Consider the following 1,152,571-nt stretch of genomic DNA (forward strand, 5'->3'; position numbering starts at 1 on the left):
CGCTGGGCAAGAGGGACCGCCGTCTTCCTGTGGGAGAGGCGCGAGGGCCGGGGTGGGGGGCGCCTTACATTAAGTATCGACCTCCCTCAACTTCGCGAGGGCGGCACAGCAGGCGGCGGCCCCTTCCCGGCGCGCCTTGTTTCCCCGGAGCACTCCGCCCACCCCCCCGCCGCCCGCTTCGCCCTCCTCCCGCTTCTGCCCGCCTCCTCCCAGAGCTGCTGGGCTGCTGACTCAGCCAGAGGGAAAACTCGAAGGGCACTCCGCCGCCTGGCCTGCCCGACTCCCCGGGGATGGTGCCCGGCGGGCCGCTCTGCCCAGCGCTCTTCCCCGAACCCCTCTGGCTCTGAAGGGGGTGCGTGGAGGGGACGCAGGAGACTTTTCCCACCGGCGCCAGGAACAAAGCGGAGCGAAGTTCCCCTCTGGCTTCCCTCGCTCGCCTGCGCAGGGAGCACGGGTCACCATGACAGCCATAGCAGCGCAGGTAATCTGGGGGCAGGGGAGGCTGCCGCGTCCTGGGGGTGGAAGAGGCGCTCGTCGGGGCCGGGGAGCGGGGATGGCGGGCGGGGGAGGGCCAGCCCCGGGAGCCCTGTGCCGGCGGCTCCTTTGTTCTCTCCGGTACGCGCTCGCCCTTCGCCCTACAGGCGGAGCGGTTCCTCGCAGCTATTGACTCGGACCTCGCTATCACCTGTTGCTCTTTGTAAATCTTCTCTCGAAGCGCGGGGAGAGCTCTCCCACCCCAAAACCATAAATCCTGACGGTTGGGTGCTCTCTTTTCGACAGAAAGTTTCCCTAACCAAGCGCTGGTCTGGTACTCAAATGCTGGAAAGTTGGAAGTCTTCTATCATACAAACGGTCTTCTCCCCGCTCCCCAGAAATTCAATTTTAAATCTGCCTTCCTAGATTTACAGTACTACCAGACAGTGATGACAAACGTCTCACTTTTGTCGGCAAATGGTTGCACAGCTTTGGAAAGGGTTTTAGGGCTGGAGAAAAAAACACGTTTGAAGATGGGCTTCAACTAAGGAGTGCTGGTGCTCTCTGTGGTTCCACACTGTACTTTTAATTCTTTCCAGCCCAGTACAGTGTCATGTAAAGGGGCTTCAGGCTCTGGCCATTCGTCAGCTGGGTGACTCCTCCAAGAAGTGAACCGAATGGGATAAAAATTGGTGGGTGTGATGGGAGAAGCTGACAAAAGAAAGCCTGGATTTGAAAAAGGAAAGGTAGATCTGGCTTGGAAGAAAACCTTCCTGAAAAAAGATGCCCCTAAACATCCTTATAGGAGAGGCAGCTGGGCAGTGGCTCAAAATGCTGATGTTTAATGTCCATTCTTAAGGCGTGCCCCTCCCCAGCCGTCTCCTGGTCATGTGACCCAGGGCAGAGCTATTAAGAAAAGCAAAAGTAGGCATCCTCTCTTTAAAGGTGGAAGGTCATGTGACCCAGAAGGGAGCATTTACAGCCTCCCCTATGCTTCCCAGTGCTTAAATACACTAAAACAAGACAGATGCAATATGGGGGGAGGACAGAAACACACACCAACAACATATGCATCCAACCTGATAATATTCTGAGCGGAATTCAGATAAACACATGCAAATCCAATTAGTGGGGTGAGTAGAAACATATACAAAGTGAAATGTTCCCAACACAGCAGAAGGTTGGAAAGAAATTACGTAGAGAGACGCAGGGCTCTATCTGCTCATCAGCAAGGTAACTGTCCAAACATTGAACAGAATTAGACAAAATCTAATACAATATGAGAAGCCAGCAAAAGAAGGTGGAGTTTGAAAATGGGCCAGATCTGGCCAGAGACTGCAAAGAAAAATATTTCAGGGGAAAAAAAATCTCCCTGTGTATTCCAATGGGTGATCAGTTGGGCATTGGCACAGAATGCAATTAACAGCTCTATTCTAAGCCCTTCTCCCTTCTCTATCCTGGTCATGTGAGCAGAGTACATGCAGGCCCCCCACCTGCTCCTTCCCAATGCAGGCATCACAAATGCAGACATGAGATAAGAAAGAAATCACACTCACCCAGACAGATGGAGCATGTTATGTCATTACACAGAACCAAATACAGATGTCTCCTATAGCTATTGCTGATAAGGAGGTTGGGAAGAATAAAATAAGTTATGCTCTGTATGCTTTCTCTACCTTTTTTAGGGGTGTGGGCATCTAGGAACCAAAGTAACATCCTCAGATTGCTCAATTTCCTTCCTTTTCTCTTAGAATGCAATGAGTTGTTTACAAAGATCAGAAAGTCTGTCCCTTGCTGGCATGTTGTTACTGATGTTTCAGCAAAACTGGCTCACGCACAGCAAAGCTTGTACAAGAGGGATTTTCAAAACAAAAGAGCACCACAGGAATGGCAATTAAGAAAAAAGGAAGCCCAGGGGAATAGTTCTTGGTCAATACTTTCGGAGCTAAATTCCTCAAAAATGGGATAGTGCTGATTAACTCAAGATTAACTTTCAATCTCTAATCATCTTTAGCATTTATAATGTATTTCAGAGTTTTCAGTACCTCTAGCTGCAAGGATGACAAATCACTAGTCCTCCAAATATTGCTAACCTTCAGTTCCTAGCATTCTTCACAAGTGGCCATGATGATTGGGGTTTGGGGGAGTTTTAGATTAGCAACATCTGCAGAGCTACTGATTCCCATTCTGCTGTAGTGGGTACTGCTTCTTTATCTTCTCATGTTCAGTTTGTCCAAAATGAAATGTATAGCCTCTTCCCTCTTTCTCTTTCCTTTTTTTTGACATCAACATCTATCTATCTATCTATCTATCTATCTATCTATCTATCTATCTATCTATCTATCTATCTATCTATCTATCTATCTATCTTCCTTACTTTCTGTACAAAAGCCTGGCTATTTCTTGCCAATTAATGTTGTTCGTTTCTCTTGGTCTTCGCTTGTCTTCTTTTCATCCACCTATGTCTACCAGATATTTAGCTCATTGAAGGCTTATAATCTGTTTGTTATCTTCCCCTCAGCCCATGTTCACATAGCATGTTTAACTGGGTCAAAGAGGGTATTAGGGGTCATGTGAACATCATAACACAGTGAAATAAGCCCCAGTTGATGTTAATGCCAAGAAGAGGGAATTAATTTTAGCTGGAAATAAGCCCCAAGTTGTTTGAAGCTAAACTCCCCATTTAGCTATGTGGAGAAGGTAGAAAAGAAGCAGAAGGGGATAGGATAGGTAAGCCCCCACAACTTTATTAGGTGATAATTCACTTAAAAAAAAACATGATAGCTGGATGACTTCAAAAATATCCAATACATGAGATCATCCATGATCAGCTGGTGCCAGATGTGGTGAATTAATTGCCTGCTGAGCAGCTGACTCAGAAGTATCATTCATACAGATCTTGCAGGAGTTTCTCATCCTTACTTGTAAAATCTTCTCTTGCTTCATCTCTCCATGCTCATATTCCAGCACATTTCTTCCTGTCACCATTACTCTCTACAACTCCATTGATCCTGGACAACTTGCAATGACTTCTCCCTTGATGTCCCTGATGCCAGAAACTATTAAAAAACCCTTCCTCAAACTCATCTGTCCTGAAAGCCTTGAGATCTTTCTCCCCACCTCAGCACTGTAGTATAACTAAGCCAAACTGCATGTCATGGGAAGAAATGCCTAATCTTTCTTGCTATCCTAAGCCTGTTCCCTCCTTTTTCTTGGGTTGTTCCTTTGGCCTGTTTTAGACCTCAGTCCTTTGGGATTAGGGTCTTTTCAGCCTGTTGCTTGTCAAGTATAAATATTATAACAAAATGAGTACAGTATAGTATGCTGCAGATGAGGGAAAGCAACTGAAAACTGGTGAATGAACGATTGCTCCTTTGGCTATGCCAGCATGTGTTATAACCATGGCTATGGTTTTGTGCCTTAGGGTTAACTACTTTTTAATGCCAGATAAACATCAAGAGCCAGCACAGTATGTTGGTCAAAGTGTTGGACTAGAACTGGGGAGACCCAGGTTCCAGTTTCCCATTAACCAAAGAAACTCACTGGGTGATTTTGCATCCGTCACTGTCTCTCAGCTCAACCTACCTCACAGGGTAACTTTTGTGGAGACAAAATGAAGGCAAGTCCTGCTGCAAGTGATTTTGAACTTTTAGAGAAAAGGTAAACTTAACAAATAAATAGTTGGAAGACACCCAGATGGAAAGGCTGTTGCCCTTGTGCTGCATGCATGAGATAGTCAAAATAAGATGTACTGCTGGGGACTCAAAATGTACTAAGGCTACTTCCATAAGATGTAAAAGTAAAGCTTTGATACAGCTATGATGAGGAAAGATTCAGTAAAGGCAAAACAAGTCTAATCCTGCAGCGTTATTTCCTGTTATTCCCTTTCAGTGGGGAAAAGTAGCATGAGGACATGAGTTGGATTGTGCCAACTTTGTTCTTCTCTGTTTTGCCTGTATTCCATTATTCTTCCTCAAAAGGGGATTTAGGGGAAAAGCAGAGGTCCTGTATGGGGCTCTGCAGACCAAATGAGCTGGGCCAGATGAGGTCTGTAGGAGCCAAGCTAGAATGTTTCCTTGGGAGCAGAGTCTTAAGCCAGATAGTTAGTGCAACCACGTTAATCAGAAATGCTTGCCTGAAAATAAGACGACCCATTTGGGTAAATAGATCTGTGCTACCCACAGAGATTTTAAAACCCTACTTTGTAACGGGGTTGGGAGGTAGGGGGAATTTCCTGTGACTGTCAAGAACCAGTCTCAGCGCTGTTAGCAAAACGCATACAGCTAGCTATATCCACTGGTATTAAAAGTTGTATCTTGAGACTTCTCTGAATAATGGTCTGTCAGGATGTGTGTGCAAAAAATTCAAAGAAGGAACTCACATTAAAATGGCTATTTTGGTTTCATTTCCTTGAGAATGACACATTACAGGTAATGTACTTTATTTCCAAATGTTACATTTCCATAGAGCAATTAACAGAAGATTTACCAAGGCTTCTATTCTGTAGAATTCATGAAATACATTAATATTGTTTAAACAATAGGCATTCTTCTCAAGGCACCCTCAGATCAATTGTGTATAAATGGTCTTTAAAGTATATTTGATTGATTTCACTGATAACATTAATTGGCATGCCAAAAATCAGAGTTTGTTTTCTGTTATTTAAAAGAGATACAGTATGGTAACTTTATATAACCCTCAGTCTGTTTTCAGAAATTCTGCAAGTTAGACCTTTGCTAAGAGAACCTGCTCTGTCACCCTGTGGGACAGAGAGAAAGACTAGCAGAAAGATAAAGAATCAGAGAAAAGGGAATGTCAGAAAGAGAGAATACAGTATGCATGGCCTGACTCACTTTGGGGCCTGACTCCATAACTACTGTCTGTCTCAGTTCCTGCCATCACAGGCACTCTGGCTTTCAAAAGATAATCCCAGGGGGATGCAGCTCTTAACAAAATAGTCTGTTCCACCTCAACTACAGCTAAGTTCCTTTTTTCTTTTCTTCTTTTTTCTTTGGGAATTTATCCTGAAGACCCAGTGGTTACTTACTCATAGAAGACCAAAGAAATCATTCTTTGAGACATTTATCCGGGGCCTGATTATCCTCTGCGTTGCAATTGCCATTGTTCTATTGTCCATTGCAGTATGTGATGGCCATTGGCTTTTTACAAAAGGAAAACTCTTTGGGCTGTGGCATTTCTGTACCATTGGAAGCAACAGCACCTTGAAATGTACCACCGATCTCTCTGTGACCAATATCAGAGGGATAAGCATAGGAATGACATTTGCAAGAAGTATGGCGTCTTTTGCTGTTGTTGTTGCAATCTTTGGCCTGGAACTTCTCATGGTCTCTCAAGTCTGTGAAGACATCAACTCAAGGAGAAAATGGTCCATGGGCTCAGTCCTCATTCTTTTCTCATTTCTGCTGTCATCTGCTGGAGTGGTGAGCTTCCTAATCCTTCTGAGGGACTATATCACTATCACAAGTTTTACGTTAACCTATTGGTGTGAATTTATTGCAACATTCCTTTTCTTCCTTAATGGAATCAGTGGACTTCACCTTAACAATCTAACCTTTCCATGGAACAGAGTGAGAAAAAATTAACATGATGAACAGCAGCTCAACCAAATACCCTGAGAATATATTGTTTGAGAAAGACACCAAGGGGGTTGTTTTTGAGGGGAATTGTTCAGTTTTGTTTTGCTTATAGCATAAAAGATTTCCAACAGCTTGCCACTTTCTAGAGGATGTCTCCAAACTCAGTTGATAATGGATGCTGAGTACTGGAAATGGGAAATTATAACCTGTTGGGATTTTAAATAATGCATCTAACCATAGTAATGGAATAGCAAAAAGTAACTTGCTTAATTTAAAACTCAGTTCATAAGGTTCAACGTCCTTAGTCCAGTTACAGTCATTATCCTTTAAGTGTCTCACTGAAATAAATAAGACAACAAATCTCACTATTTTCAACTGGGTTGGGTGGGGACCAAATTCTGTAGCCAAGTGGAATAAGACAATGCTGTGTGAATGTGTTTTGTTCTCACCCTACATTTCCATGTTTGTGTTCTTCATATCCGTAATTAGGATCACAAGAAACATTTGTACTATGCAGGGCATAGGGCACTGCCAACTAGAACTTCTCTTTCAAATAAACACAAATATTGCATGTTCACATGACCAGATGTAAGCCACTATTAAAAGCTATGCTTATTATTTCTTTCATTGGCAAATATGATTTATAAACCATGCCAGCACTGTATGCATTTTCTAACGAAGTAAACTGGATCCTAAGATCCTTTACTGCTGAGAAGCAAGCTATCCATCTAATATAATCTTTTAAAAAGAGTCCTGTGCTATTGCAGTTTAATGAATGGCGGTGGAGAGTCCACCCCTTCCTGCAAGCTAGAAATACTTTTTCATAGAGACATCTCAACTCCATTGCTGTGATATTCTTACCACAGAGGATGTAACTACAAAATGCCCTGTTCAATTTATTCCTGCTTTTCAAAATTACAGAAAATTAAGTTTTTATCCTTCTAAAAAGTACATTCTTAGCTAAGAATATAGGGTCAACCCTATCACCATAGATAGCATTTGCTTGGATATATATAGTGGTAAAAGTGGAAGGAGACTCATATACTCCTTTTTTGACATATAGCTTGTAAGATTGCCCTAAGACTTTCTTACAGTATGAATGAAACAAATTGTAAATCAGATTTAGTGTAAGTTTAGAGCATTCATTCTCTATTGTTCAGTGATAACTTGTGTCCTTTATTATATTCTGTAGTTTCATAATTTTTTACTATAACAATAATGCATTAAGTTCAGTAAACTGGGGACAGTTGTTGCTATTTTTAAAAATTTTAAATGTTTGACTCCATCCCTGTGGATTTTCTACTTCTAAATATCCCATATTATCAATCCAAATTTTCCATTATTGTCAACAAAAAAATTCAGTAGCATTAGAAATGCACAGATAAGATGTCAAATTGTCGATGGAGAAATTGCACTGAACCATTGTTTTTGAAAGAACCACTGTATTGCAGTAAAGCTGCATGTCTGATTGAATTCTGAGTTCACTAATTCTTATTTATACTTGTGTCTATACAGCTGGCTGTAAGACTATTTAGGAATGCCCTACCTGTTCTTCTAAGTTTACCTCTAAAATGTTTGAAGAAGTTTCCAAGCCATCTTCAGCTAGGAATAAAGAGTCAGTATTTTGATAGTCTAGACAAGCTTCCCCCAATCTGGCGGGGTCGGATTAAATGCCAAACCCCAGCCAGCATTGCATAGGCTGCCTTGGGCAATGGGAGTTGTAGTGCAATATATTAAAAGGACCCCAAATGGAAAGAATGTGCTTGTCAATTAATTATTTGATTATTCATATGCCATGCTAACATGCTACTTTATATGTTTACCATGACCAAAAGAAGATATTCCATTCACTGTCCCTTGGGAAGATCTTGGCACTTCACTCAACTTGCATTTTTATTATTACCTCTCATGAATGGTTAGGCTTTGCACAGTTGAAGAACATGAGATGTCACTACAGTGAAGTATCTCCAAATCCTTCCCAGGGTGAGGGATGCCCTGAGATTAGCAAATCCCATCTATCTGTATGGTTTTGTGGTCTATATAGATTAAATTGTATGAATCTGAAGGAAGATACATTTGTTTGATTGGAGCTTTGATGTTTTCACATTGAGAATAGTTTTTAAAAACAATAGCTTTTTTTCCTCAGTTGCCAGATGTCTATCATGTTACTAATTTCATTCAACAGCTTTCCCAACCATCTTGTGAAGAAATTTGAACTTGCCTTGAAAAAAAGAATCTGCTAAAGAACTTAAGACAAACTCTGATCTCTGTGGACCTTTCTAAATGGTTAGCCTGCAATACAACAAATGTGAAATTCTTCCAGGTTTCTTGGATGATATACTGCTCGTGTCTGCTGTTGTATTGTTTTCATTTTTCTTGCACTGATTATTTCATCCTTTGCCTGGAATTTCAGCTCATGTTCAAAAGGTTGAACACTCTCTTCTCATGGGCTAAATGAATGGCCATCATCCTTGCCTTTCAAAAACGATGGTTCTGATTAAATTTGGCCTTCAAAACTATCCAGTTGCAGTACTTTAGAGACCACTTGTAAGCTGGTCAAAAGTTGAAAGAGCTATAAATACTATTTACAGTTGACTCTTCTTTGTCCTATTAAAGGCCATTTGCCGGTAAATGCCAGAGAGTGTTTGTTTAGGTGATCTTTATCTCTAATAATTATTGTTTTATTAAGTAAGTTATAATATGTAAGCTTTTCTAAACTGTTTTCTACAAACTATAAAAGAAAATTGGAAGATATCTAGGATCTGAATGTCAAATGTTCAATAAACTACTTTTTAAATGGATAATTCTAGTCACCTATAAATGTCACAGCTGGGATACATATAGCAAATGCAAGTGAATATCTATGCACATACATACATCCCTGTATTTCCACTAAATGATACAGAAAAGGAGATGGAAAAGATTCTCAGAGAAATCAGAATTTGATCTTTAAAAACCTTTGTAAAATAGATGTAAACTGATAACTTCCTTGCTGTGCAAAACTACAAAATTAGAAAAAAGGGATGTAACTTAAGAATTTTGAGCAGAGATTCATTAGATAGTAAAGTGTGCAGAAATGAAATGCAGTGTGCTTGCTCACTAGACCATTAGAGTTAAAACATTCCTGAACAATGTATTTATCCAGAGTGTTTCCTGACTTTTCTCTAATTAATCCTAGAATGACTAGATGAGTTTTTAAAATAAAAACTAAGACTATAAGCAGTAAAATATACCTGGCAGTATATTTTACTGCTTTCAGCTTTGCATGGTACATAGTTGTTGGACTATATGATCCCACATGCAGGGTACTTAGCAGAAGAGACTGAATTTCTTCAGAAAAAAATAGTGATCCGGGTATACCACATGGTGGAGATATACACCTTCTAGAAATAAATAGCTACTGAAAGATGCTGTCTCCCTTACTCATGCTGAAGAGAAATCCAACATCTCTGAATAGCATGAAGTTGAGGAAGGTTGAGGTAAGACACTTTATGCATTGATCAAATCGAACCAGGAAATTCTGTTCAGATAGTAGACAACATCTTCATTGAATATTTAGCTTAGGCTTGTAAATCATGACAATTTGTTCAGTAAAGGATTGCTTCAAAATAGTCATAGTAGGCAAGATAGACATGTCAAAAATGACTCATGGAGTATTGGTAGGGCTATCTATCTGCCAATGCGTATTATTTAGTCTTCTCAGACTTTTTGTCTGCAGCAAATGTGCATATTAAAGTATGCATGTTTATTTACACACTCACAAAAGGTGGGGTGGGGGAAAGAGAGCACACAAGATGGAAGCTTGGCCAGAACTAAATTGACATAGATGATGCTTCTTGCCATTTGTGCAAAGTTTGACGTAAGACAAATAAAAGCTTAAGGATGATGAGGCTAAATTAAGAAAGACCCTAATTTTAATTACTCCAGTAATTCCACATATTTATGATACTTCTCCCTGTGTGATGTTCTATTATCAGGACAGACAACCATCCAAACATGCTGGGAAGATGTGTGACAGCTCCCCTCTCCTCCTACCTTGGGGTCTGTTTACTGATCTCTCACTTGGAGCTAACAAACAAGTTGCTTTACTTTTGAATTTCTGTTCAGATAACCAAGTATACAAACACAACTTTATGGCTACACATCACATTCCAGATAGTGGTTGATACCAACAGAACCTACCACCACTAATGGTCTTGCAACAAAGGCACGAAAGAGTCTAGGGGTGGCACAGGGTTGGGTAGCCAGAGGCCACTCTGGGAGATAAATGAAGCAGCCACCTCAGTGGGTTGGTTCTCAAACTTGGTAGCACCCTAACATGACAGATTAATTTGTGTGATGCCCATCCCACGAATAAAACTAATGATTTCATTGGCATTGGACAAGAAATAAATGTATAGCTTTTAATAACTGAATTTTAATTTAGAAGTCACAAGGGTTATTTACATATTTATAATTGAGATTTATAAGGCCACACAACCCAAACACAGTTACGTTTGCTGTATCTAGCAATTATCCATTAAGAGCTTGGGCAGGCAATTTAAGGAGAAAAGCCCAGACTGAGTTTTGACAGTGTTCCCATTTTGCTTGTACAAGCTTAATCAGATTTTTTTTTAAAATGTACCCCCTCCCCTCTAAGTTACATGAAACTCTTGGGGGAGGATCATGGTCACAGCTGTCAGAACTGCTTATCTTTATACTCTTGGGTGTAAAGCTATGTGAGAATGGGGGTTGATTTGTTTTTATGCTTTACAGAGTGAAACCAAGTGAAAACCAAGCAATACAAAAGGGCTCTGGTTCCCCCCACCCCCCAGCATTATGCAGGAGCAGAGGTTGGATTAAATGATCTCCAGCCATTGCAGGCTATAATCAGGGGGGAAAAAATCTTAATGGGAAGAACTGTTCAACAATAGATCAGCCAGCTTAGACGGATTTTCTTTGTTTACACTGAAGTTTTCATCTGTTCTCCACCATAACATGACAAAAACCTATGCTGACAGTTTTCAGCTTTAAGTACCATGAAAAGAAGATGCTAGGTGGACACCCCCCACCCCCGCAGCACTAGGTCAAAACCAAACAAACTAGAACTTAGTACAATGTGTGAAGTCAACCATAGAAAAAACAAAATGGGCAGAATATAGCTGTAGGTTCTGTGTGAGATGTCTAAATGTTTCGGGAGTGTCCAAGAATCCTGGACCACAACTCCCACCATCCTTGTACACATTGGCTTATGACGACGAGAGTTATAGTCTAACACACCTAGGGGCCACCAGCTTGTGGCAAGCTGGTGTAAGGGGGAAGAGAGCCCAGAAAGTTCATTGTCGGCTCTGGCTGCCCTCGGAGAGAAAGTGATTTTTTGGTGTGGTCAGATGCAAACAGCTCCTGCAGAACAAAGAAATCCGTCTCCCATCAGGCTCTGGCTCTTGCATTTGCATCATATGGCCCAGAAGTATTATGACTACTGATAAGCTACAACAGTATTTTCACTGGGGAGACACTTGGCACGGGCAGCGGTTAAACAAGAATCAGATGCAATAATACAAGAACACATGCCTAAATTTCACAGTGGAATGATTCCACAAAGCAGCTGTATTGCCCTAACCACAGAACAATACTGAAACCATGTCAGATCAAGCCACTGCCTCTATCAATATTCACTGATAAAAATACACAGAAGCAGAAGACAGACATGAACTACTGACACTAGTTTGAACATTGTACAGTGAACTTAAATACTTTGGGCAAGTTTCTCCAGAGAAGGTTTTTCACAAAAAACACAGCTACTGCAAATGCTACTCATGTGCTGATTATTACAGAGATTAAGTAGCTAAGAAAGCACTCTTGCAACAGATTGATCAGGTCCTTCAGATAGGATATAATGAGAAACAAGCAATGGAAGGCAGGGATGAGGAACCCTCCAGATCTTCCTAGACTCTATCTCTCATCAGTCCCATTCAGCATGGCTAATGGTCAGAAATGCTGAAAATTGTAGTCCCATAGAATTGGGAAGAGCCACAAGTATACAGAGCCAACGTGGTGTAGTGATTAAATGCACCAGGCTAGAAACCAGGAGATGGTGAGTTCTAGTCCCACCTTAGGCACAAAGCCAGCTGGGTGACCTTGGGCCAGTTACTCCTTCTCAGCCCAGGAAGCAGGCAGGGGCAAACCACTTCTGAAATCTTGCCAGAAAACTGCAGGGACTTGTCCAGGCAGTCACCAGGAGTCAACACTGACTCAAAGGCACATGCACACACACAGGTATATGCCTGGCACCTCCCAAACTCATTAGAGCTTTGTAAATCAAAAGCAATCCCTTGAATTAGGCTCAGAAAACAACAGGAAATCAGGTCAGAAAAACAGACATGAGATTTTCTTATCTTCCTGATCACACTTCTGTCTTAAATGAAGCTACACAGCAGTCTCTCATGGAGTGACTTGTAGTCTAGCTTCCAGGTGGCAGTCCCAGGTGGCAGTCCCAAAGCGAGACAGAGCCATAATCAGCTCTCAAGAGGAGGTCGTAAAGGCCATTATGGCAGCCAAGTTGCCAAGATCCTCAACAGCAAACTCATAAGTCCACCCAGTTCCTAGCAAAATCCCTTGACCAATTTTGGGTGTGGCTTTGATGCTAAAGGGATATTTCTTCTCTTTGCAGGAAAACTTGCACTCTATCCTGTTCACACATTTTCCCAAGAAATATAACCAGTTTATAAGTCAGAGTCATATTTTGTCTAAAGGACAATATTGTTCAGAATCAACACTCCGATAAGAAATCAAAAAGAGAAGAGAGCATATAATCTCCTGAAGTGTGAAGTGATCTTTTCACACATCATCTTTGCAAAATAATCCATGTGATAGCAAGGTTCGGTCCATAGCCTAAGTCAGGCTGTAGGTAGAATTAACAACTAGCTTTTAAGTCCTGAACCACAATGCCTGATTAGGTGAATGAAAGTTTCTAATTTCCTCTGAGTAATTAGCATATTCTTGTCTGCACTGGAAGCCTTCACATTTTACTCAGAATTGGTTAAGAAGGTCGTCTTTCCTCCTGAGGACCAGGCTTTGCCAGCTGCAAGACTTGAGTGAGCCCACTTACTTCATTTGGAAACAAAGAGCTGTGATGCTTGTGGGAACCGAGATGCTTCCTTAAGTGCCACTGCCACCACTTTCTGTGAAGCTCCTGCTGGACCTGAACAAAAACTTTCAGTTTAGTAAGAAGGTTCATGATTACCTTAAGACAAAGAGGAGGCTCTCTCCCTGTCCAATGTGTGGGGGTCAGGTCAAAACCTTTGCAGTCAATAACAAGGGCAAATCACTCTTGTGCACTATCCTGCCCTGATGATGTGTGATTAGCCACTACCTGCCTGCAGAGGAAGGAAGCAAAGCCAAAATAGAGACAACCAATTGCAGTCCCATGGGTATGCAAGTAGAAAAGGGGAAGACAAGGGCAAAGGAAAATCAAAAGCCCCATAAATGGAGAAATGTGGTGAAGAACCAAGAAGAAGAATAGGCTGAGGTCTCCTAAAGCCTGACTAGTCTGTTGGTTCCTGTTCTACCCAACACTCTTTCTCCATTCAGACATGCCCTGAAAAAAATGGTGGTGAGAGACAAAGCAAAGTTCGTACTTAAAGTCTTCTAGGAAGATCTCTAAGAACTTTCCCTAATCCCCATCTTACTCTTTTCTTCCCCCCTTTCCCTTATGTTCCCTTCTCCCACCCAGGTTTAGAATATTATGATGAATTTAGTAATCATGTGTCAACTTACAGTGATTAATTTTGAACTCTTATTTAACCATTTAAAAAAAGCAAAAGGGTGTAATTTGGTCTGATTCTTAAACTTATGTTTGCAGTTTACTCAAACAAACATAAAAGAAAAAAGATGTGTGTTTTGCATAGCTGTGGAGTAGCCATGCTAGAGAGAATAAAATGGATCACTGAGAAAAATATCAAATAAATACAAGAAAACCGGGAAGTGGTTTTCCCAGAGTTGACAACTGGGTGCAAAGTCCAACTGCTGAATGTGAGTAGCCCAAAGGGATGATCTCAGACTGTGGACCACTGACTGTTACCAATAGTAAATGTGGGTAGCTCAAGAGGTATAACCTACTGACAGATTCATATCAGAAGACATTCCCAGAGTAAAGGGCTGCCTGACTAACCCACATTTATAGGACACCTGGAAAAGGGATTCCTAGAGGGTGGAGTGACTGACTTGTCCCATAGCATATGTGTGTGTGAGGAAAGTGAGACTATGCGAAAACATACACCCAGCCCCAAGCTGGGCTCAACACTAACAACATGCATATCAAACTTGCTTCAAAACGCCTTTTCAGCTTCAGAGCCAAAGTGCAGCACATGGCAGAATGTACTGGCAGGGACTGTTTTATTTGCCTTATTATAGGGTCAACAGACACTTTCAAATGGCCCTGTTTCCACTCTCCAATTCCTCCAAAACGTTTTGAACTCAGTTGCGTGTGATCATCTTCACCCTCTGCTGAGAACTGGAGGGGACCAGCATGAGACAGTCAGAGCATCCTACAGCCAACCAATGGAGTGCAAAAACAGTGCAAAAATTATCATTCAGTAAGTTCACAACCCCAACCCCAAACTACAGCCACTCCTGGAGTAAAAAAAATCTCATCCCCACTAAGGAGAAAAAATATATATATATTACTGCTCTCTTCTTCTCTGGGCATTTGGTTCTTTTCCCTAATCTGATCTGTTGGAGTTTGGCCTGCACACACATTTCCAGTGAAAGCAGTGATGGTGGCATGACATGGAAGTTTAGCAGCCAGATGCTTTTTTCCAACTTGGTGATAGGTCAAAGTTCAGTACAGGCTGTTGATACCAGCTAGGAATATCAAAAGAGCTTTTCCAGGCCTAGCTAGCAATTGCCTGGAAGTTTTAAGATTGGGTTTGCTGATAAAGATGGCTTATATAACTCTAGCAAATCAAGCCTTTTACAGGGATTGTGAAACCGATTAGAAGCTGACCAGAAGGCACATTACCTGGTAAGGCAGCCTGTCAATTTGACCAGACAGCTCCAAGTTCTGGTTTCAGGAGGGGGTATGAGGCAAGAACTCTAGCAAATGAGAAGACAAAGCGTCCTCAAGCCCCCTGGAGTTTCAAGGATGATTTGGCCATTTCTCTTGTGCTGCAGTTGGCTGGAATTAAATCAGCAAAGTTGCCCAGGACAAAGGTTGCTGTGAGAACGTAGCCTGGAGATGCTTTCAAAGGGATGCCAGAGTCTCCTGTGGAAGTCCCCATGGCTCCTCCCTGGCTTCTCTGCTTCCTGGTCTGAAAGACTTTCACAGGAACATTTTCCCCCATCCCAATTTCTTTCTGGAGAGACAGCAGTCAGCTAGGGAGATGCTTGTACAACAAAGGCTGGGGCATAAATCCACATCCCAATCACAATAACTTCAAATAAATGTTCTTCTGGTTTGAGAAAAAGAATTCAGAACCAGTTTCTTTCCCACCAACCTGGACAACAATGATTTATAAAGCACTTTGGGGAGGGGCAGCATGAGCATGGAATAAAAAAAGGGGGGACCCCAACTTGTACAAGATCCCCTCCATCAGATTTGCAACTGGAGGAAAGGACAGATCCAAAAGAACTTCAATAGCCCGTAATGGAGCCCATTAGGAAACATGGCCTGTGAAAAGACATTGGCTACATATTCCCACTGTGGTCCTAAAGAGCAGTGGTGTCACTTTTTTTTTCCTTTCATCTGCTCATGTTCTGTGCATTTAACAGGAGTTTGATGTTTGATGCTCCAAAACTGGAGAAATAGTAGTAAAGGTGACCAAGGAAACTTACAAAAAATAGAAAGCTCTTCTCTTTCCATTAGCTTCTATTCCACACAGCTATGGCCCTTTCCCCACTTGATCCTAACCAGTGCATAAACATGCCCTTGCCCCACGTTTTTCTCCGGCTCCATGACATGCCTTCAGCAAAGGATCATTACCTTGTTGTGGTGCTGGAGCTTGAGCACCTCAGTGATGCCATGAGCTAAACCGTGAAGGGCCACCCAAGACGGGAAGGTCATGACAGAGAGGTCAGACTAAATGCGATCCCTGGGGAAGGTAATGGCAACCCACCCCAGTATTCTTGCCGTGAAAACTAAATGGATCAGTACAACCAGAGATATGTCAGTATACCATCGGAAGATGAGACCCCCAGGTCGGAAGATGGTCAAAATGCTACTGGGGAGGAACAGAGGAGGAGTTCAACTAGCCCCAGACGTGATGACGCAGCTAGCTCAAAGCCAAAAGGACGGCTAGCGGCCGACGGTGCTGGTGGTGAATGGTGAATCCGATGTTCTAAGGATCAACACACCATTGGAACCTGGAATGTAAGATCTATGAGCCAGGGCAAATTGGATGTGGTTATTGGTGAGATGTCAAGATTAAAGATAGACATTTTGGGTGTCAGTGAACTGAAATGGACTGGAATGGGCCACTTCACATCAAATGACCACCAGATCTACTACTGTGGACAAGAGGACCACAGAAGAAATGGAGTAGGCTTCATAATTAATAGTAAAGTGGCTAAAGCAGTGCTTGGATACAATCCAAAAAACAATAGAATGATCTCAGTTTGAATTCAGGGCAAGCCATCTAACATCACAGTGATCCAAATATACGCCCCAACCACAAATGCTGAAGAAGCTGAAGTAGAGCAGTTCTATGAGGATCTGCAGCACCTACTGGACAACACACCTAAAAGAGATGTTATTTTCATCACGGGAGACTGGAATGCTAAGGTGGGCAGTCAAATGACACCTGGAATTACAGGTAAGCATGGCCTGGGAGAACAAAACGAAGCAGGACATAGGCTGATAGAATTTTGTCAAGACAATTCACTCTGCATAACAAACACTCTCTTCCAACAACCTAAGAGATGGCTTTATACGTGGACTTCACCAGATGGACAACACCGAAATCAGATTGACTACATCCTTTGCAGCCAAAGGTGGCGGACATCTATACAGTCAGTAAAAACAAGACCTGGAGCTGACTGTAGTTCAGATCACGAACTTCTTCTTGCACAATTTAGGATCCGATTAAAGAGATTAGGGAAGACCCACAGATCAGCTAGATATGAGCTCACTAATATTCCTCAGGAATATGCAGTGGAGGTGAAGAATAGATTCCAGGGACTGGACTTAGTAGATAGGGTCCCGGAAGAACTCTGGACAGAAGTTCGCAACATTGTTCAGGAGGTGGCAACAAAATACATCCCAAAGAAAGAGAAAACCAAGAAGGCAAAATGGCTGTCTGCTGAGATACTAGAAGTAGCCCAAGAAAGAAGGAAAGCAAAAGGCAACAGTGACAGGGGGAGATATGCCCAATTAAATGCAAAATTCCAGACGTTAGCCAGAAGAGATAAGGAATTATTTTTAAACAAGCAATGTGCGGAAGTGGAAGAAGACAATAGAATAGGAAGGACAAGAGACCTCTTCCAGAAAATTAGAAACATCGGAGGTAAATTCCAGGCAAAAATGGGTATGATCAAAAACAAAGATGGCAAGGACCTAACAGAAGAAGAAGAGATCAAGAAAAGGTGGCAAGAATATACAGAAGACCTGTATAGGAAGGATAACAATATTGGGGATAGCTTTGACTGTGTGGTCAGTGAGCTAGAGCCAGACATCCTGAAGAGTGAGGTTGAGTGGGCCTTAAGAAGCATTGCTAATAACAAGGCAACAGGAGACGACGGCATCCCAGCTGAACTGTTCAAAATCTTGCAAGATGATGCTGTCAAGGTAATGCATGCTATATGCCAGCAAATTTGGAAAACACAAGAATGGCCATCAGACTGGAAAAAATCAACTTATATCCCCATACCAAAAAAGGGGAACACTAAAGAATGTTCAAACTATCAAACAGTGGCACTCATCTCACATGCCAGTAAGGTAATGCTCAAGATCCTGCAAGGTAGACTTCAGCAATTCATGGAGCGAGAATTGCCAGATGCACAAGCTGGGTTTAGAAAAGGCAGAGGAACTAGGGACCAAATTGCCAATATCCGATGGATAATGGAAAAAGCCAGGGAGTTTCAGAAAAACATCTATTTCTGTTTTATTGACTATTCTAAAGCCTTTGACTGTGTGGACCATAACAAATTGTGGCAAGTTCTTAGTGGTATGGGGATACCAAGTCATCTTGTCTGCCTCCTGAAGAATCTGTATAACGACCAAGTAGCAACAGTAAGAACAGACCACGGAACAACGGACTGGTTTAAGATTGGGAAAGGAGTACGGCAGGGCTGTATACTCTCACCCTACCTATTCAGCTTGTACGCAGAACACATCATGCGACATGCTGGGCTTGAGGAATCCAAGGCTGGAGTTAAAATTGCTGGAAGAAGCATTAACAATCTCAGATATGCAGATGATCCCACTTTGATGGCTGAAAGCGAAGAGGAACTGAGGAGCCTTATGATGAAGGTGAAAGAAGAAAGTGCAAAAGCTGGCTTGCAGCTAAACCTCAAAAAAACCAAGATTATGGCAACCAGCTTGATTGATAACTGGCAAATAGAGGGAGAAAATGTAGAAGCAGTGAAAGACTTTGTATTTCTAGGTACGAAGATTACTGCAGATGCTGACTGCAGTCAGGAAATCAGAGGACGCTTAATCCTTGGGAGAAGAGCAATGACAAATCTCGATAAAATAGTTAAGAGCAGAGACATCACACTGACAACAAAGGTCCGCATAGTTAAAGCAATTGTGTTCCCCGTAGTAACATATGGCTGCGAGAGCTGGACCATAAGGAAGGCTGAGAGAAGGAAGATCGATGCTTTGGAACTGTGGTGTTGGAGGAAAATCCTGAGAGTGCCTTGGACTGCAAGAAGATCAAACCAGTCCATCCTCCAGGAAATAAAGCCAGACTGCTCACTTGAGGGAATGATATTAAAGGCAAAAATGAAATACTTTGGCCACGTAATGAGAAGACAGGACACCCTGGAGAAGGTGCTGATGCTAGGGAGAGTGGAAGGCAAAAGGAAGAGTGGCCGACCAAGGGCAAGGTGGATGGATGATATTCTAGAGGTGACGGACCCGTCCCTGGGGGAGCTGGGGGTGTTGACGACCGACAACAAGCTCTGGCGTGGGCTGGTCCATGAAGTCACGAAGAGTTGGAAGCGACTAAATGAATAAACAACCACCATGACATGCCCTGTATCTCTTCCTCAGTCTATGAACGAGGCAGGTTTAAACAGTCCTTAATTGTCCCACTGTTAAAGCAGGGTGTTCCCCCGCTGCTCCCCACACCACCCAAGGGCAGCCTCAAGGTACATAAAATCCATCACCTGGGAGGCAAATCAGGTAGCTGCAGTGCCTTGAAAAGAAGGCAGGAGGAGGATCAGCCACAGGAGCAGCTGATTCCATGCTTATATAATGTTCTGCCCACTCGTAGATGGATGGCAAGCAGTTCGACTCAGCTGGCAAAAGGCTTCCATGTTAACCAGATCAGAGGTGGGCCCCAATAGCTAAGAAATCATTGTTTGGATAGGCTACATTCATGCATCATGCTATACTGAGATTTAAAATCACTGCTGGAAGAGAGCAGAGTGATACAGTTCACACAACAATGTGTGGCTTCACATATCACAGAAATCGGAAGCAAATCAGTAACACAGAAGTCCCTTTCCTTGCTCGAACATCTGGAATATTGAAAGCATCTTAGGGCATTTTCACAAAATGGCTTCAGCGGTGGGAGCGCCTGATCATCAAACACTCCATTACCAAGAACAAACTGGTTGCTCCATTGACCACCACCTCTACCCCTTTAAGATCACGCTCATTTCCGTTTCTTCCTTTTTCCTGGACAGGTGGACTCTCTCTGTCCCTGACTGATTTTATTTTCTAAGGCGGCTTCTGGGATATGTGTGGGACTTAAGGGCATCCTTGAAAATAAAGATGATGTTTGAGACTGGAATTTTTTTTGTAATATGCTAGCCTCCCATTTATTTCTTTTATTAAAAGGATCAAAATTAATAAAAGAAAAATTGGGTGAAGCACGGAGCCCAAGAGGCACATTGATGCCCATGGGTACCATGTTGGCAACCCAAGGATTTAGTGCCATGAGAGACCTAGGTCTTAAAACTGAAGATTCATAAGGATTCCTTCCTCCTACCTTTAAAGTTTGAATCTGCTGTGTACACAGATTAATAGCTTTGTCATATGTTCTCCATCCTTAAGAGGATGATAAGCAGATAAGAATAAAATGTTCAAAACCTACATAGGATGAAGCTATCAATGGCTATTAGCTATAATGGCTATATATTACATATACCTCCGTATTAGGAAGGGTATGCCCCTGAGTGCTAGTTGATGGGGAACCTATGGTGAAAAGTGCTATTGTTCTGCAGTTCTGCATCTGGTGGGCTGCCATGGGAAACAGGATGCTGGGTTAGACAAACTTTTGATCTTATCCAGCAGGATTCATGACTAAATTTCAGGGAAGCTTACCTCTCCATTAAGAAAACAGTAAAGCACAGCCACAGCCAGACCCTGAAACAAAACAGGCAAATGTTCATTATGAAGTACACAATAGCAAATGGCAGACTGCCACTCCAGAAGGAAGCCGGAACGTCATTTAAAAAAAAAAGAATCACGCTGAACTTTGATGCATGTGGTGAACGGGGATCGTATTGCAGCTTAGATAGTTCCAAAGGCCAAGGCTGATGATGGGATGTTTACTTTATGCTGAACCTGCTGGTGGTTTGCAGCATCCCACATATTCTTCTTACAATATGCCTTTACCAGTTATGCTGCTAATTGTGTAAGGTGCTTTGAAAAAAACACAGCATAAAATAATCCAATACAGAAGATAGGCATTATACCTATACCAACCTGAGTGTGAACCTGTAAACGTGGTAGGCCAGCCTCCTCCAGCCAGACACCCCCTCCTACCCAGACAGTTATGTGGGAAATTCTGGGAGTTGTAATCCTAACCCATCTGAAGGTTGCCAGATTGGGGAAGGTGGCTAGAGATACTTAACTACCTTCGTGCTTGGGTGTATTCTCTGAGACCCTAACCTAAGTATCTAAGGAGATTTTCATCAGAAGATCTAGACCCCTCTTACCTGGAAAGATCCTAGGGCTTTTTCAAACAGAGCCTGGACTTCCATGATGCCATTTGTGGTGTCAAAAGGGAAAAAAGCAAAGATAATGTAATGGACTCCAAAGAGAGGGATGAGCACCAGTGTTGATTTAACAAGCCTCCTAGGAGCAAGGAGAGAGAATAACAATAGAAAAAAGAGGGCCAGTTTGATACTGGCTTTGGGATACAGATGGGTTCTGTGTTAGCTGGGGGCCATCCCAATGTGTTACATTGCCACTTAAATGGCATGGCCAGTGGTCATGCTGATGGGAAATTACAGGTAGTCCTCGCTTAACAAACACAATAGGGACCAGAATTTTGGTTGGTAAGTGAAGTGGTCATTAAGTGAATCCGACCCAATTTTATGACCTTTTTTGCAGCATGCATTAGATGAATCACATGGTTCCCCATTGATTTTGCTTGCCAGAACCTGGCCGGGAAGGTCGAAAATGGCGATCGCGTGACTACAGGATGCTGCGACAGTCATAAATGCAAACTGGTTGCCAAACGCCCAAATCATGATCCCATGACTGTGTTGACACTGTGACAATCATAAGTTTGAAGACTGGTCATAAGTCATTTTTTTCAGCACTGTCGTAAGTCTGAACCATCACTAAATGAATGATTGTTAAGCAAAGACTACCTGCATGGGAATGGTAGCCCAATACATCAGGATAATGCCAGGCTGAGAAACCTGCCCTGCGGGGTGACTGCAGAAGGATTGCCACAGCTGTTTCAGCTGATACTATACAAAAGACATAATAGGGATTTGCCTCTCAAAATGCCCTCATATTTTTCTATATGTTTCTGATGGCGAACCTTGCCTTCACCAAACAACCTCTTTTCCTGTTTTCCCCCAAGATGTTGACAGGGTGGATTCATCCCCTCCTATTATGCTGTACACTTGACTTTTAACCTCCTAGCAAGAGATGAGGTTCCCAACTGGAGCAGCTGGACTCTGTATCCTGTTCTATTCCCTGCTCCTAACAATGTGGATGAGCATAAGAGCAGGTTCCTTAAACAGAAATGTAGATAGGTTAGCACCCCTCAGTTTATTGGGGCAATTATCCTTGAGGAAACTTTCCAGGCAGATCCAAGACACGCAAACGAAGAAAACCTTTGCCCTGTGGTCAGTTGGCTTGCTGCTGAGTTTATCTGTGAGGCTGGTTAAAGAAACCACCTTACTTGTATTGACTGGAGTCCTTGCCTCTTCCATCTGGCCATCGAAGTTTGTTCATCAGAATCCTTACAATATTAACAAAGAGAATAAAATTGATCTAGAAAACAAGGAAACACAACTGAGATATTGCTGATAGCATTGAAAAACAAACATTGAGGTGATTCTTCAATGCACTTGCTCCATTTCCCCACCAGTGCTCTTCTAGGATCACCTAGCTGTAATTGAGGAGATACAAGCTTTATCCTAGATAACAGTAATAAGCTCAGCACCATAACAAAGATTGCTATAACTTACTAGTGGGAAAACAGACAAGTATTTATCTGGGAAATTAGCTATGAAATAGACTTACAACAATAGAAGCCACCACAGGGCCTTGAATGAGCCACAGGACATGTGTAAGATGCATATCCCAGCATCTGTAAAGACAGCAAAAAATATAAAAATAAAAATGCAATTGTCAGATGAATGACAGGTAAGCATTTCGAATACCTGTGGGTGAATGTGCTAGAAAACACTGTCCTGAAAGAAACATATCACTGAAGAATGCAACCATCAGGTATTTCTTACCATCTATCACATTGGTGCAAATTACACAGGCACATGTAATTATTAGAACACTCAAGAGCAGCCTTTCTCAACCTTTTGACCCTGGGGGAACCCTTGAAATATTTTTCAGGGCTCAGGGAACCCCTGAATATTCAGGCTCAAATATAGGCCAGGAGTTACAAAATTATTTCATTCGTTTCACGTCTTGGCCTGTATATGTGCATTGACAGTGTTCTTGAACTAAAAATAAAGAATGAAACTTGCCTCTTCAATGTGAAGTTGCCCGAAATCGAAATATTTTTTTAAATAAACCGTGATCTCCCAGGGAACCCCTGGTGACCTCTCATGGAACCCGAGGGTTCCGTGGACCCCTGACTGAGAAACCCAGCTCAAGAGGGTACATTGGGAGGGTGCGGCGGAGGGACAGTCTTGTTTGGGCTAGAGAGCATGACAGATGATATCTAAGGAAGGTCTGAAAAGTTCAGATGAACTCAAGAATCTGCAGTGATGTAGCAAAGCAAGGAGTCATTACAAAAACTCTTCACTTTTCTGTTGTTTGCCAGATCTAAAGGTTGATTCACACAGGCACACGTACAGGTAGGTCGCGATTAGTGCGAGTTCGAATAGTGCGATATTCGATTTAGTGCAAATTGTAGATTGGTAACAGGTTGCATTTAATGCGAGCAAAAATTCAGTGAATGTGAGGCAACATGCACAATTGCCACTGGGGTTTTAGGTAACTGTTTTGTACAAAATGGAGAAAAGGAAGATTCCATTCAAGGAAAGCTCAGAAAAGAAGAGGCTCGTTTTGAAGAACTGCAGCAGAATACGGGAGATACAGGCACGCCTGGGATACGGACTTAACCTCCAGCTTGTCTTTTGTTCTCTTGATCTCTTGATCTGTTTTAAACATCTATGAGATCTATCTATCTATTCTAGAAGACAGATAGGAATGGTATTTGGATTTTTTTTGTTCTTATTCTGCTTTCTATAACTACTATGTGACTTTGTTAAAAATAAATTTAAGCTGTAAGTATATTCTTTTAATCCTTAATTGTTATATTTCGTTAATAAACATATAAACATTATGTTTAAAATTTTTCATTGCTTATTTCTATTAAACTGGAACCAATTACCCGATTTTCCATAGAAATATCACTTTGGATAGTGCAAATTTGAATAATGTGGCCATTTTATGCAATCCATTATCAGCACTAACTGAGACCTACCTGTACTTACCACCATGATGGTTGCAGTACCAGGGTATGTTTCCTGTACAGATAAAATAACTAAAAAACACCAATGGCAGAGTTTTATCACCAAGCACTGTGCTTATCAATGAAATCAATTCATAAATTCATAAATCTCTGTGACCCACCAATATGGGTTATTGGATTTCCACAGAAGAGATTTGGCTCATATCTTTTTTCAGCATAATGCCACTCTCCTTTATCCTACCTTATAGGACTGTTGTGACTGTTGTGAGAACAGAAGAAAATTCTTTCTGTATATCTCCTCTGCCCAAGAACTTACACCAGTTTCTCTCATCAAATTGTTTTACAAACTTTCTGAAGCCCTAAAAAAGTTATAAAGCTGGCCTCGTTTAATTGTAAAATCTTATACTAAAATGGCTCTTTGGAAAAGAAAGAGTTTGAAGGAGTTGCCTCAGCTTCTCAGCTCCTTTTTCTTTCATTTGATGTGTTCAACTCATTTCCCAGTTTCTGAACCCAGTACTGGATTGCATTCCCTTTTGAATGTGAACATTGCAAAACCTCCCTCTAGTGGATGGGAAATTATCAAAATCGAAAAGCTTAATGGCGTAAGTACAGTAATCATGTTTTAAGAGCCTGTTTAATGTAGTGGTTAAGGCATTGGGTGGGAGACCCTGAGTTCTAGTCCCAGCTTAGGCACAAAACCAGCTGGGTGTCCTTGGGCCAGTCCCTCTCTCTCAGCCCTAGGAAGGAGGCAATGGCAAACCACTTCTGAAAAACCTTGCCAAGAAAACTGCAGGGACTAGTCCAGTCAGTTGCCAAGAGTCAACACTGACTCAAAGGCATCAAAAAAAAAAGTTTTAAGGGACCTGCCATTTCTGCTAAAAGAGAGTAAAATAGCTGCTTTTTAAGAATTTGTATTGGTGTTTTTAATCATACCAAGAAATGCAAACAACGACTGCTACACCTGTAAATATAGTGCAAAAAGCTCCTGAGAGATGTCACGTTCTCACAGAATAGTTTTGGGCGACTATAATGAACTCTGTACAGTCTGTTGGATTCAGCTGAGTTCTCCTCCTAGCCCAAATAGCTAAATAACCCATTAAGTGTGTTGCCAAATCATGCTGCATGTTGTCAGTCCAAATATGTATCATGCTATCATTTAGCATGTTGCTTCCTCAAAAACCCAGGCTAAAAATCACGATTTGTTTGGCAGCAAGAAGCCAGGATCTCAACCTCTAACAAACTCCTAAATAATGTTGAGTTTGTTTACCCCAGCAGAAGGATCCAAATGGAGGCCAACAGCCTACGTTTCACTGCACACTGCTTGTTCTTGGGAAGCCAGATTCATCAGAACAGGGGACAGAATCATTATCACCATCTTTGGGAAAGGTATAATAACCTTGTTATTTTATTTTATTAATAAAAGTGAGTTCCAGGATAAGTAGAAAAGGTATCTCCCTGTGATATCTATTCAGCAGATGTGAAAATGGTTTGAAACCAGCTTAACTGGAATGTTATCCCTCACAAAGAGCCACAGCCACTGACTTTTTGTAGAGGGTGGATTCTTAAGTGAGGATTCTAGGGAACTACTCCAGGGTTTCTCAGCCAGGGTTCCATGGAAGCCTAGAGTTCTGCAAGAGGTCACTAGGGTTTCCCTGGGAAATCACGATTTATTTTAAAAATTATTCCATATTTAGGCAACTTCACTTAAAGAGGTAAGTTTCATTATTTTTAGTTTAAGAACACTGTTAATGCATACATACAGGCCTACCCATGAAACAAATATAATAACTTTGTAACTTCCGGCCTATATTTGAGCCTGAAGGTGCAGGGGTTCCCTGAGGCCTGAAAAATATTTCAAGGGTTCCTCCAGGGTCAAAAGGTTGAGAAAGGCTGATCTAGACAAATGCACAATTGCCCTGACCCAGTCAAGGAACGTTGAGGAGCCCACCTAGTTCTTTTTCTTTTTTTTCTGCAATCAGTCCATACATTCCCACTGCATTCTGTTCCTTTCCACAAAAGTATGTTAAAAAGGGAAAGTTGGCATAACTGTGCAGTGCCTATGCTTCGTAGTGCAACTTGCCCCGTCTCACAAAACACTCCTATTTCTCCCCACAATAGTTCTCAAAATGCCATGCTCAGGACCCAGCATAAAGACACAGATTTGAAACTCAGGAAATGGAATATGAGATCTGGCTTTTTATTAAGTGCTCATCTCTCTAACCTAACTTCCGAATTCCTTTCTTTTCTCAGAATCTCTGAGCACTGCAAGAAATAGGATCGCCATGATTTTAAACCAAGTAACACACATTTTGTGAACCGATGAGACAACACTAATATATAATTGGCGGGGTTCACACAAAGCCATAATATCTGACTTGTTTAGTTTTGGCAAACCAATATGAACCCTGCCATTTTACAGCTTAAAAAGAGTTCTACCGCAAAACAGTTGAACCCTGACACCAGTTATACTTACCCCAAAATAGGCTGTTTCAAATATTCTAGGAGTGGTCCAGAAGCTGTTCTGGACAAATTCAAAACACTTGTTTTGAATTTGTCCAGACTTGTTTTGAGGACAGATCACTTCCAGAATATTCAGAACAGTTTCTTTCAGGATCAGAACATTTTGTGATGGTGTGCCTTGCACCCTTGTGATACCTTAGTATTCAGTTTTATTCAGTAAATCATTGTTGAAGCCAACCATGTCTTAGCATGATCTGCAAACACACCGCTGAGTTTGAAAAATGTGCTTACCCAGCATTCTCATGTAAAAGTCTGCCTATGACCCATGCAATTACAAATAATTTAGGAGCACCTGCAGTAGAGAAAACAATTTTGTTGTTAGTGCCTATTCATAATATAGAAAAAAAGCTGAATTATGTTAGCTGAACATTTTGAATAACAACCACAAACTCGAATGACCTTATTAAAAGGAAAAATGGATCTGCCTAAAAAAAACAAAAGAAGGATGGATCCAACATACCTAAGACAAGGCTGAAGCCCACGAAAGTACACAACCTTTAAAAATGTCCTTACCCATTAAGACAATCCCTCCCTTTTACAGCTGGGTGTTGCACAAACACTAAGGGTGCTGGGTGGGGAGGGGGGAATTGCAACCCAACATTCCTGTATAGCACCATGTTTGGAGGGAATGGTACACCTGTTTGCAGGTTCCATAAATACTCAGTTATGTCAGTGGTGGGAGCTTGGGCATAAATGTTATTTTTCCTCCTAGCATAGAAAAAGAGATGGAAGGGGAGAAAAAGTCCAGGACAAAGAAGAGGCAGGAGGGAGGAATGACAGAGCAAAGAGAGGAAGAAGAGGAACAATCAAAGAGGCAAAACAAGGAAGGAAAAAAGTGATCCAGGACAACATAGCTAGGAAGGAACTAAGAGGCCACTGTCATGGAGTAGGCAAGGGGAATAAGTTGAGGCTCTGCAATAAATCACAAAACATTCCCAGATAACATGTTTGTCTGGAAACTAAGTTAATGCTTACCCCATCCCAGACCCACAAACCACCAGAAGAACTTTCTGTTGGAGAAGAAAGAAATGGCCAGCAGGCTATGGAGATAAAGCCCTTCTACAAGAAGCCAACTGTAATTTGCCATGATGCAGAAGTTAACAAAGGCTATGATCATCTTGCACCTGCCCTGAAGGGGAAACAAGAAACATGAATAAGGTATGTTTTATCTCCTTTCCAGAGAACCTTTGCCCCATGGTGCCTTATTCATCAGTGGTCTACCAGTTCCTTGGTCTCAGTACCTTAGAAGTACCATGCTAGATCAGACCACCTACACTAGCATTCTGCTGTCATAGCAGAAGCCTAAAAGCAAGTCATAATTCTACATATTCTGCTGAGATACGAAAATCCCCACCAGACAGATTGCTCCACATGTGCTCACACTAGATGAGTATTACATACTTGGTAGCTTTCTTTTCAGCTCCTTTCCTAACAGCCCCTAACATGGAATTTTTCTTTTTCACAGCTGCCATGGGCTGGGGTAGCATTTTCAAGTATCTATCACAATCCCAAGATCCTCTGAGTGTCATGTATGGGTAAAACTGCTTCTACTGCTGTTTCTCCTAAAGTTGATCAAGACCATTAGACCTAGTCCTGCAAATATCTGATCTCTTGCCAACCTTTAGCAAGTTAAAAAGTACTATTAGGTCCTGCTACCTTAGCATATCTAGGTGAAACATGCCCACCTTCTTCAGTGCAATGTAACTATGTATTAATCAAAACTGCATACAAATATGTGTGCCCTATGTTTTTCCTTCAATCTTATATGACTATTTAATTCATTTATGCTGATCATTTTAATCAAGTCGTTCCTGTCATTATAAGATCAAAGAAAACTAAATACAACTTGTGCCACTTTGAATACCAACCACTTCTCAAACTGCACTTTTATTTAAACAAAAGAAAGGTACCGGAGTAAACAATGTGGCAATAACAATTTCTCTTTAAGAAAATGAGTTTAATAGGGGTAAAACAGGAGAGTGATTTTTCATTCTCAAGTAGCTGTTTTCATGCTTTAATGAACTGGGTGACTGGGTATTTCTGCTTCCTTACTGTGTGTAATTCACAGTAGACAGTATCATCGGTGTCCTCTGACAGTATAGGATCCTTGATAAAGTTTGCAATCACCCGCAAGATGAATGAAACAAAAAGCTGTATATGGATGTAATTCCTTGTACAGTGAAGTCTCCTATTCAAAAGGGAAAAAATAGCATTATGCAGGGTTCAAAACAGGGATTCTTATCAGCCATATGAAGATTTAGAGGAGAGAGACCATTAGTCTATACCGCTTGGAATCATCTGCTTTAATCTGCAGCAGGCTTTCCAAGATCTCACCAGAAGCCTTCCCAAGTCTTTTTGCCTGAGTTGATTCACTAGTGCATTCAAGGTACAACATATTGCCTAGAACTCAGCTATATGCAGAGAAGAGAACACTGCTACTCCAGGGCAACATTTATGGATTTATCAGATGGCCTATATTTAAGGGTAAAAATTCAAATAAGTTCAGCTCAACTTGGGTGAGTTCACAGACACATACTGTCCATGTAGGTTTCCTGGTTGAAGTGGTTTGCCACTGCCTACTTCCAAGATGTTTTTTTTTTCAATTTCCCAGTTTAGCCTAAAACCCTGGGGTTTCCTGGTAGGCTTCCACCCAAGTACTAATCCAATCCCAGCCCTGTTTAGTTTTTTGAGATCATATGAGGTCTGCTAGGTCCTGCCACCTAGCTGGGCTCCTGTATCTTAACTTCATGGTGAAACTGACAACTGTAAAATATGTTAGTTTCTTGCACAGCAGCTCTCAGGGAAACATAACATAAAAATACAACATCCATTTAAATCAAATTAAATGCAGTATCATACAATCAATTAAAAGCAGCTGAAGCTGTATGGTGGTACATTCTGAACATATCATGGAAAAGTATTCCAGCTTTCTCCCATCTGTCAGACTTGTGATTCTCAGAATTTCTCCACTTCCATCCCCACCAATGAATGGAACAGGATTCAAAGCATCTCGGTGTTTCATATCACACCCAGACATATTCATGCAGGTCATTACAAGATAAACTAAGGAAAGGGAACAAATGCAGGGATAATTCTTCCTCACCGAAAAGAAGCTAAAATGCCCAAGGCTGCAGCCAGAGCTGTGAGGGAGATGCTGCTTCCCACAGTATAAACTGTCTCCAATTTCATCAGATAAGATACCTGTAAAAAGACATCCAGGGAGAACTTTTTTTTTCAGGTAGAAGTTGTCTTCATGCAAGAAGCCCTTCAAGGCTGCCTTTAAAAAATTATGGCAATGTATCTTTTTTAGCCTTTATTTGCAATAAGCTTAGCACCACCATGAATTAATGCAACTGATTTTCTCTACAAATCCCACTTATTCCTCTGGTAGAATTCAGCTTGATTTAAAACAGGGAAGGAACCAACCAAAGAAACATCCCCAGCCAGGTGCACAATTGCTTGGAGCATATTTAAATCAGAAGTTGGGTTTACACGTTATACTAGACCAGAATGTGGTTTGTTTGGGGCTTAGTTCAATGTGTGAACATGGCCATTATGACTGGTAAGCCAAGGTTTACAATGTAGAGTTATGTGTAAACTCAGTCACTATGGCTTTTTTGACAGACTATGACTAAAACAAATCAGGACCTACACGAGTCCGTATGTGGTACATCAGAAACCAGTGGTCTGAGGGCATGTTGAGTTGCCTTGTTCACATGACCCTCCAAGGCCATACCTAATTCGATGCAACAACAGTCACATGTACGATTCTGCTATTCCAACGTTTTGGAAGGATGTCTAGTGAAGAGGCTGTTGAATTGGGCAGTACTAAGTTGGATCACTAGGTGCTGCTGTTTATGGTCATTTTTTTTTCATGGAGCAGCTCTGTTGTCTCTGAATCCAAGTAACCAAACAGAAGGAATAAACACATGCAGAATGAAGATGAAAGTGACCCAAACACACATTCTCCGCACTGATAATAAAACGTCTGTCTTTGTTTCTGTGGCTTCTATATCCCAACTTTCTATGTCTATTCAAACAAAATACAATATACTTAGAATCTGTGCATAATAATTACAAAAAAACTAAGTTGCAAAATAAAAACAGCCTCGTAAAAGACAATCACCGAGAATAAAAGAGCACATTATTTCTATGTTTTTAAAATGTCTGCAAAAATAAAAGTCTCAAGTGCCTGCTTAAAAGTGGGCATGAAAATAAATCAGAAAACTAGTGACGGCAGCATCCCACTATTTCTCAGAAGATAAACTGTACCTTCTGAGCTAAGTCTGTGGGCAGCATACTTAAGTAAGTTAAAATTTCAGGCACTCTGCCAGGACAGCCCCTCATGGAAGCCATTGTAGTAATCTATTCTGTAACTGAGTAAGGTGTGAAAAACAAAGGCTTGATCAAACTCCTCTGTCAAAGGGTATAGTTGGCTAATCAGATAAGAAAGATAAAATGTATTCTTCTTCCCCTTGTGTGAGCTACATATCCATTTGCACATCCAAGTTTCAAACATGTAGGTTTAGGAAAAGTACAATGCCATTTCAAATTAAGTTGAAACCTCCTTCAAAGTTTGTCAAACCACAGATCTACAGTAACCCCATTGGTTCTTAAATTGGTGGGGTTGAACCTGAGCCAGGCAGGTTTGCACTCTTCTTATCCTTCAGTATCTTTTATTGAATCTAGTCCTTTGGTTCACTAAGAGAAAATCCAGTTCCATGAGGTCAGAGGGAACGTCTGGGTGCGGTCATATCGACAAGAAACTCTTCCAGAGACATAGGGCACTTCCAGACAATTAGCCTTTCTGATCTGCCAGTCCTTCTGGATCCAGTTTAAAATGTGCCTAAGAATGAGTGAGATGGATTTGACTATTTTCAGACCTATTTAGAATACTATGTGCATGAGCACTATTGAGTTCACAGAGGATCTCCAGCCAATTAGTGCTTGCTCTTTTATCCAATAGCTGAGCAGAAAGAACCTTCAGCCAATCAGTGCTCGCTTGCCAGCCAATAGCTAACTGCCTACATCCTCCCTCCCTCATCAGGCCCATGTCCTCCACAATAATAAAAGAGAACAGAAGTCTGTGTTTGCCGTGGTGGCTAATCCCTGTGGCCTTCACCATTCCCAATGCTGACGTGATGGTAGTTCTGCATTTGGAGTTCTTCTCCCAACCATGCCAGCATGGTGCTAAGATGAGATCCCAGAAGATGGGAAGCTGATAGAGCCAAGAATCTCCCTCCAACAGATCCCAGACTATCCTGTCAATCCCGAGGCAGCAACAGCATTCATTTCTGAAGCAGCATTTGTTGTCTTGAAACAGCAATTCTGCATCCATGGATATAAGTGATGTCACTGTCATAGAGACAGAGGTGGACTTTCTTGTTATTTGAACTTTCACATTTCTATGATTGCTAAACAGTGACCAGATCTCAGCATATGCATCAAGATTTTCACATATCCATAACTAATTTATGCATGTGCAAAATAGTGGATGTGATTTTACACATTCATAAAATACTTTTTAAAAGCTTCTTCTTCTCCTTCTCCTTCTTCTTGGTACTCTAGACATTCGCCAAATATCAGACCAGCTTTTTTGCTTACATAAAGGATATTCTATCACATGCAGGAATATTATGTCTGAATAGGTGAACTCACCTTAGATTCCCACTTAGTTATAGGGGCATTAAGTTGTTCTGCATTTAAGCCACAAGCAATATATGGTTTTGGATATTTTTCTGACCAGCCTTCCCTGGTACAATTACGATATATAAACCCTGTATTGCAACAACAGGAACAAAAAAGCCCCACAATTAAGTACTGGAATAGAAACAACAGGAAAATGCAGCTTTCAATACATAATCAAAAATTATTTGAATTATTTATTTATTTATTATTTATTTAAATTTAATTACCACCCATCTCCCCCAAAAGAGGGACTCTGGGCGGTTTACAATAAAATCAAACTATAATCATAAATGTTAAAATCTCATAAAACCAGACACATTACAATTATTATAAAATGCAATAAATACATATAAAATCCAAGAGGGTATAAAATTCTAAGCTGGTGGGAGGGCCTCTAGGGTGCGAGCCACCCCCAAGAATGGTTATCCACTTTCCAGCCCCAGGCGAGACGGCAGAACCAAGTCTTCATGGCCTTCCGGAAGGTCAGGAGTGAAGGGGCCTGCCTCACCTCCGGGGGCAAGATGTTCCAAAGGGCGGGGGCCACTGCAGAGAAGGCCCATTTCCTGGACCCCGCCAGATGAAGTTCTCTTATGAGGGTCCGTAACATGCCCTCTCTGGATGATTGGGTGGGGCAGGCCAATGTAATGGGGATGAGACGGTCCCTCAGGTAACCTGGCCCCATGCCATGTAGGGCTTTAAAGGTGATAACCAACACCTTGAATTGGACCCGGAAGCAAACTGGCACCCAGTGCAGCTCGCGCAGCAAAGGTGTTATATGTGCCGACCTAGGGGCACTGAAAATGGCCAGCGCGGCTGCATTCTGGACCAGCTGAAGCTTCCAGATACTCTTCAAGGGTAGCCCCATGTAGAGCGCATTGCAGTAGTCTATATGGGAGATGACCAGGGCGTGAGTGACAGTTCGGAGGGCTTCTCATTCCAGGAACGGGCGTAACTGGCGCACAACCCGAAGTTGCACAAAGGCCATCCTGGCCACGACTGCCACCTGCTCTTCGAGCAGGAGTCGTGAGTCTAGGAGAACCCCCAGATTACGCACTGAGTCTGTCTGGGGCAGTGCAACCCCATCCAGAACTAAAGATGACAATTTCCCAGAAGACGAGGCGCCATCAATCCACAGCCACTCCGTCTTACCAGGGTTCAGCTGAAGCCTGTTGTTCCACATCCAGGCCCCCACAGCCCCCAGGCACTGAGAAAGGGCAGTCACTGCATCACTTACCTTACCCGGGATGGAGATGTATAATTGGGTGTCATCGGCATATTGATGATACCTCATCCCGTGGTGACGGATGATCTCACCCAGTGGTTTCATGTAGATGTTAAATAAGAGAGGAGAGAGAACCGAACCCTGCGGCACCCCACAATAGGGGGGGTCGAGGGTCAGATCTCTCCTCTCCTATCACCACCGATTGGGATCGGCCCTGGAGGAAGGAGGTGAACCAGCGCAAAACTACACTGCCCACCCCCAACTCCCTGAGTCGTCCCAAAAGGATACCATGGTCAATGGTACTGAAAGCCGCTGAGAGGTCAAGGAGAGCAAGGATGGATGCACTGCCTCCATCCCGCTTCTGCCAGAGATCATCCATAAGTGCAACCAATGCAGTTTCTGTCCCATATCCTGGCCTGAAACCTGACTGAAAGGGGTCCAGATAATCCATTTCATCCAGAATCCTCTGGAGTTGTAATGCCACCACCTTCTCAACCACCTTCCCCAAAAAGGGGAGGTGGGAGACTGGACGAAAATTGTCCAGCACAGTTGGGTCCAGCAATGGCTTCTTGAGGTGGGGGCACACCGGTGCCTCCTTAAAGGCTGCCGGGAACACCCCCTCACTCAAGGATGTATTTACCATCACTTGGACCCAACCACACGTCACCTCCCAAGCTGCCTTCACCAGCCAGGAGGGGCATGGATCTAACTGACAGGTGGTGGCATTCACAATCCAGAGGATCCTGTCCACTTCCTCGGGTCCAACAGGATCAAACTGCTCCCAGATAACAAGGCTAAAACGTTCCCTCGGCATCTCCTCAGACCCTGCTTCACGCGTGGAGTCCAACTTGGAACGGATCTGAGTGATTTTATCCTGCAGATGCTCAGAAAAGTCTTCCGCATGGCCCTGTAGGTGGGTCACTGGGCCCATCTTCCCCAAAAGTGTACGTGTGATCTTAAACAGGGCCATCGGATGGCAATCTGCAGATGCAATAAGAGCGGAGGAATACTGCCGTTTCGCCACTCTTACCGCCACAAGGTAGGCCTTAATAGCGGCTCTCGCTTGTGTTCGGTCAGATTCGGTCTTTTATTGTTAAATTACAGCAAAGACTGGTTGTTTGGTTACAATGTGATGGAAAGCTCTAACACTACTTTCCATTTCTAATGCTGGTCTAAGAGGAAAGATTTTTTAAAATAAAAATTTATTTTCATTTTATAGATAGGAAGCCAGGGCTAAAACAGTTACAAGTGCAAGGCCACCCAGAAGGTTTACAGCTGTAATGTGAACCCAAGTCTAAGTACAACAGGGCCACAACTGGGGGGGGGGGCAAACAGGGCATGTGCTCCGGGCACTGTGCTGGGGGGGGCGCCAAAATGGGCACAAAATCCATGTTTGCCCTGGGTGACACAGACCCTAGTTGCAGGCCTGAAGTACACCACGGACTGGATTGATATATCATGCATAGGTGGTGGTGGTGGGGAGATGGGGTAGCAAAGGCATAGGGCACAAATATGAAAGGCCCAGATTTGCATTGTGATGTCACAATTTTATCATTTTCAGAGTCATCATGGTTTATACCCAATGTCTTTGAGAGCATACCAATTAATGTTTTATTGAATAGACTACTATTAACTAGGTTTATACCACACATTATGAGCATTATGAGAGTAACATGTGAACCAGACTTTTGTTCATTTCATAAGAACATCAAACAAGCCCTGCTGAATGGAAGCAAAGATCCATCACAAGGAACAGTTTGAAACGTATCTTGTTTCTCAGGGTGGCCCAGGCAAATTCTTTTGGGAAGATACTTCCTCATTCCATCCTTCTGGGAAGTATGGCATGAGGGCAATGCTGCCCTCCAATGTTGCTCTTCATCAACTGGAATCAGGTATTCCTCCTAGACATCATGGCTAATACCCACTGATGAGTTTATCTTCACCAATACAATAACTGTCTAGACAACTGAACAATTAACAGGAGTCACTTGAGTGCAGTAACAAGCAAGCAAGCAAGCAAATTCTTGGACCTGTTACCTTTTTGCTTTGTTCTGCAGCTCTCAGAGCTCACCCTGCACTTCGGTGCCAAAAATGAGCAATTGTAGTGTCTTGGGCTTTGGAGATGAGAAATAGACAAAATTCTTGGTATAAGAGCAGAAGTAGGTTTAACACAGCTTGAAAAGCAAACTAACTCCTTCAGCTCCAAAAGCCTAACACAACTCCCAAATCTTTGGTAAATACGTTTGACCTGGCCTTTCCCGTATTAGGTCCCGCTCAGTGTGAGCTGTAACCATTAAATCATGGTTGTCATATTACCTGTTTGTCCCGTGACTATCTGAAAGGCTTGGGGACAGGGTACACTAACAGTTTGTCCAATGGGAGAAGACAGCCAGCAGGTTAGATTATCCCACATGCCAAGGCATCTGCCTAAGGTGCAAGAACAAAAACACATCAAAGTAGCAAATGAACCCAATGGGGGGTGGGGGGGGGCTGTCATGATCCAAATGCTGTGCCTGCAATGTAGAGAAATCCACCTCTGTGAAGCACAGAGTAGAAGTGAGCACTGGCCTCACATCCTGCTTTCTATCCTCCTTCTTCCTGATGCCACAGGTATTTTACAGCTGGTAGAAATATATGAAAGGGTTCCTCCTATTTACCCTGTGTCTCACAATGCACCTGCTGTGATTTAGATCAGCTAGGCCCGCGCCATATATAACCCAAACAGCAAAGGGCTTGGCAATCTACAAGCCTCCGTTAACTAGTCACAAATCATGCCATCCCAGGAATCTTTATTAATGGATTGCTGAGTGTGCTGAAGAAAGAGGGGAGAGGTGAATTGCTCCTGTTATCTTCTACCAGAAGCCTACTTCTACTTTGGCGTTCAGAGCTGCGTGAGCTTAATATTGTAGGTCAAGGAGCAAATACATACTTTCAAAGTGGATACAAGTTGGACAGATATCTCTGAATTCACTGCACTGATTAATAAGGCAGGCAAGGTCATTCTTTTGTTTAGATAAGGGCTGACTAGGTCAATGAAACCTAATTAATTAAAACCAGGAAGAAGCACATTCATATTATTCTTCAATCAACCATTGTTCCAGAAATCTCTTTCCCAGAAGGCAACTCCATTGCTAATCCCCCTGAATATTTAAGCCTACCTCCTCTTAACTAATGCATTGCCAGCATCATAAAAAGGGACATAAATCCACCATCCAGAATAGTCTTTTCACACAAGGTTTAATTACATACTAATTCCTTTGATACTGTCACTCCCTTGAGAATGCTGGGTGGTGTGCTTTCCATTTCTCAGAAGAAATCCAAAAAGAGAAAGTGGTCATAATCTTTAAATAAAGTTCATCTTCTAGTATCCAACATAATATCCAACTGTAATAGTTCAAAAGTGTGTTATCAGAGGAAGGTTTTAGCAATTTGCAGCAAGTTACAGTATTACAGATAAATTGTAGGGATTCTGGCTAGCAGGTTATTCCCACTATTGATTTTTCAAAGTTAATCTCAACTCTCATTCTTCAGTGCACAAACCGACATACAGAGAGCCTATCCTGGCAAGACAAAGTGATTTGGGATCCTTTTCTTTTGATGTCCTGCACATCCCTGCTCCTACAGGAGATGTGGATATCAGAAATTTAGCCTGGATGCATATAACACATGATTTTCTGGATTCACAGAACATGCTGAACCATAAATAATTAACCATAAGTTAGCTAAACCATAACTTAGCCAAGCTGTACAACACTATCCTTAGCCCTAACCCTTAGTTTAAATAAACAGCTGCATTAGTGACCGGTTCCAAATGAGTCTTTTGTCTTTTTATTAATATGTATGTGCCAAAAAGAGGGGGGGGAGTGAATCCTGCTGTGACATTAATTAACAGTTTAATCTTGCAGCTTCTCTATGGGGTATTCTCTGATCAGTATAACTGTGGAATTAATTACAAATTATCTTTTAGTTCTCCCTTAATTAATCTTCTATTCCTTATATTGGATCACTGTGATCTTCCTTCCTTTCTTATAATCCTCCACTTCCAAAGTTCGTTATAAGAATAAAAAAAGGTAATAAGAAAGAGAAGAACTATGGATTAACTGCCATTTCTAAGTATGGAACAGAAGTTGTTTAATTAAAAGGTGTAAGTAAGGGGTACTTCATCACTAACCACCCAACTGCATCAAACAGGAGCAATACAGTGACAAAAACTGCAAATAAGAGATCACATTTCTGCTGTAACTTGGAACACAAGTTGCTTATTGAAGACTCTGGTTCATGGGAAAAATCAAGATTGAGTAAAAACCACTGTATTGCACAGGACCCCAAATGTTCAGATGGTTGTAGAAAAGCCCCTAGCAAAAGAACAGAATATGGCGCAACTGAATACAGTAGTTCAAAATTGGGAAAGAAACACGTCAAAGTTGCCTAATGTCGCTTTACTTATTTAACTTGCATGCAGAAGATACGAGAAAAAATAGAAATTGGATTTAAAGCTCTGGGAGAAATATCAAGAACCTCAAAGACTATATCAATTTGATGGCTGAAAATGAGAAAGACTTTAAAAATCTCTTATTGAAGTTGCAAGGAGAGAGTAAAAAAACCAGTTTGCTGCTCAATATTAAAACAAAACTAAAATAATGTCAGCAGGTAAAGCTAACCAGTGCAAATAAGCAGAGCAAAGGTTTAAGTAGTAAAAGTTTATGTCATTGGCTCAAAACTTCAGAGATGGTGACTGTGGCCATGAAATAGATTTTGATTCTTGGAAGAAGGACTAGACAATACACACACACACATTTACTATATCTAGGCAAGATTGTAACATATAGAGATCTCATGCTGATAACTAAGATACATATTGTCAAAGCCATGGTTTTTCCAGTTGTAAATGAAAGCTGGACCATCAGAAAGACTGAATGAAGAAAAAATGTTGGCCTTTGAATTGTGGTGCTGGAGAAAATTGCTGAAAGTTCCTCAGACTGCAAGAGTGAATCATTCCATACTAGATAAAGTAGAACCAGTTTGGTCACTAGAAGCACTAATAAGAAAGCCAACGCTTAAATATTTTGGGTGCATTATGGGAAGGTAGGAATCTTGGAAAAGACCCTAATGCATGGAAAAAATCAAAGGCAATTAAAAAATGGCTAACAGAAGACAAGCTGGCTAAAAACTAAAACTGATGACACAAGCTTAAGTTTACAAGAACACAAAGAGACAGTCCTGGAAAAATGTTTCCCAGTATGGATCCCAGAGAATTGGAAGCAACAGAATGCCTACACAAGAAGAAGTTTACAAGACACTGTAATTCAATATACTGCCATTCTGCAATTTTGGGCAATCCACATTGCTCTTGCAGTGTCTCAGATGGTTTAAACTAGTGTTTCTCAACCTCAGCAATTTTAAGATGTGTGGATTTCAACTCCCAAAATTCCCCAGCCAGCATGGCTGGCTGGGGAATTCTGGGAGTTAAACTGAAGTCCACACATCTTAAAGTTGCTGAGGTTGAGAAATGCTGCTTTAAAGAACCGATAAATAACCTTGCCAGCTCATTAAATTTACCTACAATTTTCAGACTGGAATTATTCCAGATTCCTCTTATCTAAGCGAGTAACTTATTCTCCTGGATCCCATTCGCACAGTCAGAATGTTGCACAACTTTACCCCAAACTGACCCATGGTTCTTTTATTTCATAATTTACCCTGTACCTATCACCACCTTATGAATTCTTGTTTGCATAGAAACCCACAACAATCTAGATGACACCAGCTCATACTTTTGGACATACCTGAACTCCTAAGCAATTCATTCCCAGCTGTTCTGTTTGCTTCTTCCTGGGCAAGTGCCGAGGCGCAGAGCTCTTCTTCCATCCTCATGATTTTTTTGATTTCGCATGATGAAATGAAAGCTCCAATCTGCTATTTTAAAAAGCACTATTTTTAAAAAGCACTCATTCTTTACACTGATTACAAAACATAGCAGTGGCTGGATCCTTTTTTTTTTAGTTATAATTACAGCATTTTACAATAAGGCAGTGACTTAATATTTGTTTTCTAAGCTCATCTTGAGCCCAAACTCATTCGAATTTAATCCTGGGATTTGCTTGCAGTGGTGGGGAAGCATTTTAAAGGGCAGAGTTCCTTTCCTTCTTCCCTAAGCAACTATAACAACCCCATTAACAGTCCTGAAAAGGGGATTCAAACTTAAGGACAAAATGGACATGTAGATTCTAATGTGGATACCTCATGTTTCAAAAAAATGCCTTTCTCATGTTGACCCACACTGCACCAGATCATACTAGGTTCCTATCATTGGATCACGACACTTGCAGGTGAGGCTTTTAGCAAAATCAAGTCAAAAGCCATAAAGCAGCTATTCCATCTATACAGATCTAGGCATATGCTTCTAACTGAGAAGACAGAAAAATGACAAAACCTGCATTCTTATGTCATGATGCAAGTGTGTAAGTCACAGGGTTTCTGTTGTGACATCACAATGCACATTTTATCACTTCCCCCCCCCCCCAATGCACCTTCTTGCCCTCCCTGGGGACGTCTATAATGGTTGTCCCCATTCCATTCACTATCAATACCTTGTTGCATTCTTCCAACCTTTTTTCTTAATAGCGTACAACATACTCTAAACTGAAAATTATTTACTCATTAATTCTGTTTTCTGGGTTTTCCTAAGAAACTTATGTGGTCTGGGTTTATACAACATGCTATGTTAAAATGTGGTTGGCTAGTTTGTGAAGCCATTTAGTGGCCAGCTAGGACCACATAGTGGAGAAGGGTTTAACACAGTGGAGGAAGCTGTGCACAGAAAAAGAATATTAGTTTAAATAGCTTCAATGAGCATGCCAGAGAAACACAGGTTATTGATCTTACACAGCCCTCCCAAGCATAAAGAATCACACGCTTAGACATAGTAAGTTTAAAAGTAAGTAAAAGAATATCTTACTCATTTTTTTAATGGTTACATCCATCTTCAGTGGAAAATGAAGTTCCTTGTATCTTCTGTTCTTTCTAAGCTTAATTCACTCTAAACTCTCAGCCCTATAGCTGCCAAGAGCTGTGTGGAAGAAAAGGGGTAAAGTTTCTTTTCTTAGGCTGACTGCATGGCCCAAGATGGAGCAGGAGGCAGAGCATGCTGCATGCTTTGCTGCGGGTGGAAGGAGGAGGAAGAGAGAGAGAGAGGAAGTGGGAGTGGCGACAAACAGCTTCCTCAATAGCATGGAGAGTTTGCATCCTAGAGCAACCATCCATATTCTAATGAGGCATGCTGGATTTGCCAGGACTTCCAACAGTTTGTGGCTTGGCAGGTCTTGTGAACACAACTACAGTCCAGTTAGCCATACTGTGTCTTTTGACTGGATGCGTGGGAGGCTGAAAGCACCCCTGTTCCTCTACGCCTGCACAATTCAAGCACTACCACTGGAATTCAGACTATAAGTTGTGTATTGCTAGCAGGGAGATCCTAGGCAACCTTTTGCAATTCCAAATAGGCAGCCCCAAGAGATTTACAACATTCTTGGTGACTGCCTTATATGGCTGGTAAAGTATGCCTGGCTTTGCAGGTCAGTTTACACGAGCCTGATTTACACCGACCTTGCCTAGTACACAAAAAACATCTGCTTCCATGAAAAGGCTGAGCTAAACCACTTTCACACACTATAAAAAGATAGGGTCACCAGTGCTGGGCCACGAGTCAGCTTTTTCTATTAAAATCAATTATGTATATAAATTAGAATGTTTTATGCAACAGATGCCCTAGAACTGATGACAACATAGTCCATTCTGACATGCCACCTCCTGTGAAGGATTGCTGAATGCCCACAAGGGCTTTGTCTGGCTGTATAGGCTGCCCCAGCATTTCTTCATGCAGATTTGGTCTGTGTTGTTTATAGCACATTATATTCCTTTATTTATAATACCTTTGGAACTCTGATTCACATGCCAGTTTATGCTAGAGTAATATGATTGCCTTTTAGATTGGATTTCTTTATCTTTCCCTCTCTTTACATGGATGGGGATATGGCCAGCTGAATAGCTAGCCAAAAACTGAAGCAAAAGGGGAATTTATTTATTTATTTTCTATCCCACCTTTATTATTATTTTTATAAATACCTCAAGGCAGGGAACATCCCTAATACTCCTTCCTCCTCCTATTTTCCCCACAACAACAACCCTGTGAGGTGAGTTGGGCTGGGAGAGAGTGACTGGCCCAAGGTCACCCAGCCAGCTTTCATGCCTAAGGTGGGACTAGAACTCACAGTCTCCTGGTTTCTAGCCCAGAGCCTTAATCACTAGACCAAACTGGCTCTTCAGTTAAATTAGTTCACAAAGAATTATTTAATTATATAATTACAAATATAATTACAAATGAATTAGTTCACAAAGAGCAACTGTAGACATTAGGGGGAAAGCATAGAATATTTAACACATCAAACATGTGGGATTTCTCTACCAAGGAATTAGAAAGGGGTACTATTTAGTTAGATCCAAATCAAAATTTAATGTTTAGGGCATTCCTTTTAGGGCATGCAACAACCCATCAGATATACATAAGGAAAACCTTCTATTTGTGCAGCTGAATCATCCCTTTGAGTAACTGCTGTGAGTCTTACTGGAATTAAGTTTGAGCATTAATTTATGAGACCTTTTAGAATATGGCTGTACCTCAACCAAAAACATTTCAACTTGATTATAGTTAATTAATATATTAATGTTGCATCCAAATGTATGTCATCTGTATTAGATATATCCCACAGAAAGCAAAGATAGCCATGTTTGCCATGAGAAGACTGTCTTCAATCCAGGATAGGTGAGTTATTTGAGGCCTCTACCATCAATGAGAACATAGAACAATCTTTGAGGGTTTTTTGCATATAATTTGGGAAAGTTACAGAACATGAGAAGTTATCTTTATACCAGTAAAAACTACTTTGTCCATCAAGCCAATTGCATTTCCAATTCTGGCAGGCAATAGCTTGCTGTGTTCTTAGGGGAAGATCTTTCTTTTCTGCTCTTTCTAAACAGACATGCTAGAAATTCAGCCTAGCAGCCATAGGGTCTATGGCATGGGTGTCCAACTTTTGAGAGGTTGAGTCACACTTGGATTTTGCAGAATGTGCTAAGGTGAGGGTAAAGTAGGAGTATCCAATGGAAAACTCTTATTTTGCTTTAACTGCATCCACTTTTTGATACCGATTTCTCCACTCCCATCCACCTTCTTACCTTAAAATGACTACATTTAATTTTAATTTACTTACCAGAAATCATGAGGAGTTGAGGAGGGGATGCGCAGAAAATCTTGGGAGCTACATGCATCTTGGAAATATACAACAATGTGGACTTCCAGAGGGGGGCCTGGGCTTCAGCTTCTCATATGGCCAAATGAGAGGAATGATGGGAGTCATATGTTAACCCTATCTGGAAGACCATAGGTTTCCCACCTGTAGTCTACCAACTGGCCTAACCTCGTCCATGCTGATGGGGGATGACAAGACTACAACATAATGGGAAGGTACCTACTTGAGGAAGTTAATCACTACACCAGTTATAGCAGCAACTTCAGTTGTGATCAGCACCTAATGTTGATGGACATTAAAGTTGAAGCAAGCAGTCATTTACATACAGACAGAATCATGCTTGTGGAAGAGGTAGTTTTGCTTTCTTTGTCCTAAATGGCAGATGTTGAATAAAGTTAATGAGCATAATTCTGGAAAAAGAAACCTACAACAGAAGGCATCAAGTGTAGAACTTAGGCGTACCTGATCTGAATTCAAACATTTGGAAGACCACTCAATGGCAGGAAGGACAGACAGAACACTCTTCCATTTCAACTTGTAGAAATAAATCAGAATTGCCCAAGACAAACCAGGACTGGCAACAAGTCTTCTGTTTTATTTCAAAACAAGATATATTCTGTCCTTCAAGAAAAGAGCAAGACCTCTCCCCTCACCTTAGAGGATGTAAACATGTCAGAATAAGTAAACATCACCTACTGTTTCCAGAAGTTATTCAAGGGCTGAATTGGTTTCCATGCCCAACATTCTAAATACTAAATGGTGTTTATAAATGTGTGTGAAGTAAGTTGCCTGAAAAAGGGAAGAGCATGAAACAATGCTGTGCTCCACTCAGTCAGCAACTCATAAGTCTTGCAGTAGGTACTTATCACAAGATATTCTCACAATTGCTGCTATATGTGTACAGTACATGGGGTGGGGGGCGGTTGTAGAGCACAGTATAGAGGAAACTGTAACATGGTAGAACATGATGAATACTGTGCAAAAGACTTTGGCCTTTCTTAGCTGTTGCCTTCCGAATGTTTGGACATCAACTTATCATCCCAAGCTCTCATGGCTGTTGGCTATGTTTACTGAGAAATTATGGGACTTGTTGGAGGGTACCAAGATAAGATTATCAGCCTTTCTCAACTGGGGTTCTGCAACAGGTCATGACTGAAAAAAAAATCACTTTTTGAACTTCGCATATCACTCAATGCTAGCCCTCACAGTGGACTTCTGGTGGGGACATGGCGGACTGAACAGTTGTGCCTGTGGGTTCAGTGGGCAGAACTGACAACGCGGCAGGTTTTTTTACAGCCAGAAGATCGCAAACAGCATTCACATTCGACTGGTAAGAGCTAGCCGGGAGGCTGGGATGTCACCATTTTCCAAGCCACACTGTAGCCTTAAAGGGGCACTAAGACCGATCAACCCATTTCTAAACCACCTAATTTATATTTCTTTTAAGTACACGTAACCTAAGAGAGGCTTTCTACAGCAAGGGGAAGCGGGCATTCTTGGTGCTTATCATTATTTTGGGGATTTTTAAAAAAAAAAATCTTTTTAAATTTTGGACTTTGTTTTCCCTCCAAATATTAAGGAGAATTGAGAGTAAATAATTGTCTCCCTATTATTACTTTTGTACTAAATTTGAAGATATTAGCATTTTCCTACACGTTGAATCAGCTGTTTTGAACCTTCAGTTTTCTGCTTCTACTTTCCCTGGGGAATTGTCTGCATATCTCACTTTCACTTGTGTAAACACATTCCAGAATTCTTTCATATCTTCAACTTCTGCTGGTTAAGCTCCTAGGGGGCGCCATAATCTACTGCATGAGACATGGAGGATTTTAAACAGACTTTCTCTGACTTCCACTAAGATTTTAAACAGACTTTTTCTGATTCCTACCAAGTTTTTATGCAAGACATTCAGGACATGGTGGAAAATGAGGTCTAAAATGTGTCATCTGGCTGGGGATGTCGCGCATGAATCTGAGAAATTTAACAGTGACAGAAATGTTGCTTCTAAGAATGAGATTGGGATTTCTGTTGAAATACTGGATGAAGATTGGATAGTTGAGTTGGAGAAATTTAAGGGAGAGAGTGCATTGCAAGCCACAAGTAAAATTGATCTTCTGGTGGAATGCCATGGAAAAGAAGGGGTTAGTATGTATGGGAGGCCTCCTGAAGTCGGAGTTTCTGAGGGGGGCAATTGGGCTGTTCGATTTTTTTAAGAAAAAAGCTCTGTGCACATTGTAGGGATATGTAAATGCTCTAGTTTATTTTGAAGTGGGATAAGGGTTTAAGAATATTTATCTGGATTGCTTTTAGGGTTTGGCTGATTTCATTTATCTTTAACAATTTGAATTAAGATTATTAAGGTACAATAAAAAAATAATAAATGTCTATTTGGATGGTTTTTGGCTTAATATGATTAAGATTATTAAAATTGTTGTATTATCAAGCACAATGTCAGACAATTTATATGCTTTTAGTTTGATCTTTATTATAGTAGACAGAAATGTATAGAATAGTAGTAGGAAGGAAATAATTAAATAAATGTTATCTTTGGGTGGGGAAGTTGATTAGGAGGTTTATATTAATTTTTCTTTTTTCTTTTAATATAAAGGGAGGGAGTAACTGTATTTAGTGATTTTTACAATGTACCAATGGAATGATTTATAGAAATAATGTGATTTTGGTTTAATATAGAGTAAGGGATTGATTATGGAAATTTTTGTATATCCTTGCTATTAAAAGTCAGAAGTCACCTCTTTTTGTAACTTTGAATTTTCTCTTGTGTTTCCACACTTTTTTAGTTTTGCCTTTCTTTTCTTTGTAGTTTTTTGTTTTTCTGTAGCTTTTATCTTTGCTTGAAACTTAATAAAATTCTTATTAAAAATGCTAGCCCTCACAGTGGTGAGAATTTTTATGCACAACTCAGCTTACTGGTCACACTAATGTACTGTGAGCTGTAGATATAATAATTTTTATGCAGGGGGTCCTTGAGACCTGAAAATTATTTCCAGGGGTCCTCAAGGGTAAAGAGGTTGCAGAAGAGTGATCTAGACAGTCATTTTATACTGAAACTCTTAATGGCTTAACACAAATATATTATAAGGGGATTTGCTCAGGCCTAGGGAAAGATTGGAGAAACTATTGGCTCTCAAAATACTGGATTAGCTTCCAACAGTCCCAGCCAGCATAATAAGTACAGTAGTTACTAATCATGACAATTGTATTCTAGGGACATAAACCAGCTCTTACACTTAGTTATAAAATCTCAAGAACTTTTGCATGATCAAATATTGGCAAATATTTCCATCAGACTAAATAAAGAAGCAATAGGTTAGATTTACAAAACATGTTAAGCCAAAACCAATAGTCCTCCCCTCCCTGCAATACATTTTGGCTTAGCACAATGTGCAAACCCACACACACAGACAGCATATTACAGAAGTATAAGAAATAAGTGAGGCATGGCTTGTGATCTATGGTGAGCGTGAAGGTAAAAACTGACGCCAGGTTCAATTTTCTTCTTAATCACACATTGTTTTGTGTTCTAAGTTGCCATCTTTCAGGGCCATTCCCAACACAAGGGTTGCACACATCTAAAATCATTGCTGTTACTACATATCCCCAGGAAAAGTTCCCAAAATATCATACAGCTTCCCATGGTCTTCATGAGTTGAGTTGAGAAATCAATCACTTCTCTCTTGCTCCAGAAGAAATGCAGCAAGGATAGATTTGCTTCATTTCCTCTGTAGCTGCAAGGCATTGCTTCTTTAGAGGATTAAGCAAAGGATGTATGTATCAGTGCAATCATTTTTTTTAATTTAAAAAGCAAGCCTGATGCTGAATTTAATCTAATTTGGAAACTTTTTATGGACTATAGTTTTGCACACAGACTTGTATCACATCTGAAGCTTGGGTTTCTCTTAACAAAAGGCCTTAAAATATTATATTTTGTCTGAGGATAGGAACAGACACTCCTAGAATAGAAATCCAACTGTTTATTCTGATTGATAATTCTTATTGTATTGGCTGACTTTGCTAAGTATTGACTTGATTTTAAGAACAAATTTAAAATGCTAAGTTGATATAAGGTCACCTTTGTATACAATACTAATCTAATGTTACTTTGAAAATTCTTCTTTAATTTTATACGGCTTGGAAATCTCTTTTTTCTATTTCTTTTTCTTTTTGCTCTTTCCTTTAATTTTTTTCCTTCTTCTTGCTTGTATTTCAAATACAATTAGAGAGAGAAAGAGAGAGATCTGCAGGGCAGGATAAGCCTTGTGTCTTGTTCCAGCTCCTGGCATTTTGCTCTCCCAAGGAGCAAAGTCACAATGGCACTTCGTCAATGGGATCATTTTGCAAATAGGACAACATTATAGAAATTCATAACTTAGAACTTCAGTGCCACATCACAATTCTATTACAGCTTATGCAAGACTAAGGCACAATTAAATCACAAAAGTCATAGATTTTGTATGGAATGTTGATTGTGGCCAAAATACCTGAACAGAAAAGTCACAGATGACTTCTGATACTTATTATCACCCAATACTATCTCAGCAAGAAAAATCCGTGATTTAAAACTTATAAAAGTGAATGGAATAATATGTTATCTGCTTTACTGTCTACCTTCTCTTAACTAATAACCCTCTGTGAATAGAAAAGTTTCTAAATTAACAATTCAAGAAGTTGTTATAAACTGAATAATAATTCACCCAAACCTTATATAAGTGTTTAGATATTCATCTTTTTATTATTAGAAACATAATCATGTATTTATTTCTACAATTATTTGCATGCTGTTTCATCTGATGATTATTCATAGTTTTAACATGTGCTTGATTTATTGTTTGTTTCATCTCTATATGAGATTTATTCCTCAGTTTAAACTAATCATTCTAGCCCATACTAAACAATATTCTGACATGAGAGAAGGAGCAAGAATTAAGTTTTCAATCAGACGTACATTAGCACCGTTTTTAATTTTAGAGTGAAATTAGCGTATCAATTACAATAAAGTATTATACAGAAGATAATCGGATATTTATGGTTGACTAGCAGCTGTCTTTATATGCTTCTTGAAAATACAGCAAATTGCTACCATAAATTATATTTTTACAGACTACATAACGAGCTGATGATTCTGTCACTACAGTGCATAGTGCTTATGCTTTTTGGTCTTTGAAGCACACAGAACCTTTGACGACCAGATTGAGCTGTGCGACCTACAGAGTTTATCTTTTATCAGGGCAGAACGGAGTCTCTAAACTTCACTCTCATTACTTTTATAATCCTACTGAAAGGGTTCTTGTCAGACATTTTCAGCAATCTCAAATCCCAGTTTGGGAGACCACAACTCATTTTTTCCCCATTTCACATCACAATCCTACATAGATACTGACTCAGAAGTTCCACTGAGTTTTAAAGGACTTGTTCCCATGTAAGTCCACATTGGACTGCTCCAATCTCACTCTCCCATATTTTTCTCTGTCCCTGTTTAAGGGGATGGACTCAGAGACATTGGCTTCTTTGCCATCATACACAGCGTTCACCTTATCAGTTACGGTACTTACCGTTAGCTCCAGAGATGAGAAGATAATTATGAGAAAAGCCCACATGGCTGGCACTTCTCTCTTCCTTTCACTTCTCAGACACAGATCAGAGCTTCCCTCCATGGGCTCCTGGGTGTCCTTCAGCAATTCTTCCTCCTTTCACTCACTTCTTCCTCTCCTGGATTTCTTGGCTGTCTGCATCTCGCCTGTGCTGTTAAATCTGTCCTTGAGTACCAGCAGGATGCCTGCACCTCCAGCCACAGGTTAGGGTTTGTGCAGTTGAGATACTTTCACCTCTCTCTTCCATTACTCATTGTTATCACCCCATGTCAAGAGGAAAGATCAATCCTTTGTGTTCCCATGGATAAGGGAACAAGACTGGTTTTGAGACAAGGCAAATGCAAAGATAAATCTGTCACCAAAGCAAAGATAAATCTGTCAAGGGATGGAAAACAACAGAAGTTGTTCCAGAGCCTGGAAGGAATAGGGTGGCCACTCAGACCAATTTCTAGCGGGAGAAGAGCTGTTTTCCATGGGGTGATTCAGCTAGGCTGTTTGTCCAGTGCAAGCTACATTCCTGAGGAGCACAGATGCTCAGAGAGTATCTTTGACAGACAAAAATGTACGCTCCATCCCTGCCGAACCCACTCACAGGATGGCCATCGAGTAGGCACTTTGCCTCCTTACTTGGGCAGAAAGCAGCATCAGTACAAAGTCATCTATCCTGATATGGCAACTATATAATTCCATCTAGAACAATATGATTCCCTAAACAAAGGGGAAAGACAGGATATAAATCTGATATAAGGACAGCTAGAAACTTTTTAATAACTATAGGCTATACTGAGAGAAAGAGAGAGAGATAAACTAGATGTACCAAAACTTGAAGTTACTATAACAAGTGAATTTTCAGAAACAGAATGGTTCAGAAAAGGAAAGAAAGTGAGACAAGAACATACGTTGCTGTTTCACTTACACAACAAAAGCATTGTAAGCATAGTGAGATGGGAAGAAGTGACAGCTGGAATGAAAGTTGGAAAGTTTCAGAACAGTAACAGTTTGAGGTACACGGATGATGCCATCTTATGCGAAAGTACAGAGGACTCAGAAGAGCTTATTATGGAAGAGGTGGTGGTGGAGGGTTTTCTTTTGTTGGGCTCAAGGTAGATAAAGACGGACAGTGTGCTGGACAAGTAAAGAGGAGGTTCACCCTTGGGGAGAAAGCAATGTCAATCTTAAGGTAAGATCATAAGGGTTAAGGATATTTCAATAACAACATAGATCAAAATAGTTAAAACAATAGTTTTCCCACTGTTAATGTATGGTTATGAAAGCTGGACACTGAAAAAGAGTAAAAGAAAGATGATAGATGCCTTCAAATCCTGGAGCTGGAGGTGGTTACTAATTACCTTGGACTGCAAAATTAACTACTCAGTCAGTCATAGGTGATGATAAGCAAGCAGATATTTAAGTACGTTGCCTAGATGATGGACTAAAAACTATTATGCTTAGGATGGTTGAGTGAAGGAGAAGGGGAAGCCAATAGTAAATGGATGGATTCAGTGAGAGAGATTACTGGAAAGTACATGGAAGAGCTACAAGTTATTATTGGAAATAAATTTGGACAGCAAGCATTTCTCTATGAAGTCATCAGGAATCACCATGAAATCACCCAAATCAGCGGTGCCTAACTAACTAAACTGAACAGCATTTGGTGCATCTTGCTATCCTTCTTAGATAAGAACGTGCCAAATTTATACCCCAATTTATTCATTTTTTGAAATTCTAATGTATTGGGCTACAAAAAAAGTCACACATACATCAGCCCTAGTCTCTTACCAGTACACAAGATTCACATATAGCACAAAGCTACAGGTTGCATGGTCTATTGAATAAATTGTAATTGGCTAAGTCCACACATTGCAAGTATGATTTCTAAACTACAATGATTGGATTCATACATCATGCTAATCCAAAACTAAATAAACCAGATGAAGGATTAGCACAATGTGAACCCTAATTATTCTTGAATATGAAGGTGATTAACCCATTCCTTTGCATCTCTTAACGGTGGATTTATTATTTAATTTATTTCATTTCATTTCTAACCCACCAAATCAAGGTTCTAGGTGTGCAGTAGTATAAAGCAAATAATAAAAAGAAAAAAGAAAAAAAATCCACCAGGAATATCATTAGTTAAAATGGTTAAAATTTAAAAATGCTAGTAGAAACATCAGGTCCCAAATGTGGGGCAAAAATGTATGATCTTCATTGCTTCAGGCGTCATCTGAACCTCGGACAGCAAGCTGTTTCATGGGACCAGGGTAAGCACAGAAATGGTCTGCCAGCCCGATTTCCTGAGGGGCAAGAATGCAAAGCATCCCTTCCTGATCTGACCACAAGAGTGAGTAGATTTTACTTGAAGCAGGCAGTCCTGAAGGTAAGGTGGACCTCAGCTACGTAGCACGTCCATTCGAATCACCAGCCCTCTGAATGGAAGCTGGAAACAAGCAGGCAGCCAATGAAGCACTAGCGCACTGGTGTAATTCTGCTAAATGGTTCTCACCTGTCAACAATCACACTGCCACATACTGCACCAACTGAAGTCATCTTCAAAGGCAGCCCTGAGTAGAGCATGTTGCAATAATGTAGCCTGGAGGTAATAAGGGCAGCAATTACTGTTTTCAGGGCCCTTTGCTCCAAATGCCACAATTGCTGGCTGGATGAAATTGGACAAAGTCTTCCCTGCCACAATATCCACCTGTTGAAAAAGCAGAAGCTGTGAGTCCAGAAGCACCTCCAGATGGTGAACCTGGTCCTTCAGGGAGAGCAAGCTCATGTTTAGAGCTAAAAGTGAAGCTAACAGTGAGCTAGGGTGGAGAAACAACAGCTCCGTTTTGCTGTGATTCAGTCTGTTATATTTTGTACGATTCATTTTCTTTTTATTGCAAGGAGAATAGCAACCTAAATAGCTCAATTTAATCTATTAAACTATTGCTTGGATATTATGCTCTAAACCTTTTTACCTTCCTTCCTTCCTGTTATTAGTTCAACCACATTACTGAGAAACAAATGTAAATGTGAAAAAAGCCCTCTAACATAAAATTTTATTTCTTTATTTTCTATCCTGCCTTTATTATTTTTATAAATATCTCAAGGCAGGGAACATCCCTAATACTCCTTCCTCCTCCTATTTTCCCCACAACAACCCTGTGAGGTGAGTTGGGCTGAGAGAAAGGGACTGGCCCAAGGTCACCCAGCCAGCTTTCATGCAACTGATTGTGTTGGCAGAGTGCTAGAAAGCATTTGGCCCAGGAGAGATCGGAAGTCACACACCAGGCATTTCTATAAAAATAATTTTATTTACAGAAAACAAAACATATTTAAAGGCTGTTTGCGGAGAGGAGAGATTTCTCTCAGCTGCATATTCTCTGCAAGCCTACACAGAAGGGAAACTGAAACTAAAACAAGTTCAGGCAAATTCCTCCCTTAGGCAATGCAACCATTACCACGTGAAAAGGGGACAATTAAATTCAGCCTCTTCACCCGGCCAAAATGATTAGTTACCATAGTAACCTTAATCTGTAGTAGAAAACATATTAACAGATTGAATAAAATTTTCTGATTTTAAATGCATTGTAATTGCAGCACAGGTATTCTATCTTTGGATGGGCAATGCATGTTCGATCTATCCAAAGCAGAGAAGTGAGACATTCCAAGGAGGAAAAGATCTGTTAATGGCAATGGACAACCAATGACCAGCTGGCTGCAAGAATAGACAGGATCACTAGTTTTCCACTACAAATAAATATATTTACAAATGGCAATGGGAAACCAGAAATGTGCATTGATTCACTGCAGGGATGGGGAATCTGTTGCTTCCATTTGTACCAGCAGGAGTCAAGATTTCTGTGTTTTTGTAGCTAGAAACCAGCAATCTCGAGCATAATTTCTGAAAGACCGTGGACTAGTTTCCCACACTCATGCAAGAAACTCTACTTGAAATCACTAATTTCCTGCAATGGGAAACCAGCAATGTTAGCAAGTCAACGTGGGATAGAGGAAAATCTATCCCAGCCACTCTTCCTTCAACAAGCTCATTCGAAATCACTGGCAGACAATAAGGGAAGGGAATAAATGAGTGTTACACTGTCCCTATTAAGTAATGTATCAAAATAACAGCACAGACTTTTCAGTTAACTTTCCTTTTTTTTTTTTTTGCTTTTGAATTATTCAGCAAGTCCAAAAAATAAAAAAAAAGGACTCTTTTAAAGAATCAGCCCATTTTTCAAATTTTAGTTTACTTTTGCCTGAGATTGCTATGGTAAATAAAGTAACATGCTGCTCACATTTCCTTCTGAGTCAGGGACGTGCATTACATACAGAATCGTAACAGGGAACATTATTATTTTTAAAGACCTTGTGGAAGCTTTCAGTAACAGAATCACTTCCAACAGTAGTTTAATATTTCCACAGTACTCAAAGGCCCATGTGCAAAAGGGGCCAAAACAATATAGGCTTACCTCTGTCCAGGATGGTGAAGTCTGACAAACAGAAAGTAGGCAAACATCCTAAGAGTCAAAACCGGCACTATTTTACTTGGAATAGCAATAGTTCTGTTTACAGTTTCGTGTTTATATATTACAGGTAGCAGCACAGCTTCCTCTTCCACTAGGCTGGTTGCTAGCATCTGAGTAAAGTATTTATTGCTGATAATGCACAGTTTATCTTATCACAATGCTGCAGAAATGATAAAAAGTCTTAACCACTTAACTATTTACAGCACAAGGTCTCTTTCTTCGAATATGGTCCATTTGCAAACCTGCTACTTTCAGGGAGCGTTTTTCTCAATAGCTGAAACAGGCCCAAATTATTTTATTTATTTAAACATATATATCCTGCCTCCCCTCCACAGACTCCGCAAAAAGATGTAGTCCAGACCTGGAAGTATACCTGGTCTGTTTCAACTGCAAGGAAGACATATCTTGGCAGGGGTGTGAAATGTGCAGCCATTGCTGAGCTTCATCTCAGCATTTCTTGACAGTGGGCTTACTAGCTGGAGCAGCTGCAAGCCGTAATTTTAGTGTGCCATCAAGTCTGCGCTGCTGACACAGGGAACAGTGCAAAGAAATGAGTCAGAAATGGCAAGAAGATGCTTCCCTCACCATGACACTGGGGGCCACAGGAAGTAATCTGGTGCTGGAGGCCACGTGCTAATGCTACATTACTCTCTGGGTTGATCTGAAAATATATGAAGCAGGCAAGTACTGTACTGTATTTTTAAAAAGGCAAAATCTCCTTTAAATGAAGCTCAGATCCCAGCGACCTCACAGACACGTCCCTACTGTACAGGGTTTTTTGAAATGGTGCTGAAGCAGTTTGCCTTTGTTTCTTTTGGGTTTATGTTTTAATTTATCTAGCCTACAGTCCTGATTTCCTGGAGGTCTTCTACCCAAGCACTACCAAGATCAGCCAAGGTCAGCTGTTTGCTGCTACCTAGCTGGGCAACACACGCACACATACATCTACAATATAAAATACTCTCTGCAAAATATGTGTTACTGTATATCCTTTTAAATACGTAGTCCAGCAGCTAAAAACATGTCAGCATATTTCTATAGCGACTCTGCCAGCACATTTACCCTCTCAACGCTTCACTGTTTTAATTTTTATTAGATGTTTCGTTTGGGTAACTGCCTGGAAGTTGAACTACATACCTATGTGCAGCTGAGATAATAAACGTAAAAGGAATGGGCGGTACGCTTACCGTGTCCCCCTTTCCTCTCTTTCAAATACTTATTGTGTTAAGGTCTTGCAGTCCCCCAGCCGTCTCGGCTAATTAATTAATTAATTAATTGCTATTAATTGTACAGTCCGGTCTCTATTATTCAAGTCCAACTCTTTTTTTGAAGAGTTGCAACGCAACCCGAACAATACAAAACCTTCCGATTTCCAGGGCAGAAAGAGACGTTCTACGCTTTACTGACGGTCCGTCAAAAGGTTGTCGCTTCTCCTAGTCTCCCCTGCCAGGGTTAGAGAATGGTACGGTCGAAAGCCCGCTTGGAGCTCTAGAACATCGCAGTTGACGACCAGCGTAGCAACGGAAGCTTTTGAGGCGGACGGGTGCGAGGGGGTTTCTGCGCTACAGATCGCGCCCCGCAGGTCCACCGCCTCAGTCCTTCCTCTGCGGAAGGACCTGCACCCCTGGTAGGTCCGTCAGTGCCTCGAAGCGAAGGGCAGAATAAAACTGGGGAGGGTGGGGTGGGGGGGCGTAATTGCGAGTCTCTGGGGACTGCTGCAGATGCAAACTCCTGGTCCTTCGGAGCAGCGCCTGCCCCCTTTGATCTAGTGGTTTTCTATCTGTTTTGCCTTAGAGAAAAAGTTATCACTTGCACATTTGACTACAGGCTCTTTGCCCGCCTCACCAGAACTCTCCGCTTTAACTAGTCCCCAGGTCAAAGAATCATAGCGTTGGAAGGGACCCTAGAGGTCTTCTAGTCCAACCCCTCTTATCTCCCTTAAGGAGATAAGGGGGCAGGGAGGCTTTAATTGGAGATGCTTGGCATTGAACTGAGATTTATTTTTTTTTCCCTAGACAGAGCAGACATTCTGCCTGCCACTAAATTGACAGCTATCCTCCCAGATGAACCTATGTATAAGCATGTGAAGAAGCTAGCTTGCTTTTTTCCTCAGTTCAAGATTGTCTATTATATAATATATATTTTATATTATATTTTTATATTATATATAAAATTATATATTTTTAAGAAAGGTATATGCACCTTGGACATCTCAGCTATGCTTTTTTTTTTTTTAATCGTATGGCATAGCAGTTCAGTGTTCCTGCTGCTTTTTCTTGCTGGGAAATCCTTGTGAGGTCCAGCAGCCAGATGTGTAGACTGTTTAGCCATCACGTTGCCTGGGGTGCACCACGAGGAGGCTAGTCTACATTGCACCAAGTTGGGCTGAGAGAAGGTGACTGGCCCAAGGTCACCCAGCCGGCTTTCATGCCTAAGGCAGGACTAGAATTCACAGACTCCTGGTTTCTAGCCCAGCACCTTAGCCACTGGACCAAACTGGGTCTCAACTATGCTGTAATATAAAAGGAAAGCTCTAGAAACCAACTGGCATATTGGTGGCATGGGTACCATGGGGGACACACACAGTGGGCCTTTGTGGTTTACTTGAACAGCAATGCAGAAGGAGGAGGACTCTGGTCGTGGCAGACAGTGTGGATTGCCCTTTCATTGCTGCACTGCAAGCCATAGATAAAACTATCTCCATGCTGTATAGTTATACCAAATATGTATTTCTATTAGTGTATTTACCCAAATAGTTGACTGTTACTCTTCCAGAAGAATTCCTGGAATGCCACCCTGTGTGGTCTCTTCAGAACTCCATGCTCCTCTGTTGTGTTTCCTACTCTTTCTTCATGTTGTTGTCTTTAAAACAAATGAGTAAGCTATTCCTCCAGCATAGGCTGGAAGGGCTACCATTTCAGATTTGTAGGAACCAAGATAGTGCAATCAAAGTTTATTGTTGATTACAAGGTCCAGTTTTTATAAACCCCAAATGGTTAGCTGTCTGAGCTAGGACAATACAATAATTTATATAGTAAAAGATGGCATGTGTATTTTTATTGTCTGGACTATTTGGCTTAATGTATTTTGCAAGCATATCTCCAAGGGAGTGTGAGCTGAGAAGGAGGGGGAATGGCTCAGGGTCACCCAAGAAACATCCAGACCAACCAAGGACTTGAACATGGCTCTTACCAGAATTAGTCCATTTTTTATACAGGGTCCTTATGTGTTTTAAGATACATTATTGTAATTTGTTGTTCCCTATAACACACTGCTCATCATATGAATATACGTGGCATTGCTTTTATGACCATACAGTATATTGGAAGTCCTGTCCCATTGATTCTCCATTGGTCATGCTGCATGGCACAGTGGGAAGGTATAATTAAAAACCATCGGGTAGGTCACAGATTTGCCACCCACACTATATCTAAGCTACTGATGTTACAGAGAATCTGGCCATATATGTTTTGTCCAATATGACTCATCAATTTTTTTGTTTTGGTCTGTCTTCAAGTCAAACTCAACTCCTGGTGTCTTTATGGACAAGTCCTTGCAGTTTTCTTGCCAATTGTAAGAAAGTAGGTTGCCATAGCCCCCTTCCAGGATGATGATGATGAGCCTACCCTACAGTTCTGGTATTCCTTAATAGTCTTGCATTCAAGTACTACCCACCATATCTAGGTTGCAAAATCCAGACAATCTCTAGATGGCAAGAAGGAGTAACCTTTCTGTGTCACTTTGTTGCCCAGTCTTGTTGAGCTTTTGAACCCTGTCAACTAGATGATGCTACCTGCTGAGGCAAGTCAGTATTACATTTTCTTGGAAGAGAGATGTGGAAGCTATGACACAGCAATAAGAAAACAGCATCCTCAGATATACTCACCCCTTTTTCCCAACAATATACAGCATCTCTTGCTCATGTCTTTTGCCAGCTAGCTCTGCAACCTGAAACCATGAGAGAACAAGGCTAAGGAAAATGGTGATGTTTTCTAAAACTCCAAATTGATTCACACATCGCACTAATCATAATGTGAGTTGTTTGAAGTCATGATGTATAATTTCAGCCATTGCCATTTGTAAACTGGGTTTTATGATTTAGTGTGATGAGTAAACTCAGGCAATTATGATTTACTAGTAAAGCATCGTTAAAAAACTGACTTGGTACAGTGTATGGACCTAAGCACACCTTGATTTTTTTATTATTATTATTATTATTATTAGACATTGTGAAGGAATTGGCGGTGGCAGCTGTCAAAAAGTCATATTTTGGGAACTGGCATTTTATAGAGTAATATTCTTTGTTGAGCCTCAAGCTAGATTTACATTTAGATAACTCATTCCAATTGGACAAATAAATCCCTTCCAGCTTCTGCTGTGTTTTACATTTATCTTCATTATGTAAACAACTCATCCTAAAGTTATTTAAAACTATAAATGCCACTGCTGTTATGCCACATATTAATATTTAGCAAATGAAGAAGAAACTGGAAAAGTTAAGATACTTCAAAATGTTGCCTGAGAAGAATAATTGTCAAGCTGTTAAAAAAACAGCTGGTGGACCTTGAAAGTTTTGTTTTGGAGCAGTCTATGTTTGAGGAAAATAGATGTGCAATTTGATTAAAGGTGTTCCAAAAACATAAAGTATAATTGAAGCATGATCCCTTTCTGTGGCAAAAAGATGCATTGTTGTCTGCGTAAGTATGTTTACTTTTTGAAGTACCCTAATACAGATGGGTCTAGCAATTGCAGTTGTTTGGATACTGAGGTTTCTAATAACAAGAGCTAACACTATAGTATTGTAGTGTGTCCTTTTCATTGTCTGTATGGCTGAGAAGATTGAAAAAATAATTAGCAACCAAGACTGGGTCCCAGTTCTAATTTGATTCTCATTGCACATCTCTTTCAAATATTATTATTTTAAAACATTCAGGAATGAAACCAGTCTGCATGCAGGTTAATGGAGCAGGGGGCTTCTTTATGCAGCTGAGCATTTCATTTGGCCTGATCCAAGGAAGACAATGAAAGGAGATGAATTTTTACTACATCTTGAGAGAAAAGGGGGATTTTATTCATTAGGTAACCCAACCAGCCTCAGACTTGATTCTGACTTGTCATATTAACAGTGGGCTACAATTGTGTGATGCTGTAAGTTGACTGCAATCCTTATGGATATAACAATGAATTATAATGCCGCTTTTTTGCTGTGTACTTTCTTTCAGATCCTGAACTGTGGGTTTGAAAACAAAACAGTGTGGTGCTGTTGCCCTCTTTCAGCTTCCCACCTGGTAATACAGATCTAACATCTTCAGACAGTGGTGCAGGTGGTAAACCAGTCAGAGCCTAACTTGTAGAACATTTAAGTCATTCTCTTCTAGCCCTTTCTGATGAACTTCACTGTGTAGATCTTTGTGTGTTTCTGATGCTTAAATGGGGTGAGCCACCATGGGGGGGGGCACAATTGGGGTGTGTGTGAGAGAGAGAATGCAGTGGTGCTTGAAGTGACAAGGAAAGTGACAAGGCTGCCTCACACATAAGGGTACAGCTAGAACTTTCTGGGCTTTTCCCAAGGTTTTAAAGCTTTTCTCTTGACTGATTTATGATAGTTTTCAAGTTTTCCAACCATAAACAGCACTGCCCCTTTTTTCAGTATGAAGGGATTTTGAGGGATAAAAAAAAAAGGTTGGAGATCTTTCCTGGTTTAAAACAATACAAACTGAACATCTGCCCTGTATCCAGATGAATACCTTTTGAAAAAGAACAATCAGGAGTCCCCAGTCTTTTTTAGGCCAGTGGGCACATTTAGAATTCTGAGAGTATGTCAGAATGGTCTCTATGGAGATCTTACCATTTACAATATATGTGATGCATTAGACATGACTAGACATAAAATATCTCATATGAATTGGTAGACAAAAAACAACAACAGCTGAATACAAAGATTTCAGAAGTGGAATCTGATCCCCAAATATTGAATCACATTCTTAGTCCCATTCAGTCCCACAAAGCACGACTGTTTCAAAGAAATCAAGCTCACCACCTTCAGAAGAGCATACACTTGTGACCCTGTCCCCGTTGTTACATAGACACAACACACAGAGATAGACAAACCTCAGAGAAAAAACTGTTTCAAGCTGTGGGCAGCAATCATTTTTTAATTTCTTCGGAAAATCTTACTAATCTGTATACCACATCATCAGTTAAAACAAATTTATTGGTGCATGTAGAATTTCCATAGATTTTGTTACATGTTTTATATCAGGTAACAAGGAATGACCTTTTTGATATCCTTGAAGCCATAAATTCTAAGAAGAGGATGGAAATTGTGACTAATATACGGGCTGACTTCAGCAGCACCAAAGGACCTTTTAGAAAGCCTCCATCCCTTCTTTTGGACAGCTTGGTGGAGGAGCCTAAGAAAAAAACTGATGTTCCCAACCACCTCCTGGAATCGAGTAAGTGATTAGTTGACTATTCTCAGGAAAAAAAGAATTGCTGGTTACCTTAATCTTGATGAATTTGATTGTTTATCACATCTGTTTACAGGGATGATCTTGGCAGCTAAAACCATTTCAAAATAAAATAATCCTTTCTGATAGGTCAGTGTTTCTCAGCTTTGGCAGCTTGAAGATCTGTGGACTTCAACTCCCAGAATTCTCCAGCCAGCCAATTCTGGGAGTTAAAGTCCATACATCTTAAAGTTGCTACGGTTGAGAAACACTGGTCAGGACATTCATATTGAATGAACAGAGAATATAATTGATCTGCAGTTGAATTCCACAGATAATACTACATTAGGATGAGGCCTAGTATTGGCCAGGAAAAGAAAAAGAATGTCAGCCTGAGGAATGGGTAAATTGTTGTTGGGTAGGCTCTCTGGATTGTTTTTCATGCAGGGAAGATCCTGAGTTAGATTATGTCAGTCCACCTAATATTAGAACAAATAGAATAAATTAGCCACAGTGAACTCCTGGAGCTGTCATCTGGCTGTGCTAATTATTGCATTTGTTTCTTTTTATTTCAGAAATTTATGCAAAGCTGTTAAGAAACAATGTTATACAGGCTAAACCTGCCATAATGCATTATGGAGGGTTTGAGATAGAAAAACATCAGCAACAAGTGCTGGTAGGTAATGAACGAGTTGAGATCTAATTTGCTGAAATGAGTTCATGCATTTATTTACTCATTTATTATTTGCCCACATTAGTATGCTGTCTTCTTATGACTCAAAGCAGCTTACGGCATATAAAAATAATAACATAAAACACAATTTTAAAAACAATAGATTAAAAACTATTCATAAACATTATTGCTACCCTTGGGAGATGTGCCTACTCAAATGCCCTCTGAAACACAACTGCCTTAACCCTTTTTCTGAAGACCATAAGGGCAGTGGGACATCTGACCTTTGGGAGCTTGTGATTTTAGAGGGAAGGAGCTGCTCCTGGGAATGCGATTCTCCAAGTCCCAGCATCCCACCATTTGTATTGTCTCTCTGCCAGACAGTGTAGGGCAGACAGATTCTACAGGAAGAAGATGGTCCTGAAGAAAATGAGGTTCTAAGCTATACAGGTAGTCCTCCCTTAACAACCATTCATTTAGTGATGGTTTGGACTTACAAGGGTGTTGAAAAAACTGACTTATGACTGGTCCTCACGTGACCATCACAGCATCCCCACGGTCACATGATCACGATTTGGGTGCTTGGCAATCAGTTCGCATGTATGACCACTGCAGCATCCCGTGCTCATGTGACTGCCAATTCAATCTTCCTGGCTGGCTTCTGGCAAGCAAAATCACTTGGGAACCACGTGATTAGCTTAACAACCATGTGGTTTGCTTAACACCCACGGTGATTCACTTAATGACTGCCGCAAAAAAGGTTGTAAAATTGGGTTGGATTCGCTTAATGACCACTTTGCTTAGCAACTGAAATTCCAGTCCCAATTGTGGTTGTTAAGTGAGGACTACCTGTATAGGGTTTTACATTCAGCACCTTGAATTGGGCCCAGAAGCCGCTATCAACTGATGCAGCTCCTCAGCAGGGGCATTACCCAACTGAATTGAGTAGTGCCAGTTAGCAAACCTTCAACTGTATTCTGTTCTTCTCATAACCTCAAGTCATCTTATGTGTTAACCATTATTTTTTTTACACTTATCTACATCACTTTCTGTCTGTAATCATGCCTAAAATACTGACAGGAACTTCTTTTTCGTTTCTTTTAATTATTTGTTTTATCCTACAGAAACTCATAAACATTTCTGGAGAAGTTATAAACTTCCATATTATTCCACCTGAGACAAAATACTTCCAGATCCAATATAACAAAATTGTAAGTGTAGTTCAGTAACCTTGAGCATGCTCACATTTAATTTGTCTCTTCCATTTTGAGCTTCATCAAATTGCTAAACAAATGGTTCGAGCCATTCTTAGGAAATTATTCTGCTCTGTTTTATAGCAGCGACTTGTCCCTGGCTTGTCCTTTACAGTAATGGTTGATTTCTGTCCTGATGAATGGCAATACTATTATGACTGCATCCGAATCCATTCTCAGGTAAGAAAAGGCAATAGGTCTAGGTAGGGACTCTCCCTCTCCCTGCAAATGTGAATGAATCTGGTGTTGGCTGTTCATGATATCTACACATACAATGAGTATTTTTACTATGCTTAGATTGCTTATTGTTCTTTAGTAGTTATCTTGTTTTAGTCATCCCTTTTCTTCAAGTTATTTTGCTCTGAGGCCAATCAAGAGATAACACACGCAGTTGGGAAAAAAAATAGAAGCTCAAAAGAGTATATACTTTAAAATAAAATAGGTGACACGTTTCCAGTTTTTTTCTTACTGTTGTCCTAGGAACTGGCTGGACTCTCGTGCTTATTTAAAAACATTCATGAACGCTTTTTTCATGAAATAGAATGGGTAAACTAGGTTATCAGCCTTAATTTCTTTTGTGCCACATGCAACATTCCATACTAATGGTAAGGACAGTCCCAATCACTCTTGGCACATTTTGGCCAATTTGCTACAAGTTTAACCAAAGCCCAGTTGTATTCCAAGTATGCTTCTCTACTCTAACCAAGCTAGGATCTCTAATCTAGAGATTGCCTTGCAAGCCAACATACTATTGCATCCCACCAACTAGGAGATCTATGCAGTATACTGATGTACAGTGAATTGTAACTAGACTTAACTTTGTTTCTTTTTCTTTTTTAAACTTATGTCTTCAATTACTTTGGCATACTGTTTCTTACTCCTTTTTTGCACTCAACGTAATATTTCTTACCCTAAAAGAAATAGCATGATATGTGTGTGTGTGTGTGTGTGTGTGTGCAAGTGGAAAAATTCAGGGATTTTTCTCCCAGATCATGCTAATCTAGTCATTTTGGGATGGCTCATTGTTTTCCAGAGCAAAACTTCCAGAACAGGAATGGTGATAGGTTTAGCCCTCCCAGGTCTTAAATCTAGGAAAATATATAGGATTAGACTTTACTGTGCTGCATGTTTTTATTAGGTGGGAATTAAAGTGACCCCATCACTATTTAAGCCACATGGGCACAGCAGCCTTAACTGTGTAAGAGACCAGATCTAGTTTCCCCATAGATCCAAGTTCTCCTGTGACGGTCTGTCTCCTTCTCTTCTTCTTTTCTTCTCAGGGAGATGAAACTTTGCTGATCCCTCTACATGCCTATCCTGTGATGAATGCTGTAGAATTTCCATCCTACATTAATCTGTCTGATGTTCCTTTGGGACAATGGCAAGTAGTTATTAAAGCAATAACTTTTCTTTCATCTGTTTTTCATGCATGATAGAAGAATTAGCAACATTATACATTGGCTGGTGGACAGGGAAAGAACAGAATGCCTCATCTGCATATAACATTAACTCAATCAGGAAATACAATTGAAGCTGCTTTTACTATAACCATATTTATATATGTTTCATTTGGTGACCAGGCACTGTGAAATGTAATTCTGGAATTACTTTGTAAAATTATTGGCAGCTTTTACACCCTGGTTGTGTTCACTGATGACTCTGAGAACATGTGTGAAGACCATGGGGAGAGAAAATGAAAGTAGGAGGTAAAAAAAAAACCTAGATTAAAAATCTAGATAGGTTTTTGTTTTCTGGAGTCTTAAATCTGTTAACAGAATGTGGTTGGAGGGGGGTGCTTTCCTTTCTGTTTTATTTTCCCCTGATCTTACTGTCTCTTGAAAAGAAAAAAGGGTTTGTTTCACCTTTTTTCTGGGTAAAGCATTCCTGTCTTAACACCTCAACTGGTGGGAATGAATGACTCTGTTCCCAGAAAGATGATCCTTGGGATTCCTGCTGTTAGTAGTAAAAGTTTTATACTCAAAAATAGCCATATGCCTCATGGTGAAGGGAGCCGGCTTACCTGCAGTTCATGATGCCATGCATTGAACTTTCTTCCTATTGTAGAAGCAGATGTATACATAGTTGGAAAAAAGTTATATAAAGAGACTTTTGCGTGCTCTGTGCTGTAGATTTCAGATATCTCTTCTTGGAGGAGGGCCATGGGTCTGAAATTTATAGCAGCCCTTCCGCTTAATTTCGGATTGGGGTACACAGTTCACTTCTCAATTTTGGAAATCATTTTTGAAGTTGATTGGCACCAAGCAAGCTCTGCCCACTGCTTCGCATCCTCAAACGGATGGTTCAACTGAGAATGCTACCTTAGAGCAGTTTCTTAGAGCTTGCATTAACTACCATCAGGATGATTGGGTTGACTTACTCTTGCTTTACTTTCTCAAGTTCTGTTGTATATTGAACTTTAAGAATGTTTGAATTCTCCATCTAATATACTGGTTAAAAAAACTGAGAATTATTTCTGAGTACATCTATGTAGGATTAGGTTGTTACTCTTCCTTAAAATATTGTCTTGTTCTTTGCTTTTAAATCTTAGCTCTTTTTTCTTTTTCACAAATGCTGCCCTTCTTTTCCTGACCCTCTGGCTTTATTCCTTGGCCCCTATCATTCTATCCATCCATGGCTTCCTTTATTTGCGAAGGGCAGAATTGCTTCCCAAATTGGACATCTTAAACACCCATCAAAGAAAGACACTATTTTTATTATTCATGCAAACAAGAAAGAAAGAAAGAAATATTTTAAGGAAGTACTGTATGTAAACTGTATGTAAACTACATTCCATTGTAATCGGCTAGACAGGATTCTAGTGAGACAGTTTATTTATACTGGAGTTCTTGGAATGAAATATATTTAAGTGGAGAATATTCACATTTTTTTTCTAAACAATAAAGTCAGTGAAGCAGGAATTGCTGTCTACACAGAAAAGTACAACTTGGGAAAAAAAATATAGATACTCAGGAAGGGAGTGATGGAGGTCCAAATTGAAACTAACTATAATAGGATAAGCTTTTATAAAGGAATTCCGTCCCCTGAAGCCCCACTCCCTGATGTCATGAAGGCCTAGAGAGTTATGCAAAATGGATTCAGTGCATCACCCCTATATTGCATGCTGAGGTTTGGAGTAAAGCTACTTTAGTGATTGAGGCTGCTGTCCTAAGCATGAAATGAACTCATACGCACAATCACAGTAACTTTTAAACAAGCATTTAATTTGTATCAGTAGTATAAATATGGTATAAGCAGTATATATTACAAGTAAGAGTCAAGTTATAGGTTCAGTTTTCCTCAGTTATACCTGTTTCGGTAAAGAAATCTAGTTTCTGAATGTTCCCTGATGTAGAGAAGCAATTGTCTGGCAAGTTATTTCTGTGAGCAGAGTTTGTTTTTATTGTTAATGTCCTTCCACCTGAAGGATCCCATTAATGGGGGTGAAGAACTGTAACCTTCCAACTACAGCCTTAGTGTTTTTCCCAGATTAGTTTACTGGATTAAATTTGCTGAATTAAAAAAGTGCAGCTTGATAGACTTTGCCAAATATAGCAACATCTGTGAGGTTGCATGTTTTTAATTTAAAGTGGTCTAATGTTGCAAATCTATTAAAGAAGTAAGCCTCATTGAGTTCAGCAGGATTTGTTCCCAGATAATTATAGCAGTGAAGTCTTAATTGTTAATTTTTAAGAAGGAAGAATATCTGAATTAAAATCAGCTGAGGCCTATTTTTTACTCATGAAAACATGAAGCTGCTTTTTCTTTTATTTCTGTTTTTATCATATGAACTTTCATAATGAAAGAGCTTAAAACTTACTAAAATTACACACATGCAGAGATAGATGTACAGTGTATGTGTTTTCAATTATTAATGCAAGGCTGCCAACATTCTTAAAATATGACTTCATGACTTATCTAATATAGTTGTCTGACCAGGGCTGCATATTCATGTAGTTTGTTCTCCGGTAATTGTATGAAATCATTTGAAATAAATTTTGGGTGCAAATCATTTAAATTAGAATACATTTTAATTTTAAGATGTGGCATAATTTTGAAAATTGCTCTCCTGTTTACAAGCTGCTGATGTCATGCCATCATATCAGCACCTTTTCTGCCATGCTACTGCTTGGGTGATATGTTAAATATCTGAATATAATTATTTGCTGTTCAGTCCTGTTCTCCTCTTTCAGCAAGCCATATGTGATCCCTCTGCAGTGTAGCTGTCCCATAGATTTCGAGTTTCAGGTGGAGTACCTTCATCCCCACAAAGCCTTTACTGTACATCCCATGTCAGGTGAGTTCTGAGAGGAAATGTTTCAAATGTTACATAGCCACCTAAATAGTTGGATTTATATTACTATCTCACAGGATAGTTTCATGCATCACATTAAGCCATCCTGCGTGTTGTTTGATTTTGACTTAGTGAGTTATGTGAACCTATCCATATTGGTTAGTAAATTTATATCCCCGAAGCAAATCAGCTGACAATGTATATGGTGAAAGGTCCCCTGTGCAAGCACTGAGTCATGACCCTTTGGGGAGATGCCACTTCCGTGGCGTTTTCTTGGCAGACTATGGAGCGGGGTGGTTTGCCATTGCCTTCCCCAGTCGCCACCTTCCCCAGCAAGCTGGTCCTCATTTTACCAACCTCGGAAGGATGGAAGGCTGAGCCGACCTTCTTCCTACTGCATCCTGATAACCGATACATTTGCTCAAGCGTAAGTCTTCCAAATATAGTTGGTCTTCTCAAAGCTTAACCTGCCTTAACCTGCCTGAGGCTGGCATCCTCAATAGGGCAGGCTTAGTTCGCAGACCTTCTCTTTGTAAAGCTAACCAAAACTGACCTTTCATAATCAAAACACTTTATGTTGTTTTTAAATTCTCTGCATCATTGTGTCCAGACATTGGAATAAACAATAAGGAAAAAAAATGGAAAAGGATTGAAAAAGGATGAACTAGGGAAAGCCATGTCACTAACTACTTAGAGAGCAATCCGAACTGAAATTCTAGGGGAAGCAGCGTGGCAGAATACCCACAACTTTCAAAGCCCATCAATTCACAAAGGCAAACTTTTGGGGGGAGATGGGCGGTGATAGAAATTTGAACAATAAATAAAATAAAATAAACTTAGTATTGGGCTTTTCAGTGCAGTGTATCTTACTTTTGGGGAATTGACCCTACCACCTATTCAAAATAGCAGAATGATTTATTATACTCGCTCTAAATTGATTCTTGTGAAACTTGATGCAAGTCCTTTCAGGGACATAGAGGCTTTTGAATTCAAAAGTTCTTTGGTTCCAAACTATCTTAATTCCAAAATGTTCTTTTGGTACCTTGTGCCAGCAAGAACAAAGGCACATTCTAATCCTCTTTAGATACCGATCCAAGTAGTTGAGGACTGCTTTGTCTAGCAATGATTGGTTTTCCAATCAGTAATCAAAATCTTTTCTCTCTTGCAGCATCTGGAACAGCATACAAATATATGCATAGAGTATATATATTTAAATAGGAAAGTGATGGCACAATTTTAGAGTAAATGCATTAACTGCATTTTATTTGTTCATTACAGGAATAATTCCAGCCAATGGAAAAGCAGAAGTGATAGTTACATTTGCACCTCTTGAATATGGGACAGCCCAAATAAAAATCCAGTTGTGGATTTCACAGTTTAACTCAAAACCTTACATGTGTACATTCACAGGAACATCTACCCCCCACCTAAATTTTAAGTATGTGAAGCTCATAATGTTTTGAATATCTTTTGAATTAAGCTTTACAGAGATCTTTATAAAATAATATTTCCTACTGAGGGTTTCCTATTTAAAGAACTATATCATGGTGCAAGTAAAAACTGAGTGAGTCAAGTTCCTGAAAACATATCATGTTGGTTCCTAAAAATGTTAAGTGCCTTTATCTCCCATTGAAATTGGTATAAAATATCAATCCCGATAAAGGGCTTTTTTTGCACCGCAATCCATAAGTGCTTGCCTCCAGTGACTAAACCAGCTTTGGCCTCAGTGATGGCTGGAATGGAAGTGGTTGCCCACAATATAATGAAGCTCAGCAGGCAAACCAGATAGTACTGCCTGAGCCAGCACAATGTGAACACACTGTTTTTGAGGTGTAGCAAAGAAAGACAGATGGAGGTTGCCCAGGGGATTTGGTATGGGTAGAGGACGGTGTCAGATTTTCCTACCTTTGGGAAATGATCAGTGGCCTATACTCATGCTGGGGTAGGCTGGTCATGTGGATCAGCCCTAAATGGAGTCCTGTTGATTTCAGGGAGGATGTAAATTAATTTAATCTGGGTTCATATAATCATCTTGTTTGGAGTGTTAAAACATTTTTAGTAACCCCTTTTGAGCAGTACTGATGTCCATTCTGGCACATTCCTTTCATTCTCTTTCCAAAGAATAGCAGGAACCAGCTTTATGCATACAGATAGTCCTTGTTTTACAACCACAATTGGGACCAGAATTTTGGTTGCTAAGTGAAGTGGTCATTAAGCGAATCTGACCCAATTTACAACCTTTTTTGCAGTAGTCATTAAGCAAATCACCATGGTCATTAAGCAAACCACATGGTCGTTAAGCAAATCATGCAGTTCTCCATTGATTTTGCTTGCCAGAAGCCAGCTGGGAAGGTCAAAAATGGCAATCACATGACCATAGGATGCTGCAATGGTCAAATGTGAACCAAATCGTGATCACATGACCTTGGGGATGCTGCAGCAGTCTTAAGTGTGAGCACTGGTTGTAAGTCAGTTTTTTTAGCACTGTTGTAAGTCTGAACCATCACTAAACAAATGGTCATTAAGTGAGGACTACCTATATGGTGAAAATGGAGATGTTTTCCTCCCTCTTTGTGTTGCATAATTGGATGTGGGTTCTAAGTGTGCTACTGACATGTCATTTTCCCAAGGGGTCCTCTCTTTGCTGGAGCTTTACATTTCTGGAGCAAGGAGATGCCTAGACTTATCCCTCCCAATATTTTATCACACAGATCATAAAGCTAATGTGTTTCCCCCCCACCCCCAAATTGCTTTTTCGATAACATTTTTTCCCAATTCCAGAAGAAGAGACTTTGAGAACCAAGAGTCAGTTTTGCAAAAAATACCAAAGTCTGCTGAAAAAGCAGTGGTATGCTTGCCACAGAAAACAGTGCCATCGAAAGAAGAAAAGCACAGGCCACTACAAAAAGTACAGGTAGAGACAAAAATAAATTGTTGCTCTAAAGGAAGGAAACAACATCTACCAGTTATTTTGACATGACATATTTTATTTTCATAGGCTATTGAATATAAAAACTTGAGGTTCCCTGTTGATTTGTCAAATCCTTATGCTGTGGCAACAGTTTTGATTCAAGAACCAGGCAAATTGAAGATTAAACATTTAAGAGAAGGTAACAACTTTGTATTATTATTATTATTATTATTATTATTATTATTATATTTTTATCCTCCCTTTTTTATATATGACTCAAGGTGGCAAACATACCTAATTCTCCTGCCTCCTATTTTGAATATTAAAATTATTAACATTCAAATTATAAATTAAATTAAAATTATTAAAATAAAAACCAAAAAAATCTAATACGCTAGATGTTTGTGCAGGGTCTGATAAACATGGTAGGAATCACTAGATAAGATTATGATATACGAAAAATAAGGTAGGGAAAGCATGCACAGCATGGCTTCCGGAATTCTTTTCGATGTTTTTTTAACTGCAGTGGCTATTGGAGTGATTTTACTTTCATTTGTGTAATGAGTTAATGTATGTGTGTTTGTGTGCTTTCCCTTTTGCTGTATGTGTGGATGTGTGTACTGCAAAGCAAAAAGCGAGATGCGTATGCGCCACGCTGGGTCACATGACCAGGAGGGGCGTGGGAATGGAGCAGTCGGCAGTGCCTGTCTCATTGGGATGCATGGGGGTGCAGCCTCCAGCTGGCTAGGGCCCATTTTCAAACTCAGTCTATCTTATGCCAGCTTTTCCGAGCATACCAAATCTGGAGCTGTTGTGTTCAGTTTTTAGATTTTTAATGGATGGGCAGACAGATAGAGACCTAAGCCTCTTTGCATTTCCAACATTTCATTGGATTAGAAAGAATAAAGAGCAGCGAACAAATTCATAAGGCTAAGTAAGTGTATGTATGGAATACTTGCACATACTTACAGGACCTATTTTTGCACTGCATCCTTCTTCAAATGGGTGCCCTCCAGATGTGTTGGATTGCAACTCCAAGACTTCCTATTTAACTTAGCCAGCAACTATATTTGATGGCAGTTTTAGGGCTTACAGTGCTAATCATCTGGACTAAGGAAGTTGCTGCACTGTTCCTCTTACGTTGCTTTTCGTCTAGAAATCCCTTGGCGCAAATTCCTGTCCTTTTGTTCATTTTAAAGAATAGGTTGTTTTTAAGATACTTAGCTGACAGAATTTTTCTTTCATGGTAAAGGATTTTTTCGTCTTAATAAAGAATCAAAGTTCTGTTAAATGGAGTTACCACATACAAGAGAAGCAGACTGTGGTCAGCGTATGTAGAAGAGGTGTGCATTAAGCTGAGAGTTTGTATTGTTACTGTTTTTATCGAGAGTTGATCGGCTTTATTTGCTTACTCTCATCCTAATGTACAACTATATATCAATGAACATTAAGTGACTACAACCCCCTTCTCATTCAAATTGGCCAATGGCCATAGTAAGGAGATTTGAAAATTGAGGAACTTCCTGCTTCTATAGAAGGTAACTAAGTTGATTTAATGTAACCCAGCCATATGTGTATATTTATGAAGCTGGGTTTTGGTTTGCTGGTCCCTACTCCCCCCCTTTTGTTTTCTTTCTCTCCTTAGTTTATTATGTGTGTATTACAAATACATTGTTTTAAACTACACACACACACACACACACATATATACACACACACACGTGTGTGTGTATACAGTATATATATATATGCAAATGACTTCAGGATGCCATGCTATAGGAAGCAGTACAAAACTTCTTTATTAAGAATTAAGTATCTTAGGATGCTCTTGGTATCAGTGCAGAGTTTTGAAGTCTTGCAACTTCCCAATAATTCTGCTTCTTGCAGATATTTCATAATGTGAAATATGCTTAATACTATGCTGAAGCAAATAATGCAATGCCCTTTGAATGTCCTAATCAATAGCTTTTGATTTCTGTGTTACGCAGTCCTAGGAGGACAAGGTGACGGAGGAACTAAAACACGGCAGATAAAAGAAGCTGTTTTTCAACTAAAAGTCAAACAGGATATACAGGAAGAGGAGATCAATCAACTTAAGTGGTGAGTGATGGCATACTTTATGCAAAAGGAAGGAAGTGGACTTAACTCTTCCAATCAAATAAAAGTCATTCTGCCACTTACCATGTTAGTAAAAGAGATTTTGGAATAAAAGTCAAATAATTATCATTTATCAGATTGTATCTGATTACAGTTATTACATCATTAAAGATTGTGATTAGTACTTTCATTATAGGTAACAGGAATGTGAAGAGATATTTTTAAATCTGTCTAATGGGGGCTTTGTATTAACAGAAGGTATAGCAACCAAGGAGGATAAAAAGGCTTGAGAGGTCTTTTAGAATGGTGTGGGATATGGCATAGAAAGCAGAAGTAGTAAGGGGGAATCCTAGAAAATCAAGTGTCTCGTCTTAACATGAACAGAAGCATTGTTGCAAAGCCACCGATGGATACAATCCATTGACTAGATTTAACGCATTTCTCTAAGCCATAAAGAAATGTAAAAACCAGCCCTGGCAAAGTATGATATGTTAACCTAACTTATGACTTACAAACCATGATTTATGATTTACTGTGCTCTGTGAATCCAGCCATTGTGATACGTTTAATAACCAGAGTTAAAACAAGCCATGATTTTATATGTGTATGAATTAGCCATTGTGATCCATGGCCTGGCTTGCTCATTATTAATTACAAGTCCCCCAGCTCTAAATTAGTGAAGATCATATGGGGCATAAGTCACCCAAACTAAGCATTTTAAAATCATGTGGACTTCAGGAGGAGAAATTTAAGCATGTGCTTAATTCTTTGACTAAAACAAGTGGGTTTCTAAAATGTTCAGCTCTAGAATATTCTCATCCATCATGTCTGCTCACTGTCAGTCATCTGCATCAGCACAATACAAGATAGATTAATTTCACAAGTGTGTAGTGAAGTGACAGTAGTAAGTCAATGGACAGGTAATCTACAAAAGCTGTTGAAATTTTGTATTAGATTTATTTTTCTCTAGGCGGAAAATTGTTAATCAAGAGTGCGTTGTCTGAACCGGGTTTTTTTTCCAGTTAAAAACTATTTTCTTCTGAATTTCAAACTCAGGCAAGTTCATTTAGGTAAAGATCCAATATGTCCAAGTGTTCAAAAGCAAATCCTTGAAGACCGGCAGAAAGAAGAAGAACTTTACAAGGTGAGGATAGGGTATAAAAATAACTCCTGGCTTTATACATTCAGGGAAATACCAGACACCCACTCAAGCAGGACAGAATAATTTTTTAGACTGAAGAGGATGGGACCTTATCTTGAAACAAAACAGGGATCATCCTTGCTGCCATAATATTTTGTATTTGTATACATTATTTTTATTTTTAAAAAAGTTTATTTTCCTAACTTCAGAGTTCACATACAGTGTCAAAAGAAAAGAGGAACAGCAGAAGAGAAATGGAGATTGTCTGTTGGACAGTCCCTTTGGGAATATCTAGACATACTCTCTTGTGCGTTGGATCCAGTGATGGCACTACTGCTTTGTTTCCTTTGGTGTACTTCATTTTGTATATATCAGATTGTGCTTAGATGAGCATTAGCTCATCTGTAAAACTGGAGATCTGCCCTGTCCCAGCCCTTTGTTTTCATTTCTGTCCTTTATTATAATCATTTTGAGGCCCATCTTCTCCCACAACTATTCATCTCTCTCTCAATTTATTTTTTCAAAAGATATCTATCTACTCCAATTCAGTTATCCTTCAAAGGGATATGTTTTAATGAACAGCAAGTATGTGGAGCTAGATAGATGGTATTATAATGATAATCCCACCCCATGCACCTTTAAATGATTATTAGGACTGTGCAGCAATCCAGATTGAAAGTGGAAAATATGTCTGCTTGGGTTCATGTGGGTATCATGGTATAAGTTCAGGAAAAGGTGCTGCTTCACTAAGAGCCAACACCAACTTGATGGCACATGATCAGTCTTGTTCTTTGAGTTTCCATGCAGGTTCCAGATCACCTTTTCCCCTTCAAATGTAGCTTGCTGCATGCTTTGATGATTATCCCCACAGGCCTGTACTCATGGTTCTCAAATGAATCTCATTGAACATGTTGTTGTTGTTAGTTGCCATTGAGTCATTTATGACTCATGGTGTCATGAGTAAGGATGGCGAGCAGGGGGCTCCCATCCAGGCTGTAAAGCGCATGCGTAGTGCTGAGGAATTAGGTAGCCATTCAAAGAGACACAGATCGGGCCCGCCTTAGCCTTTGGGGTTTATATGTCTGGGTTTTTCCCACGCTTCTTCAGTTTGTTAGGATTTTCTGTTTATGTAGCAGTAATAAAACACTAGAGACCTATTCCTTGTCTCAGCATGGTTCCTGGCTGTTAGGACACATGGCGACTGTATGTATAACAGAACAAAATGCTGTTTGGTCTTGTGCCATATGACTGACTGTTCCAATGTTTGCATCCATTGTTGCGGTAATCGTATCCATCACACTGAAGGTCTTCCTCTTTTCCACTGGCCCTCGACTTTACCAAACACGATGTCCTTTTCAAGTGATCGGTCTTTCCTGACGATGTGCGCAAAGTATGAGAGTCTAAGCCTGATTATCTTCACCTCTAGGGAACATTTTGGTTGTATTTCTTCTAAAACTGATTTTTTTGTTCTTCTGGCAGTCCATGGTATTTTCAGTAATCTTCGCCAACACCACAATTTGAATGCATCAATTCTTCTATCTTCTTTTTTTCTATGTCCAACTTTTACAGGCATATGTGGCAATTGAGAAGACCATGGCGTGAGTCAGATGCACCTTTGTTTTTAAACTGACATCTTTATTTCTGAAAACTTTAGATAGGTCTTTAATGGCAGATTTTCCCAGTGCGATACGTCATTTGATTTCTTGGTTACTACCTTGGCATTGATTATTGATCCGAGTAGACTGAAATTGTTAACGACTTCAATTTCTTCTCCATTTATTGTGACATTGTTTATTGGTCCATCGGTGAGAATCTTTGTCTTCTTCACATTCAGGTGTAGTCCGTATTGCTGACTACAATCTTTGATCTTCATCAGCAAGTGCTTCAAGTCGTCTTCACTTCCAGCAAGTAAAGTTGTATCATCTGCATATCCCAAGTTGTTAATGAGTCTTCCACCAATTCTGATACCCCGTTCTTCGTACATTCCTGCTTCTTGAATTATTTGTTCAGTGTACACGTTGAATAAGTAGGGTGAAAGTATACAACCTTGCCGCACACCTTTTCCAATTTTGAACCGCTCGGTATCACCGTTTTCTGTTCTAACGACTGCCTCTTGATCCGTGTACAGGTTCCGCATGAGTACAATTAAGTGCTCTGGAATTCCCATTCTTCGTAATACTAACCATAACTTGTTATGGTCCACACGGTCAAATGGCTTTGCGTAATCAATAAAACAGAGGTAAACATCTTTCCGGTATTCTTTACATTCAGCCAAGATCCATCTGACATCAGCAATGATAACTCTCGTACCGCATCCCCTTCTAAATCCAGCTTGGACTTCTGGTAGTTCTCTGTCGATGTAAAGCTGCAAACATTGTTGAATTATTTTCAGCAAAATTTTGCTAGCATGTGAAATTAATGAAATTGTTTGATAATTTCCACATTCTGTTTGGTCTCCTTTCTTTGGAATGAGTATGAATACGGATCTCTTCTAGTCAGTTGGCCAGGTCGTTGTCTTCCAAACGTCTTGACGTAGAAGAGTAAGTAAGTGCTTCCACTGCTGCATCTGATTGTTGAAGTATCTCAAGTGGCAATCCATCAATTCCTGGAGCCTTGTTTTTCACCAGTGCCTTCAGTGCAGCTTGAACTTCTTCCTTCAGTACCGATGGTTCTTGATCATGTTCTACCTCCTTAAATAGCTGAACATCTACTAGCTCTTTTTTATACAGTGATTCTGTATATTCTTTCCATCTTCTCTTAACACTACTCGCGTCATTTAATGTATTGCCCATAGAATCTTTAAGGATAGCAACTTGGGGCTTGAATTTTCTCTTCAGCTCTTTCAGCTTTAGAAATGCTGATCATGTTCTTCCTCTTCGATTTTCTAACCCTAGGTTTTTGCATATTCCATCACAATATTTTTCCTTATCTTTTCGGGCTGCCCTTTGAAATTTTCTATTTAGCTCTCTTACTTCATTCTTTTTTCCATTAGCTTTAGCTACTCAGCATTTAAAAGCAAGTTCCAGAGTGTCATCTGACATCCATTTGGATCTTTTCTTTCTTTCCTGTCTTTTTAATGATCTTTCACTTTCTTTGCATATTACGTTCTTAATGTCTTTCCACAACTCTTCTTGTCTTCGGTCATCAGTGTTTAGTGCACTGAATCTATTTTTGAGGTGATCTAGATCATACTTTCTAGATCATACTTTGGCACTCTTGGACTTGCTTTAATTTTCTTCAGCTTCAGCTTGAACTTGCACATGAGCAATTGTTGATCTGTCCTGCAGTCAGCTCCTGGCTTTGTCTTAACTGATAGTATTGAGCTTCTCCATCATCTCCTTCCACAAACATAATCAATTTGATTTTTGTGTAATCCATCTGGCGAGGTCCATGTATATAGTCGTTGACTGTGTTGTTGGAAAAAAGTGTTGCAAATAAATCATTGGTCTTAAAGAATTCTGTCCTGCGATCTCCAGTGTTGTTCTGTCACCAAGGCCATATTTTCCAACTACTGATCCTTCTTTATTTCCAACTTTTGCATTCCAGTCACCAGTAATTAACATACATCTTGATTGCATGTTTGATCAATTTCAGATTGCAGCATTTTGTAAAAGTTTTCACTTTCTTCATCTTCAGCATTCATGGTGGGTGTGTAAATTTGAATAATAATAGTATTAACTGGTCTTCCTTGTTAGCGTATAGATATTAGTCTATCACTGGTGGCGTTGCACTTTATAATTGATCTTGAAATAATTCTTCTTAACGTTGAATGCCATGCCGTTCCTCTTCAATTTTTCATTCCCAGCATAGTCTACCATATGATTGTCAGAATCAGAGTGACCAATGCCAGTCCATATCAGCTCACTAATGCCTAAGATGTCAATATTTAGGTGTTCCATTTCATTCGTGACAACTTCCAATTTTCCTTGATTCGTACATTCCATGTCCGAATTATCAGTGGATGTTTGTAGCTGTTATTTCTCATTTTGAGTCGTGCTACATCAGCAAATGAAGGTCCCCGAGGCTTTACTCCATACACGTCATTAAGGTCTGCTCTACTTTGAGAAGGCAGCTCTTCCCCAGTAGCATATTGAGTGCCTTCCAACCTGAACACTATATCACAAACATTCCAACCTTCCACCACTATATCACAAATGTTCTGTTGTAATCCATAGAGTTTTCGTTGGCACGTTTTCAGGAGTAGATTGCCAGGCCTTGCTCCCTAGTCTGTTCTTTGTCTGGAAGCTCTGCTGAAACCTGTCCACCATGGGTGACCCTTTCAGTAGTAGAACTACTGGTGGCATAGCTTCCAGCATCATAACAATACGCAAGCCACCACAGTACAACAAATTGGCAGGCGGGGGGTGGGGGTGTCACCAAACATAGCTGGATTTTATTCTGAATAGGTTGAAGAATTTAGACCCAAGATTGCTTTCAGCTGTATAAAATGATCTGAAGAATTCATATATAATCTGCAATCACTTCTTTCTTTTAGTTATTCTAATTAAAGTCCCTTCATTTGTCAATACCTCTGTTAGATAAGTAGATACCATTGAGTTGAGCCTTACCCTTAGCAATTTATGGATGAATGTCCACCATCTCAGTCTGTCCTTGGAAATAATCCGTAGCTGTGTCAAGGACATTCCAGTGAAGTTGATTCCATCTATCCACTTTAACTCTTGTTCTCCTTCCTTCAGTCTTCTCAAGAACAGTCATTTTTTTGTAGTTCATCGTCTGCTTCATCATATTTATTTATTTATCAAATTTGTCACCACCCATCTCCTCTCACTAGAGGGACTCTGGGCGGTTTACAACAAAATACTCAATAAAACAATAAATATATAAAATCCCTTATAAAATTGTATATCATTAATAATAGAAATAGAAATAAAATCCAGATGGCTGAGTTTTATTCCGTCTTCATGTGGGAGGGGTACTTCAAGGCCCTAGCCAACCCCAAGTATGACTCTTCCCTTCCCCGCCCCAGGCCAGGTGACAGAGCCAGGTCTTCACGTTTCTCCGAAAAGCCAGGAGTGATGGGGCTAGTCTCGCCTCCAGAGGCAAGATGTTCCAAAGGGCGGGCGCTACTGCAGAGAAGGCCCGCTTCCTGGACCCCACCAGATGGAATTCTCTTACCAACGGGGTCCTCAGCATGCCCTCTCTGCAGGATCAGGTGAGGCGGGCAGATGTAATGGGTAAGAGGCAGTCCCTCAGGTAACCTGGTCCCATGCCATGTAGGACTTTAAAGGTGATAACCAACACCTTGAATTGGACCTGGAAGCAAACTGGTACCCAGTGCAGCTCGCGAAGCAACAGTGTTATATGCGCCCTCCTAGGGGCACCACAAATAGCCCAGCTGAAGCTTCCAGATACTCTTCAACAGTAGCCCCATGTACAGCGCATTGCAGTAGTCAATCTGGGAGATAACAAGGGCATGAGTGACCATTCGAAGGGCCTTCCGGTCCAGGAAGGGGCATAACTGGTGCATAACACAAAACTGCACAAAGGCCCTTCTGGCCACAGCTGCCACCTGCTCTTTGAGCAGGAGCTGTGAGTCCAAGAGGACCCCCAAGGTACGCACCGGATCTGTCTGGGGCAGTGCAACCCCATCCAGAACCAAAGATGACGAAGTCCCAGATACAGAAAGGCCATTAATCCACAGCCACTCCGTCTTACCAGGGTTCAGCTGAAGCCTGTTGTTCCCCATCCAGGCCCCCACAGCCTCCAGGCACCTGGAGAGGGCAGTCACAGCATCACTTACTTCACCCGGGATGGAGATATACAATTGAGTATCATCAGGATACTGATGATACCTCATCCCATGGTGATGGATGATCTCACCCAGCGGTTTCATGTAGATATTAAATAGGAGAGGAGAGAGAACTGAACCCTGCGGCACCCCGCAATGGAGGGGTCGAGGGTTGGATCTCTCATCCCCTATCACCACCGATTGGGATCGGCCCTGGAGGAAGGAGGTGAACAAGCATAGAACCACGCCACCCACCTCCAACTCCCTGAGCCATCTCAAAAGGATACCACAGTCGATGGTATCAAAAGCCGCTGAGAGGTCAAGAAGAGCAAGGATGGATGCACTGCCTCCATCCCACCAGAGATCATCCATAAGTGTGACCAATGCCGTTTCCGTCCCATATCCAGGCCTGAAACCTGACTGAAAGGGGGTCTAGATAATCCACTTCATCCGGAACCCTCTGGAGCTGCAGTGCCACCACTTTCTCAACCACCTTCCCCAAAAAGGTGATACGCTCAAAGTATGTAGCTTCTCCTTGTTGATTATCACCTCAGTAGAGAATATAGTGTTCGTTAGGTCCAGGACCAACTGGTTCATTCTTTTGAGTGTGTAGTATGCTTATGGGTATTCAAACAAATACCAAATCAAATAGTCCTGAGAAGAAACCACTTTGAAATAGGGTAAGGAGGAAGAGAGTCATATATAAATCCCATTAGATCCCTGGAAATATGACATTGCAATTAAATTTTCACTTACGGAGAAAAGCAGTGATGCTACAGCATTTGGAGCTTTCAGTCTGCAAAAAAGCCCTACCCTATCATTGGAGTAAAGAGCCTTGGGCTGTCCAGATGTTTTAGACTTCAATATCTTCTAGTTCCAACCAATAAGATAATAGCAAGGAAGTGCTGGAGTTGTAGTCTAAAACAGCTGGCAGGTTGCATGTCTATCCCTGCTCTACATCAACAGTGGTTTGTTGTGTGGATGGTAATAGCAATCATGTGGATCAGATATATACATTTGGCATGCAACGTTTTACTAAGGAGCTCTGCTTGTACTTCTTGGAAAAATAACCCCACTAAACACACTGCTTGTGGTTAACTTTGTTTGTCTGTTTGTTTATGGTGTCAACCCAGATTAAAAGAGGAGATCCCATTCTGGAGGACGAGTTTGAAAGAAAGCATGTTAAAATCTCTCAGAAACGTATCGTCCGAGACATCAGTGAGGTATGGATTTGTTAAAAATATTAAAGGTTAAAAAGTTAAAAACATAGATGGAATTACAGGTCACAATAAACAAGCGGATCCACTTTATCTTCTTTGTCAGGCCCTCTTGTCAGAAAACTAATGGGCAGAGAGGTCTAAATGTTTGGAAATGCATACATTTCCAAATATCTGGCAATTTCCAGATGTTTCAGAGCTGCAGCTCCTACAGTCATAGCCTACACAGCAAAATATCAGGTTTGCTGGGGATTCTGGGAATTGTAGTCACCATACTTCTGGAATTCTCTATCTAGAGTAGACGAAGAATTCCATCTCTTCCTACAACTACAGTAACCAAATTCTGAGAACGTGAGAATTAGATTAGCATTGCACAGTGACCAGTTGGAAGATAGCAGGTTTAACGGGATGTCTCCTAGAATTAATTCACGTGAAGTCATTATAAACTTTTAATTATGATTTGGGTAGAGTAAACTTCCCTAAGCACCTGCCTCCAGATGTGTTGGATTTTTAACTCCCCATAATCCCCACCTAGCACGGTCAGATTCAGGGGAGTTGAAACTTACAACATCTGGAAGGCAGCAGGTTGAAGAATGCTGAGCTAGAATTTCAAAGGTAAACACATTTATTTATAAATATGTACTGCTTCAGTAACTGGTTCAGACTTCAGCATTATCAAGATGTAATTTTCCATTGTTAAATTAGATGTAGTACATTAATTTGGAAGTATTATTGCTCAAAATTCCAAACTATAAACATTTATGGCTGCAACTTTCTTTCTCGTGTGCCAATAGTGTCCCCGGTTTCAGCCTACTTTTGACCTCCTGCTTAATAATCCTTGGTACCACAAGCATAGAATTCAGCAGCGATTCCAACAAGCTGCGCGAAAGGTACTGAAACAAATTGCTGCAGGTAAATACACAATGCAGATACCAGCTGCAGAGAGCTATACTATTCATTTGCACAGCCTTCTCTGATCTTGTAGATATATTTGATCGATTTGCCTAAGAGATGAGAGCTTTTTAAAATTGTACTTATTGGAGCTGTTGTAGATTCACAATCTATACACGCATGCAGACCAGTCTGTATCTTCACCCCAGAAAACTTTTCCATTTAGTTGAAGCAGGGGTGGTGGTGTCTATATTTATCATTTGCCTAGGAGTAAACTCTGTGGAATTCCATTGAGCGTTTTTTTCTGAGTACATATAATAGGATTGTATAAATACTTTCTATGCTTTCTTATTCCATACAGACATGTTGCCCTTAATATTTTTCTTCGATATGAAAAGTTCTAAATTCTGATTAAAATCAAAGAGCCTGAGCATTAAAATGAAGACATTCCAATTAACATATATTATAAAATTATTATAACCTTTAACATTCATAACTCTCAGTTCTAAATTTCTTAGATACAGTATCTGTAGACCCTGACCCATAAATTTTCAAGTTTAGAAAAATGCCTCTCAATTTTCAATAAGCAAGTAGTCTGCTACATTAAAATCTTTTGAAATGCATAACCTCAGTTTGCTCAACATTAATATTGTGCACTTCACATATTCTCTATACAATTTTTCAGATGCACAACTGTAGATAATATCCAGTATCAAAGAATAATATCCTATTATCTAAGAATTATAAAATTATCATAATTCAATTCCAGGTTTTAATGAGACATTATATTTCTTTTCCCCACGCTGGTTATATCCTTCTGTTGATTGACTTCTGTTTTAATGAATTCGTATTACTAACCAGTTTGCTTTTAATCTGCTGTTGCAGGTGTTAATGTTTATACTCTTTTCAATACTTTATTGGGGTACTGAATTTATTTTTTATTTATTTTTAGGTATCCTAAATAAAGGATACACACATCAAGATAGTTAATTTCCCCAAATAAATAAATACATGACAATAATAAAAGCTGCCACGTGTACTTCTACTTTTTAATTGGCTCAATCCAAATAAAGGTGGTTAACTGACTGAGTACAATGTTTAATTGGACTAATTATGGCTAGCAATTGTCTGGTAACCAGAATTAGAAACTTTATCATGCAACTTGCTGCTCCCTTAATCACTTTTTCCTGTATTTTTGGAAGCTTATTTTTGGAAGTTTGGGGGTTCAATTACAGTGAAGATAAGTCTAGGTATTCAGTATTTTTACTCCAATATGTTTATTATTCAGCAATCCCCCGTGATATGGCAATTTCCAGATATTTCAGAGCTGCAGCTCCTACAGTCATAGCCTACACAGCAAAATATCAGGTTTGCTGGGGATTCTGGGAATTGTAGTCACCATACTTCTGGAATTCTTTATCTAGAGTAGATGAATTCTATCTCTTCCTACAACTACAGTAACCAAATTCTGAGTAATTAATGTATTACAGCCTGCTGATCAACGTCCAGCTCTCAATAATTTTATATCATTTCAGACTATTGAATACTTTGCAGTTCTTGACCTTTCTGCAAAAAATGTGCATACATTCCTGGATTCCATAAAAATGATGTATTGGCCTGTTGTCCCAAATACATATCTTTATGGTAGCTTAAAGTTTGTTTATTTATTGTGCCTTAATTTTTAAAAAGTTTTAACGTGCCACAGGATTATTTGTTTATGTTTTCAAGGTTTTTCTATAAACCTTTATGTTTTTTAATAGAAAAAACGGAGGCTGTCACTTTCCAGACTAACTAACTGATGGCCCCAAGCCAAATATATCTCAAAGATAGAGACCACTTTTACAGAATTACTGAAAATCCGCTGACTAGTTCTTAATCATTTTCCTAGGTCCTGATTCAGTGCCGGCTAGATAAAGTGATGAATTTACTTCATGATGTATTTAAGCGTTTTAGAGACCAAGAGGAGGAGGAGAAGAGATTGATATCAGGTAAACCCTCAGACTTACACAGCTATTGCCAGGTCGGCGGTTTGAATCCACGTGATGGGGTGAGCTCCCGTTGCTAGTCCCAGCTCCTGCCAACCTAGCAGTTCGAAAACTTGCAAATGTGAGTAGACTAATAGGTACTGCTTCGGCGGGCAGGTAACAGCGTTCCATTTAGTTATGCCGGCCACATGACCACGGAAGCGTCTACAGACAAACGCCGGCTCTTCGGCTTTGAAATGGAGATGAGCACTGCCCCCTAGAGTCAGACACGACTGGACTTAATGTCAAGGGAAACCTTTACCTTTACCTAAGGTAATTATGGCAGCCCAGAAAATGCTACTTTATGTGCTGCCACAGTGTGCAAAATATTGTGTGATAAAAACATGCAATTTATGATCTTGAAATAATTAGAAAAATATTTTCCATGAAGAGGTGGCTTCCACTATCAGGTGGTCCATGGCTTTCACTGTGCTTCATCCTCTTGTCCTTTGTTGATGAGCCACACCTCACAACTATTGAGGCCGCAAAAGATGGGTAAATTGTCCCATTTGCTTTGACTCATAAAAGTCAAGGGATAGAGCGCAAGGAAAAGAAGAAAGAATACAGCTTGTCCTCTTCTTTCACATCCTTGGAGTCAAGAGGAGGTAAATGAGTAGATGAAGCACCAGCTTGCTTCTCTGTACATCCTGAAAGGATGAAATGTCACCATCCAACCTTCTTGTACTTCTGATCTAAGCATTTGTCCATGTCTGTCTCCATGTAACAGAATGCAGCAGTTTTAAAACCTCCAGCACCACTGCTGTAACTGATGAGGAGAAGAGAATGCCTTTTGCCTGGACTCTAACTCGAATACAGCCTTTTGAATTCCCTACTTACAATCCACCACAGTGGGCTGATGAACTGGTAAGTACCACCAGGAGGCTACCAACAATCCAGTCCTGAAAAAAAGGAAGAACCCTCTTTGAACCCTCCTTCTTTTGTAGTCACCAGTCTCTGGTAGCTACAGAACTGGCATCAATAAGGCTGTCAAAACAGGTTTGTGAACATTATGAGCACTAAAACTCAATTCTCTTAATTTTTCAAGGAAAAAAATTCCACGATTGCCCTTTTAGAAGATCCTATTAAAGGTATCGTCTTAAGATAGGTGTTGGATATTTTTTACTACATGAATCAATATGGCCATCATTGTTTTTTAACTTAAACCCAATTCAGAAAATGTGTACGTAAATTCATTTATTTAGAAAATTTTTATGGCCATCCATCTTACTATGGGTGGGTGGCTAACAACCAATTCATCAAAAAATAAATAAAAACCCCTTTAACCGAAGAAACTATAGCTAGAATATAAAAAGAAATGGTCGGGCAAATTAAAACAGAGTCACAGGGGATGGTGGTGAAAAAATAGAAAGACATTTCTGTCATGGAAGAAGGAAAGGATAGAACAGGAAGGGAGGAAAAGATTAATCTCTGAAGCTTGCCACCCTCAGTAGCTTAGTTTTCAAAAGACTTCTCTCTCTTTGCCAGGATGTTAAAAAAGTATTTATGAAAATCAAGATTCTCCTGATACAATTCCAGCTTTAAAAGGGTTTTCTCTTCTTGTTCAGGTTGATAGTGGGATGGCATCTTCTTGCAGTGATTTGGAACAGCAGGAGCCACTGGCTTAGCTCACCTTATGCTCTATGGCAAAATCTACTTCGTTTCTTTTTGTTTTTGTTGTTGTTAGTTTTTTGCGTGAACCAGCCATTGTAGTTTACAAACCATGGTTTATGGCATAGTGCATTTTGTGAACTCAACTATTTGTAGTTTATTGAATCAACTATATAAAAACATAGCCATAGTTTAACGTGTGCAACTCATCCAGTCTCTTAGAGAGTTTACAGGATGGGATAAGGTAGAAGGAGATACAAAGGCCAGCCTGAGAGTTGCACAATTTCCCTCTTCGAACATAAAAGGACTGGCAGCCTTGGAAGTGGTCGCATTGTGTGGGGTAGCTCTGCCTAGCCAGTATTATTCTCAATGGAGGGACCATTCCATCTGTTACTGTATTATCTGGACCAGGGTTTCTCAACCTTGGCAACTTTAAGATGTGGGGACTTCAACTGGTTGGGGAGTTCTGGGAGTTGAAGTCCACACATTTTAAAATTGCCAAGATTTTGAAACACTGACTTGGACCCTTGTTCACTTCACGGTAGAGAATGGCAAAAATGGCTGCGTCCTTGTCTTGACTCTTTTTTATTGATTGATTGATCATATTTGTATAGCTGCCCATGTCACAAGAAAATGACTCTGGGTGGCATACTACATTCAATTAAAAGAACCAATAAATACATATAAAACAACCAGTAAAACTATAAAAAACACACAAAACTGGAGAGGATGGTGTTAACCGCAGTAAGGGAGCTATCACAAAATCTCCCTGGAGATCTTTGCTAGATCTGCCATAATGTGATGACGCTTCTCCCTTTTGATCCTCATGAAAGTGATCTTGGCTGCATTTATGCACATCATGAAGCCAGGATTCTTTGACACATTCTTGTTCAACAAGCCATTGGCTTGCACATAATGCTAAACTGTGATGGGTAGGTTTTCCCATTACAGTAAGCAACAGAAACAACCATATGATAGCCTGGTATTAAATGTGAACCAAGTAAACATATATGTGAGAATTTATTTTTACAAATTATGGTTAACCAGTGTGATAAATAAGCTACATTATGCACAAAATATATATCGGTCTGATAATGATGATTTTTAAAAAAAAAAAATGAGCAGAAATACATATCCGCATGCCAACTGGTTTTGTTGGGTTTTTCTCCCTCCAGGCACCAGAAGTTCTTGGTATAGTTCCTGTCAAGTTTGCTGCAGTTAAAATCAAACAGCTCCACCACTTTTCTGAACTAAAGGTTAGCTGCCATTGATCAAGTCATGTTCTGTGTTTAAATTAATGTGTTTAAGTAGTAGATGTTAACACTACGGCGATTCCCATTGGGTGTCCTGCAGGTGTGTAGGACTTCAGATCCTCCAGCTCCAGGAGTGCTTTCATGCCCACTCCGAAGCACCTTGTGTCAGAACCGGAGCAATCCGGAAGCAATAGTTGATGGCACCTGGATTCATCTTCCTGACATGGGTTTTGTGGTTAGTCAAGTAGAGCATTAGAGCACAGCATTAGAGATAGTGCAGCAACAGTTTTGAACAGTGTGAGAGCAGGCTCGCATCCTTGCAGATTGTAGAAGTTTGTTTGAGGGAAACCTTATCACTGCCTGGCACCATCTGGGAAGATCAAAGGAAAGAGGGGTTAAACAGAAAGAGCACATTAGAGACTGGTAGCCATGGCGATGAGGAAGGAGGGAGAAAGGAAAAGTTTTCATTCAAACGCTTTGGGCGCGAAGCCTTATTTGTGACTTAAACGGAGTGCTGGTCAATCCTCCTTATTAAAGAATCTTCGTATATCCTAATGGCTTATACTGTGGATTACTACTAATAAGGTTGCAAGGGCCACGATCCTCGCACCTTGTCTCACCCGGTTCAACACCCCTTACCTCAAATGCATATTTTCTTGGGATTGCACAGCTACTGTGTGAGCCCAGGAAAAGGTGCAGCCTCTTCTTAAAGAGTCCTACAAGAAAGGCATACATGCCCACAGGTGCCTATGAAGGACTTTTCCTGCTTCAGATTCAAAGCACTGGGCATCCCTATCTGATCATCCTTCCTATTCCAAGAGGTTTTTATGCCACCCATGCTGTGTGACTCATTAACGCTAAGGCACTTTTTAAACTTCTTTGGTTCATTCATTTGATTTTCAAGGATGTCTGTTGTTTTTGTTTTTTGTTTTATCCCAAGGTACCCCAGCATTTCAGTAGCATGGGATATCAACCATTCTGCATACATCATGCGGCAACTAGTTACAAGGTTCCAAAATATTTTCAAACTCAGAAGTCAGGTGCTGAGGTAACTAGTCTGTTCAGTGTTCTATATTTCTTTTTGTTTCTTTGTTTCAGATCTGCTTTTTTGTGATGCTGCGTACATGCAATTACTTTCTGCCTTTTTTCAGGAAGAGCTGATTCCACTAATACCTGCTTCCGAAGAAAAATCCTTGGTTGCACAGGATGAGAAACTAGACACTTCCTTCTTAAACCTGAAAGCTCCTGAAGCTTTGCTTCACCCTCCAAACCATCATCCACTTCAAATTTTTGTGAGTAAAAAAGACAGAGCAAGGAAACTGTCCCACCAACAAAGGATGAGGAACATACATAGTTAAGATTGTTGCTGTAGAATTTTAGGACAGTTGTGTTTGGTCTTGTTCATACAGCCACACACGCACACACACTTTATTTGCTATTTGGACAATGGTCTATCTAGTCTAGGACTAATTAACATCTGTTTGCTAAGATCTTGGATATTATTCCTATTCCTGAATGTTTCCCACTGCCCACTGAAGTGTGTTGGTACAAGGATTGGATCTGCATATTGTGCTGAAGCATAGTATGATTTGATTAGTATTTTGAGCGTATTCCACACTTGTGGTTAGTGGATCCTATCTCACGATATAGCATGTTGTGAGAATGCAACCAGTGTTGTTTATTCAGTAAATCTTAAGAGTGTTCCCTAAACAAACAACTCCTCCCAGGGCAAAAAGTTAATAGCCCTTCCCAGCCCAGTGATGACACTCCATCAGCAGCCAAGTACCATTTGGCCCTTGGATGGAAGCCTTTTTTTTTTTAATGCAGCCTCCAGCAATAAAACGGCTTTTAGGCATGATTTATTTGAGCATTATTGGTTAGGTTTGCATAGCCCACTAAGATACAAACCAGAGTGGCTCCTTTCCCACAGCAGAGAAGGAGCAAACCATATTGTAGCATGATGAGTGAAGCCAGCCAAAAAAAATCAGGATCACTAGTCAGAACATTCAGAATTGCTAGACTAATAGTCTTCCTGCCAGTCTCAGCATTCCATCCTGGGTGACTTGGTTTTATATGCTGGCATGCTTCCTTTTTGATGGCAGTAAAAGCTATGCAAGATGACTGTAAGCTTTTCTTTGTTTCTGTTCCACAGTTAGTTCATTTCCATCTCAATCAGCCCAAGCATGTTCTTGCTTCAGTGTTTCTCTTCTTTGTCTTTTCAGAATCCTAGTCCTGGACTGTTTGAGTTCAAGCTACCACTACCCTATGCAGAAAGCAGCATTGAATATCATATTTGCCCTCTTCCAAAATTTCCACATAGCAATAAATACCCATCTGGTACTGCAATTACACAAAAGAAGTTTCTTCATCATAGGGTAAAACTTGTTACTGGAACTTTAACAGCTGGCAGAGATGGTGAACGGCTTTCCCTAATATGCTTATGGTCATTTCAGGAAGTGATTCGTGGTGTAACTAACTGGAGAAAATTCCCACCAGTTATCAATTCAACCTTACCAAGCATGCCACCTCTGAATATCATGACAACCTTCAGGTAAGAATAATTACCATTCTTATTAAAAGCATCTTCAATTTATAGACCAAAGTGACCTTTTTTCACTTGGAATACTACTGAAAATGGTAAAGAGAGTTTCAGCAACATAATAGAAAAAGTTTGGAAGTGTTCGACTTTGTAAGAAGTTGTGGAAGGCACTTGCCCCAAATTTCTGGATGCTTACAGGCTATTTTTCTTGAAGGAGAATGCTCTCCAGGTGTCTAAGATCATAACCCCTACATTCCCTTGCTATTCACCATACTTGATAGGGTTGTTGAAGTCAACAATATCTAGAGGGGATTAAACTGCTTCCTCTGCTGTAGAGTAATATTGCTTCTAGGCACAGTATATAAGTTGATTACATGGAATATTTTTAGTACTCTACAGCTATTTAGGTTCTCAAACTTCTTAGATAAAGTCAGTAGCAAACAGTGTGATTACTACTCATCATTCAGTGCCTTGCTCAGAACAAACGATTAAGCTATAGGTACAGATCCTGGAACTTGCAGTTGGTTTATTCAAGGCATATTTAATTGAAAATGAAATACATCGTTTATGTGTGAGGCATTAGGAATGGTTTGCAGAGACCAGAAGACTTATACTTTATTTCCTAGCTATATGAGGGAAAATGATTGAACACTTCATGCAGTAAGTGAACCAGCCAGTGTGGCTTATTCCACAGACCATGGTTAAAACAAACCTGAGCTTAACAGCGTGTGAGGTCAGACATCATATATTCTAGACTGTCAAGAGGAAACAAAGGTAAAGCATGGAAAAGTGGTGGTATAATAGGGAGGATCCTGTAATGAATATGGCATCATGCTCCTGTTTGTTGTATTGCATTTTTACTTTTAAAAGGCTGGCATTGTATTCAGAATATGAGAACATGCTTCATTTATTTATTTTTCATTTGAAAGAAAAAAAAGTAGATATCAAAGCCAGAACAATGACAATGGTGCTGTAGTTCACCTTTATCCAACCTGGAACTCTCCAGTGTGTTAAAAAGCAATTCTTCTTTGGATTAGGGGAATTGTAGTCCCAATACAACTGGAGGAGCTTACCATAAGGTTAATTTGAGTTGTCCTTACCACATTCTTCTCTTAACATCTCAGTATGATGATTTCACTTTCTGCAGCATTAATCCTTATAGCACAGACATGCTTCCAAAGGTTGTGCCTCCAATTCTGCAGGAGTTACCAGAACAAGACAAGGAAAATGTAGTTGATGAGTAAGTCTTCTCTCTACTGTTCATTCAAAATAATTTTACTGCATATCAAGCACTGGGATTTGATTATATCATAAGAGGGTGCACAGGTGTGGGTGCATAATTAAAAGCTCACAAGATGGCCGCTTGCAGTCCAACATCTTAAAAAGTAAAATAATTAGCAACTTAAATTTTAGAGTGATTGAAGGAGAGGCTGCTGTCTTACTTACACCACAGATGATAAAGGCCGAGTTTCCACAGATTGACTTCTCAGCGGAAGAGAATAGATCAAAAGAGGAAAGGTACGTCTGTTTCCACCGAAATCTCATGCAACTGCAAAACCTATGCTCTGATCCTTAAAATGTGGATTGTAGGCAACATACTGTCCCAAACTCCATGCAGTTGTTCTGAGCAGGAAATGCAGGGGTAGAATATTCTCAACGGGTAGCTGGCCAGCCTCTTTTGTATGTGAGAAAGAGAGACTTAAATGCTTCCTGAACCTTGGGAATAATCCATAATCATTTATGGATGGTTTTGCCCTTAATCACAAAAAAGGATAGGATTGGGTACAGATGAGGTTCAAGCTCAGTAAGAAGTGTGGCTTTGTAGCACTGATTAATGGCAAGGAAATGAAATTACATTTATTAATCAACCCTCCCTTGAGTTACAGTCTGGAGTTGGGGAAGGATTTTGTTTTGTTTTTTTCCTAAATAATAATACTTTGAACTAAAAAATGTTGCCACTTTCCCTGTGTTCAGCCCAAGCTTGCTTGGATTTTTGGGGTGAAGGAATACACTTTATAACGCTGACTGACATATATTTAGCATCTAGGTTTGATTAAGTTTTTGTGTTCTTAAGTCCAGAGTCTCAAGGCAACAAAGATGATGGCGGGAATTGTCACTCAAAGTATGTTCCCATGCAGCCACCCATGGTACCCAGCCTGCTACATTGTGCCACCATAGGTTGCCACTGCTTCTGACAAACAGTGTCTGGGTTGGGCTTCCATAACTGAGTTTATTGAGATAGGAAGATTTCCCACTTTCTTTGGCTTTATGAAAAAGCAATAATGATGCTGATGGAGTTATAGAATAACATACCCACACTGATGACAACATGCATTGATTCAAGATTGCTCATGCAGGGATATTCCTACAGGCAGAGCTGAGAAAGGAGACTTCAACCCCTGGTCCATCACTCTTTGCCCCATCCCTGCCCGATAAGACCTTATGGAAAACTCAGTGTTTGTGCGCTCCTTTTTGTCATTGTGTTGTTCATAATAAAGGTTTTAGCCAATGATGGAGATTTTTTTTAACAATTATTGTTTTTTTATATCTCTTTCTAGTGAAGGAAATGCAGAAGTTAAAGTTGCTTCTTTTACATCTCTACATAGATCTGTGCCTGTTTCCAGGTAACAGAATTATTTGAATTGTAAAGGCCAATGGATTGCTTTACTATTAGCTAATAGAAATCATATTGATTGTATTGTTAGATGTGCAAAAGTTACTTATGGCCATATTCAACGGATGCAAAGGGGCAAAGTCCTACTGCTGGCTGCCCTCAAGAAAATTAGTAAGAAAACTAAGGGCAGGCTGGCTTGTAGTAAAGTTCAGCAAAAGAATTGCAAATATCCACAAAGCAGTGTTTTCATTTTCATATGGGATATGGACAGTGGTGCTTACTTCTAAAAAGGCTTAATAATACTCAGTGATTTCTTGATGCCTCATTTTTTAAGGTTTATTCTGGGTTGGGCTTCCATAATTGACTTTATTGAGTTTGAAAGATTTCCCACTTTATTTGGCTTTATGAAAAAGGAATAATGATGCTAGTGGAGTAACAGAACAAAAAATAACTTTCAAAGATCTGTTTTTCAGCCTGTTGCCGTTTTGAATGCCATTACAGAATGGCTGTTTTCACAGAAAGGCAAAATGATGGTGCTAAAAAAAAGCCCATTGCTTTGCCCTAGGGCATTGTTTTTTGAGCCTGGCAACTTTAAGATGAGTAGAATTCTGAGAGTTGGAGCCCATACATCTTAAAGTTATCAAGTTCGAAAAACACTGCTCTAGGGCTTTAATACAAAATGAAGGTGGGATCTGAACATAAGCTTTTCTTTTTTTAATTCACAGTTCTATCTCATTTTTAGGATAAATCCTCCAAAACACACTTTCCTTTTCTTTCTCTTCTTCTCCCATCCCACCCCATCATATATCTCCCACCCTCTTTTCCCTCTCCCCAGTGCTGTTTCTTTCATGGTCAGATCTCCCCAAGCAGGGAGAATATTTTTCTTCCCTCACTCATTCCCCTAACACTTAGAACATATGGAAACCACTTAATTAATTGACTGTTTGTCCCTGAGGCAGAGGGAGAAAACTGGTTTAGCTTTCTTATAAAACTTGCTCCCCAAGGGGAAGTTAATTTGGTCAAGATGCTAACTTATGCTGCAGCACACAAGGGAGAGACCATGTTTAGCCATTTAAACTCACTCCATCTTTGCCTGCAAAGGGGAAACATTGTGACCAATGGGTAAACCCATTCTCCCCCTTGAGGGTCTGTACAACCATTTTTCCCAGGATCATTTTTTTTATATGTTGGCCAGTATGTCCAGCCTGGAGGGCAAAACTAGGACAACCTAGTCAAAGCAGAATCTTTGGTAAAAACAGAATATGTTTTGTTAGTCTGATTGTACTGACTGTACTTGGATTTTAAGAACAGTTTTAAACAATAGCAGAACATGGATGATGATGTAATACTATATTTTAAGACTTCCAGGTATGATCTAGATATAGAACTTTGCACAGCAAATCTTTTCTTTTCTAAGTCATCTAGACATGTGCCTGGCTTTGTTTATTTAAAACAGTATTGCCTTTTGCTGATCTAAAAACAACCTAGTTCACATGTTCTCGCTCTGAACTTTTTCTGTATTCTTATTTCTAGTGATGTGAGGGACGTTGTGGATTTGTATGTTCTAAATCAGAAAAATATATATGGACGAAGGCTTACAGAGACTATGGAGAAACTGAAAGAGAAAGCGGTTGACAAGAGTATGATCCTAAATTAAATTGTCTCCATGGGATAGGCTTGAATGTTTTTAAGTGTCAGTCACATTTTCTACACTTCTTATAATGTGAGTCACACATTAGGGATATACAGCATTCTGTGATTCAGGAACAGAACATTCCAGAGAGCTCCAGAACATTCTGTTCCCCTTCTAGACAAGGTACCATAACTTTGCAAATTAAATTACATTTGTACAGGAGCTTCTATTTCACAAAATGAAACATAGATTTCCCAACTGCTAAGGCCAACTTTGTACGTTAGCACAGGAAAGAGTGTCAAATAGTCTTAAGTGGGTGATATTCCTCATTGGGTAGTTGCCGTTTTGGCCTTCTGTGTTTCTTATTTCTTACTCTCAACCCTGTGAAACCTCCTATGTGGCCTCTTTGATTACTGTTGTTAATATGTATATATTTGTCCATCCAGTTTAAATTCCTAGACTGTCCAGTGTATACACAAACCCACACAAATTATTTTTATATACATGCATGTACTGTATAGTGTTGTGTGTCTCCTGTGAAAAAGCATTTACTGCTTCCAATAAAATGTAGAGAAAATAATACATTCTGTATTCATGCTGAGTGGATGTAATATAAATAGTATGTAATATAAGCTGGACCATCATCTGGTATTCAATGCTGTTGGATTACTGAGTCAAACACAGTGGCGTACTCTGGTGTCTTTCAGCCTATGAGTCAAATAGATTAGGTCAGGAGCAGGCAACTTGGTGTTCTTCAGATGTTTTGGACATCAGTTCTTGTCAATTGTCGCCAGCACAGCCAGGGGCAAGGGACCATGGGCAGAGGGTTACAGTTTAAAAGAGCTGCACTAGTTTGCCTACCCAGAGGAAGGTATATTAAGACAGAAAACAGAGTCAAGATAATCAGGAATGAGTGAATACATGGTCCTGGTCTCAACATCGGACAGGGCAGAACCAGTTTAAGATGGTACATAAAAGCTGTCTCAGTGGCAGCCAAAACAGATAGGAAGTCTGATCTGAAATCACAGCAAAGCTGGGGAAAATACCATGCAATCAAATGTTGGCAAATAAGTTTGCTAGTGTTGAATACAGTAAATAAATCTGCTTCACTTTCCCCATCTTTGTAATGAGATTAATTTGTTAAGCAGTTTCCCCTGTCTTGTTACCTGATTACATCTGCTTCACTTGGCAAAGGATAATGTATACATATTAACATACTGAATCATGGCTTTCACTGACATCTGAAATTGTGTTACAAGGGACTGATTTGTGGTGTTTATTAATGTCCTAAAAATCTGGAAAACGATGATTTTTATATGTTTGACATTCGTAGAAAAGCATTGTATTCTCTAATGTCAGAATTACATCATAATTAGGGTGAAATGTGTTGCTAACTTCTTAAATTTCAGGATTATAGGGAAAGAAGAAAAGCAAAAAAACTGACTTGAGTAAGAAAAATAGATTTAAAGCCTATTTTAAATGAATGCAAATGAATATACTCTAAAGCTGTAAATGTAAGATTCAGACCTGCATTCGTATCTGTGCACATTGCTTAATTTTTACTTTCTCTGAAGAGCACTTCAGTGGGTGCAGAATACATAAACATTTATGAAAGTATTCTTTTAAATCTGCTCATGGTGATATAGTTGCAGTTTTCCACTGACAGGTGTTAGCTATTTTCTGAAGTTGCCATCTTGCCAAAGTCTTACGTCAAACAAGTAGGAAGTGTTTGGAAACAAATGGCAATCAATTCAAACATTTAATATAATTTATGTAATACATTGTTTATGCGGCCTGACTTTTGGTTCACCCTGTGTATGTGTGCGTGTATATAAACTATACATACGCATACCTACACAAATACACACACACACACTATATATATATATATACACGGTATACACACACACAATGTGTGTGTGTGTGTGTTTGTGTGTATGAATAAAAAATAATCCTTCCATTTACTGGAAACAATGTTCTCCTAGCAGCTGAAGCTAGCGCATAAGAATAGCCTTGCTGGATCAGGCCAAGCCCATCTTGTTTCTCATTGTGGCCATGCACGTGGCCATGCTTTGGGTTGCTGTCAAGGAGGAAATGAGTCTTTCTGTTCTCCTGCCTTTGTTCCCTTTGTTATTTGGAAGACACTGAGTCCTCAAGATAGAAAGAAGCCCTGTCCTCCAGAGGCACAGATAGCACAGGCTAGAGAGCAGGTCATCTCAGTAGTGGCAAACGTGCTATGGAACACCCTCCCAACCAGAAATACGTGGAGCCGCATCCCATCTTCCTTTTCACAATGCTGCAAAGACCTTCCTGTTCTAGAGCCAAATAGCAGGTAGTCACACAGTACCAGGAAGAGCCAAGAGACCCAAATGAGAGAGCACATTAAGAGCTCTCTTGTTATCCAGGTAGACTTCCAGTCTGAAAAAGCTTCTACAAGACTCAGCCTGAATAGCCAAAGCCATTCCACAATCTGAGACTATGTATTCCCAGTAAGATGCTCCAGCCTGTAGCGTCGTTGTGCCTGTTTCACCCATAGCTGCAACAGAACCGCCCGCCAGCCAGCCACTTAGGATAATTGACTGATAGTGTGTTATTAATGGGGAATGGTTTAGATTCATACTAACTGTAATTGGCATTTTACAGTTACTGGTTTAACTTGTCTTAAGGGTTTGACTCCCTTTTACTGTGGCTTTGTAGCTTTGCCATCTCTGACTGCTAAGCAGCATTCCCTCTTTCAAAAGAAATAACCAGGCTCTGTTCACTGTTCTAGAATTGAAGCAAACTGTTTGCCTGGCACTCTGGCTAGAAGGTTTTGGGTTTCTCCAACTGAAATATTACAGATTTATTAGGGCAGTGATCAGCTGTTCAAAGTGTACAAATTATTTTGAAGCTTCTGAAGCCGTTGCTACAAATTCCATCAAACGTTGGCCCTAAAGGCATATTTTCACTGGCCATCACTTAGTCCTCTCATCATCCTGATGTGTCCCTAATGTATTGGAACCTCAGCTGCCCAAAGTCACAGCTAGTTTATCCATTCTGGGGGTTGCCTTTTAAGTGCATCTGGAGGGTATTGGATCGGGAACTGTAATTGACTGTTGGCTGCGTATGCTACTTGACTGAATTTTTTTTCAGTCTGCAAAATGAAGATACAGGCTGTAGTTTCCATTTAAATAAAAAAAAACCTGGATGTAATTGAATGCACATGAGTGTGCACAACAGACTTCCCTACTTCTGCCTCCCACTGCGGACTCTAGATCATCTAAAGATGCTAAGCAGGAACTGGATTTTTTTCAACATACTAAGCTACCATATTGTACATTGTGGATTTGGTAGAGCATTGTCAGCCTTGCAAGGTAGTCCAGACAAGAAGCACACCCAGAAGAACTAGCCCTACTTTATTGTAAGGTTATATTAACAGAATCTTACAAGTCTGAAAGCACATTTCTCCCCCATCACCTTTACAGCCCAAGAAACTAGGGAGGGTCCCTTCTGAGATGTTTGGCACACCCTAATTCCTACTGAGGGCTCAGCTGCCTCTTATTCAACTGTTGCCCTGGCTGCAGCTCTTCCCCCTGTCTCCCAATGTCATTCCCACATATCATTATAAGCATGCTCTGTAAGTTTGGCCTTATGATTTGTAACCATGGTTTATGGGAATCCATTTACCTGTAGTTTATTCAATAAAGTATGATTATATAAAGCATGGCTAGTATGTGCAAACCAAGAGAAGAGAGGGAGATCATCAAAATCAAGCAGCAGCATTTTCTGTGAAATGATTGCTACTCACAGAAATTGCCACCAATGTATAAACGTGACTGATCTTTAAAAAGTTGGGGCAGATTTGGTTAGTACTTTGATAAAACACCTCCAGGAAATCCAAAGGCTGTAGGTTAGACTAGGCATCCAAACATCCCAGAAGGTAAAGACAAACCAGTTTACACAAGAGGTGTCTGGAAAGGGTGGGGACAAAGGACAAAAGTTTTGCACCCTCAGGATGCAAACTGTACCCTTCTATATGTGCATTGTGACATCACATGCATGGATGAAAGGGGTGGAGCTTGTGTCACAATGGTGCAACACCACTTTAATTGTTTTGACAAACATACCACCTTCCATGTAGCTCTGTAGCCCTTGTCAGCTGAAATAACTTTTTAAAGGAAGTGAGGCCCCAAGCTGAAAAAATTTGTTTGCCCCTGCTCTACCACAAGACACTCAAACTTCATCATATGCTCTTTGGTTAGATGCTGGCAAGCTGCTTTGATTTAAGCCTTTTAAAAGATAACAAAGAAGTAACTGAAGGCGCTTTGTCATCTTGCAGGCTGAAGATCAGCCACACCTGTGGAAGATAAACGCTGAGCGGGTTAATGTACTAAGTTGCCACTGAACACCAACAGTGTCTTGAGTACAGAATCTCACAGCTGCTCCACCAGTAAAGGCTGGGAAGGGAAATAAGCTCTATTATCCATCCTGAGCAGTCAGCCAGCTCTATCAGGCCTTGCCTCTCCCCCACGCATCACCCAACGGCTGCTTTCTTGTTTTCCACTCTGCTTTTTTCCTTTTGTGTTATCCCTTTCTAGGATGCCTATAAGCTGCCATGCTGGGAATCTTTCTTTCTGAAGTTGGAGTATAAATTATTTAAATGTTAACTAAACCAATCATCCAGTGAGCAACCAAAAGGCTGGTGGGGTAGGCTAAAGTATGAGGAAGTGAAAACAAGTCCACAGAAAATGAGGCTTAAGGCCAAAAACTCTTCAGAGAACTTGTGATTTATGGCTCAGTGTGACTTTAGTGGGGCTGCTTTGGAAAACAAGTACAAATCGTCAGCTGGTGCACAAAAGGCGAATAAATGATTAACTGTGACTGTGACACCACCTTTAAGACACCAGCCTTAACTACAAAAGTGGGTAATCCTTTTTTGGAGCAAAATTCAGAGTGTTAGTTTGTACCTTTGAAATCATGTATGGCCTATGCTCCTGTACAAATCTGCTGGATGTTAAGATCTGTTAAGAAATACTGTAAGGAGGGTAACAGCCCCAGAGTGAGTTTTTTTGAGTGGTGGGGTATGTCATTTTTAAAATCCCTTCTCTCAGGGATGCTTACCAAGCACTGATTTGCTATTTTTCTTCCTGCATTTAAAAAAATGTTTTTAATTTGGGATTTGTAGACTCCATTTGAGCAAAGGTTTTAAATCTACTTTGGTTTGATATTTAGTTTTATCGTACCACCATCTCTTATTGTTCTACACAGTTGTTACAATATAAATATAATAAAAAGCACACTCTGTTCTTTAACTGAACCTGTTGAACATTCAAGCTTTATTTGTTCCTGCATCATTCTTCAGAAACTAGACAACTGACTTTCATATCTTCAAGTTGACTCATATTAAAATAGTTGTTATGTCAGGTGGCACATCCTATTTGTGCACCTGGTTTTTTTCTAAAAATGTGTATCTAAGAACTGAATTAAGATGTATATAAGATTGAGAAAGCTTAAATTGTATAAATAATAGCTGGTGCAATCATAATTCTAAGATTAAACATTTATGTTAGTTAACTAGATTGGAAATAAATCAGAACAGGCAGAAAGAAATACTTGTTCACAAGTGGATAATTGCAGTATGGAATTTGTGTTACCAGAGGCAGCAATGTATTGGTGATTTTAAAACATAATCACACACATTTATTTATTTATGAAGTGTTTATGAAGTGTTTATACTGCCATAATCTGCAAGGATTCCTGCTGGTTAAATCAGATGGCATGCATAAAAATTAAAATGTCCATAGCAAAAATGTATTTAATTTAAAACATTAAAAAAAAATATAGCAGCAATAACGTTCTAACAACACACAGACAGCATGATGTTTACTCTCCAAATGCTCTCCAGAAGAGCTCTGTTTTGTTTTCAACAACTTGCAGTTAGCAAAGATGGGGCTAACCTGATTTTTAAGGGAAAGTCCTCCCATAATCCAGGTCCCACTATTAAAAAAAAAGATTCTCCAGACCTTGGCCCCGTTCACCTCATAAAAGTGGGGAATCTCTTGCACTTTCTCCTGGAAATCACAAGTCAGACAAGTTGATTGGCCTTCACCTCTCCATCCAGCAGCACAATCCAGTCCAGAACCATCCCCAAATCATAGACCTGATCCTTCAGATGTTGTACCTTTCCTGCAAAAGACCACACTTGGGCTGATGGAGAACCTCGGTGAATCAACAAGAACACTCCATCTTGCCTGAGTTCAGCTTTAGTCTGTTTCATCCCCCCCCCCCCCCCAGGCCCGAAGAGCCTCCGGACACAGGGTAAAGACTTGGACAGCATCTTCAGCCTTGCCTAAGGTGGCAGTGCCCACCCCGAACCAATTAACGAGTAGGTGGAAGCATCAAACCTTGCAGTACTCCACAAGGAAGAAGAGGCCTTTGAGCAAACCCCTCCAACAAACTATTGGGGAGTTGGGGGTGAAACTCTTCGACCTCAGTGCCTGGAAATACAGGGAAGCAGTGCACCACTGATATTTAAAAACTTTTATTTAAAAAGCTCAGAGGAAAGAAGGAAGCTCAGGAAAAGAATAGGAGTGGGAAAAAAATTCTACAGGGTTTCAAGCCAGCCGTCTACTTTTAAGGCTAGAGTGTAGCCATTGTGCTGTTACAACATTAATGATAGTGGGAAATATTAGAATGCAACAGAAAGGATGTTGTTAAGCTGCTTCTTGTATCTCGGGGTATGTGCATTTTGATGCTTTTAACTTGGTATATATAAATTCAACTTAATTTTGTGTGTGTGTATGTGTATCTCATTCTCCCTCTAGGAAACCCTAGAAAGGAAACTCTAGGGAGAAAAGTGATTGCCACTTGTTTTTCTGGACCAGACAGTTGAGACGGCAGAAGAGCAGTTGTTCAATGGGAGGACATGGTCAGTCTAGAAAAACCTTACAAACTGCTGCCAAAGTGACGCAGTCCAACAGGATTCACTTGAGCCTCTTAGAAACAAGCTGGCATAAGCCCAAGGCAAGAGCAGTTTAAATGGTAAAGGTGGATATGCCCATCATGGGGTTATAATCAATGGTGCCTCTCTGTGGATGCTATCGCCATCACCCAATCTCAACAAGAGGATCCAGAAACTCACCAGAGCAGATATAAGGCAGATACTGCTGAAAGGAGGGCAAAGAAGACAAAACTACAATAGCAATAGCAAAAAAAAGACTAAAGCCACCACAACCAATGAACAAGTACAACCCAAGCAGTGTTAAATGTTAACATGTGGATGTGGTTTGCCTATGGAATGGCTATGCAATTTATTTAACGTGGGAAGACAACATGCATACCTGGTGATTGGAGAATGCCATTATTGTTCCCCTGTACAAAGGAAAAGGAAGCAAAGGTGAATGCAAAAGTTACAGGGGATAAATTGGTTAAATACTCCTTAGAGGTAGTTTGGCAGATATCAGACTGAAAGGCTACCATGAGTGACAAGAAGAAAATGTGGGAATTGCCCTGTGGCTTTATTTCAGGCAGGGGATGTACAGATCAGATTTTTGCTTTTTAGCAGGTCACTGAGAAATGTCTGAGTGTGAGAGAGCTTTTGTACGTTAATTGGTTTTAAAAAATGAATGATTAATCAAAATGAGCTTTCATTATGAAATTTGTGTGCAAATATGAAGCTGAATTCTAGTTATTGAATGAGATAAAAGTTGCGTATGATGGAAGTGAAATGTGCGGGAGAATAATACAAAGCTTAGCTAATAGTTCAATGTTGAACAGGGGGTAAGAAAAAAGTGTGTGATGTGTCCTTGATAGTTTAATCCATTGGTTATTTATAAATAAATGTATAAGAACTGCATGTGGGGATGTTACAGGTGTGTTTGCTAAGGACTTCAGTGCATGTTTACTTTTGTAGGAAGACAACACTTGGTTGGTTGGCTGGGAACTCAAAGATTTGCAGTGAATATTAGCTAGCTTGTATGATACCACCACCATGAGAAGTATGAGTTTGAAAATTAATGTATCAAATACCAAGGTAGCTGTGTTTGACAGGGAAAATGGAATGACTGACTGCAAGTTACACAAAAATGGCAAAAAGAAAGCAAGAAGATGAAGTTGTGTACCATGGTAGAATATTTAATAAAGATGTGGAAATAGATGGAAACAAGTGAAGATACGTAGAGGCCAGTAGAAAGCTAATAGGTCATACATTGTCTGTTGCAAGGAAATAATGTCTCTCAAAAGCTGCAGACATGACTGGGAATAAGAGCATGCTTCTGCCCACTTTGCTACATGGAATTGAACATTAGGTAAGCCAGGGGAAATGTAATTGAATGCACTGAGAATTGGCTGCTTAAGAAGTATGTGTGCTAAAACAAGAGATAAAGTCAGGAATGAACAGGTGCTGAATGAATGGATGGAATACAAACATGCATGACCAGTGCAAGAGGTTGAGGTGGTTTGGTCATATAGAGAGGATTGTGTTGTGAAACAAAGGTACGAAGAAGAGTGAATGGGTTGAAAGAAGCAGCATCCACTGGGGGGGGGGGCAGAGAGGGGTCAAAGTGGGCAAGATGGAGGTTTCATGTTGCGACTAAAGTCTTGCCCCTTTTGTACATGGTCCAATATTGCACACACATGCACACACATACAAAAGAGATGGATCTTTGATCATGATGCTGTGACTGCCATCTTGCTTTATTTGACTCTCTCTGCAAATGGTTCTGGTTGAGAAGAAGGGAAAGACCAAGAAAATCAAGGGTAGATAGAGTTGGTGAGATCCTTAAAAGGATGAAAAGCAAGAAGGTTAAAGAATAAAAGGCAATATATGGAGTGGTAGAAGAATGTGGTAGAAGCAAGAAAAAGTAGGAATGGTATTGTGAACAGTGTTGCTGTAAAACACTTTTAGGTATGTTTCCTATTTTATTCCTTATCTCATGCCTTTCATTTATTTGGCTTACAGTTTTTTAATTAGTTTCTTACTTTTTTTCTGCACTCTGAATAACTTTGTCTACCCCAGAAGGGAATAGCATAAGGGATATGTATATATGTATGCTGGCTCTCTTTAGAAAGGTATAAACACAAGTCAATCCAAAAGCCATTTGCCCTATAGCATCATTAAAAGTATGTAAACTGTCCTCATTATGGTATGCATGGAACAATCTAACATGATAAAATGCAGGTATTCCAGTTTCACCAGTTTGTTCACCTGGCTGTGTAAATTAAGTGTACCTTTTCTTTTATTGTATCTAATACACATTGCTGCAGAAATAGTAAATATGTAGTAGCATATTTAAAAGATAGATAGATAGATAGATAGATAGATAAGATAGAATTAAGTTAATGCACCCTACATCTCCCTTATAGTCTACAATTATGAGATGGCTACATAAAGCAAATAGTGACTGTTAATCTATCTTCCCTTGCACTTTTACACCTAAGCACCAGATAGCATTGGGAGCAAACTAATAAAATACACAAGATTTAGCATGTTGTTCCAAAATAAAATCCTCCCATCCCTCTCTGCACAAGGGAACCAACAGTTACATATTTTGCTGTCAAATCCTATAGAACAACATTGTAGTATATGAAAGCTAGTTTTCTTGCAATGTAGATATGGTCTGTACTCTGGCTTTACCCAACACTGAAGTTTCCACACTTTTTCAGAAGTATGTACAGACAAATGACTGGAACATGGGCAAGATTCCTATGTTGAGTTTATTTATTACATGTGTGAAGACAGATGTTCAGGGAAATAGCATTCAATCTGCAGTTTTATGTCGAAGCAAACTTGAATGAAATTAGTTTTCTAAATCCATATCTTCCCAAGTTTAGGTCTGAGTTTGTAATAGAAATTATTTATCACTACTCAGCTCACCTTGGCTAATCTCCAAAAAACTAAACAAGGTCAAATCTAGTTAGTACTTGGATTGGAGACCATCATAAAATCCTGGGCAGAAGATTACATTGGAAACCCAAACAAACAAACAAACAAACAAAAAACAGAATAAGGCAATGACAAACCACATTCATACTGTGGTTTTCTGTTGCCAAGAAAATTGCATACATGTGTCCATGTAGTCACAATGGTAGAGTTGAGCCTTATGTTAAGGGAATCTTTACCTGATCATCAAACTTCTAAGAACAATTGAAGAAATATAACCCTCTTTGTTCTTTGGGGACGCGGTGGCGCTGCGGGTTAAACCGCTGAGCTGCCGATCGGAAGGTCAGCGGTTCGAAACCGCGCGGCGGGGTGAGCTCCCGTTGCTCGTCCCAGCTCCTGCACACCAAGCAGTTCGAAAACATGCAAATGTGAGTAGATTAATTGGTACCGCTTCGGCGGGAAGGTAACGGCGTTCCGTGAGTCATGCCGGCCACATGACCACGGACGGGTCCTTAGGGACAACGCCGGCTCCAAGGCTTAGAAACGGAGATGAGCACCGCCCCCTAGAGTTGGACACGACTGGACTTTACGTCAAGGGAAACCTTTACCTTTACCTTTACCTTGTTCTTTTGGATCCCTCGGTAGTTCATAATACTACAGCTGTATTTGCATGATACACTGAACCACAACCAGCCAACCACATTTTAGCCTAATAAATTATACAAGCCTAATTTGTATGACTGAGCCTCATGTGGCACAGAGTGGTAGGTGGCAGTATTGCAACCAAAACTCCCCAAGACCCAAGTTCGATCCCAGCAGAAGCTGGATTCTCGGGTAGCTGGCTCAGGTCGACTCAAACCACCCCACTCTATACTCTGCCGAGAAAACATTGCGAAAGTGGCGTCCCTCCAAAGGGTCAGACATGACTCGGTGCTTGCACAGGGGACCTTTCACCACAATTTGTATGACTATAGTATGATACAGTGTGTCATGGAAATCAGGAAAATTTGGGTGAAGAAATTTACGTTAAATTAACCTTTGTTAAGATTATAATCCAGAAACATAGATCCTCAGATTCTTCTAGGAAGGTAAATGGGGTTGGGCCCCATTAGTACTTGTAGTATCAGGAAGTTCCCAGGCTTTAGGCCAGACTGATGGCCATAAAACATCCCAGAAGATAGGAATGGCCTGTCACTTCTACAATCCCACCAATTCCATAGACAGGTTCATGAGGTCACCAAGAATTAAACTCAGTTTGAAGGAAATTTTACCTTTACTGGATTTAACTAGGAACTAACTGTGTGAAGATTCTGCTCTACAAAAAAGAACAAATGACTCAAGGTCACTAAGTGAGCTTCATCATGTATTTAAATTCTGTGCCTGAGTTTCAGACAGCATGCTAGGCTGCAACTAAACCAATCTTGTTTCAGCTTAGCACTTTGTGTAAATATGTAACACATGCTGTTGTAGGAGTTTATAATGCCTGCATGTAGTCAATAATAAAATGCTCTTACAATGTTGTGGCTGCAGGTTTCCAACTGACTCAGGAACAGAACCTGCCCAGAAAGATCTGGAAGGCTCAATAGCAGGGAAAGGTCCTTTGGAATAACCAGAGGCAGAAGCTATGCTGTCAAGACAGCCTGAACTGACATTCATCCAGAAAATGTGGCTTGGGGGTGATCTTGTGTCCCATCTCAACTTGCTGGCCCAGGACAAGTCTTGCTGGAAAGACAACTTTGGAAGCTCATGGATACCTTGGTTGTTTGCTTGCGCATTTTGTGTTACCCAGCTAGGCAACTTCATCCGTGCAGGGAGAGCAAGCTCAGAGAGCACCAAGAACTCCAATAAACTGCTGTACCGGCCCCAAAGCGTCTTTGGTAGCAACATCCACTCTCGTGATACAGAGAGCCATCTAGCCATCGCTGCCCCAAGATATCACGGACAGGCTTTACGGGGAAGCCATAGGAAGCCATCAGGAAGCACTGAGCGTAGTGTGGCAGCGGCCGGGTCCGCCTTTGCGCTTCCGCGAGACACTCTGGAGGGCAGCAGAGAGCAGCGGCATGGCATTCTCTCCCACCTGCCTGGCCCGGCCGCCGGGAGAACGGGAAAAAGGCAGGGCCGAGAAATCAGCGGCGCACCTGAGCGGAACCTCCCTTTGCCTTGCCGGGGCGGCCCCGAGGGGGGATGAGGAGGAGAGTCAATGGGCGGCGACGGCAGCCGCCGCCGCAGCAACAGCAGTAGCGCCACGGATGCTCTCTGTGGAGCGCTTGGAGCGCCCCGGGCTGACCGAAGGAGCCGCGTTGAGGTACTGAGCGCCCGCCCGCCCGCCCGCCGGAGAGGAGCGGCGTCGTACTTCGTGGATTCGCCTGGCTGTACCTGTCATGCAGTCGGCGGCGGCAGCGCCGCCGCGGCAGGCGGACTGTGCTGACTCGAGTGCCGCTAAAACGGAGCCGAGTGAAGAACAACTTTCGCGGTCCGAAGCGAAACCCCTTCCTCCGGTGCTCCGTGAGCTCAGTTCCTTCGCGGTCCGGGCGTTGCTGTGCCTTGCTCCGGTCTACGTGGCCGGCTACCTGGGGCTCAGTACCATCTGGGTGCTGATCGGCTTGCTCTTGTGGATGTGGTGGCGAAGGAACCGGCGAGAGAAGCGTTCCCGGCTGCTGGCAGCCTTCGGGCTGGTGGAGGATGAGAAGCAAGCCATCAGCCAAGGAATCGCCCTGCAGCAGCTCCCTGCCTGGGTGAGTAGCGCGGAGGAGCCCTCTGCCCTCTGCCTCTGCCCTGAGGGACAGCCCCGGGAGTCAGGAGCTCGCTCGTCGGGCGCCATTCTGCGAACGAGCCCGTGGGCCTGTATCTCGAGAGGCTTTGGCTGGCTCCCTCCCGGTCCCTTGCTCGGTACCCGATGTTAAATAGCGTCGAGCAGAGAAAGCCTCCCTGGCCCCAGGTAGCCCATGGGCCACCCCAGAGGGGAGACTGGCAAGGCAATGGCTCTTGTCACCCAGTCTTTTTTTTAGGGAGGGAACTTGCTGTTCTTAGCTGCTGGTTTAAAATGCAGGGGGACAACTGACAAAAAATCAAACACAGGGAAGCCCAATTTATTTTCAGTAAGGCTACTTGCATACTGTACCCTCTTATCAAAAGTAAGTTGCCCACCTTTAATAGGATTTAGAGTAAACCTGGGCAGTATGGTGCAGGACATTGATTGGAACCCAGTGTAGAATCCTGACTATTCAAGAGCATCCACTGAAGGCTGTCTCCTAGGGGCCAGCTCAGCAGGAGTTTGTTTGGGGCAGAGGATCTGAAGTTGTAGTGGCACAGTTTTACAAGTCTTTCCCCTTTGAACTCTACAAAACCAAAGAGGCATTCAGCGTTTATTGTTGCAAGGCTTTACCGGTGATCTGTGACTTTTAAACATCTGCAGATTATGTTTTATGGTTTAAAATGGATGATGCAAGTTTTACATTCATTCCTGAAATTTTGTAGGACCTCTTTTCAAAACACTTTTGTATTGAAAATCTAATATATAGATGGGGAGCCGTTTCTGGTCTAGGAGTTGCAGTGCACTTGAGGATCTCTTCCAGGGTCTATGCAAACTCAACCCTTCCCTAAAATCCTGGCTGCCCTGGGAAAAATCCTGGGAAAGACAAGGATTTGCAGTGGCATTCCTAGGATTATGGGGAAGTTGGGCAGAAAGTCCTCTGAGGTCATGTTGCTTTTTCTCTTGCTGCTTTCTCTCTGCCCCATCCCCCCACAGATACTGGCATCTTTGTCTCTTTCCTCTAATATTTACAAGTGTTGGGCTGTGCTGCAGACAGGACTTCTGCGTTGTGTGGGTGAGTGAGAGAATAAAATATGTGATGCTGAATAACTGCAGTTATTGTCTGGTCTAGAAAAACGGCAATAAAGTATTCTTTAACTTAGTCCCAACTCCTGGTGACTCCTTGGAAGCATCCATACAGTTCAGTTAACAACAGTATGGAAATGGTGTGCCATTGCCTTCTTCCAATGTGTTTTTCTACTTCCCAGTCTAGCTTACAACTCAGCATTTGCTAGAGGTCTCTCATCCAAGTCTGAAGCAGGCTCACCCTGCTTAATTTCCAGGCTCAGATAAAGCCAGTCGGTTGATGCCACCTGATGAAACCATAATACAATCAATAAAAAGCTTAGGTCTCCTAAACTGCATCCAATGGTCCAGCTATAATGGCACCCTGGGAGAGGCAGAACTCTTTCGTCCTAGGGCATTCCCAGCAGCTTGGCTCTCAGCTCTCCAGTGGGTCACTGTGGAACTCATCCCATTTGGGCTTCAGGTGAGCAGACCCCAGGGAGTGCTGCCATCTGGTGAGATAGAGACATGAGGTGGAGACTTCTAGAAGGTGCCCCGTGGGGCCTTCGTTTGCCAGGCAGGGAAGCTTGTTGGGCTGAAGTTTCCCCATAGTTGGTTGCAATTAAAAAACCAAAAAACTATATATAGAGTAAATTAGAGGAACAGAAAATCTGTTGATACATATATTTTGAGGAAACAGGAGCTGTGATACATAGATGCAAAATTAATTGCTGGAGAATGCATTGTGGATGGTTAAAGGACTACATTGATAAGAAACTCAACCATATTTGGTGACAAAATAGTTTGCTTTTAATTTTGAACTTTATTAGATGAATATTTAGTCTTTTTTAAAATGAAGGTAACTGGTTGGTTACTTGTATGGCCACCCTCTGCCAGCAGTTCCTATTTCACTGATGCATGGTCACAACTGGATAAAAACTTGTATCCTAATCTTACTAATATATCAATTGGAGCACCAGAGAGATAATCTAACTTTAGCTTATCTATTTAAAGTATCAATTGTCCTGATTAATATTTCAGATCCTCTTTTTTCTATTTAAAAAAATATATATATAAATTTTAAAATATTTTATCTTAAAAAATGTTCAGCCAGACTGAAGCTTCATCTTAACTACATGCTTTATACAGGTTAGAATAATATTGATGAAATGTTTTTTGCATGGCCATGCTATCCAAGCAGTTCGAAAACATGCAAATGTGAGTAGATTAATTGGTACCGCTTCGGCGGGAAGGTAACGGCGTTCCGTGAGTCATGCTGGCCACATGACCCGGAAGTGTCCTATGGACAACGCCGGCTCCAAGGCTTTGAAACGGAGATGAGCACCGCCCCCTAGAGTCGGACTCGACTGGACTTTACGTCAAGGGAAACCTTTACCTTTACCTATGCTATCCATTAATATAGTATCTCCCTCTTGTAGCTTCAGTATCATTTTCTGCTTCTTTTTGTAATTTATATGCCAACCATTTCCCTGGTTTGTTTGCAAACTCAACGTTTTTTTGCTTTACATAGTTAATTTTTATTTCCATTGCTCTTATATTAAGAGCCAGTTTGGTCCAGTGGTTAGGGCTCCGGGCTAGAAACCAGGAGACTGAGAGTTCTAGTCCCGCCTTAGGCATGAAACCCGGCTGGGTGACCTTGGGCCAGTCCCTCTCTCTCAGCCCAACTCACCTCACAGGGTGGTTGTTGTGGGAAAAATAGGAGGAGGAGGAAGGAGTATTAGGTATGTTCACCACCTTGAGTTATTTATAAAAATAATAAAGGCAGGATAGAAAATAATAAATAAATAAGATTAACATAGATAACTGTCATTGTAAAAGCTTAATTTGTTGAGAAATATGTATCTTCTCTGGAAATTTCTTTAATTCTGCTCCTTATCTCTTTATCTCATCCAAAATAGCTTGGGTCTTCTCTTGCCTCTTCTTTTTGAGTTCACTATTATGTTGTATGAAATAACTTCTGATAAAAGCTTTACTTGCAAACCATTCTTAAATCAGTACCTTTGTCTAAATTATTTTCAAAGAATTCTTTTGATTTCTTTTTACAATCCTCCACTATTGGTTCTTTCTGTAACAATGTTTCATTCAGTCTCCATCTAAAAGAACTGGGTTTCCTTTTATAATCCAAACTCACAGGATTATTAGGTGTAGTCTCTTGAATTGCTGTTTTTCTGTCTCCATATGTCCACAAGCCCTAAATTGTCCATCAGATCAAAGAAAAATTTTGGTAATTTGCCTTGAGTAATTTTAATATTTTTCTCAGAAGTTCTGTCCAGTTGTGAGGAGATCACTCCATTCCAGTCCCCCATCAGACACCAATATCCATAAGAGAAGCCTATACAGGACTCCGTAAGTCCTTTATAGAACAGTACTTTATCCTCATTTGGGGCATAGATTCCCAATGTCAGTCTTAGTCCCATGCAAATTAACTTTCACCCCAACAAATCTACCAGCCAAACTGTAAGTGCAACAAACCTGTAGAGAACCAGGCTGGGGAAGGCTTTTGTAGTTTTGTTCTTAATACAATCATGAGTTTTGACAAGGACTACAAACCTAGGATACCCATCAGAGCCATATGCTGTAGCAGTTAAGGTCCCAAACTAGGACTGGGGAGACTCAAGTTCAAATCCACTTTCAGCTGAGGAGACTCATTGGGTGGCTGTGGACCAATCCTTATCCCTCAGCCCAGCCTACTTCACAAGGTTAATGAGGATAATATCAGAGAGGGTTTTGGAGTAGATACTGCTTTGAGCTTGCAGCAGAAAGGCTCTATCTATATTAGAGAGAGAGAAGAGAGAGAGAGAGAGAGAGAGAGAGAGAGACAGAGAGAGAGAGAGAGATTCTAGAGGACAGCTCATCAAATGGACTGTAGAAAAGTATTTTGCATTCCTTAATGTCAGCAGCAATGTTACAGATTTTTGGGAGTATATTGCTCTACTTCATAATAAAGGGGTGGAAGTAGAATTGGGTAAAATAAGAACATATTTAGAAAATTGTCTCTGGTTTGTTTTTATCATGGTTTGTTGAGTAAACCAAGTTTGACTACATTCATTCAATACATTAAGCAAAGCCAACAAGATCACATTATGGCTTAGTGCAGTGTGTAAACCCAGGCTGCCCTGGCACTGGTAACTTTTGACTGCCTGCTCGACTAAATTTAAAATGCAATGAAATAGCTGCATAGTTGTTTCTATTGGGTTAATGTCTTGTTTACAAATACCACATTATTACAGGATTTGCTAAAGTAGTCAGCTTGGATGTGCAAATTGAATGAAGCCTTTGAGGTTCCCTTAAGACCTATCAGGTCCTATGGCTTTGAAAAGTTTTGAGTGTCAGATTTAATTCAGGACCATGTGCAGAGTGCATTCTCTTAACTCTTCAAATCAGGAGCTGTTTCATGAAGGAATAAAGCTTCCAAAGGATTTCTATGCAGAGGCATTACAGAGTAGGGTATGAAGGAACCTGGTGTAGAAACCTCACAAATGCTAAATGGGTGTAGGTTTGGTAAGTTTTGGATGGGAGGCTGATTGGGAATCTTTTTCTACAAGCAGTCTTAATTTCCTTCAAGAATAGAAATAGGATAAGGGTAATAATAAGCAAATACCAGTCGTATCCTAGGTTTACCTAAACATTAAGCACTGGGCACATGGTAAATTTTGACTTTGTAATGCTAACTGATCCAAATACTTCACCATTTTAGAAAGCTGCATATCCAGTTACTAATGTTTTTCAAACTTCTTTTTTTCTGGCAACGTAATGTAAAAGGTTAAGTACAGCTTTCCTCCTCCTTCTGTATAAAAGCTTTTATGTGGGAAAGGGAAAAATATTACCAATTATGAACTGTTGAGTTTGTTATGACAGGAATGTTATACTTTCAGAACAGAATGCCTCAGCTTGACCTATTTCAATTACACAGAGACAATACAGTAACTGCTACGCCATTAATGAGAATGTTAGTGTAGGGTGGGTAAAGAACAATGGTTTCAGTCAGGTCCATTTAAAGCTGGACTGTCAACAACTAATGAACCTTCTGCATATGTATTTGGAAGAGTTTGGATGTTTACCTGCAATAGGAGGGACCCTCTTCCTTGGAATAAAAAGCAAAGAAACTTGACAAGTCAGGTTAGTTCACTGAAATCATCACAAAACACCTGTATTTTATGTATTTCATTCCTTTTTACCAGCCTTTCACAACCTTTTGACCCTGGAGGAACCGTTGAAATATTTTTCAGGCCTCAGGGAACCCCTGCACGTTCAGGCTCAAATGTACACCACAAGTTACAAAATTATCATATTCGTTTCATGTGTAGGCCTGTATATGTGCATTAACAGTGTTCTTAAACTAAAAATAAACAACGAAACTTACCTCTTTAATGTGAAGTTGCCCGAATTTGAAATATTTTTTTTAAGAAATTGTGATCTCCCAGGGAACCCCAAGGGTTCCATGGAACCATGGTTGAGAAACCCTGGTCTATACGATACCAGCGGCAGTAAATATTTGCTTCTGTTATAGAATAGCTAAGGTCATGATGAGTGGCATGGTCTAATTCTGCCTGGGCAGGCTTCAGCCTTACAGTCCATCTGGAGAGAGATACAAAGTAATGGGTGAGATCAAGAGCAAAATAACGCTTGCACCCTGTGTGACTGGATAAACCATACAGAAGTACAGATCAAGCCGTATTTGTGTCAGTTCTTATCATGTGTCCTAACAAACACTCTCTAAAACTGCCTTTGGCCAAATCTTTCTGCTGCCCTGCTCCCATGTTACGCGTGAGGAACACTGAGGCTGAGTGAGAAGTACCTGGAGGAAACCAGGCATGGCTCATCATTTCGTTTACTTTGCATTTTTGTTTTGCATTACAAAGCAGTCGCCTGTGAATCACCCAGAACTTCACCATGAGGGACTAGTTCATTTTCTATTTGCCGTAATCTGGTTCACCTGATGGGATAGAAGTATACCGAATAGTACGGCAATACACGTGTTTACTCATAAGTGACTTTTGCTTGGTTGGCAGTACCTTCTCCCATGCAAGCAGACTGCAGCTTGTCTCTCTCTCCAGAGTTACTGCTGGGGGTGGAAATGGGATCATAGTCTTGAACAGTAGCATTTGACTGCTTCTTGCAACTGTTCCAGCCCATTAATGACCCTTGCTGAGTAACAGGAAACTGTGACAGTGAAGACCTTTTTATTTCCTGGAGAGCAAAGTTGCTTTTTCTGCTTACGCCTGTACTTTTCTCATGCTTCTATAACAGTTCATGGGCAAGAAAGTACCTCCATTGACTAGACGCTACTGTCCTTGAGGTGTTCCTATAAAGCAGAGTGATAATGAGGAACGTGATAAGGCCACCATTTCTTTTTGGTAGACGTGGCTCTCCAAAACATGGAACTGAATTTAATTCCACTTCCTGCTGGGCTATCCTTTGTCTCCCATTGTATGTTACCCACATAGCATTTAACACCAGCTTTTGCTCAAATTGAGATTTTTTTCCCCTATCCCATTTGAATTATGTTGTGTATGGTGTTAATGTATTTATACATAGAATACAAGCTTATGAATGTTACAATCATCTTTGATAACTGCAGTGAAAAAAAGGGATTTTTAAAATTTATTTTCTATCCTGCCTTCATTATTTTTATAAATAACTCAAGGTGGCAAACATAGCTAACACTCCTTCCTCCTCCTCTTTTCCCCACAGCAGCAACCCTGTGAGGTGGGTTGGGCTGAGAGAGAGTGACTGGCCCAGGGTCACCCAGCCGGCTTTCATGCCTAAGGCGGGACTAGAACTCCCAGTCTCCTGGTTTCTCGCCCAGCACCTTAACCACCAGACCAAACTGGCTCTATACATCTGTTGTGTCAGAGTATTCATGTGTGCACACACGCACATACACAGAGAGAGAGAGAGAGAGAGAGAGAGAGAGAGAGATTTTGCATCTACCATAACTTCTCCCCCAAAATGTTGTGCAATTTATGTTGCAATATTTGCTAGTACGTGCTTAGATTCTGGAGTGTGGAACAAACATCATTTTCTTTTGCACTATACTGAGAACTGATCTCAACATGACTCCTGCCATATGTTTTATTTTTCCCCTAAGCCTCTATCCATATACTGTAATCATAAAATTTTTTGGTTTTATTACCATATAATTAGAATAAGAGTGCACTGAATGTTTGTGTGTATATACACACACTGACACTGACCTACAGGCAGACTCATACAGTACGTACTCATCATACTTTCAGATAAGCAAGTGTATGCAAAGTGCAGAAAAAGTGGCAAAGTTACTGAATGGTCCGATAAATATTGACCTCTGCATCATTGTGGCTTTGACCAATCAAGACTTGTCCATTAGGCTTTTTAGTAAGACAGAAAGAGGAAACTAAGTAACCAGCCTTAGTTGTACCTGTGGCACATGCAGCATTCCCTGTTAATGGTAAGGATGCAAAGCAGGAAAATTTGGGCACTTTTGGGCCAGTATGCTCCAAGCACAATCAAAGCCCCGTTGATCCTGAGCACGCTCACACTATTCTATGTTAACTAGGATCTCTAATCTAGAGAGTGCCCTGCAAGCCAAGATACTGTTACCATCGTCCCCTCAACTAAGAGGTACATGTAGTGTAGGAAGGATACATAATTTTATAACTTTTAGTAATAATACTTTTGTTTATGAATTAAATTTATGATTGTGCTTTCATCACATTTTTAATGGCACTTTCCTTTTCTATATCCAGGGACTTAGTGTGACATTTTATTCACACTAATAGCTGGCTTTTTCATTTATAGCACAGGGGTTAATGACACTGATTGGGAAGTACCTCTAATACATGAACGTTCTTTAGAAAAGTAATTATTCTACCTTTTTGTTTTTAAACCTACGTAAGTCTGTTTAATAAAGAGGTGTGTGATCTGTGGCCCCCAGAAATCTTTAAAAACAGTTATCTAATTGTAATATTTAATGCAATTAAAAGGAAAATTATTATCCTCTAATCTTAATTTAGATCAGACTTCCAGTTGATTTCACAGTGGTTCTTCTCTTAAGAATATGTGGCCTTTTAATTAAGATACGCGATCACAGCCTTTAGGGAAAAACTATTCTAGCATTATCATAAAATGTAAGTATAAGGTACAATACAGGCCTTTGGTATAGCTGACTTTAATAAGTTTAATAAGGAGATGAGCAAATTTTATCTGTATAATAAATCTGGTTTTACTATGAAGAGGTTTTGTCTTGTGATATAAGGCTGACAATTAAGGTGAAATAAATCACTTTATTTCATATTAGTGTGGGTGACAAAAATTAAAGCTAAATGAAATCTCAGTGTTTCAGTGATCTCTACCCTGAAATCTTCTGTGAGAACTTGGACTGCATGTTAGGTATAATTGTGGACTTCCATAGATGCCATCATTGTGTTGCTGATTCCTGAACGGTTGGTTGACTTGCTCCAGTATTGTCTATTCTCAGAAGAAGAAGCTGTCAGACACAAGCTTTTTCAGAAATATTGCTTAATTGTCTTTTAACTGGAAGTTCCAGGAACTAGAATTTTTGCACTTTATTTGCTTTCTTTATTTGTATGTTGCCCATTCATTCCTGGAGGCTCTGGGCAGCTAATAATCAAGTTCCACATGAGATAAAAAGCAGCCCCCTCAGCATCAGAATGATAAACAGAAAATATACAAATTCATGTGCCTGTATATAAAATAAGTTCTATACTACAAAGCTAGAGCTATTTCTCTGAGTTGAATTAATCTTCCATTTTCAGTAAGGAGCTCCTTCTATTTGTTTCTGTGTAATTGCCTCTTAATGTGTATAAACCTGTAGAGGAAGTATAGGACAGACCCATTACTGAGGTGCACTTTTGATATTGCTACAGAATCATGCTGTGCATCAGACTTTATAGTGGTCTCTTGTTAGTCCTGTCATTTTACTTGCATCCTGCTTATTTATCCCCATCATGAAATTGGTTTTCATCTGTTTCTTTGCCCCTGCTTTCCAGGTGCACTTCCCTGATGTGGAACGGGTAGAGTGGCTGAACAAGGTAAGTCACTGGATACAGAAGGAGCTTTATCTAATAAGCATAATGCTGAAATGTTTCTTCTTCAAAGTTTGCTTTGTAACCTGGCTGTTGAATCACCCATGAATAAACTTATTTGCTCTAGTTAAGTGGCTAGGGTAAGTTGGGTATAATTTGTATGATGTTCAAGGATTGCCCTGAAGTTTGTTTGATCAAAGTTCTTCTCAGCTGAAGAAAAGATATGGCCATCTGCCTTTGCCAGGGTTCCTCCAAAACAAATTCTGCAGCAGTGTGTTTTTTTCTTTGTTACCCAAGGTAACAAACCATAGCATTTATATAATGCTTGCTCAGCACTGAAACCTCTTAGGCAGATCTTCATAAAACTCACAAGTATCCCATAATAGCCTGACTTTTCCTTGCCAGCCGAAATCTACAATTTCTTCAGTGTTAGTCAGTTGAACTGCAGTAAACTGACTGGAAGAGTTGTCATTGGCACAAGACTGGTCCTGTATGACTTACGGAGTGAAATGTCCCCCTTTCCCAGTAGCAAGATTTGCATATTAGATCCTGAGGAAAAGTGAATATTGAACTACTGTGTCTAAAGTTATCTCAGAAGTTCATAGCAGTAGCAAGAATGGAACAAGAGGCCATGCCTGAGATGAAAAACATTCAGTACTTTGGGAAATTTTATGCATCTCAGGGGAATCATGAGGGAATCTCATTCACAGCTTAAATTAAAGCAATATTGTCAAATGTGTGTTCAAGCTTGAAAATAATTCTTCTGAATCTTCTAATCTTGTCCTGTAGTTTGGAAGGGGCAGTGGTGGTGATGATGATGATTTTCTTTGGCTAGACTTGCAAATACCTGAGTGTTCGTTTTTGCTGCTGGAGATGATCAGCTATTTGAATAAGCAACTGTACATATCTTTTACTTCGCATTTATTTTTACTGTTATCCTTTGCAATGAGTGTATCATCTGCCACTTTAGAAAGTTAAAGACATTTCCATGAGCAAAGTTGGCATTCTGTCTTTAAAATAAAGACGGCAAACTGCAGTGATAAACATGTGGTGACTTTAGACTTTTGTTTTATGAATAGGTTGTTGAACAGATCTGGCCATATTTCGGAGCAATTATGGAAAAGACATTTAAGGAAGTTCTTGAACCAAAAATCAGAGCAAAGAATGTACATCTAAAAACATGCACATTTACCAGAATCCATCTTGGAGATAAGGTAAGGTGATGTCTTTGAAAATGACTGCCACCAGCCAGACTAGTTGTTTATGAATGTATTTTTTGTGTGCAGGTAGGCTTAAGATAGATCTAGATCCATTGCTTGATTTCTGATGATTTGCAATATAAGGATTTCTGACATTCACTTTATTAAAATAGCTGTAGTAAAATGAACCTGTTCAAACCCATGCATTAAATCACTCGACTGAAAGGCAGAAGGGTTAGGGTTTGTGCAGAAGGATTGTGAACTCTTTTCTATTCTATTCAAAATAGATTTTTGATCTCAGAATTTCCAGGCAGTACTTGGTGGTCCTCAAAGTGCGAGTAACAAAAAAATGCTGCAACTGTAAAATCTATCTCCTGATAGAAGACAGTCCTCTGAACTATTCTTAAGGTGTTTGCTCCCACCCTGTTCTAAGTATCCTAGTTGTTGTCGAGGGGCTATCAATGGCATAAAAAAAAAACCCCAAAATCTTCTTTTCATTCATTAATCACTTAGTTCCTGATTTTATTGATATAAAAATTGTAAAGAACCTATCCTTTACTTTGTTAGGCCCTTTTAGAAAGCACACTATTGAAAGAAAATGCCTTGCATTGTCTTTAATTCAATCAATCAATCAATCAATCAAGGGCTTTATTTTGTTCAGTAATCCTAAATAGGAATCTGATTATTTTTTTCTTAGTGAGTTTTTAAATTTTGCATGCCTTTTTTCTATTTGATTCAACAGCTAACACTTTTAGGGGGCTGAATTTTAAAATGCGAAATCAATGGCAGTAGTACAGCTTTCCCGCAAACAATGCTTCCCAGATGTGTTGGAGCAAAACTTGCAAGTCCCCGGGGACTGGAAATGATAGCAGGTTTAGTAGCAATACTTCTGAAGGGCAGCAGATTAGAAAATACTCTGTAATCTTTCTCTCCTGCTGATTATTTTGTTTTCTTTCTGCAGGAAATATTTCTTTTGGAATCATGATGGCTCCAGCCTGATGTTTGGATGTTATTATATTTTTGCTAAGATAGATGGGGCTCTCTTACAGATATGTTTCTCATCACTGTACCAATAACACTGCTGTGTGCTTTGTTTTCAGTGCCCTAAAATTAAAGGAGTGAAAACCTATACTAAAGAAGTTGACCGAAGACAAGTGATCCTGGACTTGCAAATATGGTAGTGTAGAACTCCTGTGGTTTATCATTGGAAAGGACCTGATCACTGTCACTAATAAGCCGTGAACAGTGAATTCTTTCTGTGAATCTTGGTGCTAATAGTGATTGCTTTGTTTTTGCCAAAATAGTGCTATCAAATGTAATAGAGGCTAGTTATGGTACCACATGTCCTCCTGCATAAGTATATGAACCTGCAGAGGTACATTTACCGTGGTGAACATGAGTTGATAGAGGTGTGTCTCTGAGAGTACAACATGCAAGCAGATGAATGGAGATGAACATTTGCTTCAAATGGGGAAAGTTAGATTGAGACCATCCTTGAAGAATAATGATTACAGGCTATATTTCTGGAAAAATGTGCTGAGATAACCCTGATTGGAAGGCTGCAGTTTGTTCAACACGGTCCATATTTAGCTGAGAATATTTGTGTGAGTAAAACCAGGCTGTTATGAATATCTAGAAACAAGAACAGAGTCATTTAAAAAACCTAAGTACAGTACTTACTATGGATATAGCTAAAGTGCGATACTTTTGATGTGGAAAGTTGATTGTAGTTCTGTCTATAAGTAGCTTAATGATTGGTCATGGAATTACTAGTCTGGAAGCAGTCCTAAAGGAATACAAATGAATAATATAGTAATGGCCAACCCCATTTGCCTTGAACTTTGCTCATGTAAGAACCTGTGATATTGTGGGTTTATGTCCTTGGGTGCTCTGCATATATAAAAGCATAGAACTCAATGAAGCCATGTTTGGCTAAGTGTTGCCTGAATACTTTCAGATCTGCTCTTTATAAGATGCATTGTTGAAATACTTCCGTAGAGGAATGTATTTGGCTATAGAGAAAACTGGATTAGCACTGGGCAACTATTTTTCTTTTTACTAGTTTTATGAAAAAGTGGTGTGGGTGTTTTCCCACATGAACTCTATGTGAGGAATGAGGAGGTAGTTTTCCATTGCAAATAGACCTGTCTTTCTTGGCTGGCATCCACAATCCTGAGTGATTCACAGAGGATGCTGTTGTGAGGTCACCTTCTGCAGAAATAAGGAATAGTCCTAGTCAAGGGAAGAGAATTCAAAAACCAGCTCATCCAGTTAGACAGCCCAGAGGACACCGCCTTGCATGTAGATTGGGAGTAGGTGCTGAGTCCTTCCTCCAGTTCAGAGAAAAAAGGTGGAGCTATGGAAATCTTCAAGCCACGTTCTTTTGCATTGTCCACATTCCTTCCCTGACTCATTGCTGCTTTAGCAACTTTTAGACTGTCAAGGGAGATAACAAGGGTGTATTTTGCTGACATGGAAATATCAACATCATCTTAGAATAGCATTATAGGTATTTCTGTTTCTCCATTTTTTAGTTTGTTTATGTTAAGTAGTTTAGACTACTATATAGGCAAGGGCAATATTTATAGCTACCTGTATATAAAACTGAATGTGTTGCTACTTATAATTGACTTTCTGGTTTGCTTAATCCTTCAATATTGTCTTACTGAAATATTTGTGAAAAGTGCCTACATATTTGTGGCACTCTTAATTCACCGAGTCACATTACATTTGGTGATCCACAAGCTATTATATGACCACTTGATTTAGTTCCTTGTTCTCTGTGTCAGTAATGTGATCTGATTATCACTGCTTGAAGACGGAGGATCAACTTCAATAACACCCAGCACATTGCTGTCTGTTCAGTGTAGTTTATTCTTCATGCAGTCTTATGAAATATGCATATTTGTTTTGTTTTGTAGAACCAGGACACTTTGCTAGAAGAGATAGTACAGGGAAAATGATTTGTCATACTGGGGTACACTTCTCCAAGCTTTTGGGTGTAGTTTGCATAGGCCTGACAGAACCTGTCATCAAACTGTGATTTTTAATCGGATAGAAGGGAAAATTATTAAATACATGGAGAGTATAATATTAACAATAGTGAAAGTTAGTTCTCATACTAATAAAAGGAAGAGTAATTATCAAAGCAACAAAGAGATGCAGATATTTCGTCTTCACAAAAGCACCAAAGAAGTGGAAGGTTTTGCTGCCATGGTTTGCCTATAGTAAATTAGATGTCTCATTTGAAAGTAGAATACTTATCAAAGCAAAAATTTGTAGCTCAGGGTTGAACTGTGGAGTCCTTGGTGCTCTCTGAGCCTTGTTGTTTTCTTGCAGACGTTTCATTGCCAGGCTAGGCAACATCTTCCCTGTGAACAGGGAGTGGGCCTTGCTCTCTGGTTATATACTGTCCAGCTTGCGTTGGTGGAGGTGTTGTTCTCTCCTTGGGAGTTCCTTAATTGGGCTGTTGTTTGCTGCTTGGTTGACTGAGTTAATAGTTCCTTGATTAGGGTATATTGTGCTGTTTGATTGTTCATCTGGTGTTAATTCTAGTGGTAATCTTTGCATATCTGGGTGTTGCTTGCTGGTGAGGAGGTGTTCTGGTCTTTTGGCTTTTCTATTGTCTCTTTTGAATGGTATGTAAATGTTGTTTACCTCTGTGTCTGTTGATGGCTGCTTTGTCTGAGTGCCAGGCTTTCAGGAATTCTCTGGCGTTTTTAGATTTGGCTTGGTTTAGGATGCTCACAGTTTCCCAGTTGAAACTATGGTTGAGTCTGTCCACGTGTTGTGAGTTGTCATCGTGTCTTCTGACTGCCAGTTGGTGTTCGTGGATGCGCTCTAGAGCAGGCCCACTCCCTGTTCGCACTGAAGATGTTGCCTTGCCTGGCAAAGAAACGTCTGCAAGAAAACAACAAGGCTCAGAGAGCACCAAGGACTCCAAAGTAGAATACTTGCTAGAATTCCTGTATTGTAACATTTGTCCACCTTCTTATAGTTACTGTTACTCAGAGTTCTTGAATTCTCATTTCTTGGATTAACTGTTTCCAGATTTCAAGCAGGAAAGACTGACATTAAACTTAACTTTAATTAAATATAATTTAATATCACTTTTTTCTCAGCCCACTCACTTTTTGACTACTGGCTACTTCTAGCCAGCCGGCCAAAGGCTGAGGGCAATTCTTAGCCTGCAAAAGATTTTATAACCTTAGTCTATTCCATACAGTATATCTTGCAAATGAGGTGGGAACCAAAGTGCTTCTGAATTCATTTCACCCAGGCATCAGTGCCACTTATATGCCACTGAAGTGTCTCATGCATGTGCCTAGCAGTCTGCAGTGTATTACTGAGCCATGATGGTCATGATGATTTCAACAGTATGTCTCTTGTGCTGTAACATAGGAAGTTATTTAAGAAGTAGAAATCAAATTAAATATAACTATAGGCATTGGTTTATGACCAATGTAACTAGCATGTTATGTGAAACCATTCTCTCCTTAGGGGGGATTGCACCATGCTGTCTCTTCATCCTACTTCATTGGGTAGCTTTGTTTGGCTCAGCTTCTCCTTTTCCTGCCACCACTGATTAATCTATTCTGCCCCATGAAGCCATTAAAGCAGGACTGAAAGGCAAAGGTCCAGAGGTCATTGAAGAGAATAAGACGAAAAGTCCTCCCTGCATATATCCATGGCTGACTTACTACATTTTGAAGTGAAATGAGACCTTCTCACAGCCTTCCCCATCCTGGATGCCCTCCAAATGTATGGACTTCAGTTTTCAGATTGTCAGACAGCATGGCTGTTCCTGAGAATTGGTTCTGGGAGTTGAGGTCCGTATATGTGGAAGCACCCAGGCTGCTTTACTATCTGAAAAACGCCTTCCCCCAGTGCATGTCTAAAAGGATCTCACTGGACCGAAAGTTTTGCCAGTGCTCAGCTGAAATGGCCCAGATTGTGACGCAGTTTATCCATCATACCAGGTGAAGTTTCTTTAACCATGGTTTATAGAAAAGTTTAAATTGGCTGGGTTTATACAACATGCTTAGCTAAACTATGCAAACTGCATTTATGTGAGATGTGAACCCAGCGTGGGAACTGAAAAGGCATTTCAGGCATATGGGCAGAATGGCAATTTCCATCACCTTAGCAAGGGTAGAAGAGTTTTAGGACTGCACGTTGCAGAACACCTGATTGCCACTAAACACTTCAACCCCAAGTTGTATCCTCTTATCATCTCCAATAATCTTAGTCAAACAAATCATGTAACGATTTCAAGTTCAAGTGTGCTTGTTCTTCAGCTAGGAAAACACTTACAGCAGTGTTAGTGTCACATGGTTTGTTTTGTTACTAGATATTCCTGGGCAAAATACAAAGCTGCTGCTTTGTAGGGCAACTGGGGGTATTTTCCAGAACAACAAAAGGTGTTTTTGCCTTGTCTGAAAGGAACTAGCTCCTTGATTCCTTCTATTTCTGGAATAAACATTAGCTTCCAATATTGTGCTTTATTTCTTGCAAAAAACAGTGTGGGAAACATACTTTCCCCATATTCCCTTCCATTTTTGATCAGATTCTGCAACTGCAGGAACAGAATTTAGTTTTCACTTCCTCCAATAAATGTATGCAAGTGGATCTTTCAGGTTCTGGAGCCATCAGTGTGACCCTTTTTCCACCATGGTTAGAAACCAGTGATGTTAGAAACCCAGTCTCCTGTGGACAGACTTGATGATGCCAGGAGAAATGCCTGACAAGCTCCATCCTCCCTGCATCCCCCTGCTTAGGGCCTTTTGACTTAGCACACTTTGGTGGTAAAGCATGGGATGCTGGCTTCCTGCCTCATTCTGCACAAAAGTAGATTCAGGTTGTGTTTCAAAGGGCTCCTGCAAGTATAGCTCTTGCCTGCGGTGATAGGAACTTCAGGATGGTCTTTGGGGAAGAAGAGTAAGAGGTGGGTTTGCTTCACGCACCAGAGTGAATGGAGGTGCTCTCATTATGCAGCGTGGCCATAAGGCTCCCTCCTGGCCTAAGATTCTTGTGTTCCTTAGACATATTTGCATCTGCCTGGTTTGGTTACAGAGGCAAATATTTTTATTTTTGAAAAATAATCATGTATTTAGTTTCAGTAAAAAAAAGCCCTAGATTTTGCTGGTGGACACTACAATCACTGAAACATCTTTTATTGCATGTACACTTTGGATGCTGTGCTGAAAGAAATTATTACCTCTTGTGCCTAGGATGACATCACAATATAATCTTAAGAAGGGCTTTTTACACTCCAGAAAACTGCAGGAGCTGAATAAGCATGCTATCATCAGGTCAATGCAAAAACAGTTTGACAGCAGGATGTGACATCTGTGTCAAACCTTTTGAAAGCAGGAGAAGGGATTACACAGGAAATGCATATTTAGTTTAAACAGTTCCAGGATTTTGTGACATGTGAGGTCAACTAAACTGAACTTAGCTTTTACCTTGGAAATGCTTCCTATCTTTCACTATGACAGTGCATTATTAGAGAGCAAAGAATGAAGGTAAAACTGATGTAACTGTAAATAGACCTGTAGTTAGACCAAAACTTTTGAAGGGAACAGACAAAGAATTAGGGGTGGGAGGTTGCTTGTTTGAGCCACATTATTGGGCATATTATTTTGAGCCATACAATTGGGCATATTATTTAACTGGAAACATTCAGAGGCCAAAAAAGATTTGCGGAGTGCTTTCCAGCCCTCTCTAGTTATGAGCCTAGCTGTATTTATTACAACGCTTTCATATTTTTGGATTCTAAGCCCCGCCACGCAGGCAAATTTAAGAGTTCATACTTGATGGTTTTCTTGTATCTCCACAAGGAAAGAACTATTGTGTGTAAACTCAGTACAGTTGGGGTTCTCGTAACATGAAATTTGGAAGGAACAACATCTTGGTGATAATGAATTAGTTCCGTGGCTGTCAGTTTAATTAACCAATATAAACTCATGTGCATTCATATTTAATGTTAAATATAGTTTAAAGATCAGAAACTTTGATTAGCCAGTGATTGACACTTCTTAGGTATTTTATGTATGAACTGCTATTCCTGTTATAAATTCTCTGCAAAATTTGTTGAGACCCTAAATAGCAGTAGTAGGTGTCATAATTTGCAGTTTTTCATTGGAGCCCTGTTATAAAGCGATGTTAATCTTATTTCAGTGTAGTTCTTAAATCTGAATGGTTCATCATCTTTCTTCGTAATTCCAGGGTGCTTTCTGATTACTGCAATTAGTAGATGGTGTGCAGTTATTCTATCTCTTTTTTCTTAATGGAGATAGATAGAGATAGAGATATATAGATATAGTATCTTGTTGTTTAACAAAAAGGCAATCAAAAAGGGGGAAGTAGATAAATTTTCATGATTCTTTGTGTGTGTGTGTGTGTGTGTATTCTGATCAAATTTACCAGGTTTCCTGAAAGTTATGTAGTGATAAAGGAGATGTGATTAATTTGACAAATATATTACTTGATGTGTCCCCCTAAAAAATAAAATAAAATAAAGTAATTAAAATAAAATAAAATCCGTTAAGGACTTTATTACCCTATCTGTAGCAGAAACATCAGCATGATAAAATTCTGTTTCCCAAAGCAAATGGGATGTGATGTAAAATATATCTGGTCTAAAACTGTATTCACACATAATCTTATTATGCCTTTTTTAATCAGAATTTTGTTCTTCATCTTATAATAATATAAGAAAGCCCTTTAGAATAATAAGAAAAGACTAATGTTTTGTTTTTTGTTTTTTCAAATTAATAATCTGCTAATTTAAACTCCTTATCAGTTATATAGGGGATTGTGAAATTCACATGGAGCTCTCCAAGCTTAAAGTAGGAATGAAAGGATTACAGGTAGGTGCAGGACAACTTTATTAAACATTTTTTAGATATTTGATATTTTTTTCCTTCTTGGTGGTTAATTCAATATTATTTACTTAAACTTTTTTTTTTGCAGCTGTATGGAACATTACGAGTAATCCTGGAGCCCCTTCTGACAGATGTACCCTTTTTTGGAGCTGTAACCATATTTTTTATCCAGAAACCCGTAAGTCAGTTCTCATACACCATTATAGAAATAAGAAGAGGAGGAGAGCCATGTTAGTCTGTGGTGGCAAAAAATCAGGAGTCTGGTAGCACATTTTCCAGCTAACAAATTTTATTAAAAAGCATAAGCTTTTAATTTGTTAGTTGAAAAAAGTGCTACCAGACTCCTGGTTTTTTGCCAATTTAGAAATAGTGTCTTTACGTATTAGGACTGCTGATTTACATACCGGTCAGTGTGTTTTACAATAGAATTGTGAATGTCCTTCTAAAATGTAAAAGGTTATTTCTTCTTCCCAAACATCATTTTAAACAATCCCAGAACAAAACGAACAAGAAGATGGCTTTAAAACATGTTATGGGACTAATTCAGATATAGTGTTACTGAACAAGCTCAGTTTATTTTACTTCGACTATTTCATTACAGCTTTTCAAGGAAATACCCGCCATGATAGCTCACATATATAAATAGAAAAGCATTAAAACTTTAAAGAAAATAATTCAGTACTAAAAGAGCAGTTTAAAATATTATACAACCTAGTCTAGCACTCATACAACTAAATAGAAACCATTTAAAGGAAAATTAACCCAACATTTAGTAATGTAAGTAGAGAATTCCATTCAGGCTGGCATCCAAGAACCAAGAGATTGGGCTTTCAAGGCCAATCTAAAACAATAAACATGAAGCCAAGCACATGTTTCTTGGGCATGAGTTTCACACATCTGAAACCAATTCTAAAAAGACATCCACGCTGCCAGTTTGCCCCAGGGTGAAGGTGGGCTGTCCACCATTTCAGGTGAGCAGAACTGCATTACTGCTGCCTCAGTCCACCGCTAGCCTATTGGGAAGGCAACTTCTACCCCAGCTTTCTTGCTTCGCATTAAAGGAGGTTTTTTCTCTCCATGTTGGTGCAAGCAGAGCAGACCAGTCTGCCTAGTGAACTTCATTCCATCTTACACAGCCTCTGTTCCTAATGGCTAGTGTGTGCCCTGGTGGGCCTCTTCCCCAAGTCCCTGCACTGTGTCTGCAAGACTGGACCTTTGGGGCGGGGTGTTTAAGTTCAGTAATGGAGCAATGAAATGTTGGTGCCTTCCTTCCTTGCCTTCTGGCTGCTTGTTTGAATGAAATTGGCAAGAGTTGTGCCAAGGTTCCCCTTCTAGCCCAAATAGGAGGAAAAACTGTAAAACTGTTGTCAATTTTCTTTTTCACCAGTCCTCCGAAGACGAGTTGACAAAAGGGAAAGCATGTGGCCCTTGCTTTCCTGGCATGAATGGGAGAGGGTTCATTGGAATCCACCAAAGTGGGACCTTCTTAACCGCTGTCCAGAGACGACACCTGCCCATCCCTGTGGCCCAAGCGGAGGATGGGTTGAAATCCAGAAAAGGGTTTCTTCAACTGGGTTCATTTCCAGACAGTTTCTGCACAGGAGACAAGCAGCTGAAGGCTGCAGTGCAGAAAAACCTTTAGTGTGTAAAATCTACAGAACTGAAATATGAAATTTGTATCAGGCATTTAAGTATTATAACTACTCTGTTCATAACAAGATACTCCATTTGTGCAGCGTAGCATTGGGATGTGACCGAGGTTCAGTACACTGTCACAGCAAACAGCCATACAGTTGTAAATAATATCCTCTCCAGGAGAGTTAAAACTGTGGCCTATAAAGAACATTGGTTTAATGTACTTGAACAGCCTATGGGTGAAAAAAGCTACAGAAGCCAACTAATCTGCAAACCTATTGGTAGTTCGTTTCAATTAACATACAACCAGTGTGTCCAAAGTACAGGGAGGTAAGGGGAAGGCATCATCTGAAACATGCTTTCTCAGATGGGCAGTACTCTATCATCACATAAGTATGCATAAGATCACACTTTTATATTGTGTATTAGAGACCCTTACATCACTCTGACTTTTCAATCATTTTGTACACTCCTAGAAAAAAAATAGTCTTAGGCTCAAAATGTTGCTTTGGCATAAGACTCCTCAGCCTCCTCTCTTCCTCATTGCACTAAAATTGATGTTTAAAGTCTCACACATTCAGACACTTACTGCCTTCACCTACATGTTTTGAAAGAAATGCTTTATTGAAAGATGCTTTATTGTACAGTAGGAGTCATTCTGGGAGCCTCTGAACCTCTGGTGGTATCCTCCAACCCCATTGAGGAGGCAGGGTAGAAAGCTTCAGCAGCACTATGATAATACAGCTCTCAGAATGCACTCTCATTCCTGAAACTAGCAATGTGAGTTCTGGCATTAGCCGAGTAGATACACCTGACAGACATGTGCCAAGTTTAGAACGTTGACACATGCTGATTGTCTCAGCCTTCCACTGCAAGGAAATGAGAAGAATCCAGTCAGTGTGACAGGCTTCCCATGAAGGAAATGAACCAAGGCCTTGATGATGCTTATTCATCTCCTTCGAACACAAACCATTCAGGTATGTTACTGCCCTGAGGCTGCCCTGCTAGGTGGTTAGTTTTCTTGCTCATAGAACTTGTAGCAGTAGCCAAAACACTTTTTATAATGGGCAGGTAACAAAAATGACCACATGATTCCTCAAGGCTTTGGTGGTTGACAATCTGAATTCACTCAGAATGGCCACACAGTACTCATGCTGAATTAAAATACTATAAACATTTCAGGTGAATGAAGGATGCTTCATTAGCTGTTTTCAAATGTGTAAATAATCTTATTGTTGTAATTATGGTGATTTTATCGTATTCAATATTCTTGACTTTCTCAATGGTATGCTGTATGCTCTGCATGGAGAAAAGATTGCAGGTTCATTTCCTGGCATCTCCAATAGGACCTCAATGGACCATGAGTCTGACTTGATATAAACCAGCTTTCCATGTTCCTAACTTTGACAAATACTGTTTAAATCAGTTTCGTATTTGTTTTCAGTTGTTAACCTTGCACTTTTGTTGCTGTTTTAATTCTTACTGCAGCACTTGGAAATCAATTGGGCAGGGCTGACAAACTTGTTAGATGCTCCAGGCATTAGGTAAGTGCCCCCCAGTTGTTATGATTGAGTTGGGAACAATCTAAATGTTAAAATGTCAACATGGGGGTTAAATGTAAGAGATGTTATATGGCAATTCTACAACAGTGGTGGCTATTGTGGGTGGAGCATGGGGCCCATCAAACAGAACCTATGTCCTTAGTAGACATTCCAGCAAGTAGAAGGATAAGAACTGCCCACACAATCTGCCTGCTAGTATAATTCTTACAGATTCTTAGTTTTCTTTGTACTTCTAGTTAGAAATGCGATGGCCGTTTGAGCTATTTGGTCTATAATGGGAGTTTTGCTTGCTTTGCTACTTAAATCACATCTTGCATCTGAGCAAAAGCAAAGTCAATATTAAATAAAAGAAATTGTCATTTCCACAGGAAAGTTAACTATCTTATTGTGTTGAGGCTTTGACAACATCCACATTCATTTTGGGCCACCTGGAAATAAAGAAATCTTTGAGCATTTATGTTTTTCTATATTGTTTTCAGTTTGGTTGTTTTAATGAATGAAAAATACCATATTTATCCCACAGGAGGAAGAGTTTTTGTTTCCAAAAAATAATTACCTGTGTATTTGTTGGGGTTAGGAGTTTTGTTGTCTTACATTTACTGATAAGAAAAGTAGAAGCTGTTGAAATAAAAGAAATTAATGTGAGGTACAAATGGCTGTAGATCTGGTGGCTGCAAAGTCAGGAAATCCTTGAAGATTCAGTTGCTGGAGTGGAGTGCTAGGGCAGTTTGCCTAGCGAATTTAACCCTTTTTGCAACATTTAAACAAGGGGTGCCCTTCATTTCCTTCCCTGCCTTGTCCCATCTCCATCCTCCCCCCCATCTTCTTTATCCTTGCTTTGTTCCTCTACTTCTTACACTTTCTCTCCACCTCTTTGTTTTCTGTTTCTTCTGTTGGAAGGAGGAAGGGATATAAATATGTGTGTTTCCCTGTGCTGGAAGTATTACTTCTGTGAGAGAATGGTTGGTTAATGCAGCTAGACAGGCCTGCAACTAGGGTGTGTGTCACCTGGGGCAAACATGGATTCCGTGCCCATTTTGGCACCCCCCCAAGCGCTCACTTTGGCACCCCGCCCAGCACAGTGCCCAGGGCACATGCCCCGCTTGTTCCCCCCTAGTTGCAGCCCTGCAGCTAGGGAATCAATCAGTTTGTAAATTGGTTATCTTATTTAACAAGCAATTAATTACAATTTATAGTTAACAATTCAACTAATATATGTTTGCCCTGGTCCCACTGTTTGTTAGAAAAATGTGTATATGTATACCTATATACAAGTGTTCATATAATGTACATTCATAGGATATGGGGTGAAACCTCCAGAATTGGTTGGGTATTGTATAGGGTCATCGTCTGTGTGCTTATAATGTTTTAATATCCACTTTTCATTTTGAGAGGTCATTTTAAATTTGAGGTTATCTTCCTTTTGAGGAAGTACAATATCTAATGTGTATAGAAATCTGAATGGGAAAAGCCCATCTCCCAACTTGTTTGCAGATTGAATCTGTGGGTATTTTATAGAGCTCTGACAAGAAATACTTCAATTTACTTCTGTCTAATTCTCACAAGAATTGGGTTTGATTTGATTTTCCAGGTTATTTTTAATGGCAAGGGTTTAGGCTGAAAATTGCAAGTCTCCTAAATTTTGGAATACCAGTAACATATTAGCTTTGTGTCTTCCCATTGATAGATACAGTATATGCACCTCCTTGGAAAAGTCTAGATGTGACAGGAAGAAGAAAATTATCCTATTGTGATTGCTGTCAGTATGCACTTTCACTTTTGCTTATATCTAATAAAATAGTGAGTGCGACTTTTGTATAGTGGTTAAAGCACCAGCCTAGAACCCAGGAGACTGTGAGCTCTAGTCCTGCCTTCAGCACAAAGCCAGCTGGGTGATTGAGCCAGTCCTTCTCTTACCTAGAAAGAAGACAGGCACAAACCACTTCTGAAAATCTTGCCAAGAAAGCTGTAGGGACTTGTCCAGGCAGTTGCCAGGAGTCAAGAACGACTTGAAGGCATAAAACAATAGGCATAACTAGCTCAGGCTTATCTGCACATCAGTAAATAGCCTTGTTTTACTAAATTTTCTTCTGCAGCCAAGGTGTTCTGTCCTAATTGAGTTACCTGTTTGTAACAAAGGGTCCTAAACCATCAGGCTGAAAGAAAACATGAGCATGCACTCCCTCTGCTCCCCCCTCCCCTGCATCCCAAATCACTTGCTGGGCAACAGATCTTGGCAGTCTGCTAAGGTGGGGTCTATAGATAATGCAAGAGACACACACTTAATAGAGCAGTTTGCACACATATGCCCTTCCATTTTGTTTTAAGTTAAATGTGTCCTTTATTATTTCAGTTTATTTTCAGACTCACTAATTCAAGATCTCATTGCTGCCCGGCTGGTGTTGCCAAACCGACTCACAATCCCATTGAAAAAGAACATGAATGTTGCTCAGTTGCGGTTTCCTATTCCATATGTAAGTTTGGGGTCAGAGTTGTGTTTTGAAGTCTTGCTAGTGAGGCACCTGGCTCAAAGTATACAAAAAGGATCCTTCTAAAAGAGTGAGGCCTATGCCAACTTGTTTGTTCTTCCACATTCCTGCCATGTTGTGAGAACTGTTGCAATCTAGGAGAGATTGCAAACTGGCCCCATGCTTGTATTTGAATCAACACAGCAGAGAGAAAGCTATAGGGCAAAGATTTATCTACTTGTTTTAACCAACAGTTGGAATTTGCCTGTTCCTCTCTCTTCAGTCCTTTTCTCCATCCAGAATACTGCATAACCTTAAAAGTTTTGGAAAAGCTTCCTTTTGCTAAAACAAACTTCCTGGTTTGGAGAGAATTTTTGAGCAGACAAAGGCTTGGCGGGAATCAGCCGAGAATGAATGAATGAATGAATGAATGAATGTTTAGGCTCAGTAAAGAATATGTAGCAGACTTAAACAGTTAGTGCAGGTTGATTTCAGTAATCAATTTCTTGATTTCTTAAGGTTGACACTTAAGGCACTCTCCCCCTTCCCCAATTCACTAGAGAAAACTCTTCATACCCTGAGCATGTAAAAGACACCTTCCTTGAGGCAAGGAAAGCAAACTGCTTGGCTTTTCTCCTTATCCACCACAACAGGAGGTACAAAGAAAGGGCAGGGATTGAGGCTTGTCTTATAATAAAAACAAAATGCAAAATAACAAAATAGATTCTTCTAATAAACTTAAATGTACTACTGGCAAATCTCATTTAAGTTGCTTCAGTGGATTGTAGTTAGAGACATTCACCATTGTCCTTAATGTTATCGTGATAATAGTTTATAAAAGAGAGATCCCCTGGTGAACTTTCTAAGTAACATTTAACAATTGTATGAATTTATGTTTTCAAGGGAGTCATAAGAGTGTATCTTTTGGAAGCTGAAAATCTTGTCCAAAAAGACAACTTCCTTGGGGCGATCAGGGGCAAATCGGACCCTTATGCGCTCCTTCGAGTTGGCCTGGTGCAGTTCCGGAGCAAAACAGTACAAAGAAACCTGAATCCCATCTGGAATGAAATGTTTGAGGTGATACTTCTGCTTGCACGCTTAAAAACAAAGTGCTGAGAATTATTTGCAATAGACCCCCACCTTCCTGAATCTGCTGCAGGAGATTTGAGATAGAATGTATCTCAAAGAGTGCAAAGAAGAAAAGGGGAAGAAAGAAAGAAATTGTTATGCAAGTCCACTCACAGAATGCTAAATCAGGCCCTAATGCTGAAACAGCTGGTAGTTGTGTCTGGAGTTTTGCGTATACTAGCAATAATTCTATATATGCCTGCTCAAAAGTAAGCCGCACTGAGCGTAGGAGAGGATTTTTTTTTTCTGGTAAGTGAATATAGGAGTATAGTCTGCATCAGTATTTCTCAACCTTGGCAACTTTAAGATGTGTGGACTTCAACTCCTAGAATTCCCAAGCCAGCATGGCTGGCTGGTGAATTCTGGGAATTGAAGTCCACATGTCTTAAAGCTGCCAAGGTTGAGAAACACTGGTCTACTTTAATGTACTTTTAAAACTAAATGTCTTCTAAAAGAAGACTTTTTGTTTCTGTAAATACTTTGAATAAAGAATAAATCAAGTGAGGGAGGAAACAGTATTTCAGTAGGAATATGCAACCCAATACCCTTCAGATATTCTGACCACAACTCCCAGAATCCCTGAATGTCAACCATTTTGCTTAGCATTTAGGGGAGCTGTAGTCCAAAGCATCTGAAGTACATTAAAATATATGTCTTGTTGTCAGCAAGAGAAATGGATTAATTGTAAACTAATTTACAGGAGTAAACCGTTTATTGGAATGACTGTAAACTAATCTACAAAAGAAAAAGTCTGTTCCAAATATTGTTCCTTTTGTCTTAATGTGTTTTAAAGAAAAAAGAGAGTAAGGCTATTTGAAGGGGCTTTTCATGAGGTTTTTGGAATTACTGTAGCAATTTCTTTTGAAAAACTTTTCAGTGAAACCAGTTAGTATAATAAACTGAACAATATTTGAAAGAGCTTTTTGTTGTTTCACCAGGAAGTCCGCTTATGCATTAATGGTTCCTTCACTTTTTTTCCCCTTGTAATACTTCTTTGAATTCTGTTTTGGACAGAGACATTGCACCTTGCTAAACTACATGATATACTTCACCTATTCACAGTGTAATTGATTATCAAGAATGTGAGGAGGAACTGAATTCTATTCTTCCACCACTTCAGTTGGCATGTGTGTGGCAATGCAAGTAACTTCAGAAGAACTGGAAGACTTTTAACCTTACAGAGTGGCATTTCAAGAACAATAGCCCCTAGCTGTTCTCTTTTGTTCTCTCCTTTGTGGGAGATGGGCGGTGACAGAAATTTGAACTATCAATCAATCAATCAATCAATAGAAATTTAATTTTTCTTTCACTCATTTCAGTTTGTTGTTCATGAAGTACCTGGCCAAGATCTAGAAGTAGACCTTTATGATGAAGATCCAGATAAAGATGATTTTTTGGGCAGGTAAGGAATATGTATTTCCTCTTTTCTGTGTTTAATGTTATGCTGCCTTTTTCTGCCATGTGGCAGTTTAGAGTCAGTGGAATTGGTATGGTCATTTCCATGCATTCAAAAACAGCAGACAGTTCCGGTTTTTGTATAACTTTTCCGAAAGCAGGTAGAGCATTGCAAATTTGAATGCTCCTGCTTCAAAAAAAGATCATAATAAAAAAGTACAGTGTTGGGGAGAATTAGTTCTAGCCCATCTTCTGATCTGCTGATTTTTAAAACAAGTACAACAAAGTTTTGATAGAGAAAACATCTATTCCCCCAATGTGCATTGTACAATCCCAAGAAGAATTATACCTTTTGCTTTTTAATGTACATATTGCATATTGGAAATGAGCCCAAATGGTACTTTTTCATGTCACATTCTGCTCTAGAATAGTGTCACTAGAACAACAGAATTGGTTCTGGGTGTTTTGCCCCTGGCACTTCACCCCATATTGTTTTATTGGCAAATATGGCATGTGCCTGTCTACCACCATAACCTGCATGCACACAGATTATTTCCACTAAGCCAGTCATAGAATTTGTAGTGGTTCTTTGCATTCCAATGGAAGAGACTTTTCTCTTATTAAAGTTAATACAAAACCTAAAGAAACCAGAACCCTGCTCAACTTGAGAGTTATTCATGGACAGGGCTGTGGTTTCAAAGCAGTGCTTTGAAATATAGAATATCCAATAGAAATATGCAGCACAATTAGGTATCATAAGTGAGGAAACCACTCTAGTCTCAGAGAGCTCCATGTTTTTTGAGCCAATGAATATTGACATTGGTTGAGGAAGAAGAACAATCTCAGTTATTATTTGTCTACAGAGAGCTTATTTTGTAACCTGTACTGTTGAACTAGGCTCAGGATCAAATAACTTCCTTGGGAGCATTCAGTTCTTAGAACCTACCAGAGCACTCCATTTCTACTGAAATCTGCTCACCAATTGCAAGCCAGAATATTTCATGGAACTCCAGGAGATTCTTTGATTTATAAGAAAATCATAGTTCAGTGTAAGGTGCAGTAAGATCAGAAGCACTGAACACTATCAACCTCCATAGCAGCATATGGTACCTATTAATTACGAAAACAAATACAAAAACAAAAAAGCCCCTGAGGATTTTGTTTGTGCGACTTCTTTTATTTTTTCCACAGCTTGCTTATAAACCTTGCAGATGTGATGAAAGACAGAATTGTTGATGAGGTAAGATTTGTTTTTGGCTTAACACGTGTCACAGTGTTTCTTAAAAGGCAAGTATGTTTTAAGAGTGGCTTATCAACAATAAAAACAAATGTAAATGCCAAGTAGGACTATTTTTTTCATTTCAGGCATGTGAGTTCTCATTGCTATTTTGAGAAATTAGAAATGTAGGACAATAAAAATATTGCAAAGAGTTTTGGAATATCTCCACAGATTAATTTTGGGTGGCATAGGTGTTCAAGGGAAATTTCATTACATGCATGGACAGTGAGAGTTTGTGGTACCACATGCATGCATGTGTTTAAGTATACATATCAAATGGTGCGGGAACCATTGCACCATAGCGTAAATGAGTGCATGTGTAGTGAAATAGTTACTGATCTTATTCTGCTTGTTGATAGGCTAAGTGGATCAATTGAACACCTTGCATTTCCAAATACTATCTTGCTTCCCAGGACCTAAGGAATGTTTCAGCCCCTTTTTTGCTTATATAAAGGTTCTTGTCTGATTCCCTCAGGGTCATCTCCCTGATTCTTTACAGCAGCTGACTTTGGCTTTCAGGATAAACTAAGCAGCATTGCAGGGTTTTTGGGTGGGCTGCAAAGCTGAGAAAGCATAGTGGGGGAAAAGGTTGGGACAAGCCCCTCTCATACCGTTGCAAAAAAACTATATTGATGTGTCTAAGAAGTTACGAGGAGTCAAACATGACAGAGACTTTCTAAAAGCTGGAGGACCATCCTTTCCTCCTGCAGCATTAAAATAATTTATTCAAGTATTGTCAGTTATTTATTGTAAAATTAAATGCCATCTATATTTCAAATGAAGGCTGATTGTGCCTCAATGAACAGCAGCCATGGTTTTTCCTTTTCCAGCTGAACAAATACATTTAAATGCATTTTAAAAGGATCAGGTTTTAAGGTGTATCATCTCAAACTATTGGTCCCATAAAACACCAAAATAAATGAGTTCCTGAATTTCTCCTTGTATGCAGATCAACATAAAGATGCAATTTATGTGTATTTATGGCACTGATGTGGTTTCTTTCTCTTTGTGAAGTGGTTTCCCTTGAGCAAGATAGCAAGTGGGCATGTCCACTTAAAGCTCGAGTGGTTTTCTCTGGTCACCAATCAAGAGAAACTTAGTGAGGTGAGTGCTTTGTGAGACTTGAGAAGAAATCTATGCTGCAAAGTGACTGAAAGAATGCAGCACAAAGAGATTGCCCGGTGTGTCTGTCTTCTTGTGTAATTTCTTGTAGCAGCTGTATTTAAGGCATTTCTGTAGCAAATGTAATTGCATTGATTGTAGCTCTGTGGAATTTGGGGTAATGTCACACTATTGGGTAATGTTCATATTACCTAGCTGTTGGGTGACAGAGGACTATAAGGGCTTGAAATATTTGCGGTGTTCACATCAGTGTGTTAATTATGTGGGGGGCTGTTTGTTTTTAGGATAGGAATGGTCTTGCCACTGCAATTCTCACAGTGTATTTGGACAGCGCTTTAAACCTTCCTGTAAGTAAACCAAATAAATAACATTTTCACATATCCTCTGGCTACACAAAATTAAATGTTTACATGGTCTGTATGCTTGCTATTTGTAGAAGATGTGGTTTGCAGTGGATGTAGTAGTTTCTCTGCAAAACACACCCGTGTAGCTGACATAATTTCTATGCCTTGCCAAACCAAAATTGGAATTAAATGCATGGCACATATACATATGTAATGAAAAAGTCTGTAATGAAAAAGTTTGTAATGTAAAAGTTTGTAATGAGCCAGTTTGGTCTAGTGGTTAAGGCTCTGGCTAGAAACCAGGAGATTGTGAGTTCTAGTCCCGCCTTAAGGCATGAAAGCCGGCTAGGTGACTTTGGGCCAGTCACTCTCTCTCAGCCCAACTCACCTCACAGGGTGGTGGTTGTGGGGAAAATAGGAGGAGGAAGGAGTATTAGGTGTGTTCCCCGGCTTGAGTTATTTGTAAAAATAATAAAGGCGGGATAAAAAAATAAAAAAAATGATTTTGTGTGTGTTATGCAGTTGAATATCAGTGTTTCAAAAGACAAAGCAGAAAATCAGTGCTCCTTGATTAGCAGGATAACGAGATGAAGAAGGCTGCAAAGTCTCACAAAGTTAATGACCTTCTCCCTTTCCTAAGCTTTATGTTTTTCAGAGACCCTCCAGATGTTGCTGATTTACCACTCCCTGCATTCCTGATTATTGACCATACTACCTGGGATTGCAGTTAGTTGTAGTTCAGCGACTTTGAGAGAGTCACAGGTTGCCTGCTTTGTCCACAATATGTATGTATGTATGTATGTAGTCTTGGATCTCCTAACTTTAATAAAATTGGCTTCTGCCACTTGCTGTTTTTATAATCCAAAATTTTAGTTTTGTTTCTTTGGTAGAACACCTTTTTTCCTGCTAAATGTTTATCCATGCTAGTTTTTTCTAGCTGTCTTCTAAGATTCCCATTGCTGGCAACATTAGTATGCCTTTGATTCCTGATCAGTATTGATCAGGAATGTTTTATTATTTTTAGAACTGCCCTTCAATTGATTTACTAATTTTGAAAACATATTAAGCTTAAAAAGATAAAAATGAACTAAAAGCAGCAGAAGCTAGAACAGGCTATAAAAATATAAGCCCATCAACCCAGATAATACAGATCAAATAGAAAATAGTCTGCTTAGTACTGAAATCACAAAAATCTTAGGTAAGACTTCTGGGGGAAGCAGTCCTACACTGTCATGTCACTTAACTTTTTAAAATTCTTTTTTCATTCAAAATTCTTTCCTAATATAGAAAAATCAATTGGAATATTCCAATGGCGAATATGGAGCAAAGAAATATAGAAAAGACAGATATCTCAAGGTAAATGCCTCCTATTTCAGAGTGTTTAAAATGGGTATTGAACTGAATATATTATGGATGATTTAATAAATACTAGAAGATATTTTAAAAAAAACCCAGGGGCAGTAAATGCAAAAATGGTCAAAGAGGCCCTCAATGCCAAGATTCGTAGAAAGTGGGAATACAGTAGATTGGCCCCAGCTATATGAGTTACAACAAACATTAAAGTTTGGTGCAGCGTCAGGCGAAGATTCCAGTTCTGAGCCAGCCACCCTGCTGGCTGAAAAATCCAATCTCAGCAAGTAGGTATGGCAGGTTGTAAGCATCTATCTGAACAGATGACCCACCTACCCACCATTGTTGGCTAAGTGGAGGCTAACTCTCAACCCTGCTGAAATGGGCTGAGCTGTCAGTCTGCTCTCCTCCCTGAGCCAGATGACCAAAAGCGGCAAGTTAGCCTCAGTTGCACAGTAAATAGACTGGAGATGAGCACAGCCTGTCCATTTCAGATTACTTGTTTGAAATAAAAGTGTAGGTGATGCACAGTATGTAGGGACAATGTTGAAACAAAGGTTAGGCAATATATGGGGTTTGGTTTTGTTTGTAGCATTTTTCTGTGAACAGTGGTCATCAGGAACTCAAGCACAGACTCAAGCATAGATAGAGTGGTAGGTGGTTGTTGGGGCATCCTGCAAGGATGATTCAGGTGCCAGGTTTTTAGTTTGGGTTATATGGTTTTTGTAGTTATATTGTTGTTGTGAATTGCCTAGAGTTGTGTTCTAAGATGGGAAGCCGTGCAAATCTAATAAATAAAATAAATAAATAATTTTCAAAACTCAGCGGCTGCTTCTCAGATTATAAGCTAGATAAAATCATTGCAAAGTTGAAGAAATAACAACTCTGGTTATCCTTGTTACTACATTTGGTTTAGGCAGATGATGTTTGCCGACACTTCAGTGTCCCATCACCGTAATGCAAATATAATCTGCAATTTAGCCATTTTCTACTTTCAACTTTATGGGTTTCCTCACACTGTCCTCCAGTTTAAGACATAATTCAGCTTACCCAGCGAAATGTGATCAGATCTATGGGACTACAGCTTCCATTATTCCCAGCCAAGTCAGCTATTCCCAGTATTGTTGGGAATGAATAGTGCTGTCATCTGGCACATCTGGACCATGCCAAATTCAGGACGAGTGACATAATAGAGGACAGTCAACATATTTGCAGTGAAAAAGCAGCAATACTGATAATTGTTTCCTATGTACCATATTCAAATTCTAGCTCAAAATGTGGATATTCTAATTTGACCATAGCCAAGAATAAATGCTGAATAGCATATAAATACTAAATTCTGACTCATGTTCAAGCTTCTAACCCCTCTTCCAATCTTTTGAAACAGTCAATTAAATGTTTCTCTTTTCTTATTCTCTTGTGAATTTTATCTTGCTATTAATACTGTCTTTTACTTCAAAATTGTAAATACAATAGAAGATAGAAAGAGAACCTTCTTCCTTTGTGCTGCTCACAGTGGGCAACAAAACCCACAAAAGCAAGGTAATGGACATCATCATCTTTTTCATAAAGTAGAAATGAGTTTGGACTAGCAAAGTTCTGAAAAATTGTTTTAAAAGTACCCAAAACATGTTTAAGATAAAACAAAGGGTGGGGAACCTGTGGTCTTTCAAGCATTGCTAACTAGCCCCAACAGCCTAGATAGCATGGCTAAAACTGAGGAGTGCTGGGAGATGGGAGTTCAGAACTTTTCCAAAGTTCAAGGCAATAAAAAGCAATCCTTGGTGCATACGAACACTTGGCTACTATGGGGTGATGTCTGGTTCCCACATGCTGGAGACGGTTAGTACTGCTTTAACAGAAACCTCCATGTTGGGTTTGTTTTTAATCATGAAAGAGCAAGAGAGAAACTTCGTAAATAAATAAAATAACCCTCCTGCTGTGTTGTAAATAATTTTGCAAGGAGAGATTGAATGAGAACATTAGTCCTGAGAAGCATACAGCCAGCATGGATACTTGTCTTTTTAAAAAAAGGAAAAGAAAAAGCTCAGCATTTCCCAAATGGCAGAGCAAGGTGACATCTTGAAGGGTTTCTGCTCTGAACTCAGATAAGCAGAGGATTGAATGCTTGAGGCTGTGTGGCTGCACTTGCATCCACTAAGAACTTTTGGAAAAGACCCTTGCTGGATTAGATCAAAGGGCCCTCAGTCCAACATCCTACTTAAAGGCCAAGTATTGGGAAGCTCTTCTGATGTCAAAAGGAATAAAGAGAAGAGGGAAGAACTTTGTTGTATCAAATCCTTTATGTACAGTCTGTAAAGTACTTGAATATAATGCCACTGCACTGTATTAATATTACTGGAACGCTATATAATCAATCGCTCAGCAAATATTTGATCACCCTTCCCACAAGTAAGGTATTCATCCGTAAATATATGGGCTGCACTTGCTTTCCTTGAGCTCCATTCTGAGAGCTGCTAGTGCATCCAAACACTAATGAATCCTTCATTAATGAGGCCCTTGATTTTCCCCTGCAGACATTGCATCGGCATGATAGACAGGGGTCTTTGCTTCTGAGCCAGCAACAAGGTGACTGGAAGGCCTGCCCTAGATTGGATGGTGGGGGTGGATTCCAACTTGTCCTTTCAAGACTTGAGCTGTTCTTCAGAAGCAACTTTTGATGTAGCGAATTCTCATTCCTGAAGGAATGGAAAGGGGACATCCTATTGCTCCACTTTAAATTCAGGATTAATTGATCTGGGCTGGGGATCAACTGTGCCCTTGGTAATGGTGTATTTAAAACCTGCTGCACAAGTGGCAAAGGTCTTCCTTTTTCCTCAGGGTCAAAGTAAGGCAGCTTGCTCAGAATGTCAATTACACAAGAATTATTTGATTGTCAGATTTCAGCATGAATATTTAGTACAAGTATTCTGTTGTGGATCTGCTAGGCAGGAAACAATTCTTTGAATAGCTCTGGTGGAAGAATATGAACTGATAGTCCAGGCGGTTGATGTATAAAGTTTGGGTCCTATCTCCTTTGGTGATAAGTGGTGAGCTTCTAGACGTTGCTGAACTGCAACTCCCAGCGTTCCTCCACATAGATCATACTGCCTGGGACTCAGAGGGCTGTAGTTCAGTAAACCTGGCAAACCAAATATTCCATCCTGCTAAGACAACAGCACTTAAGGTTGTTACACTTTGAAACATGTCCCATTGAAGCCAGGGAAACCGAGCTGATGTAAGTGCAGAATAGAGCGATTCTATGCATGTCTAATCAGAAGTGTGCCTTTGTGAATTGGATTGCAGCCTAAACCTCTGTTTGATCTAATGTTCAGATGTCATTTCTTGGTTTTCTTTCTCAAACAGACCTGTAATTTCACTAAGGACCCTGTGTGGAGGCAGGCATTCACTTTCTTTGTCCATAGTGCTCCATCTCAGTCTCTTCATTTGGAGGTCAGTTTGTTTCCTTCCTTCTCTCCCTGGTAACCTAGCAGGATTTGTTTCTTTGTATGTCTGCACTCATGTCCATCAGCTGCAGTTATAGAGAGAGAGAGAAGGGGACTGTTGGGCTTGAATGCGGATTTCTTTTTTGTGTATCTAACCAAACTTCAAGATATTGCTCAGTGTGTCAGACAGGGCCAGTAGGTCTTGTAGGAATGTTTCCAGTGGATTGATTATTTATTTAATCTATGTGGGTCAGTTCCCAGTAGAAAAAGTATTTACAGATGAATCATTTGTAGTGAAGAATTAAAAGATACACCTTAATAACACTATGACTGATTTGGTCAGGACATTCCAAAATGTGGGCATTTATTTGTCCATTCTGGTTCCTCTATTCATCCTTTTTGGTAAAAAAAAATGCATTTATGATGTATTTGGAAATGTTTTTAAATGAGCACTTTTCCAACCAATAAGGCAGACTCACTCACGACATATTCTACAGGACCTACTGTAAATATGGGTCACCTATGAAAATATAGATAAATTTTACAAGCAAATAGCCCACACTTCTATTTATTTATTTATTTATTATCCAAATTTTGCTACCGCCCATCTCCCCCAAAAGAGGGACTCTGGGCGGTTATGCATTATCATTAATGGAATTTGGGCCATTTTTGTGCAAATTTAAGTTGCAGGATCAATAGAGTGAGACAGCATCTAGAGTACCATGTTGTACCATGGCTCACCCCAGTCATATACCTGGATATTTATTTGCCTTGTTTTTGAAGCTTTTCTTCAAGTGCCTTCGTGCCTTATATTGACCAGATGAGCTGTTAAGTAAGCTTTGAATGCTTGGATAGATTGCTAGCTGCTCAGATATAATTGATTCTATTCTTACTGTTAGAGCTCCCCCACTATGGCCATTAACTTTTCCTCATCCATTATGAAAGTTAATGTGGTGATTTCCCATAAAGAGTTTTAAATGGCCCAGTTAATTGGTAAATTCCTTTTCAATGTATTTTGTCTAAATACTCCCATGTGAAATGGAGAAATTGCTGCTGATTCGCATAATGGTAGTATATATGATCTGAAAAGGGAGGGTTTAAAATATTGCCAGGACTCACTTGTCTTGCCCATTTACACTGCCTCTGTTTTCCTTGGTCTAGATTAAAGATAAGGATCGGGAGAATGCCCTTGGGACTTTGGTGATTTCTCTTGCTCGCTTATTAAAGAATCCTGAGATGACACTTGAACAAAATTTTCAGTTGGATCATTCTGGTGTGGACAGTTCTATTAAGCTGAAAATTGTGCTGAGAGTAAGCTTAGCTTTCTTCTATTCCCCCCCACCCCTCCACTGTAGTTCTTCCTGTTCTTGGTGAAAAAATTTGGTATGCATTCCTGAAAGTAATTAATATCCTTTTCATCCTATGAAATAAGGCACAGTGATGGCCTTCTCATCAGATTTAATAAACTAATAATTTGACTAAGTATTTATCCTAAGTATAATGAATCTTAGAGAACTATACTGAAACCAAACTTATGTCGTATATAGGTCTGTATTATCTATGCCAAATGGATTATGAATTTTAATGCATCAAAGGTATCTCTTGATCTTGCCTGTATATGTAAGTATAACATTATGTAGGTGGAGTATTTGTTCATATCTAGGCATGTTAGAAGCTGGTAATTTGTCCCTGAGTCTTACAGAACACTCTCCTTCTGAACTTATTTGAGTAACTGATCTTGGTTTTACAAGCAAGCAGTAATTCTGAATAAATTTACAGTGTTTTTAATTAAAAACAGAAACAGGTAAATACATTTTTGAACCTTGGTTTGATAAGAGATTGATGCAAATGCTGCATTAATCACCTACATGTCTGGAATGCTTGTATGCTGAATGTAATTTGTGGAGTCTGATTTATATTTTTCAGATGTTAGGGATTACAAGCTGGGCTGAACCACAGTATGAGTTAGAAAGCTACATTTTCCTATAAAGTGCCACGTTTTAATGTTTACTGGTATTTGCATTCCTTCCATGAATGTCATTCCTTTATATTATTAATAAATACATATTAATTATATAAACAGAGGAAATGGCCTGGAGGAGAAGCAGCAGAAAGGAAAGGAACACTTGAGTCTTCTGTATCTTCACCCCCCTTAATAGTTTTAAGACTAAATTACTGCATGTCAGAAGTCAGAACAGTGCACCTTACATCTGTTGACATCCAGAGCCCAAGAAGATGGTCGTTAGGGACATCTTAGAGATAATGCAGAATAGTTGGCTGAATAGCTTACAAGTCATGTGTGGAAAAAAGTTTTTAAATAAGGTGAATGATTAATTTTAAAAAGTTGCATTTCTTCACTTGAATATATACATCATCAGGTTGATATATTTTAAAATAGAACATTTTCTTTTCCGTGAGATGGATTTTGGATTTTGAAAGAATAGCCAGATGGTTTATGAAAAGAAGTCTCACAGGTTTTCAAAGGAATTATCTTAAGTGGATACGTGATAGATACATTTCCAACATATGATTTGCATTCTTTCCCAAGAGAGCAATTAAATGAGAATTGATTTGAAGCCAACAGCACATACACACCTGGGTCCAAATTGTTTCTGGGTTTATTTGTATGCTGCCTTAATGACATTACACAACAGTTTACAATGATCTTATGTTCATACTTAATAAAATAATTCCTGCTGTTGCCAAAAAAAATCATAAATGGGAAGGTTTATAGCAACGTTTTCTACCATAATAGAACAGTTGCCTGTATCAATCTAGTATCAAAGCAAAATTCTCTGCAAAAATATCTGATGAAGTAATTAAGCATAGCATCATTTGCAAGTAAATAGCTTCTACCTGAAAATCTACCTTTTACTATAGGCACAGATATTCCACCGAAATTAAAAAAAAACACCCTTCAATGTAAATAACGAAAAGCTAAATAAATAGTATGTAAAATTAAACAGTAATGGTCTGCTATCAAGACAACCGTAGCCTTTGCACAAGTACAACAGTGAGCTGTGAATGACCAAGGACGTTAAGCTGTAAACACAGCACATGCTATATTTCATAGTCATATGTGAGACACAGGAATCCTGTGATTTTTCAGTCACTGTGTTGACTGGAGAAGTGACACCTCCCCTTTTCTAGGATCAGCAGGTAAAGGTCTTCCACTTCTTAGCTAAATTGGCTGGGATGTGTTTAGAAGAAACTCTGCCTTCAGAGAAGGGTGGGCAGTTTTTTCAGGCTGAAGGCCACACTTGATCTTTGAATGGGATAACAAATGGGTGAGCCTGTTTCTTGGCTGGATTAACAGTGGATGTTTGTTATGTGTTGTTGTCCAGTTGCTATTTTATGTTGTTTATAGTTTTAGCGTATTGTTTTTATTTTGTTTTTAATTGTTACCCACCCAGAGTCATGCATTTGAGACAGGCGGCCATACAAATTTAATGAATGAATGAGGTTCATAATGCAATATATTGATGAGACCAAGACAGAAACTACATTGTATTTATAATTAACACAATTACTTGCTATATATTTAATACTTTTCTCGTTTTCTCACACTCAACATTAACAATTTGAATTTTGAAAGGGTTCTACAGACTCTGCTTTTTAATGATCAGTATGGTCATGCCTTTTTCTGCTTTAGGCTCTGGACATAGAGGTCCCTGACTCAGAAAACACCAGTACTGGAGCTAATGCCTTAAAACAAGTTCCTATCTCAGCCACAGAACAGGAGGAGAACCAAAACAAGGCACAGCTGCCACCACCTCGTCCTCCTCCTCCTCCTCCTCGTCCTTCTCCTCCTCCTCCACCACCACCACAAGTGCCCAAGGCAGTCCAAGGGAACAAAGAATCTGCTGTGCCTGAATCCAAAGGTGACAAACAGGAGAGCGATGCTAACCCTAATGTAAATGAGAAATGGTCAGAGCCCATTGTCATAGAGGCAGTTGCTGGAATTAATGAGGAAGGAGTTACAGGTGGCTTGGACCCCAAATCCTTGACACCTCCACAGACCAGTCGAGTACCCCCAGCGTTGCCAGCTCTGCAGAGACTCCAGATTGCTCCCAGCATTGCATCTCTAGGCACTGAAGCCTCTTCAATCATGGATGTAACTTGCAGCAATCTGAACCTCAATAAGTAAGTCAGACTGAACATTAGCCAGGTATTCTATTTCACAATTGTATTCGGTAACACAAAGCTGACCTACCTAGGCTAAATAGTTGCTTCACTCTTACCTTAATAATTTGTAGCATTGAAAATAGGTAGGGTCAACTCGATATGCCAGACGCCAGAATATTTGTGCTTAAACTGTGGACGTGTGTTATGGAAAAATTAAGGTTCCTAGATACGTCTCTGTAAATCGGTATCAACTCAAAGTCTCACATGGAAGGGCTCGTGTTTCTTAAGATCTGGTCTTGGGCTAGAAGAGAACTGGGCAACCTTTTGTTGGCAGAGACTGTACACAATGGTTTTTGTGGGGAAAGAGCCACAGTGGGTGAAGTTACGATACAAAGTAAGTGGGACCTTGTGTTATACATGGAAAGGGCAGATATTTTTCTTGTATTTTCTGGGAGACAGGTCTTTCACTGTAATTTTCAGGTAGTTCCCATCTCAGAATTATGGGAAATGCAATAGTGCAGTTTGAGAAGGGCTGCAAGAACCACAGGTTGCTTATTTCTGGGAGACAGCAACATAGTTAAAAATTATTTTATAATTAAAATTATGGTTTCGTACAAAAGAATATAGAGATTGGACAGAGTAATAATTCATACAGAGCCCTAGGAGAATAGTTTCTCTAAAACTGTTGGGCTACAATTTCCATCACCACCATGCAAGATTGCCTGTGCTGGTTGGGGATGATGGGAGTAGGAGTTCAACAAATGTGGATAGCATTAAGCTATAGAAATGCAACTACTTCTCCAGGACTGGTGCCATGGTTACCATGCATCCTATATTTTTCTATGTAAGTGCTCTTAATATTCCATGGTTAGAATTTTACTTATTACTTTATTAATTTTACTAGGCTTAGATGCTACTTCGGTCCTCAACTGAGTTAGTGTTTTACAATCTAATCATAAATAAATGAGATTAAAAGAACAAAACTAGCCAACAATCAGCAGTATGCATAATCAAATAGTCCTATGCTGAGGAATCATAGCCCCACATAAATGTCTACTCTTACACAATACAAATCCCTTTCAAATCACCTTCCCCTCAAAGGCCTGTTGAAATAACCAGTTTTAATTGCTTTCCCTAATCCCAGGAGAATATGTACTACTATGACTAACAGATTTTCTTTTAATATTAGTTTGGTTTTGGAATATACTGAAACATACCAGAGTGAGAAATGAACTGCCACAGCTACCAAGAGATATGTTTTAGTTGAAACACAGAATGCCTCTTTTCAGGAATGATTTAAAATCAGGTTAGCTTGTGTACAGTAAAATATACACACATCTCTTTTCTTTTTTTGATATTGTTTTATTTTTTCCTCTTTGATCTGTTTATAAAATAAGGCAGAAACATTTTAAAAGTTTAGTTTGTCTATGGGGATACACTTGAGGTTTCGCTTTTAGGCAAGCAGGAGGTATCCAGCTGCTTCCTTTAATTAAGCCAATTGCCTTGCAGTGGGACACTTCCTGATGGAATGTCTATGGGAGAGATTCACCTCACTGTTCGGTATGCTTCCTTAAGGCAATCTCTCATTGTGCTGGTCAACTCATGCAGGTAATGTTTAGCAAGTTATCTCTGTTTATGTTCCGGGAGAAATACCATTCGTCTTAATATTTGGAATCCTCTGCATCTTGGGTATATTGGCAATTATTGTGCTTAATCTTTGCTTAATGGAATGAATACATGCATAGCAGTTCCACTTCCAAACTTTCTGGATTGGAGGATTCAAACAGAGACTGCAACTATTGTTGGCTGAATTGTTGATGTTGTTGTTTAAATTTATATGCTGCCCAACTCCCAACATTTTGGGGCAGTTTACAAATTATTTAGAGCATTAAAAACAAGACATTAAAAACAAAAAGAAACAATGAAAAAGGGTAAAGATGGCAGAATAATAAACCAGGTGGAAAGCAAAGAGAACAACCTAGGTTAAAAGGAGGCTTCAAGTCATCCCCAAAGGCCTAGGCCAGGTGTTCAGGGCCCTGTGAAACACCAGCAGATGTGGGCATTCGGATCTCAGGAGGAACCTCACTCCAGAGGACAGGAGCTGTGACAGAGAAGGCACACTTCCAGGCATTGCTTAATTGAAGGAACCTGGAGGGTGCCAATCCTGCCAGATCAAATCGGCTGGGCAGATACTATGGAAGACGAGTGGTCCCTCAAGTAACCAGGCCCTATGCCATGTAGAGCTTTATAGGTAACAAGCAGCACCTTGAATCGCACCTGGAAGCAAACCAGCAACCAGTGCAGCTGGCAAAGTGGAGTTATTACGTGAGCATACTGAGGCATACCCATCACTGCCCATGTCGCTGCATTCTGGACCAGCTGAAGCTTCTGGGTGGTGTTCCAGGGCCGACCCAAGTAATTGCACACCTATGCCCAGTGAAGAACTCTTGCAAATTGGGTTCCTGATCATTCAGAGAACTGTAACTACTGGACCTTTTAGATGTTTCTCTTCAACCCAGCTGAATCTTAGTAACAATTCTGTCCCAAGAATAGCCTATTATGGACAAAGATCCTCTAGATAGTTTTTTTTCAAAATCAAGAAAAAGGTTAGATTTACAGCAAGCTTAACTTGACTGAATCTTTTCTTTAGAAAGTTTTTCTTAGTCTGTTGATTGTAAATATACTACCATTTTCTACCCATAAGAAATTTAATGCCATGCTCTCGGCACGGAGCGCATCCATATGTTCGCATCTACTTGCTCCCAGACAAAAGATGGATAACCCGAAGAAGAACTACTGTGAAGAAAAGAACAGTGAACCCTCAGTATGATGAGAAGTAAGCAAAAGCGATAATGATATTTCTTCCTGCTGAAACCTAGATATTGTGCCTGGTATCCCCATAATGCTTATCAGGAACATGCAATACTCACTAGGTCAGTGTTTCTCAACCAGGGTTCCACAAGAGGTCACTAGGGGTTCCCTGGGAGATCACGATTTATTTAAAAAATTATTTCAAATTCGGGCAACTTCATATTAAAGAGGTAAGTTTCATTCTTTATTTTTGGTTTAAGAACACTGTTAATGCATATCTGCAGACCTACACATGAAACGAATAATTTTGTAACTTGTGGCCTATATTTGAGCCTGAAGGTGCAGGAGTTCCCCGAGGCCTGAAAAATATTTTCCTCCAGGGTCAAAAGGTTGAGAAAGGCTGCACTAGATAATGAAATTACAGCCCAGTTTAAGTTTTATTTTATTGTTGGGGTCTTACAGTGCTTTTCTTTGGTGCTGTTTTCAAAATATCAATTCATGGGTGCAATATGAAACAATCTTAGGTTTCAATGTCACCCATTTTTCTTGGATGCAAAAAGGATGTTGGCATGATCTATTGTCTTCCAGAAAGAAAGATCACTATCTAGAGATTGTACAGTAATTAAATAAATGAAAATAAACAAACAAATGAAAATATCTGATCTATTCAGATGACCTGTATAATTCCACCTTCTATAATCCAAGAATTTGAATTTGAGAAATCAAATCAAATCAAAACTTTATTGCAGTCATTGACCAGAAATCCAATATAATAAATAAAACTGATACTTAATAGAACATTCAACAATTTTCATATGAAAGCAAGGTTACCTCTGCTGATAGTTATTCTGAGGGCAAGTTTACCATGGTGTATCCATGTCATTAAGTAGCAGAACTTTGCCATGGAATATGTGACTTTATTTATTTATTTTATTTATCTATTTTATTTTCTATCCCTTTATTATTATTTTTTTATAAATAACTCAAGGTGGGGAATATACCAAATACTCATTCCTCCTCCTATTTTCCCCACAACAGCAGCCCTGTGAGGTGAGTTGGGCTGAGCGCGCGCGACTGGCCCAAGGTCACCCAGCCGGCTTTCATGCCTACAGCAGGACTAGAACTCCCAGTCTCCTGGTTTCTAGCTGTTGCCTTAACCACTAGACCAACCACTAGACTTTAGGACTTTTTGTCAGCTATAAGGTAATGATGGTTGGAGTAGCCAGTTTTAAATCAGAATAGGAGGCATAACCTAGAAAAACGTGCTTCACAGATTCAGTCACATCTGATCTGATCTATGTGGGCATTGCCTCTGTTATCTGGAAGTTTTGGGAATTTGAGTGTGTCTTGCATATTGGAAATACTTTTTCTAATTGCTTTTTTATTGTTTTGGTAAAGCTTTAACCTTTTGACATTAGGGGATTGCTATTAGCATATACCTGTTTTTTTTTACATACACTTAGATTTGAATTTTATGACACTTTGGAAGACATTAAGAAACGAACCTTAGATGTTGCAGTGAAAAATAGAAAGTCACTTATCTCACATGAAAGGAAAGAACTTGGAAAGGTAAGATGCTCTTTAAAAAGGAAAGTGAACGATTGATACTGATTGTATGAGGATAGCTCACAACTCACATCTTCCTGTGCATTTTCTTTCTTTTCTCTCCACTTGAGATAAGAACATTTTATACAGATTATTTGGACCATAATTTATTGCTCTGTAACTTGTAAATTGCTACTCTCTGTATTAAAGAGAAGGTATCTAAAAGAATGTGCGGAGGTAGAAATAGCAGTACCGTGTTATGAACTTGCTTGGCAATTTTATACATGGAAATACACTTTATTTTTTTAAATCATGTACTTGTAACTCAAATATTTAATTAAGCAGGTTAACAATTTTGACTTTTCTTTTAAAGGTGCTGATTGACTTATCAAAGGAAGATCTAGTCAAGGGCTTCTCTCAATGGTACGTCTGAACATTCAGCATACAAAAAGGTAGCAGTGTAGCCTGTCAAGCAGTGCCAGATGCTATAAGAGGACTAACCATGAGATCTGGATAGTGCAGAATGTTGGCAGATTGCTAGGAAAGCCTTTGGCCCAGGAGAGATCAGAAAAGTCACACACCAGGCATTTCTATAAAAATATTTACAGAAAGCAAAACATATTTAAAAGCTTCTGCATTCTTACAGGCTCTCAGTGAGAGCAGCTTGACTCTCTACATGCCTACACAGAAGGGAAACTGAAACTAAAACAAGTCCAGGCAAGTTCTTTCACCCCAGGTGCAAAAATTAACATCCGAAAAGGGGACAATTAAATTCAACCTCTTCACCTGGCCAAAATGATTAGTTACCATAGTAACCTTAATCTGTAGTAGAAAACAATATATTAACACAGAATGGATCAAGCAGAGGGAATCATAATTGCTTGTTTCACATTCTGGCTCCTCTCCTGAAAAAGGCAATGGAAAATCCAGGGGAGAATTTCACTTCATATATCTAGGCTATGTTTTACAACATTCCACCCATCTGCTTTATATGGGATTCAGCAGCAACTCAAATTTCAACCTCGCAATCAGTTTAATTTTGCTATCGACAGGATGTAAAGAACTCTAGTGATAAGTGTGATCTATTTATGCCAGTGTTTGCCCAAGCGAGTTTTTAATACCAAAAGAGTGGTAAGAAATGAGAAATTGGGTAGCTCTGTGGTTTAGCAATGGCCTTCTGGATAACCCAAGAAACTATGGTCTGAGTGGTAGTTAGATATGGACTTGGTCCTTCAGCTGTGCAGATTTTACCGTTACTGCTTTAAAAAACTTGATTTCATAAAACGGGGAAGAAACAAAATCAAGCTGAAAATATGTAAAGGCCGCAGACTTCATTGTCATTCCAAATGTTTTGCTTTCCAACAGCCTGAGAATGGTGATGTACATTTTGAATATTTTAGGTTCAGTGAACCTAGCTTGCTGGACAGCAAATACGTTTCATGCAGAAGGTCCTTCAACTGGGAAGGAGTGTCTGGAAGACTGTTTCTGAGCTAAGCAGGACCGAGGCAGTGATTCAGCTGTACTTTATACAGCTGGTAATCCACCCTCAGACCGCCAATGCTGCAATTGTCTAGCACAGGCAAGCTGAATCCCCTTGGGATTCTATGGTTCCCTGCAGTATTGCCTTTCATTAATAAAAAAAGTTTGTGGATGAATATCTGCCTTAGCCCATCATGCCACCTTTCTTTTACAGGTATCAGTTGACAATAAATGGACAGCCCCAGAGTTGATTCCTTCCCACCTGATCAACAGCATACTTCATGCATATCTGGAACTTTGAAGACCACTATAAGATTTTGTAAATGTTTATACTTCAGTCATGCTTAATTTATTTAACGTGTTAGTACCATTTCTTAATTCTAACTTTTTAGGGCTGAATTTGGCATTATCCTACATTTAACTTTTAATGGTAAAATTTGTAACAGTAAATAATATTTCAGGAGTTCCCCAGTTGATTGACCAAAGATACATGGGATCTTCCTCTGGATGCAGAGTGCTCTGCTTTCCATATCCTCAGGCTTTGCTGACCAACCACTGTTGCTGCTTAGTTTTCCCTTCCCAGCTCTATTCCCCCACACAAAATGCCACAAGTAAACCAGGATCTACATCTTTTTGAATCACATCAACAGTTATGGTAGATTTGCTCACAGGATGTACTTTATTGGTCTGGAATGAACCCTCTTTTCCTGGGAGGTGAGGATACAACAAATCCCTCATCTCTGCAGATGGAGGAGGGGCTCTTCCTTCAAGCAACATTTCCTCACATTTCACTGAATCCTGTTCTAAAGGATCCTGTGATTTTTTTTCAGATGATCCAAGGGATTAAGGAGAAAGGATGGCTGGCAAAGAGGCAAACACTCTAGAATCCAACCATTGCCTTAAATTTTGTAGATAAAACTCAATCCAAGTTTTGCATTATTTATGCCAAAGAATATAATTTAGAAACTATTTAAACTACAGATGTCATGTGCTTTTAAAGAATAAACTATTTAACTTATGGTATAGTAGCTGCTTATGACTTATTAACTAGCAATATTCTATTCCATCCTTATTAAACAGCTTTGAAAAACTTGGTTCCTATATTGTTAGAAGCAAATAACAAATCTTCAAGAGTCCGTTCAGACATTTTTAATCAAAATATTCAAAAATACATAAGAGGTAGAAAACATGTTAAAGGTTTATATTTAGTTCATATTATTGGACTTTCCATTTCAGCTTCTGTACAGCAGGTAATATATCTGTGAGGCTTCTGACTTCTGAAACAAAAGCGATTTTGCATGTTACTTTGCCTTTTCAATTCAATAATCACCTATTTCTAGATATCCAGTGGAGTATTAAGAGGTATGGCTCTACATTTATACCTTATATTGTCAAGTATGTAAAGTTTCCACTGCATTTCAGAAGAAGACTATAAACTAAGCAGGCTACAATTAGTCTGAGAATGGAAAACTCCAGGCTAGAGAACACTGCACTCAGAATGACCAGGGCTGAATTTATATTCAAAGTCTTATTTACATTACATTCTGTGCACACAATTTAGAGGAGTTCTTTGCTTGCAACATTGCTACAAACCATTAAAGCATGTCCATGTGAAGGCTGAACATGGCTACTTCAGGGGTTTGTCCAAGGTCATCTCACATGCATTCACAGTGGACTGTTCCAATGAGAGTGGCAGAAGCCGAGCAACCCTCAGTGGCAATCCAAAGGGAAATGTTTTTGGGCTCCGGGCAGACCTTAGCAAGCCCTCAAAGCAGGTCCACCAAGCCTCTCAAAAGATGTAGTCCCAGCATATCACTCACAGCAACATCTTGAGTGAATTGCCCTGCTGAATAGTTGGCAATCCTAAGTAAAATAACTGGCCAATACAAAAACACCATGTATACCCTCCTTACGTAATTACCATGAATTTTGCTGAATGACCCTAAGTTCATTTGGCAAGAGTATGCAGCACCTAGGCTTATACTCCGAAAAGAGAAGGATGCAAACAGGGAAAAACTAATTTACGTTTATATTTATAATTAATTATAATTGATATGATTATTTTCTAGACATGTGTTACAATTACAATTCGGTAATAACTTTGGGTAGTCTCTGAGCACTGTTCTCAATACTTTTTGTGTGTGTGCAGGAAGCATATACAACATTGACTACCAGGACAATGGATCGTCCCACATGATTACAAATTTCTTTGAGATACATTTAAAAAGACAAACGTTGCCCTTAAATTCTGCTGGAAAAGAATTCATTTGGAATAAGTGACTGAAAGCCCTGGCTTCTATCCAGTGTCATTAATTTTATCATGGAAACAAGAATTTGCAGAAAGTACTTACCTAGAACATGAAGCAAGTTGTTAATAAGAGCATGAAATGCTGGGAAAAAGTCATCGTGTTCTTCTAACTTGTAGATAATGCTGAAAAATATCCGTTTGACAAACATTCATTCCCTCGTTTTGTCATTTAAACAACATGCCCATTAGACCCTGATTTTATCATGCTGGTCAACTAATTATAGTTGACTGCAAACTGAGTATGAGACAGCCATGTGATATGGCTGTAAAAAAGACAAATGCAGCTTTAAATGTACAGGTAATCCTCGTTCAGCCATCACTCGTTCAGTGACCATTCAGAGTTAGAATGGCGCTGAATGAGGGGACTTATGACCATTCCTCATAGTTGTGGCTGTTGCATCTTCCCTGTGATCACATGATAGTGATTTGGGCGCTTGGCAACTGGTTGGCAATTATTTATTTATTTATCCATCCAATTTGTCCCCGCGCATCTCCTCCCATCGGGGGACTCTGGGCAGTTTATAACGATCAATTAAAACAACAATCATAAAATATACAGTATAAAATTACAATAATAAATAATATAAATAAGATTAAAGATAAAAAGTCCAAGTGGTAAAAGAATCTAAAAACAGTCCAAGTGGAGGAGTGGTCTATAGCAGCCATCCCCATGTAGATCTATTCCCCTCTCCACCCCAAGTGAGGCGGCAGAACCAGGTCTTCAGACTCCTCCAAAAGGCCAAGAGCGATGGGGCCAATCTCGCCTTCGGGGGCAGCATGTTCCACAGGGCGGGAGCTACTGCAGCGAAGGCCTGCTTCCTGGACCCCGCCAAATGGAGTTGTCTTAGAGACGGGGTCCGCAGCATGCCCTCTCTAAATGGTCGGGTGGGGTGGGTTGATGTAATAGGGAAGAGACGGTCCCTTAGGTAACCTGGTCCCATGCCATGTAGGGCTTTAAAGGTGATAACCAACACCTTGAATTGGACCCGGAAGCAAACTGGTATCCAATGCAGCTCGCGCAGCAATGAGGTAATATGTGCTGATCTTGAAGCACCCAAAATCTCCCGCACAGCTGCATTCTGGACCAGCTGAAGCTTCCAGATACTTTTCAAGGGTAGCCCCATGTAGAGCACATTGCAATAGTCTATCTGAGAGATAACAAGGGCATGAGTGACTGTTCGAAGGGCCTCCTGGTCCAGGAAGGGGCGTAACTGGTGCACAGCACGTAGCTGCACAAAGGCTCTCCTGGCCACGGCTGCCACCTGCTCTTTGAGCAGAAGCCGTGAGTCCAGGAGGACACCAAGTTACGCATCGGGTCTGTCTGGGGCAGTGCAACCCCATCCAGAACCAGAGATGTTAATGTCCCAGATGCGGAAGAACCATTAACCCACAGCCACTCGGTCTTGCCAGGGTTCAGTTGAAGCCTGTTGTTCCCCATCCAGGCCCCCACAGCCCCCAGACGCTCGGAGAGGGTAGTCACAGCATCACTCACTTCACCCAGGATAGAGATGTATAATTGGGTATCATCAGCATACTGATGGTGACAGATGATCTCACCCAGCAGTTTCATGTAGATGTTAAAAAGGAGAGGGGGCAGTAGTGATTCCTGCGGCACCCCACAAAGAAGGGGCCGTGGGGCCGATCTCTCCTCCCCTATCAACACCGATTGGGATCGGCCCTGGAGGAAGGAGGTGAACCAGGGTAACACTACGCCACCCACCCCCAACTCCCTGAGCCACCCCAAAAGGATACCATGGTCAATGGTATCGAAAGCCGCTGAGAGATCAAGGAGAGCGAGGATGGATGCACTCCCTCCATCCCGCTCCCGCCAGATTATGGTTGCAGCGTCCCACAGTCATGTGATCACCATTTGTGACCTTCATTGGTGGCTTAAAACAAGCAAACTCAATGGGGAAGCCATCAGGAAGTTGCAAATGGTGACCATGTGGGATTCACCTAACAATGGCAACTGGAACTGCCGCAACTGCTGTCATAAGTTGGTGTGGTCATGTGACATCATGCTTTATGACTGCATCCTTAGCAACAGAGTTGTAAGTCCCAATTACCAATGTTAAGGGAGGACTACCTGTAATATCCAAACCACAAGAATTAAGTATTCCATTCTCTTCTCCTCTATGATCTGGCCTCACCTAAAGTTTGATCTATCTATCTATCTATCTATCTATCTATCTATCTATCTATCTATCTATCTCTATCTCTCTAAACTTTATCACTACCCATCTCCCCCACATGGGGGACTCTGGGTGGTTAACAATAAAACAGGATTAGTACTATATCCACTTTTGGACACCCCACTTTTAAGAAGCACTGTGAGAAACTGGAACAGGTTCAGAGAAAGACAAAGGGGATCAGGTCACTAGAAATTAAGCCCAATAAAGACTGAAAAAACTGTCTTAAGTTTTGCCTTGAAAAAAATGACTTGGGGAGGCGTGATAGTGTTCTTCAAATACTTGACAGGATGTCACACCATTCTCCATTATGCATTTAGAATGTGGGGCTAAAGGCATCCTTGTAAAGGTACTATTAGTTAACTATGCAGATTTACATACCTTTCAATGTCTTGTGTGCCCAGGAGTTGTTCTACTTGCCAGGCCACATTCTCATTAAGCAAACTGCATAGCTTTCCAACAGTGTTCACCAGGACACTAGGTGGTGCTGAGCTATCTATGGAGAAACATTGTATCAGTTTCTGCACAACATTTCTTAACAGCTAAGTGGGAGCAAATTGAACAGCAAACTGCTCAGAGCGGTTGCCAACTCAAACATCTAAACTAAGCAGCATAAGAAAATGTTGTACAAAGCAGCATGCAAGAGTTTTTAATGGGAAGGTGAAACCAACAACCTATTAAAATGGTGGTGGCTCTGACAGCGGAAGGATAAGACGAAGATTAACTGAGCAATCCTGTTATTTTAGAGGCCCCAGACATTTCAGAAGACTGGCTTTGTTCATGCCAAGAAGATGGATGGAGGAAGGTTCCTTCCTGTCATTTGTTTACAAGGAAAAAACTCTTCCATTGTAGGCAATGAAAAAAAGGCATTTAGAACAGCTCTAAGATATGAAACAGAGAATTAGGACTGTGGAGATCAACTGCTTTATCTGAGCCGCTTATACTATGATTTTAATCTTCTCATCTATCATTCCACATGCCAGAACTTTTGACAAGAAAATTATGGGTTTTTCTGTAGTGTCAGAGAGAAGGCATCTGATATCAGACCTCCTCCTGGAAAGTGTATTTCCAGTCTCTCCTGTGGCCATGTGACACGGACCTAGGAGCTGCAGAACTATTGCCTTACATGGGCTTTTAAAATCAGCAAATCCCAAAGAGTCGGTGAGAAATCTGGGGCTGCACTTAATGGTCTTTTGCAACATGCTTTCGCTGAGCTTGTATGTGACCAAACCAAACTAGGAATATTAAAATGAAACCAAACAAGGTATGTAGAATTCAATGTGATTTTGTGCTGTGTTTTGCATTTTATTATTCCATCCTCTGACAGTATGTTTTTTTACCTCGACATAAATTTGGAATTAAGTTTAAGATGCAGGAAAAGCATTTCACTGGGGTAAAATTATTATGTCAGCCATTCTCTTCCTGCAAAAATTATGGTGAAGTTATTGGAGCCCTTTCAATACAGAGACCCCCTCAAAGAACACAGCTCAGCTCTTCCTCATCCCCACAACACCCTGGGCTGACTCTGAGCAGGTTGGAAGAAGGGGCAACAGATTCATACCTAGTTCTAAGAGGTCACAGAGATTCCTCATAGCATTGATCATTTCACCAAGTTTTGTATAAACTTCATTCATTCGAGGGTAAACGCCATTCAGAGTCTTCACATCAAACAGTTTTTGAAAATGACAGACAACTGCGTACAAGGTTTGTTGTGAAGGAATATGACTTTTCTGTAGGATATGAATAAAAGCAAACAGGAGTGGATTGATGATTTCAACCCTGATTAAACATAAAAGAACCCAGGAGATGTATTCTGTCTAAAGTCTCGGATTCTACCAGATATAACTGGAAAGAACTAGTGTGTCATTTTCTAAATAGATAGGCAGATTAAAGTTTGAGATGATAAGCCCAAATTACATATTTACGAATGCATATGTATTCTGAGGACCAAAATGGTTTGTCACACTTCACGTGAACTATGCACTGAACCAAAGTACTATTTCCACATGTGTAAGGAAACACATTAGACTAAAACATCTGAACTTTCGAACAAGATTACCTTTTCTTCATCGTTGACTTCTTCAGAGATTTCCTCTACTATGAGCTGAAGGTCCTCAACTCTAATACATTCATTGGTATCCTGCATAGTTTTTGTATGCCAAGGAACTAACTGCAGAAATAGCTTTTTCAGGGACTGGCGCAAGTTCTTGAAAGAACCAAAGAAAGACATCAATGTATTATTCTTACTCTTGGGTGTTCAGTACAGGAATTTAACAGGATACTGTGGGAAGTTCATTATCAGGTTCCTTGCTTAAAAACAAAATATTTCAGAAGGGAGAGAAAGACTTCTCAGGATACTATAGTTAAAGCGTAAAGAATTCTCTGCTGCAAGATATATTTATTATTTTAAACTACTTGTACGTTGAAATTACACTCCTGAAAATGAGTGCAAAGATATCTGGAAAATACATAGGACATGCACCCGAAAAACCAGGGACAGGGACAGGGACAAGTCCCTAGGCTGAAGACAACAGTCAAAGATCACCAGTACCTTCAGGGCCATTAGCTGTTCAGCCCAGATTTCAATTATGGCAGGGAGATGCTCAAATCCGCTTTCCTCCTCATTCTTAGTACAGCTTTTCCCACCCCCCTTTTTCTGCATGAGTGTTATTAGGGGAGCTCTTCTTGGACTTCTGATAATAGAGTCAATGCTGGATAATACCTTTAAAGTTAAAATATTAGAAAAAAGAATCATTATTCATTAATCTTCATAAAACATTCCAGCCAGCTACCTGGCTGGAACATTCTATGAAGACACTACATCTCCAAATATTGGCACTTCCTATTACAGTTCCTGAATCTGAGTAACAGTGAGCACAATCCAGCCCTAGTTAAAATTCCCAGTTTAAATAGATAGTTAGGCAAACATTCAACTCTTTCATTGGAATAATAAGATCTAAAAGAGCTACACCTCGGTTGGATTTTGTTCCAACCAAGACTATGATGGAGTTTCTACTGTGAAGTACTTGATGATAAGGCTTCTTCCTACCCACCAAATCCCAAATGTATTATCCTTTCATTACTTTCCCTTGTGTCAATTCTCAGCAAGGAAACTATTTTTTTTAACACCGAATATATTATTTAACTAAACATGCATGGCATTATTCAGTGAAGTCTGCTTTTCTAACTATATTATACTTATTAAGTACACTGTTTGGCCAGTACAGTGGGTGAGTCCAGGCTCAACAGCAAATCATGATTTAGCACTGCATGAACAAGCATGCTCAAATCCTTTCCTTGTGTGCTTTCATTCAGCAAAATCAGTTTGTCTGGTTGGGAAGTAGCATTAAATTATGGTTTGGTTTGCAAGCTTCTTTTGCAGGTAATTTTAACTATGGAAGAAAGTCTAGTTCACACAAATAATAAAAATGGTTTAAACTGGAAGAATGACTGGAAGTCATGGGATACAATGTAGAAAGCTGCAAGCATAATTTCATGTTGCGCCTGACTAGAGTTGATATGTGATGGTTTTGCTCTCCCTACAATGCAAATGATAAGAAAATAGGTATTCTGTACTGCAAATGTTTCCTTTAACACTCCTGAACAGCAACAGCAACTAGATTACTCTGTAAGAAATATGGCATTGCAATATAGAAGCTACAGTTTCAGCAGTTATCAGAACAGTAAAATTCTGCAATCTGAAAATACATGCAGACAGCTGGTAGGATTGTTCTCAATACAGTCAAAGAACATGGTGTATGATTCAAGAAAGGCTTTGCTTTTACTGCTGCCATGTGGGGTATTTAGAGGAAAAGGGAGTTAAATGAAGACAAGCTTTTAACAAAGGCATATTTGCTGGCTAGTTACATAACTGGGAAACCATGGCTTCCTGCTGTAGGAGGAAGCTCATCACCTTTTCCTCCTCCTCCTCTTTTAAATAAGATGTCATATAAATTCACGGAATGATGGTTCGTCAAAATTCAAGTTAGGGAACAAATCAGAAGCTGAAGCCCTGATTTGATCCTAGTTTGTTTTTCCTGAGAATACAAAACAAACCACAGTTCTCTGTGTTAAGTAGGTTAGGTTAAATTGGAAGTGTCTTGCTTCTGATAACTAATCACAATGTCCTCATAGCCATGAAAGAGGAGGAGAGGAATGTAACAAACAGGAAACCTGAGGCTCTTTGTGGCTCATTCATATTGTGGGAAACTTCTTTTTTATTTGTCATATTTCTCCACCACCCAACTCATGCGTATAAGACTCTGGGCGGTTTTCTTCTTCCCTTTACAGTATATTTTCTGCATAATTGCTGCAACAGAAATCTACCTACCTGCAAATATCTTCTGCAAGCTTCCTGCAGCTGGCTTCCTCCCAAACTTTTTTTAAGTTCTCTGTTTTCTTTCATGTTTTCTTCTTCACTGCTCTCAAGTGACCTAACGAACAACCCAAGAGAGGAGGGGAAGCAGCATTACATGAACTGCTCTACAATGCACACCTTATGGACAAAAACATGGAATAATAATCACCAAATCTAAAATAAGTTTGTACAGTCAGCATCCACCTAAATGTGAAACAGAGGCTGCGTTCAATTTCTTTTTCTTAAGATATTTTTTAATGTTTTACACAAACCATAGCTTTCATTACTAAAAAAAAAAAAAAAGTAAAAGCACAAATTATAACAACTGAAAATATATTACTGCCCTGAGAGGTTGTTAAGGTGCCACATGATTCTCCTAATTTCTGTCACCAAGCAGCATTGCCTATAAATGCCTCTAGATATCACAGGATGGGGTTGAAATAAACTACAGTATCTCCATCTCTCTTCATTAAGGCATGTGCTTGTCCTGCATCCCACGCTGAGAAGACCACTGAAAGCACACCCTTCTCTTACTTCCTTGTAATGCTAGCAACTTTTACCTCAGAAGCTGCAACCAGCCCACACAGTGCTCTTGAAAAGAATTTTCTCTGAAACACATCAGGCTCACACAGTAAAAACTTTCACTGGCACTTGAGTTATATTCCTTGTTTTTTCCCCCTTGGCCCGTGCTTCCATTTGGCTTCCTCCCTTTTGAAGTATCTATCCCCAAGTTTCAGATCAATAATCATTATGCAGTCCCTATTTTTGTCCATCTTCAACACAGGTTAATGGTTAATGCTTAATGAAAATATATTACTTGATGTTCTTCAATATTTTGTCCAACTTCTTCACTTGGTGTTTATAAAATTTTAGCTCTTGCACAGTTGGCCTAAAGGAAAGAAAATGGTTCTGTCAGTTTTACAACGAATAGATTTGTCTTGTAGCTTTATTGCTGTCCATTGGATTTACATGGTCAGTAATACCCCGCCAAACATTCACAGATCATGCTTCTGTTGCTCTCAGTAAAGTTTATTAAATGATCATCTATAGCTATGATAACATGCATCAGATACTTAAAAATGGCTTGTAAAGACTGATGTTCAGTAGTAAAGTTTTCACACAGAATTTAAGATCCAGGATTTAAATCAAATATATGCATGGCATGCTGAAATTATTTTGCCCACTCACCTAATCTCTATTTCTTTCTTGAGATTAATATTTTCATGTACAAGTTGTTCATTTCGAGCTTTGGTTTCAATTATTTGTGTCTGGAAAGACTTGGAAATATTTATTACAAATATTACAGTCATACATATGTATTTTCTCATTTGCCCTCACAATTAAGTAGATGATTAGTGAATATGCTATACTAAGAATGAACATTGAAAAATAATGACTTACTTAAAGATTGACCTAGGGAATCCACAGCTAAGGGTTGTTTTTTTAAATTTAAAAACCTTTTAAAATAAAAATTCCAATGATTTAAATCCATGTATTTGACTGTTTGAAAATATCTGAAGATATAAAATATAATATGTAATCCTTGATTTTATCTTTAAAATTAGATTAGTAAATTAGAGCAGGAAGATAAATTTGTGTACCTTGCAGAATGTTTACAAAAGATGGGAATGGAGGGAAAAAATTAGATATGAAGATTCTAGTGGAAAGATAGTAGAAAATATGAGGTCTGCTGCAAAGAATGAATGTTTGCTGAAAAAAGCAAAATGGGTTTTGTATATACATAGTATCTACATACTATGATGGTAGAGGAAGTATGTAGCTCAGGATTGGAGTCATACAGAAGTTCCTTACCATAAGCAGAGATCTGTAATTAGCAGTAGCATCTATATTTTTCAAGAATTCTTCCTCATCTTTTCCTTCTTCTTGCAAATGATTGATCTCTTTCTTGTATTTCCTACAAAAGAAATCATGTTAAAGTAAATTTCACTTTACACAGTACAAAACAAACTTTTATACTTAACAGTGTGAATTTGTTGGCAGAAAAGATGCTTCTTCTTCCATCTACCTTCCCCTCCCCTTTGCAAGTTTGCTCCAGTTTGAACACATGCCAAAGAAGAAGCAAAGTCAATTCACAAAATGTTGGATGTAATGTAAGGTTTTTATGTCAGTTCCTTGACCCCACTAATTTTAAAAGAAATTTTCTCAGTAATGTTTCAAATTGGGATGGGATGTGATCTTCCAAATGGTTTTGAACTCCAACTTCCATCAGTCCTTGACAGCATGACTAGTGATGAAAGCTGATCCAAGTTGCACTCCAAGAACACTTGGCAATCTCCCTTCTACTGCCTCTCTCTTAACTGTTTTGGCATTTGCAGTATACCTTAAGCCACAGGAAATGTTCTTTTGCACCAACCATTTTACCCACCTTAGTTCTTTTCTCACTTGGCTGATCCGAGATTCATAATAATCAATTAGAGAACAAATCCTGCAAAAAGAAAAGTAAGAATGACAATTTAGCCAAATCAGGTATTTATTTCCAAGATAGTTTCACCCATCATATCTCATACTATGATTCTGGGCCACTTTATTTATTAGTAATCCTATTCAAATTTTGGAATTCTAAGCAGTACAACTTTTCCACCAAAGAATCAATGATATATTATGTAAATAATATAAATAAAGCCAAGCCATATGGATGAAAGCTTTGTATGTCCCTAAGGAAAGGCTGAGCAATTTAAGATGGTAGCAATCACATTCTTCAGCAAAGGATCGTTACCTTGTCGTGGTGCTGGAGCTTGAGCACCTCAGTGATGCCATGAGCTAAACCGTGAAGGGCCACCCAAGACAGGAAGGTCGTGACAGAGAGGTCAGACTAAATGCGATCCCTGGGGAAGGTAATGGCAACCTACCCCAGTATTCTTGCCGTGAAAACTAAATGGATCAGTACAACCAGAGATATGTCGGTATACCATCGGAAGATGAGACCCCCAGGTCGGAAGATGGTCAAAATGCTACTGGGGAGGAACAGAGGATGAGTTCAACTAGCCCCAGACGTGATGACGCAGCTGGCTCAAAGCCAAAAGGACGGCTAGCAGCTGACGCTGCTGGTGGTGAACGGCGAATCCGATGTTCTAAGGATCAACACACCATTGGAACCTGGAATGTAAGATCTATGAGCCAGGGCAAATTGGATGTGGTTATTGGTGAGATGTCAAGATTAAAGATAGACATTTTGGGAGTCAGTGAACTGAAATGGACTGGAATGGGCCACTTCACATCAGATGACCACCAGATCTACTACTGTGGACAAGAGGACCACAGAAGAAATGGAGTAGCCTTCATAATTAATAGTAAAGTGGCTAAAGCAGTGCTTGGATACAATCCAAAAAACGACAGAATGATCTCAATTCGAATTCAGGGCAAGCCATCTAACATCACAGTGATCCAAATATACACCCCAACCACAAATGCTGAAGAAGCTGAAGTAGAGCAGTTCTATGAGGATCTGCAGCGCCTACTGGACAACACGCCTAAAAGAGATGTTATTTTCATCACGGGAGACTGGAATGCTAAGGTGGGCAGTCAAATGACACCTGGAATTACAGGTAAGCATGGCCTGGGAGAACAAAACGAAGCAGGACAGAGGCTGATAGAATTTTGCCAAGACAACTCACTCTGCATAACAAACACTCTCTTCCAACAACCTAAGAGACGGCTTTATACGTGGACTTCACCAGATGGACAACACCGAAATCAGATTGACTACATCCTTTGCAGCCAAAGGTGGCGGACATCTGTACAGTCGGTAAAAACAAGACCTGGAGCTGACTGTAGTTCAGATCACGAACTCTTCTTGCATAATTTAGGATCAGACTAAAGAGATTAGGGAAGACCCACAGATCAGCTAGATATGAGCTCACTAATATCCCTAAGGAATATGCAGTGGAGGTGAAGAATCGATTTAAGGGACTGGACTTAGTAGACAGGGTCCCGGAAGAACTCTGGACAGAAGTTCGCAGCATTGTTCAGGAGGCGGCAACAAAATACATCCCAAAGAAAGAGAAAAACAAGAAGGCAAAATGGCTGTCTGCTGAGACACTAGAAGTAGCCCAAGAAAGAAGGAAAGCAAAAGGCAACAGTGATAGGGGGAGATATGCCCAATTAAATGCAAAATTCCAGAGGTTAGCCAGAAGAGATAAGGAATTATTTTTAAACACGCAATGCGCGGAAGTGGAAGAAGACAATAGAATAGGAAGGACAAGAGACCTCTTCCAGAAAATTAGAAACACTGGAGGTAAATTCCAGGCAAAAATGGGTATGATCGAAAACAAAGATGGCAAGGACCTAACAGAAGAAGAAGAGATCAAGAAAAGGTGACAAGAATATACAGAAGACCTGTATAGGAAGGATAACAATATCGGGGATAGCTTTGACGGTGTGGTCAGTGAGCTAGAGCCAGACATCCTGAAGAGTGAGGTTGAGTGGGCCTTAAGAAGCATTGCTAATAACAAGGCAGCAGGAGACGATGGCATCCCAGCTGAACTGTTCAAAATCTTGCAAGATGATGCTGTCAAGGTAATGCATGCTATATGCCAGCAAATTTGGAAAACACAAGAATGGCCATCAGATTGGAAAAAATCAACTTATATCCCCATACCAAAAAAGGGGAACACTAAAGAATGTTCAAACTATTGAACAGTGGCACTCATTTCACATGCCAGTAAGGTAATGCTCAAGATCCTGCAAGGTAGACTTCAGCAGTTCATGGAGCAAGAATTGCCAGATGTACAAGCTGGGTTTAGAAAAGGCAGAGGAACTAGAGACCAAATTGCTAATATCCGCTGGATAATGGAAAAAGCCAGGGAGTTTCAGAAAAACATCTATTTCTGTTTTACTGACTATTCTAAAGCCTTTGACTGTGTGGACCATAACAAATTGTGGCAAGTTCTTAGTGGTATGGGGATACCAAGTCATCTTGTATGCCTCCTGAAGAATCTGTATAACGACCAAGTAGCAACAGTAAGAACAGACGGGTTTAAGATTGGGAAAGGAGTATGGCAGGGCTGTATACTCTCACTCTACCTATTCAACTTGTATGCAGAACACATCATGCGACAAGCTGGGCTTGAGGAATCCAAAGCTGGAGTTAAAATCTCTGGAAGAAACATTAACAATCTCAGATATGCAGATGATACCACTTTGATGGCTGAAAGTGAAGAGGAACTGAGGAGCCTTATGATGAAGGTGAAAGAAGAAAGTGCAAAAGCTGGCTTGCAGCTAAACCTGAAAAAGACCAAGATTATGGCAACCAGCTTGATTGATAACTGGCAAATAGAGGGAGAAAATGTAGAAGCAGTGAAAGACTTTGTATTCCTAGGTGCAAAGATTACTGCAGATGCTGACTGCAGTCAGGAAATCAGAAGATGCTTAATCCTTGGGAGAAGAGCAATGGCAAATCTCAATAAAATAGTTAAGAGCAGAGACATCACACTGACAACAAAGGTCCGCATAGTTAAAGCAATGGTGTTCCCCGTAGTAACATATGGCTGCGAGAGCTGGACCATAAGGAAGGCTGAGAGAAGGAAGATCGATGCTTTGGAACTGTGGTGCTGGAGGAAAATTCTGAGAGTGCCTTGGACTGCAAGAAGATCCAACCAGTCCATCCTCCAGGAAATAAAGCCAGACTGCTCACTTGAGGGAATGATATTAAAGGCAAAACTGAAATACTTTGGCCACATAATGAGAAGACAGGACACCCTGGAGAAGATGCTGATGCTAGGGAGAGTGGAGGGCAAAAGGAAGAGGGGCCGAGCAAGGGCGAGGTGGATGGATGATATTCTAGAGGTGACGGATTCGTCCCTGGGGGAGCTGGGGGTGTTGATGACCGACAGGAAGCTCTGGCGTGGGCTGGTCCATGAAGTCACAAAGAGTCGGAAGCGACTAAACGAATAAACAACAAAAGCAATCACATTGCAAATTTGTAATTAGACCCAGGAGCATTAGCAGCATCTAAAACGTATGAATTATTGTTGATGTAGGTATGTGCTTTAGATGATTTTAAGTCTATAATATTTTTATGAACAAAGAGTATTGTTAAGATAGATAGTAGTTATTTGCAAGAATTCTGGAATTAATGAGTTGGAATACCCCATATTAACAAATCAATGGTTAGGAGTTTTAAAAAATATATGTATATGGGCTTGTAGGTGTGTTTTGTATGATCTTAGACTAGACTAATCCAACAAAGGATTATATTTCAAATTTACAGTATTGGACAACTGAGAAAATGTTTTAAAAGGGTTGGGTGATTATTGGACGCTTATTTTGCTGGAAGTGTAAAATGGGTGAGAGGACATTTCTATGATACAGGCATGTCCCACTATAACCCAGTGCTGATTTAATATCCATAAATTTGTCAGTGTGATATTAAAAAGATTGATATGGTTTAAGGATTTGAATAACGATGTACCAAATGTTTGGATGTTATCACTATAATATAAATGCAGTGCAGCAAAAAAGATTACTCCTTGATATTAGAAAGACAGTGCAAGCCCAGGATTCAATCTAGGTTCAATTATATATGTTTACTTTTCATCTATAAACTAGTTTTTTACCAGTATAATGCCAAGACCGATCAATATTTCTCTGTGAGGTCAAGGTTAAATGATAAATGTTGCTATGTGACTTTTTCCTTTGTGTATATTTCTACTGGGGTTGTGGGGGTTTTTTGTATGTTTTGGTTTTTAATTATTCTTTGTCTTTATTTGTGCATCAAAGCATAAGCATAAATATGTTTTTAAAAAGGAAAAGTAAGCACAATGTGAAATACAGAGAAGAGTTACCTAACAGGAATTTCCATGTAAAATCACATTTAATATTACAATGAAACATTAATTTGGAAACGTTAAGACCTGCACAAAATCACCCTCTCCTGAATATTAAAGAGATTAGTGAAAAACCATGCAGAATTTCTTACTGCTGATCCAAGTGAGTTCTTGGAGCCTGCTTACAAAACTGGAGGAACATTTTTTTCTGGGTGGCGATACGCTGCTGCTCTTCCAGGCCCAGCTTAGAGAGCTCCTTTTGTAAACGGGCAATAATCTCGTCTTGCTCTTGCAACTGTTTGGCCTGATGGCGGTACACTGCCTGTGTGCAGAAAACCGGATAATTGCAGAAAACGAAACAAAACAAAGTTCTGTCTGGCCATACTATCATTTTTAAGGAAGTCCTCTGCATTCTAGCCAGAGACAACACTTTTCATTTCTTTTTCTTGCACCTTCATTTAAAGTATAGCAACATGCTGCTACGACATAATGCAATTTAGAATTAGTTTTGTGGCTGCTATTGTTCTTACAAAGCCTCTCAACTAATGAACAAACCTTCCTGGAATTTCCAACTCCAAATACTTAGTGCTGAAGTACCTGTGAAATTTCTTGATCTTTTTGAAGATCTCTGACTTGATTATGTTGCTGAGAAGCATTCGCTATGGACTCATCTTCTAGTTGGCGTATTTTATCTTTGACATTTTCCACAATAATGTCCAAATCATTAGCTCGTTGTTCCTGTCGGGAAGCCCGACTTCGCTCCAAGTGTAATTCATCTCTAATTAAAAAAAAAACTTTCAATGAAAATGCTAGGCTATCCCCAAATCAATTCAAATCAAAACCAGCCTAAGAATGTCCATCTAAAAGACTGTGGCTAAGCTCACATATTGTGCTAAATCACATTTGTGTTAATAAAGGTTGTTGAACAAGCCATAATGACTCGGTTCATGTGTAAAGTTATAAAGCATGGATTGCAAACCAAAAAGGCTGGATTTATTTATCAGGTGGGGTGGACAATCTGTGGCCCACACAGGTGGTTCATTTCTATTCCAACCAGTACAGTTTAGCAAAATCAGAGATCCATAGGTGGATCATCCCTGCAATAAGCCAAAGCTAAAGAAAGCACATTAGAGCTTGGTTCATAATATAATCCCTGCATTCTGGGTAATACATTAAACGTAGATAGTCCTCCTGAAATGCACAATACAGAAGAAAGCATCAACCTGAACTTACTGCAATAAAGGAAGCTCATCCTGCTACAAAAAAGCTGCATTGACATTCATTGCCTGGTCAAGGAACTCAAGGAAATGAATCTACTCTGAAAGCATGGACTTCTGACCCAATCTTAGCTTTTCACAAAATTACTACTAAATGGCAAATTTTGCAGTGATGAGGAGATCATGCAGGGAGCTCCCAAAATGCCACAGCAGAGTGGAAAAGCCAAGAAAGCTTTAAGCCAAACAGACTGGCCACAGGACAAGGCTAAATGAAAACTGGGAAGCGAGACAACACAATTCTGTCCTACACACCCTCATGTTACACGAATTCCACCACCTAATCCTGGGACTGGCCCTAATGTGTCCAGACTCTTTCTTCAGTACCTGCCCATCTCCATGCCTCTCCTGATTCTTATTTTTAACTAACTGAAGATAAACTTTTTAAAAAGAGCTATCCAAGGCAGGGAAGCAGAATTAAGGCTTTCAACCATCCCCATTTCTTTCTTTTGCTCAGCATACATCTGGGCTCTATCTGAGAGAACAAACAGGCAGGAAAACTGGAGTGTCTAATTTGCAGTGAGTCAAAAAAGCACCGTGGTTATGGAGTTGGGTTCGTCTGGAGTGTCACATCTATAGCTGGGTCTCTTTTTGGCAGGGATGAGGCAAGACAAATTTGTGAGACTGCGCTTGGAAGGTCAGTAGAAATGTAGATGGTAGCATCTGAAAAGGGCATTTTGTTGTGCTACGTGAAGCAAACGATGTATGACAGCTTTCTGCAGAAGCTCCTGCTTGATCTTTTTAGTCAAGGCTACTCCCCTGTAGTAGCCATATTGTGATGGTGCCACAAGAGTTTCTGTGTAGAGAGGTCAGTGTGTGTGTGTGTGTGCAGAACTCTGTGCATTTCATCTAGAGAATGAGACCCAATGGCATTCTGACAAAATGTCTTACCTAAGCTGGTGGTTGTCTTCTATCAAGCCACGAATAATTTTTCGTTGACGCTCTGTCTCTTCCATTAATGTTTTCAGTGCATGCTGTACTGCTTGGGAAGACTGTTTATCCATAACAATTCTCTCTGTATCTTTTATTTTAAAAAAGGGTCACAATAAATGCCTTCTAAATGCATTATTTTAAAGCATCTCACCAATCAACTAGAATGATAAAGGTGAACCGTGTAAGAGGTGGCCACAGGAAAACAATACCAATAGTAATAACAAAGCAAGTGCCTTCAATGACACTTTCTATGTCCCTGACCTAAATGGAAACATGCTATTAAAGTACATTCTATGCTTCATTTATATCAATTTTCTGCATCCACCATGGCATAACACAAGTATGCAAAGTTCTTAGTAGCAGCATCTTCACTCAGGACTCTGGCATCAGCACAAGTACAGGAGACCTAATACCTCTAGAGCAGTGTTTCTCAACCTTGACCATTTTAAAATGTGTGGACTGCAACTTCCAGAATTCTCAGATATGCTGGCTGGAGAATTCTGGGAGTTGAAGTCCACACATCTTAAAATTGCCAAGGTTGAGAAACACTGTAAAGAGAGGCAGAGATAGCAAAGGAATGCAAACATCAATAGATAAAAGAAACTATAAATGAAATATCAGCCCTGGAAAGAAGGAAGCATGAGGAAAAGACTAAAAATAATCCTGTATTAATTCTGCATGATATAAGAGAGGGCAGAGGAAATTCTAGCAGGCTTTCAAGATTCGGTTGTTACACCTACAACAATAAAGTAGGGTTCCAATAGTTCCTGCAGTCTTTGATTCCTGACCTGGCCTGCCTCAAAGGGCTGACATTCTTATATTCACATGTTTTGCTAATAAATCAAGACCTAAGTCATTAGTATCTTCAATATCAATATTATGAATCAATTTTTAAATACAGACTATACGGAATTGTTTAGTCTGAGCTTGCCTTTCCTTAAATTCAAAGACTGAGAACTGACAAATTTCATTAAGCCAACTTTTGAAGTCTGGGGCAGAAGCATTCTTCTATCATAACATAGCCACTTCTTTTGCAACTGTCCAAACTCAATATAATCAAAGTTCTTCATAGATTGAAAGATTCCAGATTTTAGGGATGTGGTTTAATAAAGCATTACAACTTTAACCCTTAACTGCCTGATTCATCATAGTAATAAATTATCTAACCAAAAAGGAATTACAAGTGGACACCACCTGTAACCAACACTAGATACTTCAAGGGCTGAATATAGAACAGTACTAATAAGAGCTGAAGGACCAGTTTAGGGACAGATCATCATGGAGAAAATCTATCTATATGGTCGCTTAGAATTGACAACAAGTTGATGGCATGTAATCATCAATCACCATTAATACCTGGTTCATGAATATTAAAAGAATTCAGTGAATAAAACAAGGTAGGAGATTAAGGCCTAGGAGCCCAATCACAACCTGACATATGGACTGCATTATACTCATCTAAATTAGTGCTTCTCAACCTCAGCAATTTCCAGACTTCAACTCCCAACATTTTCAGCAATGGCTATGTTGGCTGGGGAATTCTGGGAGTTATGCAGGTTGAGAAATTCTAGTCTAGGTGATGGTACTTGTATTGACAAAAGGGGAAGCCATTCAATTTCAGAAGACCTGAAAGGCGCACTATTTGGCACTGGTGGGTAATTCTTAATTTGGGGGAAAATTGGGGTTTTCTTGAGATCTTGACAATGTACTATGTTATAAACACTTTTTACTTGAACAAAAACTGTAAGCATAATTCAAGTATTCATAACTTAGTTTAATATGTGTTTTAAACTATAAATATATTTTGTGTTCATGTGATTTACATCCCAGCCATTTCATATTGAGGAGTGCACTCCACAATTCTATATTCTAAGGAATCACATTGCAACCTATGGGATAGGACCATTTGAGGCTCTCCTTAACTGGTGAAAATCAACTTTTTCATCCTAAATTTATTTCTTATATTGGTGGGTCACCAATGTTTCCCTTGTATCACATGCTGCTTGGGGCCATTTGGAGTGGATAAGCATAGAAATATCAGTAGTAAATAATATTTTATAATTTTATAAGCACTTAAGTATCGAAATCTTCAAGCAGTTACAGAAGTGCAAGATTCTACTGATAGTGAGTGTTCTGCCAAGAGTCCAAGCAGTGATCAGGTGCTCAGACAATTGGTTCTTTTAGATCCAGAGACAATAAGCACGCCAGTAGATAAAGAAACTTTAAGCTTTTTTATAAACACAAGCAAACAAAGTTAAACAGAAACACAGTTTAAACCAGATACACAGTTTAGGCAGATTATACAAAAGCATAAAAAGCATAGCATAAAGAAAGAAATCATAACATACCTAAGCAAGTTGATACCCAACCCCTTTTATGTTGCCAGGAGCCTCCCGACCAAGGCAACAGGGACCCCCCAGGGTGGAAAAATTGTTCTACAGCACCCAGTGCACTGGACCTGTACAGAAGCTCCCAAACTCCAAAACAACTCCAGGAGTTTTTATCAAAGTCTGGCCCTTAAACCTCGTGACCATGTTTCCATGGTTGCAGGCTATGAGACCTGACCTTGACTGGCTCTTTCTCAGGCCAAAAACACCTGTCTACAAGAGCCTGGGAAGTTTTACAGATTTACAAAAACAATGGGGGGTTGGTTCTCACATCTCTCCCCTCCTACTTCACACTCTCAGGAGGGCTGTTGGAGGAGTGGGCTTGTGCTTACAAAAAACAATCTTGTGGTTTTATCTCCCCCTCCTCATGCCAAGCAGAAATAAAAACAAGCCAATTAAACATCAGCATAACTCAACATAAACTCTTCTTTGTGTGAGGGAGAAAATCAACATGTGTCACTAACTCCTCAGATAACAAAGGACTTCCCAATTGCCGCTACAGAGAGTTTAGTCTATTTTAAAAAGAAAAGAGTATGATTACCTGACAAATTGCCACAACTTCCAGGTGTATCAAGGCACACAGGTCTTAAGCCATGTTGCCTTAATAACTTGTTTAAGTTTTCCCATTCTTGCTCTTGCTGCAGTGGAAAGAAATAGAAAAGAACCTGAGTTTTCTCATATTATAATTACAAAGTATTGCCAGCTTGTTCGCTAATGCAGAACCTTCTATTGTCACCTTTGCAGCTTTAGATGCTCTGAAAAGTTTGCTCACAAAATTGCTTATCACTAAGGTCTGAATCCTAACCAATGAACCATTGGTAGGAATTTCATCTCAGTGGAGATCTACTAAGTCCCTTCCATAAACTGAAGGAGGTCATACAAATTAACAACTATCCCTTTCCTCACAGCTCTTTCTGTTCCTTGATCCAAAGGACTAGGGGACTCTGAAATACTAAGGAAGATGCTAGAGAGGAAGTTAATGCATATTGCCTCCTTCCCCTTCCATAGGATTCTCTACTTTATCAGTATATGAACAGAGTCGATGAACAGAATGAGCTCCATGAAAATCTAGGATTGACACTACTATGTTCAAACACACTTATGTGACAGTTCTTCCCACCCTACTTAGCAGTGAAGTCCTACTGAGTTTACTTCCAAGAAACTGGGTCTAGAACTGCAGTCTTACATTTAAAATAATATATAAACAGTGTTATGCAGAAACGTATTAGATATAACAGCTCCAAAGCTCATACTGAGATATGATAATTCATACCACAAATTGTTAAGATTCTTTTAGATTCTTAATCTTTAGTTAAGATTCTGGGATGGCTTAATACATAAATGGCAAGTGGCCCACCAGATGTCATTGATTTCAAGCTGTCATCATCCCTGAATACTGGCTACGGCAGATGAGAGTTTGAACTAACACTACCTGCTGAGTTGTAGGTTCTCTGTTTACAAGGTCCTATTGCTCTTTAGTAATATATTAATACTAATGTAAATAATACACAATACAGCAAAATTATTATAATAAAACATGGTTTAGTCATACAAAATTTGAACTATATATAATATTAAATATCACATTTTGAACTATTGTACTTTTGCTGAAAGTAATCCAATTCTATGTGTGCTTAATATATGCTATTATTTATATATGGTTCAACAAAGTTATACCTCTGTCATCATAATCTTAAATTCTTGGCTTTAGTTGACTGGTGGATAGTATGCCAAACTTTTCTGCAATCTGAAAATGGAAGATAACATGGGAGGGGCAAAAAATTAAACCACTATTGCATTAAAGTATGTGGAAAATTGATCCAAGTTACGTTATATACTTGATTTGTTTTATTTTTCAAATGTACAAAAATCTAACTAATTTGCCAAAAGAAGCCTTGGGCATAAATCCTTCAGAGACAAATTAATCCCTTCCAGACTTTGAAATGAGGTTTGCTTAACACAGGGCTTTCCCCACTACTGAGATGAAGCCATCCCTGAGTTGGTAGAAAACTGTATTGGCATGAAAATTGTTGTCCCCATTGTCCAGCTCCACGCTACCTGCTTTAAGTCACAGCAGCCCCCTGACTTCACCCCACATTAATGGGTGATGTAACTACAGAGCATTTTGCATTCAGTCTTCTAAATGTCCTTTGGAACATGTGACAACATTCTTGGGAATAGATAGAGCAGCTTCAAGGTGCTCGAAGCAGGTGCCATGTTTGCACACTGAAGCACCTTTGGGAGATCCAATCCAAAGCACTGCACAGCCCTAATAAGTGATGCTTTTAATACCTCTTTTAATAGCCCTTCTGGGTGCCCTTGGATGGTATCTCAAGAGGGGGAAACACTTCTTTAATACCAAGACAGCAAGAGGGTGACTCAAGGCTGTCTCACTCATGGATAACAGAGGAGATAAAGGCATATCATAGGGACATAGCATAAAAAGGGATATTGACAGGACATGCTTGTGTGGTGGTTAAAGGAAAATGGGAAAAGGCCCACAGATTTGCTGCTATTATACTTAAAATTCATAAAACTAAACTAGGACTGCTCATTTTTCTTTATGAAAAGAAACAGAACTGTTACTTGTGTCTTACTAAGAGCATATTCAACAGCCTCCTGTCGCTACCAGTATCTACTAAGTTAAATAATCAAGCAGGATTGTCCCCGCAAGAGATCAAAAAACTTTCCAAGCTAGTGGCAAAAACTGAATCATGCAAGAAAACTATTTACTGCACAGTCCTTCTCTACTGCATGTCCTGAGACACCAGGTTAGGGACAGGTCGTCATGGAGAAACTCTATGCGGTTGCTAGGAGTAAAAAAGGACTTGATGGCACTCAATCAAGCAATCAAGCCATCTCTACTGGATGACTAGAACTAAGTAAGCTCTTAGACAGTATCTTCCACAGTATCACACACATCCCAAATATTCTGAGACCTGAAACTCAAGATGTATTTTAGGATGGTAATCCAAGCCCATTGTCAAATGGGGTTTGGATTACCACCAATGGGGACTGGATTACCACCAATCATTGATCACATTGTCAAGTGAACACCACTGAATGTAAGGCTTACTACAATACTACATCGGGTGAAAATACTGGATCTCTCTCCCCTTAATTAGTGCTGACGTGGGACGCGTAGGATACCGGTGCAAACTGGATCGGGTAACACCCGATTTCCTCTAGCGAAAGCCGAGGCGAGATATCAAGTTGCCTGGGTCGCTTCAGCAGATAGCAGAAATACGGCATGCAGCTGTGTTTAGATAATCTTGATGATTCTTACGGCTCGATTTGCTTATTTTCTATCATAATCTTCTAAAACTGCAGCCCTGATCTAATCTATTATTAAACACCGGTAAAAACAATGTGTAACTATACAAAGAGCAAAATGAACTAAGCTTTACCAGAGACGCCAAGAGGCCTCTATCAGAAAGGCTTCAGCCCACAAGAAAGCTAACGTTCACCGGAGGGGCTGCTTTAAATGTATGACGGCTCCACGCCCTCTGGCTCCGGGCTGCTCGTGGCTTCTTTCACGCCGCCTGCTCCGGTCCACTTCCTCGCAACAAGATCGCAGAGGCGACTTGTCTCCCCCAGCCTCTTTCCGCTCTGCGAAAGGCAAAGGCCAGAGCTTCCGCGCCCGTTAAAGGCGGGCTCTCAAACTGAACTGGGCGACGGAGGAAAGCGGTGAAGTGGAGCCACCCCTGGGTTTGGCTCTCAGTCTCCGCCTCTTCCGAGCGTGTCTTCGTCTCCCGGGTCTTCTCGAGCGGCTGGTGGAGAGCTAGCTTGCGAATAGCCGTCCCGCGCGCGCCGGTTCTGCGGAGGCGACTGCCAGGTTGCACGCAAAGCTTGAGGCTCAGCTGGACCGCCAGCCCTCCTCTGGACACATTTCAGGGCCCTAGAAGTACCATATCCGGCACGTTACTCGTCAGACCCTGACAGCAGCAGCGTCATTTTAACGCTGGCGCTCTTGGGCCTTATCCACTATGCAGGTAATCGATTTAATTGACGAGGCTGCCTTCATCCTCACATCTCGTCCAAACGAAAGTGGTTAATAAGTTATTCAAAGGAGAATAAGGATGCTGGCTGCAACTATTCCATTCCTGCTTAAAAGAAATGAAAGCTGCTCTGGGGAGGGGGCTTGAGCCTCCAGAACAGAGAGATCTAGCCGGTTAGCATCAATATCCTCTGTAGTTGTTCACTGATCAGAAGGAAAACAATGGAGGGGAGCTCATTTCCATTGATAAAAATAACACATGCTTCTCGGTAATTGCTTATGATATCAATAAAATACCACAAAACAGCATATCAGGATCAGGAAAAAAGGATCCTCATTTTGCACTAGAAATATCATGACATAGGCAATCTTTTCTTAGAAAGGCACCCCAAAAGTAGGGTGCCACTTCTAAGTTTTTTTTTCTCCAGTGAGTACCTCCTGTGCTTCATCTGTTGGAGATACACAGAGGCCCATATCAAGCTTATAACTTCATCCAAAACGCTGTGCCAAAACGTGCCTGGCTAGTTTGCTTCTCAGCATATTACACAAAGCCAGACAGTATAGTTAGTTTATGGTTCAATATGTGCAAACCCATTGAATTAGTTGGATTGAATGCTAATTACAGATCAGCATGTTAGAATCAAAGAATATAAGGGTTGTAAAGAGAAATCATCTAGTCCAACCCCCTGTTTAGTGCAGGAATCCATTACTATAGCATCTCTCAAAGATGGCCATCCAGACTCTGTTGAAGAACTCTAGTGAAAGAGAATCCATCACCTCCCAAGCTAATCTGTTTCATTTTTAATTGGCTCTCACCATTAGGGATTTTTTTTTCTCCTGATGTCCAACTCAAATATATTTCCTTGCAATTTAATCCCATTGTTGCTTGTCCTGTCTTGGGCAACAACTCTGCATATTTCTGCTCTGTCTTCTACAATGACAACCCTTCAGATAATTGAAACTGAATATTACATCTCCCTGCAGTTTTCTCTTCCCCAACCATTTCTTGTAAGTTTTCCTTCCAGGCTCCTTATCATTTTGGTTACTGTTCTTTAGACATGTTCCAATCTGTCAATGCATTTTTAAATTTATTTATTTATTTATGTTCTATCCCGCCTTTATTTATTTATTTTTATAAATAACTCAAGGTGGCAAACACCCAATACTCCTTCCTCCTCCTCTTTTCCCCACAACCACCCTGGGAGGTGAGTTGGGCTGAGAGAGAGGGACTGGTCCAAGGTCATTTCCTAAAATGCAGAACCTAGAGCTAGGCAGAATTATCTAGGTGCAGTCTGATCAACACAGAACAGACAAGCACAATGATCTCTTAACACTACACTAGTGTTAATTCAGCCTTGGCTTACATTTGCTTGTTTGCAGCTTCATTGCACTACATGGCTCATACTACTGAACCACAACACATCTATCTGTTTGGGTCCATACATATGGCTAAAGGAGAAAATCTGTTACATATAACGTAAATGTGAACCTATAAAACTATAATACTTTATGTAATAGGTGAGTCTTATTGCAATCAGAGGGAGATAATTAAGAATAAATATTCATAGATCTGGCATCTACACACTTGCTGATCTCACTTTAATGGAGAATGAACCACACACTGTAGAGAAAATACAGTAGCAATCAGCTATGCATTTATTTTCAGTGGAAACCCTTGCTGTTGAAGCTCTCTTTCTCTCACACACAAAATACTTACACAAGCCCTATCAATGAGATGGAGGTGATCCTGTTGACACTGTATACTTGGATTTTCAAAAGGCCTTTCACAAAGTTTCTCATTAAAAGCTCTTGACTAAACTGAGCTGTCAGGGGATAAGAGCACCTGTCCTTTGATGGACTGATAACTTTTTAAAAAACAGAAAGCAAAGTGTAGAAATAAACACAATTTTCCTATTGGAGAGAGGTAAGAACTGGAATCCCTCAAGGATCTGTCCTAGGATCAGACCAGTGCTTTTTAATTTGTTCAGAAATGATCTTGACTTAGGGTTACACAGTGAACTTGCCAAGTTTGCAGATGATGCAGAACTGTTCATGATGTGAAAACTAAAAGAACTCCAAAGGATCTCTTTTTAAACTAATGAATGGCCATCCAAGTGAGGTAAAAGATTAAATGTAAAGTGATGTCATTGGGGAAAAATTCCCTCACCAATTTAATTATTTACAATATTTTTTAAAAGGTGGGGGCTAAGCTGTCTGTAACTAACCATGTCTTGTGAGCCACTGAAAGTCTTGAGACTGAGGCGGCCTACAGATTTAATAAATAAATAAAAATCAGGAAGGTTTCAGAATGGGTAACTCAGTGGGGGTCTTAGAACAATGTGAGGCAGGACAAATTCCATAGCAGGTATCATTTTGGAAGGGACTGAAAATCAAATAATGTCAACATTATTATGGGCTGACACGAATCTATAGTATGTCCACATCTAGAGGAACATATTGCATTCTGGTCACAACACTGGAAAATGGATACAATAGGGCAGGAAACAATGCAGAAGACAGCAGCCAAAGGGGGGGGGGGGCAGGCTTGAACATGTCGCATGTGAGAAAATAATATTTGGGACTCTTTAACTTAGGAAAAAGGTGACCATGAGGAGAAATTACGAAACTTTATGAATTCATCCATGGGATGGAAACACTGGAAAGGAAGTTTTTCTCCCTCTCAAAGCGGTCATCCAAGGAAGCTGACTGGAAGGGAATTTAGCATACAATTAACCTGTGGAATTTATTACCCCAAGGTGACCATGGTCACTCATTTGGCTGGCCTGCAAAGAGAACTGGCCACATTTGTGGAGGACAGTGTTTCCCGCGAGGTGTGCTTTGGAGGAAAGCATACCTCTAGATCCCAGCTGCTGGGAAAGAAAAGCTGGAGAGGGCTAGGTCTCTGCCTCCTGCATTCAATCTCCCGAGAGGCCTCTGCTCGGCTGCTGTGACTAAAATGGGTCTTCACCCGAGCCTGCTCCAGCGGTGCTGTTCCTAGGATCCCAACTGCAGATGCGAGCAACGGAGATCCAACGCAGAAGCGGAGCCGAAGCAGTCCGTGCGAGGCTACCCAGGCTTCCTCGGAGTAAGCCCTTCCCAGGACAACAGCGCCCCCTCGACAGCAGCGGGGTTCGTTCCGAGGAAGAAGACAGCCGCGGTGGAGGCTCTCGCCCGGGAAAGCCTTTGAAGAAGGAGCGGGAGGAAACAGTCGCAGCCCCGAGGAAAGCCCGAAAAGGCACAGAAAGGGCGGGAGGAGCTTTGCTCGCCTGGGAAGCGAGGGAGGCGTTTCCAGAGGCGGCGCCAGGGAGAAGCCCGGCATCGGGAGAGATGAGGCGCCCAGGCGGGTAGTGGAGGCCCCGGGGCGCGTCTCTCGGCCGGGCCCTGCGCGTTTGCGCGCCTGTTGCCAGGGTAGGAGAGATGCGCCGGCTGTCCTTTCCAGGCGACGAGCTCGCTCTCCTCTCTCGGGCCGCACCGCCATTTTGGGAGCCCGGGCTTTCAGGAACGTGAGAAGCCCCGGGGCGGGCGCATAGGTTTGCGGGGAAAGGGGCGAAGCCGCTTCCCCTGGCTACCCCGCCACTTTCTCCAGCTCGGGCTGGGTCAGCGCGGCTGGGTGAGGGCCGGAGACCCGCTATCCGCGCCCGGAGCCGGCAGGGCCCTCTTGGACCTGGGCAAGGTCTCGCTTTCGACAGGCAGGCGGAAGGCTCTGTCCCTGAGGCAGGTAGAGCCAGCCTTTTCTCCATCGCTCTTGCGGTGTGTTTTAGCCTGGATCAGACTCCGGGACCGTAACGTGCTAATCGCCGTAGCTCCGAAGTCGGCCCGCCGTTGTTAAGCCGGATTCAGAACCAGCCTCGTTAATTGTTGGCGATGGTAGATGTGGGCCGAATCCTCGTTCCCTCCGAAGTATAATTGGAGGAAAACGGTCTTTTTTCTGATCCAGACAGTGTTTATCCGGGTTACGCAGTATCTGTTAACGTGCCCTAGAAACAGGAGTATACAAACCTCAAATCATATTCCTGCCTAGAAAGGGAAAACAAGTGGTATGAATTATTCTTTTAGCCCGCTGTAATTCTTCTCTAGACGGGAATTTTTCTGTGTGGAAGGGTGATTTGTGGCCAACTTCATTATTTCAGATGAATCAGGAACAAAAAAGAACCACTTTGAAAAATTAGTTTTCCCTGAACTTCAGTCACTCAGAGCACGTCTATATACCGAGGCCTGTTCCTCTAATACCCCTTCTTCAATAAAATTTCTAAAATCCATAAATGTGGGTTGAACTAAGTTAAAATTGACATACTAGCTGGTTTGTACAACACTGCAAGCCCTAATATGGTTTGATGTTTAGCCTGTTGTGTGAACTCGGTTTTTGTGACTTGCAAATGTATTTTATGGTGTAGTCTGCAAATTCAACTAATTCTGGTTTATTTAATAAATCATAGCTTAGCATATGGGCAAACTTGGTCAAATTTAATTTGTCACATGATCACATTTCCTGTTTTTTTTAATTATTCAAAGTTGATTCCTGGAATTTAATTGAATTTGTTTTGTGGAATATTTTGCTGTAGTTTTCACAAAGCTGAAACCTAGAGAACTAAGAAAAGAATCCTTTTTAAATTTAAGCTTTACATCAACACAAAGCATTCTTGTGGCCTGGATAGCACGGAATTGATTGTTGTTTTAGTTCATAGAGAAATGTTTATACAGGTTAATTCATTTTTGCCAGATTTATAAAAAGTGCTGAAGTCAGAAAAAAGCAGGTTAAAATGGCTGCTGTGGGAAATGCTTCCCATCATAAAACATTAACTAGAATTCATCTCCACATTCACGAACCTCATAGGGCACTCTGTATTACCCAAGCATTGGATTATTGCTACCACCACCTTTTACTTCTTAAGGATGCTTATGGAATCCTTGTGCTGCTTTAAAGAAAAACATGGAAATGCGTATAATACTGGACTTTTTATTTTCTTTATAGCATGTCAGTTTTCTGCTTATTTGTTTATCATTAAAATAACCTAATTTTCAAGTCAATGGGAGAAAAATATGTAGGCACTACTGCTATTTTAAACCTTAGATCTTTTTCTTTAAAAATGTGCTGCTGGATTACTTAATGCATTTTGTGTTTCAAAAGTGTCAGGAATGAAAAAGTTAAAGTAGAAACTAGAAGGAAGAGATTGCTGACCTTTAATGCTAGCTTTGATATATTGGAACAAGTAAGCAGCTTAGAAATTTCCTACTTTTGTTAAATAACTGACTGACTGTTGCATCCCTTAGCTGAGGATCAAGATCTGTTGAGTTATTTGTGCCTTGTAAGTTCATGAATGCTAGTGCAGATGTTTGGGAAGTAGGTTCAGCCTGCTTTTTAGTGAATGATTATAAGTAGTAGCTATTTCTAGGTGAACTGCATCGGCAATGTTTTTGTGTCCAAATTAATTTCAAGCTATTGGCAAATTGGGCCTAATAGATCAAGATGTGAAATTAGAATGCTTCCCTCAGTCATTTTTTCCCCCAGCTTAGGACAAAAGATTTGAAATGGGGGTGATTTGTTATGAATGTATTTTTTCTAGACAACTGTAATTTAGTTTTTACTGTGTTGCTGCTACTTCTTTCTGCTTTGTTTCTTCTTTTGCTGCTAATTGGACTAAAAGCCATTTTGTATCCTATGGCATCTTGGGAGGAAAGTACTAACAATGAAGATAATGTAAGGTAAAATGTGCCCTACAGGATAAGAGATTTAGAAAGTGCTATTTTTAAAACAAGTCTTACCCAAATATGGATATCTCCATTTGTTTGTTTTATATACTGCTTTAGTCAACAAGGATTCTCAGTGGTTCATATAAGCAAAAACATTGAAGTAAAAATTCAATAAATACAGGGCTCATATGAATATGTGGTACTCTAATTTCTTTGCTAGGTTTAATATAATGGATTTCCTTATCTATGAAGAGGTTTTGTGGAGTTGTCAGAGATGCTATTCATCTGCTATTTTATTTAATTTGATGTTGGAACCTTAGAGCTGTCTTTCAGAAAGACAGGAGAAGGTTCGGATTTAACTGGCTAGGACTGAACACATACTGTTGTTGTATCTTATGTTTTAGAGATAATTTTGAAAGTTCTAACAGTTTGATAAATTATCAGGTTACTCAATTAATCAAGTAATATACTGTATTTCCTATAGGGTTTACAACAATTGTAAAAATTAGGATTTTACTTATTTAAATTATTTTAAATATCTGGGAATAAGTTTTCCAAGGAAACTTTTAGTCTTGGAACAATTATATGTGTTCAATTTCTGTCTGTAAACTGACTTTGTATCAGTACAATGAAAAGACTGATCAATATTACTCTGTATGTTCAGGATTTAACAAGGTGTTTAAAAAGTGGACTGAGTGATTTTTGCTATATCTAATATAATACGTCAGTGTTGTTTTCTTTTTTCTTATTAGGTATATACTAAAGATATAAATATGCATATAGATAGGATATGCATCTGCATACGCCTCAGGGACCAAAAACTTTGGTAAAGACTAAGCTTATAATTTAAAGGGCTGCATAGTAAGTTCTGAAAATGTAATTACATTTCCAAAAAGAGGCCCTGGCTAAGTTGGAGCCACTTTAGAAGTATATTTCAATGTTATATAGTACTGCTTGAGGTAGGTCAAGTGTACATATTTAAATGTTCTTGTATGTCTCACTACAGTTACCTAGACAGAATGACAGACCTAGTGGCTGTCTGGGAAGTAGGTCTGAGTGATGGTGTTCACAAAATTGAATTTGAACATGGGACCACGTCAGGAAAACGTGTTGTGTATGTAGATGGAAAGGTAAGATACTTACATAAAATGTACCCAGTTCTTTGATAAACAACAAGTTGGCATATTTTGTGTACATAGAATCTGGCTAGCTAAAAGAGTACCCCTCAAGAGATCTGTTCTAATTGGTGTTGAGGATAGGCTTGTCTGGCCATACTGCCAGCTTATTTCTGTTGTCATTTCCCTTATCTCTTTTTCTTTCTATTCTTTTCCCTTCTATTGATCTGCCATTGCAGCTACTGAGCCAGTCATATTTTCATTACCATAAATAGATTTCTGTCTGTGAGAAAGATGGCCTGTAACATCAAAGGGTCCCTCAGTTGTCTTTCCCTGTACTTGAGGTTTGCTTTCAGGCAGAACAATCTTGTGAATATCTGTGGGAGCCTTGAGGCCAAAAGTGAGAGCTGTTTCATGAGACTTTTCATTCCTACAGATCCTTACTGCTATTATTGCAATGAGGAAGAGGTTCGTTACACCATTATCTAATAGGCTCAGGTCCTCTGTGGAACTGGAGGGGCTCTGCCTCATTTTGGTAAGGGCATTTATTAGCACTGGCAGGAGAATTCACAAAAGGCCCCAGAAGAAGAGCAGCAAGAGAGCAGTTTAACCCACCGATTTCAGGGATAAGTACTTATGGATTAAGATTTCTTTAAGTAACTATCATTTGGAATGCTATCTTTATGTACACCACTCTTTACACATGCTGAAATGAGTCTTTTAAACACTAATGAGATAGGCCTACTCTCCTCTTCCATCTTCATCTGCATGTTTACTCTATTTTTATTTAAATCAAAACTATAGAAGGAGATTTAGACTAAATAAGTATTTCAGTAACTTTTTGAAATTATATTTTATTGCTTTATTGGAAATCACTTTGAGATGCTTCAGCATAGGAAGCAGTATACAAATATATTAAATAAATAATGTTGAACTAAACTTTGAATTTTTTTTATTTAAGATAAACAATACATTTTTATGAAATATCTGTTCAGAAGAAAAATATTTGAGTTCAGCAGCTTTTGGCTACTAGAGGAATGTTTCAGTTATTTGTTCAGAGTTTTAAACTGATAGATTAATTGGTTTTCTTTGTTAATGTAGGCAGATAAATATACAATAACCAATTTGGCAATTCAGATTTTTCTGGAAAACACACATCACTGAATGCATAGTCCAAAGAGTGAATGCTTCATGGGGCTAGAATCTTACTTTCAGTTTTGCTACAGATGATATACAGAAAATCACTATTTGAGCTATACAGACATATACTGGGAAATTGAGAAATGCTGCAGTCAGAACAGAGTGAGCCACCTGTTAATAGGGGAAGGGGCTTAATAATTTCTCAAACTGCTTGTTAGTCCTAATTCTTCCTTATCTAATTTCCTTCACTCCATTTACTTTTTACCATCCCCACTCCCTTGGGGAAAGCTTGCTTTATATTGGACAGGTTAAACCCCTCCTTCCTTTCCCTATACCACTTTTTTTTCAAGCAGAAGGACAAAGGGAAGGGCATCTTGACAATATGATGATTCTTTTCATTCTGGCTTATGGGAATTGAATTCTAGCTCCTGAAGTTGTATTTGAATGATCCCACAGGATCAATTCTGGCTATGTCTTCTTTCTCTGTGAGGGGCAAAAAAGCACATGCAGATGAAGATGGAAGAGGAGAGTAGGCCTATCTCATTCACGTGACCAACACAGTGCTGCAAATGCTTCTACCCCAAACTGGGGAAGTGAGCGTGTGAATAGAATCCAAATAGATAGCCCATCTTATTGCAGCTTCCTGCTCCAATTGTCCAAATAAAAAGTCAGGGTCAGCTACATTATTTCCTTTGGTGAGTGCATATTTCTGTAGCATTCACATTTCTAATATAATGCAACAAATTAATTTGCTGTCCTTTCATAAAATCAGTTGCTTAGCACAACTATGTCATTGTACATTTGTAGGATTAACTCTACAAAGAGGGAAAAGATATTCTATGGCATTTTTTCTGTAGTCTTCAAATATGTAATCTGATTAAGAAGTGCATGCAGGTATATTTGAAAGTATTTTCATAGAATGTATATCTATGATATCATAGATAACATAGAATCATAGATTTGGAAGGTATTTTAGACGTAACCTAGTCCAACTCCCTCCTACGTGCAGGATCCAGTAGAACATCTCTAATAGAGACATCCAGTTTCTGTTTGAGGATCTGTTTGAGTGATAAGTCCACTCCCTCTTCTGTGTGACAACCCTTGAGATATTTGAAGGGTGCTATTGTATCTCCCCTCAGTTATCTTAACCTATATACATATCCTTTAAGTTTCCTGATAGACTTTGGTTTCCAGACTTCTTCTTATTATTATTATTATTATTATTATTATTATTATTATTATTATTTACACAACAACGTGAAAATCACAGCTGCCAGTTCTTTAGCTGGTGTTGGCCTTCATTTGCATCAAGTTCTTCCCAAGAATCTAGGATGTAGTAATGTATTGGTGTAATATATGTGCGGATCCAAGCAGTGTAGCCTTTTGTAATTGACAGGTGGAAATTTTATCAATGCACAGATTTTCTAAATGCCATCCAAGGTTTTTTGGTATGGCATCCGGTGTGCTGATAACCACTGGGATCACCACTGCTGTTTATTCCATAATCTTTCAACTTCAATTTTCAGATCTTGATACTTAGTGATCTTCTCCAATTTTTTGTCTTCTATTCTATTCCCTGGTATTGCCACAGCAATTATCCACACTTTCTTCTTTTCAACTACAGATAAATCTGGTGTGTTATGCGCCAAGATTTTATCAGTTTGTATTCAGAAATCCCACAATATTTTAACTTTATTATTATTATTACTCACCATCTTAATAGCCATCTTGCTCTTCGGTTTGTCATTGCCCTTTTTGAAGTGTGATGCTCAGAAATGGAATACAATCAGGGTCAGGTAGGGTAGCATATAATAGTTACTTCCTGTGATCTGGATTCTGTGTTCCTGTTGATGAAATATTGCCATACAATAAGATGAAAGGATAATAAACCTTCTAATTACATTTGGTAAGATCAATTTTTCTACTAATAAAACAAAAGGTGTTTAATGTCAACCAAATTTTCAGAACTGAAGCAAAAATACGTTTGTATTAATGTCTTTTTTCCATCCATAGGAAGTAATGAGAAAAGAATGGATGTTTAAATTAGTGGGAAAGGAGACATTTACAGTTGGAGCAGCTAAAACAAAGGCTACCATTAATATTGATGCAGTCAGTGGATTTGCATATGAATATACTCTGGAAATAGATGGGAAAAGCCTCAAGAAGTATCTGGAGAACCGGTCAAAAACAACAAACACTTGGGTATTACACCTAGATGGTACAGATTTTAGAGTTGTTTTAGGTATGTTATTTTCCTGAAGTCTCTTGTATGGTTCACGTACTGTTTTTATTGTATTTTGGTACTTTTCCAAGTGTATTAATGTTATAACCCATTTATTTGAAATAAACTATAAAGTAAATGTCATGGAAAAAATCTGTGTGGTGGCTCAGAGTTGACAGTGGCTTGATGGCACATAATAAAGTTAGTTATATACCCTGATCCTGGAGACATTCTGGGATTAGTACAAGATATCTTTGATTAGAAAAGGATTTTTAAATTATTTTTTAAGTTTTAATAGCTAAACTTCTTGTAATTTACTAGCATTGGTTTACATTTACTGTTGAATCTTAATTATGTAGTGGAAATATATTACCTTATAACAAAATGGAAAACAATGTTTTTATAAATCCATAAAATGTGATCATCTTGGATATATGTGTGTCTATGGGCATAACTACGAGGATTAGGGATACTAACTAACAAGATTGTTTTAAGATAATACAGTCAGGATCAGAAATATTGGAACAAGGATAACTGTTTTGGCATTTGGCGTCTGTACACCACCACACTGAAGTTGAAAGGAAACACACCCAGATGGGAGCAAAGTTGGGACTTTCAGCTGTAATTCAAGGGGTTTGACAAAAGTGGGGCACTAACCATTCAGGAAGTACAGCCAGTGGCGTACACACACACCCATCGTTGGTGGCTCATAAGTAATAGAACAAATGGCTGACAAGCAGCTGCATGGCCAGGCGTGGCCTGTTTCCTGGGCACAGTCCTGACTGTAGCAGCATGTTTCAAAGAAATCTGTACCTACTGTCCATCTGTGTCTGCTATGGTAATATCTAGGAAAATACGTCACATTCAGCATTCTCTAGCCCCTTGCAAATGGTAGGAGCCTAATTGCAGAAAAACAACTCAGAATCGAAGTCCTTCTGACAAACTGCCATTAGCTATAGAGTTGATAACAATGAACGCTCACATCTACTTGCCCTCTAATTTCAGTAGCCACCATAATTTTGACAAGGTCTCAGCTTCCTTTCAGGCAGTTTTGTTTTTCAGAAATACTATTTTAAAGTGCCTTTTTAAAAAAATTGGCAAGTTACATATTTATATCCAAGGCATCTTTTACATGGAAATCGTTGTCCTTTTTCAGATGAGTTCATCTTGCTTTCAAATTGATAGGCATTTAACTTTCTTGCAATTGTAGAGTAAGTAGGACCTGCAATAAAATGTTGGTCTGGGCAGCTTTAGTTATGCATAAAATGTTGAAATTGTATATAATAATTTATGTGACAATCCTTTTGTGATTCTTTTTTACAGAGAAAGACACAATGGATGTCTGGTGCAATGGTAAAAAAGTGGAGACAGCGGTAGGTAACATCGAAGAGTATAAATTCAAGAAGATTCTTTCAGTTGAAAACAATTAAGCAAGTCATAAATTAGAGGTGATATTTAATAGCATCCTTCTCTCCTCTCCCAAGAAATGGAGAATTAAGACAATTAAAATAAACAACTGCGATGGCTAAGTGCCTTAAAAAGAAATCATAACTAGCATAATCCTGTTGAATTTTAAAGATTATAATGCATGTACCCCTCTTACTCCTGTGCCCATCTTACTCATTCCTAATCCCCAGACTTATTTTTATTGTTCTTATGTTTTATTGGACTTATTGTATTGTTAATACACTCTAGTCCATTTTCTTTAGGTTTAAGTACTGACGAGTTTCCTTCCTTCCTTCCTTCCTTCCTTCCTTCCTTCCTTCCTTCCTTCCTTCCTTCCTTCCTTCCTTCCGCAAAAAACCCTAGCCTCCAGACACCTGCACATATTTCAGCACTAGGAAAGCTCCCACCACCTTTGCTGCTTTTGTCGGAGCTCCTTTTATCGCTTAGCTTAATGGCTGGGAGGTGGAAAAATTACAGAGTTTCATGCAGGTTCTGGAATGCTTGTGCCTCTTACAAAAGGGGAAGGACTTGCATCTTCTAGAGGCTTGGCATTGGCTTCCAGGCTGAAAAACCTCAGAAAAGGAGGGCAAGGTTTGCTCTTTCCCAACCTTTTACAGCTAAACTTTACTATAAAATCAGTGGGACTTTTCTTTGAGAAATTCCATACATAAAGTGATAAAATAATTGCATGCTTAAAATTCATATTGAATTATCATCTTTTCTGGAAATTCCTAAAATCAAGGAAATGTTGAAGGTTAAGCTTGCTGTCCTGTTGATATGCTTCAACTGTGAACGTTTTATGCTTTGTTGAAACTAAAATAATTATTTGATTGCTAATGAAGGCTTGAAACGCTTGAGAATCATTAAATAGCCTTTTCATCTCTCTCTCTCTTTTTTTTTTTTGGTCAGGGTGAATTTGTAGAAGATGGGACAGAAACACATTTCAGTATTGGAAAGCATAACTGTTGCATTAAAGCTATCAGCAGTGGGAAGAGAAGAGAAGGAATTCTTCACATGCTCATTGTGGATGATGGAGAAATTCCAGAAGCCTTGGAATAGCTTTCAGAGACTAATGCAGATAAAAATATCAGGGATTTTCAATTACTGCAGTAATTGACAACTGTAATATGTACTTGTTGTACATTTAGTCTGTGATGGATTTTTTAAGTTACTGCATAGGAAATTCACTAGAGGGCCAAATGAATATGTAAAGTATGTAACCTCTACAGTAGTTATTTTGTTATATAGGGACACTAAAGGGAAACTGACTAATGTAGAAATTGTTTACAGGGGACATTTTAATAAAATAGTGCAGAATAAACAAGTCTGTTCATTTACATGTTATAATGTTTTTTATCCCTTTAAATTAAGCTTAATTTTAAAAAGTGTACTGAAATGAAAGGCTAAATATATCTTGTTTAGATCTTTGATCAGTAAGACAGATACCAGCCATCTGCACGCCTTTGAAGCCAGTTTTCAGCAATACATACTATGATTGCTATAAGAGCCCCATATCTACCTTCCCTGTGTCACTTCGTTTTGTGGGCCTAGTGAGATCCATCTAATGAGGGTCGTGGAACTCATGATCGAGGAGTGGTGTGTTCAGAAAAGGTGAAGTCACAGTGTCCTTTGGGAACTCTATAACTGCATACAGAAGATGCAGTACAGTAGAATAAAGTGTTATGTTTTCAAAATCCATGGGGCTTTAAGAAAGTAAACAAGACTGTAAGAATGACTGTACTAGAAAATATATTATTCCCATGAATATAGAAATCTAAAGGAGTAAGAATAGTTATGTTCAGTGTCATGGAATGGCCTATATGTACATCCCCAAATACTGATGTGAACAAATAAAACACATGAATTTAGTGGGCTCACGCAGCTCTAACTCTTTGTTGGGCTGTGGGCAGCATTTAAAAGTAACTCCTTTTGGTATTTGGTTTGTACTTTCACCAACTCTTAAAAGAAAAACAAAGCGGGTTTAAGAATACCAGGCTAAGTAGCAAATCTTTTTTTTTTCTTTTGAAAAGAAGCTGTTCGTATAGTCTAGAATCTATATGTGGTGAATTACAAATTTCAAATCTTGTTTCTGAGTATTCAGCATTTTACTGAGCAATTGAACTTCTTAAATACTGATAGTAATATATTAGTCCTTACGTATTGACATTTTATATAGAAGACTTTACATTCAGTTCTTATTAACTGGTTTCTACCTATTCTTGATAATTAACTTACAGACAGCCAGTAGCAGCTCTCTTTTAAAATTAAGCACAAAATAGTTCAGTTTTAACAAAGACTGGAAATTAAAAATGGTTTTCTTACGCATTAAATTATCATCTCTGCAAACAAGGGAAAAGAATGAAATTTCCTGATGGTACCAGAAACATCACCATTTACTTTTCAATACCTTTTAATGTGACTAGATAAGATATATGATACATACAATTCACAGTATTGCTACACTGTTCTAATCATCTACAACTGAATAGGAGGTCTGAAATAGGTAATTGAAACTTAGTATCATCTAAATACTTGGCTCTCACAGTAGTTGTACTCTTCTTTAGATAATGCGACATCCAGTATTGAGAAAAACCCTAACCTACTGAAAGTTTGTACTGCATTTCAATAATTAATACTGCAATCCTAAATATTTGTGCTACATATATAAGGGTAATTGGTGGTGAAAACTTACTGTGTTGCATGTACTAGTGAAATGGCATAATTATCAATATATCCTACCTTAAACACTCACACTATGAATGAATGGGTTTATAATGTTAAAATTCATATCTAAAAGGTATTGAAAAATTTGACAGACTCATTCCTTGGCAGTTATCGATCTACCCAAGAGACACAGAGTTGGATCCAACTATATTTCACTACTAATGGAATAGCATTCACTGCTCTAAGAAGTTAAGACCCTCAGAAAAGATGGGAATGCTGAGAACAAGTGTAAGTCCCATTGCATAACTGTAGGTCACTTCCAGCACTGATTGTCAGCCCTTTATATAAATACGAAGTTACTTGGAATTCTGATTGAGAATTTCTGAATTTATAAGCAAATAATTCAGGGAAATTAGATAGACAAAAACTATAGTGTACTCTGCAAAGCACATTATTTTATTAAAAAAAACTTCCACGTGCTCAGATTGCTTAAAATTGGTATTTTAATATAAGGAGTTGTGACTGCAGCAGTTCTCTTTTAAATAAAATTATGACATGATTTTAACTACCTTTTGTTGAAATAACATTAAACAATAAGACTCCAAAAACGCAGTGTTGCAGATTTTTTTTTCATTGCACTACAGAACTGCCATATATTTGTTACCTAATCTAACACTGAACTAGTGCCTGTGTTTCAATTAACATTAAGGCTTCAGAGCTTCTTGGATGATGGTTCCAAACTTGCCTTCTGAGCTGGGCTCCAAAGCAGAGAACATGTCAATAAATACAGTGGTAGAGCTTGCTCTCTATTAAAAATGACAAAGATTTCAGGGTTATGAATATCATCAACCACACTATCATAGAGTTTCATACTGCTTGCGTTAATTAATGGTGGTGCTACATAGCTACGATTGCCCCTTGTGTATGATCCTGTTACAACTTCTGCCTCAAATACACAGATCAAGTGGTCCATTTCACATTTTTCTCTGGTATCTGCTATAAATTTCCTGGGATTCTTTTTAAAGTAGATGCCAGCTCCATATTTCTGATCTGAAAAACAACACAAGATGTGTTTTATCATGTTTTCATTATAATAGCAATATAAAAGACTGACTGACTGCATAATACTTACTCTCTGAACCATATACTATGTAGAACAATGTTGCTCAACCTCGGCAGCTTGAAGATGTGTGGACTTCAACTCCCAGAATTCCCCAGCCAGCATTCTGGGAATTGAACTCCACACATCTTCAAGCTGCCAAGGTTGAGAAGCACTAAGGTAGAATCATGAGGACTAACTTGACTACAGTAAACAAACCTAGGAGCCATGCTGAAAATAGCCAGTATTATAGTCACAGTATTATAATCAGCCAGTATTATAACCACAGTATTATAATTAGAAATAGGGTAATCATAGCTGAGGTTGGAGAGGTGGGCCCCACTAATTCTCAGGCTAGGCAGGGGCCATTATGTAATTGGGTTTTGAACAATCAGCCATTGAACAACCAGCCAAATGCCTGTTAATACAAATAGGCAGGAGGGAGGAGCCTAGAGTTTACACCCTGGAGCATAGATATATGCTCTACAGTGGGTAATCAGCTGCTTTGTTTGAGGCTACATTCTTGCCTGCCCTCTAGTTTCTAATCTGGGAATCTTCTGCCTAGTCTATCTGAAAAGTGAATTAAGGATTAAGTGTCTGGTAGTCTGTAATTTACTGCCCAGCCTGGATGTGAAGCCTGAGAGCGCATAGGAGAGGCACTACAATCCAGTCCTTAGTTTAGGTCCTTACACCTAAGAATAAAAACTCCAATCTTGCTTCTCACCAGTACAGAAATTAAAATTTAAGAACCAGACATAAAATACTGGCTTTAGACCTGTTTGTGTTGTTTCAAACATAGTCCATCTGCACCTGAATAGGGCATTTAATATCTGAAAAATAATTTGTATTTTCTACAGCATTACAGCAACGTATGTATGTGGTTTACCTTGTGATGAGGAGTACGTTTTCTGAAATCCAGTTTTGCACACCAGGCTACAATACTGAGCTGGGACATGATGGTACAGTCTATGACATACCGGCATTCCAGTATTTCTTCCTTCTATTTTTCTTTTTATCCTTTGGAAGGTAGATTCTAAAAGAGGATTATATATTTTCTCTATCTGCAACAAAAATGTACAATAAGGATGTGCCCTGTTTATTACAAGTAATATAATTGTTGTGAACGTCATTCACCTGCCAACCAGCAGAAATTGCATATTCCACCACACCTTTCTTCAAGTGAGAGATGCTGTCTGTTATATATGCAATAGCAGATAACCCCAGCTTCTCCCTCTGCTGACTACAGAAAAACCTTTGGTCATTTGAGGCATTTGAGGCAGAACCTAACTCAAGAAGTTGCCCAACTAAAGGTGGAAAACAGTGGGATTTGACATCTCCCCAAACTGTTTCTTCAGGATTCTGGGGGAAGTCCATGTAGCTGAATCAAAGAAACATCTGATTCAAGGATTATCTGTTTTCTATACAAATAAATCAATGTTCAACCAAGATTTTGTTTCAGAATATGGATTTGTTTTCTGTGCAAAATTAAGTCCGTCTATTTCTCCATTCACAATAGGAATTAGGTCATTGTTTGTTAATTCTTATCCTTTTTTCAAGCTTGTCATAAATATATTATTTCTATTTAGACACATATTTTGTGATTTCTGTAGCCTCTTCTGAAATATAGCCTCAGCTCATTATTTGTAGCAAACTGACACCATCTTACGATCTGCTCAGAGCAATACATTTTCTATTCACCCCAAGACTGGTATTTGATTTTTTTAAAAAAAGCCAGCAACAGTAGGGTCATTCTTAGGATTAGTTCCCAAGTTTCCATGAGCAGGCCTTTGCTGATAGGATATTCCTGATAAGGGATTGCTGATATTCCTGATAAGGGAAGGGAGAGGGAGGCAAGCTGGGCTAATTCCTACAGGCCAATACGATTCCATAAAAGCTGCTTCAGGGGACTTGGGGCCCTTCCAGAGCTGTATGGAAAATCATGCTTGGGGCTGCAGAATGGGAACTCAGCAAAAGCCATCTGCCAAATCCCTCAGCTGGATTAAATAATCTTTTTTTTCCCTTCATGGAAGGCTAACCTGAGATCCAAACTTGACCATTGGCATTGAACAGCCAGCTGTTTAAAAGAAAGGGAGAAGTGGCAACTGGTTAATGCCCAGTTTAATTTGGAGTTTGGATCATCCAGAAAATCTGCATCAGCAAAAACCTGTCAGTCATTAGACTGATTTCAGTCTTGTTTAAGTCTTGGTTGATTTGGTACATCTATAATGCAACACGCTATTCTCCCAGCATTATTTTGCCATTCACCTTTAGAACCCGGAGGCCAGCTTTTTCAAGCTGCTTTTCTTTGTCCTTGAATTCTTGAAGGTAAGACTCTATTGGGGTGATTTGATAATAGCATTTGCTTGCCATTTCCACATGGCCATCTTGATGAGGATGGCTCTCCAAAGATCCTGGATGCAGATAATACGCTGCTTAATAGAAATTAAACCAAGACTATCAGACTGAAAAATAAACTGAAAAATTAAAGGAATGGGATGATGCTCTTCCATTTGTTCTATAAAAGGAAAAAAATATAGAATAATGCTATGCTATAACTTGCTCTAAAAATTATGTTTTGTGTAAAATAAAAAGATAAATCACTAAAAATACAGAATTAAAAAGAAAAATAAACCAAAGCTAAAACCAAAAGCAACTGTGGAAAATAAGAGAATAAAAATTGACAGTGTATGTACGCACACATTCGAATGAGAAAAACATTTTAATCACCCATATTTGGTATTTCTGAATAGGGACATCTGTACAAATGGTAGTTTTACAGATGAAATGAGGAAAAACATTGTTAATATAGCCAACATGTGACTAGAATAATTTTTCCCTTACTTTGTTTCAAAGCTCTGATCCCCTGTGGATTCCACTGATATGATGAAGGATATATCAATTTTCTGACAATTTGCAGTATGAAACCTGGCAGCTGACAACAAAGATTGAATAATATTCTAACACTGCACTGAGTCATATGACTTAAAAAAATATGGAGAAGAAGCCAACAGCCAGCTTTGTGAAAAAGATGATTGGGTGATTTTCCCAGAGCAGGGCCTTTTTAGACTATCATTATAGAATTCTCTGTTCTTTTAATTTATCTAATATGGATTTATATTACTTTCTACATTATAGGAATAAAGTCATCATACAAACATTTAAATGTATAACTTATGTCTATGCACTTTTGTTTCAGTTTCTTTGGTTATTTGCATTCTGCCCATCCACTATTTGCCATTAGCAAGCATTGGACAATTCAGAGTGAGATGCTGAAACCAAACTCCTTTTAATTTTAATGAAGATTACCCGTAAATTTCTAAACTGCTCTAAGGGCTAGAGGTCTGCCTTAAAAAAGTTAATAAAACCAAGATTCTCAGTCAATTATTCTGTCAATTGTTAAAAGTTATATTCATATCTGTTATCAGTGAAATATGCCTATACAGCTCCACATACCGTCCATCATCAGAGGTTCTTGCTTGTCTGTAGACTGAAGCATGAATTCAATGGCAAAGGTTGCATCAATCACAGCTCGGGGAGACCCTTCGATCTCTAGGGCTGTCCCTGCTCCACTTATGCTCTCCAGGATGGTAATGCCAAAATGCTGCTGAAGATGAGACAGTTCAAGAGGCTGGACACTGCTCAGGTTTAAAATGTTGTGATTTCTTATAACAATCCGTCCAGTTTCCTCAACCAATATGATATCTCCGAGCCACAGTCCTGCTTTCTCCAAAATATCATGGCTGCGTCCTATAAGTTCCACAAATGGCCCATTTCTTTCACAACCTGGATTGCCTTGGACATCAGTCTGTACCTCTGGTTAAAAAAAGGAAAAAGGTTTGTGCTGCTGAATGATTGCATCGGAATGAATGAAATCCAGGGGAAAAATTATTCTGTTAGGTGACCTGAATTGATAGTTCGGAATAAGACTAGAGAGGTTCAAAAAAGTGATGACCATTTGGAGACTCAAGAAGGAATGAGAATAGTGACTGTTTGGCACATGTCTGCTTAGAAAGCAGTGTATTGTTTGGAAGGTGTAGCATAAATTCATATATACACATTGCAAAGGAATGTCTATAAATCTAAAAGCATGATGGATATGATTGTTTATAATGGAAGACTGAAAATGAAAGTCTAAGTCCTGTATGAAAAAGAATTAGAAGATTAAGAACTCATGGAAAGTGGACATAAGGAAAGAGGACACTGAAGCTGTTTGGAACAAAGTAAAATAATTACATTACCAAGCGCCACAGCAGTGTGTGGAATTGCACAAATGGAAAAGATTGCTTGGTGGAATAATCTGTGACCAAAACTGAGGCTGAATGTGATGAGAGTGGCCTATGATGGAGGTAGACCATGTGTGAAAATAAAGGGCATGCTGAGTGAATGAATCAGCACTGAGAAGATGTCCCCCTGGTCAGCAGTGCCTGCAAGTGTGTGTGGGGGGGGGGGGGAGGTAAGGTCAGACTGACCAAAGAGCATTGCGGGGTTGTGATACAAGCCCCAACCCTTCTTCAATATGAGGAATCATAATGGTGCATGAATGCCCAGAAGGGGCAGAGCTTGTGACATTATGTCACTCTGACAAAAGCAAGCGAGCTGAGAATGCAAACAATCTGTAGCAAATATTAGACTGTATAATGCAATGAGGAGTAGGGGTCTGAAAATCAATGCATCCAAAAGCAAGGTAGCAGTGCTGGACAGGGAAAATAAAGTGAATTATTTCAACAACGGAGAAAAACTTAGAGCAAGATTAATTTGTGTACCTTGGCAGAATGTTTTTTAAAGATGGGAAAATATATGGAGAATTTTTAAGACACAGAAATGCTAGAGGAAAGGCAGATGGTAACATATGGTCTATTGTGAGGAATGTTTGTCAAAAGAAATGTGACAATGGGTGTGTATAAGAGTGCCTTTCTCTGTCTACTTTGTGATATGGAAGCGAGAACCGGATATGTCAGGAGAATCATAAAAGTAAGCTGATTGCAGTGGGAATTAAGTTACTTACAAAATGAATGTAACAGAACAAGAAGTGATACAGTCAAAAATGAATGGGGCTGAATTAAAGTGAACTGAATACAAAAGTGAGTGACCAGAATGTTAAGACAGTTTGGTCATAGAGAGGGAATGAATAAAGATCAAATTGCAAAACAAATATAGGAAGAAAAAAAGAATTGGTCAAGATTATGGGAAGCCTTTCTCAAAGTTGTATTTGGATGGAGTTGACGAAATTCTCAAAGACAAAGAAGTGAGTAGTTTAAAGAACAACAGACAGTATATGAATGGTGTATTATTATAATTTTGAGATATTTAATACTATTTTATACAATAAATATTGTACAACTTCTGCAGTTTTTAAGACATAATTACCCATGAGCTTTCACTGACCAAAATCAGATTCACTTTTAGACAAGATTATATAAGATTAGGAGTTTCCAGTTTATAAAATCTAAAGGACATTCCCACCTGAAATGCTTTCTTCTTATTATCTTGACTAATCCTCCCTGGCCTTTCTTTTATCCCACCCACCTTTCAGCTTCTCCTTCTATGGCTGGGTTCTCACAGTATATCAAGCCACAACTTCTTAAACCAGTATTTGCTGACTAAGGCACAATTGGCTTGGTTTATGTTTCATACCAAACCAGCATTTACAAATCACAGTGGATAGGATCACTACCCTTGTCAAAAACAATGACATTAGATAATGAGTAAGTGGGATATAATGAATAATGAATCAATGTCAACAAAGTTTCCTTTAGTTCATGTCTCCCCACTCTTAACATTTCAATAATAGGACAGAGTCTTGACAAATAATCTATTTCAGTTCATTTAACTTAACTAAGCAGAGAATTCCCATAAATTTTAACTCTCCTATCTATTTTTACCCATTGCATCAACATCGCTGCAGTCCATCTTTTCTTCTAGTTTGTTTTTCACTGACATAAGCTTGGCACAGAAAGCCTTTAAAAAGAAGGGAATAATGAATAACTGTCATAGTATGATTGCTAAATTGGCTCTTTTGCTCATATTACACCATGAACATTATGTCAAATGGCAACTAGAGTAACATCACATTTTCAGTGGGATATGTATCCCCAGTATTGAATGCTTGGGATAGATTGGAAATTCAGTTGGCGAAGCAAGCAATATACAGTGCTACAGTGATTATAAAGATTGTTCTTTTAGTTTCAGACATCTGAGTTTGGTATAATTTCAGCCTAAATACAAAGGATTATCATTCAAAAAAAAAAACCCAGCAGGATTTCATCAGTCTCTGTAAGATAGACAGGAGTTTATTTTTAGTCATGTTTACAAACACACACATAAAGAGTAAGAAGATAGAAGTGATGTTAACAGTTCAGCCAACATTTAGAATAGCAGACTGATTTAAGGTCCCAGAGGGTAAGTGGTATATAATTTTTAATTATTAAATGAAACACAGTTATTCTCAGTGGACTTTTGCCACTGTTTTCTTGACCCAGATTTTTGGATAACCCAGCAAGAAATTCAACTAGTAGGGAAAGGTTCAGAGTACAGGAGGTCCTCAACTCATGCTGAATTCAAAGGAATATGGCAGACTGTGCAGTCACTCACAACAAGATGTATTGCACTGTCTTTTGAAATTGTGTATCTTGGACAATGTACAAAATGTTGTTCAAGAAGCTATTTTTATTTGGGCAGGGTATGATTTTAACTACCTCCTTTATTATTAAGACTTTTCCCCATGCTTGGTCTATTAACTTCTTTATTGTTTTTCATCTAATCAAAGAATGTGAAGGAACCTCTGAGATTATCTAATCCAGCTACTGGCCAATGCAGGAAATCCACAATTACAAATGGCTAAATTGTCGGCTGGCTTTTGAGTAAATACTGCTAGTGAATAAGAGTTCCACACTTTCCAAGGCAAGGTGTTTTACTGTCAAAAAGTCTATACTACCAGGCAGTTCTTTTTTAGCCCTTTCTTCTTATTTGAGCTACAGATTTATAACATACCTTTGAAGAAAAACTAAGCAAAGGTCCTCCATGTTACCTCCTTTCAAAAATCAGAAGATGGCGATTACATCATAGCTTAATTGTCCTTTCTTCAAGCTAAACAGCTTTCCTCATAGATTTTGCCTCCAAGACACTCACCTTCTTTGTTATCCCACAAAGTTATATTTAAACTTTGTTATCCCACAATATATTTAAACTTTTTCTAATCTGGTTGAGATTGGTGTATATGGCTACAGAGTAAGAGACAGAATAAGCTAATAATCAGATGGATTGCTAGACAAATTTTCAAGCATAAATTTCAAGGCTTTCAAGCAAAGGTTGGACAGCCATTTGTCTGGGATGGTATGAGGATTCCTGTCCTGGGCAGTGAGTTGGACCCCCAAGGTATTTCCCAACCCTCTGATTCTATGATATGGATAGAATTTAAGTATCTTCAAAACACGTTACAAAGGACAAGAACATTAGCGTGTATCAACATTTTCAACTGCTATGCAAATCGTGCAAATAACTATTCTGTGGGACTATGAAAAGCAACTCTTCATCTCATAATGGTTTTACTCATAATAGCATAAGGACAGCAACCTCAGTCTCATGGGCAGTACTGGCTGCATAATGCCATATGCTTTCCTTAGGTCCCTGTAATCTACTTGCAAGGAACACTCAGTATCTTACTTCATAAACATCACTGCTGTCCTGAGATATCACAATATATACATCCAGCTTCTTCCCAGGTTGTTCCTCTGCAAAGTGCATGATTTCTTCCACCATAATTTCCGCCACCTCGTTGGATGGTAAATGTAAATCTTTAATTCCAAGAGGAGGAAAAGCAATGGAAGACAATTGCTGCTCCTGCGTCTTGAAAAGTCCCTTAGAAATGGCTGTTTTTAATACCTGACAGAAAAAAAACAGAATTATATAGGCTGATATTTTCCGCCCCCAATTCATGAAACACTGTAAAGCTAATAGAAAATGTCATCACCTCTTGCCTGTTGCCTTCACTGTAAGGTGGCCAAACCACATGGAGCACAAACTCACAATCAAGATTGAATCCTTTTGTGTATATGAAATTGGGCCTGTCTGATGGAAGTTTCTGTAACTCAGAGAGAAATTGTTCCTGCACAGCTGGACCTGCCTTTTCCAAAATCGCTCTTGAAACACTTCCTTGGGAAAGATCTTCTTGCACTGTCACAGAGTTAATAATTACAGCAGCCTGGAAGAAAGTAATGTAAAATGTGAAACTTTTTCATGCCATGTTCATGCCAGGTTTCTACAGAACAAGGAACTCTACAGGACAGGAACGCTATTCCATCAGCAGCAAGAAATCTTAATAATCCCCCCCCCCCGCTTCATAAGCGATGCATTCTACAGGGCAGGATGTATATCCACCAGAACTGTTCTGGAAGTTCAGGGACGACCAGCAGTACATTTAGGGCATGCACAGAGGGAATGGAACAAACAGGATATCCTGTTGAATGAGTAGTGAGGTATCTTCCTCAATATAATATTATAATATAATATAATATAATATAATATAATATAATATAATATAATATAATATAATATAATATAATATAATATAATTCCATTTTAATTGGAATACAACTATAATTTTCAGTAGGGCTACAATATGTCTAATGGTTTTCTGCATCTCAGTGAAAAAAAAAATTCTTGGCATGCCAACATACCCACAAGAAACATTATAATCTACAAGATATTTGCGTTCTTCCTCCCATTGGAACAATGGAAACAAAAGAAAGCATTCCTTTGGTCAAGAAGAAATATATGTATACAGAAATCTCCTTGCGTACATATTATATACATTTAAAAGGACCCATACTATATATGTCCTTGCTTATATATGAATGTGTACGTATAATATAATCTAATGATATAGAAGTATCCTTGAAACAAGAATAAGTTGTGAACTTCTAGAATCTATCCATTCTTTCAAAAGATATGAAACCTCCTACATTGCAATACTGTTTATGCAGTACTTGTGAGTACTTCAAAACTTAAATAATGAGAAAAATGAACATAGATTCAGCCAATTAGCAGCAAAAACAAAAGCCAAATGTGGGATCTGGCCTTCAGCTTCAGATTCAGCAGCTAACATATCCAGGCCCTCTATAATGACTATAAACATACAACAACCTACTTGCTGTGTTTCTATATTCCCTTTTTTGATCTGTAGGCAGAGTTCATTAACTGTGATAGAATCAGCAATACCCGATAGAGACACAATATCATTAAGACCCAGCAGTTCTTCGCAAGCCCTTTTCATGACATCAATAGTGGTCTCATCAATGTTTACAAGGTGGATTTCTTGCAAGTAACCAAATAATGGCGCCAGCTGAACAAAGTTCCTGATTGTCTGTACAATCACTTGAGCACACAAATCCTGAGGAAAATTGAAGATCCCTGAACTCAGTGCAGGAATGGCCACAGACTTGATATTGTTTTCTGGAGCATTAACATATTTCAGAATATTTATTATGGCAGCTTCCAGCTTGAGGCAACATTCCTCCTTTTGATCTTCTGACCACCTTGGGCCTACTGCATGGATAACTTGCTTACAGGGCAGTCTTCCTCCACTGGTGACCGCAATCTGGCCAGCACTGAGTGGACCGTTCTTTTCAATGAAAAGTTTACACTGCTCTTCAATTTCTGGCCCACCAGCTTTCAGGAGAGCAAAGGCCAGACCTCCAAAATGATGCAGGTATTCATTGGCTGCATTCACCAAAGCATCGGCCTCATGTCTCGTGAGATCATCTACCCAGACAGAAACTTCAACTCCTTCCTTCAAGCTTTTCCTGTATACTTCCATGGGATTCCTTATGCTCTTAAGGACACAAATACAGCCAAACTTCTTCTGAAGCAGGCTACACAAGTAGTTCTCTCTTCTCTTAAGAACTGCATAAACACTGTTACTGATGGGAATTGATAACATTTCCTCATCCATCGGAATCCTAATTTCTGTGGAAATAAATGGAAATTAACATTTGGTGGGTTGTGCAAATACATACATACATTACATCCCTGCTGTGCATCTTTGAAGATTTTACTCTCCTCTACCTGTGGGAAAGAAAATTACTTGCCAATATATTATTTCTGCAGAATGCCCTCTTCCTGTAACATAAATCATGTAGTAATGTGACATGAGCCATTCCCATCTGTCAGCCTATTGATACAATAGGAAGTCAGCTGAATCTCCCAACCGGCAATGGAATTCTTTGCCCTGGGAATGAGAAGGGATGTTTGCAACACTTTGTAGAACACGAGCAGATGGACATTTGGTTCACAACTCATAAACAGGGAGCCAGCTCTCCCTCAAATCAAGACAACAGAAAGAGAATCAAAGACACCAAGGGGAACCCACCTCACTGTACTTGCTGATAAAATGGGGGGTGAAGTACAATATATTTGATTGCTAAGATTCTGTAACCTAGCCTCTTTTGCCTTTAATAAACCTGCCTCCTGAGACTTTGTGAGAACCAAGCTTCCTTGATTACTGTTTGGGGGCTTGACACACCCGAACAAAATGGTAAAGAACTGCTTAGCAGCTGTATCAGCAGCACGTCACATGTGAATTAGAGATTTAGAAGAAAGGCATCTTTGGATACAGTCAGGGCTCCTTTTGTATGTGGCAGTCCATGCATACATGTACAACTTCATGCATTCAGGGTGGACATTTGTAGTATGAGGATCTCTGGAGTACAGGAATCCTGAGAGGAGTTAACATCTGTCCCCGTTGCCTTTATTCTGCTGTTTCTGCAAGGAAGGAACCTCAGTGAAAACTGTATGAGCAAAAGACACCATGACTATTTACCTGCGCTGTCTTTTTGAGTAGTCTCAGAACTGGAAGTCTGTGAAAATAAGAGCAGAGCAATCAGAATAAGCTTTCCTAATTTCTACCTAGACCCACTGACATTAATTATGAATGTGATCTTTATTCGCAAATCCTCAGTTTAACAATCTCTCTTCTGAAACAATTCAACAAAAGATCAAAGTTTTAATCCATTTATGCTATGCAAGCCATATTCTAAGTTAACACTTTTATTTAGAAGTAACCCTGACTGATTTTAATGATATTTACTTTCAGAATGTACATAGAATTAGTCTGTCTATCTATCGTCTAATGTTTTATTGTATGTTGCCCAGAATCACTTTGTGTTTTGTAAAAACAAATAATATCTATCTCCCTATCTCCCTATCTCTCTATCATCTTCATTTCAGTCATAGACCAGTATAAAATACAATCAGGAAAAATTACACCCATTTCAATAATTACACTAATAATATCAGTGTAAGAGATAAAAGATGACTAAAAGTTAGGATAGCTAACACGATACTATAATATTAAAACACTAAGATACGTCTAGAAATTTTTTTAATATTAATACTAATATTGCAAACTAAAAGAGTGGCCTCTGAAGGCCAGAAAAGGATGTGAAAACAGATAAATAATAAAAAAGGAATTCTCCGTAATTTTACTCATTCTCAGTACCCTCAATTATCTGTTTGTGAATTTTCACTGCTGCCAGGCAAACTCTAGTGACACTGTATGTCATAAATAACTCCTCATCTGAGAAGAGAGAATCAAGAAGGAAACTTCCATCCAGACCTATAACACATGTCAACAGAGGAAGAATGAACGTTTTTGAACTGCATTGGCAACAAGGCAGTGTAAAAGCCCGGGTGTGATGGTCTCAATAGCATTTGTGCTACATGGACAGGTTCTCAGGCATGTTGGGGACTTTGCTAAAACTTCCAAGAAGATGTGAGGGGGACAAAATATCAAGCTGGCTCTGACAAAGGTTCTTTACTAGCAGGGGAGGCTAAAATAATTAAGTATCTGCCTGGTTCCTTTCGGGAATAAGCCATGTGAGCTCTGCTTTGGGCTGGAGATGATAGATAGTTGGTAGGTAGGTAGGTAGGTAGGTAGGTAGGTAGGTAGGTAGGTAGATAGATGATAGATGATAATTTTTAACAAATCATAAAAAGCCAGACAAGCATGTACATACTGTATAGGATTATAATCTCAATAACAAGTACTGCAAACATGGTATATCTCTCCCCTCCAACATATAGCATGCATTCTTACTATATAATTGAATACACTAAATAATTTATCCATTTATTTTATAAGACACAAACCAGACACATCTGACACATATGGTGATACCATACAGTGCAAAAAAACAAACAGAAAGGAAACAGCCCCAAGCATGTCTTTTGAAAGAGGGTTGCATGTTTCTTTAAGCATTTTGGCAATACTGTAAAAAACACTGCATACTGCAACAAACACATGTATAGCTCAGTTGTATATAGAAATGTTTTCTCCTTTATTACTTTTTTACCATCCTCCATTCTTGCTCCCAAAGGCTGTATTTGCTTCTTCAAATTGCTTCCCCCATGACTGAGTTTTAATAACCTCTCCAGGGCTAGGAACCTTTCTTCCCCACGTGTATCAGCGTAGAGTATTACCTTCAGACCTTCCAGCAGTAATGCTAATATTTATGCTAGTTACTCTACCTAGCTAGATATACCAGTGGTCACCAATGCCAACTTTTCTGGCTTTACATTTAATTCCAAGGTGGAATTTAATGTGAACGTGTAATTGGACTTTTTTAGTGGGAAAAAATTATTTTGGAGCACCTTAACGAGCTTTGGTCCTTTCACTCCAATTTTCCTTAAGCCTCCCCTGCCTTTTCCAAGATAATGTCCACTGACCCTTCTTCCCTGATAGGCTGGGAAAGCTCCCTTTGAAACCTTCTTTCTATTCACTTACTAGCAATTTCATCATGTTCCCCATTTTGATCCTGTTCTTTCTGGTGGCCTCTTAGTTGTCCTTATTTTCTTCCTCCATTTCCCTGGGTTGAGTTGCTAGGAACTGCCTTGAACCCACCCACCACCTCCCTTAGAATCCCTTGGCCCAGTTGCCATGGAGAGCCCTGCCAGGAGCTCCATGCCATTGTCAAGTTGCTCCTTAGCACTTGATTCAGGGCTGAAGAAACTGTAGCCCTTCGGATATGCTGGGCTGGTTCCCACCAGGCCATTGGCCAATGGTGAGGGGGACTGCAATCCAACTAATTCTGAAGACCTCCAGTCTGGGGGGAAAATATTAGGAATACTTGGTGTCTGACAATTCTCTTAGTATCTGCAAAAAAACAGGTATTTTGCCTAATAAACTATGAATGTATGCTGCACGCAGGAAGAAAAGGGGCAGGGCCTGAACCACCATACCATGCCCACCATCTTCCATCTGCCTGTGGGTGTCCCTGATTATTCCAAAAGTCATCTCAGCAACTAATCCCACGTCCATCTGTGTCATGTTCCCCGTTGCAAGGCATAAGTGCATCACAACAGGGAACATGCACATCAGGAAAGAGGAAGGGATAACCATTATCCTTTAAACACACACATCATCCCTTAAGCACCCAAACCCATAAAATCAATCACCAAGACAATAGGAGCGCACCTCGGACAGGACCTGGAAACCATTAACAGATCGGGGGAACTCCCACCCATTACCCCGGGGGACGCACCTGCACCGGACGAAGGCAAAGAAACAAAGGGGAACATCGGAGATCGCCCGAATCACCCATCGTCAGACCCATACCAACTCTAATCACCCATCCGGACCTGGCTTGGGGGACAATGGGGGGTGGAGGAGGACAAGGTCCGCCACCGGGGTATAAACAGAACACCCTGCTACCACACTCGCATTCCCATCTTTTTCTCCGTATGCATTCTGCTTCAATAAACCCAGAAATCCTTAGGCCCTCTAAGTGAGTCCGTGTCTTATTCGAAGTAAGGCTACCCTGACATCTGCTTCTTCAACTTCTGAGAGTTTACGTACATTTGACAAATATTCATGATATTTCCTTCTTGACTGAATCAATTCATTGGCTGCCTCAGTCACTGAAGCTGCTCTAGGCAATGTACAAAATTAAAGAGCAATTTAAAGTAGGCTAAACCTAGCCAACAATACAAGCCACTCACATTGGGCCAACATCAATACCTGTACAAACAACATACACCAAGTCGAATCACAAAACACCCTGCCTATATCCAGCACCTATTGAAAAAACAGGTCTTACAAATTTTTGGAAGCATAACAGGGTCAGGGCCATACAGATTTCAAGGAAAATGCTATTTCAAAGGACAGGATCCAGACTGACTCCTAATTCATTAAAATCAATGGGATTTGAGATAATCTGCTGGTTTTTCTGTGATTTTTCAAAGATCCACCAGGTACAAAGGAGCAGCAATTTATGTACTTATATTTATCTTTACAAAGTGGCTAATCTTCTTAACTGGTATTTAGAGCTTTATACCTGTACCTGTTTGGGATTACATTGATGGCTAACTATTCCTCCACACTCATTTGGAAAAAATTTTTAAAAATCACAGAGCTTCGCCATGTAGAACTGAAGCTCATGTGGAGGTCAGCCGCAGTGCCTTCCTTGAGAGCAGGGCTGGATTATGGCCAACGGATGCCCTAAGCACAGCCCGACAATGGTGCCCCTCGGCCCTAACGTTGCTTAGCTTGAAGCCAATTCAGTGACCTGCTAGAACCACTGAAATGGAGCAGAGCTTATAACACAGCTGAGAAGCTGGCACAGAAAAAGAAAATTATCTTAGATAGCTTCAGTGAGCATACCAGAGAAACACAGGTTATTGCTCTTACACATTCAGCCCTCCCAAGCATAAAGAATCACATGCTTAGACAGATTAGGTTAAGAAGTAAAAGAATTTCTTACTGGCTTTATTATTGCTTCTCTACATCCATCTTGGTGAAAAAGATGAAGTTCCTTTGTTCTTCTTTTCTTTCTAAATACTTAGTTTTGCCCTAAACTCTCAGCCCTACAGCTGCCAAGAGCTGCATGGAAAAAAGGGGAATTCCAGGCCCACCACATGGTGCCCAGAATGGAGGAGAGCAGCACACATCCCTGTGCTTGCTTCTGGTGGAGAAGAAGGAAGAGAGAAAGAGGAAGTGGGAGTGGCAACAAACAGCTTCCTCAGAGTTGCATTGGGGGCAACTAAATTTACATGTTAATTCACATGCAAATGAGGCATGCTGGGTTTGCCAGAACTTCCAACATAGCTGACTGGACATTAAGACTCAAGAAGTGCTGGAGCTGAAATAAGAGATTAAACATTCAGTTTTCTTCCAGGCCATCCTTGAGGCCGGACCCCACAATTATATTAAGTATAAAGTTTTTTAAAAAGTTATGTATTTAACACTAAATAGCAGTAAGCAATATAAGCAAATTATTTACTTATACAGAAAGTAAATTTAAATGTAAAATGCAAATGTCAATCCTTTTTAAATACATTTTTAATAAATTTGTTGTAAGGGAAAAATGCAAATACAAAAATTCATTGAAAACGAAAGTTGAGTGTGGCAGTGAAAAAGTTAAGGGCATGATAACTAGGGGAAAAAGTCTCTGGTGCTGCCAGCCCTTCAAGGTAGACTAGACTAGGAGACCAAAGTTATGAATGCCAATACTACAATACTTTTTATCAGAATCCACATCAAGGAACTGGTGGATCCTTTGATTGTGTCTCCTGCCAGTTGAGCAAACACATGTCAAGCACCAGAAGGGAGGGGGAATTAGAGGAGAGTGAGAAAAATGGTGTTTGGTCTAAGGATGGAATTCAAGGTCATATCAACTGGAGACATGGGAAGTGGAATGCCAGACAGTTGGTGTAAAGGGGGAGGGAACGTGGAGGGGGATCAGGCTTGTCTGGTTGCTTTTAATTAGCTAGTTTGAGCAGGAATCTTTAGTCAAGGCCTTTTCTTTTATTTGGTACACATCTTCGATAAATCTGAAATCTGCATTTTAAATGGTCATTATCGTGCCAATTGTGTCGGATTCTTACACTTTTATTATAAAGTTACAGTAACAGAATCTTACAAGACTCAATACATTTTTCGCTTCCTTCATCTTTGTGAGAGCTAGGGAGGGTGTCATGTGATATGCTTTCTCAGGTTACAATTCTGCCCCAGACTCGAGATTTCTTTTATCTGGCTGTTGTCTTGCTTCCAGCTCTTCCTCCTGTTCCTCAAAGTTATTCCTTCTTTCCATTGGAGGCTCTCCCCTTCCCTTGGTGCCCTAAGCACGTGTTTATTTTACTTAATGGTTAATCCAGGGCTCCACGGGAGTTTTGTCTCTATTAGCTGCCCTCTGATCCAGAGCTACTTGGGAATAAGTCCTTTGAACTCAATGGATCTTACTTCTGAGCATATTTTGTATGCGCTTGTGTGCACGCCTTCGAGTCATCTTGACTCCTGCCAACTGCCTGGACAACTCCCTGAAGTTTTCTTAGCAAGATTTCAGAAATGGTTGCTTCCTAAGACCGAGAAAGAACGACTGGCCCAAGGTCACCCAGCCGGCTTGTGCCTAAGGCGGGACTAGAACTCACCGTCTCCCGGTTTCTGGCCTGGAGCCTTCACCACTGCACCAAACTGGCTCTCTCTAAGCATATTATGTCCTCATATTACGTTTCCCTCGTCTGTGCTGTAAACGTCCCATTCCAAAATGGGCAAGATGCAACGCTCATAAAAGCGACCATGCCTAGATGGGAAATCCCACTTAAAAGCTACTTTAGTCCTAACGAGGAGAGCCTCATTACTGCATTGTTACTGTGGAGGACCCGGCGCAATTCGAAACGGAGCTGTAGCGAAGGGAAAAGCCCACTCAGCTGCTGAGCTTCCCTCCGGCACTTGGCTGCTTAAGGCAGACAAACCCGCCCCGGAAAAGCCCTGCACGAGGCAGTGCCCTCCCTCCCGCCGGCTGCCGCTCTCTCGGCCAGGCAGCCTGCGGCGCTGGACGCCCAGCTGCAGCGCGGCGCAGGATTACGTCACGGCCGTGCAAGGGAGGAGCTCTCGCTGTCTGCTGGTCTGCGGCGAGATCGCTGGCGAAGAAACGAAAGCGAAAGTTTTATTGCGGGTGGGCCGCAGTGGCTATGGCGAGCTACGTCGCCCCGCTGTTTGTGCAGGTCTTCCCTCCCAAAATGTTCGTAGAGAGGCTAGAGGCTAAGCTGGCGATCCATTTCCAGTCCCCGAAGAAATCCGGTGGCGGCGAATGCGACGTGCGATCGGAAGACCGTGAACGGGGCATCTATTCCGTGCGGTTCCGGTCGGAAGAAGGTAGCGGGCGGTGCGAGGAGGAGCGATCGGGCGGGGTTCGTGGCTCCAGTGGGATTTTCGAGCTATTGTGGCTATCCCATTCTGCCTCCGATAAAATTTCACGGTAGTCTGGGGAGGACACCTTCTGTTAGGCACACACGCACGCACAGGTTTTCAATACATACGTGATCTGCCGAAGTCAGACAAATAACCTTTTCTTCTTGGATATTATCTCAGACCAGTTCCCCTGCTAGATTGCTTCGAGGCTGTTAAAAGACCCGTAATGCTTTCAGACATTTCGTGAAGGGCATTGGCAAACCGTTGAGCTCAATCCCGAAACTTCTTTCAAAGGAGGAGGTTTAGGGCAGGGATAGTGCCTTCATCTCTCGCTTGATAAACTGGAAAAATATAAGCAAGAAAAATAGGCCTGGCCCGATTGTGGTATGCATGCCTCCATTACCAAGGTAAGTTGGGTTTGAGCTTTAAATAGGGGTCTAAACCTGTCCTCAAATATGAACATCATTTCAGCATTCCTGGAGCTTCAGGACTAGCATGCTTTAGATATGCAAGCTAGATTTCTATAAACTGCCGGGTTGTATCTGTGTGTGTGTATACACACGCAAATACGCATACACAAATATATATAATTTGCAAACAGTGATTTACAAACCACTGTGACTGAGTTCATACAGTATGCTGATACCAAATAAACAATTCCATGGCTTTGTGTGATGTGTGAACCCTATTATGGTGGTGTAACTATAAAAAAAATAAGCAAGTCAAATATATATTTCAATCATTCTTTTTTCCTCCCTTGATGTAGTGAAGAACCGAGTGAAGGCCCATCATGGCCATGCTGTAGAAGTTGGGGGAATTACGCTGGAGATAAGAATTTTGCCAGATTCAGAGATGACCCTGGTGGATGCTGCAGAAACAGTGTTTACAAACAATTTCAAAGGCTTGGTTTCAGCTTCACTTTCTTCTTCCAACTCGTTGCCTGTTCAGAATTATTTTAAAAACAAGCAAGAGGAAATCTATGCAGCTGATCATAAAAGTGTTACGAAAAAGGTAAGCCTCTACGTTTGCTTACTGTAGAACACTTACGTTAGCTCCCAACCATCCCCACAATACTGGTGACCATGAAAATCCTAAATCTTAAGTGTCGTCAGACATTGTATTTTCTGTAAATTAATTTTATATGATAATGACGCTCCCACCCTACCAGTTAGCAAATTCCAGCGACAGGTTTGGCATGCTCTTGTTGTTGTTGTTGTTGTTGTTGTTGTTTTTGGCTGCCTGCCTGCTTGTCAGGCACAGACCTAGGAAAAGTGGCCCTGTTTTGTTCAGCCCTCAAAACAGAATCTTGAAGCCCACTTTGATCTCTCTGCTTGAGGCCCCAAATCCCGGAAACTGATGATATATTCTTGAAATTAAACCTACCCATCCCCCTTTTAAAAAATATCATCTGATTCCTCCTTGCAGACTGTGGGTTGGGTTTTATTACTCCTTGGGCATTTCTCACCGTCCTCCAGAACTTTATAGCTTTAGAAGGCCCTACAGTACATTGCTGGAAACATGATTGCATAGGAGTAAATAGAAACTTATTTAACCAATTTTATACTTGTAGGTTAGAGTAGGAACTTATTTAAGCAACCTTACATTTACTTATCCTTTTGTTTATGTAATTGTAACTATTGAATTTAATGCAAGAGTGGAGTCAAATGATAAGGAGCATTTTGATAATATCCCCAGGGAGTAAGTCTTAGGAGCTTAACCTGAAACTCTATGGGATGGGACACGTTTTCTTCCACCATCACCCATGTTTTCCCACCTATTTTCATAGCCCAGCTAGGAATAAAGGTAGCGGAACACTAGTTGTTCGGGTGGAAGATCTCTATACACATACCTATATAATATTATATCATATTAGAGAGAAAGAATGAAATCAGTAGTTGCTTGGGAGCCTAATTCTGAATGTTACTGTTACTCTTATATAACAGTTTTCAATTTTGTGATATATGTTGATTTCACAAAATTGAAAACTGTTGATCTGCCGTACACATCTGCAAGGCCATAACTCTTCCACTCAAACAGCAGTGAATTTTTTTCTCAGTAATGGCTCCAAAATTCTCCTTCCTAAATGGAAAGAGTTACCTTTTTACTGAGCTTTAGAAGAGCTTAAGATATCTACCATTACATCAAATGTACAGCTGATTTTTTTTCTCTGTGGATAATTGCTGTTATGTTAAATATTTCACATTATTCAAAGATGTTATTTTGACAATCTCGTTCTTCTAAATTGTTCTGAACTGCTAAGAAACCCCACCCCACATATTGAAATACTGGAAGCTTTCTCCCTTATTCACTTCATTCAAAAACCAAGCTCTGTCTTTGCCATTTACAAAGATTATTGCAATGTGTGGCACTATAGATCCCAGAGTCCCTGGAGGTGACTGTAAGTTTACCAACAAAGCGATGGCCTTGCTTGGGAATGTCTGCTCTTCCATCTATCCCTGGTGAATGGGGGAAGGTGGAAACACTTCTGGGGGCTATCCAGGCAAAGAGGAAATGGGGAAGAGGCATAGTTTCTTTTCCCTTTTTATTGTTATAGTGTAAATCTTGATACAATATATTTCAATACAATGATATTTATGTAATATACTTAAATTCTTAGCATTCCATTGTTTAGATACCATAGAGAAAGATGGATATTCTATCATTATTAGTTACAATTTAAGGTATCAGTGTTGCAAGCATTATGATTATTTGGCTTTTTTATTGGAAGTTAAGTATAACATTGGAAAGGAAGAGACAGAGGAAGAGTGAAGGTATTTGTAATATAATAAAGGTTTTGGCTAAATTTCTTGATACTGAAATGTCCATTGTATTGTTACTTGTTACAACTGTGTGTGTGTGTGTGTGTGTATGTCTATACATGTTAATAGAAGGAAATGCAGATGAACAAAACAACTTTAACAAATTCAAAATACTAAAAAGTAAAAAAGAGAAATACATATTTTTTAAAATGCTATCAAGTTTCTGACTTCCCCTTTTTTTATACATGTGCTGGTGAGCAACATTTATAAGCATTTAGGCCTCCTTAAAAGCCAAAGCATAGGTGATTATATTGACCATGCAAGGAATAGGCTGATACCAGAGAGTGAAGAAGTAGCAAGTAGGAGGGAGATAGGTCACAGTGGAATTATTCACTGTAGAAAATGGACTTTTTGTTAAATCCGGTGTACCATTTTTATTGTACTGACTCACATTTCTGGTGTGTCCCCTCTTTCTTTCTTTCTTTCTTTCTTTCTTTCTTTCTTTCTTTCTTTCTTTCTTTCTTTCTCTTTCTTTCTTTCTTTCTTTCTTTCTTTCTTTCTTTCTTTCTTCCTTTCTTTCTTTCCAGGTATTTCTTGAGGTGTCTGCCACCCTGAATACTGACTTGCTCAGCAGAGAGGAGAGAGATCAAGTGACTGCTGTATGTCCCACCTTAAAAATAGACAGATGCTCAAGTCACCTTGGTGTTGAAAAGGTGGTGGGAGACTATGACGATATTGAAAAGTTACACCATCATTTTGAGAAACTCCTTGGAGGTCGCCGCAGCAGTGAATTTTCACAACCTAAAAAGCAGGACAATTGGGGTGAAGGAAAGGGAGAACACAACAGAGGATACAGGAAAGATTTAGAAGAACTGGCCAGCATGGAAGTTCCTTCAGGTATTTTTGAATATTTTAGACAAGCCTACAGGAAAGAAATTGAAGAACTAGAGGAGAAGTTCAGTGTAAAGCTAATCAGAAGCAACACTGAGAATGGAATGACGTCTGTCCGATTTGCTTCAGTAGGGATATCAAGCTTTATGAACAGAGCTCAGCAGGATTTTGTCTCGCTTTTCCAGAAAGTAGCAGGAGATCTAAAGCAGGAAACAGTTCCTTTCCTTGAGAGCCATGCATATGAGATGATAAAAAGCAAATGCAAAAACATTATTATTAAAAAATACAAGGATACAGTGATTCTTCAAGGCCCCTCAAAGGAAGTTTCAGCTGCAAAGGCACTGTTAGAAGAAATGGCAGCAAAGAACCGGAATAAAGTAAATGATCCCCACTTACAGGCAAGTGGCATTGAAGTTGACTCTGCTACGTTTGAATTTCTGAAACCAGAGTTAAGGCAAGAAATTGAAATTATAAACCTTACGTATTGTACTAGAATGGAGGTAAGAAACTGCCAAGGTGGTCAGTTAACACGCATCATTTTTATGCCCCAGTCACCTGCATTGTCAGACAAGTCTTCAGAAGCTTATGAGAGTTTCCAGTATACATATCTGAAGATGTTAGAACAGCCATATAAAAAAGAAATTCCCTTGAAACTTCTGGCAGATCAGAAAAGAAAATTGAAGGAAATATTTCCGTATTTCCAAAATGAATATCCCAGAGTAACGCTGTCTCTGAATGAAAATTACCTGAGCCTTTGTGGTCCTCCTGAACATATATGTTCTGCTGAGAAGCTCATCATGAAGTCTCTGAATAGTGAGGAATTTGTAGTTGTAAATAGTGAAACAACAACCATTCCTAGTTCCAGTGCTGAGGCTGATACAAGTGCATCCTTTGAGCCACAAAGTCATCACAAAATGCAGCCAGTTCCTTCTCTGGAGCAGCCAATAGTGAAGGCAACGGAAGTCAAACCAGAAGAGGAATGTTCCATCTGCCTGGATAAAATCCACCAGAAGACAGTGCTATCCAATTGCAAGCATGCATTTTGTGCAAACTGCATAGGAGAGGCAATGAAACGCAAACCAGTCTGCCCTGTGTGCAACCTAGTCTATGGGAAGGTCAAAGGAAATCAGCCCCCAGGGAGAATGGAGGTCATCAAAATCAGAAGTTCCCTTCCTGGTTTTCCAGACTCTGGAACCATCAGTATTACCTACAGTATACCTGAAGGCATTCAGACAGTAAGTTTGAGCAACAGTATGATGATGATGCTTTGACATGCAAGCTTCTCAGTTATTTTGAATTAAAATAGACTTTAGAGAAATAAAATCAGGAGCCTGATGAGATTTTTTGCTGGCACTGGTGTCCTAGGTGCCAGTTTTATTTGTAGAAAACTCATTATTTTCTGTGGGTTAGAATGTGGTTTGTTTTCTATGTCATGTTGAGAAGTTATTTTTATGTGTCTCCAGGGACAGTCCGCAGAGCTACAATAGAAATCCACAGATAAAACCAATAGTTTAATGTAGGTGGAGTTGGACATCTTTATGTCCCTCTTTTGTCACATCTCAAATTGCTCAGTGGAAGCTTCCTGACCACCCAAAAAGATCTGAGCATGGTCAGTTGATACAAAAAGCAGACAGACTATTTGGAGGAATGTGGTGGAATGTCTGTAATGAAATGAAAGCAATCACATTGCAAGGAAGTGCAGTTTTATTTCTTCAGTAGCGTGGGGATCCTGCTTCTTATTGAAGTTAAGAAAAGGTGAGCTATCAATTCATGTCATACTTGACAGCCTTTCCCAGAAACATTGGGCTGCCCTATTGTTGGAAGCCAAATGCCGATTGAACGGGCTGTAGCTGAGAATGTCCCGTTTTGTTATTTGGTAAGTATGGATATGGAGCTGGATCTGAAGCAGAAAAAATGCTTTGGAGGTGGGTGGTAGCATGTTGCATATCTTGGCTCCTCCTTAAAGGCACTCCTGTGTCTTTTCCTGGACTCAAAGAAAGCCTTGCAGCTCCTGGAAAATGTGTGTTCGAGTTAAGGAGACAATGCCAGGGTGTACTAAGTTTATTCTACCTTGCTGGTGCCTCTTTAATGCTTCTGTAACTCAAGCACATATTTTCCTGGGGCTGCAGTTCTACCCTGTCAGTGCCAGGAAAAGGTACTGCTTTTTAAAGAAGGTGCTGACAAGTGCAGCAAACATCTCCATGTCCCATCCGCTGCACCTTTTCCGCCTCAGATCAGAATAGCTGCACAACAGTTAGCTTTTTGCAGTGAAATCTGAAACACGTGGTGCTTTAGCATTTGCTACTGTTTCTAAACCAGGCACACCATCCTCACCCAGGGAAACGTTACCCTGGAACGTGCCGTACAGCATACTTACCTGACAACAAGGAAGGAAGAGAAATTTTGAAGCTGCTGCGACGGGCCTTTGAGCAAGCTTTGATTTTCACAGTGGGCCAGTCACGAACAACTGGCATGACTGATGTCATTACCTGGAATGACATTCATCACAAAACTAGTATTTTTGGAGGACAAAGAAAGTAAGTTCAAATTTTTGTTATTTTTTTTCAAGAAAGAATAGTACATTTCCCCTGATAAAATTTTGCATGCAATTTTTTATTTTTCTTGAACTCACTAAGTCATTTTTTCTCAACCTTTGCAACTTTAAGATGTGTGGACTTCAACTCCCAGAATTCCCCAGCCAGCTAATGCTGATACTGGCTGGGGAATTCTGCCAGTTGAAGTCCACACATCTTAAAGTTGCAAAGGTTGAGAAACACTGCACTAAGTGCTAGTAAAATCCATTTCAGCAGAACAGCTGCTGCCCAGCACAGTGGAGCAAACGTTTCTTGGTTTTCATCACAAATAGATATTTTGCTGTCAGTGAAACAGCCTAATACAACTATCCCCTGTTGGGTGCCCTCTAGGTATATGAGAGTACAATGCCCATGTTGGCTGGGATCATGGGATTTGTAATCCAGTGTATGCTGGGAATTTTATTTATTTCTCATATTTCTGCACTGCCCATCTCGCAAGTGATTCTGGGCAGTTTACAATTCAGTTAGAATAACAAATTAAAAACATAAAAACAAATACATCATAGAAATATAAATATGAGCTATAAAATATCTATCTATCTATCTATCTATCTATCTATCTATCTATCTATCTATCTATCTATCTATCATCTTTTTATCACCGCCCATCTCCCCCACAAGGGGAGATACAGAAAACTATTTAAAATTTATATAAAATATAAATTCCTCGGAGCCACATCACGGTGCCAACCACCCCCGTGATTGGCTATCCCCCCTTCCACCCCAAGCGAGGTGGCAAAGCCAGGTTTTCATTCCCTTTCGGAAGGCCGGGAGAGTGGGGTCCTGCCTCACCTCTGGGGGTAATGTGTTCCACAGGGCAGGGGCCACAGCAGAGAAGGCCCTCTTCCTGGACCCTGCCAATCGACAATCTCTCATGGACAGGGTCCATAGCATGCCTTCTCTGCCTGACCGGGTGGGATGGGTCGATGCAATGGGAGTGAGGTAGTCCCTCAGGTAACCTGGACCCATGCCATGTAGGGCTTTAAAGGTGATAACCAACAGCTTGAATTGGACCCAGAAGCAAACTGGCAACCAATGCAGCTCGCACAGCGAAGGTGTTAAATGTACCTTCCTTAGGGCTCCTAAGACTGTTCGCGCAGTCGCATTCTGGACCAGCTGTAGCTTCCAGATGCTCTTCAAGGGTAACCACATGTAGAGTGTGTTGCAGTAGTCTGTACAGGAGTTGACTAGGGCATGAGTGACTGACCAGAGGGCTTCCCGATCCAGGAAAGGGTGTAACTGGCGCACAACATGAAGTTGGGCAAAGGCTCCCCTGGCCACGGCTGCCACCTGCTCTTTGAGCAGGAGTCATGAGTCCAGGAGGACCCCCAAGTTATGCACCAGCTCTGTCTGGACAGTGCAACCCCATCCAGAACCAAAGATGGTAAGTTCCCAGATGCTGAGGAGCCCCCAACCCACAGCCACTCCATCTTCCCAGGGTTCAGCTGAAGCCTGTTGTTCCCCATCCAGACCCCTACAGCTTCCAGGCACCGAGAGGGTGGCCACAGCATCACTGTGAATGGTTGATCTAATGCGTTGTGGTAAAAATCTTCCCATAGTAGGAATACCCTTTATCTGCTCAGTGGGTTTTTTTTTCCTTTAAAGTGTTTCCAATATGTTTTGAACGGTGTGGGATAGAGTTTGATGAAGAGCAGGGGATGCTGACTGAATTCCTGTTCCTCAGAGCAAATCCCCTTTTCCTGCCCCATATTGTCTGAAGGGTGGAACCTGCGAGTGGGAAGTGCATGTAGGCAAAGGGCCTGGAAGAAGATGGGGATGTTTTCCTTCTATGACTTTTCTTAACCTCCCTTAAAATCCAACCCTATGGGTGCTTCAACCAGTATTGAGCTAGAGGAAGAAAATGTGCTGGATTAAAAGCCTTGCAGATAGCAGGAGCCCTTCTTTCTGCAAAGGAGGACCCTGAACCCAAGCCTATCTCTTTAAAGCTATCTTCAGAATCGGTTTTAAAATATAACTAGAAATCTTTTTTTTAAAGCAATCATTCTAAAGTGTTCATTAGCATATTGAAGTCCAGCAGGCACACTTACTCCTTACTCATATTTCAGTGATACTAGATTATTTTTTCTCAAGTATCCTGTTAAATTAGTTTGTATATTTGCAAACTAAGTGCATTTTTAAACAGTTCAATTCAGCACTGGATATTGCTATTTGTGTTTAGTGCTTCCTTGGTTTAAGCAAATCTCTTTCTTGTCTCCCCTCTAGTTTTGGCTACCCTGATCCTCATTATCTGAAACGTGTTAGAGAAGAGCTGAAGGCAAAAGGAATTGAATGAGTATTTTTATGTCAATCAGCAGTCCAGAGTTTCTAGCTTGTCTAAATATATATCATTTTAATTTAGCAGATGGTGGCGGAGGAGGAATAATAAGAATTAGCGTTGGCAGAATTCCTTGTTACCTAGTATGAAATGATGAAAATCAGAATATTTGTTGAATTAATGGTGTTACATTTAGGATTACAGATGCAAGTTGAAAGAATTGTTAATACTTTTGACTGAAGCTGCAATCCAAAAATATTACATAGAACCAAACCTGTATTAATTTCTTCACTGCAGTTATGTTAACATCAAAGGAGCCTAGATACGAGTAGATGCATAGATAGTGAGCCTCTGTGATTACACCATTTGACATCTTTTGAGTCCCAACTGGTAATTTCCATTTACATGACTGCTGCCTGTGCCTTTGGCAAGTTACAAATCTTCAAAATTAAGACAGCTGTTATTGTGTACTTTTACATTTTAGTGGAGCCCAGATTGGATTACAGTTTGATATCCGTAATACGGAAAAATGATCTTAAAACAGGATAGTGGCTGAGAAGAGTTGGACATTATTGGTGCTTCCCCTATGTTGCCCCATTGATTTCCCATCACGTATTCCAAGACATGATCTAAATAGTGGGAGTAGCTATATGATCCTAGCAAACTGAAGAAGGATGCTTGCTTGCTGGGATGTCTAATGCTTCAGAGAAGTTTGCATATTCTTAGTTGATTAAGTTTATGCCCCAGTTTCAGTAAACACAAGAGCCTGTATTCTGCTGCTTGGACACTTCTTGAAGAAAGTCGTAAAACTACATCACCGTCTTCTTACCATTTTTAATGCAATTTCTTTACTGTCCTCCCATTTGAGTGGCTGAAAAGTAATACTGTATTGTATACTCCCGAAGGAAGTGGGCATTGAATTTAAGATGGTGCCCTGCCTCCCCCCACAAGGAAGAATGGATGATAAATAAATCAGGGCAGGTTAAAATCTTGCCCAATGCCGTGCTTCTCTACTTTGTCAACTTAAAGTTGCCAACTGCAGCTGCAACCAGTCTTGGAGATGCCCCCCCTCCCCATGTATACCTTCCAGAAACCACATTCCAAAACGAGTAGGCCCAGGAGAAAATGAATCAATATTTGAATTAGTGACTATCAAAACCCATTTCATATAGAGGTACTAGTTCCTAAACCTCTACTAAACTTTCACACACACGAGCCCCTGTGGTTTTCAGTGGCATTTTCTAACGCGAGACAATCCCCCCTCCTCATTCACAGGTCCTTATTTGGGAGAAACAATTGATTTTTTATATGTTGAGCAGGCTTTTCAGAGAGCAGTGGCTTGCAAGCACACTTGATTTCCAGTTTCAGGTGATGACATGATATACCACTAATTTGTTTTGTTTCAGCCAATATATATTAGAAGAGGACTGTTCCATGGCAGATTGTGAAACAGGACTTACAAGTAATAAAAACTTGATTCTAGTTGTGTGGAGTGTGGTATCTTCTAGTTCACGAGAGACTGTTACATGCATGCATACCAGATTATCCTCCTTTCTCCAAGAGCAAAAGCTGGCTTACATGAGGATGTCTTTTTTATACCTACTGGCGTCACCCTTCGAAATACCTCAGACTAAGTGACATCCAAAATTCTCCAGCACACCTGAACCTGAGCCTCCCAAACTTTATCCAGCTATACCACTCTCCTCCTCCAACTTTGAGAATTAGATCTCCCCCTCTGCAATGTTTTATTTAGGGAAAACATTCCTTGTTTTGACCGTGAACTGTCCAGTAAGGATAATGTTTAATAATAAAGACTTTAGGCCTTCTGTGGCAAGTTGGTGTAGGTGCTCTTTTTCCTGGTTAAACTATGTGATTCCAGGAAAATAGCAATCTGTGCCCTAATCTTCAGATTAGAAAAGGGGGAAACCCAGCTGATTCACATGTATTGAATGCAAAAGTAAATTACTAGCACAAATGCAGGATGAAACCAATTCAAGTTTTCTGTAGGGTTACAAGCTTTCCCAAACCCAGTGATGCTCAGTACATGGCTCTCCAACTCTCATCAGCATGGCCAATTGAGGAATTGAAAGATCTGGGAGGCCATCCATACTGAACTCTGGTTTAAACCAGTGAAACTCCCCTATAGCCACCATCCCTCCTGTAGTCCAAGAATAAGCACGAACACTAAATACACGTTTTTCAAAGTTTATTGGAGTAAATGACACAGGTAATTCTTGGAAAAATTTTAAATGCAGGCACTTCAGTACTTGGGCCAAGATAATGCTAGTTAATAAACTAGTGGCATCATTTGGCAGGATGAGAGCTGACGTATCACTTGAGAGTTATATTTCTAAATGGCAGTGGGGAGAACCAACCAGAGCGCACTGCTCCTCTCTTGAGTCGATGGACTACCCTTTCTGGCTTTCTGTCTACTTTCTGGCTCCTCATGAAGTTCATCAGCTGGATGCAGTTCTTTCCCATGCAGTAGTAAGAGCAGTACTTGAAAACAACTATGATCTATGGCTTCTTTGTGAGCTCCAAGTCCTTTCTAAAGCTGAAGTGACCAATTCATGGCTGTAGGGTGGACCTACTGTTTTTCAGTCTCTGACACAATGCCGTAAAGTGCAACTGGCTTTTGTTTTAACAGTCGTTTGATGGTTAAAATTTCTCATTAGTTCTCTTATGCATAGCAGAATACCATAAGCATAGAAGCAGTCCAGATTAAGGCAGAAATGGAAACTAGTACAAGCTATCCCAGCTTTACAGCTGAGCTTTGGTTTCTCACTACCTGCAAACTGTCAATAATAGGCATATTTAATTCATGCATGTTGTTGCTAACCATTTTTCCAGAAATAGAAAACACATGCTTGCTCATAACTTGCTAAGCACCAGATGAAAATGCAGAAATAGGTGCTGAATGCTCCTGGAAAATACAGATAAATCGGTGGAGGACAAGTGACCTGATGGTGAAGTTCAGAATTTCCTCAACACCTTCAGAAGAATTGGCAAAGCCACCAGAAAAGATTAGAGAAATCTCTGATCTGGAAAAAAGCACCTGTTTTCCTTCATCTGCCATGCATAATGATTTTCACTGAAACTGAAAGGGACCCTTTGAACATGTGATCAGTGAAAGTTACAGCAAGGAGACTTTATAGAACATTTCCAATCATATATATCCTCAATGCCTTTACAAGACTGCAATGCTCAGGGTTCTACCATTTCCTTCAAGTAGATTCTCTATCCAGAAAACCTTCATGTTCTACCCTCTCTAGTTTGAATTCAACATTGTTTGCTGATCTCTACTGGATCTTACTATTATTTTAGCCTTTGCCATTCTGGGAGGAGCCAGCTAGCGAATCAAGATTCAAGTGACAAATATTCTAAAAAGGTTCATTCAGATTACTTGCTTTTAGTGTGAGAGGCAAGTAAATCATCTTTTGCCTGTTAACTTACCTTCTAAAAGTAATTAGATGTTCTGGGTAAGCCTGAGCATCGTGAAAGATAACAAACATCGATGGTTGAGTCATGTTGTTGGTTACGCTGTCGTATAAGTCAAATCCGTCTTTATTTTTGGATGGTGGTGTAATTTGTCCTGCTTTTCCTGTACAATAATCTCCAGTCAGAACACGGGCAATGTACATATATTTTCTGCCATGACTGTCTGGTGTGGAGTATCTATCATCCGCAGAATAGTTTGAAGAGGTGGCAAAGTAGGTCCCATTACCAATTATCACAGCTGAAACCAGGAAAAAAGTGTTTAAAACATTGATATTTAAGAAAACCAATGGAAAGTACCACCATTGGTACTTCAGCTTTGAGAGATGAATTGTCACACTGAAACTGAAAGGTGAAAGATCCCCGTGCAAGCACCCAGTCATGTCTGACCCTTTGGGGGATGCTGCTTTTGCGATGTTTTCTTGGCAGACTATAGAGCGGGGTGGTTTGCCATTGCCTGCCCCAGTCGTCACCTTCCCCAGCAAGCTGGGTACTCACTCTACCGCCCTCGGAAGGATGGAAGGCTGAGTCGATCTGAGCCGGCTACCCAAGAATCCAGCTTCCGCTGAGATCAAACTTGGGTCGTGGGGAGAGTTTCGCCTGGTTTTTTTTGTATTTTTTTAATACTTCATTTATTATTTTATTCACATTATTATTATGAGACTCACATTACCTAAAAATAATCCAATATGGAATTTCTTTGCAGATATTAGATTATCTAGCCAATCTGTTCAGTAAAGTACATTTTTAAAGAAGCCAGTGACTACGTTGTTCATTCAGAAATTGATCGAAAGGAATCTGAAACCTCTCATTTTAGGAAGACAGAATGTTTTATAACCCCCCTTGAGCAGGGGGTTATAAAACTGAGATGCTACCACTACCATTTTCATGGAAAATGAAGACACAACAGCCTGGTTTTCCCATTCCCCTCAAAACTGAAAAATGATACTGGAGCCTTCTGTGTCCACAATCTATCCACTGAGCAGAAAAAGATGATGTGCATTCAGCAGCCGCAGTCCTACTAACTCTGAGAATAGAAAGGGAATACCATTTTTCCCCCCTGAGCTGACAACCTGGTAAAACCCACAATTCCCTCCAGAGAAAAGGAACTCTGCATATGAACACTGTCCTTACTACACTTTCTGGATCTTCCAACCAAAGCTGCAGTTGCCCATTATTTTTCTGGGAAAGTTGATGGGATCTGTGTCAGAAGTACCTTTGGAAATGCTGGAGGTCAGAATTTTGTTTCGCAGCAAGGCAGATTTTGAATTATTATTAATACTTAATTTAAAAAGTAAGGAAGCTGGCAAGCTATGTCTGCACCCTATATGAAAATAAGTTTCAATGAAAATGGCAAGACAAAGTAGACAAAATAAAGACCAGGGGTTGTTCCTTAGGTTGTTCATGAGTAGATATCAGAATAGCTGTTGTGCTGTTTTTTAAAGATCTTTATACATCTCTGAAATGTAACATTTTGTATCACATTCCCTTATATCTGTTTGGAATGATCTTACCGTTCTTTCCAGCATAACTGCGGTTAAAGCCAGTCTGGTAAATTGGAATCAGTGTGGAACTGGGAGTCCCATGGAAAAGGATCTTCTCATTGTTTCCATGGCCATTTTTTTTATCTATTTGCTGTTTCCTGACTTGGTAGGCTTGCCAGAGGTAAGGATTCTGTACCCTTTCAATCTACAAAGGATGCAAATAGAGAATTTTATTATTCATTTATCAGTATCATTCCCTATCATACAAATAACTTTCCCTCTATATTCATCCTCAGTGGGTTTTGTTATCTTCTCTTAGTGACTATACTGAGATTAGAAATAAACAATCTGAGAAGAAAAGTTGCAATGGAGAATTGGCAGGAGTGTCTTACATGTTAAGTAAAGGTAAGGGTTTCCCTTGACATTAAGTCCAGTCGTGTCCAACTCTAGGGGGTGGTGCTCATCTCCATTTCAAAGCTGAAGAGCCGGTGTTTTTCTGTAGACACTTCCGTGGTCATGTGGCCAGCATTACTACACGGAACGCCGTTACCTGCCCGCCAAAGCGGTACCTATTAATCTACTCACATTTGCATGTTTTCGAACTGCTAGGTTGGCAGGAACTGGGACTAGCAATGGGAGCTCACCCCGTCACACGGATCCAAACCGCCGACCTTCCGATCGGCAAGCTCAGCAGCTCAGCGGTCTAAACCGCAGCACCACCGCGTCCCCTCTCCTCTTACATGTTACTTCTCACCAAAATGCTGTCGCCTGCATTCCTTTTATTCAGCAAGCATAAGATTAGGAACCCTATCTATCTATCTATCTATCTATCTATCTATCTATCTATTAAATTTATATAGCTGCCCATCTCACTGCTGTGACTCTGTTAAAAATACAAAACCCCCCCACAAAAATCATTAAAAACAAAACTATTAAAACCATAAAAATATTTACAGACTGAACCCCTAATATCCTCAGCAGTTCACCACAGGCAAAATAAAAGCAATTTCTTTGGTGGCTATTTTGGACTATGGAAAGGCCAGTGACATCACTGCTATCTCATCTGGGTAAGAACTTCAGAAAATTCTCCTCATGAACATTACAGCAGCAAGATTCAGTAACTTGCATTCCCTTTGGAATGATTTTACCATTGCTAAACTCAAAATGGGGCAAATGCATGCAAAAGCAACTACTGGAGATCTAGATTTATTATGCCCACCACTTGCAACTATGGAAGATCGAATTACTAGGACAACACAAAGTTTCAATTGTCAGTATTGGGGTGGTTGGTGATCAGAAGACACTTGATGGTGGGGGAAAAAAGTGTGGACAACAGCTCAGCAAAGACTGGTAAGCTTTGTGACCCAGTTCACAGACAGATGTAGCGCACCAACAGTCATGGAGGGCATGGAGTTCAACACTTATTATTACTGCCTGACCTCCAGATTAAATGCTTTATTTTTCAGATTGTAAAATGAAGGAGTATGGACACTGGTTTCAAATAAACGAAGGTGAACCAGAAGCATATTTCCTAGCTACTCTAGCTCTCTCCTCCTTCCTCTTTCCTGCTTCTTGTACACATACACTCCAATTATACAGATACAGGTTTCTGAATATTGCCACTTCCAGGATATTACATATTATCCTACTTTAATATAATTTCTTTTCCCATGTCAATGTATCACAAATTCTTGAGCCAAGCTTGCAGCTGCTCAACACCACTCAAGCATTCAAAACAGAAGCCTGTTGGTGTTCTACGGAATGCAGAGTTCTGGAACTCAAAAGCGGCCCTTTTCAGAATTCTGGAGGATTCAATGAATTGCAGCCTAACAGTTGGAATACAGAAGCTTGTTGCTCAGATCAAATTTCACCTTTTCAATTGTGTGTGAAGGGCAGCCAATCCTGAATTTTTTTTCAATTTCCTTATATTCTCCTGTTGTAGGCTGTAGCGGAACCAATTTGACATGACTTCCTTTCATATCTTCCCAGTGTTTAGGAAGGTGTTCTAATAGTTTGTCTGCAAAATAAATATTTTGTTAATATACTCACATAACCCACCAGAAAATAGCACTGTGCATAAGTTTTCAGTCAGTGGAATTTGAGATGTTTCCCTTTGTGCTAAACATTCCATTTATTTTAAAAATCTTCAGTGGTCTGACATCCATGCACAGGGGAACTCTCTCTCATCGTAACAACTGCCCTATCAGCACTCACAAACTAAGTAGTCTTAGTGTTACTTCCAAACAACTGTAATTCCTCCTTCCATCTTTTCATTTTGCTCACCTATAGATTTAGCTTCCAAAAAAGAACGACTGATAGACTGGTAAGTTTCTATTCTGCTCAGTGTCAATAGGACAGCTTATAAATGGTAAATGCTTTTACTTCTTGGGCTTCATGTTTGAAGAGCTACTTCTGGGGTAAGAAATTGTTTTGATCACCTTAAACCAGGGTTTCTCAACCAGTTCCGTGGGACCCTAGGATTCCCCAAGAGGTCACTAGAGGACCCCTGGGAGATCATGATTTATTTAAAACATTATTTCAAATTCGGGCAACTTCACATTTAAGAGGTAGGTTTCATTCTTTATTTTTAGTTTAAGAACACTGTTAATGCATAAATACAGGCCTACCCATGAAATGAATATAATAATTTTGTAACTTCTGGCCTATGTTTGTGCCTGAATGTGCAGGGGTTCCTCAAGGCCTGAAAAATATTTCAAGGGTTCCTCCAGGGTCAAAAGGTTGAGAAAGGCTGTCTTAAACATTGATCAAATAAAATAATTTAGATTTTTTGAGAACATGTTACAGATGTTTTCAGAAACTGGTTATCATAGTGGACATGTCCAATTTCAAAAGACATACTTAACAACCATCTTGCTTCTAGCCCCCATTTTTATATACTACAAATATGCCTAGAGTGCTTACAATGGAATCCAAATACATTCTTGCAAATAAAGATGATTCTAGAGCCTGGAAGACATACCTCCTTCCCATTTATTCTTATTCTTTTTTGAAGAAAAAAGTTAAAAACCTCAAATTCAGATAGAGAAAGAAGCCTGTTGTGTTCCAAGAAAGATGCCTCCAGGCACACTGGAACTCACAGGCATTGCACCAACTTATCCTTGTCTCCCTTCACCTTGGGGAAAGGAATACTACCAGTTACTACCAAGAAGTAGAAACAAGCCTAAATTTCTTGCTGGAAAAAGGACTGATGGAACACCTGCTCTGCACATGAACAAGCCTTGCATATCCAATATGGAATTGGTGGTCAGGTTTTGATGCCAATCATACAAATGGTCTGTTCACCTTGTTTAATTTTAAAAAGTTCTATGTGATATATGCATATTCATCTGCCTTGCACCGTTGCCCTTCCCCCTTCACACATTTTAAAACCCGGGGAGGAGATTTTTGAGAGGTGACCAACAGTAATCTAGCTACTAATCCAACCTCAATGATTTAAGACACTCATTACCTTCATTCTTTCCAACACGGTTAATTTTTATACTTTTTCCTTGGCTATCCACAACACACATCTTGTTCAGGTCTGCTGTGTAATTCTCTCCTTGAATTTGGACTTGAACTTGTTTCTTTTTGCTGATTTTAGCATCTTCTAAATCTAGGTTACTTAGCATATCAAAAGCTACAAAGGCATCCCCATTTGTACAATACTGCCACTCAACTAAAACTTTAGCAAGTTCTGCCTTGGATTTCTTTTCCTGGTCAGCTTTAAGGTATTTTAATAGGTTCTGAATTTCTGTGAAGGCAGTGAGGACATCCCGGGGGACACCAGATACCAAAATGAAAGGAGGAGACTGCATCTTGTCCAGCTGAATGGCAATGTGCAATCTTTTCTGAAGATCATTCAGTTTCTTTATCTCAGCATCATCAAACATGTCTATCAAGTCATCAACAATGAGATTTTCTGTCTGTTCCTGGAAAATCAATTTCTTTAGCCAGGCTACAGCATCTTCCACATTTTCCCTGTTTTCACCACAGATCTCAAACGATGCCATCTCAATCTTCTTCTCCAACACTATAATACGTTTCTTTTTAGCAGGTGACTTCCTACCAGTTAGAAATGCTATAAGCAAAAGGGAAATTCTGTAAGTACACACCAAACAAGAAAAAATGGAAAAGAACATTCACAGGAATGTAAATGAACCCAATACTATGCACTTGCCTTTAAACTTAGAAACCATAGATTCTGAGGTGGGCAATGCAAGTCCTTCTTTATTTTTCAAAGTGGTATAAAAGGCCTTTTGCATATGTGGCTGAAAAACAACCACCTTAATGATTTTCAAGTACTGGGGCAAATCTTTTCCTGCAAAGTCAGCAATTGCACTGATCATATCAGCAGCTGCTTCATCAGGACTCCTTCCTGCCTGACCTGTTTCAGATGCAACAGAGAAAAACCAACACATTATACGTATCATTAATACTGATTAGAATGAGAGACTCAAAGCAAGGATGGGCAACCCATGGCTCTCAAAATATTTGACTACAATTCTCATCATCCCTAACTATTGGTCATTCAGGCTATGATTCAAGGATATGCAAGAATCTTACCTCTGGAAGGTCACTGGTTCTCTACTTGTGAGTTGCTAAAATTTGCTAAATAGCACTTCCCTCATATATTCCCACAAATCAACATGTGCATTTTAAAAACTGCCAATCAATCGACCAACCAATCAAGTAGACTATGTTGCCTACTTCCCTTCTAAAATAGGTATGTATTGTGAATTTAATTTACTTCTTGCCTTTCTTCCATCACTGAGGTCAAACGTGGCCTTTAGAATCTTTTCATTGGGATGCTGGCCCAATGAAACAGCTCTCTATTCCCACACTTTGCCCCATAGGGCCAGCCACTGGCAGCACCCTCAAAAAAAGCCCCCCTCCATGGATCTACAGCAGGAGCAGGCAGATCTTTTGTGGTCAGGACCCCATTATTAATGGTTTTCAGGGTGAGAGGGCAAGAATCTTGATGTATGGTACAAATTGGGAGGTTTGGATTCAAAGTAAGTGGAGGCAATGAATGTCCACATGGGGGAAAATCTTGAAATCTGGGCTGCAGTCCCAAATCTACCCCTTTTATATGTGCATTGTGACACTGCACACACATATGCAAGGGGTGGAAATCAGGTTGCAATATCATGGAACACATTTTTTGTTATTCTAACAAAACCTCCAGATTCAACAGACACCTCTAGTGGGGGCATGCAAAATCTGTGAGATTTTCTTTTTGTTTGGGGACTTCTTTGGGCATTTGTTTAGCATGCTAGTTTTATCCCCCTTTTTGTTTCTTAAATGTGTTAAGTGAATTATAGGATTTGTGAAGCTGTACTATTATGTTTACGTAGTACTATTATGACACATAAAAACTGAACCCAATTTTCAATGATTATCCTTCTCAAATTAGATGGTGCCATGCAGCGGCATCCATAACAATCTGCAATGACGTGAAAATGTTGACAACACACTTCACGATGCTACATCATGTCTAATGCAAGTCATTCTTTTGTGTCATGATGATGGTGCTATATATTATATATATAATTATATATATATATATATAAAATTACATTATCATTTTTCCCTCTTGTCCCCCAGGTATGCCCGTGATGTGGTGGGTATGGGCTCGAAAGACCACAAGAAAAGGAATACTGGACCCAGGTTATTGACCCCAGATCTATGATAAAAGCCTGAAACTAGGATGAAGGGTACAGTTAAGTCAAGTCAAATATCTTTCAAGTCAAGCTTGAACTCCTAAGGATTTCATGGACATATTCATGTAGTTTTCTTAAGAGCAATACATAAACAGTTTGCTCTTCCATTATTCCAGGATATTTTTTCAACTTCTAAGTATAGCCTACAGCTCTGGTATTCCCTAACAGTCTCTCATCCAAGCACTAAGCACACCAGGTGCTGCCGTCTGCAAATGAAGAGAAGTCATGAAGGAGAATTTAAGAAGTCAGCTGTAACAAAACAGAAGGTCAGAGATTGATCCTACTTTGAGGATGGAGTATATGGAAATTTCAGCTCCTCTGCCATGTTCAAGCATAGCAGAAAAATGGAAATTGTCTATATGATGCTAACCTAGTATTGCAAATCCATCACAGCAGTTCACATTTTCTAACAGTGAGCTAATTTAGGAAATTGTCCCTAGGATTTAGCACATACCCCTCTTTAATCAAAACCTTATTCTGAAGAGTCACCAAGGATTCTCTGAAAAATAAAATACAGACCTGTTCCAATTACAGGGAAGGCAACAGAGGCATACTTTTTTGCTTCGCACTCCTGAAGCACTTTGGAGACCTGAGTTTTGATGCTGGAGTCAGGAGCCAGGTGGATAATTCTTTTACAGATTAGATTGCCATTTTGTGTAGTTATGAATCCATTGTGAGGCTGAGAGGCTGGAAAAGTGAAAATGATAGCTTTTCCATGAACCATCTTTAGCATACAGTATACTACATATATTGGGAGGTAGAGTATCTATAGATACATTTCTTAATATATAGCACCAACTATAAACTCTGTCTGACAATTGCTTGCCCTTTGTTGCCTACCTCCAAGACATTTTTGGCACATTGCTGAAAAAAAACTGGGTGTTCTTTAAGTCAAATTGTAGAAATACAGCCTTCCCACAAGTTCTTTGGCACCTGCGAAGAGAATAAGGAGGACCCCATGTTCTCCCTTTCTCGCTTATGGCCAAAGACTGGGATACATCAGAAATGCCAGCTAGATAAACAGCTTCTGATTGCTTCCAAAACCTGCTCCTCTATTTTTCCAAGTATTCTGACATTTATGGTGGGAACTTACTCTCAGAAGCTGAGGGATGGTATCTCACATTTTGGAGACAGTGCCCTCAGAATGCTTTTAGCACCCAGCTCTATTATTCCTTCTCATCTAATTCCAAGGAACCACCTGGTCCTCTTAAACATTACCTACATCCAATAATGGGCTGATCAGAGAGAAAGAGCTGAAATTAAATCCATACATGGTAAGAGATACTGTCTGTAAATAGAAAACTAGTCTTTGAGATTGAGGTTCAGCCTGTTGGGGATGAAGCTGCAACCCTTGAAAGAGTTAGTTTGTACTCTAGGAGTATTTCTTGAGTGTTCCTCAGCTGTGCCTAGATTTACTGGTAGTAGCAAGGGCTACATTTGTAACCTTATGGCTAGTATGCTATCTGCCACCTTTCCTAAGTTAGTCGGAGTTAAAGATAATTATCCAGGGCTTGGTTATATTGTGTCTTGACTACAACACTCTCCATGAAGGGCTACCCTTGAAAAGTGTCTGGAACTTGCAAATGGTGCCAAATGTAGCATCCACATTAGTAATTAGTACAAAGTACAGAATCATATGTTGCCTGTGCGGAAAGATCTGTATCAGTAACCAGATGCCTACCTGTCAAAAAGGAATAGTATGTATTATTAAAATCTTTTGCAATTTATGATTGACTTCAGGGACTGTCTCTCCCTCAAATGAGCCCATCTAGTTGTTAAGAGGGTCAGGCCTCTGACAGCAGGGGTATCTTCCGAAGGGCATCTCCTGCAGATCTTAACAAATCTGCAGGAGGTGCCCTTTGACAGGTATCCCTGCTGTCAGAGGCCTGTCCTTCTGGCACATAAGAGAGGGCCTTCTTCTGCACTGCCCCAGGCTATAGATTGCACTTACTCAGAAGTTACAAATGGCCCCAATTCTCTCTACACATAGGAAATCTAGAAAGATGCACTTCTTTTGCCAGGCTTGTAAAGAGTTAATTAACATTACTGTTAATCTTAATGGAGTACTTTCTTGACAGAACGGCAGGCCAAGGAAGGACAGCTGACAAAGCCATTCAAGCGATAGTTCCTTATATGCAGCAGAAGCATCTTTTAGTATTTGACCATAATATCTTAGGGCAGCTTTTGGTGATCGGATAACCTCCAGATGTGGTGCATTTCAGTCCCCATAGGTTACCAAGGGAGACCTGGCAGATATAACACCATTGCTTAAAGCCACATCTCTGTTTCAATTAGATGGTCAGAAATCTCCAAATGGCTTTTCGCCATTTCTCTCTGTTTCTCTCTAATGGCCAAGCACGGCCTCTTTCCACAGCCCAAACATGTTGGGATTGCGATTTCCAATGCTCTAAGAGAGAACTAGATGGGAAAAGAGGGCCCCTAATTTTAGTTTCTAACAAACCCCAACCTTCTGCAACACAAATACACCACTGAAAATTCTGTGTAGGTTTTGTCCCTGGCTTCCTAATTTGGTCGATATTATTTATCTCCTCTTTTTCATCAACATGTTGCCTCCTGATTTGTAGATCTTTCTTTACAACCACCACCACCACCACCAATATGCACAATAGCACCTAATAAATGTATTTAGAACTATGATTAAACAACATAGGAAACCCTATGCAAACCATGTTTGAGGAACTGAAATTCCCCAAATCCTCTATTATCTAACCCAACGGTACCTCTTGTTGCACCTTACCAAGTACTGAGCACTCTGCTTCAACTTCAGGTCCAGCACCTTGCAAAATTGCTTTGGAGACACCTTTAAAGAAATGAGAAGGGGGGCATATATGAAAGTAAACATGAACTTTAACACAACCTTTGCTTGCAAACATTTTACATTAAGTCTATTTGATTGAATCAGATACTCTATTAATATATCCAACAGAATCGAGTCATGATCCTCTGAAACACTGATTACAAGAAAACTGAATTTTAAATTCCTCAGCTATTTCAATGAATCTTAATTTCTTCCTTGCATTCATTAATTCATTCACACACACACACACACAGACATACATACACTTTTGCATATGCAAATTGCCTTTTCTCTTTCCAAGAATGAGCACTTAGCACATTAGGATGTTTCAAAAGATGTTCATTTGAAATTAAATACCTGATTTGGCATTAAAGTTTGCATTGGTTACATTTACAATGACATCCGTATCTTCCTTTGTAATGTCTCCTGTCACTGACTGGAATGTGATGGATCCAATAAGCATTTCATTAATTCCTAAAACTGAGGTAGAAAGGGATCCGAAGAAACCTGTGATTGACAAAAGAAGCACTATGATTTAGTTATAGCACTGATATCCCTGGACTGAGCACTATCCTCCTATTCTTTATAAAAGATATAAATACCTATCTCAAGATCCTGTAAAAAAAAAATCCATTGTAATCCAATGTTTTTTCTGTTCCCAGGTGAAATAAGGTCTGCACGACTGGGAAATGCTATTCTTAAAAGTGGCACCTTGAACGTCCAATACTTCTAAGATGCCACTAAACTCTGCTGATTTTTCCATGACCACCAAAGGATGAAGTTATAAGATCTACGATCAAGATCTAGCAAAGGTTCCAAAAATTTTAATAGAAGCTGCCCCCCAAAGGGCCACAGAAACTGTATATGCTGTACTGAAACAGCTCTTTGCCCAGTGAGGAAGAGGACATTTCAAACAGGAAAAAATGTGGCTTAATTCACACAGTGAAATAACTCAGGTAAACACTGTAATCATCTAGGGTGTGTTGAACATGCCATCCTACACTAGTTTATGCATAACACTAAACTATGGTTCACAAATAACAATGGCATTTGTATGCTGCATTAACTACCAAAACCAAACAAACCATGCTATGGCTTCACATATATGGTCATAGGCATTCTGAAGGAAAATGTAAAACATCTCCTGAAGATAGAGTCCCTCCATTCTTCTAGTAGCTATCACTAACATTTTTTAAAAGAAGGCCTGTCCACAGATCTCCCATGTTACATCTCAGTTGGACCTAATATAGCTTAGAACTCATAATAAGAAAAAGGTGGAGAAAGGAGGAGGATCTTCCCAACTGAGCCCATCTATTACCTGCCATTTCTTCATTGTTCTGTGGCACAGCCTTCAGAATCCCACCAATCTCAGATCGAAAAACCTCTGTAAATGTCTGGGGGGTGGAGAGAAATTATCCAGGTATTTCCAAAACTATGCAATGTAGGAATAATAACAACATTTAACAATTCTCTTAAAGTTTCAGTAATGGTGCTGACAGTGGTGGACTTGGAGATTTGGGGGTCCTGGGGGAGAGTGTCATTGGAAGTACCCAGATACAATTAGTGTTTCTATTAAAAATAGGCTTATCAAACCTCTTCAGTAAAATACATCAGCTGCCTGACTAGGGGGAGGCCAGCAAGCTGTTAACCCTAGGTTTTTAATTTACCAACATTATGCCAAAATTACTCCCCCGCTTCCCAAATTGTGGAGCCATGGGGAATTGCTTGATTGGTCTGTCCTTAAAACCATAACTGACAACATAAGTACCACCATTCTTTGTCTTTGAGCAGAAGAGATAATTGAGTGGAAGAAGAAAGATACAGGCAAATACAATGACAGTCATATATTGCACTATTCCACAAAATGTTTAATCATGGTTTGTGGGATAAACAACATTTGGCTGGATTTGAACATACTATGCCAGAAACCGTAACAGCACAAACAATTTAGCCAAAATCGCATTGTAGCTTAGAATGATGTGTGGACTAGCTCCATCTCTTTGAATGTTTCTGGGGAATAGATGCCCATCCAGTAGTCCAGTTTTGCTGCCGCTGTTTTCCTAATATTTAGCTGGAAACATACAATTATCTTTGCAAGGTAATTTCTGAGGTATATTTAAGACAAAGTGCAATTCCTTATTTGGAAGACTTTATGACAGAAAAGAGAAAAGAGAGCCAGTTTGGTGTAGTGGTTAAGGCATCAGGCTAGAAACCAGGAGACCATGAGTTCTAGTCCTGCCTTAAGCACAAAGCCAGCTGGGTGACCTTGGGCCAGCCACACTCTCTCAGCACTAGGAAGGAGGCAAGGGCAAACCACTTCTGAAATCTTGCCAGAAAACTGCAGGGACTAGTCCAGGTAGTCGCCGAGAATTGGACACAATTGAACAGCAGAAAAAAAAATGACAGAAAAGTAACAACATTACCTTTATATTATCTTTATCTTTTGGATGTAGGAGAAAATGAACTTTCTGAAGGGACTTGAAATTCTTCCTGCTACTGAACTGAAGCACTTCCTCACACATATATTTAGCCACCTCAGAATTTGGAAAATTAAAACCACCAGTCCCAATGGCTGGGAATGAGATAGACTTTAACGACAACATTTCAGTCCTCTCCAGGCATTTCCGCACAATATTTTTAAGTTCCTGTAAAATATACAGCAATATTTCACAAATATGCTTTAAAAGGCCAAGAGTTATCCACAAGTCTTAATTTAGAGCCAAAATAGACATCAGGAGTTCATGTATTTTATTCACATATCCATTTCATTCACACATAAAGCCATGGATATGAAAAACATGGGTGGAGAGCGACATCCAACTTCAACTCAGCATATTCAATTGCATCAAAACTATGGTTCTGGTATAGAAGAAAGGCTTGCAAAGAAGTACCTCATGTAACAGATATAAATGTTGACAGTATGGGATCTAGTGTGTTATTCTGATTAAAGTGTCCAAGATTAGGGAGACTTGGGTTCACACCCCTACTTGACTGTGGAATTCATGGGTGATTTCAGCCCATCACTACCTCTCGGCCCAACTGACTCAAAAAAGTTCCTGCCTCTATTTTTTGAACCATACAATTCCAGGCGTACCACACATTGTCGTGTTCACTGTTTCAATGTACAGTATACATCGTAACATTTTACATGCCATGGCGCTGACGCGCGTTTCTGTTTAGGAAGGAGCTGCTGTGAAACCTTGTACCAAGCTCTGTATCTGTGTTCATTACAATGGAATGTGTTTGGGTTATGTTCTCTGTTCAAGGACTTTTCCCGCAGACCATCAGAAACCATTAGGAGCACCTGGGATTGTGAACTTGGGAAGATTCTACGGGGGGAGGGATCTCATTTACACCGACGGTTTTTAGTTTGCATTTGGCGCGCTTTTATCATTCTCAGCTTTCTCTGTGATCCTGCATACTATTCTTTAATAAATCAGTATCTTTGAATTCCTGCTCATGAGTCTGATAGTGTTTTAGAATAGGCAACCATTACACACATACCATCTGGGAGATCTCTTACACATAAATAGATTCACTTTCAGGGTGCTGGAATTACAGTTTCCATTTTTTTTTCCAGCAATACTTAGCCAACAAGATGCTTAGAGCATTAAATTTGGAAGGATTAAAGGGTAACTTCCTAAAATAACATGAGATCCTCAAGGAAGAAAAAGGTACCTGTCTTGTTTTTGGAGCACCTCTTGAGGTTTTGGTTCTGCAGTGCAGAAAGAAGATAGGCAGAAAGGCAACAGGGATCCACTGGAAAAACCAGTGGCTGTGTTGTGGGGAAAAAGCTAGATTCTGCAGATTGCTGGAATCCTGGCAAAGCATGCTAGATAAGGCAGATCTTGGCTTCATCCTTCCTTTGTTTTTTAGTGAGAGGACATACTGTATATATTCTGATACAAGCCCATCTGCAGATAAGCCAACCCTCAATTTTTTAACCAAAATACCATGAAAAATGTGCCACCCATGGATAAGCACATACCAAATTTTTCATGGTATTTTGGTTAAAATTCCAGGGTCTGCTTATCCATGGATGGGCTTATCCATGAGTATATCTGAGTACTTTAAAACAGTATTACTGTATATACTCATGGGTAAGCCCATCCACAGATAAGCTGAACCCCATTTTTAAAGTGCGTTTTAGCACCTAAAATTCTCAGCTTATCTGCAAGTAAATACAATAACCAGGAATAAAATGGACAATTTAGCAAGCATGCTTTGTAACTTCAATACAAATTGATGAAACAGCTAAGCAGTAGGTACACAAAGGTTAAGACCAAAACTGTGTAACAGCACCATTGAGAATGCCCAGGAAAGTATTGGCAAAGTGCAAGAAACTGTCTTGAATATGCACAGGGAACATAAAAGGATCAGATCCCCATATTCTTTAACCCAAACCATTAATCTCATATACAACAAATCCTTCCTTTTGACTCATGAACATTATATTCCAAGACAGTTAACAGCAAACAAGGAAGCAAAATGAATCAGTACCTTTGTTGCGTTCCCTTTTCCTGCATCCCACTGTGGAACTATAGCGTGGAACAAAAAAGCACAGGCAAGGTTATGCCCATGTGTTTGAATTATACAGTCACCTAGGGCTCCCTGACCTTGGACCACTTGATGGTACTCATCTTGAAGCTTGTCTCCAGCCTTCTGTAGCACAGCTGTTGAAAGTGGGCCTACGCCAAGCTTTAGATCTTTACCAACACTGCTTACGACAACATCCGTCTGGAATCAAAGCCACATTAAAATTACTTCCAAGAGGATTACATATAACAAGATTGACAGCCTAGGAGCTGAGTATGTGTATTACAGAGTATTTTTGGACACATTGTGCTATTATTGAGGTAATACAGGGAGAAAACAGTCCCTAAACAAATGAAACATCTTTGATCCACTGGAGACTCCAGCAGGGAATGGGAGTGGTATAGGGGAAGGGTTGCTAATTCTTTGCAACTCCCATCGCCTTGACTAATACCGTAACGAACTGTTTCCCAATTTGGCATGGATTATTAATTCAAGAGGTTGGAGGAGAGGCAGGGAAATCACCAGCAGTTCCTTCCTTCTATTATCAAGGGCTAAGTATGCCCTTTCCATTAATAGAACCCGTTGAATAAATATAGTATGGAAATGCAGTCCACATCCTTTGTCCAGATGTAGAAAGTACAATTTTCTAGAACAAACTCATGCAGCACATCCCTGGTTCAGAGTCTTCTCTCCAAAGAAAACAGCCTTTAAAATTAGTCAAGACGGAAACATTATTCCAGTCTTCTCCGTGCTGTGCATCTAACTCTAATCCAGCACAACAAATCCATCTGGACATTGGAAAAGGTGGTATTCAGATGCCAATTTTTTTAGACTTCCCCTTCAATGTGAAATATCAGCATTTTAGAAGCATAACATGAACTGTATATTTCAAAAATATAAGTATGTCCTAGCAACACTTAAGATTAAAGTTCCTCTGCTAATATAAATGCTTACCGTAGCATCTTCAATGCCTTTTTCTTCTAGAATGAGTTTCAGAACTTTATCAGAAGTCACTACAAGATCTTCGCTTTCCAAAGGCTGACTGATTGATGGAGAAGACAGTGATGCGGGTTGGGATGATCCACTTTTAAACACTTCATTCAAAGCATCAGAAAAAGCCTGAACTGTTTCTTGGGTCGTATCTACCAGGCAAATCTGTTTCAGGCTACCATTCTCAGAAGACTCTTCTAAGGTTTCCTTAATGGCTGTTAAAATGGAATGAGTGCACTCTTTTATTGGGAACCCAAAAATCCCAGAGCTTATGGCAGGGATAGCTATGGAGCAATGGTTGAATGTTTCTGCCAGTTTTAAACTTTCCCTTACAACTTTCTTCAATACTTGTATACATTTTTCTTTGTCAGCACTATTCCACTTTGGCCCAACAGCATGAATCACCTGTTTACATGGAAGGTTCCAAGCTCCTGTGATTATTGCACTACCAGGCTTTAGATGTCCATGTTTCTGTATGATATCATCGCATTCATCTTGTAACTGTGGGCCGGCCGCTTTTAGCAGAGCATTTGCGAGGCCACCACAGTGCTTCAGCATTTCATTTGATGCACTGACCACAACATCAGCTTGGTAACTGGTCAGATCTCCCATAGAGACCTGTATCACAATACCATCTTTTAAATTTACCTGGGTCTGAAGGTGTTCTACATTTTCAGCAGAGTCTCCGTTTTTCTCACCATCTGTTTGCAAACTGATCAGACACCTGAAATTTGTTTTTGCTTGGTTAACATAGAAATGTTCTTGATTTTTGAAAAAGGCTTTCACTCCAGGTTTATCAATCACTACGTTCATGGAATACAGTGAAGACAGCATTTGCTCCACCACCACTGCGGCCTTTGCCACTTCTATTTTGGGTCCACTTAATACAATGTTTCTCTGTTTTGTCTGGAGCCCAAAATTAATGGTGAGGCCTTTCTTCTTCAAATCACACCAAACCTTCTGCTTTTCCTTCTCTATAAATTGTACAATAGTCACTGTCTTGGCCGGAATTACTTTTAGTATGTGGCTATGTCTTTCAACAAAATCAGAAAGCTGCTTGTAAACATCTGCTACTGGTTTTGTATAACCAGCCACAACAACTTTAGCATCCTCTCCCAAATCAATGCAGGCCTCAATTATTACAATTTCTCCAACAGAATTGTGTAGCCCACGCAGATGCTTAATGAAGTTCTTCCATTTCTTTCTGTAGATGAGCTCCTGGTCCTTCAATATAATGCATTCATGATTCAAATCTTCCTTTATTTGTTCCTCTGCTCTTAAGAGGCCTTCAGGAGAATGTCCTACCAATGTTATAGAATCATGTGTAAGTTCATAGGCTGCATTAATTTTATTTGCCCTAAATAGGCTCCCTGACACCTTTTCAGGGTCTGCATTTTGTAGGAACTGAAATATGGAAGAGTGAATATTGACATTTTTCTCCACTATGCTGTGCATCTTCTCCAGTAAGTCACACTTCATTTTGTAAACTTCTGCAGGTATTCCATTCAGCTGCAATTGCTTTGCTGAAGCATTATAACACATTTTAGTATTTTCTTCACAGATATTCTCTTCTAGCAAGATATGCTTCAAAACTGTATACTTTACTGGGGAAATTGATAATGTATGTTGTAATGTTTGCCTGGCTATTTCAGAATCCTTGATCAAATGCTCTATATATTCCTTCAACTCTTTCTCCACACTATCCACAGTGAATGCAAAACCAGCTAGAGTAACACAAAGTTTGGAGTCATCCGGCACAGCCAACACATTTTTTAACGAATTGTTTTCTATGGTCTCCCATGCTTCTGGAATGATTTTGCATTTAACTGTCCTGAACTTTGACAGGATGCATGCAAGTTCCTCAGAAACTTTATCTTTCCAAGACTTAACCAATTCTTTTATGGACCTTCTTTGCTTAGCTAAGATAGCTGAAGGAGACATTACAACCTCCGGATGCACACAAGTTACCTGGGGCCACATCAGTTCACAGAAACAATTGGCCATTTCTTTCTCTATTTCTCGGATTAATTCACTCTTTCCTTGTAGAAACTGCCATATATAAGGATCTAAAGGGACAGTGATAGACTCTGGCATCTTGATTTGTGGCCTCTCCTTTCCATACAAAACTGTATCCAAAGAACTGTAGAATGGATAAACCAGGATCGGTTGGCCATTAAATGAATGCTGCTCTTTCAATATTGTCAGGACAGCTATAAACAAACAAACAAACAAACAAAATAGAATATACTGAGACTTTGAATCAGAAGTTGCAATATAAACAGATATAATTCAGATACCAGGAGGTAAACGGTCAAGCCATGCATTTCTAAAACTAACACAATTTTTGCATTTCCCGGAACACACTTCTGACAATCAATTAGGGATTCCTCACTAACGTTTTTAAAAAAATAAGCTCCAACATTACTCATTTGCTCATTGCTGATGTACTGCTTTCCCTATGTAATAGAACCCGAAATTCCCCTCCCACCCATGGGGTGGTCATAGCAGCCTCAAGTTCTGAGGTACCATCCCTCTACAAGTCTATATATGGTACAATTCTTTTTTTAAAAAAATTAAAAACCCCGAGCTTTTGTTCTTTTGCTCTGCAGTGGAAGAATTTATTTTCTCCTCATCACGAGCAATATAGTTCTTGACAGAGGCCACCTAGTTTGCTTGTGGCCATGCAAAAGCTGAACTACAACTCCCAGCAGTTCTAAATAGCATGGCTGTGCAAAGGTTGTTGGATGCTGTAGTTCAGCAACATCTCTAAGGCCACAGGTTCCCTATCTCTAATTTAAAGCAAAATAACAGCAGCAGCAGCAGCAATGTATAGTTTGAGCCCAAGGATAGGTTTGTACAGATATATCAGTCATGCTATTCCCTCTCAGAATAAGAACTGTTGCAGAAAGTGAAGACCAAGAGTAAAAATAGACAGCTAAAGAAACTAAGCCATGAAATAAGAAAAGGAAGGGGAAATACACTTAATTTATTTTACACCAACAGCATTCGCTATATCACTTCATATCTTTATATCCTTGTGAACTATCCTTGCTTCCTACTACATCCATACTCTCATTAATTATTGCCTTTTGTTCTTTATGTTCTCATTTCTCTCTTCTTCAGGATCTATCAACCCCATCCAGCTACAACTTCTAAGTTTATCTCTTTCTTTCAACCCATGCAGTGCTTCATTTGTCTATCTGTTTAATCCTCAGTCATTCTCTCTATAAGACTTTAATCTACTTCATTTTTCTTTCATACTGAACACTCACTTTTGCATTCAAGCCATACTCATTCTGTACCCATTCATTCTTGTTAAACCATGCACACTTCTTTTTTTATACAAGAATTTTATTAAGTTAAATAAAAACTACGAAAAAGCAAGAAACTATAAAAAGAAAAAAAGAAAAACTAAAAAAGTGTGAAACACAAGAAAAAAGAATTTTGAAGATTACATAAAGAAGTGACTTCTGACTTTCAACAAGAATATACAGCAATTTCCATAATCAATCCTTTATTCTACATCCAACCAGGACCATATTATTTCTATAAATCATACCATTAGCACATTGTAAAAATCACTAAATACAATCCCTCCTTCCCCTTATATTAAGTGGAAGGTATATATATACATACATACCTTTAAATCAACTTCTCTCCCCCCAAAACAACATACTTCTTAAGTACCCTATTATAACTGCATTCAACTCAGTTTTATATTTGTTCAGACAAACCCAACATATACTTCTATATAACAAAGGGGGTATAGACAGCCATTATTGTTCATTTCATTTCTCATAATAAACCACATCTTTCTACCAGCATTTGTGCATCTTAAATTTTCTCCATACATTTTCCCTTCTTTAGTAAACTTTCTGCACAGTCATCTACTTGCCCTAGTTTTTTGCCATTTGTTTAGTGCTTGTAATCATTCACTCCATTTTCCCATCAAACACAACTAATGTTTCATTGATACATTAATTTTTGGACCCATGCTCCTTGTTGCATCATACAATCTAACATTTGCTGCAAATGATTCAGTGTTTCAGCCAACAACACAGCAGCATCTGTAAATAAAAGTATGTGCACACATCCCCAACCAATACACTTCCAAAGTCACCACAAATATTCCTTACATTTCTTTTACATCATACATGCTTGCCATGCTCTCTGCTCAAAACTGAACCATTCACTAAGCTTTCCATTTACTAATTATTATTATTAATTACATTTATTATGGCTGTTCACCCGGGGCAGTTTACAAAATTCAAATACACAGATGAAACAGTTAAAAACATAAAACAAAACATGACAGCCCAGACTAAGAACAACCGTAACAGTAAAAACATGATGGGGCTCCACAAAGACAATAACCTTAGGTCTGCAAATGTTTATGCTTATTTCCATTATGTATCACTCAAACTTGCTTTACTTCCATCATACAATACTCTTATCTCTTTCAGCAACCAACTTTCAACTCCGTATCTGCAATAAACACTCCATAATTCAAGCCCATTCCTTTTATCATGTATTTGCTCTAAATCAACAAACATACAATACAGGTGGTCCTCATTTAAGAACCACTCATTCAGCCACTATCTGAATTTAGGACAGTGCCGAACAAGTGGTAGTTATGACCGGACCTTGTACTTATGACCGACACAGAGTCCCCACAGCCATGTGATTGTCATTTGCGATCTTTCCTGCCAGCTTCAAACAAGCAAAGTCAAGGAAGAAGCCGACAGGAAGTTGGAAGTTACACTCATGTGCAGTCCTCACTTAATGTCCTGCATGGTCCTCATTTAATGATGGCAAATGAAACTGTTGGGACTGCTGTTGCTAAGCAGTGCAGTCACGTGGTTTTTCAAATTACAATCACATTGCTTAATAATGGAGTTTCTAGTCCCAATTAGCATTGTTAAATGAGGACTACCTACACACTTTCTCACATACATTTTCAGTGACTTGCTGAAGAGCAAAAATTTGGTCTGTATATGCCCTGCCTGGCATAAAGCTGTGACACTATTCCCAAATTTTGCCCACTGTCATTTCTCACACTCTTTCAGTCAGAATTCTGCTGAATGCCTTCCCAGGCAAGTTTGACAAACTTACCCCATTGTTTTTACATTATCTCTTGCTGTTTTTCTCTTCAGACAGAGAAACAGTACTGGCATTCTTCCAGTCATCAGACATTCATGAAGTATTTCCAGACATGTTCAACAAGCTGCAAACCATGCCCATGAAGTACAGCAGAGGCCAAAGAAATGCAAGCACCTGTTTCACAAGCTCCTATCTTTGGCCTGTGGTATAATAATCAGTTTAGGGTTACTGCTGTTGTGTCTTCTTCGCCAATTCTGCCATCTGGACTTCTGTTGATATGCTCATGCCCAATGCTGTTATGTTCCCAAACTTCCTATATCGGAGTTTGATTTCAAGCCAAGCATTCACAAACTGGTTTTTATAAAAATGGAACAATTACCTTGAGAGTCACCAAATTTAACAAGAGCTGAATCTTCCGTGGGTAACATCTGAATATCAGACACCTGCCCCCCTCCACGTTTTGGACTTTCGAAGTAGAGAGTTATGAATTCCCTGGATGTTCCAGCTGGGATGTTTTCAACTTTGACTATGTGAGTCAATTCAAGAGGCCTGGCTGTAAGTTTGTACTGCTGGAATCTAAGGTTCTTGGTACACTGCTTGAGAAAATTTGCAGCTGCTAAAAACAGAAAGCAAAAATCTTAAATGTGTGCCTCCCCCCCTTTCTGTGCACAAACATGCACACACACGCAGTTTAAAGATTCAGTTATGATGTTGCAACAGATCTATATTCTCAGCATGTTTTTGTAAACCTTGGCCAATCTCAAAAAGTTAAGCAAATACCAGGTTGTTATTTGGATAGGGTACTTCTAGGGAATACCCTGAGTTGAAAGTTAAATTGGGAATGGAAAAAGATCCTGTAAGAAAGCAAAAGCAAACAACTTCCATACAGTTGCCAAGAAAACTACATGGAGGTATCCATATAGTCACCAGGAGTTGAGTTTGGAGGTGCCATTCCCTCAGCATTGACAACATCTGGGGAGATGCATCTCTTTGGCCAGGAATTTCATAGCAGATTAAAAACAATCTGCATGCTCAGATCAATCTTTTGTATGGAATTGAGTGCTCTTTTGAGAAAAAGGGTGGAGTATAGATTGATTGAATTAGCAGATCATGCACTGGAACTGGGAAAGAAGGCAATGAAGTACAGCAGTGATAAACAGTATCTCCCTAATTATGAATTTGTCTTTCAAAAGTGGGAGGAAGAGGAAGCATCTGCCATCAATTCCTAGCCTTTAGAATCAGAATGCCAAACCAACTAGATAGTTTTTTGGCATACAAGGCAGCTCATATTTTCTTATCTACCTATGAGAAACACATCTACTAAGTACATAGCCAAATGGTCTCACGGCAGCAAGTTACCCTTAACACTTTCCTTTAGCCATCACTCAGATGGCTTAGCAATGTCAAAAGAATCCAGAATATAGCCCCCCAAAATGTAAAGGATAGCTAAGTATCATGTACTAGCTGTTGGTCATGTACTAGCTGTTGACTACTAGTACATGATGAACAACAACAAAACCCTTTTGAAGTTAAATTAGAAAGAGCGGATTAATCAGCATTTCAGAATCTGCAGGTATGGAAGCATAAGAGTTTGCATCTTAGAATTTTTCTTGGAAACAATGGAGCATGAAAAAGTACTTATGTAATGCAGCGATGGTCTTCAACTTCAGTGCCTCCAGGGGTTCAGGACTCTAACTCTGATTAGTCCTTGCCAGCATAGAAACTGGTCAGCAATGATGGGAGCTGAAGGCAAAAACATTTATGGGACCCAGATTTCAGAAAGCTTTCATAAGGGCTACGATGCTTCCACGGATGTGTTGGGTTCAAATTCTTGTAATCCCCAAGTGGCTACGAGTGACACGGACTGCAGTCCAACATACTAGAAACGTACCAGACTAGGAAAGGGCATTGTACATCACAACATTCTTCAAATATTAAATATCTGAGTAACAAGCGTATAGATCTTACCATTGCTTTGCTGAAAGGTTACTACTGCAGCCTTCATCTCACTTATCAGTTCAATATGGAAGGTATTATCTCCTGAAAGCGCATTGATATTATCTACCAGTAGCGTTAATGTTTCCAGTTGGATACTTTCTTCAATATTTTCAAGAACTACTTGAGAAAATCTTTGAGAATAGTCAAGAATATCCTTCTCAGCACATGGATCGTTCCCAGCTGACCCGTTTCCTAGGATAATATGATCTGTTTGGCAATCTTGTGGCACTTCTAATTTCAAAAAGGAATAAATAAAAAGAAGATTCAGCTGCACAGTGTTGGCTTATATTTTTAAGTTACTTAAATATACCAGAGAACCAGCTTGGTGTAGTGGCTAAGGGGCTGGCCTAGAAACCAGGAGAGACTGTGAATCCTTTAGGCATGAAAGCCGGCCGGGTGACTTTAGGCTGGTTACTCTCTTTCAGCCTAGCCTGCCTCACAGAGTTTGTTGTGGGGGGAAAAAAAACAGGAGGCAGGAGAATTAGGTATGAATTATATATTAAAAAGGCAGAATAAAAATATAACAACAACATCACACTATTTTTAAATTTTATTTACTTATTTTAAACTTTTTTTTAACTGAAGTTACTTATTTTTAATTTTTATATTTAAACATGCCAGGGTACTCTTTTTCAAAAATCTCAGCTCAATTATCATCCTCCCCATTTCTATTTAAGATCAATTCAGATATTGATGTAGGAGATATTAACTCAATTTTACCCATGCATACCGGCAACTAAAGAGCTATATCCACAGTGATCCACAGTGATTCATCAAAGTAAATGTGCAAATGCCAACTTAAAAAGAAAATGTGGCACCTACTCCAAATACTACTATGCTTAATAAGTAAACTTTGGAGAAAGTAGTGAGTTTACTTCAGCAAAGGATCGTTACCTTGCCGTGGTGCTGGAGCTTGAGCACTTCAATGATGCCATGAGCTAAACCGTGAAGGGACACCCAAGACGGGAAGGTCATGACAGAGAGGTCAGACTAAATGCGATCCCTGGGGAAGGTAATGGCAACCCACCCCAGTTTTCTTGCCGTGAAAACTCAATGGATCAGTACAACCAGAGATATGTCGGTATACCATCGGAAGATGAGACTCCCAGGTCAGAAGATGGTCAAAATGCTACTGGGGAGGAACAGAGGATGAGTTCAACTAGCCCCAGACGTGATGACGCAGCTAGCTCAAAGCCGAAAGGACGGCTAGCAGCCAACAGTGCTGGTGGTGAACGGCGAATCTGATGTTCTAAGGATCAACACGCCATTGGAACCTGGAATGTAAGATCTATAAGCCAGGGCAAATTGGATGTGGTTATTGGTGAGATGTCAAGATTAAAGGTAGACATTTTGGGAGTCAGTGAACTGAAATGGACTGGAATGGGCCACTTCACATCAAATGACCACCAGATCTACTACTGCGGACAAGAGGACCACAGAAGAAATGGAGTAGCCTTCATAATTAATAGTAAAGTGGCTAAAGCAGTGCTTGGATACAATCCAAAAAACGATAGAATGATCTCAATTCGAATTCAGGGCAAGCCATCTAACATCACAGTGATCCAAATATATGCCCCAACCACAGATGCTGAAGAACTGAAGTAGAGCAGTTCTTGTTGGCAGATTGCTGGGAAAGCCTTTAACCCAGGAGAGATCAGAAAAGTCACACACACCAGGCATTTCTATAAAAATAATTTATTTACAGAAAGCAAAACGAAAGCAAAAACATATTTAAAGGACTTAGCTCTCATTGAGAGCTACCTGGCTTGCTACATGCCTGCACAGAAGAGAAAAAGGAACTGAAACAAGTCCGGGCAGGTTCCTCCCCCCAGGTGCAATAATTAACATTCGAAAAGGGGGCAGTTGAATTCAACCTCTGCACCCGGCCAAAATGATTAGATACAATAGCACCTTAATCTGTTAGTAGGAAAACCATTAACAGTTCTATGAGGATCTGCAGCGCCTACTGGACAACACGCCTAAAAGAGATGTTATTTTCATCACGGGAGACTGGAATGCTAAGATGGGCAGTCAAATGACACCTGGAATTACAGGTAAGCATGGCCTGGGAGAACAAAACGAAGCAGGACAGAGGCTGATAGAATTTTGCCAAGACAACTCACTCTGCATAACAAACACTCTCTTCCAACAACCTAAGAGACGGCTTTATACGTGGACTTCACCAGATGGACAACACCGAAATCAGATTGACTACATCCTTTGCAGCCAAAGGTGGCGGACATCTATACAGTCAGTAAAAACAAGACCTGGAGCTGACAGTAGCTCAGATCACGAACTTCTTCTTGCACAATTTAGGATCAGACTAAAGAGATTAGGGAAGACCCACAGATCAGCTAGATATGAGCTCACTAATATCCCTAAGGAATATGCAGTGGAGGTGAAGAATAGATTTAAGGGACTGGACTTAGTAGATAGGGTCCCAGAAGAACTATGGACAGAAGTCCGCAACACTGTTCAGGAGGCGGCAACAAAATACATCCCAAAGAAAGAGAAAACCAAGAAGGCAAAGTGGCTGTCTGCTGAGACACTAGAAGTAGCCCAAGAAAGAAGGAAAGCAAAAGGCAACAGTGATAGGGGGAGATATGCCCAATTAAATGCAAAATTCCAGAGGTTAGCCAGAAGAGATAAGGAATTATTTTTAAACAAGCAATGTGCGGAAGTGGAAGAAGACAATAGAATAGGAAGGACAAGAGACCTCTTCCAGAAAATTAGAAACATTGGAGGTAAATTCCAGGCAAAAATGGGTATGATCAAAAACAAAGATGGCAAGGACCTAACAGAAGAAGAAGAGATCAAGAAAAGGTGGCAAGAATATACAGAAGACCTGTATAGGAAGGATAACAATATCGGGGATAGCTTTGACGGTGTGGTCAGTGAGCTAGAGCCAGACATCCTGAAGAGTGAGGTTGAATGGGCCTTAAGAAGCATTGCTGATAACAAGGCAGCAGGAGACGATGGCATCCCAGCTGAACTGTTCAAAATCTTGCAAGATGATGCTGTCAAGGTAATGCCAGCAAATTTGGAAAACACAGGAATGGCCATCAGATTGGAAAAAATCAACTTATATCCCCATACCAAAAAAGGGAAACACTAAAGAATGTTCAAACTATCAAACAGTGGCACTCATTTCACATGCCAGTAAGGTAATGCTCAAGATCCTGCAAGGTAGACTTCAGCAATTCATGGAGCGAGAATTGCCAGATGCACAAGCTGGGTTTAGAAAAGGCAGAGGAACTAGGGACCAAATTGCCAATATCCAATGGATAAGCCAGGGAGTTTCAGAAAAACATCTATTTCTGTTTTATTGACTATTCTAAAGCCTTTGACTGTGTGGACCATAACAAATTGTGGCAGGTTCTTAGCGGTATGGGTATACCAAGCCATCTGGTATGCCTCCTAAAGAATCTATATAACGACCAAGTAGTAACAGTAAGAACAGACCACGGAACAACGGACTGGTTTAAGATTGGGAAAGGAGTACGGCAGGGCTGTATACTCTCACCCTACCTATTCAACTTGTACGCAGAACACATCATGCGACATGCTGGGCTTGAGGAATCCAAGGCTGGAGTTAAAATCGCTGGAAGAAACATTAACAATCTCAGATATGCAGATGATACCACTTTGATGGCTGAAAGCGAAGAGGAGCCTTATGATGGTGAACTGAGGAGCCTTATGATGAAGATGAAAGAAGAAAGTGCAAAAGCTGGCTTGCAGCTAAACCTCAAAAAAACCAAGATTATGGCAACCAGCTTGGTTGATAACTGGCAAATAGAGGGAGAAAATGTAGAAGCAGTGAAAGACTTTGTATTTCTAGGTGCGAAGATTACTGCAGATGCTGACTGCAGTCAGGAAATCAGAAGACGTTTAATCCTTGGAAGAAGAGCAATGACAAATCTTGATAAAATAGTTAGGAGCAGAGACATCACACTGACAACAAAGGTCCGCATAGTTAAAGCAATGGTGTTCCCCGTAGTAACATATGGCTGTGAGAGCTGGACCATAAGGAAGGCTGAGTGAAGGAAGATAGATGCTTTTGAACTGTGGTGTTGGAGGAAAATCCTGAGAGCGCCTTGGACTGCAAGAAGATCCAACCAGTCCATCCTCCAGGAAATAAAGCCAGACTGCTCACTTGAGGGAATATTAAAGGCAAAACTGAAATACTTTGGCCACATAATGAGAAGACAGGACACCCTGGAGAAGATGCTGATGCTAGGGAGAGTGGAAGGCAAAAGGAAGAGGGGCCGACCAAGGGCAAGTGGATGGATGATATTCTAGAGGTGATGGACTCATCCCTGGGGGAGCTGGGGGTGTTGACGACCGACAGGAAGCTGTGGCGTGGGCTGGTCCATGAAGTCACGAAGAGTCGGAAGCGACTGAACAAATAAACAACAACAAAAGTGAGTTTACACACTGCAGTAAGCCACAATTTGTAACTCTAATTTTTAAAGGGTTGTAAAAAAGATCGAGGAATATTTATATTCCCCAGCAACTGGCTTATTGCACCTGCACTGAGGGTAGCTGTAATGGTTGCCTATTCTAAAACATCATCAGACTCATAAGTAGGAATTCAAAGATATCTGATTTATTAAAGAACAGTATGCAGGATCACAGAGAAAGCTGAGAATGATAAAAGCGCGCCAAATGCAAACTAAAAACCGTCGGTGTAAATGAGATCCCTCCCCCCGTAGAATCTTCCCAAGTTCACAATCCCAGGTGCTCCTAATGGTTTTTGATGGTCTGCGGGAAAAGTCCTTGAACAGAGAACATAACCCAAACACATTCCATTGTAATGAACACAGATACAGAGCTTGGCACAAGGTCTCCCAAACAGAAACGGGCGTCAGTGCCATGGCATGTGAAACGTTACGATGTATAAACTACACTGAATCAGTGAACATGACAGTAGCAAATATTCATTACATTTAGCTGAATCCTTCTTGAGTTTGTTGAATCCCTTTTAAAGCAACCTAAGCTAGTCCCTGCGCACCCATCTTGAAGTAGCAAATTCTACTGGTTGGCTGTGCATTTTATGAGAAAGTACTTCCTTTTCTCTTCCACTACCATTGGAAAACCCCTATGTCAATATTCTGAATGGACCATTCTTCTCTGTAGCCCCTTTATCCATACTGCATATTAGTAAAATGAATCTTCAACCCTATCCCACTTTTCTTGCCTTTTTCTGTATATTAACAAGCCCCAAACATCATAACCTTCCTTCATAAAAGAGCTCTTTCACCCTTTTGAACATCTGAGTTGCCTTTTTCTATACTTTTCAAAGTCTAGAATACAGTTCAAAATCTGCCCTGATAGATCATCTGCTCCTTATACAATCATGGAACTGCATGGAAAAACCAAGGACATGTCATCAGCAGCTGCTTCCATCTCCAAAATTCCCCTTCATCCCAAAATAAAACTGTCTCAATGTTTTAAAACTTGGGAAGAATTTACCCATCTCTGTTGCTTGATCTTCCCTCAGAGCCTAAAAATAAAAAGGAGGGGGGGATATTAGCATATGAATGTACTGCTTGAAACTTCAGTTGATCTCTCTTTGAAGGTATGAAATCTTTGAGGTTAGTTACCTTCTCCGGAATTATTTCCTTCTTAGGTATATTATCTTTAGCTGGGCCTGTTGTTTCATACAGTGAGACTTCCAGCTTTAGTATTCCTCTTCCTGCCAAATCGAGTTCATGCATCTTCTGGGAGAGAACTCTTTGCCTCACTGCATCAGAAAAACAAATAGATTACAGGAATCATTAGAGTATTTCTTCCTTCCATGATTAATACTGGTTAGTTCAGCAATCCTTTTCTCCTCGCCAGCTTTCCTACATCAGTACAAGTAAGAGGTGCATTTAACCTAAAGTTAGCACTTTGTTTAATTTGAACAACTTTCCAAATCTTAAGATGACCAGTGAAATATTAGGCCTGATGAGGATGGTACTTCCAGGTCTTGAGTTAAAAATTGTACAATGCCAGAAAGTCTTCGGTTTTCTTTATCAGCATTCCAAAATTTGCAGGACTGAAGGTAAAGTTTTCAAACTGCTTTGGAGAGATGGGGGAGCGGAAGAGTGGACGGGTGGAAAGGACTGGGGGGAGGGGAAATAAGCGACTTTTCCCACTAAAAACTTCTTAATTCCGTTTTTAGTTCAGCAGAACTGACACCGTGATCCTGAAAACCAGAATTCCAGCCTGCTCTTCCTACTCACGTCGTATTTAAAGCTTCTGTCGCTCCTACAGCAAACAAGCACGGCGGGACGGAAACGGGGATAAAAATTCCCAAGGAACCGCACCGAGTTAGAATAAGACGTTTCCTTTACCTTCTTCCTGGACAAAGCAAACCAAGATCTGTCCCGCTTGCTGCTGAATCTCGCATTCTCCACCTCCCGATTTTTTCCGGCTCTGGAAGTAGCGAAGAATTTTGTTTCTCAAAGTTTTGGGGGGATCGGGGCTCCCCCAGTCTCCCTGCACCAGCATCGGAAAGGGACGCAGCCTTGTTCCCGCCGCCATCTTGTTGACAGCGGCAAGGCTCGGCTTGTAGCATTTTCACTTTCGTTTCTTCTAACCTTGATTCCCAGTGTTTCTTTATTTTGACGCGGTCTTCGGGAAACGGAAGTGCTAAGTTGGCAATTGGTTCTTTTTTTCAACGCTGGGCCGTATTTCTTTCGAGTCCCCGCCCACGCCGCCCTCGCCCCTGGGGTCCCCCCCCCCCAGTGTGCCCCTTCTTTTCTTCCAAAACAGGTCTTGCGCCTGTGATAGTTCCACGGCCATCGACGTTGGGGAGTTTTGAGAAAAGTCTTTACAAAAAAAAAGGCGTGAGAGCATCGATTAAAAGAAAAGTGCTATATCATTTCTGCACTTTGCCCCGTTGCTTTTTTCGAGCCATCGCCCTTCCCGTTCTTTTCCTCCTTAATGCCTCGCTCAGAAACCTGCTCAGTTGACTTCCTCTGAGTTTCGTCCTCCACCGAGGCTTGAAACCAAGAGGAAATGAAGCAGCACAAGAAATTGCCCCATTGGTTAGCTTTGGCACCGATTCCGACCAGATGATCTGTCGGGACAGCAGTGATCAGGGTCAACTGGTGGATCCTTGTGACTAGTATCCCCTCCTACCCAAGACATGCAAGCAAGCACCAGTCAGGTTCCTTCCTATGGTCAGGTCTTTGAGGACATGTGGCTTCCATGTATAGACCCTTCCCCAAAGTCCCCTTCTGTTGACTCCTGAAGTGCTTGAAACTTTGGAACTTGGCCCTCCTGCCTGGTCTTTCTCAGGCCAGGGGATGTTGCTTACTCACATGTCAAGCATTTCACTGGGTGGGGTGGTGGGGAGACTTCATCCACTGGTTTGCCCAAAGGAAAGTTGTCTTCAGGTGCTCCATGTACATGGCTGCTTTTGGACAAAGGTTTAGGGTCTCAACTGTTGTTCCTCTCCCTTTGGATAGAAATGGAAACTGGCAGAACCTGGTCAGTTTTAACCCAGCTCCCCAAACACTCAAATTGGTGAATATTGTGAGGAAACACTGGTAGCAAGCCACTGCGGTGCCCAAAGGTATCCCTTGGAACTCATGGCAAAGTAAGCAAAATGACACTGCTGAAGTAAATTTGCGTGGAACTGTTTTTTTTCTTTAAACCCACTGCTCCACTACGTTACTGGTGACTGGTTATATGTATTCAAAAAGGTTCAGTAATAAATCAGACAAGGATGTGGGGAAGTCTAGTAGTTCAGTAATTCCCCCTGATCAACTCTTCCTTGTGCACCAGGTGCGTGTGTGAGAAGTGGTGTTTCAGAGCATTTCCTATCAGAGATAGAGAAGGAACCCATGAAGTGCCCAAGATCTGCCTCACAAAGCCCGATGGGGGTCAGGCTTTACACAGGTGTGTTTCTCTCCTTGGAGCAGGCCTCTTGAAAAGGGCTCTACAAGGCAGCAGCTGGTGACCAGAAGGGGAGGTGTCAGCAGCTCCATAGAGTCCAGATGTTACTGGATGGAAGGAAAGTGCAGCAGAGAAACTGCACTGCTGGACTTTTGCTGGGGCAGGTTGGAAAACACCACTTTTGCAATGGAGCAGGAAAGCCTGCTTGCAGGTGATCTCCATGTGGGACAGCTGAGAACTCAGAGTAACACATCCATTCAGTGCAACTGATGAAGCACTGCTTGTCCTCAAGTCCCATTCGCTTTATGGTATTTGTATTCTCCCTAACCTTTCCACAAGAAGCTCAGGGAGATATCCATGGCCCCTCACTATCAGAGCCAACTCATGCAACTTTTCTTTTTTTTGAGGATTGACAGAACAGGATTTAGAATTTCTTAATCCAAAGAGCCTTGCTGGATCTTTTTATTAGAAAACATTTCTAGTTGTGTTTCTATTTTTCTCCCCAAATTTCTAATACAGGTGCAAAATAACTCTCACACTTTACTTGGCAGGCAAATGCTTTTGATATTGAAGAAAGGAAGAGTGTGACCAGGAGGCCAGGCCCATTTTCTGCTGCTGTGCTGATCACCGCTTCCAATATGGTCTCACCAATGCTTCCAGGGGTGCTGACTGCAGCAACTGCTAGGATTTCCGGCCACTTTGTTGGGTGGTGCATCTAATATAGGCACCCCCTCCCCAGCAGCAGCCAAGTACAGTCATCCAAAGAATCCAAAAGAACTAGCAACTACCAAATGTGGTATTTCCATTTAGCCATTATAGATAAGAGTTTCCTTGAAAGCAAGTTTAACTCCTGACGGTTTCATTCTTGGTGACAGTACAGAATGGATTTGCTACTGTCTTCTTCTGTTGCTTCCACACCCTCACCCCATTTCCCAGTCTAGTTATAGCCCCGGCATTTCCTGCTAATCTCCCACCCAAGTCCTGGCTGTTTTTTTCAAAATCAGTCAAGGTCACTGCATCATGGGACAGCAAATTATAGACAACAATCCTGCATGGACCTGACTCTCTATTTAGGCAAAGTGATGGGGCTACAGCAGTGAGGGATGGATGGCGATGAAGATGTGATGGATTTCAGGCCAGAGGAAGGAGGGAGCGCCTTCCAAGGAGATAAGCATTCTCACAGCCTTGAGAGCCTTGACTGGCAGACAAAGAGAGTTAGAGTAGCCCCGCCTTAAGAGTTCCTGGGATATTTACCTTTAGGTTAGTGAGGGTAGGTTTAGTCTGGCAAGATTCTGTTTTTATGGTAAGAACAATAAAAAACTAGAGTTGAAATATCAGCTCAGGGTGGTTCTTTGCTCGATCCCTTGACAGGTTCACGGCTTATTCTGCTTTCTCTAAGTGACTGCTACTCTCAGGATGGACCAAATTAAAATTAACTGCCAGGGCAGCTTGAAAAGATAAGGAAAAATATGATGGAATATGCAAAAACCTAGGGTTAGAAAATCAAAGAGGAAGAACACGATCTGCGTTTCTCAAGCTGAAAGAGCTGGAGAGAAAATTCAAGCCCCAAGTTGCTATCCTTAAAGATTCTATGGGCAATACATTAAATGATGTGGGTAGTATTAAGAGAAGATGGAAGGAATATACAGAATCACTGTATAAAAAAGAGCTAGTCGATGTTTAAGGAGGTAGAACATGATCAAGAACCATCGGTACTGAAGGAAGAAGTTCAAGCTGCACTGAAGGCACTGGTGAAAAACGAGGCTCCAGGAATTGATGGATTGCCACTTGAGATACTTCAACAATCAGATGCAGCAGTGGAAGCACTTACTTACTCTTCTATGTCAAGACGTTTGGAAGACAACGACCTGGCCAACTGACTGGAAGAGATCCGTATTCATACTCATTCCAAAGAAAGGAGACCAAACAGAATGTGGAAATTATCAAACAATTTCATTAATTTCACATGCTAGCAAAATTTTGCTGAAAATAATTCAACAATGTTTGCAGCTTTACATCGACAGAGAACTACCAGAAGTCCAAGCTGGATTTAGAAGGGGATGCGGTACGAGAGATATCATTGCTGATGTCAGATGGATCTTGGCTGAATGTAAAGAATACCAGAAAGATGTTTACCTCTGTTTTATTGATTACGCAAAGCCATTTGACCGTGTGGACCATAACAAGTTATGGTTAGTATTACGAAGAATGGGAATTCCAGAGCACTTAATTGTACTCATGCGGAACCTGTACACGGATCAAGAGGCAGTCGTTAGAACAGAAAACGGTGATACCGAGCGGTTCAAAATTGGAAAAGGTGTGCGGCGAGGTTGTATACTTTCACCCTACTTATTCAACATGTACACTGAACAAATAATTCAAGAAGCAGGGATGTACGAAGAACGGGGTATCAGAATTGGTGGAAGACTCATTAACAACTTGGGATATGCAGATGATACAACTTTACTTGCTGGAAGTGAAGACGACTTGAAGTGCTTGCTGATGAAGATCAAAGATTGTAGTCAGCAATACGGACTACACCTGAATGTGAAGAAGACAAAGATTCTCACCAATGGACCAATAAACAATGTCACAATAAATGGAGAAGAAATTGAAGTCGTTAACAATTTCAGTCTACTCGGATCAATAATCAATGCCAAGGGAAGTAGTAACCAAGAAATCAAATGACGTATCGCACTGGGAAAATCTGCCATTAAAGACCTATCTAAAGTTTTCAGAAATAAAGATGTCAGTTTAAAAACAAAGGTGCATCTGACTCACGCCATGGTCTTCTCAATTGCCACATATGCCTGTGAAAGTTGGACATAGAAAAAAAGAAGATAGAAGAATTGATGCATTCAAATTGTGGTGTTGGCGAAGATTACTGAAAATACCATGGACTGCCAGAAGAACAAAAAAATCAGTTTTAGAAGAAATACAACCAAAATGTTCCCTAGAGGTGAAGATAATCAGGCTTAGACTCTCATACTTTGCGCACATTGTCAGGAAAGACCGATCGCTTGAAAAGGACGTCATGTTTGGTAAAGTCAAGGGCCAGTGGAAAAGAGGAAGACTTTCAACGTGATGGATACAATTACTGCAACAATGGATGCAAACATTGGAACAGTCAGGCATCTGGCGCAAGAGCGAACAGCATTTCGTTCTGTTATACATACGGTCGCCATGAACGACTCGATGGCAACTAACAACAACATGACTAGCCTGTTTACAGGAGGTGGCACTTTCATAGCTACTCCAAGGAAATCTGACTGTGACCCAATGTAATCTGCATTTTGCTTTTCTTGACTACTCATTAACATGCTAGTATTGTAACCTTCCTAACTCATTGCATCTATTTTGTCTGAGTATATCAATAACATCTGGAGCATCCTGAGAAAACTGGAACTTCCAAACTCTCATTTTCCACAGGAAAGAAGAAAGTTTCCTATCTTTTGAATAGTGCATTATTTTATTCATTCATACATACACAGTTTTTAAAAAGAAACATACAAATACATAATTCATTTTTTTGGCTAGTTCAAAATTGAATGTGAAAGTGAAGAAGGGTGAAATGTAATGAGATACTCTGGATATGCTTGGATATCATTGAAGATTACAAAAATGGAAGGCTTTCTGAGGTCATCAGTCACACTGTCAAACAGAACAGTAGTATCTGTCCCACTTTTTGGGTTTGGGACAACTAATCCTTTTGACCCGACACAATATTCCCCCACAAGCACTCTAGCAAGGTACATGTATTTTGTCCCAGATGCATCTGGCTTCGAATAGGTATTGTGGGCAGAGTAACAGGCATTTACAGCAAAGTATGTTCCATTTCCATAATGGGCAGCTATAGAGGAAGAAAAACATGTAAAGAGTCAGCAACAATCAGGGTCCATCTTTTCACTCTTTAAAGTACTCTGTCCAACAATACATCTGTCATATCAAGCACAATCAACACTCAATAGGAAAAACTTTCCCAGATATAGGTAGTCCTCGGGTTACAACAGCAATTAGGACCAGGATTGCTGTTGTTAAGCAATGTGGTTGTAAAGAGCGATGTCACGTGACTGCATCACTTAGCAACGGCAATCCTGGCAGTCCTGGTTGCCATTGTGACCCCAGGACGTGAGGGTCATTAAGTGGGAAGAGGTGGGAGTCCCAGGTAAGGAGCTTGGGGGGCTGCGCGTGTGCTGTGGGGTGTCCCGGGCAGGGGCTAGGGAGCACTGGTGGGTTGGCAGGAGCCACGGGAGGGCTGGCAAAGGCCTCAGGTGTGGCAGTGGAGGCCGTGGGTGGAGGGGTGCTGCAGGCTCGCACTATGGAGTGCAGGCAGGCTGGGGGGGTGCTACAGAGTACGAGATCCCTGGGATCTCATACACCATAGTGGGCTCCTTGAGAGAAAAAGCAGCGGGAACAACTTACTGGGGCAACTTGCAACCTTCCCTGCTGGCTTCCCCACAGAATTTGCTTGTGGAAAGCCAGCAGGGAAGGCTGCAAATGGCAATCATGAGACCCAGCTCGCTGCGACATCGTAATTGTGAGCTGGGCGCCCAAGCATCCAAATCATGATCACATGATCAAAGGGACACTGCAATGGCCGGAACTTTGAGGTCATAAATCCATTTTTTCAGCAGTACTGTAACTCTGAACGGTCACTGAATGGAGCCTTTCGTGTCATCTTGAGCATTAGCCTCCATATGGTTCCTTCCTTTAAACTCTATCTGAGTGCCTGACTTTTCCACCATGAGCAGATACCTGCAGTTACAAAGTTAGGAGTTCTGGGCTCAGATCCAAAGCAGCTTTCCTGCATGTGGAAAACACCTCCTGCTCATTCCACTTTCCTGCTGCAGCCCCCTGAACTATGTCCAGTGTGATTCTGGAGGTCATCAACCCCTCAAGAGTTATATGGGCAATTTCTTTTCTATGGGAATTCATCTCTTCTATCTTTGGTGCCCAGACACCTTACTGATTCACTACTGACCAAACCACTAAGTTAATTCAAGGAAGGGAGGTGTGTTGGACTTTGTTCTGGGCTTCTGCAAGAAGGCAAAGAAAGCACCTTTTTCTTCCCAATTTCTCCAAGAACTGCAAAGGTGTCATGAGAAAATAATCTTCTTTTGCTTCCTCACCCCACCCCCAAGGTATACACTGTTCAGAATCCATAAAAGCATATTGTGTTATGGTGTAATGTGGCTTGATTAGCTCTGGCTTTGCATGTTGTGCTACCCTGCTGCTGTGGTCTATAAATCATGGTTACTGCTTAAGCCCACTGAAACTGAATAAATCTGTTAAACCAAACAGGGCTTAGGATAAATTGCAAACCAGCTCTTACCAAGAGCCAGCCTTAAAGCACAATTTACCATGCAATCCAGCATAACTCCTGTTGAAGCCAGTGTTATTTATGAGGGTTAATGATGTACTGGCTGTTCCATGAAAAAGGAGCCTCTCATTATTTGTATTGCTGTTTTTAGCATCCATCTCCTGCTTTTTTATTTGGTATGCCTGCCAATAGTAGAGGTTTTGTATCCTCTCAATCTGTAAATGAAAAGAGAGCAAGATTAACAATAACCCATGTCTTTTAAAAAGCAATGATAATCATCTGAAGAAACAACTGATTTGGATGTTTGGAGAATAGCAGCTCAAACAGGGGTACTTTTCTCCAATGAGATAAGTTAAAACAAGAAGTTGAAACCAACTAATACATTTTTAAAATAACAGTTGCTATTATGGGGCAACAGCTGCAGCATCTCCCATGCTTTTAGCCCTATCTGGATCACCATCATTCCTGCATGTACTGTACTGTCAGAAATGTGCAATTCAGAGAGCCTGACCATCGCAAACTCTTCAGATAGCTCCTTCTAGATCACCCAGAAGTAAGCTACTACCAAATATCTGAAGGACTCTCACATAGGAGACAGATCAATTTTCTCAGGCTCTGACAGGAAGCTGATTTCAGTGAAACATTAGAATTACTTCCTAATATTAAGACCTATTTGCCAAGGAAAAGGAGTACCTCAAGAGATGGTGGAGTTTCCTTTGCAGGAGCAATGTAAGCCAAGGGTGGATGACTGCCTGACAGGAATGCTACATTTAGTAATTCCTTCTACCAAGGACAGAACTGGAAAATATATTTTTTGAAGTCCCTTCTAGATCTGTGCAAAGATCTGGATTCAGCACAAGAGATCTGGAGTACATGTGAATACCCCATGTACACTCCAAATCACATTTTGCCCTTTGAATCCAATTCTCTACACAGCCCTACTCATTCCAGTGATTACCTTAGAATTTCTAAGATTATTCTAAGTGTAATAAAAGATTTGACTTCTGATGCTCTGTACATTTAATATGCAATGTACTTGTTCCCCTCATAATGCAATAGGAAAAGAGATAGTGGAAATCCAAGTTCATTAGAAGCTCAAGAGATGCCAATTCTCTAATCAGCTGTACCCTCCTGTACAGTACGGACCATCTTCCTTCAGCCAGAGGATACCCCTTTTTAATGACTTACTAGCAGCAAGATGACGGTATCTCAAGACAGCAAAAGGCCATAATGTTCAGCTGGCTTCCCTAAAGCTTGGCGGTTCATTTTTAACATGAATAAATGTATTAAGCTAAGTAGCTCAGGCCATCTATTTTCTCACCTTGTCCATAAAAAATAGGTGGAGAAATATGCTCCCATACACAACCAGTTTGTGGCTGAATTCCAATGTACAATTTGGGATATGGTTGCTGGAGATACAAAGAATGGTGTAGGACTACAAGTCCACCGCACTGCTCTCCTACCAAGTTACCTCACTAGCCTGCTCAAAGCTTTATGTACATTTAATAAATGAATGACATCAGCTTCAGAATGGGGCGTGGGGCAAAATAAGACTTTACTAGCCAACCAAAGCAGCAGAACAGAAAGGTTTGGGGCTTTTTTTCCCCCCTACCTTTTGAATGGTATATCCCTTGCATGTTTGGTAAAACATATCCTGGACTTTTATATATCCCGCCATTTCTGGTTTTAGCTCCACCACTTTGACACGCAGGGTTTCCTCCATGTCTTCCCACTCTTCAGGAATTGCTATTGCCAGATTATCTTTGTAAATGAATATGAGACAATTCTATGAGCATTTACAAATTGCCATTTTCCAGTCTGATTTTTAAGAACAGAAAATAGGCCAAGAACAGCACTTACATCTCTTACCACTTGGATTGCACATGCCATCCAGTTTTAGGCAAGGGGGGGGGGGGCTAGAAAACAGGGACTAATTATCTATGAGTATGGACCAAAAGGTGCTGGCCTAATGCAACAGTGATGCAGCTAACGACTGACTGCCCACTGCCCTCTGCCCAGTAGTGCCAATCTTACTACAGCCAAGCCTTTCAAACATGGCATACAGCAGCTCAAGCCACCCCATCCTCATGCAATTCCCAAGAGCTATTTCTGGTTGCATGTATCAATTTCATCTGACAAGATGGCACAGTATGATCTGTTTTGTTGTTTGCCAGTTCACAGATGTAGCTAATGTTTTTGGTCAAGTAGAAATACTGTAGTAACACCTGCATTAAAAGATAGTGATGGGTAGCTATTTGCATCTGAAGCAAAAAAAGGGGGGAGGGGCTTTGGAAGGGTGCCACCTGAAAGCCACATCATTCTAGGGGGAAAAAGTCTCATTTAAGGAAGCAGCACCATCAGTTTCCTCCACTCAAACTCAAACACACCTCTTCCACTTCAGGCCCAAAGAACTATACAACTTTACTCCCTAGCTGGATAGTTTTTTGCTATAATTCCATTATCTTGTTTGATTTGGGATTTCTGTAGGATTATTGCTATTGTTTAATTGTTGTGCTCAACCTGGATGATTTTATTGCAAAAAAAGTAGAATAAACATTATTAACTAGAAACAAACCATCATAAACAAGCCTCTTGATCTGTAGATATTATATGAAAGCAGCTTGCCAAGACTTTGGCAACACTTCCAATTAAAAGGTTAGCTTAGAATGAGGGCTGTATCACCATCTGCATCTTTTTCACACAAGGTCAGCCAACCTTAATTTTACATCAAACAATAGTAGGCATGTCTCAAATACCAGCATGGGTGATGCCAAGATGAGCTAATTTTATTTTAAAACATGCAAGATCTTTACACGGCTGTTTTTGTGTTGTTATTATTATACCCTTCCTTATCCCTTTATTTTGTCTTGAAACTATTTATCAGCCTTCCCTAACCTGTGTTGGTCTTCAATTTACATATTCCCCAATCAACATGCAGCATGGAGGGAGAAGCCCAAGTACTACCAGGATAGGCAACCTTTGATGACAGCAGGCTGCAGAAGGATGCAGTGTAAGAAGAGCTATATTAGGTGGTAGGTGAGGCCAAGGCTTTGGGTTTTTTGGAGATGAGGTCTTGTCATGTCCCCCGTTGCAAGGCATACATGCATCACAACGGGGAACATGCCTTTTCGGAGAAGGGAAGGAAGGAGGAAAGAATCAGTGCTAATCCTTTAAACACTGAAAGTCAAATACAAATAAAGGACAAAGGAGCCATGCCTTTGCCCTGACCCGAGAAGCCATCATCCTATCTCCCTGACATCTCTGCATTACCCCGGGGGACACACCTGCACCGGACACAGGAAGAGGACAGAGGTAATCAGTGCTAATCCCCCTGATCACCCATCGAGACTCCGGGACCGCACCCTGATTGCCCATCAAGACTCCGGATCAGGACTTTGGGACAATGGGGGGTGGAGAAGCACCAGGTCCGCACCGCGGGTATTTACCAGCTACCTCGCACGCCATGTGCTCATTCCCGTCTTTCTTTGTGTATGCATTCTATTCCCAATAAACCGGAAATCCTTAGCCTGGCTAGTGAGTCCGTGTCTTATTGGAATAAGGGCAACCATCACAGGTCTGGACTTTTATCCACCACCTTAATCCTATGTTAGAGAGGACATTACATGTTTCCATCCTCAAAAGGGTCAACAAAGTGTTGATTTTCAGCAGTGGTGTTTAGGGGAGGCTCCAGTGCCACTACAAGGTACTCATATGGTGTCTTTGACCACCTGTGCAGTACAGTGACAGAACTTAGTAACTTTTGAATGCTAGCAGCCAGCCAGTTTGGTCTAGTGGAGAGACAGCTGAATTTGTGCTAGATTCAAGGACTATGAAACTTAGGGGTATGTAATTTTAGAGAGAAAGAGAGAGAATGAGAGAATATGAGAATGAAGGAATGAACCATGGTCAAGCTGTAGAACACACCTTCTACTTTTGCAACACGCCGAAGAGCAATGTATGTCCCCTGGTCATCAACAGCACGCAGTTTACTGGGGTCCACTTTGTAACGCTTGTTCTGTATAGTCAGCTCATGCAGATTCTGACACTGTGCTGCAGCTTCTAGCTGCATATTGGTCAGACTGTCAAAAGATTTGTATTGCCCGTTGTCTTCATACTGCCACTCTACAAGGTTGCTGAGAAGTTCTGCCTTGGATTTTTCCTCTCTACCTTCTCGGATTATTTTGATCATTCTCTGTATTTCTGTACTGGCATGCAAGACATCTTTAGTTATACCACAAATACAAAGGGAGGGAGGAAGGGCTTCACTATCCAGTTTAATGACAATGTGCAAAGTTGTCTGGAGGTTCTCCAATTTTTTATATTCACTTTCTCCAAAGTTTGAGATCCATTCATCTGAGACAGTGTATTCATTCTGGCACTTTAAAATCAGGTTCTTAATCCACGATGCTGCATCTTCCACATTTTTCTGGTGGTCACCACAAATCTGGAAAATGGCTGGCTCAACTATTCTCTCAAAAAATAAGGCAGGTTTTAATTCCATAGCAGGTTTTTTGAAGGTAAAGAATTCTGTAACAAATCAATTCAGGGATTCAGTGCTTCTAACTATTGCACCTACAGCCAAACAATTAGACACAAATGGAACACATTTCCTTACCTGCTACTTTAGACAAAAAGGATTTTGATGTGCTCATACCACCACCAGACTTACTGGCTATAACTTCTTTTCTCTGCATGCTTGCATAAAACACATCTAGTAGATGTGGCTGGAAAATGATTATTTTAATCTTTCTCACGCTGGGGGCCGATGTTTTACTTGCATAGTCTACTATAGCATCGATCATGCTATCAGCTGCTATAACTGGATCACGTTTTGCATTTCCTGCAATGTTAATAAAAAGTGTGAATTTTAAACCAATTCTTTCTTTTACTGGTTAGTATTAAATCCCACCTTTCCTCTTATAGCTTGAAGAGGCCTGCAGGCACTTCTTTCTGCATTTTTCTCACAACAACAACATGGGACGCACTCCATTACAGAGGATGGAGGTCAACCCACAGCTCCCAGGTCTTAGTCCAACACCTTAACCATCACACCATTCCCCCCCCCTGTGGCTTACCATACTCTGTGCCTAGAAGTGAGGAATTAAATCCCATAATTATCATTGCCAACAGCCAGTTTGGTGTAGTGATTAAATGGTAGACTAGAAGTGGGGAGCCCCAGATTTTAGTTCTCCTTAAGCACAAAGCTGACTGGCTGACTTTGTGGTCACTCTCAGCCCAACCCACCTCATAGGTTGTTGTTAAGGGGAAAACTGGAGGAGGGAGCATTATGCACACTGCCTTAAGTTGTACAAAATAAAGGCAGGATATAAATGTAATCAATAAATAAATGGCAAATAGGTTCTGCAAAAGAGGTTGGTTACATCTGCTCTAATTTCTAATTTCTTATCTACGGCAGTTTTATTATGAAATGCTTTATTAAGATGGCTCGTTTTTGGAATGATCCTGAAGGCAGCCTGCAGCAGATCAGCACACATACTTGCACACTAACCTCAGATACCCCACCATAGCCATGGAGTGTCCCGTCCTGCTGCTCCAGGGCAACAGGCAGCCACAGCAGCAATAAAAACCAGCTGCCTTTGGTCGAAGGATGGAACCAGGCTGGTCTCCCCAGTGCTTTGATCACTGAGTGGCAAGAGGGAAGGCTCCCACTGGCATTTAATCACTTGGGCAATGATGGGCCTTGGTATGTGCCATTTTCCCCTTCCTGTATGTTCTTCATCAATCAAAGGTTACAGAGGGTACCAATCACAACTATTCCCTCTTCCCCCCCAAAATCTACACAAAATGGCTAATGTGTTACAAAGAGGTGGGCAACTCCATGTGGCCTATGGGTCGCTACAATATTAAGTAAACTTACTTTTTATATCAACTTTCAGCTAACAGTTCACAGGGACTAATTGAGAAAAGGAAAGGTAAATCTGGAAGTAAATGAAAATTATTCCTATTTGAATTCCAAAGATTTGGTGCTTTAAAAATTCCATTATCACTATGCATAATGATTTAAATACCTGACTCTCCAAGCCGAGATTGCATGGAAATACCTATCACAAGGTGATATGCGAACAGTGAAATGCCCTCTTTACACAGAATAGCCAATTTTATTCAGCAGCCTTCCTGAGCCAAGAAAAACCACCCCTATGTACATGTCAGATTCCAAACTCTCAAACATGCTAACACTGATCATTTTTAGCAGAAACCTGAACAAATAACCAATTTTTATGCAAGCCATAGGAGTTGGCCTGGATATTCAGACCCAGAAAAACCGTTTCCTTCATAAGGGAGCACAGGAAAGGTTGTGAAGAGAAAATTCTTCTAATAGTGTGCAACATCTCTAAAAATAGACCTCTCAGCTAAAAAGTTCCCTTCAGCTTTTTTTTTTTTTTGGAGAGGGAAATCTTTGACTCTCTAAAAACTGGATTCCAATCTTTAACAGTTTTAGGAAACATGGCCAATTATCAGAGGTTTGGGAGAATTGCAACCCCAAAAATATTTGACTAAGGAACAGAGATTCCTCCATGTGATAATGTCTTGAAAATACATTGTTAATTTTCCTTGACTAAGACTTACTTTTAACCCAATGTACCCAACCTATTCCCTTGATGCAGCCATCCGCTATTGGCCTGCAGCTCAGTTTTGAGTTCCACTCAATTTTCTGAATAGTCTGAGAGGCAAGATCTAAACTGATCTTCAGCTGCCAAGAACTCAGCTCATGTATACGCTTAATAACCTCAGTGAAGCTACTTGGGATTATGATGCAACATGAGATGATCCTATGACATTACTATTACTAGAACTTTCATTATGGCCCTTTCTACTTATTCAATTTTTGACAAGGCAATACAGACCTGTCCCAATTGCTGGAAACGCAACAGATGTAAATTGCCTCTGCTCACATTCCAGGAGGGTTTGAGAGACTTGCTTTTTGATATTAGTGTTGTTCACAAGATGGATTATATTTTTACAAGGCAGTTTTCCTCCTTGAGTGCATATGAGTTTAATGTGTGGCTGAGAAGCTGAATGAAAACAAAAGTCAGCTAAGTAGCAAACAAGCCAGGAATCAACAGGAACACACATTTCCATAGTTGAGAACAGCTGGATTATATATTGCAATAGACATATGTGTTAGTTTCATTTTGGCTAAGATCAAAGAGTAAACCCAAACACTATGGGTTTATGCTTAGCCAATGTCAGCCAGGCTAGTATGGCTTGTTCAACAAATGGCAATTCAAACCAACCGTGTCTTAGTCAATACATGTAATCAGCTTATGTTTTCCTTTATTATCTGTGTAATCCATATCTGCAATTTTATTTTATTTATTGCATATATTTTTAAGTTAATACATTTCTAGGCAAATGTGATTTGTATGAAGCATAGTTCACAACATAAGAGTTAAAAACAACTCAATGTATTCAATTTTCTACAACCACCTTTAGAAGTAACCTGAAATCGATTAGCAACCAATGAAGCCAGAAGAATCCTATTAAAAAACACTGTTCCTTACCCAGCTCAGCACATTCTTTTACCACCTCTGGACCAGCACTTTTCAGAATTGCTTTGGAAACACCTTTCAAACAAATAAAAGTTGGCAAATGAAATAACATACCTAGTCATATTTAAAGGCTTACCCAGAATAGAACAATCACTTCAAAATGTGAGCCTCCTTTCACTGAACCTCTGACTCTGTCAATGTAAAGTCAGATCTGACCTCTTTTTCTCAAGGGCACAGACAACCTTTCTCAGCTCAGAGCCACATTTTGTCTTTGTGTCCTACCTAAGTGTGAAAGGGACATAGCTGGTGACATCATGCTGCTACTGGAGTAGGTGGGGCCAACAGTTTTAATCCTACTTTTAGCATTTTGGAGTACCCTAAATATTAAGGGGAAAGTCAGCCTAATACTTTTTTCAGAGGGGTTTCAGGATTTTCATTATGTAAATTGGTTGCTTTAAAATATATACAGTATTTCTGCTCTTAACAAACCCTCTTGGAAAAAAGATCGGAAGAGTTTTGCCCTGCCCAATTAGAGGGGCAGCGGAGATCACAAGTGAGGCCCTGGATGGTTGCACAAAGCCAATGGTTTATTCATCCCTGATCTGGTGATTAATCCCAGAGAACAGATAGGGGTAGGATGAAATAGCCCTGTTGATGATGATCACTTTGATCATGCAGAAAAAGGGGAGATAGTTTGATGAGGTCTGAACCTATTTCAAAACCCACAGGATTTAGGGTGGTGGCTTTATGGTGAACTGCTCCTGAACACCTGTTGGCAGAGAGGTAACCCACCCCTTCAGAGGAACAGCAGAGGAACATACTGATTCTTCATCCATTGCTGATTACTTTGTGCCTCTCTCTCCTCAAAGTTTGCTCCTTCCTCTGTGCAGAGAGATAAGGAGTAGCCTGGCTCTCGGGAGTGGAAGAGAGATCTCCACCTGGGCCTCAGAAAACAGGGTGGAAAAGGTCAGAAGCTCTACATCCTGTCCACCCATGAAAGCTGTGCATGCTGTATAGCAAGGACAGTACACTTATCCCAAGTAGGCATGTGGTATTCCAATCCAGAACAGGCAAGGTTGCTTCAGATATGGGGTGGACCGTCTTGACCTGTCTACCCTCTGATTCCTGAACTCAAACATGGATTTTCCTGAGCCTGCAGAGCTACTGTGTAAGCCCAGGAAAAGGCAAAACTTAACTAAGGAGCAGCCAAGGGAAGAAAGAGCACGTCTGTAACCAGATCTGAAGCTTCCCTGTCCATTTAGGATCCAAATGACGTGCGCCTCTAATACAGTGTTTCTCCACCTTGGCAACTTGAAGATGTGTGGACTTCAACTCCCAGAATTCTGAAAATGACTGGCTGGGGAATTCTGGGAGTTGAAGTCCACACATCTTCAAGTTGCCAAGGTGGAGAAACACTGCTCTAATAGTTTAAATCTGGGAGTCATTGGAGTCGTTGGACCATTTTGGAAAAGAGGGTGAAGTGGGGTGAAAGGGTGAACTGGTATGTTTAACCATTTAGAGGCCACAGCTCTCGGTTTGCCCTTCAGCCCCACAGTGAGTAGACCAATGAGGAGGCTTGGTGGGGAGGAGGGTCAATGATTTTAAATGTCCCAGCTTCTCCAGAAAAAGTTGAAAATGTTGGCTCTGACATTCCAAGGGAGTTCCAGGATCAGAAAAGGGATTCTGTGGGCCACCTGTGTCCCACAGATCACCTGTCTTTTGAATCAATTCAAGTCCTACAGACGTAGGCACTAAGGCCATGCAGCACTTAGGATCCAATGGCAAAGAGGTGCTTCAGAGCATGCAGATGAGCTCATGGAGCACCTGTCTGCAGCTCTTTACACCACATGCACCTTTTCCCTGAGTTGCACAGCAGCTTCAAAAGGCTGCCATGCAATTCCGAGAAAAGGCACAGCGGGTTTAAGGAGCTGCCAACAAGTGCTGTGTGAGAACCCCCATGTGCTTAGAAGAGTCTTTTTGTTTTCAGATTTGAAATGGTGCAGAGTCCCAGGAGGCATACAACCACGGATGACATCAAATATAAAGAAGGTGCTCAGAGGAGAAACAATGGTTGATATTGGAACTGAGAGGGAACGGAAGCCTCTGCTGTAGAGTCCAATTCCTTCTATTCAAGCAGAGAAACATCCCAACAAAAAAATGAGCTTGATGCACGGAAAACCTTTATCGCTTGGTCCCAAGATTGCAGACCAAGCTGCTTTGGGGAAAGCAGCTTAGTCTAGGGATAGCTCAACCAGGAATTCAAGCTTCCCTACGAGAAGCCAGTTCTTGAAAATTGAAGAGATTTCAAGTAGACGGAAGAAAGAAGTTCTTCACATACTGCATAATTCATCTGCGGACTTTATTACCCCGTGAGGTAGTGACGGCTACTAGCTTTGACAGCTGTGAACAAGGAATGGTTATATTTCAGGGGAACAGTTTTATCCTGAGCTATTAGTCTTGCAGCTCAATGATACCTCCACCGTGCTTCAAAATACTGCAGGGGAACAGCAGTGGGAGGGGTTAGGTCTATTTCGGAATCATCTGGTCGGCCACTGTGAACAGCTAAATATTGGGCTAAGATGAGCCTTGGCATGATTCAGCATGGCTGTTCTTACAAATGACTGAAGATGTTCTACATCTTTGAAGTACCTGCATCACTTGCTAGTTTCACTAATAAGGTTGATGCAGCTGAAATAATAAACAACCTAGAACTGTTCCACTACGGCTAGTCCTTGGTTAACAATAATTGAGACCAGAATTTCCGTCGTCAAGTGATGCGGTCATAAAGCGCGATGTCATGTGACTGCATTGCTTAGCAATGGCAATCCCAGCACTCCCCGCTGCCATCGTTAAGCAAGGATCGCAGGTCATTAAGCAAGTCCCAGGCAGGCAGGCAAGCAGGTAAATGGCTGCTGCTGGGTGGGGGGAGGGTGCGAGTGACTTACCAGAGTGGCTTGTGACCTTCCCTGCCAGCTTCCCCATCGATTTTGCTTGTGGAAAGCCAGCAGGGAAGGTTGCAAATGCCAATTAATTGACCATGGGATGCTGCAACTGTCATAAGTGCGAGCCAGTTGCCAGGCACCCAGATTGCAATCACATGACTGCATGGGTGCTGGGACAGCTAGAACATCAGGGACCAGTCTTAAGTACCACTTGCTCAGCACAGTCGTAACTTCAAACGGTTGCTGAACGAATGGTCATTAAACAAGGACTACCTGTACAACCATAGTAAGTTCTCTGACATGTGACCACCAACTCTTATCGGCAGGTTATTACCTTTTTAAAATAATGTCACTCTCCTATACTGCACCCACCAAAACCGGACCAGCCAACTCACTTCCAAGTACAGCAAACAAAAGGAAACAAGCTAGAGGACAAGTCTCATTTTAGGACAAAATTTGGGGAGGACACCAATAGTGTTGAAAACATACCATCTCTGAGATTAAACGTTTGATTGGTTATGTTTATGACTGCATCTGTCTTCTGTTCAGTAATATCTCCCTGTTCCACTTGCAACTCAACTGAGCCAATTTGCATTTTATGAATTCCGTATTTTGGAGTTGAAATCTGCCCAAAGAAAGCTGTAAGAAGGGAAAAAGAGAGACTGGGACATGCAAATCCATTTATTCTGCATTCTTGCCCCCCAACATTTTGTATGATCTTTATCCTACGCTTCTCTATACATGACTCTCTATATTGAGTTCATTAATTCAGTATATTTTCAGCTAATACGCAGAATGCTGAGCTAGATGAAAAAAGTCCAGATTTCAATTAACACTTGGCCAATTTGGACATCACCTCATTTAGGGCAGAAGTATCCAACATTATCCAGGCTAAGAGCTAGACTTGGCTCTGGAGTGGCATGGCAGGGGCCCTACCCTAAAAAGTAATGGTAGGATCAGGACAAAAATGAAACTACATTCAATTTGCATTTAGTTTCTATTAAAATTAAATGAAGTTAATTTAATTTCACTATGGTCAGACATTTAATAATGTTCTCCTTCTGTATATTAATAAGTATATTTGGGTAATCTCTGAAAATCTCTGGGATCACACCCAAGACTTTCAGGACATGTGGCTAAAGGCCTTAAGTTGGGGCCACTGGGTTTGGCTTAACATCAACCAGCAAGAACAGACCTTGGGTTCACATGCCTCCCTTTCCTTCTCTTTACCTGCAGTTGCTGAAGCCACAATGATTGGAAGCACCCACCTTCTATTTTTAAACTCAAAGCTACAGCTGCTAGCTCATGTCCAAAACAGGTCACTATCTCAGAAGTTAAACAAGCAGAGTCACTAGAAGGACCAGAATCTGAGAGGTCTCTGAAGGTACGAGGCAGCTGCCCAAAACTTCAAAGAGCTGCTCTGATTTGATGAAGATCCAAGTGAATCATCCCACCCAACCCGCTAGGCTACTGCATACACATCCTGTCACTTTTAAGAGGGAAGGGAAGCAACTGTGTTCTGCTCTGCTTTGCAGCGCCATCTGGCATCCTGAAAAAACGGAATTCCTTGCAGCTCCTGTACCAAAGCCTCTTCCATGTTCTACACAAGCTACTGAAAAAGGCTGGGCATCTCTTCACAGCCTTTCTGTGACACGAAAGCCTCTGACTCCTCACCTTCTCCAGCAGCACCCAGTGAGGCTGGAATAGGCTTGTCTAACTTCGGCAAGGGACAGACACAAGACATGCTTTGTGGTGATCTGAAGTGGTTCAAGGATGTAAAACTTAATGCCTCTTTGCTGCCGTGCGGATAATCACACCTCCTCTGTAGCATGAAGCTCTCTGTCAAGGCAAATACATTGTGAAAAGGTCAAAAATTGATCTTGTCTGCTAAAAGCCTCCTGCAGAAGCTGCCCTTTAAGATCAGCTCAAGAAGCTTTGCATGAAGTACAATCAGCATGTCTAATTAAGAAATAGAAATCTTTTGTGAAAAATGAGAAAAAATAAGTGTAGTATGCTAGTCTCCTTGCGTATACACAAAAGATAGTAATTTGTTTTACTCCAGGTCAAACAACTGTAACATGTTCTAGTGTACTACACTCATTTTTTCTCATTTTTCACAAAAGATTTCTATTTCTTAATTAGACATGCTGATTGTACTTCATGCAAAGCTTCTTGAGCTGATCTTAAAGGGTGGCTTCTGCAGGAGGCTTTTAGCAGACAAGATCAATTTTTGACCTTTTCACAATATATGCACAACACATTATGGCCTTACTTACCAATCTGCATATGTCCTGAACTCTTTCAGTGCTTAATACTCAAAATAGGATTCTACCATTTTCAGCATTTCAAGCTCCAGAATCTAAACAATTAAGTTTTACCTTGAGTTCCCTGCTGAAAATTTTCAGATGCAGCCTTGGGCAATGAGGAGTTAGTTCGGCTTACAGTCAACCTGCTGTTTAATTCATCCATAAATGCCTAATGAGACAAGGGGAACAACACAATTAACGGGCTACAGAGTAAAACAGAATGCAAATTAGAGGTTTAGTGCTTCACAATGCTTGAGCAGAAATGAAATGACTGTACTTGCAGACAGCCAGGAACCGCTTTTGAAGCATCGAGACAAACCATGCAGAAGATGCAGTTATTTCAATAACCTGAAAAGAGACACACCGTTCGCATTCCTGCAAAGCATCTTGTTTGAATGCTTTGTATAGCTCTAGTACAATTAGATCTTTTTCCTAGAATTGTGACCATATGGTTAAAAGAAACAGCCACAGATCTATCAGAGAAAAATAAGCAATATAGAGCAGGCTGCAGAACAGAGGTGAAACCTGGAGAGGAACTGCTTTCTATCCAAAACAGAACTTTATTGAAGCAGATTCTCCAGGGCCAACTTTTATTGCACTGTCATGATGTTAAAGGTGCAAGGCAGTTAAACAGCAGTAAAAATCTTTATGTTTATTGAGACAGGCGTAAGACACGCTGACGAACACTGAGACTGCTCCCAGCAGAATTAGGATCTTTCAGAGCCCTCTTTAGTATGAAACACATTTCAAAGAAACTGCAGAGAAATAAAAATACCTGGATGGTGGCGGTGTCACTGGGATGCAGCACAAAATGAACTTCTTTCAGGGACTTTGGATTTTCTGTCTGACTGAATTTGAAAAGTGCATCAAACATCAGTTTAGCCACAAGCTGCTTGGGATATCCTAAGTTTCCAGTTCCAATTGCTGGGATGGTGATGGAATTCAGAGAGAGTTGTTCAGTGACTTTCAGACATTCCTCAATTATGTCCCCTAGGATCTGGGGATCATAAAAAAATTGCCTTAGAATATGCTTACATGGTTAGTTTGCACTTAAATATGCCTCGGTGTTACTCAAACTAACTGCAAGAGTAAAAAATTTTTTAGAAGACAGATATAGCTGCATTAATTAGGAAAAAGAATATATCCATAAATTAACTTGCCAGCACCTTGTGCTGTCATTGTGGACTATCCCAAACCAACAGCTGATGCAGACATCCATAACCAAGAGGATGAAGTAGGTATGTGAGCAAGAACCAGGAAAAGTTCTCTACAATTTTCTTAGTCACTTGACGCACCTTTCCTTCTTAGGGTCACCTATGTTAAAAAGGTAGCTATTGATTCATATTAAATTATGAAACCTGAATAGAGTGGGGTAGTATATGAAGAATTATGAATAAAGGTTATTCAAACTATGTTTAAAATCCTACTCACTTATGAAACTCATCCACTGCTGTATACAGGTAATCCTTGCTTACCGACTGTTTGAAATTATGACAGTGCTGAAAAAGTAACTTTATGACTAATCCTCACACTCAAAACTGTCACTGCATCTCCACAGTCACATGATTGAGATTTGGGTGCTTTGCAACCGTCAGGCATTTATGACTGTCTGTCAAATTCCTCCGATCAAAGGGTTCACAGAACCCCTTATTGGAGCATCTTCCATCACTTCCTTATCAATGGTGGTGACTCTCTGTCGCCGGATGGGAGGGGGTGTGAAGTTGGAGTGTGAATTGCATTATTATGGCTACAGATTTATGATGGGTCACATCAAGGCCAGTGGTTAGAGATACACCAGGAACACCACCTTGATGGGAAGGGGAGTGACATACTTTCGTGGGAAAGGGAGGCAGACAAGGGAATATAGTTTTAAACGTAGTGGGAATTCTCCATTCGCAGCTTTACCACTGTCCTAGTCATTCGCTTCATTAAACAGTTAAAGGATCCCAGGCTCCTGACTGTCATTGTGTGAACGCTCAAATGGTCTAGTGCTGACACTGTCACAGCATCCCACAGTCACATGATTGCCATTTGTGCACTTCACAGCCGGCTTCCGACAAGTAGAATCAATGGAGAAGCCAGTAGTAGAATTGCAAGTTGCAGTCACATAATGTCTCACTTAACAACCATGGGTGATTCGCTTAATGACTGTGGCGGAAGTGAGGTCGTAAGCCCATTGGGGTCATGTGATGTCTTGCTTAACTACTGCATTGCTTAGCGACAGAGTTGCCGGTCCCAACTGTGGTTGTTAAGTGAGGACTACCTGTACTGTCCAGAGTTGACTGCAGTGATATATAAAGTCTGTATGTGTGTGTATCTATACAGTATATATGTATATGTGTGTGTCTGTGTGTATATAAATATATATGTACACACATACATTTCTCATTGCAGCAGCACCACTGAACTGTTGTGCAGAAATGCATTAAAGGCTATCAAAACCTCTAGTGATGGTCAGTGACGAATGTACCATGTATTCAAGGTGTATCAAGAAGATCTTACTTTACCTTGCTTTCTGATTTCTTTTGATTCCAAGCAGGTAAAATGGCATGAAGCACATGAAAGCAGGCCAGAGCATAACCACTGGTTTTGAGCACACAGCCCTCCTTGATGTCTTTCCCTTGACCTTCTTGAGTTAATTCCACTTGGAGCTCTGCTCCTGCTTTGGCCAGAAGAGCCTTGGAAAGTAGTCCTTTGTCAAGCTGCAAATCTCTGGCAACACTATTGATGATCACATCAGTCTAAAATGACATGTCAAATAGGTGATAAAATCTAAAAGGGACTCAAACCCGCACAAACTGTTCAAAACACAAGCATACACAAATATTGAGCATAACTAAAAATATCTAATCACACTTGCAATATTCAATGGGAATCTCTGAAGTTTTATCTATCATCAGGAAGAACATCTTCCACTGTTATCAGTTGCCAGCTCCTACCTACCCAGCCATTACCTACCTATCTATACCTTCTATATAATATTCAGCCATTCCCATTTTTTCTCCCAGCACAGACATACTGCTGATTCCACCACACTGTCCTATATACCATTTTTCTAGCAGCTTATGTCCAAAGATCTTTTTAACCAATAGGTGTGGATCATTGGAACTAAAAGAACAGGTAAAGGGAGTGTCAAGTTGTGTGGGGCAGTATTAGTCTACTTCAAAGAGAGTACAAATAAAGAGACCTCATGGGCACATAGAAGAACTTACTGAGGTTTTAATTGTTCCCTCCATCTGTACCACCGTATACACATGAACAAGTCTTGTATATAACAAGTGTTTGCACTCTAGTTTGCCAGAGTTCCTCTCCATCTTCCTTCATGCTTTCTCGTATTTCTGGAACACTATTGGTTGCTTAACTGTAATCTATTAATCCAGGTTTGGATGAACCAACAGACTTTGTTGCATTTAAAAAAAACACGTGTATATACTATGATTAAAGCCCGCCACATTAATCACATATATCTTCTCAATTCTATCTTAAAATAACTGTAACCCACTTACTGCTGCCTCTTCAATTCCTTTCTTCTGAAGCACTATTTTTAGGCCTTCAGCTGTCATCAACACTTCAGGTCCTGGTTGGCTTTCTGAAGCAAGATGCTTAGTTTTGGAAAACGAGTATGTTTTAGAAGTTGAGGGCCCAAACACTTCATTCAGGGTTTCAGAGAAAGCTTGAACAGTTTCTTTTCTGATATCCACAAGGTAAATCTGTTTTAGGCAGCTGTTCTCAGAAAGATCTTCTAAGCTTTCTTTGATGGCTGTTACAATGGAATGGGTACACAGTTTTAATGGAAACCCAAAAACTCCAGAACTTATGGCAGGGATGGCTATGGAGCGATGCTTGCAACTGTCTGCTAGCTTTAAACTTTCCTTCACAGATTTCTTTAACAGCTGTATACATTTTTCTTTTTCAGCATTATTCCACCTTGGCCCAACAGCATGAATCACCTGTTTACATGGCAGCTTCCCAGCACTTGTGATAGTTACACAACCAGTCTTCAAAGGTCCATATTGCCTCACTTGGTCATCACACTCTTTCTGTAGCTCTGGACCAGCTGCTTTCAGTAGCACATTTGCTAGGCCACCAATATGCTTCAAGTCTTCATTTGATGCATTGACTACAACATCAGTAGAACACTGGGTCATGTCAACCTTCTGAACAATTACTACAATCCCGTTTCTTAGCGTAACTTCACTGCACGACTGCTGCTCCTCTCCATGGCCATTCTCATCTTCTCTGGTTTCTTCAACGTCTTCTGTGCCTTCCTGAATCATGATCAAACAGTTAAATCTTTGTTTTGCACCACTAAGGTACAGCTCTTCTTGGTCTTTGAAGAATGCCTTGGCCCCTGGTTTATCAATGATTATGCTAATAGCATTGAGAGTTGACAGTATGTTTTGAAAAAGCTCAACTCCCTTCAGAACTGCGACTCTGGGTCCTTCAAGGGAAATCACTTTGCGGTTTGTGCGTATACCAAAATGTATTTTTACACCTTGCTTATCTAAGTTAATCCAGTTTTGGCACTTTTCCTGTTGTACATACATTACAACAGCAGCAGACTTAGTTTTGATATTTCTTTGAATATATGTATTGTTGTCAACAAAATCAGAGAGCTTCTGATGGGCAATGGCCACTTCTTTGAAATAACCTGCAATGACTATTTGACCTTCCAGTTCCTGAATTACAATGGTTTCACCTGAACAATTATGTGCCTTGTACAACTGTTCTGTTAGTTCCATCCACTCTTCCCTTTTTGTAACTGTGCAGTCCTCCAGTTCAATAGTTTGGAAAGTCAGATCTTTCTTTAGTTCCTCCTCAGCTCTGTGAAGGTCGTGAAGAATTCCTCCAATCAGCAGAACAGACGTATCATTGAGCTCATAGAAGGCATTTATCTTTTTGGTCCAGAATAAGAGCTGAGACAGAGACTCATTATCAACATGGTGTAAAAAAAGAAGAAGATTAGAATGAACATCAACAGGCTTCTGGACCATACAGGATATTCTTTCAAGGATGTCACTTTTCACTTTAAAAACTTCAGCAGCTAGACCATGCAGTGTTATATATTCTTTGGAAGCATCATAAGCAATCTTTAGCTCTGGATACACTGAGCAAATATTCTCTGGTAGTCCACAATTGCATAAAATGGTGTATTTGCAAGCAGTAACTGATATTGTTTCCTGAATCGTCTGTCTCTCTCTTTCCATCTTTTTAACAGCATTTTCTATAAGCACCTTCATTTCCTGCTCTGCATCATTTACACTGCCTGCTGCCCCCACCAAAACAACTTCTCTCTTTGAAATATCTGGTAAGATCAAAATGTCGTCTTTTACTAGACTGTTTCTTATGGCTTCCCACAGTTCGGAATTCATTTCACACTTGACCACTTTCTGCTGTGACAGAATCTGCATAAGATGGGTTAAAGCTTCTTCTTTCCAGGTCTTAACCAAGGATCGTTTTCTCTTTGACAAGTCATGTGAAGGATGCACCATGATTTCTGGGTTTGCACAGAGCTCAGAAGGCCATTTGATCTCACAACAATGGCCTCCCATTTCATGTGTTATTTCCTGAAGTAACCTATAATTCTGCTGTAAAAACTGCCAGTGGCAGGGGTCAAGAGATACTTGGAACGGGTCCGGCATCTTAACTTGTCGTCCTTCCTTCCCATACACAGCAGCTCCCAAAGATTCATAGTATGGATAAACAGAAACTGGCACTTTCATAAGAGAATGCTTTTGCTGCAAGATGGTAGTTACAACTTTAAAAGATAAAAAGGGGAGGAAAACATAATTAGAAAAAAAGCTTCACAGAGCCTATCCTGCAACTTTACTTAAAATACACTGGAATTTATTGTAGGGCACTGAGCAACCATAAGCTTTCTATAGTTCTAAAACCTCTATCCTGTTTCAAAAAGAGGGCACTAGTTGGGGAGAAGCAGTTAGAAGTATCATTGTCCCAGGCAATTACTGGCTAGAGGTCCTCACAGAAGCAAGGAGCAAAATTCCCCGTGCCCAAAGCCCTGGGAGAACCGGAATCAGCAAGGAAAGCAGAAGCATCAGAGGTGTTTTATTTCCTTCCAGTGCTTCTTTGCCCAGTTGGGGAATCTCATCCTTACATTCTCTGTTTTTCTAATCTTCCATCTCTTCATTTGTTTGGCTTGTCTGTTTACAAATTAATGATTGCCACTTGGATCTAAGCTTCCTGTTACTTTATTCAACTAGCTTGTTTCTGAAGCACTGACTTGGCTGTAGTTATTAAAATAAACATTATTTATTCTTTGTTACTCCAGTGTCAGGTTTACACCAGAAACTCCAAAATCACTTGGTCCTGGTAAGCCTAATTAAAAGGGAAAACTAGAGCCATTTATTTGAAGCTTTTGTTCTGCCCCATTCAGATTCCAAGTCACGGAGGACACTTCCCCATTGAAGAATGGGTGGGGACAACTCAGCTACCTCCCCCAGATGGAACTTCTTACATGGAGAGAACAGTTACACTCAAATAGCCCAGAACTCAGCTAGGGGAGATGGAGGGTAGAGATCAGAAATGGATCTGCAGGCTTCTATATATTGTAGTCTTTCACATAAAGCGATTAAGAACAGAGATGTGGGTTTTCCAGAAAAAAATGAACTGGAAAAATTTCCTACACAAACAAGTACGATTCCAATTAAGATATTCATTTCTGTGTTTGTCCCTCTTATTTCCTTGCAGCTTCTCTTGCTGCTGCTTCCTTCTCCTCTTACCCAACCATTGAAACCAGTCAGGAGAGCCCTGATATCCCTGCTTTTCCATTTTCAGGACAAATGCCTGTAAAGCAAACACTACAAAACTTTGCAGCTGCCAAACCTCCCTGAAGTGGAAAGTATTGACCTTGGAAAAAATTCCAGCCTACAGCACTGATAAGGAGCATCCAAAAAAACCCCCCACCTGTGCTGGATTTGACAAAAGGCCTATCTAGTTTATTATTCTACTTCCACAAGATTCCATAAACAAAAGATAACATTATGGCTTCCACCCCCCACCCCCTACCCTGCTTGTTACCCAGCAAACGTCTTGAGAGGCCAACTGCTTCTGAAACAGGAGGTGAAGTATAGTCCCTCATCCTCCATAAATGTGCCCAATCCCTTTTTGTTCCATCACCACACATTAAAGCACACATCAGCCCCATTAAAGCAGACATCAGCATAACTAGCTCCTATTTGCTTTTTGCAGTCATCTGGTATTTGCACTCACCAAACTCTATTTAGGGAGTGTTTAACACCACACATTACCTTTGCCATCCTGAAATGTGATCACGGCAGAATTGTCTTCAGGAATGTAGCTGGTTTCCAGCACCAGCCCACCACCATGCTTCTTGCTTTCAAAATAGATAACAATATAGTCTTTAGAAATGCCAGGAGGAATATTTTCAACCAGGATGCTTTTAGTCATTTCCAGAGATCGTGCTGAAATCTTTTGTTGCTTAACCCTGTGGTACTGGTTGAATGCGTTGATAAATTTGTCTGTTTCTGCAGACAAAATTGAAACAGAAACACAGAGAAAAAGAATGTTAGATAATGTCACTGATTACTTAAGCCCTGTTCATTCAATTTCCTCATATAAAACTTGCTTTTCCAGTCTGGCAGGTATGCTGAACAGTCTATTTGCCTGGTATATCCTTGAACTTAATCCCTCTTGTCTTCTCCATCTTTTCTCCTTGCCCAATTAATCTATCGAAAGAAACTTTGATCCTTCTTTAGAATCAAGACTATGGTTAGTTTTACATCTTACTTTAGTGAAATCAAATAAATTTTTATTCCGTCATAGACCAGCAAATAAAACAGAAGAGCCACATCTTATAAGAATAAAAAGAAAAACACTTAAAATTCTAAAAAATCTAAGAAAAATTAGAAGAGATACTGCGGCGTACTGTACAAATTATAGAACAATACTTAGCTATGGTCAATGAAGTAAAATCAGATTGGTCTGATAGTAACAACTTAAAATAAAATGAATCCGAGTGCCCTGGATGTTTAGTAAAGAATGGAGATAATAATTCCTGGCGAGCATCTGCGTAGAGATGACAGTACAAAATGACATGTCCCATCGTTTCAATTACTCCTCTACCACATGGGCACTTCAGTCACTTCTCTGATTCCCATGGCCAGAATGGGCAGAAGTGAAAAGTGGTCGAAGTTCCTTACTGAAGTTATTTTAAGTACATAATGTATTGGATAACACAAGCTTTTCAACACGAGAAGGAATTTTCAACTCCTCTGCACTTAACGTTCCTCCATAAGGCAGAGAATTGCAGCTTTTTGGTTCAGTTTTGAGGTGAGATACTATGAAACTTTAAAGGCTGAAAAAAGGGGTCTTAATGGCCCTAAGTGACTCCTAGTCTGGGAAAGACCCACCCTGGTCTTCTAATGTACAAATGTAACCCTACACTACATCTTTAGATCCTCACTGAAGACCTCTCTCTTCACCCAGGCGTTCCCTGTATGAGTGCTGAACTAATGGCTGAATTTTGTTATCCTTCCTTGTTTCCTTTTTAATGAATATTGTTTAATCTATTGTTTTTATTATGCTTTTTATTGTAAATCATTCAATGTGCATTCAGTAAATCCTATTTTGCAAATGCAATCTACTTCTTTTCAGTTTGATTCACACACAAGTATAATCAACTGAAGTTTGCTTACATACATTTACTACTATTTCCTTAATTTACTGAAATCTAAGAAGTCACTTTAGATAGATCAGACCAATAATCCATTTAAGTCAGTGTTTCCTGCACTTACTGGTCACAGCACTTCACAACTCGTCTCCTAGACTTATCTGGAGATACCAACCACTGAACTTAGGAATGCCGCATATGATAAAGTCTAAACTTACCACAAAGGCTATCAGATGTTGGCTGCAAAAACCCAGACAGTCACTAGTTTTCTGGATCTTTTTGCTGCCCTCTGGTATCACCCGGATTTTTGCCAACCAGATGTGGTAGCCCTAACAACCACCAGCCACAACCTGTCCTACACAGAGATAATCATAGCCACCCCCAAAATCATATACAGTAGGTGCAACTGTTTAGATAAAATACTGTACACATATCTTCCAATGAACCCTCCATTCTCCCCTACAGGATTCAAATCCATTTGGGAGTAAACTATCTTGTGACTTTCCCACAATGTCTGATGGCTGTAACAATATTAATGGGGTAGTCAATCCTGGCTTGAAGCTTCCATCTTTTACAGTCTTGAATAAAACAAGGATTTTTACAGAATGCTTATTCCAGATGTTTTTGTTTGGCCTTTCTATTATCAGAGGACTACCACAGAAAACCAGAGAGTGCCATCATTTCATATTTCAGAGGAAACTCTCAGGATTGCATGGGAATCAACCATTGCCTGCTTGTTTCTTTATCCTACCACCTTAAAAATTCACAGCCATCTATACCAGCCAATTTGAATGCCTACAGTTTCCTTCCACGTTATCTTAAAACTCTTAGCTATGTAAGAATTCATGATTTTAATGATTAAATCAGTCTTTACTTCATAAAGCCCCATAACTCCTTCTTTTTGCCACATCTTGCTCAATGAAAATATCTAAAGAGTTTGAAAATGTTATTAAGGTGCAGTGATTTTACTAATTTATTATTCCTGATAACTCTCTTACCAATAGGCTTGATAAAAGTGATGACAGCAGCACTGCACTCAGGCACCATTTCCACATCAAACTCCTTGTCATCTTCTGAGAGACCACTCACAGTCTCTACCAACAGAACAAGCATGCACTCAATTGTAGTCTCTTGCACATTCTCAAGAACCACTAGAGAAGATGTCATCTCAGACTGATCTTGCCTCAATTCCTGCTGGTATTTTCTGACATGAAGTACAATTTTATTGAGCTCGTGATGATCTCTTTGCAAAACTTCTTGAGCATCTAGTTGAAGAGAAAGGTAATTTAAAAAGCTAACATTCCACAAGCTATAGAAAAACACCTAACCAAGTCTTCCACCTCCAAAACTTGAACTTCTTGTATGTTTCATTCCCCTTTATCTAATGTTGCTTCACTCAAGATTATAGGTTAGATCTCACTTGCAACCTCTAGCATGAAGTGGGCAACCAGAGGCTGGAGGCTGCACACAACTCTCAATCTCATTTTTTTGGAGTCCCCAGGGCCTGCTGCAACACACTGTACATGGGGCTTCCTTGGAGATGGCCCAGAAGATGAAGATGTACAAAATGTGGTGGCTACACTTGCACAGGGAAGGGTTAAGTGTAACAGCTAGTACCTTGTTAATGAGTGTAAGAAAGGCAGTCTCTTCTGGAAGATACCCTTAACCTCACACTGCTGTTGCCCCTTTTTACTGTACCTTTCTTTTCTCTCATGTTATGACTACACAGAATGCCTTTTCTCCCACCTCCTTGTGAACTTAGCGTTGTCTGAAATGTACATAAAGTACATGTTTGCTCATACAAAGATGGTGTACTTCTTTAAGAGGGGCAATTGGCTCAAGAAGGGAGGGAGAAAGAAGATAAAAAGCAGAGCTGAGACCACTTAAAAGTAGCCCTCACAAAACCATCTAATAATTTCTAATCTTTACCAGGCCTTTTCCTGCATAGAATAACTCATTGTATGCAACAAGACTCCTGACAGGTCAACCCTCTCAGACAAGAATAATACCTATTTGGAAGTTGACACACTGGTTGAGAATATGTTTCCAGGTCCAATTCAAAATGCTGGTTATTATCTTTAAAGCCCTGTGTTGTTCCACATCAGGCAACACCTTGCCGAAGCCAAATCTGCCTATCTGGCTTGATTATAAAGAGGGCCTTTGGGAGGGCTCCTTCCTTGTGGGATTCATGGGGTATGGGTCAGGGACAGTAGCATTTGCAAGGGAAGAGTAGAATAATCAAGATGGCAGGTGAGTCATTATGCAAGCCCCACCCATTTTGTACATGGGCTAATGCCCATGTGTACAAAAAAGGCAGGGTGTCAGGCTCTGCCTGCGATCCAGTAAAGACACAGACGCTAGCGTAGGCTTAGGTTCTGGCTTTATTGAGGAACAGAGTGCATGCCTTTAAAAAGCTGAGAGTGAGGGGAGTGCGCCGGAACGGGATTTAAATAGCCCACGCCGGTCAGCACTCCACCCCACTTTATTCCAGGTGCGTCCCACGAGTCCCACCGGTTTCGCCCCTGTCAGGTGAGAGGTCGTTAAGCCCCCCTGCGCCCCGGGCGTCGCCTCGATCGCCTTCCTGAACGGTAATGCTTCATTGCCGGGCGATCAGGCTCTTAATCCTTTGACAGCTCGGGCGCGCCTCTCTTGTTTAGTCAATTGCTTGTCGGCAACTTTGTATCGCTGTCTTCCACGCCGCCGGTCTTGGTTGTTACTTAGTTTCCTGCACCTGTTGCTTTCCTTTGTGTTTCATAGTTGCCTTTGCCTTAACCTGCCAGGGACCCATTTCCCTGTATTGTCATGCGAGCCGTTGCGATGTCACAAGCATCGCAACGGTGATCATGACACAGGGTTTACACTGTGATGCTGCATCCACCATGTTGCCAGTTTTGACCTGTTTTGCATTTTCCAGAGAGCCCTAAGCTTCACTGCAGTGATGTCCACAACAAACCATGATGATGTCAACATACATGCTACAAATGTTCCAATTACATACTTGCATCTTGCCATCTGATGCAAGTAAGTAAGTCACAGCCTTTGCATTATACCATTATCCATATTTTGTTAGTTATTATTTTATGTTGATTGTCCTACAGGCTGCCTCAGCTGCAACTGCAACTCCAGGCAGTTCACAGAATATAAATAAAATTAAAACCACCACCAGAAAAAAAAAATTCAAATGAATAAGACCCACATTGAGGAAACAATACAACCAGTTATCCACCCTGTAAAATAAAAAGTTGGGTCACAAACTATCCAAACCAGGCCCTAATATAGAAACCCAGGTCTTGAAAAATTTTCAAAAATGCAGCAGAGCCAAGGCAATGCAGATTTCAAGGGGAAGGCTGTTCCAAAGGGTGGGGTGGCCAGAGAGACAGTCTCTGAAGGCTGACAGTGCTTTACTGATGGAACCTGGAGCATACTGACTCTGCCAGATCTTACTGGACAGATCAAAACAACCCAAGAGAGATAGCCTTGAAGGTATTTGGGCCCTAAGCAATTTGCCCCTCTTGCTACCCCCATTCTCTGAAACTTGTATTTTGTTGCTTTGATAAATCAACTCAACTATTTCCTCCTTGGTCTAACATCTTAAAATGTCTGGAAAGGAATTCGTATGCCCAAAATGGCCATCTAGCAGCCCACTGAATTCCCAATGCATTAGGCTTACAATATGCCGCTTACCTGCCATTGTTTATCCTACAGCATAATCTGAATGGCTGCTACAAAAACCAAGTCCCGCACAGTCTGGTTGCAAACAGCCAGGTGGCTGTTCATCTGTATAGATCAGCCCTCTCAATACCACAAGAATCAGCAACATGATTCTCAGTATCTCTAGACCAGATTTTCCCAAACTGTGAAGTGTCCCTCCCTTCGGGGGGTGCAGACAGAGTCAAGGGGAGGTGTGAAGAATTTTTTAGTTATACATTGTTACAGTTTGGTCCAGTAGTTAAGGCAACGGGGTAGAAACCAGGAGACTTGAGAGTTCTAGTCCCGCCTTAGGCACGAAAGCCGGCTGGGTGACCTTGGGCCAGTCCCTCTCTCTCAGCCCAACTCACCTCACAGGGTTGTTGTTGTGTGGAAAATAGGAGGAGGAAGGAGTATGACGTATGTTCACTGCCTTGAGTTACTTATAAAAATAATAAAGGCGGGATAGAGAATAAAATAAAGAAATAAAGAAATAAATCCACCTTTCCCCAAGTTTCATTGTATTAATTTCACTGTTCATTTGAGTTCACTTTGGTGTTTGGATTTTTAGGGGAGGTGTGTATGTTAACATTACACTAAAGAAAGGCGCGATGGCAAAAAGTTTAGAAACCCCTGTTCTAGATGGTGATGTTCGCGGAGTGCCAAAATGTAAATGGCCTCCATCTTGCAGGGTTACCAAATCTTGTGAGAACTCAGCATTTCCTCATGCAGTTGCATGCAATAGGGGAAGTGAGATTTTGACCATTTTTTAGTTTTTTAAAAAAGTACCCACACATTGTGAAAGACCACAAAATGCATCCCCCAAGTGTTGTCCAATCTGTTGCATGTTCATTCATAGCCAAGTGCAAGAAAAGAAGATCCCATCCTTTCAAAATACAGTCTCTCTCTGATATAAGAAGCTCTTATAGAAATACCTGCTTCATTTTCGAAGGTAATGATGAATTGTTGGCCGTCTTTAATGCAGGCCTTAACAGGCCCCCCACCAGAATGCCTCTTATTCTCAAAGTACATCTCCAAGATGTCTATCTGAATTTCACTTCCTGCATCCACCATTACCACCACACTGAAGCCTTCCTGGACGGCCATTTTGCTTGCCTCTTTTTCTGGATAATCTGACTTGGCATCTGAACTGTTGTTTTCAAATGACTGCTCACCTACAGTACGTAAAATGTAAACAAAAACATTATTTGAATTAGGAAGACATTTCAGCAATTATTACTTTGAGAAAACATTGCTCAGTTGGTGACGACTGGAGATATGGTACTTCTTAAAATCAGTGACTTAATACTATACCTGTCTTTTGTGTAAAGGTTTATGACCATGAAGGAATATACTAACCAAGCATTTTACAACCAAGTGAAGCAGCAATATAAACAAAGTGTGTGTGGGGGGGTGTAAATTGGCACTCACCCAAAGAGTTTGATGTGAACATACATCACGAAGTTACAAGGTTGCCCATTCAGTAATATGACTTACCAAGCTGATGGGGTTCTTCAGCTGCAGCAGGCTTCTAAAAACAAGGCAACAATTAACCATTAGAAAAACAACACTGCTTGCTTTTTCAATTAATTTTAACTTGACCAGTTTCATAATCCATGGTTTAAAAATTTGTTTCAAAAATTAACCTGAAATAGCCTGTTAGTCCACGTTACAAGATGGTAATACGCTAACTAATTAATTTTGCTAACTAACCAAAAAAGAGGTGAAAGATTGCACCTATAAAATTCAGCAGCTTACAACTGAATAACCATAAAAAACCCTTAAAAGAAGTAAGCAAAATAGTTGTTAGAGCTTCAAAAATTGAAGCATACACAATTCACTTTAAAACCAGTAAGATCCCCAAATCACACTGCCACTCCCTTCAGCAATAACACTATCCTAGAATATTTCCCTGAAATTGCAAATTGGAGGGACAATTCATAGTGGATATGTAAGTTCCTTCCCTGGAAAACTTGCTAGGCATTACTCATTGGGTATTCTCACTGAAAACCTCCAGTAAAATTTTCAAGGAATCTTAAATCTTGATTATGGACAGTATACCTCCCCTTTCTAATGATGATTTTTGCAGATTTACACATCATGCTAAAGCACAATATATTTTTTATTTTTGCACTATGTACAAATGAGGCCACTATGCCTTATTCAACAAAGCATGATTATGAGCAGTGTAACCAGGGCATCCACAGTGATGGTCACTGGCCTCAAAATGGCAGACATGATAAAATGATCACAACACCACCTCTTTTTAACATGTATCACATGCATTGCATGCATGTAAAAAGTGCAGGGCTTCGGTTGCCCTGCCTGCCATTTTGAAGCCGAAGATTATCACTGTGGACACCCCTGGCAATAAAGTCCTGACTTAGCCCTAAAGCTAGTAAGTGGCTACAGGTATGTACTTATAAAGGCTTGGCAATCACATTGCTACACTGAGACATATGTGGTTAGTTTGGTTTTAGTCTAGAATCATGTATGGACCCAAATACTCTTGTCTGTAAACCAGTGTAAGGCTCGATATTATCACCACTAGATTTTTGTCCTGCCTTTATACACAGGCATACCTCATTTTATTGTACTTCGCTTTATTGTGCTTGCAGATACTGTTTTTTTATAAACTGAAGGTTTGTGGCAAGTGCGTCGAGCAAGTCTATCAGATGATGATTAGCATATTTTAGCAATAAAGTGTTTTTAATTAAGGTATGTACATTTTTTTAGACATAATGCTATTGCACACTTAATAGACTACAGTACAGTGTAAATGAGTACAGTGTATACTAGGCAGCAGTATTGCAACCGAAACTCTCCCCATGACCCGGGTTCGATCCCAGCGGAAGCTGGATTCTCTCTCAGGTAGCTGGCTCAGGTCGACTCAGCCTTCCATCCTTCCAAGGTCAGTAAAATAAGTACCCGGCTTGCTGGGGAAGGTGACGACTGGGGAAGGCAATGGCAAACCACCCTACTTTAGTCTGCCAAGAAAACGTCGCAAAAGTGGCGTCCCTCCAAAGGGTCAGACATGACTCGGTGCTTGCACAGGGGACCTTTCACATAGTGTAAATGTAACTTTTATATGTACTGGGAAACCAAACAATTCACGTGACTTGCTTTATTATGATATTCATTTTACTGTGGTAGTCTGAACTAAACCCACAATATCTCTGAGGTATGCCTGTATATCTATAACTCAAGATGGCAAACATCCTTAATACCCCTTTGTCCTATCTTCCCCACCACAACTACCTTGTGAGGTAGGCTGGGTTGAGAGAGAGGGACTGGCTCAAAGTCACCCAGCCAGCTTTCATGCCTAAGGGAGGCCTAGAACTCAGTCTCTCCTGGTTTCTAGACCAGCACCTTAGCCACTACACCAAGCTGGTTCTCAGTTATGTGCAAAAGGCTACTATGGTTAGTTCCACAAACCATGATTAATGGTAGACATGACCTAGCACAGCCACAGTCTCCAAAACAAAAGTGTATGGGAGATTGTTGTTGTTTATTCGTTCAGTCGCTTCCGACTCTTCGTGACTTCATGGACCAGCCCACGCCACAGCTTCCTGTCGGTCATCAACACCCCCAGCTCCCCCAGGGATGAGTCCGTCACCTCTAGAATATCATCCATCCACCTTGCCCTGGGTCGGCCCCTCTTCCTTTTGCCCTCCACTCTCCCTAGCATCAGCATCTTCTCCAGGGTGTCCTGTCTTCTCATTATGTGGCCAAAGTATTTCAGTTTTGCGTATGGGAGATACAAAGCACAATTTTATCCATTTAACTGGACTATCTTGATATAGTGTGCATACCTGACTTGGACCTTGTTCCTCCAAAGGCTCTTTGGCATTATGTGCTACTGCCACTGAAGGCAGGGAGACTGTTAGCTTCAATTTCTTCTTTTCTGGCAGACTGAGTTCATGGCTGTTCATATTAAGAACACTCTCTCTCACTGAAATATAGAAAAAGACAGTTGTTATTTGGCCTAGTTTTATCTTATAACAAAGATATGGTACCGGGTAAAGGCTGGGATTCAGGAATTAAAAGTGAGTTGGTTTCAATTTGTCTGTTAGAAAATCCCCTTAGATTTTGGTTTTATTCCAGACTGAATACAGCTACTTTCTATTTCTGTTCCGTGGACTACATTATGAACAAACTTTTGTTTGTAATTTCTTCTAAACATTTCCTACTTACAAGGAACAAAAGGTATTTATAACTACATCAACCCCAAAATAAATCCAAACTACAATAACTTCTCAGGATTACAGTAAACAATAGAATAACATCCTAGTAATGGTATGTTTTCAAGATATTGAGTCACATAAGGCGTGCAACCCCTAGTTTTTAATGCAGATATGCTGGAATAGCAGCAAATGTAAACTTCAGCAAACTAATAAAGTACAATTCCTGAAATTCAATGTCAATATATTACCTCCATTAGCCAGCAAACAAATACAAAGAAAGAGCAGACCAAAAGAAGTATATAAGCATATTCAGCATTCAGGTTTACTGTATTTTCAGGATGATTTGAGTTAAATGAGGCATGCATGCTCTTTTACTTGCTGTAATAAACCCGATTAAAAAGGGGGCATGTAGCAAATCTCAAGGTAAAGATGCGGTGTTAAGGGAAAGGTAAAAACGGAGTGTGCTTGGCAACGTTAAGAATCCGGTTTGGTATTGTCTGCTTCTCAGTTTAAGCCGCAGCCGTGGGATTCCTTGGGCGGCTCTCGTCCAAGCGCTAGCCCTGCCCAAGCCAGCTACGCGAGGGCTGTATTACTCTGTTGGACTGACTTCCCGATATTCTTCCGAATAGGCCTGTATTGCATCTCTCGGCCAGAAAGCTCTTCTACCCCGCGAGAAGCGAGACCCAACTCCATTATACCCACCTTCTTCCTTAGCGAAATACACGATTATCTGCTCTTTTCTGCTGGGGTTCACGTGGATCTTACATTCCCCTCCTCCCGATCTTTTATGGCTTTGGAAGTAACAGTGGAGCTTGTTCTTCAGATTTTTGGTCAGGCTGCAACCCCAGTTCCCCTCGACCACAAGGGGAAAGCGGTAAATTGCTTCAGCCTCGGCCATACTCCCTTGCTCGGAAGCCAAGACCGATGCCCGACCTCTACTTTCGATTTCCCCTCTCCGCTGCGACTCGCCCTTTCCTCGCGAGGCTTTAGGCACCGGCTTTCTCCAACCGGGCGCCCTCTAGATCGGGTGAACTCTCCAACACCCATCTCCTCTCCAGCCAATGCGACCGATGGGATTTGTATTCCAGCGCACGCGAGGGCTACTCGTTGGCTACTGTTGTTATACACAACGGGAGCTGAGTCCTGTTTAATTCGGTTGGATTGACTTCTTAGCAGTCAAGACTGGGACTTGAGATACTTCCTTATTCCACGGCTAAGCCCTGAAAAATATATACTGTAGTAATCAGATTGGAACGAGCATCTGAACGTGTACTGACATTACATAATCAGACCTAGGAGAGTTGGCCCTTCTGGGTTTTTCAAATTACAATAGGCATTATTTCACTCACCTGCTCTGATATTTCACTCTCACTTAAATATGAAGCCAGCTTTTAGTCTTCCTTCAGTTGCTCAATGTACCTAACGAATGAAGCTTGAGAGCCAGTTTGGTGCAGTGGTTAAGGCATCAGGCTAGAAAGTGGGAGACCGTGAGTTCTAGTCCTGCCTTACACACAAAGCCAGCTGGGTGACCTTGAGCCAGTCATTCCCTCTCAGCCCTAGGAAGCAGGCAATGGCAAACCACTTCTGACAAACCTTGCCAAGAAAACTGCAGGCAGTCACCATGAATCAACACTGACTTGAAGGGGAAAAAAAAGAAAAAGAAAAAAGTTTATACATACACTGAACAGCAAACTCATCAGGAACTTGTTGGCCTAGCATGTTGTGCAAACCAACAGACAGCAGTTACTTCGTGTGTCTGGTGTGAAGTCATGTAATTGAGTAAATGTAAAAATGGGTTAAATAAACCACTAATTAGTGTGTCTTGCTAATCCAGAAATATTTTCATCCCTGGAAAACCAGACAGATATTCCTGTACCAAGGAATATCAAATAATAATAATCTATCCGGAATCTATTCAAAGCCTAGATTCTCTAGATTTCATAACTGAAATAGGGACAGACATGAAAGAAAACCTGGAATAATTCAAGCCAAACAAGATAAAATTGGCCCACAGTTAAATGTAATTTTAAGATTAATGTTTAGAATAGCAACCCTGTTTTACATGCAGATTGCAGTGACTCAAGTTCCTGAAGTTTATCTGGAATTGGCAAACACTGAAGAGGTTTCTTTGATGAGAAAATATAGCCAGAGAACAGCCTGGTCTAAACTCATTGCTTAGCTAACTAAACCACTTCATTTGTTTACGTATCACATAACTCTCGAAGTCTGAAGTATGACTATTTAATAATATCATTTATGTTGTTAAAACAGAATGGACTACTGCAATGAACTTTAGATGGGGCTGCCTTTGAAGACCATTCAGAAGCTGCATTGGTGCAGAATGCAGTGGACTCCATGCTGCTGTGTGAGAGCTGCTATGGATGCATATCATCAGTATTGTGAGCCATTCATTCGTTCCCAATAGGCTTCTGAGTATAATTCAAAGTATTGGTTTCAGTGTTTAAAGCCCTATGTAGCTTGGCTCTAAGGTACAGGTAGTCCTTGTTTAACAACACTAATTTCAACTGGAAACTCCATCATTAAGTGACATGGTCGTAAGTCAAAATACCACATGGTGGCTCCACTTAGCGATGGTAGTTCCAGCAGTCCCAGTTGCTGTCATTAAGTGAGGACTGCACAGGTCTTTAAGCGAGGACCTCATGCAACTGTGACTTGCAACTTCCTGCCAACTTCCCCATCAACTTTGCTTGTTGGAAGCCAGCAGGGAAGGTTGCAAATTGCGATCATGTAACTGTAGGGACACTGTGACAGCCATAAGTATGAGGACTGGTCATTAACTACCACTTGTTCAGCGCCATTGTAAGTTTGAATGGTCACTGAACAAGTGGCCATTAAATGAAGGACCACCAGTACCTTCTAGACTATCTTCTCTAGGTGGAACTGACCTGTCCAGGGCACTCATACCAGGTGTGGAAATCTAAACTGCCCCGGTCATGGGGTAAAGGAGTGGGAGTTGGGAAATGCCCCCCTTGGCATCTTTTAGAAAGGCTTTGATGATGGGAGCTCTTCAGGATGACATTTGGGATGTTATGAATGATAAAGAAGGCATCATTGCCAAGATGGCGACCACAAGCAGACGCTGTTTGCCGCTCGGGGGGGGGGGTGAGTTTGAGATCACCCAAACTGCAGCTGCAGCTGCAGCCTCCGTTTGCGGTTTGAGGTTTTTATGGGGGCTAAAGACAACAATCCAAGCCCAAATTGGGAGTTGGCGAAATCCCACCCCCCGGACAGAGTGGTAGGAAGCAGTGGGCCCTGTTGCAACGGCCTCTTATCGGAGCCAGAGTGGGAGTTGTTCCTCCCTCCCCTGCTGTCCTTGCCTCCACCGGAGCCCTTGGTTGAAGTGGGGGAGGTAGTGTTCCCACGGCAAGGCCTTGTGGCTTTGAGTCTCTGGGGTGCCTGGTGGCAGGTGAAGCAGCAAGCAGCCTGGCGGCTGGCAGCGAGGCATTCGGGTGACTGGCAACCGGGCGGCTGGCAGCGAGCAGCGGGCAACCGGGCCGCTGGCAGCGAGCAGCAGGCAACCGGGCGGCTGGCAGCGAGCAGCGGGCAGCCTGGCAGCTGGCAAGCAGCAAACCTGGGATGCTAGCCCGGCCTTGGCGGGGTGGCAGAACTGGGTGGTGCTGTGGACTCTGGTGGCCGGAAGAATCTGGCAGCGGTAGATCAACCAGCTGGCTGGGGGCGTTGGGACACAAGACAACGGACAACGAACAAGAGGCTGGAATTGAGAATTTGGCGGACTGGGGGTTTGAGGCACCAATGAACTGCAGCACGATAAATCAAGCCAGGCAGTCTTGAGAATATCGAGATAGAGATTATAGCAAATTAACTGACCATCCCTTCCTAACCGTCCCAGGATATAATTAGGCTATTAGGGATCCCTAAATGGTGAATGGTGGGCCCCCTCAGGTGTGGGAGACATGAGAGGGTGCCCAGGTTTGGATGGGTAGTGCGAGAACACTCACCTTTTTGAGTGAGAGGCAAGAGGTGAGGAGTAGTGGTTGGGTAGCCTCCCTGCTGACTAGTGAGAGAAGCTGAGGGGGGGCACAGTGTGTGAGTGTGGGCGGTAGTTGGGCTCTACTAGTGCCGAGAGCGTGAGCTGGTGCACTGGGGGGGGGGTGCCATCGCCCTGTGATTGAGTTGTAGTGTGGTTGTGTGAATGAATAGAAGGGTCCCTATCCTTAACCAGCGATCTTAGGAGTCCAGGAGTGGGGGCTAATGGACCTCAAGATCCCGGGGGTTGTAGGGCGGGGCAGGTGATTGAGGTGGTGACAGGTAGGGGATGATATGACGGGAGCCAGAAGGCGGGTCATCATAGAGGAAGATGCCCCCAGTGCTTGTTACCTGTGCTGTGTTCCAGCCCTCTGTGCTCGAACCCGGGCCCTGGACAGCAGACTCATGGTTGTCCTGACTTTTGGCTGCTGCTCTGTAACGCCAGATCAATAAACAACAAGGCCCCCCTCATATGTGACTTGATCACAGAAGTGGGGCAGACCTGGCGTGTATTACTGAAACCTGGCTGGGCATTGAAGGAAGTGTTGCTCTTTCGGAGATATGCCCGGCTGGGTTTCGAGTCTGGCATCAGCCGCAACCTCAAGGCAGGGGAGGAGGGGTAGCTGTTGTCATCCGAGAATCCCTAGTGGCCATCAGGGGTCCTGCTCCACAAGTGGCTGGGTGTGAGACCCTGTTCTTCAAGCTGGGTTCTCAAGAACAGTTGGGAGTGCTGCTACTGTACCAGCCTCCGTGCTGCATAGCAACCTCCCTGCCTGAGCTGCTGGAGGCCGTCTCAGGTTTGGCAGTGGAGTTCCCCAGGCTTATGGTGTTGGGGGACTTCAATCTACCTTCCCTGGGGCGGGCCTCGGAAGCAGCCCAGGAGTTCATGGCTATCATGGCAGCCATGGGCCTGTTCCAGATTATTCAGGACCCGACTAGAGACAGTGGCCTCACCCCAGACCTAGTTTTCTTGTCAGAGCAGTGGCAAGATGATCTGAGGGGAGAATTACAGCTTTCCCCTTTGTCATGGTCGGATCATGCCCTGGTGGCCTTGAGATTCTCTCGTGCCGCCCCCCTCCGCAGGGAGGCAGGACCCATTTGATTGGTCTGCCCCCGACGACTGATGGACCCGACTGGGTTTCAGAGGGAGCTGGGGGTTATACCCGAGTCTCTCCTGCACAGACCAGCAGAGGCCCTGGCTGCTGCCTGGAATAGGGAGGCGGCCAGAGCCGTGGACAGGATCACGCCTGTGCGGCCTCTCTTGCCCACCCAAACCCGGCACTCCCCGTGGTTTATGGAGGAGCTGAGGGTTTTGAAGAGGGTTAAGAGACGCCTAGAGCACCGCTGGAGGAAGACAAAAGCTGAACCCAACCGAACACAAGCTAGAGCAGCAATTAAGCCCTACCCTGTGGTGGTAAGAGTGGCAAAGCGCCAGTACTTCTCCGCTCTTATTGCATCCACAGAATGCCGCCCAGCGGCCTGGTTTAAGATTACCCGATCCCTTTTAGGGAAAGGGGAGTCAGACTTCCATCTACAGGGCCATGCGGAGGAATTTTTGGGGCACCTGCAGGATAAAATCGCTCGGATCTGAACCAAGTTGGACTCCAAGCATGAGACAGAGTCAGAGGAGACACCCAGGGAACGTACTTACCAGGTTATCTGGGACCAGTTTGATCCTGTTGAACCCAAGGAGGTGGACAGGATCCTTCAGACTATAAATGCTACCACATGCCAGTTAGACCCATGCCCCTCCTGGCTGGTGAAAGCAGCATGGGAGGTGACATGTGGCTGGGTCCAGGTGATGGTAAACACATCCTTGAGAGAGGGGGTGTTCCCAGCAGCCTTTAAGGAAGCACTGGTGCACCCCCTCCTCAAGAAACCATCGCTGGACCCTACTATACTGGACAATTTTCACCCAGTCTCCCACCTCCCCTTTTTGGGGAAGGTGGTTGAGAAAGTGTTGTTGTCCTAACAGGCAGGAACCACGCTGAGAAGAGGAATAAACCTCTAGTGTTTTATTATTGCTACATTAGATAGAAAATCCTAACAAACTGAAGAAGCATGAGAAAACCCACACAGATAAACCCCAAAAATCAAGGCGGGTCTGTTCTGTGTCTCTTTGAATGACTGCTCAATTCCTCGCTACTACGCATGCGTTTTCCCCCATGGATAGGGGCCCCCTCCTGCTCACCATCAGTGCTCATGACAGGTGGCTTTGCAGCTTCAGAGGATTCTGGATGAAACGGATTATCTAGACCCCTTTCAGTCAGGTTTCAGGCCCGGTTATGGCACGGAAACGGCATTGGTTGCACTTATGGATGACCTCTGGCGGGAGCGAGATGGAGGCAGTGCATCCATCCTTGCTCTTCTTGACCTCTCAGCAGCTTTCAATACCATCGACTATGGTATCCTTCTGGACCGACTTAGGAAGTTGGGGGTGGGCGGCATGGTTCTGCGCTGGTTCACCTCCTTCCTCCAGGGTCAGTCCCAGTCGGTGTTGATAGGGAGTGAGAGATCCGGCCCGTGGCCCCTCCTTTGTGGGGTGCCGCAGGGTTCCGTACTCTCTCCGCTCCTTTTTAACATCTACATGAAACCACTGCGTGAGATCATCCATCACTACGGGGTGAGGTATCATCAATATGCAGATGATACCCAATTATACATCTCCATCCCAGGTGAAGTAAGTGATGCTGTGGCCACCCTTTCCGAGTGCCTGGGGGCTGTGGGGGCCTGGATGGGGGACAACAGGTTGCGGCTGAACCCAGGGAAGACAGAGTGGCTGTGGATTAATGGCTCCTCGATTTCTGGGAAATTGTCATCTTTGGTTCTGGATGGGGTGGCACTGCCCTAGATAGACCCAGTGCGTAACTTGGGGGTCCTCCTGGACTCACAGCTCCTGCTCGAAGCGCAGGTGGCAGCCGTGGCTAGGACGGCCTTTGTGCAACTTCGTGTTGTGGGCCAGTTACGCCCCTTCCTGGAGCGAGAGGCCTTTTGAATGGTCACTCATGCCCTGGTTATCTCCCATATAGACTACTGCAATGCGCTCTACATGGGGCTACCCTTGAAGAGTATCTGGAAGCTTCAGCTGGTGCAAAATGCAGCTGCGTGGGCGATCTTGGGTTTCCCAAGATCAGCACACATCACTCCTTTGCTCTGCGAGCTGCATTGGTTGCCAGTATGCTTCCAGGTCCAATTCAAGGTGTTGGTTATCACCTTTAAAGCCCTACATGGCACGGGTCCAGGTTACCTAAGGGACTGTCTCCTCCCCATCACATCAGCCCGTCCCACCCGGTCGTGTAGAGAGGGCATGCTACGGACCCCTTCTGCAAGAGAATTCCATCTGGCGGGGCCCAGGAGGCGGGCCTTCTCTGCAGCAGCTCCCGCCCTTTGGAACATCCTTCCCCCGGAAGTGAGATTGACTCCCTCCCTCCTGGACTTTAGGAATCAGCTAAAGACCCAGTTCTGTAATTATGCCTGGGGCGGGAGAGAGAGTAGCCATTCCTGGGGATGGTTAGTTTCTTAGAAGGACCCAGGTCTGCCTGCAAATCATAAAGAACTTTTAGCCATCGAGGTTTTTACTATATTTATTGTATCTGTATTATAGGGTTTTATAGTTATGTATTTTTATCTATGTTTTATTGTAAACCACCCAGAGTCCCTTTTGGGAGATGGGCGGTGATAAATTTGATTAATAAAATAAATAAATAAAGGCTTTTTATGTAATTGTACAGTATTATATTATTGTTGTTTTCTTCTGTTGATTTCATATGATTCTGTGGTAAACTGCCAGGAGACAGTTAAAGCCAGCGTTACTGTATACACATTTGATAAATAATAAAATAACTAAATGAAACTTGAAGCGCAGGAAGAATAAGGGCAAACTTAGGATCAACTAAAACAAATCCCACCTCAAACACCTGTTCTTCAAAACAGAAGCTGCAGAGGAAATTTCCTATAAACCAAAGGATGTTTCCAGATGAGTTGCAAAAACATAAGGGTATAATCTGATTAAAATTGAGATAATTGTCTACAAAATTTGGTTAGGAAAACACCTAACGAGTTGCATAATACAAATGTGTAGCGGTAGCGTTTGGAATTAGATTCCAACAAGTTGCTTCGGAGGAGTACCACCTACATGCAACATGCAGGACATGAATCTTCTTTTTCTTCAGCGTACATTCGATGGGCAAAGCACAGGATCGAATTTATTTGAGGGTTAGCAAATTCAGAAGTACAGTAAGGGTACTAAACAGTGGGAAATGTTGTCCTGTTCGTATTAAAGAAGCCCCCTGTGTGCACGTGGTAGTAGATTTCTGCCCGTCTCATTCAGCACCATTCAATCCAGCTAGTCAGCAGGTAGCGCCCGCAATCCGCCGGCGGCAAGAGTGCGCGTGACGTCGCGACGTCGCTCACCTTTCCCTTGGCCTTTCTCCGCGCACCCCAGCGGCCCAGCTCCTTCTATCTCCGCCCATCTGTGCCGAGGTGTGACCAATAGCATTAATACTACTATAATTCCGCGCTTTCCTATTGGCTTTCAGGAGCGGCACACTTTCACTCCGGCTCCGAGACCTTGGAGGTAGGGGACTCGGGAAGGAGGAGGCTAAGATGGCGGCCGCCTTGGCGGTTCGGGAAGTTTTCCTTTCTTCCAGCCTGTTCTTGGCTTTCCTTGTTTTGGCTGAGGTGCTTTTGCTGGCTCACGGCTCAGCTTTTAGCATCACTTCTCCTTTCTGTCACCACCGCATCCCCAGTGCCAGGGAGGTGAGGATCCTGGGGGAAGAGGGAGGCAAAATAGTCCGAACAAGGGAAAAGATGGGCTGAAGTGCGGTGCTGAAGTCATACATTACATTTTTGTATGTTTTTCGTTTGCTGGTTTAAGTGTAGCAATATTCAGAGTTGCTCCCTCGTTGCTTACATCGTAGTTGTGACTTAATTGACTGAATAACGGGTACCGTTTTAAAAAATTTTCTCCATCCCGCACCTTTAACAGGGTTTGTTTGGAAGTACTGATAAACAATCTAAGTCATCATAATTTACTTATACACAGGAGTCAACATAATTTATACACACACACACACACACCTGCTCTCATTTTAGATTATTGAGTCAAATCGTGTAAGAACCAAACAGTCACTAATAGAATAAGAACCACATTGGAAAACATCATTTCCAGGTTCATGATACCTATGGGTTGCAAAAGAAAGGGCTGAAACAATGCGTTTTTAACTGTTTATTCTAAAACATTAGATCAATGCAGTCCATGGTAGCTTGCTTTTAAAGTAATAATCCCATGCCAGTTTACCTGAAAGTAAGCCCCATTACATCTAGTTGTTTTCATTGCTGAGTTCCATTTCACCAGTATGCTTTATTTGTCAGGCTATTTTTGTGAAAATTTCAAATACATTTCACAGGAAAATATGAAAATGCAAGGCTGCATTTTAGGAAGTTGACAAGTAATTTGAAAACTAAAAGCAAATATCTTCATTTAAAAATTGGTTCATAGATACATTTCAGAAACCTTGCCTATATAATTGTGGTGTATAATAGAAAATAGAAATAATAGATATGGGCTTTGCAGCCAAAGAATAAAATAAAGCTTTTACATACAATGTATCTGATTAAAATATGTTCTGTATTCCTCAAATGTTACTAAGGAATAAGGCTCATTGAGCTTATTAGGAAGAGAACACAAAGCAATTGGACTGTATGCATGCTTCAGTTCAAATATAAACATGGTAAAGTATAAGAATTGTAAAAGTTTAATTATAAAAGCAGTTTTATTAAATGCACTTATCCTTCAAACAGGTTATTTACAAAGTTTATCTTAAAGAAAATCGAGTTATGAAAAGAAACATTAATGAACAGCTAAGAATTAAGACTGTATATGACAGAAGTGTTGAGGAGTAAGTATAATAACAGCCTTCCAAAACTCTTATTGTTAATGGGAATAGCCTTTCATTTCCCTCTCCAAACAAGTAGCTAAAACAAATGTCAACTAGTAGCAAAGGGGAATGGGGCTCAGCTGGCTTTATGGGAAGTGAAGGGGACTAGAAATTTGTTTAGTAACAGTGCTTTATGAAGATTAAAAAAAAAACTCTCCTAACTGCTCTCTCTCTTCATAGATTGCTCCCTGAAAAAAAGCACCTTATAAAGGTAATATACTTACTTCTTGCATCCAGTTTTCTTATATAAAGTTCTGGCTTAATTATTCTGGGCCAAGGTCTGTGTGATTTATGCTTTCAAGGGTGAGTCCTACCTTGCCTGACATCTGAAATTGTTTTAGGAAATTACGGCAGATATAGTGTGACTTGGTTCACACATAATGCTAAGTCATAATGTGGTTTCTTTGTTTTTGTCTTAAAACAGTGTATGGACCAGGTCACTCTACCTTGTTTAATGAAGCACAAATATAATATCTTAATCGTGATTAAGATGTCAGCAATAAGCTATGGACTTGCAGTTTCTCATTTCCTTTCTTTACTCCTTGCTTGTGCAGATGCCATTTCATTTACGTCCAGATTTAGCAAAAGTCATAATATGGTTAGGACTAATTTGTTTCTATCCCAGAACTTGATGTACAATTAAAAAGAATTTTTAGTTTGTGCAGAATTTCTTCTAACGTTCCAAAAACAAAAGTTTGCTTCTATAGATAATATAAATACAGTGACCTCTCACCATCTGTGAGTTTACCATACGCAAATTTCAGTGTTTGTGAGAATTTTTCTGTATACCAGTTTTCCTTGAGCAATTCCCCAAAATTTGAGTATCTGCAATGTCAAGAAAGATCCATCAGAGATGGTGCATGCTGGATGCAAAGGTGAGTTGAGGATGAGAGGTGGAGGGAGAACAGCCATGCAGTCTGATCTCATTTTAACTCAGGTGCTAAGAAGAACCTAGCAGGCTGGTTTGAAAACTTGCAGAAATGTTCTAGTTTTCATAACATGAAATTGGCCAGAGCGGTGGCATCAGCAGATCGTGAGACAGTCAGATTTCTTCTGCCAGATTAAAGCAGATAAAAGAAAAACTTATTTCTATAAACCAGTCTCTAATGCCCATGAAATGGACTTCTTCTGGAAGCACGTTCTTGATCACAGTTTCATTTCCAAAGAGGTAAAAAGAGCACAGGATTTCACAGCTGCCAGAGCAAGCTAACACTTCTGATATGGGAAAGTTATTCAGGAAATTTTGTGGTAAAACCTGTGCTGTTATAGTTAGCCCTTAACCTTTGTGCTCTTTAAGGGTAAGAACAAGAGTCACCTTCTCATTAACTGGAGAGCAAATAGAAAAGCATGGGTAACTGCTGTGTCTTCATGGACTGACTCAAGAACAGTTTCAGCTATGCAGTAGACCACTATTTGAAAAACAACCATTTAGTTTTCATGGTGTTGCTGATTCTTAATGATTTTCACCATTCTGGGACAAATTATTATTTGCTCATACGAATATTGAAGTAGTGTTTCTTCTTCCAAACATCACCTGACATCTTCAGTCCATGGATCAAAGATGCACATCATCTGTTTGAGTATATTATTGATATAATCAACAATAATGCAAATTTGACTTTAAATGATGCATGGAAAGAATATGCCATGGCTTATGCACTATCATTACAGAATCTTTGGATGAAATAAAACAAACCACCTTTAATGCTGCTTGAGAAAATTTTAGTTGAAGATTGTTAATTATTTCACTAGTTGTAGAGGAGGTAAAACATGGTCCTTCTGTTCAAGGACTGGTAGGTGAGGGATTTGAACATATGCAAGTAAGTGATGTTAATCAGCTCTTGGATTTCCATTCCCAAGTGCTAAGTGAAGATCTCCTAGAGTTTATTGTTTTGTCAAACAGCGATGAAGAAAACCAGGAAGTAGATGCAAAAATGAAGCTGACTTTATCAGATTTAATTCATCCAACTTCACAAATGGCAAGGAAAACAGTATTGGCAGTCTAGTTCAATCCTACATTCAGTATCAGCAGAAGCTTCACAGACTCAGTACAGATACTTCGCTGTATTAAAGTCAAGAAATAAGTTGTATATACACAGTAGATCTTCCTGTTGCAGAACAAAAGAATCAAGTGTTATGTATATGTCAGCACCAAGGTTTAAATCCTGGCCATTTTTTCCTACCCTTTTGAGTCAGTAGAATTTTGGCTGTTCTTTTTCCTGCCTTGAAGTTGGAGACATCTATTTCATGTTTATGCAATGATTTGGTCTGACCTGAGAATCATTGATTCCCACCTCATCAGTTTCAGCCCTTACACAATTGCAGCATGTGACCAGTTTGGCTGATGAAGTGATGGAAATTGATCATTTTATGAAATGCACCATGAAGTTTAAAAGAATGATGAACAATATCCTGGTGCTGTTAAAAGAATACAGAAAGAGTTAAAGAAGCAAAAGTAGGTAGGCAGCTATTCATCTTTCTTCAAAACTCTTATTTCAACATCAGAGCCTGACTCAACCATCCACTAGTAGATACAGTATAAAAAGACAACATCAGTAAAGGTAAGAATCTTTTCAAGAGTGCCAGTATTCTAAAATATACAGTGTGCTTCTCTGGACTATTCTTTTTAAAATCTCTTTTATTGTTTTCTGATGTTATTGTTTTACTTTATTATAGATTTGGCACATAATATCTTTGAGGTCTTTTATCAGGTAGAATTGTTTCCCATCCTAAAATCTTAAATTTACCAACTACAAATTATCCAACTGTGACAGTTTTTTATGAAAGGAACCCTTGCAATTGATGAGTTACTGTATCTTTTAAAATAAAACTAAGTTATTCCATTGAGTCCATAAGCTATAAAAATATGCTTAGAAGGTCAGAGTTTTGACTTAATTTCTTAGAAGCTGATCACATTTTTTAAAGTGTCAAATCCTTTCTATTGTTTTATTTTTCTTTTGTTTAGAACAAGCTTTTCCCACAAGCCATTTCTTATTTAGAGAAGGCATTTCAAGTTCGGAAACCTATGGGTACTGTCCTGTTAAGTAGGTATGTATATTTTTCAGTATTTTTTAATAGGTAGAATCAGCAAAATCTGTCTTTACAATCCATATTTAGTTCAGCATGGGGTTTTTTACCTCTCAAGTATAAAAGGAGCTCAATTCTGATAAGCAACTTAATGTTCTGACATGAATACTTAATAGCTTTTATAATTAGCATGCTGTTTTGTGTGGGACTATTCTGTGCATTCATTTCACTCACAAATATGTGATTATGATTTAACTGAAGACAGTGTGTAACAAACCAGTATTTAAGGAAGAAGGATGATCCTCACAGATACTGTCGAGAAGCCTGTGCAGAATATACCAAGTGTGGTCCAGTTATAGTACCTGAAGAACACCTGCAGGTAACTCAGCCTTATTTTACAATTTGTAGCTCAGTTCATTTGGGAATATTTATGCTAACATGACATGCATGTATAGTAGCCACCACAATTCCTTCTAGTTAGCAAAAATTGCTAGGAAGAGTGCTAAAACACCTGTACCAGTTTAATTTGCCTGATGCATTTTGAACGTCTGTAGTAAAGAGACTTACTCTTCAAGTTACTTTTCTTTTGCACATGACCAAAGAAGGAAAGCCATGCTGTGACATCTGAGAATCTGAACAAGTGATAGATAGAGGGAAAAACATAACTTCCTGGCCGGATTCATCCATTGCTTTAAACAATAATATGGGCTGGTTGGTTTTGATTTAGCAGGTGATGTGAAAGCAGCCTTGAACTTGAATGCAAAGAAGTCAAAAGCTGTAACAGTACTGGTAGTGTGTTACCATGAATGGGTTTTAACTAGTTTTTCAATTGTTTTCCATTAAGTAAAAAAATATCCAACTCTCTATTATTCTTTTCAGTGTTCACTCACTCACCTAGTTTTCAATAAAGAACTAAAAGCTGAAAAACATTATTTTGTACCAATATGCAAATGATTTTCTCAGATATTTCACATATTTAAATGCCTAATTTTAAATATCTAGTCTTAGAACAGAGGTGGTTGCCAGAATTTTTAAAAATTGTGTGTGTGTGTGTGTTTTTTAAAATGGAAACCCAGAAAAAACCAATTATAAATCTACATTTGAATATTACATTCATTCTTTTTCAAATTGCTTTCTGACCTTTTGGTTCTTTTCAAAGCTCTTGGAGAATTTGGAATCAGTACTATAGAATATTTTGAAATATTCTCCATAACACTAATTGTCCACTTCACATTTCAGTTCTTTGGGAAGTAGATACATGCTGCATATCTATTGTCAGAATCATGAAGTAAATTTAGTGGCCTATGATGTTGACATGTACTAGGATTCATACTCTCTTTCTTTGGCTATAAGCAGTAGTACAAAAACTTAAAAATAATTAGTACAAAAACTTAATCTAAATGTTTCTTCAGTCTAAGGAAGAATAATGGCAATTTATTTTTATATATATAGTTAATAGTTGAAGACCATTTGAAACTGATTTCTTCAAATGTAATGTCTTAGCAATGTAGGGTATGTAATATAAATGGATGGAATTGTCAACCTGTTGGCAAAGCAGACCAGGAAGGTGTTCGAGATGCTGATTTTGTACTGTATGTTAGTGCTTTGACTACTGAAAGATGTGGCCAAGAAAGTATCATCGCATATGCAGCATATTGTCAACTAGAAGCAGATACGGACAGGTAATCTCCAAGCTAACTTTGATGAATAAACAGATAAAATGTTCTGAAAATATTTAGTTATGACTTCGGTTGATTAGCTTGCTAATCATGATTACCCAAGTTGATCTGGGTTGGTCAAAATGCATAACTGAAATTGTCCACTTCATATTTCAGTTCTTTGGGAAGTAGATACATGCTCCACATCTATTGCCAGAATCATGAAGTAAATTTAGTGGCCTATGAAGTTGACATGTACTAGGATTCAGTACGATGTGACCCAGGGGATTGATCAAATTTATCCCAGGGCAAGGATAGTGAATGATCTGTCGTCAGATCTACCAGCTAGTCTTCACAGCTGTCTCTTTTTCCAAAGTCAGGGTTTCCCAATCTCAGAAAATTTGGTTCAGGAGGTGGACTGTGGGGAGCTACAGATCTCAAGTATTTCCAAACTGATCAGAGATTTATCTGCATGTATTCTGTTTTAAGCAATGAAAGCGGGGGGGGGGGGGGTTCAGCCAAAGAGTCAGAAAGACATAAATACCTACCACACTCACTTGTACCCTGCTGATCTTCAGCTGATAATGTGTTGTTCTGTGATTACACTGCAGGAAAGGTCAGACAGAACCTTCAGTGAAGAGAACAGCAGGAAACAGGATTCCAAGTGAGTCCTGCTGGCTGAGTTTTTCCCATGTTAGAATAATAGGAGAATAATATCCCTGCAATGCTCTGAGGGTTTACATCAGAAGCCACGCTCTATAGCATAATGATATAGTGATCTCCATGTGGTGCTCAGGGGGGCCAGTTGGCCTGCAGAATCTCCCATGGCTCCATGCTTCCTGTCCAATTGATATTTTTATATTTAAAAAAAAAAAGGCAGACCACCATTCTCCAGCATTTATTCCCAGAATCTGCTGGCCCTCAGATGCTATGTACATAATAGTTGGCTGCCGCACAGTCTTTGTTTAGAAATATGCTCATCTGCCTAGAAAAGGACAAGAGTGTTAAGGAGCATCCTGCAAGATGAGGTTATATTCAGGTAGCATTTGTTCTATTTAACTGCTTATGTATCTCACAAGCTATATGTTTATTCCTGGTAACTCTGTTGCAAAAGCACCTATAAAAGCTCTTTATTTTACCTCTATTTATATTATTTATTACTGTATTTTATTCTGTGTATTTTATGGTTATGGTTTTTAATTGATTGTTGTAAACCTCCCAGAGTCCCCTGATGGGGGGAGATGGGCGGGAACAAATTAGATAAATAAACAAACAAACAAACATCATGTCAATATTTAAAGATTCCCACAGACCAAAAAGGTTGAGGCCTAGTGATACAGTGATTGTGCTGTTGCACTACGACTTTCCTCCTATCTTCATGGGGTTGTTATGAGGAAAATAAATCAGGAATTAGTGTGTGTAAACCATTTAGCGCTTCGGGAGGAAAGACGTGATATCAGTCTAATTGATTAATTGTTAATGAGAGCCAGTTTGGTGTAGTGGTTAAGGTATCAGGCTAGAAACCAGGAGATGGTGAGTTCTAGTCCTGCCTTGGGCACAAAGCCAGCTGGGTGACCTTGGGCCAGTCACTCTCTCTCAGCCCTAGGCAGCAGGCAATGGCAAACCACTTCTGAAAAACCTGCCAAGAAAACTGCAAGAATTTGTCCAGGTAGTCTCCGAGAATTGGATACGATTGAACAGATTAAAAAAAAATTAACTGTTACAAGATCTGTAGCCTGATTTCTGAGTCTGGAGAGAGAAATGTTTTGCTTAGGGTTCATCCTCTGAGGATCATAGGCTGTGTCTATTGGTTGAGAAAGTCCTAAATCTGAGAATTACTTATTTATGGCCTGTGTTGCTAGTTGTATAACCAGTGTTGAGTTTTTTTTATCAGCACAGTGAAAAGTGAGTATCTCTGTTTTAAGAGCTCAATAAAATAGATTTTTGATAGGAAAGTCTATAGATAAAATCTGAAGATGAACTATAGTAGTCCATGCATAAGTACCATAAATTGAGAGAGAATAATTTGTCTCTTTTCTCTGTTTATATTCCAGTGATTTGTTGTTTGCATGTGAAAAGGTTACTCCAGAGACATTTTGTATATAAGACCTTTGTAGGCTATGATGATACAAAGCATTGACATGTAATAATGATGCTTAGCATTTTTAAGGTCCTCATTTTGTATAATCTATCACTATTTTCCAGACCAATTGCAGGATATGCTAATCTGTGTCCAAATATGATTTCAACCCAAGCACAGGAGTTCACTGGCATGTTGTCTACAGTGAAACATGAAATTATTCATGCTTTGGTAAGAGCTGGTACTTGGTGCTGTGTTTATAAAATACTGCAAAGAAAGATTTCTAAGAAATTTCCAAGAATTTGTACTAGGGCTGAAAAAACTGAAAAAGTATACAAGATAAATCACAATATCCAGATCTCTATAGCAGGCACAAAATTAAAAGAGGAGGAGGAAGAGGGTGAAAATCGATACTGATTGTGAACATTTAAACATTCAATATCATTAGCATTTTTTGGTTCTCTCCAATTCCCTAACCTGTCTTTATGCTTTTTCCCATTCACCATTTTTCCTCAATGTCTTGCCTTTGAGATTGCCTAAAGAAGGCATTGCCGTAATACTTGGTTTGGAATTTAACGTATTAGTAATATTTTCTCCATGCTGTACTATGCTAGAATTTTTGTGATGGTTGTGTTTTTGTGGACTTTTGTGATACTTTGTGTTTTTGTGGACATTTCATATACAGGTAGTCCTTGCTTAATGACTGCCCTGTTTAGCAACTGTTCAAAGTTACAACAGCACTGAAAAGTAACTTTATGACTGGTCCTCACTCTTATGACCACCACAGCATCCCACGGTCATGTGATTTCCATTTGCGCGCTTCACAGCCAGCTTCTGACAAGCAGAGTTGATAGAGAAGCTGGCAGTAAAGTCACAAGTTATGTTCATGTGAGGTCCTCACATGAATTGGACTGTGGGTGATTCACTTAACAACTGTAGCAGAAGTGAGGTGGTAAGGCTGTCACAGTTATGTGATATCTTGTTTAATGACTACGTTGCTTAGTGTAGTCCCAATTATTGCTGGTCCCAATTGTGATTGTTAATTGAGGACTACCCTTCGTATGTGTGCGTATCTATTTTCCTTTCAGGCAATTTTCTGTCAGAATTTGTTGTGGGTGAAACATGCTGATAATATGTAATGTAAACTACTTTTGGGGTTCCATTTAAGGGTTTCTCTGCTGGACTTTTTGCATTTTATCGTGATGATGATGGAAATCCTTTGACTGCTAGATACGCAAATGGATTGCCACCATTTAATGAAAGGTATGTACTGACTTTTGTAATCTTTACAAAAGTAATTTCACTGAAGGGGTACTTGTGGGTACGATTAAAAATAATTCTTCTGTAAATAGCTTAATACTGCTTGCTTGCTGGGTTTTCAGTGGTAATTGCATATGAAGTCAGTTGTCATGAATACACAATTGCTACCTTGCTAATATATTCAGTAGTTGGCAGTCAATGTATTGATCATCTTAAGAACTGATCCTGCATCCCAGTTATATCAGCTGTCTTCCTTTCAGCCTTGGTGTATATCAGTGGAGTGATAAAGTTATACGTAAAGCAGTAAGATTATGGAATGTGCGAGATAATAACATTTTTCATCATAATATATTCCTTTTGGTAACTCCTAAGGTAGCTGTAAGTATTATTTTTATTTTCTTTCACAAAAAACTGAGCTGGTTGTATAGACACTTAGTTGCAAATACCAATGGAAGCCAGGTTGTACATGTTAAGATTCAGCCCTTTTATTCAATCTCTGACAAAAATGTTTTCCCGTATTGTAAATTTACTCCCCAAATTGGTTTAACTTGGAAACAAATCCCTGTGAGGTTCATGGATCCTCTGGGTGACAAGAGAAGAGAAACCAGGAAATATACCTGTAGATGCATATTCTCCAAACCCTACTGTCCTTCAGACACTGCCATACAATATGGAAAGAATATTAATGACACACACACACACCCTGCAATTTTCCATGGCAGTGTTTCTCAACCTTGGCAACTTTAAGATGAGTGGACTTCAACTCCCAGAATTTCCCAGCCAGCCATGCTGGTTGGGGGATTCTGGGAATTTAAGTACCATCATCTTAAAGTTGCTAAGGTTGAGAAACACTGTTCTATGGCAAGGACAAGCAAATTTGTCAATCTTTTAGGTGTTGTTAAACTAGTTCTGCCAGCATCCCTTATCATGCTCTGTGCTTCCCAGGGCTCCTGGGAGTTAAATTGAGGAACATCCAAATTGCCACATACTGTTATGTCTGAAAAAGGTTCTGGGAAAGTTCTTTCACTTCTGATGCTGAGTACCACACTGATGGTGTGGAATATTGCTGCTTCTCTTAGCTTATGGTGAATTTTTAAGGGTTCAATTGTGTTTGGATTATTAAATATTTATGTATTTTCCTGCTCTCTGTAATTTATAATGATTTTAAAAATTGAATCACTGCTAAATGCTTCAGAATAATGTACTGGGTGTGTGTGTGAGGCTGTGGGATCTGTCACAGAAGAACATACTCTTTCTCTGGTTTCTGAGTGGTATGAATTTAAACTAATATTTCTTGGTTTTACTGAAGTATGAGAGCATCACAGTGTTCTCTCATTAAAACTCCTGGCTGGATAAAGTAATGTTTTGTACATAATGTAAACTTTATGTGTAAAATGAAATAGACTTTATTTTGAAATAAATATTTTGCTAAATGAGATTGAGATTTGTCTAATACGTTTCCAAAGGAGGAGGCACGAAAGCATTTTGACTGTCCAATTTTAGAAGGAATGGAACTTGAAAATCAAGGTGGCATGGGCACAGAGCTTAATCATTGGGAGAAACGGTTATTGGAGGTTAGTATATTTAATTAATATGTAGATATATGTGGGGTTGTTACAATATGAAATTTAGGCTCTGGAATCTCAACCGGTTTTGTTTCTAGTATTAAGTAGTAGTAGAGCGACTCAAGAATGTTTAGAATTATTTTTTATTGATCAGTGCAGCCAGAATGAATACAGGTATACACCATTAGGTAAAAACTAAACACCACCAGATAACATATTCTATTCTTTTCCTCCATACCCAGACTTATTTAATTCCTTTATTTTGAAGGTTGTGGAGAAAAATTCTGTATTACTCTGTAAATAATACAAAATTGGCTGTTTGGTATGAGAAGGAAAGATGCAGATACCTTTGTCAAAATACCTGGCCAGGAGTGAAAGGTCATTTATATCTTCTAATTTATATTAAATCAAGAGAAGCATTCACTATAGTAACTACAGTATCTTAATTTAGATTCTCCATTGTGGAGTCCTTGGTGCTCTCTGAGTCTTGTTGTTTTCTTGCAGATGTTTCATTGCCAGACTAGGCAACACCTTCAGTGCAAAGAGGGAGTGGGCCTTGCTCTCAGTTTATATACTGTGGCTTGCCCTGCTTGTGTTGGTAGGGGTGTTGTTCTCTCCTTGGGAGTTCTTTGATTGAGCTGTTGTTTGCTGCTTGGTTGATTGCCTGAGTTAATAGTTCCTTGATTTGGGTGTATTGTCCTGTTTGATGGTTCATCTGGTGTTAATCCTAGTGTTGATTTTTGCATATCTGGGTGTTGATTGCTGGCAAGGGAGTGTACTGGTCTTTTGGCTTTTCTATTGTCTCTTTTGAATGGTATGTAAATGTTGTTTACCTCTATGTGTCTGTTGATGGCTGCTTTGAGTGCCAGGCTTCCAGGAATTCTCTGGCATTTTTGGATTTGGCTTGGTTTAGGATGCTCATCATTTCCCAGTTGAAACTATGGTTGAGTCTGTCCATGTGTTGTGAGATTAAGGAGTTCTCATCGTGTCTTCTGACTCCTAGTTGGTGTTCGTGGATGCGCTCTGCTAGTCTTCTGCCTGTCTGTCCTACATAGTGGCTGTTACAGTCTTTGCACTGTATGTTGTAAATAACTCCTGTTTTTTTTTCTTGGGCTATGGGGTCTTTTGGGTTGCTTGATATGTTTTGAAGAGTTTTAGTTTGTTTATGTGCTATGGTGATGCCATGTGGTTGTAACAGTCTGTTGGTGGTTTCTGAGATGTTTCTGATGTATGGCAGTGTTATCCTTTTCATAGTTTCCACTGGTTGGGTTGTAGTGGGTTGGGTGGTGAGGCACTTTTTGATAAAGTTGAGCAGGTATCCGTTTTGTTGGAAGATGCTGTACAGATGATCTTTTTCTTTTTTCTGGTGTTCTGGGTTGCTGCAGTGTGTAAGTACTCGTCTGAATAATGTTCTTACGTAGCTTCTCTTGTGGGAGGTTGGATTGTTACTTTGGTAGTGGAGCACTTGGTTGGTGTGGGTAGCTTTCTGTAGACTTGTGTTTCTAACTTACCATCATTTCCTCTACTGATGAGGATGTCCAAGAATGGTAGTGAGTTGTTGTTTTCTTCCTCCCTTGTGAATTTTATTCCATTAAAGATGTTATTGATGGTTTTGTGGGTTTCTTCCAGTTGTTTCTTTTGTATTATGACAAAAGTGTCATCTACATACCAGATCCATACTTTGGGTTGTATGTGTGGGAGTGCTGTCCTTTCCAGATGCTGCATTACAATCTCTGCTATAAGTCCTGAAATCGGTGATCCCATGGGTGTTCCTCTGATCTGTTAGTATATTTCTCCATCAAACTGAAAGTAGGTTGTAAGGCAGAGGTTGATGAGGTCCATTATCCTGGGTATTTCTATTTTGGTGTATTTGGCTAGGTCAGGTGTGTTGTGCAGAACTGTAGCCATGGATTCTTTCGCTAGTGCCCGGTCTATGGATGTGAAGAGAGCTGTAACGTCGAAATGATACCATGATCTCATCTTCTTCTATTTTTATGTTTTTGATTTTCTGGAGGCACTGTAGTGGGGAGTTGATCGGATGTTCACTCTCCTCTGTGAGGTGTCTGAGTTTCTTTGTAAGCTCTTTAGCTATGTTATATGTGGGAGTCCCTGGTAATGATAGGGTTCAAGGCTCAGAGAGCACCAAGGACTCCACAGTTCAACCCTGAGCTACAAATATTCGCTTAGATTTGCCATTCTTCCATTTAGCTACTCTGTTGTTCCATTTCTTACTATAAGAAAATAAGCTTGGATGTAATTTAAAGATAACTGCTTGATATCACAAGAGCAACTCCTAATTTCTAATCACTTTACTGATTCTGTACATTAAATACATTCATCACTTCTCGGCCCTTTGGCTAAGATCAAGTGTGCAATACATTCTTATAGAACGCTGAGCCAGGTCTAGCATTATATATTAAAGGTAAAGGTTTCCCTTGACATTAAGTCCAGTTGTGTCCGACTCTATTACTTAAAGTATTATTCATGGCTTGAGTCACAGATGGTCAGACAAAGCGCTCATGGTAACTTATTACTGTTCCTTTTCTTTCTCTGGTTGATAGCCTAATTTTGCAAAAAAAAAATTTCACTTTTAAAAGAAAAAGTAGTGGATAGATCAGAGTCATAACCACTTTCCCATTTCAAATTACACATTGCAACAGACGCTGTGGCTGTTCCTTTCTCCCAGCTCTGAGTTAACAATCCAGATTCAGAAAATATACAAGGCTGTGTCTGATTTATTTAAATTTCCTATCGATCATGGATCAAAATTATGATTTAGGCACTCCTTCTTAACCATAGTTTATCCCATGGTCCAGATTCATATGTCACTGTAGGTCTAATTATGATCTGGTTTAACATACTATGCAATGCGAGTCACTTTGATTATTAAGTTAATTAAATGGGCTTCCTTATTGGCAAAAATATTATATTTCTCTCCCATCTCTTTGCTTCCCACAAAATGCAGGGCTGTTTTTCTGTTCAGTCACTTTCCTGAGGCTAACTATTATTGATGTTGGTTAATTCCAGAATGAAGCAATGACTGGATCACAAACACAGAATAGAGTCTTCTCCCGGATTACTCTGGCATTAATGGAAGATACTGGGTAAAAATGATATATTGTAGTTATAGTGGAATCACTTAAACAGTGGTGTATTTTTTTCTAAATTACTTCCGAAGTGTTGCAAAGCCCTAGTAAGGAAACAAGAGAAAATACTTCTTAACAAGCTATAATTGTCATGGATTTCCCTGCACTGTTGGAAATGCATAAAAAGACATGGAAGAGAATAGCAACAGCTAATGGAATGGTACCTAGTCACGTAAAGTTGAACTGTCTGTATGGTGGATTTTGTGCTGGCTGTTGCAACACATTACCAATGGTTTGTAGCCCAAAAAAACAGACAAATTACTTCCAAAGTTTGCAAAGCCCTAGTAACGAAACAAGATACTTCTTAACAAGCTATAATTGTCATGGATTTCCCTGCACTGGGAAATCATTATTATTCAGTAATCTATATTCTAATTATTTGCTCACCTATTAGAATATATATTTCTGAATAAGTCTGAGTATTGAGAAGGAGAACCAGGAGTCTTGGACAACATAATATAGATGCACTCTTTGCAACCTAATAATCCCTAAGGTTATTAACAGTTTTGATTCTTTATTGTTAATGGTTCAGAAAGTTGGACTCTAAAGTACCATTTCCATTTCAACATATTTTTGCAGCTGGTATAAAGCCAATTACAGCATGGCAGAAAAACTAGAATGGGGTCGAGGAAAAGGCTGTGACTTTGTGATGAAAAGCTGCAAGTTTTGGATCAATCAGAGACAGAGAAAGTAAGAATAATATACATAGACTGCATGTTCATTGATGGCCCTGAAATCACCCTTATACATTAACAATAGCACATAATGATTAGTGTTTATTAATACATTGTGGCAAGTATATAAAATGTTAACTGCTGTTCTGTTTTTAATCTTAAGAAAAGAACCAGTAGCCCCATACTGTGACACTCCGAGGAGTAATCCATTACAATTAACCTGCAGGCAGGACCAAAGAGCAGTAGCGGTGTGCAATTTGCAGAAGTTCCCTCAACGGTTGCCTCAGGAATATCAGGTATGTTATAAGACACATAAAACAAAAGTATGCTCGTTCTTCTGAATTAATAGCCTTATTCAGAAGCAGTGTTAAAACAAAGGCTGTATTCATGCAGTGCACTATGCCATGGTTTATTTATTAAGCCACAATTACTTTGGTTTCATAATTGCCTCATGTCCTGCAAAGGCTTGAGCCATTCATAGTACCCTTCCATCTCCTCACAGTTGGGCTGATTTTGTCCAATGGGGGAGGGGTTTAAGAGGCAAAATGGATGCTTTAAGGCTCTGCCAGGCTCAGGACACCCATTTTGCCTCTTAAAACCACTGAATGCTAAAAATAGGGAAAAAAAATATCCCAGCCAAATACCATATTGCTTCAAAGAGCAGGAAGAGAAAATGTAGTAGGTCAAAAGGAGTATCTTCCCCTCTTATAAACTGTACTGATTAGGTTCAAACAATATGAAAAGCCACAAACCGACATTCTCCATTTTCATGTACTGTGTTGTGTGAAGCTAGGTTTAATATAAGGGTATCCTTTGTCTTCTAATAATATTATGGGGGCATCCTTTGTCTTCACCATCCCTGCCCTTCGGCTACTCTTCCAGCATAGCCAAAAAAGGGTTTAGATCAGTTTTTTTTAAATGAATCCAATTTTTTTCTTCTGAACTTAAAGGAACTGAAATCTACAGTATATAACTATACTTGAAGGAAAACAAGTCAGTCTTATTCATTGGCCATGAAGCTAGGTTGCTTTCATTTTTTTTAATATTAAGTTCTTTTGAATTGAATTGAATAACTTTTTTGATTAATCAAATGACCATATCAGAAAGTTGGGCATCAGCCACGATAAAATATAAAATGTGATACCATAAAACAGCTAAAAACAGTAAAATTAACTAGAATATACTATGTTGAGATAAGATACAATAAAATACGGTAAGATAAAATAGAGATAAAATTGTAAGATAAAAATGCAGGATGTGATAAAACAAGTGATAAAATACAGAAACAATGTGAGTTTAAATGAATTTGTCACCTTTACATGCCACCCCAATGCGTTCTATAAATTGCGTTCTCAGTTGGACAGCCCTAACTATAAACTTAACCGTTCTATTGACCATATACGTATTTGTGCCCTGGAGGAAGTAACATAGTCTTGTTACGATCCCAGTATGTGGTTCTGTCAATTACTGTCTGAAGGTACTGAGCCCTTGCTGGGGCATATAGCTGGCAGTTAAATAGGACATGTGCAATGTCTTCTACTTCGGGTGCTCCACAAACACATGTCTGCTCAAGGTAAGGCACTTGGTGAAATCGTCCGTATTTGACCATAGAATCTAACTGCTCAAATCTTGCTCTAGTAAGAGCTATCCTATGGTAAGTTCTTTTGAAAAAGGGGAAGAAGGGCAAAAGAAAAGAGAACAAATAGAAAAAAATAGATCATGAGGTGAATAAAGTAGAAATTTACAAGCATCATACAATTAGGTTAAAAATTTCAATATATTTCATTAATTAGCTTTTAATCTTATTAAAGTTAAACTGCATCTAAATAGAAGTTAATCTTATCTAAAGGTCAGCCTGATATGGAAGCATCCTTGTAGCTGCAACAGCAGTGGAGAGGAAAGGTAGGAGCCATCAAGCCATGGTTAGAATTAAATTTGAATACAGCCATTGGCCATAAAACCAAGTTTGCATATTGTGCTAACCCATACTGTGGTTTGTCAGGTTTGGCTTAACCTGTTACAGGAATTCAGCTATTTATTCTTGTTCAGAGAACCATAACTAAACAAAGCACACTTTAGCGCAATATGTGAACATGAGTTCAGGGATGGGTAGCTCAGCTTCCCAAATTTTTGGAGGGGTGCGGCAGATTGTTGGGTGACACAGTGATGTTATCGGAAGGGGCATGGCTGAAATATTTCTTTTTTCCCTCCTTTTCTTATGTTGTTATAAATCTTAGCACATTGTGTTGTTTCAATACATTGATTTTTGTATAATATGTTTAAAAGTTACTAACATTCCGTTATTTAGATAGCTTTGAATATTGAGTAAAGAAAAGAGAAAGAAAAAATACTCTGTCAGTGTTAATTATAATTTAGATGTCAACATTACATGCTTCGGACAATTTTAAGGGTTTAAAAGTAAAAAAATGGGATGGGAAAGCTTCCTTTCCACCCTTATCCCACTTTAGCTGTAGAAAAACACTGCAAAATTGGGCAGCTGAGATTTGGGCATTTTGCATTTCAGCTGCCTAGTCTCAGTGCTCTGGGGCTATTTGTAATCCATAGATCTCATGCTGTCCACCCCTGCCATAGGTGAACCACAGGTATAACAAGATTGCTAAAATATTCATTATTGCTGGAGGAAGCAGAGTGTAGATGTGTTTCGTAATATGCAGGCATAGGAAAGATACAGACTGGGCAAACTGAACATGAGCACTGTACAGTATTATAAAACCATACTTCTACTTGTACTACCATATGTAGATTTAATGTTATACTTCTGGTATTTTCTTGAAAACTTTTTAATGAAATGACAGTAACAAATTGTATCTCACTTCCTAAGCATAGTGCATTGCAACAGCACAAGCTTATATGTCACAACACGAATTCGTAACTTACCAATTTCTAACAAGGCCATTTTCTCTACTAATCGAAATAGGACACTCCATTTGGCATAGATTACATAATATTTTACAAGAATAGAGAAATCTTTATGTGTATTTTGGTATATTGTTGTTAAATACATATATCAATTCATGTTAATGCTTAGGGCTGTTTTTTTGTTTGTCCCTTTGTTTCTTTTTCTGTTTTGATGATGCAACAATGTATTTGTAGGATGGGTGTATATTACATTTTTTAATGTTTTTGTCATTTTTTGTATATTTTGTTTAAAATGGCATTTTTTAAAGTCACAACACAATGTATTTGTCACAACTGTTATTACCAAAAAGTACACAATCTGGGACAGATTTCATTCTGGTAACAATTGCAGCCAAGCTATCTAATTTTCTTTAATTTTAAGATGCTGTCTGTGAATATAATTTCTGCATTGGTGATAAAGATACAGTTACTGCCAGAAGCTGCTATTGTTAAACTTTTCTCTTGCCCTTGCATCTGTAACTCTTCTTTTTACAGTACTTCGATAGTCTGTACGGTGTGTTGCCAGAAGATTTGCCTTATTATGGTGGGTCCGTTGAAATTGCTGACTACTGTCCTTTTAGTCAGGAATTTAGTTGGCACTTAAGTGGTGAATTTCAGCGCAGTTCAGATTGTCGGATACTGGAGAATCAACCAGGTCAGCTGGCTTTGCACTTGATTCCACCTTTGGTCATATCTGGCAGTGTAAGTTTGGCTCAAATATAACATGATATGCAAGGCGGTCCCAGGTCACTCTGAAGGAAGCCCTAGAGCTGAGAGAGAGCAATGTGCTATTTGAATTGTAATAGTCTTGGTATGTGGTCAATGTATGGTGGCATTGCAGAGGTAAACAAAGGACAAATCTTTGAGGGACCTGCTATTTTAATTTTTTTCCCTTCCCTGAAATATTACGTGAGATTTCTTTTACCAGTACTTGAATGTTTAGGATTTGGCAGAAGTGTGCGTCTTCCCTGTGCTGCTTTGCACACAACTTCTCCCTGCCCTAACCATTCCACAAGCAGGGAAGTGCAGAATTTTCCACACATGAACTGTTGTGTGGACAGAATAGCTGGATTTGGGTCACCTGCCCCTGAATCAAAACAGGCAATCAGGTGTTTTGCCCTGTGCACAGAACTGAACAAAGTTGTTTTTCTATGGAAAAAAACAGCCATGCTGAGACTTCAGTGGTGGCTAAGGGAAGAGTGGGCCAGTGGAATGTCGCTTGCTGGTTGCTGTGGAGGGAGAGAAAGAGCAAGGACCACCAGCCTTGCTCTATATGGCCTTGTGCATATTTTATTTCATCCAAAACCCAGAATAACCAAAACGTTCCAGTTCTACCAAATTACAGCTGATCCCAAACAGAATGTGCTGTGGATTGTTATGGGTTTCAAAACAAAACATTTTCCCTGTTTTGTACATACCCCTATTCATATATGTTTCCTGATGGAACAGCTATTATGTTATCAGATCTGGTTCTGTCATCTTCTGTCATTGTAGCTGGGCTTCTATCAAAACCTTTTAGCACCATAGATAGCATAACCTGAATATAGCATTGTTCTGATATCAGTCTGCTGTTATCATGTAAGGGTGCTGCAGAAAGCAGTATCTCCTCTTGGTGTCTTCTAATTAGAAGTTGAATAAATGCAATTATAGTCTCCGCTTGGATGCTTATACATTGCTTGCTCATTTGCTAGAACACTTGATTTGTCAATCAGTGCAAGTATTACAAAGAGAACATAACAATGACTATCAATCATCATTACATAGAAATGCCTACCCATGCTGAGCATATGATGCATCATGGCTATATAATTGCTTTAATAAGTGAATAATGCTGTTAATTTTAAACTTGTCCTTGCTGCATGCCAGTCACAAATCATGCAGGCATTCTTCAAAATGTCACTTTTTCAGAGTTGCCTGCCTAGTGGACAGCCATACACACTGAACAAATGATAAATAAATTTGGTGAACAAGTTAGAAAAACAATTTACTGCCCGCTCTGCTTATGATGTAAATATCCTAATAGTATCTGATAATTTTGTTGTCTCAATAATCTGATAGATCTTAGCAGAAAACTGCATTTGTTTATTGTAGATCCTTTCAGAAACTATGGTGCAGAGAAATATGGGCCAAATTCCATTTGCCTCATTCAGAAATCAGCTTTTGTTATGGAACAATGCAGAAAGAAACTGAGTTACCCTGACTGGGGTAGTGGGTGTTATCAGGTAACTGCAAAATATTTTAATTTAGCTTTGCATTTTGTACTACTGTGTTATATTAAAATAATTAGATTATTTACTTTTTAAATTATTTGTTGCATGTTTTCTATATTGGTGCAAGTATTACATGACTAGACTTTTCTCCGAATGCTGAAGGAAAAATTATTCAATTACTATTTAATTAACTTGTAAAAGAGTTTCTTCTCACACATATTTACATAGTCACTGAACCTTCATTGTCATTTTACCAAATGCATGTGGAGATACCATGTGTTTGGATCATCAAACTTTATGTAAAGCAGTTAATACTAAGGTGAAAAGATAGAATAGGTTATCATTGTTCTTAAAAGGAATTTGGAAAGCACAAATACAGTTTGCATCTTTTTTTCTTTTGATACAATAAGATTGGAAACAAAATACATCACGAAAGGTGCAGAAACAGCTGCAATAATGAAATAGCTTCTCTGTGCAATCTACTTTGTAAACATAACACATCTGATTTTATTCCAAAGGTTTCTTGCTCTCCCCATGGGCTGACTGTTTGGGTCAAGGACATGGCATATTTGTGTAGTCACACAGGTCAAATTCTCACAGTGAATATTCAGATGAATGGATGGGTACATATTGGGAAACTAGTTTGCCCAGCATGCTTGGATTTCTGTGATTTCTGTCCACCTGAGCAAGATCCCCCTCCAATTGCTAATTTAACAAGAGTTGCACCTATTGGTAAGTAAAATCAGTAGAAAACTTTTAGAATTGCACCATTTAGTTACATTTTATTTCTGATCTTCCAATAGCTTGAACCTTACTAAAGTAACATAAGGTTTCAGTCACTTAGGCAGAACTATTGCAGCTATTCTTTGTTGCTCTAAACATTTATGAAGAAGAATAACGCATTCTGATGAAGAGTGGCACATTCACACAAACAACCTTGATTTTCTTATGATTTTCTCATTGTCTTTCATTTGGTAAATTCCTAAATCCCTGAAACATCTCAATTTCTAGCTCTTTTTGAGGGGTGGGGGAGTATTTTAAATGCTCTTCAAAGTACATGAAAAGCATCTGTAGAATTACTATTTTTCTTGTCTTTGTGTTTTTTTTTCTATTTTAGATTTGTGTTCTTGTTCTCCCAGCCTGGTAATAACCCTATGGCTATTGATGGTGAACTTGCTTCCACTACTAACTGGATTTCTTCTGTGTGCATGGAGTTAAAATGTGCATGTTGTTTGTCAAAGGTCCCCTACAGCTGAGTACATCTTGAAGGCAGTTATCCAGAAGAGCTGTCACATCTTCTACCTTTTGCAAGGAGTCCAGCTAGGAAATGCTGACTAAGATGGAGGCAACGCATACAAGGTTATCTTAATGAAGAGTTAGTGTTGACTGAAATGTATAATTTTTACATTGATAACAAATTTGGAGGAACAAATTTGCCAGTACTTTAATGCCTTCTGTTGCCACTATTCTGGATGAACTTTTAATTATGTGCAATTCCCTATGATATAATTTTGTAGTTGGGTTTTTGTTTTGGCATCTTTAGACAAAGATATACCTCAGTTTCCTTTAGTCAAAAGCCATAAAAGTCAGTTGCCATTACTGTCAAGAACAACTCTCCATTACGTATAGAATTCAAAAAGAGCTAGCTTCTTGGCTTTGGTGTAAAGATGCTTCCAGAATTACTCTGTAGACCCTGGGGATTCCGAGTTGTTTCTTCTATGAAGTTTCTGCTGCTCTGAATGAAAACATTTGTAATGATATCTTCATTTTAACAGTAAGCAAAACTATTATTTAATGGCTTTTTTTCTTCAAAGGCTAGAATCATAAGTATACTTGGTGGGATGCAAGCTCCCTTGAACTCAGTTGCACCCAGTATTTCTGAGTAACAGCATTTGGTTGGGCTACATACTTTGTTTCTTACAAGATAATTTGAAGAATTCAATTGTCTTCATCCATAGATGTTTTCCTTGCATTATGAAACATGCAAAGATTGATAACCTAGTATAAATCCCCCCCAGATACCCACCCCACCCCAGTTGACCAAAAAAGATTGAAATGATGACAGATTTCACCATTAGGTTGTAGGGCACAATGCTTAAGGAAAAAAATAGTAGTGATAGCAATTGGAAAACGTAACAGATAACATATGGATTCCTTTGGGGCAAAAATAGAGAGTTCCATTACCAAGGGACCCCATTTGGCTATTGGATGAAAGAGCAGTTAACCTCAATATTTATGCTGGGGATACAAAGACTTAAATATACTGTGGAGTCCTTGGTGCTCTGTGAGCTTTGTTGTTTACTTGCAGATGCTTCATTACCTGACTAGGTAACATCATCAGTGCTAGTGAATACAGGGTTTGCTCCCTGTTTATATAGGCCTTGCCAGTAGTCACAGTATACAGTGTAAGTGTCCTGTCTTGGCTAAGGCACACAAATGCAGGAAGCGGTTGCAACATTTATTTTAATGAACAACAACCAATAAATGCAGTCACACACACAGAGCCCATGAACTTCACCTCAGCTCTGTAAATGTCCCCGTCTGACTAAAGCACATGACACCGGAAGCGGTTATAAATGTTTGGTTTTACTAATAACAATAATTACACAAGTCAGTCTTCTCACACAGCTCCGAGGAGCGAGGTGTGGGGTTAGGGCAAGGCAAGGCATGGGGCAGCTCAGGGTTGGGCTTGGTTTGAAAGTACTGTTTGGCATGGAATCTGGGCAAGGCACAGGAGAGCAGTCCGTTGCAGATCAAAGCAAGACACGGAGAGGCGGTCTAGCATGGAGTCAAGGCGAGGCATAGCGGAACTTCCCGGTGCGGAGTTCGGGCTAGGCGCCAAAGAGCTGTCCGGCACAGAGAGTGAGGCGCGGAGCAGTGGTCTGACGAGGGTTCGTAGCAGGGCACAGAGGAGCAATCTGGCATGGAGTCACAGTTTGACATGGGGTCACGGCTAGGCTCGGAGAGGCGGTCCGGAAATTTGAGGCAAGAAGCAGGAGACAGGCTGAGTGAACAGTTGTCTCCCCCTTCTCTAGCGTCAGGCACTACTTACATCTTTGATTTTCCCGCCATTTGGGTGTGGGAGCAAAACAGGACACTTCTGCGCGCTTTTCCACCCTCCTATCGCGTGTGCTGGGAGGTGGCGATTCCACCCCCTTTTCTTCGCCAGTCAGCAGCTCTGAATCTTGGCGCCCAGGGCTTGGCTCTGCCTTCCTTTCCCACTCAATCTTGGCGCCTTTTTCTCCGCCAATCAGCTGCTCCCAAATCCTTCCCACCTTTTCCACAGTCAACTCCCCCTGCTCTTCATCAGACTCTGACCCCATCCTGACAGTAAATTGCTTACTGAGTAAGTTCCAAGTCCAAAGGGCCAATCACAAGAGTAGCTAAGCAGCTGCGAGTCCAGTAGTTCAGGAACGTAGTCAGTCCGGTTCAGTGTCAAGGCAAGGCACAGGAGATCGGTCCGATTCAGCGTCAAGGCAAGGCTCGGGGGTCAAGCTGGATGAACGGTTGTCTCTGACAACCTCTCTGTGCTCCAGGCTCTCTCTATATAGCTGCCGTCCCAGTGGTGCATGCATGCGCTCAGAAGGGCATGTCTGCTTGCGCGCAAGAAGTTCCATTAACCTCTGTTGATCTGCTCACCTTTCTGCTCTTCTTTCTTGAGTGCTGGGAGGAGGCAGCAGCTCAAAGTCTTTGCTTTCACCAATCAGCGGCGCCTGTTTTTGCTGCTCATTGATCAACCCTGCCTCCCCTGCCTGCTCAGGTTGCCATTCGTCCCCAGCTGTCTGCTCGCCCTCCTCGTTGTCCAAATCAGACTCTGAGCCCAACACCCCTCTCATGACAGTAAGGACTGTAACAGCTACTGCGTAGGACAGACAGGCAGAAGACTAGCAGAGCACATCCATGAACACCAACTAGCAGTTGGAAGGCACGATGAGAACTCCTCAATCTCACAGCACATGGGCAGACTCAACCATGCTTTCAACTGGGAAATGGTGAGCATCCTAGACCAAGCTAAATCCAAAACCATGAGGGAATTCCTGGAAGCTTTGCATTCAGACAAATTAGCCATCAAGAGACACACAGAGATAAGCCACATTTATACACCATTCAAGAGAGACAATAAAAAAGCTAAGAAGGTAAGAAAAAGACCAGGACACATCCTCTCTAGCAACCAACACCCAGATAAGCAGGGATTAACACCAGACAAGCAACCAAGCAGAAAACAATACCCTAATCAGGGAACTACCAAGGAGAAAGCCACCAACACTGGCAGGGCAAGCTACAGTATACGAACTGGGAGCAAACCCCACACTCAGTGGCACTGATGATGTTACCCAGTCAGGTAATGAAATGTCTGCAAGCAAGCAACTAAGCTCAGAGAGCACCAAGGACTTCACAGTTCAACCCTGAGCTACATATATTCTCTTCTATTGGAACTTAAATATACTTCTTACAGGGCACAGATTAATAGTTGTGCCACAGAAAACTGCAATGCTATATAAAAATTTAGTGAACAACTTTTATATTCCAGTTCCCTGGAGAATGAAAAGTGTTCAAGGACATAGTTGTGGTATTCTTTCTTTTAATTGGTGGATGTTGATTTTGCTTTCGAATTGGAAAGCAAATCCTATCTGGTCTTAACGGTGATCCACTGAAAGCTGTGACTGATAGAGATGGTGACTAGGAGTGCGCCTAAAGCCTCCTGTGAAATGTTCCAGTAGAAGCAGGCTAGATCATGTGACTAGATAAGAATCTTGGATGGGACTATCCTAAGAACTCTTCTCTCAAAGCAGAGTATAGTTCCTTCTAAAGGAAAATCTATAATAGTGCCTGTTGGACAACATTTTTTCTACAGTAATCTTTATTTTTAGAAAGCAAAATGGTGAAAATTAAGTGGCTTCTCTCCAGAACAAGCAAAGGCTGACTGAAGAATGTGTGAGAGAATTTCCTTATATTACACGCACTGCATTAGCCTTAAATAAAGGGAAGGGAGGGTGGGGTGGAAGTCATGAGAATAGCAATAAAATATTAGGATTGAAAAACGTGTACACTTTGAATGATGAATAGGAGTTCACTTTCTAATCTAAATGGTTATACAGCTCAAATACTAGGGTGAAACAGGTCTATAAAAATAAGGAATGGAAACTATTTTTATATGTGCAATATAAAACTTAAATAGCGTCTTGTAAGAATGCTTTAAATACTTGAACATTTTTTCCTTGTCTGTCTTGAAGTAAAACAATTGCACTGCATTAGCTTTTTGGTTTTGTAAGTATTTATATCTATGTTAATGTAATGTGGCTATAAAAGTAAAGCCATAGCATTCTTGACTGAGAAATGATTAATTTGTTGCTGGATTTTAGTTGATCCTTTTGAGAAATAGCTAGGAAAAAAGTATGATACGAGAGCACACAATATTTAAAGAGCTTTAGTCTGTTTTACTGTGGTATGTAAATGTGGGTATATCAATACATGTGATACAGACATGTCAGTGCTTTAATCTGAGATTCTTTGTATGAGCAAGAACATGGTAGCAATTAATAATCTAATCCCAAAATGTAAATCACTTTTCTGTATTAGTAGGAAATATTCTATCAAACCAATGAGCCTTCATACAGAGGTCTTTAATCTAATAATCTAATCCCAAAATGTAAATCACTTTTCTGTATTAGTAGGAAATATTCTACCAAACCAATGAGCCTTCATACAGAGGTCTTTAATCTTTGCAGAAAGCAGAGGTTGACATCTCAGATATCTAATCTGCTTTAAAGCAGTTTTTTTAACACATAGTACAGGGGTTTTCAAACTTTTTCAGGGTGCAGAACCTGTTTAAAAAAATATGCTTGAACCCTTGATCAAGAAGCAAAGCTGTGCTACATTCAAGTTAACTCCCCGCCCCCCCCCCCCCGGGTCTCTCACAGAACACCTTCAAGTTGTCACAGAATGCTTGAGTACTACAGAACACAATTTTCAAAACCCTGGCCTAGAGTGTTGCCAGTTAGGAGATCATTTGGAAACCAGTGCTGTGTCTAAGACACAAGAGATGCTTTTTTAAAAGAGAGAGAGAAGGAATTGATTTATATAAATTGAGCATTTTGTCAGAGTAATGGCTTCCTGCAGTGAAACCAACATTTTAGTAATAATTGCCTACTTTGCTTTCAAGTACTGTACGTTTCAGGCTGCTTGGGATTTTAAAATTAACAATTACGCTGAATATTTGAACAAAAACATGTTTTAGAGCAAAGGTAACACATTAAAAAGCTGTAACCAAATTAAAAAAAACCAGACTCTAATAGTTCGGTGGTGATTTCAAAACAGAAATAATCCATTAGGGGATGTAAGTGAAAGAGAATTTGGCATAGTATGATTATAGAGGATTAGACTAGGATACTATGAAGCTTTGTGAATGAGTTTAGGCCATACATATCTTTTACCTTAACCAACCTCACAGGCCTTTTGTGAGAATAAAATGGAAAATAGAGTTATGTATGCCACATTGAGCTTCTGTAATAAAAATGGGATAGAAATGTAATAAAGTTATAAATTGTGGGTGAATTTCCATCTTTAAATCATTTTAAATGAAATAATTATTTTGGTTAAAAATTATGGTACATTACCTCTTCCCTGTTTTACACTGTAACCTCTAGAATGGTGCTTAATTAGGAGGACATGCCTATACTATTCTTAATTCCTAGAACTTTGGATCTAGAGTTGATTGAACAAACTTAAGTTTAACCTTAATTCAGTATTTCATGTGATTATGATTATATGTTTGGGAAAACAAAGAAGTGATTTACCAATCCAGAAATTTTGCTTTTATGTAATGAACACCATGTCTATCTGAATGAAGTATAACATTATTGAGGTTCTTTAATTTCCCTGAATTTCTGGAGAACTCTGTGTATCACATCACTGTCTATGTGTGTGTAGTCTGATACTCTGAAATACAAATGTTAATGTTTGTACCCGTAATTCTCATTTCTCAAGCTGAAACTTGTTTCAGATTATTGAAATTAATATTTGCTACAAGATGTAAATATAAAATTATTTTCTATTTATTTTATGAGTGGTTTTAAGAGTTGGTTAATTTTGTGATGTTAAAAATATTTCCATTGCATATATTAAATATGTGGAAGGTTCTTTTAGTATACATCATGGGAACATTGTTGTGTCAGTTAAAGAAATGTGTTTCTAAAAGTGTTCATCTTTTCCCTTAAAGGAAGCAAGCATTTGCTTATGGAATTCTTTATAAACTGAGAAAAATATGAAAGATGCTTACAGCAGCTTTCAAAAAATACTGTAGAATGATGAATGGCGTTATTTTAAAAAATGAGTGCTATCAAAATTGTATGTTCCAGAATAATATTTTAAGTAACCTCATTGGAATTTAACTTAATTAAAAATGCTGTAAGCCTTGTTGTCTCTTAGTCTGATGTAGCCATTTTCATTTGCAGATTTATATTTTTCAATAGAATTTGGCAGAGTCCTTGGGGATTATATATTAATGTGGGAAATTCAAAGCAAAGTGTATGAAAGAAAAAAATGAGGTAAGACAGTAGACAGATTAGATAGAGGAGAAAATTGAAGAAAAAAGGCTGATATAAATACTGGAGGGTTAGGCTGGGCATTAGACAGGAGATGAGTTTTAATAAGGCTAGCTTAATAAGAACTAAAGTCAGTGGCTGGAAATTTTGGAAAATAAAGTAAAAGGAATAGAAAGTAGGACAGTTGTGAAAATTGCCTTGTCACCTTTGCACCCCTATCATCCCTAAGTCCAGTTGAAGTTGCCCAGAGATCTCAGAATTACTGCTCCTTAAGGCAGACATAGAAAGGAACTGTATGAGTTGAGGTGACTAGTAATTCCTATATCTTGATTTGTTATGTGGCAAGTGAATGGCTGAACTCATGCTGAGCAATTATTTGCTTAACCATAGTTTGAGGGACGCGGTGGCGCTGCGGGTTAAACCGCTGAGCTGCTGAGCTTGCCGATCGGAAGGTCGGCGGTTCAAATCCGTGTGACGGGGTGAGCTCCCGTTGCTAGTCCCAGCTCCTGCCAACCTAGCAGTTCGAAAACATGCAAATGTGAGTAGATTAATAGGTACCGCTTCGGTGGGCAGGTAACGGCGTTCCGTGTAGTCATGCCGGCCACATGACCACGGAAGTGTCTACGGACAAATGCCGGCTCTTCGGCTTTGAAACGGAGATGAGCACCGCCCCCTAGAGTCGGACACGACTGGACTTCATGTCAAGGGAAACCTTTACCTATAGTTTGTTGAGGAAGACACAATTGGGTTCAAAGAGCACAAGCTAGCAGCTAACAGACTGTATTATGACACTGTGACTTTAGTCAATATCACATACGCAGTTTAACCAACTACAGGTAGTCCTTAGTTAGTAACGGTAATTGGGACTGAAATTTCCATTGCTAAGTGGTGCACTCATAAAGCACATTGTCACGTGACTGCATCACTTAGCACAGGCAATCTCAGCAGTCCCGTTGACTAGGGTTGCGGGTCATTAAGCAAGGACCTCCTCATGACTTCTTGCCAGCTTCCCACAAGCAAAGTCATGGGGAAGCTGGCAGGAAGTTGCAAGTCCTGGGCAGCTTGCAAGCAGGCTGGTGGATGGGTAAGTGGCTGCTGTGGCGTGAGCGCAGCTGGGCATGGGGTGGCTGCTGCCAGGGGTAGGAGGGTGCACATGTGGCTGCTGTGGCCCAGCACAAGGACAATCTATGGAGTACGAGATCCCTGGGATCTCGTACTCCATAGCCGGCTCCTTGGGCAAAAAAGCAGGAGTGGGAGTGATTTACCAGAGCAACTTGGAACCTTCCCTACCGGCTTCCCCATTGACTTTCCTTGTGGGAAGCTGGCAGGGAAGGTTGCAAATGGTGATCATGTGACCGTGCCATGCTGCAACCATTGTAAGCGTGAGCTGGTTGCCAAGCGCCCAGATCACATTCATGTGACGGTAGGAGTGCTTGGATGGCCAGAACTTCGAGGCCTGGTTGTAAGTACCACTCATTCAGCACCACTGCAACTTTGAACAGTTGCTGAACAAATGGCCGTTAACCAAGGGCTATCCATAGTCAGTTCTTTGGCGGTAAGCATCTAGTTTTAAATTCTCCTTCCCTCAATCTGAATTAAGAAACGTAGCTCTTAATGCAAGTTAAGCAATTAAGCAGGTGTTCAGCACAAAAGTCTGAACAACTCTCAGAAGAGCTATAGTTACATGATTGACTTTCTGCAATTTCAGCTTTGCATGGAACATGAGTGATTAAAATGACATTCCAACTTGAGAGTCTTCTGTAATTGGCTGCTAAAGTTAATACTGAAATGTGCACTATCGTGTCTTCACACTCAGTGCAGATGGTTACTCAGGGCTCACAGAGTATTTTCTGTGGAGATCATAATGATGTTAATACTAGGAGCTTTTTTTTTGCATGTAGTTTGCTTGCTTTTATTCTCCATTGTCAAGTTGACAGAAACCTTGCTTGCTTGCCTTATTCTCCTTTGTCAGGTTGACAAATCTTGAGTTGACAGAGACTGTACTGGTAAGTTGCAGCATAGCATCTTATAAGTGTTCCGGATGATTTTGCAGGCAGGTGATGAACTCTTTGACTGACTTTCCTTGGTAGCAGATTAGGTAGATACTTGCGAATAGTGGAAACCTAGGAGAAATGCAATTGCTGAAGTAAATCTTCAGTCAGTGTGTCTAGAGTTTCCTACCCTACATAATCATTGATGTGTACAACAAGTATTGGTTTCAACAAAGTAATTTTTAACTCGCAATGGTTGATTCCTAGCATTTTATTAGACTTATTTTTGTAGAATGGCCTTCTCTAACTTTGTGGTCTCTAGATACTCTGGGCTATAACCCTCATAGTCCAGTATATCTGGAAGACACCAGGTAGGGGAAACTGCACCCAAGTCACTTTTCTGTGTCCAGTACTCTCTTGAATGAGATTAGCATAAGTACAATAAGTCTCCTGCTTGCTTAACATAAATTAGTACTGATGAGGGCCTTTGAACAAAAAAATAGAATAAAATTGCTTCTTTATAAAGCAACAAGACCATAAAGAGAAGCATTATACTGAGAACAGTAGGATGCTTTTCACTAGCCTAAATGTACAAGACCAAGATAAAATTATCAGACTAGCCTTGATGCCATTTAGCATTTGGATTTCCAATACTCTGGAAGTGGCATAATTTTTAAGATTATTTTCAACATGTCACAGTGTTGATCGTAAAACTAATCCTGGAGCTAGTTTCATGATGAAAACACTAGAGAAGATGGAGAATAGGATAGTCGCATAATTGAAACATTATTAAAGAGCATTGCATTTACTATCCATCACTGAGCAGCTAAGCCAGATAGCTTTTCTCTCAGCCTGCTGTTAATAGGATTTGACAGGTTTAACTACTGGATCTCTGTTGCTGCACAACTCTTAATACAGGAGCATTGCCATAGATTGCACCTAGGCAGTTCTCCTGTTAGACACAAGGAAGCTACCACTTCGTTCATAATGAATGGGGACCAAGCCCTCATCCCTTGTCTTGTGACCTGGAGCCGCTACTTAATTACCCCTAAAGCAGTGTTTCTCGACTTTAGCAACTTTAAGATGTCTGGACTTTGACTCCCAGAATTCCCCTTCCAGAATTCCGGGAGTTGAAGTCCAGACATTTTAAAGTTGCCAAGGTTGAGAAACGCTTCCCTAAAGCATACAGCGTTCCCTGGTTGTCTAAGGAAGTCCTTGGAATAAAAGCATTGTGAGATACCAGAGGTGGTATCTATCTATCTATCTATCTATCTATCTATCTATCTATCTATCTATCTATCTATCTATCTATCTATCTATCTCAAACCAATTTGTCTGATCTTGAGACCCCTGATATTTCATGGATAGTGATGCCAGTTTGGTTAGAACTGAAAGGCACAAGTTGTATAAATTAGAAGCTGTTTTACAAGTTTTGTTTACAAATTGCTGTAATCACTTAAAATTTCAATTAACTGTCCTTCACAATGAATTTGCAGACATATGGCCATCTAAAAAGTCTAAAGCCCCAAGTTCCTTTCTGGGGATGAACTTGAATAATCAGTTTACCCACAGTGGCTCATGTTATTTTATAATCATGTGTAAATGAAAGCCAAATTAAAACATTCAGACGTGTTCCATCTTTTTGAGAATAGTAGTTTTACGCCACAAGTATGCAATTATATATCCAAATATAATTTCCCATTACTTAAAAAAATTAATGAAAAATTGGCATGGTAGGAAAAAGTCCTCTTCATGGGTATCTTTGGAAATTTTTTAACATAGATGTGCAAACATGTGCTCCCTGTGTGTGTGATTGGAAGTTCTACAATCAAATAGCTAAATCAACAAGGGTTATAGCAAAAATATATTGAATTATCTGGAGTTGGTCTCAATTAATTTTAGATTAATTAATAAATAATAATGAAACAAAAATTAGGACTAGCATAACTGGGCTGCAAAAATTCTGACCACTAGAGAGCAGCAAAGAGAAATCTAACTCTTCACTGCTGTCTAGTGAAAATATTGCTCTGGATTTTTGCAGCCAACAAAAATAAAGCACCCAAGATAATCCATATAGTTGAAATGCTGGGAATGACCTGTGGCTGCTCACAGGTATATTTAGTATCTAAAGCAAACTACTTACTTGTCAACCATATTCTTCTGCTTCAGAATCTTATAGACTTCAGCTGATGTTTGAGGTCCTTGTAGTTTCTGTCCATTCAACATTTCTTTTTCCAACTGTTCAATTGTCTGAAATAAGCAAAGTATGAATTGCTTGTTTTAGAATGAAAGGATATGGCATTAAATTCTATATAAGCTGATGAACATATCTGAATGTCTTGAAGCTCTAGCAATGAAATGGCACCCTTGTCCTGCTTTTATACTCTCCAATAACAAAATAAATAAGGAATTTTGGAGCAATTCCTAAACTTTCTTGAACTTAATGGTCACTTTTTAAAATTATGACATGTATTATTATGGTGATATAATTTGGAGCCAAGCTATGTGTGATGCTTTTGGAGCCAAGCTACGTGTGATGCTAAACCTGCATACACACCTCATGCTAAGCCATGATGTTTAACCATGGTTTATTGAATAAGTCAGTTGGCTGGGTTCACAAAACTCATTTCCTCTCAGGGATTTATTGTATCTTCTAACATTACTCAGCCTTTGTTGAAAACAATATAAAGCCCATCCTCGTTACTGAAATATGGACATGACAATAATTGGATGACTCCAAGAGATGCTGTAAGTGACGGGTGGGGATCCTGCCCAAGAGGTGATGCATTCTGTCTGGGTTTGCAGTGTGGGAAAGCACTCTTAAATGCAAACAGAAAGATGAGGGTTTTTTCAATTATAATGGCTGGCAGAGGGGCTGGCTTTCGAGAATTCACAGGACTATGGCAGCTGATGAAAGTCCTAATCTTTGAGTTATTTATAAAAATAATAAAGGGATAGAAATTAATTAATTAATTAATTAATCCACCTGTGTGCAGTAGTCTGTATGCTATCAGCCCCTTCCCCCTTGGATGCCTGGGTTCTTCAGCAACACATTTGGCATCCAGGTATCAGATAGGTACCCTCCAAGTCCCCTTCCCTGAAATACTGCCATCTAGTGGGACCTTGGAAGTGTGCATTTTCTGTGACTGACCCTACCTTATAGAACTCTCCTGGCAATCGGGCAGGGCCCCACCCTCTTAGCCTTCCAGACAGCCATTAAAACCTGGCATCGGGGTAGAGTGGTGGGAGCCTACAGATGGTTGTTGGGGCACCCTGGAGGGATGAATGAGGCTCCGGGTTTTTAGTTTTTCTATATGGTTTTTATGGTTTTTGTAATTTTACTGTTGTGAGCTGCCCAGAGTTGTTTTAAGATGGGTGGCCATACAAATCTTTTAAATAAATAAAATAAATAAATCCTGTTTTCCTTCAGTTGGTACATCTGGTTTTATTATTGTGTTTGACTTAAGCTGGGCTGCACCAGTTGTTATAATTTTACAGGGCCCCAAGGTACAAGAATGGGCTAAAGTTGTTTCCCAAGTCTGAAAAGGATCCTGAAGCCCTCTATTTTAGTCTAGGGGAATACACCATATGCTTCATGGCAATATGTAGACCTGGAAGGTTTTTATGGGATCAGGATAGGATTCTACGATTGCATTTGCTTACTCTGTGGAGTCGTATTTCATTTAATCATGGCTTAGTAAATTAAATCACAATTGGATGGGTTCTTGCACTACTCAAAACTATAGTTTATAAATCATATTGGCTAGGGATAAATGTTAAGCCACAAACAAGCAATTCATATTTTGGTTCATTATATAAACCAAGGTTAAGTACAGCACAATTTTGCCTATATAGTAGAAACGCTATATACCCCATTGCCTGAATCCACACATCATGTTGAGACATAATTTGTTTAAAAGCTTCCAAGCTCTTCATTTAACTTCCACCCAGTCTTCCTCATTTCAGACTAGCATATAGAGACTTAGTCTCATATTGCATTAAGCCATCATCTATGTGACCAATCACAGCTGCTACGATTTTGCTAAAACATCAAGTTTTAGAAACCACAATGGTGGGATTTGCACAACGCACTAAACCACATTCAATAACAGCATAGTGCAATATGTAAAGATAGTCATTAAATATAATGGAGGGACTCTTACAGCAGATAGCTGTTTTTGTAATTCTTACGAAAAATACCTGTGGTGTCGTAAGCCACCCCATCAGACATGATTGGCATTGTATCATAAGGCCTCAGAATCTTGAAGAACACACCATTTATGTAGATGTCTCTGTATTTTTGTGGTGGTGGTTATTTATCAGTTATGTAGGCTTCTCTTCACTATCCTCTTCATCATAGATAGGAGGATTGCCAGGGACAGTGATTTCTCCAAAGCCAATAGTTTTCTTCAAGGCTAAGGATGGAACCCTGTAAGGTGGATGGCATCTACTTACACATTGTTTGCTAGTCCACCTAAATGCAAGAGTGGGAAGCAGCAGGTGGGATCTGCCCATTTTTCCTGCAGATTTTCTACTTGTGTAATTTATTTGCACAGCAGTGCTAGAGCTCAATGGGATTTTGGCAGAGAAGAAGTGATGGAGGCCTTTTGCTCCCAGAATAAGAAGTTCTAAGTCTGTAATAAGAGGCTGGCTGGATCAGACTGAAGACTTGTGTATTCCAGGAATCTTTCCTCCCAGGGATAGTGAAGGCAGCTGTAGGAAATCCACCAGCAGGGCACTATAGCCTGGCAAATAGCATTCTTCTCACAGAAGTGCTACATGGCCATCATAGTTTTTTAAGTTTTATTTTTAATTGTTCTGTTTTATTGTCTGTTGCTCCGAGTCACATTCGTGAGATGGGTGGCTTTATAAATTCAATCAATCAATAACTGAAATCCTCCCATAGAGTCCCTCAAGTCAGGCTTGATTCCTTATGGATACATAGATATTCCATATAATTCTATAAGCAGCAATATGGAACATTCACTTAAAACCCTTTTATGTGCTAAGTGAAATACTTCTCAACTGACCTTAACCCTTTGCCTTTTACATTTCATTGTCTGAACCTGGAGATAAGCTCTTACAACAGCTGCCTTCATACTGTTGTTTCTCTCCCATTATCTCCTTTCATTACTATGCAGATGGTACAAATATAATTTAGATAGAAGATATTATCAGATATGTGGAATCAACTTCAAACTGAGTGCCCCACCTCACCCCCACAATCAGCCAGCAGCAGCTCTGGCTGCTTTCCATAAATTGTGCTCTGTTAGACTATGTAATTTTATCTTAAAAATGCAGAGCAGACTTCTCTTCCTCATGCAGGGAGTATAGCAAAATATGCTCTTACTTTTCCACCATGTGCAAAAGCTTCAGCCACCTTCCTGTTACGTCCCCCGTAGCATGTGGTAATCAGATCTGCAACCCCGCAGCTTTCCAGAAATGTATTTATCGACACAGTGCCCTTGCAGAAGATTTTAGCAAAGGCAATCATCTCCATCAGGCCCAGGCGAATCACAGCTGCCTTGGTATTGTCACCAAAGCCCAGCCCATCACAAAAACCAGCTCCAACTGCCACGATGTTCTAATATCCAATGGATAGGAGAAATGAAAACAAAGGGGGGAAAAATCATGAGTTAAAGACATCGGATGATCTTGGCTTCTCCCTCATGGTCCCGGTAAACACCCCTTTGATGCCAATCAGGCTTGCTATCCAGGCTAGCCTAGATGCTAAATATGGATTATAGGTTAATATGTACAAATCCAGCTAGCAAAGATTGACTCAAACTGGCTGAACAAACCACAGCTTAGGGTGTTCTATGAATTTAGTCAGTGACTGAAATTACTCCTAAAAATATATGATTCAAGTATAGTAATAATTCTGTTTCAGAAAGTTGTATAGGACAAAGAGGAAAACATAAAAATAACTGATTGTGACTAATATGTAAGATTAACTATGAACTAGTAATCAACAAAATAAATTGGATTCATAACTAGAAACAACCATAGTATTAGTATTTTTAAAACCTTGCTACATTCTTCTTAAAAATGTTTATCTATGCACATATTCCAAAGAGTGTTTCTACCCTATCATAACGTCAGTGACTGGGTTCATATATCATGTCATGGTTTGGTTAACTGTAGCTTACTTAGTAAAGTCCATAGTTACCTGGATTCATATCACATATTAAGCCATGATTTCTAAGCAACTTGCTATACCAAACCCAAATCAACTACAATTGTAATTGAATGTTTTGTATTAATACGACAAGGATCTTTGGTGAAAAAAAAACTGATTAAGTGTTGCTGTGCTGAGTCTCACAGTGGGTATAGAATGGGGGAGCATATATAAGAAAGTGTGAATTTAATTACCCCATTAGAGGTTAACAAAATTTACAAAATAAGGTTATAAAAAATCATATGAATTCTCAGGAATCCTTTGAGAAGTCTGGGTCCTATTATACTTTTCAGGTTTCTAATAGCAAAAGAGAAAAACAGCTGGTAATGTATTTGTTAAGACACTCTTAAGGTATTTAAGAGCTTAAGGTACTATGGAGACAAAACAAAATCTAGGGAAATAATCCATGTTATGCAGTGAGAAATTCTAGGTTCAGTTACTGGCACTGCCAGTTTAAAACCATTATTTATTTATTTATATTTTATTTTATTTGTCAAATTTTACCACCGCCCATCTCCCCCCTAAGGACATAAAAGATCTCTACCAGACAATTTCAATTGATTTGCTGACCTCCAGACCTATTGGACTACAACTTCCATAATTCCTAGCCTACATGGCCTACATTCAGAGGAAACAAAATTTATCCATTTATTGAAAATATTGGCATAGAAAATACTGGCCAATATTATGGTTCATAATCTGATTTGTTATAAAAGTTTTCTAGTATAAGAACAGGCACATTTTAAACTATAGCATGAATCCATGTTTTTCTGTTTTGTCATCAGCTGAAAAATATAATGGGACAGAAATAATATACCATTCCTAGGTGTCACCTTCAGCACACTTCAGTCTGAATTTGAATTATTCTATGACTGAATTTACTATGTACTCTCAAATTGATCTAAAAGTATTCAAGGTAAGTTTTACTTGGGGAGAAAATTGTCACTTATATTAATAACAGGACAACTTTGGCCTCTGCCTTCACCTTCATTAATGCCAGAAAAGGTCACATGGGATTAAGATCCTATAACAGAATACCATGAAAAATGATCCTTATAAAAAAAGAAAGCATGCAGGTTTGATTCCTAATTAGTAACTACAGCTGAACAGCTTCCATTAACATTAGAGCTACTGACCAACTAAAATTACTATTGTTTCAATGGTGTGTTTAATTAATCTAGTACTTAGAATGTGAAGAAATATTGTTTCTATTTAGTAGTGATAAACTCAATTAAAAATCAGCATGTAAGGCTTTTATGCCACATTTTAACAACTCAGAGAAAACCCAGACTGCAAAATTGCACTTGGGCTAACAGTGGTTGGATTCACACAAATATTAAATCAAAATGTGATAACCTTGTTTGTGGCTCAGAGTGTTATGTGAAGCCAGCCAGTGAGATAGGTAAACCATGACTGATGGTTAAATATGTGGTAAAATCTAGCCAGTTGGGAATTATTCAGTAAATTATGTTTAAGCATACTATAGCTTAGCATGTTCTATGAACACAGCTACTTTCTTGGAATAACAAACCTTTAAGGCTCCACAGAGTTCCACAGTGTCACAGTCATCCACCACAGTAACTCTGAAATTTGAGGTCTGCATTAATTCTTTGAGGATCTTCCCATTTTTAGCATTTTTAGAACCTAGGAAAAGAAGCACAGGATTTTAACTGACAACAGAAGAAAGCATTTGACCTGATAGAGTTGTTTTCTGTATTTCTTTTCTTTTAAATGTGTGTATGTGTACGTCAAAAATATGCAAGAGTTTTGCAGAAACAGTTACATAGGGACAATTTTCCTGTGAAAATTTACTATCAATGAAGTATTCCAAGTTGGTCAAAAGACAGTGAAATAGACAAGTGTGTAACCTTTCCTAGACAACAGGCACCACTGTACGATATTCTTAATGGTAAAATGGCACAGAGTCAATTGAACTGTGGTGGGATATTAATGTAATAAATAAATAAAATGATTATTTATGGTTACCTGAGGGACTGTCTCATCCCCATAACATTGACCTGTCCCACCGGGTCTTGCAGAGAAGGCATGCTACAGACCTCGCTGGTAAGGGAATTCCACTTGGCGGGGTCCAGGAGGCAGGCCTTCTCTGCAGTGGCACCTGCCCTCTGGAACATTCTGCCCCCGGAGGTGAGGCAGGCCCCTTCGCTCCCGGCCTTCCAGAAGAACTTGAAAACCTGGTTCTGCTGCCTCACCTGGGGTGGGAGGGGCAATAGTTCTTCCTGGGGGTGGCTGGCGCCGTAGAGCCCTCCCCAGTGAATGAGATTTTCACTCCTTGAATTTTATATCTATTTGATTCTCTATTTATAATGGTTGTTTATATTGTAATTTATAACTTCTATGGATTTAATTGCTGATTTTATTGTAAACCACCTAGAGTCCCCCTTTTTGGGGGAGATGGGCAGTGATAGAAATTCAATAAATAAATAAATTATGCCATGGAGATAATGAAGAATACTAATTACAGTTATTTTTAAGAAGTTACGCATTTTTCCCCTTCTGATTACATTAAATTCAACTCAAGTTTCCTGAAAAGACTCTACCTCAAGCAATATATGAACTTTTTTTTTCTTCTTTTAATACTAGTCCCTGGATGACTATAAAACTGCTGTGTGGTGTCTTACGATAAATCTCTGGATTATGGCAGCAGCACTACCTAGAGAAAACAACTTATCTACTGAAGCTATCATACTGAGAACACAAGAGGACTAAGCTTCCTAAAAGACAAACTTTCTGCACTTGCTTAAAGGAAAAGAGAACTTCAATCTGACTGCATCTCCTAGAAGAAAATAAAAGAGATGGGCTAGTTTTTACATTAATAGCTGTATGATGATAGAACTAGGTTAAAACTAGTTCAGTATGTCATTGCAAACACAGGGCCAGTGAAGTAAAATCTGGATCTGCAGTACTGACTACTGCATCCCTACAATACACTGGCTGGCTTCATAAACAAGCTAGCTAGTTATGATTCAGTGACTCCTGTCGTCCCTGAAAACTGGATTGAGTAAACTAAGGTTAAGTAAGCAACGGTTAACTTAAGAGTGCCAGAGATTACTCAGCTCCAGATCCCTATTCAGCCATGAATTTCACCAGGTGACTTTGACCAATTACTGCCTCTCAGCCAGGCTTGGGGTGGATAAAGTGTAGGAGAGAACCATATCCACCACCTTGGGCTTTCTGAACAAAACTCAGGATGTAAATGTAAAAAATGAATGAGAGAATGTAAGAAATGCTGCAATAGCATACGAAGAATAACAGGAGTTGAAGTCTTGGCCAATAAAAGTCCAGGACTATCGTGCAAGATATGACAGGTTATAAAAAGAGCCTGTCTTACTCCATCTGATAGTTGTGGACTTGCTTCACTAGCATGACAGACCAATAATTTATGAGTCAATTACCAATTGTTGTTTCACAGAACATTTCATCTGCCACTTCATTGGCAATGTTGGCTCCCATGAGCACACTCATTTCTATCTTCAGTTTCTCTCGGATGATGTCTGATATGAGTTTCAGTCCTTCAGGGCTATCGTCTATACCCTACTTAACAGAAAAATGGTGTGTCAAAGCAAAGCAAATCCAAGTTGCATTGTGCTGCAATAGATCAGTCCTAAGGAACTGGTTGTACTCTATGAACTTTGAATGAAAAAATAGAGGTGACCTTTTTGCCGAAGACCCTCTCCTGTAACAGACAGGCTTTTCCTTCCTTCCTTGATGTAGCTTTAAGTTAGCACAGCACTCACTGCACTGGATTACATAGTAAGGGCACCCTAAATGAATATGTGCAAATCTGATACTAAAAAGGTCAGTAGAAATTTTGACATCATGGCACATGTTATGTTCTTCCGATTTGGTTCAATTGGTATGTTTTGATTTTCTAATCTTACTTTTTAAAACACTTTTTAGAAGACATACAAGACATACACAAATATGTACAAATGCAAAGTAATGGCTCTGACCTACAGCAGAGGATATTGTAAATATCAAAGTTGTGCCTTGGTAGATGATCTGGGAAGTGAAGCAAGGCCGAGCCTGATTTGTACTTGGAGGGGAGACTACATGGGAATTCCAGAGCTGTTGGCTGGACTGAGAAGTTTAAAAAGCATCTTGGAAGATGATAATGGCAAATCATTTTCATAACACTGGTCAATCTCAACAGGAGAGCTGCTTTAACATTTTTGAGCAAAGCCCTAATATTGTCCATAGTGGAATATTCCATTTAGATGTAACTAATTATCAGACCCCATATTTCAACCAATACCTGCACAGCAATATTTAATGCTGTTAATTTAATCATATTTGGATGATTATATTTTCCAGAATTAGGTGAAAGGTCCCCATAAAAAAAACAGAAATGGTATATATACATTGAGTAAGAGAGCACTGATAGCCAGAGGAAGGAGAAGCAATCTTTGGCCAAGATATGTGACCAGCTGTCTGACTCACCACTCAATTTTTTCTTAATGTTTAAACCAGGGTAGATGAGTATGGAAGCCAATTGTCACTTTAATTTCGAAATACGTATGAACAACTGATCTCCTACAGGCCAGCACTCAGGAAACAAACTGGTTGCCTATGCATTTATGAGACTATGAAGCCACAGTTGACTTTTAAGATGAGTAGAGGAGAATAAGCAGTTTTTAGGATTCCTATTGCAAGATATGATATCATTCCTTTCTTGAGAGTGTTCCCCCCCCCAAAAAAGGAAGATTGTACCCAATGCCAAATCCCTTACTAAATATGGATTAAGTTCACACACCAAGTTAGGGCATAATGTAGTTTTTATGGTTTCTGTATTAGAATATTGTATGAACTCAGCCACTGTGATTTGTAAACTATGATTTATACTTAGCATAAACTCTGAGCTCAGCTACCTAACTATGATTTGTTCCATAAATCTTGGTTACACAAACCACAGCTTAATGCAGTGTGTAACCTGAGTAATAGTTTATCCATTTGCAACAGTTATTTTTAAAATAGGTATTCTTAAATATTTATTTTACTATTTATTTTTTATTAACTCCATACCCCAACTTTCTACCAGTAATAGCATTCAGCATGGCTAACAATAAAATAACAAGATTATAATGATATTTTAAAACACACTTCAAATAAAGATCCATTAGTAAAATATCCTTCCAATGACTTAAGAAAATGTCATCCATTACCTTGATGAGTGAAATCCCAATTGCTCCTGCTTTTATATGACCAGTAAGCTGCTCACAAATTTTGGGAATAAACTGATGAGGTACAACAAATATTAAAATATCTGCTCCCTCTGCTGCTGCTCCTACTTCTGGTACAGCAACCTGAGGGGAAAAAAGATTACTGCGTTCTCCTACAGAATAGTGAATGAGGAAAGCACGGCAGGGATCTTTACCACAGCAAAACAGTCAGGTCCAGAGTACATACAACAAGCCATACATATTAGTTTGCCAACAGTTTGTGCAAAAGAGAAACATGTAGACAGATGGAACATATAGCTGGCACACAAGAAGCTAAACATAATGCATACTTTGTTGGGATGTTTGCACACTGGTGTTTAAAGGCATGCAGCTTGTACACGTAACACCAGTGTTTTCTACAGAAATTGCAACAGGTGATTTAGGATCCTTAGCAAAACAACATGCTTGGACCATACAGTAATCTGTTTAAGAACATTCCATACCAGAATTCTATTCATTCCTGCAACAAAGAAGGTAGGGCTTCTCTCACAGGGGTTAATTCAGAGAGAAAAAGTGCACAGCTTTATATTGACTTTTTTTTTTTAATCAATTCAATTGTGTCCAGTTCTCTGAGACTGCCTGGACAAGTCCCTGCAGTTTTCTTGGCAAGGTTTTTCGGAAGTGGTTTTCCCTTGCCTGCTTCCCAGGGCTGAGAGAGAGGGGCTGGCCCAAGGTCACTCAGCTGGCTTTGTGCCTAAGGTGGGACTAGAACTCACCGTCTCCTGGTTCCTAGCCCGTTGCCTGAAACTTCTTTTGCTGAGGATTGTAGGAGAATCACTCAGTGTAATGAAACTTGTCGTTCTGAAGGTTCTTAGTATCCAAAAAGCAAATGTTTTTGGTTTTAATCCTTGTGCACTGCCTAGACTCACTGTTGTGAGATGGGTGGCTATATAAATTGTTTAAAATAATAAAAAAAAATGAAATGAAATGAAAAGACTTGCCGAGAAGAGACCAGCTACAGCCTGCTGCTGCTGCAAACACATTTTGCCAGCAAGGAAAAATTAAAGTGCTATTTTGTTTTATTTTTTTTATGGCACCCTCTGCTTGGGTTTTTTCAAAATTTTCTGGCAATCAAGTTAATTGGCTCCACTGGCCACAGGGCTGATGCCAACAACAGTGCGGCATCTTGATCTCATCTGCATCTACTCCTATTCTTCCTTTACATTTCAGTGTCACGTTATGAATTTGGAAACTATAATTTGTTCTCACCTAAGTTACTTATTAATTCTACTTCCTTTGAACTCAACTGGAAAATAACTTAAAACTGAAACCATTCTTGTATGTTTTGCTGTCACTTACCACATTTGGAGGTAATTTATGCCCTGGGAGATATTTCACATTTTCATGTTCTTGGTTAATGATCTCAGTGAGTTTTCGACCATTGATTAGTTCCTCAAATACCCACATCTTCACAACAGGGTCAAACTGGTTGGATGTTTTGGTATTTTGGCCTATGATTTTTGCAATGGCAGATCCCCTTAAAAAAACAAAGAGAAAAATGTGAAGTTTCAAGTATTTATATGATCATTCATAGGAAGACCATACTTTCTTACAAGTTATTTTATTGTATTAAATTAATAGAAGAAAAAGTATATATATGCAACTCCATTAACAATACGATGTAATCTCAAAATTCATCATCATCATCATCATCACCATCAAAAAGAAAACTTATCAAGAAAAAAAGGCTTAGAAATTACCCCTGGAATGTTTGAATTTCAATTTTTGCACTGAGTAGAGGTGGCCTTAGTCATTCCCTTCAGCTATAGGATTCTAGGAAACCCTACTGTTACTCAGTTCTTATGAATATGAAGGAGACTGAAGCTTCTATTCATTAACTTTTTCTGTAAAGCAATATTACTATAGCACTTCTGTTTGTCTAGTTCAGGGTTTTTCAACCAGGATTCCATGGAACCCTAGGGTTCCGTGAGAGGTCACTAGGGGTTCCCTGGGAGATCATGATTTATTTAAGAAATTATTTCAAATTCGGGCAGCTTCACATTAAAGAGGTAAGTTTCATTCTTTATTTTTAGTTTAAGGACACTGTTAATGCATACTGTATATACAGGCCTACCCATGAAACAAATATAATAATTTTGTAACTTCTGGCCTATACTTGAGCCTGATTGTACAGGGGTTCCGTGAGGCCTGAAAAATATTTCAAGAGTTCCTCCAGGATCAAAAGGTTGTGAAAGGCTGGTGTACTTGGATGACTAGCAGCAAGGCTGACTCAGTTACAGTGATGACGGGTCCACCATTGGAAGACCTGAAGGACCAGGTTAGGGGCAGATCATCACAGAGAAAATCTATCCATGTGGTTGCTAAGAGCTGACACCAACTTGATGGCCCATAATCAATCAATTGGCCAGTTGAATTGCACCTCATTTTCTATTGGTCATGTCTGCAACATTTTAATAGCTCATACTTAGAGTCGCTAGGAGCCAAGCTCAACTGGAAGGAGATTTTACATGATTTACTCAATGACTTTCAAGTGAACTAATATTCAAATGCCTTACAGGTGCGTATGTTAAAAAAAGAAGGAAAAAAAGCAATAGCAACTGATGGAATTCCTGTAACTCAGACCGTAACCGTTTACTTCCTGCTATACACAAAGCTAAACAAAATAAAGCATTTGCCAAGAAAACTAATGCAAAAGGTTGAGAAGAGTTGTGAAAAGAACTGCTGTTACAGAAAGCTACTACTGTACACATTTTACATGTGTATATGACTTCAAAGCTTTTCTGTGACTCATGAAAGAGTTTATTTTTTTAAATATAGATGATAATGTATTTTATGAGTTTGATGCGTTAAGGGACAAAGCAGATAGGAAGAATTCAGGGCAAGTACTGCTGCGAAGTGATTTCAGCTATGAAAAAGCAAATGCACTAGAACCAGATCTCTTTCTCTATAGCTCTCTCCCCTCTCTCTCTGTCAGATTGAGCAATGTAATCAGAGCTTCCTTCATGAATGGTGGAAAGTGTTCCTTTGACATTCGTTAATTAGTTATAACCTCCCAATTGAACTTTGTAATATATATGAGAGCTTGCTCCGTCTATCAAAGCAGGGTGGGGAACTGGCCTGAGCTCAGGGACCAAATCCCAGCTCCCACCTCACCTTCTGATCTAGGTAACATCAAGGAAAATGGTTTATTGAACAAATGACCTCAGTCCCTAGGCTGAATTCTGCTCCAACAGAGGAGATGTGCTAAGCAACTAGATACACTAGAGGAAAAACTGTGGTATGGGCAAACCACTGAGGAACAGCTGGTGCCTGGCTTCACCTGTGCCTCTAAGGGGAAGAGTGTGATGTGAGTGGAGTGGAGGCACTCCAACTACAACAATTGTGGAAAAGGGCAAAGACTTTGAGGAATGGAGACCACCTTCCTTACAGCCCCTGAGGCCAGGGAGTCCAACAATAAGATAGATTAGGCTGGAAGATCAGAGGCCCCACCCTCAATATTAAACCTTTATCATGGAATTCAAGCTCCATGTAGTTTATAATAACATAACTGATCTATTTATAAGCTTATATATGGTTCCCCAATAGGTTTCAGGAGACTAGAGGTTAGGTTGTCCCTATGCTTGACTACAACATACAGGTAACAACCATAAATTCAAGACACATATTAAAATTATACATAGACAGCTAAAACACAATATGCCTAATAAATAGCCAAGGTAATAAATTAATTAAGCAGCCATGTGCAAAACAAAACCCATCAAAATAAATGTAGCGGACAGGCTATATTGAAAAAAAAATCTCTAAATGCTGTTCAGGTCTGGCCTCTGGGGCTGAGTGTCTGTGGGTGCCTCCCTTGGTGCCTCCCAGCTCCCTGTCCCACTGTAAAGTACCTTAGAGCTGAGACTGGGGAAGGCATGGGCCAGCTGTTAAGGGGAAACTGGCAGAAGGCATGAGAAAGAGGAGAGCATGAGAAAAAAAACTCAGAATAACCCCACCTTGACTTGTCTCTTGATGGGGCAGAAAAAAATGTGGACAGGCTTTCAAGATTCTGGTATTATACCCTATAACAATAAAGTTGTATTCCTGGAATCCCTGCCATGCCTATTTCTTGACCTGATCTACTTCAAAAGGTTGACCCACTGAATTTTTTTACATTAAAAACAACAACAACAACCACAACCAAAATTCCAAATGCACCCATCAGTCCAAAAAGGGTGGAGGACTTCTGTTTAAGTCTTTCCCTGGCCTCAGAAACCAGCCTGAATTTTAGGTTGTTCAATGTACTTTAATTCTTTTGGCTGACTTTGCAGCTGACACAAAAGAAACATAGAATTTGCTCTCCTCAACCAATCAATAGCTATTAGTCATATAACTCTCCACATTTGAAGGGCAGCAGTGCATCTTCAACAGCTGGATTCTGGGAGAAAACAACATGATTTGTGCTTATTTCTATTGTAATCTGGTGATAAAATTTTCAGGCCATTTACATCTCACCAGACTAAGAACCAGGTTATTCTTATATTCACTTCCTGGAACGTCTTAATTGAGCCATGGAAGATCACTGGATGACAGCCACACACACACACACACACACACACACATTTTGTAGGTGCAGTGTGATATCACATGCATGTACAAAAGGGGTAGAGTTTGTAGTGCAACAGTGCAACCTTGACTTTGTCATTTTGACTACAGGCTCCAATCTGCAAATGCCTTTGGTCACTAACTTTCAGCCCAATCTCCCCTATAGAGTAGCTCTTGCCAAGCAAATTAGAAGAAATGCCATGTAAGCTACCTTTTGCTCTTGGAGGAAATACAAGGCAAAATTCTAATACATAACAGCCTGAAACAGAGATGGGGAAGGATTTGCAACTTTGTGGGTTTAAACATGTCCTATGGTTTCCTTTCAAGATATCCAAAATGGATCTCCCTTTTTTAATGCAACTTTAGAATAGAAGTTCCATCTGGACTAAGATCTAACAGTAAAAGACACAATTGCTTTAAAGGTTTTTTTTCTTTATACCACCTTCGATGCAAACACCTGAATATTTATTTATATATTTGTTAGTTAGTTAATTAGTAGCACACAGGAAAAACTGCTTGAAAAAGTGTGATGGACAAATCAAAGTAGAGGAAGCCATAACAGAAACCCTCCATTTGATTTCATTAGATTAATTAAAATACATTGAATTATTTACAGTTAATATCAGTGTATTTTCAATGTATTTAATACGTGTTCTTGATTACATTGCATGTCATTTATTTAGGGACAACTTCTAGAGGAGTTCTGGGGGACCTCAGCTAGGACTATCAGGGACGACAATCCTGAAAATTTCAGTCATTAAAGTTAATGTGACCCTAAAAGCTACTGTACTTTTTTTCCCAGGCTTCCCTGGGAAAATCTTGAAAAAAGGGCTGCTTTAATGAATATTAGAGGTGCTAAGCTTGCAGAACTTCTTTGGAATCGTTTTCAAAACAAGCAAAGGCCTAGAATCTAACACTTCTCCCACCTAAACTTAATGCCCCCTTTATATTCTGTTTATAATCAGCACTTCTCATTATCACTAGACACTGATGCCAGCAGTAATTTGGCAAGGAAGCAGCTCTCTCCCTCATTAATTTCTTTTCCTCTTTAAATTGGCACCCACCACTGCTTTACATATATGTGGCTTTATATAGTCAGTGCTGATTAAAACAGATAAGCCTGATCCCATTGTGTTTCATTTTGCTCTCCGCTGAGGAGAAATATATATACCTATGAAAATGAAACAATGAAAAGGAACTTCAGGAGTCAGGAATTCTGGAGTACAGTAACTGGGCATGATGCTGCAGAACCAATGAAGGAAAAGAAGGCAGTTTATAGATGGATGCATTTCAGTGTTACACTGAATTTCTCCAACTTGCACAGTTATAATAGAAAAGGAAGTAATGAAGTAAGAAATGGATCTCTTCAAAAATTGCCAATTTTCTTCTTTATATTTTAATTCACTGTATTTACCCCAAAGGAAAATGCTCCTGAATTTCAGGCAACCAGCTCAAATGATTATCAGAGAGAGAGAAAAAAGATCTGCTTTGATTACTTCATTCCTCACTATTCTAAGACAACCCTCCTATTTAAAAGTAAATTATTTGGGGAACAAAGTAGTTTTTCCTTCAGTTAAATTTAGTGTATTTCTTGGATTGGAGGTTTCCTGCCACAGGTGTCCACAGGGTATCGTCAAAAAATCAAGATGGCAGCCACAACATCTTGGAGGCGTTCTGGGCAACGCAAATAAAAATCAGGTCGAGATTTGATTGCACTGTCGTGGCTGACGTTTTGACTTTTCTGACCATACGTGAGGATACCCCTGTACCCTGTTGTCTATAATATATTCCAGGAATTGGCCTTCAGAAAGAGAATCTCCTGATCTATGTCTTTCCAACAGCAATAACTGTTTCTCAGCAAAGGCTGTTATGTCTCAAATAAAACTTGGCAATGGGGTAGCTAGATACAAAGATTTCTTACACAAGTGTATCTGTAGTATCATTGTCAAAGCTCTATTACCTGTACTATGTAAAATGTATAACCTCTCCTTCAAGAAATTCAGCAGTTCTGCGGGGGGCTGGCTTTCCAATGATGCAACCTAATTTTCATTGTGTAATTGTCACCATAACCATTTGCTTCTTTTTATTTCTTTTGCCATTCAAAAACTGAGGTAAACCCTCATTATCCCTCGTTGATAAGGCTGATAAGGTTGATAAAAGTAACCTGAAACCACTTTCATATAAAAAGATTGTTGGTCAAAATCTCCCAGATGTGAGGGGGGTGACCTTACAAATCTAGCAAATGCTGAGAGGGCTCATGGGCTGAGCTCCATGAGATCTCCATGAGATCTCCATGAGATCATGTCCTTCTGGGTAAGAGGTGATGGAAGGATGCTGAGTTTCTGGAATTAAGGAACAGAAGCTAAACTTCAAGGATATGTTTTGCAATCACAGCCATATTTCTTTATCTGACAAAGTTTATAGCTGAGTAATCTTTTAAAAAACATTCTAAAAAAACTCTCTTGTACAAAGACACCTGCACATTTCTCAATAGCTGTTCTCTTGTTAAAGAGGTACAATATTCAGACTTCATGACCTTTATACAGATCAGTTATTTCATATTCAGAAACAGCTGCTGGTTGGAACAAATAGTTTTGCCAATTATTTTACCACCTACCAAGGTATAAATATTAGCTATTAAACTTGAGATCAGATTCATTTTTAACGAATTCATTATCACAAATAATTATCTAGATTCCAATCAACGTTAGGCTTGATCTTTCCATACCACACTTTTTGTCAGGAGACCAGGGTTAAAAAGCTCCTAGGACAGTTCAGTGTCACTCATAACACATCCACTTACTGTATATTATTATTATTATTATTATTATTATTATTATTATTATTATTACTACTACTACTACTACTACTACTACTACTACCCTGAGTTGATCCACTGCAGAATGAAGACCTCTTCACTGAAGGTTATGGACTGTAATCTACCATGCCGTTCCAGTGCAGGTTGGTAGATGTTTTTGACTTCTCAGCTTAAGCTGAGAGCGACTGGCACAAAGTCACCCAGCCAGCTTCCATGCCTTCAGGCACCAGGAGCAGGAAGACCCAGCTTTATCACTACACTACACTGGTTTGTAAGCACTTACACATTTCCAGAAAAAGTCAGATTGTTCCCTAAGGACAAGGCCATAAATGCCACAGAGTTTCATATGCTAATTCAAGGGCAAGCAACTGTTTTGTACCTGGAAGTTGCACTTTGAAAAAAATCTTTTAAATCTTTTTTTGGGTAGCTGATGTGGGGGCATGGCAGTGATACCTGAGCAAACAAAGGAGAATCTTTAGTACTTTGCCTAATTTTGGGGAATTTCATTAAAAGTAAAATAGGTTTATTAAGACTATTAGAAGTTTAATGCACTTATTTTGCAAAATATTGTACCATCATGATGTACAGGGGTTTGTTGCTGAACTTCAGTGCTACTATCTCATGGGGGGAGTGGGAGAAGCAACAAAAAGGGCTAGAGACAGCATGTGAATCATTGGCCAGAGACTACCCAATCCTGTGCTTAAATGTATGGATACATATTTAGAAGTAAATTCCACAATTTAGTTTTAGGAGGTGACATCACCTAGTTGACCCTGTATGGGCTTGGAAGCTAAGCCCAGCTGGGCCTGGTTAATACTTGGAGTGGAGACCAGTAGGAAATTGCATCATTGTGTTAATGAAATCACTAGGAACTGTGCTCAACTCAAGGGAGAATGTATGTTTGTTTTCCTATAGTCTAATTACTCCTGAAGCTCTGGTGATTGTGCAAAGATCATTAGTCTCTTTCCAGTGTCACTAATGACTTCAATGAAGTACATTTTGGACATTCAGGGAACTTTTTAAAAAATGTTCAGAAATGGGGGCCTTGTCTGTTGTACCAAGGGATTACTAAAGCCCACATCTAACTCTTCAGAAAAAAACAAACAAAACAATAGGTATAAAACACTTTTAAAAATGGTTTCTTTTATTTTAAAAGTTTGCGTGGATTTTTTTCTTTCTTTTGTTTTTGTTTTGCCCTTATCCAGTACACCTTGCTTCTGATTGAAAATCTTCCCTTCTGCTTGGCCAGCTTTAAAGGTTAGCCCTCTAAATGATGGCCCCTTCTGTTTGTACACCCCAAATCTGCTGCAAAGACAAAGGACCAAAAGAAGGAAGAAGGAAGCTTTGCAGCTGGTACCAATACTGAGACTGGAAGAACATGGCGCAGGTGAGTTGGAGGATACTGGAACACGTAATCAACAGAAGGGAAGATCGAGAAATTCTGTCAGCTGCTGGGCAAATGCCTTCAGGCACCCGTAATCGTACAGTTGCATGATTTTATTCAACATTGTTTAAACTGTTCAAGCAAAACAAAGCTTCCTTCAGTATGTGGAACTCTGGGAGAATGTCCAAGCTGGATGTCTGGCTGACAAAGCTGTGCTGTTCTATAATAGAAATATAAAGCTCTATGTAAACCGAAACTTTTATTAACAGAGACTAATCATGAAGAGCAGGGTGGGGTAGTGAAGAATAAAATGGATTTGATCAGTGTAAACATCATTAGAGTCTCAGCTTGTAAATCAGGTATTAAAATCTGAAAATATGTAATGATAAGTGTCAACCCAAGGGAGTTTGCTTCCTGGGAAAGAAAAGTGTAAAATCAGGTTATTTTGGCACCTGGAATCGGAAGAGCCAACAAGCAGCTATCAGAAGAGGTTGCCTCGCTCTGTCTAAGGTTAGAACTCCTCTATTACTTTTCTATGAAGGTGCTAACTCCAAAAGCTCACTTTAAGCTGACTTCAAGAATCAGCCAATAGGGCTACAAGGAGATACTGTAGATGTATCTGGCTATAATCATCCACTTAGCCCCCTCCAAAAGAAATCAGCTGTACCCATCCTGATCCCTTTTTGAAGTACAGACATACTTCTGGACTCAGAAGACAAGAAAGCTTGGGCCTGGTTAATATTTAGATAGAAGATTTCCAGGAGATACTAATAAGGTCCATTATTTTCCTCTTATTTTATTTCGTCCTTCTCTGTCCTTTTTAAAAATTGTAAATTAAATTGTAAATTCTCAGTTGCTTGGGGTTTTCCCATGTATTTCTCGATGAACAGCACTATTAATCCAGAAGAGAAACAGAACCTATGTCTGTTTCTATGTCTGTTTCTATGTCCCTCTCCCATGTAAATCATCTGGAGTGGATTGACTTTTGCAGGAGATGTTTCATCAAAACGTTTTCATGACAAGACAGCTAAAATTGCATGCCAGTTCTCTCTAGGGTTCTGTACAAACCCTTTAGGGATATATTAGATATCTCATCTGGTACTCAATTCCAAATCTTTGTAAACACTTCAAGAAGAAATGTCATATCCATCTCTATATAGTATTTTTATCATTATCATATATCATTATATAATTATATTGAATTTCTAGTTCATTGTGATCTTGGGTCAAATACTTGTTTTTTTGGCTTTTCTCAACTCGTGGTTGTTGGGTTGAAGGAATGAGGGAGCTTCTTTGAACTTTTTGAAGGAAAGGTGCACACAACTATATATTTTAATGAAATATTCCAGAATGAGGTAAAAAATCCCATGCTCAGGCTAGAAAGAACATCTATTTTCTGAGTACCCTGTTTCGAATAATATGATGAACAGTAGCTAAAGGATGTTCAAAGGACACTTATCTACAAGAACTCTTCGGGTACCTTAAAAACCAAACAATGTGCAGTGGCACAAGCTTCCATGAACCTCAGTGCAAGTGCAAGAATGTGTGAATCCCCCAAACGATTTTGTGAGTGGTCCCAATTTTTAGGTTAGCTAAAACCTCACTCTGCACTTCCTACATTTCATTTCCCTCCCTCCCGCCCTTTATTTCCTCCTCCCCGAAAGGATAGATATTATCCTGTCCAGGAAAGCAGAGGCCTTAATAAATGTGTTACTTTTTAAGGTGCCACAAAACATGGTTGATTTTACTGCAACAGACCCGTGGCGACACCGTTGGAGGCCGCGCAATTACAGCTCGGTGTTCATATGTGGTAAAGGGGTGTGTAACTGGGGGTGCCGGGTTGTGGGGAGGGGGTCGTTATTTTTCTCAGGTGTGTAATGACACAAGGGGAGACTGGCGCTGTCTGAAGAGCGATCTGACGAAGAACTGGCGCATTAAGGACTACAAAACCCGCGACTGTCTTTTCAAAAGATATAATCATCGTTCGCCCCGATCGCCCGCCAGCGACGCTGGGGTCAGTTCTCGCTCTTCGCTTAATAAAGGGACTAAAGACGACACCCCCACCCCCACCCCCGAAAGCCGCAAGCCAAGCTCTCGATTAGTGGCAAAACCGGGAAAAGAGGGGACTCTCAACAGGTCTGCAACCCCCCGCCGCCCCTCGGCGTCCGTAATCCTCACCAGTTGCCGGACCCGATGATGCAGACCTTCAGGGGAGGCATGGTGGCGGCGGTGGCGGCTTCTGGTCAGCGTTTCGGATCCCTCGGAGCGCCGCGGCTGCACCGGCTTACTCAGCGTCGAGTCCTGCTCTCCTCCGCTTGAAGCGCCTCGGCTGTGGCTTTGACACCCGCCCACCTGGAAGCCGCGCCCGCCGCCTTGTCCCGAGATCCAGCCCGCGGGGGAGGGAAGGCAGCCCTGCGGACCAACGGGAGAAGAGCGGGTTCAGAGAGAGCCAAGCCGGCTGAGGCCGGAGAGGGGGGCGGGTTCAGTCCCTGCTGGTTGCGCGTGTGGATGCGTGGCTAGAGCCAAGCATCCCCAAGGGTGGGATCCTGAGACTGGAGAAGAGGAGCAGCCGAGTTGGAAAGCAACAAGAACATAGCGGGAGGGGAGGGGCAAATATAAATCATGAAAGCGCTGCTTGCCCTGCCTTTTGAGTTTTGTGCCTGCTGAGGAGGGGTGGCAAGAAGGTGACACGGATGTGTGTCCGTAAAGTTGCCAGGAGTCGCGCTCGACTCGCAAAAGGGCCCCTTTCCCTTGAGAAATGTGACGGGGGGAGGGCTTAGCGTGTGGGCTCTCATTGCATCAAGAGAGCAGCAGAAGCGGCTAAGGTACGGCGCCGATACCTTGAGCACGCGGTGGGCAGGGTAGAATCGGCCCACACACTCGGACTCGGACCCACACAGGCAATTGCAGAGAAAGAGGACACCCTCCTCCTGAGGTGGGTGCCAGCTCCGCTGCTCTCTGCCGAGAGTGAGGGAGCACCCAATGGCTGCACGTTCGAACTTTCTCCCGTGCGCAGTTGGCGTTTCCTACTCATGACAGTGGCTGCAGAAGGGGCGAGAAACAGTCGAGGGTGTTTGGAAAGTGGAACTCTTCACTCCCTTTGTGGTCTGCTTTATGAGCTATTGATCCCATGAATCAACAGCTTTACTCTCAGAAGTCCCTGATCTAACTTGGGTTGGTGCAGTTATTTACATTCGGAGAACTGGAGTTCACTCTGTTAGAACCAGCGTTCTGCTGCAGAAGAAAAAAGGGTTAACGATATTTTTATTGCAATTTGTATATTTCGGAATATGAGAACAAATGTTTCATGTTTGTTCCAAGGGATATTAACTATTCTTCAGAAATACCAAATCTTTTGTTTGTTAGATTTATATCCTGCCTTGTCTCCAGGAGTTCAAGGTGCCTTACAAAGAAGCCTGCGATTTATCTATTGAGCAACAGACCTGTGAAGAAATTTAGGCTGAGAGGAGCTGTCTCAAGGACACCTTATAAGCTTCCAAGTCTGAGGGATGGTCCCCCAGTCCTAGTGCAACACCCTAACAATCACACTATACTGAATTATAGAACAGTGACACCCCAAACTGAAATATGACAATTATTTTCAATAATTAAAATTGTATTGTATAGCATTTCAAATCAGTCTTTCTAAGTGGAAGAGGAGAACACACTTTGCAGGTTCTGTTTTCAGCTTAAATACTCCAAAACTAGATGAAGTATCAGATTTGAAGATAAGGGAAATTTCACTTTTAAAACCAAAAGACAATGCAAATGTAATCTTAATTATGAGTGCTAATCATTATCTGGACCTTCATACATACATCTCTGTGCACTGAACTTTGGTTCCTTGATTAGTTAAGAATGCCTCTCTGCAGAAGGGCAATGATGGGATGAGAAATAAATTTGCACAAGAATGATAAAACTAATCTCCTGGGTTCAAGGGCCATTAGGCCCCTGAATCATTCCAAAGTAATAAAAAAGATGAGTACTTTCTATTAAGGTGAAAATTATAGGATTTGTTTTTTGGAACATTTGTCTATATATCAATTCCTGGTGAACGTAATTCAACATGGAACCTCCAGTTACATCTCACTGTCACATTCTGGGCACAAAGAAAAGGCAGTAATAACCTCCCGTGTGTCCTGTTTGTGAACTTCCCATGTTCATCTATGGAAAAGGAAGAGAGTCAACGTGGATCCTTTGATCTGAAGCAACAAGGCAGCTCTTACATTCTGAAGCTCTGAAATTTCTAAAGCAACAAAGTGGTTCGTAATCATATCTTTAAGCCTGTGAACATTGGAAGACATCAGTTTCAGCCTATATTAAATTGCTGGCAAAGTCATATTCGGTTGAAGCTACAGCACATTGCCTACAGCAGCTTCCCCCAGCCGAGCACTCTAATTTTCCGGCCAACACAACTGAAATGTGGCTGGTTAGGGGAGGAGAGCTAAGGTGGGGGCTCAAGCAGCCTTCCCCCACTTGACATGCCTGCAGGCAAATCCATATCACCTGCCTGGGAAAACTGATCAAGACCATCTGAAAGCAAAACTCTGCTTGTAGGGCACTGCTGGAGGAAGGAAGAGGGATATTGCTTGTTGACTTGCTCTTTCTTCTCGATTCCCAGGTGCCTGCCCCTGGGGATTTGTTGCCCACTCTGACATTTTCAGAGAAGCATTTCTCTGCACCATTTGATGGCATTTTCATCAGTCTGTGTTTCCCGATTCTGTTATTAAGGAAGACAGGTTGGCTGAATGAGTCATAAAGGGTGCTGTAATGCCAACAGAGCTGAGCAAACTCTTCCAATCATACTTGTCCAATCTATTAATACTATATACTTCCGTTCAAGGTTGTAGTCTCTTTCTAGAGCCATAATCAAAACCCCTTAATATTGGTTACTTACCCCTTTGAGTAAGATGGATAAACGTCAGTCAAAGGTTGGACACTTTTCCCCCACCTCTTCCAAACCTTGTTTCTGATAAATGTAAATTCTAACTCACACGAAGGTTGCAAATATGAAAACCAGACTGTGGTGTAGTTAATCCATGTTAATGAACCTGAAACAAGCAGTTCAACTTTTATGTGTTTGTCTGGTGTCCATATTTCAGTAATAAGTCCATAAATTAATGATGTGTTGGGATAGTATTATGTATCCCTATAAACAATAGGTTGCTAAATGAAAAATGGGATTACATAGCATGCTAACTTACAAAATGTAGTTTACATACAACAATGGCTGGATACTAAACTAGAACAAAATAAGTCACTTTTTAGGGTTTAATCCCACTTGCAGATGCGCCTGATGGGAAGCAAATTAATCATAATTTTTTTTTTAATCTGTTCAATCATATCTGATTCTAGAGACTGCCTGGACAAGTCCCTGCAAGGTTTGTCAGAAGTGGTTTGCCATTGCCTGCTTCCTAGGGCTGAGAGGGAGTGATTGGCCCTAGAACTCACAGTCTCCCCGTTTCTAGCCTGATGCCTTAACCACTACACCAAACTGTCTCTCAATCATTATAATAGTTAAATGTAACTTGGTGTAAAGTAATCATGTGAGCTTGCTCACCTAGGAAGAAGCCCCATTGAACACTACAACAGGTTCATATAACATGCCAAACCAACATGTGCATGCACCTGACCATTGTGGTTTCAGAATTATGGGTTTTGGCTTTGTGAAACATGTAACACAGCCAATTTTGGCTTATTCAATAAACCATGGTTTAGTCCAATATATGAACCAGGTCCTATCAAAAACAACACAGAAATGTCACAAGGAAACTGTCATGACCCCGTTGCAAGGCACAAAGAGCCTCACAACGTGGATCATGATCATTAAGAAAGAGAGGAAGGAGATAATTAAATCAACACTTGAACCAAGCACCCAAAGCACCCACACCCATGGAATCATATGCAGCTGAATAGTAGAACTTCAGATAAGCAGCGATAAACCGCACCTGGTGCCCTGGAGGACACACCTGAACCAAGAGGACAAGGACAGCACCGGGAAAACGCCCACACAGCCATCAAGAAACCCATCAAGGGGGATTGGGGACAATCAAGGGTGGAGGAGCACGGGACCCCGCAAGAGGGTATAAACAGGGCGCCTCACCACCGCACCCCCGTTCCTGTTTTTCTCTCTGTCAGTACCGTTTCAATAAACCGGAAATCCTTAATCCCTATTAAGTGAGTCCGTGTCTTATTCGGAGCGAGGCTGACCCTGACAGAAACTGGTTATTCATTCAAACTGGTTATTCATTCAAAATCCCCCCTTTTAGTGGGAGATGGGTGGTTATAGAAATGTGAATAATAAATAAATAAAATTATTCTTATCATCCCCAGGCAGAAAAAGAGTCTAATTAGTACATAATCACTTTAATGTTAAGTCAAATGGACAGATGCTTCATCAGATAAACGAACCCCCAGATCTTTACACTGTACAAAACCTGTTCTTCAAACTGGGAGATCAGTGATGTTCATGCAGTGTAAGGGATTCTCATTCTGGTCAAAGAAGGCAACACAGACATTTTATCTGCTGTAGATTCCCACCCAGCAGTGATGCCTAGACAACATTATTATTCCTGCTCAGTCCCCGAACCACACAGCAATTCCCTGTGCCTCCTCAGCAGTTAATCTGCGGAGTATCAGAACCACAATTGAGGCCTGGGAAATTAAGTTAGAGTGGGTGGCATATGGCAGATGTAGAGATTCAGTGTTGCCATAGGAACTGGTGTACAAAAATTAACAAGTAGGAGTAGTAAGAGCAAAGCTGTTTGGAAAGTAAAAGCATGTGAAGAAGAAGAAACTCAACACATTTGATGTGGCTAATACAGTAATATAAATGAACAAGGCTGGAATGAAAAGTAATGCTTCCACCTCCATAACTTTAGTTTAAATAGGGACATTTTGATCAATGAAAAGGAAAATAATCCTTGAGATGAGCTCTTTTGCTACCTGTATTTATTGATCCACATAATCGCCACCATTCATTACACAGTTCTGCCAACAATGGACAGGTTTCTTAAAGCCATCACAAAAGAACTCCATGCTTTTTCTCTCCATCCAGGTCCTTGCAGTCCTTTCCACCTCTTCATTTGGATCGAACAGATGCCCACAAAGCTATTCCTTCAATTTTGGAAAAGGTGGAACTCACGTGGCACCAAATCTGGGATGTATGGCAGATGGGATAAGATGGTGAGATCCAACTTTGCAATTACTGCTGGGGTGGATCATAAGGTATAAAGCCAGCATTGTCATATTATATCAAATTGTGCTTCTGGTGCTTCTAAACTCTGCTTAACTGTTGTTTCAAAGTTTTGAGTGTTGCACTCTCTGTTCATAGTGTAGCCAAGTTGAAGAAAATCCATCTATGTCCCAAAATACTGTAACCATGAGTTTTCCTGCTGAAGCTTGAGTTTTGAATTGTTTCTCCACAAGTGAAACTTTGTGACAGTATTCCATGGACTGAAGCTTCATTTCCAGGTCATAATGGTATGTCACCTTGCAAGGCAGTCAAGACAGGAAGCACACCCAGATGAACTAATTCAACTTTATTGCAAGGTTTCATTAACAGAATCTTGCAAGTCTGAAGCTACATTTCTCCCCTGTTGGCTTTACAGCCCAAGAAACTAGGGAGGATCCCTTCTGAGACATTTGCCACAGCCACATTCCTGCTGCCTCTTATCCAACCATTCCTCTGACTGTGGCTCTTCCCCGTCTCCCAAGGTTATTCCTACATACCATTACATAGTGTGAAGTTCCTTGCAATTCTTAGAGCGTGACAACAGTTGCTGGCAATTTTCCACCCCTGAAGCTTTCATTTCTATGTCAGCATGCAAGGAACCTATCTTGCTCAAACCTTCCAATATTGAAGAACATCAGTAATGTGACCCATACATTCCTGTGAAATGCCAAGCCTGACAGTGATTTATTCTCAAGTGATCCACTGATTATCCTTAATCAGTTAATTAACTTTTTGCATGTGAAACTCATTGGTTGCTGTCACAGATTGTCTCCTTCATTCTTGATCACACAAATCAGCTCTCCCCAGTTCATCATCTTTACATGTTTTAGTCCAGCAGTGCACACTATTCATGTCAACACAGTCATCACCATTAACAAGCCATATTCAGTGGTGAATTTTAATTGGAGACTTCATCAGTAGTCAAAACTTAAGCCATAACCATGGCTTATATTCACAATAGATGGGTTCACACAACTTGCTAAGCCATGAGTGCTTTGATGTTGTTTTAGCCCAACAATTGTGATTTACCAACTATGATTCTGTCATAGCTAGTTATACAAATACAGCCAATAACATTTATTCAATAAACCTTCAATAAAGAAACTATGGAATAGCATGAGGTATGTTCCTATGTTCCCCTCCATCTCCAGGCTTTAACTTAACCTTTTTTTGAAAGAACAGTTAATTTCCCCACAGTAATGCATGATGATTTGTTTATTTTCCTTTATTCTATTCTGACTGCATAGTTCTGGCAGATTTTTACTGTTCTCTAACCCATCCCTTGGAGGCAAATGACAAGCATAAGTGAGCCACATTTATAAACTTTCAGCTTTACCCCTCTGGTAGCTAGATGGTTGTTATCAAGGAAACATATTTTAAATTTCTCCAAAGCACACTAAAGCACAAACCATAAAAACCCTTTGGCACATCAGCAATTGAATTAAGTTTGCTGCATACTCTTTAAAAAGAGCATGGAGTTTGTAACTCTGTAAAGTTGTTTGCTATATTTTTAAAGATTCATAGATCTGCATACTGTATCTAAATTAAATGATCTGGTGCAAATTAGCAATATACATTTTAAAAGTAATTGTAGAGATGTGGGCAATATGTTTCAAGTTCCAGTTTAACATGTTCCTTACTTCAATCAGGACCCATGTGGAAAATGCTAAACCAGTGTTTTTCAGACTTGGCAACTTTAAGAAGTGTGGACTTCAACTCACAACAGGGAATTCCTTGAGTTGAAACCCACACATCTTAATGCTGCCAGATTTGAAAAACACTGTGCTAAATGTTTACCTTTTGATAAGGTCTCCCTTGAATCAAGCTCAGCCTTTGGTTACCACATGGACACATCCATGTAATTTTCTTGGCACCAATATGGTAGTGATCTGCAATTGTCTTCTGTTGTTGTTGTTGCTGTTAACTTCCTAGTCTACTTTTCAGCTCTGGACTTTCCCCAATGGTCTCACATCCACGTACTAAGCAGGTCCAACCTTGCTTAGCTTTTTCAAGAACTACAAAGATCAGCTACTGATGCCACCTGCTGGGCTTTATCATATGGTATCTGTCACTAAGTGGAGAATTGAGTATAGGTTGCTGTACCTATGCAATTAAAGCCAGTATTTTCCGTTTACCTTTCTTGTCCATTGGGATACAAACTGCTGTGAAATGCTCTGATGAATCATTTGACGAGAGACCCAGTGTTTTGTAAAGATTAAGAGTTGTAAAGGATTGCATGTCTATAGTAAAGTCCACCTTCAGCCCTGGAAACTCACTATCTTTAGACCAGTCATTCTTCTGGTCTTCTTCAATTTACCCCACAAGTCTATAGTGGGAAAAACTGGAGGAAGGAGTGCTATATATATTACCTTGAGCTTAAGAAATTAAATAACATCAAACATACCCTAGAGTTTTGCTCTTCCTTACTGGAGGTTACTGTTTCCTGACTGGATTCACACATTATGCTAAACTGAAGAGCATGTTCTCCTAACACATTTAGTCACTGAGGTTGGTTAATGGGGACATAGGTGCTGCCATCTTAACATCATCCTATACAACCCCCTAACTTCCATTGTGATTTAACTGAGATTCAGTATGCGACTGGAATCTGGAACAAACATCTTTTATGATTAGATTGAAATCTGAGATCAAAATTAGTTGATTTCAACTTCTGGGTGAATGCTAGCAATGTTGTCTGAACCCAGCCATTGTTGTTTCTTAAACTGAATTCTATGGAACTCCAGTATTCCCAAAATAACTTGAAGGTGTTCCGTGTCCTAATGCTAAAATCCAACATTTCCTGGTGGAGTTTAGTTTCATTCAATTTCAGTAGGCAAAGAAATAGCCTATTTATTCATAAATGAAATGTGATAGTGGCAGAACTCTTCTCAAATTCCACGTTGATGCAGTGGAAAGTGTCACCACTAAAAATATGGATGGAAGTTCATAGAGATTATGAACTTTTAAGGGCAAAGGCTTTGAAGATCCCATCACCTTTTCCTTCACTGTAACTTTGTGAAAGTGTATTATCAGCACTCACTGTGACCAAATACTGAAATACATGTAGCCTGAATGTTGTAGCAACTTCCTTTAACAAATTCCACTCCAGACACTGATGAAATATGCCATTCTAAGCAAACTTATACATCTATTAAGATTTGTAATTGATATATTAAAGGTAAGGGAAAATCAAAAGCAGTAATAAAAAAACAAATATTCATATTACTTTGAAGACATGGATGTAGGTATATCCCATTAAAAACAATATAGAGGTTGGTGTTTTGTTGCCTTGAAAAGTAAGAAGCACTGACTCTGGTATGTATATTATTACCCTGCTGAGCATCCTGGAAGAAAAATTACATTGTTATCGTGTATTATATTGGGCCTTACAATGAGTAGTGAGATTTCTTTTGCATTCTAGAAGTTTAAAGTAGCAGAGAGCAGAGATAAAATTCTTTCCAAGTTTTTGTATCAAATGTTAGCTGCCTTGTGTGCTCTTTAGCAAACTGCAACCCTGGACCTAGCAGCCATTGTGTGTGTGTGTGTGTGCGTGTGCATGCGCACGCCTTTGTCATTGTTGACTCCTGTGAACTGCCTGGACCAGTCCCTGCAGTTTTCCTGACAATGTTTTCAGAAGGGGTTTGCCCTTGCCTGCTTCCCAGGGTTGAGAGAGAGTGACTGGCCCAAGTCATCCAGCTGGCTTCATGCCTAAGGTGGCACTAGAACTCACCATCTTCCGCTTTCTAGGCTAGTACAAGAAAGTCCATCTGTGTTCCCAATACCTTTTATCACAATCTGTGACTTTTAACACCTAGCAAGCAGATGTTCTAGAAATAGGCCTTTCTATAGCATGAGTGCTTGACACATATTTCATAGCTATCGGAAAGGAGCCCAACTGCAAATCAAAAGGTGACAAAGCCAAAAATGAAAACATGAGTCCTGTTCATGCAGTTATTGTTGAATGTGCAAAAGGATGCATGTGCCCATTCTCAGTTGCTTGCCACCTCCTTAATATGAATGTTAAAAATTAGCTTTATCAGGAAAATAATGAATAGTGTAAATCCTATCACCAAACAAGTGTGTGAGTCACTTTTGTACACTGTACTAATATATTTGTACAGTATATATATACATACATACTGTACATACATACATACACACACACAAGTATATATACTTGTATATTGTATTAATATTTTTAGGAAATTCCTGTGCCACAATATTAGTTTTGCCATTGAGTTCTCCCATTTGATGAGGTTGGTGGTTAAAAAGTTATTTTTATCTACAAATGTCCCTTCCACCCACTTCTCAGAAGTGTCATGCCTCATGTTAACAGATCTCCTAACTCTCTCACACTTTTTTTCCTAACTTTTAAATAAACCTTGAAGCCTCTACCTTTATTACAGCAGATGTGCAGGGAAAGAGGATATTTCACTCTCCATTTCACTTCCTAATCTGGATCAACCCCGAAGTAGCTGTTAGCTTTCCAGCTCATAAAAGACAAGTATCTGCACTGTGCATTTGTATCGCTCACTCCTAGATGCACAGTGAGCGGAATACTCCTAAACCCCTTGAACTGAATCTAAGAACATTTGAAGCTGCCTTAGGCCTCAAAGCTTCATGCAGTCCTTGAACATCTTAATATGTGGCCTGCAGAGCTTCCTCTAGTCCTGGGGTCTTGGGGGCATCTTGGGGGGTCAAAAAGGCCAAGATGGCAGTCTTGCTCCCTTGTGTACTGACCCAAACCAGAGAGCCTTGCTCATGACACTGCAGTATTGTTGAAAAGTGATGGTACAATTTACTTTAATGTAAGTCCTACAATTGGCTTAACATCATTTCAAAAATGAAGACAGCCTCCCAAAGGAAAACCATGTCTCCCCAAAAATGGTTAAGTTCAGCTTCTGGATCACCAAAAGATTGCACACAACGTTGGGGCATCTGGAAATCATGCACAGGCTGAGTTCACACAACACATTAGGCTAAAATGTATTTTATGGATTAGTAAGGTATAGGAACCCAGGTACTTTAGGCAATTCTATAAGCCAATGTTCAGTTAATCAAGGTTTAACATATTATGAAATTCAGCCATACTGTTGACAGTCACCTATAGCAAATGGTATGTCATCGTTTGTAAACTAGATCAAATATTTGCTTGAAACATTTAATCTCTCATTCCATAGGTATGCTCAGCTCTTAAGGCAACAGTGGACAACATAGGACCCTCCATGTTGTCTATAGTTGCATTAAGAGCTGAGCATAATGTTAGCTCAACTTCAGTTCCCATCAGCTCTACCCAGCAGACCTAATAAATGATGATGGCAATTGCAGTCCAAGTGCTGCTTTCTTAACAAAGTGCTAATTTGTGGGAGATTCGCAGTTCTCACTATGGATCTTGCCTTATTAGTGTTTTTCTAAAAAAAATAAAAATAAAATGTTTGGGTTTTGCTCTTTCATGTGTAGTATTTAAGCTGATCAGGAGAGGGCAATAGTAGCTAAATAAAATAAAATCTCATTCTTTTTTTTTCCTTTTTTTGCTTTTAGAGTATTCTAGATCCCTCACTTACTTAAATCCCTCACTTAAATCCCAAGGTTAGATGTATCTGCATCTACAAAGATCAGAATCGTGCAGGTATTCCCTGTGACACAAGTGACAGTTGGACTCTGAAGAAGCAGGATAGAGAGTACTGATGTTGGAGGAGACTCCTGAGAATACCATGAACAGCCAAGAAAATAAACAAATGGATCAGAGTTCTCACTTGAGGGATAAGTGACCAGTCTCAAATTATCTTACATTTGAATACATTGTGCAAGTATCTAGCTCTCTGGAGAAGGCTCTAATGCTGGGAATGGTGGAAGGAAATAGAAGAGGACAACCAGCAGCAAGGGGGATGGACTCAGTTACAATGGTGATGAGTGCACCTTTGGAAGACCTGAAAGGCCAGGTTAGGGACAGATCGTCATGAAGAAAATCTGTTTATGTGGTTGCTAAGAGTCAACTAAGACTTGATGGCACATAATCAATTTAAAGGCAGCAATGGGTAGATTCTGCAGCTTTGTTCCCCCATCATTACCAAACATTGGCTGCTATGGGGAAAAACAACCATTAACGGTAGGTTGCCTGGGATGGAGGCTTTAGCTATTTTTAAAGTTGCCTGAAAAGGTCACTGGTACAATGCTGCTCTGTGAGGGTGTCTTATCATTAGGGCTGTTTCTGAAGATGAATCTAGTCCTCTTCTGAGCACTGTACTGTACCTGTTTCCTAAAACAGCCTGGCTGGCAGGTTGGGTGGACAGAGGAGGAACACTGTGGGGTGAATTAGGAGATTGCTTTCTGGTGCAATCTCCATCCTGAATCAACAATCAACCTGTACCTGTCCTCCACTCCATGCTGGCTGTATTTTTTTGTCACAAGTTATGGTAGAAAAGCACAAGATCTGTGTCCAGAAATAGACCAAGTGACAGGTCACCTGCAGAGCAGAGGGTTTGTGAGGAGCATTCAGGTGCTCCTTCCTGATTCACGACATGCTTCTTGGCTGCACCTGCAACCTGGGAGTTGAACTATAAAGGGCAACAAGTAGCCTTCTTATTTGTTTCTCCCCTACTCCTATATATCCTAAATGGGTAAGTGCTGTAAGGGAATGTTGGTGTTAGCAGCAAGTGGTCACAGCTGGCACACCTGGAAATAGTCCATGGAATTGAAATCATCATCATCTCAAAATGGAGTAAGTAAAGGCAGCATGGTAGATCCTGGTTCTCTTTCTAGAAGTGGTCCGTTCTCCAGAGAAGACTAATCCTTTTCTTTTAAAATACCAGTCTAACACTCTTTCAAAAGTTAGCTAAATCCCTGACTGCATCATCATCACAATCTCAATGAGGCATCCTAGATCATTTGTATGGCAAGCCTTGTGTGGGTAGAAGGGGAAACATTCATTGTATATTAACACTGAAAAAGCTAAATATGAATTTAGGCAGCCTCTACAGTGGGCTGGGGATGACACAAAGACAACATTATGAGGTTATCCTTTAAAAAGTAGTGAGGCATCTTTTGTCATGGTTAGCAGGATGTGAGGATGGGCTCATAGGCTGGGTTCACAAAAGATGCTAATCAAAATGTCTGATCAAGTTGCAAATCAAATATTACTGTGAATCAAGCTTTCTTCCTTAGCAGGTTATACAAACAAAAACATAGTGCTTGCTACGCTTTTTAATTGCATTATGTAAATCCAACCAATGGTGGTTTATGGTTAATTGCGCCATGATTTGTATTGGATGGACAATCCACAGTGAATGGACTGCTTGCAACTTCCAGAGCACCCTCAAAATAGGCAGGGCCAGTATTTATTATTACATTGGACCATGCTTTCTGCTGCCTTGTGGCCAAAAGCACCCCTATATACAGGCTTCCTGGCTATACCTGCTTATTTTCACCAAGAGGCAGTAGGGGTGAGACATCTCTCCCAGCAACTACCATATGGAAGTGTCACCCCTTTTTTTTCTTACTGTCACGATGCTACTGCTGAGACTGTTAGAGACTGCTAACAGAGACTAGAAACTGCTCTAGCCAATCTCTTAAAACCCAGAAATTTCACCAGATGTTGAATGTATGGTCAGAGCATTCAAGCTCAAATAAGAGTACCTGTCCAGGAAAAAATAGAAGTAGGTAACTTCATCCTCTAGAAACCTTAAGATACGTATTTCGTTCCTTAACACCCACAAAAACCTACTGTAAATTCTCCAAAAACCAAAAACTTTGGTCTTGTCCAGTCAGGGAGCATCACAGCAGAATTGGCCATACTCTTCGGCCCATGGAGGCCAAAGTAATTTTTAAAAATGCAATCCTATCAGCAAAACAAAAACCAAAGCCTTATATGTGTCTGGCTTTTTTTTTTGGTCCCTTCGAATCTGTGTTGACTCCTGACAATTGCCTGGACAAGTCTCCATGGTGGTTTTGGCATCATTTCAGAAGCAGTTTGCCACTGCCTTCTTCCTAGGGCTGAGAGAGAATGACTGGCCCAAAGTCACCCAACTGGCTTCATGCCTAAGGCAGGAGTAGAACCCACGATCTCCCAGTTTTTAGCTTGGTGTCTTAACCACTATACTAAACTGGTTCTCTACCTATGAATAAGCTCCATTAAATCAGTGCTTCATCAACTTTACAGCTGACCTGTAAACCTTTATTAATTAGAAATTTAAACAACCTTGCCATGATATGAAGAACCCCCCCCCCATCTCAGATAAGATCTTTTTCTTGTGACATGTAAATGCAGAGCAGCCATAGTTTCTGGTTAAATTCACTGCATGAATTTGGAACCAACAAGCGACCTTAGTTTCAAGTTCTGGTTAGTGTTAACTAGGAATTGGGGTGGACACATCCATAATCACTGAACACTTCTCCAGTTGTGGTGGTCCAAGTCATTGACAGTTCAACGGCTTGTGGTAGTATAGCTAACACCTATGGGCAGAATGAAATAGACTGAATTGTACGAGTTAAGAATTTGGTAACATTTTCTTGGCTTAGAAGTAAAACAGGCTCAACAGAAATACTAAAAAATAGAGTCCTCATAACAGATCAGACAGGTTTGGCGCACTATAAAATAACTTACTTTCCCTTGGCTCCACCCAGTAAAGCTGCTAACTTATATCAGCATCCTGGGAGCTCCCTATTGTTAAATATGCTAGTACTTTTAGTATGTCTATTATCATTATTATAAAGTAAGGCTTAACAGTAGATTACCTCATCATACTCTCAGTGCAATTCCCTGCCATAGCTACTCCTATAATCATTCTTACTGAGACAAGGTCATTATGGCTGGCATGATTTATAACTACTGGTCTGACATATCTGAGCCACTGAACTACTGGGGCAGTATAAAAGCATACACTCTAAAGGCTTATGAGGGTAATATAAAAACAATACTTACTCTCTTTAATACATATTCTTGCAAGTAAATGTCTCTATTATTTATTCAATTTGTTTGAGATAAATGTATTTATTCGGAAGATGTATATTCCAGGTGTTGCATTTGAAAGCAGTGATCAGACAAGTAGACCAACACAATAAAACACAGTATAAGCCAACAAAATAAAAAGGCAGCATGTTAAGAACTCTTAATAGGAAAGGTAGCATAAAAAGCTAACACTGAGGAAGAAGTGTCCAAAATTTGGCCAGGTATTATAAACAGGAAGCATTCCATTTGGAAGCAGGGATAAAAAGCAGTACTAGAGGTTTTGGATGGTAATATTGGATGAAAACTATATTCACAGGGTTTACACTGTGGTGAAATATAAGATCTCTTATGGCCACTTGGATTTTATAGTTATAGTTATATCTGATAATTGTATTTATATTTTAAATGTTATTTATGGTTATTGTTTTACTGTGCTACTTTTATTGAAAACCGCTCAGGGTCTCTCTCTTTGGGGGAGATGGGCGGTGGCAAAATTTGAAAAATAAATAAATAAAATATGTATTTTGAAGATAAAACTTTAAAAGATGACTTAGCAAGAAGTGACAATGGGACAGTAAGGAGAAAATTACCTTGTGTGCCTTAGTAATACTGGATGAGTTTATGCATTGCATGGAGCCTTAATTATCAGATTTTAGTGCAATGTCTGAAACGTATCCAGGAGGATAAGCTTAATTCCTGTCAGTGAAGAAGGCTGATATGGGGTCAACTCAGGGAGGGGAGAGTGGGGGAAAACAAGACTCTGATAGCAATGCAGCACATCTCCCGTTGAGACTTCTGTTGCCTGCAGAAAAAAGTTCCACCATTGCAGCAGCAGCAGCAGCAGCAGCAGCAGCGCATTTTCATCAGCAACACGCCCCACAAGGAGGCATCTGAAGCTGCGGGCGGCCTCAGATTCACTGACTCCAAGCTCCCTGCATTTGGTTCAGAGCTGATGCCAAGCTGGCACAGGCAGAAGCATGTTTCCACCTGATGGTTTTGAGAGAAGGGAAAATATCAGGGGGACCCTTAAAAAAGATGGACTTGGGAGGACTTAGGTAGTATAGGACATTCTGCTATGAACCTTCCTACCCTTTGGACTACTTGTTCATTGTTGTTGTTTATTCGTTTAGTCGCTTCCGACTCTTCGTGACTTCATGGACCAGCCCACGCCAGAGCTTCCTGTCGGTCGTCAACACCCCCAGCTCCCCCAGGGACGAGTCCGTCACCTCTAGAATATCATCCATCCATCTTGCCCTTGGTCGGCCCCTCTTCCTTTTGCCTTCCACTCTCCAGGGTGGAATCAGCATCTTCTCCAGGGTGTCCTGTCTTCTCATTATGTGGCCAAAGTATTTCAGTTTTGCCTTTAATATCATTCCCTCAAGTGAGCAGTCTGGCTTTATTTCCTGGAGGATGGACTGGTTGGATCTTCTTGCAGTCCAAGGCACTCTCAGAATTTTCCTCCAGCACCACAGTTCAAAAGCATTGATCTTCCTTCGCTCAGCCTTCCTTATGGTCCAGCTCTCGCATCCATATGTTACTACAGGGAACACCATTGCTTTAACTATGCGGGTCTTTGTTGTCAGTGTGATGTCTCTGCTCTTAACTATTTTATCGAGATTTGTCATTGCTCTTCTTCCAAGGATTAAGCGTCTTCTGATTTCCTGACTGCAGTCAGCATCTGCAGTAATCTTTGCACCTAGGAATACAAAGTCTTTCACTGCCTCTACATTTTCTCCCTCTATTTGCTAGTTATCAATCAAGCTGGTTGCCATAATCTTGGTTTTTTTGAGGTTTAGCTGCAAACCAGCTTTTGCACTTTCTTCTTTCACCTTCATCATAAGGCTCCTCAGTTCCTCTTCACTTTCAGCCATCAAAGTGGTATCATCTGCATATCTGAGATTGTTAATGTTTCTTCCAGAGATTTTAACTCCAGCCTTGGATTCCTCAAGGCCAGCTTGTCGCATGATGTGTTCTGCATACAAGTTGAATAGGTAGGGTGAGAGTATACAGCCCTGCCGTACTCCTTTCCCAATCTTAAACCAGTCTGTTGTTCCGTGGTCTGTTCTTACTGTTGCTACTTGGTCGTTATACAGATTCTTCAGGAGGCATACAAGATGACTTGGTATCCCCATACCACTAAGAACTTGCCACAATTTGTTATGGTCCACACAGTCAAAGGCTTTAGAATAGTCAATAAAACAGAAATAGATGTTTTTCTGAAACTCCCTGGCTTTTTCCATTATCCAGCGGATATTGGCAATTTGGTCTCTAGTTCCTCTGCCTTTTCTAAACCCAGCTTGTACATCTGGCAATTCTCGCTCCATGAACTGCTGAAGTCTACCTTGCAGGATCTTGAGCATTACCTTACTGGCATGTGAAATGAGTGCCACTGTTCGATAGTTTGAACATTCTTTAGTGTTTCCCTTTTTTGGTATGGGGATATAAGTTGATTTTTTCCAGTCTGATGGCCATTCTTGTGTTTTCCAAATTTGCTGGCATATAGCATGCATTACCTTGACAGCATCATCTTGCAAGATTTTGAACAGTTCAGCTGGGATGCCGTCGTCTCCTGTTGCCTTGTTATTAGCAATGCTTCTTAAGGCCCACTCAACCTCACTCTTCAGGATGTCTGGCTCTAGCTCACTGACCACACTGTCAAAGCTATCCCCGATATTGTTATCCTTCCTATACAGGTCTTCTGTATATTCTTGCCACCTTTTCTTGATCTCTTCTTCTTCTGTTAGGTCCTTGCCATCTTTGTTTTTGATCATACCCATTTTGGCCTGGAATTTACCTCCAATGTTTCTAATTTTCTGGAAGAGGTCTCTTGTCCTTCCTATTCTATTGTCTTCTTCCACTTCCGCGCATTGCTTGTTTAAAAATAATTCCTTATCTCTTCTGGCTAACCTCTGGAATTTTGCATTTAATTGGGCGTATCTCCCCCTATCACTGTTGCCTTTTGCTTTCCTTCTTTCTTGGGCTACTTCTAGTGTCTCAGCAGACAGCCATTTTGCCTTCTTGGTTTTCTCTTTCTTTGGGATGTATTTTGTTGCCGCCTCCTGAACAATGCTGCCAACTTCTGTCCAGAGTTCTTCCGGGACCCTATCTACTAAGTCCAGTCCCTTAAATCTATTCTTCACCTCCACTGCATATTCCTTAGGAATATTAGTGAGGTCATATCTAGCTGATCTGTGGGTCTTCCCTAATCTCTTTAGTCTGATCCTAAATTGTGCAAGAAGAAGTTCGTGATCTGAACTACAGTCAGCTCCAGGCCTTGTTTTTACCGACTGTACAGATGTCCGCCACCTTTGGCTGCAAAGGATGTAATCAATCTGATTTCGGTGTTGTCCATCTGGTGAAGTCCATGTATAAAGCCGTCTCTTAGGTTGTTGGAAGAGAGTGTTTGTTATGCAGAGTGAATTGTCTTGGCAAAATTCTATCAGCCTGTGTCCTGCTTCGTTTTGTTCTCCCAGGCCATACTTACCTGTAATTCGAGGTGTCATTTGACTGCCCACCTTAGCATTCCAGTCTCCTGTGATGAAAATAACATCTCTTTTAGGCGTGTTGTCCAGTAGGTGCTGCAGATCCTCATAGAACTGCTCTACTTCAGCTTCTTCAGCATTTGTGGTTGGGGCGTATATTTGGATCACTGTGATGTTAGATGGCTTGCCCTGAATTCGAATTGAGATCATTCTGTCGTTTTTTGGGTTGTATCCAAGCACTGCTTTCGCCACTTTACTATTAATTATGAAGGCTACTCCATTTCTTCTGTGGTCCTTTTGTCCGCAGTAGTAGATCTGGTGGTCATTTGATGTGAAGTGGCCCATTCCAGTCCATTTCAGTTCACTGACGCCCAGAATGTCTATCTTTAATCTTGACATCTCACCAATAACCACATCCAATTTGCCCTGGCTCATAGATCTTACATTCCAGGTTCCGATGGTGTGTTGATCCTTAGAACATCGGATTCGCCGTTCACCACCAGCACCGTCGGCCGCTAGCCGTCCTTTCGGCTTTGAGCTAGCTGCATCATCACGTCTGGGGCTAGTTGAGCTCATCCTCTGTTCCTCCCCAGTAGCATTTTGACCATCTTCCGACCTGGGGGTCTCATCTTCCGATGGTATACCGACATATCTCTGGTTGTACTGATCCATTTAGTTTTCACGGCAAGAATACTGAGGTGGGTTGCCATTACCTTCCCCAGGGATCGCATTTAGTCTGACCTCTCTGTCATGACCTTCCCGTCTTGGGTGGCCCTTCACGGTTTAGCTCATGGCATCATTGAGGTGCTCAAGCTCCAGCACCACGACAAGGTAACGATCCTTTGCTGAAGACTTGTTCATTACACCACTGATTTGTTAAAGTACCACCACCACGATCTGCTTAACATTTTACTTTTAATTAGCATATTTATTTGCAGATATAGTATGCAATATTCATTTATTATTTATTGTAAACTGCTTCCCAGTTTTTAAAAAATCTGGAAGTATTCTACAGTATCTGGCACCAGAAAACCGTGCTTACCCAATTGCATCTTTCCTGAGCTGTATAGTCTGGGGTATAATTGTAGTATCGTTGTATATATCTTGCTAAAGTCACAAAAAATCATTTAAAAAAAAATAAAATAAAATAAAAAATAAAGGCATGCTATTTAAAACTATTTTTCTGGAAGGCGAAGCTAAAATTAGACATCAGTGAAAAACAGCTTGATGCACGAAAGAGGGTTGCACAATAAATGATTCAGCCCGTCACGAACGAATCCCGCGCTCTGGAACTCCGCCCGCGACCTTTTCTTCCTCCACCACATTCTGGCCAGAAAGTCATCACGTGCAGAGACGGGAACTACAATCAACTGAACGCTGACCTCAGGCAGGGAACGGCACCCACAGCCTCTGGCTCCAAAACTCAGTTAATTCCTGAACGCTAGGTCTCTCTCCCCCAAATAACACCTACATTTAATTTACTAATTATGCGCACGCACAAAAGAGGGTGCCTATTTTCTTGCTTGCTCGGCTTTTCCCGGCCGGAGGATCTCTGCCCTTACTAAAAATGGCGCCATCGACACCATCTCCTTTTCTCAGGCGGACAAGGCGGTGGGGTGGGGTTAAGGCTAACCCGGAAGGGGTGGCGACCTGCTGCTGCTGCTGGCCCGGGGAGACGGAGCTCGGCCGAGCCGGGCGCGCTCTCCTACCTTGGCGGATCCCACGGGAGGGCGTGAGGAGCGGGCTGCCCTGCCAGGCTGAGGATCCTCTGGGGGAGAGGAAAGTGGAGTTGGTGTTTTATGGTGAGGCCAGCCCCAGCCACCTCTGGGTTAGGGTGGAGAAGGGCAGGGGAGCCGCCTTGAGCCTCCCCCTCTCCTTGCGCTGGAAGCATCCTTCTCTGTGCCCGGGCGAAATCTCCCCAGCTAGAAGAGCCGCCGCCCTCTTTCTCCTGCCAAACGCTTGAACTCTCTCCCGAGGAGACTGACGCGAAGCCGTTCCTTATTCATCTCCCCACACTTGTTTACCCGTCCCAGAGAGCTTGGGAGTGCCAGGCTACGCCTCCGCCCCAGCCACCCTCCTCGCCGGAGTCTGTGAGGGAACTCTCCCCTGCCCCCTCCCCAGTTGAAAATTATCTTCTCCCGAGACCTCTCTCACGTCTCCGCTCCAACTTGCCCTTGAGCAAAAGTTTCCTTTCAGGCTGACACTGAGGATGGCTTCTTTTTAAGGGGTTGATGACATTTTTGTTCCATTTTGTCCTGCCCCACTGTGGCACTAGTGCAGCTCTGATTTGCCTTCTCCCACCCCTGTGGGTGGGGGTGGTTTCATTTCTCCTGCCATGCAAAGTGGGGAGTCCATGCCAGCAGCTACAGTAACAGCTATGAAAGTGTCAGAGAGTGAAGGCAAGTTGGAGATCTTGCTCCCAACCCAAAACTGCACTGGCAAGAGCAGCGGCAGCGGGCTCAACAGCAGCCGAGGAGGAAGCAGTAGCAAAGTGTGGCAGTACAGGTACGTACTTTAACTGGAGCCAGGTGGGAACAGCATGTGTGAATCCAAGGTTGGATGGCTGTGACTTGCTCTTATAAAAAGGAATGAGTTGGTAAGCATGCACTTAAAAGGATCGTAGAGTTGGTAGCAGTGTTTTGTCCCACTCCCTTCAAAATCCTGCGTACACTATAGGTTATAGTCTGTGCTCTGTAAAGTGGCAAATGCATTACTTCGTGCTTTTCCAGGCAAGGAGGCATTCTTTCAAAATCCTTTCCTCTGGACCCCCAACAGGGGAAGGGTACTTTCAAAGTTACATGTTTCAAAAATGACATAATTAAAACAGGTCACAAATGGTGAGCAGATAAGTGACAAGGACTTGTGAAGGAGCAGTAGGGCAGAGGGCTTTGGTGTGCTTCCCGTTTTTCAGAATGTGGGTTTGGCTTAATATGTCAGAACCACTACACAGAGGAAGTAAACTGAATCTATTATAATCAATTCATGCTTCTCACAGAAATGGCTCTTGTGTATAGTGTGCTTTTGCAGGGATGTCACTGTTCAGAGAGAACATTTGTATAAATATGCTGAAATATGATACATGCTGTATGGTTTCTGCAGTATATTTACTAATGTATCTTTCGTAATCACACTGTGGGGTACTTAGTTACTGTATATGCAGCAGACACCCATATGAGATGGACTTTTGTGTTTCCATTGTAAGAGCCATACCTGTTATGTGTTTAGGTGTATTAATGAAAATAGGAAGGGTAAAGGCAATGAAATAGCAATTTGTAAACCTATAGATTGTGTTTATATGTTACGCTAAGCCACAACTTCCTTTAGATAATAGAATGATTGCTAAATTTACACACTGTATAAACCAGAACCAAGCTAACTTGTTATGGCCATTAAGGACAGGGAGGTGTGATAGAACAGGAACTACTTCTTGAGTGTATGTTTCTGAGTCACTAAATCTGGCACTGGAATTTTTGGAGTAGGCTATTGTGCCTGCTTTCAGCCAAAGTTCGCCTTCAGTCTGCACTGTCTATATATCATGAAATTCTGGTAGGATGCGAATATATTTTTGTGTGGTGGACTAAAAACTGGGAGACAGTGAGTTCTCATTCTCCCTTTGGCATGAAAGCCAGCTGGGTGACTTTGGGCCACTCACTCTCGACCCAACACACTTCACAGGGTTGTTGTTGTGGGGGGAATAGGCAGGGGTATTACATACGGTTCCTTGTATTATACAAAATAAATGGGGGTATAATATATTTTTTCTATTTTGAGTGCCGCAGATGTGGTGCAAGTACAAGTTTTGCCAGTTACTGCATTCACAGTTGTACCTTGGTATTCTGTAAATCTCACAGCTCTTTTGGGTATCACTTTATTTACAATTTCTCAAATTTTAGCCAGCTCTCTATTATAATTAAATGAAAGTGATTTAAACAAGCATTTGTAGTTCAATCATGTTTTATTATAGTGTGGGCATCTAAAATATGAACACATTGAAAATGCTGTTAATACAGGTATTTTCAGCTTCCTGTTAACTAGCATTTGCCTTAAAAGTTTCAGAGCTGTGTTACAGTTATTTTGTTTCCTTCTGAGTATTAATATTTGCCCTTTTCCTTGAAGAAAGGAAACAAAAACATTAATCTTGTCAGTGTGTGCCTTTCCATGTGTTATGCTAATTTTATTCCTAACTTTTCTACTGTTGACTAATATAGTGGTATATAATATCTCTCAGGTTTTATAATGAAACAAAGCAGATATTTTAAGGCACATAAAATATTTTAATAGAATATTAAAGTAGCACTTTAAACATGAAAATGATGCCATCAACAATTAAAAGGCTGTTAAAATATGTTTTAAATTTAAAGCCTTTTAAATTGTCAACAAGGTCAGTTCTCCTAATTTAGTATGGAATGCATTTTAGACACACGAGGTGGCTGTAGAAAAGGATGAAATTGAAAAATTGATGATTAACCTTTATAGACATCTATTATATGGACCAATCAGTTATTCCAGTTGAAGTATAATTTGATCAGAAGTTAGTAAAATTAAAATTGTTAAATAGTCTAGAATTTAATTAGCTGTTAGGTTTGCCTGGCTTTTGAATCAATGCTGTATGTAAATTAGTCATAATTTCAGAATACCAATCGGATTAATTTCTGAATTGTAAGGTTATATTTGTTCTTTAAGGTTACAATCATATCCATATTTGCTTGGTCCTACAAATCCAGCAAAATTTAATTCTGAATAAAAGGGCACAGGCTAATATTAACACATGTCTACCTTTTCAGTGACTACATTATTCCCTCTGGGATTTTTTGGTTAGATCTATTGTTTAAAATAGTGGTGAAATAGTATACACAGGAGATATTGAAAAACTGGCAGGATATTGGTTATATTTTGGTTCAAGCTTTCTATAGCATGTTGATTATGTGCTATCAAGTCGGTCTTGATTCTTAGCAACTAATTTGTGCCTAAAATGGCTTGCAATACATAATTACCAGTATCCATAGATTAATAGATACAATCAAAATAAAATCACCAATCATTTCAGGCCGCATCAATTAAAACAATACAAATAAACTGCTTTTATTCATGAAGTTAGAACTAATCAGAAATAAAAATGAAAATGGATTACCTTCAGAGGGAGATAAATCTCCATTACGCAAAGGAAATCTGGGCCTTCCACAGTTAACCCTATACGTATTGGCAGCTATACCATATGCCTATGGTAGACTTCCCCATGGAGAAGAGACTTGGATCTCCTCTGTCTAGTTAGGAAGGGCTATGGGAAAACAGTTAATTTTCCATTGAGCCTTAAATCTCACAGGATTTACCATGAACCAGTAATTATTTCTTGACCTAAGCTACTTTACTGAATTTTTGATAACAGAATGAAAGCAGGATTGGAATGATATGAACTGCTTGGGCTTTTTGTAGAAATAAAATAATAAGAACATTCCATTTTTTTTTTTTTAAATAATACATTTCGGAACAGTGAATCAATCAGTGTACAAAAGGGATCTAGAAAAATGTAGAACAATAGATAACATGCTGTAAATTTCTGAAAGAACACAGAAATGATTTATTTATAATAGATGAAAACTATAAATAGTTGATTGCACAATATTATTTATCACAATATGCCCAAAGTGAAAAGTGTGATGTTATTTGCAGTTCTATGTCCTTTTGTAAAAATACAAGAGGATTCATGTTTTACTTGTCTGATAATTGAAAGTCAGTGTAAGCAGTCTGTCAAATTTATCACCAATAGGTGCCATTAAAAAAAACCCTGCTATCACACTTGAATGCTCTAGACATGAGGTTAGAAAATCTAAAACCATGAAGTCTGACACTCAAGGCAGTTCCAAAAATAGTACTCAGCACTTGCCTTTGATTTACATTTTGAGCAAATTAAATGTCCCATGTGAAAAACATAGCTAGAGGGAAAAAAATGCAAAAATATTTTGATTTTTTTCTAACATGAATGCAAATGGAAATTACAATAATGTAGTTCCAATAACTATTCTGTCATCATCAGGCATTTGAACATATCTGCTGCAAAGAAAACACTAGGGGACAAGATAAAAGTTATATTGACTTGAATATGAAGTTTAATATCCTTTTGATAAGAAATAGCTCTGCATCTACCTGAAATTGCATGGCTTGTTGAATCTGAGCATGTTGAAAGAGAAGCTTACTCTAACTTTAATCTTAAATAAAAGCCCATCTTTGAATTTAAAAAGATTGTGTGAAGTTAAAACTCTGCTCAACACTTTTAGTAGAAGTTCAGTTTTCAGGAGAAATGTGTTTATGCATCCTTCATAGTTGCCACTAGTTGTCAATGGATACAGCTAAACTCACCAGAAATTAATGAGGAAACAAACAAAATCTCTTGTTTCAGAAGTGGACTCCTACCTTGTCACTCCCCTGACAAGCCAGAGTCTGAAGCCATTGTTTGACATAGGTTTCTAATTCCTGAGTTTGTTATAAGAATGACAAATCAGGGTATGGTCTTGATCATAATGAGAGTTTATGGTTTCTGAATAATTAAGCTCTACTTGCTGGTAAGAAGAACCAAACCAGCAGGATTTGATTACTGTACTGTATGTTCTTGTGACCAGTAAACCAAAACTCTTTTTGCAAATTTGACTATTGTTATGTCTTGTATGAGCTGTTGGATGGGTGAATTATTTTCCTACCATTTGACAATGCACATTTCAATAAGGCTTGATGAAGTGTCCTGAGTTTCATCTTTTTTTGTTGTGAGATTCCAGCAATTGTGATTTATTTCCCTTTGGGGCAGATTAGGTTGTTGTCATCAAAAACTTTGAAGATTATAATATATGACACAGCTTGGCAGTGCAACATTTGTAGGCACCACATCTTATGTGATTCATCACAAATGGTAGGCCCCCAAGTTAGATTAGAATGGCTGAAATCTTGCAAGACTTTGATATTACTGCCAGAGATCTTGTGAAATTTTGGGTGAGCATGCCAATATCTTGCAAGATTTATGAATTTCACGAGAGTATAGTTACTTTTAAAAAAATACTTTGATTTTGTTTCTCATACCATAGGCAAAGCACAGTAGCTACATGGAACATTAGTGGTGCCCAGACTATAGGATGGAAACAGTGGTTTTATTAAACCATGACTAAACAAACCATGGCTTGACATGATGTCTGCATGGTGCAGAGACAATCTATGCTGTCAAGTTTTCCAAGAACCTAAGAATGATATTTTTTAACTGAACTTGCTTTCTGTAATCATATCAACTTAGTATCAACTGATAGCAATGGCAGAAGTCAATGACACCTTGTTGACTATTTTTATAGATAATATTTTTTTCATTTAATAGGCAGACATTCCAATCTTGCTCTTAAAACCATAGCCATGTCTAGAAACTAGATAAATGTATACTTTTTCTATTTAAAAATATCAGTTTTTAAAAAGCAAAATGTTCCTAACATTGGCTTAGGCCTATGAAAGGGTAGCATCTAAAGAAGCAAACAGAAAGTTACAGTCGTATCAGCCAAATGGTTAGTTACAGTTTTTTGTTGGCATCTGCTTAAAACGCTGTCTGCAGAATCTGGTAGACTGCAGATAATAGAAGGACATTGTGTGTTTACTGCAGGCAACGATAAATAAAAATACAGCCTTCCATCTCTGTATGAACTGCTTGGCAGTATACAACCTATGAATCTGTGAATTCTTTCTCTGCAGTAGGGTGATCTAGATATAAATTTGCTTTAAAAGAATGCATAGATGGTTCTTGGAAAGAGACAAAATACCATAATGCGGATTTCTAGCTCCTGTTCCTGTGATGCTATAGCTACATGGAGTGTTCTATTTTGCTACTATTTCTGATGAGCAGAAAGAATTGTTATTCCTGTATCTTAGATTACTTTAAGAATCATCATATTTGGACTTAATTGGCCATATATTGCAAACTGACCTTGACAAAGGTTCTTGAACAGATGAAGTTCTTAAGTAGATGGTTTAACCTGTGACTGAAAAGCAAAGCAAAGCAAAGTAAGTCCTACAACTTAAAACTCTCCGTCTGTTCTCTTTAGAGAAATGCATAGTGTTCGGGACTCAGCTTTGGGAAATGGCAGTATGTCAGTGATAGAACATAGATTTTGTACACAGAAGGCCCTATTTTCAATCCCTTGCATGTTTGGGTCGAGCTAGGAATAGCTTTGAAGAGTCACTTCAGTTAATGCAAAGTAGGACAGGGGAACTTCTGACCTGCAGGACCTCCCCATTCAACCTAAGTAAAAATTCTCCCCAAAGCCTCTCCCCTGCACACAATAATTACTGATCATGGAGAAGAGACTCGGGTTTTTTTTCATCACCAGATCGGTCCATATATAGCTTTGCAAAAGGCAGCCCAATTCTCCATGCACAGAGAGCCATAGAATGCTCTAACTGTGGAGGAAGAAACTTAGCTTTTTTTTCTTCCAAGGCCATGTTGTTCTGTTTCTGTGCATGTAAATAGAAGAGCCCTTTCTCCATGGAAGGATAAAATTTTGATTCAGCTGTGAAGGAAGTGTTGTTCTGGATAACAAAATCACTGTTTCCTGAATGGTAGTTTGGAAGAAGCTTTGAACTAGACAATGATGTTATGAAACGTTTGGGAGGTGACCTGTGAGACAATTAGCCATATACCCCAAAACAGTTTTTCAAGTGATGTTAAGCTAACTGGACAGTAACTTGACCTAACATAAGGCATCTTTGTATGATTATATTCCCCATCTGGCACTTACAAATGTCCTTTGCCACTACTGTCTGAAATTATGTGAAAAGCTGGAAGTGCTATTAGAAGTAATATTTTGAATCATTAAAATGCTACAAAGAGATTGCTTTGCATCTGTATGTTTTTCATTTACAAATGGATTGCTGCTGGATTGAAATTCTTGTTATTGAAAGGTTGATGTTAACCTTGAAGATATGAGCCATAGCAGGGAATAGGCCACAGGAAAGAATTATGTGGAGTCCTTATTGAAGTATGGCTGATAGCAGGTGATCATATTAGCTTTGCAAACATGCCCTCAAGAGTTAATAGATTGCATGCTCATGCATGCATCTCTTCATTCCCAGCCAGAAGGAAAAGGATAGCTTTTCATAGTATACAAAAGACTCTGGAGTCTCAAGAGCACATGGGGAGAAAATAGTATTGTACTCTTTATTGATTTCTTTTCTATCCTTTACAAAACACCCTTTTTACTTTCTCTCACCTTGTAAGTCACCTATATAAGCTCTAGTTCTGAATAGCAAATAGTCAAGTGTGCAGGTTCTTATTTTCTTTCTCTCCCTACTCCTCCTTCCCCAACATATGATTTAGAAAGGAAAGAACAAAGCAGGGCACCTCATTATTTGTACAAGCAGTTTCCTGGCTCATAACAGAGTACTCATTTTTAAGTGTCCCTAAGGGTATAAATGAGAGTGGTGCATAAATTTGCCATTTTAATGTAGGTTTGTTTTTGCATCGGCTTGGCCATCTCTAAATCAAAAGAAAACAGCAAACAGAAATCATATTGCATCTGAAAAAGGTATTTGTTTTTCAAGTCCTATTACAAATTGGGAGAAGGCTGTGACTGAGAGTAGGGTACAGTAGCTCTTCTGTTTAGCCAGAGGTGATAGAGAGGTTAGCGTGGTTTCCAGGCCAAAATCACACTTACGAAAGATTAAGCATACATCGGTCTACTGCAGTAGCTTCCTCAGAGCACCATCTAACTAAATCTAGTGTTGAAGTACATTTTGAATCCTTAGGTGTAACTGACTTGTGTTCAGGCATGTTGCATTTAAATGCCAAAACAACAACAACAACTTGTTCCAAACAAAATAAAATTCTGATTTAAAATAAAGGTGAACTTGTTTCCTTGCTCTGCCCTTTAACCAACTATGCTCAGGGAGAGGGGGAAACTAAAATCACTGCTCATGAGTTTGCACATTCTCCACTAAGCTGTGCCCATGTTTTATTACAATACCCACATGCGGTCAACTTCCTGTTTGAAATATATCCAGCGTATGGTGGTCAAATGTAATTCTTGACAGTAAATATCAAGCAGATTGGCAAATCTTCTGGATTACATTTAGAATATCCTTGTTTTATAATGTTGGAACACAGTTTGACCAGTCAGACTATTTATGCAAGCATACTTATGCGGGAATTTTTAAGACAGGTTTATATGTGAGAAGATACCATGGCCCCAAATTATTGAGGCCTTTATTTAATAGCTTATGTTCATGTTGTTATAGGTCAGACATCTATATAATAGCTGCACTCTAATGCAGTTGTTTGTGCATTAATGTTAAAGGTAGACCTATATATGAAACATTATTCTAAATTCTGTTTTAAATGTAATATCAGTGATTTTTGTGAGAAGGATGGGAAATGTTTTTTTTTTAACTTTTTAATGAAGATAACTGGCTGATTTTAAAATTAGCAGTATGATTCCTGTGTTGAGACATAGGTTCTTCATTCCAGATGCTGATTGATAGTATTAATAATAATGTCACAGACAGCGATATTATAATTATTTCCTCACTATGTTATTTAGTTACATAAAGCTTAAAACCTGCCCCTGAAACAATTGTTCAAATTACTGAGTCTCAAGCGTTGTCCTGTTCTCATGCAAAAATAAACTCCTATTTAACAGGTAGCATAACTTGTACCATTCCTGGGGGTTTCATAGCCCAAAATACATTCGTTGTTTTGTAGCAAGCACAGAGTGAAAGGGATTGACTTGTGGTACATGAGAAATGCAAGTGAAGAACCCTTTAGCTCAAAAAAGTTGCTGACTGAAATGGATAATGATGAATAATCAGAAATAGTCAAAAATGGAACAATAAGGTAAAAGGAGTTGTGGTTTTAAATTACTCTCACAGGCTGTTGATTCTTAGAGCACACATTTTCCAGTGGAGGATTCCTGAGAGAGCTGGTACCTGCAGGGAACTCTTGAAATCTTTCTGAAACACGTTACACTCGGGCTTGGCTAAACATCAGAGGTTTTTGGGATTTAAATGGCCATAATATGGATCATTACAACCATTAACACGAATGGAGGAATTGATACTTAGGCATGGAAGGATATATGTAGTGTGATATATGTAGAATAACGTATGGTAGAATACATAGATTTTCCTTTTTCCAGTCTAGTCGATCGAAATACTGACTTTAGATAATACAAGTTCAGTATGACCATGAGCAGTGGGAAATGAGTTATGAGCAATGTAGAATATAATTGAATGGCTTAATTATCAAAAAGTCATTCCTTCTGTTTTACTATAATCTGTACACTAAATGTTATGAGCCTTTTGGGTAGAATAAATGAAGGCTCTTTGGGGTGAAATAAAAAGGAAAGAATATACCAGTGTCTTGGCCCCAAACAGTTAAGCATGTCCTCATTTTGAGCAAAATATTGGGTGGAAAGGAGGAAAAAAAAGAACCCCATATATATCAAACTGACTTTAAATGGTTCTACAACTCATGTAGGCAGGTAACAGTGTTGATGCCAGTAGATCCTGCTAAAGCATCATCAATTTTTAAATTTCTTGGCTCTCTACTGGAGTAAATATCTATACAGAGAATGTTATCTTCAACTCTTCCAGGTTGTATAACATTTATACTTACATTTTGGAGCAAAAAATGCTTAGATACTTAGTATTTCTATCTCCAGGTTATCTAGAGATGGAAGATGAGTTCTTTGTTATCTTTTTACTTGCTTGGGCTAGTTTTGTGGGTCCAAATGTAAACAAAATTGGATAATGTACCGTAGATAGGTTTGAGAAGTGTAATATATTATCTGTTCTTTTCTATCATGGCGGATAAAGTTGTCAATGAGTATTGGTGATAATAGTATTACTCATTACCTCCCATGTCAGAGCTAGGATGCCTCTCAATAGAAATTGCTGGGAAACACTAATTGACTGGTGTTTTTGAATTAGTTGCTTTTGGGACTTCTCAGAAAAAACATGCTGGCCACTATGGAAAAGTTGGCCACCATTTAGATAGCCTTTGGACTGATTCAGCATGTTGAAATGATATAGAATATTTTAACAGGCAAAGTACCTTTTTAAAAGTTGAACAACATTGATAAATTTATTTCTCAACTTCCGTTAAAAATTAAATTAAAAAATCAATTGTATGAGAGGTGTAATTGCTAATCTGATTTTTCTTGATAGAGAGTTGAGGTGAATGGAATATCTTTAATTTGAACCTTCATAGGGTTGCCAGCATTATTTTTGATAGATTAAAAATGAAGTCAACTTGCATTCACAGAGCCATATAAAACTGAACTGAGCTGAATAATTTTAGAAATAAATAAATAAAGACTGTGAAAAAAACACTTGCATTAACAAGTTGTTTCATGGAATTCAACAGATAATGCAGGATCACTCCCTTTTGTTTGTCCTCTTGCAACTGATACTCAGAAGGACATGGCCTCTAAAAGCTAGAGGTTTTGTTTGAACTATAGGCCATATTTGTAAATTCTGCTAAGGCTTGTTCTGGTTTGCCTTTCTGTGGCTTATTTCATGTCCAAACCTGTTCTATGAAAGAATCTAGGATGTGTCTTCAAGTGAGAAACCATGGTTTCTTGTTAGCTTACTGTATGAGATGGCATTGCAGCAGGCCCATAGATAGTTTCTGTGGAATCTCTATATTAAATAAATATAGAGATTCCACAGAAACTATCTATGGGCCTGCTTCAATAACGTTTATATTTTAGATTGATTGATTGCTAGAACTCAGAGAAGATTTCAGAGTTCTTGCATGACATCCTCTCAAGTTTTCAGGGAAGAATATCAAGAATCACAAGAGAGATCTTGGTCATTTTAGAATTTTATATATTTAAAATAATTTGGCACTTGTGTCACAATAACATAAGAAGAGTTCGGTGGAATCAGGCCACAGTTAATCTAGTCCAGCCTTTTGTATCACAGGGGCCAACTGAATGCATTTGGGAATCTCACATGCTTGGAGTGATGTTTTCTTTACAGCAGCCAGTACATGTGCTGCCTATGATTCAGTAGGTAGTAAATAGCCATCATTATTAGAATTCATTGATAACCTGGTCTTTCATAACTAGTCTAGGCCCTTTTAAAAACCATCCAAATTGGCTGCCATTATTACAACTGAATTCCACAGTTTAACTTACAGTTTTGTCTTGCTTAACTTCTAACATTTATTTAAATATAAGTGCTGAATTACTTGGCTCTATGCATTCTGACAAGGGTGGACAGTGAACCCACCCTCTCTCAAGGCTAAGAACTTAGTCTGCAACAGGTAATAAAGATGAAGGAAGGCTCTCTGTAGGGATGCATGGTTAGACTGCTTGAAACTCATCTGAGTTTGACAACCCCAAGGAAGTACATTGAATGCCCTGCAACAGTAGTTTTGGTTTACATTGTTATCTTTGGCATTTTCTGGAGATTTTCTGGGAAACTCTCAGTCCTGCCTTAAAGGCATCTAAATTATCCCCTCATTGAATAAAGGCAAATGATGTATATAGGTACAGTGTATACTGATGTTGTGAAGGCTTGGAGAATAGTCCCATTTGCAAAATTTATGGATCACTTTCAACAACAGGAAGAAAATAATTGGCAGTACACTGGACCTGGATGAAACACAACCAGAGTCAAAAGTGTAATCCTTAAGTATGTTGACCAAGCATTGTGGCACCAGCTGTGGCATAAAAAGTTCTCAGTGAAGAATCATTTCCTTTTTTCCTCCTTGTTCATAGTAATAAGGAAGAGTTAAAAAATTATGCTATCCAGGATCCTAGTGACATCTGCCTGAAAGAGAAGAAGGGGCTTGGTTGTCCTTGGTGTGTGGTGTTCCAAGAATAGTCAGGAAAAGCCTGCAGAACTACACATGGTGTTTTTGTGATAAGCAGGAAAGTATCTCAGTGAGGCTGCATCTGTACTATAGTGTTTCAAGGATGATCAGACCATCAGGAGTGAGTGGGTAGAAGTGGGAGAAAACAAACTATAGATGAAAGACAAGCCAGGGGTCACTTGGCCTTTTGCGAGCATTTCATGGCTGATGCAGCAAATCAGGATGAACATGAAGCATGAGTTAATGCTAGGTATGAATATGGCTATCACAGGAACTGATAATAAAGCTAAGGACCCGTTATGTCATGAGCACCGTTGAGCTGAATGCATCAGCACAACGGCACACATAACAATACCACGGAAACAAGAGTAAGGGATTAAAAGATAAGCAAAGCGACGCACAACAACAGACACAGACCCCGAGGAGAAGGGAACGACCCCGGTCAGAAAAACCAGTCAAGAGAACACAAAGGGGGAAGAAAGAGCGACAAAGACAGGGCGGATCACGAGGCACACCTGAAGCTGTCAGCAGGAACGCAAAGGATATCGCCCAGCTGAAAGCAATCACCGGCCGGAGGAAGAAAACGATTATGAGCGAAGCCCGGGGCACCAGCAGGGGCCCCGCGAACCCTCACCTACCGGCAACGAAGCATACAGGACTTGGGGGGATGACACAACCCAAGGTGGGGGGGGTGCTGACCGGCGCGGGCTATTTAAACCCCGTACCGGCGCGCTCCCTTCACTCTCAGCTTTTTCTAGCTATGCACTATGCTGAAATAAACCAGAACCTGATCTTCCCTGAATTAGTGTCTGTGTTTTACTCAGTAGTAGGCAGCGCATGACATAAAGCTGAGAGTCATAAACTCAGCCTCGCCAAGCCCCACCGGACAACAACGAGCCGCGGGAGGAACAGACGGCGAGAAGAACATGAGCGGAGAGCGATGGAGCTGACGCGTCGCAGCCAGGACGGGCGAGCCGCACGGCGAGAGGCGGAGGAGAACCGACAGAGGCCAGAGGCAACGCGGACCCCAGGAGCCACGGACACCCTCCCGGCTCATCCCGAGCCTCAGCCCCACCCCTGGAGGGAGGCGGAGGCGACCCGACCATGGGAGGGAGCAACATACCTCCCGAGACCCGCGGAGACCTCCCCGCCCCACATCGCACCCCAGCCACCAGCATGGAGCTTCAGCCCAACTGCAAGAAACACGGTGGAGGACGGAGGGACGAACCAGCTGATTCGCTCCCAAGTCGAGGGAGCTGACCAGCGGACGGAAACGCCTGACCCCCACCGGTGGCCCAACTATGCGGAGACGCCGACTGGCCTGATCACAGCTGCGGCGCGGACCTTGGACCGAGAAACGCAAGCCAGACTCACGGCCATGGAGGCCCAACTAAGGGACCTCGGGACCATGCTGCAGTCGCTGATGTCCTCCATGCCTCACATGAACATACCCGTGCAGGTACACACCCCTATTCAAACCCCGAGCGGGTCTTGGCACCCCCATAGGCCAAATGCTAACCAGCAAGCTTCCCCGGCGGAAGAAGCCATGGGACGGGACGCGAGGAGAGGGGATCCACCGAACACCAGGGCCCCAAAGGACTTCCCCATTTTCTTCGACGGGAACCCTGCGAAGCTGTTGTTTTTCATCACGAACGCCAGGGAGTTCATGGGGCGGCACGGACACTCCTTTGACTCCGAAGCGGACAAAATCACAGCTGTGGCGATCAAGTTGCAAGACAGGGCGGCGGACTGGTACGTCCAAATGTACGAGTCCAATTCCCCCGCCCTCCCTGACTTCCACGCCTTCATCACTGAGATGAAGCACTATTTTGAGGACCCGCTAGCCAAGGAGAGGGTTAAAAGTACGCTTCAAGCCCTCAAACAGGGTGCATGAACTGTCGCGGACTACGCCCTCGAATTTAAAGCCCTCGCAGGGAAGATTAACGACTGGTCCGAGACTACCCTGCTAGAGATGTTCAAAAGGGGCCTCAGCCGCGAGGTACTCCAATGGGCACTCTACCGGGATGACCCGGAGACACTGCAAGGCTGGATCTACCTAGCGGGGAGAGCGGAACACGCTCATCGCACTTCCTTAATGACGGCAGAGGACAAAACAAGCACCAGCCCAAAGGTACCCGCGCCACACTTGGGGCCGGCCGGTCCCACGTACCAAAAGAAGAAGTTTGCTCGCGGACCCTGCGCGAAGTGCGGGAAAATGGGGCACAAAGCGGCAGACTGCTTCTCCAACCGAACACTAACTAGCGCTCCCAAACCCGCACCGAAAACGACGTTCAAACCAACTAACCCACCGCCACCCCCCCACCGCCGGATGACTGGAGCCACAGCGACACCGGACGAAGACTTGGACGCTTACTTGGCGGGGGAGGATGCCAAAGTCCCAGACCGGCTGGAGGGAAACGCTCCCCACCTGCCTTAAAACGCGCCACGAGGCAGGTGGTGGGACAGGGGAGCGAAACACACAGACAGAGCGATGAAAGCTCCGTAATAATGGGGACAATCAGGCTTTCCTTCAGCAACAGAGCCACCACGGCCGCGGCGCTAGTGGACTCGGGGTGCTCCAAGAACCTGATCCACCCCGACATAGTCGCCAAGCTCGACCTGCCTTGCCTCCCCCTCCCCACACCGCTGGCTTTCCACCAACTGGACGGCTCAACAGCGGGAGGGAAACCAGCCACGACGCAGACCGAGCCTGTCAGCCTACAAATGGGCACCCACACCGAGCGAACATCTTTTGTGGTAACCCACATAGGGCGGCCCATCATAGTCCTAGGAATACCGTGGCTTGCGACCAACAACCCGTGTATTAACTGGCAGACCCGCACCTTCCAATTCGACGACGGCGCGTACCGGGCACCAGTTCCGGCGGGCAGAATCAACCCCACAGTGGGACGGGCAGAGGCAGCAGCCCAGGACAACACAGCAACCCCAGAAGACCTACCTGAACAATATGCTGATTTCTCAGAGGTCTTCGGGGAAGAGGAGGCGGACCAACTACCCCCCCCCCGCAAGACGGACTGTAGAATTGAGCTGCTTCCCGATGTCCCCTTACCCAGGCCGAAGATTTACTCGATGACCCCGAAGGAGATGACAACCCTCCGGGAGTTCATCGATAAAAACCTGGCTAGGGGTTTCATAGAGCCGGCATGCTCACCGGTCGGAGTGCCCGTCTTATTCCGAGAGAAAAAAGACGGCACCTTACGGCTCTGCACCAACTACCGGGGCCTCAACGCGGCGTCCCTATCCAATAAATACCCCCTACCCCTCGTGAAAGACATGCTCGCCCACCTGTCCACGGGAAGAGTATTCTCCAAACTGGACCTCCGCGAGGCTTATTACAGGATCCGAATCAGGGAGGGGGACGAATGGAAAACAGCGTTCAACTGCCCCCTAGGCGCCTTTCAGTACAAGGTGCTGCCATTCGGACTAGCGGGGGCCCCGGGAGTGTCATGCAGCTCATCAATGAGGTACTGCATGAACACCTGTTCAAAGGGGTACTAGTTTACATAGATGACGTACTCATCTACACCCAGACGCACGAAAAACACGTAACCCTAGTCAGGCAAGTCCTCGAAAAGCTAAGAAGGGCGAAACTCTATGCCGAATTCCATAAAGCACGCCTAGACTACCTGGAGTACCGAATCTCCGGCGAAGGCATAGAAATGGACCCCGCAAAAGTCGAGGCGGTGGTGAATTGGGAACGCCCACGTAACAGGCGCCAACTTCAAAGCTTCCTCGGCTTCGCGAACTTCTACAGGTCATTCGCACGGGGGTTCGCGGAGATAGCCCTCCCCCTAACAGACCTCCTCAAAACTAAAGGAGTTGGGGACACACGGCGAGCCAAGAACCCAGGGACAGTACTAAATTGGACTCCCGCGTGTCAGCGTTCAACAGACTGAAAGCGCTGTTCACAACGGAGCCAATCCTCGCACATCCGGACCCAGAACAGCCGTTCGTGGTCCAAGCCGACACCTCAGACTTCTCCCTGGGGGCCATACTGCTCCAAAAGGACCCTGCAGGAAGCCTGAAACCATGCGCCTACCTGTCAAGGAAATTCTCGGAGACGGAAAGGCGCTGGCACGTATGGGAGAAGGAAGCGTTCGCGGTAAAATCGGCGCTAGAAACATGGAGGCATCTATTGGAAGGAGCCACCCAACCATTCGAGGTCTGGACAGACCACCGGAACCTCGAGGCCCTCCGGACGCCCAGACGCCTCAGCCCGAAACAGGTCAGATGGGCCCAATTCTTCAGCCGCTTTAACTTTCAACTGAAGTTCATACCGGGCAAAAAGAACTTCCTGGCTGACGCCCTCTCCCGACTGCCCCAAGACGAAGAGCCCGTCCCAGATATGATTGGGACGGTCCTATCCGCCTCCCAGCTGGGGATGGCAGTGACCACCCGAAGCAGCGCTCAGAAACAGCCCAACCCCACGTCTCAACCGACAGCAAGCCAACCAGCGAGCAGACGGCGCCACCCGCGACTGCCAGGAGGAATACGCGCGGACCTCACCGCCGCCCTCAAAACCGACCCCTGGCTACTAGCAAACCCCGACAAGGTAACAATGGAACAGGACTTAGCATGGGGGGAAGGCAGAATATATGTCCCGGACTCGCAGCGCCAGGCAATCCTGCGCAGATCACACGACAGCAAACAAGCGGGACACTTCGGATTCCTAAAGACCCTGCACCTAACACGACAATTCTGGTGGCCCGCATTGAGATGGGACGTGAAGGCCTACGTAGCATCCTGCCCGATATGCGCTATGGCCAAACGGGCACCGGGTAAGCCCCCGGGACTACTACAAATGGTGGCGGAGCCCTCCCGACCATGGGAGGAAATCTCCATGGATTTTATAGTAGATCTACCACCCAGCCAGAAGAAAACAACCATTTGGGTGGTGAAAAACTACTTTTCTAAACAAGCGCACTTCATCCCCTGCTCATCAGTCCCGTCTGCCCAGCAGCTGGCTAAACTTTTCCTCGTACACGTGTACAGGTTACACGGATGTCCCGTATGCGTGGTGACCGACAGGGGCACACAATTCACCTCGAAATTCTGGCGGGCCTTCCTAAAACTGATCGGGACCCAACAAGCCCTATCCACAGCCTGGCATCCCCAGATGGACGGAGCCACAGAGATCCTCAATGCCACCCTAGAACAATTCCTATGCTCATATACCAACTACCACCAAGACGACTGGGTCGACCTGCTTCTGTTTGCAGAAGTCGCATACAATAACGCCATTCACACGAGTTCAGGGAAAACCCCGTTCGAAGTAGTCTCCGGGCGCGAGTTCGTACCCATACCGGAGCTACCGCAACCCCCGGGACCCCAAGTGGGTGCTAGTGACTGGGGACGGAAGATAGCGGAATCATGGCCAATAATCACGGCAGCGCTGAAGGAAGCACAGTCCGCCTACAAAGAACAGGCCGACAAGCACCGGCGCCAGCAACCGACATTCCAGGCAGGGGATATGGTCTACCTATCCACCAAATTCATGAAATCACCTCAACCCTCGAAGAAACGGGCCTAAGTATATCGGGCCGCTTCGAGTAACACAGATAGTGAACCCGGTGGCAGTACGCCTGGACCTGCCGCACAATCTAAGGAGACTCCACCCGGTATTCCACAGCAGCCTCCTGAAACCAGCAACCACCTCCCGACAGCACCCAAGCACGCCTCTGCCCTCCCCAGTGATGATCGACGGCCAACAACATTTCGACGTAAAAGAAATACTCGATTCCCGCCGTCAACGGGGCACACTATACTATTTAGTGAAATGGAAACACTTCCCCCACCCAGAATGGGTGGCGGCTCAACACGTTAAGGCACCGGACCTGACCCGAGCATTCCACACGACGTACCCCGACAAACCAAAGGGGCGCCCAGCCGAACCGGCCCCTAGGACACACTTCCCCCCTCAGGCCTCCCCCCACCCGCGTTGCCCCCAGGGGAAGGGCCCCCCCAAGCCTGCGACTTGAGTAGACCTCCTCCCCCCTGAGACTCACCCTCCCCCCACCCTCTCCGGGCCCACTGGGGAGGGAAGATTGGTCATAGGTGCATCGCCAGAGGGCAAATGGCCAGGATGCACACATGACAACACGACGAACATCAAACAAAACAATCAACAAAACAAAAAGATAAGGATCCTACCTGGAGCTGAAACTGCACCCGACCAGCCACGCCTCCTCTCACGACGAACTGAGCAAGAACGAGCAGGGTGTGGTCGAGGCATGCGCACTTGCAGGGTGTGGTCGAGGCATGCGCCCTCGGAACACACCCAAAAGATGGAAACGAGGTAGAGGGCGGAGCAAGGGGAGGGGTGAAAGCACTCCGGCGGGAAATACAAAAAAAAAAAATAAAAAAAATTTTTTTGACAGCTCTCCCGGAAAAAACCGGAATGCCGGGGGGGGGGGGGCTACCATTCGAAAGGGGGGCAGTATGTCATGAGCACCGTTGAGCTGAATGCATCAGCACAACGGCACACATAACAATACCACGGAAACAAGAGTAAGGGATTAAAAGATAAAGCGACGCACAACAACAGACACAGACCCCGAGGAGAAGGGAACGACCCCGGCCGGAAAAACCAGTCAAGAGAACACAAAGGGGGAAGAAAGAGCGACAAAGACAGGGCGGATCATGAGGCACACCTGAAGCTGTCAGCAGGAACGCAAAGGATATCGCCCAGCTGAAAGCAATCACCGGCCGGAGGAAGAAAACGATTATGAGCGAAGCCCGGGGCACCAGCAGGGGCCCCGCGAACCCTCACCTACCGGCAACGAAGCATACAGGACTTGGGGGGATGACACAACCCAAGGGGGGGGCGCTGACCGGCGCGGGCTATTTAAACCCCGTACCGGCGCGCTCCCTTCACTCTCAGCTTTTTCTAGCTATGCACTATGCTGAAATAAACCAGAACCTGATCTTCCCTGAATTAGTGTCTGTGTTTTACTCAGTAGTAGGCAGCGCATGGCACGTTAGAGATTTTATCCCCTACCTGTGAATTTCCTGTTATACATATATGATGAAATATTTTAAAATATTTATTTATCTGTTTTAATTGAATCAGTATTATTTTATCCAATGAGAACAACGGAAAAACCTCTGTGCACTTATTCCATATCTCAATTATTTTTTCCTACTTTTCTAACATGTCCCTTGATTTGGGGGGAAAGGCTTTAAAAGAAAAATTTAAAAAAGAGCTCTAAATGCTTTGACTGTTCTTATAGGGAAGGATTTTGGGGGACCCAATTTTTTTGCTTTTTCTTCCAGATCAGATTATCAGGATCGGACATAGTCAAACAGGGCTGTACCATAGGTTTATTTACACTTCAACATTATGATACTATTTTATTTTCAGTTCCTTTTCTAATAGTAGTCTGTAACATGGGACATACATCTGTTTTTAATTGTTGCACAATTTATGTTATGTAATTTTCGATGTCTACTACAAGATCTCTCTTCCTTTGGAGTCACAGTCAGTTTAGATCTCATCACTGTAAATCTAAAACTGGGATTGTTTTTCCCTGTGCATGTTTCTCTTCGGTCTCAAAGAAATAAACGGAAAGGTAGAACAGATGCTTCATTAGAGGAATAAGAAAATTGGATCGAAACCCTTCATAAGAAGGTTGTCATGTGTGTGTGTGTTTTAATGTTGTAAATCATATATGTGAACATTAGATTTTTTTTTTATTCTGAACACAACTGGGGTTTTGTTCTGTGTGTGTTTTGCAGGAGACCAGAGCATAAACATTTTTAACCCTAAGTTTCATTGATTTAAAGTATTAATTCAGGACAGAATGGATGAATTGGAATGCCTGGCTTAGAAGATAGTATAGATATAATGGGTGTAACTGAAACCTAGTGGACTAGAGAAAATCAGCAGGCCATGGTTATTCCTGTTTACAAACTCTGTAGGAAAGACAGGGAAAGGCATAGTGAAGGAGGTATTACCCTGTATGTAAAAGAATTGAATTAAGTTATCATGGCATCCCCGAAGGGACAGATCATTCAACAGAATCACTCTGGGTAGAAATACCATGTCATAAAAGTAGGTTGATCCTGGGGATGTACTATCATTCCCCTAACCAAGATGTTCAAAGAGATCTGGAAATGAGGGAAATCAGAGAGGAATCCTGAAAAGGAAGTCTTGTAATTATGGGAGATTTCACTTATTCACACATTGACTGTGTAAATGTGTGTTCAAATCATGACAGAGAGGTAAAATTCTTAGGTGCTATACATGACTGTGCACTGGAGCAGGTGGTCATGGAACTGACGAGAGAGGGGGCAATAATAGACCTATTCTTAAATAGTGGTCAGGACTTGGTGAGAGAAATATATGTAGTCGAACCATTGGCTATAATGCAATAAAATTCAACATTCAAAGAAGTTATTCCACAAAGTCATATTTGACTTCAAAAAATGGAACATTTTAAAATTGAGAATACCAGTGAAAAGGAAGGTTGAAAGGGCAAGCTCCTCCAAAAAGCTTGGTTGTTATTAAAAACCGTAATAATAGAGGCTCAGACACAATGTATTCCTAAAATTAGAAAAATGGCCCCAGAGTCAAAAAGGTCTGGCTGGTTGACTAGCATTGTAAAGGAAGCTATTAGGGCCCAGAAAGTATCATTTAGAAAGTGGAAGACTTGTCCTAATGAAGAAAACAGAAAGCATAAACTCTGGCAAAAGAAATGCAAAGAGAGAGTGAGGGAGGCAAAAAGAAAATTTGAGGAGCATACTGCCAAAACTGTAGATAAAAGATTCTTCAAATACATTAGAAGCAGGAAGCCAGTCAGGGAAGCCATTGGTCCCTTTATGAAGGAGTCAAAGGTGTGCTAAGAGGAGAAAAGGAAATTGCAGAGAAGCTGAATGAATTCTTTGCTTCCGTCTTCACAGGAGAAAAATTGGCGGAGATCCTTGAGTTCTTAGGAAGGGGATCAGATGAACTGAGCCATATAGTGGTGACAAGAGAAGAACTGCTAGGCCTTATTGACAAATTGAACATGAACAAATCACCAAGCCCCAATGGCATCTACCCAAGGGTTATTAAGGAGCTTAAAGCTGAGATTGTGGACCTTTTAACTAAAATGTGCAACCACTCTCTACTATTGGCCTCTGGAGTTGAGGACTGGAAGGTAGCCAATGTAACTCCAGTTTTTAAGAAGGGCTCACAGGGAGATCCAGGAAATTATAGACCTGTCAGCTTAACATCTGTTTCAGGGAAGATAATGGAAACTTCTATGAAAGATAAAATTACAGACCTTGCTCAAGGGTATCTAACATGGCTTCAACTAAGGGAAGGTTCTGTCTAATTAATCAACTACAGAGTCATTGAGAGTCGGGTGGCATAACAAATTTGATTGATAAATAAATACTAGAGGGTTTTTTAGGGTTTTAATAAACATGTGGATAAGGGCAAGCCAGTAGACATCATCTGCTTTGATTTTAAAAAAGCCTATGATAAAGTCCCTCATCAGAGACTTTTCAGTAAACTTAACACCCATGGAATAAAAAAGCAGGTCCTGTTGTGGGTAAGCAACTGGCGAAAGAATAGAAAACAAAGACTAGGAGTAAATGGACATTTCTTACAATGGAGGGATATAGCTAGCGTGGTTGCCCAGGGTTCTGTCCTAGGACCCAGGGCTTTTTAACATATTTATAAATGATCTGGAATCGGACATGACTAGTGGAATAATCAAGTTTGCTGATGACATTGAATTGTTCAAAGTGGTAAAAACAATAAGGGACTGAGAAGAGCTCCAAAGAGATATCTGCACATAAAGGAGTATGTGTCAAAATGGCAGATGTTCACTGTGAGCAAATGTAAAGTGATGCACATAGGTGCCAAAAATCCTAACTACTTATACAAATTAGTGGGATCAGAGCTAGTAGTGACTGATGAGGAAAGAGGCCTTGGAATAATGGTAAACAGTTCAATGAAGGTGTCAATATAGTACGCGTCCACTGTAAAAAAGGCCAATAGCATGTTAGGCATAATAAGAAACTGTACTGAAAATAGAGATGCCAATATCATAATGCCCTTATATAAACCAGTTATGTGACCACATCTGGAATATTGCGTGCAGTTCTGGTCGACACAACTCAAGAAAGATATAGTGGAGCTAGAGAAGGGTGAGAGGTGGGCAAAGATGATCCTGGCGTTTGAGCAGTTTCCCAAGAGGAAGGGGGCTTTTTAGTCTAGAAAGAAAGGGTATGTGTGATTTAGGTGTACAAAATTATGCATGTGTGGATAAAATGAAAGAAGAGAAGCCATTTTCCCTTTCCCAAACTACTAGAACCAAAGGTCAACCCATTTTTAACACAATGCATACTTCAGGTTTGGAATTCACTACCACTAGATGCTACTAGCTTGGCTAGCTTCAAAAAAGGGTTGGACCAATTCATGGAACTCATGGGGATCAATGGCTGTTAGCCTTGATGGGAGTGGGACTGCCTCTGAAGCCATCTGTTGGGAGACTAGGGGCTTCCTTGTGCAATTGGTTGGCCACTGTGAGAAAAGGCTGCTAGTCTAGATGGGCCAGGGGCTCCGATCCTGAAGGACAGTGCATATGTTGTTACGTTCTTACATAGAGCATAGGATTCTACAGGTATTAATAAGTGGACTTATGGAGATTGGACTTTTGAAGTTTTGCCAAAGAATCCATTAAATTGAGAGCTTTTAATATTCTGATGAGTATGGTGATTTGTATATATAATTTGTTGATGGCTAGTTTTCTTTTATGCTTTTAAAAATAGCTAGACTTTCTCCATGTCTAGCTTTTTATTTCGACCATTTCCCCTGTGTACAGTGCTGTGTTCCAATATTGATTTAGAAAAGCTCCTATTGGATCTCACCTGTGAAAATTATTGGACCTCTTACTTGTTCCTGTGATTCATTTTGTAGATGTTTCTTATTCCAAACAATTAATATAACATCACAGTATTTCTGAGTTACTTGGTTGGTAGAAGTTGGATAGGTATGTAAAGGAATGTAGAGATGATCTTGGTAAAAGAATGGATGAGCCAGTAAGGGAAGAGAAATGGCAATTGAGTCTTAGGAAAGTGGAAAGCATGAGAAAGAAACTAAAAATAATCCCACCTTGACTCTGATTGGTATAAGATAGGGCAGAGAAAAGCTTTGATAGGCTTTCAAGATTGATGTTACCCTTTTGAGGTAGATGAGGTCAGGAAACATACACTGCAAGGATTCCAGTAGTTTCTCAACTACTACGTTATGTTGTAGGATATAACAATAGAACCTTGAAAGCTTGTTAGAGTTTCTCTCTGCCCCTTCTTATATCAAACAGAATCAAGGCAGGTTTATACATTCCTTCACCAAGGTTATCTCTACATTCCTTTTCAGGATAAGACTGGGCAGGCAGTCTGATGGAGCTTCAACTCCCATCAGCCAAAGCAAAATAGACAGTGCCAAGGAATGATCAGTACTGTAACCCAAAATATTTGAAGGACACCCCTAGGTTAAGGAATAAAATGCTATCCTATTATACACTGGATAAAATCATATTTTGTTTTTTAATCTTTACAACTTTCAGATCAGCTTCCCATTTGCAAGAAGGTCAGCTGATAACTGCAAAATAAGGATTGTAGCTATAATAGTGACTTCACATGTGATCCAGCTTTTATGATAAATGGTTTAAGACTCTAAATAGACTCAGGTTCCTGACAGCCTGTGCCCTAATATTACTATCTGGAAGTTCTTTGTTTCTTCCACTTTACAAATACTTACCTGATAATTCTGTGTTGAGGCAGGCATGGTTGTATCCTCTCTGCTTCCTTTCTTCTTTCCAATTCTGTTAACTTTTCTGTACTGCTTCTCTGAAAACAGCTGGTAGTTGGTTAGTAGGATGCATTGTGACATCAACAAGAAAGCTGCCAATCAATGAGGTGCTCCCTCCTCTAGTTTCATTAGGTTTCAGTTCTGATGATTTAGTGATTGAAATGCTTCTGTAATTATTTTGGGTGTTCTTCTTAAGATGGTATTTTTGGAAAATCTAGTTTTAGTTCTGCCCCCTTACACAATAGTTTATGTTAAAGATTACACATCTATAATCAGAATGACTGATTAGGATTTTAAGTACAAAGACTAAGTTAACATTTAATTGGTATACAAGTAGTCCTTGCTTATTGACCACTCATTCAGCAACCATTCAAAGTTACAAGGATGCTGAAAAAGAGATTTTATGGCCCATTTACAGCCATTTATGACCTTCTCAGCATCCCTCAGTCATGTGATTGCCACTACAGTCAGTACCCATTGTCCTGTGCCTGACCTGTGGTTTTTTTCTCCTCCCCCCTTGCAGAGCAGATTGATTGGAGAGAAAGGGATTGCAAGAGAGTAAGCTGTTTGCTCTTCTACACATTGAAAGCAATGTGATTACACCAGCAGTCCGGGGCTGGGAGCCACGGGCACGCTATGCAAACAGCTTACAGTACCCTGTTGAAATCTCTTTCTCTCCAGTCTCTCTTCTTTGTGAGGAGTGGGGGGGGGGGAAGCAAGTGATTTCTGTAGGCAATCTGTTTTGCCTGACTCTTCCTCCCTTCCCCCGCAGTGGAGAGAGATTGGAGAGGAATTGATTTCAAGAAAGTAAGCTGTTTGCTCTTCTACACACTGAAAGCAATGTGATCTCATTGGAAAGGGTCAAGCAAAGGAAAGATTGCCTACAGAAATCACTTGCTTTTTTTCTGGAGAACTGGAATGCTCAGCTGCTGTCCTGCAAAGCTTCTTGAATATGATGCAGGAATATTTGTTCTTTGTTGTCTACTGGGTTAATTTTGTGTTTGTGTGTGTGTGTGTGTGTGTGTGTCAAAACTTTTCAGGCACATCTGCTTCATGGTGCCATTGCATCACTTAGTTGTGTTAGAGCTGCATAATTCACATTATTTGTCAATGAACTCTTTCAACTTCTTGGTGGCACCTCGTGACTGTTAATAATTGCTACTCAGCTAGATGGCAGCATCTAACTGTCTTTGACTGAACTAGGGTATGCAAACCACTTCTCTGTTGCTGCCAGGAAAGGGACAAACTTTACCTTAATGTAATTCTTATGAAGCAGTACAAAAATGGATACTGTGGGTCCACTGTATCTGAGGACATAGATAACATGGAGTGGGTCTGCTCTGTGATGCACACACCTTAGTTATTCTTTTTGGCTGCTGGTGGCATTTGGAAATTTGTTTGGTGGGGAGAACTTGGCCATTCGTAAAATGGCTGCAGTGGAGGAATGTAACAGTTATAAAGCACCAGTGTACAAATGTCCTCCCTGTCTATGCAGTCTTTCCCCAGTATGCTTCCCAGTAGTTCTGCTTAGCTTTTATATAAGCGGGCATACCACCAAGCAAAACTCCATTTTTATTTTCTAAGGAAGTTTATGAGGCAGAAGGCATTTTTGGAAATAAATAGAGGAGATTGGAGGCTGGAATTTTTCTTTCTGTACTAAATGTTCTTTTAAAATTAAAAGACATTTTTAATGTAAGAAACAGATGGGGTAGGGAGCCCAGTATATACCAAGAGAAGCTTGGTGTGGCCCACAAAGATCTTATTAAAGAGCACAGGCTTTATGATTTAGTTATTTGGCAAGATAAGATTCAGAATGTTGTGCTTGAGCAAAACAATAGTCTCCAATGATATTGATGATTTATAACATGTACTCAGAGTCCAAGAAGTGTGCATCAGTTCAAAAAAATTTAAATGTGCTTTTCCTTAATTAATAGTGGCTAGTGATTTATTTACTTAATTCAATTTTTAAAGTTATTCTTTTAATCTTAATCAATAGCCATTTTCATAATGAATAATAGTTAAAGAGCCCAAAAAGCTTTCCTTAAAGTTGGAAACCTTAAGGGTACTCAGTAATTTAATCTTTAATATTGAAGCTTTATAAACAACTCAAGAGGTGCCCAATAATTTATTACTGATCCCAATAGTTTATGCATCAGTAATGTTGGTCCCAGTTTGACGACTGGTAGATTATTTAAGGCATCTCTGTTCTGAATCTGCAAAGACAAACAAGGAGCAAGTGTTTGCAGCAATTTCTGTTTTAAGAGGCGTTTGATATTTGTGCTGAGTTACAAAGTCTGTTCTATTACTCTATCAAATATGAAATTACAGAACATCTATGTGAAATATTTTAATTGTTGTTATTTGCCTGTAGCTGATGAACTCTGTTCTTATATTTGCCACAGTGATCACATGGAAAACATTTCTGGCTATTTGATGAAGTATACAAATCTTGTAACAGGCTGGCAGTACCGGTAAGTTTGATTTCCCAAAATGTCACTATTTTGGATGGAATAGCTTTTATTGGTCAGGTAGAAGCTGTTATTAAAATGCCAAGAAACATAAGAAAATTGAATTATTTTTGTTGCATTTTAGAAAAAAATAATGAAGAATTGTTTCAGCAATAATTTTTTTTTAGTGCAAGTATTTGATTTCCTGAACTGTAAATTTTTCATTAAACCAGAATGCTTCATGTATTTTACTCTTCGAGAGATAATGCGAAGGAAAATACAGCTATGAAATACATCTGAACATCAAGGTTATAGCAAAGTTACTATTATAAGCAGCATAAAGATAATTTTGGATGTAATATTGGACTTTTGATCAGTCAGAGATTAAAAAAACTTTTAAGATTGTAGCTCATATTTTGAGAGACTTCTGGAAGTATGATTACAGTAAAATCCTATGTACTGAATGCCTGTACAGAAAGAAGACTCATGGATTTGTTTTGTAGTTTATTCCCTGGTAGAGATATGTAGGAATTTGCAGTCTTGGTGCAACACAATTCCAACTATCTTTTTCAAAGTGAATATTTGGGTGAGTTTCAAAAGATTTGAACACTTGGTTTTTTTTTTCAAGTTTACAAAGGCTTTTGGGAAGCTAAGTTTTTGTTCTTGCTTATCTTCCTCCTGCCTTTCCTACTACTATAAAAATTGTTATGATATGACAAGATCCCAGGAACACTTTTTCTCTTTGAAATACTCTTTGAAGTATGGTCTTAAACAAGAACAAAAAACCCCTTCCTGTTTTGCCTTCAGTCTTTTTTTTCCCCTCGGTGCTTTGAGTTCTGTTTGTTGAACATTAGGGATCCATATTCCACCTGTTCCTGCTGTTTGCAGTGTAAATGGATTCTTCACTCTATGAGCTGTACTTTGAAATCTCAGGATGTGCATAGCCTTGTTGAGCTAAGGATGTTCATTTTATTATTGGTTCTGCAGTGATTAAATTATGCCCATATCAAACCATTGCATTTTTGGTGTCCAGTAGCTTCTAAATGGAATAGTAACTATCTTGATTTTAGTGGCACTACCATTGTAATAAAATAACATCATCTTATGTAACAGAAACATGTTTTCTTACCACAGATTATATTTAGTGTAGTGTGTGACATTGACAGTCCTCTCATTTGTCCACTGAAACTCAGTAACTAGTCTAAAAATATTGTGTAGTATGTTTTTATGATAACAATGACAAGCACAGTAACATTTCCATGATCTAAATTACCCCATAGAGCAGCCATATTATATGGCCTGCTGTTGCTAAAATAGGGATTTCTTTCAGTCAGCAATTGCAAGCTTGCTCAAATTAGGGAAAATTTTGGAATGTTACTTCTACTTATTGGTGTGTTCATTGCTGATTTTTTATATAAAAATCTCAGCTGAGAAATTGGGATATATCAGTAGCTCTGGCTCCTGGTTCCTTGTGGTTTCTGTAGTGTTCAGCTTCTTCTGTGTATATCAACAATTCATCACCCTAAGGATAAAAGTATCTGAGAACATGCAAAATCCTATCTGAGAATGGAAAGACGAAGTGCCTCTAAACATGCACACAGTCATTATTATTATTATTATTTATTAAATTTATACACCACCCATCTCACTATATAAGTGACTCTAGGCGGCTTACAGATAAAAAGATAATAAAAAATCTACAAAAAATATGCAAAATTAAAAAGACAGAGACAGCATACTCAACCCACCAACCACCCCCAGGGCTGCATACAACTGTCAGATCCCCATGCTAGGTGGCAGAGCCATGTCTTAACACTGTTCTGGAAGGCTTGAAGAGTGGGGGCCAACCTCACCTCAGGGGGCAAGATGTTCCACAGGGCGGGGGCAATGGCAGAAAATGCTCCCTTCCTGGACCCTGATGGTCAGAATTCTTTAACTGACGGGGTTTGTAACATGCCTCTCCTGCCAGACAGGGTGGGATGGGTGAATGTAATTGGGACGAGATGGTTCCCCAGGTAACCTGGGCCCATGCATGAAGGGCTTTAAAAGTCATAATCAACACCTTGAATTGGACCCAGAAGCAAGCTGGCACCCAACGCAGCTCACGCAGCAGAGGTGTTATATGCGCAGCCCTAGAGTCGCCCATAACTGCCCGTGCTGCCACATTCTGCACCAGTTGCAGCTTCTGGATACTTCTCAAGGGTAGCCTCATGCAGAGCACATTGCAATAATCCATAAGGGAGATGACTAGGGCATGAGTGACTGAGAGAAAGGCTTCCATTGGGAGTCAGGCAGCATACAAGTTTGATAAATAAATGTATGGATTTTTGTGTGTGTCAGGAAGACTTCCTTGTCTGTCAGAGGACCAAAGAGCAAGGTTCCTCTACTAAAAGGTTCCAAGCAAGAAGTAAGTCAAGATCCAGGCCATATATGTCCTCTGTTTAGATCTGTGTTTTTCAAACTTGGCCACTTTAAGATGTGTGGACTTCAACTCCTAGAATTTCCCAGGCAGCATTTCAGCTCACACTGAAGTGTGCAGGACTTTTCAAAGGCTGTCTATGCAGACAGTCACTTGTAAGAGGGGACTACAGCCTCATGGATTGAGATCTATATGTGGACATATTGCCTGAAAAGGGCTCAAATTTGGAAGTTAGCTACATGTTTGAAAAAGTGGGGGGATTTTTGAATTTGCTTTTTCCTTTCTATTATAGGTATTTTGTCTTAAACAATGAAGCTGGCCTTTTGGAGTATTTTGTGAATGAACAGTCCAGAAACCAGAAACCTAGAGGTACCTTGCAGCTGGCTGGAGCCGTGATATCCCCTAGTGATGAAGATTCTCATACTTTTACAGTGAATGCTGCTAGTGGAGAACAGTATAAACTTAGAGGTAGGTTTTTAAAAAATATATATAGTTCCTTTGTAACAGTATATTGTTTGTCCACTAGGAAGCAATCTTGCTTTTTCTTTGATTAGTGGTCTGTACTGGCCTTGGCTTTCATTCTGTCTGAATTCAGGCAGGATATTTGTTGGTATAGAGAAAGAGAGAGAAGCAGGCATTTTATAGAAAATAAAATCCAGGTATTTACTTAATTGGGCTAATTCATAAAACAGTGAGAGATTTCTGAGCAACTCAAGACTGTAGGCCTTTATAGAATGTTTTTGTAAAAAAGACAGTGGTTGTTGGTGCTGTCAGTAAAAAGTAATTTGAAGATGTCTGCACCCAACTTCTCACTTGCTATTGACCTTTGAAAACAGTGACCAGCTGGTATAATTTTAATCTAAGCTTTAATCTTCAGACTGTTTTTGTTAGATGCACTCCCTTCTGTTCTGTCCTATGAAAATGAGTACAATGTTAGAGCATGCTTGTTGTTACTAGCTCTTGTTACTGTTGTTTTACTTGTGTTTTGGCAAATACTTCACTACTGTATATCTTTTGTTAAAGCCATTGGGGTTGGGTCTGTCATTAAATTTTCCCAGTTTAGTATCCCCTGAGCAGAATTTCACATTTGAATGTTGCTGCTAGCAAAAAGCAGAGACTATTTTCAGTGAATTGCATCATGTTTTTTTCCTCCTGTCATCTCCAGCATCATCCTATTTGCTGTTTAGGAGTCTCCATATTCTTCTAGAAAAGAGTTTTTAGGAGAGGAGGAAATAGCCAGTCATTCTGCTATGGTAGTGGTGGGGAACTTCATTTGTGTTTGCAGGAAGCTGGGCTCTTTCAGTATAGCTTGAATTGAAACTGTATTTGTATTTTTGTCTACCTGTATGTGAGCTTTCTTCTCCTTTTGCTTTTTATTCAGCTACAGATGCCAAAGAAAGGCAGCACTGGGTCAGCAGGCTTCAGATATGTACACAACACCATACTGAAGCAATTGGAAAGGTACTGTCTGTAACAAACACTGTAAGTCATGCAGCAACAATAGTGTAAAATGTCTAAACCATACGGACCAATGGTCAAAGTTACATTTACCAACAAAATGAAAACCTGATAGAAAATGACAGCAATGTCAAGATCAATTGGATTTGATTTGATTTGAAAAACAGTTCTACGGATTAAGGGTCAAACTTCTTCTTGTAGCTGACTTATAGGCTCCTCTTTCTTTTAATGTGCAGCTAAAGGTTTGTCCCAGAATATGACATGCTTCAGCAAAATTATCTAAAGCAGAAGATTCCAGTTATTTTTTGACAAACAAAATCTCAGCTATAAAAAAATCCCTGTGTGTGCACATAGCTATTTTTATCTTCACAGGAACTGAAAACAATCCAAGAAGTCCCAGGAAATCGTAGTCCTTGGATTTAGAACGAGCCAGAATATTAAACCATTATTTGAAGTTTAGATGAGACATAGATGAAACTCATGTTTTGAAAGATTTCCTGTGTTGTTTATAGCTTGTCCAAGGGGAGGAACAAAGCAGCTGTATACACTCTCAAAAGTCCTTTTATAAATTTGTAAATTATTAATAAATTAATAATTATTTATAACTATTATTATCCTCTGGAACTTTCTAATTGGTTTTAACTTTTTTGATGCATGATTGTCTCTTGGAGCAGTTGGGAAGCCTTGGATCTGTTTTTACTTTGTAAAACTGAAAGTTGCAATCCTGTGCTTATACCTGAGAGTAAAGCATATTGAATGCAGTGACTTGTTTCAGAATAAACACTTGTGAAATTGGGGTGTGAATGTGTTTCTTCATCCAGAAATGAAAAGGTAGATAAGATAAGATTTATATGATTATAACTTACGTTGATTACCATGGTTAATGCTCAGCTAATCATACATTTGTCTTCATGCAGAGCTGTGTCTCCCTGTGCCACAGCCACTGAATACGTGAAGGGGGTTGTGGCTGGGGTGGCCCAGTAACCCCCAGATGGGGGTTGCAACATATTGGGGAGTTCTGTTAAGTGAATCATCATGTAAAATGAAGTCTCTGTACACTGCGGTTCCTAAAACGTGTTGCTGCAGCATGACTGATAAACCAGTTTTCTAGGTTGCAAAATAAAGCTCATCACGTTTTCTTTTAGCTGCTCATAAACAGTGGAAGCTGGCTTTAAGCTTTAAGCATTATCATTAGCCAGCCATCTGGGAAAGAATACATGTTTTGACATAGTGTTATGTCTTTCCCAAAATAAAATTACTAAGGCAGATTCAGTCTTTGGAAGGGCCCCCCCCCAGCTTTTATGTTTTTATTTTAATTTTTTGTACTACTATAATGTACGGAAAAGATCACCAAAATATAAAATACAAAACAAAAGTATGAAAAAGGAAAAAAGGCAACAACACAACAACAGCAATAACATAAAAATATTTACTATTAATAAGTAAAAGCAAATCCATTTTAAGCAGGTAATTAAATCTCGTTCACCGAATTGTACTGATCAGTCTGTGGAGTCCTTGGTGCTCTCTGAGCCTGGTTGTTTTCTTGCAGACGTTTCATTGCCAGGCTAAGCGACATCTTCAGTGCAAACAGGGAGAGGGCCTTGCTCCCTGTTTATATGCCGTGGCTTGCCCTGCTTGTGTTGGTGGGGGGGGTGTTCTCTCCTTGGGAGTGCAATGAAATGTCTGCAAGAAAACAACAAGGCTCAGAGAGCACCAAGGACTCAGCAGTTCAACCCTGACCTTATTCAAATATTCCCTTGGATTGGTAGTGATCAGTCTTTTTATTTTGTTAATAAAGGGGTAATTCAAGGCTGAGAGTGAACATATTACTTCAGTCCAGTATTTAAACTCTAGAGATTATTTCTTTGCAAACATCCAAAATTCTCTTTTTAGCTACACTGCAAACGTGATATGTTCTGAGTTCTTCATAAATTTATGAATTCCAAGTCTTTGATACATAGTTCAACACTGCATTGCCATTTTTAGACGTTATTTTTCTTCCCCAAATCATATTAACAGTAGTATGAATAGTCCCATCAGCTGTAGAGCAAGCCTAATCATGTGTCCAACTTCCTCAAATTTATTACTATATTTCCAGGATAAAAAGATTGACAACTGCTTCTTCTTAATATATGCTGAGATGTTCTCTAAACAAAACCAAAAAAGAATATTTTGATGAATTAATCTAATCTTGACATTATAACAAATGTATTTTACATTCTTTAAAATACAACCATTTATTTGTCTTAATAGAATATTCCAATTCTTAATTCAAAATTCTTGCAAATTAACTATAGGCTTAAACTCATCTGGGACACTTTCCAACAACCAAGTAATCTGGGAATTTCTAAAACTACTAAAACATTTGATCCAAACTGAGAAATTTAAAAAAAACTTTAGCTGAGTATATTCTGCAGATTTAGACAATCCAGAGTGTTTTTGCAAAGTATCCGATTAAACAAATAATTAATAATATGCTGCTCTAGAGTGTTAATCATTTTTTTTTTGCACAAGTATTAAAACAAAACAGCCGTTTTTACATTCAGTTATCTCAGAGTATCAGTTTTTCACATAAGGAGGGATCGAACTCCAACTTCTGCTCCAGAATCTTCCAAATATATCTTGCAGCTTTTAGTGTTGAAAAGCAATTGAATTTCAGCAAAAAGAACAGTTAAGCATCTCCTGCCCTCTGTTTCATTGTGGAGCTTTTCTAGGATTAGCCAAGTTTTACTATATGAAAAGTGAAACACAATATTTAAGTCAGATTTACTGTATATCCCACCTTTCCTTCAGGAGCTCATAGTGATCTCTCCTTTCTTCCCACTGCCTGCCTCCCCCGCTCCCCAATTTATGAGGTAGGCTGGAGTGAGAGAGAGTGATTGGCCCAAAGTCACCCAGTGAGCTTCTGTGGCTGAGAGCAAACCTCAGCCTGGATCTTCCCTGTTCTAGTCCAGCACCTTAACTGCTGTCCCATAATGTATTGTCTTTCATGCAGTGCTGTTCTGGGGGGGCATAGCTGTGATGGATGCCAGCCCTGGCCCCTGAAGAATATTTAATGTCTGCTCCTAGCCTGGTGGTATTAATAATTGTATTAGAATATATCATCAAGAATTTAGAAGCAGTCTAAGAGAATATATGTGTACTTAATGAAATGGGTAAGTTAGAAGGATGGACATTTAAACAATTAGTTTTCAAGGATTTCCTAATATGTATGTTTGTTCACCAGAACAATCCTCCTCTGAAATCTCGCAGCTTCTCTCTGGCATCTCAAGGAAGTGGTTCTCCCGGTATGCAGAGAAGATCCAGCCAAAATGCAGCTTCCTTTTTCAGTGTTGGCCATCACAAGTTGCCAGCTGGGAAGAGAATTCCCATTCTGCAGCCAGATCACTTAATTGATGTACGAGAGGTTGGTACATATAATTTTTTTCTTGGTTTCTTTGGAAGAACTGTTTGGCTTTAGAAAGCAAATAGTGCCTGTGCCTTCTTAAAAGCCATTATCATTTTTGTGGAAACACACTTGAGCCCTACCAGTTTTGAGCATTTATTAAAGTTTACACTTCTTTATATAATCTGCACTGATATCTTAAGAAAAACGCCTTCTCACATTTGTAATTCAGATTGGAGTACCACGTGGAGAACAAATACAGCACATTTCCTCTTAGGTTGGACTTTTCTGTTTGCATACTGTGGTTGTAGCTTCGAAAAAGTACACATTCCCCTCTATGACATTCCTTTGTTGCTGCTGCTGCTGCTGCTACTAGTACTGCTAAATTAAATTTACATGCCACCCAGCGCCCAGCAATTTGGCTGGTTGTTAAAGAATATAGAGCAATATTTTGCCTACTATTCGTTAAGGCTTATTTAGAAGCTAATTTAGAAGCTACTTTCTTGCCATTTTTTTTCTAAAATGATATTGTTAGTAAAACATTTGGGCCAGTGACTTGACAGAACTCTCTAGCATCTCTTGAATGATCTAAATATTTTGTATGTCTGGTACTATCACCTTACATTAGCTAGATGTTGCTTTGCATCATATCTTGAGAGACAACGGTAGTTTGTGAAAGAGTGCTTCTAATGTTTACTTGTTGTCGCAGTTAAAAAAAAAAGCTTGACTTACGAGAACAGAGGGTTGCTGTATAAAACATTAAATGTATTTAATTTTGCGTGGAGGACAGTGCTGTATGCGAACTAAAACCTGAGGTGAGAATTCTGCAACCCTTCATTCAGTTTTCTTTTTTCATTACAGATGTTAGTTAACGATGGGTAAAATCAGGTTCAGTGCAGTCATTCTATTTCTTGATTTCTTAACGATAGCAGCCAAAGAATGCCCAGTTGACCTCATGTAGTCTCTTTTCTCTTTCTCTTCTTTGGCCCACTAACTTCTTGTTATCCTTCTATACATCTCATCGTCCTTTCTCTTTCAACGCCAGCTATGGTTGTCTTTACGTCTCCACATCACTGAATGCTACCATTACTTAATACCCTAAGTTTGACAGTATAATTAGAAACAGAGTCCAAATACTGGTGGAAAGCTGACTGGGGTTAACATTGGCTCAGCGTGGATAGAAAATGGACATATTCAGCATTGAAAAAAGAAAAGAGTTTGAGTAGGGGAGGGAAAGAGCATGTAAACTGGGTTTAAGAGTGCACAACATCTTCTCTGCATCAAGGCGAATATCAAAGGCACCCAGGAGCTTTCATTTGACTGTTCTGAAATGAAATACTTTAAGATCTAGTTAAAACTAAAAGCCCAAATATACGTAGGAGGTTACCAAATGTAGTACAAAGAGTTTACTATTTCTTACAGTTCTGCAATGAAAGCAAACTTTAAGAGTCACATTTGAGAACTCTCAGAAAGTTGAAGGCAAACTTTTGAGAAGAATATATACATGTGCCCGGATTAAAGAGCGGGAAAAGAAAAATCCTGAGTTCTGGAAAAAAAATTGGCATTAGTATGTCTAACAGGCTGGATAGGATTCCTGCTTCTTGTATTGATTTGGAGTTGATTCCAACTCTTGATTTCTCTGGTGGAAGAGACAGTATAATATTCACGTATATTTAAGAATGAAGTAAGTGATGCATAAAGTACTCATGTTGGACTTTGACCATGAAGCAGAATTCTAGATACCTTTATTTGTTTAAATTGTTACTTGTTTGGATTTGGAAGAATTCATCTCTTTTTCAGGAAAAAATGTAATGACATTATTACCTACAACTTTTCTATAAAGTCCCTTCCTTTTGAAATGGGGAGGAGATTTGAAAATAGAAAGTAAGATAATTACTGTATGGTTAATTTATATAGTATTTCCAAGAGAAAAATCTGAGAAATTGTATGAACTTTGAAATCTTAGGTAAGAATCAAAGAGCAAGGAAGTATATTATGCGGAGAAGCAGGGAACTTTGGTGCTGATCACTGGGCTAAGCACTTGGATGGTTTATGATTTTAAAAAACCTTTAACTGATTCTTCTCTTTACTATTATTTCTTATTTATCAATATGAAGACTAGACTAGGAAATAAGTTGTCAATTCTGGTACATGTCACGGATTTCTTTGCTAGAAAATAAATTACAGATTTTTACAGCTCTTGTAAAGAACTGTCACAAGTTTGAATATAAACCACAAGGAATGTTATTTTCACAAAATACCATTTGGACCAACGAAGTGTTTTAAGTAAAAAACAAGTTTTTCTGAAGTTTCATGTGACCAGCATTGTAAAACCTTTGTGCCTTGGTTAATTGCAGAAGATGTCTCAAGCTGAAGGACAGCAGAGAGACTTGGTAAGAAGCATCGAATGCCTTCCTGCCTCTGGTCATCTTTCTTCCTTAGACCAGGACCTACTGATGCTCAAGGCAACCTCCATGGCGACAATGAATTGCTTAAATGATTGTTTTCACATTCTCCAGCTGCAGCATGCATCACAACAAAAGGGATCCTTATCTACTGGTGAGTTATTATGTTTGCTCTGTTTGAATAAAAAGGTAAAATCAGAAGTTGCGCATTTTATTTTATTTTATTTTTCTGGAAGCATCTAAGCAACAGCAATCTCTGGTATATTCATCTTCAGAAGGTGGATTCATTAGTGTCATTTGGCCTTGTATTTGGGGATGATTTCAGTTTCAGACAGTATTCATAGAGGGCAGTATTGATAATATAAAAAGCATACTCCTTAAATTCATTAAGCAGTCATTTGCTAAAATAGGAAAATAATAGCTGTAATCTTTTTATTCTCTGTTCTGTAATTTGTCTCTGACTTTATGGTTGAAGTTTTGCCACTGTATACAGTACATATTCTTAAAGACAGATCACATTAAATCATATTAGATCATATCACATCAAAAATTACCATACGCGCAAACATATTTTGAATGAACGGGGAAATATTGCTGAAGCAGAATTTATTTACCATTGGTTGCATAAAACACTCTTCCTAGGCATATTTTTAGCAGCTAAAACTGCAGTTTGCTCCAGTAAGGCCTGTCAAATGAGGACAAGACATGTTTTTATAGTTCACTAGGATTTGATAACTTAGAATTTATCCGCTCTCCCTGGTGACATTTCATTTTCTAATAGGCTTATGTAAAGGGCGTGGAACAAATGACTCATGACTGTTATACAACTTCGTTCAGAATTCTGTGGTATTTTTGACCAGTGAATTGATTTTCTGATTCCAAAGTTGACTTCCAGAGGATAAAGTCCTGAAGAATTATCTGGGTCTTTTCAGTCATGGTTCAGGCTTGGGTATGGGACAAAAACTCCATTGATAGCACTGCTGGATAATCTATATAAGAGGATTGTGCCCTTCCTGGTCCACCTAGATTTTCTGAGGTTTTGATTCCATCAACCATTATATTCTTCAGGGCCACCTGCACAGCTTGGGACATGGGGCACTGCTTTATAGCACTTCTGCTCCTTCCTGAATGGATGGTTTCACTCAGCAGTAGTGTCGTAAAAATGGACTGCCTGGTGGCTGCTTCAGTGCAAGGTGCTGCAGAGTTCTCACTTCCTTGCTGCTTAACATTTAGAGGAAACTAAACCATATATTAGTTTGGGGTGAGGTGATGTTAGTTGCGCTGATAATACCCAGATGTGCATCAACACTCTCAGCACAATCAGTGATGGAGTGGAGGTCCTTGGTCAGTTTCTGGGGGCTATAAGGATTTGGGTGGGAGAAGTTTAATACCTGCAAGATTTGAGTGACTGTTTGTCCTTAAATTGTTTGGTGCTCCACTCCAGTGGTGATTGTGGAAGAGTAGCACACCTCTTGAAGGACCATTCTGCACCTTGGGAGGCCGCCTAGACTCACTGGTACTGCTAGGCAGGCAGGTGGAGGCTGTGGCCAGGGATCCTTTACTCAGTTGTGGCTGATATGCTGGTGATGTAGTTTCTTGGCGAAGGATGACCTGGTCAGTGATCAGTGCCCTTGGCACCTCTGGATTAGATTGCTGAAATTCACTCTAAGCATGGCTGCCCTTGAAAACTACTCAGAACTGGCAGTTGGCTGGTCCATAATGCTTCTGCCCACTTGTTGGTGAGTGAAAGCCACTGTTTGCCCAAAGTTTAGGGCTGTGGTACAATTCATAGTACTGGTTTTGACCTTTAAAACCCAACATGGCGCGATACCCAGGTGCCTTAAAGACTGTCTACTTCAAGTGGATCATACCCGCCCAGTGTGTGCTTCTTAAGTTGGAATGCTGATAATTCCTTCCGTCCCCACATAAGATCCAGGAGAAAGCAAGAGCATCCTGCCTCTCAGCACTGATGCTATCCTGTGAAAACAGTCATCCACCAGAAGTTCTTAGGGCTCCTTTGCCCCTGCTCTTTAGAAAAACCTTTAATTCAGAAAGACATTCAGTTAGGATATGCTGTTAATATGCCTATTACTATTTTTATCTTTAATTATAGTAATTTATGAAAGACTTTGAGAATTTCAAGGATTATATCTGTATTACCATTGTAATTATTTGTGGGGGGTGTTGTACAATGCTGTGAATCAATGTGTAATACAGTGGTATTTAAGTCAAATAAATAAATACATTTTTTAAAAACATGTCGTTAAAGAACTCCATCTTCAACAGAATGGGGTAGTACAAAGCTTTGCCTAAATAGTCTTATACTTGTTGAGATTAGTTGAGAATACTAAAGCACAAGTAATTTATGTATAAGTGATTTTGTTGTTTGCTGTAAGTGGGTAAGGGCACACGTACATATATCACCTGTGTGGCATTAAGTCATATAATAAGGCCCTTTATGCAAACCAGCCGTTATGGCTTATTCAGTTAATAGTTAAACCAAGCATGGCTTAATGTAATGTGTAAACCAGGCCATAATTAGTCTGGGATGGTCTTGTGATCCCAGTTCTCTGTTGATGTTCCTTTTTCAGGAACATACTTAATTTTTATTACTGAATGCACTTGAATTTGTGTCTATATTCTGTGTGTTAGAAGCTTTAAATATGCCTATGTAAAAGCGAAAGAATTAATACAATGCCTGTCATATAGAAATGTGATTATTATGCAAAATGGAAAGCATAGGGACTTACATGCAAAGTAGACCATATTCACCCCTTCAATTTTTAGGACTCCTGAGAGACTTTGATACAGTTGGCTTGAAGTTTAAGTACTATGTAAAATGTGTTCAATCTATCCAGATAAATGCTGTAAACTCTGTTTTTCCAAGCTTTTTTTAATGACTGAGTTGATAAATCTAGGACTGTAAGCTGAAGATGCCAGGCTAGCAGTAGTGTCTGAACCCAAAAGTCCCTTTATCCAAGTGAATGTATATGCTAACAGGACTTTATTAGTTTCTACAAACACTAGCGTTTGAGAACAGAATGGAACATTTTCATTATTGATAAGGAAATGTATCCATTCAGATAGACTAACTGGGGGTGGAGAGGTAATTGGAGATACCAGCATCATTAAATAGTTTTTATTTTCAAGCAACTGTAATTTATATAACAGCAGACCATTGTGACATTCTTTTGGCTTGTATTCTTTAATTTTAGGTATATTTCCTCCCCCCCACTTTAATGTTGTAATGACTAGAATGTTGATTCAACAGCCTGTCCAAAGATATTATCTAACAATCTAGTCTTACTGGGTTCTTTAGTGTCTGATTACATCTTTCATAACACCATCTCCTTCTCATCAGGAACATGTTCTGTGTCATCATTGCCTGCTCATAAGCCTCATTCTAATGAGAAGAGAGTGAGAAGGTGGTGCTCTCTTGCATCCACCTTTTTTGTTTTTGCTGCAAAGCAAGTTTTGTTGCCTTGGGGAGAGGGCGTGACACTGCCTAATGGCAGAAACAATTCTATGAAAAGCTTAAAGTCCTGGAATATGAGTAAATTTCAGCATAAGATCTCTCTTGCTTCAGGAACAACTATCAGTTGGTTGGAACCAAAGATCTCTTTGCCAAATCACTTCAAAAATGGGGCTGATCAGAATTTCCCTGCAGATCAAACCAAGGCATCATCAGTCAGAGAGGAACAGTCCAGTTCCGATTCTGGTCAGCTAACCAGGGTAAGATAATGTAAAACCTTAGCTCTGCATTGTGGTTTTGTTTCTCCTGTCTTAATTTAAAGGAAAGGATTGCTCAGCCATAGAATATTCAACTATAGTTAGAATTATCAAGAAAAGAATAGACTCATTTTGACCAGAATTTAAACTATCAGGGTAAACATTGTTTCTTACTTTTTGCTGTTTTTTTTAAATAACAAATTTTCATGAATATTGGAACAAAGTGAACATTAATGAAACTTAAAATAATGTAGCTAAATAATGTTTTTAAAATAATATGTGGGTTAAACCATGAAAACGTTCAAGGAGTGCAAATCAAGAACTTCCAGGTTAAAGAAGATAGGGAAATTTAACAGTAATTCATTTTGCTTGACCTAGATAAAGGCATATTTTGTAAAATTAATGAGCTTGGGAGATCACATTCTATCACCACCTTTTTATTAAAAACAAATTGAAAGGGTGTTCTAAAATACTAAGTTATTGAGGCAACTATATATGGAAGGATGTCAACTTTTTTGGCAGGCCTTTTATTGTGGGAGTTGTTTTCAGAAGCATCCCTATGAGTAAGCTTCATAGCAGGGGAGGCTATTATTTCTTTCTTTCACAATTGCTAGACATAAATCAGTGGAGTTCTTAATAGAATAACAGGCATAGTGGATATTGGTGACCTTGCTGAGGTACTACTCAGCAGATGTCAGTGCTTGAAGTGAGATAGTGCAAGAGGAGAGGCTGTTTCCATTCTGATGGCTGCTGTTTATATTTTTTTTCTCCTTTTTATCAATTTCTGCCATGATATAGTCCAGGAAATGGTCACTGCCCACTGCCCTTTCTTGCTCATAGCATTTGCAACCACCTAGAAAAGTTTCTGATGCCCAACTCTTCCTTCAGTGAAGCAGAATTCTCCGCATCCAGACATTCCTAACTTAGGAGCAAAACAGAGTTGAGAATACAGCTTCAGATCATAGTATAGTGTGTGATAAAGAGAGCATTTTAAAGAGAAGGAGGAGTAAAAGAATAAGTAAATAATATAAATTGGATAAATTATTTTCGGAAGATGAAAGAAAAGGATTTACTGTATTAGTTTTGTAGCTTCTGTCTTTGGAGCTTTCTTCGCTTCCGGCTACTCCTCTGGCTGTTATTTTTCCTTTTTGTATCCCATGTATGTCAGCTGCTACAGTGCAGAAACAAGTACGGAGCAGAGATGTCTTTGAGTTTACATAGTTGCTCCATTTCTGCTTTCCTCTCTTGGCAAAGACAGGGCTTCTGTGATTGGCACCCATCATGGTTCTGTGCCATGGAAAGGCAACAAGTGGCACAGAACCATGATCTTACTTGCATTTGGTTTATGAGGACCAAAGCCTTAGGAGTGCTATTTAGCAAGGCTGTAGTAAGTGCCAGCTGTCACTTCCAGTGGCTGAGAAGGCATCCAGGTAGCTGTTGCAGTAGTAAAAGTATCCAGCGACATCTGTACTTGGAGTATAGCCTTAGGAAGCTTCACAGCTCCAGTGACATGTGATATGCAGAAATGAAGCCAAGCCACATGTTACAAACAGAACACAAACTGAATAAATAATTAGCTTGAATTGTGGAAAAACTTCTGATAACCTGACAGAATGATAAAGTCAGTAGAATTTAGACATCCATGTGCTTGTGGGGAGAATGTGAAGAGAAGGGAAGGGAAGAGAAATGAGAAGCGATACTTGATCTACAGCAGCAGCTCCCTCTGGAAGACATAACATCTAGATGTAAATAGGCAGTTTTCTTTCCTCTATAGGTTTATCCGAAGAAGAGGTTTAATTATTGTTTAGTGCAAAGAGCACTGCTTGCTGCAAATTCCATATTGTAACGTAATTTAATATGTGAGCTGGTTTCTATTCTGTTGCATTGTTGGTACTAAAAAAATAAACCATTATAGGACCTTATTATAGTCTACAGCCTCATCTGTAGGTAGGCTAAAAGAAGCAAACTGTATACATACAGAGCTCATTGTTTAAGAAATGAGACATCATTTGTGGGATTTAGGAGGATGCCTGTACTGAGTTATGGCACCAAAAAAGTTTGGAATACTAGAGTATTTGAAATACCTTATGTTTTTGGGAATTTATCCAGGAACCAGAGGAAATAAATCCACAAGATGAGCTGGAAGATACATGTGAGAATAAAGAGGATGACCTTGGAGCTGTGGAAGAACAACGCAGTGTTATCTTGCACCTTCTTTCTCAACTCAAACTTGGCATGGACTTAACAAGAGTAAGTGACTAAATATTGATCTGAATAAAGCAAAAAAAAAAATGTGCTCCTATAAATTGGAGTTTGACCTAGCCATGCCATGTTTCAGTTTGTTCAGAGAACTGATTTGGGATTCAACCATCATATTATTAAAGTAGTAACCTCAAACATGATGTTTAGGATTTGCCAATTAGTGGAGCTGAAATGAGCTGCTTGGTCTACTTTCAAAACTTGTTTAAGTTTGTAAGTGTGAATTTAAGAAATGTTCATGGTGCAACTATATGTGTAATTTAGTCTGTTGCATAGCATTTGCATCCTCTTTGTATGTCAGCGCATTGCATGCACCTCCTAACTGGTGAGATGCAGCAACAGTTCGTTGGCTTGCAAGATAGCCTTACAGGCCCTAGGTGACACAGAATAGTATGAGCATGTTTGGGGTAAAATTGGGCTTTGGTTGCTCTTGTGACATACTGACCAAAAGGTGTCAAGACTGACCCCTGTGGCCCTTGCCATTAGCAAAGAATGCTGGGAGTTGCATGGATTTTACTCAGGCTGGTAACCTTCTCTATCTTTCAAAAAAAAGTTATGTGAAAGCATCAACTGACTAAGCCATATATGGGCTAATCCGGTAATCACCATGACATATGAAAAATTGTGACTTGGAAAGTAAGTGGAGTAAATGGCAAAAAACATGAATTCATGAATGAAAGAAAAAGAAGAAAGATATGCTATGTGTCAGTGAAACTGAGAGAAAAGAGAAGACTATAATAGATATGAATGAAAGTGGCCTGATGTTGTGGAGTAGAGTTGATGAATAGATATAGGGAGGTCAAGATATAAAATTAATTATGAACAGAGGAGCTAAGATGTATGTCAGAAAGTATGAATTGGTGTCATCTAGGTTGTGTGTGTGCATATGAAAGCAGGAGTCCATAGGCTGTGATATTTGCATGTTGTTTGCCTGTGTGTTTAATCATAAGTCTATTCCTATGTACCCACGGAAAAGGAGTGAGGTAAGATGCTTGGGGTTCCACCTTTAGTTTACATTCTTTGTTATGGGTGTACTGCACTTCTGCAAAACTTAGCTTGTCGCAGTCAAAGCACAGGTGCTACTGATGCGGTGTGCTTCAATTAAAAACTCCTATAATTACTGCAACAATGGATGCAAACATTGGAACAGTCAGGCATCTGGCGCAAGACCAAACAGCATTTTGTTCTGTTATACATAGGGTTGCCATGAGTTGTAAACGACTCGATGGCAACTAACAACAACAGTAACCCAATGTTTATGGTATCAAATTTAAAATTATCAGATGGTGCTCACGTACGTGCAGCCTCCTGCATTGCCATCTTACTGGAAGTCCTGGAAAATAAGAGAATCACAAAGCATGATTGACTTGATTCTTAATAATGAAAGATTGAGAGAATGTAAGGCATTTTTTCTATTTTTTACTTATTAACAAAAATACAAGAGAGATAAAACTGAAATAAAATGGAAACTTAAAAAAGAGGTTCACATATAGATATAAGTTAACATACATCTTAATTCATCCTTTAACATACTGTAAATCAAAACCATATATCTTCTTAGTTCTACAGTCTAAAGATATCTCAGAAATCAACAATCCAAACAGCACATTTCTTGAATCCAATCTTTAATATCTGGGATGTTGTTTTCTTTTTACCTTCAGAGAATGATTCTCTTGGAAAAAATGGACATGGAAGAAAAAGGAAGAAGTAAAAGAAATAAGAGTGAAAGTAAACTAACTGCAGGAAGAGAAAAGTACTAGGGCTGTATCAAAAAAATTTAGAGGTAGATTATTCTCCCAACAGAATGACTGGAAAGGGGCTGTAAGGAAAAAGAATGTGAAAGCTGCTTGGAACAGAGTGAAAGGAATTTTGTTTCAGCATGTCACAGAAGTGTGTGAAGTTAGTGCTAATGGGAACTACCAAAAGGATGTTTGATGGAACGAGAAGCTGAAAGAGGCTGTGGATGAGAAAAGTACATCTGAGAGAATGAATGCTGCAAAATAGGAGGGTGCGAGATTTGCTGTATAATGTGTATAAAACAAAAAAGATTGTTGTCAAGAATGTAGTCAAAGAGAGCAAGTATTGGTTACGATTGAAAGAGAATGAAAAAAATTGCAGAGCAATTTTGATGGAAAGTAAAAAATAGTTTCGGAGATGTGTGAAAAGGGCTAAACAAGGATCCGCCAGCAGAGTGAATGGAATTAAGAATAAAAGTGATGAAATTATTTGGGATGAAACTGAAGTGGGAAATCCTGGAAGGAGATTTTTAAAGAAATGCAAGTGATATATTGAAGAATGGAATTGAAACAAATGCTGGAAAATGTTAGCATCTGAAAAAAAAAAAAGGATGGGAAACACTAATAAATGCTGTGAGAATCTTTAAAAATGGTAAGTTTGCAGATGTAGATGGTATAACTGGAAAAATGTTGAAATATTGATGTGGTTATGTGAGTTTTCTGGTGTGTGTTTGCATGTGTACATGTGTGTACATCTGTAACTGATGATAATGCAGTGATTCTTTTCCCTATATAAAGGGAAAGTAACAAGACTGAATGCAAAACATACAGAGGGATTAGTTTGTTAAGCGTGCCTGGAAAGCTGTTTGGCAGAATTCTGATTGTCACCAAGCAAAATATTGGAAGTGCAATGTGGCTTTATGCCAGGCAGGAGGTGTCTGGTTTGATTTTTGCTTTTCAGGAAGTCCTTGCCAAATATATGAATGTGAGAAAGTAAGTTTATTGTACGCTTGGTTTAGAGGAAGCATATGCTGAAGGGAATTGGTCTGAATTATGGAGTGTTTGGTGTGACTATGGATTTGAAGGCCGGTCGCCGAATACAATAAAAGCAGCATTTGTACACTGCCCAAAGTTGCTTGTTTGTGAGGTGGCAGCTGTATAAATTCAATCAATCAATCAATCAGGTGTGAGAATAAATGGGAAGCTTAATGAACAGTTCAACACAGAGCAGGGAGTAAGACAAGGATTTGTGATGCCCCCTTGGTGGTCAAATATATCTACACAGAAATATATAGGGAATGCACATGAAAATGTTAGAAGTATATTGGCTGGGAATGTGAATGTCTGTATACAGGTGATGCTGGGTTTTTTTTTAGGAGAACCCAAATGACCTGCAACGAATGTAAGATTGGTTGATGCAGTGAACAGTATAGGTCTGCAAGTTAATGTGTCAAAGACTGGAGTAGTTGAGTTTGATAGGGAAAATGGAGTGAACAATTGGAAGTTATCATACGTAGTGAAAAACTGAAGCAAGCAGATACCATCCATTTGTATGCCTTGGTAGAATATTTCTTAAAGATGGCTGGGTGACTTTGGGCCAGTCAATCTCTCTCAGTCCAACTCACCTCACAGGGTGGTGGTTGTGCGGAAAATAGGAGGAGGAAAATAGGTGTTAGGTATGTTCCCTGCTTTGAGTTATTTATAAAAATAATAAAGGCAGAATAAAAAAAATCTAAAAAAAAATCTAAGATGGCTGAATAAATTTTAAGGTACGCAAAGGCTGATTGAAAGGTAGTTGGTAGTATGTGCTACCCATATTGTCAAAAGAACCAAAAATGGCTAAGAGTGTGCTATTGCCCACATGTGAGGGGCATGACAAAAGAAACTTAAAAATAAATTGAATGCAGCAGGAATGGGTCACTTGAGGAGGACGAGTAGGGTCAAGAATGAATGGGTGCTAAATGAATTTGGATTATAAATGTTAGCGATCAGTGAAAAAGCCCTATGTTAAAGGGGTTTAGTCCTACAGGGAATGAATGAGGATCAAACAGCAGAACAAATGCATGAGGAGTGTTTCTTTGAAAGGAAATGATGAGAAGTTTAAAGAACAAAAGAAAATGTGTAAAACTGTATGGGCCACGTGAAAGCAATGACTGCTTACAAGAATAGAGTGTATGGAAAGATATAGTGAACTGTGATGGTTTAAACTCGATTCACCTTTTTTTTTTGTCCTCATGCTTTATTTTTTTTAGCTTTTTTCTCTTACTCCTTTTTTGTGCTTTGCGTAATATTACTTACCCTGAAGAGGAATGGTATAAAGAATAGGTACATATACGTATCATTTTAAACATACAAAATACAAGATGTTCTTGCTTTTATAATCTCTTTTTTATTATATTTATATGGTAGTTTAGTTAGTTTAGCTTCACACTTCTACAGTGGCAGCAGTGGAAACTAACCATTATTGTTTGTGCTGAGGGCTGTTAAAATTTGTTAAACTTGTTAAGTTTGTGATATAGCAATGCAAAATGTTTCAAGCTCAACATGGGCTGTTCTAAGTTTGGGTAGAAGTGCTCTTACACTGTTCAGTCCTTAAAAGAATCACATTTTATGTGTGAAATGACAATTTTGACTTTGAAAACAAGTCATTTTAAAGTCAGAATACTTTTGAACCCATTTTGACATTTTGTGCACCCAGATGTACACATTTTAATAGAGATGCATATAGGTTATGCGGTTTGTAGTGGAACTGAAGCTATGGTGGTAGCTGTTCCAACCTTTTCAGATGCTACAAGATACTTCTACTATTTTTAAATATTTTCAGTCTATTAAATAATTGACACATGCCTCTTTCCTGGGCATTGTTTTTCCGTGATATTTGCATAATGCATATGAAACAATTGAATAACATAAAAGTTAAATATAGGTGGTGATGATCAACCTTTTTGTTCCACTTTTCCCTGAGAGCTTGAAATGATATTTTAAAAACCCTTCCACTTTTGTCCCTGAAGAACCAGTTCTGTTTAGAGATTTGAATTAAGAGGCAACAAAAATCCTAGGTTGTCATTTTGTAAAGATGCTATAGTGCTTTTCAACTCCTTTTGTTTTCTTTGGCATTCCATAAAATTCTGATTGCTGTTTTGTTTGTTTTTGCAAATCACAAACCTGTAGTTTCTAATTTTGTCCAATATAAGCTATACAAACAATTATTAAACAATCTAGGATCAGATCTTGGCTTGTTATCCTAAACTGGCTTCATGAACCATAGATTAGGGAAAAAATAGTTTTCAGGATTTAGAGAAAATGGAAATTTAAAATCAATTATGAATTGTGAACAGAAAGGAAAGAAAAGGAGGCCATCGTGCTATAATAGTTTTTCCTGAGTATTTTCTGAATGTATTGACTGCTGTCAAAATCATATGCAATTTAGATTCACCATTACTGATCTGATAAATCTTTTTTTTCTTCTGGGATCAAATAATATTTTTAAAGTGTAGGCAAGATTGTTGTAATTATACATTGCAGCAATAATTTGAGAAACATGTTTAATGAGCACCTTAACATTTTCTGCAGTATTTCTTAAGCCTTTAATTCTGTCAAATGAATATGGATGTTCAAGATCATATTTATGCTTGTCTCTTCTATTTATTTATAACACTTCCTATTTCTCCCCTTATTTGGCGCATTCTTTTTAAGGATCCTATATTCTTCACCTTACAAATACGATAATTTCTGCAGAAGACAAATGTGCTTCATCTATTTTTTGTATAAAGCCAGAAGCATTAAATTTAATCAGATAGCCATATTACTTCAACCAGTTATTTTTAAAAATCAACATACCAAGTTCAGTATTATTTATTTAAAAATATTTATAAACTGCCCCAGTTAAAGTAGACTCTTTGTATATGCATACAGACCATTTCATTTTGCAAAGTCTTGCACTTTCCAAGGATCTTCAAATTCCCGCTTGCTAATACTTTGTAAAAGTATCAAGCTATTAAGTATTCCTCTTTGCTTCGATTGGTATTCCTCTTTGGCCACTTACACTATATGCATAGTTTTCGGTTCAAATTGAACATACTCTGGCTCTACAGTGATTGGTGAACTACATCTCCCAATATTGCTCACTATTGATCATGCTAATTTGGGCTGGAGCGAGCTGCCGTCCGGTAACAGCTGTGTGTTCTGCATTCTTATGGGAATAGGAGTATAAAAAAGAAACTAAAGAAATAAAGCAGTATTTTGTGCTATACAAGTTGTGTGCAGCAACTGATTTTGTTGTCTTATGGAAGCATAATAGCATTGTGAATGAGAAAATATCAAACGTTAAAAGCCACAAATGTACAACTGTCATATATACCATTGTGCCTTCCACTAAAGCTTTTTCCCCCTTTGTTGGCCCTCTCAAAACAAAAACAAAAACCAGAAAGATATTATGCATGTAACTTTAATGTAGTTTTCTCTTTTTATTTTAGGTGGTTCTTCCCACTTTTATTTTAGAGAAGCGTTCTTTGTTGGAAATGTATGCTGATTTTATGTCCCATCCAGATCTCTTCATTGCAATTTCCAATGGCACAAGTCCTGAGGAAAGGATGATCCGTTTTGTTGAATATTATCTCACTTCCTTTCATGAAGGACGCAAAGGGGCAATTGCCAAAAAACCATACAATCCAATCATTGGGGAAACGTTTCACTGCTCATGGAAGATGGTGAAGAGCAATGTACTGAATGGCACTAATACTAACTCTTCAACTGATTCTTTCTCTGAGCAAGTGCCTGTTTCAGAAGAGACCCAGGATCAAGAAGAGTCAGACTCTTACACAGTCAGATTTGTAGCAGAACAAGTGTCTCATCACCCTCCAGTCTCAGGGTTCTATGCTGAATGTGTGGACAGAAAGATGTGCGTTAATGCTCATGTCTGGACAAAAAGTAAATTCCTAGGCATGTCAATAGGAGTAACCATGGTTGGTGAAGGTAAGTGGGAAACGTTGCAATGTTCCTTATGGTCTTTGGACAGTTGGGATCTACAATGGCTGCATTTTGGAAACAGTTTTAATATTCTTCAGTCTGTGATATATTGAGAATCCTTTGATGCAGCCTGCTCCAGTCTAGTGACTTCCTAACATGGTAGATTACAGGCTGGAAACTATGGGAGTTCATAGAATGTAAAGTTTGAAAGGGACCTGGGAGATCTCTGCCTAGTATGAGAATACCAGTACAGCATCCCTGACAAGAAGCCATCCAGCTACCAGTTAAATACTTAAAAGTGAAGGAGAGATCACCACCTCTAAGGCAACCTGTTGTTTAATACCTCCTGTCACTAGAAAGTTTTTCCTAATACCCAGTTATAATTGTGTCCATAATTTATACCCATGATTCCTTTTCTGTCTTCCTGGAAGAATACCAAACAAATCTACTATGCCTCTGCACAGTCTTCCCTTCTGCAGGATAAACACATACAGCACCTCCAGCTCTTCCTCTTAAGTTTTTCCTTTCAGGCCCCTTACCCTCTTGGTTGCAATGCTCTGGATATACTCTGGTTTAGCTATACCATTCCTAAGATATAGCTATATCATTCTTCTATCTATCTATATCACAGATATGGCTATATCATTCTTCACCAAGAACTAAACATGATATTCTAGATGTGGTCTTACCAATGTACTGTAGAATAGAGAGAGACAATGACCTGTCATGATTGAATCTGTCTTTCTGTTGATGCAGTCTAGGATTGAATTTGCTTCTTTTGCAGCTGTATCACACTATTATTGGCTTGTGATCCACTACATCCTGTACTCATGACTTTCATGTTTCCTTCTCATATGAAAGATTTTGCATTTATCTATGTTGAAATTCATCTTCCTGGAAATGCCCATTGTTCCAGTTTGTCAAAACCCTTCTGAACCCTGATACTGTCCTCTAAAGGGTTTGCTATCCCTCCCATTTTTATTTCACAGGAATTTTTTTTTCTATTTTCTAATCTCTCCTGCAAGTTGTTTAACAATATCAGGGCCTAGAATAAAACTCTTTATAAAATTCTTCGTTTAGCAACTGCCTCATTTAGTGACCACAGTTACAACGGATGAAAAAGTAACTTTACAACCAGTCCTCGCATTTATGACCTTCGCAGGTCTGTAAAGCAAAGGAAAGGTGAAGTAAGATCATAAGCACAGTCATGGGTTCACTTAATGACCACTTTGCTTAACAACCAAGTTGCAGGGTTGTGGTTGCTATCTATGACGCGGCGGCACTGCGGGTTAAACCGCTGAGCTGCCGATCGGAAGGTCGGTGGTTCGAAACCGCGCGGCGGGGTGAGCTCCCGTTGCTCGTCCCAGCTCCTGCTCACCTAGCAGTTCGAAAACATGCAAATGTGAGTAGATCAATAGGTACCGCTTCGGCGGGAAGGTAACGGCGTTCCGAGTCGTCATGCCGGCCACATGACCCGGAAGTGTCTATGACAACGCCGGCTCCAAGGCTTAGAAACGGAGATGAGCACCGCCCCCTAGAGTCGGATTCGACTGGACTTTACATCAAGGGAAACCTTTACCTTTACCTACTATTCCAGCTTGACATGATGCCCTTGAAATACTTTTGGTGGGTATGATTGTTCTGAATCCAATTAATACTAGTATCATTCAATCCATATTTTGCCATATTCTCCACTATGATCTCATGGGAGACTTTACTGAATAACTTGCTGAAATCAGGCTATAATGTCCACCTCATTCCTGTCGTCTACTGGTTATTCTGTCAAAAAAGGAGAGAGACCAGGTTGAGTTGACATGACAAACTAATGCTGGATCCTGCCAAGCACTGCATTTTGTTCTTGTCCAAGGTATCTGGGAGACACCAGATTCTTTAAAAAATGAATTATGAAGTGCCTTGTCTGTGCAGACAAAGATAAATGTTCTGTTAATTAATTGTAATAAAGGCTTCTCTAAATCACGAAGGAGTAAGGAGAAATATTTTGAGAGTTACAGCAAGCTTTATAACACAACTGGAATATAAGTTTTTGTTTTAGAGGCAAGATGGCTTTTCAGGATTGAAGAGATAATTAAAAGATAATGTGGATTCAGTCTCCAGAGCAGCCTTTCTCAACCTTTTGACCCTGGAGGAACCCTTGAAATATTTTTCAGGCCTCAAGGAGCCCCTGCACATTCAGGCTCAAATATAGGCCAGGACTTACAAAATTATTCTAGTCGTTTCATGGGTAGGCCTGTATATGTGCATTAACAGTGTTCTTAAACTAAAATTAAAGAATGAAACTTATCTCTTTAATGTGAAGTTGCCTGAATTTGAAATATTTTTTAAAATAAATTGTGATCTCCCAGGGAACCCCTAGTGACCTCTCACGGAACCCTGGCTGAGCAACCCTGCTCCAGAGGTTTCCTAATCTCCTTATGTGAACTTTTTTCTTGATCAGGCTATCATCCAGTTTCTTTTTCAGTTTTCCTTCTGCTTGTGCATTCCGGCTAACGCCACATCTTAGGTCTATGAGCCCTTTTCCTCTCTCTGTAATACTATCTCTTTCTTTGATGGGTGAGGCATATCTAGCACAGGACTAGCAGTGCTAAAAACCAGTCTTGCTCCACAGCTCATGTTTGTAATACAAGGCTATATGGCAGCATTTATCTGAATTGGGTATGAATCAACGTAACATCTGCCAAAGAGTCCATATTGCCTCAGAAAAGCAGAATTTTGTGGTAGTGGGAATATAGAAGTCATTGCACAAAGAGCAAGACGCTGTCCAGATATAGGGGATTAGAGCTAATAATGCTAGCCCAGCAGAACCATTTGCCGTAATGGCTAAAAGGATTGTGGGGTTTGCTGTGCATCTCTTCTTGATGGCACCAGCTTGAGGTGGTCGTAACCAGGGGCTTTCAGACTTTTCCTGGTCTTGAAAACTTAAAAAAAAAAAAAAATCCCCCAAACCCCTGGTCCAGAGGGGTGGGGCTTCTGAATGTCAGGTGACAAGCCCCACTTTTTCTTTTGTACCCGAGTGACTAAAGGGGAAAAAAAAAACACCTTTCCCATAGGGGACTGAGCTTTTTTGTATTTTTTTCCTTAGTCCCATGGAATCCATTCAAGTCCTCACAGAACCCTAAGGTTCTGTGGAACCCGGTTTGAAAAGTCTGACTTAAACTAATTTAATTTTTTTGAACGGAAGAAAAGGTGTATAAATGAATTGATCAGTTTATCCCTGTTGGGTAAACTGCCAAAATCCTGTTTTTTCTTTCTTTACAATTAATACGTTCTCCCAAGAAAAGTTCCTCTAGTAGTACAAAGATGAGATTATTTTTGTTTGCAGTCATTGAAGAAATACCGTACTGCAGAACTGACTGGTAACACAGCATAAGAAGGATACTAAAATACAGGAACCTGTTTAGAGGTCAGGTGTAGACCTGTGCAACATCCTGTGACATGAGCATGGAAAATATGAGTTATTTTTATTTAATGTGGACTTCATATTTGTTCTTCCCTACCTCACAGGTACTTTAAGTCTTCTGGAACGTGGAGAGGAATACACATTCTCATTGCCTTGTGCATATGCGCGATCAATTTTGACAGTCCCATGGGTAGAACTGGGAGGGAAAGTCAGTGTTAATTGTGCAAAAACTGGATACTCTGCAAGTATTACGTTTCATACCAAGCCTTTCTATGGTGGCAAACTTCACCGGCAAGTATTCCTGTTGGCAGGACTTTTAAATTATAGTGTTGTGCAGTATTTATTATAAAGAGAGTATGTGTTTTTCTGAAACCCTCTTGAAATGAGATACTAGAAATGAAAATACTCTGGACCTAAATGTCTTGATTCATCTTTTTGTTTATGCTGAAAACTTGGAAAATGCATCTAAAGAAGTTAAATCGTTTTTATAAAATGCTTTTAATTTTTATTAGGAAGTTTCCTTCAACTGCATTAACATAAAATTGTACGGATTTTGTCAGAATTAAGTTCTACACAAAAACCATCCCAAAATGTGTTTGCTTAACTTGACTCTAAGACTGTAAGTGCCCAAACAGTATGTCAGGGTAGGTGTTTCTTAAGTTTTTCCCATCTTTTTTCCAAGGAATAATAATGGTTTCTTCAACCTTATTTTATTTGAATGTATCTTCTGGGGCATGTTCATCCAAGAGACAGTAACTGGTTTCAGTGGTTTTAGGGACATTGGATATTGGTCTTCCCAATTCTAGTCTGACACTACTACAGATATCCCAAGCTATGTTCTGCAGTTTTCAGAAGTTGATTCTATGGCAGCCAACCAGCTACCAAGTCTGAGTCAAGATTTTCCAAGGGTATTGTTACAGATTTGACAATTGCTAGACTCATCAGAGGTTTACCTGCTGTAAATGCCAGTATTGCAGTCACAGGAAGGTCTTCTTGGTAGTGGCACCTGCACCGTGGAACATTTCCCACCACCCCCTGAAATTGTGAGGTGTCTAGTAATACAGGTAGTCCTCCCTTACCGACTGCCTTGCTTAACAACTATTTGAAGTTACGATGGTGTAAAAAAAAAAGCTTTGTGACGAATCCTTGCATTTATGACCATTGTAGCATCCCGCAGTCATGTGATTGCCACTTGTGTGCTTCGTAACTGACTTGTAACAGAGTTAGCAGAGAAGGCAGAAGTAAAATCGTAAGTCGCAGTCATGTGATGTTTCACTTAACGACTGAAAGGGAAGTGAGGTTGTAAGCCCATCGTGGTCACATGATTTTGCACTTAGCAACCACAGCACTTAGCAACAGAGTTGCCGGTTCCAATTGTGGTCACTAAGCGAGGACTACCTGTACATCTTTTAGGCAGCCTTTGAAAACCTATCATATATGAATACTGGATGTGCTTTTTAAAAGTTTTTATTTTTCTTTCTCCCTTTGTGAATTTTTAATACTTTATGGTTTTTATTATTATATTTTAATAATTGTTGTTGCCAACTACTCTGAGATGCCATTGTATGGGAAGCAGCGTTGCAATAGATTAAATCAGAAATGAAACAAATGACTTGATCTGTTAATTTAGAATCTACAAACAGTTTATTGCTGGGATGGGCAAAAAATCACTATTCCACTGACCGTAGTTCTCCAGAAATCTGTCTTCCAGAAGGGGATGTGGTTTATGGTGTTCTGGATGTCCTAAGCCATTCTATAATGATAGGATCATAGTTGGGATTAAAAAGGAATATTCCAGGGAACACTGGAATGGTCCATACCGAGAACAAGTTTGTTGAAATTAGACTCTTTGCAAGAAAGCAAAATATTGCAGCATTATTGTGCAGTAGCATTTGGAGGTATGTGTAGCTCACCTTTCCTGTCAGGCCTTGGTTTATTTCTTCTCAGTGATTTTGTGTGGCCTTAGGTATCTGGCAGAGATGGAGAAAAAAATGTTCCTCACGGTGATTGCTTCTAGTGGACGAGTGGTGTTCTTCAGAACTTTCACAGGCATTTTCTATTAACCATACATTTCATAGGGATATATTGCTTATGGCTGAAATTTCTGCAACATAAATTGGTCCTTTACTTAAATAACATTTTGTGATTTATTTCTGGCTGCAGTAGTATAATTTGTAGTTGTTTATACTAATTAATTGTATTATTTGAACTGTATGTTTAAAATTTTCTCCAGAACAATGTATAAAATGAATTTCATTGGTTGATAGGTGGAAAAGCAAGATAGATTTTTCTGATCAGCATATCAGAAAAACTTGCAGTTTGGCTATCCATTCCAAATTTTACCGTCTATTAGAATGTATGTTGAGTATAATATATCCCTTAAAGAGGAAGTCTGAATCTCAGCTAAATACTGTAGTATCAGTGGCATATTAAACTGGGCAAACAACCATTGTTATTTTATTCATTGTGCTTTTAACATTAAGTTGGTACACTACATGCTTTCAACAGTGTATTTATAATTATTAATATTCAAAAACAACTATTTTAAAACGTAAAGTTACTTCATTTTATAAAAGTCATGTGAGGAGAATGCAAAAAGTGAACAGTTTTCATTACGGTTTGAAATGTAGGTGATTGTTTTTTAATGGAGATGTAAATAAGATTGCAGGCAGTGGCCATTTATATCTATTTGTCCCAAGTTCCACAGTACTTCTTGTTTATATATTTGAGCAATATGTCATCTGTGATCTTAATATTACCTTAATATTTTATCACATCTTTTTCCTGCTGCTTTCAGAGTCACAGGTGAGGTGAAGCAGAATGCTACCAACACAGTGGTTTGTAAAGTACAAGGTGAATGGAATAGTATCCTTGAGTTCACCTACAGTAACGGAGAAACAAAATGCATGGACTTGACAAAGTTGTCTCTGACAAGGAAAAGAGTGCGGCCCGTAGAGAAGCAAGGTCCATTTGAGTCCAGGTGAGTGTGTTTTCAGAATTACCTCTTATGGAATACAACTTCAGATGCCTACCGCATATAGCTCAGACCATATGATTCCTCTGATTTTCAACTGATGTTTATTATTTGACCTTCCAGTATTCATACATGTGTTTTTATGTCCTAGGTTATGATAGGTAACCTGTGGCTTGCAAGCAGTATGTGGTCCTCCTCAAAATGCAATTTAAGGCTACTGGATTTGCGGGGAGGGGGCCTTAGGTGCTTTTAAAAAAGTAAAATGGAAGTAGTTTGTTGTCCAGAGTCGCGCCTTCTGAATGGGCTGGAAGATTGGCTCTGCCCCTTGCTGTAATGTTACCATTCTTCTGGTGATGTTACCTTCAAGTGTCTAATTGATTGGAGGAGCAACCTCCACCAAGGAAAAACTGTCTACCCTTGTCCTAGATTGTTCATCAGTGGAACCTGTTCAGTGAATGCCACAGTCTATTTCCAGTGGTACCTAACTTGAATATAATGGCAATAATGTACTAACCTTTACCAAGTGTGTCCAGTTGTTAATTATTGAGTTTTCCAATCTTTTTAAAGTGAGACATATTCATATAGGAAATGTAGGTATTTAGAAATTATTTTGAGGTCCCATATGTCTTAACTCCTCAGTGGGTGATAGTTTCATTCTAGAACACATTGAAATCTATCCAATATTTGGCATTTCCTTGTGTCTTTCAGTCTCCCTTTGCATAAATTAGAGAGGAATCATCCATTCTCCTAATTGGAAAAGTAACCACAGATACTGATACCATGTGACTCCCCAGCTATACCAATTATTGTCTGAAAGTGGTTGGATGAGGGGCTTTGTGGTAACCTTGAAATGCAATGCCAAATTCCCTGCTTTTGGGGAAAACGTATCTTGGACATTATATTCCAGAACATGGGAAGAAATGATAGATGGGCTGCTTATTTAGTGTTACTGTGAGTTTTCAGATGTGAGTTGGATAGAGCTTTAAAAGGTCTTATCCTTTACCTTCTAATGATTATTTGTGCTGAGATAAGTCTGAGGTGTATATGTGTAAGATCAAGGAAGCCATTAGCAAGAAACAAAGGATGACACAGGAATTTATTCTGGTTTAGAGGCTATATTTTTAGACAACAGAGTGTTTTGACTGATGGAGGTGACAATACCAGTTTTTTTCCCATGGGATGATGATAAGTGCATTATGGGAGTGGGAATGAGAAAGGACTGGGGAGAATATAAAGGGCTATTAGTGCATGGGGTGGGGGAAGAGAACATAACTCATAATTTTAAGCAAGAAATAAGAAAAGCTTCTTTAGCTAGGGAATGCCCTTCCAGGACCCAGCTGAGGGGGAAAGCAGATCTGGGCAGCTGTTAGAAAGAAGCACTTATTTGCTGCCTAATAACCACGCAATCGTTGAGAGTTGACACAGTTTTATGGTTCCAAAAATTCATGAGCCCAGTGCCCAAAGGCAGGTTCCTGGAGTATACAATAAATAGTCTTTCTGCCCTCATGCCACCTTTTTACATCCATGCTGGTAAAACTTGTGCTGTTGCATTTAATAAAGGTTGCAGCAGCCTCATCTTGAATTCCCTTACTCCCTTTTAAATTCAGGAAACTGTGGCAACACGTGACGGAGTCCCTGAGGCACGGGGACATTGAAAAGGCCACAGAGCACAAGAAAGCACTTGAAGAACAGCAGCGAAATGAGGAGAGGCTCCGAATGGAGACAGGCGCTTTGTGGCAGACAAAATACTTTGTTAAGGACGTAAGTAACTCAAGATAAACAGAAGAGCAAAAAGGTGAACCTTCAAACCCCAAGTAGGGCCATTGCTGCATGCTTGGCCTTGAGGGGGCTTCCTGCTCCCCACTGATTCCCCAGGACAGGTTTCAAGGCCTGCAGCAGATACGAGGGTGTGTATCTTCTGGGAGGGCATTTTCTCTTGTCTATTTTTATTTCTTGGCATTATTTTGCACAGTCTGTACCTAAACAGAAGGCAATGCAAGATAAGTTCCTTAGTGGAGTCCTTGATGCTCTCTGAGCCTTGTTGTTTTCTTGCAGACGTTTCATTGCCAGACTAGGCAACGAACAATGAAACGTCTGCAAGAAAACAACAAGGCTCAGAGAGCACCAAGGACTCCACAGTTCAACCCTGAGCTACAAATATTCCCTTTGATAAGTTCCTCAGTGCTTTCTTCCACAGAGATCTGGTGGACAATCTTCAGCCAGCTCCCAGTGGGCTTCTCCAGATGCTGCAGCTCCCCTTGTGCTCTCTGAGCCACTCCTCCCAAAGTGCTTTTCTCTTGCTCTCTGCTTTGTGTGTGTGTGCATGTGCGAAGGAGGCTGATAAAGACGGGATGGCCATGAGAGGGTGTCATAATTTTGCAAGCACTGTCCTGTTTTGTTCTGCTTCTATTCCACCTGCCCCTCATTGATTTTTCCTAGCTCCACTACAGATTCATGCTTTTTCATTTTTTCCCATAAATGTTTGACAAGTTTTGAAATGTAGCTTTGGTTTGGCTTCTTTGTAGAACCATAGAGTTGAAAAGGGCAGTTCCAGTGGCAGTCCTCTGTCCAGTGCAGGGATCCGTTTTAATGCTTGCGCTGAGAGAGTTGCCCAGTCTCTGCTTGGGCACGTACTTCAGAGGGAAACTTAGCAAATGCTTCTTTGTTTGCTTTTCTGGAATCTGCTCAGCTGAAATCTGCCTTGCTGTAACTTAAGACCATTATCCTACTCTAGGACGTTAGAGAACAGTTGTCCAAGTGACAACTCTTCAGGTAGTGAAGTGTGAGCCTGTCTCTCACCTGCCCCTTATCTTTTCCCAAGGCTGATCATGCCCAGTTTTCTCAAGCTCTCCTACGGCTCAGTTTTCACTCACCTGATCATTCTTGTAGCCCTTCTGGAACTAGGCAGAGTATTTGGGGATGAGGTTTAAGCAATGCAGAATGTAGAATCAGTAGTAAGAGTTGAGAGGGGAGGTTTTGGTCAGTCTGGCATGTTTTACTTCAGCATTCGTTCTGTAAGTATTCAGATTGATTTATATATCTATTTTCATAGAGAACTCAGGGAAAAGGATAAAAAAAGTGCATATTGCCTGTGTCCTATCAGTATAATGTGAGGAAGTTAAGAGCCAAGTTGCTAAATTTTGTCTACTCCCGATGTGCATACAGCATGGACTCAAAATATATCACAATTATTGACATGATATTCTTTGTCAAATACTAAGTTGACAAAATTTTCTTGCATCATTTTCTTTATTTTTATTTTAAAACTTCTGTCTGATCTTGGATTGTAATAAACTTGATCTGTCTACTTTCTCAATAATACAGTATGGTCACTTTTATTTCCTGCATTGCTGATGGAGATTGGAAGTAGCTAAGAGAGCTCATGGCTGGAATGGGATTTAACAATATAACACAGATCATTAGCACGAGCTATAATGTACTAGAAGGAAGTTCTAAAACTGGCACTGGACTAGATTTTCCTGCTGCTTTTAAGGTCCAGATGATACATTAGCTCTCTTAGGTAGAATACAATCCATCGGTTTGTGCTATAAGAATGGGTCAGGTCACAGTGATTCCTGGACTTCCATAACTGCTTTTTGTATCTCCTTTCATGCCCACAAGAGGGCAGTCTTCCCTTAAATTTTAAACCATCAACAGTGGTTTCTGATGTCCAAGCTTGGTCAACAGTGAGTGGGAATAATCAAATTATAGTTTAGGATCTTATGGGTTAATGATATACAAGGCTACAGACTATTTGATGCTTAGGGCAACATGTGTGCTGTGGAATTAATATGGAAACCATTCAAATATTCAGTCTGTTCTGTCTTTGCAGGGAGATGGCTGGGTTTATTATAACCCTCTCTGGAAAAGAATGCCTGCAGTACAAAATCATGAAGTGGACACTAACTAGATGCATTTCTTCAAAATAATTCTTCTCGTTTGTCTAATCTCTACAACTTCCAAAATGCTGTATCTGACTATTGGATTCCTTCTGGATTTTTATACAATTGCACAAAATTAAATAAGCAGATCTAGGGCACTTTAAAGTTGTAGAAAATCAAAAGGTCGAGAAAGAACATTTCCAGCTATGTTTCTGCTTCCTCGTTTAAAAAACAACAACCTTCTATGGCACTCAACATTTTATTTGAACATTGTCTTTTTAAGCACACTCTGCAAAAGCTGCCTAAGTTTTCTTTTAAAAAAAACAGACAAAAAACCCTAGATGCAGTGGCATTGAGAATTGGCTAGGCTACTTTGTTCAAATGGATATATCCAGAATAAAACCTGAACAGTGTTTTAAAATCTGGGCTTCAATTTGCACCCATTTCTGAACTATTCTGCGCTCATATAAAGAGAAGCCATCTTTGTCTGCTCTGGATTGCCTTTGCTGAAAACCATGAAGAGGAAACTTTTCATAGATCTGACCTCGGAATCAGTGTTATGAGATGCCTGGATAAGAACTTGACACTACTTTTTAAAGTTATTTCTTGGAAGCAGTATGTGCATAGCAGTGGAAGAATGAGGGATTCATGTAAGCTACATCATATTTAAAGCAGTATAACATAGATTAGAATCGTAAGTAAGGGGTTTTTCCTGTCTGCAAAAGAATAAAGTGGGAGAGGAAGAGGGGGCAGAGGTAAACTCAGACCAAATTTCAGCTGATTTTTTTTCAGCCTCATTTCCTTGGTGAGCTGTTTATAATTGTTACATGCTGTAAATACCATGAAAATATTTAGTCTCCTTATAAACGAAGATTGAGACTTGAATTATGCAACCTTTTTAAAAAAAAAAATGTTATTTCCTTTATCTCTCTGCCCCTCCCTCTCTTTGGATCATCTGTAAAACAGAGTTAGTGTTCTAAGCTGTCCAGGCAAGTAATTACATTTCTCTGTTCAAATTCAAGCATTTGTGTGTGCCCATCAAGTAGAAGGACTGTACCTTTACTTTTTCTATAGTACCTGAAAAGCTTGCGTTTTTGCTATTGGAGTGCATACAAAACCAAATGCAATCTGATATCAGGAACCCATGGTCAGGTAAAAATATCCCTTGTTTTTTATATTACAATATTTTACTGAAGTCCAAGAATTGCTGGCAATTAAGAATAGTACTGATTTATGGCTTTCATTCTTATTACTATGAGCTACCTTAATTTTTCTAAGAGTGGTGCCTTACTCTATTTCTTATGATGTAGTCTTCCAATCAGTGTATATACCATAGTCAACAAAAAATAGCCTCTCCCTACCATCATGAAAATGTGTGTGTATGTGTGTATGTGTGTGTCAAGTGCTTTTATTTTTCTTCCATAAAGAGGGATATATTAGTATATTTAACCATCCAAATGTGGTTAAATAACCATGCTTATATTCCACAAAGGCTAAAAAGAACTCAGAGGAATGAGTTTGAGGTTTTATGCATACAGGTTGATATTCCCTTGTATTTCTTTTTCTTTCTGCTGTGAAATGCACTGAAACCTTACTGTGAGTTGTGTATGATACCATGCGTGATTAATGGGGAGGGAAGAAAATAAAATGATCAAAAGGAACTCTTTGTTTTCTCTGCTTTAGTAGTAATGAAGTAATCAGTGCTGACTGCAGTTGGGGCTGCAGAGGGTGGGAGCCAAGTTTCTAGTGCCTAAGCTAATGGCTTTTAATTGCTGATAGTATCTCTCTTCCTCCTCCCTTAAAAACTCACATGCCAGTTTATGGTGATTCTAGCTAATTGAATGAGATGCGGTAAGCAAGCTCTCAGCTTTCAGGATCTTTAGAGTTCTGTTCAGTAACAATCCAGTTGGAATATTTGAATTTTCAATGAGATATGCCAACCAAAAGGAAAAAAAAAATGTGTCAGACTATTCATCATGAGTGTAAACAAATTTACCCCAAATAAGTCTCACTAGTTTCAACAGAACTTAGCTTCAGCTACAATGCACGTTGCAGAGTTGCACATACATATCTGAAGCTTGTGTATGTGGAGGTTTTTATGACGCGATCCAATTGTAACTCAAGCCTGATATCAAGGCTGGTCCAATGAATGCCCTGAATTCATGAGGAGAACTAAGGTACTCATACGAGAAGGATGTTTCTGCTGAAAAGTCCTAACTTCTATTTAGAAACCCACATGCATTGGTTTGAAATCCACCGTCCATTTATGGTCCATAAACGTAGAACAAAAGAATTAAAGAACAAGTGAATTACATTTTACTCAGTTAAATAAAATACGGCCTCTGGCTGTGATGGAGAAAAGATGGTTTCTAATTAAAACTTGCAATAAGGTACTTCAGGGGTAGCAGATTTAGATTTTGGACTCATATTGGTAACAGTTTCTTTAACACTTTGAGTGACATAAAAAATGGTTCACAGCAAGGTGGTTGGGTTCACATATCCCATTATGCGATTTTTAAACCATTGTTTAAACCCATAATGGCCTGGTTCCCATGTATGTAAGTCATAAACCATAGCTTATAAGCCATAACAGCTGTTTTTACATATCACATTAAGCCAAAACCAAACTGTAATCCAGCTTTGTGCATTGTTAGAATCTGTATTAGATCCAGGAAAGAATTTGGTTTTTAAAAAGAGTAAGAAAGTTCAGCTCTTACCCAGTTAACTTCTAAAAAAACCCAACAACCTCTTTTTTTTTTTTAAAGATAGGCTGGGTCAATACCTAGCCTCTCATGTAGAATTAATATTTAAGGAGAATATTTAAGAAGAAAAATATTTTAAATGCAAAAACAAATGCCTTGTGAATTAATGTTGCTGCTTTAGCATGAGTGGTCTTCGTTCACACAACAGAGTTTACCAGTGCAGTAGCCTTCACCTCTTTCCATTCTGCTGATATGAAATTGTTCTTGGACTCATGTTGCAATTTACTGTACATTTTTAAAAAGTATTAAATGATTAATATCCTGTGTTGAATAAAACCTTAATATAGTCTAGTATAAAAGGATCTTATACATTTTTTATCCATTCAGGAGCCTAAATGATGGGGCATATGTTTATTGGATGACATGCCCTATTGGTGGTTCTGTCCTGCTTTTATTTCTCCAGTCATTGGATGTTCCTGTCATTATTTTGATTCTCATCTCTTGAGCAACCCATTTTGTTTGCTTCATTGTCAATGCTGTTGTTGTTGAGAATGTCATCACAATCTGTTTGTGCCATCAAGTTGAATCGCTCTGCAACACAGTGGGCTGTAAGTCTAGCTTCAGGGTCATGATCCCAGCATTCTATGATAGTGTCACACAGAAAATGCATTCCCTGAAATGAACAACAAAGAAACTATTGTGTAACTTCCTTCTAAAATGGATTGTTCTCTAAATGCACAAAAATAAGGTTTCTAAAGCCACCCCCCTCAAAAAAAGCAGAAATACATTTATACATGCAATAGATACTTGCTATTCCATAAATAGATCTAACTCTGTTTTACTGGAAATTTAATGCAGGTAAATTTCCAATATTTAGAAATGCTATTTATTAGATTTCATAACTGATAAGTTTGCAGATAGGATTTACTCAGGTACACCATAAATACGGTGGGATGAGGGATCAATGCAAATGCAGTAGCATCCATGCTTAATTGTTGTGAAGAAACATCTTGTCCATTGTCAGCCTCCCTCCAGGCCCTTCCCTTGTGTAAATTCCTCACTTTGATAACTGATTATTTGACATAACTGTAATACTCAGCTATTCCTGCAATCTCAGTCCCACAATTAAATTAAATTTAAATTTAATTAATTCAGTTGAAAGTGCCATATTTTCTTGAGGGGAAGATTGTTTGAATTCAAGAATATTTCCTCCCTCCCCACCCCAAACAACCAACCAACCTAAAAATACAAACCTTTAAATGCCCATCATCCCACCTTGAAAACTAGGGTTGCTAGCTCCAGGGCTCCTCCTCATTCCTGCTTGCTGTGGCACAGGTGGCCTTACTAAGTAATTTTGAGGGACAGGTCCTCATGTCATTGTCTCCATCTTATCCCAACCCCTCACTAAGGTATCCTAAAGTGGTCTTTATTTGTTCTGGTTTGGAATGGTGTTTTCTTTCTCCCAATGCAAGATTTCCGATATAGACAATCCAGGTGCTTCATTGACGAGTCTGGAAGTGACACATCCAGGGACAGCAATCTGCTCAGGTCCAACTGACCTAGCACTTTTCCTGCAGGAATACCCATTCTTTGGTTCCTGGACACTAGGGTTCAAGGATGGGTGGAAAGCATATGAAAGTGACTGTCTGAATGTAGAGAGAATAAGGAATGGCCTTGAAGGACAGAGGAAAGAGCTACTACCAAGGCAACTGTCAGATAAATGGGGCTTGAGCCCAGGCCAAGAAAATAACTTGAGAAAACATCACACAAACATAAAGTCTGGGGAGAGCACATTCAGACTTGCAAGATTCTATTACTGTAGCTGCTACAATAAAAGTAGTCCTGACCTATACTGTACAGCATTTGTTTCTCAGTGTGGTTTACCTTGTAGGGCTGACATCGAAGGAGCCCCAGCTGAAATCAGTCCTCAAAATTCTCCCCATCTGTCTATATAACCACACTTTGACAAAAAAGCAGGGCAGAACACAAAAACATATCAAGCAAATTAATTACCTATGAATTATTTATTTTATTTATTTTGTGCCTTCAAGTCAGTCTTGATTCGTAGTGACTGCCTGGACAAGTCCCTGCAGTTTTCTTGGCAAAATTTTGTGTCTAAGGTGGGACTAGAACTTGAAGTCTCCAAGTTTATAACTTGGTGCCCTAACCATTACACCAAACTGCATGCCTCTGTAAAATAAGCCACCTTACAAAACTAACTGATCCTCATTGGCATATATAGCTGTTTTCCCTCCGACACACATAATAGGCTCTCACATACTCTGCTTCCCCCTTCTAATAGTAATAGAAAGAATGGGAAGGGAAAAATAGAAGCAAAACTGGGCAGAAATGAAGTAAGGGACACTTTTATGCATTAACAAAAAAATTAAAATTCAGCAAGCAAATAGCTCTTCCCAAGCAGAAAGGTTAATCTTTAAAGGCATTCAAGCTTTAATGCACAGGTACTTGCGGGTTTAATTTTCTTTTCAAATGTTTAGCTGCCCTGAAGGGATTCCACCAGTCCCTACTGAAAAAAAATTATGGGAAGAGAAGAAAAGATAGTTTTGAAAGAACAGAAACAAAATGAAACAAAATAACTGGCTGTAGATTAAAAAGTCTTTGTACTAACATTAAATTTCAAGTTAATTTTAGGGTAGACTTCTTACAAAAAATTCTAGTCAAGATGCTGTTGCAATGATACGGATTATTTTATTTCTGCAGTTATGTGTAAGAATCAGAGAATGGTAGCAAAGCTGTCTCTTAATTCAATCTGTTACTGTAAGCAAGGAGAGTTTTCCACTTTCTTCCTTTTAAACTGCAGTTCTTTATTTTGCTTGCTGAACATATGCTCAAACTATCCTAAATTCCTGCCAAAGACAACAGCTGCATATTCCACCTTCTTCCCAGTGTGATGTCCATGCAACTTACCCATATCCTGCTATCAGGACAGACTCTGTGTGTTTTTCCTGCTCGGATTATACCCAAGTTCTACATTACAGATAAGTAGGAATCTGCGGCTGCCATTTTTGTGAGCATAATATCTTAATTGTAAGTTAAGGTACCACAGATGACAGATGACAGATGATAGTTAAAAAGAACAGAGCCTGCTTGCAGCTTTATCATTTCATGTTTTAAAATAATGTTAGCATAACTTTAGATTTAGATAAAAAGCTGAAACAAAAGAATATGCACAGTTACTGAAGTGTCACTTTGCAATGTCCAAAATTCCCTGTATTGTTCATTTGGCAACTTAAGGGTAACACACTGTATTGTACATAGAAGGGCAATATGCAGTAATACCTTGGTGTAATCCTGTACATAACCTTTTACACATTTTGATTCAGTGGAGTAAATTAGCCTTTCATTAATAAAGGCAGGATTTTTTAGTCCAGTGGCTACTTCTTAACAGTAACTTCAGAGGACCCTCAGTATTGACCTTACTGTTGTCTATTGAAGCTGAAAGATGTACAATGGATTCCATCAGCTTAAACTAAATGGGATTTTTGAAGCTCATCTGTGTTTCAAAACATTGAACACAGGGGACAGTAGACCTAAACCTTTGTTCTCTACAAAGAACAAATAACTATAAAAATTATTTAAGGAAGTGGTCATTCAAAAAATGGAATCTTCTCTTAGAGTCTTCTGAGTGTTTCAGTTCTACCATTTCATTCCAGATATCTTCTTGCAAAATTTATTTTTACCTGCATTCAATCTCCTACAAAAACATTCATGCCTTGCAGCACCTGAAATACCAGCCCTTCCCAACAGGGCACCCTTCAACACGATTAGTTTACAGCTTCCCTCATCCACAGGTAGCATGGAGGACATTCAGCTAGGGAAGGTTGGAAAAGGTATTGCAGCATCCAGCCAATCTTAACTGTTCTTGAAAGAGCTAGGTACAGTTAGAACTGGCGGACTACTTCTTAGATGGGAAATTACCAGGAAATCCTAAGGATGTAGACTGGACTGGGAAGTAAAAAAAAATGAACACCTGGAAGAAGGCAATGCCAAAGTACTTCTGTATTAGTGCCAAGAAGACTCCTTGCATGTGTCCATATAAACACCAGGAGCTTAAGGACGAGCATTAATTTTTATTTTTAAAAGATAGATATATGAATTGCCTTGCCTTGGCAGATACATGCATGAGTTGGAGAAGTTGTAAGTACTGAGTCCGATAGAAATCAAATAGAGGGCACTGATAATTATGTTCAAATATATCTCAATTAAGAACCAGTTTGGTGTAGTGGTTAAAGCATCAGGCTAGAACCTGGGAGAAGGTGAGTTCTAGCCTCAGGCACAAAGCCAGCTGGGTGACCCTGGGCCAGTCCTCTCTCAGCTCTGGGAAGTGGGCAAGGGCAAACCACTTCTGAAAAACCTTGCCAAGAAAACTGCAGGGACTTGTCCAGGCAATCTCTGTGAAATGGACACGACTGAACAGATTAAAAAAAAATCTCAATTACTATTGTTAGGTTGTTTATATTATATGAAGGCTTGCTGTTGTAAGATGTTTAAGGCTTGAATGTGCATAATTGTTATTGGTCATTTGCAGCAACACACAACACATTCTGCCTCTGGAAATTCCTAGCAACAGTGTTTGCTAAGTTCAAACATTTCCCGTGTGTCTAAAACACTCCTAAGTAACCTCTAAGCATCCTCAAAATGGCTTATAAACCAATCCATATGAAGCCCAGGATGTTCCAGTGAAGGAGATGACAAACAAGTATGAGGTTAGCCTGTGGCAAAAAAGCTTCAAGGTACAGTTTTGAAGGGAAAGCAAAGCTGCAAAAAGCTTTTTGACAGCTAAGTTAGATTGTCTTTTGCAGGAATCAACTATGAGTAACATAGTTTCAGAGTAATTAATTAATTTATTGGGTATATAATTGTACTGATCCTCTTGGTTACAAGAAGCTGGACATTCACTGGTGAACTTCCCAAAGCTATCGTACCGCTTTTAATAGTTTTATTACATCACATCAGGCTGGTGTCAGATCCCTCCAATCAAAAGGTTCACATCAATGGCTTGATGACTTACCTGGTGCACCAACCAGTTATTTGGTATCTCTGGTCGTTCTCGACCATACAGCACAATGTCTCTCATAACTTCCATGCAAGGCTGTTCCCGGACCTTTGATGCAAAGGGTGGTTCATAATTCTTAACCTCTACAATAATGGAAGAAATGAAAGAAATTACAAATGTGGTATTGCTGTGAATCAAATACCGGGGGAAAAACCCTACATGTTTATTTCCTGTGTGCTTATTGAGACAATGCTCAGATGCTACCAAGTGACCGCAGATAAAGCAGCCAATAAATACAGGAGCACTGTCACCTGTGTAGCTAAGCTAGATCCATGTCCCAGCTGGTTTCTTCCTATAACTAGGCAGAATATGTGCAGCTGGATTCAGGAGGTGATGATTCGTTTTCTGGGGGAGAGTGTTATACCTCCTCCTCAGAAAGAGGCGGTAGTGTGCCCTCTCCTGAAGAATCCATCTCTTGATATGGTCATATAGTATCTGACAACTTCTTTCCTGCCTGCAACTGTCCCTTTTGGGGAAGGTTGTTGAGAAAGTGATAGGCACTCTGTTACAGAAGGTTCTAGGGGAAATGAATAATCTAGATCCCTTGTAGTCAGGATTCAGGCCTAGTCATGGCACACAAACAAAATTAGTCACTTTTGTGGATGACCTTCATCAGGACTTGGATGGCAGGAATACATTCCTCCTCATCTCACTAGACCTCTTAGCAACTTTCAATACCATCTACCGTGGTATCCTTCTGGACCACCTGCAAGGATTGAGAATAGGAGGCACCATTGTGTGTTTCCATTTCTACCAGAGTGGGCAGTTCTTGGAGTAGTCATAGGGGATAAGTAGTAGAGACCTTGGCAACAGCTGTGTGGAGTGCCACAGGGCTCAGTCTTCTTTCCTATATTATTTAACATATATATGAAAACTGCTGGGTGAGGTGTAATCAATTTGCTGCTGACTATAATGGTTGATTCACAAACCAATAAGGATTTATATATACACACACTATTCATATATATAGTATATATGTATGTATGTATGTATGTATGTATTAATTTCTGGACCTACATCTGATTAAAATATTTCCAATCAAAAGCAGTTTGGAAATTAGCAGGAGACTCTTATTGTTCCTTCAAAAATAATTTTCATTCATTGACTTTTGTTGAGATTATCATTGAAATAATACATCATTTAGTATCCTGTGATTCTCTTAACTGTTTTCTCTAAGGGTCTTGGTACTCCCTGATGTTGAGCCCCAGCTAAAGTGAAGAGCAATTTTAATTAAAAGTTAAATTAAAAGTTAAATTAATTAATTAAATTAAATTAAAAATTTAAATAAAAGAGAGCCAGTTTGGTCCAGTGGTTAGGCAACGGGCTAGAAACCAGGAGACTGGGAGTTCTAGTCCCGCCTGAGGCATGAAAGCCAGCTGGGTGACCTTGGGCCAGTCACTCTCTCTCAGCCGAACTCACCTCACAGGGTTGCTGTTGTGGGGAAAATAGGAGGAAGAAGGAGTATTGGGTATGTTTGCTGCCTTGAGTTATTTATAAAAATAATAAAGGCGGGATAGAAAATAAATAAAAAATATAATTAATTAATTAATTAATTAAATTAAAACTGGTTAATTAAATAATTATTCCATAGTGGGTAAGTGGTGCAATCCCATGGGAATCACATGACACTACATTGCAGTGAGCCAGATCACCCAGTCATTGCCCTAGCGTTGTTTGATATGCCTTGAATATAGATGACTTTTAAATTCAGAGACTAGGTGTCTTCTCTACTGGACCTGGAGCTTCTTGCATTTTGGTAATGCATTTTTCCATGCCCTCTGGCCAGTAGCTTGTTGGAATAACCAGATTTATACTGACTATGATGGGAACAGTATTCCAATAATAATTTGAGAGTGAGAGAAATTATTCATCCCTCCCCTGTGGTCCAGAAAAAAAAGATTTAGAAATGTTGATTGCCTTACCTCCTATAGCATCACACCTGGAGGCCATTTCCCATAAAACCAGAGCCATAGAATAGACATCCATTTGTTTAAAGGACTCCAGATCTTCAAGGTTCACTCTGGATTCCAAAACTTCAGGAGCCATGTATCTGGCAGTACCCACCTAATTATAACCAAATACATATTAAAACAGATACATGTGTGTAAGTGTGTGAGAGAGAAGCCATGTCAATTAACAGGCAACACTAAAATCTATGACAGGTCTATCCCATCATAAGAAATGTCTTGTTACAGGATTTGGATACAAAATACAATACAATTTTAAATCATAGTCATAAAATATGGAACAACTCCAATCTTTTATCTCCAGAATTTTGGCCAAGGAATATGTTAACCATAGTGTTTATGTTGAAATTTTGAATAATGGTATATATTTAAAAAAACCTTGGGAAATAGTCATTTGTACTCATTTTGGTTTGATAAATGCTCCTCCATATCTCTGTCATTTTTCCAAAACGAAGAAGAGAAGGGGCCTTCTGGAGAATAGCATGATTTTAGTCTGAGATACTAACCAACTGAACAACAAAGGTGATCCTGAGCCAATGCTGAATAAATAAACCCTGTGTGTGCATGTGCATGTGTATGAGTGTGTGTGTGTGTGTGTATTAGAAATCAATGCAATAACATCTGTAATCATTGCTAACCGCCATGTTATTGCTACAGGTTGAGATCCATCACTTCTCTACACCATTAGGAGGGCCAGTCCTCAAACAATAGGACCTGCCAGGTTGTGTTGCTTGATGGCATCTCTCTAAGCAATGGAGCAGGCCAGGTTTTCTAGTTGCAGGATACAATGCCTGTGTGCTTATCCAGCTTGAAAGGCAATACAAACAGACAGAGTGGAACAAAGTAGAACAGATAAAATGGGTCATAAAACCAAAGAACGGCATGAGTTATAACCAACTGTGATCTCCTGTGTGGGAGTAAAGCACAGCTGCTTAGAACCCAGGACACATCTGTTTTCAAGGTATGGAAGATGATTGCTTAAATTGCAGAAGTTCTCTAGTTTGAGATATACCCAGCCACCCATACAGCTGGTTATACTGACCTACTAGGAAAGAAAAGTCAATGGTTGTGCTCACCTAGCATGCTTGGATAGATCATGTCTGTGTCTAGCATGCTATCAGAAAGCCAGTCTATTCACATTCCTGAGATGGACCATTTTAATCCCAACCCCCCTGAGTCAACTGTTAGTCAAAGCATCTTCTCCTGGTCATGGCGTTTTATGCAAATTCAGAAATCCAATCACTTTTGGGTGAATGACTCTGCTCCATCCAAACAGTTCTTCAAGGAAAGAAGATGGATGTGTAGCAAGAGCCTCACTGCAAGACTGGTGGCTTCCTCCTTGCAACCACCAAGATACTTCCCAAATATTGACTGGCTACCATATCCAAGCTCCACGCCCTACTGCCTGGCCAATGAAGAAAGAGCCACTGATATTAAGAAGCTTTGTTAGTATTTTCCTGGCTCAAGTGATCATGGAAAATGAGGCAGGGCTGAAGGAACTTGATGGGGACTCTGCATTCTCCCAATAAAATATTTGTACCCCCTTGTATTCATAACTTGGATGAAGGATGCTTATCAGATTCACCGATGACAGAGAATAGTGAAGAAAACAGAAACAATATTCAAACTGATCTTCACAGGTTAGAGAAGTGAGTTGAAAAGTACATAATGAAATTTAATAGAGATAAATGCATCGTTCTTTATTAGGGAAAAGAAATTGTGTGTACACAAGAATCTGATGTGAAGTAACTGTCTTGGTAAGAATGTGAATGAAAAGGAAGCAGAGTTGCAGTTGACCACAAGCTGAATATGAGTCATTGGTAAGACAGAGCTGCTAAAAGGGAAAATGCAATTGGAAGTGGTATCAATGGAAATAGAGGTTCCATGTCAAGTGAGGCGGTGGGCTCCCTTTACTGGATATGTGGAAGTAGAGGTTGGACAGCCATCAGGGACACTTGGATTTAGATTCATGCACAGAACAAGTGGCTGGACTCCTAAAAGTGCAGCTGTATCATTTTTTATAGACTGACCCAGTTAGTACAACTGTGTGCAGCCAGATCCATAATACAGAAACTGTGACTGAGTTACTGTTATGAGCGCAGCCCAAGTGGCACATCTGATCTGAAGGGGTACAGTACAGGTACAGCATTCATACAATTGGATTGATTTCAAGCAAGTCTATTGTAAACAAGAAGAACAATCCTGTATGGACAATAAACATGGCTACCTGAGAGCAGAAGAGATATCTTTTACCACCTGCCCAAGCACTGCTGAGCTAGTTTGCTAAAGCCCAATTGATATAGTGCTGGGGAGAAAACTGAGGGAGGGTGGGAACTGAAACAGGCCCTGCAATGGGAGCTCCAGTTCTAAAAACAGAACCACTGGCAGAAAAAAACATCCACTGCAGTGGATTAGCTGCATGTAGCATGCACAGAAAGCAGATCAAAGGTTTGCCACAAAGAAAGAATTAAAAATATACCTTATAATGTTTTTAACATATGACATCTACTACTGCGTATAAGCCCTATGGGGCTTCAGTGGAGAAAAGTAGACTATAAATTTAGATGAAGGACCTTTATGCATAGAAGGGATGGTAGATCAACTGCTGGTCCTGCCTGCAGTGACCCATGTTGCATGTTCCTGATCAGAAGGAAGCATACATAGGATTTCATTTCTCTTTACATATGGCTGTGTTCCAGGTGAGGAAATAAGTGGGGTGGAAAAATGCAAGAAATTAGGTTGGGAGTGGGTGATAACAATGGCATGTTGGAGAAATGCATGAAGCCCTCTTCACTTGAGTCATCCACAAAGGGGGCTACAACCATCCCTATTTCTCATCAAGCAAAATAAACTGCTCTATCAATTTTGTTCTGCAATGCTCACCTGTCCACTATTAGCAAAATCTTCCACACTTAAGGATGGATCCAGCCTCAGAGCAATTCCAAAATCACAGAGCACGCATTCTTGATGGTTTTTAATGAGAATGTTTGTGCTTTTGATATCCCGGTGGGCAATGGGAATTTTCGGGCTGCCACAGGCAGTGTAGTCACTGTGCAAGTGGGCCACCCCACTCACGAGGGAACCTGCCATCTTGTGCAAGTCTCTCCAGCTGAGAATATTCCTGGACAGGTAATCCTTAAGATTGCCTTGGCTGTGGTAGGCAGTGATCAGCCAGTATTCTTTCTGAAGTCCAGAGTGTCTCTCCTCTGCGGTGAGGAACTGAAGGATGCTGCAGTGCTTCAGGTTGGCATCAGTGAAGATCTGGCTTTCATTTTTCCAGGATGCAAATTCCTCACAAGGGAAAATCTTCACAGCCACCATCTCATACTTGCCTGAAGGGGCATGCTTCAGTTTGGCTTTCCAGACTTCCGCAAATTGCCCCTTCCCCACTCTTTCGTCCAGCTCAACCGGCAGCAGTTCAGTGATGTGGTTGAGGCTGCTGGCACAGGCTGGGTGAAGAGCAGAATGATGATCTATCTTGACAGACAGAATCTCATCGTAAGTAGCAGCTCTGCTCGATTCAGGCAGCTCATGGCACTGAGTATGTTTCTGGGCCCATTCCTTGGACCTCCTCCTTTGCCGATGGGTTCGGCAGAGATAGAATATCACTGTGATCATGATAGCCACTAGCAATGGGGGCAGCAGGCTGATAGCTGCCACAGGAATGATTTCCTTGCTTTGTAGCATGGAGTATCCTATGGCGAAAGGGAAAGGGAAAGTAAGGATGTTCCCACATTGCAAACCAATTACTTTGAACAGCTTTCCCCAGTGACCCACAGCACTTTCAAGAACCAAACATTTTAGCACAAGACTTGGGGCCATAGTCCACAGGCCTCCCAATTTTAGCATCAAATACAGGCAACAGTCCTATGGTGTATGCAGTACAGGAGGTGCACCTTTCTCTCAATTGTTCTGGTGACATCAGTGAAGGGTTGGTCCTCCATCAGTATTACACAGCTGTCTGCAGGTGGAGCCTTTCTCTACCTGTGCATGCTTTCACATAAGCGGGAATTGCACCACTAGGATTCCTGCTCACATGGTAGCAGAAGATCTTGGAAGGACTCAAAGGCTCCCTGATGTTCACCTCTGCCATTCTTCTCTAGCAACCTCTTCAGTGATGTCTTCAGTATGACATGAAAAGCAGAGGGGCTACTTGCTGCTTCCCTGTATCACCTGAACAGGGCTGTATATTCTTCTCATTTTTACTCTTGTTCTTATTATTATTATTTTTTAATGGCTATTCTTATCTACCATTCCCCTATTACAGCACAGTAGTAGCAGGCACCAGCTCCTTTCCTCCTCTTGTATTTCACTTTTAACAGAGTTTGAGCATGCCGCAGAATGAAGGAGCAGTGACCCCTGGATGTTCCAGAAGTCTTCTAGGCAGCCTTCTGGGAAGGCATTTAGAAGATTTTTCAGGACATCAAGATGCTGAGTAGGATAGCAACTCTGCTGTGCACTGCACCTCTAGGGCATTGTTGCCCATATTAGAAAGTTATTTTTCTCTCAGGTAGCAGGAAAGGCAATGTGGGGCTGTCCCCACCTCCCTTACTGCTGCCTAGGGTCTCTGCTATGCTTGACCTTGGATCCCCTAAAGGAAGGTTAGCATGCTGCAAATTAAAACCTCAGACTCTAAGCATGATTTCTCTGGGTTCTACACAAGAGACACCCATACAATAAAACTGTAGCATAGCTACAACTTGTTGCTTTATTTTTTAGTGTGTCCTCTTGCCCAGGTGAAAAAAAAGATAGCTATGTTAATTAGGTATATTACATTAATTAAATACACTAATGAAATAATGAAATTATAATGAGACCCAATTTGGTGTAGTGGTTAAAGCACCAGGCTAGAAACCAGGAGACAATGAGTTCTAGTCCCACCTTAGCCAGCTGGGTGACCTTGGGCCAGTCACTCTCTCTCAGCCTTAGGAAGCAGGTGAGGGCAAACCACTCTTGAAATCTTGCCAAGAAAACTGCAGGCACTTGGCCAGGCAGTCGGCAGGCGTCAACGTGACTCAAAGCCTCGCCCACCCAAATGAAATACAGAACCTGGAGCATCTGGTTCTGCATCCCTTAAGAGATGAGAGACAACTTTCCTCCACTCCCAACCCCTCAGGATATGCTAGGCTATATAATCCTGTGAATCAGGGTGGTAAGAATAGACATCTGGAGAGCACCAGGTTGGGGGAAAGTGCAGTAGGTCACTTGACTGATTCAGCATAAAGCAGCGTCTTATGAATGCCACATGGCTGAGCCAAATTGTTTGCTGATGGAAAGTAATAATTCTTCCATGAACAGCTCCCATTCTTGAATAAGAAAGCCCAAGAGAATGGGGATGGAAAACTTGGGTAACTCATTTGTTCCAAACTTTTAAAAATATAAATGGTCCTGTTATTAATTATCAGTCTACTTTAAGGAAAAAAGCATGAAACCAAAGTGCTTTATCTTTCCAATAAGCATGCATTCATTTATGTAAGAAACAATATGGATTAAAAAAAAATTAAAATAAGCCCTATAAAGTAATGCAACTAACTCAAACAGCAGCAGTCCATTCAGACTGATAAAATCAAAGCTGTTTTAAATAGGAAGGCTAAGATTAGCAATGCTTAAAAGCCTAGGGAAACAAGTAGACAAAGTCTCCTTGAGCTGCCTTGGACTGCTGGTGACCTCATGGACAGTCCATGTAGCTTTATTGGCAAAGCACAGAACGGGTTTCCCACGGCCTTCTTCTCAGTTATTTTTTTACTCTCCTATCTAACCAACAATTCTTCCATCCAAATACTAACCAGGTTCTGAGCCCAAACAAGGTCACAATTTTCTGAGGCAGGAAAACAAGTACCAGCACTTAAATGGTGGTGATAAGAGTGTCATGCTGGGGGTGATATTCCAAAAGGAGGGAGCCACTGCTGAAAGGTCGCCATCAATTGCCATTTACAGCACTTCTTTGCTAATGAAGAAAAGCTTCAACAAACACTCCCACGGGACATGGAAAGCGGTATGGGAGAGCTGGTCCAACAAGTTCAGATATGGGTCTGAAGCCATGTAGGGTGCAAAAAAAGGCAAGGCCTTAGAATAAATCCTGAGCATTACTAGAACAGTGGGGTCACTTCAGTACAAGTGAGATTTAATCTCTGTGACCCAGCATGGAAAGATGTGTGCAGTTCCTCCATTCTTACGCATGAAATTCAAAGAGAGGATTTCTTGGCCCAATAGAATAGCTGAGGATGAGCAGTTCAAAAACCATCCCTCAAGCAAAAGGCTTCAGGGTATGACCTCAGTGGGTGAAGCCTGCAATTCAGATCCTGGAAGAAAGAGAGCTAGAGCCCTTAGCTGTTTGACTTGGCAGTTTCTGAAAAGAAAAAAAAAGTCTGCTGCAGTTAATTTCTGCTTAAGCTGTGAATGTTTCTAAAATAAGACACCAAATTCAAACCACAAGATCAGCTCCAAATGATATGATTTAAGTTTGTTTTGGAAAGTGTGAGGCCCAGCTATCTTTTTCTGTAATGGACTTACCTGATGGGTATGACAACATCTCCGAAATTGTGACATTCAGTGGAAAGCAGAGCCTTTTCTGAGCATTTTCCAGGGGTTCAGTGTACAAACCTGAAGTAATGCCTCCTGGCTACATCACTCCTGGGAACTGTTTAAATAAGTTCCAGCCTCAATTGCAAAGTCATCAGTTTGCAGCAGTGATTGTTGCATGAGCCTAAAAAAGTATTGGGCAGGCTGCTTTCTTTGAAAACAAATGGAAGAAAGAAAGATATTGCCTTGTATTTCTTTGTGCTTTCAACAGTCTGTCTCTGCCAGAAATCTTTTTTTTCTTCTGCACAATATAAAGGTTGGGTTGAGGCAAGGAATGAGGGCATCAGTATGTTTCTTGGTAGGCACTGTTATCTTCTGAATCTAGAAATCTCTCTGGTATAAAAGGGTGCTTCAGCCACCTTCCAGTGGAGGTCCTGGGCTGCTTTAAAGAAATTGGAGGAGAAGCCCTTTCTGCCATCAAGGACAAAGGAGGGACCTTGAAAAACACTAATTCTGTAAAGCCTAAAGTCAAACTCTACATGTTCGATATCTGAAATAAGCAAACTGCAATTATTGATTAGGGTTGTTGCACTATTCATCTGATCTCTGTGACCTTCTGCAGTGAGGTATAACAACCAGGGGGATAATTTTTTTACGTAATAATAATAACATGAAGTATGATTGGGGGCAGCCACCACTCACAAAAACTGGAAGTAAACGTCATTGAGGGGTGCAAGCGCCTTATATTACTTTATGCCACAGAGTTCCATTTAAAATTTTGTATGGGCCTGTGTGTGTGTGTGTGTGTGTGTGTCTGTATGCTGGGGAGAGAGAGAGGTTTTTTTGCACTATGATTGTTAAGAGTTGACACCAACTTGATGGCACATAATCAAATCTATTTGCTGCATTATTTTTGTTTAGAAAGCCATTGCCACCAACTGGAACAACTGCACGCAGGACAGCAGCTGCCGAATGCCAAGTTCCTGTGTGTGTCCCTAAATTTACTTTTTAGTTCTTAGTTTTGGTTGCTTTTGTTTGTATTGTTTGGTGCAAAGAAAATGCAGCCACCCTAACATTTCATCTGCATTTTAATTCCAACCCTCCTAATAAACCAAAACTGGGCTTTAATTGTTCTGTTGAAATCTGACCATTTTGTAGCATGGTCTCCCGATCTGGGAGATTCCCAGTAAAGCAGGAGAGCTCTCCCTTCTTGCTTTACTGTTCATTCCTAGATCATCTGTAGCATCTGATCCTTGGGGAGTGAGGTCAGTGCACCTCATGGACCAAGTGCTGGATGAGTTCTGGTAAAGTAGAGGAGGCATTCCCAAACTGCTTCTGTGGGAAGCCCCTATCCTGACCAGCCTCAGTTGTCCTTCCTCCTCTCAGATCCTCTGAGTGACCTGCCAACATGCTGCATGGGACGTGGCAGCTCTGGCTGAAGTTGTAGAACTCTCTTGCTACCCTAAGAGAGCTGTCAACATGCTCTGTAAGTAACCTGGAAGGGAAGAATAAATATGATTCTCTCCCCATCATGTGACCAGAGGGCCAGTCACTACCCACTGCAGGTGATTGGAGGGGAAGGGGCATGCCTGCCCAGCTATAAGGGCCAATGGGAGCTGGGCAGTTCCCGCCCCCTGCCACGTCATCAGCTCAGTAGTTGCTGAAGTGGCATGCATCACACAAATAGCAAGGCTTGCGTTGGGGGAAGATGGCAAACACCACTTTAACTTTGGTTTAGAGAAACAACATCGTAGCTAGGAGTGAGAGGAAGGCTGTGTGATGCAGAAGTGGCCTTCACGAACAGCTAGCCAAGCATCCTGAAGCCAAAGCTAGAGGGTTGTATAGACGTGCCGGTAGAATCATGTTTCGCTAAAGAGAGGATTCAAACACATTAACCATTAGCTTGCAGAACTGTCTGCAAGTGTAAATTTCAGCCTCATCCAGAAAGTTTTGCTTGAAACTTTACAGCCACTTTCTTGCTTGACAATGTGCAGGCTTCCAATTAGACCAGCAGGGATTGGGAGTAATATCTGATTCCTGCAAGCTGTTTCTTCCCACATATGACCCAGCCTGGTATTTTATTGTTTTTATACTTTTGCCTGACAGGCAAACGTTCAGTGGAATGCTTTAGGAACTGTGGACAGTGTGCTATCTCTGTTTTCAAATTGTAACAGGAAACAGATCAGATTTCTTACAAAACTAACTTCTGATATGGTTAAGACAGAGAACTATGGCCTTCGGGGGTCTTTGAAGGGTCTAAGAGGAGTAAATTCTAGGTCTGTGGAGCCAGAGGATCAATCCATCACAACCCATATTGGCCAGCTATCAGGCACATAAGCACCCCTTCTCATAGCCTTAGGATTAAACCTGGGGCTTTCTCATAAGAACTTATCCGCCTTTGTGAAATAACTGGGGGAAAGGGAGAAGGGTATTTTTCTGAGACCATCCTAATTTCCCTGGGGGCATCTTACACGACATCCAGCCTCGTTAGATTGTCCTGTGGGAAAGAGGTGCAAGTGAGAACTCAGGAATGTCTAAATGTTCAAATCTTCCAGATGTGTGCCAGTCGCCACTAAGAAGACTCACCATTGGTATGATTTTCAAAGATGAGCTTGTCATTGCATTCCTGCTCTTTCACACAGCCACAGATGTAAAAAGTCCCATCCTCGTTGTGCTGATGGACCATGACACACTGTGATGTGTTATACTTTGAAACCATGACGTTTTCCACTGGGAGTTGTGGGTTGTGGCAGAAAGTGCTCACTTTTATACTTGCATTGCCTTGTTTCCTGAAGTGACAAGAAACAAATATATATATTCTAATGTTCTAACATTAAGGTCTGATACTTTTGCTTTCCATTTTTGCCTCTTTTCCCTTTCTCCTTTTGGATTATATCTTCTTAGAGTAGAAGACCTAGTTCACACCTCACACCAAGCTATGATTTCCTTAACCATGGATTGTTGAATAAAACATAATTGATTGAGGTTACCATCATGCTCTCCTGCCAACCTAGCAGTTCAAAAACATGCAAACGTGAGTAGATTAATAGGTACCGCTTCAGCGGGCAGGTAACGGCGTTCCGTGTAGTCATGCCGGCCACATGACCATGGAAGTGTCTACGGACAAACGCTGGCTCTTTGGCTTTGAAACGGAGATGAGCACCGCCCCCTAGAGTCGGACATGACTGGACTTAATGTCAAGGGAAACCTTTACCTTTACCTACCATCATGCTAAGCTATAAATCAAACATACCACATTATGGTTTAGCGTGAGGAATGATCCCACTCCTAGTCTTCTGTTTTTATTGTTTAGAAAAACTTCCAGCCAAAGAGGTGATAATTGCAATGCTAATAATAGGTGATTACATTATAAATATTGTCACTGATCTCTCTCTGTGTGTCTCTCTGATAGGCAGACAAACAGACAGACAGACAGGTTTTGTCTGTGATGATTGCCTATAGTCTATGCAAAATTCTGTCTTTTCTTTTGCACATTACTTACTGAACCATCTCATTTTTGCAAATGCATGTACTAGATTCCATTAAATCAGATACCAGAAAAGAAAGGGCTACATATGAATCTAATAAAACAGACAATTTATTATTTTAGGCCCTGGTTATGTTTGGGAATTTTGTTAAAAAATGTTTGCTTACCATACAGAAACACAGATTTCTTCTGGTTTTTCACAATAGGAGCTTAAATCACAGTTGCTGTGGCACACCTGATTTTCACAGATGGGGTGTGTATTGTCACACCACTTGCATACATTGCTGTTCACGTTCCTTCCTGCTTGGCCATTGCATGCTGTGAATATAAAATTGAACAAAAAAAATTGATTTTAAACCTCTAGTGCAGGGGGCTGGGCTCCAGGGGGTTGCACCAAGAGTGCTTTTGAACTACATTTTGGCTAGGTTCACACTGTTCTTAAGCTATGTGCTGAACATCCTATGGCTCTGTTCACTCAGTTTGATTAGCCATAGTTAACTGAAACATGGCTTCTGGGAGGAGTCCAATTTTGCATGACATACTGAACCATAAAGTAGCTGTATGAGCTTGTACAGCATTCAAGAAGATTAACTAGGCTGTCATTTTGCCCAGGGCCGCAACTGGGTAGGGGGGCAAGTGGGGCGTGTGCCCCGGGCACTGTGCTGGGGGGAGTGCCAAAATGAGCACTGGAGGGGCACCAAAATGGGCACGGAATCCATGTTTGCCCTGGGTGACACAGGCCCTAGTTGCGGGCCTGAGTTTGCATTCCTCATGTAATGAATTATAGATAGTGAGCAAAGCATTCAGATGAGGTGACAATGCACAGCAATACAGATAAACCATCTCTTTGAATCATTAAAGCAGCTACACCCCTTTTAAGATTACTGCAGCTTCTTCAGAAGATGCCCTTTACTGTCTCTGCATGTGACATTTCACTTTGCTGAATTTATACACGTTAACTGCATTCACATATGGTACTAAGCCACGACCTATCTAACTATGATTTATATATAAACTACATTTGACTAGGCTTGCATTATATGCTAAATTGCAAATCATAGTTTTAGGTGTTATGGCTGGCTTCACATAACACACCAAGTCACAATTAAACAAATCACTCTTAAATTCAGAACAATATGTTAATCTAGCCACACATATAGATATATAAACAGAGAAGGAGGCTATATTTTGGCTGTGGAAACATATACAGAACCTTACTGAAATAGGTTGAGGGAACACTGTAATTCAACACATACGAAGAGTACCAAACAAGACTTTTAGGCTTTGTTCACAGTACACCATTAACCCAAATTGCCACTAACCCAGACTGGGCTTTGATCACAGAGTCACAACCAGCATCTTGACTTCTTAACACACAGACACACAGATGCCCTACTTGGCAGTGAATTTTTGCAATGGAGCACTTTGTGGCTCCACATCTTCATCTTGTTTTCTTCACATCTGAGAAGTGACTGGGTTTCTGGATTCACATGACTGGGTGGAAGAGTTTTGATTCACTAACAAGGCTGGAGTGATTCATTTCCTGTCCCTGATAGATGCAGAAACCAGCATAATATGCTGGATCTAGAAATGACCATTGTAAGCGTGTTGCATAAATGCAGCTTTAGATTTGACAGAGGGAGGGTGAATAGTCAGATTCCAGGGTTCAGACCTCTGAATGGGACAAAGATAGAATTCCAAACCTTACAGTTAAAGTTGATATAATCTAAGTATTGTATTACAGCATAAAAAGAAAGAAATATAGTGTGAGAACTTGGAGACTGAGTTCAAGGGCTCTGTAAACTAGTGTTAAGTTTTATATGCAGGCTGCCTCTTTCTAGAAATCTGACATAGGCAGTGGTATTAACTGCCTGTTCAAACATTTTAAGCTAGATCTCAATCAATGCTTGACATGCATATTTGTACATATACTGAAATAAAAACGTCACACGCCTTTGGTGACATTTTTTTTAATTGAAAACTGAAGTCAGGTCTAAGCTACAATTAAATATTTACCTTCTCCAATTTGGTGCCCAGTTAATTTTCACTTCAGCTTCTATAATCACCAGCCGGGACATGTTAACAGGGAATGATGGACATTCACGTTCAACATTTTTGGAGGGCACCACGTTGGAGAAGGCTGCTGTATATGAAAAGGTGAGTGATTTCACATACTTGTCACCTTTGGAAACAATCCGGTTTGATATTTTTAAAACATGGGCAAAAAGGGAGTGGCAAGCAAAGACTAAGGTATGGCTGGACCACATTTGGTGGATCACACAGGAAGGCCTTCTTTCACACAAACATTGTTAATGATCCCATTCCACTCTGGCAGATTTCCCAGATCTGGGAAAGATCAAAAGAATGGAATAACAAATTAAGGCAACAGAGTTATGTCAAGGATAAAGACAGAACATGAAGTGAGATGGGCTAAGCTTCCTAATTTTTCATGTAAACTCTCAGATTTTCTTGACAGAAGAAAAATGTAATTTTTAAACAACTTTCAGGCTGTGACATTACAATCTTTTAATTTTGCCTTTTTTTCCAGCTATGAATATTTTCAGTCACATAGCAAGGGGAATAGACATGGTACGGATGCATGAAAGAAGCAAGTAAGCAAAAAAATAAAAAATAAAAAAAATCCCAGTTTCTCTCTCTCTCTCTTTGATAGGAGACCACAGAAACATAGAATCAGAGAGCCAAAAGGAGCCATTTAGGGCATCAAGCCCAATGGCCTGCTCAGGACAGGGAGCCATCCTAGACAGATGTCTGTTTAACTTCCATCAGAAAACACCCCAGCAAGGGACTTCTGGGTGAGTCGTGGCTCTCATGGGCTCAGAGTCCGAGTCAGAGAACGAGGAAGGGCAGTCGGGCCCTGGGACAGCCTCAGAGGGTGACTGGGGCGCCAGACAAATGGCCGCCTGGGCGGGCAGAGGAGGTGGGGCTGGCCAGCAAGCAGTGGGGTCAGGTGCTGCTGCTCAGTGAGGATGAGGATGCGGAGTTGCCGCCCCGTCCAAGCCCTAGAGCAAGGAGAATGGAAAGGAGAGAGGAACAGTGGAGGTCAGTGAGGCTACTAGCCAGAAAGCAGCCCTACCCTCCTAAATAAGCTCCACCTGGGTCTGCCCCTATTTAAAGGGAGCCACAAGCTCAGACTGGTTGTTGGAAACAACCGTCTGTTTATCCAGGCTCCATGTGCCTTGACTCCTGATTGGAAACCTCATGACTTGACTCTGGACTGGCTGACAAACCTCCTACAACATCTGGACCCTTGAACTTCATTGACTAATCTTGTTTTGAACTTGGAACTCTCTTAAGGAAAGCTTGCTGGACTTTGGGGGGCTTGTTTCTGTAGTGTGTGTGCATTTGCACTCACACTTCCTTTGCCGCCTATTTGTTTGTTTGCTTCACAAGCGCCTCAGTAAGGTTTGCAACTGCCTCCCTGGTGTACTGTGTGTGACTGGCCTGGGACAGGACAATGGCTGATTGAATACACCTCTGCATATAGCGGAGATGACAACCACTGAGAAGGGAGAGACTGGTCCTTTGAAGCTCTCCAGAGAAGGACAGAATGGGAGATTGCCTACAAGCACTCTGAATGGCAGCTCCTCATGAGGAGAAAAACGGCAGTCTTCTGCAGGCTTAAGCATCAGGAGCCAAGGGAGACGACATCTTTGCTCTCAGCAGCGGCAGAACCTTTAATAAAGTCACTAAGCCAGTGAAACTCACTTTCTAATCGCATTTGGAAATGTTCAATTTAACTACTTTATGAATATTAGAGATCTTCAAAATGGTGGGCTTAATTTGACAGCTGGTAAATTTTACCTTCTTCTTTGGATTTAAGGAATTTAAAGAGAGACTTAAGAGTTTAAAATAATATACAATTGGCAAAAAGCAAAAAAAGATTTTGATTTAAGAAAGTTTTAAACAGACTGAGAGACCAGAGAGATTTGTAATATTGGTTAGTTTTGCTGTAAGATTTGAAAAACAAGTATATAATTAAATAATTTGCTTGTGAGAAATGACTGAAATGGAACTAAACCCATATTAGGAACCGAGGCTTGACAAAGCTTGCAAATGGACACTGGAGTGAACTAAAAGACCAGGCAGAAAAGAGTTAAAAGGGTTAAGGTGGCTATAACCTTTTCTTGTCTTCAAGAGGTTTTTGATAATTGGACTGAGATATTAAAAACTAAATTTCAGAAAGGATACAGATTTCAATGTATAATTTTTTTAGAAGACAATGAGAAAAGTTTTTTAAAACTTTTAACTGACACAGACATTATAGAGTTTGAAGGCATGGAAGGTGGCAAAATTGAGATCACATCCTCCCTCCAGAAATTAGGATGGCTCTGACCCTGTTGGCCTTTTGTAAGGCCCTGAAGATCTGGCTTTGTGCCTGGGCCTGGGGCCTCGAGCGTGTGGATAGTCCCACCTCTTGGCTGTATTAACATCCATACATTGCTCACTTGGCAGCCATGTATATTTATTTTGTATTTATTTTATATTTTAACTGTTTTAATTGTAATTGTTTTAATTGTTTTATAGTTTTATTGTTGTAAGCCACCCAGAGTCACTTGCTGAGATGGGTGGCTATAGAAATCAAATAAATAAATAAATCACCAAAATGGGAATGCAAAAGACAAATCAAGAAAAGGATCTGGACACGGAACAGCTGCAACAAGAAATCCTAGATGATGCCTCTTTACAGGATTTATAAAGCTGGCTGCTGAAAGCTTTGAAGACTCCTCTTGAATGCCAAAGATTGATGAAAGATTAAATCCTGCAATGCCATTAGAATGATTTAAAGGTTAAGATTCTAAAGATTGTAAAGAGAAGAAAGAAGGAATATAAAGTTGGACTATTTGATCAGGGATAAATTATTTGTTTGATATTTCTGGCCACTCCTAGTGGACTTTTTGCTGAACCAGGACTGAAAAGATGATGATTTCTGAATTGCATATAGATAAAGGTTAGGCTATGGGCAGAAGAGGTTTTTTAATTTGTAACTTTAAAAGAGGGTAAAAAGTTGTTATATTAGCTTATGCTTGGTGTGATGAAGCCACTTCTTTATTATTGTCTTTGTTGCCTTTTTCTTTTCTCTTCTACTTTTTTCTTTTCCTTTTGTTTATCTTTTTTCTGCACCTTCTGAACTTTTCTTTTACTTTTCTTTTACTCTTCTGGTTTAGTTTGTATTAGTTTTTACTATGTTTATTAAAAACTTCAATAAAATTATTTTAAAAAAAGAAAGAAAAAAAAACACCCCAGCAAGGGAGCTCAGTGGATCCCTGGTTAATTGATGCAACCTCTGAACTGTTTTCACTGTTAGGTAACTTTCCCTGACATTCAATCATAGTCTGCCTTCTGTTCCTGAATATGAAAAGTTGCTTAGTTGGTTGCCTGTGATAATTTAAAGTAATTTCCAAACAACCAGTCAGGAAAACTGTTATTGAAACTTAAATGTTTTTTTTTCAGTTTTAGAATGGTGCACAAACATCTGTGGACAATGGCTCCCTGAAAATATTGACGAGTACCAACAGGTGTAGACTTTTTCACCTTGTTCCTGCTATGCTCCATCCTGTTGGATCTGCTGTCATTAATGAAAGATAAGCTGGACATAAGAGCAGCTTGGAGGATTTGATTTTTATTAAACTATGGTTGGTGAGGAAATGGTTACTTCCTTTTCCAACGATTATCTACAGCCCAGGAAAGTGGCCTTCCCAGCAAGCTAGAAAAATGTATCAATTATTCAATTGTTGTATTTTTGGCACATCACATTAAACCTAGAGAGAGAATAGATAGATGCTATCCAATTAATAAGGAAATTATAAGTTCAATGGGACTAGTAAACCAGTGTTTCAACTTCTAATTCAACTATTTTTTTTTGCAAATTAAAACAGCATTTCTTTATGGTTTCAAAGAGAAGTTAGTTAAAAGTTAGGCAATTTCTTCAAGGAAAGTTATTGCTAAAATTATAGCATTTAGAAAATATTAATGGAGATATTCTAAGGAAAAATGAAAATGGAAAGACCAAGAATACTACAGACCTGAAGAATGCCAGTTAAATAGGCCTGGGTGGAAAGAAGGTAAGACCAGGCTGTGAGAATTTCAGAGTCATCCTAGCCAATGCGTAGAAGGGTCCATTGTACCCTTCCTGAAATCACTCGCAGAAATTCTCAGGAAACATGTGAACAAGGGTATGGTTTGGCTTTCTGAAGAAAAAAGGTTATATTCTCTCCGAGGTTAGCAAACTTGATTTGCTATTTTATCCATCAGATGATAGCACCTGACGTATCTTGCCTGGGCTCTGTAGCTGAGTAGAGTCAGTCCCTTGGATAGAAGACTGCCAGGGAATCCCAGGGCATTAGGCTAGGCTGGGAAGTTGAAAAAAATCTTGGAAGACAGCAATGGCAAACCAGTCCTCTCCTGTTGCCAAGAAACTACATGAACCTTTTCAGAAAGTCACCAGGAGTGAAGCTTGACTCAGAAGAGTTTTTAAATTACATTTGACTCATTTTATTGTGAGTAACTGAAGCATTGCTACAGACGGTTGAAATATAAGGTTGGAAGAACATGGCTTTTTAGCAGTTTCTCCTCCTTCCATCACCTGAGGGGAAGCCACTAACAATTACATCACAAGGGGGTCTCACAGAATATGAAAAGGACCAACATTTTAAAGAAAAGACATTTGGCTTTGGTATTGGTATAGGATTATAACTAACTTGGGGAAGGGAGGAGAAGAGGAATCTGCCAAGGGCAGTATCCATGGGCACCAAGCTGCCTATTATTGGTATGGAATCTTAACTTGGAATGGGTAAAATTCTTCCATTTTATTAGACCAGAATTTAAAAATTGTTCATACTTCTGGCACACTACAATGATCAAAGGTCTTTGATGAAGGAAGTACATACCAAGTTTCTTTCTCTCGTAATGCTCTAGCCTAGAATCATCCAATAAAGGAGAAGGGTCTGGAGTCTCAGTTGCCATCAATGTCAATAATAAATAATGGGTTAAAATTTTAGTTTATTGACATAAAACATAGTTTATTCACCAACTTAAGCAAGCAAATCACATTCTGATTTAATTAATCATGGAAACCTACTTATTATGGCTTAGCATAATAAGTGATAGAAGTGATAATAATCACTTCTCTTGACTACTGCAAGGTGCTGCACATGGGGCCACCTCTGAAGGGGACTTGGAAGCTATAACTGGTCCAGATGTAGCAGCCAGGCTGCCAACAGGTAAAACCCATTATTGAATTATAACATCTATATTTCAGTGTAACACTTCCAGTAACGTTCTGGGCCAAATTCAAAAAGCCCATTGTTACCTATAAAGCTCTACAGAGTGCAGCATCCAGCTGTGTCAGAGACTACTTTATTCATAATAAGTCTGCCCTTCCTATGAGGTCATCTAGAGAGGGCCTGCTTGAGGTCCCTTTCTCTCAAGAGGTGAGTGAAACACAGCTCAGAAGATAGGCCTCCTTGGTGATGGCCCTGATGTTATGGACTATGCTGTTCCCAGAGTCTTTCTCACATTCTAAACGCATGGATGATGCTTTACTTTCAGTGGACATTCAGCCACTAATCCAATAATGGCTGGGTAGCCATTTAAGGTTGCTTTGATATTATTTTTTTGGGGGGGGGAGGAGTTACGATTTGAAACATTTTGATTTTATGTTTATTTTGTAAACCACCCAGAGCCTATATACTTTTTGTAATGTAATATTTTTAATATATAAATACAACTTCAACAATTTTCAGTTTTCAACAATTGAAAAATCCTGGGCTAGCATTATGCTAATTAGTCAGACGAAGGTTTGGATAACTGCTCAACATGAGCTTCAAGATAACACTGGATTTGACAGTCCTCTGATCCATTAATTTTTCTATCCCTTGCTGCTGAATCTTGGGCAGCTAACAAAAACGTTCTATGGTTAGAGAACAACTGGAATAAGGTAGAGTTTGCCCTTTGGGACTTAAAGAGTCCTGAATGGTGATATATGGAAGAGTTCTCACTCTGTCTTTCAAGCCAGTGAAGTCCTGCTGGTGGGGATCCTTTCAGAAGCTGAAAACAAAACCAAGCCCCTGGTTCTGATTATCAGAGTCATGGTGTTCTTCCAAACAATATCCATTATTTTCCATCATTTGACTCCTTACTGTTTTGACAAGCCCTCTGTTCTGGCACATCACCAGCAGTATGTCTCCCACCCCACTTCCTGATGCATAAGAATTATATTTTGCATTACAAAAGAGCCAGTGTTTGAAATAATTGTAGAATTGGTGAATTCACATTAGTGTGCACGCATGTGCCACTTTGCAGTAAAGCTGACTCGTGGTAACCATAAAATCCTTATGTCTTCAATTTATTCTTGGAGAGCTCATTGTATTTAATTAGCTTAGAACCAATTCCAAGTTTTCCTTTTCCACTTTTTAAAAAGTTTTTATTTTGATGTGTTGCGTTTGCCTCAGCAACATCTGGAAGCTTTTTGAAAAAGCTTGTTGTTACTTTAGCTGCTTGTGCAGCTTTATTACATTATCCGAGTATTAGCATTGAAAGCATTCATCTGGGTTTAATTAGGGCTCAGTTGAGTGATGTGGCAGTTAAACTAAGTTAATGGTTCAGGGACATAACGTTCTAATAGTAAGTTTAGCGACTTTTTTGCTCTGATTTTTCATTAATTAATAACACGTGCTCAGTCACAAAAAAGTTGCCTTCGAAAAAGATAGTGGCATCACACAACTGTAATAATCTTCCACTGAATGTCTTTGAAAGTAGTGGTAATTTATTTAAAGATAAGGTAAAATAAAGCTTCCCTTAAGTCAATTCCTGGTGACAACATGAACACTTTTATTTTATTTTATTCATCAAATTGTATGCTGCCTCAACTGCAAAGTATTCACATCCATGTAGCTTCAATACAGAATGGTTTGCCATTGCCATTTTCCAGATTCTTTTTTTTTAACCTTCCAGTCTCGTGCATTCTTGCCCTAACGGAAGATTGGTTGCATGGTACCAAAAGCCTCCCCAAGAAGCCAAAAGATGAAAAAGAGAAGAAAAGGATTAAAAGAGGAAAGCAAAATTGACAGGGGGAGCAGTCATAGTAAACATAGTATAGTATGTACTATAGGATGGTTCAATGTAGTGAAATATTGAAACTGCACTGCAAATAATCAAAAATGGCTCTGGAGACTGTCGAGTACTGGTTTTCATGCCTCTTCTAGTGGCACAATTTAGTGATGATCCCTCTTTTGTGGAGTGCTGCTGAATATAGGTTTTGGGGGGGGGGGAATAATACATGCACAATAGGAAAGAGAAGAAGAGGACGACCAGCAGCCAGTGGATGGACTCAGTTACAGTTGTGATAAGTGCACCATTTGAAGACCTGAAAGACCAGGTTAAGGACAGATCGTCATGGAGAAAATCTGTCTATGTGGTTGCTAGGAGTTGAAAACAACTTGATGGTACATATTCAACCCATGAATCCATGACATGCACAATAGTGGGCTGGTTGGTTTATGAGGAATTATGCAATGTTAGTAGAGTTGATTGCTGGAAGTCACCATAGTCCATTAGAGAACCAACTAGTTCCCTGATTTCTCAGTCTCATTAGCCCACTTTTCAGTTTAATGGTTTTCAAATGGTCTCATTATTGACCATTGATACCAAGGGCCAACTCAACCTACCAGTTGCTCTACACAAACATATCCAGAACCATTGCAGCCAAGGGAAAAGGTTACCATGGAGCAGGCTATACACCTGGGTATATGGTAGACATATTTCTACTTGCAGACCACTGGAAAAAGTACAGCTGTGACTACAGCAAGGAGTTGCTGATGGTCTGTGTATATATTGCTCAGCTCAATCCATTCTCTCCATAAAGTATGAAAAGGAGGCATCCATCCCTAATGTTCATATATCTAAACTGTTACAGAATCCTCCTAATCTTCATATTGCTGTCATGCATCTGTCTCCTCAACAGCTCTTTCTAATGATTGGTGAAGTGCTCCCTCTCAAAAGATGTTTCTGGAATGGCCCAAACCAGGGTTGTTGACTCCTCCATATGTGGTCAATACTTTCCAGTCAGCATTTGGCTTCTCAGTGTTCCTGCCTGAAAAACTAAATATTACAGTGTTGCAGTGGGAAATATTTACTCTTAAGGACCCCCTTGTCGAGGTGGTGGCTTCTATCCTAGTTGCTGGAGAAAAGTGGCACAAAGCAAAAGATTTGTTCCAGTCAGCCTTGTCTTTCCGTTTATGGCTGCAGGGGGTTTAGTATTTGGCACAGGGAGCTTCCTTAAAGCAAATGGGAACAACACTGCTTTAGTCACATAGATGCTGTGGAGTTACATACATACTCCCTGTATCTCATGCTGAAGTCTTATGATGAGAGACTGAACATTTCTGATCAGACTGGTTCTCTAGATGCAAGAGAAAGGCATTGTAGAGCACTGATTTGATAGAAAGGGCTGCACCTTTCAGGCTAGAGAGAAGGAGTATCATTGTCAGCTGCCGAGGAGGTACAAAGACAAGGGTTACTAAAAATATTTGAACAAAAAGTACAGCATAAATGAACTGCTCCCCATGGTAAAGAACACTCTGCAAATGGTAAATCCATCCCTCAAGAGCACATTACTAGTACAAATATTCTGAGTTTCCATCAGCTGGAAGTTTTTCTTTTAGCTGCTCTTTATTTTTACATAGGAAAATATAAAAATCCTTCTAAATGATATACTCTGGGCCCTGAAGCCATCCAGTTCAATGTACTAGTTAATTATTCTGTCAATTCATTGGCATCTCATTGGATCATACGAGTAGAATTGGATTGGCTGGTGGAAGCAGATAGAACTTGGCAGAGTCAATGAAGGAAGGTGGTGGGGAAGGGCTGAGTTTACATTAACTTGAATCTTTTTAATAAGTGATATGCTTATGAACTAATTAACAAAGAGAGAAGTCCAGTTCAGGTTTTGCAATATTGATTGATTATGGGCTACAGAGTTCATGTCAATTCTTAGTGACCACAGATATGGGTCATCTTCAGGATGTTCCGTTGCCGACCTGGTCCTTCAGTCTTCCAATGGTGCTGTCATCCTTGGGATAGTCAAGTCCATCCTCTTTGCTGCTGGTTGTCCTCTTCTTCTCTTTCCTTCTACCTTTCCCAGCATTACAGGCTTCTCAAGAGACCTAGGAGTTACTAAACATAATGTGTCCAAAGTATGATAATTTGAGTTTGGACATTTGTGCCTCAAGTAAGAATGCTGGATTGATATTACTGCAAGTATGTACTGCTGGATTGATATTACTGCAAGTATGTACTGAGGAAGCAAGGTCCCATCACTTGATTTGGGAATACTCTATCAAGATGATATATGGAAACCTGGTACCATCCAGATGTTTGGGGCTGCAGCTTCAGCCAGCATGGTCGCATGTAAGCCATCCAAAAACTGTCCAATACATCAGAAGGGAAACACCTTGCCAAGTCCTGAGGTATTGCTCTCTGTACGGGAGATTCAGTCATGTCTTTAGCTATACAGTAGTAGCTTCCATGGTTCTGTTCTTGCTGAGCATACATTTGCCTTCTCCATTTCCCCCATTGCTGATACCAAATATAGTTTTGACATTTATTGAATTACACCCTTTGTAATCTGACAAGTGCTTCCAATTGCCAAAGAGTACAGCACAGTAATGCTTTTTGCAGAGATCAATAGGCTGTCTTCAAAGGTGGAATAAAAGTGGTTTATTAAGATTACTGCCTTTCACCACTGCCTAACTGTGTTTATATCAAAATGATTATGTTAACAGCACCATTTAAATATTACACAGGATAAATATGATTGAATATGATAAGGGATGCATTTTAAGATTAATTAAATGTATTGTAAGGCTGCATGAAAACTTTGATCTCACATTTTTTAACCCAAGTTTATCAAGTAAGGGGGAAAAACAGATTTCTCTCCCCCTCCCCAATTTCTCAATATAAGTTTGAGTGTTCCTAATCCAGATGTTGAAAGTATGGATGCTTATTGCAGATTTCCTGGCTATTTTCTGCCTCAACCCCACCCTAGCATGGGTTTTTTATGCACTTGGGTTGTGCTGGCTTTCCGCTGAACAACTGTGATCATTTGTGCTACTCAGATCTTTTCTGGAAATAATTCCACCTCTATTCCACAGGCTATAAATAAAGCTGAAATGAAATTCAATTAAGGATGTTATTAATTTCAACTGTTTTAGTTCAAATATTTGTACTAGTCTTTCCTGCCCTGTGTTCTAGAGCAGATTAACAGTAGAGAGAAAGGGTGGGCTAGATGCCTCAAGAGAAAAATCAAATGTTCCTACAAACCTGAAATATCCACCCAGATCCACTGCATCTCTGAATGATGACTTCTCACATGGAGGGTGGGACTCCTCATCAACAGAGATGGAGTTCAGACACTGTGATAAAGCCACCAGTTACAAGTGATGGTTTGTTGACTAAGGCACAATGTCCAGGTCCCCCCAAATGCTAAATCCTAGACCATGTGGCTGCTTTATTTTTATGTGGTGTGTTGAATGAATTTAACTACTATGTCTGTATAAAACACTGTGTAAAACAACAATAGCAGCATTAAAAGATAAACATGGAAAAGAAAAGAAAAGACAGGAAAGCAAGACATCGAGCAAATCTGCAAAGAATTCTACATGGACTTGTTTGCATCCCGTTTGGACATTCCAATGCTGCCATTGACCGCCACGACCGAGCATATACTGCCTGTTGTAATAAGTGAAGTTCAGCACTCCATCCATCAGATGACACTGGGGAAAGTTCCAGGAAAAGATGGTGTAACAACGGAAATACTGAGGGTTGGAGGTCACGAACTATGGAAAGCACTGGCGGAGCGCTTCACCAGGTACGTAGAGATGCAAAAAATTCCTGACTGCTGGAAGGAGTCCACTACAGTTCTACTGTACAAGAAGGGAGATCACAAAGATCTCAAAAATTATAGGCTGATTTGCTTATTATTGACTGTCTATAAGCTATTCACGAAAGTGATTACAAACCGTTTTATAAGAACTTTAGATGAGCAGCAGCCACGAGAGCAGGCCAGCTTTAGAAGCAAGTATAGTACTACGGATCATATATTCACTCTTACTCAGCTCATTGAACGGTCAAGAGAATATAAATTTCAGCTTGCGATTGGATTTGTGGACTATGAAAAAGCATTTGACAGTGTCGAAGTCAATGCAGTAATGCAAGCGATTAGTGAACAAGGAATCAACTCCGACTACATTGTGCTGCTCAAAGAAGCAAATACCAACTGCTTCACGAATATACTCTCTTTGAAACCAAAATACGAATACCAGTGGAGAAAGGTGTAAAGCAAGGTGATATGATCTCACCTAAACTTTTCAATGCTTGTTTGGAAAATATCATGCACAAAATGAAATGGGAAGACAGAATTGATATAAGCAGAGAGAAGATAAACTATCTCAGCTTTGTGGATGATGTTGTACTGATCACAAAGGATGCTTGAAAGCTGAAAAAATGCTTCAACAGCTTGACACCAAAAGCAGAAAGGTGGGTCTAAAGATGAATCACACTAAAACAAAATATATGCAGCAGGGAATCTTCCAAAATTCCAAATGAGGCTTTAGAATGAACTTATTGAAGAGGTTCACCACTATGTCTACCTGGGACGGCTAATCAAAATGAACAATGATCAAAGAGAAGAACTGGTCTGAAGAAAGAAAGCTGGATGGGCTAGATACAACTCCATTAGGGAAGTCTTACAGAATGAGAAGATCGATGGAAAACTGCGTGCTAATCTTTTTAATTCGACTGTCTTATCGGCGGTGCTATATGGAAGTGAAACACAGTTGCTAACAAAGGCAGAAGAGGAAGAGCTGTCAAGGGTAGTAAGGGCTATGGAAAGATCCATGCTGAAAGTTTCTCTGAGACCACATCCCAAGCAGTCAGATTAAAACATGAAGTAGAATAAATGATGTCATTGTTGAATATCAAAAACGGAAGCTACACTGGGCAGGACACATCGCATGCATGTCGGATGGCCATTGGACAACAGCAGTTGCTGAATGGTATCCAAGAGAAGTAAAAAGAGAAGACCTATCAGCCGACCTCCGAAGAGATGGGAAAATCCAATAGTCAAGGACCTTGGCTGAACCTGGAGAAGGAAAGCCAGGATTCAAGATGAATGGAAAGCAAGTTGTGACCAGCAGGACTCTGTCCGGTCACAGTCTGGTCAATCAAGGTGATCAAGGTGATGTCTGTATAGGCCCTGTGTGAAGCAAATGCTGGTTCTGCTTGGGTGAAATTGAATAGCATGTGGGTTTCTTGAGGAAGAAAGTAGCTTGACCAAAAACAAGCTAGTAAATGTGTTCTCCTCAGGCAACAATTGAACAGAGACTGGGCAAGATATTGCACTGCTTGAGGCCAAGCAGCCATCTGTGCCCTTCCCTGCCATCAAAGGTGGCCATCATCGCCTGCACTGGCCTCTCTTCAGGAGCTGCCCCATGGAGAGTGCATGGTAATAATTCTGCCTTAAATTCCTCAGGTGTGTGTTACCAAAACCAGACCTCTGGCCTCCATGGAAAACACAACTGGATTATCAGATGAATTTAACTACTGATAACGGCCCCCTCTTGCCACAAATGTTGGGCAACTATCCAGCATCGACCCTAGATAAGGAAGTCCCCCAGATTACAAACCTTTTCCTTAACAGAGAGGGTGACCCTATTCAGAAGAGGCATTCCACCTAAACCCCTCAGTCCAGCCCCATAATCAGTAGCAACTCCATCTGGTCTCAACTTAGCTTTGGCTTATTGTCTCACATTCAGTCCTTTTCAGCTCACAGACATGTGAAGGCTGTTGGGAAGCCCAGACTGGAATTCACAGGAAAGGAGAAGTACAGCTAGGTGTCATCAGCATATTGGTGGCAATTGCCATCTTCTTATAGAACCCAGAGAGGAAGAGTGGAACCATCACTGGGTAACACCTCCTTCCTCCTTCACACCTCCTTCCTTCCACTCCCTCAGGTACTCCAAATTGTGGTTAAAGTTATTAAAATCTGCTAAGAGAACCAAAAATATCAACACCGTTGTACTTCCCTTGACTGTCTCGTAGTACAGCTCATTCATCTGGGAGACCAGTACCATCTCTGTCCAAATCTAATTCTGAATCTAGACTGAGTAATAATTAAAATAATCTGTTTTCTCTAAAAATGTTTGCAGGATTGCATTGAAAGCCTGCTGTTCCCAGTGTGAGACCTTGAAGAAAGTATCCTGACAATCAGTTGGAATCCTGAATAAAATTATATGCAATTGTTAGGTGAGAAAATTGGGTATACAATCAGAAGATTCTGGGTAGATACACATGAACCTGATCGTTGTTGCTGCTGCTATATTATTGTTGTTGTGCAAATGTCACAATCTGATCACTTGGGTATTGACTCCAATGATTCAGCTCCTGGCCAAGAACCTAATCATGGAGGTATCTCCACAAAATGTATACTGTTTCAGGTAAGGGGGTCTTTTGCAATATTAGTGATGTGAAATCCAGTGAAGTTTAAAATGTCTGAAATCTGGTGAATCCTTTTGATATTGCATGATGAGTGCCAGTGACAATGAGTATGAAAATCGATTTTGGCCTCTATACACTTTTGACTTCAGTTTGTAAATCATAGTATTTTGTTACTTTCTCCAGTTGTTTTCCAGCACTTCGACTATCTCCTGGTATTGTCATATCAATGGACCACACCTCCTCCTTTTCTATAACAATAGAGTCTGGTTATTACATTCTAAGTGCCTATCAATATGAATTTTGAAATCCCACAAAATGGTGATCTCCTTTTGCAAAATTTTTTCAGGCCCATGCTCCCAACAGTTTTTGCAAACACTAAAGACAAATTTTCTACACAAATTCCAATGGACAATTCTTGCAGTGCTATCACAGCATTGTTTATTGCCTGTTTGCATGATTTTACTACAGCTGCTAATGAGATAATCTACAGAATTGTTGTTGTTGTTATTTTCCTGTGTTTTCTCCAAAAATAATTCCAAGGTAGTTTATATGAGAGTCTTCCTTCATTTTATCTCTCAAACAACCCAAGAGGTAGGTTGAGCTGAGAGTGAGGGACTGGCTCAAAGCCACCCAGGGTGTTTCCATAGCTAAGGAAGGACGAGAATTTGAAACTTTCAATCATACTTTAGAACTTTAACCACTATATTATATGCATGATATGATATAGGCATATTATGAAGGATAAATGCTGGATGGTAGATTTTAAAAGGGTCGACTTGAGTTTCATCTAAGTGGAAGGAATTCAAGATCAAGGGAAATAATTCAGATCAGAAGCAGAGTCAGCTCTGAATATGTGTAATATATCAAGGATCCTTCTTTCTTGGAATACAGAGACCTCATATTAAGTGCATTAGGTTCCTCTGACAGAGTTGATATATTAGATCTAAAGTATAATTTTAATTGACAGTAGCTTTCCAAAGTTACTTTCTGAGGAAAATTATACATACTCACGTTTCTCCTTGAAAGAATTTGATAGATGGTAAAGTGAGAAGCCACTCAGTCCTAAGCCTGTCCATTCAGTTTACATTGTTTCATTAAAAATGAAATGACTGTAAATCTTCCAAAGCTTAACACAGATCCAGATGTAAATTTGCAGACTTGAATACACACACATGCATGCATATTAAATGCAAAGTTGCAGACATTCGGTTTCTGCAGAATGGGTTAACATTACCGCATCAGGGCTGCACAGTTTGTGACTTTAAGTCCATGTAGGCTATTCCAGAACCTTTGGTCCCCCCATAGCCCCCAAAGTTGTTGACCAATTATAAATTTTAACACTGGAAAATCAACTCAGCCAAGATTACAAAGCTCCAAGAATTCCTCAGTGGTCTTACTGGCTGCATTTTTTTCTAGGAGATTGAAAAAGAGCCAAGGAGACTGATTTTCCTAGGTCTTATCCTATTAACAGAAAAGGCTAGTTGAAAAAGTAAAAACTATGGGAATCTTAACAGCAGAATCATGCAAGCCACAGTATTCTCTGTGACACTCTATGGAAGTGAAAGTTGGACTTTAAAGAAGCAAGATTGGAAGAGTATTGATACCTTTGAACTTTGGTGTTGGAGAAGACTCCTGAGAATACCGTGGACAGGCAAGAAAACAAACTGATGGATTATCAAACAAATCAACCCAGAATTCTCACTTGAGGCATGAACAGCTAGGGCTCAAATTCTCCTACTTCAGATACATTATGCAAAGACCCAGCTCTCTGGAAAAGGCTCTAATGCTGGAAAGGTGGAAGGAAAGAGGATGACCAGCAGCAAGGTGGATGGACTTAGTTACAGTGGTGATGAGTGCACACTTGGGAGTCCTGAAAGAACAGGTTAGGGACAGATCATCATGGAGAAAACCTATCTATGTGGTCGCTAAGAGTAAAAAATGACGTGATGGCACATAAACAAGCAATCAAATGGGAATCTTGGGAGCACACAACCATGTTATCTTGGTGTTCAAGATACCAAGATACCAAGAAAGAGAAATTGCATGCTAGATTTCAGAACAGCCAATTTCAGCACTTGCTAGATAAGGTCTTATGGGCAGAAATTCTGAAAGGCAACATAGGAGGGTTGGGAACTGCCAAAAATAAGATATTAGAAGTAAATTCCAGTATTCCATTCCAGTGAGAAAAAACGGGAAGGCAAGGCAAGTTAGGAAACTATTGTGAATGCATAGAGAGCTTTTGACTGAGCTAAAAGTTAAAGGAATGTTTATACAGTAGGAAATGAAAGTTAGGTGCAATCACCAATGAGACAAACCAACAAGTAGCTAATATTAACGTTACAATAAAAGGGGCAAGAGTGTTGAGCTCTGTGGCACCCCATAATGGAAGCCTTTAGGGCTCAACCTACCCTTCAGGAAGGAGGACAACAGCTGTAAAAAAATCCATATTTTTCTGGATCCCTACCCTGGAATGGGATCCAGAAAAATATGGATCACTTTATCAAAGGCAACTGAGAGATCAAACAGGACCACGAGCGTTGCCCTTTTCCTATCCTGGTCCTGCCACAGGTCATTCACAAGAGTGATCAGTGTGGATTTAATTCCATACCTGGGCCTGGACCTAGACTGAGAATGGACCAGATAATCTGTATCTCCAGGGCCCTCTGCTACTGCAGGCCCATCACATTTCCAATGACTTTTCCTAAAAAAGGAAGGTTAGAAACCAACTGATAGTTATCTAAAATTGCCAGGTTGACCAATAGCTTCTCCTGGATGAACTGTTACCTCATTCAAGGCAGGCAGTACCACCCCCTCACTCAAGGATGCATTTGTCATTGCTCTGACTCAGCCTCCTGTTGTTTCCTTGGAGGCATCTATGAACCAAAAAGGACAGGATTTCAGGCTGCAAGTGGTGGGACTGAGGTCTTGGAGGATCCTGTCCACTTCCTCAGGAGCAGCAGGCTTCAACTCATCCCTCATAATGTTGCAAAATGAAGACTCCATCACCTCTACTGGATCTGTCCAGCTAGAATCCAATATAAATCAAAGATTAAGCAGGAGTCTACTCCATTTACTCTAGAATCAGGATAAATGCAGTCTTGAACACGTCTAAGGAGAAGTCTTACTCCCAGGTCAGCAGATATATATTATTACAGTCTAAGTAATAAATATTGGTGGCAATTAAGCCAATTTGGGGCTCCTGAAAGCTCAAGTTTAGTATAGTTTCCTCTCATGCATTGATTTAGGACCAAGATTTTACTGAGGCACGTTATTTTTTTTTTTTTTAAATCAGACCAGTGAACAAAGCAAATCCTTCAAGAAAGTGGGAGAACAGGAGTATTCATATACTAAAGAAATGAAAGCGAGAAGCATTTGACCCATGGCCTGCTCTCAAGCCTGTTGGCACTAGCAGAAACATTCCCCCTGACTTTGGAGGCTTTGGTTAAAGCCAAGGAAATATTTCAAGATAAACATCAGAAAGTAAACACATGCATGCAGACACACATTTAAGCAGGTACCATTCAAATGAAAACAGTTTATATAATCTTCAAGCTGTTCCAAATTGATATTTGCACAGCAAGTGCTGAAAATAGTTACCATTTTACCACACCAACCCCAATTATCCCTTCCAAATGATTTATTTGTGCAATTAAAAAAAAGAAAGAAATGAAAGATTTTTAAAAAACATTTAAACTTTATCTGGGATATAGAAGTCACTAAAAAAATCCCAAATTATGGAAATAAATTCTGTCTTTAGTATCATAAAAGCAAAGAATCCTATTTTGGGTTGATGAGATGAGCTGGTGCAGGATAGAGTGTCTGTCTGTCTGTCTACCCACCCACCCACCCACCCTTCTAACTGTAAGCAGTTTTCAGGTGAATTCATTTGTATTAATTTAGCAAGTATTTTTTAACAACCCATGATAAACACCTGTTCATTGGGGAAGACAGGGCTTACCTTCCCTTTCGGTCTATCAGTATTCTAAATGCAGAGGTAACAAAGACGAAAGCATTTCTGCTCAAGTTTTTTTGGCAGGTAGCTAGGATTTTTCAGCTTGCGTCCTTACTGGGAATGGAAATCATAGAGTTAATTGTGTGCATGGAACCTCTTTTTTGCATTTGTATAATTTAGGACAAAGCAACCTGGTGCCCTCCAGATATTTTGGACCAACTTCCATCAGGCCCTGTCAGCACGAGTCAATGCCAACAGATTGGGGGAGTTGTAATTCAAAATGTCTGCAAGGAACCAGGTTGCCTAGCCCTAAATATATTTGATCTATTGCAACCCACAACCATAACACTATTAAAAATATGCCCGGTTTTGGTCGCTATTTAAGGTTTAGTTTTCTTTAGATGAGAGAGCACTTGGGACTTGTGGTAGCTAGTAATATTTATTTCATTTACAGCTATATAAACTAAGCACATTGGAAATGAACAGGCACCTCCCCAGCAAGCAGCAGAACTGACAGCCCTGCCTACAATTCATAATATATTTAGGAATGGCCAGATGGTCCCCTGCTCAGCCTCCAAATCTCCTAGGATTTTATTATGATGTCCTTTAGGGATAAAAAATCTTGTCTGGTTTCGTGGATAGCCAATGGGAATGCATGTAGTAATTCAGTGGGGTTGAACCAAGTCCAGTGCTTGGGAAATAATATCTCTGTGGTTAGAAATGGCCAGGAGGCTCATATTCAGAACTGAGATGAAGCCTGTAGCATTTTAAAGTATGGGGGCAACCTTGACTCAAATGTTACCCTTATATGCCAGACTTGGGTGGTAGGGAAAAGAATTGAACAGATTACAGTCAGGACTGTATTCTGCAGTTCTTCATCCCTACAGTGACTGTACAGAATTTAATTATTTTTATAGATTTGCATTTTTTGAGAGCACAAGGCAGCTTACATATGGGTCTTCTCCCACAAACAATCCTGTGAGGCAGATTTTGCTGAGAAAAAGGGATAGGTTCAAAGTCATGACATGAGCTCCATGGCTGAATAGGAACTTACAACGTTCAGCTTCATAATCCTGCAAAGACAAGCACACTTCACTGGAAGCACATCTCACTGACCTCAGTAGAACCTAATGCAAATGGATATGCACCGAATGATACTAAAGAAACTGTAATTTTTTCAAGTGGGAATTCTGTCCCGGAGACTTAAGCTGCCTACGGTTTCTTTTCTCTGCAGAAGATATAAATCTGTCCAAATGGGTGGGAAGGGACTGAAAGGAACAACGTAAAGAGATCTAGTGTTATCTTTGGAACAGTCAGTAGGGCAGAAATATTATCTGCATCACATTTGAGCGATAGGGGCTGGTGCTCTGTTTTAAGTGAAAATGGGTTACTGGTGATTTAGATGAACTTCCTGTGAAGTGTTTGAAAATTTTTGACAGGGACTCCATTTACCATCTGGTAGAACTTCAATGAGCCAACAAAGAGATGTCAGAGCAAGGCAGCTGCTGTAACTCAGTGATCAAGTCCTGTGATCCAATAAGCTCAGTGTTTTTCAGCTTTTTTTGTTACAGTGATGATTCTTGTTCTTGAAAATGCCAGTAAATTAGAAGAAATGGAGAGAGGGGTATAATACTTAATGAATCTTTAACAACAATAGTAAAAAAAAAATCAGATAGATCCAAGAGCAACCATATCTTTGCATCTGATTAAGTTTTCAGCTGATGCCACTTCAGTCTTCCAGAAGTTTAAACTTATATCTTAACGTTAATAATTAATTCCGTTGATCCATGTAATTGGTCCACTGTCTCTACGCAGATAGAGTTTCTTTTACTCTCATCTCCTGACCTGCATCTCCCAACATGTCTCCCCCCCAATTCCCAGCTGATTTGGAGAAGTCATACAAGGACTGGGGAGGAAGGAGAATTCCATCCATAAACCATTATCTATTTTACTGATGAAAGGAAATTGAAAATAACTCATACTTTGTACCTCTATCTTATTTTAAATAAAGTACTCTAAACATGTAGTTTGCAACAGGATTTGGAAAAAAAATGCTTGACTATTATCACTATTACTTTACAAAGGATTTTACTGAGGCTCTTTTTTTTCAGATGGGACGTTACACCAAAAGCAGTGGCTGTTTTAGCCTGATCAGGACAATTGGCAAGTATAAGTTCCATCCATTGCACTATTCCAAGCAAATTCCAGCTATCATTCAACCTTGACCTTATTAAATGTTTATATATATTTTATATAGAACCTATACAACACATCCAAATGCCTTTTCATATTCTTAAGCTGTGAGGATCTGTAAACCTAATACAGTGCTGCTTTCATGCTTTCCACTTCATTTTAAAGAGCTCTATAAAGGTCAAAACTTAGATTTCACTCTCTCTCAAGAATGATAGGAAAGCTTCTGTTTTCTAAAAAATGTAACACAAGTAGAAGAGTAATAAATTTTTAAACTCTAAAAGTTTAATAAAATCGTAAACTCTGATTTGACATATCTGCAGTGCAGTTCATATCCATGCTAACTGGAAGGAAATCCCTTAAGTTTAGGAACTTTCCTTCCAAGTAAATGGATAGACAGTAATAAGCTAAAAAGACCACTAGTCAGTGAAGACTAGCTCTGTCAATGGTTTATAGACTATCATTTACTTGAAGCCTATGACCTCAGTAGATGGCCACACCTGTTCTCATTGACCTTTTCTGGACTTAGAAGCTGAGCAGAGTTGGGCCTGCTTTATTGTTGGATGGGAGATCTCCAGAGAATACCAGGATTCTAGAAAGTCAAGAAACATCCCAAAGTAAAGTACTTCAACACTGCTGCCAGGAAAACTCTACGGGTATATCTCTGCTGTCCCCAGTTGAGTGCGACTTGATGGAAACCTGGCTATTATATGACTTTTATGCACATTATCAGTCAATTACATGTGGTGTCAAATTCAGTGACTCACTAATTCTAAATAAAGGGGATGTTTATTTTAAGTGTAGGATAATTTGTAATTTAATAAGCAAAACTTCTCCAATCATTGTTTTGTGACAGGCCTTGTTTCACATTTTGTTCTCTTAGGTCAGAATATGCAGAAGAACTGAGTTACTAGTGTTGTTGTTGTTGTTGTTTCTACTTTTGGTAACCATTATCATTCTCACAGTTTATTACACATCCAATGTAATTTGAGTCTCTGGGGTTCTTCATCAAGGGAGGAGGCTTTGGGAGGTTCTTAATGATTTCAAATGGAATATGCAATTAATGAGTTTGAATCGGTTCTAAGTGTTATAGAATTACATTGCTATGAACCCTGAACAGGCCATTTAAATAAGCTTGCTAAAGAAGTGCAACCATATTGATTCACATGTTTTCTGTCATATGCATTAACTACAGAGACTCTGCACACACTTGGTTATCAGGAGCTCTTTGCTATTTTGTTGTTTTACTGGAATCGCGTCGCCTGTGGTCTTTTTTTTTTTTTTGCTTTGAAGTGTATGAAATCTTACAGCAGTTCTCCAGCATTAAAGGAATGTGATCTCAAAAACCACAACTTCAAAGCCATCAGTGCTATTATAATAAAACTTTTCATGTTTATTTCTTTCAGTTGACCACCATCCAGTGCACTAGCCTAGAGTTCTTGCTATAATGGCTTCATCCTGAAAAGGAAATTTTGTGCTTGATTTGGATACACACTGAGCAGAAGAGTAGGGTGTTGTCTTAATCCAGCTTTTGGGCCTCACAGCAGTCCTGATTCACTACCCTGAGCTTTTGGTGGTTATTGTACATAAGAATCAAATGACATATGCTCCAGACTCCTGGTTTCTAGTCCGTTGCCTTAACCACTAGACCAAACTGGCAAATCTTAGGCTGAAAATCCATTTCTGTATCCTTTTATCTGGAAATAAACTAGCTACAGGCCATGCTTAAGTACTATCCTATCCTATTCTAAGTCTAGAATACCTGAGATGATGCCTTCTCACATACAGAACTGACTGACAAATGTGATTATCAATGGAGAACTTCCTTGTTGTGCCACTTCTATGGAAAAAGTCTTATTCTGTTCTGCCAATCATTCTGAAGAACATCTTCCCCTTAGAAATAAAGCTGGTACCAATTTTATTTTTATTTAGGCACATACCCAAAATGTTTTTGCTCATCCTGGCTTGTTTGGTTTCATTTTGCTTTGCTTTATTTTCTCAGTCAGATTTATGTGCCACTAAAATATTTAGGTTCATTCTAGCCTTACATGTTGCTCCAATCAGGAGACTCTGAGCAGCTTACTATCTGATTACAGTAATAATATTAAAAACCATACCAATAAAACAAAGAATGAGCAAACACCAAGATGAACTCTTCAAACAAGAATAAAAGAGATCCACAATTTGGGGATAGTTCAATATTCCATCTATTCATCCAGTGCTCTCCAGAAGAGCCAGGCTCCTCAAAAACTTAATTAGGAAGAGACAGTCTTGATATCTGGGGGAAGGTTGTTCTGAAGGAGCAGGGGGCATCATTGAAAAGGCATGAGAACATAGTCCCTTAAGATAGCGTTCCATTGGCAGAGGGACCCTTAACATTAACATGTCTTCTCTTCCTTATCTTACCAGATGGGGAGATTCCACCCAGAGCAGGAGAGCTCTGAGATAACCATTCCCTAGACCATGTAAGGATTTAAAGATGATGACTATCATCTTGAATCGCACCAGAAGCTAACTCTCCCATTGTAAAGGTGCTACATGGACAAACTGTCTAACAGCAACCCCTTGTGAACCCCAACTTCACAAATAAGGCCTCATATCTGGTTATCTGCAAAACACTGCTTTTGGTCATTTGCAGAGTCCTGGATGACTATCTAGCTCTTGAGATGAAGTCAGAACACCAAGAAGTAGGAATTGGCCTCAGATTTCCAATCCTCTTTTTCTGAGGGCAGCCTGAGCTTTGCCTTCTGTCATATATCTCTCTGCCTATCAGAACCTCAATTTTTTTACCCTTCTTTCTACCCCTCTCAACTTTTTCCTCCCTTCCTCCCTCAGGACAATTAACAATGAGATGTACCTCACTCCTCTGCATCCCCAAGCTTCCATCCACATTTTAAGATATAACACTCTTTCTATGGCTGCTCTTGACCAAGTCACTCTACAGCTATCTCACATAACCATCCGCATCACTTCTCACCAACACTCCCTCACCTATACCAGCTCCCAACAACTTCCCATCCAACTTGTCCCCTCTAATTCTGTACTTACCTAGGCCTCAGAGAGAGCCTAATTCCTGAACTTTCACAATTTGGGGGATGTACTCAACTCTGTCCCCTGCCTCTCATTTGAAGGATGGTTTCCACCACTAACCTTCAATTCTAACTTTCTTCCTGTTTCTTCAACCTTTCTCCCTCTTCCCAATCAATTTCTTTGGCCTTGGACAGGCTTTCTGTTGCTCTCTAGCTTCTGCTTACAGCTGTATGGTGGCTTGCTTGCAGGCTGCTATTGTAATAGTGGTTCCACTTTCGCTTTCAGAACTCACCCTGCTGAAAACACCTGGCCATTGCAGCCACAACTGTTGGAACACTTGAGGCATCTTCTGTCAGTGCTTTATCTACTGTAAATGATGTTCCACCACCATTATCAACTTCTGCCTCTCACTACCTCCAGATCATCTAAGCCAAAGCTCTTACCAGGCTTTGTTGTTACATGGCTTTCCACTGCCTCAGTTCCTCTCTGCCAACCATCTCCGAGTAAGGTCTGCAGTCAACTTCTGTCTTCTTCAGGACTTCAGCCAATACCACAACCCCTGGCTCTCTCAGCCCCTCTCTGTGTTCTCATGTTACTTGTCTTCCATTGACCCAGTGTTCCATCTCTCTCTTCACATTCCTAACCACTCAACTCTAATAAGAATGCCTCAATAGGGGGGAAAAACTCTGCTCTAGTGCTTTCTCCCTAACCACTTTCATTTCAGTCTGCTACCCAGGTAAAAGTGTCCCTTCACTGGGGGGTTTCCGGTGAAGGAGTATGGCGGCTGGTCGAGCCTTGTAACAGCTCGGAAAAATTGATATCTACCACGCGGAGGTTGAGAGTTCTGCGGAGTCAGAGAGAGACGGGCAGACCTCGTAGGCAGCGCGAGAAAAGGAGCGCTGCTGGCGAAAGACTCCAGCGGCTTCGGAGCGGCAGGTGAAAGCTTTGCTTTTTATTTCAATATTTCACTTTTGCCACAACAACAAAGCAGCCAGGAAGCCTGGAGGTACATTGGTAGAACCCGCGTGAGTAGCCTAGTCATCTAGGCAATTCTGCAGCCCCCTTCACTTCTAGTAAAAGAAACAACAACTTTTGACTACAAAAGTGAAAAAGAAGAAACTTTTTAAGCCGAGGGGGAAAAAAACTTTTCTATACTTTGGAGACCAAAAAACTTTACTGCCAGTCCTTACTTAAAAGGAACTGAATTAATTAATTAATTTCTAATGCCATATTGGACTATATTGCAGATGTTTATAAGATTATCTTGAATTGTATGCTCTGTATGTTTGGATATAAATATTATACACTGCTTTATATAGATAAATATAACATTAGGTGTAGTGATTAAGATAGGTAAATAAAGATTTTTGTAAGGACAAAATGAACACAAGGAGACAGAACAGGAGAGGCTCAGAAACTGGGGAAGGAGAATGGTTGAAAGCTATGTTTGAAGATTTTACGCAAAAAACAATTCAAAATATTACTCAAAATTTAAAGCAACTATTAGAGGAGAAAATAGATGGCTTTGAAAAAAGGTTAGATCATAAGTTAGAGACAATGGACAAAAGAATAAAAGCAGACATTCAAGAGGTAAGAGAAAGAGTGGAGAAATTAGAAGTAGAAAACGATATAGAATTAGACCGATTAACTGTGTTAGAGTTAAAAGAAAAAGAACATTGTGTTAGACTTAGAGGTGTACCTGAAAAAAAAGAGGCAGAAATAAGAGAAATAGTGGTTCATATGCTTGCAAGTTTAATTGAATGGGAGGAAGAAAGGCTAGAAGAAGATATAGAAAAAATATTTAGAGTTAATTTGAAATATGCAAAAATTAATCAGAAACCAAGAGATATAATAATTGAATTTGCGAGGAAGAAGACCAAAGATTTGATAATACAGGCCTCCTGGGGGAAACAAATTAATATCGAAGGAGAGGAGATTATGATATTGAAAGACATACCACTGGGAATATTAAAAAAAAGAAGAGATTACTTCTTTCTTACTGAAGTCCTTAAACGAAATAAAATCCCCTTTAGGTGGGAAGTACTGGAAGGAGTGAATGTCACATTCCAACAACAAAGATATAAATTAAATACTATTTTTAAGGCTCAGGAATTTCTCAGAAAATATAAGAAAGATTTAGAATCAGAAACAGATAGAAGGGAAAGGCCAAAAAGTAAAGAAAGTAAAGTGAAACGTTTAAATACAGAGGAACAAAGTGCAGAGGAACTAGCTTCAAGTTCTAAAGAATTTGCAATACTCCTTTCCAATGAGTGAATTAAAATGCCTTTCCTGGAATATAAATGGAGCCAACACCCCAGCTAAAAGGAAAAAAGTCTTTCACTATTTATACAAATTAAAACAAGATATAATATGTCTTCAAGAAACTCATATTGCAAAAAAAGATAGTAAATATCTGGTAAATAACAAATTAGGAAATGAATTTATAGCAGCAAATGAAAAAAAAATGGAATTGCAATATATGTAAAACCCCATCTGAATCCTAAATTAATAAGTGTTGATAAAAATGGGAGATATTTAATAATAGAATTAGAATTACAAAACTCCAAAGCAATACTGGTTGGAGTATACGCCCCTAATGATAATCAGAATAAATTCTATCAAAATTTATTAAATGAACTTTACGAATTATCTTATAACAATTGGATTATGATGGGAGATTGGAACGGAGTTACCTTACCAATTATTGACAGAAAATCTGAACAACAAATTTTAAAAAATCAAGGAAAATTGCCCCAATCTTTTTTTGATATGTCAGAAAAATTGGCTATTGTAGATGCCTGGAGATATAAAAATGGTACAGCTAGAGATTATACATTTTATTCAGACAGATTCAAATCGTTCTCCAGGATCGATATGATAAGGGTATCTAAAAATTTGGCAAATAAAATTTTAAATGTATCAATTCTTCCCCGATCCTTCTCAGACCATAATCCAGTTCAATTGGCTATAAGACTCCACCCAAAAAGTTATAGGTAGAGATTAAATGAAACTTTGTTGAGAAATAAAGAACTTGTAGAAGATTGCCAAAAGAAATTGAAAGAATTTTTTGAATGGAATTTAAATAATGAAGTGAGTATTGGGACAGTATGGGATACTAGCAAGGCATATATGAGAGGATATTTTATGTATTTAAATAGCTGCTTAAAGAGGAAAACACAACAAAAAATTCGAACAGTTCTTGACCAAATTAAGATAAAAGAAAAAAATCTTCAAATAAGACCATCAGATGAAGGTATAAACCATCAAATAAAAATTTTACAGCAGCAATTAAAAATACCTACAACAGATGAAATTGAAAGAAAATTGAGATATATTAAACAAAGAAATTTTGAATATGCTAATAAACCTGGAAAATGGCTAGCATATAAATTAAGAAAAGGAAAAAAATTATTACTAAAATTTGAGAAAATGGGAAAGAATTAGTTGACAATGAAAAAATTAAAAAGGCATTTCATAATTTCTTTACAAATTTATATAAGAAACAAGAAATTTCAATTGATAAAATTGAGAACTATTTATTAAAACAAAATTTAAAGAAATTAACTAAAGACCAAAAGCATTAATTAATAATCCCATCACAACCCAGGAAATTATAGAGGCAATTAGAAAATTGAAAATAGGCGAAGTTCCAGGTCCAGATGGATTTTCAGCAGGTTATTATAAATATTTTCAATATCAAATTTTGTTACCACTTAAAGATTTGTTGAATGCGATTCTGTTAGGAAATCCAATACCAAAATCTTGGTCAGAGGCAAATATCATACTAATCCCAAAAGAAAAACAAGACCCGTCACTATGCAAAAATTATAGACCTATTTCATTATTAAACAATGACTATAAAATATTTACTTTAATTTTAACTGAAAGACTAAAAATAATTCTTCAAGAAATAATTAATTATGACCAAAATGGTTTTTTACCCCAAAGATACATAAAAAACGATATGATGGTCTTAAATATAATAGATTATGCTCAATTTCATAATGAAAAACAGATTATGTTGTTATTTTTAGATGCTGAAAAAGCTTTTGACAATCTAAATTGGAACTTTATGTTTAAGACTTTAGAATTGATGGATTTTGGCGATATATTTATAAAAGCAATAAAATCAATTTATACATTTCAAAAAGCCAGAATTGTGATCAATGAAGAGATAACACAAGAATGTCAAATAGAAAAAGGAACAAGGCAAAGCTGTCCGCTATCTCCTTTATTATTTATATTGGTATTGGAGGTTCTAACAGAAGCTATTAGAAAGGATCATCGAATTGAAAGGATAAAGATTAAACAAGAAACATATAAATTAAGAGCCTTTGCGGATGACTTAGTTATTATTTTACAAAACCCATTAATATCAATTGATTACCTATTAAAGACACTACAAGAATATGGAGAATTAGCTGGTTTTAAAATAAATAATCAAAAAATGAAGATGATAAATTTAAATATGCCACAAAATAATCAGAATGTATTAGAAATTAAATCAGGATTTAATAGTGTCAAAAAAGTTAGATATCTAGGGATAGAGATTTCAACCAATACTAGTGATTTATTCCAAAATAATTACGTTAAAATATAGAAGGAAATTAAACAAGATTTATTGAGGTGGGAAAAATTAAATTTATCACTTATGGGACAAATCTCTGCAATTGAGATGAATATTCTGTCGAAGATGCTATTTTTATTTCAAACTATTCCAATATTTATAACTGATAAAACTTTTAAATTATGGCAAAAAGATCTTTTAAAATTTATTTGGCAAGGGAAAAGACCAAGAATTAAATTTAAATTACTACAAGAAGACAAGGAAAGAGGAGGCTTGGGTCTTCCCGATTTCAGGCTATATTACAAGGCATGTGGTTTACTATGGTTAAAAGAATGGATCACCCTACAAGATCATAAATTACTAAATTTAGAAGGGCATGATTTAAAATTTGGATGGCACGGCTTCTTATGGTATAACAAATTGAAAGTAAATAAAACATTTAACAATCATTGTATTAGATTGTTTATTCTTAAAATTTGGGAAAAATATAAATCTACTCTAACATCGACAGTACCACTATGGATTTCCCCACAAGAAGCTTTTGTAAGGCGAGAAACAATAGGAAACTATAAGTGGCTAAAGACTTTGTATTCCTAGGTGCGAAGATTACTGCAGATGCTGACTGCAGTCAGGAAATCAGAAGACGCTTAATCCTTGGGAGAAGAGCAATGACAAATCTCGATAAAATAGTTAAGAGCAGAGACATCACACTGACAACAAAGGTTCGCATCGTTAAAGCAATGGTGTTCCCCGTAGTAACATATGGCTGTGAGAGCTGGACCATAAGGAAGACTGAGAGAAGGAAGATAGATGCTTTGGAACTGTGGTGTTGGAGGAAAATTCTGAGAGTGCCTTGGACTGCAAGAAGATCAAACCAGTCCATCCTCCAGGAAATAAAGCCAGACTGCTCACTTGAGGGAATGGTATTAAAGGCAAAACTGAAATACTTTGGCCACATAATGAGAAGACAGGACACCCTGGAGAAGATGCTGATGCTGGGGAGAGTGGAGGGCAAAAGGAAGAGGGGCCGACCAAGGGCAAGATGGATGGATGATATTCTAGAGGTGACGGACTCGTCCCTGGGGGAGCTGGGGATGTTGACGACCGACAGGAAGCTCTGGCGTGGGCTGGTCCATGAAGTCACGAAGAGTCGGAAGCGACTAAACGAATAAACAACAACATAAGTGGCTAAAATATTCGGGTTTAATAAAATTTGAAGGGACTAAATTTACAATGAAAACAAGAGAAGAATTGGAAAATGAAGGATATTTATGTCATTGGTTTACATATATTCAATTAAAAGAACAATTCAAAATAGATGCTAAAAGTTACAAATTTACAAAAAAACTATCTTGGTGGGATGAACAAATCTATGCTAATAATGACCACATGATCTCTAAAATATATAAAATGTTATTACAAATGAGAATACTAAATGTACAAATTAAGCAATGTATGAATAAATGGGAGAAAAATTTTGGATACAATATTGAATATGATGTTTGGGAAAGAATGTGGACTAAGGGATTAAAATTTACATCAAATTATAATTTAAAAGAAAATTTTTATAAAATGATGTACCTGTGGTATACCACCCCTGAAAAATTATTGAAAATGTTTCAAAATATGTCAAATGTCTGTTGGAAATGTAAAAAAGAAATTGGAACTTTATACCATATGTGGTGGACCTGTAAAAAAGCGAAAAAATTTTGGTCATCTATACATAATATAATTTGTAAAATGCTGGCAGTTAATATTGATGAATTACCGGAACTCTATTTATTGGGCTTTATGAACAAAGATTTGGAAAAAAACTATGGAAAACTTCTGCTGTATTTGATTACTTTGGCCCGAATTCTCTATGCTGCAAAGTGGAAAGAAGAATTAATCCCATCTGTGGAGGAATGGATACTTAAATCCCTAAATTTGGCGTGAATAGCAAAACTGACAGACCAACTAAATGATAAAAATATGGAAGATTTTCAAAAGGACTGGACACCTTTTTTCAAATATGTGGAATGGACTCAAAAAGTTAATATGAATATATAGTATATAAATAGCAAATTACTTAATTGTTTAATCTCTTATTAGAATTAATGAAGGCAATTTAGAGAATTAAGGAAAAAAAATAGCACGCTAGGATACTAAGCTGTACCATCTAGAAAGTTGGAAACCCTAATCTTTCTATTTATTTATTCATTTATTTTTCATCTTATCCCCCCCTTTTTAATTTATATATATATATATATATATATATATATATATATATATATATTCCCCTTTTTTCTTTTTTTCCCCTCTCTCCTCTTTTTTCTTTTTTTCTCTCTTCTTTTCTTTTTTATATTGTAAGATATTATTGTTTGTATGTAATTCTATGTTTATTAAATAAATTAATAAAGATTTCACTAAAAAAATAAGTGTCCCTTCACTCAGTGCCATGTTAAAAAAAAAAAGACAAGACTCTTCTACTGTTCATGACCACTAGGTTGTATACTTACATTTTAATGTAAAATATTTGATATACTTCCTTATAAATTTGATAAAATATATATTTAATATTTAATATTGTACACCCTCTGGGAATGAAAAACAAGGCAGGCAGTATAGAAACATATCCAATACATGAAAGTACCTCCTACTCAGTGTCATAGGACTAAACAGACACGTGAAGGGCTGATTATTTGGCATTTCAAGCTTTATGTTGTAATCCTATACAACTGTCTACTCAGATGTAAGTCCTACTAATAAATGATGAATTGCTCCAACTAACTGTTTATATAGTAGTTTATATAATCTTAATACATATTCAGATGAAATTTCATTATAGTCTTTCAAAAGCCAAAGAGCCCCTAAATCTGCCAAATTTGAGAAAGGCAGTGCTGATAGAAAAAATGCACTTGGTTTTGATACCTGGCTTTCAAGTAAAACAATTTTAAGAATCCTGCTCTAAACATTGGATCTTTGATTCACTCAAATATTCTTTTTGGATTTTAATAACATAACAACATAAGCAAAACACATGCAAAATGCAAACGTATGAATGAAAAGTATTAGATAGGACTCAGGACTGTAATTTTGTATTTTTAAATATCTACTTAAACAAAATTTAAATGTCCCTTTTCACTTGACAAAGTCTGAGTTATTTCTGCAGGAAGCATGATTCAGAGATCTCTAATTATCCTCTTTTTCTATTTTTTAAATAGCAGCAACAAACACTAGAAATAGCCACTGCCTAGTTTTTCTTATTTGAAAGTGGGTCGAAAAATAGCACCTAAGAACAACTGCCCAACAACCCAAGATTAAAACACAGGTGATTGATGGAAAGATATTTGGACAAGTGGGGAGAGCAAGTGAGGCTGATGGAGGCACCATTATGGTCACCAATCAAGAAAAGCAAATCCCCGATGGCCGCCCTGAACTCCAGATCAGAGCTGGGGGTCATGATGTCCTCCAGACAGAAAGGAAATCCTGCTGTGCCGAGCTAGGTTTCCGCAACCTGGTGTTTGCTACAATGAGGTGCTAAGTAAATCTGGAACATTTCCTGATGGCTACTTCCTCCTAGTGATAAACAGGCCTGCTTTGTGCAACCCGGATTTGTCTTAGTGACTAAACCACAACCAAATGGCTTCACGCAACAAACTAAACCATAAAGTAATTTGTTTGGTTTAGCTTAATGTGATGTGTCAACCTGTAATGGGCAGACACAACCCGGCCATGGCAGTGACAAGAAGGAAATGGAAAATGCTCCTCATGCACAGGGCTGCAACTAGGGTCTGTGTCACCTGGGGCAAACATGGATTCTGCGCCCATTTTGGAACCCCCCCAGTGCTCATTTTGGTGCCCCCCCAGTGCAGTGCCCAGGGCACACGCCCCGGTTGCCCACCCCTAGTTACGGCCCTGCTCATGCAAGATGTTTATCAACAAGTTTTAGGGATATAAATATATTATGGGAATATACAATATGGTGTCCTTCAGCTGTTTTAGAATACAACTCATGCAGGTATTTTGCCCTTGTCTTCTGACTGGCCCAAGGTCACGCAGCTGGCTTCATGCCTAAGGTAGGACTAGAACTCACAGTCCCCCGGTTTCAATTCTGGTACCTTGACCACTACATGAAGCTAGCTCTCAGTTTGGGCTTATCTACAAAGGGATAAATTCAGTTCCAGGAGTTGCATATGTCAAGCACACTGGTTCAGTGCCCCTAACTCCTTCAAAGTCGTCTTCTGGAGGGACCTAAGTAATTTCATGCCTCCTTGCTTTGGGGAGGACTAGATACTTTTCTTTGTGAAGTGGATTGAAGACAGTGATGGTGTTGATGATAATACTAGTGTGGGTGGGGGTTGAGAAGGGAGGGAGAGATGATGATAATGATGATAGAAGAAGAAAAGCATGTGCTGAATGGAGAGCAACCAAAAAACGATCTTCCTGTACATCTGGCGAGAATATTCCTCAGCATTTTCCAGTGACCCTGGAAAGATGCCCATTTACAAATTAAAGACAGAAATTAAAGTTCTGGAGGCTTAACTGATCTTATATGATTGCCTGTTCTATATATCTGGTTTGGTTGAATTGATTATCCATCTGCTAGATACGTGTCCTCTCATCCTAAGTTTACCTAAAGGCAAAACATTTCCGACATGAAGAAAATCATTGTCTATTTTTGTTAGTTTGTATTAACTATGCATTTTATTTATTTATTTATTTGATTTATATGCCCACCCCCCATGGTGAACACAGTGGTGGACAGCTTACAAGGATAAAACCAAAAACAAGAAAAGCCAACAAAACCAAGTGCCTGACCCACCATCTCCAATCCATCAATCCATATAACCCTCAGGCTCCAAATTTAGGGTATCCCTGCATCTGGGGGAAAAGCCAGCCCTTCATGGCTTTCTGGAAGGGTAAAAGGGTGGGGGCTTGCCGGACCCCAGGGGGAAGGATGTTCCACAAGGCAGGGGCTACTACAGAAAAGGCACGCTTTCTAGGTCCCACTTAAGGGCAACACTTAAGGGCAACACTTAAGGGATGGGACCTGATATAATGGGAAGTAGGAATATCCTTGAGGAACAGGAAGATGAGCTGCAACCAAGACAATGGTCAGATAAAAGAAATTTGAGTCTGAGGCAGAAATGTAATTTGAGAAACCATCTCAGACTTGACCCTCCCTTGTTCTCACAAAGACAAAGGGAGGGAGGGGGAAAGCATATTCAGACTTGCAAGAGTCTATTACAGGTAGTCATCGTTTAGTGGCCACAATTGGGACCAGCAACTTGGCCGTTAAGTGAAGCAGTTGCTAAGTGAAAATGCAACTCTGCTTATGATCTTACTTCAGCTTTCCTTTGCTTCACAGACCTGCGAAGGTTGTAAATATGAGGATTGGTTTTAAAGCTACTTTTTCATCACTGTTGTAACTGCGAATGGTTGCTGCCCGAGGCAGTCGTTAAATGAGGACTCCCTGTGCTGTAACCTTATAATAAAATTAGTATTAGTATTGATAACATTGGTTTCCTAGTCTGGTCTACCTCAAGTGCTGACACCTGGAGAATGCCTACCCTATCTAGCCTGGTGGAGCAGGCAGCCTCACAGATAACCTGGCCCAGGGCCATGTTGGGCTTTAAAGGTCATAACCAGCATCTTGAATTGCACCCAGAAAAACACTAGGAGCCAGTGCAGCTGGCACAGCAGCAGTGTAATTAGTATACTGGACTAAATACCTTTGGGTAAAATTAATATCTTTTAAACTAAGCTACTTCTCAGGGCTGTTAAAAATTAGAAGTCTGATAGCAGCTTTTTCTTCTAGCAAATTTTATTAAAAGGCATACACTTTAATCAGACGCATAAGATGTCTGTTTCTCAACCTTGGCAACTTTAAGATGTGTGGACTTCAACTCCCAGAATTCCTCAGCCAACATGGTTGGAGAATTCTGGGAGCTGAAGCCCATACATCTTAAAGTTGCCCAGGTTGAGAAACACTGGGCTAGACGGATGTAGGATTTAAATTAGAGTGAGGTGGAGGGAAAAAGGGAGAGGAAGAAAGGTTGGTTATGCAGATACAAATTACACGTCAGACAGATTACAGCTACTTTATCAATTAACAGTGAAAGTATATTAAAAACCTATTCTGTTTGTTGAGACTTTAAGAGATTAAACTGAAACCTTTTATGTATATGAGTTCATCAGACTTTCACTCAGTTCACTCAATCATGCTGTTATTGTCTTGCTTTTCCAAAATGGTCACTCTGAGATCTGCTATGGAATGTCATGGAGGTTGAAATGCTTTGATATTATGCTTAAGTCCCAAGGGCAAATCTGTATCCATTAAGTCTTTGCCCAAAGTTTGTCTCCTTTGCTGTATGTAGAATCCAGTGGGGGCATTGCTCCTCTGCCATAATTCCCCCCACCCCAATACATGCTGCTCATTATCAAAGGTCTTATTACCAGAATCCAGAGAGGCTGCCATTTGAAGATTGGAATTTGAATGAAGTTTGGTTACTAATTACAGTTTCTATAAGCGGTGAGTGCTCTGTTCAGAAGGCAATAAACTCAAGTGAAATAATTGCATATGATCCAAACAGTGTGTTGTGTATTTGGAGTAGTGGAAGTGGTAAGACGTCAGTGCAATATTTACCTGGATTTTTTTTTTAACTTTATGCGAACAGAGCCACTCAGTTTAGTTTGACTTACATTTTATACTCAGGTAAGCTGGAGTGCATGATGGTTCCTATGTCCAGAATTAAGCAATGCCCAGTATCCCACTGATACTAATGGGAAAGGTATGGGCTATTCCTCTTATGCATTTTTACCTTCAGCCAGACCAGGTAGATGTGCACAGGATCAGATTGTGGAAGGTCCTGCTTAACAACCTGTTCCTATACACATCTATTTGCACTGAGTTCTGTAGATTTGCAGGTAAACCTCAGAGCTTGAAATCTGAACTCAGTTTATTTGTTTCTAGCTGCTGATGACCATGAATTATATTGGACCTTCATTTAATTCTCGAAAGAGCCGAGTAGAGGTGATGCAGCACTTACTGGGGAAAGTTGCACAAAATCCTGTAAAATACCGCTCTTCCTTTCTGCTCTGCATCCTATTTCCTGGACTTCCAGCTTGGCACCAACCAGAGACACTCTCATAATGCAGCCTGCCCAAACTGGTACCCTCCGGATGTGGACTTAATTTCCTTAATTCCTCAGCCAGTATGGATGTGACAGGAGTTGCAGTCCACACATCCATCATCTGGTCTCTGGAAGACTGTTTTAGTGGAAATAAGAAACTCTTCTATCTCCAAGGCTACATCTAACTTCCATCTCTAACATGTCAAAAGATGTGTGTGTATATGGATCTGTGTGGAGGAGGAAGAAGCAGACAAATATCACTGTAAAAATGGTTGATCTATTCAGGCAAGAGTCATAGCTTAGCTGCAGGCAGGAAGTTCATTCTCTGTTTTTATTTCTTTTTTAATTAAAAATACCTCAGATGGTGCCTCTTCTTGAGGCCTTGCAGAGCTACTGCAAGTTGCAGTGAGTACTACTAGACCATATGGGTTTGACCTATAAGGACAGCTTTGTATAGGTTCCTATGTATAGTGGTTCATCACCAATTCAATTGTCCAGTTCAGCAATAAAGGAGAAACATGAGAAACTGCCACAAAGAAGAATTCCAGCTTGTGTAGGATTTTGGACTTCAAGAATGCTGCCCAAACAACATTTTAAATGATGCCAATATAGTGTGACTCTTGGCCTGTTCTTCCAAAGTAGTTGGAATAAACAGCAGAGGGAATAGCAAACCGGCACCCATAGGAATTACAGGTCACCGGATGCACAGGATTAGCAGGCATCACACCTAGGAGTTCCTTTGCCTGGAAGTGCTCACATGATTCCACAGAACTATGAAGAATCCAGTTTTAGTGGAAATGGGGTGTATCAGTAAAATAGACAAATTCCATATAAATATGTATTCGCAGGTGTTACATACCATATGCTACCTACATCTGAGAAGTCTGTATACTTATTTTGACTCGCATATGGCATCTCTGGGTGACTGCCTGCATGTTATAAACCAAGGATGTAGCCTTTGTAGTATCATGGGATGTATTTTCAAACTCTGGCATGAGAATTGTAACAGGCCATTATAGAAATATAAACAGAACATGTGAAACAAGGAGGTACTTGCTTGTGTGCTGGCTGAGCTGTGCTGCAAAGTAGTAAAATGCTACGGCCCAAATGCGCCTTTCCCTTCTTGACTGTGTTACTTCACTTAAGCTTAATTAGTTCTCTGCCTAAATCTCTGGATGTGCTTGTGAAAGAGAGTGTGATGAAGAGGGCTGCTGCAACTATCTCAGCCTTCAGATATGCTGAACTCACACCATTCAACCAATCATCTCAGCCGGATTCAATCTGGTTTAATGTATCAACAATTTTGAACTGCAGTTTCTAAAATGTTCTCGTGCACAACGTTGATAGGGACCCGGACCTGGCAATGGCAATGACTGTTCTACTTTCCAGAACCTGAATAACTCAAGTGAATTACCAACCATCTGTTGAAAAGAAGCACAGATTGGATTTTCAAGCCAGCATTATTCTAAATTCTCCAACATCTCTGCCCTCTCTTTCAGCTAATCACCAACAGAGGAGAACGGAGCTAAGAGAAGGAAAATAAACAGCGAAGCCCGCTCTTCACTTACGGAGCAGCAGCAGCAGCAGCAGCAGCAGAGGAAGGCTCCTCCGGTAACCCATTTTCTGGATCCCGCCAGCAACCAAATCCCAGCTTCGCAGTGCTGTTTGGTTCATCCTCCGCCAGCCTGTCCAGGGCTTGTGGGGCTCTTGCTGAAAGTGGAGGGGAGGCAGATCCAGCTGTTTCAAATCCAGCTGTGTGAGTGTGTGGGGTCCGCCCAGGAACTGAAGTTTCTGAGCCAACGAATGCTGGCTCTTTCCGGATGCACACAAATACAGGAGGAGGAGGAGGAGGAGGAGGAAGGGGGAAGGAAAAGTTGGCACGAAGAGCAAAGCTTGATATAAGGATGACAGTGCTGAGCAGCTTCAGGAACAGAAAAGAGAAGAGAGCCCTTGAGGCTTGCCATCCAAAGCTGTGCACGGAGCACCTCCTGTCTGCCTCTGATTTTAACTGGCCTGTGAGATTAAATGTACAAATCCTTTCCTTGGAAGAAAAAGAATGAAATAATAAATCAAGGCATCTAATGGCGGCTCTCTTCCCATCAGACCTCTTCCCATTAGAAAGTAATGTGGAACAGGTCTAGAAATTAGGCAAACAACTATGCATTTATTGCTGCATGTGCTTTGTAGCCTTTGTTCCGCTTCAGCTCTGTTCTTCCTTGCAGCCGCCGACCAATGCACCTTTTGTTTAGAACGAAGGAAAAACAGCAGCAAAACCATCAACAAGAGGAAATACACCCTCCCCCAAACTGATGAACATTTGTGTGACATTATAAAGTCACACAAGTGCAATGATGCTACGCAGGACGTGAGATGCTGGAAGGGCCTGGGCAGTCCGTCAAATGGGCAGTTTAATTCCGGAGGGCAGACTCCGTAGGTTTAGAGCCACTATTTCCCAGCCCCAACTTTCTGTCTCCAAAATAAGTTTGAGCATGACCTCTTTTCCCCTCTGTTGCAAGCAAGCGTGATGGGGGTCATCTGGTTCATCCCCTTACTCCATGGGCTACATTGCCGGCTTGCTTACATTTAATGGCTGGAGGAAAGGTGCATATCTGGCCCAGGAATGCAGGGCACAGGACAAAATGATGTGCCTCTAACTATCCCATGAGCTTTCCCCATGAGACATCATGTGGGTGAACCCCTTGTGGTAGTTAGGCATGTCTTCCAAACCCAATTCAGCCCGCGGGACTTTCCAATCCAGCCTAGAAGCCCTGTTCACTTTCCAGCAATCCTGCTCCTTTTCTCAGGCCCTTAATCCATCTTCACAGTCTCCAGAGAGAAGAGGAATGAAGCTGATGGAAAAGAACTTTTTCTGACTTTCAGAGGGTTGAAAAGAGTTTTCGCTGGCGTCAACGGAGGCCTCACTGGTGTGTTTGCTGGGAGCAGATAAAGATGCATGCCTAGGGTACAGCTACATTGCTGAAGCAAAGTGGATCTGGGTTAGGTCAATGTCTGGATGGGAGGCCTCTTCATCCATGGAACTCCACCACAAAATAAGGGATAGATACACATGTCATAACACAATACACTGAAGCTTCACAGTCCTTTGCAATGTAAAACAAAAAAATTATTAGACATATTTGCAAGGAACTCACCATGGTTTTAGGAAGATGGATGTCAAAGAAGGGGCAGGTTGGTCTGATTTTTCATGGGGGCATTTCCAGGGCACACATGCTGTTAACCATAGCCACAAATCCACCTGATGGCTCTTCCCCTAAGCAACAAGCTGCAGCCCAGGTCTCTGTACTTTATTTCAGGTTATTGTGTCCACTTGGAACAAGCCAAAGAAACCTATGAACTAACAAATGTCCAGCAAATGATTATTCCGAACAAAACCAATCGCTGTGTGATGTTTGCGGCTAGAAGAGAAACCACAGATGGGTGGTTGGTTTGCAGCTGTGCTGCTCATGAGGAGGAAGCATCAGGCATGCTTGGAGTGAATTGTGGTTGGCAACACTTGAAAAGTACGAACATATCCAGTGGAAGATAAACACAAACTGACAGTGCTCCATAGGAACCATTTATATGCAAAAAGCCTCCACCATAGGGAGCTTCCAACTTCTTATAGGAGAAAGCTGAGAAAGTGAAGAGAATTGCAGAGAAAGCAAAGAGCAGCAAAGCCTTTATGGCTTCAGCTTTCGTTTACACAGTGGAGTTCATAGCACTGTTCTGGTGATAAATCATAATGAGCTTTTGGGAGGCAGAAGACAAATTACTCTGGTTTATCCATGTTGACTCGTTCATACTTTGGATGTAAGAATATGTTCTTGCACAAGATATAGGGGGGGAAAACCCCTCAAGCCCCAGAAATGGGATTTCACAAGAAATCATTGCATTTCATTCTGAAGTGCTAATTATTAGGAGTGGGAGAATGAAATTGGTCTATGTCCACGGTCCCAGGAAGAAGTCAAAGTTGCAGAATTATTCTGGAGGTGTTTGTTCTACTACAGGCAATTCTGCCCCATGAGTCAGTGTCTGTTCTTTTAGCACTTGTGCATTAAATATCCCATTGCTTTAATTCTATAGAAATTAAGCAATGGCACAGTGAAGGCAAATGTTTACTTTTGGAACCTGAGTGGAATGCCAGATTTGCATAATTTCCTTATTTGTGACTTACAGCATCTTCTAGTCAACCAACCATTGCTGTGCCAAACCTACAGTAAAAAGAAGAGGTTTTATAGCACTTCAGCCATGGCTAGACGATGCTCTGAAGACGCTTTAAGTCACTAGTGGAGAGTTGGCCTTGGATGGAAGAGATTCAGCTATAAATCCTTCCACGGCCAATCAAATGCCCAAGGCACTGCCTCTTGGCCAATACAGGTCACAAAGTCACCATGAGATTAAATAAGGCATCCCCATCTACCCCAGAGTCCTTGGAGGAAAGATGAGGAATCAAAGATGCAGATGTGGGGAATTAAAAGCATTAATTTCTAAAATAAAAGTTGCTCAAGCCATATGTTAGGGTACTAGTTTGGACAGTGCTGGATTAAGATCAACTGATGCCCTAAGCACAGCCAGCAATGGTGCCCGTCAGCCCTCCCATTGTTTAACGGACAAGACGTTATGACTCAGGAAGTGCTGAAAATTATAGCTGAGTGTGGTAGTGAAAGAGTTAAGGGCATGATAGCTAGGGGAAAAAACTCTGTGGTGTCCCCCTTCCCTTGGTGCCCTAAGCACAGGCTTATTTTGCTTAATGGTTAATCCAGGGCTGAGTTTGAGACTTTTGAAGGTGGTCAGATTGGGAAGATGTTCTCTTCCCCCACTCTTTGTACTGTATTCTGCAAAACAACAGAATTTGCCATTGGGTCCCATTTTTTATATCCTATCTGCAGTAAGAGCCAGTATAGTGCTTAAGATACTAGACTAATACCAGAGAGGGTCCAAATTCAAACCCATTTCCCGTGGAAATGCACTGGGTTACTTTCAGCCAATTGCTTTCAACCCAAAGTTGGGCACAGAGAGCTCTTCCTCATGGCCATGTTAACACACATTCCTCCCACCCTTCCATTGTCAGAGAGGTATATAATGGGTATATCAACCTCATTGCAACGTGCTGACCCCAGAATGTTGATATTCCCTTTCCAAGCAAGACCAAACAACAACAAAGTCCATAGAAGCAGGTTCTGGTCTCTCTTGCAGCAGAGACAAAACGGCAATATGGTTGTAGTGCTCAGCAACTTGGGAAGGGTGAGGCAGCCAACAGGAACCAGCCAGATTGCTCTCCCTGATGCCATAATCCCCAGGCTCATCACCAATGTGTTGCAGATTGTTCATATGGCAAGACTTGTGTCACTTCGAAAGCAGAACACTCAAAGCTGACACCAGGCTGCTCCAGTAGTAGGCTGGGGATGAGACAGTGCTAATATCATGAGGATATATCCCATAAAAAGAGTTAGCAAGGTGTCTTTGTGCTACATTATGTGGGATGTGAGGATGAGCGCAGAGTTGTGAGTATAAAGATTGGAATACATATGTCTAAGCTAGCTTGAGATCCTGGAGAAAAAGTGGGATAAAAATATAACAAATTTTAAGCACACATCAGGGACTAAGTCCAACTGATGTTCCTGCAAATAGACATGCATAGAATTGCCACCATATGAATCCCAACTTTTGTGTGAGAATTTAGACTCATATTGTAGGGTGCCAAATTGCCCAGTTAATGAGCCATTTAAGCAAGTGTTGAAAAACCTGAATCGTTTTTCAAATCTGTCTTACAATATCCCAAAAACATTCTGCCTCTAGAATGAAAATCTCTGGTGCATCCTCCTATTTCTTACTGCAGCTTCACCCCAACATTTTATGACATCAGTACAAGATTGTCCATTTTATTTCCAAACCTTTTCTGCTGTAGGCCCTAACACTGCAGGTGCTTTTTCTAGTTGCTGCACAGTTCTTCAACGTTTTTACTAAGTCCCTTCCTTCCAAAGCCCCTTACCTGGTTTGTTATTGCCCGCTCAGTCTAGATGTGGTTAGGATATTTTTCTCCAAATGCGCAGCACATTATTTTACTTCCTCTGAAATCTAGCTTTCATTTTGTTATCTCTTCACCAATATTTGAGGGTAACCTGGGAAATCCTTTCTGTTTCCACTCCCCTGAATAATTTAATATCATCCACACACAGGCCAATCCATGCTCACTCCAGCCCTAGATTATTTATGCACATCCTTGCAGACCTCATTTCTTACACGCCTCCGCTGTAGGACCTGTTCATTTATTCCAGTGCTGATTTTTAACTAGATATCATTCCATAAAAGGATGTTCCCATTTATTCCATTACTCCAATTCTATTCCATTAAAGCCAAACTTTATTTGTGTTAGTCTTTCACAATGCAGTGGTTAAAGTCACATACCATACTAGGCCATGGTTTAACAGTCCTTTTTTGATAATTAGATTTGGCCTGTACAAGATACTAAGCAAGAAGTCATGCTTTTATAAGCCACAGTGTTCAAGCGCATGCAACGTGCTATGCCAAAAGCAAACTGACCTCTGTTGTGACATGGGACAGGATGTGAACCTAACTCTGCCTACTAGATCACCTCTTCCTGCATTTAGCTCTTTTTGCTAAATCAAGAGGCATCTTGAACACCTCGAATCTGAACTCCTCAAAAAACTGACATGCCATTGAATCCAACATCATGACCTACAGTATTTCTCCTCATCTCCTCGAAGAGGCAAGAGATATAATCAGAAAATGCATGAACAATGATGAAATGCAAAAGCTGGCCTGCCTCCAAATGGCTCAGTGTAGACGTTATGCCTACCATGACTTGTTAATCATAGTTTAGGCTCCAAGGCCCACAGTGAGCCTCCAAACAACTAGACCTGTTCTTGTTTAGAATCACTTGTCAGCTTTCAGCTGATGTCTGCTTACTACTGCATCATCTGTAGGTGGAGCAACCACAGTAATGATGGTTTATCTATTGAACTACTCTGCCAAACCAAGTGAATCTTCCCCTAAAGCTTTGGATTTGTGTTGCCTCCTCCTTTGAGTCTTCTCATGTTTATACAAAAGTTTATTCATGCAATCCATGTGGATATCTGGCTTTTTTCAATAGTCTGTCAGTTTTTCCACACTGGTGCTTATGGGCCAATTTCCCCGCCCATTTAAAAAAAGAGTAGCACATTTTCTTCTGGTTTTAGAACTGGCAGGATTGGGGTACTTTCTTTTCTCTGAAAACTTTCCAGATTCTTTCTACATTTTTTTTAATGTGTTTGTGTTTCTCTGTCTGGGCGCTTGGCTCAATATTTGGTTCCCCTCCTGCTGTCTCTGTGGCCTCTGCAATTTCTCTGATCATATGGGGAAGCATCTTTGAGGACGCAAGCTTGGTGTGTGAGATTTTCTCTTTTCATTTCAGTCCTCTTGTTTCCACAAGGTCTTGGCTCCTCTTGAAAATGCTTTTGTGGCTGGAAGGGGCCACCAAAGTTTATTTACTTTTCATCACTGACCAGTAGGATTATTCATACCATATCTCTTTTGCATCACAAGCTTTCAATGTATTCGTCTTCATTACCATTATGACAATAAATTAACTATGTGGCCAGGTCTCACAGCATACCAGAATGCAAGAACTATTTTTCAAAAAAGGTTTAGGTTTTTGTGTGCACATGTGTGTGTGTGGAAATCAAAATAATTCATACCCAGTTGATATACTGACTGGGCAGCAAAATCAAATGTGTTATATCTTTCTTTAATGGTATTAATAGTATCAACAGTATTAACATATAATGCTAAATATGTCTGTTTAAAAATAAGTGTCACAGTGTTCAGTAGATTTGTACAAATAAATCAAATCAACCACAATGGCTGAGTTCACACAGCACGCTAAATCAAAAGAGATTATGGCTTAGAATGATTTGTGAACCCAGACTAAATGTATAGTCAATGTCTCTTTTCATTAAAGACAGAAAGAAATAGATTTAACGATTTCGGTGTTAGTGACCTGCTCTGAAGAGAAAGGTTTGCGGGGTTATTGACCTCACCAGTTTCGGGCAAATCAGTGTTCACATAGCAGCTTATGTTGCAAATAGAAAGCCCAGTATTCTCAAATGCACTGAATAGACTTCCACAGTGGCCTTCTTTAACTATAGGGTATGTGCAAATGCTTACCTTTTTCCAACTGGCCATATGAAGGCACTCATGTGAAATCCTTGAGACCTGCTAGGTTCACTGGAGGGGTGATTCAATACAGTATAAGATGATGTTCCAAAGGATGCACCTTTATTTGCCAGTGGGAGAGAGGAGGCTGAAAAGACAGCCCAGGAAAGGGAAATAAGATTAGCTGTACAGGAAGCTTGAAAGAGATGAGAAGGGCAGCAGCAAAATAAACAAATAAATAAAAAAGGTGGAACCCAGAAGGAAAACTGAGGAATTATAATCACTGCAGTAAAAGAAACAAAATGTGCTGCAACAGCCTCAGTGATGTGGAGCATATATAACAGCCAGCAAACATCAGTAGGTTTAAAAATATAGGCTGCAGGGAGGATGGATGGATGGGCAGACTACAACTTAAGGAAATGTATAGTCCTCTGCCCCAATCACAAAAACCTAACAAGTCAGAAATTATTAAAGGACAGTCTGATTTTCGAAAGAGGCCGAAGAGTAATATCCTTGTTCGAATTAAGTTACGTTAAGTGCTGTGTGGATTGAAATGATGTGCCACCATATTGACTGGATCTGGAGAGTTCCACACATTCAACATTGCTCCTCTCCAAGGAAATGGATGCTGACTATAGGCTGCTCATTTTTTTCTCTCTGCATAGTTAATATATTTCTACCACAGGAGTACAACAAGTGTGACCTCTGTTGCAGATCTCAGAGAGGATAAAGCCCCCTCCCCCCATTTTAAAAAACATATTTTGCAGTTGGGCAGAGTTATAAGTGCAAAACGAGTGCCTTAACGCCTCTCAGAGGCTTAAGGGAACTTCTTCACTCCGTTAACAGACCCCCCAAATGGACTTTGTGTTGCCCATTTTGGGAACACAGACCTTGATGTGCCACCTGAAACCACAGAAAGTTATTTATTCCTGCTCAAAAGGAAACCAGGATGACATCTAAACTAGGATTACAGTATTATATTTTCTGCAGCTCTTTAAAGCCATTTGAATAATTTCCAGTTAGAAAACACTACTGCAAATATCAAATAATTTAAAAGGATGCACTTGTACTTCATACCATTTAATCCTGGTAGATTTAATGGCGCTAAGCTGACAATTACAAGACTTTTAGGTTGTCTTCCGAAACTCGTTTACCTGAGAGTAAGTCCCGCTGAGCTCAGTGAAGCTTAATTCTGAGTAGATATACAGAGGGTTTCCTTAATGCGTATCTTTAATGTGTTTGCTTTTCATTTCTTTTCACTAGTACCTGTTCATATTTTCCATACGTCTGGTCTTAAGACTTTCTGAAGTAACGATGTAACGCTGAGAGCAAACTCACACATGAGTCGCCCACAAAGACAAAGGCAGTTTATCAAAGTAAATTCCAAACACTGGCCTCTTGTAGCTTGAGTGTGACTACATAGATGCACATCTACTTGGGAGCTTAATTGCTAAGATGGGGAAACCTAACATGGCTGATTGGCTGTATTTGGTAAATCCCAAATTATAAGGTTCTGGTTTAGGTGTTCTCAAATCTCCACAGCTTAAACATGATAATATTTCAGAGCTGTCCATGTAGTTTTGTTGAAAGTAGTATGATTGGCAATTGCTTTCTTCTTGGATGTTTCCAACTTCCCAATAATCACGCTGTTATTTTGGTATGACCATAATATGGACTGATTGACCTCCCAATCTAGTCTATAACCCTAAGATTTCCTTATAGTTCCTTCTAGTCTCCTGTTCAGCTCCTAAACAGGTGTGGCCCTGCTTAGCTTTTCTTGAAATCAGCCAAAGTAGCTAGGTGTTGCCACCTGTAGTGACGTGATATACCATACATGTATATACAGCCTCGGTTTGGAGTGCACGGTAGCCGTGTGAGCTTTGTTTCTTTACCTTGATTTGCATAGTTTCAGTGGCCCTGCGACAAGAACTTAAGATCAACACCATTACATTGGACAACTATTGTTCTCCCAGAAATGTATTGGAAAAGGGGCTGGAAGTTGGCATAAAGATATGGGAGAAAACACCACCACCACCAGACTGGCACCCTTAGAAGCACAGCAACCTATAATACATTTGAGGAATTTTCTTATATGGCAGTGAGTAGATGATTTTGCTAATTTTAGGAAGTGGAGTGTCTAAGCACAGACCCCAATGTGGTAAACAGACATTAGACTAAAAAGAGTGTTTCACAAATTCGACACATGTGTACAAATATAAAACAGGAGTGTAAACTGGACTAGGTACATCCAGCTTTCTTCTTTTGCACTCAAAAAAGATGCATGCTGAAAATGACAGTGTTACCATGATTATAACTATGTTACTCCCAGGATCCTTCTCTTATGTACTTAACTGCTGTCAAAAGCGCTGTCAAAACCCAGATTTTTTTGGTTCCTTTGCACAGGTTACTGTAGGAGTGCACTAAAAAAGGAGGAAGGAAGCAGTTGCAGCTGCCATCTTGACTTGTTTGACCCTCCTAAAGATGCCCCTGGGCCACAGTACTCTTAACCTTAATTGTCAGTAATGTTCTCTAAATAGTTTCTCCTCCTGAACATTTTAGCTTTTAGTGCTCAGAAAAAAAAACAGTTGTACTACATTAAACTTGTGTATCTTTGCTTTTTCTAATGCGTATTTTCTTTTCACAACTCTAGTTAAAATAAATGCCAATATAATTTCAAAGACTTTGTGAGTGCTTTCAGTGTATCTGGTTTCAGTTCTGTTCTTCAATGTTTATACAGATTTCTTCCAGTGTTACCTTCACCCGTTCTTTCTTGGTAAGCTGGAACTTCCCAAACTATTACAGTTAAGGACAGGCCCATTTTGCTTATGTCCATTGTTGAAAAAACTTTGAATATGACTGATTTGAGATTTACCTTATAAACCAAAAGTCCTTTTTAGGCACGATTGCCCCAAATCTGTTTTCCATTATAGATGATCTCTGGGATGTTTACTGTAGATATATTTTACGATAGGTCTCTTGTGTTACTTGTATTTTTTTTTTTTTGTATTTTAAAAGATGAACATTTTGGAATTTTCTGAATCCACATCAGAGCTACTATTGAAGTAATTGTATGAATTCCAAAGTATGTCATTATTATTACAGCTGGGTCCTAAAGATGAAACGACTGGTGTTCCAATTTCTCTTAAGGACATGTTTTTGGCTTTCCTATTTATCAGTATGTCAGCATACCTGCTGTTCAGGTTGCTCCATTTTCTTGTCGCAATTATTTTTGTACTAAATAGTAAGAGTGAATATACTTAAGCAAATTCCCTCGTTTTCTCTGTAAGCTGTGCCTCAGCAAACTTGCAGAGTTGATTGCTCGGCTTAGAAGTGTCTTAAATTAATCTGCATTAAACAATAAAGCAAACTGTGTGCTTAAACTATCTGGAGAGAAATGCTGCTGATTAGGAAAAGGAACTAGAGGTTCCTATCATCTAAATCAGTGTTTCTCAACCTTGGCAACTTTCAGATGTGTGGATTTCAACTCCCAGAATTCCCCAGCCAGCCATGTTGAAGGTTGAGAAACACTGATCTACGTGTACTTTTGGTGACGCGCAGTGTTGTTTTTGCACCAAACATACTTTTTGGAATTATGGCCAAGAAGTTCAACTTGGTCCCATCAGACCATAACACATTTTCCCACATGCTTTTGTCAGACTTCATGTAGGTTTTTGCAAAATGTAGCCGGGCTTGGATGTTTTTCTTCGTAACAAAAGGCTTCCGTCTTGCCATCCTACCACACAGCCCAGACATATGAAGAACATCGGAGACTATTGTCACATGTAGTACATAACCAGTACTCTCCAGAAATTCCTGCAGCTCCTTTAATGTTGCCGTAGGCCTCTTGGAAGCCTCTCCGACCAGTTTTCTTGTTTTTTCATCAATTTTGGAGGGACATCCAGTTCTTGGCAATGTCACTGTTGCGCTATATTTTCTCCACTTGTTGATGACTGCCTTCATTGTGTTCCAAGGTATAGCCAATGCCTTGGAAATTTTTTTGTACCCTTCTCCTGATACCTTCCAACAATGAGATCCCTTTGATGCTTTGTAAGCTCTTTGCAGACCATGGCTTTTGCTGTAAGAGGTAACTGAGTAAATGTCAGAAAAATCCTACTAGAACAGTTGAACTTTATATGGGCTTGATCAGAGTCACTTTAATTGATAGCAGGTGTGTACTGACTACTATGTAACATCAGTTTGAATGTGATTGGTTAATTCTGAAAACAGCCACATCCCTACTTTTAAAAGGGTGTGTACATTTATGCAACCATGTTATTCTAGTTTTTTATTTTTTCCCCCTAAAAGATTTCAGGTTGTTTTTCAATTGAATTGTCCAACTTATACGTTATATTAAAGGCAGAAAAAAATCTGATGTGATTTATCTTGGTCTGATTTTTTCAAGCACCTGGCATTTTAACAGGGGTGTGTAGACTTTTCATATCCACTGTAAGTATATAACTTAACTACCTGTTGGTTGTAGCAATGTAAGAAATGCTTTGCTAATAGCTCATGAAAAACACTTTAGACTGAAGATAACCATATGGATTTTTGTATACGGGGAGTACTGCTGGAGGAGGAACAAAGAAAGAAAAACCACTAGATACATCGTTCCGTCGTCGCCTTTATTATCACTTCTTTTCAACTTCGAGGCGCGGAAAGCGACTCCAAGCGCTTCGCTTCCCACCCTATGAAAACGCGAAGTTCTCTTGAGAGGGAATAACTTGACTGGTCGCGCTGTGTAAGCGGAAACAACGGTCGCCTTTCCTCGGGGAGCAAACCTCACCGTCGCGAGCACAGACGGTTCCCGGTAAATGGGATGGCACTGTATGCATGTTTCGGAGCAAACTTTCCCGGGTTCCACCTCCATGTCTTTTTTTCCTCTCTGCACACTTATCTGGGACTAAATCCCTTAAGTGAGCAATCATGGAAACGGGTGAAAGCCCCAACCGCAACATACCGAAGTCGCGAGGCTCGGGATTAGCGAGAAAAGGGAATCCTAGTCGCAGCAGCGTAGTTAGAAGTAGGGAGGAAGGAAGGCTCCCGCGCCCACGTTTCTTTCTCTCACCCTTCCTTGCCGCGCGCCCCGCCCCGAAGAGCCGGGCGCCTGCGCCGAGCCAGCCTCCGAGCCCTTCTTCTTCCCTGCCCACTATGGAGCATCCCCGCGCAGAGAGCCCTGGCGGCGGCAGCACCACCAGCACCGCCAGCAGCACCAGCAGCAAGGAAGGCGACGAGCCCGAATCTCCCCCTGGTCCCCTGCCCGGCCAGGCGCACCAGGAGGCGGCGGCAACAGCAACAGCTGCAACAGCAGCGACTGCAGCAACCACTGGCCCGCCGGCTTGTGCGGTAAGGGAAGCTCCGCCGCTCTCGGGCACCAGGGGAGCTGGTAGGCCGCGGCCCGTTGACGGGCCTGTCCCGCCTCCCCAGCGGCAGCAAATGGGGCGGGCGGGGGTTACGGTCGCGCTCGTAACAACGGCGTTGTAGGGAGAACGGCGGCGAGGAGTGGTGAGAACGCAGGGTAGAAATGGGGCAAGGGGGTTGGGTTGAGCGCTAAGCTGGCGGCTCGTGAGGATAAGGGAAGCGAAGCGAGCTAGGAGCGTATCACCTGGCCTGGTGGCAGGGGCTGCCTAAGAGGAGAAGGGCAGGGCTCTGGCGTCTCCACCGGTTGCCGAACGCAGCCAGGAAGCAGGAGTTGGGCGTGCGGGAAAAGCCGCTCCTGTTTAAAGGTCTTCCTGTCTTCCCGCCTCTTTTCTTTTCCCATTTTGTAATTTGCTCCAAAACTCCTTTATCGAGAAAATCCCATTAGAACTTCAGCGGCCCTGATTCGCTTTGCACGGAACGGGGGCGAAAACTTCATAATCAGGTATGCTCCAGATGTGTTGGATCATAGCTCCCATAAGCCCCCACTCAGCAGTGGTTAAGCTGTCTGTGGAACGATGGCCAGCGCCGTCCGTCCAGTACATTACTATTATTGTAGTCCAGTGCATCTGGAGACCGCTGGGTTGTCTTCAAAACATTTAGAGTTCTTTGTGTTCTTCATTTTCCTGGACTAGAGACATGAAGACCCAGTAAATAGGGAGAAAAGAAGCTTTATTACTGTAGGTAAGCTTAGTGTTTATTATAAGATCCTTATCTGGAAATAAAACAACCCAGTGTTTAAGATTATTCCCCCCCTAAAAAGATTAAACAGGAAAAAAAGCCTCATATGCCTCTGTTATATTCTCAGTGAATCTAAGACATTATAGGAGGAGAGCCATGTTAGTCTATGGTGGCAAAAATCAGGAATCTGGTAGCATCTTTTCTGACTAACAAATGTTATTAAAAGACATGAGCTTTTGTGAGCTGTAGCTCACTTCATCAGATGCATAGAGTGGCTAGGCTGATGTAGTATTTAAATTGGAATGAGGTGGGGGTGAAAGGGGGGAACATGCTGGTTATGCAGATGAAATGTGACAGAAATTACAAGTACCTTATCAATTAACAATTACAGTGTGTTAAAACTCTTCGCGTTTGTTGAGACTTTGAGATTGCTCAAAACCTTTTGATGGATGTGAATTCAACAATCACTATGGAGTGTCCTGGGAGGTTGAATTGTTCTGATATTACCTTGCCTTGTTTTGAATTCTGATATCAAACTTGTGTCCATTAATTCTTTTGTGCAAAGTTTGTCCTGTGAAAAATCAAAAGGGGGCATTGATGGCATATATCATATTGGAGGAAGAGCATGAGAAGATGCCTCTAAATTGTGTGTGCAGTTGTTGGGGTCTGTGACGGTGCTGTTGATGTAGATGTGGGGACAAAGTAGGCCTCTGGGTTTGTTGCAGGGTCTCATATCCATATTGGTATCATTGTCTTGTTTCTGAAAAGCTGCTTCAGGTTGGATGATAGTCTGTATGATGAGGCTTTATAAATAGCTGAGGAAAGAAGGAAAGCAAAAAGCAAGGGAGAAAGGGAAAGATATAACCAACTGAATGCAGATTTCCAGAGAATAGCAAGGAGAGATAAGAAGGCCTTCTTAGATGAGCAATGCAAAGAAACCAAGGAAAACAATAGAATGGGGAAGACTAGAGACTAGAGATCTCCTCAAGAAAATTGGAGATAACAAGGGAATGTTTTGTGCAAAGATGGGCATGATAAAGGACAAAAAAGGCAGGGACCTAACTGAAGCAGAAGAGATTAAGGAGAGGTGGCAAGAATATACAGAAGAACTATACAAGAAAGATCTTAACGTCCCTGATAGCCACATTGGTGTGGTTACTGACCTTGAGCCAGACATCCTAGAGAGTGAAGTGGGCCTTTGGAAGCATTACTAACAACAAAGCTAGCAGAGATGACAGTATTCCAGCTGAGCTATTTGAAATCTTAAAAGGTGATCCTTTTAAAGTGCTGCACTCAATATGCCAACAAATTTGGAAAACTCAACGGTGGCCACAGGATTGGAAAAGGTCAGTTTACGTTCCAATTCCAAAGAAGGGCAATACCAAAGAATGTTCAAACTACCACACAATTGCGCTCATTTCACATGCTAGCAAGGTTATGCTCAAAATCCTACAAGCTAGGCTTCAGCAATATATGAACCAAGAACTACCAGAAGTACAAGCTGGGTTTTGAAGAGGCAGAGGAACTAGAGATCAAATTGCCAACATTCGCTGGATCATGGAGAAAGCAAGAGTTCCAGAAAAACATCTACTTCTGCTTCATTGACTATGCTAAAGCCTTTGATTGTGTGGATCACAACAAACTCTGGCAAATTCTTAAAGAGATGGGAGTACTGGGCCACCTTACCTGTCTCCTGAGAAACCTGTATGCGGGTCAGGAAGCAACAGTTAGAACCGGACATGGAACTACTGATTGGTTCGAAATTGGGAAAGGAGTATGACAAGGCTGTGTTTTGTTACCCTGCTTATTTTAACTTACATGCAGAGTACATCATGAGAAATGCTGGGCTGGATGAATCACAAGCTGGAATTAAGATTGCTGGGAGAAATATCAACAATCTCAGATATGCAGATGATACCACCCTAATGGCAGAAAGTGAAGAGGAACTAAAGAGCCTCTTGATGAGGGTGAAAGAGGAGAGTGCAAAAGCTGGCTTGAAACTCAACGTTAAAAAAACTAAGATCATGGCATCTGGTCCCATCACTTCCTGGCAAATAGAAGGGGAAGAAATGAAAGTAACAGATTTTATTTTCTCGGGCTCCAAGATCACCGCAGATGGTGACTGCAGCCATGAAATTAAAAAACGCTTGCTCCTTGGGAGGAAAGCTATAGCAAACCTAGACAGCTTATTAAAAAGTAGAGACATCACCTTGCTGACAAAGGTCCGTATAATCAAAGCTATGGTTTTCCCAGTAGTGATGTATGGCTGTGAGAGTTGGACCATAAGGAAGGCTGAGCACCAAAGAATTGATGCTTTTGAACTGTGGTGCTGGAGAAGAATCTTAAGAGTCCATTGGACTGCAAGGAGGTCAAATCAGTCAATCCTACAGGACATCAACCCTGACTGCTCATTGGAAGGACAGATACTGAAGCTGAAGCTCAAATACTTTGGCCACCTAATGCAAAGAGAGGACTCACTGGAAAAGACCCTGATGCTAGGAAAGACTGAAGGCAAAAGGCGAAGGGGATGGCAGAGGATGAAATGGTTAGATAGCATTACCGATGCAATGAACATGAATCTGAGTAAACTCCGGGACACAGTGGAGGACAGGAAGGCCTGGTGTGCTACGGTCCATGGGGTCACGAAGGGTTGGACATGACTTAACAACTGAACAACAACAAATGCAAGTATGGGCCTGCCACCCAGTGCCTGAGAAAGTGCAGCGTCATTGTCCAGCATGGGATCTGCTGTAGTTTATTAATAATGCATTTGAGTGGCTTGAGCTATACGTGACAGGTGATGGCCAGTGGTGTTCCATTGTTCTGTTTCTGTGGTCTGTCTTTTAATAGGTTCTCCTTAGAAATTGATCTGGCCCTATTGATTTGTCTATTGATCTCATTGCATGGATAATTAAGTCTCCTGAATGTCTAGTTTAATTCCATCAATTGGGCATCTCTGTCAAGTGGATCAGATGTGGTTTTAGCTTAGAGCCTGGAATGATGATAGATTCAGTGGTATGTTTTGGGGAGAAGTTGGATGCATGTAGGTATGCATAACAACCTGTGGCTTTCCTGTATAATGTGTCCATTGTGTAGTTTTACAGTGACATCAAGGAAGTGGACTTGTTCTCTAGATTGGTCTAGGCTGAGGTTGATGGTGGAGTGGAAGTCATGATGGAATTTGATGAGATTCATTTCCATGGGTCCAGATGATAAGGATGTCATCCATGAATCTCAAGTAAAGGAGAGGTTTCAGGGAGTGAGAGTTAAGAAAGCATTGTTCTAGGTCAGCCATGAATATGTTGGCATATTGTGGAGCCATGCATGTGCCCCATAGTTGTGCCACTGATTTGCGGGTACACATTGCCAAAGGTGAAACAGTAATGAGTGAGGACAAAGTAATTCAGTTTGGTGGCAAAGTGTGTTTTGGCACCAGTGATGTTCTTGATGGCTTGAAGGCGAATGTTAGTATTTAGTGCCTCAACATCCATGGTGGCTGAAATGGTGTTGTTAGGGAGATTGCCTATGGAGTTTCAGTTTTCTTAGGAAGTCTGTGGTGCCTCTTACATAGTTGGGAGTGCTGGTGGCATAAGGTATAAATACAGAGTCCATGAAACCTGCTGTTCTAGTTGTGATAGATCCAGTGCTTGAGACAAAGTGAATCTCCTACTTTAAGGTAGGAGGGTTAAGGTAACTCTCCTATTTTAAAGAAATCATTGTGAAAAAACTACCCCTTCTTTCAGGTAAATACAATAATTTGATATAGCTTTTGCCATGGCATACATTTCAACACCTGCTTACATTTGCTGCACTGTTTGTGTAATTGATAAACAAATCAGATAGGACAGCCATTTTTTCCTTACTTGTGTGAATAGGATTATAATAAATGTAATACAGCAAAGATTAAAACATTGTAATGTATGTATTATAAGGTGATCTTATTGGCATCACTTACAACAAATTATACTTGATTCTTCGTTTTTAGAGCCAGTGATCTGATACTTGGCAGCAGCAAAGTGTTTAATAGATTCACAGTAACAGCTATAATGTTCACAGACATAATTTTTCTTTTTTCCTAAAAGATCATGGAAGATTGTTTATTGAAAAAAATAGAAATCAGTGTTGCAGAAGCAGAAAAACGGACTGGACGGAATGCCATGAACATGCAGGAAACTTACACTGCTTACCTCGTTGAAACAAGGTAGGTTAAAGAAATCAAAGTAAAGTTAACTGTTATATTAGTTAATCATTTATTAGACAAGTTACATTAGACAATCATTTCCAGTGTATTTTATGGTTTATGTGGCTTATTAATCATAGTTTTTCCATTCTGCCTAAATAAGCTTAGAAACAAGTAAGGATTGCTTGAATATTGCTTTGTTACCAATTTTGGAGCCATGTCTTAAACAATCGTACTTATTAAGATAAATTATGCATAAGAAAAACACTGATTTGGTTCTTATTGCTGTGAAATGTCTTAAAAATAAAAGCAGTTAATTGGCTGGGAGGGTGTGGCTCTTGAATGCTTCAGATCAAGTAGATTGCCCAGTAGTATTGGCTAAGTGGTGGTTGTCTGTGTCTAAGAGTATTAGATTCCTACTGCAATTTTGGCACAAACTAAATGTGCATAACAAGCATAGTGTGGATTAAGTCCTGATTTACCCCTTTATCGTAAATTGTGATAGGAGGATAGTATGGCATAATCTTGACTGTTATACCCCTGCTTCAGATTCAGTTATTCATACTGAAAGAATAATTTAGAGCAGCTTTGTAATATACTTAATATTAATATTCCAGACCAGAAGTGAAGCTGGTTTAGATTGCTTGGGTTCCAGGAAAGCTCGAATTGTTAAAACTGCTGTTTTTTTCCTAGACCAAATTGGAGGTTTCATGAAAAATGTAATGTTTCAAAGACTTTTATGCAGAACTGGTTGTACTTTTACATGCTGGAGAAACATTCTTTAAAATATTCAATTAAAGTGACATCGGTTTGGGGCATCTTTGTTCTTTCAGCACCTGTGCACCAGCAATATGCTACAATGTTTTGTTGTAAAGGATTGCTTGTAGCTTTTGATTTGAAAAGGGATTGACATCCTTGGACTTTCCTTTAATACAGACCACAATTCCTTCTATACGACCATTTACACTGAAAAAATAATTAATAATGGACTATTCTCCATGTAACAAATTGCTTGCCAGTGTTCCCAATCTCAGTGTAATATTTTGCATCTTTCAGTGGTGTTATGCTCATAATACTTTTTAAATATTATACACTTTATAAACCCCCCCCGATAAAAGTACTTATGAAAAGATACACCAAGAAACAGGATAATGTCACACAAGATTATTATGAGCCAGTAACCATTGTGAGTCAGTGTAATGTGGTTAAGGACTAGGAGTGGGGGGACCCAGGTTCCAGCCCATCCTTAGCTATGGAAGCTCATTGGGTGACATTAGGCCCGTTGCTCTCTTTCACCTCAACTTACCTCTCTGGGTGGTTGTTGTGAGGAAAAATTGGAGAAGAGACACTGTCTTTGCTTCCTTGAGCTACTGAATGAAAGGTGGGAAATAAATGTAATGAATACATGCATCTACTTCTGTCCAGCACAGGTCAGCAAACATCTATTTTCTTAGAGATAAAAAGATTGGGAAGTGATACAGCCCTTTTAAATGAAATATTTTTTTTCTTTCCTGCAGTAGTTCTTTTTCAAAACCATTCTTGGTTTGCTTCATAACCTAACTGGTCTTTCTGTTTCTGGGGTAGAAAGGGGTAATGAGAAAGAAGCCAGCTGTAAGTGGGACTTGTGAATGGAACAAAGAAAACCCTCAAACAATGGGAAGAACTGAAAGGGAGATTTAAAATCTGAAAGGAGTATAATGTTATAGTTTGAGATGGAGGGGCAGAAAGGCAACCTCCATTTGTTTTGAATTGTTATGACAATTGTCTTTTGGCATAGACCATGCTGGTTAAAGCTGGGGAAACGTGAAGTCCAACACAATGAGAGGATATTAGTTGGCCTTTTCCTTGCCTGAATTGACATCCACACAGTTGCTATGTCATGCTTCCCTCTCCCACCTTGGAGCCAGCAGAAACTTGTACTGTTGCTTAAATCTTGCTGCCCCCAGAACTTTGGGTGCTGTCCATACAGCTTTAATGTGCTACATTCTACAGGCTGTGATTGGTGATTCCTCTAGTTGAAATTCTAGCCCTGCCCAATGTCATCCAGCAGGTGCAAAGCCTCTTTGATTTTAGTTTCTCCATGTATTGCACTTTTTCCCCCTTTCCCAATATACCATTGACTGATTGAACTTTGGAAATTAGGAGTCAACTAGTTGACCTCTGTATGGCAACAAAGAGTTAATTTGACTGTGTGCGAGGTTGTATGTTTGTGTTGAGCTGTTGTTGGGCTGTCTTAGCTGCTAGAGGAGACTGAGAGGAGGAGGAGATATGTAGATATATGCTTGGGAAATGGTTAGTGGGCCAGCCTCACAAGGAGGCAGTGTGGCTTTGCCCTGAGAAAGGGGGAGAAAATCTGAAGTGCAGATGTGAAAATTAGTATTAGGCAAGGGAAAGAGACTTACCCTGTATAGGGGAAGCAGCTATGTGCCTTGAGAGAGCGAAAAACTAAAACAGTAATAGCAGCAGAGGGAAATTAACAATAGCTTACTCATCTTAATAAGTAGCATTGCAGTATTCCAGAAAGGGGAATTAACTTACTGATACTTTTCAAAATGGAGGAACACAGTCTTGCCCCCAAATTTATTCCAGCTTCTTATAATAGCCTGTTATTAAAACTGCTCTAAATGGAGACTCAGTTTATTTTCCCTTTGCACTCTTAATACAAAAGTGGTTAGGTATGTAGAAAGAGTTCCTGTGTGGTTGAAGTTCTTCATGACTCTCTGCTTCATGACTCTTTTTTTTTTGTTCTATGGCAATGAACAGAGAATATTTGAAGACTGTATTCCTAGCTTTGGCTCTTAATATAAAAGGACCGTGGTTTTTAATTCAGCTTTTCCAACCTTGTTCTCTACAGATATTTTGAAGTATAAACCCTTTTATCCCAGTTAGCCCAAGAAATTGGGGACACTGGTTGGGTGTAGTTAAAGTCCCACACATCTGGAGGACACTAAAATGGTGAAGGCTGCTCTAATCTTCTGTGGTAGAAGTCAGTGCCTGTCTGTGCTTTGTGACTTGTTAAATGAATAAAACCCCCTTACATTGCAGTGTCATCTTTCAAATATACTATTAATATTAGGCATTAATTTAGTTGCAAGAGTTTACATGAATATGTGCTAAACATTTGGGGAGGAACCATGGTGCAGCGAGATTAAAAGAAATAGCTGGCAGAAGATGTAAACCATCTGTAATCACTACATACAGTGTGGCTGCTTCCCCTCCCTCCATTTCAAAAAGGGATCTCCAAACCCTTCTCCCCAAACTGTGCTGCACCCTCCCTGCAACTTCTGTGGAGAGCTGTCTGAAGATGTTACCAATAGCTAGTTCGGTTAAGAGAAATAATTTCTGCCACTGTTTCACCAGAGAGGAAGGTAACCTGATCTGCTGGAGAGTATGCGGGAGGCTAGATCTCTTTCCCAGAATGAGCATAAAGAATTTTAATTTTTTTATTACAGATAGCAAGATCAGAGACCTACAGCAGAAGAAAGTTGAAAAGAAAAAGAACGGAGGGAAGGGTTAAATATTTGCTTTCTGAAGAAGTTGATCTCAGTCACTGCCAGCTCAAGAAACTAGCTGTTCTCTTGCTCCCCAGGTCTCTCACACTCTGGAACAAGTTCACGTACCGCCTAGATCTTATTTTGTAAAACTAGCTAGTCATTTTTTTTTTTTGCAGAGCTTCTACACCCAGATCCTCTTCACACCCGCCCTGGGCTTGCCTTTGCAGAGCCTCTTGTGGTGCTTCAGTCATCCAACCCCCAGAATCAAGTCCCTGCAAAGTTTGCCTTTTAATTCTTCATGGAACATTTCCACTTGCCTAAAATACACATCACTGTATGGAATTATTTTTATCATTTTAGATAGGACACAGAATACTATAAATTTTTATAAGAAAATTGTAATTCCCTTAAAATTGCGTTTTTGTCATAAAGATACAAAATTATTGGTGTTTTTACTTTTCATCTAAAATTGTTTTTGTGTTACCTTTCAGGAAGTAATAGCAGACTCTCTCTCTCTCTCTCTCCCTGCCAACTGTATCTAAAGAAGTGGACCTTAGCCCACCAAACTTGATGCCAGAATATGCTTGCTGGCCTTTAAGTTTCATAAACACTTTGCTTAGACTTAAAAGACAATGGTAGTGGAACTAGTCCTGAAAAAAACCCTCAGAAATTCATAGAAGCAATCCCTTCATCAGGCTGGCCAATCTTTTTTAAATAACCAAAATAGCTATGCGTGTGTGTGTGTCTTAAGAACAGCTGCCTCTTTCTAAAGCAAAAGGCTGTTAATGCAGACCTATAAATTATGGAGTCCTTGGTGCTCTCTGAGCTTGGTTGTTTGCTTGCAGACATTTCATTACCCAACTACGCAACATCATCAGTGCTAGAAGGGAAGGGAGTGGGGTTTGCTCTCTGTTCGCATACAGTGGCTTGCCCTGCCAGCATTGGTGGGGGTGTTGTTTTCTCCTTGGTAGTTCCTTGATTAGGCTGTTGTTTGCTGCTTGATTGTTTGTCTGAGATGGTAGTTCCTTGATTAGGGTATTGTTTACTGCTTGATTGTTTGGTGTTAATCCTTGCTTATCTGGGTATTGATTGCTGGCGAGGATGAATCTGGCAAACAACGTTAAGATAATCCCTTCATTTTGCCACCTTTCTCTGAAGAAAAGGTGGGGAAGATTGACAGCTTCTTGTGGTTCTAGGCAACTGGAGTAGTTCCTGCTTCTCTTTCTGCTCTAGTGTTCTAGGCTTGTCTTGCTTTGGAAATGGGAAGTGTGTGTGTGTGTGCGTGTGTGCCATAAAGTTTTAATCTATAAGAGACAGATCTACACTCTATTATGATTGAGAGCATAGAAACAGGGTGGAACTTTCTGTGTAAACTCATAATGCTATGTTTTGTTGAAAAGATTGATTTTTGGACTGTTATCTGTAAATGTTGAACATAATGTACTTTTACCAGTGATGCCAGAAAATGTTAAAATTTAACTGCTGTATATGGTTTGTTAATTTGAAGAGTTTTGGGGATACTGTAGTGAAACACTTTATGTGTGACACTCTTCCTGCTTGGTAAATTGTATGCTGTTGTCTTATCTAAAGCAAATATTTGATAGCATACATGATTTATTAATTGACAGAGTGGGAATATTCATTTTATGGCTATCTAGGAAAATGTGTTTTCAACAAGGAAGCACTGTGATGCAAATTATTTGATTGTGAATTATAGCCATCCCTAAGATATGTATGTCAGAGGTGTATACTATTCTGTAGCTGTCTTAGAAACTTAAATACTGCATGAACACAAATAAATCACCAGTTTCATATTTAAATACATGATGATGAGGAGAAGTAACATATTTATTGCTTTAAATGCTCAAATTCAGCAAGGTCTGGGAAAGATTCCCTTCTGTTCCATCTCCTTAATGAATAGAATACACCAATAGTCTGATTTGGGATCAAATAGCTTCCTTTCTTCCAGATTTGCTGGACACCTTTCATGATTTATATCCCCAGCTAAAATTAAGTAGCTGTCTCAGATGTGACACTATGCAATTTAAAACCTGCTGGAAGAAATTTGTCAATTTTTCTAACCTCTGAGTTCCCTTCCGACTCCGTGATTCTATGAAGTTTGCTGAGAATCATCAACACAATTTTTTAAAAACTTGTACTAGTATAGTGGCAGGGCTGGGGTCATACAGTAAAAGGCTGGAGGTGACAGCCCCCTTCTCCCAGAAGTCCTCTAAGTCTACACACACTAACTTCCCCATCTGCCTTGGTGTTCAGCTTGGTAGTCTCATTAGAATGCTCCCCTAATTCCAGCAAGTAAGGGAGATAGGGCTCTCAAGCCTGCATTGCTTTTCTGGCAAATTAAAAGAAAAACGAGAGAAAAAACAAATTCCATACAGTTAGGCCTTGGGTTACAACAGCAATTGGGACCAAAATTTCTGTCACTAAGCAATGCATGTGTAAAGTGCAGTATCACATGACCACATTGCTTAGCATGGCAATCCCAGTATTCCTCGTTTGCTGTTGTTAAGTGAGGGCTGTATGGGTCGTTAAGTGAGGACTATGCAGGTTATTAACCAAAGACCTCTTGTGACCGCAATGTGGGGAGAGGCGGGAATCCAGAAGCACTTGCTTGTGTCACTGAAACCACAGCCCAGGCAAGCAGGCTGGTGAGCGCTACGGAATATGTGCAGGTGGGTGGATGCCATAGACAGGCACTACAGAGTATGGGTGGGCAGGCGCTATGGGGTACGGGTGGGCAGGTACCACGGGTGGGCGCTATGGAGTACAGGTGGGCGCTATGGAGCATGAGATCCCCATGCTGCCGGGGTTCCTTGGAAGAAAAAAAGGTGGGAGTGGGAGCAATTTGAGACCTCCTATTAGCTTCCCCATTGACTTTGCTTTTGGAAGCTTGCAGAGAAAGTCACAAATTGCAACATCCCATGATCATGTGATGGCAATCAGCTTGCAATTATAACGATGGCAAAGTGCTCGAATCACGATCATGTGATTGTGGGGATGCTGCGACAGCTGAAACGTTGAGGACTGGTCATAAGCCCCTCTCGTTCAGTGCCATCATGACTTTGGTCACTGAACAAGTGATTGCTAAGCGAGTACTACCTGTAGGCCCTATAGTCCTGAAGTGTTTGGCTAGGGAAGTCAGCCCCTAGATCACTACAGCAAACACTGTCTGCTTGATTCCCTGGATTTTCTAGATTCTTCTAGATAGCTCTCTTAAGCCTCTGATTTAAGGATGCAGTGTTACTTCTCTCATTTATGTAGCCTCAGTACCCAACTTACAGTTTTACCTTCTAAAAAAAAGGAACAAAAAATTTTATATCTTTCTAGAAGGGGATAGGGGCTGGGAAGAGCTGCCTTTTGCTGGGATCATGCCTGAGAAAAGATACTGGTTGGGAATGACCGCTGTCTGCCTGAGATGCTCATGCACATAACACACCTTTAGAAAGAAGATTAGAGGATTTGAAGCTGACTGGGGATAGCTGTATGTTTTCTAGGAACACTTGTGCAATAGACAATGATACTAAGATTTGCCACTTAACCCATTATATACCAACTAGTTTCTTATTTACTGAAGATCACCAGCATTTTGGGAAAGGTTTTTAGCCGTATCTCATGCATGTTGTTGCGGGGGGTGGGTGGGAATCTCACTGTGCTTGTTTATTGAGACATCTTGCAGAATTAAACTGCTATTTTTTCATTTTATTATAGTGTTCATATCCTGCTGCACATCCCCTTATGAATACAGAATGTAACAATGTTTTTGGATACTTAACTTACAGGTTTTTTTCTGTTACAGTTTACAGTCATTGTTTTGCTGATAGAGGAATGCACAGTACATTGTTTTTTTTCTCCAGCACTGATAGAAGCATCTTAAAGTATTGTATCGGCTTATATCTATTTTGCTACATCAATGGTGACTAGTAAAGCAGATCCTGACCATGCATTTTTATTAACCATGTAATATACAGAAGTGAAAATGCATGGTCAGGATCTGCTTTATTAGTTTTTCTGGCATTCAGATGAATTTCTTAAGATGTTTTGTGTAGCCTGAAACTAGACTAGACATTTCTATTGATCTCCACATGATCTTATCATAATTATGCTCTGATGTCTTTCAGGTCTGTGGAGTCACTGGTTGAAGGACAATGTTCCCCTCCAGACTCTCTTTGGAGGCGATACAGTGAATTTGAATTGTTGAGAAATTACTTGCTAGTTAATTATCCACATATCATTGTACCACCTTTACCAGAAAAAAGGGTAAGACTCTTTTGCAATTTCAGCTCATTCTGTTTTGTTATTTCTTTTACCACATTACCCATGCTTGTATTTATAAAAGGTCACACCTCTATTATGACATACAAAAACATTATGTTGGGTTCAGGAGAAATTCTTGGCTTGTAATTTATTTCATGTGCAACCTCAACCCTTAAGGCTGCAAGTATAGCCTTCGATTTATGTGGGAAGTGTTTAAAGTTTAAAAAGTAGGGGATGTGAGCAAGAGTTGAGCTTGTATAGCATTTTCAAAAAAATAAAATAAAAAATCCAGTGCTTCAGTGTAAAGTTATGCAAATCAAATATAATGTATAATGGCTAGCATATTTATGTGCCATTTGGAGTGAGAAAATTTAGATTACTGTACTTAAGGTAAAGGTAAAGGTTTCCCTTGACGTAAAGTCCAGTCGTGTCCGACTCTAGGGGGCGGTGCTCATCTCCATTTCAAAGCCTTGGAGCCGGCGTTGTCCATAGGACACTTCCGGGTCATGTGGCCAGCATGACTCACTTACTGTACTTACCTGACAGGAAATGGATTTTTCCCCTTGAAATAATGGGGGAGGGGAGGTCCATTTTCCAAAATTATTAAACAGCTTAAGAGAAGTTTTTTTATCTGATGAATTGTAAGCCTATTTGTACAGTGTAAACTGGGTTTTTCATATAGGCCTGTGCTATGACTTGTTCACTTCAGCTGATTTCCATCCAGCTTTCTTCCTGCTTTCTCCTTCCTTCTGGTGAAGCTACCTTTTACTGTTACCAAATTTCCATCCTGCTTTTTTGGTTTCTGGTTTTCTGTTTCTGCCAGAAAGACAGAGGGGAAAGTGTCCCATATACTTACATGCTTTTGTGTGTCAGGGTGCATGTGAGAGCAAACAGTTGGTATATGCAGATGGGGATCAAATAATTTTATAAGCAAGGTACCTAATATTACAGGCAATTGATTTTAACCAATAATACTAATAAATTCTACCTCCCTCGTTTTTGGGCGGGAGTGTGGCTTCTGGCAAGTATATATCCACGTGTGTGTGTGTGCAGTTACACATGGGTACAGATATGCCCATGCGTCTGAAAGTTCTTTCGCTCTTATGGTTGGTAGAAATCTCCAGAATTATTTCAGCTGGAGCTGACATCTGTAGATTGATAATATGGGATGTTGTACACTGTTCTGTCTTCTCTTCCTTTTGAAGGGTCATCTTAAATTCAGGATTGTTTTTCCTGTCAAGTAAATAAAGTACAGTGCTTTGAAAAGATGTAGATTGCCTTAAAAGGATTATAAATATTTCATACTATATTAACATTCCTCCTTGTTTCATAGGCAGAATTTGTTTGGCATAAGCTATCAGCAGATAATATGGATCCAGATTTTGTGGAGAGACGGAGGATCGGCTTGGAAAACTTCCTTTTGCGTGTGGCTTCACATCCTGTTCTTTGCCAGGAAAAGATTTTTAATGCATTTTTGACCCAAGTATGTTGTTGGCTGGATTTTGTAAAATATCATCTCTATACTTTAATCCTAATTCATCACACACACACACACACACACACAGAGTAGAACACTCTGAGGTTTCTTTCCTGTTTTCTCAGGTAGGGCTAAGAAATTCTATGAAAACCAGGACAACTGATGGTATTCAGATAGATGGATCAGCTGACCCAGTGTGAGATTGTCTTCTGTGTTTCTTTTCATTCTTATGTTCAGTAACTATAGACATTAGAGTGTGTGTATGTTAATCTAATATGCCTTCTACTAAGTTCTTAGTGGTATGGGGATACCAAGTCATCTTGTATGCCTCCTGAAGAATCTGTATAACGACCAATATATAGCGACTAAACAAATAAACAACAAAAAAATGCAGGTTTTCATGTTACAAATTGATTTTTTTAGATTTCTAACCCCAAGGGTTTTTTTGGGGACACTGTCAATCTCTAATCTTTTTTAGGGAGTTAATGATTGACTTAAGATAAATGGTTCCAGTTTAGCATAAAAATACATTTTACTGATATTACATTCCAAAACATGTATAGTGTAAACACTATTGGTATGTATTGGCCCCTTTAAGAAGACAATGAAAGATGGAAAAAACCCCAAAAATCTAAAATATCTGTGTGAAATGCTGAGCCTGTTTACAGATATTTGGAGAGATCCCGTGTATTCAGTAGCCTGATTTTTTTTCTCATAAAAGAACATAAACAAATTTGAAAATGTTAACTTCTGTGCTAAGAAAAAAATACCTTAGAGTAGAAATAACGTGTTCTTCTAAAATGTAATCCTGTATTCAAATCCCTCCGGTACTATGTAACTATTGTACACACACACAATATTATTTTTACAATATTCCCTCTCCCAGACAGCATCTATTAATTGCTCTTGAAGTGATGTAATTATATAGAACATTTTATATCAATATATAAATTTATACATAGTGTGGAAAAATATAATTTTTCCTCTTCTCACACAATAGTAGAATTTTCATTTAAATTAAATGTGAATAGGAAGTCCTTTATCCAATGCATCTGGTGCATTTGCTGGCACCAGATGTAATGATGACTACTGATAGAGGTGGATTCTAAAAGGGATTCAACAAACTCAGATGGAACTGGGCTGGTTATCAATGCTGTTAGTTTTGATTACTCTGACTATTTCTGGCATAACAGACTGAATACCTGATGTACCATCTGCTAGGGAATGACACTGGAAGAGAGCTATTGCTGCCGTTCTTGTCTGTGATCTTCATGAAAGCATCTGGTTGGATGCTATGATACAGAATGCTGGACTAGATGAACCATTACTCTGATCTAGCAGGTTTCTTCCTCTATTCTTCAAAATTAGCTCTGTGAAGCAGGGAAAACACAAAATTGTTTTTCCTACTCATATTTTAAACATTTGCTGTGGACTGAAAAAGACATAAGGCTGTTTCAGTTTCCCTCTAATTTCTGTGGGGGTAAATGAAACTGGTAATTAAACTTAAGTTAAAGCTATTTTAGAAAAGAAAATGAGGTGAAACCCCAGTTGTTGGAGTCTATAGTGGTCCTGTCAGCTTAGGAAAGTTAAGGTGGGTGTTCCCATTCACTTCCACCTATAATTTTGAGTTTTAGTTTTAACTAAAAAAAACTTTAATTAATTATACTTCTATGGCATTGACTGTGGCAATTTGTAATCTGATTCATGGATGCTGTTAATGAAACCTGTTAAAAATCTTTAACAGTTGGCATTTATTCTTTTCTTCCTATTCTGCTATGTTGATCCATGTTATTAAAAGTGTTCCTTCCATCAAATAACTCCTTTAGCAATTTTATGTAGATCGTGGCCTGACTGCAACACTATTTTGGGTATCTTCTTGGCTTTGTAACAAAGATGTAATAGAAATCTATTTTGTTTTTGTGTTCTTATGTTTCCATCTGCAGGCTGATCTGTTTATCATTATTGTTATGTTTGTTTTGATTAGTTTTAACCCTACTGGGGATGTTTTAACTCTTGTTTATATAGCCTTTAAGCTACTGAAAGTTGTTTGATTACAGAGGGGTAGAAGTATTTTTTATTTACAAATAAATAGGATAATGTAACAAGGAAAAATCTGTAGATTTTTAGAAAGTTTGATATGAATATTGGATTCCCTCCCCACATAATTGCTACTTTACATTGTTTCCTTCACGATAATGACAGTTTGTACGAGGAAAGGGGCACTACTGAAAGTAGCAAAACTTTCTTAGCAAGTGAGATGATGCTACAAAGATTTTCTTGTGCATTGCTATTTGTCTGATGTCTTTCCCACAGTAGCTTTCTTTGCTTATAAGAAGAGCCAGCAGAGCCAGTTATGAACAAGTGAGCTGGACAGCTTTCATTGCAAGAGTGAGATGAATACCATTTACACTAGTTCTTATACCAGCTACTGTATATACCACTGATTTTGAAGTGACTTGGCTGGAAAGATTTTGCAAATTAGAGCAGAATTTCTTTCTTCTCCTTTCATGTTGCTGATTCAGCAGAAATATCTGTACATTGGTTAAGCATAAGCATTTGAATAAACGATTGTTGTAGTATATTATGTCTGTCTTATAAATGGAGGCAGACATGGTCTTGGGCCAATGTATTGTGTCTCACGTGAGGACAGCGCTATAACAAACAGTGCATTCATTAATTAAAGCCTTGAAAGCAATATTGGACATAATTTCTATTTCTAGGAAACTGGCTGGAAGGAAATGGTGAATGAAACAGGGTTTCAGCTGAAGGTATTTACTTTATAATGTACTCTAATTACATATCCAAAATGACATAATCATTTAAACTGACTTATTAATGAAGTTTTGTGCCAGAGCTCCTTTATTGTGTGCTAATGTTCAGTCAGTTCAAATTCAAAATATTTTTATATAATTACTCTGCATCTAGAAAATAAATTTTCTATATCCTTCTGATCTGAAATACGTGTATCTGCATGGGTTAAAAATGCTTCTTAGGAAGACAGCATTTGCACAATCAAATGCTAAGTAACTCTGCATACCTTAACTACAAATCACTCTTGGAAATGAATGATCTGCTATGATTCTGCAAGACAGTGGGGAGAGGAATATACAGCTCTTTCCTAAGTGCTAAGCAACACATTAATCATGCATTTTTAAGAGATGCTTAGTGCTACCACAAATATTTTGAAAGATGCCTAGCATTACTTTGAAATATTCCAACATTTCTCTCCTAATCTGAATTGAGATTCTATGTTCCAGCTGCTATTTTCCTGCTTTTATAGCTTAAAGTAATATTTTTTTGTAGGAAACCAACATCGATTTCTAATATAATTGCAGCTTGGAAGATCTAAAAAGCTGACTTTGGAATTACTTTTTATATATAGAAAATCCATTATATAAAACATTTATCTGAGACAATGTGCTAAATCATATGGCACGATGGCAGCTGGAATGTTTGTGCTGCTTACAAGCAACGTCGTTATTAGTCTACTTTATTCCCTCATAATATTTCATTCAGTGCATGAATTATTTGCCAAATAAAGTATCACCTAGAAGGATTTTATTGTATTGAGCTCAGATATTTTCACAAAATATATGTCTTTTCTTATCTGCAGGGTATAGGGTTTTTTAAAAAATCATATAATTTTTAAGAATTTTGATTAAAATCGTAAAATCTAATACAAACTAAACTTAGAATAGAAAGGAATAAAAAGTGCAAGAAAAAAGAGAAAGAAAAGAATATAATAAGGAAAGAGAAAAGGAATATATAAAGAAGTGCCTTCCAACATTCAGCACAATAAGTATAAAAAGATTAGTGACTCTTCACCCCATCTAAGGTTATAAACATTTATCTCTTCATCCCATATCCCATCTCTTATCTATAAACATATCATAAAACATCATCTTTTCAGTCCTGGTATCAGCAGAAACACTAGAGGGGACTAAATTTTTAGGCAGAGGAAATATTTACAGACCTATAAATGTTACAAAATGTTCTAACCTTGAAAATACTGAAGGAGATTTTAAAGAATGGAATCAGAAAATAGTCACAATATCAACAATGTCAGTAATGATATCTGCTTCTATGGATAGATTCCAAAAGATGTTATTGAAGAAATGACAGATGTAGAACAAATTTTAGCTGACAAGATAGAGATGGTGTTGAAAGTGGATTTACAGCTGACAGGCCAAGAGAATGACTTTAAAAAGGGTATTTCATTGGATTTACAAAAGAAATTGGCTCAGGCTTTAAAATTTAAAAGGGAAACACAAATGACAAACCAAGAGAGTGACCTGGATAATTTTTTCCTACTGGATTTATAAAAAAGACTTGTTAAAGTCTTGAAGAACTCTCTGCGATGGGGCAAAAAAGAAATGAAGAGAAATCAAAGCCTACGACAATATTTGAACAAACTAAGGATTAAGGCTGTTAGAAGTAAAAGGAAGGAATATAAAGTTGCTTTGTTTGATCAAGGTTAAAACAAGATACATTGTTACCTCTGACAACCATTTATGGACTTACTTCTGCAGGGTATAGTTTTTTAAGATTTTATACTTCTTAAAAGAATTCTTACAAGGGTTATCGCAATCACTTTTTGTTTTTGTATTTAATTTGTGTACATGTGTTTCTCCAACAGGCAGATTCTAGGTTAAAAGCTCTTAGTGCAACATTCAGAGTGAAAAATCCAGATAAGTAAGTGTGATGGGGTTTAAAAACAACTATGACTATACTTATGTAAAGATACTACACTTAGATGGCAGCCTGGTTAAATTAAATGGAATTTGTTTCTGAATGAATACATAGATTAGAATTACTACTTAAAGGACTGCAATATGCTTTTAGGAGCTCCCTGCTTTACTGTAACTCAGCATTCAGTGGACATAATAGCTAGTTACATATTAGAAGATTATTATAAAAAAACATCATCCTGCTATAAGGTGGTTGCTGAAAGCCTTAAGGGGTAATCATATTGTCATGTTTTCTGTGAGTCAAAAGACTGGATATACTAGATACTAAAAGATTTTGAACATAATTTTAGAACAACAGGAACAGTATCATCCAGCTACATACAAGTGAAATGCTGTCTTGCATTCTCCTGGTGCAGTGCAGTGTCCATAGGAGTCACCCATCCATTTGTATTCACCTGGGTCTTCAAATGGTTCAAACCCAAACTCTCTCCAAATTCCTTAAATTGGCAAAAAGTTGCTCGTAGGATTTGGATTCCAGTCTCCTCACTATCTTGGTAGCCATCTTCTGAGCCTACTCCAGTTTATGGATGTCTGTTTTAGTCTCTGGTGTCCAGGACTAGATGCAATATCCCAAATGGGGTCTGACCAAGGAAGAGTAGAGGTGGACAGTTCCTGCAATCTGGATTCTGTGATCTTGTTAATATATCCCAAAACAGTATTAGCTTGGCAGAACTAGATTAATAGCAGATGTTCTAGTAGTTGAAAGACTCATCCATATCTTCCTGCTGTCTAAGTGGTCTATAATAAACTCCCATGGTAGTATCACTTTTGATTTCTCTGAGAAACACTCTCAGAAGGATTTCCAGTCTGATTCATGACTTTCTGGGCAGGCATATGCTTTCTGAATGTATAGCACAGTACCCCTTCCCTTTGTTCATCTGAAGAAGCTGTAGCCTTCCAGGGCTATGTTCTACCACTTACATTTGCTTTTACTTATTTTGCTGAAGTGCAGGTGCACTTTGAAAGCAACCTTATATTTATATATATTTATACGTATATTTATATTGCTTTACTTTAACAATACGTTATTCTTCTATTTTTAACTGTTAGTAAACCACCCAGAGTCATCATTATGAGATGGGCAGTAAAGAAATATGACAAATAAATAAACCTTAAAATGTATTAACTTGCTCAAAGTAGCGTTCTGCTGTATGGATTATAAAGGACATTGGATCTGACCCACTTCTTAAATCACTTTGGAACAGCACTGAACTCTTCAGGGCAGATAGGAAAATATGTTCAGAATCATTTGATTCTGAAATTGCCTGAGGTAGTTGTCCCATTAAAATATAACGAAGCCTGATTTAAAATACCACTTGAAGTGTGTAGTAAGCATTATCCCTTGTTCCTAGAACATATCCTGGAGAGAGAGTTATGAATTTTTCCTCTTCATAGCCACAGGTTTTCTGTGGACATTGATAACTGGGCCACCCAAATTAGTACATGTCCATCTGATTTTGTATGGACCAGTTTTGTCCTGCTCTGTGAAACATCTCTGTACTTTTCAACAGGACTATTTTGTTGGTCATGGTCTTTTGGGAATAGCATGTGTGGGTCAAGATTTGCATTAGTTTTGTTGCCCCCACCCACCCCTTTCCCTGCACCTTTTGAAAACTGTAGCAGGGATTGAGTGGGGTTTGTATTCGAAATATCAGGCTTTTATTCTGACTCTTGTCTTGCCCTGGGGGGAGGGAGTTTGTGTCCCCTATTGCTAATAATATATCACACCATGTTATATTTCTAGGAGATTCACAGAACTCAAACACTATAGCGATGAGCTGCAGTCTGTCATATCGCACCTTCTAAGAGTCAGAGCTGTAAGTGTTTTCACCTTTGGATTCTGATGAAAATAATGTAAGTCAGCATGTCATTGTGCAAGAAATGGGATTTTCTGTTCCTTTGTGTGAAACTAACTGGATCAAATAAGCTCTTGTTCTGCATACAAGAAATTATACTGCTAATTTGAAAGGATGGGCACATATGTAGTGAGGTAGTCAGTATGAGATATATCTTTCTGGGGAGCTGTGAAAAGAGAAATTGGGTTCAGTCTGTCTTTGTGTTTAAGCTGCTCCAGCTGCTCTTTCAACTAGCAGCGTATGTAGATGGTCTCATGTCTGGGAGGTGGAATTAATTACTCTTGTACCTTAAGGCTAGTTTTGGGTTTAATGGTATGGCTTGGTATCATGAATCTAAAAATTAAATATACATTTTAATCTGTTTTCTATGTATGTTATCTATCACTGTCTTCAGGTTAATAATTATTCTAATCTTAATAGAACACTCTGTTTATCTTGAAAGCAAGCCAGACTTCAGAACTGGGCTTTTTTCCCTTCAAAATTAACACTTATCAGAATATTAGAAGAAGAAAAGCCCTCAGAACTGATATGTTTCTGAAAAATCAGCATCTGGCTTGCAGATAGAAATTGTATCTCAGATCTAGTATCTCCAGATTTGAGGCTGTGGGGTATGTGGTTATGGATATACTTTAAAAAATTGAAGTCCTTTTATAAACATTCTTATGCTTAAGTTAGTGTTCACGGTATTTATTTATTTAATTTGTCCCCGCCCATCTCATCCCACCAGAGGGACTCTAGGTGGTTTACAATAAAATAATCAATTAAAACAACAAGCATAAAATATAAATACAACATATAAATATATAATTAGCCTTAATAGATAAAAATAAAATCAAAGTGGCAGGAGGATCTAATACAGTCCATCCGTGGGAGGAGCACTCTAAGATACCAGCCATCCCCATGTGGAATTACTCCCCCCTCTGCCCCAAGCAAGGCAGCAGAGCAGGTCTTCAGGAAGGTCAGGAGCGATGGGGCTAACCTCATCTCCGGGGGCAGAATGTTCCAGAGGGCGGGAGCTACTGCAGAGAAGGCCTGCTTCCTGGACCCCGCCAAGCGAAATTCTCTTGTAGACGGGGTCTGCAACATGCCCTCTCTGCATGACCAGGTGGGACGGGTTGACGTAATGGGGATGAGACAGTCCCTCAGGTAACCTGGCCCCCATGCCACATAGGGCTTTAAAGATGATAACCAACACCTTGAATTGGACCCAGAAGCATGGTACCCAATGCAGCTCGCGCAGCAAAGGTGCTATATGCGCCCTTCTAGGGGCACCAAAAACAGCCCACATGGCTGCGTTCTGGACCAGCTGAAGCTTCCGGATACTCTTCAAGGGTAGCCCCATGTAGAGCACATTGCAGTAGTCTATGTGGGAGATAACAAGGGCATGAGGGATTGTTTGAAGGGCCTCCCAATCCAGGAAAGGGCATAACTGGCACACAACACGAAGCTGCGCAAAGGCTCTCCTGGCCACGGATGCCACCTGCTCTTCGAGAAGGAGCCGTGAGTCCAGGAGGACCCCCAGATTATGCATCAGGTCTGTCTGGGGTGGTGCCACCCCATCTAGAACTAAAGATGACAAAGTCCCAGATACAGACGAGCCATTAACCCACAGCCACTCCGTCTTACCAAGGTTCAGCTGAAGCCTGTTGTTCCCCATCCAGACCCCAATAGCCTCCAGGCACCGAGAGAGGGTGGCCACAGCTTCACTTAAAGTCACCCAGGACAGAGATGTATAACTGGGTATCATCAGCATATTGATGATACCTCACCCTGTGGTGACGGATGATCTTGCCCAGTGATTTCATGTAGATGTTGAAAAGGAGCGGAGAGAGAACCGAACCCTGCAGCACCCCACAAAGGAGGGGCCGTGGGCTGGATCTCTTGCTCCCTATCAGCACCGATTGGGACTGGCCCTGGAGGAAGGAGGTGAACCAGCGCAGAACCACGCTGCCCACCCCCAACTCCCTGAGCTGCCCCAAAAGGATACCACGGTCGATGGTATTGAAAGCTGCTGAGAGGTCAAGAAGAGCCAGGATGGATGCACTGCCATCATCCCGTTCCCGCCAGAGATCATCTGTAAGTGCGACCAATTCTGGATATATTCTGGAATATGTTCTGGTGAACCAAGATGTGAGTTCAAACAGTGAAGAGAATGGTGGTGGATTCAAATAAATGTGTTTGAGTACTGCCTCAAGGGGAAAAGAGAATGGGAAGTCTGCTTCGATTTCTTGTCATTTTATTTATTTCTTGTACAAATTCATTTGTGCTTGTACAAATTCATATTCCCAGATGGTTCTAGGCAGCTTACTATGTGTGCACACATAAAACTAGACAGGTGGCAATATAAAAATTCTAAACAGTATGCTAAAAAGAGATGTTGGGGCCTTGTCCTAAACAAGAAGAAGAAGGGAGAATAACTCCAACAACAGTTTGTTCTACAATAAGGGTGCCACTTCGGAAAAAGCAAAATTTAGCCTCAGCTTAAACGTAGCCATTTTTGTTTTCTGCAGTGCTAAGCTAACTCTAAATGGATGATAATTTCAAAATTCTTGGATGCTTTTTCATATATTTTTCTGGTCTGTAAGAAACATGTTTAACTAAGTGGGGTCTCTACTTTTTTTAGAGAGTGGCAGATCGTTTATATGGTGTATATAAAGTCCATGGGAATTATGGGAGAGTGTTCAGGTAAGACACGAGAACACCTTTTTTTTTAAAAAATCAAAAATCATCCCTTTATATTCTGAAGGTTTATCCCCTGCTTTTTTAAACAATCAAAAAGCCAGAACTTGAAAACAGATGGACCATTAAGAGCATGTGAAATTGTGTTGGAGCAGTTAGGAACTGGTAACAAAATATTATTCCTTGCCCTTTGTTTATTTGTTCAGTCGCTTCCGACTCTTCGTGACTTCATGGACCAGCCCACGCCAGAGCTTCCTGTCGGTTGTCAACACTCCCAGCTCCCCCAGGGACGAGTCCGTCACCTCTAGAATATCATCCATCCACCTTGCCCTTGGTCGGCCCCTCTTCCTTTTGCCCTCCACTCTCCCTAGCATCAGCATCTTCTCCAGGGTGTCCTGTCTTCTCATTACATGGCCAAAGTATTTCAGTTTTGCCTTTAATATCATTCCCTCAAGTGAGCAGTCTGGCTTTATTTCCTGGAGGATGGACTGGTTGGATCTTCTTGCAGTCCAAGGCACTCTCAGAATTTTCCTCCAGCACCACAGTTCCAAAGCATCGATCTTCCTTCTCTCAGCCTTCCTTATGGTCCAGCTCTCGCAGCCATATGTTACTACGGGGAACACCATTGCTTTAACTATGCGGACCTTTGTTATCAGTGTGATGTCTCTGCTCTTAACTATTTTATCGAGATTTGTCATTGCTCTTCTCCCAAGGATTAAGCGTCTTCTGATTTCCTGACTGCAGTCAGCATCTGCAGTAATCTTCGCACCTAGAAATACAAAGTCTTTCACTGCCTCTACATTTTCTCCCTCTATTTGCCAGTTATCAATCAAGCTGGTTGCCATAATCTTGGTTTTTTTGAGGTTTAGCTGCAAGCCAGCTTTTGCACTTTCTTCTTTCACCTTCATCCTAAGGCTCCTCAGTTCCTCTTCGCTTTCAGCCATCAAAGTGGTATCATCTGCATATCTGAGATTGTTAATGTTTCTTCCAGAGATTTTAACTCCAGCCTTGGATTCCTCAAGCCCAGCATGTCGCATGATGTGTTCTGCATACAAGTTGAATAGGTAGGGTGAGAGTATACAGCCCTGCCGTACTCCTTTCCCAATCTTAAACCAGTCCGTTGTTCCGTGGTCTGTTCTTACTGTTACTACTTGATCGTTATATAGATTCTTCAGGAGGCATACAAGATGGCTTGGTATCCCCATACCGCTAAGAACCTGCCACAATTTGTTATGGTCCACACAGTCAAAGGCTTTAGAATAGTCAATAAAACAGAAATAGATGTTTTTCTGAAACTTCCTGGCTTATCCATCGGATATTGGCAATTTGGTCCCTAGTTCCTCTGCCTTTTCTAAACGCAGCTTGTACATCTGGCAATTCTCGCTCCATGAATTGCTGAAGTCCACCTTGCAGGATCTTCAGCATTACCTTACTGGCATGTGAAATGAGTGCCACTGTTCGATAGTTTGAACATTCTTTAGTGTTTCCCTTTTTTGGTATGGGGATATAAGTTGATTTTTTCCAATCTGATGGCCATTCTTGTGTTTTCCAAATTTGCTGACATATAGCATGCATTACCTTGACCGCATCATCTTGCAAGATTTTGAACAGTTCAGCTAGGATGCCATTGTCTCCTGCTGCCTTGTTATTAGAAATGCTTCTTAAGGCCCATTCAACCTCACTCTTCAGGATGTCTGGCTCTAGCTCACTGACCACACCATCAAAGCTATCCCCGATATTGTTATCCTTCCTATACAGGTTTTCTGTATATTCTTGCCACCTTTTCTTGATCTCTTCTTCTTCTGTTAGGTCCTTGCCATCTTTGTTTTTGATCATGCCCATTTTTGCCTGGAATTTACCTCCGATGTTTCTAATTTTCTGGAAGAGGTCTCTTGTCCTTCCTATTCTATTGTCTTCTTCCACTTCCACGCATTGCTTGTTTAAAAATAATTCCTTATCTCTTCTGGCTAACCTCTGGAATTTTGCATTTAATTGGGCATATCTCCCCCTATCACTGTTGCCTTTTGCTTTCCTTCTTTCTTGGGCTACTTCTAGTGTCTCAGCAGACAGCCATTTTGCCTTCTTGGTTTTCTCTTTCTTTGGGATGTATTTTGTTGCCACCTCCTGAACAATGTTGCGGAATTCTGTCCATAGTTCTTCCGGGACCCTATCTACTAAGTCCAATCCCTTAAATCTATTCTTCACCTCCACTGCATATTCCTGAGGAATATTAGTGAGCTCATATCTAGCTGATCTGTGGGTCTTCCCTAATCTCTTTAGTCTGATCCTAAATTGTGCAAGAAGAAGTTCATGATCGGAACTACAGTCAGCTCCAGGTCTTGTTTTTACCGACTGTATAGATGTCTGCCACCTTTGGCTGCAAAGGATGTAGTCAATCTGATTTCGGTGTTGTCCATCTGGTGAAGTCCACGTATAAAGCCGTCTCTTAGGTTGCTGGAAGAGGGTGTGTTATGCACATTGAGTTGTCTTGGCAAAATTCTATCAGCCTGTGTCCTGCTTTGTTCTGTTCTCCCAGGCCATGCTTACCTGTAATTCCAGGTGTCATTTGACTGCCCACCTTAGCATTCCAGTCTCCCGTGATGAAAATAACATCTCTTTTAGGCGTGTCGTCCAGTAGGTGCTGCAGATCCTCATAGAACTGCTCTACTTCAGCTTCTTCAGCATCTGTGGTTGGGGCGTATATTTGGATCACTGTGATGTTAGATGGCTTGCCCTGAATTCAAATTGAGATCATTCTATCGTTTTTTGGATTGTATCCAAGCACTGCTTTAGCCACTTTACTATTAATTATGAAGGCTACTCCATTTCTTCTGTGGTCCTCTTGTCCACAGTAGTAGATCTGGTGGTCATTTGATGTGACGTGGCCCATTCCAGTCCATTTCAGTTCACTGATGCCCAGAATGTCTATCTTGAATCTTGACATCTCACCAATAACCACATCCAATTTGCCCTGGCTCATAGATCTTACATTCCAGGTTCCAATGGTGTGTTGATCCTTAGAACATCGGATTCGCTGTTCACCACCAGCACCGTCGGCCGCTAGCCGTCCTTTCGGCTTTGAGCTAGCTGTGTCATCATGTCTGGGGCTAGTTGAACTCATCCTCTGTTCCTCCCCAGTAGCATTTTGACCATCTTCCGACCTGGGGGTCTCATCTTCCAATGGTATACCGACATATCTCTGGTTGTACTGATCCATTTAGTTTTCACGGCAAGAATACTGGGGTGGGTTGCCATTACCTTCCCCAGGGATCGCGTTTAGTCTGACCTCTCTGTCATGACCTTCCCGTCTTGGGTGTCCCTTCATGGTTTAGCTCATGGCATCATTGAGGTGCTCAAGCTCCAGCACCACGACAAGGTAACGATCCTTTGCTGAAGATTCCTTGCCCTATCCCCAGCATTTTCTATGTACAATATAGACCATAATTGTATATCAGAAAAGAGAACATCGAGCATTGGAAAAGTTGTACTTTCACAAAGTGATGGAATGGGGCCAGTAGGCTTTCCGCCTTGCCCAAATGGTTTCCTTGGGGAAAGAGCCTCGGCCTCTCAGTGGTCGTTTGTGCCGTGGCCAGTGACAGAGATCAGGCGGCCAGTAAGGGTAGGCCCAAGTAAGGGTAGGCCCAAGTCGGTTTCCTAGGTTAGGGAGCTCTACATCCTGGGCTGTGCACCAAAGTTAACCATCTCATATATGCTGTTTTGGGTGGGAGGCTTAATTGGAACATGAACAGCCCCCCTCCCCCCCATGCCTGCTATTTTCATTTAAAACAAAAATGTAACTTAAATTGGGATTTGTTTTCCTGCCAGCAGAAATTGCTGAAAAGCAGTATTTGAAACCATTTGCTGTGCTGGCAGTTTGTTGCTGAGAGTATGGAAGGAAAGGGAAAAAGTTAAGAACTGCGTATTCGTCTTCTTACGAACAGCCAATACAGCTGCACCTCTGTAATTGAGTTTCCCTGCTGTTAATCATGTAAAGGGAAAGAAAAAAAGAAGCAAAAAAAGAGAGAGAAAAATTGTGAAAAGAAAAATGTGCATTTATTTTTGGAACAATGACAAATACTGGCAGTATCATCATTAATATCAATATTTGGAGTTTCCTTGAGATTTTTACTCATTTTTAGCTATTAACCTAGTTCTATACATTTAAAGAATGAATGAAATAATTATTAATGTTATGGTACTTGTAAATCCTTTGCTTATTTGCTGATATTGTATTCTTTATCCGCTATACCTTTTCCCACCTTTTTTTCCTATTAGGTAGCTATTTGTTCTGTTTTTTAAAAGTTTTAAAAAACAAATTATTAATTTTTTTAAAAAGTGTTTCTCTGATCTTCCCTCCAGCCACCACATACAAAGCAGCAAGAAGAGGCGGTTAAGCCACTCTTGCTCAGAATCTGTCTGGGTCAAAATAAAGTCTATCTGTACTAGTTTATTTCAAAGCACTTACAAACTTGCATCTACGACAGCTGCATGTAAAGCTGCTTTATTGCATCCTGCAGTTTTGCATATGAAGTGGTTTGTTCCCTTCTCTGCCACAAAGGGGGGTGTAGCAGAATGTTATTCTTGGGCATAAACTCTTTAATATTCTAAAAAAAGCAAGCACCACCAGTATAATTGTGCAGATGTGCTATTTTTAGTTGTGTCTTTAGGTGTGTGCAGTTTAAATGAAAGATAGCGTGCTTAATTTTTTAATGTGGTGGAAATTTGGCTCTCTTACTGGGTGGTCTCTTACCATCTAGGCTCCTGGTAAATATAATTTTTGAGGCCAAGAGCTGGTGACTGTGGTCTTTCAGTTGTTGCTGATCTATTACCCCCAGCATCTTTTACTATCCTAGCTTGCAGGGAGTTCTAGTTTGACAGTTCACAAGTTTCCCTGACCTACCCTAGTCTAATGAAGTGCAGATGTGCCTATTTCATTTTAGAATTTTAAACTATATCAAATTAGATTACACACTGCAAATAAAACCAGAACAAAATTTATATCCTGTTTTAGCGATCTCAAAAAATAATACTGTGATGTCAAACTACATAACAAAACAATATTAAATATTTACATTACATAACACACAATAGATACATGTTGCCAAATACAGCAAATAAATTGCATTTTAAAGGTGTTAATTTTGCAGAAATTCTCTGTTGAAAAACAGTGGCCTCTTTGATAGAACTCTGTTCCAAACCTGCTGATGATATAGAAACAAAATCAATATTCCTCAGAAAGGAGTTTCAGGTTCTGGGTATGTAGAATGTTTCACATTAAAGAACTCTTCTCCTTTTTAATAAGAATGAATTGACTATGAAACAGGAAATGTATTGATTGGCATTTCTGGAGTTCAGAGTCCATTCTATCAAGTTCTGAATTACCAGGAAGGCAAGTGACCTTCTGTGCCTGTGATTTAAATCCTTGGTGCTGCTTTGGCAGAGGTTCATCCCTTAATCTCACTGCAAGTGGGATGTCAGTGGCCTGTCTGCTCCTGTGGTGAGAGATCCTTACCCATTTAATATGTATAAGAGCCTGTGAGATGAATCAGATTATGAAAAAATGGTCCAGGGCGATTTATGACTGAATAGAAATTTAGACCTAATCTTCCTGGTTCTGTTTGACTCCAAATGTTACATCCCATCAGTTCTCCACTGAAACTGAGCCAAAAGGCTTTTACCCTTCTCATACCTGAGCGCTCTCAGGAATCCTCTCATTCCTGAGCTGAGTGTCTTCTTGTGCTTCATGGCATTGGTAATGGTTGTCCAGTAGTTGTGGAGCTTGTGAGCTCTGCAAGCATGTGGATAACTAGAAAACTATTTTCTTAATTGTTTCTTATTTTGACAATATATTCTTTCAAATATAAGAAACTGCTTTTGGCAAAGGCCAAATCAAGTAACCTAAACTATATACAGGTTGTCCTTGCTTAACGACTTACCTAAGGGACCATCTTCTCCCAGTGGTTTCTACCTGTCCAATTCAGTTTGGCAGGTTGGGGAGGCTACGGGTCCTGTCAGCCAAGGAATGCTGGTTGGCAGGGACCAGGAGGTGTACCTTCTCTGCTGTAGCCCCTGCCCTCTGGAAAATTTCCTCTTCAGAGATCAGGATGACCCTGACCCTGTTGGCCTTTTGTAAGGCCGTAAAGACGTGGTTGCGTGCCTGGGCCCCAAATGTGTTAAAGGCCCTGTTTCTTGGCTATACTAACATCTATGGCAATAGTTTACTCGGTGACCTTATCTATCTATCTATCTATCTATCTATCTATCTATCTATCTATCTATCTATCTATCTATCTATCATGATTCTATGCCACCCAGGTCACTTGTTGAGATGGACGTCTATATAAATCAATCAATCAAATAAATAAATAACCTACTTATGACTGGTAACATGATCACAATTCAGGTACTTGGCAACTGGTTTACATTTATGACCTTTGCAGAGTCCTGCAGTCACGTAACCACCATTTTCTACCTTCCCAGCCAGCTTCTGGCAAGCAAATAAATGGGAAATTGCATGATTCACTTAATGACCACATGGTTCATTTAACGTCCACTGCAAAAATGGTCGTAAAATCGGGTCTGATTCGCTTAACGGCTGCATTGCTTAGCAACCAAAATTCTGGTCCTGATTGTGGTGGTTAAGTGAGGACTGCCTGTATATATATCCTTAAGATTGGAGTGTCTAATGTGGCACTGTGTTTTCAATTAGTGATGAGAAAATCTGAAATTCTAGAAGAGTTGATCATGTGTGGGGCAAAAGTCCATTTCTAATCTCTCTGATTCCAAAGCATTGTCTGTTGTTCAGTGAGAGAAGTGTGTATTTGAAAATACAGTAAACAAAACATTGGAGGCTTTGTTCCAAAAATTAAAGATACTGCTCTTAAAATAATTCATTTTAAGAGTTGTGATAGCGTATTCCAGTTTAAACATTCAATCAAATCCTCCAAGTAGGACAACATGTTTATATTTTGCATTTAGAACTACTGCAGCTTACCCATTTAAATACCACCTGGAGAAAATCTATTTCTAGGATGCAGATTATTTTTTGCCCTTACGTGTGCAATGCTATTTCTTACTTAATAACTCTTTTTCTTTAGTGAATGGAGTGCAATAGAGAAAGAGATGGGGGATGGGCTTCAGAGTGCTGGTCATCATATGGATGTGTAAGTATTGGCTGTCATAGAGTTGATGGAAGCCAGATGAGCATATTAAGAGGGGGAGGAGGTAAGAAATGGGGCACATTGAAGAGTAGCAGTGTGGGCTGTGCGATATTTCATTGGCTCTTAGGTTGGGGCTCTTTTAAAATCAGTTGCATTAAGTAGCCCAAAGAGTCCCAGGTGACTTAAAGGGATTTCTTTTTTATTATTATTTTGAAACTGCAGAAGAGATTGGCACTGTTCCAGGGTTTCCTTTAAGCTTCTATGCCAGAAAGTTGTAGACTAAAACATAATGTAATGCAGACCTGATGTTTTCCATTTATTTGATAGCAGTCGCTTTGCTCTATTTTACAGATGGTATGTAACTGTACAAATTTGTTTCTTAAATATTCACTTTATTTGATGTTTTAATTTGGGGAGAGTAAAGACTTCTGCAGCGCTGAAAGGAGCCAATTCTTTCAGAAAATTGTGACCGGAACACAGGGCTCGCTTGGCTGTTGGCTGCATTTCTAGACCCTGTATTATTGACCTGCAGTACAGTGTTTTTTCAAAAAGCCCAGGTGCGTGCTTTTCCTGATCGGTCAGTGAGGAGGATCATTCCATACCATTGTCAACAATAATGGTAGCTCTTCTGCACTGTCGAAAATAATTTTCCATTGGGAAATTATGGGTCTTCTGAAATCATCCTACCTTTGTTGCGCCAGAGTAAGAGTCATGAGGATAGGCTTTATAATGTACATTGCTTCAGTCGGGGCTGCGTGCTACTAGAAGACAAGTGGGGAAGCGACCAAGCCATGACTGGCAAGAACCCGAGACACTACTTCTCCCTGGCAAGATGCAACCCTCTTCCTGGCCATACCACAACTTTTAAAATCACCCTTTGTTGTTCTAATATTTGACCAGTAAGCATGTATGCCATGTCTGATCACGGCTCTACGGCATAAGTAAATAATAGAAACTGCCTGTTAGTTCTGTTTTCGTTTAGGGTTTAGCTGCCAATCCTGTAACTAATGGTCTTGGATATTTCCCCCTATTACAATAAAACTGCTTTTTCTTAGCAGGAAATGTTTGCCTACTACATAATTTATATTTTACTGTAGTAATTATTTGGAAGCCTTTAGGAACTGGGACACTGTATCTTTTGTATTTTGTATGAGTTTTAGTTCTGGTTTTAAAGGAAATTTACGCATTGACTAGGTCACTTTAACTGAGCGTTATAAAAATATTTTAAAATAAATATACCTGCAACATTGATCGAGTTTTGGGAGCTTGGGTTTGTTTTTCTAGCCTTCTTTTTTTCTTGCCAGGTTTGCAGCTTCTATTGATGATATACTAGAGGAAGAGGAACATTATGCAGATCAGCTGAAAGAATATCTTTTTTATGCAGAAGCTCTTCGGTAAGCCTATGGATGCCTCTCCTGTGATTGTACTGATAATGTTTAAAGTATTGCACTTAGCTCGTTTGTAAACAGTTGCTAAAAGCGAACGATCAGAATAGGCAGGCAGGAAACTTTAAGAACTTGCTCTGCGTATTATCTCTGAAAAAGGTACTATCAAATAGCCTTGCTTCTTGATCTGTGAATAGCATCGGAATAATGGTGGCTCCTGTAATAAATGCATCAGGAAATGAAATATAGGAACGTACCATGAGATTGTATAATAAGACTGACAGTGACAGGCTCAAATTGTTCTACTATGTTTTGAATAGATTTGTTCTTTATCAAAAAGGTAGTTCTTTAAAACTGGCTGGAATTACAGTAATGGTTTGCAGGTGTTAACAAAGTTATTAAAGAAGGTTAAGAGCCTGGGATTTAATATACATTTAGCCTGTCCAATGGCTGTGTCTCAGTGTGTTTGTCCAAACATCTAAGGCAGGTTGAACCGTTGTCTAAACCTGCATGCAAATGCTTGCAGCAAAGCAGCCTTGAAATCAGGATTATCAGGGTATAATTCTTCATCCAAAAAACGAGCAGGGAGCAATTTCTCTAGGCTTTTCTGACCATTGAAAGGTGGTTTCCCCCTCCAAGCAGAGATAAGCAAAGATCAATTTCGCCTCTTCCTGAACTGAAAAAAAATGAATACTGTCCTGTACATTGTGGGGTTGACTTTAGTAGAGAAAATCCCCTTGCCTGAAGTCTTGCATGCTGATATTGTTTGGCCTACAAATCTCTGCCAGTTTAGTTACTACAAAATTGTGTGGAAAGCTGAGTAACCCACAATCTGCTGACCAGAGAAGCCTGAAAGGGAATAAGGATGTGCAAAAAGTTCTGTGTCCAGAACAATAACTTTTTCTTAGCCATGCTTAAACTGAAACATGAATATATACAAAATGAAATAGGGCTGTTTTTTTTCTGTGTACAGACTGAAATGTGGTTGTTTGGGACAGAAGCATTTCAGGGTGGTGGGCAGGGGAAGGGTGGAGTGGAAAAAAGCCACGCCTTGACAATAATATGTGCAGACGCTGGCAGAGTGGCAATAGGAAGGCAGGGGAAGGAGAATGCAAGGTGTCCAGAAGATAAGGGATAATTAGGCCAGCAGGATATCCACTAGTTGGAGATGGGAGGAAGAGATTGTTGGAAGATCAGGGGTGGGCAGGCTGGCATGCAGATCATGTGGAAGAGGTGGAGAAAGGATCTTGTCTTATTCACCCCTTAAAATAAGTCCACAAATACTTTGGGTTTTGCTTCCTCCGAAACTGGAACGACCAAAGATGCCCCAGGTTTTATTTCTGCTGCACATGTCTGGCCAGGAATAGCTCCAGAACATACAGGACTGAAGGTTTGTTTTGGGTTCAAAATAAAATGAATTTTCTATTTTCTGCACCCTCCTGAAAGGAAATGATTTCTAATTATGACCATACAAGCAAGAGGGCTACCCAAATGGAGAGGATACTTCAAGACCATTGAAGAGATCTAAAAGGTTTTTCTCTTCTAGAAGTTCTTTTAGAATTCAGCGTTTCCATGTGGAATGCAAATAGGATGGTGTGAAAATTACGTTTTCTTTACAAGCTTGAAATAGCCTTATAGTTTAAGTAAAGGGGCACTTCTGTTCCTAAGGTTTCTGACTTTTTTGGTCACTTCTGTGTTGAAATATACTATTTTTGCATTGATAAAGTCCATGAAACTGTCTCTGCAGAGTCCTTTAGTAAATGTGGAGACACATGAGTTTTGGCTTTATCTACCACTGAGAGAGAAGCACCTCTCAAATGGGATGATTAAATTTTGTTTGGGATGAATCATACTTAAAATACGATTTTTAAAAACAAAGTAGTTCTTTGTGTAGAGGGCCTCTTTTCTTTCTCTGGTCAATCCTCATGTGATTAAGGACCTTAATATTCTAGGGTCCTTTATAAAACAAGAATCTCCACAGAAGTTCTCTATTGCAGACTGGCTCCTTTCACATGATGTGTTAGAGCAATGTTTCTTAAACTTTTTGCTCTCCACTTTTGAAAATTATGGAGGACCCCAAAAGAGCTTTTGTTTGTATGGGTCATATTTATTGATATTCATCGTATTAAAAATTAACATTGACACATTTATAGAATAGTAATTTACTGAATCATTTAAAAATAACAATATTAAACCCATTAGATATTAACATAAAGTATTTTTCATGAAAAAACTGTATATCTTAACAAATAATAATAATAAGAAAAGTGATACTGTTTTAAATTTTTGCAAGTATCTTCAATATTTGGCAAATAATTTTGATTTCGTGGACCCATGAGAGGGTCTTGGGCGATCCCCAGGGGTCCTCAGAGCACACTTTAAGAAATGCTGTGTTAGCGGTAGGGACCAGAAGGTTCATTCTTGCTGCTGCTGAATGTACGTAGATTTGGATTAATGAGCAGAATGTTTCATTTGTAATTTTTACTGGTTATTTTCAGGGCAGTTTGCAGGAAGCATGAACTTCTGCAGTATGAGTTTGAAATGGCTGCTCAGGATCTCCTATCGAAGAAACAGCAGTGTGAGGAATTGGCAACAGGAGTAAGTTTGGCTTTGTTTGTTTATCTATCCACCCACCTTATTTTCCGAAGTCTAAAATTAGAGACAGCCAGGTTCTTAACAAAAATGGCACTAATACATAGCTTGCTGACAGGAAGCTCATGAAGTTGTGTGTGTGTTTGTGTGTACGCATTTTCAGGAGCCTCCTGTCAGCAAGCAAGTATATGAAGAAGTATGTGCAAGTTGTACATCTCTATAATGCATTTCACAGTGATTAATATTATTCATCAATAGAAGTGTATGTCTTGCCTGTAAGAGGGATTTAACCTGCTGTTGAATAAAATTCAGGATTTTTGAAATCTTGCAAGAGAGAGGAATCTTTCCCTTTCAGATACTTTAAAAGATTATAGGACACTTTTGTATGTTCAGAGCTTGGGAGACACCCAATGAATTGGGATAAAAAAATGTGCTGCATATTTCAGGTGATACAGCTGTTCTAATTAACGTTATACATGCATTCAATTGTATAATAATATGATACACACAGTCATGTAATAGATACCCTGTTTGTTTGACAGTGTGTAAAGGCAAGGGCAACTTTAAATACTGATGACAGTGGTCTTTTGAATAGGGCAAAAGAGAAGGAAGATATTTGGCTAGAAATCTATCACCATTTTTAAAATCTGTACTGGCAAAGATGATTGTTGAAAAGGACAGAAAAAAAGAAATTTAATTCCACTACCTAAATATTGGCAACAAAAATAGGTTCTATGTATGTCATAATTCAAAATTAAGTTGTGCATACAGTATGGCATTCTTTGTCCCTTAATAACAGTACATTTTATACAATAATTACTGTTGCTGCTTTGGAAGAGTCTGATGGCAGTTCTAAAAGGGATTCAATGTTTCATTGATTCAGTTAAAATTATTCTCTAAACAATTCTTTGAGGATCATCTGTGCCCTTTTTTTCCTTTCCCTCCCTGGTTCTTGATTTCATTTCTGTTTGTTATCACTAGAATATGTCATGATGTCCCAAATGAACAGACCAGCCCAAATATGGAATAAGGATATGGAACTTATAAGGTGCATCATGTCCTTAATGCTTCTATCTGTGGTTTGGAAGATCATCTGAGTTGTGCTATAAATCACTAATTCAAAATAGCAACTTAAGTGCTTTATTTTCAATTCAGTAGTCTGTCTGGACTAAGCAAATCTTGTCTTCTGTTGACTGGATGTGAAGATGATCTGGGTGCGCCATCTGCCATCCCATTAATTGGTAGAGTTGATTTGGCTGATATGGCTGGCTAGATAGGGCCCCCTACCTCCCTCATTGCTCCTTGTGTGTCCTTCCTGAAGCTGTACGCTTGGTGGAAGAAAGAGGACGACCACTGAAGACAGAATTTTTATCTGGGATAAAAATAAAGCCCTTTATCCTTAGTGAATATTTTAAAGCAACAGCCCATGTAAACATTTTCCATCCAAACATTTGGGGTGCCTTGTTTTCCTGGAAGATAGTCATCCATTTCTTGAAATTGCCTGATTATCATACTTGTTTCAGACTGTAAGAACGTTCTCCTTGAAAGGAATGACCAGCAAGCTTTTTGGCCAGGAGACACCCGAACAAAGAGAAGCAAAGATAAAGGTTCTAGAAGAACAAATACATGATGGAGAAGAACAGCTTAAAGCAAAGAACTTAGAGAGCCGGTAACCATTGATTGTGCCAGGGTGTATGTACTGCAAGTGATCCCTTTACAGGTGTCCCTGTATATGTTCCAGGTGCTTATGAATGTACCATTATTAGTAAAAACCAGCACTGTACATCCTGTAATATGCAGGTTGAGGCTGTTGGAGGTTTTCCATAGTTAGCAAGTTTTCTACCTCGATTACAGTGCATATTTTTAGTTCTGTTTGACTTGAGGAGTGTCAAACAATAAGCCCCTGAAAACGTATTGCTCAGTTCTCTGAGATTATGACATTGCCAGTTAAATGCAAGATTTTGTTCTGTCCAATTTACCTTTCTTAACTGCCCTGTTCCCCCTTCCCACTTATATCATAATTACGATTAAATTTGAAGTTATATTAGTTCATTAATATGGTTGTATGTATTTATATGTTCCTTTTATTAGTTTAGTACAATATACAGTATATATATTTTTAAAAGTTTGTATGTATACATTCCAAGGCTTAGAAATATTAACCATTTCTTTGAGAGAGTAAGATTTCAAGCAACAACTTGCCAAGTATACTCCTATGCACTAATGCAGTGTTTCTCAGCCTTGGCAACTTAAAGATGTATGGACTTCAACTTCCAGAATTCCCCAGCCAGCTTGTATGATTTTTGTTTTTTGTTTTAAATGTATTAATATGGCTTCAAATGTTCAAGTCAATATGTTCTGTTGATTGCAAACATGAAATAAAACGGATGCCAGCTGAGCAAATGGAGTTCTTGAGTGGATGGTAATGTTGCATGAAATGGATAGATAAGAAATTGCAATTAATGAACAAAGAAGATAGCAAGCATTTGGGGGAGGAGGGGAATCACTCTTGTTTGAATGTATGAAAAATCTCATGTCATTGGCCCACTTACCTGGGGCTGGTTCTGTGGTAACGTGCGCCTTGTTTGCTATACTTCATTTCAGAGACTTCATGAAAAGTGCTTGGGCTGATATTGAACGCTTCAAAGAGCAAAAGAACCATGATTTAAAGGAGGCCCTGATCAGTTATGCTGTGATGCAGATCAGTATGTGCAAAAAGGTACGTCTTGACAGAAGTAATTTAAAAAGAACCAGAATATGAAATGTTAAAACATGAGGCTTCAGCCCAGACTAATGAAAGCCTCAGGATACACCTTTACTGTATTCTTCAGTAGGCTTCTGGCTCTGTGTATCGTTCTGAGGATGTAGAACATTCTTTCATGTTGTGTGCAAGAATGCTTCTATCATGACATAGAAAACTTAGCAACTTTAATAGAAATTAATATGTGGATATTGTCACCGGAAGTTGATCACTTGTCTGCTTGAATGCTTATTTCACATACAGACTTTTCTGTTTAATTTCAGGGAATTCAGGTTTGGACAAATGCAAAAGAATGTTTCAGCAAGATGTGATGTATGGAACTCTGTCCTTCTTGGCAAAATGCTGGAGAACAAAAGCACAAATGCATGAATATGGATGCTAAGTTGCTACATTTACTTTATCATGGAGTTGGTGTGTTTATGAAAATAGGGCACAAAGAATTGGTCTCTGTTTCCTGATGGCCACCTTGTGGCTTGTTTTGCATGCAGTAGCAAACTGAACTTTGTAATTCTGTTTTGAGATAAGGCTATAGGAAGGATCCAAGCTGGCTCCATTGATCACATAAATCAAACTATTCACTGTACCACGAATCTGTACACTTATGTAAATCATTTCCAAGTGCCCCTTCTTTATATGTTACAGTACTGTAAACACTGTAACCTACACTGTAAACATATGCTGATGAAGATTATTCTTTCTTTGTTTCTAAGTGTAGTGGTACAAAACTAAGTCCCCCCCACCCAAATATTGGTAACATCCCACAATACCACATGTTGCACATCTCAGATTGTACGCCACTCCCCCCAAACCCCTTAAACTTTGTAACACAGGTTTTGGATATTCATGTTATATAACAGGGATGCTTCTTAGCTCAGTATTTAAAACTAATAGGAATTCCTTATAAATGTTTTCTATTTGCCACCTCAAAACCTTATAGTTACTATTACTGATCTCAATAAACATGGTTAATATGAGTTTTACATTTATTCAGCATCCCTGAGCTTAAAGCATTTGATTCTTATTTGATTTTTTAATATAAAAATGTTCCCCTTTTGAATACTTGAGAATACCAATATTAAATCAAATAGGCTTTATTTGCAACATAAATATGAATTGCTTATACATGTCTTTGCCTTGATTTTGTATAACGTACTTTTGTCTAGGTTTCTTTGAAAAGAAGGTTTATAGAATGCATTGTTTGTCCTCTGTACAATGTGTTCAAAAAGCAGGATCTCTTTTGCTAGCTTTATATTAAATCTTAAAACTAAAGACACTCATTCCTGGCTGTCAGAAAGCTCTAATACTCCTTGGCTGCTTTTTCATACTGATATTTAAGAGAGAATATGGAATGAAGCGAGACGTAACTGTGAATCTTCTTTGAAAATCATGGTACTCACTTTGTCAAGCACTGTTTAATTAGGTTACATATACTAGAAGGAACTTAATCTGTTTATTTCCTCAAATCAGACCTCCTTTCCTAACACCATTATGAAATCAAGTTTGCAGGCAACTTTTTCAGCCTATCATGGAAGATTTTTTAAAAGATTAATGATTAATTGTAGTAATTACATCCTTATTTCAAGAGAAAATCTAGTATCTTAAGGTAAATCAGCCACATCGTTCCATTTTGGAGAAGTGTGGAATATAGCCCCCAAACTGATAAAACTTCTACATTCCAGAAACAATACGCAGCTACAAACTTAGACTTTTATAGTAGACTTATAGAGTAGTTGTGCCTTAATTTAATACCAGTAGGCACTTGGAGTCAATATTTTCCATGCACTTGATCTTCCTAGTGCCTTCCTTCTCTTACCCTTCTTTCATAAGCTGTATAAATTAAATGCATTAGTATGTCTTTTTCTTGCTAACTGTATTGAGTTTTGAGAAGGGATCAAAAGGTTTGTGCCAAATATGTTAAATAAAACTACCCTTTATTATGTTTTGTTTTTCATATCTATTTTGGATTCTCCTTAAATTTGACTTTATTGTTAGTATGCTTGAAAAAAAGAGGCATATTATTGATTTGCAATTGCCCATTTTCTGTGTTTTAAAAATCTAGTATTTTGTTTTAGGAAGATTTCCAGGCATTCATTTCTGTTCTGTGATTGTTCATGTTTCTACAGGTTTCAAGAAGAGGGTTCTGATTGACATTTACAGTGATTAAAAGATGTTTAAAAGCTCTGTTTAATGGAGCACACCAGAAAATTCTTGTAAGATTTTACCACAACCTGAGGTTTCTCTCCAGTTGATTTCTTCCAGTGCCCTATAAAGTCTGAGGATAAGATCATAGCAAATAGGCTTTCCAAACTGTCTTGCAAAACTAGGAGCATTTTATGAATTGAGTGATAACTGGGTGTGGTACTGTAGTATATTGTATGATTGACATTTGGTCCATTCAGTAGAAAACTTTATGCAAAGCTGGCTGAGGCTAGTTTATTTGGCAAGAGAAAGAATGCCTTCTTATCCATTCCTTCCTGGAAACCTTTTGGTAGGCAATGCAGTATCCACAGGATAGGAATAATGTGGTTGAAATGGTTCTCACCCACCCCTGTGCTAGTAGCTTCATCTTGCACCAGTTGCAGTTTCTCAGAATCTTCAAAGGTAACCCAAGGTAAAACACACTGCATTAGTCTATTCTGGTAGTGACAAGGACATGAGTTACTGTCACTAGGTCTTTTCGCTCCAGGTGGGGCTGCAACACGTACACCAGCCAAAGTAGGCCATGGCCTTCATTAAACAGTAGCTGTCAGTCCAGGAGGACATCCAAGTGGTAGACCTGTTCTTTTGGGGGACTGCCACCCCATGCAAAGTAATAACAGGAGCCAACAGAGAATCAGATGGTATTTGTACAAGCAGTAACACCATCTTGTTGTGGTTCTATCCAGCTTGTTTTGTCTCATCCAGGCCTCCACAGCCTCCAAGCACTGAGTCAAGACTTCCATGGTATCTCTGGCCCTCAGCAATGCACTATAGCTGAGTATTATTGCCTGCTCAGGAAGGAGCAGAACTGCTGGAGAATCATGCCTCTGTTAGCCAACCCTTGCATGTAACCCAAAAGGGCACCATAATCAATTATGAAATACCAATGAGAATCAGCTCAGAACATTCTCCTCATTCCAGGTTGCAACACAGTGGCCAAGGCAGTTTCAGTTCCATGCCCAGGCCTGAATTCTAACTGAAAGGAATCCAGGTGTAATCCATTTCCTTTAGGTAGCTGAAGCCACACCATCTTCTGAACATCCTTTCCTAAAAAGGGAAGGTTGGAAATAGGGAAAAATAGCTAGATCCCGGGAAAGCCTCTTCAAGAAGAAACATACCAGCACCTTCTTAAGGGCATCTGGCACTCCCCTATCAGAGACACTGACCACTTCCCAGACCTTCAGGCCGCCTGAAAGAGCCAGGAGGAGCATCCATCTCAACAACAGGTCAAAACGATCCTACTGAAAAGCACCCTGACCATCAGAGTCCACAAGCAGAAGTAAGTCCCAGGTAACAGTGCAAAATGTCAACTCAGTCTCCACTTCTGGACCCTGAAGATGCAAAGTCAAGATTATGGCAAATTTTGCTGATTTTGTCAGTAAAATGTGCAAAAACTTCACACCAGCCAGGTGGTAGCTATTCTTGCTGTGCCTTTCCAAAACAGTTCCATGTTCTTATGATGTCAAAAAGACAACCAAAAAGCCAATTCAGCATATTTCTGTCAGGCTTGCTCCATGCTCCAGAGTAGCATCTAGGTAAGTATTAGGACTAGGACATTTGTAAAATGAATAATGCATGCCTGTATCTGTTCTTTACAACGGAGCCCACAATGCCTTGATTATCAACTATACATTAATTTTTGCAAATGGAAACTCTAAGTAACCTACTTTTTACAACAACAACAACAACAACAACAACAAAAATAGAAGATTTTTAGGCTTGCAATAAACAGCATCCAGTCACTTGTAAAAAGACTAATCTCCTTTGTGTTCCCTAAATATCCTGCAAAAGACGGGGGGGGGGGGAAATTTTCAGGGCAGATTTGGGATATGCTGGGAGTTGGGCAAGCATATAAATTTAGTAAATACAGTAATTATTCAGTAGTTAAATCAATAATTAGTCTCTCAGATATTGAAAGATTAACATCTTGGATAAAAAAGCTCCTTGAATACCATAAAGAGGCATTTCATTAATGAAAGTTTAAAATACTTAATCTGCTGGATCATGCAAGTAATGATTCAGATTTACATAGTTATATATAAGGTGTGCAAACGTATCTTTGTTTTCCTTGGTTAACGATCGATCAATCAATCAATCTATCTTATCTTTGTTGGACAGATGGACAAGTCCAAATACTTGTTAGATGCAGCACAACTCTCTCTAATCCAGTACAATAGATAGAGTATGACTTGAAAAGATTATTCAACTGTGCTTAAATGTTAGAGAATGTAATTATAAATTCTTGAGTGAAATAAAGTTTGATTTGGCCAGTGTTAGGTTTATGAATGTACATTTCATAAACTAGGTTTTAGGTTTACAGAACAGTTTGTATAGTTGTTTGTGAATTGCTATACATCCTGAATACTATCGCTGTTTGCTCCTGGTGCATTTGCTTAGGCAAAAATGTTTATACAGCACCCTCTAGTGCATATACTGAATTTAACTATAAAGTAAAGGCTTTTTTTTTAATTTGAAACATTTGGATGTCATTTTTCAAAGAGATAAAGACACCATTAAAAAATAAGGGTCAGTGTGTAACAATAAGCAAAGCCAGCATTACCAGAACCAAGAAAATTTGGTTATGTCATAGACCAGAATTTATCCAGTATAGCTTTCTGTGATTGACTAGCCAGATAGGACTGTAACAACTATAACACTGTATCTCTTAACCTGAAATGAAGTAATAAGGAAATCAATTAGTATTCAATGCCCACTCTGTAGTCCATGGCCTAGTAAAGGCTGTTTCTATTTGAAAGAGCAAAGTCCTCAACGGGGAACATACAGTATGCAACCAGTACCTTCCCATGAGGAAAGTAGGCAGTAATGGCATAGCTAATTTGACTTTTATATAAATGCAGGAATCTACCCCAAATTCTGCCCAGAAGAGTTTTATCCACGTTTCACCAATGTTGTTTTCTTTTTTCAATTTCTACAAACATGGCTTTTCTCTTCCACTTTTGTCTTATCATGTTTTTTCCTGGTATAGGGATTTAGAATCTGGCTTGTTTTAGCAGCTAAGATCGGTTTTATCTCTGATGAAGCCAGCAACTGTTATGGCGTGCCATAGTTGCCAAGGAAAAAAGTTACTCTTAATATCAGGTGTGTTAACAGTTGTATCAGGAGGGATTCAAGGCTGAAAATTTCATATCTCTTTGGTATAAAGATCCATGAAATACAACGACAGTAGCTCCAAATGCCTAGGACTTTAGATTGGTGTTTTTCAGAATGGCTCCTTTCCTGCTTTTCCCATCCAGTAAAATACTTCGTGAAATTCAGGAAGTTTCAAATGCAGTTTTTGATTCAATTCAAAGCTTGACATCAGAAATATAGTGATGCAGAATCTTCTTATTCTTCTGCAAGCACTTGGGTAAAATACTGCTGTCTGGGTTTCTAGTATTACTGAGCTTGAGTAAGCGGCCACTTAGGGCTTTCAGCAAAGAACATGAAATAGTCTGAGGAGTGACACAGAAGCCACAAGAGCTATTTTCTGGTTCATGTTTTATGGAATTTGTACAATTGGAAAAGCAATATTTTTGATGTACAGTGTGGTCAATGCTTCTCACTTTTCAAAAAGGATTTGGGAATGTGAATATGTGTAAGGATTACAGCACTTTAGAAATAGATACAGTATAGATGCTGACACAAAAGAACAGATGGAATGGTGTTATTCCTGTTAAATCATGTTCCTGCTCTATTTATATATGCAGCTTGCCTCCGTAACGTCCGTGAAGAGCTCTTACACTCAGTGCTGCAGTAGCAGTTCAGTGTCAATGAAGGGTGATGAAACTGATACTGATTGAGGAATATATATACAAGAATTCCAAATCAAGTGAATACTATCAGCCTAGGAAATCTAGTTATTGACACCCTGAATAAGCTTTTGGTTGTCAGCACCCATTCAGAGTTCATTGCACAGAGAGGCCTTCTGTTTAGATATTGATAGGCAGGTCATGCTCCTTCTTTTCTTCATCTTTTTTTCCATTTTAAGCAGAGGATAAGTGAAAACCACTCTTTAAAGAGACTGTGGCTTTGCTGAATCAGGCAAATGCTCCATCTCTTGATGTGCCAGTTCTAACCTGTAAATCAGACATCATCTAATGGCTAAACCCAACTTCTTAATGACCCTTGGTGGAATGATAAGGGTCAATGTATTTCTCACTGACTGTGTCATTGATTAAACGGCATTCCACTGGGGAGGCTTTTGGGGGAAACAAAAGCTAAATGTAACTTATTTGGGCCTCCCAGCATGACAACCATTTTACAAGATGCCTTGTGGGAGGGGGGGACTGTTGTGCCAAACCAAAAGCTAGGGCTTTGAAACAAGGCAGTAGCATGCTACTCAAAAGCAAGAACAGTCCTTGGGGTGAGAGGTTGTGCACACTCCTTTAGAGTCTGCCCTTCAGAAGTAAGTCCCAATAAATGTAATGACTTTTCCTCTAGCTCACAGACATGTAAGTTTGGCATTTAACATGCAAATTCATGATGAGAGCATCTCCCCCCATACTCTGCGCCGACAATAGCAACAGTAGAAACTTTTATAACATAAATAGGCATGTAAGCCTATTGCAACTACAATAACAATAACAAAAGCCTCTAGTGGCATCTTAGAGGCTAACATTTGTTTTGGCATAAATTTCTGTGGAGTACAATTGCTTTCAGTATATATCCCATGCATTTACTGCTCCTTGAAGCATCTGATAAATTGATCTCATGCTGGGAGGCCAAAATATATTCATACAGCTTTTGTTTCCCATAGAAGCCTTTGCCATGTATTCCTTCCTCATGAGGGAATGTTTATGCATACTCACGGTGCTGCTGGGAATATAGGAAAAACAGCATGGTCAGAAGTGCAGATGCAGACAGTGATGATGAGAAATCTGTCATGTCAATTTTGTGGTAAATGCAGTGGGAAAAGTGAGAACCATAGTGCTCTGTGGCAGGTAAGTGTGAATAGTATTAGCTTCAACGATATCAGCTAGCTATTGCTGCTCATTAAACAAACCAACTTTATTGTGCAAAATCTTGGAGAGGATAGCAGCAGCAGTATGCTGCTGAAGACTGGGAGAGAAGGTGGTGGAAGAATCAGGACATAAAGATTGTGAGTCTGCTGACATTTGTGCCAGCGGTTTAACCATAATTTCTCTGCAATTTAACTAACTATAGGCTTCCAGACAAATTTGAGAAAAGGTTTGAGATGATGTAGGCTTGGAAAAAGGAGTGGTCTTCGTTAGGCCAGAGGCTAAACTAGACATGACAGTGATAATTCTATTCAGTTGTTTCCTGATCTGCTGCTATTCTATGTGAATTTCTGGTCTTAGCTTAAAAGCAAAGCAAGATGTGAGGCCACAACCACCTAACAATGGCTAACTCCCCATTCCCTGCTTAAATACGTTGAGGCAGACTGCTTTAAAAGGAAGTGGATATGGTGGGGGTGGGTGGGTTTCATGGCTAGTTTGGCTTTAAGGCATCTTTCTCATTAAAAGTATGTCACAAGGAAAAGGAACTAATAAACAACATGACTTATTAGAAAAGAGCAGTCTCCTACATTTCAGCAAACTTATTTGTATATTCTTCACTGTCTTCTTTGCTTCAATTATTTTCTCCTCTCAAGGAATATGAACCTTCTAAAAGGATGACAGTCTGCTGTTCAAGGACATAGGGGAAATGTACCTTATGAAATAACTATGCTTTGTTCACTTTTTGCAGTGGCATCATCTTTTTACATGGCATCATCACTGAAACTTTTTCTTGTTTTTTCCGCTTTATTCAGACTTAGGAGTAAAATAAAAGGATCTTTTGAGGGTACATGGGCACATCTGGAAAGCAATCCTTTATTATTATTGACCATATGTTTGTCTTTTTGCTTACATAAGCATTTTGAACAATGCCTGCTTTTGCAGAAAGCTGAACTGGTGGGGCTAAAGATGAAGCCCATTATTTTTAGAGAAAACCAGTCCCATTTTAGTAAACCATTTAAAACACATTCCTCCAATAGGATGATCATTTGAAATAATACAAAAAATAGCCACCCATGTACATTTATACATATTGGACTGCTCCTTGAAAAACCCACGCATACATACTCTTTCCATACAAGTCATCTCTAAACTCTCTCTTACACACCAATGATGTGTAAGAGACAAGAACATCATTTATGCATTATATAATCAAGGACATATTTTTCTCACCCCAGTGAAACTTCTCAGCTACCTCACTCCCAAGAACATTTGCTGGCTTCCTCCACCCTTTCAAAGAGCAAACAAACCCCCCCTGATCCACCAGATAACTCTGCTTTTCCTTTTCTGTGCTGAATAAGTGTTTATCCCCCTTTCTTTCCCAAGACTCTCTGGGTCTACACAAGGCCCAGGGATTCACATGTCATTAGAACCTAATGTGATTTATTTTGGTTTGTGTGCTGTGTGAGCCTAGCCATGCTTAGTGCGTTGTAAATGCTGGAGACCAGACCTTCATATGCAACAATTTCAATTGCCTAGATTTTTTTTCAAATAGCCTTTTTTAACTTGAGAGGTGACAAATACCTGGCAGGATCCAAGATCACATTGCTAATATCTGATGGATCATGGGAAAGTCAGGGGAGCTCCAAAAACGTATCTAAGATTGTACCAAGGCTTTTGATAATTCCAGTCACAACAACATGTGAATAGCTCTTTAAAAGCATGGGCGCACCAGGCTGCCTCAACAGCAAATTCTATTGAAGGATTTGTCCACTAACCAGGAGGCAATACCTGGAACAAAACCGCAGTCTGGGCGTGTTTCTTGAACTTCAGCTGTCTCTGAATTTACTATGGCTATGGTATTTTGGCAATGGGGCTAGCTGCAACCCTTCTCGAACCAGGTGGATCTGCTAATAGTCTCATCTATCTCTGTGTGTTCTGGTTAGGACAACCCTTGAAAAATATCCAGAAGTTGCGAATAGTGCAAAATGTATGTACTAAGCTTGCGCTGTGCATGATGCAAAGAAGAGATGGTGCCTGTACTGAAAGGCCTGCACTGGTTGCCAGCTGCTTACTGCTCGTAACATTCTTGGTGTTGAGAAAACCTTAAGATGCATTGCTTTTGTCAAGCTTTTAATTGTTAATCGACTTTTGTTGCTCTTCGCATTTGTGTTTTAAGCTGGGGATTTTGTTTTTGCAGTGGGGTTTCCCATCTTGAGTGCCTGCTTAAATGCAAAATTAATTAAATTAAATAAATAAGCTTCCAGGTTAGGGCAGGAAATCTTGCCTGGAATGGTGTTGCCAGCCAGCGTCATTAGGACTGGTCCAGATAGAGCAAAATTGTCTATTTGAGCTTTATCCTGGATTCTGGCTGAGATTCTAAGGAGAAGTGTATCGCTAGGCCCTGCATAAAGCTTTGGATTCTTTTACCTTGAGCACATGCAAATTAACCTACAGCCATTGTATCATGGTTTGCTCTCTCTCTCCTTGTGTCTCTCTCGTCTTAGGTCCTGGTTCTGGCCCACAACAACAGCCCTTCTCAACTTCCGAAGGCCAATGTTTTATTTGTTAGTTTGTTAGAGCAAAGAGTGGACAGGTTTGGTGCTTCTGAGATCTACTGGGAAGTTTAAAAAAAATCACCCACCCACTGAAGGCCATGGCGAGCCAATTCTGCATGGTTGCCATGAAAAGATATGGGTGAGTTCATGTAGCCACCAAATATCTGGCTTGACATAGGGGAGTCTTTTCTTTTTCATAAGAAGTAAGCTTCCAATCCGTTCCCACAAAGATCCACTCAGTTTACAACTCTTTGCCAAGTTTTACATTTCAGCATCAGAATCTAAAGGTGGAAGGAATCTCTCTGTTGATAATTCAGTACCAGAAAGATCTACTGAAAATTGACCAATGCTACTAGATCTGCATGTTTTTCCCGCAGTCCCCAGCACTGCTTCTTGGACTTTTTCATTCACCACATTTCCTAAGTGGTTTTGTGATGGTATTGTCAAGTTTGATCTTTCAGTTAGAAAGTGAGACTACTGACTTGTCTCAGGGGTTGCTCTGGATCATTTTCATAAAGTACTTTCTGGTGGCAGATACTCAACAGTTCTTAAAAGTATTTTAACTGCCTTGTTTATAGGAAGATATCCTACTGGGAGAGACAGTGCCCCGTGACTTTGGAGACATACTGCAGAACGAATAGGGCTTGTTTCTCCAATGCCTGTGCTACAGAGATATTTGCGCTACGGTAGCTTCTTCTTACCATTACTACATAAATACCCAGGGTGCACAGGAGAATTTTACATAATCCTGTTGCTTTCAGATACCAACCTTGCTACAACACACAACATTGCCAGGTTCTACGCAGCAGCACTCAAAATTCATTGGATGATGACCTGTGCTCAACTTTATAAACTAGACCTAACGGGCACCTAGTTTGCCATATTATAGTACTTTATAACTTGATACCCACATACTAACTTTTTATGCTCCCCTACACCCATCTAATGCTCCTGCAATTTCTTGCAGATTCTTTTTATACATTCTTTTAAAGTTTTTAACTTATATATCTTTTATACCTTCTAGCTTTTTATAATTCTTTTTAGATTTTCATTTTCACTCTTGGTACATAGTTTTGGATCCTTTATGTTTCTTTTTAATGAGTGTACCCCACTCCCATATGCTGGTCTATGATCATAATAAAAATTTGATTATACTTGTCACACAAATATATGGGGGGAGGGAAAATAAGGTGAGGTGATAAGGTACCCAAGAGGGAAGTGAGGCAGGAAAAGTGAGCAAACAATGAGAATTGTAATTGTTTCATGTACAAAGTTCAAGTCTGCCTGTTTTTCCAGTGATGATGGATGGTCATCATATGTTGTATTTGTTGTTATTGGGATTTTTTTGTACACTGCCCAGAATTACAATATTGGAGTTGGATGGCTGTATAAATGTCATTGATGAATAAATAAAATGAAGATAATTAGATATTGACATACATTAAAATATTTTTTTATTTTCAGAGTTGCACTGTCACTGAGGATTTCCACAATTTATAATGTCACCTAGTCATTGCTGTGATGATACATCATTAAATGCAGACAGGTTTGATGTTGCCACAGTGGCAATGTGAAGTGGCTGGGAAACACTGTCACTGGTATGGATATTTTTATTCAAACAGATAAAATTGCATCCATTTCTGGTCACTGCATTTTAGGAAGGATGTTGACAAGCATGTCCAGAGGAAAAGGATGAAGGGCCAGGAAGGAATAACTTATGAGAAATGGTTAGGGTGAGGGCAATCTGGCAGCTACATCCCCAGGGTTGACTTGTTTGGTGCAAGACTACATGCCTGTACTCCTGATTTTTGAAGACGTATTTTTAAAAATGATTTAGAAATTGCAAGTGGTTAAAAATATAGCCACCAAATGATCAATAAGAGCAAAGCAGTCCGCACATGCTACGCTGATTTCCAATTAATTGCCAGCAATTTAAAGTGCCAGTTTAAGCCTTTAATGGGAATGCTCACATCCCTAAGAACAAGACTGTTATTTGAGGCCTTGTTGTCTAGCCAGGACATCAATCAATCAATCAATCAATCAAATTGACAGTATTAAGAACAGAGCATTTTCAGAGAAAACTCTGCAGCTGTGGTGGATTTTTCCTGCCCCCCAAATCCCAGCCCCTTCTTAGTGCTTTCAAGTGATCTTCAACAATGTTTCCTTTCTGTAAAACATTTATATATATATGTCTTCTGCACCTCTGTACTTCAGGATACGAATTGGCCTTTTTTCCTATTTTATAAGCTGCTGTTAGAATTTTTTTATTTTTAGAGTTGGGACACAAATTACTAATGCATACTTTTCCTCTCCCATTCATAAATAGAGGGTGATTGTTCTCGTACATATCAAAATGTGAGAGTGCCCGCAGATAGGTGGATTCTAGTACTATCAAAAATATGTATTGTGGTTCACTCTGTTCCTCCTTAATGGATTGTGTGTGCAGGAGTATATGTGTGTCTACAAAAAAGATCGGTGAAGTTGTGGGAAAATACAAGAGGGTCACAAGTTGGGAGACTCCCTAAAATTCAGTAAGTAAGGAAAGTTGATTACACCATAAATGTTTTTCTGAATCAATCCTAGGTTGGAGTGCCTTCCACACACACACACACACATGCTGATCACAACCATGGTTTACACAACCCAATTTTTCTGTTTGCCCAGCATCCTAAATGCGGGTGCTGGGTTTGCTAACCTCAAGAACGAGACCGCTGGGAACACAACGCTCGTCTAACAGGCGCCGCGGATATTGCAGCGGTTCTCAAACGTTTTAGTCTCAGGACCCCTTCACATTCTTAAAAATGATGGAGGACCCCAAAGATCTTTGGTTTACGTGGGTGATATCCATCGATATTTACTGTAGTAGGAATTGAAACGGAGAGCTTTTAAAATGATTATTTATTGGACTTCGCAGACCCTCTGAAAGGGTCTCGGGGACTCCAAGGTGTGCCCAGACCCCACTTTGAGAACCGCTGCTCTGTGGGAATATCTAGGACGGCTTCCTTTCACCTACCCGGAAGGCATCCTTGAGGAACCCACCTGCTCTCTGCTGCTTTCATCTTCCTTCCAGATCGGGATTTTCAGTCCAGCCCCTGCGACCGAAGTCCCCGCTGGGGCCGGGGCCGAGAAGGGGAAAGCACGCGTGGCTGCGCACCAAGGTGCCCGCGCACGAACAGAGCTCCCCAAGATTACAGCGACGGCCCGCAGCAGGCTCCCCCTCGGGTTCTGGCTGCTGCTGCCCCCTCCGCCCCGCTCTTGCCTCTTGCGCTCCTTCCCTCCGGGGAGGGCGCGCGCCGGTCGAGCCTGGTGGCAGGTTCGGATGCTGCGGCTCTTTCCCAAGCTGCACTGCGGCGGCAGCGGCGGCGGCGGCGCTGCTCTCTGGCTCGGCCCGTCGCTGTCACCGCCAGGAGGAGGCTGCGGCGGCTGCGCTTTTCCGACCGGCCTGCTGCCCACCAGCCGCCGCCGCCGCCGCCGCTGCAGCTTGCAGGAAGAAGCCACCGCTTCTGCAGTCGCCGCCGCCGCCGCCATCATGGTGCCCGGGGCTGGAGCCCTGCTGGCGGCCTGGGGGCTCTGAGCCCCTCATCACCTCCTGTCCCCGGTCGTCTCGTCGCCGCCGCCGTCGTCACCCGCCGCCGCCCTTCTCTCGGTCGTTGTGGGCCTCCGGTAAGGACCCCAGGCGAGGGAGCCGGAACGCGAGGCGGGCCCCGCGGCTTCGGGCGGGTGCCCCTCTACCGCCGGTGGGGCCTCGGTGGCCCTAGGTGGCGGGGCGGGGGCATCCGCGTTGGGCCTGTGGGCGTGCGAGTGCGGGCAGCGGGTTCGCTGGGGATCCGGGGTCTCCCTGCGACGCACCCCGCTTGCCCTGGGCCTGCAGCTGCAAAAGGCAAAGTGTCTCCCGGCCGTGGGCAGCCCCAGCAGGCCTCGCCGGAGCTCTCCGCTTCTTCCTCCGAGCCGTCGTGGGTCGGGCAGGCAAAGGCGAGGAAAGATACACAAACAAAGGAAGGGGCTCCGGGGGTGGGCAGGCAGGTCTTCTCTGGCTGGGCTTCCCACCCCACTCTCTTCCCTCAGCCAAGGGGGCCTTCTTGGAAACCGGGTGGGGGAAGGACCCTGGCAGACAAAGGGACTTCTAGGGCCGGTCGACCCCTAGATAGGAAACATTACTGTCGCTTTGGCCCAAGATGATTGTTTCTCCTCATTCTCTGACTCCAGTTTTGAAAGTTAGGACTACAAAAAGGTGGGCAGGCTGCCCTTCGAATGGTTGACACTAGTACAGTCCTCCTATCAAGAATGACCCTGATCATAACCCCCTTGAATCCGGAGATTGACAACCTGGTCAGCCCCAACTCTAGCTGCTTCCTGTTTAGCAAAAGAGTTCCCTTGAATCTTGGATACAGGCTGCTCAACATCAGAGACAAAGGGATTGACAGATCTATGTATACATTAAAAAGAAAAAAGAAAGAAAGAAATTGCAACTTCCCTAACCGGAGGAATCCATTCTCGAATGGGTTTTGACTTATTCTGAATCTTTTATTTTGATAAAAGATCAATGAGCTCTCCTGAAGAAATCTTCCCTTTTTCAAAAAGCACTTTAGATTCAGAATACTTTGAAAATAGATAAATTCAGGAATAACAGTATCTGACTTCCTTTTGCTGTTTAACAAGGAATTCTAATCTCTTTGGAGACAGACTCTCAGAAACATAGATTAAGGCTGCATGCCTATGCACATGTGCATGGGAATCAAATCTATTTAATCTCAGTGGCAATTATTTTTGCATAAATGTTCAGTAGGATGCAAATAGAGTGATGGATCCAGAAATGTATTAGTTCCCATACTCACCAGGTTTTTGTCTTGTTTTCCTGTACTACTAATATAAGATAAATGACATTCTTTTTCAGTATTACATTATGAATGTAAGAAATACAGACAATAATTGAACCCATCTATTTGCCATCTTTGCTTTTTGGATTGCTATATACCCTGATTATAAGAGTACTGTAATTTACTTTTTAAGTTTATTTATAAATAAAAATGATAAAATGCTTGGGAGCTTACTTATGAGTAGAAATGCCCAGGATTGCCCTGTTTTAAAAACAGTTAGCTAAGATGTAATATCCTATGCATAATTGTTTGTATTTATCTATTTATATGTAGAATTGAAAATGACTACTTTCCACAAAGCAAACAAGCATTCACAGATCCCAGGCTATTCATTATTCAGCGAAAACTTTTCATGAGTAGGAAGACAGTAGGATGATCCTAGATTAAGGTACTGTGGTAGAAACACTTTCTCTGATAGAACCACTATATACCTGTTCATAAGCCATAAGAAGTACTGAACCAACTCTCATGCTTAAGATCACCTAAAATTTAGGGGCATTTCTAATAAGTGTTATTCTCCCTGGAGGTGCACGTTAAAATATTTCAGTGGAGGATATTGGAATTGGTCAATCATACAGATTTCTGAGGAAATGTTTATCAACAGTGGTTGTAACTACCTGCTAAATCATGTGTAAAAATCTTCATAGGAGAACATTTTCAGTGGCACCAAGTTTCCGATATACCCATATGGAAATAATCTGAAAATGTGTCCAAAGTGCATTATGATAATGACAGAAGTCAGTCATTATCAAAATATTTGCTTTCCATCAAAAGTACCTGCAGACTGGATAGGAGCATTCAGACCCAAAGTTAAATGGAGGCATGCCTAAATATCGCTAATGTCTCCTAAATCTCTTAATTGATAGATCTGGTCTGCTATTGAATAGTTATCCTATTCCCTATGTTAATTCTGGCCACATTCTGATATAAACAATATATTGGAATAAGGATAATTCCAGACTGAAACTCCTAGCACTACTAACCAAACATACTGAATTCCATCTTTTCTTTTCTTCTTTTTGCCTTAAGTTAAAGAAAGATGTAAGAAACAATAGGAAAATGACTGTTACAGCAGAAGATGATGTTATCTCTGGACATCATGTAACGTTCTATGGATGGAGCAATTTTATAATAGAAGTCTTACGTGAAAGCACCTTGTGTATGTGAATTGTAGGGCATTCAAGAGAAGAAAACATTCAGGTTACAAGCGAGGATACTCTTAAGTAAAGTTTCAGTATAATTTAAAAAATTATGGAGATGTCAGGTCTGTATTTAGTTTTGAGACTTAGTAACACTATTTGTTGAGTTCAGTCATGTTTGTCTGATTTTGATGTAGTGTTCTACTGACCCCACATATTGTGTTAGTAAACAGTGGTTTATAGGTTATTTTACTTCTATACTTACCAATTTACTACAGACTGAAAATGGTTTGTACTGTGCAAAATGAGTCAGCTGCACTTAATTTAATGAACCATGTGATGTGCAAAGTATATGAATATGAAATATACTTTATGTTGAGTTTATTTTTATGTGTATCTAATTTATAAGGTTGGGATTCATTGCTAGAGCGGAAAAAACGTTGAATCTTGCGGATGGCATTTATCTATATTATTCATGATGGACATGTTTTCATGATTTTTTTTTGTCTTTAAAAGTGAAAGTTGCAAATATAAATTATTATTTAAATTGATTTGAGTGATTTAAGCTTCCTAGGGACTTTATAGTTTAAATAAATCTTCAATATTTTCATGATCTCTTGAATTTTACTCTTAATAACTAGTTGCTTTTGCAAGCAGATAGATACTGAAGCACCAGTAATGGTCCCGGGATTTTTTTTTTCTGGATTGCAATTTGAAAAATGTTAGCCTTGTTTCATGGATAGAAACTTTGGCTTTACTTCTGTGCTACTTCTGTGGATTTCTCTGAGACTGGCAGATCAGTAACTTTGTGTTAGATTGAAGTCTTTACGTTTACGTAACTTTCAAAAAGGTTAAGGTTGGGGCTTCTGTGAAAATCTATAATATTTATATGAAGAAGTAATTAACCAGTATTAAACAAATGCTTTCATGCTTTCTTTTAAACGTATCTTGCCTTATCCATGTGTGTGTGTGTGAGAGAGAGAGAGGCGGGGGGGGGGGAAGATTAATGACTTCTTTCATATCTGACTTCTTTCATATCTGAGCCAATAGAAGCATCCACTGGCATGTGGAGAAGAAGGCATTTCCACTGACATATCTTATCCTTGCAACCCCTAAAGTTATCTCCCACGTTACTTTGAAAGATTCCCCAGCAATCTTTCTGGGGAACAGTGTTGTCTGCGGAGGTGGGAAGGGGGCGGAGTGATGAAAGCAGCATTGCAGTACAAGTCCCACCCCTTTTTTTAAATGCATCATGGTGTTGCCCACATACCCCAAAGAAGCAGAGTTTGTGGCACAATGATGCAACTCCACTTTCATCATTCTGAGAAAAACACTTAAGAGCCTCTGAACTAGATTTTAAGGTAGCCCAGTGATAAGGGAGCATAGGTAAAGACAGAAACATCCTGTTAGTAGAAGTCAGCAGCATTCCATGAATGAAGGTCTGTTCATTCAAACTGGTGTATATTTGCAAAACACAGGAAGTTAGATGATCCTGCAGATGGAAAAGAGAGTAAGAATTTTAACTAATTATCCCTCCAAACTGTATCCCTCCAAACCCGACCGTAACTGCTATGGTTGCAAAAGAAGCCTTTGCTGGTTCCCACTTCACTTTTATCAACGAGAAGAGCAGTTCTGACCTTAAGTCTTAAAAAGAAATTTCTTCAAAATCACATGAAACTGATAGGAAAGGTAAAGTTTCCCTTGAACTCAGTTTCTGGAGATTTCATGGACACATCCATATAGGTTTTGTGGCAGGAATATGGGAAAGATTTGTCAATAATAGGAAATACAATTTTAAAATGTCTAATTAGTATTTGAATTTCACGAATAAGAGTTGCCTTGAGAATGCTTGTCATTTTGACTGCAGTAAAAAAAGAATTCTTATAATTTTACAATGAAATCCTTTTGTTGTTATGCCTTTTACAGATTGATATAAATATTGATTGCTTTAGGAAAAAACCAAACTCTTCCACTCCAAGTGTATATTAAATGAACATTTAACATTATTTTTCTTAGATATTTCCTTATTTTAAATCAGCTGGACACCTTTCATAGGGCTTAGCAATGTCCTTCTGCTTTCATTTTTATATTAAAAAAAAGTTACAATGCTGAAAAATTGTGTCCCCCCCTGCATTTGTTCTTTAATTCAGCCAAATCAACAAAGGCAAACACCTATTACTATTCAGATTATAATTTAATGAATTCTTTGTGTACTTCTGGATTAGGAAAAGACATTATCTCTATACTGAGAAACTGTAGGTGTAATCAAAAGACACCATAGGGTGCAAGAGCTATATTCTTCAAGAGGTGCAATGAAAATTAGATAGTAGAATCACAGAAAAATTTTGGATGGCACAAGATAATGCACATATTAAAACATACAAATATTGTCAATGCTTTCATTAATACTGCCAGTTTGGACTCAGTGTGGGCCTCTAATATCATGTAAGAGCATTATTGGCCAATGTTCAGTCAGTACAATCTGAAATAGGTCAGACTGACTAAAATTCATAAGAGAAAAATGTCACATAATGCCATCTTTTGTTTCTCTCTTTCTTGAATTACCAGAAGTGTTATATTGATATGCCTGTGCCCTTCAATTTCAAAACTGAAAGTAAAGTTTTAAATTGGATCAGTTTAAAAAGTAGTACCTTAACCAATACTTCTGCTATCATTTTCAGTCAAAATATTTTTAGAACCAATGTAATATAGCACATATAGTATCAATACATAGTTCTAGATTCAAAACAACTAGCTGCAGAAGATCACTGGGTGACTTTGGTTGCTTTGTCAGCTGAACAATCCTTACTACCTTGTTTTTGTGGTGAAAAAATGGGAGGCGGGAATACTGTGTACTACATTGTCTCGAGTGCCTGATTGAAAGGTGGTCCCAGGTAATCAAGGGCCCAACATATAGTGGTGGTTACCCTATGGATCTGGTCAACAGCAAAATCATTTGAAGCTGGGGAAGATTTCCATCACTCCCTTGTCATGGTCAGATCATTTTCTGATCATCTTAAGAATTTTCTGGGGTGCTCCCTGCTGCAGGGAGGTGGGACCTCTTCAATCAGTGTGCCCTAAGCACCTGATAGACCCAGTGGGGTTCCAAATGGAACTTGGGGTTGTTCCCAAAGTTCGGTGCACGGTCTGGCCAAAGCCTCAGTCACTACTTGGAATGAGTGGGCTATTGGTGCTTTGGATTGGATTGTGCCTCTACCCTCCTGTGGATCCTTGGTCTTCCCTTGGGTTATGAAGGAGCTTAGTGAGATGAAGCAGAGGAGGGGATGCCTAGAGCACTGTTGGAGGTAACATGGAGCAAATCTGACCAAACACAATTTAGAGCTGCTGTTAAGGCCTACCTCATGGTGATAAGGGCAGCAAAGTATTTTTACTTTTCTGCCTTTATTGTGACTGCAGATGGCCACCTGCTGGCTGTCATGTTCACCATTTCAATGTGCATTGTACATCATAATGTTTCACATGCCAAGGCGCTGACGCGCGTTTCTGGTTGGGAGGGAGCTGCTGTGGGACCTTGTACCAAGCTCTCTATCTGTGTTCATTTAGATGGAATGTGTTTGGGTTATCTTCTCTGTTCAAGGTCTTTTCCCGCTGATCAGGAGAACTCGTTAGGAGCACCTGGGATTGTGAATTTGAGACCATTGTACAGGGGGTGGGACTTCACTTGTATTGGGGGTTTTTAGTTTGATTTTGGCGCACTTTCATCATTCTCAGCTTTCTTTGTACTTGCATACTATTCTTAAATAAACCAGATATTATTAAGCCTGCTTGTGAGTCTGAGAGTGTTTTAGAATAGGCAACCATCACATAAAGCTGAGAATCACCAAAGTACACCGCTAGCTCCTACCAAGATTAATTCTTGTGAGGGAAGCAATTAGCGATGGCAGAGTCGAAACTAGCGTCCGGGGAACTTGAGGAGCTGACTAACCTGTTACTCGAGTCGACGATCCGGAGTAGAGAGCCGAGCCCCCCCCCAAACTTTCATATTACCAGAAGGATTCGAGTTCCAGCCCTGAGCTGGGGGGATCTAGCAATGGGGGAGAGCCAGAGCAACTGGCACCGAGCGGACCGCCTGCGGAGCTGATCACCTGGGATACGACGGGAGAGCTCCAGCCAGGGACGTCCCAGGCATCCTGGAAGCACCGGTTCCCGCTGACCCCAGAGGTGGAATCCACCACGGTAGCAACGGGGAGACAGCCTGGCGTGCGACAGGGGGAGGAATCTCAAACCCCTGAGAGGCTGAGAGTACTGGAGGCGAAAATGGAATCGATGGAGTATCTGTTAAAAAACCTGTCTTTAGCAGTGGGCGGCCAGGAGAGGTACGATGGAAGTCCCAGCTTCACACAACCATCCCCCATCCTCCCCCCTGAACCGCTGGCGGAGCGGGGCCGCAGACTGTTCCGGGATGGATCTCCGCCCCGAAGAGAGACCAGTACCGTGACCTGGGGCCCGACCACTTGAGCTGCTGCTGGTTCTGCTCCAACAGGAGGGGTGGTGAAGGACTTTTCTGTCAAATTTGATGGGGATCCCACCAAACTATCCTTTTTCCTAACTAATGCAAAGAGCTACATGAGACAATTTGGGCCATTCTTCCCTTCCAAAGAGGCTAAGATAATGGCAGTGGCCACTAAGCTAAAAGGCAGAGCGGCGGACTGGTATGTCCAATTAACGGAGGCTGACGCCCCTGAGCTCGAGTCCTTTGAGGACTTTGTGTTAGCATTAAAGCTGCATTTTGAGGATCCTCTGGCCAAGGCAAGAGCTAAGGAGGCACTAAAGGATCTCATCCATGGCCCCAGGTCGGTAGCCGACAATGCCCTGGAATTTAAAGCTTTGGCAGGCAAGGTCCCTGATTGGTCTCAGTCAACCTTCGCAGAAAGGTTTAAAGATGGGCTCAATCGGGACGTCCTAAAATGGGCGCTATGCAGAGACGACCCAGAGTCGTTGCACGACTGGATCTGTCTGGCCGGGAAGGCTGAGCATGCCCAGCGCACCTACATGCAAGCCAGACGGCCCGAGAGGCCACCAACCGCAATGCGGGGACCCCGTAGCGGGGCAACTGCTGCCCCATCAGGCTACAGAATGTGGGACGAGGAGAGGCATCGGCCAGTGTATCCGATGTGGAAAGGTCGGGCATCGAGCCGCAGACTGCCCAAAAACCAGGGCCGGAGATCGAGCGACAAAAGTGCCGCCAAATCGCCCCCCCCCCATCGCGATGGATGACAGCTGCCAAGGGGGCTATGACACGGAAGAAGAGATATACTTCTCAGGAGAGGCTGATGTTGCCTCTGAGGAGCCGGTGGGAAACGCCAGCAACCTGCCCTGAAAAGCGCCTGTGGGCAGGAGGAGGAGGTTGGGCGCGAGGATGCTATGGTGAGTGCTGATTGCCCCACTCTAGCAGTGAAAGTGAAGTTGGGCTCCTGCACTAAGACTATGGAAGTCTGGGCTCTCGTTGACTCTGGGTGTTCAAGATGTCTCATCCACCCTGATCTGGTTGCTGCATTGGACTTACCTAGCTTTCCCCTCCAGCAGCCTTTGATCTTCACCCAGCTAGACGGGTCAACGGCGGGTGGGGGTCCGGCAACTTATTTCACTGGAAATGTAGCGATGCAAATGGGCAGCCACAGGGAGGCTTTAAAATTTATCGTGGTGCCTGTTGGCAATCCCATGGTAATTCTGGGAATTCCCTGGTTGACTTTGCGCAGCCCATATATAAATTGGCAGCACCGGACTGTTACTTTTAAGGATGGGTTCTACCAAGCTCCTACAACGGAGAGACCTTTACATGTGGGGGTGGGAAGATCTGTGATCGCCACGCCGCGCCCCAGCTTGCCACACTTAGAAGGCTTGCCCGAGCGATACCAAGACTTTGCAGACGTCTTTGGGGAAGTGGAAGTGGACCAGCTGCCCCCCCATCGAAAGACTGACTGTGCAATAGAGTTGATTCCCAACGCTCAATTGCCCAAGCCGAAAATTTATCCAATGACCCAGAAAGAGCTGGAGGCATTGCAGGACTTTATTGACAAAAATCTGTCAAGGGGGTTTATTGAACCTGCAAATTCCCCAGTTGGGGCCCCTGTGCTTTTCTGGGAAAAGAAGGATGGCACGCTTAGACTTTGTACGGACTATCGGGGGTTAAATTCCGTCTCGATCTGCAACAAATATCCCCTACCTCTAATGAAAGACATGTTAGCCCATTTGTCAACGGGTAAAATTTTCTCCAAGTTCGACCTTCGTGAAGCCTATTTTCGCATCCACATATGAGCTGGAGACGAGTGGAAAACTGCTTTTAATTGCCCATTGGGTTCATTTCAGTACAAAGTCCTCCCTTTTGGGTTAGCTGGTGTGCCCGGAGTCTTCATGCAATTGATTAATGAAGTGTTACATGATCATTTGTTTAAAGGGGTCCTGGTTTACTTAGACGATGTTCTCATTTACACTGAAACCGAGGAGGAGCACGAATGCCTCCTCAAACAGGTGTTAAGCAAACTTAGAGATGCCAAACTCTATGCAAAGCTTTCTAAATGTGAATTTCACAAAACCCGTCTTGACTATCTTGGCTATAGGGTATCTGACAAGGGCATTGAGATGGACCCTGAAAAAATTCAGGCAATTTTAAGTTGGGAACGCCCTTGCACTAGGCGGCAATTACAAAGTTTTCTGGGGTTCAGTAATTATTATCGCCACTTTATCCAGGGGTTTGCTGAGATTGCTCTGCCCCTTACTGACTTGCTACGCACCAAAGGTTTGGGAGAGAGACGCAAGGTGAAAAATCCTGGGGCTGTGCTGAATTGGACACCTGAATGCCAGACAGCATTTGAGAGGTTAAAAACCCTCTTCACTGCTGAGCCTATTTTACAGCACCCTGATCCTGAATGCCCCTTTGTGGTCCAAGTTGATGCTTCTGACTTCTCAATTGGGGCTATATTATTACAAAGAGATTCCGAAAATCACCTAAAGCCCTGCGCTTATCTGTCCAGAAAATTTTCTGAAACTGAACACCGGTGGCATGTTTGGGAAAAGGAGGCTTTTGCTGTAAAAGCCGCTTTGGAAGCCTGGCGTCACCTCCTGGAAGGCGCTAAATGCCCTTTCGAAGTTTGGACAGATCACAGGAATTTGGAAGCCCTCCGCACCCCCCGGCGTCTCAGTCCTAAACAAATTCGCTGGGCTCAATTTTTCAGTCGCTTTAACTTCCAATTAAAATTTATTCCGGGAAAGAAAAACTTTCTGGCCGATGCTTTGTCACATTTGCCTCAGGACTCTGACCACGTGACAGATATAGTTGGGACTGTTCTCACTGAACCACAACTGGGCTTGGTTGCCGTCACCCGGAGCCAGATCCGTGCGCAGGCAACCCCGCCCCCAGCCCCGTCTGGGAAGCGGAAAATGCAAGTTCCTTGTCAGTTACAGAAGGACTTTCTCCAGGCACTGAAATCTGACACTTGGTTGCTAGCTAATAGAGACAATGTTTCTTTTGAAAACGGTCTGGCGTGGGTGGAACACTGCCTTTATGTGCCTGAAACTTTGAGGGCTGATGTGTTGCAGCGTTCCCACGATGAAAACCTGCTCGACACTTTGGTTTTGTCAAGACCTTGCATTTGGTTCGTCGTCAATTTTGGTGGCCAACCTTAAGGAGGGATGTCAAAGACTATGTTGCCTCCTGTCCTATTTGTGCCATCTCAAAGCGAAAAGGGGGTAAACCACAGGGGCTTCTGCAGCCGGTGGCCAGCCCATCCCGTCCCTGGGATGAGATTTCTATGGATTTTATCGTAGACCTGCCACCCAGTCAGAAGAAAACTGTCATTTGGTTGTAAAAGATTTTTTCTCCAAACAAGCCCATTTCATTCCGTGTGCTTCCATCCCGTCAGCCCCACAATTGGCCCGCCTTCTTCTCGTCCACAGCTACCGTCTCCACGGATGCCCCTCCTGTTTGGTAACTGACTGTAGAACACAGTTTACTTCCCATTTCTGGAAATCATTTTTAAAATTGATTGGCACCAAACAGGTGCTGTCCACATCGTCGCATCCTGAGACTGACGGATCTACAGAGGTTTTGAACTCTACCCTTGAACAATTCCTTAGAGCATACATAAATTACCATCAGGACAATTGGGTTGACTTGTTGCCCTTTGCTGAAGTGGCTTACAACAATGCTGTCCATCAGAGCACTGGGCAGACCCCTTTTCGTGTGGTTTCTGGGCACAACTTTGTTCCCATCCCTGAGCTACCACAAACCCCTCCCCAATCTTGTTCTGCCTCTGACTGGGCTGTTCAGCTGGCTGATTCATGGCTGGTGATTAAGCAGGCTTTGGCTGATGCCCAGGCTGCTTACAAGTTCCAAGCCGATAAACACCGTTCTGTGCAGCACGATTTCAAAATTGGGGATCAGGTTTACCTTTCTACCAAGTTCATAAAGTCCCCACAACCCTCGAAGAAACTTGCTCCCAAATTCATTGGTCCTTTCCCTATTGTTGCTCTCGTTAATCCAGTTACTGTTAAGTTGGATCTGCCTCACAATTTGAAACGCTTGCACCCTGTTTTTCATTGCAGCCTGCTCAAGCCTGTCCACCAATCTTCCCACTGGCATCCCCAACCTCCTCCTCCTGCTCCGATCATGATTGACGGGCAACAACACTTTGAAGTCAAGGAGGTCGTTGATTCTCGCAAGCTTCGAGGCACCCTCCAGTACCTGATCCGCTGGAAACACTTCCCCCACCCTGAGTGGGTACCTGCTCGCCATGTTAATGCTCCTGATTTAGTTAACCGTTTCCACTTAGCTTACTCTTTGAAGCCTTCTGCTTAGGTTTTTTTTTTTTAGGAGGACGGTATGTCATGTTCACCATTTCAATGTGCATTGTACATCGTAACGTTTCACATGCCAAGGCGCTGACGCGCGTTTCTGGTTGGGAGGGAGCTGCTGTGGGACCTTATACCAAGCTCTCTATCTGTGTTCATTTAGATGGAATGTGTTTGGGTTATCTTCTCTGTTCAAGGTCTTTTCCCGCTGATCAGGAGAACTCGTTAGGAGCACCTGGGATTGTGAATTTGAGACCATTGTACGGGGGGTGGGACTTCACTTGTATTGGGGGTTTTTAGTTTGATTTTGGCGCACTTTCATCATTCTCAGCTTTCTTTGTACTTGCATACTATTCTTAAATAAACCAGATATTATTAAGCTCCTGCTTGTGAGTCTGAGAGTGTTTTAGAATAGGCAGCCATCACACTGGCTCTGTTTGGGTGACCTGGTCCCTTCTGGGGAAGTTAGAGCCAAATACTCACTTACAGGGCCATGGAGAGGAATATGCTAGGCATCTTGCAGACAAAGTCACTCAGATTCACTCCAAATTTGACTCTGGCCTTAGTGCAAAGTCCCATGGAGTTGACTGAAGTACATCATAACTTGGTTATCAGGGCTGAATTTGACCACATTAGTCTTTGAGGCAATGGACAGGATTCTCAGGGCTGTAAATTCTCCTGCCTCAGTATTGGATCCATGTCCCCCTGGCTGGTCAAGGTAGTCTGGGAAATGATGTGTGGCTGGGTCTGGATGATGGTGAGTACATCCTTGAGAAAGGGGGACCAATTTGGGGGTCCTCCTGGACTCATTACTTCTATTCAAAGAGCGGGTGGAAACTGTGATAGAATGCGAGGGTGGCCTTGGAAGATGGGGGAAGAGATGTTGCCTAGGGAGTAATCAGATAAAAGAGAAAGGAGCCCGCAACAGAGTAACAGCCAAAGAAAGAAATTTAGGAATAACCCGCCCTAATTACTCAGATGGTAAATAGGGAGGGTGGGAGATTTGTACTTTCAGACTTGCAAGGTTCTGTTAATATAGCCTTACAATAAAGTAGAATTAGCTCATCTTGTCATGTTTCCTATCTGGTTGGGCTGACAGAAGCTGTGGCCGGAGGGTCTTTTCACAGCTTCATATTGTGCACCAACTGCACCCCTTCTTGCCTCAGAAGGCACTGCACACAGTCATTCCTGCTTTGGCCACCTCCGAAATGGATTACTGCAATGTACTCTACATGGGGCTCCCCTTGAAGAACACCCAGAAGCTTCAATTGGTCCAGAATGCAGCAGCGTGGGCTGTTATGGGTGTCATGTAATGGGCATGTTTCACCATTTCTCCGTAAACTGCACTGGCTTCCAATTTGCTTCCAGGTGCAATTCAAGATGCTGGCTATTATCTATAAAGCCCTACATGGCATAGGGCCAGAGAATTTCAGGGACCATCTTACCCCCATCGTTTCTACCTGTCCCATTTTGTTGGGCAGGAGGAGCATGCTCTGGGCCTCATCTATTATGGGTTGTCATCTAGTGGGACCCAGGAAGTGTACCTTTTCCATAGCTGTGCCTGCTCTCTGGATTACCATTCTACTTGAGGTTCATCTGGCCCTGACTCTGCTCAGCTTTTAGAAATCCTTGAAGACCTGGCTGTTCTTCCAGGTATGGGGGCCAGGAGTGTCCCCATACCTGGCCAATGCTATTGGTGAATGGTGTTTTGGGAGCCACTGTGTGTTAATTGTGTCCTGGCTTAAGCAAAGACCATGCTGAGATGAGGAGAAAGTCTCTAGTGTTTTATTTAACTGCTATAGTAGACAGAAAATCCTACCAAACTGAAGGAGCATGGGAAAACCCAGACAGATAAACCCCAAAACTCAAGGCGGGTCTGCTCTGGGTTTCTTTGAATGGCTGCTTAATTCCTCAGTACTACGCATGCGTTTTCCCCCCTGGATAGAGGCCCCCTCCTGCTCGCCATCTGTACTCATGACAAATTAGCTGGGAATAGTGCCAGTTGCGCCCATTCCTAGCCTGGGATGCCATGCTCACAGTCAATCATGGCTTATTGTAGTCACCTACTGATTGGATTACTGCAACACGCTCTGCATGGGGCTGCCCTTGAAGAATATTCAGAAGCTTCAGGTGGTGCAAAATGCGGTGGTCCAGGCAGTTTTGGGTGCTGATCATTCGGCATATGTGACACCTCTGCTCTGTGAGCTGCATTGGCTACCAGTATGCTTCTGGGTACAATTCAGTGTGCTGGTGCTTACCTTTAAAACCCTTCATGGTCACTTATAGGACCATCTCTCTTCAGTGGTACCTACCCGTCTGGTTATATCTGGCAGGAGAGGCATACTCTGGGTCCCGTCTGTGAGGGAGTGCTGTCTGGTGGGACCCAGGAAGAAACCCTTTTCTGTTGTGGCGCCTGCCCTCTGGAACATCATCCCCTGGAGATCAGACTCACCCTGATAGCACAAGTGAGCCTGTTTCTTGGTTGTGTTGATTGGGTGATGCTTGTTAGTGTTCTTGGCTGCTATTTTATGTTATTTATAATTTTGGTTATACATTTTTATTCATAAATTTTAAATTCTGTTTTTAATAGTTAGCCAGAATTATGTATTTGAGATGGTAGCCATGTAAATTTAATTAAGTAAGTGTGTATGTGTGTCTCTCTGTGTGTGTATAAAAAAGGTTTCCCTTGACGTAAAGTCCAGTTGTGTCCGACTCTAGGGGGCGATGCTCATCTCCGTTTCTAAGCCTTAGAGCCGGTGTCCGTAGACACTTCCGGGTCATGTGGCCAGTATGACGACACGGAACGCCGTTACCTTCCCGCTGAAGTGGTACCTATTGATCTACTCACATTTGCATGTTTTTGAACTGCTAGGTGAGCAGGAGCTGGGACTAGCAACGGGAGCTCACCCCGCCGCGCGGTTTCGAACCGCCGACCTTCCGATCGGCAGCTCAGCGGTTTAACCCGCAGCGCCACCGCGTCCCACCTGTGTGTGTATAATTTATACATTTTTTAAAATTCTTGTTAGCCGCCCAGAGTCGCATTGGTGAGATGGGCGGCCATATAAATCAATATGAATAAAATGTAAATGTAACAAGTAAATAAACCCATAATCTGGCACTGGGCAGGGGATTGAACAAGATGATCTCCAGGGTCCCTTCCAATGCCTTGTGGAACAAAAAGGGGTCTAGAAACTACTTAGTGAAATAAAGGACTGGTGTAATAATTTTTGCAATTAAATCTCCCTTTTTGCCCCATTTCCAACAGACTCGTTGACTATATGGGAGGACCTCCTGTGTCCATGGAATAATTGTTTTAAACACACAAGCGGCTGCAAGAAGTACAAATTAAGAAAAATCACCATCCTGCACCCCATTCTTTGAGGCTAGTGGATCTTGATTGAACATAATTCCAGATCCACTCATAGAAGATTACATAGGATATTTGTGTTGTCAAACTATATAGGTTTTACTTGCAATAGATGAAGCAGGTAAACTGTTTGTGCTTATAAATTAAATAGTTACTATTTTAACAAGAGGGCAGATCAGTATGATAATTCCTTATCCCAAATATATTGTTATATACCATATATTACTTAGATAAAAGTGTGTTTTTAAATCACTCTTATTACTTTAATGCATTTTGTTTTTTGACCAATTTGACAGTTGCATTTGTTTTTGGACTAAAATCTATTGCATTGTGCTTATGTTATTGAACCTATAATACACTTTATTTTTCAGTTTGTCTTAAAAGCAAAATACAGTAAGGCTGTACAGTGCTTCAGATTGAGTCTCCATATATCCATATGTGCTTCAGAATGCACAAGAGTGTGAATGTAATGTCTGTCTGCCCCACCTTAAGGCAACTGCATCTTTTCTTTTTTTATAGTAAATTTTATTAAGTTTCAAAGAAAGTATAAAAACTACAATAAAAACAAAAAGAAAAAGAAAAAAACTAAAGAAGTGCAGAAACACAAGAGAAGAAATTTTTAAAAATTTACAGGAAGGTGTGGCTTCCGACTTTTAACAGCAAGGATATACAAAGTTTCCATAATCAATCTCGTACTCTATACTAAACCAAAACACCACATTATTTCTATAAATCATTCCCCTTTAACACATAATAAAAATAACTAAGTACAGTTTCTCCTCCCCCTTATATTAACATTTATAAATTTTATTTATAAACCTCCTGAACATCTTTCTCTCCTCCAAAAGATAAATCATATATAATTATTCCCTTCCTACCACTATTCTATACATTTCTGCTACTATAATAAAAATCAAATTGAAAGGCACATAAGTTGTCAGCTATTATACTTAAAATTGCTATACTTAACAATTTTAATAATACCAATCTTAATAAACACAAAATCTTAATAAACACAAAAAACAGCCAATTCAAAACAGTAAATCCAAATCTTTAAAGGCAAATATCATCAGTCAAATCCTTAAAGCAAACCAAATATTCTTTAACCCTTATCACACTTCAAAATAAACCACAGCAGTTACATGTTCCCAAGATATGCACAGAACTTTCTTCTTAAGAAAATCAAACAGCCCAGCTGCCCCCCTCCAAAATTCCAGGTTCTTTTCATGGCGTTCTACCAGGAGATCGACCTTATTCATGGCTTGCAGATCACTCTCTCCCCTAGATTTCTCCAATTCCATTATCCAATCTTCATCTAGCATCTTGACAGAAATCCCAATCTCAATCTTAAAAGAAACCTTTCTATCACTCTTAGCTTCCTTAATTTCATCCACCACATCCCCAACCTGATGGCACATTTTAGCTCTCATATTTTCCACAGTATCCTGGATATCTTGCATAAAGGTTTGATAAAAGTCAAAAGATATTTGTTTGAAGTCCTGGTGAAGGTCAGAAAGGATCTGTTTGAAATCCTCCATGTCTCATGCAGTAGATTATGACGCCCCTTAGGAACTTATTCAGCAAAAGTCGAAGATATGGGAAAGATCGAAAGTTGCTTACACAGAGTGAGAGTGAATAGCAGACTGTCTCAAGGGAAAGTGAAGACAGAAAGCTGAAGATTCAAATTAGCCTATTCAGCATGTAGGAAAATGCTAATATCTTCGAATTTAATACAGAAATAATAACAGGAAGACAATTATTTACTCAATCTTTGAAATTTCCTTTGGAAGGAAAATGAAATCCAAAACTTGAAAAAAAGATTTAAAAAGTAATCCCAAAAATAACGTTAAGCACCAAGAGGACCGGCTTCTCCTCGCTGTAAAAAGCCTCTCTTGGTGTCCTCCCTGCCTCCCAGGTACTCTTACCAGTCAAAAGCAAAACGTGATCTTCTGGCTGCAAGCTGTCGTTTCGGAGGACAAATGGAATAATTCCAAGTATTCTCTTTAATCTGGAGAGCGTTTGGGTTTCAGGAAAACCTTCCTGAGCCTGAAAAAAGTTGATGCGTTGTCCGCTCTGCCCTCTGAGCCAGCGGGCACAGCCACTCAGTCCACCATTCCCACCAGAAGCCCAAGCAACTGCATCTTTTCCTGGGATGATGTTGGGCTGTTTTAGATGTTGCAGGCAACTACTACATTTGTGCTCCTATCCCCTTCAAGAAACCTTTTGGAGATAAAATCTAAAGCACTGCACAGCCCTAATACATAGTTAATTTAAATTTTCAGTTTTCATTGGATGATATTTATAATTGCAACATCTCACTAGGATCTCTGCATTTAAATTGATAAGATTTAGTGCTCAAAATCAGAAAGTTAACTAAATTAGTTCAGAAAGAGTAAGATGTATGATGCCAAAGCCAAGTCATTTGAACATATTACCAACAACAGTGCAGTTTGTTCAAAAATTCTGGCTGAAGCTCAGTAGCAGGATTCATGTAAACTTCTCATTTATTTCAGCTGCATTCAAGATACCATTTTTAATGTTCTCCTGTTATGTTGTTACGTTGTGTTGTGTTGTTATGTTATATCATTTCAGTTGCTTGGCAGTCTTTATGTGAGGGCTAGTTTTGGGAAGGTCAGACGCAAACAGCCTAAGACCAGACCAGTTTTAAGCTGTTTGCATCTGACCATCCCAGCAATAACATGGCAAAGGTGTCTATCACTTCTCCCATCTAAAAGTGTGAGGCTCTCCAAGTCTGTTGTGTTGTGCAGGTAGGAGAAAAAGGCATAGAAACGTACCTTACTTCTACAATAAATAGGGCTTGATAGTTGCTGGATTTTTTTTAATGGCTTCTTTAGTTCTTGCAGTAAGTATATTTATCAGACAGCTGCATCCTTTAGTCATTACTGGTGAGACTTTAGATCTAAACCAGCAGGGAGAAGCATGAGAGCAAATCCAGCAACTCCTATTCCCACTTTTATGAGAGAAAAGAATAACTTGGAGTTTCTAGTCCCTGACCCTAGTGACCACTTGCAGCACCACTGACTGATGATCAGGTTGGTAACACCTTACTCTTGTACTAGAACCTACCAGATGGACCATTTGAATCAGGCCGTGAATCACCTAACACATTGGCAAGCCATCTCCAGCTCCTGCCAGCTGTTTCAGTACCCCTTCTGGCTCAGGATCTTAGAACTGTAGCTAGAACAGCAGCAACAATAACTTCTTTACCCGAGAGGTACAATGGAGTCTCAAGAAATTTGCAACCCTCATCATTTGACGTGAATTATAAAATCTTTGAGGCTGGTAAAATTTTCCATAGATTGCTCCCAATTAGGACTTATAATTGGCCTTTTGACCAGAGGAGCTGGGAAATTAACAGCCCCTCTTCTGCAACAAGTACCCAAAATTTGGCAATTATACAAATTTCATAGGCAGAATGAGAGAATGCATTTGATAATTCACCAAATAGGCAACAGTCAATTGTCAGATCCAACATTTACAGAAATGTAAAGCTTCCTTCTTCCTACCTACCTACCATTTTTATTGTAATTTTTAAAAGAAAGTACAGAAAAAAATAGAATACCAAAATAAATAAAAATAACAATAATATCCAAGAAATTAATTAATTAAGCAATTGTAATATCAAAGCTCATAAAAAGAGAAAAATGGAAAGTTAAGCAGGAACCCCCCGCTAAAATTAACATAGTAATTTAATATAAATCAGTAAATATCACATATTCATTTAATTATGTAATAACAATGTATCAAATTGTGATCAAAAATCTGTTCTTATAGAATATTGTAAAATCTAAGCCAAAAACATATTGTGTTATTTTTTTGTTCAGTTAAAAAAAAAAAGCAAAAGTAGATAAATTACACATTTCTTAGATCAAGTCTTTGATATCTGGGGTAATACTACTTTTCTAATCTCTCAATACAATTCACTTGATTATTTCCCAAATCTGATATAATCAGTACTCCTCAAATCAGTCAGATTCTAGTTTTGGAATGTAATTCAAAATAACATTGACAGATGTCACAGCCAAATTGTTCCCCCATTCAAACATCTACTTATATATGTTACAACATTCTTCTAAAAAGAGACCAAATCTTGTGAGTTAATGTACCCTCAAACTTCTTACTTCATCAACATAGAAGATCTCCAGTCCATCCTTCCTGATACATTCTTGAGGAGTCCAATAAACTTGAAATAAATTCCCTTTTAGACATGTTAGGGAAAATTTGTACATATAGAAATACCACTATGTTCCAGTCCATCAGCTTTCATAAGATTCATGAAATCATGTCTTTCATACTGTATGTTTGACATGCATCTGATAGGTTGTTTGATGATGTATTTATTTATCCTGAAGTTTCAGTTGCCTACACTGAACAGGTTTAATCTGTACATTATTTGTATGCAAAACTGGAGACATGTACCTTTGATCTTCCTATCATGAATTATTTTGGCTACCACATTTCTCCAGATGGCATCTAGCCAGATCTTGCCACAGTTGAATCCATTGTCTTTTAGGCCTTCCCTTTTCCAGCTATTAAGGTTGTACATTTTCTGGAATTAACAAACTTTTATCACCAATTTATCCCTGCCTGTACTGTAGACGAGAGCCAGTTTGGTCTAGTGGTTAAGGCAACAGGCTAGAAACCAGGAGACTGTGAGTTCTAGCCCCACCTTAGGCATGAAAGCCGGCTGGGTGACTTTGGGCAAGTCACTCTCTCTCAGCCCTAGGAAGAAGGCAATGGCAAACCACTTCTGAAATCTTGCCAAGAAAATTGCAGGGACTGGTCCAGGCAGTCACCGTGAATCAGACACGTTTGAATGGCAGAAAAAAAAAATACTGCACATACAAATGTTCTAATACAGTTTACCAAGAAAGGGCCCTGTTCAAGTGGGATTCTTATGCCCACTATATTTTCTCCTATTCAAACAGTCTTGTGCCTCACAGTGGATCCCATATACCCCTTATTGTTCAAACATATGTTTCTGATTTTGTTTTAGGTGCATTGCTTTTACAGACTGCTGATAGTTTAGGAGAAAGCTTTTTGCCTTGTGCTTTTTTACTTGAGACAGTTCCTACCAGTTAGTAACTATGATATTTGTAACAGGAAAATCTTAGAAATTAGAGATGCCTTTTAATGTTGGTGCCATGCCCTGAAAGGAACTTCATACCCCAAAGTCTGAAAAGACCACAGGATTCTGGAAAACCAACAGACATCTCACAAATTCATGCATTGAAAATCAGGTGGGCACGATTTCCCCCTTATTGTAACTCTGAATTTCCAGCTCGTAGAACAAGCAAATGGTGATGCTTTATCAAGCAACCTGAATATTTTGTTCGCCTTGACCCCTTTCTGGCCTGCACCTTGCAACCTAAGAACTTTGTCCCTTAACTCCAACACTGGCCTAGGTCTGTGAAACACTGGGAGCTAGAAGGCACACTCCCTGCATCACGATCAAATTCTCACCCAGGAGCAACAAGATCCATATGGGTGAGTTTGACTAGATGACCTTTAGGAAGATCTAATTCACTCTCCTCTTTTTCTTGGGATCAGGGAGAACTGTAATAGAATGTCTGGCTGAACATTCCTCCCTCTCTAAGGAAGGACATTTTGCAACTGCGGTGAACAGCTAGCAAGGTGGACATTTTGGACTATTTAAAACTACTCATCTCCTGTTCTATGACTTTTGGTGGCCTTGTTTCCCAGCAGATGCCAAGGCTTATGTTTCTTTTTGTCACACCTGCTGGGATGCCAAACCTCTAGTTGGTGTGATAGATTTTGTTCCCTCTCCACAGAGGCCTTGAAATACAGTTTCCGTGAACTTTATTACCAACCTGTCATATGTCAAGAAACAAACTGCCATTTTTTCCAAGTCTGACCTGATTTCAAAAATGGTGCATTTCAGCCCTGTCATGACCTTTCCTTGCCCCTGAAACAACCTATCTGTTTATTCACCAGGTTTTTAGACATCAAGGCATGCTGTGTTATCTGATTTCTGACATATATTTTCAATTCACAGTGTACTTCATAATGGTTAAACTTTTTTCTTCTGTCTGTCACTCCCGATCTGACAGGAAAATTGAAAGAATGATACTTTATCACAATATTTTTCTTGCTTTGTAAATGATCAGCAAGACAATTTGAATGATCTTTTGCATATACAGTAGCTAAGTTCACCTACAATAACTCAGTTAATTCTTTACTTGCATGTCACCATTCCAGAAGTTGTATGGCTACCACCCATGTCTGTTGCCTGACACTGCTACATCTTATCCCATTTCTGAGGTTTTGAACTTTCACCAGAAACTCCAAGCAGTATTTCTTCAAGGAACACATGAATCTTTTCAGGGCTACCTACAAATGTGCCACTGACTGACATAATCAACAAGGCTCTCCCATTGCTGTTGGAAGTTGCATCTGGTTTTCTATACTCCTTTCTTTTATTAGACATTTTTACATAGTTGTATAGATCAACCTGGATGCAATTAACCTTCACTGGATGAGCCAACCAGAAACAGAAAGATCCAGGGAAACCACAGAAGATGATTGCGTAACCTGCCATCTGCAACAATTCTGTTTGCAGCACTCATACAAGAAAGGAAGTAGAAGGAGAGGGAAATTCTTCCTCTTCCAGGTTCTCCTGGATGAGAAGGGGTGGGACTTTTTCAGTTTTAAGCAAAATGTAGATGGAAGCAGTGGAAAGGTACAGGCTCATCTGAGTGGAAAGGATGGAAGAGGAAGAGGAGGAAATGGAAGGCAGGGGATGTGGGCAAATTCTGGCAAGATCAGAAACAAATAGCCTGAGACTACACTAATCCATTAGAGTAACAAGGCTCAGGTAGCCGCTGCCTCTCCCTCCCAAAAGTGTGAGCCCCCCTAGGCATTCCGTTGCATGGGCAGGAAGAAATGATGCTGAAGTGAACTTTGCTTCTGCATAAATACTGTAGGTCTTGCATTTTATGGACAATTGTTATCCATAAAATCGTTGGACCTATTTTTAAAGGCTTAGCTCTTACACTAAGCATACTTACCAGAGAGCTGAATCCTTCAATCACTGTCTGTAAGGCTTCTAGTTTTGGAAAATCTGACACTTCAGCAAAATGCCATGGAAATACCTAACCTGCTGAAACATTAAGCAGCATATTAAGCAGATCCCTTCATCGTATACCTCAGCAATTGACCATCTTTCGTACTAGTCAGTCAGTCAGTCAGTCAGTCAGTCAGTCAGTCAGTCAGTCAGTCAGTCAGTCAGTCTGTCTGTCTATCTATCTATCTATCTATCTATCTATCTATCTATCTATCTATCTATCTATCTATCTAAAAAAAATTATATATCTGTCATCTCACAACAGTGACTAGGCAGCACGCAGAGGATTAAAACCAAAACACAGTAATATGATTTACAAAGCAAATATCCAGAACATTAATACAAGACATGGAGCCTAAAAATTGTTCCGTTTTCAATCAGTAAAGATAACTAGATAAACCAACCACAGGCTGGCTTAGCCTCCCTGCCCAAATGCCTGAGGGGACATCTAGGTCTTTAATGCCTTATGAAAGGCCAACAGGGTTGGGGTCATCTTGATCGGGGGGGGGGACACTTCCATAGGACAAGGAGGTCAGGTGGTCTTGCAAGTAACCTGACCTCATGCCATGTCGGGCTTTATAGGTGATAACTAGCACTTTGAATTGCACCTGAAAGCCCACTGGGAGCCAGTGCAGCTTGCAGAGCAGAGGTGTTACATGGGCATACTATGGAGTGCTCAAAACTGCCCATGCCACTGCATTCTGGACTAGTTACAATTTCTGAATGTTCTTCAGGGGCAGCTCCATCTAGATCACATTACAGTAATCCAACCAGGAGGTGACTAAGGCATAAATTACTGAGAGTAGCATCTCCCAGTCTTGAAATGGGCACAACTGGCACCCAAGGTGAACCTGTGGAAAGGCCCTCCTAGTCACAGCTGCCGTTTCAGGCAGGAGCCATGAGTCCAGGAGGACCCCCAGATTATGCACCAGGTCTGTCTTGCACTGACCTTCCATATACAAGTGTTTTGGGTGCCTTTTCCCCCCAATATGCAAGGGCCTATGCTAACCTCGACATAAGTATAAATCAGATAGACTTGGCATTTGAAGGGTAACACTTTTTTAGGGGATGTAACTTTATAATATACCATAGCACTTTTGGAGTATGAACTTTATGGTCAAAAGCCTGTCAGGGAAGCCTCTCTAACAACTTTCCCATTGCTGGGGACCTTCTGGTAAACTCTGGTTTATTGGGTTTTACACCTCATGGATGTATCCTGTGACCTCTGAGTCCCAGATACAAGTAAAGAAAACCATTGTTATACCACTGATCTACTAGCAGCTCTAGGAAATATGGGTTCTTGAAGACTCTCTTCTCCCCTACCATCTACCATCTATCATCCAGAGACACTGAGAGCAGTGTTGGGTGTGTGTAAAAAAAGACATGATAGAAGCAGCATTGCAATGCCATTTTGCTGTTTGACACACACATAAACTTACCTTGATGCCACTGTGTCTGAGTCTAAAGTTACCTCCGAACAGTTTGGATTCGGGTATTGTCAGCCTCTAAAATTCTCTGATAAAAATCCATTCAGTTACACATCAGTCAACCATTCAAGCATGGCCATGCTACAGATGTTCAGATCTACTGCTTGAGCTCTTTTAAAGTAAGATGTGTGCATAAGACTCAGTTACCAGACTCAATTTGTTATTTACTATAAAATTAGTCTGTGATTACAAGTTCTTTCCTCCTGTATAGTGGAGTGAATTGAGGGGAAAAAAGAGGAGACTAAGGAAAAGGGGAAGCCAGTAGATTCCAGCAACAACAGGATCCTTTCTCTCTTCTGGTGTTCTAAATTGCACAGTCTCTCACCATCATTGCGAGCTCCACTTTGGGAATTGTTGACCCTCACTCATATCTTTTTGATCTTCTCAGGAGATAAGAAAGCAAGCTCTGGTGAGAGGTGGGAGTGACAAAGAGATTAGAAGCTCAGGGACTGTTTCTTACTGGGAGAAATTACAAGTTTCCTTTCTTTTTCATAGTGTCATCTTGAACACTACCCATCCGCACTTTGTATCCTCTCTGAACTCCAGTTCCATGAATTCAGTCTTTCCCATTGGTTAGAGACCGCATCCTTTTCCCCCTTTCCTGTAAATGAAAATAGTCCATGTTTTTGAAATCTTTACTTCTAGCTTGAACTTTTTTTTTTCTTTTCATAATCCCTGAATGACTTTTGCTTTTACCTTATATCTTATTAACCTTTTGAAGTTGTGGTTTGGCTAGCGTAGTAAGTACTGGAATATTTTGAACTGGAGATTAAGTTAGCAACTGGATGCTTTCCCAAATCACTCATAGTGATTTTCATCCCTTTATATCTCATTTAGTTTCCAGTTTTAAAAGAAATTAATAATTATGTGAGAACCCAGTCCACCCCACCCCGTTCTCTTAAACTCTTCCTTGTACGTATGCAGCGTGAGGGAATGGAGGTAGCTGCAGCATGAAGGAGACAGAAACAGTGACAATGTGGGAGTTTGTTACTGGTAGGTAATGGCATTTGGGAGAAATTCACAGCTGCGTTATCACATACTGTAAAGGTAATTTAGAGGTGGAAGATAATTATCTAATCAAAAGTGAAACCATTCATTATCATCTTGAAGATGAACTAGTCTAGTTCATTAATAAGAGGCCAAGTGCTTTTAGAACTGTTAATGCCAGATGACATGTGCAAAACTCCCAAGCCAACTAAATGATGAGATCCTTTCTTTTCATTGCTTAGGCAACCAGATTTCCCCATTATTGTTTACCTGTTTTAAAGGTGTTCATAATTTTATATAAGGATAAAGTATACTATTAGTAACTGTGTGGGAGAAATCCAGTTATTCTTAAAATAGCAAATGAGCTTACAGAGACATTATTTTCTAAAACAGCCATGGATGAAAATTGTTCTCAGAGCATCCACTCCATCTGTAGTCTGTTGGCTTTCATCCAGCAAAGGAAGTTTAATAAAATGTCTGCCTTGCAGTTTTTTAAAAACTTCTGTAATATCTTTCAGTGTGTCTTGCCTTGGTTGTTACCACAATAGAAAAGTTGCACCCTCATCCAAATACAGGCTCATCCTAAATTTCTGGACAATAATGTGTGTTCTCTTATGTCCTATTCTCTCAGTCGTACTCTGATATCAGCTCTTATGCCACAAAAGTTATCAGTATGTGCAGTACAAAGTAAGCAGATGTAGATGGATTCTTTCTGTTATTTTCAAAATACCGCACAGCTTTTGGTTTTTCTGAGGCTGTAACGATACAAACTTCATAGGTACTTCGTAAATATCTATTTCTGTCCTTTATTTGGATAATTATTAAAATCTTGTAATACAGGCTGTGCATCTGTGAAATGGGTTGCCTTCTGTGCTTAAGCATTATTGCTTATGCTATCTCATGAGGATGATTCTAGTTCCCCATCAGCACTTGATCTAAAAAATATCAACAATTCAATTTCTTTTTTACACTTCCACTTGTAGGCCTTGGTTGTTTTTGTTAATTGGAAGTGAATATAGCATATTCGGCATATTGGATTACTCAATTAACCTTAAAAAACTGTTGTTAGTCTCTTCTGGGTCACTGCAGTCTTTAAGAGAGTGCTACCTTGACTCTTACCTATTTACCAGTTTGCAGTAAAAGGGTTTATAGATAGGATACTTGTTTTATTTGCTTTCCAAGAAGGTTTCAAGTGTATATATTTAACTCAGGATTTTTCTTGTGCTGATTTCTGATGGCCTGTATAAAAAACAAAAAAACAAAAGAGCAAATATGTCATATAGTGCTTTTCCTGTAGTTACTAATTTTTTCCTCTTAATTATTGTTATTAAAGTATATATCCCAAATATTTGAAAGATGGGTTAGAAATGGAAATAAATTTGTTAATATTGTTAACTTATAGAAGTATATTAAAACAATAATTTTAGTTAGCCAACCATATAACTCAATCCTGTATCGTTTCTAAACTGAACCCTCCAGACATTGCTGGATTCCACTTCCCATCAGCCTCAGCCATCATGGCTTTCTTCTGAGTTTGAGGGATATCCCCAGACTCTACACTTGCCTACCACATATTCCATTTAGCAGAGGTGAACAGTTTTTGAGGGGGCAGCACCACAATTCAGCCTTCTGTCCTTCTTGAGAGCTGCAGGTGTTTGTCTCAGAACTGGACTCTAACTTCCATCAGTCCTAGGTACTGAGTCAAGGTATTCTGGGAGTTGTCATCCAAAATCTGGAAGGCTGATATCAATATTTCTGTTTCACAAATTTAAATGCTGCTTTTATGGAATTAGATATGATAGTAACAATTCGTATCTTTCCTTCTGGTGTAAATTGCCAGTACGTTATGTTTTGCCCAGTTTAGAATTATACCAGCAGATCTTCTTTGGCTAACTGATACTCTTAGCATCGTAATTTTTTAATAGATAATCCAACAACTCATAATATCTAGTAGATGTAACAAAACACCTACTGTAGCTCTATATTTCCTTTCCTTTCCTTTTTCTCCAATATTTTTAAGAAGGTCTTTGAGACCTTCAAAGCAGACAGGAGAATATATAGTTTTCAGGGGAATAAACACTGCTGTTAATGGAGCTTTTTCCACTGAAGGGATACCAGGTACAGCAAATACACCTATATATAATACACACATAACTATGTGTCTATGTCTATGTCTAGTGATATCTAGTTGGCTTTGCTTTACCTTGATAAAGCTAAATGTTACTTGAATGGAAGGCCACCAGGAAATCTCCAGAATGCATACTATACCGGGAAAAATAATCCCAGAGATAGAAGGTAATTGTAAGCCACTTCCACAAAGTTTATTATGGTTTAAGATTTAATTATTCCCTCTTTGATATTTCAACTGAAAAAACTGCAGTTGAACTTTTTATAGTATTGGCCCTGTTTTTTTTTTTTTTCTTCTTTTTGCTAACAGGCATTTTTTTCTATCATAGTACAGGTAGTCCTCACTTAAGGACCATTTGTTTAGTGACTGTTCGAAGTTACAGTGGCACTAAAAAAGTGACTTACAACCGGTCCTCACACTTATAACTATTACAGCATCCCCATGGTCATGTGATTGTGATTCGGGTGCTTAGCAACTGTTGCATATTTACAACGTTCACAGCATCCTGCGGTCACGTGATCGCCATTTGCAACCCTCACAGTTGGCTTCCAACAAGCAAAGTCAATTGGGAAGCCTGCAGGACATTGCAAGTTGTGGTCACGTTATGCCTCGCTTAACAGCCGTGGGTGATTCACCTTAACAACCACAACCAGGACTGCCATTGCTAAGTGGGGCAGTCATGTGATGTTTCGCTTAATGAGTGCTTCACTTAGCGACAGAGTTGCCAGTCCCAATTAGGGCCGTTAAACAAGGACTACCTCTAATTACATTTAACTTTAGAAAACTCCATGACAAATTATGAAAACATTAAAAGTTCTGTAACTTTGACCTGAATCTGTTGTTTTCATGTTTTTTTATTTTATTTTTAAATTTTTATCTCACCTTTATTATTTGTAGGCAATACACAAATTTTATTAAAACGTGCCAACCATTATTGTGCCTATATTACAGTGGAGGTCATCAGAGAAGCAGAATTTAGAATTTTTCAAGCATTTGAGCCAAAATGCAAACAGCTCTTGACTTCTCTCTAAAGAAAAGAAGAAAAGTTGCCTCTGCCCAAGTTTTAGGATCCAGTCCTCCCGCCACACCAGTATAGAGCTCACACTATTGAGATGTTCCCAAAAGACAGTGCTGGGCTGCTGGGGAAGAAAGAAATTAATAAATCAGTTTTTATCATTAATCTTCTATATATATATTTTGGCACAGATTTTAAAAATCTGTGACTATTGCTGGATCACTATTGTATGTCCACAATAAAAAAGAGATTTGTCTATTTGTCTCATATTACATCTGCTAAATCGTAAATACCCAAGGAAACTGATTATAATTTTGAGAATAGGAAGAATTCTGCTTTTAAAAGTTGCCTTTTTTTTTTTTTACCAAGGGATATACTAGCTCACTGGAGTTTATATACCCCTAATATGTGAATAATATATATTCTGTTAGCTTGTTTTGCGAAGAGTTTCTTTTATAGGTGCAGTCGAGTTTCTTCTGCCCTATTTCAGGATCCAGCTATTTTTGAAATTTCACCTTTTTCTTTAAAACTGCACTGCTTATTGAAAAATAACTTTGTTAAATATAGTTTTCCTTTTCTTGCCATCTAAACCTAGGATGTGCCAGACCTATTGAGACCATCACTGAAAATATTCTTGGGAACCATAGTTACCATTTGCTTGCCTTCTCTCATATATGTACAGTAGCTACATATAAGATGGAGGTATATAGTTGTGCTGCTTTGTTAGACCAAAATATTATTCCAGCTGTGTTTATTTCTTGTACGTGGAAAATGCTGTAGCGTTCTGTGTTGGAGTTTAATTTGGTGGATATATGGTGACATTTAAATCCTTCAAAGGAAGAATATACTTTTTCTTCAATTCCATATGAGCTGTGTTCCTGACCTGATTGTTTCTTAGTATCTTGATTCTTATTTGATCAGATAGGTAACTGTAATGTAGGTCTCTAGTGGCACAGCTGAGCCCATTAGGTGAAAAGTGGGAGGAGGTCTCAGTTTTTCTCTCCCAGAAGTCCTCTGAATTTACACACCCTGACCCTCCTTGGTGTAGCTGCATTACCTGAGCACCTGACCAATAAGTAGCAGAGAAATAACAACAATAATAATTAAATTTTACTATAATAATAGGTACTATTCAAATTATTTAGAAAACAACAATTGTTACCAACTAAACAGAAAGGAAATAGACAAAAACCAAAAGGAATTAAAGACTGGCTTCTAACTGATAAACTGGTTTTAGAAGATTGCAAAAGAAAAAGGACGAACGTGCATGTTGCTTGGATTGATTATAAGGTGTTTGACTGGTTATCACACAATTGGATTTCAAAGTGCTTGGAAATGACTGAAGTGAATCACAAAATTGTTTTAAAAACCCAATGCACTTGTAGAAACATAGCTGATAATTGATGGTGAATAAATCAGCCAAGTTAACATCAGAAGAAGAATATTTCGGCAAGATTCCCTCTTACTATTACTATTAGTAACCTTATTGATTCTGCTATTAATAATTTTGACTAACGTGGGCTGGATATCAGACATTGAAAGCTCAGTTAAACTTTTGCACCTCCTATATACTGTATGTGAAAGGTGAAAGGTCCCGTGTAAGCACCAAGTCATGTGTGACCGTATATGCCGCTTTCGCGACGTTTTCTTGGCAGACTATAGAGCGGGGTGGTTTGCCATTGCCTTCCCCAGTCGTCACCTTCCCCGGCAAGCTGGGTCCTCATTTTACCGACCTCAGAAGGACGGAAGGCTGAGTCGACCTCAGCCGGCTACCTGAGAGAGAATCCAGCTTCCGCTGGGATCGAACCCGGGTTGTGGGGAGAGTTTCGGTTGCAATACTGCCACCTACCACTCTGCGCCATACGAGGCACTTCTCTCTTATATATGGATGACCTGAAAGTATAGTGATGCTTAAAATTTGTGAACCATTTGAATTTTCAATATTTCTGCATAAATGTGACCTAAAATGTGATTTGTTCTCCACACAAATCTTAAAACTTGATAAAGAGAACCCAGTTAAATGAATCAGAAACATTATACTAGTTCATTTATTGACTGAGAAAAATGATCCAAGACTACATATTTGTGTGTTCACAAACTTTTAAGCACTACTGTATATAGAAACAGTCAAAATTATAGCAATGACATTGCCATGGGTTTTCAGCTAGGTACGTGTGTATCATTAGTAGTAAACAAATGAATGTTGGTTAAAAGTGATAGATAGAAACACCAAGTGGAATTTAATTGAATTATTAAAAAAGAAAAAAAAACAGGATTAGACTTTGAAGGTTGGACACTAGAGGGAACCAGAAGGAACTAAAGATTACTATTAAAGGAGAAGAACGCTTAAATTTGACTTACTAATACAGAATGGACCAAAATACTTTAAAATTGGACGTATTGAAGGATATTTGTGAACAATGGAACCAGAAGTTAATTTTAAGAGAGTCTGCCATTATAGATAGACTGTGTTTAAAAGAAGTTATGGAAAAGGAACAAGTTTTACCACACAAAACAGACTGATCTGAAAATGGATTTAAAAATGACAGACGACAAGAATGTTATGGAAAAAGGTGCTATGCTGGATATACAAATGAAAGCGGCTGGTATTTTAATAATTAAAAGGAATATACAAATAACAAACCAAAAGAGTGACCTGGATAATTTTCCTACATTGGATTTACAAAAGAGGTGTCATGAGTGAGGATGGCGAGCAGGGGGCTCCCATCCAGGCTGTAAAGCGCATGCGTAGTACTGAGGAATTAGGTGGCCATTCAAAGAGACACAGATCGGGCCCGCCTTAGTCTTTGGGGTTTATATGTCTGGGTTTTCCCACGCTTCTTCAGTTTGTTAGGATTCTCTGTTATGTAGCAGTAAATAAACACTAGAGACCTATTCCTTGTCTCAGCGTGGTTCCTGGCTGTTAGGACAAGAGGCTTGTTAAAGCTTTGAAGAAGGGACAAAGAAAAAATGAAAAGAAATAAAGTTTTTGGACATTATTTGAAGGGACTAAAGATCAAGCTTTTTAAAAGTAAAAGGAAGGAATATAAAGTTGGTTTATTTGATCAAGGTTAAAATAGATACGTTGTTATCTCTGGTAACCCTTAATGGACTTTTACTGATCAGGATTGAATGACTAGGTTTTAAGGATTTGCTATGGAATCCTTAACAGATATGGGAAGAAGAGATTGTTTGTTGTATTTGAAGAGAAGGTGTTAAGTTATTAAAATTGTTTTTATCTTTTTAATTGTAATGTTTAGTAAAATTACTATAAAACTCAATTTGCCTGTTATGCAAAGAACAGGAGGACCACCTGGTATGTGGATGTGAGAAAATTGCACTGACTGACTAATTAGAAAGATACAATAACGTGGTTGTATTTATTGGAATCTTGGTAAGAATTACATCTTACCAGCAGCCCGATCATACTATTGAAGAAACGGTAAAGAACAAAAAGGTTAGGATCCTATGGGAGCTACAGATACAAACCAATAAAACATTTAGCCCATAATAAGCCAGATATGACTGCAGTTACAAAAAAACAGGTGTAGATAATTGACAACGCAGTAGCCGAAGAAAGAAGGGTCAATGAGAAAGAACTAGAAAAGATAGGGAAATATAAAGTCCTTCAAATAGAGATAACAAGCAAATGTGGAAAAGAAAGTCATAGTGGTGCCAGTAGTGGTTGGTGTGCTTAGTGCCATACTAAAAGATCTGGAAAAATACTTGGACACAATAGGAATGAACAGAATCCAGTCAAAACTATCTGGCAGACTGTATGCAATAACAGCAACAACATTAATGATAAACAACCAAAGCAGGTCATGGGCATTTTTTGAAATATACTGAAGGACAATTGGACAACACCAAAACATGGCAGTGGCTTAAGAATGGTATATTAAAAGTCAAAATAGAAGGAATGCTTTGTTATTGGGGCACTAGGTGCAATACCACAAAGACTTAGAAAGAAAAATTGGGTTATCTAAATTTGGAACAATTTAAAACAGCCCAACTACAAACTGCACTGCTGGGGAGTTTGTAAGTAATTAGGTGCTACCTATGCAATTCCAAAGTCCGTGGGTAGAGCTCAAATGAAGAACATAACTGACCAACATTGGCCATGACATATGATTAGTGGAAGTGGAATTGTAACAACAATAATAAAAACTGTAGATCCTAGCCCGATAGCTTTTGGAGTGTATGACTAGGTAAATCAGTCCCCTCCCTTGGGAGCTGGATAAAAATACCCAATCTATAATTCAAAAATCAATTTTATTAAAAATAAGAAAAAGGAAAATGTAAATCTTACTGTTTAAAGTAAGGAAGTCATATGCAATGACAATTAATGGTAAAGGAGATTAAAGTGCTAAAATTATATACTGCTGCTCCAAGATTCACAGGAAAATTACAAGATCTTGGACAAATCCCAAAATAGTATAGATGTGTAAGAAAGTGGGGAAATCTGTGGCACCAAAATCCTGAATCAGTCAGACAGCTTGAGCTTGAATGGATGCAATGGATATTGGCCAGTAAAGCAGACTAAAATATACTGAAACTAAAAATAACCTCAGTACAGTGCTAACTGTACTAACTAGACATTTGTCTCTGTTTACCCAAGTAACAAAAGAACCCAAAACTTCTTTTCTGATTCCATTTTACTTTGTTTTGTTTTCTGGAAATTTCCAGCTTTATTTTGGGACTGAAGGATAATAGTTTTCATATTTCCCTTCTTTTGATCCCAACAAACACTTGTTTGTTTTGCTCTTTATATCATTATCACATTTTATAAAACAGGTGAAATAAGTTTTTGAAGATTTTTTTGTTGTTGTTTAACAAAAAACCCTGTGAATTTCGTATTTGTTTCAGATTCATTTTAAGGCATATATGCCTACTTATTGCTTAGGCTCATGAGAAAAACATAAAAAATCTAAGCAAGAGGATTTGGAGAAAAGAGTTAAGGAATTTGTTAGTACATATGTAAGGCCCCCTTACACCTGAAATATATAAAGCTTTTATGTCTGCTAAATTGGAACTTAATTTCTTTTATGCACTTCATACATATTATTTATTGAATCACATAAGACAAAGGAGTGGGAAAGACTTGGAAATTATTGTCTTATTGATTAAAATAGTAACCACAAGATACTACTACTAAGGATGCTTAGGGCAAAATATATAATGAAACATTTTTATATACTTTATAATATTAAGGAAAAGGCTATTGAGGGGGAAATTAATCATTTTAATCACTTGTAGTTCCCCTAAAGATTGCATATGACCAAGCTAATTCTGATTTCACCTTTATATGTACAAGAATTAACAGCCACTATTAAGTTATGAAAAAAAGGGAAAACTAGTCTGACTCAGTAGTATAACATACATAATGATGGGGGAACGGATCTTCTTTATTGTTGGAAGGTTATAACGAAGCTTGCTTGAATAAAGTTCAGTTTCATTTAACAAGGTTTATATAACAGTGATTCTGAAGGCTGGTAAAGATTTGGCTGATTATACCAGTTACCGCCTGATTTCCTTGTTAAATGTTGATACTAAAATGTTGACAGCAACCCTGTCATATAGACTACAAAAATTTGGATGTAACAGTAACTGTCCTCCCAAATGGTCAGTAAAATTGAGGGTTTGTTGTACTTTCATTTTAATTCCTGCACAGTCTAGTTTCATAAAAGGTTAGCAAGCCTTTTATTAATTGATATCTTCAATACATTTCTTTAAAAAAATGGAATTGGCAGTAATTATCTCACTGGATGAACAAAAGACCTTTGATATGGGTAGTTCAAATCTTTGAGGCAAGATTTGGCCAAAAATGGATTTTCTTCTTCTTTTATTTATTGGATTCAAACCCAAACCAGGATTATTACAGATGGGACTGTTTCCTTACCTGTCAAGATATTTGATGGAGCTCATCAAGTGTGTCCTTTCTCTCCTCCTATATTTAATTTGACTTCTTTTGTCAGGCAGTCAAAGGACATTTAAAAGTGGTTAGAGTTGAACAAATTGTTTTTAGATGTTGTTGATATATTGTGTCTTATTCAAAATTATGAATGTTTTGTGCCAAAATTTATTAATATTATACAGTACCAGAGTTTGGTAAATTATTAGGTATTTCAGTTAATTGGAATAAGTCTTTAAAATTTGCTATAGGTAAAGGTAAAGGTTTCCCTTGACGTAAAGTCCAGTCGAGTCCGACTCTAGGGGGCGGTGCTCATCTCCGTTTCTAAGCCTTGGAGCCGGCGTTGTCCCTAGGGACACTTCCGGGTCATGTGGCCAGCATGACGACTCGGAACGCCGTTACCTTCCCGCCGAAGCGGTACCAATTCATCTACTCACATTTGCATGTTTTCGAACTGCTTGGTGAGCAGGAGCTGGGACGAGCAACGGGAGCTCACCCCGCCGCGCGGTAAAAAACTAAAAAATGGAGGTTCATTCTTTGAATTCTTGAATATGTTGGAATAATTATTGTAAAAATAGCTTCTTCATTTGTGAATGTAAATATTTCAACCTGCTTGTTTCAGATTAATTTTTATATAAAGAGGTAGTTAATAGGGAAAGATGTATCTTTCCTTTTCTTTATAGGGAAAGATAAATGTTGTAATAATTAATGTTATTCCAAAATTCTTAGAAGGAATTCCTTGCTAATACCTTTAAGAAACTTGAAGCAGGTTGGTAAGTTTTGAAGAATGCTTTTAATAAGAAAGACAATCCCCCAGAATTTCTTTATCTAAATTATGGGTGGCAGATTATAATAGGGTTTTCAACTTTCCTGATTTTCAGCTCTACCATTGGCTATATTATTTTAGCTTCTATTTTCCTATGGAATTCAAGTAATCAAGTTAAAAAACAGTTAGGGGCACAATTATAAAATTATGTGATCCCTCTGACATCATAGCTGAAACTTGGGTGTTCATTTGTTTGTTTGGTCAAGATTCTGCTGTATTTCCAGTATTAAAGGCAGCAAAGTTACAAAATTATATTAGTTTCACACGTAGGCCTGTATATATGCATTAACAGTGTTCTTAAACTAAAAATAAAGAATGAAACTTACCTCTTTAATGTTAAGTTGCCTGAATTTGAAAAAAAAACCATTTAAAATAAATTGTGATCTCTCAGGGAACCCCTGTTGATCTCTTTTGGAACCCTAGGGTTCCATGGAACCCTGGTTGAGAAACCCTGCTCTAGTGTGATCTCCAGAGTTCCTAATTTCTCCCCTTTCTGATGTTGGAACTTCAGTAAAAAAAAAATCTGCTAAAGATTTTGCACAGTCTGGGAGAGAGGAATCCAATGCCAGGTTTTCTCCCTCTGAAGTCAGAACCTCACCCCATTCCTGGAAGAGGAAATCTTCTGAATGTCCTATGGCTCTCAGTAACATAGGAGTGCACTCTCAGGTTCTGTAAGAAACTCAGTGCCTTAGTATTGAACCTTTGGTGCAAATATACCCTATTCTATATTTTTCTAGTAATGTGTATGGTTTTGGTTCTATATGTGCCAGGTTTTAGGTTTATGGGTGACCTGAAGTATCTTATTTGTTGGGGGATGTACTTCATTTTCTGGGAGGGGATTGCCAAATATCTTGTACTTAGATTTGTCTAATCAGTAAAGTATATTGTGTTCCCCACACTTAGTCAGGAAATACTCTAATCTTTTCAACAGTGCTGTCAGCAAGACTTGAGCATGTATTTCATGCATACTTTTCAACTCAGTTTATTCATTCCATTTTTTACAGGTTACTGCACTTAAGAATGAACATTGAAGATAAGCTAGGAGGATTGTTTCTCAAATGTGGTAGCATAGAACAAATGCAATCATCGAGGGATATGGTTGGAATGGGTGCCACCTCTGACCAGTCGGCAGTTTCTGTGGAACGGCAAGAAGCAGTGCTTCAAGACCGGGCTATGGCACGTCAAGAAATTCTTTCTGCAGATGAAGTTTTACAAGAAAGTGAGCTCCGACAACAAGAAATGATCCCACATGATGAACTTATGGTCCATGAAGAGACGGTGAAAAATGATGATGACATGGAGGGACAAGACAGACTTCCCCAAGGGCTTCATTATGCAGTTAATGTTCCTGTAAGTATTTTCTTTCACTAATTTTGCATGTAGATTCGAGGACATGTGTTGTTTCAATAGGCAGACAGTCAAATAAAAACCAGAATGAAAGTGTTTAATTGGCACTTTTACAATTGGAACTTTTATTAAAAAAAAGGTATCGATCCCTTGGTTTGTTCTGTATCTCAGATGGTTTAGATGGTAATGGAGTTATATAGGGATTGCTTCAAAGTGTGAGCAAAGGGTAAACATGAAAAAAGTCAGTGGTTTATGGCTATTTTATTTCATTAATCAATGATGGATTTGGTTTGATGTCAACAGTGGGAAGAAAGTTAGATGAAAAAAAGGTTGTTTTAAGATAACAACTTAATCCAGTTTTTCTAGTTGTGGGCATCTTTGATACTATGTATTTGTCACTAAAGCCCTTTCTTGTGTCTTCTCTTTAGTCTAAAGAGAGTAATGGTTATTAAAATTACTGATGGGATTATGACACTGAAAAAGAGCTTTCCTCTATTAATAAATGCCCTCCTCCCCCAGGTTTGCACGTTTATTTTCTTTTTCATTTTGGAATACTTAGAAAAGTTTCACCCTTTAAAGCAGTTCAGTGGATGAGTGGGATTCAAGGAGAGTGGGCAGGAGGCCACTGATAAGGACTACAAGAAGGCAGAGGCGGCAACAAACATGGCAATTAGAGTGAGTGATTGGGAATGTAGTGAAGAGCAATACAGTGGATGGACATGGGGTGATGAGCTGTTCTGGAAATCCTGCTGGGCCGCTGTACTTTTTGCATACATACAAGATGGCTTTGATCCTGAAATGAAAGACAGGAGCTAAAATGGATGATATGAGCACCTTACAAGCACAAATTTGCTCTTAAAGCCAAACTGTTTTACTAATGTTGATGAAATTTTGTTTTATAATAAAAGAGCAATGGAAGATTTATAAACACTTTTTCAAGGGTTGTTTCTGTAGCTGCTTTTTACCAAAACGATTCTAGTGAAGACAAAGTTCAAAGAAAATTGCAGAGTTCTATGATGATTTTACACAGTAAAATTCACCCCTTGATTCATATCATACCTAAAGTATATGCAACTTAGATATGGATTTGCATTCACCATATTAAAAATTATATATATATATAGGCAAACCTATTTACCTCAAGTAGCTCAAAACTGGGGAATCTGATTCTGAAAGGATGAAACAAAAGAATACAAGTCTAATTTTTTAAAATTGTAATTGAAGAATTTCCAAACTTGAGAATCAGCAACTATGGGTAGTCTTTATTTAACAACCACAATTGGGACTGGTGACTTGGTTGTTAAGTGAAGTGGAAAATCACATGACTGCAACTTGCTTACAACTTTATTTCAGCTTTTCTTTGCTTTACAGCATCAGAAGGATATGACCCCAAACAGCCAGGTGAGCCAAACAGCAGGGAAGGTTTCCAAAACTCGAGTTTTATAGCCCTTTTTCCCACTCCCCCACCCTTTGGAATGCTCACTCCGGCACTGGGATGATTAGCAAGAAGGGAATTAATGTTGGTATTTACATTCATTGGAGAGAAAGGGATTACAAGAGAATAAGCCTTGTAATAAGCCAATGGGGAATACACATCGAAAGCAATGTGCTGGTGCTGGCTGTTTGCCTAGCAATGGCTACTCCTAGCCCAGAGCCACTTAGGAGGCAAACAAAAGCCAAAGGTGTGAAACTGATTAAAGACTTGTCAGTTACAAGCAGCAGCTAATTAGGGTCACAGAGCTAAGCTTTTTAACTTGCCCTTAGCACTTTTTAGGAACACAATACACTGTGGAGAAAAGCAGCTCAGGAAGAGATAGCTTGTTTAGGCAATCTCTCCACTCTGCTGGGCATGGGGGTGGGGGAGAAAAAACAGGTCAGGCACAGGACAACATATACTGACTGACTGTAATGGCGAACACGTGACAGAGAGAGAGAGAGACATGCTGTGAAAGTTGTAAATGTGGGCATTGGTCACACAGTTACTTTTTCATCACTGTCATAACTTCAAATGGTCGCTGCCCAAGGTAGCTGCTAAGTGAGGTCTGCCTGTATGTTTTCATTCGTTATGTATGTTGTCCAATTTTACATTGTGATTTTATAATTGAAGGTTCTGATAAAAATCTTGGGGAGGGAAATAAGACATAGGACATGTGACTTACTTCCCTGTGGCATTTTTGTCCAGAACGTTATGGAGAAGAGTTGCAGAGAAATTAACGTGCGGTTAGGAAAAAAATTGTTTAATTCACAACCTCACAAAACTTAGTCTGTTAAACATTTCCCAACCTTCTCTTTTGAATGTTTTACATTACAGTAGTTGCTATTCTGTAGGAAAAATAACACTGATTTCAGTCAGGGAAATTCTGGAACTTAAATTTATATAGCAGCTCTGCTCCCGTAGCAACCAAAAATTTAGATTAAAAATATTATGACCTAGGTGCCAATTTAATCACTGCCTTTTTGAGCAATATACCAATTTCTAGGCTCAAGTTTCCACTACAAAATTGGCATTCCTGTATATAGTAACTATGACAGCAGATATCAGGCCCTAGTTGACCTAAAATGAACTTGAAAACCTAAACAAGGACCAGATTAATATTTGGATAGGAGACTATCAAGGAGCCCCAAGGCTTCACAAGACTGCGAAGTAAAAAACATAGGAAGAGTTCAGTGGTAATGACCTCAATATTGTTGCCAAGAAAAGAAGATGGATGTGTCCATGTAATCATGTCCATGTAAGCATCAGAAGTTGATCTGAATGAGAGTTTACTTTTTGTACTATCATGAATAAGAAGTTAAAAATGTTTTGTCTGTTGATATAACTGTTTTAAATGTTTAAGTAAACATGTTTTCAATAAAGCCTCGGTTTAACAGATCTCAATGCAATGGACTTCAGGTGCAGTAGATAAAATTTCTGTTGTATTTATGTCATCTTACATCATTTAAATAATTATATCATTACATAAATTTGCATAATTTTTCTAATGACATCACCACAGATGACATCCTCTCGGATTTAATGCAGTTGGCAATAATGGACACAGCCTCTCCCTAGTTGTTCCAATAAATCAAGGTTTCATTTGCATATACGGCACATAATTCAAGTAATAAATAGTAACTATTTGAAGGTATAACAGGAGGGCATCATCAGTAGAACATTCAATAAACAAGTAAAAATTGTTCCCCCCCCTGAACCCAACATAATAAAAAGGTACAGAGTCCTTCCTAGTGAATTCCCATTATTTCTTAAAATAGCTTTAAAAATATAATTAATATGTTGCAATTGCTATTTTAGCAGATCAGTGTGAAACAAGAGATTACATTTACTGATGTGGCTGAGCAGCAGAAACGGGACAAAAAGCTAATGCGAGAAGGTATAGATATGCAAAAGAAGAAGAAAAGAAAGCAGCGTTCTCCAGCAAAGGTAAGACAATTAATTAAAGACCTGGTAATTAAGGCACATGGTGATTTACCATGGAATCCATCCATTCCACTGGAAATGATAATATCTGACGACAGTAGGTCCACCTAATGGTAGTTCCAAAGCAAAGAAACAACTCTGGATAGCATGTTTCTTTCAACTTCTTTTCACAGCACAAGTCTTCGGCATACTGTCACGTTTGCCTCCTCAGGCAACTCCTTCTCTAAATATTTTTTCTATAACTATGCAGTACTAAAGACCATTTACCAATGAATATTTAGATGAATAACACGGTTTTAATAGGAGCTTAGTATTAAGATGAATTAAATAACACTGTATTTTATGTGCTTTATTTTTATCCATGTAGTGCATTAGTACTGAAATTAATCATTGCGTGTATCTGAAATGAAGTAATTACCTTACAGTGAAAAGGTGATATTCATAGATGTAATAATTTGAAAGAAATTGTGTTGATCTGAAACATATTATTTAAGGTTTTGCTTCTTGAGTTTCCTTCCATTAACTGAGGCAAAAATGCATGAGACCTTGTAAATAAAAAGCATATTTTTTAACTCAAGCTCCCTGTTACACTGTGGTCATTTGCAGATGTGAACTCCAATTATTTGTCCTCATTAATTTCCACTCAGCAGTATGTCCTAAGTAGCAAGTTTCATACTGTGGAGTTTAAGCTTGAGAATGTCAAATGTTGTCTCTGTTCAAAATAATCACTGTTGAAAATATTTCTCCAGTTTAATTCAGTTTCTTAAGTTTTCATTAATTGTATGCAGCACTAGTTAAACATCTCATATAGCTGTTTCATTCATAGTCTGAAAATACTGAAAGAACCATTTTCTCCTTTTTTCATTTTATATATTGCCCTTCAAACTTTCTCAGTATTGGATAAACAAGGTTTCAAAATTTACTGCAAAACGTGGCATCTGAGTGCTACTGAAGAGGTCTTTTTTAACATTGGCTTTGAAGATTATAATTTAATCTAATTAAAGCATGACAGTTAATATGCATCCCACTGTATTTCATGTATATGGTTGGGGATTAAGAGTCCCCAGGCTTCAGATTTGTGTTTTTAAAAGAGCAGCTCTTTGTGAAAGTAATAACCTATCATACTGCCTTGTTAGTAACAGGAAAAGACAAAATACATGGTTCACATGTAAGGTAAAAGATATCACAGACCAAGGTAGCTTGTCTAGCTGCTTCTGCTGGCCAGAGAAGCCAGGCAGGAGCAGTTGAGCAAGGTAAGCCAGCATACCACTCATTCATGAATATGTAATTAAGACTAAAAAACTTGGCTAACTCAGCGTGGTGTTCCACTGAGACAAATCTTACAATTTCACTATAAATCTGCAAGTAAAATTACCAAATTACATACCATGTTATAACTATGGCTATACCAAAAACAAAATAAAACAAAAAACAACTTTGCAGTTGGTGGCTATTTTTCAAATTCTAAGCAAAGAAAAAAGAATAAAACTCTCTTTTATAGCTTATTTTGCTGCTTGCTTTTTCGTAGGTTTACCAGAAAGGTCATTTAAAGCTGCTGTGTGTATGTATGTACTATTAGAAGAAAAAAATGTTACAGCAGCAATAGTATCAACAAGTTTCTAGCTTTCTACTTCATCTGATTATTTACATGCTCACATACATTGCAAACAATGAAAAGATCATGGTCTGTTACGTCACTGAAGGAAATGATTGCGGTTCATCCATGTTTATAAACTCCCTGGGTATTTTGCATTGTGGTTTGATACTAAAGTGCTTAATTTCCTCTTAATGAATATGAATTTGCATTGAATATAATTATTCAGAAATTAATGTGAGACTGAATTTTGCCGTTTTAAAAATAGATCCTTACAATAAATGAGGATGGATCACTTGGTCTGAAAACTACCAAATCTCACATTTGTGAGCATTGTAATGCTGCCTTTAGAACCAACTACCATTTACAAAGACATGTCTTCATTCATACAGGTACTGCTTGAATTTAAATTGTTTCTTTTATTATCAATCTGAAACAATTGACTGAATAATGAATATAAAGTAATGTATATTCTAGATTCCAAAGTGCAGGACATCTGGCATCTAAGCTTAGGTATTTCATGCACCAAGGTGTCAAAAAATACCAGAAAGAATTCGTGCCCTTACTGTTAATTTGAGATATATTGTGTTGCCCTTATGCAGAGATGCTGTGTATGTACAAGCAACCTACTTTCAAATTTTGCTTTGTTTATAAAATAGGCTCTGGATTCTTACTTGGCCAATGAAGGTTTTAAATGTATATTTTATAATGTCTCAGGAGCACTATTTTAACCCAGATAGTTTAGGTAGGCTTTTTATATTAAAATATTTTGGGGCTCACTTGGATGCTGGCTTCCAATAGTCTACTGTTTTATTTCTCAACAGAGTATTTAGAAATGAATGTTTGTAGCTTTTAACTTACAGATGTGGAATTATATTGTTTAAGGTGAAAAACCATTTCAGTGCAATCAGTGCGAGATGCGTTTCATACAGAAGTACCTGCTACAGAGACATGAGAAGATTCATACTGGTGAGTATAGTGCCTTGAGTATCTTTGCTGATGTGTTTAAAAATTGTTCCCCAAATCATGGCCAAGTTTGGGGTGTTTTAGGCAGCTTTGATTTAATATATGAAAGAATTTAGGTTTACAGTTTAGTTTGCTTTCTTGAATATCTGAAGTGCTGATCATTAGGATGAATACTGCTTGGAAAACATTTACTGTTGAGTAAGTGATAAACAGGAATATTCCAAAAGTATTATAGCCCAAGTGCCTGTTGCCTAGGCGTTTGCACCTTGTTTTTACAAACGTTCATATGGAAAATTAAAAAGGAGATAGAGATTTAGCGAAAGACAGTAGAAGGAAAAAGATCCACAGTTTAACAGTTCTGTTACATTTGTTCTTTTAAATAACCTACCTCAGGAAAACCACATTTTCTAAACAGGCTTGGCTTTAGTAGGTTTTTGGCATTTTGGTGCATGCCTTTTCACTGCTTCCATAAATATTTAAGAGTACAGTCCCCTTGGACTTCTAGATGCCAATTTTCAGATTCTCTTTCTGAAAAGTACAACTTGCACATAAGCTAAGTGTTGCTTGGTAAGATATTTCGTATTTGTAAAATTACTAATGCTTAGTTTTTGGGGTTTTTTTTTTTTTGGTCTGTATGTAAATCTTGAGAAATACAACAGCTTTTTTTTTCACAGTGAAGTTGCCTGCACAAATCTCGGAATGCTCGCATCTTAGTTTTAATAGTATTTGGGTTTGCAGTTTGACATATCTTGATTCCTCTGTTTTTTCCAAGCTGTGCTGAATTTTTGTCTTTTTTCCTGGCTTTCTTCTACTGCTGTTCTTCAATATTGTCGCTATCCACTTAGCTAACAATGTCGTATAAGTATGCAAACACAGAGTGTATTTTCAAAAACTAATTTTTTACTCAGTACACTGATGATGTGTGAGCATTCTGCACAACTGAAATGACCAGCATGTATGTTTGACATAAAAAATACTTCTCCTCCAATAGATTTCCAACATTTAGAAAGAGGAAGAATTGCCTGAAAAGTATTCTAGATGTCACTTGTAAAAATATTTTAGACTCACTCAGATAAATTATTCAGATTGTTTTTAAATTTGCATAAGCCATCTTAATTTGTACAATTTATTAGAATATATACTTTTTTAATTTATGACGTCTGATACCTGACAATAAAGCAATATTTTACTTGGAGGGAATGATGACATGAAAGGAGTAGGCTTCAGATATAATGGAATTTGTAATCTATTTATGACAGGGAAAGTATCATGGGGGAAGCCAGCTAAGAATTAGAAACTTGCTTTAATAAACCTGTAATTCTGTTATCTTAGTCTATATTGGTACATGACATTGTTTGTATCAAGAAACTTGCAATGTTTCTTCTCTAAGATAATAATAGCTAAGCTATGCAGTGCTTCGTATTTGATTTCTAAAACGTGCATCAGAACGTGCAGGAAAGCAAATATACCAAAGTAGAGCCACCTTTTCCTGGGATTTTGCAGCTGCTCCGGTATTGAGACAGTAGCAGCATTCATACTTCCATGCACTCTAAAGCACCCTTTGGAGGGCAGAATCCAAAGTGCTTCACAGAATGATTAAAAAAAAAAATCAGCCATAGGAAGCTTCAATCAGAAACAAAGAAGGAAGTGTCATTTACTTTTCCATGCTGATCATTCTTCCTCACAAAATAGTATCTTGAGAATGTTACTTTTCTTGAAGAGGAGAAAAACGTTGGGGATCAGTATCCTTATGGTACCTTTAAATGGGGGAAAATAGCTTGAATGATGTTACATTTGCTGCCTATATTCCTTTCCTGCATTCCTACTTAAAGCCAACAACTGTTTTTGGTTGTTGTTTTAAAAAAACAAAGACTAAAATCCTGAAGTATGCAGTAGGTACAATTGTCATACACATATTAGGACCATAGAAAGTATCTAATAGCAGGTAAGACTATTTAATCCATCAACTGTATGGCAAAAATTCTCTAGATTCTTTTCCAGTACTTCCTTACAAATGTTTTTGCCTATAGAGATCTGGTATGTGTAACCGTAACCTTCTGTATGTGAAATTCTACCGTAATATTTTACTTGCATTTAATTTAGATTTCAAGGCCAATGTCATTGAAATTCAGTGCATAATTAAAATGTATTTTATATTTAGAAATCTTTTTGTTTTCTGAAGATGTTTAGATTTTGGTTCCCCTTTTATATGTAGGAGATTCAATATTGCCTTCTAAGTTGTTTTAAAGAAATACTTCTCCTGTTTCATTTTTTTTATCCTCCAACAGGGTAACACAAATCCCAAATTTTAGCTGAGGTGCAAAAAGTAGTCTAGTGTTTCTAATTATCTCAACCACACAGATGAGCAGGAATAAACTGTAGTGAGCTTCAAGCTTATAGACGCCAGCTCTCCTATTTTCCCGCTTACATATAGTTCTCAGAATATTTTGAACTGCTGTCTCTATGTAAAAAGTCTTAGTTGTGGATTGGGATTCTGCTTACAGATAGTCCTTGCTTAACAACCACAATTGGGACTGGAATTTTGGTTGCTAAGTGAAGCAGTGATTAAGTGAATCCAACCCAATTTTACAACCTTCTTTGTGGTGGTCATTAAACAAATCTCTGTGGACATGGTCGTTAAGTGAATCATGCAGTTCCCCATTGATTTTGCTTGCCAGAAGCCAGCTAGGAAGGTTAAAAATAGCGATCATGTGACAATGTGACACTGCAACGGTCATAAATGTGAACCGGTTGCCAAATGTCCAAATCTTGAACGTGTGACTGTGGGGATGCCGCGATGGTCATAAGCGTGAAGACTGGTTGCAAGTCATTTTTTTCAGTACCGTTAAGTCCAAACCATCACTAAACAAATGGTTGTTAAGCAAGGACTACCTGTATTCTGGAAGATCAATTTGATCACTGTGAATGCTTCTTGATCATATGTAGTCTGCATGTTCAGGTAGTAGCTGTGGCAAGGGGTCCATTTGCACTATTAGATTTAGGACTTAATTTGTACCTTTCCCAAGTTAGAGTCATGTAATTCATATCATAACCGCCCAGAGTCCCTTCAGTGGGAGGAGATGGGCGAGGACAAATTTAATAAATAAATAAATAAATAAATATCTCAATTATGTGGAACACTACCAGAGTTACGATGGTTTCTCTTGAAGCTTTACATTATAATGTGTACATTATAGTTGCACGTTGTAATAGGTAGGCTGCTAATGGTAGATAGAGATAACTGGGCTGCGAAAATCCAGGAAATAATTAGATGACAACAGTTAGAGTTTGTTGTATCTTTTTGCTGCCATCTAATGATTGCCAAGATTTTAGTGACCTAAATATGATATGATTATTCTGTTGTAATTTTTAATATTTGGGTTGGGGGACTCCCCACTTTATTGAAGAAAAAAGTTGCCATCAAAATTAAGTCTAAATCTCACAGAATCTCAGCAGCCTATATGGTAATGTGGCAAAGGCAAGGAATTGACTCTACTGTTACAGACCCATCTCTTTAATTTGACAAGAAAATAATATTTGAAAGAATAATTAAAAATTGCTTACTTTCCAAGTACCCAGTTGAAATATGATAGCTGTACTTAGATTTTGTATGCTTAGCTACCATTCTTATGGTTTTCTTTTCCACGTAATAAGCACTCAGTGGCCTATCTGTCAGATCACATTTCCTTTGAATTCATCCAACCAAATCCTACACAGTTCAGTGGCTTTTAGCTGCTCTCCACCTTTTCTCTCGCTTCTGATTTCCAAGCTGTCACTTTCCAGACCTGTTCTTCAAGCTCCATCTTCCTGAACCTCTTGGGCCTTGGGTTCTACTGCCTGCTTGAGGTTTTCATGGAAGTGTTCAGCACTGAGCTTCAGATTTCTTACCACCACCACCACTACTACTACCCCCCCCCCCACAATTTAAGGATGTTCTTAGAGTGGAAGCCTTGCTCTTTTTCCCCTTTTGGCTTCCTTTAGTCATAAGCGACTCCTCTGTCATGTACCATTTGACCTTAGTAATACAGGTAGTTCTCGATTAACTACCACAATTGGGACCAGAATTTCAGTTATTAAGTGGAGCGGTCATTAAGTGAATCTGACCTGATTTTTTGATCTTTTTGTGGTGGTTGTTAAGCGAATCACTGCAAACATTACGTGAACCACGTGGTTGTTAGGTGAGTCACACGGTTCCCCGTTAATTTTGCTTGCCAGAAGCTGGCCGGAAAGGTTGAAAATGGCGATCATGTGATCACGTGACACTGCGACGATCATAAATGTGAACCGATTGCCAAGTGCCCAAATCATGATCATGTGACTGTGAGGATTCTGTGATGGTCATAAAGTGAGGACCATTCACAAGTTGGGTTTTTTTCAGCATCGTCATAAGTCCAAACTATCACTAAATGAATGGCTGTTAAGTGAGGACTACCTGTATTTTCTGGTTTAAAGTCTTGGTTGGAACCTTTGACTAATCATATTCTTTATTGGCCTTGTAATTACTAATGTTAATCCTTTGACCAATCCACATGCTTCCTTGAAGCTACAGCTTGAAATTGCTCTTCACTAGCAACTGTAGCTAAGGCAGTTATGGTCTTCTGTCCAATATAGAATAACACAAGTAGCTCTCTGGCATATTCAGCGACAACATAACCTCACTCCCAGGTGTCTCTCAGAATAGAATGCTTTCAGTATACAAACCAGAATAAATACCGTGTTTCTTCATAATCTCAGACGAAGGTTAGTGAGACTATACTACTAATATATCTGAATGGAATGTGGCCTGATTCACATAGCATATTGAATCTTTGTGTGAACCCAGCCTTTATGATTTCTAAACCATGGTTTATGATATTTATAGCGTATTCATTTTATGTATTACTCTGACTGCTAAGGTCGCTTGGCAATTTGCAATATAATACAATCCTTAGAATGTTGTGTAGATGCATCCAAATGTGGTTCATTCTATAAACCATGGTTAAAACAGTTTAGGAGAAGAACACAGTCTAAATTTGTGCAAGTGCTTCCTGAAAACCTTGGATGCAGCCCCTTGATATGTTCTGTTACTTTCACTTTAACAGAAGGGGGAAATGATCAAATATGCAATTAGAGAATAATCACATTAATGATACATAATTTTAGTTGCATGTAAGCAAAATAAAAATAAAGTCAGAATGGGGTTGGCAACAAATAAAAGTACTTAATAAATACGTTTTGTTTTTGATATGCAGTTTTTGGCATGCGGTTACTAGCACATGCATCAAAGCTCAAGTATGGCTCTTGGACTAGAAAAGTGAGTTTTTCAGAGAAAGCTGCAGTGCAGGTGAATTGAAATCCTTGGATTTAAGTCAGCTCAATTATTTTTAAATCAATGAGATCGAATTGGCTTAATTCCAAAGTATTTATTATTATGTAAAGGATTAAGCTAAACCAAGATAACACATTTTATGGAAAAGGAAACAATAAATAAAAAAGGAGATGAAAATTATAAGTATTGGGGCGGGGAAATAATATTAAACCTTTCTTTAGAATAACAGGACAAGTGGTATTAGGCTTTCTAGATCATTCACTGGTGGCAAAATAAATCCTTTGTCCGGATTTTTTAAAAAGGAGTATGTCCAGTGAGTACTTTCTACAGAACTCTCTAGTAGTGCCAAGACTGAACACAAAATAGTGCTAATCAGTAAGAAATTTCTCTTTTGTTAACATAGAGTTTTAACTGTTTAATATTTTTGCATATTCTGTTCTTTGAATATAAACAGCCGTCATTACTTATCCAGTATTTCTTACTGGATTTATCTTTACAGATATTTTTTCCAAAGCCCTTATTTTGCTTTCTGGACCATTCCATGCCATATAAAAAATGAGAGTTACATTGTGACTTCTTATAATGAGTAAATTTTATTTTTAAAAGTGATGACACACCAAAGCCCCACATTTACATCACTTTGCTTATATTGCATATAGTCAACAGAATCATCATCACTAGAATCATGTAGTAGTATCCTTCACTATATTTTAACAAATGTTATTTACTGCAGAATAGTAAGCTGCCTATAAACATTTATCTGGAATAAAAAGCACATGGTCAAGAGTAGCAGTGATAGCCAACATGAGTATTTTCATAAAAGGTTACTCCATATACATGCTGTGAATCTGCAGTGGATCACTACAAACACTTTGAGGTAGTTGGTTGTACTTATTGTACTGTAAGATAAAGGCAAGTGTTTGGCATTTCAAAGAATACACTTCAGTGAACCTACATTTCAAAATCCAAGATACTTTTGGTATCAGATTTGTTATGGTATGATTACTTTTGACACTTGATAACAGATGTACAGAAATGATTTCCTTCTTTATAATCCAGTTCCTGCAGTATGCTGCAGGGATTATTTGTTGAAGAAAGCAGCATAACAGCATCTATCCACTTTCATGAAGCAGAATTTGCCTTGTGAAAAATTCTAGAAAAAAGTATCTTTTTTCCCCGTTTCTTATTTCAGTTAATGTGATTTCTCCTCCAAAGTCTACCATGGAGTAGCCCATCTTTTCCACAGAAGCTTTGCTTCCCCTCTCTGAGTTGAATATAGGTGTGAAGGTATAAAAATGCATTTGATTTTGGTTTCAAATGTTTTCTTCACTATTTTTTAAATTAAATAATGGTTCTCATCAAGCTTTCCTACTCAAATCTTTCATTTTTTTTGGTCTATGAATTTTGATTGATAATGTGCTATCAAGTCGTTTTTGACTCCTAGCAACCACGTAGATTTTTTTCCCATGATGATCTGTCCCTAACCTGGTCTTTCAGGTCTTCGAAAAGTACATTCATCACCACTGTAACGGAGTCCATTCACCTTGCTGCTAGTCATCCTCTTCTCTTTCCTTCCAACTTTCTCAACATTAGAACCTTTTCCAGAGAGCTAGGTCTTCGCATAATGGGTCGGAAGTAGGATAATTTGAGACTGGTCATTTGTATCTTGAGTAAGATACTTGCTTTCAATAGCAATCTCATTGCTGACCTTATGACAGATTATCAAAGATGATTTTGAATTGTAAATTGTTTTAGTTTACTATATATTACAGCCATTATGTACTTTAAGTTACTAGAAGCAGAGTTAGACCTAACATCAATATACATAAAAATATAATTTTGAAGACATAAAGTTATTTCCAGTATTTTAGAATTTCAGATTAGAACTTGCAACTAGAAGAAAATACAGGTATTAAGTTTTTATTCCATTAGGAGCTGTTATCTTTGTGAAAAATAGAGAGTAAAGTACAGTTGAAGATCAGAAACGTATAATGTGACCTGATCACCATACAGGTGAATTAGATAAGCAGGTAGCAGATAATCAAAAAGAAATTTGTGAAAATCTGATTTTTCCCTTAAATGTTTGACTATCAGTTCTTGCAGCAGTTTTGAAAATACAGAGCAATTGTCACTAAAGAATTGAAATTAACAGACTTTAATAACTGTTGTAGATGGTGCACATCTCATTTTCGGGCAAAAAGAATAAGGACATGCTTTATAGGAAAAAATAACTTTTAGCATATGTTTGAAGGGTTGAAACTTAGATCCAAGAAGGACATTTTAAAAAGTGTTTAAAAACTATGGATATAGTTCAGTATACATTATGTCTGTGTACATTTTCAAGAAAATCCATTGTTTTCATACAACCCTCAAGGACTATGTTTTCTTGATTTGATGTGGAATTACTCCTTTTCTTCAACAGTAGTTTAAAGAAAGTTCAGAGAGAAAAGTTGATTAATCTAAAATTATATTAAGGATATTGTGCATTTTCCCCAGGAAAGCTGAGGAAGCCAGTGCGTAAATCAGGAATTTACTTTCTTTTCATATTGACTAATTAAATAAAGGTAGAATTGAGGTATTCGATTAGTTAACAAATTACTACAGTATATTCAAAGCCAGTATGATTACTTGATATTTTTATAAAACTGAGAAAGAATAGTAGGAAATCTTAAATGCAACAGTTTTTATACAGAAATTTACTATTTTTAAACTAGTCGATCATAAACAATTACTCCCCCCTCTATAGCTCTTTGTGTCAAAAACTATTTAGGAGAGAATATGTGTCTGATATTTTTTTCATTTCTAGTTCTGAAGTACATATCTAGTTCTGAGGCACCTGAATGAAAATAAATATATTCAATATTGGTTTTCTTCCAGATCTGTATGTTATAAATATAATGGCATTTTCTTCTTGTCAGGTTTTATGGTGATACCTTATTTGTATTTAACAGTAAAAGTTATTGAATATTAACATGGAAACACATATATAGATCTTATTTCTCATTTATTTAATGGTACTCTCCATTTTTATTCTTAGGTGAGAAACCATTTCGATGTGACGAATGTGGCATGAGGTTCATACAGAAGTATCACATGGAAAGACACAAGAGAACTCACAGTGGAGAGAAGCCTTATCAGTGTGAATACTGCTTGCAGGTAATTAGAGAAGGAGAAAAGAAAGATACACTGAAAATCGTTAGAACTATTTGTCCAATATGACTGCAAGTAATTGATCTTAGTATATTAGGGAAATAAATATAAGCAAAGTGATGAACTTACTTTGCCAATACAGGTAGTCCTCATTTAACATCAACTTGTTCACTGACCATTCAAAATTACGACAATGCTGTAGTTGCAGCCATTGCATTGCCCCTGCGGTCACATGATTGCAATTCAGGCACTTGGCAACCAGCTCAATTACAATGTTGCAACATCCCACAGTCACGTGATCGACATTTGTGACCTTCACTGCCAGCTTCCCACAAGCGATATCAATGGGGAAGCCAGCAGGAGGCAGCAAATGGCAATCACGGGGCACTGCAACTGAGCAGGATTTGCCTAACAGCAGCAACTGGGACCACCAGAACTGCCTTTGTAAGTCGGTGTGGTCACATGATGTCATGCCTTATGACCGCATTGCTTAGTGACATGGTTTCTGGTCCCAATTACTGTTGGTAAGCAAGGACTACCTGTATTATAGCAGTTGATGTTAACATGTGCCTCGTAGCAAGGGAGCACATTTGTTTATTATAATGTAATTTGTATATTTAATTTTTCAAAACCTTTACTTGAATCTAAAACAAATTATGATTATTCAACAAGAAAACATAACCCCTTAAGGAACCAGGTTTTTAGTTACAGAAAAAAAGACCAGGGAAGCTGAGACAAATCAGTGTTGTTGATCAGAAGTAAAGGGTTGAATTTTGTAATAACTAAAATTGTTTTAACATAAATTCTGAATCCATATCTTTTGACATGGTAGGGTTTTCACACGGGGATTTCTATCTGCAATGTCTTTCTGGGAAATTTTAAAATTGTTATGTCAGCACAATGACTTATGAAGACTTTCCCATGTCAAAAAATAAAAATAAATTGGCCAAAAGCCTGCTTTTTTTTTCTCTAATCCAAAAATGTCCCCTGTAGTTCTTCTCAAGGACCGATCGTGTACTGAAACACAAACGTATGTGCCATGAAAACCGTGACAAGAAACCCAATAGAGGTGCCACCAAAGTTGGCCTTTTGACTCCTGATGAAGATCAAGGCTTCCCTATATCTTTGAAAGACTGTTCTTTGCCAAAAAAGAAGAGGCAAAAAACGGAGAAATTGAAATCTTCTGGGATAGATAAAGAAACTGGGACAGATAAATCTGAACATAAGAAAGATAAGAATGATTTTTTGCCATTGTATGCTGGCAATACTAAGATAAAGGATGAATATATGGTGGCAGAATATGCAGTTGAGCTGCCACATTCTTCTGTCACTGGAGGGCATTTACAAGAAGCAAATTCTGGAGAAATACACCCACCTAAACTAGTGCTCAAAAAAGTTAACAGTAAGAGAAATCTAAAGCAGCCACTAGAGCAAAGTCAGACCATTTCATCCTTAGCTTCTTATGAAGACAGCAAGGTTTCAAAATATGCCTTTGATCTTGTGGATAAACAGGGCTTACTGGATGCTGAAGCCAATGCTGACATCGACCAAGTTGATTCTTTACAGGAAGGTCCCAGTAAACCTGTACACAGCAGCACAAACTATGATGATGCAATGCAGTTTTTAAAGAAAAGGCGGTATCTCCAAGCAGCTAACAGTAACAGCAGAGAATATGCTTTGAATGTTGGCACTATTGCATCACAGCCTTCAGTCACACAGGCTGCTGTTGCAAGTGTGATAGATGAAGGCAGCACAGCATCAATATTGGATACATCAGCATTGAATGTGGAGATTAAAGGAAGCCATGACAAAAGTGTCATTCCAGATGAGGTACTTCAAACTCTTTTAGACCATTATTCCCATAAAGCCAATGGCCAGCATGAAATCGCATTCAACGTGGCTGATACTGAAGTGTCTTCCAGTATATCCATAAATTCTTCTGAAGTATCAGAGGTTACACAAAGTGAGAATGTTGCAACAAGTTCTCAAGGCTCCTCCTCTGATAAAGCCAGTATGTTACAGGAATATTCCAAGTTTTTGCAGCAAGCTTTGGACAGAACGAGCCAGAATGATGCCTATTTGAACAACTCAAGCCTTAATTTTGTGAATGACAACCAGACTCTTACAGGGCAACCAGCATTCTCTGCTATTGACAAACAGGTCTATGCATCTATACCTGTTAACAGTTTTCGATCAGGAATGAACTCTCCCTTAAGAACAACTGCAGACAAGTCTCATTTTGGACTTATTGTTGGTGATTCCCAGCACTCTTTTCCCTTTTCAGGTGATGAGCCAAATCATTCTTCATCATCCTCTACCCAGGACTTCTTGGATCAAGTGACTTCTCAGAAGAAGGCAGAGGCACAGCCTGTCCATCAAGCATATCAGTTAGGTTCTTTTGAGCAACCATTCAGGGCTCAGTATCATGGAACAAGAGCTGGATTATCTTCTCAGTTTAATACTGCTAATGGACAAGTGAACCTGCGGGGACCAGGGACAAGTGCTGAATTCCCAGAATTTCCTTTGGTGAATGTAAATGATGCTCGGGCAGGGATGAACTCGTCACCTGATGCAACAACAGGCCAAACATTTGGCTAAGAAAATCTGTAGAAATAACATTGGCACTTTACCACAGGTCTGTTGAGAATGAGTGTCTTCTGTACAAGATGGATTCTGTACAGATTTAAGGCCTTGTGTTATAATGAAAAAGTAAGCTGGTACAGCATATTAGTAATTACTTTTTTAAATTAATTGTCATTCTTTTTGAATTGCCTTATAAGTGGGTATCCACTGAAAAGGCAGGTGGCTGTTTCCTTTTTTGAGATCAGGAATTTGCTGTGTTGAGATTGAATACAAAATGAAGCAAACCAAAAAAAAAAAATCCAGTTAAGATTTCTCTCCTATAATAATTTGCTAGTTTGGTAACTTTGATTATTTGGGAGAGAATGATAATTATGAGATTATTCATATTACATTTCCTAATTAGTCTAGCCATTGCACTTCATCAGGGAATATGAATAAACTGTACAAATACAAAAGTTTAAATATCAGGAGATTGTGGCTAGAAGCTACAGTGCATTTCGGGGGGGGGGCTATTTTAAAAACCTCTGTTAAAAAAGTAATACATATAATATCCCTTTTAATGGTTTCCTTTAATACACTTTAAGAAAAATAATGATGTTTGCTAGACACATTTTACTATTTAAATGTTTGATTAATTAAAAGTAATTTAAAAGCAAAGTCCCTATTATTCATGCATTTAAATTTTAATTAATTTTCACCAGTGATGACAGGGATTAAGATGGTTAGATTTTAGCTTAAATGCTTTGCAGTCTGTGTTCCCAGTTTCATAATGTTTATATGAATGATAAACTCCAGGATTTAAAATTTAACTGTACTTCATCCTACAAATTTGCAATAATTAACATTAGAGCACTTAGATCCTTTCTCATATTTCTTCTTTAAAAAATAATAAAATTATTTTCGAGATTTAGGCTTGTTGTCCTGCATCATTTTCACCTTACATCATAGGATTTTGTATAAACAATGAAAATGAAGGGGATGCCTTAACATCCACAAAATTAGATTTGCTTACCGAGAAACTCTTGGCACTTCAGTTTGTTAGATACAGTAAATTTTCTCTAAAGCAATCATTCTTGCTGCACATCTTACCTGATTGAACAATTTCGCTGTGGTTTTGCCAGCCAGAATTGGTGAACAATGTCAGTGACAGAAAGCTACACGTCTCTATTTTAATATATTTCATACACAGTAAAGTATAAATTTTATTCCTTTCCCATTTTAACTGTAAATTGTCTTCAGTTAAACAGTGTGCTGCAACAATTCTATATACAGTTTTTAAAATGGCATGGTTTTACTTAACATAAATGTTGGAATAATTTTAACCATTTTTAAAACTGAAAAATTATTTTTATTTTAGTCAGAATAAATATTTTATTCTTTTCATGAATTGTATTCTATGTATTCACTAATGGAAAACTTTAGGTAGTACTACCGAAAGCCTGAGTGTTAGGAATGTTTTTTCTCTTTCTAAAATAAGAATAATTCAGATAGGGAAGAAGGATGCACAAATTATTTTAAGGTATGATATTCCTTGTTATTGCCTCTCACAGAACTTAGGGAACCAGATATCTTTAAAAAAAATTGGTTAAAAAAATACAGAGTAATTGTGACTTTTAATTAAACATAGCTTCTTTTTCTGGTAGTAGTTTTCCTCCTCTATTTCTTCAGTAGGATTTCAGGGCCATCATAGTATATACCTAACACTTCTGGATGGCAAGATAATCTCTTTAAATCTACTTGTGAGTCTTCATAGATTCATAGTCTCAACATTCATTGTGCATACCTGTCAACCACAAATAGGCTATTGCATCCTATTCTTCTCTACACAATGCCTAAAAATTTAAATGTCCGGTAAAAAAACAAAAAGCTCTATTAATGATACAGTTATACATGAAAACCTTTAAAGAATTAATCTTTTATTTTTCCATTTTCTAGTTTTATCTCTGCCCTGAAAACATACATTAATTTTAACTAAGCATTTCCAGCACAATGTCTCAGTATCCCCCTATTTATTTAGTTAACAATAGATTATGTTCCAGAGAGGTAAGCAAGTTTGGCAAGTAAAACAGTGTAGACACATTCAGTAGCTGGCATGAAAAGCTAGGAAGTTTGAATCTATTTGTGGATAGCCAAGGGGAACCCAAGGTGTGTGGAGCCAGGATCTATAACTGTCGAGAAAACAGGTATTTATTTCTTATGAACGTACCCATTATGGAAAAATGAATAAAGGGAGGCAGAATGAGCTCTAGCAGACGTCCAAAGTGCCCTGTGTGCCTGGCTAGAAACACCAGAGTGCTTGATTAATTTTCTGATGGCTTCCTGAGATGCATTGAGGGAAGTTAACTCCATGACATCCCTAAATCTGTAGCATTCCTAAGCTGGAGCTGGGCGTGTGCTTTAGCAGGGGCTGTTTAAGCCCAAAGTGGCATAGATGGAGTATGTATGCAATACCTCAGGTATGAGTAGAAGCATTCTCTTTGGGTTTTGTGATCCTGTCCACAAAAATCATGCAAGATCCAAAATTGCTTTTTATCTAAAAGCAGCTTTCTAAATTAACTAGGATTAAGTAATTGTAGAGGTCTATTTCATGCCCACCGTACATATTGTGAGACAGTACTACTAAAGCTATATTTTGCTAGAGTAATACTTCATTTAGGACATATTAGCTATGGTCGTAAAATCCTGTTAAACTCAATAGTATATTTACAGTTCAGTTTACTCTCTTTTTGGTGTCAGCTTTAAATGCAAATATACTGCTTAATTTTTTAAAAATCTCATTGTCTCAGTCTTCAGTAGATCCTATTTGGGTATATGCTGGGTCTCCAGAGTCTTTCTTAAAAGATCGTGAATGAAGGAATTTTAGAGCTGAAATAGCCACCTTATCCTCTCTTGGCCTTAATGAGTCAGGCTATATGATTTACCAAGTATAATTTATTTAAAGAGAAACAGCATGATGAACTGCAGGGCACTACAGGTTTGAAGAACAGTTAGAATGGTTTGTTTTTCCTTTATGTTGGATCACCTTTCTTGCTTTTTCTGAAATTGGTCTAAAACTTTTAATACAGATTCCAAGGTAAAGCAGTTTGCCACAATATTTTGAGAGAACAAGCAGGCTGTTGAAAGCTAAAATGTCTTTGTGATTTCTATTCAATACCTGATAATTCCCAAGCTGGTTTTTCCTTGTTTCTCTTGAGTGGTGTAAAGTCATGTTGTAGAGATAAAACTATGACTGTAACTTTAGCCAAGCATATTGCAGAACATTTGTGTAAGTGCTGCAAACTAAGAGACTATGGTCAAAATGAATGAAATACATTATAATGTCATATGCTTGCTTTTTTTTCCTTATTTATTTTGTGATTTTAAAGGGGGTTTCAAATCAATAGAGTGAATTAATAAGTTTTAATCATAGCTTTTGGATTTCATTTCTATAGTTTTGGGGTTATCATCAGAAAAAGCTCCACTTGGATAGATACAACATATATTCCATGTTTCCTCAGATTATTTTTAATGATGTGTGTAATATGTTTAATGAATATTTGAAGAAGATCCAGAGTGGATCCAAGATCAGCCTGCTTGAATACTTCAGTATTAACTTGCTTTGTATTTGTAAATTTGCAACCTAAAATTTTGTTGGGTAGAAATTAAATTCTTACTCAAGTTGCAGGGAGATAGATATTAGAATATAGTTCAGAAATTTAGAAAGCAGAAATGTGTTTGTGATCTGGGTATTTCATTTGGTAAAACCTCATGTAATTTTTCCAATTGCTGAAATTATTAATAAAAACTTTGTTTATATTTTCTTACATTCTGCTCAACAGAAGCCTTGCAACTTTTTGAAATGCTTTTATTTTCTTTTAATGCATGTTTTTTGAGGTTTGCAGGACTTTTAACTACTCTTTTTGTGTGCAAAGAGGATGTCCTGAGGAAGTATTACAATTAATGAAAAACAACATTATGTTAAATTTAACTTCCATTATTTTTCAATTAATTTGTTTCAGGGAAATTTTCTAATTGCTTTTGCTATACATATATAAAATCGTTTCTCTTTTCAATAATAATCAGAGAGAGAGAGAGAGGTCCTTTGGTAGCACACACAAATTGAAGCAAGCAATTTTCTCAGAGTTGTTTCTTGCATTCTTTACCCCAGTAGATGGAAAAGTAAAAATGTGTAAATGTTTATTTTATTTTTTTATGCAATATTGTTCTGTAAATATGAGTTATTAAATAAGGATGTACCTATGATTGAATCTTTTGATTCTGCACAGTTAAGAATTTATATATAAAATATAAATGTGTCTTGACAATCAAGGACTTACTGTCAGTCTTCCTTTATGATGTTTTATTAATGTTATGCATTCCATTTGTTAGACTTGAGTACCAATGTGGGAATTTGTATTGTCTGTAAAGTATGTAATGTTTTTACAGCTTGTTTTTAAACTAAAAAGGAAAAAAAAGAACCTTGTATATAAACAGATCATAGTACTGCTTTATATCAGGAGGCATATGATGTACTGTATGTAAGCAATAATGCCTAACCATGCTAACTGTAAAAGTAGCATAAGGATAGTTCCAAAAACTGTTTGGGGGATTCAGTAGCTTTGTTTAAGTTAATGTTTTTAATCAATAAATCCAACATTTTTCTGTTTGAAGCATAATGTTGTTTACACAGCACAATCGGAGTTGCAGGAAGAACAGACTTTAGATCTGTATTGCACCTGCACACACATTCATTATGAAACTAATGGCTCAATTGCACTTCTGTAAGATGATGAAGACTACAAATGTTAGTGTCCTGGAAGGAAGGAAGGACTTTTCTCCCACACCATTTCTGTGCCAATTGAAAATACGAATATGCATCTATATTAATCAGATTTGTGCAATACAAAAAAATAATTCTGTTCATATAGTACACTGCAGTTGAGCATTGAGTCATGGTTTATTTTTATATAATTACTTTTTGCTATAGGAATTATCAGCTGATGAGATGAGCTTTATTTAATTCAAGCAAAATAAGTCATACTGAAACTAAGTTTCAAGCTGTACAGAGCAACAGAATTATTTGAAAACTCTCAGTTGTTTCAGTGGGGAAAGATCACAGATTTATAAATGTAAATGACCTACATTTTATAGGAGGAAATGTTTTTAAATGCTAGTCATTTATATAATATGTGCTTTGAAGGATTTGCTAGTTCACTTCTGTCACTTTTAGTACACTGGTATCTTTTTATATGTAATGTATGCTTTTTATTATTGTAGCAAATCATTTCAGTAGAAGGAATTTTGCAACAGTGTTTGGGGAAATTTTATTGTTGGAAACTAATTATACTGGATTTTGTCTCTGTAGTTTTGTCTTTATTTTAACAGTGTTGGGAAAAGAATCCTGGAATTAAATAAACCCAACTTTATTTTTAGAGTATACTCAGTGAACCATGCTGTGAGATCTACAAATGGGTCCAGAAGTAGGATAACTTTGGAAGAAAGCATAAAGTTTTATTGTACAGCCCGTTAAAAGAATGCAATGCTTGGACCCAAGGAAAGAATAGAAGAATTCTGCTGGAATGCATTTTCTGATACAGTATTTGTTTCCCTGAAATCATATGCATTCTTTAATTTTTAGTTCATAAAATCCCCTCTAATATCAATAAAGATCTATTTTAATGTTAATACAGTATTAGCATACAATAACAAATCTCTTTTACTGTTACTTATGATTTTATCAAAACCAATTAAATTCTCAGTTTAAATCTGAAAATATGTATAAATAATACAGACCATTTTGTATAAACCTTGAAAGTATAAATTTGTGTAATTATTTTGTATTTGAAATAAATTAGGTGATGCAGGATTCCTGGAACATCAGGAATTTTGTGATGACTGTTTCTGTGGTGATTGTGTACATGTGATGGTTGCTTATTTGAAAAGTAAAGAGACAAAAGAAATAATAGTGAGTACACTCGCACAATTCAGTTTTCCAAAATATAGGTTGTGCAATTCTTGAAGAAAGTGCCCACATTTTCCTGCAATGATAGTCTCTGTGTGTGTGTGCATGTCTTTCTCTCTCTCTATGTATGAGAGAATAAGCTATTTGGAAGTACCAGTTCATGCAGTATAACCATGTAATTGACTTCTAATGTCACACTTTTGGTTTTTGCTTCTTCCGTTTATAATGTTTGCCATTTCTTTTTTTTTCTTTGTGCCTTAACAAATAATAAGCATATTAAAAATAAGATAATTGACTCCTTAAACATATCAACTAAGCTCATAGGAAGAAATCAAAAAGAACTTCTTGTCCTCAGAACTGCATAGATATTATAGACAAGTACTGTTTTGCTCTCTCCTATTAATCCACCTCTGGGTTCAGGTTAAGAATGTACAGTATTTCAGCCAAACTTTGTATCTGCAGGCCTTGTATTTTTGTATATTGTATTTCCATTCAATACATATTTGTTCCACTACAGTAGTAGTGAACTATAATGAACTGTGTAGGGAGAGTCCAACAAGCACTGCCTGACAGGCCAGAACTACTTGTAGGGTCAGAGTGTCAGTATAGAATAGGTTTTCCTCAAAAATCAAAACTATGCTTTTTAAAGAATATAGTTAAGCATTCTCAGATGGAACATTGATGCTTCAACTTCCCCATCATTATGCAAAATTTTCATATTTTTTAAAATGCTAAAAATTATTCTTAAATACATTGTAATAATTGTAGCTTACATATAACTAGCTTATTTGAAATAAGGGTAAAATGTTTTGAATACAGTAGGTGTGCAGGGAGTATAGTTTAATCATCCTTACTCTCTTACAGGCAGCATTGAAATCATCAGGTTGCTTCTCTCCAAAACAAATACTGATGACAGCCACTATAGTAAACGTATGTAAGGATATTGATTTTAAGGTAGCATTTTAAGATAAATTGTGGGAGAAGCTGGAAACCACCTCAGTTATTCAGTATCTGCTATGTCTAATTCTTAATCTTGATGAGCGAACAAAGTTGAAAGACGGATGTAACCCTCAGGCAGTGGCATCTGCAGGCGAGGTCAAGAGGAAGGCAGGATGACAAAAGCAGAGTCATGCCGTAAACCCCACTATCTCCCCAAGGTAACTTAATATCCACTGTACCAACAAAAAAGAGAGTTAAATATGGATGTATATTAGCCCCATTATTGTTTAACTTTTACATAAATGACTTGGTAGATTACCTAACAAATTTGGACATTCATCCTCAATTGAGTGAGAAATCTGTTATATACAGATGATGTGATTATATTATTTAGGACTAATATAGGTCTCAGAAGAGCGCTGAAGGCTCTTACATAATTATGCAAGAAGATAAACTGCAAATTACCTATCAAAAGACCAAAATCCTGAGTTTTGCTAGGAGATCTAAGAGTTATACCTAGCACGGAAACAGGCAATTAAATAGGTAATAATCTTTTAAGTATTGGGGGATGGTTTTTCATATTCCTATATTGCCCAAAATGTGTACCTGCCATTAAAGGTTTGTGAACAAAAGGAGCTGTATGTTATTTATAGTAAAAACATTAGCACAGATGCTCTGCCGTGCACAGCTGGGTTTGGTCTGAGAAAATTCAAACAAAATTTTCAAGATCAGCAATCCAGGCGTCTCACTGTGTTACAGTTGCTGGTGTGTGGTGAAAGTGGAGGCTGGACCATAGATATCTATATTAAATGACTAGCTAAAACTATCATTTTTCCCTCTGGGCGTAGTTCCTCTGTCTTTGGAGGATGGATTCCAGTCTGTTTGGAAGCAATCCCTGATGATGAAGTCAGGTTCCCTAAGGCTCTCTTCTTTCTATTACCACCCCTGGGATTTGATCAGGCCAGCTTTGTGTTGAAACAACGAATATGGATATAGAGCACCAGGTTGATCTAGACAGACTTTCAAATCTACCTATCATTGACAACTGTAGATACACAGTAACACCTGCGGCCCATCTTACACAATTAAAAGTGTCTAAACCTAGAAGGGTTTTTTTAAACTAGAAACCCCATCTCTTGCATGGTGTGATACCTTCCCTTCAGCGGTTTTATAGGGAAAATAAAATATGTATCTGGAAAATTGATGCTCCTGAAAATCTGGAAAAGTTAAGTTTCCTGAACATGGTTTTCAGTGTTAATTCAGTGTTAAGAAGGAAATATGAAATGCTGTTATCTTCCCAACTTTTTGAAATTCTCCTAGATCATACAGCTCAAGCCTCTGTTTATTAGACCCAGACTATAATTCCACAATAACATACATAGTTGCTGTGTTTTGCACTGCAGCATGTATAATCCTCAGGAACTGACTGCCAGCAAGAAATGGTTGATCAGAGGCAAATCATACTCCTATTACATCATTGTCTAGGATGGTGATCTAAGTTTTAATGTTTCACTGGGTTCAATCTTCACTGTGTCATTATTAATACTAATTTTTATTACTAGAGACCGTTTTTAGAGTTAAAATATTCAGTTCTGGGCTAGTAATGTTAAGCTTTAGTTATTTACTATATTTTACAACTTAAGCTTGCTTTTGCGTAGCAGTAGTTGTATTTTTCATTGTTATATTTATTAATATTTAGAATGCTTTATATTTTATGTTGCATGTTTTCTTCCAGGTAGTCTTAGTATTAATAATAACAGCGTGCATTTAATACTAATGTTAATACTTTAGTTCTTTTTTAGATGTTATGGTCTAGATGGATAAAGTTACAAATGATGTTGAAAATTTGTGAGAACTTCAAAAACTATATTTTATCCATGGAAGATTTATCTTTTTAAATTAAATTTTACAAAGGGTAACAATCCCAAACACACTTTTTATAAATAAACCCTATTCAATATAAGCCAATTTACTGTTGACTCAGCATGTGTAACACAGATGTAAATTCACTGGGTTGTTGAATTCAGCTGTGTTCCACCCAGGTACTGTACAGAAATTCATTTTTGCTATACTGTGTAGGATAGAACTTCCTTTTAAAAAAGGATAGGTAGAAACTATTTTTTTTTTACCTCACAGCCAAATTTGTAGAATAACAATTAACTTTTTCTGTAGCTGATACTGGGGAAAATCCCAAATACCAGCGCCCCTAACCAAAATTATTCAGCCTCAGGTTGTAAACTTTATAGAAAGTTTCAATGGTAATTTAGGATCAACAGCAATAATTTAGAAGAAATGTGACTCACAAAACTTCATTATTCCTATCATATCTCTGTGCTCTTCATACACTTTTTTCTGATAACTCAAATTCGTACTAAATGTTCTATAAAAGGTTGTAGTATGCTAATCATGTCTGAGTCCCTATGGAGCTAGGCTACTTACTGTACATGACATGGAAATAATGCAAACTTGAACCATATAATGAAGTGGCTGAACCAGATGCTAGTCAGGTATTTAGGCAATTGGCACCATTCCTTTCAGTTTCATGGAGAATCCAGGTAACATCTTTAAATCATAACCCTGTGTTTTAATCTCTTTTTCTCTCTGTGAATGGGGTTAATCTGGGCACAAAAATATGAATTGGAAGTGTCGATCTAAATATGTTAATGTTCCATAGTGCTTTGTTCTTAATGGCTTTAGGAGAGAGAGGTGGCTTTAGCATCAGCAATACACATTATCTGTCATATCTCCCATTCCCTTATACACAAGTCTGAACACACATGAATGTTTCATCCATCTGCCCATGCTATTTTTTACATTTCTTTTTTAATACTAAAATTTAAGAGAGTGCCAAAGTCCTATAGCTATAGTTTTAGAAATAGCTTGGTGCTTTGCATCTATCTACCTAAGGAAAATTTATCATTTATCATAGCACAGAAGTTGGCAGTCTGTAAGCACTGTGTATTATGTTCTACATTCTATTCTACATAATCCACAATAAATGCATGTTTTCTTGATCAGCTTTTTTTGTAAAAGGAATAATTATGCAGTAAAATCCAATTGTTGTGAGCACAATAGGAAGGAGGCTTGTTCCTTCCTGCAGGCCTCTGTGTACCCTCAGAATGAGCACAATGGGAGGTCCCTCAGTGCTTCAGAGTGGTTTTTGAGAGATGCCTTAGTGGGGAGGGAAGAGCTAAAGTTTCTGTTGCATGAGCAGAGTTTGGCTTGCACGGCTGGATGCCACCCTTACTGGCTACTTTATCATCAGCAGTGAGTTGCTATTTTTCACATTCAGGATGACTAACATTTCGTTGTTCTTTTTTTAAAAACAAAATGATACATATTTACAATAAGCTGGTATGTTGTAGTTCCAGAATTCTAATGTTAAAAAAAAAAGTAAGGGTACAAGCAACTGGGTAATACAGCTATAAGCATGCTCATAACTATTGTGTTATAAGGGGGGAGAGCAGAAATGTTCACTGGTGAGAAGAGAGGTAAACTTGGGCAAAAGTATGTAGAATTCCACATTTTAATCATCTGCAATGCAGTGATGTGATGTGAAAGGGATAATGGAGCAAGTGTGGGCTTTGAATTGCAGTTTAACCAACCACACTACTTGGAAAATCAACAGCTTTTAACACAGTCAGGTTCTCACAGGAAAAATAAGTAGCACAGAACACTACCTACTAAAAGACCTGTTTTACACTCTAAAAAATTCCAACTACAGTTTTAGCAAGTATTCATGATTATAGTATTTTCAAATATTAGATCAGAGATACATAACTTTTTGGTGGCTGGGGCTACATGTCACTATTTAGGAAAGGACAAGAGAGAATGAGAACAAGTGGGCCAGGCCACATCACTCATATAGATTTGGCTCCTTTTCTCCATTAGGAGTGGGGGAGGGGTGTTACGTGTTTATATGAGCCTATTTTAAGGCTTCCCCCATAAATTTTGTGTGTTTCGTGCCTCAGAATGACAGGAAACTGTGGCTGATTCTGTGCCTAAAACTTGAGCTGTTTGGAAGTAGCTGTAGGGGCCACAACTTTAGATTGCTGAGCCTTGATCGTAAGCCACTGGATGAAGGATCTGTCATAGCCATCCTTTCCAAACAGCCATGTATCCAGATGATACTATAAAGAATGTAGTAACAAAACTGTAGTAGAGTAACATCCTTTGGCTGAATAATACAATAGTGGAAGTGCTATCTAAGATTTGTACGTAGTATCTTTTTATACTAGCAGAAGAGAATAATACAATGTTTTCTCCCACAACTGTTTTAGTAAGATGGTCTCTGAAACTGAAAACAAGAATTCAGTTATGGTATTCTCCTGGAATTTGATTAACTTAGATGTTACATGAGATAGAATGGTGGCTATAAACTGTTTGCATAGTTTAATAATCAATTCTTCCAGAACCTTCATGAAATACTTGTATTGATGATTTTTACCAATGCAAGTTGATTAATTTTTTCTTCTCTAAGGCAGTGCTTCTCAACCTTGGCAACTTTCAGATGTGTGGACTTCAACTCCAGAGTTCCCCAGCCAGCCTTATATTCCCTTATGTTTAACTATATCATACATGTACACACACACACAGAGAGAGAGAGAGAGAGAGAGAGAGAGAGACTGGGGAATTCTGGGAGTTGAAGTTCACACATCTGAAAGTTGCCAAGGTTGAGAAACACTGTTCTAAAGAATAGAACTGTCTGGAACAAGTCTGGTGACATCTAACACTGAGCATGCTGACTTCTGTTCCTTTTCTTTCTTCCCCTCAAGTCCTTTGGGACATACTTTAAGGGTGCAGAATCTGTAGTAGGAATAGGGAAATCTCTTCTTCCAGCTGTCTCCAGCAGACAAATCCAATTGGATTTCACCAACTTCTATTTTAGTACAAACTGCTGTATATTTATGATTACCTTTTTCCTTTTTTATCTGACTTTTGATACTAAGCTTCTATCTGGATGGCAAAATACAACAGCCTGTGGTAATCTCTATCGTACATGCATAAATACGATGGAAAAAGTATTTTAAGAGTAGAAGCTCTTCTTGATCTCTTACGCAATTTCTGTAGAATCAGGAAGAAACCATTATAAATCTATTATTAGAGGAGGGTGTGCTTTTATGTGTACGTGTGTGTGTGTGTATGATATAGTTAAACATAAGGGAATATAAAGAGGCACTTGCATGGTTGAAGTTTCTGTAAACAAATATGATTCTACAATAATGCATATCAACTGGAATGCATTCCTGTTCCTGTTGATGAACCAACAGGAATATTCCATTCTGATCAGCTGATTGCCAGTAAGTCGTCTTTTGCATCCTGTCTATTGCTTATAGCAGGGATTATCTTAATTTGTAGCAGATACATTTCTCTTTGATTTGCCTCCGTAAACAATTGGCTTTTGCACAATTGAACTTAGAGGGATGTTGGAGGAGGAGAACTGTGTTAGTCTATGGTGGCAAAAACTCAAGATTCTGGTACCACCTTTTCCTCTCTTTTTCTTCTAAATTTAATTTAATTTTTCACAAAGTAGTAATGAAATAATTTAAAGAGAAACAGCAAAGAACAGCCCCCACCCCATCTTGCAATCAGTTCATAAGGATAGATATAAACAGTGCAGATACATATGAAGGAAAATCTTGATAAATGTAAATTGAAGAATGGGATGCAGAAAAATGAGAATGTTGGGATAAGGCTGTACGAGGGCATGCCTCATTATTAAATATTTTTGAAAGAACAAAATGCTTAAACCGATCATACAATCTTCTGCTTGCCAGTTTGGGGATTACAACTATATCCACACCTAAACTGGTGTTTTTGGAGCTTTGGTGCAAATCAAATAGAGGACCAGATTTTCTGTTCTTTTATCAGGCTTTTTGTGAATCAGAAAACTCTTCTGCTTTTATTTAATTATTTATTATTTGGAAAGTAAACACAAATAGTCACATATAAAAAGATAAAAGGAAAAAAAAATTGATTTGCATGAAAAAAATAAATATAAATAAAATCATTAAGAAAGCACTTGATTCCAAATTATACTCTTCCCACCCATTTTACCCCACATGGTACTTGCAATTAATATATTTCTAAGCATTAGGAATTGTTTCTGATTTCTATTTGTCTTTTTGTCTATTTTTTCCCTTAGAAACCATACTCTATCTAAGTTTGCCTTGTGTAATATGTGATATAAAACAGAGTCATTCTTGCTTAAATTTTGTTAAGCTTCTGTTATAAATATATATGGTTAATTTTCTCATTGCTCCACAGTTTCCTAGTCGGCAAAGTGCTTCTTTTCCAGTGTGGTACCAGATTTATCCTTGTGGCTGTCAATATATATCTTAATAAATTATGCTTCTTGTTTATATGTTCTGGAACAATTCCTGGTAGAAATATTTGAGGTATATATTTTATATTTTTTTCCTGTACTTTTGAGGGGTTTTTTTTTTACATAACTATCATATATAACAAAACATTCCTTCTTTATCATGACATTTCCAACTTTTTGAATTATATGATTTATCTATTTTTATGAATATTGACAGAATTATATACCATCTGTAAAAAAAATTGTACTAATTTTTTCCTTAAATTATAATGTGGGATAAATTTTATTGATTTGTTCCCATAATTCTCCTCATTGTTGTATTGTAATTGTTTCTTTTAAAATTTACATCCACTTTATCATGCAGTTTTTGATTTGTTCAGCCTCCATGTCATATTTTAATAGCAATTTATATATACATCCCAGTAGCTGGCTTTGATTCTGCATAAGTATTTCCAATTCTGTCATCTTTCTTAATCCCTCCTTCTTTCTTAAGATCACTTTTTGTTCTTTCAGCAATTTGTAAACAGATCACCTAGGGTAAATTCCTGCCTTTGTTGAATAATTCTTGCTTTCTGGAGTCTGAGCTCACATGCATATGTTATTACAGTTTTCTTGCTGTAATCATCCCCAGAATAAAAAACATTTAATGGTGAAGCTAGTGGTGAAACAACTTAGTTTTTTTTAATGTCACATTTTTATCAAATGTTATCATATGTCCGTTCAGATTTTTGTTTGTTTATTTCCATATATGTACCATAACTACCTATGAAATCTAGACGTATGGAGTGGCTAGACTGATGTAGGATTTAATTTGGAGTGGGGGGAAAGGGAGGGGAAGTTAGGTTGGTTATGCAGATTCAGATGAGGTGTGAGACAGATTACAAGTACTTTATCAATTAACAATTGTAATGTGTTAAAACCCATTGTGTTTGTTGAGACCTTCTGAGATTGCCTGAAAACTGTGCATTCAACAATTTCTCACTTGATGGTGCTGTTAAAATTCCACTTTTCTAAAACAGTTACTATAGAGTGTCCTGGGAGGTTAAAATGCTTTGACATTACCTTGTCCTCATTTTGAGTCCTGATGTCAAACTTGTATCAATTATTTCTTTTGCACAAAGTTTGTCCTGTTAATCCTATGTAGAATCCAGAAGGGCATGGTTGGCAAATCATATTGGAGGAAGAACACCTCTAATCTTGTATACTTGTTGGGGCCTGTGATGGAGCTGTTGGTGTAGATGTGGGGGCAAAGTAAACATCTGGATTTGTTGCAATGTCGGGTTCCCATGTTGGCATTATAGTCCTGTTGTTTCTTGCTGTTTGTGAGAATCTGCTTCAGGGTGTTTGCCTGTATGCAAGTATGGGCCTGCCACCCAGTGCCTGAGAAAGTACAGTATCATTGTCCGGTATGGTCCATAACTTATTAATAATGCATTTGAGTGGCTTATGCTATGAGCTGTGGGTGACAACCCATGGTGTTCTGTTGTTCAGTTTCTGTGTTGCAGGTTTTTTTCTTAAACAGGCCCTCCCTGGTTATTGATTTGGCTCTGTTGATTTGTCTATTGATCTTGTTGGGGGTAGTTCAGTTTTCTGAATGTCTGGTTTTAATGTCTGATGGAATTATCCTTCACAAATGAGTCTGCATGTACTGCTATTTTATCTACATTCTTTAGCCAGACTATTTGGCTTACTGGCTTACCTGAAGCTGAAAGTGTTACTTACTTACTTACTTACTTACTTACTTATTTTCTATCCCACCTTTTTATTATTTTTATAAATACCATTGTGGATTTCCAGAAATCAAGATTGCAACCTATAAAAAACCTTGAGCAAAAGCCGTTTGTCAGAAATTCAGAATGGTAGTTGGGGTTTAGAAAACATTGTAAGCCACAAAACTTATTTAAAAAAAAACACAGGCAACAGGAAGTAAAATGGTGATGCCCTTGCAGTTCAAGTGACCTTTTTGGTTTAACATGACCCACAAACACAGCCACAGTTCATTCATAGGCTGGAAGAGTTTGTAAGTCACGTTGTGTCTGATCTCTTTCAAGCCCTTTCATGTGCTGTCTGGGCTCTCTCTTTCCTTTACTTACTGCTCTTTATTTTGTCAGGAGGGATGTTCTTGGCAAGTCGCTGAAGAAGCAAAGAAGACTCAGTTATGCTCCATACTTCCGTATTCCAATCTCATCTACTGCTCATTTATGTTGTCAACCAGATCTTGGAATCCAGGGGCAATTACAGAAACCCACATTCCAACAAAGGGAAAAGATTTCTCTCCCTGCTGTTCATCTTGCTGACTACTTACCTGCATTCTTCAAGTGTGCAAGCAATAAGAAGGAACGTAGCCTCCAATTGCCTTAATCTCTTTTGCCTCAACTTCCTCCTGAGCACTGATGTGAATTGACTGTAGAAAAAGGGAGACAAGGAAACAAACCGCCATGATAATGAGATAAAGATGAGCCCATTTGGAGGAAAAGAATCCTCTTGGGCCTCCCAAACCTCAAATCAATACTTGAATCTCTGCAATTATTTGATTCTATGTCACTGATGAATTCCTTACTGATATGTACAGTTTTACCTCTTTATTCACATCTACATACGTCGCTCAAGGAAATATCTCATTGCTGAAGTCATTGCAGTATTACTCATTATTACCTCTTGCTACCCTGTCCAATGGTACTGTAACATTCTAGAGTCATCATTATTTAGTTCCTTTTAGAAATTATATCTTCAAAGCAGAGCATAATAGAGACAAATTTAGTAGCTGGGTGTTTGTCTCTGATACTCAAAGAAAGCAATTGTACCTGAATAGTTTATCTCCAGCCAGCTTGCCGGCTGTAAGAGGCCTGCTATAGGAGGCCTTCCAGTGAACCAGTGACTTCAGTAGAAAGAGTGGGGCCAAATACTTAGGCCATTTTAAAGTGCAATTTCTGGATTTGGAATGGGAACAAGAGCATTTCACTTCCCCAGAGACCTATACTCTTGTTCCTACTTTTACTTTGCTGTTTTTGACCTAAAAATTACACCACTGAAATAATGGCCATTTTCCCACCAAACTGGCAGTTTGATCCATATCATTTCAATGCTATCAGTAGCTATCTTAAAGCAGAGATGAGACCCTTTTTTTTACTTACAGTCCCATTCCCTCTGGGGGCTTTGGGAGGCTTTGGGAGGTGGAAAGGAACCCAACATGGGTTGGCATCAGAGCCTAAAACAACTGATGCCATACTCCTCCTTTGTGCTCTTTCTGACACCTGCTTTTTCTTGTTTGTTTTCCTTTCTTACTTGTTTCCCTTTCTGTATCTCATTCTCTTTCAGATACCATCTTCTCTCTCCCAAGCTGCAGACTACCTGGGAAGGGAAGGGACAGATAGCTTTGATCAAAGATCAGATCTAATTGCTTCCAGAGGACTTTTGAAAGTAAGCTGAGAATGGCATATGGCCCTAGACCACATGTTTCTCATTCCTAAAATAAAGGTTAATAGTTTTAAACTGACCAGATATATATTCCCTGCATATTATACAAAAGTTTTAACCTAGCATCATGCAGATGCACTGAACACAAATATCATCACCTGCAACAAGCACTGCTAATTGGGGCCGTGTTGGCTATAGACAATAGGAGTTGTAGCTCAGCACATCTAGAGGGCACCAAGTTGGGGATAGTCTATATTAGTGTTTCTCAACCTTGGTAACTTTAAGATGTGTTGACTTCAACTCCCAGAATTTCCCAGCTAGCATGCTGGCTGGGGAATTCTGGGAGTTGAAGTCCACTCATCTTAAAGTTGCCGAGGTTGAGAAACACTGGTCTATATAAAGTAAACCAAAATCATGGCCTTCCCACGGAGACCATTTTCTCTGGGAACTATTTTTTTTTCTAATTATTTATCATAATTGCGGTTTCTAAGCTAATAATTCTTTGGAGCAGTTTTGCTTTTTCTTCATTGCTTAATATTTGCAAAGTTTTGATTTCTTTTTCCCCCCTATGCCTCCCATTTACCAGTTTCTATGATCCTGTGGGATGTCTACTTTGTTGTGAAAGTTCTCACTAATTTGGCAAGAAAGATGGGCTGTTGCTGTAGCAACTTGCTGTCCTAAAAATACTGCATTCTGTTAGATTGCTTAGCTGCAACATTTCATAGCCACATTTCCTATTTCCTTTTGCCTGCTTGGCACTGTTCAATTCACCACAATTATTCTTTGGGCAAAAGATAGCTTTTAGAACAGCCAATGATTGGAAATCAGCTTCTTCATGATAGGAAATGAAAATTTCACCTTAGTTATCATAACTTCCATGTGTGAACCTAAGCAGTTTTGAACCGTGGTCACTGTGCTTTGTCTTCACAGTATGAAGTTGGCTTGGGGGAAGACTATTCCAGGAGCCTGCTCCTGATGACCTCTTCCTTTCCTACCACATATGGCACAGAACCATTTTTACCTACTGCCTTGTTGGAAGGATCCCTGAAGGGAGAGGGAAGAAGGCAGGTGAAGAACACCCCAGAAGCCTGCTCTACCTGGACTTTTCCCTCCCACCATCCTCCCACCACCCACAAGGCTATTGCCATGACCTGTTTTGTGGGGGGAAAAAAACCCAGTTTTTTTTAATTGTTGATCTTTTTTCCCCGACATGCCTTAGTAGAATCTGCACTCTGTCTGTCTGTCTGTCTGTCTGTTTGAGGAAGTACCATGGCAAGACAAGACAGATCAAGCAGAGGAAGTACTATGGCATGACAAGTACCGTCAACAGATAGCTGAGGTGGCTGACATTGGGAAATCCTACCAGTGGCTGGAAAGGGCTGGACTAAAAGACAGCTCTGAGGCACTGATCATAGCAGCACAAGAACAGGCACTAAGCGCTAGATCCATAGAAGCAGGGGTCTACCACACTAGACAGGACCCGAGGTACAGACTGTGCAGAGAGGCCTCAGAAACAGTCCAACACATAGTGGCAGGGTGTAAGATGCAGGCAAGAACAGCATACACTGAATGGCACAACCAAGTAGCTGGCATTGTGTACAGGAACATCTGTACAGTGTATGGGCTAGACCCTCCCAAGTCCAGATGGGAGATTCCATAGGTTGTAGAGAATGACAGGGCTAAGATCCTGTGGGACTTCCAGATCCAAATGGACAGGCAGGCACTGGCTAATCAACCAGACACTGTTGTAGTAGAGAAGGACCAGAAGATGGTGGTGGTGATAGATGTAGCAGTGCCAAGTGACAGCAACATCAGGAAGGAGGAGTATGAGAAGCTGGAGGAGTACCAGGGCCTGAAGGAGGAACTAGAGAGGATGAGTTAGGAACACTCGGGGCTGTGATTCCTAAGCTGGGAGAGTCACTCCAACAGATCCCAGAACAACATCAGAGCTCTCTGTCCAGAAGAGTGCAGTGCTAGGAACAGCTAAGTTACTGCGCAGACCCCTCAAACTCCCAGGCCTCTGGTAGAGAACCCAAGTTTGAGGAAGGCACATACTACCCATAGGGGTGAGAGTGGAATTGTTTATTTTTTTAATAATAGTATTATTATTATTAATATACTGAACTATTATATAAAAATACTGAACTATTTTCTTCTGAACTGGGCTCAGAAGAAGGGTAAGTCCTATGTAATTCTTGGATGGGAGACTACTAGGGAATTCCATGGCTATATAGGTTCAAATGCAAAGCTGAAACCTGGAAGAAGACAAAGTTGAACAATCTGGAAGAAGGCAGTGGCGAACCACTTCCATAAAGTTTCCAGGAAAACAGCATAGATGTGTTCATGTAGTCACCAGGAATTGAACTTGTTGAACTTTACTTTTTAATATTATTTATATATACACTTGCTGCAGGTTTAATTTATTTTAACTCCGAGCTGAGCCTTTTCTCTGGCTATTGTGAATCTCTGAAATGCACTTTCTGTACATCTGAAGGGACTGAACTGTTTGCTGACATTTTAAAAGGCCCTAAACTCTCATCTTTAACAATGTTTCTAATCCTTTATTATTTTATTTTTATGTTAATATACCTGATCTTAACAATGTTTTTTCTGCTTTTTCTATACATTGCTGAGAAACCTCAGTAATTGGTTGGTTAACAAGTTTAATAAACAGAGAAAACATCTGCAATGCTTCAATATGTAATTTTTTTTTCAGAATGTAAATTATAGTATTGGGAGTTTAAAGGCTTGTGTGCTGCTTTATTTTGAAACATAGTTCAAGGCACTGCTGGTTACCTTAACAGAATGAGCAAATGGAGTCCTTCAGTTAATTAAGGTCTATGAGTAATGAAATTAAATCTTGCTAAGAGTCATCTACCCCTTTCCTGGCTGCTGTTAGGGAGAGAGAAAAGTCACCGAGGGAAAGACGGGGGGAAAAATGGGTCAGAAAGAGCAAGAAAGTGTCAGGGAGAAAATGGGTGGCAGCAGGAAAGAACAAGATTTTCTCCTGACTTCTCCAGTTACAGAATGTCCTCTCCAGGGAACCTCATTCATCCTGATATTTTTTTCTGCATAAGCGGAAGATATTTTTACTTGGCCAGGAGTTTTATATTTTCAATGGACTACAGTTTTTAATTCTTTCAAGCTGCTGAGTGTTGTCCTTCTAGTTACTGCTATTTTATCATTATTAGAAACATTTGGCAATGTGCTTTGAAAATCTGGACTGTAGAGGGGGATATAGGAAAACTGTAATAAATAATGAACAAAACACAATTATATGCCATCTGGATATCACTTTTTTTGAAATATTCTGCCACTAAATTTTCAGATCAGCTTGAACTATCTAGAACCATGAATTGCGCTCTTCGTGATTCTAAAAAAGCCACTCAAAGTGGGTGGGCCTTATGTTGTTTGTGCTTAGACACAGATTGTGGTCTTTGATTTTTTTTCCACAGCAAACCATCTTAGTGTTTCTTCAATTCCTGCTAGACCCTTTAATGCCTTGCAAGCATTCCTTGCAGTAGGAGACAATTTACATGAGATCAGGATGTGCTTAACTTGGTTTCTTCCATGCATTAAGGGAAAAAAGCAGTCTGTCAGTGCATAACAAACTGTGAAGCTGTTTGAATAACCAGAAAACAAATTTCCCCAGCAAGATAGCTAATATTTAATTTTGGGAAAAGACAAAAATGAACCTGTTAGATGTATTCTGTTCCAAAGGCTTGTAATATAATTTAAAAATATTGTTTTTCTCTTCCATTATGAACAAAACAAAGTATTCATTAACAGCATTTGGAAAATGTTATCTTAGGAAATATTTGACCAAACATGTATCTTTTAGCTGTCTGTGATGCACAATATATTTACAAAAGCTAGCATTTGCTGGAAGTCTTGTCATTTTATATATCTTAACTTTGTCAGCAGCCTGGATAAATTTGTTAAGCGCTTAGCCTTGTTTCAAGATATTTTACTGTTTTTCCTTTCTTTGTGTTATAAACAAACTATTTTATTCTAAGAAGGAATGAGAAAACAGCGAAGAATGAAATACAGTGAATTTGCCTCTATCTTTTGAAAAATGGAAATTTCAGGGTTTAAAGCCAGTTCACAGTAACCAAAAGTGGGATGTAAGTTAATTAATTAATTATTCAGTAAAGCTTTTAAAGCCTGCCATGATAGCCAAGACAGGGTCAAGGTACAATCCCTTTTTCTATGTGGTTGCTTTTCTGTTCCTGTTGTGGTTGCCTGTAGAACTGAAATGTAAAATCCACAGTCTCTATTAAGTGTTTTACTAAAAGAAATCCGCATGATAAATCATAACTGAGTATCTGATCTGTGCCAGCCTCCCTTGCCTCCCACTCTCTCCTCCCAGACACAGCAGTAGCCTGAGCATCCCCCAAGTGTACCCTTGAAAACAACAAAACCAGATTACAAAACCAGATTTGGAAAATATTCTGGATATTCAAAGCCCTTGCTGAGTCATTAAATTAATAGTACATCAGTGAACATTATTTGCAACAAATAGTTTAAGAACAGGATTTATATATTTATTTAAAGCAGATTAACTGAAGTGTAAAGAGCATTTCCTTTCCCCTAAAGAACTGTGGTTCAAGGTTATCTGTCTGAAATTGGCTTTCTGTGCCTCTTGCTCCCCCTCAGAATCAATGTTGTCATACTAAGAGCACGGAGCTATTTTGCCCCCTCGAAAAGCTTTGGCTTGGCTCTTTTTTTCTTTTTTTAATTCATCTCCCAAACTAAGATAACCCTTTCCCTCGCTCACAGACCGTAATGCACATCCGCAAGACGTTCACGGCCAGCCATTCGGAAATCTGTCAGGTCAAGGGTGTGTCGTCTTTCCTCAGAAGTTCCAGAAGGAGGCTGTGGAAGTTCCTCCTGGCAGGTCAATAGGGCGAGAAAGAGGAGGAGGGCCAAAATAAGAGCAAACATCCTGGAAATAGTCCTTCCTGCCCCATAAAAGAGCCACCCACAGTCCAGTCCACGTGGCACACAGGGAGGCAATAGGGACTGCCGAGCCAATGAGACTGGGAGGCTGCACCGTTTCTTCGGCATCGGGCGCAGAAGAAGACAGGTGAGCGCTGGGATCCCCCAATCAGGATGATTCGGGGTGGCGGGATTGCACGAGGGAGCCGGCAGAGGGGCGGCGAAGGAAAGCTGCCCCTTGCTTAGATCGCGCCCAACGGAAGAGGGAGCGAGGCTGGCGTCTAATTCTAAGTGGCAGGAGCGGGAAAGAATTAAGCAAAGCTTCAGAAGAAGGAAGAGACGCGTTTCCCTCGTTTCGGATCTGGATCCGTCTGAAACGGGCGGCTGCTGCTGAGACGGATGGGGAGGGAAGCTGGGGAACCGTGACAGGTGGCTCCCGGATCCAGGAAACCCTGCCCTGAGACGCTGCCGACCTCGAGGCGAGGGTTGACTCTGTTTCTCGGCGGGCTGCCTCGTCACCGTTTGTGGAAACCAAGCCCGCCCAAAGCCGTCCCACCCACACGAGAAAAGCTGCTCTCTTCGCGAACCGTGCCTGCTTGAGGGCGGGTCGGGCTTCCGCTCTCTCCGGCTTCTCCAATATCTGCGTCGTGCGTACCGTCACCCGCCCCTTCCCAGGCGCGCAGTTTAAAAGTCTCCCTCCCAGACGCTCTGACAGAATATTGGTCGGTGTCTTGTTACTCTCTAAGCCGGCGTTTCTCAACCTTGGCAACTTTAAGATACGTGGACTTCAACTCCCAGAATTCCCCAGCCAGCACAGTCCACAGAGCTTAAAGTTGCCAAGGTTGAGACACACGGCTCTAAGCAGTTGAATTGTGCGATAACCACGCCTCCGGAGGATTTTAATTAAAGGGCTATGCCCTAAATGAACAAAACCGCAGGCAGTCTTGTAAGCACTTACCTGCGAATTTAGAGATCTGTAGGATTATTATTTGGGTGGGTGGGGTTATTGTGAAAGTAGTGAGTAGAACGTGATCGCCTTTCGTGCACACACTGTGTGGCTATAACACACTTGACCATTCATTCTGTGTGTATGCTTTTGTTGCTTAGGGTCAGGTACTACAAGCAAATGCAGCACATGAGACTTAGGAATGTATTGGTATTTTTTTTTTTAGCAGTACTTTTTCATTATTTTGGCAACTCCATTTGACAGGGTCCCCAGGTTCTATAACAAGGACGCAGGGAACAGCTTTGACAAGCGCAAGCACTGATCCGTTGAGTTCAGTGTTGCCTATGTGGATCATCTCTCCAGACGGGAGTCTCCCAGCTCAAATCGGAGAGGCCAGTGATTACTATATCTTGATCTATGGCCATTCTCCTTATCGCTATATGGGCGCGAAACTACTTTCACATTGCTGATCGGCCAGTTTTTTTTACTAATTAATCTAATTCAGTTTTTATATTACCTGAATTTCATACTGCACAAGCAGTCTTTAAAATGCATGTTTCTAGAACTGCAAATTTTGAGACTGGTTGCTTGTTTAATATTAATTAAACGTTAAAAACCTGATGGTGTCTGATACAGCTACCATGCCCAGACTGCAAAAATCCCAAGGCCGTTAGATAGCAACAAAGAGATACATCTTTCAGGCCAGGTGGTAGTCCTAGTATTGGGTAACAAACAGGTGTTCTATTTTTGGTCATGACTAAGCAATAGGGCTAGTAACTATATAGACCAGATTATGATAAAGTTGCATATCAAGATTATGCTTGTTTCTCAGTGGTAGAGAAGCAACAGAGAAACCAAGCCAGACCTAATCTCACCAGAGTATCACCTTTGTAAATGGGGCAGAGAAAGTAATGTAAAGCTGTCCATTCTGGGCAAGATCCTTGGATGGATTTTTATGAGCATCTGGATAGGAATGCAAGGGTTAACAAAAGCCAGCATGGATTTAGAACAAACAAGTCATGCCACACTAACCTTACCTTCTTTTTTGATTGACATATTATCTTAATGGATTGGAAAGTGCTTTGGGTAAAGTATATCATGACCTCATCAAAGCATTTGACATTAATAAAATGGTAAAATATGATCCCGATGATAGAACTGTAGATGGATTCATAATTTGTTGAATGATTGCATTCAGAAAGTACTCATAAATGGCCTGACATTGGAAAGGTCTACTTTTTTTTGTAATAATTTTTTATTAAAGATTACAATAAAAAAATACAAACAAAAAAATATAAGAATAAAATGAAAAAATAGAAAGTACAGAAAAAAAAAGAAAAATATAAAGAAGTAACTTCCCTCTTCATCACAACAACTATAAACAATTTTAGTAATTTATCAACATCTCTTAAAATACAGCAAATGCTCTCTTCTTCCCATATCTCATCCCTTAACTATAAATACAATATTAAAGCCTTGTTATTCAATCCTGGTCAGCAAAAGTCCATTAAGGGTTACCAGAGATAACTACATACCTATTTTAACCTTGACTAAATAAGCCACATTTAATCACGCTAACTATATTCCTTCCCTGTACTTTTAATAATCTTGGTTTTTATTCCCTTCAAATAATGTCCTAGTACTTGATTTCTTTTCATTTTTTCTTTGTCCCTTCTCAGAGAATCCTTCAAAACTTTAACAGATCTCTTTTGTAAATCCAGTAAAGAAAAGTTATCCAAATCACTCTTCTGGTTTGATATTTGTATGTCCCTTTTAAGTATGAAGACATCAACCAGTTTCATTTGTATATCCAGTATATCATCACTTTCCATATCATTCTTATAACTTGTCATGTTTAAATCCACATTCAAATCAATTTCAGTCTTATCTGGTATAGCTTGTTTCTCTTCCTTGACATCATTTACACACCATCTGTCTATGATGTCAGACATTCTTAAAATTAATTTCTGAGTGCATTGTTCAAAAATATTCTTCAACACATCCAGTGTTAAAGTATGTTGCTCCGTTCTGTGTTAGCCAGACAAATTTAAGTATTCTTCTCCTTTAATTGTATTCTTTAGTTTCTTCAAGTTCCCTCTAGTGTCCAACCTTCAAGTCCCAGCCTATCATGTGCCTTTTCCTAAAAAGCCCAAACAACAGAAATTTACCAAGGGAAGAATTCTTACATTTAATTTCAAAGTCTTAATTCAAATCTATCTGGACCCTTAGTCAGTTTTTAACTTTCCAAAATCAACACTCTAAACACCCTTTTGTTCTTTATTTCAAAAAGTAAAATTTTCCTAAGTCCTTAAACTCATAGTTAAAACTTCTTTCACTAAGGTGAAGGAAATTCACCCAATGAATATGATAAAAACTTGCCATTCCAAAGGTTCTTAATATTTCAAAAGCAGTAAAAAGTAATTCCAAAGGTGATTAAGAAATGAGACTTGGTTGAAGCTTTTTGTCCATAAACTCTGCATTACAACTGTGAGCGCAGATAAGCTCACTCATAAGCCAGCTACAAAAACCTCAGTTCCTGCAATCTACTCATGAGGAACAGTTGTCCAGAGTGCATGTGGGAAATCTCATGATCTCTCCTTTCTCCAGAGAGATTTCACTGGCCATGATCCACCATCCAGCTGACAATCTCAAGTGTAAATGCTCTCTCGCTCCTATAGGGATGTCTAACTCACCATGTTCTACCAGACGTTTGACACTGGGAAGTTCTATTGAGCTGAATGCAACAGGACTCAGTCCTGGGCTCTGTGCTGTTCAACATTTTATTCATAACCTGGATGAAGGGGTTGAGTAAATGATGAGCAAATCTGCAGATGACACAACTAGAAAGGGCCAACACTTTAGAAGAGAAGGAGAAGATTCAAAAAGTTCTAGACAGGCATGAAGAGTGGGCTGAAACAAACAGGATTAAATTTAACAGAGATAAATATAAAATCTTGCATGTGAGGAGAAAAAAATACAAAAAGGTATAAGTACAGATAGGGTAGGGGGTGGGGATGGAGATCTGGCGTGGCAGTAATGAAAAGAATCTGGGTGTTCTAGTACATCACATGGTAAACATGAACCAGCAGTGTGAAGCATCTGCTCTTTTAGGAGGTATTAATAGAAGCACAGAGTCTAGATCACAGGAAGTAATTGTGCCACTGTACTTTGCTTTGATTAGATCCTTGTGTTCAATTCTGTGCATTGTAGTTCAAAAAGGACAATGACAAACTGGGTTGAGTTCAGAGGAGGTGTGCCAAAATGGTGAGAGGATCAGAAGCCAAGTTATATGAAGAACAGTTAAAGGAATAGGTAAGTTTAACCTGCAGAATCAGGAATCACTTTGATGTCCTGAACCTCTTTGATAGAGAACCAGAGGAGCTATGGAATGAATTTAAAGAAGTTGTCAAGGATGAATGTGATAAGAAACTGCCATAAATGAAGAAAAAGAAGAAAGTAAACTGGATGTCAGAACTAATTGTGGAAATTGCCAAGAAGAGAAGCCAAAGCCCAGAAAGACAAAAATCTCAGAAAGGAACTTAAAGAGTTTCAAGGAGCTGTTAGAAGAGACAAGAGGCAGTATTACAACAACATCTATAAAGACACTGAAGATGGAAACAGGGAGGACCTCCCAGATGATTTCCCAGCAAGAAAAAGCAACATGAACACCGAACTGCTATGCCATACGATTTTAAAAAAAACTAGGAAAGTCTTTCAAAAGATTTATTTATTCATCACATTTATTCATCACATTTATATAGCCACTCATCTCACATACATGACTCTGTGGGGTGTACAATAAAATTTCTGAACTCAGAAGGAGGTTCCAACCTCAAATCAGTATGCTAAAGGATGCCAATGGACAGATAGTAACCAATTCAAAGGAGATAAAACAAAGATGGAAGGACTATACTGAAACTCTGTACATTAGAGATGTCTACTTCCAAGATACCTTACAAGATATTCCATATTTACAGGAACCTCTAGTACTAGAAAATGAAGTTAGATCAGCACTCAGGTCAGTACCAAGTCAGAAGACTATAGGAACTGATGGAATGCTCACTGAAATATGGCAAGCAATAGAAGAAGAATTAGTCAAGGTTCTAACCAAGCTATGCCAGCAAATCTGGAGAATGACACAGCGGCCAACAGATTAGAAGAGGTCAATTTATATTCCAGTAACAAAACAAGGAGGCTTAACAGAATGTGCACACTATCACACAATATCCTTAATTTCACATGCTAGCAAAATAATGCTTAGACTCATCCAACACAGATTAGAGCCCCACATGGAAAAAGAGATGCCAGATGTTCAAACTGACTTTAGAAAAGGTCAAGGAACATGAGACATTATTGCTAACGAATGCTAGATAATTGAGGAAGTGAAATACTAAGGAGTCAGTATGTGCCTCACTGATCACAGAAAGGCTTTTGTGCCTATCACATCAAGTTGTGGAATGTGCTTGGAAAAATAGGAATGCCAGAATATCTCATTGTCCTTATGAGAAATTTAAATACAGATCAGGAAGCCACAGTTCAGAATACGGTGAAACAGACAGGCTCCAGACTGGCAAAGGAGTGCGAAAAGGCTCTCCCCTTATTTATTCAACCTATATGCTATAAGCTGCTAGATAATGAACAAAAACTACTAGACAATGCTATACAAAGATGATGAATGCGTTCACATATCATATAACTTTATTTAGATAAAAGCTTTAGTCTGCACCGAAGTTCATTTCTTTAAATCACCTTCCGTACGGCACCCAGGGGTAAATGAATAGAACATACAGTAAGTGAAGCTACATTAAAATACAGAATATCTATGGAAGAGGCATTTAGATTTAATTCAAAAACCACACCTTTACTGAAGAACTTTAAAAGCACATGTACTTGTGCTTTTAAAGTGAAGTTTGTAAAAATTAAATATTATTAAATTAAATATATTTGCATTATTAAATATTTGCATGGTTACATTTGCATGCAATAATTTTAAACTAGTATGTGTTAATTTATCCATTTATAACATACCAGAGGTTAAGTTTACAATGGTTATTTATTTATTTATTTATTTATTTATTTATTTATTTATTTATTTATTTATTTATTTATTTATTGGTAATTCATGGGGGAGAGAATGTTAAAAATCCCATGGAGGAGAGACCAAGGGAAGGTTGAGCATCCTGGGGGACATTAATGTGTTCCAATGTCACCTCTACCCCCACATGTCTGCAGAGTAACTGTGGAAAAAAGCACTGAGAATACTGGAGATATTGGTGCTGAAACAGACCCATCTTGTTGCTGCTGCGGTCTTCCATCTCTTTTTCTATAGATGCTGGAATTGGGAGTTTACAACAGATTGGCAACTATGGGGATTTAAGAACACCCTGGACCATGATCTAGGTGAATACATCTATTAGAAATCATGGTTAATAACTGTGGTCAAGGGACACAACTACCATTTATTTACTACAGTTTATATGCTACTTAATCCAACAAGGCTCAAAGCAACTTACAACACATAAAAATACAACATTAAAATAGAAACTGTTATAAACTAATCAAAACAAAGCAACAGCACCCCCAAGAACAGCTACAACATCTAATCCAAAGCAGGAAGATCCCCCTCATCAACAATCTATCCAAGGTTGTCCTGAAAAGCCATGTTTTAATGGCTATGCAAAAACTCCAATAAGGTGGGAGGCAATCTAACCTTGGGAGGCAGGCTGTTTCAAAGAAGGAAGGCAGAGACTGAGAAGGCTCATCCCCATGATCCCAGCTCAGTCATGATCCTTATCATGGTCCCAGCTCAGTCACCATATTAAGCACCTAAGCATAACATGGTTTTGCATGTTCAACAAACCAGAACATTAACTGGGTTCACATATCACAGTAATCCATGGTTTACTGTGTAAACCAACTGGGTTTACAGAAGGTGCCAGACTAGAAACCAGGAGACTGTGAGTTCTAGTCCTGTCTTAGGCATGAAAGCTGGCTGAGTGACCTTAGGCCAGTCACTCTCTCTCAGCCCAACTCACCTCACGGGGTTGTTGTTGTGGGGAAAATAGGAGGAGGAAGGAGTTATTGAGTTACTTATAAAAATAATAAAAGTGGGATATAAAATAAATAAGTAAGTAAGTAAGTAAGTAAGTAAGTAAGTAAGTCTTACCCTTAGGTGCCATACTGAAGGTGTTTTAAAGAAATCAGCTGTGGTGTGGGCTAAAGCTTTTATCTAAATAAAGTTATATGAGATATCAGATCACCTTACATAATAAAGCTAGCAATAAAACATCTAAAAGGATAGGGAGTCCTTTTGGAAGTTAGTCCATGTGAATCTATTATTAGAAATATAGTGCTCTTTTTGTTTTAAGAAACAGACATCTGTTGAAAATGGTGATTTTGGCTCAGAGAACTTCCTTACTTCATGTTTATTGATAAAACATCCTAAGGTGCAAAAGCAGAGTCCTTGGTATTGCTGAATGAACATAAAAGGTATAACAATTCTCAGCCCAACATAATTTAGATTCAGTCTATTGGCTAAATAAATAAATAAAGTATCTGGGATGAACATAAATAGCTTCTTATTAACCTTTTTATTTGTAGATTTTAACAACCATCCTACTTTCATAGGATTAACGGTGCAATATAATTCATGCCTCCTGAGGTGGTTGAATTCAGCAAGAGTTAATTTCCAGGTAATCAGATGTAAGATTATAGTTTCCTATAATGGATGACAAAAATTAATATACCGAGTATCATTAAAGGTCAAATTATTCTTTAGATAGAAGTCCTTTAGGGGCCATATAAACCAGCAGTTTTTGGTCTTGGATGCTCAGACATAGTTGGATCCCGGTTCCTGTCATCCTTGACTATTGGCTTTGCTTACTGGAGATGGTGGAAGCTCAAGGCTACCAAAAGCATTAAAAGCCCAAGATGAGAACCATGCATTCTATTAAACCCTACATATAGCATGAAGGTGATTGGCCCATTTGGTCCAGGCCATGTGAGGATTGTTCATCTATCTGTGTCTATTTTGTACATTTGTTTTAATTATATATAAGACACCCAATAGATAACGTAAAACTGAAAAACCTGATAAAAGCATCACAATTAAAACAGGATTAAATACATAAATAAGAGTGATGGTCTAGCTAACCAAGTCAGGATGTCTGCCTCTCATTCACCAAGAGTTCTCCAAAACAATCTGGTCTTTACCAGCTTTCAGATCAGCCCCACCTGATATTCCATACAGCATTTTGAGGGAAACACTGCTTTGGGGGCCCTTTCCCCCCTCACCTCCCCAAAATAAAGGACTGGTAATAACTGCTTGTGTAAAGAGTGTATTTGGCAGGTTGATTTTACTTGGAAGAGGCTGTTTAGGCCTATTTTGTTGGTGCCTTTGAGTCAGTCTTGACTCCTGGTGGCTGCCTGGACAAGTCCCCGCAGTTTTCATGACAAGATTTTCAGGAGTGGTTGGCCACTGCCCCCTTCCTAGGGCTGAGAGAGAAGGACTGGCCCAAGTCACCCAGCTGGCTGTGTGCTTAAGGCGGGACTAGAACTCATAGTTTCTAGCCTTGCACTTTTAACCATTATTGTCATGAGTAAGGATGGCGAGCAGGGGGCTCCCATCCAGACTGTCAAGCACATGCGTAGCACTGAGGAATTGTTCAGCCATTCAAAGAGACACAGATCGGGACTGCCTTAACCCTTGGGGGTTATATGTCTGGGTTTTTCCCACGCTTCTTCAGTTTGTTAGGATTCCTGTTAAGCACTAGTAATAAATATTAGAGACCAGTTCCTTGTCTCAGTGTGTTTCCTGGTTGTTAGGACAATTATACCAAACTGGCTCTTTGTTTATGACTCCTTCATGACTAATAGCCATTGATATGGAATACATATCGTTTTTGTTCCAAACCAAATTTCCTATTAAATCGAGGCCAGTGGCCCTCACTCCCTCTTATGGCAATATATTCTACAAATTACTGATATATTATGTGAAGAAAATATTTTTTTCTACCTATCCTAAATCTTCCATTAACTCATTTAACTGGGAGAGAAATCAGTCTAATTTGCTCAACACATTAAAGCTAATCAGCCTGATTAACAGGAACAGTCATACCACCTTTGTGCCTGCTTTCTGGCATGGCTTTTTAAGGCTTTTCAAAGGCTAAGCATGTCATCCTGATCCAGAGTGACTCCTATTTATGGAAAACATGAACTGAGATTTAAAACCAGAAGCTAACCTTATTGTTCAAGCACATTTAATGACTTCTTAAAAGAATGCTTGCATTTCAGGGCTTTCTCGGGGAGGGGAAACATCTTAAATATAACCAGTGTTTGCAGTCTGCAGTCTGTGGTGCTTCATTTATGAATAGCCTAGTGGTTTGTTCTGGGACGTTAGTGGAGCGCTGTAATAAAGATAAATGCAGATGTGTATATTTTTTATTTGCATATGTGAATAGGACAGCAATGATAAATTGTCACATATGCATTGAATCTGGAAAAAATCCCCTACAAACAAAAATGTCAGCAACATTTCCAAATTAATGGCTGAACCCACATAAAAGATAATCCAAGCAATATAAAACTGCAGTTACAGTAACAGCTGTTTGAACAAAGAAAACAAGTTCTGAAACAGCTGCATAAAACTATTGTCTGATGAAGTCCTGAGAAAAAAGAACCTTATGGAGAAAGAGAACGTTTGTAAATATATCAGCAATCCACAGATGAGCTCCACAGATGTTTCGCAAGGTTTCCAAAACTTTGTTGGTAATGAATAAAACACTTTCAAATTCAGTTGTATGCACACTCATTTCAGAGGAAGGTTCACTACATCTGACAGTAAACTCTACTGGCATGGCAAAATCAGCCATTTATAACTTATTTGTAAACCATTATTAAGCAAATGATAGCTTGTTTATTTATTTATATGATTTATATAATCACACATCTCACTCAAGTGATTCCAGGTGGCTTACAAAGCACAGAAAAATCCAACACAAAGTGTAGTTAGCTTAGGGTGATATGTGAACCAGCTCTCAGTTTTATGCACTTTTACATAATATATGGAATCAGGCAGCTAATCTCTCTGAAGGAATCCCGTTTCAGACTAAATTCATATGGACTTCATGTGTATCTCCTGTTAAACAAAAGCTGGGCATCATGTAACTCTGGATCACAGGCAGCTCTTGCTCCAAGATCAAAAGCCCTTTGCAAGCAATCAGGTCACACCTTTAATAAGAACTGCCTATCTGTTCCCTGGCAGCTAGGAACAGACGGAGAGGGAGATAAAGAAAAGAAGTCAGACATTAAAGTGGACGTTAAAGGAGAATGAGTTGCATCCCCCACTTTGGGCTTCACTGCCATCATTTGTAAATTAATTGGCATCAGTTTTCATATTTTTCAGAACACTAGAATATTTGCTTTGTGTAAATGCATTTCTCTTCACGTGTCGCTGCACTTTTTCTGAATATCACATCATTACAATAAAAAAATCCCTTAGAAAAATAAAGCATTGCAATTGATATGCACAGCAATATTCATTTTCTTTTTGCTTTTCCTCTGAAGCTCACACTGCAAAATGAACTTTGGAAATAACGCTGAAGCTCTTGCAAAATAAAATTTCTGCTTATAGCTTTCTGTCGGATTCTTTTTCAAACCTGCCTGACTTTTTATTTTCCTTGCTGGTTTTTATGACAAAAGTGTATTTGCATAAAAAAAAATCTTCTGTGTTGTGAGTTCATCACTCCCTGCTGCTCTTTTCCCTGTGTGAAGCCTCAGTAACGCTGAAAAACAGCAAGGGGGGTGAGGTGGGGCTGGCAAAGATTCCCTCTTTCCACTGGAGGGGAATAAGTACTGGGAAATCAATGAACCTTAACTGCTTCAGTCTGGCTTCACAGGAAGCTTGCACAGAATGAAGGAATATCTGAACAATATGCAAGAAGAGCCCAAACCCAGCCAATAGGTTTTGTGAAACCAACCACCTAACCCAGCTTAGTGCAGTGGATAAACTCAGTGGGCAAAACAGTATGTAGAAAAATAGCTGCAAGGCAGAAAGGATTAAGGGAAGTGTTGCCCCATTGGGAAGGACGGTGATGGCAAGATAGGAACTTCAAGTTGATATCAGCAATCTGTAATGCAGGAGTGGAGAACGTGTGTTTTCCCAGATGTTGTGGAACTAGTGCTATTATCAACTCCAGCTAGCATGGCCACTGGAGAGGGATGCTGGCGGTTGTAATTAATCAATATCTGGAAATCATAAGCTCTTTTTCCTGGCATAAGGAAAGAGTAAATAAGATAATTGCTCTCCTATCTTATATACAACATAGACTTTCTGTGGAATCTCTTGGCCCTCCATCTTCTTCCTTTGTTGTTGTTGTTTATTCGTTTAGTCGCTTCCGACTCTTCGTGACTTCATGGACCAGCCCACGCCAGAGCTTCCTGTCGGTCGTCAACACCCCCAGCTCCCCCAGGGACGAGTCCGTCACCTCTAGAATATCATCCATCCATCTTGCCCTTGGTCGGCCCCTCTTCCTTTTGCCTTCCACTCTCCCCAGCATCAGCATCTTCTCCAGGGTGTCCTGTCTTCTCATGATGTGGCCAAAGTATTTCAGTTTTGCCTTTAATATCATTCCCTCAAGTGAGCAGTCTGGCTTTATTTCCTGGAGGATGGACTGGTTTGATCTTCTTGCAGTCCAAGGCACTCTCAGAATTTTCCTCCAACACCACAGTTCAAAAGCATCGATCTTCCTTCGCTCAGCCTTCCTTATGGTCCAGCTCTCGCAGCCATATGTTACTACGGGGAACACCATTGCTTTAACTATGCGGACCTTTGTTGTCAGTGTGATGTCTCTGCTCTTAACTATTTTATCGAGATTTGTCATTGCTCTTCTCCCAAGGATTAAGCGTCTTCTGATTTCCTGACTGCAGTCAGCATCTGCAGTAATCTTTGCACCTAGAAATACAAAGTCTTTCACTGCTTCTACATTTTCTCCCTCTATTTGCCAGTTATCAATCAAGCTGGTTGCCATAATCTTGGTTTTTTTGAGGTTTAGCTGCAAACCAGCTTTTGCACTTTCTTCTTTCACCTTCATCATAAGGCTCCTCAGTTCCTCTTCGCTTTCAGCCATCAAAGTGGTATCATCTGCATATCTGAGATTGTTAATGTTTCTTCCAGAGATTTTAACTCCAACCTTGGATTCCTCAAGCCCAGCTTGTCGCATGATGTGTTCTGCATACAAGTTGAATAGGTAGGGTGAGAGTATACAGCCCTGCCGTACTCCTTTCCCAATCCTAAACCAGTCAGTTGTTCCGTGGTCTGTTCTTACTGTTGCTACTTGGTCGTTATACAGATTCTTCAGGAGGCAGACAAGATGACTTGGTATCCCCATACCACTAAGAACTTGCCACAATTTGTTATGGTCCACACAGTCAAAGGCTTTAGAATAGTCAATAAAACAGAAATAGATGTTTTTCTGAAACTCCCTGGCTTTTTCCATTATCCAGCGGATATTGGCAATTTGGTCTCTAGTTCCTCTGCCTTTTCTAAACCCAGCTTGTACATCTGGCAATTCTCGCTCCATGAACTGCTGAAGTCTACCTTGCAGGATCTTGAGCATTACCTTACTGGCATGCGAAATGAGTGCCACTGTTCGATAGTTTGAACATTCTTTAGTGTTTCCCTTTTTTGGTATGGGGATATAAGTTGATTTTTTCCAATCTGATGGCCATTCTTGTGTTTTCCAAATTTGCTGGCATATAGCATGCATTACCTTGACAGCATCATCTTGCAAGATTTTGAACAGTTCCGCTGGGATGCCGTCGTCTCCTGCTGCCTTGTTATTAGCAATGCTTCTTAAGGCCCACTCAACCTCACTCTTCAGGATGTCTGGCTCTAGCTCACTGACCACATCGTCAAAGCTATCCCCGATATTGTTATCCTTCCTATACAGGTCTTCTGCATATTCTTGCCACCTTTTCTTGATCTCTTCTTCTTCTGTTAGGTCCTTGCCATCTTTGTTTTTGATCATACCCAGTTTTGCCTGGAATTTACCTCCAATGTTTCTAATTTTCTGGAAGAGGTCTCTTGTCCTTCCTATTCTGTTGTCTTCTTCCACTTCCGCACATTGCTTGTTTAAAAATAATTCCTTATCTCTTCTGGCTAACCTCTGGAATTTTGCATTTAATTGGGCATATCTCCCCCTATCACTGTTGCCTTTTGCTTTCCTTCTTTCTTGGGCTACTTCTAGTGTCTCAGCAGACAGCCATTTTGCCTTCTTGGTTTTCTCTTTCTTTGGGATGTATTTTGTTGCCGCCTCCTGAACAATGCTGCCAACTTCTGTCCAGAGTTCTTCTGGGACCCTATCTACTAAGTCCAGTCCCTTAAATCTATTCTTCACCTCCACTGCATATTCCTTAGGAATATTAGTGAGCTCATATCTAGCTGATCTGTGGGTCTTCCCTAATCTCTTTAGTCTGATCCTAAATTGTGCAAGAAGAAGTTCGTGATCGGAACTACAGTCAGCTCCAGGCCTTGTTTTTACCGAGTGTACAGATGTCCGCCACCTTTGGCTGCAAAGGATGTAATCAATCTGATTTCGGTGTTGTCCATCTGGTGAAGTCCATGTATAAAGCCTTCTCTTAGGTTGTTGGAAGAGAGTGTTTGTTATGCAGAGTGAATTGTCTTGGCAAAATTCTATCAGCCTATGTCCTGCTTCATTTTGTTCTCCCAGGCCATACTTACCTGTAATTCGAGGTGTCATTTGACTGCCCACCTTAGCATTCCAGTCTCCTGTGATGAAAATAACATCTCTTTTAGGCGTGTTGTCCAGTAGGTGCTGCAGATCCTCATAGAACTGCTCTACTTCAGCTTCTTCAGCATTTGTGGTTGGGGCGTATATTTGGATCACTGTGATGTTAGATGGCTTGCCCTGAATTCGAATTGAGATCATTCTGTCGTTTTTTGGGTTGTATCCAAGCACTGCTTTAGCCACTTTACTATTAATTATGAAGGCTACTCCATTTCTTCTGTGGTCCTCTTGTCCACAGTAGTAGATCTGGTGGTCATTTGATGTGAAGTGGCCCATCCCAGTCCATTTCAGTTCACTGACGCCCAGAATGTCTATCTTTAATCTTGACATCTCACCAATAACCACATCCAATTTGCCCTGGCTCATAGATCTTACATTCCAGGTTCCAATGGTGTGTTGATCCTTAGAACATCGGATTCGCCGTTCACCACCAGCACCATCGGCCGCTAGCCGTCCTTTCGGCTTTGAGCTAGCTGCGTCATCACGTCTGGGGCTAGTTGAACTCATCCTCTGTTCCTCCCCAGTAGCATTTTGACCATCTTCCGACCTGGGGGTCTCATCTTCCGATGGTATACCGACATATCTCTGTTTGTACTGATCCATTTAGTTTTCACGGCAAGAATACTGGGGTGGGTTGCCATTACCTTCCCCAGGGATCGCATTTAGTCTGACCTCTCTGTCATGACCTTCCCGTCTTGGGTGGCCCTTCACGGTTTAGCTCATGGCATCATTGAGGTGCTCAAGCTCCAGCACCACGACAAGGTAACGATCCTTTGCTGAAGATCTTCTTCCTTAAAACTAAGAATTTTCAAGGGCTTTACATTCCTCCCATAGCTCCTCTTTTCCCTCTGCTAACTGATGGACAGTATTTTACTTTATCATTCTCTCTTGTGTGTCTCAACAAGTGGCAGCTTCTAGCTGACTTTGTGTGGGGCTCGAAGCTAAGTAGGATTAGACCTGGTTAATACTTGAATCAATCAATTCCCTGGTCACCCATAGGGAATTCCAGGGCTATTGACAAGACTGGGAAGTTGAAAAACATCCTGGAAGAAGTGCATGGCAAACCACTTCCATGCTGCTGCCAAGAAAATTTCGTGGCTATCAAGCTTGACTTTTATTTTACATGCTGATGGCATTGCAAGGCACTTGGGAAGTCAATCAGCACAGTGGGGAGAAGTAAAACCAGGTCTAGCATTCAGACAGGTGCCTAAGCCTTTAGTATTAATGTCTTCTTCAGGCTATCATATGCAAGCACTTTATATTATGCTATTTTTATTCCAGTTTTCCTCCACTTCAATGAAACTTGGTTGGGCCAATATGTGTTAAGGTGACAGTGAGTTATCTTTCTGCCAAGCTGGACTGACATAAAACCATGAAACATCTTCTGGGCACATCTTACTCCTACAGGAACTCACCTGGGCATGATAGTTGACCTAGAGCATTCTCCATAGTGGCTAGTCTTTGTCATGGCAGCACCATCCAATGTGAAAAGCAGAACAGTTTTGCCCCAAGCCAGGACCAGCATGAGAAGTGATGGGCATGTGCAAGAACTTTTTCTTGAAGAAACCAAACAGGTGAGTTAAGAGGCTTATGTGTCATCAACTGAGTTCTGGCTTCTGAGACCTTTTGGGAGGGTGGACATAATGCAACATAAAGATTTTCTCCCCTATTTTTCATGCAGATTTTTTAAAGTAGTATGAAATTTGCCCATACTAATTCCTAGTTTTGTACAAAATAATTCAATCACAAATATACAACTATTTTTTAAAAGAATAGGTTGTCACCAATTACATCTAAGGGACTGATTGTATAGTATTCTATTTTCCTTGTTTAAGACCAGGAGGATAAAGTGCTTAGCTCACTCTTAGTATGGGATTTGGAAAGCTAAATCTCACAAGAGAGTCATCTTGTGTTTGTAACAGAATTCCAGTGCAACAACCCTCCATAAAAACTTTCAATATCATTTATGCAGGATCCTGTCTCCCCTGAAACATTCACAGTCTATACTAAACTATAATGGCTACGTTTATATATTCTGTGATTGAGGGCTGTGCAAAATATTTGTGTGAGCTGCTTCACAAGGCACGGGAGCCATGTAAAAACCACATCTGCTCTAATGCTTCAAAAAGAGGAGGATGTTCCTCTGTGATTCCATGTGTTGTAAGTGTCTCATTCAAATGCTTTGCACAGACCTAGTATGACTCCAGTCACTATGGGGTATTCAACAAGCCATGGTTAAATCATACCTTAGCATGATGTGCAAACTTAGATATAAAATGCATTGATGGCAATGATAGATCCCTGGTTACCTAAGGGACTGTCTCCTCCCCATCACATCAGCCCGTCCCACCCAGTCGTGTAGAGAGGGCATGCTACGGACCCCTTCTGCAAGAGAACTCCATCTGGCGGGGTCCAGGAGGCAAGCCTTCTCTGCAGCAGCTCCCGTCCTTTGGAACATCCTTCCCCCGGAAGTGAGGTTGGCTCCCTCCCTCCTGGACTTTAGGAAACAACCAAAGACCTGGTTCTGTCATCATGCCTGGGGCGGGAGGGAAAATAGTCATTCCTGGGGATGGCTAGTCTCTTAGAAGGACCCTGCTCTGCTTGCGAATCATAGAGAACTTTTAGCCATTGGGTTCTTATTATATTTATTCTATTATGTATTATAGTATTTTATAGTTCTATATTTCTCTTATTTATATTTTACTGTAAACCGCCCAGAGTCCCTTGTGGGAGATAGGTGGTGATAAATTTGATTAATAAATAAATAAATAAATAGTGCATGTTCTGGTACAAGTATTTGGCGTGTATGGACTTTTCTACTGTTTTGCTGTCATACTCAGGAAGCTGAAAAAGTAAACGTAACTTGAAAGTTCTTTTTTTATCCCCAGGGTTATCAGATGGCTAACAAACCTTGGTGGAAAATACAATTTTTTGTCTGGGAACCAGTGCTTTTTGGAACATGGGATGGAGTCTTTACTTCCTGCATGATTAACATCTTTGGAGTAGTTCTCTTTCTGCGGACAGGTTGGCTGGTTGTAAGTATATGGGATTAAACACTAACTCATAGAATCATTTTGCTTTGCTTAAGGTGATTTTTAAAAAAAAAAATACGTGCACTTGTTAAAGCTGACAGCTAACTGAACTAAAAAGATTGCTTCCCTTAAAAAAAAAAAACAAATACCAGAAACTAGCAGCATCTGTTCAAATGAAGGGTGTTTCTCAGACTTCTTTTTAAAAAGTCACAGAATGCATATTCCTCTGCAGAGCTATTACCAGATGCTCCATCTGCAGTTATTGTTAGTTTTTTAAACCGCTTGTTAACCAATGCATCATGAAGAGAAAAGAGATATCATTAGAACAATGGCAAACAGCTCATCCTACAACCAAATTAAGAATTCATTGGGGGGGGAGGAAGAATTTTAAAGCAATGAGCCGTGTGATTAACATTTTTCTTATCACTTTTGCCTGCAGAATCAGATAATTGTAGATCAGTGTGCTGTGTGCATCAACGTTTTGCCCTGGAGGCAAATAGAATTGGTGTTTTTTTTTTCTTCCTGAAGAATCCCAGGCATAATTTGTGCTGTAAATGGCTTTCATTTTCTTAGTCTTTGCTTGGACCACACTGTGATATAAACGGCAGGGGTTTATATGTTGGAGTGGCAATCCAGGGTGTCAGCAGGATGCATGGAATAGATACCCTTTTGATTTATCTCCCACATAATGAATTGTGATCATTGTGTTAAAGCTGAGAGTGGCTTGTGCTGACTTAGCTACAGCAGCATTTCATGCCTTGAAAATGGCAGAACTCTGTTGTACTAGACCACCAAGCCCTATCATTACCAAATGTTGAGTTCATTTGGGGGTAACAACCTGCTAAATTCTCAATATGTAGTAGCAACAAGATTGCCAGTTCATCAGAATATATTTATACCACTGATGTAGCTGATAGCTGGGGGAAACAAATGGCCTTTGCCTGGTGTGTAGGAAAATAATTCCCAATTATACCTATGCCTAGTGATGGTGCTGATGGTTTCTAGATCAGTAAGCAGTGTCCTTTCAATAACCCAGTTTGGCGCACCAGGCCTGCATCATCTTATAGAATTAACAGACTTTGCTACAGCATCTATCCCTACCCTTCTTTTAGTTCCTGCTCTTAACCAGGTTTACTAAAAAGTTAGTCTTGCTGAAATGATTTGAACCTAGTTCAAAGTAAACTGCGTAATATTGCAGCTCCAGTATCCATTTACAGAATAGTTTATACATAAAACTGAAATTTCCATTTTTTCTCAATACTTAAACACAAATTGAAATACGCTTGAGTTCTTATGGCTGTGTTAATATTTCTTCTCTGCTTTTCTATGAATGTAAAAATAGAAATAAAATGGCTTGGATTAGTTGTAATGAAGCTAATCAGAAATAACTGTTCAGGTGAAACATGTTGCCACAGTGACATATTCTCCCAAACATTATTTAAAGAATTTGGTATCATCTCAGGTAATGGTTGTAAAACAGTAATCCTTCTAACCACTTTTTTAAAAAAATGTCCTTCATTTTCTTTTGCATCAATTTTCCTGATTTTATTAAATATTTTGCAGAATTATTGATGTGCATGGCTCAAATGGAAAAGTTGAAGCATTGGTATGAATTTGACAGCTAAGCAGTCCTGCTGAAATTGATGGATGCAATGCAATCCAGGAAAAACTAGGGTTTGCATTAGTAGCACTTAATGGTGTTATTGCTGATGGTGGTAACTGTATTTCCAAAATTCTACAGATACTTAGCTGCCGTGTAAAATAAATTAAAAAATAAACTATGTTCATATAAGCCTCAGTCTCCTATTTCCAAGAGCATGCTAGCTTCTTCACTGGACTGCAGAAAAGCATCACAAACTTTTCACTGCAGGTTGCAGAAACAGAGATGGAATAGGCTTATCCTTAGTTAAAATATTTCCATCCTGTTACTATTTTCCCCCACCCTGTGGCTTACTGTGTTTTCTAAATCCAACTGATTGTGGCTTATTCGATGAGCCATAGTTAAGCAACCATTGCTTAGCATAATGCATGGACCCAATTATATTCCTTCTTGCATTGTTACAAAATTATTTTGTGTGATTCCCTGATATGCTTCCATTCAAAGTTATTACTTCTTCTATTGCTGGATCCTATCTTATTTCTATGTCTTTTCTCGCTAAACCATATCTACCCAGAATACATCGGCCTTCATGAAATTCCATTTCGATTTCTTATCCTGCTGTTTTAGATGACAGCTGCAGAAGATCAAGGAGAACTGGAGCCAGGACTCAGCATGTTCACATTTGCTGGCATATAGTCCTTTTACACTCCCTCCCCAAAGAGCTATTTTTGAAAAGGAAAGCACTGTTGTAGCTTGCATCGTTTTTTTTAAAGCACTAAGTTATGTGTACTAAACATATATTTCAGATGGGTGATGGACTTAGAGTGCTACTTGAATATGTTGATGGTAGTAGTCTAATATACTTTGCACAAAGCAACGATTAGCAAAAAAGGTTAAAATCACTTCCCCTTCTAGAGAGCTATTACAGGAAGGGACACCATGCCTGTTGGATAAGAGCAACACACAGAGTGCTTTGAAGAAGAGCTGAAGGAAGCAAAATGCCTGGGTCTGCTCACAGTAGGGATCTCTAAAGCTCGGAGGAAAAGTTTCAGAGATCACTTGTTTTTGTTTACATCTACATGCTGGCGATACTTGGAAGCCCCTCTGCTGATATAAGTGTGGAACCTTAAGAACACAGGACTTGTTCCGTTCCTTATCTTACCTCCAAAGATCACGGTGTAAAACTCTATCTATGCTGTGCCTTGTTTTATAAGTACATGTTGGTGAAAGATGCAGACACAGAGAGAGTCTTGTAGTATCTGATTATTTCTGAAAAATTAGCTGTATCCCGTATTCCCATATTATGGTTTCAGTCATGAGAGTGATTTGCAGGAGAATTAAATGCTGCAGGTTAAAAAAAACAACAACCCTTTGCTCAAGAAATCTAATCTTTATGGGTAGTTGCAGCAGATGACACATTTCTCAATTAGTCTTCAAAGAATCACTGCCACTTCGGATATCCAAATTCAGTATGAAAGTACAATTCTGTACAGGTAAAACTGGTACGGGATCAGTGCCTAGGCTAAACTTAAATATGAATCCATTAACAACAAACAGTAGTCTTACTATTTGTAGTAACTTCAATTTATTCATATATGGATTATATATCAGCCATATATGATCTTCATCTAATGCTTTCCTCCTAGTGTAGTTATTAATTTATGTATCATGCTCTTTTATTCATTTCTCCCCTTCTGTTTCAGGGGAACACTGGAATTCTAATGGGCATGTTTTTGGTGTCCTTCGTCATCTTGGTGGCCTTAGTGACTGTCTTGTCTGGCATTGGGGTTTGTGAACGATGTAGCATTGGAAGTGGAGGAGTCTATTCAATGATTTCTACTGTCCTTGGAGGTCAAATAGGAGGGACCATTGGCCTTCTTTATATTTTTGGTCAGGTGAGAATAATATTTTCATCTTTCCCTTTATGTTCAAGGCAATAATACACAAACTTTGCAAATTCTGTTGTGTTAGTTGAAAAGATACATATTCAAAAGAAAGTGTACTGGTGTGTGATGAAAGATAATGTTGCTTAAATTTGTAATTTCTTTTCTGAAGTACAGCTTTCCTTTATTGTCTGGATGCAGTTGAATCAAATGTTGCCTTCTCTTTGAAAATTCTTTGACAGCCTGGAAAGTAAAGTGAGGATCCATAAAAAGCATTAATTTAAGATTATTTTTAGTCCAAGTCTTGGATCCCAGGTATTGCTCAGAGAAATGTTCCAAAGGAAGATCTGAAAAACTTAGAAGTATATCACATTATCTGCTAAACCCCAAAGTCTTCACAAAATGGAATTTAAATAAATGCAAAAATTAAAACTCAAATGAAATTAAGCGCATCTAAATAAAGATATTTAAAAATTAGGCTGTATCTCTAAAACTAGATTTTAGAATCATCTTGCACCTGCAAATTCTAATTCTAGGTGATCTGCTTAAAAACTGAATCTATTTACAGCAGTCAACGTATTTATTTAGTACAGTGTTATTTAATAGATAACATACTGTTCATGGTACTTCCAGCCTCTCTTCTCTCTGTTTTGATTTTAAAAAAATATTCATTTGATTAAAGAAAATTAAATAGGAAGCTGGAATGCTGCAAAGCAAAGAGTCAACCTTCAGTCTAATTTTTATTTACACAAATGCCCCATGTAGACCCCATAGGCATTCTTTGGAATAAAAACAGTGGGGAACTATAGCTCATTGCTCAAAATATGCCCCCCAATACTTCCTTGGTAATGTATATCCATTGCTTAAAGGAATGATCTGCGGCAGCCCCAGAGTTAGGTTCTTAACAAAATTCTCAAGATGCCGCTGAGTATGATGATGAACTCCATGTCAGCCCAGTTCAGGGGAAGCTCTGAAACTCTATAGTTTCTCACCTTATGTGCATGCTTCTCAGATGTCACACAGGGCCACGGGCTCTTCAAGTTAGCAAGCAGAGGATGACCCACCCAGCCTTCTTAAGCCTTCAGTTAAGCATTGGCAATGCATGGAACAACTGCTTTCACCTAGCTTTTAACTTCCTGCAGTGAGCTCTCCAGGGTCCTGGCCATGCTTCGTTGTTCTTAGAGCTTGTTGATGTCTCTTCCTTTCTCTCTGAATACCAGTCATTAGCTAGCTTCATTTGAGTGCTCAGCCAAGCCAGGACACAGTCTCACTAGTTTGCCTTTTGGTAATAAAAATGTTGTAACTTGCCTCACCCATCATGGCAGCCATTTTGTGGATAAGCAACCCCTACATGGTAGCCATTCCCATGGCATGCTCTTAAAATTCCAAATGTAGCCACCCACTCAAAAAATTGTCTACGCTTGTGGTAGACATCCTTATAGTAGTATAATACTTCACCTCCCTTCTATCAAAAATGTTAAATGACCAATCATGCATTCTTATTCTGGTTTCCCATTCAGACCACAGGTGAGACCCAAACCTGTTTAGTTTCAACAAGCTTAGTCTATATTCTGGGGCCTTAATTATTTTCAACACCCAGCCATGAAATTAATACTCCTATCAGAATATTTAAATGCAGAAATAGTTCTTTTTAGTACCACACAGAAATCTATCATTGATTCCTACATAAACAACAATTTAAAAGATGATAAAAGATTATGCATGCTATGGCTCTTTGCCAGAATGTTGTCCATATGTGTGCTGCTGTATTCATCATAAAATCACGCCATTGGCATATCTTGGAAACTAGATTTATAGAATTTATCCTTTTAAGGATAAACAGAATTTTAGCAAAATATTCTAGTGCCATAATTTAATAAAATTCTACTGTGGTAGCCAAGAGGGAGCTGTTTTTCAAAGCATCATAATACTTTATCTGTAGATGTAATTATGGTATTCTGCAACCATCCTGCTACATTAATTGCTTTTCCTGGTTTTGAAAGTGAATCAACTTGACTCATCAACATCTGTCAAACATTACTCCATCTAGGAAGCTATCCAGGAATGGGTTTTCCAGGTTTTTTGGTTTAAAATAGACTTCTGATTAGCCTTGGAGGGTTCATCTCCATTAGATGCCTTTCTTCACAACAGAGAATGTTCTGGGTGATATTCAGAGAGGGGAAATACTTTCCCTCAGTGTGTTTCAGTGTCTGGCCAGAGTCGACTATTTCAGAGCATGTACACTTGTTCCTCAGGAGCACCTCTCTTTTTTTAAACCCTCTTCTAGATATCAAAAGATTATTATTACAAACAATCCATACTTACTGCTGCTTGTGCCACAGGACTTCCTCTTCTTCCTGCTGTACAAACAAGCATCTTCCAGATACCCTCCAGACAAGTCCTCATTCCATTAGCCTAGGGTTGGGATGAGGATAAAGAGATCCATTTGACCATGGATTGCTTGTGCTGTTGATGGATGGATATAGGAGAGCCAGTTTAGTCTAGTGGTTAAGGCACCAGGCTAGAAACTGGGAGATGGTGAGTTCTAGTCCCACCTTAGGCATGAAAGCCGGCTGGGTGACCTTGGGCCGGTCACTCTCTTTTAGCCCAACTAAGAGAGAGTGACCAGCCCAAGGTCACCCACCCGGCTTTCATGCCTAAGGTGGGACTAGAACTCACCATCTCCCAGTTTCTAGCCTGGTGCCTTAACCACTAAACTAAACCTCACAGGGTTGTTGTTGTGGGAAAAATAGGAGGAGGAAGGAATATTAGGTATGTTCACCACCTTGAATTATTTATAAAAATAATAAAGGCTGGATAGAAAATAAAATAAATAGTTGGGTCAGAATCTAGAATGAGCTTCTGTAGTTGTTATTAATGCCTGAGGCACAAACCTTTTTCCTAAAGAAAAATAGAAAATGAGATTCTTTTTGACTTGCCTTGTTAATACTGCTTTAGTTTATTATTCTTTTGCAGTGTTGTTATTAATAGAGCCCACAGCAGGCCTTTAACCTTCCTGAGAATCTTGTGTCCTCCTCTGAGTTTTCTCCTACTACTGAAGTCTGAGTGCCAGAGCTTCCAAATAATCATTTTTAGACAAAAAATAAATAACATGTTCATTGTCCTCCAGTTCAAACAGCTTAGTCTCTTCACAGGTGAAAATATTCTTCAGTGTGTTGCAGGTGCTATGTATATTACTGGATTTGCAGAATCCATCTCTGACCTCCTGAGCTTCAGTAACATTTGGGCAGTAAGAGGCATCTCCCTTGTTGTCCTGTTGGCCTTGCTTGGAATTAACCTGGCTGGGGTGAAATGGATAATACGACTCCAGCTGCTGCTTCTCTTTCTACTGGCTGTTTCCACGTTGGATTTTGTCATTGGATCTTTCACACACCTCAATCCAGGTAACATTTTCCTGACTCTTCTAATCAGGAAGATAGCCATCTTAATGGATGAATGAGATAAGTTTGTATCTATCTGTATGTTGATTAAATATGCTAATATGAAAATAGTATTTCTAAAGCAATAATCTTTCTTCCTTTATATTTACATGAGGCATTTGTTTTTATAGTCTCTCTTTCTCTCGCACGCAGAGACACGCCTTTACAACATGCTTACTATTTTCAGTTTTTTATAGGAACTGACTGAAAGTGATGTTTAAAATGTCCTGGGCAATTAACAAGTAGAGCCTTTGTAGTCAGTTAAAGTATTTTATAATTCAATCCAGTATATTACTATACAGAAATAAACCCAAATGAATTCAGTTGAATTGGAATAGATACACAATTAAGTAATTGAAGAAAATAATCAGTTGAAGACTCCTCCTCCTAGTGATTTTGGATGAGGTTATTATGACTAAAGAGTTTCTTTCAGTGCTTGAGAATTTCAGAGCTAAATAAAATTATAAAACAGAATGACTCAGGAGGTTATTTAAACAGATACACCCAGCTACAGCTGTTTTAGCCTAATGAACATCAGGGCTGGATTTACCCAGACATTTCATCTGGTCATCATGTTAACTGCTTCACTTACAGAATACCTGCTGCATGTTCCAACCTGTTTTCTTTCTTTATTTTTTTAAAAAGTCACTCTTCAATTGTTTTTTTCATAGCCCTTCCATGCATTGCAGAGCATTGTGTGTTTCAGAGTCATAGTATTATCAGTTCTACTTGTGAAAAAGTAAAGGAAGCTGCACACTACTTTTACTGGCTGGGAATATGAGGCTGAGGAGTTCCCTGTATGAAAAAATAAAATAGAAGGGATAAATTCGTGCTTATTTGATAAGATCAAGTGCACAAGTATAAGATGGGGAATATGTGGCTTGTAAAAAATCATAGAATAATAATTGATTGCAAACTGAATGTTAGCTAGCAATATGTGGCTGCAAAGAATGGAAATATAATTTGGAGCTGCATCAATTGAAGTATAGGTAGTCCTCACTTAACAAGGGTAACTGGGGCTGTCAACTCTGTCACTAAGTGAGACGGTCATAAAGCATGACATCATGTGACTGTGCTGACTTATGATGGCAGTTCCAGCAGTTCCAGTTGTCATCATTAGGCAAATCCCATGCATCTCAGAGTCCCGTGGTCATGTGATTGCCATTTGCGACCTCCTGCCAGCTTCCCCATTGACTTTGCTGGTTGGAAACTGGCAATGAAGGTCGCAAATTGCGATTATGTGACTGCAGGGCACTGCAACGTCATAATTGCGAGCCAGTTGCCAAGTGCCCAAATCACAATCACCTGGCTGCAGGGTTGCTGCAATGGCTGAAATTACGAGGAATGGTCATAGGTCACCTCATTCAGAGGTGTTGTAACTTCTGTTGCTGAACAAGTGGTCAATGAACAAGGACTACCTGTATAATTTTCAAATCACTGTAAATGAGTTTCACTTTATTTGGTCCTGAGAAGAGATGATTGAGGGAAATAGGAGAGCACTCTTCAAATACTGAAAGGATGTCACACAGAAGAGGGTGATGACTTGTTCTGTGTGACTCCAGGACACAAAATAATAGATTTATGTTACAAGAAGGCAGATTCCAACTTATAATTGGGCAGGGGGTGGGGAGGTCTTAATAGTAAGGTCAGTTCAGCAGTGGGACCAAGTACTCCAAGAAGTGGTGGGCTTCCCTTCACTGGATGTGTTCAAACAGAGGCTAGACAGCCATCTGTGAGACACGCTTCAATCTGGGTTCATGGTTAGACAAACATCTTTCCAATTCTACAATTCTAAGTTGTGAAATTGATTAGAGAGTAGGAGTGCATTAGGGGTATGCAGAAAATGCAAAAACTTCAAACAATCCATCATCTGCAGGTTCTCAGAACCATTTCAGATTAGCAGCAGTTCTCTATAAACAAGACTGGAAACATTTTGGTCGTTTTGGGTTTTGACTAAACAAAAACTGGAGGGATCCCAGATAATTTTATGGGGTGAGAAGAGCAAGACTACTGGTGCACATTGTTTCTTTTTCCTCTCCTTCCTTCAGTAGCTCCTGGCATGAAGGCTTGCCTGTTTCCAGTCTTCCTAGTCCCTTCCCTCACTTCCCTCCCACCTACTAACACCACTGCTGCCACCCAGTGTCACATAACCACTGGTCTGCCCACCCCCAATCTTCTTGGTGCCTCCCTTCTCTTCCCTACCCTGCCTCCCCTCAGCTGCCACCTATGTATATCCTTGGCTGTTTTCATTCTTCCTCTGTGAACCACTTCTCTGAACAACCACATTTCAGTCTATATCCAGACTAAATGACACCATTTTGTTCTGTGTATGGAACAAAACATCCATGGAGGAGTATGGTGGTAACCTTGGAGAAGAATGCAGGGGTGGTTACATAAATATCACCTAACCCTGAGAGAGAGAAATTCAAGATTGCCCTATCTCGATTCTCTTTGATATAACAGATGGCGCGGGGTGGGTGGGGAGACAGAAGCTCTCAAGATTCCGTTATTATACCCTGCAACAATAAAGTATTGCTCCAGCACTCCTGCTGGAATCTGTTTCTGAAGCACATGTTTTTCAGTGCAGGCACAGACCATCTAAAACCGGCTGTTCTGTGCATGGAATGGAACATTTTGCACATCCTCAGGATATACCAACCTCTACTTTCCTTCAAGGACTGGCTGTCAGGAAAGGACCAAATCATTTTAAAATTGTATCAAATGCACAGAGGAATGACATTCAGCTTTGTACATGTTCAGAGGCAGAAAACTAGACTAAAAAGCAGCCACAGTAGCCACAAGAAGCTTCAGCTGCAGAGCTATTAATTGTCCAAAACATATGGCCTTTGTGCTCTCCCTAACTTCACTCCCAGTTGTGGGCATGTGCCTCATGTTCACAAGATAACCCCAGTATATAACCCCAGTATAATACTGTTTATCATGCACCTCCTGACAGTAACAGTATTTTAAAACCTACCCCTACTACAGTGATTGCACAAACAAGATACTGCAAAGTAGATGCCGTCAGGTGGCTTGAAAAGTCAAATATTTAGCCTGATTACTAGATGAATAGATACTACAGTAAGTCTGGTTTTGTATTCTCCATGCCGTGATTATAGTGTTTTATTTAAAGTTGTTCTATATGATTTGGTTTTTTAAGTGTTACAAGTGTTTATGTCTTATTGCTCACAAACCACACAAGTGTCAACTCTATTTTTATTTATTTGACTATCTACCTTCTTATTGATTTGGTGAATCAAGATGGTTAAGGATAGCTAAAATACAAACTGTAATTAAGAGTGCAAAAAATAAGTTTAAATCCATGCAGGCATCATTTAACAATTAAAAATATGTCAAAAGAGATGCATCTTGACTGACCACCAAAAGACAGAGAGAAAGAATTGTGCTAAGCATAACTCTTGGGAGCACCTTCCACAGCTTGGGACTGGTGCAGGAAAATACCTTTTCTAAAATGCAAGAGAAATAAATTTCTTCCCCTGAGACACTTCAGAAGCTTCCCCTGCACAGCTTCATGGCTGGAGAGGATTGTAAAGGGCACTTAGCATTCATCTTTGAACATGCCACAATGGCAGGAAGCCACAAAGTGATTCTTTGATTAAAAAAAAGGACATTAACTATATCAATATATCTTTGTTGATGCAATATGCCAGATCTAGACTGGCATGGCTCCTAGGCCCAGATTGGGCTGTTCTAGAAGAGGGGAGCCAGCATTTGACTTGGTAGATCCAAAGCTGACTATGCCTCACTATCCAAAAATCGGAACGTTGTTTTTCAGCCTTTACTCAAGCTGCTGCAAACGAGGTCATCCTCCATGGCACTGTTCACTAGCCTGGAAATCGGTTGCCCTGATTCAAAGGGCTTTCTCCTAGGTAAATCCCCATCAGTGGAATTTAATCCTCAGCAAATGTGTATAAGCCATGAAAGACAGTAATTGCTTTTAGGATCACATACACTGCTAGAAATCTGTTTATAATTAAGTGACAATTTATTTTGTATTCTAATTATACCAGTCCCATTTATGCAATTGGAATTTATTTCTTTTATCATGTGCCAAGCAAAATGAAGGGGGATCAATAGTTTATTTAAAGGGGCATATTCTGTAAAACTTGTTACATATAAAAGTAAATGTAGTTACGCAACTAAACAGAAGGTGTCACTTTATCTTCAAATTCCTTTACCTCAGCCTTTTAAGGCTGAGATTTCTTTCTTTTTTGGCCTTGCTTCTATTTGTATCATTCCCACTGATGTAAAAATCTAATAGCTAGGACAGGAAGATGAGTCACCTACAAATATTCTAGTGTCTTTATCTGGAGAGAATTTTTAACAATGCCTATGTTGTGATTCAACTCAGAAGAACATTTCATTGTAGCATTGTAGCCTGTAGCATATAGTTCTGAATTACCTAACACTTGTTTACAATTTGTAAAAGGCAGTTAAGATTATTGCTTGCTTAGGTTGTAACTTTCAGCATTTTTAATGAGTAAGACCTATTGAGCACAGTTAGACTTATTTCTGGATAAATATGCGTAAGATTATATTCCCCTGGGAAAGCATAATTGAAGTCTCTTTGCCAGTGTAAGGTCACTTAATATTGACTAGATATCCCTTAAGATCATTTATTGCTCAATTTACAGAATTTAAACTCAGAATACATTTCTGCAACCTATTTTCATCCCAGAACTTGTGAAAGTAGTGCTGAGATCAAAATACTGCTGTGTATGTCTACAGGATCCATTCTCTTCTTGCTAAATAAATGTGGTTATTTCTTGTGTTTCTTAAATTATAGTTAGGATTTTTAATATGTCTTGAGCAGGTCTTGATTATCCTTATATTCTGTACCAGGTTTTAGCCCTAAAGGGTAGATTACAGGAAGGATGCCCATAAGGGTAGATTTTAGGAAGGATGCACCAAGTTCCTTTGAGTTGGTTCAGAACCAACTTGAGTTGGTTCAATAGGTATTATGTACTTGGAATTTAGAGAAGACTTCCAGGTCCAAGGAGTCTGAGCCCCAGTTTCCCTTGGCTGAAGAACTGAAAAATGAAAAAAGCTGTTTTCTTCTACTATTGCAACTACTACTGCTACAGTGAATTCAGACTGATTTGGCCATGATAGGTAAAGGCATTTCTGTTTTAATAAATAATTCAGAGGAGCATCCTTAAACTAGAAACAAAAAATGCCATAGGCACTGTAAACTGAAATGAAATGTCTAGAATGAGTAAGTGATACAGTAGAACAAAAAACAACATTTACATTTTTGAAAAACTGGCAATTCAGTACCACAAAAAGTGACTGTTTCTGTGATAAAGACTTCTATTGCGTTAAGTCACTGTAAGCAAGAAGATGCCTGTGATGCTTTTCACATAATTTCATGGCTAAATAGCCTTGCAAGGAGGAGGAGAGAATGATTTTTAAAACAGTTTATAAACTAAAAAAGATTGGGTTAAGTCATTCCCAGAGTAATGAGAAAATGAGATGGGGTCTTCTTGGTAGTGGTTCCCCCTAGCATCTGTGATACTTCCCCCACAGAGATACATTTTGTTACCCCTTTATTTTCTTTTAAGCAGTTGCAAAGACTTCCATGTTTTAATTTGCCTTTGATCAGGATGTAGGCAGTGTTTAGTTGACCTTTTGTCTAATATTTCAAATACCTGATTGTTTTTCTTTTAAAAGAATGGGATTGTTCTGTAATTCATAGAACCTTTTCTTCCTTCTTCCCATTCATGTATTCTGTCTCTACTGCTCCTACACCATGATTTGGGAAGTTGTGCATTACCACAAATATCCTCTGTGTGGTATCTAGGTACTAATTTTCAGGTACCTCAAAGAAATGCTCTTCATCAGTGTTTGAAAAGTGGCAGTTTTCTTAAGAAGTTGAAGTTACATGCGTATTTATGAAAGGGTAACATTAATCTCTCTCTAAGCCATATGAATTTCAAAGGCACTAAATGTATATACAGACATTTTTTTAAAAAGAGAGTTGATCATTTCTACAAATGTCCAAGATACGTTAAAAATATCAGAAGCCAGTGCAAGAGAGGAGTTTGTGATATACAGTTTGAATGACTGCAATAATGCAGTACCATTTTGTCCTCTTTCCCTGTGCTGGTATTCTTGGCTTTAATCCTTTGCATTAGTTTTCTACTGTCATTTTTTTAGGATGAAAATCTCTTCCAAGAACTTTGAAGTTGTTGTGAATACAGTGGTAGTCAGGAATATTATATATATCTGTAATTGATGAATAATGCTGGTTTTAAGAAAAAAACTTGAGACATTTTGGCATGTGTGGTAATACTAATAAATAGTATTCATTGCAATGTTCTTTTGAAAGATAAACCCATCTGTGGCTGTAATTGATAATTAGGTTATATCTGAGGCACAAAGATACATTATCTTTGTGCCTCAGGTATAACCTAATTATCAATTTTTTAACCTGCTATAATATATCTGTAAAATAATAGTATTTTATTTATTTTACACAATCATGTTGTAGTACTAGGGCTTTTTTCTTTAATCTTTGTAGGAAAAAAAGCACACAAACTTGTGCACATCCTCCTTATACAACTCAAATGAAATTCACTACGTGATTATGCTTGGGTGGAGTTTCCTAGCTGTATCACTCCCATTTCCCCAAACACACACACAGACACACACACATCAGTATTATCCCAGATTCAGTCACTTCCTTCCCTTTGCTGATTTTATTTTTAGAAGTTGAAGTCAAACACACATTTTTCACTGTAAGATTATTCTCAGATGGGGTCTCCCTATCTCCCTATAAAAATTCTTCAGTCTCAAAGCTTTGTAGCTTTAGAGTGCTAGAATTAGAGGATTCTAGTTGGTTCTCTTTGTAGGACAAATTAAAGTAAATACACCTCTCCACATAGTATCTAAACATGTAGTTTCTTAGTCCATTTCAAAACCAAGCCACCATTGGGTTTGGTTTGGTTTTGATTTAGCGAGATATGTGAACCCAATAGTTGTGGATTGTAAACCATGGGTTGTGGCTTAGTAATTGGTGTGACTCAGACTTCTGTAGCTTGTCACTATGGCATGCCCATTCCTCAGAATCATGTGGAAAGGAATCAGGAGCAGGTCTCAGGGGAATATGCACAGTTTTCCATACACCGTGTGTGAGACGTACTGGGCGATCTTCCAGATCTTGTTGGATTACATTTTCCAGGAGGAAGACTTTGTCTCCCAGGCTTTAAATGTTAATATCTATCCTTTCGGTCATTTTTACTTCTCCTTTAAGTAGGATCAGGAGTGGAGGAGCATAAGAACACAAGTCCATCCCTGATGATAATCCCGAGTGAGCGGACAATCAACAGTTAGGAGACAACTATTTATTATCCTCCTGCAGAAGCTTTGTGTGAGATGGGCGGTGACAAAAATTGAAATATAAATTTTGCAGTTATATACATAATACATATCTTTATGATACATACTTTCAGTATGTCATAAGGCAGACTGATACATCTGAGGAAGGGGGTTGTAGTCATCAAAAGTTTATCCTTGGAGCATTTGGTAGTTGTGAAGTATACATAAGAGACTTTGTTGTTTTTCCTACAATAGGGGGTAAAAGGATTATTTTGTGTCAGCTATTACGATTGTTAGAGTGGCTATGTTTAGGTGCAGACTCTGTGCCACACCCATTAGCAGCTTTCCTCATATTTTTAGCTGTAAGATAGTCTGGGTTTGGAAAACTAGCCACTAGAAGTGGGATGATGGATGATACCTAAAAATAAATGGAAGATTTAGATTCTCCCCTGAATATAGGAGTGGAGATGAGGAAGGAAATTTTGAAAGCTCCAGGGCTTTTTCAGTAGTGATTTTGATCTTATAATAGCCACCAGCAGCAGCAAAAATCAAGCTCATTCCCCAGATTAAGTGAACTTCTGGAGAATATTGCATTAGTGCAAACAGATTTAGGACATTTGTTTTAACAGTGCTTCAGTTAAGCTGTTTGAAGGTTACACTTGAAAAGGAAGACAGATAAAAGCTAGAGAAGCTTCTGGGGGGAACAGTTAACGGTGAATTTGAGCCAGGATCCTTATAAACCTAGGCCCATACACGGTAAAAGAAAGTGAATTTTTAAGTCTTTGGGATAAATAATAAGTTGGTGAGAAATGAATGGATATAAAAAAAAGTCCAAATTCTTCCATTTAGAAGAAGGAATTAATGTATAAAAGGAGCAACATTCTTCACAAATAGATGCAATATCTCTTCTACATAGCTTGCCATAGCTTTTTATACCTGATCATTCTAAGCAAACCATTTCATATTTATTTTTAAAAGAACATGAGACTTTTTCGTTAAGGTTCACCTCTCATCCCTGGAAACCATTTTATATGCCATGTTCTCCTCATGATGTTACCGTGGCGTATTCACAGGGGTGGGCAGGGGTCTGCCTGTTAAAGCAGGATTGCCTCTCCTGTGTTCACCAGGCATCTCACACCCTCCCCCAGGTCAGCTGTCTAGCCCTGAGTTAAAACTGACCTCTTACTCCAGTCTAAACAGAGCAATCGGTGATTTATTCCCTACCGGCTAGTGTCAGTGGAGAGGAAACAAACCCCGGGGAATCCACCTTATCTTGTCCTCATTAAAACTGTCTTGCTCGTCAGGCAGAAGAGAGATTGGTAATTGGGGCTGCCTATTGGCTTAAGGACTGGTGGATTGCATGTTAATTCAGCCATCTGGTGGCACTCAGTAGCTCATCACTGGAGCTACATTAACATCTCCTTCTAGGTCTAAATGTATCTGTCTGGTTTAGCTTTGTGTGAAGCCATAATGTGGTTGTTTGCTTGTGGCTTAGTACATTGGGTGGATATTGAATATTCTGAATTGTCATTTGGAAACTATGATGTATGATTTATTTTGTATAAAGCCAGCCAATTGTAATTTATTTATTATTTATTTTATTATTCAAATTTAATTACCGCCCATCTCCCACAAAAGACAGTTAACTGTGATAAAAACCAGACATAGTGTGACATGTGAATCCAGTCACTGAGTGATTGGAAGGATGTTTGCAGAACTTTGGGTAATGATTGACTGCGTGTCCTTATGACTGAAAGGGACAGGTTCAACCGGAGTTTTCTTTCGTGGCCCCAGAAAGGGCATGAACACTGTCCTAGGAATCAACAGGTAAAAGGTAAGTTCTAATGGTAGGAAGAAGAAAAGCAAAGGGAGCTGGTACAATTGAGTGTTCTACGTTAGGAGATGGAAGGAAATCTTGGAAACCATCAGAAGGATAGAAGCCAAGGAATGAGCATGTTGTATGTTTGTATAGACTGACTTGAAATAATCAGCAGGCCCTTTTACTCTTAACTTATTACAAGCTTTTCTAAAAAAAAACCTAGATCACAACTATCTTTCATAATTGTATTTTTGTTTTGGTTAATTTTACTGAAGTAGTACAACTTAACAGTTCAGACCCATGAGAGTTGACTTAGGTCTGCCTATCTTCATGTTCTTATTAGTTAGAAAAATGACCTGCAAACCACCAACAACTGTAAATAATTTCATGCCTTCTAGATTCTCCAGGGTCTGAATACTTTGATCTTGCCCAGCTTCGTGGGGCTTGACATAAGCCTTGGAAACTCCTTACTCTCCTAATAGAGAGGGTACCTGGTTTTCTGTCCAGGATCTAGACCATGAGCGCACCCCACAAACCATCTGTTGTTTTGGAACCATCTTTTATTGTAAGAACCATCTATGATTGTGTCTTCTTAGAATGGTTCATTGCAGTGTTTTTACATGTGCTTCAGAAGCCAGCATCTATGAAAACAAAGTGTTTTTTTTTTTCTTTATGGTCTGCTTTCAGTAGGTCTCATGTATTCCGTCGAACCCTAAACAACAGTGAAAAGGGCTAGGCTGTATGTGTTGCCCCCCCTCTCCTTCTCCTCTCAATGTATCCCATCATCCTAGTCCCTACAATGTATCCCATCATCCTAGTCCCTCCTTGATCTTCCCAATGCCTTCCTTTGCCTCCCTTTGTCACCACTGCTGCCACTAATGTCCCAGTGCAGCACATTCCTTTTTAGCAGATTTTGTCCATTGAATCCAAAATCTACTAAACTAAGATCTGTTAAACTGTTACTGTATTAATATAATATTAAGAATATGATAACAATGCAACAGAATACCCCCATTATTATTTATTAAATGTTTTATTATGTATTAGATTTACATGGCTACTCACCTCACAGAGAAACTCTGGGCAGCTAATACAGTAAAAACATCAACAGAATAATAAATGGCAAAAATAATGAAAGCAAAGAAAAGCAAAGACTATGTGTACATATATATATATACACACACACACACACTTATATATATATATATATATATATATATATATATGTCTAACTATATAATACAAAGAATTCTAATACAGGAAATTTTGTGTCTTTATCTGAAGCATTAATTTTTCATGGATACAAAGTTATAGAACACAAACAGACAAATTATTGGATGAAGTATGGATAATATCTCCTTATGCAAATAAAAGAATCGTATGAAAGAACAAAACATAGGGATCTTGAAATATACCTTAAATACCAATATAATCTAGTTCCCATTCTATAATTCTTAGGTGCACTGTTTCATCAATATATTATTTTGTTATATTCTAATTACAGAATATTTAACTCCTTTAATATTTACTATTGCATCTGAATTATTTTTGCATATGAGTCTTGTTGCTGACACGACATTTCTCCCTTTATTTATTAGATAAGGTGCATTATCTGGAAAAAGAAAACACACACCACTATTTCTTAGGTTTAAATTCAGCAGAAGTAATCCATCATCTTGAATAAGGTTAGCCCTGAATTGCATCCTGAAAGGTACAAAGAATGCCATTGAATTCACTTACAATGTGATTCCATACATGTCTAGCCAGAAGTAAGCCCCACCAAATTCAATGGGATTTTCCCTTGGGGTGTGTGTGTATAGAACTTCAGCCTTTATGTCTAGTGTAGCACAGTGAAAACACTTGTGCTAGAAAATTAAGTATTTATTTATTTATTTGGCAGGAGGTCTGTGTGTGTGTTACTATTTCTTTCCTTGCAGAGATCTTCAGCTGATGTCTATAGAGCTTGGGTGGAACCTAGCACACTTTTTGTTTTGTTTTGTTTTGAAATATTCTTGCTTAGTTGGACTATAAAGGGTGTGCCACAGTTTTGAAAGATAAGCCATAGAAAGATTGCATTTCTGTTTGTACAAGTATGTATTTGGGGAGAAAGACAGTTACCTCCCCCTTTCCTGAGGTTTTGCCCGCCTTTTTGCTTAAATGCATCTAAAAATGGGTGCTGCAAAATTCTTGACCCCAACCAGCAGCAGAAATTCCACCCAGCTACTGTACGAGGTGGACACTATTGGTGAAAAGATCAGCAGACTGCTAATGCAATCTTTTATTTATTAAAAAACCACCCTGCTTACTTCCACCCACATTTTTCCAATTACAGTGCATTGAATTGATGTGACATCACTCTTGACCATAGGCCAGTCTATTCAACAGTCTGGCTAAGAAATTTATTAACTGGTTACCTGCCAATAAGTCTGGAGTCCAAATTGTGATGCAGACTATTTCTTTTTTTAATGATAACATTGTTAGGGGCTTACAACGACAGGCCTAGAAAAACCTGCAGAATGTCTGGAGTAGATATTTCGAAGAAAGATAATGGATTTGTTTTTAAATGACTAATTACCTATTTATGAGGTAGCAGGGATGAAAGGGGAAAATTTATGAGTGTAATTTACCAGCATCATACTGTACCATCTCTTGGGCTGGCCAAAATGCTAAAATTTGACATATCATTCTCATTACTACTACTGATTAGCCTTGTCTATCATTTTGCTTTTTGATCTTGTTAGTTGTAATCTAAAGCAAAAATGGGATTTGCAGCTTCAGTGAAGTTTCTTGGGCTGCATAGTTGGAAATCAAGGCAAATTGTAATTAGCAAGAGCTGAACTGCTGGATCAAACTGGCCCTGCTAAATGAACATCTACTGTATAAGTTGAGTGTATAATAGTCCTTTGAATTATCTATGATTTCCCAAAGCTTGTACAAATGGTCATAGTGCTTTTCTGCATGGCAGCTCTAGAGTGCTATTATCCAGTGAGGGCAGGAGCCAGCAGAAATATATACTAGCTTATAGAAACAAAGTTGCTGTCTGCCCAAGAAGAGGGGTGGGGATGGAGAGAAGGGGATGGGAACCTTCTTTGGTGCCTGCAGGTCTTCTCCTATTGGTTCTCCATGGGATTGGAGGGCTACAACCAAAGAAGCCATTCCTTGGCACTTCTCTCAGTACTCCTCCTGTCTATCAGGAGAGACTTCCTTCTTTCTCCTTGTCTGACGAAATGTGAGGGTGGCCTTGGAAGACAGGGAAGAGATGCTGCCTAGAGAATGATCAGATAAAAGAGAGAGGAGCCCACAACAGAGTAACAGTCAGAGGAAGAAACTTAGGAAGGGCCCGCCCTAATTACTCAGGCGGTAAATAGGGATGGCAGGAGATTTGTAAGTCAGACTTGCAAGATTCTGTTAACGTGGCCTTACAATAAAGTAGAATTAGCTCATCTAGTTGAGTTTCCTGTCTGGTTTACCTGGGAGGGCTGACACTTTGCTTCTGTTGCCATGAATGGCAGGGAACTGTGGGAGGGACAGAAGGAAGAGAAGTGAGTTTTCTGCTAAGAGTGCTTTGATAGATCAGAAAACTGGCACCAAAGGAGCTGTTTCCCCCACCCATCTTCTCACACACACCTCTTCCCTTGCTCCTCATCTCTTCCCACTTCTCCTGTCACCTCGCAACAGAGACCACCTAATTTCCCCCACCACTTTGCTTGCCAAGACTGCAGTTAGCATCCACTTATGTCTAAACTCCCTTTACAGGCTAACCAATGGTGTGTGTGTGTGTGTGTGTGTGTGTGTGTGTGTGTGTGCAGGCTACAGCCTCTTCCACCTGTGAGAGGGGAAGGAGGGAAAGTGGCTGTTTAGTAGGGCACCTCAAACAACAAACAGACATTTTATTCATAACATGACCCCCACTGGGGCACAGTCCAACCACAATCAAAATTAACAAAAAATAGCAATAGTTAACATTACATGAAGTCAATATACAACAAGATATATTTACAGTCAGAGTAAAAATAACATTTATACAACCATAAAAACCTGAAAGTGTAAACCTGATGCCCATGTCGTCTAACCTGGCTAATAAGACTTAGAACAAAACTGCCCTGCCATCTGACCTTATTAGCTGCCGTTCTCAATCTCCACTCACAACTGTTTCCCTCAATCTGTCTGTTTTTCAGATTCCTCTTAAGTGTCTCCAAGAACTGGAATAGTGGGGGAAAGGGAATTTCCATAATCAGGGACACAGATCCTGAAATATATACAGACAGAATGGAGCAACAGGTGAACAGGGAATGGAAAAAAAGCCTCTCACTGGTTGATTGTGTTGCATAAAAGGGTCATGCCAAGATAGAAGCTGGGACAAGTAGTGGGGGATGGCTAACCACAGTCCTTAAATACTAGTATCAAAAACTTAAATTGGGCTCTGGACCTAATAGGGGGCCAGGGTAAGTCCTTGTGGTGGGAAGAAACTTGAGGAAAATGAGGGAGGTCCAGAACAATGTGTACTGCGAAGTCCTGGACCAAGGCCAGAGGTTAAACAGTGGACAAGAGAAGATGTGCTTCCCTTCCTGTCTCTACTTTTTTTGCAACCAATGGGCTGGTAAGAGAATGAATGAGATTTTGTGCAGCTGGAGAGACCTGAGATGCTCACTGGCAAAAGGCAAATGGTCCCAAAAATCAAGAGGCCAGTAACAGAAAAGGGGGGGTATCTGCCTGCCTGCATCAACATCAGGTGCCCAGTAGAGTGGGGTGGGTTCCCATGCCTACCCTTACCTTGACATGATGCACTTCAGATTGACAAGCTGGCATAGCTTGTGCTGGAAAAATTTGGAAAACACTTTAAAACTGGAGCAGAAAAGGACAACTTTCTTCTCTGCTGGTCATGACTTAGTTATTATATTGTCCACGTCTTCTAAATCCATTTTCTGAAGTCTCATCAATCCATGGTTAGCTGGTCATGTAGAAGAATAAGTCTCTGGAAGCAACTGGCTTGTTTCTGTTTTTATTGTATCTTGCTTTCATTTTTTGTATGATGTTTGGTTTTATATAATTGTTGTAAGCTGTCCAGATTTGTGGTTCAAATATGGGTAGCCATACAAGTCTTTTAAGTAAATCAACAAATAGTTTACCTGTAACTTCCCTATCTTCCTGGGAACCAGGTAGAGGAGTTCAGAGGATTCTTGATCAATCATAGTTTATTAGGTCACTCAGGCACAGATCTGTGGTTAATCTTGAACATATTCCACAATGCTGTGCCTTTCGGCCTAGGGAGTGCTCTGTGTTAAAATATGCTTATGAAGTTATTTTGAAGGGATGGGAACTCTTCAAAGTGATGTTACCCTATGCCAAGGAACATCCTGAAAGAATTTTTCCAGAAGCAGGGAGCAGAGCTCACAGAGAAGTTTGTGAAATAACAGAACATGTGAGAATGTTGAAGGGTCAGGATGAGTTGAGTAAAAGCTTGTGTGCCCTACAACGTTTCCCTATAGGTGCAGAAAGGGATGAACCAGGGCCTGCTGGATCTGCACAAGGAGATGGTAAAGAAGAGAGACACTACAGTACTCTCCTTTTCTGGAATGAGAATACTGTACATGATGGAAAGTAAATGAAGGGCAGTAGACTCTCATGCAGTATGTGGAGGTTCCTAGAATGGCCTAGAGGAGTTACTGATTCTGAAATTCAGCTTAGGGTACAACAGATGAATTCCATCGCTGAATCATTCTTTAGTACAAGGCTTGTATAATTACTGCATAAATAGATGTGAAATATATGTATAGTAGCTTGCCATACCTCCTCATTTAGGAGAAATGTCCAAGTATTACATTGCTGAGTCAATGCAATATTTTTAAATTTCTATTCTTCAGTTTGTAAACCATACTTCAGAAATATGTTTAGTGGCAAATGCTGAATTAAGTTTGTGCCAACATATGTCACTAAACACATTTCATGTAGAAATGGGACTTCACTTGATGGAAAGGTGGGGACCCAAAGTCCTCTCCTACTGAACAATTTGGGAGGTTCAAAGAATGTGGATTGAGATAGCCAAGTCTATTAGGGAAAAAAAAGACTTTGGTCATAGGATGGGAGTTGTCCAATTAACTCAGCTGGGCAAACAATATCTTAAAGTTCCTTATCGCTCTCAAGCCATGACCTTCTACATCATGATTATCAAATGGCTGACATTTAAGTCTTCTTTCATTTGTTTTGATTAATCTTTTATCTCTTTCTGTATTTATGAAACTTTCCATCTGGACTGCCCTGTGATTAGATTTACAAAAGTTTTGTTCCTTTCCGGTTCTACTTCTTTGCACTTTTAAAAAAATTATTACATTTCCCCATCCAACTTTTCAGTTTTTCCTTTCTCCAAATTCAATACTGCAAAAACCACATTTTTTTTTCAATGAGATTTGGACCTGTTTTGCTTTTTTTTTTTCCTTTTCCAAGTTCACAAAAGAAACACAAAATCTGTGTAATAGCTGCGGTACTCTCAAATCCATCGAGTAGCTGCATTTTACTACAAATTCAGTAAAGCCTATATAGCTTCCCCTGACTAAGTCAAGGAAATATGTGGAAAAACATGGAGGTATGAGATGTTATTTCACAACTGGACTGGTGGTTCAGTTCCTTTTGGGGTATGATAGAGGCTGTGGTGGGCTAATGCTTCCTGCCATGGGAATGGCAGATCAGTTGGCAAATACAATGTGGCTGTGCAACAAAATTGTGACTGGGTGTCTGTACTCTAATGTAAAAGAGCTAGCATAACACAAACCCAGAATCTAGTAGTGATGTGGAAACATTTAGCTGCTTAATTCCTGTCCACCATGCTCAGGTGTGTGTGTTGCTGACTCCATGCCTCCAACCATATCTACTACTCAAAGCACTACCCCCCCATGTTTCTAGTAGTATGTACACAGCAACAGCAGGAAGGTGGAGGTGGTTTCAGGGGGTCTACAGACAATGTAGGAAAGGTGGAGCAGCCCAGAGTGTGTGGGTGATGATCAGATCTACTAACAAGCTCTCCTCAGCTTTTGCAAAAGCTTTATTACACTGGAAACTGATTGCCTGATGCACAGATATTGCCATAGATTAGGGACAGCAACAACAGATGTCCCTTCAAACCACACCTAGCTCCCAGGATCTGTACATCTTCATAGCTTCATCCAACACTGATCTCTTAGTTGATGAAAGCCAACTCTCTTCATAGTTGAGAGAACATTGTTTTGCATGGAATATTCTAGATGCTGGGTGACTTCAGACAGCCTCCCGTTGTCTTCTCAAGAATGGGAAGATTGCCTCTTTCACTGTATTGATGGTGTTTTCATCTCTCCTTCCCTTTTACGAGTAGCTACCAATGAAATGGACTGAGGGTTGGGAAACTGTTGAATGAAATGACTTCTTATATATTAAAAAGTAAGCAGGAGATACAGAGGAGAAATGCAAGGTTTGTTGCTTTTGGTAGCAGCTATACATCTTATGTAATATTTAGTTGGATGAGCCATTTAAAATAAATGAAAAATTCTTAATTTGCTTACACCAAATTCAGAACTGTGGAAATGTTGAATTCTGTAACTTGTAACATAACATGTACAATTACTTGTTTAGTTTGTACAATTGATTCTACTCCTGCCAAATGTAAGTTGGATTCATGCATACTAAACTATAATGTGACTTGGTTGGTTTTGGTTTAGCATGTTGTATGAACCCAGCCACTGTGGTTTGTAAAGCCTGGTTTATGACTTAAGACAATACATTGAACAGTAACTGGGTTCATGCTGTGATAGTTTTGTGCATCTCATGACCCCAGTCTCCACCAACTGGCAGTAGCTCTTGAGAACTTAGACAGACGTCTTTCCTGGCTTGCCTGAAGACATGCTCGGGATTTAGCTTGGGAACTTTTCTAAGTAAGCACGTGCTCTGTCACTAAGTGATGATCCTCCTCCTAAGGGCTAACTTTGCTTTCTTTTAATGAAAACCATAACTGCAACTCTATACTTGCCTACTTAAAGTGAATATAGGATTGCAGCCTGATATTCTTAAGATGCTTTAGCTCTGTGCTCAGCCCAGTTTTCGTACTTGTGAAAGAAATAATCATAACAAGTGGGGTACATCCACAGCACTGCCTGTACTGAATTAATTTTATAGATGCAGCATTATTGCGTTTCATTTTTACTCTACTGGGTTTGTATACAGAGATTGTTTTCCTTTTGAACTGTGGGGGTAAAAGTATTTGCAAGCCATAGCTGGAGTTGAGATGTTCCTGGAGAATTCTGCAGGAGTTGCCTCTCTGTGTTTAAATAATGCAGGATGACCTCCAAAGCAAACTTTATCCCATTTCCCTGACATCGACAGCAGCTGAGATGCCCAGTGAAGTACGTTCCCCTGAAATGCAGCTTAATGGGACCTGAGCAACTAGCTAGCGCCAGGAAATTTTGGGGGAGCTTGTCTTTAAATGGGAAGGCTTCGGAGATCCAGTCAGAATCAGCAAACAGTAACTTGGAAGGAACAAACAGAGTACTTCAGAAGGGTGGAGATTTCCTTTTGGGTAAACACGTCATTCATCTGAGGGAGCACATTTTTTTTTCATCCATAGATAAGGAAGCTGAAGTGCCATTCTCACGGCTGGGCCTGGTTAGATTGTTATAGCCCTTTTTAGCCAGAACTCAGCATACTTCCTCTTTTTCGAAGGGTTTGCTCTGCTTGTCTTGTGGAATTCAGAATCAATAGTTAACTAAATTGAATAGTGAACTGTGTTGAATACAGCAGTGAAAAATAAGTAAAGTCTTCACTTTGCTCTTTCTTTCAAAATTCTGCCTCTTATAACAAATTAATTATAATGCAATATTTGTTTACAGCATTAGCAATCTTGCATTCTTGTCAATGTCTATTTTGTATTTAATGTGCCATATTGTAATACCCATTTTCTGCTTATAAGGACCCCATAGACATTTGGTTGGCCACTGTAAAACAGGAAAAAAAAAGTGGGACTAAGTCACTGATCCAGTGAGACTATTCTTATACTTTTATGCCCCACTCTTTTCTTTGGAGATTTGCCCCAAACCATGAAGAGTGTATAGCACACAGATTTTCAGACTGATATTTTAAAAATTCATTCAGTTGGAATTAAGATGTGTTAAAGTAATGATACTTCATTATGGAGCTTATTTCCAAATGCATATGCTTTGGATTTGAAGCCTCACCATTTCTAATAATTTGTTTCAGTGAATAATGAGTGCTAAAATAAGTATGTGCTCTAGTATTTCTTGTCCAAAATACTTATGATGTATGATTTGTGCTATGTACAGCATACTTTTTGAAAAATGTGTAATTTGCAGGCTTAATAGGACTTACCTCTGACATGCATAAGATTGTTCTGCCTATTACACTTTAATAGGAGCCCAGGATCATTAAGGTGTAGCTTTGGAACTTCTGCTGAAAGTTCAGCAGTGAGACAGTGGCTTTAATTAAGGAGTGGCAATTTTTTAAAAATGACAAGTAGGAGTATAATAACAAGGCACAGAATTGCAGATTTAAGGGGAATTCATTCCCAGACTTCTTAACATCCTGATGCTTCTTATTTATAAATAAAAGATTGTGCAGTGTGCATGCTAACCACAACTGTTTTAAATCACATTGTGAATAATCCTTTTTTTCCTTTTTGATGAAATAAACGTATTTTAATATGATGCTATACTGAGTATTAATACCTCTTATCATATCCTTATTACAGGAAATAATGTACAGCAAGTAATTACAGAAATACATAATGATGATGATGAGTATTGCAGAGTATATCATCCCTGTATTTTTAATCTGGTGCTGTTCTCCCCTCATGAAAGGTTAATTCTAAGCTGGCTAATTCCAAGATAGCTTTCCTGGAAAAGCAATAGTCAATCACTTTCCTTTCTGTAGACTTCTGCAAATTTTATTGCACACACATATAGACACACATAAATACACACAAATATCAAATATATATGTATAGGTAGTGCTCACTTAACCACCACAATTGAGCCCAGAATTTTGGTTGCTAAGCAAAATGGTCATTAAGTGAATCTGACCCAATTTTACATCCTCTTCTGTCACAGTCATTAAGCAAATCACCATGGTCGTTTAGTGAACCATGTGGTTGTTAAATGAATCATGTGGTTCTCCATTGATTTTGCTTGCCAGAAGCTGGCCAGGAAGGTTAAAAATGGTGATCACGTGACCACCGCTGTGATGGTCATAAATGTGAACCAGTTGCCAAGCACCCAAATCATGATCATGTGACTGTGGAGATGCTGCGGCAGTTGTGAGTGTGAGCACCGGTTGTAAGTAGTTTTTTTCAGCACTGTCATAAGTCTGAACTGTCACTAAACAAATGGTCATTAAAGGAGGACTACCTGTATACAAAATTAAATTAATATATATAAAGTATCAAAATGCACATATATGCAGGCACAGCCAGCTTTAAAATAAAATTGTCATTTTTGCATTTCCAGAGTGTTTCTTCAAGGTCTTTTGCTCCCTTTCTTACGATGTTATTTCAGTGGCACAGCAGTTGGAACACCTGCTTCACATGTAAAATGTCTCTGGGTTGAAATGAAGCAGAAATCGTATTCCCCTGGACTTATTTTTTTAAAACAAAAATGGCTCAGGGGGAAATAATGAGGTCAGGAAAAGAAAAACAGTAATATTTTTTTTAAAAGTTGCTGCTGGATTTTTATGACTATGGATGTTCTGCATGTAAAACAAGCATCCCAAGCACTGTGCCAGAGATAGCTTTGTAACAAAGGCAGCAAAGGACTTTCTTGGGAAAAAGTGAAGTCGGGGCATTCTTTCCTCTGCAAAGTAGCCAGTGAACTGCTGGAGCTAGTTTGTAAGGAAGTAAAGTACAACAGCCAAAATGGATAGAAGTGCCCAAGGCAACGTAAGAGGAAAACAGTACTTTAAAACTGAAGCAGGAAAATGTGCATGTAGATCATATTTGCAATGGGAGGGAGATGAGTGAAGTGTGCCGCCATCAAAGAATGGGTGCTGGCCAATTCTGGTGATGGGGCATCCAGTCTGGACAGAAAAGCCCTTAAAAGTAACTTTCCTTGCCATCAAATATTTTTATCTGAAATTAGTGGTAAGAATGCCCTTATTCCAAATGGAAATAGAACAATTAAAATAGCAAGATTTTATCTCAAGTTCAAGAATTAAATAGATTATGATGCATGTGTTTTTACTGTGGGTTACTTAAGTTGGTTCTAAGGTGTGCTGTGTAGAAACTGTGCCCTTTGTCTCCTGAGCATAAGCCCATGAGTGCTTATTTCTAATTATTTTTGTATTGTACCCAATCTCCAGGACAGTTTCTCTCTCTCTCTCTCTCTCTCACACACACACACACACACAAAACACACACACACACACACATAAAATTACAATTGTATAGAAATTGCAGTATTAAATTAGGGTCTCAAAAGATTTGAAAACAATAACAGTAATAAAAAACGCTTTGCCTAGCCTCAAAAGGATATGCAGTTATGGGGAAATTGGCATCTTGCGTAGGTATAACTTCTATTTACCATTATCTTACATATTACAGAGCTGATTTGTAAAGAGCCATTTAGTTGAAATTATACTACTGAGTGGCACAAAAGAGATCCATTATGATGAATATTGCATGCCATCTTTAATTGAAATTCCCTCATCCTAGCATCTGAAAACATTTAAAGCTTGAGTAAGGTATTTCTTCTTTAGTCTCTGGAATTTTGATTTAAGCTTCTGTTTTTACAACACTTTTCTTGTTTCAGCATCTCCACACCCCACCCCAATCATAAGAACATCTTGGTGTGGTGATAATCCTTTCAGATTATTTTCAGTGTTGTGTTATTAGGTTTTTCACTACAGCCTCAATGCCAAGGTTTACAAAATGTTAACTTTTGAATTGGCTTTATCTTGAATTTGACCCAAAACTTGAGTAATTGGTGATGAGGTCCAGCTTTCACAGAACTTGGCATGGCAGATATCCTTGCTGCAGTTACATAATAGCTCACCCCCCATAACCATTGCTCACTGGCAGGGACTTCACCTCTTGAATAATTTTCCAAGTTCTCAAATTAGTAGGCGAAAATCTCATACTTTTCCAAACATTGGAGGTCTGTCCTATACTCCGAAGTGCTAAACATCTGTAAATTTTTAAAATATGCAGTACATTTTTCTTTTCTCACTTATACAGGCTTTTAACTATGTGCAAAAACAAATGCCTCCAGTAATTTTGATTTAAAGAGCAAGTAGGAAGTTTCTCTGCTTACTTAAGAAAGCTAGTAGGGACTATGGATGTTTATTTCTGGTTGTTGAGTTCTTTATAATGGCACCCCCCATGCCCTTGATCTGGGATATGATGACATCCTTGGGACAAAATCTGGTTGTTCAGCATTCCTCTGCTTGGTTCTTTTTTAAGGGGAGGAGGCACAACCCTAATAGATTTTGCCCAGGGAGCTAAAAATAAAGTTTTACTGTGTGTGCCCCTTCAGACTCCATGAATGAATAATAGCCACCATGCCACAGGTTCCATGGCTCAGTAATCATTGATTCAAGACATTAGGAAAGACACTGTTTTTCTCTTTTGTAATGACTAACAATGGAGATAGAAGTGACCACTGTGATTCCCTTGACCTCTACCAGATGTCAGCAGGCCCAGCCAACTGAGGTTAACTTTACTTGGATAGGAAAGTGATGGCATCGCCCACATATTTTGGCCCTTAGATGAACTTTCCTAGGGCGAGAGAAGTAATTAGAGTTGCATTATTGTACAACACATTTTTTTTCAATCTGATGTTCTCCAAAGGTTTTTGATTATATCTGTCTTTTGTGGTTGGGGATGACAATGAGAATTGTCATCTAAATTGCTGGAGGCTCTTAGGTTCAAGAAAGTTGCTGTATCCTGTTACCTAGGAATGAGCTCCAGTGAACAAATTTGGATTTATTTATAAGAACTTCAGTATACATACTGTACGTCTCAGCAGGTGGCAGCACCTGGCTGACCTGTTTGAGCTTGTAAGTTAAGCAGCTGTCTAATTCTTGGATGGGAGACTTTCAGGGGATACCTGTGAAAAATCCCAGAAAAAGGCAATGGCAAAACCCTTCCAAACTGTTGCCAAGAAAATTGTATGGACATGTCCATTCAATAACTAGAGGGGACATTGACTCAAAGATTTGAAAATGTGGGCACAGTTGTAGTGGAAACAGGGCAAGCAAATAATGAGTGATATTGTATTGTATTTGAAACACCTAAGAAGGTGCAGTTTGGTTGTCTAACTTCAGGAAGTTTCAAGAGAAGATGAGGCGTAATTAGTTGACGAAAGAATACTTCTTTTTAAAATCTATAAATATGGCAGAATCTACCCTTCTGAAGAAATGACTATAGTTTTGTGGAGTCCTTGGTGTTCTCTGAGCTTGGTTGTTTGATTGCAGACATTTCATTACCAGACTAGGTAACATCATCAGTGCATATATTATCTTCTATTGGAACTATAGGTTTGTTAGAGGTCAGGTGATCTCAGACTTGTAATTCTAATAGCAGGGCTGTCTATTTCAGTGACTCTCCACAAATATGTTGGATGATTACACGTATCCACTACCTGTGCAGGGAAGGTTGATAGACAGGTGATGTGCTAGCTATTCTCTATACTGATAGGGCCACCAGTGGCCACAGATTAGTACTGTAATTACCAACTCAGGAGGATCTTGTGACCCAGTGAATCAGTTAAGCTTCACAGATCCTATAAGCTGCTGACTTGGACTTGCATCTAAGGTCTATACAACTTAATATTTCCATCCAGATAAACATTTCAATATTCTAATTCAGGAATGGAGAACCTGTAATCCTTCAAACATGGCTAAACTAGTATTCCCAGAGTTTTTTAGTCAGTGCGGTCACTGATGAAGATTGGAGATTCTAATTTGGCAATATCTGAACTCCAGAATCTCCACTTCCCTTTTCTAAATATATAATTTTACTGCCTCTGCTATGTTTAGTTTAAAATGTTATGTTAAATATCTCTGGTGTGGTTGTTTGCAACTGTTTCCTAGAATCAAAGAGTTGGAAAAGATCTTAGAGGTCATCTGGTCCAACCCTCTGCCCAGTGCAGAATCTGCTAAAGCATTTGGGGCAGATGAATATCCAGCCTCTGTCTGAGGCTCTCCAGTAAACATACCTTTTCATGAGGCAATCTGTTCCTCTGGCTGACAGCTCTTATCCTTAGGAAATTCCTCCTAATATCTAACCTGACTCTATTTTCCTGCAGTTTCAACTTGTTGATTCTGTTCCTGCCCTCCAGAGCAACAGAAAACAAATCCACTCTCTCCTCTATATGACAACCCTTTAGATATCTGAAGACTATTAGCATATATTCCTTCAATCTCTTCTGCTAATCATTGATTGATTGATTGATTGATTATGTGCTATCAAGTCCTTTTCAACTCCTAGTGACCAAATAGATTTTTTTTCCATGAAAGCTAAACATACCTATTTCTTTAATTGTTCCTCAAACAACTTGGCTTCTGGTCCCCCCATCTTGGCATCCCTTCTCCGAACTCTTTCCAGTTTGTTGGTGCCTTTTTTAGACTGCAGTACCCAGAACTGGACACAATATTCCTGTGGGTCTGACCAAGCAGAATTGAATGTAATGATAATTTCTGGTGATGTGGAATTTATGTCCCTGTTAATACATGCCAAAATTGCATTTGCCTGCTTAACTGCTGCATTGCACTGTTAGGTCATATTGAATGTGTCATCTACTAGAGCAGGGGATGTTCATAAAAAAAAAAAAATTCCCAGATCCCCTGATCAAGAGGGATGGGTCTCTTGGACATCAGCTGACAAGCTTTGCTCTTTCCGTTGTACATGAGGGTCTAAGTGGGAAAAAAATCCCCTCTTCACAAGGGACTAAGGTAGGAGAAAAACCTCTCTGCAAGGTCCAGGTTTTCTCCCCACCCTTAGTCTCCTGCAGTAAGTTTTTTTGGCCCCCATAATTCTGGGGAACCCATTCCAGTCCTTGAGAAACCCAGTTTGAGGAATCCTGTACTAGAACACCCATGTTCTTTTCACACATACCACAGCCCAGCCTGGTGTCTCCCTGCCCCCATCCCTTATGTGTGTCTTTCCTTCCCCCCACCTCCCAAATGTGGGACTTCACATTTCTCCCTATGAAATTTCACCTTGTTTGTTTCAGCCCACTGTTCAAGCCTGTCTGGATCTTGTTGAATCTTCTCATTCTTTTCTGAAGAGTTTGTCCCATTCCTTCTAGTTTCTGGACATCTGCAGATTTGATAAACATTCCCTCAGCCCCTTCATGCCAGTCACTTACAAAAAGGTTAAACAGCACAGGGCCCAGGACATTATGGCCAATCTCTGTGGCATTCAGCTAAGTACCATTTTTCAAGGCGATGTGGAGCCATTTGTGAATAACCTCTGGAGGTGTTTGTTCAGCCAATTAGTTTTCTTCATACTGTAAAACATTGTGCTCCAGAAGCCTGGTGTCCCATATTTCAGGCAGTGTAAGGCCTAATGTTCCTTGAACGTCAGGAGTGATGCTGTTGATTTCAAGTGAAGTTTGTGGAAAATAGGCCATTTTCAGAGATGAGTAAAGGCTAAAACAAGAACAGGCAGTGGGAAGGAAGAGAGTATAGATAAAGACTGCAATCTGCATCTCTTCTGTACTGAACAAAACTAGACTTTATATATCTTCTGTTATACAGTTAAAACACTAACATTTAAGCCAGGTTATTTAACAATAGGAGAACATGGAAAAGTAAGCATATACAGTAAATAGCATGTACAATTGAAATTTCTAAATAATTCACCGAACAGGAGTCTCAGTGGTAAAATCATTGTTCAGTTACAGAGAAGTGAATTCTTTGGAGTGTTATATAATTGACAGAAAAGGTTATCTTTCATGGACTCTTAAGCACTTTTTTTTCAATCTTACAAGTACAGAATATCCATTTCTGTTGTCCTGTTAATTATCAAACTACTGGTATATAACAATAATTTTCTTTTGAATATACTTTTAGGGGCATTTACAAAATTACAAAAGCCTGTGATACTAACCTTGTGCTCCCCCCCCCTTTTTTTATACCCACAGAATATGGTTTCATTGGCTATTCAGAGGAGCTTATGTTGAACAACACACTGCCAGACTACAGCTCAGGGGAGACTTTCTTCACTGTATTTGGAGTATTCTTCCCAGCTGCCACAGGTACCATAGAATTTGATGGGAGTTTTAGAGGTTATGCTGCAAAATCTTGAAAGAACCTGGATATGGCCATCTAGTTTAGTGTTCAGTATCTTACAGTGGGCAAAGAATGCATTTAGGAAACTCTCAAAGATGCTGAGGACAATAACTGTGTTTGAACAAAACCTACTCTTCCAGGAACAGAATGTTCTGGAGAAAGCTGGAATGTTCTGTCCTTCTTTTGGACGACAGCAATCCAACCATTCCTGGGGTGGCCTAGCAGCTAAGAGAAAATAATTAATTGGCTAAGCCCACAATCATATTTTCTACTTTCTTGGGTTGGAATAATAAACTCTTCCAACAAACTGTAACCAGACAGTCCAGCCACAACCTATGTAGATTGTGTAATAACATGCCACCTAATGTGGGGCAGATAGGAGGTTAAAGTGCAATAGGTGTGATTTCTACTCTGATCGGTATTTGGTTGCACTTTCTTCAAGATTTATGGCACCTCCGCTGTAGCCATTTGTTTCAATGCCCAGACTCATCAGCAAATAGGGGGCATTACAGGCTTTCCATAACCATAGAGGGCTCTCAGGAATACCAGAATTAGTGCTCCTTCTCATCTTGCTGTTTTGCAATGAGACTAGGGCCTCAATAGAATACTAATGCATTAGGCCTGGAAAATCCTCCAGAGCATTCAAGAATGCCTTAGATGCTATAAGTCTCTAACTGATCCCCCATCCTTGCAGGAAAGATCAGGCCTGGCTCACTCTTGCCAGGAAATGGGATTGTGTAACTTCTCTAACTAGTGAAGCCAGACTAACAAGAGATGGGATATGTAATCCTCCCAACTTTTTTTATCAGTTGATGCATGAAAGACAAGAGTGTGATAACTCTCCTCGCTCAGTCTTGAAAGGTAGCAGCCAAGTTGCTTAGTATACTATTCACATAGTATACTAAGCCATAGTTTACTTAACTCTGATTTATTGAACAAGTCCCATTTGGTTGTGTTTGCCAAATATGCTAGGTTAAAACCAAACAAGCCACAATTATGGCTTGGTGCAATACCTAAACCCACCCACTCTTTTCTACAAGAGGTATTATATTGGCTCACAAACCTTTAGAGGGTTGCCTTGCTTTGTTACTTCTTAAAACAAAGCACACCTTATAGTTGCTTCATGGAACAGCACAGCTCCCTACTTCTATAGAATGAAGTAAATGTGCCATTCCTTTGCCTCATGTTGTTCCAGTGGCCTTCTCCAGAACATCCAGTAGCCAGGGGAGACTTCCAGTGTGTGACTGGAAACACTGGAAGAAAATTCTAAAGCATGGGTGCAGAAGCTGTGCTGTTTATGGGACATCCAGAGGAGGCCTCAGCATGATGCAGAATCCCTCAGATATAGGCCTAGTATCATTAAGGCAAGCTCGCTTTAGAAGATTGTCATAAAGATTTACTCAGGGAAAATATTCTGTATTCAAATACTGTGAGACATGAATATCCAGCTTCCTAAGCATGAATTCCCATTCTGGACCACACTGAAAAATGGTAATGTGAAATTTCTGTTCAACCCCCTGGTTCATGTGTTTTTAGTACCCATGGGGTTCTGTTCCATTTTCCCTGTTTTTCAATATCAGCACGAATCATGAGTGATCTGGAGACTAACTGCCAGACTAGAAGTGGTCTTCACACATAGGCATCCACTACTAACCACAATGACAAAAAAAAAAAGTGTCAGCATTGGAAAAATAAATTTATGACCTCAATTACTCAGTCTGAACACCTCATATTTCTTGTCACTTACGAACAAGTGGTTTACAGACATAGATTATGTGTGGACAATTGCAATGAAACATGGTCATCCTTTACTGAAACAGTTGTGTAAAACTTCATCTACCATAGATACATAAAGCCCTGTATAATTTTGATGTGTTTTGCCTACTTTTTTATTCTGTTATTTTTTTCTGAAGTTTTTACTAAGCATGTATCATGATGTTTAAAAATGCAAGTACATAAATCACAGTGTTAGCATTGTGACATCACAATGCACATTTCTTCACTTGACCCCCTTCCCTACCCCGGCAGACACCTATCACTTCACATTTATTTCTTTGGTTTTAGTATTTGTATACCACTTTTGTTGTATCCTGAACATTCTGAAATGCAGTACTGCCAAATTTCCAAGCTCAGATTTTGTCAGAATGACATACTCTTAACTCTCCTCATCAAGGTGAAGAGGTGATGTGATTCTCCTTCTCACAGGGCTTCTTGTCACACGGAGGCCTGTCTAACAGTTCCAGTAGCCAGAAGCACAGCCTCTCTTGGCTGGAAGAGGGGCTTGGAGCATCTGAAAGTGAGGTTATGTGGCCACTTAGCTTTTAGAAGTAGAGGTGGGAAGGGTGAGCTACCTCATAAAACAGCTTTGCAGGGGTGCTTCCCATGAACCTCTGAAGCGAAGCACTGCTTGAAAGCTTTGCACAACCCTCATTTATTGATCAAAAGTTGTTTTTCAAAATATTATTTATCATCTTTTAAGCTTGCAGATAGGAAAGGGTACACACACAAATTTTGTGCTGTTGTTTCAAGAACAGGGCAAAATCACATATTGTCTCTTTAAGTGTGGCAGAAAACAGATTTGCCAAACACAGGTCATACCTATGCTGTCTGGAGGCTAAACAAGAAGAATATAAAAACTGTTAAGTCTGCCCAAGCATCACAGTGTCGATCAGATGAGAGCTAAGAAAGTGCTTTTCCAAGGGACTAGCACCAGTTACAGGAATGCTCTTTTCTTGGTGTTATTGATAGATGTATTCTTTTGCCATACTCTCTTCAAGGTGTTCAAATTGTGTCTAGTAAACAGCTCCCTCTGTGCAAAGTTCCTAATCACTGAGAGACCCTCATATACAGGTATATGTAAGATTCCATTATAGTGCAAGTAGTCCTCATTTAGTGACCACAATGGGGACCATCAACTTGCAAATGACCATCAACTAAGCAAAGTGGTTGTTAAGTGTAACCACAACTGTGCTTATGATTTTACTTTAGCTTTCCTTTGCTTTACAGACCTGCAAAGGTCATAAATGCAAGGATTGGTTGCAAAGTTACTTTTTCATCACTGTCGTAACTGCGAATAGTCAATGTCCTAGGCAGCTGCTAAATGAGGACTACCAGTATTCAACTTAATGTGCTTTAAACTGTCTCTCATTCATTCTTGTATACAGGTTGAACCCTTGAAGTTCTTTTTAAATCAACTTCCTGCTGGTTCACTGTGATGTGGCATATAAAATAAAAATTTCTAGAAGAGATAGGAGTATTAAAAATATTATTAAATTGTTTTTTCACTTCTACCAGGCATATTCAGTGCTGGAGCACAGCTGCTCCCTATTCAGATGGGCAAGTGTAGAGGAAAATTATTTATAAGTGCTGCAATAAAAATTAATTATGTTCTTAAATGGGTGTTAATTCTTGCTAACATTTGTCAAGTAGGAAAGCAGTTGATGCTAGCAGATATAATTTATTTCAGAAGTACCAATAATTTATTATTCATTAGTAGTGGTAAAACTGGTAGCGAGACAAAAACACTTTTCAAATACAGGTTGTTAATTCTGCCATTAATTTAGCAGCTACAAAACAACTTCTTTTTTATTTTTCAAGTACATGCAGTACTTAGACTCAACTGTTCAATATAGCTGTGTATTAGTAGCATGGGAAAATTAATGTTTCTTATCTCATTTTATTTGGGTTCAAATAATTTATACTATCCTGGGTATAGGTTATATGATTCTGCCCAGATTCTGCCCAGAAAGCATTACTCTTGATTGCTTATAATCCAAACATTCTCTAAGAGTCTAGGCTCTGGATGCTTCTGTATTTGAAGCTGAGGAACTAGTGGAAATTAAAAATGAAGCAATAGACCAAAAGTATCTTACCTGAACTTCTCAGCTTGAGTCTCACTTAACCAACAAAAGCCGCTCACCAAGCCTTGTGGCTCTCCTATTTCATAATCCCAGACAAGCATCAGAAACAGAGTTATCCCACCCAATATAAAGAGTTTTGCAGTCCCTTCTCATCCATGCTATTTTTGCTTCCATCTGGCTTCTCTTTGATTAACAAGAAAACAAGAAGAAGCTTGCTAAATCAGGCTATTGGTCCATCTAGTCCAGCATTCTGTGTCACACAGAGGCATTTGAGAAGCTCACAAATCTAGATTTGACTATTGCTTCTCTGCAATTAGTATTTAAGGCATGCAGGCAGCTTAAGATTCAGAATATAGTCATACCAGGAACTTCCATGAAACTTTCCAATACTGCTTTAAAAGCATCCAAATTAGCTTCCATTACCTCAACTGCTGACTGAAATCCTGCAACTGAACCATGAGCTACTTAAGAAATATTTTCTTCTGTTGTTCCTGAATCTCCTGCATGTATTTTCTTTCCCCACCAAGTGTCATGCGCTGCCTACCGCTGAGTAAAACACAGACACTGTTTCAGGGGAATCAGGTTCAGGTTTATTTCAGCGTAGTGCTGGATCAGAAAAAAGCTGAGAGTGAAGGGAGCGCGCCGGTGCGGGGTTTAAATACCCCGCGCCGGTCAGCGCCCCCTCAGTTTGGGTTGCGTCACCCCCCCTTTGTCCTGCATGCTTCTGTGCCGGTAGGTGAAGGGTTGCGGGGCCCCTGCTGGTGCCCCGGGATTGCCCATAATCTGTTTCTTCCTTCGGCTGGTGATTGCTGTCAGCTGGGCGATCTCCGTTGCGCTTTGCTGACAGCTTCAGGTGTGCCTCGTGATCCGCCCTGTCTTTGTCTTTCCTTCTTCCTCTTTTGTGTCTTGATGGCTGAATCATCCGGCCGGGGTCTGTGTCTGTTGTTGTGCGAGCTTTGCTTATCTTAAGTCCCTTCCTCTGCTTCCTAGGTATTGTCATGTGTGCCGTTGTGCTGATGTCTTCAGCTCAACGGCACTCATGACATACTGCCCCCCGTCCGAATAGTGCCCCCCCCCGGCCTTCCGGTTTTTTCCGGGAGAGCTGTCAAATTTTATTTTTTTTTTTAATTTCCCGCCGGAGTGTTTTCGCCCCTCCCGTGTTCCGCCCTCTACCTCATGTCCATCTTTTGGGTGTGTTCCGAGTGCGCATGCCTCGACCACACCCTGGGAGTGCGCATGCCCCGGCCACACCCTGCTTGTTTGGCTCAGTTCGTCGTGGGAAGAGGCGTGGCTGGTCGGGTGCTTTTCAGCTCCAGGTAGGAACCTTATCTTTTTGCATGGTGCGATCGCCATTGTCATGTGTGCATCCTGGGCGTTGCCCCCAGGCATGCATTGGTGACCAATCGTCACCCTCGTGGGCCTGGGGCGGGGGGAGGGTGAGTCCCGGGGGGGAGGAGGTCTACTCAAGTCGCGGGCTTGGGGGGCCCTTTCCCCTGGGGGCGCGGCGGGTGGGGGGGGAGGCCCACGGGGAAAAGGGTGTTCAGGGGCCGGTTCGGCTTGGCGCCCCTTTGGCTGGTCGGGGTACGTCCTGTGGAATGCCCGGGTCAGGTCTGGCGCCTTGACGTGTTGCGCTGCCACCCATTCTGGGTGGGGGAAGTGTTTCCACCTTACTAGGTAGTGTAGTGTTCCCCGTTGACGGCGGGAGTCGAGTATGTCTCTTACTTCGAAATGTTGTTGGCTGTCGATCATCACTGGGGAGGGCAGTGGCGTGCTTGGGTGCCATCGAGAGGTGGTTGCAGGTTTCAGGAGGCTGATGTGGAATACTGGGTGGAGTCTCCGTAGGTTGTGCGGCAGGTCCAGGCGTATTGCCACCGGGTTCACTATCTGTGTCACTCGAAGCGGCCCAATATACTTAGGCCCCAGTTTTTTCGAGGGTTGAGGTGACTTCAGGAATTTGGTGGATAGGTAGACCATATCCCCTGCCTGGAACATCGGTTGCTGGTGCCGGTGCTTGTCAGCCTGCTCTTTGTAGGCCGCCTGTGCTTCCTTCAGCGCTGCCGTGATTATTGGCCACGATTCCGCAATCTTCCGTCCCCAGTCACTAGCGTCCACTTGGGGTCCTGGGGGTTGCGGTAGCTCCGGTATGGGTACGAAGTTGCGCCCCGAGACTACTTCGAACGGGGTTTTCCCCGTGCTCGTGTGGACGGCGTTATTGTATGCGACTTCTGCGAACGGGAGCAGTTCGACCCAGTCGTCTTGGTGGTAGTTGGCGTATGAGCGTATGAATTGTTCTAGGGTGGCATTGACGACCTCCGTGGCTCCGTCCGTCTGGGGGTGCCAGGCCGTGGATAGGGCTTGTTGGGTCCCCGTCAGTTTTAGGAAGGCCCGCCAGAATTTCGAGGTGAATTGTGTGCCCCTGTCGGTCACCACGCATGCGGGACATCCGTGTAACCTGTACACGTGTATAAGGAAGAGTTTGGCTAGCTGCTGGGCGGACGGGACCGATGAGCAGGGGATGAAGTGGGCCTGTTTCGAAAAGTAGTCTTTCACCACCCAAATGGCCGTTTTCTTCTGGCTGGGCGGGAGATCTACTATGAAATCCATGGAGATTTCCTCCCATGGGCGGGAGGGCTCCGCCACCATTTGTAGAAGTCCCGGGGGCTTACCTGGTGCCCGTTTGGCCCTGGCGCATGTCGGGCAGGACGCTACATAGGCTTTCACGTCCCATCTCAGCGCGGGCCACCAGAATTGGCGTCGTGTTAGATGCAAGGTCTTTAGGAACCCGAAGTGTCCCGCTTGCTTGGTGTCGTGTGATCTGCGCAAGATCACCTGGCGTTGTGAGTCCGGGACATATATTCTGCCTTCCCCCCATGCCAGGTCCTGTGCCATCGTCACCTTGTCGGGGTTTGCTAGTAGCCAGGGGTCGGTTTTGAGGGCGGCGGTGAGGTCCGCGCATATACCCCCTGGCAGTTGCGGGTGGCGCCGTCTGGTCACTGGTTGCCCCCCCGTTGGTTGCGCCGTGGAGTTGGGCTGCCTCCGAGCGCCGCTCCGGGTGGTCACAGCCATCCCCAGCTGGGAAGCGGATAGGACCGTCCCGATCATATCTGGGGCGGGCTCTTCATCTTGGGGCAGTCGGGAGAGGGCGTCAGCCAGGAAGTTCTTTTTGCCCGGCATGAACTTCAGCTGAAAGTTAAAGCGGCTGAAGAATTGGGCCCATCTGACCTGTTTTGGGCTGAGGCGTCTGGGCGTCCGGAGGGCCTCGAAGTTCCGGTGGTCTGTCCAGACCTCAAATGGTTGGGTGGCTCCTTCCAGTAGGTGCCTCCATGTTTCTAGCGCCGATTTTACTGCGAAGGCTTCCTTCTCCCACACGTGCCAACGCCTTTCTGTCTCTGAGAATTTCCGCGACAGGTAGGCGCATGGTTTCAGGACTCCTGTGGGGTCCTTTTGGAGTAGGATGGCCCCCAGGGAGAAGTCTGAGGCGTCGGCTTGGACCACGAACGGCCGTTCTGGGTCCGGGTGCGCTAGGATTGGCTCCGTGGTGAAGAGCACTTTCAGCCTGTTGAATGCGGTTTGACACGCGGGAGTCCAATTTAGTACTGTCCCTGGGTTCTTGGCGCGCCGTGTGTCCCCCACCCCTTTAGTTTTGAGGAGGTCTGTTAGGGGGAGGGCTATCTCCGCGAACCCCCGTGCGAATGACCTGTAAAAATTCGCGAAGCCGAGGACATCAGCGACTGCAGTGTGGTCCCGAGGTCCCTTAGTTGGGCCTCCATGGCCGCGAGTCTGGCTTGCGTTTCTCGGTCCGAGATCCGCACTGCAGCTGTGGCGTTTCCGGATGGTTGAGCCACCGGTGGGGTTCAGGCGTTCCCTTCCGCTGGTCAGCTTCCTCGGTTCGGAAGTGATTCGGCTGGTTTACCTCTCCGTCCTCCGCCACGCTTGCTGCAGTTGGGCTGAAGCTCCACGCCTGTGGCTGGGGTGCGATGTGGGGCGGGGAGGTTTCTGCGGGTCCCGGGAGGTATGTTGCTCCCTCCCGTGGCCGGGACGCCTCCGCCTCCGCCTCCCTCTCTGGTTGGAGCTGAGGCTCGGGGTGGGCCGGGAGGGTGTCCGTGGCTCCTGGGGTCCGCGTTGCCTCTGGCCTCGGTCGGTCCTCCTCCTCTTCTCGCCGTGCGGCTCGGCCGGCCTGGCCACGACGCGTCGGCTTCATCGCCCTCCGCTCGTGTTCTTCTCGCCGTCTGTTCCTCCCGCGGCTCGTTGTTGTCCGGTGGGGCTTGGCGAGGCTGAGTTTATGACTCTCAGCTTTATGTCATGCGCTGCCTACCGCTGAGTAAAACACAGACACTGATTCAGGGGAATCAGGTTCAGGTTTATTTCAGCGTAGTGCTGGATCAGAAAAAGGCTGAGAGTGAAGGGAGCGCGCCGGTGCGGGGTTTAAATACCCCGCGCCGGTCAGCGCCCCCTCACTTTGGGTTGCGTCACCCCTCCTTTGTCCTGCATGCTTCTGTGCCGGTAGGTGAAGGGTTGCGGGGCCCCTGCTGGTGCCCCGGGATTGCCCATAATCTGTTTCTTCCTTCGGCCAGTGATTGCTGTCAGCTGGGCGATCTCCGTTGCGCTTTTGCTAACAGCTTAGGTGTGCCTCGTGATCCGCCCTGTCTTTGTCTTTCCTTCTTCCTCTTTTGTGTCCTGATGGCTGAATCATCCGGCCGGGGTCTGTGTCTGTTGTTGTGCGTGCTTTGCTTATCTTAAGTCCCTTCCTCTGCTTCCTAGGTATTGTCATGTGTGCCGTTGTGCTGATGTCTTCAGCTCAACGGCACTCATGACACCAAGCTCTTTCCTCCTCTTAGAATCCTGTTTAAACTATTCAAGCTGCAGCGTATTCTGTCCAGATTGCCAATAGGAAGCCAGAGGTTCCCCATCCAGGTATCTGGCCACTCTTTTGTGGGATACGGATAGTCTCTGCTTATTGATTTTGGCACCCACTGATGTAGCCCCACTAGAATTGTTGGAAAGAACGAAGCAATTTAGATTGCCATATAACCAAACTGTTTTAAATCGTCATATTCTCCTTATTTTATTGTTTTGTTTTATGAAAGCTGGCTTTTTTGTTTCTCTTTTAATACACCAATTTGAACTACAAATATAACAATAGTTACTTTTAAAAAGCTACCCAACCTTGTACCTGCTAGCAAATTGGATTATGTCTAGAAAAGTTCCATACCAGTTGGGCTTTCTGACATGTGAAAGTCCCTTAATTGCAAATTCAGCATAAGAGTATCACCAGCAACAAAAATTTGAACTGAAAGACCATAATTATGGCTATAGCTAAATAGTTAAAAGTTAAAAGGCTGTGTGTGGTGGATACCGTTAGTGGCAATATCCCCTGCAAAGCCCTGAATACAATTATGTGCTTTAGTCCTGATCAGCCATTCATTATTGAGATAATTGGGGCAAGTTTACCTAGGTATTAAATCCTATCAGTGGTCAACTTGCCTTGCTCATTTTTAATAGCAGAGCCTACCCCATATGTGCCTCATATGGCGCAGAGTGGTAGGCGGCAGTATTGCAACCAAAACTCTCCCCACGACCCGAGTTCGATCCCAGCGGAAGCTGGATTCTCTCTCAGGTAGCCGGCTCAGGTTGACTCAGCCTTCCGTCCTTCCGAGGTCGGTAAAATGAGGACCCAGCTTGCCGGGGAAGGTGACGACTGGGGAAGGCAATGGCAAACCACCCCAATATAGTCTGCCAAGGAAACGTCACGAAAGCAGCGTCCCCCCAAAGGGTCAGACATGACTCGGTGCTTGCACAGGGGACCTTTCACCTTTCACACACCCCATATTTTCGTCATTCTTGTTCAGGCAGTCCTTTCCAAAAGAAGGTATAACTTCCTTTTTCTTCCTTCAGCTGTCCCTCTCCTGCTCTTCGGGTTTCTTGAAGTGCTGTTATATTTATATTAAAAAGTCTCAGCTCCCTTGCAATAATGGCAGTCCTGCGTTCAGGGCGTTCACTATCCATATTGTCCTGCAGTGTCTGTATATTCCACATTCTGAAATTCGTATGTCTTTTATGACCGCTATATGGTGACCCCATTGGACGTGGTAATCCAATCAGGAAGAAAAATGAGGCAGACTATGTTTAGAGCACCTTTTCTAGCCCCTTCCCCATATGGGGTGAGCAGAGTGGATCCTAAATAGGACTGCTCAGTGGTGGATACAGCTGCCGAACCACTCAACTGCCTCGGACCTTGAGTCAGGATGACTGAATCCATAATCCACCACCCATGTGCTGGTCCATGACTAGGGGCTTCTGGATTTCACAGTCCTGACCCCATGGCCATTTGCCAATCGCCATGAGACTGACTTTTAATTAGTTTGGGTTGGGTTTAGTGTGGTTGGAAGACGCCTGTGCATGAGTTTGTTTTATGTGTGGAGATCAGTGCACAACAATCAGCACACAATCTTCACAGAAAAAGGCGCTAATCCAATGGCATGGATACCATGATGATTGGTGACTTTTTATCTGCTGCAGCCTTCATCTGCCTTTGCAGCCATTGTAACAATAAGCCTTGCTATCTACCACCTGTTCTGCCACTGAGGACTTTCTTGGATCATTCTTTGTCTGGTTCCTCCCCCTGGACCTTACCGCCATGGGTGACCCTACCAGGAGTACATGACTCCTGACGGCTTCGCTCACAGGGATCATTGAGAACACGCAAGCCCACTCACCACAACAAGGTGGCGATCCAACGAGTAGGGGCACAATAATAATAATAGAAGGGATGGGGTACTGAAATCTAGTAAAGAGTATGCAGTGGCCAAAGGGAGGGTAAAGAGAGAGCAAATGTTTTGATTTCTAAATCCACCAGATAACTGGTAGTCAACAAATGATTTTTTTTTAAAGGCCGATAATGAATGTACAAGATGCAAGGAAGGAAAGTTACTACGTGTTCATATGCACAGGTAGAAAACTAAACTAAAAAATAATATATAGGGCAGCATCAGGAACCACAACTGCATTGGTATTATTTTTAGCACCTCTTTCTGTTAACACAGTTCTGAAATCTGTGCTTTATCATGTGCCTTATGTACGGAAGGTGGTGATCTCGTCTTGGAGTTCGTTGCCTGCTTCTTTGTCTCTTTTCATTTTAGAAAAAGTAAGCATAGATTTGCTCCTATGCTCCGGGAGGGGAGAATGCAGCTTGAGTAATGTAGGCAAGAGAGCTGCTCTCTATAAAAATGGATGAGAATTTAATTAAATTTGGTGGTGTGACAGAAGCAATTTGATCTCTGGCTGCATAGGCCAAGCTTTCTTGCCCTCATTGCACTGTATCAGAATTCAAGGTCACGATTTGGTCTGATTGATAGTAATCCATCGTTCTTAACTAAGTCACTCCCTGCTACAGCAGTGTTAAATTAGGCTTGGAATTGCCTTGAAGGAGAATAATTACTCTATTATGAATTGAAGTGTTTGTGTTGTTTTTTTTCCTAAATGCCTCTGCACTTTGTTTGTATGTTTGTTCGCCATGCACCCCAGTGACATAAGGATAGTGATTTTACATTATTATATAGTTATATAAGCCTAAGCATCATGCTGAACTGCGCCTTTCTTAGAAATTGGTATTTAAAACATTTCAGAGGAAGCCTCTGGCTTTCTTCCCAAACACTTTGTCATGTGGTAGTTCAGAAGTGGTTTTATCATCCAAGTAATTAAACTGTTTCACAAGTTGCATGCAAACTTGTGGGTATGGCATATGTTGATTTTACTGAGTTAGATCAGAAAGAGTCCAGTCACAATCTTAGGTGATTTAAAAATAGTCTTAAGTTGTTTTGGATGTATACAAATATTTACCATATACTTATTTTGTGAACTGGAATATATTCCTCTGTCTGATGATTTTGACTGAAGTACTTCACTTGCACAGCAACCCTAAGCATCATTACTCAGAAATAAGGCCCACAGCTTATGTATTAATGAGAAAGGCCCACTGAAATAAATTCATAGTTGATATTCATTGTTCTTATGGGAGCCTTAACTGCTTTAACAGAGCATGAACTTAAAAAGTAGCAAGCTATATTTAATATGTCAAACACTCATGCATTGTCTCCTTGGCTGGAACCAGAGAGAATCAAAACAAAGGCAAAGCATTATTTGGGCAAAGGCAAGTCTAACTGACTGATGTCTCTTAAGGGCAAAATAGATGGTGGATATTGATCCTTTTAATTGACTCTGGGCTGCTAGTGTGGTTCAATATTCTTTTAATTGGAAGATAAAATTGTATTGGAGTTGCTGAATAATTATTTCCTTTTCATATTGAATGTGTGAGGGTGACTGTTGTCTTCCCAAATGGTTACAATTTAATACTTTATAATTAGTTTACTTATTTGCATAAACAGCCACCCTATGCAAAAGGTAAGGGTTAGGTAACAGTCATCAGACATTAAAAATCTGAAGGCTTATGTTAAAAAAAGCAGGGGACAAAAGTTTCTTGTGAAAGTGTCAGAATCTGTAATATATTTGGAGATAACCACTCATGTAATGGAGAGCCTGGTTGAAAGATCTGCCAAGTTCAGTGTCAGCAGACATTTGGGAAGGGACTGTTTTCAAGTGATAGTTTTCAGATAAGCTGTTTTTGTCTAAATCCGTGCTTTTCTTCTAGTACCATTGTCCAATTTGGAACAAAGAACCTCTTTGTGGGTATGCAGTTTGCAGCCTGTTGCCAGTGGATACCTAGTTGCTTAATCATGGAGCTTGTATACATGGCACTGATATCAGTATGCGCACCGGGGTTGCTTAAAAAAAAAAGGCCATCATCTTACAGCCCTCTAATACTGTTCTGTTTATTTTTGTGTGTGCTCAAACTGCAGGTGTGATGGCTGGGTTCAATATGAGTGGTGATCTCAGGAAACCCGCAACGAATATCCCTCTAGGATCTTTATCTGCAATTGGCATTTCGTAAGTCCTTCCAAATGAAGGGGAACACCCCCTTGGAAATTTTGTTTTCTACTCAGAGTAATTTTCTGCTCATCTCTGTTTTGTAGTCAATCCATTTCCTATTCTAATAACCCCTCCATTTTTTTTTCTTCTGTATCAAGCTTGGCAGGCATTCAGCTATTTATCCCTGGTCACTTTCTGCCCTGGCCACATTACACAGAGATTTTCTGCCCTGGACATATTACACAGAGATAAATTAGTTGATATCCTCCCTTCTTTTTCTCTTTTCCAAATTTAGGGAACATACACCTTTCCAGAATGATTTTAGGGCTGATAAAGATCAATAACAATAAATAAATAATTAACTCTCCTTCCTAGTATGGGAAACCACCCAGAGTCCCTGCTTGGGGGGGAGATGGGTGGTGATAAAATTTGACAAACAAACAAACAAACAAACAAATATATATCCCACGAGTGATACGAAAGGATTGGGCTCAGTCTTTCCTTATGCTCCCTACATACCCCTAGATACATTTTACAGCAAGCTGATCTTTAGGAAGGATTCTTAAATAAAGCAAGCCCATTGCCTGTGAATTCATAATAAATGGGATACCTTGATGTCCATATGATGTTTTTTCATTTTCATTTACTGGTGAATGATTTCAGTCATAGCCAGAGACTGTGGGACAATGCTGAAAGACTTGACTACATTCCTGGCAGTGGTCTCTTGCTGGATAGCTACTTCCTAGCACAATAGTAAAACATCAGGATCTCATACTTTGTTGGCTTTAAAGTTAGACCCAACTGCTGAATGTGAGCATGTGTGTGAGCATGTAGAGAAGATTATCAGCCTTAATCCTATTAGACTCATAAGCCAGAACATGGTTACAGGAGGGTTTCAACAAGGAAAAGGAAAAGGAAAACAAACTTATAGGAATCCCCTTCATTACATGGGGTTACCCCTCCTTTTTAAACTACTTTGTAACTATCTACATTTTAAATAAGGATTTGACTCTTCGTCATCATTCCTAGTTTGTCACAAAATGCGTAACAGCATTTGTCTGAATACATTCCTTCCTACTATTCCCTCATTCTTGTTCCCTTTCCTTTCCTTCCTTTTTTTTTGGTTGTTTTCCAACTTTTATATTTTGGGGGGGGGCATATCCTATCTTTCTGTTTAGGCTGCTCAGTCAAGCATCAGCTACATACATGGCAATGAATTTTCTCCATCACAATAATATGAATAACAGACGACTGCAGATAGCTTCCTTAGCTCTCTGACTCTGATTTAATTGTTCTGAGAACATTTTTTAAAAAAAGTATAAGAATTATTAATCGCATATTACTAGGATTCAATTTAATTTGAATCCAATTCCGATGCATAATTTTTGCTATAGTTATAATTTATGAAATAGCCATTTATCCTTAGACCTGAGCAAGTAGATGCAGACTGACAAGTTGAGGATCTACTCTAGGAGTTAGATTTGAACTGCAGGGGAGCTACTGATGTTCCTGCACCTGCCCATTGAAAGGTGTGTTGAGCCCTTTTCTTCAATGGACCCATGTTGTAACTTCAATGGCTCCCCTGCAGTTCAAATCTAGGTACCAGAACATCTTACAACGTATTTTCCTAAAGTTACAGTTACCTTTGGGAAAGGACTCCCAACTTTGGATTTGCCCTTCCAAAGTTGGACCCCTCTTTCCATTCTTGGAGAGTGAGATTGAAAACACCTTTCTGTAGCATTTGCATCCAAACTTGTGTCTCTTTCGGTTGCATCCACAGCATGATATTGTACCTCAAGGGATTAAAATATTTTCAGGGCAAAGAAAGCCTAGTGCTTACTGAACCCATTTATGCTAATAAGGAAGTTACTTTGTAAAAAGCTGAAACTTATTTTTTTATGATTTCCTTGCAGGTGGTTTTTATACATTGTTTTTGTTTTTTTACTGGGAGCTATTTGTACCCGAGAATCACTCCGCTATAATTTTATGATAGCAGAAAAGGTAACTTCTTTAAATACGTAATGCCAACCTTATATTTCTGAAGTAAATTATGTGGTTTCTGGATGAAGAACAACAGTGTTTATCTATTGACCAAACTGCTTCTCACAATCAAACTCTAAGTAGTACAACCTCTCCTCACATTTATTTATTTGTTTGTTTGTTTGTTTGTTTATTTATTTATTCATTCATTCATTCATTCATTTATTCATCAAATTTGTCACCGCCCATCTCCTCCCATCAGAGGGACTCTGGGTGGTTTTAGCCCCATGGACACCCTCCAAAGTTGTTCCAGTGGTTAGGAGAGAGCCTCTAGGGCATATTTTGTGAGTAGAAGAGCTGGAAACAGAGAAGGAAGGAAAAAAGAAGCATGGTTTATACATATGACGCTGAATTTCACTCTGTATCCAGAGCATATAATCATGATTGGATACTACAGTATGTGAATAAACTTTCCCTGCTTATGATCTCATTTCACACCTTGGTTTTCCTCTACATCGAAGCCAATTAATGTTTACCAAAGCAATATTTTGACTGTTTTATGATTTGTGTCTAAATCAAAAAATAAGATAGGAAATTGGAATGTGTGGTATAGAGAAGGGACATCACTTATATCTGAGGAGGTCCATTGATGAGGTTTATGCGTCTCTATCCTCAAAAAATAGAATTTCTACCAAATAAACTCACATTCTCTGTGCAGAACAAAATATAAATTAATGGATCATTTTATTTGCCTATTTTTTTCAGGCCTGTGGAGTTTGAGGGCAAGGTTTTCAATTTTAAAGACATGGAGGAAGGGACTTGCTAAACTGGACAAAAGTAATCAGTGTTGTTTAATGAAGGTTTATTATTACTTGTTTTTTGTTTTCTAAATAATATTATATGACAATCCTGCCTTCTCATCCCAAGACTTGCATTCAAGTTGTCTTGCAACCTAAAGCCACATGTGGTGCTATCAGTGTAAACAAAAGCCTTGTCTGTTCATCCTCTTTCTTCTAGCAGCATTTCTGGTTTGTTGTTACCATACCGTACCATACAGTTCCTCTCCAGGGCATTGCAGGATAAGACAAACCTTAGCACAATGATTGCATATTACACATTTTGTGTTGCTGAGGGGAAAACTAAACATGGAGTTAATAACCCGGAATGTCTCATTATGTCTTGAGACATTTGAATAGGTTTGAGCAGAGCAATGTGGCAAGCTTGTGATAATGTGATAGATGAAATGGGTCAAAATCAGAAGTTACACAAACTTTGTTGATTGAGAAGTATGGAGCTTGAGCATGTGAAAGGTTTTTGTTTTCCAATATCGACAGTGGATGCAGGTAATAGTACAAATGATGAGGGCATATGGGGTAGAAAGAGCATTTAATTATTGGGTTTGTAATTGTATGCTTCAAATTTAATTTATGGATTAATTACAGGTAGTCCTTGTTTAGCAACCACAACTGGGACTGGCAACTTGGTTGTTAAGCAAAGCAGTCGCTAAGTGAAACCACAACAGTACTTATGATCTTATTTTACCTTTCCTTGGCTTTACAGACCTGTGAAGGTCGTAAATGCAAGGATGGTTGCAAAGTTACTTTTTCATCACTGTCGTAACTGCAAATGGTCACTAAAGGAGGCAGTCTCTAAATAAGGACTACCTGTAAATGAGGTGATTGAGGTACTATACAGTTGTGGTAATAAAGAAAGAACAGAAAGGGGAGGCGAAGAAACCAGATGGATAAGGGTAGAGCATATTAAAAAAACTGAGGACTAGAAGTTTTAAGTTGTTTGTGGAAAGTAGGAGAGCCAGTGTAGAACGTTAGAACTTCAAAAGAGCCCTTCTGGCTTGGATATCCAATGCTTCATAGTACACAGCAAAAGGCAGGGTATGGGGGAAGTAACTCATGCTGTTCTTTCCAACACCTGGGCCACTTCCACACAGTTGCCTTGTATCCCTGAGCTGGTAGGAAATCACACCATCTCCAATCTTGCTACCCACACAGCATGATGCTTGTGATCCTGCATTGCATTGCTGCCCATACAGCTTTAATGCCCAACATTCTAAGGGTTGTGACGGATGGTCCCCTTGGGTGAAATCCCATCCCTGCCCAATGTCATCCAGCACATGAAAAGCATCCTCCAACTGGCATGCACAATGTTCTGGTTACTTCACACACTGCATTCTTTTTCTTCTTTCTCTTTCATTGTACCATCAACTAATGGTAACAGATCTTTGAAACTATAGGTCAACCTCTAGCCACTAGGTGGAAACAAAGAATTAGGGTTTTTATACCTCTTGACTGCCATCTTGTGGTCATCCAGATTTGGGTAGCTGAGATGTGGCCAGGGGGTGTGCTGCTGAAGAGCTGCTGCTTGAAACGGGGGGATATCCGGGGGGGGGGACAGTATGGGAGCTATAGGGACATAATATGAGGAGAGGAAGTGAGAAGCCAGGGCATGGGAAAGGACCATTAGGCTACAGAAATGCAAGAGTTTGTCTTTTCAATTACACTTTCAATTACAGTATTAAGCCAGGATTACCAATTTCACAATTACCAGTTCACACATAATTATGATTTCACACACAGTACACATACAATTTCACACACATGCATACACGTGCTTACATAGAGTTTCTGCTACAAACTGAAGGTGTTTATGAAGTAACATGGATGTTGCAGACTTAAAACTTAAAGGCCAGGGGAGCCTTTGCCCAGCTTCATGTTGTGCACCAGCTACACCCTTTCCTGGATCAGGAGGCCCTCCGGTAAGTCACTCATGCCCTAGTCAACTCCTGTATAGACTCCTGCAATGCATTCTATGTGGGGCTACTCTTGAAGAGTATCCGGAAGCTTCAGCTGGTCCAGAATGCGACCGCGCGAGCAGTCTTAGGAGTCCCAAGGAGGGTGCATGTAACACCTTTGCTGCATGAGCTGTACTGGGTGCCAGTTTGTTTCCGGGTCCAATTCAAGGTGTTGGTTATCACCTTTAAAGCCCTACGTGGCATGGGGCCAGGCTACCTGAGGGACCGCCTCAACCCCTGACATCGACCCATCCCACCCGGTCAGGCAGAAAGGGGATGACCCACTCCATGAGAGAATGTTGATTGGTGGGGTCCAGGAAGAGGGCCTTCTGTGCTGTGGCCCCTGCCCTTTAGAACATTCTTCCCCCATAGGTGAGGCAGGACCCCACTCTCCTGGCCTTCAAGAAGGGGGTTAAAACCTGGTTATGCCACCTTGCTTGGGGTGGGAAGGGGGATAGCCATTCATTGAGGTGGTTGGTACCGTGATGATGCCAACGGTAAGATCTTGATTTGCCATCTTGTATTTATATTTGTATTTTTGTATTATATTTATATATATTTATATTTATATGTACTGTATGTTGTACCTTTTTAGTGGTATGTTATTTTTATTATTTGTAAACCACCCAGAGTTGCTGTATACCAGTTGGGCAGTGGAGAAATTCAATCAATCAATCAATAAATAAATAAATAAATAAATCTTCTGATTGGAAATACACAGAAAATGTATGCACAAGAACTTGCTTTTCCAAAAGAGAACGAAAAGATAAATCACAGGTTCTGGGAGCAACCAGTAGTAGTCAGTGCCCAATCCTTATTTCAGCCCCGTAGTCCAACACAGTACACAGACAGAGTGTCTGAAATGGAGTTGGAACATTACTTTCTGCAAAGAGCCAATCAAGCAGTCTCTTTGCTGAGTTATCCTTCTTTCTTTCTTTCAAATAAATGGCTTGACTTTCCCTGGTCTGCCCTTTGTTGTCTGTAGCATGTAGCCAGGCTTAGGACCTTATCTAACTTAGGCTCTGGGTCAGCTGGCTCAGCCTGCTCCCTCTGAGACTGGAGTGACTCTTTCACTGGTGCATTCTCTTCAGTTAATTCCTGTGCTGCCGACTCAGGTTGTTTTCCTGAAGACACTTTGTTACCTGACTGGATAACATCATCAGTGCATGGGAGAGTGAAGTTTGCAGGTATTTCCAGTAGCAATTGGTTCAGGTTGTTTTTATAGACTTCACAGAGTGTGTGGTTTTGGAAGTTTCTCATTACCCCTATCACAAATTTGTTTAACACATTATTTTTCTTCACTACCAAACCAGCTGTTGCTGTAGATTGCTCTGGCATTTATATAGTTATAACATGGATACACAACTTTATGTCTTTTGTTGAGAGATCAATTACATCTAAAGATTGCATCAGATGAACAAAGGATATTTTTCGATCAAACTGGGTCTGCAAACCTCTAGGTCTGTGGCAGTTAATAAAAGTCAGTTTGGTAGGAATCAATTGTAAATGCCAAGTATTTCGTTCAGTCTCAATATTTATTGGATAGTTCTTAAAAGAGGAAGCTTCGATGGAATCAGCTTGTGTATTAAGTTTGTTAAACTGAATGGTCGGGATGCGGTTCTTCCTTGGTGGTTCCTTGATTAGGGTATTGCTTCTTCCCTGATTGTTTAGCTAGTGCTTTTTCCTGCTTATCTGCCTGTTGGTTGCTAGAGAGGATGTGTTCTGGGCTGTTTGTTTCCTTTCTTGACTTTATCTTTGAAAGGTATGTAGAAGGGGGTTATCTCTGTGTGTCTGCTGATGGCTGTTTTGTTAGAATGCCAAGCTTCCAGGAATTCTCTGGCATTTTTTCACCTGGCTTCATCTAAACCTAGAGTCAGAAGAAACCAAGTCAGAAAAGCCCTTCCTTGCCAAGGCAAGGCCTGCTAAACAGAAAGCCATGCAATAAAGTCAACTGGGTGGGTGGGAATTCCAGTACTTCAAAAGCCTTTACTGCTTGGGGAGATGCTCCCAACTAATTTCTGCCTCCACATGCTCAGCATAGCTTACAACAGACAAGCACCTAATTTCAGCCTTGAATGACAGCCTGCCACAGAATTGGTGATGTTCTTTTTAGAGCATCTTCTCCTTCATGACAGTTTGTATTCAATGTTAACCTGCTCTCACTTCCTACCCTCTTACCAGCCTCACTTTTTCACTTCGCTTCATTTATTTAGCTATGCATTGCTGTGTTTTGTAAGATAACCCAGTTATCTTAGATAAGTATCTAACTCCACTTCTCTTAGATAAGTATCTAACTGAAAACTCTTGCTTGAAATAATATAGTGAAAAAGAGATTCTCACCACCCAGATATTTTGTTCATTCCCAAGATAAAATTTCTTTACTTTTTCTTTAAAAAACCTTAAGTATTCTTGGTTATTTTAATATGTATATGATATGGTATGTATATGACATGAGGCATAATCTAATGCCCTTTTACTTCCTTACCACTGTATTGACTGAGCCTTGCACCTGATTTTTCACTGTAGCCTTAAATCAGATTTCCTTACATTAACCAGGTGCATAGAGAGACAGGTGTATATGATATGATCTTTCTCATACAGACAATAGAAAAGAGCTGACTTAAAAAACCCATAGGTTATAAATCTGTGGGCCACAGGCTCCAAAACAGCCTACCAAATATGTATTTGAGGACATGAGATTTTGCTGTGGGCATTTGCATATGGCTGGCGGGCTTTTTAGATCTTAAATTCCCTCAACTATTGCCATGAGTTGCAATCCTGCCTTTCTTGCCAATACTTCAGAACAAGAGTGGTGTTGTTTCATTTTATCTTAACAACTTTGTAAAATAAATTAAGCTGACAAATAATGACTGACTCACCCAATAAGTTGCATACCTAACCAGGGAATACATCACACTGGTTGTGTAGTCTTGCATTCAATCTGTAGGCGAAAGACTATTCTTGATGGATTCCTCTTACTTTATATGGCAAGGCCATGTTCTCTGTCCCAGTAGAGAATTCAGCTCCTATTGTACCCAGTGCTGGCTAGCCTCGTTGTCAGAATGTGTATTTAACAGATTAAATAAGAAGACGCATGCATAGCTGTTACTTTAAATGAACAGAGGGAATAGAGGCAATATGGAGACTCTTGGAATGGAATTCTTGCATCCATCTTTATGCATCATAAAACAAAATGAGAAACAGGAGTTTTATTTCTATTTTGTGCAGAAGAAACTGCTGGTAATGTGATAAAAGGATTAAACTGTAGTTTGCTTCTGGCAGAATTAGATTTCACTGGCCATGGGAGAATTTCAGTTTCTACACATTGATAGGATATGTCTGTCATTATTTTTAAGGAAACATTTATTCTCAAAAGCAGTTTGAATATTTATTTATTTATATGTGTTTATTAATCACATTTCTACCTCACCACAATTGGTGGCTTACATGCAGTACAAAATCAGATAAAAATCAATACAATCATAGACAATAAAGCAATCCCACCGAAACAAAAATTACAGACAGTAAAAAAAGAGAATATAGATGGCTTAACAAAATCAGGAGAAGGCTGTCCAGAATAACCTGGTCATTAAAAGCTTCTGAAATATTAGCAAGGAGGGGCAAGCCTGATATCAACCAGGAGACTGTTCCACAGCATAGAAAACCAGCATCTTCTTGTTTTAGCTCTCCAGACATCCTCCAAATGTGGGATCAATAGTAGCTTCTCTCTACTTGATTGAACTGGTTGCACTGGTACTGACAGAAATAGGCAGTCTTGCAAGTATCTGGACACCAAGCCAAACCAAATCAGTTTTTTAAGTTGTACCTGGAAACCAATTGGCAGCTAATGCAGAAAAATAGTGTTATGTGCTTCTAACGATGGTAGCTGGCAAGTTTGTGGGCTGCTGCGTTTTGGACCAACTGTAGTTTCTGAGTTGTCTTTAATGGCAGGGCCAAGAAGAGCATGTTATGGTAGCCCAACCAGGTGGTGATAAAGCCATGTGTTACGGTAGAGGTAGGGTTGCAATGGATGCACCAGCTGAAGCTGGGGATAGGCTCCTCTGGCCACAGTTTCTACCTGCTCATTGCAGCAGGAATGGTGAATCCAGAAGGACCACCCTTGTGAACCTGCTCTCTGATGGGTAGTGCTTACTGGTCAGGGAAGAACTCTGGTGGCGACAGATGTATTCACAGCAACTCAGACCTATTAGGGTACACCTTCAGCCTGTTCTCTCCCATCCAGAGAAAACAGGAATATGTGAAGTGATTAAGCTGTAATAGTGAAGAATCTGTCAGCACTGTAAGTTTGAAGTTGCAAAGCATCCTTTTGACTGCCTCAGTGAAAAAGCCTTCTTCCCCTGAAAGTGTGAGTGGAATGTCATGGCCCCTTGAATGTGGTCATTTCAGTTAGGTGCAAATCATGATCTAATCATAGTATTTTCGAGTGTACCATAAAAAGTATTATTATTATAGCCGGCAACACCATTTCTGAATTACTTTTATTTGATTATTTTCCATATATTTCCTAACTATCACCACTCCTTCTCTGTACTTGGTATGTGTTAGTAACACAGTTTTTATTTTAAAGAAATAAAGCTGGCTTGGTTTTGTGGGGTTTGATGAATTCTGACATCCTACGTGAATTCCAGGTCTCCTTCCTTGTGCTGCAGACTGCTGTCATAACAAGGAACAAAATTTAGCTACAGTCCTTACCAACTACAGTCCTGTAGAGCTCGGTGACAATTACCTCTGAGGAAAGCTTCAGGGGACTTCATTTTTAATATAACCCATGTTTTTCCAGGTTACATTTGACATTATTCCTAATTACAGTTGTTATAATTATTTGCAGTACAGACTCATAGCTGGAAACTGAAGGCAAGTTTATGATCCCTGGAAAACAGGGCAAATAGAAGGTAGTTTACTCTTCCCATGTAAGAGTGCCGCTTAATGAGCTACCATAAGAGCTTGTTCAGTGGAATGTCGTAAGTTGATGTTCCCATCCATGTCAAGTGCCTCTCTGGCTCAATAAGTAGGTCTCCTTCTTGGCATCATCCTCTCCTCCATTTCTAAGAACAACCATTGCTATTATTTCATTCTCGCCAAATAAGCCAACGTTGGTCCAGTAACAACTGGGGGGATCTGGTCTTGCTGAATGTTCTACATGCCTTTCTTCTCACTAAATCTAAAATAATAGCTGGATTGGATTCCAACACAGAGAAGGAACGGCACTGCAACAGTAACAGTGGTCAGGAGTAGATGTGATTAGAGTATGCTATCTAGAACTAATTGACATTATCCCATATGGTCCACTTTCCTTTGTATCGTGTTTTCAAGCCTTGCTGTCTAGGAGGAAAAATTAATCATGCAGAATGGGATTCCAAGCTGAAGCCTTTAGTTATGATCCTGATAAAAGAGAATAGGATAAAGATAGAGTACTAGCTTTGTTCGTTAACATGCACAAATAGAGACAGCAATCAAAAGTTCCAAAAGTTGGAAACAACACGTTTATAACACTTCAAGCTTGTGCACTTATTTAGCATTAACTCCCAGTGAACTCAATATGACTTGCATCCAAGATAATGTTAAAAGTATAGGGTTGTAAAGCCTTAGGTTTTGTTGCTTGAAAAAAAATGTATTTTGTAGATTTAAATCAGGAAAATAAGGACAAAATCCATAATTCAATTTGCATGCCCCACTGCAGTGATCCAGGAGTAACTGCGTCTCAAGATTGCTGTCCAAAATTATTTGCTGGATGATCTCATTTGAAACATGTCATAGAAAAACATTTTATTTAATTAAAATATTTTATCTGATTTTTGTCTATGTTACATTGCGTAAATACATTATCCTGAACCGAAACTCTGTTCTGGTATATAAGTGGAATCAAATATCTGCTACTCCCTCCATTTTCTATAAGACGTACATGCTTCTTCTGAAATTGTTGCTAAATTAAGCTTTTCCCTTTGGATTGGTTTACTCCGGGCAAAGTGAATTAAAGTGTATTCTTTTGTGCTGTTAATTAGGGACAGAATATCAACAGAATGTTTTCTTGCCACAAACAGCTTCTCACTGGTTGGTGACTGATTAAGAGAATTTTTAACACAATTCTTCAGTTCTGCACATGCTTCATCTCAACAATCCTTATACCAACATTGTAAAGCATACTGTGGGAATGAGACTGAGAGAAGTCTGCTAAGAAAAGGGCTCAAGTACAGTGTTCTTGCATTCAGACTATAGTGGGGAATATCTGTAGCTCAGGGTTGAGCAGTGGAGTCCTTGGTGCTCTCTGAGCTTGGTTGCTTGCTTGCAGACGTTTCATTACCTGACTAAGTAACATCATCAGTGCTGGTGAGTGTGGGGTTTGCTCCCTGTTCAGACTATCTCTGGCTTAATCCCCATCATCTCCAGACAGGGCTGGGAAAGTATCCAGTCTAAAATTCTAGGAAATCACTGATAGTCAATGTAGACAGTATTAAACTGATGGCCCAACTTGATAAAAGGCAGATTACTATGCTTCTATATATGGCTGATGAGATTTGGGCACCAGATTATCTGACTCATGTTCTCAGTCACTGTAGTTGGTCAATAACCTTTGTAAGCCACACTGATTCTTATAAAATGTGCCTTCCAAATATTAATCCAGAAAAATAAGTTTCACTCTCTCTCTCTCTCTTTCTTAGGTATCCTTGGTGGGCTTCTTATTCTTACTTGGTTTGTATATTTCATCCTTAGCATCTTGTATGGGAGGTCTCTATGGAGCACCCCGAATCCTTCAGTGCATTGCCCAAGAGAAAGTGATACCTCTTCTTGCATTTCTTGGACATGGGGTTAGTAAATAAGGAAGGCATCTTCTGCTTATTTTCAGTATACAGATATTCTGTCATCCATGATAGATTTCCTTAGGTAGCTATCTGATAAGAGTTATTAGACCGTCCATTGTTCTGAAGAAGAAAGGTCATGATATTATATTGAAAAGCATTCCCAAATCATGAAGTTTATTTAGAATGGACTTTCATTCCACGCTACTAATACCATTCAAAATATATCTGTTTGATTTTAACTTCTAACAGTCCTGTCCTGTTGCCCAACAAGCTTCAGTCTACTAATTCAAATGAGGTTGAATTATCCAATTATTCACAGCTGAACTGGCACAACAGAAATGGCCAGGAAACAATCCCGAATTCAATATATTCTGGTGAAGTAAAAGTAGGAAGTTCAAAGGGTTGAGTAATAAGTTATGATCAAAGCAATAGTAAAGATCACTTGTGCAGAAAATTGTTACAAAACTCAGGTTCATGGCTCAGTGGATACAAGGTGACTTGTTGCTGATGTTGTTCAAAAGTCTGAGTCTGCAGACAGAGACTTTTGTACAGGGAGTTTCTTAATTCTCATCTAAGACCAACGGTACTAATTATCCTGACGCAGAATGCAGGCTATTCAGGAACTACATAAATGTTATAATCTGGATCCAAAGAGTCAAAGGTAGTGACAGTCACCCCTGCTGTTAGTTCTGTTCTGAGATATGGGTCTTTGGGATGGCAATCAGCAAACTCATTCTGTTGTTCCTCCTCCTCAGATGAGGATTTATCTGAGGAGGCCATTATATTTTCTCCTGCCTCTGGGTCTGGAAAATAGCTCAAGAGGTATTCAAGTAAGCAGATTAATGTATGATTATAAACATTATCCAGAAATGTTTTATGTCAGATTACTGCCCGTACATAACATATGTGAGTATCCCCTTTGTTCTGAATACAGAAAGGACCAAACAAAACTCCAGTGGCTGCAATCTGCTTAACAAGCCTCATCACCATGGCTTTCATCTTCATTGGCCAAGTGAATGTTCTTGCTCCAATAGTTACAATAAACTTCATGCTTACATATATTGCTGTGGATTATTCCTATTTCTCTGTCTCCATGAGCTACAACCTTAAGCAGAGCTCCAAAAGGATGCAGCAAGAGGACTCCAGGGTTGTGCTAAGTGGCTCTCGACCTTTAATACTCAGCAAATCAACTTGTTATGGCTATGGATCAAATGGAATAGATCAGTGCAGATGTGATGGCACTTTGCTAGAATTCAAAAAAGATATGAACCATCTTTTTAAGCCTGTTAATCAAGATCCAGGAATCGATCTTGAACTAAAAGGAAAGAACATGGATGCTGCTCAAATGATCAAGCAGAGAAAGCAAAAGAAGGCAGCCAAGCAAACATTACAAGACAGCTTTTGTCTGGCTCTTGATAAGAGCATTGCTCATATTCAGGATCCTTGCAACGATGCCCTAAAATCCAGTGTCAAAAATGTGTGGCATTTTTCACAGCCAAATTGCCAGGAGGAGAATGAAAATGGTGCATCTCCATCTGCTATTAGAAAAAGCAGTCAGAAGGAAGAAGATGGAGACCAACATTTTGATGAAATGCAGAAATCTTCCAGTCCACAGATGGAGGGTAAGATGATTTGGAGCACATTAAAATATGTATTTGAAAATGAGGAATGCTCATTTTGTTAGTAAGGGAAGAGATCATTTTTATGTGTTCAGGCTGTTATCCCTGGTGACAAACTTTTTTCTTTTTCTTTTTTTCACAACTGAGCATCGAGACTGTTCTAATTTAATTTGCCAGTGGAAAAGTAGCCCAGAGTTAATTCACTGAAGGATAATTTATTGTTTACAGTCTCTCTTCCAGTGCTCTACATATGCATCCTTCATTCATACAGAAATGTGAGATGCATTTATTTTTATCTTGACCTGGGTGGGAAAAGACTCCAAATGTTAAGACCTTGATCATTAATTCGAAGTGCATAAGAACAAATGTCTGTAGTATTCTACACCAAACAGTTATGAATTAAAAATGGAATGTATTCTATTGCATATCTGGATATTTTTTCCTATCTGAAACTTGCATGGAATTGTGTAAAAAGAACCTGAGGCATGCAGCATTCTGTGGGTGAAATCCAGTTGGGGTTTTTCCACTGCTAGAACGGCCTCCTTTAGCGGAACCAGTAGCAGTCCCCTGTACGCCCTCCAAATATGCTCCAAATTTCCTTCCCTGACTGAAGCTGATTATGAGGGCAGACGGGGGAAATGGAAAGAAAGGAATTCCTACTGCATAAGCAGGCGTTTGCTTGCAGAACATTGAATTTCACACAGTAGCTATGCTAAGTGAAATCTCTCCTAATCTAAACGCTGCTCTAGAATAGTTCTGCAAGGAAGAACGGGAAGACATTATGAAAGCAAGGACAGAAGGACTCATAGCTGGCTACAGGAAATGTTTGGAAGCATTACAAAATAATGATTGAAGGAGTGTCCAAAATTCTGTACTGTTTATTGTTTTCTTCTTTTGAATCGGTAAACAGATGCACATAAATGGTAAATATGCATTCCAATTTGCAGAAAGATGTCATGTTTAATTTTATATTATGTAATGTTGTGTCAGCTTTTGTTCACTTGGGAACATACAGTTTGACCAGGGGTGCCTAAACATTGGCATGCAACTGTAGAATGCAGCCTAAGCAGAACCACCTGCCTAGGTCTTCACTAAGCCTGTTTCTGCAGAAGCTGGCCTTTTAGTATGGCTTTTAAAGCAGAATACATGACACAGATTTTTCTGATTTTTCATATCAGAAAAGGGAGAAAGTCAAATCTGCAAGATTCTCTGAAAGAGATAAGAAGGTTGGGTGAGTTGGAACTGGGAGTTTCAGATCTTCAACCCTGAATTTCTGAAAGGGAACTGAAGGTGAAATTGTGCCTAATTACAAGTAGGATGGCCTACTTTTGTTGATTCAGGCAAACTATTCAGGCCCCCAGTGGATTGTGGTTTCCTTCAAAGGTCCTCAAATATCCCTTTTGAATGTATCCATCTTATGTTTTATTCTTTTGAAACCTTTCTTGTCTCCCTTGTTCTGCAGATTTAAATCTAAAACAACAAAGTCAAGAATTAGAAATTCAGGAAATACCACCTTCTTTCTATTCCAAGCTCTGTGATCACCGGGTTTCCTTTTTTGGTGTGAGTCACCTTCTAATATTTCAAACCTATTTGTAACATGATAGGTAAGAAGTTATGAATATTATTATCCACCCAGTAGTAGATTTCAAGTCATTATATGTAGAATAGGACTTTGGATTCAAAGGCAAGAGGATGCTTCAGAGCAACTCCTCAAACCAAACACATATTTTCATAGGACTGTGTAGCAACTAAGGAGGGACCCATGTGATTACAAGAAAAGGCATAGCTGCTTTAAGGACTTACAGTCGGGTGCTACATTTGCAACCCAGCATGCTCCAAAGCACCTTTTTGCCTTTGAATCCAAAGTAATACAAAAAAAAAAAAAAAACAGGGTTTCTGGATAGGAGGCATGTAGCTGAAAAGAATGGGAACAGTTTGTTAGATTGGAAACCTAGACCAAAAAAAAAAGTGTGAAAAGGAAAAAAATTCTAGAATGAGGATATGTCAGGACATGATGTGGTGCTTCAGATCAGGAAGCCACTGTGATCTAGATAACTAAATTTAATCTAGAAAATTAAATTGCTTGTCCTAGACCTCCCTGATTTCATGTTGCCTGGATTTGTGGGACTGTAACTCACATGATTCCCAGCTAGTATGGCTAATCATGGCATCCCATGACTTAAAAGTCTATCCATTGATTGGTAAGATGCAGCCCGATCAAGTGTAAAGGTCAAGGTGGAAGCTCAGAAAAGGTTCATATATGTAACAACAGATTGTAGCTAACTTGGCTTAATCTTCTTAGCAGTGGTTATGGCTATCAGTTGAGATATCTTAACATCATTTCAAATGCTAAGGCTTAAAAAGATAATTGTACGAATTAATGGAGGACTCTGTCAATAGTATTTAACTTTTAATAACTACCTGGACATTCCATCTTTAGAGTCATTCTGCATCTAAATACCAAATACTAGGAGTGACAGCTAATATCTTCGTAACTGGCTCCATGGGTTTCCCAGAAGCATCTGCTGGTCATTTCTGGAATCAGATGGATTAAATGCACCCTTAATTTGTTGCAGTGTAGCTGGCCTTATGTCTTTACATTCCTGTCCCCAAAACAAAACAGACTAAATTTGAGAGCTGAGACTGCCCTTCCCACTTGGATCAAAGCACTATGGCCCAACTGTCTCTCTGGAAATTCAAACACAGAGTCTAATGACAAATTCAAATTCACAGCAATTGGTCCTGAAAGACATATAGCCTCTGATATTAAAGATTTCATGTCCCTAAGGCTTATTCACCCAATCACTTAAATAACAGGAACACTTTTAAAATGGCTCATCTGCACCAAACGTTCTTTGAAACATTGCCAGTAATGAGGCAAGAAGTAGAAGATGCTGAGATGTCTTATCCTCCTTTGAATGTAAAGTGGTTGGCTTTTTTTCCATGGAAATAGGACCATTCCAGTAACAAAAAGCAGCAAAGTTTAGTTTATCACAGCTTAATCATAAATGTTATCTTTCCTACAGGCAATAGGTTCATTAGCCATTATGTTCGTTATTCAGTGGATCTATACCCTCGTTAATTTGGGACTAGCAATTATTTTGTATTTCTACATTGGCCAAGTGAGTCCGGGACTGCCACCTGGTAAATATATTTTTTTCTTCCCCCTCCTCCCATCTCACTTGCTAGTTAAATTTAAATCCTTTAAAGTCTTTACTTCTACTTATAAATTCATCTTATCCTGAATAATTCAAGATGGTAAAAATTAAGTGTATTATAAGCTAGAGGTGAAAATTAAGCCTATAATACTCAATGAATGTGAAATAACATTTGAGCAGATGAAAATATGGTTGTCTATCCTTCATTGTAAACTTGGTTTTAGGACAATAACTTTTTTTTTTTAAATGAGGGGGTTGTTAAAAAAACTGAGATAGAAAGTAAGATAATTAAATATTTCTAGAATACTTTTTATAATAATAGAGGTTAACTGCTGCACTGCAGATTAGGAAAGTACCATGAATTCAAGATCTAACCCAGCAGGTTGTAAGACCACATTTGATATGACAAGAATGTGGATCTTTTCCACTTTCCAGTTATAGCTTCAGTGGCTGCATTTTATAAAAACAGAAACCATCCCTGAAGAATCACTGAACTAATGCCATCAGTCCTGATTTTGTCCTCCTTAAATTACAAGTGCAATGGTGTGAAAAGAAGTGTTGACAATGCTTCCATTTTTCAATTCCAGCTGGCTTGCAAACAATATTTGACAGCAGAATCTTTAAAAGTTTTTACCCGTCCACTTTATAAAAGTATTTGGGAACAGCTAACCTACTGTTTGCAGCTTTTTGTGCAGGTATAAGAATAAAATATGCTAAAAGCTTCTTTTATTTCAGCTGTTCAACTTTGTAATTTAAAATAAAGACTAAGCCTTTCTCAACTTTAGAAGCAGTGCATTGCATCACGGAGAAAAGGTTAGAAAACCTCCTAATATAATTATAGGTAAGGTTTACAGCCTGCATTGCTTACTTCTGTCTAAGGAGAACTCTGGAAAACTACATTTTTATTATGGTTGAATATTTAAGCTTGCTCAAACTAACTCTGATTATTAAGGCTCAATGAGGGACTCTTTAAGTTGGTTCTTCTCTTAGTTTTTGTAACTCTTCTGCTCACGTCTCTGTGGATGGCTTTCACAACAGGGGTGCAAACTCTCCAAAAGGCACAGCTGCTTTAACACTTTGAGGAGAGGAGTTTCCCTTGTGCTAACACCTTTTTTTTAACACTTTGCACAGTTGTAATCATCTGCATGCCTTATTTTGTTTCTTGTTTCTGCAGGTGCAGCAGCTAATTTTAGCCTTTTCAAATGGATTAAACTCCTTTTGCTTAATGCCTGCAGGTTGGTATTGTGACTATTGGGCCTTATGTCAGCAGTAGGCAACACGGGTCATCCCTTAACAAGCCACTGCCCAGTGCCTGCCAGAGTCAGTCTGGCATTGGAGCAGGGCTTCAGCAGTTAACCTCAAAAGAGGAACGAACTAATGTTGGTGAAAGCTCTCTTCTCAACAGCATAGCCGTATATGATTTAGGCAGGGGTAGGAAACTGACAGCCCCAGGACTGTCCCCAGATCATACCATTGAAGTTCAGCACTACGATTTTCTATCGTGCTTTCTGGCCCTATAAAAGTGCCTAGTGAAGCCTTAATGCACTCACTTAGCAGTTTAAAGCCATTTCTGAACTAACTAACGAACTAAATAAATGCTAAGACATATGGAAGCACATTGCTCCTATTGAGGTTCTCTACATCGCCATACCTCTCTGTGAATGGTGTAAGCTGAAGAAAGAACCCCAATAACTTGTGGCTCTTGGTTTTAAGGGAGTGAACATAATGTTGGGCTCAGAAGTCTAGTGTAAGCCAGTAATAGTGTTCATATTCTGGTTGCTGTGACCCTACCAATAGTCAGACTGCCATATCAGTTGAAGTTTCCAAACCATCTTCAAAGACAGCGCCACACTAGGATAGGTATGGGTGACATAAATAAATGGGTGACTGAGACAAGCTTAAAAAGCACTCTGAACTTCTAAGCTTCTGCTGCCCCTTGAGGGTCCTCCATTAACCCAGAATTCAGAAGAACTCTCAAACTGCATACTTGTTTTTTATGGCAGTGTAACCTCCAACTGTCAGCCGTTGCAAAACTTCAGCTTTACTGCAGCACTTCCATCTTTTAAAACTTTTTATTTTAGTTTGTTCCTTCTCATCCAGCACAGGAGAGTTGTGCAGTTTTCCCAAGGCAAGTAAATGTAAAGGACAGAAAGACCACGTACATATGGATAATAACAGTTTGGCCCAGACCTTTGTATCACTTCTGGTCGCTTTATAGAGATATTAAGATGTCTTGGAGGCATCTGCCAATTCATTCATCTCCACACTTGTTAAAAGTGTTGCTCTCCAGTGCTTCTAATCATCCCACTGGTTCCATGTTTCTACGTATATCTTGAAACCATATTTTAAGGCTTTTTCAATAAACAATTGCTTACAAAGGCTGAATAAGAAGTTTCTTATTAATTGCTTAAGAATCACAAGTGGGCAGCTGGAGAAATTGAACTAATAAATAAATAAAAATCTAGATATCTCCCCTTTTAGAAATTGGGAGCATCTATGTGGGAGCTAAGCATCCAAATTACAATATGCTGTATTGTTGCTATAAAAATACAGGTCTTTGCTATAGTGCAGTTGAGAATGTTCCCTGGAAAATCATTGCCTGAATATTAACCAGGACATTGATAACAAACAACTTAGCCCACCTTGGCCACCCACATCTCACCTATATCTGTTTGCACAGTAGGATCAAGGTTTGTCTATTTATTTATAACATTTGTGTACCATTTCCCATTAAAAAAAAAACCTCAAGCAAGGTACACCTGAATGGTGACTCAAAGCAAACTGTCAAAAAAGCCCTGGTTAATTTTGGTCTCCACAGTTAGTTTTCAGACATTCCACTGAGGCTTGAGCTGGAGTGCTTTGTGAACTTAAGACCGAACCATGGATGACCATGGCTGCTGATCTAAGAACACCCAGAAATACATTGCTATCTTGCTATGTCGCTACTTGGGGAATGTGAGAGGTGAAAGGAGCTTTCGAGCAGCTGTGTTTGTTCAATACTATTAAAGCAAATTGTCTAACCAGTGTGTGTGAATGTGTGTGCCATTTTAAACTTTTGAAGTAGACTTTAATCCCTAGTTACAGCTCTTCTGCACTTTAGCAAGTAATATATGGTAAGGAAAATGCTGTTGTGTTGTCAAATACATGTGAATTGAACATTATCCTAAGTTTTTTTAATGTTTATTTTAATAGGGAATCAACAAAACATTGACCACTTTAAAAGAGTAGAAAAGAAGCAAAACAAAACCTCAAACTATTTAGGAGCAAAGAAGCCAAATAAAGAAAAATATACTTGCAAAACTGAGGAGAAATATGAAAGTTTAAACACGTATACATTCAATATTTCTATCCAGAAGAGGATTTGTATTAGATGGAGGTCATTGTGGGGAATGTGGAATGTACACAATACACATTCTGAGCATTTCATTTTTTTTTTCTCACTTTTTTCTCAGGACAGGGAATGTTTGGAAGCAGCAGGCATCATGTTAAGTGGTTGGTACTTTGCCATAAAGCGTACATTGTAACTGGAACAAACCTTCCTTTTCTAAATGCATGAATCAGAGCAGCTAAAGTACTTGGAAATAAACGAGGAGAAGCAAATATGTGTGGAGAAGAGAAAGTCTTGGCTTGCATGTTTTTAGAATAGCTGTTACATAAGGAAGAATTCTAGCCAACTCTTAGAGCCGTAAGAGAAAGCTTGCATGCCTTCTTGGAGTGAAGTTTCGGGGTGCTTCACAGAATGGATTCTTTTCCTTTCTTTGTTTTATTTACATAGTTCAGAGTGCAGCTGCAGATGTATTGGGAAACAATGGGGCATCTGAAGGTTTTGCGTTCTTTTGTTTTTCAGGGGAAGGCCATCCCCGGAGGAGCGATTTGTTGTGACACCGACCTTTGCAACAGTTGGCATGGAGACCACTCAGCTCACTGAAGAGAATACAGATTTTGCTTCCCGGGATCGTTACCATCATTCCTCTGTTATCACCCGAGAAGAGCTGGTTCATCAGTTCCAACGAGAGAGCCGCATGCCATTCACTTTACCGGCCAATTAAAGACTCTGACTACAGACACACCACCTGATTAAAAGGCTTGCCCTTTCAACAACTGCTTTTAATGAATGCTGAAACTTCCAATTAAGGGGAGTCAGGGGAAGGAGCGGCCGGCAAGTTCAAACCCTGCTCCGTCGAAAAAGAGGACTTTTGTTTTTGTTCCAAAGCATTGGATATTTTTGTGCAATAACTGTCTATCTAAAATAGAACATGGTGTTGTAACACTACCTATATTTGCTATGGAACATACGCCACCCCAAATTCCATTCCTCAGGCATGTCATTCTGAAATCTATAGTCATAGCAGGGTTCCCCAAGGTGGTCAGTATCGGCCCCCAAGAGTCGATGGAACTACAGTATCCATGTTGTTGTTATTCATAGTACTATTAGTTAAAGTAGTATTTATTAAATTATTTTCATATAATAAATGTTTGGAGGTTGCTGAACAATCTGAAACCTAATGAAGGGGTCAATGAGCTGAAGAGTTTGGGGACCCCTGAGTTACAGGATATAAGGAGAGAAAGAAGGTATGGACAACCAATGCAAGTGTTTGATACAGATAGAACAGAAGATTTTTCTGATACCTTCCCTGGGATTGGATCAAACTTTCCTGAACCTTTCAGTTGTCTTGAACAACACTTTAAACTCATACAGACGCTTCCTTATTTATATTTCAAAATTTAGGCACAAAGAATTAGCTGTGACTTACAACCTTAAGTACCACTTTGGCCTTTAGACTTCCCATCCCTTCTAGGTCCCTGCCCAGGATGCAGTATAGTGCGTGGTCGATAAACCTTTGTATTATCATCTCATGGAGAAACCTATATTCAGTAAAGAGTGGATCCCCATATGGTTCAAAAAGTAATACATTTATTTAAAGCTGCAGTCCACTACTCACTTGTGTTGTTTACATCTGATTAAACAAGTGCAGGATTGCCCATATACACTTCTACAGATTTCTTTGTCTGGGTTAATGCTGTCTACTCCATGGCTAGTCCCCCATGTTTTGGTATCTGAGGACTGTTACTCATGTGATCTGTAGATAAACTGTCAAAGTGAACCATGTATGCAGAAGACTTTATGTGCTTGGTTGAGCAACTTGGAATCTGGTGCTAGATAATATTGCCAGATTAGATTTCCAGATAATAAGAAACACTATGGAAACATGGCTTGTTCTGTAGTGAGAGTCCTCAACATTAGTAAATTGTCATATTTATACAATGATTAAAAGCTACTTACTCATTTATCTTCCCCCTACCTTTGCATAGAATTTGAGAAGGTGGGATAAAGACAAGAATTCTGAAGTTAAGAATAATTAATCCAAGATTTTTAAAGTAATGTTCTGAATTTTCAAAAATTATCATTACCTGTCTCCTCTCTTGCCTTTTTTTTTTTTTTTTTGCTGTCTCTGTCTACCCCTTTCCATTTATTTTTCTCCTTCAGGTAGGCTTCTACTACTTTAAGTTGTTTGATGAACAAGTATGTGTTGTTGCTAAAACAAAGTAGTGAATGACACTTCTGATTTGACTGCACATAGTACAGCCTAAGAGAACTATGATTTAGTATTATGTTCTATGCAATAAGGGCTGTTCTGCTAATCCTTTTCAGAATCGTATCACAAGTGAAGTAAATCTGCTTTCACTTTATGCTGGAGAAAACAAAACCTTGCCAATTAATTTTTTAAAAATGCTGCAAATATTTCTACAATTTCTTCTGGAGTTAAAGGTCAGGTCCTAATTTCTTAAATTTTATTTTCTGAATGTTAGATTTTATTTACTGAATTAATCTCTTAACAAGTATTTTTTTAAAAAAATACCTTATTAAATAAATTAATCATTGGGTTAATCCAATATATGTAAGGACTCCAGGTAAAGATGTGTGTACTGTAGAAAGAAGTGGAGTGCTGATGTAATGGGACCTATTAAACCATTCAGTGAAAAATCAGGAAAAAATAGTTTACAAAGTTTATGTTTTTTGTTGTTTACATACTAAAGCTCAAAGTGTGGTAAATAAACAAGCTGAACCACTTCTCATCAATAAGAACAGTTTGAGAGTGGAATCAGTTACCTTCAGAAGTGGATTCCCTTCCTCTGGATGTGATCAAGCCAAGGCTTGATAGCCATTTGTGAGGAATGCTTTAATTCCGATTTGTACAGCAAGCAGGGGGTTCGAACTCCATGGTTTGATGATATGTTATTCCATATTTAGAGTCCTAAATGGGGACTGGTATAATTAAAATTATTTGATGCTTGCTAATCACAAAGGTAGGTTGTGTGTGTTTGACCGAGAAAGAAGAAATACAGTACATGATTTTGATTTACATTTAATGTTTCTCAAAATGGAGAGATAATTATGTCTGTTTGTTTGTGTAAGTGACGGAAAGAAAGCATAAGAGAGAGTGAATATAATTGTTTTTAAATGTTAATAAAAGAACTCCAAGCAGCTAATAGCAATCTTGCAGAGTAGAAGTGTGGACCAAAAAGGAGAATTTGCACATCAAGCTTAATTGTGTTCGAAATATGAGTTCAGTCCTCACACAGCAGTTAGAAGAAAAACAGAGATAGCTTACTTCATTCAGCAGATCTGGATGCAGGTAGGTTCATAGTAGAAAGGCATTTCATAACTGGTTCTTGGACTTTCTATGTGGAGTAGAAAGTCTGGGTACAAGCGAGATATTAGAGGACGAGGCCTGCATTATGCAGCCCTCCTGCCTGCATGTCTGCCCATGAGGTAAATATGGAGATTGTGTGTCTCCCAGACTCAAGAAGGAGGAGGAAGAGGAAATCAGGTGACCCATGTGACTTCCCACAAGCACAATAGAGACACGCCTACCAGATAAGCCCTCTTATTATGCTCGTGAGACAATGCTGAGTTGACCCCTGATAATTCCAACATCCTTCATCTTAGAACTTGGAGAAAGTTAGTGCTGCTTTTTCATAATATGTGAAGTGCAGAAGTTAAATGTTGATGACAGAAGAAAAGAATGCAACTACCTAAATCTCATATAGGAATTACCCTGCTAATTCAAGTGCAATGACTGCATGCTTTAGACTATTATATTTAAGGCATTCAGGTTATCCTACTTGTGCAAAGAAAGGCAAGAAATGAGAGCATCAAATATGGAACAAGATATAAAAAAGAAAAAAAGTGCAGACAATTCAAAGTGCCTTTGCATTGCTGGCTACTTCACTTCCTTCCAGTGAAAATTTGATTGCTTGTGTCAGATTCTATCTGTGAAAAGCACAAACCTGAGAACAATTGATTTTGCTCCCACATCTGGGATCTTGGCTTTGACAGCTACACAGTCTCTCTAATGCACAGCCAGCACCATGATGTTGTATTAGAATGGTGGGCCTGGGAGACACCTTGATTTAGATCCTCATTCAGTCTTGAAAGCAATTTTATCTCTCGGTAAAGGTAAAGGTTTCCCTTGACATAAAGTCCAGTTGTGTCCGACTCTAGGGGGCGGTGCTCATCTCCGTTTCTAAGCCTTAGAGCCGGCGTTGTCCGTAGACATTTTCCGGGTCATGTGGCCAGCATGACGACACGGAACGCCGTTACCTTCCCGCCGAAGCGGTACCTATTGATCTACTCACATTTGCATGTTTTCGAACTGCTAGGTGAGCAGTTCTATCTCTCAGTAGATCTCACTTTTTAAAGTCCATCATAAGGATAAAATTGGAAGGAAAGACCTTGAAGAAGGTTATGGGGCTTTCACAGGGGAAGTAGGTTAGGCTGTTCATCTTTCATCTACCTTTTTTGTTTTCTTCTAAATTGGAGGCAAAAGGAGAAGCCAGAAATGGTATAAGCCAACAGCAGTACAATTGTACACTATTGTTGCTGTTATGGTGGAATTGTGTTACATTCATGCAGAAATCCCTACAACTGCACAAAGAGTCACAGATAATTCCTATACTACAAATATTGGTGGTATATACAGATGTAATGAATGAATGAACAAATAAATCTCTTGAAAGAATAATATGGATATGCACAATAATTATTTCTGTAGCAGTGAGGAGAGTAAGAGAAAGGTAAGAAAAAGAAAATACAAGGGAAAAATATTCCAGCCACCTAACCACGAACAAACTAAGAACATTTTCAGTAGTAAATATTACAGTGCAATATGTTGGAGGACAATAAAATTGTACTTTATCTTCTCCTGAAAGCTGTAAATGCTATTCATTTATCACTGCTTTTTTTTCTTTGCAAGTGATTATCCTTAGTACTATATCCAATTGCTGTTGCAATTAATTTCAGTTCATGTCATTCTTCTAGGTAAGAATTCATATTGCAAGGATGAAAGAAGGATTTGGTAGGTGGGAAGCAAAGGGAAGGTTTTGGTTGTCTTCTGCAACATAGTTTTAATTTTGAGAAAATGTATATTAATGCAGATTGGCTTTATCTTAAAGTGGGATCAACCACTTTTTGATCTAGAGGCACCATTGTGCAATCTCACATAAATGTCCTCATGCTGAATCATTGGTAATTTCCCTTCAAGAATCTTGCAAGATGTTGGTGTTTTTCATCTCATGAGATTTCAGATTTATTCTCATTTTACTTTTGTATGCTGAATATCATTTTAGGGGATGATGGATGCCTGAGTGCTTGCAGGTACTATTTTGCTGACCACTTGAGGGAAACTTCAAGGTACTCATAAAATTAAAAATGAAACCAGTGCTATCTCTCTGTCTCTCTTGACAGTCCCCCCACTTTTACATTTGAACCAAGCTGATATCCAGGCATCTGATTACTACTTTTATCCCGTTAAGGTGGGGAGGGGGAAGTAAGACACGGGAGGCAAACAATGGCATATCACATTGGAACATGAGCAGGTATACAAATCCCCAGTGAGTGACATTATTAGGTCCTGTAATAATACTGCCAGAGTAGATAGGGAGAAGATTCATAGATGTGTTGTGTTAGCACCCATCTTTCCCGGTGGACCTCAAGGCAGCATAATGGCACTCATACTGCCAGTTTTTCCCATCATCACTGTTCTGCAGGTAGATTGGGCTGAGAGCCTGTGAAAGGTCCAAAAAAGTCATCCAGGGACTTTCTATGAACGACCTTCAACCAGTGGGGTGTAGCGATTAAGGTCTTGAACTAGGACTAGGGAGACCCATTTTTAAGTCTCAACTCTGGAAACTGATTGGGTGATTAGGAGGAATCACTCTCACCCCAATTGACCTCAGAGGGTCAATGCTGCTGGAATAAAAAGAAGGGAAAAGCCATCTTCAGCTCCTGGAGAAAAGACCCCCAAATAAATAAATTAATAACCACCCAACAAGGCTCTCCCTGCCCTAGTCTAAAAACCTTCAGTGCTACATCACTTTGGTATGGTATCTGAACAGATAACATGTGCCATAAAACTTGTTATAGTTTTTGAAATTCACTGTTCTTATATATTCCACCTGTATTTTCACTCAGAAATGCTCAGAAAATGAACTAGTTCCACTGAATGATCTAGGACCCGACTCATGATGGAAGTTCTTCAAGACCTTTGGTCCATGAGTCTGTGTAATAAAGACAGCATCAACCTATGTCCAGTGGAGGAGGGTTGTTTGGAAAGAAATGAGCACACTCATGGCACGGCCCAAAAGCTGTTGTTTATTCATTTAGTTGCTTCCGACTCTTCGTGACTTCATGGATCAGCCCACGCCAGAGCTTCCTGTCAGTCGTCAACACTCCCAGCTCCCCCAGGGACAAGTCCGTCACCTCTAGAATATCATCCATCCACCTTGCCCTTGGTCGGCCCCTCTTCCTTTTGCCCTCCACTCTCCCTAGCATCAGCATCTTCTCCAGGGTGTCCTGTCTTCTCATTATGTGGCCAAAGTATTTCAGTTTGGCCTTTAATATCATTCCCTCAAGTGAGCAGTCTGGCTTTATTTCCTGGAGGATGGACTAGTTTGATCTTCTTGCAGTCCAAGGCACTCTCAGAATTTTCCTCCAACACCACAGTTCCAAAGCATCGATCTTCCTTCTCTCAGCCTTCCTTATGGTCCAGCTCTCGCAGCCATATGTTACTACAGGGAACACCATTGCTTTAACTATGCGGACCTTTGTTGTCAGTGTGATGTCTCTGCTCTTAACTATTTTATCAAGATTTGTCATTGCTCTTCTCCCAAGGATTAAGCGTCTTCTGATTTCCTGACTGCAGTCAGCATCTGCAGTAATCTTTGCACCTAGAAATACAAAGTCTTTCACTGCTTCTACATTTTTTCCCTCTATTTGCCAGTTATCAATCAAGCTGGTTGCCATAATCTTGGGTTTTTTTGAGGTTTAGCTGCAAGCCAGCTTTTGCACTTTCTTCTTTCACCTTCATCATAAGGCTCCTCAGTTCCTCTTCACTTTCAGCCATCAAAGTGGTATCATCTGCATATCTGAGATTGTTAATGTTTCCTCCAGCGATTTTAACTCCAGCCTTGGATTCCTCAAGCCCAGCTTGTCGCATGATGTGTTCTGCGTACAAGTTGAATAGGTACGGTGAGAGGATACAGCCCTGCCGTACTCCTTTCCCAATCTTAAACCAGTCCGTTGTTCCGTGGTCTGTTCTTACTGTTGCTATTTGGTCGTTATACAGATTCTTCAGGAGGCATACAAGATGACTTGGTATCCCCATACCACTAAGAGCTTGCCACAATTTGTTGTGGTCCACACAGTCAAAGGCTTTAGAATAGTTAATAAAGCAGAAATAGATGTTTTTCTGAAACTCCCTGGCTTTTTCCATTATCCATTATGATATTGGCAATTTGGTCCCTAGTTCCTCTGCCTTTTCTAAACCCAGCTTGTGCATCTGGCAATTCTCGCTCCATGAATTGCTGAAGTCTACCTTGCAGGATCTTGAGCATTACCCCAAAGCTGAAGTAACTGCAAATCAGCAGAAAGTGGCAATGACCAGTAGCTAGTATTATAGACAGTTATATTCTATAATTATTATATTATCACTTTCTAAACATTACAGACTCATAGGGGATAATATTGTAATTACAGTTCATAAATGCCTTCTATCGCCTTGTTGCTCACTTTTATTCTGGTTTAGTGACATTTGAAAAACAGTAGCATCTTTATAGCCTATTAATGCAAATGTTTTTCATACTTAATTGGCTTGTCTCAATTCACAGGTTCACTTTCCAAATGTATGACCACTGATTTTCCCTAAAATGGTTATATTGCAGTTTTCATTTGTTTTAAATTATTCTTCTCTGCACTAATTTGTTCATAATTAATATATCCATCCACTTGCCCTTTTCTCCCCTGGCCCCTGGCAAGAATTCTGCAAACTCTCTTTCCCTCTCTTTTCCCTTTCCCTAAGTCTAGTCACAGTTCTGTAAATATCAGGCAGACAACAGAACAATGCTGAAGTAAAGTTTGGATGAGAGAAAGCAGACAATAAATAATTGTTCAGAGAAATAAATTTGATTTATTATTCCTGGAATAAAGAGTGATGAATAAAGATTTGATGAAGATCAGATCAATATTCTAAACCTTTTGTAACACAATTTTATGTGTAAATTGCTTTTATGCAGGTGCTGCCATTCCTATATGCAGTGTTTTTTTGCTTCTAGGATTTTGAATACAATCCTACACAGTCATCACATCTCTGAAAAAAAAGTGTTTGTTCAGCCAGAAATGCCTTGAAGTTTTTGTTAAACGATTGCCAGTTACCTCAATAAAACCAACAAAATGCCTTTCCATGACTTTCATCATTACTTATCCTGCTTTCACCATTGCTTGGAAAAAAAAAATTGTATGAAACATACTTTTGAATTATAGAGGCAGGAAATGAAAAAAAGAAAAACAAACATTGCATTGATATTAAATATTGCATTGCTCCAAAGAGACGCATGCGTGCAGGCAGGTGTGTCTGGAAGCCCACATCATGACATCCAAATTTCTGACAGCTCCTCTTTCGACATTTGGAGCCAAATTCTTTGCTCTGATTCAAGAATCCTCACAGCCTACAAGCCACAATTTGGCTGGCTTAGTCAGTATGTATGTATGTATGTATGTATGTATGTATGTGGTTGTGCCGACCCTTGAGATGGGAGAAAAAAGAAACGACAACAATCCATTGTGTGGCATTAGTTCATCAGAATGAAGCAAAGGGCCACACGGGAGTTAGCAAGCTTTCAAGTCCTCAAGGACTCTTCATCACGTGAGAGCAGAGATAAATGCTCCCGGCTTTCCCAGCAAGGAGATATTCCCGGCGGCCAGTCTTCCTTTTCTCGACTTCACCTGCCCAGTGATGATGCAGAGCAGTCATAATAACCACCACCACCACCGTCGTGCAATTGCGGGCAGCGCCATGCCCGGCGGGCGAAGGGGCAATAGCAGTGCCAGGAGGCTAATATATACACCTTCTGGTTCTCTGAGTCACCAGTAAACTTCGCGTCTGGCATCTTCCCTCTGGGCCTTTCAAACTGGCGTGTCACGGTCTCCCCCGTATTTCGGGTCCCGACTCCAGCCTTCCCGTAGTGCGCGCGTCTTACTCCTTTCCCTCCCCGCACCGACGGCCCGTTCCCGGACGCGCCCTCTGGCTGCTCTCCGCAGGTAGGACCGGCCCCGGCTGGGGATCCCCCGAGGAGCAGCCTGCAGGGGCGGAGGGGAGCGGGACGGCTGCTGAGGGGAAGCGAGCAGCCTCGGCAGGGTGTGATGTCAGCAGCCGCGAGGAGGAGCCAGCCCTTGCGGGCGCTTTTACTTTCGGGCTCCGCGCAATTGCAAGCGGCCACTGCCGGAGCCGCGTCCGCCCCGCTAGACCATGCCATCCCGGGGGCCGGCCGCCGCCGCCGCCGTGCCACTGACCCGGGGAACTTTCGGCGCGCACGCGTCTCTGCAATTTTGAGGCGCGCGCTCCCTTCGCGCCCGCCGGGCATGGCGCTGCCTGCAATTGCTTCATGATGATGATGATGATAATTATTATTATTGTGGTGGTTGTTATTATTATTACTGCTCTGCATCATCACCGGGCATGTGAAGTCCCAGGCATCATGCCAGCAACGTGCCCGTTTCTGCTCCATCCATTCAGCCTCCTGCTCCTGCTGGGGCCGCATCTCTTTGTGGGATCTTTCTCCCTCGGCTCCCCCTCCTCTGCTTCGCCCACCGGTCGCTCCTCGTTAGCTACTGCGGGGCCTCGGGGAGTCGCGTCGATCCAGGGGGGGTCCACTTTTCTTGCGGCTTCCTCGCTACTTCCTAGGGAGAAAGGAAGCCCACAGCCTTCCGCGGCATCTGTCAGCGTTTGGGATCCGGCAACAGAGCGAGACAGCAGCAGCGACAGCCCGGGTGAGTGAAAGGATGGGAAGGGGGAAAGGGCGGAGAGAGGGAAACTCTCTCTCTTTCTCTCTCTCTCTCTCTCTCTGTGAGTGAGTGAGTGAGTGAGAGCGCACAGACAACAGCAGCTGCTCGAGAGAGCTATGCTTCATCCCTCCATCCGTCCCCCGTTGCAGCACATTTTATCCCATTTTGGATTGGGGATTCCTGCAGGCAGACTAGCTTGTCAAAAAGGAATAGCCGTATCTGGCTAAAGATCTCTCCTTTTCTCACCCGGCTGCTTCCACCAGCAGTTTCCCCACAATAGAAAGGCTCAATCACTGTCTCTCTCTTCCTCCGCCCCCCGCCCCACGTCCCACGTCCCAGCAAGGCTTGTGCTTAAAAGAAAGCTGATAATATTAAGCACATCTCCACTGACTGCATACACACACACAAAACTCTCTCTCTCTCCCCCCCTGTCTCCCTCTCTCTCTCTCTCTCTCCATCTATCTTACACACCCCATTGGAAATATTGTGCTCCCCACCCCCACCGGCTCTTAGGAAGGAAGCCAATGTAAAGGCACCTGGCTTTAGGGGTTTTCAAGGGAGATTACTGGGGAGGCTCACCAAGGCAGAAAGATGTCATTTTCTTAGCATCAATTGTCAGCTGCAAAGTATTAAGAGAGAAGCAGCTGAGGGGGGGCGGGGGTGCTAACTCTAGATTAATGGCATTATGCACTTGGCAAGATGGTTTGGGGGGATTTGGTTACAGGACATGAAGAGTCAGTCCACCAGTAGGTTCCCAGGAAGGGGTGTGCAGTAGAAACGCAACTGGTTTTAATTTGCAGATACAGTACAAGGAGACTTTTGGAGAAGTGGGCTATCTTTAATTAATTAGGATCAAATGATCAAAACAAGCAGCTTATTCATGTCACGTATTACACCTAAACAAATCATTTTGGTTCCAGTAAAATAGCCCCTTTCCATATGGCTTAAAGAGGCAAACTGGAGTTTGTTTTAAGAATTTCTAGATGTAGTCTTGATGGATGGTTGGATAATATTTAGTGTATGACCATTTCTGCACAGAATATGCCCCAACTCTGTTGCTAAGGTGAGATCTGAAGAACTCGACCTAATCAGACAGCAACTTACTCAGGTTTACTTATACTCTTCACTTGGAAAAAATGCCATGGTAAAACTTTACTTCTGAGTAAATATGCCTAAAATTGTGTAGAAATTGTTTTTTCCATCACTGAACTAGGCTACCTCTTTCTCTCTCTCTTTTTGCATGGTGATCAATGCAGGCAATGGAATGAGAACAATTTTATTATACATTTTGCATTCTAAAATGGTAATTTATGAACTATTTGAACAGCTTTATTCATTATTGTTCCAATTTTTATAACTTTAAAATAACCAAAGTATTTTCAGCAAAAGTGTTTTTTTAAGCATTTGTGATACACAGACATACAGAACCAAGGCAAGTGAATGAAAGTTTCCTTTCCAGATTCTTGCTCGATGCTATAGACGTAGTCAAGCCAGGATGGATCATGAAAAGCAAAAACTATGGTCAGATGCCCTTTTTGGTAGGGCAAGCTAACATCTACCCATCACTGAATACGCAGACTTGCAGTTTGAATCTCTGGATTTCCACTACAATCCTATATTTGCTGAACTCAGTATTCTGTTGAATTAAGTGGGGGCATATCTGAGTAGGCATCAATAGATTTAGCTGGGGGAGTCAATCCCAATCAATAGAGTGAGGCTTTCTTCTGAATAATTCTTTAGGTTCCAAGCTAAAATCAGCAGAGAAGTGTGCACTAGAAGGAGGATATGAAATCAATTCATTTTTACTTTAATTTGCTAAGATGATGGCTATGAAAAAATGTTTTCTTTGTATGTAGTAAATGATCTATAACTCAGTACTGAAATTACCCAAATGGGGAAAGAGCAGAAGGGTACCTTGTAATTTGGCTAAAATGGGGTATATGTCTGTGTTACAGGATGGGACCCGTAGATAGAATTAAGGACATTTCTACTTTTCTCCCATAATTTGAACATTGCTTTGATTTGCACCCCATCAATCTGAATACAAGTAACATTTAAAATAAAATTTACAAGTTTGCAGTACATTCTCCACATACAGCCCTCTTCTCTTCCACTCACCTTTAGGTATGGGAAGTAGAAAGTGACAAATATCTCTAGAGGAGGACTGGAGGTCTTCTGACTCAAATGAGTGCAGAATATTAATTCGGAGCCAGTGTAGGACTCTTTATGAAAAGTTGGTTTGTGGGTTTGCATAAGATTAATCTCTCCTAGCAAGGCCTTTAAGACTGATGTCCTTTTTAAAAATTTTACTTGCTTTAAAAAAATTGCAATGAGAAAAGCAACAGCAAACAAAAAGAGAAAGGAAAAAAAAATCTGATTACCAAATCAGTTCAGGTTTTAAAGATAGCATTCAACCTTGACTACCTGGAATAAATTTGGTCAGGCTTTCTGTTATGTCAAAGCCAATTTATAAACAGCAACAAAAGAGCAAAAAGACACGATCAATCCAAGACTGTAAGTTGGGGGGTGGCACTATTTCTCCATCACAACAGAATGATCTTTGTTACCCCAGTCCATGCTCAAAAATTCACATTCTTCATACAGTGATAAATTCCAATTTTTCAGTATATAATTCAATATATTTAATCCCATTTCTCTTCCCTAAATCTTATTAAGAAATGTATGAATATCATAACAGAATAGGACAATAGTGGGACAAGCCATTGCAGTATAATCCATCTGGTTCTGGAGACTGGAATTCATTCTAATTCAATTTAAATGAATCAAACTCATTTTAATTCAACTGAATTTAGAATTCAGTCTAAGTTCTCTCTTATCTTTCCTTGTCTATCCTAAGCTGCAGCTCCCTCATTCCCCAGTGATATAATAATAAGCAGCTAGGGCTCCATTTTCTTTCTGAGAGAAGACAGAGCTAAATTCTTAGGAGTTAAGAAGTTCTCTTTTCTCATTATCAACTATCACAACTCACCATTAACCATCATTCATTATTTTTTCCTATCATGGACCTTCACCCTCTTTGGTTTTCTTCTTTTCCCCCCCAGTGTACCCAAATAAACACTTCTTTGTCATTTTTGTTATTGTAGACACAACCTTGTATTTTTCTTTGATTTTGTTACCCCCCATTTCATTTTCTGTACTTGTTCTTTTTTTCTGCAGCTTGTTAGAGAGCCCTGCGTGTATCCATGTTTCCCTCTTTAGATTTCATTATTCCTTATTGTAAGAATTTTTGCAATTATGCCTTCAGTATTTCATAGGATTTCTCATTCTTCATGGACACTTTCCTCCTTAAGCATTTGAAGCTATTGGGTGCAACCTACTTTCCCTTGCAATTCATCAAAATCTTCTGAAGTCCAGTATGCAGGTCTGCCTCTTCTCAGTTCCTCCTCCAATGGACATCACAAAATCAAAAATAACATGATCATGATCCACCAAGGTATCAATCACTTTCACTTCTTCAATTAATTCCACCCTGTTGGTGAGGGTTAGGGCCAGGATAGCAGACCCCTTGTTTTTTCTTCTGCCTGCTGACAAATGGAGTTATCACCAAGAGAGTAGAATAACTTGTGGGGCCCTGACTTTTGGCAGATGTCAGGAAAATGGAATTCTCTCATTATTACTATTGCATGCCTCTTTGAAAGATTAGTCATTTGACACAGAAAGCTTTATCAGAATCTTCTGCCAGCCCAAGTTGTCTGCAATAAACTCCCATTGTGGTATCACTTATCCAGATTCTTTCAAAAGGATTTCAGTGCACTGAATCCTGAATTCCTGACTATTTTTTCTTTTCATACACTGTAACTCTTCACCCTTTCTGTTGAGTCTGTTCCTTCTGAATAAGTTGTAACCTTCTAGTGCTATGTGCCATATGTGAATAGCATTCCACCATTGGGATGATCCCGTAATGTAAGTTTTTAATGAAAACAAGGATCACAATTATAATTCCATTGTAACTTTTTTTCAAATATGTCATGCAGCCTTTAATGCTGGAAATACAATTTTGACTAAAATGAGAACCAACTTACCGCTACAATATTGAAAATATCATGTAGTCATGTTTTCTATTTGTATTCATAATAGCTTTTGAATTTAAACACTCAAATTCCATAAAGAAATAATAGTCAAACTACAATAAAGCTGAAAATCAGGAAAGTTAAATTCCACATCACCGCATGAAAATTGTAGCTTAGATATAGAAATTCTGGAAGTTAGATCATTCCATAAAAAACTTTTTAATAATTTATCAATGTGCTTAAAATACCTTAAAGGTATTAACATAGGAATCCATTTCAGTGCAAATATCTCTCCTGTAGTAATATTCATATTCACAGCATTTATCCTTTCCTATAAGAAAACTGGTATTTTTTTCATCATTCATTTATATCAATGAGATAAGCTACTTGAAATACTAATGTCTACAAATGAATTAAAAGAATTCAAACATAAAGTAAAACCCCAATTTTAAAAATTTCGCTAGACACATTATAGCCCATAGAAAGTATACAGTATGAGACTATTATTAATTGAATAACTGACAGTCTACTAAACTATTATACTATATCAGTAAATGATGGTAGAGAACATTCATAATTACCAAGAAGACATACTTCGTTATCAGCGCATAATAACAATTTGTTTCTAAGACAAATTCTTAGGCACATTTACTAGATATGTCCCATTGAACATGACAGGGATTATTCCTTTGTGCCTTTACATATGACAGATTGCACGCATCAAGCACACAAAAAGCTCTTAACTATGGTTAAGATCCACATGCTCCTTCTGTACTTATGGGAAGAATAAACATCAGTTCACTTCTGCCAGAGGTAACTTAATAGTTTGTTGTTAAAATATAGGTAGTGACACAACCCAAGGGAGAACAAGCTGTTTCAATTACAATCACAAACATATTATGCAGGTGTTATTTGTTTATGGATTGTGTCAGCAATGATAAAAGTTAGTCTGGTTGTGATGCAGTACAGAGATGGCCATGATCCTAAGACAAATGTGCGATAGCATCCTTTTGAGGACTGGGGGAGAGGCAGAGTCAAGAAACATTCCCTCTGATCTCTGTGATGAACAGGATAGAACTGAGAAAACATTGGCTGCAACTGTCTTATGTGTATTTGAATCTTATTAGAATACTTGACCATGATTCAATCCATATCAATCATTTGGTAGGTGACCATTATTAATATTCTACAGATTGAATGACTGAATTTAGCAAAGACTTATAAGACTTATAAAATAATATAAAATAATTAAATGATAAAATAATTCATGCTTGAATGAAGAACCAAATTCTCATAAATTTATGTTTCTTTAAATGGCTTTCCCATACTGTTGTATTTATAGGTATGATTCATTCACTTCAATCAACATTTGTTAGTCTCCTTGAATAACAGATAGAAACAGTGTTTACCAGAAATTGTAGTAGAGTGTGACTTACTGAATATGCCATCCCAGTATACAGCTGAGAGGATGTGTGGTCCAGTATTACTCATTATTTAAGACAAAATGGTGGACCAAATCTTCTTGCCCTCTGTGCAGCATCTCTTCCATGATTAAATATAATTAATTAAATAAAACAAAGCAGAACAAAACACAGGTATATTAGAAGCAACAGTCTGTAGACTAGCAGGGATTCTGTAGATTCAGTTCAGTCTCAGACCTTAGCAGGGTCCTCCATCTTCTGTACTTTGAGATTCAGAAATGAATGAATGAATGAATGGAATTTATTTATTTATTTATTTATTTGTTTATCAAATTTGTCACCACCCATCTCCTCCGACTGGAGGGACTCTGGGCGGTTTACAATATAGAATAAATATACAATAAAAATTCAAATAAATATACGATAAAATTCTAATAAAATCCCATTAAAACTAAAACAGTATTTGTTTTAATTGTGTACAGTATTTGTTAGCTGTGTCTCCTGTTGCTCTTTAAATAAGAATGAAAGGCAGACTATTTGTAGTATTCCTCAAGACATTTTTAAGCTATGGTGTGAGTAATCATTCGGCTTTTGCTACTTGAAATATCTTCATACAATATTATGCATATGCAATATGGGCAGTAATTAAATTTGAATAATAAATAAATAAATAAATAAATAAATACGTATCAGGTAATGAGCCTTAAATTACTTTATGCAAAAACGCTACAAGAAAAGATTCACCTCCTTCCTTCAATGGCAAAAGTTACACTGCACATGGACTTTGATATATGAATCAAAGGTTTATGGATTAGGGTGGTGTGAATCTGACTATTTTGGCTTGTTCAGCAAATACAGAATAAAACAATATGTGATGCTAGCAGCGTATGAAGAATTCTTGGTTAGACTGTGAATTGTAGCCTTTGTCCATCAAGTCAACTAAGATTGAACTGAGAATACCAGAAGGATGAGTTGGTTCTCTTCATCTGCCCAGTTACCACTGCTCACTCCACCACGATCCCACACACTCTCATACAAAGAGGGAGCAGTGACATCAGAAAGAAAAAGCCACTGCCACCAAGTACTTCTTCACTCCTCTTTACCAAATCCCTAATACTGTATAGCGGAAGAGGGAAAGGGTTGAGGGGAGAAATTGCTTACCTGTTTTCTCATCTGTTCTGTCTCTCTGGTCCACATGAGAGAGCCACGGAGGAAGGAACAGGAGCCAGGGCATATTGGTCAGCAGTGGCCTTCTAGATGGGGAGCAGCTGGCCCAGCCATATCACCACCAACTTATGCTTGCCTAGAAAAATTGCAGTGTTGTGGTTAGATAAAGCTCACTGGCTCTTCTTTCTAAGGATTAGTTCAGTGGTTCTGAAGCCGTTTGATCCAATTACCCCAGTCTCGAATAATGTCATTACCCCCACAAAAAAATCAGATTCTGTTGTTTTACACAAGTGCCTCAGCAGCAGCAGCAGTCCCAGACTAGATCCTTGAGTCACAAACAAGCACTTACAAATTGCTCCATTACTCCAGGACATGCCCAATTTACCCCCTTGGGGTAATTACCTTTAGTTTAAGAACCATGGAGTAGTCTCTATCACAACAATGATCACAAGAGCTCAACAAGTTGTGTTTGATTTTTATGGAGTAATGTTGCATTACCAGAATAAGAAATCAATTGGTTTCTGATGCCCACAAGGGAAGTGATTTTTCATTAAAGCATGTTGGGCAATATAAAGTTCACTATTGTTTTTTAATAATGATTTGTGGCTTCCCCCTGGGTTTGTATAACCTTAACTTGTATTGAATCTTACCATCCAGAATGATACCAGCACTTTCCATAAGCTCTATCCTTCCTTCTTTTGGAGAACTTTACCTTGGATGTTTTTGTGACATACCATACATGTGATGTATTTATAATTTAAAATATTTTTTTATCTCTCTTCTTGAAGAAAGGAAGTGGGCATAAAATACAGCAAAGTTTTCTGACCATAACTTTCTAATCAGAACAGAGCAAAAGTCAGGGAATGCTGGAGTTGTGACCCATGTAAAATCTGGTGGTTTATAACCATGGGTTATGAATGGAGCAGACCTGCAGAGGAAGATCTGTGGATAGGCAAATTGTGGGAAAATGCATACAAAACCACACTGGGGTGTATTATTGAAACCCTGACGCCATACCACTGTGCCCTCTTATTTGACACAAGGCCTAGCTGGTGTGCCTTGTGGGACAGCATTAATGTTAGCCTGTCAGGCTGAAATCAGAATTAGAGTCCCTCAACAAGGAAAAAAAACTTTCCCACCCAAAAGGGAAATGAGAGGCTGTACTGCTGAGGCAGACAGCCCAAGTAATAATATAATCTTAGAAGAATGCATCTCCCTGAGGAAGTTCTCAAACTTTAGCATTCCAGTTCAGCGTAAAAATAGCTGTTGCTTGTTTGGCTGCCATCAATCTTCAGATCCAGACTTCTGAAATGCCATGGGGCTTGCAGGCTCAGTGTTAAGACCAGAAGACAAAGCCTTGATGTAAATGAAGTCCAAGATCTGTCAGGTGAGGGTTTGGGAATCTTCAGTATCCTCAGTCTGTTATAACTGGAATTTGTTTCACATAGAATATATGATTTTAAGGTGGATTCCTACAGGCCCCAACAACCTCCATTTCAACCAAATAAGCCTAGCTCTACTTTTTCTGGGGGCTCTTCGGCTAAAGAGCAGTACAGATCCAAGTCCTTTTGCCACCAGAATCAGAGGTATTTTTGATCTTCACCTTGATCTTTCCTCTGTTATAAAAACCTATCCATTATATTCCTCCAAATGGATGCACAGACATCAAGCAGAAGAAACAGTGAAGCCCTTCCCCTCAGTATCATAGTTCATCATATGTGAGACCCAGTTATTTTGCCACTGAGGCAAAAAAATCCCAGAAGCACCTTTTCTGCACAAGAGTAATAATGCATGAATGTTTTAATTTGGTGATTTTATTACTATCAAAATGTTGCTCCATGAAAAAGCTGCCTCTCTAATGAAGAAGCTGCCAAAGATTGTTACTTCAGCAAACCAGGTATTAACCTGTTAAGGAATGCCATCTTCCCAGACCCAGAAAGTGTGCCTTTTCTGTCACAGAGCCTGTCCTTCAGAATACCATTCCCCACAAGATTAGATTGGCCCCAACCCTGCCAGCTTTTCCCAAAGGCTTGAAGACCTGGATGTGTTCCCGGGCATGGAATCCAGATTAGAGCCAGCGAGGTTGTTTTCTGTGGTAAATTAGTTTTGCTTCAGTTGCTATTATGTGCATTGTCGTTTCATGTTGTTTGTATTTGTATTTTAATTGTTATTAGCCTCACAGAGTAGCCATGGTAAGATGGGCAGACACTTAATTGAATAAATAAATAATAAATTAAGAATAGGTAGAGGAAGCCTAAAGGAAGTAAAATTTTGATTAGGTGCCATGAACTCATTGATGATTCTTAGCGACAACATACATAGATATTCTCCATTACCTGGTCTTCCAACAGTGTACTAATTGCCATTGTAACCAAGTCCATCCACACTGCTGCTGGTCATTCTCTTCTTCTCTTTCCTTCCACCTTTCCCAGCATTAGAGTCTTCTCTAAAGATCTAGGTCTTTGCATATTGTGTCCACAGTAGGATAATTTGAGCCTGGTCATTTGTGCTTCGAGGGAGAACTCTGGCTTGATTTGTCCGATGATCCATTTGTTTGTTTTCCATTTCCATGGTATTCTCAAAGCCATGAAAGAGAATGTAGTCACCTAAACCAGACAGCAGAAAGAAGATTGTAACGATTGCATGGGCAACATATTCTTGAATAAGAACAGATTATTCTGTTCAGGCAAAGGTCAGGAACCATGCACAAACAGATGCATTGCTTCTTACAGTGGGGTAGAGAGAACCAAAAAAAGCAGCTTCTCTGAGGGAGCAGTTCACAATGTGGAAAACCATGGAGGGAGCCCCCAATTTTAAGTATGGAGTTTTTGCCATATATTGTATATGCACACTCTTAATACCAGATGGGTGAAGGGGGTGCGCTAGCATTGGACTTCAGGGCTGAAGTCCAGCTCCAAATGGTCAACTATAGAGAAGCAAGCGATGGACAGTGCTTCCAGACAGCCCCAGGTATGAGCACACAGACTAACAGACTAACTAACTAACAGACATATGGTTGATCCTGTCAAGGCATGCTGCAGCATCATTTCTTACTTTATGTTATTTTTTTTCAGGAACAGAATGGTTATTCCCCTGCAAGTGTGCCTAGCATCAGGGCAGCTGAATCAAATTGCAATTTGTTCATGTTTGTTATGATGATGACATGATTTTATTTATTTACTTGGGCTTCCATGCAGCTAATTCTTGATGGCTCTAAGCAGCTTACAGAATGCCAAATGAAGGGTGCAAAACATTGCAGCATTCTCATCGATATCCAGTGACAGCTCCATCCCTGGGTAGGCTAAACTTCCATATCCCAGACTTCCTGAGGAGCCTTCCTGGGCTGGGGAAGAACCAAATATCTGGGGATTTCCATAGAAAGTGGGCCAACTTGGCCCTTCAGCTGCATGGTTGGAACTACAAGTCTCAGAATTTTCAGCCACTGTGGACAGTATGAATGGTACATTCGCCATGTTGGCTGGAAGTTATATTCTGAATGCAGATGGAAGGAGGATAAAATAACAGATATATAGAAAAAACCAATCAAATCTGGAATAGTGAAGAGATATCTGAGGGTTTTCTTACTGGAATGTTGCATATAGTTATCTAAAGGAGATTCCCAGAAGTCCGAGGTCTAAAATTATGTAATTGTACCAGTACAGTTAGAACTAAATTTTGAAACACAGAGCTAGACTCACACACCACACTGAGCCATAACATGGTTAGTTTGATTTTGGCTCAGCAGGATGTATAAATCCAGCCATTACAATTTGTAAACTATCATGTAAGATTCAGCAGTTTATGTGAACTTAGTTGTGGTTTATTCCATAAATTAAAATTAAGAAAACCATGGCTTAGAGCAATATCTGAATTCAGTAGCTGAAATGACATGACCAAATAAAGAATTTTAGCTTAGAGTTTCCTGAGGAAATGAACACATTTCTGAGGGCAAAGGGGCCTGACAGACCTTATCGGGCTTGCAAACATAGCAGAGAGGTTGAAATCTTGATTGGTTTAGACAGCAATTTGAGGCTGACAGTTCATCACATTATATGACTGTTGTTGTATTTTATATTGTATTTATCTTTTTTCGTTATGGAAGTTGAACATAATTGTGTTGGTATCTTCAAGTTTTAATGCTGGCCTTCTACCTTCTTTTTACCTTGATGCAGATTCTAAAAGTTCTTATGAAAATTTAACTGCACATAAATTTTATCATTTATTTATTTTTCCAGATTTAGTGACCACCTGAGTCCTTAATGACTCTGGGTGGCTTACAAATAAAAAAGGGTTGAGATGGATAACTGGATATCATCAGCATACTGATGATAAGTTTCAGCCCTTTGAGGTAGATCTGACTAGGAAACCAAAGTCATGCAGGCTAATACAGTTCTACGTTTATTATAAGGTTATAGTAACAGAATCTTGTAAGTCTGAATGTGCTTCCCCCTCCTTCCCTCCATCTTTGTGGGATCTAGGGAAGGTCTTGTCTGAGACAATTTCTCAGGTTACGGTTCTGTCCTGGACTCAGGTTTCATTTATTTGACCGTTGTCTTGCTAGCAGTTCTTCTTCCTATTCCTCAAGGTCCTTGCTTCACACACCCATTACAATACATGACCCCAAACTGATGGATTACCTCACCCAATGGTTCATGTAGTTCTTAAACAGAAGGGAAAAAGCATCAAATACTGCAACACCTCGCAAGTAAGGAGCTATTATGAGGATCTCTCCATGCTTGTCAACACTGATTGAAACTGGCCACAGAGAAAGAAGAACCACCACAAAATGGTGCATCCCACCCCCAACCTCTGAAGCTGATCCTAAGGAATACTATGGTTGATGGTATCAAAAGCCGCTGAGTTATCTCTGAGCACCAAGGTGGATGCACCACCCCCATCCTGGTTATGCCACAGGTCATTGACAAGCATGACTAATGCTGTCTCCATACTAAAACCTGGCCTGAAACCTGAATAAAATGGGTCCAGATAATCTTCGTCCAGGTCCTCTGGAGCTGAAGCACAACTATCTTCATCACTACCTTTTAGGGAAGGTTTGAGACTGGAAGATAGTTGTCCAGGATTGTTGGGTCCATCAATGGTATATTGAGGTGAGGGTGCACCACAGCCTCCTTCAAGGCCAAAGAGACCATCACCTCATTCTGGGAAGCTGACACCACTACATGGCCCAGCCACAGGTCACCAAGCCGAGGGCCACCTAGGATTCAATAACCTGGCCCCAGGGGAGGAACCTGGGAGCTGGATGACAGGATTGCTTTCAATGTCCCTGAGAGTGACCCACCTCCAGAACCCTACCCTATATCCTTCTGCCCATCATCATGTTCCAGCCTGCCCTCTCACCTTCCCCCATCCCACTCCAACCCCATGCTCTCCTCTCCCAGGCCAAGGGGTTCTTTCACCCCACTCACCCACCAATTACCCAAGACATACATTTACCAAAATGACAGAAACATGCAACCACCAAGACAGGACCTTACCCCAGGCCCTCCACCCCTGCCCCAGGCTGCACCTGCACTCAGGCCCTTGCCAGCCCAAAGTTGGAGATCAAGCTGGTATGACAGCTTCCTCATACCCCCAGCCCACCCTCAACCTGCCCAGTAGGGGAACCAGATTATAAGGGGCCTTTTAAACTTCAGAGCTTTTTGCTCCCATCTTAAATTGCTAAATTCTGGTCCTTGGTGACACAGTCTATTCATTTATCCAGTGAGGGATATAATATGGAGCTAAATTGGCAGATAACAAAGGGACTTTTCAGCCACTGCTCTGAAAAGCAGCAACATGATCTCAGCTTGGAATAACTGTGAAGAAAAATGGGAAGTGTAAACTGATAAAGCAATGAATGATTAGAAGCCATTCTTTTTTTAATTGTACATTTTCTTCAGTGGAACGTAGCAGTTGAAAAGGATACTTTTTCATATTTATTGACTTCCATTTAGATTGTATTTAGTTATGCATCAAAGCTGATGTTCATGATCTCTGATTTTTTTTAAGTAATTAAAATTAATATCTATGGGTTAGTAACATGACTTCCATAAAAGAAACTAAGAAATAAGCCACTTTCATTTCTGAATGAGTAAGCAAAATGTGTCAATTGACTGAGGTTAGACCACTGTTTTCCAGTCTTGGCAACTTCCTGATGTGTGGATGCAAATTCCCAAAATTCCACAGCCATCATGGCCACAGCTGGGAATTCTGGGAGCCAAACTTTGTGTATATGGAAGTTGTCAAGGTTGGGAAACAATGGTTTAGATGACCCCACAACACAGCTGACTGAATCTGTGAACCTTACTAGGTCTGTCTAAAGCTAAATTTAAGCTTGTATAAGTTAGTTGGCTCACACCAACCCAGCAAAAATTATTGTGGGAACAAGTCCTGTACATTTTAATATCAACAAGATGTCAAAATATTTATCTCAAGATACATACTGCGTATAAATAAATAGTTGTTGATGGAAAAGTTTCAGGGGATATTGGGAGTCAGGCTAGCTTGTTGTTCTGTTTAACATGCTTGATAAATGTGCGTGTCACAAATGAACCACCATCCACTGGCAATGCAAAAGTGATCCTGATGATGTTAAGTAGAGGTGGGCAGCTCATGGTTCCCAGAAGCTTCCAGGATTGTATTACCAAATGTATCACTGTATTAGAGAGCCAGTTTGGCCTAGTGGTGAAGGCACCGGGCTAGAAACCAGGAGACCAGGAGTTCTAGTCCTGCCTGAGGCATGAAGCCAGCTGGGAGACCTTGGGCCAGTCCCTCACTCTCAGCCCTAGGAAGCAGGCAAGGGCAAACCCCAAAATCTTGCCAAGAAAACTGCAAGAACTAGTCCAGGCACTCACCAGGAGCCAAAACATTGACTCAAAGACTAAAATAAATAAATAAATCACCACTGACATACCGTTCTACTGCTTTGGGGGGAAACTATCAAATGAGTACTGGATGGGTCTCCTGGCTTGAAATTCTGAAAACCGTGTCTCCAACACATTTGGAGTATGCCTGGGTGGGGAGAGCTGCCTAAGTTTTGACTTGTTTTTAAGCTTCTGCTCATTGTAATGGTAGATTGGCGTTGTTTTTTCCTGGCTGTCTCACTGATATATTATTAACTAGCCTGGATCTCACTTCATGGGAGAAAAGCAGTACAATAAAATAAATATAAAAGCCTGTAAAATGAGTGTGAGAAGGAACAGAAACAAGTGCAGATCCACAATCTTTGGAGGCAGTGGTTAGCTTCAAAGCAGATGAGCAGCAATAATGACGCACATGGGGGAAAGGTGGCACTTGGTGGGAGGACAGCACCTCTGGAAGGCCAAGGGTTTGACTGCCCGGCATGTCAGATTGGCAGAGGGATCCCTGGAAGAACCAGGAATGTTGGTTGTGGGGGGAGAAGCCTTGGCAGAACATAACCCTCTTCTAGTCCTATAACTTAGGGTAAAGTGATATCTCTGCTCCAGCCAAAACAACTTTTTTTTTTGGTGGGGATAAAAGCAGCAGATGTTAAATCACAGGGAAACTTTAGCTTCTGCTATCTGCTGCCTGCTTGCCCTGTCGTGTTTGTGTTCAGGATTGAAACAGAACTCTTTGGGCTTTGATTAGCAAAGGAAGAACCTGTCCAAAATGTGGCTCTTTTCCCTTGCCACTTCTGCCAGATGGCAGGAAGGTTCGCATCGAGGAGAGGTGAAAATATGAAGCTGACTATCAAATGCAGCTCCAGCTGAAGCAGCTATATCCTTTGGAGGCCGTGCAGTAGAAAGATGTGCCTGGGAGAGGCATCAGAGGTGATGTTTGAAATAGATTTGACTGACAGCAGCCAAGTTTTCTAGCTGGGTTGTGAAAAATGCCCATTGCTGACAATGCTCACTTGGAAGAAAAGTGGCAGTAAAAATAGTACCCAGAAGCACTGCTTTCTAAATGCCGGGAGAAGGAAGGTGATAACATTAATAATTATATTGTGTAGATGGAAAAGTACTGAAGCTCCTGAAGAGTGGTAGACAATCAGTGAGAATTGAGAGAATTGCGAGAATCCTGGAAGAACAACCATGGGCAATGCCTGAATACAGTGTGGGCAATTTTTCTACCTGATTCCCTGGGAATAGAAGAGTTTTTAAAGAAGGAGAACCAAAGGAAGATTATAGAAGAGATAAAAATGTGATGTCTAGCCCTGCACTTCAGAGTAAGATGGCTTTTCGTGTGCTTAATAAGAGGAATAAGGGCACTATTAAGATTTAAAGTGCATAGTCAGGATCTGAACACTGTTCTTCACTCTGCTTTTGACTTCCTGGCTAAAACCCCATCTTGTAAAGTCAGCAGAAACCTGCTGGCCATCAACTTCTATGCGGCCAGACTCTAACAACCTCTGGATCTCAAATTGGGGAAGTAAGATTTTGGAAACAATACACAGAATTGTTGGGGTTGTATTTAAGTGAGGATTTTAGTAGAGTAAATGGTCCTCCTTAGGAGTGTGATTCCAACTTAGTGCTCATCGTTGTATGAAATTACAACTCCCATTATTCCCACTCAGCATGGCTAGTACAGTCTGGAGGGCACCAAACTGGGAAAGCTGCATCACTTTAGATGTTCCTCAGTAGATACCAAATCTGACCTAGGAGCAGCCTCAAAGCTTGGATGACTGGCTGTGTTTTGTGACAAAGCCATTGATTTCCTTCCCTCCCATTTTCTGTCCTCTGCTCATGCTGCAGAACTTGGGAGAAAGGATGAAGGAGCATCCTTACAGCAGTGTTTCTCAACCTTGGCCATTTGAAGATTGTGGACTTCAACTCCCAGAATTCCCCAGCCAGCATGTCCACACATCTTCAAGTGGCCAAGGTTGAGAAGCACTACCTTACAGGTTAATCAGTGTCCTATCCCAGATACTGCCAGTCCTGGAACAACCTCCACTCTACCTGAAGGAAATTAATTACATTGCTAACATGCTTCTGCCCACCCCTCCACACCATCCATGCTTTCTATATATGCTTGTGTGTAACAAGCTGAAGCTATCAAGCCACCAAATCATCATTCCTTCCTAATTAAAGGCTCCACCGAGATCTGTGAAAACGTTTTGACAATTGTGTGCTTTCCACAACCCCTCTCTCTCAAACCATGCTTTTAGGGTGCAGTAGGAACTGACATAGGGGAGAGGGGGATGTTGAGATCTAAGCAAAATGTGTTCTTTTCAGGTTATAGGAACTGGAAATCATTGTAAAATCCCTTCCATTATTGTCACTGTCTCCCATCCTCTGGCATAACCAAGTTCCCCAACTTACTTCCCAGTTCCATGACAAGAGAAAGAAAAGAATTAAAATACAGACCAAACAACCTGGCACTTTACACGCCCACACATACTTGTAGAAGGGAAGTGAAAAAGCAACAGAATGCTTGCCCATTTCCCTTGCTATGACAAGCCATCATTCCCCTTGCAGGACCTGCTGTGGCAGCCAAGGCTCAAGAGTCTGCTGGCAGAGTGAGGCAAGAGTTCCTTTCAGTGGGGAAGCAGATTGCTCACAAAGTCTGCTGAGGCTCGCCACTGGAGGAAGATGGATGAGTTCAGAGAGAGTAGTAGATGCTTTTGCACTACTGCAGAGTCCTCCTTGCAGTGGGGCCCCCGTGTCCAGAACACCTGGCTGGCAATCAACTTCATTATCTTATTGTCACTGAGCTAAGACTTATTTCCCCAGTATCTGAAATGGGTTTGTATGCCTTCTTATCTATATTTCATTTTCTTAATTGTAAAAAACTCTGGAAGTGAAGAGTTAGAGAGTAAGTGTATCAGTAAGATTCCAGCCACAATGGCCCCACTGAGAAAGGAAAGCTTGGCAGAGTTGCTTAAAAACTAAAGAAAGTTTCTAAGGAGCTCCCTCTGCAGACATGGGCAACAGAGACTGGGATGGGAAAGAAAATGAAGCATTCTGGACAACGGCAGTCGCCCAGGATCCTGAATGGGAATACCTCAGTTTGCTCAATTCCTCTCTAAATGATGATCAACTCAGCAGGAAGTGGAAGACACAGATCTTTAACCAAAATTATGAATCGCTCATCATCCCAAATGTGAGCACTGAAACACCCAACCTTGGAACAGCTTGGCATGCAATCTGGTTGATCCTGGAGCCCCTCACAGGAGTTTGCTCCCTGTTATTGTTCAGATCTGTTCCTGTTTAATCACAGTTTTCCTGCCAATCACAGATTATGAGAATGTAGACATTTCCTGATTACTGTCTAGCAGACTCTCAGGCTCAGCTTAGTATGACATGATTGGAATTTGGATGACAATGAAAATCTTCATCCATGGAAAACCATCTAGTAGCCCTTGGCTTCCCTGCATACCTCTGAAAGGCATCTCCTTATGGTGAAGGACATGTTAGACAAATGTGCATTCCCTTATTGTTATCCCAATCTGACAGGGCATGAATTAGCCTTGCAAAATCACTGTGCATCTTTGTTCTGATCACTCAGGCCTGAAAGTGTATCCAGTCAACCTGTTCTCTGCATACCCAGGGAGCTACACTGATATTCATCCTATCTGCCCGCTCCCCCTGTGCGCACACATGCACGGACGCGCACACACACACACAGAGTTATACTTTCAGCTGGCCTGTGTTGTAGCCAGGATGTTTTTTTCTTGCCTTTTTATTGTTCCAGTGACCTAGCAACTCTGCACAAGTGGAATCTTGCCAGTTGACTTCCTCTCCAAGCCGTCTGACAGACTCCAACTAGGCTGCCATCAGGAGAGATCAGGAATTGAAGCAGTGACAAAATAGGGTCTCTCCCTCTCAAGAGCCATTTCCACACAGCCACACCCACCTCAGTCCTTGGTCGTCTTTTTTTTTTTAGCCCAAAGCAGCAGTTCCCCCTTTTCCAGGAAGGAAAGGATTAGCAGAAAACTTCCAAAAAGGGATAAATGTGTGGGTAAGTCTTCAAACAACTGAGTGAAACTATATTTACCAACATGAGCATTTTTTATTCATTTGTTTTCAGACAGCCTTCACCGCCAACTTTGGACTGTCCAGATAGGATATATTGGGACTTAAAATTCCCACTCTCAGGCAAACTGGGAATTTGGGGAAATCTGAGAATTCCTGATCAAATTGGAAGCACTAGTTTGAAAAATACTGATATGCATCACCCACCCAGTATTCATCCCTCACTTCTTATCCATTTATTATAAAGTTAACATTGTAAAGTCTAGATAATTGTTTAAATGGGTTCTTTGAAAGCAAAGCAAGACAGCTTGAACTCCTGTTTCTCCCAGTATGAATAGCAGATGTGTGGGGGAAGATTTCAGTTGGGACCATGGGGAGGGGCAAAATTAAGCCCTTTCCCCATATTGCAGGAAAGATCTGACTCTTCTTCACTCCTTGATTGTTTATTTAAAAAGAGCCATCAAAACTAATTTCATGACTGGCTTGGATGATTGTGAGATAGGTGTGGAATAAAGAAAGAGAAGGTATTGATTCAGGTGGTAGCATAACACCCCTCTGTCCTCTTAAAACCAGATGAAAGCTGCAAAGAAGTAATGAAAGGTGGATTACCATGGCACTCTTTAATTCATTCACTCAATGAAGATATTTACAAAAAACAACTGGATAAAATAACAAAATATTGTGATTTACAAACCAAGGTTGAAAGATTATGGTGGGAAAAAAATCAGTTGTTGTATCAATTGTAGTTGGAGTTCTTGGTGCAATGCCCAAAGGATTCACCATATATTTAGAAATTTTAAACTTCCTGGACTCCACACCACTAATTTTGCAAAAGACTCCCCTACTTGGAACAGCATACATTTTGTAGTGATACCTTCATGACTCTTAGGTCCTTGAACACGTCTCAAATCATTGGAGTCAACACCCAGTTCATTTGAGTGACAATAATAATAATAATAATAATAATAATAATAATTTATTTTATTTTATTTTATTTATTTATCGTATTTTTTTCCACCACCCATCTCAAAAACTACTCTGGGCAGTTTACAAATGAATTAAAAACAGTAACAATTAAATATCAATTAAAAAGATACATTATAAAATATAAATATACAAATATACAGATATACAGATATAATGAAAGCTCTAAAATATAAAATATGAAAACTAAAACCCAAGACGTTGAAATCACAGTCTCGTTAAAATTTCCTGGGGCAGTATCATGGTGCCAGCCACCCCCACAACAAACTATCCCCCCTTCCACCCCAAGTGAGGTGGTACAATAATAATATAATAATAATAATAATAATAATAATAATAATAATAATTATTATTATTATTATTATTATAAGGCTGCCCAACTCTACAAAGACTGTAGGAGGTGCACAATAAAAATACCAACAAAATACAGAAAATACAAATGGGAAAACCCGAACATCCAGAAAACAACCGTACTAGCAACCCCCTTCCCCCTCCCCAAAGCCCCCCAAACCCATCAACCTAAGGCCTGGGGGAAAAGTCAAGGTTTCATACTCAAGGTGGGGGCCAAATGAATCTTGTGGGGGGCAGCGTTCCAAAGAGCAAGATGCTGCATCAGAGAAGGTTACTTTCCAGGTCCTACCAGGTGATATTGCTTAATAGAGGAGATTTGGAACATGCACACTCTACCTGATCATATCAGTTGAGCAGAAACTATGGAAGCTAGTCCTTCAGATAACCAGGGCAGATCATAATATACCTATAACGTAGTGACTCCTTATTAGTTCTTAAGACATGGTTGCTAAGCTGACTAAAAGAGCTTGTCTCTTTTCCTGTCTGCAGAGATCAATTTTTAGCTGATCCCGCTCATGGCTTGTGACTTCTGTGAGCATATCTAGCCTTTGGGTCTCTTGTACTGCTTGCTTTCCTAATGTAGAAGACAATATGGACCACATGTAATGCCCTTTTTAGGAGAGTCATGTCACACTATAGATGGCTGTCGTTCAGTAAGTACATTACAGATCTGCAACTATCCTTAACTCAAGTGATGCAGCGTTGCCAACACAAAATTGCATAGAGTGCTACCTGCAACCTTGTGCATTTAATTCAAGAGACCCTAACCAAAAAAGGTGCTGTGGTGACAGTTGCGATGACTTATGAAAATGGCAGCAGGCATGTGGCTAGATGTGTGCCTGATAGCTTGCACATGTTCCAATGCATGATCTGAGGCTGAGGGGACTTTTACAATGGAATTTGTTAGGTATTATTGAGTTGGGTTGACTATATGAATAAGTGCTCACCATTAGCCTATCTAGTATTCCTCCACCCTGCCCCCCCAAATGCCCAGCTAATTACATTTTTAGGATTTCAAGTGCATTCCCTTGGGCTTATCTTAAGTTTTTGCTGTATTCTGGATTGGCAACTACTACAAAATAAATCTGCTGTGGCTGTAAGTGTACAAGCCAGATGTGTGACATGAGACCACATTGGGCAATTTATATACAAATAAAAATACTTGTATGTAGCCTGTGCATCTTCTTCTCATTGTGTCTTGCCTAGCTGAACAGATTGCCCACTTGGCAAAGAAAAGAGTTAATTGTATTTCTTGGTTTCTAGTGAATACAATGGGCCCTTTCTGTGGATTATTAGCCACATGTTAACAGTCCCATAGAATTGCTTTTCTGCTCGGAGGGGTTTTTTCCCCTCCTCAGAGCTGCTCTTTTCAGGGAAAGAACAAGGAAGGAAACTGAAATAGTCCAGATTTAGGACTGAAGTTTTTGTTCGCATAAACTCCCTTGGCTCCCAAACAGCCTCCACCCATAATCATTACATCCGCAGCAGTGTTTGAAAAACAGAGCCCAGAGACGCTTCCCTGGTAGCTGATAAAGGAGCCGGCTGAATGCGCACTCACCCCGCAAGGCAGGATAGACTAAGCCTTTTTGTTTTTTTTCTTTCTCAGCCTCAATCTTGCTCCTAAAGGCTTCCTGGACAGGCTCAGGAATGAGGGAGTTGAGATTTCCTCTAGGACTGGGTCTCAGGGGCTAAGCGTTAGTGTAGATTTTCCAGATTGCAAACACTGCAGGTTTTGGTTTTTTTTCTCATGAGATTCTGTTTTACAGATTTGAGCAAAGCTTGACATTGAACAAGGTTTATTTTACTGACACGGAGAACACATAAAATGTTACTTTTGTCTTAAGGATGCCGTTTGTCTATTTACCGAGAAAGTATCCTTGATTCGAAGGCGCAGGCGACAATTTTGCAGCATGGCAGCAACTGCATTGAGCACGACACACCCTCTTTTTCAGAGTCTACCAGGGCAGAGCAAAGTCTGTGCAATGGGGTAGGTGGAGAAGGTGCCTTCCCCAAACCTGCCTCCCTTCCACCTCTCCCCCCAGTATCCTAAAGATGGGGAGGATACTTAACTGGTGTGTGCATCGATCACGTGGGGCTGAGAAGATAGGAAGGAGCAGAGGAAATGCCTGTAAATAATAGCTAATTTTGATAATGTACCAAAGCTTCCTGGTTTTATTTTGGTCATGGTATAGATTTCACTTAAGACTAACAAGAACTGTTGTACTGTTCTATTGTAAACCAGTTAGGCTCCTCTGGGAAAAAGAGTGGGGTAGAAATGAAATGGATTTTAAAAATGGAAAGAACAACTGAAGCAGCCCTTGATGTGTTCAGACAGGGCCTGGACAGCCATCTGTCTTGCCTGGAATGCTTTAATTTGGATTCTTGCAGTGAACAATGCCAGCTTCAGTGGGCAAATGGCTCTTTACAACTCAGTGATTCTATGACAGATTGAGTAATGTGCCTTCTCATTACTTAAACTTCTGGAGGTATCTTCCTATTGGAAATGGGATGTTAGTATTTCATGATTTTTATCTAACATGGCAATTCTTGCTATAAATATTTCTAAGGCCTAAGAGGTGTGGCTCAGCTGTAAAGCTTGCTTTTTCATACTCCCTGTCATGAAGCAGTTGCCAATCTATTAAAAATCAAATATGTATCTTTTTACCTTAAAATATGAAGAGCATCTGGGGTTAGAAAGGTTGTGCCATTTCTGAGTTTTGTGAGGGCCATAAATATAATTCCAGCTGTTCTCTCTTAGACTTTGGATGTCTTGTGTAGATCCAGAAGAGGGAACATGCCATTCTAATGGCTTCTACCTCACAACTAGTTGTTGCCTCAGTGACAAACATAACATACATCTGAGATGCAAGACACATCCCACATAGCTTTTCATTCTTCTTACACTCTTTTTTTATGATCAACTAGTGGACATCTATGTGGTAATTTAAGAGAGGAATTGGCTACATAAGAGGATTCATCTTTTCATATTTTAAAGGTGAGAAATCATATGGCTCTCCTTTTTTCTCAGTGCCAAACATCCATCAACCATGTCCCAGTTAATACCATTCAGTAGAAATGTGCAAGGTCCTCCACTGATACTGATGTGCAAAATCAAACAGCACATAAGGAAAGTTGGTTCCAGGTTTCCCCTTATATGGAAATAATCATATATCTATGAATGGCTCCTCTGTTAACTACAGTCCTCTCTTCTGCAGACTTTTCCAGAGTTCCTAATTTTCTAGGAACATTTTCTGATTTCATCTATTTTTGGCCAACGTTAAGCTTGTGAAAATGGTATTCCAGCATTCGTTGTTTTGTTTATTTCATGTTAACTTGTTCTCTTAAGATATATATTTAAAATATTTAAAATGCATCTTGAACTTTTAAGATGGAATGGGACCGAAATCTAGATAAGCAAATAAACCTGTATTTAATCAGTGGTGCTCACCAACCAAAATAATTGTGTACTCCTTGTGTTAAAATAATCCTGTAAAATGATACATGGGTTGGAGGTTCATGACTCTGCCTTTTGGTCAAATTAGTTGCTACATGCAAATGTGTATAATGGTGTCTTAACAGTTTTGCTTTTTTCTAGAAATGGAAAGTAGTTACAGAAGGACAAGGATGTGGAAAGGGTTATTTCTTTTTCACCTGCACATGCCCTCCTACACCTTTTTTTACTCATAAGGAATCTTCCTCAATTTGGTTTCTACATTGTCCTTAAATTCTTAACTAGGAAATTCACTTTTAAAGGATAGGTGCAGAAGACAATTAAAATATACAAACCTTCAAAGATTCTGACATATTTTGCAGATGTAGTTATTTATTCTAGCTAAAACTGCGTGGGCTATCTTTCCTAATTCCTTGCTCCAAATCATATTAAACTTCATATTTTATTTTAATAAAAAATAACTCTTTCATGTTTTAACAGTAATAGAAACACTTTATGTAACGCCTTTATTTATTTATTTATTTGTTTATTTTCAAAATTGACAAACACTCTAGTCTAAGCCAACTCTGAGCAGTGTACATGAGTAAACCAAAGAACAGAATCTCAGCAATTTAATGTTATATATCAAAAAAACATGCAAGAATCTTTACAGTGGGAATGGTATGTACAGTAAATAGGGGTAATAAATAAAAAGAATTAGAATAAGAAAGTATTTTATAACTTGCACAAAAGGCATATAGGTAATTCGATAGGACAACAGAAACAGAAAGGAGTTTGAAAATAATGCTATCAGGTCTGCAAAATTAAAGAGCAGTTTACTCATAAAATAAAAAATGCTTAAGCCTTGGGGGTTTCTACAATGAGATTCTTGCATCCATATGATTTAAAAAAAGAAAGCCACCTTTTAAAAAATAGTCAACAAATGTGGGGTTGAACGTTCCTCAAATATTTGTAAAGTTTCTGTCTAACAACTGCTGCATTCCATTGCCTCCATTCAGTAATCCCACTCTGGGGAGCGTTGCCTATTAAAGTTAATTTGAGCTTTCCCATCAGATTAACAAGGAACAAGATTTGAGGTGTGAGTCTATTTATTTCTCCAAAAGAATTAAGTAGGGTCAGGCCTGAACAGTTTTTAGTAGGTGACCATTGTGAAAGAATGTTGAAGAACCCCATGTCCTGATTTAGAATTAAGCCTCATGTCATGAGTGGGTTTTTCTGCTCTTGATCTTTTGAGGTGGGCACTTACTTTACCAGCTTGTCAGTAGAGGAGAAGAAATGTTGTTTTGCAGAAATGTTGTTTTGCAGAGTTGTTGGTGGCATGCTCAGGAAAGAGCTTGGAAGCCTGCAAAGTGGCAGTTCCTTCTTCATCTTTAAATAGTCCCTATGTGTTGTTGTTAAAATATTGAAATACAAAGCAAGTAGGAAAAAAACAAGATAAAGCAAAAAAGATTACAAACATTTACATTTTAAAAACATAGAAAAAAAGAAAAAGAATGGATAAATTACTTTCTAGTGATACATCCATCCCTTCCCTTCCATTTGTATCCCCAACCACAGTTCAAATATTTAAACTTCGCATCAAACAGTAATTGTTGTTGGTTTCTATTTAAATCCTAAAAACCATATTCCAGATGTCTAAATCTGCCTTGCTCTATGATAATTGTATATAAGGGAGCCCTTCCTGCTTGAATTTGGTTAAACTTCTAGACTATATACTTTCAATTTTGCCATTGCAGCATATTCTCCAGTTTCAGCCTCCCAATCTGATATTGTAGGCCAAGTACCTCTTTTATTTTTTATTTTATTTATTTATTTAATTTTATCCCGCCTGTATTATTTAGTTATTTATTTATTTTATAACTCAAGGCGGCGAACATTTATTATTTATTTATTAAATTTAGCCACCGCTCATCTCCCCCCAAGAGGGGGACTCAGGGCAGTTTACAACAAACATCCCTAACACTCCTTCCTCCTCCTCTTTTCCCACAACAACAACTCTGTGAGGTGAGCTGGGCTGAGAGAGAGGGACCGGCCCAAGGTCACCCAGCCAGCTTTCATGCCTAATCTCTTTTCCAATCAAAGTGGCAGTTTCAAGGAGGAGGTACAGTATAACCTGAGAGTTGAGCATCCCTGGATTAAGTCTGAAATCTCACAGCCTAACCTGAGTGTGGCGCTGCGGGTTAAACCGCTGAGCTGTCGATCGGAAGGTCGGCGGTTCGAAACCGCGCGGCGGGGTGAGCTCCCGTTGTTAATCCCAGCTCCTGCTCACCTAGCAGTTCGAAAACATGCAAATGTGAGTAGATCAATAGGTACCGCTTCGGCGGGAAGGTAACGGCGTTCCGAGTCGTCATGCTGGCCACATGACCCGGAAGTGTCTATGACAACGCCGGCTCCAAGGCTTAGAAACGGAGATGAGCACCGCCCCCTAGAGTCGGATTCGACTGGACTTTACGTCAAGGGAAACCTTTACCTTTACCTAACCTGAGTGTAAGCCTCATTGGACTCATGTGGAATCTGCTCTTGCTAAATGCAAAAGAATTGGGCTGTATTGAATCTTGCAACTGTCCCATTAGTTTAGCTGCACACGTAAAAGTCAGTAATTCCAAGACAAGGTAAACTAATTCCTCTTGCAGGAGAAAATGAAGTTATATAGATCACAGCCATTATGCTTGGAAAGAGAGAGAAACACTCTCTCTCTCTCTCTCACACACACACACACACACAAACACACTCACAGAATTCAGTTAGATAGCAAAGGTGGAAAAAAGCATGTTCATATATTAGATTAAAAATAGGATTTATTTACATGGGCTATATTTCTTATTTTACAAAGGAGCAGCGAGAATACCATTTATAATACTTAAGTCTGGCAATCATCATGAGGAGGCAAAATACAAATTTTGAAGATTGTGTGATAATTTCATGTTAAACAAAAAGATTTATTTTTGATAAGCATGCTGTGAGGAAGATGGAGGCCTTCAGGATGTGACAAAAGTGGTCATAGACAGAATAATTTCTACAGTAAGCCGTGGTAGTAAACTATTCTTGGGGGAGCTCAAAATATTACATTTCCATTTATTTGTTTGTTTGATTACTTTTACCATAAATTGAGACTCTGTTGTCCTTACGACTGAGGTTTTATAATCTGGCATCAAATCTTGCATCTGCCCACAGAGCTTTCCTTTATTGGCTTGTACTGTAGTTACTTACTTATTACAGAATTGACATATACACTGTTGTGTTTATTCTCAGCTAAATGGACGCAAGATTGCAACCCAACATCCTTTATCCTATTTGTTGTATGTTTTATCTTAGGCAGACAAATTGCCCTTAAGTGAGTTCTTCTAAAAATTACATGTATCTCCATGGATGGATGGATGGGTGGATGGATAATAGTATATAATCTGAACATATGTAGGACGACAGTGGACTTGCTTTTCTTTTTTGTTTTCTTTTCTTTTGTACAAATATAGTCATTAAGGTCATGCCTTTAGGATTTTTTTTTAACCTATATAGAATTATTTTAAAACATTTTTCAGCTATTTTGGGTATGTGGTTGACTGTGTTTAAACCAATGGTGCATCAGTATAGTGCGCTGCAGAACCCCATACAATATTATGTCAGCATGGCTTGTAAGTGTGCTATACTGGATTGTCTGTTAGACCTATATTATGCCTCCAGCAACACCTGCTATTCAACATCACTTGCCTGGGTGTAGAGGAGAGATAGTGTTTTAATTTCTATTTTGGGCTGTTTCAAACCTTGGAGGTCAAAGAGTGAAGATGGTGAAGTAATAGCAGTCATAGCTGTAGTCGTAATAAAAACACAAAGTTAATAAGATGATGATTATAATTAACAAGAAACAGTGGACTATATTTTTGCTTGCTGGGCTCACAGAACGATTTGGAAAATCAAGCCACTATATTAAATCTAAAAACATTCCAAATTAAAGCCAATATCTATCTGCCTTTTCTGGATGTAATGTTCCCTACAGATGCACTATATTCTGTGCAACCCAAAACTTCTGAATAGTTTTCTAGGCATATCAAAAAAGTCCAACCTACTAGTCATGAAAATATGTGCAGTGTAGGAAACTCTAAATCTGATATAAATTTGCAAAGTTCTCAGGATATAAAAGAGCAAACAAAATGGGACCTGCAACAAAATATTGTCCTATTGAAAGCTTCTGTTCAGGATCCTAGTCAATCCACCATTACCTTTTTTAAGGACACCCCATTTCATACTCTTTCCCTAATTTCCTACCATTCCCGCACAACAGTTAGCCAGCGTTATGTGGCTACTGAGCCTACTCCATCTTTACTGGAGGTGGTGGTTGTGGTGGTGGTTGAGACTTCATTTCTTTTGACTTCTCGCACCCCTGGTTGTCTTCCGCAAAACGGGGACTTCGTCTGGGCTACTTTTACCCTTGTCTTTTCTGTGAGTAAGAATATTTTAAATTACAAAAGGATAGACATGTAGATTTGCTGGTATATATAATATAATTAGCCTTCTGGAGTCTTACCTACATATTGAATTGGATGGACACTCCACCAGAACTTCATAAGAACCACTTGTGTGTGTCATCAAAGAATGAAACCATACTGCTGAGATTTGCAGGGCAAGGCATTCTGGGTGTTACCAGTAGGCAGACTGAGATCAAGGTTCTTTCTGAAAAAAAAATGTGAGTAGGATGTGTGTGTTGGGAAGTGCACAGATTTTTGCCTGTGCGTGTGCTGATAGCCAATTTATTCTGCTTGAGTGCTGCTAGATAGGACCAGTGGCTTTCTCTACACATCAGATACTGAGTTGCAGATCCAGATGTCAGGCATAGTGCTGAGTGTTCAAGCTGGTACCAGCTAGTGGCTTGTTAGGTAAGGGCGTTTTATTTTTTAATCTATTTATTTAACAATATTTATAACCTACCCAAATCCCGATGGACTCTGGGTTGGCTACAACAAAGACAAAAAAAAAAGGAAACTAAATACAGTATCATTATAGGTGCTTTTAAAAGTAAACCTATCTAACCTAAAGGCCAAACATGTTCTGGAATAAACCTGCTTTGTCATGTTTACAAAATGCCAACTGTGAGAAGCAAGCAGGTCACTTCTGTGTGTTCCTACCCTTCTGAAAGTCTGATTGCATGCACAGACATTCATCTCATGAAGGGACTCCATAGGACCAAATTGGCCAGATGGAAAATTGCCTTGACTTCAAACACAGAAGCAGGAAGATACACATTCAGGCACATATTCCCAGAGTTACACTTTTGTGACTCTGAGAATATGTTGCCTGGATGTGTGTCTTCCTGCCTCTGCATTTGAAGTCAAGGCAGTTTTCCATATGGATAACCTTTAAATGTCTGTATTACCAAAGCATGCCCATCTCTGGTTATTACCCTCAAGTGCTGTTTAGCCACCCTTTTGGATGGATATGAAAAGTATTTAAAGGTTAAATTAGGTTGTGGTGGGGTGTCATTAGAAAACTGGGATAAATTCCAAAGCCCCAACATTCATGGAAGTTAGGGCTTTCACAGAATGAGGAAGACAGAAAAACAAAGGATCTTGTGATGTTGGAGTATCTGCTTTTGAAATGGTGCTGGCATGGTATGAAAAAACCACTTAATTAATGCCCAGGTTGTTCTGCTTGTGTAATCTTATGGATGTTCTGAAATGGGAAATATGAAACAAGTGGAACTCACAATCATTTATATTGTTCATATAATCTGGTTTAAGGGGCTTACTAGGTTAGCTAGCAATCAGCTGCAAAGGAACCAGATAATGGAGAAAAGCAGGGCAATAAAAAGGCTGTTGAGAGTAATCAAAGTCAAGATTTAGGAGGTCATAGTGGTATGAGCAGAGCCCAAGAAAGGAGGTCCAAGAAAGGCTAAGAACAGCAGTCTGCTACCTAAAGTGGGCTTCAGAAACTGTTTCTACAACCAGCAAGCATGACTGGGAGACTTTTGTAACCTGAACATCTTGTTGGTATATATATTTATTTTTTTGCCAGAAATTTTAGCTGCAGAGAAGTTACTATGGTAACAAATCACTTTGGCAGGGTGAGAAGTCAGACTTAATTGTCCTCAGGTTGGGGTGTGGAAAAGGATGACCATATAAGGAAAAGCTGCTTGGGGGAACTTGCCTGGACTTGCTACCAGAAGGTTTCAGTTTCTGTTTTGCAGCCTCTCTTCCAGCATCCTCTCTCTGCATGTATGCATGTGCATGAGCTTGTAAATATGTTTATGTAAGAAGCTTTTGTGCCTATCCAGGGCTCTGGATATGGAAACTGTTTATGTTCTATGCTTTCTTTAAATACACTTATTTTTGTATAAATGCCTGGTGTGTTTTTTCTGATCTCTCAGACCAAACGCTTTCCAGCACTCTGCAACACATCTGGCTTAAAGGGCGTAGGCAAGGAAGGCATGAGATGGGACTTAGTAGATCCTATACCATCAGCATGCATCCCACTGCAACTTTTACTGTCCATGAGCACAGATGCACACTATTATCCATATTTGGTCCTATATACACAGGCACACATCCACTCATATTTCCTTTGGTGCAATCACATATTGGGGTACAAATGCAAATGCGCACCACCATCCATTAGTAAACATAGACTTGCTTCGAGTAATTAGATTTCACCTCAGCCTTGTTTCTGTTCTCTTTTTCTCCATTTCATCTTCAGCCATTATGACCAGACAAAAGGATGCAGAAAGTCCAAACACAAAAGCAAAGATTTCCAGTTCTTATATACACAGTCTAGATCCTGTCAGTACATCTGGAAGTGATAAAATAAGGACGTTGTGGACCAACTTAACTTCTGCATCTGCATCTGTAACAGGAAGTGCCACATCTTATACCAAAATAATCAGATCTGTGAATGTAGTACAGCACTTGTCTCAAATGATACAGACCAAGAGAGCAAGTGCCTCACCAAATATGGTGGGTATTGCTGAATCAGAATCAGTGACTTTGAGGAAGTATTTTCCCAAGACACCAAATTCTTCATTTCTGGAGAAAAAGCATTCAGGTAAGTTTCATCATCAGTATCTGAACTGTTGACCTAAAGTTAGGGGAAAAACACTGAAATAATATAATTTATTACATCACTAGCCAACCATGTGGGGAGGATGGGAGTTTTGAAAATGTGTTGTGTGTTTTCACAATATGAATACCAAAAGTGGCCACACTTTCTCATAAAATGGCTACATGTTAAGCATAGCAGGTCACAAAACAACCATGTATCTATATATACATGTACTGTATGTATGTATTTATTTGTATGCCACCTATTCCAGAAGGTACATGGTGGCTAATAATCAGAACCTCCTTCAAAAATAATAAACCTACCCATAAAATAAACTGAATACAAAAAAACTTCAAAAACATTTGTCCTCCAAATTCGAATCTCCAATTACAGCATGCCCCCTTCCTGCATTTGATGTAATAATCAGAGCTTAAAGGTTCTCCTGAAACTCAAATGGGAAGGAGCAGACCAGATCTCTGGGTTGAGGGAATTCCACAGTATGGGTGCAGCGATAGAAAATGCCTACTTCCAAGCCCCAGCAGATGGCATTCTTGAGTAGAAGGGACCTGGAGGGACTTGGTCCTATTGGTGTGATCAGATGGGTAGGTGAGTGTGAGAGAAGGACAGCCATCAGATAACCCAGCCCAGAGCCATGTAGGTTTTAAAGGATCAACCACCTCATTGAGTTGCATGTGGAGGCCAACTGGTAATCAGTGCAGCTCCTGAAGCAGTGGACCCACTTGAATATATCAGTATGTTAATTTCATGAGGTTGCTCCTAATCTCCTATAGCTCCCTAGGATACTTTCTACCACTCCATCTTACCTTTGCCTTTTTTACCCACATTTCCAGACAAAGCACTAGACTGATGTAGGCCTTGCAAGGTAGTCCAGACAAGTAGCAAACCCAGAAGAGCTAGCTCTACTTTATTGTAACAGAATCTTGGAAGTGTGAAGGTACATTTCTCTCCATCGCCTTTACAGCCCAAAAAACTAGGGTGGGTTCCTTCTGAGACATTGCCATGCCCACATTTCTGCTGCAGGCTAAGCTGCCTTTTATCTGACCGTTGCCTTCCCCCATCTCCCAAGGTCATTCCCACATACCATTATTCTGTAGCCATTCTCCATTGATAGTGTTTGTATATTGTAATTCTTATATTTTACAATTGCTTCATTTCAGTAGCTGAAACAAAATTGAAAATGTAAAATAACTTAGCTATATTTATGAAATGAAGGAATCAGAAGAGAGTTAATAAAAAATAAGGTTGAATCCTGAAAACCACTAACTTTTTTGCAGATCAAGAACTCTGCATAAATCTGCTTTTTAAAAATATTTTATCCTGTTGCTCTGATTTTCATGGAGGAGGATGAAATAACGGAACATTTGAAATCTTAGTTAGCTCTCACCCATGGCTTAAAATATTACAGCATTACATATTCTCCACTCTTGTATGCATGTGTTCATGGTCTTACACTTTAGATATTTGCATTGGTAAAAACTTATAAAATGTTGCTTCATACACAAAACTGATTTTCATGACTGCAAAGTGTAGTCACAGGATAGAGGTTTCATTTCTGAATAGAGATATGACTGTGAGAAGCAAAGAATTAAGTAACCTTATCCCTCCTGTTCATTTTTTTGCTCATAATCTTCCAAACAATGGAAATACATTTATATATGAAAGGGAGCCATACATATTTTGATGAGAAAAATTATTGGAGTGAAAATAGTCTGTTTCTCCTCACTGTCTCCTGAAACATGCTCCACTCACCCAGGATTGTAATTTATTAATGCGCTCCATTAAAAAAAACAACTAAAACAGAAAAGTTTGTATGCTGTGACTGTATCACTTTCTCATTATTTATTTATTTATTTATTTTTCTTTTAGTCAGTAGATTCTCAAGGCAGTGTAAAATTCAGTTTGGGCTTTAAGTACTATATAACTAATGCAAGGTCCATGCAATCTTTGCATCCATATATAACATGTGATATGTTATATAAACATATGCATATGAATCAAGGTATCAAATGAATGGCAGCCATAAGATCTCACATGGGTTCCACTATGGCATAGAGCAAACATATCTGAGGGACCATCTCTCCTATTTTTTCTGTCTGTCCCATAAGATCGGACAGGGCTGGCATGCTTCGGGCTCCATCTATTAATCAGGGCCATCTTATGGGAGCCAGGAGGCCCATAATCTCTATTGCAGTTCCTGTCCTTTGGAACAGCATTCCTCCCAAGCTCTTTCTCCAGGCCTTGGGCTACAATGGGGTACGCATCCACTGTTGAAGATGTATGTATTATATTTACATTTAAGAGTTTTTCTTCCTTTGGTATCACTGTCTTTTATTACAGTTTTCAATGCATTGTTCATTTTTAAATTGTTATTATTATTTATTAAATTTATTGGCCACCCAACTCCAGTGGACTCTGGATGGCACACAAAACAATAAAAAATCTTCCTTGTAAGCCACTTAGAGTAACTGATAAGTAGCCAGCTGTAGAAATTTAAATAATAAATAAAGAAGGAAATAATGAAGCAGTCTTGTTTCTTATTTTAGCCACTGGGAGCAACCACTATACAGCTAGTAGCTGGGATGGAGACAGCACAATGTCCACTTTCCATACTCCAGACATGGACAGTTCAGCAACACTCAGTCAAGGTTTGGAAAGGACTTCACACTTTCTTCAGGGGAACTTCACTGTGATGGATTTAGCAAGAGAAGGGCCAGCTACTCAGAGAGAACCTGCTACATCTTCTGGTCAAATCCAATGGTCATCTCATGTAACATTTCCAATACCAAAAAGTAGAACCTCAGATGCCAAACAGCCTGATTCTTTAGCAAGGATTGTGCTTACTCGGTCTTACTCTTCTCCACAAACTAGTATGTATCTTTTCATAATTTCTGTTCCTTGCTGTCAGAAGAAGCAGATGATAGCCTACAGCAGGGTGGGAAAACTTTTGGTGGTCTTGAGATTGCATTTTATATTTCGTGGCAGGCTTGGGTCACAAGGATATCAATGTTGATGCAAATGCGTGGATCTGTATCACATATGTCGGGGCAAGATTTTTCATTCTTTTCTTGGTTGAAAATTTTCTTTTCTTTTTTAATGTGTTCAACCCTTTCTAGAATTCATATAAAGGTTTCTTTGGGTTATCTGCCTTAAAACAATGGTAAACTACCACCCAAAATTGGCAGCATGGTTAGAAAAGACAACAAAGAATAGGCTGGGTACTTAACAAGATTCTGCTCTAGAACATTGCTCTAATTTGATAATGGACTGGATGAAAGTGAAAAAGCTGTCATTAAATCTGGACAAGACAAATGTGCTGCTGTTCAGTAAGAAATAAAAGATTCAGTATGTGCTAGATGGGACTGCATTTCCTCTTCAAGAGTAAATCCACAGTAAAGTGCTCCTTGATCCTCCACATTGCAGATTTCCAAACTACACAGGTGGTGTGAAGCATTTTTTAACCATTGTCTCTATTGTGTCAGTTGCTGTCATTCCTGAGTTAGCCAACTGTGGTCATACTTATCTATGTCTGGTTTGGATCAAAATTAGATTGCTACAATCCCCTCTATGTAGTGCTAACTCTTGAAAACAGTCCTGAACTTCAATTGATGTAAAATGGAGTGGGTAGGATAGAATACATATTGTTATGGAATGTGAGGGTGGCCTTGGAAGACGGGGGGGTGGGAGGGTGGGGGAGAAATGCTGCCTAGGAAACGATCAGATAAAAGAAAGAGGAGCCCACAACAGAGTAACAGTCAGAGGAAGGAACTTAGGAAGGGCCTGCCCTAATTACTCAGGTGGCAGATAGGGAGGACAGGAGATTTGTACTTTCAGACTTGCAAGATTCTGTTAATGTGGCCTTACAATAAAGTAGAATTAGCTCATCTCATTGAGTTTCCTGTCTGGTTTACCTGGGAGGGCTGACATATATTGAGTAAACTAAACTGGGGAAAAACAAAATAAATACATATATTCAGCTAAACAAACCAATCCTTCTCCCAATAGCTGCTGGAAATTATTAAACTTTCTCAATCTAGATGTCAAAATGAAATAAATTTATAATGCAGATCTGATTATCTTTTCCATATAAGGATAGGTTGCTGTATTGCTTTTCATTTTGTAGATTCAGGGTGTAAGGCTGGAAACCTTCACTGGGAATAATAAAGAGCATAAAAGACTTAATATGCACCTCAGTTCTGCTCTCTTCCTTTCCTTGGCTGTCCTTCCTGTCTCTATTCTCTTTCTTCTCAAAATGGAGCATGAAATTATCAGGAATAATTTTGCCAAGTTACAAAGCCTGGCAAGCATCATGTCTTTTAAAATTTCTGTTTGTGCAGTTGCTCTTTTCTCTGGAATAGCTACTTTTTCTTCACCTGCTTTCTACTGTTTGTGTGACAGAAACTCTGTCAGGACTTGAAGAGGCCTTAAATTAAGTATTTTAATGTTCTTCTGCCTGCAGTTACTCCATATTGTTGTCAGATGATTCAAATCCATCTCTCTTGGATTTTTAGAGTTGTAGTTTGGCAACCTTCACTGCAAAACTATGAATGCATAGCTTGCTCAGTTCAGAGAGTTTCTTTTGACATACATGAAGTCCATGAACAAGCAGATGATTTCCACAAGAGTATTGCATCCTATCAAATGAGGTCATTAAGACAATGCAGAACATAATAGTCCTGCACTGACTGGACTTTACAACTCAAAATGGATAAAGTTATAATGGCAATGCCAGCTTTGTTCACCCTATCAGAAGATTTTACCAACACTGCTTGCCACAAATCTGACATGTGGGCAGAGCTAATCTGCTACTGGTTTATTGATTTCTACCAGCTTTCTTCAAGCTGATTTGCTGAATATTTCAACTTCTGCACTTTAAGGAAGAAAAGCAAGTAATATAGAAAGTCAGTCCTTATGTTAGGGTCCGCAACATGGTGCCCACACACACCAGAATGCTGGCTGGATCTCTGCAGCCCCATAAAACAAAATATTAAAACATTGATAAATTCATTAGAGATCTCTGAAATCATGAGATTTTGCAGATTTGGGTTGGGCACTTGAGCCATTCAGTGATCACATGGAATGGTTCCAGACAGGCTGAGGATTACCTTAATTTGTAGAAAGAGGTGCTGAAGATGCAAATGCATTTTTGGGGGTTAGTTTGGCATATTTTTAGCTGGACATGATGTACCAATCCATCCACTATGATGTCATTCTTAGGGTTGGGTCACTTATCACACTGAGCCAGTAACAAACATGATGTGTGAAGCAGGCCATTAATCTTATTCTGCCTGATTTCATGATAATTCTTTTTAACTCTGTTTATGTATACTTTGTACTCAACCCATTGGTTATGTGAAACTTTAATTCAACAAAACAATCCTATAATATGCAGCATACAAAGGTTTACTCAGAAGTTAATTTCACAGTGTGTAATGCACCATTGTATTAAAGCAGAGTAGATAAGAATTTCCTAACATTAATTATATGGACAAGGCACAATGTGTTGTGTCTTCCTGTCATTCCCTCTGTATTTCTGTGCCAATACATTTGGGGTATTTCATAGCAATGATTTTACTTGCACCTATTTCAAGCTTAGAGTTTCCTATTAACACTCTGAACTATGGCTTCTTTCCCAAGTGTTTATCATTTTAGTCAGGTTAGGAGCATGGGAAATTAACTAGACTTCTATTAGATCTGCATGAATACAATTACTGTATGAACAAACTTTGAGAGATTCCTCCAGAATATGCAGGTTGCATATCTAATTTCTTTCTGTTATGTTTCATTTATGACAGATACTGATCAGCTAGTGTCCAGCACAGAGAGAAGAATTTCCAATTCTGATATGGAGAATATGACAATTCTGAGCATATCTAATAGAGGTGAGGAAAAGATACTACGAACTCTCAGAGGCAGCAGCAGTTCTCAAAGTCCACGTTCTGTATCCACAATCTCTAACCTTGAAATGTCCAGCAATGGGGAGAAGATATTACGAACTCTCAGAGGCAGTAGAAGTTCTCAAGATCCACGTTCTGTATCCACAATCTCTAACCTTGAAATGTCCAGCAATGGGGAGAAGATATTACGAACTCTCAGAGGCAGTAGCAGTTCTCAAAGTCCACGTTCTGTATCTTCAGTCTCTAGCCTTGAAATGTCCAGCAATGGGGAGGAGAAATTACGAACTCGCAGAGGCAGTAGAAGTTCTCAAGATCCACGTTCTGTATCCACAATCTCTAGCCTTGAAATGTCCAGCAATGGGGAGAAGATATTACGAACTCTCAGAGGCAGTAGAAGTTCTCAAGATCCACGTTCTGTATCCACAATCTCTAACCTTGAAATGTCCAGCAATGGGGAGAAGATATTACGAACTCTCAGAGGCAGTAGCAGTTCTCAAAGTCCACGTTCTGTATCTTCAGTCTCTAGCCTTGAAATGTCCAGCAATGGGGAGGAGAAATTACGAACTCGCAGAGGCAGTAGAAGTTCTCAAGATCCACGTTCTGTATCCACAATCTCTAGCCTTGAAATGTCCAGCAATGGGGAGAAGATATTACGAACTCTCAGAGGCAGTAGCAGTTCTCAAAGTCCACGTTCTGTATCTTCAGTCTCTAGCCTTGAAATGTCCAGCAATGGGGAGGAGAAATTACGAACTCGCAGAGACAGCAGCAGTTCTCAAGATCCACGTTCTGTATCCACAATCTCTAGCCTTGAAATGTCCAGCAATGGGGAGGAGAAATTACGAACTCGCAGAGGCAGCAGCAGTTCTCAAGATCCACGTTCTGTATCCACAATCTCTAACCTTGAAATGTCCAGCAATGGGGAGGAGAAATTACGAACTCTCAGAGGCAGTAGCAGTTCTCAAAGTCCACGTTCTGTATCTTCAGTCTCTAGCCTTGAAATGTCCAGCAATGGGGAGGAGAAATTACGAACTCGCAGAGACAGCAGCAGTTCTCAAGATCCACGTTCTGTATCCACAATCTCTAGCCTTGAAATGTCCAGCAATGGGGAGGAGAAATTACGAACTCTCAGAGGCAGTAGAAGTTCTCAAGATCCACGTTCTGTATCCACAATCTCTAACCTTGAAATGTCCAGCAATGGGGAGGAGAAATTACGAACTCGCAGAGGCAGCAGCAGTTCTCAAGATCCACGTTCTGTATCCACAATCTCTAGCCTTGAAATGTCCAGCAATGGGGAGGAGAAATTACGAACTCTCAGAGACAGCAGCAGTTCTCAAGATCCCCATTCTGCACTTGGAGTCTCCAAAATGTCCAGCAATGGGGAGAAGATATTACGAACTCTCAGAGGCAGTAGCAGTTCTCAAAGTCCACGTTCTGTATCTTCAGTCTCTAGCCTTGAAATGTCCAGCAATGGGGAGGAGAAATTACGAACTCTCAGAGGCAGTAGAAGTTCTCAAGATCCACGTTCTGTATCCACAATCTCTAACCTTGAAATGTCCAGCAATGGGGAGGAGAAATTACGAACTCGCAGAGGCAGCAGCAGTTCTCAAGATCCACGTTCTGTATCCACAATCTCTAGCCTTGAAATGTCCAGCAATAGGGAGGAGAAATTACGAACTCGCAGAGGCAGCAGCAGTTCTCAAGATCCACGTTCTGTATCCACAATCTCTAACCTTGAAATGTCCAGCAATGGGGAGGAGAAGTTACAAACTCGCAGAGGCAGCAGCAGTTCTCAAGATCCACGTTCTGTATCCACAATCTCTAACCTTGAAATGTCCAGCAATGGGGAGGAGAAATTACAAACTCTCAGAGACAGCAGCAGTTCTCAAGATCCACATTCTGTATCCACAATCTCTAGCCTTGAAATGTCCAGCAATGGGGAGGAGAAATTACGAACTCTCAGAGGCAGTAGAAGTTCTCAAGATCCACGTTCTGTATCCACAGTCTCTATCCTTGAAATTCCCAGCAACAGAGAGGAGAAATTACGAACTCTCAGAGACAGCAGCAGTTCTCAAGATCCCCATTCTGCACTTGGAGTCTCCAAAATGTCCAGCAATGGGGAGAAGATATTACGAACTCTCGGAGGCAGTAGCAGTTCTCAAAGTCCACGTTCTGTATCTTCAGTCTCTAGCCTTGAAATGTCTAGCTCTTCAGGCCTCCGTGGTTCTTCTTACGTGGTAGTTCCTGCAGATTCCAGACAAATGGATTTGTCAGCACTGGACACTGATAAAAGTGAAGCAACAGATACACATTCTCAGTCTCCTTCAGCAACTACAGGTAAAGGAAAAAGATCTCCTACTTGTTCAAGATTTCAGAGTGCTCTTTTACTCATGTAAGGATGAAGCCAAATGTTCTAGATGAATATAAAAAAAGTGAAGGGAAATGGGAAAATAGGTTATCACTGGAGAAACAAGTTATTCTGGGAAAAAAAAGATGGGACAAATGGAACAGAATTTATATATGGCTGTTTTAGTAGATCTTCACTTTATAACACTGGTGAAGGGTAAAGGTATCTGTGCTGCAGAGGGTTGTGCGGTTTTCTGAGTGATGTTAGCAATAAAGATAATTTGGTTACCAAAATTAGCTTCCTTTTATCTTATTGGATTAAAATAAGTCATATTAATAAAAGGTGGAGTCAGTTAAGAAAAAATAGATATGTCCAATATTGGCTTTATCTTAATGCAGAGAAGGTAATACTGAGAAATTATAAGAACAGGATTCCAAAATAGAACTGAAATAAAAGGAATGATGATCATGTTCATAATAATGATTATCTGCTTCATTTGTATAGCACCCTTTCTCCTGGTGGAGTCCAGAGTCTAAATAAGGAATAAATCTAGAGCAACATTGTAAAACAAAACAAGCTTTTAAAAAGCTTAAGAAATCTCTGCAAAGACATGCTACAACTGATTTTGTGCAAGGAGTTGTTGACGCTTCCTTATCAACATTATTATATGCAATATATAACAGATGTCCAAAACAATTTAAAAACAAATCTTTCTCATGCAATTAAGACTAAAATGAATAGTTACTAACAATCCTCCCTGGGCTCTATATTTTCCTTTCAATCTTAAAGGTATATTTACTTTTCTAATTTTTGGAATATATTTGTACTCTTTGGTGGAGATGAATATATCCTTTACGATATCAATAACAGTTGAGTTCATTGTTCATAATAGTAATCTATTGAGAAACAATTGTTGAAATTTGCAAGTTTCAAACTTTAGAACTAAATTAACATAAAATATTGTAGAAAATATGGATATGAATAATTCTGTAGAAAACGAGACATCCTTCTGATTAAAATGGATACTAAGACTGATTTCAGATGCTTTCAGATTTTTAACTACATGTTAAAGTACAGATGGCCACTAGTAGTCAGCAAAGAGTTATAATCTTCTAGACCTGTTTACTAACACCTAGTGGCTTCTGGATGTTTGCAGTCCAGATATGGTTGGTCTATATTACACTGTGTTGAATCAAATAAGTAAGTTACAGAATCAAGGTTGTGGGAAATGTCATGGTACAGTCAAAAGTGCAAGAAGTGTCATGCATTCTGCATTCTCATCCCTTCTCAGTGACCAATCAGATGTCTGTCGAAAGCCCATACACTAGAGAAAAATGCAAGGCACCTTTATGCTCATGTTCCCAAGCAACTGATAGAGAGAGGAATCCTGAGCCTTATACTGGAGGTAATACACAGCACTCATGATGGGGAGCGATCAATAGATTTCCTGCCCCTGAATTTCACTACTCTTTTAAAGGTATCTAAGTTAATGGCCAACACTACATCATGATACTGAATTCCATGTTCCATCATTTAATTATGGCCATGAAGTGGTGTACTAGGTTTTAAGTTTAGCTTCACCTTAGTGATTTGTGTAAACTCGATGTGATTTATTAAATTATGCTTTACGGCTTAGCGTATTGTTGAACCCAACCAGTCCTGGATTATTCAACAAATGGTTAAACAAATCCTGCATTAGCACTGTAAGTAAACCACTATTCATCTACATTAGCTAATTCTAGATTCTAATATTATCAGAAATACAAGAAATTCTCTCCACCTACTTTAGTTTAAGGACATTATTTATTTATTTATTTTCTATCCTGCCTTTATTATTTTTTATGAATAACTCAAGGCGGCAAACATAGCTAACACTCCTTCCTCCTCCTCTTTTCCCCACAACAGCAACCCTGTGAGGTGAGTTGGGCTGAAAGAGAGTGATTGGCCCAAGGTCACCCAGCCGGCTTTCATGCCTAAGGCGGGACTAGAACTCAGAGACTCCTGGTTTCTAGCCCGTTGCCTTAACCACCAGACCAAAATTGAGGGACATATTGGATATCGCTAGTATTCATCAGAGATAAATTGAGTTGGCCTTATATATGATAAAAATTGACAATGTCAGGTAATAAATACAAGCAAAATCTCTAAACACCAAGTGACTTATTGAAATCTGGAATAACTTTATATGACAAGATAAACATGCTCCATAGAAGTGAAAAAAACCCCCAAGAATAAATGTTTTGGTAAGTTATGGTGATAGCTAGAAGTAAAATTGGATTAGTTTATTTCCAATTAGTTTAACTAGATTAGATGAGATATACTTCTCCATCTATTTGTTTATATATTTTTCATAGGCTTATATGCTGCTCCAATAATTAACTGGTTGTGAGAGGCTTATGTATAAGATTTACATCTAAGTTCTCATTTATTATTTTTATAATAAAACACCTGTTCCCAACAGAATTAATGAATAGTATATATACAGTATGAATATCCATTAGGTAGAAAACATGTTCATTCAGCATGGAGGAAGTTCATCTCATCTTTTTACTGATATATTTCAGCTGTAGAAGGCAGAGATTGGAAGGACAGCAGATCAAACAGAGAGAGAAAAATGTCCAGTTCTTACATGGACAGTGTATCTGTCAGAGATGAAGAGAAGTCCCAGAATGTGACACAAACATTCATCACCGCTAATACTTTCAGTTCTTCAAAGCTTTCAGTGAGGCCAGAACAGACTGGAGAAATGCGTTTGTCGGGCACAGACTTTGTTTTCACTGAAGAGGCATTTATACTTTCTCAGGCTACTACAGGTAAATAAGGAAAATCACCTTGTTTCTACTGGATTTCAAGGATTGTTAAGGCTACCTGAGATAAAGATAAAATGAAAATACTTGGAATGGATATTAAACAAGAAAACAAGATCAAAGAACAAGTGTTTTATTTAGAAAGATAAACTGAAATCACTGGGATATGAAGAAGAATGAAATCATGCAGGGTTTATCTAACAGCATATAAATTCATCTTTAAAGAAGCATCTTAATTAAGTGAAACACCAGGGACAATGAAACCTAGTTGTGAAGTTGGCTGTAGTCCAGAAACCCCATGGCACAATACGTATGACAATGTTTAATGCACTGGTACAGGCTAACAGAGTAACTACTGTGCAAAGCCTTAAAAATAGTACTAATATCTATATTAGATTTCCTATCACAACGTCTTTTAATTAGAAAGAGATGGCACTGATTATTGGGAAAATGTCTGAAAACCCTTGGATAAAAACTATAATAATTGACAGTGAGAGAAAATGGTCCTATTCATAATATTAAAGAAAAACATATCACCTGTAATAATAGATCAGAGAGCTAATAATACTGATAGTTGTTTGTAATAGAATTATCCATTCATTTGTGCTTCTCAATAAATACGATTATAGGTAAAAACTATAAAAGATGTTGAAAAGAAGTTAACACCTTTCCATCTTAAATTGTCTTAAAAGATACACGTTTTACCTTGCCAAATTTTCCTGTAACATTAATTATAAATATAATAGCATTTACTAAAAATATACTAAAATTCTGAAAAAGAGACTACATACCAGAAATGTACAGCTTTAATTGTTGCTAGTACTGTTGGTATAATGAAATTAAGATTAAAACAATTGGCACTAATTTACTATAGCTGACAGTAACTATTTTCAGGTTAGAACCTGGTTCTATTTTTTTTTAATGCATCTTTTAAAATATTGGCAGATTTCCTAAGCAAGTCTGTTGTTCTCCAAATTGGCATCCATGCAATCTTACAATACATTTGAAAAAGATGGAATGTGGTAAGTCTGAGAACCACTCTTTCACCGACCATGGTGGAAATCTCAGTTCCACTAATCATAAAATGGCATTTTGCACTTCCATAAAAACACACTATCCAGATGTATTTACAGTGCATCAGAAACAGAGTGTGCCAAAGTACTTACAGGAGGTAGGCAGTAAGATACTGAACTGGTACTATTTGTACAAACAATTATTCCATCCCTTTCTGCCTTTCTCACATACCACATAACTGCTTTTAAGACATTACAAATGGTTTCTTTACATGATTTTAATGAGTAAAAATGAACAAAAAAATGAACAAAAACTTGCTGGATGGATTAATTTTCTACTGTTGCATTTCAGAACAGAATGGTCAGCAACAGAGCAGCTCTGAGACAGAGAGCATTGCTTCTAACTTTTATACACAGAGCAGATCTGACAGAAGTGGAGAGAGGATGTTACAAACTCTACGGCACACCAGTAGTTCCCACCATCCGCAGTCAATATCCACAGCTACTCACAGTGAAATACCCAGAAGTTCAGGTCTTACTGATTCTTCTTATGTGTTAACTCCGGTTCAAACCAGACAAAGAGATTTGTCACCTGGATTCACCCATTTCATGGAAACAGCAAGTACACATCCTTGGGATTCCTCACAAACAACAGGTAAAGAAAAATGTTTTCTGAGCTTCAGAACCTTGTTAATGCTTGTCTGGTACCAAGATAAAAACAAAATGTCATGGTTACACATTAAACAATTAAAAAGGGATAGGCGGTTAACTGGAAAAACGAACCGCTAAGGCATTTGAAGGTGAAGTTTACTAAAAGCATGCAGGGTTTATTTATTTATTTATTTGTTTGTTTGTTTGTTTGTTTATTTATTTAATTTACTGTTTCAATTTATATGACCACCCATCTCAAATTCATTACTTTGGGCAGCTAACAAAAACACTGTAAAACATATACCTGTAATAAAAACATACACATAATCAGTAGCCAAGGTAAAAAATAGAATGACCACCATCAACATAACCATTGCATGGGGTCTGCCACACATCTGGATTCAGGGTATCATGTTTCAAAAGGCAGGCACAATGACAGAAAAGGCTCTCTTCCTGGGCCTTGTCGGGTGGGCTTTAATGAAGGGTTTTATAAGTCAGTGCCAGCCTCTTGAATTTATTTTATTTATTTATTGAATTTATATAGCCGCCCATCTCACATATATGACTCTGCACCATCCAGATGCTCTTCAAGGGCAGCCCCATGTAAAGCACATTGCACTAGTCTATTTGGGAGATAACCAAGGCATGAGTGACCATGAGCAAAGCCTCCCAGTCTAGGAACAGGAACAATTGGCACACAAGAAATTGTGCAAAGAACCATTATGCATCCATCTTTAAAGATGTATCTTTATTCTTGAAAGAATGAGAATTAGCTTATCTACGTATGAATTATTGCATTCTTTTCGAGTTAGTTTTAAGGTTTTAATTAATTAGTTAAGTAATTAATGGTCTGCCTGATTCCCATATATTCCAGGCAGCTTAAAACTAGGAATACACACATACATTCATACACATACACATACACATATATAAAAATACCACAGACTGGAAGATAAATAATTAGAAGAGACTGCAGAGAAAACAGGTATCCAAAGTAGACTTCATTGTATCAGAAATAATTTTAATTCAAACAGGGAGATCTAGATGATTGCCATTTTCCCTATATCATGCTGTAATGTATCTTCTGTGTACCATATCCTATACTCCACAGAATCCAGTCTTCAAGAGGAAACTGCAGTGGATTGTGGGAATCAGGGAAACCAAGTTCTCTTAGAGACCAGAAGTCTCTAGCATAATCCACTGCTAGATTTAACTCCATAACTTGGGGAAAATTTGGATCAAACACATTAGTAATTCAAGGGATCATGCTGCTGCTTCTAACACTCTAACACTGGAGTGTAATTATTTTACAATCTATTTTATCTGGATGGTATTTCAGTGAGGTAATAATTCAGATTCTTTGTCATGGAACAATTGCTGATGGTTCCTTATTACTTGCTTTACGAATAGAATATAATTCCAAAGAAAGTCAAAACTGATTTTTTTTTAATGTCACACTGTATACAGTTTTTTGCTTTCTCTTTATGGTGAAATTAGGGATAAAATGAATGGTACTACCAACCTTCCTGAAAATTTTCTCATTAGAACTGGTTTGAACTGATACGGTAATCTTAAAACATTTTGAGATGCTTATATTTAATCATTTAAGCTCGGCAGAAAATCAGTAAAAAAGTTAAGGGGATATGAATATGAGTCTGAACATTGGGTAAATTGAATCAAAATATTAATAAAGCTCTGAGTGTTTGTGAATATGTGTGAAAATGGGCACATCTCATTACATATATATGGATTAAGTATGTTTTAATGTGCTAATCTGCTCCACACAAAAATTAAAATAAGTTTCTGAGATAGAGAGTTGCATATGGATGTCCCCATCATCTGAAACCAGTGGGCCAGATCCCATCTTCTCCTCCTATCTCCTCCTTCACCACTGTACCACAATCCCCAGATTTGTTCTAGAAGATTGGAAACTCACACGATCAGCCACGGGGGGCACCCGGAGATTCAAGGGGAGGAGAGCAAGAGAAGTTCTGTTGCTTGACTGGAATTAATTTTCATAATGTTAGATGTAGCCCAATTATTTGGATTTGTACACTACAGCATGTTGTCCAGGTAGTCAGAACAAGAAAAATCTCCAGTTATTGAGGGAGTGGTGTGATGCCTGGGGGGAAAAAACTTTATTACAAAATTAATAATTTACATGTCATGAAATAAACATGACAGGATGTGAATATATGTATTGATCTTTTATTTAATCTAATGAAAAGATATTGATACCAGTTCATGGTTTAAAACCTTATGATCATTACCCACACACACACACACACACACCAAATTGTCATAATAAATTTTTAATTTATTTTTCAGGCTAAAGATATTCTCACATTTGAAATTAATGTTTACTATTCGATATATGATAATTAATTATAAAATGTGGTCTTCATTCATCCCTGGCAGGTGGTGCATCTAAATATTTACTGTTGTGTTTCAGCTGCAGAAGACAGCAGTCGCCTGAGGAGCTCTTTGATTAAAGAGAAAATTTTCAGTTCCCAGACAGCCGGTGTGTCTGTTTCAAGTCTATCAAAAAGAGGTGAAGAGAGTACACTACGAACTGTAAGGGATGTCAGCAGTTCTGAAAGTGACACGCAAACGTCCACTGTTGCCAATACTACCATCTCCAGCAGTTCAGATTTTGTTCATTCTTTTCATATGAAAAGTCCAGGACAGACTGACCAAGATTTGTCACCTGGGGACACTGATTTCACTGAAGGAATGCTTATACTTTCCCAGGCTCCTTCAGAAACAACAGGTAAAGGACGAAGTTTTCAGAGTACTGAATTTATAATGTTTATTATTTGCTTTGGAGAGCCAGTTTGGCCCAGTGGTTAAGGCACCAGGCTAGAAACTGGGAGACTGAGAGTTCTAGTCCCAACTTAGGCACAAAGCCAGCTGGGTGACCTTGGGCCAGCCACTCTCTCTCAGCCCTAGGAAGCAGGCAAGGGCAAACCATTTCTGAAATCTTGCAAGAAAACTGCAGGGACTGGTCCAGGCAGTTGCCAGCAGTCAAGACCGACTGAAAGGCACAAAAAACAACAACGAAAATATTTGTTTGATGTCTGGTGTAAAGATAATATGAACATGATAGAACATAAAACTCTAATGGAAGCAGCCATAGTTGAGATCTCTATGCATATTATTATGGGTGCATATGTTTTTGCTGATCTATGGCCATAATAAAGATTAATTTGATTTGGGCTCATATAATTATTATGTGATAGAAATTAAAAACACTGTTTTGATCACAAATTTGTTTAGATTATGGTATAAGTATTAAAGTAATTTGATCTTGTCAAATTCCATTTCCTCAGCAACATAGTTTCATGAAGTTTTAAATTCTGAAAAAGAAAGTTGTAGTAATATATGCTACTAGTTTTTATAGAACAGTCCCCAAGTATAGTGCAATTGAGATGAAAGTGAATGGTACTAATTTTCTTTGTGATAAGTGTGATTGCTTACAAATTAGGACACCATTTTGCTCTGTTGTGAGAGAAAATACTATTTAATTATGGTGATAGAGTTTATAAGCAATCCAGTGATTGCAGAAATTGAGAGCTAATTTATGCTGATGTCAGTGGCAGTTGGTTAGGAACCTAAGCAGCCCAATACAAATTAAGAAGAAAGCAAAGTATTATGTCCCTGGAAACAGGGAGCATAACAACTTCAGAATTTCTATGTTCATGGCAATATCTTCCATTCCTCTTTGTCATGGAGTGATGTATAACAGAAGGACATGTCTCCATGCTATAATTCTACTCTATCACATATGTAACAACAGAGCACCCCATATAACAGCAGAGATAGGGATTCAGATTCTCTAACTCATCAAAAATTCTCATAACCCATCCTCAGAATTCACAACATCTTGCAATGAAAGCTCCAGGTCCTTCCGGTCTAATTAGTTATTTCTAATGTGATAACTCAGGGGATAAATTTGCCTCCTCTGAGCACTGATTTTCACTGAAGCAATGAGTACATATGTTCAGAAACCTTTATCAGTTAGAGGTAATAGGTAATATATGCTGAGCCTCTGGTGCCACTTCATTGTGTGGAATAGCCTTGAAGAGGTCCTTGAAGCAACCTTCTGGGTGGTGGTGGTGGTGATGATGATGAATAAATTAAATTTACATGCTGCCTGACTCCCAGCAAACTGTGATTAGAATATAACATTCAATTTTTTAAACTGGATAAGAATTCAGGAGATCTTTTCTTTAAAATAGAATAAGAGGCTGTTGGTACAGTATTCCCACTCATATGTGGAATAACCTATAATTTCAAGGGAAGTTAAAAGCAATTTTTAATCTTACATTTTATATAATAAAATATCATTCTAAAGGAAATTAAGAACAACTTTTTAATTTGAAAATTGGCAGAGGTTTGTCATGTACAGATTTACGAGATGATTAGGACTAAAATTAATTCCTTACTGTTCTGTTTCAGTTGAAGAAGAGAATGGTCAGTCACACAGCAGCTCAAGTACAGGGCCCATTTTGTCTACTTACCACCTGAACAGCTCCTCCATTTCATATCTATCTGACTTGGATGGGGAGAGGACCGTACGAACTCTGAGAGATGTCAGCAGTGCTCACAATGTAACACAAGGATCCATAGCCTGGCACAATAAAACCTCCAGTTCTTCAGGCCTCACTGATTCTTCATACCTGTTAACTCCAATAGAAACAGATTTAACTCCTCAGATGACTGATTTCACTGAAGGAACAAGTACACATTTGCAAGCTTCTTCAGAAAAAACAGGTAAGGATTGAAGAGGTCTGGTTTCAGTTTTTAGAACACTATTTTGCTTGGCACCTGCAGACAGAGTCTTTCCTGCTCTTTTCCACTGAGCTAGAACTAGTACTGTTCAGGTAGTCCCTGCTTAACAACCACAGTTGGGACCAGAATTTAGGTTGCTAAGTGATGCAGTTGTTAAGTGAATTCAGACCCAATTTTACGACCATTTTTGCGGCAGTTGTTAAGTGAATCACATGGTCAGGAAGCAAACCACATGGTTGTTAAGCGAATCATGCAGTTCCCTATTGATTTTGCTTATCAGAAGCTGGCTGCGAAGGTTGAAAATAGCAATCATGTGACTGTGGGATGTTGCAACCATTGTAAATGTGCAATGGTTGCCAAGTGCCTGAATCGTGATCATGTGAGCTCAGGGATGATGCGACAGTTATAAGTGCGAGGAATGGTCACAAGTCAGTTTTTTCATCATCTTCGTAACTCTGGACAGTCTCTAAACATACAGTCATTAAGCGAGGACTACCTGTATATTCATATGATTTGCTACTGTCTAGAATCTTTTTTTTCTAGGAAAAGCCACATAGGTTACTTCTTATTGGTTCCCTTACTTAAGATAAGGCAGGCTCCCCACTCTCCTGGCCTTCTGAAAGGGAGTGAAAGCCTGGCTTTGCCACCTCGCTTGGGGCGGGAGGGAGGATAGTCAATCATGGGGGTTGTTGGTGCTGTGATGTGGCCCTGAGGAATTTTATCAAGACTGTTTGTTTGTCCATCCAGGATTTTATATTTATATTTTTATGATGCACTTGTTTTTATGATTTTAGTCTCTTGTTGTTTTAATTGAATTGTAAACTGCCCAGAATTGCTTGGCAAGATGGATAGTGAAAAAATGGTGAGAAATAAATAAATAAATAAATAAATAAATATTTATCCCCCTCTTACTTATCCACACGCTAATTATGTCACCTTCTTAGAATAGATCATCTTGCTACTTCTAGAAATCAATTCAGTGCCAAACTCGGAAGCCACAGTCAGTCATTAGCCTTGCAAAGGTTCTCTATTGTTTGGGTTCTTGCTGGTCAAGTGATCTGCCACTGACTCCTTCCTTGATATTGCTACAGTATTAGGGCCCATCATTCTCATCTTCTATCACAGTCTCCCCCCACACATACTGTAGTTCTTTTCTAAAAATGACTCAGAACCATTCAGTTGGCTTTGCAATATTAGGTGAAATGTCAAATGCTTACTCCTTCCTTCATCCTTCCATTGTAAGCTTACTGTAACAATGAGTGGGAAAGAAATCATGGCTAAAGGGCACTAGGAGTTCAAGGTGAGAAAACAAGCGCACCTTTTTCCTAGCATTGAGGTGGATTTCATTCCACTTATTTTAATGGATCATATACTGGAGTAATAATTCAGAATCTCATTCCTTTGTAGTTGAATAGGAAACTGTTTTGATCCCCTATCAGCTGTATATGGTAAAATGGTTGCAGCTTTGAAATCTCAGTGCGGTTATAGTTTCCATTTGCAGTGAAACTAAGACAAAAATGAATCATGCTTACACTTCGCTTGGGTTCTAATCATTAAAAAAAGAATTATTTTGAGCTAGAGATAACTATAAATGGAAACATATTATCAAATACATAGGAGGAGAATTGGCAGGGGGTGGGGTCAGGTGGGAATATGAATTTGAATGTAATAGAAAATTGGGCTGATTACCAGAGCTGGATTATGGTAAATGGATGAGAATATGGCTATGGATATTTGTGAAAGCTGGGATATTAGTTTCTTTAATGTGATGTTAGAGTAATTGTTTCAATGTATTCTTGCTTTCTTGTGTAGAAAATTCCTAAGTTATATATCAGCTCAATTAGTAAAGGCAATTTGCTTGAAAAAAGAGAACCATTTAATTTTTAAAAGCAGCTATTGTTCTAGATAACATCAGTAAAGTACTTGAAAGTAGTTGGCCATCAATAAACATTTTATTTGGAGCATTAACATACATTTCAATAAAGTATATTTCAGAAAGAAAAACTGTTCTCTTATATTGTAACAGCTAATGCAATTATTTCTGGCTAGTTCTGAAGAGATCTGCAATAGTTAAAGAACAGGTTTAATAAAATATAGAGAAGTTATTTTAAGTTATTTACCTAAAATGAAACATAAAGTCAAAACTTAGACACTTTTTTTTGAAAATAATGCTTTAAGTTAATTTCAGTAATGATAAAATATATTTTAATAGAGTTGATGTCTTATACTCTGCCATATGATAGCTGAACATAAAAATGAGCTATAAATGAAAAAAAACAAGAACTTCCTTTAGTTACAATGTTCTAATTTGACTGTTCCTTTCTTTGATCAGAGAGTAGTTATCACCTGAACAATTAATGTTTTATATTATAGCTGTGTGAATGTAATTGTAGAAGCATGTATGTGGTGCTCATTCAGCATATGGACTAATTTTTGACTATTATGTTTCAATTAGAGAGCAGTGATCAGTCAAGCAGCATTTCAAATACAGAGACCAGAATTTCCCATTCTGAGCAGGACAGCGCATCTATTTCAAGTTTATTAGACAGAGATGATGAGACCACACTACAAACTTTAAGAGAGGTCAAGGATGTTCATAATGTAACCCAAATATCCATTACTGTGAATGCTAACATCACCAGCTCATTCAATATTGCTGATGCTTCTTCTTATACAATGACTCCAAAACATACCAGACAAATGAATTCATCATCTGGGGACCATGATTTCACTGAAGAAGCACTTACACATTCTGAGGTTCCATCAGAAACAACAGGTAAAAGAGAGAGATTGTCGTGTTTGTGCCAGATTTCATAGTAATTTTTAACTTGGCTGATGTAAACCAGATTTCCTGTGGGAAAAAAACTGAGGCAACAGCGTCTCTTCCAAGAGTCCCATAATCTCAGAAAGCTCATGCAAACAATAGGATTTGCTATTATTAAACAATTTTAATAATGGGGACTTGTTCAAAATAATTTATGGACAAAATTTTTTTAGTCCTTTTCTCACATTCTCTTTTCCAAATTGTAAATCTTCTACTCTGATTTTTTTCTAGCATCAGTTCAGGGCCATTTCGTAGGTTACAACAATGATATAGATATAGTTTTTCCTAATCTGATGATCTCCAGATGTTTTGGAACAATCATTTGTCAGAATGGGTAAGAATTCAGGGAGTTGTACTCCCCACAAATATTCTGGGCACCAGGGAAGATGGATATAAAGAAAGGAAAGATGAATGTTAGTGATGACATGCACATATGATGCCAGGGCCATAATACAGTATATCTAACCGATCATCATCTGGATGCCACTGAGGTGGAAAATCTAAAATGTGCAGAGCTAATTCACACAAACTTTTGCTTAAAAGGATCACCAAACTTTCCAGCCTACTTCTGAAAATCATTTACATCTCATAAAGGGATTACCAAGATCATGTAAAATCTTACAGAAATCTGAAACAATTTTCACATTTTCACAAAATAGCTTATCAGAGTTTCACATGTGTTCTAAATGTATAATATTGAATGATAGGGAAGGGTAAACACTCCATTTCCAAAGGGCAAAAGGGCCTTTTTTATCTGAGCAATTCATATCACAAAGATGTTTTCTGCTGTTACATTCATGAGAAGGAGGACATGAAGATGTTTAATGTGATAAAATCTAAAAATGAAACTATTATTAGCAAATTAATTGGTCTAATTGTGAGATGTCCATGTAAAAGTCCTCCGTCGGGGGAGATGGGCGGTGATATGAATTTAAATAATAAATAAATAAATGAAATAGCCAGATTTAATATGAAATGTAATAGAAATGTTTCCAATAATTCTGTATACAGTAATACAGAAACTATAATGAAATATTACTTTTCAATTTTGAAACATTCCATAGAGTTGGACAGGGTGAAAAAAAGGTAGCAATCACAGATGTTCATTGAGAAATTATATCCATTCTATAGGTGATATACAATGTTGTGTACTTAATAAAAATATATCCATAACTTTATTTCCTTTTTTTAGCAAATACATTTTTGTTGCCAGTGCAGAATATATCTAAATGAATGCAGTGGTGTTCCTTAATATTTATTTTATTTTTTTTAAAGGTTGTATATGAATCATGAGACTGACATGAAAATTATATTGAAAAGTATAATAATACTGTGGGATGCGGTGGTCCCAATAATTCTGGTCCCAATAATATTGTGAGACGTGGTGGCGCTGCGGGTTAAACCGCTGAGCTGCTGAGCTTGCCAATTGGAAGGTCAGCGGTTCGAATCCGCGTGACGGGGTGAGCTCCCGTTGCTAGTCCCAGCTCCTGCCAACCCAGCAGTTCGAAAACATGCAAATGTGAGTAGATCAATAGGTACCGCTTCAGTGGGCAGGTAACGGCATTCTGTTTAGTCATGCCGGCCACATGACCACGAAAGTGTCTACGGACAAACGCCGGCTCTTCGGCTTTGAAACGGAGATGAGCACCACCCCCTAGAGTCGGACACGACTGGACTTAATGTCAAGGGAGACCTTTACCCTTTACCTATAATAATATTAATAAAACATGCTATAACAAAGGAGTAGTACACCCTGCTGACTGCACTGGAACTTCTCAGTAAACAAACCTATGATTCTAGTGTTAACATATATGGATTCTAGTAGTCCGAAGCTCTAATGAACAGAAATTTCTCATGATTGCTTATTCTCTTGTAGATACCAGGAGTAGGCACCATGCCTTGAGCAACTTCAATATAGAAAAGAGGGCCACTCAGACTGAGGGTATGTTCTCTACTACTGTAGTCAAAGATGAGACATTTGCATCTTTAACCAATCAGAGCAGATCCACAGATGCAACAGAGCTGTCATCGTTTGATCTGAAAAATACTGGTTCTTCTGTTATAATCCAGACCTCATCTGCTACATTGCAAAGTAGAAAAGAAAATTCCCCCTCTACTGGAATGGATTTCACAGAAACCCTAGAACAGTCTTTACTTACTACTTCATCAAAAGCTTCAGGTTATTCATCTTCTACAAAAGATTTTTCAAGTGAGTTTTTTTTTTCATTTTTGTTACTGCCACAGTTATAAATCAGCTAGAGACCAGGTTGTTAATTCATTCCCTGTACACCTGCCAGATTGCTCTCTCTCATTTCTCTCCATTTCCCTTCCTGTTTACATTTTTTGTAAAAAAAAAAAAAAGTCTATTTCAATGACCCATACGACTGCAGACATGAAGCTTGCAAATGGCACACTTTTTAAGGCTCACACTTTAACTGACAAAAATGTTCACATATGTTTTATTTATCATGGCAATTATACCATCCATTGAAACTATATGACAATTACATTTGTTTCACACAAATGCATGCATGTGGGAACTCTTCTAAATATGTGGAAAACAAGGTTGTGATATAAAATGCTACTTAGAAGCAGCACTTGCTTCTGGTTAAAGGGAAGAGCATTTTTCAGTTGGGCAAATATATGCCTTCCTTGTAGAGTCTCTTAGAAAATGCATTCATTGCAATGATCTATGAAAATACATAATAGTTTAAAATGCTATTAACTGTGATAAGTGAAAGTTGAGTCATTTCTGATTCTATAGTAATACTGGAAAAAATCCAAATGCTTGTTAATTATAGACATTGGTAACTATGTTCTGTATAAGATTCCTTTTTGTCATGAGCACTGATGGTGAGCAGGAGGGGGCCCCTATCCAGGGGGGAAAACGCATGTGTAGTAGAGAGAATTTGAGCTGTCATTCAAAGAGACACAGAACAGAACCGCCTTGACTTTTGCGGTTTATCTGTCTGGGTTTTCTCACACTTCTTCAGTTTGGTAGGATTTTCTGTCTACTGTAGCAGTAATAAAACACTAGAGACTTATTCCTCATCTCGGCGTGGTTCCTGTCTGTCAGGACACATTTTTTTTAAAGAACGTGTCTCTTTACATGCAAGTACAAACTAATTGAAAATATTACAGTGGCAAGCAAAAGTAACTTTGTAATCCACCCAGAGAGCCAGTTTAATGTGGTGATTAAGGCACTGGACTAGAAACTGGGTGACTGTGAGTTCTGATACTACCTTAGGCACAAAGCCAGCTGGGTGACCTTGGGCCAGTCACTCTCTCTGAGCCCTAGGAAGCAGACAAGGGCAAACCACTTCCAAAAAATTGGCAAGAAAACTATAGGGACTAGTCCAGATAGTCACCAGGAGTCAACAATGACTTGAAGGCACCAAAAAATAAAAGAAAGAAAATTAAAAATCTACCCAGAGAATCCAAGTAGTTATTGGATGAATCAGATAATACATAAATACAAACATCTCTTTATAACTATTAGCTAGTAAAAGATTGGTATAAGGCAGATGAACTGAACTCACCTTTCCTACTAAGCAGTACGTGAGATTAGCATGAATTCACAATAAAAATAGAAATTAAAAAACAATCAAAGCCTATATAAAAGGATATAGAGATTATGTCTAGAAGTTTAGTCCACAGCATGTTTCTCTGGACTGAGTATAATCATGCTGTGTTGCATTAACTGGAAATTGTTCAGAGTCATTTCTTTTATTATTCCTCTTAATCTGACTAGTAATGTTTGAACATATTGTACAAGTGATGCTTATGAAATCTGAATTTTTAATTTTATTTTAGGCTCTGCAAACCATTTTCAAAAGATTAAGGGATCAGATGTGGGAAGAAGATTTTCTATTGCTTCTACAGATAGTGTCTATCTATCAACCACATTTGTACATGGGGCAGAAAGGACTTTAAGATCCCTACCGGATATCAGCACATCCAATGATGCAGAAGATAACAACACTTACAATTCCCAAACTTCCAAATCTTCAGGTGGAAGCTTGACCTTGACTTCTGTGACTGAAACAGAAAAGCATAATATCTCATTAAGTGAAGGGCAATCTACTGGGCCCTTTACTGAGTACTCACTGGAATATTCCTCTGTTGTTCCTACATCCTTGTCACCAAATGATTCATCAAGTAAGTTTTCTTTATGGCAAAGAACAAAAGAAAAATGTGGACTGTAATCAATATTGTTTGCACTGTGTATGTCCAACACTGTAAATACTAGAATCTGCTAATGTGTGTATGTGTATATGCATATACAACATGCATTCAGCATATATAAGTAGGCATACATATATATCTATGGACATATATGCAGAATCAAAGTATCTACATTCTATTGTGAGCTATATCATTTGTTTGAATTTAGGTAGTACAGAAGTAAATGTGTAGGATCTAAAGGGCAACTAGAGTACATTCTGAGCCAATGAAATATAATCACTTGCAGTATTCCATTTCAAAATACAGGGCCACATTTATAATTCACTGTGCTTAACTTTATATATATGCAGCTTCTGATACTGAGCTATCTGACATTTTAAATGTATGTGTCTAAATTACTATTTCAGCTAATGGAAGCAATCATAATTCAACTAGTGGGCCAAGGGTTTTGCAATCTTACACAGCCAGCATTGACAGTTCAGCACCATTCAGTGAAGGGGAAGAGCAAACTACACAACCTACAATTAACACTACAGTGACTGAAGAGACTGAAAGTATCTCGTTATCTATCGAAAATTTTGACAGCTCAAGATCAAAACCTTCCTCATCCAAGACGTACTCTAGAATGACAGATTTAGCTGTAAAAGTTTTGGATATCTCTCCATCTTCAACTGAGGCTTTCCAAATTCTTAGTTCATCAACCTATTCTTCCTTCAAAAGTGAACTTTCAGGTTAGTTTTCCTTTATATCCTCTTAGCAGCATCAAAGTCAATTCCTTTCTGTTTTTCCTGAATATGTAAGCAATAAGCATTGCTTTTTTGAACAGTATTTTATTTGAAGTATCTAAAGATAAATCAGTAAAGCACTGATTGCTTGAATGTAATTGATGAATCTTTTTGCTTTGAAATCAAGTAGCCTTAAACGTTCCCAGTGAATCTGACATGTATCATTATATAACTAGTTGTCAGGTGTAATGGGCACTGTGTTCCACATTGGTTATGCATCTGATATTTAATACTGCTATATGTTCTAGTTTGTGAATCCTCATCTTGAATTCTGTACTGCAGTAAAGATGACCAACTTGCCAGTGGATTAAATTATAAACTATTTGTTTGGTCGTTTGTAATGAAAAAAGTGCAATGAGATTTTTTTTTCTTACCAGGTATGCCAAAGCTAAAAAGTAAAGATACTTTTGAGTCAAGCCTGACTCCTGGTGACTACATCAACACATCTTATTTTCTTGCCAATAATGTGGAAATGGTTTGCTATTGCCTTCTCCCAGGATATTTTTCAATTTCTCAAGCTAGGGCCTTAATAAGTCAGTAGGTTTCTCCACATTAATCACTTGGTTCTCTGTGTTGTTCCTGCATTTTCCTATATCATGACGAATACATCGGTACACTAGACGGTTCATTCTAAAATAATACATTCTTTCCCTTGGTTTAGACTCCTTTAAGAAGGTCATGCAACCAGAAGAAAAGGGCTATTCTTTATGGGACAACCCAGAGCTTCTTAGGACGTGTTTTGTTCCTGGCTTCTTCCTTAAGAAATGGATCAGAGCAGCTGGAAAATACTATCTGAGACTTTGGCTAGCCACAGCAAGTCCAAGGAGACCAGCTTCTACTGTCCAATGTCCCCTAGACGTCTTAAGAGTTTAATTCCCAGAATTTTCAGCTATCATAGCATTCTGGAGGGCAGACTATTTTGGAGCAAACATAAGGCATTCTATTATTATTATTATTATTATTATTATTATTATTATTATTATTATTATTGTAATAGAAATGGAAAGCATTCATTTGCATCTCAGAATCTATGAGAGGATTCAGAAGGACAACATGCCATAGTATTAGACATGGCAAAGCCATTACAGAAAGACTGATGAGGACCAGTGTGAATACCTTGACATATCACTTACCTGTGGAATGGTAAGGGCTAGCCATGTCCTAGAACATCCTTGCTATCACATGTTGTCTGGTATGAGTCCTATTAATAAAACATACATATTCTCTCTGACCAGATCTCAGAAGTCCATACCTGAGAAGACAGTGCGACAAAGGACCTCACAAAGAAATCTCAGAAAGCAGGCAGTGTAATAAGACCATCAATTCCTTGGTTTGGAGTACTCTGAGCTAGTAAACCAGAAAGTAGTAGTTCCAGGATTGTGGAATTTATTTTGAAGTATACCTTAGGCCGTCATTTCTTTCATTTTTACCTTATCAATAGAAAGTTTATGTTAATAGTTAATTATGCTATGTTTCTTTTTCAGACACTGGAACAGATTACCAACCAATGAGTAGTACTGACTTTGGAAAACAGACCTCTGTTTCTCATACTGACAGCACATACACCTTAACGACCTCTGCCAGGGGAGGAGAAAGGACACTGCTGTCTCTTCCAAACAACAGCACACCACCTGACTCCTCAGGAAGTTCCACTTACTCGGCAGAAATATCTAACCCTTCCAAGTCATTTTCAAGCGAGATGGATTTTTCTGAAAATTCAACAGAACCTTTGGCAGTCCATTCCCTGAAAACATCAGAATATTCTTCTACAGTGAGTGAACCACATACAACTCAGTTTTACTCAGAATCAGAATCTGCTTCCACTGGCAGCTTGTCATTTTCATCTTCCTCTACAATACTGTCAGAGCAGGATTCACTTCCACCAGCTCAGCCATCAACTTTGTTTTCCTCAGCCAAGTCCTCTGTTCCATCCTCTTCTTCTGCTTTCCTGTTACCATTATCATCATCTCCACCAACATCTCTAATGACATTTTCACCCATGCTGTCATCAACAGAACCACCCACATTGCCTTTCTTTCCCTCTCTGTTGCCTTCACTTTCTTCAACACCTTCATTGTTACAGCCTAGTGGAAGTCTTGAAACCAGTGTTTCTATGGCTGAGCCTGAAGGAACAACTGGAGCAGAACTACACATGACAGGAAGTTCCCATGGTGAATACAACCGCCAGACTACAGGGTATCCACTGGAGAACAGCACCATTCTGATGGCAACTGGGACTTTTCCTCTGAATGAAATTTCGAAACAGCCTGCCAACCATTCTTCTTCAGGAACCACCTCCCAAGAGGAAACAAAGGGACAGACACTTACTCTCCCAGGAATCAGTACTGAAAATGTACCCATTATGACTACCTCTCCACCATATTTGCAGGAAATGACCACTGTTTCTGAGGCAGCAAAAGCAACAGTGGCTACGCTGTTGCACACAAACCCTCAAAAGGATACTTTCCATTCATCAACAGTAACAGTGGGTGAAAAAATTACAAAAATAACACACACACCTGGAAGATTGCCTACTTCAGCATCAACCATGAACTATTTGTTCACTACAAAGGTTCAGTTGCCCTCTCCTACCAAAATATCTTATTCCACTGGAATACCCACAAAAATGATGGAAAAGAGCAGTACAACTACTGTGAAAACCACAGTGCCAAGGATTGTTATTACCTCTTCTCCCTACACCTTAACTTCTCACAAAACCTTTCAATCTTTTCCTGCTTCCCTGGTTCCCCCCAGACCAACCACAACTGTGGGTCCAGGAAGCCCGAAAATATCGCCAACTCCCTATGGAAAAGGTAATATTCTTTGAAAATGATGGAAACAACATTGGGCTGAAAGATGAATTTAACCTGCATTATATTATTGCATATTTGAATGGGAACACTTTGGATAGATTAAAAAACAGTGTTTCAATTTCACGGAGATCAGAAAAAGGCACAAAGACCCCATACAGAATAAAAATTTACTTGAAAATGGGGAAGGGAAATCTTTAAGCTATGAAAAGGCCATAATCTCCCAGATAAAAAATAATCATTTGTAAATCAGTTTCTTAGAAACAAATAGCAGCAACAACAGCAAATTCAGGTGCTGAGTCAGGGTAGCAATTTAGGCAAACCATGGATGGCCAAGGGGATGCGGTGGTGCTGCGGGTTAAACCGCTGAGCTGCTGAGCTTGCTGATCGGAAGGTTGGTGGTCGAATCCGCGTGATGGGGTGAGCTCCTGTTGCTAGTCCCAGCTCCTGCCAAGCTAGCAGTTCGAAAACATGCAAATGTGAGTAGATTAATAGGTACCGCTTCGGCGGGCAGGTAACAGCGTTCCATTTAGTCATGCCGGCCACATGACCACGGAAGTGTCTATGGACAAATGCCGGCTCTTTGTCTTTGAAACAGAGATGAGCACCACCCCCTAGAGTCGGACACGACTGGACTTAATGTCAAAGGAAACCTTTACCTTTACCTTTATGGATGGCTAAGAAAAAAGAGGCAATCAGGCAGACCTTGGGCACCCAAAGGTTTGCCTGAGGGAGAGACCTAAGAAGAACTGAGCAATCACAGTGAACTCAGAAGGCCAAAAGACTTCTGGGGTGGTATAGAAAATTCACAGAGAAAGGAAGAATGGTTTATATGGGGGAAAAGGCAGGAGCCCTTTATATTACAACATTTTGTTGTAGGTCCTATTATGTTATAGCATTATTTTCCTTGCATAGCATATTCTGACAGCCAGTTTGGTCTAGTGGTGAAGGCACCAGGCTAGAGAGCATGAGTTCTAGTTCTGCCTTGGGTACAAAGCCAGCTGGATAACCTTGGGCCAGTCACTCTCTCTCTCAGCCCTAGGAAGCAGGCAGTGGCAAGCCACTTCCAAAAGATGCTGCCAAGAAAACAGGAATCAACACTGACTTAAAGGCACAAATGGCATATTTCATATGTTTTAGAAATACAGCTGTTTTGTAATGAATTGATGAATTTGCTCTTTTGGCTGAAAAAAGAAATGAGTATATGGTGGTGATATTTTCCAGCTATAAAATCAGGAACCTTCATTTATAAATTCCATGCTTTTATGCCTGAACTAAAACACTGATGCTGTGGTTTTTATTTGTCCAATATAAGGTACATTGAACAGGGCTTTGTTTTGCAATATCAGGCACTGTGGTATTTTACCCGTTGGACTCCAGGAATGAGAGACAGAGTGGAACTGACTCTTGATAGAGTTTGGGAACCAGCAATAGCTTTGTATATGCTTTAAATATGTTTGGAGGAAGTGCTTTGAACCTTACACAAATAGCACCTCTCTGCTGTTCATTAAAACAGCCCACATTTGTCCTTAGGCTTTTTCATGAAAAAAAAGGATGCTTTAAAAAGTCAACTCAATAAGGCTAATACAATTCTTAAGACAACAGCATCATTTTCCAAGCTTGTCCCAGTAAAACCTCTTGGGAAGAATCACATCTAAAATAGTTTATCTCTGTTTGCTTTGGGTTGGACACACATGTCATGAGCCTTCATGGAAAATGCTGAATAGTATGAATGGATATCTTCAATTTTTTGCATAAGCAAATATGCAAAGGAATGCTTAAAAAATATTGCTTGGTGGAAATGTTGAGTCTTCCCTGTAATCACAAAGGCATATGCAATTTAATTAAGTGGAAGGAGGTGAAAAGAGATCTCAAGGTCATCTAGCCAAACATTTTTGCGGCTACCACTCCTGTCTACCACTCCTGAAAATAATTGTGTTGCACAAACACTCAAGCCTCATAATGTTTGCAATAGCCATTCACAATTACAGAATTCATATAATCACCATGTAATCTGAAACAATTTTGAGTACTTGAGTACTTAATTTTAAGTTAATTTTTTGAGAGGAGAAGCTTTAACATCAAGTGGCCAATATAATTAGTAGCTGGCACAGGCTATCTTCCAGACAATAAATGTGTATAGTACCAAGTACAACTTGTGGTATCCCAGTACTTGAGAAGTTGAAAGTAGTGCTGTGCCCAGCAAGCAAATGAGTTGCTAATTGTGCAAACCAGCAAACAGGCCTAACCCTGTTCTGCTATAAGAGATACAAAGCTTCTTTTGATCTACTCTGGCCTGTTGGCATAAAGAAGATTTTTTGCTAGTGTGATTGATCCCTCTAAAGTTTTCTTTTTCATCTGGAGCTGGGAGAAGGCTGAATCTTCAGCTGGCATTTCTCTAGTTCCACGGTGAGCAACGTATAGCCCATTAGGTTCTGCCAACCCCTAGATTGTGCCACAGAAATTCAGTGTCATCCATAAAATCAACATTTAGATGCATTTATTTATGGCCCAGTCACTCACTTTGCTGTAATTCAACTGTTCCTCTTTTCACTCTGGAGCAACTGCTTTCTATTGAAGAGATAGATGGTCATTCTACAATGACCATTTTAATCCTTTGCCTCTCTTCTGTTTCAGATGTAGATGGATGTTTGTCTAATCCTTGCCCAACTTTGGCCACATGCACCAATATACAAGGTTCATTCCAATGCATTTGTTCCTTGGGCTATCAGATGGGAAAAGGAAAGTGCAATTTGGGTAAGAGCCAAGGAGCAAAATAATAATAGCTGAAATCTTGTAATTATTAAATAGTAGTTTTTCTTACCAGAAATGCATTTAACCTCATTTTGCTGATTGGTGACCTTAACTGGCACTGTATATTGTATTACATTACCTTATATATAGCACTTCTGACATTTGTCAGCTTTATTATATAATGATCAGTTAAGAGTATTCTCGGCAGTACAGTTGAGCCTGGACACCTCAGAACTAAGCCTAATGTGATTTTTGGGCATGATTATTATGTTCAAATTACTGAATGTTATGGGATTCATATATACTGTAGATAAATATGAGTGTGAGACAGCTGATTTGACAACTGGTTCAACGGTCATTGTTAAAACGCACATATACAAACCCAATTCACGTGGGACCAGCTATAGTATTGGACATTATTGCTCATGTGGTTTAAACTAAGATTTTTTAAAGACTTTGAGAACTTCAGAGCAAAATACTCATTTGAGTCTCCCTGCTCTTTCTTCTCACTGAATCCTGTGTCATTATTCTGTCAAATGTTCTCCACTGAAATCAATGGTCCTGAAAAGGGGAGTGTATGTGAAAACTCAAACAAACCTCAGGATTGTATTTTAACTTATTGCCCTTACAGTACTGCCATGAATGAAAAGCACAGACCCATCTCCATCAAGACTGCATGAGAGTTCACCTGGTGATAAACTCCCATGGTGATAAGAGCCTTCTGAGTCAACCTAGACTCTCCAGAATGTTGGGAATGCAAATTATCATGTCCCCTTGACCACAGCCTAGGGAGTTTCATTCTCTGCTGATGCTAGAACTCTCCATATAGCCACAGCAAAATAATTCTATCTTAAAAACCTTTTACCCCCACCAATTCTCAGCCGAGTCTTTTTGTAGCTCCCCTTCATTCTTTACCACACAGATTACCAGCTTTCTCTCCTACTTCCCTCCCATGCTGATAGTCTGTCCAACCTCAGTTATTTAGCCTCTCTAGCAACCTTCCCAGACTGCAGCACCCTCCCAGAATTTTAATTCCTAGAATTTTGGGGAATTTGGGCAGTGGAAATCCACAACCTTGAAGGTCACCCAGGTTGGATAAGGCTGCTCTGGGGTCTAGACCTGCACATCTCCTTGGTGTCCTTCCACCAGCCCCTGGAATATTCCCTCACTCTGTTTTCTTGGCTATCTGTGAACACTTACAATTCATGCACTTGCACAAAGTCAGTTGAAGAGAATGGTGAGAGGCTGCAGAACCTTTTGCCTCTAGCCATTTGTTCTAATCAAAATCCCAAAGTGGCTGCTTTTTCTCTTATGGCTGGGAAAGGTATCTTTTTTGCTGTTGGGAAGGCAGCTGGAAATTTTACAAAGGGAAAAAATATCACTGGAAGGGAAAGATAGTAGCTGCCAGGAGTCCTCAATGGGCCAAAAGGCAGGTTATAAGTCAAAATAATTATGATGATACCCTCTCTTTGTTATATCCTTCTATACATGGTTTTTATTTACACACATACCCCAGAAGGCCTTTGTTTGCATCTGCTGTACAATATGCAACTTAGCCCATAAAGTCAAAGCTCTGACTTGCATATCAAATGTCATGTTTCTACTTCATCGCTGCAAAGAAAAGGCATAAGAGTGTGTATGTGCATATGCATGAGAAAGAGAGGGGGGATCTAGTTTTAGTATTAGCTAACAAGGTATCCTCTCATCTTTAGTAAGGACCTTTGTTGGCCAGTTTCCACTAACTGGAGGGACATACTCAGAGCTACATCAAATTGAAGGAGTTATCATAAACTTGGTGAGTACCTAATTCTCTGTTAAATATTTTTTGATAATGGTATCTTGTGAGGCCACTTTTGGAAGTTTTAATAACACCTGCTGATGCTCTCAGGCATCAGAGAGAAAAGGAAGAGACAGGCTAACTGTAAGAGGGCAGCTTTATGCCATTGGCAGCTGCTTGGCTGTATTGTGTTTTTGGTGAGTCCTGGGCTCAAGGCATGGTTGCCAAGCTTAGAGCTCTTGGTTGAACTTTTTTTTTTCTTGTTTTCAGCTGAACGAATCTCTTTCAACATTGCCTGGTTATTATACTTCAACTGTTAAAGCCTTAAGGTAAGAAGCATACAGCAGTGAAAGAGCTGGGGTATGGCCTGATCTCTTCCTCCCCTCCTCCTTTGATGTGGCTGGTGTGTTGCTACAATTTTGGTGGCTTTTTGATATATACTCAAGAAGGTCTTTCCAAGAGTGGGGCCTTTTTTCTCTGGGCACAACATTCCAATGGTCAGATTCAAAAATTCCTATGTTATGCTTCCACAATTGGAGGAGGAGGAGGAGGAAGAGGAGGTGGAAGAGGAGGAGGACTTTAAATTGATTACTCTCTCTTCAGGCAGGAAGGTACTGTTCAAATATCCATCCTGAGCACCTTTTCCATGGCCTCCAATGTCACCTTTTCTGAAGTAATCAGCACAGTGCAAAGCCATATCCGAGCCTGCAAAACTCCCACACAGTCCTGCCAATTCTTCTCTAACCTGACACAGCTCTATAGAGGTAAATATTGCAGAAAAAGGATTTGAAATAATTTTTATTTACAAGAAACAACAAAACATTTTCTTCAAAGCTGTCTTGGTTAAAGCTGGAGGCTTCTCAAGCTTCTAGAGGCTCAAATGCAAAGATCAAGTCTGTTCCAACACATGTAAGACATTGGTCTCATCGTAAAAACACTCTATAAATGGATAGGTTGTTGTCACTGTATGTGAGGCTTTTCATCTCAGAGGTACAATGTTTGAACCTGTCAAAATGACCTGAGCACAGTTCTGAGAACCAAAAAACAGGGAGGATACATGTTTTTTTTAAAGCAGTTACAAAGACCTTGAAATTAGCCTGGCAGTTCGATTTTTCAAGAGTGTTAATCTGTTGGTGGAGATCCACAGTCAGTTAATGCACTAATCACACAACTGCATTTGGGGTACTTTTTGAAAAGGATCACTCTGCTTGGCATCTCATGAAGGACATGCAGAGAAAACACACAAATAAAAAAAAGAAGAAGAAGAAGTACCAGTGTAGAAAATTACTGGGATAGATGTAATTCCACATCTTTAACATGAGTTTATCTCCCAGGGGGTGAATAATATAAAAAGACAAAAAAGCAGAGAGGCATAACATTTCCTATCTCTAAAAGTAACCTAACTGGCATTGTGTGCTAAATCTATGTGAAATTTAGCAATGATGCAAACTCAGGGAAGAGCAGGGCAATCTTTTATAGTCTCATCCTCAGAAAAGTTCATTTCAGTCAAGCTTCTTATTTTTAATGCCCGTTTTGCCTGGCAGCAGAGTCAGCATATTTTTAGGGTTGTTTTTATTTGGATGAGACTCTTAGATGCATAAAATTTAGATAAAGGTAAGAGGGTACTTGGGGATTTCAAAGTTTCTGTCTTCCCAGCTGTGATTTTAGCTTTACTGGTAAAGCTTGAAACAAAACAAGGTGGGTTTTGTTTTTCTTCTTTGAGGGATGAACAAGCATAATATTGATTGGTCCGTTACAATGACATCTCAAAAGGGAAGCTGAGTACAGAGTCAAGTAAAAGTTGTAGCTGTGGAGAAAGAATCCAATGAAGATGTTTTTTTTTTCTTTCCAAGCAAAGTTATAACACTGTGAATGTTTCTCTCTCTCTCTCTCTAGTTGGTGGTCTATGTAAACATAAAGATCCGGAATGTGACAAAGGGACTTCTGTGTGTGTAGACTTGGATGGCATTGCAGTTTGCCAGTGCAAACCTGGGTATTTCAAATATAACAAACTGGATCATTCGTGCAGAGGTATTGTGCTTTACACAGCAAGGTGGCTGGGACTGGTCTTTAATCTTTTGGTTCTAGTTCAAAGGATTTTATGCAGATCAACACAATTCCTTGCATTTCTATGCATGCTAAGGAGTTCTGCTCTCTGAATAAGTATTAAGAGCTTACTGGGTTTCTCAGTCCTTATTTAACTAGAGTGGAGATATATGGGGATATTGTCTTCTGCCCGCTCTCTGTGAAGATAATAATATTATCTTTTTGCACAGCCAGAAAAATAAATAAATAAATAAATAAAAAGGGAGCAGGCCAGGGAGGAGTCTGATATGCCTGTAATGAAAATTAAATTTTTAGAGATGACACAGTGCAGTTATTTCTGTCTCTGTTTTGTCTGCTCTCCAAGGGAAGTAAAAAAGTTACTTGTTCTTTACTCTTAGCTCTTTCAGTGAATCCTACACATTGTTTGAAAATATGAATTGTTTTTGTCCTCCAAAGTAGATAACCCACAATTTGAGCTATGTTTGTCAGAATAAGTTCCATTTGTTGCAAAACAAAATTTTACCCTCTGTGCATCTTCAGGGGCATTTAATTCTATGCTGACTGGACCCTAACATATCTAAATTTCAAATCTGATCTAGATTTCAGCAATGTGACCCCATTTTTTTCTATTAACAATTGTAGCCATAGCAATCTTTTCTATAATCTAAATTTCAAACAAAAACAGAAAAAATGCATATTTGGGAGATAGTGTAATGAAATTGGGTTTAATCCAGTCTGCTAGGGAAAACCTGGCCTTCATTATACCCTTCCATTTGATCACAGAATACTTTGCAGAACTCATTGATCACTCACGTAAACACTTACATAAATACAGTCTAAAATAAATATTCTAGATTGTAGATTTAGATTAGGTTCACAGATCATGCAAAGCCAGGTTTTTATAAGTATGATTTGTATAAGTTATAACTGAGTTTGGATATTATTATTATTATTATTATTATTATTATTATTATTTAGATGCTACCCAACTCAAATCTAAATAAAACAACAAAATGCAAGCAAAAAAAATTAAACATATAACAACGAACAAGATAGCTTGCAACCACAACAATTGGGTCCATACACTGAACTAAACCAAAACCAAATAAAGCACCCTGGGGCTTAGAATGGTCTTTGAATCCAGCCTCACCTTCTTCCGCCTAGCTCTCTGAAGTCTCCAGACTATTCTGTGATTGGAAGAATACTGAGAACTACTACAGCTTGTAAACTTCTAATTCCTCCCTCAGTATCTAACCCTTCCCATCATTAGATACGTCTTCTGCTTTCTTGCTGTATAAGCCCATTGTCTTAATGATTGCCTTTAGAGAAGTCCCACCATAAGAAGATTCCATATAAAAGAGGATAAAGTTCTGGTTCCTCTTGGCACATGTTTTTTTCATCTTCTACAAAGATGAAAAAAGCTATTGTTGTATTTCTTTTACCTAATTATTAAGCGCACAAAAGTATTGCATTCCATTGCCTCCTGCCCTCCTAACATTCTATGTCTTCCTTTCTTTCTGGCATAATGCCCAAAGCACCATGGCTAAAAGTTGATCCAAATGTTACACCCAGCTGTGGAAAAAGAGAAACACTTCTACATGGCAGTGCTCCAAATACATGAAAATGTGGTTATACCTACTATTATCTGGTTGAAGAAATAGGCTTTTTAGCTTGCAGAATATAAATATGGAGCTGCACATCAGAAAGTAATTTCTGTTGACTTAAAAGTAATTTCTCTTGGGTGGGCAAATATTGTCATTAAACCAGCTAACTGCCTGCTTTGAGCCAGCCAAACTATTGTTGCTAGTTGGCTGACCTTTTATTAAAAGATTTACCACTTAGCTCTAGTACAGAGAACAATTTTGATGGCATTTAACAGAAAAACATCAATTCAGACAGGACGCAACACATCACATTAAGAACGTTTTCCCACACAAATATTTTGTAGGCATTCACATTATAAATTCCTGTTAGAAAGGAAATTAAAAATGGGGTGCAATCTTACACACACAGACACACACACACTTGTTTCTTTGTTACATGTTTAAAATGTGTGTCTGTTTGTCTGACTGTCTGTCTTCCTCCAAGGGAAGACTCATCTGAGCTGAGAATTCTTACCTCAGCAGCTCTCCCATCAGGACTATGAAGGTCTGTCACATGAAAATTAGAAGGGTCCATGGTGCAAAAGGTGATCAAAATGAAGTAACTTGGGCAAATGACTTGCTTCACTTGTCTCAGTTACTTCACTACACACACACACACACACACACACACACGCACAAAATAAAAATAAAAACAGAAAGCAACAATCCGGAAGATCTAGGGAGCAGGATTCTCTCTCATGAATCAGGGATTTAAATTTGCACTAAGCAAACCCAGTCACTGATTATATTAAACTACCTCTGGCCTTTTATTGTCTGGGATCACCTAAACCCTCAATCCATTTTGTGGAACTCATCCTCCAAGAATTAGAGCTGAAGGGAAGGAGCACCTGAAAAAGCCAACTTCTCATTGGCCAGGCCTGGCAGTACAGGACACACCTCCCAAATACTAATTGGTTAAAGTGGCCAGGCCACCTTACATTCCTGGCTCATCTGGTCAGTGGGGAAAGAGCTAGTGCATCACGAAGCTTTGCCAGAACTCTCCTGCTACAAGTGAATATTGGGCACTTCCTGGAGAAAGTAAGTGGGAATTTTACATTCCCAAAATGGTGACTTTTGACTCAGTGTGATTGCATGCTGCCAGAACTATCAGCAAGAAGACTGACAGAGTCAGTGGTTGACTGGGCTAAGGATGTTAGGAGAATGGGTTATAGGCTATACATGTGCAATGGATAGATGACTCAGTCTGTCTCTGATTATTGCATCTCAGTATGCTACTGTAATGCCCCAGATTTGACAATGGTGGTGCTTAGACACAGTTGCTCTAGTCTCATGATGTGCTTAACTGGGTCAATGGCTGGGGGTGGTCACTGTATTGTGGGAACTCCAAAAGGATTAATTGCCCCAACAGCTGCCCCTGGGGGTAGATTGGCTTAGCGTTAAACTAAGCCTAGTCAATCAATCGTGTGATAGGAACTGCTATCCTCACTTTCCCAAGATCAAGACAGAAACTCAAAATGTCCAATGAAAATGTGCATATAGTGGGTATACGGGTGCTCTATCATGTTTTTTACTTCTCCTCTGTAGCTACATAGTGGGGTGAAAAATGAACAGAAGCAGATAGGTGTGTTTAGTGCCCCAGCTAGGCTACAGTGGAATTCTCAATCTTTTTCTTTCTCTGGCTCTGGCTTTGGCAGGGGGTGGGGGGCTGGGAAGTGGATCAGGACCTCTTTCAATGTGCTTTGCAGTGGCTAGGAGGGCTAGTAAAATGGCTGTTCTGACAGTCCTAGTTGACTGTACACAAACAGTGCACAAGGATGAATATGCAAGATGCATTGACTGGGTTGAAGCAAACCAATCAGGAGGAGTCTTGAAACACCTTTTCTGACTATGTTATTAACATAGTTACAAATGTAATTAAAAACCATGAGTTTTTGTCAGCTGCCCCTAGTGGAGTGGCTAGATCGATAGGTTTTTGAATAAAATTTGTTAGTCGGAAAAGGTGCTCCCAGACTCCTCCGGATTGTTTTGCTACCATATGACTAACATGGCTCTCCTCCTCCAGTGGACTGTAGGAATCTCTCCAGGGAATGACTCTACTGTATGGAGAGCAGTATTCAGTGGCTCTTCAATACTGAAGCAGGAATCAATAATAATGAATCAAAGGGAATATCTTACAGGAATTTCATGAATTTCACCATCAGTGTTTGGAATGATGAGAGAAAAGAGGAGGATTGAAATGAAAAGCATTGGTTTAGTTATACAGTACTTAACTGCTTGATAGGAGACTGTTGTAATAATCATCTGATTAGATGCTGCTCTCCTCACTGGTTGATTTCAGTCTGCCCTACTGCAGGATCCTTGCAACATTTGAGGTTTCTCTCTCAAATGTTGGTCATCCCTCAGATAACATTTTCACCACTGAAAGACTGAGCAAAGAAATGAATGGGAGCCATTTACCTATTTTCCCTATGTTTATTTTCTACCTATAATTACCTCCAGGCTGCTTTTCTCCCTACAAAGGATAAAATAGGGGTTATTTTATGTCTTCTAACCCCCCCCCCCCACCCCCCATGAGAAGTTTTGGAGCTGAGCTGAACTCCTGTTGGCTTTGTTATGTACTTTTCCTATACTGAGTCTTCAGACACTGCCAGTACTGTGGATTAATACTGACCTCCACTGGTCAATTGGTTTTAACACATTTAACTACTTACTGTATTTTATTTACATATATAAGACTTTCTCTGGGCAGATATTGATTTGTAAAGAGTTCACCACCTTCTTTACCTACTTAAGGATCTTAAACTGTCCTGACATGGTATTTTCTGAGGGAATTAAAAGAATGATACAGTTGATTCCATGGAACCCACAGAAAATCTGCTATTGTCTCAGAGCAAATCAGATTTGAAACTGATTTTCAGAAAAAGTATTTACAAGATATTGCCGCTTTTTAAAAAAGCGAACATTTACATTGTACAGCTAAAGTAATTCTTTGAATCTCAACCATTATATTTTTTTCAGTCATTGGTATTTATTCATAAACATTCTTTCTCTGATTTTTAGCATGTGAAGATGGGTATAAACTTGAGAATGACACTTGTGTGAGGTATGAAAAACATGGAACTATTTTTCCTTTGTTTTTAATATACTCCCATGAATTTAAGCCTAGATGGCCTCAGCTGCCCATGTCCATTGCATGGAGGAGGGCTTAGGGAGAATATGAGGTGGTCCTCCTTGTAAGAATGTCAGTATACAAAGTTAGTTGCTCTCAGAGGAACCATCCAGGATCCCAGTGTGGTGGTGGGTCTCAGATGAATCAGTCCATGGGAAGAGTGAGAGTTTTAGAGTTAGAATTTACAGGAGAGGGGTCTTTTTCACTCCATTCATTTTCTAGGCTATGGATTCATACTTAAGAGACTAAAGCTATATCTCCACTCTTCTTTTCAGCTGTCCATTTGGATTGGGAGGATTCAACTGTAGGAATCGTACGTATCCAGTCCAATGTCCTTACCTATTCCATCTGGATTGATTTGTATTCCTTAATTTTAATACCTCGTTCCACAATAGAATTATCAATGATAACACATCAATGATAAATCACATATAGTTATATAAAAGCACTAAATTTAGAAAATATTTACCTCAAAAGTAACTAAACCTAGGTAATTTAAATATATGTATTCAAAATTTGCAGTTCCTCCAGGTTTGGTTACTCTTTAATATAATATATTTATGACCTTGGTTTTAATATATTTTTTATTGAAACTTTTAAACAAAAAGATAAAAACTAACACAAACTAATATAAAGTAGAGAAAAGAAATAAAGAAAGAAATAAAAGAAAAAGAAAAAAGTGCAAAAAAAGAAAAAATGTTGAAGAAAAATAAATAAAGAAAAAAGATATAAAGTAGCTTCCAATATTCTTCACAGCAATTATAAGTACAAGTATATTTTAACCTCTCTCTCTAAAGTTACATCATATTATACTTCTTTCTATAAACTATCCTATCTAATAATCAAAACCATAAATCGCAAGTTCATTTTTTTATTTTTTATGCAAGAAGTCCATAAGAAATTTCCAGTCATCATAAATGTAGATAATGTCTTTTCTTTAATCAAAGAAGTCAATTCTATCCATTTCAGCAAAATCTGTCAACTTCACCGACCATTCCTCCATAGCGGGTCCTGTCAATATACTTATAACTTTGTTTTAATATTCTCTTTCCCCCTCTGTACGCATGCATGCATGCATGCATTCATTCAGTTTGGATGCCACCTGATTCCAACTGTCTCTGGTATGTGGAACTTTGAAAAGATGCTTCATTCTGTCAAAGGCTTAAGCAAAAGATTTATCTGACACAAAATTCTCCTGTGACATCATACCCACTTCTGATTGGAGGACTGGAGTAGTCATGTTAGTGTGGTGGAGAAAATGGGCTTATGTGCAGGGGTAGAAGCCCTTCAAGTTGCAACAAAATGCTTTGTTGGAGGATATGGCTGTGGCTCCCAATCATCTCACTGCAGTGGATCCTGGTGATTACTTAATGCACAATTTAAAAAAGAAAGAAAAGAAATTCAACAGAACCCTGGAAAGATGATAGGATATAATATGGGATTCTGATCCAAAGGCATTCCAAAGTCCTTTCTCTGCGACAGAAAAAGCTTTGCATTTAGTGCTCCCTAAACAAAATGATAGCCTCAAGGATATCTTAAATTGGAGGATTCAGATAGATTGGTGATCTGGTTCCTCATGGTTTATATTCCAAAACAAGACTCAGACATTTACTTGAGATCAGAAATTTAATGTCTGCCTTTGTAGGTGTCTTGAAATAATGTGACTGCCAAACCATATTGCCTTAGCCTTTTGAACTAGCCAAAGTTTTTGGACTATTCTTTAAGGGAGGTGCCCAAAGAGGATTATAAAATATTATAATCTAATATCTACTAACGTAGTTCAGAGTTCACAGCTAAGGGACTTTTTACAGGAAACAGGAAACTGACAGCCACTTTTCAGCTTATTGCTGAAAAAAGTAACAGCACTTAAAATTGTCTGTACTTCGTTTTAGCATACCAGCTTATCGCCATCGTGATTGCAGCAGCAGGAGGCGGCCTTCTGCTCATCATGGGAATCGCTCTCATAGTCACATGCTGCCAGTAAGTACCATAAATGTCTCATTCTCTGATTTTTTTTAAAAAAAACTGTTTAAATAACAATGAGAAATAAAACCAGTTCTTAATTTGGAAAAAGTCTGCTATTGGTTACATTGTTATTGATCAATTTGCTTTCCATGTTTAAAAATAGTTAGCTTTCAAGATTCAAGCTGACAGAAAAAAGTTTCAATCACGTCAAGAAGAACGTGTTGGCAATAATCAGCAGATATCCCAATACTGAATAGAGGAAATTGGATTTGGAGTTTATTTATTTCAGGTTTTTTAAAGAACAGAGTTTGATCTTCTTGTTTTCCTGCCTTCTGTCCAAAGAGCTTAGGTCAATGTATTATATCCTAGCAACAATTCTGCGATTAGTAAATTAGGCTAAGAGAGAAAGATCTTTTATAATCCTCTACCCAATGTATCTTTGAATGGGCATTTTGAACCCAAATTTTCCAGTCCATGCTAACTTTGAAAAGAGGGCATAGGCCTGCACATAAATGTATTTTTCTTTTCAGAAAGAATAAAAATGATATAAGCAAACTCATCTTCAAAAGTGGAGACTTTCAGATGTCACCATATGCTGAATATCCCAAAAATCCTCGTGTTCAAGACTGGAGCAGAGAAACCATTGAAATGCAAGAGAATGGGAGTACTAAAAACCTATTACAGATGACGGATGTTTACTACATGGTATATATTTCTACATTTAATAAAGTCTGGGAAGGATAGGCATTTTGCAGTGATCCAGAGACCTGTAAGGATAAAAAGCATGATTCTCTTATCAGTTGTTTAACACAAAATGAAAATACAGCAAACGATCACTGAGAAATGAATAAAATCAAGGTTAGGAGATTTCATACTGACTGATTTTGCTTTACTTGGATTGGCGGCCATGATAGTTTCCTCAATGAAATAATGTTCAAATTTTGCAGGTTGTAGGTATCCACTGCTTTGCCTGTGTATGATTATAAGTCTATTAGAATTTATTTCTTTGGGTTTTTTAAAAAATTTAAAATAGTTCTAAATTAGTTGCCAAGTTGTTGATTGTTGATCAGGAATACATTTCCTTTGCATTATTCAATTCCCAAAGATGTTTAACTAGGTTAGATAATAGAGAAAAGAATAGTATCATATTAAGTGATTTCATATGCATGCATATATCTCCCTGCTTCTTTGACCACTTTCTTGTTTTGTTTTGGATGGTACAATGTTTTCCACTTATATCAATATTTAAATTCCATGGGGTTGGAATTCAGTCTTGATTATTATAGAATGGCTTCCAATAGAACAATGGTGAGGAGGTACAATTCCCTCTGTTTCTAGCAGCCTAAGAAGCTGAAAGGCAAGGGGAGGGGTGGGGGGAAGATGCCTGCCAGAGAAATTCCACTTGTGTAATATTTAGTTCTGCCCATTTTAAAAAAATGGCAACTGTTGAATTACACTTTCCTTCTTTTCTGTTTAAATGTCTCTTCTTTTAGCCAACTAATCTAAGGAATCCTGAACTAGAAAGAAATGGAGTCTATCCCCCCTACACAGGTCTTCCAGGATCTCGACACTCCTGTATCTACCCTGGACAATATAATCCATCCTTCATTTGTGATGACAGCAGAAGAAGAGATTATTTTTAATGCAAGTGAAAAGGCAGCTGGAAGACAAATGGAACCTTTGTATGTAGTGTGTTTCCTGAGTATGCAGTCACCAGACAACTCAAATGTTGTCACAACTGTCTTTGGAAAGGGATTTTGAACCTGTGGAAAACCTCAGACAGAGCTGCCCACAAGGAGCCATCTCTAGCTATTGCTGAACAACCAAAAGAAGGCAGGTGTGAAAAGCAAGTCCATATGGCTAGGTGTCAGAAAGACAAGGGAGAAGCTCATTCTGCATATTTTCCTCACCACTAATTGTGTCACATAAAGTGAACATAATAATAGATCATGAAAGCAAAACTAACAAACACTGTGGATGACACGCTAAATCTGATGCCATTAGGGTGTATTGTGTTTACAGATAGTATCTAGTGCGCTAGGTTGATATTGCCCACTTTTTATGCAAAGCTGGCTTGAATGAATGTTATAGAAAGAGACCTTCCTCTATTGTCAAGTGTCTACTAGGAGGTACTCACAGCATGTTGCTCACCAAGTGGTGGAGATGGGTACGTGAACATGGCCTAGAAATATGGGATCCTCATGCAGAATCCAAGGTGGGGCTTTATCCCTTTCCAGAAATAAAAAATTCCCCCATGATCTGTCCTATAATTTGGTTATTGCCCTTAGCCGTTTTTCCCTATGCACTGCGGGCCAGTTACAAACAGTTATATCCTTGCATAGTTATGTTCTGTGGATTTTTTTCACACCTGCAGAATTGCTCCTACATCATTTCACAATATAAAGATTGTGGTAATGCGTAAAATGTACAATCAGGAAATAATGCAAGATAGCTTAATGTCATATATTACTTAATGTAATTGCTCATAGATTTCTTTATAACATTTCCTGATTTAAAAAAAAAAAACCCTTCGGGGAACTTTGATATCTGTTCTAAACACGTGCTATTCTGAAAAGAGATCTTTGTCAAGGTGTGGCAAGTTGTCAGGAATGGTTCAGTGAAATTTGAGCTTGACCATGAATGACCATGAATGGTGAGAAACTGGATGTGCAGATATACATTTGCATTAGAACAGTACAGAACGTCAGCAAATTGAACCGAGGACCGTGTGATCAATGCAACTTTGGTTCCTCAGAGGCACAGTGGAGCAAACTGTGCTTACCTTGTACAGTAGTTCCCTATCTGAAACACTGCACAAAAAAGTACTCGAAGATATCCTCCATGGTCATACCTAACTGTAATCAGAGGAGTAGACAATTAAGCACTGTTGACATTTTGGGAGCATACTATGAACACTCATGAAATAGCAAGCGGCTAGTCAGAAAATACTTATTTAGACAAAAGACCAGTGAGGTACATCCATCCACCAGTTTATTTATTAAGAATGCCTCTGGGGCCTGAGACATTGTCAGAAATATAAGTTACGTTGTAGGATGCTACTTTGCTTTGCAGCAGGCTAGCTTCACATTCATTGTTTTAAAATTAAAATCCAGAAGAAAAAAATAGGGAAGGAAGCTTGGTGGGCATCAAAAGGCTCCTTGTTGTCCCTGACCATTACGTTGGGAATCCAGGAATTTTAACAATTGCCCATGGTGTTTCTGGGGAATTTGATCAGTCAAGAGGCTAAGATAAAACTAAAGCAGCCACATCCATACATCTGAATGCATATTGGTCCTCTACTACTTATAGACTAAGGTTTTAATAATGGGAAAGGTGGAAGGAAAAAGAAGAAGGCAACCTACAGCAAGGGGAACGGAGTCAGTTATGGTGGCAATGGGTGCACCATTGGAAGACTTGAAGGATCAGGTTAGGGACAGATTGTCATGGAGGAAATCTATATGGTTGCTAGGAGCTGACACTGATTTGATGGCTCATAATCAAAATAGACTAAGCAGCTGTTCCCCAACCTATGCTGGGACTCTAACTGAAAGTTCTATTCCTAAAACACCTGCAACGTATCAGGTTGGGGAAAACTGTACTAAGCAGTCTGTTCCATTTTGTTTCAGGCAACGGTTCCATTTATGAAATGATGTAGGAACAATACAGTATATCAACATATTTATATTTAACTGTGTGCAGTTCAGATTGCTGCCTTCTGTATTGGGATTTGCTGCATGATGAACTTGAGACTGTAGAAAGCACTCCATTATGTGAAGTTTTCCCCCAAATCCTGCTTGACAGGAAGTATAAACGTGAACTATTGGATTCAGCAAAAGTGATTCACATGCACAGAATAACTTGGGCCAGGAGGGGGCGATTTGTGCTGCATCAGGACCACATACATATGCCCAAAGAGATGGTCAGCACTGCCAGTGCTAACCATCTGCTTGATAGCTCCATGAACAACATGGAGGGTCTAAGTCTTTCAAGCAGGACTTTGTTTTTAGGTAGGAAAAGCCAACTGTGTTCTATGTTCACTTTCCTAGGAAGGTGTCATTCCCTTAGTTTAAACAACTGAACCATTGCTTACACCATCAATTTACAGCACAAATTTAAACAAAAAATTTTGTCCCTTAACTGAATCCTGTCATTACATCCCTCAACTTATTGAGTGAATCATGTCATTAGACATCCCAGAGATTGTAGTTTTGTGCTAGATGGACAGGTTTCATACAGTGAATTCTTAGTAATTTTGGCAAACCACCATTCTCAATATTTCCTTGGGGAGAACCATAACAATTTCTTAACTTGTCCTAAGTAGGCATATATTTCCACTGCAGATGTAGTTGTCAAAGATGATAACAGTGGAAGCTCTGTAGAGATTAATTTTGTTGCCAAGCAACAAAAAAAAACACACCCTTCCCTGCATAAAGGGGAGCCAAACTAGTTATTAATTTATTTAGCTGAAATAATTGGATTTTTCCAGCTGACCATCTTGAATTATCATTGTTTAATATCAGTATGCTGAAACCAACATTTAGAAACCTAAATTGGGTTTTATTTATTTACTTTTTATAAAGGGGCAAACTTGACTATTTTGAGATTATAGTGTTTTGCAAAATAATTAAGGTTATATACTTACGTAAAGTAAGTCCCATCAGACCAAACAGAATTTTTTCACTTGCGGGCCTGGCCTTCTGATTGTAACATAAATGCCTATGAGTATGGGAACTTTAATTCAGGAGCGATCAACTGTGCTGCTCCCTCCTCACCTCAATTGCATTAAAAACTGCCTGTCCCTGCTTTTCTTGGTCAAATTTATAACTCAGATATTTTTTGCAAGAAAATAATAAGCACTGCTTTCTATGAAATCAGTTTGCTTCACAGAAAGTCCTCTGGAGAAACATGTAAAATCTTAAACCATTTGTTAAAATTATAACTTCTATATGAGTATGTGAAAAGTTTGAACCTAATGTTAGTTTTACATGAAATCTCAGTATTTTTGTTTTCTTATAAAATTTACATTTGTCACTTTTATTAGACCACACCCAAGGCCGCATGTGATACCTTCAGAGAGAAATAACGCCTTGCTGTTTTTCTCCATGATGACCCTGAATGTACTGACCATTACTGACTTGTAATTATCTATTGTACATTGTTCAGCTTTGCATATCTGTGAACATATCTTCTGAGTTGTTTTATTTTAATTTTCCAACACAGTGTTATTTAAAATCATATCTTATTTGCAATCTTCACTAATTATACAGTAATGTAGTTCCAAAGTATAATTTCTAAAAATTGGATTATTTTTATACCAGCATCCAACATATTTGAACTCTGGCGTTCTAGTCAGTATGTAAAAAAAAGGCTACAATAAAAGTATTAATAATATTTTCAACATGAGCTTTTATTGGTATAATCAGGGCCTCAACCAAATCTACAGTTCCTTATGGAAGAAAAAATAAGTAATTACTAGCTGTCTTCATGTAGAGATAGGCAAGTAACTATGGCAGTGGATTTTGAGATCATCATATATAAAAAGAACATTAATTCTAGAATCCTGGGGTAGCTGAGGAATCTTAACTCAGCAGATTCATTCTGATGTGTGGAATAACTGAATTTGTACTCGATGGTCTTCATTTGATTTTGAAAAGACCATAAAGACAGCATGAGGCAGACTTTCTTGGGAATTGTTCGATAACTGAAATACCATTACCAAACAGATTTTCTCCCAAGTGGCAACCTTACTGGTGGGAGCAAAGCAAAGTATTGGAGGTTCTTCTCAGGAACACATTGAATGTATCTATGGAAGAAGGGTACCCTTCATGTACTGTAACCTGGTCCCAAGTTGTTTAATGTTTAAAGGAAGGGGTGGGCAGGTTTTGGTGGCTGGGGAGAGGGCAAGCCAATTATACCAACTGAATTATGCAATGCTACACATGTAGGGGAGGCCAGGACTTTCTCTCTCCCTCTCTGTATGTGTAATTAATCTCTTTTAGGGTTCACACTATATTTTTTATGCTTTCCTGATACAAAACAAAGGGAACTGCACCAACACTCTGCCAATTTTCAATGGTGTGGTCTAAGGACTAGGGCTGCAGATCATTCATTCCTGATTTACGACTAAAACTAGCACAAAATTGTGCCTGGCAATAGACCAAGAGTAACTGCAGTTGTTTAAACATAGGTATAATATAAACATACAGACTCTCAGTTAATGAATTGGCAACATTTCTCTTTACGTGTGTTTATATGTATAGGTTTGGGGTGTGTGCATCTATACGTATACAATATATGTTTACCATAGGCATATGGTAAAGGCTTTTTCAAATTGAGCAGACATCCCAGTCTAGCTAACATCCTTGCTATTACCTAGATCTCTCTTATCCAATTACCAACTAGGCTGATCCTGCCTAACTTTTCAGACCAGCCAAGATCAGCCAGGTGCCATTACCTGCTGTGACAACCCTAGTCAGAGTCACTGAAATTTTGGAACCATTTTTAAAGGAGCCCTTCTACTATAACAGCTAAACAGGATGTTACCAGAGGATGGGTAGTTATAGCCAAGCTACCTCTGTCCAGGTAAGATGCAGTTGGTTAAAAAAAAAAAAAGAGGAAAGCTGCCTTCCTTATCCAGTGAGGCAATTGTCATCTCAATGCATCATACTGAGGAAAGGGGAAATAATGACCCACACCCAAGACTGAAAATAAATATGGCATGACAGCCCAATTCTTTAATAATATTTACTACTGGTCTAGAACAAGCTGGAAATCATTTAGCAAAATAGACGTATCATAGACCAACATTATCTTCAACTTGTCTAGAGACTTTGGACTAAGGTTTGTTTTGTTTGATTCCATAAGTTCATTTCTGCACCGAGGCGCTGGTCCTGTACTTCAGGGTTTGTCCAGAGAATCCTATTCAACTTGATGCATCTGGAGAAAGCTTTATTCCCTACAGAGTGCCTATTAAGGCCAAAGCCTGATTCCATTTATAATGTTTCATAACTTGTAAACTCCCTACTTCTATTTTTAGTGACAGTTGCCTGTGGTTATGTCCTACACATAAGTTATAGCTTTGAATCCAATGGAAATGGAAATGGTCAAATGCATAGTGGTCAACCAGGGAGGCTGCTCTTAATTCTATTTTGGTACAATAGAAACAAAAATAGGCTTTGGGCTCCTAGGTTTTGTTGTTTATTCGTTTAGTCGCTTCCGACTCTTCGTGACTTCATGGACCAGCCCACGCCAGAGCTTCCTGTTGGTCGTCAACACCCCCAGCTCCCCCAGGGACGAGTCCGTCACCTCTAGAATATCATCCATCCACCTTGCCCTTGGTCAGCCCCTCTTCCTTTTGCCTTCCACTCTCCCTCAGCATCTTCTCCAGGGTGTCCTGTCTTCTCATTATGTGGCCAAAGTATTTCAGTTTTGCCTTTAATATCATTCCCTCCAGTGAGCAGTCTGGCTTTATTTCCTGGAGGATGGACTGGTTTGATCTTCTTGCAGTCCAAGGCACTCTCAGAATTTTCCTCCAACACCACAGTTCAAAAGCATCGATCTTCCTTCTCTGGTCTAAATTTCCCTCCAGGCAAAAAGGACTCTGAAGGCTTTGGATCCAAAAGTCCTTGTACCCTACCCTTGCCCACAAAGCAAAACCTCTCACATCATTTTCTAACACTTCGTTGCATCTGAAAAAAAGAAGAGGCCATTAATGCTGTCAAGGAGGGAAGAAGAAGAACCCATTATGAACTTCCTCTCAAAGGCTGGAACTGTCCCTCCAATCCTAAGGGGAAAATCCAAACAACTGTATCCAAACAACTTCCTGCAAGGAAGTAGGTAACAAGTTTATTATGATCATTTGACCAGTAGTAATAAGACAACTATGGTATTAAAAATATTCCACAGATATTTACATCAACAAGACAGACCAAAACACACTTAAAATTACTCAGCCGTCCAGTGGTGGATAGCACAGACTTTGGCCAGCTCTATAATATAAAGTATTTAAGAGTGCAAACTCAGTGTAAAACTTGGCATATGAAAAAAATGATCTATGACAATAGTGCCAATGGACTAGAAGATATTTTTACAATCAATCCATGCAAGTCCAAGGTCCTAACTGAAACAGTCATCAATTAATCATCTGCTAGTGGCTTAAAATAGTACAGCTCATGGTAATAAAAGTTGCGTCAGACTGTGAAATATTGTCCTAGTAATAAATATATTGGATGCTAACACCAGGAAATAATTTCTATACAAGAAGTAATATATTATTCTTACATATCCTTGGCTTTGAAATCCACTGTAGCCATTCTGACTTGGATCTAGATGAATCATACTTGGAGTAAACCACTGAAATCAACGAGGGCTGAATTAATTATGATGAACATAATAATTAAGAGGGAACCCAGTCCCATATGTACTTTAGGTATACTTTAGTTATGTATAGCTAAATCCTCTTTAGAGGTATACCTAAATATGGGACTGGGTTCCCTCTTAATTACTGAACATGTTTCAGAATTAGATAGCATTTATTAGGAATCCAGTTATTTCTATGCATTTTTCAATAATTTTCAAGCTTTTTTCAACCTATGACCTAAGCTTGAGTTCATCCAACTGAACATCTGGACTGTGTGCATGCATCTACTATTCCATCTCTTTTAAAGGACTTCAGATACAGATGTGCTGCTTTTTCCATTGAAATTCATGCTAGAATACATGCAAATTAATGAGCAATAAATGAGTACCAGAGTTGTTGCACCTCTAAGGAATTTGTTACAGCAAGGCAGACAGGTTGAAAAAGCTTTTGCTCTTGAAGACCAGATATAACTGAGTACCATTTTCCACAAATTCAACAATTATGTAGAGAATTAGTGATAGAATCTTCAGGATTTCACTTCCTTTGCATAAATGTGTCACCTGTTTCTGTTTAGCTACTTACTATTGTCACCTAGATTCTTGGTGAAACATTGCCTTGTAATTCAAACTATGAATTCAGATGAAGGAGGTCGAAGGATTAATTTATTTCTGCTCTTTTTTCATCTTTGTTTCCCACTTGATGGTTTAACGTCTGATAATAATTTATACTGGGATCACAACACAGCCGAAGAAACTTTTATCACGAGTGCACACTCTTATTTTACTTGGATCAAGGGCCACATATAGGAAAGACAATGGGAAAATGGGTATGTTCAAAGTACTAACAGAATAAAATCCACATGTTTTCTTAAAAACCATCCATTTATTCTCATTAAGTTGATCCCTCAGCTAAGAAGGCACAGAGCTGCATAAACAGCCCATAATTTATTTTTTTAAAATAACTCTCAATGGTTTCCATCAAATGAAATTACTGCATAAAAGCAAATAAGACCATACTACAAAGAAAGTAAAAACATCCCATTAGATTTCAATCCAATTGTCCTTGAGAGGATGTCCCAGGAGCATGGGATGTTTCAGAGTTCTCCTTCTGGAACGGGAGAAAAAGCTTTGAGTTCTGAACTGGATTTTCCCTCCCAGCACCTATGGATACTTTTTTTTTTCCTTTTCTGACATCAGAACTTGAACATGGAGAGACAAGAAAGAGAGAACTGAGAACAAGGTGTGGGAGGATCATGGCAGGCAGGATTTGTTCATCTTCCATGCCCACAGTACAGGAAAAATATCAGACAAACATGGGTGCTGATTCAAATTCTCTTCCATTTCCTGAAAAAAAAATGCAGCCAAGAGGATAGGCACAACCTTCTATGTCAAATTTTCTAATGTAATAAGGTGGTTCTGTTTGCATTTTCTAACACCTAATAGTGCCTCTAACATTTGTTTTATTTTCTGTTTTATAGAATAACAGAAAATAAATACTGACCTTTAAAATAACATCTAAAATGTATTTCAGTAATTAACAGAGGACACCCACTGGTGCACTCAGTCACCACTATTTCTGAGTTCCTCAAAGAGATGTAGGAATAAGTAAATTAATCTATCTCCTGTTCAAATACTATTTTCTCTACATAATGGGAAGGGAAAGAAAGAGCACTTTTCAGACAAGTAGCTTAAATAATATTAGTAACATCTAAACAATTCTAGGAGAGCAATCCAATGGGGATGGCAAGAGGAAGCAGTAAGGGTGGAAAAAGACTTGAATCCAGGGCCCTGTTCATATTGATAGAGAAGAAAGTAGAGTGGCACATGAAGCATAGCAGTGGAACAATAAGGCCTTGGAGGGCATTGGAACCAAAGCCTTCCTACTCTGTTACTGAAACCCTTTACCTTCTCCAGAGGGGGTTTTATGATGGAGGAGCAAGTTGTGGGATGAACCTTTCAGCAGCCGCTAGAAGAAGACTTCCAGAAGAGAACATCTCTTTCCAAGGGCCAACCTTCATTTCTGCCTGCAGAAAGGAAAATTAGCAAAAATTATGCCTCTTGGGAACAATAAAAGTAGGCTGTGTGGTCTTTCAGATGATATTCAGAGTCCTTTCAGAGTCCGCCAACTAACATGAAAACAATCCCATAGCACATGTAAAAAATATGCATTCTCCAAATTGTTTTTGAAAAATCTTAATTGTATGTCAATCAGAATTTCATCAGAAGTAAGTTCTGTGGTGTTTTCTTTAATTCATGGGGACTTAATGACTATTTAACTAAACATAGTTGTTGTAATTGCTTGGAATGGAGAAAAAGGCTCTTTGGTCAGATAGTTTTGATTACTATTCTTTCAAAATCCAGACTTGACAGAACAACTAACTAGAAGTTTAGAAGTAGAAGTGAAGTTTTGTAACTTCTGTGCTTCTGCAACCACCTCAACCCCTTTGAAGCAAAAGCAATTATAAAAACATTTCCCCTTCCCATTCTTTTTTAGCTGAGGGAGGGGAAATATAGAGCTTGTCCCTTTTTGCACACCAGCAGACATGGGAACATTCAGAGTGTAGCAACCAGAGTAGTGAACTTCTGGTGACATTAAATGCATCCTACAGCATTTGTGAGCATGTTGTGGGTCTAAGTACAGAAGTAGAACTGGGACCCAAGAAACAGTCTTGTATTACTCCTGTTCAACCAACCAATCTATTATCAAATTGGTCTTATAACAAACAAACAAAAAGATTAGCATATTCTGCTCCTCAATAGGGGACGCGGTGGCACTGCGGGTTAAACCACTGAGCTGCTGAGCTTGCCGATTGGAAGGTCGGCGGTTTGAATCCGCGTGACGGGGTGAGCTCCCGTTGCTAGTCTCAGCTCCTGCCAGCCTAGCAGTTCAAAAACATGCCAATGTGAGTAGATTAATAGGTACCGCTTCGGCGGGCAGGTAACAGCATTCTGTTTAGTCATGCCAGCCACATGACCACGGAAACGTCTACGGACAAACGCCGGCTCTTCGGCTTTGAAACAGAGATGAGCACCGCCCCCTAGAGTTGGACACGACTGGACTTAATGTCAAGAGAAACCTTTACCTTTACCTCCTCCTCAATTAGCATTTTCATGTTTAAAATTATCTATTTAAGCACATGCTTAGATCAAACTGAGAAATGTATTAAGAGTCTACTTCAAGGTTTAGAAGGGCTTTGGCCGTACATTAACTTATATGATCCACCTGCTACTCTGACGTCAATTAAAATTTGAACTCTGTCCTCAACCTAATGATCTAAAGGAAGCTAATCTGAGGAGAGATGTATTTCCATGTAGGATTAGCAGAGAGACACTGCAGCTATGAAAAGCTTTGTCTTTTTCGGTATTCTGTGGCTCACCCTTGGTAAGTGGCAACCTTTTCTGGAAAATTTGATTAATATCCTCTGCTTCTCTTATAAAAGCTAAACTAAAACTATATTAGTAACCAAATGATTCAAATATAGAGTGATCCACTACAGACTAGCCATTTATCTACAAAGGGTAGACGTACTGATTTCTAAAAATGGGTGAATATTGTGGAACAATGTTGAACTGCTCCTAACTGTCTCATCTTGCTTCTTTCAAGGTTCAGTTAGCATTATGTCTGAACCAGGATCACTCCTCTGATAACAATGGAAATCAGAAGCCAAGTCTTGTTCTTGATTTCTGACTTATGGTTTATGTAATGGTTGCCTATTCTAAAACACTATCAGACTCATGAGCAGGAATTCAAAGATATCTGATTTATTAAAGAATAGTATGCAGGATCACAGAGAAAGCTGAGAATGATAAAAGCGCGCCAAACACAAACTAAAGACCCTCGGTGTAAATGAGATCCCTCCCCCTGTAGAATCTTCCCAAGTTCACAATCCCAGGTGCTCCTAACGGTTTCTGATGGTCCGCGGGAAAAGTCCTTGAGCAGAGCACATAACCCAAATACATGCCATTGAAACGAACACAGATACAGAGCTTGGCACAAGGTTTCACAGCAGCTCCCTCCCAAACAGAAACGCGCGTCAGTGCCTTGGCATGTGAAACGTTACAATGTATACTGTACATTGAAACAGTGAACATGACAAGTTTATTTGGGAGTGGCAAGCCCAAGATCCTGGTCTGCACATCCAGTGGTAAACAGACCGTGGACAGGGCTTTCCAGATAGTTTAAACCAGTGATGGGCCAAATTTTTGACAGTTCAGAAGTTTTTAAATTATTTTCTTAGCAGCCAGGGCCTATGGAGACAGGATTGAGAAGTCATGTAAGTGCCCATGGTTAGATTTTCTGGGTTTTCTTTTCTGGGTTTCAGGATGTCAGAGATTTCTTGTAAACTGTTTTTAACGAGTAAAGCCTAAATCAGTGTTGGAGGGGAAGAGGAAATTTGTCTCTGCGATCTTCGCTCCTGAATTTTGGTGGCACAAACTTGAGGAACTCCAGAACACTGCATGAAGCTCGTGGACCACCCCAGTTTTCACTGCTCTTGCTGGCAGAAGAAACCACGCAATAGCAACTGAGATGAATACAGCTGCACACCTTCTTGAACATGACAAGCCAACATTTTAAGTCTGGCTTATCGTTATTTACAAACTGATTTGTCCTGTATTCCAAAGAAAGGCTTCAATCCATACATGTCTTTCCCTCGTGAAAACACTCTCCAGATCAAAGAAAGTGTCCTTTTCTTCACTAAAAGAACCCAAAATGATGGGAAAGGCATCTCTGGATCCAGCTTGAACTAAACTTAGATCTTTTCCAGCTTGTCATTGTTAAAATTACTGCTCCATTCTAATTTTTGCTAAAACATCTTCACTTGCTCAACAATTTATCTAAGTCACAATACTTTTTAATCCCAAAGTAGTTCATGGACCAAAAACTTTCTTACATTTGGTGGTGGTGACGTGGAGTGTAGCTCCATTTCAAAGGCATTTTTGACAACAAATTGCTTTTCAGTAATTCAGCATCTGAACTTCTTTTATGAAATTGCCCAGCCCTGAAAAAAATCTATTTTTTAAACATACATATAGTTCCAGAGTTGCATATATAGCTCTCCTGAGAATATCAACATTTCAAACTGGGTAATGCTGTAGCTAAAATGGCCCCTTTCCTAAGATCTATAGTAAGTCTCTTGAAATTATATCCAAGCCATTTTGCAAGAGATATCATTGGTTGTCTAGTAATATTTTATTAAATGTGTAATTAATAATAACTTGATAATCTGTAAAATTCCATATCAAACACTCTTTTTTCATTCTCCTCTTATCTTGGCCATTTTGAATACAATAATTTTATACCAAGACATTGATAAATGTGGCAGAAAATAAAAGTAATAGAGTTTGGACTAAATGATTTTTAATTGTTCTATTCTGTTAAAGAGCAATTACAAAATATCCCAGAATTACCAGGAGATAGTTATCCACAAGTATATTTAAATTACAAATTGGTTTTACTTCTTTATGTATTTAAATTTATATCTGTCACTGTATGCAGGCTCCTGCTAGTAAACAATAGCCGTAATCAACAATATACTAAAGTGACAATAAAAATATACTAAGACATTCATAATATAAAATTAAAATCATAAAATAAAATCAATCAACAATACCAACAATAATGGGGCTTCTGGGGGAGGTATGGCAAACTGAAGACAGAGTCAACAACTACAGCAAAGAACCAAGGAGCCAGTGGGTAGATCAGTTCCATGGAACCTCTCCAGGTAAGGATAGGATGGCAGATCGCCTGTCCACATGTGCTCCAGACAGCTGCTCCCTGTGAGGAGACTGCAGGACAGTGGTTTTCCACAGGTTTGAGTGCTGGGAGACGACAAGATTAGCCATCTTGCTTCCAACCACGGCAGAGACTTTTAAAGAACACTAAGTTCACAAACCTCACTTTCTAATAACTTTCAGAAATTGCTCATTAACTATTTCTAAGCTATTAGAGACCTTCAAAATGACAAGTTTGAAAATGCCAGGTGAGTCTGCCTTTAATCCTGAATGAAATAAAACTTTAATTATAAGCTAAGAATTTAAAGAATCTGAAATAAATGGCAAAAAGCTAAATAAGATTTTGATCTTAGAAAGTTATAAATGGACTAAGGGTCCAAATAAAATTCAAATATTAAAATTTTTACAGTAAGATTTTGGAATTAATTAGAAAAGACAAACAGCGTCTCATTGGAAATAGATCCTTTTTTGATTTTTACAAGACACAACATAATTTCATGATTTCAAAAACTGGACACTAGAGGGGACTAAAGATTTTACGCAGAGGAAAGATACAGGCCTGCAAGATGGTTATGACAATAAAAATACTGAAGGAGACTTTTGAAGAATTGAGTCAGAAATGTCAGTAATGATGTCTGCTTCTATGGATATATATGTGCAAAAGATGTTATTGAAGAAATGACAGATGTAGAACAAATTTTATCTGACAAGATAGAGAAGGTATCTAAAGTGGCTTTACAACTGACAGGCCAAGAGAATGATTTAGAAAAGGATGTTTCACTGAATTTACAAAAGAAACTAGCTGAGTTTATAAAATTTAAAAAGGAAATACAAATGACAAATCAAGAGAGTGACCTGGATAATTTTTTCATACCGGATTTACAAAAGAGGCTTGTTAATGCCTTGAAGAACTCTATGTGATAGGACAAAGAAGAGATGAAGAGAAATCAAATCCTATGACAATATTTGAACAAACTAAGATTAAGACTGTTTGTCAGAGTCAAGCCTGCCTCTGACTCAGAAAGCGAAACTCCTTCTGAGTCAGAGGAGGAAATAAAAACTTACTGGGCTGAAACTGGGAAAACGAAACTCGAGGATGAGCCAACAGCACAGGAAGAGTCCAAGGCGCTGACTGGCAAGGATTTGGGGGAGGATTTGAATCCTCCAATCAGCGTGCGCCAACGACAGGCAGAAAAGTGTGCAAAAGAAAAGGCAGCCCAATTGGCTGCAGAAGGGTCCAGGTGCGTGAAGGATCAGGATAAAAGGCGGAAAGCGAGCTGCCGGAGACAACCGGTCCTCCAAGCCTGCAGCTTCAGTGGAAGAGTCCCTACCTGCATTGGAGACAGCGTCTGTTGCCAAAGAGGAATCAGCGCCTTTGCTACGTTCTGAAGAGGACTTGAATCCTGCCTCTGCTGCCATCAAGGATTCTGTATCCACCATGCCCAGCAATCTCAGCCTTGCATCCAGCCTCGAAACTCTGCAATCTTCCGTGCAGCTTCTCTGTGCCTTTGATTTTCAGTCCCGCGATGTGCCTTTGTTGGAGTCCAACCGTGCTTTGGGTGCTCAGCATTGCTCAGGAGCTTCACACTTACCTTATTGTGAACCCATATCCCAGTCTAGTTCCGAGTTCCCAGCCTCGCTTCAAGTCTCCAGTCCAGAGAACCCAATCCAGTCCCAGGCTTCCAGCCAAGTCTAGCTTTGCTCTGAGTTCCAGCCTTGCTCCAAGTCTCCAGTCCAGAGGATCCAGTCTAGTCCAGGGTTTCCAGCTGAGTCTAGCCTTGCTCTGATTTCCAGTCTTGCTCTGTTAATGTTTTCTACTACAGATTAAAGTTACTATGGTAACTAATCATTTTGGCCGGGTGAAGAGGTTGAATTCAACTGTCCCCTTTTCGAATGTTAATTTTTTGCACCTGGGGGGAAAAGAACTTGCCTGGACTTGTTTCAGTTTCTGTTTCCCTTCTGTGTAGGCATGTAGCTGCTCTCACAGAGAGCCCTGCAAGAATGCAGAAGCTTTTAAATATGTTTTGCTTTCTGTAAATAAAATTATTTTTATGGAAATGCCTGGTGTGTGACTTTTCTGATCTCTCCTGGGCCAAAGGCTTTCCTAGCAATCTGCCAACATGCTCCAAGTCTTCAACCTAGTCCAGAGTTTCTAGTCAAGTCCAGCCTTGTTTCCGGTTTGCAGTTTTGCTCCGAGACTCCCGTTACTGACTTCCAGTTTGGTGTGGGTCCAGCCCCACCCAGTGTTCCAGTGCCAGAGCAACTCAAGTACTGTTCCAGTTCGAGACCTGTGCCCACAGCTTCAGCAGCACCTTGTGTTCCAGTCTCTCAGTTTCCTTAGGAGGTCCTGTTCCACTGCCTCATTTTGGCCCAGTTGGGCTTGTTTGAACCCAGCTCTTTGTATTTCAAGGACTAACTTATTGTAAATAGTTATTAATAAAGAGTATTTTTGATATAACTCTGCCTGGTTGCATAGTCTGAACAGGACACTGTTAGAAGAAAAAGGAAGGAATATAAAGTTGGTTTATTTGATCAAGGTTAAAACAAGATAGGCTGTTACTTCTGGCTACACTTTTGGGACTTTCTGCTGACACCAGGACTGAAAAGATGATGCTTTATGGATTTGTTTATAGATAAGAGATGGGATATGGGATGAAAAGATAAATGTTTGTTATCTTAGAGAGTCACTAAATTTGTTTATACTTATTGTGATGAAGGTTGGAAGTCACTTCTTTATATATTTCTTTTCCCTTTTTTTATTTTTACTTTTCTCTTTCTTCTCATTTTCTTTTTCTTTTATTTCTTATTCCTTGCACTTTTTACTCCTATTTTCTTTTCTTTTCTTTGAGTTTAGTTTGTATTAGATTTTACTATTATAATCAAAATTCTTAAGAAAAATTATACACACACAAACACACAATACCAACAATAATTAAATGATGATGTCATGTCATCCACAATAGGGTCTCTGAAACAATCTTGTTTTTAAAAGCCTATGGAAAGCCAGTAACACGAGGGCCAGTCTGATTTCTGATACATAATTCAGGTGCCCCTACTGAGAAGCGACACTTGCCAATCTCCATTGCTGCCACTTCAGGGAAATGAGAAACCAAAAGCCGTTTCTCCTGGAATGAGCAAATTGGATCCAGTTGGAGAAGACTACCCTGCAGATACATCAGTCCCAAGCCAAAAAGTGCTTTATAAATTAAAGCCAATCCTTCAAATTCCACTCAGAAGCCAATAAGGATGCAGTGCAGGATCTGAAACACTAGTGTTCCATGCTGTTGTCTACAGAATTCGACAAACATGCCACTACATTTTGGACCAATTATAGTTTCCCAGTGTTCTTCAAAAGCAACCCCATGTATAGCCTACTGCAGTAATCCAAGTAAAAGTATGGCCTTTGGGGAGAACTTTCATAGACATAAATGGAGTATGGACACCCCTTCCATTAATCAAATAACCTCCTACTGCTTCCTTGGCTTTTTTTTTTCACCACCATTCCAAACGGAGCAGTGTCTTTCGAGTAATTCCATGTTACGTTATATAGTTGGGTGAGAGCATAAGGCTTTTCATGTTAATGTTATTTATACACTGTCATGTTTCTAATTCTTCATCTGCTGAATATTGCTGATGTTTAAGCTTTTGATTAGAACTATGGAGTTGGCAGTATTCCGTTAAAAAAAAAAAGAGTATTCATCTACATTTTGTGCTAATTGTTCCTAATTGTACAACCTATCCCTGTACAGGAATCATCCTTACTCTAGTTTTGAAGCAGATATTCATCACGTAGAATGGTATACTGTAGATGGATATAACAGGAAAGAGGGTAGGAAAATGTTTTTGCATGCATAGTATAATGTTCTTGGAATATCTGAGTGTGACCCTATTGTCAGTCATCTTTATAATACAAAATGTCAGTCATCTTTGCAACGCAAAGGATAAATCCAGAATTTCAGGAGCAAAACCCCAGATGTGCAATAAGGCTTTTCTGCCCCCTTATCTGCACTGCAAGATCAAGTAACCCTCGAAAATCTGCTTTTGGAGATTGTCAGCCCTTGAAAGCAGGGCAGGCATTCCAGAAATGCTCTCTATAACAGAATCATGAAAGCCTGTCAGAGTTTCTGTCTGCCCCATCTTATACCAAACTAAATCAAGATTATTTTGAGTTTCTTTTTCATACTTTCCTCTTTCTCAGAACTGACTAATCTTTTCTGAAGGTCTCCCCTTAATGGCTCACTCATTTCTTATCCATTTGCAAGATCAGGTCTACATTATCTGCCTCACAATTCAGCCTTTTTGGACATGAGTCCGGAAAAGTACAAGATCCATGTTCAGAAACAGCCCAAGGAAACCACATGCCAGGAATTGTGAGGAGCACTGTGTGATATCCTTCCTGCTTCAGCCGATGATATGGCTGCAATTGTGTACATCAAATGCCAATGTTGATTTTAATACATTTAGGTATTATAGGATATTACAGTCTAAATCTGTTTTTCCAAACCCCGGCAATTTCCAGAATTCTCAGCAGTGGCCATCTGAAAGTTAATATAGATCTGAAACACCAGTCTAGTTTAATTACAAATCCAATATAAAATGTATAAATGAATGAAAATAATAATAATTTATTACACTTGTATGCTGCCCAACTCACAACAATTCTAGGTGGCTCACAACAAACAAAGAAATTACAATAAAACCAATAAAAGGAAAGAAAGGTAAGAGCGAGACAGAGATTAAAAGAGCAAAAAAGCTTCCAGAATATTTATAAACATAGACTAAACAATTGTAGGACATATAAATAAAATGTACCTTCTGTTATTCTGTTAATGTATTCACTGGCAAATCAGGTATATATATGATTTTTAAAAAATAATATATAACGGAAAAATCTTTTGTATACATTTTGACCTGTACACATAAATGTCTACATGAGGAGGCGCCAGCTGACCAATCTTGACAAGATCATGAAAGATAAAGACATTTATATGGTAACAAGGATAAGAACAATGAAAACAATCATATTTCCACTTAGCAGTATGAAAAGAGCCACAGAGGCAAGATTCATGCATTCAGTTATGTCAAAATGAAAGAGAACACATTGTGGCTTAATGTCAAATGTCAACCCAGCTACTGCAGTTTGAAAACCATGGTCATATCTGAACCCAGTCATTATGATGATGTCAACAAATTGTATTTTAAACAAGCCATGGCTTAATGTAATGAGTAACTGCAGCACTTATTATTCGGGTTTTCAGTTATTTGGTTAAGTGTTCTACTATTATATTTACTTGAAAGAAGACAACCTTGACTTTAAATGATCTCTCTAAGAAAAGAAGACTACTGTAATCAGAAATAAACACAGACACAGCTGCAATATCCAGCTTTCATACATCAAATTTAGGTTGCCAACCCTAGCTGAAATCAGTCTTGGTAAGTTCCCCCTCCAATAAATATGTGACATAGCTCTATAGATGTATATGTGATGTATATTCTAGCCAGATACTACTCTCAAAAAAAAAAAAAAAGACAGGAGCCAGACAAAAAATGAATGTATATTAATTATACTTAATTAAAATCAACTGCCTGTAAAATTACACATTCCATTTACAAAATTAATCAGTTCCTATCTGCATATAGTGACCATTCTCTCTTACACACAAAAGGTTTTGGTCACATATCAGAACATCCTAATATACACACTTTCATCCCTGCTTTCAGCTGAGACAGCAAAGTAAAAAAGATGAACACAGCATGGAAATGGAAGAGCTTCTCTGAGAAGGGAAAGGAAGAGAAAGCAGGGAGCAAAACTCAGGGATGCCGCATCAATGAGAAGAGATAACTGAACAGGGAAACAGAAACTCTGGTTTGGTGTTATGAAAAAGTTAAATTCACTGGGCAAACAGCCCCTCCCAAGCAACAGCTAATCTTTAGGCTAAATTTCAAAAGCACAGGCTCTGCAGCAGCATTTTTGCTGTCATTTGTACTTCTTGCTCATTCCTCTGTTTTCAACAGTGTCTTCTATTCTTATCAGGGTATGTAAGGCAAGCCTCCCAATCCATGATTGATTATTTGGCGAAAAACATTGATCCTCCTGTTGGTAAGTAAGATTTATTTGTCTAGGGTCTGCATAGTTATATCAGCCATCGAATGAATCTACTATCTGTAAAATGCCCCCCACCCAAATTCATTTTTAAATAGAATTGCATAATTCAGAGGGATACGGTAAATGCATAACTGCATTTGTTCCCCCTTTTAAGAATTTATTTTTTTACTATAGCATTTAATAGCTTTTAACATAGACTGTCATACTTTTAATGAAGTCATGTGAATTCATAATTAACAACTGAAGAAGTATAGCCCAGGTTTAGATAGATCGTTTGAAGTTAGAACTGGAGTTAGTATTAACATGCTGTGCAGGTTTTATGTGAGAGAACAGGAGAGGAAGAAAAAGCCTCTAGCATCATCTTTATTTTCCAACACAACACCCCCTTTTCACTTGATGGCAACTTTAAAAGGAGGATCGCTGTAGCCTACTGCTTTGTTTGGTAGTTTGCCCAATTCCCTAGAGGAAAAAAAAGTTAAAGGTAAAATGATGTGGCAGAGCATATCTCTGGGGTTTAGAGGGAAAGGTGGAGTGAAAGCAGGAGGCAGGAATAAGGAGCAAATAAATAAAATCAGGAGCAAAAGCCAAGAATACAGACATGATGGTTGCTTAAGCAAAGCTAAACTGCAACTTTTAGTTCTTGCTATCCAGGAGAAGATCCAGTGGTCCGCCTGTTCAGCAGTGTCAGCCCAAGGCCTGAGAAGACCAACCTGTTTAGGCAGATGATGATGAACCTTATTAATGAATTTATTTTATGTTGTTTTTACTTTAGAAAAGTGTCCTAATCAGACTTCTATCTATGGTGCTACATGTATCAAGCTCTATGACACGACTATCTATCGGTGTCCTTATGGATTCTACTATAACTCAGCTTGCCAGCTAGGTGAGTTATATGTTGGTCTTTTGGGCGCCTCTCTTACAATGCATAGGACACTTTTGTTATGGTGTTTCTGTTAGGGTTTGTCTACTGTTGCCGTTGAATCTGCCTGGAAAAAAAATTCATTATGAATCTGTTGGAAACAGAGAGTGAACCATTTCTAGCAGTTCAAAAACTTTATAACCTCACACTTGGGAACCATAACATCTGCCTGAAAGATCTTAACAGTGGCAGGTATTTATTTGCCTTCTCTAATACAGAAAAAGACCCTTGGTTAGTTCTAGCACTTTTCTAGGGCTTGATCTCCAGAGATCTAATTTATTCCTTCCAGGCTTTTGAAATCTGACAAATATTCCCATCTACAGTATGTAAAGGTTTTAACCTACACCATGCTATTTGTATTTATCTGTTATGGATGTTTATGGTGCACTGGTTCTTTAAAAACAGGCAACCAACCTTACTTTTAGCCATTTTTCAATGCACTAAGCTTTAGGGCCCAAAAATGACTCCTTAGCCCCTGTGTTGTGGGGAGACAAACTGTACCATTGATATAGAAGGTTTCTCTGCTGGTCTATCTCCAAATTAGGGTCAAGCCCCTACCAGCAGAGTGCAACCCAGCAAGAAAGATTCATGATAAATATCATTAGTTTAGTGTCAAGAAGATATGGGGTTAACATACAGAATCTTGGAAAGTTCATAAGCCAAAACTCTAGCCTTCATCTATTAGTTAAATCATTAGGGTGAGAGTCTCTGAGAGCCTGCTTCCAGAATGGTAGGTCAAAGAACTAAATACCATTTTTTTTAGATAAGACTGGCCTGGAATATCTATCTGCCCATCATTAATAATGTTTTGAGATATTCCCATTTCTTTCCTAGCTCCAGAAGTTTCATTTACACTTTGGGGTAAAATTCCATTTTAGTCAAGGCCAATACTACAGAATTCAGGTCACTATTAAATAGTGGGGAAGCCAAAAAAAATCCCTGCTTCACTCCTTTCTGTATAGGAATTTCAGTGACACAACATGAACCCCATCATTATATGCTTTCATCCCAACATATGACACAAGTAAGTAATTTATTTGCAGAGTTTGTTTTCTGATGTCATGACACGCATTTCATTACTCCCCCATAAATGCCTATCATAGCAGTCTCTGATCAATTAAGGATTCAATTCATTTCTATCATATTTTGTTCCTGGGGAACAAATGAGCCAAATGTCTTTAAGGTCACAAATGCCTCATCAAATATTTTATGAGTAGTTTTTTTTTTAATTTATTGTTCAAATTTAATTACTGCCCATCTCTCCCAAGAGAGGGACTCTGGGCAGTTCAAGTGGAGATATCAAGTTATCTCCACTTGATATTATAATACATAATATAATACTGATCTAGCATTGCTCTCCCTTCTCTGAAACCTGCTTGCTCTTTGGGGGAGACATTTTCTTGCTGTAGCCAGTTTGAAAGTTTCCAGAAACTTTCAAGAAGTTTCTGGAAATGCATTTAATTTGCTGCTCATGTTTATGTTGTTGATTTATTGGGTGGTTGCTCACCAGATAAGTTTTGACCCACTGTTGTAGGTGTTACCTATGATGGATCAACTCCAGCCCTGAGGGAGCTACATCATGCTGGGTGAATAGAGTTGTCAGGATAGGGCCCCCCCAGCCCACATTTGTTTTCAGCAATTTGAGGAGAATCAAGTCTCCTTCAGACAGTTTCCTATTTTTTAATTGCCCCATTAATGTGTGATGTTTTAAAACAGGATGCAGGAGGCCAGTTTAGAATGCAATTTTACGGTGGGAATGCAGCCCATGAAATTGACCTGCTGTAAATTCTGTATATTTTAAAAACTGCTATTAAGTTTGCTTTACTCTAACACACTCCCGGTCAAATCAGACTTTGGTTTAATGAGAGAACATCTGCTCTGTGTCAGCTATTAGAAGATGTTGTTGTATATTAAGTGTAAACTGTGATATGAATTCAGAGCCTTTTCAGTTAAGGACTTTCACATAGAGCAGATTTTGAGCTTAAAAAACTCCTCTTGCCACATCTTCCCTCCCCTTTTTGGTGGAGGACGGGGTTTATTTAATCCAAGTAAGCTTCTTCCTTCTCGGTTACCTATGAACCAGCCCTTCTGGAGTGTGGGCTGATCCCTAGCACTTAAACCTGACAGCAGTAACAACTGTGAGGACACATGACTGTGCTAAAAGAAGAGACTGATTTCACTGGTTATGTGAAACCATGACAGAGTTAATGATGATAGTCCTCCATGTTACCCCAAAACTGGATTCTTCATTAAGATTGCATTCAGCTGATTCATTCAAAATGCATAGACTGAGTTTTTCTGCCATTTGGTGAAAAGTGCCAGACCCCATAATAGCCTTATCTTTGGACTGTTGAATTTGAGAGCAAGGTGTACCAACCGTAATTCAACTGGCCATTTTAAACAATAAGAAAGCTGGGATTGTGTGGGTCCTGCTGCAAAGGGGGAAAACGCTCTGCCTGATGTCCAAGGTATGTCTGTATCTTTTTGATGACACGATCAACTGTATCTTCAAAAAACAGATCATAACTTCATTTATAAAAAAAACTGAAAGGATGTCTTCAACTCAGGTTTGGTAATCTACTGTGGTTATATCTCTAAATCCTCATTTGAACTCCAACAATACATGCTGTTTCTTGGGAATCTCACAAGACCTGAATTTGTACATTTTGCTCCGTCTTCCATGTGTTGTCTGATGCTGGGCAAAGCCAAATGTATGGTTATATAATGAAATTGTACTCTTAGCTGCTGGCTACAGGTAATAAAATGCTGATTGTCCTGATATTGTATGAATATGTGTTCTGCTGTAATTTCAGGAAGAGTATTCACAGGACAAGTGCCTCTGAATGTCCCATATCATGACTCTATGGAAAACAAAGAAAGCCAAAATTATATAGAATTATATGATAATCTCACTCATTTTGTAAGTTCACTTTTTCTATCTTTTCTATTTTCTCAAAATAGATGCAGATCTATATTTCTTGCACCCATTCATAGCAACAGCTGAATTATACAGAGAAAAATTGTTCTGATTATGTTTTTTGTCATACTCATTACATCCAAAATTTGCATTTTAATATCTGATTCTATTGAAATTAAGGCTTCCTATGATATTAAACATTTGAGTTTGATCACATGTTATTAAAGCTTACTTAATACATACAAAATTCAAAATAAAACTAATATAAAAATAATACATTTATTACATATATAAAGTAGTAATACATTTCTGTACAATATAAACAGTTTTCAAACATTTTAGTATGCAGTTAAACCAAGCAGTTATTAGGAGTAGGAATGGATTGATCTAAGTGAGGTGAAAACCTGTAGAAATCTTATTATCACTTCATGCAGGACACCAGTGAATCTAGACCCGGTATAAAAATTATCCCAAAGAGGGCCAGTTCAGAGCTTTGTGAAAATGCCTATCTATCTTTGCACATATTTTAGTTGGGAACATCATTTTAAAATTGAACTATTCTTTTAGATCAATTGTTATAATATCTTGGAACAATCCAGGTTTGCCCATGCTAAACTCTAGTGTGATGAAGACAACCTGCTGTTAGCTTTGGCCTACATGCCTCTCTCCCCACTTCTCCTTTGGAACAGCAATGGCAATCAGAAGAGTCTGGGTTTGTTAACTGAGTTTAATCTTATGTCCAAATCCTAGACTGTGGTTACTCTTAAATATGGATAGTGAAAATAGACCAGTTGCATAAGTCATAGTTTGAAATTAGGTCCACTAATCATAGGTAAACTAACCCCAGTTTGGTTAGATTTGGACATCATGAGAAGCTGTGGCTGGTCTAAAACAGAACAGACTTCTGAACTTCTCTCTATACTCGAGGGGGAAGAGGGGTGTATCTTTTCCTCTTAAGGTTAAACCATGTTTTGGTATCATGGGTGAATTCAAGCTCATATTCATCTTTATTCACATCTCCTTTTACAAAATACTATAGCTTGTATCTGCTGAGCTGTTCCCTTCCCCATTCATTTTTTAAATTCCCAACTTTGATACTCAGTTTAACTGTTACTTGTTTTGTATTAAACTTTTACAGTTCAACAAAACTTTTGAAGGAAATGATCTTCAAGAAATAACCATTTTTAGTGTGAAGTAAGTGTGGTGGGTTTGTTGAGATATATATATTGTATATATTTTTATACATATTCTGTATGTATATGAGAATGGAAAACAAGTGAGTTCTTAAGTACAGGTAGTCCTCACTTACCCACCGCAATTGGGACTGGCAACTCTGTCGCTAAACAATGCAGTCAAAAAGTGAAATATCATGTGACCGTGCCCAACTTATGATGGCAGTGTGTCAGTTCTGGCTGCAGTTGTTAAGCAAATCATTGTGGGTCGTTAAGCTCAACATCATGTGACCATGACTTAGGATTTCCTGCCAGCTTCCCCACTGACTTTGCTTTTTGGAAGCCAGCTGTGAAGGTTGCAAATGGTGATCATGTTTCTGTGGGATGCTGCAACCATTGTAAATGTGCACCAGTTACCAAGTGCCTGAATCATGATCATGTGACTGCAGGGATGCTGAGACGGATGCAACTTCAAGGACCAGTTTTCTCATTATTCAGCACAGCTATAACTTCAAATGGTCACTGAATAAGTAGTCAGTAAGTGATGACTACCTGTAAAAGGTCTCTGTGAAGAAGAGAGTTGTAGCCAGAACGTCAACCCTGCCTTTTCCAGGATATTCCTTTTCATCCTAATCTCCACAAAGGATTTCTGTTCCAAAGCCTCCCTTCAGTTATTTTTTTCAAAATGTGGGGGGTTTTTATGTGTAACTGTTGCTGCCTTGGCTATTTACAAAAAGGGCCATTTTTTTCTGCTCAGGCAGCTCAAGCTTGAATAGACCTGCTGCATCTCCATTTCCCATTGCAGCACAACTCTCTCTGTGTGACTTTAGATGGTTGGGGGACTTGGGTTTGCAGATTTTTTATGGAATGGCTGCTTTGGTCTTAAACATTGTTTTAATTAAACTTAAAAGAATGTTATTAAAATACTGGAATTAATAGCACCTTTTTAAACATGTGTGTGTGTGAAAATACTTTTTCAGATTATCTTCAGCAACTTCTCAAAGGCTGAATAAGGCAGAAGACAAAAATAAGACTACAGTTACACTGATCATTGTGTTTGAACGAATGGCAAATATGACATCTGTGGCGTTGGAGAAGGCTGTAAGGAATTCTGTTGTTCCAAGTATCATCAATAACTCGTTATTTCAATGTATGTACATACTAAAACAGTTGATTCAATCCTTCATCAGTGTTATCAAAACTACTATAGAGTCCCCAAAGTGCTGACTCTGGATCAGCTCCAGATGGTTGGATTCCATATGCCACCATCCCCAGCTGCCATGGCAACCAACCAGGACCACCCATCATAAACTTTTTTACTTTGATTAGAACAACCCTGAAATTAGTCAAGCTATGGCTGGGTTCATTTATTGCATTAAGCCATGGTTTTGTTTACAACTATAATTTATCACATAACCACAATCAACTGGGTTCACCTATACAACTTCAGCTGATTTAGCACAATATGTGAATACAGCTTGGGATCATCTAAGTTCAGTTCTCCTGTATACTAGGTAGGGCACTGAAAAGCAGTAGCCAGCTGACACCATTTCTTTACTCTTTTTCCAAAATCAAAGGCGGCTTCACACATCACACTAAGCCATAACATGACTTGTATGTTTTTTGGTTTAGTATGATATGCAAACCCAGACCATTGCAGTTTGTAAATTATGGCTTAGGGCAATAGATATACATATAGAGATATAGATATAGATACATACACACACACACACACCCCAAGCCATTTTAGCTTGTTCAACAAACCATAGCTAAAGCAATCACATCTTAGTGTGATATATAACCAGCATTATCTATTGAGTGGAAGCAATGCAGGTTACTGTTTCTAAATATTACATATTGCTGCATTTCCTACCTCTTGCTTAAAACAGGCTGCTGATGGTTGGAGGGGCCGGCATGATTATTAATGGAATGGAGATCAGGCACCAGATCTGTTAGATAAGATGCCTAGACTGGAGGCAATAAACATAGTCTTAAACTGCCTAAAGCTCAGGCAGACAAGCAATGAAGGGAATGAGACAGATCATAGAATCATAGGGGGTGGAAGGGACCTAAGATGGCATCAAGTTCAATCCCCTGCACACTGCAGGATTCACTACACCATCCCCAATAGATGATTTTCCTCCCTCTGTTTGAAAACCTCCAGTGAAGGGAAGAAGCACTCCATGTTCCACTGACTGACAACATTTACTGTCAAGTTCTTCCTCATGTCTAATCTATATCTACATCCTTGAAGTTTCATACCATTAGTTCGAGTCATACCCTCTGGAGCATAAATAAATCCAAACTCTCTATATGTGACACCCCTTCAGATATTCGAGGATAGCTATCATGTCTTCTCTGAAACTTCTCTTCTGCAAGCTAAACATTCCTAGAATTTTTAACCATTCCTCATAGGATTTGGTTTCCAGATCTGTCACCATCTTGGTAGCCCTTCTCTTGACTTGCTCCAGTTTATCAATGTCTTTTTTAAACTGGAGTGTACAGAACTAAACAAAATACTCCAAGTGAGGCCTGACCAAGGCAGAGTAGAGCAGGATAATTATTTCCCATGATCTGGACTCTATGCTACTCTTAATGCTACTTAAGATGTTGTTGGCTTCAAGACGTAATGACGTAAGAGAGAAAGCAGACAGGTATTTAATGCTGATGAACTGATTTAGTGTCAAGAGGTTTATAAGGCTAGGATATACTTATTGGCTTGGAAAATGATTAGGCATTATTCAAAGTGGAAGATCTGTTGAATCTGCACGTTGATTGGAATATATTGTTCAAAGTAGCATTTGTTTCGTATCTCTAGAACTGATTGTCAGAGGTCAGTTTATTTATTTATTTTTTTATCATATTTTTATCACTGCCCTCATATGGGGGACTCTGGGCGGTTCACAATAAAACAGTTTAAAATTCAATAAAATCATAAATAATATCATTAATCCATAAATATCAATATCAACAAATAAATATAAAATGTAATGAGATCCAAGTAATGGCAGATCTAATACCACCCAAAGGGGAACAAGACTGGCCTTGGCAGGACTAGGGAGCCAACCAACTGCAAGAGTGGCTCTTCCTGTCCCCACTCCAGGCACGGTGACAAAGCCAGGTCTTCAATTGTTTCCTGAAGTCCAAAAGAGAGGAGGGTAGCCTCACTTCCGGGGGAAGGGTGTTCCAAAGGGGGGGAGCTGCTGCAGAGAAGGCCCGCCTCCTGGACCCCGCCAGATGGAGTTCTCTTGCAGACTGTGTCCGCAGCATGCCCTCTCTGCATGAGCGGGTGGGACGGGTTGATGTAATGGGGATGAGATGGTCCCTTAGGTAAGCTGGACCCATGCCATGTAGGGCTTTAAAGGTGATAACCAACACCTTGAATTGGACCCGGAAGCAAACTGGCACCCAATGCAGCTCACGCAGCAATGAGGTAATATGTGCTGATCTTGAAGCACCCAAAATCTCCCGCACAGCTGCATTTTGGACCAGCTGTAGCTTCTGGATACTCTTCAAGGGTAGCCCCACGTAGAGTGCATTACAGTAGTCTATATGGGAGATGACCAGGGCATGAGTGACCGTTCGAAGGGCCTCTCACTCCAGGAAGGGGCGTAACTGGCGCACAACACGAAGCTGCGCAAAGGCCCTTCTGGCCACGACTGCCACCTGCTCTTTGAGCAGGAGTCGTGAGTCCAAGCGGACCCCCAAGTTACACACTGGGTCTGTCTGGGGCAGTGCAACCCCATCCGAGACTAAAGATGGCGAATTCCTAGGAGCAGAGGGGCCATTAACCCATAGCCACTCCGTCTTACCAGGGTTCAGCTGGAGCCTGTTGTTCCCCATCCAGGCCCCCACAGCCCCCAGGCACCTGGAGAGGGCAGTCACAGCATCATTTACTTACCCTGGGATGGAGATGTATAACTGAGTATCATCAGCATATTGATGATACCTCATCCTGTGGAGACGGATGATCTCACCCAGCAGTTTCATGTAGATGTTAAAAAGGAGAGGAGAGAGTACCGACCCCTGTGGCACCCCACAAAGGAGGGGCCGTGAGCCTGATCTCTCCTCCCCTATTAACACCAACTGGGACTGGCCCTGGAGGAAGGAGGTGAACCAGCGTAAGACTATGCCACCCACCCCCAACTCCCTGAGCCATAACATGATACGTTATAATATATAACATTATATATCCTTATTTATTATTCTGCTCCATGATCTAAGGATAGGATAAGGAGAAGGTGAATTATTGATGCTAGAACAAATACTAGTAGAAGAGCAAAGATGTCTGCACTTGATGCACATTATGTTGTGATTTATGCATTCACCTGTGAATGGAGCACAGAAGGAAATTCTGTAACCTTGCTTGTAATGTCCCTGTCTGCCCCGTCTCAAAACCTTCAAATATTTACCGTGAAGATCTGAAGGGGGTTGTCTTCCCATCTGGGTAAACATAATTAGAAACTTTCCTTTGATCAGAAATTCTGCTCAGTGAGGGTTCCTGATGGGGTAGGCTTTTAAACACATTCACTGCAAAAATCACAACATGCATAGGGATGATTATTGTGGTATGTAATTGTGCTCTGTACCTTTCCCCACTGTTAACTCTTTTCAACAGACGTGGAGCATGACATGCTTAGTACCTTGGTCAGCAGGGTGTCCTGTTAGTGATGGATTCAAATTCCTATTTATACACCCTGGAAAAAGCAGCTGTTCTCAGATACAATGACATGATAAATTTCAGGGAAGACTAAAAGCAGGGTTCAAAGGCTGTCTGCAACTGGTAGTGTTAGCCTATTAGCCTATTAAGATGGTTTAGAAGGTTATGCAGTTTTTCTGTTACTGCAGTTTTGGAAAACTTAGAACAGTCTGATAGGACTTGGTTTATCACTTCTCATTCTTACGGAGTTGTGGGTGAACTGCAATTCCATAAAACTGAGACATCTTTAACAAGCAGAGTGGTCATGTTCATATACCATGTGAAGCATGATTTGCCTCACTGTGGCTTATAGAACTCATCACAGGAACTCACATTAAGCATCAACCCACAAACCTAACACTCTTGGTTTTCACATCACCAAAACCAGCAAACCCAATTTTGGCTTAGTGTGTGATATCATCCCAGCCATCAGTTCCAAGGCTATGGCACTTCCACAGCTACAGGTTTGGAAGAATTACAGCTCAAAGTACTGGAAATGTGTAACCTAAATTCTGAATTTGTGAGCCTTTTGAGTAAGCATTTGAATGAATGAATGAATTTTAAATAATTCACACTCTATAATTTAATCAGTACTAACTGGTTCTTACAACTCAATGGGAATTTATATATTTCAGTATTTAACTTAACTACTGTGTTACATTTTGAGACAGTCATTTGCAAGCTGCTGGTATTTTAACTAGTCAAATTTCCCAGGCAATTACATCACTGTTTTTTTGAGGACACATAGAGAAACACATTCCTTCCAAAAATCTCCCTTGTCATTAGAAACTGAACCCAGATTCAGTATAACCCAGTAACACTAACAGGCACCAATTTCCTAGGATTTTATAGTTTTTCCAGCCCCAGCTGGAGATGCCAGTGACTGAATCTGGGACCTTCTCTGTGCAAAATCATGGAGTCTACCATTGAGCAGAAGTTCTTGAATGTCTACAGTTGAGAGTGGTGTTGCTTCTTCTCCAGCTATTTATCCATGCTGTTCTACTTTTTATTAGCTGCATCAGCATGTGAACTGGACATCTGTGATAAAAACACTACAGACTGCATGAATGTCATCGGTGGTATTCCAAAATGTGTTTGTAAAACAGGCCTGGCCAAGATGAACGAAGATGACAAAGCTTGTCAGTGTAAGAATTTTAAGACAATTTTCTGAGACCATTCTGGGGTTTGCTATTCAGCACAAACCAGAGTTGCTTATTGAATCTAGTTTTGGGGATCTATAACCTTTTGTGGTCAGAGGGCATATCTGACATTTTTTAAAAATGAGATGGTACCAACCACTAAATAACTCTGTGTGTGCATGTGCATGTCTGTGGTATGTGAGAAAAATTATTGTAGTGGCCAGGGTAGCCAGTCAGAAAAAACTGAGAGTCACAAAAGCAATCTCAAATTTCTGAGCTTCCCACTATAATTCTGGGAGACTGGGAGTTGTTTACATACAGTCACCACAGAACCCAGTATTTCTTATTTCTGAGAAATGCTTTTTGAGAAAGTGCATTTAAAATTAGGTTCTAAGAAATACATCAGGCAGAAGAAAGTTCTAATTTAGGAAATAATTTGATGTAGGAGTATGTTCAGGGAATCCCCATTCAGTTCACTTGTGCAATGTATCCTCCAAGGGCACCCATGCCTCATCCCAGCAGTGGACCATGGCCAGATTTGGGTTTTCTAAAGACTAAAGGCCCAGTTATTGGTTGTATTTATACTGCTGGGGGTGAAAAAAAGAAGTAATCGGACAGGGGAAAAGGAGAAGCAAGGGAAGCCTGTTTAGGAGTCAAAGGAAAGGTTAAATCCAGCCAATGTGAAACACAGCCAAGCAAAGAGCAGTCTTCAAAGACATCCATGTTTCCGCTTCTTCTGTTAGTATGAATGAACATAAACGGCACTCTCTGTTATTCGCAGGTAATTTATTTGTGAGAAAAATCCTCTTCCTGTAGGTTAAATATGGTGCATGCCTATAAAAAAGGCTTAGCAGAGGACAACTGTCTTGACTAGACAGTGAAATTATATTGAAGGAGATGGTTGGTGGGCCTTCATGGGGAGGGAATTGTGTGAACAGGGTCACACAGTTGAGAAGGCCTTCTCCCTTGCAGCTCTCTGCCTAACTTCACTTGGTGGAACACTGGGACATATCCCTTTATTAAATAAATTAGAATTAAAATTAATTGGCCCATGCAATCCACTCACTTTAAGTAAATGTAATTTGTTTACATTTCCCCTGCATTTTAGGGCAGGGGTACCAGAGGTGTCCACAGGGGAGATAAAAAATGACATGAGTGTGACTTTCTTCATGCAAATGCCATGGATTATGTACTTCTATAAGGGCAGCAACTGTGCGATGACATTACCACACGTATGATCAGTTGTGGATTGCTGCTGATGCCCCTGTGTGGTGCTCCAGCTGTTGCTGACTTTCAGCATCCAGCAGCCCTAGAAATATATTTCATGATTACAGATGTTGGGCACTCAGCAACATCCGGTGTCCCACAGGTTGACTAACTGTGTCCTATATCATGTCCCACAGCCTTTAGACGCTTACCTGCTGTTACAGAAGCAGCTCTACCTAAAACTTCTGCTATTATTTCTTCCTTCAAAAGTGTATGTGAATAGAATAGCAATGGACATGAGTCATTGCTTACATTCATAACCCAACCACCTCCTCTACAGAAAAAGAAAAAGCAGCAGATCTCCCGTGACTGGGTGATAAAGAAGAAGGAAGCAGTTGTGAGAAGGAGAAAAGCCTCAGCAGGTTGCAGTGGAAAACAGCAGCCAATAACCAAGATACTGTATTTGCAGCTTTCCTTCCAACTGCTCCCTGAATAAGTCAGTCCTTCTTATTTAAAGGAGCCACTGGACTGCGATTGCATCACTTTGGTTCTTATACAAACTATAACCTTCAGTCATTGCTTTGTTATGCTAAACTAATTATTACCTGTTGTAATATATGCTAAACTGATTATTACCTGTTCCCCCCTCTGAGTGCAGCTTGTGATGGCAGCTGTTCTACAGCAAACCATAAAGTTTGTCTCATGAAAGCAGATCGTGTCCCTGAATGCCAGTGTTTGCCTAATTTCCAGAAAAACAATGAAGCATGCGAGGCGTAAGTATTTGATTAAGAAGTCGTCTCCTTTAAGTGGATCTTGATTCCTGGTGGGTGGCTGGACATGTGCATGTTGTTTTCTTGGAAACAAAATGGAAGCGGTTTGTCATTGCCTTTCCCCCCCCCCCCCCCGACTTCCTTTGTAGCCCTGGGATTCCCCGATGGTCCCTCATCCTAATGCAAAGAAGATTTAGGCCTCTTTGTTTTCCAAGAACAAGCAAGGTTGGCAATGTGCTGCCAATTGTGCTGACCAGTGTTTGATTGCTGTGCCAAAATGTCATGATTGCATGGGATGATTCATGGTCTGCTAGCCTTTCCTAAGCAGACATTAGTTGCAGAGAGAGATGTGGGGAGCCAATTTAGGCTGTGATGGTAGAAATATGCATCATAAGAAAGAACATTATCTAAGATATAGAAAGACATTATGTTCCTAAATTATATAAGATACATTCTCCCATAATAAATTTTAAAAAATTGTATGGGAGAAACCTTGGTACATAATTGGTAGATTTCAGTCAATCACTCATGACGAAACTTTTGTGTTTGCTTTTAGGTGTAGTATTGGGTTTTCTGGAGAAGAATGTCAAGACAGTATGTATTACAATGTGAATATTTTATTAAAAACTGGAAACCATTTCTAGGAAGAAAAGTACAGTAGAGCGTCTATATTATAAATTGTATCAGAAACTCCCAGAAATACATACCTCTTTCTTTCAGAAAATATAAGGAGAAATATCACATACAGACATACATATAGGAACATTTCTAGGCCAGATTCACACTGAAAACTGCCATTTTTAAGGTTACATTTTCCATCAGAGGCATCTGCAATGGGTGTGGGTATAGAGGGACAATGACACAAGAGAGGTGGCAGGTTTGCAACACAAGCCCCATTTCTTTCAAGAGGTCTGCCTCTTTTGTGCATGAATGTGATGCCACATCCATGCACAAAAGAGGCAGACCTTGCAACGCAGTAACTTTGCTTTCATCTTTCTAAAGAAAGCAGCAAGCTTCTGTGGAGAACCCTGTTTTCAAGTGCCTTTGTAGAACACCTCTGTCGCAATATCTCATAAATATATATTGTGAAGAACTTCAAAGAGGTATTCGCTGTTTATTGATTTGGACAGCCTGAGTCAACAGGACCAAATAAATTCTTTGGGCATATCAGTGCCAGAGCTGAAGTTTAGCAGTGCTGAAGCAAGTGACTCAGTCTTTCTAAGCTTTCCAAAAAGAATCCTGCTACCAAAATGTAATAATTACAACAAAGTCATGATATATATGAATGAAACTGTTGTCACAGATGTATTTTGTGTTTCCTAAAATTATCATAAACACAGTGTTGTTCCATGAAAGCTGTTTCCACAAAACAAAAAAACTTTTTCCAGGAGAAAGTCATGTTATTTCTTGCTTTAGATTTGTTTTAAAATTTCCTGTTTCCTTATAATGTTGGGAATAGGAAGTGTTGTCTTGGGATAAACACTTCAGCAGGGTGAATGCATATTATAAAAATTAGATCACCAAATGCAACCAACTTTATATGGTTGTGGTTCAATGCCAAAATTTGGTACTCACACATTGCATTCAACCCACAACAGCAACCTTGAGAGGTGGGTTGGGCTGAGAGAGAGTGACTGGCCCAAGGTCACCCAGCCGGCTTTCATGCCTAAGGCAGGACTAGAACTCCCAGTCTCCTGGTTTCTAGCTTGGTGCCTTAACCACTAGACCAAATTGGCTCAGTTTTCCCCACTGTTGTTGACACTCTACATATGGTTCACTTTCAACTGTACTTCCCCACCCCACTTCATGGCTCTTTCTTTCTCCCCCTGCAACAGCCCCTGATCCCCAAGAGTCTACTGCTGGCCACTGAAAGAGAGAATCAAATAACTGCTTCTATGAAGAAGCCTAGATGATATGCCTATCAGCCGATAATATTTGAATTTGCTTCTCCCTTCTATACATCTTCAAATCAGGAATAATTTTTTTCACTTATACCGTAGGCCATCTTCAGAGACAATTTTTTTCTTCTTTTCCTTCCCATTCACTTTTTCCAAAGGGCAAGAGGAATTAAAAATTCCTGGGGTGGGGAGCAATTAAATCAATTTGTATTAAATCAATCAATCAACCAACCACCTTTAATTGTCTTGCTCTCAGGATATGATTCAATAAACACAGGGGAATCCCTGTTATTTTGTTCCTTTCCAATCCAAAGTAGGAAACTTCTTTATTCAGAGACAGTATAGAATGGAAAACTACGGTAACTAAAAAAAGAACAGGGAAGAGATTAGAAAAATCAAGACAAGTAATAATACCACAATAGGTGCTGGGGGATCTTTATCCTATTCCCCTTTATTTGTAACAATGCGAATTAAGGGTATGTAGAGGATCTCATAAAAGGCACATTGCTGCCTTCACTGTTCCACTGTTCTTGGAATCTGTTGGTTTTCATTTATAATTTTTTTCGCTTGACATTAAAAGAGGATTGCATATGCTATGGTAATTTTGAAACCTCTTCTCAGGTTACATGGCCATCATCATAGGAATATCTACGTCGTGTGCTGTTCTTCTGGTGGCTTTAATTGGCGTAATCATTTGCCTCTCAGTCAGGTACAAATGACCTTTGGGGGGTGTATGAACATATGCTATGGAAAAGTTTGTGACATGAGGTGAGTTGAGTTCAATAGTTTAATTGGGAGATCACAGCCTTTTGGTAAGTGATGTATGAATGGACTAGCTGATTAGATGTGCCTGTCAATCTTGTCACATATCCAGCTTCAGTGTAAATATCTTATCTTATTCTTATTACATATCTTATGTATGCAGGACACACAGGTCCTTTCAGACAAATATAGAATATTAAGCAACACTCAATATGAAGATCAGAATAACCTTAACACACCAATTTTAAGCCTTAATTTGAAAAAGGAACAAAATATTGTGCCACCCAAAATGGCCATTTTGGTACCTGATTTAGCGGTACACTCATGGGTGAGGGTTCATAAGCCACAAAAATGGGAGTGGTGGGCATTGCCCACCTGGATTAAAGCATAAAATAAAGAAGCTATACATAAAACATTTAAAACATGCAAAATTAGTTACAGCTAGCATTTTAGAAAGGCCTACATTTGCCCCTGAATTTCCACTAGTTGTCCAGTTATCCTTTCCAATATTCCCAGCTGTACAGTACAGCAGTCATGGGATAAAAAAAAGCTGTTTTAAACCAGTGGTTCTCAACCTTGGTAACTTTAAGACATGTGGACTTCAACTCCCAGAATTCCCCAGCCAGCATTGGGGACCATTCTGGGAGTTGAAGTCCACATGTCTTAAAAGTTGCTAAGACTGAGAAACATGGTATTAAACAGTAACTGATGAAAAATAAAAAGCACATTAGAAATAGTCAGTTCTTCCATGGAAAGCATGAAAACAGAGGGCTCTCCCAGGGGTGTTCATTGGGACTAATCCTTTTCACACTGTTCATAAAAGGAGTTAGAGCTGAGCAATAAAGTAGCCAGGTTTGCCAACAGCATTCAACTGCAAGGGAAGCTAAAAACAAAAAATGGTATCAAAGAAATACAAAAGGATTATCCAAACTGAGAGAAGGAGAATGAGCATTAAAAATGGCAAGTTAAGTTCAACAGCTTACATTGAGGCACGTTGGCACAAAAATTGGTAAGCACAGATACGCTAAAACAGTCTGATCCTCTGGCGACTGAACAGAAAACAGACTTCGGCCGGCAAGACATTGTATGACAGCGCAGAGCTGCTGTGCAAAAGTGAATTTCATATTGGGGACCATTAGGAAAGGTCCCCTTCATTATTAATTAGAGTAAAAATAGTTTTAATGCGTTTTAATTTTATTGTAGAAGTCTAGCTTTCTTAGGTGCCCCAAGGCTGATATAAAGAGAAATAATGAAATAATAACAACATTGTAACATCTAGCATCTTGATGAACTTAGGGTTCTGGTGATCTCAACTCAAAAAGAATATTGTAGAGCTGGAAAAAGTGTTAGAATGGCAAGCAATAGTGATCAAAACTAACATGAAAACTTGGGTTTACAAAATTTCCTTTTGCTAAGATGATTTAAATCCAAAATTCCCCTTTACTGGGCACATATTTGTAAATGTTGAGTTTACAAATCAAATTGATATAAATAGTTAGCTTCATCACCTCTGTCACAAATCTCTGCAAAACTCCAAGGGGCTTTGTTAAGGAAGAAAAGCCAAGATGAGCATAAAAAGTGAAGATACATTGTTGTTCTTATTGTGATTATCCTTTCTTTTTGTATAAAAGAAAAAAGGAGCCTAAGGCTGAAAATCAGCACTTGATAAGCAATGCCTATTCAACCGTGGGCAATACTTCTAGAATTCCTCCCGCCACAAGCTCTGCTGAAAATGAGAAAATCTTCCCCAGGGTCCAAGCTATGAATGATACACCATTGAGCAGAGCCACTGCTAACAACCCAACCAATTTCCACGGAGAAGGAGCAGCAAATAGAGGCTACCTTCCTGAGCAAGACTATGGCAATGAAAACGTGAGTGGCTGTTTCAGGGGAAGTTCAAACATTAATGTGGCCATTATTTTATATATATGTACTGTATCTGTACTGTATATGTATATATATAGAACATATAGGGTGCTCCAAATTTTTCTCAGGCAGGCAGAATTTCCAGAAAGTCTGGTTCCTATCTTTGCAGTGATATGAAATCTGCATGGTGACATAAAGCAGATTCCAACCTTTTCAAGAAATGGAAAGTATGTTTATTTTAGAAGTTAGTCACTTTGGCCATTGTCCGTGCTCATTCTGTTTGTCACACATTCCTGTGTCCCGGATCTGTTGACAGCGCAGTTCCTGGGCTCTGAGCAGTAGCTAAAGACCCTCACTTGGATTCATTTTGTGCTCAGTGGTTAGAGAGCAGCATGAAACTTGTCCCTCCAACTGTTGCTCTCTGAATGCCTTGAACAGGGATAGCATCTGTATCTGGAAATCAAACACCCAGATGCTAAATGGCTGGTTTCCTTAAAGTAACCAGATTCTCTGGTTGGCTTATTGTACTGCTAGAGGTGCACAACCTGAGACCCTTGGCCTGCAGAAGGACTGTAAAGCCTTAATTCCACCCCCCACCCCCCAGTCTAGAATGCTGCTTCCAACATTGCTCCAGAATTTGCCACACAAATGGAATTGTTATTAAATAGTGGGGGGGGGGGGCAATTTGATCTGTTGATAGAATTGCTGAATGTACAACTTGGAAGAAAACTTGGAGATCCTCTAGTCCAGTGTTTCCCAATCATGACTATATACTGCCTGGGGAATTCTGGGAGTTGAAGTCCACACATGTCAAAATTGTAATGGTTGGGAAACACTGCTCTCATCCAAACCCCTTGCCCATCACAGGAATCCATGAACACAGTAATTTTTAGTAATTTTTAATTAACTTCTGTCGCATTCTTTTAATTTTAATCCAACTAAATTAAATCAAAATGGAATTTTTGTCCAGAGCTGCATACTTGTTGAATGCAGACCATAGCATGTCCCTCAAAGTCTATATTCAGCTCTGGATTTCTCCTTTCCACTGCAAAAATATGCGACCCTAATTTAGTACTTCCTCACCAGCTGTAGCTACTCTTAACCAGGGACATTTATCCATGAAATTTAGAGAACCAGCAGCATAGGATCATGAAGCTCAGTTAATAGGGGGATTTATTTATTTATTTATGAAATTTCTATCACCGCCCATCTCCCCCCCAAGGAGGGACTCTGGGCAGAATGATTTAGTAACACTGCAGTATAATATTGCTTAATTCTGTCTAACATCTCTTTGCCTGGAACAGTCCATGAGCAATTTAGGGAATTATTTTCAAATGACCGAGATATATGACTTTTGGAAAAAAGTCAAGAATTTGTAATTCTGTAACTATAGTAAGGCAAAGATATGGGTTATATTCTTCCAGCTAAATTATACTACCTTTTTTTATTGTTCATCTCTAAACATTCAGTGGCTAGAAATGCCATCAAGAGGCAGATTCTGAGTCCAGCCGAAGACAGAGGAAAAGCAACAGGATCTGTGAACGTGAATGCTGCCACAGAATTGAAACACACTGCTTCCCATCTTGTCCAACTACTCTGGCAATTAAGAGTGCTAACATTCCAGAAGGACCCTACAGTTATCTTTTGTAAACTGTACCTGCCGGTTTAATGGAATTTCAGCTGTACTTGCTGTCTTGCTTAAACAAGTGGAAGAAAAGAAAGGCATGAGAATGTGCTGCATCCCTGCTAACTATAATGGCTTTTGCATGTCTTCTATCCACATATGTGTTATCACAAAAGAAGGGGGGAAAGGGCAGTAGTGCATTGTCTAACAAGTTGTTGAGTTTGCTCACCCTTCTTGTCCCTTGACAACAAGGCTGTTGCATAATATTTAGAGCTGACTCACAAATGAAGGACAAGATGGTGCTCTTGTCCACCCATTTCCATATATAGAAGCCATTTAGACTGGAGCTGGATCTTATTTGAATACTGGCAGTGGGATGGAATCCTCCTCTAAACTCAGAGATTTTGTCTGACTGGACTTGTCTGTTTCATGTTAACCACGTTTTTCTGGCTTTTCCTGAGCTTCTTCCTGTGAGGCATCCCACTGGCTCCCATTGCTGAGCTTGCACACTACTTAGGCAGATGCAGGAGATGCCTCCTGCATCTCTTCCATTTCTTGCCGAAGGATGACATCTCACAATCAGAGGCCAGAGTACTCTGCAGCTTGGAGTACCTACATTTTTATTGTGTTGCAGAAGAGCCTTCAATACTTTTAAGTTAATCGTGGAATGGAATAGGGAGGAATGGGGAGATGCTTAGGGGTGGGGAAAGAAAGAGAAAGGGTGTGGATTGACTTAATTTAATGGACAAATTATTCAGCAAATATTCAGTACTTAAGCTCACACATCATACTAAGCCATAACAGGGTGTGTGAACTCAGCCAACTGATTTGTTCAATAAACCAGAATTAAATAATCATAGCTTAGTGTGAGATGTGTAACCGGCCACTATGTTTTGCACTATCATTTCTAAAATCTACAAGGCTCAAAATACAGAGGTGGGGGATTTGTTGATGTTTAAAAATTCAGACCTTGAATCCTGATGTGGTGGAGAGATTGCAGAAATTTGGAAATCCAGAGTTTGGCCCTGTAAAGTTTGTGGTTTGTGGAGACCTGCTAGAGATGTCAATATTGATCAAACCCCATTGTTTTAAGCTAATCATGCTGGTCCGGCCTTTTGTACCAATCACTTTCAACTTTTATTCCAAAGCCATGTTTATTGACACAGAACACTATGTTGCAGCTGATCGTGCGAGATCGTTCCTCCACCCCTCCTCACCTGCCAAATAGGGCCTTTATCAACTGCAGGGGCTGGCAAAAATTAAACACATTAATCTTTTCCTGGCATGGAGGCACAGAGGGCAGAAATGTTTCATCTGCTGAATTTCTGACAATCATGAAGCTATAAAATGTTAAAGAGGAAGTCTGTCATACAAAGCTTACCCTTTTTATTATTTCATTTCATAACAGCCATGTATGAGAAGTACTTATTTCTTTCAAAAAATTAGCTATTTACAAAGATTTATTGCCCATTCCCTTGCTTATTCTTTTCTTACAATTTTGTCTCTTTCTGTGTGGTAACTTCTCAGATTCTTAAATCTACCTTCTGCCAATAATCTAACTGGAAATTAGATCAGATCCTCATATTTAGTTTGTGATGTAATGATTATTTAACATTCTTTGCTTTTTTTACAAGTACTTTAATCAATACATATAGAAATACAAAATGCTGTCTAATGTTTGATTTTAGAGTTCTAGTCCATACTTTTCCTTTACATAACATCATTCTACAAAAGTGGCACATTTCTTTCAGAAATACTTCATTTTTATTGGGTAAGCAATGAACATGAATTTGAGTAAACTCAGGGAGACAGCGGAGGACAGGAAGGCCTGGCGTGCTAAGGTCCATGGGGTCACAAAGAGTCAGACACGACTTAATGACTGAACAACAACAACAACGAAAGCAATCAATATCTATACAGAAATAAGACTGATTTGCAAATGATGAACAAAATGACATATATCATCATGCATGAATAAAAGATCACAAACACTGCTTTCTATTCACTTTGGTGCTAATAACCTTTCTTTAAAAACTAGTTTAGGACACATTTTGTTGTTTATTCATTTAGTCACTTCCGACTCTTCGTGACTTCATGGACCAGCCCACGCCAGAGCTTCCTGTCGGTCGTCAATACCACCAGCTCCCCCAGGACGAGTCCGTCACCTCTAGAATATCATCCATCCACCTTGCCCTTGGTCGGCCCCTCTTCCTTTTGCCCTCCACTCTCCCTAGCATCAGCATCTTCTCCAGGGTGTCCTGTCTTCTCATTATGTGGCCAAAGTATTTCAGTTTTGCCTTTAATATCCTTCCCTCAAGTGAGCAGTCTGGCTTTATTTCCTGGAGGATGGACTGGTTTGATCTTCTGGCAGTCCAAGGCACTCTCAGAATTTTCCTCCAACACCACAGTTCAAAAGCATAGATCTTCCTTCGCTCAGCCTTCCTTATGGTCCAGCTCTCGCAGCCATATGTTACTACGGGGAACACCATTGCTTTTACTATGCGGACCTTTGTTGTCAGTGTGATGTCTCTGCTCTTAACTATTTTATCGAGATTGGACATTGCTCTTCTCCCAAGGATTAAGCGTCTTCTGATTTCCTGACTGCAGTCAGCATCTGCAGTAATCTTCGCACCTAGAAATACAAAGTCTTTCGCTGCTTCTACATTTTCTCCCTCTATTTGCCAGTTATCAATCAAGCTGGTTGCCATAATCTTGGTTTTTTTGAGGTTTAGCTGCAAGCCAGCTTTTGCACTTCCTTCTTTCACCTTCATCATAAGACTCCTCAGTTCCTCTTCGCTTTCAGCCATTAAAGTGGTATCATCTGCATATCTGAGATTGTTAATGTTTCTTCCAGCAATTTTAACTCCAGCCTTGGATTCCTCAAGCCCAGCTTGTCGCATGATGTGTTCTGCATACAAGTTGAATAGGTAGGGTGAGAGTATACAGCCCTGCCGTACTCCTTTCCCAATCTTAAACCAGTCCGTTGTTCCGTGGTCTGTTCTTACTGTTGCTACTTGGTCATCATACAGATTCTTCAGGAGGCAGACAAGATGACTTGGTATCCCCATACCACTAAGAGCTTGCCACAATTTGTTATGGTCCACACAGTCAAAGGCTTTAGAATAGTCAATAAAACAGAAATAGATGTTTTTCTGAAACTCCCTGGCTTTTTCCATTATCCAGCGGATATTGGCAATTTGGTCCCTAGTTCCTCTGCCTTTTCTAAACCCAGCTTGTGCATCTGGCAATTCTCGCTCCATGAATTGCTGAAGTCTACCTTGCAGGATCTTGAGCATTACCTTACTGGCATGTGAAATGAGTGCCACTGTTCAATAGTTTGAACATTCTTTAGTGTTTCCCTTTTTTGGTATGGGGATATAAGTTGATTTTTTCCAGTCTGATGGCCATTCTTGTGTTTTCCAAATTTGCTGGCATATAGCATGCATTACCTTGACAGCATCATCTTGCAAGATTTTGAACAGTTCAGCTGGGATGCCATCGTCTCCTGCTGCCTTGTTATTAGCAATGCTTCCTAAGGCCCATTCAACCTCACTCTTCAGGATGTCTGGCTCTAGCTCACTGACCACACCGTCAAAACTATCCCCAATATTGTTATCCTTCCTATACAGGTCTTCTGTATATTCTTGCCATCTTTTCTTGATCTCTTCTTCTTCTGTTAGGTCCTTGCCATCTTTGTTTTTGATCATGGTCATTTTGGCCTGGAATTTACCTCCAATGTTTCTAATTTTCTGGAAGAGGTCTCTTGTCCTTCCTATTCTATTGTCTTCTTCCACTTCCGCGCATTGCTTGTTTAAAAATAATTCCTTATCTCTTCTGGCTAACCTCTGGAATTTTGCATTTAATTGGGCATATCTCCCCCTATCACTGTTGCCTTTTGCTTTTCTTCTTTCTTGGGCTACTTCTAGTGTCTCAGCAGACAGCCATTTTGCCTTCTTGGTTTTCTCTTTCTTTGGGATGTATTTTGTTGCCGCCTCCTGAACAATGCTGCGAACTTCTGTCCAGAGTTCTTCCGGGACCCTATCTACTAAGTCCAGTCCCTTAAATCTATTCTTCACCTCCACTGCATATTCCTGAGGAATATTAGTGAGCTCATATCTAGCTGATCTGTGGGTCTTCCCTAATCTCTTTAGTCTGATCCTAAATTGTGCAGTAAGAAGTTCGTGATCGGAACTACAGTCAGCTCCAGGTCTTGTTTTTGCCGACTGTATAGATGTCCGCCACCTTTGGCTGCAAAGGATGTAGTCAATCTGATTTCGGTGTTGTCCATCTGGTGAAGTCCACGTATAAAGCCGTCTCTTAGGTTGTTGGAAGAGAGTGTTTGTTATGCAGAGTGAGTTGTCTTGGCAAAATTCTATCAGCCTATGTTCTGCTTCATTTTGTTCTCCCAGGCCATGCTTACCTGTAATTCCAGGTGTCATTTGACTGCCCACCTTAGCATTCCAGTCTCCCGTGATGAAAATAACATCTCTTTTAGGCGTGTTGTCCAGTAGGTGCTGCAGATCCTCATAGAACTGCTCTACTTCAGCTTCGTCAGCATCTGTGGTTGGGGCGTATATTTGGATCACTGTGATGTTAGATGGCTTGCCCTGAATTCAAATTGAGATCATTCTATCATTTTTTGGATTGTATCCAAGCACTGCTTTCGCCACTTTACTATTAATTATGAAGGCTACTCCATTTCTTCTGTGGTCCTCTTGTCCACAGTAGTAGGTGGTCATTTGATGTGAAGTGGCCCATTCCAGTCCATTTCAGTTCACTGATGCCCAAAATGTCTATCTTTAATCTTGACATCTCACCAATAACCACATCCAATTTGCCCTGGCTCATAGATCTTACATTCCAGGTTCCAATGGCGTGTTGATCCTTAGAACATCGGATTCGCCGTTCACCACCAGCACCATCGGCCACTAGCCGTCCTTTTGGCTTTGAGCTAGCTGCATCATCACATCTGGGGCTAGCTGAACTCATCCTCTGTTCCTCCCCAGTAGCATTTTGACCATCTTCCGACCTGGGGGTCTCATCCTCCGATGGTATACCGACATATCTCTGGTTGTACTGATCCATTTAGTTTTCACGGCAAGAATACTGGGGTGGGTTGCCATTACCTTCCCCAGGGATCGCATTTAGTCTGACCTCTCTGTCATGACCTTCCCGTCTTGGGTGGCCCTTCACGATTTAGCTCATGGCATCATTGAGGTGCCCAAGCTCCAGCACCACGACAAGGTAACAATCTTCCCCACAATGGAAGATAAAACAAGAGGGCTTCAGAATTAACCAGGGAGTCATTCTCCTGATATAGATGTATCCATTTATGCATATTTTATTTTTAGAGCTACCACTGTTTCCCTGAATGTCTATTATGCTTCTGCCTTGCAGCCATAGAGCTCTATATCACTGAAAATCTAAATGCATAACTGTACAGTTAAAAAGGACAGAAGTGAATTCAAAAGCTGATGGTACTCATGTCTTGGAATGCTGATACACCTCACCAGCTGCATCATGACTCCACTCTCAGATCAAAGCTTTGTTTCTCCATCCAGTCTTCAGCAGCATACATAGTCTCTGCCTAAACTGCATCTAACTTTTAAAAAAAAAAACACCTCTATGTTCATTTCATTCAGGCCAATTCTTTATGGCAGTTTCCCTATAATATAGCCTTCATTTGCCTTGCAACATGGTTTCCTTCTACACCTTTATTTTATCAAGTCTGTTAGCTGTTCATTAACCAAACCACCTATGGAAGAATTTCTTACCCACCAGATAGACTCCTGGTTGTCAACTTCGCCATGCTAACGCAAGGTGCTACTGATGATTGTTTTTACTTAACTATGCAAGAGGAGTGTCGTTTTTCTTGGGAATTTGCACAACATGATTATATTTTGGTTGTCTCACCTGTTTCCTAATAATTTGTTAGTTGATAGCCCTGGCCCTAACCAACTTACCTGAAACTGTGCCTGCCAATGAAAACTATTTCAAGGTGTGCATTAGCACTTCAAGGTAGGCAAGGTCAGGAAACAGGAGTTTCTAGGACTCATGGAATGTACTTCAGTGGGTCTAAGGCAGGGTTTCTCAACCACAGTTCTCTGGAACCCTCGGGTTCCACTAGAGGTCATGAGGGGTTTCCTGGGAGATCACGGTTTATTGAAAACATTATTTCAAATTCAGGCAACTTCACATTAAAAAGGTAGGTTTCATTCTTTATTTTTAGTTTAAGAACACTGTTAATGCATATATACAGGCCTACCCATGAAATAATATAATAATTTTGTAACTTCTGGCCTATGTTTGTGCCTGAATGTGCAGCGGTTTCCCGAGGCCTGAAAAAATATTTCAAGGGTTCCTCCAGGGTCAAAAGGTTGTGAAAGGCTGGTCTAAGGTATAGTGACAGAATTTTGAAAGCCTGTCAAAACCCCTCCCTACTTCAACTTATACCTAAAATAATCAAGGCACAGTTGTTTTGAGTTACTTTCTCACATTTCCTACTTTCCCAGGACTCAGACAACCTTTTTGTAACAACTTGCCACTCCCATCCCATTTTTTGAATGAAGTGCACATAGAATGCCAGAGAGAGAAATACATCTACTTTTTGAAAAGTTATTCTTAGAATTTGTTTCATTATGCCTTGAAAAAGAAGGGGTCATTGTGATGGTTGCCTTATTCAAAAAAAAACACAGACTCACCAGCCAGGGCTAAGGATATCTGGTTTATTGAGAATAGAATGCAGACACGGAGAAAGACGGGAATGAGCACATGGCGTGCGAGGTAGCCGGTAAATACCCGCGGTGCGGACCTGATCCTTCCCCACCCCCCATTGTCCTAAAGTCTTGACCAACGGTGAACCTGGAGTCTCGATGGGCGATCAGCACTGATTACCTCTGTCCTCTTCCTGTGTCTGGAGCAGGTGTGTCCTGCGTGGTAATGCAGAGATGTCAGGGAGATAGGATGATGGCTTCCCGGGTCAGGGCAAAGGTATGGCTCCTTTGTCCTTTGTCTGTATTGTCTTTCAGTGCTTATGGGATTAGCACTGATTCTTTCCTCCCTCCTCCCCTTCACCGGAAAGGCATGTTCCCCGTTGTGATGTATGTATACATCGCAACGGGGGACATGACATACTGCCTCCCCCAAAAAAACTTCAAGGCGCCGGTTTGGAAGGAAACGCTGCATGGAAGCGTGTGACTAGCCATTGCGCTGAGACATCCCAGGCATGCACCCACTCAGGGTGGGGGAAATGTCTCCAGTGGACCAGGTACTGAAGGGTGCCCCGTAGCCTTCGGGAATCTAGAACCTCCTTTATTTCAAAGTGCTGCTGCCCATCGATCATGATAGGAGGAGGCGGGGGGGGGTTCGTTATGCCACTTTGAGGAGGTAGCTGGTTTCAGTAAGGCACAATGGAACACTGGGTGTATGCGTTTCAAGTTGTGTGGCAATTCTAACTTAAAAGTTACCGGGTTGATTATTTCCACTATTGGAAAAGGGCCAATGGACTTGGGGGCTAACTTCTTTGAGGGCTGCGGAGACTTAATGAATTTAGTGGAGAGGTAGACCTTATCTCCCACTTTAAAGTCTGGCTGCGCAGCCCTGTGGTTGTCCGCATAATGCTTGTAGGTTGCTTGGGCTTCGGAGAGAGCCAGCTGAATGATTGGCCAAACGTTGACTAGCTGAGCAGCCCAGTCATCTGGGGAACAAGGCGGGGTAGCTGGCTGTGGCAACTCCGGGATCAGGACGAAGTCTCATCCATAGACTATCTGGAAGGGGGTGTGGCCCGTGCTCTGGTGCACTGCATTGTTGTATGCCACCTCAGCAAAGGGGAGTAACTCTACCCAATTATCTTGCTGGTAGCTTATGAAGGAGTGCAAAAATTGCTCCAGGGTGGAGTTAAGGATTTCCGTAGAGCCGTCCGTGTGGGGGTGCCAAGTAGTGGACAATGCCTGCTTGGTGCCAATCAACTTCAAAAATGCTTTCCAGAATTGTGAAGTAAATTGTGTACCCCTATCTGTGACCAAGCGGGAGGGGGTACCGTGTAATTTGTAAATGTGATTTAAAAAGAGGCGTGCCAGCTGTTGAGCGGAGGGAATGGAGGCGCATGGAATAAAATGGGCCTGTTTCGAAAAGTAGTCCTTAACCACCCAGATGACCGTTTTCTGCTGGCTGGGTGGCAAGTCTACGATGAAATCCATCGAGATTTCCTCCCAAGGGCGGGAGGGGCTTGCCACCGGCTGCAATAGTCCCTGGGGCTTACCCACTTTTCACTTGGCCATAGCACATGTAGGGCAAGCAGCGACATAATCTTTTACATCCCTCCTAAGTGTAGGCCACCAGAATTGTCGCCTTACCAGATGTAATGTTTTTACAAAGCCAAAGTGCCCTGCCGTTTTGTCATCGTGAGAACGTCTCAGAACCTCTGCTCGCAATTGCTCCGGCACGTACAGGCTATTTTGTTTCCAGGCCAAATCTTTTTCAAAAGAAACATTGTTTTTATTGTTTTGCAACCATGTATCTGTTTTTAAGGCTTGTACGAACTGCTGTTGCAATTGCGATGAAATTGACATGCGTCTCCCTCCCCTTGAGGGCGGTTGTGCCGGAGTACGCTGCGTTCCAGTTTGGCTGCGCGTGACAGCTTGGCAACCCAGCTGTGTGTCGGTCCACACAGTACCTATAATGTCTGATGCCTGACTGGCATCCTGGGGCCGCCTAGAGAGAGCGTCAGCTAAGAAGTTCTTTCTTCCCGGTATGAACTTCAGCTGAAAATTAAAGCGGGCGAAAAATTGAGCCCAGCGAACCTGCTTGGGGCTGAGGCGTTTCGGGGTACTGAGTGCTTCCAGGTTTTTGTGGTCTGTCCAGACCTCAAAGGGGCAAGTGGCCCCTTCCAGGAGGTGTCGCTATGCCTCTAAGGCAGCTTTGACGGCAAAAGCCTCTTTCTCCCATACATGCCATCTCCGTTCTGTTTCGGAGAACTTGCGGGAGAGGTACGCGCAGGGCTTCAGCTGATCATTTGGGTCCTGCTGAAGCAAGAGCACCCCAATTGAGAAATCGGAGGCATCTACTTGGACTACAAAGGGCTTGGTGGGGTCGGGGTGTTGTAGAACCGGTTCAGCTGTGAACAGTCTTTTGAGATGATCAAAAGCCCTTTGGCATTCAGGTGTCCAGTTAAGTAGCGCTCCCAGGTTTCCTGCCTTGCGCGTGTCTCCCAAACCCTTGGTGTGGAGTAAATTAGTTAGGGGCAAAACGATTTCCACTAGTCCCTTGATGAACCCCCTGTAAAAATTAGAAAATCCCAGAAAACTTTGTAGTTGCCTCCTAGTGCGTGGGCGCTCCCATGCCAGGATGGCCTGGACTTTCCCAGGGTCCATTTCGATGCCCCTCTCAGAGATTCTGTAACCCAGATAATCTAGCTGAGATTTATGAAACTCACACTTAGAAAGCTTGGCAAAAAGCTCGGCTTTGCGGAGTTTCCTGAGCACCTGCTTAACCAAGCGTTTGTGCTCCTCTTCAGTCTCAGAATATATCAATACATCGTCTAAATACACAAGGACCCCCTTGAAACAAGTGTTTGTGCAAGACCTCATTGATCAATTGCATAAATACCCCTGGTGCCCCTGCCAAACCAAACAGTAATACTTTATATTGGAATGATCCCAGTGGGCAATTGAAAGCCATCTTCCACTCATCCCCCTCCCGTATGCATATGCGGAAATAGGCTTCTTGCAAGTCCAGTTTAGAGAATATTTTCCCCTTTGCCAGATGTGCTAATATGTCTTTGATTAGGGGCAAGGGATATTTGTTTGATATGGACACTGAATTCAATCTGCGGTAGTCTGTACAGAGTCTTAATGTCCCATCCTTTTTTTCTCTGAACAACACTGGGGCTCCAACTGGCGAGTTTGCGGGCTCGATGAAGCCTCGTGCTAAGTTCTTGTCCACAAACTCCCGCAATGCTGCCAGCTCTTTCTGGGTCATTGCGTAAATTTTTGGCTTTGGCAAGGGTGTGTTGGGGACCAGTTCTATCACACAGTCAGTCTTTCTGTGGGGTGGGAGTTTGTCTGCTTCGTTCTCCCCGAACACATCTGCAGACTCAGCGTACTTGTCCGGCAAGCCTTCCAGGGCCGCTGCAGCCAGATGTGTGGTTGTAGACGCTGCCCTCCCCACCGCAGCACGGGGAATTCGGTCCCCTGTAGGTGCTTGGTAGAAGCCGTCTGTAAACGTGATCGTCCTGGTTTCCCAATTTATGTATGGGTTCCTTCGTACCAGCCACGGAATGCCTAAGATGATTAAAGGGTGGCCCACCAGTGCCACGACAAATTTCAGTCTCTCCCGGTGGCTGCCTAACTGCAGCGCCACTTCTCCGGTGAATTGGGTGACCGGGCCCCCTCCTGCTGCCGAACCGTCCAATTCCGTGAACACTATGTGGTGCTGAAGTGGAAAGCAGGGGAGATTTAAATCGGCAACCACGTCCGGGTGCATTAGGCATCTAGAACAGCCCGAGTCTATTAGGGCCCAGACTTCAACCGACTTCTCAGTGGAACCTAACTTAACTTTTACGTATAGGGTGGGACAGTTGGCACTCACCCAGACATCGCTGCGCCCATTCTCCTCCTCCACCTGCCCTCTGGCGCTTCTCAGGGCAGGTGGCTGGCATTTCCCGCCGGTTCTTCCTGGTCGTTCTCCTCCTCTTCACTGGAGTAAGGCAGTTCTTTTGCTCCGATCTCTCCCCTGGCCACTGGCATCTTTTTGGGCCCTACGGGTGGTTTGCCCAGTGTTTTTCCTGGCCTGTCAACTACCTTTGTTTTCGGGCACGCCGCCACTTTGTGGTCCTCTTTCCCGCATCAAAGGCACTGCCCCTTGGTGAACCGTCGCTCCCTCTCCTCTCTCCAGGGTTGGGATGTTGGCCTCACCGGTCCTGCAGCGGTTCGGGGTCCCTTTACCGTCGTCGCTTGTTGCGCTGCCCTCTTGGCTTGTAGGAAGGTTTCCTGGGCATTTTCCGCCTTACCGGTCAGCAGTACCCACTCATGTAAAGTGTTTGGGTTGTCTCTGCATAATGCCCACCTCAGAACATCCAAGTTCAGGCCCTCTTTGAAACGTTCAATTAGGGTAGACTGCGACCAGTCCACCACCTTTCCAGCCAGTGCTTTAAATTCCATGGCATAATCTGCTACAGATCGTTGCCCTTGGCTGATTTCCCCTTAGGGATCTCTTCGCTCTCTCCTTTTCTAAGGGGTCTCTGAAGTGCAGATCTAGTGCCCAGAGGAACTCGTCAAATTCATCGAGCTCTGGGGCTTCTGCCTGGCATAGCTGCACATACCAGTCAGCCGCCCTTCCTTTAAGTTTGTTAGCAATGGCATTAATTTTGCCCTTTTCTGAGCAGAAATATGGCCCAAATTCTTCCATGTAGTTCTTGGCATTTGTTAGGAAGAAGGATAATGTTGCTGGGTCCCCGTCGAATTTGACCCCGAAGTCTTTCACCCCCGCTCCTGGTGGGCTCCAAACCACATCTGGTCGTCTGGACGTACCTCGGGCTGCGGGGGTTCTCCGGTCTCGGTGTGGGGATTCCCCAAGCCGGACTCTGGGCGGTGTTGCCTCAGTTTCGTGCCGGTTCCAGCCTCTTCCCAGCGGTCGCGTCTCCAGGGTGGGAGGGGGGGAAGGTGACCTCCTGGCAGATTCCACGAGGTGAACTCTGCCCGGCGCTGCCTCAGCCTCCTGCCATCTCCTTCCTCTCCCCGGCTGTCGCGTCTCAGGGGTGGGAGGGGGGGTGATGACCTTCTGGTACCTGGTTCCACCTCACCCCTTCCTTGGGATTCCCACGCCACTGACCATCTCAGGAACAGCTGTTCAATTGACTCCAGCCTCGCCTCCATTATCCTCAGCCTCTCAGCTGTCTGGGAGCCTTCCTCGGTTCGTCCGATCTGGCGCCTTCCCTCAGCTCCTGCGATCGAGGACAGCAGGTCCCGCGGCTTCCTAGACGCCCCGAGCATCCCTGGCAGGGATCCCGGCGTCTCGTCCAGGGTGACCCACTCCCCCTGCGACTCTCGGGTGGCTTCAGGTGTCCTGCTCCTTCCGGCCTCCTCCTCCTCCGAGCCTGATCTCGAACCCTCCTGGATTTCGTACCGTCTGGGTATAGGGTTCTCACCGATCGCCCGTGCCATGGAGTCGGGTGCCCCGTTGCCGGTCCTCTGGTAGCCACCTCTTCGTGGGTTGAGTCTTTCCATCGCCAGCTTTGATCCCTCACAGACGAAATCTGGAATGGTGCTAGCGGAAAAATTTTTTTGATTCCCGTCTTTATGTGATGGTTGCCTTATTCGAAAAAAAACACAGACTCACCAGCCAGGGCTAAGGATATCTGGTTTATTGAGAATGCAGACACGGAGAAAGACGGGAATGAGCACATGGCATGCGAGGTAGACGGTAAATACCCGCGGTGCGGACCTGATCCTTCCCCACCCCCCATTGTCCTAAAGTCTTGACCGACAATGAACCTGGAGTCTCGATGGGTGATCAGGGGGCGATTAGTGCTGATTACCTCTGTCCTCTTCCTGTGTCCGGAGCAGGTGTGTCCCCCGTGGTAATGCAGAGATGTCAGGGAGATAGGATGATGGCTTCCCAGGTCAGGGCAAAGGTATGGCTCCTTTGTCCTTTGTCTGTATTGTCTTTCAGTGCTTATGGGATTAGCACTGATTCTTTCCTCCCTCCTCCCCTTCATCGGAAAGGCATGTTCCCCGTTGTGATGTATGTATACATCGCAACAGGGGACATGACAGTCATTATGTATGGAAAGTTTTCTGAAGAGAAGTTGGAATTTTTGAGGGGAGCAGCTGGGCTGTTCAATTTTTCTAAGGAAAAAACTCTGTGCACATTGTGGGGATATTTAAATGCTCTGGTCTATTCTGAGGTGGGATAAGGGTTTAAGAATGTTTATCTGGATTGCTTTTAGGGTTTGTCTGATGTTATTTTTTTTTAAGGATTTGGATTAAGATTATTAGGGTAAAAATGTTTATTTGGATGGTTTTGGGTTTATTAAGACTAAGATTATTAAAATTGTTGTACTATTAGGTATAATAGCAGACAATTTATGTGCTTTTTAGTTTGATTTTTATTACAGTAGACAGAAATGTATAGAATAGTAGTAGGAAGGGAATCATTAAATAAGTGTTATCTTTTTTGGGGGGAAGTTGCTTAGGAGGTTTATATGATTTTTTCCCCTTTATTTTAATATAAGGGGAGGGAGTAACTGTACCTATTGATGTTTATAATGTGCCAAAGTGGGATGATTTATAGAAATAGTGTGGTTTTGGTTTCATATAGAATAAGAGATTGATTGTGGAAAATTTTTGTATATCCTTGCTGTTAAAAGTCAGAAGTCACATCTTTCTGTAATTTTGAAAAAAAAATTCTCTTGTTTTTTCACGTCTTTTTAGTTTTTCTTCTTTTTTCTTCTTTTTTTGTTTTTTCATAGCTTTTATCTTTGTCTTGAAACTTAATAAAATTCTTATAAAAAAAGAATTTATTTCATTATGGAGCTACTGAATGGAGATAGATAAAATCAGCATTAAAGCCTTCTTAGAATTCTAGGGGCTATCTCAAAAAACAGTTTATGAGTGAGAAAAAAAAAAAAGGCAATCTGCTTTCTCTCCCCCTCTACCCACCAAATCAAACACCCTGTGTCACAACTTTTTTGTGTGTAGAATGTTCAGCCTTTCCAATTGTTCAACAGTCTATCTTCTGGTAGTCACAGCTATTAGGGTTGTGCAAATCCTTCAAAAGAGGTGCTTTGGAACATCATGTGAGAACACGTATGAAGTAACTCTTTTCAGACCATTAAAGCAGCCTTGCCTTTTTCCAGGCATACGCGGCTGCTTGGGGAACCGCTCCCCGCTGCCTCCATGTGTGTGCATGGACAGCCCCTTTAATTCACTGGAAAAAAATGCAAAGCCCCTCTTTCAAAGTACTTGCAAGCCCTAAAAGAAAACAGTCACTGTTATTAGACTGAATTGAACCTATCCATTGTATCAACTTGGTTTTGAAAAGGCTGCCAGAAGTGTTTTATCCACAAGATGGTGCTCTGTCACTTAGCTATAATTCCAGTCTACAAGCCTAAACTCTGTCCTTCTCTGACTTTTAATTCATTTACATAGATGTGTTTGGTTTTGCATGGAATAAACAATTCCTATGACACAAATACCTGACAAGATCCTACATTTTCAGTGATCCAATTCTTCCAACTGAATCATAGTTCCACTGAACTCACTTTATTTTAGGGCTGGTTGCTATTAATATGGGATTTATCAATATGTTTGTGCTGGTTTCGTTTTGGATTTATTATACTGTACTTCATCTTAGTTGGCCCACAGCCTTTTCAGCCCAGAACAACACCCAATCCTGGAGCACAGAAATACAATCTAAGTACAAGCACAAGCAATTTTGTTCCAAAACTGAATATTTTTTTATACATATTTGGTCAGCTCAAGGCAGCAAACATACCAAATACTCCTTCCTCTTCCTATTTTCCCCACAACAACAACCCTGCGAGATGGGTTGTGCTGAGAGAGAGTGACCGAAGTCACCCAGCCGGCCTTCATGCCCAAGGGAGGCCTAAAACTCACAGTCTCCTGGTTTCTAGCCCAGCACCTTAACCACCACCAGCAGCAGCAATAGATTATGCATGAGAAAACTTTACTTCAAACAAATTCTCGTGGTGCCCCAGGTAATCTATTGACTAAAGATGAAAAGCCAACTATTGCAAGAACACGTACATAATCATAGTGAGGTAATTCAGTCTTTTACTATTTCCAAATGCATAATCTTGCACTTCTTCATGCAAAATTGTTTTAAAATTGTTTCTCCGCAACACATTCACATTTATGCTGAATAATTAGTTAAGAGCTAATTATTCTTTTTCAAATGTTGCTGCTTTCAGTTTTCCATTGTTAACGGTGAATTAAAATGTCTCCGTTATCCTAAAGTTGACACAAAAAAAATTGTCCAGTCCTTCTTCAGAAGAGTAATGTACTTCTATCAATTTTTTTTTAAAAAAACTTAAATGAATAATTTCTATATATTAATTGACAACCTTGTCAAAAATGTGTCAGAAATGAACCCCAATGGTAAGACAAAGGCTATTATATTATGTATACAGCTAACTTTGGATCAGACCTGGTTAATATTTGGATGGAAGGCCAAAAGGAAGTACCTGTAGGCTAGACTGCAAAGTTTAAAAAAAATTAGAAGGGGTCAAAGCAAATAACTTTTGTATTGCTGCCAAGAAAATGACATGGACATGTCTGTGAAATTACCAGAAAAAGAGACTTTATTTGCTATTAAACAGAGCAATTCATTCTGAAAGAGAAAGGCCATCAGAAATGCATTTTTTACTCTTCACAATCAAATGTAGTTTCTTCCTTGCTGTTCCACAAGTGTGCCAGAACCCTTTGATTACTTGTGCCATTTACAAACCTTTTCACCACTGCTTCCTACCTGATTCTGGAATCACTCCTGCTTGCACATTACCGTGTGAGGGGCCAACCTGCTTATAAGGTGCTGTAAAATTCTGTTGCTGCCTATTTCTAATTCATTTCAGGGCAGGACAAGCATCATTTTAAGGGGAAAATGAGTAGGAGCCATATCATAAAACTGTTCTTAGGAAGAAGTGCCTATACAATAACAATCTAGTTTCTTTGAAAGGTCCGTATGCTGTGTCTCAGGAAGAAGACAAGCTTTTGGGTCAGTGGGCATGGCTGGCCACAGGCAACCTCACAAAATGGCTATCATGGAGAGGCCCGTGCTTATTCATAAAGTGACTGTCTAACAGGTTCAGCTTGTCCCAAAACATCCATTTACCATATGGCCAATTGGGAAGATTGTACTGTAGTGAATCTAGACCAGTATTTCTCAACCTCAGCAAGGTGAAGAGGTGTGGACGTCAACTCCCAGAATTCTCCAGCCAGCAGGCTGGCTGGGGAATTCTGGGAGTTGATGTCCACACCTCTTCACCTTGCTGAGGTTGAGAAACCTTGATCTAGATATTGTCCTTTTTCAGGGGGAAAATGATGGGATCCAGGCTCAGAGAGGCACTCTTGGGTTTCTTCCCCCCACCCCCCCAGCTGGAGACAGCTGCAGTTCCTGAAAATAGCATGGCACAGCTTCCTGATTGGGCCTGAAATTCAGGCCTTCTGCCCCAAAGCCATGGAAAAGTGGAATGTAGGATAAAACCAGGGGAAAAACATCCAGTTAAGGTTCAGAGGCATTTTGTTTCTTTTCCATGCCGCTTTGCTAAATTGCAGAACTTTATCTTTGTTCCCATTTTCTGTCTCTTTCTTTGGCTTATCCACTTGCAGGTTAATGATAGGCAGTTCCAGGCCTCCTCTGGTTTGGTGCTGTCTTATTATTCCCTAAGCCCTAGCTTGATTTCATTTATTAAAATAAAAATGCATGTTGGGGTTTGGGCTAGCATCCTGGTCTCCAAAGCTGCTTAGGCTTAGTAGCCCTCTTTAGAAGAGGAAAACTGGAGCCAGTCATTGTAAAATGCCTTCCTGGGGAAGGGGAAACCTCCTGTTCTGCCCCATCCAGGTTTCATGTGAAGGGGACATCTGATCAGTGTGGAACAAGAGCTCACATTCCTTTTCCAGGGCAATCTAGTCACTCGATAAACTGCTCTTCCTTACTGAGAAAGAAAAGGAGGGAAGCCAGAAAATGCAAATAATAAACTAACACATCAGACTAATATTTGACCATTGATCTATACCAGTGTTTCTCAACCTTGGCAACTTTAAGACATGTGGACCTCAACTCCCAGAATTCCCCAGCCAGCATTGGGGAGCATGCTGGGAGTTGAAGTCCACCCATCTTAAAGTTGCCAAGGTTGAGAACACTGATCTATACTGAAACATTCACACATGCACACCCTTCCAACCGTGAACTATATACTGCCTTTACCAGAAACTGCTAGAAAACCTATAGTGATGCTACATTTCCAGAATCATCTCGCCATGCCAGTGCAGAAGAAAGATGACAACTCTCTTTTAATATATTGACTTGGAATTAGCTTTCACTGTTTCCCCTCCCTCTCTCAAAAGTTATCTTTTGCAGGATAAAGACAAAAGGCTTGTTTTAACTGCTATCATGATGTGCTGGAATGTGGAAAGTTCTCAGTTTATCCCCCTGACAGCTGTTCTCAGCCTGCCGCTGAATCCTCCAGAGTATCAGCAATATGCTTCTGGTGATCTCCCATCGCTACTAGCAGTTACTTACTCAAATAACTCAAGGGAATCTGAGTCCAGGCCACACAGACTGTTGCTCGTAAGACGTTTCCTGACTCAATGAAGGAAATACCCCTGTATAAAATGTTTTATGTATTTAGTTTTAGGATACAGTAATGGAAAAACAGGAGCAAGCGCTATTAGGAAGACAGAAAAACAGCATCCAAATATTTGCCATCTCATTTGCAAGAAGTAAATTGGCAGAGGGTGGGGGGAGGCGGCTCCATATTTGTCAAGGGAGCGTGGATCATGGCAGGAAACAACCTTAGTGCCTTTCTTAAAACTAAATATAAAGAAAGCAAGCTAGGATTGAAGTAAAATAAACTTATTCCATAGACACATGCAAGACAAGGGCACTTTGACTACCAAAACACACGTACTGTTCCGTAAGTATATAGATTTTGCGGCAATTCGAACTAGTCATGTCCAGGTATGAGGCCTTATGTGTATAAGCCTTCTAGACTCCTAATAAATTATTGTTTATCTATTCTTCCATTTTCCCCCCAGGAAGAATGTACTCACCAAATGCAGCTGCAATGATACCAACATAATTTTGAGAAACCTCCATTAAGAGCCCCTCCTGCAAAAATCACACTTTTTCATAGGCCTGATATTTTTTCCAGAACCACAATGGATTTATTTCTGGGTTTTGAATCTTGACGTATTTTTCAGAAAAAGAAAGCAAAGGCCCCCTTCCCACAATTCACAGGTACACATGGCAGAGGCTAGTGTGCATACTAAAAACAAAAACACCACAGTGCTCCTATGGCAGATGTATGTGCAAATCCATTCTAAGAAACTGCCTGAAGTACAGGACTCTTTATCAAACCTACTGTCCTAACAGCCAGGAAACACACTGAGACAAGGAACTGGTCTCTAATATTTATTGCTAGTACTTAACAGGAATCCTAACAAACTGAAGAAGCGTGGGAAAACCCAGACATATAAACCCCAAAGGTTAAGGCGGTCCCGATCTGTGTCTCTTTGAATGGCTGACCAATTCCTCAGTGCTACGCATGCGCTTGACAGTCTGGATGGGAGCCCCCTGCTCGCCATCCTTACTCATGACACCTACACTAAAATTTACAGGATCTTTCTGTTTTAATACATAGGCCTGCAAAAAAAAAGTATTTGCAAATAGGTATTCAAAAGGAAAACTTCTAGTTACGTTCTAACTGGAAATTATCCATTTTCCTTCCTTAAAATTTAACCCAATAATGATCAAGCCAATAGGGGACCAGTATACTATGAAGCTTTCAAAACAGATTAAAAAAGGCTTTGTGCTGCAAGCTTTTACATACTTAGAGCCCCGCTAAATTCAACAGAACTAATCCCCAGACTCCAGCTTTCGCCTCTTCTTTTCTCTTGAATGTCTAATCATAATGTTACCAGAAGTCTCTCCTTCCCAACATATTGTTTTCAAAGAGTTTTGAGATTCTAGTCACACAATGCTGCACTGCCACATTTCCTTCTGAACATTATTTCTGCAGCTGCCCGGCCTGTCTTAATGTAAAGGGAGAGCAATATATGGAATGCAAATGAAAGTTCAGGTAAAGTGGCAAGCAGAACAAGCAAGTGGGGGCATTAGTCTTTCTTTTTATTTATTTATTTGTCTGTCATATTTCTTTACTGCCCATCTCGTATTACAATGACTCTGGGCGGTTTACAAACAATTAAAATAGAAGAATAAACTATAATTAAAACAATACAATATCAGTATCAATATATAAATATAAAAATGTAAAATATATAATATAAAATTCAAGATGGCGATATTATAATATAAAATTCAGATAATGATATTATCATTGGCCCCCTCAAGGTTCCAACCAGCCCCATGATTGGCTATCCCCCCTCCCACCCCAGGCAATGTGGCACAACCAGGTTTTAACCCCCTTCCAGAAGGCCAGGAGAATGGGGGCCCGCCTCACCTCTGGAGGTAACTTATTCCAGAGGGCGAGTGCTACTGCAGAGAAGGTTCTCCTCCTGGACCCTGCCAATCAACACTCTCTCATCAGCAGGGTCTGTAACTTTCTTTTTCTTGACAAGCAGGGTTATTAAACTGTTCTCAGCTATGTTAAGTCAAAAGCCTGCCTTAAAGCCACGAATCTGTACAAATTCAAATATACCTACATGCCTCTTAGAGTTTCACGGCATTTTAGTATTTGACATTAGTGACCAGCAACTCACAAAACTGCAAGTGCTTGGGGTGTTAAATGGGACCTCAGGTGATTCTTCAGAAGTGTATCACTCATATTTAAACAGGCAACTTTCTAGCTCACTTCGTTGAAGAGGGAAGCCCAATGGTTTTTGCTGAACCGTTCTGTGCTGACTAGCTTAACTAATCTCTTTACAAGGCAGGTAAGCAAGGTGGGGGCTTGATACAAATAAACAGAGAGGAGTCTGGGGTGGAACAATTATGGTCCACCTACATTCTACTCCTATTGGTGACCTAAAATGTTTTACCACATAAAAACTAGTACAATATAATTTATATTTAATGCAACATTCATAGTAATTTAAATGCATTCCAATGCTTAAGGAACATTAGAAGATGAAGCAGAAAGTTGGTTAAATCATGAAACAGACTACTAGGAGAAAAGGGACAGGGAAAAAATGAGATTCCTACCTAGTTAGTATGGGGGGAAATGTCATACTTCCTGTGTGTGATTTAAGTAACTTTTGGGATTTAATTAAATATCTGATGCTTTAGATAGAACATCTATACTCTATATCTACATTGTACATCTAGAATATCTGATGCTTTAGATAGAAATGGTGTGACTCAGCAAACTAAACATGTTGAGTGGTGGTTTTCTACATCATATTGTACCATCCATCCATCCATCCATCCATCCATCATATATACTTACCATCATTTTATTTACTTTGGGAGTAAGCAGTATTATACGAAGTGCAGAAAAGGAGTAAGACACAATGAGCAAAATTTAAAAAACGTAAGAAAAAGAGAACAAAAGCTAATTAGTGTACAACACCAGTCACTGTATCTCTCCATGCTTTAAACAAGTTGCATAGGCCTTTGGTGTGGAAATTGTATCCGTGCTTTAATATAGCAGCAGTCACTCATCTATACCAGCAGCTTTGCCATTCTCCCAGCAATTGCAACTTCTTTTTCATCATCTTTCCTTCCTTGGAAACTAACATCTATAGCATTCATTTCAATTCCACCCTTCGACATACAACTATCATTCTCATACAAGTTTCCTTCTTTCCTCACCTAACCTCAGTTTTATCCTAAGTCATTTCATCACTTTTATTTTTATTTCTATTCATCTGCTGGAGACTCTGGATATTTTTAAAATATTTCCATTGCAATTTTAAAAAGAGAAATACATTAAAAACAGTAAAAAAAAGAAAAAGAAAAACAGTAATATTCAACAAATTAATTATATAATTGGAATACCAACATGAACAAAAAGAAAAAAATAGAAAATTAAACAAGTAATCAGAAAAAAAACCCTACAAAATTAACCATTTGAATGTTAGCATTTGTTATGAAAACTCAAAACAATATAGTGCCACTGGTGAGTGTTAGGCAAAGTAATTCTATCTGCAATTGTTGAAAATCCTTTAAATAATCATTACAAAGTAATTGATTTTAAGTAATTATCACATAGACAGAAGCCAAAGCAAAGAAGCTGGTTGAGGCAGATAAGCCCAGCCTTGACTGTTTAAGACGGTGACACTCCCTTGGACACTGCTTTGATTCCCAAGTGTCGCCTCCAATGCTCTAAACATGATGCACGAAGGTTGACTGTGCTCTCTTTACACAAACCTAATGGATATATGCAAACATCAACTGCAAACTTCCCTTGCATTATTTATGGAATTTAGAGAGCCACCCATCTCAGTCTTGTGACTCTGTGTGGCTCATGATACAAACCATAAAAACAAATGATAAAACCACATTACAGCAAAGCTGTGGTCCCCGAAAACTGTAACCCATTTGCCCCATATACATCATGCTCTGCTAATAATCTGGCCCCACTGCTTGGGGAAAAAGCCAGGTCTTCAAGCCTAGCAGGGTTGGGGCTGTCTCGATCTCAAGGGGGATGCTGTTCTATAGGGTAGGTGCTGTGACACAGAAGGCATACTTCCTGAGTCCCACTAGATGGCACTGTTTCAGAGAAGGGACCAAAGCATACACACCCTGTCACATCTGGTGAGATAAGCAGATATAATCATGGACAAGCAATCCCACAAATAATCTGGCCCTGGGCCAGGTAAGGCTTTATAGGTGACTACCAGCACCTTAAATTGTACCTGGAAGCCTACTGGAAACAATACAGATTTGTGAAGCAGGGTGTTGCCTGATATACCAGGATACGTCCCAAATTGCCTGCACCGCTGCAGCTTCCAAATGCTCTTGAAGGGCAGCCCCATGAACACAGTATTGCAATAGATCAATTGGGAGATGACTAAGGTCTGAGGGACTGCAAGGAGGGCCTTCCAATCCAGGAAGGAGCACAACTGGTGCACAAGATGAAGCTGCGCGAAGGCCCCGGTGGCCATGGCTGCCACCTGCACCTCGAGCAGGACAGATGAGTTTAGATGGACCCCCAAATTGCACACCAGCTCTCTCTAGCAGGGTGCTACCCCATCCAGTGAAGATAGAAAATCCCCAGATCCAGGGCACCCTAACCCAGTCACTTGGTCTTGCTCAGATTTTTTCCTTTTAAGCTGCTACAGTACGTACTTGCTAAGTTAACTTGAGATGGAATCATAATCACTATGCTTTTTATCCTAATAATTCCCTAATTGGTACCAATCAGGATACAAGCATTTTAGAGCTAGGCAGATGAGAAAATAAATGTTAAGAACTTGCCATCCATGAAGCCATCCACCCCAACAGATCAGGGATGCTCTGAAACTACACTATTTTTGTGAGAAAAAACTATTCTGGAAAAAAGCAGATTGATGTTGCCCCAAAACTGTAGCAGAAGCTGGGTAAAGTTTTGAACAATTAAACAAGTGTATTACTGTAGTAGTTTTTTTACACTTCTTCTAGGGTTGTCTATAAATAAATCCTATCTAAAAATATACAATATTTCAGAACATTAGAATTTCTCTATTTCAGAATATTAGAATTTCACTCCTTAAGTGCTTTACAGTTCAAAGGAACCTGCGAAGTGGCTATACAGCCGGGAATCCTGAGCATTAGACTAGAAAACGCCATTCCGCCATTCCTTAGGACTATGCGTTGCGATCCTACCCTACAGCAGCGCCTTGACTTAGCTGCGAGGTATTCCCACCGATCCTGACGCCAACAGAGGACGGAGAGACGCCTCGCGTCTGGGCTGCAGAGGGTTAATCACTCCTGGACGCCGATTGGGCGGGCTGGGCGGAGATTTACCATTCGGAGCCTGGGTAGCAAGAAAGTTGCGGAGAGTCCTGGCCGGAGAGTCATCCAGGAAAGGGGGGTGGGAGAAACAAACACAGACGAAGCTACCAGCCAGAAAAACCCAAAGCGACCCAGGCAGACAGAAGGAGAGAGCGAGGGAGGGAAGGTTGCTGCTGATGGTGGGCCTGGGAGAACTCCGCGTTTGAGGAGGCGCCCCGTCCGTCACGCAACTTTGGATTCCCTGGAGAGCGGCCGGCGAGGTTCGTCCGGGAGGGAAGCAGCTAGGAAACGGACGGGGTGAAGAAGCAGCCAGCGCCGTTTCTCTGTTCTCTTTTCTCTCTCCCATTCTGGCTTGCTTGCTGGCTTTGACTCGGTGGCCGAAGACAGGAATGCCTAGGATCGCGCCTGATCCAGTCACCAAACTGATCGGTGCCTCCTGCCGTTGCCGCGGTGGCCTTTCTTAACGACTCCCGCCGCCGTTTCACGGAAGCATTTAAGGGACCCGTTTACTCCCCTCATCTCCAGCTGCAGTCGTCATGTCCCGTGGGAGTGGGTTCCCGCCGTGCGCCGCCGCTGTCTGCATTTGTATCCTCTCTTCCTTTTGCCACAGCGTTACAGGTGAGTGCAAATGAAAGTGAACCCTGGGAATATTTTATATCGATCGGGAGTGAGAAAAAGTAGTTTTGTGAATCCCAGATGTGGGATTGTGGCAGACTCCTGCCCAGTTCGATCAGAGGGACAGGCGTGTACAGTCCACAGTAAAGGCAAATACGTGAATAACGTTGTTTTTGTGAATCTTTATGCTGCTGTTCGCGGCAGGACTTGGGGGGCGGGGGGAGAAGGAGTTAATCTGAAAGAATAAAAAATAGCACGTGTAGAACGCTGTGTAAACATACCAATGCTTTAGTAGTAATAGCAGCAGTAGCGGCAGCCCAGAGGTCAGTAAATCGATGGACAATTATTCTGCACCCCCCTTCCCCAGCTGTGTGGCCTGGGCTCCTTCAGCTGCAAGGGTGGATGTAGCTGCTTGCCAACACATTTGGAGGGTGCCCAGTAGCTTTGGCTGAACTGAGGACTGGAGAGAGTAAGTGGCTAAATGGATTGATTAAGTTTGCCAGGTCTTTTGGCAAGATGAGATAAAAGCTGCAGAAATAGAATCTAAATTGGTAGTGGTGCATGAAGAATAGAAGTCCCAAGCTTTTACCCTGAAGCAGGGGATGGTGCAGGCTTTTCCTAAACTTCTTTGTAGGAACCAAACATAAAAATATGGTTGATATATATGGATGCATGAAACCTTTCATTATAGAAAAATGTGATTTTTGTGTAGTTTATAAACCACTTCTTACAATTTCAGAAAGGCTGTGCATCACCATGTTACTTCTGCAATATGAAAGGAGCCTGTTGGGTGGTTTCTTTCCCAACTGAGCTGAGGAGATGTGGGTGTTGTAGAAGTGTTTGTAGACTTGGCTGTCTCCTAAGAAAATGTTTTCTAAAGCAGAGCAATAAGTTTCCTGTACACTTCCCATGTTCATTTACTGAGAGAGTGTTCTTAAAATGTTTATAAGGTAGTTCGTGGATTTGAAATAGCTGTAGCTCAGCTTTCCCAGGATGGCTCCTTGAGAATGTGTAGGGGCTGCAGCAATTTTCAAGATTCGCAGCATTCTGAGTGCCAAGTTGGGCAAGATTTCCTTAGATGCGTAGGCTGGTGATAATATGTGTACAGCCCAAAATAAGTCTTATCTTTGATATCAGTTCCCCAAATGTGCTTATTAGCTGTTCTGTTTCTTTGGATATATCATAATTGTTACTAGATCCTTATTCTTTGCTTGCTTGCTTTCTACCCCTAAGTCGCTGTCAGGGAAAGTTAGAAATAGGGTGGTCTTTAAATGCTACTTCGATTCCTACTGCTTTTTGCTGAAATGGATTACTCAGCGCAGAAAAACAATAGCAGGTATGGTTATCCTGTGTCACTTGCAACAGCAGTATTGAATAGTAGGAGATCTAAGAGAGAGACTAATGATGTCAGTCTGTCTGAACTTCTGTCCCACTATACTTGAGCCAACAGATCTTCTTCTCTCATTTTGAAAAATAAGCTTAAATTCCATAATAAAATTTTAAAATAATTTGTGTATTATAGGATGTTTAAATGACAGTTTGCACCCCTGTAGAAATTATCCCCAGCTTTCACTTCTGACAAAAGCAGTTTTTGCGGGCCATGTCCCCCTTTTGGTCCAACCCACGGGACAAACACATCCTCGTGATGCTCCCTTCACCCCTTCCCAACCCATTCCAGAGGTAGCCTTTAATCATCCTTTGCTGTTCCTGTATCAGAGTGGTCTTTTCCCCCTTAAGCCCATAGCAGACTGCATCACTTTCAAGGACTCCAAATCTGATTGACTGTTGCTGGGCTGTGAGGTGGCCAAAAGGTTTGGGATCAGGCCAGCACTACTGGCCACTTCAGGTGGATTTAGACACACTCCTTTTCCTTTGATCCCTTGGCATTCTCCTGCAGGGCCATTCTGTTTGGGAGTGGAAGTTCCATCTCTTTTAAACCAGCCTCTCTTGCTCCATCTGCCTACAAAAAGTAAAAGGTAGTTGGCTCAGGAAGTGGCAGGTTTTAACTCACCCCGTAGGTTTAGCATTCTTTCAAAACTCCATGTCTGCACAAGCCTGTTGTTAAAACCATCCACCAGTCACAGCAGTGTTGTGATTAGCAGATGGTTTCCTGCTGATTGATGAAGTTAACAAAGAGAAAAGGCAGTAATGCCAGAGTGTTTAACTGATGGCTTTGCTTAACCAATGCTGCGCACCTGACATCAGGACACAGGCATCCAGTGTCAAGCCAAAATTGAGGCAGGATAGGAATTGGCAGTGGGGACCACAGTTTTTATGCCAGTATAGTTTTCTATCAGCTGAGCCACTAGGAAAGCCCTACTGTCAATCTTCCTAACAAGTTTTCAGAATGTGTGGGACAATGAATCAGGCAGCCATATTGTGGGGAGAGGTGCTGCTTGATGACAGGTATGTTGCAGTAACACTGCAATTCTGTTTGTAGTTACCTCAGAGCAAATCACACTGATCTTGTTGGGCTTGCCCATTTAACAAATGCAATATGGATCTAAATGATCTAGCTGACTAAACTCTAGGAAGTATTTTATCCCCTGTAACATATTTTTGAACAAGCTATAAAATGTCAGTCATTTTTATGTGGAGTGAACTGTAACTTAGAAGTGATTGCTTGTGACTGTGTATGGCAGCTGATCCCAAGGATAATTTTTGTACTTTTCGGATGAAGCTTCTTTATTGCTGTCCCAGTGTATGTTTCAAAAGGGCTGAATTTTTCAGGAGGGCATGGTTAGAAAGAAGCAATGAAGGAGAGGTGTGTTCTTCTCCTCTTTGCTTATCTTGTTTTTGAATTGCCTCCCTTCCCCCTTTCTTAAAATATGGGCACAACTAGCATTGTGACACATGATACACCACTGTAATCTGTCATGGTGCAGATTTCAGTACATAGGTGGAGAAATGCCAACTGGAGGTCTACAAAAAGTAAAAGGTAGTTGGGTTAGTAATAAGAAAAGTTCCAGAATATTTTATTATTATTTTTATGCCTTTGTGTCAGTCTTAACTCTGGGCAGCTACATGGACAGGTTCATCGATACAGGTGTTTTTGCAACATTTTGAAAGTGGTTTGCCTTTGTCTTCTTCCTAGGGCTGAGAGAGAGTGACTGGCTCAAAATCACCCAGCTAGTTTCAGTGCCTAAGGGAGGAGTAGAACTCAGGTCTCCCTGCTGCTATTTCAGTGCCTAGGTCAATATTTTTAAGGTTTCAAGATCCACAAACTAATTTTTATAAGAAAGTGTCTGATGAAAAGATCTAGTGATTGGGGAAAAGATGAAGAAATAAAGTCTGCATTCTCAAAATGAAAGGTGCAGTTATCTAGTACTAAAATTATGTCGCATTTCACTCAGGACTGGCCTTGCATATTGCACAGGAATAATTCTCTGGCTATCTTGTGAAGAGGTTTTGCAACAGGAAATAGGCTATCATGCTTTTCTTGGGCAGCTACTTGAGTGATCTAGTTGGCTTCCATTTATAGAAGCCCAGTAAATTTTTATGTATACAGTCATATCTTTGCACTTGTTTAAAAGGATCAGATCTCTGCCTAAATATAACATTTTTTATCATTAAAAAAACCCTCTTGAAATGACTTTTTTTTTCACTTAAGGTAGCATATAGTTGATCTTTGAACAAGGCCAGCAGATTCCAGTTTTGCCAAGACTTCAGGCATCTCTCCTGGCTTAAGCAAAGACCATGCCGAGACAAGGAGAAAGTCTCTAGTGTTTTATTTAACTGCTATAGTAGACAGAAAATCCTACCAAACTGAAGGAGCGTGGGAAAACCCAGACAGATAAACCCCAAAACTCAAGGCGGGTCTGCTCTGGGTCTGCTCTGGGTTTCTCTGAATGACAGCTCAAAGTCTCTAAACTACGCATGCGTTTTCCCCCCCTGGATAGGGGCCTCCTCCTGCTCACCATCATCCATGAAACCTACATAAATGCAGTGCTTGTTTTCTTGCTGATACGTTGCTTGGTCCTAACCTGGATTATGACGTACTTTTCTAGTGATATGATTGCTTCTCCAAGAAATCATATTTATAAAGTTCACAGGATCTATGTTTGGTACATGCCAGGTGGCAGCCCTTTTTACTTCTATCCAGAACTATATTTATCAATGAATGTCCTAAAAGCATTACTGATTGTTTAGGTGTTCGCTATTTACTGAGATGGGTGGTGATGAAATATGAAAGATAGATAGACAGACAGACAGACAGACAGATTAAAAAATTGACGCAATGAAATTCTAGTTAGAAACTTGCAGAGAAGATCACATCTATCCTTGCCAACTATGGAATCCTTTAGTATCTTCTCAACTATGTGGCCACCTCCATGGTGTTAGAAAATTCCTTATGGACTGATCATATTAAAACACTAACTTAGTGGTGAAATATCTGCTTTGCCTCAGAAGTTCTTGGGTTCAAGCCCCAGCATCTCCTAGAAAAGGTAAAAAAATATTCCTGCCCAAAATTTTGCAGAACTGTCACAAATCTGTGTATATAATACTGAGCTAAATAGACAAAAATCTAACTTATCATACAGCAGATTCTTGTTTCTGTTTTACAAGGGATATGCAAAATGTCTCCATTTGAACTCTTTTGAGTGCAAAACTTTGAGTGTAAAACATTTTGAAGCTTCCCATTTTCAGCGTGAAACACTTCCAGAACTGGTGTGGGCGATGCTCACTCAAGGCTCAAACAGAATTTAGTCTGAGTTAAGCCTGCAACCCAGTTCTATGCATGTTTATGAAAAATAAATTCAACAGACAACCAGGAAAATGCTCCTAGCATATCTCCTGTGAATAATAACGCAGTGGGATTCTGTGAACTGGTAAATAGCTCTAGCATAAGCTGCTGCAATCGAGATGTCTACTACTGCGAAAAGAAGTGCTGGGGAAGCTGCTATGAAAGCAGTAAGGATGCTCTTTCATGCTTCTGATGGAACATGTGTCCCACTTTAGAAAATGCACCCACAAAACATTCTTATTGTGATGATTATGTGTTTTTAAAAAACCAAAGTAGATCTGAGTGTTTTTAGCTCTGTATTGTTGATTTCCTTCTCTAGACTTACAATTTAAGAAGCAGGGTTAACAAAGTATCTGCTGAATTAAGCCGCCTATGACAAAGAACTGAAAAACTGCAGAGCCTGGTGAAAACGCTCCAGACATTGTTAGAATAAGCACTGAATCCAAGACATCTGGAAGTAAAATGCAAGCAAAACATGGGCAGTTAATTTATTTCTGAGTGATGAAATCAAGTCAGGGTAGAAATTGGTATGCGGCTGTAAATTTAATATTTCAGCTGTATTCCCCAGAATATCATTAATGGAATGATATTGTGCATTCTATTAACACATTAAGTGCTAGATCACAACTCACTGCCTGAAATTTGATTCAGATTCTAGAAATTTGATATATGTCATTATTTGATTAAAATGTATTTAAGTAACCATCCATGTAGTTGTTTGTTCTTTGTGAAAGCAAACTAACTGATGAATGTGACTTTCTATTTCTTGTCCTTCATCTACTTCATCTTCTGGCTTTCAAGTCTACCATGTTACCTTATCATCCTCTGTAAATGTTAGTATTAAAAGTTCAAAAAATGAAACTAAATTTGCCCCCACCCCCAAGTTCATCTTAAATCTGAATTTATGGAATTCAGAATTCTGTCAAAAGGCCTCTGGGATTGTATAACTGTGCTTCTAACAAAAGGAATAAATGAATTCTGAGACTTTACTTTATAGTCATGGTAATCATGGTGGTATAGATAAAGGAGACAATTATCTGCCTTAAATGCAGGAGAAGAGTGGGAAATACATGGAATGCTTTCTTCATAATCCTTATTTTGAAAACAGCTTCATCACAATAATTAACTAGCACAACCTTATTTTGTCATTATTATTTGTAGAGATAATTCACACATTAGCATTGTACAAAAAATAAAAATGACATAATGAGAGAAAGATGGATTTAGGCAGAGAGATTTTGAGCTGCCATTTGTATATAGAAAATTATATTTTGCATTTAAATCTATGTGGTCTCTAAGAGTTGACACCAACTTGATGGCACATAATATTTTGCATTTTATTTTAGTCTTTTACTGCTTATGTTCCTATGGCACAAATTCTCTTTCTAGATTTTCCGCCATGTTGCAACAAACCAGATGACATGACTTTATTGATTTTATTTATTGATCAAATTTCAAGGAGGCCACCTGCCTCCTTGACAACCCTAGGGGGCTTACAAATAAGACATAGTATAAATAAAAAGAACACAACTGACCGCAAGAACAAAAGAGCACTTATAAATCAACTAACCAAAAGGGGGCTCCACCATCACCCTTTCCCCAGTGCCTGGGAAGACACCCATGTCTTCAACAATTTCCTGAATGATATAAGGGTGGGAGCAACACGAATCTTGGGGGGGGGGGGATATTGTTCCAGAGATCAGATACTGCACTAGAGTAGGAGTACTTCCTGGATCCCTCAAGATGACAGTCTTTAACTGATGGGACACGGAGTGCATCTGCCCTTCTTGATCCTACTGGGTGGGCAGAGACAAATGAAGACTAATGTAGACTTAATTCCTATACAACATTTAGCTTGGATTTTTAAAACTGATTTGTTGAACAGGTAGCCTCATTTGCTTATGACAGCATGCAAACAAACTATATTACAGTATAGCTAATCAATGTGCACATGTGGCTACTGTTATTTTGGGGCACAGATCTGATTTAGGTAAGGAAACCAGTGATCCAAAATACTAATTCTTGATACAGGGAATATAAGGATTGTGAAACCAATCCAACTAATGCAAGGCACAAGAGGTACTGGGAAAAGTGAAGAGGAAAGAAGTTCCCACCAGCCCCATAACTTGGTCTAACAAGATGGAAGAGCATTCTCTAGGAGAATTCTGAGACAGAACAGAAGGAAGAAATGGTCAGCATTGAGCAAAATAGAAATGGCATAAATAAATAAAGACGGCAGAAGAAGGGAGAATCCAAGCAGGCTAAGATAACTTGAAAGCTACAATTTGAAATGTTTAGCTCAAGTGGGTTGACTGCTGAGATGATTTTTATTGATGCCTAGTATTTTCTCTTCTGAAAATCAGTTCTTCCTTCTCTGTAGATTGACACACATTCTTCATCGTATCTCCTAAATCCCAAACTCATCAGGTGACCTTTTTTTTTTCTTATCGCCGTATCACTTGTCAGTGTTTTAAAAAAGAAAACAGAACTATTGTTTCTTCCACCCATGGTTACCATCTAAATGGAGCACCCTATCCAGAGAAAACTAAGGATTTCTTTTATACCATACCTTCCTCTCTCCCCCACCCCCCACCCCCCAAATTTCTGTGGACACATCAGAGATTAATGGCACATCCCAATGCTTATATGCATCTCTGTGGACAAGTCAATACAGAGAGTTGGAAAATCATCCTTTAGGACATTAGTCTTCCTGTTGAACATGGAATTCTCTAAACTATGTGATGCAAAGCTGCTGCTGCTGGAGCAGGTTGACATTTTTTCAACTTTATGGTGTGTGGGGTGTGGAATTTTCAATTCTCAAAGTGAATTATTTATGCAGGCAACACCCATCTTTTGCATTTTCAAATATCAGCATATGCTGCACAAGCACAGCCACACAAACATGTTATGAAGGGGAATCTGAATTCCTACCAAGACAAAATTGGAGTCTCTTTGAGCCATATCTAACCTGCCCCTGAATTCTACCCTTTCGTTTTGCAGCTACAGTTGCTGATGAGAAATCTTGGAGCAAAACTGACTAATGCTTATGTTGATCTTTTAAGAGGGATTTAATGGGATAGTCTCTGTGCATGTAGTCATTAAATTGACCACTTTGGTATGAAAAAACAAACCTATTTATAATCCAGCCTCAGGTCATTTTCTCTTTAGTCTGCATAGCATGAATGTAGGGTCATTTGTTGGATTCCTTAATGTGAATTAAGTGTCAACATCAGCTCCCTTCCCAAAACACCATATTATTCATGGTTTTTTCCCTCTTCTGTAAATATCATTGTTATAACTATGCAGTTCAAAGCAAGTTAACCCTTTTTTATTTCTCTCTTTCATATGAGAGCTAGTTTGGTATAGTGGTTAAGGCTCCAGACTAGAAACTGGGACACCCTGAGCTATAGTCCCACCTTAGGCACAGAGCCATCTGGGTGACCTTGGGCCAGTCATTCTTTCTCGGTCATAGGAAGCAGGCAAGCCATTTCCGAAATCTTGCCAAGAAAACTTCAGGGACTTGTCCAGGCAGTTCCAGAAGTCAATACTGACTTGAAGGCACCAAAAAAATTGCTTTCATATATCCAGTATCTAGGTAGGAAGAGTCAAGGTTTATTGTTTTATTTTTGCACTGTGCCTAGCTGAAATACCCAAAGAATAATTCTAAACAAATAGATTATGATAACTGCTAAATAAGAGAAAGAGAAAGAGAGAGACCTACAATTTGATCCGTATCTCAATTATCAAAGTGCTGTTATGTTAGCACCATCTATTCCATAACCAAAATGGAAATAATAGAATTTCACCCAATTTAGGCTAATGGTGGATATGAGCTATTTGTTTCTTCCTCTTGTACAGGTGGTCCTTGTTTAACAACCATTCGTTTAGCATGGTTATGACGATGCTGAAAAAAGCGACTTGTGACTAGTCCTCGCACTTAACGACCATCACAGTGTCCCCATGGTCATGTGATCAAAATTTAGGCGCTTGACAACTGGCATGTATCCCGGAGTCACATGATTGCCATTAGCAGTGTTCCCAGCCGTGATGATTTTGCTCCTGACAAGCAAAATCTATAGGAACTGCATGATTCACTTAACAACTGCTGCAAAAAATGTCATAAAATTGAGTGCGGTCATGTGATGCCTCACCTAATGACCACACTGCTTAATGACCAATTTTACAGTCCCTAATGTGGTCGTTAACCAAGGACTACCTATATTGCTCTTTAAAGAAAGAGCCCTAACAAAGGTAGTCTAAACAGGAAATACTGTATACTCATTTGTCCAAGCACATTGGAAGCATATGGTGTAGCCTTCTTATAGGCACCTTGCATGAAAAATTGGCACCTTTACGTTCATTGAATCCAACCCACTGCTCAGTGCTGAAATCTAAACTAATATACCCCCAAGATAACCAAAAAGAATTCCCTGCTCCCTGAATGATTGGTTCTATTGTTGAGCTGCTCATATAGATCTTCTCCCCAATATTCAGTTAGAATGCTTTTTGTAACTGAAATCTATTATTTTCTCTTCTGCATTTTGCATATTTTTCACAAATATCTGCATCTTTGTATGGTATTTTCTCTTAATACCTTTTTTATTTTTGACAAACTGCATTGTCAACTGCAGAGAAGTGTACTTTGAATGATAATTGTTGATTTGTGCATTGATTTTAAAATGTGAAGTTATATAAAGTCCCATTCAGTATAGTCTGTTATGAACTGCCTAGAGCAGTGTTTCCCAGCCTTGGCAACTTTAAGATGTGTGGACTTCAACTCCCAGAATTCCCCAGCCAGCCATGGGAGTTGAAGTCCACACATCTTAAAGTTGCCAAGGCTGAGAAACACTGGCTTAGAGTTCTATAAATAAAGACATGCATAAGGTTGGATATGAATGTTTAAAAATAATAAATACATAAAACCTCCAGTGTGTTGCCTGAACACCTTTGAAATAGAATTTCTTCGGACAAATAGATGTTACAGCGGGAAAACCTTTCCTTTAAAATTGCTTACATAGGTTTATCCCCCTGCCCCACAATTAGTTGGACGTGAGTGTTTGTGTGTGTGTGTGTGTGTAAGGATCTCTGTATGTGCCACATTTCCTAACTTGATTTCAAAAGCAACAAATAGAAACTTTTATCATATTAGAAAATAATTCAGTGCATTTTGCAACTTACCAATGTCATACTAAGCATCAGCTGTTCAATATATGGAACTCTATGTTCATACATATACAGTATTAGAAATAGTATTTAACATTGATATAAATGTTCTTTTTTGAAAGGTTTAATTTACCTTAAACATCACAGCATTAACAGCTTCCAGTTTCTATTGTATAGACAGCACTGTATTTAGTCTTTACGTGTATTCTACAATGTATTATTTGCATTCTATAGTAAAACAATTAATTTGGAGAAAAAGAAATATGTAGGTTCCTCTAAGGATTAATCTTCTCTAGAGCAGAGCAAAGCTTTTACATGATGTTGATATGGATAAGCTATTTTTGTTCTGGTGCAGGAGCAGCAAAGTCTCCCAGTTTTTCTTGGGCCTTCTCTCAGTTTTTCTCTGTTGTTCTTTAAAGGTCTCAGTGTTTGTTCGAGCGGCAATGCTACCTCCTGTGAAGAATGCTTGCTCGTTCATCCCAAGTGTGCCTGGTGCTTTAAAGAGGTATGTTCCTCTTTCGTCCTCCCTAGTTAAATAAAGCATGTTGTATCCTGGGTCTTTGTAACCTCAGATCTTTTCCCTCAAGGTACAGTTAGAAAAAATCTATGGGGTGGATACAACTTCTTCCCTATGCTGCCCTCCTGACTTTTGAAATGTTATCCTGGCTCTAGCTTGGAGAAGAGTGTTATGCAACTGAAAAATGTCCATCCCATTATGAAATTGATTCTTAAGGAAATCTTTAATTCAGTCGAACTCTGGCCATAACCGTTAGAATGTTCTTCGTATTTTGTGACTTGAGATTTACAGTAAGACATTTGAGACTAAGTGGCATGTACATTTATTTGATATCTCCACTGCTTTTTACCGAAAGCAAGGCCTAGAAGAAAATTGTCTTCCTCCAAGCATTGGCTTTGACCCACCTTGTATGCAGTTTATGTTTATGGCAAGTATATCGCTGGTGGGGACATCTGAAAGACAGAAAATATTCCTTTCAAAGCTGTGGAGATACAGTCATATCAAGATGAATTTAAGTTATTTTCTTGGCACAGAGAATGGTGATGTGTTTCATAGCCCTGCCAACGCAAAGGTTTATTCAGGGATTGTTGTGACTGTTCTTTTGGGGTCAGTCATCAGTAGTTCATGGTGCTGCATCGGCACATCAGTTGTTAAGATCTTTCAGACTTGATTGGAGGGTAAAGAGCTATTTTATATGAGATAATTCCTGAAGCCTACAGTAATTTTTCATTCAAATATCCTCTTTGAATGATGCCTCTGCCAATAATAACAAGGCTTTTAAGCTAGGCCGGAAAAGTAAATATCTGTACTAGCTGTAAACAGTTGTAGCAGTCATGCTAAATGTCTTCACCTCATTTTAACTCAGGTACTCATTATGGAGGGGAAAAGTTAAGATACTATATCCCACAAAACTATACACTTTTATTCATAAAATGTCTCACAAAATTTGGATTTCTGTGGAATAAACTCTGGGTTTTAAAATTCATATCTAACATCCAGGTTTGTAGAACACTACAATATCCCCAAGATTACTGGATGCAAATATTATACTCCAACCCACAGGCAGAATTCCACGTCAATTTATCTTCCTTCCATTAGTAGGGTAGAAAAACTTTCTGTCTAATGGGTTTTCAGCCAACTTTCCTCTGTTACCCAAAACGTTTCATTTAGATGATGGAATCAGAATACAAGACTTAAAGTTGTAAGAGACTTGTAGTCTAATTCCTCTGGCATGTCTAATGATGCTTATGATTTTCTGCACATGCTTCAAAAGATCAGTGTTTAATAATACTGCATGTGCAGAGATTATTATGTTTTTCAATCTGCAATTCAGAAGGAACACATTTTGGGGAGAAAATAAAAAGAGAGAGGAAATCTTAGGTATTCCTGTTCAAGAACAACTACCTAGATAGTTTTGATCTAACGATTTGACTGTTGATTTGATTTAAATCAAGCAAGTGCAAAGTAAACCAAACTGAAATGAGCCATGCTTAATGAGAATAAAGATGGATTTTTAAAAAATCAGTTCTAACTATGGCTAATGAGCTTAGGAAGTATGCACTAACAGGTTATACTGGTATTTCATGAAATAATTAGATGATATTTTGATGGAAAACATGCTTCATCTGAGATCCTCGGACAGAATGTTTCTGGAGGCCTTTTCTTTTAGAGATGAAAGCTTCCCTTATATTTTTGTTTTCAGGGGGAAAAAACAGATGTGGTATATGGAAATGACATGCTTTTGGAATATATATCTGTTGAGGGTAAGGTGTAATAAAGGAATGACATTGCAAAAAAAATGGTTAAAGCAAATGGGAAATTTTAGAGCTGATTATTGTTATTATAAGATGGTGAGTCTAAAATGAGAGATTGACACCAAAATCAGAAAATCCAAGAGCAGGGATTACAGCAGTGTTTGTTATGCTAGAAAGGAATACTCAGTGTTTGACAGTGCCCTGTCTCTCTTTGTGATTTATAGATAGGTCGAATATCGATAGATGATGTACACTTCCAGTCACGGTATGGATTAGCTACGGTGTATTTTCCTACTGAATTAGTCTAAATTTGGAGAGCTATTTTATTTTCCTGGTTCCTCAGATTGCAAAGTATTCTATCTCTTCTGATGTGAATAAAATTAATAATGCTTTATTATTGAGCATAAAGTTTAAAATCAGAAGGAAACTTGCAATGTATCTTAATTATCCTTCAAAAATCTGCTAAGGGACAAGGACAACAGGAAAATAAAGATGAGGAACTGTATCTGTGGCCAGTTCTCTTAACTACCCTTTTCTAAGCTGGCAAAATTGAGATATGTTGAAATCACAGTGAGAATTTTCAGACAGCCTGACTTACAGCTACAGTATATTCTTAATTAAAACACAATTTGCACTGAGCTGATTATTCTTTTCTAAGGCTGAGCCGGGCTGTAGAGAAGGAATGCTCCATAAATGACTCGGTTACCTATCTGTTTGTCTGTATTTTTAGACTACCAGACTTCAAATGATTCCTGGCAGTGTATTATATAGGAAACATAAAACAATCTCCAAGGACAATAACATCAAAATAACATAGCAAAATAAAATGCAGTTAGCACAAAAAGCAATAAGCAACCAGAACTAAGTGAAGGTGCCCATCAACCACAGATTCTACCTGCTGTCTAGTGACAACCATGCATCTAGGAGAATCCCAAGCCCTGCTGTTTCGGGGGGAGGGGCACATCGGGGGGACAGAAAGTGGGACTAGTACCAAGTTGCACAATTCAAACTCTTGTTATCTCCCATTACCATTATAACTTAAATCTGTTCTTCCTCTTTCTTCCCCACATCATTAGCAAATCCAGAGTTCAATCTACAAACACCACATTCAACCAAATACTCAACCCTCACTCTCACCCAGTTTACCTGAGTCAACATCTTGTATCTGTCAAGCCAATCTCACCAGCCCCTAAACTCACTCTTGCTGTCCCTTCTAATTCCACCTTCCACTGGAGTTGGGTGGCCAATAAATTTAAAATAACAACAACAACAATATCTGCTTATCTCAGGTCCTTGGGAAGGACTCGATAGGTGGACAAAAATGCCTTATCCAATCTAAACATCTGGCTGACTGTGCAATCAACCATGACAATGCTGCTGCTGCTGTCTTCCTCCATCCATCCTTTACAATCCCTCTACTTTCCTTCATTCCACTTTCAGTTCCCTCCTTCCTCTTACTCAGATCCTCTGGGTTTGGGATCATTTTCTGGCCTCTCACTGGAGGGTGGTTACTTCCCAGCCCTCCCCATCTCTCAAACAGGGAGTTGTTACTTACAGTGAACTAAAGCCACTTTTATAAACCCTCCCAAACCAGCCCCTGCTGAGTTCATGGTTCTTGTTATTCTTCCATGGCCAGCTGGAGTTACTTGCACCACCCTGCCTCTCCCTTGGGACCCATGGCAGCCAGGAGCCCATCCCTTTGAGCTCCTACTTCCATTCTCATCAACCACAAGGAACCTGACCAAACAGCCCAATCTTATATCTATTAATTTTTTAAAAAAATCACAGAATGGTTTACCATATTTGTAAAAATACATGCTAAAACTAATTTTTAAGGAAATGAAAAACAATTAAAAAAAACATTAAAAAACAATTTTTGAAAAATTCAGGGGTACTCCTGGCATGGAAAGGACAATCTGAACCAAGATTATTCAAAAGGACTTAAAGCACTTTAGGTTTAAAGTTAGGACCTGATGTTTTACTGAGGAAGAGTCACTGCAGAGGGCAGGTACCACAAAGTCCATCACGGCTTGCAGAACAGAAAACAAGACCTTCCTCCTCACTAAAACTGAGACTGGTGTTGTTGAAGATGCTCTTTTAACTAACCTGGTCCCCAGTCGTTTAGGGTTCTATATGTATATACTTCCACATTCTATTTTCTGTGCTTAATTATCTCCCCTTTCCCCTTGATAGCACATTCCACAGTCCTCAGCTGTAATTTGAAGTAGGGAGAACGAGGGGTCGGTGTCCTTTGTCTCTTGCTAGTGTGATCTCACTGGCCTTGTCTTGGCCTTTCTCCCCCCAAAAAGCAATTGCACATTTGTGGGTTGTGATTGGGCTTGCTTACAAATATAGTTCTCCTGTTTTTGTTGCAGAAGCTCATCTAATGATTTATATACAGAAAGTACTGTTGAGGAAAGTGCACAGTTCTTTTTTTGGCCCATGGGAAGTAGATGGTGGGGGGAGGGTACAAAGAGATCTTAAGGACAAGGACACAGAAGGATTAACAACAACTATATCCATTTTGCATTGTATTCTTTCATAGGTCTTATATTTGTCAGTTGGTAATTTAATGCTTTTTTCTTACCTCCGCCTAGAAATGAAACCACCATATTGCTGAAAACAGAAACATTGTTCACATGACTTAATTTTGTTTAAATAGAACATTAAAATGGTACATATCCCAGAAAAATACTTCTTTAGCCAAATATTTTTTTATTTCATTTTGATAAGAACTTGGAATTAGTATGAAAACTCCCCAAGAGCCTTTCTTATTATTTAAATTTAGTCTAATATTTTTAAAGGTACCGTACAATATTAAAGGCCGGTTTGGGGAAGGTCAGTAAAGGTCAGTTTTAGAACAAAACAGAAAACTGGCATTTTCTGTGTACAGTGATTATTAAATTTGTGAGCAATGAGGTGGAATTTCAGCATATGGGGGGCCTTAAGAAAGCTTCTAATTCCATAGCAGTAGCATGGGAACAATGTTTAGAGGAACAGTTATAAGGATTACCAAGCTTTTTTTTTTTTTTCGTATGGCATAGCAGTTTGGTGTTCCTGCTGCTTTTTTCTTTGCTGGGAAATTCTTGTGAGGTCCAGCAGCCAGATGTGTGGACTATTTAGCCATGACAAATCACATTGCCCGTGGTGCACCATGAGGAGGCTAGTCTACATTGCACTGAGTTGGGATGAGAGAAGGTGACTGGCCCAAGGTCACCCAGCTGGCTTTCATGCCTAAGGTGGGACTAGAACTCTCAGTCTCCTGGTTTCTAGCCCAGAAGCTTAGCCACTAGACCAAACTGGCTCTCATTACCAAGCTATTAACTCCTGAATGTTCTGGTTGCTAAGAAAAGCCTTATATGCATGCTGTATAATTTTTGATAATTAGTACTATTTCATTGTTCTACTCAGTTTTTGCCTTGCCTTTCCACCAAAACAAAACCTACAAAAATGAGGCAAAAGAAGGCTGGGTGAGGCCAAGGGCTACTGTAGTTTGGTAGCTGATCAGATGCATTTGCTAAGCTCCCAAAAGGAGTGTTTGAGCAACTATTCTTTCCATTCTTGCTCTCTAGCAACTGGTATAGAAGAGAGACACTTCCTGTAGATAGTAGCCCAGTGGTTTAATACATTCATGTGTATTTGCAATTACTGAAAACTTCTTTGGGTTCTGGAGACCAGGTACGAGAAAGCCACTATAGTATAACCATGACTCTAGCAGTACGTCAGCCTGAGAGAATGTCTTGCTTACCCAATTGCTTGTTTAAATAACGATGGTTTACTAATCCCCCTCTCCAGTTGAACTTCCTTGTCTCCTGAACTGTTTTTCTTCTTAATCCCTATTCAGTCCCACTCATCCCCTATCCCCAACCAAGCTGGTCACTGCATTTCATTCTGATCTGTAGGATAGTTCTAAGATGAACATGGAATACGTTGAAATGTTTGCTGATATGATCTCTTTGTAAAACAGCCACACTGAAAATATACAAGAAAGAAATGGCTTCCTTGCTAACTCTCCTTTGCATCAGAATAGACCTTGGGCAAACTGATACTTGTTTTTTATTCTTCTCTTCTCTTACAGGAATTTGGCAACAAAAAATCCATCACTTCGAGGTGTGACTTCATTGAAAATCTCATCACCAATGGTTGTGCAGGGCATTTTGAGAGCACAAAAAGCAGCATTAATATAGTAAAAAACCTTCCACTGAGCAGTAAGAGCTCTAGTGGGACTAATCCGGACGTTACCCAAATAAGGCCTCAAAAGATCTCCCTTAATCTGCGGCCTGGTGAGTGTTACTGAGTGTTTCTCATCATTAAGTTACACAGGCCGGGGCTACTAGGACTTACTGTTCAGCAACATCTGAACAGGGGTCTGGGGAATTCTGGGAGTTGAAGTCCACACATCTCCAAGCTGCCAAGGTTGAGAAATGCTGGTCTAGTCCCTGGTATTCAGCAAGTACAGTTTCTCTTTTACTTCTGAAGCTTGCAGTGTGGGATTCTCGATCAGGATCCAATTGGTGTCTTTCCTTTCAAGGCAAACTACCCTGTCAGTAGAACAAATAGTCCTGTAATAATTGCTTATTTCATCTCCTTCCTGGCCCCCATTTTCTTTTAATTATACTGGCTTTCCAACCAGTATGGAGCAAATTGGTAATATTTATATGGCTAAAACGTTGAGTCCCAAGTTACGCCAACTAATCTAAGTTTCTTATAAATAAAGTTGTCCTGAGAATTTCCTCACCTCTGGCTTATTTTCTGACAGTCCACTTGGAGTCCAACCAGTAGGCAGCATACAGATTATTGTAATAAATAACTAAATAAGGAATTCGCAACTTATGGTGAAACAACTGCTTTAAAATGTTATTAAACTTTGAACACGTGAGATCAAAATTTGGAAGAACCTGCAGTTCATGAGTCAGTCACTTCCAGAAATGTTGAATCCCCCACTTCCAATTATGAGAAATATCTCCCTCTCCCCTGTACTGCTCTAAACAACAAAAGTGCTTTGATTGATTTGCCATTATGAAGTTCTGATCCAGAAGCTAGAATGCTCGCTATTATTAATTGTCCACCAATATGGAAATTAGAGTACAGAAGGCGGAGGTTTCACTGTGGAATTAATTTGCAGAAAAGAGACCTTGGTTGATTTTCAACACTGGTGTACAAATATTTGGCCTTTCGTATTTAGACTTTTCTAAAGGGCACTTTATAATGTAGTAAAAGGTCACAATAAAAGTTGGATTCGTTTAGCAGTTTTGCATGGGCCTGGAATTCTTGTGTTGCTGTGTTGCGGAACAATTCAATCAAATGAGAGACTGAGAATATTTTTCTGCCTTGCGTTTCTTTCTTTCTGCAAATATTTAGAAGCATGTATTAAGCAGTGAGCCACTTGTATTTCTCTAGTTCGTTCATAAGGAATTCAGATGCCCCTTCTTGTGTAAATATCAAGAACTTTTAACATAGTTAAAGTTAGCCTAGGATAAACCCCCAAGGCCCTTTGAGGTTTTTTCCCACTGCAAGTTTAAATGCCTTGGAGTTTCATATCAATACAATAATTTTGTATCAGGCTTTAAAAAGCTTTCTATGCAGTGGTAGGCAACTTTCTCTTTCACAGTCATTTGTAATGCATTTATTAATAGCACTATTAATAAAGGTAGCGTTTTAACCCTTTCAGCTTGTACTGCACTGTGTCAGGGCAGGGGTGGGCAGTGTGAGGGCCTGCAGATATTGTTGGATTTATTTATTTATTTTCTATCCCACCTTTATTATTTTTTATAAATAACTCAAGGCGGTGAACATACCTAACACTCCTTCCTCCTCCTCTTTTCCCCACAACAACAACCCTGTGAGGTGAGCTGGGCTGAGAGAGAGGGACTGGCCCAAGGTCACCCAGCCAGCTTTCATGCCTGAGGTGGGACTAGAACTCACAATCTCCTGGTTTCTATCCCCATCAACCTTCACTACTGGCTGTGCTGTCTAGAGCTGAGGGGAGTTTACCTTTCCACAAAATCTGGAAGGCCACCCTTTGCCCACCTTCGCACTAGATGAGAAACAAGTAAGCTGCTTGGGGTGATTTGGTTTCATTGGTAAAATGCTAATGTATTATACAAAGCTGAATCTCTGAAACCCACAGAATAGCAGTAACTTATCCAAAGTTTTAGCTGGTTTATGTCACCTCTAAATCTAAATTCTCTAAATCTTTGTGCATTCAACAACTGATCTATACTTCTGAGTTATGGTTGCATGCATTTTTAAGGTTATAAGTTGTTATTATCAGTTATTTTTCCCTGTACATCATCTGAATAAGGATGCTCCTAAAGGAGATGTGACAGCAAAGGGGTCCATGATATATGGGTAAAATATTCAAGCTAGATCTGAAACTATATTTTAAGGCTCTCTATTGATAGGGATTCACATTTGATTCACAGCAAATTCACAAAATGAGAATCAGCCTCTGTATGATGCATGTTGATTTTCCTGGAGAATGCATTTGCAGAGAGAAAATAATTGCCCAACGGGAACAAACCTGTTGTGCAGAATGGGTGTGGGGGGGAGGTTTTTGTTCAGCTGAACTCCCTGTCGCATCAATCATTTCTGCTTCCTGAATCTTTAGGCAGCAAGTGGAAGTCTTATTTGGGCAGAATTAGAGGATTATATTCAGTGCATAGAAGCCAATGAAGTCAAAGTAACTTTAAAAGCAGAAGTCACAAAATGTGGAATTCAGAGAAAGTAATACTATAGAAACTCTGTACATTCTGTGTCTATATAAATGTTCCAGTAAGTAATCTGTTAGTTGTGCTAATGAGTAACCTTTATCAAACCTTGCACTAGCTTTTAATTGCAGGGGAAGCTAAGGGCATTCATATGGAAACATCACCAAGCCTAAAATAACCCCCATTTCCCCTGACCCCATAACCTTCTTCTTTGCTGTTCTCTCCCTCTTTTTTTTGACCCCCTTTTTATCTTTCCCTTCTCTGTGTGCTTCATCTATACCTTTTCTTTAGCCCCTTTCCTCCTGTTTCCTCTTTCCCTAGATCCTGTCTAGCACAATCTAGTGCCAGTTATAGAGCACTGAAACGACATGGGTATGTCAATCTGGAAAAATAAGTGGTCTTGGATGTGGCTATCATTAAGGCAATTGGCCCTAGTTACTGGACCAACCGCTCAAAATTATGTTGAAATTAAACATTTTATGGTGTTTTCCTCTTTCTCTACCATCCTCACCCTGCTTCCGCTGTCATTAATTGGAAATGTGTATGCATGGAAGAAATGCTTTATATCCTGGTCTCTTAGCTGAGCATGATGTAAGTGACGTATTTCTGTAATTTTAAACCTTTACAAAAGCTTGGCATACTGGAAGGGGAGAACAGCTATGCTAGAGTTATCAGGGATGGCTTTAGTTATGGAATTGCTTTTTCTGTTTTGTTTCTTATGTTTTATTTTGGGCTGCATAACCATTTATTGATGGAAAATCCTGAAAAATGTCATCCCAAGTACACGAAAGCTCTTTGTCCTGATTTGTGAACAGAAGGAGGATTACAGGGTAAACACCATAATCTCAGAGCTACATGCCTGTGTTGTGCAGCTGTTACTTGGACCAAATTATTTTTACTGTTACATCTTTATTCAGGGGCTTTATTATACAGGCTACAGTAGGATGGAATTGAGTGTTACAAGCCAAGTTCCTGTTTAGAAACAGCTCTTAATATAAGTGGCAAAGAAATATTTTACAAAGCAAGCAGAATATATATTGCAGTGTAAGGCAGCTGACACTCTCCTTACTATTCTGAAAATCCTTTCCCAGAAGTAGGTGGCTAATTAGGCTGTGCAAAAGAGCTGAATATTTTTTGGCTTGAAAATGTATTTGATGTAGTCCTTAGCAGAGATGCATCGTCTTCTTTGGAGCAAGGGGCTCTCTTGGCCTTTTGAGTGGCATTCTGGGCTAACGTTATCAGGGCTAGGAAGGCCCAGGGCCAAACCAAACATTAATTCAAATTTAAATTTAAACTTAAAGTAGGTTTAATGATCAGTGTCTTTGTAAATAGTTTTTCCATGTGATTATATTAAAAATTACAATTCAGTGGCAAATTAATGACTTCAGGAGCTGCCTGCTATCTTAAATCCCAGGCTTCATTTTTGTATTAAAATTGTGCTCGTGGAACCAGCTGTGTTCTTAAACACGATTAATGCATATTGTTGTGTTGATATACATATTTCCATCCCCATCTTCCTGTTTGAACTTTTGGACGAGGCCATTGGGCTGGTAGTGCAAAGCCAACTTCAGGTGTCCTCACGTATTTGCCTTACTGGTCCATAACACCCACGAGGTTGGAGTTGCGTACCCCAATCCTGATGTATTTATGTATAGTCCCTATATATAGTCCCTGCCCTAAACCTTCATACAGAGTGAGAACATCTGCCAGAAGGAGGCCTTTGTGTGCATCTTATCCAATCGGTGATAGCAAAGGAGTACAGATTGTGTGGAAGCTTCTGCTGATGCAGCTTTATCCATTAAAGTCCTCTCCCTGCAGAGGGTGGTGCTCTGCAGATAAATGTTTGGGAGACTGGTTATATTTAATATAATTATTATTATTCCAGCTCACAGTTATTACTGAGGATTGTCACTGCTTGACTGTCTGTGGATCTTAGATGAAGAGCTGTTGCGTAAGTCTACCACAGCACAGCTGTTTTCAGCCAAAAATTCATGAGGAATTTCTTTTGGTTCAGTTTTCTTTTTTATTCTTCATTCTCAGTTTCCCACCATTTGAAAACTGCTGTTCCTGCAGCCTTAATTGAAGGAATGGCTTATATAAGATTCAAAATAGAAAGAACGCTGCCTAGATTTTGGCCACGTTCATGCTGCAACAGGAAACCTTGTGCAGAAGTATTCATATTTTATCCAGGGCTATTTCTGGTGATGGGGAGTCTAAGAGGATGTTTTTGCACTTTAGGCTGAGTCAACCCAAGGCCAAAATAAATCTGTTTGGTTTGCTTTGCTTATTAACTTGTAATGATCTGCTGCTTCCACAGGTGACCCGGCATCTTTCAATGTGCAGGTTCGGCAGGTAGAGGATTATCCTGTAGATCTATATTATTTGATGGATCTCTCCCTCTCCATGAAGGATGATCTGGACACCATTCGGAACCTGGGAACTAAGCTGGCTGAAGAAATGGGAAAGCTCACCAGCAATTTCCGGCTTGGGTTTGGTTCTTTTGTAGACAAGAACATTTCTCCCTTTTCCTACACAGCCCCAAGATACCAGAATAACCCCTGTACTGGGTAAGCAAAAACCTTGGGTTTTTTTTTTTCACAATAAATGCCAAATATTCATATTGAGCAACAAGCTGGTAAACTTTAGGGGGATCCCTTAGTGTAAGGGAAATGTTTGCTTCTCACAGTTTTCAAAATTGTTTCCAAGTAAGCATAACACAAAAATATCTCTGGCAATTCTAGGATAGATATAGATATAGATATAGATATATATTGCGTTCAGCATTTTGATACTGGTATCAATGGTTTTATTTCCTGGAGAGATTTCACTTTTTAAAATTATATTAATGTAAATAAATGTTGGGAAGCACCAATGTCCTTAATAAAAATATTATTATGCTATGCTCTTATGTAGATCAATTATGGAGAAATGACTGGATCTTTGGAACTTGGCCAGCTTAGTATTTCTAATGAGATCTTAACTAGCAGTTGTTCTGCTTATACAGCAGGTCGGGTTTTCATAATGTGTGATTGGCCAAGCCAAACTCAGTTCACATGTGATATTTACCTACCTGATAGCTTTCTGTCTGTGCAAGTTGTGGGTGGTAGCAAAACCAGAAGTTACAATCAAACTCAGCTGTGATGTCTGTGAAGTTTTGCAAGCTGCTCAAACTGGAATTGCTAAAAGATTTTTGCAGCATTATGGAGATTCTCTGTTTTCCAAGGAGAAAAAAGTAATACCTTCTCCACACACACCCCTCCCCTGAGCTGACATCTTTCTTACAAGAAAGCTTGGTTGTATTGAGGAGGGCAGCAGGGAGGATGGTTAAATGACTATTGACATACTGTGCAGCTTCTGGGGTAATTTGCTTGAAAGCTGGAGGAGAAAATTCCTCTAGAAACTGCATATTAACAGTGTACTGATTTATATTCCTGGATGAATTGATTTCTAATTATGGAACAATTCTGGTTTTGAAATCTTGTGGTTTTTAAAAAAAGGTTTATAGCAACATCAGTAACACATCTCATAGGTCTTTTGATCCTTGAATACTGATATTCAAATATTGGTGGGACTACAGGCAAAGCTATTGGCATTAAAGGAAGATTACTATAAGGACATGGAAAAATTGGGCTTATCCTTCAAGCTGCTGTCACCCATCTTGCATTTGTATAAAATAATTTATGCCTCATGTCTTCACCTGCACATTATGTACCCCATTATTGTCTTCCATGAAGACTCTCCTGTGTCAGCCACATCCATTGATGGAAGTATACCTACTTATAGATATGTCCACAGTACATTACTTTTGTGAATGGAGCTGTAATTGCTTTAATGCCCACTTACTTTGCAAACCTATCAGTTAGCCTGCATTACTCCATATCCAACACTGAATTTTTACAGCAATGTATATTTGCTGGTGGCAAAGAACATCAGTGGAACTGTTTGAGAGGAAAAGGACAAACAGCCCTGATCTCATTGGCCTTAAACTGAGAAATGGTTCACTAAGATGTCTGTACAGTATGTTTTCAAAATAAAAGCTTTAAAACTATAGGAGTTAGAATCCCCCCCCCCTTTTAAGGACTCTTTATATTTTCAGCAAGAAGTAGCTGCTTCCAGAATCTTCAGCCAGTTAAGAAAGTTAAGAAATAGTTAAGTTAAGAAAGTTAAGAAATAAAACCAGTTTCTCAGTCCTGTGACATAAGCTCAGTATGGTCAACAGGGTTTACACTTAAAGCGTGTTTAGGGCTTCAACCTAGTAGTAGGCCCATGGATCAAGTCTAACATATTTTTGAAGTATTCCCTTCTTGGGGACTCTTACTTATTTATAACAAAGAGTATTAAGTAACTTTCGGCATAAGGGACACTGCCTCACTGCTGAAATTAAATGGGCAATGAATGAATACTTGGCTCTAGAAATAAGGCTTTTCCCATGGAAGGTTGTCTTGTGTCACTCAATCAGAAGTTATTAAGTACAACATCCTGCTCATCTGCTTTGGACTCTGATGTACAAAACTATGGAGAAACTGGATTCTACCATGTCTTCTTTAACTTGGTATCCCTGGGGTGCTGTACAGCAGGGGTTCCCAACCCCCGGGCCGTGGACCGGTACCGGTCCATGGCCTGTTAGGAACCAGGCCTCACAGCAGGAGGTGAGCGGTGGGCAAACAAGTGAATTTACAGCCTGAGTATTTACAGCCACTCCCCATCGCTCGCATTACTGCCTGAGCTCCGCCTCCTGTCAGAGAAAGCAAGCCCATTGGCTGCTGTCTCCAAACGGCACGAAGAAAAAAGAATAAAAGGTCGGGAAAAAGAGGAAGTGCTTGAATCATCCCAAAACCATCCACCACCACCACCACCCAGTCCATGGAAAAATTGTCTTCCACGAAACCAGTCCCTGGTGCCAAAAATGTTGGGAACCGCTGCCGTACAGTATGCTTGTTTTCCTTTCCTTGCTCTTTGGGAATCTTCTGTCAAGTCTACAAATAAGTTCCAAAACAATAGCAGAACATCATAAAAATTTTGGGACTGAAAGAGACTTCTAAGATGATCTGCTCTGAGATAAAACCTTTTAATATTTATTTATTTGCTTACTTTCTTTGTATTCAACCCATTCCCACAGTCTCTGGGCAGCTAACAATCAAGATCCACATAAAACAAAAAGCAGTCCCCTCAAAAATAACAACCCCACCCATAATATGAACAACATTGACAACATCAAAATAATAGAAAATTTATGAAATTATCTTTCTCCCAGATTCTAACCTTCCCTCACAATATGCTCTCTTCCTGTGCCAGATGGAACAACCTCTAAGAACAATACAGAACAACCTTTTTTTTTTGGAAGCTTAGATGAGTACGTTACAAGCAAAACACCCTTGTAATGAAAGAGGTTGTGTTAAGCCTCGCACATTATAAACCGGTTTACAGAGAAGTAAATTCCCAAACAAACTTGATCATATTCTAATTAGAAAAATGCTCCTACTACTGTTAGGTAATGCAGCTATTTGAGGATACCTTGGTAGCAGAACTCTTCTGCCTAGGCTACTCAAGGCTATTCCTTCTTAGGCTTCTACAAATGTCACATTTTCATTTGGCCTGATTTAGATTTAAAACTGGCTTCCAGGATACTTTGGTCTGCAGATCGAGAACAGAAGAAGAGCCACACTGGGATCAGACCAAAACCTATCTGTTTCTGTTTCTACAGAGGCCAGCCAGTGTTTTTTTTTTAAAAGGCAGAAAGCCATAAATTCAACAAAACAACATAAAAATGCTTTCTTTGAACATTGTGTTTTGTTGAAAAGACAGTACTTTAATAAAAATAGCACACTTGACAGTTTGTAGGAAATCAGAATTAATCCTGGTGTTTTGACTGGGGCCCTCTGTCATAATTCAGAGCAGGACTGGCTCTACCATTGGGTAGAATGGAGAATGCCCTTGCCTTAAGCAGCAGATTTTGAGGGTGAACAAGAGAGGGGTTCACCATTCTCTTCAGCTGCCTCTAACTAGAGTGGATTTCTTCAAAAAGCTGCAGGAGGTTGAGGTTAACAAAGTAGAGGAACTTTTATTTTATAGTGTGGAGTCCTTGGTGCTCTCTGAGCTTGGTTGTTTGCTTACAGACATTTTGTTGCCCAACTAGGCAACATCTTCAGTGCAAAGGGGGAGTGGGCCTTGCTCCCAGTTTATATACTGTAGCTTGCTGTAAGGATTGCCTATTCTAAAACACCATCAGACTCATAAGCAGGATCACAAAGATATCTGATTTATTAAAGAATAGTATGCAGGATCACAAAGAAAGCTGAGAATGGAAAAAGCGTGCCAAATGCAAACTAAAAACCCTCGGTACAAACGAGATCCCTCCCCCCGTAGAATCTTCCCAGGCTCACAATCCCAGGTGCTCATAACGGCTTCTGATGGTCCGCGGGAAAAGTCCTTGAGCAGAGCACATAACCCAAACACATTCCATTGAAACGAACACAGATACAGAGCTTGGCACAAGGTTTCACAGCAGCTCCCTCCCAACATAAACGCGCGTCAGCACCATGGCACGTGTAACATTACGATGTACAGTGCACATTGAAACAGTGAACATGACACTTGCCCTGTCAGTGTTGGCAGGGGTGTTGTTCTCTCCTTGGTAATTCCTTGATTATGCTGTTGTTTGCTGCTTGATCATTTGTCTGGTGTTAATTCTGATATTAATCTTTGCTTATCTGGGTGTTGATTGCTGGCAAGGAGGTGTTCTGGTCTTTTTGTTTCCTTTTTAGCTTTTTTGAATGGTATGTAAGTGTTGTTACCTGTGTGTGCCTGTTGATGGCTGACTTGTCTGAGTGCCATTTTTTTTTTTTGTAAAATTACTATTTTGGTAGGAAAGGGTAACCAGTCTAGCTGTGAAATGGTGTTACAGTTTTTTCTTTTTTTTCTATGTGGTACTAAGTCTGTCTAATTGTCTTTTATTTTTCTGCATGTTGGAGAATATTGTGTAATTTCAGTGGTTATATTTCAGATTATATTGATTATCTTTAGAAATCTCCTCACATATTGAAGTTCTCATCTATCTCCAGTGTTGAACAATTCTAAAAAAAAATTCTGTTCCCAACAATTCAGAATCTGTATTGTTTAAAGGAGTAAGATATGTCTAAATTTGTGTTCTTCTGCAACTTTGATGATGGGTGTGAGTATGAAATGTGATGGTGTTTCTGTACTAATATGAGGAACAATTTTTTTCTTTCCTTTTCAGATATAAAGTATTCCCAAATTGTGTTCCATCCTTTGGGTTCCGCCATCTTTTATCCCTCACTGATAAAATTGATAGATTCAATGAAGAAGTTCAGAAACAGAAGGTTTCCCGCAACAGAGATGCTCCAGAAGGTGGCTTAGATGCAATCTTGCAGGCTGCTGTGTGTGAAGTAAGTGATTTGGGGTGATGTGGGAATGATTGAAAGTAATTCTGTATGGCATGCTGATGCCAGGACTATTAGCAATGGAGAATAATACATGGACATAGCGTTATTTGAGGAATTGGTGCAAGAATTCTTACCATGTTGTGTATTATGGCATACAAACATCTCCACACAGGACAGATGCACTAGGTTGCTTTTCCATATCAGTCTGGTTGCACAGAAGGAGGAAATACTTCTTTCCTCTGTATTGCTGGTTTCCCTTCTTAATATCTATCTATCTGAAATGCAACTGTTTTTACCTATCTCGCATATTCTTGCAGGAGGGGCATGCTTAAAGAGTGTTAACGCCTGGCTCTGCCAACTGGCATAGGGGTTCATTCGTGGTAGGCAGCCCTGGGAGTGGTTGGTGGCTTGAGGATGCTCTCTGTGCCTTTTAGCTTCTCACTTTTAACTTTGTGTATTTTTATAATGGTTTTTATGACTTTTTATTTGTAAGCTGCCTAGAGTCACTTATATAGTGAGATGGGTGGTGTATAAATTTGATTAATTGATTAATAAAATAAATAAATGCTCCAGGTGCTGTCAGCTAAGAAGTGATGGCTGGCGGGGCCCAGAAGGAAGGCCTTTTCTGCCATGGTACCTGCTCTGTGGAACATCTTTCCACCTGAGATTAGTTTAGCCCCAACATGGCTGGCCTTTTTTAAGGCCCTAAAATCTTGGTTTGGGGCTTGGGCCTGGGGCCCTGGGTGTGTGATAGAGCCCATCTCTTAGCTTTGTCATTTATGAAACTCCACAGCTATGTTTTTATTTTCTGTCTTATATTATCTATTTTATTATTTTTAATGTTTTTTTGTTTATTGTTTTTATCTTTTTTATTGTAAGCTGCCCAGAGTCACATATGTGAGAGGTGCTGCTATATAAAATCAATCAAACAAACTAATGAATAAATGTAGTACCATGTTCCAATGCCCCAATGAAAGAAAAGCCAAATGCATTTGTATTGTTATTCTCCATGCCTCTTCAAACAGTGTTTGCATTTTGCACAAGGATTTTGATAAAATGCGCACCCTTTTTGCCTTCGCATTTTGCTGAGCTGTGTAGCTTTAGGGGTCTACTAGTTAAGGACGTGTTATGATGTTGGATGTATTCGACCAAGCTTCTGTTTCTATTGCCTGCTGTCCTTTTTTGTTTTTTAAAGCTTCTGCTCTGACCAAAACACAGTCTGCTTCTGAAATGCTCAGGAACAGTTGCCTCTTGTTAGCTGGCTTGGCAGAGATTCCTTGGCTGGCAAAACGACCATTAGGATTTAAGCTGCTGTCTGTGTAATCAAATGATAATATATCTATCACTTCCTTAGAGGGTGTGAGTACTTTTAGGAGAAACTAAAGACCAAACTGATTTATTGCACTTTCTACTAATAATGTTTTTCATGCCTTTTTTTGATATTCCCTTCACATTTATATTGCTGTCCTGAAAATTGCCAAGTGTACATATAAAATACTTGGTTTTTGCTCCAGAGCTGGGTGTGATCTGTTATAGTTTAATATCTACTGTGGTTTCAATATGAGAGTGGCCAATGAAAATATAGGCTGAGCATTTATTTCCCGCATGTTCAGTCCATATTAACTTCAAAACAAACATTTCAGCTCTGAATCAACAGTCCCCTTGGAAATGCTAGGTAGTAGGCTATTTTGCTCTATCCCAATGTAGGAATTTTGGTTCACCAGTTGTTGCTCCCAGCATTCGTTATCCCCATGTTAGCTGAAGTGCTGAGAGGTGTAGCTTAGCAACATTGGGAGGGTCACCATTCCCTATCCTCGGGTAAAACAATGCTATTGGCTAATTTTTGCATCCCATGTTCCACTTTTTCTGTCCGTCTCACATCCATTGTGGCATTTTGTTTGATGAGCATTTCATAGATTATTTAGGAGAGATATTGGCTGTTGAAAAAATTGCTCTGCTCTACTAATACAGGGTAAGAGTCCCACCGTGGATTATTCCCAGTGTGCAGGTGCTAGGCGTGCTGCTGTGGTGATGTCTAAGAGACAAAAGAAGATAATTGTCATGAGTACTGGTGGCGAGCAGGAGGGGGCCTCGATCCAGGGGGGAAAACGCATGCGTAGTACTGAGGAGTTAAGCAGCCATTCAAAGAGACACAGATCAGACCCGCCTTAACCTTCGGGGTTTATCTGTCTGGGTTTTCCCACGCTTCTTCAGTTTGTTAGGATTCTGTCTTGTGTAGCAGTAATAAACACTAGAGACCTACTCCTCGTCTCAGCGTGATTCCTGGCTGTTAGGACATAATTCATGGTTTCGCTGAATTGAACCCTCAAAATATAGACCTCTTTTATATCAGTGGTATGCGGGTCATCATTAGATTGTGCTATTGGTCCTTTCAAAGGTGTTTCAAAATTATGTTCTGCAAGTGAATTTACTTGTTTTGTAACAGCTACTACCCCTTTTATTTCAATGCAGATTTTCTGGTTGCAGAATTCAAAGATTTGGATATATAATTTTTTAATCTATTTTCTTCTGACTGGTGTGGGAGAGAAGATTGTCTACTTATATTACCTTTTCTGCATAGACTTTTAAAGGGTATGACAGTACCTCTCTTTTTTGGCTTGACTTTCACGTAGAAAGAGATTGGGTGGCGGAAGGAGGCTTCGCATTTGCTGGTCTTCACTACTGATGATGTCCCACATATTGCACTGGATGGAAAGCTGGGTGGCTTGGTGCAGCCACATGATGGACTGTGTCACTTGAATGAGGCCAATGAATACACAGCATCCAGTCAGCTGGTGAGAATGACACCTGGATGTTCTTTTATTCCTTTTATTAAGCTGTTTCATAATTGTGGTTTACTTCTGTAAGAGGTTAATCCATGGATGCATTTTGTCAAATGCAGAGCTTAGACTCATACTCAAGACCCAAGTTATGTTTTTGTCTATCCAGTTATACTCTCTACAATGTAATGTGTTTTTTTTTTTAATGGCTAAGAAAATTGTCTTGCACTGATATTTTAAATACCTGAATTTCACAGAAACTCTAGGTCCTTGTGGGCATAGTAGAAATACATGGTGCGTAATGGAATCCTGTGATTCCTTCAGTACGTTTTTTCAGTGTTGCAGAGGAAGGGAGATGACATCACACTCTGAATAATGCTTAGTATTTTATGTTTAATGCAGCTTAATATGCCTGCTTTATTTGTGGAAGACATTTCCAATCTTAGGTGATCTCATAAAGGCTAAGCAAAGTTGGGGCTGGTCAGTGCTTGGATGGAAGACTACCAGGAGATCTCACGGTTATAAATTATACCAGTGTTTCTCAGTCTCAGCAACATTAGGATCTGTGGACTTCAACTCCCAGAATTCCCCACCCAGCATGTGTGGATAGGTCTATCTAGTTACCCAAATCAAGCTTGACTGAGAGAGATTTTGATTTATAAATTAACATGGTATAATTAAGGTGTAGAGAGCCAGTTTGGTGTAGTGGTTAATTCATCAGGCTAGAAAGCAGGAGAATGTGAGATCTTGTCTCTCCTTGGGCACAAAGCCAGCTGGGTGACCTTGGGCCAGTTACTCTCTCTCAGCCCCACGAAGCAGGCAAGGGCAAACCCCTTCTGGGGGGGGAAAAAAACCTTGCCAAGAAAACTCACAGGGACTTGTCCAGTCAGTCTCTGGACATTATTGAACTGATTAAAAAAAACAAACGATGCTTTCAGCAGTAGCTTATATCAGTCTCAGTTACCTTAGTTCCTGACAATATAAATATTCTCATAGACAAATTAGTAATAATATCAAAGGAAAAAAAAACTCCTGATGCTTAACCTAAAAGAAATGTCTACAGAGAGTGCTTCAGCTTTCAGAATGAAGCGCTGCTTTGTTTTCCATAACTGTGGCCTTCTTTCTGTAAATTGCCAACTCTAACTTATCCCTTGGCCCTTTAATGAGGATGCAGTGTCCCCCTCCTCCCCTGCTGGAAAGCTTTTCTGACTGGCTGTCTTATGACAGCCACCTGGAGCCCTAGCACAGAACCATTCTTTGTTTCCCAAGTAAACAAAACAAATGTACATCTTGGTTGGCATTCCTGTAATTAATATACTAGCCTGGAAATTCAGTGAAAAGCTGGTTTCTGAAAGCATGGCAGGCAAGGCATAGGAGAGCATCTGTTTGCTTTCCAAAGAAAGGTGTGGATAGATTCATGGCTGATAAATTATCAGAGAAACTTTTAGCATGTAGACAGTAATAGTTATTTAGCGAGTGATCTTTCCCCAAGCTTTTGTCCTCTGCACAAAGATATGGAGCACCTTCTACCAACTTTGGTTGATATGTCCCCATCTGAATAAAGATTGCCTGGCTTGAATGATCTATACCCTAGCACCATGTTCTGTAGGTTCCTACTATACGTTCTAGGGTCGGTGAGAAATTTGATAGATAGATAGATAGATAGGTAGGTAGGTAGGTAGGTAGATAGATAGATAGATAGATAGATAGATAGATAGATAGATAGATAGATAGATAGATAGATCATTCAATCAATCTGCTTTTAGAAGAGAATCTAGCTTGGGAACTTCAATTAGTACAAAATATGGCAGCAAGAGGACTGATTGCAGTGGCCATTATTATCATGTACCCCTCTTCACTGTTCATTCCTAAATGCAGTTCAAAGTCCTGGTGTTGCTGTAGTATATAACCCCTTCATCATTTGGCACTACAATACTTGGAATGGTCTTTTCTCAAATATTCCAGCCAAACCCTTGCATATTGCAATATAGTGGGCTTCCCTTTTGCAAACCTAATATTGTAAGCACAGAGCAGATATTATTTCCTATCTACTTTGACAGATAATAAACAGAAATATATTTGTAACTGATTCCAGCAGTCCTGTGAAATAGCATAATTTCACAGGTGATGATAGATTCTTTTATTTGCTGATGGCAGGGAACATAGTTTGGTTCATATTCATAGCTGAGTTCAGGCATTTGACAAATGACTACACGAAAAATAACTCCACAACTGAAAATAATTCTTGTTTGCAGTGGTTTTGTTACTGATTGGATATAACAGAAGAATTTAAAGTCTACTCATAAGTAAACCTCAGTCAGCTCAGTGTAATAGAGATAATCTACAGAACTGCAGGCTTAAAGCTGCAAAATAAATAATTTTACATTATCATAATCTTATCCTGCTTTCCTTTTCCCTTTCAGGATTATCCTTCACTTGCACTTCTTGGAGAAAAATTAGCTGAGAACAATATCCACCTAATTTTTGCAGTGACAAAAAATCACTATATTCTTTACAAGGTAAGTGCTAGAAGAAAAGAAAGATCAATTCCTTGTTTGGAACACCTGTCAAAGTGCCGGAATTTTCTTTTTTTCCTTAAGCAAAGGGTTGTAAGGCTAGTGTTTGGGAGGAATAGCAGCTTTGAATTAAAAAGCATTTGAGTATAATTATGACTGGACTTTACAACCAGAACTAACTGGGTGAAATTTAACCGCTTGTATAGCCTTTCCTTTTCCTATTTCATTCTTATGTTAATTTCAGACTGAAGCTTTGGTGAAAAGAAGTTAAGTTTCCTAAAGTAAATGGATAAATATTGATCACACTAAAAATAGTTATGGATTTAATCCTTATTGATTCTACATAACTCAGTCTGCCATTACTTAATCATATTACATGAAAGTTAATTTCTGCAAAGTAATTTCTCAATGGCATTATTTCCTTTTATTACCCATTCTCCCAACAATTAACATTAACATCAAAAGATCAAAAGAACTATTTAAATGGATGAACTTTTGAGCACAGGGAGTTTTTTGGTTCAGATTTCAATGTTCTTGTATGCTCTGTTTTACAAAGAATCTCACAGCCCTAATTCCAGGAACAACAGTAGAGATTTTGTATCCAGACTCCCGAAATATTATCCAGCTTATAGTCAAGGCCTACAATGTAAGTTTCATACTTTTTATTCAAATGATAATTATCAACTTAATGCATACATAAAAAGATTATAGTTCATTTTTCCCTTTTGTGTATTCTCATCTGTATTTCTCTTTCAAACTTGATTTCCATGTGGGATTAGCTTGAGTGTGTGTGATACCACATATTACTTTTGAGAGACAGTAAAGTTAATCAGCCTTCTGCCTAGCGTATGCTACAGGTCTTTTATTTGCCCTTGTCCACTGCACCCTTGATGGGAATCTTTTAATCTCCTGCTTTTTTGGGTTCAGTCTTCCAGCCTGATTTCTCATCATAACCAAGTCTGAATACAGCCATGATGGATTTTTTTTTCTGACCAAAATTCTTCTAGAAAGCACTTACGCATTTTCTCTTGCCTATCTTTTCTCTCAAACCACAATTTAAATATTATCAGGCTTTGATACATATTAGGATGTATGGTTGCTCAGTACTAGCATATAAAGTCATTCATGACTGCCCAGTTCCCAAAGGCCCAAGTGGGATGTTAACATTTATAATTATAAACATCCCAAATGGGATATTAAATAATTTAAATGTAAATTATTTACCTCTAGATAAAGGTAAAGCTCTATTTTTGTTCTTTAATTTTTACCTGGTGCTTGCTTAGAACACCGACTAAAGGTTTTCTGGATTGTGTAAAAGGTTTGGTCAGTATCATTTTGTATCTTTTGAAATGGCTTTGAAGGATTTTAGAACGCAAAATTTTTTGAATCTTGCTAAATAGTCACACTTTCCTTCATGTTTCAGTTTGTTATGTGACAACTTTTGTTTTCTGTTGTAATTAAATGCTATTCTGCAAGAAATAGGTGGACTAGTCCCAGGTCTTGAGGCAGTCCTTTCCTGTGGCTTGTGTTTTACTCTGCAACATTCACAGCTTTCCTAAAGGTCTGATTTGCAATTTATACTCAGGTGCATTTTGATACCTATGTGACCTTAGCTACATGTGCAGTAAAAGCTGTTTATACTCTATAGATTCATTCAAAGACCGTGACCCAATGACCGCATCTATATCACAAAAACAATCTATGCTTTGGGTAAGCTTCTGTGCTAGGTAACAACATCCTGGGGGACAATAGTTGGCACTGGAGCTGTGCTTTTAAATTCTTAACATTGTTAAGGGGTATCTAACTTTGGTTACCTCTATTTTTGCCTTCCTTTATGTAGGCATACAATAATTACAGGAAGGAAGTATGTATACAATAATTATCTTCAGTTCTGCCTTGATGTTAGATTACTTTAACTATGCTGATTTTAAAAAGTACAGTTTTGCATAAACTGGGTTTGGGTGGCAATCACAACCATAAACAGCAGCTTTCAACCAGTTAGGAATTAGTCTGAACTAATGTTATTATGACAATTTTTGAATTAGCAAATTCAATTAGCCTCTAGATTCTAGATCCTAATAATGAAGAAAGACTAAAGAATTTGAGAATGTCATCTAGATGATGAGAAGCTGGACACTATAGACTGTGAAACAGATTCTGATAGTTCCTGCTACCACTGATTCTCTCTACTTTGTATGCGGTTCATCTGGACAGTCCACTTGTTTCTTCATACTTCACATATTTCCCATCAACTTGCAGCTGCTCATTCTTGGTTGCACTGGCCATTCAGTTTTTCTTAGAAAAGATTAGTGTGTGTCTCTGCAATTCAACAAAGCAGCATTTCCAGTTAGTTCGATATCAAAAGTTTTATGACCTCATATAACATTTTAGTTGTCTAAGAGATGTTTGAGTTGGGTCTTCTCAAACCTTGTTTGTTCTTAACATTGTGTGGTGCTGCTGAATTAGCAATTTGAATTGTTTACCTTGGAAGGACTCAAACCACAAGGGCAGTGATAACCAGTAACACTATTCCTTTTATAGCAGTAATAGCTTGTACCTGTTCCATTAGTTGTTTCTGTCACAGTCCTACTACTTTGCATATTATTTTTTAAAACATCTGATGATATGAGTACCATTTCATGACATTAGGGAGTGCTGAATATATATCAGAATAACCAATTACAGTAGCAGTGGTGATCACATATTTAGCTTTGAATTCTTATTAACTGCTTCCTCATTGTTCATCTTGTTTTAGAGTGTTTTTTCTATATTGTTTTAAGACAGATAAGTATTGTGCCAGAATGTTTATTACTTCCTTTCCATTCATGAATGCCAGAATAGCAGCACTGAGTTTTCATGCAGTTATTATGTAAAGCTGTGCTGCTGCTGTGGCTTGTGAAGCCACAGTTTCCTTACGACTGATACCAACAACAACACAGCAGTAAGAGGAACATATGTATCATAGCTAATGCCCTATAAAGTAATATAAATTTAACTACCTAACTAATAAATAAATAAAGAGAATAATATTTTCAGTCCAACAGAATTAAAATATGGCTCCCAGTCCAACTTGGGGCATCTACCAAGATGACCGTCTTAAACTATTTCTGCTATACCCAGTAGATTCAAATAACAACTTTGTCCAAAAAACCTTGAATTGATTTGCTGCTCTTCATTCTGGGACTTTACTCAGGAAAGCAGAACATGCCCTCCCCCCAATGGAGAATGGTGGGATTGGATTATGACTTTTTCCCCCAAAACTTGCTTCCTGTAAAGCAACAACCATATGGCTCTACCATTAATAAGGATTTATTAATCCTTATTAGTTAGCCCATCCCATTCTGGCAGCTTTTATTAATCAAATATTTGGCTTCACCCCTCCAAATAACTTGCTTAATAGCTGCATAATACCAAAAATAGAACTTGCATGCTGTAAATTTTATGAAAATGATGTTAAATTGATTGCAACTTTCCCTGGTATGTTGATGTGGTGCCTGCCTGAAGAAAAAAAAGCCAGCTAATATTTCCATACTGAGGAAGCTTCTAAATAGCTAGAATCTGCTTCCCAAAATAAATTCTCTAATAAGAAATAGAGGAAAATTTCCATGTCAATTTACAATGTTTATATGATTTTACTTGCTCATTTATAAATATTAGATATCCAGACATCTTTATGTTCACAAAATGATATATGTGCTTTAAAAATCAGTCAATCAATCAATCTTTCTTTTCTAGAGTATTAGATCAAAAGTAGAGTTAACTGTCTGGGACAGTCCTGATGACATTAACTTGGCTTTCACAGCCACATGTCAAGATGGTTTATCATATCTTGGAATCAGGAAGTGTGAAGATCTTAAGATAGGAGACACGGTGAGTTTGCTGCACCTCCATTTGCAGTTTGGGAAAAGTTGGATATATTAAATTTTCCCTAAAGAAGAAGCTGGTCATTGTAATGCTAATCTACTGTAATTCAGTTGTGCTGCTGGTCATGGGGAATCTCTTGTCAGTTGTAACTTTTCTGGTTCTCTTGATAGTCCTTTTCTCTTCGACTTTCTGGTATCTTTTTTTTTCTCTGTTAGATGGGAAAGTTACTCCTCTGATGTTGTCTTCCAAGCTAGCCCCAAAGTCTCGGGGAAGGTGACCAAAGAATTTGTGGGGAGAGGGGCTACTTGTTTGAGCCAGCCTGGGCCATACTGTTTAATCTGAAATATTTAAGAGGAGCCTAGTTATGGGGCTGATTCTGTACTCTTTTTCTAAATCAGGGAATGGCATAGTTGGTATTACTAGTGGCAGAATGTGCTGCTAAGTGCATCTGTATGTTCCCATTTGGCATGGAGAAAGAGAGCAGGCTGCCTTCCAGGAAAGCAAAGAACCACAAAGACCCTTCAAAAGAACCTGGAGATCTTCCCCCCTCTTGTCTTTTTCAAACCAAGCCTATTTCTAGATGCATCAGAAACAGGCTTTTGAATAAACCCGGGGCAGTGCTAAAGTTACATGCCTACAGTACTCCCCTTCCAGTTGCTGGAATCTGTTCCTTCGTTTCATTGGACAAGGACAGGTAATAGCAGTAGTTGTTTTTTTACCAAGCTTGCCCCTTATTTTTTTTAGCAACAGTTCTGCATTCTCCAGGCAACTTGCAAATTTGTATTCATGTATAAAAAAAGAAAAGGCAGCACTTATTTGTAGTCTAAGCCATTGGTCTTTACTTCTCAAGAAAAATAGTACTGAGCTAAATACTGGTAGAATCATCAATTTAACAATTAAAAACCAAGCAGCTACTCATTTTTAAAAGACCATATGTATTTTTCTCTATCTCGATTAATAAAGTATTTTAAAAGTCTGAGAAATTTTCTCTAAAACCATCCCAGTCCCATGTGTATCTATGCATAAATAAATCCACTGATTTGGATTTATTGACAATGGATTGACAATGAATATATAGGATTGTGTCTTTAATTTTTGTTTTAAAGAACAAAATTTTAAATAACTTGTAGTATATGGAATTTAAAATAATACATTTTTCAGATCAACACATTCCTTAGCGTGCATGCTTCTATTTTAGTTTGTGTATATATAATGTGTATAAAGAGATTTATCTTGCACTATTCACCAGAATTACAGGTGCTCATAATTATGCAAATAATGCCTTTGATACTATCTACACAAAAATAACTTTTCAGGCTTCTGATTACTTTTCTTTCTCACTTCTCACTGCTCCTACACAGGTTTCCTTTGAGATATCAGTAGAGGCTCGGACTTGCCCAGCTGAGAATATCTCACACACCTTCACTATCAAACCGGATTGGTTTCGGGACACTGTAGAGGTGACTGTCTCCTACAACTGCACATGTGGATGTACCAAAGAGATAGAGCACAGCAGCAGCAAATGTAGTAGAAATGGCACCCACGTGTGTGGATTATGTGACTGTAATCCTGGCCATGTAGGAGTCAAGTGTGAATGTGAGGAAGGAGAGAGTGGGACCACGTACCACAACATGTGCCGAGAAGCTGAAGGAAAACGTATCTGCAGTGGCCGTGGAGAGTGCTCCTGCCACCACTGTGTGTGCTACAAAAGTGAATTTGGCAGGATCTATGGGCTCTTTTGTGAGTGTGATGACTTCTCCTGTCCAAGATACAAGGGCATTCTCTGCTCAGGTATGTGTTAGTTTATCTCAAAATTCATTTGCGTGAGCAGGGAGGCACCTCAGTTTTTTTTTTATTTGCTTGTTTGCTTGCTAATCCTTATATGCTGCTGCAGTTAAAAATGACTTTGAGCGTCTTATATTTCACTGTGTAGTGTAGTGTAGTATAGTAACAGGACTAAAATAGATACTGTAACAACAACCAATCATAGCAATCACGAACAATCATCAGGAATCAGTGGGGATGCTTCATCAGGAGCAGTCCAAGTGTACAAGTACTCTCCAGTGGCCCTCTAGAAAGGCACTAGATCTTTTGAGTTTGCTTTCCTTTGACAAAGACGCTTGCTCATGCGAAACTCATGCAGATATTTAAGAGACGTGCCGAGGCTGTTGTGTCTGCAGGTCTGGGAGATGAAGATTCCCAGAAATAATGGACATGAAAAGGGACAAGTCTGGAGGGGCTCCTATGAATTTGAGTAAGCAGTGGTGGCATAGTTCCACAGTGACTGTAGGGCTGTTGGGATTTTATTCAATCTTGCTGACCATTAAGGTCAGGGAAGAAAATATCATAGAGTAAAATGGACTTGCAAAATGAGACACCGTTTTTATGAACTGTACAAAAATAGATTTGTATCATCCGCTGAGCCTGAGTCATGCTGGGCACACATGATTCCCATAAAGATACTATCCAGAATTTAAATGAAAAGAACTGAAAGTTACAGCAATGGCTGAAGAGAAAATCGAGAGGAAATACAATATCATTCTTTGATGACTCAGCTTCCTCTCCCCCCTGCCCCCTTCTGATGCAGATGGCAACATGGAATCTGGTAACCTCTGTTTTCAGTGAGAAGTTAGAGCTATTTTCAAGAAGTTCCACTGAGGAGGGTGGGAAGGAGGGAGAGAGACAGAGATCAGAAAAGCTTGAACAGTAGCCTTTAGAGGCTTATAAGACAAATAGTGTTGAGCCTCTTCCTAAAGGGAAGAAAAGAAAGGACTTGTTTCAACTCCAGCATCACTAGCATAAGAAACATGCAATTGATTGTTGGAGTCAGACATATCTCAGGCAAAACCCATAAAAAGTGTCTTGTTGAATGTGGGATAGACCGTACAGGAATAGACGGCCCTAGGTCGCCAAAGTGTTAGGAAGGGTCACAGTTGTTGTTTTTTCTTCACTCAGTGGAACTCCTTGAAAACTTGACTTGCTCTCACTGCACTCTGTTCTCAAATAAGCATAGAAAGAATAGCATACTTTGAACTAGCATGGGGAGTAGGAGAAGTAAATTGTCAGAGTAGGGAAGGGAATGAAACAGTTACTCAGCACTTTTTAGACTGTAATTTAAAGCCAACGTCTTCAACCTAAGGTTCTTCAAATTAATTGGATACAAAAGTTCATCGTCCCCAGGCAATGTAGGACATCTGGAGAGCTACATGTTAGGAATCCTTCCTTTTGCTATGCTTCTCCTTTTATTTATTTTATTTTATACAAGTGGCAGATGCAGTTGATCAAATCCACTTAATTTTAGAAGCACCAAATCTGGCACTGATTACATTTGGTGGCATTCAAACTCAGGAAAACAAGAATTCCCTGAGGAAAATGCAGAGGGTTTGCAAAAGCAATCAGTGACAGTGGAGCAATAGAATAAATAGACACAATGAAGAGAACATGGTAATGAGTGTTTGCATAGTTCTGCACAAAATAATAATTAAAAAATAATAAAGAAATTCCCCTCAGTACTTGATTGTAGAAGCTTGTAGGTTCTTGTCAGGATGTTTTGACTGTAAATTGTAAAGACTTGCTTAAGATTGTTTTTTTGCTTTGGGAAAGAAGAAAGAATAATGTTTTAAAGTTTGATGACTTGGCTGTCTGGAAACATTCCCAGAGTGATTCAGTAGGACTTCAAATGCCATGCAAGTCAACATGAGACATTGTGGTTTATAGAAGAAATCAGTCTACATGGGTAGAATAAATCCTAAACCACATGGCATATTCAGTCATGTCAATGTTGTATTCATTTTTCATGCAAATAAAATAAGAATGTTCGTACATTGGGTAGGAAAATATAAGACCATTAGTGCAGCAACAAAAATTGGAGAAGTTGAACCATTTTACACATTACCGAATGTTAAGATTTGAGGGGAGCCGTGGATGTTATAGAATGATACTACTAATGCCATTACAAAATAATAATAATAATACTCACAATAATTCTGCAGGCATTATGTGGACATAAATTAATCCTACTTATAGAACTGACCACAAATTACAGGTGTGAAATACATGGGTTAAACTAAGTAAATTAAAGAGACTAGGTGTGTCCTATTCCTTTTTAATAAATTTACAGACATTTCTAAAATTCTGTTTTCACTTTGTCATTATGGGGTACTGAGTGTAGATTAATGAGAAAAAAGTGAATTTGAACGATTGTAGTATCAGGCTGCAACATAACAAAATTGAAAAAAGTGAAGGGGGTCTGAATACTCTCTGAATGCACTGTATATTCAGGAACTGGTTCCACTAGAAAGTGAGATATGACAGCAATAGACCAGATATAAGATAGGAAAACATCAGGTGCAAATGAAGTACCCCTTGAATTGTGTAAAGCTGCTGGAGAAAAGATAGTTAAAGTGCTAACAGACCTGTGTCAACAAATATGGATCAAGACAGTATAGTCTAGAGCAGTGTTTCTCAATCTTGGCTACTTCAAGAAGTGTGGACTTCAACTCCCAGAATTCCCCAGCCAGCATGCTCTTCTGGGAATTCTGGGAGTTGAAGTCCACACATCTTAAAGTAGTGAAGGTTGAGAAACACTGGTCTAAAGACTGGAAAAACATCAGTCTATATAACTGTACCAAAGAAAAGAGATGTAAGGGAATGTGCAAATCACCATCCCATTTCAATAATTCCTCACATTTTTTTGCTTAAGATTTTATTTGGGGCTTTCCCCATGACCCCAGCTCTGTGCTGTCCTCTAGTGTGATTTGGGAGGAAAACACACTGCTTGGAAAAACTGCTATCATCACCATGTTCTTCTTGCCACGTCTGCACAAAAAGCCCAGCAAAGTTGCTGCCCTCACATGAGGGCAGGGCTGCAGCACTTGGAGGCTGCTGTGGAGTGGAGTTGGGGGAGGCGAGGTGTGCAGAGGAAAGGAGAGAAGATCATAGAAAGTGTCCCCTCTCTCTCTTGCTAGGTTTCTCTCCTTCCCAGCAAGGTTCTGGGGCTGAGAAGGTATGTGGATGAGGCCAAGGAAGAATAGAACAATGTAGGGAGAGAGAAATGCAAAAAGCAGAGGTCAGTTTCAGGAAAGATAAACACAAAATCAGATAGCTATGGAGACAGCAAAAGAATGTAAAGAAGAGGTTTAGCTTTGCTTTATTAACTACAATGTCGCCTTTGATCGTGTCAATTATACTGGAATGTGGAATTTATCAAAGTTAATAAGCACACGAAAACACCTGATTACTCTTCTGAAGAACCAGCACAATGAACAAGAAGCTACAATGAAAATGGAATTTATACAGAGTGATTCAGAATATAAAAAGGAGTGAAATGAGGATGTCCCCCTATACAGCAAATACAACAATGGCAGAATTGGAAGTGATGATAACTGGAATCAAAATAGGATGCTGAAATGCCAAGAGTTGAACATACACAGCCAGCACCACTTAGTTACTATAGTCAATAATAAAAAAAGCTTACAAGTGCACATTCAGAAAGTAAAATACAAAGTGAAAAATCCATGTTAAAGTAATCATAGGTCAACAAAGATATCACCTTTATCTTGTTAATATTTAAGGTAATGTCTTTGTTGACCTATGGTTACAGTGAAGAATAGAAGGTGGTAAGTTTTGTTTTCTTGGGCTCAAAATGAAGTAAAGAAGAGATTAATCATAGGGAGATTCATTGTAGGGAGGAAGGCAATGACAGATTTAGGCAAGATCATGTGAGATATTTCTATGACCAGTAAAGATTAAAGTGATTAAAGCAATGGTATTTCTAGTCATAATGTATGATTGTGAAAACTGGACACTGAGAACAACTGAGAGGAAGAAGATAGATGCCTTCAAAGTATGGATCTGGAGTTGGTTACAAAGAATACTATGGATTGCAGGAGGAACCAAACAATCAATCATGGACCAAATAAACACTGACTCTTCTCTTGAAGGTAATGATGAGCAAGCAGAAACTCCCATACTTTGGGCATGCAGTGCCAGTGGATGATAGACTATTACAAATGACCAACCATGTGTGACAAGATTTTGGAAAGTAGGAGGGGAAGATAATGGATAAATTGGATGAATGGAATCAAAGTTTTTATGAATATCCCTGAAAGAGCTGCAGATTGTCACTAAAGCACGTTGAGATGGCAAGCATCTCTGTTTATCCATGCAGTCATCAGGAATTGTGTCTGACTTAGTGGCACCTAATTAATTAATTAATTAAAAAAATGAGAATCTGAACAATTTCTTCCAATACATCATTCAGTTAAATTACCTGCTGAATTGATTCCATGATTTGATAATAATTCTCAGTAAGTTAGTCCTTCCTAGACCCATACTCATACAGTTTTTGCATTCCTAAATCTGTGGAATAAGGCGTAGGTTTAAGTCCCTGCCTTGATCTAGGAATAACATCATCTCCAGCAATGTTACAAGAATGAAATATGGGAAAATATATAGCATTTTCATCAGTTTCTTAGAAAAATAATCTCTTTGTTCTACTAGTTAAAAAGAAAATCATCTTGTACAGATTTATATAGCTAGCATATCTTTGTTGTTGTTTATTCGTTTAGTCGCTTCTGACTCTTCATGGCTTCATTGATCAGCCCACGCCAGAGCTAGCGTATTTAGGTATTACCAGTTCTCCCTTGTGCATGTGGGTGTTTCTAATTCATGACCCTTCTGGTGAACTCTATTTATGACTTTTGTGGACCTATTTAAAAACAATGTGAGCCAAAGTGGAGTGTGCTGGTCTGTTTTAGCATAACTCCACTTCAAGGGAGTCATGAAAAAGAGTTAGGCATGGTGTGCTTCTATTCAGTCTTGCCAAGGGGTTGACATGGAGAAATACGAGGTGAAGGTTTAGGCCCTTCAGTTATAACGAGGATTGACATGAACAGTGGGAAGTGGCGTCCTCTTCTTGTTTTTTACTCATAACAGGAAGGCTTCTACTGTATGCATTAGATTGAAAGGATATTACCATGACTGGAGTCCCAATATTGTTGGATTTTGGCCTTTTTAGAATGTGCTCTGTGTGTGTCTTGAGGCTGTCAACCTGATTGGTTCTTGGGTTCTTGCAGACAATTTGTTAACATCCCAATCCTGCAAATCTCTCTTTCTCACTCCAGATTGCTTGCTCCCATTTCTCACTGCTTCTCCCTGTGATCCTCTTGGTGAAGAACTGAAAAGAGAGCCATCTGGGCCTATCTTTTCAGTAAAGCAGCCCATTAAAACTCTGTTTAAAACCAATTAATGAAATACTGAAAAATTTAACCTAATTCTAGGATACTGGTAAATCCCCTATATACTTAAAAGTTATATTTTTCTTTATTTTTTCTTTCCTCTTTTCTTTTGTCTGTTTTTTTCCCCCAAATGTGTAACAAAAAAATATATTTTTAAAAGTTGCAATGCACTCCTTTGGAATTTTCCTTCTTCCTTCAAGTGCAGAAATCTCCTAGTTTCTCCTTTCCCATATTTTCCTGCCCAGCAAGACATCATGTTGATGGATATCATGTCCATGTAGTTCCAGTAAAACCGGGAGCATGACTGATTTCATCAGATCTATGCTATGCACAATTCAGAATTTTCCACTCTGGGGAAACTGGGAATAAGATGTTTTCTCTCTAAAGAAGAACTGTGTTTTTACCAAACAGAAAATGCAACTTGCATCTCATTTCCATACCTATTCAGCTTGTCATGTGTAATGAAGAAGTATGAGTCCTGCATCCCTATTAATTAAGGGATGTTTTTAATATTCTCACTGTTGATAAATCTTTTCCTAATTAATACTGCATTTTACAGAAGTTTTTGCTGGCCAAGTGCTCTCAATAAATTTATTCTGTTTTGTTGTAAAACAATCAAAATTAACATTTTCCTTTGTATTACTATACCTTTTCAGAAACCTTTACTTTGCTGTTTAAAAAATATGTGTTAAACATATGCTGAATGTTTTCTAAGCTAGTACAGAAATGTTTACTCGTGTCCATAGGCCTGTTTAGTAAGGAATGATAAAAATAGCAGAAAAGCTATTTCCTCATTTGTTGTGTGGGAAAGGGAACTAACTGAAGCTAGCATGAATATAGCAGGCAGAATTAAATCTTTGATAGGATTTTTAAAAAGATGAAAAAGGTGCCAAAGCAGCATCCAGGAATCCTTTTCAAAGGATTCCTTTTCAAAATGGAGGCAACTGTCTAACATCTGAATGAATCTGTCAACATCAGGCATGAGTTGTGTATATTCAGAATCTTTTAAACAACTTGGTCTTGTGTGTATCAACTCTCAAACTCTTTATTGGTGGAAATCCAGAAAGCCATCTTGTGGAAGTGATAATCTGATGCAGGAATGGCAGGCCATATATAGCCAGATCCTTTTTGGCAGCTCCTGGAGTTGTCCCAGATTTTATCTTCAACATTTGGAAGCAAATGAGGAAATGCAGCAGCCCAGTTAGGGCAAGGGTCAGAAAGATAACAAACAAAATGGGTGAGTTAAGTCTCCACCAGGCTTTGCTTATCTGGTTTAAAAACCCAATTTCCCCAAAAGATAAAGATGACTGGACATTTTGCCCTCAAATCTTTGGATGGTCATGGTTCTGTTCTGTTTTTTCTATGTTTAAAGAGGGCTGGTCCCAAATATGTTGTCTCCCCCTATTCTAATGATTATTTCAGTGTACAAATATTGTTTCAGCATATTGAAAATTAAAGAAGACTGTCTTGAATATAAACATCTTTGGAATCCATATAGAGAAGAGAAAAAATATCCTTCCTGGGAAAATCATGACACAGTTTATCCTGTAGCTTGTTCATTGAGGAGGTTCCAGAAGGAGATGGCAATTACATCCAGGAGTAGAGAGGCGGGAAAGGACCTTCTGCTTCAGTTCATGATGTGTCCACTCTTCAAGGTAGTCCAGACAGGAAACCAAAACCATGAGTACTAACCTTTATTGTAAGGTTACAGTAACAGAATCTTGCAAGTCTGAAAGGACTTCTCCCCTCTCCTGCCTTTACTGCTCAGAGGAGATGGGCAGTGATGGAAATTTGAAATATAAATAAATAAAATAAATATATAAAAATACTTTCCAGGGAACTAGGGAGGGTCCCTTCTGAGGCGCTTTCTCCACCCTCATCCCTCCTTTGGACTCAGATTTTGTTTATCTGACTGCTGTCTAAGCTGTGGCTCTTCTTCGTGTCCCCCAAGGTTATTCTCATAGCCCATTACATGATGCTTCCAACTTACTCATCTTCTTTGGGTTATTTAAATCTAGTCAGCTAATCTTTGCAAACTGTAATAATGTTTATTTGGTCAGTGACCAGCAACATAAAATTAATAAAAATAGCAAATAAAATAAAAATAAGTCAAATGAGTACAATTATAGATGCTAATCTATGGCATGCAGCTTGACAGGAAATGGAATTAATTCTTGAGTTATATAGTGTGAAAAGGCAGTGAAAATTCAGCCAAATTTGTAGCTTCATTCCTCCCACCCATCACTTTTTCCTTCCCACAGATATGCTGACTTCTGACAAGAATATCAGCATAACCCTTAACTGATTCTCATATGTAAATTTATGAAATCAAGAAGCATGGGATATATGATGAACGTTCTGGTTAAGTGGGAAGATAACTCAAGATGATTCTCTGTGTTTAGTGGTTGGTTTCTCCTTATTGTTCTGGGCATACTGATAATGCTGAGGCACAAGAATTTGGAACTCTATGCTGAGGTTGTACAACCTTCCAAAGAAAAGTGAGCAACATATGGCCACCAGATGTTTGTTGGCTATTGTCCCTCATCATTGGTTAGGCCAGCCACTGATGGGTGAGCGCAACAATCTTTGGAAAGCTACCTGGTCGCTCCCTGCTGTAAACTCTTTGCTGCTTCCTCCCTGTTCCTCCTGGAATAGAGAAAAAAAGCAACTGGAATATTGGTGGAGGTTGAGGGGTAAGTATGAAAAAGTGAAGTTTTCTGCTAGACATCACAGCATCCTTTCACTTCATTTTGCAGACAAAATGACAGGGATAAACTCTTTGCTACTGAGGATCACGTGTAGTCATTCTGTGAAAGAAGTAAATGACTCTCCCTGGGACTTCATTACTCAGCCAAGTGTCAGAAGCTGATATTCTGAGTCTCTTAGCTGTACCCTCTGCTGGCACCTCTGATTGTTTAATAGGTCTTGGTGTTTCTCCAAGGAGTACTAAACTCCATCTCCCTGTGCAAACAACTTAGCTATTGATTTATATACCTACAGATCCAAGAATGTGCCTGTGCGGAGGTGGGGAAAGGACATCCTTAAGGTCCTGGAGTTTGCAAGGGCGGATGTCTTCTTTATTCCAACTACTCTTTCATCCCTGTTTTGCATAAGCAGACAGAGGATAGATTTTAACACTTAAAATTATCGCAGGGCCAGCCTCTTCTATCTGTTTATGCAGTGGCTACCATGGTCGGAACCTTAGGAGGGATTGGAGCAGTCTACTCTAGAGGACCAGGCAGGGTTGTTTTCTTTACAAAAAAGCTCTGGATAAATAGACCACCAGTTCTCTGGCCTTCTCAGCATAAGGATTGGTGCAATCCTGACACAGTATTCACGTGCTACAGGTCAGATGAGGAGCAGTCATGCTCATAGCATAATGTATGCAAGGTATGGATCCTTCTGTGAGCAAGTTTTAATTGAACAAAGAAATGGGTGGACAACCTTTTCACTGTTTCTTGTGGGTCAAACCTGTAACCAAGGGGCCCTTTGTTTCTGTTTCTGCATTTTTCCTTTGTATAGTTTATGCTAGGCATAAGATGGAATATAGCGAAGTGGAAGGGTGCGTAGGTGTAGATGAGGGGGAGGAAGCAGAGAAAAATGTATTTTTTTTTCCAGTCAGTGACATTTTTTTAATTGTCCTCCTGCAAGCTTGTTGTGGAACAACTAAATTTACTCCAGAGGGAGTGAAAGAGGAGGGCAAATACATCCCAAAAAAATTTTTTTTTTGCTTTGTAACAGTTTAAGTGGGTAGTTAAATACAGCAATATTTGAAATCAATGATCCTTTACTATGACATGAACTTGAAGTAGAATGAAAAAAGGTGGGTTTATAACTGCGGATTGAGATAGAAGCATGACTTGTTACATTTTATTTATGTATGTATGTATGTTTGTATGTATGTATTTATTTATTTAAATTTATATCACCGCCCATCTCCCCCCAATGGGGGACTCTGTAAATCCAGTTTACATGGTGAAAAGAGAAGAGGAATGTTTTACAGGTCTCCAGATAACTTGGTGTTAAAACATGAATATAAGAAATAGTATTTAAACATGAATATATAAGTAATACTTAAATAACCCTTCCATTGTGAGGTATTACAATTAAGATCAAAATAGATTTTTTAAAAATTACTTTAACATTTGACCAAATAGGAAATATTTGAAAGCATTGATTATTTGTCCTTGCAGGAAAAAACTGAGTAAGTTTGCCTCAGAAAGCCTTCCTCCTGAATCTTTGCTAGGGTGCTAAAAACCCTAAATTTAGAATAAGTTATTCCTTTCCTTGTAAATGTGTACCACTCTTGAATGGGGAAGTGCAACCCCATCCAGGACTAAAGATGGCAAATCCCCAGATCTGGGGGGCCCTAAAATCCATAATCACTCAATCTTGTTATGATTAAGCTAGAATCAGTTTCTCGAAACCTGGACAGACACATATGATGCAAAAGGAATTATGAAGGTTAATTAATCACTAAGTATGATGTTATTTCTCTAATTTTCCATTAGTATCTCTATGCTAGCAATCTACAGTGTCACCATCCAACCATTGCCATGGCAATACAAAGCCAGACTTTGCTAGTAATATATCTCCTCTGCAATGGTTGGGTGACACTAGAAACTGCTAGTGCAGAAAAGTAAACTCTACTCTGACTGTGGCATTTAAAATTATCACTTGTCTTTCAATTATTAATTGTTGTTTATTTCTTAGCAGTTTATTTTATTTATTTATTTATTTATTTATTTATTTATTTTCTATCCCACCTTTATTATTTTTATAAATAACTCAAGGTGGTGAACATACGTCATACTCCTTCCTCCTCCTATTTTCCCCACAACAACAACCCTGTGAGGTGAGTTGGGCTGAGAGAAAGGTCACCCAGCCGGCTTTCATACCTAAGGCAGGACTAGAACTTTCAGTCTCCTGGTTTCTATCCCGTTGCCTTAACCACTAGACCAAACATGTTATATCTGCCAAAGTATGCTGTTCTGATTTAAAATCCACTTCATTGCAGTATATGGTGACTGAAATTTATACTACTTTCAAAAGCAGACATTGATATTTTTTGTCTGAGGAATGGAAAAGCCTACCAGTCAAGATCTTCTAATCTTCCAAGCCTTTCTCCCACCTTCAAAGTTTAAGAAATTTTTATTTTTATTTTTTAAATTATTTGAGCATTTGAATCCACCATACCTGATTACACAAAGCATTCAAAGCACCAGGCTGGGCAAGGATTAATCTGGATGAAAGTTATTTAGGCCTTCAGTAGCATTTGAAATTATGCTTAGAAATGTCTGCGCATCTTCCCATCAGTTAAACTGCAGTGTTTTGAGCCAAAGTTTTGACTTTTCCCCAGAAGTTGCTATGTGTGCTGTATGACAAATCTTATTTCCTACTTGGCCATAGGTCTTACTTTAACTTTACTTTTAAGGATACCAGTAATGAAGGCAACCTTTCCCTATTACAATCTTAATGTTTTAAGAATATATTGAAAACACATACCCAGAGATCATGTCACCAATCTTTTTGCCATCTACCCATATCATAATTCTTTTAACAAAAGAGTGACTATATATATATTAGGGTTCTTTTTATAACATTTATCTACTGTTGGTGTTCTAGAATCATTGATATATTTTACATAGTTGGATGACTAATTAGTAACTTTACAACCCTTGGTAAGCTATTCTAAAGGGTAAGAATATTATATTTGTAATCAATGAATACAAACAGAATTGGTTGTATACTTTTGCAGGTGTTGCTCTGTGGAAAATGTAAAAAAAAAAAAGAATTGCTTGGCCAGGTTTACCTGATTGTTTAATCAAAATTTAAATTAAGATGCCAACAGCATGTGTCCCTGTGAACAAATTGCAGAAAACTGCAGCATGAAGGTTGTGGTCTTAACTCTGTGCCAGATCTCTCAATTTGGATTGTACTCTTGATGCTGTTGGGACACAGCCATTGTTGGAGGAGACAAAGGGAGTGGGCCATTTTGCAGTGCTTTGTGCATTTTAATAAGCATGTCTGCATAAAAGGGGCACAGGAGGCCAAGACAATATCCTGCCAGGGCCTTGAAGGACAACAAGACAGGATAACGTCTTTCCAATTTCTGCTTGCTTTTTGCTAGTGTTCACAGCAGCAGACAGCCTGTATCAATGCTGGTAATTCGGATGTCCAATTCAGTTTAGCTGTGGCAGGGTATACCCAGAGATAAAAGCAGGATTTTTCCCCTAAGATTTCTAAACTTTTTTTCCCCCAGATCTTCTCTAAGCTTTTTGAGCAGTTGCCTTGGCTGCTTCTATGTCCCCCACTTTTTTCCACATTGTAATTTCTTGTAATTGTGCTTGCAACATCTTCTTTGTTAGGAAGATGATCCATCCAACCTTCTTATGCTTGGTTCCCCGTTAGCTTTTCCTCCATTTTGTAGGTCCAGAATTTGAAAAATGAGAAAGAACATGATGAGAATGAGAAAATGAGAATGAGAATTTTCTCAGAATAAGAAAAAGGTACAAAAGAACATGAACGTTGTTTTGCCTTTGTAACACAATGGTCACTAATTCTTGATTATGGCTTTCTAACCTTTCTTCAAAAAGAATTAGTTATCAGGAGTTCTTTGATTTTTTTTTTTAGATTTTTAAAAATTATTTTTATAAATAACTCGAGGTGGCGAACATACCTAATATTCCTTCCCTCTCCTATTTTTCCCACAACAACCACCCTGTGAGTGAGTTGGCCTGAGAGAGAGTTCTTAGGTTCTTGTGAGCTTGCCTAATTGGTTACAATTCTTGCCTGTTGAGTGAAGTATGACAGGTTCAGCAAAGACCATCTAATAATTTAATTCCAACTTAAATCGTGCATTGCAAATATAAATTAGGATGTCTGTATGTCTGTCTGTATGTCTCTTGAATAATAAGAGTGAAAAGCTGATAGTGAAAAACTCTTCAGCTGGGATGTTCAGCATAATTATTCTGGTCTGTGTATCCTTAAGCCAAACACATTCCTCAAGGTTTGTATCTTGTGCAAGAATTGTATAGCACAATTCTGTGCATCTGCAGAGTGGTAGATCTTAATTGTGAATTAATTCTCACAAAATCACCTCTGCAAAACTGTGCAAATCCTTCGGCAGCTGTCATGGTGGTCCTCTCACCTGAAAGTGGTGAAAATAATCATTTAACTATAAGAGCTTGTTACATGGTCAGTTTGATCCTGTTGGACCTAAGGAAGGGGACAGGATCCTCCGGACTGTAAATGTCACCACTTGTCATCTAGACTCAGGCCCTTCCTGGCTGGTGAAGGCAGCCTGGGAGGTGACATGTGGTTGGGTCCAGGCGATGGTTAATACATCCTTGAGAGAGGGGGGGTTTCCAGCTGCCTGTAAGGAGACGCTGGTACACCCCCTCCTCAAGAAATCATCACTGGACCCTACTGAGTTAGATAATTTTCGTCCTGTCTCCCACCTCCCCTTTTTGGGGAAGGTGGTCGAGAAAGTGGTGGCGTTAAAACTCTAGAGGATTCTGGATGAAATGGATTATCTAGACCCCTCCCAGTCAGGTTTCAGGCCAGGATATGGGACAGAGACTGCATTGGTTGCACTTATGGATGATCTCTGGCGGGAGCAGGATGGAGGGAGTGCATCCATCCTGGCTCTTCTTGACCTCTCAGTGGCTTTTGATACCATCAACCCTGGTATCCTTCTGGGTTGGCTCAGGGAGTTGGGGGTGGGCGGCGTGGTTTTGCGCTGGTTCACCTCCTTCCTCCAGGGCTGGTCCCAATCAGTGGTGATAGGAAATGAGAGATCCGACCCTTGACCCCTCTTGTGTGGGGTGCTGCAGGGTTTGGTTCTCTCCCCTGTCCTATTTAACATCTACATGACACCACTGGGTGAGATCATCTGTCACCACAGGATGAGGTGTCATCAATATGTTGATGATACTCAATTATATATCTCCATCCTGGGTGAGGTAAGTGATGCAGTGGCTGCCCTTTCTCAGTGCCTGAGTGCTGTGAGGGTCTGGATGGGGAACAGCAGGCTTCAGCTGAACCCTAGTAAGACAGAGTGTCTGTGGGTTGATGGCTTTTCTGTATCCAGGAAGTTATCATCTTTAGTTCTGGATGGAGTTGCACTGCCCCATTCAGACCTGGTGCGTAATCTGGAGGCCCTTCTGGACTCACGACTCCTGCTGGAAGAGCAGATGGCAGTCATGGCCAGGAGGGCCTTTGCGCAAATTCGTGTTGTGCTCCAGTTACACCCTTTCCTGGATCAAGATGCCCTCCGGACAGTCATTCATGCCCTGGTCATCTCCCATATAGACTACTGCAATGCGCTCTACATGGGGCTACTCTTGAAGAGTATCCAGAAGCTTCAGCTGGTCCAGAATGCGGCCGTGCGGGCAGTTATTGGTACCCCAAGATCGGCACATGTGACACCACTGCTGCGCGAGCTGCACTGGGTGCCGGTTTGCTTCCAGGTCCAATTCAAGGTGTTGGTTATGACCGTTAAAGCCCTACATGGCATGGGGCCAGGTTACCTGAGGGACCGCCTCATCCCTGTTACGTCAACCCGTCCCACCTGGTCATGCAGAGATGGGGATGCTACGGACCCCGTCAGCAAGGGAATTCCATTTGGGGTCCAGGAGGCAGGCCTTCTCTGCAGTGGCACCCGTCCTCTGGAACATTCTGCCCCTGGAGGTGAGGCAGGCCCCTTCACTCCCGGCCTTCCGGAAGAATTTGAAGACCTGGTTCTGCCACCTCGCCTGGGGTGGGAGGGGCAATAGTTCTTCCTGGGGATGGCTGGCGCCGTAGAGCCCACCCCAATGAATGAGATCTTCACTACTTGGATTTTATATCTATTTATTCTCTACTTATATTGGTTGTTTATATTGTAATTTATATCTTTTATGGTTTTAATTGATTTTATTGTAAACTGCCCAGAGTCCCCCTTTTTGGGGGAGATGAGTGGTGATAGAAATTTGAAAAACAAACAAACAGTTGCCCATGGAAAGATTTAATGAAGCCTTGGCATACTGCCAAAGTAACTTGATTTACTGTTAAACACATTGGTATCATTCCTACAATGCTTTCATGATAAACCTTGAAAAAGTAAAAGGCCCAATTGTGCCATTTACTTGCATTTAGGAAGAGAAAGTAGAGATGTGGGGCTAAAAAAAAAAAAGACCCATTTCCCCCCAAAAAACTGGTTGTTCTATTACAGGGACAAGTATACATCATTAGCTGCTACATTACTCTCTTTAAATATAAATAATTGCCTGTTTCTCTGTCTGCTTAGCCTTTTCTAAATCAGAGCAATTAGAAATTACTTGTTTGGATTGCCTCGATACCTGCCATTCATCAATAAAGCATGAAGCTCATCTGTCAAAGGGCTCCTGGAAATATGCTGTAGGTGTATTCCAATTAAACTTCAGCAAAGGATCGTTACCTTGTTGTGGTGCTGGAGCTTGAGCACCTCAGTGATGCCATGAGCTAAACCGTGAAGGGCCACCCAAGACGGGAAGGTCATGACAGAGAGGTCAGACTAAATGTGATCCCTGGGGAAGGTAATGGCAACCCACCCCAGTATTCTTGCCGTGAAAACTAAATGGATCAGTACAACCAGAGATATGTCGGTATACCATCAGAAGATGAGACCCCCAGGTCGGAAGATGGTCAAAATGCTACTGGGGAGGAACAGAGGAGGAGTTCAACTAGCCCCAGACGTGATGACACAGCTAGCTCAAAGCCAGAAGGACGGCTAGCGGCCAACGGTGCTGGTGGTGAACGGCGAATCCGATGTTCTAAGGATCAACACACCATTGGAACCTGGAATGTAAGATCTATGAGCCAGGGCAAATTGGATGTGGTTATTGGCGAGATGTCAAGATTAAAGATAGACATTTTGGGCATCAGTGAACTGAAGTGGACTGGAATGGGCCACTTCACATCTAATGACCACCAGATCTACTACTGTGGACAAGAGGACCACAGAAGAAATGGAGTAGCCTTCATAATTAATCGTAAAGTGGCTAAAGCAGTGCTTGGATACAATCCAAAAAATGATAGAATGATTTCAATTTGAATTCAGGGCAAGCCATCTAACATCACAGTGATCCAAATATATGCCCCAACCACAGATGCTGAAGTAGATCAGTTCTATGAGGATCTGCAGCACCTACTGGTCAACATGCCTAAAAGATGTTATTTTCATCACAGGAGACTGGAATGCTAAGGTGGGCAGTCAAATGACACCTGGAATTACAAGTAAGCACGGCCAGGGAGAACAAAACGAAGCAGGATATAGGCTGATAGAATTTTGCCAAGACAATTCACTCTGCATAACAAACACTCTCTTCCAACAACCTAAGAGACGGCTTTATACATGGACTTCACCAGATGGACAACACCGAAATCAGATTGACTACATCCTTTGCAGCCAAAGGTGGCAGACATCTATACAGTCGGCAAAAGCAAGACCTGGAGCTGACTGTAGTTCAGATCACGAACTTCTTCTTGCACAATTTAGGATCAGACTAAAGAGATTGGGGAAGACCCACAGATCAGCTAGATATGAGCTCACTAATATTCCTAAGGAATATGCAGTGGAGGTGAAGAATAGATTTAAGGGACTGGACTTAGTAGATAGGGTCCCGGAAGAACTCTGTACAGAAGTTCGCAACATTGTTCAGGAGGCGGCAAAAAAATACATCCCAAAGAAAGAGAAAACCAAGAAGGCAAAATGGCTGTCTGCTGAGACACTAGAAGTAGCCCAAGAAAGAAGGAAAGCAAAAGGCAACAGTGATAGGGGGAGATATGCCCAATTAAATGCAAAATTCCAGGTTAGCCAGAAGAGATAAGGAATTATTTTTAAACAAGCAATGCGCGGAAGTGGAAGAAGACAATAGAAAAGGAAGGACAAGAGACCTCTTCCAGAAAATTAGAAACATCGGAGGTAAATTCCAGGCAAAAGTGGGCATGATCAAAAACAAAGATGGCAAGGACCTAACAGAAGAAGAAGAGATCAAGAAAAGGTGGCAAGAATATACAGAAGACCTGTATAGGAAGGATAACAATATCAGGGATAACTTTGATGGTATGGTCAGTGAGCTAGAGCCAGACATCCTGAAGAGTGAGGTTGAATGGGCCTTAAGAAGCATTGCTAATAACAAGGCAGCAGGAGACGATGGCATCCCGGCTGAACTGTTCAAAATCTTGCAAGATGATGCTGTCAAGGTAATGCATGCTATTTGCCAGCAAATTTGGAAAACACAAGAATGGCCATCCGATTGGAAAAAATCAACTTATATCCCCATACCAAAAAAGGGAAACACTAAAGAATGTTCAAACTATCAAACAGTGGCACTCATTTCACATGCCAGTAAGGTAATGCTCAAGATCCTGCAAGGTAGACTTCAGCAACTCATGGAGCGAGAATTGCCAGATGTACAAGCTGGGTTTAGAAAAGGCAGAGGAACTAGGGACCAAATTGCCAATATCTGATGGATAATGGAAAAAGCCAGGGAGTTTCAGAAAAACATCTATTTCTGTTTTATTGACTATTCTAAAGCCTTTGACTGTGTGGACCATAACAAATTGTGGCAAGTTCTTAGTGGTATGGGGATACCAAGTCATCTTGTCTGCCTCCTGAAGAATCTGTATGATGACCAAGTAGCAACAGTAAGAACAGACCACGGAACAACAGACTGGTTTAAGATTGGGAAAGCAGTACGGCAGGGCTGTATACTCTCACCCTACCTATTCAACTTGTATGCAGAACACATCATGCGACATGCTGGGCTTGAGGAATCCAAGGCTGGAGTTAAAATTGCTGGAAGAAACATTAACAATCTCAGATATGCAGATGATACCACTTTAATGGCTGAAAGCGAAGAGGAACTGAGGAGCCTTATGATGAAGGTGAAAGCAGAAAGTGCAAAAGCTGGCTTGCAGCTAAACCTCAAAAAAACCAAGATTATGACAACCAGCTTGATTGATAACTGGCAAATAGAGGGAGAAAATGTAGAAGCAGTGAAAGACTTTGTATTTCTAGGTGCAAAGATTACTGCAGATGCTGACTGCAGTCAGGAAATCAGAAGACGCCTAATCCTTGGGAGAAGAGCAATGACCAATCTTGATAAAATAGTTAAGAGCAGAGACATCACACTGACAACAAAGGCCCGCATAGTTAAAGCAATGGTGTTCCCTGTAGTAACATATGGCTGCGAGAGCTGGACCATAAGGAAGGCTGAGAGAAGGAAGATCGATGCTTTGGAACTGTGGTGTTGGAGGAAAATCCTGAGAGTGCCTTGGACTGCAAGAAGATCAAACCAGTCCATTCTCCAGGAAATAAAGCCAGACTACTCACTTGAGGGAATGATATTAAAGGCAAAACTGAAATACTTTGGCCACATAATGAGAAGACAGGACATCCTGGAGAAGATGCTGATGCTAGGGAGAGTGGAGGGCAAAAGGAAGAGGGGCTGACCAAGGGCAAGGTGGATGGATGATGTTCTAGAGGTGATGGACCCGTCCCTGGGGGAGCTGGGGCTGGTGACAACCGACAGGAAGCTGTGGCGTGGGCTGATCCATGAAGTCACGAAGAGTTGGAAGCGACTAAACGAATAAACAACAACAACATAAGCACAGAGCTATTTTCTTAAAGAAATCCAACATTCCAGCTGCTCCCCTCACAAACACAGACTTCTCTCCAGAAAACCTCCCATACATAATAACCCCTTCTTTTCCATCAGAACATTCCATCAGAAAGTCAAATTCACTCATGTCTTGCAGCTCAATTTCTCTGCTTAAATTCTTCAATTCATTGTTGTCAGTTTCATCCAGGATTTCAACAGAAGCCCCAATCTCATTCTTAGGAGAGACAATTCCATTGCTGTTAAATTCTTCCATTTCGTCCACAATATCCCCAACAGGAGGAAACATTTTAGACCACATATTTTCCACAATGCTCTGAATGTCTTGCATAATAGTGTGACAGGAATCAGAAAGAATCTGCTTAATATCTCCTGGACTGTCTCTATGAAAGTCAGGGAGAGCCTGGTTAAGGTCCTCCATATTTGAGGCGGTAGGTTATGGCGCCCCCTAGATACTTAACCAGCGGAAGTGAAAGGTAATGCAAAATTTCCAAATGGAGTTAAGATAAGGTATCAGGCAGTTCCCCAGGGAAAGTAGCAACAGGAAAGTAGAAGTTCAGAACAGCAGATTCAACATGTAGGAGAAAAGTTAGAATCTTCAAAATTAACACAAAAATAATAACAGGAAGATGATAACATACTCTCAACCCTCCTTAGTACTGGATGAAAAGCAAAATCCAAAGCTTAATTTAAAAAAAAAAAAACAGTTGATCACAGAAATAGTGTTAAGCATCAAGAGAGTGAGTTTCTCCTTAATGCAGAAAGCCTCTCTTAGGGTACAAATGATACATACAGTATGTATGTATATATGTATGTGGGTGTGTATATTTATATGTATATACTGTGTGTGTGTGTGTGTGTGTGTGTATGTATATATACATACATATATATATACAGTGTATATACATAGTGCTTTAGAAATGGGGTGTGGCTGGACTTAATGTTCCTTTAAGGCTGCAGTGCGGCTTGGAAATGGAGATGTCCCAGCCTCCCGGCAAAGTCTTACCCACTGATTGCAAATGCTGTTTACAATCTCCTGGTTGCAACTCACCATCCGGAGGATGAATGGGTCAGTTCCGAGCATTTTCCTTGTTCTGGAAAAATGCTCCTGGGCTTCAGGAGAAACCAGCCTGAGCCCGAAAAAACTGCCACGATGCCAGTTTTGCCTGCAGAGCTCACAGACAAAGCCATTCAGTCTGCCATGATCCCGCCGGAAGTCTCAAACCTTACGCCTTTTTAATGTAATGTAATTTGTATTGATCAGTTTGTGAATGGTCTGGAAAAGAAGAGCAGCGTACACCTAGTTGGTTGAGTATTAACATGCCATAACACATGACTCTCACACAGACTGTCTAGACTAGCCTTCTGTTTCCTGTTGTACCTAGTACAGTGTCTCTGCTGCAAGTAAGATGATAAAAGAAGGCAGGCAAAAGCTAACAGTTGCTCTCTAGCATCTGGTAGTCAGTGCTACCTGTGAACTAATTTCATATAGCCGTCATATAGTAGTACTGATAGACTTCTTCCCAAGTTGGTCAAATCCCCTTTTTAAGTTGAAAGTTTAGTAGATAGATATGGGTCTGCACCTTTCAAGGTTTTAAAGCTGCTCCCATATTATAAATAGCCATTAGCATTCCACTTTCTGTTCTCGTTTATTTATAATGTACTTACATGGTGCTATCATTTACTTGCCAGTTTACTATGTTCCTGACAGAAATATCTTCCAGTCTAAACTTAGGTTAAAGCAGCGAAAAAAAGAGGGAAGCTTTTCGGATTTGAAAGCATGTCTGAAATGGAAGTCCAATTTTCAGCAGAATACTCACTGTTCTCCGTTACTATTTTTAGTCTGCGACCTTTCCACAATGAGTCCCCTTGATTTTCACTTCTCAAGGATTGCAGTGTTCGTCCAGGTGGATATGGATATATATTTGTGTGTGTGTGCATGCGCATGTGTGTGTGGTTTACCGTAAGGCAGTTAGCTTCAAACACAGTTTAGGTACGTACATTTGAGATATTAAGCTTGAGAACAAAGTGCTTAGGTGTGGCTAGACCAATGAAAATTATATGTGAACACTTTTGAAATAATTCCCAGAAACTGTAGTAGTGCTGCATCTATAGCAGGATGATGGCCAGAGACTCTTACAGTATGGACACTGTTCTCTTTCCTACTATTCAGTATTGGATATGAGGAACTTTAAAATCTAGACTTAGTATATAGCTCTTTCAATTGCACTGGGCAGCAATAGCTGTTCGGACACTTCCTTCACTGCCTGGAACTCACCAAATTTCTAAGGTTTTTTACATTCATCTATACATACACACAAATAGGCCAGCATGCTTCAAAGCATCATTCTCCAGCATCATCTTTCTGCATAAGAATATCTTTGGGCCTCATGGGCATTTCTTGGGCAATTCAATTGATATGCTGTGCAGTCTCAATGGCTTGCTTGGAAGTGTGCCCAGAGAACACAAAGTGAGTGGCAGGCTGGTAGTTGGTCCTGAGAGGGCTAAGGAAGTCAGTAAGTAAAGTTTATTGTTGTAACCACAGGTCATAACATGCAATAAAATACAGTAAAATCTAATAATAAAACAATAAAATAGTGAAATTATAAAATAAAATAATAAAAGAAGCATTAGATATAAAAAGGTTACAACAAAATAGAGCCAAAGCTACAACTTACTTACTGCTAAGGAAGTATCAGCAGATTGTCTTCTGGTATGCATCAGGTTTCTCGCCATACCCACCTATTTTTTCTGTGCTGTAATGTGTGTGTGTGTGTGTGTGTGTGTGTATGTATGTATCAAATTTATGGGTGCCCATCTCACAAGAAGTGACTCTGGGCAGCGTACAGCAAAAAATATAAAACAATAAATATGTAATCCAGAGTCACTTGTGTGAGGTGGGCGGCTATATAAATCAAATAAATACATTTGATGAATGGGCAAATCTCCCCATGATAGCTTTTAAAATTAGGCTGCATTAAAGAAGGCCAGAGAGCCAGTTTGGCCTAATGGTTAAGGCACCAGGCTAGAAACTGGGGGACGGTGAGCTATAGTGCCGCCTTAGGCACGAAGCCAGCTGAGCGACCTTGGGCCAGTCACACTCTCTCAGCCCTGGGAAGCAGGCAAGGGCAAAACACCTGACAATCCTTGCCAAGAAAACTTCAGGGACTTGTCCAGGCAGTTGCCAGGAGTCAGCAATGACTCAAAGGCACCCCCCCCCCCAAAAAGGCCAAGCTTGGTGTGCAACTTTAGGAAGGCAGGTGGTAGCCTATAGTAGGTATATACAGGAGAAGCAGGATGCAAGACTTGGGTTTAGCCAACAAATCCCCAATGTGAGTCACTTTGGTCTAAAACTCCTGATAGATATTATTTTGAGAATAAAGCACAGTATAAGTATTTTATAACTAATTCTGTGTCTTAGGGAAAGGCTGGGAAGAACTTGATTCAGTCAAATCCTTTATATTCTCTACAGTTCCTTTTAAATGGAACCTTACTGACTTCCCATTTAGAGTTAATTACAGCTTTTTTTTTCTTCTGCAAATCTAAGGGAGGAGAATTGATGACCTTTACTCTGCAAACATGTTCCGTCTCATCAAGTAGTTTGACAAGAACTATTTGGCTGTATCGTTTTAAAGGAACTCTTCCTTCCAAGTGCCCTAAATATCAAGCTACAGCCTTCAGCGCATGGCTTGTTTTACAAACCATTAGGAAATAATTCCTCTGGGGATAAATTGTTGCAAAATATTGTCACTGGCAATCCTGCAGATTTTGTAGTAGCTGTTTACTTTCTGTTCTTTCTGGCAGAAAGCAAAATTTCTTTCCAACCAACAAAAAGATCTGGAGATGAAAATATTTAGCATGAAATATTTGTTAGTGCAAAACAGAAGGCGACAAAAGAGACAGTGGTACTACTCTGACTGGACTATAAACAGACTCTGGCTGGATCAGAAGATGATCCAGAACTGAAAAGAAAACATCTGGGTTTTTTTTTTCTACTAAGATCAGAACTAAGAAACTTATGTTCTGTTTTGATATCGCATTTAACTCCTTTATAACCCCTTGTTCTTTAAGGAGTATAGCTTAGCTTTCCAGATGAGCTTTATATATAAGATGATACCCATTTGAGAAGGTTTATCCCTTTTTCCCAAAACATGCTTTTCCTTTGGGTATCTGAAACAGGCAGCCCTAGTATCAGTTTTCCTGGTCCTCCAAAGAGATATATCCAGTGACATGTATGGACCTGAGTAGTGGACTGGAACCAGTGCGACTTTGGTTAAAAACAGCTCAGCCTAAACATTCACTGGGAGGCCTTGAGCAATTTACTGTCTCCCAGCTTAAATGCAACACCTTCATCTACACACCAATCCTGAAAGAAAGGGTGCTGTACACATTTGGTAGATAAAATAATTGTATAAAAACGTTTTCTCAGGGCTGAAAACTTGATGGGTTGGCCTGTCGTCGTCTTCCACAGGTTGATGTTGGGTGAGTTCTTTTACACCGCAGTTCTAGGCCCACAATTTTGGAGGACATCCCCATTTAATTCAGTGGGAATTCTGGGTAAATTTATGTAGAATTGTATTATATGAAACAGTTAAAAGACAATTGCTGGCTCTTCTTTTCTACAGCTTACATCCATATTCTGATTATTTAACTAATTTCTTGGTTTGGAAACCTAAAAACTGCCATCACCTTTTTTAAGCACTAGAGACAGTACATTTGTTTAAAAAGAGCTCTACCCTAATCCTTCTAGGGACATATATTATTTGCTTGTTTCTGAGAGAAAGGTTTAATAAAACAATAGCCCATCTGCAACCTGAAGTTGAAAAACAGGTCTGTCGCTCATGAAATGTAGGTACCATTTTTTTTCTTTATTTGCCTTCAATTTCTTTTAATACTCAGTTTAATACTCTGTTTCTATTCCTCTTAATGTCTTCTGATGCCAACACTATTTTTTTTCTTTTCTTTTCTTTTGTTCCTTTGAATCAGTCTTGACTCCTGGAAGGTCCCTGCAGTTTTCTTGGCAAGATTTTAGGAATTGGTTTGCCCTTGCCTCCTTCCTAAGGCAGAGACACACTGGTCCAAGGTCACCCAGCTGGTTTTGTGCCTAAGGTGGGACTAGAACTCACGGTCTCCCACTTTCTAGCCAGGTGCCTTAACCACTACAGCAAACTGGCTCTGAATGCTGCTAAAACTACTACTATTTGTAATTTATAACATTTTTTTTAATCCATTCAGTCATGTCCAGTTCTCAGAGACTGCATGGACAAGTCCCTACAGTTTTCTTGGCAAGGTTTTTCAGAAGTGGCTTGCCATTGCCTGCTTCCTAGGGCTGAGAGGGAATGACTGGCCCAAGGTCACCCAGCTGTCTTTGTGCCTAAGGCAGGCCTAGAACTCACGTCTCCTGGTTTCTAGCCTGATGCTTTAACCACTACACCAAACTGGCTCTCAATTTATATATGATATATATATGTCTTTTTTTCATCTCATAAGATAGGCCACTAATGATCTTATAAGAAAGTATAGATGAAGTAGTAAAGTGTACCCCAAACCACACAATAATTCCATAACAATTAAATGAACTTCAGTGAATACAGATCCAAGACCAGCTTTTGGATCATGGGTTGTATTGATTATTGAATGTGTTTCTGTCTCTGAATCAGATTTTGAGAGAGCATCTGGAACTATGGCTCATTTCACTGGCAATGCAAGTGATTTTTTTTTCTTTGTGCAACTTGTCTTTAGGTCATGGAGAATGCCACTGTGGGGAATGTAAGTGCCATCGTGGTTACATTGGGGATAACTGCAACTGCTCAACAGACACAGGCCGGTGTCTTTCTAATGATGGCCAGATGTGCAGTGGCCGAGGCAACTGCATCTGTGGGACATGCCAGTGCACTGAACCTGGTGCTTTTGGGGAGACTTGTGAGAAGTGTCCCACATGCCCAGGTGTCTGCAGTACTAAAAGGTACGTGCCAATATCTAGATTCAAAACCACTCAAAGAGCATGACATGTTCTCCTTTGTGGCTTCTCAGCTGCATTAGTGTCCTTTCAATCCTGTATACTTTTGCAAGTATGAAAAACAGTAAGTGGTGATTATCAAAGCTTGACAGAGGTTACTATAAAGGAGACCATTCTTCAATACTTTGTATGCATGGAAGTTGGGGCTTGGTTTTTGTATTAAAAAGACTCCCTAACAATAGAACATGAAATAGAACTTTCCTGGGGCTCATGTATTAATGACTTGCTTATCTTCCTCTCGTTCTGCTCTGGTAGTCCAAAACCCATATAATGGAATCTGATTGGCTAACATTGCTTCAGGTCTGTAATATTTGTGAGCGCTTGCCCAAGTTGGAAACAGCATAGTGTTCATACATTGTAGCTTGTCAGACATTTGACCACCCCAGTTATGTAGGCCTGGACAGCCAGGAAAACCAAGTGCTGTATGAAGATGTGATAAATCACTAGTATACAGTGTTGGGTTTTGCTTGATGCAACACACACCCCTGCATTTTTATCCTTAGTTCTAATTTTATTCAGCCTCAAATTACTAAAAAACCCAGTTTGGGACTATTCCAAGGAACTGTTCCCTAAAGTGAAACCTCTCTAGAATGATTTCTCTTTTAAGTGTGTTATCCTTTTTATGAGTATTCTTAGAGTGCGGCTGACCAAGCTGAAATCACTTCCTGGGAAGATTTAACATTCAAAATGTAGCTGTTTTATGTGGATTAAATAGGAATGAAAACATCAAAACAGCTCTTTCTGGAGTAACGTTGTGGTGTACATTACATTATAAGTTAAGGAAGCCTTTGGCCATGCATGAGCAGTTGGCCTGTTTTACCTGACCTCAGATGTTCAAAAGAACACAAATGTCACAGTCTGGTGGGGCTTCTGTGGAAGCAAAATCCTGTCGCAAAAGCTGAATCCAAATTCAACCAGATTCTAGAGCAATAGTTTCTATTATGTCGGAGCCAATTCAGCTTCAGAAAAGGGAGTCATTCAGAGTCTAGTGCTACAGGTATAATATCAAGACTGATTCCTCTGGCTAAAATGCTTTGAGCTGGAGTGAGATCCTTTTATCTCCATCATGTGTTAGATGTTAAGCTCAAGGGAATATTCACCTGAACATGTAGCATTGATACATTTGCAATGATAACCTATTTTGGGTTGAAATATTGGAAGCTCATTCTTCTCTTTGCATGTTGTAACAGCCACAAGGGTGAATTAATCTGTGGCTGCTCTGGTATGTAGTCTATACAGGAAGAAGTTTTATTTTCCAAAGAAGCCTCATTATTGTGTTTTAAATGTGACTTGAAGATACGTTTATCACTGATTCTTCCTTCCAAGGGACTGCATTGATTGTATCCTGTTCAACTCAGGAAGGTTGGCTGATAATCAAACCTGCCAGAAACACTGCCGGGATGAAATCATAACACGAGTAGAATTTCTAAGTAAGTACCACCAAAGTGAAGCTGATGGAAACATTGCACATATAAAGTGTGCGAATCATAGGTGTATTTCTAACAGGGAGGGCACTTGGGGGAAGCTGCCACAATTTGTTTTTGGTGCCATGAGTTCTTGGCTCATTGGGGCGGGAGTTTTTGAGCTGTTTGTGTTGGCAGATGCTGGGAAAGCCTTTAGCCCAGGAGAGGTCAAAAAAGTCACACACCAAGCATTTCTATAAAAATAATTTATTTACAGAAAGCAAAACAAAAGCAAAACATATTTAAAGGACTTAGCTCCCCTTTTGGAGCAAGCCTTGCTTGGCTACATTGCTGGCAGAGAAAAAAAAAAAAGAGGAAGTAAGAACAAGTCTGGGCAGGTTTCCTCCTCCCCCCAGGTGATTTGCATGAAGCAGTGAGAGGAGACAATCAATTGCAACCTTTTCACCCGGCCAAAATGACTAGGTACAACAGCAGCTTAATCTGTTAGTAGGAAAATCTCAACAGTTTGTGCTGCTCACATGTTCAGCTGCTGGAGGAAACACACTTTCTGTAGTATGTAAGGTGCTTTGCATAAGAACAACAGAAGTGAAGAATGTATTATTTATTTATTAAATCTATTTAGACAATCACCCATCTCGGTACATGACTCTGGGCAGCTCACAAAATGTAAACAAATACACACACGCAAACCAAACAAGAAATAAAACACACACAGCAGCTGGGAAACCATAAAAAAGCCCTCAACTTATCCAGGAAATGGGCTCCGTCCCACATCCAGGGCCCCAGGCTCGAGCACAGAACCAGGTCTTCAGGGTCCTGCAAAAGGCCAGCAAGGTTGGGGCCAACCTAAACTCTGGAGGGATGGTGTTCCAGAGGGCGGGTGCCATGGCAGAAAAGACTCTCCTATGGGGCCCCGCCAGCCAGATCAAATAGGTTGAGTGGAGACAAGTTAGGAATCCTAAGGTTTCCACCTAATTGAATATTGGACAGCAGAATGTTGAGAGTCCTATGCCTGCCCCAGTCTGTCAGAGCAGACTGCACTGAGTTGAATGTTCACTGTTAATCTGTTCACTTCACTGTTAATCTACTGTATATTCCACTGCCTCTATCCAGCACCTTTCTGGATTATACAGGCGATATTTTTGGAGTGCATAGATGTTTTCCAGAGATTGAACTAGCCTGTTTCACATAGACTATCCTCTTTGCCTATTCCAATATCGAGTTTGTAAGTATTTTAAGTTTGGGATTACTCCAATTTGAACTCAGTTGCCTTTAAAAAAATGGCCTCATCTTCTTTCTTATCTATGTAACGCAGAAGTGGGGACCATCCCAGTGTTGATCTTCATCCATATATATGACTTCTGTTGCTTTGACTCATTCTTTCTGCCTCCCAATTTCACAAGGAACAGCTATTTATCAATGTAAATGTTTTGCGACACTCTTTTTTCTTTCTTTAACCTATGGTGGATTTGTTTCTATCACTCTCTTGAGGGCAAGGGTAGGTTTGACATTCCTTTGGCTATTTGCATAGGGCTTTAATATCAGTTCTGCTTTCTATCTTTTGAAGACAACACCATTCTTCCTTAGTGGCATCTAGAAGTGCAGTAGAGGTCTTGTTGTAGCATATTTTAATAATGATTTTACCTGGAATAGCTACCTGAAATCTTCCCTTTTCTGTAAATGCAAAAGTGTACAAGTTTTAAAAACTTAATTTCAGGTAACTGAATGTGCATAACTCTAAATGGTAGCCTTTAGATTAAGGCTGTTTTCTAAATTCACATGTTTAAGCCCTGCAGAGATAACTTAGCTAAATATTGTACTGGATTGCACGTGAAGGTCTTCCAGTATAAGGAGAAGATTACAAATGGTTCAAAGGCCAAATCAAGAGAACGATTTCCTTGTCCGCCAGAATATTAAATATAAATCTTTTCACTACTGGTTTGCTATTTAGAGATGGAAGCATCAACCTTTGGGGGACAGTTGCAGTTGGATTAGCTGTATGAGGAAGAAAGAGAAGAAAAATAGGATAATTACAGCTAGCGAGCTGAAGTTTAATTTGGAATGCTACTTGTGTTAACATTCTACAAGAAAATGAAACATGTACAGTGCCACATGTGTTTGGTCAGAACTCTGCCCAGTTCATTGTTGTTTCATTTGAAATCAGCATGTCTAGAATAATATACCCCAAATATTCAAAACCTGAATTTTGTAGGCGACAGGATTTCAGCATCACCTAAAGGAAGAACAGCAGTGCCCAGAGATCGTATGTAGTCAAGCATAATCTAGGCTAGGAAAGAGCACATTCCTCCCCCTCTGCCCTCTGACAAAGTCCTCACTGAATTTATCAAATACTTATCGTCTTATTTTTCATGCTTTATACAGCTAATTTTGTCTCCAGGTAATAAATAGGAGGGGAAATGATTTTAAATTACTGCAAGAACTTATAGAATTTGAACCACCCATTGTGTTGTTGTATAATCCACTCTATAATCCTGTATTAAAAAACACACACACAGAAGATTAAGCAAGTGGGACTTCCTTACCAGTCTCCTTTGGTTGATAATCTGTAGTTATGGCTCAGTAGTTCAGTGCAGCTTTTTTCTACATGTACATTCTCCGCATACTAATGTTAAAAGATCCTTGAGATCCTTAAAAGAGCCACTGCTGGTTAAATTTACATCTGCCTATGAAGAAAAGTGTCTTAGTTCTACATAATAAATAATAATGCATTTAATAAAGAATAGAGTAGCATCTTATATCTGTGAGCAAAATGTGCACACCTGGTCACCTATGATGAACCTGCTCTTGTTGGTGAACGTTGCAGTTGTTTCAAAGGGCTAAATTTGTTTAGTACTGTATTGGGAACCACATTATATATACTTCCTCTCCTGCTAGTGTAAGAATTATAACGTCCCCAATCCTCACAAGGCAGCCTTGATGGTGTTCTCCTGGGGGCAGTTTTTGATTCAGTATCATTCTGGCCACGCATTACATTGGCACTCACTTCGTCCCACTAAAGTCAGTGGGAAGGTGGACATGTATGAAACCCAGACTGTACATATAGAGTAGAGGTATGCAAAATATTTTGAATTAAGCCATTTCAAATCTGAAACATCCTGCTTTGAATGTGAAACAGGCTAGTTCAAGTATTTTGGAAGTGTTTTGCATACAAAACACTTTCAGTCTATTTAGCACTCAAAATAATTGACTTTGCATCTAAAATAGGGCATTTGATACTTAAGACAGCCTTATTCAAAAGGTTTTGCACATCTCTGACACAAAAGATACTTTGAGAGGGGAAGAAACCTACAAGGCAATCCATGTAAAATCAGATAATGAAGTTCATCTGCATTTTCATGGTAGCAGTCTGTCTTTATATCATTCAGTATAAAATGCTTCAAGCAGCTGTCACCCTCTTTACTTAATTCCTGTTTCATTTCTCCCCCTTCTTTTACAACTTCCACCTTTGCTCCCAGTAATTATCTTACTGCCCTTTTTGAACCTAAAACTATTCAGTGTTTTTCCTGGAATGCAAGTGGATGGCTTGCAGTTTTGATAACATCTTCACTTTGTCAGCACTTTGCAGCTACCACTCAGAATGGGAGTCTGGAATGTTGAAAAGTGAAGTCAATAGAGAGGAGGTGAAAATTAGAGCACACGATAGAGTATGTCTGATCTTGTGGTTATAATCTCTTTTTCTAATTATTAAAGCTTCATGTCTTAGCTTGAATCAGAGGAACTCTGATACTTGTTTTACTGTCATTAGATTGAAAAGAGAAGGATTGATAATCAGACTCTATGAACCTATACATCTACTGTTCAAAGAAAATGTATTTGATACTCAGTTGTTGCAGTGACCCTCACAACTCTTTCTTAGCTCTTGTTGCAATTATGGGGAATACCTTTGCTTTGTGCTCAGTGTGGAGGGCTGAAAAAAATACAACCTTTTTCTCTCTATTCCCAATGGCATTTCCATTGTAGTTTGAATTTGTATGGACTATGACTGAATGGGAATCCACTATTCTTAAAGTTTAGTGTTTTTTGCGAGAATTCTTAGAATCCTGCAGACTTTAGGAAATCTATGAGAACTTGGCCAAGGATCCACAGACATAATACACATGTTTTAATTCAATACCTGTCTTGTATACCTACTTCTAGCAACTCTTGGTGAATTAGTCTGGAACTGTAGCTGCAATGGCAGTGAGTTTGGTGCCAGGTGCCATGGGAGCAATCAAGTTCAAAAGTTCATTGAGATGCTTGAATCTCTTATGTGCTTAGGCTGTTTGGCTCCTTGACAAGTAGGAGTTGACAAAGGTTCACCCAGTGTATAGATGAGTCACAACAGGAACAGACACAATATACTCAAGAATATTTAAGTGACCTCTTCCTTTCATAAAGTTTGCCCAGAATGCAACAATAAGGGTGACAAGTGGTACTTTGTGGATGTGCCACATCATTCCTGTGGTAAAATAGTTGAACTTAATTGCACTGTGATCCAATTCAAGGTGCTCGCTATAATGCTCAAAGCCATACATACATACATACATACATACATACATACATACATACAGGTTAAGGTTCAGGGCTAGAAACCAGGAGTCTGTGAGTTCAAGTCCCACCTTAGGCATGAAAGCCAGCTGGGTGACCCTGGGCCAGTCACGCTTTCTCAGCCCAACTCAGTGCAATGTAGACTAGCCTCCTCGTGGTGCATCCCGGGCAACGTGACTTGTCACGGCTAAACAGTCTACACATCTGGCTGCTGGACCTCACAAGGATTTTCCAGCAAGAAAAAGCAGCAGGAAAACTGAACTGCTATGCCATACGATGAAAAAACAACAACTATAGAACTGCTTCCTTCTAGAGTCTGCTCTATGCTTTGAGCACAGTAACCAGATGAGTAATGAGATTTGCTGACAATGTCATTATAGGTACTTTTAATATCCTCAATTCTGCTTTTTTCTTTGGAGGGTCTGTTTCAAGGAATAAACTGCAACTGTAATTGAAGCAAGACCCCCTCCTTTTTATAGTTTTGGTGGGGGTCAAGGCAACTTTTCATGCTGGCTTTTTAGACTTTTATTTTTGACTCATTTTAGTTTTTTCTTGTAAGCTGCCTACTGTGTATCTTATTTTTACTAATAATAACACTGCTTAGCATTGTCTTACCAGAGCTAGAAATAGTTGCTAGGTGTCTTTATTTCCCAAAGGGCTAAATAACCTTTTAAAGGATTGAAATCTGTATGAGTAAAAATAGACCTACCTGAAAACATGTCACTTGCCTACCTCAACCTACCCCAGATCTCTGGAAACTTTTAATTAACAGAATAGTTTAATGCTGTCTGTTGATCCCTCTGTAGTATTTTCACAACATATATTTCTGTAATACATATCACCCAATGTTGTAATTCTGTTCCCACTCCCTATGTCCAGAAATAGGCTGCAAAATTAAGCCTATTCCTAGACAATTGCTTCTTTTATGCAGATTTGTAGAAGGAAATGAAACTACTTCTTCCAAAGAAATTGTTCCGAACTTCAGTTTTACTTGGCCTTTCAGGACCTCATATTAATTACAGTTTTAGTAGGGTATAACCACGTCAACATTTCCTTTGCGTTCTTGGAGTGATATCTATCCATGGATTTATAAACAATTAGACATGAAGCTGAGGCAATTGGGCTGGACATCTCATCCAACCCACTCTCTGTGTTAATGGCTGGTACAATTTTAGACATGTGAACCCTTCCGTAACGTGCTCCGTATGTACTAACAAGAAGCCTCTCATGTTGAAAGGAATCCAGAGTCCCATGAGAATCCCAACATATCCGTAAGTTGCAGAGGCCAAAATAACAGGCATTTTAAACACATTATGATGCACTGAACACATGCCTAACAAAGCAAATATGGAACGTGACTTTGTGTCTGAATATATTGCGATGTATTGCATTAATGGCTTTTATTCCACTAAGTTTTTTAAATGTTATTTCAGAAACTGATGACCCTAATTCAGTCTTTTGCGCCTATCCGGTGGAGGATTGTGTGATGAAATTCACGTACTCAGAACTCACCAATGGAAAGACAAATATCACTGTTCTCAAGGAACCAGGTAGTTATTTATCTGCTTACTTTTCCTTATTGATGTAAAATCTCCAGATTAGCAAGGCAAGGAGAATTTGAAAAAACAAGCTATCTTAGAACGGTACAGGACACAAAAACAGATTTGGACACAGTTTTCATTAGTAAAAAAAATATATGTGGATCAGTTCAACTCCAATTTTTATAGGAAGTGGGTGGTACAATATTGAAGAGAAAGATGGCATTTGGTAGCACAAGGGACATCTGAAAAACACAGACCCACAATACACAAGACAAAATCCAGAAAGTTATTTATTTTAACACTAGCATTTGAAAAGCTGACACCCATACCAGATCATTTGTATTTAGGATGACAAGATAAATTCAAAGGCATATATTCTCAGCATGCTTGTGCTGGTTTCAGGAAGACTTCAGTCTGATTTGGACATAAAATGAAGGCATAGAGCATAGATCAAATATCAGTTAGCAGGGGAAATCTTTAATTAGTTGAGTGTTCTTAGGGCAAAAATTATGGCAAAAACTCTGCTTCGAACTTCATTGTTTAGCCACTGCACACAATTAGTTCAAGCTTTTTGCGTACATATTTGTTAGCAAACTCATTTCCTAGTACTGTATATGGTGCAGAGAATGTCCACACTGGATTTGTGCTTTTTATATGTAGATAAATTATATAAAGAAAAATACAGGTTCTAAATAATCACATTCAGTAGTAGAGTGGCACACAGCACAGTCAATCACTATCTATTTTTACCTACCTAAAATAAATTATTAACACTAACACTACAAATTCAATCTGCATTTTAAATTATTGTTGAATAGGAGTATCTTAGTATATTGTGCCTTTGTTTGGCTTCCAGCCATCAGTTCTAGACAGAGATTGGACTGTAAGGGTAGGTTTATCTAAACTACTGATAAGATGTCAGTCTTTTTCCAGTCAGAGATCCATGCATGTTCAGGGGGGGAAAAAAAGCCCTAAACATAGACTTTTTTTGTTGTCCTCTTCTCCTCTCATTGGAATTATAAGAAGTGCTCCATGAGTTCCTTTTCCCATATTATAGGTTGGGACATTAGAATCTGTATTATTTGGCTAGCACCAAATTCTTTAATTGTTATTTATTTAGTTTTGCTTCAGATGCATCATATGTCTACCATGTAGACATTTCTAAGAGTAAGAATGAAATTTGCAATTCTTTTCACTGGTTCTACAAATCAGCAATTTCCATGTGCCAATCAACTATCAGACTACATAATATTTTACATATAATGAAGTTATTTGCGCCTTTATGGCATTGTTGTCAAAGTTCCATCACTATTATGTTTGATAGCATAGCTCTTCACCCTTATTTTGACACATAGTACCATCAAATTAGTTCGTTATTCTCAGAGATACGATAGGTAAGGTTACTTTAAGATAAACTATGTCATAAAGTTGCACTATGACTTTGAAAATGATTTTTGAGGATGATATTCTTCCACATTTGCCACTTTATATACAATTGGTCTGATAAGGGTTTTCCACATGCCAGTACAGGAAAAGACTGTATTTGTGGCTGCTGTGGTGCTGAGATGGGTTGATGAAATAAGCTTACTCCAGTCTGAAAGCACTACTGCTAAGAAGAAACATTTGGGACAAGATCTGACCAACTGGATAGAAATCCCCACCCAGCCCATATGCTAGCTAGGCTTAAATATAATTATCACCAGATTGAAAAGAATCTAGATAATTCCATGTATAGAATAGCAATTTAAACAGAAACATTGGAGAGAGTCCATTTGTAACTGAATATTCATTTCAGTTACATCTGTGTGAACAGATGTAAAGTTGAATTTCAGGCCAGGAATAAGAAACAAGGAGAAACTATTTTCTCATTTCCATATTCTGAACTTCCAAATATAAACAGTAAAGCTTCCCTTGGGTCAAACTTGATTCATGGTGACTACATATATGTGTCTATCTTGTCTTCTTTGCAATAGCATGGAAGTGTTATATTGTTGCCTTTACTTCATATCTAGTCTACAGCCCTGGGTATTCCTATTCGTTCCCTTCCAAGAACTAACCCAATCTGGTCCTGCTTAGCTTTTTCAATATCAAAGTTGGCTAAGTGCTGCCATCTGCTGTGAGAAATGCTTACATGTAGGCAAAAAAAGCATAGCTTGAGAAATATAGCATTATATGAAATATGTAATATGTTATTAATAGATAGATAGATAAATAAATAATATATAAATAGTGCACCTGGCAAACAAGAATCCTAACACTGAAAAAGTGTTTCCTTTAATACCAGTCCAAGGAATATCCATTTCTGCATTGCTAGAACTTTCAGCCAAATCCGATTTTGTTACATATAGTAACCCTGTAGATATACAGCATGGCACTTATGCTTAATCCAATGCTGGGTTGCTCTTTAAAGTAAAATATGCATATTTAAATCTAGCTGTTCATTCCCAGAGATTTATTTTATGCATATAACCTTCCCTGCAAGGAAATTTTTCTGATACAAGAGTGTGGCCTATATCCATCATTCATGAGCTGTGTGCACATAAACCTTTCAGCAGTGAGATTTCATTTTTTAAGTTAATATGCTGCTCTGATTTGGGGTCATACTGGGGAGCTGCCGATACAAGAGTTTCCCATCTGCTTAATGATGCATGCGCAGCCAGCACTCCACATCAGGCTCAATTATATGAATTCAACTTGCAACACCATCCATGTTAATGAATTATACAAAGGAATCAGGAGTTAATTTGTTAGGAATAGACTTTTACTGCTTAAATCTCAGGTCTACTTTTAGTGGTAAAAAATGGATAATAGCATTTGAAAACAGTTATGTTCAGGTACTTTCCTATTACCTAGATTCATGCAAAGTTCAGGGGTATTTGTTCCATTGCTCCCCCATCCCTTGATGAGGGCTGTTTTGAAGACACTGTCCTTGTCAATAAGAGTGAAGTCTGTTCTCCTTCTTCTCATTAGAGTGTAGTACTGCTCCTGATGCCATGATGATCCTACTGGCTGTAGTAGGCAGCATTGTGCTCCTAGGCGTTGTTCTTTTGGCAATCTGGAAGCTGTTGGTTACTATTCATGACAGACGGGAATTTGCCAAATTCCAAAGTGAGCGTTCCCGGGCAAGATACGAAATGGTAAGTATTAAGTTAGGGAAATAAAGAGGAGCTAGAAAATGCTAAACTGGTTCAGAAATGCAAAAGGATGCTAAGAATTTGGAGACTGGGGAGGTAATAAGGTTTTTGTTCAGGAATGACCCGAAATCAAGAAGTCTACTTCTGGAAACAGGAAAAATGCCTTTAGAAAACATGTGAGGTTTTATTATTCAGGCACTTTTTGAGAATTGTATTTTATATTGCCCTCTTGACATACATAGCAGCTTCTAATTTTGATTGTAGCAACGTTCATCAGTCTATTATCAAGATCTCTTTACCTGGATATAAATAAATTCAGGACAATGTGGAGGAAAGATGGTAGAAGTTAGGGTTGTGTGAATTATTTAAAGAGGTATTTGGCAAAGCAACTGAAGCACCTTTCTGAATCTTTTGCTCAAAATTTTGATGGATTGCATTCTCTCGTATCTTCAGTGCAGCACTTCAAAGTCCCCCCATATCATCTGGGCATATGAGTGCATATAGATAAGACGTTTCCACCAGAATTGTTACTAAAATGAAGCACCTCTGCAAATGCTTCACACAACCAAAATAGTCAGGTAACATTACCATGGTTCCATTCCCTGCTCTGAACAGGAAACTATATTATGCCATCTTGGATAACTCGGTTCTATGTGGAACTAGCTTGAGCAGTATAAAGGAAATTCAATTTCTGAATTACTGGATATTTAGCCATGCTGTATTTCATTGTAGAATCTCAATGCCCTTGTTACTGATTGCTGAGGGTGTTTATGTGACTCCACTTAAGATAGAAAGCAAAATCCTTCCTTAATCTCACAAATATTACAAGCCTTCAATTTACCCCTTATGAAACAATATAAAAATTTCTTCCAGTGCATGCTAGACAACATCAAATAGGACAGTGAGAGGCTGTACGTGAGCAATTTTGTAGATTGGCTACTTTGTGCAAATTTAGTGGCAATAAAGGACAGGACATTAAAGGAGCAAGACTTAAATGTTACAGGAGACCGGTGTGAAAGACTAACAGAATAACCTCACTTTTGTCTTTAGCAGTAAATCATATTTACTGGTGTGAATGTATAGTTTAATCTTACCAAGAAGGCATTCTGTTTCATAATTTTCCTATCCTTTCCTTTTTCTTTTTTTTAAGGCCTCAAACCCTCTTTACCGCAAGCCCATTTCCACACATAGTTTAGACTTCACATTCAACAAGCTCAACAGGACCTATAATGGTACAATTGACTGATGGACTACTCGAGGCTGGGAGAGAAAATGGAATGCTTGATAACTGCTTGGCTTCCTTCTTCAGTACTTGTCAAATGGAAGAGGGAACCCTTGGTGGCTGCACAATCCCTAAAAATGCAACAAACAGCAGGAGAGGGCTTCCATTTGCATGCTAAGGACAATGGCCAGTGGCCAACGTGCTCTTCAGATTTCTAACTCAAAGCCATTCTGATATACTCTGAACCAGGCCTCACTGATTGGGAACTCTTCTGATGGCTTGGAAGTGCCAGCAGATTGAACAGTGCGCCATGTAACAGCTTCATCCATATCTCCTTAGGAGAAGGTATGCAGTCCCAAATTCAGAGGGATATTGTGTTGCTGACAGTTTCTAGGGGGGGAAAAATCTAGCAATGGAGACCTTGGTGGTGAAAACTTTTTTTAGAAAGATCCAGATGTTATGCAGTCTTTAGAATAATTTTTATAAAAAAAATAAAACAATTGCATATACAGATATGCTGTATCATTTAATTATTTATTTCCCCCAAGCACCTGTACTGTGAAGTATCAGATACACTATCTACAAATTCCACAGGACAATTAGGACTTAACATGATCGTAATAAACATTATCTAAATTTAAATTATTGCTATGAAAGAACTTTAACCAACCACAATGTTAAAAAAGCAGAAATAAAACATCAAATAATATGATGAACACAGAAGTGAGCTACCCATTTGTCTAGAGTATCATTTGAGCCAGAACTCAGTAATGTAGTAGCTACAGACTTGAAAATAAAGTAAAAAATTAAAGTGGTCATTACAAATTTTTACTTAGAAGTAGCTTTTGATATATGATCAGTGCACTTCCAAGTAAACATGCATACGATTTAGTGTTACCTTTGAGCTTAGCTGCAATTAATGGAAGCAACAAGTTCATTGTTAATTAGCCTTAATGAACTCCTGATTTCTTGCAGTGACCCAGCTGGGATTTCTTAAAACTACTATTGCATATAGTTCAGAAGGCAGCAGGAATAAAACAAGTGACTTGATGCTATGAATTCTCAGTATGATCCAGAAGATCATAACGGCAATTGCCAGGTTCAGTTTTACTTCAAAATGAAGTAGGATTATAGAGAAGACTGACTCTAATTTTTTTTTGTCCTTTTTATTCCCAGTGAGGTACCTGGTAAGACAAATATGATTATATATTGGGACTTATTAAGTGAGATATGAAGTATCTTTCATTACAATGCTAAATCCACTTCAAATAGGATGAATGTCATTTTTAGCTCCTGGAGGAAAGGTGACAAATAAATACAGAAATCAGTAATAAAAACTAGGGAGATGTAGTCTGGAGCCAATCCTCATTAGGATTAAGATCCAGGTGCAAAATCTGGGTAACCTCTACATAGTGGCCAAGAATTAGAGCATCCTATTTTTCTTTATTGCCATCTGGTCACTATCGGGAACCTTGCAGCCCAGATTCGGTAGTCCTGCCTAACAGTGATTTTAGAAAGTGACCAGACTTTTCTGGTTTTTTAGAAAGTAACCTGACTTTTCAAAGTCTGGTTCCCCATTTGGATTCAAGCAAAATGTCTTAACTTCTAATTCTTGGATTAGTTGTTTTGCTCTCAGCAGGGCTGAGGATAGTTTCTGAAGTTCTACTTTTGAAAGTTCACAGCACACTCCAGTGGACAGTTTTATTCAACAGGTTAGTTTGATGCAAGTTTTTGTACTTTCAAGTCATTTTTTCAGATCTAAGAGGATATGTAATGTGTACTGTAATGTATTTCTTTGCTTACTGAAACTCTATTACACTTTTGGCCAGCAACCCTCAGAGACTGACAAAAACTTCAGGGAACCTATTTAAACGTTGAAAACTTGCATCCCCAAATCAGCAGTCATGCTATTTTAACTTGCTGGAGGCTTGCCAATTTTTCCTGCTTGCAGATTGATGTGGAGGAAGGAGCTAGTTCAACTTCCACAAATCCAAAAAGTATCAGACATTACCTAAACTAAGAGAACGGACTTTCCAGTAGATCTGAAACCCAGCCAAGCGGTAATAAGAGTATACAGATCTACATGTAACCTGCTTGAGTCATATGGGGGTTCATAGGTCATTAAGTAGCACATTTAATTGAATACATTGTAGCTCAAGAGGACACAACTTGTGCCCCGTGGCTGGTTGTGAACTTCAATGCTTTCAGTGTGGCCCTCAAGCCCCCTCCAAAAGTTGCTACCAAGTTGTAATTGTTCTTGTGACCAAAGGAGTATTTATTATACACAGAAGAAATCAGTACATTAACTATAATCAATTAATATTTTAACTACATTTTATTTTTGGATGGATTTCATGCACTTTACTGTCATCCACTATTTGCAGGCCTTGCAATAGCCAACAAAGCAAACCAGCATACTGTAACTGACTCCAGTCAACAGACTGACAGCAGTGATCTAAGCCAACAGAGATGTCCAAACATTTTTCAAAGGCAGCATCAGATATTACAGAGAACAGCAGTCCAGATGAGATATAACACTACTCTATTCTGATAATTCTGGAAACAGAGATAAGAAGACAAAACTTAACTCTGCAAACACATACTTGATGATTAGCCGCCTGATTTTTGCATTAGGTCCTGAATAAAAGCCAGCTTTCAAATTTAATCTTTAGGTCAAGTATAAGACTTTTCTGTGCACATTAATCCTTAATCCTTATTCATTAATCTTTCTATCATCTGTCCAGGAGCATGTCTGGATTTAGCTTCAGTTTCCTTACTCCCATCCAGTCCATTACTGACATCAGGCACGAATTCAGAACTGAAAGAGCTTTTCTTTTTGAGGAGAAAGAGAAATAGAATAACACCGGTATTCTAAAGGCACCAAAACTCTGGAACACTTATGTTAAACAGCACAAGGGACCAGATGGAAGCATTATGAACACCACAGAACAATGGCTTCAAGGCCTATCTGGCAAGACCTTTTGAAATAATTCCCTCAAGGGGGGTGGGGGGAACCTTCCCAGTACTGTTTCTCGGAGTCCAAATGTAAGGAAGCAGTTTTAAAGGCTGCCACTGTTGATGGCTTGGAAAGCTGAGAGGTCCAGACAACAAACAGAACATTCACATTTCTATCTCCCAGTGCAGATCCTTCATTAAGATGACCACAGGAGCATCTATTTTATAACAAAGTCTGAAGCAGAACTTAGTGAGATGTAGGTAATTGGGGTCACCCAAAAATATTGAGATGTACATAAACGTCATCCAAAAATCTCAAAAAATCATGTCCCATTGGAACTTTTTAAAACGTTAACACACTGAAGTGGACCAAGAATCTGCTCTGTATACCTCCTTCACTTTGGATTCTCAGAACTGGTTACTGAAAGGCCCCCAGCTGTGACTGCATCTCATCAGAATTCCTCAAGATGCATTCTGACTGGTAGGCATCTCTTTTTGCTTCTTTATTTATGTGCACTGACCAAACAGGAAATATCCCCAAGGACTGGAAGGCGATAGTTGTGCCTATTCACAAGGAAGGAACAAGAAGGGATCAATCTAATTACAGACAGATTAGTCTTTTGAATAGGCAAACTTTATGCTAGACACCTGAATCAGAAATTACAGGTACCAGCTGCAGAATGGGTGCAGTGGGGCTGCATTCTAGCCGCAGCCTTGTTCAACTTCTATATTAGCGATAAACTAAGCACATTAGAACCACTTGGAACTCCATGCCCCTGAAATTGCTGCATGGAGAACCCAGGTTTATTCTTTCTTATTCTTCGATTTGACACAGAAGAGCACTGAAAGCTATTATGTACTTCTGTGACCTTCTTAAGTTGATCATGAAATCAGAACTCAAAACAATGGTATTTTCCCAGAAGCCTAAACAGCACAAATGGATTGTGGGTGGAAATAGTATACAGGTCTGTTCCTTTAAATACTCGGGAATGACATTTTATGCTAGAGTCCTGGAAAGCTCACTGTGAATACAACAAGGAAACTGTGTCTAAATCCTTGTTGCCCATCAAGAGTTCCTTTTGAACCAGAGGAGGGGAGTACCTGTGGCCCTTAAAACTTTTTGAGGCCAAAACCGTGGCCCAGACTTGATATTCAGCCCAGATCAAGAAAAACCCGGGGCCTCACAAACTAAATTTCTCGGGCCACGCTCTCTCCTTCCAAAAGCATCCCCAACATTAGGCTTGAGACAGGGAGGCCTAGGACTGAATATTGAGCTTGGAAGTTACTAAGGTCCTACTGGCTGAAACTCATTTCCACTGAATTACCCCAAAATTGCCTTCTTTCTGCTGGCTATGATCAAGCCAAAAGGATTATTTATCGAAGGTTGGAGAACATAGAACTTTGAACAAAAATTGGCTCCTTAATACGGAGCTTTGCAATGCTCATTAGTAGGAATATGTGGAAATCTGCAAACTCTCTGAGCACCTTAACTTCCCCCAGTTTAAGGAAATAATCTTTCCAAGGCAGGCATAGTATCTTACTCCCAGCCCTTTCAAGTAGTAGATATAATAAAATCCCTGTATCTCAGTGTATACTGTATGCCTGTGTGATTCTGGAGAGGTTGTTAACTGTCCAGCACGTATTCCTCTAGTGCAATTTTTATAGATAGTCATGAATTTTATTTAGCATCTATCTTCCAGCAATTCTTGGGGAGAAGAGATGCATTTTATATTAAACTTCTTTTATAAGATACCAATCAAGACACAACAAGGAGCATAGGCAAATATTTTCTGGTTGCAACAAAAACACAGCAACAGTTGACTTCACTGAACTAATATCCTTACCTTTTAATTTATTCTTTATTACCATGCACTTTCCTGGGTGGATCGTGACACATTTACCTTGTTTTTCTGATCTGTTGTTTCAGATAATTGTCTACTCTTTGACCACGTATAAATAAATAAAACTGTAATAACACAGAATCTCAGTAACATTTAAAATAGAAGGCTAAGGTGGTAGAACTTCTGAACAGAAAATGACACACATTTATGAAAGAGATACTTTATTTCCCATACTTTACAAATTATATATGAATTTAAGATACTGTTTAAATCAGAATCCTAAAATTATAGAAGGTCATTTAAACATCAAAACCAACTGTTCTGCTCAACTGAAACATGTAAGGACTTTTTACAGAAGAATTTGATGACACGACTGAAGGAGAAAAGGGGCAAGATCCTGCAGCCGGTTAAGACAAGGTTCTTGAGAATTCTGGACCATTTCAGGACAACAAACGTCACGTCTGTACTAATACCTCATTTATGCTGCAAATGTTCCATAAGATCCTTAGCATACATAAATGCAATGTTTTATGTAAGACAATGTACAGATCGTTCCACTTTTCCACACAAAACTATTGATGTATTAATATGTACACATTTAAAATTGATATTGTACAAGACATTCATACATCTTATATTCCAGATAATTATCAACAGAAGAAATATATTTTCTGAATGTAACATGAGGTAGTAAGTTATCTTTACATTAGCAAAGCATTTGCTAAAACATTGCTAAGTGCCTTAATTGTGCTGAAGAGACAGATCTCTCGCCAGCACAAGACTTTCAAGCATGTTCCAGATGTGACTGAAACACCCACTGTCTAGGGAGAATCCTCATATTCTAATACAAAAAACAGTAACTAAGAACTGATAACCAGAACTGCATATGCTGTATGAAAATATATCTTGTTTCCTGACTTCTCTCCATTTTTATGTCGCCTTTCTATTAAGGTGATTTGAATAGAATTCCAAATCACCTTAATAGAAAAACCGACTGCTTGATTTCAGAGTCAAGAAGTGCCACTGCTATTATTTGTGTAACAGCTTCCAAATCTCTCAGTTGCAGCTTTATTTTAACACACAAAAACATTTGGTGGATAAAAATATTACCATTACCTTCTTAATTGTGCTAGCTTCTTGGAGTGGCTTGTTTAGTGGAAGCCAACAGGGCTAAGTTTGTGTACTAACACCAATCCTCTGCAAGTAACTGTCCCAGGCTAATTTCCTATACGCCTCTGCTTCAGCCAGGTGGTCCGATGCAGATAAGATGCCCCGCCCTACGATGATGATGTCTGAATTTCTTTTTCTGATAACTTCTTGTGGACTTAGGTACTTCTGCCCAAGGCTATCACCTGCAAGGAACAACACATATTTTTGCTGTTTTCAGCTGTTTTCATTTTAGTAAAATTTAAAATAATTACAGAAAATGCCGGAAAAGTTATTCCTTCTAGCAATGAATACATCCATCGTCATATTGCTCAAGTACAAGGGAAAGGCACACAGAAAAGAACAATTACTCTAAAGGATCTCTTCTCTCCTAAGGTAATAAAATGCCACAGAGGTTTAACGTAAGTATAAAATAATGCATAAGATGGCAAATAATAATAATAATAACCTCTATTTCTTAAAGTGGTGCTGATAACAAAAGTGTTTTGTACAAGCTGTGGTAAATGGTTCAACAGAAGTTCACCACCGGGAGAAAAATAAATTTCAAGCCAACAATTAGAAAATGAATGAAAAAATAACTGCAAATATCAAACATCCTTACAAAAATCTGTATGTAGCCACATTTTTAATATGTTCAGTTCTGGCTGAAGCTGAAAAAAGCGCACAGCATATGAGAATTTTGTTTACAAAAGTTACAACAAATTCCATTCAAGGAAAGAATAGAACATTTGGAAATTTTACTTTTCAAACATAACTTGACAAAAGAAACAGCTTCATAGCTTTCTCCCCTGCATACACTATCTATCGTATAAAAAAAAAGGATGTTTTGAAATTAACAGAGGAAAGAAAATACCGCTTGATAAGTACGTAAGTTAAAAGCACGAGAGTGGCAACGGAATAATCATCTGAAGATCTGCTTGCTACCCCAGATCATTCTCCGTAGTTCTTGAAAAAGCACAGCCAACAGATGGATGTCCAGTCTCTGCATGAACACATCCAGTACGGGGCTCTTTATCACCTTCCACGGTAACGGAGTCATTATCAGACTGCTCTTACTCTTAGGCAATTTCCCCAACTTTAAAGAAAAACAAAGCCACTCCAACAAAAGTAGACATACCCATAGCAAATAAGCTTTTAATATTTGCTTTTAATTAAAGAAAAAACATTTATATCATAAACATGTGCTCCACATATGAAACCTGTGTCACAGTGGTTGGTTCCCCAATTATGCTCTACTGTAAATAAGCTTACACACACAGATAGCCAAGCTAATTCTTATTCCAGTCAAGGCTACATATTTTACAATATTTTGTACTGTTAGAAATGCCCTATTTATTCTAGATAAGTCACTGCAATTAGAGTGCTCACCTCCAGCTTGCATCTGGACACCTGGAGTTAAGTGAAGAAATTCAGGTTTTTCAATAATTCTGGAGCCAGAAATAAATCCCAGGACAAAATCTGAGTGTTCTTCAGCCATTTTAACCTAGAGAAAATGCAGACACAAGAACTGTCACACAATCAAAGAGAGTATCTGTAGCTCAGGGTTGAAATGTGGAGTGCTTGGTGCTCTCTGAGCTTGGTGCTTGGCACGCTCTGCAAGAAAACAGCCAAGCTCAGAGAGCACCAAGGACTCCACAACTATCACACAATCAGGTAAATTTGCTTTGACGTACTGTAGAATGGAGGAATAAATACTAAGTAGTGGTGCTGTTATAAAAGCAAAGACACACAATCTTAAAAAAAATCAGAGCAGTATTATTATTGACCATATTGACCTGAATATTAACAGATGCCGATCCCTCTATGCACAAAGAGATATTATTTACCTCATAAAGGAAAGGGCATCTCAGTAACAAAACTGCACTAGCTCATAACCATCCTTCATCTCAGAATCCTTTCACGATCCCCTTCCATTCTTACCTACATGCCCCCAGGCTTCCCAGAATTATTCTGGTTTTCACTGTCCACCACTGCTCCTTCTCAAGCAAGGATTTCTCTACTGTACTGAAGTGAAGCTACACTTTCATTCTAAGCAACCTGCTGGAGAATGGGGGGAAAGGCTGGTGCTTTTAGGTACTTGATAGGATTTTATTCTTCAACTTTATTCAAATGAAAGCTCCAACTTACTACAGCTTTAGTATAGTCACCAGTGGCCAGTGACTCGTTGGAGCTCATCTCACCAATCAAGAGACACCCTCGCTGTAAAGGATGCCCTACTTCTTTCAGTCCCTTGATAACTCCAGGGCCAGGAACTGCATGGGCATTAACCATATCTGACCATGATGCTATTTTGAAAACACCACCTGAAAGAAAGAATGGACAAGTTAACAACTGAGCAAATATATGTTACTGAGAAAGCTGCAGAAATGGACCAAAAACCCTCTTTCACCTTTTTATTATTGTGGAAATATTCCCAAGGATCCAAATCAAAAATCCATGTCCCCAAACAGCCCAAACCACACTAGAAAGCTACAGAAGGGTGGTGGCCCTCCTCTGCTTCACCGTACTATTCCACCCTTTGCCATAACTGAGCAGCTGCTGCGTCCAAACTGGGGCATCAGCTCAGAGACTCAGAGATGGACCCCAGTTGGAAAGAACCTGTCTCTCCTGCTGCCTGGACCAAAATGGCCCTGGAGGATTGTGCCATGGGCTGGAGGGGACAGCTCGTGCCCTCTTCAGCCTAAAGCAGCCAAGAGACGCTGGGCTGATCTCAGCATCTAGGAGTCACTTGATTGCATCAACAGCAGAACGATCAGCGAAGAATGGCAGATTATATCCATGGCAAAAACCGTCAGGATAAGGAGGGAAACCCTGCTTTAAAAACAGCAGCTGGAGAACCATTTAAGTCTAACTCTGCTACGGGCTGCAGACCAGATGCAGGCAATGCCATGAAATCTTGGCACAAAAAAAGAGATGAGTGGGGTGTGCCTGTAACTGCCAGTGGGGAAAGGCTCAACGGTTAAGTATGTTTCAATTCTTGTATGAATCGAGAAGTCTGAGAAGTGCAAACTAGGTCAATTCATATTAAAATCTAAGTCAGCCAAGAGTTCTGAGAGCAAGTTCCAACAAATCTAGAGGCTGCTAAGTTAGGTGCTATTCGAACATGCCATTCTAGAATATCAAAGCACTTGTTTTGGTAGTAATGCACCTGCTAGCCTCAACATGAGTTTTGACAGTATTCAGAATAAAATTTGTTTTAAAAGAGGCTCAGGTGGTTTGAAAATAAAAAGCAAATTTGTGCTGAAATACACAGCAATGTTTGAAATTAAAAATACCCCAACAATTTAAATAGCCCTGCCAAGGTTATAGAGTAGCCAGGGAAGTCAAATTTACCTTTGTACTGATGCTTCACTGTATTTCCAATGTCCGCAAACTTTCGGTCTTCAAAAATCAAGAACTCGTGCTGAGCAGCAAGCACACTCAACTCTCCTACTACTTCTTGGGTAAAATCGTCCAGAATATCAATGTGAGTTTTCAAAATACAGATGGATGGTCCCAGAGTGTCAGCTAGCCGGAGCAATTCTTTGGAGTTGTTCACATCAGCAGAAAGGCACAAGTTAGACTGCTTTTTCTCCATGAGCCTGAGAAGTCGAGCAGCCAGAGGATGAGTGCCCGGCAGCTCAGCCCGAGCAGCGTAACTCATTTCTTTGCATACTCTTTTCAAAGGAGCCGTGCCATTTTGCTCAGATGGTTTGAAAATATTTTCTTGAACGAATTTCTCTACTCTTACCGCCACTTCGGAAGTAATCTTCTTCTGCTGTTCAAGGACTTTGAGAATTTGAGACAAGCTGCATACGGAGTGCAGCCGAATGCCATGTTTTTCCAACCTGGCTTTCCCTCCTTGTTCTCTGTCCAGCAGCACAACGGCATCAGTAACCTTCAGTCCTTCTTTCCAAAGGACCTCTGCCGTCTCCAGGACGCTTGAACCACTAGTGACGACATCCTCGATAATCAGGCATGTTTCTCCTGAATTAACTGTGCCCTCCACAAGGCGTTTGGTTCCTTTACGAGCAATAGAAAGGATCCTTTAGACTAATGAACATTTTAAAACCCATTTTGGCTCAAAACCAAAATATTACTGTCATTAATAAATATATATGAACAACACATCAATCATTCAAAAAATCATTCCATGGGCATGCATATTTATTAATCATGGACACATAATTTACATCAAAATTCTCTTTTATACCGAAAGAGAATAAACTATTATCAGCCACATCTCTACTGTCTTGAATATTTATCACTTATACACCTGTCATGAATATTTACTGCTTATATACCAATATGTAAAATTTAAATTAAACTTTATTCTGTTTACCATGATCTTTTGCTTCCTTTCTCCGTATAAGCATTGGAATCTTGTTGGTGGAGCAGATTATTGTAGCCAGTGGCAAAGCTGTGTATGGAACACCACACACAGAGTCATACTTGAGTGCAGCATCTTTGGCTGAACAGAAAAGGAGATCTGCTACCTGAAATAATTGTTTTAAAATGTATTTTATTAGCATACAATAGATCTACCAGAAAGTGAAAGCTTAAAAAGGAGTTTTCCAAATCCTATCACTAGAATCTGATTCCTTTTTTTACCCCATTTGGTGGAAAATGGCAATTATAGACAGACAGACATAGGTAGATTGAAATGTGTACGTTATCCTTCAAAACTTCATCTTCCCGGGGCAATGTAAATGTCTGGTCTTTGCTTCCAGACAGAGCAGTTGCAGGGAATGATCACTTATTCATCAACTTAAACAACTGGATAGTTCTTTTCAGACTGCATTGTATCCACTGTTTCTTCAGCATCATTTAAAACACAATGGAGACTAAAGAGGCAATCACTATTTTATCGAATGTTCAACAAATAATCATCTGAAACATGTCTCCTTTTATTTATTTATATGGGCAAAAATTATTCACCTGGCTTATATAATCTATATATAACTGATATAGTCTTGGCTAAGAGAAATGCTTACAGAGCAAGAAACAAAATTAGAGACTTCTCAGAGCAAACGGGCCTACCCAAGTCTGAAGGATCTAAAAATCCTAAGCACTTCTATGTGGTTGCCCAGACAACAATATGGGTATCTTCATGCAGTCATCCTACATCAATTTTACCTTAAATGACGTCTAATTAGGGCTACCAGACCGGGATGCAAATACCCGGACGATCACTAGACGGCGGCAAAGAGCTGAAGATTGCCACCTCTCTTTGCTCACCCAATGGTCATCCGGAATTTTGCAGCCCCGTGCTGGTAGGCTGAGTTTCATTATTTTTCAATGGAATCTTCAAAGCTATTTTGTTAGCCACTTTAAGCATCCGCTGCCGGTAGAAAGACGGGGTGCGCAACCCCCTGTCCTTTGTGGTACACACGTGAGCGGCTCTTCTGACCAGCAAAGGAATCAGGGCAGCAGAGACGCACCCCTGGGCTCCAGAGCGCGGGAGAACGGCACCCTCGGCAACAGCCCAGGAATTCCCGCGGCCGCTATTGGCTGGCAGGATTCCGCACGCCCCGCCCTCTTTTCTTTCATCCATCTTGGCCTCGCCCCCTTACAACGACCGCTTTACCGCTCACGCCGGTCAAGCCTCGCGGGCGAGGCGGGTACCTTGTTCAGCAGCGCCGGGTGCGACACGATGACGCGGAGGTCGATATAGACAGGGGAGACTAGGCCGCTCTTCAGGACGAACTCCCCGAAGCGCAGAGCTTGAACGCCGTACAGCTCAGACGCCAACGATTCCATCGCGCTCTCGCTTTCCTCGTGCCGCGCGCGAGAGAGGACGGCGCCTGCGCTGCGGACCTTGTCGCCGAACAATGACGAAGAACAGGGAAGGCTGTTCTAGAGCATCCTTGGCCTGGCATGCTGAAGTGGCACGTGACGTCGACCTGGGCAGAAGATTGCAGGCGAGCCCTCTGTCGGCGTGGAGGAGCCAGTTACGGGCATGCCTGGACGGAGACGCGTTGCCCAGCGGGGCTTCGTAAACCAGCCGCGGAATCAAAAGTGTCGCCCCACGTTTAGGTTCACAAATCATAGTTCTTCCCCGGGCACGCCAAGAAAGAGATCGGTGGCATTTGGAAGATGGGCATCATGGTCCATCAGGGAGGATGTTGGACTGGGACTGAAGAGACCTGGGTTCAATTTCCCCTGTCATTGTGTGCTCAGTGATGACTGGCCAATGTCTATCTCATGGCATGTGAGAATAAAAGTCAGGCATGCCTCCATGTATACTGCCTTGAGTGCATCTGTTTTGGTATTCTCTAGCTCAGTATTTCTCAGCGTTGGCAACTTGTGTGGACTTCAGCTCCCAGAATTCCCCAGCCAGCCCACACATCTTCAAGTTGCCAACGTTGAAAAATGCTGCTCTAACCAGCAATTTTAGATACCAGACTTTCCCAACATGGTATCCTCCAATGTCAATTTATTTTACAATGTATGTAGACTCTGTTCAACTGAAGCAGAAATAACAATTATCCTTATACTGAAAATACTCGGGGCTAACATGGGCAGCCACAACCAATTGAGGCCAAAGGTGCTCATAATTCCAAACTGATACAAAATGGGAGGGAAACAAATTTGGGAAGGCTAGTTTATATCATAAATTTACATGTGTATGGAAAATGCACATAATTTACTTCTAGTTCAAGGAAAAGTAGTTCTAGGCCTTGAAGACCTATGTTTCAAAAACATTGCCATCAATGCATCTTTCCTTCCGAGTGAACGTGATTGGGATTGTATTGCAAATCTGATTTGTGAGTTTGCACAAGATATTTTGAGCATATGTGTTTGCTGGGACTGAGCGGCAACACAGTCTTACACATTTCTACTTAAGATAGGCACACCTCATAATATCAGCCCCCTGGTTAAATTGTAATTGATAAAGTGTGTACACAAGTCTTAAGTCTTTTATGTACAGTCGATTAATCTACTGAAGATACAAGATTCTGGTACAAAGTCCAAATAAATGGGAAAGTCTGCCAGCTCAGAGCTTTTTCCCCCTCTAATCCCTGATTACAGTGTGCTTGTGAAGTCAGGGTCATGCTGTCTTGCCAGTTAATGCACTATAGAGCTGGGGTTTCATCAAGTACATCATAGGTAGAAAAAAGCTGACAGTGAGTCTTGATTCCCAGCTCCTTATTCAATACAGACCTAAACAAGCATCCTACCAGAATCAGTTCATTGGTTTGGGTTTGATTTTTTTCTCCTTCACGCAAGGGTATTTTACTTTTTTGTTGTTTATTCGTTTAGTCGCTTCCGACTCTTCGTGACTTCATGGATCAGCCCACGCCACAGCTTCCTGTCGATCGTCAACACCCCCAGCTCCCACAGGGACGAGTCCGTCACCTCTAGAACATCATCCATCCACCTTGCCCTTGGTCGGCCCCTCTTCCTTTTGCCCTCCACTCTCCCTAGCATCAGCATCTTCTCCAGGGTGTCCTGTCTTCTCATTATGTGGCCAAAGTATTTCAGTTTTGCCTTTAATATTCCCTCAAGTGAGCAGTCTGGCTTTATTTCCTGGAGGATGGACTGGTTTGATCTTCTGGCAGTCCAAGGCACTCTCAGAATTTTCCTCCAACACCACAGTTCCAAAGCATCGATCTTCCTTCTCTCAGCCTTCCTTATGGTCCAGCTCTCGCAGCCATATGTTACTACGGGGAACACCATTGCTTTAACTATGTGGGCCTTTGTTGTCAGTGTGATGTCTCTGCTCTTAACTATTTTATCGAGATTTGTCATTGCTCTTCTCCCAAGGATTAAGCGTCTTCTGATTTCCTGACTGCAGTCAGCATCCGCAGTAACCTTCGCACCTAGCAGTACAAAGTCTTTCACTGCTTCTACATTTTCTCCCTCTATTTGCCATAATCTTGGTTTTTTTGAGGTTTAGCTGCAAGCCAGCTTTTGCACTTTCTTCTTTCATCATCATAAGGCTCCTCAGTTCCTCTTCGCTTTCAGCCATCAAAGTGGTATCGTCTGCATATCTGAGATCGTTAATGTTTCTTCCAGAGATTTTAACTCCAGCCTTGGATTCCTCAAGCCCAGCGTGTCACATGATGTGTTCTGCGTACAAGTTGAATAGGTAGGGTGAGAGTATACAGCCCTGCCGTACTCCTTTCCCAATCTTAAACCAGTCCGTTGTTCCGTGGTCTGTTCTTACTGTTGCTACTTGGTCGTCATACAGATTCTTCAGGAGGCAGACAAGATGACTTGGTATCCCCATACCACTAAGAACTTGCCACAATTTGTTATGGTCCACACAGTCAAAGGCTTTAGAATAGTCAATAAAACAGAAATAGATGTTTTTCTGAAACTCCCTGGCTTTTTCCATTATCCATCAGATATTGGCAATTTGGTCCCTAGTTCCTCTGCCTTTTCTAAACTTGTATATCTGGCAATTCTCGCTCCATGAATTGCTGAAGTCTACCTTGCAGGATCTTGAGCATTACCTTACTGGCATGTGAAATGAGTGCCACTGTTTGATAGTTTGAACATTCTTTAGTGTTTCCCTTTTTTGGTATGGGGATATAAGTTGATGGCCATTCTGATGGCCATTCTTGTGCTTTCCAAATTTGCTGGCATATAGCATGCATTACCTTGACAGCATCATCATGCAAGATTTTGAACAGTTCAGCTGGGATGCCGTCATCTCCTGCTGCCTTGTTATTAGCAATGCTTCTTAAGGCCCATTCAACCTCACTCTTCAGAATGTCTGGCTCTAGCTCACTGACCACACCGTCAAGCTATCCCCGATATTGTTATCCTTCCTATACAGGTCTTCTGTATATTCTTGCCACCTCTTCTTGATCTCTTCTTCTTCTGTTAGGTCCTTGCCATCTTTGTTTTTGATCATGCCCACTTTTGCCTGGAATTTACCTCCAATGTTTCTAATTTTCTGGAAGAGGTCTCTTGTCCTTCCTATTCTATTGTCTTCTTCCACTTCCGCACATTGCTTGTTTAAAAATAATTCCTTATCTCTTCTGGCTAACCTCTGGAATTTTGCATTTAATTGGGCATATATTCCCCTATCACTGTTGCCTTTTGCTTTCCTTCTTTCTTGTGCTACTTCTAGTGTCTCAGCAGACAGCCATGTTGCCTTCTTGGTTTTCTCTTTCTTTGGGGTGTATTTTGTTGCCACCTCCTGAACAATGCTGTGAACTTCTGTCCATAGTTCTTCCGGGACCCTATCTACTAAGTCCAGTCCCTTAAATCTATTCTTCACCTCCACTGCATATTCCTGAGGAATATTAGTGAGCTCATATCTAGCTGATCTGTGGGTCTTCCCTAATCTCTTTAGTCTGATCCTAAATTGTGCAAGACGTTCGTGATCTGAACTACAGTCAGCTCCAGGTCTTGTTTTTACCGACTGTATAGATCTCCACCACCTTTGGCTGCAAAGGATGTAGTCAATCTGATTTCGGTGTTGTCCATCTGGTGAAGTCCACGTATAAAGCTGTCTCTTAGGCTGTTGGAAGAGAGTGTTTGTTATGCAGAGTGAGTTGTCTTGGCAAAATTCTATCAGCCTACGTCCTGCTTCGTTTTGTTCTCCCAGGCCGTGCTTACCTGTAATTCCAGGTGTCATTTGACTGCCCACCTTACCCTTCCAGTCCCCCGTGATGAAAATAGCATCTCTTTTAGGCGTGTTGTCCAGTAGGTGCTGCAGATCCTCATAGAACTGCTCTACTTCAGCTTCTTCAGCATCTGTGGTTGGGGCGTATATTTGGATCACTGTGATGTTAGATGGCTTGCCCTGAATTCAAATTGAGATCATTCTGTTGTTTTTTGGATTGTATCCAAGCACTGCTTTAGCCACTTTACTATTAATTATGAAGGCTACTCCATTTCTTCTGTGGTCCTCTTGTCCACATTAGTAGATCTGGTGGTCATCTGATGTGAAGTGGCCCATTCCAGTCCATTTCAGTTCACTGACGCCCAAAATGTCTATCTTTAATCTTGACATCTCACCAATAACCACATCCAATTTGCCCTGGCTCATAGATCTTACATTCCAGGTTCCAATGGTGTGTTGATCCTTAGAACATCGGATTCGCCGTTCACCACCAGCACCATCGGCCTCTAGCCGTCCTTTCAGCTTTGAGCTAGCTGCGTCATCACGTCTGGGGCTAGTTGAACTCCTCCTCTGTTCCTCCCCAGTAGCATTTTGACCATCTTCCGACCTGGGGGTCTCATCTTCCGATGGTATACCGACATACCTCTGGTTGTACTGATCCATTTAGTTTTCACGGCAAGAATACTGGGGTGGGTTGCCATTACCTTCCCCAGGGATCGCATTTAGTCTGACCTCTCTGTCATGACCTTCCCGTCTTGGGTGGCCCTTCACGGTTTAGCTCATGGCATCATTGAGGTGCTCAAGCTCCAGCACCACGACAAGGTAACGATCCTTTGCTGAAGATTTTACTTTTTAGCCAAGTATTTTTATTTGCAAGTCTGGAACATTTTCTTTTTTCAGTCAAAGGTTACATTAAATGTATAGCTTTGCACTGTAATATATATATATATAAAACAAATATTATAATATAGCAGTCTTGGTAGTATTAAACATAGTGCTTTTAGGAAAGTGCTGCGGGGCGGCTATTCCATTTACATTACACTGGAGAATCTGTTATTTATTAGATTTATATGGCCGTGTATCTTGTAGAACACAACTCTGGGTGGCTAAGAACAAAGATAAAGCTATCTCCTTCAAGGCCTGCACAACCTCCCATTCCCGCAAAGAGGCATTGACCACCTCTTGGGCCGAACCACGTGACACCTCTGGGGAGGCCTTGACCATCCAGAAGAGGCATGAGTCCAAGGCACAGGTGGCTGTCCTAACAGGAATCACACTGAGATGAGGAGTAGGTCTCTAGTGTTTATTACTGCTACATAAGACAGAAAATCCTAACAAACTGAAGAAGCGTGGGAAAACCCAGACAGATAAACCCCAAAAGTTAAGGCGGGTCTGATCTGTGTCTCTTTGGCTGCTTAATTCCTCAGTACTACGCGTTTCCCCCCCTGGATAGAGGCCCCTTTCTGCTCACCATCAGTACTCATGACAGTGTCTGAGCTCAGCCACAAGGACCCTGTTCACTTGCTCAGGATTGACTGGCTCAAATTCCTTCCAGCTCAGATGTGTCTTGGTCCCTTCCGAAGGACCTGCCCAGCCGGCATCCACCTCCAAGTGAAGTCAAGCTACCGCCTGCCTACCCGAGAATATTCTTCACAGCAGCCCTGCAGGGGTCCTCCTTCCCCAGGAGGGACCTGGTCACTTGAACCAGGGCTGCTGGCCAGCTATCTGCAGATGCGATAAGTGCAGAGAAGTAAGATCATTTTGCCTGTCTTACCACTACAAGGTATGTCTTAATAAAGGCTCTTACCCATGCATGGTCAACTTTGCTCTTTGTAAACCAAGGATCTACAGAATCTGCGAATACAGAGTCCATGCCTGCTGGGTTTCTTCATATGGGATTTTTATATGTGTATATAAAGGATCACTCTGTGATGCAAGCTCAGTCTGCCCTAAGAAATAGGTTATAGCGGAGTCATTCTTAATGGCTCAGTGGGATTTGGGTTGTGAAAGTAGTTTTTCTGCTTGCACCTTCTTTTACACTAAAAACATCTCTGGCCTCACATACTGATGTTTAAAAGTAATCAGCTTAGTCTACATAATGTTCCTCTTTCTTTAACTGGAAGCAGGTTGTCTCAACTCCTTGTAATATACTGTGAATGTCAATTATTACAGTTTTGTTTGCCCAAATATGGTAGAGCTATAACTTCCCAACTCTTATACTGCAAAGTTTATTTTACTCTAGACCATGAAATTGCAGAAATCAGAAGAAGCCTCAGGAGAGGGGTTGGATATGTCAGATATTGGTATTTTAACAGTGGGAGTTTTGCATCTCCTAAATCGATGGCAACTAACAACAACAACAACATTTGTAACACGCTGTTTTGAAATAACTTTGTTGTGCGTAATTCTGTATTCTTTGCAGTAGGCAAGTAATTATGAGACAAAGTTTGGGACAGTTACGCAGTTGTCTATTCCTCTTTTGGCAGCAAAGAATAAAGGGGTATTAAACTAACGTGCTGGAATTTGGAACAGTACAATGGAAGGTGCTTATGCAATCAGTATGCTAGCTGACTAGTGTTATACGTGTTTACTTAGAAATAATTCCTAGTACATTGAACAGGCTTTACTTCTAAGGAAGTGCAGGCAGGAGAGCAGCCTCTCTTGCTCTATAGTGAGATGCGCTAGTGACTCCAAATGTTTTGCTCTGTGTAGACCACGCCATCATTTAAAGCTTTTGATGACCAGTACCTGAGGCAGGGGTGAGTAGCACAGCACTTAAGTCCACCTTTGACTCATGTGACACACTCTTCTGGTGTCTGGAGGACCCCGGCATTAAATAAACATTTTAAAGAAATAAGGTCAAAGCCTTCAGATTTTGAGAATACAAAATAGTGCAAGATGTGGCAATCATGAGATTTTGGGCATTTTTATTTACTGCTGTCAATGTCATGGACACCTGCAGTCTCTTTGCAGACCATTAGTGGGTGCTGGATTGCTACTTGAGAACCATCGATATAGGCCAAAATAAAAACTTCTACTGACTGAAAGTATTATATATGGCTTAATCAATTTTATCAGAACAATTAATTATATATTCTAAAACAATCCAGTGCTAAATCTTTTATATATTGCATTTATAAGGAAGGTAGTAGCCTAAAACGTAATTTTTTATCCATAGAGAACATACGTTGCCAAAGAATAAGAACATTACAACATTACCTATGAAGAGGTATAAATAAAACATTTACAAAATGTTTCTTTACAAAACACATATGCATACAAAATGAAATTAACAATAAAGTAATACCACTTAAGGCAGACCAGCAAAAGACTGAAATTTGTTTAAGGCTGTGAAATAAGTTCGCACCTTGACCTTCAAAAGGATGGAAATAGGGATTATTTAGTCTGATTCCCTGCTATGCGTGGAAATCCTGTAATGACAGCATCCCAGATGTATAGTTATCTACCCTCTGCTTAAATGTCTCCAGCAAAAGAACCACTACTATCTCGCCTTTAATAATATAGTTCTCACTATTGCTGTGACCTTACACAACAGCTGCAAGTATATTAATAGCATAATCCTATCTCTCTCTCTTTATGAACAAGCCCCACTGAGTTCAATGACACATACACCTGAGTGTTTGTAGGACTGTAGCCAAACTGTTTATCCAAAGTAAACCCTCTGAATTCATTGGGGCTTACTTCTGGGCAAATGTGCAATGAGGTGTATCCTGTGATGGTCTTTACATGACAATATATTTCTATTCTGGAGTCATGTGGGGCAAAAGCAGAATAATTTGTTAGCAAAATAAAAAGATCTGATTAAAGCACTAGCACATAAAAATAGAATGTAAAATATGTCTTAAGTGGAACAAAAGTTTGTATTTGCTAGTTTTGAAGTATAAATAAGCCAACTAATCCTGACATTATGTTAACAATCATTAATATAATGATTTTAGAATGATTATTTAGGAAAAAAGGGATGGGTCTGATATTATTCTCCTAAGAAAGCACCGTCATCTGATGGGTCATAGATGCTCAGAATGAATAGGAAAGAAAACAAATGTCCATGGAATGGCACTTTCAGAATTTTTTGAGAATCTGATTGTGTACAGCGGTTCTGAGCTACAAGCTAAAGAACCCAAATCATTGCTAGTCGTACTTGATTACATGCAATCAGTGATTCTTTAAGATGGAACATGCAGCTGTGTCAGGCACATCCATTGAACAAAGGCGGAACAATACTTCAGTTTGCAGCCAGTCTTGAACTACTTTGCTAACACTGTCTCACAAAACAAAGTTTTCATATTTTGACAGATAGCTTAAATAATTTCTCAGCCTCTTTTGTGTTATTTGTGTAGCATCTGATTGCTCTTGATGCAAAAAAGAGGTATTTGGACTATAGAGGTTTTACATCCACATTACAGAGCCCTTTAAAGTAACAGTTGCTTTAATGTCTGAAGAAACACTGTCAGATCTGTTTCACACTTCATGCTTAGTCTATGGAGCACCAGTAATAATATTGCCAGGGTTTATCTTGGTATTCTGCTTGCAGTGGAGATTCAGCAATCATTCATAGTAAATTACGCTGTACCAAAGTTATTTGCTGGGACACACTGTATTTCTTTAGGATCACACATTAGGGACCAAAATCAGGAGCATTTATGAATGTTTGATTGATATATATGTAGAGTAACAGAACTGGAGATCCAGGAAGGCAATTATGAGGCTAATGGCTACCACAGCTTGAAGAAAGGGGTTATTTGATAAGTTACATCCATAAATAATTGTGATGCTTTTGTTATATTGGTTCCAGTCTAGCTAAAATTAACCCTAATGTGCCACTTTATTTTAAATATGCTTACTTTGAAGCACATGGCATTATTTTCAGCAAGACTTACTCATTGGTAAATATATATAGCAGTGCAGCTTAGATCTCAATGAAAGCAATGGGTGAGATTTCAGGGTCCAGCTTCAGCTGAATCTTGGCCTTTGTTTTTACCTGAGCCCACATGCCACACCTTTAGATGATGGTCAGTGCCTTTTAGAAATAGTTGCTAAAGGCAACAAGGAATTGATCTTATCTCACATTCCATCTGATGACATCATTGCACCATATGATGGTTGCTTTGATATTAGGTATAGCAAGTTTCTGGAGAAAAATCGGTAATGGAACAATGACCATCTTGTATTTAAAGGAAAAGGACTTTGCCTTCTTTTTCTATAAAAGGCACTCTACGTAGTTAATCCATACTTAATAGTCAAAAACCCTAAAATCAATTCATTTTCTGTACTGATTGTTCTTTTCTCTACTGATTATTACTTATCTAGTGAGGCAAGAAACAAAAACATTTACAGTGCTTGTTTGGACAAGTGTGATAGAAAAGGGGGGAAATAATAGGGAAATAGCCCTGTTAATTTGATTTAGAGTCATTATTAAACCTGACATGAGCCTTACAAAACTGCAGTGTCTATTAATCATAGAGAGCGTGCACCAGGTAGAGTAAGATGCAAGAGAGGGAATCTCCAAGGAGCACTGGAAATATCTTTGTAGCAGAGGCTATAGTATCTCCCATATTGGGCCAGTTCAGACAAGATGACCTGTGTGCCTGCAGGTTTAATCCTTGTTATTTCCCTTCCCCTCATTTGGTGAATGTTTTCTTGTTTCTTAAGGCATATTGTTTCATAATGTCTGAGAAAGATTGGTATAAGCTTCCTACAAAATAAAATAGATAATATCAACCAGGATCTTGGTCCAAGAAGTCTTAGTTAATAGACGAAGATTCTACTATCTGAAACAGATTATAGGGTCTTTGTTGGAATCTGTAACAGGAGGGTTCCTTCGTTAAGCAGGAGGCTTTGGACCTATTGAAGATTTTCCACCAGAAGAATAGGGGAGAAAATATTCCACCATTTCCTCCCAATTCCAGCAGTTCCGTATCTTCCCTGAAAAAAAAAAACCTGTACCAATCGAAGCGGGAAAAAAAACTGTTTCAGAAGATTCAGGAAACCCCTGGAAGAGTGAAGAAACAGTACTAGGAGCTTTGCCCTGGACCAAGTGTGGAATCAGCAAGAGTAACTCCTTTCTATAGCAGGCGTCTTCTAGAGGGAACTTTGCTCAGTGATGTTCCTGCTGGTAGAATAAAAATTTAATCCAACCCATTAAACCTAGCATGCTACAGATTTTAAATTCTTCCTATTTTGGTATTCTTGATCCCAGACCCAATCCTTTTAAGGCAGAAGAGATATAGATGCTTAATCTATCCAGGAAAATTTTCCCCCGTGGAAAGGAACAAGGAGAAAAGCGGCAATGCTTACAGCATAAAAGAAATCTGATACTCGCTCTGTATTATAGTTATCTTTGCCCCGCTTTTTCTTTTTGGAATTGAATTTACTTGTCTTCTACACATTCTTGTCATAATATTCATTAGAAAATTGCAAAAAATGTTGCCGCCAGATTTTTTCTAACTTTCAGCTGTACGAGAGCACTCTGCCTTGTGGCTCTGAGAGAAAAGCCCTTGGTACCACTGACAGAATACAAAGTTACCAAATGTCAGCTTATCACAGTGTACATGTAATCATTTGGTAACCTAGTTATCTGTATTGTCCTGCCAAGGGATGAAAACATTTATCATTCCCTGCATTTCCCCAGTATGATGAGATTTACTTTTATCTTTTGGCAAAACAATACATTTGGCCTTGAAAGTGTTGTACTGGGAGCTTTTTACGTCACAAGTGGTGAAAGGATATCCCCAAATCATTGGCATCTTGCGATCCAACAACAGGAGCCGATTATCCCTGCAAGTAAGAAGTAGCAACCATCGTATCTGCTGATAATTACTAAATAAATCAGCATTCCCCAAGGCATATAGGACATTAATTGTTGGGGAAGTGGGAAAAGGAGAAAAACAGATGGAAGTTTTGGCTGATTTGGCTTCTAAAGGATTTAGATACAGCAATGTCATGAATAATTCATCATCTGTACTCAAATACTCTTGGGGTGTTCAATGTTGGAACAGTCTTACGATGACAGTGAAAGAATACTTCAACTTGGAACTATTATTCCAAAGCCACTTAATTTGAAATGGTTGTTAAAGGGCTGTTACATTATTGGGTATTCAGCTAATCAGAATGTTATATTGCAATGACTTAATGTTGAGTTACTTCATACTATGCTTTGGGACTAAATGAAAAAAAAACACATTTGAGAGAAGGAGCTAAGGAGATAACTGCATACAATCATAGTAAACTATCAGCCTTATGTACTAAGACCAATTTCAGAACCATAAGCATAAAGATGGACCTACTATATTTACCACACTTTGGCCAACTTTGGATTGATTTCACAACTGAGCAACTTTTATAAGTGAAAGGGAAGTAAGATCCTTTTCATGTTGCAGACTATATGAGGATTCAACAAACATCCTTCAATAGAAAAAGTCTTTGACATCTAGTTTACAGATACAGCAATTATTTTAACATAGCTTTTTCTCAACAAAAGATTTCTGTACAAGAGCTATAAAAATTTAATAAAAAATTGTCTTGTGCTTTCATCTAAATGTTTTTGTTGTTGTCTCAATGACTTTACATCTTAGCAGTAGCTCATTGCTATTTTATAGTATGTTAATCTTGAACAAAAGAATGTGTAGCATCCCAAGAGGACTTATTGGTAAAGGTCTGCTATAATCTTGATCAACACAACACATCTATCACTTCATTGGCAAAACTGTTACTGTGAATCCCAAGAACAGCAATTTAACTACAAGGTTAATTTTAGTTGCAGATGAATGAAATCTGCCTTGTAGGACAGCTCTGAGCCTTAATTAACACTTCAAGGATAACAATTTTCACAGAAACCACGATTTATCCAGTCCAGTTTGTTTAAGAAATGCTGACCGTAGATAGTCACCTAGTTTTATTTCTTCAGTTTTGATTGATTTTCAGATACATCATTTAACTATTCATATAATCAGCAAAACTGTCTAAATCTTTCAGATGGTTGAAAGATCTTCAAATCTTTCAGAAATACAATAACTGTATTTTGGTTCCCATTCTCAACTGATGCCCTTTTAAGCATCCATCTGTATTTAACATGACCATGTAATTACAACAAGCCACCCAAGAGGTTGCACAGGCAACCTTAGGAAGCATCTAATTCTAACTAGTTAGATAATGTTAACTCCTGAAACAGTACACATACTTTCCTCAACATCACATCAAATGTAATACTCTGTACAGAGGAAGATTTCCATTTCCCCCTGCTGTAGTGCTCCATTATCATCAAAATAGTTGTGTTGAGTTACGTTCCTGGGTTCATTCTGCTCATAATGAAACTCTTAACATTGGGAATTGGGCGCACATCAAATTGGTGTTTGCGGCGTTCGATGAAGCTAGCCAGGCGTGAGGTATCCAGAGGTATTTTGGAATAGCTGCCGTTATGAAACTGCAGCCATGGGTGCTGCAAGCAAGTGGCTGCAGTAGGTCTCCTTCTGAAGTCTTCCTGAAGGATTACATTGATGAAATCTTTGGCAGCATGGCTGACATCACAAAAGTACTCACTGGGAAAGCTGAAATCTACTCGGCACACATTGATGCATGTTTCCTCTCTGCTTTCATCCAGGAAGGGAGAAACACCACTCAACATGACATAGGTGAGCACTCCCAGACTCCAGATATCTGTGCCCAGTGACACTGGAGCACCTTGGAGAACTTCTGGAGCAGCAAATTCAGGGTTTCCAAGGAGATGATGAACATGGTAATGGCCTGTGATTTGAACAGCATCTTCAAGGTCAATTAACTTGACACGTGGCACTGGAATCCGTAAATCAATCAGCAAATTTTCTGGCTGTGGAAATTTAGAATTAAATCAAATTTTAAAAGCTGTATTGTCCATTTCTGTTGTGATAAAAACAGGTTTCAGCTAATACTGGTACAGCTTTGGACGACAATCTGCTTTTTTCAGGAGAAAAATATCTAATATACTAAAAGAAACATGTCTATATGCTGGGGTTACTTCTCAAACATCTTTTTTATGGAAAGTAAACCCACATAAGTATTGTCTGGTAGGTTTGTGGTCCAAATCACTCCCATTACATTCAGGGGGGGCATCTAGCATAAATCTGCATGCTACTGAAACGTGTTTTATTAGACTACACTGCCAACCCATTTGTCATAGCAATTAAAAGTCACAAAGTACAGTGCAAAATGTAAAATTTTAGTATGTTTAAATGGTTATCAACTGAGATGAATGTGATGGGTGTTGAGACAGTTAAAAGCTTGCCTATATTAGGAATATTTATTTAAAGCAAACATAATATAGAAAGACAATAAGAGACTGGCAGATGGGAAATACTCAACAGGTTGTAAATATAGCAAGTATCTTAATGTAAAAAGCTTTCAGTTAAGTTCATTGTACAGAATGGCTCAAGCTCATGCAGACACTAAGTTCATTTCAAATGGTTAAAGATGCAAAGCAACCTTCCATATTTTGGTCTGCTATGAACATAAATAAGCAGAATTGGATACATAAGACTGTATCGGCACAACATTGTCGTCCCCTTTCCTTACCTTTATATCCAGATGAGCCACTCGACAATTGTGAAGGTATTGTAAAGCTTCCATCGTATCTCTTATATAAAAAGCTATTTTTTCCTCCATGAGTTCATCATGATTCATAAGATAATCTAAGAGACGGCCATCATCCATCCTAAAATCCAAAATAATCCATTACAAAAAGAAGTCTCATGTAATCTAAGGTATGCTAGTAGCAGGATGTATCTCTGAATAGAACGGAATTTTTAAAAAGGAAAAAGGTGAACAACTTAAAAAGTGTACTAATGTCTCACTTGTGATATTATATTTTCATAAATAAGATTAAATATAATTAACTCTGTAGTTAGATCATGCCATTTCATAGCAACTTAAAATGCATCTTCTAAACCACACAGATACAAAATGCATCTTCTAAACCACACAATATGACAAAAATGACAATTTTGTGTCATTCTCCTCCTACAGGGAAATTAAATAGCTTTCATGAAAATAGCAAGATGTACAGTATGATTGAATAGATAAATACATTACTTGTTTTAAGAAATAAGAAGCTTAGCTTCCAAAGGACTTACAGTTCTAAAACTAAGATGTAGGAAGAAGGTGACTCATAAGTATCATGAATGGTGATATACTGAGGATGCTGCAGGTGTTGCAACATGGCTGCTTCATGCGCTGCCTGCTCCTTCTTTTTCATTTTTTTATTGACAAACTTCACTGCAACATCCTTCCTTGTGGCTTTGTGAATACATTTCTTTACAACAGCAAATCGGCCCCTGGAAAATTAAGTTCATTAAGATAACTTGTGAATAAATAATGAATCCATTTTAGCTCAATATCAATAAATTTTAAGGGCTTTTTAAACTCTTTGAGTTATTGACTTTATAAGTAATTTATTGTCTTCTGTCCTGGCAATGTATTCCTTTGGGAAAAGCAGAACTAATACAAGTATATTCATTTTTTCAATGAATCTATTATAAGAGATTCTAGCTGTGAATTAGCTAGCCTTGTCTCAGAGAACTCCCTCATCTTCCCAAAATCAGACTGTAGTGTAAAGTTAACAGTCTGGGCTGTCTCCGTATGCATATGCTCAGAGATGTATACCATGGACAACGTACCCCAAGGGTACCCAAGCCCCTATCATAAACCCCAGGACACCTTTGCACACTGCACCCTAACCACATCCCGTAGCCAGGAGAGAAGGCGAAATACATCATCTCTACTGATGTGTATGCCAGTCCCAAATCATGCACATAGTTTGCTCACTGGAAAGGGCAAATAATTCTCTATTTACATGGCAGCAGTTTCCCTTGTCCCAAGCATCCTGTGCCCAGATTTAGTCAGCACCATTTTCTTTTGAAAGCCTTTTGTTTATCTGCTTCTTTCTGTATCTCCAGGTGGTCATTTCTCTGCAAGGCTCTAGCTCTACAGGTTTCTAACAGGAGCACGGAGCCTGCATTTACACATCATGCTAGGCCATCCTATGTTTTCCTTCACTAAGCCAACCAGTGTAGTTTGTAAACGCTGGTTTATGGCGTACAGCAATGTATAAAACGACCCACTTGTGACTTAGTCACATAACTAAGTTTTAAAAAATATGGCCTATTTTAATGTGTCAACCCAGGCCCGGCGCATGCATGCATGCATGCATGCATACGGTATATATACTTACATATGCAGGACAGAATGGCTTCTTGTTGCAAATAATAGCATGTACAGTAGTGATGGGGCTTAGTAAGAGAAGGTAGAAGGGAAGAATGAATCCTGGTGAATGTAGGTCATCACGCTGGGAACTAGATCCAAGCCCAAATAGGTGTTTAAGCATTTTAATAAATGAGTTGTGAGATGGAAAGAGGATACGTGTGTGTGTACAGTGTTATGCAGTGCCGTGCTTCAGATACAGCTGGGAGCACATGGAAGTGTGAATGCAGCGTCTGTCTATGACTCCTTAAAGCAGCTGTGGCTCTTTCATAGACGGTGTGGTTGGTACAGAGAGACTTCCATTGCAGTGATAATACGATAAAAATGTGTAATTATACATTCTCTACTTATATTTGGCTTTTGTGAAATTACTTCCTTACCGTCCAATTTCATTCAACTCTGTATAGGCAAAGTCAAAATTCTCTTTCCAAGTAATGGTGGCACCATCCGCTGCAGAGTCTGTGAAACCAGATGGGTCAGGAAACAGAATTGTAAAATAAATATAGTCACTGTTACGTAGTTATTTTAAATATGAGTGCTTTAGCAGCAGCAGCAGCAGCAGCAGCAGCAGCCATAACAAACTGCAATGATGTCCCAGTGATGGCAGGTGAGTGATGATTTCATCGTGCAAACACTAGCATCACTCCAATGTTGTCCATCAAGAATGCCTTTGTGTCTTAGCAAGGCTGAAGAAGATCACAAGGGCCTGAGAGAAGACTTCTAAAATTTCTATGATCAAATCTGTCCTTCTAACCTGGACAGTCAGAGAATGCCTTTTCAGGGTCCCCGTCTATCGGGAGGTGCAACAGGAGTGGGCCCAAAGGAGGGGTGCTCTCTCTGAGGGTGAAAACAGGCCGCACTCTTAGGGCCTTCCAGAAAGCTGGAAAGACTTGATTTTTCGGGAGCCATCAATACAAATTTTTGTTTTAGTTTAGTTTTTATTATAATTATATGCTGCTTATATTTGTTATTACTGCATTAATACTATTACTGTAATTAATTATATAATTCGTAAACCACCTACAGGCCACTTGGATTGAGGTGGTATATTCATAAATAAACAAAGTGGACTTCAGCGATGACTTTGTCTCAGCTTTAGACCAGGGTTTTGTTACGAAGTTTTCCTTTCCGTAACTGCAAGTTGCTATATCAAGAAATACATACCTAGGATGGGATGGAATGCTTCATAGTGATTAAAATTAACATTAATATGGACGGAGAGTATCCAAGCAATTACTGTGTTTCTATGAGATCAGTAAATAACTGCTTTATTAAATGAAACTGAACACAGATACCATGTTACAGTAGAGTGCATTGTGCTGCTTCAAACCGTAGATCCTTATTTTGACTGGCAACAGTTCTTGATTAGGGGGAGAGAACTAGCACTGGCACACGATACTTTGCTCCCCGAGCCAAATCTATCAGTGGTGCCGTCTGCCACCAAAGTCAAGTTATCTGGACATCTGAGGTTAAAAACAACAACAAACCCTCTCCAGAAGTACCTGTATGCAAAATAAGGAACAGCTCCTCACAATGCTAACCATCTATTGCCTCAGGTGGCTGATTCACTCTGCCTGATGGTGAAACCAGCCCTCCGGAAATCTTTGCAAATGAAAATGTCAGATAGGAAGCTCAAGAGGAGTGCAGATTGCCTGTGATCTAACTGAAGTATTGCTTCAAGTTAGGTCATTGAAGCAAGCTGATTCAAAGCAGTGCCTCCCTTTGAAAAAGCAAATTGCTCCACTTTGACATTTCAATCCAAAGGGGGCCGATTCATGACAATCCACTCTTTCAGTCTGGAGAAAAGTCTGTACATGAACAGGCAATGGCCACTTTGACCCGGGATGTTCTCTTTGGAGGGAGCGTCAATCAAAGTTTTGTCAAATCAAAGCACCGTTTTGAAATGCTTCAATTATTCACAGGGTGGCTTCAAGCAAAGTAAGTATTATAGCTGTCAGAATCCATGATCAAATGACTGATGAATTGTTTGGCCATGTTCATCTGCTGTGTTGAGTCAATGTGTGTCAGGAACCAGTGGGGAGAGGGAACATCAAGGAGAGTGAAAGTATGCTGTTTGGGCTAATTGGGAAAGTCAAGGTCGTACCATCAGAGGACATCTGCTCTTGGCATGCCTGACAGTTGGAACTAGGCAGGAAGAGTAGGGGAGGGGGAAGTGGGGTAATTGCTTGCTTTTAATTAGGAAGTTGAGGTGGGAATCTTCAATCGCAGCTTTTTCTCCTGATCTGTACACATTTGTCAATAAATCTGAAATCTGCATATTTTACCTGTGCATCAGTCAGACCGTTATTCGGATTAAAAATGTCAGATTCTTACAATAGCCCTGTACTGCACTCCTCTCAAAAGATCAACTGCACCAAAATAAAGTGATGTAAACAGAGTAAGACTTTACTACATGAAGTGCAGATATTTTTTCTCCAGTTTTTCATTAGCAGGCTACAAATTATTAACCATGTGAAGTGTGAACTCCCAGAAAATTTTTATTCTTGACAAAGGGACTCCAACCTAGAAATCTGAGGAGTTACATTAGTGGACTTTTCTATTCTGGAAATCAGCATCCTCCCCTTTGTGAACCAAGTGCTCACCATATTCTGGGAGTTTCACAAACTCAGAGGCCTCACTAGGTAAACTAATTCCCCAGGGATTGCTGGCGCTGACCCGGAACTGATACTGACAGCCAGGCGTGAGGTCTTCAATTACGAGGTAGGTGTCCAAAGTTGAGGCAACAGACTGCTGCCAGACCTGGGAGCCTGTGTTGTATGGAGAAAGAGAAGAGGAGAGGAGAGAAAATAACCAGCATTTACATCTAACTACACATTTCCTCCTTGGTGACACACTGGACTAGCCTTCAATCACAGTAGGTTAGAAAGAAAGCATTCCAGCTAAAATTCTCCTACAAGATGATCTAAGCAAGAGTAGTGGCATTTTCATCTCGCTCTTGGGCCTGATTTCTGTAGGCCCTAAAATTTAACTGATTTAGCCTAGATCAGGCTTTTAAAACTGTATTTTATAGAATTCTAGGGTTCTGTTAGAAGTTGATTGGGTTCTGTGAAAGGCTAAAGGCAAAAAGCAACAGCAGCAGCAGCAACAACAAACTCTCAAAGGCAGCTAATTTTCTATCAGATAACTTTTTTTGCCTCTTGATCAGGGGTTTCAGGATTTTTTTTTAAAACTGACCTGAAAAAGTTTGAAACCCCTGATTAAACAGAAGAAGTGGTATTTCCAGTCTTTTGTTAGTGGCATGTCTAAGGGTAGATTGCAGGAACATAACTAGAGTATTAAAACCTTGAGAGTCCCCCATTTGTTGCCATAGTAGTCTTAATTTTCCCACCTCCTTCATTCTCCTTCTGAAGAAACAAGATGCTGAGTTCTTTTGGAGCTCTGCTCTTCAGTATACCTAAGCTCCTTTTAAAGTTAGATAGGTAACAAATGTTCCAGTGCCTTTGCTTGGTCAAGAAAGGGAGTAGGAGAGCCCTAGGGAAGAAGAGAGGGAGGGATCGGGCCAAGAAGGGGAAGAGAAACTGCCCAGGCATCTGTGGAGCATCTGGCTCTTGTGTCCCTGGCAGCATGACACACTGATAATATTACTATGGAAAGAATGGCCATTTGGGAACCACATCTACCATTTTAGCGAATGAAGCATGGAAGAAGACAGCGCTCCAGCAATCTGGATAATATACTAACAGAAACAGGAATTAACTTGCACTTGGGGACATATGGATGGAAGAGCAGGGAAGGCAGGAACTGAGAAGAGAGGGTGTGGTGATTCTGTGGTGAAGGGAGACATGAAGCCAACTGAGATCCATCTGCTAAATTATACTAGTGGGACTACTATAATTTCATCTCTGGTTTTGCTGTGACCCTTCTAGTAAACTGACAATATTTTAGTATAGCAAGCTGAAGAGTGATAGGAATGATATTAGGCAACTCAGCTCTAACAATGCTTGCCATTTATTGAGACTTATCAGGTATTTTCTAGTTACAAAGGACTTTTCTGTACTTTTGACGTATGGTGCACACATGCCATAAATTGGAAGTACAACGAAATGGAAAGTAGGTGAAAGAAACTCAAGAATGCAGTGTGGCTGTTCCTTAAATAAAGGGGCCACAGTAAGGTAGCAGTTCTCCAGTTACTAAATTGTAAGATCTAGAGGTACAAAGACCTGTTTTGTGTAGTAGAAGAGCCCACCCCCCATCTCTTCCCACAGTTATAGTCAATGGATTGAAATCAAGCACTCAGCCCTAGACTTTGTCAGCTTGAAGACCAATGGGATAGTGAACGTCTGGGGAAGCTCACCTGACGTTTTTGCACACCTGCAAGGGGGAAATTAGAACTGCTGGAAATAAGTATGCTAGATTTAATCCAGGTGCTTGACTTCTCAGCAGGATCAGAGACCTCTGACATTAGTGTGGCTTCCTTGCAGTGCCGAGCCTTTCACAGCGAGCACTGAGAGGCCACTGCTCACTTCCAGCGTTTGTGGTCCTGCTACTGTTTTTTTCTGGGCTATGCTTCCATTAGGGAAGTGAGAACAAACAACAGGAGAGGGGAGGATGAGCACTCAGTGCTACCACCTACTCTCTTTAGTTGCCTTCTTGCCCTCTTGAGACAGATGCCAAAACCTCTTGCCAAAGCCACCTTAAAACCTGGAGTGAGTACTGTTCACCATTCCCCTTTGCCTGCTGTGAGATACCACTTGTCCTGCTTGCAGCCATAGCAGAAAGGAAGAATGGCAGAGTAAAATCTAGTAGTACAGCAACTACTGCTGCATACCTCTCTTGGCCTTCCAGACAGGGCTCATAGTTGTAATAGAGATAGTCAAAATTTAAGGTAGGGGAATTTACCACAGTGACCACAGCGCAGGGGGAAAATGGTGAATGTGTAACTACAAGATTCAGTGGTGAAATAAATGCATGACAGGGACGCAATTCAGGTTTTCCCACGCAAAAGCCTCACAATGCTTGCACCTTCTTCTCTGTACTCGACTGTGTAGCCCGAAATGGTACAGTTTCCTGTGCTGGATGGAGGCAGCCAACGGAGAATCACTGAAGTGCAGCTTCTTTCCTGAGCAATAGGCCGATTTGGGGCAGCTGGGACCCCTGGGATATGGAAAGAGGGAAGGAAGAATCAGTCAGCAGAGAAAGGAGCTGGAACTAGGGGAGAATTCTGGAGCCCCAATGAAGGAACAAACAGCAGATTTACTAGCAAATCCTTTCTCTCTCTGTGTGTGTGTATATATTGTTCTGCAGAAAAAAGAACATCTGAGGAGCAAAACTATCGGGGGAAATGAAGTAACGGGAAAGAGTTAATTTCTCTCCTAGAACTGTTGCTTTAATCCAGTTTATAGTTTTAAATGTAATCTACAGGACAGATTAAATTCCTGATTTAATACAATTTAATTTTAAAATGCATTAATATTTAGTGAACTTAATATAATTGCTGATTGTAAACAGTAATCTCTATCATCCTAAACATTGGTTGATAGAGACTACTGTTTACAATCAGCAATTATATTAAATTCACTAAATATTAATGCCTAAACATTGGAGAGGTGTAGCTTTTAAAGGTAATTTGAATTTCAGGAAGACGAAAATAGAGGAAGGCAGGCAAGCCCCCAGCACACTCCTAGTGACAGACATGTTTCCCTGCTATATATTAAGTTATCGCATCAAGTTGATATGATATGATATTGCATCAACTTATTATCAAAGTCAGTTGGCAGCTAACTCTGCTGACTATATTTTTCTTCAAAACTAGAGCATGCCGGAGGGCTGATCTAACTATTTTGGGGGGAAAAATGGTTAATCCTTTACAGCAGGCTCAACATCAGCAGCTTTAAGATTTGTGGGCTTCAATTCCCAAAATTCCCATGCCCAGGGATTTCTGGGAGTTGAAGTCCACCCATCTTAATGTTGCCAAGGTTGAGAAACTCTGCTTTAGAGTTTCATCATTTTGGAATGAATGCATGTAATGGATAGATCATGAGATTTTGCAATCTTCTGTTTGCTTTGATATGCTAATGTAGAGATGGGGAGAGGAGATTTATCAGAATTAGCAGGTGAGGAGATGGTTAAGCATGACTTCTCCTTGTTTTCTAATTCAAGAAGATTATACAAAGAAAACTACTACCGTTTTTCAGTGACATGTTAATAATCTGCATACGCTTACCTCAAAACACAACCTTGTGTGTGAAAATTGGCATGTCAGCCTTTCACAGAGTGGATTTTTTATGAAAACAATTTAAACGTGTAATTCATTACTTGCAGTGTCAACGGCACATGCTGAAGAAGTCTCTAAAGGGACAGGCTTGCTCCCTGAGCTTGACTCCTGGTGATGATGTCCATGTACTGAAGTATTTGGGCCAGCTTTGCAGCTATGGTTTGCCACTGCCTCCTTCCAGGATTCAAATTCCAAGTATAACCTAAAGCTTAGGTATGGCCTGATGGCCTTCTGCCCTGGTCTGAATTGTTAAACATTTCTCATCTTTGCAGGGATTAGCTAAGGTGGAGACTGGGTGGTGGCCCTTGCTGTGGCTAAAAAATCTGAATATGTAGAGAAGTTTAAAAATCCTTTCTCCCTCAGGCTTCTTCAGCGATGAGCCCAAATTAAGAAACTATATACCCACTAGTCTTCTTACAGAAATTTCTTATAGCTATAATACTACATGTAAGAATTGTTTCCAATACATCCAATTAAAATGTGGCCCACTACCATTCTCTTTGCAGAGACCTCCCCCCATGTAAATGGGACCAAATTGCTGTTGTCAAGGCTACTAATACTACCAGGGGGGAACTGGGCCTTTGTAGAGGGGTGAGTTCATGAAATACCTGTTCCTCCTAAAGCACCATAATTAAAGCCAATAAACTGTTACCAAGCAAACCTATAAAAGGCTTTATACAATATGCATTTACCATGTACCTATAAATGAAAGGAAAATCCATTACCTTGTACTTTGACTGTAGCTGATGTGGATGCTGTCCCAAGTTCATTTGTTGCCACACAAGTGTAAATGCCACTGTCCTGAGGCATCACGTTGCAGATCTTTAGGGTAATGTCACCTGATTCACTAGAGAGGAGCAGAAGTCAAAATTTTAATTTGAAATTCTGTCAAGAGTTTACATTGGCTTCTCTTCTAGGGCTTAACAGTTACAGTCTTTCAATTGGCCTGGAAAGTGAGAACCAGTGGAAAAATAGAGCTGTAAGACCTGCTCTTTTCATCAGGTAATTCTATAGACGTTAGTCACACACAAGGCAAGAAATAATTTACTAATGGATATTAGTTCATGCTGCTCTGATTAATGATTGTGATGTTCACAAAAATGGAATGGTTTTATACTATTTGCACTATTTCCAGACCAGAGCAGGGGTCTGGAATCTGGTGCCTATGTGGATTAAGGCTCTTGTCACTAGTCTCTCTGCTCCAAAGGATTTTTAAAAATATGTATTTTTAACAGGAAGCTGAAATTCTGTAAAGCAAAACTCTAACCCTGAGTATCATCCTTATTCCCAAGAATGCTTCTTAGCCCCATACAGACTTCCTTAGAAAATAAAGACAGTGGGTGGCTGCACCCCAGAACTTTGTTTGAAAGTGTAGTTACCTCCCTAGAAAACAACACAGATAAAAGTGAGCTGGAAGTAGTAGAGAACATATTTGGGGCGTGACAGTGTCCCTTTTGTTCAAGATGTCCTTTGTGACTAGCCAGCCCCATCATGCCTGCCCTGTTATGAATGCACCAATCCTCCCAGGGCAGCCATATGGAAAGGATCTCCACAAAACACAGAATTCTGCTCATCAGCCCCAGTCCTGATCTAGAGATGCTGAAGAACTCACTTCCAGTGTGTTTTGGATGTGAACCAATATGATTAAGATAATCAAACCCTAATATCACAATACAGCTATACTTAAACTTTCACATTTCTTTGAAATTTAACATTCTTGTATTGTTTACCAAAATGCCTATACAAATGTAATAGTCACACCAGATACTGCATAAAATGGATGACTTACAGTAACATGCACTGAAGATAAAGATTTTTAAACTTTGCAGAATAAGGTGGAAATGAGATGCAATTGAAATGAACAGGTGGAAAGCTCCTATGGACCAGAAACAGAGTAACTTATCCATATCCCTGGCCATTGCTGTGGCCCTCCTCCTCATTCTAATGTTGATAGTTAAATACGTGCAGTTGTCAGCAAGTTTCAAAATACTGGCCTAGACTTGTCTGTCTTTCCTGGAATCAGCATAAACTTTGAGATTGATGAAGTGCCAGAAAAACCTGCGATACAGCAATTGCGATGTCTAACAGAGGGTATTTCCAGTAGAGGTGCTAAGGAATTCTCAGGAGGCATTTTACTTGTTAGGCCATGAGAACATTCTTACCAGTCATGTACCTTAACCAGATTTATTAAAATATAATATAATATAATATAATATAATATAATATAATAATAGGAGTGCTATCAAGAACATTAGTTTGGGCAACTGATTGTACACTGCATCACATTTTCAGGAAGCATTATGGATCAAATCACATATTTCTGACTTGGACTCTTCTCTGAATACAGCGCAAAAACATCCTTGAGTTCCTCTTGATGCAGACCAGGCTCTAAAACAGCCATCCTAATTTGGTTCACTATTTTAAAGAAAGGTTGGTCACAGCATGTGACCTAGATCCCTTCCTTCTTATGTCTGATTACAGTGAACTGTATGGATTCTGGCTGGTTTGATCAAGAAGTTGATAACACCTCCCTTAACAAAGAAATGCTTTTGTACCTTAATTAAATACATTGTGATAATAAATATGGGCTTCCATTTCTAGGAACTTTCTTTTGAAATGGATCATCTTGACTATCTGATTTCAGCTGGCCTGGTTTATAAACCCTCCAATCTGTATAATGTGGTAATATGTTCATATTCATTCTAGTGGATCTATTAGTAGCTATCACATTATTTTGGGAAATTTTAAGAAACAAGATGCTTTTAGACATTGTTTCCCACTGAGATCCAACATGCTTGCTGTTGGATGAGCTTATGAAAAATGATTTCAGATACATTTTTTAAATTCAATTTTAAAATTCTGAATATTTTAATCTACTTTTCAAAAATATACTAATTATTTTCACTGATTTGTGCAATTTATTGCAACGACAAGGTATTCTGAGGGCCACCAATCTATATAACAGAATATAAAGTTACAATGACATTTTAAATAGAAGACACCTCGGATGTCTTCCTGTGAATATTTGTCCCCTGATGCAACTTCTCTTGAAAAACTGTTTGCTCTTTAGAAAAAGTAACACAAAAAATAAGACAGGAATGGTAATCAGCATTTTTGAATCCCATTTCTGCAGCCTCCAAAGATCCTTTCAATTTGTTCAATGTTTCCTGTCATCTTGCAGTAGGAAACACATGAAAGCTATAGATTAAACTATTGATACAACTATTTTTTTTAAAAAAGGAACACCTTTCCAAACCTTTGAAAATCCTGGCCCTATCCATGTAGGTGTGATGCAACCCCCAAGTTTGCCTCAATGGCCAGCTTACTGTAGCCATCATTCTTCCTCAATAAAAAGTACAGCCTCTGTTGACAAAACAGTTGCCCATTCCTATAGCAGTGGGGTGGAAATCCTTGTTTCTGTATCCTGATTGACTGATGTAGGTTATGGGGAACTGAAGATCAGAACAGTTTTCAGGTTCTGGTGTATGAAATTAACTCTCTTTACACAATTACAATTATACAGATTTGATATATTAATTCAATAGCCACATCAATTAATTCATTGTTTCAGCACAATCCTGAATGTAAAGACTGAACATACCAGGAGGTAACTGTAACTGCAGCTGTGCTGCTGTCATTGTCAAGCATGTTTTGATCCGGTCCTTTCCAGGTGATGGTTGGTTTGGGCCGCCCGCACACTTTGCATTGCAACATTACAGTGTCTCCAAGCAAGCAAGCGATATCCACTAACGGCACGAGAAACTCAGGAGCAACTGGAGTAAATGCCATACATAGAGACACATCACACTCACAAGAGACATCAAAGATTTTATTTGAAAGAACTAAAACAGCTGTCAAGCAATGAGCTGTGTTTTCTGCTCCAAGGAAAATTCCTACTCCATGGAAAGCAAAGACAGGAAAAATAGTCCTCATTCTCCCCATTTCTGAAGCAAGTTTTCAGAAAGGGGGGAAAGAGAAGGAGTCAAAGACCTCCACAGTTTAGAAGAATTACCATCATGTTCTTGTGAGGACTCCAAGGAACACCTTTAGTATGAAGTGTCATTTCCTCATAATACAACATTGAATTCTTACATATTAATATCATGAATATTTTAAACAAGATCTTATGGTGAATTTCCCCATAAAAATGTGATTGTAGAATCTTTGAAATAGAAGTGATTATATGCCATCAAGTCAATGTTGACTCTTAGCAACCACATAGATAGGTTTTCTCCGTTACAATCTGTCCCTAACCTGGCCTTCAAGTCTTCCAACAGTGTTGAAATAGAAGTAAGGGATACATTTTCCCAACTATTTGTGCTTTATTTGATTGTTTTTTATCTTTTGCATTTCTGAGTGTTTGGGTTGGTTTGTTGGTTTAAAAGATGTAAGCTGCTTGGGTGTTCAAATTTTAATCAAAAGGCAGGCTATAAATCAACTAAATCAATAACAATATCAAGGGTAGATAGTGAGCTTGTATAAATGTGATGCAAACTAAAAGCGAAAAAGAATCCCAGAATAATTTGAGAACTACTTAGCTAAAATAAATGAAATAAGATGAATTATAATTAGAACTCCCATTTCTGGGCTTAAAAAATCTGGACAACCAGAGTTTTCTGTATCTCTTTTCTGCCATCCTGTGGTTGTCAGATTTTAGCAATTCATATATGGCAGCTTAAATTATATTACAGGGAAAGCAAAGTCAAATTTAATTTTGAATAAGCCAAAGTCAAAAGGAACTCAAATACATAAAAACAAAAATTAATTCTAAATCCTTTGGTGAATATGCAATTGCAAGCTTAACATTCATCCAACTAATATTGTATCCAAATCTGAGCAGCTTGTATAGGACATTTGTTATCCTACACTTCACCTGCTCTATTAGATCACATATTAATGTGGTCGCTGGCTGTCTCATATATTCTTTGGAACTGTAGTAAGTATATACTTAGTATCATTCATGAGAGTGTTACCTATCACATTACTGAGACAAAATACCCAGGATATGTTTGGGGGAAGTAGTATTATCTCACTTTTCATCTTCTAAGCATGGACAAATAAAGACTTGATGTGCTTATGTCTTTAACTCACCTTCCTGGATGAAGTTTGGGTTGATGATCTGAAAAAAATAGTATATATACACACAAAAGAAATAGAAAATGTTTAATTGGTTATTGAAAAAAGAAAATGCTCTCAGTGAGATATTAGTAATTTTAAAAAATACAGAGGAACTGAAGGTACATCTTGAGAGGTCTAATTCTGAATACTGTGTTTACTACAACAGCCCCTTCTGATCTCCGCATCAAGACTGCAGGGTCCTTCAGTTGGCCAGGTCTTGAAAAGATTTTTTAAAAAGAGCAGACATGATCTAGCAAGCATGAATCACTTCAGGATGTAATAGTGTGTAAATGAACCACAGCTTGACTGCCCATAATCTATGGTCTTATCCCCCATTCACTACTTCCCATGATAAGCAGGCTGTTCTTTCATGACTGGCTGGGAATCAGACAGTTCTTGTAGTTTTTAGAGTTCAGCAGCACTTTGGATTCCATTCTAAATAGGTGGTGTGCAACAGTAGCACCTGTCTGCAGCTCTTTGAACCAGCTGTGATTTTTGCTGAGATTATGCAAAAGAACCTCTCTGGAATCAGTTCTGAAGTGATTCCAGTTCTGAAGTGCTGGAATCAGTTGTGAGGTGTTGTTATCTCATCATACTTAGCACTAGATGGAATCCTCACGTACCTAAAAATTATCTTGCTATGTTATCAGATTAAACAATATAGTTCAGTATCCTACTTGTACTGAAGTGTTTTTGATAAAATAAGAAGAAGCATCCTTGCTTCTGAGACCTCAAGTTCTGGTATAGCTGAACTATAGTATTTCTGAATAAACTGATTTTATTTCAAAATCTCTCCAGGTCTGATTACTTCATGGTAATCAATTCATTTATTGTTCTTCTATAGCACTATCAGAGACAGGATGCTCTGCAAAGTGGTATTTATAGTTCAACCAATACAAAGTGAAGAAAAACCTTTTTCTGAGGACAATTTTTATACTTATACTTTGCACTTACTATCAGAAACATGACAAGCTACTGACTATTATCAGGGATAAGTATTGCTAAAAATTCTACCTTACCCACTAGGGTAGTACTTTCCATTATTTTGTACCTGAAAACCTTTAGGCAAAATCCATTAAAACCCTAAATAATTTCCTTCCAATAAGAATTTTCACACAGATCTGAAATTGGCTTCAAGAAAATGGTATTTTTAAAGGATTAACATTCTCATGCAGGATGTGTTCCTCTACTTAATAGATTTAAACTCATTGTGAGGACTAAAAGACCTAAATATACACAGCATCTTTTAAAATCCCCAAAGGAATCGGCATTTATCAAGAACATTATACTAATTTGAAAAGAAGGAACGCCTATGATAGGAGGAGTCCTGGCCACAGGTGCAGATGAAATTTATACCTTAAAACATCCAGCATTTCACTTTAGCTTTTTAAATTTGGTATTAGTTGAAGTATCTTAATCTGATATCAAAGCTCCTAAGGGTCACTGAAAACAATCCAGCCAAAGTTAGGCGTAAATCTGTACAGAACTGTACCATTAGTAAAATTTTAGCAAATGGATTTAAATTCAAGGCTCTGAAAATAGAAATTATACTTGTTTCAGCAGCAGAGGGCATACATGTGCCAGGATACGTGGATTTTAATGGTTAAACTGTTACAGCAGCCCAATAAAAATGTGTTTTGTTTGATGATACCACTATTTCAATTAAGGCTTATCCAGCTGGAAGTTTTCTGCCTTGCTGATTCAAGATTAATAGGCAGCACCATGTTATTGTTAGGTAATTATTAATATAACAATTAAGGAGGGGTGGGCAAACTATGGCTATGGGCCATTTGCATTTCTCACACCTTTTGAGAGTTGAGAAACTGCTTTTAAAAAGCAAATAGTAAAAGAGGCTTATTTGTCCTTTTACTGAACATGTGTGTACAGCACACACACACTTAAAAAAGCAACCCTGGAAGTTTCAGCCCTGTTCCTTCTGGGAATCTCATTGTCAAAACCCTCTGTGGCTAAGAAAATTACAATAAAAGATTGCCTCTGGCAATAAAAAAGTTGCCCACTCTGATTAAAGAGGCCATATTCCAAATATTTATCTAAAAGGGAGTTTTGATGACTGAGGAAGAGCTTAATTATGGTATTTCTGCCATGAAAACTATTGGTGTTGGGGTGAAGAAAAGTTAAATGGCAATCGCAACAGGCATGGTATCCTCCCTGTCTTTGTCACCTTTCCCAAAGGTTATTTTTAACCTCTGATGGATCCCCATCACCACCTCTTTAGATGGTAATACGGATTATTTCAACTGTTCCAAATATGGTAAACCTGGCTTATTATGACACTGTTGAAATTTTTAGCCTTACTTGCTCTAGGGCCTTGGAGAGCCACAAACAAGGCCTGATGTGACCTGCAGGCTGAAGTTACCCACCCCATTTCTCAAGGCTTTATCTTCCACCTGTACAGAAATTTGTTGATATATTTTTCTCCCCACATAACAGACTGATTGCAGCAACATTTGGATGATTTTTGATCCAGTAATGATGCTGAGTATCTTGTGGCTACTCTTGATAACATTCCTCTGAAGAAACACAGAAGCCCAAATGCATCAAAATCTTGAATATGGTTAGATTCTGTGCACCTTAAATTGATCTTGCATCTTTCTTTAATACCATCAGTGCTTTCAATTTGACAAGCTATGCCATAATATATGGCTAACAATTCAGGCTGAAACATGCAAACACCTGTATTGAACACATGTCTGCTGACTTAGAAACAAGTCTTACAGGTTTCAAAGGAATGCATTAGCATTAGGAACCTTAACACATGAGGCAACTAAGGCAGCAGTCCTTAATTTTGATTTATTAATGCTGCAAAATGGAAGCTCACGTTGAAGGATCAGAATGCATTTCATAAATCATTTTCTTTGCAAAAAACAACAGCTCAACCCAAAGGTCTATGAAGACTAAATCTGAGAAAGTTAGCAGAAAAAAGAAAAAAAAAGCCAAACCATTGTGGAATACTAATGAAGTAATGTAACATTCTGCAGCTATAGAAAAAGAAAACCAAGGAAGCAGGAAAAGAACTGTGTTCCTTTTACTTAATTAAGGTAATTTGCTTTAACCTGGGGAAGCTGTTGATAGTGGGACACACACCTTCCCTGGAGATGAAATGGCTCTCTCTGTTCCGTCACGTTAATCTACTGTTCAGATAGACTCAGTGAGTCTACAGTACAATCTGGGCTGAGTCTTCCTTGCTGGACTCCTCCTGAAGATCAGACCAACTGTTCTTTGCTCCGTTTTACCGCAAACACCCGTTTCAGGAGCAAATGGGAGTTAAAAAAATCACTCTTGATAGGAAAAGTACCTGGGACTCTGATCCAAGTTAAGAAGTGACCTTGTAAAAGACATATTTATCTAGAATTCCAAACTGAATGGATCTCAAACATCTATTCTTAGGCATCTGGGGTGGGGGTAAGGGGGTGCCAACATGTGCTTGAGGTCACCACCGTGCAAATGTCATTGCTTAAGTTGGCTGAACCTCTAGAACATGATGGTTCTATTCCAGGTTTAAAGCAAAACTTATTTTCCATTTTGTGTATTCCCCACTAGAAGACATAAGCATTTAGCCAGGGAACACTACCACTAACTTAATGAATTGAAATGTAAGAACATAATGAGCAAGTTCCAGGGAAGAATTAGGGCAGTTTTGTGTACACCAAAGTAGCACTGAAATCAACAGTGTTTTGAGGCAAGGCAGATAGCCCAAATACATCATGTGCCACAAAAGGGGTCTCTCGGCCAAGAAACAAATTGGTAATGAGGGATTTGCTCTTTTTTTCATGGGGACAATTTAAGAAATATGTGGAGAAATTTCTATGTGTGTTTACATAGGACTTACTACTGCTGGAATATTTGAACAGCAGCATTTTAAGTTGTCTCCCTTGTCTCATCCAAAAAAACGTTACTGCTGCAATCTTGCTTTCTTCCAAGCTCCTTTTTTTTCCTTTGTCCATTGGCCTCACACTGATATAAGTAAATCAGCAAGGCAGTAGCAATGGATATTCTATTAAAAAGCTTTAAAAATAAACTACAATTACAAGGCACAGCAAGTACTCTGGTATCAGCATTACCATTGCTTAGCCAAACGCAAACACATTAAGCAAGTGGAGAGGTAGGACTTAACTGCATAGTTATGTATCATCCAGAATCCATCAATCTAGCTTTATTTATTTGTAAAAAAAAATACAGATTCTAGGTAGGCTAATACATTAAATATTAGGACTATGCACATTGTTTGAAAGAAGTGCTTTACAACGCACAAGAACATGTAAAAAGCACTTTTCTTCAGATCAGTAAACCAGCTGCATCTTTCTCTGGGCTTTATAGGTATGAATAGAGGTGCTTTGTACATGCTCCTGAGCATTGCGAAGCACCTCTTAGGAAGGATTTGCACAGCCCCATTAAATATTAGTGAGATCTATGTACAGTAAGTGCTCTACAGGTGTATCAAACATGCTAACTACAAAAATCTAGTATTAGTGATTTTTTTCAAAGGTTTTGAGAACAGAAGCACTTTTATATCTTTGCATAGTGGTTTCCTATAATATTTTTTTTCCAGTAACAAGAGCTAGTAGCTCTTCATCTCTACGCTCAGACAGATGCTTGATTTTTAAAACAGACTTGCTCGGTGATGGGTTGTCATCTAGAAGGTCCTTTCCATTTCTCTTTTTTGTGGTTTAATCTATGAGCTTTCATATTTTGATTTTATTTGTATACCTCTTTCTATCCAACTATTTTCAGTGGAAAGGTGGGATATTAATACAAGAAGCACAGTCTTCTAAAAGTGTTTAAGTAACTTCACATTCAATATCTAGTACCAGAACTCAGGGATTTCTAAGAAAGCTTTAACTACTGTATGTCTTCTTATAAGGACTGGCTTTTATAATTTTTGTGCTTAGTACTCATTTATTGTTAGCAATTGCATTTCACCAGTACTGCAAACACTTCTGATTGCTTTTGCCCCCCTTTTTTTTATACTGAAGAATCATGGCTCCCTCTCTATTGCAGTAGGATCAAAATTCTAATTAATAGATCTCCCCATTACATATTATTTAGTATATTAGCATGTGAGATTGTCCAATTCAAAGTTGGATCAGTGGAATCAAGATAGGGCAAAGCTGCTATATTCTTAACAATTGAGAAATTAATTGTATATATTGGTGTCTTAGCCTACAGTGGAGGTTCCAGATTCTTTTATAGAATTTGTGACATGTTCTGAACTAGTCCAAGACAATTTGGTATTTTATATGTAACTATCACACTGATGTAGAAGAATATTGTTAAATTAGATCAGTGATAATTTGCTGCCTAGGATCTTCTGTCTGGGACAGGTACCCCACTCTGCACCTATAGTACAGTCACCCCTTAGATTACAGCAGAGACACTGACTTTTATAGATACTATTTAAAAACAGGAATGCACTTCTCTGGGGAAGGTAGTATTGGATACAGGAGAGGGAGGATAGAAAGGATCATGGTCTACCTCCATGCTAGTGTTGGGGTCAAGGTCATCGCATTCTGACTCTTCTGAACTGTTTGTCTCCTTTTGAGCAGCATGGAGAAAAAAGAACAGAGTTTTGATCAGCAGAGAGATTAAAGGCAGAAGAATAGCAGAGCAATTAAGAGCAACATAGAAATGGCCACCAATAACTCAAATACTTTCCAACAGAAAGCCACTAGGATGCAAGCAATATACATTGGGCAAAATAAAATAAAATAAAAGCTGTATTTAAGTAATTTAGGAAAAAATGCATCAATGGAAGCAGCAGTATAAAACACTACCTCTACTATACCAGCTTCCCAATTTGGGAGGGCCCTTGCAGCCTGGCCAGCAAAATTATATCTAATAGACTTTAGCATCCAATTCTGGCACTTACTTTAAATAGGAATTCTGGAGGAGTCAAGGGCCTAGTGCTTCACTCAATTTTCTAGGGTGCCCTTTTTTAGAATTTCAGCTGTTTGACACCTTTGTGTATCAAGTATCAATCACTAAAAAATTTAATGTCCTAAAACTGTAAGTAGCTTGAATAGCCCAGAATTCTGAAGCAAAGCCAGCTTTAAAAATCTGAATGTCATTTTCTGATTTGGTATTTCTCAATCCCCACTTAGAGAAATGCAAGCGCACAGCAGAAGATAGTGCACTTGCTATGGCATTTAAGGACCTTCTTCCTCCATTCACTGAATGGAGTGGGTTGTTTGAGGAGGGGGATGGCCACCAAACTTATCTTACCGGTGCTCTATCAGTGTTGACAGACTTGATCATCCTTTGGCAGAACAGACAAAACACAACACCAAGACAGGCACACCTGGATCTTGAATTTGCATCCCCTCCCACCAAAGACATCCATAAAGTGGGGTCTCTTCAATCACTGTAAATGCTTATGAGACTTGTGTATATAAAGGAGGGGAGGCATGATCTAATGTATTATCTGTTAAAAAGAGGATTTGTTTTTCTAGTGCATGGCTAACTGGAAGATAAATTCGTTTTTAGCTTTATTTTAGGGGTATGCCAACTATTCCAAGTTTAAAACATTTTGCATTAAAATAGCTATGCTAAGCATTTTGTGTTAGAAAAATGTATGCCTAGACTATTACTTGATTTTGTTAAGTAGGTGGGATAGCAGTCCATGCTGACTGCTATCAGTCAGCAGCTGAGGAAAGATTGGCCAAGCCGTGATTTTAAAATAATTTTTGAAAACGTTACATAATCTCTATATTAAAAAGTGGTTCTATTATTTTCTCTTAAAAATGATCCTCTTGGACAATATTCCTGCAGACTGGATAGCATGGTAGCAACTGTGTGCGAATAATTTATAGGCCTTAAAGTAAAGGGAGCAAAATATTTTTCTCCATCGTTTCCTATGAACAAAAGACTGGACAGCTTTCAAGTTTTGTTCCATCATAGCATAGAATGGTTAAGCCATTTTTGTTTGGCTTAGTTAGGACACAGTCAACTCAGGACAGTAAAATAAAACATTTCAGAAAAGGGTGTGTTGTTCGAATTTTGAAAGAAAAAAGTATTTCCTGTATTGCACATTTCTTAAAGCAAAAATCACAAATAAAAATTAACTTTAAGAAATAGCAACAAAGAGTTTTGTGGTATCTCATGGCATGATTTAATGGACTAGAGTTCATTTCATCAGATGGAAGTAGTATATTTAACTGCAATTATGCATAATATAGTTGAGGTAGTAACGTAAACCTTCAGCAAAGGATCGTTACCTTGTCATGGTGCTGGAGCTTGGGCACCTCAATGATGCCATGAGCTAAACCGTGAAGGGCCACCCAAGACGGGAAGGTCATGACAGAGAGGTCAGACTAAATGCGATCCCTGGGGAAGGTAATGGCAACCCACCCCAGTATTCTTGCCATGAAAACTAAATGGATCAGAACAACCAGAGATATGTCGGTATACCATCGGAAGATGAGACCCCCAGGTTGGAAGATGGTCAAAATGCTACTGGGGAGGAACAGAGGAGGAGATCAACTAGCCCCAGACGTGATGACGCAGCTGGCTCAAAGCCGAAAGGACGGCTAGCGGCCGACGGTGCTGGTGGTGAACGGCGAATCTGATGTTCTAAGGATCAACACACCATTGGAACCTGGAATGTAAGATCTATGAACCAGGACAAATCGGATGTGGTTATTGGTGAGATGTCAAGATTAAAGATCGACATTTTGGGCATCAGTGAACTGAAATGGACTGGAATGGGCCACTTCACATCAAATGACCACCAGATCTACTACTGTGGACAAGAGGACCACAGAAGAAATGGAGTAGCCTTCATAATTAATAGTAAAGTGGCTAAAGCAGTGCTTGGATACAATCCAAAAAACGATAGAATGATTTCAGTTCGAATTCAGGGCAAGCCATCTAACATCACAGTGATCCAAATATACGCCCCAACCACAGATGCTGAAGAAGCTGAAGTAGAGCAGTTCTATGAGGATCTGCAGCACCTATTGGACAACACGCCTAAAAGAGATGTTATTTTCATCACAGGAGACTGGAATGCTAAGGTGGGCAGTCAAATGACACCTGGAATTACAGGTAAGTATGGCCTGGGAGAACAAAACGAAGCAGGACATAGGCTGACAGAATTTTGCCAAGACAACTCACTCTGCATAACAAACTCTCTCTTCCAACAACCTAAGAGACGGCTTTATACATGGACTTCACCAGACGGACAACACTGAAATCAGATTGACTACATCCTTTGCAGCGAAAGGTGGCGGACATCTATACAGTCGGTAAAAACAAGACCTGGAGCTGACTGTAGTTCCAATCACGAACTTCTTACTGCACAATTTAGGATCAGACTAAAGAGATTAGGGAAGACTCACAGATCAGCTAGGTATGAGCTCACTAATATTCCTCAGGAATATGCAGTGGAGGTGAAGAATAGATTTAAGGGACTGGACTTAGTAGACAGGGTCCCGGAAGAACTCTGGACAGAAGTTCGCAACATTGTTCAGGAGGCGGCAACAAAATACACCCCAAAGAAAGAGAAAACCAAGAAGGCAAAGTGGCTGTCTGCTGAGACACTAGAAGTAGCACAAGAAAGAAGGAAAGCAAAAGGCAACAGTAATAGGGGGAGATATGCCCAATTAAATTATTGTAAATTAACAGTAATAGAGGGAGATATGCCCAATTAACCAGAGGTTAGCCAGAAGAAATAAGGAATTATTTTTAAACAAACAATGCATGGAAGTGGAAGAAGACAATAGAATAGGAAGGACAAGAGACCTCGTCCAGAAAATTAGAAACATCGGAGGTAAATTCCAGGCAAAAATGGGCATGATCAAAAACAAAGATGGCAAGGACCTAACAGAAGAAGAAGAGATCAAGAAAAGGTGGCAAGAATATACAGAAGACCTGTATAGGAAGGATAACAATATCGGGGATAGCTTGACGGTGTGGTCAGTGAGCTAGAGCCAGACATCCTGAAGAGTGAGGTTGAATGGGCCTTAAGAAGCATTGCTAATAACAAGGCAGCAGGAGACGATGGCATCCCAGCTGAACTGTTCAAAATCTTGCAAGATGATGCTGTCACGGTAATGCATGCTATATGCCAGCAAATTTGGAAAACACAAGAATGGCCATCCGATTGGAAAAAATCAACTTATATCCCCATACCAAAAAAGGGAAACACTAAAGAATGTTCAAACTATTGAACAGTGGCACTCATTTCACATGCCAGTAAGGTAATGCTCAAGATCCTGCAAGGTAGACTTCAGTGAGAATTGCCAGATGTACAAGCTGGGTTTAGAAAAGGCAGAGGAACTAGGGACTAAACTAGGGAACTAGGGAATCCAAGGCTGGAGTTAAAATCGCTGGAAGAAACATTAACAATCTCAGATATGCAGATGATACCACTTTGATGGCTGAAAGCGAAGAGGAACTGAGGAGCCTTATGATGAAGGTGAAAGAAGAAAGTGGAAAAGCTGGTTTGCAGCTAAACCTCAAAAAAACCAAGATTATGGCAACCAGCTTGATTGATAACTGGCAAATAGAGGGAGAAAATGTAGAAGCAGTGAAAGACTTTGTGCTGCTAGGTGCGAAGATTACTGCAGATGCTGACTGCAGTCAGGAAATCAGAAGACGCTTAATCCTTGGGAGAAGAGCAATGACAAATCTCGATAAAATAGCTAAGAGCAGAGACATCACACTGACAACAAAGGTCCGCATAGTTAAAGCAATGGTGTTCCCCATAGTAACATATGGCTGCGAGAGCTGGACCATAAGGAAGGCTGAGCGAAGGAAGATAGATGCTTTGGAACTGTGGTGTTGGAGGAAAATCCTGAGAGTGCCTTGGACTGCAAGGAGATCAAACCAATCCATCCTCCAGGAAATAAAGCCAGACTGCTCACTTGAGGGAATGATATTAAAGGCAAAACTGAAATACTTTGGCCACATAATGAGAAGACAGGACACCCTGGAGAAGATGCTGATGCTAGGGAGAGTGGAGGGCAAAAGAAAGAGGGGCCGACCAAGGGCAAGGTAGATGGATGATATTCTAGAGGTGACGGACTTGTCCCTGTGGGAGCTGGGGGTGTTGACGACCAACAGGAAGCTCTGGCATGGGCTGGTCCATGAAGTCACGAAGAGTCGGAAGCGACTAAACGAATAAACAACAAGTAACGTAAATAGAAGTCAGTGGGAAACAAAGTGCAATAAAGTAAAAATAATGGATTTCATCCAGCAAAGCCTCCTGCTACCAGAACTTTTTTCATCAATGATCCAGAAGACCTTTTCCACTGACAGAATGGGCAAGGAAGCAATTTTTATTAATTCTCTGCTCCACTGAACTCTTTCCGGTTTCCTTCGATTAAACAATGTCAGGTTGCCTGAAAGTGTACCTTCTATGTAGCAGTGCCTACCCTCTGGAATGAAGTTCCCCTCATGATCCAGATGGCCCCCCATGCTGTTGTTTAGAAAAGCCATGAAGACCTGGCTCTTCACCCAGACCTTTGGTGAGGGAGAGCAAGACCTCTCACCTCATTCCAACTGGTCTGTCACACTTGCCATCTTTTATCAATTTTATTGTAATTTCTTTGTTGATTGTGAACTGCCCAGAGTCATTAAGAGTTGGGCAGCATACTAGTTAGTTAGCTAGCTAGTTGGATAAATAAATAAATGATCCACAAAAGTCTGTTTCAAAGGCTTAGAGGAGCCTCTCATCTAGGCAGGATCTAGAAGTAGTGGAACTTTGCAAACCAACCAACCAAATCCCAGCTTCCCTTAGCAAGAACAATTTGAGGAAATTTCTGCCAATGAAAGAAAATTCTCAATCCAGTCTATTCACAATTACTTTATTAATACTGACCAATTACAACACTGCTTTATCTACAGTAAAACAACACATTTACCTCTCTAAACTTTCAATCTTGGTAGATCTCTTGTTCTCAGTTCATACCAGAATATAGGTTTGACTTCCAAAGCAATCTTGCCAAATTTTTTTTAAAAAAAATCTGGATACTACAAGTGGATAATACTTTATTACTTTTCACTTTTATATTCACCTAATATTTAACATAACTGCTTAGTATTATATGCTATGTGGGATCTTAAAAGCTGTATGATCAGAATAATACATACTGTATTTTGAAATAAATGGGATTAAATAAAACATTGTCCTCTATGTAGAAGGGATAACTTTATATTTAGGGCTAGGAAAAATCCTCCAAAAGCTTATATGCTCTTTTAAATTGCTGACACAGTATTTAGTCCTTATATCTACAGTACTTAAATATAAGTGCGTGAAATTTTGTGTTGTTGGAACAATATTAAGACAAGAACACAAATAAGAAGCTGAGATTAAACATCTCTTGATGCTTCTTCTGAAAAGTTTAATCTTTAAATTAGAATTTTAAGGAAAAAGAACTGAAAGACAGTGCTATCAATCAAAGAAAGAATATTTCTGCAAAGGATGAGTAAGGTTAAATGTACTAGAACCGTTAGATGGATTTTAATGTCATATTTTGATATATCAGATTATTTATTTATTTTTGAATATTATAATCTTGGTTTAAATCAGAAGTGTGATTTTAATGGTACGCAATAAAGTGAAATGATGAAAAACACTAGCGACTCATAGGGTTTTCCAGTTGATAAATATCTTCCATCTCTGTGGTACTGTAAATGTCTATTTGTTGTTATACTGTTCAGATTGCATAAAATAGGGTTCCTCTATCTTTCATAGTTACACAGGAAGAATTCTGCAAGAATGGGAAATGTTGCAGTTGCAAGAATTCTACCAGCTATGAAAGATACGAAAGCTCTATCCCAGTTTATAGCAGTTACAACAAATAGAAATACACATAAACAGGGGATACTAACATTTGTTACTTCCATGAAACAATGCAAACACAAACCTGGGAAGGATTAATTAAAAGAGGAAGTAAAACACTTTGTGATAAGAACACAGGTTTGAACTTGCAACATCCCGCTATTTGATTTTTGTCCACAAAATAGGAAAGCTGAATTTTATTCCTGAAATTCCATTTGTTCAAGTGGAACTGAGTATTTTGAATAAGAACTTCCTATGGCACAGAAACTGAGATTTGCTTAATTTTAGAACAGGATCTAAATTGGGAAGGGAGAAAGAAATGAAAGTATGGATAGGTTCTATTTGTACCACTCTCTCCCAGATAGTAATTTCCTATCTTATAAAATCATTGTGGCACAGAAAACAAATAGAACACATTAAAAAACTGAGAAAATTTATGAAGGAAATAGACACATATAAATGCTGCCTAAATAGAATCTGCATTGACCTAGATGATCTTGAGAACATGGGCAACCAATGGATAATTTGGAACAACAGTTTGATTGCCTCATTCACTCCTAGTGAATTTTACAGTTCTTTAAGTGACCAATTAAGAATTTAGCCTTAACTGCCTAATCCAAGTAACTGTTGAAATTAATGCAATAAGGTATTTTGGGATAGGACAACTGGTTTCAGTGCCATTACGTTCTTTACTCAGTATAGCATATGGCAAGAGAAGATGTGAAAAATCTGGCTGTCATGAAAGTCATAACGGACAAATTTTACTCTAGTGTTTCTTAAGAATCCTAGATCAACTTCTCCTGTCCCACTCCTCCATTTGAGTAACTGTAGAAACTTCCAGAAAGGTAGCAGATGATTTGACTATAGTTTTGTACAGTTTACTTTTAATATGCATTTTTACAGCTTACTTGAAATCTGTGGATCAATCATAGTAGGTCCCTGACTTATTCCTTATCTCCCCCCCCCTTTTTTTTTTTAGTATGGACTAGCTATAACAGTAGGAACTATGGAACTGACAGTATTTACAGACTGAGTTCACACAGTACATTAAATCCATGCCAGGCAACTTTTACGACTTAACGTATGTCAGTCTAGGCATGGCTGAATATGCTGTAACTCTCTTATACCATGCTAAACCCAAACAAATAATTCATATTAAAGCTTTGAACAATGTGTGAACTTTATTATTATTTTTTATTATTTAAATTTGTAGCACCGCCCATCTCCCCCAATGGGGGACTCTGGGCGGTTATCCCAGGGCTAACCACACAACCTGTGGAATTCTGCTGCACAGTTAGATGTTATAATCAGATTCCTTTACTGCATCTAAAGATGACCACAGCAGCTTTTTGGGGGGTGGGGGTGGTAATATCCTTCATGCTAGGTAAGGGTTGATCATTCTTGTTTTTAATATTTTGAATCCCAACCTTGACCTCATTTATGAGTAGTCATATTTTCTGGATTGATCTATTGAATATAACTCTTATTCTGTTTAAATTATGCAATTGCACAAGACAGATTTATGCTAATTACATAAAACAATGTAGATCAATTCTGTCAAGATAGGGAGAAGGAAAAGCTGAATATTTCCACATCCAGGCCTCATGAAAGTTTTCAAAGAGTGATGGTGATGTTGTTGTTACTATTATTCCAAATCAATCCACTGCAGGATGAAGATCTCTTCATTGACAGTTGTGGACTGTAAACTATCATGTTGGTCCAGATGGATTATTTTGTACTTCCCAGTCTAGGGCTGAGTGTGAACAGTTGGCCCCAAATCACCTAATGGGCTTCCATGCTAAGGGAGCACTAGAACATGGGTTTTCCTACTTCTGCTCCAGCACTTAATCACTACACCACACTAGTTCTCTTTCAAAGGTGTATCAAACTATAGATAGAAAATTGTTTAAGAATCGCCAAGTTTTGGCATAAACAAATACAAGTTTAATGGAAATAGACACCACTCAAGCAGTGATGTCTTCTGTATCTTCTGTCATCAATTGCTTCTAACCAAATGAGTTGGGGATAATAGCAGGAGGAACAAAAAGTTAGATGTCCCTGCTCCTACCTCTTTTAAGGGGATGTAAGCTGGAAACTATTTGGTCTGTTCCTACAGAAGAGATAAAATTCCAGGAGTGACTTCAGGAGAAAGAACAGAACACTGCATATCCAGCTCAGAGTAAAAAAAAAGGGAAAAAGAGGAATCAGATGCAAGTTTTCTTTCTCACCTCCAATTCTTAGGGAAGAGACAAGAAACCAACGGCTGTGTTAATAGCGTCTTCCCTAAGATAAGCAGTTCTGTAAGGCCCAAGAGCCTATAGTGCAGTGTAAGGTCTTAGACAAAGGAGCCCCACAAAATTGCTTGCCTGCGCTACCTTGTCATGGCTTACCATTCCTCAAGTTTTCTCTCTTACCAGAAAATGGTGAGAACATATTTACACTTCTTCTTGTTTAGGCTGCATGCTTTGGTTCCATTTAAGGGAAAGTTTTGCCCAAGTCCTGTGAGATTTTACCACACATGTATTTGAGATGCTACAATAAACTACTGCAAGTAAAATACTACCCACCCCCTGTGCATATATATCTGCATGCAGGCATACAGGCACACATATACACTCGCTCTACTTACAGTTTTGGATGCCAGTGGTGAGGAGGAAAAAGCTGTGCTGTATCCTGCATGCAAGCGCCGGCCAGAATGGCTACTACTACCAAAAAGTAAAAGAAATTAAAAATAAAAGCAAAAAAGGGAAAACAAAAACAAAAGCCAGATGTCACCCCCTGTCCACAGAGAGGATGTTGCAGGGGGAGTGAGGATGAGAAGCAGTAGGCAGCAAACAGCTTCAGATGGCCTTACTCACTTTAACAGAGACTTTGTTGCCCAGAATATCCTTGGGTTTACGTAGGCCATTGGCTTCAGTTTTGCCACTGCTTTCCTTTTCCGCCCGCTTTCTCATGCGCAGGGTATGCCATGAACATGACTTCCTGTTATACCAAAAAATGCACTAATCAAATAGCAGGTCTTAGTAGGAAGAGGAAGGGATGTGGAAAGGCAAGGAGCATACATGTTCTTGATCTCTGCTGCTCTTCCCAAGGAGACGGAAGCCACTTGCAATTATCTCTACTTGGGTATACACATTCAAACCTGAAATTCAAACTACTCTAAAACAGTTATTCCTGTGATTTGGAAAAGTAAGAACCCAAGCATTTTCTTTAAAAGACAGATTTGCAGTTGAAAAGCAGATTGTATATGTAGTATTTGCAACATGCAAAGATTTAGTAGTAGATACAAATACTTCAAGCAGCAAGGAATATCGAAGTAGAAAGATAAATCTGTGCGCCGACAATATGGATATACAGTTCTATATTCCACAAAGTTCAGTGCCACATTCCAAAGCAACAAAAGTTAAACTACCATTTTATTAGAGTAAAAGAATTAACTATTTCCTGGAACAAGCTTCATTATACTTAAACTTCCAGGTGTTTTACTCTGCCTGCATTTTATCAGTCCAGCTACAATGATGTTTTGCCAAATGAAAAAAGTCCTCTAAGGAACACAGAATTAACGTGACTGTATTCATACTATGACATAATAACAGTAAAATAGTTTTACTGTTACTAGTAAAAAGCTTTTCTTTGGGATGGGAAAGTAGAAGAGAGAAAAACGTAAAAAGTAAAGTAGAAAATGCTGAATTTAGTTAATCAAAGCAAGTAAGTGAAAGCATTTATTTATAAACAGGATGATTAGGATCTTTCTTACGCATGTGATTTTACTTTTTAGCAGAAATTTTATTATTTATTATTCTCCGGATTCCAAATATATCTGTAGGCCTGGGAAGAGCACTGAAATGAAATGAAAGACTGAAATAGTAGCCTGCTATTTTGCCTTCTTCATCCAGGACCAGAAGAATCCCAGCTATAGTGTCTTGGCATGCTATGCAAAGAAAAGGTGATTCTTTACACCGTACTACAGTTGTTACAAGAGTAGCATAATACTATTATAGCTGCAAGCATGCAAAATAGGCAATAAATGCTTATGCCCCTAGGATCTCTGATTCGAGCACTATACAAATATACATGAATTTTAAAAAAAAACCCTTCTGGAGATATTCAACAGTGTCTCTAGTGAAAATGAGTGAGGGTTTGTTGCAATTTGTTCCAATTTTGCAACACTGCACAACTACGTTTAGGCCAAAGGCTGCACTAAGCTTTTGAATGGTGCGCTGGGTCCTGTACTTCTATAAGTAGACAGAGTCAGGGCAAGAATTAAATCTAATCTTAAATCAATTAAATGTAATTAAATTTAATCCCCCATTGTCAGGCCCATTATGTGGACCAAACCAAAAAATCAACTCCACGTGAAGGCCAAAACTACTTTTATTAATACTGGCTGTAATAACAGAACCTTGCAAGTCTGACCGTGCTTTACTCCCCCGACTTTAGTTCATGTGAATTGGGGAGGTGCCTGCCTGAATCACACGTGCATACCTTCTTATTGATTTGGATGTAAGCCATGGTTTTCCCTTTGTCTCTTTGGTAATGGATCTGGCCATCTCTGTCAAGGTCATCTTCCTTACTCTCTACCATTTAGGTAACAATTGCCAGATTAAAAACCGTAACTCAGTAGTAGTTTTTAGAGCACCTCTGGGATCTGTAGTCAGGGTTTCAGAGGGCTCCATATGACCCTAGAGCTTTTAGGCATGGACCACAGTAGGGGTGCTTTTGTTGTATCTGTCATTGGACCAAGCGCAATGCAATACTAAGAAAATATTTGCTCCAGTATGGTATGTGAAGCTACACCGTCTCAAGACTAAGTTTGCTTACTTTAAATTGTAGCCAGCAGATGCTTATGGGCTGTGCTGGTGCTTCAGGGAATGTCTGTTAAGGAGATTTTTAAAATCTTATTGAACAAACAGTATACATATAGATGGATTTATACCTTGTGGCCTTTACCTACTTTAGACTCCTTTACATTTTCAATATGTATATTTACTGAGTGAGTGGACTTGTGTAATCTCACTCTTCCCCGGCTTTTCCAGCAGCAGCTCTGAAAATATATACAACTACGACTGAGATCCTGTCCTATCACATGCAGTGAATGTGTGTACGAAAAGTATTTGAGGAGAGCTTTTGATAACAGAACTCAAAGATATTTTAAGATTACAGCTGAGTTCAATATTCACTTAAGTATGAAAATCCAGAGGGAAGAATGAAAGTATTATTAAAGAAATTAAGACGGGTGAAGTAAGATGATCTAGTCCTTGCTTAATGGACTCTCTCTCTCTCTCCAAATTTGTAACAGTAGTAAGGAGTGAAAGATTTTCAATTTCTTGTATACATCCAGATAGGCCCCATCTCTGAAATAGGGTGCACAAATCATCACTCTTTGTAACACCATTCTACAATAATGTGAAACCATCTACAGCTGTAGGTAATAGATTCATGCAAATCTGCAAATATTTCCATGGGCTTTTTAAAAAGATCGACCAAAAAATTCTTCATAATCCAAGACATTTGAGCAATATATTAGAGTTTGGTAACATAGGAAACATCACAGCTTTAATTTTTACACTGACAAATTTTCTTGCCCTCAATTTCTATTTCCATTTCTTGTGTATTACTGTGTGTGTGCTGTCTCTCTGTATTGGTTCCCTTGTATGTGTTTCATTACATTTCACATCCATCTCTTATTTCCCCGTCTTTGGTACTCATTTTTCCTACCTGGTAAGTCATGCTTTATTTTCACAGGCTCAGTGTTTGTTGCGTCAATGGCATTATAGTGCAGCAGCTTTATTCCTGAAAAGTTGCTGCTGTAAAGGTCACAATTCTCTCTGGAGCAGGACATTAGGAGGCTTAGATGAAGCCACTGCCGTGCAGCAGCAGCAGCAGCAGCATTATTTAAGCCAACTGCCATCATATATGAAGCAATCCTAAACAGACAAACTATGGGAGCAATTAGTGCCAGATCTTACCTTTCTCAGTAACTCTGTTTAATGGGCTATTACTGAGGTGGAAGCAGCTGCCAGCTCAGCCCAATTACACAAAATTGACAAGACTCAGCCTCAGAAGTTTCCCAATGATCATTTCAGTGATTCCTCAATACTATCCTATAAATGGAGGGCCAAAGTATTTCACACACTGCCATTTTCTAGTGACCCTCATGGAATGTGCAACTGACTAGACCATATAATTCTGCAACTGTCAGACCACTCTTACTAACACATTATTAATCATTAATGCAGAAATGATCAGGCCTTGCTTCAAAGGCACATTCTCTTTTTCTTCTTGGTCTTTAATCATGGATATCACTGATTCTTCCTTCTTATCAAATTTTGCTCTTGGTTAAAAGAGAAATCCTGTCTGGGGTTGAACTTGGTTAGTATCTATAAAAAAGCAAGAGTAAACAATGGCTAAGGCCATATATGCAACTCATATGGCCTCTGTCCTGTTGTAATTATGGTACAGCTCTTAGGATCAAAGCATCAGCACCAGGCCTAGTTGATTTGTTGCAAGCAACATGGTACAGTATTTCAGCATTTAAACCACAATATTGAAACATTTATCACCAGCAGCATCAAGCTCTGGTGAATTTGTGGAAGAAAACTAAAACTGGTTTACAACTGCAGATGTAAAAAAACAACAACAGTTTTTATGGAAAAGGATTGTACCTTTTGTATTTAATATCAAAAAAACATTTTCTTGCATTTAGTCATTTCAAATTAACAAAATGACAAAAAAATTGGAAAGAGTATTTCACATTTCATTAAATTAGGAACAAAACATAGAAAGAAAAAAAGAACTAAAGAGGGTCAGAAATTGGTCCTTTTATAATCTTCTCAAAACATGCTCATAGTGAAAATTTATTTTACATATTTAAAATAGTACATTTAAAATTATTAGTTACATTACAGGTACAATGATGAACATTGCGACTATCCATAATATTGCACAATCTGACTTCAAATATGGGTTTTTTCAATAGTGCAAAATACTTTTTACAGGAATGTACTGCAAAAGGGATTTATCAAACAGAAATTTTTTTTTTTATACAAAATATGTGAACAGAAAAAAACCAAAATGAAAATGTTACAAACTGTACAAGAAATTGCCATAGACAACATAAAATCTCTTTCTTGAGAAGCAGGACTCAATCCATACAAGAGGGCAATGTTGTTTTGTTTTTTTCTATCTCACACACACATATATACATACACACCCTCTCACATTCACATATGTGTGTATGTGTCTACACACATACACACACACGTTATTTAAACACAAGATAAATAGAAATCCAGTCCAATTAGGTCCATAATTAGGAAAAGATGGAAAACATAAGCCATGCTTTTAAACCTGTCTATGGATTTTAATTATTTATAAATTATGGGGGGGGGACACACAAAAAAACCAACAAAAAACCAACTATCCCAAGATGGATACCCCATGCTGTGTTATCAAACATAGTTTGTTCCAATGGCACTGAAGATCTAAGAAAAAAAGTAGGAAAATCCTACCATTTGTGTTTAATTTTTCCTCAAAAATCCACACACTGCTCCCTGGGAATCCAACACAGCACTTACTTTATGCTTCCGTCGCTATTATCTGTAGTTGATTTAGTGAGGGGAGCCAAGATATTCCCTGGGATCCATCCTTCTGCTGCTGGTGAGTGGTCATTGGCAGGCTGGTACACAAGAAACATGTTCTGCTGGTTAATGGCAAGTACTTGGACCACTTCACCCTGGTTGACACAGATTTCGTTCTCCTTTAATGCATAGTAATCTTTGATGACCACCATAGAAGAGGTTCCATTGCACCCACCCAAGTCATTCTGAAGAGGAAACAGAGAGAACAGCAACAGGAAGGTAGCTGTGGCATAAGGTGAAGTTTTCATCACTATCATCTATACAGTGCCTTCCAGTACATGAGCAATTAACAGGCTAGACAAATGACCTCTTAAAAACTGAAACAGTATTTTGTCTATTGATACAAGAGAAGCTACTGATGCATTAAGTTTTTAGTACTTTAAGAGTGCCACAAATCAGGCTGAAAAAACAAAAGGAGAGTTCAAAACCCACTGAAATCAATGGAATCAAGATGATTTTGCTTGGATACACATTAAAACTGAGCCGCATAGTAGCGATTCCAGAATAAAAGGCCAGTATGAAAACAATATTGCACTCTCAATCACAAATCAAGAAGGAAAGAGTTGCTCTCTATATGACCATATGTTCCATTTAAAAGATGTCCCAAGCTTGTTTGTTTTTTAATTTCCTGGAAACCATTCAAGTACTAGCATTATAGCACGGCAGAACCCTCCCCAGTGAATTAGATCCTATCGCAACTTGGATTTTACACCCATTTTTATCTTCTATTTATATTTAGCTGTTTTGTATTGTATTTTTATATGTTTATGGTTTTAATTAATCTTACTGTAAACTGCCCAGGGTCCCCCTTTTGGGGGAGATGGGTGGTGATAAAATTTGAAAAATAAAATAAAATAAATTATCAGAGAGCACAAAGGAAAGGTTATTGCTAAAGAAGATCTAGGGCTACATTTTTATTCTTGCAGCTCAAGCAAATCAGATGACAGTGGTAGTCCAAACTGGCAAAATCTAAAGCAAATTACAATACAATGTTGGCTTGAACATTCAAGCCATTGTGTCTCATGCCCCTTATTTATAATCTTTCCAGTTGATCAAAGCCAAAATCCTCATCTTCTCCAGCACTTTGGGAAGCAAAGTACTGTAAATGAATTCCCAAGTTTATTGCATAAATGCACATCTAGAGAACCACAGCAGAGGACAACAATTTGGTAGGGGAAATGGGAGGTTGGGCAAATGATTAGGCAACCTTTCCTTATGTCTTCTCTTCAAAAGGGGCACCCTAAAACTATAAGGGCTTCAATAAACATTTGTTTGATGCCCAATGTTTACTGACAGGTAAACTTTTGTTTGCCTTTTAGCAGTTTTCCTTCATTTTGTCATTCAGGTAAGAAGATTTTCCTTAACATTCCACCATGACTTCGCTATGAAAAAAGAAACCCACACATTTCTTGGTTTAATGACACCCACATAGCTCATACATTATACATTTACTGTACAGCCTGGCTCACATAAGAAACTTGTTTAGTTTGGTTTTGACATCCTGTGCTATGTGAAGCCAACTACTGTAGATTTGTAAACAATACCATATGGATTAGTGCATTGTACAAACCTAGCCAAATATGGATTATTCAAGAAACAATGGTTTATTGTGCCTGAACAACCTCCTCCACCAACTAGATCATTAGTTAGCCAAAGTTAAAATGGAAGTGGTTACATTACCTTGCTCTGTTCATATTTGTCCCCAGGCTGGTGCTGTTCATGCCCTGTGTTACCATTGGAGGTAGATATCTTCAGAGGTGGAAGAGATGGGTTGCGCATTGTAGCCTTTGAAGTTTTATCAGATCCTACAGGGCCTGAGGAATAGGGTCTGGTGATGGGTTGAGGTGCCCGGCTGGTCTGGGGTCTCATTAGAGCTGAGCTGCTGCTTTCTTTGCGCTGATACTCTATAGGAGACTGTAATGCTACAACAGAATATGATGTGTTAGAGCAGGCCTTCCCATCTACGTTTGCTCCCTATCTATCTCACCATGAACCAAGAATGAATTGCATGTGACCTCTGTAAATCACTGAAAATCAGTGGCACAATTTTCCAATTTTTTCCTCTAAAGAAAATGAAAGAATATGATATTCCTAGTTTCTCAGTACGTTTAGTACATACAACCTCCTTAAAGTATTTTTAAAATAGTTCCGCTCACTTGTAAGACATCATAGCATTGTTAGAAGTAAATAAATAAGGATGTCCCCCAAATAATCTTCTATCCCCTCAAGTAAGAGATTTACATTGTTGCAATGTATGTTATCTTGATATTACACTTAATATTACACTGGAGGCAGGGGAGAGACTATTAAATACAACTGAAAGCTAGTCAGTTGTTAGCTGAAAAACAGTAGACTGAACCTTTTTCATTATGAAGAAGAAGGAGAAAGTTTAAGTTTAGATGAGGATTTTGGCTTTGATCAACTGGAAAGATTAAACAGTAAATAAGGGGCATGAAACACAATGGCAACATTGTATTGTAATTTGCTTTAGATTTTGCCAGTTTGGACTACCACCCACATCTGATTTGCTTGAGCTGCAAGGAACAAAGGAAATAGTGCTACAGCTTTAGATATTTCAGGTCTCATGAAGAGTTGCCACAGGCTTTTCCATATTCTAGCTTCAGAGCCCAAAGGACAAAGGAGCAGAGACACCTCAAAAAACACTTCAATTGTATATCCACTAACTATATACATATATAGAAATTTGCATCACATGATAGTGACATATTTTAAATTTGTTGTGTAGATCAGCTCAATGATATCACTGCATGGAATGTGAAGTGTAGAATCCTATGTGAAACTTCTGAAGGAAAAGCATGTTGCAGTACTTTAAGCCAATATTCTATAAAACTTAGAAGGGGTCCCTTTCAAATGAGGAAGAAATCATATTAAAGTCATGCTAATACTGAATGATGAGATATGTGGCAGAGATGCAGGATGAATGCCTCTATCGTGAGAAAAGAAAAAATTCTGTCATTTTGTGGAGTCCTTGGTGCTCTCTAAGCCTTGTTATTTCCTTGCAGACATTTCATTGCCAGACTAGGCAACATCTTCAATGTTGCCTGAAACATCTGCAAGAAAATAAGATGTTGCCTAGTCTGTCAATGAAACATCTGCAAGAAAACAACAAGGCTCAGAGAGCACCAAGGACTCCACATTCAACCCTGAGCTACAAATACTCTCTTTGATTGGTTCTGTCATTTTCCCTACATACTCCTAGCTTAAAATGAATGAATGAATCATTGTTCTACAGCTAACTGGCTATTCAAAACTCTATGCATAAAATCATCCAATGAAGAGATGGTCGCCTGTAATATTGAAAGAAAGGGATAACCACTATTTCTTCACTGGCTTTTCTTGGATTTCTGATCCAATTCAGTATTGTTCAGTGGCACCCACAGCAAGCCACAATGATGCCACATATGCACTGGTATCATCATGCAAATGGCACAACTTACGTACCTGCGGCAGACAATGGCATGCAGGTACTTAACAGCAGCATTTCCATTATGATGTCATCATACCTGTGTCATTCTTTGGTCCCCACCACCCCAGATGCCCAGTGAAGAGTTAAAAAATTCCTTTCACTGTTTGGCAGTTACTAAGATGTTATACATTAGTTAACTGTTTATACTTACCTGCACTGTAAGTATATTCGTATGTGAATGCAGCCAGTCTATTAGAGATAGTAGTGTACTAAGATAAAATGAACCCCACTAGTACTAAGATATCAATAGAGTCAACAACCTGTTAGACTTCAATTTAGTTTTTAATTTGTAACATGGATATTTCTTTACCATGTATTTGGCTCCTTTGTAGTCATGTACCATATAAAGATGAAGACAGCAATAGCTCAGTGTGGATGACAGATAAGAAGGATCTATGATTGCTATCAAATTGGAGCTGGAGTAGTTTCAACCAAAACTTTACAGCCTTCTGCAAAATACTTGGGCTTTATTTCAACAAAACAACAAAATACCTACCATTTAAGAAGTCCCTCTGTGTGTCAAGTACTTGATTGATATCCTGTACCCAAGCTTGTTGGATTTCAGGATTGGCAGACTGCAAAATGAGCCTTTCTGATGTTTCCCGATTCAGGAGAGCAAATTTGCAAGGATCGTTGTCCACATTCTCCTCAAGTATTAGGTATGTCATCTGCAAACAGCGAGAAAAAACTTGAAAGTAACTGCACAGGGACATGGAAAGCATCATGCTGAAATTGGCTATACAGCAGTGAACTCAAAGGTAGCCCTTTAATTGCAGCCTATAGGAGGAGCAGCAGGTTTGCCTCTCCAGATAATTTCTTATCTGAGAGCTACATTATGGATGCAATTTGGTTTTGTTCTTCAAGTGCTCTGCCAAGTATATTCAACTTCTGAATTATATTTGTGAGCTTCATTTTTTTTTTAAAAGACAAGACAATTATATGTAATCACTATAGTAATTTGCACAGAACCAACTGTTTACATGAATATCCTCTGAAATGGCTTTTCAGATGTCTTGCCAATACATATGAGCATCAACAGAGCCATGAATTTCTCTAGGAAGAAGACTAGAATGCCATTTGCTCAGTTGTGTGAGTTTGAGAATTTTATCTGCTGGCTCAAGTTTTTAGTCAATTTTTAAGACTTTCAGATATGATTTTATACAGATTTACAGAGTTTTATTTTTCTAGCTGCATGCAAGAATATGATAGCTTTCTTATAGCCTTGCTGTCTAGACTGAGAAATCACCTGAAACAATTGTGTAGTAATGAAAAATTATGGCATATCTTTTCTGAAGCTTCTTTTTCCCTTGAGGAACCAGTTTTCAAATTCAAATGGTAACTTAAAGGCCCACATTCACCATGTACTTCAGCTGATCTACTGCCATATATTAATGCATGGTGTAACTATAGGAGATCTAGGTGGAATCTGAAAAATCATATATGTTCTACCATTAATTACTGGATAATGAATCTTGAGAAGTGCAATTGGTGAAGGTCATCCTGTAATGTTATAGTTAAGATGGGAAGTTTAAAATTGTTTGGTTATTCAGAGTTGCCCAGCTATGTAGGTGTGCAGAACAGAACTTTTCAAATATATGAAGTTGGTGAGGCAGGAACCAGGGCTGCTTAGACCTAGACACAATTACTGTTTAAACGAGAAGCAGATCCATTCCAGTCTCAAAGTGGGAAAAGAATGGCCAAGCATCCATTAACGTGAAAGGGTAGGACAAAGAGACTTGGGGTCGAGTTTCTGGAAGAACAGAGATTTATAGCTGAGCCTGGCCTGAAGTGTGACATAATGCTTGCAAAAGCCTCCCAGATATTGGTAAAGCTAGATAAAATATTTCAAAACCAATTTTCAGTTTTGAAGCCACACCTGGGTGGAGCCAACTCAGCAATCCAACAACACACGTTTTTGTAAGCTCCTGCCTTTTTTTAAAGATAATTTTATTATCTTAAATCGTTCATTTTAGCTTCCTTTTTTTTGTTTTCTTTTAGATAGTTTTAGTCAAATCTTTTGATAGTTTTAGTCAGAATAAGCTTTTTAGTTTTTGTAGCTCTTAAATTATATTTTTTTATTATACCATTTTAAAAATATTCTCGGGACTGACATTTGACAGAGAAAACAGGTCCACACCTCTGAATAACAGCCAAAGATGAAAAATCATAAAGTGAAAACAAAAAAGAACTTGAAAAGAAAGTTTAAAAGGGGGCACATACTGGAGATTTAGCCGAGAGGAAATCATAACCAAGACAAGGCTGCGATGACTCCTAGGCAACCAAAGATAAAGAAGTTTCTACAGCCAACAGATACTGTGAGGAAGTCTTCTCTCCCCCCTTTTTCTCCCCTTGCAACCTCTGTATATAATTCCTATTCCACATTGGACTGGGATGCGGAAGATGGTACATCTTCATTGTGTGGAAGTGAGGCGTCAATAGGAGACAGAGGGGAGGATATGAACAATATCAGGAGTAATTTTAAAGGTGACTTGGATCTGGTTGCCAAGAACTGCCTTTTAACAGCGCAAATAGCCACACCCACCAAAAAAATATATAATACATATAGCTCAGTAGTGCAAGAAATTGCAAACACTTGTGTTTATAAAAGCAGTCAAAGAGAATACAGAGAAGTAATAGCATCAAGCAGTTGGATTGGGGAGGGAGTCATGCATTGTGTAAGTCATCCAGATAGTAAAGCACCAGGGAAAAACCATGCAAACCTCCTCCCCTCAAAGCCTTCCCTAAAATGGCTTTTCCTGAACAAAGAGATTCAGAGCTCATGTTACAAATATACCAAAGAGTTCAACCTTCCATTGCTTCCACAACTAACAGTCATTTCCATTTTGGTTTTCCCTATGCACACATACAAGAACACATGAAGCGGCACAAAGACAAAACAAGCCAACACATACAATTTTTCCTAGTTCACTTAGCTAGCTAGTTCGGTTGAAGCTATTCAGACAAGTTAACAGTACACTAGAAGCACAGAACCAGAAGGGCATTGATGACCTCATTCTTTTGACTTCTGAAGTAAAAAAGGAGAAGCCAATTTTACTTTGTTTGGTGTCTCTCTTTTGTGTCTCATCACTACGCTTCCCACATGGTCCCAGGCAGCTTGTTGACCAGTGGAGAGCATGGCTCCACCTTTAGCTGTCTTTTGCTGGAAGGGAAAAGGCAGCCTCATGACTTCTTTTTTTCCTCCCATGGAAGAATGCTAACACTGCTCAGTTTTACTGCAATGGGACCAAACATGGAGATACTTTCCATTCCTTCCTGGAGGATGGCTCCCTCTTTCACCCAAGGAAGCAAATTAAAAAGCTCTGTTTCAGCTGCCTTTCACAACAAAAAGGTTACAGAAGGGTGAAGTCAGTTGGTGGGCAGGAAGTTATATGCAGGCTGGTAGATATGCCCCCCAAGGCCTGCCCTGGCACATGACTTGCCCTGTGGCTGTAAAAAGTTGTCTATCCTTGATCTAATGGGCCAGAAATTACTTAAAGAAGCAACCCAATAGCCTTATCAATTTCTTACCTTTATGTTCCGCTTAAACAGGTACCCAGGTGTTAAAGAGCCTTTCCTGAGTAGTTCACTAAAGATGACTATTTGCTCAAAGAGGAAAACTCTGCGTTCCTTTGGCCGAGACAACCCTCCAGAGTCCTGCTCTGTTACATAGAATGTATCCTGTTGCAACAATTTCCCTTGAGCTGCCAGCTTGCCCTAAGACAGGTTAAGAAACTGAGGTAAACATAAAATGAATGGATGCAGGAAAATAATTTATTTAATTTATTAATTGCTATGCAATGAATTGTACCCAGGACAACTTATATAAATAAAAACGGACTCAAACAAAAGTCCAATAAAACACACACAAACGCATGAAGTTAGCACAAAATATTTCAAATGAGTAGGGACAGGGGCTAATATGTAACAGACAATGATCACTAATGGATCTAATAACTTCCACAGAAATAGAAGCATATTAAGATTAAACAGCAAGAATATATACTAGACATTAGTACAGGTAACAAATGGACATCCTCTAATTGGAGGTGTGGGATGGGACCACGGAGGTTAGAGACCTTCAGCCTACAACCCTGTGGACTTCAGCGTTCATAAACATAAAAAAACAGTCTGCTTTAATGAATAGCAGAGAGGAGGAGCTCTGTTCTTCAGAAACATTTTCAAAGTCTGCAATCCTACTGTATTTATTCTATACTGCAGTGTTAGAGGACAGCTCCCAATATCCCTACCGCTAATGGCTAGAATTGTTGTTCAGGGTTGGGAAGGGACCATGATATAATCTTAGAAGTTTTCAACAAGCCTCAATCATTTCTACAAGTAAAAAGGCAACTGACATTACTGCATAAGAAAGAAGTGATACCTCAAAGCCCTGCAGTCGTCCTAGATTCATCATGTCATTGCAGCGTTTAGGAACAAGGCACATCAACTCTACAGCTTTCTGTAAGAGAGAGGGAACAGAGTAAATATGGGAAAGGATAAAAGGCTGGCTGGTCCCCTCTTCTACTCTGACTAGGACCACATATGGATCCACCCTTCCATCTAGAGAATACAGGCCAGAATCAGAAAATTTATATATTGTGAAAAGATGTCCATTCCTCAAATTGACTTTTAAAGAAATGCAGCTTTCAGCTGATTATAATCCACTGTTTACTTGAAAGAGCTTGGATAACATTTTGTTTGGAAATATGTAAAGGCAATCAGAAAGCGGGCCTCAGAAACATTCTCAGAAACTGATGGGTAACCATAACCTCATGCTTTGTTAGGAGGTTGCCCACTTGGGAAGGGAGGGAGGGAGGGAGGGAGTTGGGGTATAGTAGGAACAACAGTGGGAGAGGCTAAAGAATGTCAGCACTAGATCATTTCAGCATTCACACAATGACAGTCAGGAGACCAGGATCCTTTAACTGTTTAATGAAGCGAAATGACTAGGACAGAAGTAAAGCTGAGAATGGAGAATTCCCGCTATAACATAAATTTAAAATTACATTCCCTTGATTGCCTTCCTTTCCCATGAAAGTATATCACCCCCCTTCCCAACCAGGTGGTATTGCTGGTGTATCTCTACTGGCCGGCCTTGATGTGAACCACCATAAATCTGTAGCCATAATAATGCAATTCACACTCCAACCTAACACCCCCTCCCATCTGGCGGCAGAGAGTCTGCCCCATTGATAAGGAAGTAATGGAAGATGCTCTGATAAGGGGTTCTGAGAGCCTTTTGATTGGAGGAATCTGACAAAGAAGCTATAGGAGTATCTTCACCAAGTTTGAAAAATTAACGCCATGCCCACTATGACATCTCTGTTGTAAACAGGCCAGCCTCTTCTTGATAGCTATTTTATGAGAGCATGTACAATCTGCTTTCAAAATCCTAGCTGCATCCATCAAATCACAAAGGTCAGGGACCCTTCTTCTAAAATAAGAGTACCAGATTATATAACATCATTTGCTGCTCAAACATACAAGCTTTATTCACTCATTTAAGTTTTAATTTACATATTTCATTTATCATTACTAAAAATAAATGCAACTAAAATAAGCATTTCAAGAATAAAGGAACAAGGACTTTAACTTCCTGTTTAATGATTTTAAAATCTATATTTGATTCATTATGTGCCATCAAATTGTTGTTGATTGCTAGCGACCACACATATTTTCTCCATAACAATCTGTCCCTAACCTGGTCTTTCAGGTAAAATTTATATAGAATTATATAAATTATATGATTATAATATATAATTATATAGTATTGCTTGTTTTACATAAAAACAAATGTTATTTGCATTCTTCCATTTTGTTTAATGAAAAATATCCAACTGACTTATAACATAATTAAACCTTTCTTTTTAAAGTATATCAATTACAAAACAGAATAAAAGGTAACAGATAAACTGTACCTCTATCTCGGAGCACTCCAATCCAGCCTTTTCACTGTATTTCAGGAAATCCTATGGGAAAGAATATCATTCTTTAAAAATGATTTACATTTAAATGCACTTTTAAAAATGAATAGCATTGTTTGTCTTCTTGTAGGATTATCTGGAATTACAGTATACTTAAAACTATCTTATGCAGAATACATACCATCCTGACTATATACTTAATCAAATGTATGACTGAAATTATGTACTTGGTTTAGATTATGACACTCCATGTTCAATACAAATCAGGGAAACAGCTTTGACTGCTAGCATAATTGGCCATAGCTTTTCTTCTGTATAAGAGAGAGCTAATGTCAACAGATGAGGTTGAGAGTTGCATTTTTTTATATTAAAAATGTTAATATCCTGCCTAAGAACCACTAGAATTCTGAAATTCAGAATCAGATGTGGAGAGACAGAGAGAGAGAGAGGAATGTTCCATAAAAGAGATGCTACCATCTTGATGGTGAAGACTTGATCCTAAATGACATTTACCTTGTGTGATGAAATAGGGGCGCACAGAATAGGGTTCCTGATAAAGATTGTAGCATTTAGTTATATTCATGTAAAGGACATAGGCCATAAAGCTTTACTAGAATTATAAAAAACTTTTTATATGGATCCTTGTATGTGTATACTTCTAAAAAACTCACAGCTAAAACCAGTGGAGTTACCTAAATTAGGTAACTGGTTCCAATAATAATTCATCATGACTGCCCACCAGGTGATGGTGAGATTGCCAATACCAGCATGTACACACATACAAAATACTTGGGCTGCCTGGAGTAAGATGCAGGCTCAGCACCAGGCCAGCATGATACCCTCAGGAAGCAGTCCAGCAAATATAAAAAAAATTAACAATTGATTTGCACAAACTGGAGCAAACTGCTAGATAACACTGCTGGCTAAACATGTAAACACAGTATCAATTATACTTGGCTCACTGATGAATTTTTGGTGTACATTTGCAAAATATTTTATGCAACCCTCTAGAATAGATAGGAAGTTATAGTTACTGTTTGTGCAACTATTTTAAATAGAACTCTTTATGTCTATGTATGTCTATACAGTATGTCTATAATACAAAATGCATTATTTTACAAATCATATTGCAATCCAGGTATGTCATGTATGAATAGAGCAAAGTAGTAACAGAAACTTAGAAATAAAAGCCTATACAAGTAGTCCTCACTTAATGACTGTTCATTTAACAATGGTCTGAAGTTACGAACACCTCGGAAGAAGTGCTTTACGACCTGTACTCACGCGTATGACTTGTAAAACGTCACACGACCCCTGCAGTCATGACTGCAATTTGGGCACTTGGCAGCTGGCTTGCATTTACAACCAGTTGCAGCATCCTATGGTCACATGATTGCGATTTGTGATCTTTTTTGCCAGTTTCCAGCAAAAAATATCCATTCGGGAAGCTGGATTCACTTAAAGACCACAGTGATTCACTTAACAACCTGTGATTCACTTAATGACCACAGTAATTCACTTAACGACTGTCATAACACGGTAGTAGAAATTGGGTCTGGTCATGTGGTGACTCACTTAACAGCCGCACTGCTTAACAACCTGTTTTCTGGTCCCTATTGTGGCCATTAAGTGAGGACTACATCTTCCAACTTCCAGTGGCCAGCTGGAAAAAATTCCGCCAAACAACCACCTTTTCATTTCAAACCCTTTACACTATTGAACAAACCACTTCCTGAGCCTTAGCGTAGCACACACAAAAAGTCATTGCACACATCCAGGGAATACTTTAATTTCACTTGCTAATAACTGTTTTTGTCTTTTGAGTTACATATGCCCAGCTCTTTGGCTCTTTGTGTGTGTGTGTGTGTGTGTGTGTGTATGGCTTTTGGTGTATTTTACCTTGAGAAGCAACTGGTACTTGGTTATTCTTTGAATGGGCTTAATTAAGAAGTCACTGAGAGTTAACCGCTGGTTTATTTCTTGTTGCACCTCCTGTAAAATGAAAGTAGGAGACACCATTGTTGAGACAAAATAATGAATTTCTTGTTTGCTTTTTTTTATGGAACTCAGGAGAGCATATGTGGGGTCTGATCAGGGCACTGACCACACTTACAGTTTCTCAGATTCTGTAGGCTTTTTATGTTGTGCCTACAAAAATTAGTCTGAGGTTATGGAACATGTTACAATGAGTCACCCATTAGCTAAACATAAGAGGGAGCTTGGCATGTTCTGGCATTACAAATCCTAATTCCAAAGCTTGTGTATTAGAACCTGGCACTTCCCTTATTATAACAAGCAGAGTGCAATTATTCAGAAAATGCCAGATAACATGCTTTGTCTCTTCTACATTTGTCCATGATTATGTAATCAATAATGAATCTGCTTCCTAATAATGTAAAATGAATGGATTATTTGATGTATTTATAAGAAATTTAACCTTGCTTTTTACTAAAAGTAATGCCAAATTAACAGTATTTGTCACTCAGAGCATTATATAACCCCAAAGTACTCCTAGCTTGCAAGTAAAATTGAAAAAAAGTATTACTAGAAATGTAATTTCTATATTAAAGTTTTAGAAAAAAGTTTTAATTTGATTTAAATTTAGGAACTAGTCAGTATTAAGGAACTCCTCTCTTCCGTTCCTTACTCACTTTTTGCATTCTCCACCTCTGCCAGCTAAATATCTCAAACTCTTGCAAATGAAGCCAAGTATCACCCGAGAACAAATATCCACTGCTAATTATTAGGAAACATTTACTGAGAAAGCAAAGGGACACGAGAGCAAAGCCAACAGTCCAAGCAGGGAAAAACTTGCTGATACAGATCCAGAAGTATATACATGCAAATACAAGAAGAGAGAAGAAATCAGGCCTCATGTTTGAACTGCAGCACAGAACAGCCATCCTCTGAAGAACACCAGACTTACCTCAAAATATGTACCACATTCAGCTACTATATATTCTGATTTTGGTTTATTTTGACAGTACACCACATACATGTGTAATCGCCTCTCCTGTAAGAAATGAAATGCACAGCTGTCTTAGAATAAGCCTGTGTTACAACTTTCAGAGCTATCTGGGCAGAGCAGGAAAATAAATTTAATCATGCACTCGCTTTCCACATTTTTTCTGTCTGCTAATCTGATCAAAGAGTGATGGGAGAGACTTAAAAATATTGAAGAAAACAAAAGAACAAAACACTAGTTCATATACATACTAAGTTGGGAAAAGCATTCAGAGTCAAAGATGGGCCACAAACTAAAAGCTTCTCTGTCTTAGAAGGATTCGATCTGAATTGTTCCTGTTCCTTCCAGACCCTGACATCTCCAGGGACTGGGTCAGCACTCCCACAGTATTGCCTATTTGGTGCAGGGCTCAGATATGTAATTTGGTACCATCAGCATACCGCCGAACCTGACCCCATGACGACGGATGACCTCTCCTAGAGGCCTCATGAGATGTGGGAGAGCAGATTGTCCTGCTTCACTCTAACCAGAATCTCTGGGTAGATCTTCCTCTCACTCACACACCCAGAATGGATCTGGTCCCTTAAGAAAGAAGAGACTCACTGAAGAATGGTGCCTGTCACTCCAATCCTTTGGAGCCAATCCAGAATAATAGCATGGTTGATGGCACTGAAAGCCACTGAGAGATTAAGAAGACCAAGAGAGTTGGATTCCCTCTGTATCTCCAAAGGTCATCTATAAGTGTGACCACGTAGTTTCCATACTGAACCTTGGTCTGAACTCTGACTGCTACCAGTTCAGATTAACTTTCCACAAAAGATTATAGAATGCGTTAGTTGAAGGTGTGTGTTTTGTTTTTATACATCTGTATTATACTAGATTTTTTTCCTTGAAGACCTATATCCTGAACACACACAAGGCTCTAGCTAGGAAGAAAAATCTAAACATCATGTATAATAAATTTAGTTCTGGAGGGATGCAAGTTACATTTCCAACAAAGATTTTGTTTAAATCATAAGAAAATGCTAAGGAAAACACGGTATTTTTTGTATTATGACTGGAGCTAACATATTACTTATGTTCAGAAAAGAAAAAATGTATGCAATATTGTAGTTTTATAATTTAAGGAAAATCTGGACATCATAACCTAAAATATGTAATTCCTAGCCTTGTTTGGTATCTTTTAAAAATGATGCCATAAACTGAGCAAAACTGATACATTTAGGAGCTAATTTCCTTTTAAGAAAAGTCTGACTTGTAACTCACGTGTTTGATGAAGAGCTGTGCTAAACGGTCATGCTCCTGAAGGCACTTTTCCAGTTCAGCAAGAAAAAAACTGCAATATAAAATAGGCAACTATGCTCAAAATCTCTTTCCCTTCTTTTCCAATATCCCCCATTAACACATTGTATGATTCTATAATTAGAAGATAAACTTGATGTTATGTCAGTTACCTCTGAAAAACCTAGTGTTTTATTTTGCTAATGTTTAGCAGAATTTCACTAATATTATACACAAATGTACAATAAAAAGCTATCTGTATCCACCCAAAATCTCCCTCCCAATATTAACACTCTTGCTGTTTTTATCTTCTACCCAATTTGGGCAGCTAATTCTGTGGGGGAATCTAGGTAAATATATAGAAAAGTATAACTTGATTTTCATTATGAACTTGTTGTTAGCAAGCAGAATGTTAATTGCTGTTATGTGGAAGCAGCATATTTATAAGGCAAATTTGCCTTACAAGGTAAAATAGTTAAGTAAGAGAAGGAAAGCAGCAAAACGTTTGAGGAAAAAAGATTTCTAATTACTGGTATACGGCGGGTGGGCAGGCATACATACATACATACATAAATATAAAATTTCTCAACAAGGAAAAAAATTCAGTTGCTGTTAAAATTGGATTTAATTTAAAATTAATAAAAACTTTTATCTTGCAGCTCAACATGTTTGGACTGAATCAGACCTCCTTTAGAATGCTATACCCTAAACAAAAACTCAAATATACATAGGCTGTTCCTGAAGAAGGCCTAATTCAGTCCAAAGTACTTTGGGTTATGGAATAAAGACAAATCTCAACAATGAATGAATTCTTCTCCTCCTTACTTTTCATGATATTGTTTCCTCTGTTTGGGTGGTATTAATTTTACTGAATACTGTAGCTTTTATCCTTATAGCATCCACTTTCAAATATGCATAGTTCATTTTAGCAGCTGATTTCTTTTCATTTCTTTTCTGACTTTCATCACATATTACACTTACATTATTAAAAATATGGCAAAATACCTGTAGTAGAGTTGTGTTCTTTCAAGACTATGATAACAGTGATAACTGCACATAATTCTAGCAAAAAGCTCAGACAGAAAGATGGGTTGTAGTTCTACAAACTCCTCTCCCTTCAATTCTTTATTCTGTTTTCTGCTAGTTGTTGTTGTTGATTCGTTTAGTTGCTTCCGACTCTTCATAACTTCATGGACCAGCCCACGCCAGAGCTTCCTGTCGGTCAACACCCCCAGCTCCCCCAGGGATGAGTCTGTCACCTCTAGAATATCATCCATCCACCTTGCCCTTGGTCGGCCCCTCTTCCTTTTGCCCTCCATTCTCCCTAGCATCAGCATCTTCTCCAGGGTGTCCTGTCTTCTCATGATGTGGCCAAAGTATTTCAGTTTTGCCTTTAATATCCTTCCCTCAAGTGAGCAGTCTGGCTTTATTTCCTGGAGGATGGACTGGTTTGATCTTCTGGCAGTCCAAGGCACTCAGAATTTTCCTCCAACACCACAGTTCAAAAGCATAGATGTTCCTTCTCTCAGCCTTCCTTATGGTCCAGCTCTCGCAGCCATATGTTACTACGGGGAACACCATTGCTCTAACTATGCGGACCTTTGTTGTCAGTGTGATGTCTCTGCTCTTAACTATTTTATCGAGATTGGTCATTGCTCTTCTCCCAAGGATTAAGCGTCTTCTGATTTCCTGACTGCACTCTCATATAAATTATAGCATCATCTGAATGCTATATTTTCTTGCCAATATTGCTCTACTCACATTTCAGGTAGGTGTCATGCCAACAATTAATTCCAACTTGCAATCCTGAAATGTCTTTCAATAAATATTGTTTAAAAATGCAAAATCCTATCGATCCTCACCAGAGATACAATTTTAAACAACAGGGAGGGCCACGACTATAATTCCAGCAACAAAAGAACAGCAGGTACAATACAACAGCAATCCTTTTTTATAATAAATCATAATCTTCTTCAGCTAATGCTAACAGCTAGAGAAGAATCAGGACAATACTGGACCAATGTTTTCCATGTCCCAGTCCTTTACTTGTGACAGTGTTTTGTGGCGGCATCATCACAAAGGTTTTTTTGCTGATGTAGCCTATCATTTGTGTTTAATACTTCCTTGTTTCCACATTTATATCCTTTTGAGCATGGATTTATTATGTTTGTAGTAAATACCTCTACCTAGATCTGCAGTTTGGGGGAAAACTTTTTTTAAATTTACTCTGAAAGCTTTCTTCTCTGAACATGTTCCCATGAGCTTTTGCATCCCTTTAAAATAAAGATCACTTTTATCCACAGCTCCTTTGCTGTGTGCATGTCATGCAGGTGCCAGTTTTAAATCCTGAGAGTGTATCAGTACACTCAAATAGATCCTGCAGTTGATGGGATGTGGGCAACAAATGTATTGGCTCACAAGGTAGTCTCCAAATTAGAGATCCTTGCTTGTATAAGATAATGTAAGCATCTTTGGGGTAAACTGGGCTTTTGTTCTGCTTATGGCACATTGGTCAAAATGTACCAAAACAAGTACTGTCCTTATTGTTAGCAGGGAATGCTACAGGGAACATAACTGCAAAACCAGTAACCTAGCCTCTATCTTGTTTATGTTACTAAAAAGTGTTCTGTGAAAGCCTTATTAACCAAACCCATGATGGGTAGTGGGTATCAGTATCTATGGACTCATCTGGTTTTGAGCAAGACATATGGAAAACTGCCATGACTTTAGTCTGTTTGTAATGTCAGAATAAAGACCATGATTAACAAATGAAAGAAAAGGAAGAAAAAAAATTGAATGCCATATGTCTGTGAAACTAACAGAAAGGGGAAAATGTAACAGATCTGAATTCAGGTAGCCTGACCTTGTGGAACTGAGTTTATGAATACATGCAAGGAAGTGAAGCAATCAGTTTAATTATGAATGAAATGATAAAAATATGTATCATCTAGGTTGCTGGGGATGCGTATGAAAGTAGGAGTATACAGGTCTGTGATAGTTGCATGTTATTGTCTAGTGAATGAAGATAATGGAAGAGCTAGGGATGAATTTGGGGGGGATCTGTGCAGCTTTCTATATGAATACAACCCAAGGGAAAAAGAAATTCTATAAGGTGATAGGAACAAATGGATCAGAATGACATGAGACCCAGGAATGAATGATAATGGTGATTTTTTTGATGAGCATCTGCTTAGAAAATACTCTTTGTTTCAAATACATGATTTAAGCATATGCCTATTCATACATATGCACAGATGGAAAAGGAAGGAAGTAGAAAGCATGACCACACCAAATTTTTTTCAACAAAACTATGAAAATGAAAGAAGGATACAAGGGTAGTAAGAGGTTCTGAATGTGGGACAAGTCATTATTTAGTAATGTCAACAGTGAATTTTTTTTGGGGGGGGGAATGGATGAAAGAAGTGAAAGAAACCAAATAAAAGCAGAATGACTGCTGGAAGACACATTTATTTATTTTATAAATTTATTCACTGCCCATCTCTCCCCTATGTGGGGGGGGGGGACTCTGGGCGGCTTACAATAAAACAAGGTTAAAATATGAAACCATTACGTTACAAAATACAATAAAAATATAAAAATATAAATATACGTCCCATGCCAAAACACATGTACAAGTTCTATATGAAAAACATAAATTAATTTTCTACGGGAACGAATAGAAAGAATGGATGTAAAGAATACAGAAGGTACTTAGAATACGATGAAAAGAATTATGCTACATAGTGCCACAGGACTGGAGCTATCCTAATGGGAAGTATGTGGGTATTTGTAGCATGTGAATGAGGGGGAGAAAGGGACAAGTAATGACTCTGGTCACATTAAATGCATCTGAATATAAAGAAATATTGTACAATTTAACATTAGTTGTTTATGGTAGCTTATAGACTTACTCTTTGTGCCAATCATAGATCTGGTGAATGTTTCCAAATACAATCTTGTCTTTCCCTTTCATATCTTCAGGCACACCTTTTTCTTCTATTCTTTTCATGAATCCCTTGACAAGGAAAAAAAATCAGTGACTAAGCAATGGCAGACAGGAATATGACCAGTAATAATGTTCACTTTTCAAGCGAAGAAGGATCAACTACCCATTGTAATAGCAGATCTTTTTATCCAAGAGATCAAGGGTCTGTTAGTTCCAGTTCCTATATTAATATTTTAGAGATATGTATTAAGTTTAGATGAGCCTTAAGGACTTGTTGTATTACAAATCAATTAGGCTTTTAAGAATACATAGAATGGGTTGCAAAAAGTCAGTATTAAGACAGTATTAATTAGATTGTGATTTAAAAGTTCCTGACATTAGCTTTTTACTGAAAAAACAGTTTATATCTAAATTAATTTATTTTAACTCACCTCCACCACAGTTCCTAAGTCTTTGACATAGTCTTTCTCCGTTTGTACCAGTTCATTTAGAACAAACCTAGAGTTCAAAAGAGATGTATACTGGTTTCACGAAGGCCTCTCATTCAAGCACTGACCAAAACTAAATTTAAGCAGTGTGACTAGTTAATCATTAATGCAATTTCCATTCAGCAAGAAGTTCTGAATAGATATGCCAAGAGCTTGAATATCCTCATCCTGAGAAGATGAGCTGAGGAAAAAGGTAAGGTGATAGAAGCTGACTTAAGGCCTACCAGAATAATCCTCATCTTCTACTAACCATCTTTTTCATTATGTAAAAATAACATCTTAATAGCAGAAAAAGTAGGTTTAGATTGCTCCCATTGTCTTCAGCACGAGTGACCCCCTTTGAATCTCTAAGTTTTCAGTGTGATTTTGACTGAACCAAAGCAAGGCCAATGGGTAGAAGGGACATGCCGGCTAATGTCTATAGCCTCCATGTCCTACTTGATTCTGGTATTACCATTCTTATAAATGTGTATTCCACATGAGAAGTATACATTTTAGGCTCCATCCAATTTCATGCAAATAGTTTTCCCTTCAGAATAAAATTTGCCCTCCTCCCCACTTAACAACCATTATCAAATCTGCTCTTGATAATATGGGTTGCAGCTGGAGGGGGCGCTCGATCTGATAGACATTTCTAAGCTACTAGTGGTAGAGGCCTCAGAGACAGTTGCAAAATAGATCAACAGCAACAACAAATTAACTTACATCCTGCCTCTCATAGCTTTGGCTTTTTGTTCCTCTTCAAAGTTTCTTGAAGGAGGAGTTGAAGGTGTCACACTTTCATTCAGGCATCCAGTACTATCCTTTAAGCTTCCTCGGTAGGAGCCTCCTTCTAATGTCTTAAGAAATAAAGGAGAGAGGACAAAAGATTAAAAATTGTAACTAGTAACTAGACATTTACCTTGTTTTCTCTGGTATTCTAGATTTATAATAATCAATCATGAAGAAAATATTTCAGCTTTTCTCAATTTCCAATTTATTTTACTGGGGGGCTGGGTGGGGACTTAACAATGAACCAGTAATTCATTTTGCCTCCTAACCAATATCATTTGTTCCAGAAACTTCCTGTTTTTTCTTAAAATATTCCTGATTGGCCCTAACCAGAATAGAAGCCAGAAGTTGCAATAAAAATATTCCAAGAATTTTATTGTGAAAAAATGTTTTTATGGGCTTTGTTACTTTTAATGTTTTTTAATGATTTTTCTGTTATGTTTGGTTATTTTGTTGTATTGTTTTTGTATTTTTAACTTTGTATGCCATCCAGTCACCTGAGATGGGCGGCTATATAAATTTACCAAATATAATTTTAAAAAATAAAAAAATAAAATAAAATACTCTTACCAAAAAACTCATCTCAGTAAGCTTTAACAGGACTAATCTTGGGAAAAAATGGATATAGGATTATATTTTTTTTTCTCTCTGCTACATGTTTCTGTCCTTATCAATGGATTTTATAGCAATCACCACTAGCAATTACCAAGATCAGAACTTGGTGATCAAACACTAAACAGAACCCAGTTTGCAGATAAAAGCAGATTAAACCCTAGTCCCGATATATTGCAGGGATATATAGCTGGCTATTTTACTTTAGACAAGAGGCACAAATTTAAATTGTTATACTAAAATAGGGGTGGGATTAATGAAGGGGATTTTTCAATAATTGGTATTGCTGATCTGAAACACCAGCAGCATCTCAGATGTGAGCTGGTTAAACATAACTGTTCTAAAAAGGATAAATATACTGTGTTGTTCAAGATCAGTTTTTCATTCCAGTGAATTTCATTTTACACATAAAAAGATTGTATCATTTCCCAGATATTTTTCACAACATCACATTTACCATATCTGCTTAACATTTAATTTACCCTAGAGCATTCAACACCATTTACATCATGCTTCTTTCATTAGAAAAAACTATTAATCTGCTTAATACTATGGGAGAACAGTTTCTAGGAATAAAGGAAGTGTTGTCTGAGTAGCAATTCTTCGAGCTAGTTGATAATTACTTTTTTTTCCCAGGATCTGATGCCTGTTTGTAAGCAGAGTTTAAACTGATGTTTCCCAGTTCGGACAATAATAGAAAATTGGATTAACGAGTCAGGATGTCGAGCAGAAATTTAGATATACAAAAAAGGAAGAAAGCAGAAGGCTGAGACAAACTCATAAAGACAAGGTTAATTTTCAAAGGAATTAAACTAAACCAACTTGCTATATTACAGCCAGTCATAATATTGAGCTGCTACCAGTTTTCTTTCAGCCAGCTGAGTATTTGCAATGTTTAATTATTAAAAAATGTCATGTAATGCTGTTTAGTTTTAAGCTTAGTCCTTGGAGCTCTTTCATTGTATTCAACAAAGCTTGTTCCTAAACATTATTGCATAATCCTGTCTAAGATTTTTGTTCTTGTTCGTATTCCTCATGCACTGCACACTCTTAATTGAAAAGTAAACTGAAGCTCTTTTAACTAAGGTGGAACATTAAACTGAACATATGGCCTCATGAACACTCTTGAATCAAAGTTTCCAAAACTAACTCTCTATAGGGCAAAAAAGCTGTGACTATCATACATAAAGCAATAAGCATCACTTACAGCAAACACTTAAAACAACTAACACATCCTAAAAACATTTTCATGACAGCATTTCTACTTTTTATATTAGTTTCAACTGGCATTTTTCACTAATGTCAAAAAAGTTGTTGTGACAGGAAAGCTGCAGTCACCTACCTAGAGGTTTATCAGATAATGCATATGATGTATCAGTCAGCATTAATCAATAGAGGTACTTTATGAACATGTTATCTCAGTTTATAACTAAAAAGACTACAGAACACCATGAGATTTTGATTAGATATTCAGCATGTGTGCAGAACAACAGATGAGAAAAGCAGGGTAAGCTGGCAGAGGGACCCATTATTGGCTTTCTCTGTAGCCAAGTTATAATGTTTTTCTTCAGTGAATCCCAGGACTCTACACTTACCAGCTTGCTTTTGACCAATTTTTCTATTGCACTGACAAGATCTGCAGCAGTTGGGACATCAGAGCTGGTCTGTCGAGAAGCTAGCAAAGAGGAAGACTGCAAGACACCAGTTTGCAAAGGAACAGTAGGTTAGCAGGAATGAGAAGAGGAAAGCCAACAGGTTAGCAGTTTGAGGTCATACACTGGGTTAAAAGCAGGAAAAATGTGGTGGGAGCATGAAGAGCTTATGTGGGGAAGACTATGACATATACAAGGCACAGGACTCAACAACAGACTGGCAAACCCAAAGAACAGTTCTGGAGCTGTGATTAGGATTTATGCCCATGGTGGTTCAAAGTTTTTTTCTAAAAAACCCAATATGTAGTCACACAAAAATACCATGAAGAACAGTTTTCTTCTTGCTTACATATTTCAAGATGTCAACAGTCTTGTGTTCTTCTGAACCAGCAGATGCTAGATATGTAAAATATTTGGGGGGGCGGGGGGAAAGAAGACTTTACATCCCTGCCAGCCTATAGAATAATAAGAAGTACATGTGTCTCTCTTCTTACTAATTTCTATAGCTTAAATAGCACAAGAAAAAAGTTGGATCAAGCTAATTGCATAGCTAGCCCAGTATTCTGTACTGTACATGATTGCTGAATTCTGCCAGATGTTCAAGATTTAAAGATTTAAAGCTTTAAAACAAAAAAAGCACTTAGACTGTCACTTCTTTCCATAGACATCTTTGAAAACAAGAGTGGGGAAGACAGATAAGAATATCAGTTGCTAGGATTGTTATTCTATTAGAACTGTCAAACAAGAATCTACGAAAGAAAGCAAAATAGCTTCAGTTCATGCTACAATTTTTGTGGGTGACACCTCACGGAGCATTAGACATTTTAAAAATACATCCAGAACAACCCACGCCACCACACACACCATTTTCTACCTTGGAAAACTACCATTGAAACAGTTATTCTCCAATTCATATATTATCTTTCCACTAGTTTCAGAATAGTAAAATACATGGCTGTTGAATGTGTAAACATCTATTTAGGTTCTAAAGGCTAGATCCTGGGACTGGCTGTTTTAAAGCCAGGTAGGGAATATTTATGGAGCAAATGGAAGAACAACTGGAGCCTTAAACAATCTATTGATCTTCCTTTCTTGCACACTCATTCACATATACAATTTTTGGGATATCAGACTCACTCTGAAAGTTCTTCAGCATAACCAGATCTCAGATGAACTATATGGCAACATGAATATCTGACCCACTCCTCCTCCTTTGAGGGTACCACTAACAAAGAAGCAAATGCAGTGGGGTGGCTTGATACTGATTCCTAAAATACTCCAAATCAATACTGCCTCCCTTCAAAAATATCTTTTTCTCCATGTTCCAATTCTTCTATGCAAAAAGAAACTGAACATAGTCAGAAAAATGTATAACCAGTCTGAGAATTGTGTAATATTTAGATGTGGGTCACGTGTGCTCTTGAAGGTAGATGGCTCTTTATAAACTAATCTTTACATAAAACTTAATGATCCCCACAGGTGTAGATTCCCTGAAGGAAGAGTCGAGTCTAAGAAAACTGTAGTGAAATTAGTAAGTGTGGCTGAATTGGGCCCAAGTACTGACAGGCAAATAACACTCTCAATAAAATGGACTATTGTAGCAGCATTAGGCAGCGGTGCCAGGTGAAGGTTTGTTAGAACTGCTGCGGAGTGATGCATCATTCTGGTTGCTTTATTCCCTAAGAATATTGTGCATTAGACATTTTGTCTATCTTCTCTCATTGATTCTAAGTGACTGATAGGCTGCCAACAAGCCATATTAAAGCAATTCCAAGTTACGAGAAAGATTACTTTAACATGGAATGCAGAAGAATTAACTCTTAATTAATAGAGCTGTGTAAGCTTCAAAAATTATTCAGTAGTAGTATTTCAGACCGTGTGCAAGCACAGTACTTCTCTGCTATTCATTAGAGAAGCCCATCTTTTTTCAGATTTCTGTGTGAATGGGATTCATGGGATCCAAAACAGTTGTTCCAAATAACTTTCAAGGTGAGCACAGCCATAACAATTAATATAAATTTAAGGCTAGCAACTGCTTCTCCCTTTGGAAAAAATAAGGACTTGTAATTTATTTTAATTCTTAGGCTGTGTACAGACAGCAGTGCAGAGTCAGTTTGTTTTCACTGCAGTTTATTTAATAAGCACTATGGCTGGATTCAGATACTACACTAAGCCATAAACCATGGCATACAAACTACAATGGCTGAGTGGATGTAACAAACATTAGAATTTTACATGATGCATGAACTCAGACGTGTAATCCTTCCAAGTAAATCCACAACACTGACTATTCTTCAGTCTTCTGATCAGAAAAATAGTCAACATTGCATTATTGGCCATTTTTCCCCCTGAAGTTATGCAACATGTCTAGTTTATAAATGAAGAGCTCCAATGTTCGGCAATCCATGAAAATACCAATTTCAAACTTTAAAAGTCTTTATAAATAAAATACCACCAAACTATTTTTGTTTTGGTTGCAATCAAAAGAGCTGAGGAAAGCTGAAATCTATATTGGAAGGTTGTACCTGAGAACAAGTTATATCAATCTGTAGAACATTCTATCAAAATTAGCTTCTCCAATAGCTTATTGCTCCAAATAATAGCAAGTTATTAATTATTACCTTCCCCAACTAAGAAGCAGATTGTGGGGGTAGAGGATAAGAAACCAGCCTTCAAGAGAAAAATTACATTGTCCTTCCACCATTTCTTGGAAATCTTTAGTGGATTTTGAGATAACAACTTACTCAGTACTTTTGGATTTGTTAGAAAAGCTACTGAGGAATTGCTATCTTGCTTCCCACAATGCATGATGTCTTATGAAGTACGATATAAAGAACTAAAAATGTTTTATAGGAAAAGCAGACAATTTTGATATGTAATTAGAAAAAAAGATGATCAAGAGAAGAATAAGGCAGACTTCTGCTGGTTGACAATCAGTTCTAAATAACTGAAGTAAAAAATTAATGAGCAGAAAATTTGAATAATATATACAGGGAGAATGGTGGAATCAAATTCTTATCTTATGCATGGCTTCAAACAGGCTGGAGATGATGGGAGCTATTGTTCAAGACCACTTGAGGATCAATTGCTATAAATAATGGTTATCAGACACTTTTCTTAGGATTCCAACAGGTTCCCCAAAAGTTTAAGAATTCCCAGTGACAAGATCAATAGTAGAAAATGTTTCCATGAAACAATACTTTGCCTTGTGTTTTTTGTTGTAGCAGGGAAATATTTGGGTATGTTTTTAAAATTACTCTCAATATATGGAAGGAGATAAAATAATACCCAAAATGAATTGAACATTTTCATTATAATGTAATTCAGAAGTGTTTACAGTGTCCAGAACTTTCCTGGTGGACAACTGAACTTTAATGTGAACTGCTAAGAGGTCTGAAAGTCCCAAGAAAATATATGAACCATTTCATACCTATAAAAAGCATGAATTTTAAAATATCAAGCTACAAATGTAAGCAGGTTAAATTATAAAAATTTAAGCAGGAAATGGACATTAATGCACTTAAGTATATAACCAAGATTGTTTAGTTCCATTTTTTCTAGCAAAACATTAACAAGTCTCATGAAACCATATGTATCGTACTTGATGTTTTAGATCCTAATAGAGTCTTTTCCCCCCTTTTAATAAAGTTATTCCAAGGAGAAATGTAGTTAGAGCCTTACCATCTCATCTTGTGTAGGATCATTATCAAAAATCTTCATTGGAGGAGGAAGTGGTGTATGAGATTCTTCATCTGGTTCATCTTCCCCCCAACCTTTCTTGCTCTTCTGAAAGCAAGAGAATCATGTTTACAAAGATATGAACAAATTAAATGACAAAACTTGTCCAAGTATCTGACTTAGGACAAGAAAAGCACAGAAAATGAAGTCAGTTGTATGTTTCAGTATATTAAAATCAACTTGAATTCAGTATATAAAAATCAAATAAATGAATAAATTCTGCTGCTCCCTGACAAAGGGTGTAATGTAGCCAAGTGACACCTACAGTGTTCTTGAGGAGTGGGAAACCCTCCCGAATACTGTGGGACATGGTGACAGAAACATCAGGGATATCAGAAAAAAACCACTGCTCTGCCATGTCCCTCCTGTAAGAATCTTCTATATGCAGAAGAGTAAGTCTGGATCCGCCCCATAACATGAAGCCAAAGATTTAATAAGAAAATAGTATGTGTGAGCATCAGTGAATATATTTCATACATATTATTACTTCCATTATAAAACTTTACTTACTGCTTCACTCAAGTAATATTCACTGCAACAAAAGGTTGATTCACCTAGTTAAAATAACAGTTCCTCTCATCAGTTCTCAATCTCATCTTTAAACTGGGGTCTTTTCCCTGCAGGGCCAGTGATATGCTTAGGACAGGAAGAAAACACACCACTTTGAAGACCACTATCCATGCAGTGTTCCTGCCACACCTGTAGAACAGGGCCAACCTCACATGAGGGTGGGACTGTGGCTGCTGAAGATTGCTTTGGAGGGGGTGTGGAGAGAAGAGCAGGTGCAGGGAAGCTGGTGCTTCTCCTTTATAGCAAGGCTCCATACCTCCTGGAGAGGAGGAAAACAAGACTGCAGAGGTTACTAGAAGAAACAGCAACCTTGTGAAACACCTTCCAGGAAGTTATTATTCCTACCGCAGCCTAACAAGAAAAAAATGAAAGAAAATGTTGGCTACTGGGGTGGTTCTGTACTTTCCAGCAGCTAAAACCGAAGTGGGAATGGAGCTACAGACCCGCGTGACTGGATGGGAGGGGATGGTCCTGCAGCAGTCCAACTGGAGTCTGGCAGGCTGCCAAACTCCCTGAGACTCCTCCTTCACGAAAACCAGAACGTTCACATAGAAACTTCTTCTTTTCCGAATAATACCACTTCCTTATTGGATCACTCGCTTCAGCCCACCTCAGTGGGCTGGTACTGAGATGAAGACTATGGATAGTAGGTAATCTTGGCACTGGGACAAAAAGGGTGTGTGGATGTAGTCTAGTTTAGATTGTCAGGCATGATTATTAATCAGCTATTGAAAAACAGGATAGCAGAAATGAAAATGTTAGGCTCAAGTTAGTATTCTTAAAAAATAATGGCAAAGTGTACTTGTACCTCATCGGCACTGTCTCCCTGAGGTGTAGTTTCATCTCCAGGCTTGGGGGAACCTAAGTCAAAGCTCTTCCTTCCTTCACGTACTTTCTTTTGTTTTTTGATGTTGCTGTCAGCCTTCCCACTGTTCAGTCGGCGTACAGGGCTTGTTAGCCATTTTTTCAGGGTGTTGGTTGAACGCTTTGGACCAGGGGAGCTCTGGATGGAATTAAGGGACGAGTGAGGCTGTAAATTGGCCACAGAATCAGATTTTGCTCCATTTTCATTGGAGGAGGTGGAATAGGTATCTGCCAGAACAAGAGAATAAGGATGCTAAGCAACAATCTGTCTTTAGCTTGATAATTCTTTCTGAAAATAGTGCCTGCAATTTGTTGACAAGGGTTAAAATTAGAAGAGTACATGCTACACCAGATCTGCATTCAATGTACTCAGTTCATTTCCCATTTTTATAGATGATTCCCCCCCCCATGCTTTTCTGTTTTCTACTCATAGAATACTCTTAAATCTTTTTTATTGTCTGATATACTTGGCATCAATACATTCAGAAAATAAGTTTTCAGTGGGGGAACTATGGAGACTTCCTACATTGATGTAAGTACTTTTCCTGCTGAAAGAAGAGCTTGTGTCTACTTGTGTCTTTGCTATAGGAAGTTTGGTTTTTCTGCAAAGACCACAGAAGTCACCTAGAGCTGATCTCTCTGTAACAGTAACTGATATTATTTTCCTACCACTGTTATTTTCATCCTGTTTATGCACACAAAGCAGCATTAAACTAGCAAAAGATAAGCAACAGCTGAAAATGGTTTCACTACATTATCTTCTGTATTGATAGGCATCAAAACTTTTTCCATTTACAAAATCCACATGATATAGGAGCAGGGGGTAGAAACAGAAGAACTCAAATGATCAGAGTCAACAAATTCTAAGATGGCTTAATTATCACTTTGAAGATAATTTTATCAACTTTATTCTTTCCTCTCCTCCAATTATACAGAAAACCCTTTAGTCCGTTGTATTCTCACCAGGATCACTCCCTGGAAGAAGTGTTATATTTTGGAAAAGTCTCAACTATCCTTTGCCATGCCACTTGGATCAGCTCGTTAAAACTAGCCGTTACTGAATTAGTTTATTAAAACACCAAAATAAATGCCAGCATCTGAATGCCTGGCAAGCTGCTGAATTGGCATCTTTATACAAGAGTGCTTTGTTCATCAGTATAGGAGGCCTACTGTAAATCAAGCTAGACTTGCAAGTTGGAGAAAAGTTTTTATTTGTCTCAATCTCCAGTTCTAGCAAGGAAAAACTAGGATCTCATCACTCTATGCAGTATAATTTCATGACCTTATGTTTCTGAACAAAATTATTGCCCACTACAGTTCCACAGCAAGCTATGCATTTAGCTACATATTATTGGATGGACAATGTAGTTATCAAATTATCAGCTAGGCCTTCTTAAAATATAATTGAAAGACAAATTCTTATTATTCAGAACCACTTATCATTTCTAGTTTATTAAGTTTTTAAGGAAATAACAGGGTTCTTTTTTACGGTTGAATTTACAGACACTTTCTCATATCAATTTTCTTTTAGTACATAAAACATATGAGGTATACTTTGGGTATGCTTACATGTCTAACATAAGCTTCCACACAGCAAAAAGAAATATGAGGAAAAGTAGAGAGGGCTGTGGTTTCAATGACAGCAACTATTTTTATATCTGTATGATTTCTAGAAACAGATACCATATGTAAAACCTTTGGAACTGGTTGAGTTAAATAATGACAATTTATGCACCGTTCTGAAAACCTGAAGTCAGAGTAAAGAAGTTGCCTCACTTAGTAGCTGCACACAATATACAATGACCAATATTAGCTAATTTGCACTGTTTTTTTCTGTTTTCATTTCATCCAAATGAAGATACAAGAGGTGGTCATATGAAATGACCCAACTTCTTTCAGAAATGTTAAAAAGCCCGAAGACTCAACCTGGTCCTGTTTTTTGCAGCCAAAAATAAGTATGAACTTAAATGAAATTCACATGCCATAAAAATACTGGATACAGCTTAAATAGCTGCAGCATTATATCACAGTGCTCTTTAAGCACACTGAATTTCCATTTGAGCACTCTCAAACAGGCAAATCAGAAGCACATTTCACTGAGTGAGAAGAACTATATTTGTTACGTTTTGGAATTCAGCAGTCTTCAAAATGGAGAAATCTAGTTTCTACATTAGGATGTACAGAGCTTCAATGTGAAGGTTAAATATTAGTATTTCTTGCTTTGTGCAAGTCACACTAAGGCCAAGATGATGAATTTTTGCAATTAAGCAAGTTAGTAAGCTTTTAGAAAATATAGTGGAAATGGCTGGAAATCAGTCACCTCTCAACTACCTATCTTAAATACAAGAATACCTATTTAAGGAATCCTATAGCTTTGTTCCAGTGAATCTACATATATATTCAAAAATATATGACAGAAGAACATCCATAAGAATAAAAAATGTAGTGGAGCAGCTAGTACATGAGAATATCATAGTGTCAAAATGCCTTTTACGGGATGTTCACAACATGGACAAGAGGTACGCTGAAGGTTCATATTCTGCAGAAAGTTCACATGAGACATTACTGAAAATTCCAGATGAGTTTTGAGAATCTTTTTCTATTTCTTCAGCATACAAAAAGTTAAGAATGTTTTGGTAATCGTTGGTTATTACTGATATTCTGGTTTTCCAAACATTATATTTTCAATGTTCACTTGAAAACCAAGGCAACCACGTACATACACAAAGCAGTAAAAGTACTCAAATGACATTGCTGAGAGACAGTTAAATACTGTTAGAGCTTTTTTTATATAAACTGTACATTAAAACACTTTAATCTAGAATGGTTACATCATAGAATACTTAACAAGAACTTTGATTAAATAATTTAGATGGGATGAGCACATCTCCACTGTGAACATTTCAACAAGCTCCTGGTTCATACTGGAAGCATCTAAAATGACAAGATCAAGCAAGGTTAGGCATCTTCTGTGCATTCAAAGCTCTGGTTATTTCTATTAATAGTGGAGATTTAGTTTTGTTTTGTTTTTTAAAAAAAACCTAAGCAAATATTTCATTTCCAGTGAGTTTCATGTGAGGCACTGATTTTAAATGAGGACACCGGGCCACTTCCTCCCAGGCTACCATCTTTCTTGGCTCCTCTGGCTGCTGTGCGGAAGGAAGGAATCCACAAGGTCAGAGGGGCTGAACCGGAGCACCCTTGATCTCATTAAGATGAGAATGTCAAGAACTGGCAAACAGATGAACATCATAAAATCCATAACCTCCAAGATCCTGTGAAGGTATTATTGAATATGTTACATTCAACAATAATGGCAGTTCACAATTTAAAAGCAGAATGATTCCAAACTTAAACTTCAGATAGGAATGTATACTTCTATTAAAGTTTGATCAGACGTCTGATTGACAATTTTAATCTCACTCATTGCTAAAAGGTATACGTGGAACACCTAGAGTCTAAGATTAGCTCTCTTTTTGAAAACAGTCAATTAGACTGAGCCTTAACATTGAAATGCTCTTAACAACAGGGCTGTAATATAGTTCCTAATTCCAAAGAGACTTAAAAAGTTTCAAAAAGGCTCTGCCACTCAAAGCAGGATGGGAATACTTTTCCAGGCCAAAATTAAAATGAACTGACCCCAAATGCAATTCTTACCAATAAAAATAAATACTAAGCTTCCCACCCAGAAAACTACAATGCAGTAGTTCTGCTGTTTTTAAACATACAAGAGGCAGGATCAAATAAACTCTCAACATTCAAAAAATAAAAAAAAAAGCCAACTTCCCCATGCAGGAGCAACTCTCAGTTCAGCATATGCCTCCCAAAATATAGAAAATCTGATAGGAATAAAAAGTAAAAGAGCTCCCATCCTTAATTCTCTAATTCACTTACTGAGGTTTAGTTATACCCAAGTGGAGATTCCAGCTGTCTTGGGGAGTGTGTGTGTGTGTCATTCTATAGCTATGCAAGAGCTCCATGCCTTAACAAATAGCTCTAACACAGTTCTGGAAAGATATGAAAAGGAATGTAAAAAGCCCAAAGTGCTGTGAAAGAACACAGCACGGCTAAAAGACACAGATGGTACATCTGCCACCAATAAACAGAAGCAAAATTATAGATGAGGGGACAAAGGCAAAGAAGTACAGCAGCAGAAAAGGGTGTGATCAGCTCTGAGTTAAGTCTTGGCCTGAACTGGGGTTCCAATTCTGTAACAACACTCACTGATTTGATCGATGACTTTTTGAAGATAAATTCATTTATAATTAGACCTGTTTCAGGTATCATGGTTACCCATAGTTTATTGAATAAAATATTGGCTGGAATAATGCTAACCCATAAAGAAGCAAACCACATTTTGCCTCAGCACAATGTGTGGATAGCAAAGTCAAGGAAATATAGAGAACCACTCCCCCCGCCGCTACTGTTTTCACTCCCCAAACCCTTTGAAACAGTTTGAAGGCAATCCACATTTTTCTTCTGCTGATTCAGAAATATCATGAGTAAGGAAGAGAATTCAATGTTTATGGCTGCAGAAATAATAATAAAAAAAACCTCCTCCCTCCACACTCCATACAAAAGAGGAAAACAAAAACAAAACAAAAGAAGATACAAGGAAGAGAAAAGAAGAATTGGCTAAACTCCTGTCAATTTTACCTACTCAGTTTTGTCTCAGCTACTGACAAGTCATGCCGCCCGGAGACACTATGTGAGATGGGCAGCTATCAAATGCAATTAAATTGATCAATCGATTGATCGATCAATCAATCAGGTAACAGTCCCTTTACAGGGCCTGAACTCAGGAACCAGGAAAAGGGGTGAGAGAAAGTTCTTTCCAATGGATTTTTTTTTTAAAGGCCCAATGAGCCTTTCAACAATTTAACTTTAATTCAGATAACACTGGAAATAAATCTGTTTGGCTGACGCCACTAACACTGAAATACAGAGCTCTGGATCTGCTTTCAATGTTTCTGCTTTACACAGAATTCTCATGTAAAAGTGTCTTTACTTTTAGCTTCAAAATCTATGAAGAGCTAAAGACTTCATCAATATCTATGGATTATTCTGCCTGATTAAGTAATCTACCTCTGAAGTACTCTATTCACTGAATAAAATGATAGACCAGAATAGTCAGGTCTAAAGCACCTTCATTTTTACAATGATGCAATTCACAAATCTAAGCCATAAACTGTCTATTTCAAGGAGGAACCAGAAACTATAAACTTTGAAAAAGCGCATACAGGTAGCCCAAATAGAAATAGACTAAATATAAAAGCAGCTGCTTTTTAGAACTTGACAGTTTGGCAAACCTGCAATTACTTTGACCCAGAAAGAAATTGAAAGCTTGCTTGATTCTTATGTTTAGTTTCCTCCATCCAGGTTGTCTAAGTCATAAGACATTTAACAATCTAAGCTTTACTGTAAAAGAATTTCCTGGCCTAGTAAACCCAGAGAATGTGATTATAGGATTAACATGAAAGATTTTTTTGACTGACTAGACAGCCCTCCTTAAAACACAGTGCTCATCTGCAACAGCTGTCTTGATTTAGGAAGCAAACAGATCCAAAGAAACATGGTCAAAACAACATACATCAAATCATGCAAATACTCCCTACCTCTCATTCCAGAAAGGAGTCTGCCTTGCACATTTTAGCAAATTAAAAGTCTAGGAGATAGACTAATATTAAAATGGAAAAACAATGTGCTTGATCTAGATGCAATTCTACATTGAGTAATCTCATGAAATTTGATGGATCTGCTCTAATGATGACTGATTCAATTCTGCAATTAAATTTATAACATGGCACTAAGCGACTTTTTGTTTTGACAGTACAGGTAGTCCTTGACTTACAACCACAATTGGGACTGGAATTTCCACCATAAGTTGTTGCAGTTGTAAGTCGAATCATGTGACCTGACCCAATTTTACAACCATTTTTATGGCAATCATTATGTGAATCACTGCAGTCATTAAGCGAATCCAGCTTCCCCAATGGGTGTTTTTTGGCCAGAACATGGCAAAAAAGTCACAAAATGCGATCACATGACCGCAGGATGCTGCAACCGGTCATAAATGCGAGACGGTTGCCAAGCACCCGAAATGTAATGTGATCACAGGGGTGGTGTGACATTTTGCAATGCTCAGACCATAAAGCACCCATTCTGAGGCTGTCGTAACTTCAGACCATCATTAAACGAATGTCCTAAGTCGAGGACTACCTGTAGTTTGTTGAACAAACCGCAGTGGTTTGCTTACAATGGTGTCACAAATCAAAATTTAGATTAATTTAACATACTAAATCAAAACCAAACATGCCACATCATAATATGCAAACACTGCCATTTTCTTTTATAGAATCAGTAACTTTTAGCGAATAAGTCCTTTAACACAAATATTTGTTATCTGAGACTGTCACAAGTATTAGTTATCTGAGGCTGAACCTGTTGTCAGTCCAAAGACAAGACTCCAGCTGAGTAGAACAGCAAAGGTGTCATCTGTATGAGACTATCCCAGCACCTTCAGTGAAGAGGAAGAGCTGTGAAAAGGGTTAGGGTTATAGAAACAATCAAGACAATCTTCTTATATACTCCAAATATACAGCACTCTTGGTTTTCTTAATTCAGTGAAATCAAAATAAGCAGAGTTGAATATTACACAAGTTCGGATTGGTGGCATATTTCTGCATCTATGTTTTATATCTTGCATGTTGTACTACAGAAAAAAACAGAAACCCCAAATGTCATCTGTGCTTTTATGGACTACAGTGTTTTTTGTTTTCCTGTGCCTTAGGTCTATCTGAAGAAATCAGACTAAGATACAAAGTGCAACCATCCCTTGGGATTCAAGGAATTACTCCTGGAAATTTAAAACACATCACAAAACCAGTAAGAACTAGAGAAGCTTTGAGGACTGCAAACTTTTGAAGCAAGCAGTGTCTGGTGAGAACAGGTCAAGCACTGTTTTTGACAACTACAGCCTGCACTCTTTTCTTTAGTTATAGTTTTTGGACAATGAGAGTCATCAAGTGATATTATCCAAGTGGGCAAAGATGGCACTGTTGCTTTGCAAAGGTTAAGCAAAGACTCAACATCTTTTAAAAAGTTATTTGCTGCCAAAACCTGGCAGGGAATTGCACCTCTGATTCTCAGTTTTCCACTAAAAATTGACACTGAAGTTTTTACAACTGTGAGGGCCACAAAATATGGATTTGGGAACCATATATGGCACATTAATTGATACTGGAAGTGTATCCCTCCTTCCCAGATTATACAGGAAAGTCCCAGATGTAGAGTAGTTCAGGAGTATGACAAAATGTTCCTTGATGAACGTATTAACTTTCCTCCTTAGGAAGCTGCTGCTATTATAGACTTAAATCCCATCATCTCTACTGCTTCACCTTAAGCCTCAATGATTAAGGTAACCAAGCAGAGAAATTAATCACTTTTTCTGAAGCCTATCCTTATAATCTCTCTGAAAGAATACACAGCTGAAGAAAACTATGGAATGAAGGAAAAAACTTAGAGAACTGGGTAAGTGACATCTGTGAATGACTACCTGCTCTTGTCAAACTTATCTGTAGCTAGGAAAAGACACACAGAAAGGAATCTGCACAAGAATTTCATCTTCTTCTTCTTCTTCCTCCTCAAATTTGTACTACCACCCACCTCCCCCCATGGAGAGAGACTGAGTGGTTTACCAAGTCCTTTAAGGAGGCATGACACAAAAATCAGGAATTTTATCCTGGCCTAGTGCCTTGGAATTATGAGTCACATGAATCCTCCCTACTTCATTCATCCTTTCCTTACCTAACAGCACTACTCAGCTGTATGACATGATGCAATGAAGTCAGTAAGGTCAACCAGCTGCTAAAAAAAACCCAGCCCTTCCCATCCTACTATGAAAAGTCATAGTGAAACTAAAGGGTGAGAAGCCATGCAATATGTCACTCTGACTGGGTTCTCTCAGCATACTGTGCTATTAACCATGGTTATTTTACAAACCATAATGGCTGATTCACATGATATGCTATGACAAACCATAAACAAACTACATTGTTTAGCGTACTGTCTAAATTTAGCAGTTGCCAGCAGCATAAATTGTTTGTGTTTGCATGGGGAGATGTCTGAATCAAGTCAGTTGTTTATAAACCACAGTTTGTGGCTTCAAATATATAGCCAACTGTCATTAAGCAAACCATGGCTTAGAAAAATGTATAGACTACTCTTTGCTAAACTAGGCTAGGCTGTATTGCTAATTCTACAGGATTTTATTATACAGTCTTTAGGTTTTAACCACAACAAGTAGAAGGCACTTATGAGTTCAAACTACCATTTCCACATCAGCTTTCATGAAATATACTTGTTCTTGCAAAACTTCCAGTTTGTAAACTGCTCTCATGCTTGATTTGTAATCATTTATCATCAATCTAAAAGATGGAGCCCATTCAGAAAAAATATTACATGTATTCAACTTCTTCTTTTTCACTTGCTGTTTGTAGGCTGCTGCTGGCCCTAGATTAGGTAGCCACTCTTCCAAAAAGATTTTTTGTTTAATTGACAGTTGTAATGGAAAGGCTGTTCATAACCAAATTTGGGAACCAATAAATGAAGATGATGCTCTGCAAAACAATGGAGCATGTGTTAGGCCCCTAGCTGCTTAGAGAACGTATGGATAAAAGCTACATCATTAACAACTGCTTCTCTGAATCAACTGAAAATTGGGTGGGAGTGTATTCTTTCCTGCAGAAAACCTTGTCGTAAAACAAAACAATAATGCTGTGTACATTTTTTTCATCTTAAGGTTTAAATACAGCAGGATAGGCAAGAGTCTGCTAAAAATATTTACAAGTTTTGAATCAAGTATACAAAAGAATGCTGTATTTTCCTATTGGCAAGCTACTTACAGGTAGTCCTTGCTTAATGATCGTTCGTTTAATGAGTTTGAAGTTATGACGGCCTTGGAAAAAGTGCTTTACAACCTGTACTCTCACTTACAATCATCACATTGTCCCCGCAGTCACATGATCACATTTTGGGCACTTGGCAGCCGGCTTGCGTTTATGACCATTTGCAGTGTCATGCGGTCACGTGATCGCAATTTGTGGCCTTTTTGGCAAAAAAGTCAACTGGGGAAACTGGATTCACTTAATGACTGTTGTAAAAATGGTTGTGAAATTGGGTCCAGTCACGTGACTCACTTAATGACCATACCACTTAATAACCACAATAGGGACCGGAAAATTGGTTAAGTGAGGACTACCTGTATTTTAATTTCAAACTTAGCTAGTAAACAAAGATTAAATTCTATATCAAGATTGTTCATTAACTTGCGATTTTATCTTAGTAACTGTACACATCAGCAACAGCTGACTTAGGCAAGATCTTTAAACTTAACCACATTGGCAGATGTCCCAAAGCTATCTCATCCTTAAATGCTGGATATCTTCTCTGGTTATGAAAATGCAATTTTTATATTGAAAATTCCATTGCTCCACTTAATTGCAGTGATTGTTTCATATGCTGCTTTAAACCCAAATGTGACTTGTTTGGTTTTGGCTCTGTGAAATCTGATATATGAACCCAGCTGTTGTGGAACAAACCCTAATTATTGCTGCATTAAATTACATTTACAAAAACAATGTCCAGAGAGAAGTTCACATGCATATGCCACTTTCCTTCAAGAATACTTAAAACGTCCAGGATGAAAAGTAACATGGCTACCCAGCTGACTTGTATTGTCATATAATAAAAAAACGAAAAAATGGTTCAAAGGTTTTTCTTATGGATGAGTACAGTAAAATCGTGATTTTACAGACCTGCATTCAACAGATTTTGGATACAAAGACAAAATTTTAGCTTGGGCTTTACCTTCAAACAACAGGTAAAGCAACCTGGACAACTGATATAATTTATGTTGTTTATGTTATTACTGCAATGATGTTTTTACATCTTTTGTTAATGGCAACTACCTTCTCCAAAAGGATTCTGCCATCCTATCAGTTCATCTAGAGGGGTTCTGCACAAGGTTCCATTCCCCTGGACATGCAAGGGCCATGAACCAGAAGATAGGCCTTTGTGGTAGCCCTGACACTTGGAAGACCTTACCTCCAAAAGTGTGCCTAGCCCTGTCATTACTGACATTTGCAAGACTGTGAAAGCAATGTTATTAAAGTGTTCCTTAACCAAAATGCTTCAATCAATTTGGGAGGGGGACTATTTTACTTTGCCTGAGTGAAAGTCTGAAGATGTTTTATAGCATGGGTTATTTTTATGTTTTTACACCTTCTGGAATGTTATGGGCAGTATAAAATTACTGCTAATAAATAAATAAATAATAAAAATTTGCATCAGTTTCCATCCTGTGTAAAAATTCAGTTATTAAATGACAAAAATATGTAAAATATGTAAATTACATAGATTTAATGAACTTTTGGATTTAATGAACATGCTTTCTCCCTAACAGTCCATTAAACTGAAATTTTACTGCATTGTTATTGCTGCATCAAATAAAGACATATCTGATACAGCAGTTGATTTACTATCACTTTAGTAAGCAAATTATGATCGTGATTTTGAATCTTTAGGAGCTCATTTCAAAACTGCATAATTTATAAGTTCGTACAATTGTATTCATTTCAGGGGCACTTGCCATTATTACTTATTATTCTGAGTTGCTTAAAACTAAAGTTCATATATAAAATAAAAAGGCAATGTTCTAATCAGTGAACTGATTAGCTGAGTAGTTGAAAGGCTATTGTTGATCTTGCTTCAATGGTGCAAGACTTCCTGTTGGATACATAGTTAGGATTACTCTACTCCCAGTTCTTAGTATAGGCTCCTAAGCCAAAGAGCAAAGTAGAAGAGTATACAAAGTCTTCGTATACTGTACAGAGTTACAAAAGGACTATGAAAAGCTACTTTGCCTAACAAGCTTTTCTTCTGAGGTACAAATGGAGCAGAACATTAACTTGTGACTCATTGAGTTAAGTTAATCTGATGTAGAAACAAATCCCTCCAATTCCTTTGATTCTTCTTACATGTGATATATTTATTACTTAATCACAAGTCTCACAGTCCCTCAGTCTCTAAGAACTCTCAAAGTAAATTGCACATACTTACAACTAGAAGGGGTGTCTCTACTCCTTAACCTTCATTCCTGGAAATCTGTGACTGACTCTTCACAATGCATATAGGAACTGCTACACTGAAAATTGGTAGTTTGCACTAATGTACATCTGACAATTGTTGACTTTTATACTACATTTCCATGATTTATACAAGACACCAGGAAGAAGGCAAAGATTACGAGCACATCCTCATGTATGAAAGACTGCATTAATCACCCTCTGATTCAGAATGTCAGAATTGTGTCTTTCGTCTTTATAAGTGATGCCATGTATTTCAGCAATGGAAATATTTAGGGTTGAGCTTCTGAACAATCACTTGGCCAATCTTATCTGAATTCATTCAATGACCTTAATACTGCCCCAGCTTGCACTGTTTTTGTAAAAGCAATTATTCTTCCTCTTCTCTATTTTCCTTTTCCTCGTACTGTTACATTTTCCAAAACTCAAAATGAGGAAAAAAGATGCTTATAGAAGCTTAACAGCAGCAAGCTCAAAAATCAGACTCTCTCACTTTACCTTTTAAAACCTACCTACTCTTGCTGCTTGTTCTAACCATTATCCAATCCCTCCTTAATCAGACTGACTTCGTATATTGTGTTAAGCCATAAACCAGTTTTACAAACCACAAGTGCTGGATTCATACACCATTTCAAGTCTACATCAAATAAACCACATTTTGTCTTAGTGCAATGTGTAAGCTCAGCCACATCACCATGCATATTTGATGCAGGATATTTAATGAACTTATTTAGAACTTGGTCTACTAATCTCAATGAATTTTAGTCACGACCAGTTGAGCAAGCATTAGGTGAAGCAAACATATAAACTGGCCTAAGTAGCTGGGACTGCTAGAAAGTGTTGTGCTAATATAAGTATCAAGAACAATTAGTACAGGTAGGTTGTGATTAGTGCGAGTTAAAATAATGTGATACTTGATTTAGTGCACATTATAAATTGATACCAGGTCATGTTTAATACAACCCAAAATTCAGTTAATGTGAGACTAGCACATGTGCAATTGAATCTAGTGCATGCACGCTTGCAGTTGAGGTTGTAGATGCTGCTAATCTTTTGTGTGCACAAAATGGAGAAAAGGAAGATTCCATCAGAGGAAAACAATACAGTACAAGTTTAAAAAAGAGGCTCATTATTACATTAGAGCAAAAATTTGATGTAATTGAACAATGTGAATGTGGTTGTAGCAGCACTAAAATAGGGTGAGTTGTTGGAATGCCTGAATCTACAGAATTTTTTGTTTTTGTTTTCCTTTCCATAACTACCCTGTAACTTTGTTAATCATAAATTTAAATTATAAGTATATTCTTTTTATCCTTTACTGTAATATTTCATTAATATACATATAACATTTTTGTTTAAAACATTTTCATTGCCGATTTCTGCTGAGCTGGAACCAATTACCATATTTTCCATAGAAATATTACTTTGAATAGTGTGAATTTGAATAATATGATTTTGTGGGATTCATTATCCACACTAATCAAGACCTGCCTGTATTAGCACTATGCAACACAGTTAAATAACGTATTTACAATTGCATGTATCAATTTTCTCCCATTATCTGATCTGAAGGTACATTGCCAAGATGAGTCACAAAAAATGACTAACAGTTATGGCAACAGCTGGATTAAAAAAATAATAAAAATTGCTTTGTCGAAGTATGACATTTTATTGAAACAAAAGCCCTCCTAAAATGAATCACAAACTAAGTTAGCATGCAGCTCCCCCTTAAACAACTCCAAATTAATGATATTACAACTCTGAAAGTATTGTGAGAGTTAGGGCTAATCCTTACGTTTTAATGGTTTGCTTTTTTATAGATGCTCGCTACACACAGAGCCATATACCTGTGAAATTGGGAGTCCACAAAACTGGTTATAGTTATGGGAAGCTTGCCAGAAAATATTTTCTTGACCCCCGAGTCCTGCCACAGCATTAACGTGGGGCGGATGTTTGAGGAAGAACATGTTATATAGATCTGGTTCACACACGAACCATAATGTGGGTTTATTCATTTTTTGTTTACCAAGTACTAACTCACCTACCACAGCTTAATGTTCTGTGTGAGCCAGACCACAGGGTACCAGATTAAGTCTATTCTTTCACAACAAACTTTTAGCATAAAATAGGCTAAAGCTTCTAAGAATCCTCCATCACATCTTTCATGGCTTGTCAATTTTGTTCTTCCCCTGCCATTTTTTAAAAATTTACATTGTACCTTACACAAAACACATATAAGGTCTGTAGTCTGACCAGTAATTATTACCAATATTGGTTGGTAAGAAAGGATTTCATTAGACAGTACATCTTAGTAATTTCAGTTGTTTCCTCATAGTTATCATTCAGGAAGCACATGGAAACAAGACAAACTTGTTCAAAGCTTTTAATCTTTAGCACAATTTCCCTAGTCATGCAAAGTTTCAGAGCAGTCCATCTGAATATGTATTTACATCTCTGCATTAGAACTCATCTGGAAAATAGAAAATAAAGTAATATTAGGGAAGTAAGTTGGGCATATTTTATATGAGAAAGTCTAGTTAACAAACACCTTCATCTTGGCTAACGTAACTAAGGTGAACATGTAGTTAATACATTTGAGAAAGAATTACCTGTTTCACCTATATTCTGCACTGATGAGATTTTTCATCAAACTAATTAAAATTAGATTTTTCTTGTCCTAAGACACCCTTTGAAATTCCACTGCAAAACTTAAGATACAAGATTATTAAGGCCTAATACTCAATGAGATGGTAAGCTGCTGGAGGATACTATTACTACTGACAAGCTCATGATTTTTCCATAGAAAAACAAACAAAAACAAAACTCAAAGAAAACCTTGTCTTTGACTTATAAACTATCCATTAGTAGGTTTTCCAGAGAGTTGTAGAAAAACTTTATAACCTGTAATCATTTCATATTACATGCATACATAGCCTGTGATCCACCAAAGCTAAAACTACTACTAGTACTCCTCCAGAAATTGTTAAAAATAAAACTTCAGAGGCAAGACAAAAGGAAAAAAAAATATTAAACTTGTAGGAGAGTAAACATTTTAAGCATATCTAATTAACAGCTTTAATTAAGTTTGAATCAATTTTAGTTGTTCAGGGAAAAATTAAATTATCCTTTTTGGGCAAATGGCCTCCCACGCTCCTTAGATGAAATACAGCCCCCAAAGTGGAAAAGGTTTCGTATCACTGTCAAAATCATCTGAGGTGGGACAACTATTTAAACACAATATCCAGTTCAATGAAGCCTCAAAATAGCAAGCAGACTTTTATTGCACACACACAGTTCTGCCAAAGCATCTTGGGATTTGAAGAATCCTTAGCTTTATTGATTGGGAATGTTTGATTTTATATTAGAATCTGGAACTAGTTTCAGAATCCTTACATCGAAACAATGGTTCAATGCCCTTAGAATTTATTTTTTCCCAGTACAGTTCAGGACAGTCAGCAAACAAATTACTCTATGCAAGTTTTTAACTCATCATTTCAGATTAGATTTACTCTACTAACAATATACTGTCTTTGTGTTGTCCACAGGCAGTGTCCTTATAGTAATTGCTTCTTCATTTGTGTCCTATGCAAACTGCTGAAGCAGCATAAGATGGTACCTTGTCCCATACATTTTTTTTCAGCATTTCAAGTTCTTACCCCAACATTAAGGCTGACAAATACATTGGCAAGAGTTCACAAACACTCAACTCAATGCGGCTTGACTAAGCTCTAAAGCTCAAATTCACCACTACCCTTTGTGCATCGTTAATGTAGTCAGAAGCTGCAGCTGAAAAGCCACTGGATTGGTTTGTGCTGTCATGGGGAACAGTCCAATAAACTTGACATCTAGCATCTCAGATGTTAGTGAAGAGGGAAGAAATCTGTAAAAACCCAGATGTAACCTTCCAACAGTGATAGTGGGTGTTTCTGATGATGACAGTCAGTAGAGCAGTTGTAGGAGGCCTTGATGTGGTCTAGCAGTTCCTTAAAGAGATGCTGAGTTGGCTGAATTTCCTGGAGGAATTGGGAGGCTTCCAGAGTAGGCAAGGCCTATAAGACTTGGTGTGGCCTCAGAAAGTGACAGTTAGATGAAGGCCTGGACTAAGTTATTACACACAAACTCCACTCAGAATAAAAGGTCTGACCAACTGTCTTGCTAGCAATAAATACAGCAACAGAGATAGTGCTCTATAGTGACATTTATCTTCTCAAGCTTCTCCATTCACTGTTGATGATGGGCCAAGAACAGGTGTAGCTTCACATCCAGTAATTGAAACAGGGCTCCCCAGAAAATGTGCTGTGAATTGTGGACTTCAATCCTGAAGATGAGCAATGGCTATTGATATAACTGACATCTCTGCCCTGAGAAAATCTGTCTCTCAACTATCACAATAACACAGAGAGAAGTTCTCCTCCTACTCATGAAGAGTGTTTTTAACAATACTTTCCATGTTTTCATCATTGTTACATTCAGTAGATATATTCTGTCATAGCAGGTGATAACACCTAGCCAACCTAAATAAGATCAGAACTCATTTGTACTTGGACAGATCACCAGGAAATCCTTGAATTGTAGACTAGACAATGAAGCACTTCCAGGAGAAGGTAAATGGTAAATCACTTTGATTTTGTTGGTAAGAAAACAGCATGGATACGTTCAGGTAGGCATCAGCTTGACTCAAGGCAGACTTTACCCTGAAATGCAGGGAACAAGGAGTAAAAAACCTCAAGTAAGCACTGCCCTATACTCTGCTGCCTTATTTTACAGAAAGGGAAAATAAAATAATTTGCTACTGTCTTACATTTCATTACTGAGGGGAAATTTTTTTGCATATATGTGTACAGTTTTTTTCTACTCTTCTTTGTCTTAAGTTCATAGTCATCTTCCTTTTGGGTAAATACAGTGTCTGTTGTTCACTGTGAACAATTTTTAGAGTAAAAGAACTCTTTTCTTCAATGAAACTATTATATTTATGTTATTAACAGATAAATAATTTATCTTTTTTTTAATCTGTTCAATTGTGTCCAATTCTTGAAGACTGCCTGGACTCCTCCCTGCAGTTTTCTTGGCAAGGTTTTTCAGAAGTGGCTTGCCATTGCCTACTTCCTAAGGCTGAGTGTGTGTGACTGGCCCAAGGTCACCCCAGCGGCTCTGTGCCTAAGGTGGGACTAGAACTCTGTCTCCCGGTTTCTAGCCTGATGCCTTAACCATTACCCCAAACTGGCTCTCAAATCATATTACTCTTTTAGTAATAACTAAATCATCTATTTCCAACTATGGATCGATCCTGAACACTAACAATACTGATTTTGTATTAATAGTTAAATGCCAATTATCACAAACATTTTTTTTTAATGAGGGTTTCCTATCAGTTTCTTATGTGTGCATAAGCTGCTCCTAGTTGAGAAAAGGTAAAGTAACTAGATAGGCATGCAGGATAATATGCTGTGAACATAAAAGGAATACACCTACCACCAGGAAAGCCCTAACTGGACAACAAGCTAGCAATCATCTTTTGGAGCCAGAGGGTACACTGGGAATTCTGAGAACATACTGTGAGTATTGCAAAAAAGTTAACTTGGATTTTTTCCCTCCATAATACTGTTACTCATTTAACAGAACAAGAAGGAAGGGAGGCCATGCAGAGTATAACTTCTGAAATTATTTCCAACCCCTTTACCAGCAGCAGCCTTAGGAAGCATCTGAATTAAGGCAAGGGCAAATTACTTCTGAAATCTTGCCAAGAAAACTGGAGGGACTTGTCCAGGCAGTCACCAAGAGTCAGCATTGACTTGAAGGCACACATACAGTCGGTGTATACTCTGTTTTGTTTAACATTCCTTTATGAGGTTTTTAAAATATATATTCTGATTTTTTTTCCTAATAATTCACTCAGGCAATTTTTCAGTTCCAGATTTAGCAGGCTGGGTTTTTTTTAACAACCTGATCAGTGCAAGCAACTGTGCTGCTCTTTGCTGATGTTTTCATTTGCACATATGGGATGGCTGCTGTCTGCCCTCCGCCCACCAAAAGTCTTCTAGTGTTTGTTGATTCCATGAATATAATTCACATTATGATCACGCATGAGTGTTCACATACCAAAGCTCAACTCTCCCTCTTTATCTATATGCCTTTTTAAATGCATGAAGCTCAAAATTAACAAGACATGAATATGTACACGTACAGCAAAGCTTAGCAAACTAACCAAATTAACACTATACACAGCTTCAACAACATTAACAATGATTTTTCTGTGAAGCACAATTGAGCATGCATGCACACATACCTTTGCACTATCTACTACAAAATAAAGCACAAAGCAATACATGTATAACCCATCCATCCATTGACAAACTCAAATTTTCCCATCCTATCTAAACTAATAGCAGTATAACATGACAAGTCCTTGATGCTGTATTAGCTAAGATGGAAAAAAAAGCAATCACAGGACACAAAACAGTTCAACTGCAATGTCGGAAACATTCAGAGCAATGCTCTGAAACAGCAAAAAATTGTTTCGTGCTCAGGACAGAATGGCATGTTCTGTTTAGATCTGAACAGAATCTGAAACTAAAATTCAAATGGCACCTTTTTAATGCCCAGAACATTTTGAAACAGTAATTATGATCTCACAGCACTCCAAGGTCAAAATGTTTTGCACACCCCTAACACTTTCTTATCATCTGCACAGCCTCTTCTAAGGTTAAACCAATTGCCATCTGTAATACGGCTATGCAGCAATCCAAAATTTGAAGTGAAAAAGGTAATTTGGAGGGTGCACTGATACACACCTAACACCTATTGGGAACACTCAAACTGAATAATCCTTTCCCAGGATTGCATACCAGCTGTGGGAAGTAGCCTGGTGAGACAAGGAAACTCCTTTTAAGATGTATCCAACAGAGGCCATACATATGCACTCCAAATTACATTCTGCCCTTTGAATCTAAATATGTGTATAGATCTAATCATAGGTACACGAATAAAGCCCTGTCCAAAATGCACACAACCACACATTTCACTTAATCCTTACTGAGTTAATAACAATTTTATCAGGAGCCAATTTAGACTGGAGACATTGTGTATGGAGCAAAGTATTAAGCTTTCCTCCTGCTGTTCCCAGAACTGCTGGGTTAACCAACTAAAGAGCTTTTCTCAACAGCCTGAGAAAGAAAAAAAACAAGTTGTTTTTTTTCCTTAATAGCTACACACCCTATAATCCTGCCTCATTCATGGTATTGTATGGTGGATTCAGACATTACTGTCTTCTATTTGTAAACTTTCCATCTTTTTCCTGAGGGATGAAAAAACAGAATTGCTCCATAATGTCCTTGGAGGGATAGGATTAGGAGCAAGTCCATCTACAAGTAGCCACAAGATGTCACAAGATCCAGACTGATTATACACCTGCATTTTCAGCCTCACTTGGGAATAAATGGATGGGCAAAATGTATTTTAGAAGGTTTAATTTAGCACAGGAACAGTAGCAGATGGCATTTAAATAGTGTTCCATATGAAAGGTGTGTGTGTGTATGTATAGAAAAGCAGCATGCCAAGATGTCACATCAAATCGAATGCAGACTTATCTGTAGATTGACAAGGTTCCTGCTAACATTTGAAACTTTTACATTAAAAAACCCTCTCCCACTTTGTAAGCTCAGACTTTGCTTTAGAAAAAATAAAGAAATCTGTACCATCAGTAATCCACAGAGCATAAGTAAGCTAAACTTCCATCATGCTTCTCTTTAAGAAGTCTGTTTTCATACTTTCTCTGGCTTGATTTAAACTGTTCTTTGAAAGTGACCTTCCACAGAATGGGAAGCAGTCAGTCATAGCACAGCACCACTTATCACAGTCTACATTTTAAGGAACAAGATTACAGGGGAGTTGGGGGAGCTACAAAACTACAGACTTAAAAGAAATCTCAAAAAATAATTATATCCCACATTTAAAAACATCAGTAATGTTCATTACATATACACACACATATTACGGGAAATGTTTGAGCATTCCTGACAGATTGGAAACCAAAACTGTTACACTAGGCCTATCTTCCAGTTAAACACCTGGAATCTGGGCAGTTGACTTATTCTTTTGTTATAATGCCTGAGTTTCCCTTCCAAACTCAATATTAGCCCAGACAGGAAGTGTCTTCTATCTCTCACTCAAGTAAAACTAAAGAAAAGTATTCCTAGTTTTGTAACATAGCCTCTGAAACGTAAAGAGATTTCATTTTTAAGGCCACACAACTCAAACACCGTGACTCTTATATAGATCTGGAATTGCCTGGGTAATTTTGCCCAACATCTGAATGGACTCATCTGAAAAAAGTAAGACAGACCAAATATATTCTAAGATCCCAGTAGTGAATTATTTTGGGGACATTTCTGATTCTGAGTACATAAGGATACATAGAAATTACACACACACCCCTACACACTAACTTCTGGAAATTATTCTTTAAGTTACATTTCACATTGTGTCTTTCCCACCTTTCAGCATAGTAACACACATCAATCAATCATCATGCCAACGTTCATGTGCTAAGGATGTCCCTACAGTTTCACTGTGTTGAACTGGAGATATGTAAAAGCTGCTATGTTTTCCCCCAAATAAAACCTACATAAAATGTGATCTTTGCAATGACTGAATGAACCATGTAACACACTGAAACCAAGCCATTTGAATTGCATCTTATTCCCATTAATACTCAGTTTTCTACACTTCTTATACTGGAATCTGAATTTGCATAATCACCAGGGTGGCAAAGGAAGGCATCTTGTGGCTTAGTGTTTCTTGTAAAGAATGCCAGTTTGTGTGTCAGGAATGGGAAAAAGTAAACAGAAAAATCATATGACCAAAGAACAGAAGTTTCTGTAAAGTCACCACTTTTTAAGCAGTCCAAGAAAACAGTATTATTTCTAGGAGCATATCGGTCAACATACCTTTTTAAAATTTAGCTTATTTTCTCAGTTTTTATTCCAAGAAAAAGGCTACCTATTTTCTAAAGCCCTTAATAATTATATGTATATATGTTATACAGCAAATACAGATTAGCAACTCAGTTTAGAGTATCTTATTTTTAAACTTCCTTTCTATAAAATCATTCAACATAACTGAATCCTAAAAAACTATTTCTCACTGTCTTGCTCACAGACAAGTTTATAGCGATGGGAGGCATTTTAAACACACTCAGATAAGTCTGAAACTGGAATCAAACAGCACACTAATCTACAGATTTTTCAGCCACAGTTTACCAAGGAATAATTGGCTTGGCTTGCTTAGAGTTCAAAAATCACAGTAGCTGGAATCGTACTAAGCTCAAACCACGCTTGGGCTTAGTGTGAACCCATCTGACATCTTTTTAGAAAGGCTGTTACTACACAGTATTGTAGATAGTTTGATACTATTACAGGTTCAGTAAAATGCATTATACCCCACATGACAAAATAAGCATATTTTGTACATCTCACACTCACATCACAGAAGCACTAGACACAATTTTTTATGACAATACAAAGTATGAAAACAACCTGTAATTTACCTGATAGTCAACATTTTGGGATTACAAAAGGTAATGTGTGTATATGATGGCATATGGAAGTTCATGTTGTTGCTATTTTTCAAATTAGAAGTCTAAGAAGAAAGGCCCAAATGAATCAACTAGGACATTAGGTTCCCCCAAAGAAGTTGCCTAGTCCTGATCAGGCAAGGAGTACTACATGGAAGGCTCCAGAGGCTAGTTTCTGGATCATTCCGCAGCTCTTCTTAACCCGCAGAAACCATTAGGCAATGCAAGTGCAGGCATCTGCTCCTCTCTGACCAGTTCCCTTCCTGGAATAAAGCAGCTGACACTCCCTTCCTCAGTTTCACTTATTTTAGGGGAGACTTGTCCTTGTGGTGCAGGAAAAATTGAGACTTTAACGCATCTTTTCGTATGGTTTGTTTTACTAAGATATTTGTGCTACCTCTATTTCTGTACCGTTGACTAATATAGCAGCTAAAACTGTACTATTTTATTTCTTTTGGCAGATAAAGATTCAGTTGCTACTCAACTTTTTCAGAATTTGTGCTGGGCTTATAGAGTCTGCCAAATGATACTTTGAGATTTGGCCCAACAGTAAGCTAACTAGGCCTAGAGTTTATTTGGCATAAGCTGATATTATGCTGTTACTTTTGCTTTTTTATCATGCTTGTATTTTGTACTGATATACACATATACATATAGAGATCCAGATTGACGTATGGGCTAAGGTACTGGCCTAGAAGACTGAGTTCTAGGCCTCCCTTAGGCATGAAAGCTGGCTGGGTGACTCTCAGCTCAAATTATTTCTATTGGGTTGTTGTTGCAGGGAAAGTAGGAGGCAGGAGTATTAGGTATGTTGGCCACCTTAGCTGGTCAAAATATATATATATTAAAAAGTGAGATAAAATAATATATTAACAACAACAGTAATAGTAATGCCTTCCTCATAAGGCTTTTAAGAGACCAATTGTATTAAATGCTGCATAAACGTAAGTGACAAGAGTAAAGAGAAAATATCTATTGTAATTGGAGCGATTGTATATGCCCTTGGCAGAACGAAACATGCCAAGCATTATACAGAACTACCTGACACCATTTAATACATTATTATCTGACTAATATAGAGTTTTAGATATGAACTGAGTAAGTTGCAGTATTTTTCAGAAAAACTGAGAAAGAGAAAAGCTTACTATATACCAATTGCCATGTCTTCGCAGCTTCTAGAGATATTCAAGCTTTGTTTATTTATATAGAGCTTTTGCCAAAATACTTTGAATCAAACAAGGCCTTATGGTTTCTTGTGACAAAAGTATTTACTCTCCCCCATCGCACTTTATATCAGAGTTACTTATTCCAAAGTTGTGTCCACTAGAGAGCAACTCAGCATTTATGTTTATTGGATAAAAATTTAGCATACTGTGAGAACACAGCCAACTGTAGTTGATTCAACTATCTGTGGTTAAGTAGATCATGGCTTAGCATGCTGATCTAGGAACAGACTTTATAAAACATATAAAGAATAACAGATGCATTAAAATAAAATATGGCTTTAGTAACAGTATACCTTGTCTAAAACGTATGTTTATCCTGGCTCAATAAGCAGCTACATACTGTCTAGAAATCTGAGAAGCTGCCTCTTTCCTGGCAAAAGCCATTTGAGGTGATAAGCAAACAGAGAACAACTCAACATACAACAGAAGTTCAGAAACAGTCAGGAGTCATAAACATAGCATCCATCCAGTATCTTCGCCCTATAGTAATCTCTGTGGGGAATAAAAAACCTGAACATTTCACGGAGGCGAGCAAAATGCTTGCTTACTGGAACTGCGGAACCTCTCTCCAAATCCAGCTTTTGATTTAAAGTACTTCCTCGCAGTTTACACCAAAGCGCAGAACCCCGCAGTTTAGGAACTACTAACCTTTGCACCTTGGGAAACAGCAGCAACACTTTGCAAGGAACCAGCCCCGGCAGGACGTGCTGGCATACGCAGCTTGTCTCCCCTCCTTCATTCCGCCTGGGAGACCGTCATGTCAAATCAATCAAGTGCCCACAGTTCATCCACGCGACTAATTCCACGGTATCATCCCGGAGAGTGAGAAAAAAATCTATCCCGCGAAAGGGAGGAGCTTTTGGACAAGAGAGGCGGAGTCACGGCCACAACCCCAGCTGGTGGTTATCTATCTGCCTGTGCTCGCAATAACACGGGCTCTGAAAATTATGCGATGCGGCGACAGGGAGAAATGCACGCCTATTACCAACCGCGAAGCTTCTTTTCTGTAGTCCAAACACTGCAAGGAGTTATGTGATCTAGAAGACAAAGGACAGCCTGCCATTGCCACAAAGCGTTGCAATTAATAAAGTAGGCAGCGTGCCCCTTCGAACTGCATCCACGTTAGCTGGTTTTTACAAAACCTTGCAATAAAGCCTCTAGAGAGGAACTTTTTTGAGATTTACTGGAAGAGGTAATAAAGAACCCACCACCACGTCCCTTTTCTGGAGAGTTCATGATCGAGGAACTCATTATTGTTTCAATTTGAATTCTCGATACAGCCTCTTGGTGCCGCTGACGACGAAGAAACCGCGCGTAATTAACTCGCTCCTTCTTGCTAAGTACTGTACTTCGGTTCTAGCGTGAGTTCTTTAATTTCTTAGACGGCTCTGTGTAATGCTGCCAAATAGCTGGGAGCCTATCCCGGCTTTATGTGAAACCGCTCAGTGCATGGAGCTAAGCACTGCAATGCAAACTCCTTGTAAAGGGAACGTTACAGGGGCAGGTTCTGTGCCAGCAGCACTCCAGAAACACAAATGCCACATGAGAAATCTTCCCTAGCGTTCAGATGCCATGAAGAAGTTTCGCCTGATGTGCAACTGTTAAAGAAGCAGAGACAGTGGGGAAAAAAAGGAAACTCAACCTGGAGTAGTTGGTAATGAACCCCATTATAATCCTTTTCCAAAGGATCCCCTCCCCCACTATTTCCATATCTATATTATGGAGAGTATTTAAAAATGTGGTGAGTTTAGAAAGCACTTTTTGTGAACATTGTAACAGAGAAAAGAGATTTAAAATCCAGTGTGTGCTCTGGAATCAGTATAGATTTTCATTTGATTTACAAGTGGCTGTACCAACACAGCAGTTTTTGCCAGCAGAGAGAAGCTGTGCTGTCTAACTTCAAATGCCGCAATGTAGTTGTTCAAAGCAGTGCTTTAATCAGGAAAAAGAAATAGGCTTGCTTCAAACCAAAGCAGTAGTTCAACTAAAATGGGATGTGGGATGTAGGGACAGGGAAATTCTTCTGGCCTGCCAGGAATAGAATGTAAGTAATGTAATAAAATAAAAATCTTAAATAATGTAATGTAATAAAATTCCTAATTGGGATACATTTTTCAAGCTTATGAGCAGTTTCATTTAATTATGGGCTTCTGGTAACCCGTTGTAGCATATTTATCTCCCTGGCCTGCTTGCTTCCAGGATACAGAGTAATAATTGTTCTTTAATAAGACTGAAGATGTGAAAACTTCAAGGTTCAATACAAGAGAATACAGCGGTGCTTAAATGTTTGTGAACCCTTTTTGAATTTTCAATATTTCTGCATAAATACGACCTAAAATGTGATCTATTCTCCGCACAAGTCCTAAAACTAGATAAAGAGAACCCAGTTAAACAAATGAGTCACTTTTTTACACTTGTCCATTGATTTATTGAGGAAAATGATCTAAAGTGACATACTTGTATGTGGCAAAAGTATGTGAACCTCTAGGATTATCAGTTCATTTGAGGGAAATTAGAGTCAGGTGTTTCAGTCACGGATGATAATCAGGTCTGAGTACAGGAGGTCCTGCCTTATTTAAAGAACAGAATTCTGGGTATTTACTATCAAAGTTTGATCTTCACAATACAGGAATGTGGAAGTGTGTCATGGTTTGAACAAAGGAAATTTCTGAGGACCTCTGAAAAACAGTTGTGGATGCTCACCAGGCTAGAAAAGGTTAAAAAACTATTTCCAAAGAGTCTGAACGCTACCAGTCCACTGTCAGGAAGAGCGTGCACAAAAGGAGGCAATTTAACACCATTGTTATCCTCCCCAGGAGTTGTCAACTAACCAAGATCACACAAAGAGCAAGGTGTATAATACTTTGGGAGGTCTCAAAGAATCCCAAGGTAATTTCTAAGGAACTAAAGACTTCTTTTGCATTGATGAATGTCAGCGTTCATGAGGCCACCATCAGGAGAACACTGAATACCAGTGGTGTGCATGGTAGGATTGCAAGGAGAAGGCCACTACTCTCCAAAAAGAACATTGCTGCTCTGTTTTGTGAAAGACCACATGGATAAGCTAGAAGGCTATTGGAGAAAGTTCTGTGGATGGATGAGATCAAAATAGAACTTTTTAGCTTGAATGAAAAGCAAACACTGCATTCCAGTGTAAGAACCTTATCCCATCTGTGAAACAAGTTGGTTTGGGCCTGCTTGCTGTTTATAGACTAGGACAGCTTACCATCATTGCTGGAACTATGGATCTTGAATTGTCCCATTAAGTGAGGTGGGGTAGGGAGATGCTGTGTGAGTGCATGCAGGGGAGGGGTTGCTGCAATATGAGCTATGTAGCATGAGATCCCTGGGATCTTGTACTCCGTAGCGGGGCTCCTCAGGAGAAAAAGTGGTAGGAGCGACTTACAACCTTCCCTGCCAGCTTCCCTGTTGACTTTGCTTGTGGGAAGCTGGCAGGAAAGGTCACAAATGGTGATCATGTTACTGCAGGATGTTGCAACTGTCGTGTGAGCAATTGCCAAGCGTCCAGACCACGTGATTGTGGGGGCACTGTGGTTTTCGGAACTTTGACCGGTCGTAAGTACCACTCATTTAACACTGTTGCAACTTCAAATAGTCACTGAACAAGTGGTGGTTAACTAAGGACTACCTGTAGTTGCAGTTATTGCTGCCCAAAGGGGCACACCAGTTACTGAAGGCAAAGTTTCACATGCTTTTACCCCACACAAATATGTAGTTTTGGATCATTTTCCTCAGTAAATCAATAAACAAGCATAATGTTTTTGATTCATTTGTTTAATTGGGTTCTCTTTACCTAGTTTTAGGACTTGTGTGGAAAACAGATAAGGTTTTAGGTCATATTTATGCAGAAATATTGAAAATTCAAAAAGGTTCACCAACTTTTAAGCACCACTGTATGTAAGGAGCAGCTCTTCCACTATTCATTACCTTCTGTGAATCTAGTCTGCACTGAGTGGATTGTGAACTTCAGTCCAAGAGTGTGACACATTTCTTAGTAATGTTTGTGCTTGACATTTTAGAAGGAAAACTGTCAACCTTTGCTGTGATTCCTTGCCGCTCCCTTCCTTGTTTATACTCAGAGGTAGCTATTTTATCTATTTGAAGAATACCACAGAAAGCTGTTTGCTTTTCTTGGTTTGTTATGGTGTGATGCTTCTGGACCATAAATTGCTTTGGAATGTTCTTAATAAATGGTAGCATTACATTGGGATTGGCCATTGCTTTTACTGACTCAGCACTGCATCTCTAACAGGTCACAGAAATTAGGTGAAAGTTTGCTTTGGTATAAAAAAAATTAGAGAAGAAAACCTTCAACTGTTTAATCATGCATACTAGGGAATTATGCCTATCTAAGAGGAAGAACATCAAGTTAAGCCATGGTTTGCTTACCCAATCATAATTGGCTGAATTCATAGATCACCCTAAGCCATAAACTATTAGTTACAAACCCACAATGGCTAGGTTTTCACAACATACTAAGCCAACCTACCACACAATTATAACTTAATAGGATGTCTGAACCCAGCAAGTGGTTGTTTGTTACATAGTTCACTTACTGACATCCACAGTTTTGATCAAATGGGAGCATATATGAAACACTAAGGCATGTTCAAAAAAAGAAAAATGAATTTGGGCGAGGCACCATATTTTAGTGGTTTTGGCTGGGTTGCTGGTTTATTAATTAGAAACAGAAGGGATTAATGTTGAGTTGCTTGCTACAATTGCCAGTGATGATAGTTTAAAGCCTATAAGTCTCAAGAAAAGATTAATGTGCCCTATGAACAATAGAGTCTTGGATTATGATCTGTCATCTACCAGTCATCTGGATTTTGGTAGCCCATAGCTGATAGCCTAGCCCTAGTGCTCCAATGTATCTTCATCAATATTTTGGTAGGTACTTCTGCTGGTAGTGTTTTTTTTTTAATAAGAGGCAAAAAGTAGATGACTCTTTTCTTGCAGGGAGATTTATCAAATGAGAATGTTTAAATTTCTGATTCTTTCCTGTGATGTATTTATTATGATTCTGTACCAGACAGAAAAACAACATAGTTTTCATCTGATCTGATTTACCTCCCCCTGATACCAAACCCCTCTGTTCACATATTTTCCTTTCTAAACGGACTGTGCATTTTGGCCATTCTTCTATGACAAAATAGCTAGCTGTCTTTTATAGTTCCAATGTGTTGAAAACAGCTGAGAATTACTTTAATTTGAACACACCAGATCATTGAAACAGAACACTATGTCACTACTTTATTAAAATAAGGTTATGGAAACATGGGGAAAAGGTCTGATGGAACTTTCTAATAGCACACCTGCCTCAAGCAAATTATTTATTCCAATAACTGAATGCAATTTGCCAGCATCATGTGCCCTGTCTTGCACAAGAAAAGGAAGCATAATGGGCCATTGTTGAATTTTGAGGAAGTGTACAGGTGGCACAAATGTCCTGGGAATGTACAGGAAAGGCCAGTGGGTTTCTTTGACTGTAAACAACACTTTCAGTAAAGCTAGATGTATTTTTTGGCCAGTGTAAACATTCCAAATAGCTAGTTTAACAAATTATGGAGGGAGAAGCAAAAAACTAAGCAGGCAGGTTCACGCTACAGTATATTAAACTTCAGTCCCACATTTCCTGGAAAATATACTAGTTACTGGCAGAGCAATCCAACCAAACCGGCTGTTTAATTTTGCAACAGGCTTTACTTCAAGGCAAGTAAAACCATTGACTGTTTCTGAACTTGCATGATGACACATGTTTTAAGAGGAAAGCAGTGGGACTTTGAAATTTATGACTCTGAGGTGAGGAAAGAGCTGGGATGAGCTGCCTCTATAAGGGTGAGAAATCCAGTGCCTTTCACCTAGTCAAAGTACACATACAAAGCAGGGCATTTGTTTAAAAGGAAATGTCAGCAACTGCTCTTCTGTCTTCTTTCTCCCTCTGCCTCCAATATAGCAGTGAGAGGTCTCAGCATCCTGCACCACCCTTTGAATTTCAATACTCTATAAACCCCACTTAAGAACAACACATCCTCACAATAGGCTTTGAATAGGTGCATTCCTACAAAGTACTATTCTATCAACCAGACTTAACTTGAACGGCTGACAATGAAAACAAAACTTTATTATAGCTTGAAGTGATGGCCTAGTTTTTATTTATTTTTATTTTATTTGTCAAATTTATATAGCCACCCATCTCACAAACAATTTACTCTGGGCAGCATACAACATATTATTTAAAAATATTAAAAATTATTAAAAAAACAAGCTAAAAGAAATATTCAGCGAAGAGATGTTAATAATTATGCAGGAACCTCAATAATTCACCAGTCCCTTGTAGTCCCCAGGCCTGATGGCGCAACCAAGTTTTTTTTATAAGAATTTTATTAAGTTTCAAAGAAAGATAAAAGCTACAGAAAAACAAAAAACTACAAAAAGAAAAAAGAAAAAACTAAAAAAGTGTGGAAACACAAGAGAAAAAAAAAATTAGAGTTACAAAAAGAGGCACAACCAGGTTTTGAGGGACCTTCAGAAGTGATGAAGCCACCCTCACTCCGATGGGGCGGGGAGGATATTCCATAATGCGGGCACCACTGTTCACATGACACACTATGATGCAATCTGATTATTATTATTATTATTATTTTGGGCTTAGCCATTATAGTTTGCAACCATGGGTTTAGGTTTAATGTCTTCCATGAACCCACTCTTAAAGTCCTGTATACTTCTAAATAAGTACCTTTTTGGAGGAAAGCTAGCTGCTATTTAAAGTCTTTTGTGGCTTTCTAATTTACAAAAGAGAATTCATATTTAAGTGACATTTATTACATTAGCACTGAATAACTTTTAATTTTATGATTTAGCTGTTGACACTGTTGAAGGCCCCATGCATGGTTTTATGATACATAGCCTTCTAGTTCAGGGCTTGCTGATCTGCTATACAGTATAATCTGGTTGAAGATTAGTATAAAAGAAAAAACAGAACTACTATTAATAAAAGGGAGGATTTCATATGAATAAACACAGTGGTTTGAACTCAAAATGGACACCTTTGTGGATAAATTTAAGCCCTGATCCTTTTCTTAGGCTTGTTAACCAAAACATGCGTATGAGGTGCTAAAAATGGTGATGTGCACACTCTTGCTTTCTAAAGCGTCTTCCTCCATGTATCATGGCTAAGATACTGAACTAGAACTAGGGAAACCTATCAAACCTCAGCTCTGGAAGTTCACTGGATGACTGAGCACTGATTCACTCTCTCTCAGCCCAACTTACCTTATGGACCATTATTCTAGGAAAAAAAAACAGAAGAAGGAATGCTATGTATACTTCCTTGAGCTCTAAGAAGAAAGGGGTAATAGCAATCTAATGAATAACATAAAAATAAAATAACTAAGTGATTTCTTCACCCAGCATCTAAACCATAATATGGGTGTATTTGGTTTTGACTAAGCATCTTATGTGTCCCATATGAACATGTATATCCCATATGAGCACAACACTAAGGTGAAAAACCATGTTTATTGCAACAATTGCTGGGTGCCTGCTTTACAATAAAGATGAGCAATAGAAAAGCAAAGATTTTTACTGTATAGAAATTGAGGGCTACAAGGTGGGAAATCCTAGGGATCTGATTTGCTGGCAAGTTTGAGGAAGCTAGGCGGGTCCTTGTCAGTGTACCTGAGGTTAGTTCTATTGTTAGGCAAAATGGGCCTTTCAGGAGGGTGGCAGAGCTGGGGAAGTTCATCTTGAAAGAGATGGAATGCTGAGGTCATCAGCTGATAGAGGATGGAAGGTTGGGGTTTCTCTAAGTTGCAATTCCCTTGTAAGGACTGCCCTTGGGCTATGCTGTAAGCTGGTGAGGAGGTGTCTATTCTTTGGTTTGATGGGATTAAAGGGGGCTTTGTCTGGGGCAGGGAGGGTCAATTTGGGTCTGATGGAATCAGACAAAGAGAAGAACCGGGTTTGACCCTGGTAATGTCTAAAAGACAGGGGAACTTATAACTTTTAATTTAAAGAAGACAGAAGTACTAGCATGTTTGTTTCTATCTATCTCCTGGGGTGGGGGGACTATCAGAAATAAACGCTTTTCATGAGAAACAAATTGGACAGTTCTCTGGTTATCAAGGATTTAAATGCAAGAAAATTACAGTTCATTTTGTCCTTTATATCCAATTTGTACATTGTGTCCAGAACCTTTTCAATTGTTTCATCCCTGCCATGTAATTAATTGGCATATTAAGATCTTCCTGAAAAGCTGGAATACCAGCAACATGATCATTAAGTTAGCCGTAATGGTGAGAAAGGCAGGAGAATACAAAGCAAAAATGAAGCAGTAGCAAAAATAATCCCAACCAACATTTATAAAACAGCTATGAATATCGACAGACTTGTACGTGGACAGGACTAATACAAGTACTAGTTAGGCATATTTCCATACTATGTATGGAATGGATTTTCTTTTCTGATTCATTTAATTTATTTATCTAATCAAATGTGTGTATTATCAGACAATTGGTGAACATACTACAAAATTCTTGCTGTGCTGTTTAGTGGGAGCCCACTTTATAAGAAGAGCTAATTCCCTGCTTCTGAAGGCAGCTTATTTCACTGCTGCCTGTAAGGGCTGATGCTGATGAGACAAGAACCAGCAGTTCTCAGGCTAGGCAGAACCTTTGTGTAAACACTGAGCAGATGCCTTCCCATCTGAAGGCTGGAAAGAGAATGGTGACATTTCTGTTGACTCAAAAAGGCATGAGAAAAAACTAGAATATAAGTTCTGCAGTAATCAAGGGGCTTTCTTTCTGTGCTCTGCAGTAGGCAGATCTTCTGCACATATCTGGCTTCTCTCTTATCTGCAATAAAATAACCTACATAGCCCATGTCATGCCTATAACTTTCTGCAGTAAGCAAGTTTCTGAATATGAAATGAAGCTTTTGAAGAGTTGAGATTTATGGCCATATCTGGCAGTACTCATATTCCCAACACTATGGGAGAAGAGCCAGTGCCTTGATATCAAGGTTAAATAATGGCTAATAATTGAGTCTCCTCTGTGCCTTGCTCTAGTATCAAAATCAAGTTGTGATCCAGCTGCTGGCTCCCTTGCCAGACCTGGTTCAATATCCAGCAGCTACAGTATTGCTGAAACAACCCTCTGATGCTGACTATCCACTTCTTTGTCTAAAAATACAATGAGAATACTGGCAAATCTATTACCTTTCTCACTTAATAATGCATTTTCCTAAGATCTTAAGATTTTTCCACTAACCAAACTTTAATATGATTTATCATTGGCCTAACAGTCAGCAAAGTAGGCAACCCCTTTTTTGAAACATCCATCAAGTCATCTGTTGAGCTATTGTCTGTATTAATCCATGTTTGCTTGGGTACTGATGTAAGATTTGAAGCACAGTAAAGGTAGGAAGGGAAGATACCACTATTCTCCTCCATTCTATCTTCCCTCTCTCTACCAGTTGAAACTTAGGAAGTTGAACCCCTGCAGTTGGGCTCAGATTTCCATAAAATACCACTATCAAATATCAAATGCAGAGTTGGCTTGAATAAAATAATACATCAGTAGGAATATCAGTAGGACTTCATCCACCTCTCCTCCCCCCCCCCACTTTTTTTTAAGAACTAGGACCAACATCTAGTCCATATTTTATCAACTTCTGAACTCTGTAACAATTATGGATTACCACCCTCTTTCCCTCATTTCTGCACTCTTGCATTGGCTGTAGAATGCATAGATTTTTAACAAAGTAAGATCTCAGAAGAACCTACAATCTAAGAGAGAGGGAGAGACTACGTCATCTAAAAATGAGTTTTGTAATAGGGAGAATTTCTGACAGAGGTAGAAAAGATAGGATGGGTGCTTCTGTATAAATAAATATAAGTTCTGTCTTTAAAAAGGTCAGGTGCTGGGTTCACACAGGATGCTAAGGTAAAACTACCAGAAATACATTACTGTTTAGCATGAGACACTAAGTCAGCCACTGCAAAGGAAAATTTGCCTTTTCTTTGCTTCTTCAGCAGGTAGAGACTCATATATTGAATGATCTATCATGGTAATAGGGGGGAATCCCTAAATATAGAACAAGCATTTGGAGTAGACAGGTGTGCTAGAATCCTTCCTGACATGTTAGGTTTGTTCTTGTTTTATAATATGCAAAGATATTTGTTTTGTATGATGAAGCATCCAGTCAGATGAGGTTAAAAGTGGGAGAGTCTATAGAGAGTTTGGCTATATCACGGAAAAGTAACTGAAGTCCATGACTTCTGCTATTACTAAGGTTGTATAAAGCATTTGAAAGAGGTGCTTCACAAAGAGTGGGAGTACAAATGAAACACTTCTCTTCAAATTGGTAAAACAGCTGTATTTGAGCATGAGCCTTGCAAGAGTTTGAGAAACACCTTTTTCAAATTCTTTGCACAGCTCTAAAATTTATACTATCAAGTAACTCCTTTAAAAAAAAGTTTATTCATTATTTCATTGAGTAATCATTACTGATAAATTCCTAGCAGTATAAGTTAGGAATGCCCTCTTGTGTGTAGAATGAAGAATAGCACATTAATCTGACAGGAAAGTAGAATGGATTGGAGATCTTCAGAACTGAAAGTAGTGCAAGAGGGGCTTTGCTTCTAAAAGTACAGACACATTTGTTTGTGTGACTGCAAAACAGTTATTGGAAATAATAAAAAAATCTGCACATATACTGGAAATAAATGTGAGATAAATGCACTAATCACAAGCATTTCCCATTTCACAGAGAAGACTCAAAATGTTAGAAGACATCTTTGGTCCTTTTCCTAATCAAGCTATCCTTCAAAACAATGTCTAATTACAGTGAACAGAACCATTAGTAAAATACATGCAATCAAATTTGCCTTCTTTTTTCTGATATTTCATTTATTCACTAAGATCCCAATGCAAGAAATGCAAATTCCATGCAGGAAAAGAGGACTAAAAAAAAAATGCTTGTGATCTAAGAGGACACAATTTAGTTTACACTGTATAGTGTCTGTTCTCCTAGTTCTACTGCCAGACTTTTAATGGCTCATAGTTATAGAACCTCTTTTTAGAAATAAGTGTGGAGCATTCTTCTTATCTTTTGTTAAGATTTTTTTTTTGTCTTTTAGTAAGAGAGGGTCTGCAATTCATAATTGAAATACTCCATTTGTATCTTTATAGTGATATAAGAGAGTATGTTTTATAATTGAAGAACTAATGGGCATGCCTGTTGAAGTCACAATTAATCCACTGCATGTCTTGCACTTTGAATTCTCCTTATGGGTAATGGATTGCATGGTTTCATAAAGAACAGGTTCTTCTTTTTTTTTTAAGGAGAAAGAATTAATGGTTGGGAGCTCAGGGTCAGATACCTATGCTCTACCTATAGAAGTGATATAATTTTTCTTGTGTTGAAGTGTGGAAGGATAGATTGATACAATTGTTTTAAAGGGAACTCTTATTTGCAAGTTTGTATATATCAAGAGGAATTAATTTAACTTTTAGATTTTTTTCTGTTGCTTTTCACTGCTTTCATTTCTTCATCAGCTTCTTTCTCCAAGTCAAAAGTTGCTTTTCTTCTTACTCACTTCCCTAACCTTCTTCCAGTTTACTTTTAAAATAGCTAATCCGAAGTTGCAAATATTGTTATTCATTTTAAAAAAAATCTGGTTGTTGTTGTTGTTGTTGTTATTTAAGCTCTTCCTTTTTTGCAAGGGCAAGCCAGTCAGTGCTACTACCCAGAAAGAGGGAGAGTGGAATTACAAGTGATATTATTAGGGCTGGCTGATTGGTGCAATGAAATCCATTTCCCCAGCACAAACAAACAAAACACACACAGATTATTATCTTCCCCATGGCAGACAAAGGTGAAAAGATGAATAAATGCTTCCAAATGTAGAGAGCAATGATCATAAAAAACATTTAATCTGGCTGATGAAATCTACCTCATTCAATGCCTACCTTTTCCTGATGGGAAGAAGCAGTCCATTTCTACACTGCTCCGGGAATGGGAGATGCAGAGAGCACTGCTGGGGACCAGACCTTCCTGAGGTGGACTCCGTTCCGTGGTCCGTACCAGACACCAGCCTGGCCGTTCACTTGGCCTTTCGAGTAACTCCACAGTCTGTCCCACCTGGATGCTCAGTTCGCTGCTATGACTGGCAACAAAGTCTTGCAGCACCACAGTTAGTTCACATCCTCCAGACAGCTGTGAGGGAAGAAAAGAGAAGTAAGAGGAGAAGTAGACTATATCTGACTGAATATAACAATATCTGAGATTATGCTGGACCCTGATACCCAACATCTTTGCTCACCTCTTTAAAACAGCTCCATTTTGACTGTTTAGAGCAGGCATGCACATGCAGCCTACCAAGCACCTTGTGTGATGTGCCAGGATTTTTTGAAAAATAATCCACTGCCACCAAATATCTCCACTGTCAGGTTGGATCTGCCACCAAGGTTATCGCAACCACTTCCACCCCAAAATACATGCTGCCAAGCACCTCCAATGCCTCAAGCCTCACGGACACTGTCAGCTCCAACACTGCAGTCACACCACTAGCCAACAAACAGCTGATCAGTGTGCCAGCTATTATTTGTGGCTTGTGATTATTTTTAATCTATCAGTCTGCCCTTTCCCTATCTATGAGTTATGTAGACCTGATTTAGAGTCTGAGTTAATTATGCATTACAAATCAAGTTTGCTGTTATTTGCTATAGTTTTTCACATTCTGTGGCTTCTAAATCCTACCCAAATAGATAATTTGCTGTCAGCTGTCAGTGATCTGGGCCAGATTAGAAGTACTGAGGAATTACTGTTAGCTCCCACTTAAAATATAATTAACTATCAGTTCTCAGAAGGATCAACTTGGATAGAAGCATTGCTGTTTGGTACATTACCTCTTTCCCCACTCTACACCTTCCCCCTGAAGCCACTGTCAGCTATTATACTATATTGTATTATACATTAGATTTATATCTCACCTTTCCTTTAGGAACTCAAGGCAACTTACATAGCACTTCCTACTTCATTTTTTTTTAATTGCATCAACAATGCTGTGAGTAATTTTTGAGTTATGAGAGAGTGACTGGCTGAAAGTTACCTACTGAGTGTGAAAAATCAGGTAGAGTCTGGTAGCACCCTATCCAACTAACAAATTTTATTCAAAGGTATAACTTCCCCACCCCCACTTCATCCCAATTTAAATCTTACATCAGTTTAGCCACTCCATGCATCTGTTGAAGTCAACATCATATGCCTTTTAATAAAATGTGTTAGTCTGAAAAGCTAACTCTCCTACTAGAGTGTCACTAGCGAGGGTGAAAAAATACTCTGTTTTTATAGATACCTATATATTTCTTTCTGTGAAGTAAGGTCTAGCTTTGGTAGTGGTAGGCACATTGAATTGGAAGAGAAGGGGCTTTATCTGTGTTCTGCATCACTGTGATCCTGGTGTATGCTTATATATGGATTTCACATACCATGTCTAGATAGGCTCTCAAAGTAGGGGGGGAAAAAGACAGAGGGCATGCACATAATGTTATTTAACTGTTAGAACCAATGCAACTTTCTTATCCTAGCCAGTGCTGAGATAAGAATTTATAAGATCTCAAATAAAATCCTTGCTTAAAATATATTCTTCTACCTGCAGTTAGAGGTTATTATCAAAACATCCATGGTTTCAACCTGCTAAATTTGCCTCCAGTAGTCCCTCTTATTATGCTTTGTTGCAGAATCACTAGTTTAAAAAACAATGAAGCATATGAAACATCTCCTGCTCCTTTTGGGAGAAATATAATGGTTATTATAATCACTGGTAGCTAAGGAGTGCCATCAGCAATTGCATTACAGTTGTAAATAAAGGAGATACAGTATTTGCTTCAAAAATTTACCATTCAAGCATGAGACAACAGCAAAGATCAAAATCAAATTCAGAAACACAGATAATAGTGATAATATAGGTAACCTATAAGATCTGTGCATGACACCTCTAATTATGAGTACTATATCTGTAGTGGGGGTAAGAGTCATGTCCTATTTTCTTCCCTTTAAAATTTAATGAAATATTAAATTTTGGGGGATACTTTATCTGCAAAGGAGATTAAAAAGTCTGTTTTAATAGTTACTTTTGCTTTTCCATCAGAAAGATACAAATGAATGTTCATGATTAACCAAATGAAAGACTGTTCTAAGGAACACTTAGTGATTTTAGTTCTTTGTGTTCTGGGCCTATATCTGTACTCTGCATGTTATACTCCCTGATTAAGACAAAAATATAATTTCATGAAAACTTTCAGTGAATTGTAGAACTGAAGGAGTAAAAAAGAAAAGTGAGCCCAGATCCACCCACTAAAACAGGATCACGGACACCACAATTATGCTCAGCAGTCTAATGAATTATAAGATCGAACAAGAGTATTTTTGGTACATACAGACAGCTCTAATTCTGAGCACAGCTTATACCTTCAGGACAGATGTATGAGGTTATGCTGGTCTCTCATTCATTCATCAAGTTCACAGGAACCAGTGTGAAATGTCCTAAAAACTGGTTTTGTCATAGAGATCATAGTACAGTAATAAAATTTCATGGGAGATAGATAGATAGATAGATAGATAGATAGATAGATAGATAGATAGATAGATATGGTGCCCAGTCAATAGTTTTAAAAAATTTCATTGGACACACACTTTATGTGCTGTAAGAATGCCACATTATAATAGGAATAACAAGTACTATAATTTTGTTCTTACTTGTTTTCCCTAGCTCCTTTTTCCTGACATGTTTCTTTCACTTATGCCTTCCAAAATGTTGTAATCCTTTCCCTTAAGGGATCTCATAAGTCATCCCCCTTTGATTTCCACTGATCAGTGTGGACAGGAATCATTTGTTTGGAACACTCTTTATTATTACAGTATACTGAATACAGAATACTCTGAAAAAAGGAAAAGCGAAGCTGAAGGACTATCAGGAGCAGAATTGCCTTTTATAATCATTCTCTGTGAAGCATGGTGGTATTGCTAGGGCATGGTCAGTTTCTTGTATTCCTTTCAGGATCAGGCCAAAGGGTGAACCAGAGCATACTGAACAGTTAAGCAGTTGGCTAGAATATTGGCTCTGAATGTGAGGATCAGGGGCCCAATGAATCTGACAAGCGGAGCCTGCCAATCCAGTTTGTATTAATATTAATTAATAGATTAAGGGATTTAGAGAACTGTATGTGTTCTTCTCCAAGGCCCAGAAAACTGAGTGCCTTCCAGAAGAATACACAATTTGCATATTCTGCTATAAAGTGATTTGATCTGTATTTTGCAGTTTGGTATAAGTGATTGTTTTAGTTTTGTGGAAAATGCAATAACATTTTAGACTTTAAAAACATACAGTACACAAACACACACACACACATATAGTGATTTTAGTTTGACATAAGAAATGTGCTTTTTGAAAGAAACTACATTTGAAACTATTTAAATACGCACTTCAATGCAAATTTTTGGGAGGGTTTTTTTTGGGGGGGTTAAAAACAATCTGTAGATTAATGTGAAAATGGGATGCATGAACTCTAAATGAATGTATGAGAAATGATATGGACTGGAAACCGACCAATGTATCCTCCTGATGCTTATAATTTCTCATTGTTTGCTAGAGTGTATATCCAATGGATCATAAGGCATACTGGTGGTCTTTATTCCTCTAGATTCAGTTAATTTGGTTTAATTAAGATATATATTTTATGGCAAGTGTTCTGAAGTTAAGAAAACTAATTACAACCCTGTATTATATATACTGGTAATCCTCGTTTAGTGATTGACTTGTTTAGTGACCATTCACAGTTATGACGGTGATGAAAAAGTAACTTTTCAACCAGTCCTCACATTTATGACCTTTGCAAGTTTGTAAAGCAAAGGAAAGCTGAAGTAAGATCATAAGCACAGTTGCAGTTTCATTTAGCGACCGCTTCACTTAATGACCAAGCTGCAGGTCCCAATTGTCATCGCTAAATGAGGACTACCTGTAATTAAAGCTACCATGAACATGGTTCATAACCTAGATTTTGGCTAAAATTGATAATGTTAAGTATCTCATTTTAAAAATTTGGTAGAATCAGGCTCAAGTGAGGTTTGATAACTGAAAGAATACAATCTACATGTGAGGGTCTAGGTGTCTATGTATGCTATTTAACAGCGAATTGTTGCATTGGGCTACAAGAATCTATATAACAAGATGCATATCCAGTCTGTGTATTTAGCATTCACTTAAATTTAACAACATATATATATATCTACCCAGTAGAAAGCACCTGATCACTGTTCAGAGTAATAAGACTTGTTGATAAGGAAAGCAGAGGCAATCTTTCTCTAGACACTTCACAACACTTCTAGAAAAGATAGCAATTTGAACTATTCATGGAAAAGAGGGGAAGTATCCTTAAATTTTCAAGTAAATCAATAGCCCATGCTGCAAAATAAATTCCACTGTATAATCAAGGGTAGGATAGAATTCCTAGAAATTTGCATGACTATTCTTGACAAAGAGCTCTGCAAATAACATGCCACTGTGAAATCAAATGTTACAGTTTTATACAAGTCCTGGAAATTATCATTTTTGTTGTAGAAATAAAGTGATAGTCCTTAAAGGTATGGAGCACATTATGGTTTGAGAAAACAAAGAATATATCTATTGAAGATTCAGAATCTTCAGAAGATTCTGGGACTGGGCAAGACTAATGTTGACCATGGTGTACCAGGTAACTTAAGCATCTTATACCGTTTCCAGTTTTTGACTATAGTATGTGGCATCTTACTGAAATCTGGATACCAAAGTAATATGGCCTAGTGCCTTCCTTTCAGCTTAGAAGCAGTAAATAGCCAAAATATCCCCATCAATTATATGTGATCCAATGTCTCAGACAAGAGGTAATGTAAAAATCAATTTACAATGTGCCTGTCAATAGCTTATTACATTCTTAATGTTCTGAAATAGCAAATACCACTCTGAACAGGAGAATATAACTGAATGCTGCCACTTCAGGAGATTTGAACACTTTGGCTTTCATATATCATTACTAACAAGATATTTCTTTTAACCTTATCTTTTCTCATGCGCTAAATGTCACTTCCAGCCAGATTACTTCCACTGATATTCACCAAGGACAGAAAATAGTTTCTAGCTGCTATGAGAAGATCCTTTGGACAGTCCTAATCCTTTCATTATGACTGCGAGGCAGCACTTCTAAACTCCCTGAAAGAACTCCTACCTTTCCTTTCAGTTCATTTCAACAAGCTGTTAAGTAGCAAAATATAACAAGTGGTATGAGCCAGAATCCTATGGTTTGCTCATGCTGAGAAAAAGGAAATGGTGTTGTTTGGCTGATTTATTCCAGTCTTGTTGAAAATTAATTCCATGTTCCTATAGCAAATGGTACCAACAAGTTTTAGAAACTGCCTTCCCCTCCATCATGATTAGTTACATTGACCACCAGGAGGCACAATGTTACTGGTTTCATCTTTATTAGGAATCATCAGATGTGGGTAGCAAGATGTTATTCTATGGGATTCAAACCCTCTACCTGGAACTCTGCACTTTAGGTGACTATATATAGTGCCGCAGCTTTAGGAGCTATCCATGTCCTGGCACTCAGCAGTTGCAGCCAGAGATATCTAGAAGGGGGTCTATATATACCATTCTGATAGCTTCTATCAGTGACTGCATATTATGGGCTCATACAGCGCATATTATTAGTTGTTTTGCACTGAGCCTCCACATTCAGTTGCTGAGAAGTTCTGTTTCCTTCATGCCTGCTTGTGGGCTTCTGTGGAGGGCATAGGGAATGGCCTTGAAGGACAGGAGGAAGAGCTGCTACCAAGAGAAGTGTGGCTTGAGTGCATTCCAAGAAGCTAATTTGAGTAAAAGTCTCAGACAGGCCTTTCCCTAGTTCACACAAAGATGAAGGTGAGCGCATGGGGGGCAGGGCGTATTCATACTGCAAGATTTGGTTGCTATAGCTGTAAAAATAAAAGTAGTCCTGACCTATATAACATTGGTTTCTTAGTCTGGTCTACTTTATAGGGCTGACAGCTTCTCAGAAGTGATTGGTTCACCACTGGCTGTGCTGGACATAGGTTGAATTTGAGGGAATTTATTCCCAGATAAGCACTGTGGTAAGTATATATAGGACGACAGTCTCAGTCCCTACAACTGCAGCATATTTTTGATCATATTTATATGGCCGCCCACGTCACATAGCATGACTCTGGGCAGCATACAAGCAACCATAAAAAACCATTTTAAAAAGATTCAGAAAGTACCCAAAAAATTAATATCATTATAAAAGGCTAAGAGAGGGCATCAGATTATAGACAATGGAGCCACCTAATCAAATTACCATTCCCTTGTGACCTCCAGGCCTGTTGACACAACCAGGTTCTAAGGGACTTCCAGAAGGCTGGGACCAATGGGGCCAGTCTCACCTTGGGGGATGATGTTCCACAAGGCGGGTGCCACGGCACAAAGGGCTTATCTCCTGGGTCCCTTTGGATGTAACTCCTTAACAGACGGGACCCGCAACATACCTCTTCTGCTGGACCTGATGGGACAGGCAGGCAGATGTAGTTGGGAAGAGGCAGTCCCTTAAATAACCCAGCCTCATGCCATGAAGGGCTTTAAAGGTCATAAACAGCAGCTTTAATTGAGCCAGGTGTTACAAAATAAAATGAAAGTGAAAGTCTGCAAAGTGTAAATGTGTTCATTCCCTTTCATAAATATTATGATAAAAGCACAGGCCACGATGGCAGAGAAAAATTAATATTACATGAGTAAATTTTCCTTGCCGTATGCTTCTACCTTTGTTGTCAAGTCTTCCATTAAAGTTTATTCATTTTCTTTAACAGCTTCTTTCATGGCAACTACATATCCGTGTTCAATAAATGGAGTAAATGTTAATATGTGCCTGAGCAAAAGCAAACAAGAAAAAATGTGCAGAGTGATAGATAGGAAGTACCTAATGTTACGAGTATTGTAAAATGTAATGAGTTTCCCAACTAACACTAAGATCAAATGATATAATGACAACAAAAAGGGCCTTTTAAAAGTAGGCTATGGCAGCTTTTCCCAGCCTGAGTACTTTCTAGTTATGTGGACTTCAACTTCCAGAATTTTCAGCAAAGGCCATACTAGCTGGAGGATGGAAATCCATGTTTCTGGAAGTTCTGAAAGGCTGGTCTTAATAAAATAGGTAGGGGTGCTAGAGCAGAGATTTTCTGGCAATTTTTCTATACTTCTGTGAACATTCAGGTAGCTAAGGGCCACAGGAAGGGAATAGTTATTTCTATAGCATGATTTGCCCTCACAAAAGTCATTCACATATGGAATAAGTTATTATGGTCTTTTTAAAAAAAAACTATACTGATTTTGATATAACCTGCAGTAAGTGAAACTAGAAAAAAAGGAAAGTCTTTTCACAGATCTGAATTCAAGGATAGGAAATACTGCAGTAAAAGCTGTTGTATTTAGTATATGCTGTTGTACTTTGAAATGCTTACTATCACCACTGCTAATAATCACAAAACACTACTACATCCAATTGCATCACAGCTAGCAAAATTACCATGTCTGGTCAGTATTAGTTCTTTCAAGCTCTGTGTAAATATGTCCTGCATAAAGTACTCTAATGCTTTATGGGCAATGCTAAATAACATTGTGAAGGTGGGTGGAGATATCTATCTATATCTATATCTATATCTATATCTATATCTATATCTATATCTATATCTATATCTATATCAAAGAACCATGTTTCCTTTTTCACAAACCCAGCGCAGTTTATTCTTCTATTTATCAGTCAGGGAAAAATTGTTACAGGCAGTGAGAAAATATAGGCAAAGTATGGAATATAAGAATAATCTTCACATAAATATTGCCCAAATCTGTGAAAACATTATACCTACACATTAAAGAAAATAAATCTCCAGTCTGATTTAAACAAACAGGAATATTTATTGAATATTAGCATAAATTTTCATTTTTGTCACAACTGCCAGTGTTACTTAGCATAACCATGTAAGTGAGAGAAACAGAACAGATGAGACTAGGAAGGCAACAAATGGTAGAAAGACTGATACATATCTAAACAGGAATATCAGATCCTGTCTGGGGAGAAAGATCGTATTTGTCCAAAGTGTGTGTGGGGGGGAGGTGGGGGGGAAACCTGTTGAATTTCCTTTGCTTTTCCTGCTCCCACCTCAGTTAAAGAACAAGACAGAAAATTCTAGGTAAACAATGCATAATAATTCCCTGCCTGATTTTGTGGGATATATTAATAAAAACTGCAGAGATATTTATTTCAAAAAGTTAGCTTTTCAACATTTAAAAAAACAGATCCCAAAGCAGGGAATAATGAAAAACAGTTTACAGTAAATTAAAAGCATAGTATCCATTTTATCCTTGCTGATGTACAGTGTAAGTTTGGAAAAGCTGACTACATGGCTAGGGAGAAGCCCAAACATTGGGACAATTAGAGACCTGCCTTATAATTAGTGTAAGAACTCATCAAACTTTCTAGATCTAGTCAAGCAAAAGCTGACATAGGTCATAGTGATACTGCCTCAAAGAAGCACTTCTCTAATCTCTTCTCTGTACTAATATTTTTTCCTCTGCCCTAAGATCACTAAACTCCACATTTCTGTTCCACATTCCTGACATGAGACAGGTGATCACCAAATTTAATATCACACATAACATATAGGAATTGGTAAGGAACTAACAACAATAAAAAGGCATCTTTTTTATTGTCAGCTGGTGTCTCAGCTGAAAGGACGATGTGATGATGTCAGGAAATAATACGTTATGGGGAAGATTAAATCACTGTTGCTACTGGGCAGCACACTCGTGTAATATTAGCTCTACTGTTTTGTAGCAATTTTAGGAGATTAAGTTTAGCTTTTACACAGTAAGAACCCAAAGTGCTTCAGATTTTGAGTATTAATACCCTCTCTGCATCTGAAGCAAAGGAAACATGGACTAGAAAAATCTCTTTTTAGACCAGCTTTCCATGATTTCCAGTATCAAAGATTTCTTAAGCACAATAAATCATCAGGAATAATGAGGGAAAGAGAAATCAGTCAGTTCTGCTGCTGTCAGAAGATACCCAGAGAAGAATGTTGTTGTGTAATAAAGCCAACGAGGAGACATTAGGAGAAAGAAAAACCTGTTTTCTGTATTCAGTTAATATGCATCTTTCAATGTACCAGATTGCTTGGGCAGATTACAGTTTATCAGGAGCCCTTAATAGACCGTCACAGCTACATCCTGACTGCTGTGTTCTGGACTGATGTAGTCTGTCTCTGCACACACACATCCGCTACACACCTGGAGCAGATTTGTCTTAAGATATTTATCTTAATTTCAGATATAGTTTAGGAAGAAAATTCATGCACACAAATCCTCAGAACAGCAGTTTATGCACATTTGTTCAGAAAGGTTTCAAAGATAGGAACGCACTATTTAATGATGTGTACTTTTGCTTTCCTTTTTTTGTTCTATTTTTATAGTAATTTTATTAAAAATTACAATAAAAACTAATACTTAAAAAATAAAAGAATAAAACAAATCGAAGGTGCAGAAAAAAAGAAAAAATAGGAAGAAAAATAGAAAAGAAAGAAAAAATAATATAGTAAAGAAAAAGAAAATAAATATATAAAGAAGTGACTTCCTCCATCATAACAAGTATAAACAATTTTAGTAACATCACCTTTTAAATTACAACAAATGATCCCTTCTTCCCATATCTCATCTCTTATCTATAAACAAATCCTTAAAGCCTCATCGTTCAATTCTGATCAGCAAAAGTCCATTAAGAGTTACCAGAGATAACAACATATCTATTTTAACCTTGATCAAATAAACCAACTTTGTATTCTCTCCTTTTATTTCTAACAATCTTGATCTTTAGTCCCTTCAAATAATGTCCTAGAACTTTCTTTTCATTTTTTATTTGTCCCTTCTCACAAAATTTTTCAAAGCTTTCACAAGCCTGTTTTGTAAATCCAATGTAGGAACATTATCCAGGTCACTTTTTTTGTTTGTTATTTGTATATCCCTTTTAATTATTAAGACACCAGCCGGTTTCATTTATATGTCCAGTGTAACATTGTTTTCCGTGTCATTCTTGTAGCCTGTCATTTTTAAATATACTTTCAAATCAGTCTCAATCTTGTCAGGTAGAATGTGTTCCTCTTTCATAACATCTTTTAAACACAGTCTACCGAGGCAGACACTCTTAAAATTAACTTCTGGGTCCATTGTTCAAAAATATCCTTCAGTATGTCTACTGTTAAAATATTTTGCTTCATTCTGCATTTGTAAGCTGAGTTTGAGAGTTCTATTCCTTTAATTGTAATCTTTAGTTCCTTCTAGTTCCCTTTAGTGTCCAATTTTTAAAGTCTTATTTTTTAAAAGAATTCAAACAGAAGTATTTTCCCATGAGAAGGATTTTTTATAATTAATTCCAAAATATTATTACAAATTCATCTGGATCCTTAGTCCATTTGTAACTTTCTGAAATCAAAGTTTTAATCCCTTTTGCTGTTTATTCCCCCCCCCCCCCATTTTTTTTTAAGACCTTAAACTTGTAGTTAAAATTTCTTTGCCTAAGGATTGAAGAAAACTCACCTGGTGTTGTAAAACTTGTCAGTCCAAAGGTTTCTGATAGCTGAAAAGCAGTTAACGAGCAATTTCCAAAAGTGATTAGAAAAGAAAGTATGTGAACTTCGTGTCCTTTCAAAGGCACCAACTGCAGTTTGAGCAAGATGGCTATTCCCTTGTCTCCCAGAGCTCTAAACCCACTGGAGACCCCTGTCTTGCAGTCTCCTCATGAGGAGCAACCGTCTGGAGCACTTGTGGGTGATCTCAAGTCCTCTCCTTGTCCAGAGAGGAATTATCAAAGAGCTGGTCTAGTCACTGGCCCTTCATTCTGCCACGGTTGTCGGCTCCACCTTTTGTGGAGCTGTCTTCAGTCCACCATTTCTTCCCTGGAAATCCCCCCTTTTTTGTTTTGTTCTAGACCTACTTTCAAGAGTGAGAGTATGCTTATTATAGGTTGCAAAACTGCCAAAACCTGCATTCTCTAATATCTTAACTCACAATAAGGTAACAAACATTGTCATCAAAAGTACAGTTCTTGTAATTGCAGAGAACCTTACTTCATTTTTCTACCTGCAAGCTGATCAGTTGGCAAGAAGGAAATGAATTGCTAGTTTCTTTCTCCTATTCATGGCAGCAAGCTGAGAGAACTGATCCCTGCCAGGCAGCTGATCATCTGGCTGACAAGAAATAGAATGGTGCTTTCCCGTTATTCACTGCAGTAGATTGCTTGGAGGGAGAGAGACGAGGTATGTGAGAGTATGCTGAATGTGTGAATATGGGTGCATGGATGGCCCCCACCATCAGTTTGTGGATCCCTCAGTATAAAAATAGTTTTCCTTCCATGTCTTTGCTTATGTTTGGATTCTGCAAAATATTTCAATTATTTTCAGTCTTTTTGATAGTTTCATTGGTCTTCCCAGGATAGCATTTACTTGCTGCTATAATATGGCAACAGCCAATGTTAAACAGTGGTTAAGATGCAGTATAAACAATGCAAATACAAACAATAATGATGAAAAAAATAAAACCTGCTACCTCATTAATTGGAAGTGCTTTTGAATTGATCAGAACATTTTAAATATAACAGCCTTAGTATTTATCCATGGACTCCAATCAAAGTAGGCTCATACTGTACAGATTATTACAACCTTGGGAATATTTTTATTGACAGATCTATTTCAGTAATAAATAGATGTTTCAACTTTCCCAAATATATTTGTGTGAATGAAAAAGAGATGTACCAGGATTTTATCATTTGTAAAAAAGAAAAGCATATACATGTTTCAGAATTTTTTGTAAATAAGCAGTAATTTCTTATACAGAAGGGAAAAAATAGAGTAGCAGCACACAATTAAATTTCATCAAATTCCAAATGCCATGGCATTAATGAAGGTAGTACTCTCATTGGTTTGTCATATTCCAGCACAAATTATCATTCCTATTTATAATATTGCTGGGTTAATGATAAGCAAAATCTGGACTGTGGTCTGTTTTCAGAATTAATCAGCCTTACTATGGTAAATATTTTAGTTTTGCAGTCTCCAAAGTGATAGATGTCCCTACTCATGTTCATCTTTTGTATGGGGATAAATAATTTGGATTTTATTTTTCCTAAGAGATACAAATGGATTTTGGCAGTCCAACTTCATATAAATCTCAAAAACATTATTGAAAAAAATAAATTGAAATAACCTGATTTGTTTGATATCATCAAGATAATAGACGTTGTTGAATACAGATGGCAACATTATCTTGAGCAAGGAAAAATCAATTCTATATAAAATAAAATCCTCTTGGATGAGTTCAAATTATTCCTTAGTGTATTCCTCCATTTAAAAACTGAAATTAAAGAACAGATGTTTTATGTGGAACTAGTTTTAGCTTTAATTTGAAGTGATTATTCAAACTATACATAAACCAGATGGTTCTTAAAGACAGGTTCATTTTTGCTCCATTGGAGAAATATATTTCAATCTTTATCATTTTATGAGGTCATTTCCCATTTATGAATCTTATTAATGTTATTTTGACTCACAAAATGACTGAAATAAGTTTTACTTCATGGTTCATTGGAGTGACCTTACAAAGAATTGTTAAAATGACATCATTGATGAATTCACTCAGGAAATAGGAAAACTGTTTAATATGCTAGCTATTACTGTGAAATACTAGTGAGAATATAGTGATGTCACTGATTAAAAAAAAATGTAAACACCATTTACTGGACCAGTAAATAATGAACATTTACTTCATCAGTCAGTTTCTTGAACAAAGGAGGCTGGGTGACTTTGGGCCAGTCACTCTCTCTCCACTCAACTCACCTCACAGGGTTGTTGTTGTGGGGAAAATAGGAGGAGGAAGGAGTATTTAGGTATGTTCCCCACCTTGAATTATTTATTAAAAAATAATAAAGGTGGGATTAAAATTCTAAAAAAAAATGTTACATGCACTGCCAGTGAGCTCCATTCAAATTTTGGACTTGTCAGCTGCTCAACATGATTAGATAGCTGGTAGGAAATGAACTGAGTTCTCAGTTCCTGAGTTCTTGTCATCTTGAAGAATATTGGTTCTTCTTGATTCACACTACCACCTGAGACTACCTATTTTCATTTAGCTCTCATGACCTTCCTTTTACATGCCTTACATGCGTTTAGATAATTTTCAGCATGTTTTATATCTGCTCTCTCCATTGCATATTTAGAGTATGCAATATTTTACCAGTTGAATATTGCTGTGAACAAGATATCCATCATTCTGTGTGCTATCAAAATAAAAAAGATACATCAACTTCTTGTATACTACAGTACTTTATTTTTGTACCATGGTACAATCTTTCACTGAATCTGGAAACTAAGATGACCAGAGCACAAGCCACAAAAATAAAAAGCAAAGTTAAAAAGTCGAAGCAAATAGCAGTTACGAGTTCTTAACAGCCTGCGTAATGACAATAAGCTATTATCTTATATAATTATCAGCTAGTTGTTAAAAGGTTTTGCTCACATGAAAAGAGTAAAAGTGAAGCAGAAGGACTTGCACCTGCAGACTGCACAAATCAGTATCAGTAGCTTCCAAAGAGAAGGAAGATGAGTCAAACCTTCAGAAAACTTCTGTAGCAAAGGCTTTTATGAATTCCTCACCAATGTCAGCAAAATGATGCCAGTCAAAATAACCTTAAATGATTGCTGAGACCTAACAAAAGTCATACTGCTTTCTAAAACTACTTTTTTTTAATTATCCCACCTGATTTTATCGTATCGGTGTATGGAAAATGTAAAGTCCTCTGTACCTTGCCCTCCTGCAGTTGAACAGGTGTGTTCCAGACAAAACACTTGTCTAGATGGCATTGTCTACTTGACGTCATTGTTACTGGGTTGACAAGATGTTTCCATGACAAATCTGAAATGGATCTATTATTTTGTTCAGTTCTAAGAACTCCTCAAGACTAGCTCTTTTTTCCGTATTTGTATGCATGTCACACAATTACTAAATTGGCTGGGTGCCCAATGGAAAATTTAACTTCTTTTTTCATGAGCTTTGATAAAATAAATCGTAGCTGTTGGATGGTCTCTTATTCCAAGTTTCCATACTGACCCTGGTGGAACTACTCCTTTGTGATCTACAAATCAATAATGTTCAAAAAAAGTCTTGATTATATCCCTATTAACAAAAGAACCTTATTATTAAAAAGGACATACTTTGTAAACATACCAATTTATTAACACTTTGATGCATAATTATCATCATAAATAGCAAGCAGAGCTTATAATAGCTAGCAGATGTCTGAACTTTTCATGACAGGGGAGAGATTTCACAAGGATTATGAAAATGTATGCTTTATCAGGATGTTTCAAAGTAACAAATCTATGTTCTATAGCCATGGATGACAAAGAGTGGGTTACAACAAGATTTGGTTAGCTTTCGCATTCTTCCACCCCATCACAACTGCAGTTCTTCCCCTTGATATTTTTTAACCCCGGTAACAAGATGTTGGGCACAGAAGAATTTCTTATGGGACTTGTAAATGTCAATTCAAACTGGTCAGCACACTGAGAAAAATGTTCTCTCATCTCACAATACATGCTTCCTCTCTATTTAGCATGTGAACTGCTAGCTAAGGGGAAAAGGTATTTACTTCATGCCATAAACCCCTTAGAGACAGAGAGTTCAGACTTAAGCTTATGACACTGCAAATATAATAGTAAAGAATATACCGGGAATTGAAACTGTATCCCTGAACTGACCTTTGACTAACTGTCTTATCTGGCCACCGATATGACCAAAGCAATCTTAACTGCTAAACCAGATAGGATGAAAATGAAGGGTAAGGGTGCCCTCCATATCTTGTGGATCACAGCACCTAGAAATTCTACTCATATGCCACATCCGTAAATCACAATCCAAATATTTGGAAGGTACTGATGGTGTCTGTTGCCTGTCCACCTGGCTACACTAGAGGTTTATGAAGGAATCGGAGTGCTAGAAGAGGTGATAGAAAAATCCCTTAAAGGCAGCATAAAATCTGTAAGCGTCCAGGGGCAGAATGTCATAATCATATCCCTTCCCTGCTGGAGTCCAGAGTCCCAGTAAATCTAAATATCAGCTCCATTAGGTAGTGGTCCGACCATAGCAAACTTCCAACGGCACATTCCAGACAGAAAACCAGATCCAAAACATGCTGAACCAACGTATCTACATTCTACCTGGAACAGACCTATAGTTGCCAAGAAAGCTATGAAGTCCTGAGCTACTCCTGAAAGAGAAACATGATCATATTATGCAGTAGCAGAGGGAGAAGGAGACTGATATCAGAGATAAGTGATATAACCTATTCTACTTCAAGCATGTAGCTTCAAATGCATATCTCAGAACTAAAAGCTATGGGATTTGATGGGGGATAAAATTACAGTTGGCCACCCAACTTTGTTGAATGGCCACACAATGCCTTTGGACTAGTTGCAATACAGTAGGAGCTGCTCATCTAGAAGTATTCTAGGTTTCCAATAGGCAGCTTTTCAAATGTGTTCTGCATGTTCTCTCCATCTAGTTTCATGCATGTAATACATTTCATAAATCATGTTTGTTCTTTGTACACACATTGGTTCTAATTTGATAACATAAATCCATAAATAGAACAGTTACTGTAGAATAGATGAAACTTGGTGCTTTTTTAAAAAAAACATGTAATATACTAACAGACTGCATTTTTTTCCAGTGATCTGTTGACAAGAAAGCTGTATCACTGCTGACTCCAATGACAGGCATGTGTCTCTACTGAAGTTATAAAACTATGTAGCTCCTTTTAAAGTATGTATAAATGATTGGCTTGAAAAAACATATACAACAACCTGAACTAAGGCTATATTAAGCTACATTATAAATTCAGATTTATATTAAAATGTGCTAAATACCTTGCAGGGACTTCTAAATGTGAAACAGCCATATGAACAACTTGCAACTGTATACAGTCTCTCTCCTCACTTCTCCTGATTTGCAATATGCTTACAAAACAAACAACAAAATGAATTAAACTTGCTGTGTATTTTTCAAAGAACCGAAGAGCTTCATCTGCAACTGTTTATCTAAATAAATAAGGATAAATCTCAACAGAGATGTCACCTGCTCCACAGCACAAGCTTCTCATCACTAATATTCTCAACTGGAACAAGGAAAAATGTGGCAGATTAACTGTTTAAAGTGAACTCTTGTTTTCTTGTTAAACAACAACCTGCCTGTGCTCACACATGAATATTCATATTTTAAAATATAAACACCTGCATAAACAGGATTTTACAGTGGGCTCACATATTAACACCCTCAGACTCAACACCACCAACACATCAAACATAGATATCTTTTAGGTGACTACCACCCATTTTTGAATGTTTCTCTAAGTGGCTATTCCAGTCTATAGTTTTTGAAGCTTATTAATCAGTGAGTAATATCAAGGAACAATGAATAATTTAGCAGTTTAATAACTTCAGCTCTTATGAGCCACAAACATTATGTAAAGCAGTAACTATATTGTCTGAAAGCTATTATTTTATGTTCAATCAGTTGTCATAGTAACTCATGGGTGAATACATGGGAAAAGAAAGCTCAGGAAGTGAAGGTAGAAGTAGATTTAAAATTTGAGAATTACTGCATTCCATGATATACCGGCTATCCACACTGGGCGTTTTAAGACTTAGGGGAATGAATTGTCTGCACTTTTTTAGATGTGATAAATTATTTCCATATCATCACTAATAATCTCTTTAATACTCTGGTGTTTCTCTGAAATGAAACAACTTGTTTATAAGACTTTGAGAAACAATATTTTTTTAAAGAGCACATCAAGGAGGAGAATGTCAGAAAGTGCTTTGCTGGACCAAACTCCAACATTCAAGCAAGTTCATACACTTGAGTCTTTATAGAAACAGAAGAGGAATACATGAAATATTAAATAAATTTTTTATTTATTTATATATCAAATTTATGTGGCTGCCCATCTCATAAGAAGTGACTCTGGATGGTGTACAACGAAGATATAAATCAAGAAACATGTCAGTAAACAGTCATTATTTAAAAGTTTAAAAAGCATAAAGCACACAAATTAGCAAGGGAGCCACCTCAAGATCTCACCAGTCCCCTGGGACCCCCAGGCCTGATAACAGACCAAGGTCTTGAGGGACTTCCAGGAAATAAGTAGTAAAATAAATATTCCCATCTGCGTGATCATCCACAAATACGATTTTGTGAATTCCCCATTTTTTCCTTTTGCAAAGGATGTTGGGCATTACATGTACATATCTTTTATTTAGGCAAAAATTATGCATCAGCACAAGGCCAAGGTATTATGCGTATGTGTGTCCATACATGTGTGCTAATAATATTAGGGTTGCTAGCTTTAAAGGAACCCTTAAATATTCTGAGGTTCTTTTTAATTTCAGTAAGCAGTTAAAATATGTTTTACTCCTTAATGTTAGTTTTTGCTGATTGAACTGTATATTTCTTTACACCATATCTGAATAAATGTGATCAACGACCATCTTAAAGAAGAGTACATTATGTTACTTGTCTGGTGGATATAAGCACTCAAGGGCCTTCAGTAGAGAGAGAGAAGTCAGAGACAAGATGCATCCTGGAAATCTGACAGCCCCAAAAAGCAGCTGCATAATTTTTAGATCATACTGTGTCACCAGATTGGTCACTGCTATTATCTGACTCCCTGGGCCTTAATGATTCATGACTGCTATATGAGACTCTCAGCTAAATGGTCCATTCACAATTCCCTTCTACAATGATCAGGAACTAGGCTCGATCTGCAGGGCTTTCAGGCACACTGTTCTGCACTACCACAAGGCAAGTGTTTTTCTACATGGAAGAGGCCACTGCATTGATGGAGTTTACGATAGGATGAATGTTTTAGAACTGACAAAATGTTTCAAAAGCAATAAAAGGAGTTATTGATTTACATAATACGTAATTAAACTACAGCTTCTATCAGATGTGAGTGAAGGCCAATTTAGATGTTTTTAAAAAGAGGGTAAACAAATTAATAGGGGATCATGTCATCCATAGTTACCAGTCATAATGGCTGTATGCTATCTCATGAATCACAGGCAGCATACTTTCATAGCAGCTGCTGGGAAGCAACATGAACACTCTCCTACCTCTCCTATTCTTATTAGCTACTGTATTGGTTGCTGAATTAAATAGATCTTTGGCCTGATCTAGGACAGGTCTTCTTATGATCTCATTGCAGAGGAATAATCATCATGTTTCTAATGAGAATATAAGGTTATTTATGAAAAAAAGGTTATTTATGAATTAGCAGGGAATGGAGGAGTTGGCAGCACCAAAAAGTGAAATTAAAAAAGCAAACTAAGACAGGCTTTGGATAAGAAAGCATTAGCAATCATTTATTCTGTGAAGAATGTCCAACATGTACATTGCTCTTCCTCTATGTAATGTCTTATTCTTGAATAATATAACCACTAATTCATAAATACTGCTTTCCACCATTAGCTTCAGAGTCTGCGTGAAGGACAGGATGAACATTGCTGGCCTAGGTTCTGTTAGAGCCTTTCCTACCAAGGATTAGATTAGTTCTACAAAGCTCAAGCCTTTAGGTCATCTCACTGGAGAAAAAGCCTTATCATTCTGACAGTTCCCATGAATACCTAGTTGATTCCAATATCCTCATGCCCCAAAGTAAATTTCAGAGGACTTGGGGCAGGTGATGGCATCAGCAAATATTTGGTTAATCAAAGGGTCAGTTCCTTGTAGGAAAAGAAGAAGAATCCTAATGAGTGATCTGTCATTTTCTTTCTCTGGGGTTCTGTGACACAAAGGCAACTAATTCTAGATCAGAATGAAGAACCCTTTTGCTCCCATGGTCCACATCCAGGAAAAGTAGTGGATTGATAGCAACAACACACACAAACACTCACACTCTTTGCAACTTGTCAAAAAGCTATTTCACCATGTCTATCCCAACTTGTTAAAATTATCTTCATGTATCCTTTGTCTCAACATAGCTCCCAATAATCTACTAAGCAGCAGATTGACAGGCTGTCAGGCATCTGAATGCTGGAAAAACGGAGAGAAAATATAGAAGCAGAGCAGCAATGTGGTAGATTTTAAGCGTCATGTGTGGATCAAAAACTTTCAGAAATGTTCCACATTCCTAAAATGTATTATCTTAATTGTTACACTCCCTGATCAAATTTTCCCAGAACATCTTATTGGACTCACATCCATCTTCCAGCAACCCGTGTCCACCCGTGAGTTGCCAACAGGGAGGGGGAGCTGGGTTGGAGTGTGACTCAACTTGTTTGGGCTAGATGCTCCTTGCCCCAAGGTCATTGGGAGAGAAACCGTCCTAGCCATCTGCTGGCACGAGAAGGAGGGGGCACATACCTAAGGGGTTAGTGGGGGGGGAATCTGAAGCTGTTGTGATTTTAAAATGTAAAACACGTGGGAAATGCCATTCGCAACTTTTTCTCTGTACTGAATGCTTCGCTTCATTAAATACATTTCTAAACATCAGCTTATGAGTTGTAATTGAGTGAAGCTTGAGTGTTACAGTCATTACATCAATATACATACAGACACATGCACACACACGTCACTTGCCAGTTTGGTATAGTAGTTAAGGCACCAGGCTAGAAACCAGAAGACTGTGAATTCTAGTTCCACCTTAGGCATGAACTTGGGCCAGTCATTCTCTCTCAGCCTTAGGAAGAAGGCAATGGTAAACCATTTCTGAAATCTTGCCATGGAAAATTTAGGGACTTGTCCAGGTGGTTGTCAGGAGTCAACACTGACTCAAAGGTGTGCACGCATAAACACAGTATGTGTGTGTGTGTGTGTGTGTACTACTAAAACTCTTGTGTCTGTTTGTTTGTAACCCTTAACTGGGCAAAATAGTACATCATAGGCCAACAATTTTTGAACCAAGGTGCCTCAAATGGGCTAACTTACAGAATGCATCCAAAATCTGGGACCCATTACTCCTGTGGAATTGAAATTTGGCAAATTTTATAAAACATTTTATGACATAATACAAAATGTCATAAAACATTTCCTATGGTAAACTCCTGATGTTTGACTGTGCTATACAGTTCAATATGAATGACATGGGCTGTTTTCAAGGTAGATACATCTCTGAATATCTCCCTGAATTTTTAAGAACTTTTTCAGTAAAGGCAGTACATTAGAAAATGCCATTGTTGAAGGCATTGAGGAATCTGGTAAGGAAATATCTTTGATACGATGACCCAGCAGGTCACAGGTTACCTAGTATGTGTGCATGTGTGTGTGTTTGTGTGTGTATATATATCACTGTAGAGTCAGCCATCAATTAATGTCATGCTGCAGATAAATAAGTGATGTGGAGAGAATACAGTTTTTTTAAGGATACTAGGCCATTTATAACACAGATAAGGTTTAGACAGGAAGTTCCTGCTTTGCATTTAAGCCCCTGAACTATAATAACTTAAGAAGAAATAAGCAAGGAGCAATCATATTCATTATTTCTAAATTGCTTTAAATAAAAATGCATCTTATCTGTAACAAAAACATAAAAAACAAATATTTTGAGAATATATTAAATATCATGGTCATTCCATTGTTGCTTCTTACAATATGAGTTACTAGATTATCAGATTCTGTGTGACATTAAAAAAAAACTTGTTTGATACAACATCTGACCTTAGGGCCAGGGTGTCTCTGAGGCATACAGACTATTGAATCCATCTGACATGAATCAAATGCAGAAACATTATATTGTATGCACATTATATAATATTATATGAATTGAGCATTCATTTAATGCAGTAACTTTATTTATTTATTTATTTATTTGGCAAATTTATATAGCCACCTAATCTCACAAAACATGACTCTGGGTGGTGTACAATACATAAAAACCATAAAACACTCAAACATAAATGAAACAGAAAACAGAAAAACCCAAGATAGTGAGAGAACGACCGTCACTTGAATCATACAACCACCCTTACTGGCTCCCCATGGGACCCCCAGGGTTGATGGAAAAACTACATTTTGAGGGCTTTCTGGAAGGCAATCAGGGATGGATTGCATCACTGTTCAATTATAAGGTATAATTAAGTGATTTAAATGATTTGTTAGCCAAACTGATTTTTTTATATACTTTCCCATCTTCCAATACTGCAGCCTACCTCAATATCACTAAATCACTCTTCAGTGAAATCATTTTTATTCCATTCTAGACAGCTTGTTTTCTTCCATATAGAATCCTTGCAAATGATTCCAGCAAGAGAAATGTTTAAAAACCAAAACCCTAAAACAGATCACTAAGAGGAATCTTTGCTGAAATTTGGATTCAAGGAGCAATTGTAATTTCTTTTTCACCTATAATGGCATAATATGACCTCAGCTTTTCAGAAAATTGTATGAATTATAGTAACATTTTCAGGATAGCCTTGAATCTTCAATTAGGCAATTGTTTCCCTTTAGTCACTTCAGACAGATTTCTCTGAAATGTTTAATAATTTTATCATAACTGATAAAAGTTGCTTCTGGAAGATTAAACCCAGAAATGGCAATATTTCACTGTAAAGTTTGTTCTCAAACCTACAGTGTAAAGCAATGATTACTTTAATATTATAGTGTAAATTATTATTTTTAGTCCTTACAGTTAACATACTAGTTTTAGAAGTTTCAATTAATTTGTTGGAGTTGTATTCTCATATGAATATGGGGACGCTATATATGCATAACATATAAACTTGCATGAATTAAACAAATCAAATAGAAAGTTACAGGAATTTCTACATCCTAATTCTCTTCCAGTATATTGCATTACCCTGATCAAAAAAAGAAAAGAAAAGACATAGAGAAGGTCAGGCTAGTTTTATTACCAGTCTGAAAGTGACAAATAACAGAATGGGACTTTATTCACATTACCATTTTAATCAGGATCAGTGATAGGAAAAGTTCAGATCATGATGACTTCTAGCTAGTGGACTGCCTATATATTGTTGTTCATGTGTTTATACTGCTGTGATCAGGGTTCTAGTTTTGAAATGCCACTGCAAAAATGAAAGTATGCTGTGTTTCAACCAATACAAACATAAAATCAGAAGTAAAGGTTATACTATCCCCTAATTATAACCATAACAACTTCCTTTATTATTCCTATGTAAAATGTTTAGGTAGAGTGTAACTTACATGAAATTGCCACTTGATATTGTAACAGTAACTATTAGAAAAACATATTTTAAGATCATGGTTATACACTAATTCCCCTTTAGCAAAGTTTCCACACGTGGTCATATTTATGAAAAAAAACAAGTTTACTTAGTAGCAGATAGAGGATTTCTGAAAGTTTTGACCCAGCCACCACTCTCTTATGAACAGCAGGACAGTTACATGGATGACATGAGGAAGTACATTAACTTTTCTGCTCATTTCCTAGAGGCGCTTGATTGGGTAATATAGGAGCTGCAACACAGAACTGCTTCTTAAACTTTCCCTGCAGGAATATAAGTACTACCATAGTCTGTTTCATCCCCACAAATGCCCTTCCAGTTAAAAATCAAACGTTCACATACAAAGTTGTAAATACAAACAAAATGAAATCCAGCTTTCTCAACAGAAAGTAAACTATATGCCCCTCTCCTAGTCAAACCAATGAATTGCAATGGTGTATTTTCTGACTGAGATTTAATAGCTAATTTAGTGGCTGACTATGCCATGAGTAAGCTTTTTATCCAATGTGAGGTATGAAGAAAAGGGAGGGGGTTCAGGTCATACTCACTCTCTTGATCTGTTTTGATTGCTTCAAGCCGATCCACTTTAACATTCTGCTTCTTTGTTGGTGGCAGCTTCTCTGAACTGAAGGCAAAACTGAAGAGGTTTCTATTCCTTATCGTTTTTCTCTCCCTCCCCTCCCTAGTCTGATTGCCTAATGCAGTTTTATAGGTTTGCAATATGATTTATTTCCTGCACTTTAGTATCACACACCCCTCTGCAACTTCTGTGCTAGCAACTAGGGTTCCAGAGACAGCCACTCTGCCTACAGCAAGATCGCATGTACCGCAGAATTATCTTGTGATTTGCAGATGTCACAGAAGTAATTATCTGTAGTAGCAAATGTTCCACAAACAAAACTTTTAACTTTGTAGGGAGGATGCTTAAATGAAGAAGACATTTGATGAGGATATTAATTTTTAAAATGACTTTTTTTTCAAGCTGAGTGACAAGACATTGGGTGGCTGAGAATACCTGATGAATTCAAGCATTTTGAATGTCTCCAGTCTTTTCAATATCTGCACTAAACTAATAATAAAATAAATAGAATGGAAAATTGGAGTGTGGAGAAATACCCTGAATTTTATTATATGTATCTTTATTTTTGAGGGATATATACAGCCTTCTCTTATTCTGCAATCTGCTATTCATTTGGATCTAAATCTACTCCAAGTGAAAAAAAAACGTTCACACCCCACTGAGCCTGCATATGTCTTATCAGAAAGTTTACTGAGCACTTTAGAATAAGATCACCTGTTTGGTCAAACATTTGTATGAATTTCTTCTGAACAACTCTTGTGGGTGGGTAAGCTGATTAGAAATGATTAACAAAAGGATCTGCAATTAAAGGCCTTTGTAATGCTGGCTAACTCTTAAGTAAGTGGGACAAAAATCTTGAATCATAAAGCCTGTAAACTTTTACAAGTACTTTTGCTTCCTTCTCACTCTATGTACAATAGCTATTACAGAATAAAGCTCTGGACTTCATTGATAAAACTGTGTTTCACAAAGGGTTTTGTCAAAATATAGTCTTCAGAACAGCAAAACCCTCATTACCTCTTTGTAAAAGAAAACAAATGTATTTATCTCCTGATTCAGTGTAAAAACAAGTATGTTTTGCTTATTTTGTCTTTGAAACTGATTTAATCACAATAAATGGCAGGTGAATTAAGATATTCATTCAGGAAGAATATTAACAAAAACATATAATGTGACGTGCACTAATCAGCATAAATGTTTCTGGCTGACTTTTATTTGGTAAAAAACAAAAATGTAGAATCATAGCATTGGAAGTAACCTGAAACGGATCTGGACAGTTTTTATATAGAGATTTTGTTTTACACATTTACTTATATAAACACTACAAACTAGCTATACCTATACATTTCAGATTTTCACAGTTGAAAAGGCCATTTAGGCCGCCAGGAGCTGTATGAGGGGAGAGAAATTCCATCCCCAAAAATTCAAACACAAAAAGTTAAAGGAAACTCAAACTGGACCTGCCAATCTAAAAAGTGGGTGAAGTTCATTATAACTTGATGGATTCAAACTCTGAGCAACCAATTAGGAGCAGGAATGTTTTTCCTCTCTTAAGTGACCTTTTGAGAGGGAAGGGGCAGCTTCAGTTTACTCTTTGGCTTCTACCATGGAAGGAGAGGGCATCTCTTCTCAGACTGGCTTCAGGGAAGGGTTGGAGAATCAGAAGAAAATAGCATTAAGGAATAGTGGACAAGTTTCTTGGTGTGGTGTTTTAGTTTTTAGGACTTGAAATGAGGCTGAGGACCCTGTTATATGCAACCAAAGGTATTTCCTCTCATAGGAGACATATATAGTTACATAAAAAGTGTGTGTCATAATGTTAAAGGCAATCAGAGATCTCATAATCATCAAAGATATCAAGGAAAACAGGGCATGCAATGGTTCTACCTCATTTAGAATTATCATTATCATCATCATCACCATCATCAACAATAATATTCCAATCCTTTTTATAGCAGCAGAGCCATTCCCACCATAAAACTTTTATGATTGTATTATTATTGTTCATTATACTATAATAGTGTTATTAGAAACTATCTGTATATCACCTAGAATCCATCTATATTGATGTAGGTAAGTCTCATAAATATCAAACTTAATTTTTTTTGCTCACATGGACTAACAGATTGTGATGGATTAGAGTTCATGTATTAAAGCACCATTCATCAGATTTTATTCTCAAACGTATGCAGTGTTATTTTCATTTGGTAAATAAGTATAGCTTGAATATGTACGGAAGAAAAGTGTTATAAAAAGGAACAAAGGCCATGAAAAAGGACAAACTGACCAGCTCACCTGTAAGAACAGAATGACCTATTCAAAGTAATAATCACAATAATATTTTTCTAATTACAGTGCTCTAATTTAAAACCTGTAAATATAGCAATATCATTCTAAACTTAAATTAGGATTTGTATTTTGAATTTGCCCACAAGATCAGCTGCCCTGGCAATAGAAGAAATGTATTTACTACTTGCTTATTTAATATTTCCCTCCATGTAGCTTTGTTTAGAATCTTTCATTTAATATTTTTCTTAAAGAAAGATTCATGTTATACCTGGGCAGAAAGATGAGTTAACAGAGCTATGTGGAAACTAGGTTTATGGTGATTGAGACATTGCATGTACCAAGTTAACATCAGATGGTGGTTATTATAAACTCTTTTTTATGATTTATATTGAAAACATGACCATGTCTACAAAGCCTTAACCCTATAGGTCATATAATCCAAAATTCTGCCTTTTAGGAAGAAAAATCACAGTAATCAGTAATGGCCTTTCTAAGGTATGCCATTAACACCTCTAAAGATTTTCTTTTCTTAGTAATCTTGTACTCCAGTATATCATGGCCAAGATTTTCCCCAAGAAGCTTGACACTTCCAATCTTTTGACCATTGACCAAAATTACCCATCTTTGTTATTCTGAACTGCCTAAATTCAACATCCAGATATGCTGAATTTTTCAATCAACCAGTACATTTGTTAAATAATCAGGCTGGGATATATTTCACTCAAGAATAATGCCCTTCTTCCAAGATAAATGTAATTTGCAATACATTCTACAAAGTTATCAAAACATGACCCAGCTGATAAAATAAACGAGATACATGTATACCTACAACAGAAAATAATTGATTGAATTTATTGACAAGGATTCTTAGGATTAATTAGCAAGGACTTCACCTCTTCAGAACTGATTGAAGTTAAACATAATGACATCACCCTGATCTTGGATGCTAACTTCTTACTGAGCAACTAGTAAGGTAACTGCTATGCTACTGAGCTAAATAAGATTAATAATTGTTGGGGCACACTCCATCATTGCAAATGGAATGCCTAAATATCTGTAATTATTATTTTCTTTTCCAGTGATATCAAATATTGAGACATAAATGAATATAACAGCTAAGGACTCTTGTATAAGATATTCAAGCATTTCAATTACTCATTCTATATTAATTAATATACAGCTTCTTGTTTTATAAAATAATAAGCAACCAAAGTACCAGTCATAAACCTAGAACACAGATTGATGCAATTGTGTGCAAATCATGAGCTCATTTTAGCAAATATCTGGACAGAGTAGGAACTGATTTTATTTATGATGATTTTATTTATGATGTTTCTATACCATCACATTCCAGAGCAACTCCCAATAGTTTATGAGCTTAAGTTTTTCACTGTTTGGTATGCATTTGGTTTTTATTCTTTCTGATCAAATGAAATGTTGGAAAAGGAATTTGTTAAGGGGTTCTGTCCATCTGTCTGTCAGCAAGACCAAATTTGATATGAGGGGAGAAACCAAAAAAAGAATCTGAGTTTGAAAAGAAAGAATGAATGAATTCTGCAAATGTATCGCTATCAGAGAGGCAGTGGGGCAGCAGCTTGGAAGGTTGCTATCTCCTCTGTTTTAAGATCCCCTCCCTCTTCCTGTAATCTAGAGCAGAGAACTTTTTAAAGAGTTGGAAAGAATTCCAGATGTCATGGTCTGCATGCTTTCCCAAATTTTTAAAATCTTTTTTTAATTTAATATTATTAATTGCTTTAGAAGTCTACTGTTAATTGTTTTAGAAGTCATCGACTTAACCGCCCTCAAATAGCTTTCTTTGAAAATCAAAGATGAAAGAAACAGCCACTTGCTTTCAACAATTCCTAATTATCGATCTCCCTTCCTTTTTATTGCATTTTGCTACTGCAAAGTTGTACTAGTTCTAATAACAGTCTGTTGTAAATTTAGGAAGAGCCTCCCTTTCCCAAATAAACTGTGTACAATGGTGACAAAGTAGCTGCTAAGCTTTTATGTGTTTATTAGGAATACATTAGCCATCTTTAAGAGCAAATGCCTCCTAAAACAGCTTACAAAACAATTTTCCATAAGGGAAAATTCAAAATGTAAATCAAACAGCTAAGCCAGAAACAGCAACAAATCTACAAATAGTTGCAGCAGATCCAGAAGCTGTAGAATTCTCGGTAGTATTTTTGTCTCTTTGGGCATGGAGACTGATATCAGGACGGACAGTATGTTAACTTGGGAGAGGACTGGAATTTTGTTTTCAGTGCAGATATGGGCAGAGTGTCTGAGTAGGAAGATAGAGTCCATATGGACTACAAAGATTCCATCTTTTTGTTCTCAGAGGCAAGCCTACCATTGTGCTTAATACCTGGTACTCATATTTGTGAGGTTTTATACTTCTCCCTTTAGTGCTTCTGGTTTCTGTTAAAACCTGTGTTTATATTGACCAACCTCATGTTCAGCAGTATCATCTTTAGGATTGTAGGGAGGCTAGTTGAATAAAAATACAGCTGGGAGAGGACATAATGCATCAATATCTAAAGTGGTTCCTTCTCACCTGCCATTGCATCCGCTGTACCTTGTTATCTCTGTTTCTGCAGAACAAACCCCAGCACCTGCCCTCTCCTCTCTCATGCTCTATTTAAATGTATTCCACAAACTATTCACAGCATGAAACTAGCTACAGGACAAAACCCATATTGTTAGTCTTGACCTTATTGTGATCTGCAGAAATACAGAAGGAACAGCAGCTGAATACCACAAATAAAAGATTCAGCATGCTCTCCTACAACTTTTCCGTAACCTCATAACTATTGGGCGCAGCTCTGACTTTTTAAAAGATGGGGGAAAGGATATAGAAAAGGAACCCCCTGATGTTACTGTTCACGTATGTACTGTCCTCTAGGTGGAGACATGTAGGATCATTCAAGCACAAATTATCACAGTTAGAAAGGTGAACTTCAGAAACAGTGGAAGCACCTACCTCTCCCATTCAGCACAGAACCCCAAATGTGGCAATGGCAAAATAGCATTTCTCACAGTCTTGAGTGTAGGAAGCAAGTATCAAATTGCTGTATTCTTGATTCGTTTGTATATACAGTATCTCTTTCCACCCAGGCAAGTGCTCTGAAGATCAACCCGTTCATGCATCATAGTCAATTGAAGCACATGCTGGGAGATGGGGGCAAATCACATGGGTAGTTTTATGTGGGTGTGCTGGGGGGGGGGTATCATCAGGTTACATTGCACATTCAGGAAGCTGCTGGTTAAACTCTGTTTAAAAGCAGATGGAGATAATCTAAATTTATACTTCTGGCTCATGCTGTGGATTATTTGCTTTTATAAATGGTGAAAACTCAATAGCAACAGGAGAGTTTATACTTGCTTACGCCCATTCTAACTCTCTGCTAGCTAAATGTGAAGAAATGACTTCCTGCTGCTTCAAATTAATAGCTTAAGAATCTGAAGTATTTTAATTTTCTTTTTTTTTTACAGACCATTATTCTATAGCTCATTCTAATGATGTTTAATGGATTCCAGAAATGGATCCCAATACATCCCTTCTTATATAGAGATGGAGGAGAAATTCATTTGATTTTAATAAGATCTGATCAAATTTGTACTTCCTGAATAAATATATAAACCAGATTGCAATTATCTTTACAGTTTTGCACTTCTCTGAATTTCACAATGCAGGGACTTGATAAAAATGTATGTATTAGGAAAATATTACATTAATAATTTATTAAACTTGTATGCAACCTAACTCTCAATAACTCTGGGTGGCTCACAACAATCAAACAAAGAAATTACAATAAAATCAATAAAACTTAAAAAATAAAGATAGAACTTAAAAGATAAAGACAAAATGTTCATATTGAGGATGTTATTATATTAGGAAAGTATGTATGGAAGGCGTGCCAATTTCAATGTGCTTTAACATGCACGCATAAAAACATTCAAGATTTCATACAGACAATAAAAAGAAATAAACTGTTACAAAATTGAGACAAAATGAACTTATGTTTGAAAAAGCTAAATGTAATAGAAAGCAAACAATTTCTTCCATTTCTAATTGATACTTTAAAGCTTATCCTACACAGAGAGAATGGTGTATCCTAGAATTTTAATTACAGAGCAGATCTCAGACTATGGAAAGTGGGCTAGAAAAAACCATGGAATTGAATGGTTTGAGAATGGTATTGGAAGTGTTAACAGCGTGGAAGCTAGAATGGTATAGTACTATTGTGTAGTTATGACTGATCATTATTTAAATTCACAAATTTCCCACTGTTTTCTGTTCAGCTTTTGCAGGGGGCCACCAAGGAAAGTAGCTATGTAGAGGAGGCACATGGTGTTGAGCATGTATCATGTTCTGCTATATGTAGGTACATGTGCTGGTGCCAGAGAACAATTTGAATGTCACCACAGCAGGGAATCTAAAGGAACACTTAGGAAATCATTGTTCTAAAAATTATATTACTACAAAAGTGGAAGCATTCTGGAATAAAGAATGAAGATGGCGAGGCAAGAACAAGCAATTTCCATGCTAGAGAGAATGGTTGTAGTGGCCAAGTTTCCACTGACTTAGAAAGGCAGGAAGGAAAAGTCTAGAATTTAACCTTGGAGGACAGACTTGCATAAGATTTCGATTTCTGTATGTTGCAGTGGGCAAATGTAGTCTCACTATGGTTTCATTCTTGTTTCTAATAAAGAGGCTAATCTTGTCATGCTGTTTCTGTGAGCCTTCTGCCAATAGGCCAGTCCCTGAATGAGGGGTTAAGTGTCTGGAAAGTAAAAATTTACAGTCGTATCAATATGTTGCCTGACAACTGAGGTGTTGATTGAGGAAAAATAAATGGAAAATCACAGAGGCAAAATCTACTCTTGTTGCAGCCACCCTGGATGATGGATGTTTTCTCTGCTGGTTGTGATGTGCTGAAGATGGATAGCAGCCAAGAGATAGGAATAAACCAACTGCTTTACTTATCATATCTGGCATATGCACAAATCAAGACAACATCCTTTGGCTGTGACAGTAGCATATGCAGAGGGGGTGAAAACAGGTGAGATGATGGTCTAAGCTCTGCCCCTTTTGTATGTGTATTGACATTGCATGTGCATAGAAAGGGCCAGGACTTTGATCCTGCTGCCACTTACCTATTTTGACCTTCTCTGCAGATGCCACTGGCTGTGATTCTCTAAAGTCTAGACTTTCTCTTAAATGAAAGTATTGTGCAGTCAACATAATTAATGAGATCACTTATCGCTAATCATGAAAACAAAACAAATACAAGAATGGTCTCAAAATAAGTAAAGATAAGAAGCTTTCAGACTGCATCTGAGCCTATTGACCATAAAGGATAATGCCATTCACACTTTATTTGGGAAAGAAACCAATTATACTGGCATATATCTTTAAGGCAAATATTATTTGTGTAATTCAGAAATCCTATATAAGTTACTCATTTAAGATTTATTCCTGTTTTCCAGACTGGTTCTCCAAATAGAGAACATGGGTTGTCATTATCATCATGAATGCCATTTCCAAATAACCCATACTCAGAATATTTACTCAGACAATAAAAGAATTATACCACTGCTCCTTTTGAAAGCAAAATCAAACCAGAAATCAAATGAAAATTTAATCTGAAACACATAAAATTTACTCATAGAGGGAAGAAAAAAAACCAATTATAGGATAGAAAATTCTTGCCTTCTAATTCTTCCAAACAATTTCTTCATCATTCCATGATACAATTTAGACTTTACACCTTGGGCCCCATATTTTAAAATGTGCACCAGTTTTCACAACTGCATTGTCTGCCTCTTTGAATATTAGTTCCAAAATGCTTGTAGTCCATCTGTCCCATGCTCTGCTCTTGGCTGGGTAGCCCAAATTCTTTGTTAATCTCCACTTCCCCCTCCAATTTTCTCTGGAAAACTTTGTGTTGCTGGGCTTGCAGCAAATATGAACACACACACACACCTGTGCTGTGTTTTCTGAGATCTGCTTTCTTAAAATGCAAATGTGGATACCACAGCACAAATATTCAGCATGCATAGCATCTGCAGTCCAATATTCATATCTTTAAAGCCAAATAAAAACAGCAAACTGTTCTAGAGGGCAGCTGGCAACTTCACTCAAACAAAGAAAACCAAAACATTTTTTTGTCTGCAATGATTTCTGTGAAGTCAAATTGGCTCTCATAATTTGCCTATGTCTCTGATCTTTTTCTGCTATCCTTCCTGCTCTATTATCTTTGATCAGAAGCAGTAGATTCTCCATGAACAATAAAACCTGAAAGACACTAGAGCGTCTTCCATTGCGAAGGCTAGCAAACACATCACACAGAATGTTGGTGGTTTTCTTAGAGGTATTATTTAAAAAAGACTTGTGTCCCCCTAAATACAAATTACCAGTGGTTTCAATTTATGCATAACTGACTTTTCCAGGATGCTTATAGCTGTAGTAAGTGGAGTACACAGCCACTTACAAGATGTACATACTACATGTAACAGTTGCATATAACACAATCTTTGGTTTCATTTCTCAGCCATTGTTAATAAATCTAATGCAGTGCACCCACTTCTATGAAGAAATGCCACTTACTGTTTGTTTCCCATCTGCCCTTATGTATTTTAGAGGTGCTAGATTTTCAAGAATAAATCCTACCTTGTCACTGTCTACTGTATTCTGAGAAGTTCTGGATGCAATTGAAATTGTGTCAGGCTGACTACTCCCGTCTCCTTGGCTGTCAGCATCTTCTCCTCCCTCTCTACAGGGAAAAAACAAGAAATTTCATGAATGAATTTGAAAGTGTTCAGGCACAGTGTTCAGAAGAAGTTATTCAGCTGATCACACACGTGTTACAACTTAGTCTATAATTTAGAATGCTGATGTCATGCCTACCATGAGGTTAGTACATAATAACCACTTCTGCTCTTTAAAACTGACTATTTCAGGTTTCTACAGTGACAGCAACATATCTCAAAATAGCTCCATAATGAATGTGGCAGGCCAATGACCTGTTCTGCTTGGATTTCTCACTTAACCAAACCCAGCCATCTAAATTATAGTCTAGCTGCTTTGCAAAACTGTCAGTTTCTCAGTTCTCACATTTTCTGTGGTTTAAATTATGAGGCTCTCAAACTTTGGAAAGTTTAAATATGAGCAAACTAATTTATTCTTCTTTTTAAATATTTGCTATAATTTGAAAGAGTGTGGAATATTTTTCACCTTTCGTTCCAGTCAGATATTAGAGTTAGTGTGTCACACTGATCTGTACACTTCTACCTATTAAACAAGAATAACCCCTTTTTTTGGTCTGTATTACATAAAGAAATTATATGGTTAGCACATGTCAAACCACCTTTGTCTTTCTCATCCCAACAGATGAAAGAATACTGATAAAATTATGTCCACAAAGTTAACACTTATCTGTTTTGCTTATTTTTGCATTCTGTATGTTGCATTTTAGTTATTGCTAGCCATCCTGAGCATTCATTTGAATAAAAAGTCAGGACACAACTTGGATAAATAATAAACATGTACATTCTGATGAGCTTGCTGGCATCCTATTTGGAGCTGGAATTAGGCCATATTTTTCCCACTGCTGCAAAGGGGTGATATAAACCATATTCGAGGCTAAGAAGATTGACATTGTAACATTCTGGTCAGCAGTTAGCTTTGACAAAAGGCAATGTACGATAGAGAGTACTGGGAGCAGATTTTTGGTAGTCCTTCCTTTCTTACTCCCTTTTTAATTTAAAAGCTGAGGGAAGCAGCATTGCTCAGGAAGTCTAGGCTTGGCTTACGAAGTGTTAGATGCTAATTCCTATAGGGGAGGTTTATGAATTCAACAGAATAAATACAATTTCTATACAATCAATCTACAGAAACACACTGGTGTACTTTGCACATAACACTAAGCTATGATGTGGTTTGTTTTTTTCTAGCATAGCATGGTATACGGATCTACCTGTGACGATTTATTCATCAAACAATGGTTTAAATCCAGACTGAATTTAAAGTGCGGACCAGGCTGTCTGTGGCAAAACAGTAGTTTTATGTAGAGCATTCACAGGATGATTAAGATTACCTCTTACTGTTGTTTCTTTGCTTTGCTGGGGTTTTAGGGAGCTGGATTGGTTCTTTCAAAGCTCCTTTTAGATGTATAATCCTTTCCTGTATCACTTCTCGAATATTTTTAATCCATTCTTGTTTGGTTTCAATGCTGGTTGCCTAAATATTTGAACAGAAAAGGCAGAAGACAGAATTACAGTATTTCTCAAGTAGGGGCCTGTATTTTGTTTCTTTTCAAAAGTTCCTTTCATACATTTGCCTACATTATAGAACAGTTTGCCTGGATAAGCCAGCAAAAATTCATGTGCCAAAGGTACACTGCTAGTAAAAGAAAGGCAAGTAAGGGTAAAATAATACACACACAATTGTATATATATGTATATGTATATGTATATGTATATGTATATATAAAATAAAATAAAATAAAATAAATAAAATAAAATATATGTATAATATGCTTACAGAGGGGAAATTCTTGCTCTTCGATTGCTACAGTTTCTTAAACAAAGAAGGAGCTCTGTGAAATGACTATTTGTGAAAAAAAAATCATTAGAGCTAAGAAAGCTTTTGGCACATGACAGCATTTAAAGAAATAAAGAACATTATAAAGAACATTTCCATCAAGTAACTTCTGCTATGAGCAGTAAGTAGTAAACAGTGTTGTTTGCTTCACACTGTGTTAGAACAACAAACCATTTGTCATGTTCACTGTTTCAATGTGCCTGGTACATTGTAACACTTCACATGTCATTTACTGATTGCGTGTTTGATTTACAGGGAAAGGAGGTTTCCATTGCCCGGACTGTTATCTCGGGGCTGAGGGAATGGAATGTGTTTGGGTTTTCTCAAATGTTCAAGGTTGCTTTCCCAGGATGGGTGAAGACGGTTACTGGCACCTGGGAGCAGGTGGTTAGAACGGCTGGGTGGGGGGAGGTGTTACGTTTTGAGCCGAGGGTTCTTAATTTGTATTTGGCATGCTTTTGCTCATTCTCAGCTTTCTCTGTACTTGCATACTAATCCTTCAATAAATCAGATTTCATAAAGTTACACTTGTGAGTCTGGTTCAATTAGGTTAGGCAACCATTACATAAAGCTGAGAATCCTTAAATCTTACCGCTAACATCTATCCAGAGCAATCTGTGAAGAACTAAAGTTAGCAATGACTGAGCCTACTCCTTACTCGGGGGAAAGCGAGTATTCGGATGCTGGGGAGCCGGATTCCACGGCCAAGAGAAGTGGAAAAGCACCCACTCTGTAGTTGGAGGACTTATCAGAGGTTTCGAGTCCCAGTCCTGCGAATGGGAAGGCTGTGAAATCCAAAGTGGTTAAGAAAGCCGAGGAAGCGCCGACTGAACAGGTGATGTGGGATGAGGAGCAGGGAGCCCTACCAGGCACGTCGAAAACGTCTTGGAAGCTGAGGTACCCGTTGTCCCCGAATGTAACCAGGGCCGGTGAGAGAGGGTCGGAGGGCTCTGGAACCCCTGTGAGAGCACAAGGGTGGGAAGCCAGGTTACAATCCCTAGAAGAAATGATGCTGAAAATATCATTGGCTTTGTGGGACCCACTCAGAGAGAGAGGGGAGCACCATTCCTGACAGTCGTCCCCCTCTCCTCCCCCTTCCCCGGGGGTGAGGATGAGAGATCGGAGAAGGCATCAGGCGGGTTCACCACCGGGCAGTCCCAGACGGTCGTCCCCATCGCCCCCTCGGCACGCAGAGGACCGAGGAAGAAGAGCGGAAAGAGGGGAGAGGAGACATCCAAAGGTCAGGATTTCAAATTCCCCCCCCTCCGACGGAAGATCGATGGGGTCCAAGAGGAAGGCTGGGCAGAAGGAGAGGAAGAAGAGCCCGCTGGGTGCCAGATATAGGGAGTTTACGGTCAAGTTTGATGGGGACCCTACGAAGTTGTCATTCTTCCTGACAAATGCTAAGAGGTATATGGAGGAGTTTGGGACGCTGTTCCCCTCTGAGAGAGCTAAGATAAATGCTGTGGCCACCAAACTGGAAGGCAGGGAGCCGATTGGTTCGTACAATTAACCGAAATGGAGGCCCTAGAATTGGGCAAGTTCGAGGAGTTCTTGTGGGCGCTCAAATTGCATTTTGCTGACCCGTTGGCGAAGGAGAAAGCCAACGTGGCCCTGAGGGAGTTGATTCAGGGATCAAGGTCTGTTGCGGACTACGCCTTAGAGTTCCAAGTGTTAGCTGCAAAGGTGGATGATTGGTCACAGACGACTCTGATAGAGATGTTCAAGGATGGTCTGCGACCCGAGTTGTTGAGGTGGTCGTTGGGGAGAGCAGATCCCACCACCCTATATGACTGGATACAGTTGGCAGGAAACGTGGAGCAAGCCCATGCGAAGTTTGCTCAAAGTAAGAGAGGTCCCAAGCAAATGGCCATGATGAGAGCTGCCAAGCCCATGGGCACTGCAGCCCATGCAGGGCGAACGGCGTGGCAGGAGGAGAGGGACAGCCGCTAAACGAAGGGGCAGTGCCTCCGATGTGAGAAGGAAGGTCACCGAGTGGCGGCATGCCCAAAAGGGAAACCTGAGGAGCGTCAGCGAAAGCCGTCGGGAAAGTCACCCTCCTTCCCCAGAAAGATGAAGGCGGCTGTAGCTGAGGGCGAAGAAGAAGGAGTCCCGTATTTCGGAGAGGAGGGGGAGCCCAAATTTCTCCAGCCGGTGGGAAACGCCAGCCACCTGCTCTAAAGGGCGCCGCTGGGCAGGTGGTAGAGGGAGGGCATGACTACCCCTCGGTGAGTGGAAACTTTCCTACATTTGTCAGTGAAAGTTAAGTTGGGCTCCCAAACAAGAACTGTCGAGGCATGGGCGCTGATCGATTCGGGGTGTTCCCGCTGCTTGATGCACCCGGACGTGGTGGATGCGCTGGAGTTACCCACGTTCCCCCTAAAACATCCTATGATTTTTACCCAGTTCTACGGCGGGGGGGAAGCCAGTCACCCATTTTACGGGGCTGGTGGCAATGCAGATGGGCAGCCACAGGGAAGGGCTGCCATTTGTCGTGGCGCCTGTGGGAGGTCCTTTGGTCATTCTGGGGATGCCTTGGTTGGTGCAACAAAATCCATACATAAACTGGGTGCACCGGACTTTGACATTTGGGGATGGGTTCTACCAAATCCCCATAGAGGACGATGCTCCGCAGGCTGCGGTGGGGAGGGCGGCGGCGGCGACCCCACATTTCGTTGCCGCCCCCCTGGAGGGCCTGCCGGAGCAATACCAGAGTTTTGCAGATGTGTTTGGGGAGAAGGAGGCGGACCAGCTCCCTCCTCACCGGAGAACTGACTGTGCGATAGAGTTGGTCCCAAATGCGCAACTGCCCAAACCAAAAATCTATGCCATGACGCAAAAGGAGCTGGCAGCATTGCGTGAATTTGTAGACAAAAACCTAGAGAGGGGTTTTATTGAGCCAGCTAATTAGCCGGTGGGCGCCCCTGTCTTGTTCCGAGCAAAGAAGGATGGGACTTTGAGACTCTGTACGGATTACTGCGGGCTCAATGCGGTATCGATACTAAACAAATACCCTCTGCCAATCATAAAAGACATGCTAGAACATCTGTCTAAAGGGAAAATCTTCTCTAAGTTGGATTTGAGGGAGGCCTATTTCCGTATCCGTATACGGGAAGGGGATGAATGGAAAACTGTTTTCAATTGCCCGCTGGGTTCTTTCCAGTACAAGGTTTTGCCGTTTGGGTTGGCAGGAGCACCTGGGGTGTTTATGCAGTTAATTAATGAGGTTTTACATGAACATTTGTTCAAGGGGGTCTTGGTATATCTGGACGATGTGTTGATTTACACTGAAACAATGGAAGAACATGAGCGTTTGGTGAAACAGGTACTGGGCAAACTGAGAAAGGCTGAGTTATATGCTAAACTCTCTAAATGTGAATTTCATAAGACACAACTTGACTATTTGGGGTACAGAATTTCTGATAAGGGGGTTGAGATGGACCCTGCCAAAATTCAAGCTATTTTGGAGTGGGAGCGCCTGCACACACGCAGGCAGCTCCAAAGTTTCCTTGGATTCTGTAACTATTACTGCCCGTTCATCCAGGGGTTCGCTGAGATTGCATTGCCTCTTACTGATTTATTGAAAATCAAGGGGCTGGGCGACACACGGAGAGTGAAAAACCCGGGGGCCGTGCTCAATTGGACGCCTCAGTGCCAGTTAGCGTTTGACAAACTTAAAGGATTGTTCACTGCTGAACCTATTCTGCAACATCCTGATCCCAATAAGCCTTTTGTGGTTCAGGTAGATGCTTCCGATTTTTCCATTGGGGCTCTCTTGATGCAAGCTGATGATGCCGGTTGCCTTAAGCCTTGTGCATACTTGTCCCGGAAATTTTCTGAGATGGAAAGGCGCTGGCATGTTTGGGAGAAAGAGGCTTTTGCAGTAAAAGCGGCTTTAGACACTTGGCGCCACATTCTAGAGGGGGCTAAATGTCCGTTTGAAGTGTGGACTGACCATAAGAATTTGGAAGCACTTTGCACACCTCGCAAACTCAGCCCTAAGCAGGTTCGTTGGGCTCAGTTCTTTAGCCGTTTTGATTTTCAGTTAAAGTTTATCCCAGGAAAGACAAACTTCCTGGCCGATGCGCTTTCCCGCTTGCCTCAAGATTCAGCCCAGGCACCTGCCATCGTGGGGACGCTTTGGACAGAGCCCCAATTGGGGATGCAAGCTGTCACACGCAGCCAGACCCGTGGGCAGTTGCCCTCAGCATCAGTTTCACCGGCTGCTAGAACGCCGGCTGTTCCTTCGCAATTGCAACAAAAGTTTCTCTCCAAGCTGAAATCTGACACCTGGCTGCAAGCGAATAGAGACAGTGTTACTTTTGACAGGCTTCGCTTGGAGGCAAAATCGCCTCTATGTGCCTGACAGTTTGCGAAAGGAAATCTTAAGGGGGTCTCATGATGATAAGCTGGCAGGTCATTTTGGCTTTGTAAAGACTCTACACCTGGTCCGCAGGCAATTTTGGTGGCCCTCCTTAAGACATGATGTCAAGGACTATGTTGCTTCTTGTCCAGTTTGTGCCATGTCGAAACGAAAGGGGGGTAAGCCTCAGGGCTTGCTGCAGTCTGTCGCCAGTCCCTGCCGCCCTTGGGAGGAGGTCTCCATGGATTTTATCGTTGATTTGCCTCCCAGCCAGAGAAAGACTGTGATTTGGGTGGTAAAAGACTATTTCTCTAAGCAAGCCCATTTCATTCCATGTGCTTCCATTCCGTCTGCACAACAATTAGCCCGCCTTTTCCTAATCCACATATACAGAATCCACGGGAGCCCCTCCCGTTTGATCACGGATCGCAGAACACAGTTTACTTCCCAGTTCTGGAGGGCATTTCTAAAACTGGTTGGCACCAAACAAGCCTTATCCACTGCGTGGCATCCTGAGACTGACGGAGCCACGGAGGCTCTTAATGCCACCCTTGAGCAGTTTCTCCGCTCATTTGTGAACTACCAACAAGACAATTGGGTTGATCTCCTGCCTTTTGCTGAAGTGGCATACAACAACTCCGTTCATCAAAGCACGGGACGCACACCTTTCAGTACAGTGTTCAGTAGGGACTTTGTACCCATTCCTGATCTCCCTCAACCCACCGTTCCACCTTCATCTCCTTCAGGTTGGGCTGCGCACTTGGCAGATTCCTGGCCAATGATTCAACAGGCATTGGCTGACGCTCACTCAGCTTATAAGCTGCATGCTGACAAAAAATGCGCACCTCAACCTGCTTTTAAGGTGGGGGATAAGGTTTACCTCTCCACGAAATACATCAAATCTTCCCAGCCCTCGAAGAAGTTGGCCCCTAAATTTGTTGGTCCTTTTCCCATTATAGGTGTTGTGAACCCTGTCACATTTAAGTTGGACCTGCCACACAATCTTAAACGTTTGCATCCTGTTTTTCATTGCAGCTTGCTCAAACCCGTTACCCACTCCGCTCGCTGGCATCCCCAGCCTACTCCTCCCGCGCCAATCATGATTGACGGGCAGAAACACTTTGAGGTGAAAGAGATCCTGGATACTCGCCGGCTTCGTTGCACACTGCAGTACCTCATCCGATGGAAGCATTTTCCCCACCCTGAGTGGGTGGCTGCCCATGATGTGTGCTCTCCCCTTTTAGTTACACGCTTTCATGCTGCTTATCCTTTGAAACCTGCGCCTTGATGCCTTTTGGGAGGGTGATATGTCATGTTCACTGTTTCAATGTGCCTGGTACATCGCAACACTTCACATGTCATTTACTGATTGCGTGTTTGATTTACAGGGAAAGGAGGTTTCCATTGCCCGGACTGTTATCTCGGGGCTGAGGGAATGGAATGTGTTTGGGTTTTCTCAAATGTTCAAGGTTGCTTTCCCAGGATGGGTGAAGACGGTTACTGGCACCTGGGAGCAGGTGGTTAGAACGGCTGGGTGGGGGGAGGTGTTACGTTTTGAGCCGAGGGTTCTTAATTTGTATTTGGCGCGCTTTTGCTCATTCTCAGCTTTCTCTGTAGTTGCATACTAATCCTTCAATAAATCAGATTTCATAAAGTTACACTTGTGAGTCTGGTTCAATTAGGTTAGGCAACCATTACACCATTTCATTCTACTCTAATGCAGCTTAGGATAATTTCCTTCCCATATCTGACCATACAGTATAATGTTTAATGAGGCCTTCCCTTAGTGAAGCTATTTTTTAAAGACCTCTAATGCAAATTGCACAAAAATGGGAACCTGATGAAAAAACTTGGCTTACATATAGGACCACTGTAGAGCTTGACCTGAGTAAATAGCCATGATCATTATCAGACTTACAGCCAGTTAAACTAAATTCAAACAAAGAAAGGAGCTAGCATAAGATCAAGAATAAAATCTGAATCCTTGCGGAAGATAACTTTGGGAGTGGGGGCAAATTAGCAGCTGAATGCTACTTCCTATTAGGTGGTGTATATATTATTATGTATAGACTTTGGTGCTTGATATATATAGAATGTTTGTTGCAGATTGAACAAATGCATCCTATGCTGTACCCAGTGATTTTCCATCTTTAGTGCATATGTGTTAACTATCAAAAAGGATTGACTGTTGGCACTCAAATTGCAAAATAGCATTATGTTCTATAGACTAGAAACCACAGACGTATGAAGTAAAGCTGGCATTGCATATATATGTATGGCATGTGTGTGTAAGCCACGTGCATTGGCCTTGCCTTCTATATATACTATGTACACTTGTCTCACCTTCCAGTTTCATGTCATGCTATACTGAGTAGCAAGATCTGAAATGTGTCTGTATGAGTTCAGTTGAATGGGAAAAGGACCCAGGTTGTGATTATTGACCCAGATGCTTCTACGGAGAAAAAATTAAAAAGCATTGCTGACAGAAGAAAATAATTCCGGAGACTCACTTTTAGCACTGTTTTGTTATCTGAGGAGGGAGTCCGTCCAGACCACAAGGCAAACTTGCATGGATCTCCTTCCACATGCTCTGTTACTCCCAGTTCTGAGGTCTGTAAGGAAAGAAAGATGGCTGAAACTAATTATTTTCATGGATTTTAGAATGAAGCTCAGAGTGAGCTCACAGCTAACAGCGTATTACATTCTTGTACAATGAATTTAATCATAAATGCTTTAGCCTTTTCATGTATCCATTAACAACAGCTACTTTTGTAAAGTAAAATAAAGCTAGTCAACATAGAGTATGATCATGTAGCACCAAGCAGATAATTTTATTTATTTATTTATTTCTCACACCCTACATAGCAAAGATCCTGAAGCTCATAAGAATATTCATCCATTGCAGACTTACCAGTAATTTGTTCTTGTAAACATATTTAGTATGTCCTGTAGAATCTTTTATCTCTTTGCTGAAAACTAGAGAGATTTCAAAGAGAAACAAATGTCTCTCACGACCCTTCCGGATGAGAGATTTAGGGTCCCATACTTGGAATGAATCCTGAAGAATCAGTTCTCCCTGAACATCCAAATTTTCATCAAATCCTGTAATAAAAACGAAGAAAAACAAAAATGAAAAATCACCTTAAATGCTCACACTCAATCCATGGCTAGATAGTACTGAGCTAGATGGAGGAACAGTCTGTCTCAGTATGTCGGAGAACCCACTTGGAATGTGCATCCGAATGAGACTCAAAATTATGGTGAGGGAATAACAACTCTTTAGCATTTGGATGTAAATTCTCACAAATGAAACAGAACTCCATAAAATATGTCATGCAATGAAGGAGAATAGAAATAGCAAACTAATGCCCAAGGAGGAATCAGGTACTCATTAAAATTGGCAAAGCTTAATAACTAGATATGTGTAAGTGCACACTTAGGCATTTTTAAAGAAAGCCCTAAAAATGTGTGATACAGTTCATGACATGGACATTCTTAATTAGGCTGACCATATTTCCTTGAGACAAAAATGGGACATTGGGATGGCAAAATGGGACGGGGTTAAACTTATGTAATATTCCGTATTCATGAAAAAGACAATAAAAAACGTTATCAACAGTAAGCTGGGAAGGTGCAAGAGGGGGAGGTGCAGCAATGGTTGGGTCCGAAGAGGCTGGTGCAGGGGTGGCGATGGGCTGAGAGGTTGCAGAAGGGCTAAGGGCGGTGGCGAGCAGGGACGGGAGGACAGGAACGAGGCAGCAGGAGGCTGAAGAAGTGCAGGAGGGCTGAGGGCGGCGGCAAGCTGGGACAGGAGGACAGGAACGAGGCAGCAGGAGGCTGGAGAAGTGCAGGAGGGCTGAGGGCGGTGGCGAGCAGGGACGGGAGGACAGGAACGAGGCAGCAGGAGGCTGGAGAAGTGCAGGAGGACTGAGGGCGGTGGCGAGCAGGGACGGGAGGACAGGAACGAGGCAGCAGGAGGCTGGAGAAGTGCAGGAGGACTGAGGGCGGTGGCGAGCAGGGACGGGAGGACAGGAACGAGGCAGCAGGAGGCTGGAGAAGTGCAGGAGGGCTGAGGGCGGTGGCGAGCAGGGACGGGAGGACAGGAACGAGGCAGCAGGAGGCTGGAGAAGTGCAGGAGGGCTGAGGGTGGCAGCGAGCTGGGACAGGAGGACAGGAACAGAGGAGTCTAGTGAAGGGTTGTCCCCAACAACCTGTTCCTCTCTGGCGCGCCGTTTTATTTTCTTCCTGCTGTTTTGGCCTGAGAGCCAATTGGCTTCTTTTCTGCTGGGCTCGCTTTTCCGACTGTCTTCCACTGCACTGATTGGTGGCAGCAATTCTTCCTCTTGCTCACTGCTGACCAGCTGTTCCTGCGGTTCCCGATCTAGGTTTCCCGCCGGATTGAGAACTATTGCCAAGTCAGCCTCCTTTTCAATTTCAATTTCAATTTTTCCCGCTTTTCCCAATAACGGCTCCAACATTTTTTTAAAAAGGGACAAAATTGACATTTATATTAAAATGATGGGACGGTTGGGAAATGTTTAAAAAAATGGGACTGTCCCATTCAAAATGGGACGTATGGTCAGCCTATTCCTAATGTTTTTTGCAGTTGGATGCAGGTGTCTTCATAGTTACTCATTATTAACTACTTCATAGTTATCAGTAAGACAGACACACACACGTCAGCCTTATATCTACAATCTGTCCTAACCCTGCCCGTTCTCTTCCCCAGTATTAATATTTACTTACCTTCCAGCATGCTTACGTGCATGGCATCATTGGCTTTCTTAGGGACACTGAGCATCACTTCCAAACCATCCTTGAGCTCTCCTTTTCCTTCTTCACAGCATGTTAAAAGCTCCTGGGGAAAAAAAATGCATAAATAAAACAAAACAAAATCTCCCTGAGCCCTGGACAAATTTGTTTCCTTTTGACTGAAGCCAATCAGTTCATTTGTAGGATGTAAGTTGATAATGAGATCATGAACATATGCATATTTGCAACCTTATTAAAATTTAAAGTTAAACTTGATCTTAGGAAAAGATTGATGGCTTGGATTACTTTGCATTGCCAGATTTGAAGAAGAATACAACTGGAAGAACTGTATTCCAATTGATAGTGGTCAGCGGAGCTCATCAGGTCAACTCACTTACAAATACAATCCCAGTGAAACATTCTTAGTACTAGATATTCAGTACTTCAACCAGCTTTCTTAGTATTAGACATTTAGTGTTTTCCTGCCCAGGAACAAACTATCTAAGCTTCAATCCATTCTTTAAAAATCACCTATCAAACTGCCTCTTAGTTTGTAATGGTATTATCTTCCTCTTGGTGCCAGAAAGAGACTTGGGGTTTTTATTCTTATATTTAGAATTTCATATCCACAAACCTAAGTGCCCTTCTGTCAACGACCTATTTTTAAAAATAGAAACTACTTTGCTAGATATCTTGTTTTTTTTTAATGGGGAAAAACCAGGCAAAAAATAATAATTGAGTCTAGATCAGATATGAAGAACAAGCATTCTTCTGTGCCCTCTACAACTGCCCCACCTCTCAGCTCACCCTTAGAGCAATTTTCATATGATCAATGAAAAAAGACACTCTTTGCCACTAAGCTTACAGTGTAAAAATCATGACACAGAAGGAAAAAGAGATAGAGAAGAAAGAGGAAAAAAGCCAGTCTTTCTCTTAAAGCTAAATACCAGAACAGACTTTAGAAATGCAAAATACAAGACTGCAGAAACAGGTTGGGTTTCCTATGCCTGAGTATAGGGACAAAACAAATAACTAAAAAGTAAGAAGGATAAAATAAAATAAAGTAAAATAGTTAACTCAATAAAATTGCAAAAATACATAGGTAGATAGTACTGGGGAAATCTTAAAATTAGAAGAAATATTAATCTTATCTTAGGTGGTGTTGGAAAGATAAACATAGAGACATTTAGTAGGTAATAACAGAAAAATCTAAAGTGTTCGTTTCTTATTACTGTGCTTGGCTGTCTTCCTAGATATTTCAGGAACTGTGTCAGCCAAAAGAAGGCAAGTTCTCTCATTAGAGCAACTGCAACAGTTCGATAATTAAGGGGTTATTAATTCTGAATGCCAAGCTGTGTGAAAAGGACCATGTAGTAAAATGAAACTGTCTGACTCAACAACCTGATTTCACAGGGGTGTATCTGATTGTGTAGCAGAGTGTTGTTACAGCTCCCCTGTTAGCCCAGAAGGTAAGGAATTAATATTTCCAGGGAGAAGGCCATTTGGTGTGATACACTCAAGGTATTAGGTAGCTAACTGGGATAAATGGTCTTTTACCCAAGCCTCCCCAAGAAAATGGGGGGGGGATTAGTCTAATTGCCATGAAGGTCAGTATCAAGGATGTGTTGCTTGAATTCTACATTACTAGAGAGTGTAAATAAAGGCCTAGAGAGTGTAAATAATGGGCTAAGAGGCCCTGTTATATAACATCTAGATTAGTTGCTTTTTTCCCAGGCACTGGAAATAAAAGTCATCCAATAGTCAAAGAAGTCAAATATCCCTCTAAGAATCTGAGATGACATAGCCATATAGAAGCCCCTAGGGATATAAGTCTTGATTCCAATGAAGCAAAGGATGGTAGCAACCCTAAGTTAACCCTGCTATCCACTGGAAAAGTAGAGAGAAAAACATTATATATGCAGACAGTCCTGTGCAATGCTTAGCTTCCCCACCTTGTCAGCCTAGGCTTGCCAATCCTGCCTGGAAGATTGGTATAAACTCTTAAGGCCTTGCCTGTTAAACTGGGGGTCACCCAGGCCACCCATTCAACTTCAGGCCATTTAAATAAGATAGCAATCTGCTCAAACATAGTAAAAAATGCTTCAATATCTTCCTCCTTGGTTAACTTTGGTATTTTTATACCTTTGGGACCATCACCCCTCTCTATGTGTTCAGTAGCAGTTGAAGGGGAAATGATCTCTCTCTGAGCCTGGACTCCCTTTATTAGATCAAGCAATCCCCTAAACCTCCCTCTTACACATTTCCCATTCCAACCAATCCTTCCTTTCAGCCTCCATCCAAATCGGCTCATTCTTTCTTGATTAGCCAAGCCCTTTCTTCCTGTTTTGGCTTCAGCATTTCTGTAATAATATTAGCCCAAAAAGCAGGATCTAACCCTTTTTTATTAGTTCCAACTTTCTTTTGACTTAACATTAGGCTGAGGCCAGACATCTACTTCCACAGGAGTAGCGCCCTTGGCATCAACAAGAGCAGCAGTACCCTCAGTCTTTTCCATCTCTAATTGCCTAGCATAAGCTGTGGTTCAAGGTCTTGTTTCTGAGGCCAATATGCTGGACAGTGCCTGCAGGGTACGAGATCTATGTGGATCAAATGCTCTCCCTCTAATGGCCCAGTCTTTTTTCCTTTTCATTCACAGCACTTAAAGGTCTCCTTGAGTCTGAGGCAATTCCGCCACTGCCACCAATTATTGCGAGTTCTTTTTTTGAACCACCAATAAACAGACTGACTCAGACTCAATAGGCACAAAGCACTGGAAATTTTGACAGTTGGTTGAGTTTTTGTATCTCCCTTCAGTGGTGCTGGGGGGGGGAGATTTTTATTTTAGAAAAGGAAAGCTTACAAATAAAAAACCCCAAAGGAATGATAAATAAATAAATGACTTCAACTAGTTCAGAAATTAATCATAATAATAAAACTATTTTCTATTTTAATGATTTCTTTTCTCTAGGTTCTTTATTGGTAAAATATTCTTTAAAGTCCAATTTCACTATATTCTCATATCTTTCTGTTCTATATTTCCAATGTAGTTGTTTATTGCTGACATCTATATTTCTGATGTCTTAATCCCTGTATTGTCACTCTCTATACAGCTATACATCTTTTTCTAGAATTCAGTTTGTCTTTTATCTTTCTGTTTTCTGTTAAAGTTTCAGTTTTCTATTTCTGTTCTGTCAAAGTATTTACTTTTTCTTTCTCTTTTCAGCTTGTTTGTTCCTGGCTCGCCTTCTTGACCCTTTTCCTCTTCCAAATCTTGGCTCCAGCTGAGGGAAATGGCTGGAAGAACTTTCCCTCACACCAGGTCTGGAGGAAAGAAAAAATGCCTTTCTCGCCCATTTTCTCGGCTGCTCCCTCCTTTCCCGTTGCCTCTTCCTCAGCAGGGCTGTCTGTCCTTTAGTTTTACTCGCTACTTTGACTCCTGGGCTTTGGCTCTGTTTATTCAGCCTCTTCTTCATGAGCTGTGTGGCTGCAGAGATCCCAGGCAGCCATCTTGTCTTCCTCCTCCTCCCTGCCTCCTCCCAATGCAGCTGTTTGATTGGCAGCTGGGTTGTCCTGACTATGGGGGAGGGATGAGAAGGGAGGGGGAGGAAGGAGCACAGGGGCTTATAATCTCTACAGGCAGTCAGTCCTTCCACACCATCCTGGACATCCCCCATATAAATATGTGCACATAGTACACCTCTACACATGTATGTACTTTATTTTATACTTGCCACATTCCAAGAAAAGGGCAATGCCAGAGCAAAAAATAAATGATTGTGAATTGAATTAATTACTGATAAAAATTGCTGTCAAAGAAGTAAAGTAATCCATTTCAAAATTATTCAATCCCTGTCTGCATAGGGAACATTCTTACATCTACACACAGACCAGTCTCTCACACCAAAGCATACTATACATACATCGTAGAGGAAGAGCAAGAGGAAGAGAAGCAACAGTAACAGTAACAGCAACAACAGCACAGGATGGAGATGAAGTAAAAGGAAGAGGCAATACATGCAGAAATGAAAGGAATGATAAAGGGGGAATAAAAATAAAGATGATCTAAAGAAATGATGTAACATGATGCAATAAAGAAAGAGAAGTGCTATTCAGGGTTAGGAATTCAGGGTTACAAAAAGGATTAAATTCATCAGGCCAACAGCTCTTCCCAACCTGCAATTCATCTTCAAAGATACCCAGTCTTTGCAGCTGGAATATCTGCATCCCTTTGCACCTCTTGCTCATTTCTTTATTTTAAATAGTTTCTTCTATTCCTATCAGTTAATCTAACATGATCCTCACTCTCCTGTAATTCACAGCTAAATATTTGAGAGAAGAAATCCTAATATTCCTCTTGGGCCCATATGATATTTGCTTGAAAAGCCTGTAGCACCTGAGTAAGAATTGGGGCACTAAATAGACTGGTATGATGTGCTCTAGCAAATGCTCTTAAGTGCACTGGAAATACTGAGATTTGTGCTGTTTGCCCCAGATCCACTTTCCTACTTTCTTGCAAAGATTAGAAAAGATGAAGCAAAATTGCAAAATAGATCAATAAATGTTTTTCAAAATATTATTTGATTCATACATTGTGACTTTATCATTTTAGTGTAAATGATGTATTACTTAAATGTTATTTTGCATCACTTGTTTGATACATACTGTATATGTAGATTGTTGGCCAGAGGCCTTGCAGCGGAAGAAACATATCCCACCCCCCAAAAAAGAACGAGAAGGACACGTGGACCTGGACAAGACAGCTGATATAAACAAACAACAAATCCTATGCTGTGATGTCCCCAAAACGTTTTAATGAAAAAATTTGCTGCATCTAATCACCTTAGTATGTAATATGTAAATAAATATCATGAGAATAATAACAAAATCACTGGTATACCTTCAATAAAAGTTGATACTTTGTAATCCTCTGGACAGGTTTGATTAAGTATGAGGAAATGGAGTTGGCCAGACCATGCCTTTGTTGAATTTCCTTTAAAAAAAGTAAAAACAAAAGTAAACAAATCCTAAATGAAGATAAAACAGATAACTAGAATAAAACAAAAAGCTTTGCAGATTCTTTATCAGTTTTAAAATCCATAAATAATTAATTTTAACTGCAAAATATCTCAACTGAGCAGGGTTTTTTGGAGCTAGCAATCATTCTGTAATTTCTTGATAAAAAAGTAGTGTGTCATAGAGAAATTTTGTAACATCCTCTGCTCCCTTCTCCATGACCATTTAGGGAGAACCACTTGATGCAAGTATGTTGATGTTCTTTAAATTGCTTAGGATCTGAAGTGTAAGTCTGCTGCTCAGTGCAGAGATATGCTATGGAATCTGATGCCAACTTTTTTTGAGCCTATTGTTGGCCATTATGAACAAAACCAAAGCTGATTTGATTTAAATTAATTAGCTAGTTAACATTATCTTTTTTGTTTCTTTCATTAATTTAAAGGACAAATGGCCCCAATTGGTCTAGTTGCTTTTTCTTTCTGCTTTCCCCCCCCTCTTCTTCACTGCATTGAATACTAAGGTACCCTCTAATTTCCATATGGAAAAAAAAATCTTACGGCTTGTAGACAAGGGGCCAGGAAGCACATAGGGCAGGTATATACCAGTCCTAAATTAACTCTAGCCCCAGCTAGTATTTACAGTAGGAAAGATCTCTTAGAGTTAAAGTCAAGAACTTCCAGAGAGCCACTCTTTGCCCACCTCTGGTTGTTAGGACTCATTGATTCACCATTGTGAATTGTATTCTATGGACAGACTATACTTTCTGGGTTTCCTCTTGTCAGCTACCTCCCAATTTTAAAACTTCTGTCATCAATTTGGGCAAGTTTAACTTGTTTTTGTGATTCAGGGGCAACCTAATTCACTGGCTATCTTGCTGAGAATTATCACATTGCAGCTAGTAGTCTTCATCTACAAACAAGTGAGGCACAGAAGAAAGTTCTGCAAACATGAACGCTTATACATTGAATTTGGGTGCCTTCTAATTCCTTTAGTATTAGGAAGTCAATTCCAGAATTTCTGTTCTATATTTTTGGAGCTCTGCAGAGCTAGGGCTGAGTTTTTCAGGGTAATATAAATTTTTGTTAGGATGCTGGGTGAAAATTAACCGATAAGCTGTCAATCTCTATTTTTTATTCTCTCCACATAATTTGGTGGGGTTCGGGGGTGGAGGCTTCTGCTCTTACATAAAGCAGCCAGAGAAGGACTAGATAAAGTCAGGAACATTGTGCTATCTTTTTGTATATGACTATAAGAGCGCCAATGATGAAGAACGGCCAGGCTTTAATGAATTTAAACCTGAAATCTGCTGTAGCATTTTGGGGTGGAAAGATTCCCTACTGTACCAGCATTGTATTAATACCCTGTTGAATATATCCATATGGAGGAAAGTTACAGCCTGCAGGAAATCTTTGTGCTGGAAGGCCATCTGCTGGTTAATATATTGAACTATCCTATATATTTTGATCAAGGTGACAAGGATAATTGGAAAAAAGCTTTCTATGGAATCCTGTTCAATTAAAAATGGAAACAACAACCACCACCTTTCTTTTTCTTTTCTTCTTTTGTTTCATTTGAAAATATTGAACCAAATATGGTTCTAGTCCAAGGTAGGATTTGAGTAAAGTAATATGAAATCTCTTCTGAATTCAGCTTGACTTTTGATGACATCCACATGGTTTTCTTGCAAATAATACTGAAGTTATTGGCCACTGCCTTCTGTAAGTTAGTTTTAAATTCTCTGTCTGGTGAGATTATTATAGATTTTTATATAAGGGTAGATTCATAATTATGCTAAACAGGATAGGTAGTTAGCCAAAGGGAAGGTCTGTCTTTTGTACAAATATCTGATGGTTATTCAATGCAACAAGCAAGATGACCTTGCCCAATTTGGGCTTGGAAGAGAGAAAGCAGTAGCATGTTCAATGGGACAAACAGAAGACAGGGAAGGGGAAAGGGAAAAGTACCCATATTCCTTTGGAATGCAGTTCTTATGTGAAACCGGCCTTTTGTAGATCCTATTTGCTGCAGAGAATTGGGAGTTGATCACAAAAACCTCCTGTTTTCTCTAATTTAGCTTTGAATCATAATTACTAATTACTCAACATTATTTTTAATTAATCTACACACTTAAATACTGTGATATAGACTAAAATATTCCCAAATGACAGGGATGTATTTGCATTGTAAATTTTCAGTTTAATTAATGCACCAATGATTAGACAGTTCTATTAATTACTGAAACCAAGACAGGCCTGGATTTGAAGGATTGCATGGGAAAGTGCATCACAGATGGTTAAGCTTTAAAAAACCAAGAATGCAGCAATGAATTTAATAGCATATGACCATCAGAATAATCCAAATCTCACCTAAACTTTTATATCTTCCTAGCAATCAGGCATAATTATTTTGTCCTAGACAATTGCATTTTTTCCCAGTCATTGCTATGATTTCTGTTGTAGAACCTGGTCATGCAAATATTTGGACAAATGAAGCAGTGCTTGTGTGATAAAAAATGATGAGGCAACCACTTCCTTCATCTACCACTGCAAGTTTGGATAATTCAATTTTCATTCATTGCTTTTAAAAAATATTTGCTGTATTATGGTAGAGGCAACAAGACACATACACACAAAGACCCATAAGGAAGTGACACTCCATTCCTCCATGTTTGATGCTCAAACATTTGTAGGGAAACCCTTGAAATCTTTGCAACTTGACAGAATCTAAATTCTCATCAACTCTTTTAAACAATTTTCTCCAGGAATTACAAACTTGGGAGAAAAAAAACCCTGTTTAAAGTGTGCTTTTTCAGAGGGGAAGGTGGATTTATGCTTCACTGATATCACCAGCTAATATTCAACCAGAAAATCAGAGAATATTTGGTACTGTTCTAAGACAGGCAACAACCGCAGCCAGTTCAGTGTCTTCTACCTGTAATGGGAAATGTTACACAGAGTACAAGTAGGTGCTCAGACTCCTTTATCCCAGGCATTTATTGAAAAAAATCAGATCACAGAGTGATTCAAAAGAGAAAGGGAAAGCGGTAAGAGAAAAGATGGAAACCAAACAGCAGCACATATCTCTTTCGAACTGAGAAGAGCTGTAAATTTTCCTTACTTCAAAGAACGTTCCTGCGTGCTCTAGGATCAATTGGCTGGAGTCAGGTTTGTTTTTACAGTAGGTAACATACATCTGAAACTTATCCGCCTGAAAAATTAATATTGAGAGGGAAGGAAAGGCCAGATTAGCAAACTTGGCTGGGTTATCTCCCATTTGACTTCCACTGGAATGTTATAAATCCATCTCTTCCAGATGGAAACATTACAGATTAATGAAAAAATAAAGTACGTATTTAGGTTCAGAATACAATATGACATATACACAAGGAATAGACATGATGGAATGTTTTGTGATTTAGTGTGATTTTGGAAATCTTACCCACTGACATTTTAAATGTCTTTTTAAAAATCTCTCTTGGTCATGGAAATACAGCTGGTACAACTCATGGGATGAGCTAATCAGAGCTAATTAGATTAATAAATGATATTTCCCCAAAGTCTCTCAATCCAAGAACTGCAGTAACATATGGCTACTGCCCACTTTCAACATTTTGCAAGATGTACATCTATATGATAAGTAACTCGTATAGAGGGAAGGTAAAAGATTATAGTTCATTTCCATGGGTCTCAGTAAAGAACAAAATAAATGATGCCATTTTATTCCTTTCGGCAATACATTTCTCTGACAAAATTCAGAGAAATGATTGATCTGATATTTTAAGTCACTTATGTGCTGCACTGATCTCATGAACCCTTGGCAGCAGGAAGATATTATGTGCTGAGTTGCAACCTACCATAGGGCAGTCAGTGATTTAAATGGATAACTATGGTTACTGTTTAAGGAAAAAGCTTCATTCAGCAAAGGACAACCCACCCAGATTTGCTCAGAGAATACCAGGTGTCTGCTGGGAGAGTAAAAAAAAGTCAGGATGGCAACCACAATGGCTTAATCTTATGCAGTGCACGTAGAAGAGGGGCAAGCCTTTGATCACACAGTCACAGCCACCATCTTGACTTTTTTGACTCCACTCATGACTGCTCCTGCAGAATATCTTAACTCTCAAGAGAGTATTTGGATAAGCAGGGTTTTGTAATGGAGACAGGAAAGGGATCATTCAGTCTGCTAGTGTGGTCTGTTACATCAGAGAAAGAGTGAATATAATTTACCATCTTGGTCTCTTTAAAGGTGCACAAGACCTAAGTACAAATGTACAAGACCTTCAGTAATAAAGAGCAATATGTTTAGACTTATTACCCAGGTGACAAAACAGTGACCAACATCTTCAGGGAGTTGTTCGTATTTTTCCAGTTCTTTTAGAAAAATGCTGGAAAAAATGAAAACAAAGGTACAAATTAGTCACAATATATTTTGTTTACCAAGGAGCCAAGATGGCAATGGGTAAGCAGCTCTGAACTTAAACTCCCCAACTCCTTTTTAATTCTTCATCTTTTACTCCTTCACTGCTACACATACACGACACACACACACTTTTAAATATTTTGCTTATCCTTCACCCAAACCATCTAATACTTTCAAAACTCAGTAAGAGTTCATGACTTTGAATTGTCTTCTTAAAGTTGACTCAACTGAATGAACTAAAATTCAAATTAATGCATATGGCTGACCGAAGCAAGTGGTGGATAATGGGACATTCCTACATGAATTTAATTTAAAGAACACTCTCTGAATTCACCATGGATTTTGCTTTGCACATAATGTGGGAGATTACAGTTAAGCAAAACTCAGTTCTGTGAATTGTCATTACTCTTTCTGAAATTTAATGTTTTCCTTCAAATTTCTATGCATCTTTCAGAACATTCTAAATTCACACAGAAAAGTTTGTGCAATACTGCTTTTACTATACCTTTGGTTATATTTCAAATTAGGCGAAAAAGACTACTGAGGTCAGCCACCCAGTTTGAAATGGCAGTGCCTCATGTAATTGCTGAAATGTTTATCAGACACCCCCCCCCCCATATTTTTGTGTCCCAAGACCCGTGGTAGAGGGTCTATGCACTCTGGATCCTCTCAATTAAACAATGTCATCTTGTGGGACCCAGGAAGCATGTCTACTCTGTTGCAATTTCAGCAGAACATTCCAACAGAATGACCTCCCCCCAGAGATTCAGGTAGCTCCCACCCTTATGTTGTTCAGGGAACTACTGAAGACCTGGTTGTTCTCCCAGGCCTTGGGGGCAGTATGAGCCCCTTTTCTTGTTTTGTTTTGGGTATTTTTGCTTGCTTTGTTTCATTTTGATCTTCTTTTGGTTACTTTGCTCTTCCAGTCTCTTGTATCTTTTACATGTTTTTAAAATATATTTTGGTCCCAAGTTATAAGGCACCCAAAGTTGTAAGGGAATTGGGCAGCCTATAAATATCATTTAATTAAATAAATAATGTTTTAAAAGTGAGCAGTCAGGGTCATGGATGTCCTAAAACGAAACAAACTAAACTAAGGTAGAATGCATTTTCGAATAAGACTCAGTTTATTTTTATTTTGTATTGGTTATAGCTTAGGCAGAATAGCATAGGATCCAGTTATTGGGCAGCCTACCTGCCATGATAGTTTACCCCCAGGCCACCTTCAAGGGGATAGTTGAAGTTCTGGGTCCATCGCAATGGGTGGCCTTTCAACAGCTACTTCCACCTAATTGTACAGACAGAATGCTAGCTTCAGCTGCCCTGGTGCTTGCAGCTGCTGCATGGTATTCTTCATGGGGAACCCCTATTTGACAAGAGGGGTGCCATGACTCCACTAAGCTCCATAGTAAATCTTGTCAAAAGTATCTACTCACCTTCCACATTGTACCAGTCACTTAAACAATGGATCAACCTAATACAACCATCCATAGCCACGTATTAGTGTTACTATGATGAATACAGAACCCCCATCATTAGAGCCAATTATGCTGGATAAAATTCATTTCTAGTCCTGTTAATCAGTAATTAATTTTCATCTACGGCAATACAATTTAAGGCAGGTGGGAGGATAGGATGGTGTAGCCACCAATGGCAATGGCCAAGGCAGATTGGTGTGGCAATTTCTTCTTCCATATCAACTTCCAGACACATCTCTTATTTGGCAAAGGAGGGTTCTGACCTCCTGTACAGCCAAACGGCATTTTTTGTTGTTTATTCGTTTAGTCGCTTCCGACTCTTCGTGACCTCATGGACCAGCCCACGCCAGAGCTTCCTGTCGGTCGTCAACACTCCCAGCTCCCACAGGGACGAGTCCGTCACCTCTAGAATGTCATCCATCCACCTTGCCCTTGGTTGGCCCCTCTTCCTTTTGCCCTCCATTCTCCCTAGCATCAGCATCTTCTCCAGGGTGTCCTGTCTTCTCATTATGTGGCCAAAGTATTTCAGTTTTGCCTTTAATATCCTTCCCTCAAGTGAGCAGTCTGGCTTTATTTCCTGGAGGATGGACTGGTTTGATCTTCTGGCAGTCCAAGGCACTCTCAGAATTTTCCTCCAACACCACAGTTCAAAAGCATCGATCTTCCTTCGCTCAGCCTTCCTTATGGTCCAGCTCTTGCAGCCATATGTTACTACAGGGAACACCATTGCTTTAACTATGCGGACCTTTGTTGTCAGTGTGATGTCTCTGCTCTTAACTATTTTATCGAGATTGGTCATTGCTCTTCTCCCAAGGATTAAGCGTCTTCTGATTTCCTGACTGCAGTCAGCATCTGCAGTAATCTTCGCACCTAGAAATACAAAGTCATTCACTGCTTCTACATTTTCTCCCTCTATTTGCCAGTTATCAATCAAGCTGGTTGCCATAATCTTGGTTTTTTTGAGGTTTAGCTGCAAGCCAGCTTTTGCACTTTGTTCTTTCACCTTCATCATAAGACTCCTCAGCTCCTCTTCGCTTTCAGCCATCAAAGTGGTATCATCTGCTTATCTGAGATTGTTAATGTTTCTTCCAGCAATTTTAACTCCAGCCTTGGATTCCTCAAGTCCAGCATGTCGCATGATGTTTTCTGCGTACAAGTTGAATAGGTAGGGTGAGAGTATACAGCCCTGCCGTACTCCTTTCCCAATCTTAAACCAGTCCGTTGTTCCGTGGTCTGTTCTTACTGTTGCTAAGGTAAACGTAAAGGTTTCCCTTGACGTAAAGTCCAGTCGAGTCCGACTCTAGGGGGCGGTGCTCATCTCCGTTTCTAAGCCTTGGAGCCGGCGTTGTCCATAGGACACTTCCAGGTCATGTGGCCAGCATGACTCACGGAACGCCGTTACCTTCCCGCCGAAGCGGTACCAATTAATCTACTCACATTTGCATGTTTTCGAACTGCTTGGTGTGCAGGAGCTGGGATTAACAACGGGAGCTCACCCCGCCGCGCGGTTTCGAACCGCCGACCTTCCGATCGACACTTGGTCGTTATACAGATTATTCAGGAGACAGACAAGATGACTTGGTATCCCCATACCACTAAGAACTTGCCACAATTTGTTATGGTCCACACAGTCAAAGGCTTTAGAATAGTCAATAAAACAGAAATAGATGTTTTTCTGAAACTCCCTGGCTTTTTCCATTATCCAGCAGATATTGGCAATTTGGTCCCTCGTTCCTCTGCCTTTTCTAAACCCAGCTTGTACATCTGGCAATTCTCGCTCCATGAACTGCTGAAGTCTACCTTGCAGGATCTTGAGCATTACCTTACTGGCATGTGAAATGAGTGCCACTGTTCGATAGTTTGAACATTCTTTAGTGTTTCCCTTTTTTGGTATGGGGATATAAGTTGATTTTTTCCAATCTGATGGCCATTCTTGTGTTTTCCAAATTTGCTGGCATATAGCATGCATTACCTTGACAGCATCATCTTGCAAGATTTTGAACAGTTCAGCTGGGATGCCGTCGTCTCCTGCTGCCTTGTTATTAGCAATGCTTCTTAAGGCCCACTCAACCTCACTCTTCAGGATGTCTGGCTCTAGCTCACTGACCACACCGTCAAAGCTATCCCCGATATTGTTATCCTTCCTATACAGGTCTTCCCTATATTCTTGCCATCTTTTCTTAATCTCTTCTTCTTCTGTTAGGTCCTTGCCATCTTTGTTTTTGATCATGCCCATTTTTGCCTGGAATTTACCTCCGATGTTTCTAATTTTCTGGAAGAGGTCTCTTGTCCTTCCTATTCTATTGTCTTCTTCCACTTCCGCGCATTGCTTGTTTAAAAATAATTCCTTATCTCTTCTGGCTAACCGCTGGAATTTTGCATTTAATTGGGCATATCTCGCCCTATCACTGTTGCCTTTTGCTTTCCTTCTTTCTTGGGCTACTTCTAGTGTCTCAGCAGACAGCCATTTTGCCTTCTTGGTTTTCTCTTTCTTTGGGATGTATTTTGTTGCCGCCTCCTGAACAATGCTGCGAACTTCTGTCCAGAGCTCTTCCGGGACCCTATCTACTAAGTCCAGTCCCTTAAATCTATTCTTCACCTCCACTGCATATTCCTGAGGAATATTAGTGAGCTCATATCTAGCTGATCTGTGGGTCTTCCCTAATCTCTTTAGTCTGATCCTAAATTGTGCAAGAAGAAGTTCGTGATCTGAACTACAGTCAGCTCCAGGTCTTGTTTTTACCGACTATACAGATGTCCGCCACCTTTGGCTGCAAAGGAAGTAGCCAATCTGATTTCGGTGTTGTCCATCTGGTGAAGTCCATGTATAAAGCTGTCTCTTAGGTTGTTGGAAGAGAGTGTTTGTTATGCAGAGTGAGTTGTCTTGGCAAAATTCTGTCAGCCTATGTCCTGCTTCGTTTTGTTCTCCCAGGCCATACTTACCTGTAATTCCAGGTGTCATTTGACTGCCCACCTTAGCATTCCAGTCTCCTGTGATGAAAATAACATCTCTTTTAGGCGTGTTGTCCAGTAGGTGCTGCAGATCCTCATAGAACTGCTCTACTTCAGCTTCTTCAGCATTTGTGGTTGGGGCGTATATTTGGATCACTGTGATGTTAGATGGCTTGCCCTGAATTCGAATTGAGATCATTCTGTCATTTTTTGGATTGTATCCAAGCACTGCTTTAGCCACTTTACGATTAATTATGAAGGCTACTCCATTTCTTCTGTGGTCCTCTTGTCCACAGTAGTAGATCTGGTGGTCATTTGATGTGAAGTGGCCCATTCCAGTCCATTTCAGTTCACTGATGCCCAAAATGTCTATCTCTAATCTTGACATCTCACCAATAACCACATCCAATTTGCCCTGGCTCATAGATCTTACATTCCAGGTTCCAATGGTGTGTTGATCCTTAGAACATCGGATTCGCCGTTCACCACCAGCACCGTCGGCTGCTAGCCGTCCTTTCAGCTTTGAGCTAGCTGCGTCATCATGTCTGGGGCTAGTTGAACTCATCCTCTGTTCCTCCCCAGTAGCATTTTGACCATCTTCCAACCTGGGGGTCTCATCTTCCGATGGTATACCGACATATCTCTGGTTGTACTGATCAATTTAGTTTTCACGGCAAGAATACTGGGGTGGGTTGCCATTACCTTCCCCAGGGATCGCATTTAGTCTGACCTCTCTGTCATGACCTTCCCCTCTTGGGTGGCCCTTCACAGTTTAGCTCATGGCATCATTGAGGTACTCAAGCTCCAGCACCATGACAAGGTAACGATCCTTTGCTGAAGGCCAAACGGCATACTATATGACTTAGTGGGAAGCATAATTACATCACACAGATACTGTCTCCATCCTGAGTAAGATAGAATGTATGACCCAGAATCAGTAGCGCAATTATCTTTTATATAGGAATCGTTCTTTGCATATTCTGTGATGTGAAAGAACAATATTTCTCAAAATGCTAAAAAAACGTACTTATTATGAAACTCATATATCTCCTGGATGTTCCCAAATATTATGTGTTCCTTGTTCAGAATCCCTGGTGGTATCTCCTCTACTCCACTTGTCATTTCCCAAAGGTAGGTCTAGAAAACAATGCATATTATATATTTATTTATTTATTTTACAACATTTATACAGTTCTTAAACACAGAAAAGCTATATATAACCCCAAAGTAGCTATTTAGTTTTCTTGGTAAAAGCTGAGAATGTCTGAGAAAATTATTGTTTCTAAGTTTCAGTATACAAACACAGTAAATTTTTCAGTGACGTGAATAATCTGAATACTCCAAAAGGAACTGGAGGCCAATATTGTCACTCTCTGTATGCTAAGCACAGAGAAATTGATTCTGTAGTAGTTAAGGAATTGGAGTAAGACCAGGGAGACTTAGAATCAAGTCTACCTTCGGCTGAGGAAAGGCAGAATATAATAATAAATAATTCCAAACTCTAGTAGTACACAAAACGTTTCAAATTCAAAGCACCACCTCCAGATCAAAACACTTATTTTGCAATCAGAAGAGTCTGTATAATTGTTTTGGAAGTATTTCAAGCTGACACTCCTCTGTTTCAAATTTGAAATAATCTGTTTTGGGCTTGTAACACTTCCCAAATAGTCAAAGCAGCCCATTTTTAATAAGGAACAACAGCTTTGAATTCAAGATGGGGAATTTCAAATTTGAAATGTTTTGCACATCCTACAAAATCCTTTCTCCAATTTGGATGCCACATTTTCTCTTTCATTCACTCACTCAGCTAGACTGTGCATCTCCAGAACACATAATATGCCGGTGTGATCACATCATTTGTATTTACATTCCACATAATTCTACTTATGCAGAGTCTGTCGTAAGTACCTGTTGTGAATGAAGCCTTGTCAGACATTCACAGTAGTGCTGGCTGCCTGAATATTACTTATTCTCATGAGGGAGAGAAGCTCTTTGTCGCATACACAGAGAATAAGATACCCCAACCATTCCCTCTGTTAGAGACAAAACATTCTGGCTCCCTTTAAAACTAAGGGCAGAATTCAAGCAGAAGTGGCTGGACCAAGGCTGTGGAAGTGGGGAGCGTACCATCTCCCCCCAAACCTCTGATTCAAGTTTGGAACACCAAGAAAAAGGGAAGTCCAGGTAAAAAAAAGCCATCTACACTAGGTTCTTGATCTATGTTTCTGTGTTGCGCTGAAGTCTCTATGTTCTTTGTTTCTCTGTACAAATTAAGGAATTGTATGTAATTCCAGCATTTATGCATAGTGAAAGCATACCTAAAAAGTATCCATGTTTTTCTTTCAGAATATTCTTGGGATCTGTAATATTTAGTACTTTCCTCCTGTGATCTATAATATTCTTGCTGCATTTGGAACAGGCCACTAACACCTTGTGATCTGCCTGGAGCATTGTGTTTTGTTTATTTTGTTTTGTTTTGTAATTCTCTTTTAAGATGCTGTCCCATAATCTGAACAGCTCTGTATTGTGTTGGCATTTTAATACTGAAGGCTACAAAGTGGTTTTTAAAAACATTCATCATTTCCTTTTTTCAATAAATTTTTATACTTACCTCTTGTGAGACCAGTCTATCTCCAAAGATGGTGGGATGGATGGAGGGGATATTATACAACCAAGGAATGGCAATATGGACATTTTATCTTTCCTAGTTTGAAATTTCAATTGCCAGAAAGGCAGTACAGGTTGTGACAGCCATATCTCTTTCCTACCCAACACCATGAGAGGGTGGATGTCAGGTGAGGTGCCCTTTGAAAAATAGGTGGTGGCAACAGGAACTACGAAGTTGCTACCACAAAGCAAGGCCATGGTGTGACGATCCAGAGGGCTTCTGAAAGGGGAGGTTTGAAATTTCCAACTTTATACTCTCTGAGCTCAGCCTCATTTAGCACCCAAGCATCATGAACCAAGCCTTTCTCTTTTCCCCCAGAAGAGCACTGTGAACATCCACATAAGTCATTATTTGCTACAATGATCAACAATCTGCATACTACAACTGAAATAAAAATCATTAACTCTATTTCTATTAATTTTCGAATCTTTGGTGTACTGTATCCAACAAATTATTATGCCATATGAGCTTTATATAAAACATGGTTTTTGTTCTCACAAGGCACCATACCTCTAAACATTCATGCAAGTCCCTGACGTAGGCCTTTTCAGTCTGAAGCAATTCAGCCATGATAAACCTTGAAGGAGAAATGTTTTTGCATAAGTATAGAGATTAAACACACAGAGAGACACAATCTTTTAGTCTTGCCTGCCTCATAGTTGTGAAGATAACTTTTCTGAGAGAAAATTATAAAGACTGCCTGAAGCCTTCTGAAGAAAAGATAGGCTGTAAGTATAATATATAGATATATGAATAAAATGTAAAGGAAAATGGAGATATGTACTGTATGTTATCTGTCCACCTAGAATGATGGATGCTAAATATTTCTGCAATATAATTGCACTGATATTTTCTCCCTTACTGACAGTTCTCAGTCTTCAAGAGATTACTATTTTCTTTCAATGTTCCAAAACTCTATTTAGAACATATTGGAGTGTGAATACATTTGAAGTTGTTGTGTAATATAGTCATCTTGACATTACTATGTAATTTGCATAATACTTGCATAACATTTCGGAGACTGTAAAATTTGTGGAATCCAGAAAAAATAGCAATGTTGTTAATCTTACTGTAATAATATAATTTGTGCTTTTTAACTTGATAAATTAAAAAAAAATCATCTCACATTGATAAACATACGAAGAAGAAAAGAAAATACAATTTCTAACATAATATTCTGTCACACTGCATTTTGGTATAATTCTTTTTTATGCTTCCTTGCCAACAGTGTCACCATTTCTTTAAAAAAACATTAAATGAATAAAGGCTATAGTACAGCATGGAGCAATTCTCTTGCTGATCATGTGAAAATTGAGGATCAGACTGAACAAGAAACAACTTCTCAGCTAGTTACCAATGAATAATCCCTCAGAATACTAAGATTTCTTCAATAACAAGCATCAGTGTTCTGTAATAGCAATTGCTACATGCTTGCAAGTATTTTTTGTTTCAAATACATCTACAACAAAGCATGAGAGTAACATGTCATTATCCAAAACAAAATAGATATGCCCTTTTCTGAAATACAGTAACAACAACAACAACAACAACAACAACAACATAATCTGGCCTGGATTTATCCCAGACTCTCTGTATCCATATGATTACATGTTGTTCTTCTCTATCTCTGTTCTGGCCATTGGCCAGAATAGCATTCAGTACAAATGTACAGAACATGATATCCTGGCTGCCTCACATCTGGGTGAGCTTGCTAACATGCTGAGTAGAAGCGGTTGCTTTTTGCAAATTAATATATTACTGAGGCGCCTGATTCTCACCACTTACTCTTTTTTTCTGGCTGACTTTCTCTTCTCTTCATTGGCTTCATGACTGGCATCACGTAGCCTCACTTCACGATCAGACAGACTTGCTGGAATGATGTCCAACTCCAGGTCTTTATTATCCTGAAAAATGTAGTGACTTGGATCTTTAATAAACTGTTAATGTGTTGTAAAATAAATAAATAAATAAATAAATGCAAAAATGTACCCACAAAGTGAAAGAGATTAAAGGAAAACAATAGCACTGGAAGAAAATTCTTCACAGAGGTTTTTTTCTAAGTGCACCAAGATACTTAAGAATAATTAGCTAAAGGCATATCAGATCTGATAAGTAGCAGATGATGAAAGTTTCTGATAAACTTTTTTCCCCACCATGTGTGTCTTCTTAAAGATGATTAGAGTACAGAGAAGAAGCTTTTCTCTTTGCTGAAACATGTAAGGTGAGTGATGGGGGGTGGGGTGGGGTCTTGAGTTTTTTTTCTCTTCCAAAATATTGATCCTAAGAGCTGCACTTCAATCTTCTCAATGGTAGAAACAAGCATACCCTACTTAAGTTTGTTAAAATGAGGTACAAAGCATATACTTGGTCCTGCTCAATTCAGTGATTTGCTAACAAACCTGATCTCAGTAAAAAAACAATGAGTGCCTCTTTTCTGACAATCGCTCCCTTCCACAGCAGCTCCCTGTCCCATATTCCTGCTATCAGCTATTTCCTCCCCCAGTCCTTGGAAGCAAACTTGGGGGAGTAAAAGAAGCTCTAGCAGGACAGGAGAGGCTTCTGGAAACAAGAATCATACATAGAGAGAGAGAGAAAAAGAGAGAGAGAGAGAGAGAGATTATTAATTTGTCTCTAAGCTAATTTTCATGGTGAAGCCACAGTGATTTTTCAAACCTCTTTTTAGGTAAAAAAAAAACTGTTTTCAGTCTTTTTTTTTTTCCTTACAGCTTACGTATTGTTTTGGTCTAGTATTGTTTGGTCTGGTGGTTAAGGCAGCAAGCTAGAAACCAGGAGACTGAGAGTTCTAGTCCTGCCTTAGGCACGAAAGCCAGCTGGGTGACCTTGGGCCAGTCCCTCTCTCTCAGCCCAACCCACCTCACAGGGTGGTTGTTATGGGGAAAACAGGAGGAGGAAGGAGTATTAGGTATGTTCACTGCCTTGAGTTATTTATAAAAAAAATAAAGGTGGGATAGAAAATAAATAAAATAAAAATAAAAATAAATCTATGGAATTATTGCTGGCTGGGTACAGCAGAATGGCTGAATTTAACCACATGGCATGTTAACCATTCACTCCCTGGGAGTCAAGTCAAGCATGTATCAGCAGCTAGAGGCTTAGACGGAAAAGGCCATAAACAACCTTCTGAAGGCTGCAGATTGCACTTATCAGATTTATGAATGGACTATTACTTGGTCATCAGGTGGCATTCAACTTTGGGAGCAGTTTAATTACCAACCAAACCATCTACCAACTATCTGTTCTTGCAGTCAGCCAAATGTTGTGTTTTAAAATCTACTTTGGGAGAGCTCCATGCTGCACCAAAGCAAAACAGGATAGGGAGTCTGGGAAAGCAATCTCACATATGACAAATACTTCTAATTCCTCCAGGAGTTTTTCTTAATAAAGATATGTCAGAAAAACATACAACTTACAGTACCTCTGTATTGATCCCAAGAGCTTTTTCCAAAGTGTAGCGGTACTTTCCCATTCTCAGTGAAAAATCCCGATAGCACTTGTCAACAGTGGTAACCCACTTCCTAATTTCAGTGGCATGTGTATGTCCTTTCTCTACAAAGCTATCGGCCAGCTGAATGAGAAGCTTTACTTTCTCCTTGGTTTGCTGTTTGAAAGAGTTGTTCTTGGTTATCACATCTTTCATGGACATTCTGTTCCATTCTAATTCACAAAGTAACCATATGGACCTCATGTTTTTCACAAATGCTACTGATATAAAATGTTCTTAAAATCTTGGGAGACAGAGTGTAGGTGGGATGCAGCCTTTTCATCTAAAATGTTTGTTAAATCTGTATATTCTATGTCAAACATAAGTGTACAAAGTAAGAATAAAATAGATCTTGTGGGTTTAATTTCACAGTATTTTTGGCATTGGCAGAACCTGCATGATGAAAGGCACGTAATTTTTGCCTAATCACTCTGCCTCCAACCACTTCCAGGCTTTTCCAAAAAGTCTTTCCAGCCCTCAGGAATGGTTTCCAGGAAAGAGGGCAGGTGGATGGAATGGATAAAAATCACATGTTCTGTCTTGTGCAACTGGAAAGGCTTTCAGTTAGCACAAAGCTGTTACTGAATACAGCTGCATAGTATGCAGCATTGTCAGCTGCCTAGAACGTAGCTCTTAGTGGCTAAAAAAAAAAAAAATTTTCAAAAATAATTCTTTTCCACTGATAATTGTGCCCATTCAATGGAATAACCTCTATAACCAGGAATCCATTACAAAATGGTCTGATTTTGAGATAATCTTTCAAAAATGATAAGGTAAGCAGAAAATAACAGCTCCTTACAGCTTGTATCTGTTAACCTATTAGGCACTGCTGAATGACTAGTCTAAAGATATGCACAGACCTTCTATGGCTAAGGATGGACTTGAACCTGGGTCTGTAGTCCAACACACTATTACACCACATTTAACCACTATACCACTTTTATCTTAACGAGACCTTGAAGTTGTTTCCCTAAAAAAAAACAAAAACCCTGCTCCCCCATGGTGAAAGGTCCCCTGTGCAAGCACCGAGTCATGTCTGACCCTTTGGGGGTCGCCGCTTTCATGACGTTTTCTTGGCAGATAACTGAAGAGAATTGCAGTATGGTGTTGAGATAGATATCAAAGAACTCCACTGGGGTAGCCTACATAGGTCTTTGGATATCAGACCAAGTGTCTAAAATAATGTGGATTGTGTCTGAATTCTGAGAACCATAAAATATTTATATTTATGAATAGTATAACACTCCTGTCATCAGATAATACTATAATATAAATGAAACTAAGTCCCATGAGTTATTCCATGTATAAATGAATATCCCATCTTCTTTAGACTGTACATAAGATTTGCATTATCATAAATAGAGGGCATTAAACTCTTCTTTTTTATGCATACAAATTCATGGTATGAGTTATTACGCTGCTCAAACAATTTCCCTCCCTTTGGCCAGCTGTCTCAGCAGCCCCTTCCACAACCAAACATATATTTATTGATTTCTTAATGTTAAAACTTCATATCGTTTATAAATTATAAATACAGTTCACCTTGGCAGGTACTTTGAATTCTCCATATTCTTTCAAAAGTTCCTGTGTTTCATCTGCTGATTCTCCAGTGGAGTTGTGAGTAGAGAGATAATATTCTCCTGTTTCCTGAATCCAATCCAAGGCCTACAGGTGAGGGAAAATATACATAAGAAACAAAGAAACTTGTGATACCATAAAGCTAACATATTTTATTATTATATAGCCATTTATCTTGAACAAAATGCCAAATTTCTGCGTTACTAATGTTCAGTGATATATTTCAAAATACCTGAAAATACTAGCACAATTAAGGAGCAACATTAGCCTTAAGGAAAAGAAGTAAGAAAATGTGTTCTGCTCTATAAAGGATGCCATTATCTGCTCTAGACAATAGCTCAGGCAATTAATGTGAGAGCACTGACTGAAGGAAAACATAATTTCAGCACCATGGCCAGTACTATAGATGCCAGAGAAAGACTTTGGTCTACTTTTAGCACCATGGAGAGCAATCTCACCGTAGAATTCCTCCCCACCCCCAAAAGCACCGATTCGTTGTAAATGAAAAGGTTTTATAGACAAAGCGGGAAAATGTTCCTGAAGGGTCCAGCAGTGCTACTCATACTTGCCTTCTGCTTTTCCCCAGTAACTCACTGGATACTTTCCCCAGTAGCTCACTGGGGCTCCTCTTCCATTATTATGTCCTGGTTATGAAGGTCCATTTGGTTCTCCTGCCACAATAGTGGAGTGAGTTGCCATTTTCTCTCCAGAGGACTGTGTCTAGTCTGATCCCTCTTCTTTAACTGGCCTATCATGAATGGCCCTTATGAAAGGGAACTCTCCCTAAGGTAAAGCTCGAAACATCACTGGGATGCCCAAACCCCTTCACATTACAAGGTAATGATCCATGAAAAGTCCTTCTTCACAAGAAGAATGCAAAGATCACTCCTCCAACTCAAAGGGAAGCATAGGCTGCATGGATAGGATACAGGATCCTAGAAGGAGGTTCTAGAATAAGGGACTAATTCTAATGCTTCTTGGAACTGCTGTTACTTAGAACAGTCTTTGAGGGCTTATTCCCTAACCAAAGGCTATGAAGGGCTCTGAATACAGCTTTTTATAGAAAGCAGACTGTACCACAGTATGGACTGATTGTGCATAGCTTTGAATTCTGCAAAATGACAGCAGGATTCTGCAAACTTAAACAGAACGTATTTCTGATGTGATTGCTGTGTGATTCAGTCTATGCTGGCTCCCTGCTAGCTTGTATGAGTGCTAGGTACAGGAGAGAATTGTGTAATTAACAAGGATTAAGACTGTACTAAGATATACCTTTTCTGGATCACTTTGTGAAATTTCATTTGCATGTCAATATATAACACGGGAAGTAATGTTTTCAAGTTGCAAGACAAAGATCACTGGAATGCATATGCAGTAGGAAAGGGTATGCTAGACTTCTTACCACATTATCTCATTCTTTCTTTCTCCATGTGATGAAACTAACAGGACTTCAGCTATAAAATAAGGTGCAGAGGTGGCAAGCTTTCCCATGGAATGTACATTATTAAAGGGAAAGATTGGTCTTTGGTTCAGTATCTATTAGCCTTAATTCTTACTCATGCTAATGGCCTTGGGTTCAGTTTTTAACTGTGATCTGTCTTGAACTTTTCCAGTCTTTACTGTTAGCAAGGACTGGACATAGGACTTGAAATACAACAAATGCACATTACAGATACAATTCTCCCCACAGGCAATCTATTAAACTGCCTCTCATTCACTGTCATTCCAGTCAATGAAACAAAGCACAGAGTTTTGTCAAGTTACCTGCTTTGCACTGCGCTCAAAGACTACATACTGCTGGCACTGATCCAGTCGCCTTTTCTTCAAAGTCCAGAAGTGAAGAACACGATTTTCCCTCTGCAGCAGCTCACTCAGAATGGCTATGGGGAGAAAAGGAGAAGAGCTGTTGCATTAGGTGGTTTGGTAAGCACACCCAAAAGAAAGTAATTACCTATCCCACCTTGTACTTCATTCCTAGGAATATAAGTTCCCTAGAGTGAAGCACGTCAAATCAGACTTAAAAAAAAAACAAAAAAACAGCAAAACAAGGACAGACATTAACACAAGCAGCTTAGTAAGTTTTTGTGGACGTCAGTGAACTCAGAAATCTTGTTAAGACCAGAATACTTTCACTAGTGGAGAACACTTCAGCCTGTGCTTTTCAAAGCTAAGCAACAGATTAAACACACACACACACACACACCCCAAACAAACCTCAAGCTATGCAGGCAGTAAGTGTTTAGGCACCCAGCTATTCTAGGTAACATAAATCAGAAGAAATACACTCTATGTTTTCTTAGTGTACTTTTACTTTAAATATTTCTACCATTCTTCATTAAATTTATCAGTTTTGTTAAATCACATTTCTTTGGGGATACTGCTTTACAGGTATCTGTTGAACAAGCAATCTAAGAATGCATCTGATAGCATTATAATTCCCTGACATTTCCACTAGAAACAATCCTATTTCTTTAAATATATATTAGATCATTATTGTCATCTTCATTATCAGTTCAGATGTCACAATACGATGGAAGATTTACAAAGATTCTTTCAGTACATGGCCATGAATGAATAATATACCCACACATTAAGGATTGTAACATTAGTTACTGAAGTGTAGTGCAAGGCTATTTGGTGCATCAGAGAGAAAACTCACCTGATCTTCCCCATTTTGTTAATTAATATGAATCAAAATTGATCAAGAACAAAAATCTACACAGGTTTTAATATAACAAATTCTATGGGGCTTGTACAAGAGACCATCTCTAGTAGATTGTGATCTGTCTCTTCTTAAGTATTTCAAAGGCCTCTTATCTATTAATGACTTCAGGAAAATTACTTAATTCAAAATGGCAACATGGCAGCTACCCCAAATGTATGTCTAATGTAAACTATACTGTATGTACATGTTTCCATACAATATAAGGAAAGCTTTCCTTGCTATTTCTAATTTTTTATTTTAAGTAACTGTTTGAATGATATGAGTAATTGTTATTTTTTCCACAGACAAGCATGACAAGAATGTGCATTGCTAATATTGCTGAAAAACTCAGCCGACAAAGAAATATTTAAGCATGTTAGTTTTATATTTTCAACCTTTTAAATGCTAATAAATATATAAATGTTTGGAACATTCATTCCTCAACTGTATAATTACAGCAGTATCATAAGCTGCCCTTTATTTTTATAGCTTTAAAAGTAATCCCATCAGAAATGAAAAAAATGTCTTCATTTTGCATTTTTACTTTGCCTCATTTTTACTTTGCCTCACTCAGCTCTTCACAGAATCAAACAACAGATAAGCAATTCTTGGATGATGGCTATCAAAAAAAGCAATGGAAGCATCATCCTGACTCCCACAAAAAAGTCATCACTGTAGCCCAGATGTGCAGAAGGCAGAAGCCATATTGGTCATTGTAGCTAAATAGTTTAAAATGAGACAGGTGGTTGAGGAGAAGGGTCTGAATTCTGAGAAGAGTGATCATTTCATGAATTTCAATGTTGGGTCTTCTTAGAAGATGGCAAGTTGGCATGGAAGCCCCCTACTCCAGTTATTGAAGCAAAGGAGGTTGGTGAACTTCTCATCGATAAAAGAAAACTCTGTTCCATGGAGCACTTTCTAACTCAACTAATGAATCAGCCGTATTGTAGCTTTCCTCTGACTCTCTGTCAAGGCTTCATTACAGCTACAACTTGTTGTTACCAAAGCTCAGAACTGATTTGTAACCATATTGGGATGCTTTCTTTTCTACAGCTGTCTGGAAACTGGAAGGAATCTATACATCCCTCAGCAGAACAAATGGGTTATTGTTCTCTCCTAATCTCTAGCAATGACTAATGGGGGCATCATATCATTCAAGAGTGGCAAAATGTGCAGTCGTTTAAATTAATGGAGAATCCTAAGATCTTTTTTTTAAAAGCTGAAATGCAAAGTAAAAGAGTTCATAGTGCAAGTAGAACATACAGCTAGCATTGAACTGCAAACAGTCTTAAATCTTCTGTTAGGAGCATGTAGCTTCCATTTCCTAATTGCTAGAAAACAGGCAGCAGTCCTTTCCTCCTATGGCCTCAGGTCACTGATGGAACTACAGCCGTTTAGAGTTTTTTTCACGTTTACCAACTGAGATTAAAACAACAACAATAGATTTTTCCACTGTAATCAATTGTTGTTTTAATCTCAGTGTGCCAGAAGTAGTGAGGTGTGACTAAGCACATATGTCTACCTGTCTTTTGGATCTCCTCTCCTTGACTAGGTGATCTAGAGGCAGATTATGAAAAATATCTTCTCCCTGTTCTCTTCTTAGTCTAAAGTCTTTATCTGAACAGCTTAAATTGACTTGATCCTGCTATGAGTTTAAAACACCTACTGCAATGCATATGGAAGCTTTCTGAAATGATTAACAATGTTCTGAAGACAGCTTTCTGGGAATTCATAAGATTCATAGCTAACAAAGCCTTTAGCTAGAACCCTTGTAAAGAAGGGAATATTACGTTTCTAAAGCTTTTTAAGGACTATAGATTTAGTCCTTAAGACCAGTCTAACAGGATGAATCTCAGACATTCCCATGTTTAAAATACCTCTAGATATAATAATCTAACACTACAATGTATTGATTAGAGTGCTTTCATGCCTAAGGCAGGACTAGAGCCCACAGCCTCCTGGTTTCTAGCCTCTTGCCTTAACCACTAGACCAAACTGGCTCTATATAACTATATCACTTAACTGTTATATATAACTATATCAGTTAACTGGAGTAAGCTATTCTTACATACAAGTGGAAATGCATGGACTTACCATCTTTTACAGTGGACCAAACAGAATATGATCAGATGTCCCAAGGAATTGCAAAATATTTTGTTCTCTCCTTGCCAGCTCAGAAATCAGGGAAATGATTCTAATATAGAGATTTCTTTTCTAGAGAGAGAATTGCACCAAAGTGTTATTCTGTTTGGTCCACTGTAAAAGATGGCAAGTCCATGCATTTCCACTTGTATGTAAGAATAGCTTACTCCAGTTAACTGATATAGTTATATATAACAGTTAAGTGATATAGTTATATAGAGCCAGTTTGGTCTAGTGGTTAAGGCAAGAGGCTAGAAACCAGGAGGCTGTGGGCTCTAGTCCTGCCTTAGGCATGAAAGCCAGCTGGGTGACCTTGGGCCAGTCACCTTCTCTCAGCCCAACTCACCTCACAGGGTTGTTGTTGTGGGGAAAATAGGAGGAGGAAGGAGTATTAGGCATGTTTGCCACCTTGAGTTATTTATAAAAAATAATTAAGGCAGGATAAAAATAAATAAATATAGTTAGATGATAGATAGATAGATAGATAGATAGATAGATAGATAGATAGATAGATAGATAGATAAGCATGGTTCTGAGATGGCCATAAACAGAAGCAGTGAGTGTGTGGTATGCAGTCCTTTTAAAAATTAAGATGCTATTCCATTAATGTGAGTCTCAAAGAACACACTGACCTTTCACTTGCTGTTCAGGTCCCCTGGTATGGCTCACTACTCCTGGCATGCTGACATTGTTTCGATGAATGTACTTGAGAAACACTTCTGCATTCCTTCGTGCTAGTGTGCAGGCCTGTGGGCAACAAATAACACACCCCAGCCCCAACACAACAGTTAACATTTTGACAAGCAAATTGGAAGAATAAAACATTAAGGAACCTTCTGAACTGTGACTTGAGCTTCTTTCCCCTTTTGACCTCTGGAGGAGGTTGATGTGGGTGAGAAAACATGGGAGAGCTTCAGTCTGCAGTCACACACATCCATCATTTTGGGGATGATATGAGAAAATATCACATAGAAAACTTGACTGATTTCCAAGGAAAGTAACAGCACTAACATCCCAAAGCAGGATGTTAATCTCAATTTTATTCTAGAAGCTGCCAGTTGCTTTCTTCAGGAAGTTGGTCCTTTAAAGTTAGCCAACTGTCTCATCCGTATGCTGTCACTTAAAAAAAGAGTCATGAGTTCCTTTAAAACATATGAGTTGAGGCTTTATGGGGCACTAGGAAGGAAAGCCTGTCATTTCCTCTATCAAGAATACATATAGCTTAAGACCTGCCTTATCCTAGTCAGACCAACACCCTACCTAGGACAGTACTGCTTACTGCAACTGGCATCTTAACGCAGATCAAAGGCAAAGGCCTTTTCCAGCCCCGACTTCCTATTATACAAGGATTTTATAATTCCACCATCAATGTACAAGGCACATGCCATTGAGCTACTAGCTGCAGGTGCTCTGAGCCAGGGAAATGAGAACTTGGAGAAAAGGACATGTTGACAAAAGAAAAGGATTTGGTTTGAATTATTTAACCTTATTATTTAAGATGTACATAAGTACATCTTAAAAAACCAGGAGGAGGAGAAAAACAAGAGGTTTCAGTTGCTCCTCTGCTTAGTAGTTTAAACTTATTATCAAGATAACTACCATCTTAGTTTAATATTTATCGGGGATTATGGAAGCAAATATCCAGTAATCACCCCCCCCAAAAAAGCAATTGGTGGACATTTGCCCAAAGTTACCTTCCTTCATGTTTGACTGCTGGCCATTCTCCTTTTTTTAATGTCACAGAGCACATAAATATATTAGACCTTCACCTTTCCATACTCTGATATTTGTTTTTGCAAAAATGTTATTTTCTTAGAATCAGCCCTGATGATATACCAAAAGTCAATGTATAAATGTTTTATTTAGGTTAATGGAATATTCATGTGAGGTACCATGACAGCAGCGAATTTGTGTGAGATCATCTATTCCTTTCCAGAATAGAAAAATTAGAAGTTAAAGTTTTTTTTTAGTTTTACAGAACTACCAGAATGAGAAGTTAATGCAAGCAGTCATTGAAATGTGTAATGTCACTGCAGAAGTTTATGTTTGTTTTATCAGCACAGATTCTGCGCATGGAGGAACTCAAGAGCCCTCTATTTTAGCAGCCACGGTTCAGACTATGCAGGTATGAAATCATTGCAGAGAAGAACATACATTTGGAATGCATGCACACATTGTTCTGCTTTTACAGCTCTCATTATAAAATAAGACGAAAGATGCCTCTGTTCTACAAAGTACAATAAATCATAGACAGAACATAATTTATATTTCTGCAGACAGGTTTCTGTCCAAGAGTTAGTACACAACTTACTCCTGCAGTCAGAACAAAGGAAAAAAACAGCTGCTGAAAACCAGGGGAAATAGACTAGACCTTGAGAAAGGCTTCCTTCTGTTCCAGATGTTTGCTGATTAAGGGGATAACATGATCTATTTCAGATGCTGGCCCCAGCTTATCCCGACCTCCACACCAGTCTTCATCTCTTCGATATTCCTGCTCCAAACTCTCCAGCACACTGCAAACCTTAGGGACAAGCCAGAACACAATTGTTTAATGATCAAAGTTACCTTCAAAAGCACAAAAGATTTACCATTCAGAGCACGAGCCTATTCAGCTAACCAAAAATATAGGACCGATTCACAGATGTCATATGAACTTCCTCATACAGGAAGGTCAGGTGACGCAGCCTTTCCCCCCATTTGAGTCTCTATAGATATATTAGACTTCAGCTTCCATCATCCCCATCCAGTATGGCCGTTGATGAAGGAATAATGGAACTTGTAATACTAAGCATCTGGAAAGGTCTAGGCTGGGAAAGGCTAGGTTAAGGAACACAAACTACTGTATTTGCAAACTTCACATTAACAAAACTGTACATATAAATTTGTGTATATCTATACATATTTGTCCATTTATTTTTTTACATTTTGCAATAATATCTGTGTTGCCTATATATTGTATTGTATAATATACTGTTATTTTTAAACTATTAACTATGATACAAATGTTCTACATCAAGGAATAATCTAACAGCTTCAATCAATTCTATAGTTATAAGTTACAAGAATAGTGTCATTTGATCTACCAAAGCTTTTAATTTTGACATGTTAAAAATGAAACATTATGAAAGAAAAACAGCCCCTTTCAAGAGACGCTTCCAACACCTTTATTTTATGGCTGAAGAAGCTGGATTTGTAATGGTGGAAGTCTCTAAGCCAATCCCAATCACTAGGCTTCTGGTTAGGAACCACAGAGGAAATCTTGATTCTGAATATTTAGTCTCATATAGACCATGACTTTCAATCTGCAATTGGGGCAACAATCTGTTGGCTAAAGATCATCACCATTTATTAGTTAGTTTGTTCATCAAGGCAACCTCTCTTTCTTGGGCAATGTAAGCTAAAGAGTACTTTGAAATAACAAGAATGATTTGGATATTGCTTGAAAAGAATTTATTGCAGGTAAATGCAGTCCCCTTCTCCACGCTCCTTTCACATTATGGTAATTTATGTAATAGTGATTGCTAATTAGTGAATCAGAGCTGATCACACTCCCTCTTGATATATCTTGGGTTGGGTGTATGGAACAACCACTTTTCTTTTTTGTTAAGAAGGCTGGGCTAATGGGTTTTCTCTTGCCATTTCAAAGTCTGCTTTCCGCATGCTTCTGGCAGCTGGTTGCAGCACATGGGCAGAAAGCATTGCCTTCACTCTCATTTGCTTCTTGGTGATGACAAGGATGATCAATCCAGAAGGTGATTTTGAACCTTGCCAGGGTACGGAGGGAAATGGCATCAGCAGATGCCTGAGACTTCTTGTAATGCTGCTAGTGCTTAGTCCATCACATGGTTAGTTTACATTCATGTATCCTCCCAACCAGCTCACTCCCTGGGAGCATTTTTAAAATCATTTTGCCACATTCACCATGTTCCCAGTAGGTAACTTATTAATCATGCTAAGGAGACATGGATAAGTCCTCTGTGCTTAATATTAGGGTTACCAAATATCAACTTCAATGAACGCTGTTGATCAGAGATGCCTAGAAAAACAAAGAATATAACACTATATTCAATTCATCCACTATGGCCAACCACTCTATGTCATTGAATAAGCAGTAGTAATTATAAATGGTAGTAATTATGTCTTTATGTAACTGTCACCTCACATAATAATGGAGCTATTGCAAACAAATTAAGCACAGTCAGTATGAAGGATGAAGAAGGCCTTGTTCCTCTCACCTGCTCTGAAGTTTTATAGAAAGCAACAGAGGCATTAACCAGTTTCAGCCGGTCCTCCATCTTTAGCATGAGTTGCTGCCAATGTAAGGCCACTTTTTCTGCACATTCACGGATGGCATCAGCATCATAGTGCCCGGCCTGCAGTAAAACCTCTGCCTTCTGCTGCACTTGGAGGGCACTCTGGTGTGTCTTCTGCAAGGAAGTGGCATGAAAGAGGGACTGTGTATGTGGGGAGGAAGAGAGATTTGTACAGATGCGCCAAGCAAATGGTATAAAGAGGTGAGGTGAGGTGTGAGCATGAAAAGGTGAGAGAATGAAACACTTTTTAGAGTGAGCTCTCTGACAGAGTCTCTTCAGTAAGCATTCTGCATATTCATACAAGGGCATTTACTGATATTACTTATAACCTAGATTTATGTCCCGTCTTTTACATCCCTAATAGCATATAAGTAAAAAGGATGCTGACATTAACCTGGTGTATTTCCTGATCAGTGCTTTAGAATCTTTTTTTTTTCTTTTTTGCTTCATTATAAGCTTAAGAGATGAAAACCCATATTCATTTTAAAAACAGAATTGAGTATGTGCATTCTATTCTAAACACATTTTTTACCACAATGTAACCACCTTGAACAATTGAACCTCTATATTTGAAAAGCAATTTTATAGCTTATATAAAGCTTATATATGGAAAGCAGTCCTACCATTACAATAGTTGCTGGATGAGATTTTTTTGAAAATGCTTAAAGGCCATCAGTTGGTTTTATTTGCAACCCAGTGAAACAGAAGGGTTTAATGGGGGAGTGGGGGGAGGATTTGCAAAGAAAATACCCAATATACCACCTAGACCTTCTCCACTTTGTAGGTAAGTAACATGCTGAGATATCAAGCACCTGACCTTTAGTATTTAATCTAGTAACTCCACTCTGAACTTCTCTCCCCTTGGCAGCATGAATAACCACATTTCACTGGGGGAGAAGGGGCTCTTTGTTGCTATCAAGGATAAGCATCTCTGAAGTATAGCAAGCTACACAAACAGGAAATAAATATATTGGCCCAAAGAAGTGCTTCATTAATGCTGCCAAGATATACTGAACGATAAAGAATTTCCTCAATAGATGATAAACCCTCTCCTTCCTTTCAGGGCTTGCCAGCACGACAAAGTCTGTAAAAAAAATAAGTGGCTACATATTAAAGTATTGGGTAAGGGGATTTCTGGGAGTATCTACAGTAGTCAAATACCAATGATTCTGAATCAATAGACAGAGAATTGTTACCATTCCAATGGAGGAGAGGAGAGAAGAGGATAGTTAGCATGTTCTCTTATTCTACTTGGGCAATTTTCACAAGTGACCCTAAAAGCAATTATAAATTTCCTACAACAAAATTGATCCCTAAGCAATCCCTAAATATCCACAACTTAGTCGCTAAGTAAACACACGGGAAAAAAACATTTACAGGAAGTAAATGCTGTTATTCCTAAAACATGTATGTACACTAACTTTGTGATTCAAGTAACTCAGCTGCTCGTGTAACATACTGTGTGTCACCTAGGTGTTCAGTGGCTTATCAGATTAGAATCGAAGTCACCCAGCTTAGCTCACAAAGCTCCCCCAGGACCTTGGGCCAGTCTCTGTCTCCTGTCTGACCTACCTCACCTGGCTATCCTGGAGGTAAAAAAGGAAGGTCTGCCGTCCATAGCACCCTAAGCTCCTTGAAGGTAGAGTGGGACAGATAGGAAATAAATGAACTGCAGCTGCTTCCAGAAAAGCTAACTTCTTCTCTTTCCTAATACAGTATTATAAAATATCAGAAATTGAATTACATCCCTCATTTGAAGAAGTGACGGAATAAACACTGGGACTTAGATACACTGAGGATTCCCAGAAAAATAAATATCCCAAACAAAAAGATACAACTGAAGTGCAATGAAAGAGATTAAGGTAATTTTGGGATCCAAAATTAAATGTCATCAAGGGCAATCCTTAAATTTTCGGATATTATTTTGTATGTGGACTACTGTAAACTTTGCTGTTTTGTGAACAATATTCATATACTGAGTCCATTAAAAAACATATTTGTGCTGATTGCATCAGATTACACATCTTGACTGGAGCATGCCAATCAGATATATGGAAACATGTTTCATTTTCACATATATCAGGTAGTCCTTCATTAGCAACTGCCTCGTATAGCAACCATATCGTGAAAGTAATTTCACAACCAATCTTCACATTTACAACCTTTGCAGGTCTGTAAAGCAAAGGAAAGCTGAAGTAAGATCATAAGCACAGTTGTGGTCTCACTTAGCGACCACTTCACTTAACGACCAATTTGCCAGTCCCGATTGTGGTTGCTAAACGAGGACTAATGCATGCACACACACACACACAAATTTTAGGAACAGGAAGGTTAACTGTTAATTGGGCATTATTTCTTCCATGCTACTCTTCTACTCTCTGAACACCATTCAGACTATTTCCAGATCAGCAGGTCTCATCTTTGCAGTTTGCATAGAGAAAGGGAAAGCCAATGTGCACAGTAAACATTACCTCTATGGCCAGCTGAAACTGCTCATGTTCTCTCTGGAGCTGCTCAGCTTCTGACAAAGAACTTGCATTGACAAGACTGGCATTGAGCATGGATTCTCCATTACGGATCCAGCCAAGCACCTGGCAGGAAAAACAAGACAGACGTTTTGAAATGCACTGGACTGCAGTGTCACCAGCATGCAGATGTTACACAAATCCAACTCTTGTCTCAATCTACTTTATCAGGAAGGATATGGAAATCTTGAATCTGTATCTGGAACCAGTTCTGAGGTAGATAAGGGTGAACAAGGTGAGACAATGTCCAGACAAATTGGAGGTGTGGTGGATAACAAAGCTGATTTCTCTGGATAGAGAAATCATGCTCTTCAAGCTTCAGATATAGGCCTTTTTCACCACTTGACCTTGTCTGATAAGAGATACTGTGGATCAGATGATGCACTTTAGTCCTCATTAGAGATAGTCTGAAAAATTAATCAAAATTAAATAAAATGGACTGGTTTTGATGCAGACTAAATATGACTAACTTACTCTAGATTTCTATGCTGGTCTATGACCATAATAAAGATTTGATGTGATTACTCTGGATCTAATCCAATGAAAGAAAGTATGAATTTGGTGCTCCCTATTTCAAAAGAACAAAACCCATATATGAAATACTGCAAACAAAGCACATATAATCTTTAATTAAGTATCTATAATATATACATTAAACAATTTTAGTGAGTATATTGTCTCAAAAGTAAATAGAAAATTAAAGTAGATGATTTGCATCTACTTTAATTTACTTAACAAGCTCCCCAAATTGTATGTTACCTAACTGAGTCAAAGGCGCCAGACTTAGCAATGTTACCCATTGTTTCATGCAACTTGTTTCTGAAAAATGTTCCCATTTTCCAGATACATTTGTCTGCAGCTTCTTGAATTATTTGAGATAGCTGGAAACAAGATTTCACTATTTCAGAGCATCAACTTTCTTTTTCTTTCTTGTTTCAAGTTTGTAAAAAATTGATTGTTTCACAAAAAGATTCAACCTTTATTTGATACTCATCCAAAATCCATCTGTGGATACAATAAGAGCAGAGAAATATTTACCTTTAGCCACTGCTATTGCTACACAGTAATGCCTAATAAAGGCTCCTACCCATGCTCAGCCAACTTTTCATTTTACAACTAGGTATCTTTTTTGCCACTTCATCCCCCAGAGCGCCTCCCAAAAGCAGGGGATTTCTCTGGTGTCCACAAGCAGCAAGAGTCTGCACAGACACATTCCATCCAAGGCCATTCTTGCCTGCTTTTCCAAGCAGCAGCTACAGCCTCAGTTGAACCACGCACTAGGACTTCAGTGACAACCACAAGCTCCCTCTGAAACCCAACTGGATACATCGAACACCTGGGCCAGACCAATGAAACAGGTCCATCCTCCCTGAAGTGGTGGAGAGGGGAAAACTAGCAGGATAGCAGGAAGTGATCTGTTTGTGACAAAAGACCAACAGTAATATCCTGCAATTCAAGATCATGCTGCCACTGCCCAAGATATAACGCAGATCTGGTGAATGACTCCCTATGCATTAGGCCCCTGATGACCTCATCAGATTCATCATTGCCATGGTGGCCATGAACTGCTTCCAATTCTGCACCTAGAGAAGGCAGGTTGTAAATCTGTAAGATCATAAGCCTGGTGAATTCCACCACCACCCCAACCGCGGCATCCAGCAGCTCAGGTATGGAGGCAGCTATGCAGTGGGGTCGCTTTCAGTAGCAGCAGCTCCATCTGATCCCTAGAGCCCAACATGATAAACAGGGTCTCACATCCAGTTATTTGCAGAGCAACATCCCTGAAAGCCACAAGAGTTGTCCAGGTGCTCAAAGTTCCTCCCCAGGTGGCAGCTGATGACCCGTTTCCAACAGTGTTACCACTCCCCCCGGTATGCAGCCAATTTTCAGTAATACACTCCAATAATACATTCCCTGTTTAATCATGAACAAGGCAGGCCTTATTACAAGCTGAGCTGGGCTTAAGTAGCAGCAGTGGGAGACCAGGGCAACCTAAGTTCTGATGACCAGACAAACAGGTAAAGTCCAGGGGGCTGGAGCATGAAATTAGGACCGAACACTGAGAATGGGAGGCTCCTTGGTTCTTGCCATAACTCCCCCTGCCTACTACCACCAAGTTGTGATTGCTGCCCTTGACTCTCCCAACATACATGCTCCCTCTGACCCCTGCATCTCCTCCCCTGTGTCAATGGACCCCATCAAAACCTCCCCTCAACTGATGTTATCAAGTCTGCTTCTGCCTCAAATTCACTAAGTAACCCTTCTAAGTATTTATATTCTGCAAATACTTACAAATGTTCCAACCCCTGCTGTTATTTTGCCAATATCCACAATAAGTCTTTTCTTTCTCTTAGCATAAAGAACTGTGAAAAATCAATCACCCATCTTGTGATATTCTAAAGAAGGTTTGGGATGTCTTTTCCAACCTTAAATTTACTGTCTTGGCATTCAAGTTTATAGAGTACATAGTTGAAAGCAGAACCCTTTATTAAATGAAAGTAGGGGGAAAACAACAATTTAGAGTTCCCATTGTGCTAAAGTGCAACCACATGTTGGCATTCTAGACTTCTCCAGACTTTGTACTGCATCAGCAAAAGCGAAATAGGGTTATCATCATGGACTCTTTGGTGGCAGTCTACTTTTCCTTGGCTTCTAAGAGCAAGAGGTCTTTGGTAATGAATTTAAGACCATTTGTTGTCTCAACTGTTCCAAAGTGAAAGTGAAGCCCACTTGGATCTAGACTGAAAATGAATACCAGCCAAAATCAATACAGACTCCAATTTCACTAAGTGATGTTACTTATGACTCATTCTTCAGGAAGCCAAATTTAGCCAATACCTACCACATCATGACAGGGCCATGATATATTTACATTCAGCTATTTCCAAGGAAAGCTATAGCTGCAATAATTTACAAGTTAATAAGCAACTGACCAATCTGAACAAATGAACCCTTGCCATTGGCTTCATCTAAATGAAGAAGGCTCACTAATACTTTTAAATAAATTAATGAATCACAGGTGTCTCTTGAACTACTGTAGGTTTGAATGTTCACCTCTAAACCAGCGGCCACTTGGTCTGCTCTTTTGGTTATTGGTATAATTAAATTAATATAAAAATACAATATTCATTGAGCAGCTATTACAAAGATATTCTTTAAAAATGAAAAGAACATTAGAGATAAAAAAAGCAGAGAGACAGAGAATGAGAGAATGCATTCCTAAACAAATGTAAAAATGAAATTGGAACATTTAAAAAGGGAACTTTAAAAAATTAGTTACAAATTCAAAGAAGAACAACATATTTCCCTAAGAGTCATATAAAGACTGAAATCATAAGCAGTAATTCCTTGGAGATGATCTTGAAGACTGGAAACTTCAGTTGGTTCACATCCCTGTTTTTAGCAGGGATCATATACTGATCATATTGGATCACCATATACAGAACAGTATCAGTGGTTTCCAATTTATTTTTGAGAGAGTAAATATTTCCTTCCCTTTGATCCCATCTTTCTCTCTGCTTCCAGTGAGAAAAGGTTTAACTCATATCTCCCGGCAGGTTCTGTAACTATCTGGCAACAATGGCAGGCAAAAAAGAGGATTAGATCCTACAAATATTTTCAAGGCTAAGCCTGATTGATCATTTTGAGCGCTGAATAAATGAGGGCTTTGTCATAAGCTTTAAACTGTAAGAAATGATGAACGTTCCTGGAGTTTCCAACTTTCTATCTTCATGTGAAGCTTGGAACTCATTTTTAAGAGTAAAGAGTTCATTTTCAGAGCCCCCACATCATATTCCAGTATTTATAGCCCTTGAGGGTATAATCATACTCTTACATTGATGAAAGTGGTTGAATGGAATTGAGAAGCAAATGATGAAGCAATCAAGGTCCCTTTATATTCTGAATTCTGCATATATTCCAGCCCAGTATTCTTGATACTTCAAGTTCACCACTCTCTTAGCCTAAACAAGCAGCCAGTAGAATCATATAAACAATTTTTTTGTTAATTTATTTTTCATGTTCCTGCCTCAACATGAAATATTCAAGTCATCTCATGTTTTTTTTTAAACAAAATAAATAGAATTATTGTCCCATGGGTCAATAATAATGCATGAATTAAACCTTAGATATTTTTACATCAGTGTTTCCGTGGTCTCTGCTTCATGCAAATCAATAAACTTTGTCTCTTCCATAGAAACCGGTATGATTCCCTCCAGCTTCTTGCACAGTCTCATAGATTTTTATCAGTAACAAAATGTTCTGGACTTGTATATCGTTGAACACGGTATTAGTAACATTTACATGAACACTCCCCCTGCACCAAACATTCTTCTCAATTCTTGATCCAGATCAGTGGCTTTGTTCAAAGCAGAAATAGAGCATATCCTACTAGACCCTAAAATGATGAAAATGATGATAGTTTGGGGATTTTTTTCATTCTTACATTGGTTTGTTTTGAATATGTAGCTTAAGTATCATTTCATTCATGTGAATACAGGTACACAATGAAATGACAAACATGACTGATTTGATTTTTTTTTTAAGATGAAAAATTGAGAGATTGCCTCCAAAACATACAAGCCCATAGTCCAGGAGTGCTTCTGGACCCACCACAATCACAGGAGGCCAAGGCGATTTCTATACCTAGGAAAAGCTATGCCTATTCCAAAATAGGGATAGGCCTGGCCATGTTGGTTCAAGCGTAAATAATCTCAAAAAATAAGATTACTCTAATGCACTTGGTCTTGGTCCACTTTGGAGATTTGCCAGGAGGCTACGGCTATTGCAGAATGCAACCACAAAGGTACTGACTTGGATGCCTTACTGTTCATATATTTAACTAGTCTGTTCCTAGGCCATGTTCAGCAATTTGCTGTTGGTCAGTGTAGCTCTAAATAACTTATAACCAGGTTGTCTATAAAAGTGTTTTCAGTTACATCAGTCTCTCAGACATCTGAAGTCTTCAGTGGAAGTTTCAGCTTGCTGTCCTGTGACTTGCAGAAGGCAAGTGATGCACTCTTTCTCCATGGTTGTATCTGCTCTGTGGAATGATCTCTTCTCTGACATATGTCAAGTCCTTATGTATTTTAGGCATTTTTAAATGCTGGCTTTCTACAGCTGTTGTACAGCTGTTAACACTCTAATACTGGTTCTCAGCTTTTAATCCTGTTTTTATCATGTTTCTACTGTTAGGATGCTTTACATAAAAAAGCAGCATATAAATACTTTTAATAAATAATAAGGTAAATAAGATAGATACCCATTCTTAGACCATATCTAAGGATAGATAGCTCTATCCTCCATTTAGCTGTCTAAAATATTTTTAAAATATTCCTTTTGTCACCAAAAAGGAATATTTCTTCATTCTTAAGTTATTTTCTTAATTTTACCATCAATATTATTGACACAAAACATTATCATCCTTATACAGAAGAACTTTACTTATATATTGTAAAAAAGACAAAATTCAGCAGAATGTGCTTTTAAAGAAAAGGAATGTTAATAGCATAGTTTGCTTCAGGGATTATGTAACTATAATTTCTCTCTTGCAACTCTTTTTATCCCTACAGTATGCTCAGATTTCATGAAACACAGAAGAGGTAAAAAGAATAAACTTGTAATATGTTAAATAGGATTTATGTCCATATACTGTACATATAGTATAACTAAACCAGAGCAAATTGTAAACATTTGTCCCTTTGAGCCATGAATACACACATTCTGAGACAGTGCTTTAAACTGTCCTCACCACCTCACTGTTTTCCAGGACATGTGTAAAATATAAGCACATTTTGCTGCAAGTTTGATCCCATTTGTGTCTGACCACAATGTTCAGTTATATTTAAGGGGTCTTTCACATAACGAAAATTCTGGTATTCTTCCATGTATTCTGAGACCATTGACAATATAAGTAGAGGTAGTCCTCATTTAGCAACTGCCTCGGACAGTGGCCATTCACAAATATGACAGTAATAAATGGTAGCAAAAAAACCATTTTCCAACCAATGCACACACTTGTGCCCAAATTTCTGTGCCTGACAACACTGCATGCTGGAGTGAGTAACACTGGCATTGCTGCATGAGAGAACTTTACCTCACTGAGGTGGCAGCAATTAGTGATCTTCACGGTGAATCTCTCTCTCTCTCTCTCTCTCTCTTTTCTCAGTCAGATGATTTGCTCGGATGCCATTTTGCCAGAAGCAATTGCACCGGCTAAACAAGGACTACCTGAACTGTCGCAGAAGTGAATTTTTAGAGGCTACCAGGTTTTGAATGGCAGAGACAGGGAGTTTGAACCGCCAGCTTAATCATATGTGCCAACAAGCAGAACAATAGCGAAAGCCCTGACCTGCTTAACCTCTGCCTGCAGGTGCCGAAGCTGAAGGCACTGCTCTAGCCGTTTGTGCGTCTGATCAGCATTGAGCTCCAACTCGTGCTGTTTCTCATGAAGAAACTCCAACAGCTCTTGCACTTGGATTGCTAGATCAACGTCCTTCTCACAGATCAGTTCAATGCCTGGAATACAATAAATATCCTCAGATGGAAAAAGACAGACAGCCTGCTTATTGCTCCTTTTTTGGGGAGGGGGCAGCCCAGTGAAGTGATGTGGCCTATAGTAATACCTGACTTTTGTTGAAGGTAAATTACTTCAGGTTAAACCCATTCAGATTGAAATACAGTTGATAGTGCGCTGCAAAACATACCCTCAGCTGCTCTTAATCTAGCATTTCCTATGACTTTGCTGAAGTTGGTGCCTGCATAGGATACATGTTAGTAAACAAACATGGTTCTTCCGACTTCATTCTTTCTTGGACATGGCTATTTGAAGTGACAATTTGCAGTTGGGAAGAATAGTGTATTAAACCGAAGCAAGAAGTGAACTCTTCGTATCTCCATTAACTATAAAATATAAAGAACACAAACTAGACCTTACTTAAGTTCAGTGTAACTATCCCATTGATTCTCCTGGGTCAGGATTATATCATTCTTTCACAGTACATAATGGAAAGAAAAAAATAAACAAAAGCAAAGGACTGCATTTCACGGAATGAAAAGTTAACGCAATGTGCTAAACATGGGAGCAGCATAACTAGTCGCAGCCTTTTCTTCTGTGCAGCTTGTTCATTGCTGAGACCCTAAACCTTATTTTAGAGCCGACTTCCCAAAAGTCATGTCTTCCTATCTGAGGTCACAGAGCCACCAGACTTTCTATATAAAGGAGACAATAATTTCAGCACCATCTTTGCTATCTCTTGCATGGACTTCAAAAACCAATTCTCCTCAATTCTTTACTATATTAAAAGCAAATCAAAGCATGGGTTGTGGTTCATATGCGATTCTAGTGATGTAAATGCTAAAAAGATGACATGCTTTCTATAAACCGAAAATAATGCAACGGGTGAAGTTTTTTAAACTACTGGTGTTGAATTTTTGTCTCAGGTCATCTGCCTCCATGAAAACACTTCTTCCTATAGGTTTCAGCATAAGCACTGTATTCTGGGCAAGTTATTTTAATCATCAGATTTGAATTGTTGCATTAAAACAGACATTCAATAAATGTTCTTCATATCTACTTATTGCTTCATTTATTCATTTAAAAATGTATCAGATGTATCCCAGTACTTCAGCTGCACTTATGTGAGCAATGATATTAAATAAGAAAGGATAAAGAAATACACACCCGTATGCAAACACAGAGTGATTCACTCCTCTGTGTCTGAGCTGAATTATGGCTATTAGCAACTTCAGTATTATCTACTACTGCTATCCCAAATCAGTAATCTTTTCAGATTTGTTTGAGCATCTCAAAGCAGATTCCTTGTAACTTAAAGTCCTCAGATTTCTTCTACTTCTTCAGAGGTTATTTGACTAAAGAAAGAAGCACATTTTGTTTGCAAGGACAGTTTGCAATCAAATCCACTTGAAAAGAAGTATGATACATTCTCAGTGGTGGTCCTTGTTTAATGACCACTTGTTCAGTGACTGTTCAAACTTATGACAGCACTGAACGAGTGGTGGTTAAGAGTAGACCTTGTACTTATGGCTGTCACAGCATCCTACAGTCATGTGATTGTGATTTACAACCTTCCCTGTTGGCTTCCCACAAGCAAAATCAATGGGGAAGCTGGCAGGATGTAGGAAGTCGCAGTCACATGAAGTCCCTGCTTAATGACTTGTGTGGTCCTCGTTTAATGATGGCAACCAGGACTGCTGGAACTGCCATCACTAAGCAGTGTGGTCGTGTGGTTTTTCAACTTACAACCACATTGCTTAATGACAGTTTCTAGTCCCAATTAGTGTTGTTAAATGAGGACTAACTGTATTGCTATCATAACATTGAATGATTTACTTTAAACTTTCTTAGTACTCATAAAAAATTAATCATGTTTCAGACAAGGGAAAATCCTATGGGCATTAAGCAAGATTTTGAAAATTTGACCAGTACTGTATGTAAAGGTGACAAGCAGTTTAGACAAAGTATGTGTGTAGACAACTGGGTAAGAAGCAAGATGATCACTATGATGCAGACAGGTGGGGTGGCAAAATCATACTTAGCAGGAAGTTCTGCAGTCAGATATTGCTCTAATGAAAATCAAAACTCAGTCAATACTTCATATTCCAAAACAAACCAGCTGTAGCCAGTGAAATTGTGAGGAATTTGAACAGGCAACATTCTGGAATGAACATGTGTACTATAGTCTGTAGAACAGTCTCTTCTTATGGTTTTTGCCTTTTAAGAACAGGGATTCTAGAGGAGAAATGGTTGGTTACATCTCTTCACTTTAGAAGCATAAAACCATTCGAAGTTGCTGGCCTAGAAACCAGGAAACTGTGAGTTCTAGCCCTCCACTGAGCATAAAAGCCAGCCAGGTGACTTTGGGCCAGTTCCTCTCTCTCAGCCCAACCCAAGGTTGTTGCTGTGGGGAAAACAGGAGGCAGGAGTATCAGATACGTTTGCCGCCTTGAGTTATATATATATAAAAAGGTGGGAATAATGATAGTTGATAGATGACAATAGATAACACTGCACTGAGTAGGTACAATAATTTGAACATTGATTGCATACTTGATAAATAGAGTTGTTGGAATTCTTTTGTAGTGACTTCTTAGGTTTTGTACAACAACTCAGATCTGTCCAGCTTGGCAGGAAGAAGCTGGACAATAGATTCACTGGTCATGTGATAAAATAAATATTAACAGTGATATTAAAAGCAAAACTTAGACACACATGATCTTTAAAGACCTATACCCCAAACCACTTAATTTTTGAAAAAAGAAAACAGCAAAAATATTTACTAATGACGATTTTTCCAAAATCTATGAATTCAATGGAACTTTTAAAATTAATATATGCCAGGCAGCATTTGAGATGTTCTCGTTTGTCTTTATGCTTGCCAGCAATGCAGCCTAAAATTGTATAACATGTGACAAAATGGCAATTCATCACTGGGGAACTGGCTGCACCTTGGTATCATAGGCCCTTTACTGATTGCCACTGATGAGATATCTCTGATTGAGATATACCAGCTGTATAAGTGATTGCAGACTCTGACTGCAAGCACATCAAAGATGTGCAGTGAAGTCAAGTGTATACTAAATGCTGGAAAAGTCCTGAAGACACACAGCACTATATACAGGCTAATTATAACAAATGTGTGTACCATGTCTGGCATTTACAAAAAACCTCTCTCTCCAAATGGGAAGCTAGATTACCAGGCTCTGAACATGAAGTTCAAGAACCATTCTGCCTTATTTGGAAATGAAGAAATTGTTTTGTTTGGGCCAAGAAGAACAAACTGCTTTCACTTTTATGTGATTTTTCCATACCGGTGTGTAAAAGACGACATCTCCCAGGATGGTCATTGCCACAGTCTTGAATTTGCTTGTATTTTAAGTAGTAGGGTAAATCCTTGATGAAGAAAGGACCCCTCGATATGTAGGAGCTTTTCCCTATGTCTACTGTTGTCATGAGTAAGGATGGCGAGCAGGGGGCTCCCATCCAGGCTGTAAAGCGCATGCGTAGCACTGAGGAATTAGGTAGCCATTCCAAGAGACACAGATCGGGCCCGCCTTAACCTCTGGGGTTTATATGTCTGGGTTTTTCCCACGCTTCTTCAGTTTGTTAGGATTCCCCTGTTATGTAGCAACAATAAAACACTAGAGACCTGTTCCTTGTCTCAGCGTGGTTCCTGGCTGTTAGGACAACTGTGATCTAAAATAGTTGACTTAGGATGATACATAGACCATATAACATTTGCACAAAAATTTCAAGCCAGATCAGATGAAAACCAAGACAAAATCCTTAATGAAGAAACAGAAATAATTTGCCTTTTGCCCCACCTGAAGTATTTTGTGTACTGCACCCTGACAGGACCAGTTTTTACTTACTTTGATTGATGGCATTGCAGAATATGGGTTCACCTCGTTTTTTGTGGTAATACCCTGAGATTGTCTCTAGCAGACAAAACATATTAATCCAGATTTCAAAGAAGAATAGGGTTCAAAATGGAAATGAAAAAATGCTTGATGGTGCTCTGATTCTTTTTCCATCATTTTTCACCTACTGGTTATCCAGTGTGGGTAGACATTTGTTACCACTTGTTTTTTGTATCTTCTTTTGTCTTTTAGAATTTACTTGCTTTTGTGAACTCTGGGAGGTTAAGTAAGTTTCTGTCTGGACATAGGAATGCTTTTGCTATAGTAGGGGGAAATAAAATGACCTTTGTTTTAATTTCCTTTGTATTTATTCCTGGCAGACATCTCTGGTCATACTACATTTCAGTAAGTCAGATCTGCCTCTTCCACTTACCTGAAGCTTGCACTTCCATGATGTACTGGTGCAAATCTTGTCCTTGCTGGATGACCTCAAAGGTCATATTGTTCATAGCCAGCTTCCTCTCCGTATGCCGCTGCAGACGTTGTTCAGCCAAAGTTAGATCCTCAGTGTTGAAATCATTCATTTGCCGTAGCAAATCCTCATTCCAGGCATCTAATTCAGCTGTCACCTTCACAGTAAAAAAGAAGCAATGCAGAACAAGCATGCAAAGTCATTAAAATCAAGGTTACTAGGGGAAAAAAAATCTAAAACAGAGAATGTAACCACAGAAGAGAATAAACCTAACTGCATTCCAGAAATTTTTAAATTGCCATTGCATAAGTACAGTGAAATTGAGAAGCACTTAAATTATGTGTTGTTTGTAAAGTAAAGAGATAGGTTCATTACAGTAAAAAACTTAGAATATCATCTTGGATTCAAAATTGTGAATGATTAAAGGAAATCTCCAAATTAGAGATTTTCAAACATACCCAAATTAGAACAAATTAACTACCCATGAGATTGCTTAAACTTCCTTAAGCTTATTCTGTGAGTTATCCAAAAGCACTTGATTAAAAAAAAGTGAAAAGAGCTGCCTTTTCACAGTGTGCCAGTATTTTAAATTATTTATTTAAAACATTTCGGTCCCAGTTTTAAATCTAAAAATCCCTACAGGACTTAGAACTTTAGAAAAACTATACAAACAAATATGCAATAAAAATGACAGTGTCACAGAAGCAGTAAAACCATCAGTAGCCATCTCATGCCCATGAAAACATAATTCTTAACTTTTGTCATAACCGACATCAGGTGAATCAATACTGGGTAGGTTTATCTCACTAAGCCATTGTTACTTAACCAAGGTGTGTTGAACAGCTATAGTTTGTTGGGTTCGTATCATATAGAACCACAAACCATACTTTATAAAGCACAATAGCTAAATTCATAGCAATGCACTCTTGCATATCTCTACTTAAAAGTTAACACTGCTGAATTCAATATTTTTCTCTCTGATATAGAATATTAACTATCAGACTTAATGCCAGAATTAATGCTTAGTTGTGTTAATTTTGCCTCAATAAATGCTTTGTAGAAGCAGATAAGAGGGTGACAGCCTTCTCCCACTGCTGCTCCCTAGCAGCTGGTATACAGAGCACACTGTCTGATTCTGGAGGTAGTACTGTATGTTCTCAGCAAACCTAGTGCTACAGACTGACAAATTGAGAGCTAATGACTTAATAGTCGTAGAAGGGTTTTCTTTGTTGATTTTCATATTCCATATGAAATATTGGAATTGTGAAGCTCTTGGTTCTGTAATAAAGAAAAATGCAGAACATGCAGTTTCACCTTTTAGACCTACAGGAATCATGATTCCAAGGACTAAAATGATATTTGCTTTTCAGAAAGTGTTAATCAACATATTTCCTTTGGAATAAACTTTGGCCTACATGTCATCATTCCCCACACTGGGAGGTCACTGCGGAGAAGACTTGGGCTATAGAGCTCTGAACTTCTGCCCAAAAACCAGTCCTAGCAATACAATATTGTATTGAGTTGATGTCATGTTCCCCGTTGCAAGGCATAAGTGTTGCAGAATGCTGGGAAAGCCTTTAGCCCAGGAGAGGTCAAAAAAGTCACACACCAAGCATTTCTATAAAAATAATTTATTTACAGAAAACAAAAACAAAAGCAAAACATTTAAAGGACCTAGCTCCCTTTTTGGAGCAAGCCTTGCTGAGCTACATTTCCAGCAGAGAGAAAAAGAAGAAGTGAAGAACAAGTCCGGGCAGGTCCTCCCCCCAGGCTATTTTGCATGAAGCACGTGAGAGGAGACAATCACTTGCAACCTTTTCACCCGGCCAAATGATTAGGTATAATAGTAGCTTAATCTGTTCGTAGGGAAACCTTAACACTCCCCTTTTTACACTACAGATTAAGATGCAAACCAATCTTCTCTGACACCTTTATATGTCTTTCCATTCACATTACTTTATCTCCCCTTTGGTTTAACAGAAAGTTACCATTTTTCTTCCTGTGTTTTTCCAAACCTAGGTTATTATAATTCCAAGGCTTCTTAATGTGAAATGGCTTTTCATGCAGGCTTCAAAATCAAGCCTTTGTTTTTCTGTTGATGTGAACAGCAGCAAATCATCAACATAAATGCACAGATACATACAGCCTTGTTTGTCCTTCATATATACACATGGATCTGCTTGTCCTTTTTCAAAACCAAAATTCTGCAGTTTTTCATCTACTTTTTGGTTCCAGGATCTAGCAGCTTGTTTTAACCCATAGATTGACTTCTGCAGTTCACAGACTAGATTCTCTCCTTTTTCATAGCCAGGGGGTTGCTGCATGTATAATCTGTGGTCTAAATCACCATAGAGAAATGCAGTTTGAATGTCATAGTGGTTAACTGACATTCCCTTGAGTGCAGCAACTTTTAACAGTAATCTAATTGATTCACCTTTAGTAACTGGTGCAAAAGTCTTGTCAAAGTCTAAATCTTTCCTTTGAGTGAACCCTTTTGCAACCAACCTTGCTTTATATTTTTGGATTTTGCCATCAGCATCCCTTTTCAGTTTGAAAACCCACCTACAACCCAGACAGCGTTCATTGGGAGGTAGATTTACCAGTTTCCATGTTTTATTTTCTTTCAAGGATGCTAATTCCTGTTGCATGGCAGAATGCCAATTTTGTGCAATCTCAGGTGGTAAAGCATTCACTTGTTCTAAAGACTCAGGTTCTGTGAATATGTGAAAAGCCTTTACTGTTTCAGCCTGAAAACGTGATGGAGGAACACCTTTATTACTCCTCTGAGATCTGCGAGGTAATACAGGGCTTAAATTTTGACTCCTATCACTTTCCTGAGAAGCATCTGTCTCATCAGACAGATCTTCAGTTTGCTTTTCTGATTTAATGTCCTCATCAGGCAAAAGATCACCATCAGCAAGTCCTTGCTGTTCTCTTGTGGTCAGTTCAACTGGAGAGCTAGAATTTAATCTCCCCCAGTTTTGTTCAGCAAAAGAAGCGCTTTTGCTAATTATTAATTTCTCTCCCATTATGAACCTGTAGCTCCTCTGGCTTTGTTCATAGCCAACAAAGATGGCTTTCTTTGTTGTGGGGCCTCCTTTCCTTCTCTGCTGTTTTGGAATGTGAACCCATGCAGTGCTACCAAACACTCTAAGATGGCTTACCTTTGGTTTCACACCATAAAACAAATGGAATGGAGTGTCCTGAATCATAGAGTTATACAACCTGTTCTGAACATAACAAGCAGTCGATATAGCTTCTCCCCAGAACTTAAAACATAATCGTGAATCTTTTAACATGCATTCCATCGCATTTTGCAAGGTTCTGCCCTTTCTTTCAGCAACACCATTTTGCTGAGGGGTGTACGGGTTAGAAAGAATTTGTTCTATCCCTTTTTCCATTAGGAACCTTCTGAATTTGTGAGAAAGGTATTCTCCTCCTCTATCACATTGGAGTGCAGATACAGGCCTAGGGAATTTTCCATTTGCCCATGTCACAAAACTTTTAAATTTCTCAAATGCCTCATCTTTATGTTTTAAGATGTAGATAAATGTGTATCTTGAGAAATCATCAATGATGGTCATTGCATACCTTGCTTGTCCAAGACTTGGAGCAAAAGGACCAATAATATCAGAGTGTACAATTTCCAAAGGTCTAGTTGTAACTCTGTCACTGTGCTTACTCACAGGAGCTTTTAGTGTTTTGCATTCTTTGCAAACTACACAATCTAAGTATTTATCACAGGGTTTTATCTTTAGGTCAGCACACAGCTGTGGCATTTGTGCTATATACTTGATATTAGCATGACCAAGTCTCCTGTGCATCAGGTGTACACATTGGTCATGATATGGTGTGTTGCCAACTGCAGCCTTGCAGCTTGGCTTCCTTGCATTTTGCACAATGTACAAGGAGTCTTTTAACATACCAGTAGCACACAATTTCCCATTTTTACGTATCTCACAACCATTTTTCTTAAATGTTATGATATACCCTGTTGCAGCCAATTGTGCCACAGATAAAAGGTTTGATTGTAAATTTGGCACATACAACACACCTTTTACAGTTTCTCCTAAGCAGGATAAATACAAGTCACCTTGTCCCATAATTTTGGTCACAGACCCATCAGCCAAAGATACACTTTGTCTTTCAGTTTTAGACAGTGACACAAAAGAGCTTTTACAATTACATAAATGACAACTGGCCCCAGAATCTAACACCCATACATCAGAATTACCCTTCTCAGCAACCTGTGCAATTTGGGTTGTCTGAAGAGCCTTCTTCTGTGTTGCCCTTGTGTTCTTCTGCTCTGTCTTTCTACTCTTGGGTCTCATGGCACAGTCTCTTTGCAAATGTCCAGCTGAACCACAAGTGAAGCATCTCTGGCTTGCTAGCGCTGTGCCCTCAGGTTCCTTTCCCTTCTTTTCCCTCATTTTCTGGTCTTGCAGCTTTCCAGAAGAGATGGGGGGGGATCTTTCCTCTCTCTTCTCCCATTCAGCGAGTAAGCGCTGTGTAACATACGATGGGGTGAGGTCTGCTTCAGGCATAGCCTCCAGGGTACAAATCAGCGTGTCCCACGTTTCATTTAGTGAGGACAGGAGGATATAGGATTTTGTGAGAGGTGTAAATTCCATTCCTCTCTCCTGCAACTCAACAAACAGCTGCTGAATATAATGCAGGTGCTCAGGAAGGCTTTCTCCTTCTGCAAGGTAGGCTCTGTACAGCTTTTTCGTCAGAGTAACTTTACTCCCTGCTGTTGCCTTTACATATAAGTCTCTCAAAGCGTCCCAAAGTTGCTTTGCAGACTGCATGCCTCGCACGTGGACTAGCTGATTGTCCTCAACTCCCAGGATAATGGTGGCTCTAGCCCGCTCATCCTGTCTCAGCCATTCAGCATTGGGATTTTGGGGGCTTTGCTCACCAATTTGCAGCCAAAGATTCTCTCTGTGAAGATACATTTCCATCTTCAGGGCCCAATTCAAATAGTTGGTCTCTGATAGGCGCTCCAGAGGCATCGCTGAGGGCTGGGAGGCAGCCATGGCTTCTTCCTTCTTTTGCAAGGCACCTCAGCTAGCTTCTAAGTCCTGCAGACCGGCAGTTGCTGGAAAATCTCCAGGTGGCTCCAAAGAAAATCTTCACAGGTCTTTGCTACCTGCCTTTAAATTGTGCATGAGGTGTGGAGTTGATCTCTCTTTTCTCTCTGGGTTTTACTGCGTTGTTTACTGGGCACATAACCTGTTGCAGAATGCTGGGAAAGCCTTTAGCCCAGGAGAGGTCAAAAAAGTCACACACCAAGCATTTCTATAAAAATAATTTATTTACAGAAAACAAAAACAAAAGCAAAACATTTAAAGGACCTAGCTCCCTTTTTGGAGCAAGCCTTGCTGAGCTACATTTCCAGCAGAGAGAAAAAGAAGAAGTGAAGAACAAGTCCGGGCAGGTCCTCCCCCCAGGCTATTTTGCATGAAGCACGTGAGAGGAGACAATCACTTGCAACCTTTTCACCCGGCCAAATGATTAGGTATAATAGTAGCTTAATCTGTTCGTAGGGAAACCTTAACAATAAGTGCATCACAATGGGGAACATGCACATCAGGAAAGAGGAAGGGATAACCATTATCCTTTAAACACACACATCATCCCTTAAGCACCCAAACCCATAAATAAATCAACAGGACAAATGAACCGCACCTAGGACAGGATCTGGAAACCATTTACAGATCAGGAGAACTCCCACCCATTACCCCAGGGGATGCACCTGCACCGGATGAAGACAAGGAGACAAAGGGGAACATCGGAGATCGCCCGAATCGCCCATCGTCGGACCCATACCAATGCTAATCACCCACCCGGACCTGGCTTGGGGGACAATAGAGGGTGGAGGAGAACAAGGTCCACCACCGGGGTATAAACGGGAGACCCCGATACCACACCCGCATTCCCGTCTTTTTCTCCGCATGCATTCTGTTTCAATAAACCCGGAAATCCTTAAACCCTTTAAGTGAGTCCGCGTGTTATTTGGAGCAAGGCTGCCCTGACAGTTGAAGACTTACCATTTTGTTTGCAGATTATAGTATTCATTTGCTTTCTGCTTGGAGCTAATAGAATTTGCCTGGATAATATTTTCTGTCCTGCGCTCTGGAAGCCCATATGAATTACCATTCTGCAATCATCTTTGCCTACTGATATAGATTGTGCCATTATTTCTGACAGAAAAAGATACTACACCTCTACTTTCCACAGTCATATTCCATTAATAGGTTAATTGTGCTGTAGAATATAAAGATTCTTGTTTAATTAGGCAGAAAGACTGAATGGACTGCAAGACAGGGAAAAAATATTATCAATCTGTTGATTCCTAAGCACCGATTTTATCAAATAAGCACTTTTCCCATTCCCTATGAGTCTCTTCTGTTTCAGAATGGCCAATGCAATTCTTACCTCAATGGTGTACTGTTCAAAAATCCGGAGCTGAAGAAAGATATCCAGCTTAATTTTTCTCTCATGGAAGAGCTCTTCCATCTGTACCTGAGCTTCATCCAGCTGTTGGAGGACAGATTCAATGTGGCTGATGGAACTATTATGTGGTGTTTTATTGTTAGAGACAGCTGAATCTCTGTGGTAAAGTCAAAACAAATGGTTAAAAACCCAATGTTGACAAAGGCAATGAAAAAACATAAAATACTCTTTATTTTATACATTGCTGAAAAACTGAAAGGGCCTTCACCTCTTTCATCAGCTGAATGCCTGAACTTCCTCAGTATTACATACTGAGTTGAATACAGTACATCTCTTCATATCTCATGGCATTTTGTCCTTTCTGCATTAATTAGGAAAAGAGGAAGAGGAAGAGGAAGAGGAAGAGGAAGAGGAAGAGGAAGAAGAAGAAGAAGAAGAAGAAGAAGAAGAAGAAGAAGAAGAAGAAGAAAGGGGTGGCATATAAATCCCTTCAGGGCTCTGCTTCCTTTTTATTTTATTTCATGAGATTCCAGCTCTCTACCAATATTTGGTTTACTTAAAAATCCTTCATCTCAGGCAAAATACTATGCTGTGCAAAATATCATTAGTAGAATTCATGCAAGAATTTATCTAACATGTATTCCTATTAACTGTATGGTATTAGGGCAAGGTGGGATTTCTTGGTCCCTGGTCAAGTACTATTTTTATTGCAAGCCACCAAAAATAATCAAAGTTAAGCAAGCTTTTAAGACTTATTCCTTAGGAAAGATTCTGCTAAAATGGGTGAGAGCTGGAGAAAGCCTGAATGTTACCTTAGACGAGGTATCACTTTTAAGTCTATACTTCCTCTTCCACTCCAGCTTATTTTTTTCTCCATGTCTCCTTAATGAGTTCAACACTCCCATGTCTTTAGCTGTCCTCCACCTTCCCTTCACTTGTTTGTCTTATGTACCAATTTAGCATGTATGTATGTATGTATGTATGTATGTATGTATGTATTTACTATAGCCGCCCATCTCAGCAAGTGACTCTGGGTGGCTTACAATCATAAAAACCATAAAACAGTTAAAATAATTAAAAACAATTAAACAGTACCAAATAAATATATATGGTCGCCCAGTAAACAATGCATAAATGTTAGTAAAGCCAAGAAACTTTATATATATACTTTATATGAAACATATACTTTATATGATGTGGGGTATCTGGTTAGTGCTACCATACCTGCAAAAATCCAGATGAATACTAGGTAACAACACAGAAACACAGAAAAGTGTTCCCTCCTTGCTACCATCTAGTGATCATCTGGAATGCTACAGTCCAGACATGGTAGCACTAATTTATTTTATTTATTTATTTTTTCAATTTCCAATTTCCAATTTCTATCATCACCCATCTCTCCCGAAAAAACTCCATGGACACAAAAATATATATTACGTATGTAACTGTAAATAGAAACAGTACCAAGGGATTAGGGATTTTCTCCTCATGTGTTCAGATCTATCAAAGCGGTGCTTCCTGCAGAGGTCTTGGAGGAGCAATCCACAAATTCCTTGTAAACGATGACACTAACAAGTGAGTCAGAGGGTAACAGGCTGCAGCAGAGCCTGTTCTAGTCAGGTTGGCTTCTCATGCCTACATCTAGAATCAGTGTCTTAAATTACAATGTGAGGCTACTCAGATTATAATAGTATTATTAGATTCTAAGCTTCACGGGATCCTTGACCTATACAAAACAACAACAAAATCACTCTGAATTCTAATAGGAGCTGCCATTTGCCCCTTCCCTGTCTCTTCCAGCCGCAACCCATGTACTTTGGTCTTAAATAATGCAACAGGAGCTCCTGAGAACCAAGTCAATTCCTATCTGCACAGCTCCAATCTCATATTACTTTGCCAGAACATCAAGTCTCAGAGTATATCTACTTATGATGAGATTTATTAATACAGAAGTAGTCAAGCAGAATGTTGACTATATGATGCTTATGATCTAATTTCAAAGGACTTCTGAAAGCAATCAATTTATATCTCTGGCAAGAGGTAGCCTCTAAAAGTATGCTGAGTGTGAAAGAGATAGGGGTCTGATCCAGAGAAAAGGGAAGGATTGCCTCACTTTCCTCTGGCTCAACTTCTCCTTCCACTGATTTCTGCTTTGCCAACTCTCAGCATGTAGCCATTGGCAGATTATACCAGAATGTACAATGCGTCACCGAAAAAAGTTTTCACACCCTTCATAAATACATCTTCCACATGAAAAAAAAAACCAAAACCAAAAACCCCATCATGGTGGAAAAAAGAGATTCAGATCAGGAGTATGATGTGGAGCAGTGTTTCTCAGCCTCCTCAACTTTAAGATGTGTGAGCTTCAGCTCCCAGAATTCCCCAGCCAGCCATGCTGTTGGAGGACAGGTTCAATGTAGGAGTTGAAGTCCACACATTTTAAAGTTGAGGAGGTTGAGAAACACTTATCTAGAGGCTTTAACTCTTTGCTGTGTTCTGCTTTCTCACTAAAAATCTCCCCCTGCCCATAATTGCCAGTACTACGTGAGGGAAATCAGAGTGCTGTCTAACTTTTTAACAGCACAGTAATTCCAGCCCTATATCTCCCACATCACTTCTACTCTTCTACTTTTAGGTTCACTCACCTAAAAATGCAATGGTACTCAAATGTAATAAATGTTTAAAGCTGGAAGATACATACACAAAGATTTCTTTAAAACAAGTTTCTTCATAATAGCGAATATGATTCACCTCAATGGACTCTTCTACTGAATTGACAAAAAGGGTGATCACATTTTTTAAAAGAAATAAATAGTTTCAGAGCATTTCTGATTAAAGGCTATCAAAGCCAGCTGAATAAAGCTTGTAGAGAGTCACCAGCCTTGGGAGTTCAATATCTCAACAGGGCTACAGTTGTTTTGAGGAAACCTGTATGTTTCATGCAGTCACTTTTTAGGTACATTCTGTAAACTGCATGTGCATAAAGCCAGTGCAAGTGGAAATGGTAGGTATCACGTGAAAGCTTGAAAGCTTTAACAGGCCACAAGGAATCCTGCTAAAGGAAAGCTCCTACAGGTGATAAAAATGGTACTTAATGATATACAAAGGCATATGTTTATTTAGAGGATTCCAGGCACTGCTTAGCAGGAATAAACCACAAGGCCTCCATTTATAACAATTTAATAATGCTCCTAAATATCAATTTTAAGCATATTTATGTAGTACCATTTAATCATAGTCAGTTTGGTACACCTGCAGCTCTCTTCATCCATTACACGCAGTGGCCCAAGTGATCTGAGATATTTTTATTAGTCTCTACAAATTATTTCTTATAGTTTCAGTGAAATGATGCATTTAGAAGTGATTTCATGATTACAGGTACTTTTGTGCCACTTCCGCCAGGCGAATCTAGGCAGCTTCCCAGTATAATAAAGCAGGTAAGACATGCCAAAATAAGTAACCATAGGATCTGTGAATGGTTCTAAACACAGCAAGTGGGAAGCAATAATCTCTGCATGGAATTCTGAGATGTGTCCCGTTGTGCCCAAGGAACTGACCTGAGCTGCTGGATTAGATCTTCACCTTCTTTGATGACATTGAGGGTGGCATCAAGCGTAGCTGTTTGCTGCTGCTGGAACTGCTTTATGAGTTCCTGAACAGCATCTACAGAGTCAGCACAGACATCTTCCAAAAGCTCCTTCTGCAGGTCTTCCATCCATGTCCACAGCTATGAAAGAGGGGAAGGAAGAAGAAGCCAAAGATATCAGAAGGGGCAAAAGGGGGAGGGAAGGACAATGGGGGAAAGGGCGGGGTACTGACCTTAACCCTTTCAAATCAGCTCAGAGGGTACCAATCAGACTATTACCAAGCACAGTGTATCTGACACTAAAGCACTTCAGCAATTGCGATATTAAGCCAAATAAAACATGAAAGATTGCCCTGAAATAATTATGTAGTATGGGTGCACATATAATGGATCCTCTTTTTAAATTTCTTTTCAATTAAAGGGAAAGAATACAGAAGGGGAAAAGAAAGATATACTACATCTCTCTAATTACAAAAGGTGATAAAAATGCTAAGGCAAGGATGGGTATGTGCCATCTTCACCCAAAAGATGACTATGCAGAGAACCTCCACAAAAAAAGGACAAGTATACAGGGAAAAAAATGTATAAAGCCAGAAAAGTTCTGTGAACTGCCCAGCTTCCCCCACCTCAAATCCTGCCTTCCCTAGGCTATTCCTTGGAAGAAGAGATGACAGTGGCTGAGGTGGAGGAGCCTTGTTGCTGTGGAGTCTGAAGCAACTCCAGTCTCTTATCCCCAGCCTCTGAGCCATGTGCAGCACCACTGCTGCCAAGGGGAGGAAAAGCAGGCTAACTAGAAGTATCAGGGGCAAGGTTGGGTAAGAAGTAACTCACATGGAATCAGGACCATCATGGGAGACAGTGAAACCTGGGAGAAGCTGCAGAGAGCTTTCTAAGGTAGTCTCAAAGGCTGAGACAGTTGCTGGAGACAATGTTCATTAGCCTATCTTGTACCTTCATATCTGCAGCCTGTAACCATTCACTGTTTTCTTGGCTATCTCATCTTTCACTTACTCCACAACAGTTCTTCTAGCCTGATCTCTCTTGTATCTGCTATTCCTCACTTTGAGACTCCCAAACTGGCTTGAAGAGTACTTTGGCTCCAGCAACTCTGAGGACTCCTTTTCTAGCTCTGTAGGATTGCTTCTGAAGTCCTGAAATCTGTTGGCCAGAAAAGTTGTCAATAGAGGGCTGCAAACTCCAGATGAAATCACTTCTGGAGATCATCCCTGTCCCAATAAATCTGTGCACATGACATACGAGCATATAGGCATGCATAAATATGTCAGATCAGATCAATCTTCATTGTGGTTGTTAACCAGCACAACCTCTCTCTCTCTCTCTGTCTCTGTGTGTATCCCTGCTAGAAGCCACATTCCAATAAAGGGTAGAAGAGAAAAATAAATTAATATTAATTGAATTAATAATTACAGATTAAACTGAATGTAAAATAAAATGAATACACTATAATTTTATATATCATATAATTATAGAATATGATGTTGTAACATTCATTTGATCAACCATCTACATATACCGACCATTCTCTCACATGTGCAATCCTCTTTCATACAAGAACACACACAAGGATATATACATACACTTCCTTCTCTCTTTCCCCTGAATAAACTACAAAAAAGACTGCGGGGGGGGGGGGGCGGGAACGAGATAGGAATGACACAAGAAGAAGAGATACTTGGACAGAAAAAGAAAGGAAATAGAAGCCTATTAAGGCATTACAAAAAGGTTTAAATTTAACAGGCAAGCAGCCCCTCCTGAGTCACCTGCCATATAGTCATAATATACCAAATATACTCATATACTCACAAACTGAATTAGAACTTTCATTGCCATCTGGATTTTATTTTATTTTATATTTTGGCAACCAGCTTGATTGATAACTGGCAAATAGAGAGAGAAAATGTAGAAGCAGTGAAAGACTTTGTATTTCTAGGTGCGAAGATTACTGCAGATGCTGACTGCAGTCAGGAAATCAGAAGACGCTTAATCCTTGGGAGAAGAGCAATGACCAATCTCGATAAAATAGTTCAGAGCAGAGACATCACACTGACAACAAAGGCCCGCATAGTTAAAGCAATGGTGTTCCCTGTAGTAACATATGGCTGTGAGAGCTGGACCATAAGGAAGGCTGAGAGAAGGAAGATAGATGCTTTTGAACTGTGGTGTTGGTGGAAAATTCTGAGAGTGCCTTGGACTGCAAGAAGATCAAACCAGTCCATACTCCAGGAAATAAAGCCAGACTGCTCACTTGAGGGAATGATATTCAAGGCAAAACTGAAATACTTTGGCCACATCATGAGAAGACAGGACACCCTGGAGAAGATGCTGATGCTAGGGAGAGTGGAGGGCAAAAGGAAGAGGGGCCAACCAAGGGCAAGGCGGATGGATGATATTCTAGAGGTGATGGACTCGTCCCTGGGGGAGCTGGGGGCGTTGACGACTGACAGGAAGCTCTGGTGTGGGCTGGTCCATGAAGTCACGAAGAGTCGGAAGCGACTGAACGAACAAACAACAACATTTATATTCTATGTATTATTTACGATTATTGTATTTTAAATCTTTTACCTCTATTGGAAACCACCCAGAGTCCCTCCTCTGGGGGGAGATGGGCGGTGGCAAAATTTGAATAAATGAACAAACAAATAAATAATCAATAGTCTCCTAATTAATAATTGCTCAGTTTAATCTTGGATTATAATGCACGTAGTATATTTTGCTTAAGTGACTTTCTAGATCTCATGTTCTTTTAAGGTCAGCATCAGAGGCAGGGCTTCTGGAGAAGGAGAAGGCTTCATTCTACTCTCTAGAGCAGGGTTTCTCAACCAGGCTTCCATGGAACCCTTGGGGTTCCATGAGAGGTCGCTAGGGGTTCCCTGGGAGATCACGATTTTAAAGAAGTATTTCAAATTCGGGCAACTTCACATTAAAGAGGTAAGTTTCATTCTTTATTTTTAGTTTAAGAACCCTGTTAATGCATATATACAGGCCTACCCATGAAACGAATATAATAGTTTTGTAACTTCTGAGCCTGAATGTGCAGAGGTTCCCTAAGGCCTGAAAAATATTTCAAGGGTTCCTCCAGGGTCAAAAGGTTGAAAAAGGCTGCTCTAGCAAATCTTTCCAAGAAATGAAAGGTGCAGAATAGCTGAAACAGCCTGCAAGCACTATTTCTTGCCATTTTTAGAAGCCCTTTTATTTTCCTAAATGGAAAAGCTACAGAATGAAGATGTTGGAATGCTGAAGATGGTAGGGTGGAGGGGGTCATGTGGAGAGGGGTCAGTTCCCATTGTTGGAAGAATTCAGATGGAGGGGAGATAGCCATGTGTCTGAGAAACTTTATTTTGGATTCCTGAATTAAGCAGGTGGTTGGGCTTGATGGTCTAAATTACCCCTTCCAATCCTATGAGTCTATGTTTAGCTCTCCAATCTAGATAGTTCAGCCTGGCAGGTCAGATCAGATCAGATCTACAGACTGGAGTTTTCATATCACAGCTTTAAAGTGATGTGACGATAGATGACACCTGCCTGTTATAAATATTGCAGAAACTGAAAGTCTGTTCCATTTCCCCAAGCTAAATCCAGTAGGCTCACAGAGGAATCTATGGAGCTGTTCAAGCCTTTGGGTGAAGGAGATAACTCTTTCAGACAAAGTTTATCAGATTGCTTCTGATTTTCAGATTGCATCAATGTCTGTCACTATTGATGTAAACATGAATATAAGATCTTGTGCTGATTTGCTTAACTGGGGAAAATGTGTTGCAGCAGAACAGACTAAGGGACAAACTTGGTTATATACAAAAGTATGCAGCAAAACAAAGATGGCAGATGATTCTGAATCCCAGGATATCTGCTAGCAGCTTTTTAGCCCAAAGTGCCATAGTCCTTAGTGAAATGAATGTTTACTCTCTTTATAAAATAAGTGCAAAAGAAAATGTTAAACCATTTTTTCCTTCTAAGCCTGAATTTATGAAGCAAGTTTCCATGAGTTTATTAAATGCATTTGCATATAATGTCATTTATGCATTCGTTTCCGCAAAGCAAATATTGGGAGCATAGCAGTTAAGACTGTGTGGGAATCACTGCTGAAGTGAATACAACAAATGTCTGATGTATTATGGTAACACCAATAATATCATTTTGCATTATGGAGCATTACTCTGATACTGGAATATCAGAGTTAAACCAGTTATTCCTTGCTACAGAAGCCCAGTGCCCTTAAGCAAGTTAAATGTTGAAGTGCGTTTGGTCTGACATTTTCAACAGTGATGTTAAATATCAATATGCTCCAGAGTGATCCATTAATTTTAAGCTGTCAGGATCTCAGGTAAATAATAATTTGCCTATTTTTTTTTATCTTAAGAGTACCCAGGAAACTGCTCACTTCTTTAACAAGCAATAATAAAAACTGTCAACCTATAGTTCCTCAACCCATATAAAATCCTTCCATGACTTACTGCTTTAAGAAACAGTAGTTCCGGGCTATTAACTATATAGTTTTATTTCTTCTCCTCCCTGTTTATGCATTCATTGCTATATTTACTGACTTCAGTGAAAAATTGTACTTACAAGGCACATGTGCTTGAAATAGTTATGCTTTCCATCAATGAACATGCAAAGATCCAAGGAAATAGATGCAGTAAATTCATGTTTTATGTATCTCATCATATTAAATAATGTTATGAGGGAGTCAGATACTGTGAAATTGTGACTTCTTAGAATGCCTGGCAAAATGCCTTTTTAATTAGGCTGTCATTATGAATCTAGAGAAAATTAAAATCAGGAACTATGTACAACCTATTAGCAAATGCTATGCTACTAGGGGAAAGTGAAAAATACATATTTTTCAATTATGAACAGTGGTAATCAATAGCTGAACCTGCGGCTGTAAGAGATGCAGTGTCCTGCTCCAAAAACAAGTCTTATTAGGCTATCTGAAAGAACCATGAACTTCCCACCATTTCCTCTGTCTAAAAGCATTCCTCAGACCTTTAGTCAAGGAATGCAGATTGTCCAGCATGTACATGTTTTCTCTCTGTTGCATATTATCAATAGTTAAACATGCCACAGGACTCTGTGAGTTCTGCTGACTCTTGCTCCCTGCAAAGTAACAACAATAACAAAAGAAAAATCACTCAGGGTCAGTCTTTGAAAACTGTTGATGCTTTCCTCCCTCTTTTCTGACAAAATAAAAATTCATCTGAACTAATCAGCTTCTCTATTACCTCAATACCGAACTGTTTATTCTGACTAGCTAGTAGGAAGAAAATAGTGCCACAATATAAACACAGTTCCGGTGTAATTATGGGTCTTGGTTATGGATAGCTCAATAGGAGGTTGCACCTGAAACTTGCAATAAACTAATCTGTGTCTGTTTGTGTGTTTGACACATCATAATCTGCCATAATGTGGTTTGCTCAGTTTGGATTAAGCACAGTGCATAAAACCAGCCAACTGTGATGTTCAACAAGGCATGGTTGAAAAGAATAACCAAGTGTGATGTGTGAAGCCAGCCCATATCAAGGAGATACTTGAATCATGAAACAGAAACACATTCTGTCCACAGCTAAGAGCTGTTTATGCCACTGATATACTAAAAAGAAAGAACTACCTGCCTTTCACCAGCTTATCTGTCACCAAATATACAAGCTACCCTAACTCACTTGGAAATGAATTTTTATGCATATGGCCCAGTCTCAGCATTAACTCTTGGTTACTTAACCCCTGGAAGGTGTTTATGTCTTGGTGTGCACTTGCCACATCAGTTACTATACTATATTCTTCTCAGGTTTGACAGGGGACCGTAAGTGAAGTTTATATTCCCCAGATTCCTTCCGGATGGTTTTATTGCTTTACTGATTGATATTTACTTGAATGTTGTGCTACCATTTTAAAGTTTATACTACTCTGATGATTAAACTTAATCCTTTCTCTTTTGCTGCACTTGGGTAGCTGGAGCAAGCAACTTAGCATTCTCTGTTTTTGTTGTTATTTTTAGCCAAAATTATTTGTATGTATTTTACCTAACTATTCTGTTATTGTCAATTCAGCTTTGGATACTTGCATATTGATTTCTCTTGTGCAGGTTAATGACTGCAATACAGTTTTTCATAATTTTTACATATTATTTGTTTATAGTACATACTCCTGTTTTCAAATTTAATTTCTGAAAGTACACCATGAACCCTTTAGTTTGAAGATGGAAAAATGTAAAGTATGCTTTAATTATACCCCCAGGCCCTTCAGTTTCAATGTCCTGACCTCTAAGTCTGCTGAAAAACTGTCCTATTTTTGTACATTTTGTACATTGTTCATCTGAATTAAAACAGCATTTAGTCTAGTCCTGAGGAAGCCACTGAAAATCAAAAAAGGACATGAATGTGGAACCCACTTTGAATAGAATAGAATCAAAACTATCTCCATCAGCTGATTCTTGTTAGAAATAGTAATAAAGCAAAGAGATGCTTCATTAAAATTAAATTACTTAAGATATTTAAGAAACAATAGTGGCATGGTGATTGCTGTCTTTTAAAGAGCTCAAACCATAATGCAGATCTTCTTTCTCCATGTGGATGAGCTGCCATGTCCCATGGAGCATTTCATTCATAAAATAAAAGTTTGTCAATTCTTTTTGCAGACCCTTAAGCTCCTTCAGAGGATTGGCAGATTCTCCAGATCAGTAAAGGACATGGAAGGGTGGGTGTAGAGGGAGCAGGAAAATGAAAAGATCTCTTTCTACTTGAAAAAACATTCTGAAAAGAAATCTATGTGCTGATATTCCAGTTACAAAATACAGATTAAGCGTCTACTCCATTACATATAAACTGTACATCAACACTAATTATTAATAATCACATAGTGTTAACATGGACCTTGCTATTCTCCAGTGGAGTTTCAGATAGATACTGTAGGCAAACAGACGATGTTTATAATGACTCCACTCTTTAATAGTTATGCTGCAACTTCAATGGGCAGAGTTGGAACATTTATATATAATTTGGCAGGGCTTCTAAGTTTTCATTTCATATAGTCTAAGTTCATTCTAGTCTGCCTTGAACAATATGAACATTCCTTGCTGTGTTGCATACTTGAAACATAGGTCCAACAGTATTCGAATTTCTATTACATTGCAGGCATCTTACCTCTTTGGTATGAGTGTGGAAGGAGACAGACATATCCAAAAGAAGTTTCCTCTGCTCTACTCTTCTAACAAAGTCCTGAATCCGCACTTCTAGATGCCGTGCTGCTTTGTAGATCTCTTCCGGATCGCACTCCCCAGTCTGAGCCAGTTGCTCTGCAGCTTCCAGTAGCTTGTCTGCATTTGTATAGGTATTCTACCAATACACCACAAAAATAAAGCACAAATCACAAAACCCTAGTAGTTAATACTCAGAGAAAATACTTCCACAATTCAGGAAGATAAACCAGCATTTTAACATGACAGCAGTTATTCAAAGTGATGCTGATTGCAAAAGAAGTTAGCAGAAATTCACACTGAATAATCCTCAAATAAGCATTGAAAAAATTCTTATTTGAAACAGATACACCTTTCCTCAGCTTGCTTTTTTGATAGATTCAGGAAACTGAGCCTACTGTGATCTCTGGAATCTTTCAAAGATGATGTAAAGAAGCAACTGAGAGTTAACTACTTCATTGGTAGCCGTAGTCTCCTGGGAGATATTTCACAATACATTTGGTTGTGAAGGAGTGTTGATGGCTAACAGGATGCAACACGTAAAGAACATGCACTGGAAATTTATCTCAGAAAAACATGTTGCTTTTTCATTGCATTTATGAACTGGCTAAGGAATAACACCATCTGAGAGATTCTAACTCCATCCAGGGCAGTTAAACTTTCTTTAAGATTTATGGAATTTCCATTTCACCTGTTAGAAGTTCTGACATGTGCATGGAACCACCTACACATTCTCAATTGCAATAAGGAAACTGAAAAAGGAAATTCCTTCTGTTTCATGGAGTTATTTCACATTGCATTACAGCAAATTAGCAATTCACTCCCTGTATGGACGCACATGTACATTATAGTCCAGAAAGGCTCTCCAAAATATTTATGCCACTGCTATATTCTGTGTATCTGTTTTTCATATTCTACCAATAAGTAACAAAAATCCACAAAATTTTGGATTTTTATTTTTTTGAATGGTGGATTGACTGACGTGGATTTTCAGCTGGTTGCAAAGATAATTATTTAGTTTAAATTTCAACCTTGTATTTAAAATGTTAAAATGTGATATTATATACTCTCTTTTGTGAAAGAAGTTAAATGTGATACTATCTATACCAAGACTTAAGAATAACTTAAATATTTTTCAATAGGATTGGGAAAAAAAATTGTTTTGCTACACAAATATGGTAGTTTCAAATGCCAGACTCAAACTTTGAGAATTAATTTACTAAAAGTCTGGCAGACTTTGGGAAAACTGAATTAAATGTTGCCATGATTTCAGTACAAAGTGCATTGGTGCTATAGAAAATTTTGTCTAAGAAGGAAATTGTCATGAGTGCCGTTGAGCTGAAGTCATCAGCGCAATGGCGCACATGACAATAGCAAGGAAATAGGTGAAGGGGCTCAAGATAAGTAGCCATCAACCCACAACGACTAACGGCCAACAAACAATAACTAAACGGATCACGGAGCACACCCAAGCCATCAGCGCCAATACAACGGAGATCGCCCAGCTGACAGCAATCACCGGATGAATAGAAAACCCGATGATGGGCGATCCCGGAACGCCAGCGGGGCCTCACAACCCCTCACCCACCGGCAGGGCAACGTATTGGACAAAGGGGGGTGACGTGACCGCGAGTGAGGGGGCGCTGACCGGCGCGGGGTATTTAAACCCCGCACCGGCGCGCTCCTGTCACTCTCAGCTTTTTTCTTCCGACGCTGTAACTGCGCTGTGAATAAATCAGAGCCTGATCCACGAACCAGTGTCTGAGCATTATTCAGAGGCAGGCAGCGCATGACATAAAACTGAGAGTCATAAACTCAGCCTCGCCAAGCCCCACCGGACGACAACGAGCCGCGGGAGGAGTAGACAGCGAGAAGACCAGCAAGATGAGGCCGGAGCGGCGCGGGCAAGGAGGGCGAGCCGCGCGGCAAGAGACAGAGGAGGACCGACCAAGGCCAGAGGCACCGCGGACTCCCGGAGCCATGGACGCCCACCCCACCCGACCCGAGCCTCAGCTCCAACCCCAAGGGGAGATGGCAACGGAGGCAACCCGACCGCGGGAGGGAGCAGCACGACTTCCGAAACCAGCGGAGGACCCCGCGCCCCACATCGCACCCCAGCAACGGGCGTGGAGCGACAGCCCAACGGCGGTCAACACGGAGGAGGACGATGGAGACACCCAGCAGACGGCGGAGGAAGCGGACCCGCGGCAGAGGGAGGATGAACCCCGCCGGCAACCCACCCCCGCTGACGCGCCAACGGAACCGGCCCCAGCGGCGGCACGGGCTGTGGACGAGGAGGCACGAGCTGAACTCGCGGCCATGCGGGCTCAACTGACGGAACTCCGGACCATGCTCCAGTCGCTTATGCCCCCCGCGCCACCCAACGACGTCCCTGCACAGGCCCACACCCCGAGCGAAGCACCGAACCCCCACGGGCCAGCGGAGGGTCAGGAGACGGCACAGGCGGACGACACCACAGACCGGGAAGCAAGAGGCAGGGCCGCGCAAAACGCCCGGGCCCCAAAGGACTTCCCCATCTTCTTCGATGGGACCCCCACGAAACTCTCGTTCTTCGTCACGAACGCTAGGGAGTTCATGGGGAGGCACGGACACTCCTACGACTCCGAGGCCGACAAGATCGCCGCCGTGGCGATCAAACTCCAAGACAGGGCGGCGGACTGGTACGTCCAACTGTACGAGTCCAGCTCCCCTGCCCTCGCCACCTTCCCTGCTTTCATCAATGAGATGAAAAACTACTTCGAAGACCCCCTAGCCAAAGTAAGGGCGAAAAGCGCACTCCAAAGACTTAAACAGGGCACACGCACGGTCCCTGACTACGCCCTGGAATTCAAAGCCCTCGTGGGGATGGTCAGCGACTGGTCCGAGACCACCCTGCTGGAAATGTTCAAAAGGGGGCTCAATCGCGACGTTCTCCAATGGGCCCTCTACCGCGACGACCCAGAAACGCTACACGGGTGGATCCACCTCACGGGGAAAGCCGAACACGCGCACCGCACCTTCCTCATGACAACCACGGAAGACACAAACTATGCCGGAAAAAAGGTACCCGCACCACACGTGGGGATGGCCGGCCCCATATACCCAAAAAAGAAATTCAATCGGGAGCCCTGCGGGAGGTGTGGCAAATTAGGGCACAAGACGGTGGATTGCTTCGCCAACCGACCGCCGACCAGTGCGCCCAAACCCACCCCGAAAATTAGCCCAAAACCACCCAACCTGGGGCCGCCCCCTCACCGCCGAATGACCGTGGCCACAGCGACACCAGAGGAAGGCTGGGACGCTTACTGGGGGGAAGAGGATAACGCAGACCCCGACCAGCCGGCGGGAAAAGCTCCCCGCCTGCCCTGAAACGCGTGGCGAGGCAGGCGGTGGGACAGCAGCGCGGACCACCTCGACAGAACGACGACAGCCCCGTAATAATGGCAGCAATCAAACTCTCTGCCGGCAACGGAGCCACCACGGCCGCGGCACTAGTGGACTCGGGGTGCTCAAAAAACCTCATCCACCCCGACCTAGTCGCCAAACTCGACCTCCGCTGCTTCCCCCTCCCCACGCCGCTGGCATTCCACCAGCTGGACGGCTCCACAGCGGGAGGGAAACCAGCCACGCTACAAACCGAGCCGGTCACCCTGCAAATGGGCACTCACACCGAGCGCACATCGTTCGTCGTCACGCACATCGGACGGCCCATTGCAGTCCTGGGGATGCCATGGCTTGCGACAAACAACCCGCGGATCAACTGGGAGACCCGCACCTTCACATTCGGCGACGGCGAGTATCGAGCACCAGTTCCAGCGGGCAGAACCAACCCCACTGTAGGACGAGCGGAGGCGACTACACAAGACAACGCCGCTACCACAGCAGACCTACCGGAACAATACGCCGACTTCTCCGAGGTCTTCGGAGAGGCGGAAGCTGACCAACTACCCCCCCACCGCAAGACGGATTGCCGGATCGACCTACTGCCCGACGTCCCCTTACCTAGACCAAAGATCTACTCGATGACCCCGAAGGAGATGGCAACCCTCCGGGAGTTCATCGATAAAAACCTAGACAGGGGATTCATAGAGCCAGCATGCTCACTGGTCGGAGCCCCCGTCTTATTCCGGGAGAAGAAAGACGGCACCCTACAGCTCTGCACCGACTACCGGGGCCTAAACGCGGCTTCCCTGTCCAACAAATACCCCTTACCCCTGGTGAAGGACATGCTCGCCCACCTGTCCACGGGCAAAGTCTTTTCCAAACTGGACCTTCGCGAGGCGTACTATCGCATCCGAATCAGGGAGGGGGACGAATGGAAGATGGCGTTCAACTGCCCCCTAGGCGCCTTCCAGTACAAAGTACTGCCCTTCGGACTCGCGGGGGCCCCTGGGGTGTTCATGCAGCTCATCAATGAGGTACTGCATGAACATCTGTTCAAAGGGGTCCTGGTCTACATCGACGACATCCTTATTTACACAAAAACGCACGAGGAACATGTGACCCTAGTCAGGCAAGTCCTCGACAAGCTCAGAAGGGTGCAGCTCTATGCCAAGCCTACAAAGTGCGAGTTTCACAAAGAGCGCCTAGACTACCTGGGGTACCGAATCTCCGGGGACGGCATCGAAATGGACCCCGCAAAAGTCGAAGCGGTGCTAAACTGGGAGCGCCCCCGCAACAGACGCCAACTACAGAGCTTCCTCGGATTTGCGAATTTTTACAGGTCATTCGCCCGGGGGTTCGCAGAGATAGCCCTCCCCCTAACGGACCTCCTCAAAACCAAAGGGGTGGGGGACACCCGACGCGCCAAGAACCCAGGCACAGTGCTGAATTGGACTCCCGCGTGCCAGACCGCATTCAACAAGCTGAAAGCGCTGTTCACTACGGAGCCAATCCTCGCGCACCCGGACCCAGAACGGCCATTCGTGGTCCAAGCCGACGCCTCAGACTTCTCCCTGGGAGCCATCCTGCTACAGAAAGACCCCACGGGACTCCTGAAACCATGCGCCTACCTGTCAAGGAAGTTCTCCGAGACAGAAAGGCGATGGCACGTCTGGGAGAAAGAAGCCTTCGCGGTGAAATCAGTGCTAGAGACATGGCGACACCTACTCGAGGGAGCCACCCAACCATTCGAGGTCTGGACCGACCACCGGAACCTCGAGGCCCTACGAACGCCCAGACGCCTTAGCCCAAAACAGGTCCGATGGGCCCAATTCTTCAGCCGCTTTAATTTCCAGCTGAAGTTCATGCCGGGCAAAAAGAACTTCCTGGCCGACGCCCTCTCCCGACTGCCCCAAGACGAAGAGCCCGCCCCAGACACCATTGGGACGGTCCTATCCGCCTCGCAACTGGGGATGGCCGTGACCACCCGAAGCGGCGCGCGGAGGCAGCTCGACTCTACGGCGCAGCCGACGGCGGGACAACGGCAACCGGAAGAAGCCAACCGCAACTACCAGGGGGAATGCGCACGGACCTCGCCGCCGCCCTCAAAACCGACCCCTGGTTCCTGGCAAACCTCGACAAGGTAACGATGGCACAGGACCTAGCATGGGGGGAAGGCAGAATCTACGTCCCGGACTCGCAACGCCAGGCGATCTTGCATAGGTCACACGACGCCAAACAAGCGGGACACTTTGGGTTCCTCAAGACCCTACACCTAACACGGCGTCAATTCTGGTGGCCCGCGCTCAGGCGTGACGTAAAAGCCTACGTAGCGTCCTGCCCAACGTGCGCTAGGGCCAAACGGGCACCAGGCAAACCCGCGGGGCTATTACAACGGGTGGCAGAACCCTCCCGCCCATGGGAGGAAATCTCTATGGATTTTATAGTGGACCTCCCACCCAGCCAGAAGAAAACGGCCATTTGGGTGGTGAAGGACTACTTCTCAAAGCAGGCCCACTTCATCCCCTGCACGTCGGTCCCATCCGCACAACAGCTAGCCAAACTCTTCCTCATCCACGTGTACAGGCTACACGGATGTCCCGCACGTGTGGTGACCGACAGGGGCACACAGTTCACCTCCAAATTCTGGCGGGCCTTCCTAAAGCTGACGGGGACCCAACAGGCCCTATCTACGGCCTGGCACCCCCAGACGGACGGAGCCACAGAGGTTCTTAATACCACCTTAGAGCAATTCATACGATCATATACTAACTACCACCAAGACGACTGGGCTGAACTGCTCCCGTTCGCCGAAGTCGCATACAACAACGCCGTCCACACGAGCACGGGGAAAACTCCGTTTGAAGTAGTCTCGGGGCGCGACTTCGTCCCCATACCGGAGCTACCTCAACCCCCGGAACCCCAGGTGGACGCTAGCGACTGGGGACGGAAGATCGCGGAAGCATGGCCAGTAATCGCGGCGGCACTGAAGGATGCACAGGCAGCCTACAAAGAGCAGGCCGACAAGCACCGGCGCCAACAACCGACGTTCCAAGCGGGGGATATGGCCTACCTATCCACCAAGTTCCTAAAGTCAACCCAACCCTCAAAAAAACTGGGGCCTAAGTACATCGGGCCGTTCCGAGTCACCCAAATAGTGAACCCGGTAGCAATACGCTTGGACCTGCCACACAACCTACGGAGACTCCACCCGGTGTTCCACACCAGCCTCCTGAAACCGGCAACCACCTCCCGATGGCACCCAAGCACGCCACAGCCCGCACCGGTGATGATCGACGGGCAACACCACTTCGAGATAAGGGACATTCTCGACTCCCGCAAGCAACGAGGAACTCTACACTATCTGGTCAGGTGGAAACACTTCCCCCACCCGGAATGGGTGGCGGCGCACAACGTTAACGCGCCTGACCTAACCAGAGCATTTCACCGGGCATACCCCGACAAGCCACAACCAAGGTCAGCAAGCCAAACCCCCCCCCGCAGGCCCCCCCGCCTCCCGTGCCCCAAGGGAAAGGGCCCCCCCAAGCCCGCGACTTGGGTGGACCTCCCCCCCCCGGGACTCACTCCCCCCGCCCCGGGCCCACGAGGTGGTGACAAGCGTTCGCCAGCACCCTCCCCCCGCCCCCCGGCCGCGGGGGAGTGGCAAGCAAGTCAACAGGGCAACCTGGGGGCAACGCCCAGGAGATACAACAAAGGCGACGCACTTTAAAAGGAAAAAAAAGAAGGGCCCTACCTGGAGCTGATAAGCACCCGACCAGCCACGCCTCTCTCCTCGCCGAACTGAGCCAAACAAACAGGGTGTGGCTGGAGCATGCGCACGCCAGGACGGGACCCGGGCATGCGCACCATGGATACACCCTGGGAAGGCACGTGGTAGAGGGAGGAGCAAAGGGAGGGGCGACAACTACTCTGGCGGGAATTTCGAAAAAAAAAAAAAAAAAAAGTGCCGTTTGACAGCTCCACCGGAAAACAAAAACAAAAACAAAAAAAAACCAGAAAACGGGGGGGGAGCACTATTCGGACAGGGGGCAGTATGTCATGAGTGCCGTTGAGCTGAAGTCATCAGCGCAATGGCACACATGACAATAGCAAGGAAATAGGTGAAGGGGCTCAAGATAAGTAGCCATCAACCCACAACGACTAACGGCCAACAAACAATAACTAAACGGATCACGGAGCACACCCAAGCCATCAGCGCCAATACAACGGAGATCGCCCAGCTGACAGGAATCACCGGATGAATAGAAAACCCGATGATGGGCGATCCCGGAACGCCAGCGGGGCCTCACAACCCCTCACCCACCGGCAGGGCAACGTATTGGACAAAGGGGGGTGACGTGACCGCGAGTGAGGGGGCGCTGACCGGCGCGGGGTATTTAAACCCCGCACCGGCGCGCTCCTGTCACTCTCAGCTTTTTTATTCCGACGCTGTAACTGCGCTGTGAATAAATCAGAGCCTGATCCACGAACCAGTGTCTGAGCATTATTCAGAGGCAGGCAGCGCATGACAGAAATATCCCTTGAAAAAACAGTTCCATAGAATTTGACATTAATCTGAATGTAACTAAATAATAAAGTCATAGTGTTCAGAATGTAAACATTATCTATAATAATGGTAAATACATACAACACACTGATGGTAATATTAATGAAATTATATAAGAGAAGAGTAGGGCAAACTGAACATGATAATTGTAGTAGTAACAGGAAGAAGTAGTAGTGATAGTAGTAGTGGTAGTAGGAGAAAGAGTATGGCCCTTCTATGTTATGTTTGTAAGAATCCTTAAGACCTTTCTTTATGTCCATAAACTCATTCTAAGGTGAGACTGATAAACAAATAGAACAAACTAATGTGTAGTTACTGTTTATATTTTCTTGTGTTTCCAAGCTTTTCCACTGTTTCCTTCTATCCCATTTTAGCTATTGTGGTATGTAGAGCTCAACAGTTCATTTTTTACAAAGTTACATTTTTTTCTAATTTTCCAAAATGATTCTGAATCATTTTACAGGTATTGCATATTTTGCCATGCCCCACTTCTGAACCATTGTGCTAAGGAAGCCTTGCTGGGATGCAGGGCAAAACATCTGCAAGAACCTGATCAATACATCAGTACTGATCTCCTAAACCCAGAGGACTTGACTACTATGTATTACCAAGTAAATCTGGGCTACCTCTATTCCAAGAAATCCATATTCCATAATACAAACAATCCAACTCACTATTCACCCAAAACTTGTGTTTATATCAATGTGGAAGATTTGACAAAAGGTCCCTGTTTTGGCTTCTCATTTTCTGCATTGTTTTGGGACTGTAATGGAGAATGGGGTAAACATTCATTAGGAGTGCAAGAACAATTGCCATTAGTTTCATTTAGCATAGCTTTATCACTGCACATGATTGCTTCAGAAAGATGTGATAACTAACACTGCCCAGTTAATTATTTTTACTTGTTGAGAGGGTCTCATAAAAGATATTTCTTTTTAAATGATACCAAGCTTACCAATTAGTAAAAGAAGCAGATGCAAGTAACATATGCAAAAATTAAAGGAGAAGGAAGATTATACAACTGCTACCACAAAGCTCCACTTACATGTTTATAACTTTGATGCAGCCTGGAAGACACCAACGAATCATGTAATTGGCTACATCTTACTGATCCATCTCCAAGGTCAGATATGTACTGGCAATTGTCAGGGCACAGGAAAAAAATGTTTTTTTAAAAGGAAATTTAAAACATTTTCTGGTGGAGAATGCTCCACATGTGCAATGATGCTCTGGTGCACTTCTAAAGTTTCTGGAGTTGCCAAGTCACTAATTATAATTTAATCTTCTAATTCACAGTATTGTGCAATGCATCTTATTCAAAAGAAAATACCACTAAATTCAGTGCTATCTGTAATATGAGTATAGTGTTACAAGTGATCAAGTATTCCCCTTCTTCTCCCATTTTAGAGTGTATAGATTTTTCCAATTAGCATGGATTTTGGTTGCCACTACATAGCAAGGCCATCCTCCATCTATTGCATAGCTCTTGAGCTCCTAACATTAGTATCTAAATAGCTTTCTTTATCATTAATAATGAAATCAAACATATCCCATCATCTAGTTCTTTAAAAGAATAGAATAAACACTAACAAATCTCAAGAAATACAGTTTTTCTCCAATTGTAAAGAATTGGAGAAAATTTCTTTCTTTCTTTCTCTTTCTTTCTTTCTTTCTCTTTCTTTCTCCTTTAATCCCTTTTATTCAATTTTTTTCCTAAAGAAAACAGAACTGATCCAGTGCTGGCATATCTAGTAAGGTCTATTAAGTTATCGTGATGTAATTTCCTTATGGAGAGCCCTCAATACCATTCTCAATTACTTCAGTGTCACCAGTCTACCCAGATAAGAATGAATCAAGCACCAATTATAATTTGCCACAGGCGAGCTAGACCCATGAATGAATTACCAGCCCCTGTAAGGAATACAATCTAGGGATGTGAGATTGCAGGCCTTTGGCATTTTCTATAAAATTGTGCTCTCTTTTATACTATCAAAAAGCAAAAAATTAGACATAATTGTTTTTAATGTTACTTTACCTCCATGTCAAGAGAAGCCTCACTTCCTACATTTCTCCATATCACCCTATGGTTAAGAATACTAGAGCAATAGCAGTAGAAACTGGCCATAGTACAAGGTGAATATTGGCAAGGGAACAGCATGCTAATAGCTGGAAAGCTTCAATACTAAATGTAGAACAGCACAGCAGAGAATAATACAAATGGGTGCACAGAGAAAAACTGGCTATGGAACAAAAAGCGATGAGTACAGATGGTTATACTTTGTGTTATTGGAACTCAGTGTACATTTCTAAATCCTGCATTTATATTGGGCTGCTCTTGGGCAGCACTTCCACCAAATAGATTTTCATTTTACACAACTAAATAGTCTATCTGCATATACCCATTTTTATAATATTGCTAAAACCTCTTTTCTGGGAAATATCTAACCCTATCATTAGGGTTGTTGTTTCTCGACTGCCTGTATTTCTAATTCTTATGATGTTTGTTATTGTTTTTGGTCTATTTTAATTCTGTTTGCCACGCAGAGTCACTCGCTGAGATGGGCAGCCATATAAATTGGATAAATAAATAACTCAATAAATAAATTAGTGGTGAGGAGGCTACCTTAAGCAGCTGACTGTGGGTGCTGGCTTATGGAAAGCAACAAATTCTCAGGTATCTCTATTATTGTTGCAAATCCACTGCACAGGAAGGGGGGAAATGTTTAGATGATCTTCTGCTTGAAAAACCAAAATAACAGGATCAGCCTTAGGCATTATGCACATTGATCTGATTTGTCCTGGGATGGGACAAAGAGCAGGAGACGTTTATCATTTTATGCTTTGCATGTGAATTTGTAGAAGCTGCCAGCAGACCTGCTTTGAAACATAACGATTTTGTTGCTCTCATCCAGCAAGGCAACCTTCATACTCTTAATTACTTCCTTTCTCATACCACCTATGTATTTTTTGGGGGTGGGGGTTGTTTTGAGTCAACCCACAAAATAAAAGTAATAAATTTAGCTCCTGGACTTTTTGTTTGTAGATAGCTCTGGACAATGAGTGCATACTATTCATTGGAATCATAAGTTTTTCCCCTCTTGCATATAATGGAAAAAAATGAAGTTCTACACCAAAAGGCATAAATGCATCTTAAATAAATGCACACAAATGCATCTTTCCAGGCATTTTGTTGTTTATTCGTTTAGTCGCTTCCGACTCTTCGTGACTTCATGGACCAGCCCACGCCAGAGCTTCCAGGCATGGTTGCACCCTTTTTGCAAAGACAGCAACATAAACAGGAGAGAGGAGTGCACACGGGCTTCTAGCAATGAATCTGATTTTTACCATGCTTCCTGGAAGATTCGGGGACCTCAGGGCAAACCCTTTCTCCTTTTAGACAGAGATGAAGATAATAGAGCCACAGAGAAACAGGGTTCACAGAATTTCATTAATTGTGCCTGGTGGATGTTTTTCTCTGCTGTTGTATCTCATATATATCAGTTTGTGAAATTACATGAAAAGCCATGCAGAAGAAATCCAAAAGGACAGGAGTCAGTTTCTAGCAGAACTTTATTCTATACGGCATACAAACAGATGCGAATGCACAGTGCATGGATGGGAGTTAAGCAGTGAAAGGCAGGTTAACTAAGGGCTTGTCGTGGCAGAATCCTGCTGACCTTATCTGGCTCAAAAACTAAGCTGGTTTGGGTCTGAATGGGAAACTATCAGGGAATGCAGAGTTGTAGGCTAGACAAGAAATCAGGAAAACATCCAGCAAAAAGACAATGGCAACCACTTTTACACTGTTGACCCAGAAACTACAGGGCTGTGGCCATGAAATCCCGAAGAGTTGAGCTTGACTTGAAGGAGACAGTACTTTGATCTGATGCAGTTAGGCAAAATATTCATTCCCCTCTCCCATCCCAATAATAAATAATAAAGGGCTGAACAGAAACTATTCGTTATAGTTTTGTTGCCATTTTATTTTAAAATAAAACTTCATTAGAAATTTAGAAAAAAAATAGAAGTCATGCTTTTCTATCTTTTGTTCTGGTACTACTCAAAATATAACATACACAGAATCCCTGAAAGGAAAGAAAACTTTTAGCAGATAATGAGAAAGACAAAAAACAAAAAGATCACAGATATCAAAGGGCTCACAGGTACCAAAGGGAAGTTGATCCAAACTGATTATATTCCATCTGGGCACATTTTTCTATGCCCTGATCTTGAAAAATCCTAGCATCATATATTGTTATGTTTCATTTTGCTTATTAATAATCTACTAAAATTGCAATACTGTTTAATGATCTGCAGGCATTATACAACACTACATGGCTGTCATGCTCACTGACTGGAAACTGTCATAACTGAATTAGAGAAAACTTCTTTATATGTGTTGCTGTCATTGTTGTTGCTGATGTTAGCCCAGATTGATCCAATGCAGGATGAAAGCCTCTTCACTGAAGGTTATAGACCAAAACACCCTGCTCCTAATCCAACTCCTGAAGCATTACACCATCCTGGCTCTCCTTTAAATACCTAATACAACTTGTATCTAAATCTCCCATTCTTATTTTTATGCATGCACCATATTATTACTAACTTGAGTCCTCGTTAAACCTACTTTATGTGTGAAATCTATAGGAAGTGCCAACCTAGCCTTGCTTTGAGTTTGTATAGCCTTGCTTTCGCTCAGTCAGCGTTGCAAGGCTGTGCTCACCTCAGCACTTGCCAGGTTTCGTTTTGACTTTCACTGTTATTCACTCACAACTCCAGAAAATGTTTGTTGTGGTCCTGGAACAAATGTATTTTTCCTCTGCAATGGCATGCTTGGATTTTTAAAAGCTGTATTGATGCTGAACTTAGATAATTGGTTTCACACATGTGTCTATCCTACAAATAATTGGCTTCATGCACGATGCCAGAAAAGAAAGAATGGGAAATTAAATAATTAGCTGGTATTTGGAAGCATGAATTAGACAAGGTTTTAGGTTTTATTGGCCAAAAAATTAATACACTGTACAGATGCGGATATTTAAAGAAACACTGTTGTTTGCCAGCACCTGTTAAAATTCATAATGCTTTCTGAGTTTGACTTTAAGAGGAGGCTGTTCAGCCAGCTTTTTAGAGAGGAAAGAATCCCTTCTGATGAATGCAGAGAGAGTGCCATCTGCAGGACCAAAAATGCTAATGCCAATTACTATAATTTTGCCTCTTCCTTAATCTGCATTTATTATCATCTTTGGTAAAGAAGAACATACCACATTTGCGTAATAAAAAGTGTTACTTTCCAATCCCAAAGGGTTATACCAAGATTATCTATTGACGGTACTTAAGTTCTGTTTGGTATTATCAATGCTGTGTCCTGGACAGCTGCCTGTTGCAAGTTAGGAATTGAACAATGAGATGAGACTAATCAGGATGCAAGAAAACCAAAAGACAGATTAGTAGAGAAATCAAGCCATCAAGATGAAAAAGCAATCCCAGAAATACAATACATGCAAGTTAGTAAAAAGCTCAGCTGCTACAGAAAGCTCTTTATATTTCTTTCAGCTTGGGAAGATCCAATGACCAAAGGTAGTCAAAATCTGGAAGGGTTTTTGCTGATATACTTTACCACATGTAGGAGTATGTAAAACATGGAAAAGCTATTTACAATAAAGGGTCACACTATTTTTTGGCACATAATGACCTGCAGAAGGTAGAGCAGTAAGGGTTCTCCCCTTTGAGTTTGACCGGGGAGGGTTACTGTAAAAGTCTTAACTCTTGTTAAGACCTACCTTACTTGTTTTTCTTACTTCTTATGCTATGGGATCCAGAAAACACCAAACAACAAATTTCTATTTATATTCAAGAATACTACTTGATCACTTTTTAAAAGAAAGAATACAGAAATTTAAACAGTCAAGATTAAAAACAAGATTTGATGGTCTGGTTTTGGAATATTGGCTACTCCAATATTTTTAGTAACAATATTTACTCCAATATTCCAAAATACTAGAATAAGAATATTGGCTATGATAATTATTCTTTATTAGTTCATAATAAACTATTATGTGTGTATTGTGTTTTTACGGTTTTTAATTCTGTAAGCTGCCTGGAGTCACCGTGTGTCAGTTGGGTGGCCTTATAAATTTGTTTAATAAATAAATAAAATTAATAATGAGAAACAAAAGGTGCTCTTGAATAAGAATTTGGGGAGGAGGGCAACTTTCCCAAATGATGCCCGTGTTTGTGCTTTTTTCTATATTTCTGTCCACTAATTTAACTTTGAAATAAATAAATAAATGAAGTGAGAGGTATCGCATAAGCTAGAAAAGAAGCACAAGGTCATATATGAGATACAGAAGAATATCATCATCAAGCTGGTGAAGGAGAAATTCCTTCCTAACTGGCAAAATAAAACATATTGAGTACACAACACATTTCTTCAAAGAAATCCTAAATTTGGGTCCTCTACTTTGTTTCTGCTGTAACACTATTCATAGAAGTTACCATTATTACAGTATTCAAATACTTTAGCCTTTTGGTACAATGAAGGAGGTTCCGGCCACATTTGTTCTGGTGTGCCATGCAACATCTCAAGGCTGCATTTCAGCAGGGAGTCTGAGAATGTGGTGTGCTAACAATAACAGAAGGCTCTGGATGAAGGAATTACTCTCTCTCTCCTATGTAACTTCTCCATGAAACTGCTAGGAAAGGTCATCCATTCATTCAAGGTGATGTACCATCAAAATCCTAATATTACCCAGCATTTTATCTCTACCCTGAGCCCAGCAGGAGTTGAAGGGGAAGTTTTGAGCCAGTGCCTGAAAATAATGGAGTTTCTAGCATTCATCATTATCTTGTTTCCTTCCATTCAATGATGAATGCTAGAAAGTCAGAGTTCCTGTCTGTTCAGAACCCTTCAAGTTCCAGAATTCCTTTATCTTTAGCTCTGGATAGGGTAGCACTGCCCCTGAAAATGCTGGTCTGAAACCTGGGGGGAGGAGTGGGGAGGGGGTTCTTTCTGGACTCACAATTCCCACTAGAAGCTGTGGCCATGAGCACTTTGGTTCACTTTGGCTGATGAACCAGCTCTGGCCTTCTTTTTAATCAGGAAGCTTTGGCAACAGTCACATGTCATCTTCTGTTTGGATTACTGCAATTCACTCTACAAGGGACTGCCCTTGAAAACAATGGGGAAACCTACAAGCGGCCCATAAGGCAGCTTCCTGCTTACTGACTGTTTAATAATACTGGTACAGCAGAATGATGTCAATCTTGCAGGAACTGCCCTAGCAACCAAAGTCCTGGTTATCTCCTATAAAGCCTGTTATGAATGTATTTCATTTTGACAACTGAGAAAAACTTCAACAATCCAGGATCAGGAGTGCTGCTGCCATCCTTGTCTGGGATGCCCAGGGCTGTCCACTCCCTCCTAAGCCCTAAGCCACTCCCCCACCCCCAACGTAAAGCTATAGCAAAGAGAAGTCTTAGTGATGGCCGAGGAAATAGGGCCAGCTCCAGATCTAGAAAAGACTGTGTGCCAATGACAGACCAAGAGTGCAGCCACCCTCAGACCCACTCCACACAGTTGCAGAGCCGTGTCCTCTCTTGGCCCATTTGAGGATTCACAATTCCTAGCAGCAAAGATTGGCACATTGTTGCCCTACCCCTGGCAGCTGCCCAGAGTCATTAGGAGTGACTCTGGGCGGCATACAAGTTTAATAAATTATTATAAATTATTATTATTAGTGTGAAAGAAGGTAGATCTGGCCTTAGGAAGGGGGAAGAAAGCAATGAGCAATGGATGAGGGGAAAAAAACTACTCAATCCTGAGAAAATGGTGAGAAAGAAACTCAAAATAATCCTGCCTTCATTCTTGTCTCAGAAAAAGTATCATGAAACCCTGACAGGTTTCCAATATCCTGTTATTCTACCCTCCAACATTAAAGAACATTCCTGGAATCCTTGTGGCTTCGGCTTCCTTTTCTTGCCTACCTTGAAGAGTTGACCAGTAGCCACTCCCCTGCACAAGGGAGGAGCCCTCCACCACGCTGGCCCACGTCCTCCAGAGCACGGCTGTGGACTTTAGAAAATTTCCTGGAGGGCTACATACAGCCTGCAGGCCACAAGTCTGAAACCTGTGGTATAGCCTAGGCCATCTAACGCTGCAGTATCAGAAACCTGGGTGAATAGAGTCAAGTTTGTAATCCCTAGTAAGCTACCATAGTGTTCATACATGCTGTTCTTTACAAACAGTTAACAAACGTATGTTATGTAAGCAGAGGGAGCAGTAACATTTTCTACAACTTATTTATTTATGTATGTATTTATGTATTTATTCAATTTATATGGAAACTCTGCATGGCGAACAAAATAAAGACAGAGAATTTCATTATTACAAAAAACCAACTAAAAGTGCACCGAGGCTCAGTAAAGGCGCAAAGCCACTGGAGCTATACCCTGATGCCAGAGCTCCCATGCTAACATCCAGACCACAGTGCCTGGGGGGAAAGCCAGGTCTTCCTGGCTTTGTAAAAGTCCAATAGAGTAGAGGTTGTGTTTGTGTGTGTGTATATACTCACACACATGAAAATATATATAAGTACAAACACACATGAATATATTGTATATGTACACACACACACAAATATAATATATATTTGAGTCAGTGTTAACTCCTGACGACTGCCTGGACAAGTCCCTGCAATTTTCGTGGCATGATTTCAGAAGTGGTTTGCCCTTGCCTGCTTCCTGGGGCTGAGAGAGGGGGACCCAGCTGGCTTGGTGCCTAAGGCAGGACTAGAACTCATGGTCTCCTGGTTTCTAGCCTGCTGCCTTAACCTCTACACCAAACTGGCTCCTCATTCAAAGTGTACACAGTCCTATCAGACATCATTTGTTATCCCATCCAGCAAGATCCAATCTTATATTATCACTTGCAGTGCTACTAACCAGGAACCTCCCTGTCTTGTCAGGATGCTCAGCAGTAAATAGAGTCTTTGGACAGACAATGGCACTGGGAGTTAGAGAAGCTTAAGTAATTAAAAAAAAATAGCTCTGAGGAATCCAATATGCATGTTTATGGGAAGAGTCAATAAAGGAAAAATGTACTTCCATATACTTTTGGCTGTAAATGCCAAGAAGAGATTAATTAATTATGGCAGTAAAACAGAATCTATAAAAGAAGAGCAATAGGAAGAAATTAAGGGAGGAGATGGCATCTTTTAGCTTTCAGGATAAAAACACAAGACTTCATTTTCAATTATTATAATTGTATAATGCTACCTGTAGCCGTGTAGTTGAGTCTGAGCTTACTGTAGCTACAGTTCAATCGTATCTGGAAGGGATCATATTGGGAAAGACTGAGCTAAGAGATTTTAAGTCATCACACCTAAACACTGGGCAAAGGGCTTGAAATATACTAAAAGATGCTGCACTGGAGAGCCACTGTTATTGCCACACCATGAGAAATCAGGAATATTGGTGAATACCCTGAAATCCTACCTGCATGCAGCAGCCAAAAAATCAAAATTGTAAAATAGAGAGAAGTTTCATGGTTTGATCAAGAATGCAGAAGTGGAAAAAGAGAATTTGCCACATTCATCAGAAGAGCTATGGTATTATATCCCATCAAGAAATCATCAGCGTTAGAGGTTAAATGTCATAAATATAAACATCCGATTAGGAAGGAAAAACTTCAGTACTCCTCCTATCTCTGATATGAATTAGGTTCCTGTATTAATCAC

At 39.6% G+C, this 1,152,571-nt stretch overlaps 24 protein-coding genes and 2 long non-coding RNA genes across 48 annotated transcripts; 15 read left to right on the plus strand and 11 right to left on the minus strand.

The window, feature by feature from the left end:
• The first annotated feature begins 228 nt into the window (after nt 1–228).
• Nucleotides 229–48,982, plus strand: TMEM37 (transmembrane protein 37). Of its 2 annotated transcripts, XR_010066828.1 has the most exons (3): nt 229–481; nt 5,505–7,019; nt 48,972–48,982. XR_010066828.1 is itself a non-coding variant. In XM_063288732.1 (2 exons), exons 1-2 carry the CDS (start codon nt 461–463, stop codon nt 6,075–6,077), a joined length of 594 nt encoding a protein of 197 aa, XP_063144802.1. In that variant the 5' UTR covers nt 229–460; the 3' UTR covers nt 6,078–8,875. The 2 variants fall into 2 exon arrangements, 1 of the variants encoding a protein (XP_063144802.1); XM_063288732.1 differs by lacking the exon at nt 48,972–48,982 and having other exon boundaries at nt 5,505–8,875.
• On the minus strand, nt 12,893–49,322 carry SCTR (secretin receptor). 2 transcript variants are annotated; one of them, XM_063288730.1, is made up of 13 exons: nt 48,424–49,322; nt 39,332–39,461; nt 35,862–35,972; nt 32,294–32,412; nt 29,739–29,836; nt 28,688–28,823; nt 27,611–27,764; nt 26,867–26,927; nt 22,702–22,768; nt 22,358–22,449; nt 21,156–21,294; nt 20,539–20,580; nt 12,893–13,254 (listed from the first exon to the last, which is right to left on the minus strand). In XM_063288730.1, the coding sequence occupies exons 1-13, from the start codon at nt 48,523–48,525 to the stop codon at nt 13,093–13,095; spliced, it is 1,413 nt and encodes a 470-aa protein (XP_063144800.1). In that variant the 5' UTR covers nt 48,526–49,322; the 3' UTR covers nt 12,893–13,092. The 2 variants fall into 2 exon arrangements, with proteins under 2 accessions (XP_063144800.1, XP_063144801.1); XM_063288731.1 differs by having other exon boundaries at nt 39,332–39,458; nt 48,424–49,321.
• Nucleotides 49,323–59,247: 9,925 nt separating this feature from the next.
• CFAP221 (cilia and flagella associated protein 221) lies at nt 59,248–92,182 on the plus strand. The gene is made up of 24 exons (XM_063288733.1): nt 59,248–59,437; nt 60,007–60,107; nt 61,229–61,315; nt 61,442–61,537; nt 62,638–62,738; nt 65,548–65,651; nt 66,927–67,086; nt 68,430–68,562; nt 68,647–68,758; nt 70,548–70,659; nt 71,713–71,800; nt 78,680–78,769; nt 79,558–79,653; nt 81,543–81,642; nt 82,406–82,542; nt 84,462–84,542; nt 85,480–85,587; nt 85,691–85,831; nt 86,762–86,914; nt 86,993–87,090; nt 88,226–88,318; nt 88,492–88,596; nt 89,637–89,702; nt 91,226–92,182. Exons 1-24 carry the CDS (start codon nt 59,299–59,301, stop codon nt 91,347–91,349), a joined length of 2,625 nt encoding a protein of 874 aa, XP_063144803.1. The 5' UTR covers nt 59,248–59,298; the 3' UTR covers nt 91,350–92,182.
• An 11,230-nt stretch (nt 92,183–103,412) lies between these two features.
• ESYT3 (extended synaptotagmin 3) lies at nt 103,413–148,842 on the plus strand. The gene is made up of 23 exons (XM_063288734.1): nt 103,413–103,919; nt 113,014–113,055; nt 114,129–114,263; nt 115,349–115,425; nt 122,053–122,119; nt 122,223–122,312; nt 125,258–125,313; nt 127,685–127,805; nt 128,703–128,876; nt 130,247–130,329; nt 131,514–131,562; nt 132,616–132,705; nt 133,008–133,070; nt 134,355–134,423; nt 135,894–135,959; nt 137,784–137,870; nt 139,025–139,174; nt 141,516–142,006; nt 143,498–143,596; nt 144,693–144,824; nt 146,263–146,368; nt 146,718–146,767; nt 148,038–148,842. Exons 1-23 carry the CDS (start codon nt 103,566–103,568, stop codon nt 148,072–148,074), a joined length of 2,688 nt encoding a protein of 895 aa, XP_063144804.1. The 5' UTR covers nt 103,413–103,565; the 3' UTR covers nt 148,075–148,842.
• A 115-nt stretch (nt 148,843–148,957) lies between these two features.
• Nucleotides 148,958–171,647, minus strand: CEP70 (centrosomal protein 70). Of its 2 annotated transcripts, none has more exons than XM_063288737.1 (17): nt 171,524–171,647; nt 169,734–169,803; nt 168,598–168,694; nt 165,628–165,757; nt 164,060–164,240; nt 163,615–163,784; nt 159,064–159,123; nt 158,490–158,592; nt 157,866–157,954; nt 157,495–157,566; nt 156,651–156,753; nt 154,872–155,042; nt 154,380–154,526; nt 153,882–154,050; nt 152,702–152,816; nt 150,175–150,254; nt 148,958–149,100 (listed from the first exon to the last, which is right to left on the minus strand). In XM_063288737.1, the coding sequence occupies exons 2-17, from the start codon at nt 169,743–169,745 to the stop codon at nt 149,039–149,041; spliced, it is 1,761 nt and encodes a 586-aa protein (XP_063144807.1). In that variant the 5' UTR covers nt 169,746–169,803; nt 171,524–171,647; the 3' UTR covers nt 148,958–149,038. The 2 variants fall into 2 exon arrangements, with proteins under 2 accessions (XP_063144807.1, XP_063144805.1); XM_063288735.1 differs by having other exon boundaries at nt 171,518–171,647.
• Nucleotides 171,648–175,336: 3,689 nt separating this feature from the next.
• On the plus strand, nt 175,337–184,990 carry FAIM (Fas apoptotic inhibitory molecule). 4 transcript variants are annotated; one of them, XM_063288742.1, is made up of 5 exons: nt 175,337–175,461; nt 178,751–178,874; nt 182,013–182,241; nt 183,544–183,593; nt 184,576–184,990. In XM_063288742.1, exons 2-5 carry the CDS (start codon nt 178,764–178,766, stop codon nt 184,723–184,725), a joined length of 540 nt encoding a protein of 179 aa, XP_063144812.1. In that variant the 5' UTR covers nt 175,337–175,461; nt 178,751–178,763; the 3' UTR covers nt 184,726–184,990. The 4 variants fall into 4 exon arrangements, with proteins under 4 accessions (XP_063144812.1, XP_063144813.1, XP_063144811.1 ...); XM_063288743.1 differs by lacking the exon at nt 175,337–175,461 and adding an exon at nt 175,529–175,762 and having other exon boundaries at nt 178,746–178,874; XM_063288741.1 differs by lacking the exon at nt 175,337–175,461 and adding an exon at nt 175,643–175,771.
• A 1,858-nt stretch (nt 184,991–186,848) lies between these two features.
• On the minus strand, nt 186,849–197,385 carry PARP9 (poly(ADP-ribose) polymerase family member 9). Its single transcript, XM_063288745.1, has 8 exons — nt 196,575–197,385; nt 195,399–195,629; nt 195,092–195,310; nt 193,312–193,387; nt 190,883–191,242; nt 189,695–189,840; nt 188,316–188,490; nt 186,849–187,380 (listed from the first exon to the last, which is right to left on the minus strand). Exons 1-8 carry the CDS (start codon nt 197,376–197,378, stop codon nt 187,043–187,045), a joined length of 2,349 nt encoding a protein of 782 aa, XP_063144815.1. The 5' UTR covers nt 197,379–197,385; the 3' UTR covers nt 186,849–187,042.
• Nucleotides 197,386–204,362: 6,977 nt separating this feature from the next.
• Nucleotides 204,363–214,612, plus strand: DTX3L (deltex E3 ubiquitin ligase 3L). Its single transcript, XM_063288739.1, has 5 exons — nt 204,363–204,575; nt 205,378–205,622; nt 207,958–209,496; nt 210,581–210,798; nt 213,079–214,612. The coding sequence occupies exons 1-5, from the start codon at nt 204,392–204,394 to the stop codon at nt 213,146–213,148; spliced, it is 2,256 nt and encodes a 751-aa protein (XP_063144809.1). The 5' UTR covers nt 204,363–204,391; the 3' UTR covers nt 213,149–214,612.
• Nucleotides 214,613–215,319: 707 nt separating this feature from the next.
• LOC134487144 (protein mono-ADP-ribosyltransferase PARP14-like) lies at nt 215,320–245,833 on the minus strand. The gene is made up of 17 exons (XM_063288744.1): nt 245,610–245,833; nt 244,875–245,014; nt 244,744–244,774; nt 239,242–239,502; nt 237,653–237,889; nt 232,138–234,383; nt 231,148–231,384; nt 229,071–229,292; nt 227,966–228,041; nt 227,005–227,154; nt 226,588–226,650; nt 224,349–224,516; nt 222,287–222,493; nt 221,579–222,187; nt 219,981–220,126; nt 218,140–218,314; nt 215,320–216,866 (listed from the first exon to the last, which is right to left on the minus strand). Exons 1-17 carry the CDS (start codon nt 245,797–245,799, stop codon nt 216,580–216,582), a joined length of 5,445 nt encoding a protein of 1,814 aa, XP_063144814.1. The 5' UTR covers nt 245,800–245,833; the 3' UTR covers nt 215,320–216,579.
• A 4,827-nt stretch (nt 245,834–250,660) lies between these two features.
• On the minus strand, nt 250,661–282,679 carry LOC134487141 (protein mono-ADP-ribosyltransferase PARP14-like). The gene is made up of 18 exons (XM_063288738.1): nt 282,461–282,679; nt 281,387–281,526; nt 279,072–279,105; nt 278,510–278,749; nt 274,886–275,152; nt 272,506–272,742; nt 268,744–270,995; nt 267,745–267,978; nt 266,013–266,234; nt 265,310–265,406; nt 263,421–263,570; nt 260,002–260,064; nt 259,345–259,512; nt 257,094–257,318; nt 256,403–257,005; nt 254,091–254,239; nt 252,519–252,693; nt 250,661–251,008 (listed from the first exon to the last, which is right to left on the minus strand). Exons 1-18 carry the CDS (start codon nt 282,654–282,656, stop codon nt 250,692–250,694), a joined length of 5,769 nt encoding a protein of 1,922 aa, XP_063144808.1. The 5' UTR covers nt 282,657–282,679; the 3' UTR covers nt 250,661–250,691.
• Nucleotides 282,680–290,360: 7,681 nt separating this feature from the next.
• LMLN (leishmanolysin like peptidase) lies at nt 290,361–312,585 on the plus strand. Its single transcript, XM_063288746.1, has 17 exons — nt 290,361–290,524; nt 291,569–291,666; nt 291,886–291,916; nt 294,671–294,753; nt 294,994–295,111; nt 296,236–296,414; nt 298,596–298,701; nt 299,639–299,733; nt 299,991–300,108; nt 301,197–301,304; nt 304,323–304,399; nt 305,021–305,131; nt 305,279–305,411; nt 308,530–308,689; nt 310,126–310,256; nt 310,763–310,976; nt 311,362–312,585. The coding sequence occupies exons 1-17, from the start codon at nt 290,372–290,374 to the stop codon at nt 311,460–311,462; spliced, it is 2,016 nt and encodes a 671-aa protein (XP_063144816.1). The 5' UTR covers nt 290,361–290,371; the 3' UTR covers nt 311,463–312,585.
• Nucleotides 312,586–319,672: 7,087 nt separating this feature from the next.
• Nucleotides 319,673–342,273, minus strand: LOC134487148 (glycerol-3-phosphate dehydrogenase 1-like protein). Its single transcript, XM_063288747.1, has 8 exons — nt 342,123–342,273; nt 332,497–332,674; nt 331,141–331,281; nt 329,374–329,512; nt 327,489–327,601; nt 325,130–325,363; nt 321,923–322,029; nt 319,673–319,911 (listed from the first exon to the last, which is right to left on the minus strand). The coding sequence occupies exons 1-8, from the start codon at nt 342,161–342,163 to the stop codon at nt 319,815–319,817; spliced, it is 1,050 nt and encodes a 349-aa protein (XP_063144817.1). The 5' UTR covers nt 342,164–342,273; the 3' UTR covers nt 319,673–319,814.
• Nucleotides 342,274–361,252: 18,979 nt separating this feature from the next.
• OSBPL11 (oxysterol binding protein like 11) lies at nt 361,253–422,005 on the plus strand. 4 transcript variants are annotated; one of them, XM_063288752.1, is made up of 13 exons: nt 361,255–362,112; nt 387,668–387,736; nt 390,424–390,599; nt 391,513–391,592; nt 394,816–394,995; nt 397,332–397,533; nt 400,966–401,111; nt 403,218–403,358; nt 409,579–410,077; nt 413,594–413,780; nt 416,287–416,469; nt 418,071–418,224; nt 420,296–422,005. In XM_063288752.1, exons 1-13 carry the CDS (start codon nt 361,943–361,945, stop codon nt 420,371–420,373), a joined length of 2,265 nt encoding a protein of 754 aa, XP_063144822.1. In that variant the 5' UTR covers nt 361,255–361,942; the 3' UTR covers nt 420,374–422,005. The 4 variants fall into 4 exon arrangements, with proteins under 4 accessions (XP_063144820.1, XP_063144819.1, XP_063144822.1 ...); XM_063288750.1 differs by lacking the exons at nt 416,287–416,469; nt 418,071–418,224; nt 420,296–422,005 and having other exon boundaries at nt 361,253–361,409; nt 361,951–362,112; nt 391,513–391,613; nt 413,594–414,067; XM_063288749.1 differs by lacking the exons at nt 416,287–416,469; nt 418,071–418,224; nt 420,296–422,005 and having other exon boundaries at nt 361,253–362,112; nt 391,513–391,613; nt 413,594–414,067.
• A 421-nt stretch (nt 422,006–422,426) lies between these two features.
• Nucleotides 422,427–488,580, minus strand: LOC134501072 (TGF-beta receptor type-2-like). Its single transcript, XM_063308688.1, has 10 exons — nt 488,358–488,580; nt 479,992–480,098; nt 478,035–478,387; nt 477,158–477,237; nt 440,267–440,417; nt 439,199–439,401; nt 432,974–433,785; nt 430,046–430,187; nt 428,079–428,206; nt 422,427–423,719 (listed from the first exon to the last, which is right to left on the minus strand). Exons 1-10 carry the CDS (start codon nt 488,578–488,580, stop codon nt 423,510–423,512), a joined length of 2,409 nt encoding a protein of 802 aa, XP_063164758.1. The 3' UTR covers nt 422,427–423,509.
• A 1,160-nt stretch (nt 488,581–489,740) lies between these two features.
• On the plus strand, nt 489,741–529,271 carry SNX4 (sorting nexin 4). Of its 2 annotated transcripts, none has more exons than XM_063288753.1 (14): nt 489,741–489,963; nt 494,799–494,917; nt 502,527–502,665; nt 503,996–504,145; nt 506,860–506,907; nt 508,776–508,831; nt 510,632–510,704; nt 513,367–513,428; nt 520,520–520,585; nt 521,887–521,976; nt 524,466–524,565; nt 526,083–526,228; nt 527,164–527,278; nt 527,584–529,271. In XM_063288753.1, exons 1-14 carry the CDS (start codon nt 489,769–489,771, stop codon nt 527,629–527,631), a joined length of 1,407 nt encoding a protein of 468 aa, XP_063144823.1. In that variant the 5' UTR covers nt 489,741–489,768; the 3' UTR covers nt 527,632–529,271. The 2 variants fall into 2 exon arrangements, with proteins under 2 accessions (XP_063144823.1, XP_063144824.1); XM_063288754.1 differs by lacking the exon at nt 489,741–489,963 and adding an exon at nt 490,088–490,480.
• An 11,111-nt stretch (nt 529,272–540,382) lies between these two features.
• ZNF148 (zinc finger protein 148) lies at nt 540,383–598,929 on the plus strand. Of its 3 annotated transcripts, none has more exons than XM_063288756.1 (7): nt 540,383–540,695; nt 575,690–576,035; nt 579,328–579,453; nt 581,313–581,436; nt 581,930–582,013; nt 590,356–590,474; nt 591,462–598,929. In XM_063288756.1, the coding sequence occupies exons 2-7, from the start codon at nt 575,706–575,708 to the stop codon at nt 593,064–593,066; spliced, it is 2,388 nt and encodes a 795-aa protein (XP_063144826.1). In that variant the 5' UTR covers nt 540,383–540,695; nt 575,690–575,705; the 3' UTR covers nt 593,067–598,929. The 3 variants fall into 3 exon arrangements, with proteins under 3 accessions (XP_063144826.1, XP_063144827.1, XP_063144825.1); XM_063288755.1 differs by having other exon boundaries at nt 540,384–540,695; nt 579,325–579,453; XM_063288757.1 differs by lacking the exon at nt 581,930–582,013 and having other exon boundaries at nt 579,325–579,453.
• A 9,439-nt stretch (nt 598,930–608,368) lies between these two features.
• On the minus strand, nt 608,369–614,661 carry LOC134487155 (uncharacterized). Its single transcript, XR_010066829.1, has 3 exons — nt 614,347–614,661; nt 609,542–609,607; nt 608,369–608,389 (listed from the first exon to the last, which is right to left on the minus strand). It is a non-coding gene; the product is annotated as an uncharacterized LOC134487155 (long non-coding RNA).
• LOC134487154 (mucin-13-like) lies at nt 608,677–802,297 on the plus strand. Its single transcript, XM_063288767.1, has 6 exons — nt 608,677–608,680; nt 788,743–788,791; nt 797,177–797,242; nt 798,021–798,131; nt 800,981–801,087; nt 802,223–802,297. Exons 2-6 carry the CDS (start codon nt 788,749–788,751, stop codon nt 802,280–802,282), a joined length of 387 nt encoding a protein of 128 aa, XP_063144837.1. The 5' UTR covers nt 608,677–608,680; nt 788,743–788,748; the 3' UTR covers nt 802,283–802,297.
• Nucleotides 614,671–698,196, plus strand: SLC12A8 (solute carrier family 12 member 8). Of its 8 annotated transcripts, none has more exons than XM_063288758.1 (14): nt 614,671–614,759; nt 629,645–629,937; nt 631,252–631,398; nt 634,699–634,890; nt 638,051–638,282; nt 663,588–663,701; nt 676,451–676,538; nt 678,434–678,521; nt 687,990–688,136; nt 689,065–689,752; nt 691,212–691,309; nt 692,776–692,893; nt 694,082–694,142; nt 696,755–698,196. In XM_063288758.1, the coding sequence occupies exons 2-14, from the start codon at nt 629,830–629,832 to the stop codon at nt 696,954–696,956; spliced, it is 2,283 nt and encodes a 760-aa protein (XP_063144828.1). In that variant the 5' UTR covers nt 614,671–614,759; nt 629,645–629,829; the 3' UTR covers nt 696,957–698,196. The 8 variants fall into 8 exon arrangements, with proteins under 8 accessions (XP_063144828.1, XP_063144830.1, XP_063144829.1 ...); XM_063288761.1 differs by lacking the exon at nt 696,755–698,196 and adding an exon at nt 695,726–695,927 and having other exon boundaries at nt 614,676–614,759; XM_063288760.1 differs by lacking the exon at nt 687,990–688,136.
• On the plus strand, nt 705,943–781,467 carry HEG1 (heart development protein with EGF like domains 1). Its single transcript, XM_063308803.1, has 22 exons — nt 705,943–706,234; nt 735,270–735,614; nt 741,425–743,860; nt 746,435–746,683; nt 748,043–748,345; nt 750,794–751,111; nt 752,800–753,114; nt 755,588–755,908; nt 757,833–758,165; nt 759,770–760,114; nt 760,549–760,872; nt 762,411–763,739; nt 766,374–766,493; nt 768,203–768,285; nt 768,538–768,596; nt 768,871–769,031; nt 770,164–770,298; nt 774,978–775,020; nt 775,362–775,399; nt 776,979–777,066; nt 777,582–777,756; nt 778,545–781,467. The coding sequence occupies exons 1-22, from the start codon at nt 705,943–705,945 to the stop codon at nt 778,692–778,694; spliced, it is 7,962 nt and encodes a 2,653-aa protein (XP_063164873.1). The 3' UTR covers nt 778,695–781,467.
• A 911-nt stretch (nt 802,298–803,208) lies between the features above and the next one.
• MUC13 (mucin 13, cell surface associated) lies at nt 803,209–834,149 on the plus strand. 2 transcript variants are annotated; one of them, XM_063288769.1, is made up of 7 exons: nt 803,209–803,406; nt 807,969–808,100; nt 809,959–810,073; nt 810,627–810,664; nt 812,590–812,677; nt 814,362–814,602; nt 833,995–834,149. In XM_063288769.1, exons 1-7 carry the CDS (start codon nt 803,322–803,324, stop codon nt 834,025–834,027), a joined length of 732 nt encoding a protein of 243 aa, XP_063144839.1. In that variant the 5' UTR covers nt 803,209–803,321; the 3' UTR covers nt 834,028–834,149. The 2 variants fall into 2 exon arrangements, with proteins under 2 accessions (XP_063144839.1, XP_063144838.1); XM_063288768.1 differs by lacking the exon at nt 833,995–834,149 and adding an exon at nt 816,066–816,352 and having other exon boundaries at nt 803,215–803,406.
• Nucleotides 817,231–818,214, plus strand: LOC134489633 (uncharacterized). The gene is made up of 2 exons (XR_010067160.1): nt 817,231–817,991; nt 818,123–818,214. It is a non-coding gene; the product is annotated as an uncharacterized LOC134489633 (long non-coding RNA).
• Nucleotides 834,150–838,980: 4,831 nt separating the features above from the next.
• ITGB5 (integrin subunit beta 5) lies at nt 838,981–913,198 on the plus strand. The gene is made up of 15 exons (XM_063288770.1): nt 838,981–839,467; nt 849,791–849,876; nt 855,721–855,925; nt 860,670–860,919; nt 865,590–865,758; nt 868,389–868,550; nt 870,959–871,054; nt 871,608–871,697; nt 874,787–874,921; nt 876,277–876,706; nt 900,540–900,762; nt 902,143–902,246; nt 908,222–908,338; nt 911,300–911,466; nt 912,614–913,198. Exons 1-15 carry the CDS (start codon nt 839,386–839,388, stop codon nt 912,707–912,709), a joined length of 2,412 nt encoding a protein of 803 aa, XP_063144840.1. The 5' UTR covers nt 838,981–839,385; the 3' UTR covers nt 912,710–913,198.
• Nucleotides 913,199–918,075: 4,877 nt separating this feature from the next.
• UMPS (uridine monophosphate synthetase) lies at nt 918,076–924,436 on the minus strand. Its single transcript, XM_063288771.1, has 6 exons — nt 924,253–924,436; nt 922,970–923,123; nt 921,982–922,650; nt 920,776–920,951; nt 920,017–920,131; nt 918,076–918,833 (listed from the first exon to the last, which is right to left on the minus strand). Exons 1-6 carry the CDS (start codon nt 924,385–924,387, stop codon nt 918,652–918,654), a joined length of 1,431 nt encoding a protein of 476 aa, XP_063144841.1. The 5' UTR covers nt 924,388–924,436; the 3' UTR covers nt 918,076–918,651.
• Nucleotides 924,437–935,499: 11,063 nt separating this feature from the next.
• On the minus strand, nt 935,500–965,693 carry LOC134487163 (kalirin-like). Its single transcript, XM_063288782.1, has 11 exons — nt 965,469–965,693; nt 956,304–956,363; nt 950,784–950,811; nt 949,294–949,465; nt 946,418–946,539; nt 944,441–944,572; nt 942,061–942,225; nt 939,838–939,916; nt 938,332–938,532; nt 937,775–937,913; nt 935,500–937,052 (listed from the first exon to the last, which is right to left on the minus strand). The coding sequence occupies exons 1-11, from the start codon at nt 965,562–965,564 to the stop codon at nt 936,507–936,509; spliced, it is 1,740 nt and encodes a 579-aa protein (XP_063144852.1). The 5' UTR covers nt 965,565–965,693; the 3' UTR covers nt 935,500–936,506.
• A 3,736-nt stretch (nt 965,694–969,429) lies between these two features.
• On the minus strand, nt 969,430–1,134,893 carry KALRN (kalirin RhoGEF kinase). 3 transcript variants are annotated; one of them, XM_063288781.1, is made up of 39 exons: nt 1,134,834–1,134,893; nt 1,127,608–1,127,817; nt 1,124,073–1,124,249; nt 1,117,596–1,117,791; nt 1,113,135–1,113,301; nt 1,106,732–1,106,851; nt 1,104,183–1,104,374; nt 1,102,319–1,102,468; nt 1,100,580–1,100,694; nt 1,096,866–1,096,981; nt 1,095,066–1,095,188; nt 1,093,458–1,093,640; nt 1,091,807–1,091,925; nt 1,090,532–1,090,598; nt 1,088,381–1,088,490; nt 1,082,819–1,082,888; nt 1,081,622–1,081,711; nt 1,078,389–1,078,481; nt 1,073,486–1,073,597; nt 1,071,651–1,071,841; nt 1,071,250–1,071,351; nt 1,063,871–1,064,013; nt 1,062,445–1,062,547; nt 1,030,480–1,030,726; nt 996,490–996,773; nt 995,055–995,159; nt 991,317–991,412; nt 989,044–989,177; nt 988,282–988,348; nt 987,816–987,919; nt 983,890–983,959; nt 982,585–982,671; nt 981,558–981,650; nt 979,653–979,703; nt 978,116–978,193; nt 977,266–977,451; nt 974,234–974,405; nt 971,931–972,172; nt 969,430–970,435 (listed from the first exon to the last, which is right to left on the minus strand). In XM_063288781.1, the coding sequence occupies exons 1-39, from the start codon at nt 1,134,864–1,134,866 to the stop codon at nt 970,184–970,186; spliced, it is 5,250 nt and encodes a 1,749-aa protein (XP_063144851.1). In that variant the 5' UTR covers nt 1,134,867–1,134,893; the 3' UTR covers nt 969,430–970,183. The 3 variants fall into 3 exon arrangements, with proteins under 3 accessions (XP_063144851.1, XP_063144849.1, XP_063144850.1); XM_063288779.1 differs by lacking the exons at nt 1,062,445–1,062,547; nt 1,063,871–1,064,013; nt 1,071,250–1,071,351; ... (18 more) ...; nt 1,127,608–1,127,817; nt 1,134,834–1,134,893 and adding an exon at nt 1,053,445–1,053,552; XM_063288780.1 differs by lacking the exons at nt 1,030,480–1,030,726; nt 1,062,445–1,062,547; nt 1,063,871–1,064,013; ... (19 more) ...; nt 1,127,608–1,127,817; nt 1,134,834–1,134,893 and adding an exon at nt 1,019,135–1,019,288.
• Nucleotides 1,134,894–1,152,571: the final 17,678 nt, after the last annotated feature.

The sequence above is a fragment of the Candoia aspera genome, chromosome 1, assembly GCF_035149785.1.
Source record: "Candoia aspera isolate rCanAsp1 chromosome 1, rCanAsp1.hap2, whole genome shotgun sequence".
Classification (NCBI taxonomy): domain Eukaryota; kingdom Metazoa; phylum Chordata; class Lepidosauria; order Squamata; family Boidae; genus Candoia; species Candoia aspera.

Excerpts from the sequence above, each read along its gene's own strand:
- TMEM37 (XM_063288732.1), top strand. The coding sequence starts at position 461 with ATGACAGCCATAGCAGCGCAG. Across the intron at positions 482-5,504 it reads TGACAGCCATAGCAGCGCAG|ACCCAGTGGTTACTTACTCA; the intron begins GTAATCTGGGGG and ends TTTATCCTGAAG.
- SCTR (XM_063288730.1), bottom strand. The coding sequence starts at position 48,525 with ATGGAGGGAAGCTCTGATCTGTGTCTGAGAAGTGAAAGGAAGAGAGAA. Across the intron at positions 35,973-39,331 it reads TGAATTGCTTAGGAGTTCAG|GCAGATGCCTTGGCATGTGG; the intron begins GTATGTCCAAAA and ends CTTGCACCTTAG. Across the intron at positions 20,581-21,155 it reads AAGCCCTAGGATCTTTCCAG|GGTCTGGCTGTGGCTGTGCT; the intron begins GTAAGAGGGGTC and ends GTTTTGTTTCAG.
- CFAP221 (XM_063288733.1), top strand. The coding sequence starts at position 59,299 with ATGGAAATTGTGACTAATATACGGGCTGACTTCAGCAGCACCAAAGGA. Across the intron at positions 61,538-62,637 it reads GCATCCGAATCCATTCTCAG|GGAGATGAAACTTTGCTGAT; the intron begins GTAAGAAAAGGC and ends TTTTCTTCTCAG. Across the intron at positions 85,832-86,761 it reads ATCATCCACTTCAAATTTTT|AATCCTAGTCCTGGACTGTT; the intron begins GTGAGTAAAAAA and ends TTGTCTTTTCAG.
- ESYT3 (XM_063288734.1), top strand. The coding sequence starts at position 103,566 with ATGCAGTCGGCGGCGGCAGCGCCGCCGCGGCAGGCGGACTGTGCTGAC. Across the intron at positions 113,056-114,128 it reads GGGTAGAGTGGCTGAACAAG|GTTGTTGAACAGATCTGGCC; the intron begins GTAAGTCACTGG and ends TTTTATGAATAG. Across the intron at positions 122,120-122,222 it reads TAGGAATGAAAGGATTACAG|CTGTATGGAACATTACGAGT; the intron begins GTAGGTGCAGGA and ends TTTTTTTTGCAG.
- CEP70 (XM_063288737.1), bottom strand. Across the intron at positions 163,785-164,059 it reads AAGATCAAGAAATTTCACAG|GCAGTGTACCGCCATCAGGC; the intron begins GTACTTCAGCAC and ends TTCTGCACACAG. Across the intron at positions 156,754-157,494 it reads AAAATATTGAAGAACATCAA|GTCACTTGAGAGCAGTGAAG; the intron begins GTAATATATTTT and ends GTTGTTCGTTAG.
- FAIM (XM_063288740.1), top strand. The coding sequence starts at position 178,737 with ATGTCTCACTACAGTTACCTAGACAGAATGACAGACCTAGTGGCTGTC. Across the intron at positions 178,875-182,012 it reads TTGTGTATGTAGATGGAAAG|GAAGTAATGAGAAAAGAATG; the intron begins GTAAGATACTTA and ends TTCCATCCATAG. Across the intron at positions 183,594-184,575 it reads GTAAAAAAGTGGAGACAGCG|GGTGAATTTGTAGAAGATGG; the intron begins GTAGGTAACATC and ends TTTTTTGGTCAG.
- PARP9 (XM_063288745.1), bottom strand. The coding sequence starts at position 197,378 with ATGGATGAGGAAATGTTATCAATTCCCATCAGTAACAGTGTTTATGCA. Across the intron at positions 195,630-196,574 it reads GGAATATAGAAACACAGCAA|GCTGCTGTAATTATTAACTC; the intron begins GTAGGTTGTTGT and ends ACTTTCTTCCAG. Across the intron at positions 188,491-189,694 it reads CTGGCCTCCGGGTTCTAAAG|ATAGAGAAAATATATAATCC; the intron begins GTGAATGGCAAA and ends TTTTTGTTGCAG.
- DTX3L (XM_063288739.1), top strand. The coding sequence starts at position 204,392 with ATGGCGAGCTACGTCGCCCCGCTGTTTGTGCAGGTCTTCCCTCCCAAA. Across the intron at positions 204,576-205,377 it reads GCGGTTCCGGTCGGAAGAAG|TGAAGAACCGAGTGAAGGCC; the intron begins GTAGCGGGCGGT and ends CCCTTGATGTAG. Across the intron at positions 210,799-213,078 it reads ATTTTTGGAGGACAAAGAAA|TTTTGGCTACCCTGATCCTC; the intron begins GTAAGTTCAAAT and ends TCTCCCCTCTAG.
- LOC134487144 (XM_063288744.1), bottom strand. The coding sequence starts at position 245,799 with ATGGCGGCGGGAACAAGGCTGCGTCCCTTTCCGATGCTGGTGCAGGGA. Across the intron at positions 237,890-239,241 it reads AACCTTTCAGCAAAGCAATG|CAGCTGCAAATTTTCTCAAG; the intron begins GTAAGATCTATA and ends TTCTGTTTTTAG. Across the intron at positions 228,042-229,070 it reads AAGATAAAGATAATATAAAG|ACATTTACAGAGGTTTTTCG; the intron begins GTAATGTTGTTA and ends TCCACCCCCCAG.
- LOC134487141 (XM_063288738.1), bottom strand. The coding sequence starts at position 282,656 with ATGGCCGAGGCTGAAGCAATTTACCGCTTTCCCCTTGTGGTCGAGGGG. Across the intron at positions 281,527-282,460 it reads GTATTTCGCTAAGGAAGAAG|TGAGAGAGAGTGTTCTTAAT; the intron begins GTGGGTATAATG and ends TCTATATTTCAG. Across the intron at positions 275,153-278,509 it reads TACCTTCGAAAATGAAGCAG|ATGCTCAAGAAGTTTTGCAA; the intron begins GTATTTCTATAA and ends CTCTTCAACTAG.
- LMLN (XM_063288746.1), top strand. The coding sequence starts at position 290,372 with ATGGCGGCCGCCTTGGCGGTTCGGGAAGTTTTCCTTTCTTCCAGCCTG. Across the intron at positions 296,415-298,595 it reads CTAGAAGCAGATACGGACAG|ACCAATTGCAGGATATGCTA; the intron begins GTAATCTCCAAG and ends ACTATTTTCCAG. Across the intron at positions 305,132-305,278 it reads ATCAATCAGAGACAGAGAAA|AAAAGAACCAGTAGCCCCAT; the intron begins GTAAGAATAATA and ends TTTAATCTTAAG.
- LOC134487148 (XM_063288747.1), bottom strand. The coding sequence starts at position 342,163 with ATGCCTCCCCTGAAGGTCTGCATCATCGGGTCCGGCAACTG. Across the intron at positions 331,282-332,496 it reads ATAAATTACCTCCAAATGTG|GTTGCTGTACCAGAAGTAGG; the intron begins GTAAGTGACAGC and ends TTTTCCCCTCAG. Across the intron at positions 329,513-331,140 it reads TTGGGATTTCACTCATCAAG|GGTATAGACGATAGCCCTGA; the intron begins GTAATGGATGAC and ends TCTGTTAAGTAG.
- OSBPL11 (XM_063288752.1), top strand. The coding sequence starts at position 361,943 with ATGCAAAGTGGGGAGTCCATGCCAGCAGCTACAGTAACAGCTATGAAA. Across the intron at positions 401,112-403,217 it reads ATTCTGGTCAGCTAACCAGG|GAACCAGAGGAAATAAATCC; the intron begins GTAAGATAATGT and ends GAATTTATCCAG. Across the intron at positions 403,359-409,578 it reads TTGGCATGGACTTAACAAGA|GTGGTTCTTCCCACTTTTAT; the intron begins GTAAGTGACTAA and ends TTTTTATTTTAG.
- LOC134501072 (XM_063308688.1), bottom strand. The coding sequence starts at position 488,580 with ATGAAGGCAGTCATCAACAAGTGGAGAAAATATAGCGCAACAGTGACA. Across the intron at positions 478,388-479,991 it reads ATCTTCCACTGGATATGTTC|CTGCTCAGCACTGTCATCCT; the intron begins GTACTTTTCAAG and ends CTGTTCCTGAAG. Across the intron at positions 428,207-430,045 it reads CAGGTGTGATGCTATAGGAG|AGGTTAAGAATTATGAACCA; the intron begins GTAAGGCAATCA and ends CCATTATTGTAG.
- SNX4 (XM_063288753.1), top strand. The coding sequence starts at position 489,769 with ATGGAGCATCCCCGCGCAGAGAGCCCTGGCGGCGGCAGCACCACCAGC. Across the intron at positions 504,146-506,859 it reads TTAATGCATTTTTGACCCAA|GAAACTGGCTGGAAGGAAAT; the intron begins GTATGTTGTTGG and ends TTCTATTTCTAG. Across the intron at positions 521,977-524,465 it reads TTTTATGCAGAAGCTCTTCG|GGCAGTTTGCAGGAAGCATG; the intron begins GTAAGCCTATGG and ends GGTTATTTTCAG.
- ZNF148 (XM_063288755.1), top strand. The coding sequence starts at position 575,706 with ATGAACATTGAAGATAAGCTAGGAGGATTGTTTCTCAAATGTGGTAGC. Across the intron at positions 581,437-581,929 it reads ACATGTCTTCATTCATACAG|GTGAAAAACCATTTCAGTGC; the intron begins GTACTGCTTGAA and ends ATATTGTTTAAG. Across the intron at positions 590,475-591,461 it reads AGTGTGAATACTGCTTGCAG|TTCTTCTCAAGGACCGATCG; the intron begins GTAATTAGAGAA and ends TGTCCCCTGTAG.
- SLC12A8 (XM_063288758.1), top strand. The coding sequence starts at position 629,830 with ATGGCAGCACCATCCAATGTGAAAAGCAGAACAGTTTTGCCCCAAGCC. Across the intron at positions 692,894-694,081 it reads GAGTCCGGGACTGCCACCTG|GTGCAGCAGCTAATTTTAGC; the intron begins GTAAATATATTT and ends TTGTTTCTGCAG. Across the intron at positions 694,143-696,754 it reads CTTTTGCTTAATGCCTGCAG|GGGAAGGCCATCCCCGGAGG; the intron begins GTTGGTATTGTG and ends TTTGTTTTTCAG.
- HEG1 (XM_063308803.1), top strand. The coding sequence starts at position 705,943 with ATGCCAGCAACGTGCCCGTTTCTGCTCCATCCATTCAGCCTCCTGCTC. Across the intron at positions 735,615-741,424 it reads TCTGGAGAAAAAGCATTCAG|ATACTGATCAGCTAGTGTCC; the intron begins GTAAGTTTCATC and ends CATTTATGACAG. Across the intron at positions 755,909-757,832 it reads GGTTCCATCAGAAACAACAG|ATACCAGGAGTAGGCACCAT; the intron begins GTAAAAGAGAGA and ends ATTCTCTTGTAG.
- LOC134487154 (XM_063288767.1), top strand. The coding sequence starts at position 788,749 with ATGAAAAGCTTTGTCTTTTTCGGTATTCTGTGGCTCACCCTTG. Across the intron at positions 788,792-797,176 it reads TATTCTGTGGCTCACCCTTG|GGTATGTAAGGCAAGCCTCC; the intron begins GTAAGTGGCAAC and ends TATTCTTATCAG. Across the intron at positions 798,132-800,980 it reads TAACTCAGCTTGCCAGCTAG|GAAGAGTATTCACAGGACAA; the intron begins GTGAGTTATATG and ends CTGTAATTTCAG.
- MUC13 (XM_063288769.1), top strand. The coding sequence starts at position 803,322 with ATGGCAAATATGACATCTGTGGCGTTGGAGAAGGCTGTAAGGAATTCT. Across the intron at positions 803,407-807,968 it reads CAATAACTCGTTATTTCAAT|CTGCATCAGCATGTGAACTG; the intron begins GTATGTACATAC and ends ACTTTTTATTAG. Across the intron at positions 812,678-814,361 it reads ATCATTTGCCTCTCAGTCAG|AAAAAAGGAGCCTAAGGCTG; the intron begins GTACAAATGACC and ends TTTGTATAAAAG.
- ITGB5 (XM_063288770.1), top strand. The coding sequence starts at position 839,386 with ATGTCCCGTGGGAGTGGGTTCCCGCCGTGCGCCGCCGCTGTCTGCATT. Across the intron at positions 849,877-855,720 it reads GTGCCTGGTGCTTTAAAGAG|GAATTTGGCAACAAAAAATC; the intron begins GTATGTTCCTCT and ends CTTCTCTTACAG. Across the intron at positions 868,551-870,958 it reads ACACAGCATCCAGTCAGCTG|GATTATCCTTCACTTGCACT; the intron begins GTGAGAATGACA and ends TTTCCCTTTCAG.
- UMPS (XM_063288771.1), bottom strand. The coding sequence starts at position 924,387 with ATGGAATCGTTGGCGTCTGAGCTGTACGGCGTTCAAGCTCTGCGCTTC. Across the intron at positions 920,132-920,775 it reads GTGACTATACTAAAGCTGTA|GTTAAAATGGCTGAAGAACA; the intron begins GTAAGTTGGAGC and ends CATTTTCTCTAG. Across the intron at positions 918,834-920,016 it reads TGTCCAGATGCAAGCTGGAG|GTGATAGCCTTGGGCAGAAG; the intron begins GTGAGCACTCTA and ends TGTTCCTTGCAG.
- LOC134487163 (XM_063288782.1), bottom strand. The coding sequence starts at position 965,564 with ATGAGAAAGCGGGCGGAAAAGGAAAGCAGTGGCAAAACTGAAGCCAAT. Across the intron at positions 950,812-956,303 it reads ACCCCAACACTAGCATGGAG|ATCATCAACCCAAACTTCAT; the intron begins GTAGACCATGAT and ends TATTTTTTTCAG. Across the intron at positions 937,914-938,331 it reads TACATCTTAGTTTTAGAACT|GATGGATGATGGCCGTCTCT; the intron begins GTAAGTCCTTTG and ends TTTGGATTTTAG.
- KALRN (XM_063288781.1), bottom strand. The coding sequence starts at position 1,134,866 with ATGTCTGTCTCCTTCCACACTCATACCAAAGAG. Across the intron at positions 1,096,982-1,100,579 it reads ACCTGAACAGCAAGTGAAAG|CCATTCTGAGTGAGCTGCTG; the intron begins GTCAGTGTGTTC and ends TTCTCCCCATAG. Across the intron at positions 981,651-982,584 it reads AATGTGGTACATATTTTGAG|GAGGTGCAACAAGAAATAAA; the intron begins GTAAGTCTGGTG and ends TTCATTTTACAG.